We start from the raw sequence: 1,077,026 nt of genomic DNA on the forward strand, positions 1-1,077,026 counted from the left end.
CTGAAGACTATACATTCATTCATGTGATGCTTGATGTTATATATTGAACATATTGTAGAGGGAAAAAAACATTAACAAGGTATATGTTGAGTCAAAGCTTTATTTACATACAGCACAAATAATGTAAAAACACAATTGGCCTAGCCAGTGAAAAACTAATCAGGTGAAGCTTGAAATGTCTCTCTGGGTCATAAGTTCTTTGTGGGACTCTGTCCGAATCTGCTCCAGTGTGTAGACGTCTATGATGTGTAGCTGTGAGATTCAGTGTAGCTTCTAGTCTTATTTGAAGTGTGGCACACAGGTCGGTGAGCTCCTGGCTGTGGAAGGATGGATCCATGTCATCTGTCCCGCTTCAATCAGCTGTAAACACAATCAGTACAATTAGCACAGTTCAATGACAACATACACCTATACATGTAACTGAAAAATGATCTAATGAATCTAATCTTACCCTCTTTCTTCTCTGTCGACTCCTGAACTTCTCAATGCTGCTGCAAGCGCTGCAAGGTCCGGTTGGATGTACGGGAAGTTCCTTCATACTGGCTCTTAGTACGTCATAGTACAGGCAGCTGGAAAACCACATGAGTAACATGAGTATATTATTAATAAACGGAAATAGCCTCGCTACATCACCGTTGGAAGATCCACAGTAAAAAAACACATTTACTAAACAGTTACTTACAGACAATGGCGTCATTTTCCACACTGCAAATCCGGACTTGCAGCTAGAGTCTCGGCCAAATGTGCAGTGACTGCCTCGTTGTGTGTGTGTGTGTGTGGGGGGGGGGGGGGCTCAGGCTGTGAAAACACAACGATGAAATAGATCAGATAAAGTAAACCTGGAGAACGCACTCATCCTCTCCTCCAGGGAAACAGTGTCGTGTCGACTTCAGCAAGTTTTTTACACCGAAAACAGAGTCACTCGTCGGACCACGCAAAAAACACGAGCCGCTAGTTTCTTGTCTGCAGGAGACAGACGCTTCCTTCACGAGGCTGTGATTGGACCAGCCCTCTACCGCGTTGACGTTAACGAGTGACGTGGCATGAAGCTGAGTGTGACGTTTTCAGAGTAAAACTTCACAAATGACCTTTTCACTTTTGAAGCAGCGGTTATAACAGTTTTTAAATTGTACTTTACATTTATATGGGATGAGTATGTGACTGAGGACCAGTTTATTCTTTCTGGTGTTAAGTTAATGTACTTACATGATTCTTGCTGTTCTGTGTTTGTACCCTCATAGTTGAATGCACTTATTGTAAGTCACTTTGGATAAGTGTTGAGTGTTTTAATGGAATACTGAAATAGTTTAATAACAACAATAGGATAATTGAAGTTCAAATTATGAGGCAATTTCAGCAGTCAACAGCTTAGTATGCCATGGACATGTGGATATGGTGCTGAGTTTGCCAGTATTTTGGGAGGACAAATGGTTGGAACTCTGACACGCGATGACACAACTGATTTATGTGAAGCACAGTGTTTTGGTGTCAGCAGAAAAACTTCTCTTAGAAAACTGTACAGTGGTGCCACTCTCTCCATTCCAACATATTATCATTTTTATAGCATTGACCTTTGCTCATGGTATACAATGTAATTCATAAGGGAAATCTATATAAGCTACAATTTCCGATTTTATATTTATTTTAAGCCTGGTGTACTCTCTGCACCACTGAGTGAAACTATCCTGATTTGCATTTGTAAAGCTCACAGCATTGTCATTTACATGTGAAAGCCTCCCCTAGGCCTAGGAGCAGGGGGGTCACCTCCCAACATTCTCAGGCTTGTAAAACTGCCAGAAACTGGAACCCCGCGTCAATTCCCGGCAGTTACTGGCAGTTTTCTGTGCTGCCTGCAGATTCCTGTGAACAACCGTTAACCTGAAATTCCACCGAAATTTGCAGCGACAGTATCTGACACAAATACTTCTTTTCATGCAGTGCTACGAGTTCTTCATCATGGGGAGACGTTTTCACCTGTGGTTTGCTACAGGACATGGTCTGGTCAGCAGCACCAAGGCTGGCGCTGCTGAAAGTAAACGTCCTTTGATCGATTGATAGAGGCTAAATTTGTCATCTCAACAGAGCATGGACTGGATCGCATGTGCGCATCCAATCTATCGACACCTTAGTCGTCATATCTGTTATCATCAAGGGTAAAGAGGCTGATTTATGTTGCCAGGAAGTCTTTCACGGAGAAAAACTGTGTGCGTTTGTCTTTTATTACCCAATTGTCTTTGAGTGGGAGGGGGGGGATCTGAGAATTCCTGTGGACATTTTGTAAAAGTCTTGTTATCACACACTCGGTAAGAGGTTAATAAAGAAAGAATCTTGCACTCCTGTCGTTGTCCACAGTACCCCTATGCAGAGAGCTGCGTCCTAATCTGCAACAACCAATTAAAAAGCAGTCTCCGGACCCATGGTTGCCAAAAGTATCAGGACCCCCATTTACATCCCTTTTGGCCAACCAGGAAGTATATGTATTTAGACAGAAATTAACCGAAAACTATTTGTAAATTGCAACGTATATTGAATGGTCACAGGCGCTTACAGGCAACCAGGCGCATTGTATGAGTCATCTATTATTATATAATTAAATTATGTTTAACAATTTTAAATAGTTTTTTTTGTCTCAGGATGATCGAGGGGGCGGCCACTGGCCACTTTACCAGCCATCGCTGGTTTACAGTATGTAATAATACTGCAGGGTCAGCACTGGCAGAGCTTAAAGGAATAACGAGCTTACGCAGGAACTTCAGTCAAGCCCAGAGCCTTTCAAAGGAGACCACTGTCAGCCATTGGGGCGGCTGTGGGTGAGGGGTAGAGTAGTCGACCTCCAACCAGAAGGCCGGCAGCTTGAATCCCAGCCCATGCCGAAGTGTCCTTCTTTTCCCTTCCTTTGAAGGGTGGTGCCCCGAGATAACTTTAATTAGGGCCCGAGCACCGAACAGTGGGAGGCCCTATTGAAATTGTAATCAATTAAAATTATTTAATATTAATATTTTTAATATTCAATATTTTATTTTGATAACCAAATTTATTGAATGCCGAAAGGCACACCATTTTATGGTATCGCGTTTAATGCATTGTTGCACAACAATGGTTAGGGGCAGCCAATGGGCTAGAAATCCCCTACATTGGCTACTTGGAACTGGATTTTAAGGTGTTAAGCAAACAAAACCCCAAGCGTGGTTAACTAGTTACCAGAGAAGGATCCAAATCCCAGGAGGCACTATGAAATTGGTGTCCATCACCTGCAGAAAACAGTCTCCAGCTCATACTGGGTCGGCCCTATTTGAACCGTTGGATGCAAGTGTGCCAAATGATCTCCTTGCCTCTCAAGCTCTGTTCAAGGTGATAAATGGCACTGCATTCAGCCCTGTCACCAATGTAGGGACCACAGAGGTAACTCTAGCCCCCACACTCAAATTGGCAACTTCTTCCAAGCTGACATAATCAACCAGCCAGACTGCATCATTGGGACTATGGGAAAGGAGAAATCAAGGGAAACGGTAGCTACCATGGTTATTTCAAATGTAAAGGAGAGCCAGCTGCCAATAAAGCCCTTGATCTTCCACCCTCACAGCTCAGGAACAGGAGAGGGTAAGGTCCCTCTTGCATAACTATCAATCTATATTTTCTTCCCATGACTGGGATTTGGGGTGTACAAAACCTGATTGCTCATGAAATTCCCCTCCTAGATAAGACAACTGTCCGCCAGCGGTACAAGCATATCCCACCCTCTGAATGTGATGCTGTCAAGCCATACTATATGTTGAGCAACTCCTAGAGAGCAAAGTCATTTGTGAAAGTTGTAGTCAATTTGCCTCTCCAATTGTGGTAGTGAAGAAGAAAGATTCTACTATCAGGCTTTGTGTTGATTATCGGCTCCTGTACCCCAAAACTAGAAAGGATGCTTTACCCCTACCTCGAATTAAGGAGTCCCTTGATGCTGTCAAGGGCCTGCTGATTTTCCATCCTGGACTTACCCAGTGGATAAAATCAAGTTCTTGTTGCTGAACATGATAAGATGAAGATGGTGTAGCAACTGACCTCATAAAATCTCTATTGTAGCAAAGTGGGAAAAATAGAACAAATATTGCTGAGCTAAGATCATTTCTAGGCTTTGTGCCATTACAATCTGTTAATAAGACAAACAAATGTACATTATACAATTATTTTTAATTGTATTATATATAACCTTTACAAAAATATAAATTGAAACAATAATCTAAGAGAAACACTGTGGCAAAGGACGTTGGCTCCGGGGTCTCCCAACAACAGCCAGAGACGAACATTTCACGTTTCAGCACGTTAATTGAAGAACAGCAAACATTAACACAACAAAACATAAGTTGTCTAGCAGTTTCTGCCTGTCGTGACAGCTCAGCTCTGGCGTGTGTCTTCTCCTGCATCTCTGTGTCTCTCTACATGTGTCAAGGGAGACTTAATTGGCCAACTAACCTCAGCTGTGCCAATCAACTCTCCCTAGTTACCCTGGAGGTGCTCTAGCGAACTACCTCCACAAACCTTTTAAAGTTTTGACATTCTAAACAATCTCTTCTTTATAGACTCCAGGAGGTGGGACCTCTTCTCAAGCCAATAAAGTTTCTCCTTGTTCTGGTGTTCCTGCGCCGTCATCATCTCTTCCTTGAGGCAGCCGATTGCTTGGACCTGTTCACAGAGGAGATTTGACAGTTCCTCCTCCCACTGACATTTAGATTTTTCTTGGTCATGATTAGCCTGGGTCAGTGAAATTTTGGAGGTCTCCTCCACCTGTCTGCTGAGGCATGCCTCAGCCTTCTTCCTCCTGTCGGATTGAGCAATGAGCTCTTTCTCCAGTTTTTTTAATTTCTAGGCCAGTATTCCATTCCAGCTTGATATGATTGGACAGCTCACCAATACCGAAGGCTCTCTCATGGTTTGCCTGGATTACTTGACAACCCAAATGCTGTAGCTGATTCGTAAGCTCAATCTTCCGTTTCAGCAGTACAGATACGTTTGTCTCCTTCTCACCGATCAGTTTAATGAGTTCTGGCTTGGTGAGTTGAGGGTTGGCTGGGGTTGGCACTAATGTGTTTTGTCCCTGGTTGTCGGCTTGATCCAGGTGATAATAGACTGGTCCCAGGTTGTCAGCTTGATCCTGGTAATTATAGTCTGGTCCCAGGTTGTCGCCTTGATCCAGGGGATGATAGACTGGTCCCTGGTTGTCGCCTTGATCCGGGGGATAATAGACCGGTCCCTGGTTGTCGCCTTGATCCAGGGGATGATAGACTGGTCCCAGGTTGTCGCCTTGATCCAGGGGATGATAGACTGGTCCCTGGTTGTCGCCTTGATCCGGGGGATAATAGACCGGTCCCTGGTTGTCGCCTTGATCCGGGGGATAATAGACTGGTCCCTGGTTGTCGGCTTGATTCGGGTGATAATAGACCGGTCCTTGGTTGTCGCCTTCATCCGGGTGATAATAGACTGGTCCCTGGTTGTCGGCTTGATCCAGGGGATGATAGACTGGTCCCAGGTTGTCGCCTTGATCCAGGTGATAATAGACTGGTCCCAGGTTGTCTGCTTGATTCTGGTGATAATAGACTGGTCCCTGGTTGTCGCCTTGATCCAGGTGATAATAGACTGGTCCCAGGTTGTCTGCTTGATTCTGGTGATAATAGACTGGTCCCTGGTTGTCTGCTTGATTCTGGTGATAATAGACTGGTCCCTGGTTGACACATTGATCCAGGTGATAATAGACTGGTCCCAGGTTGTCTGCTTGATTCTGGTGATAATAGACTGGTCCCTGGTTGACACATTGATCCAGGTGATAATAGACTGGTCCCAGGTTGGCGCGTTGATCCATGTTATGATGGACTGGTCCCTGGTTGTCGCCTTGATACAGGTGATAATAGACTGAATAACTTATAAATTTATTATATCAGTTATTTTTATGCATTCATTTCTCAATACAGAGGTAAATTCTTTACCCTAAAAAATCATTTAAAAAAGCCTTCGGAACCCTAAGTTGCCGCAGTTGACAGATGGTAGGAATTATTAGTGTGTGACACATCGAAGACCTTGATTGTCAGCCAGTGTGAAGGAGAGCAACACCTCGAGCCAACCCGACAATGAATGATAACAAGGGTTTCGCATGAATAAGAATACAGGTGTGCCTTGGGATTTTGGCTTGCAAGAAGAAGAAGAAAGAACACATAGTGGATGGGAGTAATGCACCTTGACAAAGGGTGCCACCAGCCAATACACGGAACTAAGAAGAATGAGAAGAAGTAGGATAATTTACGGTGATGCACCTTGACATTGGTTGCCACCCGCCAATAAACCGAACAAAGAGGAAGAAGAGGCCACTTCTGAATTGTGACAATGGAGTTCTTACCGACTCAGGGGGAAAGAAGAAGAAGAAGAAGTAGATCCAGTAGATGGCTGTAATTCACCTTGAGGTTGGTTGCCACTTGCCAATAAATCGAACAAAGAAGAAGAACAATAACGCTACGTTCCATTACACCTTGGAGCTTGGAACACCCTCTTAAGTCAGAATTTCAACTCAGAAAGTCAGAGGAACGTCACCAACTCCAACTTCGAAATTCAAGATGGCTGCGCAGTGTATCAACAGTAGTGAAAGCTGTAGATTTTACTTTTAGTAGCACTAATGTCATTAAACGTACACACAGTACTGTCCAATTACTGTCTGTGGCGACAAGGAGCCGGCCATTTGTCTCAGAGGTGTGAAGAGACGGGCACTTTTCTATAAAATAAAACAGGACAAAAAGTCACGTTTACGAAAAAACTTAACGAGAACAAACTCTTGAGTTGAAGCAGTTCGTACACATTTAAACATGCACTCGATGCTCTCTTCTTCTTTTAGCAACTTTCTCGCTAATCCCACAGTTGTTAACACGCTATTCAGAGCTAAGAGTTAGCTTATCAGTTAGCAATGGCTTCTCTCTGTAGCTCTTACCGTAATTTTGGGATTGTGCGCACGTCTTCTCCGTCTCGACTCGTCCACACTGGGCCCGCGGCTTTGCTTTCCAACGCTCTCCTCCTGGGAAACAGTGTCGTGTCGACTTCAGCAAGTTTTTTACACCGAAAACAGAGTCACTCGTCGGACCACGTAAAAACACGAGCCGCTAGTTTCTTGTCTGCAGGAGACAGACGCTTCCTTCACGAGGCTGTGATTGGACCAGCCCTCTACCGCGTTGACATTAACGAGTGACGTGGCATGAAGCTGAGTGTGACGTTTTCAGAGTAAAACTTCACAAATGACCTTTTCACTTTTGAAGCAGCGGTTATAACAGTTATTAAATTGTACTTTACATTTATATGGGATGAGTATGTGACTGAGGACCAGTTTATTCTTTCTGGTGTTAAGTTAATATACTTATATGATTCTTGTTGTTCTGTGTTTGTACCCTCATAGTTGAATGCACTTATTGTAAGTCACCTTGGATAAAAGTGTTGAGTGTTTTAATGGAATACTGAGAAAGTTTAATAACAACAATAGGATAATTGAAGTTCAAATTATGAGGCAATTTCAGCAGAGTCAACAGCTTAGTATGCCATGGACATGTGGATATGGTGCTGAGTTTGCCAGTATTTTGGGAGGACAAATGGTTGGAACTCTGACACGCGATGACACAACTGATTTATGTGAAGCACAGTGTTTTGGTGTCAGCAGAAAGACTTCTCTTAGAAAACTGTACAGTGGTGCCACTCTCTCCATTCCAACATATTATCTTGGATGAGCTTGAAGCAAATGTTGAAATAAATTGCACTGTTTCTAATTTTTTTCATAGCATTGACCTTTGCTCATGGTATACAATGTAATTCATAAGGGAAATCTATATAAGCTACAATTTCCGATTTTATATTTATTTTAAGCCTGGTGTACTTACGCCAGATATTTTAGTTGATACCTTAGTTAGTACCTTTTAGAAAAAGGTGTTACCTCTGCACCACTGAGTGAAACTATCCTGATTTGCATTTGTAAAGCTCACAGCACTGTCATTTACATGTGAAAGCCTCCCCTAGGCTTAGGAGCAGGGGGGTCACCTCCCAACATCCTCAGGCTTGTAAAACTGCCAGAAACTGGAACCCTGCGTCAATTCCCGGCAGTTCCTGGCAGTTTTTTGTGCTGCCTGCAGATTCCTGTGAAAAGCCTACAAAACACTGCACTGGTTTACATAATTTTGGCTGGAATGAAACTCTCATTTAGCCTTCTACTGATGTCAACTTGAGGTAAACCCACATGTGCCACACTGCTAACTGTCCTTTTGTGTTTTTCAGTTGTCACTTAATTTTCACCCACATACACAATATGGTATAGCCACTACTTGCCATCCCAGAACAACTCAAAAGCAGCTGAAAAGCTCCAAAACCTTAACTTATGACCTTGCTACTTTCACAATAGTCATTTTCAAGGCAGTATGAAGTTGAATTCCTGAAGAAATTCTATGAAAAATCGCCCAAATGGTTACCTATGGTCAATAGGCCCTTCATGTGGCAGCGTGTGTGTATGTGTGCATGCGTGCATGCATATGTGTTTGTTTGCGATGGTCAGGATTCAGTGCTGTGAAATCGTGTATGGGTTACAATATCTGGCTATGACACACATGATCAAAGTACAGACAGATGTAATGAACGCCTCTCATTTTCGCCGAGGTGAAGCAAATACATCAAGTTTAAAGATGACATGTTAATGTGTCCCTAATGTCATTTCAAAAGAAACACTCCAGAGCTGTTACTGCTGACAGGGAGACATACAAGGAAGGAAAACTACTCGTTGGTACAATATTGTGAGTAAAAGTGTGACTGTCGCATGTGTTGTTGTTAAAATATGTCTGGAAACCCTGCAGCTTCTGCGCCATAATCAGCGAGCGAGACAATCCGTCACACAAGGTAATTCATGAATAGAAAAAAGCAACACAAAAACACACAAAAAATCTAATTAAAATCAAATAATCGCTGTAAAACAATAAAAACTAACCTGTGATAAAAGAAAATAAGATCAAATGGTAGACTGACATGTCCTTCAGATTGGTCCATGCTGCCTGTCAGGTGCGACTCAGTGAAGACACATGTAGCTGCCATTGCTGACAAGCATCATGGCAACTGTCAAGAAAAGAAAAGTAGATGCAGCAAATTGCTATTACCGAGAGAAATAGGCAAAAGCTAAATCTAGATGAGTTGTAAGAACAAATGTGTTTAATATGGGTAAAGGTGATGCAGAGTTTGGTGATGAAGCATACCTAAGACGCTGAAAATTTGGGAAGAGCTGTGAGACATTTCCATTCTGAACTGAACATGTTTGTTTGATATGGAAACAGCTATTGTCTGAAAACCTAACCCAGCTCGGCTGTTAACCAGAACCCAGAGGAGTGAACACATAAACCAGTCACACAGCTGACCTGCTCTAAAAACACATGTAATTCACAAGAGGAAAGGGAAACACTAAAAAAATAATATATTCCCTGTAAATAATCCATTGGTTGCCTTGACATTAGATCAACATACCTTCAACAAATGCTCTTCAGCAATAAAGCAGATAGCCCCTTAAATCAAAACTTAATTTGTATCATCCCCCATCATTAAAAACACATCAACTTCATCAATTACATGAATATCCACATTACTTAAATATCTACTAACTTAGTGGCTTACATAATCTTGAAAGGATGAATAGCCTGTACAATTCCAGCCTCCAGTTAAATTCAATTTTAAATTATAGAATATATAACTGTTCTACCTCTCACCACACCCATCATCATATCTGGTTGTTATAAGGTTTAGGCCCAATCCCATTTCACCCGTTCTCCCCACCCTTAACCCTACCCCTTGTTTTCCAGGGTTATCTTGCTCCTTGAAACAGAGTCAAAGGAGTGGTGGTTGAAAACTTTCCCTACAAATTGGGACAGCACTTCAAGAAGCCGTTACATCATCAGTAGTCGTCGCGAAAACCTGACAGGTCATCAGTAGCAAGCTACCACATGCTTGCACTATGGTCCATTATGTTTTGACCATCCACACAGAATCTCAGACAGTGGCGGATTTAGCAGATTGGGGGCACAAGGTGAATATAGGCATGGGGCCCTCTGCATCCGTTGTTCTCCACCTTTTTCAATCCTTATTTATCTAAGACAGTCTTACTTGTAACTACTTCCCAACCCAACAAAAAAATACTAATAGTTTAACATATGCACTCACAGTAAAATCTTATTTTCATAAGCAATATGATCTGTGTACAATAAGAATGTACCTTATTGTCCATTCGCATGGAAGATCTGTCATCTATTAGCTCAGTTTTCAGCAGGATATCTGATTGATCTTGGTGATGGGCCTGTTTCTTATATCTTGTTTTAATTAAGTGAGAAGACAACACACAAGACAATAGGAGGTTAATTGTGGAGTTATAGAAATAATATAAAAATATACTTAAAAAAATAATTACCATTTTACTTTGACCCAGTTTTCTCTTTCTCTCCCTTGAATGTTTTTATTTTCATCTCTTTCTCTTAAAAACACGCTCACGTTTTTTAAAATCATGTATAGGCCATTATGTGAAATACCAGGAGCGGGTGAAAATGTGTGTGTGCGCGCGCTCACACACACAGAGACCCCGGGGCCCCACCCCCACTCACAAACAGTGAGATCAGAGCTTGTTCATGTGAAGCAGCCTTTAAGTGACTTTGTTGAAGAACAGTGGAAACAGTGAAAATACAAGTTTCTCTGGTCACAGCTGCACAGTGATCAGAGCAGAAGCTGCAGTTGGTTTGTGCCGAGCTGGAGTTTCTGTGTCCTCCTCCACTCTGCTCTCACTTGAACTAATTGTGACCTGGCACAGTGTTTAGAATGACTGTTTTAGAATTTTCACAGCCTATGGGTCATGCTTGTGCATGGACACAATCAAATTTTAGGGGTTCAAGACGAGCAGAGATGTGCATTCAGTTCACAATTAAATCTTTATGTATTAATGGGAGGACTAGAATGGGGGACCTAAGAAAGGGGAAAAATGGACAATTATAAATAAAACAAATAGCTTTTTATTTCTGAATGTTTATAAAAGCTAAAACAACAAATACTGTGACCACAGAGATACAACACACTTTAACCTTAATAGCTTGGACCATTATGTAGGCATCATACTTACCTACTACGGGGAGATTCTACCACAAACCCCAGTAGACACCACCACGTGAGCACACTGATCACTACCACTGCAACTCACACTGCAAGGACAAAACCACAACACACTGTTCAAGTGACCACCACCCTTTCGGCCTACATGCAAAGTGCTGTGAATCCCACAAGGTTGTCCAGCTGCCTAAAACAAGGACAAGAGTTAGAGTCAGCTGGTTCAGGGTCACAATAAATTATTTAAAAACAACAACCAATATGATTAAAGGTTGAACAGTCCATCAGGAATGTGATGCATGAGATGTCGGACCGACAGCATAAAATCAACGCAGAAACCAGTGGTCAGACAACACTGGAATTAGGCAAAGCAGCAGTCTGGCACTTAATCTGCAAAGAGGGGGAGACAAGGTCATTTATCAAGTTGCAACCAAATACATTGAAGGGGATCACCCTTTACGTTGCTATTAAATATTACCTTGCTCAATATGGGGCCCTACTTTACAGCGACCATGGATGGCTGAGTCTGTACTGTGGCTCAAACAGGGGAGAGGCGAACCCTGAATCTTCACTCAACCATGGGGCCACAGAAATCTGGGTCGAGACACAGCCACCCAACTGAATATATAAGACACCTCATTAGATTTCAAGCGGGTAAATAAAACATCTTTCTCCCAGGCTCCCTTACATGCACAAACACAGCAGTCACCATCTACCAGGCATCAGACAAAGACGCAGTAGTTGCCCGTGTGATAGATTGTTAAAAGGATAAGGATTTCCACCTAGATGAGCTAATCTGTACTCGACTGGTATAGCCTGTTTGAGAGGTGACATTTGGTGATTGATTAGTCATACCTGCAGAGGCCGGATAGATAACTTTATTGATATCTCCCCTTTTCAGGTATAAAATTAATGTTTATGCTCTGTGAACATTGGAACATGTTTGCTAAGTTGTTTTGTTACCATGTTACTATTATTTTGATCGTTGGATCCATAATTGTATACTGTTATGTAGCTAGTTAAACCATACTGTTATGCGGCTAGCTAAACTCCGTTCTTCCAGTGGCCGGCATGGAGCGGCACGAGGTTAGCATAAGTGCAACAGATGTGAGCATTGTGACCGTGTTTAGTTTAGTAAGACACACAAACCGAGTATGAGGTTGTTAATGTGTATGTGTGTGGTTCATTTTCACTATGTTTATGGGTGTGAATAAGTACAAATGTATTTGTGGATTAATTTCTACAGTAACTGTTAATAATAAGAAAAGTGAATGGAAAGAAAAGGCATAACATTGTTTAAATATTGTAGAGTGAAAGAACTGTTGTAAATTACTACTTCTGAAAATTATAAAGATTCTCAATGAAGCTGCCAGAGAGGAAACACCGTGTCCGAGCAACTTTATTGATATCTCCCCTTTTCAGGGCGCAACATTTTGGAGGCACCGCTGGGATGAATGTGACGAGGGCCAGCTGTCCAGATAGACGTCCCCGATCATCATTCAACCCTTCACATCTACAGCCAAGGTGGACGATAGCGTAGAGAGACTTGCATGCAATCTGAGGTCAACCACTGGTGCCAGGAGAACTGCGTTGTCTATTCTGCAAAGAGAAAGTTCTGCATCACACTGATATTGTCCACGGATCAGAGGCTGAAATGGATTCTTCGGAGCGAGAGGACTTGAAAATAGAAGTTGGTAGTGCCCTGTACACATTGACAAGAGATGCGTTGATTGAAGTTTGTGATTTTCTGACTATTGCTGGTTCAGAATTTGAAGAGGTATCAGGCAAAAGTCGCTCCTCTTGTTAGGACCAGGGTTGCCACCTCCTTTTGTGCTCCTTGTTTTCCCTTCCTGCTGTTTTCCCTTCCCACACTGGAGCTGGGAGGGGCCTCCTGTGGGACACCGGCGCAGCTGACCTTCATCTCGTCATCAACTCCACCTCAGTCTATAAGACCTCAGCTCATCTCCCCTGTCATCGCCAGATCGTCCGTTCACCAGTGTGGTACTTATCCTGGCTCCTGTGACTACTTCTTTCTTGTCTAATGATACCTGTTAACCCTGTGCTCCCTTTTGCCTCAGATTCAGCTGCGCACCTTCCGTTTGTTCCACTCAATCCACTCTGGCTTCACCCTCCCTGGACTTCGGATCCCCACTGCCTGCCGCCACCACCCCAGCTCCAGCTTTAAACAATAAACCTTTTTACTACCATCTACCTGCTGTGTTCGTGCTCTGCACTTTTGGGTCCGCTTAAATCAGATCATAACAGAACGATCTGGCCAACATGGACCCAGCAGACACAACACCTACCTCCGGCCAACTACTCCAAGCTTTAACCAGCCAAGGAGTTCTTCTTGGACAGCATGAACAGCTTCTCCAGGCCCTCACGGACGGTAAATCAAGTTTCTGAATTAACTCGACAAGTCTCGTTACTGACCTCTCTGTGTGCCTCATCTGCAGCTGCTGCACCACCTAATCCTGCTCCCCCACCCCCATTACCACCTGCTCCCACGGCTAGTCAGGATTCCCTGGCCACCAACCCCGAGCCCTTTCATGGAGATCTGAAGACATGTCGGGGTTTCCTGCTCCAGTGTGGTATGGTTTTTCAACAACGTTCCTCATTGTTCCCAGCTGACCAATCTAAAGTTCATTACATTTTGGGATTGTTGAGAGGGAGAGCTTTGGCGTGGGCAGAAGCAATATATACACCTTTGTCTCTTACTACTGTGACCTATGAGGATTTTGTTTCCAATTTAAGAGGAGTTTTTGATCATCCTGATTGCCATGGCTCTGCATCAAGACGTCTGTTGAGTCTCCGTCAGGGGTTAAGGAGCGCAGCAGACTACGCAGTGGCATTCTGGACCGTGGCAGCTGATGCTCAATGGGATGAGCGTGCACTCGAGGGGTCTTTTACAGGGGGTTAAATGAACAGCTTAAGGATGAACTTGCCTCCAGGGATGAACCTGAGAGTCTCAACTCCCTCATCTCTCTAACTATCAGATTGGACAATCGCCTACGTGAACGCCGCCTGGAGAGATCTTCTCGTTCACAACCAGTCACCAGCACTCCCATCATGCCCACAACTCTCACCACAGTTGGTCCACAAAGAACCCACACTATTCTGCCCAGCTTGGCCACTGCTTCTCCTGAGGACGAACCCATGCAACTTGGCAGGGCCCGACTAACTCCTGCGGAGCGTCTACGTCGCTTCCGGGCCGGTGAGTGCCTATATTGTGGTCAAGTGGGTCATTCCCTTGCAACGTGTCCTATTCTGCCAAAAGACCGGGCTTGTCCGTAAGGGTGGGGGTACTGATGAGCCAAGCCAACCACTTCCCCCCACATAAATCCCAGTTACGAGTCTCAGCCACTATCTGCTCCAATCAGTTGTCTCTGCCCCTCCTAGCTCTTTTCGACTCGGGGGCCGAAGATAATTTCCTTGACTACAATGTTGCCATACAGTCGGCTTTAGTCCTCGAGCCCTTAAAGACTCCCTTGAATGCTAATGCTCTGGATGGTAGGTTTTTAGCTAGGATAACCCACCAAACTACTCCCCTTACCCTCGTCCTCTCTGGTAACCACCGTGAGACCATTTGCCTCAAGATAATTTCATCTCCAAATGCACCCCTTGTTCTTGGTCACCCATGGTTGCGAAAACACAACCCCCACATAGATTGGGCAGCCGGGAGAATTGTAGGTTGGAGCAGTTTTTGTCACTCAACGTGCCTGCAGTCAGCTTTGTCCCCAGCAGATGGAGCCAACTCCTCAGGTTGCCCTCAGCCTAAACCACCAGACTTATCAGCCCTTCCTCTGGAGTACCATGATTTAGGTGAGGTTTTTAGCAAAGACCGAGCACTTTCTCTACCCCCCCATAGACCTTATGATTGTGCTATTGACCTGCTCAGGGGCTCAACTATGCCCGCTAGCCGGTTATATAATCTCTCGCGCCCGGAACGAGAGGCCATGGAGAGTTATATTAAAGAATCCTTAGCTGCTGGGATAATCCGCCCATCCTCTTCTCCTCTCGGTGCTGGTTTTTTCTTTGTCATGAAGAAGGATAAGACTCTCCGCCCTTGTATTGACTTCCGCGGCCTGAATAACATCACTATCAAGAACAAATACCCCCTTCCACTAATCAGCTCTGCTTTTGAACCTCTTCAGGGAGCCTCTGTCTTCTCCAAACTGGACCTCCGCAATGCTTACCATCTGGTGCGGATTCGGGATGGGGATGAATGGAAGACGGCTTTTAACACACCCCTAGGGCATTTTGAATATCTCGTTATGCCTTTTGGATTGACCAACGCTCCAGCAGTTTTTCAGGGACTGGTGAATGATGTCCTTCGTGACTTCCTTAACCGTTTTGTTTATTTAGATGACATCCTGATTTTCTCCAAAGACCTCAGTGAACATGTGTCCCATGTCCGGCTAGTTCTCCAGAGACTACTGGAGAATAAGCTTTTTGTCAAGGCAGAGAAGTGCGAGTTTCACACCAGCTCTGTCAGTTTCCTGGGGTACATCATCGAGGGTGGGCAGGTGAGGACGGACCCTGAAAAGATTAAAGCAGTATCTGAATGGCCCACACCCACTAATCGCAAGAAATTGCAGAGTTTTCTTGGTTTTGCAAACTTTTATCGCCGCTTCATCAAAGGTTTCAGTCAAGTGGCAGCTCCCCTCTGTAAACTAACTTCTTCCTTTGTGCAGTTTTCCTGGACACCGGAGGCAGAGACAGCATTTTGCAAGCTCAAGAGTCTCTTCATCTCTGCTCCGGTGCTAGTTCAACCAGATCCCTCTCTGCAGTTTGTAGTAGAAGTGGATGCCTCGGATACTGGGGTAGGAGCTGTTCTATCTCAACGTTCTGGTCCAGATCACAAGCTTCACCCATGTGCCTATTATTCGCGTCTCCTGCTGAAAGGAATTACGATGTTGGGAACAGGGAGTTGTTAGCGGTCAAGTTAGCTTTAGAAGAGTGGAGACATTGGCTGGAGGGGGTGGCGCAACCATTCATAGTTTGGACGGATCACAAAAATTTAGAATACATTCAGTCAGCTAAAAGGCTAAATTCCAGACAGGCTCGGTGGGCTTTGTTTTTCTGTCGCTTTAACTTTACATTAACTTACCGCCCAGGTAAACGTAACATCAAGCCGGATGCTCTCTCCCGACAACATATGAGTGAGGTGTCCAATACAAGTTCAGAAACCATCTTACCTCCCTCCTGTGTTGTGGCAGCAGTCACATGGGAGATTGAAGCAGAGATCAGACGGGCACAACAGAATCATCCTGATCCAGGTACAGGCCCACCTAACCATCTTTTCGTCCCAGATTCTGTCCGTGCTCAGGTCCTACAGTGGGCTCACACCTCTAGGTTTGCCTGCCACCCTGGAATTAGCCGCACTCTCTCTCTCCTGAAGAGACACTTCTGGTGGCCCACGATGGATGCAGATACACATTCATATGTTGCTGCCTGTTCTGTGTGTGCGAGGAGCAAGGCGTCCCACCGTCCTCCAGCTGGCCTTCTGCGTCCACTTCCAGTTCCTAACCGTCCCTGGTCACACATCGCCTTGGATTTCGTCACTGGTCTGCCTCCCTCACAAGGTAACACAGTTGTTCTCACCGTTGTGGATAGATTTTCCAAGGCTGTCCATTTTCATGCCCTGCCCAAGTTACCATCTGCTCAGGAGACTGCTAACCTTTTAACTGACCATGTTTTCCGTCTACAAGGCATACCAGTTGACATCGTTTCTGACAGGGGTCCCCAGTTCACCTCTCATGTGTGGAAGGCTTTTTGCCAAAACCTTGGCGCCAAGGTCAGCCTATCTTCTGGATTCCACCCACAGACCAATGGACAATCAGAGAGGGCTAATCAGGACCTGGGGTCTGCCCTGCGTTGCATCTCAGCACTCAACCATTCAACCTGGAGCTCTCACCTGACCTGGATCGAATATGCCCATAATTCCTTAACCAACGCGGCCACTGGTATGTCCCCTTTTGAGGCTTCTCTGGGGTATCAACCACCTCTGTTTCCCTCCCAGGAGAGCGAGTTGGCTGTACCCTCCGTTCAGCATCACCTTCGTCGCTGTAGGAAGGTCTGGAGGGACACCCGCTCAGCGCTCCTTCGCTCTGTGGAAGCCAACAAACGCCTCGCTGACAGACGTAGGATTCCTGCTCCCGCCTATAAGCCAGGTCAGTCAGTGTGGCTTTCCGTTGAAGTCCATATCCAAGAAGTTAGCCCCTCGTTTCATAGGACCATTTGTCATTGAAAGAATAATCAGTCCCTCTGCTGTCAGGCTGAAGCTGCCCAATACCTTGAGAATACATCCCACCTTTCATGTTTCATAGTTAAAACCAGTTTCCTCTAGCCCTCTGTGCCCTCCAGCCAAACCCCCTCCACCCGCCCGGATTATTGACGACCACCCAGCTTTCTCCGTGCGCCGCCTTCTGGACGTCCGCCGGCGTGGCAGAGGCCTGCAATATCTGGTTGACTGGGAGGGTTATGGTCCCGAAGAGCGCTGCTGGGTGCCCCGGTCATTCATTCTGGACCCTCCGATGGTCAGGGCCTTCCATCAGGCCCATCCTGACAAACCGGGGGGGGTCACCTGGAGGCGTCCATTGGGGGGGGGGGTACTGTTAGGACCAGGGTTGCCACCTCCTTTTGTGCTCCTTGTTTTCCCTTCCTGCTGTTTTCCCTTCCCACACTGGAGCTGGGAGGGGCCTCCTGTGGGACACCGGCGCAGCTGACCTTCATCTCATCATCAACTCCACCTCAGTCTATAAGACCTCAGCTCATCTCCCCTGTCGTCGCCAGATCGTCCGTTCACCAGTGTGGTACTTATCCTGGCTCCTGTGACTACTTCTTTCTTGTCTAATGATACCTGTTAACCCCGTGCTCCCTTTTGCCTCAGATTCAGCTGCACACCTTCCGTTTGTTCCACTCAATCCACTCTGGCTTCACCCTCCCTGGACTTCGGATCCCCACTGCCTGCCGCCACCACCCCAGCTCCAGCTTTAAACAATAAACCTTTTTACTACCATCTACCTGCTGTGTTCGTGCTCTGCACTTTTGGGTCCGCTTAAATCAGATCATAACACCTCTCTCCTTACATGTCACAAGGCACTTAGAGAGAGAAGAGTTGGATGAACTTGAGGATGGGGGTATGGCAGAGCTACTGATTTTGAGAGATAAAATTGTCGAGTTGCAACAGGCTGCCCAAAATGGCGCACTAGAACAGGTAGCCTCAGATGCAAAACAGACAGATATGGCGCAAGAGCAAGTCGTTCAACCTTCAGAAGGAGAGCGGTTGCAAAAAGAGATACAGAGACTACAATTAGCATTAGCATTATCACAACAGGAGAGACCACATCAAACCGGTGGAGCCAAACCGGGGGAAGGTAATAGTGCTAAACAAGAACATGTCTCAGCTCAACAGACCCCACAACCCTGTCTCTCCTTATAGTGGAGCAGAGAATTCAAATATCAGGTCAGGTTGGTGAGCCAGCGCAAAAGGACAAACTTACCTTCTCCAGTTTAGCACACCAAATCGAACAAGGCATCAGCAAGGGATTTCCTGTAATATAAATAGTTGATGCAGTGATTAGGGCAATCGCACCAGGCTTGCAGCTACCTGGAGGGAAAAAACAACCTTACCTTACCTACCTTGAGGAGGATTCTCAGATCCCATTACCAAGAAAAGGGCGCAACAGACCTGTATAAACAGCTCACCTCAGAGGTCCAAAGTAGTAAGGAAACCCCACAAAACTTCCTGATCCGTGCCTTAGATTTGAGACAAAAAATCCTGTTTGCTTCACAGGAAACAGAATCTGGTCTAAGATATGATCCTGTCCTCGTACAGAGTATGTTTCTCCATACCGTTCAGACAGGCCTGCAAAATGATAGCATTAGAAGCGACCTCCAGCCGTACCTGCAACAAACGGCAACAAGTGATGAGCTGCTCCTCGAGAAACTCAACATTGCTTGCGCAAACGAAGCAGAGACAAAACAAAAAAACTACTTACCCAACAGCAGCCATCCACTGTGCACTCAGCTCAGTCTAATGACATACCTGTAGATAAAAAAGGAAAAAACCCAAATTCGGAACACACCAGCAAAACCCAGCCTGATGTACTAAATTAATTAAAAGAAATGCGTTCTGACATGGCATTATTGAAAAATCTAAGCGCTGAGGTTGCACAAATCAGAGAGTCAATTTGACAGCCTAACTCCGCACAGACATAGTATCTGGCCTCACCTGTGGCGCAGGAATGCATTCCCCCTCCCCAGTTCCAGAATGCACCACAAAGCTACTGGCCTCCCCCAGGACCAGGACGAAGGAGAGATACAGCTCAATATCAACAAAGCTTCTTACCACGGCACCAGTATCCTACTCCGAATCGTGCACGCCTGAGAAAATGGCTGTCAGCAAAGTGGAAGCGAATATTGCACTCATTGCTACAGATGCGGTAGTAGCGAACACTTTCTCGCAGGTTGCAGGGTGAGAGGAACCAGACAAGAAAATGATGTTCCGTTAAACGGAAGAGGGTTACCCCCACGGGACAGGGAGTAACCGGCAACAGTGGAATGTCCCAACAGCATTGCTCCCACTGTGGTGTCCAAAGGAAAGACCAAAGACTCAAAACATGTGCATCCTGTAAGAAAGACACTTACTGTTCTAAAATCTGTCAAGCTGAACATTGGCCAAAACATAGAAAACGATGCAACCAGCACCCTCACCCACAAGTAAACCAGCTCTCCCACCCAAGGGCAAATGCCACCCGCACCAAGAAGGCCTGTCATTCTCGCCTGGTTGCTCTGGTAGGGAAACAGTGTATGGTTGAGTGCTACATACAAGGCCGTAGGACTCAAGCATTATGGGATACAGGCTCTCAAGTCTGTATTGTTGATGAAAAGTGGAAAAGGAGACATTTGCCATGTGAGAAATTAAGAGATGTCTGAGTTACTTGACGCACCCGACGATTTGAAAATCACAGCTGCTAACGGACAGAGCATGCCTTGTAAGGGTTTCATTGAGGTCACTTTTGGATTAGCTGCAGAGGGAGCCGACCCCAAGGAACTTGTTGTCCCCATGCTAGTGAGGTGGAAGTCTCTCACAGGCTTTAATGTCATTGAGCAAATATTAAAAAACAGCGCTACAGAACAACTGGATGCTACGGGAAGAGAGCAGTTGCATGAGACATTAAGAGTGGCTTTCCCTAGCCTTGAGAAAGAAGATGTTACCGGCTTCGTTGATCTGGTGACTGTCGAGCAGTCCTGTGGTTATGTTGTGAAAACGATAAAAGAGAAGGTTATCGTACCTCTGTTCAGATTGACTGTAAGGCGCAGGCACGGCCACTGAAGAAAGACATTACCCTTCTTTTTGAGCCAGACATAAACCCACAGTGGGCTGAAGGCCTTGAGTTTTGTGAGACGTTGGTAAAGCTCAGCAGTGGTGTTTCACCTTACATTGTGCTGGATGTGCAAAATCCCACTGATCATGATATTGAGTTGTCAGGAAGAACTGTCGTGGGTACCTTACAACAAGTTCAGGCTGTGTACCCAGCTACCATTTTTGAGAAACCTAGTCATAGCCCTCCAGTGTCAGTGAGTCAAGTGAATACAGAGAGTGAGTTACTGACACTCCATGGAATCCACCAATTGACCTGAGCCATCTAAATGAACCTGAAAGAGTAGTAGTACAGAACATGCTTCGTGAAGAATGCTCCTCTTTTTCTAAATCAGATGAGGACATCGGATGTATCAAGAAGCTGAAGTTAAGCATATCGTTAAAGGATATGGATCCTGTAGCGCGCACTTACCTGTCGGTGCCGAAGCCGCTATATAAAGAGATGAAAGACTATCTGCACAATCTTGTTGCGCAAGGATGGGTGACGAAATCCAACTCACCTTATGCCTCACCGGTTGTCTGTGTTAGAAAAAAAGATGGCAGCCTACGCCTTTGCATAGATTACTGACAGCTAAACAAAAAGACTCACCCTGATAGACAACCGATTCCTCGAGTACAGGACATCCTTGACAGTCTTGGTGGCCACTCGTGGTTTTCGTTGCTAGACCAAGGAAAGGCCTACCATCAGGGCTTTATGGATGAAGACAGACGGCCTTTAACTGCATTTGTGACTCCATGGGGCCTGTATGAATGGATAAGGATTCCATTTGGGCTAATGAACGCACCCACAGCCTTTCAACGCTGTATGGAGGAGTGTTTGGAAGACGTGCGAGACAACATCTGCATCTCCTACTTGATGACACACTGGTGTATAGTCAATCATTTGAGAATCATGTAAACCATGTCAGAAAAGTGCTTCAGCTGTTGAGGAAATACGGGATCAAACTAAAACCCAGCAAGTGTTCATTATTTAAACATGAGGTCCACTATCTGGGAAGAGTTGTGTCAGCTGAAGGCAGCAAAATCGATCCAGCCGACACCATAGCTGTGAGAGCCTTGAAAGAGAAGAGACCTAGCAACGTAGGAGAACTAAGAGCTATCATGGGCTTGTTAAGTTATTACAGGCAATACATACAGGACTTCTCCCGTATCGCGGGGCCACTGTACAACCTGCTGCAAGGGACAACAGAAGACAACAATGTGCCACAAAACAGGATAAACACAAGACGAGTTACAGTGAAGAGTAAAGGAGTGCCATCAAACAAACCAATTGTGTGGACTGAAGAGCATCAACACATATTGGAACGGCTATTAGACTGTCTGGTCGAACCACCAGTTCTCGGGTTCCCAGACTTTTCACTGCCATTCATCCTCCATACCGATGCCTCAAACCAAGGGCTCGGGGCAGTTCTATATCAACGACAGGATGATATAGAACTGCCGTGTGATAGCCTACGGTTCCCGGACACTGACTGCCTCTGAACGGAATTACCATCTCCACTCAGGAAAACTGGAATTTCTCGCTTTAAAATGGGCAGTCACAGAAAAATTCGGAGATTACCTGTATTATGCACCTACTCTCACTGTGTTTAGCGATCATAATCCGCTCACTTATGTCCTGTCAAGCGCCAAGCTCAACGCAACCAGATGCAGATGGGTAGCGGAGCTTGCAGATTTCCATTTTACCATCCGATATCGGCCAAGAAAAGAAAATGTGGATGCTAACAGTCTGTCAAGAATGCCCATAAATATCGAGATGATAATGGGATAGTGTACCGAAGAGTTGGCATCAGATTGTGTGGCAGCGACAACTCAAGCTGTTGAGACTCAAGACTCCAGCTCACCATGGGTCTGTCCAGTACTTACCTCTCTCCAATGTACAGCAGTGAGTGAAGAGACGCACAAACCATTCTCAGGGGCTGAGATTCGACAAGCACAGCAAGATGACAAGAACATTGGTCCAGTAATGCAGTGCAAGTTGAGGGACCAAAAACCAACAGGACGTGGACTGAACAGCTTCAGTATGCAAAGCAAGTGTCTACTGCGTGGATGGGAAAGACTTCATATTGATGAAGATGGCATTCTCCGCAGGAAGACAACAAACAGAAGCTAAGTGTTGCATGCTGGTGATCGTGTCCTTGTTAGAAATATGACACCTAGAGGAGGCACTGGAAAGCTTCGTAATCATTGGGAAGAGAATATCCATGTTGTGATACGCCAGGTTGGAGAAGACATTCCAGTCTATGAAGTCAAGCCTGAGCAGGGAAGAGGAAGATCAAGAATCTTACATCGCAACCTGTTGCTACCGTGTGATCACTTACCCTTGGAATTGCAGCCAAAAGCAGCGTCTAAGCAAAAGAAAAGGATGCCGGAAACAGCTGCAGAAAATGCAAATCAAGAAGAGGAATTTGATGAAGACGAATGTGGGTACTATTACAAGCCAGTAGTACAGCCTCAAGTGCCCAGTGTGGACAGGGCCACTGAACATGCTGACACACAAGAGGACAGGGATCGAGAGACACCCGTGTTAAACTCTGATGAGCCAGTGGTTGAAGAAAGGTCTGCAACAAACACAAATGAGTCTGAGATACAGCAAGAGAATGTGCTACTGGAAGATGATAATCAGAGTGAAAATGCACGACCAGTTGGAGAAGCACAGGACGAGATCCAGGATCCTCCGTATTCAGATTCAGGCGAGGATGACAGAGAACAAGGACATTACTTACGGAGGAGAGAAAGACGAGCCCCTAAATTCTTCACCTATGACCAACTTGGGACTCCAGCATGCTATAGTGCAGCACGTGCAAATGAAACGCTCTACCAGTATCAGCCCATACTATATAGAGAAGTTCAACCAGTGACCATGTGGACGAACCCATTGCAAGTTTACCAACCTTTATTCATGCAGTGATACTAAGTATAAAACAGATCTAGGCTGTTCAGTACATAGAGGGACTGTTTGACTAAAAAGAAAGGATCACTAGATATAGTAGAGTCATGTATAGGCAGTACATTCATATTTATCCTTAGGCCAAAAACAGTCACTACATTGCTATCACCCTCAAGACACGGTGAAGATAACTAAAACATACCAGGTTGGGAACCCTTACTTCATAAACGCTGTGATGTCGGGACGACATCTAATTTTGCAGGGGAGTGTGTGATAGATTGTTAAAAGGATAAGGATTTCCACCTAGATGAGCTAATCTGTACTCGACTGGTATAGCCTGTTTGAGAGCTGACATTTGGTGATTGATTAGTCATACCTGCAGAGGCCATGAAGCTGCCAGAGAGGAAACACCGTGTCCGAGCAACTTTATTGATATCTCCCCTTTTCAGGTATAAAATGAATGTTTATGCTCTGTGAACATTGGAACATGTTTGCTAAGTTGTTTTGTTACCATGTTACTATTATTTTGATCGTTGGATCCATAATTGTATACTGTTATGTAGCTAGTTAAACCATACTGTTATGCGGCTGGCTAAACTCCGTTCTTCCAGTGGCCGGCATGGAGCGGCACGAGGTTAGCGTAAGTGCAACAGATGTTGTGAGCATTGTGACCGTGTTTAGTTTAGTAAGACACACAAACCGAGTATGAGGTTGTTAATGTGTATGTGTGTGGTTCATTTTCACTATGTTTATGGGTGTGAATCAGTACAAATGTATTTGTGGATTCATTTCTACAGTAACTGTAAATAATAAGAAAAGTGAATGGAAAGAAAAGGCATAACATTGTTTAAATATTGTATACTGAAAGAACTGTTGTAAATTACTACTTCTGAAAATTATGAAGATTCTCAATGAAGCTGCCAGAGAGGAAACACCGTGTCCGAGCAACTTTATTGATATCTCCCCTTTTCAGGGCGCAACACCCGCACCTGTCCTTATAAAGGCGGGGAGCTCTCCAATCCCACCTACCAGGGGGGTGCTCTAACTCCTAGCTGTCAACCCTCACATAATAAACACTCATCACTAGTTATCAGGACCTGATCAGTACATGAAGTAACTTAGTGTTTGTTTGATTCCAGAGTTTATGAGGTTGCATTTAAACATCATGAAAAATTACTCGTCAATATTTTGTGCTCAGTACAACACGAGACGTGAGGCTCCCAGTCAGGACTCAGAGTTAAAGTGAGCGGAGCGACACGCAGACATGATCCGACACCATCGATTAATAGCTAAATACATGATCGTAAGTTTGTCATCTAAATAATCACAATAAAAACGGAACAAATGAACGTGAACTAGGTCATTTTAAGTGTGAACTGGCATAACACTGCTCGTCAGTTTGTGTTTATGCCCCGAATCACATCCGTGGACGCGCTCATGGAATAGTCCATTGTAGTGGGGACTGAGCGGGGAGGGGGGTTGCTGAGACACTAGTTACTCATAAATTATAGACATTCGGATGCCATTTTAGGGTATGGATTTTTAGAATTAAATAATTAATAAACTAAAAGTTAGTCACAACCATCTGTAATGTAACGTTCTGCTATAGTACAATGCTACATTACTGTTGAACAAGGTGCAGAAAGAGCATAGTCATGTGGATAATGCATGGATGTAGCTACTCTTCTTACTTTTAAACCCTGTGTAGTATTGGACGACAAAGAACCGATTTGAATCACCGAACATAGCAGAAGAGGGCCGTGATGTTAGAGACGCCTTTAAGCAATAACAGCAATGTAGACCAAATGGGTGCCTTTAACTGTTGCTTGTTTCATCTTGCTGCTGCTTTAGTGCACAGTATGTTCCCCTTTTTCTTTTCTTTTAGTATTTTGAGCTTTGTGTAATCTTAAATCCCCAAAGGCAGAAGACGAAGTTTTCCTTTTCAGGATAAGTGGCGGGACACAAAGCGGCTTATTCTTTTTTATTCTTTTCCATTGATTTGCTCAACAGGATGTAAGTAAGACCTGAGAGTGAAAGCTCTCGTGTGATTTAGCCAGTGGAGAACCAGTCAATTACAACATTCAAGTCTGGCTGGATGCTATACAGTACATAGTCTGCAACAGAGACAGGAAGAATGTGTTAGGGCATGAGCCATCTCACTGTAATTGCTACAAACCGCATGGACAAAATCAACTTGAGGGTTTGTACTATTTACACTTTGAACCTTTGTCCATGGTAGAGCCTGTACTGAATACTGAAACATAATCATCTCCTCCCCAGAGGGATCTAAGTGTAATGTAGCGTCGCACATTATGTACTGCCAGGTCAAGTACTCTGAATGAATAACCACCCAACATATTATTTGCTAATGAACACAGCTGCCTGTTGTGGTTTCTGCTGTACAGAGTATGTGCTATTAGCATGCTTAAAATAATTAGCAAGCCTGTAAAGGAGCAAAGCAAAGACACTTTGCATTGCCTCACTTATATTGTGCTGCATAAACCTTAAAAATTACTATTTGTGCCGAAATGATTTACATCCAACAGTGTCCAACATTTCACGCAAGCCATCAAATACGGTGAAATTGTTATGCCTATAAAGGCTTTCGGCTGTAAATGAGGACTATCCGATTAACATACTTGTATATCACCCTTATGTTGTTTCCCAGATCCAAAGGCTTTACATTTAAATATTAAGTGAAAAAGAATGTGCAATAGCGATATAAGTAAGAAAATGTACAGTATTAATGCAACAAAACAGGATGCAACTACATTATTTCCATTATTCCAATTTCTGTATTTTTTTCTCTTTTAGCAGGATATGTTCTGATACTACTGACACATTCAAGATTCAAGAATCAAAATTCAAGAGTTTATTGTCATGTGCACACCAATTGAATTTAGCCGTCGCTGGCAATAAAATGCTTGGGTCACAGGTTCTCTTCTAGCAATGCTCAAAATATTACACAGGCAAAAAGAAATTTAAATAAATATAGAATAGAATATCAAGAGAACCACACGTCATCAATCTTGCATGAAGTGCAGGATTATAAGTTCTGGAAAGTATGCAGGGCAACAGAAACAATTGTAGAGATGACATTACATGTTTTTTACATGTGAAAATTTTTTCGGGAAAATTGTTTAGAGTCTCTGAAAAAAGAATAACATGTATTGACTGCTTCAATCATGTTGCAGCTTTCTCAGCTGTGATCAAACATCAGGAAAAATGTAATTAAAAAAATACAAATAAAAATTCGACTTCATTGATTCACTGAAGTGTATTCACTGAGGTTTATAAAAAACTTGTTCTGAATAGTTCTCTTACTATTGTAATCAAAAACCTGATCTGAAGCTCAATTCTAAGGCTCCTCTGTAAAGAGTTTTCTAATAAACAATAAATATAGCAACTACTGATCAACCCATGTCCATGTCAGGCTAAATAATTTACTATATTTGTACTGTGATGCACAACTCTCAGGTAATGCCGCTGCCGCTGGGCAAAACAAAGGCAGCAGTAGTGGAGTAACTATTAAATATTTTGCTTTCCACTCCACAAAAAATCTTATGGAGGCACAAAGCCCCTCAAGCAGTTTCTTGGGTACTCATATGGGCTGCCTGTGTCACAGGCAGTGAGTCTGTACAAGAACCTAGTTTACAGAATGGCACCATCTCTACAGTGAACGCATGCATCTATGGAAAAGCTTGACGGTTAAAACGTGTTTCAGTGAACTTTGTCACACAGTTCTGACAAAGTTTGTAATACTTATATCTGCCATGCTTCTATTAGGATTGGAGGCAGCTGGTAAGGTGCATAAGCTAAGTAGATGGAAGAACATAAGAGCCGTGGCTATTTCCAGAGCAGACTTTGTTTGCAAATTCAATACAACTTGACAATAGACACAAGTGTTAAAGTATATCCAGATGAAACGTGACGAATGAGTCTTTCCTGGAAATGCACTGAACTCTTACAAGAATCAAGAGGAAGAGCATATTAAATGACACATTTCAATCGAAAAACTGCCATGGGATTGATAAGAGACAAAAATGATTATGAAAGCACTTTTCTTTTTAAATTGAACAAATTGTCCTCCAATCATTATAAAAGTTACAGAAAATTCATGAAAAAGTGTGTAATGTTTTGTAGTTGCTTTAAAATTGGCAGAACTCTGTTAGATTCTAACCCTGCATCACCACCACAAGTGGATTACATTTCCCGACCATGGACGGAAATCAGAGTGGGCACTTCCAATAGAGCAAAGGCAGGCGATCTCACCAACAGGCACTGGCCTTTTTCATCATCCATTTAAAGATCAATATGAGGGATTTAAGCTCATCAGATCAACTTTACTGAAGATAAAAATGAATTTATCTGATCTGCTGCGTTAGAAAAAAACTGTTGCAAGAGTTAGATGACAGAAGGAACAAGTAGAGAATAGATCTTAGTGCCTCCAGTGAGCCGCAGAGATTTTATCATGTCTCTCAGGAGAACCAAAGGAGGAAACAAGCAGGGGAATTGAGGGAAGAAAAAGCTGGAAACTTACAGAAGTAAACTTGGCACTGGTTATGTTTAGTGTTGATGTGAAGAGATTTTTATCAATAGGCCAACATCAAGTCTTTACCAAATGCCTAATTTTTAACCATAACTTTATAGCAAAACATATACAATAGCCACAAACTTCCAGGCAAAATGTTTGTGATAATGATACATATGGTAAAATAGTGTGCAGAAGCCTTTTGAAAGAAAAGAACTGCAAAACAACAGTGCAAACATCTTTGGCTTTTTAATGCATGTTAACAGGTCCTGCTCTGTGCATCTTTCAGTCTTTTTAATAAGCAACTTTGAGGCCAAAGGTGCAAACTTCTCATTCTGGACACAGACATGTATCTACTGAAATTATCTGCATGTTTGCTTCTGTTTGGACTACATCAGGTGCTAAATGACTAGAGTCCACTTTTCACATAGAAACTCTTACATCAAGATTTCTGTTTGTGTTAGGATTATGCATACAACACATGTGTATTGTAGAGTGTGTTAATTAAAGAGAACCACAGAAGCTGCTTTGTGCATATTAACCCCTTGTAATATTAATATGGTGAATGCATTCACAGCCAGTCTCATGTTTACACATCCAGCAAAAACAGAGGAAGATTAGTATTCATTTGGAATCAGGTGTCTGGACACTTGATGTATGCAAGCGCAATTTTTGCTCTTCTGTATGCTAACTTTTGTCTCTCAAATTTTTTTTTTACTGCTGCTAATTAAAGGCTAATGAAAGTGGTGAGACAGACTGCAATGTTACTGTAAAATGCTAAAAGAAAATTGTGTATGGTTGCAGGTGATAACTGTGTGGGTTTGTCCCCACAAGCTACAATTTTAACATGACTTCCACGAGCATGGACCACACCACGACTGTGTATCATTTGAATGGAAATTCAGGCTGTATAGGATTTTGCGGATGGATGAATGGATGTGGAAGGAAAGGATGAAGATGGATGAAGAATGTCTCTATCAGGCTGGTCTGTGAGGATATGCCGTGGACTGGGCAGATATAGACTCCGTCTCAGTAACATTTCTGCCCAATCTGATGTCGGACCCCCAAAAAGTCAGATTTTATTTGAGCTGGGTTGACTTTGGGCTTGAAGAATATCGTTGAGGTTGTTGCGGATGTAGGAAAGCATTGTTGTGATGACCAGCAACCAAGGACCTGGATGGTTTGATGCCCCAGGCACAAAACTTATCTGGCCACAAAACCTGTTCAATGAAATGAAAATGCTTAAAAAACAAACAATGCACTATAACGGGTGATTAATGTCTTGGTCTCTCTTTTTACAGGTTTTTTTCCGAGTGTTATACAACAATCTTGATATGTGCAACTGTAACCTTATGTTAGATTTTATGTTGTGTATTTCATGTGTAAAACTGACTTCTTTACCTAAAATAACGTGGTAAAATGGGAGTCTTGTATAAGATTATTATTGTCAAGTCAGTGTCCAACATTGTTAATCTGAAATGTTATTTGTGCATATTCACATAAAAACATTCATTATTTGATATATAATACAGTGTATTGCATGATTTACAGGTTATCAAATCCCTGTTTCCAATTCATGTCTGGTTTTGGTTCTGGTTTTGTATTTTTCCTTCATTATGGCACAGAATCTACCTTGGATTTAAGCACAAACATATCAAAGCATATTTGTCTGATTTGACAAAAGCCGTTTTCAGACATGACCTCTGGAGGAACTCTGAGAATTGGGTCTGGACTTTCTCCAGAGGTTTCCTTTCACAAATGCACCGAGCAGCAGGAGGTTCAGAACAGCAACAAATCCTCTGGAGGATTCATGTGATGGGTGCAGCAGCTTGTAGAGGAAGGATGTAACGTATTAATGCTGCTGAGGAGATTGCATGTTTTTGTTCACATCCCATCGATACCTACATCGGCTCTCGTCAACAATAGCTCTCTTGAAACCAGGAGTTTTACTTCCTGAACTGCTGCAAATAACTAGCAAATGTGACTGGACATCTGCCTACAAAATGAGAAGATACACTTTATATGAAACAGCAGAAGAAATCCATTAAGGGTCTCTGGAATTCAAATTTCTTCTCTTGGTAGTGAGTAAACGTCTTTTTTCTTTTAATAGTTGCTGCCGTCCATTTCATTAAACGATACCTGGACTGAAAATAATTTATTTTCTTTCTATGTTTTATTGATGAAATGTTTTATGATTGATCATTAGACTTTTTGACATTTGTTTGTTGATTACATTTATTTTGATTGAGAGCCAGAGTGTGTGGATGCTTCTGATTTCAGAGCTTGTGCACGTTGCCTGTGATAATTCGTCGGGAGTAGAAGTGGAGGATGTGGTGTGTGTCAGTGTGAGAGTAAATGAACCTGTCTGTGAATCCCTGAGAGATGTTTGTATCTGACATGTGTCACGGTGCAGGATGTTCACCCTGCAGATGGAGGAATATTGGAAAACAATGGTAGATCGATAGGCAGGATGACCCTGGACATGCTCCATCTACGAGAGCAGCAGGCAAGGTTGAAGTGCTCCTGGAAATTGTAGTTACTCATTCTGAGTGAACCTGTGGACCCTGTCAGGTTTCTGATGTTTTTTTTTTCCTCAGGCACAGCTGATAACAATTTCTATACATTTTCTGTCTATATACTGCGGAATCAAACAGACCATGTATCCATTATTACATTTTTTATTTAGGTTGTCACTATTGAGAGAAATGATTTCCATACTACCGTAGTTTGCAGGGTGGTGCAGCACAGAATAGGCTTGTGTGGCAGGCATTGCATTCCCCAATGCTACAGTCCTTGACCAACACCCTATATAACAAAATATTCTATATTATTTGGATGCTTAGTTTCCTTGTCCAATATAGATCATTTTCTCCTCAGAATGTCTGTTTCCTAATATCAGGGAGAAAGATCTATCAGGATCAACAGCTCATTAATCTTTAAGTGATGGGCTAATGATTAGATATAAAAGCTTTTTCAGCGCATGATCCTCAGATACAGGACCACAGCAAAGGCTGTAATGTCAGCATCTGTTCTCCTCTCCTGTTTGGTCTGTCTGCTTTCTATAAACTGTTTTAATTGTTTAAATTGTTTAAAATGTTTAAAATATGTGAAATAAAAAATGACAAACATTCTAGTTTCTGTGTACCAATTAAATTTCAATTGTTCGAGTAAACATATGTGCATGTTTTTGAAGTATTTCCAATTCAAGGTGCACTATTTTATAATGTTGCATGAACAGTTGGTCAAATGTATTTTGCTTATAGTAAAGCTCCCACAGAGAATTATCTCCCATTGTCTAGCATCTTTCAGCTCTTTGTTTTTGCTCTTTCAGCAGGCAGCTTTAGTACTTTGATCACTGTCACTCCACTCATCACAGATTTTTATTGAAAAAGCTCTGATAAGGCCTCTGAATATTCAGCACCAAACAGCAGGTAGAGTAGCAGCCACTTGATAAATATGGCTGAGCATTTAGCAGCTAAAGGGCTATTGTCTGTCAGAAGATGGTGAAGACCACAACAGGGCTAAAACAGTCAGTGAATATTGGAGTTATGTTTGTCAAATCACCAGAAAAGTGACTTTAAATTAATGTAATTGTTGCACCATGTCTCCTTGTCATGTAAATAGGCAAAAGTTTGGCACATAAAAAAAAAAAATCAGTTTATACTTACTTTTATTTTCTGGCTTCTCATCATGAGATTCTTAAGCTGGCAGAAAATAAACGGAATAATAAGGTCTGAATATTTACTTAACAATTTTTGCAGACATTATCACCACATGACTGAAGAGACAGTTTTACACCATGTATACAAGAGAGAGGTGGAATTTCCTGCATATCTTGAAGTTGTCTGTTCGGTGAGCGAATTGGCAGCTGCTCTGTCCATTCAGCCGTGGTATCTGGCTATCTGTTAGCACCAGGTTTAACTCCCATCTCCGAGGCCTTATACATTTGTCGGCGGCGTACCTGCCGCCAGCTCTTCGCTCTTCAATCAATCAGAATTTGGCACCCAATAGAGCACAGCACTATGGTCTCTTTCTCTTCAGCTGTAGACCTGGGGCTACAGTCTGCAGATGAAGAAACAGGCTGGAAAGATTAAGAGAGAAAAAGAGGGGGTGGGGGGGGGGGGGGGGCATAGGGTAGAAGGATGGAGAAAATAAATAACAGAAAAATGAGAAAGGAAGGAAGTGGGGACAAGAATATTGCATGGTGGTACAGCAGCATTTTTCATTATTTCCTAGTCATGTGAACGAATATGAACACATTCTTTGCATATTGGCACAAAACATGCTCTGAAAAATATGAATCCAATTTTTGCAGCTGTTCTTTTGTTTGTTTCAGCTCTGGTACTGATCTGTCACCCAAAACATATCACACCACTTGTTCCCAGAGTCATAACTCAGTCAACACACACACACACACACATTGCACACACACACTAATATAATGAAGTCAAACTAATTCTGCACAGGGCCTTATCCTAGAAATCATACTGTAGAATAAAACATGTGCTGTAACTTCAGATCCTGATGCATAATGATCCAGTTCAGACTTTTATGTTAGTATCACAGTGAAAAAGTCATTTCTGTCAGTAGAGTGACTTTCTATGATGCAGATACATCAAACAACATTTAGAGGGATGGCTCCTGCAGGGTCTGTAAAAAAGGCTTAATCTCATCAGGGCCATGTATTGGATTATGTAAGAGCCCTTCAGGAAAGCATGACTTTTGTATATACAAGTTAGAACCATTAAATGCTGCTTCGCTCATAGAATAAAATAAAATATGTTTATTTTTAATTCTTCATGCTGGGGATTATTATTGCTTGAGTACAACAGAGATGTTCGTAAATATTATGTAGATTTGTCGGTGCGGTGGTGCTTAACAATATGTAGATTCCAGTCAATGCTTTTATTTAAAGCAACAACTGAGGGGGAATTGAATCGTCAGACCTTAACTTGTAATAAGACAAAGTGTATTTACTGATTCAATTGCATGAATTAATTTCATTTGTAATTGCTCATATCTACTACAGAGGCGACCAAGGCCCATTTTTGTTGTGAGATTCCACCTTAAGGGAATAATTCAGCAATTTATTCAAATATTGATTTCGTTCAGAAGATTGATGCTTTTCTCCAATCAGCTGCCTGATCAGTCGAGGGCCCATTATGACTGTTGAACAGATTGGGAAAATGATTTGAGTGTGAGGACTCATCAAGGTTGGGGCGTTTCTCTTCCAGTTTGTGTCGGTCAGTGTTGACGGTCAGTGGACAAATATTCCATTCTTAAGTCTTAATATCAATTGGCTGCCAGTTGCTCTCATAAAGACTTTATGAAACATGTTTGATATTTACTGTATAATTGATACTGGCAATGGATGAACGGACGTCACTTGTCTTCCGAGGCATAACTTTACATTGAGTTAGCCTTGTTTTCCAAATTTCCCTCACTTTACTTATTTCTGTCTGTTTGGCCTTTTCAATGCAAATGACACTGCATGTTATCAGTTCAAGTTGCTGATTGGCGTCCATGTTTGTTTTGGTGCAGCAGCACAAAGTAATTGGTGTCCTTGCAGTAAACGCAGGGTCATCTACAGCCAGAACAGCCCGTCAGTCATAACTGACCCCTGGTTCACTGTGTATTCACTTTTTATTTACTAATCACAAGATTTATGTTTCCTCCTGACTGACAAAGACAAAAAAATCTGTGCACCTTGGTGCAAGATTCACATGAGGAGGTGTATGTGTGTGAACACAAATGTCTGAGGGAGAGCCTCTGGAGTTTCTGCAGACTTTCTCCACCTGTCTCTCTTGCATAAAGTCTGCAGAAACTTCGGTGTAGCTGATGTGAGAACAAAGAAGGAAATCCACCTCCGGATTCACCTTGAGCGAGTGGGGGGGGAGTAATGACGCCTCTCACGCACACACGGTGACACACACAAAGAAGACACTGACGAAGATGTCAAGAGAGTTTGTGGCGATAAGAGCGTACACTGGTGTCAATGTGCTGTAAACAAAAAGAGGTTACATCCTGCCTCTGTCTGCTGCACCACCCCTCACCTGAATTCTGCGGAGGAGAAAACAGGCTTTTATTTTGAAAATATGGCTTAAATACAAAACAGTGAGATTAGATTTATTAAGATACATGGCTATATATAATTGGCTAATTAAAAATATATATTGTGTGAGCACCATGTGAATATAAGTGAGCGAGTTCAAACTTGACCTGTAGAAAAAGTGATCTGACATATGTAAATCAATTAATGAACGTAAAGTCACTGAGTGTACTGTTGGTCGTGGGATTAGAAAGTTTCTACTGATTTAGAATCACATAACTAACCTGATCGCTTAATGTTATCCAATGCTAGAACCAGTATAGCTCTAAAATGTTAACATATTAACATCAACAAGAAAATCACTCAAAGACTATCATAGGATTTGTAGATTTGACATGTTACAGTGCTTTTACATTACATTACATTTAGCTGACACTTTTATCCAAAGCAGCTTTACAATAAGTGCATTAAACCATGAGGGTACAAACCCAGAACAGCAAGAATCAAGTAAGTACAATTTGCTTAAAAAAAGCCAAACTACAAGTGCTACATCTAAGTGCCATAGACTGTAAGTTCAACTAAACTAAACAGTGCGGTGTCATGGCAACTGATGGTGTAAACCTGAAACCAAAAACATGAGACCGTTCAATATGGCTGCTCTAATCATAATTAGTGGAAGGACTAGAGACAGCTCCAAACCACAGAAGTCCACAGCTGCCCTCTACTGCCAACAAGCATAATACTGCTTGGCAGATGTTCACAATCAGCTGCCGACGCAAGAATCTGATGAGTATCAAACAAAGAGAATGTGATGAAACGATATGTTTACGTCACCAAGATATTTTTGTGAAACACATACACGGTAGGTTTACATCACTGCTCATTTCATTGAAGGGAAAAAAGCATTATGTCCATATTTCTGAGAATGTGTTTATCTGTGAGAGTCCAATCATGAATAATACTCTTCTCTACTGCCATGCAGGCCTTTTGTTTCACGCCGCAGGGCAAGATTAATTGAAACAGGTAGGGGGTCAGAGGGAGAAAGAAATGGCTTTACAGTCTGCATGGATTAAGATGTGAATATTTACCACAGTGTGCAACCGGGCTTCACAGCGGGTGGTGATTTGTCCTGGGTGGAGGCACGAAGCCGTTGATCTGGGCTGTGATCTCTGCAGATAGATATAAAGAGGGCTGATTCCCACGAAGGCAAGTAAATGTGTGGGTATTAAACATTAAGACAAATTTGTTATTTCCTATAGTGAGTTGAGTGTGGTTACTGTGAAGAGGGGAATGTTCTTACTGTTCACGTAAAGGGGAGTTGTGTCACTGGCGTAGGGCAGGCACTGGATGAAATTTGGGCACGCTGACTAAAAGAACGTCTCTCAGGTACGACTCGTTTCCCTTCGTTCATACCAAAGAGCCATTGAAAAGGATTGCATCGTTCGCTGATGTCACAACACTAATCAGACCCGCTGGAGTGCCTTTACTTTAAACAGGAACAGGAAGTTTTGCAAATATTTGTTTGTGACATATTCAACAGATATTAAAATTGTGGCAAATAGGCAAGACCCCGACTCTCAAGAAGAGCAAAGTGCTCTAGCCGGACAACATGGGTTCCAAAATGAAAAGCAAGACACAGATGTGCTGCTAACGCATCCATTGCATCCCCCCGTTTAGTAGTCTGATTTGCCTCCAAAACCCAGTCTCATGACCTGGGAATGGCTGTAAACCTCATGGGCTACATCCTTGCTTGTTTATAATCCTATTAGAACTTAAAAACTGACATAGTGTTAATGATTGATTTTAACTTGTTACATGCTGCACCATTAGAAAGAAGATTAACCCAAAATAGCTGCAGATGCAGAAGATAATTTTGACCTTATTCATAATTGCTTAACCCAAAATGCCCCTTCTCTAGACTTGGTGTGAACTGTGTACACCACAGGTAGCAGACTACTGGCGGTGTCATGTGGTTTGCTGTGTAGAATACTGTGTTCATTAGAAGAGAAAGGTGTTCGGATTTGAGATTTCACACAGACGTTACCCCTGTGTGGATCTTCCTGCAGACTCATGCACTGCAGACGCAGATGTCGTCATCTCTGTCAGTGCTTCAGTAAATATTCTCGGGAAATATTTTTCAAAGTGTGCAGGTACATCAGAGATATCTCCCCTCTGGCGGGCCTTGATTTGTTTCCGTCAGTACTTTCCTCACCATGTAATACAATATGAGAACTGCTGTATAGAAGACTAGGAGGTTTTCTCTGCTGAACCCAGACCAATTTGTCTTATTACAATATCATAATCCGCATCGTATTGCATGGATGAAGTGTATCTCTCTATGTGCCTATGAGACTAAATTAAGCTTTATATTGTAGTATGAGAGACAGAGAGCAGGCAGCATCAGAGATGCAGCAAAGTTTACACAGAGCAGCAGGAGGTGCTACATTCTTGCTTTTTTTTTTTCTTGCAGCCTGGAACAAGCTCAAAAACAGCCCTCAAGGGAAACACTATAGGTTTATGGAGTCACATAACATACACAGAAAATAAAGTTATAAAACCTTTCAACGAATTTGTACTTTATTTTTTTTCAATTCTAAACTTGTTGATTCAGTCAATCAAGTGTTATATATCATATGATTCAGTGGAACGTGCTCTTTCTCTCTAGTGCAGTTTGAAATGACCTTTATGCATTATGCTTTGTGTGAGAAAACCATATTTGAAAGAAAAAAATAATGCCCAGAGGAAAGAAGTTTGTTATGTAGAAACTCCACAGTCGACCAGGATTTATTTTTCAATGTGAAAAGTTGTATTTAGGTTTTCTACAGAGCTACATGTGGAAGTTTGGAGTCTTTTAACACTAGGAGGTGCAGTTCCAACATTCTAGGCAGAGGAATGCACCCATGGGCTGATAAATCCGGTGCTGCGTGCCAAAAGAATGTCCCCTCCAGTGAGCCAACAAGCTGCGGCTCCCATAAGACGTGTTTGCATGCACGATAAATTCCCCCTGGATGTTGCAGGCGCAGAATCTCACATTTCAGTCACAATTCAAAACTTATCATGAACGACTCATGAATAATTCACTGTTGAATATGTGCATGCATTGCATATATGCTCAGTTTCTGAGAGTTTGAAATTATGGTCACTTTTCAGCACTAAACTAAATGTACTAAATACATGTATTTGTCTTGTATTTAAAATAAGGGATCAAATCATTTACATGCATTTACAATTATCAAGCGATCAGTTGTACAGCATAGGAGCCCTCTTGGATGAAATTAATAGCTGTATCTACACAGTTTGTCAAAAAATGTGGAGAAGCCGTGATAAAAGTGGAATTGCATTTGCATAACAGAGACTTAGGAGTCAACTGATTCTCAGGTAAAACTTGCATTTAGCTCAGCTCAGTACAAACAAGACAGGGATCAAAGTTCTTACAACTCAACAAGAAGTCATCCAGAATGGGTTAGGGTCACTTAAACAACATCACGGTGGTGTTTGAAGAAAGTCAGTTACATCAACAAAGTCACTATGGCTTATTTATTTGTGTTGCCTTCCAGGCAGTCATGTATCTAACATCTCAAAAAATATATATAAATTAGAGCACAATACCTTAGTGATGAAGTTATACTCATTGGTCTTTATTTCTTATCAACTACATATCTAGTCGTTTCTCTTTTGAGTTGATGAATTTTTCCTTTGGTGGCAAATTTATGTATAAAGAATTTATTTATTTGTATTAATTTTTTGTCTGAAGTAGAGATGGTTAATGTGACCATTGGGTCATTGAGTGCAAACCTCAGTCACATCTCGGTTCTTGTATGATCTTCATTAACATATATTCATTTATTTGCTAAATCCTTCACCCTCTGTTTTGGAATGACCGTCTGGGGCAGGGTTACACACAGAGAGGAAGAGCACACACAAAGCCATGCAGGCTATAGTTCAGGCAGCTCAACTTGAGGCCGCTGTTTCACAGCAACACATCTCCAACATGGAGTACTTAAGCTGTCAGTGTACTCTGCTTATTCTGCTGTTGCCTGCCTGCCCCTCACTGCTCGCTACGCTGCTGCTGCTGCCACCGTTGCTGTGAGCATTTCAAAATCCTCACCTCCACCCCAGCATCCACCTGTGGCCTCTGAATCTAATTTACCTGCAGGGGGTGTTTGTATGGCTGCTCCTCTCTGTGCTGGGTTGAGCTGGAGGTTTCCTTGTGGGCAGCAACGAGGTCAGAACCTGGACACAAACATTAATTCTGTCCATAGTCTACATTTGCATAATAATCTTTTCCACATGACTGAACTGCCTTAAGCGATCTCTGAAGATCCCTTAAATAATTTGCGAACTGACAGCAAGTCTGAACATTTAAAAATTTTCCTGCTTGGCACCTAATTACATCATTATTACATTTGAATCCACTTTACACTGGTTTTAAACTGTGCATACTGGCCCAGGCACATTATTCAGAGGTACTTGGGAGTTCATAAATGGGACCAACCTTACAGTTCAAGCTGTTTAAAAATGATCTCGCTCAAGCACAAACCCCTTTATTTAAAATAAGATCCATTGTAGTAATGTACAGAATGTGAGGTGATTTTAAAAGAGGTTAAAAGCATATTTGACACGGTCACATCCTCGCTTCTACAGATGAGTCAGAACAGGAATGTGTATTTTAGAGAGCAGGTGTAACAACCTCACAGAAGAATTTTCAGAAACTTCAAAACACTGAAAAAGTAATTGTATAGTGAAAATACCCACGTGAAGTGATCAGCTCCTTCTCTGGTGATGAATTTAACAATTTCTTTTAGCAATTTAGTACAGAACACAAGTGAAAGGTTTCACCAGGTTAAAACTGCAGCTTCACACTGTGTTAGATATTAGATCTGAGGATATCTTTCCTTTCTCTGAAAAAAGACCACAAACTCCTCACACTCAAGGAGAAAGAGCAGTTTGGGTTTGCTCAGTATTTAGCATTTATCAGATTTGAAAATTAGCTACTTCAACAGTGTATTTTGGCTCCATCTTCACTCTGCAATCCAACAGTCTCCCTTTAATTCAATGGTCATGATTTTTCCAGACATTCAATGCCTCCAATACCAGAGGCGGAAAAGCAGCTCCGCACCATGATCGAACCTCCACCATGTTTTAATTTATGTTAGTGGTGTTCTTTTATTTATGGGCTTCGTTTCCCACCTATAAACAAACTAATGCACTGCATTCCTAAAGTTCTCTACTTTGATTGCACCTGTGCACGGAACATCATCCCAGAAAGACTGTTTCTTAACTATGAAAGCTTGTGCAAACATTGGTTTTGCACTCTTGTGTCTTTCTTTCAGTAGACGTCTCCTTGTCCGTTGCCCACAGAGCCCTTGTGTGGATGTTGCAGACTGAAACGCTCCAGATTGCTCCTGGTCAAACTGAAGCTCTTTGGATGTTTTGTGTGGTGTTTTTTTTCCCCCACAAACTTCTCTCATTGGGTTTGTGAATTGCACCACGTTCTGTTTTAAGAAACTTCTTGAAAACAGTATCAACTGTTGAAACAGGGACTTTTGATTCCCTTGTAGCTTTGTAGCGTTTCTGATGCTCTGCTCAGAAACAGGGCAAACAGGAAAGAACCAACCTCTTTCATGCCGCAAAACCATCATTCACTGGGTATTTCAGTTTTTTGGGCTTTGTGTTTTTCTTTTGATTGAGGGAGAAATTTATATTCATTAAAATAATTGTGTCGGATGTACATTTTGTATTTGTATAATTTCACCATGATGTAATTTTAATAAAAAATATTCTGGTAATATATAATTGGTCCATTTGCATTTATTTTTTTTTAGATATTCTGAAGTATGTTGTTGAAATCCGTCCAAGACTGTTTTACATGTGTTTAAATGTTGTTAAATGAGGATGTAGTGTATATTTACAACAACTGTAGAGCTTTAATAATTTACATGTGGCATTCAGAGAATTCCATCTGAAAAGGGGAAAGGATGAGTTTTATAGCTAAAAGTAGCAACTGACATTTCCAAATTACAGGATATTAGTCAAGGTTAACATGTCTACCCTTTGGAGTAGACAGAGCTGTTACCTCACCTTTCCTCCCCTCTTTGCAGGAATAAAAGGGAAGTCAAATTTGAAGAATCTTTTGTTGGATAATGCAGTTATGTAAAAAAGAAAAACACATTTAGTTTGGCACTTGTAACTCTGCCAAGGAAGTTATGATTGGTGCAAAACCCATGGAAGAATCCATTAAAGTTTGGTGTGGATCCCGATTTTCTTTAATATCATGAGATAGGGCGTCTTTAACCATTTCTGTTGATTTCCCAGAGAATAATTAATGGATCTTGATTTTAAAAAAAGAAGATAAGTTTAGGGACTGATATTTATGAGTGTGTGCAATTTGATGGAGATCCACATTAATTTGGACCTTGGTGGAGGCATGCACTCTGCTGAGAGTTGTTAATCTGTGTGTTTCTAGGATGCTGTGTATTGATGTAAACAAATCGGTTTGTGTCAAAAGGCTGAGATCTTTATTTTAGACGAGGCAGACGTGCATTTGGCCTACATGACATTTGGATTAGGGAATTGACTACGGGGAGAAAACTATGAAATTCATTGCAATACTAAAACTCAACAGGAGTTGGACGAGGGCTGTGAGCGAAATCATCCACTGACTCACTAACCCCTACTTCCCTTTATAGGGACTTCTATACAGAGGACTGTATAGTGAGCTCATCAGCAAAAGAAAAAACTGCTTTCTGACACTGCTCAGTGCAGTTTTTTCAGCGCTGGTAATTACATCATTGTCACATGTTAATGTTGTAGACAGAAACGTAAGCCGGTTAAAAATCCCATAATAAATTATAAATCTTTATTTTACACTTAGTATTTCTACTTGTAGGTAAAAACACCCCAAATGAGCATGTTTAAATGTAGAAATAAACTTGTTTGTCGCAGTTTGCACTGTGATGCTCTGCTCATATTTACATTTGCATGACAGGTCGGGCTGCTGCCCTCTCTCCTCGCTGCTGTTAGTGCAATGCATGATGGTACATATTGCTTGGTTAGTGACCATCAATTGTAAGCTACTTTTCACGTTGAATTGTGGGAAACAATGAGTCTACTATATAGGGTATAAAACATTTCACTAAACAATCGGTTAGCTCTACAAAAAGGTGAACTCACTATGCAGTGGACTACACAGTGATTAGTGAGGTTTTGGACACATTCGAAGTGTCCACTTCAGAGTGGAGCAGCCCGGCTGTTGTCAAAGATCAGTCAGTTGTGTGGACAGGCTGCAGTGATCAGGGAAGATCCAGACACAGGAGAAGCAGCAGGTTGCAAAGAGATGCTTGGGTTCTCACAGCTGGAAGCAGCTGAGATTCACTTTGCCTGGGCAGCTGCATCGGTAAGCATTGAATGTTCTGTTGTAGCTGTTTGTTACCATGTTTACAGGCAGAAGTCTATAAAAGCCAACACAACAAAACAGGAAACAAAATCGAAATGCTCACAGACACTGGATTTTGGATCATATCAAATCTCAAAAACTGTGGGTTGTGGTTGAATAAGAAACAGTGGAGGTAGAATTGTAAAAATCTTTGGCAGTAACCACAACAAAGTGTGCAAAGCAACATCTGGATAAGCCAGAGACGTTTAAGAAGAAGAAACAAGCAGCCAGATGAAGTTAAAATGAATTCTCTTGTCACAATCTCCTAACACACAAAAGGAGCATCGCTTCATGAAAAGAATACATTGTCAGCCGAGACTGGAAACACTTTTGGCAGCCAAAGACACAGAGGAGAAGAACGGATGGAAGTAAATATCTGGAAGCTCTGGATGCAAAATGTCCCGCAGTCTGTCCAGAGAGTCAAACTGAACATGAGGCTGGTTTCTGCAACATGACAATGAACCAAAGCAGCTCTTAAAGAGCATCGATTACCTCAAGAAAGAGAAGATGAAGCTTAGGCACTGACCCAAACCACATCCTTCCACCAAGTTTACATGTGGTAATCCAGTAGTTTTGTCTTTTAATCCTATTTATCACGGACAGACAAGCAAAATGAAACATCACCCACCTCCAGGAGGTAATACAACCCATATTACATGATGGGTTTTGAAATTATGGTTTGTATATTTTGAGGTTATTATAGTAAAATATCTTTATACGTGTTTATTTTAACATGAATTAATTAATTTAATAATAATGGGATTATATAGAAAAACATTTTGAGCATTCATTTAACGCCCCTAAAAAGAGTTTTTTTATGAAACTGTCTTATTTTAATGTTGCTGCCTCTTTAGAGCAAAGGAGACAATCAGGGAGAAATTTGGCTTTTTCTCTGAACTAATCATTCTCAATGGCTGTGGTCGGGTCGGATTACCAGCAAAGTCAGAGGGTTAGGTTAACCCTAACCTTTAAACGACTACTGTCGTTGGCAGCAGTCAAAAGCTGTCCTATTTAAGAAACTAGAAAAATATAGTTGCAAGTAAAAGTAAGGATTAAAAGGTATTTTAAAAACAAAGCACCCCCAGACTTACAAATCGCACGTTCAAAATGCTTTCGTATATGTTTTGAGCAATGTTTTAAAGACAGGAAGTGAGTGGGCGAGCGTTATCTCATCAGGCAGGGAGTTCCAGAGCCTCGGAGCCCTGACAGAGAAAGCCCGGTCACCCTGAGTAGCCAGTCTTGACCTAGGGACAGCCAACAGGGACAGGCTGGCCCATCTCAGGTTGCGACCGGGATTGTAGGGAGTCAAGAGCTGCGGAATGTAAGAAGGGGCCAGCCCATGATGCGCTGCAGAGGTTCCCCTCCTCCTCCAGCACCTTGGATTGGCTGAAGGCTTCAGTGACAAGCGTTACGTGTCTTATGTTCAGAATTTAGATGCGTTTTATGCTGAATATCCATAAATGTAAGGTATTAAAAAGCCAAACCCTCTTTTTGTACCTGAAAAATGTCCCATACAGGAATAATATCCACCTCTTCCCTCGTGATTTAAAAATATTTATATTACATGTAATTATATACTCATATTGGATTGTGTGAATATATAATATTCACTGAATACATAATCACTGGTAGTGCATATTTGTTGGTTTGTCTTGTTTCTGCAATGTTATTTCATGTGTGCCTTGTTTTGTATTTCTAATGTGTAAAACATCTAAAGAGAGAGTTCTCTTGGTGTGTGTGTGTGTCGCTACGTGTGTCTCTTTTTTCACTCCTTCCAAAACAAATGCACGGGCTGTCTGGACCTTGGTCTTTACTACAAGTGACAGTGGAAACTACAGCTTTGTCCACATAGGCGCCAAAATCACCGGAAATGAAAAGTTCCATGTAGAGACTTTAACATTCTTTACAAGATTTAAAATGAATTGAAAATGTCTCATGCTCGTGCTAGTGGTACACTGAGGGCTGATAACTGAACACCATGACTTTTTTTTTTTTAAATGAGCACAGCAGCTCATTGGCTGCCACAGGCTCAGTGTTGGCAGCAACTGACTGTTTCCTAATGAAGTAAAATGCCTTCACTTGTGGAAGCTGCTTCATCTTCACACACACCCAGCTACCTGATAAAGCAGATTCCTCACCGGCAAGATAAAGTACTTCTCATGTTTTTATTCATCACTTATTGAGGATTTAACTGGTCTGTTGCCCAGATTCAGCTTTTTGCTCCTAATACAAGGAGCTGATTGCGGCTTCACCCACTTAATACAGCCAGCAGCTCATGATACCAATATTTTTAGAATAATTTGATGCCACGTCGGGTCCTGACCCCCCACTACCGAAAAACCGCTGTACACATGCATAATAGTGTGCCTGGGGCTACGATCTGACCCATATACCCCCTACCAAGTCAGGCTGAGTGGGTAATTACAGTATGCTGCTCAGTGTCTGCCTGCTGGGACACGGATGTCGTTGAGGTATTATCAATTGTCTCATCTGGAATACATCCCTGGGTCAAAATAGGCCGAGTTTTAATGGAAACCTACCTGATGAAACAGGTGGCGTGGAGTCGACGGATGTGCTCCTGTGTTCGTGTTTACACCAGCGACTGGCGACTCAGTGTGTTTGACTTTTTAAGAGCTATCCATGTGGCTGAGACGTGTCAGCGCATTAATGGAAACTCGTGCAAAGGCAACAACACAACATCAAGAGACTCGATGAAACATATATATAAATTCATATTGATGCACTGAACCATCTTATGTCAAGCTATTAAGAAGCTAGCTATGCAGTGACATTAGCATAAGGGACATATTTAATCAAGATCAAGATATGAAGGTTTATTTATGTCAAATAATTAAATTACACAAATATCCTGCTGTGTTTCTAACAGTTTAACCACGTGTCCGTCAGCGTCAGATTCACCACCACAGGGTTTTAAAAAAAAAAAAAGATCGCTTCCATCATGGTTGTGTTTCCGTTGTGTGGCTTTTGTAGCTGAGTTGTGGCTTTTGCTGTTGTGTTGTCACTTTTGCGTTTGTGTTTTCCATTAATAGGCCTGTGTGAGACGTCTCGGCCACCATAGCTTTCAGAAGCTGAGATGGAAAAAAAGGCTAGAGGGGAATAAAATGAGTCTGAGGCCTGCTACGAAAAAAGCTCTGAAAATAATTCGTCCTCTGAGATTTTTACCAAATTTATTTAACCACATGAAAGACTGTGATTAAAAAAAGCTTTAATGGGATGTGACACTTTAATCATTTTCCATCAAATCATTTGAGAAGTTGGAGTTGTGTGAAGAACTCAAAAGAACTTAGGGCCCTTACTGATCACTTTAACATTCACAGCCACATCCCATGTTGTATAACAGATAAGCAGGTATATAGGAAATTTATACAATTCAAGGGACACTTTGAATTTTAAATATATTAAAAAATCATCTTCAATTTAGCAAGAGCAACTCTGCAGTGTGGGACATGCATTTAATGCTTCTTAAAACGTTGGCATACATATTTCCCAGTCTTCCCTGTAGGGAGCAGGCCACAGAAGGAGAACGCACTAACCCAAATGTATATACTCACACCGCCTAACAGCAGCAGAATATATTACACAAACACACGGTGGAGAAGGATCACCCCTGCTCAGTGTGTGTGTGAGCTGCATGCATCATGTACGCCTCCTGAGATATGTAAGTTTACCATTGTTATTCCGCACAAGCCGCGGTGTTCCCAACATGTTACAGCTCTCCCATGTGAGTGAGTATAGATCGGCTGGTTGTGTGTGTGTCTGCGGTGCCCCGGCGATCCATCTCCCATGGTGACTTTATAACGTGACCTCCAAATGACACACATTCTGTGCATTGCTGCTATTTCTCCATGGGAATTTCCGAAGATCACATCAAACAGGTTTGACTCGCAGCCATTGGACACACTTACAGTACATGTACACATATACACAGCTATATATGTTGTGTGAGGGTCTTTAGGAGCCTGGGAGAGAGGAAGTAGAGGACACAAGCTGCTCTAGTCTAGAACGGAGCAAGATACGAGTTGATCACAGGAATGTTTGGAGGCATGGATGGGCTGGATGGTTCTCTGGTTAAAATTGTCTCCACACATTATCACACTATTTGTTCTTGTCAAAACCTGGCACCTGATTTACCCACAAAGCATTTCAACTCGATTTTGCTGCACAGATTCAGGAGGCCAGTGACGCTCACTTTGCAGCTGGCACTACTTCAGGTGATGCCACTAACAGCCCAGATTTCACACATCCCCCTTTTTAAGCATTTATGTCTTAGTGCATGCTACTATGTTGCTTCACACAAATGTAATATGGTTGCAAGACTTTGCCTTTAACATGGTTGTTATATAACAGCATGTCAGCTGGACATAAAGTGGATTTTTACAATCGTTTTGGTTGAAATGAAGCAGCAGGAGATGTCTGATCTAAAGATTCCTAAAATGTCCAGAAATGCCCCAATTTGGTTATAATTATCACACACACACGCACTGAATCACTAATGCACGAAAAAGCCTATTTTTAATCATGTGGATTAGCTGTTTCATAGTTAAGTAAAGTAGTAGGAGGGCAGGATCACACAATAGCTGCTCCATTGATCTGATAGAAGAAGAGAGGAAACAAGGAGGCACAGAGAATCATTGCAGATCAAGAGAAAGTGACAACAGAAGGGGGAAAGAAGGAAAAAAATAAAAAAGTGTAAACGAGATTGCAAGCGAGTAAGGAATAATAAAGAGCGTGTGACAGGGAGGACATGAAGAGTGTGATGGAGAGAAAAAACAAGAATGTACAGGTAGACAATGCAGTCTCAAAAGAGAGGGATGGACTTTCAGAGCAAAATGGCTGAAAGAGCAAGCCGTACGGACAGTGTAAGGATGTAAAGTTAATAGAACATGCTGTAAAAAAGGAGCATGACACCGAAGGAGAGGAAGGGAAAAATATATTTTAGTAACAACAATGAGGGATAGTCAAAGAATTGTGGTGGGAACACAAAAGCAAAAAAGTAGAAAAGAGATAAGAGAGGGGAAGGCTGTGAGAGCAACCTCAAAAAGGCGAGACAGCAACACAGACGGAGGAACAGAGAAGAGTTTACACTAATGAGAAACTGTATTGTGCTTCAGGTGCATGTGAGGTCCCAGGGTTGCACCCTAACATCCCATAATCAACGGATCTTTGATCTCAGATGCAGCAGAATTAGACGCTTGTTTGCAGAGGATCTAAAAAGCTCTGGTTGGTATCATCCCTAAACAAAGAACAAAAGAAAGGAAAGAAAAAAGGACAATTGTTCCCCTTGGGTAGTCAGAAAAAACGTTTTTACTTTCGGGTGGTGTCACCTAATATTAGCAAAGGATAAGTGGTGATGGATGGAAGGATGGATTGATGGATGGATGGATTGACATTCAGATGGACTTGGCTTGGAGACACGCCGTCAGCATTATTCAAATAGTTTGCCGAAGTGTGTCTGTATGCAAAACTTTCAACAAATGTCAAGTGAGGTTATAGGAATCGTGACATTTCTCTTGTAAAATGTTTTGTTTTCATGACTTGAGCCAGTGGGTGTGAATGTATTTGTGAAACCCTCCCTGCAGCGCTGCGGCCGCTCAATCTCACTCACAGAAACACAGATATATGGAGCGAGGGACAGAGGAAGAGAGAGCGCTCTGAGAGGCAGATGAAGTTCTTTCTGTTCTCAGTGTGAACACCAGGTGGAACTTTCTACCTTGGTTGAAGGGGCGGGGGGGCGAGTTAATGCTATTTCTTCCCCGACTCTCGCCATCATGCTCGCACACTGGCTCACACTCACGCACGCCAGCGCTCCCTTCCCCATCTTTTTAGCTGCTATCGTTTCTCCCCATGGGGATCTTGTTGTCAATTCCTCCCTAGACTCATAATTGCTTTGCTGGCCTCTCCGGGTAATGGCCCCATACTGAGTAATCCTGAGCACAAGGGCCCATGCTCTGCCTATGACTAAAGATTACTTTATTGATCCCTCCCTCTCCCCCCTGCATTCTCTCACTCTCTCCGTCTGGTTTCTCCACCTTTCTTCATGCCCAGAAGTAATTTCCTCACTGATATCCTCGGCCGTTTCCGACCACTGGGTTCACATGACCCCATGCAGTGCAGAGCAGCGCCCCTGTGGGTGATTCTCCTTCTGCCTGGTGGTCGATTGTTTTTTTTTCCTTCTTCTTCTTCTTCAGCACTCAGTGCACTAAAGAGTTCTGCTCCTGTGAAGTGGTAGCGCTGCAGCATTAGTGCACGATCTAATTATGTTCCCACAATTCTCTTGGGGCTCCGGACATATCAAAAAGGTAGAGATAAAGCGATAACACATATTATTTATATATATATATAGAAAGCCATTAAAGCACTTAAGAATGAGAAAGAAAAAGGAAGAGAACAATAAGAGCGAGGAGCTACACTCTCGGCTTTAGCCGGCGGTGGATTGACAGCTAGATTGCGGCAGAGCTGAGGACCCATGGCTCCGGGGGTTGGTGTTAAGATCTTAGGTGGCTTTTAGATGTGCTGCCCACTCCTGCTTTTCTCACACAGAATCCGCCGGACAGAAATTTGCTCGGAATTTTCCATTTCACAGTCAGTTTAGCAGCCCACTCCTTCAGGAAATTGTCATAGTCTTATTCTTTCACACCACAATCTCTTGTGAGGAAATTGAAGCCCAGATCCTCTGGAAATGTCATATTTCTTTCTGTTTATCGTGGCGGAGAGAGACGGAGAGAAAAGTCATAAAAATGACAATATTGTGTTCTCAGAGTGAGCGAGGGTAGAACAGTGTCTGTTTTGTGTTCTGGGCCAGCAGTAATCCAACAGACTATTCTTTCATTTTCTGTTTTACTATGCAGCCATAAACAGCACAGTATATTACACGCATTGCTGAGCAGAGGGCCACAAATGACAAGTTATGAATCTGAAAACGCAGAACCAAAAAAGGTCCCTCACAGGGACAATAATGTGCAGAGACAGCTCATGTATTAGGAACTGGTGTCAACGGGGACAGTTAACTATAATAAAAGGGACATTTATAGAAATGAAGAGGGGTTATGGTGGCTGATAAATGCAAGTGTTTCATTCATTTGGACTGTGGTGCATTTGTAACTGACTCATACAGTTCGAGTTTCATGAAATATGCGCTGAAGATGTTTGTTTTGCAGTTATGCATTTTTCCCCCCTGAACCCCTACAATAAATCTGTATCTCAAATAAAAACCTCTCATCCTCATTTATGGTATTGTGTGAGCCAGGTTATTGTCTTTTCATTATTTTCTCAATTAAATCTAGACTTTATAGGATGGATGCTTTATGTTTCTATTGACAAGAAAAGGTTAGATTGCCTCCACATTTGGTTTTATTTTCAAGAAAGGGAGGGACACAGACAAATAATTTTCCATTTTTTGTTTTCGATGCTGCTGCATTACGATAGCACCCTGGATATGACCGCACTCTCACTTCCCCTTCTACTCCAGTGTTTACATTATCTGTGAAGTTCTTATATGTGCTGATCTTATACTTTTGGAAAATGGCAAAATAAGGCAATTTGAGACAGATTGCAAATTGCATACGATGCAGGGCAGCTACTTTCATCTCAGCTCGGCTGGTGCTCAGACACAGTAGATGCATGGACGTGGGCAACACGTGCAAGTGCACTTCTGATAAGCAGTTGTAAGCCCGAGTTGTGGTTTCGTCATATGTTTCCATTGTGCATCAGTAGGTGAGACGGAGAGGGTCAAAGAAAATACGTCTTCCTCCAGCAGCTGTTGTGTCCTCCCACAGTTCAGACATGCAGGCTATGCAAATGAAAACTCAAGATTGTCAGTAAATGTAAAATTTAAACCCGTCCTCTTGATGATACAGCTGAGTGCACTAAATATTTGATCTTCTGTTTTTCACTGGCAGCAACAGGCTTTGTCTGAACTCATTTTGCCCGTTGGCAAATATACATCTAAGGTCCATTTTCTTTTAATAAATGATTGGTATAAGTATCTGTGAGCTTTGTTGAACACACACACTGTGAGATCAGTCTCTCTGCTGACTTTGAACTGACATCAGACATTCACCAGCCCTGAGGATTGCGGGTCTTTTATCATAAATTTGTTTTTAAAAAGTTGTTTGTTCAGCAGGACCTCAGTAAGGTCTTTCAAGTTTCAAGTTTTCATCCATACTTTTTTAAAAAATAATATTGAATCAAGTTAAAGGTAGGGTTAGTATCTTGTTCCTGAAACACTTTGTATCATATCTGTTGAATTCCTCTTCACGTCCCGATAGCCATCTATAAATAGTCTGATGAAAAGAAAAGATATGAAAAAAGTTTTTCTGAAACTTAAGTGTAGCCTGCTGTCACTAGCTTTTCCAGGATTACCAACCCTAGCTTTAAGTTATTTGTTTGCTTATATTGAGCATGTTAGGACCAGGTTTTCCACCTCCTTTTTGTGCTCTGTGTTTTCCCTCCCCCCCCTGTTTCTCCTTCCCTGTGTGGCTCTACCTGGAGCTGGGAGGGGCCTCCTGTTGGATACCTGTGCAGCTGACATTCATCTCCTCGTCAACTCCACCTCTCAGTCTATAAGACCTCAACTCATCTCCCCTGTCGTCGCCAGATCGTCCGTTCACCAGTGTGGTAACTTATCTTGGCTCTGTGACGTCATCGCTCTTGTTTTGTGATGCTTGTTTACCCCGTGCTCCCTTTTGCCACAGAACCAGCTGAGCACCATTCGTTTGTTCAACTTAATCTGCTCCGGCCTCACCCTGCCAGGACTTTTGGATCCCCACTGCCAGCCACCACCACCCCAGCTCCAGCTATTGAACAATAAACCTTTTTTACTACCATCTTCCTGCTGTGTTTGTGTTCTGCACTTTGGGTCGGCAAGAAACGGATCATAACAGAACATTTGATATTGACATTTTAAACCCCTGGATCTCTAGATTAAAGATTCTATTTAGACTTGTAAAGAATATCATGAAAATGTGAATACACTGTTATATTCTAAATTGAATATATGCAATTAACTGACACTGAGTTATTTCTCTGACAGCAGTGAATAAAGCCTGATGCACTGTACGAGTTGTGCGTTACCTTTTCATGGTTACTATCAACATAGTAACCACCAGCAGCTGTTCTGGTGGTTACAGCTCCGAGCAAAATCATCTCAATTCATTGCTTTTCTTTCCATTCAGACAATGCTACTAAATGATTGGTTACCAGGTTCCCTTAGGGGGAAAAATGGTGCCATAACAGAACATAAAAGAGTCCATCCTCCTCCCAGCGGCAATGAATAAAATATTGTTTTCACCCTCCATATGCACATCCCCCGATACTGTTGTCTACATAACAGTAGCTGCTCTATATATGTTTCACCACAGAAAGGGAAGATCTCTCTGGGAAGGAGAACTGTCACATCTTTGTAATGGAGTATGCAGTCGACTAGATCATCAATCATGGTACTTACTCATTCCTAAATCATAGTGGACTCAAGCCGACAGCAAGATAATCCATTATTAGTCCCACCAAGGGGACATAGCAAGTAATAATACGTAACATGTAATACTTAAGTGTAAGGAAATATAAAAAATAAAGAAAACTATGAATGGAATAAAAATGTATATATACAATGTAAAAACAAGAAAAAATATGTTCATGTTACTAAAGGAGCTGCCCAGTGCTGTGATGGTGTCCTGCAGGGGGTGGGACTGGTTGTCCATCAGAGTAGACAGCATCAACATCATCCTCCTCTGTCCCAGCACCAAGCTGGCCCCTCCTAATTAACCTCCTCTCCTTGGTTGTTCCCTGGTAGCTGCAAACTTTCTCTTCTCCTTCCTCACCCCACTTCCCCACCTTTCCTCAGTCCAACCTGTTTCTCCTCTCGCCACAACAAGCCAAGGCAGAGTCCAGTTCTGCTCGAGGTTTAAATTCGTTTTTTCTCTCTCTACAGTCACCAAGTGTTTGCTCATTGTGCGAACTGTTAGGTTTCTCAATAATGTTGTAAGGTCTCGACCTTATAGCTGTGCTCAGACATGACCTCTGGAGAATGTCCGCGAAATTGGGTCTGGACTTTCTCTGGAGTTTGTCTTTCACGTATTAACAACACAGCAGCTTTTTATGGTCTGACGCATTCACAACAACAAAAAATGGTTTCAAGCAAGGGGGTGGCTCAGCATGCAGGAGACAGGATGTAAAGTCTAAATTCCACTGGGGACATCATGTGCTTTTGATGTCAGCACATCACACTGGAAAGAGAAGCTATATGTGTAGTTCAGTGCATGTCGGAAAGCAGGTTCTGTAAAGTGCCTTGAGATAATGTATGCTGTGATGTGGCGCTAATTTAATTAAATCGAAAAACAAAGCTTTTACAAAAAGTGAATAATAAAGAAATGTCTGCTTTTCATAGTGTTTCCTTCCAAAGCATTTTGGAAAGTAGCCCAATAATAATTTTATAATAAATGTCAAAAGCTAAGTATTTCAGGACCCAAAATGCAGACACTTTACAAAAGCAGATGGGTGCAATGAAGATAATTCCATGTAAATAAACTTAGAGATGACTTCATTTGGCAGGTAGGGAGGAAAACAGAAAGTCCAAACTGAAAAATATTCTAAGAAATTCAAAAGAACAGAACAGAAGCTCAAGACGAGACTCAGGGGATGAATAGAATAACTGAAGAAGAGGAGCACTGAGACAAAGTGCCTGAGGGAAGGAGGGACAATCGGATTCAGGCGAGACGCAGCAGGGCGGTGCGGACAATCACAAAAGCAGGAAAATAGACAAAGACAGGAAGTAAAAACAACCAACACACACAAGGTAAGCGATATCAAAATAAAACATGAAATAAAAAATTCAAAAGGTCAAAACACATCCTTTAAGAGAACCCAAGAAGGTGACACCATAATATAATGAAACAATAATTATTGTTACACTATAAGAAATAGAGCAATACTCAGAGAAGGTTTACAAAAAGGTCTCTAAAATATCTCTAAATGCCCTCTAAATGTTAACGGGTCTAAGTTTCTCTGTTGCCAAACCTGGTTGCCAGGAGTTGTTTTTTGTAATGGTTGCTTACCAAGAGCTTCAGCCATTGTTGGGTTTACAAGACAAGCTGTTGTAATGTGTCCTCTGAGCAGCAGCACTTCTTCAGGGCAGACTGGGCAACGCTCCACAGACTGTAGAAGCTTCAAAAGCTGCACAGAGGCCACTGGACTTGCTCTTGTTTAGTGATGGAATTAAAACAAGAAAAGGTTGACGCATACAAAAGTTAAACTACTGCTGGAGGCACATATCGGTGGGTAAAGGAATGAAGTTTGATGCTGAATAGCACTAAATAGCACCTTTAATATACATTTCCAACATAAAAAGAAGAATTTTGACATATTTAATAGGTTTTATCTTTACAACTTGAACCAACGAAGACATCAACCAGTGGAATCTTGCTTGTGTGTATATAAGCCATGTATGCCAAAGTGGCATGTAGTTCAGTCAAGTATTTCATGTCTTTTTTTGCCAAATCACCACCAAAGACGAAGAAAAACACTGATGCTTGATATTGGCAACCGAATGTGTCCCATAGCAACATGAAAGTGAATCCCTCTGAAGACAATCAAACAGCAACACTTAACTTTATATTGTTTTACAACTTTCTGCAATTGCTGCCCAGGAGCAAAAGCAACACGCTTGGAGACTAATTTCACACACGCTTCATGCAAATAGCCCCTAGTATTACCTACAGCAAAACACAGTCAGCAGGCAGCACCTCCAATACTGTGGAAAGACGGATCATCAGACAAAACCCTACTGAGGGCAGCTAGAGCTCCAGCTGATGGCACTCTAACATCAGGAGGCTGAGCTCTGAGCCCAACCACCCCCCCTTTAAGTTATTCCTGTCTGAAACTGAAACTTAGCTGTTTGTTTTAGTGTCTTGTCAGTGACATAATCCTGATGGACATTTATTAGACCACCTGGCAACTTTGACATAGTTAAAACAAATTACACACAGATATTTTTTCCTACAGCATTAATTCAATCTATCTAATGGGGGTGCACGTGCACTCATTCGAAGGTCACTCTCACGTGCAACAGATTCCGAGTAACAGGTACAAAGAGAAGTTGTCAGGTGAGACAAAGAACTGCATTGCATGCCGCAATTGCCGTTGCAACTATGAGGTCTGACTTCAGTGAGAGGCTAATTTCCTGGAAGCAGTGCGTATCACAGCAGACGACAGTCTCAGTACATACCAGAACCAGAGGGTGAACTGGTGCAAATGAGTTGGACAATTTCAATAGTGACTCACTGAAAGAATAATTTCTTTGAATATGACAGCTGGATCTTGGTTTCATGTTATTCATGATGTCTTTTGCATTTGCAGATAATTTCACCCTGATTAGAAAATTGTAGAAAAGACGCATGCATAATCTAAACTGATCTTACATTTGAAATGGAAATGTTTTTCAATTACTTTTTTGAAGTGGCTTTAGTCCAGCTTCCCTCTGTGCTCAGCTAATTTACTCTCAAATGTAGCTTTACTATCCCTTTAAACATTAACGAACTTTTGGGTGAATGAATAAATCCTTGTTTGCACAATGATCACATACAGAGCAATTTTCTTTTTGAGTCTTTTCTAATTGTGCTCCAGACACTTTGTCTAGCACATATTAAGAGAAGAATATACAGTTTCATTTGTCACAGTTAACTGAGGTTTCCTGTGGAAGCCCAGCAATCATGTTGAAAGATGTCAGATCACTCGGCCCCACAGTGGCTATCAGGCTAAATCTCCTGGGTGCCATAACAGGTGACACTTTTCACTTGCCCTGACCTAAGGTACCTGTAAACTGACCTAATCGTTCCAATAGGACATGAATATATTTTCTTATGTGCCGAGGCCAAGCTGAGATGGCCGCCCTCACTGGCCTGATCGGCAGTTTCCCTTGAAATCCTTAAAGCTTTAACCCATCCATCATCCCTTCTTATTTAGACTAATCAGTGTTCTTACTAGTTCCTAGTCAGAAAACTACTACTCTGTGAGCTGGTGCATCTTTAATGCATCTTGAATCCTATACTCCTCTGGTTAAAGAGCAGTTATTTGGCAGCATGACCTGGCCTTGTGTCTACATTGTAAGTTCTCTGGGCTACAGTGGCTGGCCCAACCAGCTTGTTGCACAGCTTCATCCAAGAGCCAGGCCCACTTAGCTGTCCAACCACCATGTATAATTGGTTCCACAAATAACACCAACAGCCACTTATCCATGATATAGTAATGCGTCTGTTTTCCTTCTGTCATCATTGCATTTCCTGCATATTATGTACACAATTTCTCACATCATGACCACAAACACTAGTTAAATTCAAGTGAGAATTAGGCTACATCTGAAATCACCCCCTTATTCACTAACTCCTGCTGTACTATAGGGTCTTCTATATAGAGCACTATAGGTCGAGCTTATGATTAAAAAAAATGCTTCCGGACAATACTCTGCAGTTTTTCTCTGCTCTTGTAACAACGTCATTGTCGCAGGACAAGAACCTTGACTGGTGGAAAATACTGCAATAAATACATTTAGTATTAATACCTTTAGGACAAAACTTTGTATGAATGGCTAGTCTTAGTCTTAACAAAATTAAAGTTGCACAAGCAGCAGCAGAGCACATCAAACTACACTAAATAAGCAATAATACCAAAGTCAAAATATATTTTTACAAATTCATTAAAGCTATGAAGCAGAAATCTCTCAACAACAAAACTATTCAGACCCATAATTTGGAATCTTGAAAAAACCCATTGGGCTGCATGTACAGCTTTTACTGCTCCTCCATTCTCATGACTCGTATTGTAAGACCTTGTATACATAGGTTGGCACCTCTCTAAATTTATATTAAATCAATTCAATCAATTCAATTTACGTGTGAATTCCCACCAAGTTCTAGAAACTTCTAGGGAAATAAAAGCTAAGAAGAAAAGCTATAGTTTATAAAAACATGTTTTCAATTTCTGATTATGAATACTTGTAATGTACCTTTTGTTTCACTGAATCTGTTGGATTTTAGATTTGTTGGATTATAAATTCTTACTTTTCTCCCTGAACACTGGATCCATACAGTTCCCTTGATCCTGGACAGTTTAATCAATTTCGCTGAGCACAAACAAGTCTCTCCCAAAGCCAACACCAAAATCCTCTTGGTAACAGCATCAGTAAACAAACCCTGGAGCTGCCTATGGCAATTAATGTGGGGCCGACTTTTTTTGATTCGTTGTTGTTGAAAAAAGTTGTGCAGAGAAATTGATTGAATTGAAGTTACACTTTATGCATAATGCATATGAGATCTACAATGTTATGGCAGTACTGTTTATAATGACATTGTGGGCAGATACGTTTCTTTACTTTTTTGAGGACTCTAAATTGTCCATCTAATGACCAGAGAAACAGAATAATTTGTGGGGATCCACTTTCCCCCTCTCGGATATGTCAAAGTTAAACTACATTAAAGGAATGAACCTTTGTCTCATGCTGAGCTCTCACCTTGAAATTAATTGCAGAGAAGAACTTTAGAATTCAAAATTGAAGCGAGCCCCAGGAGAACACATTAGAAGTCACACCTGCTGTGACTGTCCATTTTTAATATTGGACATTAAAATGTCACAGCACAGTAAGGGCCATTACTGAAGTATTTCACTTGTTCTTGCCAGTTTTCTGTCTGTGAGGCTACATACAGGTTGCACTACTTAATTGGTGAGGGTTGTTGGGGCTGTATGCATCATGAGATGAATACCTGCAGACATTACTCAGGGCTGAGCATCATTAAATGGATACAAACTGAACATTTATTTGGCCTCCAGCTTGTTTTTAAAAGTGCAGGATATTTTTTTCTGGTTTTATAGTAAGTGTTGGTTTAGCATCAACAAAATCCAGTCACTGGGGTTTGCAAACCAAATGGTGCATCTTTAAAAATAATTGTTAATCTATGTCAGACACCTAATTTAAATAGAAGTACACACTAGGTGGTTCAATCAGGATTTTCAGGTTTTATTTCGTATATTCAGACTCGCATTCAATATTCCAGTTCCCTCAGTTACTGATGACAGCAATTTCAGGGTTGTCAGTGTTCAGTGGTGGGAACCCAGTGAGGGATCATGCTGCTGTTACTGACTGCTGACAGTTTGAGACGCCTGCAAAGAGGTGGGGAAGAGATTATGTTCCCTCTTTTGGACATTTGGTTTCAAAAAAAGAAAACAAAAACAAACTCCACTTCCATCATAAGTAATAAATAAAGTTGTATTATTCATATTATGATTAATGTATTGAATGTATCGCCTTATTTATTTTCATATTTGTTTCATATATTGCTCATGTCAGTCCTCTGTTCTCCAATCTCTCCCTACTTACTAGTGTCCCTCTGTTCTGCTTCTCAAAGGGATTAGTGTCCCTCTCGTTTAATTGTCTTGTAATTTTGTTTTTTCTGTTCCATTTTTTTGAATGCAGGATTTTTTTAATGTAAATATTTTAAAACATCATTATGCAGCAAAGTTAAGTTTTCAGTTGTGATTCAAAGACACTCAAGTGTAGCACTGGCATTTTCAAGCTGTCCATATCTGCAGGAGACAATGGAAATGTTATTTCTCTGCGATATCATGTATAAAACAATGACAGTAACAATTCATGTTTGGATCGTCCGTTTCCAGTGAAATGGGCAAGGACAATAAATACAAAGTTTGTATTTGTTATACATAATACATGAGACTGTCTTTTTCCAAACTAAAACTTTGGTTGTTGCTTATTTTTGTCATGAATATTTCATGTTATAGAGGAACACAAAATATATTGAGTCAAGCTTACTGGGACTAACTGTAAGGTAGAGTGTATACTTGAATTCTGTATTTTGTTGTATAAGTAAATAAATATAACTGAACAATGTTGGGTGTACGTAGCAGAAAGTAGATATGTGCCACAGTTGTCTCCTGTGGCTTTTCCTGTCAATTCTCTCTCCCTCAGGAAAGGGCTAGACCATAGACCAGTCAACATGATGGAAGAGATTGATGGTGGGAGGGAGTGATAGGAGTCATAAGAAGGACAAATAGGAGGAGGAGGAGGGGATAACAAGAGGGCTTGAGGAAACATTAGATGAGTAAGTGTAAGAGTATATTCATTGACTAATTACTAGTACGACATAAGGAAAACTGCAAGATGATTGGTAATCAGCTGTGGCAATCATGCAGTAGAAAAAAAACTACTTAAGAGAGAATTCTGTGCATTGTTTTTTTTAATTTCTTTTTATTTATCAGTTAGATCCATCTCTTGAGAGAACTAAGACACAATTTAATCTCCAAGGGAAGAGAGACTAGTTTGAGGACAGTTTCATGGCGATGCAGTAGTAGTAGTTAGTGCACAATTATTTATTCACATTGTATATATTGTACTCAAAGATATTTGTGTGATGCAGCAACAGTAATGTGGCACCATTTAGACTTTAAATTTGGAATTCTACTTTTAAGCATATAAGGCTGTGATTTAACTTTGTAATTAAAGATAATTGTAAGATGAGTCAGGACCTGGGCTGGGCTGCAGCCTAAGACTTTTAAAATCACGTCATCTGCACTCAGGGGAAGGATGATGTTATTTATAAATAGCAGTGTAAGTCAGTAATGGACCAAGGATATATTCCCATGAATGTCTTGAATAGGAGATGCCTGCTTAAGGGAATAAATATACTAGAAATAGACAACAGTCACCTGAAAAAGCACTTTTGACCCTTGTTTTAGTGACGCCATCAGACAATTGAGACTGTGTGGCATTGTGAGCTAGAAGCAAACACTCTGTATCACACACACTGCAGAAAACCCTACCAGACTTATTACTGTACAGAGTTATGTCTGACACCCCCCTCACGTCTTCCTTTGGCCTTGTATTTCCTTGACAGAGGTATTTTTCCTTTTCCTGTCACTGTTCTTTATTTGGGAAATGCTGATATAGGAGTATGTGCTGTAGGTATTTGGGTAAACAAGCTTTGAATGCCTCCTGAGAGGCAATGAATTTTGAAGCAGGCTTCAAAGGATGAAGTCTCGTATTCTTTTAAGACAGCTGTCGGTTTCTGACTGCAGCTTTTTTATTGTAGTGTTTTTGACTCTGCAGAATTGTACCAGCAGTCTCTGCCAGTATTTGTTTTCAGTGCAATTGTAAATACATAGAACCAATGGATTTTGTCCAGACATACATGAAAGCCATTTTATTTAAGAAGCAGTGTGAAAAGGAATGACTCATTTTATAGCAGTCTTGAAAGTTGCTATCGACGGCTGAAACTGTTTACAATGGATACCAAAAAACACAGGCTATCAGTAAAATGATCAGTTATAGATAACATAATTTATGCAAGTTCTTCATGACATGACTTTATCGTGTGATATGATTAGGAATAATTTAAGCTTTAGATTTGGACAGTGGGCCGCTCTTGTGTTTGCAATTGAATCTTGTATTTGGAATCCTTGATCCCTAAACGGTAAAGACCTAAGACCTACCTAGCAGGACCTCTGCAGGAGAACCAGGAAGTTCATAAAGAAACTGTTTGGTTTGAAGGGGGCCAACTGTTGTCAAGAATAATTCTGGAGAATCCAACTTTGCAAATTGTTGCATGACATAAAAAACAATTGGGCATTTATTTCAGGGATATCTGTTTGCCCATTGGGGAGGAGCAAGACATACAGCAATGCAGAAACCCTGAGTGCATGTCGCTATGGTACACTGTCCCTGTACTGTCCCCCAGATTCTATTTACACTACGCCAGTCTTGACTGGCAGACAGATGTGATGTTGGCTACCGAGAAGACTCCCACTGGGCATTGCATTTCAACTGCTTTCCTCCAAATGTCCGATCGGGGTAACTATACAGTTCTGGTCCCACCATTTTGAAGCAAACTTCTCATCCTGAATGATTATATTTTCACCCTCATAGGGTCAAAGGGATGTAGAGTGAGCATGTGTTCTCTCTGTTCTGCTCACACAGCAGACAATAAGGCTACACATCCACATCACTACATTTTGTTTTAAAATGCATTACTGCTTGGTACATTTGCGAGCATCTAAAACTAAGAAAGACTGCTGGCCCTGTTTTATTTTGAAAACTCCTGACATCCTGACAGGGTTGCCTTCAGACCACTGCTAGCAGCCTGTGTGCTTTTGATTCATACGTGAAATAATGCAGAGCATCCAAGCTTTTCAGTTTCAAATGTCATTGATTCACCTGCATTAGCATAGATGTTAATTGGATATTATAGGTTTGTCATTTTAGTAACTGCAAACAATAGCATTGGTTTATGTAAGATGTCAACAATGTTATAACAATGACATCCCTGGCAAAACTGTCATCTGTTGACATGTCGGGTTTCCTCCATAACTAATGATGATGTAACAGCTTCTTGAAGGGCTGTACCAATTCGTAGGGGAAGATTTCAACCACTACCCCTTGTGACTCCATTTCAAGGGGCAAGATAACCCTTGAAAACAAGAGGTGGGGGTAGGGCCACCTATTTGTCAAAGAATAAAATCCCTTACTTTTCACCATAGCTGTTTGCCTTTAATAGCATTTTCTATAACTAAGCAACAAACTGCAGGGTAGACTGTTAACAGCAGCATGAACATGCCCAGTGTACATGAACGGTCATGTGATATGTGTTTTCACAACAAACCTGAACTCAAATAAGCATACACCTGCCACACAGTAGTTATTTGGTAGATGCAGTGGTCAAAGACCCTTTTCATGTGTTTCCCCCAATGGCTCTAATTCCTCCACCTCTGGCTAGAGTGAGGTCATCTAAATAGGTTGGGACTCTCTGCCAGTGTTCTTGACATTATTCAATGTGCCAGAGCCTCAACAGCAAGGGTGAACATGTGTTTGAAAGCTGGTGCCACAAACTATTCCATTTAAGTGTTCTGTTGCAGTAGATCTGTCATTTTTACAGGACCCTGTTGAGAAAGTTAAGGCTTTCTCAACTACTAATGTGTATCTGGCAGCTAGTTCAGCCTGCCGTGTTGACAGTGGGTCCGCCCCCTTTGTATTTTTATTCATTAAAGGTGCACTCCATAAATTCCAAAGCTTTAGGCTGCTGGTGTCACTGTGGGACCTTCCCACCGTACTGGTTGTCCTCTCCTGTTCTCCTTGAACCCTTGTGTTAGGTGGGGATGAAGATGTTATCCCTGAAAACTGTCTTATTTCTTGCTTTTACACTCAGCTAGGCACATGGACTAGTGGTCAGATGAAGAGAACAGTGGGAAACTGGACTAAGAAATTAAAGAGAAGGGGTCCCTGTGGTCTCAATAAATGTTAATTTACCCATCGCCTTTCCCAAGGTAGGACATCTGAGCATTGAGGTAGCCTAATCTGTTCATCTCTTATTGAAAGATAAAGTAATTGGTGATACATTTATTGTACAATTATTTATTAATCACTAATTCCAATATGTTTTTTAGTCTAACCTATTGAAATTGAAATATAAAAAAGGATAAACACAATACTTACACAGAGAACAACGGAGACATCCTGGGCCCTCCATGCGTATACTTGCTACCAACTTTTATACTCACACTTTAGCGATGTCAGGACAACAGGAAAGAATAACTATGATAAATCAAATCACAAATATACTCACCTCCACAGCTACCATAGTAACAATGGGGGCTATGACTCACTTAGTCAAACCCCCCATTTACTAAGAAAAGAACAAACTGCCCAACTCTGCCGTTGCATTCAGGCTGCTACTGGCAGAGGATCCTGAATTACGACGAAAGCTATGGAAATCACTTTCTATGCAGCCTGCATATAGCTATCGTCGCTTTCATTGCAACTTAAAAGACGAACCATGGGCTCCCAAAGCTGTGGAGAAAAGACTCTGAACAAGGGCTAACTTAATGCCAAATAATGATGTGACCACGCTACCAAGACAGGATTATCCAATTTACCAAAGAGCTGAAAGACAAGCCCTGTTCAATGAAAAGCTGGTACGTTCTCTGCATGGACGAGGCCTCAATTCTGTCATGAACAGGCTCAAGTGACAAAAAGAGGGGGAGAAGACTGGGATCACAATGAAAGACATGCATTTCATTATTTATGTGTGTGTGTGTGTCAGAGAAAAAGAGAGCTTCTGAGCTTCTTTTGAACCTTCCCCCAGCCCCACAGCTCAGGTGAACCTCATCCCTGATGACCTCCAGTCTGCTTGGCTGCTTCCTGAAAGGGGTGGAGACAAGAACAAGCAGGGCAGGCCAAGCAGAGCGATGCAACAGAAGGGGTCATCACACCTGTCACAGCAAGGAGCCCATATAATGTACTCAGGTTGTTTTCCTGGACTCTGAAGCTGTGGTGCTATACTTTATGTAGTGGATTCTGTCAGTAGGGACATCCATTCATCCATCAATTGTGTACACCTCTTATCCTTTGAGGGTCGCTGGAGCCAAAGCAGGGACAAAGTCTGATTAATGTGCAATTTATTGTCTCGATCAGTCACATGTTGATGTCTAATTTGTGAATTTATTCTTCAACTGAGTAGTTGGAGCATTGTCCATAATCCCCAAAGAAAGAACATAAAGAAAAAGGGTGAAGGATCCTCAACTTTCCAAGAGATACAAGTTATTTGCTGATGGCACCAGTCATGGTAACTTCAAAATCAAATAAAATCAGTTATCAGTCAGATGTAGAAGACTTCAGGTAGCTGGAGAGCTGGAATCATATTGAATGGGTTGAAGAGCAGCAGTTTGACAAGCAGCAGTACGATGGGAGACCTTGAAGTCTGCAAAAAAAGCAGTGAACTGTGTCAGGCACACTGAGGGAGATCAGAGGGTGAAACAGGCACAAAAATGTCTCACAAAAGATAATTTTCCCACATCAGATCTCAGAGAATATTAAGAAGACATTTTGTTCTTTTTTATCTTTCAGTTTTATTTTATTCTCTCTTTCCCCCTGAACCTTTGACGCTGTGACCCTAACTTTTGCTCGTAAAACTTAGAAGGAGAATCAACTAAAACCAAGAAACGGTTATTCTAACATAAACCAGATCTGGTCTGTGACTTTTTTTTGTCGATTTTGCTGAAGCTTCACCATAGGCTATAGGCATAGGTTTTCTGGTTATTACACAGACTATAGATATGTATACATGTACGTACAGTGTTTTTGAAGAAAGTGATAAAAAACATGCTTTCATATTAGGAAGGTTCATTCTCAACATGCTTCCGAGAAAGAGTTGAAACACACCAACAGATGTGCAGCATTCATAGCTTTCTGTATGTGACAGCTACTACGTGTGAGACGCAGCTCACGAGGCACTATAGACAAGTCTATCCATCTAAATCTATATAGAGCTTCAAGCAGCTAACCTAATGTATACATTTAATCTGAAATCATACTTTCCGGTAGTTGAAAGCAAAATCTGACTTAAAAGACAATTTTGTTTTAGTAATTTATGTCAAATTACATTTTTCACAAAACTAAGTCCCAATAAAATCATCATCTCACTTGGAAAAATCTCTTTCATCACTTTTATGTTTGCTGCCGACTCTGAACATATTTAACCTTAACGTAATCACTGACAACTGGGCACAATTTGACCAATTTCTAGTAAACTACTCACCAAATTATGTAACTGTTGCATATCCAAAAGCAGAATCAAAGATGCATCATATTGCCATATGCCATAGTGTCGCCAGGCAACAGTAAAACACCAAACTGTTTAAATGTCTCGCCTTCAAGTCATTCAAAAGTTGAGAGTGGGGACATTGGGCTTGTTTATGAACCCAACCTCCTAAAAATATACCATCACACTGATATGGAAGAGAAAAAAACTCAACCCACTAACTGGAAACTGGACACAAGGTAAATGGGAGCAAACAAGCAAAACCTTGTTATTATTATTATTATTACAACAATAAGGTCCCGCCTTTGATTAATTGTCTGTTTCGTCCATCAGAGAAAATAACATGAAATTACTCTAATTTATCCCTAAAGTGGGAACCTTTCACCACACCATCGATTCTCACACCCACATGTACATGGGGAAACTCACCTCGGCAGATGAATGATAATTGCCTGTCGAGGCGGATTACTTATCATCCTTGCTGAGTGTCGGGCACGGAAATCAGTTGTCTGCAGTCCGTGTGAGGGTCTCCTCCATCTGGTCTCACTGTGAAAACTACAGCCAATGACAGCCAAGTAGGATCAACCACACAAACATTTATATTTGTTGAGGCTGGGACGTCGCCAGTCAGAGTTCACCGAAATGTAACTCCAGGAGAAGCCACGCAGCTGATTTGCTTGACAAATGGAAGCAAATGTATTATTCACCCCCTCGCTCGTACGGATGGGAGGTGAATGGGAGGTGAATGATCGCCACAACTACATTCACATATATGCATTCCTCCACCCTTTCTCTTTTCCTCACCCCTTCAGAAGGGTTCAAATGACAGTTCACATACTTTTTCTACTATTTAAACAGATACAACTGAAGTAGGCAAACTATTCTATAACTTAGTTGATATTATTACGCAACTGTGGTGATTTGTTAGCATATATTTCTCACAATTTTAGTTCTTAGGAAAGTTGAGATATGTATATGGAGGTCATGAGACATGCAACTATTTTACCACCTAGGGACTGAGTAAGAATTCTTCACATAAGAATATAGATCTAACTTACTTGTGTGCTTTTGTTGTTGCTTATACTGTCACTGAAACCGATTTCCTTATATTAAATTTTCAATACGTTACAGACAGCAACTAGCTGTAAACGACTGTACACATATATAGCAACTGTACTGCATTACTAAAAATGTATTTTACTGTCATAAAAAAAATTAGATCGTAGAAGAGGTGCAATGCTTCTCCAAAACATAGCATAAGTACATACATGACACAACACTGTTAAAAACATACAAACGACAAACAATAGTGCATCATACAAAAGTGCAATGGACAGGTTACAGCAAGTAATACCAGAAAGCAGATTAACAGAACAGGGAATGTCCCTGATCCAGTTACTCTTTGTTCAGTGTCTGAATGGCAAAGGGAATAAAGGACTGCTTGTATTATATTATGTTTCATTTTATTATTATTATTATCCAACTAAACCAAAATCTAATGTAATCGTCTTTTTTCCCACATCCAGCCCTTTGACCTATTATGATCAATGACAATTATTTTATATTTCATTTATTATTTTATTTTGGTGATATTCATATTGTTAGTTGTAAAGCATGTTGTTACTTTTATGGGAAAATGCTCTACAAATAAAGTTATTATCATTATTATTGTTAGGTTGCTCATGGTGGTGTAGGTGTGATCAGTTGTTTGTCGTTGTATGTTGGCCCTGCAATACGCTGTCCTGGGTGTACCCCTCCTCTCTCCCAATGTCCGCTGGGATTGGCTTCAGCCCCCCATTGATCCTCAAAAAATAAGTAGACAATGGATGGATTGATGGATGGAAGGTCATAGTGGAAGACAGATATGTGACTTTTGTTTTCCCCCTCAGATGTGTGCTAACCTCCTGGAAACAGACAGATCTCTTGGATGCATAGCTCTTCCTTCTTCAGGCTACATCCCCTCCTGCCACTTTTATTGAATTCAACTCCCTTCATCTCAACCCTCAACCCTGTTTCATGCCGCTCTACCCAACTGTCATTCATCTCTCCACCTCTGACCCTCATCCAATCTATCCCGACGTAGCCCGTCACTCCAATACACACTTTGCATAGACATGGTTTATGTTGGGGAAAGAAATGTTTGGGAAATTAGCTTATTTGCATTCGAGGGTGGTTCACTAAGTAGCACATTATGTCATTGTAAGCAGTGAAAATCTAAAATGCTAAAATAATCTTGCATTTGAATTTTTTTTACTTTGAAATATAACTATTAAGTCTTCCTCAGCGGCCAGATGGTGTTATTTGAATTGACTGAGTGATCAGGCCTACAAGAAGCCAATTGTGGAAGGTGTTGGCGGCAAATGGCAACATCGCTGCAGTCAGCCATGTGGACTGCTGTCAATCACTGTGCACGTTCACTGTGTGCTGGTTGGTGATAGTGATAGTGATCAGCAGACAGGCTTTGTCTGTGCTATGTCCTATTAGTAATACAAAAAAAATAAGCTGCATTATTTACTCACATGAAATATATGGGTGAATATTGGGCCTATGTATTGTCCAACACGTTCAGGTCACTTATGCCATGATTCCTAGAGTCGACTAGTCTTTCAGTCCATTATGTCTTGGGAGTTTCCTGCAGTGGATTTGCAGTGACTTGTCAGCCAATGGAAAAGCTACAGTGCAGCCTCTCACTTCCTATGGCAGTAGATCTTTATCTTCTTGTACATCCCTATCTGGGTGCATTGCTTATTTTTCTGACCGTAAAAAAAAAAAGTCCTTTTCTGACACTGGTTTGGCATTTGCACTGGACTTTGGTGATGAACTGTATATTCAGAGATTATTTTCATTGGCAACTGTATATTCACATTTTGAATGCTTTCACATTTGAAGTTTGCAAAATGCATCTCTTTGTGCTTTGCCTTAGGAATGTGTCTTCGGTCTTCAGATGCCACCTCACTGCACAATAACACATGCACACACACACACACACACACACAGCACGCCCACGTTTGTCAGAAGGCAAGTGGCAGCACAAAGAGCCCCTATGAAACATCAAGCGGTGACTTCCACACTCGCTCAGGAGAAACATATCTGACCTTGGAGGAGCTCTCAAATGCTTTCCATACTTTCACAAAATCACTCACACGCTCGGCTCTTTTCCTCTCCCCGTCTGCTGTCTCCTCACAAAGCACAGCCCTGATTGTGGAATATGCTTTCACACATCACTGATTTATCTTCAGTCTGAGCTCTGTCACTTCTTAATGCCTCTCTCTTTTTTTTCTTTTTTTCTTACCTCTGCGCCTCCCTCACTCACCCGTCTGCCTCGCTGTGTATCTCTGACTGCTGGGGAGAACACGGATTGGCTGTAAAGACAGGCAGCTCAGATAAGGACCAGATGAGAAGTAAATATACCTCAAATGAAAGGCAACTCTTTCTGTCAGGTACATGTTTTCACTCAGAGCAGATAACCAGTGGTACAAATGTGTTTTCAAAATGTTCTTCAAAACAAGTGAGCTAATTTCTCCAAATTCTGATCGCCACTTGACTCAATGAGTTAATTCCAACTCATTTTCAAGCACGATCATTTTGATTAAAACTTTAAATGGTTCTCATAGATGAGGTCTTTTGTTCTGGGATTAACTTTAGGGGGGTGTCACCTGAGCTACTGTACTCAAAAGAACTGTGGAGTCCTGATTATATGCTACATCAGACAATGTTCTCATCTAGTTTGAATCTTACATGTAAAAGTTAGAAATAGATTTAACTTTTGTTTGCATATAATGTTACTGTACATAGTGTTATGAGTGTTTGCTGGTAAATCATGTTTGTCTGCCCCAACATCATGAATCTAAATCTTGTGTGGAACTACTCCGAAGGTGCATCCATCAATGTCCATTCATGCAACTCTGTTTCTCCATGGCTCTGGTTTGTGGTATTTCATCAGTAAACACACCACAGACTGATTATACACAATTGCTTGATTGATTTGACTTCAATCCTGTAGACAACCATAGATTTATATATTGTGCATTTAATTTGGCATTTAAAGCACAATACTGACACGCATTCTACATGTGATTTTTGTATGATTCTTTTCATCAAATATAACTTGTTCTGAACCTCGACTGACACATAAGGTAGAATTTTCAGGGACAGACTGATGAATTTGAACTTGCTGTGTATGCATGAGGATTCTTTATTCCTCCCCATCAACAGCAGGACTTTGGCCACACTGCTGATTGCTGACCACAAGCGTCTGTAGTCGACCAACCTGCCATATGCCAGCCAATTCCCTGCTGGTAACCTTCAGCTGCATGTGCTGTTCACCAAGGAGTCTTTTTTTAGAAGGTCTCCATGGTAAGTTTTGTTGCTGATGCGTCCTCGCACATCTCAAACTTGTTGTATTATATATATAATATTAGGTTGATGCATAGTCATTCTGCTGTGGTTCCAACTGAACTTTCAGATAATATAGATAATCTGTGCTGGGCTTGCAGATGGAATAATAAAGAGAGATGTTTGACTCTGCCAGGAATGTTCCAGCCATTAAAAACTAATCCAATCTGGTTTGTTGAGTACTTGTATCAACCAATACAACAATTAACCTTCAAGAGCATTTGTAACTACGAATGGACAAAGTAAAACCAACATATCTAATATAAAATGAAAATTAGGTATAATTACCTCTTTTAGGTGTTTTAAATTTCATAAGGATAAACAAGTTTAGACAATCCACCCCTTCCTTCGATTTAGATGTATGAGTTGTTTATGTTATTTAAATTTAGAACAGTCTTTAAGTGACTATTTTAGGTTGGAAGGTTTATTTTCTTTTTTTCCTTTCCTTCAAATGCAGAAAAATATTTTCACCAAAATCAAAGCGAAGTGAAACATCACAATTTTCTTTTTAACAGACTTTTCATATTTCCAGCCCTTGTGATAATGATCCTTACATGACTGCTGCGTTACATTACATAATAGTCTTTATGCAGAGTCCTGCAATAAATCTTTTCTTTGTCAGACCCTGAACCTTTCTGAGAGCCGGTCGGTATAAATATGTTCAGATGGATTGTATTATATGTAGATATTACCCACAGTTGGAGTGGGAAACACTCAACAAGGCTAAGAGCAGGACATGTTTTCAAATATAAAATGTTTTCAGTTATACTCATCACATCGCCTGTTTATGTCGGGGCTGCACATCTCCCACATATTGTTTGCAGCACAGATCTTAGGTTTAGTTTCCATTTTTCTACAATGCAATTTCATGCCATGGCAAAAACGGTGCACTTCAAATTATCATAGATTTGAATAAACTCTTTACTCAGATGTATTGCTTGCCTGAGGGTTTGGAGCGTATTGTATTACACTGTCACGCCTGGTGGGAGGTGCACAGGCAGTGAGGACCCACACACACGGGCATGGATTAAGTGATGAGGACCAGACTAACAGATGAATAGATGGATGGATGGATGGACGGACGAAAGGACGGACGGGCAGGCAGGCAGGTAATTACATAGAGGTAGCAGCTAAAAGGAAAACACGAAGAAACATTTGCAAATTTGGCAACTGAATGTGGAGAAGGGCTGATATAAATAATGGGGAACTGATGAACAGGTGCCTAGATAGGTGGAGAGGTTCCAAAGACTGGAAATGGAAACCAGGGGAGCAGGTGGATTTGGAGACAGACAGAAAGTCTGGGGAATTCTGGCGGGTGGGTGGAGCATGAAAATGGGCCAGTGGGCTTTTTGTTGTGACACGTTCCAGTAAGAAAAGCGCAGGTGCAGTTTCAGTGTCCTTGTACTGTTCAGACCACAGACTGTGTACAAAGATGGAGGAGATGGCAGCCCCACAAAAGTCAAGTTAAAGTCACAGACTCAGCTGACATCTTGGTCCCGCTGCAGTTTAATCGTTGGCTTGTTTGAAATTATACAATATCAACACTGATCACCACATAATGATACAATACTACTTTTCTCAGATGAGTAAAATCTTTCATTAATTCAGCTCATATCTCGCACTCACCCACACGATCGGACCCATGTGTTAACTCAGACTGGGTAAAATTAGGCAATAAATGGAGAGCCGGAGGAGATGGCATGGTGCACTCGGTTTGGCTCAGTTTGGTTGGCAGTGTGCAGTGCGAACGGTAGAGACACAGAGAGGGGTAGTCAATTATTGACAAAGCCGGTAAAACCTGTTTTCGGTCAAAACTTGTGTAAAAAGACCCCAAAATTAAAACTGTAGGTCAACTACCTGATCACTATAACCAAATTATTTAAACAGCATTTGTACAGTTGTGATTCTGTCCCAAGCTTTGCTTTCACTATATCTGTCATCATTCCACTGTATTGTAAAAAATATTTATAAAGATGTCATCTTATGGCTGCTGATTTTCAACTTTTGATCGATTTTATAAACGTGAGAGGCCACAGACATTATGACAGATTTAACCGGTTTTTCATCTCATAATCTTCACAATGCACACACTGGACCATTTGGCCAGAACGTCTGACCTAACATTTGCCGTAAGTCTAAAATCGGCCTGATTATCCTCTAGCAGCAGCCCTTAGGTAGTTCTTATTACACTGATGTAGGCTCTGATAAGTTTGATTTAGTTATTTGATGCCATGAAAACAGGTTGGCCTTGAAGGAGTCAAATGGGGGAGAGGCCAGGAACAGTGGAACATGCTTACAGAATGAGGACATATATATATAATAAATATATTACATGGTAAACCTGAAATGTCTATATATTAAATAGGGAAATGTGGAAGAATGACTAAGCAGTCTGCCATACCTTTACTAAGCTTAAACAACACTGGAGTTTGTATCAGTCCCAGAACCCCCACCTCCTCTTTTTCACTGTAAGAGGTTTATGCCGATGGGCAGTCTCTCTCCACCTCGTTTGACCCATGGGCAACAGTAACATGAACATTTGTGATGTTGTAACCTATATTAGGTGATGGTGGAGGCAAGGCTCCAGAGATCCTCTTAAGAAAAGCTCAAACTGTAGTTAATTAATGCAGAGATTTCACAATTTTTCTAGGCTTGTGCACGAGGTGGATGACAGTTGTAATAACCTGTGTAATTGCACGTGTCATCGCCTTACATCTTGTTGCCAGGCTTTGATTAAGACCTACCATCCCCCAACTGTGCGTCATCAAACATTAAGCAAGCATTCTGTCAAGAGTCCAATTGTTTTACATGTCCACATCCTTTAAATTCCTCAGAGACTCCTCAAAGACTTCCGGATCTTTACTTGTGAGCTTCCAAATAAGGCCACATACCCACTTGCTCAAGTCTCATTGCTGGTCCTCTGTGTGCAATAGCCTGAAGCAGAATGTGGAGATCAAGTCAGGTCAGCTCGTACTCTCACACTTTTTATTTCATTATTTTCAAGACAGCTCGTACAAGCTACTAGCTCCACTCCCTGTCCTCGGGTTATGATGATGCTGAGTCAATTCTCTTTGCACTCCCATTCTCTACTTGTTCCCTTGTTTCTGAAGGAGAAGCTTCTTGTTTTGCTGTTCTCAGTCTTTATCTACAGTCCCTGTCTATGTCTGAGTTAGTTCCCTCTACCACTCCATACACTCTCCCTCCCTTACAGCTGTGTGTTCTCTCTCCAGTCTCTCTTTTCTCTTCCGTCCTTTTCAGTCAAACCCATTGCTTGTCTCATTTCTTTATCTTTCTGTATCCTTTCAATTTTCTCTGACGTGTTTTCCCCTCACTATTCAGTGTGAAAAATTCTCATCACCTGGATCTCCTGTGATGGGCTCTTGTTTGAAGATTGGTATGAAGAGGTGTTATGAGTACTACCTTTAGAGAAACTGATAAACTGTACTTTTTATTAGACCAAGAAACATTTTATCAATATATTGCAACCAGCAATTCAATCCATCTGGGACAGTCTGTCCTCTAAAGGCCAATGGTAGGACTGTCTTTGTTCAGCTGTGACAATATGTGCTCCAGACTTTTTCTATCTGTATTCTTGTCTTTCAGTATGTGATGACTAGGTCTTGTTGTTGTTGCTTTTTTTTTTTCATTATGTTCAGGGGGGTAAAAAAATGGTTTTGTGTGGGTATTTCAAACATTCGTATCGACTGTGGCGAATGTAAGTGGAACCTCCACAAAGGGACAATAAAGCCAAAGAAAGTGAACTGAGAACACAATAAAAGTTTTGGCAGCTTTTTGATTTGGGTCAGGGACGTCCTAGTATGGATGATGAATGATATTTTAGGGAGAGCCAATTTAACTTTTTTTCACCCAGCTACTCACATGAGAAACTTTCATATCAGGGTTTTTTCAATTACTGACACTGTGGCCTCCCCAATTAAAAAAAAAAATAATAAAGAAATATCACACCCCTCGGATTTAACTGAGATAATGATATTCTCGTCTGCAAACCTGTGCACCATGTCCGTGTGTTCAGATTTGACTTATGACTCAGAGAGGGAGCAAATTAAGACTTTAAAGTAAGTTAATTGCCTCAATAAACGAAATCACAGCTCCTGCAGTAAAATACTGTATTTACAAGTTAGACTGAGTCATTTCCATCCTAGATATAAATAATGAATAATCCTGTCTCCTCTAAGTTATATTAATTCACAGCTGCCCTGCGTTTGGCAACACAGCGTGGGTTTATTTACGTGATATCTTTAGAGCACAGAGACAATACACAGTGCCCTAAATGGAAGCTTTTAGAACTCGATCAATCAAAGAAATATTCAGTAATTTAGGCTTAAATGGAAACAACGCAGGACAAACTGTTAATGTAAGAGAGCATGAGTATGAAGAAAGGATAAATGTTGGTCCGGATAGTGGATGTACATATACACGTTCATCATTCAACCTCAACACCAGCATTTCAGGTTTTTGCAACATGCTAAATTTCAAGATTCAAATATCTATAGAATAGAATCTATGCAGAAAATAAAGACAATCAATCTGTTTGGTATTTTTCCTTGCTAGACAGAGGTTCACACTGAATGCGTGTGCAGGACTTGACGTCCGGGTCCCTGATCTGCCGTGTCTTGCACACATCTGTTGTTCACACAGGGAGCATGTCTGCGTGTGCCCTCTGTGGAGCTGCTACATGAGGTTTCTCGTACGACTGCTGTATTTCCTCCGGTCCTGCAAATGTCTCGCAATTAAGAGCTTGTTAAACAAATGAATGGATTAAGTCAACAGAAAGAGAGTGCTTTTACTTTGAAACAGGTACAGGAAGTGTAGCAAATATAGACACTGAAGCTGTGGTGAAAGATCATTTTCACTGTCTATTTTGCTGGAGCACGCGGCTCACGCATCCAGTGTGGCGTGGCCCAGATACCACCATTACCCTAAAACATAGCTCCAACAACCAGCATGAATTCCTGTTGTCCTGGGGGCAGCTGAGGGGGGAGAGCGGTCGTCCTCTAATCAGAAAGTCAGCAGTTTGATCCCAGTCTTCTCCATTCCACATCCCCGAAGTATCCTTTGGCAAGATAGAATTGCTGAACATAGATGCACTGTATGAATGTGTGTGTGAATGAACACCATTTCTCTGAAGTGGAAACCAGGTTTAAGTGATGAAGAGGGGCGTTCAGAGGCCTAATCTACTGATCACTTTATTAGGAACATGCACATCTTATTTTGTATCAGTCAATCCCACGGCAGCAGTGCCATGTATGAAAAACTGCAGGTACCGTTAAGGACTGAGGACTGAGGAACAAGATGTGATGTCTGTGACTGTGGTTGACGTGATTGCAGGCGACAGACGGCTGGTTTGCTGGGTTGTATGTCAACGTGGAGCAGAATCTCCAACAATGTCACAAAAACTGAGGCTGTTTGAGAGCGATGGGAGGAAGAACCCAGGATAACTAATGTGTTCTCAGTAAAGAGCTAAGTAGGTGTGTGTTCCTATACCGTTTACATTAGCCATCTCAATTCAGTAACAACATTAGGGTGCTAATGGCATGGTGTGGCATAATGAGTGCAGTGCGAAGTGAAAGAGGTCAAAGTGGACGGCACACTACCATGCAATTATATGTATGAAAATCCAATTAAAATACATTTGTAGTTAAAATGTTATTCAGTACGAAGGCCTTTTTGACATGGGAAAGTAAAATTACCATTATGTTTCTCCAAACTTTATTTTGTATAAATAGTAAAACGTTTAAAAACAGGTTTTGATTGTGCTGAAATGAACTTTCAAACTCAACTCTTAAGGAGTAACTATCCCCTAAATTATTTATTTTGCATAATAACATTAATTACTATGTATTTGAACATTATGCCTGTGTGTGCGTGCATGTGTGTGTGCACTGACGGATGTTATGCTGATGTGGTAGAAAGCTGAAGAAGTGACTGGGGTGAATGTTCACCTCCACATACTGAGCATGTCTACTTGATGAACAATTATCATTCATTACTGCAGCCTGTCACCCTCTCTCACTCCGTCTTTCTCGCACACCTCTGCAAACACTATGCTTCCTTCGACCTCTCTCTCCCTTTCTCTCTCTCCCTTCCTCTCTCTCTCTCCGACGCTCCTGCTTTTCTCAGATGTCTCTCAGCGATCGGCATGGAGCTGTCGTTCTGTCAGCCCTCCATCAGCCGATCGATCCACTGATCTTTTGCCTGACCAAATGCTTGCACACCAGTTTCTCTCTGTTTCTTCCTGCACTCTCCGTCTCCCCACACCCTTCTCTCTCTCATGCTTGTTTGTTAGCTCTAAGTAGTTTTGGCAGGGAGGGTAAATAATCCATTCTAAACTTTATTTCCCTGTGACAAGAACTATAGCTCTTTTAGACTATGGATACAAAAAGTGGCGTACCTGTGGTGTTGAGAAAGTGATCATGGCTCAGGGAAAACATATTCTGAATGAAAGGCCATTTTGTTTCCACTCATTATTCTCTCTCCTTTTTCTTTCATGTCTGCAATTTCCTATGGGAAAATGATTTGGCCAAACCAATCACCAGGCTTAAACAACTCTGGCATTTGGACACAGAAGATAAGTGATTACACAGGAAGAGCTGTTCAAAAGTAAGAAAAATAGTACAGGAATAGCCCCTGAAGTTTAATTCTGTGATAACAAATAATGGTTTCCTTCCCTGCACCAATAAAGACCTCTGTTAGCAGGTATTTCAACTGAGTAACAAAGCTGTGTTATAAAGTACGAGTTTACAGCCAAACAAGCTACGTGAGAGTAAACATGGGCACAGTGTTTCCTTTCCAACGCTCTTCACTATGACATCTGTTAGCGTTTGTTAGCATGCTGACATTTGTTTTTTGCAAGTGCAGTCTAGAGTAAAGGGTAGTTTCATGAGCTTTGCATGTCAGTGTTTAAAAAACTAAGTATTGGACACTGACATTTTTAACTGATTAATATGACAAAACTCTGGGGTTTTCTATCAGAGGATGAAAGACTTTAGTGTCTTAATTACATTTGAAGATACTGCTGCACTATGTTATACTCAGATTATTGACACAGACAACTGACAATAGACAATGTTTTGTTAACAGCCGCAGCACACTCAACATCACATGACACATTGTGAGCCTGTGTTCTGGATCTGTACTATTGGGGCATCACTAACAAAAGTGGAATAAAGTGCAGTTGAAGTTACAAGCTGCTGATTCTGGGTTTTCTGCTGTATCTTTAGAATGTGTCGTTTTCTACCAGTGTATAAACATCAATATTCTATCATGTGCATTGTCCATTAGAAAATCGCTAAATGTCACTTCCCAAAGGCTGGATATTTCATCTCAATGACAGGCTCAGGATCTATCACCTATGTCCATTTAGTCAATGGCTAATTATTTTTGTTTGATTGGCATGTGCACCAATATTTGTTTATTTTCAATTTATCAAACTTGATCATTAACTATTTCTGAATAATGGTGAAGTCCTCTTTTACTATCCATGTCTGTCTTGTCTGAACAATATGGATTTATTTTATCACCAAATTCACTGGAGATGTCCAAAGCCCATTGTTAAGACAGCATTCAGCCTGATGTGACCACATTTTAAAGGACTGGTTTCCCTTAAAAGAGCCAATTGAAGTCTTATCCTTACTCTGCTTGTTTGTCCACCTCAGCGTGATGTTGAAGCTCTGTAGTGTTGCTCTAAAGTGCAGCATTTCAATTGCACACCAGATAAAATGGTGGAAGTGAATATCTTGCCTACCTGGTACGTGGATTGGTAAAATAAAAAGATTTGGGAGGCTCGGACTTTAATTCACTTTTAGCAAAACCAATGTTCAAAACACTCAGGTAGCAGCCTCCTGCTTTTATCGAGCAGGCCACAATGAAAAGTGTCAGTTGTATGGTCCGTCTGTTCTCTCGAGGCCGTGTCTGATCACTTGTGAGGGAAGACTCTCCACTCTGTACATCTGCAAAAGGACAGGGGGTTTTCTGTGGGTCTAAAAACTCCAACAGAAAGATTCAACTTCTTTCTTAATTATTGCATGACATATCAGATTCCGGAATCAGGTTATCTAAGTAAAACATACAAATATAAATACTAATTTAAGAAAAGGTATAAAAATAGGGTTCAGATCAGACTTGTAACTGGCAGATCCCAGATCAGGATCAAATACAGATGGACTTTGATGTGTTGAGGTAGTTTTGCTGCCCTGGATTTAATATTTCTGTCAGAGCCTCCACCTCTGTCTAGCTGCAGTGTGTCTCTCTCCACCCCCCCCCCCCCTCCCTGTGTGTGTGTGTGTGTGTGTGTGTGTGTGTTGATTACATGAGTGGAGTCAGGTGTTGGGGAGTCAGACCACCAGCTGCCAATCATCACCATCATCCTGCTCAGCTACAAATACCTGGTTCCTCCCTCAACACTGTGTGAGATCGTAGACTCTGTTTGCTCAGTCAGTTGTGTGTCCAGCCGTTCTTTAAAATATACTGTTCCTTGCTCTTGCCAGCCAGTCGTCCTGTTTTCTCTCTGTACTTTCAGTTCCTCAGCCTGACTCATCTCAGGAATTCAGCCTTCACACTAAACTTTCCAAATCACTGCACCGCTCTGGGTCAGACCTAAGCTCAGCCTTGTTTTCACCACATCAAGCCCTCCTGATCTTCTCTGCACTAACACCGTGTCAACAGTCTCCCAGTCCATCTGACGCTTGCTAGTTTGAATAAATACTGTTCATATCCTGACTCAGTTCAGCTCTATGGTTCTGTACACAGCCTCAACAGTTTCATTCAGCAGATTCATTAATTAATTCTCTTTGGGATGGGGGGCTGTTGCATTTGCATTGTATTTTTTCCATGTAGTTTGGTTACACCCTGCCTGAGTTTACCTGATGAAGTTGCAACATCAAAATATAACTTAATTTTGGGGGTTCACATTCAGTATTCCCCATGGTATTTTTTTGTGGCTGCCACCTTGACTGGCAGTGGGAGGTTTATAATGATGACACAATAGTTGGAACACCTTCAGAGTATAATGGGCTCCATCCAAATCGCTATCAGCTAATGCTGATTTAATAAACCTCGGCTTAATGTTTTTGTTAACACTGTCAGAGGTGTTCCTTCAACTGAATAGCAGGGCTTGACAGTTAATGCTTTGCCAAGACGCATGTCTGCTCTCAAGTTGAACAATTTAGGAGGGCATCAAGAGGTTTACGGGTGCATTGAAAATTAAACAAATTAGTTGTTTGTTTTTTTTTTTAGATGAAGGGATATGAGGAGTCATAATGAGGGGTGAACTGTGGCCCAGGTGCTATCCTAACCAGACCCGGACCTGCAACCAATAAATCATTGAGAATTGTAAATTTTGACAGAGGAATCGGTTTGTGCATTTGCCAAAATGATGTCGGACTCCATAGTGTTCTCTGGACCTCTACTTAATCTGACCAGTGATTACATGTTTAGCTGCATGTTGTCATTTAACCACTGGCTGTCGATGTGGTCTAGACAATTGGCAAAATTTTGGAGGAAACCTGGTCTAGTGAGGAGAGATGGCGTTCATCCCACTTTAGATGGAGCGGCTCTCTTATCTAGTAATATAACTCGTCTTGCAAATCCAAAATGACAACCCAGAGTTGGGACCAGGACGCAGACCTACACACTTCTCTGGGCTCACTTTTAGATCAGTCACACAACCACAACCCCATAGAGACTCTCTGCCCCATTACATTATTTAAATCAAAAAATTTACTGAGGGACAATTCTACAGAAAAACAAGAATTAAATGTTGACTTATAAACTCAAGATCATTGTCAGAAAGGTGGTTTTAGTTCATGACTCAATCTCGGATCATAATATTTATTTTCTGTCTCTCACTTAGACCTGGACGCATCCTGAAGAATATGTCAGCCTAAATGAATCTACTCCCCTGAATCACAAACACTCCCATTCCTCGTGACTCTGGCTAAGGAGGTGGAGTTGCAGCTATTTTTAACTACAGTTTATCAATCACTCCTAAACTAAACTACACTCATTTTGAAAGTTTTGTTCTTAGTCTGCCACACCCACCCAGGAAAACGCAACAGCCAATCCTATTTGCTGTAGTTTACCGTGCTCCTGTGCCTTATTTTGAATTTTAACGGAATTCCCTCAGTTGTTTTTATCAAGCATAGTCCTAAAAACAGAGTTATTATTGTCGGTGACTCTAATATTCATGTTGCATTTATTTCAATATTAGACTCAATTGGTTTAAGTCAGTGTGTACACCAACCCACTCTTTGTTGTAACCACAGACTTGACCTTGTACTATCATATGGTGTCAAAATTAAACATCAAATAGTACTTCCACATAATCCTATTCTATCAGACCATAGTTTAATAACCTCTGTCTCATTACCAGACTACATGCCATTAATGGAATAATTTTTTATAAGAAAACTATAAAGTTATAAGAAAACTATAAAGGAAGTAGCACTCCAACTGTGTTGAAGGCCCTCCACAAAGCAAGAGCTTATTATCCCACATTAATTGAAGAAAATAAAAACAACCCCAGGTTTCTCTTTAGCACTGTAGCCAGGCTGACAGAGTCACAACTCCATTGAATGCAGTATTCCTCCATCCCTGAATAGCCATGTCTTTATGCACTTCTTCAACAATAAAATTGCAACAATTGCAAATAAAGCTCCACCATCTACCGCCCTCAATTGATGCTAATACATCAAGCACAGATCTCAGCAACAGCTGAGAATCCGACCAATTATTTACACAGCTTTCTCTGATCGCCCTTGATCAGCTGACCTCAATTATCTAATCTTCTAAACCCACAACTTTTATCTTAGATCCCATTCCTACAAAGTTACTTCAAGAAATTCTGGCCCTAATAAATAGTACTTTACTGAATACAATCAGTGTATTGTTATCATCAGGATATGTACCACAATCTAAAGCTAGCTTTGTCAAAAAACCTACTCTGGACCCGGTGGTTTTACCCAACTACAGACTGATATCCAACCTCCCTTTCCTGTCTAAAAGGTTGTAGCCAATCAGCTGTGTGACATTCGGGGCAGCGTATAGCTCACCTGGTAGAGCTGCTGCCCCAACGTGGCATGGCCTCAACCCGCAGAGGCCCGGGTCCTCCCCCACTCTCTCTCTATCCCCCCTTTCACAGCTTACTCTGTCCTTAAAAAAAAAAAAAGCTGTGACTTTCTCCAGAAAAGTTATCTAAATAAAGACTTTCAGTTCGGGTTTAGAGCTCATCATAGCACAGAGACAGCCTTGACAAAAGTCACAAAGGACCTTCTCATAGCTTCAGATCAAGGGTTTGTGTCTGTCCTCACCCTGTTAGACCATCACATCTTACTACAGAGACTAGAAAAGTTAATTGGCATTAAAGGAACCGCCCTAAACTGGTTTGGATCTCGTTTATCAAATCTATTCCAATTTGTATATAATTACTTTAAAGACTGACACACTTTTCCATTACGTTACAAACTGCTTTTAATTTTGTTCAGTTACACGCGACATCAGTTGCACTTCTGTCCGTCCTGGGTGAGGGTGTCATGATTCTGCCCTGACCCCGAAGACTGAAAACTGTTTTGGTTGTGTTTTATGGACTCTATGGTTTATTGACTTTTACCTGGGTTTCCCTTGTTTAGGTTTGTGTTCAGTTGTTTTCCGTTTTTTGACGCTTCCTGTTTTATTTTGAAATTATGTTTCTTGTGTGTCTGTAGCTTTATTTCCTGCATTTCTCCTTTCCCCGCCCTTGTGATCATCTGCACCTGGTCCAAATGTGGTTTCACCTGTGTACAATCATCCCTGCCTCCCCTGGGTATATAAGCCTCCATGCTTCTCTTTATCAGTTTCTTGTCTTTCTGTGGTTCATTGTGTTTCCTTAGTTGATGTTGTCAACCGGTTACCTGGTTTATCTTGTATTCTCTGTTTTGATCAGTTATACTTTAAAACATTTTCCTGGTTCCTTGTGTTTTCTGTGCATGTTTATTATTGGACTTTGTTTTGTACCTTGCCTTTCTCAGCCTTCATTCAAGGAAAATTTTTGTTGTTTCACCTTAACGTGGCTCCTACATTTGGGTCCTCCTGCTTTCCACTTGTGACAGAGGGATCCCTCACATGTGGCTCTCTCTCTTTCCCCTGTTAAGAAGTTATTTTTGGTAGTTTTTTTCCTTACTCTTGTTAAGGGCAGAGGACATCACACCTTGTTAAGCCCTATGAGACAAATTGTGATTTTTGGGCCATTTATTTTTAAATTGACATGAGAAAGGTGAATCGTTTTACTTATTTATAATCCCTGCAGTTCAATGGGTAAACAATATAGTTAAAATATATTGCATTATACTTTCTTTGCCTGGTCAGATGTTGACTCCAACCATTGATGCATCTAATATTTATATATACATTTATAGTGCACTGAATCACAACACTAGATGATCTGGGCATTTTGTAAAGGAAGCTTTTTCCATCTGGACCTCCCTGATTTTCATTGAATCCTTCTGCTGTAGAGTGACTGTGTAATCTTTTGGACAGTACCAACACATACTGTAAATTGATCCTTGGGAACAACACAAGAAGTTAGGGAGTGAGGGTTTTCAGTGTCTTCAGCCTGAGCCTTGGACAATCAGTGCAAACCCCAGATTGACACACAGCTCACACATTTATTTTTACTTGACTGTGAGCAAAACACTCGCCCAGAATGGGTATTTTTGGGTACATGGTTTATTCAATGGTTGCCATAACTGATTGGTATAAGATGTTGAATACTCTTATCCCAAAATCACAGTAAAACTGTCTTCATTTTCTATTCCATCATTCAGACTCTTTTACTTGTAGTTATTTGAATCGTGGGCTGTTATGTACAAGTGAAACCAGTCACCAGATAGTACACGGTTAAATTCTAACTGTACTTGCCTGTGAGTTGAGGAGAAAGTAGAAGCAACAGTGAACTGATTTAACTTTTCAGGTTGTTTACATTGTTATCAGCCTTTTGACAGATTTACCTCTGAGTTCAATACCACTGAGTCAAGTGTTTGTCAGATTTCCGACTCCACTCCTACAGTTTATAGGTCAGGGGGTCTTAAACACTTCAGCCAAACACAGAATTTATCATCTTGCCCTTATCCAGACTCAAGCAGTCACAGCCATCATATCAGGATCCAGCAGAATCTGGACTGTCTCCAATGTCTGTTTTGATGATGTTGGTCTTCTGAAAGAGCTGTTAAACCTTTTTCAGGTTTCTCCCACAAATTAGGTTGTTGCAGCATAAAAACACAGCAGAAAGAAATGAAAAACTCAATGTGCCGTCTATTATGATTTGCATACTGGTTGCTTTTTAGATTACAAACATTGAAAGGTGAGAAAGTAAATTTGCAAACTGTCTTGATCTTGGCAGAGTTTGCGTAGTAGACATCAGGTAATTTTCATATATTGTATTTCACATTTTCACACATGAGGCCTTGGTGTTCCCCACGTGAGAGTTAAAAGAGAACGGTGATATCGTGACAGAATAAGATATCAGGACATTTATATTGCTGGGGGATTCTTCAATATGCCTCAGGTGTTACATTTAGCAAAGGCACTGATTTAGCTCCAGCATAATTTAACAAGTGTGGGGGAAAAAGTTATTTTAAATTTTTCACAAGTTCACAGCTCCATACTAATGTAAAAGCAATTAGCTTTTTTTTATTGATTTAAATAAAAAATATATTTAGTTAGCTATTTTCTAAAACTTGACCAAGCAAAGTGTTTCTGTTTAAAGCTAATGTCCTATTATTATTATTATCACTTGGCAGGTCAGAGTATGCATCATAGGTGCATAAAACTGTGTCACACCTAAATTATCTGTATGCATATATACGTTATAATGTATATCCCTGCGTACGTGGCTCTACACAAAGTGACAGCGATACAGACGTACCAAATATACGCAGCAGCAAAGGGATCTGACTCGAGGCGACCAAACAGAGCAGGCATCCTTGACAACAGGCAAGACATTGAACAAGTCAAATACACAATGAAGAGGGGGAGCTCGGGTGGAAGCAGGTTGCAAAGCAGTTTTCAGCAGAAAGGGTTCGTAGGTTGACTCAGCTTAAATTGGACACTGTGTAACTTCAACAGTTAAGATGCGAATGAGCGTTTGTGGGTTGGGGACAGAGCTCGATCTTGTGGCCTGCCTGAACTAATGCTTTTCTCAATTCGTTGTACGAGCTACGTGCCAGTGGCAATGACATTTAACACGTTTTCCCCTCATGATTTAGTTTCCTTCAAGAAGACTGTTAATGAGAATCGCTCATTTACAACCAATTAGCCATGAAACAAAGTGACACATTATATTACAGTAATTCTATTCAGTAGAGCAGCAAAGACCCAAGGGATGTACTGTTCACTATTAGCATTTTAATGCAGATAATATCGAATCATACCCCCCTTAGATTTACCTGTACTGAGAAATGATTATAAATGCTGTGGTAAAGCTCTTTGATGTACATAAGTCACTGTTATTGTCATTCCTGTAAATATTGCAGTAGAGTGAATTAAATAAAGTGGGGTAAGTGATTGTGGGGAATGACTGTTGATATTTGAACTTCAGACCAAAACAAACACACCCATTGACTGGTTCTTCACAAACCCCCCCCCCATATTCATGAACAAGCATCGTCAAGGCGACCCACTGATCTGAAGCTGAAATTGGCCACAAACATTAACAAATGGGACAACAAATAGTTCTGTGATCCAATAGTTAAGAAAAATGTTACGCACCTGTCAAGCGGAAACCTTTTCATCCCCTGTCCCAACTCTTTGTGGTCCCTCCACTGTTGAGACGTCTCACCTATGTTCAAGATGGTCTTCACCCTATTGTCTCCTAAGGGCAAGCTGTAGTCTGTGGTGCTTCAGCACTAAGCATTTGGAATGCTACTGTGGAAATGGTTCTGTGAGAGGGCAGTAGTGGCAGAAAGGCATCTCACCTGCTCTTTCATCTTGGCTACCAGTTAGGTACAGGATAGATTTCAAGGTTCTTCGAATTGTTTTTTAATCATTACATGGCCTTGTGCCCCAGTACATCTCAGAGCTCCTCCGTCCCCTTGCCAATCCCAGATCTCTTACATCCTCAGGCCAACTGCTTCTGGCTGTCGCTCGGTCGAGGCTTTGGGGTAACGGTGATCGCGCGTTCGCTGTAGCCGCCCTTTTGCTGTGGAACCATTTACATCTTTCAATTAAGCTTCCCACTTTTATGGCTAGACTGAAGAACCCACATGTTCTCTCAGGCTGAAACCACTTGTTCCGGTTGTTAACATTCTCCCTTTTTATAGTAGAGGGCAGAGGAGCGATTACATTATCTCATTTGAGATGCAACAGGTGATGTTTCCACATGTCTTATTCATCAATCACTCCACGATTGGAACACCTGCCGATTGCTTATAACGGTTCCTAATGAAATTGCAGTTTCCCGGTTTAGAGACCTCCGTCTCGCTTCCACCACCCCTTCAGCCTCTTCTGTCCTGTGCACGAGCGAGAATGGAATGAAGCTTCCAAGCTAGTACAGGCAGCCAACTCAAGCTGCAGTGCTCCAATCATGTGATCTACTGCTTCACTCTCCACAATCTTCAATAATACACAGCCTCCCTATTTGGCAGTCTGTTTAAGATTAATTTCCCGTCACTCCCTGTGCTTGGCCTCTGCTGCTGCTGCGTCAGTATTGCTGCCTGATGATTCAGCCCCTCCACCGCCCAACCATAACTCCCATCATATCTATGGAATCATATCAGGGGGAGTTGTGAAGTTGGAGCCCAGACGCCAAACACTATGTTCTGCTGCAATCAACATTTCAAATGTGAGTTGTCTGACTGAAGCACCCTTATTGCTGATTGGCTGAAATAGTGTTAAAGTGTTGTAAGAAGAAATGTTCTACATTTTAGCAGGGACAGTAAAACAACTGATGTCTTATCTCTGACTTCTCCAGTTTGATCAAAAGTTTCAGAAGTGAAACCAGAAATCTGTACTTGCTTCAACTGGCGGGACAATTCAGTCATTCAAAGACCTGATTACTCCATGCTTGCCAACATTCCAACTCCAGAATGGTCATTGTGCTCATTGGCAACGAGGAGTAAAATCCTTTTGGCTGCAGAATAAATTACGCGGAGATGGTTAAACCCAAATTGAATTGGATCGTCACTTATGTAGAGAAGCTATCAGAGGTGTTGAACAGCATGTAAATCATATTGATGGTTGGATTAACCCTCTTGAATGGCAGACACTTAAAGCCAATGCAACTTTGGTAAAGAGAAATAATTTTGTCACAACTCAATGAGGAATTTTACTTCAAACCTCAGTTGTATATTGGCCAAACAATGGCTTGTCTTGTTTATTGATTGGTCTGTAGTTTTAGATCTGATGTGGGAAGTGCTAGATTTTAATTAAAACACAAAATGAATTCAACAGGCAACTACAAATGAATTAACTTGCAAATTCTGTATAAAATGTCCATCAATGGCAGCCAAAACTCAGCGTATTATATTAAAAAAATATTGCACAACAACAAACCACTTCTCAGATATGAACATAAACAATTTTAACTGCTGGTGAAAACATAAACCTACCCAACTTCTTAACTGGGCAATATTAAGATACCAGAAAAGATGGGAATATGTTGGTAAAAACTGTATGAGAACCACTGTCTTCTAAGCATTTCTATTTCAATGATTAATCACTACACGTATGAAATATTAGTGAAACTCGGCCATCACTACCCCCCCCCCCCCCCCCCCCCCCCCCAAAAAAAAAGGTGACAATTAGTTTGCCTAATAAATGACTAAAACAAACAACCAATGATTAAACCTGTCTTTTAATTTCCTGTCAGCTGACTTATTTATTAACTGTCCCTAATCCCCTATTTAATGGAGGCATTAGCTGGTATGATAGAATCTGTATGAGCTAAGTGATGCTGACGTAGAGTTGCTGTGTCTGGGTCTGTCTGTCTCAGATTTGTGGCAGCAGTCCCCCTCCACTCTGCCCAAAAGGATAAACTGTCCTCTTCTGCTGTGTGCCATCCGCTCATGTTCAGGCTCTTGCTCAGATGACAGGATCGCTATCACAAGGGACAGCTACTTCCGCTGGGGAATATTTGCATGTCAGCCAGCCTGTCTGCCTCTTTCTCTCTCTCAATTTGTCATCCTTTTTATTGTCTTGTTCTCTCGCTCTTTAATTCTACCCAACACACTCTGTCTATCACTCGCTCCCTCACTGTATGGTGGATGAACATGATATATCAGCTGTGAGGAGCACGAGGGGCCAAAGACGTGGGGGAAAGAAAATACATTTTTGAATGAAACCATTGAGACAAAAGTTTTCATTGTAGGTTGAGAGTGTTTTATAGTGGTGTCTGTAAGCTTATTGAACTAAATGATGCCCAGTCCTTTGCACTGGCCCAGTGGCTATTCTGGAATAAGCTCCCAGCCTTCAATAATAAAGTTACTGCATGCTTTTGTATAGTTGTGTTTTTTCCTTAATAAAGTGAAGCTAAATAATCTGGAACACCCCCTGGTAGCTGGCTGCAGTATACAGTAGGTCATACACCTTGCCTTCTCCATGTTAGTGGAATGTACAACATTTCTCCAAACATGGTTTTTGTCATGTTGCGTAGCTCTAATCACACTGATGTATACTCAAGTGATTTTCAGATAAGTTTAGTTTGAATAACTTATGTGCTAAAAAACAGTCATGATTGGTGGCTGACACTTCATTACTGTGGCCCCATCACTACTGTGCAGGCTCTGGCTCCAAATGATGTCACCAGCTCAAGATGGCAGCTCCCACATCTGAGATATCTTGGCTTCATTTTAGTAAAATAGGAAGAAGTTGAGATGTGTCAAATCTTTGTTTACAGTTGATTAATTGTACATTGCCACTGGGCATCATTGAGGGTCTGCATTTTGAACTGGTTTCAGCTACCAGCTCCCCTGCATGGGCGGTTACCATCCATCTACTCCATCTAATCATGCAAGTAGAATAGGGTTGTCTTTAAAATAAAGAAAAAAGGTCAACAATGTGATACAATTACTAAAGCAAGTTTTGTTGGCTAGTATCCTAAACAGTGTTATTAATTGGATAAGCTGATCTTGCCTCAAGAATATTTCTCTCTGATCTGTTTGTTGGCTACTCGTGAATAGGTGTACAACTTAATTAACACAGATACTCAGCTTCTGTACAAGTTTCTCTGGCTGCGATGGTCACATGGTTGGAAAAGGCAAACATCATCAATGCCAACAACAAAAGCTGCAAAGAGCTGAGCATGTCTTCCAGAGTGACGGCCACCTTCTCTAGGGATGCTACTGAAACTTGGTATTAAACAGACGCAGTCGCTAAATTATTAAAGACCACAGTATCAATGAGCTGACATCATCGGTTGTGCTCTTGATAATAGACAAATTAAGAAAATAGATTTCCTATTTATTATTGCTACATTAAAACTTAGAATCCGTCATCTGATTGTTAATAATAATTATTCCATCCAAAATGATCAGAGCATCATTGGCGCTGCAGTACTTTAGTAATGAGGGGGCTGCTGACACTCTTTTAAAAGAGTCCTGCCTTCATCCTATGTACTGAGGCTTCGGTCCTCCACAATGATCTCAGGTTCAATTCCGACTTGTGGCCCTTTGCTGTGAGTCGCCCCCCTCTCTCTTTCCCCCTTACACACTTTATTGGCCTTATCAAGCAAAATGCCCCCAAAATATCTTCTATATTCTATATCTTATCTAAAAAAGAGAGTCCTGCAGTCAATTTTTTAACTTAAGGTACAGCATCTATCCTACTTGCTCTAGGGTGATATGAATGTCGCTCACTCAGCATAAGAGGAAGCCTCTGCTGGCCAAGCCAATTGAGGACATGCATGTCCAAGACTTTGTCGTGGAGCTGGTTGACCTTCAGCAGACACGTATACTGATATGGTACTGGTGTCCATCACTTGGATTATGCTCTAAATATTGTACTGTTTTTACACACTGTTAAGTAGTGTTCTATATGGTTGGTAAAGTTATTGTGGTGTTTTCCCTTTTTTTTTTTTCTCCAGTTTCTAAATTTCCCAGAGTTGCAGGAGAAAAAGATCCACATGTGTACAAGCTATTACAGAGACACAGTACTCAAGTTTGCCCAGCACTGGTCAGGTCACAGGTCAGTCTGCTAAAACAAGGAGCCTGGTCAGACACCAGCAGCTTAATGACTGTGGTGACCTCCTGCAAGAGAAGTGCAAACCAGCTGCCCAGAGATCAGATGAGGCCTGTCGGGAAGCAGCTGGGCAGCACAGTCCCTGTCAACATCCTCCTCACGACTGAGTGTAAAGTCAAATAAAAGCATTCCTCCTCATTTCTGCCAGGTCTGTGGCCTTTCACAATATTAGGGTGTCTGCTGCCAAAGCTGAAGAAAACAATGGCATCTACTGTATTTCTCTCAGTCTGCCCTTGTGCCTTGGCCAAACATTGTCTATAGTGTCCTAAAAGACACCATTAGTATCTGTGAACTGAAACTGCATTTAGTCTTTAATGTTCTCCAAAGTCTGCACATCCTTTCTGATTCTGCTGCTGGCTGAGCGGTTTACTGCTGACTACACAGACACACACACTGAAGCTTTTCCCACCATTAGTATAACAAGTTAAAATCCCTCTTTCTCCCCCTGATCCTCCAGAGCTCAGAGAAAACTTCAAAATCTACATTTTGTTATAGTTTGATATAACATAGGCTATAAAAGATAACTTATGATTCTACTGTTGGGAATAGACCTAAGTTGCTTGGAGCAAAGAGATAGTCTTCAAGACTAACATAAAATACAAACCTGTGTGTGTAGTGTACATGAACAACCTAAAAGTGCATTTGCTTTTTGGTGAACTGAGCGGATCAGTTTGCAAGTGGTGAATGTGATGCATGTTGAACGATGCTCATGTTTTAGGGCAGCGTCAAATGAAACATTTAATTTCCGCCTCACAGAATTTCAGATTTAGTATCCCCTCTGAAATAATGCAGTTGTAGCCCAAAACCTCTAACAATCCAAAGCACTACATCTGAACATTAGCTGTGCCACATTGGATTAGTGCCTTTGCCAGAGTCATGCAAGAACTTAATGTTGATGTGAACAATGTTTTGCTGTTGATCAGCTGCTGGTTGAGTGAGAGTTGGTCGTAGAAAGACAAGACAGATAGCGTTGGAATCTGTGGAGTCAGGGCTTGCGTTGTAAGCATGAGGTACCATGATCGTCAGTTCATTGTCTCTGTGGACATGTTTAAGTTGTTTGGTATAGGTGAAAGATGCAGCCTTGCAGTTGAGTTCCTAAACCTCCATGAATTGATTTCATTGCGCTAAATCCACAGTTAATTTAACGGACATTTTAATCAATCTATTGTACTCTTACAAACTTCTATAAAACTCAAATTTTTGCAGTAAAAGGTCCCTCAGTCTTTTTGACCTGTGAGCACTCCCAATCCTGGTTTGCCGTATAAATGGCTCACTGACAATCTTTGTCTCTGCTTGGACCCTTTGACTTTCTGTCCTGCTGACAAGTGATTTTTCTCAGAGGATGGAGATCTCTGCACTGCCTGTAGTCTCATGGCTGAGAGGAAGCAGCTTCTTGCACTATATCATTGTCCATGTATTCATCTAGATGTAGAAGTAGATGTTTTTGTTTAAATTCTTGCTTGAATTTCTTTTTTTAAGATTCCTTTATTGGTCCCACACACACTACATGCAATGGGAGGAATTTGTTCTCTGCTTTTGACCCACCCGTGTGAACACAGCAGGACACAACACACAGTGAGCGCACAGAGCAGTGGGCAGCCATGGACGGCGCCCAGGGAGCAGATGTTGGGGGAGTAAGGTGCCTTGCTCAGGGGCACTTAGACAGTGGGGTAGGGAGAGTCCACTTGGACTTGAACAGATCCAGGTCTGGTCCATATCCAGGTATGTTTTGTCAGTCCGTGGCCTCGAACCAATGACCTTCCAGTCTGATGTCCTTCTTTTCTACCACGAGTCCACCGACGCTCCTTTTGCCTGCAATTGATTTAACAAGTGCACACAAGTATGCTGGTAGTATTTCTGTGCCACTCATTAATGTTCATTTGTACACTGTGTCACATGTTTATATTTCTGTTTATAGCTTTATTGTCTAGTCTTGATTTACTTTGGACCCCAAAGCAGAGACTGAAATACAGGTGATGATAAACAAAGGTGTTTATTGCTCAAAAAAGGAAGCAATAAATTGCAGGCATTGGCGGCAGAGAGCAGGCTGGCTGGTGAAATCCACAAAGCAGCAGGAGTGCTGAGATCATGGAAAAAGATCACTGCACATAAGACTCAACGTAGGCGGGCAGCAAGGCACACAGGATATCTGGGTAAATAAACGGAGAAGAAAAACACTGGTGAGGAACATCCAAAAAACAAGGGCATAGAAGGTTCACAAGAAACATGCAGCGCAACTACCGAACTAGACGGAATTATCTGGCAGAGCAGTGGAGTCGAGACCAGGCTTTTATGGGGAGGTTGATGTGCCTTGTCTGCTGCAGAGAAGGAGAAGGCTGCCACACACATGACCTGCAGGAGAAGAACAGAAGGGGGAGGGGGACACAGAATCATCACATTTATACTACTTTTAGTTTCATATATTTACATTTATGTATTTGTATAAAGTGTTTTCTAATATTGCTACTGTTTTCTAAATCTCAGGGAGTGTTGCGATTTTGTAGAATTTTCTGAAACAGTGCAATGACATTCAAGAAGAATCTTGAATATTGGGCAAGCAAAACTTCATGGGTAAATTATGATGTCACCCTAATAGAATCATTGCTGGGCTCAGGACAAAGAATTTAACCGGAAGTGGTAAAAAATTGTTGCAGCAAAATCGGAGTCAAAGTTGTAGTTCCCAGACCCAAATGATGCTGACTCAGGTGACATATTTTGAGGATTGATAAGATTTCATGCAGTTCTGTTGAAGCCGCAGGTGGCTTTATACAACTTATTTCACATATGCAGTAGTACTGCCCAACATGTGAGTTGGATTTGTAAAGCTGTTGGTATTTCACTTAAATATTAGGAACCTTAAGGGTCAAAACAATCTGGGAGATGGTTCTGAAACTACAGAGAAATTAATCACATATGAGAGGTGAAAGAAGTTGAGTTTTTCTTGTGAGGTCATTAGCATTAGGGAAGTTCAATATGCAGATTATGACATAACTTCATCATAACACTGGAGCACTATAGGTGGGGGGGCCCTGATTGCCGCTGGGTATTTGGTACACTGGTCACTGTGTACAGTCCTCGTGGGTCTGTGTTGCTAGTAAATGGTGTTTATGTCCCACTTACACAGATTCTAAATGTTCCTCACTTCCTGCAGAAGTGTAGATCATGTGATACCCTTCCTGATTTCATGAGGGCTCATTCCAGTTACAGCTGACCAACAAAGGTGACCAGGCCTATTCTGTGAGGGTCGGGACACTTGGGAACTACTTCCATTAGAGGGGGAGGGGGTCTGTCTGTCTGGTGAGCTCCTTGTCCTCTTTAAAATAACTTAAAGAAACACATCCTTATAAAATATAAAACTATAAAATAAGCTTTCTTAGGACTTGGGGTCTAAATGGGACTGAAACTTTATTTTTTAAACTAAACTATTGTAGTATTTTTCTCCAAGCTCTAATCTTACAAAGTATTTTAACTATCACACGATTCATTTATGGGGATTAATGATCAAATAAATAATTTTTTAATGTTTTTTTTTCCCCATCTCTTTTTTTCAGTCTTAATAAAGTTTTCATGTCCTACTTGCTTCTCTCCAAGTGCACCTGGCATGAACGAACATGTTTCTATCTTCATTTCAAACCATATTTAAACACAGTGATTGGAAACTTTGTGTAAAACCACTTTATAAGTCAGTGAGGTCTGAGTCTGGCCCTGCTGCTCATTAGTTTATTGTCAACTAGCAAATGCAATTTCTTCAGAAACTGCGGTGAGATTGCCGGCTGCATTGCTTTATGGATGGCTGAACTGTATTGCTTCATATGTAGCTGGGAGCTAAACATCAATAATGGCTTAACTTTGGATGGAGCTGCGGTAGTTGTATGAAGCAGATGGAGGGGAAATAAGAGCAAAATGAATTAAGGGGGTAAAATAAAGGTGATGGATGAAGGGTGTTGAAATGGGAGTTAGAGGATGAGCTCCAGTGCACAAAGAAGCTGATGAGGTTTCATTGAAGTCCGTTTGTTGCAAAACGTTAAGATTCCAGAGATGTACAGGAAGACCTATAACTATGGATGTGTATTTTAAACAGTCTTTCGACATATATCTACTTGATACATCCTTACCTGCGAATAAAAGTTGCCATAGTGATGGAGTCCTACTCAGGTTCTTTGTCCTCCGCTGTTTGGTGGTTGAGTTGTTATGTTTTGGAAAATGTGAATTGTCCTTAAGGAGCAGAAGTTTTTATGTTCAGCAGCTAAGAGGTGGAAGATTACCTGACAACAACAAACCCAGTGTTCCCAGTGTATAGACGGACAAACGCGTCTTCACTCCACCCACTGTACAATACTGGAACCAAAATATCCTGGATACAGATGCTTCCATTTTGCAGGGGTGATGCAGATTCAACATCTCATTAATACACTTGTCCAACCAAGTGTGTGTGTGTGTGTGTGTGTGTGTGTGTGTGTGTGAGAGAGAGAGATCAAATAGCTAATTGAGTTCCAACACAACTAGTGTTATTTTTTGGTGGTGTTAGAACTCAAATGTTACATAAAATATAAACTGAGTACAACCTCTGAATACCTAGTGTTAGATAGAAAAAGGTGCCGATGTGATTTATTTAGCAGTCTTTCATTAAATAGAGGCATTATGGTAGGACATGCTGTAATACTGCCAGCGCTAACGAGCAGTTTCTCACTTTGCTACGTCTACATATTGCTGGCAAAGACGAAAAAACGTCTGCTGCAATACTCGTGAATTTGTAATGTGACCTTGTCTATCGCCGGTCAGAGGTAATGAATGGGTTTGCTTGGCGAGTCCTGGAAAGCAATACGGGGAACAAATTATTTTTTTCAGCCCTATAAATCCTGCCTTTCAGATTTGTCAGCCATGATGCCACTGTATCAAAAGTGGCATCATAATCAACCACCTTATGATAAGAACAACTCAATTTGCTCCTGCCTCGCTGTCAAGGTCAACCAATCTCTAACTCTGCATTTAAATGTCCTCTCCGTCCGCAAACATGAATGATTTCTCTGGATGCATTGGTGATGGTGTAATTTGAAAGTAATTTCAAACCCTGAAATCCACACTTGTTATTGATGACTATGTCAAATGACTTACAAGTACACGTGCGCAGCCCGCACAGGCCGGTGAACGCACACGCCAGTCGACTTCACCGATTCTACCTCATTAATTCAAAGTCTTGACTTTCCAAACATCATAAATCACCGCAGGACTCGCAGCCCAACCCCTCTCACCTTTTCCCTACCCTCCACTTTCTCTCGACCTTATCTTCCCTCCATCTCTCCCTCTATGTCATCTACTCCCTTTTCAATCACTCATTTTCTCTCTTCCACTTGCTTCCTTGGGGGGGGGGGGGGGTCTGAAAGTTTGTAGTATGCAGTTTAAATAGTACTCTGATGAATTGGCTGTCTCCTATAGGCTTGAAGATTAGCCCAAGGGCAAACCCACTCCTGTTTCCTGGGTGCCATGCTGAAGATGAATAACTGTTTATTAACCCGATGCAGAGTGACTCCTTCTCTACCTCATTATGGGGTAGGGGAAAAAAAGAAACATGCCGGCAGCTCCAGCTGGTCACCGCAGCTCTGTCTCTCCTTGCATCTCCCCGACTCTGCCACTCCTCCTGTCTCCTTCTCCATTGCTCTCTTGCTTTCTCCAGCAGATAAACCAGCAGCCTGATGTAATGTGACAGTTTGCATTTGGTTCTTTTTTTTTTTGCTCCCTGACAACCCAGGAAATTGGCTTTTCATCTTACAAAAAACACTGCACTCCGAATATTAGAGGGCATTCATCTTATTATGAGGGGCAGAGGGTAATTGGAAGTTTATGCTTTCATTTTATGGCAATGTACGTGGGGTTGGATTTATTAAGGCTTTTGCTGAGTGTTTTTCAGTTGTACATTCTGTTCCAGGCACATGCTGTAAGTGTGAAACTATAGTGCACTAGGAAGAGTCAGACTTTGAATGCAATTTAGCAGATGTTTGCAAAGTGCAACTCTCTCTGTATTACAAATGCTTTTAAGGGAGGACAGCAAATAATCACTGGACAAAAAGAAAGGTAGCACTGATTATGTATTTTGTTGAATTCATCTGTTTCGGCCACTCAGGGGCAGTGCAGAGAAGTTTGTGCACCCCCACGCGACTGGTTGTGTGTGGCAGATGTGGGATATAAGGCTCTCAGCACGGTGCTCTCTTCTGAGTTCTCTGCACCGGCACATTTTGTTTAGTTATCCTTACTCCACTGCACCTTACATCATTCACACGCCCACATCTACACTACTGAGGCCACTGACTAACACCTCCCAATCTTATTGTCATGTTCAGTTCATAGTTTTGCTCAAAATATATTTTTGGAATATTGCACCAGTTTTTGTCTTGACCCATGTGTCGCGTTATGACAGATAATAATTCATTCTCTTTTTTTCCCTGTCAACCCCTGAAGGAAGGTTCCCTAATGGCCCTGTATTGACCAGCTACTCTTAAAACTGTCACACTTGGTCAAAGACTTCAGATGGACGACGTGTCCGCTCCCAAAGGTGAAGCCAAGTCATCTGGATCACCCCCTGGTGGCTGGCTGCAGGATAGATCGTAAACACAGCTTCCTCCATGTTAGCAAAAGGGACATGGGTGAAATAAAAATGTCAAAATGCGTATCAAATATCAAAGTGTTTTAGGTCATTTTAGATAGTTCGAACTTATCCTACTGATGTATGTTCAAATGTTAATTTTTCCAATAAGTTTTGTTTAAATAAGCTGCTCAGATTAAAGGTGTGTGTGTGTGTGTGTGTGTGTGTGTGTGTGTGTGTGTGTGTGTGTGTGTGTGTGTGTGTGTGTGTGTGTGTGTGTGTGTGTGTGTGTGTGTGTGTGTGTGTGTGTGTGTGTGTGTGTGTGTGTGTGTGTGTGTGTGTGTGTGTGTGTGTGTGTGTGTGTGTTACACAGGGTGTTACACAGGGTGTAGCTGTCCCACTTCTCCACTGGACACCTGTGAAGCACTCCACTCCAGCAGTTTATACTCAGCACTGCCTTTCATTCTCTGCCACTTTGTCGGTTCACCACAGTGGTACTCAGGCTATGGCCGACTTTATTCACTATTTTTTAATTTTGGAAGCCCTGTTGAATTTTTCTGACTTCGTTCTTCCGTGTCAGTTTTTATTCACCAGCAAACCCCCCCCCCCCCCCGCCTACCTCAGAACTCACTGAACGAATCAGTTTACATATGATGAATGTGAACGTGAGCACCGTTGCTCACTTTTTTTGTATCATCATCGTTTAGGCCATCATGTCAAATACCAGGAGTCAGAAAGTGTGTGTGTGTGTGTGTGTGTGTGTGTGTGTGTGTGTGTGTGTGTGTGTGTGTGTGTGTGTGTGTGTGTGTGTGTGTGTGTGTGTGTGTGTGTGTGTGTGTGTGTGTGTGTGTGTGTGTGTGTGTGTTGTCTGGGAGCACACACAAACACCCCGGGACTCCACCCCCACTCACTTGCTCAGAGCGACACACAGGGTGAGATCAGAGGAGCGTCCACATGAAGCACCCAGTATGTGACTTTGTTGAAGAACAGTGGAAACAGTGAAACTACTGAGTTTCTCTCTGGTCACAGCTGCTCAATGATCAGAAGGTTGGTTTTCAGACGGCCAGAGCAGTGATTGGTCTGCTTGGTCCGACAGACTCACCGCCATTTCTGAATTGAGTTGAAGGAATGAACGAGGACGTCTTTCTTTTATGGTTGCAGTTCTTCAAGGAAAAGTAGTTGCTCTTCAACATCAGCTCCAACATGCTCCGCTTTGTAACACTCGCCAAGTGAACAGAGACGCTGGAGAATTTGTAAAAAAGCGGACCAGAAATCGGAACTCCAGAAACTCTACCGCCACTAGCATTTCGGTGGTGTAACGGCAGCGAGACTCACGCACAACTTTGAATTCTCGGCCCCAAGCGGAGGCTACATGTGCACCTATGCCGTAGCTTCCACGCAGAAGCATGGACAATTTTCTGATGGCACATCAGACAAGTAGAAGGTTTATGTGAAGAAAAAATATGAATTAGCCTTTACTCTGAATGCTGTTGCCATCTACTACTGGGTTGCAAATATTACAAGTTTGGGTGCTTTGAGATAATGACACAAATTCTCCAGTTGGATCAGAAGAAATCTATCTGCACCCGGCTCTTTGCTTTCACTTTCTTTCCCTGGTCGCTCCCGCTATCAAACACAATTTTTTTCCTTTTAAAAAAAGGCAAAGCCCAAAGTATTGTTAGAAATGGGAAAATATGACATTTGTATTTGTTTAATGTGTTAATTTTTTTCAAGCAGGATTTTGTCTTCGCATTGAGCAACTTTAGCGACTGAGGATTGACTTTGTATGTAAAATAAAATGCTTGTACAAGTTCAAACAACATCAGGTAACTGGCATTCTGCTGTTTGTGTCTGAGAGGCGGAGCCTGTCTGTCAGGCTGACATGCAGTTATTAGCCTGTTGTAGAGTTGTACCTGGTGATCATGCCCTCATACCCCTTAAGCATCATCTGAAGGATTTCTCCCAAAGTACAGTTTCCTATTTTATTTGGGAAATCAAACTTTAAAAAACATAGCTTTTAAAGGTGGGTAAAAATGAGAGGGAGGCATGTAGATAATACAGTGGGTCATGACCCTCCACATGTCTACCAATAGAGTACATAGGGAGAGTTAACTGGCCACACCAAACTAAAATTATATCTCACATTCCATGGTCTTACCTTCATGAAGTCTATATTTGTTGAAACTGTTAAATAAAGGTGTGGATTCAACTTTATATTCTGTATAACACAAAACAAGTCAGTAGCCTCAGAAGTATTAGCAAGATGAACCCAATAAACAAGATACTGAGTGTAACTAGAGTAAGTAATGTACTTTTGATAAAGACAACTTTAAGATACAACTACTTACAACATGAATCATGGTCATACATGGTGCCTAGAAATGTCCTTAGGGCCCTTTTCCCTTTTTTCACAGTTTTAAATTGTAAAAAAAATTGAGATATTCCGCAAAACATTAAAATGTTTCATCTTTTGAATTTCAGATCTTGTTTTTCATAGCTGTGACAAATTCTGACACAAAATAAATTAGTGCGAAAAGAGTGACACATTCTGGGCCTGGAGGTGTTTTTTGTGATTTTCTATCATTAAAACTGAATATGAACTTGATAATTTTACTTCTGATTAGAGCATTTTTTTTCTGTTTTTCCCTCAGTACATCAGCACCTCTCCCTCCTGTGTACATTTGCGCTGCACCATTTTGTCAGCAAATCAGTGTGGAGTGATGTGTCGCATGGCAAAGACGGTGGAGGGATTTGTCAACACGTCAAAGACAACCTGTGCTGTAATATATTTATCAACATGTTATTGCAATGTACATGTTACAAGGAGAACAGAAAGCTAGTATTGAAACAAGGAGAAGGATGCCAGTTAGGTAAACCACTGTGTATTTACTTAAGCAAGCTGAGCACAGAAGAACAGCTGAAAATGACAATGACAAGGTTTACTGACTTTCAGTGAGAAATTAGTGAAGTTAATGAAAAATCATATCAAGTTCTTGAGCTCTCAAGGGAACAGGCCTATCATCACTGCCCTGCAGAAATCATAGTAAGTCCAGTCGCCGTGACAACGGACCCACTTGTGAAAAGAAAACTGAAAAAAAAAAAAAATTCCTTGACCTGAGACTAAACCAAACAATTTAACTTTTTTATAAATTCTATCAGTCACTGAAATTTAGTCTAATTGGAGAAAGAAGGATTTTGCAGAACAATTACAATAATCGTAAGTACTGGTGTGCACTGTGTGATAGTGACTCAAGAAGTTTCACAACACCAAATCATAACAAGTATCTGCAGAAAGTGTGACTGGCATTTACATGGAAAAGTTACATTACCACATAGCCTGAAGAACGTCTGCTGTTCTTTCTTGGTAGGAATACTGAGATATAAAAAGCAATACAGCCTCCGCCGAGAACCAAACACAAAAACCAGATGTGCTTCTTATCGTAACATTGAATTTTCCATATAAGGCATGAATTTGTTTTTGTTATAAACATTTTTTTGGTCTTTGCACTCTTATCTAAAAAGCAATGTGCACTTGTCCACACTCAGGGTTAGATGGAGCGTTATTTACAGCGTTTTATCTGCCGACCTTTTTGTCACCACATCAGAAGATTTCGTGATGATTTTCTGCTCAAAAAAGAACTGATCGTTTAGGATACTTTGCCATCCAGTTTGCTGATGTGTTCACCTTCTTTTGGTACAGACACACCACCAAGGACAGAACATCACTAACTGGCTTCTCACTCAAATCACTCACAAGTTCTCAAATGCCAGATAAAACGGAAAGCAGGGATTAAAAAGAAATATTCAAAGACAGTAACAGGGTTCAGGATTATCAAATTTTTAACTGTTAAGCATAACATAACTCATTCAACACATATATAATATTATTCCATTTCCCCTTCCCCAAGATTGTTCTGTAGCCAAAGAAAATAGGCGTAGAAAAGGGGAAATCTTCTTCCACTGACCCCCTTTTGAGTTCCTCTTTGTATATGAAAATCAGCTTCATCTTTGAAAGGCAGAGGTCTAAGGTATATGTAATGACATCGGCTCTCTGAGGTTCCAATGGACATAACCTGCCAACGTTTGGGAGTCTCTTCAATCAGTCGCTCTGGTCACCAAAAGCAGGGCAGTCACGGCAAACGTAAACCTCCAGGCATCAGCTGTTCTCCCACAAAAATGAATAATAAAAATGTGACCAGAAAACCAGCCAGGAGTGGCCACAGGAAAAGCCAAGTCTGCCTTTAGAGTCGGGTGTTAATCCAGAGGACTTGGGTCCAAAAAGCCAACATGGTGGGACCTCCACTTCTCAGTTTGGGTTTGCCCCTGAAGCAGCAACTCAGTCTTGTTGTATTACTCCTGGACTTGAATTTTGTCATCAGTGAGATAGCTAGCTGCACAGCTGGGCCAGCTCGGGTTCAGGAGAAGCATTGGGCAGCTTGGAGTTGAAGATCTGCAGAGCGTCCTTGATGCGAGCCACCTCACCGGCCGACATCTTCAGCCGGTGGCGCAACAGGCAAGAAAACAGGTCCAGTGGCTGCGGTGCTGGGGGAGAAAGTCGGTTAACCCGATCTCTCATCTCCAACAACATCAGGAAGGCGGCATCCTGTGTACCCTGCGTGTAGGGGTAGTCCAGCTGGAGAATCAGATCCTTGATGCCCTCAGGGTCAAAGTGCAGGCTGTATCCAAACACCTTCAGCGTGTTGATCTTCATGTACCCCAGGTTGGACGTCTGGTCATCCAAGTCCAGCGGTTCGTAGAAGAGCGTTTCATTCACTGTTGGATCATCTGTGACAATGCGGCTTCGCAGGTAGATGTGAACGGTTTCAAAGAAGGACTTCCATGTGTTGCCCAGAGACAGTGTCCAGTTGTAACACTGTGCCGTGACAACGGCGTCCAGTCGAGTTCTCTCCCAGTCAGGGAAGTCAGGCTGGTTCACTGGCATGAACCAGCTCTCTGAGTGACTCCCACCAAAAGGATTCACGTAAATCGCAGGCACGGGCTCCAGGGTTGAATTCTTAGTCGAGCATATCTGGAAAGAAATGCCCATCAGCATGTGAATGAGATTGGACTTATTTTTGTTGCTCTTGAGTGTCAACAACATCCTCTTCCTCCAGGCAGGATTGAACCAACTTCCCAGACGGACATCGTTGCTGATGTAGATGGCATGGACCTCTATTCTGCTGTCCAGTCGCTGAAGCAGGTACTTCACCTGAAGAGAGATAAATACAGATCCACAGGTAAGATTAGAATATAATATTTATCATCTCCTGCACATTTTAATATTACACTTTTATTCTTAATCTTCGGAGCCAAGCTAAGATTGCTTTTCATATTTAATGAAAGCTACAGAAGTATTTTATGACTTTGTGAGAAGAACAGTGTAATAGCTGACTTATGTTAGATAGAAACAGTGTGAAAGTAATATGTAGAGATGCCCCAAACCGAGAGGCACCAACTTCAACTCTTTTGCATATTTCACCAGCTTCAAGATGTAAGGACAAAATGTGATTTTAGTTATGCGTACTTTAGACTTAGCTATCCAATAGGATGCGAACACCTATATGTAACATAGAGAGTGACAGCAATTCTAGTCATTCATGGATGTGCTGTTAGAATGGGTGACACAAGTAGAGGGAGATATACTGGGAAGCTGTGGGAGACATCTTCAGACTTGGGGGTGACAATTGCTGTTACTCTGTCAGCTTTGAATTGTTGGACCTTCTGGTCTCCTTGATGCATCAAGTCTACATTGAAATGAGTTCTCCTTTCACCAGCTTCCAGAAAACTTCCATAACAATATACACTTCTGCACTTTATAAAAAAGGAGAAGAGACCAACATAATGTATTAAATCCATATCTGTTTGCTTCAATCTTTTGTAAGAAGCTTCTTTCACACACGCTGCACACACACAGTAAAATTGATTCAGAGCGAGATCTGTATTTGTCTCTAATACTTCACGGTTTTGCCTGACTGAACTTGTTCTGTTGTGTACATTGTATGCATCTGGCTTTGATTATTAACTTGTGCACTTACTTTTGCATACTTAGTATGTTTTGAGTGTGAGATGGCAAAAAATAATGAAAGCGATAAATACTGTAAATACGTTTGATTTATAGGCTCAATTTACAAAGCCATGTTTCTTGTTTGTATTTGTCAGAGATTGCAAAACGTTTGCAGCATTCTAGCCTCCATGTATAAATAAACAGTTTGCGGTGCTCTCATATTTGTTGTTGTTAAACTTTTTCCCATTATCTTTAGGGTAATCAGGTAATGTATGATGCGGTCCACAGAGGTTTGAGGACCAATGGAATACAAGTATTAGAAACTCTGGGAACCTCAGCATCAGGCATGTCCAGGTCCAAGTTCAGATAGTGGTCCAGGGATGCCGCAATGCTCGGGTGGCAGGAACCAAGATGGAGGAAGTTGCCATGGTGACAGGCTCCACAGCGGGTCGCATTATCAGTGGCACAGGAGGAGCAGGAGGTGGGTGATGTGCCCACGATGCAGGGAATGACTTCCTGGCAGGTGGGCTGCTCCACCGGGCAGCTACAGCGCTTCACCTCCTCAGAGAAGGAGCCCAGCACGCCGTGCTCATTGCAGTACAACAGAGACTGGGCCCTGTTCAGCCAAAACCCAGGGGACCTGCAGAGGAGGCAGAGAAAAGAACAATACTGCAGCTTTGTATCAGGTCAAATATGAATAGTTGTAGGTAACAAGTAACATAACACCACTTAAACGACTCCTGACCACTATGTGCAGTTGAGTGTGGACACAAGTGTTTCCCTGTCTCACCCTGATGTGATGTCAGGACTTATGCATATAACTTCAGGTAGGTCATCTGTTGCTAGTAGCAACCACAACTGGCAAGGTCGGCAGGTGTAGTTTAACCGAAAATGTGACAACCCGATGAGTCAGACCTGTCACTAAATCAAAATTGACAGGCATCTTTTATCTTAATTCATGCTGTAGATCTTACCAAGGCCAAACAATATATAAAGTATATGGAGAACTCGTACTGTTGTGAAGTACATATATTATATATCTTTTACAATATAACGGCTTATATAAAAACAATACGAGTCATCTCTGAGTGCGGTGCATCAACTTACAGTGATTGGAAAGTTAAAGAGACCTTATTATTTGTCTGGCATCAAGCAGCTGATTTAGTGTAAATCAGGTTAGACAGTTGAGGTTGAGAAATTAATCAGAATGAATTGATTTAATTTTCTTCAATCTTGGAGGCTGACTTTTATGGAATATTTAAAATGATAAACAAATCAACCTAAGAAATAAAGTGAATTATGAAATGGTATAGAAGTTGCAATTTTTTAGCTTGAAACAATTATTTAGATGGGGATGTGATATCCCTGCTAAAATGAACAGCCAGCCATTCAGTCAGAGCCTGAGGTTGGGGCTGTGGGTGGAGCTTATCACGGCCTGACAGGAGTTGATGGCAGCCGTGTCAGGCAGCGTCTTGCATTCAAACAAAATTTTCTGGATGGCCGGTCAGATGCCATGGGTTGAACATTTAGTTTCCTCTATGATTGACTGGCTGCAGGTTTAAGTGGTGCACGGTGCCTCAGGAGGCTCCACAAACTGACAGAGGGACCTTATTGGCTGAATTCTCAGTAACTATTGACAGTGCATGATACCACCTCCTAGTTGTAAATGAACAGTTGATTGTTTTTCCATTGTGGCAGCAACCATGCGTCTCCATGTCAATTAACAATAAGCTTCCTTGAACTTCTTCATTGAAACCTCTAACTGCCTTTAAGTATTGGCGTGTGTGTGCTGCTGACGGCTGGACAACACTGAAAGGCAATTCACCTCTACATATTTTGTGTGTGTAGTGACTTTATTTTAACATGTCATGGAAAATTCACATCTTAATGTTTTTGAGAAGGTAAACAAATATGTGTTCTGTAGGTATCTCTGTATTTAAAACTGCAGGATCCAGATCTAACACTACTCAACTATTATTATTATAATTATTATTATTGACTGGTGCTGCTACCATTATTAATATAATTTCATTTAAAGTATGACTCTGTATTTTCATTTTAACAATCCGTTTGACAGATTTAAATAACATGAATGTTTCTGCCCTCTTCTTCTTCTCGAGGTTAGTCCAGTTTTTTTTCTATCCAAAGTATTTGCTCATTGTGGAAACTGTTGGGTTCCTCCATAATTCTGTAAGATCTTTAACTTGCTATGTAAAGTGCCTTGAGATCATGCATGTTGTGATTTGTTGCTATACAAATAAAATTGAACTGTGTTTCACTTTTTCCACTTTACTTTTGTACATTTTGCTTTTATCTATGCATTCTAAATTAGCCTGAGATTCGTCCCCACTCAAAAAGTGTTGCAGCTTAAGGTGACAGTGTTGGGTATTAGTTGTTTTTTTCAGTGAGGGGTGGCTACTCTTCGATTATCTTTGGGGAGATGTCTCCTTTTTAAAGTATTCACATAGTTAAAAGGTTACATTAGAGGTTGGGTGTTCAAGGACTTGAACACAAAGCAAGCCCAAAACTGCTGCATTATTTTGTATGCATGCTATTTTCATGGGTGAAAATCTAATTTACAGCCTTCCTCGTATATAAATGGGATTATTTACCGATGGAAATTTGCCCCCCCCTGTTTTTTTTTTTTTTTTAGAGGAGTGGCAGTTTAGTTTCACTGCATTAGAGATGAAACCGCAGAAATACATAAATTACCATCCACTTTGGTACAGCAACAAGTTCAGAGTAAAAATTTGCTCCGCAGAGATTCTATCCCAGGGCTACGTTCAAGAATCCTCACACAACATTGCCCAAATCCTCCAACAATCCCCTTCCCCTCCCCAGGCCTTTGTAAATGGACCAAAATGAATGATGATAAAACAAATAGGTTTGTGCCGAAGAAAGTAGCGAGCTTTCAGCCGAGCAGCCCCTGATAACTGGCTGTAACTGGTGTGCAGGGGGTTAACCTTCTGACTGACAGGGGTGAGACATAGAGAGAGAGCAAAGTGACACAAAGGTAGCTGAGGGCGAGAAATAGAGACGGAAAGCGCTTGAGTGCAAGAGAGGGGGGGAAATGGAGTGATGGGAAGAGGAAGAGGACTGTCAGGGAAATTAAAGTCCTCTGTAAACAAGTGCCGAGCTGTCAGTCCAGGGAAGGACTTGATTACAGCGTGCCACAATAGTACGTCCCTCTCCCCACAATGGTCTCCACAACCAGTAACAAGAGCCTTCATCTCCCTTTTCTCTCTCTCTCTGTCACCATCATGTCATCCCATTTATAGTCTGTTTACCACGTTCCTCGAGCGTTTCCCTCCCCATCGGTGAAGGTGAAAGCTGAACTTGGGGCTCAGTCTGTAAACTGTGATTGATATTTGCAGTGGACAGCACGGATGAAAAATGTCCTATCTCTTTGAAATAGGTCTGGTCAACCTGGGGGGGTTTGTCTGAGTGATCACAACAAAATAGACAGTGAAAATGATGTACATAAATATTTTCAACACTTCCTGTCCCTAATGTACCCTACCAAGTTATATGTCCTCAGATTTACATCTATTTGTTTTATACTTGATATTGTTAGTGTCTCTCATCTGCTTCATTCTCTGCATTGATGTGTTTTACAATCGATACTCTTTGGTTACACATATATTTAGAAGTGAGCACACAAAATAGAATCCTCTTTCAATGTGATAACTAAATGACTCAAACAACATAATAATGGTCTCTGATGTTTCAAAGAACAGCTGAAAGAAACTGACTGAAAACCTTCCTTGATCCATTAACATGCCCTTTGAGATGATCCCTAACTTCTGTTTGTCACCTTCATGATTTCAACGTGTCTGTGCACATCATAGAGACTCAGCTGCTCGTGTGTTGACCAGACATGGATCACACATTACATTGAGTTTCAAGTCTCCGCACTGGCTGCCTGTCTGCTTCACGATTGATTTTAAAATCCTTTTATTGCTTTATAAAGCTCTTAATGGTCCGGGTCCTTCCTTTTTATCAGATGCTTTTACCCTGTGAACCTTCCAGAAGCCCCAGGTCTTCTGCAAGTGGCCTTTTAATTACATCCAAAGTCAGAACAAAAACCCACAGTGAGGCATCTTCTTATTGCTCTGGTCCACGACTCTGACACAATCTCCCTGAAGACCTGAGGGCGACGGGGGACATTTTCTAAAGCAAACCAAAGACCTCCCTTTTTAGTCTGGCTGTAATTTAATTTAAAATGTGTTTTTTCTCATTTAATTACCTACTTTTATTTATGGTTATACTTATACTTCAAAACATCCTCAAACTTTTGTGTTCTATTATACAAATGTTGCACGATACAGCTGCGGCTCCTACTTTATGTCCAGCATTTTCACAAAATAAGATATTTGTTGCTGTATAATCTGTCGACAGCAGAGACAAGCTAAAGCCGAAACAGCTGAATTCACAATGCCAGTTTTGGGGCCTCATGTTTCCCACCATCGTGTATGTATAACTTTTGTTAAATTCGAAGCTGGGCTCGTTCCAGACAGTAGCTGTGGGCTTTTCCTAGCGTGCCCGACTTAAGGCAAACTGTAAGAGAGCCTGCAGCTGTGGTGAATCCACACAGAGCAGCAAGCTAAACTTCCAGTAATGAGTAATTACGCCTCCTTCATTGGTTTGTTTTCTGTCAGTGTGTCCCAGTGGGCTACCTCTCTCGGGGCAGGCTGATTCGAGGTTGCTTGGGGCAACGTTTGCTCAGGGTGAACAGCTTCCTGATGATCTTCTGGGCCTTTCCCAGGACCAGCGCTGTGCTGGACTCCAGCTGGGCGTAGCGCTTCTGCACCGACAAGTCAGTCGACCAGAGCTTGGCAATCATGGACACGTTCATGAACCGGTCGGTGGGCAGGCGCTTCAGGAAGGCTTTGAACTCATCTGCAGGGAGTTTAATGGGCATAGGGAGAGGGAAGGTGGAGAAAGAGGGGGGGGGGGGGGAAGAACAAAATTAGATGCTGTCAAGTAATTTAAATGTTAACTATGCCCTTTTGAGCATTGCAAACCTATTCACCACATGCTATTTTATCCCTGGTGGCATGCGTAGATAATGACTGAGGAACTGGGGGAGTTTCATGTGTAATTAGAATAGAGAGAAAAAGCTGTTATGTTCAAATGAATTGCCATCGCAAAGAAAACACCTGTGCCTCAATCTGCCGTTATACTCACCTCACCATTAGAAGCTCATCATATTCACATTGGCATCATTTGCAGCTTTGCTACTTAGCAACTCTCGCCATCTGACAATTGGCGGCGTGGTGTCACGTATACAGATGCTCATTTTCATTTATATTGTATTTCTTTCTTTACAAGCCCAAATAAGTTACGGGGAAAACCATAATCACAAGTTAAAGAGACCAATAAAAGCATGATGTAAAATGCTTCTCTCCTTTTTCCTCTCCTCAGTGCACGCACGCACTCACACACTCACACCTTTCACACCCTCCTCTCGCTTTCTCATTAAACTCTGAATACTTGCACTTCAGCCTCACTTCCTCACATCATTATCATCTTGATTCCTACACTGCTGCTCAGTAATGATTGCTATTCATTATATTAGAGTTAATGGTTTTATAAATGGTTTCTCTGGAACATACTGTTGTCCTGTCTGTTTCCGCTTCAATATGCACTGACACCTCCCATCGCTGTCGCTATATTGTTATTTCATCGGTGGTATAAAAGTAGTTGTAATGGAATTATAACTAAATTTCAACACCAACAACTTAACAGGATTTCCCAATTATTTTCGACAATTTAAATTATTAATTGTAATTCTAAAATTAACGGTTATTTATTTGTGACAATAACAATAAATTAGATGATATACCTAATTTATCATTTCAGCAGTTCCCTTTCATGCCAACATTAATTTCATTTCTAAAAGCGAGTCAAATCCATTAAAGCCTAGTATGGACATAAAATGTTCAATACGTTTTGTCAGAGAGAAAAAAAAAACCAGATAAATTTAAAGATCTATTAAAAACAAATAAGTCTTCTGGACTGTTGACTGTTAGACAATATTATCTCAGCATGTTTCATTCTTTGCCAGCTGAAGTCAAACTGCTGTTAAAACACAGGCTTGTAAGTAAGATTGATAACACTAAAAATAGTTACAAATAAAAATAAAAGGTGCACTCTAGCAAATTGTTATATTTCTATAAAGTAAGGAGAGTCGCATGAAACTTTAAGAATAAATTAAGATTAAAAGTCACATCAATCCTGAAGTCATATCTTATATTAAAAGGAAAAGTCGTATAGTCAGCCTCCGACTTGTCCGACAGTTCATTGAGCTTTAAAGATTTCTGTTGAATTTTGTGTCACTTGGGATTGAACCGCTACACAACCACAGAGGCGTAACTGTTTATTTGGAGAAGCGACCCTTCTTAGAATGATGTAAGAGCGCTCCTGACTTAAAATAATGGATGTTGGTTTTCTGTCCGTCCCATTCTGCTGACTGAACAGTGCCGGATGTTACATTTTCAATACTCATTTCCCCGAAAATGCAGCCTGTAGCATCTTGTCATTAGACGGTTCCTGCCTGGAAAATGTCCACATGTTCAGATTCCATTCAGGGTTTCTGCTACAAATGTGCACCACTTTGAGATAAAGCTGATAAGGGTATTTCAGGAAGCTCCTTAACTCCACAGCCAAATATATTATGTGCTTGTTTTCACGCACACCGCCCACTCCCAACTATAATATATACATACAATATTACCTTTATATCTTTATATGGCCCCAATTAGAATATATTTTACATTGTGAGGCACCTGGATTCTCTCTATATCCTGAGATCACGTGAGAATCCATCTCGCCGGGTATCAAGCTTTGCATTTGTGGTCGAACCACAGTGACCAATCAGTACAACTACTCTGCTACGAGCGAGTGTGATGACAGCCTGTGGTGAGGACAGTGACAGGCAATATGATTTGTTCAAGTTAGGCTGTTACAGACAGAGGTCTCATCCAATCACCTGCCACGATTTTTGACAGTGCCTGTCCTTTTCAAGGCAGTTTCCAAGGACAACTTCCCTGGTGGTTCTGTGTAACAAACCATCAGGTAATAAGATCCTCTCATGTCAGTAGCCTTAAGGACATACAGATATAAGTTGATAAGTCCTGACTGAGAGTAAGCACAGTATACAACAAATACACTGGGATTCAAGTGTCTCTCATTTCCCAGTTCACTTGAATGAGTGTTTCCTGCCCTGACAGCTATGTGAGGGTTATGTTGAACGCAGTGGGGAAGAGAGCCAGAGGAACTTTTCACCGTTAAAATTGAAGTGTGGCTGTAACAGAAACTTGGAACTGTTTAAGCATTGGCGTCAGTATGCTTGTTTTTTTACTTCAAAGAAGAGTTAAGGTACTGCACAATTAACCAATACATAACTGATTAAGTATTGATTTAAGTAATCATTTGGTTGATTAAGAAACACCTTGTGTCATATGTTAGCTAAGTGACAGCATAAATTACCTTCTGTAAGTCAAGCATCTTTTTGGTAATTTCACCCATATGCTAGAGAACAGGTGAAACGAAACATTCTGCTGCAGTCATTGCAGACGTCGTCCACCCTTAGTGCAAGTGGAGCAGCTCCCAAGTTTATCGAGGCTGAAGCATAGACGATATGAAAATGGACGACACGTCTCCACTTCCTCCTACCATCCAGAAATGAAGCCAAAATATTCAGAGTGCTGCATTTGGAGCCAAAGTCTGGGCCTTGATACTGATCCCCCCCCCCCCCTCACAGTCAAGTCACTGTCAGCTATCAATCATTGGATTTCAAATCATTTTGATAGCATCAAATAAATAAAAATGTAATACCTGAACATACATCAGTGTGATTAAAAACTAAAATGGCAGGAATCATCTCTGAGAATAAAAATTATTTGATGGACTTTGACTTTTGGTGTGGTCCATCTCTCTTCCACTAACATGGAGGTGGCAAAGTTAATGACCTATACTGCAGCCAGCCACTAGGGGGTGATTGTGATGCTAGAGGGCTTCACTTTTGGGGGGGACTACCATGTCATTCATTCTTATATAGTTTTAGTCCATGGGCTGAAGCCAAGGCTGTAGCAGTGTATTGAACTGAGCAAGAATGCTTTATATATGAATTAATTAAAGTTTTTGTAACTTGACCCTTGGTTAAAGGACGTTTGCGTAATGTCTGCTTTATCAAAAAACACATAGAACAACAGAGTTTAGCTTTTAAGTCATTACCCTTCCAGCATCTTGAGCACGCACCAGGCCTTCCTTTTGTTTCTGACTGAAACATGATGAACAACAATTAGAAAAGGACACTTAATGATAATTTAAACATATGGTTCTTGTTTTGCCACTGTGCATACTTTCAGCACTAGCTTTAAAGACAAGTGTTAACTCCCTGGAATTAACAAAAGAGCCACGAGCTATAATTCAAGGAGACATGCCTGGCTTTACTCGCCTCATGCGATCATGAATAAAATCTCAATAAAAGCTGAGTTTTCCCTGATGGGTACTTTAGTCAGAACAGCTCCTACTTTGCTGTGGCAGACACGTGGAGATGTACTACTACCCCAGCCAAAATGAGGAGAGAAAGTCAAATAGTGTGGTTATCATTTCACCAGTGTGTACGTGTAACAGTGGAATCTCCAACAAAAAAAAACAAAGACAAGAAACTACTGGAATACATTACACTGAGAATAGTGTTGGCACAGAAGACACAGCTTGAACACTGCGTCGGGTTCGCCAGGAGCCCTCCGTTGTGAAGATCATTTCAGTTCCATTATGAACCAGTGGGCAAATATTATGCCAGTGTGAGGCCTCTGGGAAACTAAACCTATTATTTCCTTTCCTCCCAAAGCCAGCTAAGGAGACCTTTTAGGATTGTTGGTCTGCTGGTGAATGGTATTCCCATGTGCTGTTGTTGGCAGAGAGACAGCAGGGAGGCCTGCAGCCAAGCCGACCTGAGCTGAGCCCAACTGACAAGACTCGAGCCTATTACGGCGCTCAGTGATCCCAGATGACACAATGGTCCGCCTCTCTCCATCCTTCTCTCCGTGTATGTCTGCTGCTTTCTCTCAGTGTGATCTTTCTCTTCTGGCCTAGCGAGTCGGGGGTTGTCTCGTTCGCTCTCTCTCGGGTTTTGTGTGTCTCCGTGTGTTCCTGTCTGTCTTTTTCTGCATCTCTTGTTACTTCCACCCTCCCTCATCTCTTCCTCTCGTCTCCTCTCTTTACTGACACGGGGCTGAATTAGAAGGGCCACATTAACTTTGTTATCACTCTGTTTACTGAGTACATTCCTCAGCTGGTCTGTTTTTAGAGCTTGTTTCATCTCACTACTACTACTGTTGTTCACAAAGCATTAAAAGCTGCAGAGAGCTGAATGTGCAAAGGACAAAAAAGACAGAGTACACGGGACACAAATGGAGACCAAAATGTCTCACGTTGATATGCATGAATTATTTATTTTTTAATTTCAGCTGTTTTTACAGACAAACTATGCTTTGAATGTAGTGCTGATACAACTAACCATCACCGAATCCAATCTCATCTGGGACAAGATAAAAGTGGGACTGGGGGAACCTATAAAATGTAACACTTGCTGAAAACTGGATGATAAACAAGGTGTTTTTAATGTCTCATTTTGGAAGAAATAACTGATTTACACCCTGTCCACACTAATGTCTGCAGTATTTAGCAAAACAAACATAATCTTTTTTGCATCGAAGCCTCTTGTCCACATGCAGATGGCATTTTAAGTCACTAAAACAAACGCTTTCCTAAGTGCAGATTTTCAAATATTATTTTCTGTGTCTCTGTACATTGTTGTTATACAAGTTGTAGCTTTTCAGGAAACTATGACGTTACTGTGTCTGTGACTTTTAGTGTCTGTAGTCGTTTTTGAGTTATGGTCTGGATAAAAACATTTTTAAAAACAAGCTGTTTTTTTTTTTTTTTAACGAAGGGCAAAAAATACACAAATAGACAAGCCACAGACAACCAGTCACAACTGTTACACATACAAACACAGGAATGGGATAATGAATTTAGCGTGAAGACGGGTTCACTTTAAGAGTGTGAAACAGTTTACTTTTAAATATATTTTTTTCTTTATTGATTGATTTTCAGCATGGTTGTCAACATCTATTCACTCTTTTATTGTGAAATCTGTGTTATTCAGCTTTAATTCAATTTTTATTTGTATTTTTTATTAACTACTGAATAACTATTGTATTCTGTTTGCCATGAACCCATTAATCTATAGACAACTATCACTGAATGACTGAAGGAAACATAAAAAAACTGAAAACTCCCTGAAGATCTGGAGCTATAAAGAATATCTTTGTGTTCAGATTTGGCTGTGTGAAAACTCGGAGAAGCAGAACAAATGTTGATGTAATCAGGTACTGAGGGGTTTAAAAATATCTTAATTGCCTCCATGAGTTCCGTGCCAGAGCCTGTACTGCTGCTCCAACTGCTGGCCGCATTAAATTCAACAGGACAAACTGCAATAACTCTCTTTCTGCTGTTTTTAGAACAGCTTTGTGCACCTGTCTCTTTCACCTCACACAGTATCTCTGCATAATATCTGTCCCTCTGCACCCCCCCCCCCAAGCCCCTCACTGTCTGTGAACCTCTGGTTTGGTTGGAAATGTTGAAGGAATCAAGTATTTATTATCAAGACCAGATGCATCAGTGACAGTGGGCAGATGAGCTACTAGTTAGCTGTTGTATCGCTATCCCCAGGTGTGGCATATTACATCCTTCTCTTTATGCATCTGGTGGTGATGTGCGGAGCTGCTCCTTTGGTAGAACATATGCAGAACCCTGTTTACCACCTGCAGAAATGGTCACAGACACATTTTGAACAGATTGTATTCCGGTGCGTGAGCTTGACAGAGTAATGCCAATGCCATATTAATACCAAGTGTAAGTGTAATCATCTTAAAATCATATCGATATACTACAAGAGAGTATTAGGGAAACTTTAAGGACAAAATGTTAATAATAATTTCCAAAATAAAGACATATCACAAGAATAAAGTCATAATATTGTGAGATAATAAAGTCTTAATTGTACAATGTTTAGAGAATAAAGTCAGAAAGTATTTACGCAAAAACGGTTGTATAGGTAGAAAGTTAACAATCCAAATTTGAATCATAAAAAATCTCCATATAAAGTTTACCATCCTGTGTTTGCTTATTCCAAAACTCTATTGAAGTCATATAGTGCTTAAATGAGGTGAAACATTTAATTCAAAAATATATTTAATGGTTTTGTATTTTAAGTCAAACGGAAACCGTACACATTTAAAGTTTTGAACATTGTTTTGGACAATTGAACAACTTAAATTTGGATGGTGGGGTCACCATTACTGTTCATTTCTATAAATACCACAGCTTCAGTTCGACAGACTCAAATATGGCTATTAACATCATCCCATAAAAGAGCCCTCTATTAATAGATTTAGCTCATTACGGTACAGGAAATGAACAGAAGACAAAGACTTCAAAATAAGACTGGGTCTATTCCCAGGTGTGTTGCATGGATATCCAATCTTAGGATGTTTGATGTATATTACACACTCATATAATACAGTGGCCCTTTCAAAGTTCTCAGACATTTTGGACAAAGCTGCAATTTGAGAAAGCTAAGAAGTGTTTATTTCCTGTTAAGCCCAGTTCACACGACACGACTTGTGTTGTGATCTTGCAGTCGTAGTGAGTTCATACTACACAACTGACTGGCGACGGGGATCACAAGAAGGAACCCAGACTGGTCTCCAAACTACATTTTTTAGCAAAACACACGCGAGAAGAGACACGGTGAGTCCGAGTGACCCTGACGACACATCAAGCTGGATGAGAGGTGAAAGGGCTTCAGGGGACATCAGTGGTAGAGACTATAGAGCAGCTTGGACCCGACTTTTACTGTCAAAATGCATCCAGGGCCAAAAGACAAAACCTAATGAGCCCAAGCTGAACCAGACTATCCGAACCAGACCTGAGAATGATGCCGTTAATATAAGCTGAACTGAGGTTGTGTTTGGGGTTATTGCTTGATTTCCCTCAAATTTCATGTGCAGAGTAAAATAGTCAGGGGTCACCTCATCACGTCCTGCACCCCAGTTGGGTGGAGTTGGCGCAGACTGACTAGATTTCCAACCTGTAGTGTGAACTAGGCTTTACTCGAAGGGCCTCAGTTGAGTAGGCGCTCCTTTTAATATGGCCCAGGTCCCATTCATGTACACTCTGTTAAAAGAATGTGCTCATATATGGACCAGACTACCTCTGATTGGAGTCGGAGTGATCGGTTCTCAATGAGTAATGGGTGAGTTCACCTAAGAGCCTTGTTATGTCCAGGTGCGAACCTGCACCTAAGTTGCACACAGTGGCACATTTATGTTTTCTCCTTTTTCCCTCATTCATCCAACTGCTCCACATTGGAGTTCTTTATTCTTTATTTTTTTCATTATCCTATAGTCCCACTCTCTGTCTTCAACAATCCTCAAGCATCACTTAAGCCCAGCCTCTGTCTCTCTCTCTCACTTTCTCTCTCTGGCTCTCCCTCTCTCTCTCGCTCCCTTCTCACACACTCTCGGTAGTAATCATTGGCACTGCCATCATGCTGGAGAAATTCGTCCGTCTGTTTTCCTCCCTTTTCCTGACATTTATGACTCCATGTTCCAAATTTATGGACAATTTGGCTCACTCAAAATCCCACAGATAAAGAGGCCGGAGGGGGGTTGTTTCCATGATGGCTGACCGCGTCGGGCCCGAAATCCCCATCTATGGGCTGAGTTAGTGATTCATGACATCATCAGGCAGAGATGACAGCTAAGTGACTGGCTGGCAAAGGCCTGTTCTCAACTCCCTACAAGGACATGGGATCATAAAAAAGCCAGAGCCAGGATTTGAAGAGCACAAACAGCCATACACAATACAGTGTAGTGGCTCTGTGTTGACAATGTCAGTCAGTTGACGTTTGTGTGAGACATGTTGACAATGATTTGATGGATTCACATTAAAAATGGTACTGGCGTGTCCAATATAGAGGGAAGTGTAGAACTTTAGTGATCAGCTCAATTTAATCTGAAGGCGTGGTCTGGTCACACAGACAAAACACAAATCCCCCATTAAATGTAGATTGTGAACATATGAACTACTGTAGATTAATCAAGGTCCTCTTTTTCACTGACTACTTTTTATTTTCACATTAGACAAATGGTGCTATGTTGAGTGGGTTAATGAATCATTAATACTGTATAGAAACACTATTTTCTCCTTCTGTTTCTCGTGCAACATGAACACTGGGAGTCAAAAGCTCAGGGTCGATGTGGACTCAGTAGAGTGAATCATGTCGGGTACAGCGTGGTGTAAATTCCAGTCCAAATAAAATAATCTTTACCTTCCTCTGTGGGGCTTCTTTGGCGTCCTGACTGATGTTTCTACTCGAGATTACCAGTTCAGTGCCGGTTCTTAACCTGCCTGTTTGGAATGGGTCGTTTCTTTGGCCTGTTGTGCTGGTGGCAGCTTTCTTTCTGAATCTGTCAAAGTGACCTGCAGACAATAAAGCCGCGGTGAACAGAGACCGACTACCTAACTCAGTCCGCAGAAGCCTGCTGCCACGCCGCCACCGCTGCTGCACAAAGAGCTGTTCTTCACCCGTTTTTTCAAAGTTCAGTGAAGCTCGACTTAGTTTGCCGAACCCAGAATTGGAGAATCAATTGTCCTGAACACACCCGTTGTCATTAATGCATTGTTGTTGTGATTAACAGTGTCACTTACAATGATGAGTCGCTGCTGCAGAGCGCCGGTCGCCTGTTTCTTCAAAGCTTATTAATATTAAATGCATCGCATGTCCAAAAACGCACCAAAATCAACACTGTACTTCCTTGAGCCCTGAACAATACACATGCAACAGCATAAGCATTGATAGAGTGAATCACATTATACGAATAGCCTTTTCATGCTATAGGATATACAACCACGGATCGCTGTCACCCTGACATTATCCTCCAGTCTATTGCATCTTTTGTTTGAAGTGTCATTTTGTTTTGCAGTTTCAGTTACATGCAGCCCATTCTGTGACGCTGTGTATAATTACAACACTGTCAAGCACATGTACATCAATCAGTTCTAACCTCTGCGTATACTCACTGTCACTGCATCTCTGTCACAGCTGGAATTAGAATTGATGGGTTTAGAGCTACCTGTCATATGTAGCATTGAACACTGGTGTCTGGAACATCTTCTTTTTCTTAAGATGTCTTCCTTTTCCCCGTGCAGTGCCCCTGCCTGTCAGTTACATCTAAGTAAAGATCCTCTCATTAAATCCCACATGATTTCTCGCAACAACAACTTCAATAATCATCCTTCTCCCTCTGTGCATTTAATTCAGTTGCAAACACGACAGAAAATTAGGTTGGAGTTGGGATGTCTTCCGGCGAATGCGGCAGCGCTCTCCCTCTTTTCTTCTGCACTGACGCTGGCTGGGAGAGACGGGGTGGAAAACAGTGGGTCCAGAGCTGTCGAGCAGAGCTGAGCTGCTATCTCCATTACTTCAAAGTGCCTGTAACACATTGAAGGCGCCAACCAGCACGCATCGCTGAGACTGCTCACACAATACTTATCAGGGAGGATTTCATGTCTGGAAATCTCCATGGATCGTCTGTAGTAAAAACTAGTCTGATGTACTTTTTCTTAAGGAAGATCCGACACTGCTCAGTGTATTGATTTAAAAAAACTGGCTCAATAAAAACACTTTATTTACCTCCAACTTAACTCAAAGTAAATTTTGTATCGCATATACAGGAAATGGTAATGCAAATAAAGCCCCAAAACACAGGGGTCATCACTGTTAATGGGAAGAAAGAGAAAAACCCTGCATTCCCAGGGTAGACAGCACTAAATTTAGATACTTACAGACCCGATGACGCATACAGTGTGTGCATAATCTAAATGTTCATGTGGCTGTCCACGATATGATAGGGCTCCGATACATAACCAGCTATAATAAGTGGCCCAAGTGTCTACTGTTGCACATTTGTTGCAAGAAATGCTGTCAGAAAAAGGATAAGGTAGAGAGGAGAACTCAGCGGTAAACTGGTCTCAGTGAGTGATTCATTACGATACGCTCTAATTACATTTGCTTCTTAGCAAAGTAAGCCTTTTGTTTTCTGATTAGCCCGTAATCCCATAAAGACTTGAAGTTTTTTTTTTTCCAGACACGTCTTCCATAAGTAGAAAATCCTTCAAAAAGACAAGAGCACATCTCTGTACTTAACTTCAGCTGAACTCACATGCTCAACCCTGAGAAGAGTAATTAAAGTTGCATTCATCTCTGCACGTAAACGCTATAGACTTTGGGAATCTGACAAAACATAATGCAGCTGTGTTTTAGCATGTACACTCAAAAATGAACATTTGTATTTGTGATCCTCATATAGTATTTTTTTTTTTTTTTTTAAGACAGGATATGGCATGACACATTCAGTGACTCATAATACAGAAAGTGACTTGTGTGGGTATTATGCAGCCACATGTTCGTGTTAATTCTTTAAATCTAATCTAATTTCAATTTAACGACGTTTAATGAAGTCATTAATTTCACTTTGGTTTATATTTGTTTCAGGTCCAATGCTTATTTACAGTGGATGTTAAATCCCAGTAGTTACAGTGTACTCTGTGGCATCTCCATCAATGTTGCCTAAGAAACTGGCCTGACTAAATGTTTTTTTCATCAGTCATAGATTAAGTGCTGACCTGAATTTGAGAATCATATTTTTAGAACACCACCACACTCCGAATGGAAAATACAGGCAGTTGCATTGACATGGAAAACCCATAATTGTGTAAAATACATGAGAGGACATGGAACTACGCATTGCAGCAGTTTTTTTTTTTACTTTAAACCACTGATATATCATCTTGGGTGTAAAATATGGGCCCTTTAAGTGACGTTGATAGGGCTGTTGGAGGAAAGCAGTGGCAAGTTTACTCTTCCTACAGAACAGTCATATGTAGTAAAGATACGTTTTTTACTTTTGCTCTACATTATTTAACAGCAGTGGGGGTGCGGGGGTGGGTGGTGGACACACAAAGGGCACAACTACTCCCCAGAGACTAGGCTTTGCATTTGTGTTTTTTTGTATAGTATAATCAATGGATCCAAATGTTGTGATGTGAATTCTCATCTCAAGTGTAAATCAATTAGATATTTTACTAAAAATTTCCATTTATCAAAGGTGTTGGGGAGTAGAAATGTGCATATAAAAAAGTATATTTATGTCTGCCGAAGGGCTGCTGTCCTCAAGTCATGTGACTTAAGTCACTGTCAGTTGGGGCTGGAGACGATGTTGATTCTCTATTTTAACTTTTCATAATGAGTCCAACAAGGTTGTTCGCGTGCAATACAGTGTTTCTCTATAGGCCTGTGTGCAGGATTTACAATTTCCGACTTTGACAAATCCTAAAGCAGCAGTACAAAAAGAAACCCAAGAAAACAGCAATGTTTCCTCAAGCAAAAACTCTTGCCACCGGGATGTGTAATTGAAATATGCTTAGCTGAGATAACCTTTTCCAACCCTGCCAGCTATTCTGCTGTGTCAGTCCCCCTGATGAGCAGACAGGACACCGCGTACTAACAGATCTCATTCAAATTCTTCACCTGAGTCTCTAAGACCCAGCTTTCAGTGGAATACAAATGGACCAAATGACAGACCAATTCCCCCCATGCCAGGCTTTGCTGCAGGGGACGCCTGGGTTTTTTAAGCTGTGGGAATTGTAACTTGGTGCTACTAAAACCTACAAAATTGCGCTGGCATTGGTGAAACTGAAGGGTATTTCTGTAAAGCCCGACATCGTAACTCATACATACAAATCCAAACATAGCCTGAGATTTGAAGTGAACATCTTACGCATACTTGCTGGCGTTCCTTCTCACAGCCATTGTGGAAGTGAGAAATGGGTGGCATTTCTGTTTGGGAGGCCAATATCCGCTAAGGCGTAACGTGTCAGGGAAGAAATACTATCAGGGAATGCACTTATTGGACTCTTGTGGGTGATTGTAACGTGAAAATAGAAAAGCCTCAGTATCGTACCTTCAGCCTTGAGGTTCAATCTTAATTAGAAGCACCATTTTGCTTCTCGTTCAAGGTTGGTGCGAGGCCTATATCTCCTCTGTGTTTTGACTTGTCGGGCCCATAGAGACTTAGAAATATCGCTTTCACACCTCCGCTATTCAGAGGAGGTGCGAAGCTAGAGAGACTATGACACCAGCCAGCATGACGTCTTTGTGTTTGTAGAATCCACTAACAGGCTGGATATGGCTGTTCTTTGTTGAGAGTGGACGGATTTGTACATATGGTGGTACAAATGTTACTTGTGTAATGCAAATTGGACATGAGCATGGGATTAACAGACTAATTCAGTCAATCAAACACAAGTGGTCCTTCTAAAATGTCAAAAGATTAATCCTGCTAACACATCGAACATGAAGCTTGACTGACATGTCCCAGGCAGTGCAGGATGTAATGCCAAGAGCCTGACAGCCTGTATATACAGAACATTTAAGATCCTCACTAACGGAGAGGCTTATTTCACAATCTCTAGATCTACCCAGTGCCTGTAGATCATTTTTCTCCGTATTAGTGCATATGTGAATCTGTGTTAGTTTACTGACTATGTAAGCTTCTGTATGGTAGGGTTTCTTCAAGCTGAAATCTGTTCTAAATAGGAATGTCCCAAAAACCGATACAGTGGTATCAAGTAGATGCCAAATTTCTAAAAACATCAGGTTACTCTTTTTCAGTTTTTACAGTACCCTCCCATGTCCGGTGTCCTTGTACCGTGACACTTTTACTGGTCAGAGGTTCTTGGGACCTGTGCGGTGCTTGGGGTTTGCTTTGTCTTTGTTTGGTTCGCTCTTAGTTTATGAGACACATATTTAAACAGAGCGACAGAGACAAGCGCACACACACACATGCGCTCCTGCGGACAAAAGAGAGGTTCATCTCGCAAATCGTGACGCAGTGTTTTAATGTCTTTGTTGCATAATAATCAATACTTATCACTAAAAAAGCTACATTATCTTATTCAGCAGCAAATCTAGTGTGAGAATCAACATCTTGAATTCAGTGTAAAATCAAAATCCGAGACACAACTGAGGCTTAAACTCAACATGATTAACTTAGGATTCAGGTTAGAATCTGGAGAGGTGGATGCTAGTGGCCTTGTGCAGAGCAAGAGAGATCCAGGTGAGCCATCAACACCAAGCAAAATCAAAATATTTCATTATAAAGGATAGATTAATATCTTTATTTAGGTACCTTTTCAAAATAAAAGGAAAGCAAGCTTAAAAAGCAAACTACTTAACTGGAAATTTAAGAACAGAAATTAAATTTTCATGTACATTACAACACATTTTGTCCCTTCAGTATTAGATGATATGCTATGTTGTTTGCTGCTGGATGTAAAGTAAAAGCCTGCTAAAAAAAAAAAGAGTCTCCACAAAAGTTTTAAAAATGTAAGTTAAAAAAACAATTTCAGACCAACAACAGTCCAACAAGCTTTTAATTGTTAATTAAGAAGCTCTCCTCGTCTTCATGAAAGCTGTTTCAGACACAGGATTCAACCAACTTTTAAATAGCGTGCAAGTGTTGACAGTGTTGGATGATACCAGGTGTTAGCATTTTCTCATTTTCTGTTTCATATCAAAATTCAGCAAGTGTAAAACATGTCAGCCTTACCAACTACAGGAATATATCAACCGTTAAACATTCCAAATGTTACATACATTGGCTGTCAACCATAACCTGATGTGACAGATGGTTTGTTACACAGAACCATCTGGAAAAGGTGACGTTGGAAACTGATTGAAAAAGGGCAGATGCTTTAAAAAAAAAAGAAATACCTGACAGGTGATGGGATGAACCAACATCTATCACATTAGACAAAGTCAAGTCAGGAGAAGAGTGAAAACATATCTTCCATTGAGAAAAGCCTTCAGAGCCGTTCTTTGCTCGACTTTCAAAGAGCAAACGCTCTCTGTTCTGACATAAATGATGATATATTTTCCCCCTTTCACTATTGTCATGCCTTCCGCAAGGTAGTTTCCCGAGTTTGGAAGTAATCGTTCAGACTTTGGTTTGATCATGTACTTTGAAGTTGGAATATGGGGAAAAAAACAAACATGGACGTGTTGTATTGATGTGTTTGTAGCGTTTAAACAACAGCTTAACAAATCTTTCCAATATTTGGATAGAAACGAAGAGCAAAGAAAAAGGATCAGGTGTGACAGGCATATCAATCATTTGAAACGCATAAAAACATCTGTAAATTTAGAAAGTGCTGTTAGGCGCTTGTGAGAGCTGCACAGGAAATTTTCAAGGAACATCTGAGCATAAAAAAAGACTTGAGTGCTGATTGTAAAATTGTGTTGATTGGTTTAAAGGTGCAACTCGACAATTTATTTAGTCTTTTTTCAACTTTCCGAGTTGTTGCTCCCGCCGTTTTTGTAATTTTTCCTCCACCACATGAACACACATTGAGACCCCTGCAGCTGACAGTGGTTCCTCCCTCATAGGATGCTGACGTTTGCCATAACCTTGTGAGGAAGCTGGAATTCTCACAAGTGAGAATCCATCTCACTTGTCGTCAGTGATGTAACTAATATAGAAGTAAAAAAATATCCTAATCATAATTATATGATATTATATCAGATCTGTGGCAAAAGTGATGACACTACTCGATAAAAATGGTTGTTTTTAGCCTCGGCCCTATTCAGTAACCTTACAGTGGAGCCAAAAAGCTACACGAATCCTATAGGCTACTTGATGTCTGCTGGATAAAATCACCATGCTTCCTTCTCACCGTGGTTCAGCATTATCCTGCAGGTCGAACGTGGCCTCCCCTGACTGAAACAAATACAGAGGATGCCAGCACACCTTTAGCAAAGCTGTTTGAAGCTGGACTACCGTCTTGACTCCTGTCGAGATATCAGAAATGGATAACAGATTCGGGTGAACACAAGAGGGGGTTGAGGCGGGGGTCAGTCATTATATCCAGCAAGTTCTTTTCAAGCTGCTTCCACCTGCGGGGGAAACCTCTCAAGAACACATGTGCTCTTTTAACCAATGTTCTGCTTCACACTCGCACGGTTACACACAATTGGGAGCTGTCCAGGATGCCGCAGCCTCCTCGGTCGGCTGCTGGGGGCCGTCCGGGAAAAACATGGTTTTCTGTCAGTGGGTGAAGGCAGCTCAAGGATGTTTTAACAGCAGCTGCTAAAGAACAAGAGAACATTATAGGTTCACTTCCCCTGCAACCCGCAATGATTGAGATATCGTCCGAAGATGTGAAACTGCAGGGTTTTACTGCCTGCAGATTGTAGGGTCCCACTGAGGGAAATAAATTGCTGGGTATTTGAATAAAGGGTGTGGGAAATCACTGTCGCAGAGGTGTGTGTGTGTGTGTTGCTCTTAATGGGCACACTGGATTGTCAGCAGGACCTATTATTCTCAATTCTCAGGCTTTCTTTTTGAGAGAGAAGGAGGACATTTTAAAGTGAAATTGTTATTATTATAAATATTTGAAGAAAGCAAATACTGATTGGATGAAACAAAGGGTACAGACATGCACTCCCTGTACGGTATATGGAGGACACCTCATTGATAGACATTGCTCAAGATCCCTTTGGCAATTACAGTTCCAGTAATATTATGAGAAAAAACCATGAAGGTAAATTCTATTCTTGTTTTTACAAAATTACCAGAAATAGAGAACCATTGTGTAGAATGAGAAATAGAAGTCCACTATTGTGTGTGTGTGTGTGTGTGTGTGTGTGTGATTATATTATATTCGTGCGTTTTCATTAATCTACTCTGCTACTTATTATCACTGCTTTACGATCGAAGACGCTGCTACATTTAATAAGAGATGTATTTGTGTAAAGCAAGATTTAACATCTTTTACATCTTTAAAGCAAACCAAAAAAAAATCATCTCCCCAGTGAAAAACCGAGGGCAATTTAAAAGCTATTCTTCTCACAATAAAACTACAACAATGATTCTCCCAGAGCTAAGAAAACCCATTTAGTGCCACTCTGTTTTTCGTGAAAGGTAAAATGTACCGTATGGATGTGTTGTCGCATGTACTGGGAGTACCTTAAAACACGTAATCTGATCAATACAGAATTATAAATCAAGATAATTAAGGTGCCAGTGTGCTACAAAAGAAATGCCTGTTTGTCTAATGGTTTAAAATCCTTTTACTTGTAAATGAAATCAAAGGATGTCACATCCAACAATGTTTTTGCACAGAAAAAAAGCAACAACACACACTGTAACATTAATAAACATACGCCAGATTTTTCACAAACTACTTGATCCAATAATTGAGATGCAGATTAACAACTATGTGGTTATTAATACAAATTGTTATACATTAAAAGCTTAAAATGGACCCTCCTGTATTTATCTAATGTGTTCAGTTGATCATTCGTCCAGAGGATTACAGACAGTTACTGGCAGCCATAGAGGGATGCTACATAGTGATGTCTTTTCTCCACACACATATATATTATGTTTTTATACATATACATTATATATAATGTTATTATATATAATATTAACCACCTACAACTATTGTAATATAATGTAAACAGAAAGCCCGATGCAGCTGTCATTGCTAATACAAAACAGTAGTGGACTGAATTTATATTGTGCTTTTCTAGTCAACCATTCAAAGCACACTACGCTTCAAGCCACATTCCCTCACACATTCCTGCAGCGCTTCTCTACGGTGTGCATACTGCCGGTACAAGAGGACTGGAGGGGCCAACCTTCTGGTTGTTGCTCTACCTACTGAGCCACAGCCGCTAACCCCAACCCACAAATAGTAAGGAGAGATGAGAGATGCAATAACACATTCACTAACGTCCTATTTTAACAATATATGACCCTCAACCTGATCTGGCTGGCTATTAGAACAAATCTATAATTATCAGGTTTTCCCTCCTTACACTGTGGCAGTTCAGAACCGCTATAAACACTGCATGTCTGATGTAGTACGCCACTTCACCACTAAGCCAGCGCTTCCTCAGCTTGTTACATGAAAACCTCAGCTTACCAAAAACAACTTGCATTAGGTAATTCATTAATGACCAACACTGGCTAAGTAGTAAAACATATAAAACACTGACATAAATATAGTTATGACAGCATTGATATGAGGAGAGGAATTCAATAAAAAACCCTGACTCTAAAAATATTAACTAATTCAATCTGCCATCCTTAGGCTAAAGCCGTATTCAATATCTAATAGGGCCTTAGTGGTCATTTTTTCACAGCATGCATTATACATGAGTGCATTGTAATTAAATTTGGAAAATCTGTCTTTACATATTTTTTGAATAATCTGTGAGCAGGTCAACACCACATTTTATTATCTCTTTGTTTTCACTCATCAGCATGTGAGGAAGCCCACAGCAGCTGCCCCCGTTATTAATAAAGGATAAATGGAGGACAGATGCATGATGGTGAACCACAGTGAACCTCCACTTAACCAGTGTAAGCCATTCCTTAACATGCAGACCTCATAGATTGAGAGGAAGCCATTCCGGGGTCTGATAGCTGTACCTAATAAATTATCCCTAAATGCTCCCAAGGTCTCAGATAGCAAAAGGAACCCAGATGGGCCAGGGCTGCGTTTGTCTGCGGACAGATGGGTTTTTAACGGCCCACCCACTCAAGCTGCAAACAATCCCCAAGTTATAGCAGCGATCTGTTTATGTTTTTACACCTTTTGGCATTATCGCCAAGTTTGTTCACGTGTGAAGGTTAAAAAGCCAAATGGGTACGTAGGTTAACTGTGAGGCAGAAAGGTCGGCAATTTAAAATTATTAACACTGGCGATACCTAACAAGTTAATATTTGAATTTTGAACTGCATTCGGGAATTATGGCCTGTCTGATATCCATGAAGGTCAATAGCATTGAAACCCCCCACCAGGTCCTCAGTTGATGCTGATTCAACATTTCCTCCATGTGACCACATTTCCCCAACAACTCCATCAAAGCTGCCTTTTTTCTGGCGCTGAGCTACAATGAATGAAACTCAACACTTCCTCCTTGGTGCTGATATTTTCAGACATAAGCAGTTTTACTGTAAGTTATGTGCTGCCACTTCAACCGTCTAATCAATGCATTCTTTTAGTCAGGGAAGGTTATGAGTTAGTCTTACGTTTCTTCTTCTTTCACGTGTATTTCAAGTGTTCTCATTGACTCATTGAAGAAAGGGCTGAAGGATCTGATTTTCTCCTCTCACAGCCTGAAGACAGACATTTTGTTTTCTATCCTTGAAGGGCGTTCACCTTGTGATTCCTACAAGCTGCGCTTTCAAATAACTACTTCTTTGAACACAAGAGGTGAGAGCACTCCCTGGCTATAACTTTGTGGTTTATGGGCTATTTGATGTGTATTCTTTCTTTATTAACCTCTTACCGAGTGTGTGATAACAAGACTTTTACAAAATGTCCACAGGAATTCTCAGATCCCCCCCCCCCTCCCACTCAAAGACAATTGGGTAATAAAAGACAAACGCACACAGTTTTTCTCCGTGAAAGACTTTCTGGCAACATAAATCAGCCTCTTTACCCTTGATGATAACAGATATGACGACTAAGGTGTCGATAGCTTGGATGCGCACATGCGATCCAGTCCATGCTCTGTTGAGATGACAAATTTAGCCTCTATCAATCGATCAAAGGACGTTTACTTTCAGCAGCGCCAGCCTTGGTGCTGCTGACCAGACCATGTCCTGTAGCAAACCACAGGTGAAAACGTCTCCCCATGATGAAGAACTCGTAGCACTGCATGAAAAGAAGTATTTGTGTCAGATACTGTCGCTGCAAATTTCGGTGGAATTTCAGGTTAACGGCTGTTCACAGGAATCTGCAGGCAGCACAGAAAACTGCCAGTAACTGCCGGGAATTGACGCGGGGTTCCAGTTTCTGGCAGTTTTACAAGCCTGAGAATGTTGGGAGGTGACCCCCCTGCTCCTAGGCCTAGGGGAGGCTTTCACATGTAAATGACAATGCTGTGAGCTTTACAAATGCAAATCAGGATAGTTTCACTCAGTGGTGCAGAGGTAACACCTTTTTCTAAAAGGTACTAACTAAGGTACCAACTAAAATATCTGGCGTAAGTACACCAGGCTTAAAATAAATATAAAATCGGAAATTGTAGCTTATATAGATTTCCCTTATGAATTACATTGTATACCATGAGCAAAGGTCAATGCTATAAATAAAATTGACTACAACTTTCACAAATGACTTTGCTCTCTAGGAGTTGCTCAACATACAGTATGGCTTGACAGCATCACATTCAGAGGGTGGGATATGCTTGTACCGCTGGCAGACAGTTGTCTTATCTAGGAGGGGAATTTCATGAGCAATCAGGTTTTGTACACCCCAAATCCCAGTCATGGGAAGAAAATATAGATTGATAGTTATGCAAGAGGGACCTTACCCTCTCCTGTTCCTGAGCTGTGAGGGTGGAAGATCAAGGGCTTTATTGGCAGCTGGCTCTCCTTTACATTTTAAATAACCATGGTAGCTACCGTTTCCCTTGATTTCTCCTTTCCCATAGTCCCAATGATGCAGTCTGGCTGGTTGATTATGTCAGCTTGGAAGAAGTTGACATAATTTGAGTGTGGGGGCTAGAGTTACCTCTGTGGTCCCTACATTGGTGACAGGGCTGAATGCAGTGCCATTTATCACCTTGAACAGAGCTTGAGAGGCAAGGAGATCATTTGGCACACTTGCATCCAACGGTTCAAATAGGACTGACCCAGTATGAGCTGGAGACTGTTTTCTGCAGGTGATGGACACCAATTTCATAGTGCCTCCTGGGATTTGGATCCTTCTCTGGTAACTAGTTAACCACGCTTGGGGTTTTGTTTGCTTAACACCTTAAAATCCAGTTCCAAGTAGCCAATGTGGGGGATTTCTAGCCCATTGGCTGCCCCTAAACAGTCTTGCTTAGCCTAGTACAATTATTAAGCCCAGTTGTTTTACCCATCCATGGAAAGGGAGAAAAGGTTGCTGTGCTGTTCAAAGTTCTGTGAAGTCGTCTTGCTGGTTTTGTGGCTCCTGCCTTTGTGGTTCTGTTGTGCGGTGCAGCTCAGTTGCTGTTTGAAGTTCTCCGGCAGGACATCGCGTCGCTGCTTGAAGGTTGGTAGAGCTTGGATTTGAGGAGGTTTCCTTGTTGAGGTGAGTGGAGGCTGCACCTCTTCTCCATGAAGTTGATTTGAGTTGAAAGAGTGAGCTGGACCGCCACCCTTCTCCTCTGAGAGGATTAGTGGAAAAGAGCAATCAGAAAGAGGCTGGACAGCCTTCTCCTCTCGAGGGTGGCGTAGAAAGAGACAGAAGAGAGGGAGACCTGGCCTTATGCTTACTATTAGTGTGCGTTTCGTGTGCTCGTTGATATCCTGGTTGGTGTGAAGCAAGTATAAAAACACGAGTAATGAGAGGCTTGTAAGAGCTTTTAGTCAGAAAAAAATACTATTGTCATGGTTTGCTGGTTTGGTGTAATGCCTTTCATTTAGTGTGTAGACGCAACACATATGCGCACTCATCTTCATTAAGTTCAAACTGCCATGGCACCATAGAGGTTATCTGGACATAAATGGGTAGTCTCTACAGTGACTTTTGTAGTGCCATGGCAGTTCATACTTGCTTCACACCAACCAGGATATCAACGAGCACACGAAACGTGCACTAATAGTAAGCAGGGTGCAGCGGTGTCCAAATGTGTGAAGTATGAAAGATAACTCAGAGTTTACGGGGAAATTGTGACTGTCACAAGTTAACGTGGGCGTACTCCCTGAAACAATAACACATGGTAAGATGTGCACAGGCTTCACAGTCATCGGAACATAGAGGTGACGCTATACATCAGTCCGATCAGTGGCGTGGTGGGCAGTGCCATTTGTCAATATGTTAGGCTCTTTTATGTGGACCACAGCGCATCGATTCCCGTGGTGGGATTTCTTTCACCTTTATATTTAGTCTGAAGATGATACTGACACAAAAAGGCACTTTATTTTTAATGATGATGTTTCCTGAAGCGTCCGTAATTGCCTGTATCACCACACCACATTGTTCGTGAAAATACAATAAAATATAAATAGTTTTATTACTATTATTTATCACTATTATAATTTGCCAGAGTTGTCATAGTTACACAGGGAACTTTATTTACTCCTTCAACTGGCACAGCTCCAACAAAGCACGAAGCCATCTGACAGAAGAGAAGAAATACACAACACGTTGTTCGACAATGAAGACGTTAAGTTAGTTTTCCAGATCTGCCTCGTCACACGTGTTATGTTGACAACACACTCGATACACTTCAGATAGATCATCTGTTGATTACACAGTTAAACAACACTTGCATTACAGAAACTACAAAAAACAAACACACCCGTTCTCTGATGAGTGTTTTGGTTGTTTTCATTCTCCGATGACTGAACCTGATCATCGAGAACATCGAGTACATCTTTTAAAATCACGTCTGCTGACTTTAACCAGCAGCGACAGGAGGACACATGAAGCTTTACACGTCCAATAGAAGCACGTTCACCAACTTTTCTCACAAAAACACCGCACAAGCTTCCGCCTTGTTGATGTGAGGGGATGTTTTCATATGACACTTGTTTGGTATGTGCGCATTGTAATGATCACTAGCGTCAAACGAAAGTACTTTGAGTGGAGCTGGTCACGCATGTGTATTCTTCATAACTCCCCGTGTCTCCTATGAAGAGGAGCATCAGTTTGTGAAGCCTGGTATTAAGTATGCAGCGTTTATTCTGTGTTCGGACTATCACCAGATAACATGGGCGTTACCTTAAAGCACATCTGGTGTTATACAGCTGACAAAGCAAAGAACGCAACATTTATGTGACACGCAATGAAGATCTCAGCGGCGTAATGAGATCGTCATCAGGCCACAAGCTAATAGTGCTTCGGCTCGTTGTTTCGAATCCCGTTCAAGATTTTTATACTATTTTCTTTTTTTTTAACCATTTGATTTATATTGTTGTCTCAACGTGATGCGGACACATTACATTAACTCGTGAAGGGTTTTTGTATGATTTTTATTTCAACGAGACCTTCAGTAGATCACCGCACTTCACACACAGGCGCTTTGTGAAAATGACGAATCTGCGACCGGCTCTGCAACCGACCATCAACATCTGGAAAAAAGTTAACATATCCCCAGTTGCCATGATCACCAGTTATACTGGAACACCGGCGCTACGAAGCAGAGCGAGGGTAAGATTAAAGAAGAGACGCGCTGTGCTGTATAAAATACATTTTCCAGGTTTACTTTATCTGATCTATTTCATCATTGTGTTTTCACAGCCTGAGCCCCCCCCCCACACACAACGAGGCAGTCACTGCACATTTGGCCGAGACTCTAGCTGCAAGTCCGGATTTGCAGTGTGGAAAATGACGCCATTGTCTGTAAGTAACTGTTTAGTAAATGTTTTTTTTACTGTGGATCTTCCAACGGTGATGTAGCGAGGCTATTTCCGTTTATTAATAATATACTCATGTTACTCATGTGGTTTTCCAGCTGCCTGTACTATGACGTACTAAGAGCCAGTATGAAGGAACTTCCCGTACATCCAACTGGACCTTGCAGCTCTTGCAGCAGCATTGAGAAGTTCAGGAGTCGACAGAGAAGAAAGAGGGTAAGATTAGATTCATTAGATCATTTTTCAGTTACATGTATAGGTGTATGTTGTCATTGAACTGTGCTAATTGTACTGATTATGTTTACAGCTGATTGAAGCGGGACAGATGACATGGATCCATCCTTCCACAGCCAGGAGCTCACCGACCTGTGTGCCACACTTCAAATAAGACTGGAAGCTACACTGAATCTCACAGCTACACATCATAGACGTCTACACACTGGAGCAGATTCGGACAGAGTCCCACAAAGAACTTATGACCCAGAGGCGGCAAAGAGACATTTCAAGCTTCACCTGATTAGTTTTTCACTGGCTAGGCCAATTGTGTTTTTACATTATTTGTGCTGTATGTAAATAAAGCTTTGACTCAACATATACCTTGTTAATGTTTTTTTCCCTCTACAATATGTTCAACATATAACATCAAGCATCACATGAATGAATGTATAGTCTTCAGTAACGGCTTACTAATAATTAATATATATATTAATTAATAATAAATATATAATATATTAATATATAAATTATTAGTAATAACTATATATTCATTATTATTGTTAATGTGTGGGAGGGGTTTACCCACGTGTGTATTATAATGACCCAGGGTGACCAATAGCAACAGATCTACCAGCCAGTGAAGAAGTGACTTTTCGTTTCAAAGGTCTGTGGTTTCATCCAATGGTGAAGTGAGATAAGTTCTAACAAGCGATTTCACTGCGATTCATATGCTAATTAGATAACACCTTCCCTCCGTGACTCCACGGCGGCACGCCCCCTTCCCCAGCCCCCACCACTGCGAAAGCGGGGGTATGTTTCTGCCCCTTTGTGTCAGTTTGTGTCACGGACGAACGTGGAATTCGCCTCCTGTAAACGGGCACTAACTGCCAGGAATTAGGCGAGTCTGCGGGCGTTTGCAGTGACGAAAATTCGGTTTTTCTTCTAGTGTAGTGAGCTATACGTCTTTGTTTTTCGGCATGCGAAGGAGTAGAGAAGCGCTTGAGTCTGTCCTGCAAAACGTCTCAGATATTCGGGGCCCAGGGCATGTGATGTTTACAAGAGGCTTAAACAGCACTGAGCTGTCCTCACTGAAGCAATGTGAATCACTTTGTTGCCTGCGGAGGGTCAGGTGGAGGAGGGTCAGATTAAAATAGATGAGAGAGTAAGAAACATAGAGATCACTGTAAGGGATTTGGCAAAGTGTCAGCTCTGGTCAGTCATAAGCTTAATGTGTGCTGAGAAATGTTTAACCTTTTACACAGAGGGAACTAATTAAAGCTCCCAATGAGGAGACCATTGTGATTTTATGGATTGCAAATTTGCTTCCAATTATCCCCGACCAATAAGATGTCACTGCTGACGTGAGTAATGAGGGGCTATAAATATCCAATGTCATCCTGTGTGAAATGAAAGGTGAACATGCCGTCATAATGACTGAATTGCTGACTCAGATACTAACAGATATAAACTGCTTTATGAATTAGTCGCTTCATCAATGAAATCACAGCTTACAGGGTGATTGAGATACTAACTGTTCAAGCTGTCTTCATAACAGTTAGGACGTAGTATACAGGGAATATAAATGACTTTTGGAAGATTTGATTCTTCTGTTTAGGTGCCAACATGGTTTCTGTGACCAGGACGTCTTCCCTTAAAACAGCACAGTGTAACATGCACTGCATATTACACATGCACACAGGCATCAACACAGCGGGTTAGGGTTCAACTAATGTGTCCAAAGAATGAACAGCGCAGTTGAAAGTGAGGGGAGAAAGAGGAGAAAGAGCTGAGCTGAGCTAGGGTGAATAAAAAGGACAAAAGCTCTGGAGGAACAGATTCAGAGACACTGATCAGCCACAACAATGAAACCAGTTACTGGAAACGGATAAGTTGGTAGTTTGGGCTTTTAGGGGAGAAGAAGGTCTTTTCCCACACATTGTCCCAGAGTCGCTCTTTCACGCTCTGTACTGTAGATAGTGTAGCTTCTTCTGTTGCCCAGGAGTATATTAATAACGCAAATCTCCTGGTGAGAGAGAGAGTTCATCCAGTCCATCAAAAGGTAAAAGTGACGCATATCCCTTACCTAATGTGATTTATGTGCTGACCTGACTTCTAAATAGAATAGCCATTTAATTACAGATTAAATGTATTATTTAATGTCACATGAAGTAATAATGGCATTGGTTCCATCCCAATTTTTTTTCTACAGCTCTGAAATGTGTGGCTAGAGTTTGTCCATAATGTAATATGCAGTGTTCCATGCACTTTCCTGGAGTAAATTAAATGTTCGATTCAAGATCTCCAAGTTCTCCAGATCTCATTCAACAGCATCCAATTCATTTTATACGCCAACTGAGGTGGTTTACAAGTACAGCTGAGAGAGAGGTAGAATAATTTTACAGTGTATGTAATATGATTGTCATGAACAAAGCTTGATACAGAACTTATCTTGGACCATGGAAATTAGGAAAGGATCAGAGTTAAGTCCCTTTTGTTCCAACCACAGCTGATGGGTTGGCATATAAAGCTTGTTTGTGTTTGACAAACTTGTCACAGAGCTGATATCCTCCTAATATTGCCCATTAATACTTCCAGTCAAACCAGTCAAACGTTTCTCAGCATCAAGAGACATGATTGCCCAATCAAATGCACTGGTCAGTGTGAATAGATGTATCCATAAAACTGTCTCACCCTAGCAGCAGTTGCTTTACACTTAGAGGGGAAAGTGGTCGCAGACTTTTGACCCTAACAGCTCTCACCAGGTTTCATATGACACAGATAAAGAGACGAAAAAAAAAAAGTAACATGTGTCAACTCAATTTACTGGGAGACAATAAACGCATGATGTGTGAGTGGCCTTCTGTTTTTTAGACATTTGGGGTTGTGTATGTGTGTACGTTTTATCAGAATTAATCTGAAAAGCCATACTAAGTAATTCATTTTTGCTGCTTCTCAACAATTCGTTGTTACTGGGAGGTTTCAACTGCAACACAGGACACGTTTCCATGACGTGATGCCACTGGAGCTTTTCACTGCGCAAATTAATAAGGCAAACTCCTCCACCTTGGAGATGTGGTCAAAGGCAGCGGTGCAAATCCTCCATGGGACACGATAAGAGGAACACCATACATCATAGCTTTCTCAATAAGATATGGCTAAGCAGTCTGTAGAAGACCCTGGAGAGCATGGTTGGGGGATTATTAAGAGGGATGACGGCTGAGGGCGGGGGAGATATATTTATACAAAGTATCTAAATTGTTTTGTGTTTGTCATTCTCTGCGTCATTTGCAAAACAAAAGTAATAATTGGTAAAAGCCCTAAAGTGCAGTCGCGCAACATATTTCAAGTCATTATGGAAACACAGACATCCTTCAGCTACAAAAAGAACACTTTTATATTATATATAATATTACATTTTCATGTTTATATTGATTATTTGGCTTTTATCTTTGAAGCTTTGTTCTACAAATGGGAGCAGAACCCATTACCATGGATAGGAAATGGTTTACTTCCTTGAGACCAGAAATATAAACGAGGTGAAAGCCATTTTCAAATCAAGTAGCCACATTTTGTGATGGGATGGGAGGACATGTATTTCTTTTCATGCTGAGTGCTCTCAAGCAGTGTTTCTTTTGACCAGCTCTGCTGGTTTTCAGCATCTAATGGGGAACAATTAAAAATATAGTTAAGAACATAGAAACCCAATAATAATGTATGAAATGGATTATGCAATGTGCTTCTCAGGCTGCGGGCGTCAGGGCACGCCCACACACAAGTGAATGTCATTATTACAAGTTCAAGTTCACTAACTCTGCACATTTCGTCTCGCCACAGGAAGCAGGTGTTTCATTTGATTGGAAGTGAAAAGGAAGCAAAGGATCACCACTGATATATCCATGTGTGTGTGACCGGGCCCTCACCTTGGACACTCCCTCCTCATGCTATTGGTTGGCGACACCTGAGCACCTGCTGCCAACCAAGCCACCAGGGACTGAGGAGCTGCACGGCTCGGATGCTTGCCTGTTTGTAAGAGCTACCCTGGTTGATGGTTCTGTGACTAACATGGGATCTGTTCATACTGACTAAAGTTGCATAAACATGGAGAGGTGACAATTATTGTGGTAATTTTACACCAAATATGCAGCAAATGTTTAGTGTGTCGAGATGACGTTTCCATTCTCAACGCTGATTGGCCTTTACAACATTGCATCATGCAAGTCCAACCTTTTAACTCGAAGAACAAGTGCAAATGTTGCACTGATCATGTTGCACCGTTCGCATTGCCCAGCACGAGAGATGTAAAATTAGCGTCTTATTCGCGTCTTTACATTGACTTTGTATGTAACTTCATCACACAAAATGATTTCATACTTTTTCATTGTTGCAGGTGCATTGTTAGTCATATGACACCTTGGAAGTATTTGCTTTGGGAGAAAACTACTTGCAAAAACAAAAACAAAATGTCCTCACTCACATCAGGGTAATATGAATTATATTATCAATACATAGATCAGAGCCTGAAGTATCTGTGTGGTTCTATTGCTGTGTGTCCTCTAGTCTGACTATCAAACTGTTCATATATGAAGTTCATTCCACAGAGGATGAACTTTACAAGGACCTGAGAAGAAACACAAATCTGTCTTTGGCTTTAGAAGCTTGTTAATGACTTCCTCATTAACTGGAAGGCCTGTCTGCATGGTCATATGCAGCTGTGACACACACACGCACACAGACACACACACACACACACACCAACAGTGATGACATTTGATAGGCTGTGTGTCTGTGTTCTAATTGAGTCTCTGGAGATTCGTGGTGGCACTTGGCACCAGGAGGGCCTTGGTCCAGCCAGCAGCTGTGAACACAACAACGAGAGAGGAGTGATACAAACGCTCTTTATACAATATAAACTTTTCAACAGAGCTTTAAGCTTTATATGATCTGATTATTATGTTTAGATTTTACCGTATCTTGTTAGAATTAGACATGAGACAATTGCTTATTGTTGATTTAGATTTTAATCCTTTTTTTTCTGCTCATAGTCAGTATGTTGGATTTACAACACTGGGCGTGTTAAACATGGACGATTTATGTATTTAATGTGGGTCATTTAAATGTATGTAAACATCCTAAACATGTATACCTCGAGATGTTGTTACTCACAAATTCAAACATGTAAGCACTAGAATCCATCCATTATCAATCCATCCTTTTATTTATAATCATTTGGAGTGATGCAACTACCTACTGACGGCAGCTGATCAAGGATTATTACTTAGATATAGAATAAATATACAAGTTGCCTACTCACACATATTACCATTACTGACAACACCTCTGTCATTACAACTGCTCCCTTCATCTCTGTCAGACATTTTCTTGACACTTCTGTCCTTCCCGGGAGAGTGATCCCTCACATGTGACTTTCTCTGAGGTATCGAATTAGTTGCTGACTTTATCATTATAGGTTTATCGTGGCATTTATATTTGCCGAAAACCAGATGGGATCAGAGGTTGACAACCTACGAGAAACCCCTGTGATATTGAGAACAATCATTTGACCCATTGTTAGTACAAAATGTTTGAGAATACTAGAGTGTTAAAGACAAAGGTGCATGTAAGTTCCCAAATAAAAACCTCCTGTTATCTGTGCCCTTTTTCCTTGTTGTAAATGCCCCTACAGGTGAATGTATGAAATTGATTATGCAATGTCATTATTACAAGTTCAAGTTCACTAACTCTGCACTTCGTCTCGCCACAGGAAGCAGGTGTTTCATTTGATTGGAAGTGAACAGGAAGCAAAGGATCACCACTGATATATCCATGTGTGTGTGACCGGGCCCTCACCTTGGACACTCCCTCCTCATGCTATTGGTTGGCGACACCTGAGCACCTGCTGCCAACCAAGCCACCAGGGACTGAGGAGCTGCACGGCTCGGATGCTTGCCTGTTGATCTGTAAGAGCTACCCTGGTTGATGGTTCTGTGACTAACATGTATCCGGCTGGATCTAACTATCCCTACTTTGTTAAATCTGAGTTTTTTGCTCTCTCTCAGTTGTTTGTGTGCCATTTATTTTTAATTCTACAGCGGAGGGGGGCTGCCATTAAGTTTTTTCTCCTGTTTTGGTTCTCGCAGGCAGGTTGTAAACTTTTAATTCCGTTTCATTATTTCCGTTGTTTAGTTTTATGTTATGTTTATGTCCCATTTCTCTTGTGGTCGTAACAATATGCTTATTTTGGGGATTTTATACACTGTGCCACTTGGCGACATGAAATCAACTCCCATGTCATGTTTCAATGGCAATCTCTCCAATTCACAACTCCATTAAGAACTCTCCTGGGTTTAAATCTCTGTCCGACTGACTGGTTCATGGCATCCGTGCTTCTGTGTGGAGATGACAGATTTCAACTCACATCGTCCAATCTTCAACTCCCCAGCTGCAGCGGTTACCTGGTAAGTGATGTATCCTCATAGCACCTCTATCCTAGCACCTTAGTTACGCTTCACGGAGGTCGGCTTCGTGTCCGAGGAAGCGAGGCGGGCGAAGCGATAAGAGCGTTCATTAAACGACTCCCCCAGAGGGAACCAGAGACACCTCCCCCTTCTCCGCTTATCTCCTATCTTCAGTGAACTAAGGGGGGGGGGGGGGGGGGGGGGTTCCTCAAGATATGGGGCAGAAATAGAAGGAAGGGATCAAGAGTGAAAAGGCAGAAGCTGAGTGTTTGTGTGTCTATCCTACGGCATAGAATCTCCTCTTAGCCTTTACTGGGAAGTACAAAGTCTAACGATATACTTTAAAGGAGAAGGTTAAAAACGTTGGTGTTTTAATGGAGTCTGACCTTACATTTATCATACAAATCTGCAATCTGCATTTTGTCACCTTAGAAACATCCAAAGTCAGGGACCTCATGACAGCACGAGAACGATTCATGCTTTTATCTCCAGTAAAGTTGAATACTGCAAGTAGGGGACCAACTGCCTGATGATGTTAGGAATGCTCCAGCCATGGCAATTTTTAAAACCAGATTTAAATCTTTTTTTTATTTTCACGTGCCTTTAACTGAACCCTTTCACAAGGTCGTACCATCATCATAATTTACTCTATTTTTATTTTAATATTTTACATATTTTTTTCTTTATTTGTATGATCATTCTCTATTTATTTTACCTATTTTAATCTCTTAACATCATTAATACTCTTTATTTTGCTTGAAATTTGAGCTCTGATTTGAAATTGATTAGTTTTATTCTGTGTATGAAATACACACATTAGTACTTTATAGATAAGCCTGTGTGTTTTAAAACAAATCCAAAAGTGCAGCTCCATCATAAAATCTAAAAGAGGGAACATTTGGAAAATATGGGGGATGAATAAATGTCCCTATTTCCTCTGTTTAATCAGTCCAATAATTTCCTCTCCTTACTTACGATACTTCTCTCTTTCCATTGGGTGAATAGAACCTTTAACTGGAAGCTGCTCATTTCTTCTCTCCTCCTCTGCTCGTTTTCAAATCTACCCTCCTCTCCTCCCCTTTCATATCAACTCCCGGTCGCTCCTCTCCGTTCTCTTTGTCTGTTTGTCTATAATCTCATCTCTTTCACTCGGCTTTCATGTCCTCCCCCTCTCCTCCTCTACACTTCCCTCTCCCTTGATTTACTCTCCTCCCCTCGTCCACCTCACCTTTTTTCCTCCTCTACACGTGTTGAAGGATTAATAGCTACTAGGTTGTGCCTTGTAGAGCCTCGGCGTCACCTCCTCTCACCCAGAGCAACATCCTGAGATAAACTGCTGCCGCCTGCCTTTCTGTCAGCTTGGGGCTCATGCCCTTGGGCTGTTTATGGGCTTGGATGTGGTATAAGTACGCGCGAGGAAGGCAAATGGCATATTGAGCATCACTGATGAGCGCCTCGATTTTAGAGATCTTCCTGCCTCTGTCCCCTCTCACTCCGCCTCAGGCTCATTTGTTTCTGTCAAGAATCAAACTGCACCTGTCCATTTGTGTTGATTTGTCGCTCCGGAGTATCTGTCTGTCTCTGGTTTTAGTTTTTTTTAATGGTCCGATGCACCGCCTTCTTCATTCCCTCCTGCCAAAACCTCCTCCAGAGACATCTTGCTGGTTTGCTGATGCCAGAGGTCAAGTCTTCTGGGAGATCATGTTTTTCCATCATGACACACAAACGAAAAAAAGTGCCTCTCCACACTCTTTCCTCCTCCTCACTCTTTCTCAGTCGTCGATGCATGCATGGTGTTGCAGTCTTATACGCTGTAATGAAGAGCTAATAAGAAGTGAGATAGCTGTTGTGGCAGGTTGGACAGGTGAGGCACGAGGCTGAATACCGATAGTGTAGACACAACCCCAGGCCCCTGGAGTCAGGGAAAGAGCAAAACATTCTGATGAATGAATATGTGAGTTATAGTGTGAGCTATGAGAAAATACTTTAGATTCTGATTAGATCAAATTTTAATGGAGCTAAATTGTTGGATTCAGATGGAGCAACTTTCAACCTTCGATGGAAATGTGCATCAAGTGCATTCAGAACCAAAAGCAATGTTGTTGCGGCACAAATTTGTTTGCTACTTTGCTGATGTTTATTCAGTCATGTCTATGGTGCAAGATAGAAAAATCTATGTTATGTGGTCAAACTGGTTTTCATTTTCATCTTCCAGACAGAGCAGCTGGAACAGTTTGTGAAACTCTTGAAGTTTCAACCCGACAAGGTGAGGATTTTTTTTTTTTTTCCCTTTCTACACAGAAATCGAGCAGTAAAACTCTTGAAGGAGAGTTACGGTGCTGGAAATCCATTTCTTTGTTTTCACAGTTTTCACTCTTGTGTTCGTTTAGTCATTGAGGCGTATTTCTAAAATACCAATATACTAACAAAAGGAAAAACGAGACATAACTGGTGTTTTACACACGTTTTTAGATACTTTCTGTATGTGTTGGCTATTTTAATTCGCCAGAAGGCCAGGACTATATGTTTCTACTATACTGTATTTGCACCGGGCTACAATGCCCCACATTGACACTATATTGACATTTAGAGCATCCACTGCAATGTGTTATACAATGTATGAGAAGTCACTGTAAGAACTGAGGACCTTTGTTGACTTTTGCTGATGTGCCATGGACATAAGACACAGCTGGACCTTGAGATGTTACTCAGCTCGAGTCAGAGTGCTGTGGATTCAGCTCTCCTGGTCCCCGCCTCTCACAACATGCTTTTTGTCATTGACATAGTTGGCAGCATGACTGTTTTCAGAGGGTTTATATATTTTTGGGATAATGTTCTGCAGTAATTTGTAGCGCTTGTTGATCAGATTCTGGCAACCTGTCTCAAAGCTAAATAACGAAAAATAAAGTTCAAATGCAGCTTTCCGACAACAGCAGCATTTAGAAAGTGTTTATGATGGTTTTGTCATGCATGACGTCTCCGTGCTGCCAGTACTTTACATTGATTTCTGCTTAACTAGTCCCTTTTATCTCCCTGGCATATAATCCAGTATACACTGTGTGATCTGTATGTTTGCCCATCTGTGGGTGGAGCCTTTTGACATGTTGTCAGGAGAGAGATATTACAACTTGTGGACACCAAATGATCTGCTCTTTCAACAGTGTCGTAGTGTTTCACTGACACAAGGTGTGAACATCTCTTACACAAAGACGTTAACGAATAAACTCCTTCAATCTTTTCATAAATTTACAGCAGCTGTTTAGTCAAAACACATCTCATGCTATTGTGGTGGTGGTTTCAGTCACTGCAGCTCCTTGTGTCTCTTTTACTCTGTGTTTGTCTGTGGGCGTGGCTCCTAGACTCTCCTCTGCACACCCGGCTTCAATCTGGCGATCACTCCTCCATTGTGAGCTCGCCTGTCGGCCAATCACCTGGCGCCCTGCAGTATTTAAACCCCGGATCCGGGAGCAGTAAGGATATTTGTTTGTGTTTGCTTAAAGTATTTCCTTGTGAAGTTTCTTTCCTCCTCGTTCACATTATTTTTCCCTGTGTTCAGTATCACCAACCACCGGCACATGCCACCAGGCCAAGCCCAGCCTTCAGCCACAAATCTGCCTCACCTGCTCTCACTGACTAACTCCAGCCCCCCCCGGACTGTTGATCTTTTAAAACAAATCCCCTTTAAACCATTTCCCTCTGTGTCTCACATTAGGGTTCATCCGTCCAGTACTTGTAACAATTGTATCATTTTGCATAATAATCACCTACATTAACATCCATTTTCTTATGGATAAATATTTTCAGAGCATGCACTATTATTTATTTGATCGAATAAAAACCCCAATAGATTTGTGCAATGCTGGTAAATGGTGCTTCTCTGTGTGTGTGTGCCTCTGCAAACAAGCAAGCACACAAACACACACACACACACCCTATACTCCTCCATTGCCCGGGTCCTGTAAATGCTTTTGTTCCCCTGCTGATTCCCATCAAGACACACCAGCAGTGACCAGTAGCAGCATACTTCTGTTTGCAAGATTTTACAGAAAAACAAAGCCAGTGACCCAGAGAGGAAAGGTAGAGAAGCCGCAAACAAGACGCTCCTGTCTAAGCCCATTGTTTTGGACTGAGAACACACTCATCTCAAAAATCCAGTCAGCATAACAAGAACCAACGGTATGTAACCAGTTAAGATCTCACGAGGTGTGTGTGTGTGTGTTGCACAAATTAATAAGCTAAACATAAAATAACACACAATGATTGTATGTTCTCCCCTGATGTAACCATTTTGTACTTGCAGGCCTAATTAATGAGCATCTGGCTTTTAGACACTTAAAGAGATGGTGAAGCAGCTGCACAGGTTATCTACAATGGGCTGTTGTTCGAATAGGCAGATGGAAATGGTCCATCCCCTGGGGAGTCAACGTGTTTAGTAAATGTAATTGTAAATATTAAAGGCCTCGAAATGTTGTTATTCATATTAAGAACAACTGCAAGTTTGGTCCTGATGGTGGCACTAGAGGAGAGGTAAGGGTGTACAAGTGTATACAATTTGTTCTCTTTCATCATATTCATTTATATAATATTACTATTCCAGGTTTTCTGTATTTTCAGCTTCAAATCACATCAGGAATCCCACAGTTAATTCTAATATATAAATATATATATTTTGTACTTGTATTATTTTTCTTCTGAATAAGCCAGTTACACTGCACTTTTTGGTCTTATTAGACTATACTTTTAGTGGTTTAACCTCAGTATTTAACCCAGCCAGTATAATACAGATGGGGATGATGGCCAAGAGCACTAAGACCTAACCCTTAAAGCAGCCATAATTTATACTTTTATGACATCAATGCATCAAATGATGTGAAAACAATGTGACAATGTGAAAAGGGTGACTCAGAGCAATAAACCCTTCTAAGAATTATCACCTGGATCTGCAGCTCGCCTCAGGTTTACAGAGATTTATACTCTTTATTTTTTATACTGTCTTATTTCCAGCCACAGCAAGCAGCTGCTTCACTTCCTGCTCAGCACCAGTCAGCAGACAGTTAGTTGGACAGTGTGTGCTCTCTTTGCACTTCGAATGTATGCGGCCCTGGCTCCGAGCTTTAGCTCTACTGTCAACATGTCTGGGGCCTAGACTGCTCATTAACTTCAGACCACTAGGACACTCATGTTCAAGAATCAGGGGTAGGGGGAAGCTTTGCAGGGCCGTCAGTCCCTGACCCCTCAAATATTGATCAATGAGTTCTAGTGAAAGCTCCAACTTGTCACATACAGACTCATTTGTGTCATTTGTCTTCCTTTGAATGAATACAGTGGTTGATTTATTAAAGTTAGCAGATTCTTAGCACTTAGTTAGGGTTGGGTGAACATTGTGTTCAGTTTACCACAGACAAAAGTTCACTGTGACTTCAAAACAACAATGCAGTTTGGTCAGATATGCATCAACAGACCTGGGGCTGCGGTCCGCTTCATTCATGCATCAACTTTAACCCAGAGAGAGCGCTGCTACCCTGTGAATTAAAAAGATGAGGCCCGATCCTGACCCAGTGTGTGTATGTGGTGACTTGGGAGTGAGACTGACCAGTCCCACAGGACAAGAGCTGATGGATTGTGGGAAAAGGAGAAAACTTTAACCTTCCAAACACTGACTGCTGTGTTGTTTTTCCTAAAGAAAATTGAATACCTCATTTTCATGATCATGGCTAAAATCCAGGACATTAAATAATACTCCCATTCTACAGGGTTTTCTCCTTTCAGGCAGTTGTGGCCAGTGTTCTTTTGTGATCTCTGATGTGAATCTCTAGTTGCTCAAGCCTGGCAGTGGAAGACACTCAATCCCTTCTCAGTAGCTGAATAACATCATGATGGGGTTAGGATGACCTTCACTGAGGGCTCCATGAAATCCATTAGAGATTAATTAGGGCCCGAGCACCGAACAGTAGGAGACAGTGGGAGGCCCTATTGAAATTGTAAGGATTATTATTATTATTATTATTAATTTTCTTTTTTCAGGCAAATTAATTGGCTTTTTGAGGGCTTTAACATGCTCAAATCGTTACCAAAGTTTGCAGAAAATTAGAAAGTGGTGAAAATGTAGGTATTCTGGAGTAATTTTAATTATTATTATTATTCTAATAATAATAATGTTTTATTATATGTTACGAATATGTTTCTGCTTATAAAATCCATGTAGAAAGTTTATGCATCATTAAAGTAATTCAATATATCGACCGTGATGTTCATTTTCTTTCTGTATATCCCTGCATTGCTTAAATCCTGTCATGGTTTTCAGGTCTGCCTGCTGATACCCTCCAAGGTCACCGTGAACGTTTCCACGACCAGTTCCACAGGTACGAGGCCTCGGGCTACGACTGATGAGTGGCGGTATAAAAGGGGAACATTTCTCTTGTACTAAAGGAAGTGTGCAACACAATCCTGCCTCGCCCAGTCACCACAGCACACTGAAACTATGGAAATGTGTCCACCGTGGTGGTGTCGCCATCACAGGCGCGTTTATATCAGAGAGGAGTCTCCAGGGGCGGAGGGAGATGTTGCCATTAGATTCACTTGTTAAAATATGAATCTCACATTATGTAGATTAACTGTATAACCCAATGCTTCATGTGTATTGTAGTAAAATTATTTGATATTCGGATAAAAAATTTCGAAATATAAGAAGAAAGAAATGGTAATGTCACAAAGCAGTATCAACTATCAAGACTGATGTCTTTTCCTTTGTCCCGCAGCCTGAAGACCTTCTTCAACAAAGCCTGATCCAGATCCCCAAGCTACCTGATGTAAGAGCACAGGGGGACGGGCAGAGGTGGTGTGACTTCAGTGCTGAGTCACAGCCTCCATCTTGATTGGCAAAGACTTCACCAACAGCTAAATACTCTCACAAACAGGAGTAACTGGCTTATTATGTACACAGGCATTTATGTTAATTCCAGTGAAACGTTTTGCAATAATACTGAAATGTTTTTTACAACACATTAACACAATGACAAACAGGCTAGTTCAGACCTGGTATCAACATCCGTCCTGAGAGATCCGCACCTGGCATCACTTCCCTGCTCCATATGCAAATAATCACATACGTCATTTGTGTCCGCGAAGACAAATGATGCTGTTTTAAACAGTCTGAGTTTACAGAGGCGTCCATTGACACTGTGTGTGTGTGTGTGTGTGTGTGTGTGTGTGTGTCAGCTCAAGCGAGAAACAGCGAGTAGAGTCGGGAGGGTTTGAATGAATCAATGAGCGGCAGATCTTTAAAAAATTGAAATGATTATGTGTTGATATTGTGATCACAAACAAATCAACGTATGGCCACGAGAAGCATAAAAATGCGGGTCAGAGGAAGCAGGGCTGTGTCCCAGACCACCCCCGATCTCAGGACGCACTCCTATTGACCACTGACCTCTTGTGATTGGATCTTTCAGGACAGACGGTGTGAGCGGCGTCTTGTTGGACTTGAATTCAACTGAATTATGTGGAAATATAGGAAAGACCAATAATCCAAACAGATGAGACGCCTCGCCCTTCTCTGCAGCTACTGTTCTGAATCGACTGCAATGTAATACGACACAAAATCAGTTGAAGTAATAAAGGTGAGGTAGCAAACTTCCGCCAATACACACGCGACCGATAACAAACTTTCTGGAATAATAAGCATGTGTACATACATCAGTCTGATAAGGACTACATAAAATGTCAGAAGCCATCTTTAAGAAAAGATCATTTGTCGAGCATGTTGAATTTTTAATTTGGTCAATGTCACTAACATATATACATCTAACATATGTGACATCTAAAGACACAAATATAACTCCCTCATAATCCTACCTCTTGATTCCCTTTTGCTACAGGGAGGTGATAACACTGAAAATGAAGAAGTGCCTCTTCCTCTCCTTCCCTTGTGTTTTACTGCTGTGTCTTTACAATGGCTGGCTGAGAAGACTCGGCAGTCTGACAGCCATAAATCCAACCGCCGTCTGTAACTGCGGCAGCAACAGCAGCAGAAATGTAACCATCTTGTTGTGGTACTGGCCCTTCGGCATGTCTAATAATCTGGAGGGTGACGTGTGCTGGGACCTCTATCGCATCCCTCGCTGCAGACTGGTGGACAAGCGCTCCTTGTTCTCTTCGGCTGATGTGGTGGTCTTCCACAACAGAGAGCTGATTCAGGGACGCCAGAAACTGCCGTTAGCTCTTCCACGGCCACAGTGCCAGAGGTGGGCCTGGATGTCCCTGGAGGCCCCCGTTCACAATGGAAACTTGCGACAGTTTGCAAATATTTTCAACATGACGATAACCTACAGGAGGGATTCTGACGTCGCTGCACCATATGGCGAGCTGCTACCAAAGGAGACCGGAGGACATCCGGTGGCAAACGACCTTCGGAATAAGAGCTCTCTGGTCTGCTGGGTGGTCAGCAACTACCAGAGGCACCAGAAGAGAAGCCAAGTGTACAGCGAGCTCAATGCCGCAGCTCCTGTGAAGGTTTATGGGCAATGGACAAAGAACAGCCTCTCCTCCACTGACCTCTTACCGACAATCTCTCGCTGCTACTTCTATTTGGCCTTTGAGAACTCATTGTCCAAAGATTATATCACGGAAAAGTTGTGGAAGAATGCTTATCAAAGTGGGTCAGTTCCTGTTGTCCTTGGACCGCCGCTGACCGATTACAAAGCTGTGGCCCCACCTAATTCCTTCATCCACGTTGATGAGTTTGCGTCGGTAAAAGAGTTAGGAAAGTATCTACAAGAGCTGGCAAAGGACAAGAAACGCTACGATGAATATTTCACCTGGAAACAAGAGTGGAACGTGAAACTGCACACAGACTGGAGAGAGAGACTCTGTAAGATCTGTTTACAGTACGACAGTTTACCTCGGCAGAAAGTGTACTCTGATTTAAGTGCCTGGGCCAATTCTTAAATAAGATCTGAGTTGGAGCAGTTGTGGCTCATTATTAATAAATGAATGATAAATGTTATCCCATTGGTTACACAGACATCATGCGTTTCCGCATTAGGATTAACATGGTTTCTTTTTAATGTTATTTGTGATGCAGTTGCCATTCTTTTGCTGTGCTACTTGAATAAATTAAATCACATCCCAGAGACTCAGACAACATTTTCCAAACATTTTGAGGCATTTCTTCATTCAGCAATAATCTCTTACAGAAGTATAAAGATAATTTGCTTTGGTGATTCAACTTGTGGTCAGAAGCATCCAGTTTGCATGAATTATCTTTAAGATGTCTTTATCTTGACTGTAACTCGAGTCCACCACTGGCAAGTTGACTTTACTGGTTACGATTTAGAAACGCACAGTCCTGTGTAAATGTTCACACAAGCCACCCTGCATATCAGGACAAAAACATGCCATAAAGTCCCTATAGTGGTGATGCACAAGTCCCTATGGTGAAGCATGGCAGTGGCAGCATCTCATTCTGCCTTGTTATCCTAGTTTTTTGTGTATTTGTCTATTTCTGTGTAAGTGCTTTGAGAGCAATGGAAAAAACAGTCATATTCCATGTATGCGTACGCATACATGGCCAATAAAGCTGATTCAATTCAATATTGACCCATGTTGTGTGCATTAGAAAGGGTTTGCATAGCTTGTCACAAAGGGTTAAAGTGTGGAAGAGCATTTCCTCTTCTACACTGAACATGGTATTGCCATCATAAGGAGACTTATCCTGTGAGTAACCCACTGTAGATGAATCATCATTAAGCATACGCATCTCGTTACATATATAATCTATTCTAGCATGAAAATTGGTTCAGGTCCTTATGTATAAAAATGAACAGCAGTTATTATAATCAGGGTTCAAATTACACAGCTTTCAGGGGAGCCCTATTTTCCGGTTCTTAACATGTCACATACATACGCATATATACGTAAGTGTGTTAAGTGCAGTCGGGGTTACTGTGAAAATCATCCTTCAGTTGTTACTACAGGCAGTCTATACATTTCAAACAGGTTAAATAACAACAACATAAGAATCAAGGAATACATTTTATTGCCTAATCAGAGCAAACAAAAAACTAAATCTTAAAAGCAGGGGAGCACAAGTAACACCTTTCTGCTTCTCATACACTCCACTTCAAGAACAACACATCACTTGAACAAAAAAGGCTGAGCATTAGTTCTCAAACTTGTTTTTAGCTACAACAAAATAAATCCACGTCTGGGGTTAAAGCTCCCTCTCTGTCCGTCTGTCCCTCTCTGTCATTGACTGTCACAGTGTCAAAAAGATGTCTATAACTGGTTCCAAAATTAGAACCATTTCCCCTTTTGAACATAACTATCAATACATCCTGATGCAGATGATACTACTTTATACAAAATACCACCTCTCCTGTTCTACACATCAACCAGCTCCGTTTTTTATAGAAACAGGTCCATTGAGATGTTGGGGGAAGATTGTATGATTATCATTTTCTACGCTATGGGGATGTCATTTATAGAGATGCCCCATTCCAAGTGAGTTTACGATTCCTCACTTCAGTTCATCAATAAAATGATGGTACCCATAAATCCTATATTTAATTTAAAATGTGACCCGTATTCTCCCCATTAGTTCACCCATAAAGTTTCTCCAAAATTCCTTAACATGCAAGTTTCCTGCATTGTCATCCAAATACTGATAGAAGCAGTTATTAACCTGTCCAATTTCATTATTCCCCCATTAATCTACAACATATCTGTTCTGATTGATAAAGACATGATTAAAATGGGGCGGTGCAGCTGATCATGTTAGCAGTTGATACAAAGTTTGTCTTGTAGTGTTTTTTTTTTCAATGTCGAATGTTTACCGCTTCCTCCTTAATCACACATTTGTACGGTGCCTATATGCATATCTTTGGCCTTTGATCAAGACTTGCTGAGCTGCCATGGGTTTAGGGGCTGAGTGCAGTACATTTCCTTTAGATTTACATTTAGAAACATCAATGCAAAGTAATCACTGGTCTCTCATCCTCTCAAATGAAAAAAAACAAACAGATTACAATTGTAATGCTTTCCAAGTTATTTTGTGCATATAACATGCTCTTTTCAAAAGTAAAAAAAAAAAAGATATAATAAATAATACCAGTGGTGACACACAGGTTTCATTGCCAATGGAAATCTAATGCCATGGTAGAAAGGCTCTTGTGCCTCAGAGTCTGGTGAGATGAGCACACCGGACTGTAATGAAGCCCTTAATCCACAGTGTAACACACGCTTATGTTTCCATTCACGCTCAAAGTACTGAGAGACCCAGCGATGACAACAGCTGTAACAAAAGCATGCTGGAAGAAAGATTTGGTTGGGGGATTCCTACTGTAAAAAAAAAAAAAAAAAATAGAAAAAAGAAGCATGGCAGACAGAGAGCCTGGAGAACAACTGAGAAAAAAGACAATGGGAAAAAAAGGAGGACATGTGGAAGTGAAGAGCGCTGCCTGTGCCAAACATGGTCCTCTTGTGAAATCAAAGAAGGAAATTAAATGAGAAGGCTGAGGTTGCCAAAAAGCCAAATCTTGATCTGAGGCAAAATGTGTCTGAGGGACTAAAATAATCCCTCCTCCTTTTGTTGTCTTGATATTTCCAGGAAGTGCACACATCTGCACACTGAGGCAGCATGCTTTATGACGGCAATAAAGGTGGAAATGGGCAGAGATTTAAAGCGGGCGATGTTCTGATAGCGTTGAGTGGAATCCGTGCCAGGACTATTTGTAGGCGGTACCAAGTATCAAACAGATTTGTGTTAGCTTTCAAGGAGGCTTTTTAATCAACATAATGGAGGAAGAGGGACAATTAGAAGACGTACTGCGTTGTAAAAATACAGGAGGAAGACGTAGCAGACAGATCGAAGATGAAGAAAACATTAGTGGACGTGTAATGAGATAGAGAGAGGAAGATGTAAACATTAATGATCTGGATTTATAGATTCATCCATGATATATGGCTGCGAGTTATAACAAGGAGATTATGGTTAAGCAGTGCTGCCGGTCAATGATGTGAAATGACCACTCGGCAAGGTAAATATTTATAGGCAAAAGATGGATTTTCTCTTCAACACAGAGGGTAGATTGTTAAGAAAGATTGTGGTCAAACAGTCGTCAGTGTGTGTTGCCCCGTCCATCAACCTTGGCTACATCCACACTACAACACTTTTGTTTGGAAACTCTGCTACCGATCCGCCTGGCGTCCACACTACTCCGGAGTTTTAGAGCCACTAAAAAGGAGAATTTTAGAAATGCTGCTGGCCCCATTTTAGTATGAGAACAACGGGCGTAGAAACTCACACCCGCTTGCTTTTTGGATCTTTTCGGTCACAATGTGGCCATCGCTGATTCATCAGGCTCCGATCACATGACCCCCGTTCTGGCAGAAAACAACTGGCATTAGCCTCACATACCTGGATAATCAAGTACAAGCGTCACTGATCCTGTTGTGCGGTGAAATTCTGCATTTTACAATGATGCAACAGTGTTAATGCATAGTGAGACATGCGAGTATTCAAGCAACTTGCAACAGTTCTGCTACTAACTACTAAATGCTTCCTGTGTATGCCATTACACACATGGTCAGTGTCCATGCGTTTTAGTATACTCCAGCCTGGTCCCAGGACGTTCCTCTCAGGTACATGTACTCACAGCCTGCTTTGTAAATGCTAACCACTGAACAACAGGAGAGAGAAATAACCCTCCTCCATAGTGTGCCACAGACAGAGCTCCTAATGAGATGATGGATTCCTGGTAGAAGCTGTTGAGTTTGTGCCATCAGAGGGCTTTTGTAAGTTAAACATGTCCTTCTATTCTTGTTGAAGGGCTCTGGATTTGAATGAATACTTATCCTGCTGATTTGTACTTAAGTGGAGAGAAGCTGGGCTTTGCCGCGTACGTGCGTACTGACTCAATGACAGCCAGAGTGAGTTTTACAACACAAAAACTTGTCTCGGCTGTTCTTGTTGCTGTTGTTATTGTGAGTCAATTTAATGTACTTTGCCTCACGGTCTGACTAGTCGGCCTAATGGTTACATTACCAACCTGCTCCTTCACACATGGACGTTACAAATTGGATCAGCAAGCCAAGCACATCCAATTAACAGTGTGACTGGTGTTGAGCATTGTGATGCAGCACGTATAATGGCTCCTCGCAAAGCTGAAGATCTTTAAATGGCTGCCTGCATCTCTTCAGGTCAGGGCATGTTTTTGATATGAAGTGAAAACAACAAGTGTGCCTCATTATTAGCCTTTTAATGAATAGGACTGAGGGACGTGCATCTGAAGCACACAGGCAGCTCGCTGAGGCTGTGTTGCTCATTGGAAAAAAGAAATGATGAGAAAGTCAAAAGTAATTTTTAAAGTTCTGTTCATGGGCCAGTCATAACACTAAATGCTGGTATGGCAACCGTCATGTAATGCTAATGTGATCAGTGGCAATGTTAGCATGCAAACAAAGAACAAACAAATACAACATTTAAACACATAAATGTCCAGCCACTATTTACCACCAACAATCTACCATGCTAAAGCTTTTGTCTGCAGTGGGAATGGATACAATCTGCATTCACTCCCGGGTCAAATGACTCTGCAGTAGACATGGGGTTTGATCTGATCAGCAGTGAACACGCTAATTTTTCAAGACAAATAGGTAAGCGAGCGCCTCGGTTTTTAGTGTGTTCGTGATATCAAAAGAAAAAGGCCACATCAGGGACAATGTACCTGAAAAATGAAGGTGTATATATACCAACATTTTTATGGCGTGAAAGAGGTATAAGCCTCACACTGATGAAAGTGTTGCAATATTTCTTGATCTTGGTGTCTGTGAGAAAGAAATGCTTGATTAAAAATGCTTCTAATCCAAAGCAAACATTTCCTACTGCTGCAATATCACATAACAAATATTGAACTGGGGAACATGAGTTGACTTTTGTTATGAAGTCGCCACAGGAAATGGAATTTGGGCCACAGGGAGCTGAAGAGCTGTAGGTAACAGGCCAAACCTCTCCAGCTTCTCAGCCAGGTAACCAGCTCTGTGTCCTGGCGTTGACAGGCATCTGCAGCATGAAATCAGATTACTGTTGCTCGCAGAATATTGGAAGGGACAATTATTGATCTTTATCAAAATGACAAGGGTTCGTTTTTCTGCCTCCACTACTCTGTTTCCTGTAGTATTATGTGCTGCTAAATCAACCAGGACTGAAACATCTAAGATTTCCCATTGCTCACTTGCTTCCACCACTGTAATCTAAAGAGCTGAATTACCAACTGATCAAACATTGTTCTGATGGTTCTAATGCTTTACAGTTAATGTATAAATCCCTCCTCTGACCAACGTCCACTGGATCCAGCAGAAGATGTAAGAAGAGAAGTCTTTCTCTTCATGAAAATAAATGAATCCTCTTCTCTCCATCTCTCTCTCTCTCTCTCAGGGGAGAAGATAACGCTGCCTCGTTGTCACCCTTGGAGCAGGGAATTGAATCCCAATTACAGAGAGGCTCCATCTTATGTTTCTTATATGAGTGGTGACCTCATTAGTGAGTTACACCCTGTCCTCACTCCCTGCAACATGCACGGTGGCTGAGACCTCACTGCTCACACCACCTGGCTTCATCTTCTCTTCATGTAACTCACTCGTTACTTACTTGAAATAAAAAGTCAGGCATTCACTATGATGATTACTCAGTAGTGGATATGTGTGCTGTTGTAAATACTCAGTAGTGTCAGAAATGTCTGTTAATCCACAGCTGAAAATAGTCCCCAACAAATCTATTGTTTTATCGATGAATCAATTATGCATTTTTGACCAATTTCCAATTAGTTTGGACAAATCATTTGATTAGTTCACAATATTAAAATTATGATAACCATATCTTTAAGACGGGGGGGTCTGTTGAATACTATTAAATACTGGAGTGTTATTGAGCAGGTGGCAAGTGCTGACATAAACTACATTCACCTACTGTACATACAAGCATCTGTCTGTTTGTATGTGGAATGCATATCTCGCGAGCCCTTCATCTTACCAGCACACTTTGCATGTGGATTGTACATTGCCTCGGGATGTGCAGTGCTGAATTTGGTGCGATTTGGACACATGATACATTCAATATTAATAACATGTAATTTGACAGGCGGCCACAGCTCTGTAGCAGTCAGTGGGGGCAGGGCCGTGTGCTTTCAGTCTGTGGACCGAACTGAACATGTCTTCTTCTACATCCTCAGGTAAACTACAGCACTGGTAGGCAACTGGTAGCCTGCGGCCAATAATAGTCTTTAAAGTAAAACAATGTGCATTTTGTTGCTGCAATGGTTTATATGAGCTGAATTACTGAGCTTTTATTTTGAAATTTGAGAACTTGGGTCTGAAGATTATGTCGATTGCTTAACAGACCTCTCAAACAGCCGACATGCAATGTATGTAAAAATAAAGTCAATCATTCAAACTTACATGAACTGCGATAAAGCAGTTTTATGAAAACTATTGACTATAAAATCTTCCCCGCAGACAAACCAGACAGGATGAACACTGCACTATAATTATAAAAATCTTTGCACACAATGTCGTTCACACAAACAATACAAAGCGACAGTATAATATACTGTTTGAGGAAGACTCACTAATGACAAAGAATAATTCTGAAGTAGCTCTTTAGCGTTAACACAGGCCAAGTTAACAGCCCATTCCAAACGGCCGGGTTTAGAACAAGCACTGCTCTAGTTCATATAAAACCACTTACTGAACCACTCACATAATGAGGAAAATGTTCGTATTAATCTTGTGACTTACAGGGTATAAATACAGATATCAAGCTAGCCTTGGGTCTTTAGTTGGGAAATAGTAGTGAGTCGCTTAGGTTTGAGGGTTTTTTTCTCCTCTTTTCTCCCGCACACAGACACACAACATGATTTAGTCTCTACCTTGTCTTCCTTCTGTCTTTCTGACACACACATGAATAATCTCCGACACACCCACACACACACAAAATCCTCCCAGTTATTTTCCTATCACCTCAATAAATTTATCAGCCCATTCCTGCAGACACCCAAGAGTACACCCAATAGCCCACGTCACTGTGTGTGTGTGTGTGTGCGTGTGTGCGTGTGCGCGCGCATATGTGTATAAGAGAAGAGTGGGGGTAGAGATACAAATACAGAGACAATGACTACTGATAAACAAAGTACTGAAAGTCAAACATTATTTGCCATGTAGATTACCCTCCTGCAACTCCCTGCAGTCATTTTTCACCCTAACTTGCCTCTGCATGAGGCGATTGCATGTGTGTGCATGTGTGAGTGGTTGTGTGTTCCCCTCAAATTAGATAAAACTTTGATGACCCCTGGATACATGCCTGTGGGTGCACAGTATATGCACGTCTGCGCCGTCTGTCATGTGCTCGCAACAAACCAGGAAGCCTTTTGTGATATCTTTAGCTCGTTACCTGAAAGTACGTAAAGGCCTCGTTTGCTGTGACAAACAGTGGAAAAGGCAAGAAGAAATCCCACAACATCAGCAGAACAAGAAAGCCTCACAAATGCTTGTCTTCCTCCTCTGTGATGGACTGTCAGTGCATCTTTACAAAGATTTAATATGCAGCAGAAAATAAAACAACAACAATTTGCAAATTCAGGGGCTGGAGGGTTGAGAGTTAAACAGTAATAGAATATGACGGATTTAGGTCCCCACAATATAGGTAACACCTCTCCAACATGTACACACACACACAGTCATGTCTCCTGTGCTGCTTTCAGACATGCACTGAACTCAGCATAATTTCCTCAAATTATCCAGAGGGGCTGTATGTGAGAACGCAAATGTCTGAGTCAGTTGCTTATTATCCAAGGAATTCACTACGGGCAAGTGGTCAGGTCGATGTTTCTAACACAGGTCGGGCGCAAAACTGAATATACTAATAAAAAAGAATCAGAATGAAAAATAGGTGTCATGCATGTAGACGAAGCACACAGCTCAAGAGGACATTACACTCACTTACATTCATTTCCTGAAGAGATACTCCGACTCCTTCTGCTAGGTGGGCGTGGCTATATCCAAATATTTCAAACTAATGTCAGAATTCCCAGTGGTGAAAAAAAACATTGGAAACCAGACGTTCACAAAAGAAAAGTCCTGCTCCCCGTAGCTAACAGGGATTACTCTTACATGCATTTAGCCAATTTTTGTAAACTCTAACCATGTTTCATGACTATTCAACATTGTAATATTATATTTACCTCTGAAAATAAGAAAGAGCATAATAGGTCCCCTTTAACCATAGCCAACACTCTGCTAACCCTAACATAACCATAACCTTACATTACCCTGACCTTAAACCATGTCTTGCCTTACAATTTAACAATTTACTTGTATTTTGTTGCCATGAGTGAGATGACAAGTCCCCATGATGTGTTTAAGAATTCAGGTCTCCAGTATGAGTAATACCTTTACACACACACACACTTTGCCTCAAATTAAATCCTGCCTTAACTTTCCAAGTCATTAAGAAGTGAGCTGGCGATAACTTGAGAGATATATAGTAAAACGAAAAACAACAACAAAGAGCTACTTAAAGAAATGATGCATGACTTGTTATTTATCATTGCGGCAGTGGATGACACTCGTGTCTCACTCTCTGTGATGAATAGTTTCCAGGAAGCAGCCCAGCAAACTGAAAATGGGTTTCAGGAGAATGAGATTATACACCTGATGGGGTCTCCATCACTGCTGCCCGGCGGGTGCCAAGACACTGCTTCCACACTACAGGTTTTAAAACATTGTCATGCATTACCATTTTGTGTTTAACAATGTAGCAGTTTCAAACAGTAAGCCAAACACAGATAACTGGGGCTGAGTTCCACTGAGTAACAATGATACGTCTTGTTTTTCTTAGAGAATCCAAAAATTTAACCTTTTTTAAATTATTGAGCATCTTAAGATAGTTTAGCTCAGTGTGAATGAGTCCCACTCTGCTGAAGCTGTCTTCTTAATTTCATATGATGGGGAACAGCTCTACACACTTTTTCTCATAACTTCAGATGCTTTATTTTTAACTTTTAAGTATTAACTAGTGTTCCCTCTTATCTCTCTTCTACAGGTGAATATTACAACTATTACTAACATTACTAATCCTTGACATCCTAATTGCTGTACTGCTGTCAGTCAACAAAGAGGTAAGTGTGAGCCCTTAAATAATGATTCTGGCTTATGACAACACTGCTTAGTTGATATTGTATTTAAAGGTGTTAAAGTTAACAAATGATAAAATAGTGTATGGGGTGTATGGGGCTCAACCGGCTGGAACTCATGGAGCACTGACAACAATGTGACAATGAAGTCCAGAAGGACCAGAGACATGATCAGTCCAAAAACTAAAGTCAATCATCTGAAAAGACGAAACTCTGGATGCACAGCAAAAAGTGAACCAGGCAGCATCTCTGTGGCAGTTTAACTACTCTGAGGATTTGTCAGTCACATGTCCGACTCAATGATTGTATATAAAGACTGACAATGTGACAGCTCCCAGTGGTGAAGCCAAACCATCTTGATCTCCCCCTGGTGGTTGGCTGCAGTATGGGTCATGAACTATGCTTCCATGTACAAAACTAAAAAGTCAAAGCACAGGAAAATATGTTTTTTCTCCAAAATGGCTTCTGTCCTACAGATGTATGTTCAAGCGCCATTTTGGTGATAAGTTTAGTTTTAGGTATTTAATGCTAAAACAGGGTGAAATGTCATGATTGACAGCTAAGACTGACTCGCTGTTGGTCACAAAGGTGTATGATGGGATCTCGATGCCACGGCTCCACAGCACTATCACTAACATCTGGCTCCAGATGACATCAGCAATTAAGTTAGTGAGATTTAGTTACCACTACAGTTACAGCTATAAGATTTAGACTCAAGTTAAATTAAAATTAAAATGTCCCTTTAAATTGTAATGATGTAGCTTTTAAAATAAGAAATAACATATTCATACCTTGTATAAATTAAAATTATTAGTAAGATGAGTAGGCCTACATTGCGCACAGGTTTTGCTATCACAGATCTCATGGTGGCTGATGGTCACTGTTGCTTGTACTGTTTTTTACTAAGTTGTCGCATTAACCATGTTTTGAGTCAGATTCTGGGTTCACTTTGGCATCGGGTTCATTCAGACCTTATTTGACCTGGTCTCCTTGTCCCAGAAAGACAACATCCTTTCACCCCATCAATTAAAAATGTAGATAAAACCAGGAGTATTGCGAGTATTATCCATATAACACTAACTCGCCCTCATACACAACAGGTAATATGCAGCGTACTAAAGTTATTAGAAGCTCACACATGAGGCTTTTTAATGTAACGTGTTGGTCTTTATGAAGAAAAAAGGAGCAGCGACTGAACTGTTATCCAATAGATTACCGCACATCCTCCATGACTAAGCTGTATTTGTCAATATCACAAGTGATTACAGCCACCGTTAGAACAACACTTCACAGGTACACACTGCATGAATTGAGTGTTGGTGGGAATAAAGTGCAATTCACCGTGGAGCAATAAATCATCACCATCCTACCTGCTGTATGTGGGACTGGAACATTCTTACGCAACACAATTTCAGTCCAGCTGTCAAAGCTTCACTGTAACACGTTCACCACCTCCTCAGCCTGACGCAGAATCAAAATGTCATAATGAGGGAGGACTTGCACTGAGTATTTTATGTATGTATAATTTCAGTCCTGGTCGATTTACTTGGTGGGTAACGTCATTTGCACTTTAATACTGCCGGTCACAACATTGTTAGGCTATTGACATTTTAATAAGAAAGTCAGTGAATAAATGACCTTCATCTTGTTTGTGTAGTTTCATGCTGCACACGACATGAGTCTGTGAACGGCAGGATACAGTGAAAGGAGTCGGTATCCACCCTGAGAAGTTGGAGTTGTTCAGACTGTCGCCCGGGGCTGTTCTCGACACTGTAACGATAATCTCACTGTAAACTCAACACGTTACTTCATGAAGTCAACTTGTGGTTTGCCAGTTAAAAGCTTTTGATGTGAATCTGCAGCAGAAGGAAACGTTGGTGGGCCATGGGCTCAGCCACCATTGTATTAACTTACTTGGCTGTGGATAATGACTTGCAGGCGTTTACTTGAACAATTTCTTTTCTGAATTTCCACTTTATGGGCTCAAACAAAGACTTCTCCACATCATGGTTTGAAGGAATTAAAGCAATTTAAAATCAAGCCAGACTTGTGGGTGAAAATATGTGATGATTTATTCATCCACATATTTTTATGTGCACATTAAAAAAGAATGGATATTCTAAAAAACTCATCATTTCCACAGTCACGCATGTGTTTTTAAAGTGATACTGCACACTGAGCTGGAAACTAAGTTATATGACTGTTCTGTGATAAAATACATTGATGCTGGTTTTAATATCACATTTATTGCCAAAGTTATACAAAAAATCTACGTTCATCAAACCGTCTTGGACCTTGCAGTGGCCAATGCTTAATTAGAGTCAACCATTTGGGATGTCCCGACATCATGACAATTAAAATATTTGAAAAAAGTGAAAACCCTCTAATCAAAGGTGGACAGGCCCCTGACACCAGCAACTGCTCCATAATGGGAAAATGGAAAACTATGCACATTTTCAAATCTATGCTCAAACCAAACCCTAAAAACCAGCACATCTTCTGCCGTTCAGAGACGTCCCCCAACCTGTCCTGCCCCTCGATGTCCACAGCTGCTCTAGCCTCGGCTTGTCGTATGAAGTATAGGGCTTCTCTCCTCTGGAGTTTCCAGGTGGCCAAGACCATGTCTGCCTGTGCCAGTGGTTCAAACAGCTTGGGACCACCGCGCTGGCTCAGTCATGGTTGCTTTAGCCCAGCCGTCTCAGTCAAGCTGCCTGTGCTGAACGGCTCAGGCCGACGAAGCCTCTACTTCATACAACATGTCTGTCACAAAGGTGTGTGCAGCTACTGGAGCCGTTGCTCATAGCTAAACAATCTAGATAACTGAGCTGCCATCACAAACTTAAACGTCCATCACCGGTATTAGAAATATATGAAAAAAATCACACTAATTCTATGCATACAGCTTCATTTCATCATATTTAAAAATCCAAAAGTGCCACAAAATGCCAACAATCGCCATGCCAACATGTACTCTCCATGAATTGATTAAATATGGGTTAAGTTCAACCTTAAAGCTGAAACCTCATTCATTCCTGACACATCCACTGGTACAGCTATGACAAGTAGTTCCAGAAAAGAAACCGCCAAACTAAAACCTCATTCAACCCAACCTCATCGTAAGCAGCTCAACAGGTTTCATGGAAACCATCGCAGCCCATACCTGATTCCATGAACTCTTGGTTGAAGCCGCTCCAGGCGTCCTTGCTCTTCTCCAGGTTCTCCTCCATGACCTTGATGTCCGCGAAGGGACAGTTGCATTCTGGGAAGCGGGGAGAGCACCGGCACCAGCAGTCGTTGTTGCGGCAGAGCAACTCACCCTCTGAGTTGCAGGCCACATAGCTGAGGGCTGCCTCCACAAAACGCCCACGCAGGAACTCTGGAAGGACATCTTGCAAGCCTGTAAAAATACAAAGACGATAAGTACATGGTGAGGCCTGCTTCATTTTCAGAGTTAAGTTTATTTTCTTTTGCAAGCTGGTTCAACATCATATTTTTGTGAGGCTCAAGGGGGAAGTGTTGAGAGTGTTGCACTGCAGAAAAAATAATTTCTCTATTAGAGCAAATAAAGGAAATTCTCAATGTAGCACCTGGCATGTAATTTGTTTCCGGATTATTCATTTTCAACACATCCTGGAGTTGAAATTTCCATTTCCTTGAAAGCAACAGTCTTTGTGGCCGTAGCAACCACGAGCTCCTGTTGCTGGAGGAGAGTCTGCTTTTCAAAGGCACCTTTTCTTGAAACTGCCACTGAATGTTCCTTCAATGGATGCACATTTGTAAACATGCGATAGGATATTCACTATCATGTAGTCAGTCTATGACACCAAAGTGACTGCTCTAATTCAAGCTCTACCATATACAGCTATTGAAATGCCCATCTGCGGTGCAGTGTCATTATTGCATATTGCAAAGAGATTCTGACACTAATAACACGTCTTATCACGTCTGAGGATGATAGAAAAGATATGTTTAAAGACAACGGCTCATCATCTGGCTCTGGTCTATTTGTGTGTGTCTGAGTGTTGAGGGGGGTCAACTGACGACGTTTCAAATGGTTCACTGTGTTGTATCTGATTGGTGGAGAAGCCTCAGCTGCAGTTGCCATGCTATTATCACAGGGACAAGACAATGGAATAGAATAGTGAATGGAAGGATGAGGAGGAAACGAGTGTTCAGCGATCACAAAGATTTCCTTTCCCATGATGTTGACTCATCAAATGATATAGATTGTGTAGATCTGTGATCTTAGATCGTTGTGCTGAACTGAGTCCAGGATTACACAGATTGACCAATGGAACCGAACCATCCCAGTACAAACACAAGTACTCACCACTCAGGTTTATTAGCCGACAGTGTGATATGATTAACACTGTATGATATTTACCTTTCTATGTAAAGCCTCATTTAATCAGTTAAAAAATATAATACTGTTACATGTTATGGATCACAGCTGTCTCTGAATGTAATAATCCTGCAGTTTGGGATGATTCAAATACGAACAGGCGATACCACAAGTTTTCTCACATTCTGAAAGTGTGAAGTGATTCTTTTTTCCCCCCTCCACCTTTAAATGAGAATTTTTTACTTTGTCTATTTCAGGCACCGTTTTTTCTATCGTACTCACTCTCACTCACTGTATTATTTGCAGTAGCAGCCGTGTATCAGTGTATTTTCTTTATTAATGACATCACTTCTGTGGCCTCCAAACAATCTGTCTTTCTTCACTTCCACCTCACAAACGAACCCTAGAAACCCATTGGTCAGCAGGATTATTCAATATTCATGAGGTGATTTGCAGTGACCATTTATGGTTGAATGTGGGCGTGTAGAGGGCGGACTTTGAGGCAGATTCACGTACACTGTTTTACAGGTGGAGTGAGACTCAGGTGAGCTGTTTTTAACTTTTGTGCGCACGTACACTTTAAATATAGTCTCCTATTTATTTCTGCTTCCCTCTGTTATAGAGATGCTCTAAGAATTATGACAGCATTATCTTTTATGATAGAGGTGCAATTAAATGTGATTCACTTTGTTTTTCTTTTTTTAAAGCATAGCCTACTTAATTTAATAGTTATGGGAAAGATGGATGTTGAACCACTTTTTCATCAACTAGACAGAAACTCAAGAGGAAAACTTTTCCCCTTAAATATTATGCCCTAACCACAATGTTTACATTGAATTTTACTTTCTCAAGTGCATGCGGAGGGGGATTTTCTTATGAGGGTAACATGAGGCCTGATAAAATAAGAGGAACCTGGAGAGAAACTGGAAAATAGGGACAGTATAAAGATGAGAGCAAACTAACAGCTGTAGCTAACTTCTCTTTGTCCCCAGACATAGACAAATTATAGCAATAGTGAGAGGAATAAAGAGCAAATTTGTTGTTGTTTTTTCTTCCAACAAACGTACTTTGTTGAGTCTTTGTTCCCAACTAAGTATAAGTTTAAGTATAAATACGTTAGTTTATTTTACCTTTTAGTTTAGTTCCCTTGTGTTACAACCCGGTTTTGGTCTAGGACTAAGGGGAGTAGCACAGCGCCGATGTAATCTGGCAACGCAGCCTTTTATTGTTATAGTGCTACAAATGATTTGCATTAACAACTGTGAATAGTGAACAAAATTGCTACACAAGGTTAAGGGGCGGACAGTACCACCAAATCATCAAATAAACAAAACACAAGCCCTCTTTTTAAACCCTGGCCCTACTTCCCTGACTGACGGTTTCACACACAAAAAAACTGTCAGCTAATTAAACTTAACTCCCCTTCATATACATAACAAAGAACATTCAGGACGCCACCCATAAGGCCTAGTGAACTAACAAAAGGAGTCTCAGTGAAGTCAACAATGAAATAAGCAAAACAACAAACTAAACTAGAGCCCACCAAACAAACCCTTAATCCCAGAACACGTGCCTCACAAGTTACCACTCATCAACAATCCTAGAGCAAACCAATACTCGTTTAGAAACCACTAGAAGCACTGAGACGAACTGATCAGGTGAAATCTGAGCCGCCCCTGGCAACATCACACAGGGTTTCTTATATCATCGGCCACAAGGACAAGGGAGCCGGATTGGTAGCATTTGAAGGAGGAGCCAGCTACCACCTGTGAACACTGGGTCCTGAAGCCAGTGGGCGGTGCAGGGCGGCGCTCCAGGAGGAATCCCCTAGAGGGTGCGTAGGGTGGAGGAGTGGTTCACCTGTGGGAGAATAAAACACACTGCCCCACATCTTAATGGGCAGCAAGGAAACCGCAGAGGGCCGTAACACCTTGACTCCCTTGTTAAATTACAATGGTGAACAGGAAACCTCTGTTCCTGTGTTACCTTAAGTCTGGAACAGAATATACTGCACTGGGCTGCATTTGGAAGTGTCCTGGTAAAACTATCAGTGCTATTTTTTTCCTTTTAAAACTTTGAAAACAGACTACACCTGGCTCAGACCCACAACAGCACAAACTTTATTATCAAATCAATAAAAAAGGCAGCTAGCTTTCAGAGTGCAGTGTGCCATCCCGGCATACATGACCGACTTGCAAGCCTGGAAAAACTGGAAAGATGCACTGAATTGAACCTTTTGACTGACCTTAACAATCTAATGAACCAGACATTTTTACAGAATATGTTTTGAGATGCCACAGTAAGCGAAGCAAAGATGTGCATCATTAAATTAAGGAGGGTTGAAGTCCATTTAGCTGCTTTAGTTTCAAGGTCCTGCGAGTATCCGTGCATGCTCACTGTCACATGGTCACTTGTCTTAAGTGTATCTGAGTCACTTGAGACAAGAGAAAAGTGTCAGACGGCTATAAGTGTAGTAAGAGCATGAGTGTGTGTGTAATGCAAGTAACTATGGGTATAAATGTAAAGTGAAAAATGATTATCTGTGTTTCTTTTGTACATTTATTCTGAACATGATGAGTATTGGGTAATGTGGTAACAGTTATATTTAATTTGATGAAGTGTCTATCTCACCTCCATGTGCCCACGACAGTCTTTTTAATACATTTGTATATTTTTGAGGAATTGTTTGAGCTACATGTTTGTAATAAGGTGTCCTGTATGTGAATGAGTAATGTGAGTATATGAAATACTGTGAGTGTTAAGTGACACTGTGGCTTGGCCAAGACAAACTCTGACCTGCTCTTCATCCACAGTTTATAATCAGCCTTTGTATCACATGCTATCAGTCCAGAATCTCCCAATGTCTGGTAACATAACTGTGTGCAGTCCTTTAAGTATGTTGCATAATTTCAAAAGTTATTCACTACAAACACTTCAAAATCGATTTACATTCTTACAAAGTTACAAAATAAAACTTTGGACCCAATCTACTGGTTCCAAAGCCAATAATAAATGCTCCCGCTGTGGGAATCAAGCTCCGTCTCCGGGTCTTCACAGCAGGGAAACATCACAGTTTCAATTTCACCACTTTCATGATTAGAATCATATTCAAAAAACAGTGATATGCTAATTATGGTGCCAAAGTTTCATGACTGCACAGTGTATTACACTAAATCGAGAGCTGCTTTGTGATTTCCAAAATGCATCATCTGTTAGAAACCAGCAGGCAGCTTTTGTAAGACTTGAATATGTCTGTCTGTCTGTCATATAATCATCAATTTCCCCTTTCCACTTCCCAGTCTCATTCTGGATCATTTTCAACATCCGAGGCAACCCCACTGTGCCCTGTTATGAATATGCATGTCTCTTCTTTGGTATTTACTCTTTTAATGGCTTGGAAAGAGATGTAATTAGTCATATTTTTCTTCTCCCATGCTTTGGCAGGTACTGTGTGTGTGTCTGTGTGTGTGTGTGTGTGTGTGTGTATTGTACGTTTTATTTGCGGAGAGCTAAAGACAGCTTAACATTCTCCCTATCAACAGTCAATGTCCCACTTTCTCTCGCTCTTCCAGCGCCCTGTTTGTTTCTTCTTTCCTTCATTTTTTTCATTTAACTCTGGGTTTAAAAGGACGTGTCTCTTTTTGGCTGCAGCAGTAATAGCAGTAGTCCTGACGTTTCTGAAGAACCTTGGTATTAAGTGTCACACCATTCTGTCTTTCACTCACTCATTTTGAAACTTTGGCACTTATTTGTTTCTTTCTTTCGATCCGTCACTGTCATTTCTGGACTAAATAATGTTGAAAATGAAACATGGTTTAGCTTCAAACTTGTGCAGCTGTGGGTGTAATCGATTTTGAATGTTTTATCAAGCAAAGGCAGAAGCAGTAAAATGTAGACACTGTGTTAAGCTCAATGAAAAACGTTGATTTCAGCATGGGGAAAAAGGACCTATCTTTTATTTTGATTGAAGTCAACTTGTATAATTAATCTTAATATTTTCAATTGACAATATCTGAGCACAAGGTCTGACATTTTTGGTGTTTTCACAATACCCTCTTACCGGAGGACAGATCTCCAGTACGTGGACATTGAGCTGAGAATCATATTGTTGATTTACTGTCAATAAGGAATACATTGCTTAACTACTATCAATATACCGTATATTATTATCAACATATTTTGTTTTTATGATACATTTTAGGACATATTAAAGCCCCTACAAGGAGTTAACTAGTTATGAAACTGTCTTATTTTAATGTTATTTGCTGCCTCTTACCTACAACAGTAAATGAGACAATCAGGGAGAAAATCCTCTTTTTCTATAAATTATTCTCAATGTCTGTGGTCGGGTCGGATTACCTGCGAGGCCAGAGCAACGATATATGACAATCTGGAAAAGCGTATGTTAAGGCGGAGGGAGAGGAAACCGAAGCGGGGGTGGCGAGCCGGCCTACACGCTAGGCTAAAAAGACTAACACGGACAGACGCACTCCCGAGTCTGTTCCTCGCTAAGTCCAGGTCTCTAAGAAACAAGATGGATTAGATCAGAATGAGAGTTAAGACACATTAGCTCATGGCTATGCAGCCTGTAAACAGCTGTGTGTAATGGTGTGGTTTGTTATTCCTTAAAGCACCTATTCTCTACTTGCACAATGTAACGTGACGTACTTCCACACTGGCCGTCGGTTTACTTCCTGTCGACAACAGACTGTTAGTCTTTTTTTCACTCTCACAGTTTATACAAAGTTTGTATAAAGAGTTTGTTGTTGGGATTTTTTATCGTTCGAAACAGTGGAAATCAAGTTGGACGCGAAAGTATCTGTCTTGTGTTATGTGGCAGTGTGGAAAGCGGATTGTAGTCCATGTATTGAGTGACTTGGTATTGTCTCAGGTCTAACGTTCCATTTACCCACAGGAGGTGGGGAAGTATCTGTATAAATGTATTTAATACTCAATGGTTATGTTAAATAATTTCTAATATTGTTGGAAGATTGTCTTTAATGACAAATTAGTTCGTATTTGATGTATCTCTGTTTTTATATGAATATGTTAAACTTTTTTTTCACTCCTGCGTCAGCTTGTTACGACCTCTAGCTACGTTATTCTGTTAAGAAGTGACCTCTGGTGGCCGGAGAAAGTATGATGCAGAACAATGACACAGAAGGCCCCTGATTATTTTCTGTCTGAAACTAATTGTCATCATTGACCATGATCGTTATTACTGTAACCAAGACTATAAGGTCCTTTAAAGTAATCATTTTAACCAAAATGTTAATCTCTCCTTCAACCCGAACCAAATAGTCACAATTGTTCTACAAGCGTAAAACAATAAGTTTATTTTTAATCGTAACCATGATGATGACGGTGTAGCTATTGCAGCAGTACATTAGTACTCCTGAGAATCGCTCGTCGAATTCCCCATGCAGCTCTCATCTGCTGTTCCAAAATGAATAAAAAAACTCACACCTCAGTGTGTCACACGTGTCTAGGGTGACTAATAACCCCTATTTGGCATTTTTATATAATTTGATGCCACACAAGCCCCAGCGATGCAATTAAGTCAGTACGCATGCTGCTGAGGTGGGAATGATATGGCAGGCGCATTTTGGTTGAAAGAGGCCTTCAACGTGACTCTTCCTAAACTGCCGGGATACACACACACTCTGAGAGGGGGATGAGCTGAAAAGGAGTCACATCCTTGAACATTTGAATGGAAGTTAAAATGAAATGTTGTTTCACCAGCAAAGCAAACAAGTGAGCACATCGCTGGTTGAAAAGTTTTCTCCTGCATTCAACTTTACAACTTTACCTGAAGGGCCTTGTTTTCACTTCCACCAGTATTTAAATGTATTCAATGTCCCCCATCCATCCTATAATGGCTTATGTGTAAGTTGTGTGTACTTTTTGTGGGAATGTAAATACAATTTTTACGAGAAAGTAACTACTGCTGTAGTGTAATGATGGCAGTGTGGATTCAGCCCTTCCTGTCTATAAAATGTGTCTTCAGCATTTTTTGTTTTGTAATCCATGTTGCCTTTTAAATATTGAGTTATCTTCAAATTATTTTACATGATCACAACTCCTTGTTTTACTTTTGTCTATCTACTCTAAATTTGAATAACTAATTTGCAAGCTGTGCCCACTTGTAATTTTTAGTTGATAAATGAGCCGAGAGGCTGTGGTCAGAGCGACAGAGCGTAGCGAATGGTTTAAAAGGTTTCAGACAGCAGAGACTACAACTAATCAGGTAGAATGACCCCAAACAATAACTTTGCAGAATACCATGAATATGAATGATTCTAAGTATTAATGACGCAATAAGCAGCAGTTTTGCAAACACTAACAAAGTAACTGTTGTTTAACTTTATCAAAAATTCTAATAGTTTCATTTTTTAATGGCTAGTGTTTTACAATAAACTGAAGCAGGTTCTGAGGGAAAAGAGATATTGCACTTAAAGATGCTAGCCTGATTCGTTACTTTTTCTTTATACATGCATAATCCCCATACCATCATATGGTTCACTGATCAACCAGAGGAGGCAGTACAAATCCAAGATATGTAACACTAACCAACATGTGACATGTGAAACATAACAGTCACCACAGAGACATTATGTTTTTGTCCCAGGCTATTTTTGTCTGTTCAGTGAACAAAAGCATAAATTCAGTTGTTATCAAATGATTTGGCCTCGTAATCAGTCCGAAACAGTCCGAACTTGAGGGTACGCTGAGGCTAAATTTAAGTCTGACTGGTTACTGGCTTGTATGGTAGTGCTATGAAAGCCATGTTGCCTGCACAGTAGATCAGACATCATTACCTCCAGGCCTTTTTAAACTAAACACTGTCCCATTTTAGAACAGGACAAGATGGAGAATATCCCTATATGTTCTACCGCACTACTTAATGCCTACCACCAGTTGATGTTAGTGACCAACAGCGGATGTTAGGGACATTCAGTTGTGCACCTTGTGTACATCAGATCATTGCCTTACTGATCCCGATATTTTGTCAAACATAATGTCATCGTCTTTGCCGCCATGTTGCCACCTTTTTTCAATTCATATATTTTTTATCTAATGGTGAAATATAAATAATATTATGTATTCTAGTTGAATACTGCTCTGAGGTCATCGATTTAATAATCAATCATATATCAATTATCAAACCTCCATGATGTGAACTGTACATTTTAATTAGAGATAACAGTTTTCAACTTTGGTCTGCCTTCTGATGATAAAAAAGATGAGAGAGATTATGGATTAAAGGCTCCAGCAGACTTGACTTGATTATACTTTATTTTTATTATTTCCTTGGCAACAGTTATTAAAAGAAAAATCTTTCTTGCTTTTTTTGTCTTTACTTTTGTCTCTTCTAGACGTCTATTTTCAACTCCCTACAATGAATTCCAGGAAAAAAGACAGTGGGTATCTCCTTTTGAGGGGGGCTTTTTCGGGTCATTACCCATAAAGCTCTGCTTCCATTCTGCCGCAGATTTATATCACTCCAAAAGACCAGAAATAGCAGACCCATGGTTCCGTTTCTGTCTATCTCTCAGTCTCCAGCAGGGACCACACTTTCCATTTTGTGCAATTTGAAGCTCTTAAGCTTCCCCCATGATCACCACCCCTCTGTTATCAGTGTGTGTCTAAGTGTATGTGCGTGTGTGTACGTGTGTGTGTGTGTGTTCTCTCAAATCCTTTGCTTCCGAAAGGCACTTGGTTCGCTGGAATGTACTCCTGGCTGTACAGCAGATGGTGGTGCTGGTACTTTTGGACTGTGCTCCAGCTCACAGTGTGTTAGGCTTTGGCAGTGACCGAGCATCATAAACATTACGTTTCATACAGGCTGTTACAGATGCTACTGTATCCCACTCTCTGTGGCTCCCTTTATGCCCATCTTCATGCCTGCATTTCTTTTTCTGTCTCACTCTTCCATGACATTTCAGTCACGTCAAGATGGACTGTCCGTTGCAAAGAATGAAATGCAGATTGTACTTTGCTGGTTGTTTTTACAATCAGCTGTGTTCTCAGCTAGTGGATTCAAAATGCAGGGCATTAGGGTTGGGAATAGATAAGGCCTGATTGGTGTTGAGTGGTTAAGAGCCTATTGGTCTTCCAGTTACAAGGACAAATTGTGTCTATCATGGCAAGTACAAAAGGAGGATGTTTCACCTGGCACTCTCCCTCAACATTTATGTAGGTGTCTCTATCTTCAAACAACTCTTACATTGAGACTACCACTCAGGGCTGTGATATCAGAGGAGGGACAAATAAGAAGTTTTGCAAAGAAAACATATGCCCCGTTTTACAGTGACAGGTGGCGTGTTGAGACTTTGTTTTAGTGACTGCCCAGGCTAAGGCCTCAGCAGAGGGAGGCACTTGATACATCTCTCACCTTGCAGGAACTCACAAGTGTCGCACAGCATCTGTCCCTGGGCCCTGCTCCTGCTATTGATGGAATTCCAGCAGAGTTCTAAAGGCGTGTTTGGGGCACTTTGGGGGATGATCTCTAAGAGGTTTTCCTGGAGTCTGCGAAGGCCAATACACTGAGAAACTACTTTGACTGCCTCTTTGACATTGGGCCAAGCCTATATTGTGTTTCAGAGAAAACCATTATAGACTCATATCTCTGTTGCTGGGTTCCCAAAGAGACTTTGATGGAATAGGATGATCTTTGCTTGTAGTGCAACGGAAAATAGCTGTAACTGCGCGTTCCACACGGATTGTATTTGTTTAATTCGTTGAGTTTTTAAGGATAAGCTAGTGTATCGAGACACAATGTTTCCATCAGAAGAGCTAGGTCCTGAATTAGGTTCCAGGGAGATCTTTTCAGGTGGTATGTACTTTTTGAAGGTAAAGGGACCTTTGGAATGGGGCTTACAGCTATGATTGCTTAAATACACTAGCTATGCTAATGTGCAAGTCTAAAGGATCTATCACTTATGAACCAATGAAACAAATGATGTGAAAGGAAACAGGTACATAAATCACAATGTGCAATGTGTTCTTTGGAACCTTGACTGGAAATGCAGTGTTAAGAATTGTATTGAGTTCAAGTAGACATGTAGAGTTAGACATTATAATAAAATTACTGTTGACAAATGTTTAACTTTGACAGTTTTGTGCAGCGATAACATTTTGATAATTTCCAGCTATTTCTGCTAGGTCCTGGACCATTGGACAAATAATTGGCATAAGACCATGGTGGTCTCCAAAAATATGTCTCCACTCGTGGCACAGGTGGATCAGTGCTTAGCACTATTACTTCAAAACAAGAGGCTCTAGAGTTTGAATCCACTTAGTCTGCATTTGCATGTTTGCTGTACAGCTGCTTGACAGACGGCAAATAGGTTCCTCCAATAAACACATTTATTGGAAGCATATCTCTTTACTGAAAACCTGCAATGAGAAAATCACCAGGGCAATTGTTGTGGACTCTTTTTTTGCATTCCGAACCCACATACAACCTTTTGTGACAAACAACATTTTTGATTGTTACTAGTAGTAGCAGTTAGTATTTTTAATAATATTACTAATTTACGGCAGGAAAACAACACCTAGCTCCTGAAGTTTCTAGTGCAACACAAAATTACATGAAAATCACAAAATACAAAAGCTGCAAACACTACACTACACTGCAGGGGGATGATATCATTCTCTTTCCAACCCAACCACAGTTTAGTGAGCGACTTACAGAAGAAGAAATCTGTGTTTGCAGTTTTGGTCAAGGGGAGACAGCAGTCAGCCTGATGATTGAGAAAACACTGACACAAAGAACATACACCACCCCACAGAAAAAGTCAGTGTGGGCTTATTCTCAGGGTCATTGCAACAAACAGGTGCACGGTACAGCAGGTACTGATCCAGCGATACGGGGTGACAAAGCCTTATTTCTTCCTGGTTTTAATGTTGACAATGAGCCTGGCTACATTATCCATCCAAGGCCAGCAGCATACAGGCAGTACAGTTCTCTGGGGAACATAATACCTCAGTCAAACCAGCCTAAGTTCAGTGTCAAACCAAGAGTGATAGCAGCAGTCTATGGAATGGGATCCAGTAGTCCTCAGTCGTTGTCCACTTACATGGTGCTGGTGCCTAATGGAGAACAGGCTCAATGCATTTCCACCGAAAGAAAAAAAAAAAGACATGCTAGTAGCTGGCACGGATGCTACATCTCCACAAAAGTTCTGGTCCAAAGATTGGAACAACTGATGTTAGTGACTAAAAATCGAAAAATTTGTTGAAGCAGCAGTAACAAGAAGCTTTCTGAAAACTTAAAATGTAAGATGTACTGACTTTGAAAGCCAACTAATGCAAAGCAATGAATGCAGTTGCTCTCCTGTTGTTGCGGGTAAAAAAAAAAAGGCGGGTCATAAAAGAAGCCGGTTCTGACAGGTTTGAGAAACACACATGGACCTTTCTAATGCACCAGTCTGCAGTCTGTTGCCAACCAGTTCTAAATTGGCAGTGCACCAGTGTAGAAAGTTATTGGTGCAGAACTCTCCAAGTCCTGTGACTTGTGTACATACTCACATTGTGGTGAGAGTGAAGGTTCTCTGAGTCGGGAGTATGTAGGCTAATAGCTGTTTAAGGCTGCCCAAGACAACTGATGCACTGGTTTCAATGTGTGTCTCTGTCTCTCCCCACACAGTTCTCCATGTTGTTTTTGTCAGGGTTGTTTTTCCTGGACTCTGGATGTGTTGTCGATGCACTCCTGCTCAAGAACACCGCCCACACACACAACGCGCATAAACACGTTCATATACTCAAAGGAGCCGCACAACTAAAAATGAAGAGGTTTAGTTTTGAAGGCAAAAAGCTTCGACCAAACACTCAATAAAGATAATAATAATTTCACAATTCCACTTCAAAGCAGCGCTCTGACTCAAGGCTAAAGCCACACTGTTTTTTGTCAACCGCTAATGATGAGAGATGGTAGCCTCTTTTGGCACTAAAGACAATGGTCTTGATTTAACAGAAGCATATATGCACACACACCCACACATACACATACACATGCACAGGCAAAGCCTAAAGATACACAGGGGCATGCAATTAGAGACGGATCAGAAAGAGTAAGAACAGCCGAGTGTTGAACCATGTGGGGAATAGAAAGTACAATGTACCACTTCTGTCCTACAACTCTTATACTGTTTCTTTTCAGTTAGCAGAGGTGCAGAGGTTCAGATACAAAAGGCAGTGTAGGTAGAATTGTTCATCCTGTTACAATGCTGAGGTCTACACAAATCAATGGGAGGAATTTAGGAATTACAGAGATTGATCCCTATGATTATAATGAAAAAAAACTACTTGCATGACCTAATTTGTGTTGATTGGGCTCCCAGGAAAAGCTCTGAAATTCCAGTTAAATGGAAACCCATCAAGCTAATTGGATGGAATTAGAAGAGTTTACCCTTGGACATTGCTGTGGTTGCACTTTCTCCATTTCCATTAAAAAAAGATCAGAGAATAAACACGTCATATATTACACCATTAGTAAATAAAAAGAAACAAATATTAACCCGGCAGCTCAGGGCTTTTTCCCTCCGTACACCTCTACATAATAATCAGCACTGTTTTGAAAGAGGCAAACTGCAAAGTATATTGGGTTCATTTTGCAGAGAAATTCTATTTTAGCAAAGACACATTAACCTACAGCTTAATGGACTCACAAACACAATCTCTCTGGACCTGACAAAAGAAATGTCTGAATTCATTTCTTTGTAATTTATTTTGACAATTTTTAAAATTACAGACAGATTCCTCCTTTTCTGTTTCGTGGATTTCAAGGCCAAAACACTCGATGACGCTAAGGCGCACAACTGAGGTTATGACCCTAACATACGCTGGTGCCGCTAACACCTGATAACATCCACTGTTAGTTGGTAACCTAACTTGTACAGAAGACCTTCAAATGTACAAGGGATATTTACCATCTAGTCCCATATTCTAAAATCTATCTTCCACACACACTTGTTATTCACCTCGAGAGATGTCAGTACTTGTGCCTTTTTTCTTTGCTCCTCTCCCCTGACTTGGGGCGTCGGTGTTGAAAAATCGGTCAAGTTAGGTATTTTTTCTGGAATCTGATCAGAATCATCAGTTATTCACGTATTGTATTTGTGTCTAAAATGTGTTTGGGCTGGTAACTCACAGTCCTCAGGAAGCTCATTAGCTGAGTTTTGATAATTTAACTCTTGGTAATTTAGAAGTAATTAGTTTTTTTCTGAACTTAAAAGCAACATTAATCAAATTTGTTTGCAGGGACAAGCAGTTGGGCCAGTTGAACAAGTTGAGAACACATTCATGTTAAGTAGATACAGCGAATGTATTAGCAAATAGTTAAATGCTCCACCGGGTTCACCACCTAATTGCTCACATTAGGAATCATGCAAACAGAAGGAACTTCCGAGGACAGATTTGGCCTCGCGTTGCCCAACTTTAGAGTTGCCAGTTATGCTGCTAAAGAAAACTGCACTGCACTGCATGAAAAGGTTGCATTCACCTCGAAAATTACTTGTTTTCACCTGGAAACGAGTGATTTGCGAGTTGTTATTGAGAATTGACAGAATCTGGTCAATCCAAGGTTGGAGCACCCCAACAAGCAGCACAGAAGAAATAAAAGAGAATCAGGACTTGACAAGTGAAAATGCTCTTGTATGCGTCTGTATGTCTTCGGTAGGGCAGAAAGCGTTAACTGGGTTTATTGGAGCTACACTCTACTGCTAAAAATGAGGTTGATGAGAGATCAGAACCAAACAATACAATTTCTGTTCATAAGAAAACTAAACAAGGAGCTGAAAGACAATACACTGCAGAGTTGGTTGTGTTTCTCTATGGGTTTGTCTCCACATGTGACAACTTACATTAAGTAACATTAAAAACATTTGTTGCCGGTCCTGTATTTTTGAATGTACAGTATTTATACATGGAACAACAATTCATTCATACATGTTGTAAAAATGCCTGTCAATACATAATTCACATCTGCAACCAGGCTATTTGTTTTCTCTCATGGAAGCTGAACTGCAGCCAGATGCTGATAATACTCATCACCTAAGGAGCACAGGGCACACAGACTGCATCCTAACAACACTATTGCCTTTGGCCTAACAATAGAAAAGCTAATTATACTTCAGCTTTGGAGAACTCTGAAGTGCCCACTGTGAAGTAGTGTCTCAATAGTGTCACTGCACTCTCTGTATTAGGTTCAGTCTCAAGGACGAACCTCTGTTGACAAGAAAGTTTGGTCACCCTTTGTCTCCTGTTTAGAAGACGCTACAGGTCAGAGCTGGCGACTATTCCTCGTATGATAATTCTACAAGGAAAGGACAGAGCCAGGTAGCCACAGAGAATAATGGTAATTTCATATTCTTTTCCTTTATTTATGCTCTTTAAATCGTTTCATTGTCATCAGACTGTCTGCCACCTTGCTGAAAGAGCAGAACCCAATGAAAAAGACAAAACCCTATAACTGATTAACTGGAGATTTCTGATGATGACAGGTTACCCACATTTTGTTATTATTTATTGCTGAATTTCTGCCATATATGTGTTTATATATATATATACACGTGTGTGTGTGTGTGTTTTGTGTCTTCATTGGCTCCTGAAATGCTACCTAGAGGTAATGGGGTGTGTTCAAATCCCTTTTTACCCGTTTTACACTGGATAAAAAGGTTGTTGGTTAAAAATATGCATTCACTTTCCATTGCCTAAAGACAGCCCTGTGCTAACAATGTGCCTGACCACACCTCTCACTTGGGCACAAGTGTAAATTAAACAATGTTGATGCTGAATAGAAAAACTGTATTATTCTGAAACTAGCAAAGACACTTGAGTTGAACCTCAGTTTTTACCGTCCTCAGCAGGCAGGATTCAGCATAAAGTCAGTAGATATCGCTTTGACTGTTCACAGGACAAGCATACAGCCTTTAGAAGGCAGACAGATCTCAGCTTTATACCCCTCCTGTACCCCTTCATTTTTTTTACCTGAGAAAGACCATCTACTCATCATCTACATACAAATAGCAGTCTTTAACTGTTGACTGATGTAATGTGTGTACATATAATTATAAACTGTTCAGCCTTCACTTAACAGACACACTGCTCATTGTCAGATGAGTGGCAGTCAAGCCATGTTCTGACAGTGGATGCTTTGTGTGAAATCTCCCATTGTAGTTGAACTCTTTAAGCCAGTGACCTACCAGGAACAGAGTCATTCTGGCTGTGACCACAGTGTGATTACAGTATGTGTATAAATGAGTAAATAATGGATAGCTCAACAAGTGTATCCTCTTGTAATGGAGCAGAAGAAATGTTTTCCTCTGCAAATTGACTCAAGTGTGAGTAAAAGAATGCTGCATTTAAATGACTCCATCTAATACAATTTGAGTAACTCTATTATGCCGCGTGTATGGAGAGTAGGTTGCCCCTGCAGGAGTACATCAGCTACTATTGACTTAAAACTCGTCACAGATCATTACTGAAGCCGTTTTCAGACGTGTCCTGCGGAGGATCTCCACAGAATTTGGGTCCGGACTTTCTCCTGAGATTTCGTTTCACACGTGCACAACGCGGCGGGGGGGGGAGGTTGCCTGCTTAGACACGTTCACAACAACAACACATTCTGCATGTCTGAAAGCAGCTTGAGATACTTCAGCCTTCACACAGACAAAACATGTTTACCTCTTCTTCCAAGGAGAAACACTGTCATCTTGAAAATGTTTCTCCTTCAGCGATTTGAGTCTCCTTAAGTGGCTCATTTAACCAGTTTCATTTCCGACTGCATACAAAATAAGAATTAGCCTCAAAACGATGTCACCCCACTCTGCCTCCACCCAAAGACTTAGACATTAGCATGGAGATAATTTTCTTATTTTGTAAAAGTGGCTTGTTTGTGACCAAGTAACAATAAACAAGAGTAATTCTGTAAATTCTTGTTCATAGTCCGTCCCTTCCCCTCTTATTCCACCGATATACTGCAAGTTGTATCAAGCAACAAGGCTTGTCCAAGTTTTACCATTTGAGCTTTTACTTGTGCACTGAGTGTTCCAGGTGTGGTAGGCGGGGTTGGGTTGGGGTCACTGTGGCGAGACACGGTCCATCTACAGCCTGGTAAGATAACAGATTCCCCAGGAGAGCGAGGGCCAGTCAGGCAGAACAGACATATAAACTACTGCAGCGTAAAATAAAGGGTCATCCTGCCCAGCTTCTACACCCAGGAGGTGAGCGGCTTGTGTGTGTGGTTGTGTGGTGGATGGAGATGGTGGTAGTGTGTGGGCGTGCGTGTGTGTGTGTGTGTGTGGGAGTGAAAAACCCTCTCAGTGGACCTTTTCTTCGAGGCTGTGACTTGTGTGTTTGTGAGTGTGGGTCTGCATTCATTTAAGATGAATATATACGTGACTGACTGTGTGTGTGTGTGTGTGTGTGTGTGTGTGTGTGTGTGTGTGTGTGTGTGTTATCCAGCCTTACCCTTTAGGTGGATCTTGTTTTCTGGGCTGTGTACCAACACAGAGCTAACTGAATCCAAGCTGTCGTAGTTACTGCAGCCGAGAGGGCCCGTCCTTGTCTCAGTTACCTGGGAAACAGAGGAAGGACATACTTATTCACTATGTATATTCAGGTACACAGTGTATACACTTTTTTTTTTAACAATGCCACATTAGTAGAGAATGCCCACTGATGCCCTCTGACTGCATTCCCTCACCCACAGCTGCCTGAAGTGAGCCGGCTGCCTCATGGACGATGGTGAAAAGAAGCGAGAGAGACGAGAAATGTGAGAGAAAAAGTGCAGGCGTCTGTAAAAGATGAAATAATCTGTAAAGCAGCCTCAGTACGGGCAGCGAGGGAAAGTTGCATTGAGTCAAATGCCTTTTAGCAGTTCTGTGCTGTAACAGAGGTCTGATGATGTGCACTTTTACATGTGCATGAGAAATAAACTCGAGTGGTGGATGCATCAGTTGTTTAGCCGGAATCATGACGTTAGATTTTTGATCGGCAAGATCACAACACAGACATCGCTTCTTCCTGAAGAATGCTACATGGATTTTGTACTGCATGATGGTTTGTTGAATTATTTCGTCTGGTCACAAATATAGAAGACAGCAAGTGTAACGCCATTTTTTATTTGGTTTGTATTGACCATGGAGGGAAATAACCTGTGAACACAATTTATGTATAGTCACCTTTTACAATGATATAGTGTAATTTAATTTAAGTCCAGCATTTACTCTCCTTTAGCTCCAAATCCTGAGGGAAATATATCTGGAATGTTTCACTGCTAAATGTGTCACTTTGTTCACCAGTTATTCTCACTCACTGCTGCTTCCTGTTTGAGTTAGTGTATAGTAGGTTTTAAGAGCTTCTTCTCTGACATCCAAAATCACCATTATGAAAGTGACACTGGGCAAAAGCTGTGAGATTGTGGGCTGCACAGCTGAAACGTGTGCTGAAGACTTTCTGTAAAGTTCTGTAGAGCTGAGGGAGGCTGCAGTTACAGGGGATTATATTCTGTCAATGTTCCCATAAAAAGATTACAATCACTTTGACAGCATCAGTTAAGTCTTAATGATAATCATCCATGTTGTAGAGCTGTCTGTTGCTTATGGCCAAATCCATTAAAACCAAATCAGATGGTTGAGGCTTCAAGGGTTCAACATCATGGTTTGATAACCAGATTGTAAAATTTATGGAATAATGTTGAAATCCAAATTTTTTGCTAAATCCCCCCTGACATCAATTTTTGTCATTTTTAGACACCGATAGAACCTGCTGATGCCATTGCTCCGCTTGGAAGGATTAGCCTCGTTCAACCACTTTTCAAAATCTGCACACAAACTAATCTGCTGTCAGCATGTGCAGTTCACACTACTCAGAGAGCGGACGTCAGACAAAATCGACAGGCTTAAAGTCTCTGTTGGCGGTCAGCAGACGAGGAGGCACAAATAAACTTGGGAAGAAGTAAAACTCAAACTCAACAAAACAAAACAGGCAAAAATAAAGGAACTTCAACAAATAAATAAATAAGCCGACACATGAGGAAGCAGCAGGGAACAAATTTATGAAGACGACTGTGGAGCACACAGACAAAATACACCCGGGAGGTAGAGATAATTGAACACAGGTGAAACGCAGGAGGGCGGGGCGGACAATCACTCAAACGGAAAACCTGACAAATACAAGAAGTGACACAAACACAAGACACACAAGGTAAGTCATTCAAAGGTAAAAAAAAAACTTAAACAAGAAGTTAGGTGTCCATACTACTGTTTCAAGTCCAAACTCAGACTTTCAGAAAGAAAAAAGAAACCTTCGTTAACCAGATGACATATTTTTGAAATTGTGTAAACCCCACAACCAACACCATCCCTGTTCTATCATCATGCTTTCAAATTACAATATAATTTATCTCCACTACTACTCAAAGAAATTCAGAATGGATCAAAATTAAGTCAAATTCCTTCCATGTCCCAAATCACACGACTAGATTTTCGTCCTTTAAAGAAAATGTTCTGGAGGCAAAACAGAAAACAGACACAGCAGCTACTTGATATCTTTAATGGAATTCTAATTATGGGCGCCTAGTGGTGGCACCACTAGGCACAATGAATATTGTTATTCGCTGGCGTATATTATTCTTAGTTCCGCTTCCGTAAATTTTCGGCGCGCTTCTCCTCCCACAAATTTTGTCGCACAATCACGAGACCTACAAATAAACATGCGGAATTACGTCGAATCGTGTGCTATGACTTTTATAAGAAATTCGTCCACCGGTTCGCACAAAAATCGCGATAACGTGGCCGAAAACGTACAATGGGAGTGATGCTCGCTCTACCAAAAGAGCGACAGTGCGAAAATGACTGTTTTCAGGCCCTTTTTTCTTCACTAAAACTGCTCTCAAATCCACAAACGGAGGCTCTCAGACATGATTTTTAGATCAAAGAGCAGTTCAAGAAGTTTCCTTCGCAGACATGTAACTCTCAAATCTCTCGGACCTGTGCTTATACCCGCTGCGAGAAATCGAGGAATTATTTCCGAAACAGATTCCCCTTGGGTCCCATGTTAATTTTGACGGAAATTTCCGGAAAGAGCAAAACCGAAAAATAAAACGTAAATCGCTCCCACGGCTCCATTTCGTAGCTCTCACCAATAAAAAATATATCTGGTTATTGGTTAAAGTCTTGTGATTCTCAAAATGTTTTCATTTTACCGATAGGACTTATAGTTTTTGAGTAACAAGCATTTGTTTGCGGAGAGCGCTAGAGTGTAGAAATATCTCCTCCCCATTGGGTCCCATGTTAATTTTCGGATGACATTTTTGGAATAACCACTACGTTTCTAAATTGCTCGCACGGCCTCATTTTTTAACTCTAACAAATAATATAGATATCTATTTGTTCATCAAAGTCTTGTGATTCTCACGGTGTTTTCATCTCACAGATAGGAGTTATAGATTTTTAATTAGAGCATTTTGTTCGTGATGTACTCCCAAGGTCAAAACTGTCACTCGCTCTCTGTCACAGGTGCAGTAATTAGTGAAGTTACACACACGCAGGGGGAGAGGGCAGGGGGCGGGGCCAAAGGGTGAATGTGGGTCAGTGGGAGAAAGGAATCTTTATATTTACTCTCTCTCTCTCTCTCTCTCCTGAAGCAGCCAGTCTGTGTCTCTCTCTCTCTTCCCAAAAAAAAGGGTTAGGGTCTGTGTGGATCCGGCAGCAAGCATGGCACCCATTCGAAATTTCTCGGCACGAGGAATTTTCTAGTTCATTTTATTAATGTCTTTTGTCACCAGCACCAACACGTCTTTCAAAGAGGACAGAACCTATATGTTTATCAATGGGAATTGAACAACTAACAGACTTTTTTAGACATGAACTTTCACATATGAACAACGCAGCACGATCTGACATGTCCACCACACAATAATGTCCGGTGTGCTCAGGTGAGGGGTTGCGCGGCATGCAGAGGCAGGAGGTAACATATATATATATATATATATATTCCCCTGCAGAGATCACGTTCGTGTTTCCAGCACATCGACACCAGCGTCGACCCTTATCAAACGCTCTCTTGACCTCTTTGTGGGGTATGGCACCACTTTTTCCTCCAGAGATATTTGTTAGGACCCGAGTATTCTTTTTGTTTTTTCATTTGTGCGTCAGTCGCGTGTTGGAAGCATCATCAGCACACCCACTCTCTGGCTGTGTATACTCTGAGAAATCTCCTGCTGAGTTCTCACATAGGCTTATTCAGAGTTCGGACCAGGGGCCTGGCCAGAGAAACTACGGAGAATGTGCTGAGGCTCTCACTTGGACATTTGCTTTCTCACAAATAGTCCCTCAGGAAAATGTTTCTCCTGAGTTCAGTAAGTTACAAAAACACTGTGTTTTACTATAAGCTGGAGAGAATACCCCTGAAATTTCTACTTTTAATTGTAGCACAACCATCTGACCTGGATAATGGCGCTGCTGAGATACCATGCATGTCATGGAAAGTATGATGTATTTTGAATACCCTACGTACTACGCTGTGGTTGAAGCTTTGCTTTATAGCTGCTTAAGAGCTGCAGATTGTGGGGGCAGATGAGAGAGAAAGGTCGAGTGAAAATGGAGACAAAGGACAGAGGGAGAGACAACATTTTCTAAGACAAAACAAGACTGAACAAAGTGTGTTCTCTGTTCAGTCTGGTTTTGTCTTAGAAAATGTTGTCTCTCCCTCTAGGACTAAAGACAAAAAAAAGGAAAAAAATTACTTTAAAAATTAGCAAGGTTACAACAAATAGTTAATTATTCGGAATGAGTCTTCAAGATAGGACCATTAGCACTAGAAGATGGATGTGGCCTCCGGCAAAGCCATTCTCCAGCGAAATCACTCTATTCCACAAATAAAGCAGCCTGTGTGAATTTGCCGTCATTAAAACAACCTCGTTCCTCCCCGCATCTTCACACTCGGCCTTGCATTGAGATCGCATCTATTATCAAAAGAACCGAAGTTACCTTCAAGGCGCTATGGAAGATACGCATCTCGAACATCTCTCGAATATCATCTCGCAAAGATGGACTTAAAGATTAGGGAGCGATGAAAGCGAGGATCGAAGGAGGATTAGTGATTTGGGTTGTTGTTTAAGACACAGATGTGGTCACAGATAATCTCGGCTTTAATAATGAAAGAGGAAACTGTTGCATCTCATTGATGTTTTTGTATTGACGATGGAAGAAAATCCCAAGGTTCACAGTTCTTAAAGACAAAACTAACTGATAGAACATGACTGTGTACTTATATACATACGCAAACTGTCATGTTCTTGCCATGTTCAGCCAAAAGGAACCAAATGTGTCGATGAATACAGTAGATCTACTTCATTGAAAAAAACACTGAGGCTCAGTGAACTGTCATGTCGACCACTCCACCATTTTGAAGAACCACAACAAAACATGGTCCTGTTGTTTTTTTGTTTGTTTAATTTGGAAACCATAGGCCTTTTATAGAGCATAGATTGTAAAGAGACCAAGGGAGGAACAAGTGTTGGAAGGTGTCAGCGTTATGCATACTGGATATTCCATATGGCTTTAAAAGCTGGACTTTCCATTTGAGGAAAGTGAGAGTAGATAAGATATTTTTCTGCAATTTTGGACCTTTTGAGTAAATGTGAGGATTCCCATTTGGAAATGATGGTGTTTTTGTCTGTAATGGGTCGTGATATGAGACACAGCCATCATCCATCTGGCTTGTATAGTCTGAAGCTCGCTGGGCAATTTGTTCGGCATCTTATACCACCAAAGTAGCTTGGCTACACCAAAGCGTGGCTTAGATTGGCTCAAGGATTTTTGGAAATACACTGTGCGCTTTCCCCTTTTTGTTTGCACAGTTTTGCAACGCAGAATTTATCTACTCTCTGCTATTTGTTCAGTGTCCATTCATTAATTTCTCTCCTTCCCTCCATTCATCCTTTCAGGCACAGAAATGTTACTTGTTTTACACTGAGATCAATTTCGCTCAAATCAAATTTAGTCTGTTAAAGTCGGCTCAGACTTAATGTTCAGGGCATTTCAGAGGGAGCACGTTGCAAATTAGCCCCGTGCAAAGATGTGCGATGTGTGTAATCTGCCACAGACAGTATTTCACTACCTGGTTGAAATCTCACAGAAAGACCAATGAAAGGGTTCAGCCTCTGACCACAACATGACCCTCTTATTAATATTTAGCTGCTGAGTAAATAATATCACACACTAAAATCAAAGAAAAAATAAAACATAGAATGTGTTAAAATAGAATGTACATCACTGTGGCAATTGACCTTGCCACGGGGCTCTCCCACACACAGCCAGAGACACACGCGTTCCTTTTACGCATCTTTATTAAACTACCAAACATAAACTGAAATCAAACATAAATCAGACTGGCTTTCCAGCTCAGTCAGGGCGTCTCTCCAGTCCAGTTTTTATTTCAGCTTTACAATTATTCTGTCATGCTATTTACATTCTTGTGACGATTTTACGTATTTATTTTTTGCACTTATCTGGGCTCTAAGTGGATCTGAAAACTGGATGTGAATGGGTCCCAAAGCACAACAAAAACAATGGGTAAAGCCAGATAACCATGCAGGCCCCAGACTTCCAAAGTCCCCAAAAGCACCACATTCATTGCACAGCAGTTCTTTTATGGTCATTTGAATATCTGCAAAAGAAATTATAGCGGAGCAAAGTGTCTCTGTGCGGTGTCCCTGCTGATTTTGGCTCTTGGCGACCACAGTGCTGCGGTAAAAATACTTTTCCTTCCTCTGCGTCACACTGAGCCAGTTCCTCTCTCGTTTCCAACCGAGCAGATTTCACACAGATGTTACAGAAGGTCTTTATTTGTCTCAAAGAAAACTGTCGACTAAAGTAGATGTGTGACTGAGGGCCCTCCACTCCATTGCTGGAGATGAAGATAATGTATTTTGCTCCCACCTCCTACTCGGTGCGACACAGAGCCCAGAGGCGTACATGGACACAGGTCAAGTACATCCCACTCAGTGTCTCTTCCTCTTGGGTGATGAGTTGATCTGGCAGAACACGGCGCGGCAGGTGGCATGCATACCTGATATCCTCATTTAGCAGAAACAGGCAAAGGATGCGCCTCGCCAAGTGGGAGTAGATTGTGTGTTTGTTGTGTGTGTGTGCTGGTAAATGTGTGTTTGTGTGGGCGGATGTGCAAAATCTCTAGGTGTTGGCTGTTTTTAAAGGGGGTCTGTTTACCTGACTGTCAGCCTGATAGCTGTACTCATCATGGACAAGTAAACAAGTTCATTTAAGGACCTACAGTCTTTTGATTTTTTTATTATTATTATTTGAATGTTATTAATGTATTACTGCATATGAGAGTGAATGCACTAGCTGTTTAATCCTAGAGCATTAATGAGGTGAGTAGTTTCTGGAAATATAGAAGGAACTGTTTAAGTATATGAGTATGCATCCATCCATTATCTATACCGCTTATCCTTTGAGGGTATAGGGGTTTCGAACCAATTCCAGCTGTCAGCTGCCGAGAGTCGGGGGGAAACCTTGACAGGTCACCAGCATATTGCAACATGTAGAGCCAACCACCATTCCTGCTCACATTCACACAGGGGTGAATGTAAAGATTAAACAATTCCAAGATCCTGAAATGTCCAAGTGATCAGCAAACACTTGTGGATTTACAGGACAGTGTCACATTGTTTACCCTGATAATGTAAATTATATGTGGCAGTATTATCCTTTAAACGATAGACGGAATGGGTCAGGGATGTTTGGATTACCAGATTTTAAGATAACGCGGTTTCATAAAGAGTTGTAAAAACTACGATATCTAACTATGGTGTCCTGCCTCTCGCGAGTCACGTAATTTGTGTGTATGTGCGATTAAATCTTCTCTAATGAGTCAAACCGTTTTGTGTGTGTGTGTGCAATGTGCTTGTTTGTGTGTTTTCAACAGGGAACTGATGTAACAGCCTTATTTCCACCAACGCTGCCCAAAAAACTCAGGAGGAGTTCACAGCGAGAGGAGAAACCCTTGTTTATATTCAGTTTCTGACCAGCCCCGAAGGAGCGGCTGACCTTCTGACACACACACAAACCCCCCCACCCCCCCCCCCCCCCCCCCCCTCTTCCTATTAACCATTATAAATGTAGCCAAGAGTTTAGTTTTTCACAACTAGTCATCACATCGCTCCCAAAACAGAACGTCTGTTTGTGACCCTTCACAATAAAAGTTCCAAATAGATACACTGCTTATGATGACAGGAAACACAAATTAACTGGCCAACCTACCACAATATGTCAACTAAATAGAATAGATTACATACATTATTTTTAAATAGCCAAACGTTACACCATAAAAACTAACTGGATATAATTGATGACAATGACAAAATTAAGTTCATTAGCTATATTATTAGCTATATTTTGCTTGTTGTGTGACTTTTTCCTTCTATAGTATCGATAATCGTGAAAACCGTGAAACTGTGATATTTCCTCTGACAATAATCGTGGCACCAAAAATTCTTATCATGACATCCCTAGGATGGGTCCGGAAGTCCTGAATGGGAGGTCCACTAACTACTTGTTTTGTAGGTTCTCTTGGCATTTCCCAAATAGTTAGACCCTGGGGTAAACCTGCGGACTGGGATTATGTTGTATATTTCATGGGGTTTAGAAATGCCCTGGGGTCCCTCGGGAGAAGCCAGAGGTTGTGGTTTGCTCATTTAGCCAGCTGTGACTCGGACTCACTCACGCAGCAGAAAATGGATGAATAGGAGAGACGAATAAAAGACAAGAGAATATTGAAATGTGTGTGGAGGTGAGGGGGCTGGGAGAGCCCCCTCACCTCCACCACAGAGGATCAATCAGCGCAGGTGAGAGCTGTTAGCTGATTGGTCCTCGTGCTTAAGAGGCAGCATCGGAGCTGCCTCAGGAGGAACTCAGAGACTCAGGAACTCAGAGACACTGGAGAGACTCCCGGACACTCTCCGACACGGAGCGAGCTAAGGAGCTGGAAAGCTCAGAAGTTTAAGTTTGAATTTATGTTTTGAATTTGAATAAAGGTGAGTAAAGGCAACACTTCCGTCTCTGGCTGTGTGTGGGAGAGCCCCGTGGCAAGGTCCACTGCCACAATGTGGTTTTCTATATTTCTGACTAAATGAGCAGGATTAAATTCAAGTATGGAATAAAACAAACCTTTAGTGTTGGTTGGATCATGTGGCAAGCCACTGAACTGACAGTTGCAATCAGGTAAATTGCCCATGAAAGGATATCTGCAGCCCTCTGTGCAAATTCAAAACCAATGAACAACCTTACAGACACATTATCGACTTGTGTGGAGCAATCTGAGAAAAGAGTTGTAACCCTGGAAACGTGTGTTCCAATGATGCAGCAGATGAACCTGAAAAACTTGCAAGCAAAGAGCAAGCAAAGAGACATTTCTTGAGAACGTAAATAAACCTTGAAAATAAGAGCAATAGGATTCTGGGGAATTGAATGTCTGAAGTATGGTAGCTATTGATCTATCTAAGTGTGAGTCCAATTTCCAGTATGAAGTGTTTGTCCAGAAGACACTAAGTCCCTGTGCCTATATTAATCTCAGCGCTCTGTACAGGCTCTGCCAACAATCAAGGCTTTATATGTCGAGTAGATTTTGTGCCACTATGGCATTTCAATCTATCTTTATTGCTGAGTAATGATTTTTGGGAACAACTCCAATTTGATTCGCATGAATTTATTGAGGTCAAAATTGCAATTTTCAAAGAAAAAAGAAAAAACTGCTTGCCAAATGAGGTATACAATTACAACATGTATGAACTAGAGACACTACTTTCCAATCTAGAACTGGTTCCATCCACCCGTCAATCCAAATATATATACCGCTTATTCTGTGAGGGTCACGGCGGGGGGGGGGGGGGGGCTGGAGCCAATCCCAGGTGACACACCCATGCAGACACTGAGACCCCTGGCCAAGCCAAGACTCAAACCAGGAACAATTCGGCTCAGTACTAACCACCACAGCACCTTGCTGGCCTTTCCAACTGTCCAACAAGCATTTATGTTTTCTGAAGGAAAATACATTTCAATTTCCTATGTAAAGGCAGATCTCATTAATGTTTTGTCACAAAGGTCTGAATATACAGCACTGAAAAAAAGATTTAATTTATTAACCTTTGTATTTTTCGATTTATTCATTTAATTTAGTCTTAAATTGGTTTTAATTGTTTTCAACTATTTGATTAATTATTTATGATTCTCTTTTATTTTCTCTTGTTTTTTTCTTTTCTTTTCTCTTGCTGATTCTTATGTCTGCCTGATCATATTGTCAAACATAGGTGAAGCACTTTGAGCTGCACTAACCTGCATGGAAGGTGTTATATAAATAAAGGTCGATTGATTGATTGATTGATTGATTAATACCATTATGTTAGCTATTGCAATCACTTTCTGGCAAATACATTTTCAGTTTAATAAATAAATAAGTACTTTTCTGATAGTATTATTTAAAAGTGGATCCTGAACACATCATTCTGGATGGCATTCTTACCGTCGTGAAATCACAGGATGTAATCTATAATAGACATCAATATTCAGCAGGAAACAGCCTATATGACAAATAGGGGTGCCCCAGAGAGTTGAATTTGAGGCAATGATTTTGTAGAAGGAGAATTTTATTTTGAGCATTACATTTCTCACCCAGACATGAAACACAAAGTGATGTAATTTAACATAAATTTCCTACAAGGTTATTATTATCTCCAATATTAAGCCTGAACAAATGTCCATTATTCCATTTCGAAATGACCAAAAGAAAAAAAGACACTTTGAACTTCTCTTGAACAAATTCCAATTTTTCTTCTGTACCAGTGAACATTTTTTTACATCCCAGTCAGACTACATACAGGATCTGCTAAAGGCTAATTCAACATACTTTTAGTGGCACCAAATCCTCAAAACGTAAACAAATAAAGGCTAATATAGAATGACACTACCTGGGGATTTAAACTAAAGGAGGACCAACACGTATATGAGGTGAGGTGAACAATTACATACGTGCTCAGGAGAAGATGAAAATCACTGACCAGGGCAGCGAGAAGTAAAACCGCCTCACCTTCCCTGGAGTAATACATTAAATCCCATCTGGATGGGGCTTTAGTCAATAAATGAGAGATTTAGGCAATATTACAAAGAGTTAAATACTTCAGAGAACAAGGTGCAACTAAATGAAATGAATGTTTTTCTGAATAAATTAAATTTGCCGTCCTCATATTGAGTAAAGGGATTTATCTTTGGGAGTCCCTTTGTCTCTATAGCAGAGCTTAGAGAATCATACAGAGGATGATGGAGGCAACGGCTCCGGGATTCAGTGGCAAACCGCCAAACGTTTCATTTACTTTTAGGACATCCACTTTTGGATATATTCAATGTAGCAGCTCAAAAAAGGATGCTTTGGAAGGAAGGTAAATACAGCTTTGATTACTTAAAACGGGTCAGGACCCTTCCATTTGTGCTGATTATTGTGCTTCATCACTGGTGAATGCAGATAGTAAAATGTTTTCTGAAACCAATTTACCTAAATTGGTTCATCGTGATCCGAGAGGGTTTTATTTTGATAATGTTTGTTCTCTGTCACATACGCTAATTTATAATTTTGCACAGTTTCTATTATTATTATTATGTTTTGGTTTAAATTGGTAAACTGGAAGGTTTGTGACAACCGCTTGTCTTCGAACCAGTGAGACAAGTATGTAGGAAAACAAAAAATATACATATAATTACCTTGTGCAATATTACTTCAACCTGCACCTTTTTGTGTGTTTATGACTCCAACTCTCGTAGTAAAATGCTGATATCGAAACTTTGTTCTCAAGGCCTAAAAAGGTTGAAATGCTCGACGGTAAACAGAAGAGTCAGGTCTGAATTCTATTTGAGGTATTTTCTTGTCTCAGGATGAGAGTATGTAAGAAATAATTAAGAGAAGTTCTAAATTGTCCTTTAACAGAGCAGAGCCCAATTGGAAACATTACATAAACCAAAAGTTATACATGTTGAATTCCATGCATGCCCACTTCTTCATGGTTCTCCTCATTTCAGATGTTTTTTCCACCTTTCTCCACTGGTGTGCGATACCTCTGTGGCAGCATCGTCTCTCCTCTTAATATTATGCTGCTGCATCTGGCTCTCTGTATTTTGATGTCACTTTTACTGAAGCTTTTCCCATCGCAAAAAAACGCTAGAAGTGTGTGAGGTGGGCGGACAGGAGGACTTTCTACTCTTTAGAAAAGTTTGGAAAAGTCATCGGTGTGTCCTTTAGCTGCTGAGTCTGAATAACACCAACTGACAGCAGCGAGTCGAGGAAAGGTAAAGTGACAAGTAAACTAAACTGAACCAAATTAAGAACTGACACTCAGGAGACAAGAAATGGGGGCAACAACTTCATGTCTGGTTGCATGTATTTATCCTGCATGGATGGTACATATACATTAAGTATTAATAAATGTCAGATGCTCAAGTGGAAAGAATATAGATGTTAACAAACACCTTTGCCTACTCGCATATTATTATCGATTGATTGGTTTTCAAATTTTATTCTATTAGTTAGAAACCCAGACATTGGCCAATCTTTTCTGGATCTGACAGTTAGTTTGAGGCAATTCATCTAAAAACAACTTAGCTTACAGCATTTTATGCACATGATGTTTATTCTTTTCAAAACCAAAGGGAAAAGAGTGTGGCTGGGGTATGGCGTTTATCTAGTCTCAGAATTTGAGCATGTAAAAACCACGTCCCTGTTTATGACATGAGGGCACAGAACAGTATCCAAGAGCAACTGTGCTCCCCATTGCACAACTGCAGACCCACGAGAACGGGGCTGCTGCTCAACACTGCCTTCCAGTTGAACTTTGAGACTCTGGGTGCAGGAACAGTGGTTGATGCTTTCCAACTTTTGATTGCTCACTTTGAAAACTCCACTCTGGCTCTCTCCGCTCTTCTAACCCTCTTCCCCTTCATTATCTGGAGCAAATGTACACTTCATGCAGACATACAGAGTGGAGGTGCTCCTCCTCACACTCAAATATTTTAGACTAAAGACACACGCAATGGTGGTCAGAATCTGTCATCAGGCTCATGTACTGACTTACATACACTTCTGCGACATTGTAGCAAGGTGAGCTGCTCTTTAACCAGATCCCATGACTAGATTTGACATGTGAGCTGTGTACGAAATAGGGCCACAGGGTTCAGTAATAATGCTGGACCCATGTTAAGTGATATGGTATTGATGTGGTGCAAATCCCCAAAAGAATGTGCAGTGAATTAATAGGACAACTAAGTGCACACAGTGAACCTTGGGGGCCCTTGAAGGTACGAACCCAATTTGGAATGTTATCTTGGTTTGTAATGGTTCCTCTGTAGACTCATTATCATGAAACTAAAATCACATCACACAATTAAAAACTTTAAAAGATTTATCAAATTTCCACTGTTCTGGAAATTACTTCCCATATCCAAAGAAGCAACTTTTGAATTCTACTAAAATACCTTTTCATATTATATGAAATTTGTCTTTATCTTACAAAGCTCCACTTAAAAGAAACAGCATGGTCTGTCAAACTATCAGAGACTTGATGTTAGTATTTCCCTGAAGACATGCTGTTTAACAGACGAGCCGTTGTATTTGTACAAAGTCCACTTAGCAGAATATCACTGGACTGACTGAAAACAGATTAACTAAAGTGGAAAAAAAGATCTTGGTTCTTGTCGATTACTTATTTATCTGCTATTGTTGTGATGCATGCAGAGGACAAATTGTTTCAGGGCACCAGTCGCTCATTAGCCTCCCCCCACAGACGCAATTATCAACTCATTCAGGCTCAGCAGATAATGTATCACGGCTGAGATGCCGCATTCATATACCCAGCATACTTCAATGGTCAAGACAATTCTTGTGCATTATTTTTGCCCACATATTAAGGTTGTGTATTGCTGAGATAAAGCTTGTCAATAAAAACATGCATCGCTCTACGTCTCTCTCTTCTTTCTTTTTAAGACTGCAGCAAAGTTTGACTTGATGCCCTTTTCGTTTACAGTCCCTGTAGCTACATGTTCTGCAGCAAACATTTCCTTTTTTTTTTTATTAGGCATTAAAATTCACTTTCATGTTCTCATAGTAATCAGACTTTTCTCTCACGGTAAAAGGAGGATGCACTGAGTGGAGGAGGCGTTTCTCGTGTAGAACTCTGCGTTCTGCGTTTTCAGCGACGCCACTTTGAAAATAAGCCACCTTCTTTCCAAGTTTACACCTTGCGAAGGCTCATTTAAACCAAATTTGCTATTTAGGTTGAAGCACGAAAGCAAGGCCCATCCACCCACACACCTGCTGTCCTCGCTCGAGAGCCAACAGATCTGTTCTGATGTGAATAATGTATCGCTTGGTTATGTTTTGCTTGCAGTCGTCAGGGGGAGTGTGTGTGTGTGTGTGTGTCTGTCTGTGTGTGTGTGTGTGGGTTGGGGGTTTTGCGGCCAGGCTGAAGAGATAATAGGATCTATTTTTTCTCTGTTTTCTGAGTGGATTTTTAACAAAAGTGCCATTTGCAATTAATGGTGAAAAGAGCCAGTTAACGCCTGTTGGTGAATTTTTGGGTAAATGGCGATGCACCACTTCAAGGGGAGTTGAGTGTTGGGTGTGCAGGTAAATAAAGGAAAGGACCTGTTTATGTGACATGAAATGGTGTTAAAGCATTTCTAGTGACTACGACAGAATATAAGGGCCATGTTGAAGAAAACAAATTACGAGATACCAGAATTAATTTGTAATATTATGAGAATAAAGTTGTGATTCAGAATAAAGTTGCAATCGAGAATAAAGTCGCAATAGCACAAGATTAAAGTCGTAATATTACGAGGATAAAATGTTAATGTTATGAGAATAAAGTCGTAATTGAGAATTTATTTGTTCTATTACAATAATAAAGTCATATTACAAGAAAAATGATTAAATGCTTACTGGAGTTTCCCTCATTTTCATTGTGAAACTATTAAACTCCTTTGAATATCACACTTAACCAGTGATGACCTCACAGTTGCCCGCCACCAAACCATTTCCTTCTAGTTTGTGTGGTTCTCTCTTTAGAATTGACACAGTTTTGTGACACAATCCTTGAGAAGTCCCGATACTTGTGATAATGTGGTGCTGATGAGCAAAAGTATTTTGTTATTTCTGGGACCTATAGGCTCCTAAAGTATAACTTAACAAGATGCTCAATATTCCTCATTTTGAAGCAGGCATCAAGATCATCTTCCCGATATCACCTCTGTGAAATGCAGGTTTATTATTAATTAATAAATTATGACTTTTTTTTCTGGTAATATTACGACATTATTCTCAAAGTCTCATCATTCTTTTCTTCAATGTGGCCCTAATACGCAATCGTATAAGACGGAGAAGCTTCTTTCTGTTATCCAACAGCTTCTTTTCTACGAAGGTGATGAGGATTTCCAGATGTTTTTCAGTCTAATGTGACGCACACACTCCTAGAGGGAAGCACACACCGCCTGTAACCCATCCCAGATGGAATCCAGTAGAGAAGGGTAAGAATGAAAGATTTGGTTCCCATTGAGACATTTGCCATGCTATGGAGCCTCTCACTGCTGTGGAGCTTTTAATCCAGCCTGCCGCTTTAAAAGGAATTGAAAAATGTCACGTCCTTGTGCGCTCTCTTCCGTCTCTCCCCCGGCTTTTGAGCAATGATGCACCTTGAAAATAATCTTTGAAAAGGATTGTTTGTGTGCATAAGTTGACAAAAAGCCGAGCTATTTGTCATAGTTGCAGCACAGAGGAAGATATCCCAGAGGGACAGTTTTAGAGGAGGGTTAATGTTTGCGCGTCGAGCTTGATGGGTGGTTGTTTGTGAATGTGCAGAACGGCAAACACAAGTCTTCAAACTGCAAACAAACAGAGTGTTTCCGTGCCGTGTATTCAAACAGACATTTTTCGGGGGGTGCTTGAAAGCAAAGAATACACATCTATACACTGCGAGTAATCCCCGCCACTGGCTGTGTGCGTGTGTACAGTACCTTGATGGCAGAGGTGGCGATCTGGAGGTGGTGCAGGCGCCTCAGGGTGCTCTCTCGATCTGTGAAGTAGGACGCCGCCAACTGATGCAGCAGCTCCAGGGACACCACTGAGCTGTTGCTGTTGCCTTCTGACTTCTTGTTCAGCTTCTGCTTGTCCAGGAAAATGGTCAAAGATTCCTCCCCTGTGGATCAATCAATAATTCTAGTCAGTCTTTCTTCCACTGAATCTCTCTATTTCTATTACAGTTTACATAACCGATTGTTTCTACAGAGAAAAATCACCAATCACAGTAATTCCTATGTGAATAATGTTGAATAAAGTGTTTTTGCTTTTTTATGTGGTGGCAAAGGCAATTCCTTTTCTTTTTTTGCATAGCCAGACATGTCTCCACAGCACCGTGTGGTGTGGTTGCACCCATTAGGTTTTTTGTATTTCTTTAAACCAGTCACAATCGTCTTGCTTGGCACAAAGCCCAGGATGCAGTGATGGTGCCCTTGCACAATAAAGCGTCGGAGGCGGGGGGTCTTGTTTGGTGGAACAGTGTCATTAAATTGGCTGATTTCCTGCTAAAGAAAAGGCCACAAAAACAGCAGAAGACGTATCGACTGTGTAATTGCAAGATCCATATCTCCATCCAAACTTCCCATCGTCGGTATGAGGGTAACTCGCTCTGAGGAGGTTGTTGTTGTTTCCTGTAGAAAAGTGCCAAAATAAAATGGGCACCCGTTGGCAGGCTTATATCCAGTGTGGATCAGTCTAGTCAAACTACTTTCATTATAATATTTCACCCTGACAGAAGAACAGGCTGATGTTATCCTCAGAAGAACTGAAAGTAGATTCTACTTTTTAATTTGACACTTCTTTGGTGGACTGTCACTTTCTCACTGGTTTGCTTGTCTGCCGTGCAGGAGATAATACACTTTCCTTTGCTTCACTCCCTTTCATCAGACAATAATAAAACCATTAACACTAAAGCCAATTAACCAAAAACAAACACACACAACACACCACATTTTCTTCTTTAGATAGCTCCCACAGATACTGCAACTGAGTCTAGAAAGTATTTTTCTTTTTAAATATCGAATGGAATCAAAACTTCTAACACATAGGCCTACACTGATTTTAAATGAACAGTGAGTAATACATTGTGGTCCCAGGAAGTGTTGCTGATCAGTGCCAGTCACTAGCTGTTAGCTAAAGGGTTGGTGATATTTCAAAACCTTCTGAAAGGTCGGAGCTCGGTGTATTTGGTGGACGTTCTCTGAACTCCCTCCTCTGCAGTAGCGAACATGCACTCTTCTCAAATACATGGGAAAAGTTCAATTTTTTTACATAGGTGTATGAAAAATATGCATTTTATTATTTAGCAACTAGCTTCCGCCGCAGGCTAAAAACACATCTCTTCCAACTACAACTTGGCTTAGAAGATGATGGGCTAATAATAATAATAAAAAAAAATAAGTTGCACTTATATATATATGGCACTTACATGTAACACTTTGTAGTTTGGCTTTTTTGAAGCTTACGTACTTATATGATTATTGCTGTTCTGGGTTTGTACCCTCGTGGTTGAATGCACTTATTGGAAGGTGCTTTGGATAAAAGTGTCAGCTCAATGATATGTAATGTAATATATTATAATGACAGTTAGGGCAAATAGACCAAGGCTTTAAAGCCATTCATGGAATCACAGAGAAATTCAAAGAGCCACATGAGCAGGGATTTAAACCAGGATGTTTCCAGCATGGCCGTCTTATTACTATACAGTATTTTGCACAATATTTACCTTTTGAGTGTCCGGAATCAGAATGTACCTGTTATAGCCTGTGTTATATAGACAGTGGTGACACAGTGATCAAGGGTGTAATGTGACAGCTCCTCAGAAAAGCAAGTAAAACAAGCTGAAAGCTGATCAACAGAACCACCAGATAATTCTTCACATTTTTTTGGTGAGTATATTTTACTTTTGAAAGTCACAGTTTGTCATTTTAACCCAGCTAACACTTGCAAAAATAGCAGTTTGATGTAACCCAAGAGGAGCAAAAGAAAAAGACGAAGATGAAAACTGTAGAACAAAAGACAAAATTGAGCTCTGGGATGTGGGCATTTTCTCAACTACAGTCTAATCAGTATGCAGACTGGCTTAGCCCATTTACTTGAGGCTGTTAATTACATATAGAGTCTAAATATAAGTCTGCCAATGCATTAATCTCTGCTTTATCTCCCGCGCTGATACGCCAGTGCAGCCACTCAGTGATAAGTGGCACAAACGCACGTGTCAGTGGATGTAAACACAAAATATCAGAGAGATTTAAGGGAGAGACTAGATTTGGGGTGAAACCAAATTGGTGGTGCTGTCAGTCACTGGTGGTCCAGTATCTGACAGCACTGCTAGGTGAAGGTCTCAAGGGAATTTCAGTATCTAAAGGTAGTCTTTTGTCCAATTTAAAGTCCATTATATCACTTGCAATAACCTATCCCCTTCTATTATATACATTCACAGTATATCAAAAGGTTTAACTGGCCTAGGTACCCTTGGCTTGTACATCTTCCTCCGACTCACTCCATTTTCTACACTTCTATAAATTTGTAAAGATAAGAACTCATGTACAGAGTCTGTGCTGCTGTGTGAGGACCCGGATCAGCAGTGGGTCAGGATCGTGACGCCGACGCTTTGAACGCAACACAAGCCGCACGCAATCGATACGGCTGGTAATTTCTGTTTTGTGAGTTACTTCTCTCCTCTGAGATCATGGGTAAAAAGAAATCCAATAAAGAGAGAGACGCATACTAAGAAATGGGTCAATTTGATCTCATCTCTGCTTTGTGAGTCTTTTGCCGCTGCACATAACGTTCATCAGAGGGAAAGATGATAGGAAAAAATTCTGAGGAAAACAACCTTGGTTGAATGCTTGAGGTGCAAGGTATGGTCTTTTTGCAATTGTTGCTATTTTTCCTCATTGTAACTTGAAAGAAAAGAGCAGCAATAGATCCTGTGCCTCCACCAGCACTTCTCTAACATACGCTATAACTCCTCAGAGGCTCTATTTTCGGTGTGTCCCGACACCTCCTAATGTGAGAACAAAGGTGACACCTGCAGTCCTTCCTTACCTCCCAGGGTAGCAGAAACGAGGAAGTGGGTCCCATACTTCTTGATGAGGTTTTCGTGGATTTGCTGCAGGGTTGGTCGTCGCCCCAGTAGCCGGAGGTTGCGCAGGAACTCAGGCGCTAAGGGCAACGGAGCTTTGAGGAAATCTCTCTTCTCCGTGGCCAGGCTGTTCACCTTCCAGTGGCTGAACTCCCTGAAATGATGAACACATTCAAAGGTTCAACACTCTCATAAGACGGAGAGGGTACACACACACACACACACACACACACACACACACACACACACACACACACACACACACACACAAACAGAGGCTGAGAAAGGTACATTTTTAGAATAAAAAGGAGGTTAAAGGTACTACTAGAACATCACAGTCAAACTGAACTGACTTTTCTAAAAAGAAGACATTTCTGACACGTGACAGAGGAGGAGCCATACAGGTAGAGGACATCGATGAAGATGTCAGCTTGGTAAAATTAGATTCTAGTGTTCTACTGTTGATGTGCTGTTAACGAAATCATGATCTTCGTTACGGAATCATTACACACAGATCTCTGTGTTGTTGTGTCTGAGCGGAGGATCTCCTGCTGTTGTTGATATGAGAAAAGCAAACTACGACGTTGTGCGGACATTTTTCTCCGTCTAAAACAACACCCTCTGTCTTTGGAATCTCCAATTTAGATACAAATAAAAATAGATTAACTTCAGGACGAGCAAAACAGAAAGGATCCCTTCACATGGACAACATTTTGTTCAAACCATCTGCTTAGGTGGCTGGTTGCATTTAAAGTTTCTTTTTTTTTCTCTTGGATAACTTGCAGCTATCCAATGCACAAGCAGGGTGTCTGTAAGTTTCAGCAAGTTCATTTTAAAACATTTTACCTCATCTAGACCAGAATGAATGAAATGTAAGACCTATGTCAAGCACGACTGATGTGAAGGAATATCGGTGCCCCAGCTTACAGTTGTCCATTATTGACTATAAGGTAAAGAAGCCTAGTAGAGAGTAATCCTCAATATGCCATTATCTCGTCATCTACAGACAGTAAGTGTCCAGAGTCTTTCCCACAGCAAAGCAGAGTGTACTTAGATCTTAAGTTCGGACCAACGTGTTTGTTGACTATCAGCTAGTGGATCCTGATCATGGATCAGGGTGGCAGCTGATCATGGATTATGAACATAACTGTACTTGTGTCCAACCTGGGAGAGGGATCCCCCACACGTGGCTCTCTCTGAGGTTATTACGTTTTTATTCCCCTGTTGATATGTTTTCATGGTATTCTTTCCTCACTCTTGTTGAGGGTTAAGGACAAAGGAGGCACACCTTTTGAAGCCTGATGAGAGAAACTGTGATTTGTTAATATGGGCTAAACAAATAAAACTGTATTGATTGATTGATTGATTGTTTTTTCTCTCAAATCTAACCAGGTGTCTCTCTACCAGCATTGAAAGCTGTTTGTTAGTTGCTTTTGCTTATTCCTATTTATCTTATTCACACCTCAGAAATTAATATAGTGCTAATTCATGTTTGCAAAATGTATCTCTGGTACAGTGGGACTAACCATTCAGCATTCAGCATGTTTGGGGATTGCCTTTGGATGCAGGTGAACGATTTAGTTTCAACACTTATGATCCTTACATGGTTCATCACTATTTCATACAATCATCACAATTCTAAATAAGACTCAGGTTAAGGGCTTACAAAAGCTACGTTGAACAGGCAAGACTCGCACTGGCAAGCCCACAGGGAACCATCACCTGACTCTGCAGTTCCCCTCAGATCTGCAGAGCATTTTAATGTCTTTAAGCTGATCGGTTTGGTTGACACCTCACAACTAAAATGCTTTGCGACAGAAGGCAGCTCTTTTCAGGAAAAGAAAGCAACCAGTTAAATGTAGAGTGAATACTGGATTTACATTTCTCCGGTGGCTAGAAACATGGCTCTGAATGACCGTGAGCATTGTTCTGTGCATGTGTTCATGAGATAATAATACTGTATGTTCTGTTTGTCAATTTCCGTGCTTACCCAAAGTAGCACGAAATCAAACACAATCATAATGATTACTCACAAAATGAAGGGAGTGATTTTGAAATTGAATCAGATTGACACAGATTTGTGAATAGTGTTTTAGGCCATTTTATAATAAACAATTGAAATTCAGAAAAATATGACTTTTGCGTGATTGTTATTTATAATGAACCTTTAGTCATTCAGTATATTTGTTCAGAAATTCTGCTCCCAACGAGGATTCGTATTGAAATATTATATTTCCTTAAAACTTACTAAAGAGGAGAAAGCCCATACATTTCTGCATCAAAGGCCTCCCCTACAACAGGTAAAAAATATATAAAAAGGTAATTATTAAGCTTTTACAGGCTTAATATAGTTATATGCAATGAGTGTTTGGAGTCATCCTGTTGTAGGCTTCCTTCAGTTTGCAGGGTCATTGTTGGTTCTAACCCTCCATGTTGGCAAGCTGTCCACACACTGATGCAGACCAGCAGCCCCCATGAAGCTAACTCCTCACTGCTTCACATTTGGGAGGATGCAGATAATGCAGTCATTTCAAAGGATTTGTTTTATTTTACGGCCCCGTTTTATCTAATGCATATACTGAACAAATAACAACCAAAACACATGAGAGTTAAATAACACAAGTGCTGTCTGTTCAATTTAACACTGACGAGTGAAAATGTCTACATAAACAGAATAAAAAAAAATGCATCTATGTTGCTGAGAGGAAGGAATATATAGACTAATGTCAGAGCCATCCTCTCAGGAACCCCTGTGACCTGGCCGGTCCGGGTCACAGTATCTAGGAGACTATGGGGCTGGGTGACATTTAGATTCTTACATTTCCAAAACACCCCTGTTCTTTAGCTGTCCAGACAAATGCCAGGCAGTAGCAAAAACACTGTTTCTGCTCCGCTGGTCAACAGAAGAAAGTGACACAGTGGGAAACTACCAGCGCCTGATAATTATTTCACCACCTCACTCCTTCACACAGCAGCACCCAGAGGTGTGTGAAGATTATGCAAATACCAGCAGAAAAGTACAGATCCGTCACATCTGCATAAATTAGGTGCAAAACAAGAGGCACTGACTATTAGCACATTATTTCCTCCAAACAAAATACCAGGAGTGTCCTTCTGTTTCCCCAAGAGTAATATCGCTCTCGCTCGCTCTCTCTCGCTCACACACACACATACACAGAGGGAGGTGCATGCACTGTATCACTGTCTCCGTTTCCTACTGGCTGCCTTTCTGAGGTCAATAGTTTACTATTACATACAACATCCTGGTGTAATTATGCCGTTGACAGCATTGTGCCTATACTGGAACACATACAATAGGCTACTTCCTTTAATAATACAAAATGAATATGCATAAGGTCACTCGGATGTCCATACGGCAGCCAGGGACTGTAATAGGACTTGAGTCGCTGTTATGCATATTAGTCCTCAATGGAGAGCTCAGATTTGTAACCATTTAGCACCATGACAAAGCTTCCCATAGAGGGATTGGACCCCCGAGCATATGGTCAAACCAGTGCATCATTAGATGCTTCCTTCTCACATAATGTACCAATTAATGTCTGCAGCCTGGCCACAGTCACAGTGCAATTAATACAAGATATCATTCACCCTGGCCACATTCTTCTTTCAGTAAAGTAGGGCAACTCAGGGGAGCGCAGAGTGAGGGTACAGTGCACAACTGCAGGCAAAAACTAAATAGAAGAGAGCCACTGTTGCTTTCTCACACCTATTTGTTTGCTCCTCCTCAGTGTGTAGCCTGGGTATGGCCAAGCTCAGGCTCCTGGGCTGCTTATGGCCCACAAGACGATGAGTAGAGTAACACGTAGACTTCGTCTCTTTGGATCCTGTTGTAGGCTTCCTTCAGTTGTCAGGGTCATTGTTGGTTCTAACCCTCCATGTTGGCAAGCTGTCCACACACTGATGCAGACCAGCAGCCCCCATGAAGCTAACTCCTCACTGCATGGCCCCCGTTTTATCGAATGCATATGCTGACAAAATAATAACCAAAACACGAGAGTTAAATAACACAAGTGCTGTCTGTTCCATTTGACAATGGCGAGTAAAAATGTCAACATAAACAGTATTATCTTGCTTTATTTATATTACAGTATATATTTATACAGACAGTCTTTTGTTCTCCATGTGCTTTGATTACTATGTTGTTCTGTGCTTTGTTCCTGCAGTAAAAACACAAACAAACAATTCTCTACTTTATGCCGCACACAGGGCCTGTTCCAAGATGATTGCTGCAGACATATGCTTACCTGAACTGCCCTTACTTATGTTACCAAGGCTGGACACAATAAGAGGAAAACAAAAAGTACGATGATCTAAGGCAATCTGTTACAATCCAACGCGAACGAGTCAAGAACGCCTGTCCCTGTGAAGCTCCTCCTGCTCAGACTGGGCTTATGAGGAAAGGTTTGGCATTGTTCAGTTGGACTGTGTTAAAATGAAAAGTAATTACAACAATCTAATGTGCAGTATTCTGAATACAGTGTTAGTTTTAAAAGCAGGCATTAAAACACTTTCCTATAAAAATAATGTTTTAAGCAATGACTTGAGAAAAGGTAAAGTGCTGACAAGTCTGATCTGCTCAGGCAAGGATATAAACACTTAGCGTATTTCAATACAAACGTAATAGTGTGAATTTTAACAACAGTTAAGCTGTAATTAATTGAAAAAACATTTTATGTAAAGCAATGTGATAGTTTTAACACAAATTCATGACCATGTTGATCCTCTGTAACTGGTAAAAAAAAAATCAAGTGCAAAGCAAACCCTCATTCCCCCGCCTACTCCATCTGTTGTTGAGAGACTAAAGTGATAAAAGCACCATGTTTCATTATTAACTGTCCTACTTCTCTTACAGAACATGTAATGGTCTATAATCCCTTAATGGCAGGTCTGTGGCACTGCCTGAATTCTGCGTGTGCAGTGTTTTTGGTCTGTGCCGAAAATAAGTGCTCGGGACAAATACAGCTGTTGTGATTCCAGCGGTGGCTACATGACAAATATCCCAACCCAAAGGTCAATCTCATTTGAAGGCAAAAGTATAACAATTAGTCTTCAGCTATCACACGCATCAGCAGGCATTAGTTTCAGCTTCGTATTTAGACCAGCGAGTCACAGGACGGCAGCCAGTGGTTGCACACATTAACTGGGGCTGATTTAGACTGATGCGGGTTTGTTTGAGCTGCTCCACGGTGACTGAGCACAGGGAAGCAGAGCTGACGGCAACACGGTCAAGGAGGCAAAAAAAGAAGAGAGCGGTGCATCATTTACTTTTCTCCTTGCTCCGCTCTCTAAAAACGTTGAGTCTGTTGGCTGACTGTTCGGCTAATGATGATAGATGGTGTTAATTAAAAGATTTTAGCACAGCGCTGATTGCGCCCCAGCTCTCGTGCTTGGTTTCTCTCCGTTTTTTATTTCTTTTTTTGGAAGGGGGGAAAAAAACTGAATCAAGCTCTGCCCATGCACAAGCTTCCCTTGGATATTCCTCCTGGCAGCATGTTGGAAAATAACATCTGAATGTTATGAGGGATGAGACAGAGAGACCCACATGGTCACTTCCATGAGAGGGAATCCTGTGAAACCAGCACCGTGTGTGTGTGTGCGTGTGCGTGTGCGTGTGCAATCATTGATATAGTTTTATTATATTATTATCATGTAATATTATAATATAATATTTATATTAATACCATTAATACGGCTTTTGCTAAGGTTCATGGTGAGTTGAGTCGGTAAAAAAAATTTGCTGCTGAATATTCCAACAGATTCATTAGTTTTTAGCCATTGTATTTCAACCGCTATAAGACAATGTCTGTAAATTACTTGCTGTCTGATGATATCTTTTCTTCTTTCTGCACCACAATGAGTTTGACATTTGTGGTTTTAAATGAAATGTCTCTAAAACAACTGTAGGAATTGCAAGGAAATTTGGCACATGATCCCCTTTTCGTCCAGCACCTTCATTGTGTCCAAATGTCCATGTGTCAAATACTCTGCTTTTTGACTGAAATACAAAAAAAATGAATGTATTTTCCCACTAGCCCCAGCTGTACATTCTCATCACACGCTAACATGCAGAAGATGAACATGGCATGCCGTAAGCATGTTGACAATCGGCATGAGCATGATAGTATAAAAATCAGTTTCACAAGGCGTGCATGACTGTATCCCATTGTCTAGTTTTCATTTTTGTGCTCTTGCAAAACATCCATATTTAAAATGTCTTACTATTTCAGATGATAGCGTGGGTAATAGCGTAAAGTGCAGTATTAATTCAGGCCTTCAGAAGCACTGAAAAATGTTGAAGCAGACCTTGATGTCTAATATCCGTATCGGGATGCTCCCAGTGCTGCAGCTGTCTGTTCATTCAAACACCCGGAAACATCTCCATCATCACTTCTCCTTGAGTTATCCAACACATGGATTCATTTACTCTTCCTGGTTGTAGTTACTGTACAACCAGGCCTCTCTGTGTCGTTGGCTGATTTCCACAGCCAACAGAGGTTTCCTTTTCTGTATCTTGTTTTTCAGCTTCTTCAGTTTCCACCTGTGTCGTAGGTGTGGATTCCCAACCCGTTATCACTCCCTGCTCTTTAAATGCCGACGCTTTATCAAACCTTGTTTTTTTTGTCTGAACAACATGGAACCCTTCGGCTTCTATACTGGTGTGTATATTGACACACAGGATTTTCAGCTGACCTTGATGTTACCTCAGCGATATAAGAGAGAGCACTCCGGCTGTGGGTTAACGCCAATGTAAACCCACCCGCTGTAATATTGAACGTTTTTACATCTGACATCCTGATTGGAGAGTTTAGGCATGGCACTGATTTTATGCCCACATAAGGCATTGAACGAGAGGAGCTGCCAAAGAGAAGTATTTTTTTCTCTATTGGAAATTCAATCAGTCGATCAATCAAACTTGATTTTTTTGCTTCACAGAATAAAAAGTATACAAGTAGAATAACAGAACAGATGCAATACAAACAACACCCCCCCCTCCACCCACATCCATGCACAGAGCCAAACAACAATAAATGTAACTATCATGAATCTCTAATTTGCATGTAGGGAAACACCGTAGGCGGGTAGATACAAAGATAAAGAAAAGAGCAAGATAAAATACTAAAAGTAGGATATTAAAAAATAATCCAGAACATAAAAATAGAATGAAATGATATACGAGCAAAGCAGTATAAGATGACAAAATAAACCAAACCAAATCAAATGAAAGTCGGATAAAAGAGGCCGATCTTGAGTTTGCTTTAAAAATATCAACATCCTCTGCCCCCCTCAGGTCTTCAGGGCGGCTGTTCCAGAGACATGGACCACAGTAATGAAAAGATGCCTCACTGTGGGTTTGTGCTCTGACTTTGGATGAAATTAAAAGGCCACTAGCAGAAGACCTGAGGCTTCTGGAGGGTTCACGGGGGGAAACCAAGCCTGATGAACAGAAAAGGACCCAGACCATTAAGAGCTTTATAAACCAATAAAAGGATTTTAAAATCAATTCTGAGGCAGACAGGCGGCCAGTGCAGGGACTTGGTGTAATTCCACATTTCTTAATGATATCCTTATCATTCCTTTACAGAAAAACAAAGGAGATACAACGAGTTTCCGCAATGGCCATCAGCTTAAACAGTTTCTACTTGGTCATGAAAAATGGAACTGTTTTTCTTGGAAAACACTACCTTGGCATCGGAAGTGATGAAGACCAGTTCATAAATAGCCAGACAGATTTAAATGATTTTTTCAGCTCTGTTACGATTAATCTTCTTTTAGTTCATCTGCTATCATACATGTGGATGGGAAGGCTGAAGCAGCCCGAAATAAAATCCTTGTGGAGGCCATATTGGGTTTGACAAAGCATCTGTATTTCGCAATCTGGGTGAGAATAGGTTTGGATTCAACAGTCAAGACTGGTGCCAACTGCAGTGACGATGATAACGATTATTCTTATTTTTATTTGTATTGTTTAATAGAACAATTGAGAAAACAATTGCGATCGAGTCCCGTCATCTTTATGTTTTCAGGTGGGCCGAAAAATAAGTTCCAAAGTAAAAGTCAGAGAGAAGGTGAGAGAAAGGCTAAGAAGAGAAAATTGCAAGTTCAGTTTGCTGTATGCACTTCTGCATTTTGCGCCACAGCACACCACAAACCCATTTGTTCCACATTTTGAGCGATGATGAGAGGTTTGTGGTGTGAAAGTGAGCAGAACTGTAACTTTATAATGAGCAGTTTCACCTGACTCAGGTGTAGTCTCACCCAAAGTGACCCACATACAACTGCTGGAGCCGGTGGCTGGTGGAGGGCAAAACTCTCACAGTTTCCTCCATGAAAGTTGAGCTTCACTGCTCACAACAAATTGTCCATGCAAATGAGCCTTGATCCATGAGAGAGAGGGGTGATATTTTCCAACAATTTTATTCAAAATGTGATTTATTATATTCAGGTAAACCTGCTTGTTGTTGGAAAGAAGAGGAAAGAAGGCAAAACAAGTTGACAAGGACACTTATAAAAAAAGCTTAACACTGACACAAATGTTTTTGTTTAAACCACAATAATCTGTAATGTATTTTACTACTATTTCACTGTAGACGTGTAGGTTTTTCCCAAATGATAACTTCCTTAAAACAACACTTACAAAGACTGAAGGACACTATAAAGACTATTTCATTCGGTTTACATATGTATGCCTCCCTGTATTGAGCACATACTGTAGTTGTGTACCAGTTTCTCATTTTGCATTTATAATTTTCAATTTGCATTTCACTGAGCCCTGGCTTTAGTGCTTTGACTGGTAAAATAAAATGTATCAACAAAATGTAAAAATGTAAATCACATTTGAAAATGTTCATAAAAAAACATCATTCAACCCTCTATAATTTACCTCCATGTGCCAGTGGGATGCCCCTAACTGACACAGCTTTTAATTTTAGCTTTTAATTCTGCATGTTGCCTTGTTTCCTGTTTTATTTTGAACTCTGATCTTGTCCTGTCTAAGGTCACTTCACAGTCTGCTCTCCTGAGGATCCATGACTGCTCTAATGTGTCTCACCTGTGTCTCATTGTCTCTTTTAGTCTCTGAGTTTCTCTGCAGTTCTGCGTTTGGACACGTTTGATTTCAGCGTTCCAGCACTTTATTAGGTCGAGTTCCAACATGTATGACCTCTGATCCTGGATTTTGATACCTCTCTGCTATCTCTTGGACTGATTTATGTCTTCTTTTGTGTAAACACCTTTGGATCCTGATCCTATCTTTGAGTCTGCAAACTGAATCCTTTGGCCTCCGACAAGTTTCATCCTGATGTGAAATGAGTATTGATATTGCAAGAGTGGCAGAGGAGGAGCAGAGAAAAACAAAACGATAAGTAAAAATCCTAATGTAGATGCTGAGTTAAATGCAAAGTGTGGAGTTCTTTCTGTTGCACTGGATGACCTGCTGTGCTTGTTGATGAGGAATCCCTCTGTCATTGCAAAAATACTGTACATTGAGTTGCGATTAAAAAAACAGCACTCATCACAGCCAGATCACCACCAATCAGCAGCTGGATTTTGGAATCTTAAAATGACAGGTTCTTTCACATCAGTAAGTTAGAAAGAAAACCCTGTCATGAATATGACCGCTAAAAGTTCTTGCCAAACTTTTTAAAATGGAGTTTTACATCCAAGGTTTAACTTTTTTTTTAGCCTGAGAGTCAAACCCAAGTCCACCGTCTTGTCATAGGATCCAAGTTCATTAAAATCCGTCCTGTCTTATGGGAGCCCACTAGAAATAGACCCTCCACCTGTGGAGGGTGGAAGCCAGTGCATGATTTTTTAATGATATCCCAGTTGGTCCCGTCAGAGTCATTATACATCCCCTGAAAGGAATTAAACTGGAAACTGCACTGCAAAAGGACCTGAAACAGCGTTCCCACCATGACACTGAGGTGGAGCTGTGACATGAGGACAAAACTATATAGTACTGCAAAAGATTTATGACTGACTCAGTGGGACTTTAAGTTGTGCACCATAAAGTTTGTTCAGTAAGTTTCAAGTATGGAGCAGACTGGGATGTGGAGTTTTTAATACGAAGGGGAAGTCAAACCTATTTAATGTGGGGTGATGTTAAACTGCGTGTGTCCTGAATCTGTAGAAGACATCACCTGCCTACTTGTGAGGCTGGCATATCTAGGTTGAGTGTCTCTGTCAGCTTTTTTAAAAATGCATCATGCTTCAGCGGAATGTTGCTGGTTTGAGACATGGAGACGTGTACGATATGTTACATCAATGACACTGCTGAGATTTGACATGATTGCAGCAAATTGCAGGAGCCATTTTTAGTTCTGCACTTCAAGAGGTGCAATATATGAAGGTGTAAGACGCAGCTCAGCGTCAACAAACAAGGCAAAACAGTTTTATAATGTCTACCAATCATGGGAAGAGGTAACTAACTACTTACATTCACTAGAGTACAGGCTACTTTTGACTACTTGTCCCTAATACTTCTACTCTTTACTTTAGTATATCCAAATTATACTAATCCTTTTTTAGATTCATTCCAGAGACAAATAAATGTTTCAGTTTATTTCCTCAACATTTGCACAGCTATTAGATACTTTACAGATTAAGATGGAAAAGACCTAAGGATACTAATATGATGCATTGATGTACAAAATCTTAAATCAGCCAGGAGTTAGACCGGCTCCATTTCAAACACCTATAACATAATCATGCCACATACATGTTTAGCATCATTAGTGATGATAGCAATCTTTAATATGATATATAAAAATAATAGAGAGCTGCCATTCTGCCTAAATGATGACTACTTAGAAAATGATGACAGGGGTTTATGCAGAAAAGGTCCAAGCATGGAACTGAACCAAGGCTGTGGCAGGTTTGTGGTACTATATTTGTATAATTTTTATACTTTAAGCACATTTAAATTATTATGATTACTTGCATTATCAATTAATCCACTCATTTCACTCTTGAATAATGGATTAGCTAAAATTTCAGTTTTGTAAAGACGCCCATCAGGGTTTCTTTGGAAACTCCTTGTTTTGTCCAACCAACAGTCCAGGATGGAAACATAAGCAACAAATCCCACATTGAAGATGCTGGAGCCTGATGATGTTTTGGCATTTTTGCGTAAAAAAATAACTGACTAAACTTTTTTAAATGGAGTTTTACATCCAAGGTTTTACTTTTTTAGCCTGAGAGTCAAACCCAAGTCCACCGTCTTGTCATAGGATCCAAGTTCATTAAAACTCTGTCCTGTCTTATGGGAGCCCACTAGAAATAGACCCTCCACCTGTGGAGGGTGGAAGCCAGTGCATGATTTTTTAATGATATCCCAGTTGGTCCCGTCAGAGTCATTATACATCCCCTGAAAGGAATTAAACTGGAAGCTGCACTGCAAAAGGACCTGAAACAGCGTTCCCACCATGACACTGAGGTGGAGCTGTGACATGAGGACAAAACTATATAGTACTGCAAAAGATTTATGACTGACTCAGTGGGACTTTAAGTTGTGCACCATAAAGTTTGTTCAGTAAGTTTCAAGTATGACCAAGTTATGCATACATTTTTTTGCCAAATAGTCTCCTCAGTGGACGAGTTACAGCTTGAAGCATGACTCCACATGATTGCTAACATTGCTCTTTGTCTGCTGCACGTGTTTATTGATAGGAAAGTGTCTCCTTGTAACTTTATGACTGATAAAAGATCAGCTGTGTTTTAAGCCTGTTACACTGTGGAAACAAAATCTAACAGATTCAGTCAATCCAACAGTAATGCAACCTGCCTGAACAGACCTTTGTTCTCATGGCTACAATGATAAACATGCTGTCGAGGTTGTGGAATTGTCCGACTTAGTAAACTTCAGGAAACAGTTGTGGTTTAGGTGAATATGAGTACTTCTTTAAGCAGGTTAGGTTAGAGGACAATACAGTCAAACACATGCAGCTGTCAAGTAGGCACCTTAGGGTTAAAGTTAGGGTTAGGGGGTTACATTTAGGCTTAGATCACCTTCGTCATCATTCTAAAACTAGTATATGATCATACCTTAATAGCTATATAATAATGCTTTAACACATGGTTAAGTTGTGTAAGAGTCAGGGATCAATGTTGATTAGCAGTTCCTGGAGGCCTCTTCTACAACCTCTTACACAGACGACATATGGGCTCATTGGTCGACCTGACTTTACCGGCAGATAGTCTAACCACTACAAGATTACAATGCTTTTTTACATCTTAAAGCATCAATATATATAATATAATCATGTATGTATGTAAATCACATTACATTTTAAAATATTCACAAGCAAGTGAATATTAATGTTAGTATTGTTACACAGTACGTCTCCGGGGAGTACACATACAGGTCGAACGTTCTCTTATACATCTCTACTATATGCAGAGGTCAAGGGCGAGCTAGATGAGTGTTACAGGCAGTGTATGCATGGAATCACTGCATGTCCAGAATATTTCCATGTGCATTCTCTGTCCTTGTAAAACGCACACAAGAATACAACAGTCCACTGAAATAAACCAGCACAACCATGATACATTCAGGCATCTGAATGCAAGAGCACCCACCCCTCTTACAACTGCTGAAAAGCCAATTTTGGTCCAAAGAGCTGAACAGAACGAGAGCAACAGCAGCAGCAGCAGCAGCACTAGCAGCACTGTGACAGCCCTCAACAATTGCCCTTCATTTGTAGACTCCTGCTGCAACACTACATACTCAACATGGTGTTGATTCAACAGCATCAGGCTAATGGCTTTAAGAGAGGCTTTCCTCCACAACACATTTTGTCAGGGAGGATTTAAAAAAAAAAAGAAAGAGCCAGAGGAAGCGGTACGTGCTCTGAATTTACTCACCAACCTACCTGCCTCTGTCTATTAGTGTCATAGTGGAGAAATCAAGTAGCTGAACGTCTCACTTCCCATGTTAAATTTCTCTTGAGCTATTTTAAGAGACGTGTTATACCCATTCCCTAACCTCAGCCCCCCCCCCCCTGCCACACACACACACCCCAACCCTCTGTGTGACTGTTTTTCAAACTCATATGTTCCATGTGTGTATATGACAGGGAGCTGATGTGTCCTATTTTTCATTGAAACGACAAAAAAATGGGTTTTGAGTTTATTATTAATATTTATATCCACGTCTTTCTTCTACAAGAGAGACGAGCAGGCGTCCGTTTGATTGTTTCTCAGGCTGAATAATTGCTCTGAAAGAAACTGAGATAAAAAAAAATAAAAAAAAGGCACAGCTATATGGGCAATTGCATTATTCATAACTCTTCCTGAAACAGAGGGGGGGATTACTCATTAATGTGTATAGGTGTCCTCACATCACACAGTGAGAAGGTTTCCAAAGGTCCTACAGGTCTGGTGATGTCACTTCAGTGCGGTAGCGGAGATTCTAAGCGCAGCGACAAGCACTTGTTTAATGAAAAGATTTAGAGAAACGACATGGGCAGTTGGCAGCAGTGTCCGTTTCCAATGTGTGTCTTTTGTGCAGCAGCAGAATTAACAATGAACTGGTTTAATACTCACTGGGATGTATTTGACGAGCGGCTCTCAGCTCTTTGCCTGTCTGCTCTTCATCACTGTCTCTCTCACTGTCTCAGGCTGCTTCATCTCCCAATCTCTGTAGATACTAGGATATTGAAAGCAGAGCGTCTACTGCCTATAAAGCAGCATGAATACTGCCTCGATACTGTTTTATTGTCTGTGTTCAATTAGTTTTAACTTACAATTATATTCCTCCAGATATTATACACGCATATACATAGAAGACAACCAAGCCAAAGTCTCCAGGTGTTCACAGTTTGTTCATCTGCTAAGCAGGGCTGTTAAACTTGTTTTTTTAACATATTTGAAATTAATTACACATGTATTGTTAAAAATATTATCAATATTATAATTGTCGCATCGTTCGTTCCCAGCTTCCTTACTGGAACTCTTCATCGGCATATGTGCTTCCGTGCAGGAGTAAAAAAGTTCGCTGGCGCTCGTCTGTGCGGAGGTAAATATCATTTATCACAGTCATTTCATTTGAATCGAACTGAGACCTTGTGAATCAGTGTCAAACTGATTTGGGAAATCAAAGGTGATACCCATCCCTAGTTGGACGGTATAAGTACGCTGTTCCCCGTTCTCATTCTGCTTGCAGAGCATTTGTATTCTATTGATATGTGACAGTGGAAGCCTATTAGTATTATTCGTCTTGTTTTTGTTAAAAGATATTGTATTGTTGCAATGTTGTATTAAATAGGTATCGTTGCTGGTAGCTGTTTTATTTTACTAGATAAATACCTAGCAAGCAGTTTGCCAACGCTGGCTGAGACAAAGTTAACGTACCTGGTTAGATCGTGCTACAGTTAAAGTTGTTGCAGTTAATTGACGTTTAATGTACTGCGATGTCAATAACCTTACATATTACCACTAAACATACAAGTGCACTCGAAATTATTCAAAACGATTTGCTCACGAGGAATAGGTTACGGTTTTAATAGAGAAGAAAACCAGAGGTGTGAACAGCACTAGCACTACACTACTCAACAATTTCACACATGGGCAACAGGTTCAACCGATGGCAGCAGTGGATGAAGGACTTTGAATAAGCATGAAACAGAGCTCCTGGTATTCCAAGGGAATATCAAAAAAAAGAATTGGCTCTATTTATTTCCACAGCTCTGGTGAGATGAGCAGATGGTATCCATCACGTCATGGTTCTCTGAATTGATCCCTGAGAAGATGTCGGTGTTGCCTTTTGTAATCTGTTTTTATCAGATTCTAGCAAATGGTGAATCTCCACATGTAGTTTTTATGTTGGTGACCATTGAAAATGCAGTTATGTCTCTCCATTCAAGAACCCATTCAAGTTTGGAGTGGATCTGGACAAAGAGGTGGATCCATCCTTTTTTTAACACTGGAATCATTTTCAAGGCAAACCCTGTGTAAAAACAAAGCTCTGGCTGCAGCAGCCCCGCTGGAGAAGCGCGGTGGCTCGAATCCCAGCCCATGCCGAAGAGTCCTTGGGCGGGATGCTGAACCCTGAACGGCCCCTCATGGATGTTGAATGCACAACAGGACTGGAAGTCGCTTTGGATAAAAGTGTCAGTTAAATGACATGTAATGTAATGTAATGAGAAAGGATTGGTTGAGGTAGATGATGACATCGTCAAATCCAAACTGAGTCGTACCTGCAGTGGGTCAGAGGTTTATGTGTCTTATCTTTTCTTTTGTTGGCCGGAAAATTGGATAATCATGAATCTACTAAAAGTGCATTTGTTCATTGCCAAATGTATAATAATGCATTTGTGTACACCACGCAGTTTTCTCTGTGTCCCCATTTCTTCGTTTCTCTCTTCTTCCACTGTGCCACTTAAACATACCCTGTCAGAAAACTTCAATTGCTTTATCAGAAAATTAAATAATTCTGCCCGTGGACAAAAGGAAAAAAAAAAATGTGGAAATATCTTTTTTTTCCTTATTTTGTAATATGCACAGCTTCAACCAAATGAGATCAGGTATTGTTAGACACAGCAGTGGATCGTGAACCAACTCACCAACTCCCACTCTCCACTTAGCAAATACAGACTGAGCCTTGGAGATATAATTCAAATATACTCTTTCTAAATTAAAGGAGAGAGCGCACACAAGTATCAAGCATACAAATGCAGGTTACTCCTATTGTATTGCCCCCGGAGCCATTTCCCCCCCACAGAAAATCTGCAGACTGAAAGAGAGTGAGTTTGTGGATTTCTTTCTTTTTTTCCAGCTGGAATGAATTAATTGAATCACTACGTGTTCACACACAGATCTGGTGACACTAATTATCACAGTGAGCTGTCTGTGCCCTGGTGTCATTTCACAGGGCACGGTCACGTACCGCATGCAGACATGTGCACACACGTGAGCACGAGGACCAATTACAATCCGATCCCGGCGCTCTCACACCAGGCGAAGATTGTCTGCTGCCCCTGGACTCAGCAATATGACACTTATTAGGAGCAAATGTTGGCAGCGCTGACAAACACCCCTCTAATAAGAGGCAACCTCTCTAATATCGCTTCTGATTTGAACCGGTGTGGACAGCAATTTATTTTAAAGCAACCTGCCAGGTTGAGTAGATATTTGGCAAACACAAAAGACAGGATATAAATGTATGGTCTGAATTAACCAGTGTTCAAGGATAAGATAAGATAATGCTTTAATTGTCCGACAACGAGGGAATGTGCAATGTTCCAGATGCAAGAGGGCAGTCAAAAATACACATCAGTCAAAAATAATAAAGAAGCATGCACTTCTAATAATTGTAATTGTAAGGAATGTAAAAAATATAAATGGAATAACCACATATAGAGTGTAAAAACCAGAATATGTATACAGTGTGAGAATATATACAGTGGAATGGATTGCACACAGTATGCAGGAGCCAGCTTTAGCTCTTGATAAATGGAGCTCAACAGTGACCGCCCACACTAGAGCAGCTCTGGTTGCAGAAGTAAATTCCCCATTTGTTTTCTTCATTTAGGTTTCAGAAAAGCCTTATGAATATGGTAAGTGGTCTGTGGTCTTTATACAGAGCTTTTCTAGTCCTGATGACCACTCAACTTTACAGTACAGTTTCTTTCCATTCACCCGTTCATGCAGTGCATCTATGGGCAGCACTTTTTTCTATGAGGGGCAATTTGGGGTTCCGTATCTTGCCCAAGGACACTTCGGCATGCAGGGGGGGGGGATGACTGGTTGGTATGAGAACGACCGCTTTACACCCTCAGCCACAGCTGAAGTGGCTGTAAAAAAGAGTTTTAAACCGGGAACCAGGTCGAGCAGCGATGCTATGAACTGTGAGCATAAAATATTTGGCTCTGGGCAAAAAATAAATAAAAAATTGGAAAACAGAAAAATGGGAAAAAAGTACTGACAGTCTACATTATTTAAGGGTGAAGGGACTGCACATTCCATAAACCATTGCAAATGAATAATAAAATTGTAAAAGTTGTTTTTGCTTTTCCTCATCTCTGAAAAATGCAACATGATGGAAACAGAAATCCTGGTTGCTCCGTGTTAAACGTAATACAAAGCTGAACAATCTGTTCGGAGCCGGCACAATTTTCCCGGTTGTGGTAAACATTTCCCTGGTAACAGCTGGAATAGTTGGAATAGCGACAGCTGTCACTATTACACCTGCGTATTGTGGGTACTTCTCCATAACATGCTTTTCTTAAAATGCAATTGATATCACACAGACTCTCTACAGCAGCATAATACATTGTTTCATAATCTCTTGTGATAAGACCAGTTTGGATGGTCAAAATGTGATGGTCGATAAACAAAAGCTCCCCTAAAGCTACAGCAGTAATGCCACGCAACGTGGCTGATCAGGCCCTGTGTGGGGGAGCCTATGTTTTTAATTATCATGACTCATGGGCTGCTTCCATATATTGCATTGTGGCCCTGTGTGTAATTACTGTGTGTGGATTTGGTGTCGCACCACTGATTCTCATCAACCGGCCACTGGAGTGCACCTCCGGGGGGCACATTGGCTTCAGCAGCCTCTCTCTCATCTCATCAACACGCTCCCTCAGCAGTTTATCATTTTTATTTTTTTTACAATGCAATGGCAGATGAATTACGACACAAATTTATTTTGAAACTAAAAAACGGGCCTAAATTTCTCAGTCTCTCTTAGTGAGGTGGCCTATGGCTCTGAAAGGTTTTGTGAATGTAAGACAGTAAATATTGGATTATACAGGTGACCTGATTAAACCTCCTTATCTCTTTGTGAATAGGCATTTGTGTTGTGTTGTGCACTGGACTGACACATGTTACTATCTTAGAGGAAGTGTTTTGGGCTGTTAGTGCATGATTTACTTGCAGGACTAGTTATGTAAAAGCTTTTTTCCTGTGGTAATACTGTCCCTTTAAAGTGTAGAGCTCCCACAAGACTTGAGGAACTTATAGGCGGTGGTACTGCAGACTTAATGACTGTTGAGGTGTGTATTGTTATTGTATGTGTATTGTGTAAATATGAATCAAATGTTAAAACATGTAATGTTAAAACACTAGATGAGAGTATAAAGTCAGTGAACACATTATGATGATATATCAGCAACACATGTCCTGATATGTGTGATTTTCCCCCGACACAGTGATCCCCTGTCCAAACGAATGATGATCCTTTTCCAGCACTGACGCAGCACTGTGGAGCGAGGTGTGGCTGTACGAGACTACAGTCGACTAAACTGTGCCAGAATGCACCTTGCACCATCCTAGAAGCCCTCAAAAATTCTGACAGTGTGGTAGTATGCTCGTTTCCCTCAGTTTGCCAGTTCCCAGTGTGCTAAACATTAGGCTTACTGCCAAACTGCACAATGTGGTAGAACTAACTGGTTCTTAGCACAACCTGGCTACCGTCTGCTCTTATCCATTTGGTCGATTTGTCTTCCGCTTTCACACTGTAGGGAAAACAAACGGGAACACACACAGATATACACACTTTCCGTTTCTCTACCCCTTTCCCAGAAACAGCACTGCCCTCATACTTCTTTCTTTAAACCATCCCATTTCATCTTACTCTCCCATGTTTCCCCCCCTCCCCTCCGTAGCTCCTCATCTCCCTCTCTCTGTTTGGCCCAGGTATTATTTGCTCTTACTCAGCTCTTCCGTGGCCTCCTTGTTGTTGCTTTTGCGGAACTCTCTGTGTGCTGTTCTGCAACCATTTGCCAAGTAAGCCGTTTGACTGTTGCTGCCTATTTCCTGCACCCGGAGATTTGTCAGTTGATCATGGGGCCAAAGGATAAGTCTGAACAAAACAAACATGCTGCATCGAATGCCTGATTTTAGCAACACGTTAAAGCCATTTTAGAAAGGGAAATGGTAAGAGAATTCAGTTTCTGGATAGTGAAGGCAAACTCTGCGCTTGTTTTCCGAGTAGCTGCATATAAAAGATAAGTATAGTGCATAGATGAGTTCCTGACCCAAAGTTGTGATACATGCTTTATTAATTATGGTATAGATAATTATCATTGTTTGTTTTTTTCTTGGCACATTTGCCAAAAACTGGTAACATGGTGTAAAAACTGATGGAATCACTGGAATCTTGCCTTGATATATTTTGCCATTTGCGGGCACATGAGTCACCCTCCCTCAAGACGCAGCAGGGAGCAAAGAGCTGTCAATATACAATTTGAAATAGTTTGTTAAAGGACTATGGCTGACTCATTCGACTCCCACATGCCCGGTAGGTTTTCCACAAAAAGGGAGTTCAGACAATGAGGAAAACGATGCTTGATTGCAGACAGAAGAAAATTTGGCTGACAGGCGGCCACATTGAAAGCGGCAACTTACTCAAAAAAGAAGAAGCAGCGGAAATAAGAGTCGATCTTGACTGTTCCTGGAACGAGATCAACTGCGGCTTACTCAGAAAACTGTAAAAGCTCAGACTCGGCTCGTAGAGCAGCGATGAGGAGGAACCTGAAGTCCCGCTCTAAGAGTAAATTAACTTTTACTGTCCTCAAATGTTAGTTGAAGCTGATCAGATTCCTTCAGCTACCTCAGATTTCACTAGCCTTTGATCAAACCGGGTCATACAATTGGAATGGCTATCATTAGGTTTTTATGGACTACAACCCCATTTACACAGGCAGGGATTTTGCACCTTCTTTCCACCTTGCTGTTCTGTATAAAAAGTACAAAGGTGGGGTGGAAGGGCATTGCTGTTGTCCGTTCATGTCGGTAGTAGGGGTCGTCACAAAGCCAGATTGTTGTCTATGGGACAGGGCAAAGATGCGGTTGAGTTACGTCATGCTTCCGATTCCAGAAAACCAGCATACAATTTCACCCATTAAGACCTAAGGGGCCAAAGAACACCACGCTCTCAAAGCAAAGCATTGTTTGAAACAGACCACCTAAAGCCCGAGGGTTTTCTGAAGAGCTCACAGAATTGCCAAGGTTTACAAAAGCTTCAATTTCTCAGCCTCTGAAGCAGATGCACACATGTAAGAAAAAAGAAAAACTTTACGAACTTCCCTAAACTTTATGACGATTTTTTAAAAAACAATACAGCTGACAAACTCACCAAGACCTCCCCTTCCTCCTCAAACATTTCTCCGACTGAGCCTAGTGAGCGGGTCAGCAGCAACATCACGTGGGTCTGAATGTTCAATATCTCTCCCCTGGCTTAGATTATCAGCCATTGCCTGAAGTGCTTCTTTGCAGGCTAAGAGCACTAACACAAAAAAACAAACTACATTTATCTTAATGCATTTTGCCTTTTCTGCAAGTATTTCAGGGAACCACAATTTATGCTTGATTTATCAGTCACATGTTTTCAAACAATGACGCACACTTCTCATCCGGCTGTAAAGGGAGAAGCACACACATGTTGTACCTGGTCTTAATGGATGAAAATCTAAATTCTTAATGGCAATATAACAGGAAAGGGGCTTTTGAATAGAGGTTGGCTTGTCACGTTTTTTTGTTCATCAGAGATGTGTCAGACATGTCAAACAAAGTGCTAATAAACATACTTATTGATTATTGGTAATAGGGTTCAGATTATTATCAGATATTGATAACAATTTAAGATCCGTATCTTGGCGCCCATCTCTATCATACTACATAACGTCTGACCCAATCTTAGGGTAGAAATGTTGTCCACTGTTACAAATGGCTCCAGTTAAAGCTGAGGTGAAAAGCCTGCTATCAAAGCTGAGCTCGCTTCTCTGATCCCCTCTGTCTTTTATGAGGCTTTATGGTCGAACATTGAACTGTGCAATGTACAAGCACTCTGGGGCCTGTACTCTTCATCTTGACTTTCCTCTGCAGTGGAACTTCTGTGACGGATCATCTCAGCACCTCAGGAAGCCCAGTTATTTGTATCAGCGGACAGGCCTGGTAATGGTATTTACCAAAGCCTCATTGCATGTCACTGGTGTTAATGCATAAATTACTGATGGATTGTAGCATTGCTGTCGGATTCCAAAATACTGTACTCCAACTGGAGAGAGTTTCATATTTATAAATACAGATAAATGAATCTTAGCAAAAAGGTAAATCAGCAACACTCATTAGGCCCGCCGCACTTCCGTCCACCATATATTTAGCTACTTCCCTCAATTTAAAAATCCTGGGGGAGCTTTCCTCTGGTTTAAGCAACCTTTCCAAACCCTTACACTCACAGCATGGTGCCAATCAGCAGGTTCTTTATTAACCTAATTAGATGCAACCAGGCTGTATTTTTACCACTGTCTGTTCTCCAGGTTTTTACATATTAGAACTTTTGTTCAGAACCTGATGCGGCCAAACAAAGTTGCTCTGGGGGTTCAAACCAGAAAAATTATAAATAATATTTGTTGACCAATTCTTCATGATGTATACTAAATTTAAAAAAAAAAAAATTGTTTCCACAACAACAAAAACACAAACAAAGTGAAAGAGGGACAAATTAATACATTTTGTTTTAATGCACAGGCATATCCTCCAGCCTGCAGACTCGCACACTGTAGCCCAGCTCCTGATCCACCAGCCTCCACTGTCCAAAACGTGTCTCGTTCAGATAACGAAGTCTGTTTGACTTACTATTAATTAGACGCACTTTGCATTCAGTAACACTCTCTCTGTGTCAGTAATAATGTTAGCTGATCTTACTGGTTCTCCTCTATGGACTGCATCAATCTACATTCTCACTGATAATTAGAGAAGAAGCAGTGGCTAATGTAACAATCAAGTTCCGTGTATCTTAAACGATCAAGGGACGTACAACTTGTTGGAAACTGACCCTCATGAGGCCATTGACATCCAGCCAGGGCAGGTACAGCCGTGCTCAAACAACTGATTGATAGATTCTTTATATTTCCTCTTAGGGAAATTGGTTTGCAGCAATAATCGCAGGGCATTTTCCACACACCAACAAAAAGCATCAACATAACCGATGATGTTAACAACAATCACATAACATCCACACTTATATGTTTTGGCTTCTCCATTTTCGAGCATTCCAAAATGGAGACTTTTGTAAACACTTTTTTAGAAAACAGTTTTTGTTTTTTATTCTAGAGAGGGAGAAATGGAGAGTTTTAAAAACAATATGGTGGAGACACCCACCTTCTGTTTCTGACCGGGTCTAATGTGATGACTCAACTCCCCGCAGTAGTTAAAGTGTGAATGTAGTGTAACGTTCATTGTGCAAGTGGTCATTATGATGTGTTTAATTGAGATCAAAGTCTGATTCCTGTCAGCTGAAGTTGTTGATTCTGTTAGATGCATTTCCCTAATTATAATAGAGTCCAACCTCGTGTGGACATCACTTTCAGCAGGGACAGCACGTGTCCTCCCGTGTACCCCACACAATCTTTTTAGAAAATCATCTTTTTGATAAACTTGTTGTCGTCGAGCGTTTCCAAAACATCTCTCCTCTCCTGACTCCACTCACAGAATATCTCTGGCTGAATGCCATCGCCTGGCAACTCCTGGCAAACAAGTTGGAAGACCTCTGTAGCTCAGAGACAGGTTATTACAAGTTAAGAAATATTATTAAATGCTTTTATTATAAAAGAATATGGATCAGAATTTCTTGGACCAGTTGGATTTCCAATTCTGAAGAGCTTGATAATACAGGTCCTGAGATAAATCTATGTCATGTGAGATCCTCAGTGTTGAACCTCTGGGAACAGCATCTTCTTCTTGCACAAACATAAATAGGAAAAGACGACGAGCATTAGCAGGAGTCCAATTTCCAGATGTTTTCATGGGTCCCCCCCGAGAGTAAATTAAATCACAACAGCAGAAATCCTGACTCAACATGAACCTCAGCTACTTGCTAATCAAATCCCAACTCACATCAGAACGCCTGATCCCCTGAACTCATCAGCTCTCACACTCCATGTGTTTGTTAGAAAAAGATGCAGAGAGCGAGTGGCACCAGCACACAAGCACTCTGCGCTGGATAAGTGTGTGTGTGTGTGGGGTGGGGGACGCAGGCGGGGGGAGCGAGAGTTGTGGAGTGTTTTATTCAGAAAACATAATCTTTTGATGATGAAAAAAGAGGGAAATGTTGCCCGGATTTCCATCCCATCAGTGTTGCATCTAACGTAATCTTCTTTGACGGAAAAGCTCTTTTTGATGTTTTATTGTCTCTGCGTAGCCGCAGGTTCTCCTACTCCTCATCTCTACCTCTCCCTCGCTCACTCAGGCACACAAACACTCACACACTCGCAGCAGGAGGCTAAGGGTGTAAATGTGCATTCAGAGAGAGAGAGTGTGTGTGTGTGTGCGTGTGCGTGTGCTTTTCTCAACGGGACTCGGTAAAGTAAGAATCCACATTTCACACTAGATCCTACAGGGAATCTAATGCATCAAAACTAGGAAAGGAAGGTAGTGTAAGTGAGCATACACAACTTGTACTTGTGTTATAATTTATCATTTGTTAGTTTCATTGCCAAGTAATCTTTTTTAATAAAATCATATATATATATATGATACTTGCAGCAAAGCAATTATTGAGACAGGAGTGATGTATTTAGCTTTGATGTGAATACAAGAATACAATTCTTGGAACAAACTGAAAAGAAACATGAGAAGTGGTTTGAGAAGTTTGGGATATTTTGATGCCTACAAAATTTGTATACTACAAAAAGCTATCATCAGTTGTCATTTTCTCCGTAGCTATGCTTCAGACGCGGTGAACAGCAGCTACCAGTTGGCCAGTAGGTGGCCCTCAGTGACACTGCCTTCTATTGAAAAATGAACGACCAAACGGCCATTACAACAACTGACTGTATAAAGATTACTGACATGGCAGCTCCCCAAAAGTGAAGCCAAAGCATCTTAATCGCCCCAAGTGGCTGCCTATAAGTCAGAAACTCCTCCCCCTCCATGTTAGAGGATGGGACATGGACCCAACTAAACAGTTAAAATACACTTCGATTTCTGAAAGATGGTTTCTGTCATTTTAGGTCTCATGTTTCCTGAGAGTTGGATTTGAATTACGTAAAAATGGGCTGAAACTTCATGAAGGACAGCTGAGATTGATTTGCGATTAGTTAAATGAGGGTATTGGTGGGACGTCACTACTGCAGCGACATCCCCTGATCACTTATCGCAGAGTCTGAGTCCATCTTAGGCCCAAATCGGGAATATTTTGACTTAATTTTTTGGTTATTGGGAGGAAGTAGGGAGCTGTCATCCATCTTCATTTACAGTCTAGGATTACAGCCCATGAAATATAGATAGGCGGCCTCTAGTGACCACAGTCAGTATGACAGCAGAAAAGTCAGGTGACAGTCATAGCGTCATATGTAAAACATACATAAAACACAAAACTAATACACAGGAGACCTCATTTGTTTCTCTGTTCATCGTTTTTGTTAATTTAGTTAGTAGCCATTTTAACCAAAAGCACCTTTTTATTACTGTAACCATGACGACATTGAGCACATTATAACAGCCTACTGAGTCATGGGAGTTGGAGTAATGGGCCCTACTTACCCACATCTACGCTCCCAGTGAGAACTGACAGTCAAAGCAGGCGCTCGTCTTTCACTTCGAGGCTCCAGGGGGTGAAATTTCAATGAAAAATAGATTTACGTCATGCACTCCTGTCAATTTGGAGTTCTATGTGAACTAGAGGTGGGAAAGCTCAAGGCAATTTAGTGAAGGCTTTTGCTGTTGGTTATTTTATGATTTTAAATTGAGTTGAGGCAAAATGGAAAGGAACACAGTCTCACACACACACACACACACACACACACACACACAAACTTTGTCCCTGTCATTTTTGTTTTGTTTTGGCAGATTTTGCTCTGCATTGCATTTTTAATAGCCAAACCTCTCTTTGATGGCAAATAGCTCATGTTGGAGGTTAAAGTGAAAGCTCGCTAGTATACTTTTTTTGCGTATTCACTTTCTGAGGACAAGGTCTCTGTATATTCACCTGCTGCTTTGCAGACACTTTATTTCACATGCAGGCTCCTCTTTAAACAGGAAATACGTCCATCAGTATGGCTTTCTCTGGGCGTGCAGTAGATTACTACCTCACATTCAAAAGCTGATTATCAGGGAGGTTGGTAGTTGGAGTTCTTGTCATCTTTAAAGTACTGCACAGAGGACTGTAAATTGTCAGCAATCAGACAGAGCGGAACTAGTAATAAAAAGTTTAAACTTATTGTTAATGCTCATTATTTTCTGACACAAAAATAATAAAATGTTCAATTTAGAAATACTGAAGATTTTAGTTCATTGTCTATTTAATTCATGTTCATCAGTGAAGTTAACCGGTAACATAGCACGAAGCAGAAGTAATATTATTGTAGTTTCACTTTATTATGCTGAAGCATGACTTGTCATTATATGTAATGGCAAATCATAAGGCTGATAAAGCTTATTTCTGTTTTGCTACAGACCTCAATAATAATTGTAATAAATGTAATAATAATAAAACAATAATTGTCCAAATTTTTGACATGTTCCTTCATAAATTGAATTCTGAGAAAGCATTACTAAAAAACTATAAAACTATGTATTTATGACATGTCTTTTTTAAACATCTTTAATGGAAATGATTGGAATCAGAAAATATTGGCAGACAGAGACAGGTTATTGGTTCTGGTCTGAAACCCTTCACCCCATAAGAAAAAACACAAACTAATCATCACTGTGCATGTGTTGTATAAGTGAGCTGTTTGTCGTCTGCTGTGCCCTGGCAGCCAGCATGTGAATGAAATGCAGTATTATACTTTCAAAGATACTGTCCACCCTGTTAGCTTTGTTCTTTCACTTGAATGTATGCATGTCTCTCTCTGTGTCACGCTGTTTGGGTTTTTCCTCTGTGCCCTCTTCATCTTTCCCTCTGCGTCCCTGCCTCTCTGTCTCTGTGTGAACCCACTTTGTGTTTAAGACCAGTGGTAATGTAGGCGGCGTTCGGTGCTTCTTTTGTTTCATCCCTTCATGAAACAGAGAGGTTAACACGTCAAACAGACTGCAAAGACCCTGTGTGTTTGTATGGCGAGGCGGTGTGACTCACATTTGTGTTACACAGGATTCATTTGGGCCAGTGGTGGGCCGTGCACACACACACACACACACACACACACACACACACACACACACACACACACACACACACACACACGCACCACACAGTGTGTACAACAGGCAAGTGTTGCCCCCTGACTGTTTCCATCACGGAGCCACAGGCTTGTTTCTGCCTCACTGCTCTGTCCACGCTAAGCACTCTGTGATGTTTTGGACCACAGAAGAAAAGTCAATGGCGTCACATGTGGTGCCCCACCAGCCCTAAAGCTTAATTCAGACTCTGCAAGACTACTAAATCATGATTGAACATAAGGAAATTAAGACATTTTTAAACATTGAATATTACTTAAATAAAAGGCCCAATCCCATTTCACCCCGCAGCCTACCCCTTGTTTTCGAGGGTTATCTTTCCCCTTGAAATGGAGTCACATGGGGTAGTGGTTGAAATCTTCCACTACGCGAAAATCTGACACGTCATCGGTAGTCGTCGATGTAAACAGACGAGACAACATTTTTTGCCGGGGATGTCATTGTATAAACATTGCTAAGATCTTAAATAAACCAATGCTATTGTTTGCAGTTACTAAAGTGACAAACCTATATTATCCCAGAATAAGAGCGCTAGCATGCTAACACAAGGACGCTCGCTATCTTTCTTTTTCAGGTTGTTGTGAAAACAATTACCATAATACATTGAAATTATATTAAACTAAGATATTACAATCATTATTCCTAAATCCTTAATAATGGAGTAATTGATACATTTGTGGGTTTCTGTCCGAGCTTTCCGGTGATTCGCAAGGCATTCAGAGAAATTTCCATTCCCCTAGGTTTGAAGTGAAGGGCGGCATTGGGACAGCACTCCTACACGTGAACGTGCAAAACGAAGGGGAAGGAGTAGGGCCAAGGGGTGAAATGGGATTGGGCCTCTATTTTTGTATTGTCTTTCCTCAAACAAAACAAATTTGGAGCCAATTGGTCTGACAGGGAAATTTGCCTCTAGGGGGCAACAGCCAACATTCACTAGTTTATTTTATCACACAAGTCGAAGGTTTCTCTACAAGAAACACGAACAGCGATTATCTTTGTAAGTGTTTCAGGTCCAGATGTCTAATCTCTATTAACTTCTATCTGCATATGAATACAGATAGATCAAAAAGCTGATAGCTGATGCACTCACACTTACACCTACAGTCAATTTATCAATCAATCAATCAAATTTTATTTGTATAGCCCATATTCACAAATCACAATTTGTCTCATAGGGAATTTAGAGTCTCCAATTGACCTAACCTCAACGTGCATGTCTTGGACTATGGGAGGAAGCTGGAGTACCCTGAGAAATATGACAGGCACCAGGTTGAACTGCACACCAAGAGACACAGAAGATTGATTGTCTCTGTATGTTGGCCCTGTGATGGGCTGGCGACCTGTCCAGGGTATACCTCGCCTCTTCCCTAATGTCAGCTGAGATTGGCTGCCCCCGTGACCCTTAAATGGATAAGCGGTAAAGATGATGGATGGATATCCAACGCATTTCTGTCAATGTGTTCCACCTCTTTTGCTCGCCACGCGGACTGTTAACCTGCGAGCAACCTAGGCCTGCTCAAACATGATTGGTCAAACTAGAAACAGAAACTAGAAGGCGTTAGGCCTCAAAATCGTGTCCCCTTCGCAAACAGATTCTGCATATTCACATGCAGAATCTGTTTCCTCTTGATCTGCATTCATCCAATACACCGTCTAATCGGTTGAGCTGCCAATTAAGGCATCACACAATGGAGGCTGGTCCTGTTTCCTGCGATCAATAACTGTAATCACATATCATTAGAGCTGGAGAGACCTTTAGCCAGTCTCTTCCACTATTATAAGAAATTAAATTAGGTCTAATATTTGTGGTGCCAATACGAAGGGGACACACTGAGATATTTTTAGTTTATTCAGCTTCTTCTTGTTACGGCTCACATGAGACTATTACAGCAATATGAGCCTGTGCCAGCTCGACTGGTCCAGTACGGCAGATGGCAACAAAGAAGCGGAGATCAATGAGAAGGTGGTGGTAGCCTAACTGTATATTACTGTACCGAACACAGAAGAAAATTAATATTCAGCTATATCATTACATTTAAGTGTTTAAACAGTCCAACGTTTGTTCTCCCTGCCAAAGTGTTTTCCTAATGGATCTTTGTACTCGAGAAGCAGATTAAGTAGCAAAGCTGGGCTGAGTTTGTTTGTTTTTCTGATCTAACTGTTGAGTAAGTGTAAGAGTTGTGTGTATCTGTATCTGGAGTCAGGGCTTAGCCATAGCGTACCATGCAAGTCAACACCATCTCTATGTGAGCTGGAGCGCTCCAAGCTGAGTTTCAGGTCTGTTTTTTTGTGTCCATTCTCGAGGATCTGATTCATGAGTTGAATCTGACAAGAGTCCACACCTCTGATGGTACATGTGGAAATCTGTAGTAAAATCTAACTATAACAACTAATGAATGTTGGCACCTAAACACTTATAGTTAATGGGAGAAGGCTCTGTTAGAGCATAAGTTTGGTTGAAGTGTCTTTCCATGGAAATTTAAATAAAATACCTTTAGAACGCAGTGCTCGGAGGCAGCGGTAAGGCCTAACCACACCCACCCACTACCACCCCACTCACCACAGACCTGCAACACACAAATTACCTTGCAAAAGCTAAGTTATTTAGACTGCCTAGCTTTGAGCTACTACTCCAGTTGCAGCACACACACTTTGGTTCAAACGTCCCGAGGCGTTTGAACCACCGGCACAGGCAACCGGTGCCGAGAAAACTAGACCCTGTCTGTAGAGGGCAGTGGCCGAGGGGCTGAAGATGATGGGGGACGTCCCTGAATATAAGACAATGCATTGGTTTAAGGTTTGTGGAGCTTTATTTTGAGCAGTCACTAGTCGCAGGGACCACCAACCTTAGAATATAGGATTTTTCAATTATATACAAATGTCATGACGTCCCAAGTGGCTGATTCCAAATAAGCATTGGCCCTGCAAAGTTTGAGAAAGTTTGAAGCACTAGGTGGCGTTATGAATCGTGTTCAACCTTAATCGTGTTCAACATTAATGTATTACATCAGGGTGAGGGTCATTTGAGTCATTGGATATTTTTTTTTACAGCTTTAAAAAACTCAACTAAGTGTGCAGCATCACTTTAACTACCATTACAGTATCCTTCATGGAGGAGATGAGGGCATTATCTAGAAACCCACATGAAAAAAAAAAACATGTTGTGTATAAAGTACATGATAGTTAATTTGAGTTAATTTGTATATGTGATTGCCAAAAATCGACTGACTCCAAACAGCCTCTCATGTGGAGGCACAGTGGGATTTCTCCTCAGACAACAGCCGCCACCAGAGAGAATACCCAACACTCAGGAAAGTGCAGCTATCGCGACCTCATCCATTGATAGTTTTCGAGCTTGTTTTAGGCTGTAGCAGCTGATGTAACTAGTGCGATGATGAGATTAAAGGATTTAACGGATTAGGGTTAGCCCAGGAAAATGTAGCCAACATGGATTCCCATCTCCATTACCCCTTATTAAAAGCTAATGAGAGCAGCCAATTTTGCTCTGGCTCTGTGGAGAGTTAATGCAGAGAGAAGCCCGCCGGCATCCTAAATGATAATCAGATAGAGTATTAGCATTAGTAAATGTCAATGGAGTACAGTAAGAAACACAGGAGGAGAGCTGTTTTCTCTTTAGTGTTTACTAACTGCCGGCTTCCTGTTCCATGACGCATGTAAAAATAACTAGGTGCCAGCGCATGTAATTATAATTATGATCTGATTACAGAACTACGAGTTTGATCAGGGCTGTCAGTCTCTTCATTCATCTACCCACTGTCCTGTCATGCACATTATCTCCACCATCACTGATCAGGCTTATGGAACGATGTTCCACATGACTCCACTCAGAATTACATTCATTAGCATTTTCATCACTGCACAGCAAAGGATCAATATTTCATATCGGCTGGTTTTTGTGTAAACAATTAACTTCACATAGACAATCACATAGAAAATGCTCAAGACCCTCAGCTAAGAGTAGTGTTATTTTGTCGTTTTTATCTGGTCGTGGAAAAAGGCAACATTTCACTCGGGTTTGGCGCTGTTGCCTTGGAGCTCATGTTGTCAGGCCCCCGCTGGCCTTGTTTCTCTGCCACTGTCATTGTTTTCATACAGACTGAGAGGAAGTGTGCCAGTGGTCTTGAGGAGCACGTAGTGGGATGCCTTGGCTGAAATACTAGAGTGCTTTGTTGTTGTGGGTAGCAGGGGATGCAGCAATCAAATCAACAAGGGAAAAAAAAAACAATCTCAGGAATTTAGGCACGCACTTTGGAGGCACACACTACCCAAACACGGAGGCAATGAATCTCTGATGGCGCGGAGGAGAGACGAGAGGCAGCACTCAATTCTGACATAACCGCAGTTACATATGAGTGAGTCATGGCTGGATTGGGTCTGAAATAAGGGCTCATCCTGATTTTTAGAGCTTCCTGAAGTGATGAGGGAATTGATTGAGGATGAGCTGGAGGGACAGGATGCTGTACTGGTTACTAAGTAACTGACAATTACTTTGCGTCAAACTGGAAACAGCTGCTGAAAGGAAAGAGAATCAACATCTATATGTCATTCAAGAGACGTCTGTCGGTAACAGTTGACACACATCTCATTTGCGACAGCAAATTGCTTTGCAGGATGTGTAATTAACAACATACGACAAATGTCATTTGCTTTTTGCTGGAATATCAGATTTTGCCATACAACATCTGCTTGTACTGACTACGGCACAAAACCATGAGTGTTTCAATAACCTTAAACCAGACACACATACTCTACCATTTCTAACAATAACTCCTCAATCCATCTACTTTCAATTGTGTTACAAACTGTTTCTTCTAATCAATGTTGTAAAAACAGTTATTTTGCTGGGAGAGGGATCCCTCCCATGTGGCTCTCTCTGAGGTTTCTACGCGTTTCCCCTGTTAATAGGTTTTTTTGGGGAGTTTTTCCTTACTCTTGTTGAAGGACAGAGGATATCACACCTTGTTAAACCCAATGAGACAAATGGTGATTTGTAAATATGGGCTATACAAATCAAATTTGATTGATTGAAACCAAACTGACTTTGTTGAAAACCGAACCACACAAAATAATTTAAAGCTTCAAGTCTTTTGGACATTCACCTTCCTGCCTCTTGGATACTGTACATGAATGGAATGCAGCATTCATTCATTAAAAACATCACATCCAAACATAATCGTGGCAGGGATTTCAGGGGTTTGCTAGCACCAATTGGGGAAACAATTAAGATGATTGTATGAGAACATAATTATTAAAGTAAAGAGTTGCTCCGATTAAACAGGGAGTTGCTCCAAATAGTTACTCAACCTAAACAAGCAAGAAAAGCTTGGCGATTGCCTTCCAGGAGACGAACGCCCAGGCCTCACTGGCTGCGTGGGCGTGTATGTCGCAGGACGTGCTTTTCATTTCAGTGTCTATGTTGACAGGTGGGAGCAGCCCCACTGCCTGCAAGAGACAAGCCTCTCAGGTGCCTGCGTTTGAGCTGCACTACTCTTTTGTTCAGAGCAAAATAGACAATGAAAATGACCTTTCACCACAGTTGCTACCGGTTGAACATGTCACAAACATAAATATTTGCAACACTTCCTGTACCTGTTTCAAAGTAAAAGCAATCCAGGGTTTCTGTTGTCTGAATCAATTAATTTGTTTTAACAAGGTTTTCATTTTCATTGCAGGACCAGAAAATGCACGGCTTCATACTGTGGGGTCCTGACATTTTGTTGAGTACATTGTCCTTCTTATATTTTTTGAAAAAATAGGGTATTCAAACATGTAGCAGCTCATGTTGCAGCTCAGCAGCAGACACGCTCCCTGGAACAACAACAGATGCGTTTGAGACGCAGCAGATCATTGAGGCAGCTGTCACATGCTGCAGACACTCCCAGAGCGTCAGGGCATTTTCACACCTGGTTTCACATTGAAATGCAGGGACCGGACTAAAGACTTTTGTAGATATATGTATGTCCTGTTGTTATCACCTACGTGGGCTGTTTCTATCTATTCTTGACATCGTTTGTTAGCGGACTTGTCTTTGAATGGAGAAAATAGGTTCACTTTGTTAATTTCATTGTCACTGTCACTGTCATTATCATATCACTATCAGCAAAATGAACGTCTTCGTCATTCAAACATTGCATTGTCCGATGTAAAGACTGCAAGCAATCCTGTGAGCTTCCTGCCCTTCTTGTTCTCCTTTTATTGTTTAACGCTGCTGCAATTAACTGTCCAATAAAAGGTTTTCACACTGCAACGAAACATTCAGTTGAGACTACCTATTTAGGCCGGATGTAATTTTGGTCATCGTTCACACCTTCCGTGTTTGGTCCTGACATTTGGACTTTTCAAATAACCTTTACAAAATAAAATCCTAGGAGGTTGACAACAGGAAGAGTGAGGAAGAAAATAAATAGCCAAAAATAAGAAGTCAGAAAAGTTCGTATTTCTGTCTCGGAGAAAGCGGCACACATCAGGAGGAGTTTGCCATGTTGCCTTATCACGGTTCAATGAAAGTGTCCTGCAGCTAAAAGCAGAGTCATATGACAATCTGCCCCACTTATGGAAACTTCACCTGTCATTTCACACTTCACTTCCCTTTCATCTGTAAGTGATGCTGTCATTTCCATTTCATTCAAGTGGAGGCAGAGGGAGAGTGAGAGGAAGGGAAGGCAGCAGTGAGGGAGGAAGACGGAGGGAGACAGGAAAAGACTTGTCATTCTGTATTTGTAAAAGTAAAAGCACCTGAGACTGTGCACACGGGGACGTAGTCAGCTGAATAAACTGATGGATGAGGAACTGATAAAAGTAGCTTTTGATGAAGATGTGTCTCACCTCCTGCTGTCCAAGTGACCAGAGGAACAGCAGAGAACTGAAACAGGCACCAGCGGAGAGTGGCTGTATAAATGCAAACCAGCCTGTCACACATCTCCAGCTGACTTTGCTATTGATGAAAAAAAACAGCCAGGAAGAGAGAGGGAGAAAAAAACAGCCAGGAAGAGAGAGGGAGTGAGCCATGATTCACTTCAAAAGGGGCCGTATGGAAATGTTTGAAAAGTCTTTTGAAACCAAGTCACAGTCCCCTCCTACAACATCCAAGACCAAGAAGCCACAGATAATTATAATATATAAGGGAAACTCTACGTTTATGACAGAACAAATGCACGTGACAACATTCAAGTTATGCTCTAAAAGAATATTTTGAGTTTTAAAGAGCTAATGAACTGAGGAAGGGAAGGATACACATCTCCAAGTTCAGAAAATGGAAATTCAAACTGCAGCCGTAGGTGGATAGAGTGTAAATCAATCACATTTGGTTTTCAATTAGCAATAATGATAATAGTGACAGGGGAAGACATGACCTGTGGAGCTGGTGAGGGACTCCACTGCATCATGTACATACCACACATCCAACAGCCTCTGGACACAGGCACAAACCACCTGTCTCTGCACTCACTGTCCAAAGAGGGACTTCTGTGTCCAACCCTAAGAATTGTGGGACTATCTAAGAATTGATCTAGTTGCATCTTTGGAGTTCTCGTCTTTATATTTCTCAAACGGAAACGAGAAATAAATGACAATGATGGCTGAGTTCACCTTTGCGTCAGTCCTAATCTCTACCTGTCAGGTTCTTCACACTAAGGACTGTTTTTGGCTTCCACCTGTACATCACCTACAACCTTCACTAGACCACAAAACATCTCACACTGTGAAAAGGGTGAACCAGAGCCTCTATTCCCTGAGGACGCTGACGAAAGATACACTCAGTCCAAAGTGTTGTTTAGACGTTCTGCAGGTGTGCAGTGGACAGCATCGGGGCGTGGTACAGCAGCTGCACCAAACAGGAGAGCTCTTAAAGGGGTGGTACATGTCTGCCCTGCTCCACTGGCAGCCATCTCCCCACCGTTGGAGACATTAATACAGAAAGGTGTTGACGTTGACTTTGACCTTTCTCTCATCATAAACGCTGATAAAGCAGTGTTGTCATGATGCTGTATCTTCATTTTGTCAGATCAATTTGCAAAGTCTTACAAGACCAACCTCTCGGACATTGATGTGTACCTATTAGCGGGTAACATTCAGGAGCTTGGTCACATTTACTGTTAGTTCTGAAAACAGATTCAGAGAAAAATATAGACACATTCATATACGTTAATGTCATCATGTTGTAAAGTCACTTCAGAGATCTATATAGAAACAACTTACAAACACACGCATGGACTGAACATTTAAACAGCATTTTTTTAGAATGAGCAGGAATTGTGTGGGTCCAACTATGACCACTGACCACAATAAGTAAAGATACGTAGCGCTAATGTTAACATTCTATAAATAACAATGATTAATTAATTATTTACAGTCATCACATGGATGCGGCTCCCTCTGTACCTTGCTGAAACTATTCACCTCATCCTACTCATCCTATTGCAGTAATTATCCTGCTTAGATGTATGTGTTCAACAGCGTTGTATGTGATCCAGAGTAGACAGGCCGAATTCTGTCGTCTCTTCATGAATAATATTCTTTTTGAAGCTTCACGATAAAACGAATTTCAGAGTCTTGTTTAATGCATTGATGTCTCAGGATTATAAAAGACATGGAAGGACTGTGTTGGATCCTGGACATGCTACAGCTCTGCAGAAGGTGACTTTTTTTAAATTTGAAAATATTTTTTTATGAGTTGAGAGTTAGGAGCTGTCATGAAGGACGTTATCCCGTCACATCTTTTAAATTGCACCGCCCCAGAAAGGTGAGAGCTGGCTGCACGGACAGTCGTGTTTCTATGACTATAATGAACCTTTGCTATATATTATTTATATTACAAGTTGTAATTACTGCTCCTTAAACTAGTTAAGGCCTGAATTCCATTTTCCCCTGGTCCTGCTGAGCTCATGATTCAGAAGAGAAAGAATCAGCAAAAAGGGACTGAAGCAAAATGCGTCGGAGTCACAATGTACAACTGTCACATCTCCCTGTTCTGTGACTCAAAAATTAACACCATTTTTTTCCATTTATCTTTTCACAGATTACATGAAGGCAGGTTTAAAAGTTCTGCTTTAATCTGCCAGAGACGATACATTCACCATTCCCTCTGTATCTGTTCAGCTGCTCTTTAAAGAATCCACCTCCAGAACAATGTTTTATTTAGTTGAATTAGCAGAGTCCGCATGAATGTCAGCAGCGGAGCGAGCTTACTGGAAAATGAATTCACAGCCGAGATAAAAAAGACAGAAAAAATATCTCCAAAACAGCTTGTTTCTAATTAATTAGTTAATAAAATGTCCAGACAGGCCAGTCAGAGAAGAGGGGACACACTAAAAGCTGTTGGGATTCACAAAATGCAATCTAAAGTCTCCTTTAGCTTCACACACACACACCACACAGTCCGTTATCAGCAGAAAGGAGACACTGCTGTCACACAGGTCCGGCGAGCAGTAGCGATGGAAATTAAATTTCACCCATCCAGCAAATTTTGATACAAAGAGCTATGTTTGACAATACGTTTTTAAGTAAAAGTAACAGAGAGCAGCATTTCATTACATGCTCTCATGCACATAGATTATTTGATGAATTTAGGAGGCAGTGCTGCATTATTCAAACTGTAGAGAGTTCAATGTAAGAATCATTTTGTTTCTTTTATTTGGTGATATGTACTTGAAGTTGATGTTTGCCTGGTCGGGGGTTTTGTTTTTCAAAATGAAAATCTGTGACTAGTGTTATTTAGAACTGGTACTGGGTGGGAGTTGTTGCCAAGAGGTCACGTGTTCAAATCCCTGGATGGCAGTGAGAATGACGGATGGGGGAGAAGTGAATAAACACTTGAGAAAGGTACTTAACCCCCCAAACTGCTCACCAGGCACTGCAGCATGGCTGCCCAGTGCTCTGGGTGTGGGCGTATGCTCACTACTCATGAAATGGTTACATTTCCTGGAAAAAGATGAAATGCCACATAAATGCTGGACTAAAATAACTCCTCTCTGAACATTATTCTGAAGCTGTGAAGAAAAGGACATTTATGCAACTTATCTTTTAACGCTCAAACCTACATTTACATTTTGTCCACACGGTTATAAAGGAACTGGAAGGAGCCGTTCAAATGATAGTAATGAAAGGTGACTTCACCAAGATATGCTTGATGTACTTTTACAGTACTATGAAGCTTTGTGTAAGTTCAGGCAGGACACAGGAGTCATATGGCCCAGCTGCAATCAGCTGACAGTCAGCTGATTGTGGTCCAATCAGCCACACTCAGTCCAAAGTGTTGTTCAGACGGATTTCCTTTTGATTTTTCTGGTACAAATGGTTTAATAATGACAAGGGTGTTCCTTACTGTAGTCAAAGCTATAATTGTAACTTGATGGAAACAAATGCTAAACACCTCATCTAAAGTTTAAAGACTCAGAAACATCAGATTCAATTAAATTTCAGATTCAGATTAAAATGTTATAACGCAGGGCTGATGAGTTGTATGAATATACATATATATGTGTGGACTCTGACCCTGGTACGAAGTGGCTCAGATTTTTTCTTGTGTCAACATGTTACAAAGAAGGCATATCTACCTTTTTCCACATTAGTCACCAGATTCATATCATAAACTTGAGGTTTTATATTTTCAAAACGTACCATGCAACTTTGAACTTGTGATGCAGACCAAGTTCACGAGTTTAAGGCAGCAGGGAAACTTCTGTGTCTAAGTCAAGCCAGTTTGAGACAACTAAAAGCTTATTAGCTGTGAATTATTACATAAGTGGTAATGAATAATATTTTTAAAGGTAGAAAAAAAGTAATTCACCTCATATCATGTTCTAGGTTAGTTCAACAGTAATTCAGTAGAAGCAGTTTACCTATTTTTTCCTATTTCTTTAGTTTTGGAGCCAAAATATTTGTTTTCACAGCGCTCATACATGAGGGTGCAGAACTTTCTTACCTGTAAATCTTGTATCTGGTAGAAAATCCCTGCTGGAACCGCTCTCTGAACTCTGTGTACTCCGGACATCTGTGGAAAGGTCCCTTCTCTGACAGCAGCCAGTCCAGCTGCCCCCCACTCTGCCTCGTGCTGAAGCCCCACGATGAGGTGCTGGAGGGGGACGAGGAGGAAGAGGAGGAGGACGAGGAGGATGACGAGGATGAGGCAGACGTTAGCGAACTATGGATTGGCTTCCCGCTGTGTCCCCCGCCGCCCACTTGTTCAGCTCGGGTGGGCCATGGCTGCCATAGCAACACCCAAGGCAACCATAGGAGCATCAAGGAGGACGCTGACCATCTAGCAAGGCAGGCAGAGCCATGGGAGCACCTCTCTCTTCTCATTGGCCAAGGAGTTGCCATGGTCCCGGTGGTGATGTACTAGGGCACCTGGGACCGGCATTTCTTCTGACAGTCACCTCCCACTGGCCTGAAAAACCAAACACAGAAACATTTGCCGTTAATTACAAGAACAATGATAACAGAGATTAAAACACTTAGTTTAGAATTTTAACCTCCACCGAGAAGGTCATTCTTTCATCCCTATACACACAAGATTACCCAAAAACCACAGAAAATCACGGATCTTGATCACAACTGTCTATATTTAGGGAACTCATATCTATGTGTCTCGTACAGCTTGTTTTACTTTTAGGGGCCTACTGGGCTATGTGCCATGCTTGAATAAATAATTATTTCTGTCTTAGTTACAGTTTGTTATGATTGTAAGACTCTGCAGTCTAAACATTGTGTTTTCAGTTCAGAATAATATTTATCTAGTTTAATTTAATCGTAGCAGTATGACTCCTTGTCGGTTCGGACTCATGGACGGTTTCCTCTGCACATCCTGGACACATGTTGTTATAAAACCATGAACAATAATTAAATGCAGTAATCAGAGAGAATTGCTTTTTTTCTCTTTTAATTCCATAAAATATTTATCCCACTGATCAGCTCAGTGCTTTTGGTTGATATCCCGGGAACAATTTGCACTTTTATGTGGCAGATGTCTCAGATCAGGAAACAATTCTGATGCAGTTCAACAGTATCTCCGTAAGCGTCTTTGTTAGTCAAGCCTACAAATCACAGTTGGCATTACTCCCCAGTTCCTCTGAGGGACACATGGAGGTAATTTATATTTATTGCAAAATAAATCTGTTTGGTAATGAGCACCACTAAAGCACAATAAACCAAAGAAATTGCTGTTCCCCGTGTCTGAATCAATTCTTAATATGATACGCTTACATGCTTTGGATTCTTAATAAAAGGTCCTTTAAGAAATTATCACAAATTTCCAGCAAACTACTGTTACGTGATGAGTTGTGTCGACATCTACGTTCTGCACTAAGTGCTCCACATATCTACTCCTTCTTTCACACAGCACCACCAACACCAGCATTTAGCTGTGAGTGGCTGTAAAACAATTAATAATAAAATAAAATAATATGATGATAAAGCCTTCTATTGGTAATAAATAAGTGTAAAATAATAAACAGGCATTAATAAACTTGTTCACAAATTATTTTTAATGTATAAATACAAAGATAAAATTAAGTAAAGTAATTAATTATTAGATTAGATCAAAAGATGAATCATGAAATCAAATTTACAAATTTAATTTCAGTCCATCAATAGATGGTTCAAATGATTTTAAAAGAGGGACGGAAACAATCAATAAGTACTTATTCATCTGTCAATGAAAGCTGTCATGCAGCCAGTGCAGCAGTTGAGTATCTGTTCCCACACATACTTCGTAGAAACGACTGGAAAACAGAAGGGAAAAAGAAACAAAAAGGACGGGACCATTGATTGAAAAAAGACCAAGGACATCACCAAATCACCAAAACCACGGCAACTGCAGCCAGTCACAGAAGCATTTCAGCCCCTCCTCTTCCTCCTGGAGAAAGACTGTTTGTGTGACAACACGCCACCAATCAGTCATGTAGTAAGAACTCAAAAGTATTGTAAGGTTACATCTACATTAATATGTTTTTGTTTAAAAAAAGCATTAACCCGGCTACAGATACGCCTGGCCTCCACATCCCTGGAGTTTTAGAGTTGCTAAAATGGAAAAAATGCGGAGCGCTGCTGGCCCTGGTTTAGGTATTTTTTTTGTCTGGACGGCAGAAATTGAGATGTTTGGAAACCACGACGCACACACTCACAACTGCTTGCTGATTGAGTCTTTTTTGTTATAACATAACCTTTCCTGATTCATCAGGCTCCTATCAAATGACAAAACATCCGCCTTGGCTACCAACCAGCCTTGGCTACCAGTATAGAATGCAAGCTGGACATCAGTGTTGCTGATCCTGTCGTCTTTGCTAAAAACTGCTGTGCAGTTAAATTCTGCATTTTACAATGATGCACCTGCTTACATGTGTAAGAGATGAGCTATTATAGAAACAATCTGCGACAATTCCCAAGTCCCAGGAGGACCTGACCATGACACACTTGCCTTCATGTTTACACCGACACACGCATGCCCAGTGTACATGAGTGGTCATTTGATATGTGTTTTCAGGCAAGTTAGTATGGATGAGGATTCAAACTGATATAGAGCCAAAACGCTCAGGTGAACAGAGATTATCTCAGGTTCAAAACGCCGTTTTCAAATGAAAACGCAGTAGCATATGGATGTAGCCTAAGACTCCAGATCAGGAGTCATGTCATGTCATGTGAACTTACATCTATATATAGTTTATACACAGCAAAATAAAATAAATTGAGCCAGACACGTACCATACACTGGCAAAGCTGTTTCTATAAAAGTGCTGCTGAAGTTTGCCTCACACACCGTGTGTTCATTTGATGGCTTTGTAAAGTGTGTGCATGAATTAATGGCTAACATCAAATCTCACATGAAATGAAAAGCTTTGTTTATCGGTCCATGAATCAAACAAAAGAGCATCTTCATACTACATAAAGTATGATCACTGACCCTGAGACAACACAGCTCAGCTTCACACTCTCAACGGACAAAAGTGAAATGAGCTCATTAAAAGTTTCTGAATGACTGAAAGTCACCTGCAGGCAGCTCTGAGTGGAGAATGTGCAAAATTCGTGCGTTTTGTTTTCTTGATACTGCGATTTGAGAAACATGCCATCGCCTGCCTCCACACAGAGCAGCGGTGTTAGCGAATCACACCGCAGCTCGAGTGTGAGGAGCCGCGTCTCCCAGCCAACTCCACAGAACATTGCCTTTATTTAGACGGAGCAGGCGAACACGCACACTGCAGTAAAAAAAAAATTCTAAGGTGACACTTTGAAACAGACTTTGCAGTGCCCTAAAAAACAAAAAAGTCAAGGCACACTCTTCACTTCCCTGTTAATGACTAGCAGGACTGCTGGGTGGAGCCTTCAGGGAAAAATCAGCATTTCAGAGTGGATATGTAGAGCAGTGGAGAAGGTGCTTTAAGTGGGCTGGGAAGCTAAGTATTCCCTGTTTATCTTCCACTCAAATTAGAGAATTAATTTCAGGTGGATAAATGCGGGCTCAGACATGAAAATACAATACTCAGAGCACTGCTTTCTTCATTTTCACTCGCTGCACCAGGAGAACGCTGCAGTTTAAGAAGGCAATTAGTAAAAGTCATCCGTCAAACGAATGTATTCATGCAACTCAGTGCAGGAAGGAACCGTAGATGAATGTGAGGGTATGCAGTGGCTGTTGCATGTACTGTATAGGGCTGATGAAAATTACAAAAAATTACTTTTTTCACTTTTTATTATGTCCTGGCAGGAGACCAAATGATATTCTAAGACAGCTACACATCCAAGGCCAAGAAAGTGCTAACAAGAATGAAACAACAAGAAAAACATTTCTTGTCTGAAATGCTGCGAAATTGCATATCATAGTGTACTGTTTGTAAAAATGTTCTTAGGTAACTGAAAAAGCCTGTTTAAAGCTATAATTTAATTGAAATACCAGGTTTGGACATAATACTTAAGGCCATGCAATCTTTAGGAAAATTGTATTATCAATTCACTTTTTACCTCCAAATGACCTACTTTCCAAAAACGTATTAATATAAAGATCTTCTAATCTGCTACAATTTCAGAGATAAAAGTTGTTTATGCTAAATTAAAATTTTACTTTCTGTTTGTCTTATACTACTAGGCTGCCAGACTGTCACCATTACTGACTATGTTTATCTTTATTTGATTATATATTTTTTATATCCCTGGTTTTGTTTTTTAAGTTGCACTGTTTTGTACTTTTTTAAAAAATACACTTTATTATGATGTACCATGATTTACAGGGTATGTTAGTCGAATGCACAACTTTGTATAGCTTGAGTAATTTATACTGTTTTGTGTGCTACTAGATGCCTAAATTTCCCTCTATCCATCTATCTATCTATCTATCTATCTACCCATCTACGTTTCTACGTATCAATTTATCTATCTATCTATCTATCTATCTATCTATCTACCCATCTACGTTTCTACAGATCTATCTATCTATCCATCCATCTATCCATCTTTCACAGGCGCGGTGGTGCAGTGTAGCACTGTCCTCTCACAGCAAGACGGCGTGAAACCTTCCCGGCTGGCATGGCTTTTCTTTGTGGAGCGTGCATGTTCTCCCCGTGCCTCGGTGTCTTTCTCGGTGTGGTGCACTGTGTGTACATCTCGCTCTGAAGACACGCTGGTCAAGTTAAATGGCAACCCTACATTTGCAGGATGGACTGGCGAGCTGCCCAGGATGTACCCTACCTCTCACCCTATGTGAGCTGGAATTGGCTCCTGCTCCCCCTTCGACCCTAAAAGGTTTGGATGGATGCCGAATCAAACACCCTGACCTGTTAGCCGAACACGGTTTGTGTTAATGTAACAACCTTCTACCTCTGCTTCGTCATTATTTAGCCACTTGGTTTGAAAGTGAAAGCAAAGACCTTGAGTGCATACCATATACATAAATAAATAGTTATATATGCATGTACACACCTAAACATGCCACATACATGTTCGGGCTGATAACGATCTAACCATGAATTCCTTTTCCGTTCCAAGGCAGAGTGAGATTTGCCTTTCAGATGAAGTTCTGTAACTTCTTGAAACGCACCTCTCGCAGAAATAAGGAATCCCTATAGCTGCCAGGCCTCCTCTCCTCTGAGACCCCCCGACTAATTATAAAATGCATAAAACATGCCAGCGAATGCCAGCGAGACAAAAGAGAGAAATTGTGAATTTTTAGCCTTGACATTTAATGTTCGCCTTGCATTATTCACACAGCCTTTGTGTATTTACCCTTCTCCCTCCCCAGCTCGGGGGAGATGGAGGTAAGGCAAAATGGCACGGACATTTCAAATCCATATTGGAGATGGGGAGAAGCTGAGGTCTTCCAGGTGGAATGGAAGAAATCGACCATGTGTCGCACTTAAATAACATCTTGGAGACGACAGTAGAGTCAAGGGGGGACCCGGGGCTTATGTTTATTGGATTTTTTTCTCCCAGCGCCTTCACTAGGCTTCGTGAGTAAGGCGCAAGTTGTTTAACTGTGTTTGCAGAAAAAAAAGGGGGAAGACAAGAGGGAAATGAGAAACATCAGGAAGGCTGAGAGCGGTGACGGAGGAAATGAGAGGGAGGGAAACAAGGAGGGACAGACGGGGAGCGAGCAGGGGAAATGGCTCTTGAAAATGTGCAGCTCATTCCCTGTAGAGCTGCCTCCCTTAAACTTCCCACCCAGCTGCAGAGTGGCCGGGCCAAAGGCGACCTCCTGACTTCCCAAAGTAATTTGTGCTCAAGTTGGAAAGGCAGAGAATTATGAGGGTAAGCTGCTGTCCTAGTTTTTTTTCTACTACAAGTAAGAAAATACAACTTTATTTTCATTTTCCGGCAGCGTACAGATCATAAACCTGCTCCAAAATTCATCAGCTCAATATCTGTGCACTGCAATTACTGCAGCTGGGAATCCTTATTGGGTGTGACTCTATGAACCTCATGTCGGCTTGTAGCTGCGGATCTACAAATCTGTGCATATGTACGTGTGTGTGTGTGTGTGTGTGTGTGTGTGTGTGTGTGTGTGTCTGTGTGTGCGCACCTGGCCGGGCCATTGGCAAACATTAGAGCAGGTGGAGGTCCATCAGCATTAGAGGCCAGCTGCACTCCTCAGCACCAGCAGCTCACCACTCAACTCTCAGCGCTTATGCGAGTCAGCAGCAATAGCGAGCCAGACGCACACCTGCTCTCAGCGCCCCCCCCCACCTCTCCCTCTTGCGATTCAGGTCCACCAGACATAGGTTAGGCTTGGATTGAGGGGGGATGGGGGGGGTGGCAAAGAGGAGAGAACTGAGAGGTGGACGAAAGTTTGAAGTGGAGGATTGATGCTAACGGTACGGGACGCCAGTCAAAGAGAGACAAACAGGGACGTTAAGAGGGAGCGACAGGAGGAGAGACAGGTGGATCCAGAGGGAGAGACCAAAGAGACAGGGGGGGAATGGCAGAGACTCAGATCCACATTTAGATGTGTTCTAGGGTTTGGGTGTGAATAGCAAAGGCTGCTGGCTGGCTGGGGGGGGGTAGAAAGTGGATGCCAGACCTTTGCTCAAAGGTTTGATGTGGTGGAAAGGACGAGAGAAAAGAGGGCTCTATATGAGCTGGTCCAACCAGTGGCTCATTAAAAACACACGAGAAAGTTCTTTTGTCTTTTCTACATAACTTTTTAGGTATTTCAATTTCTAAATGTATATGCTGTGTGCACACAGGGTTGGCATTAGAGACGAGATCTCTTCTGAGAATGGAACAGAAGTTTCATCCACAAAGGAGATAAACATAACATGGGTCTACGGAACATATGCTCACAAAAAACACTGGGCAATGTGGGAATCGTTTTCAATCTGAGCCACTGGAATCATTAAAATGTAAATATCAGCTGTGATTGGACAGAATAGGGCACCACCTTGGAACACTGTCTCATTGTTTCCACCAACATTGATTCATATCAGACAGCAGCCACAGTGTTAAAAGGTATCTTGTAGAGTTTTTCTACGTTTATTACATCTGTCAAGGAGGAGATGATGTCATTGTCATCTGTTTGTCTATCTGTCATTCAGCAAAATTACTCAAAATCTACTTTTGTGCAGAGGTGAGGGGTTGGGCCATGACCCAAGGAGCAGATCTCTTTACACAGGTGGATCCAGGGTTATGTTTTCACTTTCTTTACATGGCAAGACAGATGGTTAGTTGAGGTATGGGCTCTCCACGCACCCATCTTTTTAAGATATGTTTACATTCAGTTCTATTGTCCAACCCCCACTGTGTGCGTCATAATAAACCTGCCTAATAAACCTGCTCCATGATCTTCTTTCCTCATAAAACATTTAAACGCATGGTATTTTATATATGAAGTAACATCCTTGTTTACTTCCTAGCAATGTTCTTCACTGTTTTTATTTCATTTTACTGCATATAAATGTGCACATTATTGCCATCAACTGTCAGTGGAGATATTGGGAGCCTGACTGGGTCTCAAGTCACACACAGGACTTGTTGTCATGTGCCTGGGTACGGAGATACTAACAAAACACTGACCAACTCTTACAAGGATTAGTCTGTTATGCTCCTAGTGCTCTCTCAACTCTACAGGATACCGTAAATCCCAGGTTGGTCTCTCTTAAGAGATGCTAGTCTGTAGATCTACACCGTCAAATTATAGAACTTTTTTTTCTTTTCTATGATTATATAAATATATATATATAAAAATAGCGACAAGGTGTCTGAGGGGACCTATTAACAGACCAGTGGCTGGTCTTATACATGTTGACCTGTTCAGGCAGAACACAGATAAACATGATTCGCCTCTGTGTGTGTGTGCCTGTGTCTTTTAATGTAATATAACTTAATATAAGTATGGCAGTTTTCTTTTAACATCTTACTGCTCTGACACACCCTTGCTCTTGGCTGCAGTTGACAGTATTTCAAGCTTTCATGCACAGCTACATAGTTATATCTGCAGAGCGTAATATTTGCTCAACATTTGCTTATTCTATTGTGAAATGGCTCTAGGACTTTCAAGTCATCAGCAGAATGAATACAATAATCAACCAAGATTCATGATCTGGTTTAACTGGTCTCATAATTAAAAATGTTGAAACCGATAACTGTCAGTTTGGGGAGAGCATTGGACTGTGAATATTCTGAACTGGGACACAAAATGTGCCCACTCACTGAAGCACACTAGGCCCAATGTAACAACCCTGGATAAATCTTTATAGACCTCTGCAATCTGTGTGCATCAAATTAAGTGACTTCAACTGAGCCGGGATAAGGCAACTTGTTGTCAAACACAAAGAAATTAGTAAAACATTTTTGATCATTATGTAGCTATCAATATTTTATGAGGCAGAGATGATATGGAAGTGTCGGCTCCACCTACAGAGGTGGCTTTAGTTTCGCTTTACGAGCTGTGCAGGAAAAAAAAACCTTGTGAACAATCCACGGAAATCAGAATGATTAGGGATTAAAAAAGACGTCATGCAATTAAAAGAGTGTGACAAAAAGGGCCATGAAGGTGCATCTGACTAGAAAGAAAAGAGAGGGAGAGGCACGATTACACGTTGTTTTTTTCCCCTCAGACCTACAGGGCCTTAAGGCGGAGTCTTTGAACAAGCAGGTGGTAAGATCTCCAATCCCCCCCCCCCTCCCCTTAGAAACACATGTACAACACACACACGCACAAGCACAACTGGATTAAGAAGCAGCAGAGCCAGCAATAATGTCAGGGCGCAGCATAATGCCGATAATGTTGGAAGACACACACTGAAGGGCTGTGTTTGGAAACTAGAACCCCTGCAAATTATATGCTGAGCTGGCTCCCTGTGTGTGTGTGTGTGTGTGTGTGTGTGTGTGTGTGTGTACTTGTAGGTTTGTGAGGACCATATTTTGAGTATAAACATTACGGAGGGTTAGGTTAGAGGACCGGCCAAACCCACTTTTTGGCCGGTCCTCACTTTTTCAAATGCCTGTTCGAGGGCTAAGACTTGCTTTGACTGTTAGGGTTAGAATTAGGACTAGGGTAAGGGGCTGGCAATGGCATTATGCCTATGAGTGTCCTCACTAAGATTTACGTACAAGAATGTGTGTGTATATGTGTGCGCATGCAATACATGTTGCATCCATCTGTCTGTCTGTGTCTGTCTCTGTGTGTGTGTGTGTGTGTGTGTGTGTGTGTGTGTGTCTTATCAGTACATTCTCTGGCCAAACTCCAGCTAGACAAAACAAACAGCCATATGGTCAATTAAGGCCCATCAATACCTCTGTTAACATCTTTACCAGCTGATAATTAAGAAAACAACGGCCTATCAGCAGCGCTCTCTGCTGAAAGTCATATTAACCCAACACATCACGGCTGTTAGGACACAACATGGTTGGTACATCGCTTGAATTGTTAGTTTTAACACGTAATGACAAGTCACTGTTAAAAAAACATTAATGTTACATTATTTTAACCTATAATAATAATAATATCTACTATAAAGTGTATGTTGCATATTGTGTAAAAGAACAGTTTTGGAAGAATATATAAACTGACTGATACTGCAACAATAACAAGAGATGAGTGAGGAGAAGTACAGTCTAAAGGAATTAGTGTCTGTGTTATCCAAAGTTCACCGTTATGAATTGAGAAATGCAATGAGAGTATCAAAAGTACCCGAGCAGGAAAATGGCCTCTGTGACTGATACACTGTTAATTCCTATAATTCTGATGCTGCATTGTGCTTGTAGCATTGTATCATTGGAAATGATCGACTCCTCTTCAAACTGGTTAGAGCATTTCTCTCTCTCTTCCTTTTTTTCACATTTTCTGATGAATTTAGACTCACAGCTACATGGCCTAGGAAAATATTTTTTGATGAGTTTATTTTGCCTTTTCGAGTCATTGGCAGCCATGATGCTCCCACAGCATAAAACAATCATTAGTTGCAATCCACATTATCTAAATAGACGTAATAAACATAAGAAAAATCGATATTTTCCCTTTATTGGACTGACTAGCATTCAAGTAAATCATCCGCTAATATGTCTCCCATAGATTCCATCTGAAAACACCATAAGTCTGAGCAGTAAAGTAGGAGGTAGAAACACACAGACAAGAATTCCCCAGCAGCCTGCAGGTCTCGGAGGCTGCCATGTTACAGTCCCATTCTCAGTCTCATACAGCTTCAATAAATAATGAAATACTGGTCTGCAGGGAGCTTAACATTGCAATCATTTGCAAGTTTCTGATTACCTGCCCACAACTGGTGCTGCAGCATTACAGTCCCGCGGATATGTTCTTTTTTTTTGTTTTGAAGAAGAAGAAAATAATAAATCCCTTCATGTTTTTTTTGTTGAAAATATTCAAAAATGTTTAATTTGTGGCTGAAAGACAAGCAAAAAGGCATTGACTCACAATTTTAAGGAGTTTAACCACTGAGGCACGTTGTGTGTAATTTCTTATTTCTAAATAGAATCTTTTAGTGCAATTCATTGGACATAATTCTTCTTTATAAAGCTCCACATTAGACCAACCCACCCTTTCTCTTTCCAAGTCTGTCACCCATCCATTATTCCCTCCCCCCTTCTTTCACCGCAGCATTTTTCTCCCTCCCTCATTAGCTCCCATCCCTTCTCCTGATAATTACACAAGCTGCTCACTCCTGAGTCAAGCAGCCCCATAAAGTCCCTATATGCATACTGCAACATCTCCTTTATTAGTTGCTAGCTGGCTTAATCCTTTCCAAATAGGTCCACACAGAGTGAACCGGGCCTCGGCTGATATTCTGCCAGCAACAGCAGAAAGCAGATTCTGGTAATTGAAAGAGCCGTGTGGGATGGGGAGCTCCAATTACAGTGCACCACGCAGCAATATACAGAAGGCGTACCTGAGGCTGTATGTTTAGAATATACATCAGATTCATTTATGCCAATGTGCCCGTGTGCACAAACAATCTGCTTCCTAGAGTCATGGTAATTATGCTGAGTGGTCACTCAGGGGGATGTTGCCTAGAAGAAAAATAAGTAGGATAATGGAAAAACTGCAAATATTTGAACACAAGCAAAATATATTTTAATATTTAAATTGAATTATTTCTGAGAGTTTCAGTAATTACTTAAAAAAAAAAACATAGGTGTCAAGTGACTGTGTAATGTGAGAGGTGTTGCTTGTAATAACAGAGCCCAGGAGAATCACCGCTGAGTTTTCCAGTTGCATTAAGCGGTTGAGAGCCTTTACCATATTCCTGCTCTTGGCTTTGCAGTCGACAAACTTTGCTTTCCGACTTTCAAAGCACTTGTGAAATCGCTCAGAACAAACGCGGTTGTCAAAAGAGCATAATGTGCTGTAAACACAGCAGGCAGCTTGCCCAGCACTGGGTGGCACACAGACAAAGTTGGTGGCTCACTAATGAAGGGGCTGCACTATTCAGCTGAGCTCAAGAGACAGATATTCTTTTACCATGAGTTGGTGGAAACTGGAACTAACAGGAGAGTTAACATTTGTCGGCGACTCAGAAACACATATTGCATATAATTGCGATGCTGCTACAGTATGTGTCTGCTAAGTAGCCATTTTTGAGGTGTTTGTAACTTGTGTCACTCGCCTCACTATGGCTGGGGATAGATCTGTCAATGCAGCTGGAAACATTTAGTATTTGCACAAACCAATAAAAAAAAAAAGCTGGTCAGACCGTTTGCCCTTGTTTCCACGCCTCATTTAATCTCCCCATTGTGCCAAATGTAAGCAACATTCACCTTAAGGTTGGCTGCCTGGGTAGCTTCAGTCCAACTACACAAGCTCAGGGGAAGAAATAATAAAGCGAAATTCAAATGTCAAACATGGTGGTATCATAGTTGCTAATTACTGGATTACCCCAAGCTGATGCTAAATATAATCGGCGGTTGCCTGCATCCACACAACAGACAGTGAGCTCACCGACGATGGCCACAAGCTCCAAGGAGAAACCATCCACAGTCGAGTTAAGTCTTTACATATACAAACGGTCGGGGGATAATTGAGTGAGCATCGGGCCCCTTGTGAGCCATCATATGCTTACCAGTCTGTCCACGTAGGCTATTAGGGCAGCCATGCAATTAGTACGGGTCCAAATGTAGCTGTTATAATCATTCCCACTATTACACAGACAAAAGGGCTTTGACCAAAACCACTGACCAGCCACAATGTCATCATGATAATAACTGGACCACCCACATTATCCTGGGCGAGCTGATTCAGAATATATCCAGTGCCACACTGTCAACCAAACACATATCCATTTAGGAGCTTATTGTGGATGCACAGTGACTACATTCCAGTTGTGCAGAGGAGTCTCTTAGAGACATAGAAATGAACACATTCTAACTAAGCACCAGTGCAGTGTGAAATTAGGATGATATTGGAGTCAAGGGGTTAGCTTTTCATTCATAGATGAATTTGCTGATAGATTTTGTGCAATTATTTGCTTTTGTTATTGTGCTGGCGATAGATAATGACATATTTCATGTTAGTTTGAAGGTTGATTTGAGGTTGATTGATTTTGGAGGTGCTTCAAATTGCTATTAATGTAGATCCCTTTGTGTTGTTTCAGAAGCCGCAGTGACTTTGTCACTCTAATAACATTTGTAACGGCTCTGCTACTGTCGTGACAAGCGGCAGCAGCCACAGTGTTGACCCTGCAGCATCCATTAATCAGCTGTGTAGTCAGTTCTGCCATCTGTCAATACCACTAAGTTGACAATAACAACTATAAATGGGAGGTATTAGCCGTAGCCGAGGGCAAACCACTTTTAAAGCTAATCTATAGACAAACAAAAAGCAGGACATTTACCACTGGATAGGGTCGCTTACAGCATTTAAAAGCTGCCTAAGTGTGTGACACATTAAGGACAAGTTAAAGCCATGACCAGAGGAGAGACTACTGTGCTGAATAGCCTGCTACTCACACAGAGCATCTCATGCTCTGTTACACACATGCACTCATTCCAGACTATGAAAATAGAATAAAAGTCCTCCGGCAGTCGTTTACCCAATAAGTTACTCAAATGGAATTGCAGAGTAATTACTATTTTGGTTTCTTGTTTTTCAGGCCAGCCACAACTAAAAGCTGCCAAAGCACTGTCCATCAACAATATCCATTAAGCTCTTAATACAATGATCACTAATGTGACTATTAATAAGACTATTAGAATAGTTAGCGATACTAACTGGATATCTCGGGTCATGTAAAAGAACACTTTGCTCTTATTTGAGCTGGTACAAGCACGTGTGGCCTTTCAGAGCATTTCCAGACAAGCCATGTGTGAGCTAACAGGCCAACCATAGTGTTAGAATGATTTTGATATACAGTTCCTCTTGTAAAATCTCTCAAGTCTACATAGAATCACAGTAGCATGGACGTAGATGGAGTAATTCCAATGCCAAACACATACTTCATCAATACTCCAGAGAAGCTGGCAACATTCTAAAGGAAAGCACACATTTCAGGCTGCTGTGACCAGATGCAGATGTATATTCACCAATACCTGAAGTGAATAAGAATGAAGTGTGGGAGATTTACAAGGTTTTTTAGAGAAAAATAAATTTAAGATACTCATACCTCATTGCACATATTTCAAGGTGAAGAATTGTACTTTTTTGCTTTGATTTCCTAGTTACTTCACATTTTAGGGTTTAACGTGAATAATTCATGATCAGTTTATAAATTATGGTTTTAAATTGACCTATCAAATAGTGAAAGTACAGTTTTTTGCCAGCAGTCACAGCATTTAATCACAGGTGTAAAAAATGTGATAACATTACATGTACTTTGAATAAAATACCTTTGCAAGTACTGAAAAAAGGAAGGTGTATAGTTGTATGGGGGTCAGGTTAACCCTAACCCCAATGCCAGTCTATTGGCTAGTCATATTTTGGACTTGACCTAGATATCCTAATGTTGAATGAAGGGGTAACCCTGAAATGTTTTACAGATATTCCTGGTCCCCAGATGATGAATCCTAATGCCTTTCTTGATGTTCCTTGGCATTTCCTGTAGCACCACCTCCACCTTTTAAAAAAACCTAGACATCTCCATGTTTAACTGACAACATTTCTGCAGGTATTCATGGTTACAAGATGATGTCTTCTTATGGTTTTGCTGATCTCTTTCCTGCAGCACCAAAATGTTTTTTTAGTTAAACATTGAGAGAACTTTAGGATGCATTATCATTTTAATTTAACTAAGATGTTTTCCTCTAGAAGAATTCTAACAACATGGTTTGACTTCAAGTTTCCATGAGATACCGTCATCAGGTCAGCGTCTTGATTCGTCCTACAGCGTGGCTTACGACCAAATAAATCGAATGGCATTTCCATGACCCCGGCTGTAGATAATGAAGAGCATCTTACCATGATATCACACTAAACCCAAGGTCAGTAATAGGTGGACCATGGTCAACACAGCTGTTCTAGCTTCATGGTTTTAGTTGCCTGGGAAACCTATAGAGTAATTACACACATTGCAACTCATCTCATGGGATGCTACTGAGCCAACAGTTTATATGACCTCAAATTAATTAAAAGCATAATAGGTCACCTTTCAGTACATTTTATAAGTTGTATAAGGGAGTATTTATACGTTATAACTACAGGAAATGTTCTGTTCTAGTTCATTGGACAAATCATTTGTTAGAAGAGATTTATTTATTATTTATTGAAATTGCACGAAAACACATTCTTATTTTTCTATGTTGTTACTCTACATAATTGATTTGCATTCTGACCTTTAAAATGCTAAACTGTGTAACGTAAACCTGATTTTTAATTTGCCGCTAGATCAAAAGTTCATTTCGAGCTCATATTTCGTTACATATAATGGATTCCTTTTTAAGTGAGGACGACTTTATGGCGTTTGGTCACATTTATGTGTACAAGGGCGATGCCATTCCTTTTAAGGCCATTTCACATGGTAAGTAATGGCCACTTAGAAGTCATTCATCTTCAGTAAGTAGTGAGCAGGCAGGTTGAGAGCCATTGGCAGTAGACGCAAGCGTTGTTCTCAAGCTATGCTCATTCAGCGCTCACCCACACAGCTGCTCAGCCGGAGTTTAATCATACAGAAGTTTCTTTGCTTGACCTATGAAATGACGGCCAATCACAGAGAAGGTTAATAACACCCTAACGTTAAGCTGTGCTCTTGTCTTTTCATGAAGTTAAATAAGCTTAATTGTCTTTCATGGCACCGAGTTACAAAGCACTGCATAGCGATCTGATCATAACTGTATTCAAATAAACGTATGAACTGATGTAAGGTCCCTACTTCAGATAATTCCACTGCTTATGAATTTAAATCTTGACTTTATATCCAACATAATATTCTTTAACATGTCATAATTGCGAGGCCACACACTCACCCTGGCTTTACCCAAATATATCAGCCCCTTGGTATGATAGGATAGGGTAACATGAAGTGTCTCTTTAACAATAGGGAATGAGGGATTTCTCTAAATACAAATCTTGACTTAGGCAAATAGGTTGGGTGTATCAAGTTATAAGTCACAACTTTTAATTGTGAGTTTCAAGCACTTTTTGAGCACTTCCTGTGCTCTCTCTGACCTTCTCTTCAACACTTTTAGCACTTAGTACTTACTTCAAGGTCTCTTACCAATCTAAAGCTTTAATAATGTCCCTCTGTTTTAAGTCGTTTTGGATAAAGGTGTCTGCTAAATTAGTAAAATCTAAATAAATCGAAATGATTATTTCATTTGGTTATTGGTGATTATGCCTTAAAATAAAAATTACTTTTGAATAATGTTCATTGTGAGAACTGGTCTCCCACATGACAGTTCTCCTGTAGGATTGAGCAAGAAAAGACACAAATCATGAGAAAGAACAAGCAGAAAATAGAGCACAACAGACGGTGGAGACTAGAAGACACAAGGCAGAACGTCCACATTGACAGTATCTGACTGTTTCCTAACCAATATGGCTGGTGAACAAAATCCACCTCATAGAATGCTGATTAGGTTTTTTTAGAGGAGTGCAAAACCACAAGTGAATAAAAGTCTGAATAAACAAAAAAGAGGATTCCCAAGGCTGACATTGACAACAAAGTGCTGGAGAGCCCAAACGAATGCCAGCATGACTCAGTTACTAAACTGACCACCGTGTACTTTCCTAAAAGGAACTTAGATGGTTTATGTTCCTTCATCTCAACCAGCAGCACCAGCACTGCACCAGGATCACAATACTTGTGTAAAAAAAACAAAGTTTACAAGGTTTATAAAGCTCTGATGGGCTCTGAAGTGGCAGTGGGGGTGTCAGAGGACAGTTCTTATTCCTACCTAAGACATAGTTTGTAGATATAATAGTGTCAAGACATAAATAACAAAGGATTTTTTTCATACTCCATTCATTTCACTACGTATTGTGTGTTTTCATTTTGAAAAGGTGTCTCACTTTTGATGTTACAAAAAATGTTTTCAGGATGAGGATTCAGTATTCCTTTCAGCTAACGTAATACTTCTCTTGGATAAGACTTTGGGCTGGATTGCTAACTTCCCCCAAATGCAACATGGAGCTGGACAGGTCCGCTACTCAAGACACAAGACTTTCTTTCAAATGTAGTGTATTTGAACAAAATACATTTTTTAAGTTGTTGAGTGAGTCAAACATGCAAACACTGACTGGAAAAGTCCTAACTATGCAAATCGCTCTTTGCTTATCCAAAAAATGTGAAGCTTTATAGGCCTGTCTTCCTGGTTACAGTTGCTAAGCTATGACTGAACAGTCGATCTTTATGGAATGGTTTTGCAAACAGTCATTTGTTTTTACAAATTCGTACTTTGCTAGGTTTCCTCAGTGGTAAGGCTGCATGAGACCACAGATGGCATATTGCTTACTGTCTTCATCCCTCTTCGCATTGCAGTCATAACACAGGCACAAATCCGAGCTTTGATTTTAATCACTGTCTCTTATATTTCCTCGGCCCAGACAATGTCTGATGTACTAATTGTGTAGAACCAGAGCAGTCACCATGGGTAAACATTACATTCTGCTTTCATCACTCTGCTATTTTGTGAAGATATTTTTCGTATTTGCTCGATTCTAGTTTCCTATGGCCAGACAAATACCAGCTCTTTTCATTGCAACCTTATGGGCCAGATAGCATCCGTTCTCCTCCTCCTCGTTCTTTTATCATTAGGGGAAAAAAGTTTGATGTCAAATCTCAATACATCTTTGTTCTCAACACTTTGTCCTCTCAAATAACCTCTATATCTGAGAGCTTTTGATAAACAGTGTTGCATCCACTGCATAATTCAGGGGACCTAAAACTTATATCTGCTCTAAAACAAAATGAAAAATGTAATCCCATCCCCTGGGTCCCATGCAGCCTCATTATTCATTGCTGCTAGTACCATGTGGCAACTCCAGCAGAGGTGGGGCCATGAAATATTGTAGGTCCCGGCACATAGTTTAAGAAAGAATAGGGCACAATCGCCGGTGTGTGAGTGAGTGTGTGTGGGCTGCCTGTTCTATTTGTTTAAATTCTGTGTGGGCCGTGACAGTTATGGGGGGTCAAGCATCGTGCTATTGCCCCATTACCACAGGGCTGAGTATGATAGGTCGGGTGCATTTTGACCCTGTCATCACAGAAATATATTCCTCAATGTAACTGTCCTGCTTGTAGTTGTGATGCTTAATCAAGGCCGATTGCAAAGCCTCTGCCTCCCACTTTCCCAGCAGGCAGTGCAATTTCAACACGTGTCACTCGCACTTTGTCTTCAGCACCTCAGCTGTAATGCAATCAGCTGGTGTTTGCACGTTGAGCCTAGATTTCAAACGTAAAAAAATTACAACCTTGGACCGTTTTCAAAGGAAGATCTGCAGAAATGTTTCTCAGGGGGATGTATGTTGTTTTTCTTCCCCTGGATCAAATTCTTCAAGTTAAATTGAATCTAGTTAGCTTCAAGTAGTGGAATTTGAATTTCTGAGATTATTGAAGGAGGAATGATTGAAGGCTCATTTCCCCTCCCAACATCATCATCAGCAACCTGCCTCTATTATAGGAGCACATTAGCTGCTGATAGTCACTCCATTGAAATGGGTTTAAGAAGTCCCTTCATCTGTAACAGATGCACTACAGTCTCCTGGGTCACAGTGCGTCTGTATACCTCATACACGCACACACACACGCATCCACCCACGGGGAGTATATCTGCCGATGCATCACAGTTAGATTTAGAGTCATTTCTTAATGATCTTTTCCCTTGGGATTCCCATCGAACCATTTCATTAGCAGCGCTGCTACGAAATAAAGCCTGTAGAGGTCTTGTAATTGCCTCACCAGGCCGCAGTGGTAACGCTTCATTTTGCAGAGCAGAAACTGCAGCGGTCGCATCATAAAAAAAATGGCCCATCATGCTTCCTGTGCTGTATTTAACCTCCCTCCAAACTACTGTCACCATCACTTTAACCTTTCCGGTCACTAAATCGCATAAATCTAATTAGCCTTACTGAAACACAGAAAATGGCAGTCTAGTGTTTCCCCTGTGCTCAGCAACTACAGTAAAAAAAATGTGAACTACATGTGTTAGGTCATTATTGACAATGGCAGACATAAGTAATTTCACAGTCGTACGTCATTCTTCAGCCTAGCGATCCACTCCAGGCCTGATTTGACACAGTTTATTATCTTTCATTGCAGACAATCATTTGACTTGGCCCTTGTGAATATGGAGCACTATATCTTTCCCTCCATCTTTTCCTTGAGGAGAATCTACAGTAAGCAGTTTAGCAGCACTGGTCTGTTCCTCAAGCATGGTTAGATTAACGCTGAGCCCCGGTGACAGCAGAAACACAGAGGAGACCTGTGTTATCAGCAGAAGAGAGACACGCGACCCAGAGAAGAAGCAGCACAAAACTCAAGAGTATAAATGTTGTACAATTTGTGATTTTTGAAAGGAACTCCCATCAAACAGACCGTGGAAATGTGCTTTGTCAGAAGCATTACCCCTCAGATAGCAACCTCTTCAGTCAAGATCTGTGATCATGACTTAACATCTCCTGAAGTAAGTGCAGAGAATAAGACTTGAATATCGGCTCTTCCCTGCTGACACTTGGTGAATTATTATATCTTCGCAACAGGGACATTTTTTTCTGTTTAAATTGATGCATATTTTTTCAATAAAACATCTAAGCAAATAACCCTGAGTCCAGAACTTCTGTCAGGATCACAGTGAGTTTTTTTTTTTTTTCTCCTCTTCCCAGTAACATGTTACGAGTGTGTTACAAGATATATGAATTGATTTTCTGATGAGCTTCTCTTTTATATGGTTTTCTTTGAACAATACGTGAAATGGTAATCCTCAGGAGGATGGCCTGTTATTTACCTTTCACTGTGATCAGGGGAACAACACAGATCTGGCACCAAAGCACTCGTAATGACAAGTACAGAGCCTCCTCAAAGGGAATAGTGACATTTATGGAAGGGCCCCTAATGCTTAGGAGTTTAATGTCTTCTAGAGGAGCGTGTGCACACGTAAGACTGCTTCCTGTCACAGATGGACCAGATGAAGGAGGGTTGTGTTATGTAGGAGGATTATCGACATGTAAGGCTGCTTGAGTGACGCTGAATGTTGTGTTAAGTCAGTGTCTCTATCCTTAAAAAGAAAAGAGTTACCTGCAGTGTGTGACCCTGCCAAACTGTAATTAGTGTAACTAGTGCAGTGTCCTTTCTAAACCTGCCTGTTTGGGATGGGCTGTTTGGTTGCCTGTGTTAATGCTCTAGAGTTATGCCTTGTCATTCCTGACCCCCCATCAAACAGTTCTATAATATACCGACACTTTTTATTTTTTGGGTGCTGGACGTTGAGTGTAGATATTTTTATAAACAGTCTATGGTGAATCATCCTACCTAGTTAATCTGCAAACAAGATTTAAACTTGCTTTATTTTCTTACTATTCAATGCGTGTTGCTTTCAAGTTTCAATGATTTACTGTACTGGTGATATTTTTCCTGCATTGCATGTCGGCTATTTCAGAGGTCTTCACACTTTTAAAAATGAATACTCGATGTAAATCATTGCATTAAATACGACAAATATTGTGCTTTTACTTTGTTAAATATGTCTAAAGAGGAATTGATTCTATGACTATTGTTGCCATAACAGATCATAAAAAACATGGAATCATCTAAATTATCATCATTTGCCACCCAGTGCTGTAGGTTATCCAAACATTTACAAGAAGCCACGTTCAAGGCCCCGTCCCCACTGACTGCAAGGCGCTGTTTTCCTGTTTATTCAGATTTTACTAATATTGAAGGTATCGCATTTTTCAAAATCACAATAAATTCAACACTGCACATCCTTGGGCCCTTAGAAATACACATTCCAAGTGTGAAGCCGATATAACTGTTTTTGAGATTCCATTCCACATGCCAACAGACAAACAAACAGAGATTTGTGGAATTAGTGCATACATGACTTTAAACATTAATAACGAACTCTTGTACATCTCTGCTGGTGTCCCAGAGAAGGATGGGACACTCAGAGCAGTGTCGAGCCTAAAAGAAGGCTTGTTAATTAACAGCAGCAGAGCTAATTCCTGTATCTGTTCATCATTCAGGGCTGCGTCAACCACACACATTGTACATGATATACAGGGTTTTGCAAAGAGATGCCAGACAACTTGGTGTATATTGTCCAAAGCTGCCAGATTAAACTTACTTGCATCCCGTGACCAAAAGCAGACAGGGAAGTGTTGTAAACATAACCTGCCGGATCGTGAATGGCTCGCGGGCTAACAACAGCAGTGGATTGTGAATTTAATAGCTTTTCCAGTCAAATTCAGTCCATTTATTTCTTCTTCTTTTTTTTATCTGTATAGCACCAAGTCTTAACGTGCATTACCTCAAGGCACTTTGCAGAGTGAGGTCAAGACTTTCCAACGCTGTAGAGGGAAACTCGACAGTTACCACAATGCGTAACCACTAAGGGGCAGTGAAGAAACCAGCGACAGAAGCAGCGTCGGAAGAGAGACACCAGGAACAGACATATATTGTATTCAAATACACTGGTTGTTGGCTAGATTGTATCGTGAGCATTTATCAAGCAGAAATGTACAAATCAAATCTACTGAGGGGGGGGGTCGGACCCACTCACTGGGGATGGATCAAGACCCACTTGCAACTGACAGATTTCACAGCATCCTAAGTGAACCAAGCCAAATAGGTTATATGGAAACCACTTCCACTGAACCATTTGCTTAATAACCAAGCAACCGTGAAATACCGTCGAGCCTTACAACAAGTGTTGCGTGAAATTTAAATCATATACTCCATACCACCGAATGGCATAAAAGGGCATATTTCTAAACAACCTTTCCTGTCTATGTGATTTCTTTCCCATAATTTCACCAGTCATGTGCGCATTGCCTCGGATTGTCTGGCAGAACTTCTAATGCAACGGCACCCGAGAGACATGAAACCCGAGGTGTTCTTTACTGCGCTTCAAGCAGCGATGATGACAAAGGTTAGACTCAGGAATATTGCACCATAACAGCCAAGAGAGAAGGAACCGGGAAGAGAAACAGCTTTTTACTTGTGCCTGTCAGTCTTTTTCAGAGCTGCACATCAGACGATCAGGCTACAACTTGTGTATATGGAATTTGAAACTGCTTCGCAATGAAACTCAACAGCTTCAGACACTTGTTATAAAATATTACCAACACACGCAGCTATTATGTAGAGTGCACTCTTTCATGGCTCTCGTGTGTATGAGGTTTTGATGGTGCAAGGTGGGAGGATGGGAGGATGGGTGGGCGAGAGGTAAAGGTTAAGAGACGGGATCAATAGGAACACATCTGCTGACGCATCTTGAAGCGGCTCCAGCCAATGTTTTAAAAATCACTCACAACACGCTCAAAATACTGTACTTTGACTTTCCACTCGTACGTCGGAGAGTGTAAATGAAAGTGTGTGCGTTTGTAATTGGTGCGGCCCGTCCTCCGAGAGCTCCCCAACACAAACCTTCAGTTTAATGGAGCATTTAGTCTGGTATCTGGGTTAGCACAGTCAATACATTGACATCCCACAGACATAAAGTGTCAGCGCAGCCACTCATACTACACAAAGTGCACTTTAGTTAAGCAAAATCCACTGTTAGATGTGGTCTTTTACACAATGTCGATGTCACAACACATGCAAGTGATCCAAGGACTGGACCCAGTTGTTGCCTTGTCTTCAAAATAAGACACAAGGAACGTTTGTAAAAAAAGTTATACATTGAATCAAAATAATATTCTTATTGTATGGATTAAAAAAACTAATTGGTATTGTTTTTTCCTCCCTACTGAGGTTAAACCAGTGCAGCCGAGTATTTCGTCTTTTCAGTATGATGAAATATCTTACTTCAATTCACTCGGGCGTAACTCTAACATTAAATTGCAATGGTGTTATTAATATCCTTATCTTTTTCTGAGCAAAATCAACACTGCAGTGTACAACATGGCTTGTTTTATATTTGTACTCTCACATTTAACTCTTATTTGATGGAACAGCTTCCAATTGTTTTTTGCTGCAAAATGGATTCAAATTACACAGTAACAATAACAATCTCTTTGCAATTAACCTCTTGAACAATTTATCATCTGATACAGTTTATTTTTCCAGTTAGATTTTTTAATCCATTTGTTATATTTTTTTTAAGATACCCCAATTGCTTAATTTCCAAGCATACCCACTTTCTTTAATTTTATGCATGAATACCATTTAAAACACCAAAGTTCATTTATGAATTCATGTCTTTCTCTGGCCTTTTGTTGAGTCTGTCTAAGAACTCAGATGCAGAGACATTTAATTATTGGGTTTTAACTCAGTAAATAGCAGCTGGGTGTAGGGTCTGCGTTTCACAGACATGTTGGCAACCTGTAATTTAGAAGAGATGCTGTCTGTCAGAATCAGATGAGGCCAAACTACTCAACTAGAGGGATTCACCAGTGCACAGGCAACAGACAGGTTTATTGGAGGGATTCAGAAGAGCTCGAGATTATTTGAAAAATAAATGAATAACTTACATTCAAATCTTAAGAGGGGGGTGGGGGTCATGAGGGATGAAAGCTGAAGCTCCAGCTCACTCCAAAGGTAACAAAGAGAATATTTTACTCACAGAAAGAGAGCAATTTCAGTGATAAAAGCAGGGCATTATGGCATATCCTGGTCAAAAATAAATGTGATGTCTTCAACAAAGCAAATAACTGAGATGTTATATAATATTTTCCTTCATTTTCTACTTATTAAGCTACTGAAACATCGGAAACATCAAACAGATTTTTTTTAAAAGCACGGCAAATATTTCTCCAGCTGAATGCTCAGCACTTTTCAAGCTCAGAGAAATTAGCCCAAAGCAAGCCGAGATACCGTCAACACAAGACATCTGTTATAAAAAATAAAAAAAGTACCTTATCTAACCTTTTTTCCCTTTTGACAGTACAAAATGAGGCCTTGCAAGTCTGAACCACAGCATTCCTGTCACGTTGCACCAACAACACAGGCAGAGTTTGCAAAAGTACGCCCCTTCTTTGCTCCCGGTCTCAAAGCTAATGTTACAAAGAGAGTGGGAACGAGGGGGCATTGAGATTTCCTTTAATCTTGCTCAAATTTGAGCTCTTATTCCTACGAGCGCTTTAGAAACTGACATGCAAGCAAGTTCTCCTTTATCCATTCAGCGTGGCTGCCTCGCATCTAGTCCGTACGTGTCTGCGGCGCGAGTTCCAATGAGGTGGGTGTGTGTGTGTATACAAGCTATTGTTACGGTCTTATTCCTCTCGGCCCTCAGGTTACAATGTGCATCCACTCAATCCTGCTGCTTCGGCAGATGAGGATGTTTCTGAGGTCAGTTAAAGGTGTTTTTTTTTCCTTTTCACATCTGTCGTTCTAACATTCTCTTTCTCTCGCTCCCTCTCTCTCGCACACACACACTGAGGGGGCATCTTGGGTTATAAGCAAAGGAGATTCAATGGAGATTCTAACACCTACATACTGATTTCATTTTGAAATCTTAGTACAATGCAAGGAATCTCTGTCCATGTGTTTATGTAATTCACCCATCACAAATACAGTTCAACCCATCGACTTTGCACGACTACAAACTACTACTACTTTGGCAGGCGTGTTGCTGGAGGCCCAAGGAAGTGCAGAAAAAGAATTTGGTACATTTTGGACATGCTAAATATTACTAAATTTAGAATGCAAATCTGAGGCAGCGGTGGCTATGTGGCGTCATTGATCGTGACAACTGCACGTTCATGATAATGGCGACAACTGATTCTCCAGTTCGGGGTTCTGTGTCGTCGAGCGTCACGAAACCTACTAGTTATTTTATCATTGGGTTTTAAATCTTACAATGAATTGGCCTCAGTGAATGAATGGATGCATGGTCAAATATTTGAATATCTATCAGACTTTTGTCTCAGACACAAGTCCACTACATGAATGCATGTCCCTTCATTTGTCTGGTCGGATAAATGAATAGAGTGCAGCAGAGGCCAGAAAACTGTAAAGAGAGGATAACACAATAATGAAGTGCATTGAATGGCTTGTTTTTAGGATTATTACTTAAGGTAATAGGTTGGTGCATTCATAGTCTCTGACATATGTTGGCTGTTTACCAGCATTGCATTCACAGGCTGTCCTATTGAGAAATCAAACCAACTCGTGTGAATCATGTGATTTCCTTAGCTTTTTTAAAAACTGGTCGAAAACATTCACGAGCTCAGGTGTCAGTTTTTCTTGTTCAATACATGCCACCAACACCAGGGGTTCCAATCTCATGAGATCTCCTCTGCAATGTGATTCCAATCAGACCAACAATGAATGTGAGCTAGGCTCTCTTGCCTGCAGCCTTTGTAATACTCTACACACTACAGGACAGATCAGGACCCTGGAGATGGCTGTAAATATCAAAAGTGTTTGATATTCTCGGGGCGGTTCACAGATTATTGTGGCCAAGATTGGATTTGGACTGTAAATGTGTCGGAAATGCTAGGGCCGAGTTATTATCTGCTCGTTGCCATTATAACTGTCCCTCTCACTCTTGCTCAGACTTTTTCCTCTGTTGTCTTGTTGCCAAATGTTTGAAGTGAGCAGGGCACTTCAAACGTTTGGTTGAGTCGGTTGTCTATTTCACACTGATATTGTTTCTGACTTGTTTTTTAAAATTCATTTACAGCTGAATTGCCCAGGCAACCCAAAAGTGTTTCTTGGTTTATAAATGTCAAGCATGATGACCAATTGAATAAAGAGTTATTTCCTCATGGGGTTCTTGGACGAATAGCTAATTAGAGGAAGGATTTCAAAAATAACCTTGCTTTCTTGCCCAAACTTTTCAGAGATATGTACTTCTCTATGGTAAATAAAAACTAAAACAAATTACAGCTAACAGTGTATAAACTCTGTTTAATTTAGATTTGCTCTAAGATTAAGTGCAAGTGAAAACAGCTACTCCCTTTCTGTCCACAGTTCGAAACAATAGTTTACTAGTGCCTGTAAACACTCAGCAACAACAACAACAACAACAACAATGTGTATTTCTTAATTGCATCAAACTATTCTTTTAAGTCATAGACTGAAATTTTAAAACTCAAGATGATCTGAAAACAAATTATTCCCTGAGCGGCTCACACACCAGGATTTCCTTTGGGTTAAACTGTCTGAATCCACAGCGTCTCAATTAGTTGGGAAGTGATGTTTGCTCCGTTGTGAGTTTAATTTGTGATTTAGCTTAATAAACCCAATTACCCATGAAAAAAAAAACACATTAAAAAGTTGTTACAGAGCCCGTGGAATACTGATACATACTTTTCTGTCTCTACTTGCTACACACAAGACATATTTAGCGCTGCTACATTTCTGACAACCGTGACACTGATGACATTTGATGTTTCCCTCTCCTGTGTCAAAGGCAGTATTTTTATATGCCTCTCCAGTTTCTCTATCTCTGTAGCCAACTTCATATCGCTCCTTTTATTATTATCTTGTTTTTTAACCTCATCAATCTTCCAGAGTAAAAGAACATTACTGGTCAAAACCAATTTTATAGCTCGCACATTTATAACACAAACTTTTGTATGTCTTCATTACGAGTTCACCTTGATGATGAAGCCCATTTGTAAAACACATTACTTACACATTACCGCTTCCCTGCTGATTATAGTCCTGCCAGGAGAAAGAGGAAATGTGTGACACGGAAATGTTCGAATTACTTTAATGGTCCACATCACATGCAAACTGCTCTAATTTCTAATTTATTCTATTTATACCTACAGAGAAGATGAGAAAGTTTCTCTGCAGGGTGAGAGGAAACTTGTTTTTTGCAAAATAGAGGTAATATTGAATTTATTCAATACTTACGATTCAAGATCTGTATTTTCATTATACGCAGGTACAATGAAATTGTAAGACGCTTCTCTCTCCAACATATATCTAGTATAGGTGTACAAAATAATAATATAGTGTGAAAACAACAAAAGTAGCAGAATCAGCAAATAACTATATATATAAGATTTTCAAGTTCAAGTGTGCTGTATGTGAAGGTTTTTGTGGCATATGTGTGAACTCAATCTCCGAGCAATTTGTTTTTTTTCTAGACTTGACTGCTATAGCTACTATATTTTGCAGGAAAGAGAAAGGTCAATTATAATTTAGTCACAACTACATTCCCAACAAAATACTTATGCTGTTGCATTTTATTTAGACCTAATTTCTCATGGGTACAATATAAGTGCTTTTGGTTTGACTACTAATCCCTAAGGGCTGGTTCCAGAAACACAAAGGGGTGTCTAACCCCCATTGTTTTGTTCCTGTTTCTTTTCAACAATGACACACCAGTTCCTTTGGACGGACAGATTGTCCCCTGTGTCATGAGCTGTGTCTCAATTTAGGGGCTGCATCGTTCAGAGGCTGCATTTAAAGAGCGGCGTGACTAGGCCGTCCCATTTCAAAGGCTCCTCCAAATACAGCTGACTAATGTGTCCCTCCATCGCAGAGAAACAAAGGCGGATGGATGCTTCCCGGCCCAACCTATCCTAGGATGGACTTAATTTTTCCGAGGCGTCCAATGCTTGAGTATCACGCTTCAGCTCAATCTTACAACTAGTGGTGCACGTTAAAAAAACCAAGGGGCAATAAAACTTTCTCGTCATGTCCAACTTCAGGTCTGTTGCTATGCAACAGCAATAAGGGTGGGATGAGCTCGTGACAGTGATCACAGAAATCCTCAGTCCCCCTTTGGTTCAGCTTTGGCAGTCTCCCCCTCCTACCTGAATTGAAACACAGCTATGGTAATGTTAGATATTTAACCAAAGAAAAACTGAACAAAATTAATCCAAAAACCAAATAGTTTATGGAGACTCAGATGATATAAGACCATGTAGCTGGTAGAGAGAAACTTAACAACTCCACATGTGGAGTGTTCTTAAATGCTAATATGTCCATCACTCTGCACTGGGTGAATACAGAAAATTATGAAATGTCAAATGTAACAGACTTACTCCAAGGATTTATTAGGTTAATGCTAATTAGCCTTGTAAAGAAATTCTTTGTCTGTAAAATCTTAATTCTAATGAACTGCAGGCATGGTTAATATACAACAGGATCATAGAAAAATGACTTAAAGTGCAGGTGATTGTGAAAAAGACAACGGAAACCACCACAACCTCAGACTACGATCAGTGAATGCCATGACAGATGCAACCAATTGATACTGAATAAGATATCAATGTGAAAGAATGATAAATTATCAGTGAGGAAGTTCTAATCATCCACAAACCACCAGAGCCACCGACGGCCCATAACTAGGGTCCTGGTCTCCATGGGGGCTAAACAGTGCATTTCAAAATTACAGGGCCACTTTGGCTTCATTCAGTTGCAGTAAGGAGCACGGTGAGAGTCACTAATAGAGTAATCCTACACTGCCTGTCTCTTTAGCTTTAGCAGTATGGACCAGGCTTATCAGGTCCCACAGCAATTTTTTTCAATCAATAACACGTGTATTGGCTTTTCTACCGGGGTATAGCACTTTGCGGATCGATATAACAATAGTTGTGCTCGGTGAATTAATTACTCAGAGTCTCGCATGCATGACTCACCTGATTCCTGCAGTAAAGATCCAAGCCCTGAAACGCTTCCTTAGGGAAGTCATTTATTTCTGTGGCCGGTAAAAGTTGCTTGATACTGCCAGCCAGGACTGCGGGATCGTATGGACGGTTTATGTGTGTGTGGAGAGTCGAACACTCTCTGCTGTCTTTGTGCAGCGGAAAGTTTTGAAAAATTTGCTTTTCCTCTCAGCACATTTTAAAGGAAAAAAAACTATTGCGTGGCTGCTCATGGGGCCACTTTCAGAAATCGGTAAGAAGCTGTTTTTTTCTGCATCACAGACAAGAGGAAGTGAGAAATTGATCACCTAAACTATTCCCAGGCCTCAGATTTATGCAGCTTTAAGGGGTGGGTGGCGGGAGGGGCGGTCATAGTTGCTTATTTCCCACTATGCAAACATCGGAACCTCTCCCCAGGCTCTTTGCAAATACTAAGGCCATTTGACAAATCATTTTCTCCAAGTGATGTGGTTGTAAAGTGGCTGTGTGCAAGGGATTTCATCCCAGTCTAATAACACCGAGCTGAGCTGAACTTAGATGAGATGAGAAAATAGATTGGGCCACATTGAGCTCTGTGATGGCCACTTCTAAAATGGATGCAGGGTGTTGAAGAGAGGGGACATAAGTAAAATCACGTCAGTCAGACTGTAATGAACAAAAATAAAATGTTACAGTATCTGCTACATACATTCAATTTATGTATCATCTCCTTTTATGTGCATAGATTACTGATATTCATTCCTGTAGAATTGCCCAAACTTTCCAAAACTAGAAGAAGCAAAAACTTCATGGAAAAATATGTACATACATTTCCTGGTTTTTCAACCTGGGGGGTTTTATGGCTTCTACAAGAACTCCAAGTCAGAGTCAATAAACATTCTACTGTAAAGAATCGCAATGTATAATTTTTTTCGACTTGATGGATAAAAATGAGTGTCCATATCCATTTTTTTTATTTAATATGGCAACTGCATTTTAGGCTGTCGTTTAGGCTAAAATAGGTTTTAAAAGGATTAACCTGCAAAAAGTAAGCTTAATAACAAAATGCAGGTGCAGCACACTTATCCTGAATAATATTCTATAAATGAGAGAAATATGATCTACAAACAGTAAGTGGTCTAGCAGCTTTCTTTTCTTTTTGCTTTGGAATTTTTTTTTTGCTTTCCACACTTCTTAGGGTTTTAAAAAGGACTTGATAAATAACACTGTGGTTATGCATATAGATGTATTGCTGTGTTGCTATACAGTTGGTGATAATGTGGTGATAATTATTGTCAGATGTTCATTACGACTCTTGTTTTCTTTCACAAGTCAATAAAATATGAATCATAAAAAGAGCACTATTGGTTGTTTTCTGTTTTATGGGTTGTGTTATATTTTCTCTTTAAGCTCTCTCTCTCTTTCTTTATGCCACTTTCTTCACTAGATCTCTCTTGAGAAAACATTCACTCGTTACCTTAAGTAAAGAAAAGAAAGAAGAAAGTAGTTCACGGCGTTTATCAATGTTACATAAAGCATAGTACTTTCATGACTGGTTTCAGACTCGTACAAGCACAAATGCATTTTGGATGTTTCTGGGGCTTCGCTGTGCACAATTTCCAGCTTTGTCCAACTGCGGTGTTAAATAATCATGAGCAGGTGAGTGTGGCGCTGAACCTTGGAGCGAATCAGGTGCAGAGCAGCACTTTCACACCAGCTCCTGGCAGTCAGGGAAAGACGGGAGAGAAGAGGCAATAGAGGAGGGCACAGGCTAAGAGGAGCGGTCAGTCGCTTTAAAAATACTGAGTCACCAACATGCCTGATACTATATTTACAGGAAATAAAAAGACGCAAAGAAAACTCAATGCAGCAGGCAGACCTGAGAAGAGGTGATTATCTAAATTACGGCCAGAGGGAATCTGAGGTGGAAATGTTGAGCTTTTTTTTGGCCACCGTCACTTCCCTCAGTGAAGGCATGGGGCTGTGATGCTGGAGGCACAGTGCCCCTGGCAACACTGCCATGCCAACTCCAATCATGTGTCCTGCATTGCTACAAAACAGCCCGAGTCCCCCTGGGAGGATGCAGCCAAAAGCTAACGAGAAACAAACACCTCTCTGTTGTTGATGCTCAATGAGAGGGAGAGAGGGAGAGAGGGAGCGAGAGAGAGAGAGAGAGGGGGGGGAGGGGGTCACAGAAAGAGGGAGAAAGATGCACGGGTGGATGAAGTGAGAGCAAAGAGTAATGGGGAGTTAAACCTACGGGGCTGCTGCCTCCTAAAAGCAGTAGGCCCCAGAAACAGCTGGCCCACTGCAGCTGTAGTGTTGTTAGGTGGGATCGTTCTTTATTTTGTCAAAGACAAAAACGTCAGGTGGGCTGTGTGTGAGCGATGACTGTGTGCAACCAGAGTGCAAACAAGTTACCTCTCCACGGGGGCTCTCTAAAAGAAAGACCAGACGTTTAAAGCCACAGATAGACAGTTTGATGAAATACTTTGGTTTGGATTCTTAGAAGATGGTATCAAACTAAAACTAAAGAAATACATATCATATCATGCTTTTTTTTTGAAATCCCAAATGAATACTTAGTAATTGAGCAACAAACAAATCAGCAGCTGTGCTCTCATTGTAACAGCAGCTTATACTTTTCTCTGGAGAGGGTGGAGACCAAAGCGGAGCTACAATGTCTTTCAGATGGCCAGCAGCACAAATCAAACATGAATGCCAATTTGGCCTTTCGCCCTTCAGAAGTGTAAACGTGCCGATATCCAAGATGTATTAATTAAGTGTCATCTCTCTCCAGCCACTTGCTGTAAAAGAGTGTAAGTGTAAAACACCTCCAACTGCAAACAAGATCATTTCTCATTGAATTATTCATTTCTGTTCCTCGAAGGCTATATGTTCTGTAAAATGTTCCCTGAGCCTAGAAAAGTATTTTTGAATGTGTGCAATATCACCTAATATAAAGTCTATAGGCTACAGGCAGGCGAGAATGTGAGGGCAAAACCAGAAAACGTTTTTGGTTGCCAACGTAAAGGAAACTTCTCAAAAACTCTTTACTACTCGAATTCTACATGATCAAACCATGAGGATTTGATGTATGTTTTCTGGAGCATTTCTTGCTATATCAGTGATGTCATCTCAATGTAGGGGAGATGAGGCCTGGGCAAAAAGATGAGAATAATGCTCAGGGGCCGGTTACACAAAATGATCTTTACCAAAAACTGATCTTAACCACGTCTGGTCTTAGCGCTGCACGTTCATGTGTACGCTCATATTTGTGCCAATGATCCCTGTGTGTGACGATGGTCAGAGCGATCAGTGTGAAGGGGATTTGTCTTCTTTCACATATTTGCGTGGTTTTACCGTTTCTCACATATAGCCAACACTTGACACATAAGCACATGCCCACACACACACACTGAACAATGCCTCACTGATTGCGATGTTCAGTGTAGATGCCTGCTGATACAGAAATGGAGCAGAAGAGATCATAGACATACAGACGGAACATCCCTTACAAAAATATAATAGTAATAAAACTTTATGACTTATAAAACAAGGGGACAGTCAACGATAGAGAGAAAGCCTCAAGCTGTAAGCAACTTTTTTTACACAGCACAAAGTAGATTACTACTTCTCTACTTCAACTACTTTTACGGGCTTGGATTCTGACTTAACGACTGCTCCTCCTGACCAGCTGTAATATTTATTATGTGAGAACTAGAATGTCACTCAGTAGAGCACGACACTCCGCCAAGGCCCAACAGTCCCTTTAAATTCAATCAAGCTGCACCAAATATCACACACTCAGATGTTAGTCCCTATCTCTACATGTACCGGATTTTTGTTCTCACGATCTATGACTTGGATCCGGATCAGCTCTAAAATTGAACAGGTTCTTCCCTGACCCATACCACACCCCACCACCGAGTTTCGGGGGAAATCCATTAAGTTGTTTTTGAGTAATCTTGCTTTCGAACTAACAATCCAACCAACAAACTAACGGACAGAGGTGAAAACATAACCTCCTTGGAGGAGGTGAAATAGCTTAAGTCTAAATGGCCTAACTAAGGACTTCAAATGCCAAGTTATGATCGAGTCAGCTTTAGACCAGGCGTAAAATCAGTTGGTGCAACCTGCCTCAAGTGACGAATGGGCAAAGTGTTGGTCTCTGTGCTTCACACATAGCCGCCATTAGTACTGTGCAGAAAAAACATGTGGACTTTGAAGCTATTGTCATATCTACTTGATTATCAAACGAATCAAAACAAATCCATTCGTAAATAGACTTTTTTAAAGGTTTTAAAAAGCTTTATTTTAGCCTGACAATCCCATTAAACTTCTTAGTTTACTCCTGATTTCTATGATGTATAAATATATAGAAATACAGAAAGACTGGGCTCTTTAGAAGGTAAACGTTACCCCATGAGTAAAAAGGTTGGCTAACTGAGCTATAATGGCTGCAGTGATTACTGAAGTGTCCTTTAATGAAAGCTGTTGCTCTCCGGCTCCGGCAGTATAGATAACATGATTGCTTTCCACCACAGTTAGACGTGGATGTCACGGCAGACGAATCGCCTCGCTGCTTTTTCTGTATCTGAGGCACCGTTTAGTGCGGCCCCAGAGGGGAGAAGTTTGAAATTAGTTTAGAAATTTCCAGAAGTTTATAAAAAAAAAAAAAAAAAATGTATCAGGAGATAATGGAGGCGGCAGCCGCATCCCGTCTTCACTGTCAAATTGCCTGGCTCTCACTTACTCTCTTTGTATTCCTCTTATTTTCACGTTCATAACTTTATTCCGTCTGGTTCTGGCCTCTCATTCGCTCTTTTCCTCTCCCCCTGCAAATCTATATCCACGGGCATTTTCAGAATCCTTTTTCAGCTTCGCAGCAATGAGGAGCAGCATTATTTCCCTATTCAGCCTCTTAGCTTCATCTGCCTGCCTCTCTTATCGCTATTTATAAAAAAAAAAAATTTTAAAAAAGGAAAGAGGAAGGGAGAAGCTCTCCTCAGAACATTTAATATGCCGCCTACATGTTCAAATGGGCTGAACATGAATGTACAGCTCGAGCCTTTGTGCAGCTTAATGTAATGACTAGTTTGCTAAAAACAGTCTTAACCTTCCCACCTCACTCACGGGGATATGTGTGTTTGGCTTTGCCAGCATGAAGCAGCACTTCCACATCAGCAGTGAGCGATACTGTGTGTAACATGTTGAAGTGCAGCCTGGAGGTGCCGTGTGAACCAGTGAGGGATTAAAATGGTGATCCATTTGAGAAGCCCAAAGGCACCAGTAAATCACAGTAATGTGTTTTCTTTTTTTTTAGACGGATAGGAAGATGAGCCAAACCCATCATAACCAGTGTCGTAGTGGGAGCTGTGCCAGGGCTTCAAAGTTGTTCGGGTGTTTTAAAACCCTTTTGACAAGTGGCTGCTGGTCATGTAAGTTTGAAATCACTCTCTCATCAACAGTCGGTGGGAGTTTCAACCTGACCACCACTATTACTGAAGAACGTTCTCGGCCCTGTTCAGACCTCGTACTAACATCCGTCCTGAGAGATACGACCACAAGTGGACAGCTCGGCGTTCTCCTGGTCACACCTGACGTTAAAATGTGTCCTGTAACAGTCTCATGGGACCACTTGCGATCAGATTTTACGATACTTTACACGCAAATAAACATGTTACACATTCCTGGTGTTTTCAAGGACAAAATTATGTTATCACCTAATCTATATGGATGACACTGTGCACAGATCTGCTGTGAATGAATATTTCCAGGTCCAGTATGTTAATGTCAATAGCAGGTCTGAACGGGGTCGTAGATACTGTATCTATGAGGTGGACGGATCCGATACCGTTCATGAGTCGTTCTTCAGTTTCTAAGGCACTTTCTTGTTGGCTAGGAGTGTCGCACATCAGTGGACACAGTGTCATGATCACAGCAATTTGGGAATTGTTTGTTTGTTGTTGTAATGTGTCAAATGCTCACATGTGCAATTGAACTTATGTCAAAGCATTTAGTTTTTTTTTGAGGAAGGTTAGAAAGTCAGAACCTGTCATCATGAACCATTGTTATGTACTGTAACAGCAAGAGTCTGCAAATCTTCATTTAGACATAGATCACACGAAATGTGTCTGTGTGCGATGCGGGCAGCATGAGTCACTGTGTAGCACACAGTGCAGAGCAATGACAGAGTTTCGACTGGCTGCACCACTCCACCACTTTGGTCCATATAACGAATATTTTAGTTGGAATTTAATTCCTCTCGAGGATAAAGCAGTTAGAATAATTATTCAAATCAGTTTCTGGGAAACAAACTGTAATGCCAGATGTTTTTTTTTTTACTTTATTAGATTTGAATAATTTTTTTCTTTGTCTTTTTCCAAGGTCGTCTGACTCAATGAGTTAGATAGTCACTGTTACAGCATCTATTCATTGTAGCACCATTCAACTGTATACCAGCTGCAACATCCATCCATCTGACAACTACAAGAAACGGACTCTCTTCTGCAGGTTTCCTGCTGCACCCTCAGCTCATTCCACTAATCATGTCCAGCAGCATCAGGATCCTGATCACCCCTTCACTCGTTGCCAGATTATATTGTTTGGGGTCCAGTTTATTTTGTGATCACAACAGAAGTCCTCCATATCCAATATACTGCAACAGTCAGGACATAGGAAGAATTAAGTTAAAAAAGGCTTTTGTCTAAAAAGAACACGAACGGTAATACAGTTCATTTAGTTATGTGGGTCCATGACATTACTTAAATAGCATTATTTTGCAGGTCAATTTAGAAGCTACCAACAAATAGCAGCTGACAGATGCACTCTTCCTTTACTGTTTTTTTCCTGTTACTTATTTTAATAATTGAATTTGACCAATTAGTGTTTTACTATGTTCACTTTTCATCGCACGCGATGGTACAAATGGAGAGGAAAACAGACCATTAGATTCATTTAGACATAGTCATATAAAACAACAGTTTAAAACCGGAAATTAATTAGAAAGGAATAGTAAGATGAACCAAGGGATTTTTAGGGTTAATTATCAAAATCATATGAACTGATTATGGCTGTACCTTTCATGGAATAAAGAAATTAGCTTTGCATATTAATACTGCAGAAGTAAAAGGAAAAAATAAAAAAACGTGCTGTTATTCTGGGCCATCTGGCTGCAGGTGCTCACTTTAGATGAACTGGCTCTGGAGGGGAAACCAGTTTACAGGGAAACCAATTAACAATCCCAGCATCATAGTTCCTCCTTCTGTAACAGGTGAGGCCACAAATAAAATGAATCAACAGGAACGGCACAGAGCAGTGGATTAGCACCGTCTGATTCTCTCACTGTCACTGCTGTGTCTTGTTGTTACATGCAGCAGGTGAAAACATCATCTTCAGTTGTAAATACAGTCAGTCCACTTTAGCATTCTGGCATTTAAATAGTCAAATAATTGTGGTCAATACTTTGTAGCTTGACACGCAAAAGTCAAAATTCTGTTGAAAAATAAATTATTTTTGTATCAAATATTACAATGGTCCTCACACCTTTTCTAAGTCTGCAGATTATCCCTTTACTGCATTCCAGTTTTCTTCCAGTGCCAGTTCTAAACCTGCCTGTCTGAAATGGACCGTGTGCTCGTCCTGTGGTGATGCTGGTTGCAGTTTTCTTTCTGAAACTAAGTGGCCTGCAGTAGTTGAACCACGGCAAGTAAAGACGTGCTCCTGGACTCAATCTGCAAGACCAGGAAGCTGTTAGTGTGATCCACGCTGCCCCCTTACGTTGATGAGTCCAAGCCGCTGCTGCCTCAGAGCTCTGGTTGTCTGTTTATTCAAAGTTTATTCATATTTAACAATAAATAATTTAAATAAAATCACATGTCCAAATTGCACCAGATTCGACGCTAAACTTCTTTGGGCTTTCTTTAACAACACACATGCCAAGTGTGAAGCTGATAAAATGAACAGAGATTAGATAAATCAAAAGTAAGAATTTCAAAGTCCTTCATGGCTTCACAGTTTTTTTCCAAAGCTATTCACTGCAATGACCACTGAGGATAAAAAAGATAAAGATAAAATAAAAAATGATTAAACTTTCCCGACTGTAATGTTTACTGGTTTAAAATGAATAATACTTTACCAGGTACGGGCCCAATATCATTTATCACTCATCCATTCTCTCAATTTAACAATGCACGTTTAGGATAGGCTCTGATAAAAACCCTTGAATAAAAAAGTTAAATACAACTACTGAGGGAAAAGCACGATCATTTATTCTCCCTGCGATGTTGATGAACCTCAGAGTATAAATTTGACTCAGAAAAAACATCAGGGAAAAAAAAAAAAGGGTCTATTATATATTCCAAGATATCGATGCCTGGGTATTTATCTGTAATGCTGTTTATCGGGTCTACGGAGAAATCCCTGAATCAATATTCCAATAGTGCTGCGGAGCATTACACACATTGACAGATAATTATGAACATATTAATTCATGTGCAGATAGTCAGCCGTCTCAGCTCGAGAAAGACTAATGCACAGTCTGAACTTTTTGAACATATCTGCCATCTTTGCACACAGCATCCTGCTCCCATTATAATCCCGTGCCCGAGCCTGTCACAGACCTGCTGTCCATTTCAGACTGCTGTGTCTGCACGGCCCTGCAGCCACATTACATTTCCATGCTACTTAAAGCCGATAGGCTAATATGTTTCGAAAAGGATGTTGAATATTTTAGGAGGCCCTCAGCAAAGCGGCGTAATGATCACATTTGGATACTCATTTCCAGTGGAATTGGGCATCAGCAGCATAACCTGGCTCATCAGGGAGCGTTTTCAGTGCGGGGGCTGCTGACAAAGCTTCCGCCAGAAATAGCTTGTGACTTGCAATTTTGGCCGGACGACAGTGGAGATCGCTTTATAATTAACACAGTTTGACACTCTCATCCGACTTTTCTGAGAAATATGAGTCTGATGATGTTTCTTATCACGTGTGTGATATATTGGACTGTGCAAATACTGTAAACCCGCAAACCGGCAATGGACAAAAACTGTGTGTCAATCCAGGGACTGCATCCTTCTGAGGCTGCATTTATGGACCGATTGCCTCCCAGCGGGGCGACTAGGCTGCCCCATTTCAAATGCTCCTTCAGATACAGCCGAGAGATGTGTCCTTTCATTGCAAAGAAAGAAAAGTTTCAATGGGTGGACCTCTGATGGATGCAGCCCCTGAATTGAGACGCAGCTAAAGTCCACATTAGCACAGGACAATAGACATGGAGTAAAACACAGTAAATAACTGTGTTCTGTGGCCGGATTTGTTGATTCATCATAGTGTTTAGTGGTAAGCTGAGCTGCTGTATCTCATTAATGGTCTGTTACAGTGTTTGGAATATATTTTATTACCTTTCAATCCAGACACGTCTGTCCTCAACGGCACTAACTCACCCACTGACAGATTGCCTTTGTCCATTTTTACGACGTGGAGACGGAGCTGCTGTGGAAATTATTTTCCAATAAAAGATTAATAAAAGGGCAGTGAGTTTCATATTTTTAGGAGCAGCCACTGTGTTTGCTTTCCCTGCCCAAGGTCCGGCGGGGAGGTGTAGCCAGATTGGATGTCAAGGTGAAATAAATACAAGACAGAGATCCGGCAAGTGTTTATTCAGGCCGTCACATGGACTCAGGGTGGTGCTCAAAACTGGAGGGTTAGTAGGTCCCCTGTAACCCATTCGTCGTGCACTACAGCAGCAGCTGCCACTGTAGCCTATCCGTCCCAGGTGTCCTGTGTGACAGCTAAAGTATTTATTTTGCTTCAGGCGGCTCAGCTCTGACACAGAAAGGACTTGTTTGGAGTTATGAGGCATCAGGCTGGACAAAACGTATCGAAGGACTGGAAAGTCTCTTTTTTTATGTGTAGAAACACACACATTGTGAATTTATCACTCAGTAGACAATGAATATAGTTTTTTTTTTGTTATTCTATTAAAGCTACACCTGTGTGCAAAATTACATATAAATAGAAAAAGTAAACTTAATCGTACATTTCTACTGACAACTGCCAATTCTATCAACTAACTTTACCTTATTGCAAATGTTTTACAAAATCTCCTTGTAGTAAAAGACAGTTCACTAGTGTAAATAGCAACTTGCTTGTAGATGAGAGAAGAACCACAAATAACAAAGGACATGAGAAACATGAGGCCAGCAAATCTCTCAGGATGCCAATTTAACATATTGATTATCTCCATGGTGTTTTATTGCCATGCACTGACACGAGAGCACAGACATGGAGGAAGGTAGAGGGAAAGCAAAGAGGTTAAAGCTTTGTAACATTAGACATATTGATCATTGTAGAAGGGAAAAAAAAAGGTTTGTAGCTGCTTGGGGTTTATGGATCATCCCCGGTGAGCTTACTGTGCACTGCAGCACAGAATGCTAAGTGCTTCAAGATGAGGAAACAGAAGAAATGTTGTAAATGCATCAAGGTGTTTGGTGTTTTGCAGTAATGCCCTCCTCAGTTCTTAAATAACCTATTTTTTCTTTTACTTCCCTGTTGCAACATATCGACATGGATCAGTGCAATGATTTCTTTTAGCCATTAACTGACTACATTTGATTTCTCACGGGACTCGTTGGCACAGTTTGTTTTAGAACATCTACATGAAAATCCCATTCAAATTTGTTATAGCAAATAAAACATATGGTAACACATTGGATTACTATTCTCTGTTGCACATGGAATTCAGTGTAATTGCTGAGTTTAAATTTCAGATGCATGTGGATACTGAATGATTTCAGATTGGCTGTTTTGTGTTCTTATCTGTAATGAGCCATGTTGTTTCTGCTTTACAGTTTTCTATCTGATACAGTTGTCCCTGCTCTATAAAGTAAAATATTTAATGTTATGTTGTGTGATATGTTTGATCCCTTCCCAGATAGTGCCCCATTTTTACCGGGATACCACTGGAGTTCGTTTTATTTGAAGTATTTCAAATCTGCTTCTCCTTTTCAAAATTTGGAAAGTTAGCTTTATTTTACATTGTCTACATATAAAATACATAAACCTGGGGAGAAAAGACCCCACAGACAACCGGAAGACATGTTTGATTTATCCCTGTCTCATATACAAAATCTCTATGCTTCATTCTAAACAATATGTATATGTGATGTGTTACATGTCACATTTTCACACGTAAAGCGGTTGCATGGTAAATGTATTTTATATGGGTTCAATTCACGTGCGCTTGATTGTGTTGGAAACTAATGTTCATTTTAGAGGACCGAAATGCTGCAGGTGCGACAGCAAAGGCTTTCTATTCCATAAGCATACAGTGCAATACAATACAGTTATATCATATGTGCCTGCAGTGTTATATTTAACTTTAATGATGCTACCGCGTCTCTTAAGTGACTCAAATGGCAAAGAAAAGCTTCAGCTTCATACAGTGAATCATGCTTGCTCGCTTATTGTTAGAGCTCCTGTTATTATATATTGTGTGAGGTGGCCAGTGCGACACAACAAATTGGATTGTCATCTACCCACACATTTGTCAAAGTGCTATCTCAGTATTGCGTCGTACATTTTCTGCTCCGGCTTTTGCCAAGAGTGATGAATTAGCCGTAAATCCAGCCGGGGTTCGCCATTGTTTTAATAAAAGATAATAAAGCAGAAGTCTGTTTTGGCCTTCTCCAGACCATCAGGCAACTACAGAGTGCGTGAGTCAAACTAGTTCTTCTCTCATCTTGGCCCACATGGATTCAGGCAGTGTGTGTCTTCGCCGCAAGTAATGCAGCGGTATGCAGAATACACACAGCCAGAGTGTGTGACGGTGCATTATAGAACTGTCGCATCCTTTTCTTATCTTAAACACAGTTCTCAGAGGTGCTTCTCTCGATGTTATCGTACATATATCATTTTTAAAGGCAGATCTATAAAGACTTATTCACACGCACGCACGCACACTAACACATTTTCACTTTCATTAGCCGGCCCGTCACTTTGTGCTCAAACACATAGAGCCCCCCGTTGGCAAACAAGCAGACACACACACACACACAAACGCTCAAGCATGCACACGAAGACCCCAAAACACACAAACATGCACACACACACACAGGCTCAAACACATCGTACAAGTGATGCCAGCATATTCATATTCATGGACTCCCGGATTGTATTATGGTTAATATGATGGACGACAGCAGTCACCATTCATGATGAGAAACGTGACAGATGACTGCAGTGACACTGGCCACACCCTTTTTGGCTTTTTGCCCGAGGACGGCACAAACATTGAAGTGATGAATGATTTGACTTCATTGAACTTTTTGTGGCCCTGCAGTCAAATAGTTACCCAGAAAAAAATAAGACTAGCTCACAGTCATTCCAGATTTATTGATAGGAGGCAAATTTAGAAAACAGCACACTGCCTCCTCCCCGCTGACATTTCAGCACACAGGAAAGACAACTATAATATTCGTCTTTGTTATTATTAATAGCTGTTGTGGCAAAAATTTGATTTTCAAGAGTGGAGAGAAAACAAAATCTCACGTCCTCTTATCGTTCACCTTTTGAACAATCATCAATTTCACATAACCTTTCATGGCAGCCTGGATACAGACTTGTAGTTTTGACTGCAAGGATGATAAAGCGTAGAAAAATAACGTTTACTACTTTGTTTTATTTCTTATTTGTTGTGGTTGGTGTCATTTTTAAATGATTGGTCATTAGGCAGATTCTCTAGGTCCTGACCTGCAGATTTGTTTCGGCTCATGTTCAGTGGCCTCCTGTATCCTCGCCAATGTTTATTCTTTATGAAGCGTCCCTATCTGATTCATCACTCCAGTTCTAGGTAGTTCCATACCATGAGGGGCCAGTGCTGCATTTGACACAAGCCAGGCCAAAACTGAGGAGGCCGAGTGTTCACAGGTTCGGTTATAACATTGTTCATGCAGTTATCTTTAATTGGAAATCACAGGTGAATTCACAAGTGTTCTTCTTAACATATGCACGATTTGGGTATGTTGGGTACTTACAGGTGACATAATCATCACAGCACGTGTCTAGTTATCATTACACTGAGAACACTCTCCATATGGCTCTGGCAGCACCTCGGGCCTCAAACTCGAGTCAACACGGCAACAAAATGAAGAAGCTCAGCAGTAGGAAGTGGGGCTGTATTTCACAAGCAAGGTTTTCGACACCAAGACGTGCAGCACATGTACAACCGACAACCGATAGTTGGGGCCTGGCAGCTGTTTGTAGAGTAGTTGCTGTTATTTATCTTGTTGTTTTGTGATCTGCCCGTAAACTGAGCGAATAAGAAGAAGAAAGGCAGGGACGTGATACACTTAATGAAGGGCAACGCAGGGATACTTTTCAAAGCAGAAGGGATGCACCGGGTTGGAATGTTTGACCTCATGCCCGAGCACATCAGCCGGCAATTTGGTCGTACCTGGGCCCAGCGGTGGGGAGAGAATGATGACGATTTTGGCGTATTTTACTCTAGTAGGCACTGGAAGTCATTAAGTGTTAAATTATTGTAGGTTGGGTTGACTATTTCTTTGTGATTTTATTGTCTAAAGTTGCTGTGTTTGAAGTTAAGTATACTTTAAACAGGAAATATATAAAATGTCTTCTTCCAATTTGCCGTAACAATAAAAAGCAGCTCTTATTGTCGACCCTTTAGTGTTTTGTTCTTTCTTTTTTTAGAAAAAAGTGTTGGTTCAGGTAGCGGTTGGGGACCAGTACTGTTTTCAAAGTCTACATTTTGCACTGGTTTCATGCAAATAATAAAATGGTGTTCTACCTGCTAACATAACTGTAATGTATTTATACATATACAGGATATATTTTGGTATCTGTGTTTATGATTGCATGCGTCTGCATTGTTCCTCCCTGTCCTTCTCTTTTGTTGCATATCAAAGTTCTCTTGACTGCCACACAAAAGATCTTTAAAAATTCATGTTATTCACACAAAGCAAAGGCAGAAAATGGCAACAAGAGATGACAGCGACGCCGACAAGAGCACAGAGGAAAGTAGTTCTCTGCAAGGAAACCCACAAAAAGACAGTCTGGTGCATGTTGAGCACGGGGTGTTCGCTCATGGCTGCCTGTCTCTCTTCCCGAAGCAGATTCTCATCCTCTCTGGCTGGTCTTTGGTAAACAGACCGTCTTGTACAATGCATATGGCAGAGTTTGCTCCCAGCCAAAACTGACAGATTTTAAACAATAAAAAAAAAAAAACTGCAGGCAAACAATGAGCAAAACAATAAGTTCTTCCATGTTTGACACCTTCTGTTCACACTCCCTCGTCCTCCATCTGTTCGGCCTGAGCTGACATGCTCCCATGTCTGCGCTTCCTCCGACGTGCACCCTCATCCGGTACACAGCCCAGAAAACAAACCATGGGAGTAAATGTCAGCGTACACGCCGAAATGCGCAGTCACATACGTGCATACGCATCACCACTTCTGCCCCCTTCTCCTCCCACCATCTGATTTATTCATGGAAGCTGATTAGGCTGCAAGGCCAATCTGAGACAGTTGCATCATTGTGTGGATAAATTGCTGTTAGTTGGAGCTGCTTGCAAGATTTACAGCTCCTTAATGGGGCAAAATTGGAGGAGCGATGGTTGGTTTAATTAAGGAGGCTAAAAGTGCTGAAGAGAAGCTTCCAGGGCACTGATGTGTACATGCAGGGAGCACAGGGTGAGGCTGGTTGATGAAGAGTAGGTGTGTGTGTGTGTGTGTGTGTGTGTGTGTGTGTGTGTGTGTGTGTGTGTGTGTGTGTGTGTGTTTGCCATCATTTATTCAAGAAACCTGCACTGAGCAACTTGCTCCTTCCTCATGCTTTTATCACACATACTGGTGACCACCTGGGAGCTGTCAGGACCCCACAGTCGTCTGTGGGGCCTCTGTTAGAGTAATTGAACAATAAAGCTACAGTGTGTTCAAAGCGAGCCTTAAAGGTTTAGCTTATTATGGCGTTATTCATCTTTGGCCGTCATTCCCATCAGTTTACTCACAGGTTTAATGAGATGTCATGCTGTCATGACACAAAACATTTCACAAGCAGCAACCACATGTCCCCGTTTTCCAGGATAGTACCATTGTCAAGTTGTCATTGTCATTATTTGGTTTTCACAGATGTTAAAACCAAATAATCCCTGTTCTAACCACAATTCAAACAACAATTTTACTCTTTACACATGTTGTAAATCGATATTGAGCATCAGTCCTTCAATGTGTGGCTGTCAGGGCAGTTGCTAGCCTATGATGCCGGCAGCTCTTTCTTACAGAACCTGTGAGAATGTCAAAGTTTCTAAAGAGCTCCAGGACACATACATGTGCATACATATAGTGTGGTATATTTAAGGGTCCTGATTAGGGAGTTTGAATATATTTCAGGTCAACTTCCTTGTTCCACCTAAATATACCGCGCTAACTGTAGTTGAGTGTGTTCCTGTGCAAATTGGGAATATCATTGACATGCTTGGTTCATGCCCCTTTAGATTTTGTGTTAAGCTAGAAATGTTTCATCTTCCCAGATCCTGATTGTACTGCATGCTCTAATGCAGTCTAAGCTCAGAACAGGAATAAACTATCACCAGAACTATTAACACAACAAAGCTGTACAAAAAAAAAAAAATTTGCCGGAGACTCTTGACTATTTCATAAAATGGGTATTAACTTACTCTGTGTTTACTGGACACATATAGTTAATAAACTACTGAAGCTATTCAGCTTTGAAGTTATATTGTTATCGATTGCTACACTTTGCACACAGTAAGACACGCAACAACAAAAGGAGATAGAAAAATAAATATAAGTCAATAAAAATGATTTAAAATTACCTAAACTTTTTCAAAGCTTGGGGAGAGTATAAAGAAATGAATGCACACTTGATATGAACCATATCTAAACTAAAAATCAGCACAAACTATGCACATCAAAGGTGATTGTGTGGCAGCAATAACTACAGTTAAATCAGATTGGTATATCAGGGCTGTATTTTATTTGGCAATTTTCTTCCCCCCACTGTGTTCACAAGTATCTTAGTGCTTTCAAAAACTTTTATATAAGAATTTAGAGCTAAAACGGATCATATCATCAACACACTGATGGAAACTTGAATACATCCCTGATTACTCCCGATTGATTGTTCAACAATCAAAACACGAGTAATCAAGACATATTTGTGTTTGCATGTGTCACGATCAATGCACTTAAATCAAAGTTGACATGTGTGTTTGTGACTTCCTGTGTATGCTTGTGTGTCTCTATTTTAGCTCAGGCACTATGGAATTCCCTGCGGACTGACTACTTTTGACTGCTTTTATTTTCCATCCTGCTGTGAGCCTTCTGTGAGAAACAGAGGGCAAAGACACCCTGAGGAGCTGCTCAGCTGCTCACTGCTTCCTACTGAAGCAGGGCCGCTGGTGGCACAACGAGCTGAGACCTTTATTAAGTATGTAGGCTGAAATACTACTAATGATGTCACTGAATTTGGCTGAAAACATCTGCCCTTCGGAGGTGGCGTACCAACATAAACATTCTTTGTTTTGACAAAAACAAGTTGTACGTGGATGTGGGGTTTCCAGCTGTGAGTCAGACATTGTCCCACATCCCAGTATAATCACCGTGCTGGCTGTCAGTGTCTCCCAGGAGTTGTTGCATTATTCACAGTCTGTGGAGCTGGCTCCAGGATTTGTCTCTGGCTGACGTCATCACTACAGGCTGTGTCACAGCTGAGAAGATTAACAAGAAACTGGCAGAAATACTGAAATTACACCTGAGCTGTAAAATACAGCAATAAATAAACCGTACGCCTTTCTGAGCCTTTGACTGATTCACCATACAGACTTTATCTTGTTCATCTTACGTCTTTTATTGCTGTTGGTGCTTTAAAGGTCTCACGTGCAACAGTGGTGACAGCTACACAGATGAGAAGGTTAAAGATAAGTTCTCATGCGAGAGAAAGAAATGCGTTAATGCCAAAACTGCAGCTGAAATTATGAAGTAATGACGATGTCTGTGTGGATGGTAAAAACGTTATGGTCCCAGTATGGACCAAAGCCAGAGCATGCTGCAGCTTGCGGTAGCACGAACATGTGTTAGTACGAACATGCAGTAGCGTGAGCACACGGTGGGGCGACAGTTTAAGCATGCATGTGTCACATAGCACTGCACACACACCAAGTTTGAGATCTCAGATTTTATTATGAGATGTGTAAACAAATATAATAATTCATTATAAAACTTTGGTGGGACAAATTAGAATATGGCAGACTGCCACAGTCTAGATAATGAATGTAAAACACTGTCTTCATATTAGAGACATTAATGAGTAACTAGTAACATCTCTTACCGCTAAGAGGCTAAAAGGCTTTTTTTCAGGTATTAAAAGTTATTACCTGTAATATGGCTGTGCAATATATTGTTCCTTCCTTCCAAAAAGCATCTGAAAGCCGAGGTGTGAACCAGATACTGCTGTAAAAACTGCCATGGATCCATTTTACTGACAGCCTCGGCATCTTTCCTCTCTATTACAGGCTTAGAAAAGTAGGGTAGTACCGTAAAAGAGGTGATATAATGAGACCCTGTTGTTCACTACACGCGGACTACGCATGTGCACAGGACCCTATGTCAGTATTTTATATTGTAAAAGTTCTGAAGTTCATGTCAACATCGGCTCTGCAAAGATACTGTACAATGGCAAGATAACTGTAACATCAGATCATGTGCGTCACTGCTGTCTTGTGTGTGTCTGTGTCTGTGTGTGTGGGTGGACTGAAGGCTCTTATCGTTACTCTTGTCTCATACTGCAAAATTCCACTCAACACCGCGGTTCTTTGATTGTGTCAACAACACAACAACAGCCGAGCAGGCACCTGAATGTGCAGAAGCATAACTGAGCAAACAAGAATTTCACTAGCAGACTGCTGTCGATGTCTATCAAATCTATCAATTCTATTTTCTATTCTTATTTCATTTCTTACTATATTTGCTTTCATGCTACTATTTTGTAAAATGTTATTTCCCCGATTATATTTGTTTGACCAGATTGAATTTTCCAGCTAGCTGACAGTAATTGAATCCATCCATTGTCAGACTGGTAAACTTTCAAAACAAGTTAAAATACTTTTCTTTGCATGTTCAAATGAGATGCCTCCTGTATACTTTTATATTGAATTGATCCTCCTAGAGGAGAATATTTGCATATAAATACCAACTGAACCTACGTTTACTTGTTTCCCTGACACAGACGAAAATGAAAAGACGACATCAAGAAAACCTCAGCTTTGGGAAGGAAGAGATTCGAGGATAAAAGTGAGGAGTAAGAGAAAATGAAATAGAGAAGGCGAAGGAGATGAGGGGGGAAAAGTAGTTAAAATAGGATTTGCATTGTGTGTTTGAAAACAAACAGAACCCATTCACATTCGAACAATGCAAACCTATGAACCACAGAGACGTTCTTTAGTAATTACAGTGAGACCTATTGAGAAAATGTAACTGTAATGAAAACCTGATTATAAACTCTTTTAAACTTGTTTTTTATGGGCATCAAATTCTATACATGTGCAAAACAGCAAAACATTTCACAAACATTAATGTATTTACCACTCACCATGCTTGTGCAATGCAAAAGCATGGCGATATGGCCTAAAAGTAAAATATTGCGATATTTTTAGGCGATACACGATATATATCTCTATTTTAAAATCTCCTCTAAATCACTGTACAAATGTTAAATTCATAAAAGTCCACTGGAAGTGGCTAAGCTAGGTTGTTAGCATTTCCGACGGTCCCTTACTGCACCTCGTCAGAAGATATCAGAGGACATTTAGGCTTCAAACACTAAATTACCTCGTTTCGAGTGGAATATAAATGTCGGGGCCTTCTGATCATTGAGCAGCTGTGGATCATAGAGGAAACTCCGTGTTTTCACTGTTTGTTTCCACTGTTCCAGAGGTGGGAAGTGTTTAGTATTTGTACTTTGTTACTGTACTAAAGTAGATTTTTTGAGGTATCTGTACTTTACTTGGGTCGATTTTTCCCTGACGACTTTTACTTTGACTCCCTACATTTGAACACAAATATCCGTACTTTCTACTCCTTACATTCTCAAAACTGGCTCGTTACTTTGGCAGCGGAGGTTGGCTCACTGTGCGCTTTTACGCACGGCTAACCTCTCGCTCACTCGCTTGCCCCCTGCCTCGGGAGACACCAGACCCGGCGGCGTGTGTGCAGTTGGGGTGGGGGGCGCAGCGCGAGACCCTAAACATCCGGAGGTTGGTCGGGCTGCCGTGGTCGACCGAGGTCAAGCGGCTGTACCGGTAATGATCCTTCCGCAGGTTCACCCACAGAAACGTTTACTTCCTCTAGACCGTGACCGACTCCGGCGGGGCCGATCCGAGGACCTCACTAAACCATCCAATCGGTAGTAGCGACGGGCGGTGTGTACAAAGGGCAGGTGCTCATGCAGGACCTAGGTTCAGTTCAGTCTTTATTATTCTGTCTGAAATTTGGCAGCAAGACTAGACTGTGTCCAGTGATTTGTTTCTTCTTCTCTGTACCAGCACTGTGCAGGTTGTTAACAAAAGAGGAAAACTATCCTATTTTGTGTGCCTAAAACTTTTTTCGTTTCGCATCGTCTATCATTGAAATTAAAATTCATTTTAACTTTTTACTTTTGTACTTAAGTACATTTCAGAGCCTGTACTTTCTTACTTGTACTTGAGCAAAGGAGTTGAATCAGTACTTCTACTTTTACCAGAGTCTTTTTTTACACAAGTATCTGTACTTCTACTTATGTAAAGAATGTGAGTACTTTTGCCACCTCTGCACTGTTCTTCAACAAAGTCACTGACCGGCTGCTTCACGTGAAGAATTTCATGCTGCTTAAAACATTCACGTAACAATTTGTACTCAATGGTCGCAATAAAGTCATTTTATACATCTCACGTGGAACAAGCCGCGATATATCGAGTATATTCGATATATCGCCCATCCCTACATTCAACTATTTTTATTTTGCCTATTGAGGAAAAGTAAATTGTTACATTGTTATATAAATTATGTTGTTTTATTCTTCAACTGCTCATTAATCACCAGAAATAATTAATTTATGAAGCTATTAAAAAATAAACAGACTGAATGAAACTGATTAAAGTTTGAGTTGTGAGTTGTTTTATTAATTACACTTACATATAATCTGAGTTTGTTATGAAATGCTTAGTATTCAACAAATACATAAATATATTTACCCATTTTCACAAGATTATTTTGCAATAGTATATCTCTCAGTTTTTTTGGACACCACTTTTTCATTCAGCCTTGAAATAGCACAGATGAAGCTCAGGCACAATCAGCGAGAGAGCAGAATGTGTCAGAGAAAAAGTGCAGGGAGTTTTCAACCTTTTTCCCTTTTTAAAGCAGCTGCTGGAGTCGGCAAAACCACCTTCCCTAATTCTGCAAGTCGAAGCGACCCCACTAGAATTGTCCAATTATCGTTCTTTTTTCTGTCCAGATGTTAAGATGAATCTCTGTGTTTTTGTTTAAAAGAGTTGGTTGTGAGGTTACAAAAGACATGATTCATCAGCTTGCATGCACTTTGGCTGCTTCGGAACTTTGCACGGCTTCCTGAATGCACCTCCTCCATCTTTCCCTGCTTAAAGCCCGGAGAAAATGCGCCCCCACACTGTTAAAAGCACAGATACAAACCATTGTACAATAATTTATATTTCATTTCTTATTTAGTAACAGACTCAACTTCTACATCACCCTGGCTTTACGTGCCTCATGCCCGGCTGTATTTTTCTTTGTCTGCAGCACCGGCGCTCTCTGGGGTTCCTCTTGGTGCGTGCGTGTGCGTGTGTGCGTGTGTGTGTGTGCGTTGGAGTCCATAAGACACAAAAGGGCCAGCTCATGTGCATTATCCTCCCTTGATAAAAAAGGAGAAAACATGAACCCATTAAGGCCTCGGGGCTTATCTATTAGCCGGGAACAATCTCAATGACCTTTCTGTCTTTGCTAATTTCACACAATGGCCTGACCTTTAAGCGAGTCTGTCGCAGACATGCGGGTAGTTAAGGATCTTTGCCGCAACAATGCCGCTTTATCCTGGCTGCAGATAGAGAGGGCTGCAATCATCTTCTCCATTATCATTGAGCCTCTTGCTCTTTTTACTATTCTCTGGTCGTGGAAATCTACGATTGAAAATTATTCATTTTCCACTTATTTGAATACATAATTCATTCCTGTTTGTAAATAATCTATATTGATCTGCCTGCAGATAAATAATAATGCTTCAAACTCAATTTCAGCTGAATTGCAGCGTTGCATTTTATATCACTTTCAAAGGATTATTCTTAACGGCGCAGGGTTGTGGAGAGTTTGCTCTTTAACTATTAAATGTGTGTTTGTGTGTTCGCTCTTCAGTGCCAGAAAAAACTGCTAAAATGTTTTTAAATATCACACAGCATTTATTTTAATAGTCCAGAATCTGACTTGAGTAAATTGAGTAAAAGTAAAACTGATACATTATCAGCAAAACATACACTAAATATCAATAGTAAATGTACTGGTTCAATATTTAATCTTATTATTTGTTAGATTATTAAATTGTTGAAGGCCAAATGTTAGAGGCCAGTTAACATCGCACAAAAACACAGGGAAACAGCAAACCTGGCTCGAACTAAATCTGCCTTTCATCATTGATCTGTAATTTCACACCTCAAATTTGTGTCTGTCCCTGGAAATTCAATATATGCCATTTAAATGCAGTGTGCTGGTAGACGGGGCTGAGACAGACCCATCTACCACCCCCCCCACACACACACAAACACAAATATACGACATACCAATTTATGATTTAGATAAAGTTATCTAGGTTGTGTAGCTATGAGCGATGACTCCAGGAGCAGCGCACACACTTTACGACAGAAAAGTCAAATGAATAAGAGGCTTCTCGCCTCCAGAGTTTCCTTACGGTCAAGACCTTGGCCGTCCCAAACAGTACGAACTGCTGACACAGGTGGCAGGTCCTGAGACAGCCGGGGCTCAGCCAAGTAAGAGGAACACGGTGGGCCTGAGCAATTTGAACCACTGACACAGGCGACTTCGGGTTTAATGGTCATAGACAGAGGAGGCCGAGGAGGGTGAGGATGGGGGACATCTGACGTGTGACACAATGTTATGATTTAGGGGTTTAGTTTCAGCATAGATTTGAAAATGAGCACAGTTTTCAGATTCCAACTTATGTGCGGTCCCTCTATACAAGTAACATCTTTGGTAATAAATGTGATTTGAAATCAGCATTAATGTATTCCATCAAAGGGCAGTCATATAATTTAGTTTTACAGATCTACTATCTCTTTCACATTATAATTTATTTGTCTAAATGCTACAAAAACCAAATAGTTAACACACTGTTATTAATTAGAACCACGGAAGCTGCTCTTATTGATTTTGTTAATTTTGGGTAAAGTCCAACTAACTTATTTTCTGTACGTTATGTGCCAGTTTATTTGTTATTGTTTTGCTAAGCTAAGCTAGCTGGCAGCTGTCTGTGGCGTAATACTTCCTGTACAGACATGGCAGCATGATCTCAATGTCCTCATCAAACGCTGGGCAAGAAAGTGGAAAAGTGTATCTCCCAAAGTGACAAATAATTCATTTAGTACCGAAGCACCATAAATATAAGAAGGTAGAACAAAGTGTATAGCTTTCCGATATTGTTCCCACTTTAGTAAATGCACTCTATTGCTTCCCACCAGTGACATTCTTGCACTTTCTTTAATATACCATGTTTTTTTGCTGCTGTCTGCCAAAAGTTCTTATCTTTCAATTTGTGGCATTACAGAGTTTGTTGGAGCATGTCCGCACACTGCATTTGTTTTCTTCACTTTCCCCCCAACAATCTGGTCATTTGATTTCCCTCAGCGGCTTCTTTAGACGAACAGAATAGGGGCTTAAGGATGAGCATAAACTGAGCCCTTTTTCCTCCACGGCTTCATTTAATTGACTAATCTGCTCTGCCCTGCCCATGAGCGCATTAAGCCAGTTGTCGACTCAAAGAGGGCCCTCACTTCAGATAAATGAAAGAGGAAAAGAAAAAAAAAACCAAGACTGGAGCTGGATTTCACCCTAAACAGACTTTTGAATTCTATTAAGATGTATGAGAAGACAGTTGCCAAAGCCATTTAATCGCGCTTCCGTTTCTGCTTAATCCCAGCCTGGCAGATGTGTGCCCGTAGGTGAGGCAGGACAAGGAGATGGTGAGTCATGCAGGAAGAGGAGAACAGTGGCAAAACAACCGAAACAACACTCCTCCTCCTGCCGATGAAAATATAACTCAGGTGAGAAAAGGATGAGTCAATTTCCACATTTTTTTTTCCTGGTGTGAATTGTGTGCACGGACACAAACGTTGCCTGAGTGGGCGTTGGATTTGGTCGGCCCTAAATTCAGATACTGAACCCCTTCTGTCACTTCCCTCACACTCACTGTGTCTTTGCCGTTTTCATGATCTCCCTCCTTTTTTCTACAGTCTTAGCTCACCGCGTCTGCTAGCTATCGTCTGCAACATAAAACAGCAGGTATAAATCCTCCCTCCGACATCCAGGAGAGGCAATGCAGGTATAGCCATAAATAAGCACAGTGGACAAGGGAGGAAATGAGCACAGAAGAGGACACCAGGTTCCCGACATGTGCCTTTAACGTGATGACGTGCAGCAGATGGGGAAATCTTCAAACAACTATGGTTGAAATATATTTGTCATGTCCCCTTTGTGCTCCTCCTTAACGCCACTGAATTAATCCCTATTGATCCTGACCGCCACGCTTCATGCTTTCCCAAATGAAAAGACCATGGAGACCCATTCGAATGCATTAATTGCAATAATGTGAACGGTAAACACCTGCCAATACAACAATAATGGTCCGAGCTTAACAACCAGTGCAAAGCTGGGTGCACACACTGTGCAGGGAGCTCCAAGAGCGACTGCCATTTAGATTCTAAGATGCCTCGCGGACTGACACTTCTCAAGTCGGAGGCTGATGATTTATGACAAATATGTGCCCTGCTGCCTTCAGATGGCTGCAGGGACTGACTCTTAGTGAGGGAAGACTTTCATCCAGTCCACTGCAGCAAAATACTGTATATGCAAACAGATACTGTGAAAATGGTGCCTTCCCTCAGTGAGGACAGAGTGCGTTACTGCTGACATCCCTGCTTTTTATGACTAAACATGTCTACCGGTTGTGCGATTCTATTCATTTTTTATTTACGTTTTTTTAAGTATAATTCCACAGTTGCTGTGCATTTGCTACAGATGTTTAGTCCGCCCTTGTTGACTTTGTACCAGAATGTGACCTGGTTCTGAGGCAGTTATCTAGAACAATGTCAAAGACTCTCTCAGCCTTTTGTTATAAAGTCACTAGTTATACCCCAAATGTGACCCATGCGCATAATGCTTTGCATAACGCACCAAAATGCCAAGAAGTTGTCCAGTGCAAATTTCAAGGTCAGGAAAATGTCTTTGAAAGTCACACGATTAATGACATTTTGGTCCTCAGACCTATATCAGGTTAAATTCAGCAAACAAACTACAGACTTTATTTACATAAACGTATCTCAGACCAAACTGCCATGGAGAGGATACCAACAGACTTCATGAGTTCACCAGTGACAACATGCCAAAGTAATGGTGCAGTTGAAAATAAAGCCTCAGGCCCGATGGTTACTACTTAATTAAAACACCTAAAAGAAAAAAAACGAATCCAATCACAGGCTGCAGGGATGTCTTTAAATTGTTTGTTTTATCTGACAATATGTGCAGGTACTTAATAACCGATGATATTAGAGGGAAATCCAGCTACTTTTCACATTTACGAATCTTTGCCAGCCGTAACAGTGATGTTTTGTTGTTTTTAAGTATGTTAAAGTTGTGTGTGTGTGTGTGTGTGTGTGTGTGTGTGTGTGTGTGTGTGTGTGTGTGTGTGTGTGTGTGTGTGTGTGTGTGTGTGTGTGTGTGTGTGTGTGTGTGTGTGTCAGTCAATGCCATCCTGGCTAAATGTGATCCTCAAGAAACGGGAAATGGAAGTGTTTTTTTAGGAACTTTGGCAGGTGTTTGTATTGTTGTCTGTGTGTAGTTGTGTTAAAAGCCGTATAATGATAATCGCTTGAAACTCAGGAAGCTGAGAGGTATCACTGCAAGTCATTGCACAATAATCTCCAGTCGGTACCTTTTGCTTTGTCAAATATATGAAATAATGATGATGAATTGTTCCAAATTTAGGAAGCTATCAAATTAGTCCTGATTAATTTGCTGTAGACTGAACCAGTGCTCAATCTACAAATTGTATCAGGACTAAGCTTCTATCTATCCACCAAAACATTTCAATAATACACAGGAAAACTCGCCTGTCTCTTGCTGCTTGCCGTACAGGCCGGTGACTGCCTTCGGTATGAAAACAGCATTAAGTGACAGCTGTGTTCTATGAAGAAGCAGGCAGCACACTGTGTCCTGGCTTTCTTTCACATGGAAATACCTGACATCAGACTGCAGTAATCAGGTTTACTGAGACTTTGCTACGTGGAGTAAAAGTGATTGCTGCAGCTATGGCTCGGTGGAGCTCAGCCAGTCTGCTGTTAAATACTGTGAAGCAGAAAGAAACAGCATCGGTGTGTCATTGTCACTGCCAGTAACCTGCGGTTGTTAATACATAATCACCAGCTATTGGCTTTATATATTAGTGTGGGGGTGGGTTCAAAGTAAATCTGCAAGGAAAGACATAAATACAAAATAAACCAACTACTGTTGATGTGCCTTTTATTCATTGCGTTGTTGCACTTCTCTTTTCGAAACTGATACATGGTCATAACAACCATCATCAACCCTGTAGCTTTGTGAAAGTTATTCTATACTTTAGGTCAATTATAGTGTTGCTCCAAAGAGTCATTAAGAGCAAATGCATAATCAATACTGGATTTATTTCTAAATGCCACAAATTGATAAATAATAAGCTTCATAGTTGAGTGAAAAATGATAAACAAAAGTTCTCGGCACACAAAGACGACCCGCAGCTCTTGTTCTGTGTGTTGACACACAGCATCGAGTCCAGATAGCCCGTATCCTATCTACCACTGTCACCACATGGCAGCATTTCAAGATAAGCAGCAGTTCAACCACATTTGCTACCGTGACATTTCCCTCTTCTGTCACATATGACTTATTCTGTATGGTTCCTCTGCCGCCCGATACGAGTGAATGAAATCTAATTTTGTCTGATTACAAGAGATGGTCTTGGTCTAGGTTTGTTTGTAGTGTACAATAATTTCCATTCCTACTTTCCAGCAATATATTTTAACGACCATGCTTTTAGCCTAACTGTCCACTTAGATCGCGCGTAGACGCGGTTCATGGGGAGGATAACAGAGGACATTTAGATAGATTAGATGATACTGGCCACATTTTAAACGATAATGTGAAAAGATACTTGATCTCGATAAAAAACCTGACTTTTAGCACCAAGGCTTGCGGTGTGAACGTAGTGTTGCTGTCATTCACTAGAACTTGTTTACAGATTCTACAAGTTTAGCTACTGCTACATAGCCATCATTCGCATTAATAGCCATTTTCTCAGCCAGCTAGCAGAGATGTTGGGAGTCGAGCATCAGACTTAATTTCTTTATTCGCTAAGGCCTGTCTGCACAGGTGGAGAGCAATGCTGTTGTGACCTCTTATTTTGCTTCATACATTGCCTCGTTCCCTTTTCAAAAATAAGGAGGAAGAATAATGGAATTTATAATTACAAAATAATCAAACAATTTAAAAGTAACATTTCAATCAAATAAAATGAAAATGCATTTCTAAGTTTAAAATGAATCCAGTCATTGCCTGGTATTAAATAAATATAGTTGGGAGGCCTTTGGGAAAACTTCACTTTGCAAGACTTAATGACAAATACTGTAAAGTAAATTATTTAAAAATGTAATTTACATTTGTTATCACACCCAAAGTTACCTACAAGGCATAATTGTTGGATATTTCTTTTTGTATTCTGGATGCTGCAAATTTGTTGCTTGAATATGTATTTTCTTCCCTTTGCTTAATATCCTGTTTACTTGTTTCTTTGATTAAGGGACATAAAGAATGACTCATTTAAATGTATCTGCTAAAAGAAAAATAACTTTGTATCTATGACATTTTTATGCTTGACAGTTTTAAACCAACACTGATTTTGTTTATGGTTTTATTTTACTATGAAAACACATAATTTAAGCTTCTTTTTTTTTTTATGTTCAACGTGTGTCATTGATGCCCTTTTCAGGTAGAGGAGGAAAGAAAAACAAAATCCTGACTTTGCCTTCTCAGGACTTTGGATTTAGAGTTAAATGTCTGTGCACATCTCCCTCAGACTGAGTAAGGGCATCTGATCGGCGGGGGGATTTCCATACCTGCCTCCTGCCTCTGGTAATCTGAAGTGCATCACACGTCTGGCCGGGCTATATTTCAAGAGTCTAGAAAACAGATAAGCAAGTGACATAGATGGAGATAACACTAATCCCACAGTGGCATCAGGTTGAAAGGAGTGGCCACTGCACAGCGACAAAGTAATGAGGGGCCTCAGGGCCACAGCCAAGCCGTGAGACGGAGAGGGAGAAGGGGATAAAGAGAAAAGAGGGAGAAGGGAGATAAGTGGGCAAGAGGCTGAGACAGACAAAAAAGAGAGAGCGCAGGAAGATGACAGATCAGAGCACAGAATGAGAGAAAGAGAGGAAGGGTCAAGGAGAGGGAGGAAAAAGACAAGGGGAGAGAAATGTGCCAAGCGGATCTGTTAAGTCTGTGGGCAAGTCAAGGGTGTAAGCTGTATTATTACAGCTATACTCTATAATATACTGCACTGCCACTACAGTGTAGTACAGCTCAGAGTGGGCATCCTCAACTTTCGCCAGTGTCTTCATACAGGTTACCTGCAATGCAGCCACTGCAAGTATTCCAAATAGGGAGTTAGTCATTGCATTTCGATAACTGCTTCTGCAAATGTTCTTATCCTGCATCCTGACTGACAGGACAATGCTAGATATATTTGCTTATGCAACAATTGTGGTTTTGGCTTTTATTTAAAATACATAGTTTTTGGCCCAAAACAATCTAAAAACACAACATTAGGTCATCTTGATTTGTTTTGAGCTGTGGCTTGTTGGTGTGAGATGTTTTAGTGGCACAAATCCAAGCATGGAGGTCAGCGTGGGTCAGCAACTGGATCAACAAAGCATGAAATTCTGACACGGGAGACCATGCTCTCATCAAGTTTCCTAGCAACACACCATGAACACAATCTTTCCCTATAACCTTACAGCTGCACTCATCAGAGTTCTTTTTTTGAAACAATGGATGGAAGGAGTAAGAGCTGGTTGAATGAGTGTCAGCTCCATGTGGCAGTTCAGTGGTTTTCAGTTTGATCCCAGTCACTGTCGTTGTGTTTTATTGTTAGAGGCCTATATTGATTGTGGCAGTTATGACAGGAGCAAAGCAGGAAGTCAGTTGACATAGTTCACCAATCAGCCACATTGAAACTAGTTAGTGGGTCTTTTGTAAAAAACCTTTGCAGGCAGTTATAGGCATTTTAACATCTATTCTTGTCATTTCCCTATAGTGGGCAGACATGGTTTTGTTTACTTTACTTTACTTGGAATTTAGACAAGACAATCCGATGTTCCATTGTATTTTAATAGCTCTTTTCTATAGCTTGCCAACATCTTCACCTCAGCTGACATGCCCAAAGGCAGCAAGGACAACAAACCAACACGCTGAACACAACACATAAAATAATTATCTATCTTGCATGAGACAATAATACGCAGATTTATAAGAAAATAATGTCACAATAATTGCTTAAAGCACAATCATAGCAGCGAGCTGATTTTTCTATTACATTTTAATATCACTGCCAAGTGCGTCATGATAATAAAATGCACTTAGGCCCTAATACAATTTCATACTAGGTGAGACAATTCTAGTTTCCAATTACAAGAACATTGAAGATAACTGGGAATAATAATGGGATGGGGGGGGGGCTGCTGCTAAATGATGAGAAAATAAACAAAAAATGAATATAGAAATAAAATGATAAAACATATATCGCAGAGCTGATTGTATTGCAACAACAGAACAACGCTCTCCCCGACCTATCATGTTGTGTGTGCAGCCAGCAGCCGCAGCCTTGTGTCTGGCTGCGATGACAAGGACACGGAATGACAAATCTCTTCAGAGCAAACGTCTCTTTGACAGACCTGAATAAAATGTTTGACTGAAGTGTCAAATATTTGAGCTCCTTGAACCCCGCCGACGTGCTTCTTGATCTACCTCGGCAGACGGGCCTCAAAAGCGAACATGACACCCCTGGTTTGAAGATAATAGAAAATCAAGCCCCGTGTTCAAGCTGCGCCTCTGCTGTCTTGCTGCGATTTTTTGGAAATGACGATGAAAGGTTTGCATCAGAATGGGACAGCAATCAACGTTTGATTGTGAAACACACACACTTAAATGCCATTTTCAAAAAGCATTAAGGTGGATGGATCGTGCCTCTAAATTGAATTAACCATGTTGTATCTCAGATTATTTCTCCGTAAACCAGCTCTACTAGTAAGCACAGTCTACTGCATTTAGCTATTGGAACTTTTTTTTAAATGTTCCCAGAGTTTATTTTCAGTGTTTGTGGGTCACCTGAAGTTTACAATACTTCCGTCTTAGGGAGAGGGATTGATTGTTGTTGAAAATAAATCAAGTCCCTGCGGTTTTCAAAGAAACTCATCTTCCCGAAGGTGCGACTGAGAGACTGCCGTTGTTTTACACAAACCAGCTGTCACATCCACACTCCACGTCCGCAGCCCCGGAAACAGTCTCTGTTCTGTCTTCTTGTATCACTGATGGAAAACACATATCCATTTCTTCTCTGTTGGTTCAGTGCTGTAAAATGGCACCAAAGCCACTTGTACAAAGTCTTCTCCATCCTGTATTGCCTCACTGTCTCACTTGTGCTTTCTCAGTTCACAACCGGTTTCTTTCTGCTGCCGTGTTCTTCTCCGTGACTCTGCTGCAGAGGAGCAGAACACAAACTGAATTCTACAGCCTGCTAAAATGATATCAATAATAATTAGCTAGTTGAGGCTGATTATATGAACGCATCGATTTATCAGGCAACCTCCTAATTTCACTTGGCATCCAAATTTTAGTTAATGCTATGCTCTTAAATATGACAACAGAGAAAGGACGGAGAATGAAGAGAGAACAGTGCGGTTCATGGTCGGCATAAATTCATAAACCAACAGGTTGCCCCCATAAAAAAGACATTTTGGCAGCATTTACTCTGCCAACACAAATTTGTTTCTGGCATATCCAGGTTGTAACCAGATAGATTCTAGTCAGTATGCAGAACAATAAAATATGATGATTTGATATGTGATTCTGATCCGAGAGCCAGGGGTGGATCCAGGGGCGGACATACAATTGGCAATGGACATAAAGTTGGCCCCTATTTGGACACTCTGGCTGCTCAAATCAAATCACTAAGTATCTTTTGAGTCAGTTGCAGCGCTACATAGTAGACAAATCCAATCCACAAATACCAGTGCCAGCCATCTGTCCTCAGGATTTGAACTTTGACCTTTGCTTATAGTGCCCCCATCAGGCCAGTGACTGAATGTGCCATAATCCATCTTGGTTCCCAAGCAGACAGATACAGCCCACGATCATGTGACCAAAATACGATTCAATTGCATCTAAAAAACAAAAACTATTACCAACAATAATGTTTGTGCCTGTCTCTAGATTTATATATATGATGAATCCCAAAATTCCAAAACCAGTTGTTTATGATACTTACATTTTTAATTAAGTTGAAATTCCTATGTCACAATGATGGAGAAGAGGTTTGGGAGAGAATATTAATGTGTGGTGCCATCCATCTAGCTGTCACCCATCATGCATCACTTCAGCATCCATCAGTGGTGCAGCATCTCTGCCCGCTCCTCACTCTTAGAAAGAAAAAAAGTGAAACTGCATCAACTCACAGTGGCTCACTTAAACTAGTAAAAGTGAAACTAATGCAAATATCTGTTGGAGTATAACATGTAATTTCACACACAGCTGCCATGACACTGCTCACGCCTTGTAAAACCCTCGTATTTCCATTTTACACCCCCGCCCTCGCTCAGTTAGACAGGTGACATTGTCCCCCCAGGTGTCACTTTACGATCCTGGGATCAACCCAACTACTGAATATGTATTATAAAACTGTCAAGTACAGTCTATTTATGAACGGCTGAAAACTTTCTTTTTGCAGATACAAGGCAGTGGCAGGACACAGTGACAGCATGATAGAGGGGGAGATATACAGATCAGCTAAGCAGCCTGTTGCATAAGCCTGTGTGGATGAACATCAACGTGACAGCTCCCTTATCAAGCCAGGCTCACTTCCAGCTACTTCTCCATTCACATCAACAGAAGCAGAGGTGGCAAAAGTCAAACATTCTTGACTCAAGCAACAACGCAGATACCCAAGTAAAAGTATTAGTTGGTTAAAGTAAAGGCTCGGAAATGTACTTAAAGTTGAAATGTAAAAAGTTGCCTATTTTATCTCCTTTATATAAAATAAAATAAAACTATATCCTAAGAACAGAGGTTTAGAGAGAAAAGGTTTTGAGGAATGGATAATTGTCCTGGAGGAAATGTGCACAAGGTATTGAATTAAGTGTTCTTGATTTAAATAAGGCCAGCGGTGGAGAATGTCATCGATTGGTCAGCGATGTTGACTGATTCTTTTCTTTCGTCCATGTCGTTACACCTTGTCACAGGTAGCGCTGTCCGTTTTTACAAAATTCAAGTGCGAATGACTTCGACATGACACACAAATCGTCCTAACATATCCAAACACCCCACTGCACTCGCCACGCAGTCAGACCATGTTGAACACTGGACGTTGCTCTGCTCGTCTGTAGGGCCTCCTCAGCTGATGCTAACAACCCTAATCAAGGACATGCTCTCTTTTCAGTTTTGTCTTGGTGCGTTTTGTATGCCATGTTATGTATGTTGCACATGATATGCACTGATTTACAACAAGGAATTGTTATTTTTGTGTTATTGCACCTTCCATTTAGTTTGAAATCTGTCTTGATGGGAAGCCGGTGTTTGATGATGCAAAATAGAAGACAAATTGCCTGTTCAATTGCCTTCAAATGTGTCACGGCTCCAGCTTTAACCTCAGTGTCTCCTGTGTTCTCCCTTTGTAATCTCATCCCTTGTGTGTGTGTGTGTGTGTGTGTGTGCGCGCGCGCGACCATTTCATATGGTCTATCCGCACACCTCGATTCCATCTGCTCATCAACCAATCAGTACAGATCCCCTGGTTTCCCTGCCATTCTCCTCCACACTGTCTGCCAGTCTAGTTGGTACAAGCTCTCAGCTGATTAATGTGAAACAGCATGTTCTTTAGTATTTAGAGCTACATGTTAACTTTAAGTGCTCACTACCTTCTCTATTGTGCCCAGGACTCCTTTTCCAGTGACGCCAGATTCCACCGCCTGCCGTGCCAGCTCAAACCCTCCACTCATCTCTCCACTCCTGTCGGCTTCCAGCTATCTTCATGCCTACCCCCTCCTCTCGTCTGCCTGCCTGCCCACTGCTTCTTCAACCATCGCCATTCCCACCACTAAGAATCATTAAACCCATTTACCATGCTCACTCCTGTGTCTGCTTCAGGGTTAGCAGCCCACATTAACCCCCCCACCAAACTATCCCCGGGGTTAGTTAAAATGAGTCTGTTTTATACCCAAAGGTATATTCATGTCTAGTCCAGTTTAAACCTGTGGTATAAAACAGGCTAGCCCAGAATATACCTCTTCAGTCCAGATTCTACACCCTTGTGTTTCTCCAGAATAATTTTTCAATCATAATTTATATATATATACTATATCTCTGTTTATACCCAATGAGGTATGTTATACTGGATTAATATTAAGTAATAGATAATGGTTAGGTCATGTTGAGTAATCAGCATGAGAAATATCATCAAAATTTGATATCTGAGTTTTAATTAAATTAAGATAGTTTAGTCAGAACACTGAGTTCAAAGCAGAACTCTGTGCATAATCTGGCTAAGGGTGTATATTTTAGGCTGTTAAACTGTGTCCAGTTCAACAAAAACCACAACAAAATGCATTACAACCAAAGTAACAAACCTGTTTTGAAAATGTAGGGGATAGAAACTACGGATATTCTTGGTAAATTGTAAAATAAAAATGAAATACTCAAGCAAAGTATAGATACCTGAAAAATGTACTTGAGTATAGTTCAATTTGTACTTTGTTACTTCCCACCTCTGATAGTTGCACGGACATTTCAACAAATTAAAAGAGGCTTGAGTATAATGAAGTTCAGTTCTCCTCTGCCTGAAAATCGTGCCATCACTGCTGCAGCAGCTCACTTTCAACACAATTCAGTTTTTTTCCCCTGCTACTCGTTCAATCCGCCAATTTCCCCCCAAAAATCGGAATGCTAATCTCATTAGCTTGTCTGTGTGCACAAATTAGTTCGGGTTTGTGCTTGTCCTTGCTCTGGAGAGCAGCTTTTTGTGCGTGTGTGTGCATGCAAGTACAGAGAGATGCATTCTTCAATATGCTTGTGTTCGCGCCAAAGTCAGCGTGCTTTAATGCAATATTCAAACGCTCCCATGGTGCTTTCACATCAGGGAAATATTAAAAGCTGCTCCACAACCGCTTCTTCCAGCTTCACCAACTGCGAGGAGAGATTCCCCTCAGACCTGCCAACGGAGCTCAAACCCCAGCATGCTATCCTGCGACTCCTTCCACAAGGGCTTGATATTTAATGCATAGGTGCGGCAGCCGGGCGAGTGATGGACGGGAGGGAAAGTCGAAGTTGACGCCTCGCTGGCAGAATGCAAAGCCGTCAAAACAGACCCACCGTCTGTGAGACACATCCCATGAAGAGCGACAGAGGGAGATGGAGGGGGGGAGGTGAGAGGGCTGAGGGAGCGTGGTGAGAAGTGCGAGGGTGACTGATAGACGGGGAGACAGGGGTAGAGAACCAATCAAGAGGGAGGGATTGTGGAAACTACTTCTGAGTGTTGCCTGAGAAAGATGGAGGAGGATGAGGACATCGCCCCAAACTTTCCTTTGGAGAGAACAGGGTGGAATTCGATGGCCAAGGAATCACAAAATAAAAGTAAAACCAAGTCTGTGAATCAATATTATAAGATTAGGGTTATAAAATAACTCCTCATACACACAGGGGATCCTGGGATCGTCACCAAAACAGATCAGTGAAGGCCTGACCCCACCAGAAAGGGGAAAGTAACGTTTTTTTGGTCTCCCTGAACACAATTGATTTATGTGTTTAATTGCATATGGAGCGGGGACGTGAAGTCCAAACACCAGTGATCAGGTCAGGATGGATGTTGATATCAGGTCTCACAAGGGACAAATGTGTTTATGTAGATGCACACGTCTGGGTCCCCTGCAGTGTCTTTCTTCTGGATTCATTTTGTTGTGATTTTTAAATTTTTAATTTGTTATTGTATTAACTGCAATCTTGTCTCAGCTTTTAATTGCTGGCTTTCTGCTACTCTGCATCACTTGTCCTTGGTGGGGGGGAGAGTGCAGCAGCATATTCGAGATCCAATATTATTATTTTATATTATAATATTATCATATTAAATCCTGCAGCCCTAATCTCTGCAATATGACACTGCTGGATAGTTTTGCAGCCTGTGTCTTGGATCACCAGCAGTGTTCTGTCGGTGGAAAGCTGAAGCAAGTCATGAATAAGAACAGCATGCAAACTACTGCAGGATTGATGAGAAAGTTGCTAAAAGAATGAGAGAGCTACGAGAGAAGAAGTTTAACAGTCCACCTATAATTAGAGCAAAAGTAGCTGAAACGCAACAAGAAATGCTCCCAGTAACTCCAGCAACCTGAGATGAGACAATATGCTTACAGCAGCATGTTAGCACCACAATTAACACTGTTATTTTGACTGTGTGTGATTACAGGTAAAGTAACACCTTCCTAATTAAAAAGATTATCACGAAACACTTTCATTTTCTCAAATAAAAAAAACGTGGACAACCCTTTGCAGCAGTGAAGCGGTTCGGCTGTAAAAAAATCGGTATCATTTATAACACATTTATTTGTAACTTGTAAATTTGAAGCTGTGAAGTATAACACAATATTCACAACGGCACAAAGTGCAAATAATAAGACAATGATAACAACAATCTTCAGTTGTGTTTTTTTTATGTTGATAACAAAACAAACCATTTCTGCAAAGGTTATCCTGTTAAAATACTTTACAATGAATATTTGTCATTAAGCCTTGACTTGAGAGTCACTGTGTACAGGTCAAAACGATGGGAGGTGAGAACGAGTTCACTCATCAAGCCGATAACCTTCTCAGCTATTAGAATCTCTAAGCAAAGCCGGCGTACCTAACTTGCTTACATTTGAAGTCAGCTCCGCTCGGTGAGCCTTCAGCAGGAACAACAGTGGGGTGTATGAAATTGGCCCCGTGTGCTGCCCGATTCGAGCGATGCAAAAATCAATTAGACTGTGACCACGAGGCTGGATAGTGAACGGAGGCAGAATCCAGCAGCTGAGCAGCTCCACTATTACTCTGTTAACACACCAAAAATGATCCGGGGTTCACACTCGGATGAGGATTTTAGGTTCAATATAAATTAAGTGACTGGATGGTCGTTTAATTTTAGTAAAAGCTTCCTGTTCTGTGTCCAAAAATCTCTTCTTTTTTTTTTAAGGCATGAATATTCTATTATATAGAGGATCTATTTTACAAACCTGTGATATACAGTGGAAAACACTTACAGTGATCGCAGGCCAAATTGATCACTATAAGCGGTTAATTACTATAAAAGAATTGTATAGCCTCTGCATCATAGTCAAAGAATTTGAGGCAAAGGTAAAGGTGGTTAACTATAATTTTAACTTGACGATATCACACACACACACACACTGACTCCACCACTCACTTCTCTATCTCTCTCTGTATCTCTCTCTATCTCTTGCGCTGACTAGCGAACACACCCACAGACACCGACACAGACTCAGCTGACATCTCTGACCCACCACAATTGTTTGAAATGACGCCCCAATATCAACACTGATCACCACATAATGATCTCTACTTCTAAAGGAGTAAGATCTTTCTTCATAGCTGCGCATTCATTTATTAATTCAGGGTCTCTCGCTCTGACATGTATGCACTCACAAACACAAAAACAGTGTCATCAGACACATGTGTAAACTCAGACTGGTTAAAAAAGCTACGGAATTTGTAAACTTAGGCAATGAATGGAGGGAAGGAGGGAAGGAGGAAATGGCTGGGCGAGCTCGGTTTGGCTCGATTTGTTTGGCAGTGCGCAGCGCAGAGACGCTTGTGGTCCGAACATGTATGAAAAGACCCCAAATGAACACAATAAGCAGATAACTTGATCACTATAACCAAATTATTTAAACAGCAATTGTATAGGAAACAGTCGTTTTTACACTCGGGATTTACCGTTGCATTTGAGTGCAGGGAAGCAGACGTAGTGAATAAATCATTGCATACATGAAGCATGTGGCCGTGTGTTTTACTGGTGGGTCCGCTATAGTGAAGAGACTGAAAGTGGTGGCAGAATCAGATCTGTGTGATAATACATAATGAGACTATAACTAATCCCAAACGAATAACAAAAGGCAGAATAACAAACATGTTTAATAAATACCATATTTCCATAATGTTTTTTCACCGTTTGATGTTTGCTTCTTCTGCAGTGGTTTTGTTGGCACCCAACTGGAGACCGAGCCCCACCAGCTGTTTACCTTGACAAACCAACTCCTGATATTTACATATTATTTTATATATTATATATTTGCAACAATAGTGCATATAAACATGCATTAACACTCGTTTTCATTTGTAAAATTTCTTGGAATTAAGTTAGAAATTTGAGCCACATTTGGACTATTAGAGTCTGTCTCATTTTATATCAAAATAGCAAATGTCAGAATAGTACTGTACTTGTATAAATATATCTAGAGAAAACATGTTGACAAGAGAGAACATACAGGATGTTGCTATGGTGTTCTGCAATAGTCCACATGGACTTTTTTAACATCTAGCTGACATTGGCTATGAAAATATTTGGCAGAGAAAACCCACCTACTGTGTTTGTCCTGCTAACTAACCTCTTACATCATAAACCACACACTTTGTCTCAGACGGCCTGTGTAGTCTTCACGTTTACGCAGTGGTACCAAAAGGCAGCAGTGGGCCCCATCTGAGCAACAAAAAAACAAAAAAAATCCAAACTGCAGCATTTCTCTGAGGCGTCCATGCCTCTTGAGAATAGACAAAAAAAAGTTCCCCACGGGCTGCTGGGGTCTGCTGCCTCAAAATTTAAATGCATCACCTTCTGTGCAGAAGTGTGTTAGCAGAGTGTTTAAGATCTCTCACAAGCTGGATGGTTGAATCACGAGTGTGTTTTATTGATAAGCAATAGAAAGACACTGCAGCACAGGAAAGTGCTGTAGACAGCTGCTTCAACTGCAGAACGCGCGAGCCAGATCTCTGCATGACACAGATGACACCATATTGTGAACTGTTATGGCAAATATATGAGTCCATATTTCATCTCAAGGGTTGTGGAGGGAAGATTTGTGTATTGATGGGAGCAATTGTGGACGCCCCATCTCCTCTACACTTTCAGCACTGCTGCTTAGCTCCATGACAAACAGCGTAGCGAGCTCATCATTCATCATTCACCACGCCGAGTTCTCCAAACGATCCTGCTGGACCTGCGATTGACCCCCGCGGAGATACAACGGCGGCTCAATATGAGGAAAAGAGTAACGACCTGACGCAGGGCACGCACCAGAGATGGGACATAGGTTCAAAGTTGGGTCCTCATTAAAAACCTGTTTGTGTGTGTGTGTGAGGGAGCGAGAGATGGAGAGAGGACATGGGTGTGTGTATTTGTGTCCTCAAAGGCCCATTGTTCAGTCCATTGGTCATACTGCTCACTTTATATCACCTCATCAACTTTTATACCTTCTTTGAGTTGATACACCCATCACCAAGGTCAAGGAGAAGCACGCACATTCCCTTTTGATGGGCTCATATTTTTCCCGGTCAAGGAGATGCACACACCTTCACTGCATGCATGCACGACTCTGGCCTGATTACACAGCCCTATTGTGTTGGTGACAGTCCTCGTGTCTGTAGAAGACACACAAACTGTACGCACACATTTTCAAGCAGCACCCTGTGTCAGAGAGTTTGATCAATAGGTAATCCTTGATGGTAGTGACCCCTGGAAAAGGTCAGCGGACCCCAGCGAGTCGGCAGAGGGACGTGATAATGACAAACATCCATCTTGACGTGCAGGTGGAGGGGGTCGCACCTGTGTGGATAAGAAAACTACCGGGGTCCATGATATGTTGTGATGTGGTGCGTGTTACAAGCTGCCGCTCCAATTCCTACTACCTCCTCAGACAAGTGGCCCAGCTGTGCTCAGGTTCCGTCAGTATTGCCCTCTCTGTTTGCAGTGTTTCCCAGAAACCACCAGTGTAGGATTGCAACCGTAATGGTGTCATTAATTGTTTGGATGGATCAGTAAATCATCGTCGGGTGGATTGTAACAGTATCTCAGTGTCATTACCACAAGAGGATACTTGACAAATAAGTGGACCACAGCTGCAGTGACTGGCAGTGGCATTTTGTTTTTGTAATTGAAACAAGTTAAAGAAACACGTTGTTAACAAGTTTCCTGGCTGGAGGAATTTCATTGGTTGGGTACCCGATGTTATCGGTGGACATCGAAGCCATTTATTTCAGACTTTTTCTTGCATCAACAGTCCTTCACAATGTTTTTGGCTGTGGAGAGGTAGCGGTGGTCTGCGATAAGTTGTAATGAAGGGAGAGGGCAGCGGATAATATCTTGTGCTGTGTTGATGACCCTCTGTCGAGATTTTTTGCCGTATGACAGGATGCTCCGTATTGCAGAGCGGTAAAAGGTCATCAGCAATCTACAATAAATATATTGAGACGAGCTAATGTACAACATGGCTGAACAGAAAAAAAATATCACAAGCAAATAAAAATATGTAAGTGATGCTGATTTCTCCTGGGAGGGCCAAGTTATGGGCCGGCCTGGCTACAATCTTCAGCGTGGGGTCTCCGGTCTGTGTGTCAGTTTATAACATGTGGTGCCATAATCACTGGAGCAGAAAAGCTTGTTGGGAAAGAAAGTTTGAACTGTGTGGTGCAGCAAAAACCCTTTCTGACCACAGCTTGTTATCGATGGTCTACCATGAAGCTGCCCGTGTTGGTGTTATCTCATGACCTGTGTCAGTTTGGGGGGCCAGCTCTTTGGAAGGGGTCTACGACTTCTCAAGTTCAGGGTTTACCTTTTTTGGGGGGGAATCAGTGCAGGTTAATGTGTAAAAAAAATAAACTTAAACACTGAAGCTGTTGAGAGACTATGCATCGGCGGGTGAAAACTTTTGGACGGCTCCCACTTTCCAATTACATGTAGGAAACTCTATTATACACAGAGATCACGAGATGGTCACAGTCTGCTTAACTGTACTATGAAACCTCGCAGTAGTGGGGAATTTAATCTATAAGGAACATTTCAATTTTCCCACCATTAGCTTCCAGAGATTTTAATTAAGCATAAGCCATAAATCTCCATTTTTCTCGCATTTCTCTGCTGTCTTTCGCTCCCTCTCAGTCAGTGCACTGCATAAAAATCCGGCATGGAGAGAATATGCAAACAAAATCTTTCGGTGCATTAGTTTCAGTACACACAGTAGAGTTAATATTATGGGGTGGTGTGGTTTCGCTGCAGTAGATATCCTACACCACTTTGCGCTGCTAATGTCTGTCCGATATGGGTTTTCATTATTTTTCACTATAATGAGACAAAAAGCCACATTGATAATGATGCAAAACTAAATAGAAATTATAAATGATTTTCTTTCTGCTCAATTTTACGGTGAATTTGTATATAAGGAGACAAACCGCGTTCACATTCTTTTGAACTGACTCCATTGCACATATACATAGAGTATTTATTTATATATATCTGAACAGTATTAAGACAACTTTTCCTTTTTTACATTTAATTTTCTTGCATCTTTCACATACTTTTTTTTCGGAGTCTTTCAGTTTGAGAGCAGTGATGCCGATTGAAGTTGACCCCTGTTTGGGAACTTTGGCTGTTGGTTCCCACAAGACACAAGAGGAAAAGAAACAAGCATCCCTTTTTGTTTTTATAGTTGCTAGAATGTTCCCATAATATAAAAAACACTTGACGACCTTGACTTTCACTCTCTATGTCAACCAGCCATCTGCTCGACTTCTACTCCATAAGAGCAGAAGACAAAAAATCTGTGAGCAGCGGAAAAATCCAAGAGCAGTTGTTTGAAGTGCGCACAGACGCAACGTGGGTGCGAGGAGAAGAGCTGAAGCTGCAGGAAAACGTAGCAGGGTTTATTGAGCGCAAGCACAGTGAGAAAAAATCTGAATGGGAAAAAGCCCTGCTCTCAAACTGATCGACCTCGCTCTTAAATTGAGTGAAGTCTACAATCAATACCTCAAAATGAAAAGGCAAAAAACTTAATTAAAGAACTTTCTTTCAAATTTATCAAAAAAGGGAAAAATATCACGCTGACATAAGTATTCAGACTCCACTCCAGCGCCTCCTATTTGTATTGATCAACTTTGAGATATTCCTCCACTTTGCCGGTGGAGCATCTGGTAAATTCAATTGATTAGACGTGATTTGGGAAGGCACACATCTGTGTATACAAGGTCTCACAGCTGCCAATGCAAATCAGAGCATTCACTTGAATAGGGAAAGTGGTCTCTGGTGTTTGGACCCCACTTTGTATCCCCCCCCCCCATTAGTTCTTCTCCAAACTGTTAACAGCTGCATCCTCCTGATACGTAAATTGAAAACCATCAACATATTCAAGCGGGAGTTGATGGACTATGTTTCAGCTCTGTTTACCTTATTTCTGGGTTTTGCATGAGAGCTGGCCCTCGTCCAGATGGCCGGACATTAAAACCAGTCGACTTCTTTATTACTGTTCCAAGTCATCATCTCGTTTTATAACTTTACAAACTTATGACTCTAACCTTTAACTGGATGGAGGATTTTAGTCGTCGGGCCTCTGGATCTTAAGTGAAGCTGCAGTATTCAGTGTTCTCATCAGAGTTAATCTCAGGCTGTGTTTGTTTTCAAATGGAGGAGACCTCTGAACAATGAACACTAACAACACTAACAATGAAACCTAACCTAAAAATAAAATGATTTTTTATTTTACAATGATGGCAACTGCAGTGTATAATTATAATGCAGGAAATGTAGGAAAAATGTAAATGGGATGCAGTTTGTTACTTAACTTGTGTATATTGCTTATGATGATAGACCACAGCATGTGACGCAGGAGCCCTGCATCCCCGGCTGTATGCATCAGTAAAAATAACTGCTATTTGTACAGGAAAAGTGCAGATGCAAAGTTTTTTGCCTCTGAAATACCCTCATGCCATAAATCATGCCAACAGATGCATGTTCTATGTAGATTTCTTTAAGGATAAATGTGTAATGGACCCTCATCGATTTTACGTTTTGCATTATTATGACAACTTGCTCAAAATGGGAGCTTTTTTTTTTTTTTTACAGCCTCATTCCTCTTTGTACCAATAACTGGTCACCACTTCATGAATGATGCACATTCCTTCCAATATCCGGGCATTCGCATGCTGGTGTTTTTCCAATTGTCTCACGAGCTGTAATTCTCCAGCGCTGCACTTCAGGCTGGAAGTTATTAAAAATAAAAAAAAACAGGAGGGGGAGAGGGTTGATTCACTGGCTTTATTTTCTCTTTCTGGGCCGGCAACAGGGTTTAATGTGATATTGCTCTCAATCTTGGGAGCAAATCTTCTCTCTTGTAAAATATCAATACCCCACCATTTTTCAGGCATTTAATCCTCTTGCCCTTCCGCACCGCAACTTCTGCAGTTCCTCCACTCCAATCCCATCGCACTCTTTGTGAGTCAGGAGCCGGGGCCGCAAAGTAATCTCCGTTCACTTCGATGGGAACTCTCTCTCCGCAGTGTAATCAGCGACCCACCACCCAGACTGACCCTTCCCCATCTCTTCCCCATGAGTGACCCTCTCTTTCTGCAACCTGAGTAATGGGCTCCAGCCTGCAGCTCTCAGGTAACCTGTGCCTGCCCCTTCCCACATCATCACCCCTCTCTCTCTCTATATCTCTCTCCCAGTGGCCAATTAAAAGGAAGCAACAGTGGTGGTATAGTGGCACCGCTGGTGCAAGTGACTGGGCATGTCCCGGCCCACTCGGAGCCCGTGGTGTGAATCAGTGGTTCGTATGTCTCGTTTGATCTCCGCCGACTTCCCCCGTGTCCTATAAATCATTTTCTCAGCAAGCGGAGCCTCTTTGACCAAAGCAATCAAGAAATTCCACTTTATCTGCTGCTGATCTCACAGCCAGCTTCGCCGTTAAACATTAAATGGTGATTTTGAGATGACCCCGGGATAGAGCAGGACTTGGTGAGTGGAGTCAGACGTGATTTATTGTACATATGTGTGTGTGTGTGTGCGTGCGTGCTCGAAAGCGGGAGAGACCCACGGCGCAGTGCAATCACACAGATGAAAACAGATTTACACATCCCACCACTACCATGCCACCAAGATTAGTTGTCATTTTACAGCATTTTCAGGGAAGTGTAGATTGTTAAGTGCGTCCTTTAAAGTGTCAACTACGGCAGAGGGTCTTAAGATCCAACAGAGGGAGCAGCCGGCCCAGGCTCAGCCCTCTGCTCATGACATGTCCTCGGTCGCCTCACTTCTCCCCTGAGAGGGCTGAGACAGTCCCGCCTGGTTTTCTAATTAAAAACGTGAAGATAAGAATTACTCCACAGGAAATCATGACTGACGTGTTGGAAAAGAGTTTGAGGTGAAGGTCAGAAGGTGAACTACCGCTTGGATTCTCAACCTTTAACCAAAGCTATCCTAACCACCATTAATATATAATTCCTTAGGAGAATTACAACATGGCTCTGTCTCACTCAAAAGGGTCCTGTCTAAAATGTGCACAATAATTATCAGGTCCCAGTTGTTGTCTTCAGATCTTTTTCTTTATCGGCCCATAGGTGTAAAACTTATAGATGTTTAGTTTAATTTTTATTGTCAGTGGCAATGAGAGTCAGCGGAATCCGGCTCAGGGGGTGGATCGTAAAGTGTTTAATCATTGTGAGATAGTTTTGTTATTGTGATGTATTCACAGATTTTCCAGGAACTAAATCATGAATCTTGATGAAAAAGAAAACTGGCATATTTTGGGGACGGATATCTTTGTGTGCGCAATTTGCTGCAGCTTGATTGAAGAAAACAGGACTGTTGGGCTTCGGCAGAAGTATTTGCTCTTTGAATGACATTTTAGTTTATTATAAGACAGATTTATTAATGTCACTTACCATTTCCTTATTTGAAACCACTGTTGTGTTATGTTTTCAATTTATACAACTGAGAAAACCTGAATAAAAACAAAAAATCTATGCTGTGAGCTGGACTGATGGAATTCCATTCACCTCCAGGAATCACAGATCCAGACATTTCAAAACCTGAACATTAAACAAAACCACACTATTTGCACCACCAGCAAAGTGGAAGTAGATTTTCTTAATTTGGGCGAACTGACCCTTTTCAATCACTACAGTTTTGTATTTTCACAGGATCCTACTTTATTGTTTCCATTGATTTAAATGAGATTTTGATGTCAGACACGATGAGGATCACTTTAAATTACTGTCATATCGCGTTTTTATATTATGGACAGGCAGACAAAGAGAGGCTAATGGCATTTAAGAAATCCCCCCCCTAACTAGAACAGAATAGGACACATATATTGCAGGTGTCTCAAAACATTATAGACGTCCACACGTCAGTCACAGAGCTGCATATTATGCTTACTGTGCTTTATGCAGATCAGCACTTACCTCCACCACATTCCTATTTTCTTTAAAACAGATTTCTGTTGATTATCAGCAACAGTAGTTAACTGCATCGGGTGTCGCAGCTATAAATGAGAGAGAAAGAGAAGCTGGACTGAAACTGGGCCCACAGGTACAGGCAGATGGTGCGTAGTGTCTTAGTCAAACCTCTGGCAAAAAGTCCCTGGGGAGTTTTAAAGTGTCCTTCCATTCGACAGAGATATTTCCCAGTGAAATCAGACAATAGACACATGATGGGAAGCCTCTCGGTTTTCATGTCATTATTGTTTTGTGTTATTGTGAGTTTTTTTCCTGTTGAGGTGTGTCTATTTGAATAAAAGGTACACTGAGGGACGTGTGACGCAATTCATCTCGGTCTATAAATGATGTAGTACGTGGCATTGGTGAAAACTTTTTCCAAGAAATACCATCATGACAAACTTCATCTGTGGGGATGAAAACAAAAAACAACAAAAAATTGAAAATCTATCATGGCTCATAAACTGAATAGAAAAGCCCACATCAGGCCAGCAGTGAAAAATACCTTCCATTATAAAGACACAATAATAGGAAAGCACAGCGTGTCTCTCTGAAGAAAGCTGAGCCACTGGCTCCCACATATCTACTGTGCCGACTAATTCCATCTGTCTGTCTATGTGGAACCCATAGTTCATGAACTGCTCATCTTATCAGCTTCACACTTCACACATGTGTATTGGAAATTGCCTGAAAAAGTGTAGTGCTGAGTTTGGTGAAATTTAGATACAGGATGTGGTATCGGATATTAATAAAAATGAAATGAACAGGCGACCAGTGCTCTGCAGCCAAGTTGAACATGTCTTCCTCTTCGTACGAAAAACTACAGCAGTCGTCGGTCAGAGGGTCAAAAGCACCGGCAGAACAATTTAATTATTACGATTTTTTTTCACCATATTAGTCAGGGGAGCTGATCCCCACATTCAAATAATTACTTCCTCTTTAGCAATTAGTCTTCAAAGTAAAACCACAACACTGCTGCTGCAAGCCTTCATATCAATCCCAATTGAAGCACTTTTATTGTGAAAAGTTGTGAACTTGGGTCTGAAATAGTCGGCATGCAATGTAGGAAAAAATAACAGTAGTTCACTGAATCATTCTAACTTGTAAAAAAGCCACAAACATGACTATAGAATCCTCATAGCAGATAAACCAGTAAGAATAACAAAGTTTTCGAACCGTGGCTAGTGTGTGTGCCACATGCAGCCACACATATAGTGTTCATAAGCACTATGAGCTTAATGTCCTCAGACATGTTAACATGTGTACACCTACAAATGTATTTACATAAAAATCCAAACATCCACGCAGTTAAACACACACCGGAACATGTACGCTACATCTCCTGCACCAGCAGCAACTCCATCTCCCTCCACTGCTTGGATCCGTCCCAGTCAACAGCAGCAAATCCCCTCACAGCTTTTAATCAGATGGGCGACTATTGGAGCTTAGCTAATGGATGCGCCGGGATAATATAATCTCAATAATCTCTATGAAGCCTTTAATTGAACCATATGCTAAACGTGATGTATGACTTCATTAAGAACTGATGTCTTCTTTTATGCGATGCCGTTAGTGACCTTGACGGGCTTAGTGCGTCACCGTGGAGACAGAGGTCCAATCCTGTTAGAGCTGTTCAGAGGAGCTGGCACATCACGGATGACTGCAGGATCAGTGGGAGACACCGGGCTGAAAGTGACGCGTCAAACTTGGATTGACCTCACGTACAGAGCACAGGCGTTATGTTTAGCTACATTCAAACAGTAGTAACACTGTGTGATTAACCTGAATTTGTCTGATAAGACCATAATTAAATTAAATTAAATAATATAGTTAATTTATGATTATAAAAAATATACTTTGATCATCATCATTACGATGCCACTTAGTTTACACAACTAGCTCAAGCACATTATTAGTGTATGTACAGGCTGCCTTAATTTGTGCACTGCAGTCATTTTTTGTGTCACTGAGTTGTGTGTCTTATTGTTCCTAGGCAGTTCCATTTTAGTCTATTCTACTTTAATTATATATATATATATATATATATATATATATATATATATATATATATATATATATATATATATATAAATATATATATATATATATATCTGTATTTATTCTTGACTGCTGTAATACCCAATTTCCCTCATGCGGATCAATGAGGGATTATCTTAATCTTATCATTGACTAAATAAATGACTAAATAATGCTTTTGGTAAATGCTTCTCTACGAAGCAGTTTGTATTTTTCCGTGCACAAACGCTGGGAGCAGTTCAGTGTCTTGCTCAAGGACACTTTTAGGCATGGACCCAGGGTTTGGACCAGTACACATCCAGAGTCAAATCAAAGGAGCTTTTTCTGGTAGAAAACATAATTTCCTGTGTAAAAAAATATATATAAATCACTCACAGTAGTTTTGAGTAGAAAATATTGAATCTAGGGCTGCAAACAATGAATATATTGTATTTTCAATTTCAGTTTTCCATTTATTCTTTAGCCTGTAAATGTGTTCATGAGTTCTACTATCATTTGCCTATTTGCTCAGATAAATCCATTTTCGGTCGGTGCAGTGGTTATCACACAAAACGAAGGATCTTGATTTGAATCTTGGTTCGGCGAAGGCCTTCCATTGTGGAGTTTGCTTGTTCTCCCCTGCGTCTGTGTGCAGTTTTTCTCCGGGTACTCCGGCTTCCTCCCACAGTCCAAAGACGTGCAGCATAGTTTGATTGGCGACTCCAAATTATCCCTAAGTGTGGTTGTGAGTGTGAAGGGTTGTTTGTCTCTATGTGTCAGCCCTGCCATGTGCTGGCAGCCTGTGCTGGATAAGCGCTATAGATAATAGATGGAGGAATAACTTTGAGAGGGACTAGATTAATGCTGCATAGTCTCTCACTGGAGAAGCAGGAGCTGGGAAAACGTTTGAGCTTCTTTATTTGATCTGTTCAAGGGCGCAGGTTTGGTTTCAGTGGTTGTTAATCATCTGGCTCTCATCCTGGAACTTGCGGAGGAAAATGCACAGTTCTTTTATTTAAAAAACAATCTTTCAGAAGCTTATCACAACTGGAGAAAGTGGTGATAACTTACAGTGAGAGCATAAACAAATCTATCAACATCTGGACATCGGGAGAACAATGGTCGACCTGAAATATCCAAAGTAATGGAAACAAAAACACAGCCACAACCTGCGCCACCAATCACAGGGCACAGGGTGCACGTTGTCACCTTGTGCTCTTCACTGGTTCAGAAACTTAACTGAACATTTCAAGATTTTTATCAACATCCAACATCTGCATTTTGGCAGCTGGGCAGTAAACGTCAAAGCAGAGTCAGTGCAGTGGACATGAACACACATTCATTTAAAGTACTTCCAATTGTGACACAAAGCTTTCTACTGCTTATCTGCCATATTGCTTTGTATATTGCATTTATTCTATACTAGAGTTAGCATACACTTGAGGTGAGACATGTTGTGTTAATATTCAACATTCTGCCTTAAACCCTGCTCTGCTCTCTTGTTCTGAAGCTGATCTCGTTTTGAACTCATCGCGTCTCAAGTATCGGCCTGTATTTCTTCCCCCAACTGCTTTATTATTTATAAATATTGATTGCGATCAAAAGCCCTCTTACTTCCCTCACCCTTCAAAGATGCCACTCACACTCGCACACACACGCACACACGCACACGCACACACACACACACACACACACACACACACACACACACACAAAATGCCAGCCTCTCAAGCATTTCATTTCATAATATTCATCCCCCGGAATGAAAATACATGTGTTCGCCTTTGGTATTGTCAGATGTGAAGTCAGATTTGCATGAGCGCTTTCCCAAAACCACATGCATGAGTAGGTTCAAAGCCGTGCGTTGGGTTAGTCAGCCAAAACGCAGCATGGAGGGGGCGGGGGGGGGGTGGGTTGCCCACATTTTGGGATGTCTCCTCATGAATTAAATATGTAATCAGGCATGCAAACTGAGCCAGACAAATTTCGGGAGTTCTAACTTTGCTGAAACCGAGCCAAATAAAGAAAGAAAAATGCCCCTTCAACGAATAAATTAGCATTATTAGAGGCACACTTATTTGTAAATAATTTTCTTCCTTTCACTGGGAAGACATTCAGTTGGTATTCAAGTGTCACGACCAAAGAGCGGCTGATGAACCACTGCTGATTTCCCTTTTTTTCCAACAGCAATTATGATAAATACAAAACAAACTATTGCTTGTTTTTACTTATAATCACTGTGATCCACATGAATTCTGACTTTACAAATTGAATAGTTAGATTTTGTGCACTAATCAAATATTTTTGGTGAAAAGTTCAAACTTTACTAGAAGTGAAGTGTGGCCTCGTAATATGATTATATTCCTCAAGAAAGATTGATCTTGTTAATCTTTGACCACCATCTCCACAAGGCAATTAGAGGAGTTGCTGATGTCCCGTGGGTGACGAAGCCTTTGATATTCTTGTTGTCTTAAAAGATTATTTGGCAACTAGGGGCAGAAGATCTCTCTATCTCCCTCTGACACATTAACCCTGTCTCTGGGCCTGTGGACCTTTTAAACGTCTATATATTTTTGTACCCGCCTTTTAACACCAAATCCTCATCATCCTCGGCCAACTCTCCTCTCGCCATGTGATAAAACTCTGTACCTCAGGGTAATGTATGTGCCAGAACAACTTTTAAAACCCGTCTCCCATAGAGACTTTACGGTAAACCTCAGAAATCTGTTTCACATTTTCCACAGAGACAGATGAAAGGAAGCAACAATGGCTACAACTGGTTGAACATCAGCAAACCAAAACGTGACATCTATGAAGTTGTTTCAGCTAACATGTTCGCAAAAGAGCAGAGCCTAGACTGTAAGATCCCAGTGTGCCCCAGTGCAGGGGTCCCTGATCAGCTCTCCGTTATAAGGGTCAGAGTTTCAGGCTCTAAATGAATTTATCCTTTTAGAGTTTCACTGTGACTTATTTAAGCTGATGGCGAGGAGACACGCCTAGCTTCTGACTGCCTTCATCCGAACGTCTACCCTACTTCCACTGGAAAAGTATTATACTTAATAGCCCTATGAGGAAAATATAATTTCCATCCACTCATGTAATTAGCAAGGGCAAGCATACAGCAATGCTTAAAATCTCAAAAGTACATTTTAATAAAAAGAGTAAATAGACGCAGGGGCAGTTGCCAGAAAGAGAATAAAATATTTGCATCTCAAGCTGCAAAATGTTCATCTTCCCTTACCGCTAATGAGCAGCTAGCTGTTAGCTTACCCCATCCGCTGCTGGTGTTGCTCTGGGGCAGCCTCTGCCATAAAACAGGCTTAAAGAGATTAAAAAGCTCTACAGGTTTGCAAAGTTGAATCTTCACTGTGTCCTTGCTCATGAGAAGTTTGACTCTTTGTGTACGTCTTGTCTTTCTCCCCGCCACTTGTTGCCGCGTGTCTCCAACATAAAATCAATGAAAGCAGTCCCATGGTGTCAACTATACATTTCTCCTGAGGTGCCACATCTCTACTCTCACTCAACACCTCCTCACCCCCAGTGACACACACTTTCCGCAGGGGCAGCTGTGACATGTCTGAGCGGGCAGCAAGGCCATTATCACGTCCCCCCAGATGTTCTCGGTGAAGTGTGTTGGGCCGATGCAGCCGCCTGATAGGTTTTTAATAAGCGCACCCAGCCATTCCACTTCATTTGCTTCACTTTGAAGCAGCCCGCTCGATCTGAAGGGAGCGCGGCCGATGTTTGGCCGTGAAATGTGTTCCGGTGGCAAAGCGAGTATCTTGCTGATGCGGGAGACAAGGTGACGCCATGCTGTTTCACTTCATTTTTTATTTTTTTATCTGCTTGGTTGGGAAATTCTTCACTTTCCATGCCTGAGGTAAAACAGCATGAATATAAAGTAATGTGTATGTACTCTCTCTTACTTACCCCTCTCTGCTAAGAGTCTGTCCTGAATCAAAATCCCCGCACTGAAGCTCATACCCTGGTGTGTGTGTGTGTGTGTGTGTGTGTGTGTGTGTGTGTGTGTGTGTGTGTGTGTGCGTGTGTGTGTGTGCGTGCGTGTGTGCGTGTGTTAGTGAGAAGGAGAAGGAGAGGGGGGGTGGGGTTACACAGCTTTCAACAGCATGGTAAAAATCAATGGGAGGAGTTTGGATGTCAGAGTCATTGACTCCGGATGATATAGGTCAATACACAGATCAATGACGCAACTTATAATCGTTGTATTTCTGACCACTAAATGTCTTTCCTTATCATTGTCAGGGGGTGGAGGAGAGGGAAGAGGGGGGGGGGGGGGGTGAGAGGAAGAGATTCACACGCTGGATAAGGCATAACTAATGCACTGCCTTCGCACCAGGTTTAAGGTTCCTTTATGTTTCTTCTTCTGAGGACCTGGATGGCCCGTTTTATGGTTTCACATTTCATGTATACAGGAGTTTAAGTAGCAATGCGCTGCATTTTTTATGAAAATGTCAATTTTTCTCAATAATTTAAAGGAAAATACTGATGCAGTCCTTGTGGTTTTTGTTATTTTACAGGAATGACTGAATGCATCTATTCAGCAAAACCCCTCTTGCCCACAGAATGTTGATGCCTTTTTCTGCTTTAGCAGCAACAGGAGTTCAGTTGTTGGTACTAAAAAATAGCTGGAGGGGGTTAGAGCACCATTTATTGAAAATGTACACAACAGTAAAAAAGACAAAGCAGCTGATGAAGGGTAAAGGAAAACTCCATTAAATAGCTGATTTAATTTACTGCAGATTTTATGCAGATATGAGACACTTGAAATTAAATATAAGAAAAAAGAAAGATGGACAAGATGTGTTAATGTGTATTTTAATTAAATTTAGTATTTTGATCTATTGGCTGATGGATATCAAAAGTTTGATCTACAAATCAAGCATTCTGCTTAGCTTTTTGAAAAATTGAAAAGAGACATAGGCTGGAAAATACAAGCAAAGAAAGTTGAGATAACATCTCCTATCAATCGTGGCAAGATGTCGTCTGGCTTTTGATGGAATTTTCTGATGTATGGGGTGATCAAATAGAGAAATCCCTGTTGTAAAAATATTTACCTCCACTATGTCAGCACATTGAGAAATAAGCATTTTTGAATTCTTTTTAATCTGATTTATAACAAAGTATAACATTTCATTGTTGGAAATGTATCGAAATGCTCAGGCTACATATTCAATTTGATAATGTCCCATTTCTATATGCGTACATCAATTTTCTTAAAAACTTGCACTACAATATATATAATATATATATATAATATGTATAATGTAAGTAAACAGATGGAGAAGTTTAATGGTAGTATATAAGTTTTAAGACAGTACATTTTGTGCTTGACCTTTCTGAAAAGAGCGTTGGGAAAACAATTTCCTGTAAGCCTTATGGGAACGATGGGCTGATCCCTTTGTATTAATGAGACAAGACATTTTCCCACACAACTCAACTGCTTAGTCCATAAAAGTATTTGGAATCGGCTTTAAAAAATCCTCAGTGGATTAAGTCAAACAGAAAGCTGTGTTTTTCGCTATGTAGTGGTACAAACAGTATTAAACCCACCCCACCCACATGTACAATCAACACACACACACACATTTCCCGTCACTCTCATACATCCCCATGTGTAGGATGAGTCTTTGCCCCGCCACAGTCTATGTTGGAGCCCAGTTCTGGATTAATGTACATACAGGAAACAATGGGGCGTTCCCACTGCTCACTCAGGCCCACTCTCCTCATCTCCTCCTACTACAGCTGCCGTGGGATGCATGTGGCTTCTCCTTAGAAGAGAGGAGCACTTTGATGTGTGGAGAGAGGAGGAGAAGGGGCCAAAGAGGAGAGAAAGAGAGAGTTTAACTGCCTTTCATGTACCTCCCTCCTTCCCATTCACTCGGACGCTCCCACTGTTTTTGCCTTTAACCAAGCAACTGAAGCCAGGCACTTCTCCAGGGTTTGCCACCAGAGGCATGTCAGCGCTAGAGATTGGAGCAGCAGTGGTGAGGTTGGTGGTTAGGGCCATTGTTTCATCTTTTCTTTTCTTTTCCCCCCCAGAGATACCGTTTCTAATGACTGGCACAAGCACAAGGGAAGATAAAGGGGAATCTCAGTGTTGGATAAGGGATTCAGAAAGCTCGATATACCGGCTGCTGGCAGCCGTCATTTACAGGTCGACACAGCTAAATATAACAGCTACCTGCAGTATGATTGGAGATATTTCAGATTTTTTTATCGACAAATAGGGATGGCATGGTCTGCCAATTAGTAGGTGATCAGTATGAAGATAACTGATGATCACCTGTGATCATGGATTAAGTGTTTGGGTCATTTAACAGGCAAGAATGCCAATTGTATCCGTTTCCATTCTCGTAATGATTTTCTCTATTTGAGTATGAATCCAATTTGAATACACAAGAGTGTCTGTCATGTTTTAGACAAATCAAGCCATGTCGTCTCAAGATCAGGGAACATGATTCCCTTTCTTTTAAATGTTAACAAACGGAAGATAAAAATAGTTGGTCACTTGCACTGGTTATATCCAGACACATGTTCAGGGATAGAGCAACAGTTTCCAGCCTGAAAATGTCTGACAGCAGTGGAAAAATAGCCATGACAACATCCCAGAGACCAATATCTACACTAGAAACAATTAGATTTTGCATTATATGGTCAAAAACATTGCTAATATTGGCTTTCAAGTATTTTTATGGCTAGATGATTAGGTTTCAAACAAGAGAAGTCTTCCTGCTGCAGCAGAAAACAATACTTCCGATGTCTGTTTGGTAAGTTCCTGTCAATGACAATGCCCTCATGCCAAAGCCAGGTCCATAAATTATTATCCAAGGTTTATGTGAAAGAAATTGACAAACCCTCACCTCAAGCCCATCTAACACCTTTATGATTCGCTGAAACAATGACAGGTCCAATCATTCCACACCACGCAACAAAGGTAGACAAATGCTATTGTGGCTAAACAGAAGCCAGGTCCAGCAGCCAAGCTCCCAAAATGTGGTGGAAAGCCTGAAACCAGAAGAGTAAAGAAGCTGCTATAAAAAACGTTGTAATTGCAGTTTTGGAAACAGGCTCCTCAAATAATTTTTTGACTATGTAGTGTAACAAAGAGATTACGTGTAGAGGAATTCACTGTAAAGGATGTGAGCACCACATGATCAGACAGCATCTGTGTCTTTAGGTATCTATCCAGGTAGTTTGTTATTTTTAAAATGTTCTGCAAACATTAAGTGAAACTTATTCTACCACTATGTAGATCAGTCAATATTTATCTCCCATCATGCATTGTGCACAAGGGTCTTGGGGGGGGGGGGGGGTTGAGACCCCTTGATTGACACTTGAGACCCCCTGGAAGCCTCAACAGCGAAATTCTGGATGAGGCAGATGCACATTATAGGTCCGATATCTTTGTGCCCTGCAGCGTGTTCTCCTTCCTCACCCCCCCCCCCCGCTGACCTGCGCTCATTACACTTTAACAATAAACACCACTAGTCAGACGTTATTAGGACCTGAACAGTCCAGAAGTTTACTTTGTGTTGATTTGATTCGCTCTCGAGTTTACAAGAAGGGTATTTAAACACGTTGAGAAGAAAGTCCCACATTTTGCGCACACACAGTTCCGCTGAAACACACAACACGAGATGAGACATGACACGGCCAGGACATCAGGGTTAAAGCGACCGGAACGATCCGGACTCATGTTTTCCGACATCATCGATTAATAACTAAATACATGTGATGGTCAGTCTGTGTGAAGAGCGACAGAGACGGGCAGACACACACTCACACTGGAGCACTAGGAAGGGGGACCCCCGATTGCCACTGGGTATTTTGCACACTGATTAAAAGCTAAAGTTAGATGGTTCCCAGAGGAGAGGAATGACCTGTGTGGCATCCAAAATTGCTTTTTTTTTTGTCAATTTATTTTTTAGCAATGACCAGACGGTTTCATACAGATTATTTCTTCAGTAAAAGGCTGTTGCAGCAGAAAGTGGATGTATGTGGCTTATCCAGAAAAACTGGGACACTGACTGTGCAAGCAGATGTCGCTGGTTATTTTTTAATTAAGTTTCATTCACCTCCACTGTACTGATGTCCGGCAGAAATCTAAGAGATGAATATCTGAACACGTAAACCCAAACATCACCACCAATAAAAGCTTTTATTAATAGGTTTGTTTTGACAGATGTCTTTGAAATATGGTAAGACTCATTAGTTCAAATGAAAGCATTGTCTATAAAAGCAGTGGTGTAGTGGTGTCTGGAGATATTCTCTGAATTTGTCTTTTTTTTCAGCCATTCCAGCAAAGGATTAACATTGTGTGTTGTGACAGTGACATGTCAAACTACTCTTGCTTATTTAGTTCACCCAGAAAGGACAAATTGACACTGATGCAGATTTAGCTGAACGACCATCACAACCTGAGCCAGTGGCGAGCAGCACAGAGGTAAAACGTACTGAAACATCTGCTGACATTTTGTTTGGGTAGTTCGCCTCATGTTTGAATTTCCTTAGAGGCCGAATTTAGTTTGAGTTCTGTTAATCAGGAGATCAGGTAAAGGGAAGGAGATATTTTTTACCAGGAAGACAAACACATATATGGCCCGCCCTATTCTGCCTCTAATTGGCTTACTCTGATATTATTATCCTCACTAACCAATCAGAGGCAGATGAAATTGGGGGATGCTTTTGCTGTCCTAGGAAAAAATGGGCTTGCAGAACACGAATGAATGATGCGCACAAGAGGCGATTTAGAAGTGGGTATATGCTATGCTGTATTCCCACTGCTATGCTATGAAAAATAAGTGGGTATGCAACGTATACCTGCGTGCACCCTTCACTACACTACTGTATAAAAGGGAAAGTTATTTATTTGTGACAATGGAATGATTTGATTAATCTTCACGTTGACGGCTGAAACTGAAAACCTGACAGGCTTCAGCACTGCAGCGTTTCTCACTGCACGACAGTCAGGCCTCTCACTTGTGTGGCTGCACTGAGTCAAGACCTGCAGCAAGCTCGGTCACAACACCTCTGAGAAAAAGAAATACAGCCCACTGCTTCTGTTTATATCTCGCAGCATCACTTTGGTCATTGATATCTTCACCAATTTTTACGGCACAGAGATACGATGTAGCCGTGCCTCCGTCAATCAATAATCAATTACTGCGGGACCAAATCGCAGAGGAACTGTGCAGCTTCAGAACATTGCTTAAAGATTTTTCACCGCCACATACATTCTGTACACAAAACGTCACGTGTGCCAATCAATTAAATATACATACATTATAGGTATATCAAAAAAAACACTTTGAGATAAACGTCACACACAGTAATGCAGAGATAAACCATACAGATTGTCTGAAGCAGCTGCATCCCCCATGAGGGAGGAATGCATTTCAGGGCTGTTGGATTAGGTTCAGTGCACAACCAGTTTCAGAATGTATGAGTTTCCCCACACCTGGAAGAAAACATGGAGTCTTATTAAAGCAGCATTCATGTGATTTCCGCTAAAATGGATCGAAGACTTGTGCAAATCCCATATTCGCAGTATTTAAATTGTTTGTATTGTGTCTTGTATCTTACTTACGTACATTTAGAGTCATTTTCAAATGTCATTTCTTATGGAAGGAAACCGTGTCTGATAATGTGATGGGTTTCAATAACTCAACTAGAAGCAGCTAACCTGGCTCTGCCTTAAAGTAACAAAATGTATCTAACACCTCTTCATTGATAAACACTGTTTAAATAATTTTTTATCTATTTTAAAATACTGGTGTGGTGTGTCATCTCCTGTGACTCTTAGCTAGGAATAAAATGTGTGTTTTAATCAAATGTCAAACAATGTCTTTGGATAATCAAAATCGTCAATATATTCTCTGACAAATGGATTACCTGACCTATCATTTTTGAATTACTGAAAATAATCATCAGTCAGAATTGTGCGTAGTCCAAGGAACAGCGATGCAGCAGTTAGTGAGAGGCTGCCTGGACAAATAAAACCCTGCTCCACACTGCTGGCAGACAGATGTATGGAGAAGCCACCTACACAGCCCATAGAAAAAGCAACGTGTGTGCACAGTATGACATGAACCTTAAAAACCCAATGTGCCACTTATCTATGAAGGACACTGTGCAATTCTGAGGGATGAGACCGGTAGCAAATCTGAAAGCCGGCTATTATGTATCAATCGTTGAAATGCCTGCATTTTCAATATCTCCCCCATGTCCTTGCTGTTTGAAGGACACAGCTGCGTCGTATGCACAAGTCAATCGCTGAAGAGCAAACACACGCATTTACATTTATATACACGCGCATTTAGCTGATGTGCTGTTCTGCAGAGTGGCTCCCGGCGAGATAGCGACGGTAGATCCAGCTCTGATTTTTTTTTAGATCTCTTATGAGGCAGAGCAAAGGTCAGAGACGGGTGGAGAGCGTCCTATAAATATGCAACCTTGGGTGAGAGAAATGTGAGGGAGAATAAGTGAACGAAATAAGAGGTCAAATGAATCATTTTTTGTTGAGAGAAGGACAACAGGTGAGAGGAGATATTATCTTTTCCAGCACTGAATGTGCTTCCACTGGAACTTTGTACACAATCTGACTGTGTTTTCGAGGGGAAACGTTAATAACACCTGATGTCTTGATCTTGGGAAAGAAAAACACAAATTCCAGTTCGCTAAGAAAATATTTCCAAGGGGAAAATACAGAAATACACATAGAATTATACTAAAGAGTATAGAAATATCTGAGGGATTGGATGTGGAGTTGTTTGCTGTGGAATGCGCCTGGTGAGAACTGCTTATTACGACTGAGGGAGACGATAAACAAATTTCCATACAGAGTAATATACTTTTTAAAAAGTACAGAGCGGGGACCATCAGGGGCCGATGAACGGATCCCACCGGGTCCTCCTGAGCAAAATGAGAAGGGGTTTAATTTTGCTCTTATTTTATTGCTTTGCCGAAATGTTTGAACACTCGGGGAACGCATGAAGATAACCGATGAGTCATATGTTTCATTCCGCCGACTGTGGCCATCACCCTAGCAATTGCCTGCTTTATGATTCTAAACCCGAGACAACAATCATCAACAGAAACCACAGGTGAATGCCTCGCTTCTGTGTCATGTTGTGATGTAATTTCACTTGAAAAAAACAAACCAGATACAATGGGAGTGCATTGAGACATATTTCTACATCTGAGGTTGGTAGACACAAAGAAATGTGGATAGTGAAGAATGATTTTTTTCAGCGTCCAACATTCTGGATTTTTTTTCTTCAATACATTACATTACATTACATGTCATTTAGCTGACGCTTTTATCCAAAGCGACTTACAATTACACTTTCTATCGAGGGTGTAAAATAGGTATTTTGATAATTAACCGTTATTATAAAACATCTCTTCTTGTAAGTGTAGCACCTACAAATGATTGTTGTTTTGTGGATGTTTAAATAGTTGAAAAACGTTTCAGGTTTTATGATGAAGCTGCTTATCCTCCAACTTTGTCCATTCTGCGTGTTGAGCAAAAATGTCATCTTGAATCATGTAGAATGGTTTTTATATCATGCAACACCTCTAAGAAAAAGATTTTCTAAAAATAAAGACACCAGAAAGGACACCATAAATATTCTTTCACCTTTTTAATCCAATACCGTCTTGCTATTGTTTATGTGTGGACTATCTTGAGTTAGTGGAGTGTTTGACAAAGATGTCTGAGTAATGTCATTAATCTGAAGTGCCAGCGTTCATTACCATTCACTGCATCTGCTTAAACTGGAGAGTTATTTTACAATTCTCTAAAGTCCAAATCAAGGGTGTCAATAATAAATTATTAACAACTAATTAAAAATGTATATAAAACAAAACGAGTCGTTCCAACTTTCTTTTTTTTTAACATGCGCACAGTTGTTTTCTGTAATGTAAAGTTGGATTACTTCATAAGTGCATATTGTTACAGACTACTGAAAGATAAAAGATGTTTTTTTTTATTCTCAATTAAAAAGAAGGATTGTGTGTACATTTCCGACTTCTCCAAAATAATTCCATGTGTTTGCACAAGCCTTCTCGCCAAAGCAAGCGTTCAGGTTCAGTGTGCGGACACGGGTGAATAACTGAGCTGGCCTCATGGGTACACACCCAGGATCCCAATGGCCACAATGAGATGCCGCAGAGAAACACGACACAATTAGAAAGAGACACAACCCATTCACACGCCTGTGCCCTGGGAGCCGCTGCTTCACAATCCTTGCATTGTAAGCCTAATAGGTGGAGAAGCATCACGAGTGCGTCTGAATGGCCGGATCTCAATCCAGCTGCCCACCTACAGTCTGATTTAGCCCAAGGTAAAAGAAAACCAAGCAAGGATATGTAATCCTATAAAAGAATGTTGTTCTCTCCAGCAGAGTTCCAGAGATGAGTCGGTATTGACACTGTCCTGGAGGCTCGCGCTGGAAGACCACTTGTTATTTGTCCCTCCCACCTGAACAGATTCGCTCCTGGACACTCTGTCCCCGCTCCCCCTTCAGCACCAGATGTCACTGATCACAGTCATCAAGTGTTCAATACTCCTTTTTCAATCCGGACATCAGCGTGGATGTACACTCCCACCGCCTTCACACAACATGTCATTAGATCTCTGAGTGTCAAGCTCTCTCTCAGTGCCACAGTAGATCACAACAAGGTCCACTAAGCACATCCCACCTCCACCTAAATACACAGTCGTGACACCAGTACTGCGGATGAGCCCCTCAATCTCCTCCAAACTGCCTCAGTTCTTTGAAGTCATCGGATTCCACAAGGTGTTGAGCACTTTCCCCCGAGACCCTGATCCATGTTGACCGCATGACATCATTTCCGCACACCCACGCTGCCAATCTCCTGTTCTGCCACATCACGACTGTGTTCTTCACATCTGGGTGACATGGTCATGTTCACGAAATGGGTTGGATTTGACGTTCGGACTCCCCCACACCATTACACCACCCGTGTCCACAGCAGCCTCACATTCTCTGTTGTTGGCCGACGGAGTGGAGACTGAAGCCCGTCCACCTCAAGGTTTGGGTGTGTTGTTCACTCTGAGATGCTGATCTGCTCACCACAGTTGTAAAGGGGTTATCTGAGGTATGCCGTAGCCTTTCTCCTCTGACCCATCTCATCGTCGAGGTTTTTTCCGGTTTTGCAGAACTCGCTCTTTTGTTTTACTCACCAGTCTCTAGAGTAAAAACTCCAGAGAGTGTGAGAGATCGGGAGTTTCAGAAATACTCAAACGGGCCCGACAACAGCAATCATGCCACTGTCCACCTCACTAACATCACATGTTTCTCCATTCTGATGTGGGATGTGAACGCTAACTGAAGCTGCTGACGTGTACCTGCGGGATCTAACGCTGCCAGGTGTGTGTGGATTTACTGGACTGCCACAGTATTTAGAGATCAAATACGGCTGTTGTCCTTCTTCCCTCTGCTTTCCAGCTGCAGGAGTTGGGTTCTGACTTTGTCGCTTTCGTCTCTCTCCTCCATTATTTGTTTGACAGGATCTCTTCCCCTCCCCGGGTCTCTGGCAGCGGCAGTGGGCGTTCAGTGTGAAATCTGAGGCAGCAGCGCCTCTTCTTCTCCGAGGATTTCCGGCGGCCACAATATACAGCAGCCGAGTCCCGACAAAGTAGCTGACAGGTAAATGTTGTGCTTACACGGTTCAGAGAACGTGTGAGAAATTGCACGGTGCGTGGCAGGCATCCAGGGTGACTGATGGAGCAACTGTACCACGCACACATGCACGGTGCGCAGAGCGAAAGAGAGAGAGAGAGAGAGACAGGGGGGAGAGAGGCAGGGAGGTTTTCAGTGGGAGAGCAAGAGCGCACACGCAAACGCGCACGTTGGTGAGACGACGCAAAGCAGAGGTTGAAGGACAGGTCGGCTTCAGCTTTGGCTTTTATGTAAAACGATGGGACAGGGCTGGATTAGGGTTTCGCGCACAGGCACGCTCTTAACACGCACCTACGGAGGGGAAACTGCAAAGTTGTAGTGACGCAAAAAAAACAACACAATCCAGAACTCGCACACATTTCCACAGCATGGTCTGGATGTGGAGCTTCACTCCGTCTTCGCAGGCTTTCAAACGTTCAAAACACACGCAATCACACAAAAAGAGTGCGGAAAGACCCACGTGTGACCTCCGATGTGTGTTTGGTTTTGCGCAACTCTTTTGCACAACATCAATTTTTTGCACAACTCGAACTCTCCCCTCTCCCCCCCCCCCCTGTCCTCTCTCTCTGCTGATCCATCATGCGTCACGACTTGATCTCAACTCGAGCTGCAGCTGACCACCCGAACCCGTTCCGCCGTCTTGTGCGTTGCGCGTAAAAAAACGCGCCTGGCGACAAAAACGCACGGGGTCGCATTCCTCCCCCAGGAGAGGAAACACACACACACACACACACACACACACACACACTGAAAACTCACCCAGGGTGTGAACGCAGGTCCTTCCCGTGCGCCTCTAGATGTGCGTGTGTCCCTGTATCCAGTAAAAAGAGGAGGGAGAAACCCGTGCGGCAAAGGCGCAAAACGAACTAGAGGACGGCAGCCATACGCCACCGACTTCCCTCCTTCTTCTCCTCTTCCTCTCCTCTTCCTCTCCTCTTTCTCTCCTTCCCTCAGTCCCTGCCTCTTCCTCGGGGCAGGCTGAGCAGCGGCTGTAATAATCCAGACATTGTCCTCTTCTTCAAAACATTAACATCAAACTACGGACTCCGATTCGTGCCACAACTCACAAGTTCACAGTTCGGAATGGGTTTTCCTGCGCTCTGCTTGGAGATGGTGTGCCTCAGTAATCCGCGTTTGGAAACAGTCTGATCGAACAGTCCACGAATTTAAAAGAAGCTCCTTACGATATTGTTCTAGTCAGAGCAGTGGCTGCGGAGAAAGTTTGCTCCCAAAGTGGCTGAGAAACGGATGAGCTCGGGCGTGAAAGGAGGGAGATAATCCCAGGGAGATTAGTTCTTCCCTCTCTTCCCGCTCCGGACCAAAAGCAAACTCTCTCCTCACAGGGGCTGGGGGTGCACCTGCTGCCGGAGCAGACACGCACAGGTATCCACTGGCTGAGCGCCCTCCTCTTCCTCTTCCTCTTCCTCTCTGTACCGCAGTTTGCTTTTCTTTTTCAAATGTCTTATTATTCCGGATCGCCTGGGTCTCTGCGCGCCTCGGTCATCACTCACGGTGTCACAGCACTGGCGTTGCCTTTCCAAGTGACTCGGGGAAGCGCGTCTCTTTTCACCAGCGCTCTCCTCCTCTCTCCCGCTCTCTCTCCTCTCCTCTACGAGATCTGTCCATCCTGCTGGGGTGAAACCACACCTCGCTCGGCTGCGATTGGCTGAAAGCAGCGGAGGGGGAGGAGGAGGAGGAGGCGAGGGAAGGAGGTGAGGCTGCGATGATGATGAGCACCGGGGAGAGGGGATGGAGGGAGGAGGACGAGAGGATGGGAAGAATGGATAGAAGGATGAGAGATCTTGACGAGGAGAGGATGGAGAGAAAACGTGGGATGAAAGAGGAGAGACAGTTTGTGCCAGGAAAGGAGGATAACTGAGACTGTGTGTGTGTGTGTGTGTGTGTGTGTGTGTGTGTGTGTGTGTGTGTGTGTGTGAGGCACTGAGCTCTATGTGTTTGAGCCCAAAGGGGAGGGCTGGCTAATGAAAGTGAAAATGCTTCCCTCCTCTTTCCTCATTCATTCACAGCGCTTTAGCCAAATTTGTCTGCAAATCCGCTTTGACTCCCGGCAACACAAAATTCATTCTGACAGTGTCCCCCCCATTACGCAGCGGAGTCATACACTTCTGGCTGTCCGTCTTTCCGCCTCCTTCTCTTTATAAAATCTGGTGTCTGTCAGCCGAGCGGCTTTCTCGAGTCTGTAATGAATAAGTAAGTGGTTGAAGGGAGGCTGGAGAGTGAAGTGCATGCTGAATATACTGCCGAGGGGCGTCGGGAGGGAAATAAGTAACAGCATGAGCCGCCTCTGTAATGGGAGCAAATGAGGTGGGCCGGATATTGTTGTGGCACAACCGCACATAGGCAAGAGGGAGAGGGTCGACAAAAATCTCCTGACAGCTCCCGGGAAAGGCTGTGATTGATGGAAACGCTCTGGGGAGTGTTTCGATATGAACTTGGTTAACTCAGAGCCACATGAGGCATTCATCACTGGCTGCCACGCTGGAGTGAGACGCCTGCTGTGAGCTTGGCAGCATTTGATTTAGAGAGGCACCTGAGGAACATCTTCACAGGAGCAGCAACTGTCTGCTTGTGGATGTTTTAATGATCACATGAACAAATGTCCAAGACCACCACAGAATGGAAGGATTCACATGTGGGTTTCAGGGGTCCATGGATAGAGGCTATTAAGCTGTACCAATTGGAAAGACCACCACAGAATGGAAGGATTAACTAAGTGGGTTTCAGGGGTCCATGGATAGAGGATGTTAAGCTGTACTAATTGGAAAGCCCAACAAGATAAATCTGTAACTTTGAAACAGCCTATATGCAAATATCAAAAGTGATATTGACCTAAATTGTTTACTTTAAATTGGAGCATCTTGGACACTTTAGCCGTTTTCAGACATGCCGGAAATGCCCACACAATGGAGCTTACAATTTTCCTTCCATGTATGAAGAAGGAGGAGATTCTCCAGTGAGAAACGTTCACATCAACAGGAAAACGTTCACAGCCCTCGCGGTGGCGCAGCATGAAGGAGACACGACGCAACGTATCAATTCCGCCGAAGAGATCACATGTTCGTTTACGGCACATCGACACCAGTGACAGCCTTTATCGCCAGGAGCTCTTGAATCCCCTCGTCTTCCCACGTTTGACACCTTTATCAGTGTCCTCTAAGTGTAAGTCCTGTTTTTCATCCTGAGATATTCGTATACTTTTTGGAGTTGTTTGCGTCCATCGCGTGTTGGATACGACATCAATGCACCCACTAACTCATGGATAATCTCATGATATATTTTATTCAGACATTATCTGGAGTTTTTACACAGGGGCTGGCAGAAACAACTCCAGCATTTTTAGGAGATTATCTGGAGTTCTGTACATGCCTGAAAGCAACTTCAGTCCGTTATTTGGATGACTCCGTTAGCCTGTTTGTGTGTCTTCTCATCATGTTGCATTGTGTTGCTGCTGGCTGGGTGTGGTCTCCTTCTTTCTACTCGGGGTCACCCACTTGCTCCCAGTAATTCTTCCTCACTCAGCCAGCTCCTCAGACACTCTAATCCCTGAGCTCTCTGAAATCACTGTGAACTGGATCTTGTCAGACTCTGGACCCCCTGCTTCCCTCTCGCTGCTTTAATAGCTTTTTGTTATTGGTCAGCTTCCCGTACAATATCACTTTGTACCGCTTTCTTTGTTTTTTGTGCTTGCACATCTTTGCTTTTGTGTCCAACTAAAAATACAAACCCTAATTAAAGTGTTTAGTTATGTTTGCTTGGATTCATCACTAAGCTTTGACTCATGAATCGTGGTCATTATGGTGGATGACTTCATGTAACAGGGGATGAAATAGAGGAAAGTAGCAAAGTTCCCTCTGGGAGGAGAAATATCTTACTCGTAGCTAATCAATATTTGCATGTATGAGAATCTCCCTGGAGGAGCTGGGGAGAGAGGGATGTGTGGAACTCCCTGTGTAGCTGGCTGCTTCTCAACCTGATCTCGGATAAGCAGAAGAAAAGGAATGGATGTACAAGGATAACTTCTTGAACTCTGAAAACTGGCCATGGCCTAATTTATCTGAGCTATCAAGTTGGAATATTACATGTGTATGGTACAGGAGTGTTCTGATGACATGTCATTTCAAACCCAAATTAATATTTATTAAAAGTCTTTAATTTATGACAAGACTTGACCATTTTATTTGAGGATTTATGGCAACACTGATGCAACATTTTATCTCTAAAGTGTAAAGCATCTCATTTTTATTTAGCATGGAATTCTCTGTAGCTTTCATCCTGTTGAGTAAGACTTCCGTCCATTTGACCGGCAGAAGGGACGTTTGATGTAGAGACTGTCAGTTCACTCAAGTCATTTATTAAACACAAACTGTGAAACAGTAAATCAGAGTCTGTGAGGTACGCGTGCCTTTGCTCAACCACTCTGAGTGCCATGTTAAGAGAGAGACTGTGGCTCCGGGGGTAGAGTGGTCATTGTCTAGCCAGAAGGCCAACGGTTCGATCCCAGTCTTCTCCATTCCTGTATGCTGAAGTGTCTTTAAGTAAGATACTTAAGTCCAAATTGCCCTTTTATATCGAGAAAGTGCTGCACCTAGATGCACTGTATGTATGTGGGAGTAAATTGGAACATAATGGGTGAATGGCAAAAAATATACCGTAAAACGCTTTGAGTGGGCATCAAGACTAGAAATGCGCTACATAAATACAGCCCATATACTCTAGGGCCAATCCCCGCCGAATGACAAGCAGCTGATTGTGGCCCTCAGCATTTGCCGGTGACCCATGGGTCGCCGACAAATGCAATTTCAGTGGAAGGGTGTCGCAACTGACATCACAGGAGCAGTCAAGGCCAGTTTGGCAGAGACAGTAAACGGATACAGCGTGCACCCAATACGTTTGTAGCTTCAGAGGGATGCAGACATCTGTGGGATGCCGAGTGCTGTCTCTAGCGTGAACAGGAGCAGATGAGTGGAGAAAGTAATGTAAATTTCAATTTTGTCTCTGTCAAAATATTCACCGCTCAAAGAAGGACAAATAAAAAGGTGGGTGCACATATATACAAGCTTGAGATTGAATTCTGCAAAAATAAATATGTTTTGTTTGTTGTTTATGTTTTTGCATCTTATTGTCTTCTTTTAATTTAAAGAGATTTAAGTGCTGTATGTAACTGGAGGGGTATAACGCTCCACCCAGACGATATACAGGGATTGTGTCTTAAAACAAGCCGACAGGACTTCCCTGAGTAATAAATAATCACCGCCCACAGCCAAGCCCTCAGCACTGCTCACCTGAACCCAACAGCCAAGCGTTTAAAAAAGAATATTTTTTGCCTTTTGTAGAAATCTCATCAGAAACAACAAACATCTGAGGGACAACACTAAAGAGGAGACCTGGAAGTATATAGACCTGGAAGGTGCCATATATATTCAATAAGACAAAGTAGAGGAAATCAAGTGAAGAAATCCACTGAAAGTACAGTTGAAGTGTTAGTTAGACATGTTGGGGGTATTTGGAAGCTCAAACCAGCATCAGGGAACCACAAACGAGAATAACCTGGACTGTGAATAAGTAGTGTGTAGGTGTGGCAAAGCAAAATGACGTCTTTAGCAGCATTAGCCCGTATGACTGAGCTCAAACAGATGGCTGCAGACCCAGAAACTGCTCTGTGGGCAAGCATTAGTGATTTGATCCTGTTTGCCATTGACAGCCAGTGCAGGTCGATGAGCAGTGGGGAGACGTGTGAGCTGATTGAAGGCTGATTGAAGACCAGATGCGCTGTTGCATTTAGGACCATGCGTAAGGGTTGCACTGTGCGTGGAGCGAGTCCTGCCCGAAGAGCCTTGCAGTCGTTGAAGTGCCCTTCCCAAGAGCTGGGTCATATACTGAGTCAGTTAAGGCCTGATTTTTGTCATGTTGTAAAGTGCAAAGCGGCACGGCACGGCCGGGAGACAGACGCAACATAACCGAGAAGGATAGCATGGTCATGACACCCAAGTTTCTCATGACCTTGGCTGGCGAGAGAGATGAAAAAGGCGATTTTCATGTTGTACTGGAGAGAATGACAGGCTTGGGATAATGAGGAGTTCAGTCTTAGAAGGGGTTTAGTTGGCAGCGTTGCTTCATCCATGTGGATGTGTCTGAGAGACGAGCCAAGATTCATGTTGAGACCATGGGGGTCATCTGGCAGGAATGTGGTAGCAGGCCATCATTTACATTTCATTACAACTCAACACCAAGCGGTCATTCTGTCACAAAACTGTCGAATATCAGGAAACTAAAGCATCCTTGCAGCCTTTCCCTACAAAGTAATATTGGAGAAGACTGACGTAAGTTTACCTTTTTGGAAAAATCAGGGTTTGGGGATTCACAGATGGCTACTGGAGGGAGATAATTGGGGACTGTTAGTATATACGATGAGACATTCTGCAGGAAACTATGGAAAAAAAACTGTGACTGGTTTGTCAAGTCAAAGAAGTGCGCAGTGCTCCTTGAGGAAAGGAGCTGCGGCTGTTTGTGTTTATTCATCTTTGTCTTTTTCTGGCGGTTTTGCTGTATTTATCTCAGCGGAGGACACTGATTAAAGGGGAAGGTATCGTCAAATAGTCAGCCAATCAGAAAAGAGGTTCAAAGTGACCTGTTCCTGCTTGAATCTCCGAGAAAAAAACTGGAGGATGTAAAACTATATGGAAATGGGTTTTGGTACTAAAACCACAAATATATCTTTTTTTTTTTTTATGGATATCAAAACTTCTAATGAAACACAGTAAAAGTGTAAAGTATGGGACCTATGATTGTAAATTTGACGATACAAATAGAATTATTAAAGTACATCCCTCACCTCGTTTATGGACATGCGGAGCCAAGCCCTCATCACTGTCAGCTGTAGAGACACATTATATTGGCAGGATGAGCATTTATGTTGCTAAACCATTACATTTTTGTATCGTGAAAGCCAAGTGTGCTTTCTTTAATGTGTCCTCATCAGGATGTTCACTTACTCCTGCTCTTGTCACACCTCCATTCCTCCCCCCTGTTGAAACAAATGAGGGATTAGAGCGGAGACATCTTGCACAGAAGACTGTGATGGGAAAGGAGCAAGTGGATGACAGCAGCTCACTGAAATCCACAGGATATGTACTCCTTTTGTCTCGGGGCTTAGACACTACAACACCCACTCAGTAGCTCAGCTTCATCTCACTTTTTGATTCATTATTTCATTATTTGCCATATTTCTTCTGTGTCGTATTATGTTAAATACTGGATGCATCAAATAATAATCGCAGCCAACAGACAAATACGTCTCTTTTCCATACAGTGACATACATAGGAATCCCTGAATGGCTGTCATCACATGCGATGATGAGGACAGATGCCCTTTCTATATTGGACTGAATGCCAAATGTCATATAAGAGCCATTTTTACAGGTTAATGGGAGAATCTGAAAATGTCAAAAAAAGACTGACAGCTATTAGAAGATGTGTGGCTGTTAGGAAATGAAATCCAACCCTTATTTTGATCATATCGCCTCATATAAATACAATACATTATGGTACAAAATAGAATATGATGACCTGCGTTCAATATTATTCGATGTACTGCATGTCAAAAATGTTTTTTCCCCCTTATAAATGAAATCGAGGAATCAAAGGAACCAATGAAGCCAGTTCCACAATGAAATCGTTCTTTGACCATTTTGGATGATTATACTGTTTTGTCAAACAAAGATAAATACTGTATGGAAAAGTTATCAAAGCAGTGTGTTCTAATATAGCTGAATTTAATTGTGCCTGTTGTTATTTTTAACTTCCTCGAAATCATTTGAAAGTACTCTTCAGCTTTTACCAGGTTTTATAGTGTTGTAAAAGGCCCTGAAGCCAAGGCTGCTCACCAGTCAGAAACATAGAAATATATAAAAGAAACACAGTTGGACACTGGAGCAACTTGTAGTAGCCAGTCATGTGACACCATCCACACCATGTCAGAAGCTGTCAGACTGGGCTGCCACACTGGCTGGTTTTCTGGTCTATTTTTATTTATTTCGGCAGGTAAAGGTTGTTGACTGAGACTGACACTCGGCTCAGTAACCTTGGCTTGACATTCAATGAGGTCAAAATGGCAGTAAAAACCAAACTGTGTCCAGTTTTACGAAACTTTGTTAATGTTATTTTGTTCTCCTTCAAATTGGTCTTCCTTGACTTGTACACATTTTTGTAAGTTAAATCAAGTGGTATCCTTTCATATTTGATGTAATTACTTTCCATTATCCGTAAGACTTTGTAGAAAACAAAGGAGAGCTATTCATATATAATGATATTTAATATCACATGTTGATAAGCGTGTTCTTGGCTCTGAATGGATTTTCAGTCAAAAGGCCTTTATTGCTGATTGCATTACATTCATTTTTAAAAATAGCCCTAATTAACCAATCAGTCAAGCATCCCACTGTACGTGTGTATATGGGATGCACTGTGTGAGCATGTGAGAGCACGTGAGAGCATGTGTGTGCATGTCATAGACATCTCCACCACTATTCAAATTATGAAGTCAAAATATCGCTAGGATCGCTGCTATCGTGCACAGCTGACAGCATTTGGAGCCAGAGCCCTCACACTAGTGAATGGAGCTGCAGCACCAAGGTCCCACCAATACACGCACTTGGCAAAGTCTCAGCTGTGAAAACGAAGCTGACAGGAATAATGAGCACTCGAACATCCATCAGTGGGATAAGAACTGCGTACTAAATGACAGAAACCATCTTCGAGGAAAATTTGATTTGATGGGTATTTTCTCTTTTTAGTTCGGTTCGTGTCCCATCCACTGACATGGAGGAGGTGGGGTTGGTGACCAACACTGCAGCCAGTGATCATGTGTGTGTGTGTTGTGATGATGATTTTACTCGTGCTGTGGTAGATTTGGTTATCCATTCGGTAACAGGATGCTAGCTGCGATGAACTGATCACCCTAAAATTACAGTGACATAATGGTCAGTGTGTAGAGCACCTCCTCCCCTGACTCCTCTAACACCCCAACAGGCCTCACCAGTATTTACTGTGCCCTTTCGATGCATGTCTTTACTTGAACCTGTACACTTCATGCATATTCATGGTTATTTTAGCACCAAACTCCAGTCCAATTCCCGTGCGTCCAGATAATCGTGCAGGTCATTTGTTCATCATATATAGTTTGGTTACCAGCATTGTGAACTGGATATTATTTTTATGGACTTAACACTTAACCTTCGCAGGTGTTGTTAGTTGCAGGCCTGCAAAATAGAACAAATAAGAATGAAACTTTAATATTTGTGAGACGTGGATATGCAATATGCTTCATGATCTTCGTTTTCTGTCACAAAATAACATCAAACCAAAATATGCATGTGGAAATAACATATACAATACAACAAAGCATCAACAGCAACATAAATTAACAAAAGTCTCAGGACCAAACTTGGAGCCACAGTGAGAGATTCTTCTTTGAAGTGATCTAAAAAGTTGTGTGTGAATCTTTGAGCCGGAGGCGAAGCATCTTTCACCCTGGGGCTGTGATCGCAGAGCCGTTAAGTCACCTTTACATTCTGGGCCTGCAAGCTGTGAAAAATCACTCAATGTAAACTCTGACAACTTTGTCAAACAGACATGCAAAATGTATGATTCATTTGACAATTTCTCTGTTATAGTATGCAATACTAAACCAATGCTATTATCTCAAGCCACAGGAGCTGCGCAATCTAGCCCCACTTGTCACAATTGCAATTACAGATTCAGTCGTCCCTTGGTTCCCTTGGTTCACCTGGTTCAGTTGTTACGTCTGTGGCAAAGAACTGACAGAGCAGAAACATTCTTGTATTTGATCATACATGGACACTGTAATGCTCTCTGTACCGGCTTAAATTCCCACTCAGTCTTTCAAATGCAACCTATCCAGAACTCAGCAGCCACATTATTCACTAGATCCAGGAGGTCTTGTCACATCACCCCACTTTTAGCATCACTGCTTTGGCTGCCCATTAAATTTAGAACACATTTTAAAGTTTTATTGATTTCCTACAAGGCCATCCACGGCCTGGCCCCAGAATCTATTCAACTACTTACAGTCCGACCACAACCCTTCAGCTGATAGCAACCAAACTGAAAACCAGTTTTTCAGTTACTGCCCCTCCTTCCTGGAACAGCCTCCCACTCAGAGTGAGATCTGCAAACTGCAACTTTTAAATCCCTCCTTAACATTCACCTGTACAAGATAGCCTGTACTTCATGTCTCCTGTCTATTATTATAGAAATGACATTTTCCCATTTTATATTGTTTAATACATCTTCTTTGTTCCATTTGATGCATTGTTTTTGTAGATTTAAATAATACTTTCTATCATTTCTATATCTATGTGATCTTTCAGACACCATCTCTTCATTAAAGGTTAGACTTAAAAAGTTCCTTTTTGATGATGCTTATTGTCGGGGGCTGGCTCAGGTGAGCCCTGAACCATCCCTTAGTTATAGGTCTAGACTGCTGGGGAAACTCCCATCATGCACTGAGCACTCCGCTCTCACTTCTTCCCTCTGTCTGGGTATTTATAGTGCACAGCATGTTGCCATATTTGTCAGTGTGAATGCACTTATGCACTCAAAACTGCTTTCAAGTATTGTGCACAAACTGAGACCCGAGCACAATTTACAGAAACTAGCTGCTTGACTAGATTCGTTTCCTCTGTGTTTCAACCCTTAGACTGTAAATAAAGAAGGAGGACGCGTCTCCACCTCCTCCCACTGTACAAAAAACGAAGCAAAACTGTTCTCTGCATGCAGGTGCTGCTATCTTACGCTTTTCATGTCATTTAGAACCACAGTAATGTTTTTATCGGATTAAATAATTAATACCAAACTTAGCAGAAACATGAACACTTAAACGTATATCAGTGTGATAAGGACTACTTAAAAATAACGGAAACCATCTTTAGGGAAACTATATTTAAGGTGTACTTTGTTTTACGTTTTACTTTGGTCAATATCGTAAAGGAAGTGTGGTTTATGACCTATGTTGCCCATGATTTTACTTCCCTTTTAGGCATCTGTCATGTCGTCCATATTTATATAGAGTCTATAGTCTCAACCAACACAGTGTTTTATTGTCTCTGATTAATGGCGCCAACAACAGGACAGTTTTCCATTAGTTCACTGAGTTAAGGACCCTGCTACATTTCCTCCAATTGGTTTCGCTGGCTACAGGCTAATACTTTATTAATTGTAATTGGTAGGCAGTTTTCCATTAATTTAGATTGGTGGCGCTGACTACAGGCCCTTGCATTACATACTAATCTGACAGCGAGATGCTTTCGGCACACCGGGAGCACAGAACCCAGAAATAGAAGCAGATATCCGTTCCATCCTTCTGGATGAACTGCAGAACGTACATTTGTTTCCATTGTGTGTCAGGATTATCACTTTCCATCCAAAATTAGCAATTGTTCTGTGGAAAAAAAAACTGTAGAGTGTGCAGATAATCACCTGCGTGGTGCAATGAGTGTGTTAAACTGCTGCGCGGCTGTAATGGCTCGTCTTCACAGCCACCTCTCTGGGCTCTCGTCTGAGTGTCAACACATTACAAGCGTGACAACAGTGAATACCCTGTAAAGGCACTGGAGCCAGTTCTCCTCTAATTACACCAGAAATAGAACATGATGGAGCACCTGCTATTCTCTCTTTTCTAGAGGCAGCAGTCCATAAAGAACTTAAGAGCCCACAGAGCAAGAAATGACGAATGAGCTTTCAAAACTGATTATTGATATCAATGTTAATTTCCAAGAAACATAATTTCATGACAGAGATTACTTTTTAATGTCACATACAGTTTACCAGAGAGTTTATTTCAGGGAGTTGATTCCGGCTATTAATGACACCTCAGCTCCACAGGCTACACAATAGCATTCATGAAAAGACTTAAAATTTCAAGGTAGATTGAAGACTTATTCAGGCATTAACCTTACAGGGGGAGGTGGGGAATTAAATATTCACTGTGCTCCACTTTAATTCAAATCATTATTCCACGTGGCATTTTAAGCACAGCTAAATGGGAGAATATGGTCTGAAATAGACATGGCTATTCAGTGCAAGGCCAAAAGACAGAGCCCAAAGCCTCCCCTCCCGAGGGTTAAAAGGGAAGGTACAGATACAGTCTGAGGTGAATTTGATGCAAGAAATTCTACTCAGTCCTGCAGAGTCATACCTCAGTCAACAAGTGAACACACAGAAATAACACATTTCAGAGTCGGTGAAACGTACGCTTCCTGAGAACCTCATTATCTCTGATATCCGTCAGCCACAAATCTGCCTAGAAGTCGTAGAAAGGAAGACAGTTTAGAACTTGCCTTAGAGCTCTCGTGCTTTTCTTCAGTATCTACAACGATCTTGAGTAATGAAGTGAACAGGACCAACTAACGGAGGTATGCCTGGTGGTAGAGGCACAGGCACGGGTTTACGGCCTTTCTCTGGACTGTCAGCGATGAAAAGAATGCAAACAGGACAAAAAGACTCATAGCTGTGTCAGGAGACTGATCACCTGCACTCCGGAATCTGACTCGTTTGCTGTGTCACACTTTAATTTGCATGTTTAATTGTTTTGTTTGAGTTTGATCAGGTTCAGTGTGCAGTGCATGCATCAGAACGTTGCCACAGGGGACGGCAGAGCTCAAGACTCCTCCCCCGGCACAGGTGTCGGGCATTTCCTCATCTGCCATCAGAGCAAACTGATTGGTGGCTGATGATATAAAGGGGGCTGCACACCCCATCTTGTCTAGGTGGGTTCCGTTTCCCCCCGCTCTAAAACCAACCAGTGGAGGCAAATGCACTGGAAGTGAACTAATCATCTTGTTTCCTTGTGCCTGGAGTCTGCACCGGCTGGACCAGTTTGAACTGACCCCACCTCCATTGATTATTGTGCTTTAAAGAAATTGAAATGAGAGAAATAAATTAACCAAAAATAATATCTGGTTTGTTTTGGTGGTTTTATACCTGGTCACTCCATCGAGCTCGAATTACTTCATCGTAACAGCTGAATCTGCACATTTCAACAAATATGCGCTAAACCAACAGAGTCCTGAAAAGAGAATACAATGTGACACTAGAAGGGAGCTCTGGGAGGGCATACCTCCGCCACGGCTACTGCCCACTCCCACCATGTCACAGCAGTGTTTCCAATTAATTATCTAGATCGTGGCGGCCCATATTCTAATTTGTCCCACCATAGTTTCTACATAAACCAAAAAACAATGCTTTAAACTTACACTTTGCACAGACTATTTTAATTATCCGCACTACTTAAACAGTATCTTGTTCAGCTAACATACATTTTTCAAATTAGGCATTCTCTCCAGCTATATTTCTCTTCTCCCTGCACCAAGAAAGTAGTTGGTAAACAGGCTTTTATGTTTAATGCCCCAGCAGACTGGAGTCATTTACCTGCTGATAGTAAATCTATTACTTCACTGGGTATGTTTAAACATGCCCTGTCTTCTAGCCTTACGATGGTATGTTCCTGTTATAAATAATACTGTCATTGTCTATCCCTTATCTCTGAGATTGGTACTTAGCATTATTTGTAGATCCTTTTTATTTTGTTTTGTTCACACACCAATTGCAACTTTGATGTTGTTCTGTGTTGCTTTTGCAAGTTTATATATGTGCATGTATGTATATATGTATGTATGTATATTTGTGTGTGCAGGTGTAGATATTAATGTATTTTATATATTCATTTATGATTACTTTTCTCCTGTCGTGGTTTCGTTTTAGTTAATTTTTAGTTTTTAGTTTTTCCTATGGTTGTGATTGTCTGTCGGATTGTGAACTAAACTAAATACCAGGACTCTATGGTTGTCGATAACAATCAAAGCCCCTTTACAACAAATGAATGGATTCAGAAGGTGAAACGCTGGAGTGCGTTTAGAAACAGATTCAGGAAGTGTTGGAAATACGTATGTTTGTGACAGACAGATACACATTGTGGTTCACAGCAGAATAAATCTTTCACCTGAGTTTTAATTACATAAACATAAATGGTTGCAACACTTCCTGTATGCATTTCAAAATAGATCAGTTAATTTGTTTTTTAAAAAAGGGGGATTTTATTGTGAAATATTTGCAGGAGCAGATGATGCACGGCTTCATACTGTATAGTACTGGTATTTATTTGAGTACACAGGACTACTTTTATACAAGGATATAGTCATATTTATGGCCATATTCAAGTCAAAGCCTGTGTAAAAACATTTTGCTACAGCAGCAGCTCCTCTGTAGAACATACTGTTGAACTGAGAAGCTAAATATTGTGCATTGAACAGATGCTGTAAATATGAATTGATATTAATGTGAATATTGTGCATTGAACAGATAAAATTGCGTAACTGCCTTTCTGTGTAAATTTATGCTCGTACATTCAGCCTTGAACAGAAATTGCAAAAATAATAAATATGACCCTCCTGAGTGGGATTTTTGGAAGATATCAGGGTGGTAGACGTTTGGAATTAAAAAGTGATCTTGGGCTTGAAAAGGTTGGTAATCACTGATGTGTGTTTCTCAGAGGCCATAGATAAATCTGTCATGAAGACCTGTCAGCACAAGGAACTTAAACTATTTGTGTCTCTAAATCCAAATAATACAATGACAAATGTAAAGCTTGCCACTTTTTCACAGTCAGAATTTAGATCCATCTCCAGTTTCATGTTGATTTTGCGGGATATAGATCTTTAATACAAGACAGAAATGAGGAGAGGCTGCTGAAGTGAGAGCCCTGGGAAGAGGTTTGCAGTTGTAGAGTGCAGGCTGCTGTATCCACACATAATAATTCTGCAGAGGTGCACAAGCAGCTCGTGAACCATTGTACATTGAACACACCCTGCACATTTTCAGATCAGTCATGTTACACACAGCCTGGTACTCGGCTAATCCTCAGCCTGTTAAACCTCTGCTCTGTCCTCCTGGCCTCCCTGCCGCCGTATTTTAATGAAGTCAAACTGACGAGCTGCTCTCATTTACACACATGCTAATGAATGAGGAAGAAATAGCCGGGTGATTTAATTGTGGGTTCAAATGTCAATTGTAGTTCATAAGCTGCTGCAACACAGTGAGTTGCACACAGTAGATAGCCAACCAGACCCCCCCGACAGGTATACCCCATTTACTCAGGTTCGGACACTTAAAAACAGAGTTTTTAAGGTTCGGGTAGAGATTGGTTCATTTAATCTTGCAGAGAAAAAATTGTAGCCCGACCCGATCTCTAGTACACAGTCCCAAACCTCTGATCTGTTCCTCTATTTGGTCAACTGTGCCATGCTTTGGTGTCAGGTATCGGACTGAATATGAAATACATTATAAGAAAGGTGTCCCAACATAATATTGATCACCAGAAGTCATTGCAAGAAAAAAATGAAATGATCTCTGCAGCGACTTGTTCGTTTGACGCTTCAAACATGCGGCAGACGTAAAAAAAAAACTAAGACAACAAATATCTCAAGATGAAAAAGCAGATTCACACACGTAGAAGACACTGACAGAGATGTCCATCGGCGGTGTCAATGTGCTGTAAACATAATCACGTTACGTCCTCCGTCTGTCTGCTTCACCCCCCCTCACATGAATCCTGTGGAGAATTTGTTGCTGATGTAAACGTGTCTGGGCAGAGAACCTCCCGCAGCGCTGTGCATGTGTGAAAGGCAAACTGCGGAGAAAGTCTGGACAGAATTCTCCGGAGATCCTCCACAGGTCATGTCTGAAAACAGAGTGCACGACATCACACATGGTTGTTGTATTGTTTGAAAATGCCCATGCTTCAAAAAGCTACTGAGAAATGTGGTTAAACTAGCATCCTTGCTAACCAGTGTAGTTTAAACACTGGTGATCATATGTGCAAGCATACATCCATTTTTTCCATCATATAGCGCTTATCCTTTGAGGGTTGCTGGGGGAGCTGGAGCCAATCCCATCTGACATTGGTTGAGAGGTGGGTCACACCCAACATACATAGACAAACAACTATTCACATCTATGGTCAGTTTAGAGTCTCCAGTGGACCTAAACCCAGTCTGCATGTCTTTGGACTGTGGGAAGAAGCTGGAGTACCTGGAGAACATGCAAGCTCAACACACAAAGACCGGGGCCAAAGGAGGAGGAAACAACAGGCTGAATAGGATTTAAACCGGGAACCTTCTTGCTGTGATTCAACAGTGCTGAGCACCTCACGCCTCATACATGCCTCAGCCAAACCGTAGAAACTCGTTTGCAGCTTGTTCAAAACACTGCATGTGTTTTAACAATAACAATCCGTATGGCTCATATCACGCCAGTTCTTGTGTCCCTTCACTGTTACCAGTTAAATTCAGGATTGATTTTAAGATCCTCTTAAAGGGGACATAGCATGCAAATTCCACTTTGTTAGTGCTTCTACAGGTTAATGTGGGTATCTGGCATGTCTACCAACCCAAAAACTCTGGAAAAAAAAACACTCGCGCGTTTTGTTATAGTTCCTCTAAGTCAGAAACGTCATGCTTGAGCGACTCGATTGCGCTTCCTGGGTTTTGTGTCGTAACAAGGAACTGGAAGTCTCCCTACATGGTCTTGGGGAAGGGGAATACAAAGTATGGGATGCATATTTGATAATTTATATGATATAAAATATGTAATTTATATCGTTTAAAATCATGGGGGGAGAGGGGGGGAGGGGGGAGCTGGCTCATTAGCATTTAAAGGAACAGGCACTCAAAACAGGTCACTCTGTGGAGGGCTGTTTTATACAGGGTAAAAAGGGTGCTGTTTGAAATGATCCTTGTGGTATTTTGACCAAAGTATGTTACAGACATTTCATTAAGACCCCAAGGAACCAATCAACTTGTGGTAAAATGGGCATGCTATGTCCCCTTTAATAACTTTTAAAGCTCAACCTGGGCTGGCTCCCACATACATTTAGCAGCTCTTGACTCCCTATAATCCCGGTCGTAACCTCGGCCAGCCTGTCCCTGTTAGCTGTCCCTAGGTCAAGGCCTGCTACTCAAGGTGACCGGACTTTCTCTGTCGGGGCCCCGAGGCTCTGGAGAGATTAGGCTCGCCAACTCACTACAGATCTTTAAATCACTGCTCAAAACTTATTTTTACAGGAAAGCATTTCTAACATGCAACTTGTAATTATATTCATTACAAGACTCAGTCTTAATTTTGCCATGGACTTTTGTGGGAAGCTCTTTGTAACCTCATTAAGCTAAGTGCTATACAAATAAAGTTTTTATTATTATTATAGCATCTGTGTGTGTGAAAGTGTATAAACTTTACATTTTTTCCTTGTTCCTCGGTTGAGAGCGCAGGTCTGAGCAGGTCTGTATACTGTAGCACTAAAACCAGACCGGTTTTACCTTCAAACAAATTAATACAATCTTTCTAAATGCTGGTATCAAACCATGAACGTTCTGGCACATTGAGAAAAATCTTCTTTTCCTCTTCTTCTTATTTGACTTTTTTCATTCTTCTTGTCTCGTCTTCGCAATTTACTCATTCATCCACTCAACGGCAAAATGTGATGGGACTGCCTGTAACACTCTGTCTTCCATCCTGCCCTCCCCACTTTCTCTCTCTGCTTTTCCATCTCTCGCACTAAACTTTGCCTGCCTCAATGTCACGGCAGCAAGGCAAAGACAATTAAGGTGTATAAATATGTAAATATGGTCATGGCAGCTCAGCGGGACAAACAGCGTAATGACATTTCCTGCCCTCGTTTGGCTAATCCCCGAGACACCTTCGAATTAGAAACCTTAATGACAACCTATAACGCACAGATGGTCAAACTCTGGGGGCACGCGGGCTCTTCTGATGCTGCCCAGGCTCCTTGCGGAATTGCTCTTCATGCCAACAATACGCACACACACACACACACACACATACACACAGAGGGACACAGATGAACACATGCAAAACACGCAAACTAGCACGGACATGCAGGGAAGCTGGAACACATGATGCTAAACACACGCAGTGTACACAAACACGCACACGCACATTACCTAGCCAGATGCCACTCCTTCTCATGGGGGTGATCATGGTCGTAACTAGAAGGTCAGGTCTAGGCAGGCCGGGTAAGGGCCAGCCAGGACTCTGCTTCCGTGGGTTTTCCATGTGTGTGCGTAGAGGTTATTGTTTGGTGTCTCAGGTAATATGTCCGGAGAGGCTTTGTGGCAGATGTCGACCATCCGTCTTGCAAAGCTGACATATAGAAACACACCCTGCGGTCACATCTCAGGAGAGGGGGGGATGCAAAGAAAGAGTGTTTGTGTAGAGTGTTTGTGTGTGTGTGTGTGTCTGTACATGCGAAAACTCAGAGACAGAGAGCAAGGTAGAGCCTGAGAGCGAGATGCTTTGGCTGTTTTCCTGCAGTAATTAGTTCAACCTAGCTATTTGTTCTTCCGGCCTCTATTAGATGGGAAAATGTTTCTTCTGGGAGTGAGCAGGTTTTGATAGAGGGCAAAATAGTACAGGGGGAGGCAGAGAGATTGGTGGGAGTTGCCAGACTCAGTGGAAAGGTCGAAAACAAGAGCGCACACTCTGTCCGTCAGCTCAGAGATAATGTTTCCGGCACGACTTGCTTCGATAATGTGCCTGTATCACTCCGGCTTGATACGTGAATGATTTATCCACTTCAAGAGCAACTTCAGTTTTTTACCCAAAATATATCAGCGAAATGTGACACTTGAATACTTAATGGGTGTCTGTGTTGAAATGATTGAAAGCAGGGATCCCTCCTTTTTGATATTTACAAAGTATATGTTTTCACTAGGGTTATATTCTCTTCACCCTTTTGCATTATATGGGTACATTTTCTGTTTGTGCCTCTGCTCAACTGAGGCTCCCACATGAAGCGAAGCGTCTTCAGCCACTATGTTCACGTGCAGCAATGTTTCCAAATTAATTTTCTCAACGACATATCTGACATCAAATTTCAATGCTCCTTAATGATTAATATAGTGAAATATGCTTTGTGTTGTGCCCATGCTTACTGCTCTGTACACAACAGACCATCATATATAATTTGTGTTTTCTCTGTAGTTAGCAGGAGGAAAACATTATAAATTTCTGCTGTACTGATACAGATACTTTACACGTTAAATCACTTCAATTCATTTATCACCCAGATGGTCAACAGAGTTTCAGTCTCTGTTAAGCTGCTATTTAAATGGAAATAACTGTGTTTTTGGACGGATTACCTGTCTGACTATCAGTATTGGCTAATACTGTATCGACCACCTTCCTCACCCCATGGCTTGGTTCGTCTTTGCTCATTACGCCGCTTGCCTGAGCAACAAAGCGCAAGATGTGATTTCAGTAAAAAAGTGCTTCTCCTCAAAGGCGTCCTCGTCGAATGGGTGAGCGACAGCTGCCGAACCACAGGAGACTGCACTGTGCATCACAGATATCTGTAAAGACTAGAAAACACATTTAATTGGCCTGTCAGATCAAAGCTTCCTAACAAATGCTGCTTACCAGAGAAGAGGATTACCGATTGTATGTTTGCACAACAGTCCATGGTTTTAGGGTTGAAAATCAAATTAACAGTGTGTAGAGAGCAGGCGGGTGTACAAGTCCAACGAGCACACTTTTCATCCCTTCTTTCATTTATGCTGATGGGAGTTTTTTTTCTCCTTCAGTATCTAAATCCCCTTTAATAAGTGGAACAGTGGAAGTCGTAGGTTTTGTTTGGTGGGAAAAAAAACAGAAATGGAGCTTAAAAAGCTGGAAGGCTGGTTGGTGTTACGGTCAAACAGTCATTTGAGGACTCGTGTAATTGACGAAAAGGCAGTGGGCAGCAATAACTGTATGCGTATATACATAAATTGAAAAATATAGGGGCATCAAGATGTAGCTTTAAACATCCATCTGTCCATCTGTCCATTATCTATACCACTTACTCTTAGTGGGTCATGGGGGGGGGGGGGGCTGAAGCCCATCCCAGCAGACATTGTGCAAAAGATGGGGCACACCTTGTAAAGGTCGCCAATGTATCGCATGGCCAACATGCTACATCCATACTACTATGTTATGAATGTTTTACCTTTGCATCGATATTAATCCTCTTCCATAACAACACGCCTGACAATAAATGTGCCGGCGTAAACAGGAATTGCTTGAATAATAGCTTGTTTCATTACATTACATGTCATTTGGCAGACGCTTTTATCCAAAGCCACTTACAATTCGTGCCTTCAACATCTATGAGGGACCATTTTAGGGGTTCAGTATCTTGCCCAAGGACACTTCGGCATGTAGGTGGGGAAGACTGAGAATTGAACCGCCTACCTTCTGGTTGAAGAACAACCACTCTACCCCTCATGAGCATCAGCCACCCCCGGGTTTCCGACATGTAAGGAGTTGTAACATGGTAAAATGCAGAGTTTAGCTGCATAACGGCTTTTAGCAAAGACAACAGGGTCAGCAATTCTTAGAATGATTGATTAGCCATTATGCTTTTGAGAATAGTAGCTGAGGCTAATGCCGGTTATTTTCATCTGGAAGGGGGTCAAAGACCTAATCAACGAGCGGGTGTCAGTGTCTATGTCATAGTTTCCAAACACCTCCCTTCCAACATCTCCCTTTCTGCCTGTTCAGAATAAAACTAAATGGGGCCAGCAGCGTTTCCAAACTTCTCTGTTTTAGTGGCTGAGTAGTGGAGACGCCAGGTATATCCACAGCTGAATCGATGTGTTTTCCAAAGAGCAGTGTGGAAGTAGCCACAGAGACTAATACCGTAGTACCCCCCAAAAACCATGCAGACATGAGGAGAACATGCAAACTTCACACAGAAAGGCCCCGGCCTTCTCACGGTGGGACCTGGAACCACCGCCGCCCCTAGCTTCAAACAATCCATCCATATGTTCACAGGAGCTTATCTCTGTCCAAGTTTTGGTGTTAACAGGCAACTCGTCCTTAGGAAACACAAGACGTTTCCCTTAATCCATCTGGTGCGTTTTAGGCACGACTCAGCGTCTTCTCCCAGTTGGACCGAACAAGCTTACCTCCATTCCACAGGGGTGTCCAGCGGGTGGACCGCTCCAAGTGGTTCCTGTTAATGAAAAGGCTGTGTTCAACTGTGACAACTCTATTAGCAATGTCACTGTCATCAGATCCTGTGGAGTAATTTCTTCTCTTTGCATGACATCGTCAAACTGTTCCCTGCGTGTTCAGCTGCATCAATTCAAATCACCCACGGTCATAAATTTTCATATCATCAAAAGATCTCACCTCCTCCGCCATGTGTGGGAGTTTAGGAAGGAGTAGTTTCTTCCCCTGAGCTCGATTGTTAATTTGGGTGCAGAATAAAGTTAGATAAACTTTATTTTTTTTTTTTAATATTATCTTTTTCAGAAGGTACAAAATGTTATTTTAAAATTCTGCGTGTTCCTCTGAGATGAAGACCAGAATAACAACAGAGAGCGCCACAAGATATACATATGGATTCCTTAGTTAGGACGATGGCAGGTCCCTGGGGGAGGTTCACCTACTCGACAGAGAAGCTGAAGGAGTAATTCTAACAATGAAAAGAAATCTGAATACCTAACAACAAATCTGTCGACCCTGGCACGTCTTGAATTTTGTTTTCAGCCTTGTTGTCCTTTGTAAGATTTCTCTGGCTCTGCATGCAGAGTGTGGTCGTACGAACCAAGTTCTTTGTTCTCTGCTGTGAGGCCTCTGACACAGAGGAGCCTAACCCACCATCTTTAGAGCATTCGGCACTGTTTTGTCCCCTTAATTATAAAGTATTTTTATGAAAGGAATCCCCCCTTTCAAGTATGGTATTGGCTTTCTCCAAGTGACCTTGTCTTGTCGCAGCTATACGTTTCCTGCCAAGAGCAAATGGCATTTTCTGGGACTAGAGCTCCAGTGGATTGGTTTGTCTTGTTCTATTGTAATGCAAGTCAGGTTATTATCTGTAATACTGAACTGTATCACAATCATCGACATGCCGACATCTTCCTCGCAGGTTCGATTTAGGGGCCAGCAAATCTGGCTTCTGATTACCACGCTGCACAATAAACCCCTTGGTCAAAACAGCCAGACATTATTTAATCTAGAGAAACCCTGAAAATACCAAAACTAACCCCTGCCAGTGGATTAAACATGTCTTTGATTTCTTAAGCCTGTGATAAAAATCGAGCCACTACAAAACACTGCATGATCTTAAACCTCCAAAAGAAGACTTAAGAAAGTCAACACAAAAAAGCTTAACATTCGTGGCAAAGGGAAAGCTCATTTTTCAGTACTCTCCCACATACTGGCTTTTGATCATGTCAGAAGGAAAGTGAAAAACCTCTGTTTAAATTGATTTATTTTGCACTCATTGTTATTTTTACACAAACAGCTGCGGTAACTCACAAGGAGCAATCATATACAGCAAAACACAAAGATTTTGAGTGAGGTCTTTTTCAATTCAAATCCAGTCGTAGTCATTAAGTCCAACTACCACATACTTTTGGTGGAAAAGCAAGATAAGACAACCCACAGCCATTCAGTGTGTCGGCCTGATAGTTTGACTTCTACTTGCCTTCACTCGGCAGGAGACAGTTGGTAGCCAGGAAAAGGAGAAGAGAAGAAGAGTGTATTATGTCATCTGACCTCCGACCTTTTGTGCTCTCCCCCCCTCTCTCTCTGTGTGTGTTTTTCAGGTCTGCCACACACCCTTCTAAATGCCAGCACCACAAACTCCTGAATCCCATTTGGTCGACGGGGGAGCAGCATATAAACCTCCCACAGCGCTGCAGTGCACTTCCCTTTTTTCCCTCTTTACCTGTGAGAGAGTTGTTTGATGGACTGGTGAAGTGGTTAAGCTTGCTAATCTTTCTGGTTTTGTAAGCACTGTGATACTGGTTTTTGTGGGGTTTGGTGGTCAGACAGAAAAGTATGTTTTTTTTCTTTAAAAAAAAACAGTCAGTAGTCTGGGTATTATTTTTGTTAGTGTTGGGTTTTGTGTTTCTCATTTTGTAAATAAGAGACCTTCAGTTGCTTCCATTCTACTGTAGGTTTAGTTTTGTTAAATCTAATATCTGTATAATCTATTTCTTAAACATTTCTGTGCAAAAAATTCTTATGATTAACAAGTGGGTTTAGCCTTCTCTTGTCCTGTGTCCCCTACACATTAAAACTAGGTCATAGCGATACGTAACAACGATGCCTCAAACTGATTGATTGACATGAATGCCTTTATTTAAAAGAAGTTTTCTATTTTCTTTGGGGGGGGGGGGAATGTGCAGTAGAACTCACAAAGTCACACTTTTTTTCAATGAATTGAACAATAATTTTAACATGGGAATCATATTTTAAGTGTGGTTTGTCTTATAAGGTTTAATATTTGTAAGATTTTAAAGATAAACAAAACAATATATTGTACTTTTAAAAAATATATACAATTTTGATACGCAAGGGTAGTAACCATGCATCCTCTTTTTAAACTGGTTTCTGGTCAACCCAGGCTAAAAACAGGCTTAATAGCTTGGAAAAAACTCAAACAATTTTAATCATCTGATGCAAATGATGCATGAGTTGGGTTCAGTAGTTCCTTTGACAGTGGAAGTCAGAGAGCAGTCAGTTTACTGTCATCGCGTTGCTTAATCCTATAATACAGAAGCCCTGGCTTGGCATGGCTGGCTAACATATACTTGTGAGTGATAAAGCATCTGCTGCCGGGTACCACTGGTTCACCTTTCAGGCTCGGCTTCGCTACACACTCATTCAAAGCAAAGTGATGCTGTTACAAAAGAAGGACTATCGATGGGGAGGGAGGCTCGGCTGTGGCCCAGTAACAGGATCGACAGCCGCAGCGCTGCTGAGGCTGCAAGTGCTTTTTCTGCATGAATACTTGAAGTGTGTCATTGCGAGGAAAAGCTCTCCAAATATTTCCCTAGCCAGGGGTTTACACAGTATCTGTTTCTTATGGTAATTCCTCCAGTCAACCAATCCCAGTGGTTGCCATGGTAATCACTCACTCAGCAGACATTGGTTGATGGGGGAGCTTGAGCTAACAGTGATGATCTGACACTGCATATAAGTTCCACAACATTACATGTACGCTAAGAAATTAGTAATGGATCTAATGTGGTAAAGCAGCACAAAGAGGGGATCCCTCTTTTTTTATAAAATGGAAGATTACCCGTTGCAGCGAAGCGAAGTGAAAACAACTTGTCTCTCCTTGTTAGAGCCGTTGGTCAGACACATCCGTCCAGTGACTCATGTTAAAACCAGCTCCAATGATTCAGTGCTTTTGCAAAACTGCAGAGCACAGCAATAACTTATTTATCTACAGGGTCACATTCAAACCTAATTTTGAAAGATCTGCTGACTAAAGACTAATTCCTACATCACAAAGCTCCAGTTCAATGTCAATAAAAAGCAGGCAGTTTTATTTGGGTACTTTAATAGTGTACTCGGTGGACTGTTTTTTGAAGGATTGCTAAATGCTTTTACCTAAAAGTAATGGATATTGCTCTGATGAAGCGGTCACCCTGGTTTACTCTTCTTCCTCCTTCCCCTCCAAAGGCCAAGGGGCAGTAAGTATGGTATGATGGTCTTTTTATACCTTTGCACCATGTTGTGTTATTGTCATGAATTAGCTGTTGAATTGGTGAGTTCCTATTCACCATAACAGCAGGGAAAGCCCAGGTGCAACCAGCCCAGTAGGCCATGTCAGTGAGACTGTCCATACAACCAGATTACTGGACTTCACCTAAATGGAATGCAGCCGTGGTTGATGTTGTTAATGCTGCCAATGTGCTTCTCCTGCATTACAACAGTCAAAATATTTATTTTTGTGGTCCAACTTAAATTTCCAAGAGAGATCAACACAATTTCTCCACAGTCAGATGTTGTGCTCTGGTCCACCTCTACTAGGAAGATGATTATGGCTGACCATGGGTAGATGGAATGGAGGTTGCCTTCGAGAGGAGGAAGGAACAGTAATCCTGCTCACAGGCTGGATTACAGGCCGTACAACTGTCGACCAAACGATGGTTGAAGAGGCTGAGTTTGCATCCAGCTGTTCCTTGAAGTCTTGTGAAGACATGGTGGAGGAGGCAGAGAAAGGGAACCTCTGGCTCCAAAGAAAGAACAAGGTGAAAGCTATAGGAGGCTAGAGGGCTGACTGCACGGGGCGATAGCTGCTCTATCACCTCGAGATGGATTAAATGCTGGAAGCATCAGTGGAGGCACAATGCTATGATCAGAGCTGTGTCAGGCAGAAACACACAGCGGGTGGGCTGACCTGTTCTCACATCTGTAAAATGGGATTATCCATATATAAAGCATGTCAGCCATATGCTGCAACTGCACTGGTTCCAAATGCCAAACTTCATGTTGGCATATTTTGCCAGAAAGAGGGAATTCAATGGTGGTGCACTGTGGGAAAAGCCACTGGCGTACTCCTGGATTGTTATCAACATCCCTTATTTAGATGTGCATCTTGTGAAGTGTACAAGGTTCCTCTCACTGGTTTCCACACTTGTCAAAAACAACAATAGGACAACATCATCTTCATCTTACACACTGTTTTATTAGTTTTTTAAACCAGTTTTTAATTGGTTACGTTGGGTGTATTTGCTGTTCATGAGCATCTTAATAGGCAACTAGTATGTCAGTGTTTCTGAAGTTGCAGGGCCACCACACAGAAACCTCAGATGTTGTACCTGGAAACTGCTGGAGCCACTCTTACGGTTTTTTGAGGCCCCATCTGCTCCTATTAGCATGGGGACTACCTGGGACTTCCAAATCTGTTCCACTCGTTCTCTCGGCTCCTTCTTCTTGTGCTCCTTCTTCCTGCAGTTGCTGTCAGCTGGTATTACCACATCTATCACTAATGTGCCCTCTTCTGCTCCTTCTCAACCACCACTATGACGGGTTGGTTAGCCAGCAGCTGCTTTTCAGTCCAAAAGGATCTCAGACATTTTGGGTCCATCAGGACATGGGGACTTATAATCCACACTTGGCACAGATGTTGCTGTACATTATGTTTGGTTATGTTGCATCATCTATGTGCTGGACTCTAGCAGGGTATCTTATATAGGAGGATATATGTGCTTTGTCAATAAGCGCACAGATGATTGCAGAGGATTAGAAAAACTAGTGCGGTGTCCACTTTAAAAATATGGAATGTTTGCTTGGCCTGCGGTAAAGCTGGTTGCAGCTTTCTTTCTGAGACTGTAAAACTGGCTTATGATCAACCAAATTCAGATTTTATAAACAGTTTTTATATTGTTTTCCATAAAATGAAGCTGAATTTGCTTTCTTACTGTTTACATGTGGTTAATGTATTAATCTGAATGATGTACTGTGTAGTTTTTTCTTACGTAGCATTTTGGCTATTTCAGAGGTCTGTTAAGCAACCAACACAATCTTCAGACCCAAGTTCACCGCTTTTCAAAATAAAAGCTCCGTCATTCAGCTCAATCTAAAGCATTACAGCAAAAAATTAAGATGTGCTTTTAGTTCACAGACAAATTGATTGAGAGGAAGTGATGCTTTAAATGTCACTGCCATGATGGAGATATGTGCCTCTCTTATATGCTGAAATAAAAAATAAAAAACAAAATTATCAAAATGATCTGGCAGTGATTTTAACCCAGGGGCTGTGAGATTCCGACTGTAGGTTATTGAAGGCACACTGCCCCGCCCCCCCCCCCCCTGACAGAGTGCTAGTCGACCATTTATTTAAATTGTAATAATATTGAATGTATCCTGTGTCCAAATGGCACCGAACTTGGCACTGCAATTTCTCAGACTATCGTGGACACACATGCCAGGTGTAAAGTCGATAAGTTAAATGGTTTGTGAAATATGTCTTCCACTTACAGAAAGACATTTGTGGGATTAGTAAAAAGATATAGAAATAAACCTATATGGGGAATTGTGGAATAAGATTTAGTGTTTTTGGACCAATTCTTTGTATCAAAATAAGACATGCATCCATGTGTGCAATGTGGCATACACATATAGGAATACACATGAAGTGGTTGAAAGGTTCTGTATAATCCGGACCAATTTGTCTGAAGAGTTTCGTTTGTGTGGCACACCAAGCGTCTGAGGAGGCTGCGCCTGTAACTGCTGCAGGATGATTTGAACCAGTTGTTCTGACTGTGTGACGGGACAAAGGTCTTTTCTAGGTCTGTAATCAACTTTGCAGCCCACACAGAGGCTGAGGGGCGAGCGAGCTGAAAAGATGAATCCGTTTGCTCCTGATCACAGAACAAGCCATACAGCGGGCCAAAGCCTTGCTCGTTTGGCAATGGGAAGAGTCTCAAGATTAAACAGTGAGATCTTTCTCTTGATCAGACCCCCGGCCTGCCATCCCCGCCATCCCTGCACCTGCTAGTCACAGCCACTGATGTATGTGCTCTCTTCTTCCCCTCCCTCGCTCCCTCTCACTGTCTCCCTCTCTCAACTTTCACTGACTGTCTTTCTTCTGCTCCCCTCCTCCCAACCCTCCACCCTTTTTCGCTGCTTTTGATTATCGGCAGCGACCCAGAACTCATGCGAGCAAATCTATCGGAATTTCATCTTTGCTTCGCTTGCAATCACTTTCACATGTGCACAGTCTCAATCTCTTCACACATGCATTCATGCGCCGGTTTCTATCTCTCTCTGCACACACACGCGCGCACACACACACACGAACATAAACCTATTCTGTCATTCCCTCTTCAAGTCTTTCCCTCTACCATTTAATCATAAAATAATGGAACTCTGCATAATCCAGACTAGACTCAAGCTGCTCACTCATTTTATCTGTTTATCACTGGATAATACACGGAGGAGACATTTTTCCCATTTGCACAGCGGTGTTAAAGTCATTCGCACCGAGTCATAGAGGTTTCAGGTGAGTGCTAAATGCTTCTAAAGTAATTGGAGAAAAGGAAAATTGTACGTCAGGTGACATTCTCGGCAGCTTGCGCTTTCTCGAACCGAGATCAGAGGTGCCTGCAAGGTGCAGAGCAGAGCAGGTTCAAATTCAAGGACACTGCAGAAGGATGGACACTGTGCAACACCAGGGTTTTAACCCTCACCCTTAAATTGAAGGACAGTTTGCTCACAAGCAAAGCCACCTCACTGCCTGCATAAATAAATAATTTGAATGATAAGGTCGGCATTATTTTACATTTTTCAGTCTGTCAACCAATTCCAATCCAAAAGAACAGAACCGATGACGGGTAACCCCTCTCTGTGCCCTCTGGCTTTCCCAGCCACAATGGAAATCACTTCCACTGTGTGACCCCAAAATATTTGCCCCTTCCTCATTAGAAGTTGACCTATTATATTCAGTGACTATATTTGTGTATTGACACCACCTCATGAAGGTTAGAAATAGATGTTAATGTAGCAAAAAAAGTAAAAGAAAACAAACAAGCAAAAACTAAACTTCAGTGTTTGGCAACTAAAACAAAGTTCTTTCTGAAACGCGCTTTATTATTGTTGAAATCCTCTTTTTGTCCTTATAGCCATTCATAAATAAATGTGTCTGTGAAAAGCAGGGAGAACCAAGTCAGGGTCTGTGGGCGCTCGCAGGACTGTAATAAACACATCATATCATTTCATTGGGACTGAAGGACTGTGATGATTCACTGGTGTACCAGTCTGTCACTAACCCACCTGCCTGTCTGCGTGCGCCCTGCCCATGCTCTCGCTGGGCATCACCGGAGAAACATACACCGCTGAAGCAAAGACGATAGCCAGACGTCAGCAAGCAAGTCACAGAAAACTCGGCTTCTAGAAGATAGGAGGGGGGGTCCACGAGAGGACCGATGGGTGGGATGTATCATGTATCTTGCTAGTTTTTCCAGGGTTACCAAATCTAGCTTTAAGACCCATGTTTCCACCAAGCAGTGATACTTGTTGCAAATCAAAAAACAGGAAAACATTATATCATAGTTAATGGTTAATATGAAGTCATATAATGGATTCATTTAAAAACTATAGCAGTTTTCCATGCATTATACACAGGTTTGTTACATTCCTTCTCCTTGCTGATTTTTCCCAGGAAAGCATCCTCGGTATTGTTGAGTTCTTCCAGAAAACATTTCCTGCTGGCATGAAAGGATGTGAGTGGTTTGACACACAGCTCTCTGAGCCGTGTTTTAATTCACCAAGAATTTGCAGCACATTAGTAGAGATGACCTGAGCAGATCTTGGTATGTAATGAGGTGCTGGTATCACCTGAAATAAAGCCAGACATGGTCTGATCTTAATTCCTGTTCCATGAATCAATCAAGCTTCAGCTCTTACCCCTCTTTTTCTAATTTTTAAAGAGCACAAAAGGTACAGGCACCAGATCCTCAAAGGGTCACATGAGAGTGATTTTACTAAAAATAGTTAAACTTACAAACATAAATATTTACATTAAACTTGATCAAATCACTCTTAAGTTGTTTGATTTATTCACACTAACTCAACATGATAGAAAACACTTTATTAAATGTGACCCTTTACATTGAACTTATTTAATAAAGTTACACAGAACTTTAATATGTAATTGAAAACATAAAGTCAACATTTTTAGTGTACATACAATATTTCAATCAACATTAGGAAAAGATAACTAAAAATCTGCATAGATCTGATTTTAATACAGAATAGATTCCTGCAAATGAGTCCTTAGACAGCTTTGTGCAATGTGTGAATTTAGAATCTGAATTGTGAGTCCTAGTTAGATTTTGATCATAGAAAAGAAACCAGCCCAATCCTTGTGCATGGAAGACAGCCGTACCTTATGTCCGTCCATCTCACCGACCATCACAACCTCCCTGTCCAATTCGCCACATAAAGGCCACGGTGCTTTCTTTGTTCTTCACCTTCAGTCTTGACGACTTCATGATCTTCTCACCGGAGCCTGAGGGTGTATCTGCTGCCAGACCTCTGCAGGCGGATTGCAATGAGCAGTATTAGTCTGAACAGGTTTTCAGAGCCCTGTTTTTAATTGAACCTTTTTTAGTTGTTACAGTGGAATCAATCACTGTGTGATTTTGGGTTGTCCCGGACGAAAGATGACCTACATACAAGTATCGTAGAGATATTGCGGCTCCAAAAGCAGTGGTCCTGCTGTGAGAGAGGAGACGTCCTACTGTAAAGTTCAAACTAAATTCTGACACAAATTCAGGACTGTCATCTGTCACTGCTACGACCTACGACTACTGACCAATCAATTAGAATGCAGCATGAAATCTGACAAAACTGACACCAAACCCAGATGTAATAGATGCAGGTAAAACATGTGATTCTTGCCTGGCCCCATTGTTTATCCCTTAAGGTAGCCAGATAGATGTTGCATGCTGCCTTTTGTACATATATTGACTTACATCTGTGGTTCAGTAGGTATCATCATCGCTCAGTCGACATATATCCAACTTGATGTTTATTAGATCCATGTCGCACTGTTTGGTTTACATGAGCTTATAAGATTGCTGACATCTAAGTCTGCAGAGTCTGTTAAGGGACGCTCCAAACTTCACACGGCTGTGACAAAATATAACTATCGGATATATTTTCACACTTTTTACAGCACTTCTGTTGCAACAAAAGCAACAACAACAGAAAACCATATCCAAACCAGGTCAGCCCCCCCCCCATCTCTCGGATCCCAGTTGGTACAGTCCAATAAAGCTGAGTAAAAGCTGAAGAGAGAGCAGAGTAAATAAATATCCCAGCAAATGCTCTATGTGAACTGAATTACAATAAGGTAATCATAGTCTAAGAATTATAATCAACTAGGTAAGACATCTATAATAATCACTTAAGAATTATTTCAAAGAAAGACTAGAATGTAAAAATGGTGTGGCTCACCAGCTTCCTCACAGGGACTATTTTCACTCGTGGATTGATATATATCTGGATCTCTCAGTGAGTGTGTGCAGTGGCAGAACAGGAGGACAGAGTCAAAATAAGTTATGATGTGGGTGTACAGAGAAATAAGATAAATCAAGCTTTGAATTCAATTCAAATCCTCTGCAGGATTAAATCCTTGTTGCTTTTGGACTTTTCTGTGGGATTTGTAGACATGGAGGGAAAATATACAGAATCGCCAGTCCCCATCCTCTCAACTTTGACACTGACACAGTGTCTGAAGATCCTCCAAATGATCATTTAAAAGTTTCTCCGGGGGCCTTAAGGCAATGTAGCACAAAAGTTTCACTCGGCCCTTATCTTTGCTGTCACTTATTTCCTCTGGACTGCCCAACAGTAGAGAAGTCTGAAAGTAACCAAAAGGGCAAACACACCCAGAAGCGAAAAAAAAAAAAAATCCAATCTCATTTGAATACCAATGAATTTACTTTCACCCAATGTCTGGACGAGCCACCAGTCCACCATCAATAATGAATGTAAGATAATCTAGGCTCTGTTTATTCCACTCATTTTCTTCAATCACTGTTCACTTGTTAATATTTCACGAAGCCGAGGTCAGCCCCATCCGCCGCTCTTTTTTTAGCTTCCATCCCAAACGTTGCCCTATTTTGGACTTTAAAACAGTTTCAGACGGATCAGAGGGAGAGAGGGATGGCGGTCAATAAGAGACCACAGAGCTGCTTAAATATTAAATGGATGGACAGTGGTGACACAGAAAACACAATCTTCTTTTCTTTGGCTTTGCATCCAAATCTAAATGGCAATTGTCAACAAAAACAGTCAAGGGGTTTAGAGGCTGAAAGCCCTCTGCAAATGTTAGTCTCAGTGCTATTTCAATGGAGCCCTGATCTGTGTGTGTGTGTGTTTGTAGTCCATGTTATTGTTGTGGATGTCCTGAGACTGCAAAAAAAACTTTTGTTTGAAAGACGTTTTCAAAGTGACTATTTAATGTTGTTGTGGTGATGAACCCACTTCACTGTGCAGGCTCCATCAACTATATTTTAGCATCTTTCAGCTTTTTGTTTTGGACAAAGTTAGGAACCTACTGATGAACATAGAGGAGCATTTAGCCGACAAAGAGCAAAACAACATTTCATCAGCCAAACAAAAACCAAATGGAGAGTGGATATTGGACTGACGCTCACCAGATGGACAGAAATAATCAACCTAAACGACTTCTAAGGTTTTCTCTGTTTGCCGAATGAGTAAATGTTCAAATCTTCCCACACGTTTGCCATATCCTGTAGAGCAGTGGTTCTCAACCTTTTTTCAGTGATGTACCCTCTGTGAAATATTTTTTCAGCCAAGTACCCCCTAACCAGCGCAAAGCATTTTTGGTTGAAAAAAAGATGTAATACACAGCGCTGTGCCATCAGTTTCTCATTTATTAAACTTTGTAACTAGACACTTTCAAATTTCAATCATTTGAAAAAACATCAACAAAACATTTAAAACTCCATCAATGTGCATAACATTGCTCATTTGTAGTGGTCTCTCTTGAACTATTTGGAAATAAAAAGATATAAAAATAACAAAATAAATAATTATCTCAATTATAAATAAAGATTTGTGCACATAAAAATAATTATCAACTTAAAGTGCCCTCTTTTGGGATCATAATAAAGATCTGACAGGTGGCATGTGCCAGGTTGGGTCAAACCATCCTGGTATGGGGGAGACTCGGGTTTTTTAGGATAATGAAATTGAATAGCCTACTGAATATAAAATTCAATTCATGAACTTACACTTATATTTTATTGAAAATTTATTAAATAACTATTTTTAAAGGATTTTTGAATGGATGCTAATTTTAAATATATTTAAAAAAAATCTCTTGTACCCCCTGGAGTGCCTTCACGTACCCCCAGGGGTACACGTACCCCCATTTGAGAACCACTGCTGTAGAGCACTCGACCCTCTGCAGGATTTTACCATGAATGAGTGTGGAGGTTGATGACGCATCTAAAAAATAAAATGTGAAAATGAAAATGAAATAGAACAAAAAGAAAACAATATCTCCGGCAGAAAAAGTGGAGCCACGCACATGGAAGAGACAGATGAAGATGTCAAGAGGGTTTGTGGTGATAAGAGCCAACGCTGGTGTCGATGTGTTGTAAACAAAAATCACACAATCTCCGCAGCAGAATTAATACGTTACATCCCTCTTCTGTCTGCTGCACCAGCCCTCACCTGAATTCTCCGGGGATTTGTTGCTGTTGACAACAAGTTTGAGCAGAGGACTTCCCGCTGTGTTGTTGTACGTCAGAGGATCCTCCAGAGGACATGTCTGAAAACACCTTTAGAACTGAAGAAGCCTCTTTGGATGAGAGGTGAAACAACTTGTACAGATCCTGAAGATACAACGACCTGGATGACTCTGAGAGTCTCCACACAGATGCAAGGAACGAGAGGACAGACAGGAAGCACAGACAAAGGTTTTAAAATGTAGATGCCAAATTTAGTCAGAAACTAAGTGTGCAAATGTTTCCTGGGGAAAGACAAGCTTTCAATGTGTGATTAGTCCTCTATGATACAGGCAATGCTAAATATGACTTTTTACTCCACTAGACCTATCCATGCTTTGGGTATATGTACATTAAACAAGAATGTGCTTCTCACCTAAATTTTACAGTTGGATTTATTTCCATGTCTGCAAACTATTGGACACTCTTTTCTCATTGATGATATCACATAACAAATTGTTGGATAAATCAAAACTCCAAGGTCACGATTAACAATTGCAACATGAAGCTCACGCAGAAAAATAAAAATGGAAGATAACATTACCATTTCTTCTGTATGTTATATGAAGATTGCATGATTTGAGCTGTGGTGGTTACTCTGTGACATTTAAATGACCGCACCACTCAACATGAGTTATGACAGAGAAACAGAGAGCCACTAGATTGGGCCCATATCCATTTTAAAAAGCTCAACTTTATATCCAGCTATATATCTGTATGTGACTTGGCGTTATCCCCTCCAGCATGTCTTAATTCAGCATTGATTATCACATCACTACTCAGCTACCATCAGTCCTGACTGCTGATGAAATATCTGCTATTGTCCCTGGATAGTAGCTCACCACAGTTATTATGAACACAACATGGTGTCACCAGCTTTACCCATTTGTGGATCTGGTACTTTATGAGTGTAACAGGTAAAGCCTGTTTGAAGCATTGCTTAAAGCACAATATAATGTGGACGTCATAGAGTTTCTGTTTATTTGTACTGGAGCATTTTGAAATCAGATGGTGTCTTGAGATCTGTAAATATAAATTCCTCATGCATTAAAGTGGCAGGACAGTGATGTTCAAACAGAACCTTTACGCTAATAAGAGACAGGACAGACAGGACAGTTGCACTTTCTTACTCCTTAACATTTCCATAATTGTTTCTAAAAGCCCTGGACCACTGTGACCTTCAAATGGAACATGTGACCTCATGGCTACGACACGGCAAGTCGTGCACACACTGTGCTTGTGGTTCAAGTCGTTCGCTGCTGCTAAGCAACGTCCTAATGTGTCACACCTGAATTTAGTTATCCCTGCCTGCTTTTGTATATAAAGGCTGTGTCCGAAATCACTCACTAATCACTGTATGTATGGGCCCGTGGCGTAGAGACGAGAGGAGCGAGGGCAGCAGGAACAGCCTGTATATAGTGATTTCGGACACAACCATAGTCCCTGTGCTGCCCACTCTCCTGCCAGTTTGTTAACACCTGTTCTGTTACACACCTCAATAGCCCCCTTAAGATTATGACGCTGTAGCTGTGTCCTAAATCAGAGGGCGTCGAAGTGGCACAAAGAGGCTGTCCCATTTTGAATGCTCCTTCAAATGCATGCAGCCAAGAAACTGTTCCATTTGGATCAACAAAGGATGTAATGGGTGGATTACATCGACGCTTTTGATTCTTACGATTGTTCTTCTGACTGTGGTAACATAAAGACTTAGGCTATGTGTCTGGAACCCCCCCATGGGTCAGCTGGAGCTGGGGAGGCCTCTTGGATGGGAGGTGGGACGTCTTCGGGGGGGAAAGGGCAGGTCCACTTAACTTAAGGCATTTGTACAAGTCCTGAAGATCTGTGAGCCTTTTCCTCACTTCCTGTTTTTACTGAAGGATTTTAATATTTACTTTTGTATTAATTTTGTTCTTAGTGCTCTTTTAAGCCCTTGCTTTGTATTTGTGCTGATGTGTGTTTGTTTGTATGTGCATGTACTTGGGGAGGAAGGGTTGTTATCATATGAAGTACTTATTGTTACATTTTCATTGTTTATAAATGTGCTACATAAATAAAGTCTGATATATTTAAATGAGCACTCTAGTGTCTTAATTTACACTTATTGTGGAATAAAAACTACATAACGTCAGTGAATTGTGAAGCATGATTCCTTTTTGGTTATTCAGGCCATCTGCTCATAGGTGTAGGTAATAGTTGTGGTGGTGGTGGTGGTGTGCAGCATCATCACACGCTCGAGTGAGGCAGTGACTCAGTCATGTCAAACTGTGGAGAAGAGGGTGAAACTGTTCAGCTGTAAATGAAGTGTTTACTCGTGTGTGCATGTCTGCACATAGATAATTTGTGACTGTCTGCAGCAGAACCTCAGATTCGTGTTTTGTTTGTGATAGTGCTTGAAAGCTTAGTATTATCCAGCTCAACATAAGCTTATTTAGAAGGTAAATCCCGACTATTTCCCATGACCTCTTTCCAACTGTTCTGTCTTTATTGTCCACTTACAAGTCTTCCACTTTCAAAACCTTTTCCTCCCTTTATATCTGTGCTCCAAGCACAGCTCATTCGAGTGGTAATATATTGAATGTACTCCAGCATAGAAATATTATGATGCTGGTTTAATAAACAGTTCTTTGATGACAGCAGAATTAACATTTTCTTAGCAACGTTGGGTAACTTTCTGAAAGCAGACAACATTTTAGGACATTTATACATATAAAATATATATACAACTCTCAACAGGGGTAAACAGAATCAAATTATTATTTGTACTTATTTAATTGAAAGATTAAATCCCCCATTACATCACACAATAAGCAGGTAATAAACAAGATATTATATGAACAAGATATGTCCTGCTGTAACTTCTGCTGTTTTGGATGTTTGTGCTGTCCGCTCCCTATATTCCTGTTTTCCTGTTTTTAAACTACCACCACTAGTTACTTAGTTTTACACTTTGCCTATATCTCAGCAGATTTCCAGATATTAGGTCCATCAGAAGTAAGAAGGCCTGAGTAAAAAGCGCCTGTTTCAGTCAGAGGTTCAACTGAGGCACAGCTAAACAGACTTTTGAGATAAACAAGGACCTCTTTTTTCATTTTTATTATTGAAGCGTGAATTATGCAAAGCTGCCCTTGTGGAATCCCAGGATGAAAACATGGAGCTGAAAATGAGAATAACAGGCCCTCTATGAATTCAACTTGTGCGTTAGATAGATGTTTTTCACAGCAGCCATTTTGACATGGAATAGTCACTAAACACAGGTCTTACTAATCACATTGATTCGGTTGTGTTCTATTTAGGGTTTAATCAATGTGATTAGTCATACATGTGTTTACCTATTTGTGTCCGAAATCACTCAATAATCATTACATAGTACGTTACATAGTGAGTTTGCCATTTTGTATTGGTGTCCAAATGTATTGTGAGGTTTTTTATACCTTATACAGTGGACTCATTGTTTCCCACAATGCATCATGCAAAGTAGTCTACAACCGATGGTCACTTAACGAGCAATATATACCATCATGCATTGCGCTCGCCGTGGAGAGATGAGAGGAGCGAGGGCAGCAGGAACAGCCTGACCTGTCTTATACATGTAAATAGAAGCAGAGCAGCGCATCACAGCGCACACTGTGGGAAACAAATTCATTTTTTTACATTTAGAGATTAGCACTCAATGTTTTTTTAACCTTAAAGTATTAATACTAAGTGTAGAATATACATTTAAAATAGATTGTGGGATTTTCCGCCGACGCAATTACCTGCCCAGCGAAAATGTGCCCAGTAGTGTTTGTCTTTTTTTCTTTTGCCTTAGACTGTGTCCTAAATCACCCACTCACCCTGCTTTACTCTATAGGGAGTTCTATGTAAAGAATTACATAGTGAGGTCCTTGGGAAAAAAAGAAAAAAAAGCATTTCTTGCTGTGATACGCTTCTCTGTTCTGTTTGACCCAGGTTTAGTGTAGTTTATCCGAGGAAGTAGAGGAAGACGTGTTCAACTCGATCCACAGACTGTTAGCACACAGCCGCGCCCCTACGGAGCGCTACAGAGCGTTTATTCAATTTGTATTCAAATTGAATGTATCGCACTAAACTCTACACAGCACTTCCTCTGGGAATGTACAGTACATATGCCAAGTGTGAAGCCGGTAAGTTGAAAAGTTTGCGAGATATGTGTTCCACATAAAGACAGACCAACGTTTTTATTAGGTCGATAGAAACTGGTTAGTCATTAGTGAGTGATTATACTTCGGAGCTCGGGCCATGGAATGACGTCACACCCGAATAACCCGAGTTGATTGCATTCCAGTTGCACAGAAACAATGTTTACGTTAGCCAGCAAGCCATTGTTAGCTAAACCAGTTCATAATAACGCATTACATGGCATTTTGCGCATACGCAAACCAAAGTAAGACGTCCACAAACAGTAATTGGACAGTACCATGTGTGCGGAGTGGCCATCTTGGATTTCAAAGTCAGGGGTGGTGAGGTTCCTCTTAGTAATTCGATGATTGCGACCTCCGAGGTGTAATGGCACGCAGCATGGTTTCAGACACAGTCTGAAGGTGGGTGTCCAGCCAGTCACAGAGGTCAGGACATCTAGTTATGATGCTCAGTGGTGTTATAGGAGATATGCACATCTATATGATGGGGGCTACAATTGATTTACAAACAGTGGTGCTTTTGGTGATGGCCCCTCCACCCTCCAGGTTTCTGTGGGTGCATGTCCTGCTGGTAATCTATGCACAGCCATTTGGACGGTTCAGCAATCAATTACCGTGGAGGGGTCAACAGCATGAAAACACTCAGCAGCCATCCCAGTCACAGCTCATGTTGTATCCACAACACATCTCTGTGGTCGATGCTGTGTGAGGAAACACGAGGCGTTTGTTTCCCTCACTGGGAGAGCCCGCCGGTGTATCACACACACACTCACACACACACACACACACACACACACACACACACACGAACACACACAAACACACCCCTCACCCTCACTCACTGAGCTGCTCTCTCATCCGCCGGCCCGAGACGCTGCTCAGCGAATCAAGCAGCGCGGAGGGGAAGAGGAACGCGGAGCGACGGAGATGGCGAGCATCACCAACATGGGGCAGAGACCGCTGCTGCTGCTGCTGCTGCCGGGGCTGCTGTGGCTGCTCCTGGCCGTCCACACCGCCAGCGTCCGCTGCCTGAACGGCGACGAGGACCAGAACCAGGACAGCGAGTGCAAGATGAAGAGCGTCACCGTGTCGGCGCTGCCTTTCCTGCGGGAGAACGACCTGAGCATCATGCACAGTCCGTCGGCCTCCGAGCCCAAGCTGCTGTTCTCCGTGCGGAACGATTTTCCCGGGGACGTCGTGGTGGTGGACGACCTGGAGAACACCGAGCTGCCCTTCTTCGTCCTGGGTGAGTGTTCGAGTCCCGGCCGGGTTCCGCGCGGCTCGTTAGCCGCACGCCGGGCACATTACAGCCGCCTCACTTCTCCCGATCACACCGGAGCGTCTATTAGCTTAGGCCTGGCTACACACCATGTTTTCATTGTTTTTAAAAACACCACAGACCTCCGCAACAACCACAACACACAACCTGAACCACACAACGAGCTGGTTGTATGTGTCATCGCATATAAATACGCGTTTTATGTCGGGGAGCTGTTGATAATTAGCCTAGCTCCTCTCACTCCTGACACTGGGGCTAAATCAACACTTGCTATTTATTATTGCAAAAATAGGCCCGCATAGCATCATAATGCTAACAAACCCGCAGCTTATTGTTTTCTATTAAATTAAATAAAGTGATAAATGTATTTTCTTGCCTGGTATGTTGTATTTTACGACTATCACCCGTGTGTAAGTACATGTGTAGGAATGCACTTGCTGGTTCAGAGCAGCAACCGAACTCCTCTCACTTTTTCTCCAACTTTCAGCCTCATGTCCCGCTGTTGTTTTCCTGTTGTTTTCCTGCTGCTTTATCCTGTGTGTTTTTACATCTGATTTAAAACGGCCACGGGTTAACCCCCCCCTGTTAGTTCCTCGGCTTTATTAAATCAGCTTTACTCTAAAGTGTCAGGAGGAACGTGGACGCGCGGCTCATGTGAGTTTGGCTCGAAGTGACGCGCTTTGCATTGTGGAAGTTCGCCTGGCCGCTGTCCGTGGTGCTGAACCTCCTCTGCACCTCAGGGCGAGCTGGAGGTCCTGAGGAGCCGCCGACGTTATTGTGAGAGCCGCTGATGCGCATTGAGCAACTCTGTGTGTGTGTGGTCTCCAGTGCCACGTCAATGGTCAGCTTTGTGACTTTGTTGTTGTTGCGTGGGAGTGTTTGGGAGTCGCAGTTTGTAGCTCTGGGCCTGTATTCTGCAATTATTTTTTTTGTTTCTGTCGAGCCTGGGCAGCAATCAGCATGGGATCTGTTAAAAAAGTAGGTCTGGTGTTTGGATCTGTTCAGCTGTGTCGTCTGTCCGTAGAGTAGAATAGCCTCTTGCACATGATCCTTTTAGCTTTCTCCGTTGTAGTCAGTTTTCATTTACAGTTCGTTGAACAAACAAGCTTGTGTGTTTGAAAGTTGTCTCATATTTTATACTAAAAGATAAACAGTGTTCCAACTGTACATTCAGACTCTGGATCAGGAGGAAAGATCCCAACTGGGCCCCAAGATGCTAGGGACATGCACCCAGGTCTGATCAACCTGTGGGGGGCCTGCCTTAGAAGAGGGTGTCTTGTGATTAAAAGGCTGAAACACCTGATGGCGCTAAGGTACAGAACTGAACCCATGTCCCTAACATCCGCTGGTGGTCACTAACATCCAATAACATCAACTGGTGGTAGGCCTTAATTAGTGCGGCAGAACAAGGGGTATTCTCCATCTTTTCCTATGTACTAAAATGAGAAAGCGTTTAGTTTAAAAGGCATAGAGGTACTGATGTCTGATCTACTGAGTGAGACACATGGCTTTTATAGTACTGCCAGATTTACCTTTAGCCTCAGTGTACCCTCAAGTTCAGCCTGTTTCTTTGATTACAAGGCCAAAACTCTTGATGACGCTAAGGAACACAGCTGAGGTTATGTCCCTAACATCTGCTGATAGCTGCTGACGCCTGCTAACATCTTGTTAACTTAAATTGTGCAGAAGACCTTCAAACTTCCAAGGGATATTGATCATATTGTCCTATATTTAGAGAAACATCATTCAGATTATAAAAAACCCAAATCTAACACTCAACTGCTAATATTATTCAGGGGGAATCTGCTGCTTCTATACAATTGACTTTCTCTAAGTATGCCTGATTTATTTATTTGTTTTTATGTTCTGTTATAAAGCACACAAGCTGATAGGACAGTAGGAGTGGGTAAGAAAAAGATATGAAATACAAATTGGCATTAAACCGATTACATGTGCAACTCTTGAACTCCTAGATCACAGCACGTTCACAGAGATTTAGACAAAGTATTTATTTGTCTAATTTGCATATCTTCAAATCAGTAGCATTCAGGGCTTTATCCATCTTTACCAGCTACAACAACACATGACACCTTTTAACACGCCGACAGCATTATTATGTATATGTGAGTATACGTTTATATGTGAAGAGAAAATTGAAAATATTATCAAGCATCACTTAGAACTCAACTGATTCAAGTTATGACAAAGCCATATTGATTTTCACATGAACAGTTTTGTTGTTCCTGTGAAACATGGATAGGAAAGAGTGTTGTTTGAAAGTTGTCTTTGTTAGTTACAATTTAATACCCGTGTATGTATTAGTACAAATATAAAACTTTTGAGCCCTAGATTTGGGAAATCCTAAAAAAAATATCTAATAATATTGTATAAATATCCCTAACTTTGTTTAATTACATTATTTCAAGTTTATGCAGCACGGAGAATGACATGTTCCTGACTTACTGTCTGCTCAAGCATTTTGGACTGAGGAATAAAAATAGAGGAACAAACCCCACAAAGAATTTTTATTTTATCCTTTTTATTTATTTATTTCCCCCCCTCATAGTTTATTCAAGGAAGGTTATAAAATGACATACAGGATTTAAAGATCCAGTACTTTCATCTTTTACCCCATTTCTAGTAAATCACAATGGAAATGAAAAACACACATACAATAATAAAAAATAAAAAAACATCAGCACAACAACAACAAAAGAAAAGACAAGTACAAACAAACCTGTTCAGCCACCCCCCCACCCAGGTAGCCTAATCAACTAGGTAAAGTTCTGTGGTACAGTAGTTGTGCTGTGAAGCTACAGTGTGATATCAGTAAGACAGACAAGGGACAGACAGAGGACCAGCTAAATGACTAAACATAGCAGACAGGTCAGACTCACTCAGGAGGCAACGTAGACATATTGTTAAAATGTAAATAATAACATGTTCCTTAGATCCTCTGAGTGCATATTTTTTTTTTTAAGGCTCAATAAAACCTCACATCCTTTAGTTAGCCAGACTGAGAGGGTGAGACAGAAGATGTCCAGGCAAGCAGTATTCTGTGACGTGCCAAAAGAGTGGTGAAGGCAGAAATGTCCCTTGCTTGAGTTCCATGTCGGGTAGATTTGGCTGGCACGCCAAAGATGCTAGGAGGGGGCATGGTGGTGGTTTTATCTCCAGAACATTAACAACAAATAATTTAAACAAGCATTCCATTTACAGCTATTAACTCAGTAATGATTTCAGTGGATTCATCATAACTGCAGATTTTATATTTGTCTCTGAGATGTTGGAAAATAGTGAAAAACGACTATCACACTCTCTAAGCTCCTGCTATGAGCTTCATATTGTTTATTTTATGTCCGAATGTTCACTTGACAATAATGTTAAACACAGAAAAGCAGCAAATCCACCCACTTGAGATGCTGTAACCAGCAAAGGTTCGGCTTTTCAGTTTGATAATGTACAGATGCAACAATTATTTTCATTATAAATCAATCTGTCGATAGTTATTTCTTGATTTATTTCTTGATCAAAACCGATAACGATGAAATCGCTTATAATTAAGAAGAAAAGGACAAAGAGATGTCTGCCACATTTTCCTAAAATCCAAAGTGATTCTTTTAGAAATTTGCTGTTTTTATCTGACCAACAGTAAAAAATCTAAAGATATTGAATTTTCTATCACAATCTATCATTCAAAGTAGTATTTTCACAAATAAGAAGCTGGAAGCAAATAATATTTCATATTTTTGCTTGAAAAATGTAGATTTTTCCATCGATAATTACTGGACTCATCATTGCAGCTTTAGCTCAGTGACTTAAACAATTAATCAACCAATAAAATGGTTGCAAATCCATTTTCTTAATCATATCTAATTTACTACATATTCCACATTTCAATACCTGGAACCTTTTCCTACTTGATGCTGCTGAAACATTTAGTCTGAGTGGTCTAAAAGTAGAGATATTCTAAAACCAGCCCTGAAGAGAAATGTCAGATTTAAAAGCAGGCAGGGCAACACAGGATTTAATAGCAGTGTTCTGGGGGTTTTTTGACAGTAGAGAAGTAAAACTTACTCAGTGCCTTGAAATCGTGAATTACCTTTCTTTTACTTTGACCCAGCGGTGTTTGTGCAGTGCTCTGGAGACCCAGCATCACAATAGATTGAGTCAACTCTGCTTTTCAGTACCTCGGCTCCACAACACTGTGTATACAATTACAATATCATTTCTATGTCTATTTTAATTAACAGACATATGGATACTGGGAATAGTCCTGTAAAGGTCCCTAATGAAGTTTGCAGTATTACAGAGTGTTTACACCATGAGACCAGGGCGGCTCTTTGAATAGTTGGAATAGTTCATTTAAAGGCCTAATTTCGACAGCAGTTAATTTGTTACGGAGTGGAGGGAAATAAGCGAAGGCAGATGCACGGCACAATAGATATCTCAGGACCGGTGGTGCATATTAATGAGTCTGAACTTGTGTCTGACATTTTCTTGCGTATGCATTCCGCTGCAGAAAACTTTTAATGAAGACTCGCACTGGGGAGCCCGACACAAATTCACATCGGTGGTGCAACAAGTTTCCCTATAACCCAAATATAAACCCCAGAGCAGCTGCAGCTTCTTATTTAATTATTATTATTTTTTTCTTTTGTTTGTTACTTGATTTCCTTTGGTGTTTTAACAAAAGCTTCTTTGTGAAAGTAAAGGGGGCCAGCTTTGAATTACAAAAGCAGAACTTTTGTGTTTATGTCTTCTCCGGAATAAAAGATATTTACATTAAAATTGTTGGGCTGTTTTGATGAGATGCAGTAATTACATTTGTACCAGCATTCCAGCAGCACTGTGATAAGGTGCCTGCGGAATGTGGCTTGTGGAAGCTCATAACTCTTATGAGGTTTTGGTGTCAAGGATCCACTCGACCACTTCATGGCTGTTTGAATCTGACGTAGCATCTTTACGATTAGTGAGCCACATGGTTCCGATCACTACGACACATGGTGCTAGAATCTCTGCTTCTCTGTGTAAACTCACAGCAAAGGCCAACCAAGCATCAATACAAATATTAGAGGGCCAATACATACCATGCACGGACACTGTATACACCTCAGTAAGGCAATGCTAGCTATTTCTACCATAAAATGCCATTTTACAATGACACCATTTACACCGCGATGAATATCTAAATGACTTCTATGAGTTAGTTAGAGTTTTATGCTTTTCGATTGTCTCTCTAGTCCTATTATGCACAGATATCTGTTTGTTGACTTTCAGTGCCAAAAATCTATCATCAGAAGATAACCTCCAAAGTAATATTCCCATTTATCTCTCTCTCACACTCTCTCACACACACACACACACACACACACACACACACACACACACACACACACACACACACACACACACACACACACACACATTGTATCTGTTCACAGATTCATGAGGTAAACTGACATTTCTCAGGTCTAGGCGACTCAGTGAATATTTAGTAAGTCTGTGGCAGATTAAGACAATGTATGTTAAATTGAACTGATACTTCACAAACTGGCAATTTTAGTATGAAATACTCTGTTTCATATTGATACAATAGCAGATGTTGTCATCCTGAACTGTGTAACAGGTCATTACGCTCAGTCCATTGTCTTCCTTATTAGCAAAATACTTACAGGACAGTCCTGTGTTTCTAATCAGTCACATTTTAGTTTATATCTCTTGTCATATACCTATTATTAATACAACATTTGGTAATGGTAAATAAAAAGCCAAAGCTTAAAGGCACTCCCTTTTTCAAGTAAAGTAAATGGAAACTGTCTATTCTTCATCGAGAGACTGGACTGCATCTGTAACTTCTAACTTAGGGCCAATGCTAGCGAACAAGGTTAATGTGTCCCTACTGCAGCACACTGTATCTGACATGAGTTAAGCCACCTTTCAAACATACAGGTTTGATAGTGTCACCATTTCAATTAGTTGAATATTACAATGCTGCACTACGATGCTACACAGTCTCCCTCTGACCAGCAGCTGTGTCCTGCTGGTGGATGCAGTCCCACATCCTCATCAATGTCACATCAGATCCCCTTATCTGTAGCCAACCCCCTGTAATTATGGTCTCAAAGCTGTGTGCCTCATTTTTGGAAGAGAAAAAAATGATGCATCTTGTATTGAGGCCTGCATTTGAAATAAAAGTATCAGCTTTTAAATGCACACCTGTGTGTGATAGTTTGGGTGCAATTTATATCCACTTTTACGACGGCTCATATTTTTCCTGTCAAATTGCCTCGCTGTGTAAGCATCTATGGAACAATTTGAAAAGAGGGGATTCGGTGACTGACAGTAAATTTCGGCTGAAGGACTGCAGCCACTCGTTAGTTTCAGAGAAAACCGGATATGCTGTTAGAAATGTACCCTTTTGGTGTTGTGTCATAAATTGTGCGGGAGGTTAGGTAGTAAAGTTGCCCTCTGGGAGGGACTCAAACTGTATTTGCTCTGGCAGTGATTTGCACATCTGGGCCAGGGGCTTGGAGGGAAGTCAGCGCTTAACTGCCGCCCATTCAAGCTTCCTCAGCTTTCTGGAACAATAATTTGGCTGGTTCAATTCAGGTCCATGCCACGGAAAGTTTTATATTGCTGCCAGCGAAATGGGCACTAAACTCCCGCGGTGCTTGTGCTTTACATGAGTCCTGAGTGCAGTGTGTCCTTCTTAAATCTTCTTGTCAGATTTACAAAGCTGACAGGACATCCGCTGCTGCAAGTAGTTTCACCTTGTTGTTGTTATGGGTTTGCAGTGAACATCTAATCCACCCCGCCTGTAATGGGAATAAAAAGATATTACTTCCTCATGTGATGACATTGGACTATGATGATGTTGTCAAGTGAAATCTGAAGCCTGAACCTGAATTATGCTGTTGCTACAACTGCACTTTATCCTTATTGTTTGTTTATCAAATTTTTTTTAATATTAACTTTATATTTATTTGAAATGTTGAAAATGTGTGGAAAAATGTCATAGTTTTAGTTTCTCAGTGTCCAAAATAGGATACGGTAAAAAAGTTTACTGGGTGATTCCAACTACTTTCTCACTTGACAGTTGTCATTAGGAAAACTTCTGCTTGTTGGGAAATAGCATGATGCAACCGGAACCCGTTTTCAGACACCCTGGAGAGTTTCACACATGAACAACGCAGCAGGAGATTCTCTGCTCAGACACGATCACACCAACACAGAACTCTCTGGAGGATTCAGGTGAGAGGTGTTGCAGCAGACAGAGGCCGGGCATAAACTATTAATTCTGCTGCGGTGATCACATGCTTTTGTTTACAGCGCGTTAACACCGGCGTCGGTTCTCACCACTAAAAGCTCCCTTGGCGTCTTCGTCTGTGTTTTCTTTGTGTATGGCTCCTCTTCTTCATCTTAAGATATTTGTATCCTAAATGTTTTTTTTTTGATTTTTGCAACTGTCACATGTACGAAACGTCATCACACCCACTTGCTTGCTCTGGATGATCTCCTGTTTCCAACATTCTAACATTGGACATAATTTGGACATTCTCCTGAATCTCTTCAAGGGGACTTGTTGGAGAAACTCAGGAGAAAGTCCAGAGGCTCTCACTTGGACAATTGCAATTTCACATATAGCCCCTATATCAGCACATTATCTGGAGTTCAGTGCATGTGTGAAATAAACTATATTGACTTCATAACCTAGAAAATCACCCACACTTTTGTGTTTTTTTTTAACGTCATAAAGATAGTCTACCATCTATCTGTTTTTAAATATCTAAATTATACAAAACAAACTTTTGCTAATTATAAATCAGTTGTTAAGAGTTGTTTTAGTTGACTGAGAGTTCACTTGAGAAATTATAATTTCCTCAACTTTATAACGCTGCATTTAAAATCAATTAAAGATTCTGGCATTTACGTAATGTTGTCAGCAGGTTTTTTAGAGCCCAATGTGTCAGGTGCCAGCAAACCAGAGAAAAATACAACTTAAATATAAAAACAAACAAAGCAAAGATCCTTACATTTGTGAATATATGGATGTTTACTTTTCTGTCATTTAAATAACTGATCCATTGACTCTCATAATGTCTGCTCTATCATTTGTTCATAGCAGACTATGGACTTCAACCACACATAATGTTTCCCATCATTCAAGCATGTTGATGGATAGAGAAACCAGTCATTAATTTAAAAGCATTATGAGTTTCACTTTGAATGACAGTGTGCATCCCCACAGCATCAGCATGAAACCTCCTCCACACTGTGCCTTCACTGTCTAAATGAATACTAACCAGTTGCTCTCTGGCCTCTTGCTGAACCGAATACCTTCACAGAAAATAATGTTGAATCTCCATTTCAGTACTGCTTTTTAAGTTTTGTGCAGTTGTGTGCATTACTTACAATTTCCCAAAGTGAAAACAAGCTTTACTCACAAACAGTATAACACCAGTGCAGTAGCTGTAATCCGGCTTATTCATCACAATCCCCTTAACCCATATTCTGTTGAAGCTTCGCTCTGTGAAAACAAATTTAAGACAGCCTTTATGCTGCAGATCTGCTGTTCCAGGAGGGATTGGTTGGAAACTTATTGTCAATAATTGGTGGGAGGAATTCCACAACTCTCGAAAACAGTTTCTACTTTTGAGAAGACACTTCAGCATGGGGTGGGACCCTGGTGTGAAGTGAGAACCGAGGTTTGAGATGAATTCCCCTGAACAATGAAAACTGGCATCATATCTTCCTGTAATGAGACATATTCATTATGTCAGAGACTGGTTGGCAAGCACACAGCTCTTTTACTGAATGTTTCGCAGGTTAGGGCCAACATTAACAGTTAACTGGTCAGCGTGTCTTGCCTAGAGGAATAATTTTGTTCATATCCAGGGTTTTATTCATGGCCACCAGTAAAAACTCTTTATTTAAGACATGTCTTGGTGAGTTTAGTGAATGCAGCAACATCGCCAGAGACAAAGTCAGAGAACATCAGTGATGTTAATAATAATAATAATAATAATACATTTTATTCATAGGAGCCTTTCACAGCACTCAAGGTCACCTTACAAGGCATAGATAAAAACAGAACCAAAAAAGCAATGTTTTAAAAAGATCAATAAAATTAACAGTGAATAAAACATTTTGTAGGTTGGCCAAATGAAAAAAAAAAATAATCTGACTGAATATGCCAAAAAGATGGGTTTTGAGACAGGAATTGAAAATAGAGAGAGTCAATGTCTGGTGGGAGGGAGTTTCAGAGGAGGGGAGCAGAGTGGCTGAAGGCTCTAGATCCCATGGTGGATCGAGCGGGCAGGTGGTACAGTGAGGTGGATGGAAGAAGTAGATCTGAGGGTGCGAAAGGGTGTGTCGATGTGCAGGAGTTCAGAAATGTATAGAGTAGCGAGATAATGGATGGCCTTAAAGGTGAGGAGCAGAATTTGGGAAAAAAAAACGGTATTTTACCAGAAGCCAATGCAGCTGCTTTAATGGAGGGGGTTCTGGAAATGATGCGAGCGGCAGAGTTCTGCACTTGTTGAACTTTATGAAGGAATATGTGAGGGAAACCAAAAAGAAGGAAGATACAGTAATCGATGCGGGATGTAACTGGGCTGTGATCGTGAATGGCAGCGCTGTTGGGTGTGAGGGATGGGCAGAGGCGATTAATCTCACGTGATGGAAGTATGCGGGCCGAGTAACATTATTGATGTGAGCTTGGAAAGAAGGTGTGCTGTCAAGGATGACACCCAGACTCTTAACCTAAAGGGAGGGAGAAATGAAGGAATTGTCAATGGTAAAAGAAAAACTATCTGATTTTGTTGAGGTGGATTTGGTTCCAATAAGGAGAACCTTGGTTTTATCACTTTTGAGTTTGAGGAAGTTGCAGGAGAACCAGGACTTGATTTCCTGTAGGCAATCAGAGAGGGAGGATGGAGGTAGGATTGTTGGACATGTAGATGGTGTCATCTGCATAGCAATGGAAATGTATGTTCAATTTACGGAAGATAGCCAAAAGGAAGCATATAGATGATAAACAGAAGGGGCCCCAGGACAGAACCCTAGGGAACACCAGTAGTGACTGGATATGGCTGGGATTAAAATAATTGAGTTGGAGGAACTGAGTGCGGCCAGAAAGATATGATTTAAACCAGTCCAAGGTTTGTTGATGCCAATGGAGGATCGTCTATCAAGGAGAATATTATGAGAAATGGTGCAAAGGGCTGCAGTCAGATCAAAGAGGATGAGAATGGTCAACAGTCCGGAGTCAGCTGCCATGAGAAGGTCAATGATGATTTTTACCAAGGTCGTTTCTGTACTATGGAGGGGGTGGAAACCAGACTGGAATTGTCAAAAAGGTTATTGCCAGATAAGTGAGCATGGAGCATGTTATCATAATCAGCAATATCCCAAAACTACAAAAATAAGACTCAGCTTGTAAAATATATTGCTTTAATGTTGGGGACATGATCATTGGTGAGTTTATTAATATCACAATATTTTGACAAGAGTTGATCATTTCTCAAGTAAAAGAAAATAATGTTTCCAGTTTTTCAAACGGGAGGGTTTTTAGGTTTTTCAGTTTTATGGTCATTGAAAGCAGAATGTGTGTGCAATGGTTTTGTATTCTGAGTGTGTTTATTTTTCCGCCTCTTTATGAAGAGTGCTTTCTGTTTAATTATTACCTCGTGTTTCTTGTATATCCTTGTGTTTATGTTTGTATATGAGTTGTTTCAGTGTTGCATGTTTTCCCACTCCTTGTGTTCTGTTTCCTGTTTTATTTTGTAGGCTCTGTTCCTAGTGTGTTTTCTTCACTTCCTGTCTTTGTGATTGTCTGCACCAATCCTCATGTGTTCCACCTGTGTTCAATTGCCCCTGCCTTCCCTGTGTGTATATAAGTCTCTGTGCTTCCCCTTCCCCTTGTTGGTTCGTTGTCTTAATGCCCGTCTTAGTCCCTGTTGTTATGCTTCATCTCCTGTGCTCGCGTCCCCTGCTTCTTCTGGTCTCTTGTAAGCGTCTGGTGTTTTCCCCCGTGTGCTCTGTGTTTTTTCAGTTTTGACTTTTTGAGATTCCTGCGTTTGTTGTTATTTCTCTGTTGGACATTTTCCATTAAAAAGACTCTTTTTGTTTAAAACTCTGCATCCTGGGTCCACTTGCCTAACCGAACCCGACAGTGTGATTGATTTGGAATGATGGTCAGACAAAACAAGACCCACCTTGTAACAACATTTTAGACATGGCACCATTCCAAATAACATTTGTCTTTATTCTCTTATGAAATACTTAACCTATATATAAAAATTACCAAGATGGCACAGGAAAGAGGACATGAGTTCAATTCAGAAACGGGCCGCCAACCACCACTATTACCTTTCAAATCAGTAATACTGATGGCCTCTTGTTCTCATTAGCTTTGAGTAGGAGTATGTGTAGGGATTCTTGTCTGTGGTCTTGGGACTATGGTTAACATGGTCTGTAGCCATTATGCCAGTCCAGCCCAGAGAACAGTGTCAATCCAGAGTCAAGGAGGGGGCTTTGCTGTCGAGTTAGCTGTTGTTTTAGCTGATATTTGCTTCTATTTTGTTACAATGGCTCCACATCTATTAGCATTTCCTGTTTGTGTTTAAGCACGGGTGTACACACAACTATTACTGATTCACTTTGAAAACTTAAAACACAATGACTCTCAAATAAGTTCTGGAGTTATAAGGAGGTTTTTTTCCCCCCCTAAAGATGTCTAAGCGAATTTATGGAAATGTGTTCGCCATGGACATCTGTGATAATGATAGCCTCAGGAATGTATCAGTCACGCTAAATCTAAAAATGTGCATCATGTCTGAATGTTCAGATTTGACAGAGTTGTAACTCTGAGAAGTAATAATGTCAATGCAAATTGTGGCAATCAGTCACCGAGGGAGTTTTTATGTATCTTAATTGGCTCGTGAGCTTGAGCTGCAGCTCCAACTGCTGTGGTGATAAGTGGGCTGAAAACAGGCCAAACTCCAATAACTAATGTCGCATTGTTTTTTTTTTAATGCAGCATCTATCCCCTTCACCTCATGCAGTATATTTAGCTGTGTCTCAATTTGGGGGCCACATCCTTCGGAAGCCGCATTTAGAGACCAGTTACATCACAGCGGCGTAACTAGACCGCCGTAAACTTCAGAAGAATTCATTTTTAAATGTAAGTACCCAACTGAGCAGCTAACGTTTCACATGTTGAAAGAAAAACACCTTTTCCACGTTTTTAATCAACCAAAGAACATTTACGTCCGTAGCTTTGTTGCTAGGCGACGACTGTTAGGGCGGGACAAGCTGGTGACGCAATAGGAACACCAGACTGTCTCATTTTGGTTCGTCCGACTGCCATCTACGTGGCCTTTTTGAGGATACTGCTGACGTCAGCTGCGTAGACCGGGACTTCTGCACGATGCGGCAGCTGAATTGAGACACAGCTTTGGTCTCGCATGTCTCCCCCTGCGCCTCGACAACTCTGCTGTTGCTGTTTTCCAGTGACCTCTGACACACGTGATGGGCTTATAATTGAAAGTCAGTCATTGCCATGTTGTTGCATTACACTACATTAGGGTGTACTTTCACGTTTTCAAGTTTGAACAAATTCAAAGTGGCACATTATTCATTCAAAACTAATTTGAACAGAATCCATATAATGTATTTTATATCCATATGCACCCCCCTCTGACTGGTGATGAATTTTTAAAATATCCTCTGCTGGAGCACAAGGCAAACCACTTGAAACGGTCTGATGTGCGTGGAGACTGTATATTTGGAATTCAAACAGGTCATTACTGTATAAATATTTTCCTTTTTTTTTTTTCATGTTTGAAGCATTGCTCGAATTTTAAATAAAAAGTGACAGCCAGACAAGAAATACAGAATATTATTGACAGTGGATTTTAAAACTTTGATGTAAAACCCTGTTTTTTAAGACATGGGAGACGTGTGTGATGCTGGAAGAAAATCTGGTCTCAGAAAATCCTTATATATTCAAATCCATACTTTCATATTCTGAAATGCTCTCATGAAATATGTTGTTTTCAGCATTGAAACACCAAATGCAGCCTGATGTCATTAAGTATAGATAATATTGTCCACCCAAGGAGATGGAACCTCCATTACTAGCCGCTGAAATAAACTTGACCAGTCATCAGATGCTTATACTCATTGTGTTGTTTTCTTTGTAAATTTACCTTTTTAAATTTTTTCTAATGGATAGCTGGATAATTTGACATTTTTTGAGTCTGTAAAAACAAAGTAAAGCTTGTGTTGCTAGAAATGAGGCGAGGCTTTAGTGTACACAGCCAAAATCATTGGTAATCCCTCCTGTAGATTAGGTTCAAGCTGTCAGCGAATAAATTCCTTTTACATTAATGTCTCAAATTAATCTCTTTATGTCAGAATGCTAAATGTAGCACTGTTGGACAACGAGGACATTATAGGAAGTCAAAACTGCATTAAATGCAAAGGTTTGCATAAAGGTCCTATTAACTTTTGTTAAAATTCTGCTGACTGCAGCCCTTGTCGTTCACAATGAAGGGACACAAAGGGATTACGTTAGTGATTTTAATAATCATGTTAAAATGTGTCCACTTTTCTGAATAACTGCAAACACCTAATCCAATCCAAACCCCTATTATAATACCTAGAGTTTAACATGCACTTAAAAGCACATGTTCACCTAAAAGTTGATTACAGCGTCTCATTTACTGATCAGCACATTCTGTAATGTCGTGTCATTAAGCAGAACGTTGGTAGTTGAAAGGTTGGGGACGTTGAACCTGGACATTACAGGTGCTAATTAGCAGGCTCATGAAGAAACTGCTGTTTCAGGTGTTTACAGCCTTTATACCAGCCTTTGTATCTGATTAGCAGGACAATAGTGCACAGGCGTCGTCTATTTGAAGCTGAAAAACCAACAAGTGAACTGAAGTGACTGAAATCTAAGCAGCTCAGATACTTCAGGTGTTTATAAACCGTATAAAAAAGTCATATTCCCATTAAAAACATGACTTTTATGTGATTAAGACAACAATATTAGACTGTGCTCAGATTCTGAACATGCATGTTCTCAAGTTTCAAAACATTTCCAATTTTACTGTAAACACAAAGCATTTCCTGTAACAACACATTGGAAATTCTAGTTAGTATATAACATTTTAATGTTTGTTGCAGCTTTACTCAGCAGATGTCTGTGCCAAACTTTCCACCTTTCTCCAACTTTGATTCACTCCCACCTCTGCTATCATGACCTGCATTGAACAGTGTTTTTCAACACAATAAATCAAATATAAAGAATTATTCACTTATTTATCTTGACATTTCCATTGTTGGCAGATGTAGAGAGTTGTGCTGGACATTAGGTTCGGAGTTCTCTTAGAACATCCATGAAGTCCATCACGACTGCCCGATCCCATTATCCTGTCTGGATCCCCAACTAGAGATTCTGTTGGGATTATTAAACATGTCTTTGTTTCTTTTTTACTGGAAGCAGGACTGGACATGATAAATGGTATGAATTTGCCCATTGGTATGGATTGTGACACTCCACTGTTGATCGCTTGAGCCCTCGCAGATCTAAAGCGGCTGTGACCCTGCTCCAGCCTGTGCAGGTGAATCGCCTGTAAAACATGAGGGGCCCATGCGGCTCTGTTTGGAAATGAACCCAGCATGATGTGATTTTTAAATAGCGTGCCTTCAGAGGTATAACACAACACAACAATTTAATCCGAGGTGTAACACAAAAGCTTGGTCAGTGTGTCCAGGAATCTGGTGTTTTTGCCACTTCAGCAAGGGAGTGTTATGATTCTTCTGCCTTACCTTCGACACACAGCTTTCATTCCCTCAACATTTGCACCAGTCAGCAGTTACGTTCCTCTGTGCCAGTCTGTGGACACAGTAGCCTTCAGTGCTAGCTATTATTTCAGTAATTACTCGGCTGTTACTTCGGTAATTACTCTTGACGTGTAACCAATCAGATATTGCTCAAAGTATAATCCGTAATTAAACAAATTTAATGTATCAGCAACTGGATAACAGTGATCAATTATGATGATTATGAAAATTCTGAATATCTGATCTGGTGATTGACCTTCACATTAGGTACAAGAGAGATACAAGAACTAAATGTGCCTTATAGCTTTAAATCTGGATTTCTATGAGACCCATTTGTGTTTGTTAGTTTATCATAAAGTTAAAATCATTCTGTTTGTGGCTCCTTTAACTGTTGCAATTGTTTAATTCACACTTTCGTTTTAAGACAACTTATCTGAATACTTCCGTGCAGAGGATGATCTAATTTAATTGGTCTTGACTGACACCAGGGCGTCCATGACTGCTGATCCTGTTAAGTCCTGCGCAGCATTTTATCTTGTCCATTTTACCAAAATGTCCTCTCCTCAAGCTCCGTGTGCTCAGTGATTTGCGCGGGCGATGTGCTTGATTCACCACAACAGAATCCTCACTTCCTGCATTGCCCTCGTGTTGAGGGTAAATCAGTGATTAATATCAAGCCGAGATCAAGGGAAGCCAAGGACGGGGAACTGGAGGAGAGCACAACAGGAGCATTTAGACAGAAGGAGGGCCGAAAGATGTTGTGAGAGGGCGGCGGAGGCAGAGAGACTGTAAAGCATATAGCTGCTCGTGAATGGTTGCCATGGCAACACGATCGGGTGCTTAGACAGGAGTTCTACAGAAAGGTGGCATTTTTATCGCCGCAGCAGGAAGAGACAGGAAGGAGGCAGAGACATTTGAGGCAGCACCTTTACCACCACACACACTGGGAATCTGAATAGTGATTACCACCAAAGAACATCATGGTATCAGACAGCAAATCATCAAATGTTTTTTCTGCTCAGGGCCAACTTCATTTCACTTACAGCCTTTCACCTTCAGTCCTGCTGTGTTGTTTCTCTCCATAATGTCAGGATGGAGTCAGTGGGGCCTCGGATGTGAGGAGTGCCCCAGAATATCATGCTGTTACACAAGGGGCAGCTGCTTTTACACCTCTTGATTGCCAATACGATTTATTTTCAGCTTACAGTTATTGTTGCAATGCTTCTGCTCAAGTTTTTTTGACATTTGCAACAGCAGTATGCAAACATCCAGATGTTGACTAATATTCTTTTTGAAACACAGTCAGCCTTGGTTTCTTTTTTTTAAAATTGTTATTATTATGGGGCTGGTTTTTGGACCTAAATGCTTCTGTGGAAATGACCAAAATGCTTCTGTAACACAGTCAAGTCTGGTCATTTTGAGTTACTTTTGTATATATATATATTAGGGCTGGGTATCGCCTACAACCTCACGATACGATATGTATCACGATACGGAGGCCACGATACGTATCACGATACGGAGGCCACGATACGTATCACGATACACATTGCTTTTGAATAATGACCATGTCCTGCACAGAATTTACTACAACAGCTGTTTTTTATTATTCCATATAACAACAAAGGCAAAGCCTTAAGGATTGCACAACTTAAAACACTTAAAATTCTGGCCAACAAAGATCTTCAATGTTAAATAAAATAATTCTCCTTCAACTCAGAGTTATTAATAAATGCAAATAAAATATTCCTTAACTTTTAAACTTAAAATAGCCATAATACTCTGGTTTCACTTGACTTTAAGTGCACTTCCATTTGCTATAAGAATGTCCACAGCAAATCAGTTCTTTTATAAAGACAAAATTATAATAAAAAAATAAATAAAATCTTTTTTAACAAACTTAAAATTGGCCTTGTACTGGCAGCTAAGGCTTAACATGTTTTCAGATTTTTGTGCAGAAACACCAGTTGATCCACATGCTCAGGTTTCAGAGCACTCCTCTGAGCTGTAACTATGTCTCCAGCGGTGGAGAACACCCTCTCTGCGGCAACACTTGTACCTGGGATGCAGAGGGTATTCCTAGCTAAGTTAGATAGTAAGGGGAAAGCAACCTGGTGCTCCCTCCACCAACTGAGTGGATCCCCAGTAAGAGCCAATGGCTCTGCCTCTTTGTATTTCTTGATTTCATCAAGTGCCTGATCATGTAGTGACATAGGTGAGTCTTGTCTTTTGGGAAGAGAAAATGTCTCTCCAAATAAATCTGCTAGAGCACAGGTAGAGTCCTTTCTTCTCTTGCAGGGTGGGGAAGAACAAGTTTTTGCCTTTTCTTGTTCTGGTACATAGTTCTGGTTTTTCTGAAATCAGAACATAAAAATGTACTTATAACATAGACTGTATATAAAGCTTATAACCAAGACCACATAGCATTCATAAATACAAAAGATGAGTCACAGTTGTATAGTTATATCATTACATTATACTGCACAACCTGCTGTACCAAAGTCAAGTGAAAAGGTCGTTTTGTTTTTCGGGCAAAAAAACACTTAGTAAACTAAGGTTAATTAACCCCCACCTGAGAAATCCGCGCTGCCTCTGCTGCCACGGTGGTATACGTGTCCTGTCTTTGGTCTTCTTCCAAGAAGGGCAACGCTTTAAAGCGTGGATCTAGTGCTGAGGCGATGCACAGAAAGGATCTGTCGCTCACGTATCTCTTCCCAAGATCCCCGGATACGGTGTTTTTAATGTCCCTCGTAACGGCCGAGTCTGTTGCTTGGACATGAGCGCCGTTGCACAGCTGGGCATGCAGCGGTGCTATAACAGACAGCGTAGGGGTCTTTTCTTCTGACATAACGAGTGTTGCAACTTTTAGCGGCTTCAGGGCTTTAGCCACATCTTCAGCACAGGCCAGGTCCGCTTCAGTTAAGGTCCACAACTCCTTGGCATTCTTCCGCACCTCAGTGGAGAGTAATGCTGCGCAAATTGCGGGCTGCTGCTCTAAGAAGCGCTCCAACATATCACAGGCGCTGTTCCATCTCGTAGCTACATCTGTCATGAGCTTGTGTTTGGGGAGATTAAGTAGCTTCTGCTTTTCATTCAGGACATGGCTTGCAATTGTGCTTTTCCTAAAAAAAAGCCACGATGCTGCGAATTCTTCCCAGTAGACGGTAAACAGTGGGCGTCTTGAGTGCCCGTTGAGCGGCCAAATTCAGACTGTGCGCAAAGCATTTCACGTGCACTAACTTCGCCAATTGTGCCGCGATTGTCATATTAGAGGCATTATCTGTCACCAACACAGGATCCTTGTCAACAAGCCCCCATTCATTAACCACGTCCCGTAGCAAATCTGCAATATTTGACCCGGTGTGGCTTTCAAACATAGCTCTGGTCTGCAGGACGTGTGAGACCATTTCCCAGTCTGGAGAAATATGGTGGCATGTGAGAGTTACATATGACTGGGTTGCTCTCGACGTCCAGGCATCACATGTAATGGCAACTCTGTTTGCAGAAAAGATCGCTTCAGTGACTTGTTGCTTCACATCTGCGTACAACTGGGGAACTGCAGTCTCTGTAACGAACCGACGAGTGGGGATTGTGTAGCGTGGCTCACACTCATTAAGCAGTTGCCTGAAGCCTTCGTTATCAACAACACTGTACGGGCGCAAGTCTTTACATATAAAGCATAAAAGTGCATTTGTGATCTTCTTAGCCCGTTGGGATGTTGAGGGAAATTTTGAGTTGAAAGCCTCATTCAGGGTTGGTTGAGACGACACACGCTGTGTAGTACCTGTTGCTAGCGGCTGATCAGCGTGGTGTCTTGTCATGTGAAGACGGAGGTTGGTCGTGTTGCTGCAGTATTTTACTTTGTTTCTGCATAGCTTGCATATTGCATGACTCATGTCCAATTCCCGACTTCCTGGTGTCTGCAAAAATCCGAAATGCTCCCATATCTTGGCCTTGAGTTTTACCGGCGGTGGAAACAGTTTTTCACTGTTTCCTTCCATGTTTGTTCTGGGTTGAGACGTGTGCTCTTTTTGCCTAAGCTGCCACCTATTGGCTTCATTGTGCACTGCACCATAGGTGATGTTTCGTTTTCAAAACAGCCGTCACAGCATTTGATGCCGTATCGATACAGTAGCATCTGCATCGATGCGTGCATCAGCAAGGAGGACGTCACGATATATTGCCATATCGATTTTTTGAGCACAGCCCTAATATATATACATATACATACTAATAAAAAATATAAATAAATAATTTTTAACATAAATTTGCCAAGTTTATGTAGGCAGACCTTTTCTGTAGTCTGCTCAGACATATTTTTAAATGTGTGTTCAGTTGTTTTTTGCATAGACAATGTTTAAATTTTTTCAAAATGTATATATGTATAGAACTATGTTTTGATTACAATATTGTATTGAATCTGAATATAGCATTTAACCTAACAACTAAATCCGAATCCCTTTATTTTTAGTCTGAATGGTTTTTTTCTGTCAACATAGGCAGGTGTCTAAATTATTTATTATTAATAGCAAAAAGCTCAAAGATCCGTAAAGTCAACATTTGGTGGATGAGAAGGGAGAAGCGGTTTTGAGTGGCAGCCTAATTAGTTTCCACAACTTGTTGCTACAACCCGAAAATGATGCACACAGCATCAGACATGACATGTTAATTAAATGGTGTCAGACACATTGAAATAACAGGTGTAGCTTCCTTCATTTTACACCTCAGTTTTCACTTTTTTTTTACTTGCTTCAAATACAAATGTGAAATGCTTGAATGACATATGGGATTACTCTCCTGAAACTGATGAGAGTCATCAGGACTCATTCTACAACAGAAACACAGAGGGGGGGGGCTTCGTTCATCTCACAGGAACTGTCTCACAAAGATCATATTAATGAGTCAATAACTTGGCCGTTACTTTTAATTTAGCTGTTATGGAATCATATAAAACAGGTCTACCACTGTTAGCATTCATTATTTTGACTTGTAAAAGCAGTAGTTTGATTTGTCTGTGTTCATAAAAAACAAAACATAAAACGAGCAAGGGTGGTAAATGTTCAATAATAGATCTGTTAGTGATAAAAGAAATTGAGCAGGCCATATTAATAAGGTAAAAAAAAAAAGATCCAACAGTACCAGCCCTATGTCTTACTTTATTTGGATCAATTCAACTGGGCCATGATATATTTGAGATTGACTGGTGTGCAAGACCTGATTTCATCAGCAAAACAATACTTTAATCTCACTTTTATGGGACTACCAACTAACTTTGTGAAATGTGAAAGAAAAGCAGAAAAACAAGAACTTGAAAGTAGTCTAGAATTGTGTGAACAATTTAAATTTTTGATGTTTGACAGTTTTCAAGCACACATTTTATTCAACATCAGAAAAGTTATAATTCATTATGGAGTATTTTTGATTCTTCTACATCTTAGTAGCACTGCCACTGGATAAAACAGGGGAATATTTCAAACATTAGTCTTTTCTCCTAAAAAAGTCAGCTTTGTGAGGGACGCAAGCAAAATAAATCAGCGAATGATAACAACATAAAGGCACACCCCAAACACATAGCCTGTTTTTGCCAGCTCCCTTGCAGCTTGTTGATATAGTTTTCAAAAAATGGTCCTGCTGCCTACGTGTGTTTTATTAGGCTGTCAGGCCGGGGGGAGATCAAGGCAGAAAGAAACTGTAATCTGTATGCATGCTCACAGAGGCCAGTGGGAGAGGGTTAGGAGCTGGACAAACAGTCAGACACCGGCTACGAATATTTTTCATCCTTGTTTTAAGATTAGGGTGTTGTAATTTATGGCACCCCATGCACAAACCACCTCTGAGAGTTCTTAGAGCAAACAAAATGAAAGATTGGAGAATCTTGTCATTACGTGCCCACACAGGCATGTGGAAATTCACTCACATGGAAAGAAAATTGGAAATCAAATTCCCCAGAGAATCTCAGATGAGCTTCCGTTAAAGGAAGCACATGGAGAACTAGTTTCTGGGTTTCCCTCTCTGTAAAAGCAATACGTCTTAATTTGCCACTGTCATCGCAGGCTGGCCTCGATCTGTCACTTTCCCCACCTTGTAGAGAGGTGTTACAGACAAGAAGGACACCGGTTCAAAGGCAATACAACTTTTTGCCTGTCATTCCAGACGCCTGGTTAGTTTCAAGCTGATTGAACTCCGTACAGACTGTTTTGATTCTACTGAGTTTTTTTGGGGTCAAAACTCTCTGGTGTCTCAGCCAAACTGAGATTTAATATTAAAGACATGAAACATACAATTGATTTGCCTTTACGAGATGCATAATGTGTTTGTAAGTGATATCTGCCAAATATTCAATATCAGACCTGGCTTATTTGTAAGTGTTTTATTTGATCTACCGTGAAAAATCTCATTACACAAGAAAATGAATCAAAAATGGATGGATCATATTTTCTTTAGTCAGTGAAGCTCCAAATGCTTCATCTCCTTATTCCCCTTGTGTGCATGTACAGTGTGGAGCTGGAAGCTACAGCACCTATACCAGCATTTTCTAAGCATTTCATCATTTTATCTTTTTGTCAAACTACCTAGCTGAAGCTAACTTTTGTCATAAAACTTTTGTCATGTGTTTTACAACAGCCACATACTGTACGGCTGTAGCATCATGGGCAAAACTTTTTAAGCCAGCTAAATTCAAGAATGTTAAAAATGTTCATGTGTCTCGTCGTCAGGGATCACAAATGGATAAACATAGTTCTTTCATTTTACCCATACATTTATAGTCTGAACAGTGTAAGACTGTATATATTACAGGTGTACACATTTTTGAGAAGTAGTTTAATTGCTGGATATTTGCAGCTACCTACTGGCACATCTCAGTCTCCCCTTGGCATCTCCTGACCTTGTTATGTCAGTCTCTCAGTCTGAACCCGGGGAAATATGGTTGCTCGAGATCAATCACTCAGAATCTAAAATAGGGCAAACAGTTCTCCTGTCGGTTCTCAACGCAGTTTAAAAAAAGATAAGTTATGTCTGTCGGAAACCTGGGTCAAGGGTGAATGACAAACATTTGCATTTTTTCCACAGCGCTGTGGCCTTGATATGTCAGCCACGTTGTCTTTGACTGAAGTGGACGTTGAGCTGATTGGTCTGAATCGTGGTTTTATCAGGTCAGATTTATTTCAGCAGTTGTAGTATTTAATAATAGGAACAGCAATATTGTGTTGAAAAAGAATGAAATGGGCAATCCTCTCTAAATGGGAACTGACACATTATTGTTAGCCTCTCATTGGGTGAATTGTATTTCATATATAAACTAATGTCAGTCTTTTATGAAAGCTTGTTGGCAGGGCTGTCCTGCACTCAGCCACTGCCAGCAACTCATTTTACAAAATGGCCTGCATTCCTAAGTACTCGTCCTCTGTACATTATCATTCCCTTTATGTAGCATTGATTGGGACGCTTGCCTAATTGTCAACTAAATGACATAGACTACTTAGGGCATCGCATTATCATATGTATTCAGGGTTAACAAATTAACACATGATCAGTCATGCATGAGAGACGTTCTGATAAAGAGCCGTCTCCCTTCTGCTCCCACATAATCAGATCAACCAGAATTACGGCCCTCGTGGTTGTATGCCTCCAATCTCCCCTTCTGCTCCTGAGTCGTGGTGTTGAATAATGTCCAGGAAAGTGATTTTGCAGCACATAATGATGTCATAGTAAATCAGACCTTTGACCGTTTGACTATTTGAAATGGCATCACCTAATTTTGTTATAATTACTGTGCGAATTCTTGAATGATTGCCAAAAAATGTTTTTTTGCGAGGTCACGATGACCTTTGACCTTTAACCTAGACGGCGGAATGTATGGACAACAAGAAAACATGCCCTGGTCCACGGCTGTCGACGGCACAGAGGCATAGAAACTTGCTTAAAGGTTATAGCTTAATTATGCAATAGTAGTTTATATATGCTTCAGTTATTGACAGGTTGCCTCATGAAAGTCAGTGTATAACCTGATAAAAGTCGATGGAAACATAGGCAAAAGAAGCAGTTTTGGAATATTCTTGAAGGGCTCAACCTCAATGTGAGTGAGGCTGAACCAGATAGGTGGCTCCTCTTCTCCTTCCATCGTTCCTCCCAATTCGATAAGCTACGCCACAAGGTATCAGATAGACAGTGCTTTGCCCCTTTCACAGAAAGCCTCTTTCTTCTCAATTTCTCTCTGCTAGAGCCACTGCGAGTAGCAAACAAAAGAGATCAGCAAAAGGGGAATTTCACTCATCTCCACATTTTTTTTCATTTTGCCAAGCACAACATATTTCCAGTGAGATAATTCCTAAAGTCAACCCCTAGCTGACCGCGCCATTGGCAGATATATGATCAGGAAAATTTAAACCAAGTGGATTAATAGGGAACTATCCTTCACACAATGTCAAGATTGGCCTGAGGCTGGTACTAGGGCGGTGCCAGACAGCTGTAAATATGGAGAGCATGCCAGTCGTGCCATGTCAGTGAAATATTTACATGGTCGTGAATTCTCAATTTGTCAGCGATTGCTCCCTTGGGAAGCTCATCGCCCATAAACCATACAGGTGGTAAAAGTAGAGGCTGTTTATCATAAAATGAACAATGACACAGGTTTGGGGACGAACAGTTTAACAGGGTCTTAATTATACATCACTATGAGCTAAAGTTTCAACGAGTGAATTTTCTGTCAAGTTTTAATTTCTTCTTTGTTTTGTTTTGTTTTTTGTTTTTCATTACTTCCATACTCACATGCAGTAGATACAAATGTATTTGTTTAGAGTTCCGAAAGTATTTAGCAGGGTATTGCTACAGCTGATGCTGGTGCACACACACACATACAGTGCCTTGCATAAGTATTCACCCCCTTTGGACTTTTCTACATTTTGTCATGGTATAACCACAGATTAAAATTTATTTCATCGTGAGTTTATGTAATGGACCAACACAAAATAGTGCATCATTTGGAAGTGGGGGGAAATATTACATGGATTTCACAATTATTTACAAATAAAAATCTGAAAAGTGTTGAGTGCATATGTATTCACCCCCTTTACTGTGAAACCCCTAACAAAGATCTGGTGCGATCAATTGCATTCACAAGTCACATTTGCAAGTCACATAATTAGTAAATAGGGTCCACCTGTCTGCAATTTAATCTCAGTATAAATACACCTGTTCTGTGAAGGCCTCAGAGTTTGTTAGAGATCATTACTGAACAAACAGCATCATGAAGACCAAGGAGCTCACCAAACAGGTCAGGGATAAAGTTGTGGAGAAATATGAAGCAGGGTTAGGTTATAAAAAAATATCCAGAGCTTTGAACATCTCTCTGAGCACCATAAAATCCATCATCAGAAAATGGAAAGAATATGGCACAACCGCAAACCTACCAAGAGGAGGCCGTCCACCCAAACTGAAGAGTCGGACAAGGAGAAAATTAATCAGAGAAGCAACCAGGAGGCCCATGGTTACTCTGGAGGAGTTGCAGAGATCCACAGCTGAGGTGGGAGAATCTGTCCACAGGACAACTATTAGTCGTCTACTCCACAAATCTGGCCTTTATGGAAGAGTGGCAAGAAGAAAGCCATTGTTGAAAGGGATCCATAAAAAATCCCGTTTGGAGTTTGCCAGAAGCCATGTGGGAGACACAGCAAACATGTGGAAGAAGGTGCTCTGGTCAGATGAGACCAAAATTGAACTTTTTGGCCTCAATGCAAAACGCTATGTGTGGCGAAAACCCAACACTGCCCATCACCCTGAGCACACCATCCCAACAGTGAAATATGGTGGTGGTAGCATCATGCTGTGGGGATGCTTCTCTTCAGCAGGTACAGGGAAACTGGTCAGAATAGAGGGAAAGATGGATGGAGCCAAATACAGGGAAATCCTTGAAGAAAATCTGATGCAGTCTGCAAAAGACTTGAGATTGGGGCGGAGGTTCATCTTCCAGCAGGACAATGACCCTAAACATACAGCCAGAGCTACAAAGGAATGGTTTGGATTAAAGAATGTTAATGTCTTAAAATGGCCCAGTCAAAGCCCAGACCTCAATCCAATAGAGAATCTATGGCAAGACTTGAAGATTGCGGTTCACAGACGGTCTCCATCCAATCTGACTGAGCTTCATCTTTTTTGCCAAGAAGAATGGACAAACCTTTCCATCTCTAGATGTGCAAAGCTGGTAGAGACATACCCCAAAAGACTTGCAGCTGTAATTGCAGCGAAAGGGGGTTCTACCAAGTATTGACACAGGGGGGTGAATACTTATGCACCCAACAGATGTCAACTTTTTTGTTCTCATTATTGTTTGTGTCACAATAAAATTTATTTTGCACCTCCAAAGTACTATGCATGTTTTGTTGATCAAACGGGAAAAAGTTTATTTAAGTCTATTTGAATTCCAGTTAGTAACAGTACATAATGGGAAAAAGTCCAAGGGGGGTGAATACTTATGCAAGGCACTGTATATACATGGGAATCCTTGCGGAAAACAGGCAGTTATCATTATGCTAATTAAAGGGCCTTTTTTAATTAAACTAGTTTTTGTTTACCTTCAGCACATCCTGTGTATCCTCAGGATTTAATGGATTTGATAAATGTTTTCCTTTCCTCACTTAACAATTCTCAAAGCTGGAAAAAGGCTTATATTGCTTTATAACTGTGATCGCCCAGGGAAGAAGCGCTCAATAAGTTATCATGAGCACCCGCAGGACAGACACATAGAGAGGGCAGGTGTTATGCCGAGGTCTACCTGCCTGCTGAGAGCCACATGCCAAGGTGAAGAGGAGGCTACTGATGTTGAGCCGAGGTCTGAGGACGGTAAAAACATTACGGATTCTTTTGACAGACCACCGGCCCACTGACATGGCAGGCTTCTGCTGATCGGCAGCCTGACTATGACAGATGGTTCAATTTGTTTGTGTGAGAGAGAAACAAAGAGAGAAATCGATAGTGGGGCAAACAGCGCGGCACACACAACGATGCAAAACACTAAGTCAGAGATCTAGAGAGTTTATGCTATGATTATGGGCCATGTCTTTCCATCATTGTGATTCTTTGCCATATGTTTAGTCACGGGCAAAAAGCCTGGGGTTTGTCTGGATCTGAACTTTTGTGGGTCTCACCCGTGGACTGTACTGTCTGACATGATTCTCACATAATGGGAAGAGAAGTTAGTGGTGTTCTGAGTCTGTTGTGGGAACCAGACTGTGGTATATTATGCAAAGTAATCTTTTCTGGTTTTTCATACCCAAACCACATCCATGCAACACAAGTAGTCCCGGTATTAGGTAGTGTTGTGTGGAAGTAGGCAAAGTGTTGTCCAATTGAAGTGAAATAAAAAAGAAAACGTATGATGAAACATATAAAAAAAAAGCTCCTAGTGCCTCTCGTGATAAGGAAGATTCCAGGGGGGGGGGGCTTTAATATATAATCACAAGAAGCTCTGACTGCTTATGTTTCTACTCAACAGTCAGACAATACATATGTTTTCTCCAGCCTTTAAGTGTCTTACTTACAATTCTGTTAAACTTTGCTACTTTTGAAAGAATAAATGACATATTCATTGTCTTATAGGTTTCATTTTGAAAAATTTTGGTCAAGGTCAAGTATAACCAGGCGCTTGTCAGGTCAATTAAGGATGTTAGGATAGTTTTGTGAGATATTGTGTAAAAACACAGGATTGATTATTTTATGACACCTTTTCTACTTGTTTTATTGGTTATATTTATTTGAGGGATAAACATTTAAATTATTTTATCACTAAAGTCAAACAAAAAATAGTTGTTCTTCTTGTGGATACAGGTCACCTAATAAGGGCATTTTTAAACCAACTAATGACAGCAAATTTTTGGAAAAGATAATACTGTGCCATTTTCATTCAATAGCCAGTTGTAGCTATAGTGGAGGCTTTTCAGCGAAAGGAGATGTTTATTTTGTATTTTCTTCTACTTCAAGGGCGTCCTTGCCCCAAGTTTTCTTTGGTCACCAGTAACTACCAAGGCTGCAGGAGGAGGTCAGTTGAAATCACAGCAAAACATTTTCATTTAGAAACTTAAAGTAGCATCTTTCCTACTGGATGGGGTGTGGTTAGTGCAAAGATGCTGCCATGGTCTTGATTAAAATACTTTTTTACGTGTCCAAATAAATTATGCTCTAAGCTAATTTGTGCTTCGAAATCAATTTTATCTTTGGCTCCTACTTATAAGATTTACCAATTTGGAAGATTTTTATCTTCCTCCATGTCACCTCTACCTCATTACGGCTCCTCCTTTTGAGCTCCCCTGTTATCTCCATTCTCTGATGTCCCAAAATACAAGTTAAGCGTCAGCTCTGCATCTGCCTGTGACTTTTCCTCACCCGAGTGATCGTGGCAGCCCAAGCGTACATGTACTCAAAAATATGTTTGTCACATATCACAAATCAAGGGTATAAGCAACGGAAGCCAACATATGCTAACAGAGCTCAGCAGGCTTCGAGTGGGAGGGCTCCATGTTGTCAAGCATACCCTTCAACTCGCTCAACACTTAGCTGGAAGTGTAAGATCACGACCCAGCGGGGAGCTAGTGGCGGCTGTATGTGTGAGTTTTTTCAGGTATTCCTAAAATAGTGTGTGACATTAAGCTGATGATTAAAGCCCTCAAGGGGTTGGCAGGTGAGGGAAGCAAGAGACAACCAAGCGAGGTGGCAAACGTATGCTGATGTGAGAGGGAAGGGTGAAGGAGAAAGAGGAAAGTGAAAACTGGAAAAGATTGTGGATAGAAAAAGACAAGGTCAAACGTGACAGATGGCAATGAGTTAGGGAGGGAGGAAAGATTTGCGTTGAGGGGGGAATCGAAGACGAGCAGACCGAGCGAGAAGATGAGCCTGTCGATCCGTTTGATAAGTGGCTATAATTGTCAGGGAGTCGTGGGCCCAGGAGCTGCTGCTGATGAAGCTCGGCTTTGTTTGCTCTGCGGTAATGTAATTAACTATAAGATACAGTCGTTCTCTGTGTCTAAATGCCGAAACATTTCTTATTTACTGCCGCCATGTCCATGAGCAGAAATACCAAAGCAAAGCATTAAGCAGCTGTCAACCGGTGAAATGTGTGCGCGCAGGCTTCTTGCACTTTGAAAGAGACCATTTGACTGAAGCATTATACTCTCAGCTGCGTTGCACAAATTATTTTTGCCCTACAAGACTGTGCTGACCTTTCAAAAAGTTGAATGACTGCATCCGATAGATACACAATGGATGCACCGCTTTTAATCTCGCTGTATTAGCGAGGCCTACCAAGTCCAACTGTCAGAGGCTTGGATGACATCGGTGCTTTGTGGCGGCCCTGGGCTCATTTCTAATTCTCTCTTAGTGAAGCAGCCTCCTCCTCTTATAGTTTCTGTTCACCTCCAGAGTGATTCTGTGTTTTGATTTTTTTTACGGGCAGGCCTTCGCTGGCAGAAGGCATCTATCCCCTCGAGATGGGAAATTCACACCAGCCAGCAGCCAAGTGCTGGCACACTTTGGCAGTGGCTGGATTTTTATATTTTTTTACTAATTCTCTCTTAATTTCTTCCATCTCCTCTGACAGTAGCTAGAGAGAAAACATCATTAGCATGTTAATCATCTCCCATGTGGCTTCATTGAAAGATAAGGATGCAAAGATGTGATAAATAAAAACAGTGATAAATTGTTAAAATAAAACCGCTTCACAGTGACTGGTGTAAATTGTCCAGAGTACCAGGAGGAGTGTTTTTGGAAAGAAATGTTGGTGGGAATAAAAACATTATCTCCATTGCACCTGTTTGTTCAGCAGAGAGCATAACGGAGGGGTGTAACCATTCTCAGACCATGCTGGATACTTTGCACTATTGTGATCTAACTGTCAAGTTTAGCTAGTTTAAAAAACTCACTATTGATAATAACCATGAGATTGTACACATGTGAGTGAGGGAACACGTTGCCTCGTCAACAGGGTGTTTTTTCTACTGTTACATGTCCTGTGCTCTGTAATACATGGAACCCATGGTCTTCAGTTTGACTTCAGACCAACAAGGTGGAGTGCAAGCTCTAAACACTAATACAGGTGCTGGATGAAATAAACAAATGGAGGTACAAGTCACACAAAGACACAGCATGCTGCACTGATGACAAATGGAATCCAACAGAGCAATGTTGTGATTATGCTAAATGAAACCAACCGACTGCTGGTTGCAATTTCATATTAATGTATATACAGAAGTGTGTTCTTGTCTTATCTAACTTCAAAAGGTTTGGATGCATTATTTCCTGAAAATCTAATCTGATTCAATAATACAATTATTTAAAGGGGACATAGCATGCCCATTTTACCACAAGTTGATATGGTTCCTTGGGGTCTTAATGAAATGTCTGTAACATACTTTGGTCAAAATACCACAAGGATCATATAAAACAGCACCCTTTTTACCCTGTATAAAACAGCCCTCCACAGAGTGACCTGTTTTGAGTGCCTGTTCCTTTAAATGCTAATGAGCCAGCTCCCCCCCCCCCCGCCCTCCCCCCATGATTTTAAACGATATAAATTACATATTTTATATGATATAAATTATCAAATATGCATCCCATACTTTGTATTCCCCTTCTGTTGTCCTGGAGTTTTAATTTTCCCAATCACATAATTAAATGTCCCCCTCTGCCCATCCACTACAAGCACACAAGCAGACAGACAGAGAGAGAAAGAGAGGGGTGTGGGGGGGGGGGCTCTGAAGACCATCATTTACCCCCGAACCCCGACATTCAACGGGTACAACAACAAGCGGAGAAAGCAGAATCGTGGGCTGACCTTATATATACAGTCTATGGGGCTGACCAGCGGAGAAATGCACGTCCCGTGTGAACAGCCAGGCGGCTGTGCGCTTGAGAACAGCGCTGCGCTGCCTCGCAGCGGCGCTTCCGCGTCCGGTGTAAACCCGGCGTAACTACTGTACCCCGGCGTAACTACTGTAACCCGGCGTCACGAGTGTGGGGGCTCTGTGTGTTTGTGCCAGTGTTACAGTAGTGCTGAACACTGCGGAAGTCTTCCACACTGCTGGCTGTGTGGTGCTGACACAAATTCCAGCTCACACACGGGAGAGCGAGCGGTCGCGCCCGAGCAACTGCTGCAGCCTCCCAGTCCCAACGATCCAGACAAATGCCACATGTGAGTGAATCGCGGGCTGACCAGCGCGGAGAAATGCTCGTCCCGTGTGAACAGCCAGGCGGCTGCGTGCTTGGGAACGGCGCTGCGCTGCCTCGCAGCCTCGCTGCCTCCGGTGTAAACCCGGCGTAACGAGTGTGGGGGGACGGGGAGGGGGTTGAGGTGGGGGGTGGGCCAAGACCATGTAGGGAGACTTCCAGTGCCTTGTTACGACACAAAACCCAGGAAGCTCATTCGAGTCACTCAAGCATGACGTTTCTGACTTAGAGGAACTATAACAAAACGCGCAAGTGTTTTTTTCCCAGAGTTTTGGGGTTGGTAGACATGCCAGATACCCACATTAACCTGTAGAAGCACTAACAAAGTGGAATTTGCATGCTATGTCCCCTTTAAGGAAGCAATCAGCTGCTTTTTCAGTAATTGCCCAGTATTTGCTCTAAGTGTTTATGTTCAAGCTTTGGTAATTATATAGTTGATCATGATTGAGCTGTGGGTAAACATCAACATATTCATGCTTGACTCAGTGCTTTGCAAAGCTGCACTTGGTTAGTCTGTTTCATGACGAATCTCAAATGAGCAGAACTGAAGTTGCAGGCCCTAAGACTGATCTGAATATAGATATATATAATATCAATTGATAGAAGAATTTTTATATTCGCCTTATCTTATTGAATAGTTAATTAGAGTGAATATGACTTTTTGTTTTCTAGAGTAAATATTTATTTGTTCATGGTCACTTTTGGAATCTCTTGATGTTAGTAACAGGAAGTTGTCATCAATCAGGAAGTAAGTGAGCTTGACAGTGAACTGCTGGTTTGTTTTACCTGAGCTTATCCAGGGACACCTACACACATCCTTTGCCTTTGGCACCACCGGGGGTACATATTTTTTATTATAAATCTATGATCACAGCAATATTACACTTTATATTTGGGACATTGTGAAGTTTGTTTGTATATATTGCTAATGTCACTGTTCCTCCACTATTAGTTTATTTAAGAAAATAAATCAATGAATCAATAGCTGAAGGTTTAAATTAATTCATAAATTACATTTGTAATTCAATTTACAGAATAGAAAAAATATATTCTATCAATAGAACCTCAATTCTATAAAAAATTGAGGTGGTATATTTACAGTGTATATCTGTTAGATTAAACAGGTTCAAAGCAATATGCTGATTTAGCTTTTGATATTTTTCAGTTTCACCCTTCCTTGCAATGTCAATACAACAACGACAAAGAGGGTGAGGGTCTTCAGAGTTTGATGTCAGGAAAATTATTTTATTGACTGACGGGTAATATATAGAAGGCACAGTAGCAGCAGTACCTATTCTGAAGTGAAAATAAAAATCATTATCACAATCAGCAGTGTAAGAAGTCGAGGTATTAATGTTTTACATTCATGTAAAGACGCAGCAACAGCTGGAGGCTTTAAGTGTGTATAGTGTAACCATGTAATTTAAAGCAAAGTATGCAGAGCAGCTGTTCACCTCTTTGTGGAGTATAAGCCAATATGTACAGGATGTTCCTATGGGAAGGAAAAAAAAATAATGTCATTGATTTTGTAGGACGCATATGTGTAAGCTCCTGTTTCTAGTTGCTCAGGAGTCAATATATGGTAAGAAGGCTGTAAGTGATGGTTAGTTGTTGCAGGCAAACAGGGCAGCAGACCCACAACAAGGCTTCATGCACAGGCAGAAATTACATTTCCTGCCCTTAAACAAAACACATGCTGACACAACTAGAATAGAAATTAACAACGCATCAAGACGTTGTTGCCGGAGGAGCTACACCTCTCTTTTTAGCTTCCTCTCACTTTGACACATTCACACTCCCACAGCCTGTTTCACACAATCACTCTGTCTCCCCTGATTGTCAGCAGAAGGCATTTCAGAGTAAAGCAGGCAGATGTTCTTGTGGTCTGTCGTCGAATTCTAAACCCACAGATAAACCATGCGTCTGCACTTCCTGAGAAATCCCAGGAGTCATTGGCCCCCATTGTTTCTGAAGGTGCATCAAAATCCCCCTCACTATAGATTACTGCGTCACTCAATTCACATCCATTATTTAAATTAACCCATATTTTGTTGTGTGGCAGTATTGAGAGGGTAGAATTGGATGCATAAAGATGTGGTTCAAGAGATTGTTAAAAATCTTTTTTTTATCTTTTACTTTTTTAAGAAAGGAAATGGGCACGAACAATACCCCCCTAAGCTGACATTTTAAAATAAAAAAGTGAACAACTGCTTCCTCGTTGTGGGAACTGTTTCTCTACGATATTGTAAGGTCTCGAGTGCCTTGACATCATTTGTAGGGGGGTGCACAGCGGCTGCTAAAAGTAAAGTGCGCCTGCTTTACAATTGACAACAGGAGCCTCCCACTGTGCCTTTTGGGAATAAAACTAAATCATTCTATGAGAGACAAATGCACAAGAAGGCTTTTATAGTTCAGTGGTTTTGATTTAAATAACAGAGCAAATATTTAATCAGGTGTCTAAAACATTTCCTGTGTTGTACCAATGCCATTCCAGAAAGTATTTATTAATATTAAATGGGTTTAAGGTGTGTGGCTCTACATGAGGTGCTTGGCTGTGATAGGCAGTGACTGTGGCTCTTGGGTAGAAGGTCAGGTGAGGTCAAACATATGGATATTAGGCTGTGTGAATGGCCGGGCAGATGAGCATGGGCTTGTCTCTATTTATCTAGCAGAGCCTTATAATATACCCTGACCACCGAATGAATAAAAAAGGCCACAAGCAGCGGCGGCGATCGAATCAACTTTCAGACGGACGGGGCGTCTTTGTTTCCATATAGATTGGTTCGAGAGTCCCTGTGTATTTTACTCCAGATTCTAATCTCGCTTTAATTTACCGGCTCATGTGCAGGCAATCCCCAACTCGTGAGTAACATGAAACAGGAAGGAAAGAGATTTTTAATCCAATCGGACTCATTATCTGTTCTCCAACAGGCATCTTTTTAACGGAGACGCTACATGTTCAAGCAGCGGTGGGGGACGTGCGATGCAACTCACACACCGGTGCATCAACATATACGTCCACGTGTGCAAGTGACAGCACACAAGATGTATGGGCCTGGTTATAATCAGCATATGATTTTTGTCCTTCCGCTTACAATCCTTGTTGTCATTGTTGCTGTTAGATTTACAAACCTACTCTTTTCTGATGTGCCATATGTGCTAACAGATGTTATTGTCTTGGCCCAGAGGAGGAAGACAGACGACCTGTCTTTGCAACTGAGGCTGAGATATTGTTTGGTTTTTTTTTTTCTCTTTTCGCTGGTGGCACAGCGGCTCCCACATTTGCATTCTGCACCGCACTTTTCACTCCAGCTGCCTGCATCATAACAATGGCGTTCTCTCCCTTTTCTGCCAGGAGGCTTGTTTTTTAGGGAGAGAAGGGACATTTTAAGTGTTTGTTTTTTTAAGTAAGCCGACTGTCGGCCGAAGAGATACGCCTTCGCTTCCGAAGTAATCGAAATCAAAGCTCGCCACACATTGTCAAAGCGAATATTGCTCCTGGATGCTACGAAGGAATTGTCAATAAAGACAAAAACAGGAGAAAGACCTACTGTGCTCTATTAATATGCAATAATCTCCCAGCATTCTTTCCCGGACACTATGCCAGGATTGCAATAAACCACAGCTTGCTTTATTTACAAAACCATCACGTTTAATTAATGTGCCTACAATTCAGCAGCCCAAGCAGCCCTCAAGAAAAGAAGTGCCGCTTTCCTTAATTACTGCAGATGAAATTTTAATAAAGCCAACAGAAGAACTCGACACGCAATCAGGAAGCCATTAAGTAGATGAAGGTAATCCAGCAGGACTGGAGTAAAATTAGAAATCAGCAGTGAAACAAAAAGCGAGGGAGCAACAAGGCCAAGCGCTCTGAAATTGACATTTGATTAAAGCTTGGCAAGATGCACTGAAAAGAAACATTCTCTTTTATTTTTTTTTTGCTTCAACAATTAAGCAGATTTTTCAGGAAGAGGTTCAAACGGGAGCTATAAGTTCATCTACGTATTTATTTTTACATCTTACAACTGTGACTTCAGCCTTATTCTCTCCAGTAAGGCTGGCCAATTATACAATGACATTAAAAGTCACTTACACCCCTCTGACACTCCCCCCCTCTGTTGTTTGGAAACACATCTCGCCTCATCAGAGGAGCATTATGTGCTGTGATTCGTATCATGAGGCTTGTTACAAGTGGCTCTGGCACAGCATCCGTGGCACACGGGCCGGGCCTCAGACAAATGAGAATTCACATGTGCAGTATGACAAATAGTGGACATAATTAAGATTGATGTGGAGTCGGTCGGGCTCGGGCTGTCACACAGGAGAAAGCATTATGTGTAGCATGGTAATCATCATATCTCACTGAGCCGTGCTTTTGCCCCCAGGTTAGAGGAGAGGATGACTTATTTGAGTGAGTATAAGCAAACTAAATATGATTTTGTGTTTTGTTTATGGGCGCAGTCGTAACCTGTGCCACCACAATGTCAACAAAAAAATGGAAAAATGCATAAACAAATCTTCATTGGTGATAAGGTCTAGCTGGCGGTGCGTGTTGTTCCTTAGAAAATCGCAAACAACAATTGAAAAGGAGGCTGATTGCTGAAGGCACCGCGCCACTGTTGTCTCTCAGCTCTGCCAGACGCTCATTGTGAGTCACTACATGTGAATGTATGGCTCTGTAATGACTGCACTTTCAGAATTGCTGCAAATGTCGAAGCTTAGTCATTGTGACTCTCACAAAGTAAGTTATTCTGAATTGTTCCTCTTTCTACGGTGCTTAGCAGAGCTGTCAGGGGATGAAACATCTCAATTAAGGCAGTGCACGGCTTGTATCAGAGTTAGATGGATCTCATGTAGTTTGTGATATAAATGTTAGATCAACATTGTTGACTACAAGATATACTTGTATTTTCACATGCACGTGCATCTCAGTTGGATTATTTTTCCCAATGCAGGATGAGATCATTGACTGTGAATAAAATGAGGCGTCTCCACGTCCTCCCACTGTAAACAAAAAACGATGCCAAAATCCCAGATACTGGTGCTGCCATCTTGTGCTGGTGACATTAGTTTGAGCCAGAGGCTTGATGGTGGCGTGGAGCTGCAGTATCAAGGTCACACTCATACAAACTCTTGACTGTGAAACCCCATTTTTTTATAACCTCAAATAACTTTAAAACCAAACACACCAGAAACATGAACATACAACAGTGTGATAACAACAACCAAAAATGACAGAAACCCTCTTTAAAAAAACAATTTGACCAAATGCTAACATGGCGAAGGCAAGGTTTTTGACCTGTACTGCATCCAACCACCAGGGGGCCATCCAATTGGGCTTCACTTTTGTGAGCTGTCATGTCGTCTATATTCATATACACACTGGATAAGATCAGGAAAGATCAGCATGATTTGACAGTTATTTAAGTGTCCCCTTTATCTGAAAGTTGAACGTTTTACCATTGGAATTTCGCCTCTTTTGTGTATTTTTCACATGCATATGTCTACAAAACAGCCTTAAAGATGCCAGAAATTGACAAATGAGAGGTGATTTTGTTCTAATTTTTCTTTTGTTCTTTTTGAATAAAGTCGCTGATCATGATTGTCTGCCGTTCCCTCCTAATGAGCAAAGAGGACTCCAGCAGCCTCTCTAAATTCAAATTATTTACCAACCTATTAGTCATACTGATCCTGTCTGGAACAACTATAATTGCCTGAAATAATGGCATTCTTGCTCACAGGACCTCACAGTAGGAAGAGCAGCTTCCCCGATGATGTCAGTGAAATATTAAGGCCAGCGAGCTCTGCTGTAGGGAACAGAGTCTGAGTGGAAATCCATCCAAGTACAGAAAGTACCAGGAAGAAAAACAGGGAATTATTTCGGGACAAGCAACCAGACACAAGCCATTGGAAAACGATTGTCCTGCTGTAACGTGCACTGTTCAAAGGTCTTTCTCTTGAAGTAAAAAACAAAAACAAATGACAAAGTAGAAATTCCACAATTCAAAGGTTTTGTTAAAGCCATGTGAAGTAAAAGCACTTACCTGCTCATGCACTAATACATTTCTTATAAAACTAATGTGTGATAAGCAGCTCAGGACATGGATTCAAATCACCATGAAGATAAACCATCTCGTATTGATCTCACGTTGCACTTTGCAATAACTAAGCAGAGAGAGATTAGATTTTTTTTTTTTACTTCTGTGAACCAATTCATGAAAGAAATTACCATGTACAATATTAAATAATGATATGTATTTCTACATCTAATTTAAGGTTGTGATTGTCATTTGCACCGTATCCAATCAGTTAACCACTGGCCACTGAAAAGTAAGGTGACGGGCATATCAGCGTTTCCCACAGAATGAATTTGGTCGATGCAGATAAGGGGGGCACTAATGTCACTCTCACGTGAAACAGATTCAGAGTGACAGGTGCACACACACGTAAGAGTGAAAAATAAATTCTCACGCGACAGGAAGAGCCGAATGAATGCCACAACTGCAGCTGAGTCCATGAGGTCAGACTGTGTCCGTGGACAGTACAAATGATATGGATCATGGAATATGCACCTGAAGCAAACACTGCGCAGGTAGTGCTGCACACACCAAGGTAGAGACCACTTATTATTGTAGGAGGTGTAAAATACATTTTGTTTCATTATGAAACTGTTGCGGGACAAAGTAGAATATGGAGGGCCGTCACTGTCTAGATAATAAATTGGAAACACTGGGTATATGCTGTATTTGCATTGTGCTACATTGTATAGGTATTTGTTTCGCTCTTTATTATTGAGGTTATAGTTTTGCTGACTATCATCTGGTGATAATGAAGCAACTTTAGCTACATTGCATTTCTTGCAACACAGGATACACATGGCTGCACATGACTTTCATATTTAGAGTGAGGCATCTCTGACATAAATACTTTTAAGACGCACAAGCCTGCCCTGAGCCTGAAGTGTTACACAAAGCTGAGGCCTGAACACAACTTGAACAACCCAGAAGATTATTGTCCAATCTTGTGTTGCATAATGATATTTAAATTGAATCTTGGAACCTGATACTTATATTCTGTACTATAGGGTACTGCTGTGCTAGATGTCAAATCGGGCTGGATAAAAATAGCAGTTTCAGATGTAATTGTAATTTTCTATTTAAATAATGAAATAAAATGAACAAGATTTAGCTTTCTGTTTTCTCAGTAAATGTACATGTGTGCTAAATGCTATGTGTACGCTGTGGTTACTCGTTTGAAATGGTTCAGTTAGTGCTGCATTCCGTGTGGAATTTCTTCTTTCAGTTCACTTTCAACACGTAAATTAAAGAAATTGTGTGAAAGTGTGATTCCAGTCTATATGGACCCGCTGCTGTTTACAGGACTGTTGTGGATTAGGATGATTCCCTGACACTTGCTATCCTGTCAGAACAAGAGACCCGCAATCACAAGAGGGATAAACAAAGGAAAAAAACGCCTGAGTGACTGAGAAGACATTGGCTGGAGGCTGTGAGGCCTTTTGGGAGTTGACTGAAGAGTATGTGGGATTCTATTTTTTTTCAGTCCCTGCAAATAGCTAACAGTAGTTAGCGGGTGTCTGTAGATATCACACTGACATCCTGTCAACACAAACAGTGCAGAGTAATTTGGGATCAATTAACTTTCTGTCCTGTTTGTGCTCAAAGTGATAATGAAAGTGGATGAGTGCACGTGAAGGATCTGCTGGTCAGGCTCAATGTGCAGGGTTATATAGGATATCACTTTTTTTTTTTTATTTGCATAATGATGACGCACCTTTTGAAATTCTTGCTCAACTGTTTTTGTGTATGTAGGCCTAAAAACATACATATACAATTTTTTTTGCAAGACAAAAGACATCACACTCAAAAACAGTGCAGTGAAGACAAACAGATGCTGTGCATGGTGTAGGTGTATATGTGTGTGTGGTAGTGGGCAGGGGGCCCATGTTAATGTTAGTCTGGGTCAATGGGGGAGAGGAGTGTTGAGGGGTAGGCATTGGATGGAAAGATAGGGGGAGGTACAGCCCTGACAGAGAGTTATTCAATAATACTACTACTAATAACAATAATGATACTAAAATTATTTTTGCTAACTTGTTGAATGCAGAAGAAATTGAGATGAGCGAATCTCAGAGAATCGACTTCTGGGCATTGAATCAAAATCAGAGGAAACCTGATGTCAAGACAGGATGCCTGTAGTCTTGATCACTGCTCAATGAAACTGAATTTGAAGTGATCATGAAGTGAACGAGTTTGTACCATCAAGCTTTTGCTTCACTGCACTGAAGTGCTGCATCACGGTTAATGCTTAGGTGCTCAGCATTTAACATCTAATCAATCTTTTAACAATGCATATTATTGTCACGGAGCAACGCCTTTTTGTACATAACCAACACTGATCTGTTAAATGTCAGAATTCAATTTAAATATCAAGTAAAACCTTAATGAACCAAATTTGACTGGGAGGTCTGTGACAGTGTGTGTGTGTGTGTGTGTGTGTGTTCATTAGCCCGAGTCATTAGTGTCTTTTATAATTAAGCAGATTGAAATCTTCCAAATGCATAGATCATATTTGACTAACACTGAGAGGCTGTAGCTGTGTTGGCCTCAGATGATTCCCACTGGCTTCAGAGGCCTCAAACTGAAGCCCTGTGGTCAGGTGACGCATGCTTGTCAAAGCTGGGCCAGCTCTTCAGAAAGAGTTTTACAAAAGAACATTTGACGTCCAGTAAGTAATGCAAAAAAGCATTTTAACTGTAGTTTTCGTCAATGAAATATAAACATGTCACATTAATACAAATTTCTGTCATAAAGCAGCTTCAGCTTTGAGACTTGATGAATAACAGTAACCTTTGTGGCTCAAAAGGAGGTCGAGGAAATAAAGCCCTGGGCACACCGGACGGGGAACAGCCGCGGAATGGCTTGGTTTCCATTTCCGCGGGAAGCAGCGCTGCTCTTCTAGAGGAAAGAGGTCTCGCAAATTTTTTCCAACGTTTAAAAAAAAAGAGAATGCTGTTCTCAGCAGAATAAACAGTGAAAATGATCTTTCATAACAGTTTTAATGCTCTGTCGAATATTTCTGATGACACATCTGAAGAATATGTCACAAAACGTAAATGTTGGCAACACGTTTTCAAAATAAAAGTACTCCTGCGTTTTTGTTGACTGAATCAATTCATTTATTTTTTACAGTTTTTCTATTTTGATCTATTTGCAGGAGCGGAATCTGTACGGCTTCGTAATTTATAGTACCGATATTTATTTGAGTACATAGGACTACTTTTAAAATACAGTGACCCTAACAGACACCTCACAAGGGCTGTAGTTATATTAAAAGTTCAGTTAGGAAAGTTAAGAACTTTAGGTGATGGTAAACAAAATCTTGATGTATATTGACAACATAGTAAAACTTCTTTTATTTATGCACATTTTCAGGGCGAAACCCTGTGTAAAAACCTAGCTGAGCTGCCAATAGATGCTCAGATGCTGTTCCGTGTCCAGTGTGCCCTGGGCGTAAAAGTCAGTGTGCTCATGGACCTGAATTCTAATCCCAATGTTGGGTGATATAAAAAAGAACTCAGGCAAAAGTATGATATTATAAAGAAAGGCTGCAGAAATATCAGTGTTATGCATTAACGCCGTTAATTGAACACACTCATATTTTTGGTGAGCCTAATGAATCCGTCTGCAACTGCTGAATGTGAGCATCTTGTTGAACTTGAACTTGTCATGAAATCATACAGTTGTAGCCCAAAACCTCTAGTGATCCATAGCACAACATGTGAACATTATCTTTGCTACATTTTATTCTACTGAAATGAAGAAGATTTAAGTTGAAGAGCTTTTGGTTGGGGCGGCCATTTAAGTGAGAGAAGAACAACAGGAGGTGGGGATATGCACTTTGGAGTTGTGACACTGAGACATTGGATTTACCAGAGTTATGGACTAAAACAAAACTTATTGTGATAAAACTACTGTTTAAGTGAGTGTTGGTCGCAGAGTGATAAAAAAAAATACTGTTGGAATCTGTGCATTGTTAGCATGAAGTAGCTTGATCTCCGATACCAGCTTTGTGGACGTTTGTGGACATGCTGATTTAGCTGCTTGGTGTTTGAATGTTGTTTTTGGTGTTTGGTTTCGGTGAAAACAGCTGGTATGGGTGTTAAGCCAAGCTTACCCAGTCTTACTAGGTATTGCAAGTTCATATTTACAAAACTTTATTTTGTATCTGATACCTCGTGGGTGTTGGGAATGTCTCTTTTAACACATTAATAAACGTGCTATATGAATGGGAACTAATTCATTTTTGGGACGGTGAACCATAATCCAAAATTCAGAATGTTGAACTATGAACGTGAACTAGTTAATCTTTACGAACAATTTTTCTAAATCGTGAGCCTGTCAGTAATCAACAGGCACTGGCCAGGGCTTTTTACTATTTGAACTCTGTGTGCTGCAGTTTATTTGCAGTGTGCTGCTGTTTCCATGCAGCTTATTAAATGGAGATTTTGACTGATCAGTATCTGAATTCCCTCAAGCGTGTAATAAGTCACTTGATAGCTTCAGAGGTTTAATTGTCACAGGTGACAGTTAATGGCTGCTGTTGTTGTTTGTATCCAGCCCTGTTATCTGCACTAATAAAGTTTTACGTTGGGAAACTTTGTCACATATAACATCAGACCTAATGCAATTAACTGGAAGCACGGGGGGCTACTTAAAACCCCCTTTTCCTTTTCCTTTTGTTTTCTAAAGCTTCCAGCGTCCCATCAGGGAGCTAAATGTTTCAGTGATGTTTTTTAATTATCCATCATTTGATATATCCGCCACACATGACACACATCTCTTCATTTCATGGTGTTTATAAAATTTGACTTACTGTTTGTCATCCCTTTTCATTAGTATCACCCCATAACTCCTCAAATAAAACTGTGCACAGATAAAGGTAGAATGCAGTCTGTTACCCATATTTAAATATATTCAGCTTGGCTCTTTTTTTAAAATAGATTTTAAACCATGTTGTTGATGAAACATTAGACTTCTGCAAAATGTTTCAATTTGCACTCGCTGTTACCTTGCTGTTTGTTTTCAATCATTGTCAAACTATTGTCGCCTCGTGCAGATGTTTCACATTAGACACCGACTAAGAAAGTGAGACTGGCTTCTAAAACAGCTGTGCAGGAAGAGTTAGCGTTAACATATACAGTAGCACATCACTGATTTAAAAAGAAGCATCAAAATTCATTGTAACTTTTGTATAATGTACCTTTTCCCTGCAGGAATTACATCAGATGCTGTTTAAACTATTCTTATAGTTTAACTCTTGAACAGAAATTCAATGTTTTCATTTGTTTGTTAATTTCAGCTGATTTCACTTGGCTTTAGTTTTTTAACCACTGTTAATCGCATCACTTCTGTGCATTTCAAATTAAAAGCATGACAGCAGAGAAGGCGATTATGCAGTCTGAGCCACTGCATGTTTTTCAAACTGAAACACATTCAGAAAATGTAATGTTTCATCAGCAGAAGTTTAACATAGATTGAAAATAAACTAACTGCAATGTAAATGAGTCTTGTGATCTGAGCAGCAGAGCAGCCAGTATGAGGGTTTGAAAGGAACGAGTGATGTGGAAATGAACATTATAGTGACAACAGATACATCTGAAGAAGTGGGAATTAACAGCATCAAGAACAAATTAAAATGCAAACATGAAATAACACAGAGAGAAAAGTCTGGCCAATGCTAATAATTCTCTGGTAATGAAGGTACAACATTTTCAAATAGGATTTTTTCCCCACTCTTCTCCTGTTGCTTTGGATCTCATACAGAAAAAATCTGTCTGCTGCCAGACCTGTTGTAATTCTGACATGTTCTGCTTATTGAGATGTGTTGTATATTTCTCTACACCATAGACTGTACATACAGGCGCCTCCACTCCCTCCCACTATCCAGATATTAAACCCAAAGACCCAATATTTGAACACTGCCATCTTGCATATAAAGCCAGAGTATACACAATAGCAATCCCCAAGTGTGAGAAAACCAACTATGAGAAAAACAATGATTTGACGTAAAGTTTGGCTTTTGATTTTGGTCCATGTTCCATCCACTATTATACCTTAGGCAAGGTTTATGACCTATACTACAGCCAGCCACCATGGGGCGATCAAGAGACTTTGACTCCACTTTTGGCTAACTGTCATGTCGTCCAACTTTATATTCAATCCATGCTCTCTTTGTAAAGATGTGTTATACAGCATCAATTCATCACTATGATATAGTTATGTTTATTTGTAATGTAAGTTGTAATAGTTCAACTTATATATTGAACATCGTTCTTTGACTCTTTGACTGTTTCATATTGTTTGATTTTATCTGTCAGGGAGATAAATCTGTTTGGTTTTTTTCTGTTACTATGTTGTTCCATATTGCTATTTTCTATTTTTCATTACAGAGTTGGGGTGAAGGGTTGTTGAACCCATGTCGGCAATGTTTGCTCCCACATCTGTCTTACCACGGATGTTCATAACTTTTTAAAGTTTGCTGCGTTCGCTCTTGCTCGTGTGAACCATTCATTTTTTTAACCCCAGCACGGCTGCTATTGACACGTCTGACATTGTTTCTCACCATCTTAGAGCCACAGAGTCAAGATGGCATGAATTCCTGCTGTAAAAAATGGGAGCTTAACTAAAATGAACATTGTGTCCTCATTGATCAGAAGAGGCTCCTCACTCGAGTGAAGAGCTGTGGTGCATTTGAAAGTTAAGTGTGATAGCAGCCACATGAGATAATAGATGTAAAGTTATGTATCAGGGAAGTACTTAAAGGGGACATAGCATGCCCATTTTACCACAAGTTGATATGGTTCCTTGGGGTCTTAATGAAATGTCTGTAACATACTTTGGTCAAAATACCACAAGGATCATTTCAAACAGCACCCTTTTTACCCTGTATAAAACAGCCCTCCACAGAGTGACCTGTTTTGAGTGCCTGTTCCTTTAAATGCTAATGAGCCAGCCCCCCCCTCCCCCCTCTCCCCCCATGATTTTAAACAATATAAATTACATATTTTATATGATATAAATTATCAAATATGCATCCCATACTTTGTATTCCCCTTCTGTTGTCCTGGAGTTTTAATTTTCCCAATCACATAATTAAATGTCCCCCTCTGCCCATCCACTACAAGCACACAAGCAGACAGACAGAGAGAGAAAGAGAGGTGGGGGGGGGGCTATGAAGACCATCATTTACCCCCGAACCCCGACATTCAACGGGTACAACAACAAGCGGAGAAAGCAGAATCGCGGGCTGACCTTATATATACAGTCTATGGGGCTGACCAGCGGAGAAATGCTCGTCCCGTGTGAACAGCCAGGCGGCTGCGCGCTTGAGAACGGCGCTGCGCTGCCTCGCAGCGGCGCTTCCGCGTCCGGTGTACCCCGGCATAACTACTGTAACCCGGCATACAGTAGAGCTGAACACTGCGGAAGTCTTCCACACAGCTGGCAGTGTGGAAGCGCCACTGCGAGGCAGCGCAGCGCCGTTCTCAAGCGCGCAGCCGCCTGGCTGTTCACACGGGACGAGCATTTCTCCGCGCTGGTCAGCCCCATAGACTGTATATATAAGGTCAGCCCGCGATTCTGCTTTCTCCGCTTGTTGTTGTACCCGTTGAATGTCGGGGTTCGGGGGTTACAGTAGCGCTGAACACTGCGGAAGTCCTCCACACTGCTGTGCGCTGTGTGGCGCTGACACAAATTCCAGCTCACGCACGGGAGAGCGAGCGGTCGCGCCCGAGCAGCTGCTGCAGCCTCCCAGTCCCAACGATCCAGACAAATGCCACATGTGAGTGAATCGCGGGCTGACCAGCGGAGAAATGCTCGTCCCGTGTGAACAGCCAGGCGGCTGCGTGCTTGGGAACGGCGCTGCGCTGCCTCGCAGCCTCGCTGCCTCCGGTGTAAACCCGGCGTAGCGAGTGTGGGGGGACGGGGGGGTGGGCCAAGACCATGTAGGGAGACTTCCAGTTCCTTGTTACGACACAATACACAGGAAGCGCAATCGAGTCGCTCAAGCATGACGTTTCTGACTTAGAGGAACTATAACAAAACGCGCGAGTGTTTTTTCCCCAGAGTTTTTGGGTTGGTAGACATGCCAGATACCCACATTAACCTGTAGAAGCACTAACAAAGTGGAATTTGCATGCTATGTCCCCTTTAATGAAAGGACTTCACCCTCAGGAGACGCCGATCCTCAAATCACATGGCTGGCTCAAGATGTCCCAGCGTATAAACAGACCCACGTGGGGCGCTGCTTTCAACCTCAGTCCAAAGTTCTGAGTTGAAGGTAGCGCTAGTTTTGTTTGATGTTGATAGACAAAGTATAAAAGGAGAAGTGATGATATAAATTAGATATAAAAATCATATACAAGTGAGGTAACATATGCAAGATAGGATGACGCCGCAGCTGTATTGAACCTGATATTTCCGTCATTTGTTGTCTTATTGAGAAACGGGAAAGAAAACGTGAATCTGCTGATTCTACTCTAGGCTGAATATTCGAGAGAGGGGTGAGGTAGGGGACACTGAGTGGAGAGCTAGAGGTTGTGATGGTTTGTGTTTCCAACAAGTGGACACAAAAAATGAACCCCAAACTATTGATGCAGTGTTTGATTTAGTTGTTTTTGTCTTTCTTGGGAACTCGCCTCACTCTGCATACGAAGACAGTGATGTATGCATTCATATTAATTGATTATATAAACTGTTTTGAAGAGTTGCACAGCTATAAAGAAACAAATATCTGTGACAACACCCACTTTTATTTCAAATAGATACATATTAATCAGTTTTACAATCAAATCTTTGCATGTACAACCTGCATTTACATTTTCAACTTAGAAAATACTTAGTTGAACAAGTTTATGGCTTTTATAGTAGAAACACATGTTTTTTTTATATCTGATTTTATGTGTTTTGTGTATTTTTGGGTCCAATATATTGAAAAACGTTGCCAAAGTGAAAAAAAAAGTCTGGTCAAATACCGGCAATACTTTGCAAAAAAAAAAGATACCAAACAATTTTAACATGGTATATAAACGGAAAAGCATTAAAAAGTAGACCACCATGCAAGTTAAGTTCATAATGAACACCTTTAAAACTTGTCAAAGCAACTCGATATAGTTGGAAAATCCACTGTCAGCATAATTTTTGACATAGTAGACTTAATGAGTCTCATTTTCAATTATTTTGTTCTTCCCAACATTACCCTCTTCTCTGATTCACTCTCGTCACCCTGATCCTAATTATTCTGCGATCGTCTACTTTTTTCTTTCCATGACTGAGAGCAGCAGGACATCATGTCAGAGCAGAGGCAGTGAGGAGACAGATGCAACCTAGCACCTCCCGGGAGTCGCAGCCAGTAAATATTAGGTTAATTGCTCAAGCACATTGGCACTTGTTCCTCATAGTCTTCATTGACTTCTATTAACACTAATTAAGATTAGCTTTCCTTTAATTCAACAAGACGGGACGACTGGGTTGTGCAGAGGAATCCAGTTCAGCTTCCTGTCACTCAGCCGAGGGGAAGGGAGATGTGGAGTGGTGAGGCGACAGAGGAACACAAGTTCAGGACGTACAAGTCATGAAGCTCCCAAGACAGTTGAGTAATATGACTTCATTGCTTATGACATGCTATGTTTCAATATAATACCTCCATGTGGATCCACATCCAAGGGGCATATTGGGATGTTATAACACGGAAATCGTTGTCTGTCCCTTTATTACTTTGGTGTTCAGTGTAGTGCACAGGGCGTGAAAGTATAGAGATTGTAATACAAAGTAAAGTCTGTGCAGATTTGGCAGTGCAGGGTGAGCTGTTGGTTCTGTACTTTAGTAAAACTGCTTTGGCATATCTGCTGAAATGAGAGGTTGGAGACCCAGGTCTGTTCCCAGACTAGCGTTACAATGGTGGATAATTTGGATCATCAGTTACCTCTACACAAAGATTCAGTGTAAATGTGTTACAGCTTCAGTTTACATTTAGTTTTCATGTCTGGAAAGATAATGGTTTTGGTTAGAATAAGTATTGAGCCAATATAAGCAGACCTTTGTTGTCAAGGTTACAATAATAAAGACAAAGTTAACGTTATGGAGCAAGTGTAGTCATGCTTTAAAAAAATAAAAACAAGGACGTTGACAGCAGCATCCCTACAAAGGTTTTGTGACTCTATAATAATACCACATGACTTCCTCTTTTCCTAACGTCATAATTATTTCTCCTATTACAGGGCTTCATCACTTCAAAGTTAAAGTTTCTTGATATTGTTGATATACTGATGACTCCTTCGTCCTGAGACAAACAGTATCTGAATCTAATCCAAACACTTTTCCCAGATTTTCACGTTACATATCTAGCGGCGCTCCCTTCATTGGAATCCTGTTAATGTGAGCACTCAGTATTGAGTTTCACTAAAGGTAGTTAGTGGAAGGACTGGGATTACCATAACTGCTGGATGGAGTTGTTAGCAGACAGCCTCTGCTCATCATATTATTTGAGATCTATAACCGGCCCTGCTGACGCGTCTGGTTACAAAACACCCTTTTTGTACAGACAATCCGTTCCTGGGAATTACACTCAACAGAGAGACAGCATCACCAGCCACCTGGTTCATCCTCAGGCTTCAGGTCCCTAATTCTCTACCCTGTTGGAAAGAGAGGTTGAGGTTCATGTCCCAGACGCGAGCCATGCACAGTCCTAACCTGAAGCCCTAGTCCCAGATGTGCTCTCACACACGTGATGAGGTTTGTGGGACCAATTTCTGATGAATAAAGAGCAAAGTCAGTGCTGTGGATTTATGTGAGATGCGAAAAATGAGGAAAGTGAAGAAGGAACATCAGGGATTTACATCGTTAGATGGGTCACACGGTATGTGACATTGAGCCATGCACCTTGTCAACACTTTGAGTACAAAACCAATATTTTGGTGGTGGCAGGCACTTCAGGTCATCTTATCTTGTCCTGTCCTTGGGCTTGCAGTGCATTGCTGGAATGTCATGTAAAGATTGAAAAGAATACTGTGCCCCGCCATCTCCTCCGGCTCTCCATTCATTGCCAATTTTCCCAAATTCTGTTATTTTTACCCGGTCTGAGTTTACACATGTGTCCGATGACACTGCCTGTGTATGTGTGTGTGTGAGTGCTTGTGCCTGGCTGTCTGCGTGTCAGCGAGAGAGCGAGTGGAGCGCACGCAGCTCTGAAGAGAGATTTTACTCATTTAAGATAAGTGCAGATCATTATTTGATGGTCAGTGTTGATATTGTATTTGGAACAAATATATTTAATTTACAGGTAGGACAATCTTGTAAATAAACCTCTTAATTGCAATATTATGTTGCTTTAGCACCACGGTGAGAAAAAATCCATATTGTCACAGCCATAACTGTATGTTCAGATTATTATGTGCATAGGGTCAGTGTTTAAAATTTTAGGCAAAAAAAAAAATAATTAAATGGAGGGATTTTAGTATCTTCTCATGAGAATAAAATTATTATTTTTGCAGAGCCTTTAAAAAGTAAGTGGTATAGTTTAACATCTGGACTTGTTTTGGTGGCTAGTCTGTGTTTTAGGTTGGGGTGCATATAGGGAATTTGACTTTCATTAAATCCTAGCTATGGTTCTGTTTTATTAAGGACTAATTTAGTTTAGATGAAAAGTAAAAGTTGTTCACAGACCATATGGATCTTCATCCTGTGCTCATTATTGTGCCTGTATTGTATTGAGACTTCAGAACAGTTGCCGATGTGCAGCCAGGCTCTCAGTGGGCAGATTGTCAGAGTGACATGTAGAGAACAGTGATAACATGCCTCCTGACAGACATGACTTGATTTGTTAAATTGCCAGTAAATGTATGAAGTTGGTCTCTGACAGGTTCTTAATTATCCACTTTCGGCTCAAGTCAATTTTAAATCAGCCACTTGCCATCCACTCGGCACATCGTCTCCATCCTGCTTGAAGTGGTCATTCAGCAAATTAGGGAACAAACCTCCTGATAACTGGGAGGGACGGAGGTCTGTTGACATTCCAGGTTACACGCAAGTTCTTCGTTATTTCCCTGGATAGGAGGAACTCCATCGACTTATTGTGTTGTGCTCTTACAAATTAAGCTATCAATGGAGATCAGATAATTACATCCTATCTGTGTAGAAAATCATGTAAAATAATAAAATAAAAAGTGTTCGTGCACGCATTGCTTGAAGGTCTGAAAGATGTTTAATTTCATTAGAGCAGATGACTCATGGATCCTTTGTCATACGCATAATTGGTTATGACATTTCATTACCCTGAGGGCCGCTACTCTGTCTTTCCCCTGCAATTGAAAACTGAAAAGTAAATTAGGGCTCCGGGCTTTGATGTCAATGGGTCTTCTACAAGTGCGACTCTTTCACTGTGAGAACTTTCACAACATCAGGAAAGGTGTTCTGATCTCGAATCAGCGTCCAGGACTTCTATTGTGATCACGACCTGGATATGTCTGTCCCATTGTCTCTCCCTCTCTATTGTCTGCATTGTTTCTATTTAGCTCTCATCTAGAGACCCTTTGACTGTAATATCTCCACTTTCCTGCCAATCACCTGACAATGCAGTGAAATTTAACTTTTAGTATCTGCGTTGGTTTTCTTTGGGTACTTTGGCTTCCTTCCACAGTCCAAAGACACGTAGACTGGGTCTAGGTAAATTGGAGACTCTACTTGCCTGTAGGTGTGAGTGTGAATGGTTGCTTTTCTTGTGTGTCAGCCTTCGATACACTGGCGACATGTCCAGGGTGTGCTTTGCCTCTTGCCTACTGGGTTCTACTGGGATAAACTCCAACCCACCACTGACCCTTAAAGGGTTGGCTGTATTGATTAACGATACATGGATCTATGGATGTTCTATGGCTCAAGGTGATGACGGAAACACAAGATAACACATTCAATATTTTTTTTTCTCTATAACAAATAAGAGAGCTTTATGGCAACTCTTATTTGTTATAGAGATATGGCAAAAATGTAATTTTCTTTGGAACCTCCCTCCTTTGTCTTTCAAGGAGACAATCACAGCTGATGAGACCAACCTTTTTCAGTCAGCCCATAAATCCAATGTTAAATCTGCCACCACATTGATACGCTGTGGTATCTTACAATAACGGTAAAACTGGCTCTTTAACTTTACTATCCTGTTTGGATCCTCAGCTCTCGCTGGAACAGTTTGTCTATCAGTTTTATTGTGTGTGTTAATTCTGTTGTAAAATGTAGAGACACGTTATTGGAGATTATCATGACTTCCTAACTCAGGCTTTCTGTGTCAGGGGGGAAAACACACTCCATCTACCACTTCATGTCCCAGATTTTAGGCTGCATGTCGGATAAAAGTCAAATATTCAGGTACACTTATACACAACCATTGCTTACTACATTTCATAGAGATGTTCACATGTGGGTTTATACATAACCTGTGGCTCAGGACCACCTGAGGGGCTCACGAGATAAATGTGAAGGGGCATAATATAATTAATAAGATGAAGAATGAAAAGAAGTGAAAAACACATTTGTATATTTCACATTTTTTTCTGCCTCACCTTTTTATGAATAATACTGAATCATGTCATACAAGAGAAATCGGTAATGGATAAAGGGAGAAAAATTCCACTCACAGAAATACAACCAAAGGATGGTTCTCTCTTGGTGTTTCTGCAATTTCATGATGGGCTGCAAATAGTTTTGAATAAATCACGAACCGAAAAAGGTTGGAAAATGCTGCTTCAGGCCATTTTTCGTCAAATATAGATTTGTTGCATTGTAATGAAGTTAAGAGCTTGTGAGAGGGGAGAAAAACATGATTCATCAATGGGAAATAATACGTACAGCAGGCTCAGGGCTCCCTCAACCTCACTTCACCTTAATTCAGTAATTGTGACTCATCACATTAAACAACAGAATCAGATTCAAAGTGGAAACTATGACAAACTCTGTTGCATGGCGTTGGATAACAATGAATTTTCAGGTTATACTGAACAATTTCCTACGGATAAAACCTGATGCCATGTGAGTTAAAATAAGTAAAAACCTTAAATAAACCAGATTTTTTATTTCTTTTTTTTACCTTGTCTCTTTATACTATTAGTCTGAAAGTTCCTCTTATTATCTCCCTCATCTTCTGTTTTGTTCATCATAATGACTTTGCTGATTAGCACTGTTAACCAATCTGTAATTAGCATTTGCATATGTATCATAATTGAACGTGGGCTTACACAGCACAGTGCTAACAGTACAGGCGTGAAATTACCTTTGAGAAGCCTTTAGCTTTCACACACAACACAACGGTGTGAAAAATGACAGAATTGAATCATGGTTTTTAACAGTGGGTATGTTCTATATAATCTACACACAGCACCCACTCACAATACAGTACAAACACATGAAGAACTTAACACATCCTAAATTATAGCTGACCTATAGCTCCTTTACTGCAAAAGTGTGAAACACAGGAAAAAAAAAAAAATAAATCAATTTAAAGATCTGTCACTAAAGGTGTTTTTGAGAGACTGACAACCCACAGACCAGGTTTTTTTACACAATTCAAAATCTAAAGCCCTGTCCCAGTTCCTCTCCCTTGGCCGTACACCTAGCTATGAAGAGCCCTTCGCTGGGAGTGTCCCTCTCCAGACGGAGCCACATGGGAGAGGGTTAGAACATCTTCCCTTTCGGAATAAGGAAACCACAGTGACAAACAATGTCAACATTAACAACTGTTATCAACCAACATTAGAATACTGACATATCTGACGACTGCAGGACAGATTCATCTATTTATCAATACACAGTCAGTCAGTGTGTTTACACTTACCCGCAGTTGTCGCTATGTTGATTTGCTTTGTCCGTTCGTAATTCAGTCTACCTCTTAGTCTATAGGGGGGTCCTGAATACACTAGGATTGAAGGGGGGCTAAAGGGCTGGATGGCCACTACCCTTACATCACATAGAGAAATGGGACAACACTACCCCTTCACGACCAGGTGTAAAACAAAGGGATAGGACCAATCGGCTAAGTTGGCTAAGGGGTGAATTGGGACAGAACCTAAATGCTGTGTATGAAAGAGAACTAAAGGAAGTGAAAACTTTCCTATCATACTGAGCTGCTGTGGTTTAAGGCTAAACATTTTTTGCGTTTTTTTCTACAAAGGGTCTAAGGTCATAATCACAAAACAATCCAAGGCTAAAAGTCCCTCCTTGATGGCTGAGTTATGTAAAAAAAAAAGCCCTTTTCTTGGAGGTTTTTGTGAGTTATTGACAAAGCATTTTTTGCTCAGTTCCAAAGTCTGACAGAGGATAGAGACAGTCGAAGGCCATTTTCTATAGTTTATTTGATCCGGTCGGAATCAGTGGATGAATTGCTGCACTTCTCACCTTGGTTCGGTTTTTATTCCTGACACTAAAACAACCCTCAAATGCATCATTGAAAGTCAAGTCCCAACATTCCCTCTGCTCAGTGGTTGAATGTACTTTTAGGGCAGGAGGGAGAACGTAACCACATGAATAATATTATAATATCAGTAAATCATGTGAACTGTCCCATAATCAAAATGTTCTGTCTTTACTTTTTTATATCTATTTTTTAATTGATAACGATTCGGTAAAAATAACAAGATTGAGGAACTAAACAATCACATTTATTTTTGCCCAATTTAAAAAAAAAAAAACATTTAATCAAAACAGATCGTTATAATATTCTATTTAGAGGGACCACTGTTTTGAGTTTGCTCCAGAATATTTAAGGTCTTGCACTGGGTGAAAGTAACTGCAATAACAAAGATGCGCCCTGTTCAATTACATTACATTTTAATTGTTTAGGGTCAAATCACAACACACATTATTTCAAGGCACTTTACATAGTAAGGTAAAAAGCTCACAATATTAAAAGAGAAATTCAAGAGTTCACAAACAAGCAAACATTTGACAACTGTGGAGAGAAAAAAGGTAAAGTAAGGTAAAGGAAACCTCTAGAACCAGAGTTAATGTGGGCGGCCATCTGCCTGGACTGGTTGGGAGGATACAAATGGGGGAGAGGAGAGGAGCTGCTGATTTTGCTCACCAGCGTCCAGGTACACCTTAGAGTTAGATCAGATCACAGTCAGATCCTGTTCCCAACACAAGCTCCAGAATTTGTAACTGAGCTGAGACCATGTTCTCTAAAGGGTCTGGTGACATCTATTTCAGCCGGACTAAACAACTGCTGCTGGTAATGTACTACTGTAAAGGACTGATACAGATTGAATCATCTCAGCAACAACTCAAAATAATCCATTCACACTAAAGATTAAAGTTTGCATCACTGTCCACTCCTTCGACAACACTCGTGATCAGATCAATGTCTTATATATACTTCCCCCTATTTGCTGGACGGCTCTGAAACACGTCACAGAACATTCATCCTCCCTGAGGAGAACTTCAACTGCATGAAATGGTCTGTGAACATGTACCAAGGTTTACATGTGGAGTAGAAGAATGGAATTTGAAGCATCAGTTCTGAATAGTTACATAACACCGCACTGACTTCCATGTTGCAATCAGTGGGCGTCACATTTAGTTGGACAGCTCTAGTGTTGTAATTGCATACATTTTAGTTGGGTTGGCCCTGGTGGGAATTCAACCTCAAACTTGCAGCAAGGTGCTTCAGTGTTTTTGTTTTCTTGCTCACTCCTCTTTGATGACTTTTACAGCAGAGTGCCAACATGCTGGCAGGAGACAGATTTAGGAGCTGGGAGGATTTACTGTCTGATGCAGAGGACAGGTTGCACGGATCTATTACCTCAATTGCTTGTTCACTACAGCAACATCTTCAAACCAGGCTTACCATTTCAGCCTCCAAGCCTGGGCCCCCATAATATCTTAGAGCAGGGATATACTGCAGCTCATTTTGCTTATTTTTGCACACGGTTAAAAATAGGCACAGAAAGAGTATATTTTGAGAAAAACTATCCCGTGGAAAAATGTGCTCTTCTTGATATGATGTAATGAGTATAAGTTTTACAAAGCTGCAATAGAGAATAGATACATGAAATGTGGTCAAATTTGTCTAAAGAACACAAGTTGGAGCGTATGAATTAAATTAGATAGAATTATATTTAAAAACTGAATCAATGTTTGGTGGATTTTTGTTTTCACTCTTAAGAAAGAGCCATGCTTGCTGCTTATTTTTTCCAGTTGTTGAGCTAAGCAAATTTGATTGGCGATTGGCATGAATGTCAAACTGCATTTCCCAAAATGTTGAACTTTTGTTTTGAATAGATACATACATAATATCTTTCCGACAGACTAAGTGGAGCAACAGGCAGAGCATAAAAGAATTCAGCAACCAAAAAATAACAAACTTAATACAAGATTAAATGTTTACAGCCATGTTTGCACCTCTGTTAGACTGTGCTTAGGCACAGCAGCGCTTTCAACTACATGCCCAAATTGTCTATACTACATTACATTACATTACATGTCATTTGGCTGACGCTTTTATCCAAAGCAACTTCCAATTAGTGCATTCAGCATCTATGAGGGGCCATTCGGGTTCTGCATCTTGCCCAAGGAAACTTTGGCATGGGATCCGAGCCGCCAACCTTCTGACTCTACCCCTCAGCCACAGCTGCCATACTAGCATACTGATGTTTAGAAGGTATTATGTCAACCATGTTCTCGGGCATATCAGTTTAGTATGTTAGCATGCAAACATTTACTAGTTAGCACCAAACACAAAAGGTGAGGTTGCTGGGCTATAAAGCAGAGTACTGGACAAACTCACATCATGGCGGTCTAATTAAAGTATCTCCATACCCAACCCAATGTACCAGTGTTGGGGGGGGAGGTAATTAATTGAGTTTGGAGCTTAGGTATTTTGTATTAAGCACTGAAACATTCATTTAGTGATAACTTACTGCAGTTGGGCTAGGTTTTATTTATCATGTGATTTGTTCGAAGTTTACACTAATAAAATAAAAATAAAACGTATATATGTATATTTCATTTAATATAGTTCAATGTTAAATTTCAACTACTAATTTGCCTTAGCAACGAAAATGCTATATTTATTGTGGACCGCTGTTTTGTGTTGTTTTTTTAGTTTTTTAAGGAAAAAAAAACATTTGTTCTAGCATTGTTTAGACACTGATATCGGATAAATTCCAAATGATACCCAACCCTACCTAGCAGCAGACACAGACTGCTTTTATTATTATTCATGTATTTATCTACATGGACAAATGAAAAGGTTCACCAATAATTTAAGTGACATGGCAGGACTCATCTTTGATACCTTTTTATTTCGAACTCACTAAAGACTATTGCATTAACATAAACAGTGATGTATAATGTTTATGTATTATCTTTATCTCTGCCTGCACTTTTGTCCCAGTGGTGTTATGGTTCACGTTTAATGGTCTTGTGGGGATGTGCTAGGACTCACAGGGGGGATCTGTGGCACAGTTTATGCTTAACATCATCTGCCTTTTTTTGATTAAAACAACCTTTGCACTTGAAAGTCAATTTGCTCCTGTTATAATTAACATTCACCTTGGCCCCTCAGCGAGGGTCATGCCCTGCATGGATTAACCTGACATTTAGTTCAAAGGAATATTAATGTCAGGCATGTATGAAGCACAGAGTCAGTCCTGAAAGTCGGTGTCAGCATGCATGTAGCTGATCGGAAAACCAAACGGATGAAAAGGTGACAAATTAGATTACCCTGAGTGATCCCGGATGAAACCTCATTTTCTGTTCACCGCTCTTTAGAAAAGTTCTCTGAAGGGGTAGAAGTGGAGGAGAAATAAAAACAAGTTCACTCAAATAACTTTTGGGGGAAGAGAAGCAGTAAAGCAAGTTGCTAAAGAAACTTGCAGCATGACTGCTCAGTGTCTCCCCGAGGATGGAGTTGTAGCAGTGCAGCCGAAAATGTTGTTTTGTTCCATTTGTGCACATGCGGAAATCTGCTTTTGTGCCATGCTGGGATTGTTTTTTTGTATTTTTATATGTGCCAGAAAGACTCTTCAGGCCTTTTATGTGGACAGTAACAAGCAGGGGAAATATCTGTTAACTTTGAGCAGGACTCTCCACAGGGATATGCTGTCAGGGAAAAGGTGAGGGTTATGGGGGCATGACCCCCCCCCAGTCCAAATTTGGTGTCCTCTGACACATAGTAATGCCAGTATTCCAACATATGAACTGATCTTAACTATTCGATATATCAATTGTTATTTTCTACCTGGTTATTAACATGTACACGGTGGATTATTGTAAAGAAAAATCTATTTTAAAATTAAAAATGAGCATTCACTTAGTTTCACATAGAGCAGGAGACTCACAGAAAAGATCAACCAAAATTGTAAACCAAGGATGAAAAAAAAAAAGAGATTGATCATGTGTTTGTTACTGCAGGAAACTTTATTTTAAAACATGACTCTGTAGCAAAGAACAGCAAAGTCACTACTCAATAATGTGATCAAATCTAACATGTCAGTGAATTCAAAATTATTCCTGGGTGAAGTTTAGAGAGTGAGGAGCACAGACATAAATCAGTATCAGTCCATCCTACTGTCCTCTGTCCTCCTTTACCCAGTCCTGTCCTCCCCACTTTTATGCTTTTCACTGCAGGTACCACTGGTAGAGAGGGGGCTCAGTCAGGATCAATCTAGTTTGCTAGGAGGTCTGAACTCTTATCTTCTGCAGCTGAACTAAATAAAAGTCCAGCAGATTGTTCTTTCTTCATTACGGTCATGAAACAGACACTGAAGCTATTTTCAAATACCTTGAGATACAGTATTACCTTATGATCATCAACCTTAACTCCGACCGACAGATTGCACCTGTCACGGTGGCCCCTGCGCACAGTAAGGTCCACCTCTAGAAAGAAGAAAAGATTTAGGACATGTGGAATAACTGTTATCTTACTGTCTTTGTAACAAGGTGGATCTTCCAGATGTTTTTCATTTCCCAGATACGTTTCTCATTGTGCGCTCCTTAAAGGAGAACATTTGCTGTAACTTTACTGTGCAATTTTGAAGTGAAGCTTCAGACTGTTTCCCCTTGAGTTAATGATAATCATGCATTGCCGGCTTTTGTTGTTGACACCTACGTGGTGCTTGTTGTGATCATTATGTTGTCATTATCAGGCGAGTGCAAAAAGGTTCTGGTTTACAGGATTTGCTTTTCTCAACTGCGTCCATAATGCGAAATAATCCTCCTCTCCCCTCTCCTGCGTGCTGGGAGTTTGAGACTGTGAGTGTGTGAGTGACTGCAGACAGTGTGGTGCTGCTGAGTGAGATTGGGACGTCTGGGTTTGTTCTCAACTTTTCAACCTGTTTCACGATGCATTTCATGGAAAGGTAAGGTGACTTTAGTTCACTGATTTGTGAATTCACTCAGTAGGAAGTAGATTTTGTTTCCCGCCGAGTCCCTGGTAAAGGGTTCGCCCCCCCTGGTCTATCAGACTTGTGGTTAGAGTCCTGGCTGTTCCGCACTACACCATGGGCTAGGTGACCAGGTAGGCCATGAAAACATGACCTATGGCAAATGCTTTATCTGTTACTTGAAAGAGGCCTGCAGACGATCTGTTTGTCAATTCATCATCCTCTGTTGTTGTTGCCATAGATCACTGTGTCAGGTGTCCCCCCCCCCCCATTCATCCCAAATTAACTATTGGAGAGAGAACTGTCCCGGAAAGTTTGCGAATACTGATGTACCTGAATAATCCGAGCCAAACTTTTGAGGTATCTTTAAAAGTGAAACATGATAATGGCTGCTGTAATGTGTAGGCGCGCCAAGGTAGTATGAAGTGCTTTGAGTGTGGCGATGTCGGCCATAAACCTTCAACCTTGATCACGGGCTACTAGCGCCGGTGAGAGTCATGGGCTGATGGCACTGGTCAGGGTGCGTCGCAGGCTGCTGGCACAAGTGAGAGCGTGTCGCATGGGGCTGTTTTTTTTCATGGTATAAACATTAAAAATAGAGAAGAGGACATGTTGGAGGATGATTCCGTGTCACAATGCTCAGATACAGTGTCACAGGATGGTTAACAGTCATACTCATTACAGGAAATCAACAATTTCCTCGATGAAACATATGGAAGACAAGATTTTTGTCTGATATAAACAGATTTATAAAGTCTGTCCAAAAGTTCAGGAGAGTAGTCGGGTATGTACAGCTGAGTCAACAGAAAAGGTTTCCTCCGAAGAAGTTATTGACAAAACTTCAAAAAGTGAGAAAACTGTCCATCTTTACTCTTTATGGAGAGTTTTAGAATAGGCCCTCATTTAGTCACATCAGACATTTCTCTGCTGGTGCACTCTCAACGTTCTCCTTATTGACACATCTAATATACGGCTAATCTATAACAAAACCTTCCCTCTGTCTTTTTCTGACTTCTGGAAGAGTTGGGAGAACAAGAGAAAAGCTTTAGGTATATTTCTACATGAAATTAAATATTAAAGATAGAGATGCTCCTATATGTTTTTTTCCTTTAAGTTGGAGAGGAAAGTCAGGGAGAACAACCCGATGATGAACCTTCAGCTTCCAAATGGGTAAATAACAGCCGACCAATCTGAAATGAGGGAGCTAGCAATAAACTTCAACAGTGACCTGTTCAGTGGTGGCAGCTGGAACACTGACTGTGTGGCTGAGAGACAGGAGGGGCTGCCTCCACTGGTTAATGCAGAGGATGCCTCACTGGAGTCCACCATCACATTTGACTACTGCGGTCCAGCAGCTCCGCTCTTGTCAGGCCTCTGGAATTGAGGGAATTCCTGCTGAGTTTTATAAAAGATTCTGGACCCCAGGAGACATCTATGAAGTTTTTCAAAACTGTTTGGACTCTGGTATATTACCATTGAGTTGCAGAAAATATGACAAAAACTCTGTCAAACAGACTCAAGGAGTACAGGGACATGATTGAACATATCAGCCAAACATACTGTGTTCCTGAACGCACCATAATTGACAATTTGTTGCTGATTTGTGATGTTACTGATTCATCCAAACTACAGGAGGTGGATGTTGGACTCTTTTCTATTGACCAAGAAAAAGCTTTTGCTAGAGTTGATCATTCTTATTTGTTTAAAAAGCTTGAAGTCTTGTAGTTCATGGGTCAAATTATTATATTCAGGAGCTACTGTTCTGCTGAAGGTGGGGGGGGAGGGCTCAGCCGACCAGTCCCTGTTCAGAGAGGCAACAGACTGGGATGTCCCCGTTGTATGCTTTGGCTATCGATCCCCTCCTAAATCAACAAGGCCTCACAGGGTTTGCCTTTGCAGAAGAGAAAACAAACACAATTAGCGTGTCAGCTTATGCTGATGACATTACAGTTTTCATAACTTAACAGAGTGAAGTTTAGATTCTTGAACAAAAATTAGCATTATATGAACAGGCTTCTTCTGCAAAGGTCAACTGCTCAAAATGTGACGGTCTTATTCTTGGAGTATGGCAAAACAAAGACCAACCGATATTACCAGCAGGGCTGCAGTGGAGCCGAGAAGGGATAAGATGTTTAGGTGTCTATCTGGGGAACAATGACCTTCAGAGTAAGAGCTGGGAGGGTTTAGCTGAAAAAAAACATTGCCTGATTGTCTTGAAGGTCATTGGTCCAGCCCCAGTTATCCTACAGGGCAAGGGCCTTGGTAATCAACAACCTGATTGCCTCCATGCTCTGGCACCAGTTCACTGTTGCAGAACTTCCTGATGCCCACATAAAAGAAATACAAAAAAGTCTGGTTAACCTTTTCTGGGGAGGATATGACTGGACGAGAGCTGCTGTGGAGTTCTTACCTGTGTCAGAGGTACTGATCGACCTTCGCAGTTGGATAGCAGCTTTCCACCTTCAGACTGCGAGACAGTGTCTATATCATAAGCAACATCTCTGGGCTGATACTGCATCTGTATTGCTTCATTGAGCAAATAATTGGTTGTATGACAAGCACTTGTTTCTCCTGAATCTAAATGGGATGGACATTTCACAAACCTCCTGCTTTTACCAATCTGTCCTTCAAGCCTGGAGTACTGTTCTAAAGACTAAGACAGACTGCAATCATATATATGGCCACGTTGGGGAGGAACCTTTCTTCAATAATCCATTGATAAAAAGCTGAATGCTCCACTCTGTTAGCGTGCAGAGAATTCTTACAACAGCAGGGCTGACGAAACTGGCAGGTCTGAGGTCAGCGGGTCGATGGCAGACTGCAGCCAGGCTGATCCAGGAAACTGGTTGTAAATCTCTACGTCTTCTGGAGAGGCTGTTGGAAGAGGTGATCCATCGTCTTCCTTGACATTGATTTTCAAATGATGAAACTAGATCACAAAAAAGGTCAATAGAATATATAGAGAAGACTCAAGCAGTGAGGATTAATCTGATGCCAACGCTGTGCAGCTGGGAGAAGTGTTGTTTCCTCAAATTGATTCTGGGAATTTGGGGGTTTTGATGACTTTGGGAAGAGTTTGAATCTCCAATGGAGCCAACCCTTTGTTCATTTACTGCCAAACAGGAAATGTAATTTCTGCTTGATTATGTTCGCTGGCAACAATTTGTCTCGTCAACAGAGTGCTGCAGTCTTCTACATAGAGATCATGTGAAGGGGATCGAGGACAGAGGGCATACAGAGGGCAGACAGTTCACCAGTCATGTATTCTGAGTCCACATCCTGAGTTGTGCTTGGGGTTTGGTTTTCGAAAGCTTGTTCTGAAAGTTGGGAAAAGATCACAGTTTTGGTTAAAAATTAAAAAGGTAAACATATCTTGCCTTGCGCTTCAACCAGTTTTGACCCTTTTATACTTACATATATATGAAGGTCCATCTATCTAAACAGTAAGAGTAAATTACTATACTGCTATGAGATGCACTGCAGATATAGATATAATGGAGGGCTGATTTGTTAGAAAAAGTCAGTAATACAATAAAATCACACAGTGTTGTAGTATGTGTCACTATTGTTTGTGTGACTTTAAACTATTCACAATTATTTACATAATCTGCCCGGCACTGCTAGGAATCTGCTCCCACTCCTTTGACCCTCTGCAGGATATGACACTGAGAAACATGCAATCTGGGAATATGCACAGGGACACTTTACTTCTAGATTTGTCTTTTTTTTTCCTTCTTGGCAAAACGGATTACACAGAACTGGAAAATGTTATGATCGTCAGAACAAGACAACTTTTGTCGTCTTGTTCTGACGATCATATCTCTTTCCTTTTCCTCCCTTTTTTTTTTTTTTAGTTACATCATGTTCACTCACACTGAAGCACTGTGACCATCAAAAGAAATCCCACTGGCAAATGCCGGTAATATGAAATGAAATGTGTCCTAAATCCAAGCATTTCCATCTTTTAAATTATGGATGACATTGCCATTAAGTAACAGAAAATAATACAAAATGACAAAATGAAAACACGATTTTAAGAATTTGACGGTAATTAAAAAGAAATTAACAAAATGTTTATTTCCAAAAATATTCACACTCTGTTAATCACTCCAAACTTTGGTAGTTTGATGTTGGGTCGTCTTTCCTAAAATTATGCTTGAAATGTATCAAATTTAATTCAATTAAATAAAAGGAACATGTTTTAACATTGCCATTCATTTTTGTCATTATGGGTTAATGAGTGTAGCTGGGGCAAATCTAAATCCCATTTTATTAATTCACCTTGTGTGACGGACCACCAGTTTTGTTTTACATCCTGAGGTTCTGCTGTGGTGCAGAGGGGCCCAACTTATGGTTTATGGCCCTCAACCATGGCAGCTCCTACATGAGTGGGTTTCATCAGCACTCGTCCGTCACTGACATCTGTGTGTGGTTCTTACATTCCAGTGACAAAGCCATTCTCCACAGAGATTCGTTTGTGCAGAAACAGATGTAGTATTTGCATAATTCATCAGCAGCTTGTATTGTGGATGGATTAAGGTAATCATTGGGTACGAGTAAATCTGTCCACCTGTACACAGTGAACGGATGGCATTTGCATTATAAAACCAACTTTATCAAACAACCTCTAAGAGTGAAATGCCGCTCTGCATACAGAATGCAGATCTGGATCTCGAGCATAACAGCTACATGTATATGTTCCACTACATAAAGCATCAATTTCCCTCTTGATCTACAGAGTAGTGTCACCGCAATGAAGACGTTGTTCCCAAGTGACTAAGCTTCACTAAGGTGAGAGACTTTCAGGAGACAGATAAAGAAAAACTTCTCACCTTTTACGTGAATATGTTATCATGGGAAGAGAAAAACATGTTAATACAGGTGTCAATACATATCAGTTTGAATTCTATAAGACCATAAGAATAGCATTGGAGCTGCAACTTACAATGCACAGACAACTGAAGCACTGCTTTTCTTTTTTGTAGCGAAACACTAATTTGCAACACAGGTGCACAACAACAATAAAACGAGTAGAACAGTTGTTAAAATGAATAGAGAGGACAGAAAAAAGAGAGAAAGCACAAAACACACACACACACACACACACACAGTGTAGAGATACAGATACAATACTGGTAGAAAGATACAGTACCATAAAATATAGGTGTACGTTTACAGGAATATTAGATGTGAGAACAGTGTTGTTTGTCTTTCAGCCATGATTTAACACCTCTATTAAAATGATAAGCTTTACTATATGTGTATGAATAAGATATTGGCTAACAGTGTAGTAAATGTGCAGATGTTCCTCTTATCTGGCGTTCTGGGTTAGTTACCAAACAGCTTCATGTGCATTTCCCCCTTAGTTCTGAGCTGTAGGACAGTCGATGCTGATTGGGATGTAGCCTGGACAATTAAACACAGATTACCACCAGATTTGGGATCTGACCAACTGAGACACATGCAGTATAAGGTGTGTGTCATTTCCCATAATGCAACTGACGAGAACAATTCAATGTTATGAACCCCCGTGATGTCATCAAGATGATCTCAGGAAAAAAAGCTTAATCTTTAGCTACAGAGGAATAAAAATAGAAATAAAACAATACAATTATATATGATTATAATTGTACTACTGCTAAATTAATAATTAACTAATTTCCCTGACAACTAAGACAATTTTTAGATCAATGTAGCTCTTTAGATGCATGAACAATCCCTGTAATTTAGCATTTGTAGGAACTACAATAAAACATGGAATAAAGCTGAACTACTTTCATAAAATACAATTAATGAAAACTGATTGGATTCATTTAATCCCTTCTCTTAGTTAAGTGCATGTGGTGTTTGCAGGTCTTATAATATAACAATGACAAAAAGCTTTTTTCTTAGTATTCTAGTCACTGTTAGGTGTTTTGTGTGCCTAAGTGTGTGACTTTGACACAGTGGGTGGTATCTGTGTGCAAGATATTCTTGTATCAGTATCCTGCCATGCAGCCTTTGTTAGCACCGAACCTCTGGCCAACACCAATTAAGCGAAACAGAAGGCAAACACCAAATGCAAGCTTTTTGGCAATTTGTCATGGAGTGGAGCTCTGCGCGTGATTTAGATGTTTGCATAATATGTTTTGACATGGTGGCTCCATAGTGAATGTCAGGCACAGTACAGATTATTATGAGGCCGGGGGATTAGTTCTGACACAATTAGTCGCGTGCTTCGTTTAGATTAGGCCCTGGAATAGTTTTAGAGGTATCAGAACCTGGGGTTGGGAGAGTTTGATGAAGATTATGACGATGTCGGATCCACACGGTTCCCCCAATCTCCATTTCTGATCATCCCTGGTGCTATTTTGTGAATTTTATGGTTATTTCTCGACAGCCTCTGCCATAACACATATTTCTCCCTGTGAGGTAGTCTACAGGGGAACATCAAACAATATTTACCGGAGAAAACTACAATTGTGAGAACCCCAAAGGTGTCATTAACCCTGGTGGCTGATGCAATTATTGTATCTTTGTTTGTCATGTGAAAAAAACTGAAATAGAATAAATACTATATTTATGAAGCCCCATGTTCCAGAGGGTTTTTGCAATCTGTAACACCTTAAGACATCCTGAAGTAATCATGAGAGAGAAATGGCATAGAGAAAGGTCAGCTTGCAGATGGAAAAACACATTAACCACAAAGCATAATGAGATGTGATTCACACGGGTGGCATTGTGTGTTCAGGACTGCAAGTAATCAATGTATTCGATTATAATTGATTCTAAAAATAGTTGGCAACTAATTATTGAAACTGTAAGGATTATTTCATAATTGAGTTGTGATGTTGTAATGCACGGCAACATCAACACGAGAGGTGGAGGCAGGAAACCCACCAATGGCGTGCCTCGTGCAGCTCAACTGACAACGCCCTCTCCTCTCCTGGAGAAAACAATTGAAAGATGGGGGATGGAAACACCACCAACGACACCGAGGAAATCTACAATTCAGTTGAATTATAACCAACAAATGCTTTGCCAGTGTCCAAAGCCACGTCATTGTACAGGGTGCCACGTTCCATCATACACAGGGCTTTGAAACTGAGGAGCACCGCATGGGTGTTGGTCTGCGTTTCTACCTCCCCACTAACGTTTGCTGAAAACCTCAGTGTCCAGCTGTTTGAGGGATTTGCTGAGCCTTGTTTCGCACAAATTTCACATCTTCAGGGATCATTAATGGTCGGCATGACTAATAGCCTTCAATCATAATCATGCAGATGCAGAGGGGGAGCCATTACTACCTGACAGGTCTCGCTTTCATTCCGCTTGCACTTAATTGCAAAGCGGTTTGTGGCTGCAGCTCTCCCCACCACCCCCAGCCTCCCCCTGTTGTGGCTTCGTTGTTGTTCGATTTAACAGATACATAATCTGCACATATGTGTTTGTTAAGGAGGATTAGTTCTTCCGGCAGAGTCCTTGCCGCTCGTCTTCTTTGAGAACGCCATTACAGCGCAGCACCCAATCTAATTATTTTCATTCTTGACTGCAGCCATTTAGGAGCCAAACAAGCAGGAGATGTTTGAAGTCAAAATAAATATGATAATTATTTTTAATTGCTTCATACTTTGGATTGTTTGGTGGAAAAGGGAAGGATTTCTACTCTTATCCTGACTCGAGTCCAAATTCTCCCAGGGCTCACATTCAGTCTGAATTTAAATGCAAACAAGACGCCTCTCAGGACACATTTCACTCACGCACCATCACGTCCAGGCCTGTAAAAATGCTCTTCAAGCAGAAGGCGTAAACCGAGCTATGATCCACTTTTAACACAGAGAGCGTCAGATCGTCTCTCTCTTTTAAGCGCCTGACAGATGGAGAGAATGACTCTGATCTGCCTATTTCCACTCGTGAGCAGAGTTATTGAAAATCACCTTCAATTTGCTGCAGATATCAAGATTGTGAGGGGCAAGCCGCCGTGTTCCATTTGGTGTGATGATCACTCCGATCCTAGACAGGACAGAGGGAGTCGGGTATGATGGGGGGGAGGGAAAGAAAAGTCAGTCAGCGGGAAAGTACATAAGGAAAATATAATAGGGCTATCTTTGAAAATGGAACATGACCGGGTGTGTATGTATGCAAGTATACATGCCCTGATTCAAACTAGGACTGCTACCATAGCTTATTTGATTTTAGAGACACAGGCAGAGAGGGGGGGTATTGTGCCCAAAAATCACATCATGTTTAAAAGGCTATGGTGTTACCTTAGATACAACCCAAATGATTTTCTCTACTGTCTGCTGTGGCCGTGAAATATCTAATATCAGTAATCGTAACCGTGTCAGAGCGTAATGTGTCTTTTGGGGTATTAAGGTAACCCACCTGGTTTGTTTTTCTGTACCTAAAATCGCATTGCATGCTTTAGAAATTGCCTGTATGGGATGGCGCCTCTTCATTTTCACTCTGACACCTCATTTTTGTTGCCGCTTTCAAAGCGTCACAGCCAGCAAATAGACTGAGAACCAGCTTTGTTTGTATAAGACTTTTCCCAGAAAGAGAATTTTTTTTTTTTCCTGACCCTCAATGGAATCCTCCTACTAAAACTTTTATGTATTCTTGTGGCACTGTGACCGATTCAGCAACAAAGAAAAAAGGAAGGAATAGAAAAGCCCTGCTGCGGGCTTCTGCAGAGCTTCAATCAAAATCCTGGAAGCTAGTTGACATGCAGTGTGTTGAGGTCCCTGCAAAGTTATTGAACTTCTCAAGGTTTTTCTTTCTACAGCGGCATTTTATATTACCTTCTATACTAACTTCTCTTTTTCCCTGCCCCTTTCTCTGTCCATTGCTGTAGCCTGCGGTTTGAAAGGCTCACCGTCCCTAGATTAGGTTCTGCTGGTGTGTATGATCAATGAACCGGAGCCGGCTTGTGGTCAGAGCCACGCAGCGGGGTTGCAGCTACATCCCGCCAAGTAGCTGGATGGTGATAAGTTCATTGTTGTGCCTCCTGTGCGCCCCTGATAAGCCCCAGCGTGTCAGGAGTTCGCCACAGCAGCCGCAACACCGGCAGTGTCGGCCCCAGTCGTAAGGCAGTTACAGCTGGTCACACCACTGTTCTGACAGATTGTCGTTCCCACCTCTCGGTGCGTTTAGTGCTAATTTACCAACCTGATTACACAGGCAAACAAGTTTTCTACATTTAACACGCCGCTTGAATTCTCAAAAGAGGCTGACTGCGCGCTATATTAACACAGCGTTATAAAAGTCACACAAGTTGTGTTTATCCACCCTGAAAACAACTATATACAACCAGAGCAGTGGCAGTTGGAATCCTCCTGTGGACGGGAAGCTCAGGGGAGGGACAGTCAATGAGAAATGCTGCTTTCTAAACAACTGTTGCTCAAGTATTTGTAAGTACTCCAAAGCAAACTGCCCTTTACTGCTTTTACAATCACAGTTACTGGGCTTTGTCGTGGCTAGTGTTTCTCAGCCTATTACAAAAGCTGCATCGTGTATTCTTTGGCTTTAGAGAAGCCTTCGAAAATAAGCTCAGCCTGATGTAACATAGCCTGCATTACACATTGTCGGCCTGTAGTTCAAAAGACTTGGGCATTTGCAAAGTATGGAGGGTCTCAGGAAGGATACTGTTCAATGAGAAATGTGGTATTTTGGGGTATTTTTAGAGACCGATTCAGATCAAGAAATAAAGCTCCATTTGCACATAGTAATAAATGTAGACAAGAAAGGTGACGCAATTCCTTTACGGCTGCAACAGAAACTTATTTTCATTGTCGACCCATCAATGATTTGATGTAATAAAATGTCAAAATTAGTCAAATATATCAATTTTGACATCTTAAGGTATTCAAATAGTTTGCTTTGTCTGTCTCTCAAAGCCTGAAGGTCGATTAGCATTTCATTAAACAGAAATTCACGAACGCTCACACTTTTATTGCCTGAAAAAGGTCATATTTGGCATTTTTACTTAAAAAGATTATTGGGGAATTGATTATCAAAAATTTCCTGATTCCTTTTTGGATGAATCCATTCATTTTACTCATATTTTCAGCTATTCCACTGATCCACAGGTGGTGGTAAAGTCCTAAAAAAAAGGCGGCAGCAGTGTAGAAGAAGACTGCTAGCGAGTAAACATTGATAAAAGACGCAGGTTTCAGACTGCAAATGTGCAAAGCGTGGAGAAGAGAATTTGAGAGTGGTCACGTGGAACAATTTGCATTTACACCTGTACAACCCAGATACTGCTCTGTGTGTTTTACAGCTGCATTAGCATACTACCATACATAGATACTACCCACACAGAGACCACCTATCAATATGAGGTGTAAATGCATTGTAAAAGTCAGGATGCTTTGGCCTTAGCTGCAATGATTTTATCTCCTGCAAGTCTTCCAACTTGGTTGAAGTGAAATACTATCAATCCGTATACCAGCTTTTCTCAGAAGAGATTCTACTTAATGTTTAGGAAAGGGGCCCAGCGCACATTCAACTTCACCTGAATGAACGATCGGGAAAATATTGTTTTTCACCTGCTGTGAAAATGCAATAAGCTTCCACTGTGAATGTAGTACATACTGCCACTTTCTTTTATGTAACAAAGTCAATATGTGTTAAAGGCTGCAGAGCATTTTTCTATTGGTATTTGGAATGTTGGGCCTTTTAGTTTTGAATGTGTAGCCTCGTCACACTCAGCAGCTTACATTGTTATTCGATCCACACGACATTGATGTTTTGTCTGAAGCAAACCTTCCAGTGAATGGTCTTGCCAAACTGCAGGGAGGAGGCTCAACCGACTCCAGAGTCATGGATTATACAAATAGCGATGCTTTCCTCATATCTTAGCTTTTTTACTGAAATGGGATAACACAGAGTGGAGAGACCGTGGAGCTCAGTGGTTAGAAAAATGCACCAGAACAAGGTTCACAGATTCTGTTTGACTTCCATTTAGATTTGAGGTTTATCGCTGTTAAGTGGAATTGCTCAGTTCTGTTGTCGGTTTATTGATAGTCAACAATCTGCAATAACAATGTGACTGGGAATTGGGATCCAGTTTGACTAGAATTATGTACAATATTTTTTAGTCTGCTGTATCTGTTGTCATTAGCTTCAATGCTGTGGTTTAATGGTCACTCTCCAGTCTCTCAGCCTCATTTACCTGGTTTGGATTCGTTCAGTTAGTGTAACCGCTGTCTAACCACTGATATCATTTGTCCACAGATTTCAGATTTACATGATCTAGGGGTGTCATGGTGTGGACGTTTTCCCACTGGGTAATAAACTTGTAATAAACACTGGTGTTACCGATTAATCTGGATATTTCGCAAGAAGAGATGTGTGCTGGCTCAATGACAGTAGAGCGCTTACATTGTTCTTTAGTGTTTTAATGTGTCAGACTTCGCAGTGGTGCACTTAAAAGGTGTGTGCTGTCTTTTACATCAATTACCTTGACTGTGGTGGCTCACCATACTGTGGAACACTGCTTATTACCATAGCAACCCTAACGTAGTCTCATCAAGTCATTTCTACGCATGCACAAACGTGTATCTTACATGCAAACATTGAAATTGTCAATTTACAAGCTTTTTGTTTGGTAAAGATTTTTAATTAACTCACTCTTAAAATGCAAGAGGCAAGTACCACTATTTGATTTTGAAAAAAGGGGATTACAAATTTTACAAACCATTTGTCGATAATTATAAACAAACAATTTAAGACAGCAATTTATTAGAGGCACCATTGAATCATGGGCTTTTTGCTTACATTGAATAGGCAACATGATGAGAAAACAACTGGCCATTCAAGCAGTGCGGAGGTACTTGTGTTACTTGGCAGGCGTGCTGAATTGCTCTTTGGGAGTGTAAAGCAATCCCAATGGAACGCCATGCTAAAAGAGTCAAGGTGACTTGAATAGCAAGGTCCCTTTAACTGTTCTGTCCCAGCCATTACACTTTTTTCCTCCCCAAGTAGACATACAGGGCACTGGTGATTGGGCCTGATGCAAAATGGACAGGTAAATTGGCAGAGTAAGCTGCTCTGAAATATTTCTTTAAAAAAGTAGATGTTTTGAAATGTAGCAAAGTAGAGCCATAAAAGGAGCTCTGTACTTGTGCACACTTACTGCAATATTACGCAGAAAAACTAATTTTTTAAGTTTTCTTGAAGCAATTGAGTGGAAAAAGAAACGAGCTTCCAGGAATGCTACATCTGGTAGATAGTGCAAACGAATGCATGTGGTATGGGCAATGTATGAAAGCTGATTGTGCGAGGATGTGGGTGAAATGGGGATACATCAGCATACATTTCTCCATCTCTTATACATGCAGATTAAGCTGTTCCCTAGCTGTGGCTCTGCAGAAGAACAAATGGTTTAACCAATGAGACATAGCAGAAATCGTAATTGCTATTCGTCTCAGGATGGCAAATGGCTTTGGTGTTCGTTTGGTCTGCTGCACGGCAAGTGCATGTTGAATTAAGGCAACATGTAGATGAGACGACTGTATAACAGGAGAGCGGCGGTCGTGTCATAACGCCTGCTTCGTTAATCTCATGCTACATGGAGGCAACACTTGCCACAGGTTGATGCAGTGGTTCTTTGTTCATCGGAGAAGGGTATGTACTGAATTCTTGATTCATGGCAACTTGTCCTACATTTTTGGGCAAAACAATGATGCATGATTGTCTTTCATGTCATCGTGACTAAAATGGTTGCTTCATCTGAATTGTACACAGTGTACCTCTCAGGGATTTGTGCCTCCACCCCAGTTGACTGGAGGCACGTGGAGGTTTGTTTGTTTCATTCACAGAATTGAAAAAAAAGAAAACGCTGCCAACACTTGTGGTGTCTATCGTAACCTTGGCAACTAAATCAATCTGCCTGACTAGATACCGTGACAAATATGAGTGCTATGTCACAGCAATATGACTTATCAGTAACAAGTATTGCAAGTGATTACAAATTAAACTTATTATTCAATTATTTATACAACTTATTATGTTGTGTATGCCGACAGCATTCTTAAGGCTATCGATATCTGAGAAGAAAAGAAAGTAACGATACTAAATAAAAAGATAATCAATGTCAACAGTCCACTTTCAGTGAGCCCACTGAGGATTTCAAGTATTTTAAATATTTAATTCCAACCTAAGGCCAGAGTCTGTGGTGAATGTGGCGTTGTGAGGCCAAAGCAAAGAAGAGAAAAAGAACAGAGCAGAGTGGTAGGTGGTGATGGTGAGAGAGACAGACAGAATGAGAAGTTTATATAACTTCGGGCCCAGCGTCCCCAGGTGCAAGACAGGAGAAAAGACAACCCCTCCCATCTATGCAGCACGGTGTCAGTGCGGGGGAAAGGTCTGACTGCACACGTTACCATTCTGTTATAGGGATAATACAAACATGTTCTGACTTGTTTGTACTTCACACAATCGTCTTGGGTGGCACTACACCAAGATGCAATGACGGTGCCACTCCAAAATGGTGACAGGGGGAACTTGTGGACAAACATTTGCACATGGGGAGGAAATCACTGTTGTTAAAATGGCAAATTCTTTTGCAAAAAACACAAAAACCCATAATAGACATTTGTTGACCTTGTGTTTGCATCCAAACTTTTATTTTCAGTGTTTGTAGCTCTGAAGTCGTTGTCATTGTTTCCAGTTGAGAAGGGTATTTTGAAAACACTAAAGCTGGGCTCAGACTAGGGCTGGGCGCTATGACTTCAAATCGATATCACGATTGAAATTATTGAACGATTATTTTATGCCACCCCCCCCTACCACCACCCTGGGTCGTGATCTGAAACCCTAAAAGAGGTTGGTTATAACTCCAAAAGCTCTTATCTGTGCTGGCCTGCTAATGCTCACTTTCTGTTAAGTCAATATTCATACATCCCCTGGGTGGTGAAGGAGGAGGGTGGAGGAACCCTGCAGCGCCACAGAGGACGAGACTGCAGAGGCTGCTGGGTGCACTCAGCAGGCTCAATGATATTTGCTAAGTCACTTGCCAAAAAAAGAGTTAAGTGAAGCTTACACACTTGTGATGAACTGATTAGACCTCCTCTTAGAATAGTACACATTTTAACATGTCACAGTAGGAAAGGCGCAGTTGTAAATGATGGATGAATTCCATTAAGCTGCTTCATTTTCAGGGTCCTAGTATTTTGCGTGCTGGCTCACTGTCGCAGTCATTCAACTCTCCTCGAAAGCAACTATCATTCATGTTAAAGGGATAGTTCACTGAAAAATGAAAATGCACTCATCATCTACTCACCACTATGCCGATGGAGGGGTGGGTGAAGTGTTTGAGTCCACAAATCACTTCTGGAGTCTCAGAAGCAAACTTTGTAGCAGCCAAATCCGATACAATGGAAGTCAATGGTGACTCCTTCTTTAGACGTAATAAAACAGTAAAAAAACAATTCGACATTTGATTCGAAACAAGGTCATTTGATATCTTCCTACGAGATGCATTCAAGGACCCTCGGACACACTACGCCTGCTAATTAAGCCACTTCCAGTGGAAATTTAAGCTTAAACATGGGGTAAATGACGTGGTTCTGAGTCAAATTTGTATTTTGGGGCTTGAGGACACTTGGGCGACACCTAACCCACCCCTCCATCGGCATAGTGGTGAGTAGATGAGTGAATTTTCATTTTTCAGTGAACTATCCCTTTAATATTACAAGTGACAGCTGTGCTGCAAGCACAAGTCAAAATGTCTACTGTGAAAAAGGCCTCTTGTAGCCTGCAACAGGACAAGGGAGAAATATTATTCTGATTAGTGCAACATATATCATAGAAAATGTCGTTTGACATATAGGGCAGAGAACAGATAAGATATTTACTCTAGTCATCTCAAAAAAGCAAGAATAACTCTACCTGCACACATCAGTGGACTCTTTGCAATGGTCAGTAACTACTTATTCCACTCTGTAGCTTTTGCTTAAAAGTGTCAAACAAAGCTATAGCTGCAGAGTTAGCAGCGCTAGCTTTATTTTGTGTGCCTCTCGATGAAGTGATGCATTACCCCTCGATGCCTTTCATTTAAACTGCTCAGCAACCTGTCGAAACCATTTTTAAAACTTCCAATCTTGGCAACAACACGATCCATCTGATCTGCCTTGCTTTTAATTGGCCTAATCTGTGATCACATTCACAGAAACTGCAGGGTGTGTGACTTTCCGCAAGTGCAATTTCTAATCACAGCCAAGTGGAGTCCGTCTTGTTGAATCTCATCAGACCAAGCTCTCATTGTATTTAACAATGAGCGGCTGGCAGAACCTCCTGTGATCTCGGCTCACCTTGAAGTGGACCGTTCCCCCTGTCCTCTGCGGTTTTGAGTTCCATACATAATCATCTGACATGACATTTTTAAAGTTCTCAAAGCACCTCAGATTACCATTTGCCGGCTGTCTTGATTAATATGTGGAGACCCATGTTGGGGAGCTTGTTAGGAAAGGGAGCGACTTTGATTGATTGCAGTGTTTCCTGTTCTCATTCATGTAGAAAATTGGTATGGCCGGATGACGAACACCTTCAAAACAGGCCCAGGAGTGTTCCCTGGGGACACAGGAGGGTTTATTTCTGTGATTGCAGACTTCAGGATTTATTCAACTCGTACCTTTTGGTTTTTAACTTTTCCAATCCATGCGTACAGTGGTGGATAAGTTGTAACAAAAATATACAGCAATCCAGTCATGTTGGTACTAAACAAACACCAGGAAGAGTATGCTAAGTGGTTTCATGTTTACTCTTTAAATCGTTGTTACACTGTTTGTTGGTGTCACACACTATTGTTTTATTCATGGAACCCAGGATCCTTTTAGCATGCAGGCATCAAAGTTACTCTCCAGTCATGGTGTTCACTTTCCGGTTTCTGGGAAATATCCAGTCTTCATACTGGTAAAATAGCTGCAAAGTTTTTTCCCACCTGCGATTTTGTATCGGCGCATCAGTGTTTGTTGACTGTATTTTGGGTGGGGGACATGGTGGTAGGGAGGTGTTTGATAAGGATTGGAGACATCTTTGGGCTGCTGCTTATACACGCTCGTGTAGTTCACAGTTTGGAAACTTGTGTACGTGTGGGGTGGGTTGCAGCAGGAGTGGCGGGTTATGTACCCTGACATTTGAATTAAGATTAGACCTCAGATCAAAATCCCACCTCTGTATCTTTCTCATGCTATTCTTTCTCTCTGCCTCTTCATCCCAGCCAACCTCTTCTTCACCACTCTCCCCATCCACTCATCCCTTTACACCTTCGATTTTAATGCCCTCCACCACCGTCGCCCCTCTTTACTATCTCCCCTCCTCACTCTAACAAGAATCTATGACTGTGAGAGTAGAGGTAAGAGAGGGCAGCTTCCCCTGACACTGCATGAGGATGTGAGCAGAATAGGTTCAGCTATCACCCCGTTACCACTCCACACACACACACACACACACACACACACCTCTGCTGCTGTAAATCCCAGTACAAGCACACCCCTCCCCTTAAACAGAACTGTTCGCCTGTCTCATTATTTCTGAATGCCCCCATTCATATTTTCACAGTCAACTTTCAGCCATTCAGGCATGCAAACAGATGTGTACCCTATAGCCATTGCCTCTTGTATTTGCTGTCTACATATGTTGTATACTGTTTTAATAAGACACAATGCCTGCGTGCCTTAAACAGAAAAAATGATGTTATGTAAAATATACCTGGCTTATTGAACCAAGCCACAAAGTGGAGCTTGTCCAGAGAGGAACATCCCATTAGTTTGGAACTGGAAGTGAACCCATATGCCTGAGTCAAATTATGTTCGGGTAATAGCCAGTGGCGGCTGGAGGATCAAATTTATTGGGGTGCGCAGTTTTGTCTTTAGAGCGGGAGAAACCTCGGTGTAAGCTTGTCCTCATCACTCGCAGCTGAATCTGTAAATAGGGTCGGTCCGGACCAAGCTCCTTTATCCTCTTTTAGTCTTGTTAGGGTGTTTTTGTAAAAATATTACAGTTCCCCTGAAGCCGGTCAGCTCGCAGCAAAAGTTACTACCAGACATGCTGTCAAGGATCGACCAATCACATTAGATTAAAAAAACGTAAATAAATACCTATTGGCTGTGAATAAAAGCGCGAGTGTCCGGGGGACAGACAGCTGCGTCCCCCGGACAATCTGCAACAACCATTTAAAGAGTAGCCTCAGGTCCCATGGTCGCCAAAAGAATAAGGACCCACATTCACATCCATTTGGCCAGCGCCCCACACCAGGAAGTATGTTTTTAGAAAACAAATGCTCACAGGCGCTTACGGTCTACCAGGAGCATTTTACAAGTAGACTTATTATAGAATTAAATTATGTTCAACATTTTTATACAGGCTTTTTTTGTCTCAGGATGTTGGATGGGGCAAAGAGAATAAACTAATTAGAGAAAGCTGGACTAATCAGAACTAATCTTTTTTGCTTCTGTTATTGTTGTGGACCAGAATACACATTAGATATTTTACTGATGTCAGGTTTGTAGTTTCCACTGCTCTAACTGGTAGGAATCTAATATATATTAGTCTTTTGTGCAATAAACTTCACTGTTGTCTAAAATCCATTAAAAGTACACCAGTGAGCTACATAGACACATGGTGACATCATTCTTTTACACCATTAACATGGACAGTGTTATTACACAGCTTTGTCTGGTTTGTAAATAACAATATAGAATTCAATAAGTTAGGCTGAGTGCTACTGATGAAAAAGTATTAATAGATGGAAAACTGTATAGCTCCCAGTCTGGAAAGGAAAATAAAGAATGTTGCCAGCCTGATCTTTTCATTTTGCACTGAATATTTCATCCACTGGCATTGAAAAACAGTGGCAAAGTAAAGAAGAGTCATAAAGCCACTAAAGCGACGCAATAAATTCCACGACACATCGATAGAAACTGTAATCTATTACTTCAACTTTTCATGTGCAAGTAAAAGAATGTGTCCTCTTTCAAATGCTTCAGTCTTGCTTTCATGAATTGAGTAAAAAAATATGCAAGCGAAGACTCAAGCATCTAATTGCATAGATTCAGAGTGAAGATGAATGCACTGGCACGCACACAAAGTGGGTTTAGAGTATTTGCCCTTGGCCGCCATCCATGAAACAGATTTGTTTAGAATACATTCCAGCAAGGGTGGGTGATTGGCACTAACTATAAGTGGGTGATAAACTTTTGATTCCGAGTATTGCATGTTTACATGAATCTATGGGAGGCATTTTCAAAGCAGCACATTCACAAAATATCACACACATATATATGGTTTGGTGATTAGATAACATTTCCTGGTCTTATGTCATCGAGCATGATGTTCTTTTGAAAGAAACTTTAGCACTGGTGTCTACATAATGTGCTGGCATCCGTTAATAGGAAAAAAAAGCCAAAGAAGAAAGATTTCACTGCTGTTCATTCATATGTAATTTAAAAAGCAAGGCTGTTAGGTTTTATGAAATGACATTGGAAATAATTTCCTATGCTGTACAGTTCATATGGTACCCATATAGACATTTTCAGCAATATATGAGTGTCTGAAAAGAAAAAGAACTTAGAGGCAGATTGAACTAAATTAGAATTCACACCACAGTCCATTGTGACCCAGAGCAGCATGTACAGACTGAGGGAAACTGGTTTCTACTCAAGGTAGAGTAATGATTCATCATAAGGTAAAAAACGTATATATATAAAGTCGCTTAAGGGAAATATTCAGACACAACTGTTGTGATTGTGACTTTCAAAGAAGCTGGACTTTTGTATTTTAAAAACCTCATTTGGGCAGCTTGGTTATTGTAATGACCACGTGCAAAGATGAACAAGTCAAAGATGATATGACTATACATTATAATAAGAGCAGGTGCCTTCAATTGTGTTAAGGAAAGTTTTTCAATCGACACTGCCAAATTGAAACAGCAATTCAACGGAGTTTGCAGTGAACGTGAAACTGTATTTGTTTCAGCACACCACATAACACAGCATTGGCTTAACATGTGGTCCTAACAGTCCTCAAAAGCACACAATATGGCAATATGTATGTTTTTTTTATCCATCTGATTAGAAAACTGTTTTTCATAGGGTCTTTAATAAATTGAATCATCAAAATAAATGACAGAAAATACCCGGCAGAATGCATTAAAGTGGTCATCAAAATAAATTGTGTCATCTTTGCAAGTCAAAATTAAAGCTTGATCTTCATTTAAAATGATAATGTTGATCTTTCCAAAAACAGGAATTTCTGTATCGGTTCCAATCAAAACAAACATTCTGATTTGATACTCAGTTCCATAGTTCTTCACCCAGTTAGTAGTTGACATGTTACGGTATGCATTCACATTGACGTCTCTCCACCCTCCAAGCTGTCAATCATTTCCTTCTGCAGTGGACCAAACTCAAACCTCTGAAAATTAAAATTCTCCCAGTGAAAAGCTAGCTGTCTTTGCTGTTGTTTTACCAAGGTTTTTGTAATAATGTTGAAAATCTTCACTGATCTCTTATGTTTGGCCTAAACATCTCGGGGTTGATCATTAATAAAATGCTTCAAATAATATGTAATACCCAGTGGTGGATTTACACATGTGGGGGCCCAAGACGAACACAGGCATGGGGCCCTCCGGATCCGTTGTTCTCCACCTTTTACAATCCTTATTTATCAAAGAAAGTCCTACTTTTAACTAACCCAACCCAACAAAACATCTGAACAGTTTCAGAATATACACTCTCAGTAAAATTAGCCAGATTACGTTCTGCCAGATGGTTCACAATTGCAAGTAATCTTCTTAAAATCTCCTTCCAGCGGTTTACTTCAAGAGCAATTAGATCTTGGTTCACCTGATCTATAGATGTGCTTGTTTGTAGTTTCTGTAATCGAGTGCGCCAGGTATCCGTGTTTGTGATTTGTTCAGCAGACGTCTCATGCTGTTTCAAGTGGGCTGCATGATTCTTCCAGGTATTGAACCCATCCCCACTTAGCGTGGAGTGTAACGAGTGTTTTTTTTCTCTGCCTCCAAACAGACGGCAACAAAAGCACATAACACAGTCTTTTTTTCCACTGTACACAAGCCAGGACCTGGTTATCTTTTCTCCATTCATCATTTGCATGTGATAGTAATTGCTTGTAAAAACGCTGTCCTTTACCTGAACGGGTCCTCTCGGCGCCCTTTGCCTGTCAGCTCTTTGGGCCAGAGTTTTGGGTCATCTTCAAGCAAACCTATTACACATTGGTTAGTAGGGGGACTGCTACTCACCAGCTGTTGATCACTGTCTTCATCACTTTGTTGATTAGGCCTATCTGTATCAGCATAGCTTGAGCAACCAGCAGCAGGTAGCTCCTCCACTTCGCTATTAGCAATGCTAGTGCAAACAGCGGCTTCTTGCTGGTCTTTATCAACGTTGTCAGTCCCTGCTGACGCCCTGAAAAAGGTTGTTACCTTTGGCAGTGTTGCTAAAAATGTTTTATCCTCCTCCCGCTTCTTCTGTTTAACACAACCGCTTGGGTAGCTTCACTTCATTCTATATCTATGTCTCACATCACCTCTCTCACTCATCAGTCTCTGTTTACACCCTGTATCACATCCATAGATGCGCTCATGGAATAGTCCATTGTAGTGGGGACTAAGGGGGGAGGTGGTGATGAGACACTAGTTACTCATGAATTATAGGCATTCAGATGCCATCTTAGTGTATGGATTTTTTGGTGTTTTATGGGGCCCCTGGTAGTTCTGCGCCCAACCCAATTGCTGACCTTTGCCTAATGGTTTAGTCCGCCTCTGGTCATTTTTAATAATCGTTTAAAAGACTTTATTCACAATCTGAATCCAGAGGAGAAGCAGATTCCAATAACTGTTTATTCTTTCAAGTACATCACCAAAAATAAGGGGAGCATTTCGCAAAAGACACCATTACTGAATTGCAGTCAATCCAAGATCTTTGCTACTTCCACTTGGCTTGTTTCATCTCTCAATACAACCATAGTTTAAACGTTGGCTCCTCTGTGACAGTGTTTCCAGAGATACATGTAGATACTTCATATTGACAAGGTACCGAAAGACAAGTTGTAGTTCGTACTGCACTACACCTTCAAGCAAATTGTGCATGTCAACCGCGTAGCTATCAGAGGTGTGTAAAAAACGTAACGTATTGAGCAAGCATGTCTTCTTGACACCAATTGTTAACACCAACATAGGATTTTCCTGCAGAGCTGCACAAGGTTCTGTATGGATTTTCTTTCAATGAAAAATCATGCGGGGATCATCTTCAGTGTAGACAGACTTTAAATGTTCCTGAGTAGTTAAACAAAATCTACAACAATATGTTGCACTGAAGGACTCAACAAAACCAAACAGCCCTTGTCAACCTGGATTATCACCTGTTACTTAAATAACAGATCCGAGAAATAGTGAGTCACAGAATCTCTGCGTACATCAAATCTGAGCCCAAGAACGTACAACAGGCTCAACAATTTCCCACTTTTCCTCAAATAACCTCTATCGTTTGGCTCCTGTATTAAAGAATATTAAAGGATTTTCTAGTTGATCAAAACTATTTTCCATATTTTTCCCCAAATCTGTGCCTTGAATCTCTGAAGTGCATCTTCATCTCTTGCCTGTCTATGATCGTCCATGGACCCTACCCTTGCTTGGACAGTTCTCTCAGCAACAGCGATGCTTGTAACTGCGCTACAACAGAACCACACAATGTTTAACACATGCTGCTTGTCAACAGTAACCTGGGTGGTCACTGGAGTATCAGTTCAGACTGCCTGAGAACGTGATTGCTCATATCTTTCTCTTTGAGTGTCCACATTGTCCATAGTATTTGTTGAACCAGTGTCCCCATATAGACGGATGAGGTGTCCCGGCACACCACATTTCAAAATTCTTTCCCGGATAAAGACCATGGTGTAAAAATGCTGACAAATCCAGAAAAGTTGGATGTTGTTCTTCTGTTCACCAACACACTGCAGGGATGGCTGTCGTGGTTCCAAACTCGCAAGCAAGGTCTCAACACTGGCTCCAATCTGCAAAAACATTGAGATATAGAGAACCATGAGAAAGCATTCAAATAAAAGAGGTGTCAGTGTTATAACAACTGCATTAAAAAAACTAGAATAATGCCTACCCTCAGATATCTCACAACATGATTGACAGGTTGATATCAGCTAATTTTAGTCCTCTCTTTGTGGCCTTTTGAAGTTGGGGGAAGTAGGTGAACCAACAGTAGAATGCTTGACAGGTCACTGTCCCAACCTTGGGGCAAAGTAAATGGAAATATAACATTGTCAGAATCGTTTCCAGCTGAAAATACACTTAAATCATGATTATGCCATAGATAAGATTCAAAGGTCTCTGAAACCTTTTAAGTAAAATCTTTTAAGGAGAAAACCTTTTTTTCTGTTTTGAGTTTTGTTGTGCAGACAAAAGGTCTTCAACATGCTCATTATAATTCTGGTTCTTTCAGTCTGCCAAGATCATTGGTTGGAAGAAAGTAGGACATTTTGCCAAAAATTTACCAGAAACTTCCTCTCCAAACATCATGGTGAAGTCTTGGTCAATCTACAGAATAAACACCTTGAGTCTTTGCAACCCCTCCCAGACATAAGACCTTGCACGAGACAACATTTAAAAGCTTGTTCAACTGAACCTGTAGATCTAGAGTAATCGTTGACAAATGAGTTAATCAAAATGTCATCCAGGACTGGTGAGGATTCTTGCTGGTCTAGAACCAGTGCTTGCAGATACTGAAATGTTTCCCTCATCTTCTCTTTGACAACTGATCCATCAGCTGAATGCTTCATTACGGATAATACCTCACAGCATTCCTCACCAATCAGTTGCTTGCAAGTCAAGAGAAAATCCCCCTTGCTCTTTGGACCATCTTGATAGCTGGTGTTTGCGGAGCATCACTGGGACTGAACTTCAGTGCTGCACTGGACTGTCTTTATCCTCCAGGCCAAGTAGCCAGACCCACTCTCTGCGTCATAGTAGTCTCAAACCTAAACTGAGAACACAGAGGTCACAGCACTGCAGGGCAATTGTACAGTTAAGAAGAACACTTCCATAAATTCTAATATAGGCCACACATTTATAAACTTAACTTACGCATGTATTTTTGGAGTATGAATCTCTGAAAGAGGGAAATAGAGCAATGATGCCAAGAGCATATTATAATAGTAATAGTATCCTTGTGCTGAATGACACTGTTGCATGTCCTCCTTCCTCGCTTCCCCGCTGACCTGCGCTCACACCGTCACTGGTCAGAGGTTCTTGGGACCCGAGCAGTGCTTTGTCTTTGTTTGGTTCACTCTGGAGTATATAAGACACGTATTTAAACACGTTGAAAATAACGAGACGCACACAGCCAGGACATCAGGATTAAAACGACCGGAACGATCCGGATTCATGATCCGACACCATCGATTAATAACTTAAGCAAAGACACACACACACACACACACACACACACACACACACACACACACACACACACACACACAAGAGCGCTCCTCTTCCCACAGATTGTAAAATAAAAAATCATGAACCTGTCCAGAAGAATTTGACAAACTACAAAACATACCAGTGAGCAAGGTAATGGTCCAAGGCTAGGTTTTCAGTAATTTGCATGACTTCAAATGTGAGCGTGATTTTCAATATTTTCTCTCTCATTGAAAATAACCTTGGTGTCCTGATTTCACAGTGGCTCTGTATTTATTTTACTGTGCCCACGGCATTGAAAATGTATTTTAAAGATAATAAAATGAACTGAATTTAAATAAATTAAATCTGTCTGCAATAAACACTCTAGTGGTTAGGGATGATCCACAGACCTTCCTGTGAACAGGACCAATGTCTAGCAATAACAAACTAATACATCAACACACACATAAATACATGTTTGAATACATAATTCACAGACCACAAAAACACCTACAGTCTTAAAGAACTCTAAATCCCAAATATCACAGGAAAATGGTGCTTTAGTTTTAGTTGACTCTCCCAGAAGTTGTAATGCCACAAGTGTATCCTCTCTCAATTCTTTTCCACCGAGATGACGATAACAATCAGCACATCGCGTGGTCACCAGAGGGCATGGCGATAAGCAGAAAGGACTTTGGAGCTGTTGATTCTGAATTCCCCAACCTGAGTCATAATAAACTACTATTAAAGAGAACACAACATTCTCCAGCTGAGAGACCAGCCATTCACAGGGGAAGTGCATGAAGGAGAGACGGGGTACCAGTTTCCAGAATATTATTCCTTTGCAAACACACACAGGTTGTCCTTCAACGCTGTCCTCTGACTACACTATAGTATGGCTGATTTCTGATTTTCTGATTTCTGAGTGGGCTGTGAAGTGTCTACTTAACATAGCGTTTTGGCCATGACGAAGGTTAGAAAATGACTTTAACACAGTAAAACATTTAAGTTTGATACATTTAGCAGACATATGATTATCTAAATATGGTTTGTGAACTTTGGACAAAGTCTTTTACATCATCTGTAAGTCATACCCATATTTCCCTCAGGCTGTGATGGCATGGAGCTTCAAAGAAGCTGAGATGTGGCCAACGCCTTATTTGCAAAAAGCTTTCTCTATGAATCGTATATATCCCTATCGTGCATGTTTGTTTTCATATGTGGTATGAATAGAATAATATGAATATCATCATGGGGAACCAGGCCTAAATAGATGCAGAAAACCGTCACTCAAAAAAGGGAGCCACAATATAGCATATATTGTTAAATCAGCACATCTCATCTTTTGTATTTGAGATTCTCTTGAACAGGATATGAGATTATTCAGAATGTGATACCGTACCAACTCATAAGGTGAATTCTTAAAAATATATGACTATTAAAGAGCAGTTTTTGAGCAGGTAAACTGAAGCTGTGTCCTATTTCAATTTCACATTATACATTAAAGGCAAATTTACAGGTACTATAGAAGACATTTTCATACTTTACATTTTTTTCTTAACATAAAATGATGCATCTATATTCTGTTTGACATCAGTGAAACCACAACTTTGAAATGACAGTGTCAGTGGAGCCTTACAATTGACAAGGACATATTTTAAAGCCATTTTTAAGTTGTCTTCCTCCATCTGTTGTTGTTGTGCAACCAGACAGTTTTTTCATCCATCTCAATTTCTCTTTATCTAAACTTCTACTTTCTATTCAATGCCAAAGTCAGTTGTGTCTCTTGTAATCATTGACTTTATATACGCATGGATGACCAGTCTCCCTTTCCTCCCTTTGTAAAAAAATTGAAGCTGAAACATCCTGGATATTGATGCTGCCAACTTGTGCTTTTGACGTCATTTGGAGCATAAGTTTGCGCTGTAGTTGATCGTGGTGGGGTGCCGTGGTATTTCAGTTCCGCGTCGCCATGCTCGACAAACTGTGATGCAGCCCCACCGGTTAGTCGTGACATTTCACCCTGTTCTTGTTACCTGTCCTATCCATTAACCTGGAGGAGGCAGGGATTATTTGGTTTAATGTTAAGGGAGCTGTCATGCACCCATCATTCCCAGCATCACATCATACTAGAGTTGTGTACTGTTTTGGGTGTTTGTATTGCAATTTCGGTCTTGGTTTCACAATCGTTACGTCACTAGTTTTTTAGTACTCATAATTCATTTTAAAAGTACATCCACAAATCTTTTTCAATATAAGCCTATTATCAGTATGTTAAGAACAAAGCTAAAGTCAAGACATGGTCACAACTTGAGACTTTATAGCCAATATTTTAAGCTGGTTGTATTTTCCACTTGTTTCCCTGCCTCATACTGTGTGAATACAAATATTTCTTGGATGTTGGATGTCACAACTGGGTCATAATCTATCTTCAAGTATTATTAACCCCTCAATGAAAGACTTCACTCAGTTGGAGCTGCAGCTAAATCAAAGGCACAGGCAGGACTATGGCCATCTGTTCATTCACTGTTATTTCTTTAGGATGTGGGATCAGAAATAGGAATTTCTTCAACAGGACAGATACAATTCAAAATATCTACATGGTTACAAACTGCTACTTCAATGATCCAATGGATTTTTGGTATCTTGGTGAACTAACCATTTAATGTATTACTACAGTGACAGTAGGCATAAAGCCTCGTGACATTGTCAGCAGTTAGCCGTCGCGTAAAGTCCTAGAGGGAGCGTTTGTATCTGTTGCAGCTCCAGTGTAGCACAGAGTCCCTCATCTTATCCAGAAATGCTCTCCAATAAGATCAATTATTTTAATCCACTGTTGACACTTCACTGTGATGTTATTGCCGGAGACAAAACAAAACCTCCCCGCTGGGTACTAAAATCCGACAGCGTTGTGCTGCCAAAATTCTCCCAAAAAGTGCCCTGCTAGCCCCTTCAATTGTAACAGACAGGCCACTTTACTGTAACTTGTTTATTTCCATCCTGATGCATTTATCTTCCAACAGATTCATTTCTTTTTTTTTTTTTTGTTTAATTCTAAAATCCCCTCTGAGGATTTTCTAATTCTATCAGTTTTGCTTGGATAAGCAGAGGTCTTTGAGATCCGTGACTTGGAGAGGGAGAACAAGATTTTACTGAATTTGTCCTCATTTTAATGCAAAGTACATTTTACCATTTATATAAAGGCACAGCACACTCTCTGAATTCTGGGTAATCAATTACATTGTGGCAGTGTCTGTCAATCAATTAGGGAATGGAAAAGTGTTTGTGGAGCTACTGGCCATTTGTTTATGCTTGGATTAAAGACTTTAAAATGCTTAAGGCAAATGCTATATCAATTTAATTCTAAAGGAACTGAGACTCCTTTAAACTAAATGGTTCAGTGAATCTGCTTTCAGAGGAGCAACACTAATAACGTGGCGTAATCTGATTACTTTGATCCACTTTAATGCTGTTGGGTGGCCACTTTCTCTTTTCTTTCTCTCCCCTCTGCACCACATCTTCCCCCTTTCATTCTTTTTTCTTTCTTTCTTTATTTCTTGTTTTCTTTCTTTCCTTCTCTCTGGGTCCTCTCTGCTCCCTCTGTGCTGGGTGGTTCTGGACCTGGTCCCATGCAGTAAGAAAGGCAGTCTCATTAATCCCACTCTCATGGCAAAGTAGTCCCTGGGGGGAGAGAAAGCACACTTTTTAAAAAGTGCCCTGTCACACTTAGGCACATCATTTGCATTTAGGTTAAAACCAGTCAGGACTCTTAAATCTTATTTACGGGCCGAGGGAACTCTGTCTTTACTGCAGCATGAGAGCTACAGTTATATGACAATTACAAACACATGCAGATGCACAAATGTGTACCCACGCACACACACATACACACTGTTGTGTCACAGAAAGTGTTCGGGTTTGTAAACTGGTTATAATGTATATAAGGGTTATGGCCATTATCCAGCATGCAAGTGTTTCCTTTGCAGTAATCAGTGTAATGTGTTGTGTGACAAAGACGGTGCTGTACCCCCGCACAGCGTGAAGCGGCAGCAGGTACTGCTCGGTAATTGCTTGCATGTACAATGTGTGCACGAAATATTAATGTTGCCTACTCCTATCATGAATACTTAAGGCCAGGTAAGTGCAAACATAGAAGGTGCATAGAAAGTGAATGGGAAATTCACATATGAAACATTAGATAGCATGCTACTTTCAGAAAGCCCATGAAGGAGATGAAAGAAAACGCTCTTTATCACGATAACATGTCTAAACAGCTCCGTCTACACGAGTGGCTCTGTGAGGCTGCCCTTAGTCACGACCGCTTTGAACCAGATACTAACATTAGCATGCTAACATGATCAGAATAGCAATGTTAAAGACTTTAAGAGTGAAGACTTTAGAAGGTATATGTATATCATGGTCATCAGTTTTATGTGTTAGCATGCTAACATACGTCACTAATGTAGCCGATGCCCAAAACTTATTTTTTTACATTCAATACAATACTCATATTTTTTGTTAAAAATTTAACACTACTAATAATTTCTTAAATGGTTATTGGACTTTTATAAAATTACACAAGGTAAATCATATATATAATACACATACTAACCATTGTTGACCCCTCTAATACTATTAAAGGAAATTAAATACTATTGCATATGCTTAAACATGTTAAAAACTATTGTATTTTACATATATTACTCAATGAAATGATCAAATGAATATATTGATAACTATTGAAGAATTACAAATAATTAGAGCATGAATTCATAACATACAAGTATTCAGACAAAAAAAAAATCTAAATTTTGTCAATTGCATTAATTCTGGTATTTTGTTTTCTTAATTAACTCACCTAACTTGATTTGTTGATGAAGACATCAATATCATAATATTTCAAAATTCCTAGTTTACAACAAAAACAACAAGAAAACAAATATCTCCCGTTGAAAAAGCGGAGCCCCAGACGTAAAAAAGACACAGAAGACAGATGTCAAGAGAGTTTGTGGTGATAAGAGCTGGTGCTCGTGATCTCCATAGCAGAATAAAGCCCAATCCCATTTCACACCTACCCCTTGTTTTCGAGGGTTATCTTGCCCCCTGAAACAGAGTCACAAGGGCTAGTGATTGAAAGCCCTTCAAGAAGCCGTTACATCATCAGTACTCGTCGTGAAAACCCGACACGTCACAGGTAGTCGTCGATGTAAACAAACAAGACAAATATTTTGGTGGGGATGTCTTAGTAATAACATTGTTGAGATCTTAAATAAACCAATGCTATTGACTGCAGTTACTAAAGTGACAAACCTATAATATCCAAATTACATCTATGCTAATGTAGGTTAATCAATGACATTTGAAACCAAAAAGCTTAGATGCTCTGCATCATTTCACGTATGAATCAAGAGCACACAGCTAGCAGTGGTCTGTAGACAACCCTGCCAGGATGCTTTGTTATTAGAGGAGCAGTTTAGTTCAGTAACATCGCTGCTATACACGGGTTCAATCAAGTGCATCGTGTGTCTTCAAAGACGGGGGGGGGGGGGATTTTTAAATCCTTATTAATAAAAAAAATGCTGCATTTGTGGGTCTCTCTCCCAGCTTGCCGGTGATTTGCAAGGCATTCTGGGTACCCCTAGGCTTGAAGTGAGGGTCAGTTTCAAGAGCTACAAGTCCCCACGCTTTGGCCCTACCCCTCCGTCCCAACAGGTATTGGGACGGCCCCTACACGTGAACGTGCAAAACTAAGGGGAAGGGCCGAGGGGTGAAATAGGATTGGGCCCAAATGCGTCACTTCCTGCCTCTGTCTGCTGCACGCGGCTGCTCCACCTCTGACCTAATGCGGAGGATTTGTTGCTCTTGTAAGCGCATCTGTGCAGAGAACCCCCCCCCGCTGCGTTGTGCACGTGTGAAAGGCAAAGTCCGGGTAGAGTCCAGACCCAATTTATTTGACTTAACCCACGGGTCATGTCTGAAAACGGCTGTAGTTAACTTTCGCCTGTGACTCCGCCTCACAACAGTGTGCCCCATGTTTTTTCCCACAAAAGCAACAGCTCTCCACTCTTTGGTAAATTGTTTTCATCCACGTATCTTCATATTTTAATACATGCTTTGTTTTTCCCTGAAAAAACATTTTCCCTTCATTACTCAAATGAATGAGCCATACTCCTCACTTGAATGCTGAATGGTCTGCACCATTCCTTTCAGAGTGTGCAGCTCCTCCCACAGAGGTGGTTGATGCCGTAACAGAGGGTGAACTGGTTGTTGCCTGTCCATCACATCTGCCCATGGCTTACATCTCACTAATGAGCAGCAATTTAATGAGTTCCACATTTCCAGTACCACAGTAGACATTGTTTTTCAGCAAAAAAAGTGTGCTGGCTGCAAGAGTATAATTGTGTTCAAGGTTACGACAATATATTCATTGTATTTATTTGCTACTTCTTAGTTTTTAGATTCTAGTGTAATTTCATTGCTGCTTACCAGGACGTCAGTACTTAGTTCTGTCCCCCTCATGTACCTCATGTTTTGGAGTGACAATAAATCTTCTTGAACCTTGAATCTTCTGTACTATTTGGATTAGTCTCTTGTGCTCTGGCAATCGCAACTGACTTCGTACCTCTCTCGGTTTGTTAGATGCTTTGTTGCTACAGAATCTGACATTTGCACCACATTTATCCAGAGCCAGTTTGAGACATGATTGGCCTGGATTCGGGGTCTGGACTTTCTTTGGAGTTTCTCTATTACATATGACAAACCCAGCATGAGATTCTTCAGTCGAAATCTCCAACACGTTCAGATGAGGGACGGCTCAGCATGCAGGAGGCAGGACATACATTCTACTGCAGAAATCACATGTTTTTTTATTTACAGCACGTCACCAACGCCGTTGGCGCAAATCACCAAACACTTTAGAATCTCATCTTTCAAAATCAACTTCTTCATCTGTGTCTTTTATATGTATGGCTCGTCTTTTTCCTCCTGAGATAGTTGTATTCCTTTTGTTTCTATACGTGTTAGAAATGTCATCAACATTCCCTCTCGCTCGCAGTCAAACCTCCCAATGACCTGCTGCTGTGTTCTCAGACATTTGTATTCTTGTATACGGCCCCTTTGGATAATTTCAGGAGATCGTCTGGAGTTCAGTGCATGTCTGAGAGCAGCTCGGGACAGAATTCTGTTTCAGTTTAGACCTCTGGGTTATTAAGTGTTTCAAAGTTAACCTTAATGACTTCATCATGCTTTCTCATGCCATATAACATGCTTTTCTCTACTGATCAGCTCTTTTACTATTTAATATGCATGAGTGGCAGTGATATGTCAAATAGCCTTAATGTGTAAAATGAACTCCTCCCCATTAACTAGCTAAATACAATAGTATACTAACTGCAAGGGTTTGATTTTTGATCCTTCATCGTTTGTGTCGTTATCATAAGGTGGGAATCACAGGCACAGATGATGCCGACAAAGCAGGAGACTCACAGCCCTGAATCACTTGAGACCCACATTAAACTGGTGCCAATGTGCTGCTGCAACGTGATACATGCTCCTGAAAGTTTAAACACTTGTGCGAAAGCTTGCAATCAGCAGGAATAACTTGCTAGAAGCTACATCACAGGGAGCAATCAGTGTAATGGTCCAATGTAGCATGGGATTGACGCATGTTTTCAAGGCTTACAGCGATAAGTAGGTCTTGTTTTGCGTGACAGCAAAAAAGTGAAGAGCGTCAGAGCTTCACCTCCGCGCTGCTCTCTGGCCTTTCCCAGGCTGTTGTCTCCGTCCTAATTCTCATCTCCCCAAAGCCTCGGCGAAGTGCTCGCGTCACTCAGTCCTCGTCTTTTCCTTTGATCAAGTCCAAACCTCATTATTATTTACTCCCTGCAACCATCGCTGTGCCGCGCCGCGTTGCGCTGCTACACGAATAAACCAGTACATACAGCGGAGTCGTATGGACTTTGATCAATTATGTACTATTCGCTAATGGACTGTGTCCCTTTAGTGCACCCCCGCCGTCCCTTTCTGCTCTGCATCGTGCTTATCTTCCTCCGTTTTGGTTCATCGTGACATCTGTGTGTAAAATGAGCTTTATGTTATTTAATGGCTTGTAGATCTAGCGTAATATATTTGGGCAACAGATTTGTGTACTGCACAGGGTCATGCTAGCAATTAGTGTAATGGTATTTCACAGGGGCAGTGTTCAAAGTAATCCATAAACAGTATAAGATGGTGCACTGTGCACCATACTTTAAATGGCAGCATTAAACAGGATGCGATGTGCAAATGCCTAATTAGAATTTTGGAAGGGATTAATGGCCCCTGCTAACAACAATGGAACTATAAAAAAAGTGTTTACAGAATGCAAATAGGCTGATTAGTGATTACTAAAAATATTCTAGTGAGAATATACTTGTTTTATTAGACAATAATGTAAGAGAAAGTAGCACTTAAATGCTTTATAGGTTTGAATTGTGTATTGATCACTTTAGTTTTATATTTATGCTTTCCCTTTTTCATTTGTCTCAAAGTATTCTCTGGTGAATAGCTTTTGCATGCATGTACATAACTTTAAAACATACAGACTATAGACTTTGGAATCTTCTGTCACTGAATATGATGCTGAACTTTATGTTCTGCTTTAACCTCTCGAATATGATGCTCCTGAGTGAACCTTGAATGATACATACGAGGTGTCCCCTCTCCACACTGTACAATTATGTCTCACTCTATGTCTCTGCAGAATAAGTAGAACACAAATATTCTGATAAATGTTGTACTTCTGGGTTATATAGAGCAAAGGTGAAAAATGAAGGTGTGTGTGACAGAGTTACCATATTCTCAGTGTTCCGAGTTTGGATTCATATGGGACAGCTTCACACAGACGGGTGTGTGTAGTGTTGTGTGCTTAGACATGCAAATACACTGTGTTATTCCTGGTGAGGAGTAAGATGTGTTTCTTTGATGAAAAAGTTGATCAGTATGTGTAAATGCAGTATATTTCAAAATACAAATATTAAAGCTATGAATAACTTTATTTGTTGCACAACATTGTACAGGTTAGGATAGGAGGATTTCATTGAAGTAATTAATTAAAAATATATCTCTTGAATTTAAGTCAAAAATTTTAGCAAACGTCATCGTGTCGTTTTGTTTATTTCAAAGTGAAGGTGGTCTTTATCAAGGTTCATTCTCCTGTCTGCTGTCCAGTCATCCAACCCTGCTCACCGCCCAGGTCCAACCAAACTATCATTCTCTCTTAACCCTCAGCTTTCATCTATCTGAAGCTTTATTTCCCCGGTGAAACACCACTTTATCACTTTTAGCTGTGTTCTGCATTGACTGAAGTTTTATCCATACACACAACAGAGTCTTGGCTAAAAGGAAGTATTCCCTCGTTGCTAAATCTGATTGCAAAATGTAGCCTACTCATTTTGTTATATTGTCCACTGACAAAAACAACCACAAAAGTGTATCTTTAATTAGTTTGTAACTTTTATCTTGCAAATTAAAAAAACTTTAGTGTTGGAAAGTAAAAAGTTTTTCACACATTACTCCATCTGCCAGCTCTATAATATTTATTGTCTACAGCATCCCTTATACACCTTCATAATTAAAATTGCTCATAATGCATTTCATTTCTAAAAGAAACATAGATGAGAAATTAGATGTTTGCAGAGAGTGAGTAAAGAAGTTAGAAACTTTATGCATTCATGAAATGTTTGGTATCTAAAACGGACTAAACAATACAAATGTAATTAGAAAGCCTTTAACTGCAGTGATACCCATTAAGCAAAGATTGGGTAATCTGTAAGCCAAAACACAAATGTATGTCTCGTATGAAAATTGACTGAATTCAGTTGAAAAGACATTTCTGCTTTACATGGACATGTTGATACAGTAACATTCTAATTGCTGTGTTTCTTTGCATGTTTTCAATGTTGACCTACTTTACACTGACATATTTTCATTGAAAATCATTTGTACACTCGAATACTACACAGCTTTGTCCTTTTAACCAAAGAAGTCATTTTTTTGTTACAGACCTGCAAATCACTGTATCACTGCTGTAGTATCACTGCATATCATCTGTAAAAATGACATGATGTGAAAATCCATGAACCTGCTCAAGAACATTCAGTATTTTTATGTCCAGCAGCAGTTTGATGGTGGAGTTGGGTGAAGGATTCAGTGCCGAGTCCTGGCTGGACTTACCGTGATCTATTTTCATTTGTCTTCCACTCGGCGCTCCCGCTTCTCATGACTTATGAGCCTGATGCATCTTTGCGCCTCTTCACACTTACATAATGCAAAATCACCCATAAAGCTCCGTCATGCATTTATAATCTGTTCCATTTCTGCGCTGAGTGTGTGTGTGTTTTGGCATCCCTAATACTTCAAACAGCTCGGAGTGGAATGTATTGTCTGAGGAACTGAGGTGTGACACAAAGCGCAGTATTTCTTCTGTTCCGCTGCTTCCATAAAATCCCAGTTTACTCATCTTTTATCATTCGAGTTTAATCATTTCTTCACTTTTTTTTGTTCTCCCAAACCTTGTTAGCATGCTAATTTTTGCTAATTACCAGTACACGGAAAGCACACCCGAGGCTGGTGGGAAAACTAATACTTGTGCAGGTATTTGTGTTGAACCTACTGTTATTTTACCTTTTGAGGAAGCTGTGCATAAAAAGCCAGAGTTTTAGGAATAATCATCCTGGAAATCATGCAAATCTGTTCTGATGGTCATTGAAATTCCTCCAATAGTTTCATCTAGTGAACATTCACCTGTCTCGTCAAAACAGCTCGAAACTAATTAACGTTGACACGTCACATTCATTATCTGGTGCATCTTTCAAGCAATTCGTTATTAAATCCACACCATGACATGTCTCTGTTTCAATAGATTGCTCTGTCCCAGTGGGTATCCGTCAAGGGGTTGGCAACGGTTGCTAGGAAATGTGCATTGAAACTGCAACGCTTCTCATTTGGTCCCCTCTTTGTTTACCGTTGTATCTGGCAGAGATCTCCGGGAACTCAGAAGACATCCCTCTGGTACGCTGGAGGCAGCAGTGGCTGGAGAATGGCACTCTGCTCTTCCACATCCACCACCAGGACGGCAGCCTGAACCTCCCAGAACCGACAGTAGACCCCGCCAGCGACTCTGCCAAGGAGGAGCTCCGCATCCTGCACATCTCCGTCATGGTAAAGATTCCTGCCCCTGTTGACAAAGCAGAAACTATTTTGAAGTAAAATTACATTTTCCTTTCTTTTGACAGAACCCACAAAAAAAAAAAAACGGTCAAATACTGAAAATCTTATAAACCAAAAAACAAAGGTTGACTGCATTACTATTCCATTAACATTTATATTAATTCAATTATATGAATTTATGAAATTATAAACAACCTCAGGCATATCATCATTGATAGAACACATCCCACCATCTTGTTTAGTTTCCCTGTATATTACATGTCCTGCACCCTGTATGACAGGGAAGGGACATGTGCAAAATGATGAATGGGTGTAGGTTGCAAAGTACTCACATAAAAATAGATGGAGATTCTTCCTGTTTTTATGCCATCCAGACACTGCAGCCTATAGGCACTGCAGAAATGTTGTATGTCTGTGTGCAACATACATTTACAAAGTTTGATATTTCCGTTTCAGTTTGTATATTTTTTGCATGCCTGCACTGTATCAAACCTTATCTGCTATGTCGGCAGAGTGGGAAATGAATCCTTAGATCTCACAGCTTCCTCCTCTTGCCTGAGGAAATGTATATTTATTAGATCTTAGATATGCCACACCTACTCCCTGTGCCCTTTTCCAGCCCAAAGACATTACAATCGTGCTTTGATGGATGATATGTATTTTCAGACATTGAAAGCATATTATAGCTGCATACACAAATGATTAGTCAGCTCCAGACTTTTGCCAGAAGCTACATCTGCCGAACGGAGGCAGGGAGGCGCACATCGGTGCCCGCTGAATGGCAACGACCTTTACACCTTGTAATAATAACAAATAACTGACCTTGACTACCCCCTGCATGTTTTGCATGAATTAGCAAACTTCAAGGCGATCTACCGGACGCGCAGGTTCAATCGGTGAACATCTTTTTATGTGGAAACGAGGTAGCCAGTGTGGAGGTTCTGCTTCTTACCTCTTTGATTTTCCTCTAATCTCCCATTTTCCCTTCCTGCTCTATCTGCATTTCACATCCCATCAACTTCAGGTTCGGGGTCTTTGTGCTCGCTGCTCTGCTAATTCCTCATCCTGAAAGAGCTGTGGCAGCAGCCCTGCCACCAGGCTATTTTCATTAAGGTGTTGGTACAGAGGGATTAGCATGCAGATATAAGCAGACCGTGACAACAGATGGAAGCAGTGTTGCCACTGTGATCTCCGGGCCCTGCTGCAGCTTGCCACCCTGCTGGAGGCCTGACCTATAAATCCAAAGCCATGTCACTTATTCAGCTCCTTGTGGATACAAAAAGGGGGTCCTGTGAAGGCTGCGTTACAGGTTTTTTTTTTAGACCGAGCCAACACCTGTCACTGGACCTCTTTCCATTGTATATCACGGGAGGCTGCAGGGCAGTAGCAGTCAGCACAGGTTGTAACTGGGATAAAGAAGCAGTGGTATACACTTTTAGATGTCTTAATTGTTTTAGATCTCTCAGGTGTTTGTAAGAGTGCACTTCAGTGTGCGTAGATTCTTTTCTTACATAAGAACAAATACCAGATTAAAATAAACATCGGTGAATGTCAGAATCTTCTAAAAACTGGGCTAAAAGTGGGATTTAAGAAGACATTTTTTTCTTAAGAACGGTTGGGGAATGAAGCCCATTGTGCTTTTCTTGTTCTTGTTACCTTTTGTGAAGTGCAATAGGGTGCAATCTCCAATCGGGATGCAGACCTTGATTCTTTAGGACAAGACCAACAGAACCAGAGCAGTATTGGTCGATTTGAGACCTTAACCTGATCGGGAACCCAGAGCTATATTTGTGTTGATTTCATCCATTACTGGCTAGTTCCTTCGCCAGGCTAACAAATGCATTGCATACGCACTCCTCAACTCAGCCCACTGTCTGTTGTGTATCTTCTTATGTAACACATGAGTCATATGTGCTCAGACGTTTGGCACAGAGATAGAAATTTAAAAAATAGAAAACCTGGCCTGTGAACCAAAGCTTTACACAAGAAAATCGTCTGAACAATGGAAACCAAGACAAATGATTCATTTATTTTATTGTAGTAGCCAGAAGTAGAAGTAGGATATTGAATCACACAGCTGATTGCAGTATGCCCCTGACGTTAGTTGCCACCCACCAATAAACCAAACAAAGAATAAGAAGAAGAAAGTTGCCATTTAATTGTCTGTCGACTATTTACTAATTTACTGCTAACCTGATTATTATCTGACATGTAAATCCACTATATTTACTTTCTATTCACAGAATGTTAAAAGCCACTAAGTGTTAGCAGGACACCCCTTGCTTTCCTTTAACATTTGTGTCAAGGGTTGTGTTGTTCAGTTCTGCAGCCATCTTTTTGTTAAACACACAAATTGAACTGTTCCCAGGTCTGCACATCTTGACCATAGGCCAGGAAGCAGAAAGTCTAATCTGCCGCAGTCCGTTGCCTGGCCTCAGTGCTCACCACAAGACAGTTTATGCCTAATGGATGAGTTGGGACTGCAGTATTTTTAGGCTTGGAAGACAAGCCAGACTTATCATGGGCCTGATCCTACAGGGAAATCAGGTTCAGTGAACTGCACCAGAACTGGGGTCTGAAGCCAGAAAAAGGGATTTCTGTCTGTTGGAAAAGCCAACATGTAATCTTACCCAAGAACTTAGATATTCTGCTCAGTTTTTTGTTGGAAGACGATATCCAACTTTGTACACAAGTCATTTTAAACTGTTATGGTCCATGTTTTGACGTGCACTGTTCTAGGTGATGGTTTTCTCCCCACGCTTTCACATCCAACAAGGTGACCGTAGTGTCCTCTATTGGCCGTGGCTGGACATCCATAATAGATGACTAACCTTGTGTATGTCTGTCCTGACACCAGGTGAGACACTGACAGTTCAAACTTCAGCCCCAAAGGGCGGAGTCAAATTAAAAGTAAATCCCAACACAGCCATGTGAAGACAAATAAAATCACTTTGTATTTAAAAGAGTATCCAATATTAAAAGTGTCCTGATTGGTTCGTCTTTTCGGAGTCTAAAGCTCCAGCGTGTCATTGTTAGACACATTTCCGCCTTGTTAATTAGCAAATTTTCATCAGTTGCAGTTTTGCTGCAGGGCTTCAATGGATCAGTCCAATCATCACACACAGACAGTACAGGGACTTTAACACCAACCCCAGTCAATTACGTGATATTAAAGACTGATATGGTTTCCAGGCTTTGGATTTGATGTTCTCCTCTTCCAGCTGTATTGCTTTTTTCCTCAGAGATCATTAAGTGTGTTGTTTTTTTTTATTTGAGCCAACATCACAGTAAAACTTAAATGTATCAAAGACAATAGTTATAATAAACAATACAATACATATAAATGGATGATGCAAAAAAATCCACGAATTCCAAAATAGTTACAGGCTTGGACCACATCACGTTTGTCACCCTGTAGTTGGCTCAATGGTGCAGATATTGGCCAAGATGGCCAGATTTGGTTTGTTGTGGATCAGTAGTGTGAAAATCGCCCCTCCCTGTGCCCACTCAATCGGAAAGGTGAGGAGCAGTCGAGTCTGTGAGAGCCGTATGGTGCTGGATGTTAACGGAAGCAGATACCGCCAGGCAGCTCCTTTGTTTCAGTCTGCTTTGTTGCTGGCAGACATTCAGAACTGTGGGTCTGAATAGGAACAATACACAGTAAATCCACCTTTTTGGGGTTCGTAAATTAGATGAACAGTGAAGTTTCTCACACCATTGTTCCTGATCCCATTTTATAGTTTGTTGAAATGTTATTGAGTCAAAATTATATTTGTCTTTTCTCCAGAGATGATCCAGTTATTCTTTACATTTGATGTTAGAAATGTGAAAAGGGCATTTGGACGAGTAGAGAGAGGAAAACGAGGAACAATGTGACAGAGCTGTGAAGGGGAGTGGTCTCCAGGAGGAGGGTCGTGGTGTTGGGGTTATTACTTAATATGCTTATAGATACGCTTATTATAATTTACAACAGAAAACACATTTTGAAAGAGATGTAATAATAATTAGGTTACATTTTATGTCCACACAGAAACATTTAAATGTATCCCAAACTAAAAGCTATTTATTTAACTTCAGTCTTACACTTTTGACTAGTTTTAGCTTTAAAGGTCTTGAAAGAGCCACATTGTCCTTGCAGTGTAAAAAAGGTTTCGGAACAGCATTTATACCTTTTTTAATTAAATGAATTTGTCGAAAATATCTATAAGTAGGGGAATAACTAATACATTTGTTTTAATCTAAGATTTATGTTGGTTTATACCCATTTCATTACTAAATTGGGACTTTTTTTAGGGAAATATATGGAAAATGATTTCAAATACAAACATTCTTACAGCCTTATAGGACTAGAGAGGATAAGGAAGGTGTGGCTCCTTTTGCACAAATGCAGACAGATAAGGTTTAATGTTCTCCTTGCTCTCTTTGGGCCTTACACATATTTGAAAATGTGCAGGTTTTAAAAAAAGAAAAGCCAATACGCCAATGGTCTTAATTTAATTAAGCGACAGCTCCCAGATTAATTTGTCTCAGAGCGCTACTTCTGTGATTGTGGTAAACACTTTACATCCCTTAAAACAACTTTAAAGTAACGTTTGTCTTGATAAAACAGTATAATTAGATTTCAGCAGGATCCTTTGATCACTTGAGAGTGTACACAACTATGGTTAGATGCAGGGCCGGAAAGTCCCAGTGGTGCAAATCCCCGAAGAAATTTTGACCGGAACATTTTTCTTCAGTTAATCCTTTACTCATATTGTCTGTCAATTGTATCTCCCTTGTGATGCTATTTAAAACCCCTGTGCTACAAAAACCCACGTAGAGAAAATGAAATTCCTTTTTTTTTTATTTAGAGAGAAAGATTTTCTTCCTTACTTTCTTTCATATTTATTGATATTGCAATTAACATCCAAACTATATGCAGTCAAATCAGCTTTAAAAAAACCTTTCAAATACAGCTGGAAATGCTATATAAAAAGATTTAATACAAAATCTCATCAGGATATTTTGACTAAAAAAAGATTGATAATTCTTTTTTTTTTTTAAATCATGAAAATGTATTTCATTACGGTAGGCTAACCTATAACAATTATAGGCAGCACTCCATGTTGTACCATAATTAATATTGTACATTGCACAGTTAATAATGTCATGTTTCCAGTAATCTCTCGAAGACATATTGAACCTGTAATGGAATAATTATTAACAAGAGACAGGGATTTTGTCTGCCTTTCTCTCTCTCTCTCTCTCTTTCGCACAAACAAACACACACACACACACTCACACAATAGCCTCTTGTCTATTGGAGGAAACGGTCAACTCAACACAGCGCTGCTTGGCGGTATATTGACATTCACACGGTGACCCGTCTAAAACCTGCATTGATAGCATTGGTTGAATAAATCTTAAATCGATGCGGCCCTGACCACTTGTGAAGCTGCAGCCTCGGCTCGGTCCCAGCCTCCGGAGCTGCTCTCTGAGCATCACAGCTTGGCGTGTTTTTGAAAAGCCTGCCGAGCGAGACACACCAATCCATAGCTCCCCTATGGGCTGCGAGGAAGGCACACAGCCCAAACTGCCTTGCCTGTTTGTTGTGCTGCTGAATCTCTGATGCAGACAACACAGCACCGCGGGGTTGGTTTATTCCACAAAAACAAAACAACTAAATGAAAATCCCTGTTTCAATAGGAAAAGGTTTCTTTCTTTAAAACTGCCCTCGCGACAGCAATGGATCACATTACAAACGGAATGTGTCATCTTCAATTGACACTGAAGCTGTGTGAGCTTTTAGGGGCAGTTTTTCCTGGTGAAAGAGGAGAAAGAGTTAACATCCACAAACTGTCTTACAACTTGCACTCGCTATTTCAGCCCGATCTCGTCACCATTTCCGATGCCATTTCTTGTGTTTATTTCTCAAATTTACAAGTATAGATTTAATAAAATATGCAAGCGAGCAAGATTAATGTATGACACGAAAAGAAACAATTATCACAAAAAGCATTTATCAAGCCAACATTTTCAAGGGAAAAACATCAACAGTACAATATAATTATATACAAATCAATAGAGAGCAGAGGAGATTAAATATTATTTAAACCTTATATTACTTACTCACTGTCAGTAGCAGTTCCTGCTCTGCGTCAGTCCAAGACAGGAAATCCGTCATCTTAGTTTAAACCATTGTGGCTTCTTGTGTGTAGCATTTTCTGTATAGACAACCTGGGTTTTCAGGTGCATTAGCATGGATGTGCATTATTACCGATATGGAGCTAAAACACTCAAGGGGACTTAAAACACCATTTTAAAGCAAAATGTATTATTACGGTTGTAGCCTTGGAGAATTAGCATTTGGGGATAACAAGTTTTGCTATCACCATGTGAAATGTACTAAATACATTATTCATTCTGCAACGAATTGTGCTTGTGTTGACACGAATCATCTAAAAGGATATTTACAAAGAGGTGCAACATATCCAAAAGAGTCAGGTAAATAGCAGCAATAACGAGGAGTTAAATGATATTTGGCACCTCAAAAACAACAGGGGTCACAAATGAAACGTTTGAAAACAGGAGGCAATCATGACAGGAAGTGCTTACCATAATATCCCATCCACATCACAGGCAACGGCGTAAAGTAAGATTATGTATTAATAAAAAGAGGTAGCAGGCTTTAGGTAGCTCTGTGGGGCAGTATTTTTAAATGCACATGCAAAGCTCTGATTGGTCAACTCTTTTCTCCTTCTGGCCAAATAGCTTCCAATGGGCTCAATTATTGAAACGTGGCTTGCTCGTCGTGGACCCGAGACCCGACCACAAAAGCTTTCAGTGGCCATAACAGCTGCTCGTGAGGTGGTTAACATTAGAGCGTAAAGAAGGGTGAATATAAAACATAGTTTAATGTCAGTTGGCTGGAAACATAACTCTGAGTGACTGGACTGCTTACAGCTGTTTTTACTCCCGTTTCCTTTTCTGTCACAGGATGATGTAGGGAAGCTTCCCTGTTAATTGAGCAAACTAAAGGTCGCCACTGCTCTGACTGCATCTTTCTTTCACCTGTCACAACATGGAACACATATTAGACAAGTCTACTTTAAAATAACAGCAGTTATGTTGTCATCCTATTGGCTAAATGTGGTGACAAGAGCAGTGTTGGATAACCAGGAAGTCACAGGACTAAACTGCAAAACTATGAAGCCAGTGTATTTTTATTTAATTTTTGATATATTTATTTTTTTTATTCTTTTTCTTTCCGCTCTTGTGTCTGTTTTGTGCCTCAAGCTGAGTCTCAGTGAGCGCAAGGACAAGTCAGTCAGACTTGATGTGGCATCGGCATCAAATAATTGGGATTGTGTTGGGATTTTAGCGAGAAGGCCAGTGTCTTATGAAGGCGGTGGCGGCATGCTTTTAATAAATCAGACTTGCACAGGGGCTGCAATGTAACATGCCGCTTGGCTGATTTATTGTCCCTTTGCAAATGTAGAGGGCACCACACTGCCGTCACACAGACTAAAAAAGAACCATGGACTTTTAGCCTCAATTTAATTTCCTTTACAGACAAGCCTGACTGAAAGGACCGGAAAAAGAAAAACACAAAATGCAGAGGCACCTCCGGTTGTGTCCGTGCCAATTTTTGCTTGTACAAGCTGCTGCCATACCTGCTTGGTAATACTTTTCTTCATGGCCGTGCCCACCACTGAGAAATAAAGGGACATGTTTTTGCTGCCACTTTTATTTAATTCGTAAAAGTTAAGATTGAAAGCTTCAGCCTTGCTCATATTTTATAATTCAATTACATTTTAGATAGTGTAAGAAACTAGTCCTAGCACCTGCAGGGTCGTTGTCCTATAAAAGAAAAAAAACATTTCTCGTTTTCTTTTATTTCCAAATTGAGATTTGAAGATTGGAAAAAGATGGGAAGGTAGTGTTATGTGTTTTCCATTCAGTCAGAATGTATTTAAAGTCTGATTACATTGCATGACATTCTGCTCCTCAGGACAAGGCATCTGAACCAGAGGAGTCAATAATCATCCCAATTCCCCGACTAATCATAATTGAATATCCTAAGGTTTTTGTGCAGAACACCTAAGCCATTATTTTCCTTGCATTCTACCGTATATTTCGAATTTTCACAGTATTTGTTGATACGCAGTGATTTGCCACCTCTCATTCACCGCCACCAAATGAATTAGTCACGTCTGAACAAGCGACAAAATGAGTTTTGGATTTGTGCAGTGAAACTTTGGGAATGAAAGTCACTTGAGCAGTAAAACATTTGTGCCGATAGAGATTCACAATATGAAAATACATCCATATGCAGGAACCAGCTGAATCTAGGGTATTATGCATGTCGACAGACAGTGCAACATTAAAGTGAAGTTAGATTTGAAAGGACGTACAATTCAATATGAAAGAGACAACTTTTAAATATAACTGGTATTAATGAGGAGTAATTGGGAAATATTTTCAATCACATGTGGGGGCCATTAGAGTACAGCATAGTGTATAGTATTGCAGAATATTGAATGATATTGCATGATAGCAAATGATGTTCCTTAAAATTGCATAATGCATTACACAAGTATTACATTTTTCTTGTTGTTGCTGCCCTAAAAGATGTGGAGCTGAATTTATAACCCAATTATGAAAATGTGCTTCAATAAATACATATGATAAGAACATGACACGCTACATATAGTCCTGTCAGAAAAAGAAAAAGTAATTATGAAAACCTTTTCTCTCATTGATGCATCTTTCCAGTGGTGAAAACCCACTGGGCTGTTTGTGAAACGGGGTTGTGACTTCACGTTAGCTCAATGTCAAAGTCAGCACCGGATCGTGCAGCCTACTTCAAAAAATCCCCTCCTCTCAAGTTTCATTTTATTCCATTTCTTCTCATTCAATATTTAACTTTGAAAACGCAAACCCAGGATTCAGGAATTAGCATGATAACCTGTGCATGAGAGGATTCAGTGCATGAGTACTGTCATTTTCCATCATTAATATTGTGTCTCGATATTGAATCCAATCAGCCTCTCGGCTATGATAAGGTTTTATTATATTCAAAGAAAGGAACTTCCTCTTGCTATCTTGTTGCTGTCAGATAGTCGAGATCTTTTTCCGCCTTCCTGCGTCCTAATGCCTCTTGAGTGACAGATTGATAGCTCAGTTCGAAGACCATGCCTGTTGTGTCAAACTGAGGAAGGCCGCTTCATCTCTCCTCCATTCAGAACTTGCAAGACAGGAGTGTAAGTCATGAGGAGCACTGGAGCCATTATAACATCATCCTCATCCGTTAGTAAGTGGATTATGGGTCTGGAGAGCTGGCATGCTTTGATATGTGGTTTGGTTTTATTGGCTCGATAAGAGGACACAGTCCACTTAGTCCTCACTTTGACTCCAAGTAATGCCGAGCATTAAACTGTGCTTTTTCCATATCTTCTATATTAGCCCCTCTATAGATGGCCGCTAATGCAGGTTGATGGGTTTGAATTATATATGTCACTGAGGTAGATTTGATTGAGAACCATTTGAAGTACTTGACGTTTGACATCTCATTCCAGTTTACTCAGTGTTGAATAGACAACGGTGGCACTAAGCATTACATCTGCACTTTAATAGTTATATATATTCATATGCTCAGTTATCAAATGAGAAGGTTCCCATAACGCTGCTCTTTATTTGACCACATTAAACCTCTTCTCTAACGATAAAGACATTTTGAAACATGACAAACTATTTTTTTATCAAAATTAAATGTGGGAATATTTTGAGAAAATGAAATAGCAACTTGACATGTTTACACGACTCTAAATGGCACAAGAATCCTGCCTCCGGTGACAGGTCATTTCTCCCTCATCCATCTGTTTCCCCCCATTTGTCTACACCCGATGTGTTTCCCACACATTTTTTTTTGTCCTTGTCATTTTGAATCAATACTGATGTCTACACAGGTGGTGCTGTGTTTCTACCACACCACTGCAGCTCACCTACCGCCGGTGGAGTGCTTTGAATCTCTCGTCAGATTGCAACTTAAAACACAGAGCTCTGGTTCTGTGGGCTGTGGATGGCCACCAGAGAGAGTCACACCTGGATTTCCATCATTTGGGATGATCAGAAACATCAGACAGCCGGGATCTGTTTCTTCTGAACAACAGGGGCCTTGCCGAGCGTGAATGTGAGGATTGATAAGAGGAGGGGAGGGGGGGGGGGGGTTACATAGAAACCTCAGGGAGAAATTGAGTGATCCCTCTCCCAGGACAGACAGGAGTACAGAGTCGCGTGTAACAGAGCACTCCAACAAAACGACAATATGTACGACATTAAAAGAAAATGCAGTGTCTAACTTAAATGTAGAGATGTATATCAATGTATTGTATTTATACATAAGCAAAGAGAATCACTTCTCTCTGCCTCTTGAGACTAATCAGATAAAATACAGTTTTACAGAGTTACTTTTTGCTGGAAATAGCTTCTTGATACTGCTGCAATGCTTTTGATGAAAGTAGGGGAGCTGTACAATAAAGGCAGCAAAATCCTACTTCAAAAGCTAAAAGAGGCTAAAACGCTTTGTAGAGTTGTGGACTACAGCGTTTTAATGAACATTCTTTGTCTATTGCAAACCACTTTCACATCACACTCAATCGTTTGTCAAGTGTCAAGTTTCAAGGCTCTTCGTTTGTCACGGAGACGTGGAGTAAAACATGCAGGGAAACATTCACTTTATTCAATTTGTTGCCTATTATAAGACGAGCGAGGAGCATTCACTGTGGACTTCATCAATGACTTTCAAGGTGCAGCAAATGTAATCATTGCAGGGCAAATTACTGTGGTCTCGCGCATAAAGAGTTCCTGCACGAGTGGCCTGTATCATGGTGTCATTTGTTAATGTCCTTGATTATGCAGATTAGGCAAACAAACTATGCAAATAGAGGGCTACTAGAGTCCTAACATATTTGAAAAGGGATTTAAAAAAAAAAAAAAACACATTACAGATTTGAATACACATTTCATTTAATCATATTTACTTGGCATCTTTTCACAACCCTGCTTGTGTGACTGATTCAAATTCTTCACTGCAGGTTTTTCTTAACCGTTGGTATTATGATTTTTGTGAGGTTTGGTCATTTTGTTGTAAGAATAGGTTTTAAGGAAAACAGAAATGATGTTTTTGATCACTTTGGGTCAGGGTACGTGTCGCACAGTCAGTAAAGACACAAACATCTGTATCCATTAGGCTACAAGGAGACATTATCCAGTTCTTTTTGTTCAGATTTTAAATGGACTTGTAATCGTCTGACTGAGATGGATTCACCCTTTTCTTTCAATTCATCTCTGGTGGCAAATTGCTGCAGACTTCCTCTCTTTGAGCTGTCACCTTGACATTTTCATAACACTTTTTGACATATTTTCAATTGCACCGAGTATCTGAGTTTGATTTCAGTTCTCAGCTGGGTAGCATCAGATTAGGCAGGAGCATGCATGCTGTACATGCAACATTAAATCCACCTTTCACTCATGTCTGCATGTTATCTCATCTCCCCTGTCACTTTATGTAAATTATCACATTCTGTGATGATGCAAATAATGGAATTAGACAAAGAATGACTTAAATCAAACCGTCCAGAAATCTGTTCTCGTTGCTTTTATACATGGAAGAGATAAGGTCAGATATCAAACTGACAATCGCTGTCTCTTTCCTGTGTCTCTTCAGACTGTGCTTTGACTTTGATCCATTTGCTCCTTCTTGGCCAGATTCTCTTGAGTTTGCTCTCGCCTTTTCCACTGCGTCTTTGACTCGCTCCATCTCGCTGTCTTTCTCTTTCCCTCCACTTCCTGTCTGATTCTGTCTCTGTCCCCCTGCTAACCCTGTCCTCAGGGCAGGCTCAGTGCCCTTCATCTGTCCATCTTATGCCTGTGCCCAGTCCTCTACGCCCACGGGTGGTGGTGGTGGTGGTGTGGATGCTACTGCATCCTTCAACTCCCATAATCTGCCTCACATGTCATAAAAATGTGAAAGGGAATGATTAAAACAAAAGTGGTCATGGGAAATGACCGGGTCATATGGTATTATGCTTCCTGGAGCGCATCAAGCATTTGGTTGTTTGTTGCAGAATTGTAGCAGAATGCTCAGATAGTAGCTCGTTTTCTAAACATGGAAGCAGCTGTATTGTTGTAAAATGCAGAAATAAGTGGATCAGCAATGCTTGTAATTGATTATCCATGTTGCGTTCTACACTGGCAGCCGAGGCTAATGTCTGTTGTTTTCTTCTGGAAAGGGGTCATGTGATAGGAGCCTGACTAATCAGCAATGCCTACATTATGAAAAAAAACAATCCGAAAGGGGTTGTAAGTGTTTTCATCACTGTTTACTAACATCTCAGTTTCAAACTAAAAAAGTCCAAACTTCTTTTTTAGCCTCTCTAAAACCCGCAGTGTGGCTGGCAGGTGCATGCCAGGCGTAACAGTAGTAGAATTGATGTAGCAGTGTGGATGTAGCCTAAAAACTCTGAGGAGGAACACCAAGGGGGCAACTTTCTAACTGATAAGTCCAGTTCATAGCAACTTTTGTCTTAGTTTTGCCAATTATTACTACTCACCAAGTTGATTTGTTATCTGGAAATGTGGTGTTGCAGCTAGTCCTGGTTAGAGTTTAGAATTTTGGTCAAATATTGGAGAGTTGCGCCTCTTTGGGCCTAATTATTTTTCCGATGTTTAAAAAGGAAACGTCTCTCACTTATGAGGAGTATGCAGGACTAACCCATGGCTTTGTGGGCTGGTGTCAGTGAAACTGCCTCCAAGTAAACACTGGAACAAACCAATGAGCTGTTGATAGATTCCTGCAGGACACCAAACACCAGCCACCCACACCAGTACACATTCAGGGTTGAGATTGTAAACTGGACAGACAGTTATGATACACAATACTAGAAAGGCCAGAGCAGACTTTATCTGCTGAGGAAACGCCGGTCTTTGGGGTTGTGGGGGCGGGGGGGGGGGAGACACACTACTTAAGACCTTTTATGACTCTGTGGTGACATCAGCCATTTGTTATGGAGTGGTCTGTTGGGGCTGCGGTATCTCAACAGCAGACAGGAAAAAGACTGATTGAAATGGTCAAGAGGGCAGGCTCTGTCCTGCCATGCCCCCTGGATACAGTGGAGGGAGAGGGAGGGATTGGCCCAGTCCTCTTCTACTCTGACAGCACTGGGCAGCTCCACCTGCAGGGTTCAAAGGGTCGCTCCTGCTGCTGTCAGACTGTACAACAAGCACTGTCCCCAGTAGAGCCCAGCAGACACTCCACCAACACCAGTAGACAATATGAAGGTGGTGTGGTTTCATACCCTCATTTCCCATTAGAAAAAGATCCGTATAAATGATACATGCTATAAAATGTACTCTGGTTGTGCATGTTTTCTTGCATTAGTATGGTAATAAGTTGTATACTTTGATTAAAAAAAAAATACATTTGGCTCATAATTGTGTTAGTATATATAGGCTACACAATGATAACAATGGCTCGGCAGTGGCTCAGGAAGCTATATTTACAAAAAAAAGATGATAAAACAGCAACCACTGATATTTTTATTTACTCACTAAGTAGGCGTTGATCAGATAAGCAAGCATACACAAAGAACACAAGCATAAGACCGCAGCAGCTAAGCACTGGCTGCTGTGAAATCCAGATTATCAAACATACTGCATCTTGATAAGAGCACCGACCACTGACATAGTATTCACAGGCAAAGCGATGGCATTGAATAAAAATCTAGTTTTCAACATTGTTAATATGTCCATGTGCTGTTTATATGTAGGTTACAAGATCTTTATAAGGTATCACATTGTCTTGTCCTTCTTTACTGTCAACCATAGAAAGCAAACAGTGAGTCAGAATACAGGATACTTATTTGGAGGAGAAGATGAATGTGATTGGTTCTAGTTCCAACACCATTTGATGCTTTAATCTGGCTAAAATGGTAGTTCCTCTACAATCTTCTGTTTACTTCCAAATTTCAGCAAATACCTCCACAATGTTATGACCTATCACCAACATTTAAACTTAACAACGGGGCCCTAGAATATGTGGAAAATAAAACAAAACAACCCGTGGAGTCGAATAAGTTCCTGTGCTATAAGAAAGAAAAAACACAACTTTGTTTTTATGTAGTTTCATCCTTCTACACCAAACTGCACAAATTGTCCCAAAGTTGAGAGGTTCCTCTTCAACGATTTGACATTGATGTCATTACTGTTAGTGTGGATACATTTTGTTCAAACATAGCTAATCACAGGGCATGTGTAGCCTGCTTTGGCTGTTGACCCTTGCACACACTCCCCGTTGCCTTAAATTACTAGCAATCAATCAACAGCTATATTATGCACTTCCCCGTGCTTTGTTTCAAGGTTAAACGGCTGCACAGTGGCATGGCAGCCGCTGTCATTCAGAAACACTGTAGGTGTTATTCATTAAATTGCATCTGAAATGTTTTTGAAATTATACTGCTGGCATCATGACTGTGACTTTGATTCACATTCTACTTGGCATGAATCTCTGACTCTGTTCTCGCCTTTGAAGCTCTCTCCTTTTTTTTCTCTCTCTCTCTCTCTCTCTCTCTCCGCTCCAAATGCCACCCTCCTTCCCTCAGGGCGGGATGATCGCCCTTCTGCTGTCCATCCTGTGTCTGGTCCTGATCCTCTACACCCGCAGGCGCTGGTGTAAACGCCGCCGCATCCCTCAGCCCCAGAAGAGTGCCAGTGCTGAGGCGGCTAATGAGATCCACTACATCCCCTCGGTGCTGATGGGAGGCCAGGCCCGGGAAAGCTTGAGGAACTCCCGGGGTCAGGGGCCAAACTCCAGCGGCACTCTCAGCATCCGGGAGACTCCGATTCTCGACGGGTACAAGTAGGGTTCGAGTGGATGAACGAATGTGAACACAAAGTACCTGGACATAACCAGATTTTTAGTTGAATAACCGGTGGATGTTGTTTTTCATTTCAAATTTTTCAAGAGGATAGAAATGTGTAAAATTCAACATCCAGACAGTAGAAGTATTTTACTATTATTAAAATGTATCAGTCTGAAATTAATTGAGGCTTAAAAAGACTATAAGTCATTTTTTGCTATATGCTACAGAACCATTGTTAGCATTTACAGCACTTTGCATGTTCAGCATCAGAAAGCGACAATGATAGCTTTTCTTCTGCTCAGTACATTCTGCCCCAAATTCAAATTTGAAATGCCCCATCAAGCACATTAGCCACTTGTGAGCTTTCCTTTTCTAATTTAGATGAGTCAATATCATGTGACATTGATTGATATCTACCTCATCCAAAAGGTATGAGTACGACATCACCGACCTGCGTCACCATCTGCAGCGGGAATGTATGAACGGCGGTGAGGAATTTGCCAGCCAAGTAACCCGCACCCTGGACTCCCTCCAGGGCTGTAATGACAAGAACAATATGGACCTTACGCCTGGTGAGTTGTACGGTAAGGTCAGAAAAGGTACACGTGGAAAAAATCAAAAACAACCTTGAAGCCCCAATTGTATAGTATATTTTAGATCAACAAAATGGCCTCACCTTCCATTTCCTCTCTGTCTCCGTTTTTTCTTCTGAGAATATAGAGCGTATGTGAGTCAACATCTTAGCAAACACGGAGATGGACTTTCATCTTGTTTTCCTTCGTTCTTCGTTCACCATCCGAACTGTCCTGTTCAATCCGGTGTTCATTTTCCTCTTGCAGCCACGACCAATGAGGGAGGATCTTACTAATATTAGCAGCTGTGGTCAGAGGAACATCAAGCTGCTCACAGATGCTCTTCTAATCTTCACCTGCACCATGCTTAACATGTTCCTTCCTTATATCCTCAGTCGGCTTTCCTTTCTTTCTCCCATCACTGTTCAGTGTGGCAAGCACAATAACAAACTCCACAATGAGACCAAGTATAATATTGTAGAAAGCTGTGATACTAACTGAAGAGGTGCTGACCACGCAGCATCTAATGGGTCTTTGTCCAGGCTACTTTTAAAGATTATGTTAGTGTTAGAAAGAATACATCTCGTTTCAAAGCTTCTTTTTATTCTACTCTTTACAAACCAAAGGGATGTAGGTCTGCATGACATGTTCTCCTGCAGTCGAGTTTTCAAAAAGACAAAATCCCCCCAAAAATGATAGAATAATAACCTGTGGATGGAAACCCAGAGTGTCGTGATACAGACAAATCAGTAATATAATTGAAGCCATTTGTATGATGTCAATCTGAGAGAAGCTTTATTTTATACAGAACAATGATTTATTTTATTATCGCCCCTCTTACTTACAATAGGCCGCTTGTAGTTTCGGATACAGAAACAGTCAGTGCTTCTTTTATTGTGCTCATGAAACTTTTTTGATCATTTTGAATTAGAAACCAACTCGACTGTGCGGCAGAAGCTTCAACTTATCTAACTCATATGCGTTATGTATTTTTCCCTCCTCCGCAATTTCTTCATAAAAACAAAGTAAAACGACGGTTTGTCAAAAAGGTTACAGTTGCCTGTACAGGGGAGGGTATTAGAATATAAGAAAAATATATTTTCCAAGCAGGAAACTATATAATTACACTGACACAATTGCAATGATTTAAATAATCAGCATGAAGCTGTAAAAACTAATTGGATTTTTAATGAAATACCTTAACATGTTTTTTTCTTCTCATATAGGTGGGAAGTAAATGGATGTAGACCCAGTAACAGGACTCAAATGTGACTTTCACAATCATGAAGCCTGAAAATGCTCTCCCTCTGTAAAAATCTCTTTAAGGGACAAAACATACTAATTATGGACTTTTCATATGTTTTCACAGTGTGGCAACGAATCAGATGCAACTATCCAAACTGTAGTTATTCTTTCATGGAGTTTATTCATAACACTTGATGTAATCAAAAGGTTACACATGCTGGCCAAGAATAATGTTTTAGAGAAGATATTTTTCCAAAATGAGTCGAATTCAAAGTTAAGCACGACACCCATGCGGATTTTCCCCGTGAAGAAGAATATTTTTGACTCAGGTATACTGCCTGAAATCCATTAGCAGCACATTCTATGCTCCGGTTTACCAAGAGATAGGTTATGGTGACAGCGCTGTCACACAGCGTTCTTGGAAAACCCAAACAGTCCCACCCCAGATGGGATGGAAGCAGATATACCCTGTGCATTATGCATTTAAGATGGTTAATGAGATGGAACAGACACTGCTGGTATAGGAGCACCATGCAGGGAATATGGAACACTGGGTGAGGTCACTTAGAAAATGGAATTGGCACTAAATAACAAAAATATCAGGAAATTTGTTGTGGGTGCTTTCACCCTTCTTTTTTCAGTTAACCTAAAGTATAATGGTATTTCACGATGAACTCATGCCTGTTTTCACTCGCTTCAGTGAACAGAAATCAGGAAGTATAACTGGTAGAATGTGATACAGTCCATTCTGTTAGACTTTTTTTTTAAGGATTTGGGTCTTAGCACATTTAGTGTGAAATAAAATGGCTGTTATCTTAGAGTTGCTGCACACTAGAGGATAATTGGGCCGATTTTTGACCCGATTTGCCCCTTCTGACAATTGTGGGGGTGTTCCCGACGAGAGGCCAGTCAGTGCAGATTATCTGTCTAAATGAATTAAATATCAAACATCTGACAGAAATAGCCAATGAGAGTGAGGTAACCAAGAAGCGTCACCAACCGGATGTTGCCTACTTGTTTTGCTGCAACTAAAAACAACAAGAAATTCCCACCTCACCTCCAGCTCGTGCTGCAAAATGTATAAACCCACTCTGCCTGCTCAGCCATGACTACATCCATCCCACGACTTTGGTCCTCCTCCAAGTTTTTTTTTTTTCTGAAGTCATGTTTACCGATTGAAGTTTTCCACACTCCAGTTTAGAAGATGGCTGTAATGCACCTAAAACAAAAAAACAGAGGAAGAAAAAGAAGAATCATAGAGTTTCTATGAGGTCTCTGGAATCACCACTGTGAAATTGTTTACTACAAAGGGCAAGTGAGTGTGGTCTCACTGGCCAAATCATCTAGTGTGTGCATTCTGATCATTATAACATTAAAAATTGGTTAAATCTGTAATTCAAATCTGTAAATCTGCCTGTGGTTATGAGTTGGAAAACCTCTTGTGTGCACCAGGCCTTACAGTGCCAAGTCTCAGCTTCAATTTGAATATTTTTTACATTAATCTAAATAGAAATATGTGAGAGATACACATGTATTTAACTCACAGTGCCCGAGGTTTAGGGATTCATAAGTAATTGGACCCTATGCTGCAAAATGTATCTCAGCCCGGCTGTGTTGTTTCAGTGCAAGTTCATGTACGGCAGAGCTCACACTTGGCTCTGAGTTGATTGAGAGCTGAGAGTTCACTCTAGCACTGAGCTGGAGTTGTCTGTCAATGTGAGGAGTAAAGAGGTCACCATGCAAGTAAGGAAAATACTCATGAGGCCAAAAACGCTAAAATATTGTCTGACAGTATCGAAGATTGTTAGTTTTTCATCTTTAACAACAGATTTAGTCTTAAAGATAAGTTTACTTTGTCAGCATACTTACATTTGTTAATAAGCTCTAAAAGAGCTTGAACTGATAACATATCTGCAGTAATCACAGGAAAAACGACAAAGGTTTGTGCAAACTTTCACGGCAATCTAACCAATCTGACATTCAAATGGACTTGATGGTGGCCCCACGAGAGAAGTGAGGGTTCATCCTCTGGGGACCTGAGATATCTGCCAAAAATGTCAAGCTAATTTAAGAGAATGTCAAGAGTGTCAGTCTAGTGGTGGTGCTGGATGAAAAAGTCAGCACATCAACAAAGTCAACTTTCATTCTTCAGGAACCATGAATGATATTTCATCAGAATTCATGTATTACTTATCATACTTTATCATAACATGCTTGTGATATTTAATCACCCAGTCGACGTAATGTGCCCTCATGAGAAATTCTCTAGACTTCAAGGAGAGCGATTTGATGGGATGTCTACATTCAAACTAATGTTATCAGTGACCTTTCTAGGTTGCTGGTCAATCAATAAACCGATTATCAGGCATCATCAAATGCATCAGAAGCGGACAGACACTAACAGCACGTCCAGCACTGTTTCACATTGTGAATCATAAATAAATTAACAGTTAGTGGTTGATTTCAGCTTTTCAGACAAACATGAATTAATATGTAAAAAAGGTAAACGTTACACACACACGGACATTCTCTCTCTTTCTCACTCACACGCACACACACACACACACACACACACACACACACACACACACACACACACACACACACACACATTGACCTGTTAGGAAGCTAATGAAAAATGAAATGACTGTGAAGTTAATATGTGATCTGAGGCATGAGGGGAAAATAAAAGCCTTGAGACGCATTTACTTTCGACAGTAATATGCACGAGTGATGTCAATAAGAGGCAAAGGTTCCAAAAATGATCCTGGAAAAATGATGGTGAAGATTTATGTGAGTTGCTTGCTGATCGTTGTAAATGCTAACAGGCTTTAGTAATGTGTGGTTCAGGTTTTGTAATACTTGCACCACGCAACCGCACATAAGAGTCAAGCTGCAACATCCAATGCACCAAGAATACATGTTATTCAACAACCAGCGCTGGACCACACCCACAAACTGCCATCTGTCTCTCACCCCCCATCTCTCTTACTCTCTCTCTCTCTCTCTCGCTCTCTCTCTCTCTCTCTCTCTCTCTCTCTCTCTCTCTCTCTCCCACACATACACTCATCCATCACTCAATGCATCCATCACAGCAGTGACCGTGTAGGTTTAGGTCTATACTGTCCCTTTTCATCCTGGCCTAATGCATCATCAATAACGGTCTGGATGCAGAGAGATGGGTGACAGACGCTGGTTACCATGTTCAGTAATGCATTGTTGGCAGCCAGGACATGAGTGGACTTCCACCCTTTGGTGCGTGAGAGGAGACGGGGGGAAGGTGGACCAGTTAATCATGTTTTGTTAAGTTATTTATAATTTACAGCCTATCAATCGAAACAATTAAAATGTGGTTAAAGCAGTAAAGTAGTCTGCATTTATTTATGAAATAATAGTAATTATTCTGACGATATCTGTTGTCCACAGCTGCTTATGCTGTGTGACAGGCTTCACCCTCAGGCCATTACATCCATGACGGCGGCAGGACTCATGTTAATTAACCTGCAACCTCCACTTTCGCTGATGGGGAAGCTTTTAAATTTGTTTGCAGTTTTTGCTGTGATGTTTTAGTCCTATAATATCTTACAATGTCCCGAACTTTGCTGAATTTTCAAGGCAAGGAACCCCCCCGCCTTACAAAACCCAATTCAACCCCTGCCTGGAAGACCGCAGCATGAAAAAAAACGAGTGGGGGTGTAAGGATTTTATTACAAGAATCCTGTTCATCTTTTTTTAAACTGTCCCCGTGTAACGTCATCTCTTAATATTAAAAAAAACGATGATTTCATCCAGTGAGACTTAAAGGCTTTCTGAATATTCCCTTAATGACTTTTAATTTCATGCCAGCTTTTCTCACTCTTTAATTCTGGCTGTTTGACTCCCCCTGTAAACAACATGCTGGATGGCTTTTCGTAGCATTACTGTACTCCGGGCTCGCTACATTGAAGTTGTAAAACCTCTTACATCAAGCCAAGGAAATCTTTTTCTCTAAGTGGCTGCTTTGTCGAATTTTGAGCGAAAGCTTTCAGTCAGCACAGTTTGTGTCTTTGCTATTTTTTTATTTCCCAGCGTTTGTAATTAAATACCACTTCGTCTTCCACAGTGAGTGATAACACCAAGCTGGCTCTGATGAACAAATACAAGGACAACATCATCGCCACGAGTCCCATCGACAGCAACCACCAGCAGAACACCTTGCTGCCACACAACACCTCCACCAGCCAGCGCAAGCGTCTCTCCAGCAACACCCGCGGTGAGTCACTCCCTCCCACAGATTTACCCTCTGACAGACGAAAGAAGAAAATAGATCACATTTAACACCGCCGCTCCGTGAGTCTAACCGCTACCAGCAGCAAACAAGCAGGGCCTTGCGTAGTTACATTTAGCCAGTTTCACCTGGAGACTCCTCACAAACATGGATGACACATCGCCACTTCCTCTCACTGTACAAAACTTAGCCAGAATCTTGTTGATGACGCCATTCGGAGCCAATGATGTTTCATCGCGTTTTCTAAACCAAAGTTTTGAGAAAAAAGGACACTTGAACGTACATCAGTGTGATAAGAACTACCTCAATTGAAGAAATAATCTTTGCAGTTTCAATTTTTTGTTTGTCGCATGTCCCATCTGCCAACATGGAGCATTTTGACACCAAACACTATTTGCAGACTTCTATAACTCAGACAATGTTAAAGGTTAATCCAGTCCTGAAATCACAGACGGGGGTTAGCAGCCGCTGATAACATCAGACCCTCAGCTAGTTTAAACCTGGTGGTAGCTTGTTCAAAGTTGCCTGTTAGGCCAGAATCGAAATGTATTATTTTTGATCATTAGAATTACAATTTGAAACCCACTTTGACTTTTAAATTTATATGGCCATTGCCTCACAGACTTGGCCCCAATTCAGTCCATGGTACACTCAAACACATATAACTCATGCTCACTATATATAGCCCGATATACTTTTTTCATTTAATAAAAATGAATCATCAGGTTATTAGGTTCATCTTGCAGCGACATTGATCAATGCCCGGCGGTGCATGTTTTTTTATCTCCAAATATTTATCTCACATCGCTCTATAACGAAGACACGGCGAGTCACTGAATCCTACCGCACAGGTTTAATCATTTACAATATTATGAATGCCCTTTGGGAAACTCCCAAGGAGCCTGGGTCTTTTTTTTTCTTTACTTATTGGACAAAAGTTATCAATAATAAAGTGAAGAACACAAAGTTGAGTTAGAAAGTTATTTCAGGATTCACAAGCTCTTTGCAGCATTTAGATGATAAACCCAGTGTTATGATCCACAGTAAACCAAATGTGGGATTCCTCACATCGTGTGAATGTGGAGTGAATAAACAAACATGTACTCCTTTTTCTCTATTGTTTTATTTTCTATCTGCATAATTTTCCATATGGCCATTCATCAGTTACTCACTCATTCTGAACAGGTCGGTGAGTGAACTATGATTTTGGTGCAGCTCTCTGATGCTGTTATTAAAAAGGTGGATGAACTTCAGTCACCCATATATGAGACTATGTATAGACTAAGAGACTAGAAAAACTGAAATCGAATCATATATCCCAAGAAATAAGCATTTTATTATTATTACTTCTAATGTTTCTTAGTGTGGGGTAAACAATGATGGGATGTAACTAAGTACATTTACCCAATAACTGTACACAAATGTGAGGGACTACATTACTTGAGTGTTGCAATTTCATCTAGTTACTTTACAAATTAAGATGTTTGCACACAAAACACAAAATCCTGCTTTTACATGAATGCATGTATAATCATAACACATAATAACATACACAGAGTGCATTCATTGTGAAAATGGCCTTATAAATGTCCAGCCAGCATCACTGAAAATTAAGTTTAAAAAGTAATTGTGAGCATATTCAGATAGATTAATGCGGCTGATAACGACGTCTTACAAATTAAGCCTGATTGAGCTGATATGTTAATCTTACTAACTGATAAACAAGCAGCCACCCTTTACCATTTGTAAGCTATAATGTTAAAAAGTGACGGATCTTCATCCCTGTCGCTGTGCGTTCAAATGCTTCCGCACTAAATCTTTAATGACATTACTGGCACTAAAGGTTACAGTGTCTCACATCGGAGTGACATCTGATCTGTGTATGTCTGTGTCCCGTTTTGATGAGCTGCTGCATCACGTGGGACCGTTCATACGGCATTGAAAGAACCACACACTGGATTTTTAGAGTGTGGAAGCAGCGAGCGCATGCTGTACGCTAAGGAGACAGGAGAGCAGGGGGGGAATATGACTCAAAGCTCCCAAAAAAAATTGTAAACAGTGAGTTAACCACCATAAAAAGGTGCTTAAACTCTAACTTGTATTTAAAAAGGTATGTAAACAGCGTACCTTTTTAAATACAAGTTTGTTCTTGTGTTCATTTGTACTCCCTGCCGCTGACCTCACAAACTCCCATCTCCCTGCCCTGTGATCGTGCGGGAGTTGTAACGTGCGAGAGGAGACTGGGGAACAAAGGACAGTAAAAGAAAGAGGTTACTGTTCATGGAATTGGAGGAAACTATCCCATCATGATAAACAGAAAAAGAAGCTGGCGACATTTTCAAAATGTCACTTTAGACATTTTTGTTGACCTCGGACCCTAATTCACTTTCCTCCACACTTGGTTGCATGGGTGCTTTATTTTCAGCCCAATTAAAAACATTTCTGTGGCTGTGGAAAAACTTCAGAAGTTTAGTTTTCGAGCAGATGGGGAGAGAGAGGGGGGAGAGAGAGAGAGAGAGAGAGAGAGCGCATTGTGCACATTCGATGTGTCTCAGGTCTACACTGTCAACAAAGAATGTAATAGGATTGTGATAACACTGCCAACAGGAACAGAAGCAGTGTATTCAGTGTACTCATTATATTCTATCGTTCATTTATTTTAATTCGATCTCATTAATGAGTGGTAGAATGGCGACACGATTCCCAGAACATTGTGCTTTCTGTCCGTCATGCTCTCTGACCTTGACTGGTTCATTGCATACCTGCAACCACCGTGGCACTGATGAGTTCTTGGAACAGAGGAAAACAACATTCACCAAACCCTTTTATCAATAATAGAGGCCGAGTACAAAGAGTGAATGCCCCCAACACCTCACAGAAAGCAACACTTGACACCGTCGGCAGCTCCAAATGGCGGTCTTGGAATATTAAAAACTGAAGCGTCCCAATACTCTGTAACATCAGTGAACTGCAAACAACACAGTGATATTTACCTCTCCTGCTAGCGGGGGAGGCTTTATACTATGGCTCTATTACTTTGAAACGTGGGTGTACTGTCTTAGAAAAACAAAATTCTGCCCTGACAACTTTGTATAATGTGAATTCCTAAATCTTGAACTTCTCTTAAAAAGTGACAGCATGCATGATATATTTGAACATTTACAACAAGCCGTGTCTATTTACCTCTTGATAACAACCTCTTGTTGACATGCGCACAGTGACTAATGTCGTCGAGATGTAAATCCAAAGTCAGTGTGAAGTTGGTAGAGCACTGCAAAAGATCCTACAGGAGCCTGTCTTCTACCAACAGCCAATACGGACTTATTTTAACAAGGACGCTTGTATTAGCTTCTTGAAGCCAAACCAAAGTCAGAGAACATGTGACTGTCATATGAATCATTGTCATAACAATATATATGTCACCCACTCCCTCAACATATCCACCCACTGTCTGCACTGAGAGAGCACTGGACACAGGGGTTCTGGATTGTGGTGACTGTTGATTGGCCCAAGATAACTATATTCTCTGCTGCACATCATAGTAGTTGCCGGCACCTTACGGGTTCTAAAAGTAATCTTTCATTTAGAAAAGTCTAATCCACTCTAAATGAATAATATGGAATATAAAACAACAACAATGTATATGTAATATATATACATGCTTGAGTGAAACACTCCTAACATTTGGTAACTGCATCAAAATCATTGACATATTAAAATATAAAAGCTAATGCTTCACCCCGTACTGCTTCCACTGTACAGACAATCAACCACTGCACAGTTAATTAGCTAACATTAGCAACTGTATCTCAGTATAAAAGACAAGTGGTGACCCCTTAAAACCTCACCAAATTGTGAGTTTTAGTAAAAGTGTACGGGTAGTTTTATTTATGCTATTTTTTTAATACTGTTGGCAACATTTACTATGCTTACATTACAGGGTAGTAAGAGTAAACTGAGGAAACCATGGTTGCCTCCGCGCAACAGATTTTAGAAGTACAGTGGAAGTACACCTATAGTTATATAGGGAACAAACTAGAACTATACAACTATAGGGGACAAACAGAGAGAATTGCATTTGCTAGATTACCGCAAATGCGTATGAATGAATTTAAAGACAAAGGCACAAAATTGGGTGTGGTCTGGTCCCTATTAGGTACATACATTTCTGTCACTGCCTGATGATTTCAGATTGTCATCTGCAGCAATAAAGTACTAATATTTCCTTCCACAAAAAGTGAATTGCGACATCCAGGAAAACCCAGTTTCAGTGTCAACAATTGATATTTCAAGAAGACAAGCTGCACTTCCACCATATAATGCTGGAGAGCCAGTCTCTTGCAGTCCTGCAGCAACTCTTCGGTCAGATGCTTTGCTCCTGAGTATTCCTTCTGTCTTTACTGCCCTCTCATTCTCTGGCTGCATCAATGAGCGTTTGCCAAAGTCCTTGGTGTCCTCAAGCCATCCGGAAGTATGAAACCCAAGCTCCATGCTCAGAAAAAGGAAAGAAAGATCTCATCGTAATTAACTTAGTTATATTTTGAGAGCAAGATAAATAGCGTGAAGAAAGAAGGAAAATCCCTGTGCATTGATTATGAGTATATCTGTTGTGTAAGCTTGGCGTATGAACATGCCTTCGAATGCACTCAAACAACAGACACACACACACACACACACACACACACACACACACACACACACACACACACACACACACACACACACACACACACATTCACAACTTTAAAATTTCAGTTCTTCCAGGTACAGGATGGTATCCTCCAAACTTTGCTGCGTAGGAGTCAGGCTGTCTAAGCGGGTAATTAGATCAGCATCATGCATTTTTGGAATCGCTGTTGTTGGAAATTCCAGTCAATGATTTTCATCTTTGTCATAAAATATGCACAAACAGAACTTTTGTTGTCCTCAGTGGACAACTTTTGTGCATGTGCAAGGCGGCCATTACTGGCAGGTGAGGTAATGACTCTTCCCCTTTTTTTGCTGAAGATGCCCAAGTGCCTCTCTTCCCTCCATGTGTCAGCACTTTTAATGGTCTCCAGAGTTTCTTCTAAAGCAACTAAACTTACCAAAGATGCCAAGTGGGAGTAGGGGATGTCAGAGAGATGGACTGGTGTGGCCCCAGACCTCCAGGCCCCATCACTATTTCATGATTATAATTGCTGAGCAGGTGTATTATTGATTCAGAATTGTGCACCAAACAACACTGAAGTTAATGATGTCTAAAAAGGTGGACAAGTTAACTCATGTTCCATTGTTCCATTACTTCTGCATACATCCCAGAGGTTGCTTTGATCACTTGTCGCGATTAGTCACAACATCACAAATGTAAGTGTAATTAACATTAATTAAACATAACCAGTTTAATTATTTGTCCACCAAGATGGCTTTATAGTGACAGGTGTAATAACAATAATAGAAAAATATCCTCTTGGTGTGGATCCAAGATGGATTTCGTTGGCAGAAATGATTATCCTTTTGGAAACACATGTATCTGCACAAAGTAGCAAAATCTTTTATAGAAAATTGTCTTAGTGATACTAGTACAAAGAAAACTCAAGAAATCAAAGACAGAACGAAAAAAGATGATTTCTCCGATGTTGGTCGAAAGATGAAAGTCCGTGTGTGTGTGTGTGTGTGTGTGTGTGTGTGTGTGTGTGTGTGTGTGTGTGTGTGTGTGTGTGTGTGTGTGTGTGTGTGTGTGTGTGTGTGTGTGTGTGTGTGTGTGTGTGTGTGTGTGTGTGCACCACATCAATTCAGCTCATGATTGCAGGCCCATTACTGGATATGTTCTGCCACTGTGAGCAAATTTCTATTATTTCAGTATTTAATGGTAACCCGTTGTGCCTTTTAGAGTTTGGGCTGCAGAGAGGGATGGCTCTTGGCGTCAGGCGCTGGTCAGCCATGGCTCGCACAACACCCTCGCCCATGTCTGCCTCCTCACAGCCTGTGATCCTGGGCTCTTTTGGACATCTATTCTGTCCCATTACTTCACAGTGGGGCCATTTGGTCTCACCTTCCTGCCTCCAAATGGTTTCAGGGTCATGCCCTGTAAAACACAGCCGGAATAAGAGACGCCCTGCGATGTGTGGTATGAATTAGGATCTCGGGAAGAGCATGTGTGTGGCATGTGGTGTCTTTCAGTTGGCACAGAAAAAAGGGAAAACTACAATTCATTGAGAACAAGTACTTTAGGGCTGTCATGAACTAATTTAAACCCAGTTTAAACTGGTGTTAGGGGTGTGTCTACTGTGGAGCTGGGGGGATTTTTACATTATCTGTGTTGGTCAGTGATTTCAATCCTGTCTGGAGTGGCATCCCTTTATTTTAAAGTAGACCCGCAGGAATAACTGCTTTCTTATTTTGTCAACGCTAACATATAGACTTTTCTAAGAACAGATATGACAACAGAAATAATTAAAGCAACCAGAGAAGCGAGGCCCTGTAATAGCTCATCGAATGAGCCATTGTCATCAGGTTCAGGTCGGCGTTTGCTTTTAAGACCCATTGTTTCCTTTGTATGTACATTTTGATAAATTGGCACCATTGTAGCGTTTCATGCCTCCGGTTGCAGAGCATTGTTGTTTCTGTCTGGATCCACTCTGGTTAAAGCAGGAGCCCACAGTTGTTTGGTCCCTAATTTAAAGAAATGCCTTGTCAAACGTTGCACTGTAGAATCTTTCCACACTCCCAAAAGTTAATTAGAACAAAGGGTGGTGGAAGCTGCCATTTCATTGTTTGAGAAACTTTTGGTGACTCGCACACTTAAAGTTTTAGGCTGATTCTCTTGCTGCTCAGATTTTCAACTGTGTCTTTAAACTTAAAATGTGCTGTGTTCAAACTTCAGCTTTACCCTTAATAGTTCTTTGTTTAACCAGAGCAAAGAGGAAAGCTGCTGTGACTCTCCGGTTGTTAAAGCAGTGGGTAGTCATTTTTATTTGTTATATTGCCCAACACATTGCAGTTACAGCCATAATTTCTACTAATTATCAAACATTTTATACAGTTACTACATTACACTTCAGGCAGGTTATTGATGCATGAACAATACTGGCATCTGTATTTGTTGAGCAATCACAATTTTTTTACTTTTACACTGGTGTCACTGAGAAGAAACAAAACAAAGTTAGGTGTACTAATTAATATACATATGACTTTTTCATGCTGAATATGTCATGGATTAGACATTTAGTTGAACTATGTAATTGTCACATAAAAAATATGTGTTATGGAAGAATATCAATAAGTTTAAATGCATGTGAGTACAATATACTTCATCTTTTCCCTGTTCAATTATCAAACCCTGTTATAAAAAAAAGTACTTATATTTACCTTTGTTCAACATATGTTAAACAATGTACACCATTGTTTTATTTAAATTTATTCATGGAAATTAAATAATATGCTGGGTAGTAATGCAGTAATTTTTGCATGTATTTGATTGATTGATTAATTAATTTAATTTAAGTACATTTTAATACAGGAGTAGGAGTTCAAAGTAACTTTTCTTTTCATTAAGACAACTTTGACAGACCAAAGCATCCTGTTTTGTATAAATGTATTGTCATATACTTATTGTAGAACAGTTATTCCATTGTCTTTACATAATTCATAGATGTTTTCAGAAAAAGATGAAATTATAAAATTGTCTATTTAATTCATCTTTTTTTGGGGAAAGAGATGGGGGAAGTGGATCAAAACTCTGTTGAATTGTGTTTTCTGTAAACTGAACACAATCAATGAGGGTAAAAAATCCATGTCAAAGATGATTTGGCTCTATTTTTTAAAGAGAAAAACTGAAGCATTTAGTTTTTTGTGAAATCCATGTAGCTGCATCAATTATAAATACCACTAATCACTTATATCAGTGCCCTGATTGCCGTGTCAACCTTATGCTCTTGATTTTGATTCATGTATCCACTTTCTCTGTGAAGGTAAATTGTCATTGGCCTGTTTCACAGCAGTAGGCATAATACAATTTTGTTGGTTTAAAAAAGTTGTTTATACTTGCTGTTGCATACTGAATTGCAGGTGAACGTCTTGCAGTGAATATTTAGAGAGGTCTGTCATGTTGTCATAGCGACGATAAGCCCAGCATCGTTAAGATATTGTTCAGTAATGAAGGCTGCAAATAACAACTGTGTAAGATTAAGTCTTCATTTCTCAGGAGAAACATATTCTCATCTGTAAAGTAGGTGGGGAAACAGATATGCATATTGGTAACAAATGTTGAAAATATTAAAGCATCTTTAACTCAGTGAACCTGTGAGCCCACAAGGGCATTTGGAAAAAACATCCAATGAACACTTGACTGATTTGAAATTTCTCAAAACTTTTCAAAACTTTAAAAGCTTCAGTGAGTAAGATTTAGTTGAAAGGGATCTATTGGCAGAATTCAAATATAAAATAACCCTAGTGATGTTTTCACTAGTGTGTTATCGTCTAAATTGTTGTTTTCTTTACCCTAGAATGGGTCCTTTATATTTAAATACTTTATATTCACATCTCTATGGAGGCCGCCATGTTGTTTTACATTAGTCCAAACTGGACAAACTAAACACCTTTTGAGTTTGTATGACAACTAAAGGCTCCCACAGGTTCTCTTTCATGTTTGGGAGGGGAGGGTGAGGTGAGGGGAACTCAGCTGCAACATGAAACTTCACCACTAGATGTCACTAAATTCTACACACTGAACCTTTAAGTTAGTAAACCTTCATACCTCAAGTTTCTTTCATTTTAATTGAACTATTCTGTCTGTTATTCAATTGTTTCTACATGGTGTGTATTGCTGAGGAAGTTAAATTGTGATTTGTTTTTTTGTATTATTATTTTGGATATCAAGAAATATAAAAAGGAAAAATATTGAACTGCAGTCCAGGCTAAGGTGACGCATCCATGTGTCCAGCGTCACTGAGTCTGACAACAGAGTGTTGTAAAGATGCCTGTGCCCAGTCAAAGCACAGACTGGCTACTCAGATACCTAAGCTCTGTAAACTGGAAATGTCTTATCCCAACCATAGTAATTTGCAAGCAAAAGTATTTTATTTTTAATTTTTTATCCCTCAAAATCCAGAGGTATTTTATTTATTTTTTTCAGATTTATTTTGGATATTTTGACCTAATGACAGCAACAATGGAGATAACAGGGAAGTTAAGAGGTGACATGCAGCAAATGATTCAAACCCAAGCTGGCGGCAAAGGGACTTAAACTAGATATATATGACTATATATGTGGAGATTGGGTAATGATTAAGTATGTTATGAACAGACACTACACTTGTTTCAGTAAATTTCAGCTGCAAGTGTCTGATAGGTCAGTGTGCGCTTACCTCAGAAGATGTAAGCTACATTTTCTCTCAACTCTATTTGAAAATGCCTTTCTTCTTGTGCGCCACCGAGGCATGCTGTTGCAATTTGAACCACTTTCACTTCCTCCAGTGTAGAACTATTATGTTGTGGACAGCATTTCTTTTATGTTCCCCCCTCACTGGAAAATGTGCAGCCTCAGAGCTGTTAAGGGCAGCTGTGTTCTATTCAGGTGTTTAGAGAGCTACTTACAGCGAAAGCTCCATTTCCTGTACTTGTGAACTTGAAAATCCTCAGAATAATAAACTTTAAAATAACATTTCAAAATCTATGCTCCTGGAAGGCATTCAGAGTGCTGCAGTTGGTTGTTTACATGTGCCACCAATAGTTGTGTAACACTAGCTTCAGGGTCATGCATGGCCTGTGGTGGCCTGGGGAATGTTGCATAATCAGTTTGGAAGTTACAGAAATGATCGGACACAGACCCCCCCTCAACTGACAGTGGAATGGTTTTGGGGGAGGCCACCGGATATGCATTTCTGATGAAGCACATTGGCAGTTTCTTTAGGCACAGAGGTGCTTTGAGTTAAAAAAATATCATGGCTCAAGGCTGAACCCAAATAAAGACACTGGACAAGTTGGCAAAGGGAAAAAAAATATATATTTTATTGTCACTCGGGCAGTGAGGAAGAGATGGTGGCAGGCTGAGGCTTGGGGCAGAGATGAGGGGGAGGTATCCGGGAAGAGGCTTGGCAGAGAGGACCCAGAGGCAACTGGCTTTGTGAGCTTGGCAGACTGGCAAGGTGGACAGACAGGCAGATGATCCTGAAGACACGGGGAGCAGGTGTAAGACGGGCAGGAAGGCCGGCAGGCGAGCTCTCTGACAGGGGTACTAGTGTCTGTTATTCTGGAGGAAGAGCTTGAAGCGTGGCACACAAACAAACCAATGGATTGCACAACAATATGGCTGGGACTAGCTGCAGGGTTCTTGCAGTGAGGTGGGGATGGCTTGATAACGGGCATGGGTGTTGATTTGCGAGAAAGGGCAAGTGTGCAGAGAGAGCGACAGAGAGAGAGAGAGAGAGAGGAGAGAGAGGGCTAAGGGGGATGGGAAACTAACAGACACAAAACCAACACTCACCAAGCATATTTCAAAAAGGCCAAAAATAAATACACCACCACAGGAAAGCAAGTAGAGGAGGGAGTGTTGTGTTTTCTATACTAATACGCTTCTAACACCAGCTGAGGGTGATGGCAATGCCATCGGTTTGATCATAAACCATCAATCAATTTATCCATATAGCCCCATATTTACAAATTAACTTTTTTCCCACATAGGATTTAACAGGGAGTGACATTCTCTGCCCTTAATCCTCGAATATATTGTGGAAAAAAATAAAACTTTGTGTCAATCCCTCAGTTAGATGTGGAGATATTGATGTTTTTAATGAGTTAACCTTCTGATGGGGCCAGAGGAATAGTCAAAGGTTCCTAAGATTTATCTTCAGCTGTGAAGGAATTTCTCTAAAAACAGGGACGGTAACCTCGTATCAGAGAATGGTCAAAGTCAGTATAGTCCATCTCTGGGGACCATGAATATCGATTCAAGATTTCGAAGCCAGTCCTCCAACAATTGATCCGGACAAACCAAACATGCTACTTATAGTTCCAGTGTATATCCCCAAATTAAAAAAAACTTTGTTTGTTGGACAAACTCCACGCTCTGAAGATGTCACTTTCAGTATGTTTTGACATTTTCTTGATTAAACAATTGAATGAATAATCAAGAACAAATGTTAATAGATTAATCAATAATGGGAATTTAAAATGTATTTCAGCCCACTTTGACTAGAGAGAATACAGATCACACTTGCACAAATGGCAATTATGGGTCCCAAAAGCCATTAAGCATTGTCTTCCTTTAATTAAATATTCTGTCATTGTTCAGAAGGATTCCATGCTCTAACCTAATTGGAGTGAAAACTTGTTGTCAGTGTTTTGTTTGCCTCCGTTCTCCACAAAGCTGTCCCAGTTTTATAAATAGTGTGTCTGAGCTCCTGTCATTGATCCTGCCCGGATGGGACTGTTTCTCAATACTGGGTGATTTAATATCCATGTTTGTTGCTCTGACATTTTTCTTCTTAGATTTCCTCAGCTTCAAGTTCGCCCGTGCTCCCACTGCACCTACTAAGTTTTACACACTCTTACATCACCTGTTTCCCCACATCATCGCCACCTATTTTTAAGTCTGCATTCGATCAATGGAGATATCCAAACACTGTCCCATTCCAAAGTATCAGTTACGCTGTAGCTTTCTGGATCCGGCTCCTCTATTTACCATTTTATTGACTATTTGAGGCTGACTCACTGCTCGTAAACTCTGAACCTTTCAGCCATCGAGCTTGAAAAGGACACAGCATTATTCTTGTTCTCCGTTAGGCAGGTGGAGCCCATTCGATTCTGTCCTCTGAAGGCTACATATTGATCGGCTGCATTCACCAAAGTGCTTGACAACCTTGAACATGTCTTTTTTGTTATTATATTTCAATATATGACAACAAATGTTTGTGTTTCCATTAATGTGTCAGAAGGACTAAAATGCACATGTAAAGAGTTGAGCATCTCTGTAAGCTCTCAGGTCTTATTTTACAACTTGGTACTATCAGAATTAAATCAGGCACAAAAAAAACAGACGAGGAAATATCTCCTGTTCATCTCCCTTTACTTTTCCAACTTTCAGGAAAAGCCATTGAACCACAGACACGAGAGATGTGTTCCGTCGCTCTGTGCTACAGCAGCAAGAGGAAAGTTCAATTCTGATTGATGTACGACAAAGATTGTAGAACACCCAGACTTACGCTTTTGTCTTTATCCTTCAACCCAATATGTTACAGATGGAATCCCTTCAGTATATACAGTATAAACCGTGACTTTGAGACAAGACTGCAGCTTGAAATCTAAGTGACTTGTCTGTTGCTTGCACTGCAATTATTCAAAAGGAATATAGTGTACATTGCATATCCACAAATTGGTGGAGTTTGTAAAAAGACAGCTTGAAACCCCAGCGGGTCATTTTCTGCTAAAGATTACATCGTTTTTTAGTAAGTCATGCTACCAGCATCCCTGAGGGGATAGAGCAAGGTTGGTTGTTCAGCCAGCCAATTTGGTCCGGACAACTACAGAGTTGATGATAAATTACTTTTGTACAGACTTTCATTGTCCCCAGAGGATGAACCCTAATGACTTTGTTAACCCACTTACTTTTCTTCAAGCACCACCACGAAGTCAGTATTTTTCTGGTTTCCGGGCATTTTCTTCAACAGTTGTTTGAAACACTGGCAGAAAATGTGGTACGGACACTCAACAACCAGAAATCTCCGATCACAAAAATGTAAAAGCTAAAATGAAATGGGAAATGCAGTGTATATAAGTCTAGTTATCATTTCTATTTACTGGAGAATATGTTTTACTAAAAAAAGGACCTCCTTGATCCAAAGCTTGCTGCAAAGAGGTTTTATTTGTCTTCATTTCACTGTTTCCCTGCAGAGTTTTGATAAGTGCACTGAATTAGGTTGTGGAGGACTCTGTTCCCTGCCTGTATTTCTAGCGGGTGTATGCTGAATATTGCTTTATTATTAAATCAGACGTGCAAAATGCTGCTGTAACACTGGTGTCATCAAAAAAGTCTGTCCCACTTGTGAAGTAAAGCAACACCAACATCTGTGCCGTCAGATAGTCATGGCTGCCAATAATATTTACACGACACATTCGTATATCTTCAGTGCATATTGTTCTAAAACCAACAGTACGAGAAACTGACGGAGCTGCTGTCATGGAAAAGTCCTTCTCAGTTTGTCACGTTGACATTGCTGCCAACAGTGTTTTCGTTCCTCCATTGTTTCCGAGGGATCTTCTCCAGTTTAATCAAGGGCTTTGTCTTGGTTGGGGATTCTTAAAGCTCTTGTCACTGAACAATGTTAGCATGAATTTTATTTCCGATTCCCATATATCCCGCTGAGGCTGCAAATCTTTGCTGCTTTGATGGATTTTCCCCCCATCACTTTGTGGTTTCGCGTCCCACTAACACTTGTAATGCAAGCTTCAATACACGCCCTCTAAACATAGCTAATGCTTTTGCTAAAACACACTCCGCTGAAATGCATTGTATCGTAAGAGCAGTTTGTTTACCCCTCTTTGTATCAGTGCCGGTCCTTAAGAGCATAATGTAGCTCTAAATGACCGATCAGTGGGGCTCGCTGTTGAGGAGAGGGACGTTTACTATCTCACCGAAATACAAAATGAAAAATCGTTGGAGAGTATAAGTGGGATTATTTTGCTAAAGCTGGGGAGCCATTTGTTTGGCATTTATCCTGCCTCATCCTTGCATGTGGAAAAGCACTTTATACTTTACACCAAAAAGTTAAAAACCAATAAATGCAGTAAAAAACCGGAGCCATGTTGGTATTGTCCTGTGGGACATCCTATCCAAATATGTGTTGCCATTTAGTCTTCATCTTTTCCCTCCCCCTTATTGTTTTTGTATCATTGATTGGTTTCCATTCATAGTTTTTTGATTCGTAAATTATTCTGTCACGATATCACCTACCCGATTTTACCAACAAAGAATAAGATCAGTCACTGCATCTTGTTATCTACACAAAACTCTGTCATGTTGTCACAGCATTGTTTGGTACATTGCGTTTTTACACTCTGACACTTTATTCACTCTACGGCAAATGTTTTGAATGATAAAAGCCTTTTCAAATCTCGGTTTAATACCTTTGTGAGTGAGATCCTCTCAGGTTTCACACTGTTGATCAAGCAGATAAACGCTTGAGAATCATGAATAATGGATGAATCATCTCCGTGAACTCAGTCTTCCCTATTCGCTGACATTTTCTAAATGATAGAGGAATTGAAAAGTAATCAATAGCTGAATGTCTACTGAATGCAAAATTAAAATATAATATACGCTATATTATGTATATGTATATATATATATATATATGTCATATCATGAATAGAAAAATAGGTGTCCACAGATATAAAGGCGAGTTTAAACAAAACACATACATAACATATGGTCATCATAGTATGTTTTACGTATGCTACTTTCAGGCCAACCAAAACAGTGCTGTATAAGGAACTATAGGAAAAAATGCATTAATTCAATATCATTAATTTGACATTGTATGGAATTTTGAACTTTTTGATTGAGACAGAGAGGATGCCATATACAGTACAGATTGGTAGACACTAACAAATGCTATGTGCAGCACTCCTATTTCAGTTGATGCTTCACCTTTCTTCATGATTGCAGTGATTGAATATTTAAAGGACTTCACAGACCTGTATTTGCATGGGAACTCCAGGAACAAGCACCGACAACTGTGCCACTGCTTCACAGTGCATTGTTATGGATCCTTCTCAAACAAATTTCATCTAACAGATTGTGTTATTGTTATCGACTCAGGTGCTGTGTTCAACCCAATAGGTACAAGTCATGGATTAATTTAACTTTGAAGTTTTGATTGGAGCAGCATTTTGAAATCAGTGCGACCATTTTGTCAGTAGTCCTCCACAGATAAACCGAACACGGGGAAATTCATTATGAAATTGGAAACCCTTTTCATCTCCTGTTGTGTATTTTCTATTTCTGAAGCATTTCCTCTCACGCAGAGCTGTTTGAAAATGTGTTAAAGGAAACATCAAATAATAGCCCGTAAATTAATAAACTGAGGATTTACACACATTTCCAATTATGCCAGGAAGTGCTAATTGGACACTCAGATGGAACAATTAAATTGAGTTGGTCAAAGGCAAAGCAAATAAACCATGAACTCTTTACTCAAGACTGATCCCCATCAATAGTGTTCTCCTTTGTGGAGAAGTGTATAATGTGGCTGTATCTAGAAGCAGTAGTACAATAATACAACAGTGCAGTAGTACTATGGTAGGTTTATAATCTTATAATCCAGTTCATTGTAAAAACTAACTGAATAAATATTCCTTGATTCAAATATTGCTTAAAATATTGTAAATACTTCATTTATGATTTTGAAGCTTGCTTTGATTTGACAGTCAGTGGTTGACACTAGATGTTGATACATATAATATTGCAATATACATCCCACTGAATGGTAACGCTAGTTAGACTTTATGATGTTTCGGACCCTCACTGGAGGATATTTTTAGTTTCCGTCGTGAAAGGTTCACTCTGCATGGCGAACCCTGCAGGGTTTTACTTAACGACTCAAGGTGAACTGTGATTTGCTCTAATGCATTCCCCCCAAGGACATTTGCAGAAAACACATTTGACTAAAAATGTATCCGATCAAACTGAAGAAGCTGCATCCTGTTCACTTCTGCACCCACATCTTGTCGTGGCCTCAATTTCTGAGAGGGAGCTCATGGCAAGTCTTTGTTTAAGGCCGATCAATTGATTATAGTAACTAATTGTGTGTTATCTTGATGGATTGTTAAATCTAATGGTTAAAACAAAAGTTGTCAGCAATGTTAGACGAGTATATTATTGGGGAAAAGAAAAAGTGGTTGCCACACTATTCTTCACAGCAAGACACTGTTAACTTTCTAGGCCACATTTCAAGTATTGATTAGAGAAAACGTCTCATGCACTGAATCTGTTTCCACAATGAATCCAGCCGTGGGTTCACCCTCCGTTCTCGCTGCCTCCTCCCTGCCTTGTCTATGAGGCCGACTTGAGGCCACGTTCCCCACCGCGGGTCCACAGCTTCTTTTCATTGGAGGTGTATTTGTTTTGTGTGAATCCAACAGCGGGTTCAACTTTCTTGAACCCAGACGGGGACTCTGGGACGGAGGCCGACAGCGAGCCTCAGCTGGCCTTTTACACCGACCCAAACCGCAGTCGCCGCCGGACTCGAGGTATGAGAAATGGTAACGCCAACAGCGCGTGGGGCTCAGGGGGTAAGGAGGACTCGTACACCTACAGACAGTTTATCCCGCCGTCCGATGGTATTACCATCCCCATGTCGCATGACAAGTAACCTTTACAGTGCATCGTAGCAGATGGATAGCTCCAGTGTTTGTGTGTGTGTGTGCTCGTGAATTTGACTCCTGAAGGAAACGCGTACAATCTGTTGTTATGCTGCGTGTGTACGTCCGCGTGTCCAGTGGTTGTGAGCATGTGAAACTGATCTCAGTGCATCATCGTACATTCTTGTTGCCTGAAATCAAACAAGATGATGAGATCAGAGGTTCTTCCGTGAAAACATGTTGAATTCAATTGCATCTTACGACTTGAAGATCACCACAATTTGAAATGATATTATACAGAGATATTATTTCTAAGGGGGATCCTGTGCAAAAGGCTGCCAAAGAAAGTGAAGTGTCAAAGCACCTTTTTTTTTTTTTACCTGTCAGCATGTCATGTCCTTGCAGCTTTAATGTGCACTTCTGGAGTACGGAGCAGAGGAAGCAAAAATAAATAAAGGAATAGGGAAAAAAAATAAAGACACAAAGCCCTTAAAATGATAGCTGCTGTCAGAAGGCGTTACGAGCTTTTACAAAGCCTCCGGGCCAATTATTCCGCTGTCATGTGCACAGGTGTCACAAGCACGGCAAAGCCTCCAGAAGTGTGGCCAACACCTTTAATGAGAGGGTTAAGAAAAGAGTGGCTGCAACACTGCCCCAACTGTGTTGTTTAGATCCAGAGGAAAGGGTGATTCATTAGGGAGGACAAAAGTGTTTCTTCAAATCAGAGGAATTATAAGAGACGCATCGCAATATTTAAATATCAAACCATTTTCATGTATTAGCCCCATTTCTACTGGGGATGATTATTTTAGTGTTGTAAAAACTAAATACAACGTTTTGAAAGTGTGAATCAAAGAGTGGGGGGGAGTCTGCCCCGCACTCTCTTTCTGGGTAAAACACTTGATTAAATAAACCAGATTTAAATATAATTTGATATTTCAGTTTCTACTGGGGCGTTTGTTTAAAGAACTGCCTTGGGCAGCTTTTGAATGTGAAAGTTCTGCCAGTGCAATTTGAGAGTGACAATGTAATCTGGAGTTATTCAGCTAGTGAGAGAAATAACCACTTGAGACTAAGTGCGAGTGGCGTGGATTCAAGGTCATTGTGTGATTTTGTGTATGTGTGTGATAATGTGAATGTATGCATGCCCCTGTGGGTATGAGGTCACGTTTAACACTGTTTTGCACCCTGCACTAAAAGAGATAAGGGGAGTGTTCTCGATCTATAGCGGGGAGGACGAGTAGAGAAACGAGGGAAGGTTGCACAACAACCTCTGAACTGTTTGTTTTATTATTTCTGCCCAACTCTCTTTTTTTTTTTCATCACATCCCAGCGTGGATTTTAATACCTTTCAGAAGTAAACCTTATTTCTGTGCCGCTGAGCCATGTCCGGGCTAAACCTCCCTAAGGCCTGCTGTTTTTGATCCAAAGGTCCTTTCATGGGCCCTAAGCCTATTTTGTGGCTTGTTTGTAAAAGCCTGTGTAGGCTGTGTATGTATATGTTTGTGGGACTGTGTGCATGTTTGTGGGACCGGGGGGTCATGGGGAACAGAGTTGCTTCATGTATCTCCTCTCCGTCTGTTGTCCCCACCTCCCCCACTCCCTCCCTGTGCTTACTTTTTTGTTTCCCAGCAGCAGGTTCCCCACGAAGCCCCATCAATAAGACCACCCTGACTCTGATCAGTGTCATCAGCTGTGTGATTGGCTTGGTTTACTCCTCTCACCTCTCCTGCAGCATTTCAGTCCGAGTGGTCCTCCATGTGCCGGAGCACCTCATCGCCGATGGTAAGACTTTCCAACCACACACCTCTTAGGGGCGTTCAAAGCCCCTTTGCGTCGCAACTGCTCTTTTTTTTTTTTTTGCCACTGACCAGGGAATTCAGTGTGCTACATTTCTCAAAAACCCAGTGCCTCTGTGTGGTCAGGCTATATTTGCTCTGCTCTCTGAAAGACAAAGGTAAATGTCAGGTTGATCACCCCCTCCCCAGGTTTCCCCCCCGAGTGAGACCACACGACAGATGTGCCCTCGAAGCTTCACAGCACAACGGGGCCAGGTAGCTGTGACCACCCGCAGCAACCCCTCCATCAATCTTCCCCTTGTGCTTTCTGAGATGTTCAACCACCTCACTAATGAATTTCAATGTAGCACCTGCAGAAAAAAAAAAAACACCACCGCAGGGGCCGAGCGCTGGCTCATTGGCATTTTTCAGCTGTCACAGGAGTGAGCTGGCAGTCCAGATATATTATGGACTGTGACTAGGCCCGCTCATCTATCATCTGTAGGTCTGATTTGATTCGGAGCGCTGCTGCTTTCCGGTGGTATATACGCCGGCCTGCCAAGGAGATATTAAAATTCCAGGGAGGCGTCCGTGGTGGGAACTTTAAAGAGGGGAGATGAAAGATGGCAAATTCGTCTGTTGAATTACAAAACTGGGATCGATTTAGAATGTTTCCATAAATGTCTCCACAATCTCATCAGACTTGATTTCACGTCACGGTGAATCAGATGAAAAATCCGGATTCTCCCACAGGGGAAAGAAGCTATTAATGCCACCAGCTGCGCATGTGTCTACCTTCAAATACTGTGGAGAAAAGCACAGAGATGTGGAGCAACACCTTTCTTCCTGCCTTTCACATCAGGGAAAGTTATCATTCAGAGATTTTTGTGTGCTTACACAGGATAACAATATCTGCTGCTATTCAAGATACATAACAAAAGACCAGAGAAACTTTCTTCTGTCAAACTTACAGATAGTCTGAAATAGAAATGTTGCAAAGGGATATTATCTAAGATTGAATTCTGTGGGATGGTTTTTTTTACTACCATCTCTCTCTGAGACAAATCAAAATTGAACAAACTATTTTTTGGGATGCCCCTTTGGCCTAGTGGTCTACGCAGCATAACATGATTGCCCCAATAGCAGCTAGAGAGAGAACTTTGCCACCTATCACCCCTGCCCTGGTCATAGTTCCATCCTGAATGGCCATCTGCTGGAGACTGGACATTGCAGTCACCCAGTGGCATATAAGATTTGGAGATTGTTGAAGAAGGTGTCCTGTCCATACAGCTATATAATATCTTCTGGCCACCAGTGGCAGCACTGAGCACACTGCTTCTGTGGTGACGCTACAGTCACAGCTGAGTAAGAAATCCTGCTCCATCTGTAATTATACATGGTTTGTGTCAGGTTAAATGAAGAGACCTACTTGCTCAGACTAAATCCTGTTTTTGTGTTACTTTGCTCCTGTTGTTTATTTTTCTTACCTGAAAATTCCCCCAGGAGATTGTCAGCTATTCAGTTAATTTTGTATTCTCAACATTCTTCCCGTAGCAAATTTCATGAGCCTCAGAGTGAATAAATAAATAAATTATTATAGCCACAAAATATATATTATAAATATATAATATATGTATATTTATGAAGCTTTAGTTGGGGATTTACTGCTTGAAAGTTCTTTGTCTTATTTTCTGAAACATCTGCTTCCATTCATTACTTTCCAGGCCTACATGGTCTCCCATGAGATCCACACTTCAGGTGATGATGATGATGATCTGTATCAAATCAACTATTGTTTGATAATTTGCTAAATAGGTTTAATTCTTCAGAGGTCGGTTAATGGATTCATTTTCGCACACAACCATAAAGCATTTATGTTTATAATTAGAATCCACGTCATGATGCAGAAACCAAAATAGTGCATGTTCATGATTGCCAAAGACATCAGACTGGGCATAAAATGTGTCATAAAAACATAGAGGCGTCTTATAGGTGTTTTACATCTGGGAGTTTTTCCAAGTCATTTTAGAACTCTCCACAAGTAAGCAAACAAGATGCGTCCAGCCATTTGCAGGGTGTGCTCTGGTTTTAAAGGGATCATCAAAGGGGATAGCACTAACTGGGGCACACAGAGCTGGCCAAGAATTCATTAAAGTTGTCTGGGTTAGCAAGTGCCCTGTGCATTCCATGTTTGCAAATGGACGGGGCTTTGGTCAATGAGTCTAGCTGCTAATTTACAGAGATCACACAGCCGATAACTCGGTATCTTTCTCCAGGCTGCGGCAAACAAGCAAAGAAACGTCAAGCACATCAACCTGGTTCTGACTGTTTGGCTTTGGTAAAGTAAAGAATTGCTGACAGCTGTTAACTGACACAACAGCATTCCAGCTGTCAACCCTTCAGACAACTCAGTCAATTCAGTGGAACTAATTATCATTTCATTGTTGCTTTAAACAAAAAGGCCATAAAAGCAAATACAAAAATAAAACAAAAACATTATCACACAATGGCCGTGATTCACAAAGAGAATGTAACTTAACATTATTTCTTCGCTGGTCGTATGGGAAAACATTTACAAAATTCACATAGAAAAAACAACAGCATTACAATGGTTGATGTCAGGTGGCTCATCTATTGCTCTATTTCTTTATTGTTTCTAAAACAAGTTTAAGCTGAAGAAGAATCATTTGTATGGGCATCAAAAATTTGACAAAATTATTTTGAGCTTGTGAAGGGATTTTCACAAACGACATTAAAATTTGTAAATCAGCCTTTGAAAAAGATAGGCATTCGTAAAAGTGAAGAAATTAAGGACTTAAACATCAATGCACAGAAACAAAGCGAAACCTCCCGCCCTCTGATTGGACAACTTGACGTTTTGTCATTTGACTGTCAAAGAAGTGAAAATGTGTCGTTGCTTCAGTTTCCCTTTTATAATTGCATTTGTGTGACCTCATACAGTCAATTTTCACACTATCACTCTCTCCATAAAAAAAAAGACACCAATATTTTCCCCCTGTGTATAAACTTGAATTTCCCTTGCACATTTATTTTACAGGTTTACAAAGGTTGATTCACAAACTTTAGATTACGTGCGAACATCACCTCACAAGCGCAAAATCTTCCCGACGTTAATGAACCTGCATATCTGTCGCTAATTTACATTTATTAGCAAAATCATAAATAGGCCCCATGAAACACCCTTAAAGACTGTTAACTCGGAGAAGGTGTTTATATGATGCCAAACTGACGATGGATCCCATTGTTTCACTCTGTTTATGTCGCAAGTGCCACTTATTATACACACGTAAAAATAACGTCAGCCAATTGTCACTGCGGGTACCTGGGGGGTGCAAAAGAAAAAAAAAAACTGAGGCAGTGTTGATTGATAGCTGGTAATTTCACATAATAATTTGCCTAAAAAGTTAATTCCCAGAGACTTTAAAGGGATAGTTCACTCATTATCCACTCACCACTATGCTGATGGAGGGGCAGTGGTAAACGGTGTTGCAACCAAATCCAATAAAATTGAAGTAAATGGAACCCCTTATTCAGACATAAAAAACACAACATGCCTCCATGCTGTTCGTGTGGTGTCATACAAGTGTCCGCAAACCCCGACATTTATATTCGGCTCAAATAAAAATTGTTCGGTGAACTATCCCTTTAAGCTTCAAAGCTTGGGTTGGTCATCCTTGAAAAGCTAGCAAGAGCAGGCCACACTTTACAACGATACGTCCCACCCCCTCCCATCAGCCCGCTCTTTTATGCTACGCCCCCAAAACTCATGAACGTGCCGTGACTCGCTCACCAACTTCTATCATCTCTGCTTGTGCAATGTATGAGTCTCTGGCTAATGACTGTGGCCATGTGCAGTGAGAGCATGGGTAGGCAGGCAGGGCAGTTAGTGACAGACAGGTACACCGACCAATCCTTTCATTCACTCTGGACGATGATTGATTGTGTTTCTTTCGGTCCTGCGAGAGCCACAGACATACTTTTTTTTCTTTCTAGACGACTTTATTGATGGCGAGAGGATTTCAACAAAAGATAAAAAGTGTTTAAAAAAAAAATGACCAACCTTACCTTTAGCCAAGTTTCTATCCAGATACAGTCAAATGGGCATCACATCTTATATTATCTGTACGAGCCATAAGAATGATTTAATGTTCTTTCTATAGAGAGTCATTGACTTGCCAAGAAATACTTAAAACTGTGTTTCCACAACTTTCTAATGTCACAGTATGGGACTTACAAAAAACTGTTTTTTAAACCAAATCCTCCGGTGCGTTGATATAAAAGTCCAAACTAATATATATATAGTCTAGTGGTCCTGTCTGAAACTTCAACATTTTATCTGATCAAGATCTTTTTTCAAATAGCATGAAATACGGTTATACTACAGGCTTCACATTGATCCTCTCGTCACTGTTACCCTCCACCTCCTGGTGCACGTGTTTCGCTGCAGGGCAGAGAGAAATAAAACAAGATTCCTCAGCTGGCTGCCTGTGGATTCTGATGATAACAATAAGAAACATGTTATCCTTGTTATTATTGCCACTGCTTCATTAAAATGTTTCTGACAATTGGGATATTATTATAAATGACTTTGCAGCTTTCAAGGTTTGCTGTCGTGGTTGGACGCCATCTCAGACTTTAATAAGACATAAGACTTTGGCATCATGATTTTGATAATGTGTTTTTCAGGGTCAGTATAATATTGACGCCAAACACATTCTTAGTTGACTTGATTTTAATAAAATGCTATTTTCTTGTTGTGAAGATTATCTTAACACTAGGGGTTGCATTTGTCTCACCTGTAATTTTCCATTTCCGTGTGGAATCAATTTGGCTCCGATATTTTAGTTGGAAGGTTCAATGCCAGCGTCTTTTCTGGTTTTTAATTACTGTAAAAAAAAAAAACTGATTACTATGAAACTTGGTGGAAGGATGCAGTATGATCCAGATCAGGGGCTGGGTCCAGGTACATTTTTTTCACTTTCATTAACATTGGGAGATAGGTCAATTTGCAGCATTGTCATTGATTTCTCAGAGAATAATTCATGGATTTTGATGACAAAAGTCTGGCGTGTTAAGGGAAGTGATACCGATGAGTGTGGGCAATTTGGTGCAGATCCTAATAAATACAAATCTGGATCAAGTGAATTTATATGTGGTGTCATATCGGGACTGCTTTGGCTGAGGTATGCATCCCAAATCATTCTCTCATGCTTTTCCACCCTGTCTCCACCTGCCATCCATTCACCCCCTCCACATCCCTTTACTCCTTTTCCATTCCTCCTTCTCTTCTACCCTCCATCTGACCCTCCATTTCCTGCCTCTGCATCCCCCTTTCCTCGCACTCTGTCTTTACGTCCCTCCCCTTTCTCTCCTCCTCAGGATCGAGGTTCATTTTGCTGCAGGGGAGCCAGTTGGACGCCTCCGACTGGCTGAACCCTGCCCAAATCTTGTTGTACTACCAGCAGAACGCCAGCGGGCCCTGGGTCAACGAGCTGTGTGGACGACGCCTCCTGGACCCCTGTGAGCACCAGTGTGACCAAGACACAGGTAAGCCAAGAGCGTGACAGAGACACGCATCACTTCTGCACGCTAACAGGATCTGTTACCAAAGAAACCCGATGTTTAGTGGTCCCAATCCAGAGATACAGCATGGAGGTACCCATTAACATGACATGTCAATCAATCACTGTAACCACAGAGCAATTCCTCCTCTGACTTGACTTGACTGAATTTAAGGCAGTGACTTCTTCAAAGCAACCGCTAAAGCTGCACTAAATCTGGTCAGATGGATTTGTCTTAACAACAAGGGAATAAAAGCCCTTTCCCCCTATTGTTTCATAACCTGCAAGATTCATAACTCACACAACTGCTAATATGAAACAAACACACCAGACTGACTGACTATGGCAAGAACAAGTCATGCTTTTAAAATGTCAGCAAATGCACTTTAAGTGTCAAAGGCAAAATAAAGGGTTCCCTAATTCAGAAGAGTGGCCCTGTGAGTGTTACACCATTACACACTATATTGTATGATTGGATTAAACTGGCTAATTGAAGAAAAATGGAGAGGAACTCACAATTGCAAGGCCCCTGTGTTAGAGGGCACTTTGGAGCTGGAGGACTTTTCCCCTCCAGGATCCTTTAAAGCAGACGTTGGTGCTGTGGAGGACCTCGGTGATCAGGTGGAGTTCTCTGGTACCAGAAGCTGGAGCTCTCGGAACTGAGAATGATGATTATGAAAAATACAGGGGCCTGTGTGACCAAGTGAAGAGCTCTATGAAGGTCTGAAGGGAATGAGTGCGGTCTGGTGGTGTTTCAACAGCAGTCAAAACGATTGTACCCGAAGGTGCTCGAGTTTCAGCCAGAAACAATGTAAACTCCTAATGAATAATGAATCTCCATCAGCATATATTTTGAAATGAACACTGTTTGAATGGCTTCCACTAAAGGACAGGTGCTGGGGGACGTGGGGCTCTCACCTCTGATTGGAGAGAGTCATATCGTTTAGTGTACAGCTCAAAAGTCGTGTAAGTGTGAAGTACCTCTTCTTTAAAATGCTTACATAATGATATGCTTTAGTTTATATGTATCTATTCTCTTTAGCATGGCAATGGTTGAGATGAAATAGAAGAAAATTTAAAAATAGAAAACGGTAAAAGATGGTGGCAACTGAATAACGTCACATCTATTGATTGGCAGGTCCCAGGGGAATGTTTTTGATGTGAGAATATCCAGTGATTATAAAGAGCAGAGCCAGCCGGGGGGAGGTGAACAGGTGACCACCACACTGCAGCAGGTTAATCATGTTTTTAACCAATTTGAAAGACGTAAATATATAATTGCCGAGGACATGGTTGCTTTTATCACTGACACTTGGGCCCGCTGCACACGTGTGTGGCGGCTGCATCGCTGATCTGTTGTGTCTCGCTCGTGTCTGCTGTTCACACTCGGGGTGTCTCTGCTGCGGAGCTGCTACGTGAGGTTTCTGGAATGACAACTGTATTTCCTTAAATAAAAGTAGGCTATGTTCTTCACTAAATTTCATTACTATCTGGTATGAAGCTTTGCATCTTCCGGTCCCGCAATAAAAATATAACCCTTGTTAAAACAGATGAATGAGTTCAGAGTGCTTTTACTCTGAAACAGGAACTCTTGCAAATATTTACGTTTGTGTCATATTCAACAGGGATAAGAAAAGATAACATAGTTTTGCTGTGAAACACTAGGTAAATAGTCAAGACCTCGACTCTTTAGAAGGGCAGCGTGGCTCACACGCAGGAGACGTGCCTCAGATTCCCAGCTCACCCAGGCCAGTCAGTGTGGCTGTTCTAACCGGTTCTAACGTGATAACATGTTTGCCTGAAATGAAAAGCAAGAAGTTCCTCGATGCTCATGCGCCGCTCACACATCCAGTGCCACATCATTTTCTGATGAATTTCTGTAACCAAACTCACATGTGGGCAAAAATTGCTTGCGTCAAGCAATTTAACATCAAGCATCGAGCGATTACACCCCCCACCACTGCAGGCACGTCCTTCCTGTGCCGTGTTTAACACATGAATGGTCACAAGTGTTCTGTAAAAGCCACAGCACTGATGCCCAGGGATCATTCATTCCTAGTTATTGGATGTTTCTTTAAAACTCAAATGACACAGAAACAGGTTTTATTACAAATCAGTAAATTTGCAGTGAACTGCTCAAACAAAGAAACAAATGCTGGATGTGTTTCAGTTTAAATGCTAGTGGCAAAAAAAGATTTGTTCTTTCTGTCACAGTGTATGAGGATCAATGAAGAGAGCTGATGTTTGTGTCAAACATGGCTTCATCGCAGTATTATGGAGCACCGACTTGTAAACTTGTCTTTGCAGGAGGTCACTCCAGGTGTCTGCCACTGCAGTGTCTGCATGCATCCCTCAGTATTGGCTCCTCACCAGTGACTATTGTCTGAGAGCCCAGAACTCTGTGGCTGTTACTCGGTCTGTGGCAGGAAGGAGCCTTTTTTCCCCCCCTGTGTTTACAGGTGTGACTGTGACTCTGCTCAATCGAGCTGCAGGGCCAGAAATGGAAAATAGATTGCCTGCAGCACTTGACCTGGTTTTCTCCAGGGGAGCCGTGTGGAGCTGATCAATTAGCTTGCATGTCTCCACTGTCAACTTCACTTGGACTCCAGGTAAAAGCAGAGAGACGGTGTCCAGCATCAATTTAAAAAATGGATAATTTTTCTAAGCAAAAAAGTAAATAGATAAATAAATGTACTGTTAAAAGCCACTATTAAGAAAATATAAAGGAATGGAATAAAAAAATCAGTAAATGATACTGGCAGCTTTAGTTTGCAGCTAATTCATTACAACCTGTGAGACGTGCCCTGTTTGGGATTTGAAATAAATGTTCTCAGCTCGAAGGATTTCCATATCTACGGCAGATAATGCTTATAAACAATTTAGTATTAGGTCCATATTGAGGAAATTGTAAAAATAATCTTAGATTTTGAGATTAAAGTTGTAATATTATATTATTAAGAAATTCAGTCGTAATGTCATGTGAATAAAGTTGTGATTTAATGAGAAAAAGTCATAATATTACCAGAATAAACCTTGGAAATACCACCGATGCTTTCCTGTGGTTCACTTCCTCTGGATCCTAAATCCTCAACCACAACGTTGCATCTACACAGAAGAGGCAACTTCCTTCAAGTCTGTATAGTTCTTTCTTCGATTCAGTATCTTTACAAAGTCCTGATACTTATGATAATGGGGTGCTGATGAGTATTTAGTTATTTGCGAAACTTTTACTATAGTAAAACTTAACAAGATGCTCCATACTCCTTTTTTACACAGGCGACAGGCTGATCTTTCAATATTCTCTCTGTAAAATAACCACCAGTCTAAACTTTTGACGACAGTCTCATAAAATTGACTTTCTTCTTGTAAGATTAGATAATATTTCAACTTTATTAAAAAATCTCTGAACTTCTTCTTCAATATGGCCTCTGTTGTAGTTATATAGTAATATCCCCTTTGAGTGAATATCTAGACGCTTGTACAAAGTTAAATGAAAGAAGCTAGAGAACAAAAACACCTCAGAGCCACAAGGTAGAGCAGCGTTGTGTTGTGTTATCTCACTGGGCCTGTCCTGCGCTGCAACCTCTGCCAGTTACACCTCCTCCTTCTCACACTGTGAGGGAGATATCTTGGCTATTGATTCACGACTGAAATAGAAATATAGACGATTTTCTCTTCTTTTCATAAATCTATTTATCTCTCCTCTTCTGCTGCATTGCATACAGTTTGTTTTGTTTAGCATGGGGGATGGTTGCTAGCACCACAGTGTTGACAGATGGATGAGAAAATGGGTGGAAGTGATAGATGTAAGCTCGATGGTTTGCCTGCACTGTTGTGTTGAGGAAAAAGCATCATGTCGATAGCTGACTGATAGTTCTGTTTTGTGGCCCAACAACAGAACACTGGAGGAGTACAGAGTAAAAAGTAAACGCCAACGTAGCAGAATATTGTTCTTTAATTTAATCTCCACTGGTCTCCGCGATCACACAACTCTCACTTTCTCACAATTTATATCTTTGCAGTTGTTTTTAAAGATTGCTTGCAGAGGCTGTCGGCTGAATACCAAAACAAGACGTTGATGTAAAAAGGCAGCTGGGATGTTGAAAGCAACTCCCTGGCTGTAATAGCCCGACTCACAACTGTAGGTTGATGGATGTAACACACGATGCGTGCAAAGACTCTGATCTGATTTAAAGTACACGGGGGGGGATACATTTTGCTCCGTTTTTAGGATGAGCATATTCCTGACATCTGGAGAAAAAGAACAATTATGAAATGTGAAGAGGAAACATTTCATATGAAACAATGTGACAATTAATGTACAGAGATTTGTTTTAGCCACACTCGAGGCCCAGTGTGTGTCTCTACCATGTGCATCGACTGTACCTAATGTTTTATTCAAGCCACAGACCACGTTCAGATTCCAAATGATGAGAACAGTTTGCTGATAAAACAGAATTGTAGAACATTTTGTTGTTTAACAAGCTCTTCATCACTCGCTCTGCCAGTGAATAAATTTCCATCCTGCCTGCCTCTGAAATTCACCATGGAGGAAACATGAGACTGTAAAACAGAATATTTTAATACCTCTTGTTGTTTTAATACATTAGACAAATTTTAGACAAAACAAACACTTGTGATCTAGTTGCACAGGGACAGCACAGTGTTACTAACTAAGTTGTGGTGGGTGGAGGTTGGTTGTGAGGAGTTAGGTGGCTGCTCTGGTCGCCTTGGCAACATTCTTCATCCTTTGTGTGGTGGATATCGCTGCACACTTTGATGCAGGAAAGCTGGATGCGAATCCCATATAACACATAAGTAAGTGTGTGTGGTCATCATTCTAATTGTTGTCACTGATTAGCATTTGTAATTTGTTTGTAAGTTTGCAGCCAAGGTGAGGAGATGACAGATGGCAGGGACATAGGAGTCAGTGCAGCGCAGGTGGGAGTGGATGACAGGGGGGTGGGCGTGTGGCAGGAGAAAAGGAGAACAAGGTAAATGTGACATCAAGGGTTGACAGGCGTGCCACCATTACTCTGGGTCCCTGATTTGATCTGTGCCGATTTAGGCCTGTGACATAACCCTTGAAGTATATTGCTACCTGACTGTTGCCCCCTCAATATGAAGTTGATTAATGTTTTCTAGTGTTAACATTTAGGCATTTAAAGTTAGGTTTGGTTTTTCTCGTCTTCTGAAAAAAGAAAAAAGAAAAAAAGTGTCTGGTCATCACAGATCTGTTATAAACTTGACTAATCATTTCATTTGGTCCGTCTAGCATACCTCTCTGTCACTAACTGAGTCATGTCATTTAGCTGACGCTTTTATCCAAAGCAACTTCTAATAAGTGCATTCAACATCTGTGAGGGGCCATTCGCATCTTGCCCATGGACACTTCGGCTTGGGTTGGGATTCGAGCCACCGACCTTCTGGTTGAGGGAGGACCGCTCTACCCCACAGCCCCTACACACACCCTACCTGTGCACTCACTGTGCACTGAGTCTTAAAGTGGTAGTTCACCCAAATATCTAAAATTCGAGATATAAAAAGTAAACTTTGTTAGAGCAGAATCCAATACAATTGAAGTAAATGGCGTTTCCTTCTTCAAATGTAAAAAAAACAACAGAAACAAATCATAAAATGCCTCCGTACTGCTCCTGTGGTGTCATCCAAGTGTCCGTGAGTCCCGACATTCAAATTTGACTCAAAACAGCATCATTCACACCATGTTCTCAGCCTGAATGTCCACTGTTCTCCTCCTCCTAGTTACTGCTGCAGGAACTGCAGCTGTCGCGAGTTCTCGAGTGTTTTTTTTTACGTTTGAAGAAATGGTCCCCATTTACTTCAATTGTATTGGATTTGGCTGGAACGCTGCTTAAATATCACAGGGCAAAAGTGATGCTGTGTTAAAGGTACAAATGAAACTGGAACAAAGGGCCCCTGAGGATATCCCTTTAAGTGTCCATCACAAAGTAATAGTTCATAGCCAAGAAACTTGATGTACTGTCAGTAACGATGACGTTTTGGCATGAATGATGTGAAACATATGGCCTCCCGAACGTGCTTTGAGGTGAAGGATATGTCATATACAGTAACTGATTGTTGGTGTTGTGGTGAGGTTTACCCTAACCCTCACCAACCTTAGCCCTGACACCTTTTGGCTAAAAGTGTCAAAATATTATTGGTACAACAGATCTCCCTAAACATGTGGTCAACCTGTGGAAGCGTGTTACCAATCTCTCCTTCATGTGCTTTGGATATTTTAGCCCTAATACTTGAAAAAGATGGTTTCTGTTGATTTAGTATAGTTCTTAACACGCTGGTTTCATTTTTGATTTAGTTTTAGTTTTTGGATTTGAGTGATGACTCTACAAAGTGACATGACATTTGTAGCAAATCGGTGTCAGGTCATCTAATTAAGGCCTTTCAGTCTATATCTGTTCAGAGAGCAGTATCCCTTCATATCTGAATAATGTGCTGTGTACACCCCTAATGGAGGTGGAACAAGATGGACAGAATGAATATTTTTAGTCGTACCCAATTTCTTGGAAAGTCTGTGGCAGTGCGTCACTACAGTTATGAGTGCAGGACGGATTCTCACATTTAAAGCAGAGAAACTGTCTTCCTTGTTTTACATCTATTATTCAGCAGCCCGACTCTCCCCAGGGCAATACAGAGTGAGTTCTGAGACCTTTCAATGAATCAAAAAGCTGGATCAGTGTGTGTGACTCATGCCTGCCTTTGTTGGAGTCATTTTCTGAGACTCGCCCGTACACCCAGACACACACTCTGTCCACTATGTAAAATCATATATGGACCAGCAGCACTGACAGCGAGGCTTCAGTAATTGTATTGTATTTCTCATAGGATGCATTCGTAATGAATCCCTCATGCATATGTGTGTGTCAGTATGTCAGTGTGTGTGTGCGTGCGTGTGTGTGTGTGTGTGTGTGTGTGTGTGTGTGTGTCAGTGTGTGTGTGTGTGTGTGTGTGTGTGTGTGTGTGTGTGTGTGTGTGTGTGTGTGTGTGTGTGTGTGTGTGTTGCAAGGAGATTGCAGAGAGCTTAAATCCAATGGTGGAGGAGATACTGATGAAAACTGAGATGGGCTGCGACAATATCTGCGCTACTCCTGCGAAACATAAAAAAAAGATTGAGGCTGCTGTAACGAGCGGCGCTCCCCCTTCCTGCAGGAGCCCTAAACCTGGACGATTTGGGTTCTGATGTTTGTGGGCTGTTTTCCTCACCTTCGTTCCTCCGCTCTGTCTGCTCTGCTCTGTGTGTGTGTGTGTGTGTGTGTGTGTGTGTGTGTGTGTGTGTGTGTGTGTGTGTGTGTGTGTGTGTGTGTGTGTGTGTGTGTGGGGGACACAAAGAGACATGTTGTGCCTCTGGAGACACACGTTCCCATATCATAACATACTGGCTTGATTAATGTGACTGCCTAATGGATCGGTGTGCAGATATCCGCTTGATGAAGCAAATAGTTTTCAGCACAAGTGATTTAGTTGTACATGCCCAATAACACACCGTGCTGCTTTCGTTGATGCCCAAGAGATCATGCGGCTATTTAAGACTCTATACGTTTTCTAAATCCGGTTGCCCTAAATATAGTATTGTCACGTGTTTTAAAAGGTGACGAACAGCAGAGTGGGAGATGTGGGAAATAAAGTGTGAAACTGTCTCGTTGCCTGTTTATTGAGCTCTTGGAATGTAACACCTTGTAAGTGTAAAACAAGTTTGAGTTCAGTGCTGTGGCCTCCGAAACACTAATGAAAAGAAGATGAATGATTGTTCAGCGGCTTTGTAACAAATCCAAATGAAAACACTGCAGCTCCTGTCGTCTCATTGCTGCACTAACATTAGTTGTTTTTTTTTTCTTTTCTTTTCTGGACACAATCCAGGCTCGTTCAAAATGTAAAAGCCGCTTTCAAATGGCAAATATTTCTGATCTTTCGCTGCACGTTAAACAAAGCAGCAAAGTAGCAATTATGTTCAGAGGTCCACTATCTGCACGTTGGGAGTGCTGCCAAGGAGAGTGTTGGCGCGGCAGCCAGGTGATAGTCAAGAGTGTATGAGGAGGCGGTTTTCACTTCCTGAGGATAAATGGACTAAATAAACCTGAGTAAAAATGCATTAATAAAAGCTGTCATTCATCAGTTTCCTACAACAATTCGTATATAATATATATTTTTTATTTTCTTTGTCAGCCTGTTATTTAGCAGGATTGCACAAAAACTATTGGATGGCTTACTACGTAATTTGGTTGGAAAGAAGCAGCTTGGTTAAGGAAAGAACCCATAAAAATAAATCAATTTTCTTTCTCATCACCGTTTCCCACGAAATGAATTCAGTCGGTGGTAAATTCCGAGTGACGGGTAAACAGACTCAAGAGTGAAAGACAAGTTCAAGAGAGGGAGAACTGCATTGCATTGCACTTCAAGGGTACGAGCACAACCGCAGCTTAGTATGAGGTCTAACTGCATGGGCCGTAAAAACTTTAAGGGTGGTGGCTTGACCGTGATCACATCAAATAGTGCAGCCAATAGCACAGCCCACTGCTATGCAATGCAGCAACAGAGTAAAGCACCAAGTTAGAGTTCTTTTATTTTATTATCATTCATATGCAATTTATTTGGTCGCTTCTGAGACTGTGGCAGGACAAATTACATAATGGCGGGTTAATGGGAAACTGTGCTTTGACATGGCGATGGATTAGCCTTGGCAGAAGTACACTCTCAGAGTGCCTTCTAGTTATAGATAATATTAAGAGGATATGTATTTGTTAACATGCACCATGTGTGCTGTAGACCTAAATATGTTATGTGATTTTTTTTCTTTGACGTTTCTTTCAGAAAAATACAGAACATTCACTGAGAAACTAGTGAAAAAACAAAGAATTGTCTGCACTCCGACAAGCTGGGAGCCTCCTAGACAACATTTGCAACATGACCTTTAAGAAGTTCTTTGACAGGTTCAGTGAGCCAGACCAAAAAAACACAACACAGAATTGGCTAATAGATTACACTTATTTGCCACAAGTGCTTTTGATGAGCTCCTTCTGTTTTGTCTCACTATGAGCCTCACAATACCTGGGAAATACGCACAGGTATATGTATAGTGAAAGGTCAAACTATTCAGGTTGTAGCATTGACATTGGTCCATTCATTTCTCTCTCTCTTTTTCTTCTTGCTCAATTACTTGACTGAGGGTGGTTGCCATTTGTGGTCTTTTTTTTAACAGTGTGAAGCACCAGTGCATTCACATTGCATCCAAATCCACTTTTGCCAACTAAACTAGACAAATAGATACAAATACAATAGTGCGCCTGACCACTCTTAAAGACCAACAGATTTGCTACTTTAATAAGATGGGGAATGGACAGGAAAATGACAACATGTCAGTCTGACACTAGTAAATCAATTTGCATTGTTGTAAGATGGGGCTTTTCCAGTTAAACCAATCACATTTAGCCGTGGCCATCATGTTGTTGCATCATCAGCTGTCATCTCACTGCAGTACATCTTGATACATCTCTCCACCACCAAATTCACCCCCGGGTTTTCACCACAGCCGAGCAGCATCCATGGGGCCTTCTACAGACCAACATCTGTGTCCAGCCATCACAATGGGATCCAGTCCCCAAAGACTTCACACTGTTTTCTCATCTTTTCTATTCTGCCCATCCATTGAAAATTATTTGTTTTAATAATCTGGCTATATTATTGGGTTGATTAATACCCGATAATTTTAACGATTGGGGTTTTTTTGTTCTTGTCCAACTAACTTTCCAGATTTCAGGAATTATCTTGATAAGTACAATGTCATGAACATGAATAGAGATGAGTTGACTCTACACGAGTTCCGACTATCTCTCTTTCCTGAACTAATCTGAGTTTTGTATCTTTTATTTTATTCTGGCCTAAATGTCAGCAGCAGTGTAAACACAATGCACTTACTCTTTCTGATTCTCCTTCACTTCATGTTGGCAAAGCACTTCAAAAAAATGAAGCTCCTAAATTTCTTTCTGCATTGTTCAGTCAAAAAAGCAAAGCAAATGGATGTTGAATATTTATAGACCTGCACAGATGGATATGCAGTGTTTCAGAGGGATTACGTATTGGCACAATGTGTTCACATTTCCTTCTGTCTTCGTCTTGAGTAGGATTCATTTTTTTCCCTTGTCTCTCACTCAAAGACTCTTTGAGTTTGAGCTTAACTGGACCCGGTCTTAGAACTGATGTAGGATTAACTCAAGAGCACACAGTGATGCTCTTGAATTTATTATACGTACGCTTTCGAATATAAATAGACTCAAAAGCACAAAAAGCTTGAGTCATTTCCTTCTGTGAATATGTGAGTATGATATACTGTAGCCTGGCAGGTATTGACAGTTGACCTTTTCCATTACCACTGGTGAATATAGCCTTGGGGCCGTGCCCTTCACTTCCCTCCCGTTGAGCATGAGCAGAGCATGTTGTACATGTTACTCCTGAGTAACCCTCTAAACCAAAGGTGAGACCCCATCAATCATGCTGAACAAACTCAAGGCCGACATTTCTCCGGGGAGCCGACAGCCGAACAAAAAGCTGATGCTTCACTGTTCTTTGCTAAAAGGCTTCACTTATCAAGAGCATGCCAGCAGAGCGTATGGAACAAATCCAAATCCCTCCACCACTCACACTGGTGAGATTTTAGAGTTTTTTTTCAATTTGTCAAACAGATAGCAGTAGATAAGCAGACATCTTCAGTAATCAAGCATCTGTTTAACACATAGGATCCTGAACCCGGGGTCTAGAAACAGTTTTAAATGACCAAAGTCCTCCAGTTGCTATGCAGTACACATGAGCACTGTAGCCTGTGTGATCCTGTTAACACTCGCCCCAAAATGTCGGATTTTCGGACATTGCTGTGCCAGCCAGGCTTTACTATACTAAATAATGACATTGTTAAGTGTCCATTTATTAGACTAATCAATGATGTAATCACTTCACATCACTACTTAGGTCGGGGGTTATTCAGTCACTGCAACCAGTCAAATAACTGGAAAGAAATAAACTGAGTCAATTAAATCTGCACATTTAAAGTAATGATTAAAAGTTAAGTCCAGTATTGACTTTCAGGATGTCTGGCAGCCTTTTCCCACTGTGCACAAAGTTGGAAACTACTTACAAACACAAAGTTCTTTTTGTTTCCACTGTGTTTTAGTGACAGTAAAGATTAGACTAATTTAAAAGTGACCATTTGATTTGAGAAGCCATTTTTGTGTGTGATGCAACAACACATTATTTTTTTACTGATACTCTTGCTGCTGAAACAATATGCTCCAACACCATAACATGATGATAGCTTCAAAGATACAATACAATCACATGCTCCAATACAAAATACATATAAATACTCAAATAAAAACATGTATATATGCCATTCAGCTTACTAGTTAGGAATGGAGATTTGTCCATTGCTCTGCATCTGTGCATTTAATGCAAAATTCCCTTCTCTTCAAGTGAAAAGTATAATAACATAACCGTCAGTAAGCTTTGAGAACATTTTAATATAATATTAATCATAACATACTGCACATTCATACTTAACTCTCATGCTATTACACTGTTATATTAAAAACCATATTCAATTTCAAAATTTACAGACTTAAAAAAAAAAAATTCTCTTTTAAGATTACAGTTACTTTGCTATTTTGCCATATTTAGCATTAAATAATCCTGAGTAAAAGCACATTTAAAAAAGCTGCCGTTAACATGTACCAAAATTTGTATAGATATTTTTTTAATGACAAATACATTCACTTAGAAACTAAAGTAAAAAATAAATAATTACCTGAATTACCTTCTGAAAGGTTTTGAAGCCTCCTGGAGATATTGATTCGTGATGAGACCTTTAAGAAGTTCTTTCACCGGAACAGTAAGCTTTATATAGTGAGGCAAACAAAACCACACACACAATCAGTTAATAGAATGCTCAGCTAATTCTCTTTCTCTCACTATACACGCCCCACGATTCCTGTGAAATACAAACAAGACCTTATCTGAAGTGGCAACGTCACAAATAATTGATACCTCATGGGGGCCTCAAAACTATTTAGTGTGCAGAAAATTATTTGCTTTTATGTTAATCACTTTTGTCCAGGATCTGACCCACTGGTATTCAAAGTTGACAAACTCAGAAACCTTCTCACACTCTGGTGCTGGGTGTTGAGGCTCCTCAGTTATTTTCAGGTAAAAAGTGAAAAAAACTACGCAGACGTAGAATCTGCATAATTATTTTTTCAACATTTCTGTGTTAGGAAATCTTTATTATGTGGGAGTATTTTCACTTTCCACAAAAACTTGACTTCTGTATCTCTGCAAAAGAGTTGCACATTGATGCTTGATGTTTTATATGTATTGTATGATTTGCTGATCCTTTCAGCACACACAGTACTTTGGATATGAATATAAATATAATTATTAAATAAATATTAATATAATTTGCTCACAAAGCATTCTTTTAAATCAAATGACATGAAAAACAAAAATGAGGACTATAAGAATAGACTGTAAGTATGTATTCACCTTCACTCATCAACGGCCTTCCACTGTAAGTGGTAATGGCTCTGTCCACGACGGTGTAGCAGTGTCCATGTGGTGGTAGGAGGAAAATGGAATAGAGGGTGGGGTTGTAATGATGAAGAAGAGCAGTGTTGTGGCTTCAAATGCAGGACAAACAATCCTAACAAAATGGCACTTAAAGGCCAAATTCAAAATAATAGCAGGTCACCTTTGGTTGAAAGAAACAAAACAACATGAAGGCTGATGTAGCTGGTGCAGGTCGTCCTAACGTTGTCCAGCCTGATGCTGCTCTCACATGTCACTGCTTCCACAGTGGGTGAGCAGGACATCGGGCAATTCTCTGGATGTGGTAGAAAGAAGCCAGGCTTTGTCCAGTCCTCCAAACCAACACACACAGACATACAGCACGCTGTAGTTAATTTTTGTCTCTGGATCCTCTAGGCAGTATGCCGAACATAGCTGTCACCAACGATCCACACTGTGACGATGGGAGCAAAATAAACGAGTGTAATAAACGCTTTAGGTAATGAAAAATATAAAGTTCACTGAAAAGGCCACTTTCTATCAGACAGTCTGTCATGTAACATCTACTGTATGAAAAAGAACGAGGAAGCAACGCATAGCTGAGTTTTTACATAATACTGAATACTGTATGTAATGGCATCTGTGTAAAGTAGCTCAGACTGGTACTAAGAGTTTATGTTATATGCAGCAAGTGGAAGCATCACAGGTAGCCATGACTTCAACAAGTGGATGTACTGAAAGAAATGAACATCTTGTGAGAAATAGAAGTACCTGTCTATCTGAGCAGTCATATTCAAGGTAATCTCTTGCACAGCACAACAGCAGTACACGTAATCACTTGTGGAGATATCTATCAGTATCATAAATATGCGTAGAATTTACACCAGCAGTGTAAATGACTAGAAAAGGCTTAGTACTAACTATGGCTATGCTAGCCAGCATCTAACCATTGATGGTGGAAACACTAAATAGCTACTATCACACACTAGTTAGCGTATGAATATAAGTGGCTGTGGTTAGCACTTTGTCCAGGGCCTTTCCGTGTTGAGTTTCTGCCGACATAGCAAGATTGTTTTGGCCCAGATTAGGCAAACATCCCATATCCCGACCACATACCACATGGAATGATGGCACTTGGGTGGCCCACTCCCGTTCTCCAGATCTGGGTCACAAGTAAGCCATAGCAACACCGCGTGGCAACAAAAGGGGTACCAAATTTGTTTTGTGCTATTTGAGCAATGTAGAGAAGGGTAGCTCAGCTTCTTACCTCAGTATCTTTGCCATAGCTACGGTGGGCGTGTCTGCAACCAGGCTTCATTTTACCCACTTCAGCTCCCTCGCTCCACATTCTTGCCCAATTTCGAACTAGGAGTTAGGAAGAGTAAGGCAGTGCCAAGGTGCCGATGGCCAAACAGCCCGCAGTGATCGTCACAACCAACCTATGGGTGACATCTATATCTTTATATACAGTCTTTGTGCCTGGCTCCCCTCCCCACACAGCTGATGTCACAGCATGAGGTGAATGTGAATCTAGGAAGTTACACAATTGGTTGGTCTACAAATCTCGCTTACGAATTATAGTCGCAATTTTTGTGCCTACCTTTGTTTATTTTTCTCAATATATAGTGTGCATTAAGTATCATGAATGCATTCAGGCCTATGGACCCTGTAGTGGGAGTTGAACTGAACTGTCAGCTGCTGGTATTGTAGCAATTCAAAGACACTGTCATGCATTGTGCTCGTATCAGGCTCATGTGTATACGCATTCATTATTGGAGTTCTTTGCTTTGCATGTTTCCAGAATAAACAAGTTATTTCCATGCTAATTGTGCCTCAGCTAAAAAAAACTCATGTATGCAACACAAGGGCTGTCATTCCCATGACCCATTAAAAGTGCTCCTGCTGGAAAACTTTCTGAGCTTTTGCAGTAAAATTTAGACAAAACCATGGGTTGGGTGGCTGAAGGAAAACTGACTACATCATTAAAACATAAGAGATGATAAAAAAGTGCTTTATCTGCCTGAAGAGGATTGTCTTTTCGATAGCTCTCATGGAGAAAAATAAAAAAAAGAGCAGCAAAGGGAGTTCTCCAGTGTGAGAGAAGGGGCTCAACTGTAATGAACACATGATTGAATCCCTGTTTCTGTGTTTGCAGGAGACTGCCTCTGCCTGGACGGCTACATGAAGGACCCAGTCCACAAGCACCTCTGCATCCGCAGTGAGTGGGGGCCCAACCAGGGGTAAGCTACTCTAATCACCTGATGAGGACAGTTAATGGCTGTTCATTATCAAGCCGAGAAGAAAGGGGGATAAATAATTCACGACAAGGAAATCCTCCTATGTATCAAGGCCATTCATTTCCTTGGACAGATAAATGAAAAAGGGGCTGTGATGTTGTCAAAGCCAATTATCATGTTTAAGTCATGTTTAGGTGCTCCTGAGTTAGGAGCACCTAAACCATAGATTCACAAGCAACTAATTATCTGGATACAGAGAACACAGTTACTTACTGTTGTCAGGGCTAATCCAATTTTTACCTGATATATTACAAAACATATCAGGATTGTAAACAGTATTAAATTGAATTAAATTAAATTAAATCAGAAAGAAATCATCGAGCAGTTTCATTAATCCAACCAATAGTATCTTCATTTATTTGTTTTAAAGAAACTCCACCCCCTGTCTTAATTTGGGCTTTTTGTTAGAGATTCGCAGCTTCAGAGTTCTATGATCCCATCACTGTGACATATCCAGGTGTAGTTTCTTGGTGATGTGACACAGCTCCTCTGCAGCCACAGCTTGTTTCCAATGGCTGCAAAGCTACTCCCCATGGGGCGTATTGATCTTTATGTAAAAACTGTTGGAGTGCCTCAAAAACAAAAATGCAACACGGCCTAACAAGACAGTTGTGTGAATGTTAGCACGATCAATAGAGTACTTTTCAGCCAATTATTGTCAGACAGGTTATTGGTGTTTTATCATGTTATTTTGTTTTGCCCCTCTCTTTGGGTTTAAAATCACCTCGATAACGATTCTTTATAATGATTCCAAGTGATGACTTAATATATTTTGGCTTTGAAAATAGCTGTTTCAGACTGTGCCACAGGAAGTCATATAACTGTCTAATTGGGTTCACGGTTTCTTGTGAAAAAGTCCTTGACATTTGGCCAACACCACTTCCCCAGTGCCAAACACTGGACTTCCTGTATGTGCAGTTACTCTCCTGGACAGAACACGTCACCTCTGAAAAGACAGTGTTGACCAACAGGACACAGAAATACAAAAACATCTATCAGTAAAATGTAAAAGCCTTAGAATATATGTTGTGATTCCCTTGTTTAAAATTAAATTACTAATTCATCATTCAAATGACAATTTAAACAATATACATTCTGAAATGAATCAACTTTTTGAAAAGAAAATATTGCTTATAAGAAACACAGTACAGGTCTTATCTTTCCTGTGACACTCTCAAGGCTCCATATGTGTGTTGTGCTATTTTAAAGCAACACTATGCAGCTTTTACAGAATAACAGCGCCCCCTGCAGCCACACAAGGTGATTCAATCTTGCAGGCTCCGTTTTCTGAAATACAACTGAGCAGTGGATATCACCCGTGATCCCTGGCTTCCTAAACAAGAAGAGCTGCTACTGTCACGGACACACCAACCTTTGTTTAGAATCCTTCATGTTTTAGGTTTCCTCACTGAATATTGACGATAAGCACTGACTATTAATGACTTCACTTGAAGCTTCAACTATCAGTCAGTTTCACAAGAGATTGTACCCGCTCACTAAAGTTACATCGAGCGAGAACAGGCCCTATGGCTGAGGAGTGGGAATGAAAGGGGAAACATTCTCTCTATTCTAAGTCAGTGAACCATCAAAATTACTTAGCATCTGTTGTTTTAAGGTTAAAAAAAGATAGTGTTGTGCTTTAACATTAGTAATTATCCCCCCTCAGAAAAAGGTTTGCCAATAGAAAAGGAAATGTGTCATCATTATGGTTTTTCATTTGCAAATAACTATGTGCTAGATCTTTTTAGAGATAGATTTGTGATCATGCTTCATCACCTAAACTTACATATACAGGAAGATGCATTGTTTGCATGTTCAAGTAATTGGATTAAATGAGCACTTTACATGTATGTGTTTTCTTATAAACAAAAAGTTACTGTTGCATGTGTTTATAACCAAAACATACTGTGCATGTCCTTTCCTATACAACATTTGCAAGTGCGCTTTTCACATACAACATTTTGCATTGTTTATGTAACATTTTCCTTGTTTGCAGTCTTTTGTTGGCACATGCACTGTATTTATATGGCCATGTACACCTCTAAACTCTAAATCTGGGCATTAGGATTACAACAAGCCCTGGGTCACCTGCACAATGACACTCCAGCATGCACGGCCTTGTGCACAACATGAAAACAAAGCAGGGATCCATTCATAAAAACATCCTCCACAGCATTACTTATGGTCAAAATTCCACAGGGCGCCTTTTAAGAAATGCCAAGCATAAATACATTCCCTGCTTTGATTTTTTTTTTGTATGTTTTGTGGACTGGCGCTGGGTTTTCCTACCAAAAGATTATTTCATCACACACTGAGACTGAATTTATTATGAATGGCGAGAAAAGCTCAGCCTATAAAACCACTAGTGTCTGGCTTGCAGCAGACAGATCGAGCCGTATTCTCTTTATTTTCACTCTATTCCACGTAATGTTTAAAATGTGGATTTTTTTTTTCAGACATCCCAATTTCCCCCTCAGCCCTGTGCACCTCTGTATCTCATTTCCCTGGTGCTCTCCCTGTGTCTCTGTCACAAGCGCTCCCTGGGGTGACTTAAATGTTTAATGACCGCAGCCTGTGGCATGGAAGCCGCCCCCCCCCCCCCCCCCCCCTCCCTCTTCCTTGATGTTCTTTTTGCTTACAGTGGTGTAGGAGTTTGCTCAGAATGACATTGGGCCCTTGTCACTTCTCCTCCTTACACTCTCACTTTGCAGACTGTTTAGTCCCCGAGCTGCCACTCCCCATTAATCTCCATCATTCTCCCTCTCTCACTTCTGCCTCCTGGCATCTGTCTCATCCCCTCGGCGTTCCTCTCTCTCTCTCGCCCGCTCTCCGTGTCTCTCTTTTTTCCATCGTCTGCTCGCTCCGTCACCCTCCGTCTCTTTCTCCCACTCTGTCTCACCCTGTCATCCTCCCTTATCCCCTCCCCCTGGTAAATGGATATGAGCCGAAGTCCCGCTGCATGTCATCTGCCGGAGAACACATTTTTCAATCAGCATGTTTACACAGAGAGCACACATCGTAATGCCGCTTGTGATTTGTGGGGGCTTTGGAAGGCGGGGATGACGCAAAGTTCGACACTGAAATATGGCTTGTGATTTCAGGAGGTTTAGATTAGGGGGATGGATACACTGAAACATGTAACACTTCTCTTGCTTTGATTTTAAAAACAATTTTATTCTCTCTCCTCTTTTTTGTCTCTTTCTCTGATCTTTTCTTTTTTTCCATGCCAGTCCCTGGCCTTACACTATCTTCCAACGCGGTTTTGATCTTGTGATGGGAGAACAACCCTCTGATCGCATTTTCAGGTGAGGGGGAACTTCACAAAACTTTGTTTTATATGACTGCAATTTCCGAGGTGCTGCAAAACTCTTCACAGACGATTGTGTCATCAGATAAATTGTTATAATCCCAGTACACCAGCTTTGATTATCTCTGTTCCTCATGATTATTAGGATGCTGAGCTCTGGCTGAGCTCCAGCCTCCTGTAGCGGACTTTCACTTAAAGGTGCTTATTATCTCTCTGGTTATATCTGTGCTCCGGTGCTCAGACTCAAGTTTTAATTGAGCTACTGCAGGTGCATGTTTAGTTGGGAGCAGCAGTTCATATTTATCAATTCCTTGTGAAAGTGTGATCACATGAAAAGAAGTCCTTTTGCAGTATTGCAATGTCTCACTCGGGCTGCTTTCAGACATGCACTGAACTCCAGATATTCTCCTGATATTCTCCTGAGGGGGTGTATGTGAGACAGCAAATGTCTGATTGAGAGAGCGAGACTTTCTCTCGAGTCTCTCTTGTTGAATGAGTCCATGTGAGAACACAGCAGGAGATCCTCCGCAGGATTCACCGCCAAGGAGTGGGCATGTTGATTATGTTTCTAATATGTGACCGAAACTGAAAGAAACAAAAATAATACAAATACCTCAGGGTGAAAAAGACACAGACAAAGACGCCAAGAGAGCTTTGCATGATAAAATCGCCTGGGCTGATGTGCTGTAAACAAAAACATGTGATAACCTGCTGCATGCCTGATATTCCTGTGTTGTTGCGAACACGTCTGAGCGAAGAATCTCCTGCAGCGTTGTTCACGTGTTAAACAAACTCTGGAGAAAGTCTGGACCAAATTCTACAAACAATCCTCCGGAGTTCATGCCTGAAAACGGCTTGGCAGTGGTGTAAGAGTTAATAATGAGATTACATGTGACAACTCTATATTTATCTTTGTAATTTCGTTAAGGAATAAAGTTGTCTCCATAAATAAATTCTTCTTCATTCAGTTTGTGCTGACACTCAGTCCCAAGCCTATTCACTGAAGGAATCTTTGAAGTGACATTAATTAATAGATTAATACTATCAAAAACCAGTGTGTGTAAAAAAAATGGTGACAGTATGAAAGGGATCGCTCTCTGTGATGAACCTACAGAGAGTTATCACCCGAAGCTGAACCTTTCCTCAGCTTCACACAGCGTTCATACGTGAGTTTCAGCTCATTGTTTAGTTGTCCAGCCGACAGCGTCACTCTCACAGCTCTCATAACATCGTTTTCAGCTGCTGTTTTCAGTAAATAAGCTCTAAAAATCCTCTGTACACTACATGCACAGCATCAAACAGCCAACCAATATAGTGCGTAGCAGGTGAACCTAGGGGAGCGCTTAGCAACTGCAGACTGAGATATTTCACTCAGTCAGATCTCTGTTTTGCCAGAATATCTGTAGATCTATTTTGTAAAAGCAAAGCAGTTATATTGTCACCTCATTGAGTTGTGTTTGCTTATATCGAGCAGACAAGAGGCAGCATTAACCTTCATTTGGAGGTGGTGGTCACCCAAGAAATTAAAATCCACTCTGTATTCCCTGAATTTGGTCTCCACCAACTCAATAGAGAAATGTTTGAATTTTTTCTCCACTGTGGTCACCAGCAATTTGCTAATCTTACCTGCTGATTGGTGCCTGGGTTTGGTAGCATCAATACGGAACCTTTAACAGCCCATAATAGTAATCCCAAAATATTCATGATACATCAATACGGATTATTATTAGCTTGTTTAACTAGCTAGTCGTAGTGTTGTGCCTCACTGGGGGCGTCACAGCTCTCATCTGTTATTATGATCAACAGGCACGTGACATCATGACAAGCTTGCAAGTTCACACCCCCTATTTAATGTTCCATTACCCAAACTAACACTTTTAAATACTCATTCCATTGTGCCATCTTTTCACTTAACTTCCCCTTCTACCTTTAACTGTAATTAAAATTTAAAATACCTTCCATTGGTGTTTGTATTGCATCCATATGCCTTGGGTTGTATCTTTTCTTTCCCAGCTGCACAATTAATTGTCCTATGGCGACAAGTAAAGTAGTTGATTGATTGTAGAAAGTGCTTTGACACATAGTCCTCCCTGCCAGCATGTTTTCTGGTTTCCTGCAAGAGGCCTTTTCCTTCTCATTCTGTCCAGCTGTGCAGTTTAAAATTGCTTTCTCCTCAGACTGCTCCCACCCAGCCATCCATCCTAATTTAAACGTTTCGGTCTCTGGCTTTGAACTTCACCAAACAACCCCGTAGGCTCCACACGTTGGGAAAAAAAAAAAAAAGGGCCTTGAATGTCACCCGGCGCTCCGAGAGCCGTGCAGCCATCATCGTGTTTGCTTAAGCAGATATTACCATTAAACAACGCAGCAAATGAGGCAATTAGAAACACAGTGGTAGAGAGAGTGGGATGAAACAAAGCAAAGTCAAGGATGCATGCAAAATTCTCCTAAGGGTTGGCATTCAAACACACGGCGTTTGTCATTTGCACAGTATTAACTGCCAGGCGCTCCTGCGAGAACTGCAAACATGTTTTCCACTCAACAACTGTTCCCTCGTGGGATCTCCTAGTGTTTTCCACCTCCAGTGTTGCACCGAATAAGTCATATAGCAGCTCTGTCCCAGTTGTCCGTTAAGCAGTGCTCGTTAAGTGGGTGCTAATTTGTCCCATGGCCTCCCCATATACGTCACACTGCATCACAGGGAATTTCTGTCCTCCTGTTGTGCACGCTCCCATAAGAAATGGTGAGTGTCTGATGAGAGGGATGGAAGCAGCTTCCCGGAAAAAACGAAAAATATGCGGAAATATTAACATTTAGATAGATTCTAATAACTTACGAGAAAGCCAACTTTTTACAGTAAGTGGGAGACCAGCAGCACTTTGATCCAGCGCAACTCGACTTTGAAACAAAGGGAGTAATTGGGTGGATGTAATTAAGTGTTCTGCTTACACAGTGGTTTAATCATTCTGTTCTTAAAGTGACTGGTAATGCGTGCAGCCTCCATGATTCACTGCCCTTTCCTTATGCTAAGTTAGCATTTTTCTTACATGCAAATTGAACAATTGTGAATGGGTAAATGTGTTTAGTCTGCATAAAAATGGATGTTAACAATTTAATCAACAAGTTCCTTTCCTCTGTGCTACAAGTATGCATGCATAATGAATCGGCGCTAATAATGCATTTGATGTAAATCAGTGTGGACTGTTTAACTTAAAACTGTAAGTATTACGTTTCATGTGCAGACTGTTTAAAGATTGATGATATTCATTGACTCACAAATAAAGAATTGCTTTAAAGCCCTCGTCCCAGACATTGTTTACAGATTTATAGGCCTGTTTTGCCTCAGGGGAAACTCTTATTGGCTCTTTTTTTGTCAGGGTATCTCATTTGGTATGCATTGTGTCCATTAGCGCACAGCGTCCTTCTGCTCAAGAAAGAGTTATGCAAAAAGGATAAGTTTGCTGAAAGCTAAAATAAATAACCCCCAACCAGCTTGATGCCATTATTCAGAGTCACTGATGCAGCGGAAACATTCATCTTTGAAAAGTAGCCAGTGTGACGGGACTTGGTGGATGCTTTTTCACGCTAGGAAGACCAGACACTGATGTGGTGTTGACTTCACATATTTAACACATGAAGTTTGTGTAGAACTTGTCTCTGGGTCCTGTGGCTTTCTTAAGTTTGAGGAAAGAAACCCTGATGATGTCATAAAGTTTATCCTGATATTGGTTTGGAGACATTTTGAGCAGAAACGCTGCATCATTAACACATGATGCATTCAAAAGAGGAGACAAAGACCCTGCAGTTCCTTGGCTCTGCTGAGTTATTCAGCGTCTGTCAGCTCCTTGTCTTTGTTATAAAAGTCAGCGCCTGTTGGTGCCGCTGTTTTGAGCAAAAATGCTCTTACAATCCCACCTACCAGGCATTTAACATTGGACAAAATTAGTGACAAGCTGGTGAATATCGTGAAGAATTTAGTAGCTAAAGACACAGAGAAGTAGTTGGAGAAGAATATTAGCCTTGTTAGCCGTAGACGGGAATGCTAACATATGCTGGTTGTACATTTTGCATTGTTTGTTAACAAACATGATTCATCCGATTCATTGTAGAACTATTGTATGGTACTTCATTAGTTTTGCATTCCTAATAGCTTGACAACAGAGTTTGGTTTCCACTGTGTGCATTCCACTGACTTGACCATGTTTTTTGAAAAGCATAAACCTGTAAACCGTATTGTCTCATGCACCCTTGTTGTCCTGGGCAGGTTCACATACACCTTAGGAGAGGGAATGTGGCTGCCATTGAGTAAAAGCTTTGTCATCCCCCCTGCCGAGCTTGCCATCAACCCCTCAGCCAAGTGCAAGACGGACATGACGGTCATGGAGGACGCGGTGGACGTACGGTGAGTGATGACTTTTCCAGGGACCCTTTTCATTCAGTGTTCAGGGTCTGGCATAATCGATGGCCAAGTGGCTTGGGACCAGTAAAAGTTTATCTAGGGCAAGTTGATTGAACTGAAATTGGACCCTTTAGGCCAGTAACTTCTTTTTCTTTCTTTTCTTTTGCAAAGGTAAATTTGCTTCAGAACTATGGCAAATCTACTAAATCAGTTGAATAATTTGATATTGTTTAGACTGTTATTAAGCATGTCATCTCATGTAGCAGTCTAACATTAGCCCTTAGATACTTGTGGCTAGCTAGCCTCATGGCGGCTGGGTTTAGCTGAACAGCTGTAATATCTGTTTTAAGTTAAGTAGCCATTACTAACGTGAAAATGTCGTACGTTTAGGTCGACACAAAAGACAGGCTGTGCATAAGTTGCTTATCGCAGGTTCCAATTTCTTTGTGTCCAGCTCAGACTTTTTCTGTTTCAGTCACTGCTTAGTGACGATACTGATGCTGGCTAACTTCAACTGTTACTGTTGCTGACTGTTGTTAGATTGATGTGTGGATTGCCACACTAGCATGTTGTTTGCATCAGTATGGATTATTACAACAAACATTTAATTAATATATTAGAAAATAAATCAAATATCAAATGTTGATAATGATGATTATCATAACATTTAAAATGCATTAATTATCACATCATTGAAAAAATATGTTATATCAATATTGGGAAATATCAGTTGGAAATATAAAAGAGACCTGTCAAACTCTATGAAAAAAGTGTTATACAATAAAGTATTTCAAAAGGTAGGATACTACTACTACTAATACTACTACCCACCCCCAAAACCACCACTACCACTTGCAGAATACAGCTGCTGTTGACTCTCTGAACACGTCTCACTGTTTGTCTTCACACTTAATGAGCATTTGTTTTTTTATTTATTATTGTTGCAGGCAGTCTTAAGTATCCCTGTGAGGTAGATGCAGAGGTCTTGGCAGTCATTATTCAAAGGGTAATAAAACATCTAACACATAATCAATTATGAAGAGGAAGAAAAACCAGAGTTTCAAAAAAAGAATAAGGAGAAGTAATCGCTTTGCGATACAAAGCCATAAAGAGCATTTCGATTGTTAAATGGTTCATAACTCCTTCAAAGACAATCTGCTCTGTGTGCAGCGGCTGTGGTTGTGCATGAGCTGCAGAGATCCATAAATGATCGAACAACAATGCTGCAGTATTAAACTGGACTCAGGTCACGGCAGTAACAGAAAATACACCGAATTTGTTTTGGGGGGTCGTGATGTTTCTCAGTCCAGAAAGTAGACTGTATATAAACATGGACGACATAATGGCTCCAGAAAAGTGAAGCCATGGTGTCTTGATTGCCCCCTAGTGGCTGGCTTAACCCAGCCTCCAAGTTAATGGATGGGACATGTGCAAAATCAAAAAAATCTGATACGGGTCAAATATATTACGTCAGAGATGGTTTCTGTTCGTAGTTCTAATCGTAGAGCTGTGTGTCCAAGTGCTTGTTGTCAATTACCTGTTTGATACCATAAAAACAGGGTGAAACATCCTGCTGACACTGATTGAGCAGACTTTGGCTCCATGACGTCTTCGACAAAGATGGCAGCATTTGTATCTGGGATATTATGGCTTCACTTCTGGATGGTTGGGTTAGCACTGTCTGTCTTTATATACAATATACAGTGTTTCAAGTTTCACTGCTACATTCTTCATATTTAAGCAACTGATATGCATTTAGTTTATGGTGGATGCACATTTGGCAGAAACTCCATATGATCCGAAAGCTTTTTATTCGTTTTCATAACAATACCATGATGCTCACATTACAGTAGTTAAGTTGATTTAAAAAAACCTTTGAGTTATTCTAGACTCTGCATATTAGAGCTACCTAAAATATTCTGACAGTTATCTGATTCTGGCATAGACAGCAGAGATAGTAAATTATTAATTTAAATATCATTCGTACATTGATTTCAGATTTGACCTTTGACTAAAGTTTGATTAAGATTTTGCACTGATTAGAAAATCAATCTCAATCAACCCCGTTACTGTGGAAGCTCAAACCAGCGGAGCAGAGGCCAATATTGCTTTAATAAGATTTACTGCACATGTAAGTGTAAGTGCAAAAAGTGTAATTCCTGCCTTCCTGCCTTGTTTTGCTAGGTGTGCTATCGTACTAGTATCTGCCCATGTTCTTGTGAAGGACAGACCCCATAGATATTTATTGTTAGACCCTCTTTTGTCATTGGGCAGCAGCATCATGACTCGCCCAGAGAGTTAAGGTGACTGCAGTTGTGTCTGACAGCATTATAAAGTCAGTGTGAACAGCATCACTTTTCAGAGAGGAGGTATGTTAATGTAATTAGTGGTGGGAATTGTCTTGTACCTGGAGCATGCCCTGTCAACACGTTAATGTGCACAACCGTGTCAGATCCTGCCCTGTAGTTACCAATGGTTATTTGCCCTGTGAAAATGATGTCAGGTACAATTAGTCTCGCTCAAATGCATATCCCCATCATTTCCTCTCATTAGCATGTTGGAGCTCAAGTTATGTCGGTCAGTTCATTTAAGTCCTGCAGCAGGGATACCATAAAACAAAACTGACCCTAACTAATGCCTCCAGTAGACTAAGTACATTTTTTTTTATTGTGCAGCTTATTATCAAATGGAGAGTTCAAGGTCTCTGACACAAAGACGCTTTTTTAAAGAAACACAGTGAGCTGAGTTTGCAGGTATGGGTACTGCGGCTCCCTCCCACACTTTAGGTGGGTTGGAGAGTCTAAAACCTAAATGTGTGACTATGAATGGTTGTTTGTCTCTGTATGTCAGCACTGATACGTTGGTGACCTGTCCATGGTCGGTCGGGATTCGCTCCAGCTTCCCCACAAAGGACAAATGGTGCAGATAATGAATAGATGAACCTTCACTTCTCACTGAATTCATCGCCCTCATTCCTTATTTTATAATGTATCGTCTTACAATAATGCAAACAAATGACCCAGTGACGGGATGCCTTTTATTAATTTATCTATATCTAGTTTTGGTACTGTTTCCACAAAGGTGCATAAACATAAACAGATACTGTGAATGTAAATCTTATGGTTCCAATAGGCCTTTTCATGGTGTGACACTGTGAGTCCCCCATCAGACAAAATCACTTTAAGTTTAGGATTTATATTCCCCATACTCTGGGGCTTTGAAGAATGTAAACAGGAAGTACAGTGTCACCATGTATTGATTTAGTTAGCTGCGGGCTGTTTTTGACTATATTTGTTTATTTTGGTAAATAGGCATCTTTACAAGTATACTGAATTAAATCGTAGCTGATATATTCGAAGCACCCATGGGTCTACATGTAACTATACTTTTATCTGAACAAAACTTGAAAATATTTTTTTTTCTCTCAAACAAGTTCTGGACTTGTCTAATGAGCATATTTCTATTTATTTATTTAGACTTATGGATTTATTAGTGTGGATAATCTCCAAAGGAATTGTAAGTCACTGAATTATTAAAAAAACATGTATATTATGTATGTTTGTTTACATTTGACCAAATTGTGACTCTTGGGTGTGCTTTTGGATGCAAATCGTGGCAACTGGAGACTAAGGGTTTTAAAGGTCTGCCACTGCCACAGGTGTGAACTGTTAAGTGGAACAAATCTAGTGGCCAGAATGCAACTAACTCCCGGTGCCTTACAATTAAGCCTCTATAAAGTTGTATGCCAATCCATCAGATAATTGCTCAGATTTTTCTGTGATAGACCTAGAGACAGAAATTTACATTCCAAGAGCCACGCAAATAGCATAGCACAATGTATTCAAGTAGCTTACAGTATGTCACATTGCTTTTTATCGGGTATGCTTTTTGTTGTTTCTGTGGTACATGTGTCAATGAATAGAGCAAATTCCATAAAATACCTTGTCCTCAGCACATAATGTAAGTGATGTTGACTCATCCTGGGAATCATTGCTAAGTAGGTTGAATCCAGCAAAGGGAGTATAAACATACATAACTGTCTTTGACCATCAGGATGAACATTTTATCACTTAGACATCATCCACTAATTCATTGATGCAACATGGCAATGTCCCAGCTTTCTTTAAACATGCTGTCAGTATGATCCTTATAATTAACAAAAGCCTAAAAGATCACATTTTTATTCTTGAAAAGCATAACGGACATACAGTATTTCAATCATGTTTAAGGATGCACCATACCACACTGAATGAGACGAGAGGCCACTCTCCTGAGGGTGACACATTTGTTTTTGTCTTTATATTCAATACAATTGCCCGTTTTTTCTTATTTTACATCTCTCAACAGGCTTTGACACTCCATGTTCTTGGTGGCAATAGCAAACAGGCCCTTCAGTGGACTCTCCGACCTCCAAGACCAAATCAAATTATTCTAGAATAGATTGTTTCCAACCCATCTCATGTGGAGTACCACACAGCTCCATATTAGGCTTCCTTGGGTATCTATTTTTTTTTCTATGCTGATGACAGCCAGCTGTACCTTCCACTCAATCTTGATCAGTGCTTTTACATCCTGGATATCAAAAAGCTGAGGTTCTAAACGTAGGCTTTGCAAACAACTGTAGTTACGAGCTGCTGAGTCCCTCCTTATTATCCGTGCTTATTAATCAGTGCACTCAATTCCACACACACACAAACACACACACACACACACACACAGTTAGAAGCCAATAAATGCACTAAACATGTCTGCTTCGGAAAATTATGTATAGGCTCTTTCCGTTATTTCAGCATCCTTTTGTCCCTTTAGACTAACTTGTTGACTTTGCTGATTAATCAAGTCCATTGATCTTTCTGACATTTATCTTGTATCGGTTGTTTATGTGACATGTATGCTGATTACTATAATTCTATTAACAAGAGCAGAACAGTAAGATGATCAGTGCCAAGGCCAGTACACGTGCATGCAGTTGCTTAGACTCAAAGTGGATTACTTTGATAAAATTAATTATATATTTAATTTATTTGTATTTCTGCTTTCTGAATAAATCTTAAAGGATGGGTGTGTAGGACTTAGGGGATCTATGGGCAGAATTTGAAAATAGTATTCTAACCCTGACCCATTACTGAACAATCACCTGATATTAAGCACTGGTGGGTTTTTGCTAGCTTAGAATTGGCCCTTTATAACTATAAATTTCACCACAAGGTTTCTACTCTAGCCACGAATGGACAAAGCAAACATTAGCTCCACAGAGGCCCTTTGGCTTTTATTATTTATTTATTTTTCCATTACCTGAAGATGCTCCTACATGTTTAGAAAGGGGAGGATGAGGGCAGGGGTATCAATTTGGTTGCAATCTGCAACCTCACAGCTAGATGTCACTAAATCCCACACACTGAACCTGTAACATAAATTATAGACTGTATATAAAGATGGACGACATGGCAGCTCCCCGAAAGTGAAGCCAAAGCGTCTACATCATTACCTGGTGGCTGGCTTCTGGAAAGGTCATAATGTTCAAATGTTAATGTTTCTGATAAATTAGTTATAGATTTATAAATTTGTTAAATTTTAGCTATTCAATCCTATAAAAACGGGGTGAAACATCATGATTGACAGCTAAGACTGACTCACAATTGCCCGTATCAGATGGACCTTGCTACCACAGCTCCATACACCAGTCGCTACTGCACAGGCTCTTGCTCCAAATGGGCAAGATGGTGTTCGAATACTCAATGTTTCAGCTTCATTTCTGGATGGTCAGAGAAAGTGGAGACACATTGTCCATCTTTACAATCTATGACATGAAGTCAAGTGGTAGGACAGGATTTGCTGATATATTTAGCAGAATATCAATTTATCAACTAACCATGGTATTGCTATGAGTGTAGATTAGGTGTAAACAGCAAGAAGTTGTTATACTTGCATTAGAAGCCGACTTGAGATCAAGGCCCCCCCCACCAGCTGGGATTGATAGTTTGTGAAATGTGCAGTCACAGTTCATGGAAAATTGACAATATGTTTTCTGTATTTTGCATGAGTCTAGAAACTGGAGGTGATTTGAAAGTATGCCCATGAAATAAAAAATGAAAAACATCAGGCTAAACTGAAGGATGAAGTCATTACCAACCAAAGTGAACCATTAGAGACATTTTTAGATTGAGATTTCTCCCGAAGAGGTTGATTGACTTTCATGAATCAAATCAGTGATTCCTTTTAAATACTGTAATAGCCATTTGACTTATCTCACTCAGCTCAACTGAGTTCAAAAAAGGGTCTGAAATAAACAGTCTTTCTCAGTGAATGTGGCATCAACATGTCAAATAGAAGAGGCTGCTTTCTCAGAAGGAAATATGTGGGCTTGTTGCTGGGCATAAATCACAAACTTGTTGATAATTATTTGAGTGAAAGAGATGTAGAGATACCCATGTGTAAATATGGCTCCAGGTGTGAATGTTACTGATGTGTGTACCACAGCTGCTTAAAAATACTTCTAGAACAGGGATGAAAATTAATGCTGACGCACAAAATGCCTAGTGTTTGTTAAAAAAAGGCTTTTATTTCCGGTTACCGTGAATAGAGCCTGAGTTGCTTCCTTTGCATCAGCCGTCGTAACTCGACCATCTTGTTGCATAGATTGCTAAGTATTGACATAGACTGTAGCTGAACATCTTAAATTATATACCTGAAATCAATTTAGAATGATTTATCGTACTTGTTTCAAGGACCACAGCAACGTACAGTGTCCTCTGTGTTTACAGACCAGTAACTCAGCCATAACAGTGGTGTATCTGCCACTGTCACAATCTTTCCTGAACCTCAGAGGGGAACTCTGCAGATTCTACACATCAAAGTGTGTTTACAGGATATGGGGAGTACTACTGCATATGTGAGAAGAAGTTGTACAAAGCCTTTTGTGGCTCCGGAGGGAGCTGTGTCAAAGTCTCATGTCACTTAGGTTGGTTAGGGCTGGAGACTGCAAGACTGGAAGAAATACAGATACAAACTGGGGCTGAAGGGTTAGAGAGAAGGGAGCATTACCTGCTGGTAGCGAGATCGCCAAATCTCCAATTGAATTGTCTGTGGTCAAGTTGCAATGTGGGTAATGTAGGTGCAACCTGCCTTTTGGTCAATAGGTTTTGATAAGAATTAATGTAAAAGATGATGAAACATAATGAAAAGCTATAAATAAAAACAAGTATTCAATATCTCGTTCTGCTCAATTGATTTTCATCGCACAGTGTGAAGTGGTTTGCATGGTTTGAATCCCAGTTCAGGTGCTTTCTTTCTGTGTGGAGTTTGCATATTCTCCCCGTGTCTGTGTGGGTTTTCTTCAGGTTCTCCAGCTTCCTCCCAAAGACATGCAGATGGAGGTTATGTTAATTGGTGACTCTGAGAATGTGAGCGTTAATGGTTATTTGTCTCTATATGTCAAACCTGCCCAGGGTGTACCCAGGCTTTGGCCCAATATCAGTGAGGATTGGCTATAGCTCCCCCTGTAACCCTCAAAGGATAAGAGGTGAACGTAGATAATGTCTGATAATAGAACAGGAGCGTAAGGCTAAATTGGTGAATTTAATTTTCAACCATTGCATGTTTGCCACAGGTAATGATTGTAGAAACCAAAGTTAGAAATGTTGACATATTCCAGGGATTTTATTTTATTATATATCACCATTTCTGTCTGGGTCGGTACTTGGGGTTAATTCTGGATGTGATCGATGACTCTGAAGTTTCTCATGTGGACACTTTAACTTTTCATTTTGCATTTCTCTACTAGCTGATGTATGACATAGCTAAATGGAATGGAACCACTATAGTGTCTATAGTTATCAGCTCTGCTATAATGAAAAAATATATATTTAAGAAATGTAACTTTTCTGACATTAGTGTTGTGAGTGATAAAAAAAAACGAAAAAGGGAAAACGAAAAACATATTTATTACCTTGGGGGGGGGGTTTCATCATATTTATAAGACCAAATAAAAGTCAGTGGGGTGCAGGGAATTGGTTAGCAGATGTTTACCTGTCACGCCTGCTCCTCCAATTGCTTAATTGGAGGGATTTTTAGAGATGTTAAGAGATAAAACTATGATATTTCACTGGAAAATAGCAGCAACAAGAGACAACTCAGAAAATGTAAACATCATTATTATTCCTCTGATGTTCTTGTGACCCATCTGATTTGACTTTAGGGCCGTTGGAGTTTGATACTGATGTCTAGGTAACATCTTAGCTAATATCTCATTTGTGTATTGATCTGAAAAGGATGCACTTCTATAACGTGACCAGTAGCAATAAAAGAGCAATTCCAGTCAGCACCCCCCTCACCACAACTACAGCTCACTTTGTTTCACTTACGGTGTTTCATATACTGTAAATATATTCAGTTCTTCAACCCCCTGGACTCCACGCTCACGCATTTCAAATCCTCCTTCTTTTTTTTCATTTGGCATCCTTTTTTCAAGACACTGTAAATAACTCATTTCCCTCTGATCTGACATCTGATGAACCCTATCTTCCCCCGCTCCCTGGGGGCCACAGGGAAACACAGCTCACACCTACTTGAAGCTGCTGATTCCCTCCGCTCTTGAGCTGCGTTTCCGCCGCGTTTCATAAATATTTGTCACTCCGCCTTGATCCGGAGCAGATGGTTAAATAGCGACGTTCCCTGATCTTGCTCCGCACGATGAGTCGCCTCTGTGGCACTTACGATTTCACGAGGGCTCAGCCTTGGTTTTTCTTTTGCAGCATTGCCTTGAACCTGTATTGAAGATGTGATGTTGGTATCCGACCTGCATATTATTTGTGCGTTTTCTTGTATAACGAATGTTTTCTCGGTGTAGCATTTCTCCAACTCTGGCTTTTACATCATTTTCTTCATGTTTTTTACATAATCTGAACCACAAACACATTCAATCTGTTATTTTCAGAAATACCTATACATTCAAATTATACTTCTTTTTACATTGTTGGTGGTAATTTTCATTCTTCTGTCTGAACTGAATAACGAACTAATGCACGTAAATTGCAGGGCATAAGTTGGCATTTAAACCTGTAGTGGCACTTTTCAGTGGTAAGTGGGCTGAATGAATGGTCCTTTGAATGGCCTGTTTTGACGTGCAACCGTCCCATTATTCAGCTATCCATGTTAATGGTGCCCGTAATTGAGGCTTATATTTATTGCAGACAGCTGTCATAGACAACATGTTAAATGTATTGCAGGTAGTGCTCATTGGCTGTTCATTGTACGGGTGTCCTGTAAATGCAGTAGGTTGTCAAAATTATGTGTGCTCCTTGTTTTTTTGGGGGGATTTAAATCAAATGTGTTTGTAATGTAACAGAGAACCTTTCTATTCTTATATGTAGCTCAGCTATAATATCTTAAATGTTGATATAATAAGCTACATTTTAAGCATATTTACTTAGCTTATCCATTTGGGCAATTTGAATAAGATTGCTCATTCTGGTGGGTTAATGAAGCAATTGTGTACTATTGTGTACTGATTGTAGCCTCGGTTGGGTCAGACAAACATTTTAATTGCCATTTTAATTTGCTGAGTAAATTTGGATCCAGTGCTGCAGTCAATTGATTGTGAGAATTTGTGAATTTTAAAACTTGAAAACCTGGCCTTAAATCTTAACTGTTTTTTCTCGAACATTAAACTTTTCTGAACAAGTAAGCGACATAAAGTTTAATACTCAAAACGCTGCTTCATCAGGACTGTGTGTCTGTGTTGTGTGATCAGATTAGATTGACTGTCACTGGACTAAATTATGTTGAAATGTAGCTACATCCTGATTGATGCACAGAAGTATGTGTCATCACCTTTTCTCAACTGAACCCATCAGCAAAAACTAGAGTTCCTCTGGGATAATGTCAAATGGAAGTTTTCTTTGCTTATATGAAACTTTTTATTTCAGTTCCTGTAGAGAGGGTCAACAATGTCAACATAGGCCCACTGTCCAGGTATTCCATCCAAATACGAAACTACACATTAAACTGTAGGTGGAACAGCTTTCTACACAGGTTGTGTAGAAGAAGCTGCACAACGGCAGTCAAGGACCTTCAGTCAGTGACACTGGTTCCGAGCAGTTGAAGCACGAGTGCATATAGCACCATTGCTCAGGTGCAGTTTGGTACTAGTACACAATTAGTATAACATTATGAGGTGCAACAGACAAGAGGTTATAGGCAGAGCATGAAGTGCAAAATCCTCAAGCCAGCAACCTTTGTTGTATGTCGTTATCTATTTGGTCAGGTGAGGAAAAAAAGTAGCGTCCGGTATCGACAGGCAGAAATGAATGCTCATACACCTCAGCAGGAGTAAATAGATTCAACTCCCCTAACTCTGCCCCATCCATGCTATCTGAACTTGGCCCAACAAAATATCTGCTTCCTCTTCACAGTAAAACAAAGTAGGCCCAACATGTGCTATGTGTGTTTGTTAACAAAGGCTGCCGGCCCCTCCCATCTAATTTGCATGGTACAGTTATAGTATTATGCAGATGAAAGGAAGGCTTTTGATCAGAGATCTGACCTGGATAAGGTATCCACATGCACAGTTTAGTAAGAAATGGAGATGAAATATTCATTAAATGGCACCGTGAGGCCATGTTCTTCCCCTTGAGTAATATTATTTCCGAAGCCAAGATATTTAGACGAGTTGCAGCATTTCTATGAAACTTGCTCTAGATAATCATAGTTGCTGCTGACTAACCATTTCATCAGGACAGCATTTAGTTGTACACATGAATAACATGCTCCAGGGAGAATTTACCCTTTGAATAGAAATATCAAAAATACTGGCAGATTTCCATGGCATTTTCCGTGCACAGTAATGCTGCTAAATGAATACATGTTTTTGATTTTCCTGACACTATGATGGAGTTTATTTTTGTACCACTCTTTGGTAATGGATATAGTCTGAACGATTCATCAGCATGACTTTAAACATGTTTTTTTGTCTCGTGTGACATTTAATGGAAACTTGTGTTTCCTGATTATAATTGGAGCCTCCAAATAATTTCGCTTTCACACTTGCTGTGAGTTTCATCATCTGTCGAGGCTCAGTTCCATAGGTCCCCTATGAATAAATGACAACAAAGCAATGGGCAATTACAATTGAAAAATTGTTTTGTAAGATAACATGGAGATGACTGTGTGAGGGAAGGAAGCTCAGTGTCTTTTCTCTCCGGGAACGGAGGAGAGGACGAGGCGTTGGTTAAAAAAATATCGTGTTAGTGCCTCAGAGGTCATAATTTTCTTCACCAAGGCAACTTCATGGCCGCACTATACACAAATTGTTGTTTATCATCACCAGTACTCAGAAATAGCTCTGTAATTTAGATTATGTGAGACCCAAGTCCTCTCTGCTTTGTTCTTCATCTCCATCAATCTCAAATCCTTATACTGTTGCTGCTCAGCGGGAGGATCTGCACATTGACCTTGCATCGAGCCACACAAACACAACAACACAAAGTGACTCCTCAGAGCAAGGTTCCAAACGATGAATCAAAGGTGCGGTTCATCTCCCGAGCCTACAGCTTTGGAAAGCGGCTATGCAGTGGAAAGCTTTTCCCATGACGATTAGACAGAATGAATTAAACATGCCAGTGTTTGTAATTTTATGATTTTACATATCTCTTCAGTAAGTTTAATAGAGTGGAAGGTGAAACAGAACCTCTTACAAAGCAGAATCCTGATGCACCACTTTGACCGAACCCCCTTTTTCTCACCAGTAATGTTAAAATGTGATCTAAATTCATTATTAAAACATTATTGATTGCTGACTTCACTGACACGGAGGAACAATTGTTGAACGTATTCCACCATTGACTTCACCAGACTAGTGTCACACATTATCAGTATTACGATCTAGATCCCATTAGTGGCAATTGAGGCTTTTTATGTCACAGCCAAGACAAACACAGCAAAGTAGTTTGGGACGACAGAGTGTAACAGTGACCGCCCACATTTAGAATCTCTGGAAGTAAATGTCCGAAGAACATAAACATTTGATTCGGAGTTACAAAAAATCTTTTTCATATCAGTTGATATCAATATATATCGTGCTATAAATCAAATACCCATGTGTTCATGTACAGTGTTCTTCTTATGTACGAACGTTTTTTTATGCACAAAATTGATTGTACTTGCTTGTACAATCATCCTGTGCCACTGCACTTTACTTATAACACTTCATAGAAACCACTACAGTGAAAAGGTGGATATAATGTACAAACTTTAATTACATTTTAATTTTTATTGTATTGCTTTTTTATGTTTCTTTATTCTCTTGTCTACCTCACTCTGACGTGCCTGCTGCTGTAACAACTGAAATTCCCCAGTGTGTGGATTAATAAAGTTTGATTTGATCTTATCTTAACTTACATCAGTGCCACTGCACCATCAAAATCCTTTTATCGCCCAGCCCTAACCTAACGATTCGTATGTAGACACTGACATACTTGCTGGGTGTGGTTACAGGGTCACAGAGCACACATGTGACCTCGCCCACCACACCTACCAGTGACACTGGGTGCGGTCAGATGTGCAACACACGACCCTCAAAGCGGAGAGTTTAGTGAACACACTAATTTATTGACAGCAAGATCAAACAGTTTGCTGCTGTATGCTTAAATCTTTAATTAGTCCTCAACACGATGCACACTGCTAAACAACTGCTTTCTATGCTCTTTCTTTTATTTTCAGGGAGGAGTTGATGATCAGTTCATCCTTTGATTCATTGGAGGTTCTCCTGGACTCGTTTGGACCCGTCAGAGACTGCACCAAAGACAACGGAGGCTGCAGCCGCAACTTCCGCTGCATATCTGACAGAAAGCTGGACTCCACTGGATGTGTGGTGAGTCACCGTTCGGTTATAAAACTCGGGCTGTGAGCTGCCATACATTAACTTCACAATGTGACCTTTCCCTCTGGTTCCTGTATGAATCAGATTCAAAGTACTTAACAGTGTTATATATATATATATATATATATATTCTGTACTAGTCCTTTTATGATTGATACAATATGAGAGCATGGGCCTGAATGCTTTTCCCTCCCAGCGCTCCACAGATCTGAGCCTGAGGGACTTTTAACCCGATGCCCACTTTTATAGCCTCTTTACTACTGGTTCATATTCTAATATTGTATGAATATCCGGCTGTGGTCGTCTGTGTTTAAGTCTGTCTGCCTGTATAAATATTCATGAGCCTATCTGCTGACCAAAATGACCCATATCAAGGACAATCAGTGGACCTGCTCCACGTAATGTGTCGGAGTCGACAGTTTGACTTTGCCTCTTGTCTCTTATGCCTCCGAGGCTGACAACACATTCATTACCTCCAGGTGGTGCTTAGCAACCAAGCGATGTAGCCGGCCGGTCTGTTTGTCTGCATCTGTTGGGAACTCCAGCAATGCTGTTTTGTTATTTGCAGAATCTTAGCGCCGTCTGCTAGTGTTTTGCTTCGCCCCGAAATCCCCCCACTTCTATTGATAAGCTGTCAGGCAGCAACTCCCCCGAACAATTTCATTTCAAGTACTTTGACGCACTTGAGCTCAGACTTTCAGGTATCGTGGGAAGTGCTATTTATGCAACTCTGCATGCTCCATCTTATCTCTCATAATTGTATCTCAAGAAGAGGGAGATAGCTCGGGAGGTGTTTGGGAACACCTCACGAGCTTTCCCATTGCTCACCTCACAATGGGAACACGTTTATAGATTAGAGCATATGTAAAAACAGTATCAATCAGTGTTTTCATTGAAGGTACTTCTCGGGGCTGTTGAGCACAGAGAGGCATTTGCCCTGTTAACAGGCATGTAAAGCACATGCTGCAGTGTGAGTATTGATCAACCTCTTGCTCTTTCTCCATCTGACTTTAATTACTAAGTCTCGGAGTACGAACACGCGGTCTGCAAATGTGCTCTGGGAGAAAGAAAGTGGATTTCAGGTTCATACATTTTGGATTCAAAATGTATGAATTGGAAATCTGTGGCATGCCCAGTATCCTCTGTATCCTCTGCTGCAACAAGATGTAACACAAATCAATCTCACCTCAATTCCTGCAGTGCCATTTTCTCCGGTTCCTTTTGTTGTTTTTTTTATAAATAAGACTGCCTCTATGAGATAACAGAATGATGCATGTTTCATTTGATTAAAGGTGAAATGTTTTATTACAATAATTAAGTAGAAATCACGATTAAACTATTCCCAGTGGGAGAAAACATTTTTTTTCTTGTGTCTAATTAAAACAGACTATTGTTTCACTCTTAGTTTTTACTAATGATCTGATGTAATTGCAGGCTCAATCACCTCCCGCTAGAATAAGTTGTGAGTGCAACGTGAGAGTCTGAAGCCTCGCCAGCTTTTCTGTGAGGCTGCAGTTAGCAATGCTTTGTCCTCTCAGCTGGCAGTGTCATGCTCACCACCATTTACCATGCTCAACCTATCGGCCTCAGCAAGCATTGAAAGAAAAGCTCACAGGTCCACGCACTTTAGATAAGATTGTATGGTTTGTCAACTGTTGGGACCATCCTCCACCAGTGTTTCCCATCGTTAGAGAAAAAAAGATAAATTCTGACATTTTGGGATTTACTTGGTTTTTCAGTAGAAAATATTGAAGCAATTAGCACACATTCGATTATAGCCTTAACAATTAGATTCCCTCATGAATGTATTACTACTCCCGGTGAGTGTCCCACCCATCCACTGCTTCTGGTCACATGCCCGTTCATTCCTGTTCAGACCTGGTGTTAACATCACAAGTTCAGGTTTGAACCCATGTGCACTGAGATCCGATCACATGAGCCTCATTCGTCGGTCTGCCGCATGTGGCCACGTTCTTTTTGATGTGTGAATGCAAATGTGTCCAGGGCCACATGTGAAGGACCCCTACTCATCTGACGTCCTCTAACATGGTACAGTTTAAGTGTATTTCTTCGCTTCTCAGTGTCTATCCACTAATTTGTGAGTGGCCACCGCTACAATATCAACATTGACCATCACATAATGATTGATACTTTCTTAAATCTTTCTTCATAACAGAGCTGCACAATATTCATTCAGCCCCTCTTGACTCCCCACTCTCTATTGCTTGGTCTGACACACACACACACACACACACACACACACACACACACACACACACACACACACACACACACATCAGACACATCTGTAATCTCAGACTGGGCAAAAGCAACATCATTTGGTCTTTGCGAAAACACAAATTACGTACATGTTTATTTGCATATTAAGCGTGGAAGTGAGATTTAATCAGAAATGTTCACAGGAGACACATTCAGGACACATTATTACGTGAGCACACAAACTGACCACTTATGATGAGTGGCCTAAGGGCAGATGTTAATACCAGCTCTTTAACGGGGCCATTAATGTGTTTTTCTGTCCTCTATTCGACAACTTATCATAAAAAAACTCAGTTGTTAGTAGAACTTGTGAATGTCCACTACCTACATTTTTACGATACGCCGTGAGAGGAGTCATCTGAGTTGCAACAACATTGCACCGGAATGTCAGAAACCAAAATATCCATCCAATTTTCATCTTGTACCAAGAGATGACAGAGCGGAGATTCCAGCAGGGCTTTGAAGTCTCATGGGCATTTGATCATGTTTTACTCATTAAAAAAAAAGTATCCGTTTCCTGCTCTTTGGATGTGAGAAAGCACAACAAGAGAAAAATCCAGATATTTTGTCCTGATGTTATTCCTTTAAATACAATGACTGGATTCTTTTAAACAGCTGCTTGTATGCACCAGCATCGAGCTGCTTCTGCCTCTGTATGTTGCACCGTGTTGCAAATTCTCGTTGAGGAAAGAAAATTCCTGGAATTATACTTTCATGGATCCAAAGGAGAAACGGCAACAAATATTTCATGCCAGCACTTAGAGGTGTCATGAGACTCTACTTTTGTTTTTATATTAATGATTTATTGGCCTCTTATATTTCCATCCCTACGAGCATGTTGAAGAATACTGTGATATTCTTATTTAATTTTTAAGAACCTTTGGAGAGAAAGGGAACAAAGGGAAATTCCGCACTTACACACTGACAGTATTTAGCCTTATTTTCTTCCGTATTCTCATCAAGTGAATGCTCACTAAGCTCCACTCTAACAGGCGTAAGTGAAACAGAAATGAATACCCTTGAATTTTACACTTAAATAAGAGCCCCCATGGAGAAGGAGCTGTATGAGTATTTTAGACAAAATATATATAACGTGAAGGGTTTTCAGGGGGCGGGACATTTACCTTTTTACATTTCACTGTCAATTCGTCCGTCAAGCTTTATCACTTGCAAATATCCAAACACATACAAAAAAGAATCATCCTCGGTATACCGGCTTACGTTCAAATGACTGCTCAAATGTGGGGAGGAAATAAATATTCAATTTGGAATAAGTTTATCTTCAGTCACAGGGCATAAAAGCACAAGGCAAGAACAAGCACCCTCAGAACAAAAAAGATATGAAACACATTTAGTTTTGACGTCTGCACGGAGAAGCTTTGAAACGTTGATGGAACATCTTAGATCAAGGTACGTCTGTTTGCTGATGTAAAAACACGCAACTGCAGAGCAACAATACCATAAAAAAACAGCTCGGCCCAAATCACCTGTTAGCCCTTCAGTGGGTTCCGCACACTAATGTGAGAAAGAGGTTACGGCTCGCATTCAGATTATTAGGCACTTGAATTCTTTCAGACAATAGCAGCAGGTTTAATTCTGATTTGTGTGTCTGGTTCATGTTGTGTTCCCCATTTGCATTCATGCATGTTACTACAAAGTGGCACACACCGATCTACCAATTTGTTTGTGACCCTGAGTGCACCATCAAAGTTACACGTTTGGATTCAAAGGAATGTGGGCACTGTCGGGGGGGGGGGGGTTCTCAGCCTTTTTTAGTTCCACTTTGAGATGCATTGCTCTGCACTTTAGTCTGTCATGTCCCAATCTGTAACCTTATGATTAAATCGTGCTTAACTTTGACGGTTCAGAGTGTTTGTATTGTATTATAATCTAACAGCAAATGAGATGTAAGGAACATGGGGACCTTAGAGACAATTTCACTAAATAAATGAAATATTTTTTTTTTTTGTCTTTCAGTTTTTCTAATGTGCACTCAGACTTTGAGTCTCACAAACAAACTCAATAACATCAATTCCGATGGCATGTTCACACCAATCGCGACAAACGTTTGGTGCTGTGAGATTCCATTCGAAGTCAATGCAAAAAATGTCATTCGCGTCTATTGCTCAAGTTTAAATATTTGAACTCGAGCAAAAATTTAGTGTGACATGATGTTGCAAAAGCCAATCAGTGGCTGGAAAGGACAGTCATGCAGTCACAGCTTCCTGGAGGAAATTCCCGGAGCCGTGTGCTCTTCCGGACCCACACACACACAACACTGGTAGCTTCTGCAGCATTCCCACAACATATACCCGACATACACTACGCAGCCTCTGTAGTCACTTCAACCAGTCGTCCTCCTCTCCTTTTCTGGAGGGAAACAGGTGAATATTCCCGGGTTGTGTTTATTCGCATTACTTGCATGATTCACGCAAGTAACAGGAATGTGTTAATGCTATAAGCAGATCTGACTGGTACAGATAATTAAATGTAAAAAAATATGTAATTTAACGTTGGCCATATTATAGTATTTTTCTTTCCTCACAACCATCTGGGGACCCCCAGAAAATATTTTGGTTGAGAATCACTACTATAAACGACAAATCACTGCATGTTTTGATGATGAACTTGGCTACAGTGCTTTCTATGCTAATGGCAGTAAATAAATGCAAACCTCTGCTGTGACGCTAATGCACTAAACCTACTTAATCATATTTAGTTTCCTTGATAGAGACTGATATGGTGGCATATTGTTGTATTTGCATCTTTACTACAGATATACTACCTGTGCTTCACCGCCTTAACTTTGATTCACTTTCAAGTATGTTTTATGAGAATATTATGAAGTACTTTTGTCAGCTCCGGGTAGTATCTTCAGGTCATTAATCTCAACTAATATGTACAGCAGTGCGGGCTGTGTGTAGCCCGTGAGGGCAAACCCAGGACAAACGCGTTGCTCCTCTTGCTGCAGGGTGATAACCGAAGGTGATTTACCAGGATTATTTTTAGCGTTTTTCTTCTTGTCTCTGTTTTTCCAGCCGCGGACAGAGCACAGTAATCAAAAGGATTCTGGTAACAAAATTGACCGGAGCATTATCAGTCAGAGGGAACAAAATAGGATTCAGAAAAATAGAAATCTGTTCCTTTTGGCTGCATTTACTTCTGTATTCTATATGAAAACATCAGTCAAACCATCTTATCTCCTTCACCTGCTCCACCCTGAGGTTCTGCTGCTCCTTCCGCTCTGTCCCACTCTTACTTTCTCACTGTTTGTTTTTGTCCTACCACTGCTATATCATTTTTATTGCCCGTGCTCGATTCCCGTGTTTTACTCCCTCCTTTCTGGAATGGGCTGTGTGCTTGATCTGTGGTAATGCTGGTCGCAGCTTTCTTCTGAAACCGTAAAGGTGACTTGCAGTTATTGGGCCGCGGGCAAGTAAAGACCCGCTGCTGGACTCGGCTCGCAGAAGCCTTAAATCACCGCTGCTGTCAGAAGAGCCGTTCACTTGATCATTCAAAGTTATGTGAAGATCGACTCCGTACGCGGAACCTTGACCTGGGAAATCTGTTGTCGTGAACACGCCTGCTGTTAACAAGAGTTATGATGAGTTATCGACGAGTCCAAATCGCACTAAATTCGACACTGCACTTCTTCGGGCCCTTAACAAGCCAATAGGATGAATGGTTCTCAAGATCTGTCGCTCATACAGACAGAGATTTCTGGAATCGGTAGATAGATCCCGCAGATTATTGAGTGATGCATAACGTTGAGCTGAAGTGCGCCTGTCCAGTAAACATCTTCTCATTCACTCAAAGCTCGGCGATCGCATCCTGCTCTTGAACTGCTTTCTTTTTCTGAGCTCTCCTTCATTTACTGAATGTAGCTCGTGGTCAGTCCCGGGCACTGCTGCTGCTGCTGCTGTCTCAGTAAATCAGCCACTCATTACACACAGATTGCTGAGCACAAATTGAATGAGAGAGGCAGCGTAAATCTGCCCTGCGCTTTTATTTATGTAAATCCGGCCCTGAACGTACACAATCATCAATTACAGAGGAGACGTAGGAGGAAGCTGCTAAGTTGAGGGGAGGATTTTCCCTTTAAGCTTTTGAGACAACTTAGATTGTGATGCAGTGCAGAGTAACTAGTAGAGATGTCCACGGTAGTTCAATATTTGCTGATTTAACTAATTACCTAAACTTTTAAAAAAAGTAGCTTATTGCAGTTTGCTCAATGTTTTGGTATTTTATTTAAGGGAGGCGTGTCATTAATCTTTTAAAAAACATCTTCGAACACCAAGCAAACATTTGCATGGCGTAACTTGCGTGTTTGGCCGCAGAATTATTGTGTGCTTACGAATGCAAGCAAACACCTCTCGTGAAATGGGAAATGAAGAGAGGAAGTGGCTGAAGTGGCTTCATCTGCTGTGTTGTACCTTTTGTGGAAATGTCAGAGAAGTCAGTGCCGTTGTGGGTCCCTAAGCTCACCTGGAGGTACAGGCCGCGCTGGGAATTTGTTTGAATAGTGTGATGACGTGCTGGCTCGGATCCGTGTTAGGATCTGTCACCTGTGAGTTTTCGTTATTAATTCTGATTTGCAAATATTTCAACTTGAAGGAGTGAAGCGAATGGCAAAAATGTTGTGTCTTTGTGTCTATTCTCATTGCACAAAAAAATCTGCTTCGCATTCGGTGTGAGCGCACCGTTAATGCAATTTGCAAGTGAGCGAAGCCATTGCTCTTCACCCACACACACACACACACTGTCCATCACCACTGCTCCTGGCTGCTGTTGCATACATTAGTGTGTGTGTGTGTTTGTAATTATCTTGTGACTGTTGAGCTTATAAACGAGCCTCTCATCCATCTAATAAAGATGGTAAACTGGCAGGGCCCCAGCACTCGGATTCCTCCCTAATCAGTTAACACCTTGTCTGAATCCGCACCGCCGGTAGCTTTCCTGTCTGCGTTTAATATCTTTCCTTGCGTGAGAGTCGACTGATGCCGGCGGTCTGCGCTGACCGGCCCCGCTCCTACCCGCTGATATATAGCACTCCTGGGGAGAGGCGGCGTGTGGCGCCTGTGGAAGCGAAACTGTAATAATCACAGGATGAGTGCGAGATTAATTAGCCCCGTCTCGTCACTTATCTTACACTGCAAAATGGTGGAAAACAAGGATGTTGTTGACAGAGCAGATTGCCCGACAGGACGGAAAGCAGAGATTAGCCGGGCGCTGTCTGCGGCTGATCATTAGTGCTGTTTTGCTGCGTTTTACAGCTGTATGTGCTGTTTGTCTGCTTAGTAGCACTATAGTGTGTGTGTGTGTGTGTGTGTGTGTGTGTGTGTGTGTGTGCTGTGACGGTGCAGTGTGCCCTCGCGGTAGTCAGATACACAGTCTTGGATTTAACCATTCAGATGCAGTATGTTCCAAGTAATGATAAATTACAGCTGGTTTTCCCCCTGATGGGTTGGAAAGGACAGGTCGCTCCACGTAGAGGAGCTTCCATTGTTCTATATCCATGTGTTTTGTTTTTTGCCCTATTCATTACAAAGGGCAGAAAAGTGCTGCTCTGTTGTTTTTTCTACGAGCTGACACTTTTAGGGTCTTCTGGGTGTTTTGATTTTGACAGCTGATAAAAAAACACGTCGACTAAAGGGAGCTTTGACTTGAGAACACTTTCAAGTTTCACACATTCAGATTCGGTGTGATTGTTGGGAGGTTTTACTTAAAAAGGAATACATTAAAGAGCATGGTAGGTTAAAGGCAGAATGGCATTTCTTTACATGTTTGCTCTGAAGAGGGTCCCGTGTGTTGCTCACGTTTCTCATGCATCGTAGCTTAAAGGGCCCATTCATTCAGAAACCATCCTTACTTTGATGTTTGACCTTCATTGTGCAGGATGGTGATGCACTGTAAGTTACAGGGGTTTGACACAAGACAAACACTGTCGCTGGTTTCCGCACCTGCTGAAGAAGAAAGGTTTCCTGCGCTCACCTTCAGAACTCGTTCAGAGACGGATCAAGGTCCAACATGCGTCGTATAGAAGTACAGAGTGGAAACCTGAAGACTCCAGTGCACATACACACATAAGTGCTTTATTGTTATTTATATTTCCAAATTGTCTGATTCTTGATTGGGAGTAAGACGTCCCAGATCAGGAGGTAAGATAATCGATGACATATGAATAATCATTATTCGAAATATGAGCAGTGATAATGGCTGTGCATGATACGAGTGGTTATCTATAACTCTAGTTTAGCTCCTGTAGATGAGCAGAGATAATGGCGGGACCACTGGGTCATTACATGCACATGACTGGTGCGTATCACACCAGTGGGGCCAACCCATGTAGCTTAGATACAACGTAGATACAAGGCCGGGTCAAGCTGCCTGGTGTCTGCTCTTTGCTCGGGTGAGAGTTCGATACAAAGGCAGTTAATGCCACGTTAGGTCAGGGTTAGAGAGTGCTGTAGCCTTTCTGAGTGCTCAGCACATTCATGGTGGTACAGCCTGATGCTCACCACAGGGCCTGATAGGTCAAAACATCACTTAACATCAACACTGGCTTTCCACAGTAATTGTCTGTTAACTTTTGGCCCAGTACACTTTACTGTATATTGAAAAGTACAATCCTTATCTCTGTGTTTATTTCCTTGGAAACTGTAATAACTAACATGTTAAAGCGTATTAATGCTGAAATCTCAATGTCACTGTTGTGGTTAGTCTGACTGTGATCATGCTAAGAATTCAAACAGGGGCAAGTAGCCAAAACCTCTGATCACTGTTGGAGCAGTTATCCTTCACGCACTTGTGACGATAACACACCAACCATAACAGACATAAAACTTACGCATATCCCAAAGGGTCCTCTTGTGAGGGTAAGGATAAACAAATGAGTTTGATTCTAATTAGGTATTTATTACTATACAAAACGAGATGAGAATTCATTATTGACAGCTGAGATTGAATTGCGATTAGTGGGACAAATGTATCTGCAGGACGTTGACGCTGCAGCTCTGCTCCACGTTCACATACTGCGCAGATTTTAGCTCCAAATGACGTCCCTGGTCCAAGATGGCAGCACCTGTACCCATGATATTTTGCACATTGTGAGGAAGTGGAGCCCATTTTTATATACAGTCATTGATCCAGATCTTTTTCGACTAGACAAATACTGACTTGACATGATTGGACAGTGTGATTGCTGTTGTTTAGATTTTTATTTAATGTTTACCCTTAGGGGTGCATTAAAAAAACGTCCTTTCTGCAACTTCATGTGAATGTCCACATCTTAAAACTGCATTAACACAATATATTATTTATTATTTTTCACCTCCAATTACTTAATTTTTTTAACCAACTTCAGCCCTGATCATAAATACTGAATATTCATAAATGTTCAGTATTTTAACCCTTTAAAATACCAGTTTCATTGCATGATGCCACCATTTGTCAGTAAAAAAGAACCAAAGCATTTATCATTTTCCACATACTACATGATAATGATGTTTCTTTTGGAGGGTTAACACAGCTTGGCATTTGTCACTGATTAGCAGCAACTTTGACTTTGGTGCATTATTATTTTGGTGTAGTGTCACATTTAAAAAACACTACCCTCTAAAACGCAACAAAAACAAACACTTACACACACACACTGACAGCTTAGCATGCTGTTACTCACATACAGAAAGTCACAGCAAAATTGGTGTTTCACTTGTTATATTGTATTGATTCTACATGTAGACGTGTGCGTCATGTTTGTGTGTGTGAGTGGCAATGACAGGGAGTGAGGAATTATAACATTGCACAATATCATTTCTCAGATTTGTCTACCTATGGATACTGTCATAACTACACACACACACACACACACACAAACAGATACAAAAATATTATTATCATAATGCATGTGAAGGCTCTCATGTGTCATGTTTGTGTGTGCAAGTGGTTGAATTGGTGATAGTGTGTGCAAGTGTGTGAGAGAGACAGAGAGGGAGAAAGACACGGAGCAAGGAGGTGTGATAATTGCACAATGTTATTTCTCAGATTTTTCAACCCCTGGATTTAGTCTTGGTTTATCACACACACATACACATACACACACACGTTCTTTTTTACTCATCCCACTCTCTGAAGTCCATATTAACACACACACACATCATTTCAGTTGCAAACATTAGCTTTATGGGTTCCATTATACAGAAATAGTGCCACAACAGCAGACCAGGAAGTATGTATTTTACCTATGTGTCAAATATGGGAAAATGGGTCAATATGATGTTAAATAGTAAAAAAAAATATATATAAATTTGAAGCCAGGACCACAGAATGAAAGTTTAAAAAAGTGGAATGCATGCTTTTATGTTCTCGTGGCAGAGGGATCCATAAAAAGCAGTTCTAATGGGTTTCAATGGGGCCATTTTAGCTGCGAAGGTGCCGAAAGGTAGTATTTTTTTTTACACCGTGAAAAAAAAGGCATATCATAGGAAAAGAGGTTGAAGTTTTAACATTCCACAAAAAAATACACACTTTTGGAAAATGTCATGCAATATACATCAACACAGCCAAAATTATACAAAAATAAAAAACTGAAAAAGCCCAAAATGTCCCAGAGGTGCCCTTAAGGGTTAAGCGATTGATGGGCTTTGTTTCTGTACAGGAGCTTTTAGCTTCAAAGGGCACGCTGCTTTCAGTTCCCTTAAATCGAGGCTTGGTAATCCTGGAAAAACCTCGAAAGAACAGGCTACACTTTGAAAAAATACAACTGATACATCCCACCAAACGTGCTCTGCCTGACAGCTGCCAGAAGTCGACTTTTTCCACGGGTCGCTCCCTGATTTCTGGCTCTCATCTCTGCTTCAGAAGTGTACGTCTCTCTGATCATGAGCGGTGAGAGGACGAGCAGGGTGTGCGCAGGCAGGCAGGTCAATAGGTGGCCGACCGGTTCGCTGACCAATCGTCTGGACCAAATGAAATGACTGGTCGTGTTTATCACAGTCCTCTGAGGGCCACGGACACCGGCTTTGTATCTTTTTTCGACTTTATTCATTGATCAGGATTTCGACGAATTTGATAACAACATGTTTCAAAAACAACCCTACCATTAACTGCATGGATTTGGAGTGCAACAGATTTCCATGCACCAGCGTCCTTTAGTTAGCACATGTGGCAGCAGAGGCCCCTGTGCTCTATCCCTTTCTTAGCAGCCAGGAGTTTTTTTTGTTGATAATTCTGGACAGAAACATACTGTATGCTGCTGGCTGAAGCACTTCTTCTCTCCACTTTGTATTGGTGCAGTTCCCCCGAGGCAGCAAAAAACAATCTTGGGACACTAAGCAGTGTTGAGTGGAGTCAATACCTGGCAGAGATATAGCTGGACCTCAGCCCCGAGGAGGAATAGGAGCACATTAGATTGTCACCACTGATGTTTTTTCTCCAAGGGTCATGAGATTTATGTGGGGTGTGTTTTTAGGCTCAGAAGGTTGATGTCAGCATCTGCTGCAGATAATGTAGGTCTACTGTACAGGAACGGTACAATTATTGTGTTAATTGTTGAACAAAACACGTTGTATAGGATTTATGTTAATATTCACGAGGACGTTTTCTACTAAAAGAGAAGAGGTTACACAAGTTGCCTTTTCATGTCATCAAGATGTGAAGACTGACGAGTAACTGTGACAGGAACATGGTTCAGGCACTGACACAAATCATATTCAATGGCAGGAACGTGTCCTCCTCACTATTCAAAATCACATTTTCTGTGTAGCTCACATTTACAGTTTCAGTTGGATGTACTTCATAAAATCCCCATAAACAGTTTTTCCAACCGGTAATATCCCGACAGTAGAAGAGTAATAAAAATGTCCACACGCTCATCTGAGTCACTCTCAATTATTACCATTTGTTCTCAGCTATTAGGCTGTGGGAGCAGCAGGGAGTGATTTATGGTCCTTTTTTGCCCAAGGTTTTGTTTGTCAGACAGGAGGGAGGTTTCTCTGCCTTACAGGATTTTATACTGAGTGGTGCACCTCACCAAAGGGGAGATGAATGGGGATGCAGAGGGAGGGATGTGAGGCAAAGATGCTGGGGGGGAGTTGAAAGGGTCAACAAGACCATGAGAAGTTAGTTGCAGCGGTTTGACGAGCTGGGTTGACGTGTTGAACAGTAGCAGTGTGACACTCAGCTGATGGGGAAGTCGTGGGCATTTTAACCAGCAACATGAAGCAATTGTTGATTCCAGAAATCACTGCAGCCTGAAACAACAAAAAGCTAAATCAACCACCCATGAAACCAGCAGGTGCTTTTCTCTCTATCTGTTTTAATGCATATTATCTATTTGCACTTAATAACACTTCAATGCAGAAAATGAACCCACTTAGACCTGATTTGACATATGCATATTTACACCTTTCAGGACTGTGTACAACATTTTGCCTGCTTCTCCCTTTAGAGCTGGATAAGATGTGTGCATGTTTCATATGATGTCATTGTTTTAAAAGCATGTAACTGATGAAAAACAACCTGATTCACTAAAGTGCCTGCAGGAAAGGCAAAAGGCGTTATGAGAAATGTAATTTGTTTGTTTTCTGCACAATTTAAGATTTTAAAGTAGCGTCTCCGACAGTGGCTGCTGGTCTGAGCAAGGGGACCGACATTAAAGCAGATTACAGCAGAGTTTCATTGACCAAAACAGCATTGAAAATAATGAAGAAGATTTAGACCGAGACAATGTTCCTGCTGACCTGCTGACCAATGATTTGTCGGCAAAGGGAGGTCTCTGCTAGGATCTCTGGGCTTTTTTTGGAAGGGAAAATTAAATGATTTACGAAAGCCAAATATTTAAAGCAATTTTTTTTTCTTCATGTCTATCTGCATATCTTTGTTGGCAATTCTGTCAAACTCAGGTTTTAGGTGCTTAGGAGTCTTTTTTTTAATTAATTATTTATTTTTAGGTTTTTATTCCGGACCTTAGGTCTTAATTGGTTAAAGAATTAAAAGGTTAATTTCAAGGAAATAGGGGTAAATACATCAATATTACAGCAGTTTAAAAAAGCCATAACTTCACAAATATTTTGTTACACATCCATCATTTTTAAATCTCGTCATATCCATAAAGGCTGGAAATACAATAGAACCGATTCAATTGAATAATCCCTGCCATCCCAGTGTACTACAATCAACCTGTGGACTTTCAGGGGAACCTGACAATACAGCTGTGGTAATGTTACAAGAGTAAAATGTATTTTCAAAAACATTAATGTAGTGGAACAAACAGAAGGAAAAAATCTTCAGCAGCAGAGAATGTGCTCAATTCAACAAGTTATGAAATTTAACAAGGTCAAAGCTCCTTCTTCTAAACTGAGCAGAAAATTGTCTTTGCATTAATCATTTAGTGAAGTGTAAAATGGCGGAACAGACAGGGTAAACAACTTTTTGTCATTCAAACCAATAAAATAATCCAAATACAGCATAGTTACCTGAATTATGCATCAAGTAGGTGTGAGGTTCTTTTGTCAGGGTCCACCTGTGTGCTTGTGTGTCTGATGTAGCTTTTCCTGACTTGTGTGCGACCTCAACTTTATAACCTCAAATAATCCTGGTAAAAAGTCTGGGTTCCTTGTAGACCAAAAAGTGTCTGCAAGCAACAGCAAAAAAAAAGCCTCACCATCTCATTAGGAAACTTCAAACTCCAGCTCAGACGTGAGCAGGCACTTGCCACATGGTATAAATAATGCTTGTCTTTTAAAAGTTATATGTAACTTCCTTTTGTTAGGTTTCTCAGCTCTCAGTAACAAGGTTGAAGTTTTTACCTCTTCGTTACCAAGTGAGAAGCTAAAGTCCACAAAGTTTCCTGAATAATTTCCATCGCTTGAAATGCATCGTGGGTAGTAGCGGAAGACTTGAAAACAGACTGATATAAGTTTTTTAGATGAAAAGTGTCCGATTTATGGATACTGACACAACGCTATGGCAACAGTAAATGAAAAGACCCGGGGTCAGACGATAAGATCTTCCTCTTTGCACGGTGTCCATTTGACCTGGAGCGCCCTCCCTGTTGTGCTTTCTCCACTTTGCTGTGGATGCGAGGAGGGTTACGCCAACTTACTCCGCACTGAACTTCCTACCTAGAACATCCACAGGAGTCCAGGCTGAAAAGCCGGGCGCTCGGGGATGAGTTGGCCTTTGGCACTCGCTGCTTATCTCATCACTCCGGTCCGTGGAACAACTCTCTCAAGACAACTTTCTCGATTGAGAAAACATGAAAGGAAAGTTAAACTGTTGGAATATGTTGAAATCGCAGAGAGTGATTTCTTAAACGCAGCTCCTCAGTACAGATGCGTTTCTCTGTGAAGTTGACACAGATGCTCCTGGGGGCTTCTCTCTCTCTCTGCAGTGCGAAACAAAAAACTGATTTCAGGTTTGCAGCACATATATTGTCTCAGTTCTCTTCGTGAAAGATCAGTCAATATTGATGCCATGCATAGAGAGATGAAAGAAAAAAGACCTCAACGTGTAATAAGTGGATAAACATATACATCAAAATAAAGCTTTTTAAGTTCAAGCAATATCCTGTTTTTGGTCTAGTTTTGATATCACATAACTTTGCACAAACACATTTCTCCTAAAGGGCAACATTGAGAGTATTTTGTTATTCTGAATTTGCACATTGTAATGACCAGTTTTGCTAAATAATAGAGCAGCCTTCAAACTAAAGGACACTATAATTTGTCATCGCTCTCCTCAGTGACCGATATATCCCGTTTTTGAAATGACATTTTCATCAGCACAATGGTATTGTTTGTCAGTGTCTTCCAAAGTCATTACAAACGACAGTTATACTGAATGGTCAAAGGAAACGATTAATGACCGTTGGCAAGAAATGGGATGCACGCTGCAGTCTCTCATGTCACGTCATATTCAAGTGACACACTTTGATGGCCCAACCATCCACTCTAAAGGCCTAATGGTCCAACCACAGTGTCTGCTGGTCAAACTGTGCCTGTAACAACCTTTTAGATCAGTGGGCATCAACCTTATCAGGCCCCAGATCACTTTTTATTCCAAACGTAAGCTGAGATCTACCACCCTGAGATCTACCACCCTGATATCTTCCACCCTGATATCTTCCAAAAAAACTGTAAAAAACCCACAACCGCTACTGCAGAACAATGTTTTTACATAGGTTTTGACTTGAATATGGCCATAAATATGACTATTTCCTTGTATGAAAGTAGTCCCTTGTACTCAAATAAATACAAGTACTATACAGTATGAAGCAGTGCATCATATGCTCCTGCAAATGTTTCACAATAAAAAAAACTTTTTAAACAAAAGAATTGATTCGGTCAACAGAATTGCGTTTTTCTTTTTTAAACGCATGTAGGAAGTGTTGTAACCTTTTTGTGTTTGTGACATAAATTCATCAGATAAACATTCAAACTCAGGTGTAAGATCATTGTCTCTGTTTATTCTGCTGTGAACCACAATGTTTATCTGTCTATGTCACCAACGTACATATTTCCAACACTTCCCGAACCCATTTCAAAGTAAAAGCACCCCAGAGTTTCACTTTCTGAATCCATTAATTTGCTCTAACAGGGTTTTGATTGTTATCGACAGACAGACGATGCACATTTTCATTCCAGAGAGTCCTGGTATTTAGTTTAGTACACAATCTGACAGACAGGCTGCCAGTGTGAAAAACAGACAACTGATACCCAACAATTTAGTTCCTTTCTAAAACAGGAGACTATGTCCAACTGTGTACAAGTGATTGCAACAATTTGATGCCTTCAGAAACAGACGGGCTGGAAGTGTGCACCTCTTCCCCCATTTGTATTATTCAGCATGAAGCTGGAAAAAAAGAAAAACTGAAATCTGACCAGGGAAGCAGAAGGTGGAGACTCTGATCACTGGGTTGTAACCTTCCCTCCATGTGTGATATTTCAGAACAGATATTAGATCTTTTGCCTATTGACGTGGTCAGCAGATACGAGGTGTGACTGAGTTCACTTGAAGCATACTTAGGCCTTAGCAGCATCGTGCTGCTTCCCCCGAGAGAAAACAGTGATTATACCCACTGCCCAACGATGTCCTTGTTAGGTCACCATAAACATAAGTTACTTTAGGCATTTGAACAAATAACCAATGCTGTCATTTCTATGGTGAGAACAGTCACCAACTGAAATAAAAACAACAACATGAATTGTCAAAGCCTCGAAGGCACAGACATGGAAATATAATAAGGCACTACGGTACGTCGGAAAAAAACCCCCACAGCTACTTTTGATATGACCTTTTCACGGCAGTAATATAATGCACAGCCAGAGATGACAAAACAAATTAATTGTACTGTTGCACTTCCTGTTGAGAAAATAAGTAGAGCACTGTGCCTGTGTTTTGTGCACATCATCTTACACCTGTGTAATAAATAGAGGTGTGAAGTGGGAGAAGCAATTTTGGGTGTTTCTGCTTCCAGAAGTAAAAGTCAAAGGTCATGCGACCCCACGGCTGGAGCACTTCTACTAACTCGCTCAGTTAAATCCAATCGACTGTACAAAATACATCGGAATATCTTTCTAAAACGATTGAGGGCACATACTTGTTCATAACATTTACCATAATCTTCATCAAGAACCATCCAATCATTGAATTTGAATTCCTGCCACATGAGCCGTTAAAGCTAGGCTAAGTAATCCTGGATACAGGCCAGACCAATACATTCTATTAGCCTTCTCGACAAAGCTAAGCCCACAAAACACATAGACGCACACTGCCTAACAACTGCTAGAAACCTTTTCAGTAGGTCTCCACTTCTCCAAAACAAACCAGGACATGGTTTTTAAAACTGGTCAATTATTTTACAATGTAAAATGTTGAATCATAAAGCATTAGATATAAAAAATATAACCTTAGAAAAATCTTTGGAACCAGCAGCTTCTCCAACCAATACAAATGAAAGATACAGAAACTTTTTGAACTGGTTTGTGGATGATTTAAATGTCTGCATTTTATCGTTTTACAGTCAGGGACCCCGAGGTAAATATATGAATATGAGTAGACTAAACCATGAAGACTTAATGTAGATCCTTTGGAACTTTTAAGACTGATATGACCCTTTTAAGAATGATCAATACTCTCCTATTTATGCATTACCTTGCTGCCCAAGTCCTCAATCACTGCACATATCCATTGATCTACCTAACAGACAAATTTGAAAAGTGCATCGCTGATCCAACTCCTCTTGCAGGGATTTGTTGTTGTTTGGCAGTGGCACAGCACTGATTCCTTTAAGCCTCAAAAGCACTGCAGGAATTTATCTCCATTAGAAACAGGATTAAAAGGCATGGTGGTTCAAGGGCTTCCCAGAGCAGCCTTGGTACGGCTAGTTCCATTTACATGGCAACGCAAACCACACTCTCACTCACTGTCCACTTATTAAATGCTCTGAGATAACTGGTGATTACTTTCTGTTTTATCAGTGAAGGGACATTATAAAAGCCTGTGCTTCGTTTGGAGATGGAATATGCCCTGTTAGTCGCAGGTATATAAATGCCACACGGGATTGATTCAGCTCCAGTTCTTTTCACTGTAGATTGTAAGGTTTAAATAGGACATACCGATATATAGAGTCATCCCTTTTTGTTAAAACTTTTGTAACTGTATTTGCAATCTAATAAGGGATGCTGCATGTGTGAAGCTGCTGAGCCGCTTTGACCCTTTACCCCTTAACTCTTACCTTTGGGTTTACCAAAACACCTGGTTCACCTGTCGAAAGTGGCTCCTCTTTCACCATCTTACCTTCGAGAACTCTATATGTTGCCCTAAAGCTTTATAATATTTTTAACCTGAGATTTAGAGGCTGAAGGTCCACAGTTGAGCTCAATGGTGTTACCTGCTGGCGTCATAGACCTTTGCACATTTCTGCATTCAAACCTCTTCACAGCAACCATTCAGAACTGTGCTCAATTACACTTTGACCTGCAGCAATAAAGAAGCCTGTCAGTTTTAAAAGGGGCTGATTTGAAGGTTAGGGTTAGATGGAACCCTCAGTGCTTCGTACTTTATCTACCTTTGTTTACAGGATCCCAAAGTCCAACCCCTCTCCCCACTGTATGGGTTTTATTTCAAGTTGATCATGTTTTTGAGCCCGCAGAGCTTTTGAACTTTTTTGAAAAGTATGTAATGATGGTTGAATAATCATATTTTTCTTAACCTGCACGGATTAAATCATATTGAAGTCCATAGTAAGGTTTTCAACCTTTTCAAATGTGGCAAAACACTGTTAGACACCAAATTCCACATGAGAGCTAATTATCTTTTGCTCAGAAATGTCATATGGGTTTCATACCAAATAAGTAATTGATGTATTATGTGAAGTGTTGGTTGAATTTAAAAGTTCAGATTTTTCCTAACCTGAATGGATTGAATCGAAGTAGTGACGTCCATAGCGACTTATCCAACCTTTTCAAATGTCGTAAAACGCTGTTAGACATCAAATTCCAAGTGAGAGCTAATTATCTTTTTCACTCTGAAATGTCACATGGGTCTCAAATCATGTTAGAGAAGGGCCCTATGATATTAAATACCTGAATAAATACAAACATGTTATTATTTTGTAAGAATAGGTAACTGAGGATATATTTAGAGTATTTGTATTTGCTTTCTTCACCTAAGACTTGTGCTGAGAGCTGTTAATCAGGATTATTTTCTTATCATGCCACTCATGCTGACTCATTAAAGTATTGCACCTTTCTTGGCCACAGATTTCGAACAGAACAACAATGATAAGTTTTTAATCAGATAAAATGTCGGAGGATCCGGGGACCGTTCACTCGGGGAGTGGTTTTCTACAGAGGATTATCGATTATTTACCCAGGATTATAGACCAGATTTGCTGAAATCTCAAGTGATAACAATCCACTGACAAACACTCTGGCAGGCACGTATTCTTAATGATTATTATCCTACGGACAGCCGGAAAATGGCTCAGAGTTATCACCATTCCAGTTTGTCGGAAGCCTATTATGGCAGTCAATAACCAGAGCTATCTGCGGTTGGCAAGCTACAGTGCAGCGACCCATCAATACCAATTCCTCTCAGCCTGCACCACATATCCACACATCCATTGATCGCGCTGAGTTGCTGTGATTTAAAAGACTCGGTGCCACAGATTTGTGAGGAGATTCAATGTTTCATGTGCTCTTTGCATTACAAGTAATAAATCATTCGTCACAATGGCCCCTCGCAGGTTGACAAAATCAATATCAGTTTACCAAGGGAGCAAGGCCAGGGACCACTCATTCAACATGTGACCCCATTCTGTGCAGCTACTACTACACATACAGTACTAGAACATACTATACATGACTGTTAAGGAGGTCTTTATGAGGTTGGCTTGATACACTGAAGCAGTTATACATTAGATCAATGATCCTCCAGTACTTATCCCATTATGTTTTAAAGAATTGTTTTAAGTGGCTTATAACATTTGCAACAGTTTATTAATGGATGCAGCTAGTGATATAACAAGTTAAATGTGTGTTTGTGACATTTCTGGTGAGAGCAACAGGGGAGAGGGGCAACACGGTGGTGGGGTGGTTAGTACTGTTGCCCCCTAGCAAGAAGGTCCCGGTGTGAATCCCGGTGTGTCCGGGGTCTTTCTTTGTGGAATTTGCATGTTCTCCCCATGTTTGTCATCTTCTTCCCACAGTCCAAAGACATGTAGATGGGAATTAGATAAATTGGGTTTCATTCATCAATATCTTCTTCAGAATCTTCTTTAATTTGTAAAAACTGTAAGAAAACTGTACGTCACATTCATGACACGTTCTTAAACTGCAATGTAAATGTAAATTATATTTATATAGAACATTTAAAACAACTTGGTTGACCAAAGTGTTTCACAAAGTAAAAGGTACAACAAGAAAACAGCAAAAATACCAATGATAAAAAAAATCAAATTAAATAAAATCTAGATGTCATGTAGTTAATTTGATACTTGTACATAGTCAGAGCATTTTTGACTTCAGAATTGTTCACATCTTAGTTTTTATATTGATGAATGCCATGTCTTTGTAAGTTGAAAGCGCGTGTCAGTTTTACCTATTTAGCGAAGGGGTAAACGCTGTGTCAATGCCCATATAAGGGCATGAGACTACGGTGTCGTGTGCACACAGAGAAATCACAGAAACTGAATGAAGCCAGGATTGATTGAACGAAAATCTAAAGACGGCGCTGCACCGGACGCAAACCGTAAAATAAGTTGTTATACGTAGCAGTTAAACATTCAGTGAAAGCTGTATCGGGAGAAAGTCGCATTAATTGAAGTAAAAAAATAGTTTGATCTCAGATTTGAAGTCATAATACATATTTTCAAACACAGTAGAGAGGGAGAAGGAAAAAGAAAAGGAAGGTGCACAGAGTTACCTGAGCTGGAACATCACTGGAAACACAGCACTGCAGGTGAACCCTTAGCTAAGCATCTGTGGTTGAAGGGAGCCAGGTTCACACTAAATGTTTTGAATCATATTTGGTCAGGTTCTGCTCGATGAGCGGTGAGCTCACCGTGAGCACTGGTGTGCACCGTGTGGTGAGGATGTATCTCCTGAGCATTCTCTCGTCTCAGAACAGAAAAAAACTCGGTTTTCAGAATTAACAGGCTACACTTGGACGAAACATTTTAACTAAAAGTTGCAGCTGTAAAGCTATGGAACATGTCACACATTTAATATGGAAAACCTAAAGATGGGTGACTATTTTTGTGACTTAATATTCTCCTCTTCAACATGTTGATGAGTTTAACAAGTGTTATCATTTGCAGTATAGAACAAATTATAAAACAATTATAATATGCACTGGAACTTCTTTTTTTAAGATTAAAATTATAAAATATTATGGTTATTTAAATCTTATTATACAACTGTAGAATTTAAAGTAAACAAAACACTGACTGATTATTTTACACAAGCTTTTCAGTTGACAAGTGTGGGTAAGAGTGCACTTAATTGAGACAGATTCCGTTCTTACATAAGAACAAATCCCAGGAAGAACTGCATTCATGAGTTTTAAGAAGAATTTCTTCTTCAGTTGGTGAATGAGGCCCATTAACTGTAGGTGTGATTAAATGTAAGTGTGAATGGTCATACGTCTTTGTATGTTGGCCCTGTTATACACTGGCGACCCATCCAGGGCGTACCCAGCCCCAATGTCAGCTGGGATTGGCTCCAGCGCCCCCCACCACCCTCAAAGGATAAGCAGTGTTGATGATGTATTTACAATTAAACAAGAGTATACTGTGATTCACACATGGTTGTGATAGTTAAATGTACAAATATGAACAACATCACAAACCAACTCCAAAGAGTGTCGTTCTTTTACAACAGTTCACACAATTCAGTTCTATAAACTTCTATAAAATAAGAATCCAAACCTCCAACTCTGAAAAGTAGCAAATCAGAGTTTGTCCCAATCAGGTTGGCTGGAAACTGCCAAGACTCAACAATCAGTGTGAAGAGTGGTATTTTGTTTTCTCATTTCCTCAAACCCTGTATAAAGCCCAAACTAACAATCACTAACAATAGCATGCGGACACCTGCCCCATCTCCTTACTTTTCCCTTTTAGCTTCACTCGTTGAACCCCCTTCGCCGTCTTACCACTGGGTGTCCTCAGTGTGTCCCCACCTTTTTCTGTCACCTGATCCCTGCAACCCCCTGCACACCTGCTCCTCATTTCCTCCTCTTGTATGCACACCTGCTCTCTTGCCCATATAGCCAAATCATCTATGTCGCTTACTTGCCATACCTGTCGAGCTGTTACTTCCCATTCCTGTGAGTATCCTTCTCCCGTCCATGTTATGAACTTATATGCTGCCCATGCCTGTCTTTACCTGACTCTGCTGCTTGGTTTTGTTGCCTTGGTAATGGTCACAGTCTGAAAAGTTTCATTTGTTATCCCACTAGTTATAGTAGTTTAGTGACGAGGCATCTGGTACTCCTCCCTTTCTTCCTAAACTTGGCCATCAATGTACTGTAGAGCTTGAAACATCTAAAATAGATAGTTGCTCCCCCCAGAGTCCCTTCTCATCCTCAATAAGTAAAGCTGAAAATATTCATAATGTAAAGGCCTCATTTTTCTCTTGTGCTTTGATGGGCTTTTGTTCATATGTCCTCTGAGACATACAGTAGAAGCTCAGAGAAGTTTCTTATGCAGTGATTCAACTATGAACAATATAGATGTGAGTTTGTGCGAGTGGTAAAAAGGTGTGGGATAACTTCTTTTAGTTATTGAAAAAGACAGTCACTCCCAATTAATGTAAAAAATAAATAAATATATATGTGTGTATTTTTGCCACACTCACAAGAGCCTTTCATTTTCTGGATCATAGGATGGTTTCATTATGTTATAGTGCATTCAGGGGGTGTCGAAATAATCAGAAATATGAGTTACCGACTAGGAAAATTCACGTGAACTCGGAAAAGTAACAAAAAATATGGGTACACAAGGTGCTGAGTTGCCGACATCAACACCCATAAACCAATCGGTACAATTTTACACTTGGCTCTAAATCGTAGCCTTTAACGTGAACAATCTGTATCTCTCACAAACATATAACTAGACTAGACTGGACTTTTTAGCCAATACAGACATTTTTATGATGAACACATGTATGTTATTTATAGGCCTGTCACACCTCATGCTTTTTCTTTGCTCTTCATTATAATATATAATATTGGAAAGAGTTCTAAACACATTTATACAACCCCTTTGCTTTCCAGTGTTCATGTTTTGGTTTTTTTTGTGCTCATTCCAACTTCAAAACACACCAAAGTTGAAACAAAGCCTTCACAACTCAGGAACCGTCTGAGGTGAACCATTTGCACAGTTATTTCATGTCTTTTTTCCCTCCAGGCTTTAGTAGGCTTCATAAAAGTGTACAGCTCTACGATAAGTAACGTTTTTAGAGCTTTTTTTTTTTTAAAGCTGCCGCTGTAACTCTTTTATGTATAATGATTTTAATATAGCACACTAAACCCTAACAGAAAAAAAAATGCATAAAAAAATGGACATTGTACCTCCACACAAGGCATCAAGAAGACTGGAATCCACAACGAGCGCGAGACGTTTATTAGCCAAATGAGCCACTTGGACCTGCTGATGAAGGGAGTCGGACTAAATAATAAAAGCAGTCGCTGATGTGTCGGTGCTCAGAGACGAGCAACTGACTAGTCGCTGTTCTGAAGGTAGTAGCGCCTTGTTAAAATGCACTCCATCAAAGTTCCCTTTGAAGTAATGGCTGACAGAAAACATAATGTGAATTTGAGTTGACAGGTCCCTGGGGAAAAAAAAAGTCTTGGGAAATATTGAACACGGCTGTGGGAGAGGGAGACGAGTTGAAGTCAGGTCTCACACCTCTCTTTTACATTCACCGAGCATTATCTGCATTTAAATTAAGTCAACAGCTCTGTAAAAAAAAAAAATATCTTGATTTAAATTTTTTATTTTATTAATTTCTGTGAAACCCATTGTTTGGCAAATTTCAAAACTGAAGGATTTCATTTCACTCTTCCAACATGCATCTAGTGCTCTCTGGATCGTCTGGGAATCTAAATGTTAAACCGCAGTATTGCCTCATCTCCCTCGACAGGACAAGAATCCTTTTTTAAAAAAAGGTGTCTGGTGTTCTGCCATTTCATCACCGCTCCTGTCATTCTCTGCGCCACAGTAAATAATCAAGTGGGCGTGCTTCGCGATGGCTCTTTAGCTTTGTAATATATACAAGAGGAAAGTTTAAAGCCCTCTTTGTGAAAACCAAGAACCGATTATGCAGTGAAAAATTGACATTCCGTGGCTGAATGTTGAACGAGTCAACCAGAGGAAATGCACTTTTCTTCCATTGAGGCGAAGCAAAACCACAATACTTGGACGAGTGATACTAAACAGCCAGTTTGTATTCCAGTCTTTATTTTCCTTCTATTGCTCAACAGATGGGAATGTCGAAATCCACTGAAAGTCGGACCAACACTTACAACACACGTCCATACTGATTAACGTCAATAAATACTGCATGTATTGCCATGACCCTTTTGTACTAACCTTTATGGTCCTCAGGCGGTGAGTCTTATTTCACATTATCTGGTTAGATATCTAAATAACTGTTGGACAAACTGAAATTTTGTCAAAATATTCATGCTGCTTCGGTTAACTTTGTTGATGCTCCAGACTTTCGTAATGGTGCGTTCACGGAAAAAAAATCTTGTTGCGTTACTTGCACGAGTTTTGTCGCAGGATTGCAAGTGACCCGACTGACGGGAACTTTGCGACTATTTGCATCTTCGCAGTGGCTTTGTTTGTAATCTCAACGCATGGCAAGATTAGCTCCATCTTTTACCAGCTTGCTGACATTTATGGTTTTAAGTGAACAATCCTTGGTATAGATTGACGTTTGGAACAGAATCAATTGCACTAAAATTGGCAGGCTAAGTTAGCTTTGCTTAGTTACCATATGGCTTGAAACGCTGTTGAGCACATCCTTACAGAGCCACAAGCACAATCGAGGACAGTCTTGTTGTAAATGCTGCAGCTCGTAAGAAGAAATTCAGTGACAGAGCATAATGCAACCTGAGAGCTTCTCCCTGTGGGTTGAAAATGTGTCTAATGGCTGTTTCTCAGGGAGAAGACTTGACCCGACCTTTACCACACAACACAGCTATATGTCATCTATACAATGAGTCTTTTGATGCATTTTATTTTGATGTAGGCAGCTTGGATTTGATTTTAGAGGTGAAGTAGTAGATGGAACGGTTTGCTGTCCCAGTTCAAAGCAGTTTATCAATTAATCCTCGAGGTCGTGACATAGGGATTCTTTATTGCTCCACTATAGGACTTGTACCTCCTCCAATTGTATTGCAGTGTTAGCAAATACCTGGCCCCTGTATGTGCCGGCCTCTGATTTTCTAAATGTAAAGTGTCTCTAAGTGTTAAAAGCCTTCCGATGTTGCCTCATGCTATTATTTAGGCAGATAATGTGAGAATTTAATGTGAAACGGCTTGTCTCGTGCAGCCTTTACACACTGAGCTCGGTGCTTATACAAGCCCCACTAATGGGAACAGAAATCTGGCAGTTAGCATCCTGTGGCACAGATGTTATCGGGTCTGTTTACCTGCCCCATCTGGAATTTGTGTTAATGTGGCAGCTCTAAGAAAGCATCCCTGAATGAAGCAAAAAAATCTGCTCTTACTAACATTAGTCATCTAAAAATGTTCTCTCCACAGTGCCCTCCGGGGTTGAGTCCTATGAAGGATGGGTCCGGGTGCTACGACCACCACATCGGCATCGACTGCTCCGACGGTTTCAATGGCGGCTGCGAGCAGCTGTGTCTCCAGCAGCTGGCCCCTCTGGAGGATGACCCGACCCTTTACAACATCCAGATGTTCTGTGGGTAAGGAAGGACAGATTTGACATAATAATTCATAATTACACACATTACAGTGGTGGTGACCTGCTGTCAGTGACCAGAGTTTGATTTGATGTGGCTGTGATACAGGTTTTTGCAATCGCCAAAACTGTGCGGACATGAGTTACCTCTTCGTGTCTGTGGCTGAGTTAATTTACTTAAACGGTGACATCACCCATATATCTTCTCTGTTAACTGTCAGTAGGACATGCTCAGCCTTTTTATTATACATTGACACAGAGCATGGTTTGATGGTTAGGTTTTTCACTCTTTAATATGCTACTCACTTGTAGTTGGATATCGCACTCAGTTATGTTGAAGATACTTAAGTTTTAGAACATTGCATCATAAATGTCTTTGCGTCACTCGCTCGCCTCCACCTTTTCATAGATATTGAAATATACAGGTAATGCAGGAATAACTGTATTGTCTATAGTTTGTTGTTAAGTATTTTAAGGTATACCTTATTTAAATATCAGATTGTCCATTTTTAGTGACATTGCATATAAACTTTTATTTATTCTTAAATTCGGAAGATCCAAGTCTTGAATGAATCATGTGTTTTAACATTGTTGAATAGCTTTAAGCCATAGGGCTTTGAAATGGTGCTTTCTGCCCTTATGTGAAATAATCCTTGAAGACCTCACCATTGATTTCATGAGTTGAATTACATACAGGCTGTTGTAACTTCTCATAGACTGAGATCTACAAAAAACCCAATTATTCAGCACACTAATCGCTCATTACAGTCGCTCGCATATCGAAATTGCAACAGACCGCTCAACTGGTGGTTGAGTGAGGATGAATTGATTTGGTCTCCAGCGTTTATGTATAAAGTTTTTAAAGTGAAACTGAGGACGTTTAAAAAGTCCATCACATTGTAAATGCTTAATTTTTTTCCATGAGAGTGCACATTTGTGAGAACGTCGGCCTCCTCGGTTTGAAATGAGTTTAGAATTACTTATTTGCTTCTTTAACGCAGCAGGATGGAGACAGTTGAGTTAACTATGTTGTGCTCCCTCAGCATCCCTAACTTCTCTTTGTACCACTAATTGGGGTTTTCTTTACCAGTCTGCCACATAGTGTGCTTATCATCTGATGTTTGCTGTGGATGGCTTTGTCTCTCACGTCACACTGACTCTTCATCTGCAGACGTCCTGTCATGTTCATTTTCAAAGAAAATGTTGCCCTGCGCTAAACCTGTCAAGTCTCAAATGAGCAAGTTTGACCATGAAACTAATTCAATCAGGAGAGACTTGATTCACAATTTAACGACGTTTATTTGACAAATGCACAGAAGCAAAGTGAATGTTTATAGTCTTTGGCATTTTAGACCCCTGTGTGAAGTCATCAGGATTAGAAGGGGGTGGAGCAGAGCGTCGAACAGGAATACCCCCCCGGGGTCTAGACACTGGTGGTGGTTCATCAGTCAATCGATTGTCTGGATGGCCCGTATTCGTGAGAATTGTCCTATTGGACTTCGCCAATTGTGACATCCTCTGCCCTTAACCCTCAACAAGAGTAAGGAAAAACTACAAAAACCTTCTTGACAGGAAAGACGTAGAAACCTCAGGAAGAGCCGCATGCGAGGGATCCCTCTTCCAGGACGGACAGAAGTGCAATGGATGCCACGAGTAATAGGTATATTGTCAGGCAGTCTTGTTGATTTTTTTTTTTAGTCCGCGATCAGGTCCCACCGTGATCGGGTGCCGCCGTAATCCACGATCCCTTGTCATGATCCACTGATACTATTGGGATCCATCATCAAGGTCCATGATCGCTGCCAACACAATGTGGGATTATGCATACGATCAGTTGAGGTCGGGATCCGGAAGAGGTGATGAATATTCTGCTGGAGACTGGAGGAGATTGGGGTGGAGGAGGGGTTATGCGCGTCACTGAAAGACGGCTGACTGCGGAAGAAAGGAGAAGGGATTGTTAAAGTTTGACAGGTGCTGAATGATTGGCTGAAAGAGACCGCGGCAGACCTGATTGGATATTTAGGAACGCCCACAATCAGCTGATCAGTATGCAGGTTAAGCCTTCCTGACTGAATTTACGCTTAAGCTTCATTTCTCAGTCAGAGAGCATACACTGTCACTCATTACCCACTGATCTGAAGAGCTTTTTATAAGTTTGAATGATTTTACACTTGTCCGTCTTTCATTAACATACCTTCGATTTATTGGCTGTACTAATGATATGTAACACGGATATGCAAGTCATTATCCATATAAATATTTTTCTTTGAATACGGCAATTAACTTCTGGAAAAAAATTCTAAAATCATTAAATCTAATAAAATGTGATGATTCCAGTGTGTAAACACCCTGCATTCGTGGTATCCAGTAGGACATCTGGCCACATGGATTATTTTCACAAATCCACCTCGATTCGTGAAAGATCGTCTTCAGGGTTCACGGTAACTGTCATCCTGGGATGTGCAGCAAACCAGTGTGTTAATGCAGCAAAGCACCGGAATGCGAAACTCTCCCAAAGTCTCTCGCCCGTCGACGTCTCTCCTCTGCTGACACAAGTCGACGAAGCAGGTCGTCCAGAAAAGAAACTACCCTCTTTGTTTTTTTTAGGTGACTATGAGTTGTTTGTGTATAATAAATCATCATTGGGCAGTTCTGCACACATTGTGATGGTAGCTCCGCTTTGCCCTTAGACAACCAGTCACATATGGCAACCAGTTCAATTCAGATTAATCCACAAGGATTCATGTATGTGCAGTGGTGTATAAATTACTTGAAAGCCATTCTTGAGTAAAAGTACAGATATCTTACCTGAAAGTGACTCTGGTTAAAGTCACCCGTAAGAAAATGACTTGAGTCAAAGTCTTAAAGTAGCTCATATTAAATGTACTTAAGTATCAAAAGTATCTGGTGTTGAAATGTACTTAAGTATCAAAAGTAAAAGTACAAGTACCAAAATGTTGTGCTTTTTATAGTACACCCACACACAAACAAAACAACCAAAAATTGTTCTCTCCAGGCTTTATATCAGGTGACTGAAAAAATATAACAAAAAATATACATATACTGTATAATTTTACAAACTTTGAATCCCAGATGCTGAGGTTCAAATAGTATTGGACTTATATTCAGATTTGAATTTGTAATGAGTAACGAGGTGTCCAATGTCAATGTAACGGAGTAGAAGTATAGATTTTTTTTTCAAATGTAGTGGAGTAAAAGTGGAAGTCCTGATGAATATAAATACTCAAGGAAAGTATAGATCCTCCCAAAAACTGCTTAAGTACTGCAATGGAGTACTTTTACTGCGTTACTTTACACCACTGTGTATGTGTAGTTTGCCATGCTTCTATCTCCGTAACTCTCTAAAATACAGTACATCCACAGTTTGACAGTACTTTACATCCTGCCTTCTGTCACCCGCTCACAGTATCTCTCAAGGGGAACAGTGTACAACTGCATCTTCCTCATTTAAGTTCCTCCAGGACTCTGGTCAATGTCATTGTTCTGACTGTATTCACATTCCCAAAAGTGATTATGGTCTGCCAGCACTCTGCCCCGAATTCCCCATAGTTGTATTGCATTGTCAAAGACCAACAATAACATTTTGTTGCACTGTTGAAAAATCTTCTGCCCCCGCATCCTTAGATCACACTGTGAAACACAAAGCTAAATACTTCAAAAAGTACAAATGTAAACATACTGATTAATAGAGTAATGTGTAGTTTGACTAGAATTGAACATGTGCACATCTCGCCTGTTGTGAAACTCATCAGAGACCCCCAGCCTTGGCCTTTATCTCCTTTGTCCATGTTACCAAATAAAATCATTCTGAAGCTTGTGTCTCTTTGGTAAACACATACTTACTGAAAATTAAAAACAGGGCTTCGGCTGAAATTGCAATTAGCTCTATTCGGGATATTTCATTGAAACTATTCTGCTGGGACTTTCTGCATATGTTTCAAAATGGTTACTTGAGAAATGCACCAAATTTACCATCATTCTGTTCTGAAGATGTTGCTCATATGCGGCTGTGTTTTGCAGGTAGTGGGGTGTAAATGAGAGAAGTTCATAGAGTTTGGAGTGTCATCATTTGGTCTAACTGGACTGAACTAGAATATTGTTTAAAAACAAATGCCTTGTAGAACACTATGGAGCAGAAGATATAAAATATGAATTTAACGTGGTTTAATTGTTCTGAAATCGGGTTTTACCAGCATCTGGTGCTACATCAGTGGTGAAATCAATCCCTTCTCTTGTCCTCCATGGCTCAATACAGATGTCCATATAATGTGGAAATAGAGTTTGTTTTTTAGACAGTAAATTCTTGAATGCAGTTGATTTGCTTGTTTGGGGCAAAGTCCAGCCAAAACTGTCCAATTTAAAGCCAGATAAACAGTGAGTTGCTCAGTGGTTAGGGTAAAGCAAACAGACTATTAGTGAGATATCACTGTTGGGAGAGTTGGAGTTGGGCGGATTCAGCAGTGGTCGGTGTTCTTGGCTGTAGCTGACGTGTCTGATATCTTTTAGACAAGGGTTGTTTTTTTTGGAGGAAGTGAGCGTTTGTGGGCGACTCGCTGTATTTCTTTACATCTGGTGTCTCCTTCGTGGAGGGTAATTGACAGTGAGTCACTCCCTCTGCAGCGTGGGCAGCAAACCTAAAGATGTCCCTCGACTGAGCTGATGATGAGGAGAATGAGATCATGATGTAGTCAGACCGGAGTTGTTTTGTTTTTTTTGTGGTTGTTTTTAATGCATTGACCATTTAGGACTATGTCTGATTGTTTGGAGCAGTTAGTTCATGCACAGTAGCAGCTGCTGACTTTCTGAGAACTATTTCCTAATTAAAGTCATCAATGTGCGAATAAAATGACCTTTTCACCATGAGGACAGATGAATGAAAAGTCTTTGTACCTGCACACCTGAATACTTCTCTCCACTCTTTGCAGAGTAGGCCTTGACAAGTTTGAAATCCGGAGGGCAGCACTGAATACTTGTGATGTTTTGGACAAACGTTAAAATGCAGAGTACGGTTTTAACTGCCTGGGCAAAGATTTCAGTAAAAGCTTTGTTTGCCCCCTGCACAATTGAAGGTTATCTTTCACTGTTAGTTTTGGCTAAGTGCAGGGCTACTCACAGCAACAGTTCACACTGTTGCTGTGAGCAGTCTAAATATTTTTTTTTATATTCTTTTTATTTTCTACTTCAGGTTTGGGCATACTGAAGACAATCTGAAATCTCACACTCTGAAAGATAATAATGCTCTCTAGGCCGACATTGGCCGCATGAACCAAGTTTCCCTGCCCTCAAAAGGCTGCATGTGAAATGACTGTGTATTATATTGGCCCTGGCTACACTTATTTTCCAAGAAAATCCTTTTATAAACCAACGCTGTATTTTTCATTACAAGCAGATGAAATAAACCAAGGGAAGCTTATGAAAGTTATTCCATGTGGGATAAATTAAAATGTATTTTATCCTTATTTCATGAGAATGAGAAAATCTATTTATGCAGGTAGAATCAAATGGAGAAGCATTTTACATTTGTTTACATTTTGATCAGTATATACCAATAACATCCAGATCTCTTCCGTACATATTTTTATAGATACAATATTTAAAAAAAGCTCACTAGAAATACTGCAGCACTAATGGTTTGTTTACTTCTACCTACATTTCTGGATTAGGCTGTATAAACCTATAATCTTGGAAGCATCCAGAAATCCTGAGAACATATCGCGAACAATAATACTGTATATTCACGATTTTTTCTAACATACATTTTTTTATGGGTCACAATATATTCTGTTGATTTCTAATCCCTTTACATTTCAGTTATTGAACATATGATAATCTCATATTTTGCATGTGAATCTGTCGAACCTGGAAGCGAGGGAACAGATTTTATGGTTTCTATTTTTAGTCTGACCAATCAGGATAGAGCAGGCTCTGGTTGCCTGCAGGTGAACAGAGGTACAAAGACTACAGCACATCATTTATCTGTGTTCATATACAGATAGTATAAACAGTATCTTTGCTTGTGTTGCTTGGAGGGAGACCAGGAACAGTTGGGTAACCATCATGGTTCAGCTCTGTCTGACTGGTTGATATGGGATTAATAAGAGTGATAATTAAAGATGTAAAGATGTTAATAATGATAGCAGCACCCGTTATTATAATAATAACAATAATGATGATGAATAATGATAATATACATTATATTAATAATAATAATAATGATAATAATACTACTAATAATAATAATAATTGTTGGAGTCAGAGAGTCATACAGTGCATCTATGTGCAGCACTTTCTCTCTTACCAATTACAGCTGTCAGGGGCAATTTGGGTTTTTTGCCCAATGACACTTTGGCATGTGAAATGGAGGAGACGGAGATCAAACCGCCAACCTTCTGGTGAGTGGACGATCCGCTCTGCATCCTGAGCCACAGCCACTTTCATAATATACACTTATTATAGATGGGAGTAACTTACCATTCTCCTCAGACCAGTCAGGCCAGTATAGGCCTCTGTAGATTGATGGAGACTGATTGACATTGGTTGTGTTGCACCTGTTCCCACAGGAATCTCAGACCCATACTGTAATAATACTGGGTGTAAATACTGTATAATCAGGTTAAAACCATATTAGGATACAAGGTGTAAATGGAGTCATGGTGTCACCCAAAGTCAATCACAGCAGAGGTTCTAAATCAGTCTGAAGAACAGAAAATACCTGCAGAGCCTTTTCTTCTGTGAAAACTGCTCGAAGGTGCAGGATTCATTGATGTGCCCAAAATGACGAGAGATCTCCACTTTTACATATATGCAACGTTTTCATTTTCACCCACGTTGAAATCCACCAAAAAGACCACACACTGTTTTCTTATGCAACAAACCATTGTTTTTCTCCCGTCCCCTTTCCATTGAACGTCATGTCGTGGACACTATATATTTACGTCAGATTTGCATAAACGGGTAACACAAACTGCTGTTGAATCTAATTCTCGACAGCAGCGTTTTGTTGTCACTTTCCATTGTGCAGATGTGGCTCATCCGCCTCGCTCCCCACTGGAGACTCACATTAGCTCTGCGACATTTGGCATCCAGGAGAGAGCTTCTATGCGTGTAAATCCCTGACAGATTATCTTTCGCTCTTTAACCCCCCCGTCTCCCATTTTACCCTCTCTTGCTTTATCTGCCTTTGATTCATTCCAGTGACTCCATTATACAGCAAGATGTCAAAACATCATCAATATGAAAGAGTCTTGAGAGAACTCTGTGTTTAGATTCTAACCCCTTTTTTTTCTCAGATGGGGGATTTTGTGCCACTTGAGCTGAATTAAATTTAGCTGATTCTTCAGTACTGAGCTGTGATGCCTGAGCTGTGCATATTTTGGATCCAGCAAAAATGTTGTCCACAATGTCTTAAAATAACTAACCCTCATGGTTAAATCAATATTTCCACCAGTCTGCTCGCAAACATATTTTATATTACCCATGTGTATCACAAAGGAATGGTAGTCAATGCTTAGAGTTGGGACTGAATGATACGAGGAAAAGCATTACAGAGACCAGTACTCCCATTCTGTAAATTCAACTGCTATTACTTACTCCAATACCTGTATCTGTGGTCTACTGTTACAACCCAGCTTGTGGGGGGGGGGGGGAAGCAACATAAAACTAGATGTAGATGGTTCAAATTAATCTTATAAAAAGTTAATCATCATGAAGGTGTAAATAATCAAGTACAAATGATATATCTAAAGGGGAACAGGGCGGGTGAATGTTGTTGAAAACAAAAAGACTCCCAAAAAAACAGAGTTACAAATCTACCCTCTTCTAAAACAAAGCGTTACTGAAAACAGAACCTAACTATTCCATCAATGGAACAGAAACGCATCCAAACGGTACACCTGTTACTCGAGTGTCGATACAGAAAGGCATCCAAAAGCTTTCAGTGCGGAACTGGCTGCTAAAAACTAAACCTGCCCCAGTTCCCACTTAGAATCTCAAAGTGACTTTTTTACAATTTCAAAGTCCACTCAACCGAGTTATGGCAGAGTGATTGACACAAGAAGGATGCCAGCGAGTTGCCCTGAGTGCTGATCCACTCTTAACCGGTTGCCGTCTTGATCAATGATCCTGATTGGACAGCTGGACTGGGTGCCGCTCCACAGGCAATAGAAGAATAGGAACAACACCTCCAGTCTGTGTCCAATCAGACATTGGGTCCCACTCATCCTGCTTTAACATAACAACTACCAGCATACATGATGGACAAGAGGCGGCACCTACAGTTGTAACACCTACCTAGCTACATCCATGTTGTTATGTTTTTCGTTTAAAAGCGTTTGTACAAAAAGGATCTCTGTCCACACCAGTGTTTTGGCTACGTATCAGTTTTAATCAACTTCCATACAAACACGTCTGAGAATATGAATGACATGCATGCGGGGTCATGGAAGGGTGTCATGTGAGAGGAGCTTGAAGAATCGGTGAAGGCTATGTTGTGACCAAAAAGACCCAATCAGCAAACGGCTGTGTGTCTACATCCAGACCAAAACACACCTGGAGATTTCAAACTAAAACGGGGCCAACAGCGTTTCCAAACTTCTATGCTTTAGCGGCTCTAGAGCTCCCGAGTGGTGAGGATGCCATTGACGTTTTCAATTGATATCTCGTATGACCGAGCCAAAGTATTAAACAAGATTAGTTTGGTCATCACGAATTGATTTATGTCGACATAAATAGAATCAAATGGAATAATGCAGCTATATGTATTGTGGCAAGCGTGTATGAGAATAACGATGCTTGCACAGAGTACTTTCTTTCAACACTTAACTTGCGTACCATACACCACACGACAGCAAGCTGGCTTATTTATTTAACACTACAGGAACACTTCTCATATGAACAGTGACTGGACCCCATTACAGAGAATACATCCCACAGTCACGGTGGCTACACAAGTGAACTTAAATCAACGCAACATTACCACCCATGAACACAAATACACAAAACCCATATGAACAAAGTCTGAACATCAACCAAATATCAGTCTAAACGGCTAAATATTGCCAAAACACATAACAGTCCCATGAGCCTTTGCAACATGCTGTCCAATATATATATATATTTAAATTAGCCCCAGTTTAGCAGGATGTTATGTTGGTGGTATATCTGACATCAATCATATTAAGATCTAATCAATTAAAAGTGGTGTGACACGTCGAACAATGTTTTATATCAAACTGACGACATCTAACGACGCTGCTGACGGCTCTGCACTGTCTGAGCTAACGTCCTGTTACTTTTACAGACTGCTTCATAGACGAGCTGCATCACAGCTTTCTGTCTCCTACTACCTTCCTCAGGACTGTGAGGCGAGCATTAAACTTTATGATGCGATTAAAAGTTTCACAGATTCAGAAAACTCAGTTGTCTGTTATTTACCTTAAACAACTGCCGAGCTATCAGCCAAATGAAGGAAACTGATGAGAGTTACCGCCTACATTATTTTCCACAGAACATCATTCATGTCAATTTATAATTTTTTTAATATTTAAGAATTATAATTTATAATAACAGAGCAGTGTTTCTGTTTTGATGTAACTTTAGTACAGGGAGCGATCAGAGTGAGTTTTCTTTATTTATCTCAATATCTCACTGATGTTGATGAAACGTAATAAACTACAATTGAGTTAATTTGCTGGAGCTGATGAAATCCTCGCCTGTCGCTTTGAATTATCACTTGTCACAGCCTGTTAAGACACAGTTGTAATTTGCACTTAAAATTGCAGCACTTACCATTTGAATATTGCACTCTTTTGGGTATTTAATTTGGACATAAAGACAATTAAAGGAGACTTAATATGCTCATTTCCAGCACAGCTGAAATAAAAAATCCTTGTTTAACTCAAACTGCCTGTTATGCAGAGCCTCAGACAGAAAACAGGCAAAAAGTGAGCTCCCGACTCTCCGGCCCCAGCTCCCTGAAAGCTCACTATTCTGATTGGTGAAGATCCGGAAGCCTGTCAAGAGGCAGCACATCCAGTTTTTTCTGAGCACTGCCCCATCAATTAGTTCAGTTCATTTTCAATATTTTGTATATTATAATAATCCGCAATATCAGTAGAAAAAAAAAGCTATAAAATATATTTTAGATTAACATTTCATTTTCAGTCTGAAAAGGAAGAAGCAGCGTGCCTCTTGACTTTTTTTTATTCAACACAAAATCAAACCAAACAGAAATGAATAATGCAACTCACTCTCCCTCTAGTGTCCACCAGTCCACTTCATCGCTGTCTTGAGATTTTTGCTTTGTTTCATTTCTTATGTCAGTGTATTCCACAAAATCACCCCACAGATTGAATTGGACATTGTATCCTTACCGCCTTTTTTTGTAGGATGAAATTGTTTGTGCGGTGGCTTTATAGGTTTTCGTCTTACTTGTGTGATGGTTTGGAAATCAAACTAATTAAGACTAATTAGTAGCCACAACTAGAGAGCAGAACGTGGACTTGAAAAACTGTCTGAATCTGATCCGGAATGTGAAAGTGGACAGTAAATCATTTAATGCCCTACTATTCAGAGCAGTATGAGCTTTTATCTCACAGGGATTCCACATACAGTTACCTCATTATTTGAAACTTTGACCACATTTAACATGGACATTCAACATTCTTATAACGAGGAAGAACATATAGGCTCCCTTAAATTATTCAGGCCTACTCAGTGTTAACATCTCTGCAAAGGCATTCTCCCAGCACACGGACATACAGTAGGTGATGCAATGCACAGCTCAGCCAGTTGTTTCACACTGTTCCACTGATCGATCGATGGCGGTAACATAACAAGATATGATGCAATACACCACCAATGGCAGGGGAAAGGCTGGAAACATGCAAACAATGCAGGCTTTGCACTTGTTTTATGATAAACATACAAATTCATTCAACACTTTCGTTACAGCTTAAAATTGTAAATGTTTGATCATAGGAAACGGGGCACCCTTTTAAAAATGAGAATTTGAAGAAAATGGATCAACAGATATTCTAAGTGGGTTTTACCTTGAAATAACTATTGATCCGAAATCTTCATGAAGTATTACAACAAAAGAACATGCTTAACTCGCGATTTCTATCACTAATTTGAATTACTCACTAACCCTGTCATGCAGTGCCCAAGTGTATTCATTGCAGTTTGTGAAAAAGGAGTGTACAGATCAGGGACAGCGTCCTATTGTTCATTTAATCTGCTATGTAATCCTCCATAATCATTTTATACTTACCAAGAGAGAACAGCTCCCTGTCATACAGTTGATTATTTAAATTACAGTGTAACAATTTTTCTCTTAGTTTGAAGTGCGACAAGTCCATTCTCATAAAAAAACTAGGTGAACACTTAACTTCAAGGTGAAAATGTTCGGCTGTATTTTCTGTTTTCCAACAATTTTCATGCTCTTAAAAACTTCATTTAAAAAATATTAAAACAAGCAAATCAACACTTAAGTAACAGTAGGTAAACCTACTGTATATCACAGTTCTCAGGAAGATATGTTGGAAGTGAGGAAATACTGTATATGAATCATTTAAGTGACTGAGACTTGTATCACTCCAGGTGCATCGAGGACTACAAGCGTGGTCCAGATGGAAGGTCGTGCCTGCCGCTGTCTGAGGCCTGCACTGAGGGGATCGACTGTGGGGAAGCGCTGGACATTCCCGCTAACCAGACGGTGTTTGGAGACCTTTTCTATGGATACAACAACCACAGCAAGGAGAGCACATCCGGACAGATCCTCAAGGCCACGTTCAGGTGAACACAAGCTGTTTGTGAAGTGGAGCATGTGGAACATGTTTGTGCCATTTGTATCTCAGCAGGAAAAGCTTTTGGCAGCGTTTGGGGCTTTGGCGTGGAAAGTGTTTATATCCAAAATAAAACAATCACCTTTCTTGTGACCAAAAGTTAAATCTGGACATGTTTTATGCGTTTCAGTTGTAGGCACAGATAGACTCGATTTAAACCTGGTATAAACATGCAACCTATTTCTGAGTCTCTGACCTTGATTCGGAAAAACACGTACATTTAATACATACAGAAAATGTCGCAATCAAATTGTTAATAAATTGATTGTGTAGTACTTCTAAGATTTAGAATCAGCCAAGTGTGAACACATTATGGAAGGTTTGGCCCCGTTTGTTCAAGGACAGTCCACCAAACATGTGGAAATGTCAGCTTTGCTTCTAAGCACTACCTCAGTGAAGCTACATTTTTACCCTGATGTTACGCAGAAAGCAAGAGCTGTGATTGGCCCGCTCGGTAGCCTCGCACTTCCAGCAGACTCACCGCCATTTATGAATTAACTTGAAGGAACGAACACAGACGACATCTTTGTTTTCTTCATTGCATTTCTTTAAGCAAAGTAATTGCTCTTCCACATCTATCAGCTCCAACCTCCAACATGATCCGCTTAGTAACACTCGCCTTTGGTCTGAAGTAAACAGAGAGGCCAGAGAACTTGTATACAAGCGGACAAGAACCCGGAAATCATTCGACAAAAGCATAGAAACTCTACCGCCGCTAGCGTTTCGGCGATTGCAGCGTGACTCTCTCGCTCGGCCCAGTGCGTAGGCTACGTGCGTACCTACGGCGTAGCTTAGACGCAGAAGCATGAATTGGACTTAAAGGTCAGTGAGCAGATCCTATATAACACCACTGCTTTCTTTCAACTAAGATCTCTGAAGATTCTCAGTCAACCAGGTCATGGTTATTATGATTTATTACATGAACTATTTCAAACGAGGTCACCTGGACTTGGATATCGACATTTGAAGTTGGTTCACCTCTCATCATGAGATATTTCTTCACCTATGACTGACCCATGTATGTGATATCTGTGGGGTTCTTGCCAAGGCCGTTGATTTGACTAAGTTCATTAGTGCTCCTGGCTGTTGTAGCGATAGTCGATGGAGTCATTGGAGTCACATGAGGTGGGAATGGTTGCTATGTCTCCTGGGAAGAGAGGAATTGACTGACAGCTCTATAGGTGGAGGATAAGTTGAGTGATGGTTTCTCTTCCTTGACGTAGATGGCCTCCTTCACTCCTTTCAAACCACTTCTCCTCCATCCATCCATCCATCCTTTGTCTATACCGCTAATCCTTTGGAGGCTCGCCGGGGGAGCTGATGCCAATACCAATTTTCCTTCTCCTTTAAAATATTTACATTGTTGTTGAGGGATTGTCACTTAACCTTCAGCCATAGGTAAACTGCTGAGTCATGACCTGAGGAGTTGACCCTCCTGAGTAGACCCATGCATTATTTTTGAATGGCAGTGTAATCCCAGTTATATTTAGGTCTGTGCTTGAACTGCACTCTATTTAAACTGCATACACTATATTGCTTTACTGGGTGTGCAGTGTTTTGGTTTCGTCTTAGTTTGTTGCTGCTTTTGAAAAAACACAGTAATGTAATGCTTGTTGAAGATTGTCTTTTTATATATGTTATGGTAATTTTCTTGCATTTATTCTGCATTTCTCCACAACTCAGAGTGTGGCGGTTTTCACAAGGGTTTAGTTCGGGTTTCCACGAACTTTAAGAGCTACATTCAGGTGCTTTGTGCTCCTTCTCTGGGGTCTCTGCACTTTTAAGTCCTAACTTGCGTTCCAGTGGGGGGGGGGGGGGTGAGTCAATGAGCATGTTCTTGTCTGTGTGTGGGTTTCCTGTATCATCCAATGCAGACCTATCCTGTCTTCTTCAGTGTGTATGGCACAGCCCAAAAAGTATTTTGTCTGACATCCTCTTGTGTGAACATGATGTTTCTGTTATGTTGGGTTTCCATTTTGACCCATGTGTCAGCCCCATATTCAACTTTCATATTCCGTTTCTCAAATGGAATTGTACTTGGTTCAGTGTTTCCCCTAGGTTTACAGCTTTTGGGGGGGCGGCGGCGGACACGGACACAAAAACTTGTGTGTGCGCGCACGTGTCAGTGTGTGTGTGTGTGTGTGTGTGTGTGTGTGTGTGTGCGCGCACGTGTCTGTGTGCGCGCACGTGTCTGTGTGTGCGCACGTGTCTGTGTGTGCGTGTGTGCGCATCGGGATGGAACTCTGCCGTGCGCGATACAGAGAGCAGAGGAGAAATCTAAACGCGCATGTAGAGACAGAAATTACATGCCGTCGTGTAAATAAGATAAATAACACAAGGCCATTTAGTTTGTTTAATAAAAGAGCAAGCTATAGACCTGTTTTATAGGAAAGGTAACCTTAAATGACTTATGTTGAGATCTGGGGCGCCCCCCTAATATAATGGTAGGGGAAACACTGTGGTTGTATTTTGTTCTCTTCTGAAGGTGTAAAGCACTTGTTACCTTACGTTTTCCACCACCACCATAGTTGGGATGTATAGAAACAATGGTGTCCCATCACCATCACTGATCCCACTGTCCTAAACTCATCCCTGTTTTCACAGCATTATGGTCCATCTCTCCTGTTGCTGAAAATAATGGATTAATCCTGGAGGCTCATTGTTGTAGCACTTTTTGCCCTATTAACCATTTGAATGGGAGACTTCAGCCATAATTTGGAGGATACAAAGAACTGCTCCCTTTAGTTGATGATACTGAATTAATTGTGTGGATGAGAATTATCAGAGAAGCGAACTGTATGGGGGATGAATAATTTATCCAGGACTAATTATATTCATAATTTAGAGCGCTATCCAACATCGACTCTCTTCATGGACAGCAGAAGTGAGGTTTAGCCTACTTCATGGCGTCGGGTTGGAGCTGGCCTCTTTTCAGTTGTATCCAAAGTGGTTCGATGCTGAGTCCACTCACAGCTCCCCAGTGATCTGGCACTCCTTGGGAGGCAGCGGTTGTCAAGCAACAAGTCTCTGAAAGCAGGGCTGCTGGATGACAACCTCGTTCCAGCTGATGGAACAGATGTTTGGGCTGACGAGGGCCGTGCACGCAGGCAGACTTTCTGAGATGCAGCTCCTCTCTGCAGGCTTCTGGGTCTGTCGGTGTTGGATAAACTCTGGATGAGACTTGAGAGTATTTTAACTGGCTGGGCAGCAAAACTGAAGTACTAAAGTATAAAAGGTTATAAAGTTAGATGCTAATTTAGTTTAGTGAGAAAGATGAAACTTTGTGTGTTTATTAAGTGATGACTTTCATTTGCAAGATATATTCCCTTTGAAAAGTCTTTCTCCAGTTTGATGAATTAAGAATCGGTCTCTGTTCAATGGTTGATTCTTGTCCAGACAGCAGAATAACAACAAGGATGTTTGAAAATCAAATTGAGGTTTGATCTATTGTTAATTGTATTATTAAATTAAGATATTACCCTCTCCGGGTTGAAGATGATAGTGCCAGGACTGGCGTAAGTTACTTTTGACACCTTTTATTATAGGTTGAGAAGTTCATATGGAAACGCCCAAGCATGTCTGAAGACTTTATTGTAGAAAGGTGATAATGTCACTTTAAGGACCCGGAGAGTCTGCAGAACTTTAATCAAAACCCACCGTTTGTCACCCAGCGCTATTCACGATGAAAATGAGGGGTGTCCTCACTTCATGATTGAAGTCACACAGTGGAAACAGTTGGAGAGCAAACCTAATCAGGAGGTAGATGGGTCCTCACAGGTTGTAAAAGCATATCGGATTGAATCAATATATTTAAAGGTTATTTCATGATGGGGCAGGATTTTATGGTACATTTTTTATGTCAATTCCCTCCCAATAAAAAAATGATGGTGATAGTAAAGCGTGGCACTGTCAGGAATTGTCCCCAATAAAACTCGAGACATTTCTCCTGCAAATACCCTGAGGAGCAGAAATACTTAAAAAGCTACCAAAGTAGAAAGAGTAACTGATATTAAGCCACACAGGTTCAAATATGGGCTGTGTCCCCTTGTAATTTGTACAGGGTTGGATGTGGACAGTAGGGCACTTTGAATTTGGTTAATTATCGCGTTCCACATGCTGCAATCATTTCCATTGAACTCAGGAAGCCAGAGGGTCAGCGAAGTCATCTGCGGCCCAGGAATTTAATTTGGGCCGTGCATCTATTCCGCTGCCCGGAGGCAACTCAGCCATTTGGGGATTCCCCGGTGGAGTTGCAGAAGGGGAGGAACGGGTGAAGCAGGGAAGTTAACATCATCAAGAATCCAAATCTCAAATGCTCTGATCTCATTTGAAAGTTCTTGTGAACAGAGAGCGCTGTTCTGAGGCAGACCAAACGCTTCCTGCACAGATGTGGTGGTAGAAGAGGAAGGCAGACTCTTTTGGGAGGCGTGCTTATTGCAAGGCCTAATTAAAAGAGATGGCAGCAAATGAATTCAAACTGACCACAAGCCCATGTGCGGAAATTAAACCTGTTTGGACGAGATGAACATCTGAATGTAAAATGAACAAAAGTTACGGGGAGGGAGCTTTGCATCGGAACACTGAAGATCAATTGGGGGTTTGAAGTCAGTGGAGCAGTCGGCTTAGATGGCGGAAGTTACAGCTTGTTAGGTCCATTTTGAAAGTTGGCCTCTGGCAATACATGTCGGACCTGAGGTGGTAAGAAAACTAAATGTCAAATGTATCGTTACAAAGCAGGAGTGACTGTGCTTGTGGTCAGTATCGAATGGATGTTCAGGTGAAAAATGAAGTCATTCTTGTATTGTTTATACTGTATTTTAAACATGAAGCAGAATCCATCCTTCATTATATTGCAGTATGTGGAATATGTCGCTTGTTAAGTGGAATTATTTTCAAAGGGACACTCTATTCATTGGAGATGTCAGTTTACTAATCGTAGGTACGATCAACTCAACTGACCGATCTTTAAAAGCAGCTGTGTGTGTGTGTGTTTCCCAGTCCAGCCCTGGTAGAGCACACACCTCCGCCAAGGCCCACCAGTTCAATCGGGCTGCACAAAATGTTCAGCACTATTTTACACATTTAGAAATTTATGTTCCCTAAATATACCTTACTTTTTTCCATCAAGATCCATGAATTATTCCCTGGGAAAATGGTGACAATTTTCCAAAATAATGTTCTGCACCAAAATGTTATGGATTCTTCCTTGACCTACATCACCTCCTTCCACCAATTTTGTAGTCATTTATTCAGTAGGTTTTGTGTCATGTTGCTTACTAACAAAATGACAGGGGTGAAAACATAACCTCCTCTGCGAAGGTATTAACCAAAGGTTAATCGACAGTTTAACAAAAGAACACCTCTGTAATCACCTCTTGTTGGCAGAAATACAGTTTTAGTGTAAGCCAAAATCACACCCTGAATCAAAAGCACAAGATATTAACAGTTATTTACATAGTTCTGAGCCCTTTTCTACCAAAACACTATTGACTTTTACACCTAAAATGTCACTTGTCTCAATCGTCTTTCCCATTGTCGGAAGAACTAGATCTAAATTATAAAATAGACAAGTTAGATCCATACTATTTCAACCATGAGATCTGATACGTGTAATTGATAAGATCAGCTCATGGATGGAATATAACACAATAGGCTCTTGGGCACAGACATGTAAAAGGTCCCCACCCCTACAGTAGGAGCAGGAGCCACAGATTGGAGGACATGTCTCTTGATCATCTTTGTGGTCTTTTTTTGTCTCTTGATTTTTGATTTGACCTCCCAACAAGAAACACTAAGTCACTTCAAGCAGAGACTCTTCCACAGGGGCATCAGCTGCACTGTAAAACATCAGGGACTGAGTCCAGAGGGGACGGGGGTTCATCTCTCATATTAAGATATTTTGATGCTAAATCCCTCTCGTCATACAGGCAACATTGTCACTTATATAGAATTGTGGAGTTTTCAATATGTTGTTAAAGCCCTTTGATAATAGATAATGATAGGCTGCTAAAACACATCAAGATTAAACCAGTGGTTTTGAAAATTTTCGCCTCTGAAAAAGCAATTTAGTTATTTCAGATGTCTGAGTTGTTAAAAGCTTTTTCCCTCTGAAGTTCTCAAATGCTTTAATGGTCCGTTATCTCACCACAAATCAAAGAAAGAAACAAGGCCCTAAAATATATAAACAGTTTAGATAAAGTAGTTTGATCGAGCTCCACCTGCTCTATAAATAACTGCTTCAGTATTAATGATCAAACTTTTACTTTAAAGCTTTAACTACATTTAACTAGTCTACATCTGACAGTGTCAGGTGTATTTAGGCTAAGGGGGCATGTGCTCACACTGGGTCGGGTAAACAAGAGGTAGATAATCTCCGCTGCAGTTGGTTGCTTAGTAACAAAAGATACTATGAATGAGAAACAGCGATGGTGAAAAGTTAGAGCCGTTTTCAGACCCAATGGGGGTCCGGACTTTCCTCAGAGTTTGTCTTTCAGATATGAACAACGCAGCAGAGTCTTTTCTCGACAACTTAGAAATCTCCAGAGTTTTCAGGTGAGGGGTGGCAGAGAAGGCAGAGACAAGATGCAACGCGTCAATTCCGCTGCAGAGATCACATGTTTTTGCTCACAGCAAATTGAGAGTGACGAGGTGGAACAGAAAGTTTTGGCAACGCTTTGCATTCACCACTGGTTGATGTTCAGCTGACGAGCCGATGAAAGTGCTGACTGAAGAAAACCGGTTCAAGGCTACAAGCCTGGCAACGGCCATTAAGTAATCCATGCATGCACCAGCTAAATTGGTCGTTAGCTTCAGCTCATACGATCAGACTTCAGGAATGTTTGCCTCTTTAACCGTTCCCTTCTTAAAATGTACTTCTACTGGAAACCATTTCCTGAATTCATCTGGGCACTTTGTTTATTTAAATTACTTGAACTGTTTTATTGGTCTGTTGTCTTGCTTATTGTGAAGCAGTTTGTAATCTTTTGAAAGGTTTTGTTTGAAGTTTTTATTTATTATTTAAGGCAAGAAGTCTGCCTATTTCCTGAATAGTTGCTCAATATATTGCTAAGAAAGAGTTTGATAAGAGAATGATAATTACATCCTGAATGGAAATAACTGTCGGCATTTAGCCCTAACTGATGGAAGATCTAAAAGCCAGCATCTTCTGGAGGGTCCTTGACCCATACTAACACGTTCTGGTCCTTTTGCCTCACCACGACCGTTTCTTTTAATTTCTCTTTAAGTCTCTTGCAAAACCCATCAGCTAAAAACGCTGGAGTTCCCTGTGTTCAGATCGAAGCAGCAGGTGGGAAATGTTCTTTCCTTTCTTCTCTCACCGTGTCCTACAGTAGCTTCACTGGCACAAATGTAATTCTTTTGAGGAAATAACTGCAGCTTTGAAATGCTCTCCTAACAACTGGACCGGCCGAGTCTCTTCATCACTCCCAGAACTCCCGCTAGACGGAAACACTGACGACCAACCAGTGTGCATTTAACTGAGACTGTGTTAAATTAACTCGAGCCAGAGAAACCATTCAAACTTAGGAAAATCCAGTCATTTCTCACAGCCACTCGAGTCTGCCATTGACTTTAGTCACTGGTCAGGAAAACATGGAAGTGAAACAGGAAAGCGTTCTCCCGTAACCACGTCAGGCTGATTCTTTACCCTTGAGAAAAAGCGAGCAGAGTCAGAGACAGAGAGAGGGATGGTGCGAGGAAATCGTTATGTGGTTCTCACTGGCACTTCTTCAAAAGCTTCTCCCCCACTGTGTTGGAGTGGCACAAAGCATCTGTGTCATGAAAAGAAGTAGTCGGATTTTAATATTGTTTAATCATCAGTGGTTTGTATTTTTTTCCCCTCGTTCCAAACACATTGCGTAATCTTTGCTTTCTTTCTTGCAGAAGTCGATTTTTCCTATCAAGTTAACTTATACTTGTTTCTTTTTCCGCTTCATGCTACCTCATACAAAATCTCCCAAATGCATACAGAAAATCAAAAAATGTAATCCCCCCCAGGGAAAACTTTTTGACGGCCTTATGTTTTATTTATATGCGGAAAAAGGCTCATACGGGGGAGAAGTGGACCTGCTCCGTGGCCCCTGCAAGGTTTTTCTATTTACACTGTCGGAGGCAACAGCAGGAAGGAAGGGGAATAAAAGGGAACGCAGCAAGTGGTGTGAGCAAGTGTCCACTGTAGCATAACATGCATAGGAAAACATCCAGGGCGCTCAGCACACAAAATGCGCGTCCTCTCACGCTTTCACACGTACACACATGGCCACAGTGGGTGTGCAGGCGCCCTGTCTATACTGGACAGCCATCCCTTTCAGCTACATCTCCAGAGAGCGTCATCACACACACAGGGCTGGTTTGATTCTCCCCGCTCCCAGCATGCCTCCCTCCTGGTTTGTCTTTCAAGCTCACACGGCCTGAAATGCTTCTCATGTTTTTCAGAAAGGAAATGCACCCCTCTGTCCCCACGCAGGAAGCCCGGCCTTCCGCGCTCCCCCCCCCCACCAGCCTCGCAGGCACACTTGTTATTATCATTTCAAAACCATATAGACTTTATTTATTGGATTTCCTCCGAGGTAAAACAATTTTTAATCAATTGATTCGTCGTTTTTGGCAGCAGGCCGACGGGGCGTAATGTAATTTCGGTCACAAAGCGACATGAGGTATGAGGTCCGTGCCCAGGAAGGAGGTCACAGTGACATCCTGGGAACATCGGGCTTGATATGATCTGGGTTAATATTACAGAGCGCGGTGACGGGGGTCTCCAACTCGCACTCTCTCTGTGGGAGCCGGTGGAGTCCAGTAATGAGATGTTAAATAGCTAACCTCCTCTCATTACTCCTAACACCGTCCTCCCTCCCCTCTCGATTCCTCTTTCACACGACAAGCTCCGAGCAGGTTTTAATGAATATTTTAGTGGCCTTTGTTCTCATTCTGGTGGCTGCTTGGGATCAATAATTAAGGCCACGTTCCCACCTGAACCCCCTCCCCATCGCACACACGCACACGCACACACACACACACACACACACACACACACACACACACACACACACACACAACTCAGTGTGGGTATCTTTTTTTTTTTCCTCCCTCTTCATATTTTTTGGCTCACCTCCATCTACTGTACCCCACCCTCAGAACCCTCCCCCCCCTCAGGAGCCAAACCTTCATTGACTCTTTTAATTAAACTGATGGAGTGGACGGGGTGTGAAAAAGGTGGACGGTGGCCCCCACTGATTCTCAATGAAAGCTGTGAGTTTATACTCAGGCTCCATGCACGTTTGCTGATCGGGTCTTTTTGGCACACTCGCTGTACGTGAGTGGTCACAGGATATGTATTTTTGTTACGCCCCTGAAAGACCAAAAATAAATAATCACACAAGATTTAGTTAGTGATTCCACAACAGTAGCTTTATTTGATTTAGTTAGTTTAGACAAGTACACAAATACAGTAGTATAGACATCACAGCATCTGACAACACAATATATTTACGACAGAAACTAACACCATATTATATACATGACAGAGTATTCCAACCACCCTGAAAGATGGGCAGAAATAACCACACAAGGTTTAACACAAGTTAAACAAGTGTTTCCACTCGAGTTCTCCAGGACCTGTGGGCGGAAATAGCAGCATGTTGTGTATATAACACGTGTTAGCTCACAATGTTAACTATACACAAACAATGCAAACATCTTCACATCTTCTTTTACAAGCATATGTTTAGCAAAGTGCTTCAAACAGTTCCACATGACTTTTTCATCACACTCCAGGAATGTGTCAATGAATTAACTTAACTATCAAACTTTACAGATTTTAATAACTGTGCAGCTTCCTCTCACCGACTTTAACCTCAGATTTTAGCATCATTACTGATCATCAATTTACTGTTATTAAAACGGTGAGTAATTTATAATAATAATATGGATGTAGCCTCAGTCAATGAGCCAGGGGGACGAGCGTCACAGGGTTGCTGTTGTTAATCAAAAGCATCCTTTTGTTGTTTTGTCTCATTTCAATAATTCACCTCTTCTCTTACTAGAGGAAAAAGTTTGAGCTCAGCTTTAGTGAGTTTTGGCAGCTCCCTCACACTTGAAGAGAATTCCTTCTAAGAAAATGATGACATCCTCACTCTGCCAGATGGCTGTTCAATTTTACATGTCATCATCTAACACAATTAACAATGAAGATTGTCAGACATGAATGCAGCGATGGAAAACTCCCCCCCACATCCCAGTTAACATGCATCTAAAAAGAAAAAAAAACCAGCAGACAACAGAGATCCACTCAGTCTGTGTGCTTTGTTAAGCTGACAGCTGAAGACAAGTATAATTGATTCCAGCAGAAACTGAAAGATGTTCGACTTCGGCGTCAGTACCAACCTTGTACGGAGCTGCAAATGTAAAATAAAGTACGTTTCGGTAGGAGTTGATGACGTGTGTAACCCAATGAGCAGCGTTACCATAAATTCCACTTTGTTCTTGCATTATTCTTCATCATTATTCCACTCCAGAGCCTCAGGATGCATGGAGAAGTGTTACAGCGATTAAGTGCCCGACCAGCCAGCCACTTCACAGCACCGCGGCTGTTTTTTCTCATCTGCGGCAGCTAACCTTGCGTTGTTTTTTATGAGCCTGATTTTCTTTCTAATTGCTTATTCCTCCCCTGGCCACGCCACGGCCATGCAAATAAATTGTCATTTGAATTCTGCCGTTTGACGCAGCCACTCCGGCGCCGTTTCTGCTCTAGCCAGTGGCTTTTGTCATTCTCAAGCTGTGACCTTCCCAATGGCAACAATTTGGCAATTTGTAAATATTTGAGTACGCTTATTTTTTTCCTCCACAGCTCAGATCCAGAGCACCATAAAGATCAGGTTTTTAAACTACCCGTTGTGTATGTTAAGAGGAAATCTTATATGAAACATTAAAGATGCCATGTTTGTAATGGACACTTGTATGCACATCTTAAAAGTGCAAGGCTGTTTGTCTCCAATGGGAATGTAACTGTAAAGAACATCCATACAGTCTAAGTGAGATGCTGTAGATCTTTTATGCTTAATTTAATAACTGGTGTCAGTTACCATTACTGGAGGGAAATATTCCCAGCATACAGGAAGTGGTAACTTGACATTTGAGAGCAAAATAAACGGCAGCACATGAGTCATCCACAGATGTCTAGACTGTGGGGGAACTGTAAAAATCTATGGATGAGAAAATGATGTGCTTTACCTCAGAAAAGAGTCAATGGCGTTAAAATGAATGTCTACCAAAGCTCGGTATTGTACACATGCTGTCAGTCAAACAGGCAAACAAATCAATCAGAGCAGTAGTAAAAGGTGAGGTCAGAATAAACGATCAAAATTGTAAATCAGAAACGTCAAAGAGTGAGATATATGAAGGTAAACCTGGCGTTAGGGGCGAGCTGACAAAGAAGAAAGACCAGCAGAGTAGTTGGTAGAAAAAACATCCTTTGTGAAGCAAACTTTTTTAAAGGAAAAAAAATACTTACAACTTGCTTGGATTCAAGATTGTAGATATTTGTTTTGTGTTTTCAGAACAGTCCCAGCCCTACATAGAATATATACATTTTACTTAAATAATCTGTCTTAACTTGGTTTGTTTTCAGCTGATCAGCCATGTCAGGGTTGTGATGCTGAATTTCTAGACAATTTACTTTGCTGAGTGAAAAATTGCCATAATCAGTGAACGGTGGCCAAAACGACTAGGGCTATTAACCTAAGCAATTAACCCAAAATGTATAGAAACCAGCGTTTATAACCTCGACCCGACATAACCTTGCTCATATTGGTTAATTTGGTTAATACTTTCCTGTCGGGTTTCCGCTGCGATCAATGCTGCATGTCCTCCCTCCTCGCGCTCACTTTACGTTTTAACAATAAACACCATCACTAATCAGAAATAATTAGGACTCGAACCGTACTGAAGTTTACTGTGTTTGTTGATTCGCTCGAGAGTTTATAAGACACGTATTTAAACATATTGAAAAAAAGTCCAACATTTGGGATGTGACGGAATGATCCACATTCATGATCCAAGACCATTGATTAATAACTAAATACATGTATGAGGAGCAGACACACACACACACACACACACACACACACACACACACACACACACACACACAGACCTACAGACAGGAGAAATGTTCTTCCCGCAGATTATGATACTTTAGCCTCTTTACACTGGCTTCCAGTACGTTTATCTACCTTGTAAATATCTTGGAATTGTCATTCAAAGTGGCACTGTACAAAGTACAAATATCTGGATCAAATACTATGCGTAACGTGATAAATATAATGTATATGTACGATTATCCAGTACATTTATAAATCATGAGTCTGGAGTCTAAATAATTAGAGGATGGAAAGATGTATTCTCCTGAATGACTTGAGGTACTGATTCATGGAGGTCATTGGGTTGTGGACCGTTGTGAACCTAACCACTGTCGAGACAAAGGGCGTTGGAGTGGACGAAATGAGTTCAACCAGGAGTCACCGGCAACAACAGACAAATGAGGGATGTCAGCTCTCAGACTGAAGATGAGTCACAACGCAGCAGAACAATCAACATTATGAAAAATGATGTGGTTAATGTGAAACTTTGTCTGTTCACAGTCCTGCGTAATTGGCACGCTGTATTGATCTTCCATTAATGATCTGCCATAAAGTATATTTCTGCAATCTGCCTTTTTAGAGAAGCAGTTACATTTCCAGCTTTGATCTACTTCAGCCTTCACCCTGGCTTCATTTCCCTCGGACTCCTTCGCCGGACTCCTTTTAATGAAGGTTGTCATGTGAAAAAGATTTATGTTTTCTGACACATAAATCTACAGGCGGCTATAATGGCATTTACAAACAATGTGCCGTCAGTCCAACCTGAACATGTCATCTCATACATCAGGGCTAACCAACAGGACACTGTCAATCCCCTTAACGCCTGGGACACACTGGCTGCAGTTGTGCTGTGCATGCATGTAACAGCTGCGCCGTGCATAAGGGTTATGTACTCAACTAAATGCCAGGACAATACGGTATGAAGACGTGAATCTTCCCATCTTGCGAAAACGATCAAAGCCTTGTTTGAATAAATTCCCAGAAACACTGAAGTGCTTTTACTTTGAAACGGGTACAGGTGGTGTTGCAAATATGTATGTTTGTATGTTTGTATGTCACAAACATAAAGGTTTGCAACACTTCCTGTACCCGTATCCCAAGTAAAAGCTCTCCAGCATTTCTGTTGACTTATTACCATTAAGAATGGTTAATTACCATTCATTTGTTAAAAAAAGGTTGATGGCAGAAGATGTACGGCTTCATACGGCTTCATACTGGTATTTATTTGAGTACTTTTATACAAATAAATACAGTAGTCACATTTCTGGCCATTTTCAAGGCAACCCCTAAGGAAATACATAGCACTGGCCGTAGCAGCTCTGCTGAAGAGCCTGTTGTTGGACTGAGAAGCTAAATATTGTGCATTGAACAGATGTTGTAATTATGAATAATTTAAATTGAACAGATATTACTGGGAATAATTTCCATTAAATAGATAAAGTTGTATAAGTGACTTTCTTTGTGTGTTTGTATGCTCGTATACATTGAGCCTTTTGCAACTGAAATTGCTAAAATAATATGATCCTCCTACGTGGGAAGATATCTGGTTTGTAGATCTCCTACATCCATATATAAACTACAGTAGTGGTCGGCAACTAGTGGCAATAATATCTGTCCCACCATCTTCACCATTTCAGACTGTCACATCTATTTATGGGTGTTGGAGGTGCTGATGTCTGTCATGGCAGCAACATTCATAGAATCACTTCCCCTATAGCAACACAAAGTAAAAGAACAATGTTTTATTGGTGCAATACTTAAAACGAGCAGAATAACAGAGCTTTTATTTTGAAAAGTTGTGAACTTGGGTCTGAAGATTGTGTCGATTGCTTAACAGACCTATACACATATTTAGAGGAGACATTGCACTATAAGGAATGCACAACAATTTACAAAACTGCATACCTTTTCTATGTTTCGGTCTGTAAACCAGGTCAAAATTCACCCCCCTTAATTATTTGCTAAGGTGCTGTGAAGATGCCAAAGAGAGAAATGTTAATTTGTACTATTTCTGTTAAATGTCTTTAAATGTTTTTAAACTCTCCAACATTCACAAGCCTCATTTCCTCTCCCAGAGCTGGACGTCCATGGATGAAACCCAACCTCGATCAGCTCTTTGTGCCTATCTGTGAAATAAAAGTCCAAAGAAACGAAGCAATATTCCCCAGCAAGGCCACACAAACTATCATCAGTGTCAGTTATTCATCACAATCGCATACAAATCATCAGTGGTGATGATATCCTACACGTCGTCATCTTTACACTTCAGAAAGATAATCACAGATTTAGCATTTAAAGTGCTCGACTGTATGAGAACAATAACAAACACGAGGAAATTAAATTACCTCAGAGTAAATAGAAAATTAGAAGTGCAGACAGAAGTGCTCGGAATTCATTTTATAACTGCGCCCTTGACCTGCATATTAAAGATTAAAAAACATTGTATAGTAGAATTGAAATGACAACTTAAACAAATATTACTCCATTATTGTCTCATTTTATTTTGATAAAAGCTTAAGCTACGCATATTCAGTGCAGTTGCTTGAATGATTAATTGAAGTTCTTTACATCTGGCCTGGGGTCTGAACAGAACTAATGACATTTTAAATCATGGAGTTTCCCTGAATTAATTCTAAAATGTTTTTAAATTGGAGCTAAAGCCTTTACAGTGGTGGTTTAAATTGATCTAATTGTCCCTTAAAACATAATTTTGGGCATAACGTCTGTGTTTGTGTTATATGTGAACAATTCACTTTGATGGACTAACTGCTTTATTTACATTAAAACCAGCAAAAGGGAGATATGGAATAAACTTGAGTGACTGTATCATGTGTGCTGCTGTTTTAGCTCCACACCTTTGCTTCATCAACCTATTTTCCCTTCGTTACATTACGCTCTATTTCCTTCTCTTCTTAAATCCCTCCACGCTGCCCTCCTCTCTCCCCTCCCGCGTTAGGCGACTGAGTGCTCGTGTCTCTAAACAGCACCTCCTGTTGTGTCTCTCCTCACATCAGGCAGAAGAACTTCGCCCGAGGCATCGAGCAGCAGCTCCCAGACGGCATGGTGGTGGCATCGGTGCCAACTGAGGTTCAGTGCCACGAGGAGCTGTCAGACCCCGTGCCCGACCCAGAATACCTCACAGGTATGAGACAATATTTCATAGTTCAGTGCGCAAGTTCACAGCTGTGCACTCGCACTTCATCACTGACCTGCTTAAAAAGCCCTCATCTCTCTAAACCAACATTAAAGCAAACTATGTTGAGTATAACAAGGTTCTGGTGGTGGGTTAGATTGATCACATGGTGCGTTACAATCATCAAAATGTGTTCTGCGATGGTTATTAGTTTCTATACTAATAACCACAAAATATGTTTTAAAGGGGAGGGCCATTACAGTAATTACATCAGGGCTTGAATGTTCCTTTTATTTGGAGAAGTTTGGATTTATAAAGAAAGAAAGTTGACAGGAGAAGCTGTACAGAATCTATGACCCAGTGAGATGCAGGGGGATCAGCTACACAAGCTGTGAAGTAGTGAGCAAATGCCAGATTTAATTATGAACCTTCTCATCCACACTTTTTATAAGACGTTTTGTGCTTGAAGTAAGACACAAATCATTTCCGTTTTAAAGGTCCCTTTCTGATCATTCATTTGAAGACGTGACATCCTTAAGAAGATGTATAGTTGTGGTTTTAAGTAACAAAAACCACAGCACAGTGTTTTTAAACCTCCTCTTTTTAGTCTGGGGCTCCAGTGAGAACAGGGCATTTTGTGTGTGTCTGTCTCTTGTGATTGGCTGACACTGCTCTGAGTGACACATGGCCAATCCAACCACAGGTAATGGATTGTAAGCTGCTGCTGTTGCTTGGTAAAACTCATTAGAAAATGCAAATGGTCAGTGAGCACTGAATGAGCCGAAGAGACGGTCAATCGTATCACTAAGTGATTCATATTATCTATCCACGGGAAAGCTGTGAAATGATGCAATGTGTTGGGGCGGCTGTGGGAGAGTGGTTCGACCTCTAATTAAAAGGTTGGCGGTTCGATCCCAGTCTTCTGCATGCCAAAGTGTCCTTGGGCAAGATACTGAACCCTGAATTGCCTGTATGATTTTCTTGTAAAAAAAAGTGCTGCACTGTATGAATGTATGTGTGAATGGCAAAGTGTAAAGCACTGTGAGTGGTCATCAAGACTAGAAAACCTCTATATAAATACAGACCATTTACCATTTAGTAAGTTTCTCACGTACCATTTTTTGTCTAGTTTGCCAGCAAAGTGATGAAATGATCACTTTTAATTGTAAATAACATTAAAACCACAAGAAACTAAAGTTGGAGAGTGGGTCCGATGATATCACAACCTTACAGAAATCCTAATGGCTTGTTTTAAAGCACAGGTGCTGGGCATTTCTCCATAGGATTCATCTTGTTAAGGTTTGAGCAAGAGCTGGACCCATAAGACGACTCAGACTATGACTTGGAGTATGATAAAGGTTTTGATGAAAGGCTTTAAGTGGTTTGGCTGAACACGGTGGCTCTACCGTTGGTGAAGGCCTGTGGGCTCTCAATGAGGGATCAGCCCGTGGGGGGGGGGGGGGGGGGGGGGGGGGGGGGGGGGGGGGGGGGGGGGGGGTGGGGGTACGCTGATGAACAGAGTGGCAGGGCAAACAGTGATCCGGACTGTGACAGCCAGACAGGATTCAGGCAGGGCGCACAGGCCGGCTTACTAACCGGCAGGCAGGTAGTAACGCAAAATATTTAATTTATTTTCATCCCTATGATATTTACTGTTGAATAATCATTAAATTGCATCAAATGTCTTTATAAAATTGTAGAACGAAGCTTCTTAGATTTATACCAAAATCTTGTGTTGTAATTATTTCTGGGTTTAATTAGTTCTCATTCATTTATTCATTTCATTTGGATTGTTTTGTACAAAGACTGCCTCAGTGCAAACACGACTGTGTTGTCAGTGGCACTGAGCAGCCACACAGAGACACTGTGCCTCCTCCTGCATCTCACCAGTCACCTCCCCAAACACCTGCCCTCCCCCGCTGTGGAGATGACACCTGTATGATCGAGTTAAATGTGGTTTTAATCAGTGTTGTTTTACTCATTATGTGGTGTCTTTATTTATGTGCGCGTCTGTGAACATAACAAACGACAAGAGGTGAGCCCTCCTGTGCCTCAGTTCATACCAATGAAGGTGTTCAGGAAAGTGAAATGAATCCTCCTCCCTGTCTGACGTCTTAGATTGATTTCGGAAATTGTCATGTTTATTTTCTATCAACTGCTGCTGCTATTATACAACAATGTATGCATCAGTATTCATGAGGGATTTGCATTGACCATTTATGGTTAATTGGGTGAGTGTTGGAATATGAGGCTCTCCAAAGTGGGCACATTTTAACCTTGATTGAACTGTGTGTGTGTGTGTGCACGGATATTTCTCACTATGATTATTTATTAACATACACCATCTCTTGCTTGTTGCCATGCTAACCAGTGGCGTGCAGAATTTGACAGCAGTTGTTGATGGGGACCAGAATATGTAGCGGTATCTCTGCTAGTCAGGGCACATGGCAGCAGTGAGGGGAGGGCTCTTGTCTTGTATAATAATGCGTGCAAGATACCTGATCTCAGAGCAGTGGAGTGAGTCCAGGGCAGCTTGACTCAGCTACTCGCAGGTTTGATCCTCAATGTGCAAAAGTCCAAAACAAGCTGCTCTCACCAGCCTGTCGAGCCCCATGGTCGCACCCATAAAAAGGACAAAAAAACGATAAGTAACTCTGGCAGCTATACAGTCTAGCTTCCAGTGACAACAGCCTGCTGCCACCACAAGGGGGCAGTTCATTTTGAAACATATACAAACAGGAAACATCCGGTGGTCTTTTTTAGGGATAAACGCTGCTCTGAGATCAGACGCAAGAAGGAGATGTTGCTTCTACTTTCCTATTGTCTGACTCTATTTTTAGCTTGAGCTGACAGCACCTAACTGATGTAAAAGTGTGGTATGGCCCAGACACAGATTTTCATAAGTGAGGCTGTGGGGGGACATCACGTTTCTGACTTTAAACTTTCACTGAGCAACTGCGTGTCATTACAGGGACAAACGTACGACATTGCACTGTTACCATCTTAACCGTGCTAGCAAAGTTTTACTATACCTTCTTCACTGTAACTCCAAACTAAACATGCCTGCCACCTTGTGGTCTGTATCTATCAGTGCACACAATATTTGAAACTAATATTGCATATCATTGATTTCACATTTGTAATATTTTACTCTGTTTACCTGTGCATGTTTGACTATAAATGAATAACTATCAATGAGGTAAGGACATAAGAGAGGCCCTTTACAGCTACATGTCTATACTAATCACATTTATTAATCATTAACTGACTGCAATGGTAATTTTTTCCTCCAGTATCTGTTTTTCCAATGTGAATTCTGCGTGTAGCATATGAAGCATGAATCAAATGTTTGATGGTTCTGTTTACACGCTCATGGCCCATGGTCGGAGTCCGTGGGCTAGTTCGGAAAACAGCGACTTGAAGGCCAAGATGAGACTTTAATCAATCAATAAAACCAGCCTAGTGCTTTCTGTTGCATAAAGGGCTGGACCGTTCCACAGCTGTGTGATTTTGTTAGCCTGTGCCTTCAGAAGCCACCTCGTTGCTCCCTTCATTACCAGTGCGGCCCTGTGTTTGAGCTCAGCGATTTTTGAACAGCAAAAAGCCTTTAAGTGTGAAACAGCTGCCATTAACACTGACACAGGCAGAGAAAAGAGGAGGGAAAATCCTTGGCTTGCTGTAAATCAAGCGACTCCTGAATGCCAAAGATTTGTACCGTCCATCTGGATGCACCATTATCGACTGAGTTTGACCTAACTTTCCTCTTTGCTTTTTTGAGTTCCACCCTAAATGTTTGAAATTATTTCGACTAGTCTCGGGTCCGGCTGTTTGATTGACTCACTTAATAGGACAGAAATCAGTTTGACGGAAAAGTTTTGTGGAAAGAACCAGCCCATTTTGACAGAAGCTGAAATTTTTCTCATTATTTCCTCACTGCTGGTATTTAAATTGTAGAACATGCCGGAATTTAATAAAGAGCCTTTAAAGGGGAGGATACCCTCCAGCTTGGCCAGCGAGGGAAATAACCTTTTTCTTTATGTCTTTATGTCTAGAGCACAGTGCTATATTAGAGGGTATAGAATTAATAATTATATTTCAGCATAATTCCAGGAAATGTTTCATTCATGTTACCTGGAGGCGATGCTTATTCCACACACTTGTGGAACTGTCTGTGAATTGCCTTACAGTAGACAGGAGCGGATTGGCCTTGTATCTCTGCTGTTATGTCAACAACGACCGTCACGCAGTCACGGCAGCAGTTCAAACCGTCAGAGGTGACGGACAATCAAACGGCAGCAGACCCGCGGTGGTTCCAACTGTCGTTTATTGGAAAGTTCAGAGGATATTACAACTGCCTAATCTAAATGGGAGCTCTGTGTCACGTCACAGAGCGCCTGCTGCCCCCCCATTGTCCCTCCTCTGTCCTCCCCTCTGCATGCACAGCTCAAACCTTTTTATCCCTACATCGCCCCTGGGCTCTCAGTTCACACGGAATAGAACAGAGCCCGGCGCGGCAGCACTTCTCCTCTAGTGGCTCCGGGTTGGGCCTCTGCTGCTGCGGCCGTGGGCTTTAGCGAAGAGTAATATCATGAAATGAGATATCATTTCAAAGCATCCAGCTGGGCGCCAGAAAGGCACACAGTGTGCTCTGGGGCACAGTGGTGCAGTTGTCTTCTTACACTGTTTCCAACCGATGCTGGGAGAGAACTGAAGCGTGATGCAGGAAGTTGCGCGGAAAGTACAATGTAGTCGTCTAGAGATGGGGATTTGGAACAAAGATGAAAATCCACCAGACAGAGAAGTAAAGTCCTGACATCACATGGGTTAGTCTCTGCTCCTCTAGATTCCGTCTGTTCCTAAAACATGTCTGTGGAGTGTATTGTCCATATTCTAAGATGAATTAGTGCTGCAGCACTTAGTATTCAAAGTTTAAATCTCTTTTGATTCCATAAAAACTAGAACGCAGGAAGTGACCTGATAGAGAAATGGTCGGGGTGTGTACCACATGTCTTGAGCAGCAGGTCCCTGGTTTGACTACTGGCCAGTTGACCCTTTACTGAGCCCTCAGCCACTTTCTGACATGAACTCAGAAGAACATCCGCACAATTGGGTCTGGACCTTTTCCGGAGTTTGCCTTTCACATACTGTACGAACAGCATGAGATTTTCCGGCCAAACAGGTTCACAACAACATTTCCAGAGCTTTCAGGTGACAGGGGGTGCAGCAGGCAGGCCGTAATGAATTTAGTAAGTGGCTTCTATGTGTATGGTTCCTCTTTTTCATCCAGAGAAACTCCAGAGAATGTCCAGAACCTCTCACTGGCACATTTGCGTTTTCTCACATGCATCCGGGTCATGTCAGGAGAATATCCTGAGTTCAGAGCATGTCTGAAAGCAGCTTTCCCATCTCCCCTTCACTCTCCCATTCAAATGAAAGGAAAAAAAACTGCAAAAGTATTGAACGTTACTGTAATAATTCATCCAATATTTACAGTAGCCAGTCACATTTCCCTCTTCTGGCTGTAGATTTCGCCATCTTCAACAACTACTGTAAAGGTCTTGGTCATGTGGAAATGTTTTCATGAAAGAAATAGTTTGTTGAATATTATTAGCCCTCATGTCTTCATGCTTAGTACAAAGTTAGAACAACAGGCACTTAACTCAGCCTCCTGACATGATCAATGTTTGGCATCCTTACAACAACAGTATCATGATCCTGTTTATTCATTTAATTGTGTTTATTGTAATGGACGACCACATATGTAAGATTTAGTGACATGCACTTGTATTAACACAGACTGATATAAATGATATGAAAAGACATGTTTTCCCTCTTACGGCTGCAAAACAAGGAAATCAAAACTATATCAAATAAATGGCCTAAAGGAGACATTATGCAAAATAAACATTCAAACATCTTGTCAACATCAATAGTTTCCCTGGTTTGTCTACAGACCCTCAAACTTTGAGAAAAGACTATACTCTCTCATTCATTGAGGTTTGTGTAAACAGTCCAATCGGATGTTGCCTCCCTCTTGATGTGTAGAAGATATCTAATCAGCTGCACCTCCCACCCCCCCACCTCCCTAGCTGTCTGCCATTGATGTGTTGTGCTAATGTCAGTTCTGGTAACATTAACATGTTTAAAATCTGACAATTTAATTAAAAATTGTATTTATATCAAAAACTACTTTAAGAAGCATTTAACATTTTTAAAAGGATGCAATGGAATCAAAAAAATGATCTCCATTTGCAGTGGATGCATAAATAAGGACATGTTTGTTGCCATTAAGAATTAAGAGATGATAATATGTCAGTCTTGTGCTAGCAGTTATTTTGTGCTGCCACCAAGTGGCCAAAAAATTATCAAATGCAGATTTAAGTGCTTAGTCTTTCCTATTGTCATTACAGAATTAGGATGTGGATGTGTTTAAATAGTAAGGAGCTGGGTGACACCTACTTTTAGTTAACTATGGGGGGAAATGAATGCTGGAAACTATAGGAAGGAGTTGCAACAATGAAAGTTTGGTAAGATATGCAAAATAAATAAAGTCATCTGGTTGAAATGACTGAAATGATTAAGTATAAACAAAGGAAGTGTTCAGATGTTCCTTCTGTGCCTCTGCATATCTCCATTCAGAAAAAATATATAAATATATTGGTAATAGTCTCTTACTTTTCAAACTAGTCAGTTTTGGCACCTGAAATGGGAAAGCACAAGTTTTTGTACCAATGTTTTTTGAATGCCAACAATTCACCAGCTGGTAGCATCATCATTCAGTTTCTGGTACTTGCCAACAATCGTGTCACCCCCTACCTGGATGTATCATGGTTATTAGGTTCTGCAGGGCAGTAACAATCTTACTTATTGGCCCTTTAAAACAGATGGCCCATCACTCGCTCATTGAATTCGTTCTTAAGAACATTTGCTACCTTTCCGCTGCGTGACAGCGAGTTGTGTGAAGGCGAAGGAAAAACTTGTTTCAGCTTAGAAATCTTGGCCGAGAACGTGGTGGCACCATCCCCACAAAGTCGCCTGGGGCATCTTCTCACCTTACTGCACCTGTTCTCTTGGCCTCAACATTTCCAGAGTGCACAAACACAAGCGTCCCGACACAGCGGTCTTCAGCACCAGCTAGCTGGCATACTGCCTCTTCCCCCTCATCTCCTGGCAGGCGTTCAGCAATATTGCTGTGCCTGCAGTTAATTGCAAGGCTCAGGTAATTGTCCGTAGGGAAGACAGACGTGCAGAGGCGGCGGTGGCCAGCGGAACGTCTGTTGAGCTGCGATGAAGGCACGCTACCCCTCTGTCCCTTGCTAATGTAGCTGGGTACGGCTGCCATGGTCAGTGTATTTGTCACAATGTCAGCATTCCTTGTTCCAGCCTATTCTGGCCCTCGCAGGGGTGAAATCATTCATCTTCCTATTCATCTACTGGCTTGAAAGCCATTCATCATAAGGCCGGAGACCTCCATCAATTATTCCGATGGGGGAAAAGGGGAGGTTTTTTGAAAGGCAAATACATCTTGATTTAATTGGAAATCAAGTATGCTCAAGGCTGCTAAGCAGATTTCCCCCAAGATGAAAGTTGGGAGATAACGGTGCAAAAGAAAGATAATAGAGAAAACGAAATAAGTAGAAATAAAAGACAATAGAGTGAGAAAGATAAGAGATGGATAAAAGAAGAGAAAAGTCAAAGATAACGGGAAGAGAGGCGAAGGAAATTTAGAGAAAAGATAGAAAGAAAAGAGCAAAAATAGGACCCAGTGAGTGAATGAACAAAAGACATTTCTTCTCCATGCAGAGAAAGAGCAGCGCTGGTATGATGGCACTCATTTGTGAAGGTCAAAAGGCCAGCGAGGGATGGGAGGAGAGGGTGACCTGTTCTTATTCTCCACTTGCAGCAATATAATGACACTACCTCTGCTTTCTGCTACACACACACATCATACCTACAGCAGGGTCCGAAAGTCTAAGAGCCATTCAACTGAATGGGTAAGTAGTGACATTTGGACCCCACAGTATGTCATTGCTGTGCATTCAGATGGATGTAGCACAACACGGAATGCCAAAGGTGAAATAGCCACCCCTGGCTCTGCAGCCGTTCCCCTGTCGTTTGTCTTCAAAGCCGCAGATTTATGCTCAGAGGTTTGGAGGAAAAGCTGACACAAGAGTTTAGGTGTTCAGAAGAGAAGTTTCAAAAGAGAACGGCAGAAGTAGAGAGTGCTGCCGAGGATTTTTTCTTTTTGTGAGAGTTTTCCTTTAAGAAGTGTAAGGTGTCTTCATGACTTTGTAAAAGTGACACAGGATCCTACCGCGAGTCACCTTCAAGGAGGCTGACTGTCTTCACAGTAAAAGCTGAAACGGTTGTTTCTGCATTTTTGTTTGTGTCGTGAGTTTCAACGAGATCCATCGATCCATCTGCAAAACTGTTTATCTTTTTCAGTCAGTCCATTATAGGGCTGACTAACGTAGGCGCAGGTAGGACGTTACGTATTAACTCTGCTGCGGAGGCCACTTGTTTTTGTTTTGCACATTGACACCAGCGTTGCCTGTTATTGGCAGGAACTCTTTTGAACCCTCACCTAAACCCCTCACTTGCTCACGGTGAATCCTGCAGAGGATCTTCTGCTGTCTTGTCATACCCGGCTCCTCTGGACTCTCTGCCAACTTTATACTAGGGGGAGCAGAAAATCCAGAGGCTTTCACTCGGACATTTGTTCACACATCCACCTCCTGCGGAGTTCTGTGCATGTCCCGAAGCAGCTATGGGGAGAGCTCCAGAAAGGCTCTGCAGTGAGGCAGCCACCCTAGTACCTTTTTTTTATTTGTCAGCTGATATTACGCTCACACTTTGTTCACTCTTCAAAATAATTTGTGCTCCAATTGCTGCACGACATTTTGACTTATCACAGTAGGAAAGCGCAGGTATGAAACAGAGCCATTGTTAATGTTATAAAGAAAACCTGGGACCTGCTGCGACTGTGGGCCCATAAGGGAAACTGGGGCTGTGAGTGGGTGGGTGTGTCACAAGGCCTGCAGTCAGAGCTCTCTATTAACTGTAATAACAAAACTACATTTTATAATATATTTACAATACCCATAGACACTTCACATTAGTCATAAAAACTGAAAAAGGCTAATAAATAGTCATAGTAAACATACATATCAATATATAAATATAATATATACAAATCATTAACCATGCATAATCATATCATAATCATAATTGCTATACTACATATATGATGTAACATTTGTGATACAATAAGAAAAAGTATGTTTTAATGCTATCACTATTCATTTTGTAAGGATAGAGTGATGAGAGACCTTTTTTACCCCTGATATGCCCCAAATAGCATGTGTGACCTACATGTTGATAACAGAACCTCATATGGGATTCAGGTAAAATTAATTTCCATGAAGTAACGCTCTTTTTTTTTTGACACAATGTGTCTACTTGTATTGCCACACTTTACATGACAGGAGCTTCGTGCCACAGGAACTTTCTCACAGTCCACAGTGTTTGTTATTCAGCCGTGTGTCTGAGACAAAGTGAAGGCGAGACGTGCAAGGCTTTCATACTTTTTCTATCATCACTGATCCTCTTTCACGCCACGTTTTCTGCCTTTTAAATATACAGTGAGTCTGAGACCACCTTCGGAGAGCGGGCTGTACGAGGGCCCAGAAATTCATATGAGCCGAAATGTATGAAATCACTTGTTGGGCGAGCTTGAAACTTTTTTTCTTTTACAATTTGACTTGACATTTATGCTGAAACTGGCATTTAACTTTGTGTTAAATGCCAGTTAGTTTTTTTCCGAACTCGGCTCCCATTCATTAATGATACATGGTTATTGGTCCAGCTTGCAGTTTAGAGTAATGAGTAATCAGTGTGTTTTAATATTTAGAGCCTTGATTAGATTTGAATTGATCACAGACTCCTGTGGAAATAAGCCCCTTCATTTATTTCATTCTCTCTTCTCAGCCGGAGCAGGTCGCCTTTTCCCTCATCAAGGTCATCCTTTGTGTTACCGTATTCCCCTCATCTAGTCATACTCAACCTGGCTTCTCCTTGAGTTCTGCCCATGCCCCCTCCGCGCACTCCCCATGCTATGAGCCTTTCGATATGTCAGCACTGAGATGGCACATAATCTATATTTTATAAGGCCTTGATATAATTGGTGGCAGTGAGGGAAGGTCATGCCTTCAAGGGCCCCTCAACCCCCCCTCTTGGTTTTTAAGGCAAAATCCTCAAAGAGCAGCCCTCTAGTCAAGATGTGAATTGGACACGATGAGGCAGATGAGGCTGTGAGTGTGGTGTCGCTGGTTTAAGGGGGCTGGAGATGCAGCGTGTGCTGGAGCGCAGCAATTATTCAGCATGTATGTACTTTGAAAACGTGCGGGGGCCATAATGTATTCAGCACCGAGACACATTTTGGAATGAATTCTTCAACGCAACAACAGTCGTGTCTCTTAGGGCTGATTCGGTGTCAGAATTGGGAAAATTGTTTATAAATTTTGTGAGGTCAAACGTGAAAAGTTCTACAGGAGGCATCCAATTTATTATTTTTCAAAATATCTGTTCACAGTTTGACTTTCCTGGTAAGAGAAATGGAGAAACTTTATTTGTTGTGTTTAAGGTGGCAGACATGCTCTCTGCAACAGATCTGTCATCTCTCAAAACCTTTTCTCTTTAGAGGCCCCATAGATATTTCTGTGGCTCTCATTTCTTCATTCTCGATGCCAGTTTACCAGTTTCACTCATTATTATCACATTATAGTCGCAAATCGTACATTCTCTGCATAATCATATCAAATCATTTGGCTAATCAGCCATTTGAATGCAGTGATGTTTAATTTGAAGATGTAACTCATTAGCTGCTTATTGTTGCATATAGATTAAACTAGAGCAATGCCAGATCCGGATGTTACATTAACAAAGTGAAGATTGGAAAAAAGACTAAATAAAATGAAGTCACAGTCTGACACCCTGGCATTTTCAATTTCAGCTCACTTCAACTTCCAATCAACTTTATTTTCCAAATATGGTAACCACTGATTCCTAATACACAACATTAAGCTAGCATTAAACCTGAGAAATGTACACTATGAAAGACCTCTCCCGATGAAGAGTATACGCATACTGTGAGTCCAAAACGTCTTCTGTGGGGCAACCACATAGGACACAGTCTCCTGCTCCTTATTGTTGGTCGCTTTGGATAAAAGCGTCAGCTAAATGTAATCATATCAGGCCGGGGTCTTTCAGTTCGGAGTTTGCATGTTCTCCCTGTGTCTGGGTGGGATTTATGCGGGTTCCTGCTTCAGTACAAACACATGCAGACTGTTTAACTTTAGGTCAATCGGAGACTCTAAATTGACCGTAGGTGTGAATGTGACAGTGAATGATTGTTTGTCTCTATGTTGTCCCTCTGATGCGCTGGTGACTTGTCCAGATGTCCCCCTCCCCTGGCCTGCTGTCAGTTGGGATTGGCTCAACCCAACTGACAGCCCCCCATGACCTTCAAAAGGATAAGTGGTATAGATGATGGATGGATGGAGTTATTGCATTTTTATCATCATGCAGTGATTAGGATTTTGTGTCTGTTCACTCAAGGGTGAGAATATTCAAATGGCAGCTATTCAGCTATTTGCACCCGAGGGGAACGCCCAGTAGTTCCCTGAGCCCAGGGGTTATTGGGGTCTGCCACCATCGCACACTTATTAAAAGGCACTTTCTCACAGCAAATGATTGGGAAGAAGTTGTGGTGGATGAATGGGTCAAGCCCTTGACTTTTATTAGAGACTGGGTTCAACGCCATCTTGAAATCACTCACACAGTTTACCTCCTGTGGCACATAGAGCAATTTTCCTGGCTGTTAATTTAAGTGATCAGGATGTGTGTGTGTGTCCTGTGTGTGTCCTGTGTGCAAAGAGACATGGATTTTGTGTAAGATTGTGTTTGTATAGACAAAAAAGTGACACCTACAGTTCTAATTCAGGGCAGATGGAGGACAAACGATGAAATACCTTTCTGATCCTCGGCAGAACATGTCTCTTCATCATCAGCTCCCGGTCAGAGCTGTTCATCTTCAGAGGTCGCTGGGGGGCATCTGCACGCAATCATTTCTCCAGCGTCGCCATCACCTCCTTCCACTCCCCTTCCCGCCCTCCCCCGGGGAAAAACAAAAGTAGTAGCAGAAGTTAATGCTGACACAGTAGCTCTACCTTCATCTTCTGTGTGATCAGTCAGCGTTACATGCAAACAGCGTAGTCGGACACGAGCGCAAACATGCACACTTTATTTCACACAAGAGCACAAATGTGAAATCACAACAAACAACTGTGCTTATCGCACCTTGACTCTGACCCGTTGATGTTAGTGCACTTCAGCCACACTTGCCTGCCAAGGGGGACGCAGCGAAGGAACACTTCCTGTCACCTCGCTTTGTACACTGGACTAGTTTTATACAGTCTCCATGGGACTCTCCTCCTAAGTGCTTCTCAGTCTTTCACTCCCGCTTTTTCTCTGTCAGTCTGGGTTAGGGTTTCTCCACTGCGACATTGTTGCTCAGCATTCAGCCAATATCATCATGACAAAATATTCATAAATGCTGTAATTATGCTGTAATTAGCCTACAAAAGTAGTAATTTGCCTACAAAAGTAGGCTAATTACCCCTGAACATTTGTTCCCAGAATGAAATCTCAAGAAAAAACTAGGACCATAAAGTCCCTTTGGCCACGGAGTGCATTTATACAGCACTGTTCCAGTCTTATCGCCCACTCAAAGTACTTTACAGCACAAGTCACATTCACCTATTCATGCACACATTCATACAGTGCTTCCACGCAGCGCTTGTTCCATCACCATCCATTCAGTCGGCACAGCCATCGGGGGCAATTTGATGTTCAGTATCTTGCCCCAAGGACACTTTGGAATGCAGAGTGGAGGAGCCGGGGATTGAATCACCGACCTTCTGGTTGGTGCACGGCCCTCTCAACCTCCTGAGCCACAAGCACCTGCCTGCTTTGTTTAGGACAACATGTAGTGCTGCCTGCATTGGTTTTGCATTCAATATTTTTTCAGTCAAGGTATTTTAGTTTTTGTACTAGTACACATCAGTTAAGGTAAAGGAAAGATCAGGGTCTTGATCACATTTAAAAAGTAAATGGCTTATATATAAATATATATTTAATCTTATATATAAAGTATTTTGACTTTCAATATTTTCACACATTCAAAACTGCTTTTGGAATTTTGTGAATCTCACAATCATGTCAGGTAAGGTTTACTTCTCTGTTTTCAAATGACTGTCCATGCCATCTATCTCCCTATAAGAGTGATATGAAAAGCACCCTCAGTTTAGTTTACATGGTTATAAACTTTAGCTCCAACTGAAAAAATGTCCCAGATATATTTGTTCCATATTTATCTGAGGGAAAAAGCAGTTTTGAAAAAGTTTCATTGATATAATTTAATTTAATATATATCATCCTGGTCACAGCTGCACTAACATAGATTTAATGCTTGGAGGATTTGCTAACTGTATGACTAATGGGAATATTATACATAAATCTCTTGGAGCTGTGTGTTATACATGAGTGGAAAATGGAATTTAAATGCAGTGTTCTTTCCTTCAATGAGTGTATTTTCACCGAATTAAGAGTAGTAAAAGCCACTTGGATGTGAAAAGAAAAGAAAAGTGCCAGTGAGTTTAAGGAAAGCTGTTAAACAGGGCTGGAGTTTCATGCCAAGGATCTCTGAACAGAAATAGAACCAATTAGGACAGCAAAAATGGCTGATGTAGAAAACAGTGACAAGACCCATACACCACTTGCCAGGGCTTGATCAGGACTTCAAGGTGGACTAGAATAGACTAAAATCAGAAATCAGGGCCTAACTTATTTCCTCAGCTATGCGCTATCAGAAGTAAGTCTTCGAGAGTACTTACAAGGCCTGAGCAGCTCTTATTAGTTAGCGGCAGGTAGGTGCATGTGAAAAGCACTCGCTGTGTCCCCTGCTGTTCCTGTGCAGCTGGGGAAAAAAGGCTCCAAGACAGGGAAGAAAATCACATTCAGCCTAATGTAGGGTGAAAATCTGTACAGTTTTAAATGAGTTATTAGGTTGTATTGTAACTACTCAGCAGTTAGATTGTTATTGTGGGGTAAATGAAAGCAAATGATTCATTTAATTGATCTGATCTAAATTTATTAGCGTTCTCAGAGATCAGGTGAGCAAAGCACACAAGTGATCACAATAAGTGAGCAGGAAGCTTCTCTAATAAATAAGGTCTCTCCCTTCAAGTTTGATATTTGAAGCTCTTATAGGTGGCACACACGCCTGGAGTGTGTAGCAGTTACATAAATCAAAGTAAAATCAAATCAATATTCCAGCTCTGTGAGGGACTGTGTGAAGTAGCCCAGTGGGAAGTAAACTCTACAGTCCTGCTATGAAGCCCCCGATGAGGACCAGAGTTCAATTCCCAACTGCTGTTGGTTTTTTTTTGCTTTGTGATCCATCTTCGTTAGCCTGTCTGCTTTTTCATTGTCCATACAGAATGATAAAACAGCCATGTTAAGCTGCACAAAGGTCCATTGTTCTTTCAACGTACTGATTGTCACGTGGAATGACTTTGATCTGCAAGTATAGACGAGGACCCTTAGCATAAATCCCTCCTCAAAATCTCAAACTGTAAGACGTTTAACGTAATGGATTTATCAAAAATAAATGTACAGTCAATTCCAACCCCTTTACATGGTCTGGTTTTAAAGTGGTGCAATATGACAGTACGTGATAGTAATGGAGTGTTGTTGTATGTGTGGTATTTTTTTAACCTAAAGAACCCAAGCTAAAACCTGACTTTGCCAGGCCAATTTTGCATTTTTTTTTTTTTTAACCTCTCAGTTCTCTTTCAAGGAGCCTCAATGGTCAAAGGACAAACCTACAACTAATAAGAGTAACAAAATGTGTAGTAATGACATGATGTAGTGTGACAGAAATAATAAATAATAAACAAAATGTAGAGAAAATATGTAGTCCATTTGGGGAATTGTTTCTTGAAAGTGTATTGTACAGATGTCTGGACATCTGCGACAGCCATCTTGGTTTTAATGAATGTGTTAATTCATGGATAAACTGTTGCGATTGGCCTGACCAGTGTCAGGGCTGATGAAAATCGTTCTGGATGGGCGGGAGGCCAGACCCATTTGTGAGATTGAAAAGACATTATCTCACTGGTTGGTTTGGTTCCCAGTTTACTAAATTAAAGCCGACAGGACATGACAAGATGTTGTTATCTCGGTGGAAATCTGATCTTTTATGCTGTGTTGAAAACAGAGGTCTGAAGATCAGGTCTTATAAAAGGGATAGTTCACCCAGAAATGAAAATTCACTCATTATCTACTCACCACTATGCTGATGGAGGGGTGGGTGAAGTGTTTGAGTCCACAAAACACTTTAGAGTCTCAGGGGTAAACAGTGTTAGAGCAGAATCCAATACAACTGAAGTAACTGGTGACCGAATGTCCGCTGATATCATCTGACGAGGTGCGTTTAAGGGCCGTCAGACATGCTAACGTCCACTAGCCTTGCAACTTCTGGTTAATTAGGCTTTAAAAGTTGGTTTAAATGACGCCGTTTTGAGTCAAATATGAATGTCGGGGCTTGCGGACACTTCGATGACACCACACGAGCAGTATGGAGGCATGTTATGTTTTTTCTGTTTTATTACATCTGAAGAAGGAGTCAACAGTTACTTCAATTGTATTGGATTCTGCTCTAACACTGTTTACCCCTGAGACTCCTTAAGGGATTTTTTGCACTCAAACACTTCACCCACCGCTCCATCGGCATAGTGGTGAGTAGACAATGAGTGAATTTTCATTTCTGGGTGAACTATCCCTTTAACACTTCACTCCTTTTGTTATATGGTGCAATTAGCTTGTGGGGTCATAACAGCATTTTGTTTTGTTTTTTTTAATAAAGGACAAGATGTTGAATATCCCTTGTATTTTTGAAGGTGTTCTGCACAATTTAGGTTACCAACTAACAGTAGATGTCAGCAGGTGTTAGTCGCCACCAGCAGATGTTAGGGACATAACTTCAGTTGTGCACCTTCGCGTCATCCAGTGTTTTGGCCTTTTAATCACAAGAGTTGGGATCATGTCTGCATACCACAGCCTTTTCTTCTCATTCGCTTGATCAACATTATCCTCATTACAACGTTATTATATCATGGTGCAGAATAATGAGGCAGGAAACAATTTTTTCTAAATAATTTCAAGCAGAAAGTGTTGCCCAAAGGTATTTTGCCAAATTTTGTATGTACCCCTGGTCAAAATAAACATAGTAAAGTCTGAAAACACAGGGTCTGCTTTTTTATATATAGCCAATACATACGCTCAAATGAAAGATAGTTATTACTTAAGCATTAGTCTTTTAAAGTGAAATCCATGGCTGAGAAGGCAGTGAACAATCCCCAAATTTACAGACTTAAACTCTACTCGACCAAACCTTGACCGGGTGCTAGGTTGTTGGACTTATGTTTTGAAAAAATGGCACTAAGTGAAATAAAAATAGAGTTCAGGTGTCAGCCCAAGCATCAGCGGCCAGGCCCGTCTCATGTGGCTTTTCAGCTTACAGCATGGTCGTAGAGAAATAGGCAGAGGGCAGTCTGTCACATTACATGAGCAGCACAGGTAATGAGACTTACTATTCCCCAAACCCAGAGCACATTATAAATAGCCCAGTTTCTAGATAGAGAAAATATCACTCAACACCACGCGTGATTTCCATTGAGGAAAAAGGGAAAAGAAACTTCTGTCTTTGTTCCAGCTGTAATTTAATTGCTTGGGGAATGTAGATTGAGTTCTCTTGTTAACATTTGTGACTGCTTCGCATTGGTAAACAGGGCAGGGAATACCTAACCTGACAAGTGCAGGGCTCGCTAACGCTCAACAGCAAGAGCGCAGGGCTGATGGAAACCACAGCCCATCCAAACACCCAACAATTCGCCGCCAACTAATGAACTATACTTGGGAAGTTACAAAATTGTGCGTGTTAAATTCTGCCATTTTGTCACAACCCTTGGCATCTTCTATAGACACACAGGTTTAAAAGAGACACACCAGGTTTTCAATTAGCACATTCAATTTAATTTCGATGCTCAGAGCATCTGCTCTGCTCGTCCATTCACTCCCTTATTCTTTAAATAAAGTACTGATTTACGATCGGAAACCAACCTGGATTTCTCTTGTCTTACTCTTTTTGATTAATGGATTCATTTATAGTTGTAATCCAAACAGTAGGTCTATAAAGGAATGAAAAAAGAGGGTATCCCCAATGTGTATCATTTGGAATGCCCAAGTGACGTCATGGTCATTAGGGACCCCTTATCTCCTTTAAATCAAAGACAAAATAATTTTAACTTTGCTGGTTTCCTTCTGTATTATGTTTTAGTAATTTGCTGGCAATGATGATGCCAGCTGTGACAATTGACTTAATTGTTAGAATTGCATGCTAGCGTTTCCTGTTCAACAAATCCATTGGACCAATTATGCTGGTTAATGATCACAATAGTTTTTTTCGTCATTTGATATGATAGGTAAATATTTTAATCAATGGTCAAGCCCTTTTTTTTGTAGGCTTGGAGGCATTGTACACTATCTAAAACCATTCTGTTATTTCTAGCTATATGGCTGGTTATTTATTATTATTTAAGAACGTCACTTCTTTGTTGCTGTTTTACCAGACTCCAAGTGCGGGATTAGCAAATCCCACATGTGACTACATCGAAATGACATGTAGCTGGACTCGTTCGACCACTGTTTGGGCTTGTCTGCCATCGATGGGCTTGATTCGGTTTAAGCATGTCAACTGTCAGCCAACCAAACAATAAAAAAGTGATTTTGCCAAGTACAGCCACGTAATATTTGCAAATATACAAACACATCTGAATGCAGGGTAAGTTTTGTTTTGCAGCATAATTTTCCATGTAGTCAGTGGATATTGTTTTGTAGAGTCTATTTACAACCCTATTTTGTGAACAGGATGAATAATGTAGTGGGTTTCTGATTTGTGTCAAGCTACATGGGGCAGCTCAAAAAAATTGCTGAAGCAAAGCAACATCTTTTCTTTCTCTTAAAATAAATGAACTAAAAGCACTGTCATTACTGGTTAGGTGTTACTAGATATTAAATATATTCTGTAAGAGACAACAAGGGGCATGACAAAGTGGGGGAATTTGGTGCTCCCAGAAAGAGAGTGGGTTGGCATGAAAGAGGGATGTATTTAGAATACAAACAATTACTAGCTACAGTTCAACTAGGTGGTAATCAGAATACATATATACATTCATTGAATCAATAACTGAAATAAAAGGGACTGCATGAAGTCTGTATTGTTACTCAGAAATTTTGAAAGTAGTTGGGCATGTAGTGTAGTTGGATACCTGCTGGTCAAGTTGCCTAACTGGATACTGGCCAAGTTGGTAGCTAACTAGATCAACCTGCATTATCAGCATAGTAGTTCCCTTCTCAACAGTTCTTCCAGACAGCTCACTAACTTGTTGCTCTCTGCAGCACTGCAGATTTACACTATTGTTAATTATATGGTTTTCACCCATTGGATTTTGTGGGTAAACAGAAGGTATAAAAAGCTTTTTTTAGTGTTACTTTAGGGGGAGTAGTTTCAACGTGACATAGTGAAAACAAAATTTTCAAAATAGGTTAGACACTGTGGGAAATAAATGGTCAAGGCATGAAACTCCTGGGTTTAGGTCACAATATTGTGTCAATGCCCCATTCATTCCCAGTATAACACATTGTTAGACAATGTTGAAATAGTCCAAATGATTTTTTTTGAAAATCCAACAGAATACTCTACAAGTTAAATTTAAGAGCATGGAATAGATTTTTCAAGTAACTCTCCCAACACTGCTTATGACCGAAAAAGGTTTGTTATTGTAGTCGCTTCTCTAAGGAAGATTCATAGGAACGAGCTCAGGTAGGAAAGTAATCTTATGGCTCATAGAACCCCATTAACTAGCCTGGCCTGTGCTCCATTTCACTCTTGGATACGTCTGGCAATGAATGATTTAGTGGGGACGAGCGGGGGTAGAGTGAATGAGGAGTAAGAAGTAAAGAAGTTGGGTTGGGTGTGGGGGGCTGGTTGGCAGTGGGAGTTATCCAGCAAGCCCATTCTCTAATCTAATGGGAAACTAAATGTAATACAGCAGAGTAATGATTTTTTTCCCCAGATGAATGTGATAATGAAAAAAAAATTGCAGGAACAAAATGTTGGCCCTCAGAAACGATGAGCGGACTCAATGGGGATGGCTAGGTTAGAGCCCAGGCCAAATGCTTTCCATAATTCCAAGCAAAGGCAGATTACTGCGAAGAATTATCATAATACATACCTACATACCACTTTGGCTCATCTCCTTTCATGCAGGTATTCTTCAACAAATGCTTATGTTAATCCCATAATATGACGGTTCCTGGGGATCATGTTCAACCGGAAAATGTCCTCGGTGATCTCTAAAGAAACATTTAGACCGTGACCGAAGTCAAACTTAGTGTTGCTGTGAACTATGTCCTTTGAAGCCTCTTATTTCTTTTGGCAGTGTGGTCCCTGTAGACACTTGCGACCTTCTTCCCTGTGGCCATTTCTATGCCATTCTTAGACCCATCAGATACCAATCATGTGATACTGGACCTAAACTGATACTGTTAAATGGTACCAGCGATATTATCCAATCTGTCCTGAGGAGGTATCATGAGTCACTTCACCTTCTTGTCATTTCTTTTGCCACCACAAAATCAAATTTTAAACCAGTGAAAATATTACAGTGTCTATTTAACAGATTGACCTCAAATCTGGTACTGACAGTCAGTTCCCAACAGTCTTTAATCCAGATCCACCAGCATGTTGGTTCTTCATTCAAAGTGAAATGCCTTGGTCACTATTATTGATAGAATTTGGTTCAGAGATTAATGTTTCCTAAGGATCAATCTTCTGATTCTTTATCCTTTTAATCTACCAATATTTTGCTACTTTGGTAAAACGGTAAAATCCCAGTTCTCTCATTTATAAACTGCAGTGACTCTCATAATATCTGTTAAATTAAATCTTTCGATACTGTGGTCCAATGTAAGTCTGCCAAACTCAACGGCCGATTAAAGTGACTACCATTGAATTTATATTCAAAAATTACATACAGTAGTATCTTCAAATTCTATTGAATACACAATTACGTTGTATGTTTCCTAGCTCCAACACTCAATTCTACCAAATTTCAGGTTTATATGTAAAAGTGTTGGGTAGAAGATGTAGGGGGCATTTAAGCAGTGTATACTTTGATATTATCTCCAAGGTCCCATTTATAATACAACAACACTTGAGAAGTCCACACTATAGTCCATTGATTATTTAGAGGAATTAACTTAATAGATGATGGATGCGGAATCCCACTGTTTGTTCCATCAAACATTTAAATGTATTTATTCAGCTGTAACCTGTTGGGGACAAAGTGATGATGATGACAATGTTGATCAAAAAGAAACATGTTTATTTATAAAACTATGATTAAACTTTTTGGTGATGTGCATTTGAAAAAGTATCCAAGTCTCATATATTTTACATTTCATAAAAATCTAGTTTGAGAGCATATTTTATGGAGTAAATTTCTAAAAGCAACTTTTTAAACAATTAAGACTGCATGCAGCCTCGATTCAAAAATATACATGTAAAGTCAATCTGGTTTTGAACTCTTTTCTGTCTCATCTTTCCATGTTGCGCAGAAATATTCAGATAGATATGTGAATAGATATTCACAATGTGACAGCTATAATAGGAATGTCTCATCAGTGCAACCAATCAAACCATCAGGGATAATTATTCATTTGTGTAAAGCTTCACGCAAATTATCTATATTAATTGATTATTTATACCCACAGTCATTAGTAACGTAATGTATGCCAAGTGGGAACTGATTGAAATCCAGACAGGTGAATCGCGGTGTTATGAAGATGGACAGTGAATAGATTTTACTCTCAGCCGAGGATGAAGCCATGATTTGTAATGACTGCACGTAAAAGATCACAGGGATCATGGATTATGATCAGGAAACGTTCGGATTGATTGATCATAAAAGAGGTAATGTTAGTAAAGACTGGTCTCGAGTGTGCTCAAGTGGGATTTTGATCTTCTCCTGACATAAGTCTTGGCAGATGGATGTGCTCTGATATGGACAGTATGGCATGAGAAAAGGAAGCTTGGCAGGGAGAGATGGGGAGAGAGGGACCATGAGAGGTATTTCGTCTTTTTGGTGAAGAAAACCTGCCGGCGAGCAAATAAGTTCACCTGTAATTGACCTGGAGTTAAAGGGATCTGTGTAACTGGACCGTGAGTTTCCCACAAACCAGGGTTAACAAACTAACAGTATGAAATAAAATCTGCTTACTGGACTATACCCCAGAGTAGAGCAAAAACCAACATACCAGGTATGATGTATATTATTTAAATGGTTTATATCTAAAAAAACGATCATGATAGGAAAAAGAACAATTTTCTGGATACCTTTGGCTTTCAAATGAGGCAATAATTGCACTTTTACTGTTTATGTTAGGTAGGGTTTGGTCAGTGTAGCAGAATATTTCCTCCAGTCATTTCCTTATAATAGATGCTCATGTTAAAGATTTTATCGGCAGATATTCTGCCTCCTCTTAGCCTGATGAAGACATGTTTTATGTTTGTTGATGCACCTCATTAAAAGATTTTACTATAACCCTGTGCTCTAGATCTCATTCTCCCAGATCCTAATGACATTTCCATCAGCCTCGGCTCTGCTTTGTGTTTGGTGCTCATTATAGTAACAGATTTGCCAAACACTGCTGTACCTGCTAGTCATCAGCATCTAAGCATTTTCATTGCTACGCTGGCATTTGCACTTTAGTCACAACACTGCTGAGCTAGCTGACCATTAAATTATACCTCATGGCGCCTTTTGACCAACCTCATCATATCCTTTCCGATAGTTTTGAGTTTGTCCATCACTAATGCATAATTCTTTATTTTAAAATGATCCACTGAGCCTCCCAGACAGTGTCCAGCTTTGGACGTTTGATAAGCAAATTCAGCATTAAATCAAAACTAAAGAAAACACCCTGTGGGTCTGACAAAAAGGGCACGGCCGAATCACAAATTTGGAGACTGATCCCTGAAAGTAATAGTTACTGTGACAATGGAGTACAGCTGTACGGCCTTGTCCATTACCTTTCTGATAAATACCTTACAAATACACTACAAACTTTGCTGCCAAACACTTTACCAATGAGTCTCAACCAGTTGGTAATTAGCGCGGCACATGTGGCGCGTGACAACTCAAGGCGACAGGCCTGTTATTTCCGCTGCGCTGAGGGAAGACTGAAGGGGCCGTTGTCGGCTGCATCGGTGAAAATAAGATGTCAGAATACCTCTGTGCTTGCACGGACACAGGGCCATATGCTTCAGCTTTAATTATGAGGGACTTGGGGAGAGAGGGACTCTGGGTTGAACTATGAATCATTGCCACTCTGCCTGCCTCGTAAGCCTCGTTCCACTGGATTTCAACACTGCCCACACAGGTCTTCCCTTTCTATAAATAAACCCCTCCTGTCCTGATGCATGTGTTAAACAGACGGCTGACACCACAGTTTGCTTCATTGACACCCTTTTCCAGGCCCTAATTAAAATGTGGAAGTATAGAACATTGACTCGTGTGAGTAAATGGAAAGAAATTAATGATGCCACTGAACCCAGCCAGCCCTGTTCTAGGCAGAACCACTGAAGCGCTTCATGGACCCAAGTCCATTTTAAACTCAACCAGGGTTTAAAAACGACTCCCGCACAGTGGAGACACGTATGGTGATCACAGTTACCGGGACCAGCTATGTACTTGGATCCAAAAGCTTGGGACCGAATCATTTCTATACAAATACTGTTTAAAACAAGGAGGCTGCTTACGGTGTTCATTTTGGGTCTTTTCATACACACATGACGTAAACATACATATACATGAGATCACATGGATCATACATTTTGCCTAAGTTAACCCTTCTTAGGTTTGTATAAGGTGGGCTGACAGTTTTGATGACTCCTATCCCCCAAAATACTGTATGTCAATGGTGTGTGTGTATATTTAAAAAAAAAATCTAAAAGTGTTATTCAATCCCTTAATCCAGTGGAATTATAATAATTATTACCCAAAGTCTTCTTGGGTAATGCCTGGACTGTCCTCAATGTGTGAGCAGGGCCTGTGCATTGCGGAATGTCTTCTTTTTTTTTAATTGCCACATGTGGTTCACAGCTAAATAGACAGTGAAAATAATCTTTCAGCATAGTATTGATATCTATATATGTCACAAACAAATATTTAAAACACATCCTGTACCTATTTCAAAGTAAAAGGACTATCGCATTGACTGAATCCATTCATTTGTTTTTGCAAGGTTTTTATTTTGAAACATTTGCAGGGCCGCAAGATGCATGACTTCATACTGTTATGTCTTGGCATTTAGTTAAGTACATAGGATACTTTCTTTAGGCAAATACTTTAGTCAGAAACCTCACATCGCAGCTCCGCACCAGGCACACACAGGGAGCGTGCCTGCTGAACAACAGGTGTGCGCGGGACGCAGCAGATCAGTGACGCAGCCGCCATGTGCCTCACACGGACCCAGTTTGGTGGGTGTAAATCTCAGTAAGCTTTGAAAACTGGATTTGAACAGTTCTGCCCGATAAAACATGTCATGCATCATCAGATTGGCTGTGCAACCTAAGTGCAGTCCGAGGCTTGTCTCAAAATCACTCTGGTGTAGTCTTGGCTCTATGCTTTGGGTCATTGTTAGTCTGAATGGTGACTCTTCAGTCCACTCTTGTTTGCATGTACTCCAGAGTTATCTTTTTAAGGAGCTCTATTTGGCTGCACTTACTCTCCCTTCACTTGTTACCAGTCTTCCTGTCCTTGCTGCTCCATAGTACGATGCTGCACCAGCATGCTTCATCACAGGGATGGTATTAGCCAGTTGATGAACAGTTGATGAACAGTGCCTGGTGTTTACCAGAGTATTTGGAGTTCTGCCCAAAGAGTTAAAGGGGACATAGCATGCAAATTCCACTTTGTTAGTGCTTCTACAGGTTAATGTGGGTATCTGGCATGTCTACCAACCCAAAAACTCTGGGAAAAAAACACTTGCGCGTTTTGTTATAGTTCCTCTAAGTCAGAAACGTCATGCTTGAGCGACTCGATTGAGCTTCCTGGGTTTTGTGTCATAACAAGGCACTGGAAGTCTCCCTACATGGCCTTGGCCCACCCCCCACCTCCCCCCCCCCCCCCCCCCCCCCCCCCCGTCCCCCCACACTCGTTACGCCGGGTTTACACCGGACGCGGAAGCACCGCTGCGAGGCAGCGCAGCGCCGTTCTCAAGCGCGCAGCCGCCTGGCTGTTCACACGGGACGAGCATTTCTCCGCTGGTCAGCCCCATAGACTGTATATAAAAGGTCAGCCCACGATTCTGCTTTCTCCGCTGGTTGTTGTACCCGTTGTATGTCGGGGTTCGGGGGTAAATGATGGTCTTCAAATGATCCTTGTGGTATTTTGACCAAAGTATGTTACAGACATTTCATTAAGACCCCAAGGAACCATATCAACTTGTGGTAAAATGGGCATGCTATGTCCCCTTTAAATGTTTGCCTCATCACAACAGAGAATATTTTCCTTCATGCTCTCAGAGTCCTTTAAATGCCATTTGGCAAACTCCAAACAGGCTGTCATACGCCTTTTACTCAAAGTAGCTTCTTGTCTAGTTACTCTAATATAAAGGCCTGATTGAAAAGCCAGGTGTACTTGCAATTTGGCAGATTGCTAGTTTAACGGTGGATTCGCCAGATTGTGAGCAAGAGCGCTGCTCTGCAGAGGAAGCAGATCTGCTTGTGTGTGAAGTAAAAGCGCACCGGCAGACCATCTGTGTGTGTGTGTGTGTGTGTGTGTGTAACAAGCAGAGTGTATGTGCTTTGTGCACTGGTGCAGGTGCATATTAATATCTTGCTAATTTGCCCTCAAAATAACAGTGAACTACTGCACATTGACTTCAGATCAGGTTTTCGTTGGTCAATCATTTTCTGCTGCCTCAACGTAGAAGTGCAGCAACAATGTGCCTGACCACTCATCGTTTTAAGATCAACATGCTCATAGGCTATCAGATGGTCGGATGTGCATTTGCTTTGTAAACAATTGGGTGATGGAAAGTAAAATAGAATAACCACACTGTGGTTGTAAGCTTCCATCAACCAGTGCAGTTTCTGTGTTCATATTTCTACATACTTTTTTTTTCTTCCAGATTCACATAAGGTCACTGTGACTTTGACCTTTGACCATTGAAACATTATCACTTTATCTGATAATCTTAGTCCAGGTGACAAATGATCAGAAGTTGAAAGAAAATCCCCTCAAGCGCTCTTAAGACATCACATTCAACATGTACTGGATGCCTAAATTTCCCTCAGGATCAATAAAGTATGTATCTATCAATCTATGTTTTTTTGAGGTCACCATGACCTTGACCTTTGTCCACCACAATCGAACCAGTTAATCAGTGAGTCCAGGTGAATTGTACCAGATGTAATGAACTTCCATACAGGAAGTTGTAAAATATCAAATTCACAGGGACGTGAGGTCACTGTGACTTTGACTTTAAATCTCCAAGCACCAAAATCGAATCACTTCATCCATGAGTCCAAATGAATATTTGTAACAAATTTGAAGCAATCCCCCTGAGGTATTCTTGAGATATTGTGTTCACGGGAATGGGACAGAAGGACAACCTTAAAACATTAAGCCTCCGGCCACTGGCTGTCGCCGGCACAGAGGAAAAATGACAACAATGGTCTGAAACCGAAAAGACACTTGCGTTGCCCTTGGCGCCATTTTGAGGCGTGTGAGAGATAGAACCCATAGTGGTCAATGAAGAGACACTATTCCTGTGTTGATCTTGATTTCTGACAGTGCAGCATCTACACCACCATTACTAATACAATCTGACACTATAGATATAAGTAAAAATGTCAAAAAAGTAGTAATTTGTGTAACTTAAAATTTGTTGAAGTCTTCTGTCTTGAAGCTTCTAATTTTGTCATCCTCTCATAAATGTATGAATGCATCATTCATATCATATCAGTTACTGTGAAGTAACATATAACAAAGCATGTGACAACACACTGCTACAGTTTTAGAAATGATGCACAAATGGTGTGTGTGTGTGGTGATGGTCTCTATATGCTGGTCTCTATAAAAGGTGGAACTCTGTAGCCTCTGATAGTCGCCTGTTCCCCTGGTGATCACAGGTGTCATTAATCATTTTTTTCCCTGTATCGTCCTAAAGCACAAGATTCTAGACGTAAAAAATATTTTTTCAAATGTTAAAAACCTGGAGCCTTTTCTTGAGACATTTTCTGACTCGAACCTCAAACTGTAGCCGTGTCAGCAGGATCAGCAGCCCCCACTGCACCCCCCCCCCCCACTCCAGCTTCCCACAGCTCCGGGCTCTGACCCGCAGCTGTATTTATTATTGTTGTCAGCCACTGTAATTAACTGACGTTTAACCCAGGAAACGGCGGGAGCAATTCCACTCAATTAATCAGCGTCGAGGAATAATTTAAAACCCTTCCTCCACCTGATTACCACTGAGGGTCTGCATTCGCAATTGAATTTTAATTGGGCATTAAATGTTGTATTGGAGTTACGGTAGAAAACTGAAATGGCTGCAGGAGCTGCTCATGTATTTACACTGCAAGCTTTTTTCTAATGGAATTATATCAACATTTTATGCGAGCATCATGTGCATGTCCAGACAACATGAACATATAAACAAAATAAACTTATAATCGGAAAAGGTTGAAGCATTAATGGACCAATAAGTCAGTGTGACATGATTTAATTTGCTCTATCTGAAGGTCAGCTCATTAACACAGCAGGAACTTTTCCCACAGGCTCTAGGAAACAGGGTCTAGATAGTTCCTCAGCTGTGGGTCCTGGTCTTTGGGTTGGTTCCTTCCAAAGGCCCAGAGATATCACTCTGCTGATTGACAACATCTTCAAGCACAAAACAATTCTCAGTATAAGAAAGAGTGACAGAGGTTTTTCGTAAAGGTCTGTATTTAGCAGAAGACCTGTGTTAATGAGCTGATAGGAACAAGCAAGAGGGACGGGGACCAGTAACTGAGGGAGAACTAAAACGTAATTTCATTTTAATGTTAGTTTAAAGCTAAAATACATGCGCTAGGTTTGGATCTTCCAGTCTTTCTAGTTGTTTGGTTTTGTTTATTTTCTAGATTTTGCAACACTGCATTTCATATCTGCTGTAATATGTCTAATTATTGTAGCTTTTCTGAACAATGCAAGAGGATTTGCAAGCAGGATTCAAACATACTAATTTGTGTATCAACATAATAAAGGAAAGCTTTTCATTAAAAAAAATGTGTTAACGCAAAATTTAAACGCACAGTGTGATCCATTGGAAATCAAAATGTTGGTATCTGCATTCAAAGCACAGGATTGGCTGTAAACCTGTAACTTCATCTCTTAAGAATGAATCGTGAGTGTTATGTACGTACAGTAGTTTTTCACATGCACCAGAAATGCAGCTGCAATGTTTTTTGATGCCATGATGGTCTGTTTAAATCAGTATTGTTTGCAGATGCTGGGCTTTTCGACTGTTTCCATTTCATTTCAATGAGTCAAACAGTGACTCGAAAGGATTTAAAATCGATTCATATTCACCCTTTATCGTGTTTCATTTCAACAGTATGTACATATAGTTGACTAATTATTTAACAAATTACAGTTTGAGTGTAATTCAGTCCACTCCATGAAATACAGCAGCTGAACAATTCAACATACAACACAACTCAAGTCACTCAAGGTCACTTTAGAAATTTGTTAATTAGTTTATTTATTTATTTTTAGAGAGAAAAAAAGAAAAAATCAATGGTGCTCCAAGGCATCATCATTGTTATCCCCCCACTGCACCAACCATACACCCCCCCACACCTCCCTCAAAGAGATAAAGGGAATCAAAAGTCATCAGTGTGGACAGTATAGTTTATTTGTATGGAGAGATTGGAGCCACTAGTCGTAGAAGTAGTAAAAGTATGTCTGATAGGAACGAGCTAATACATGGGGCCTATGGTGATTAATGTTATAGTGTTTGAATGCATTTTCAGAATCCATAAAGGGAGCACGTCAAAACTAAAACCCGTTGTAAAATCTCAAGTCTTTCAAGTCAAACAGTGCATTAAATTTATGAGCGTATTTTATGTTGCAGTTTGTCACTGTTATTTCCATCTGGAATAAGTGGGATATAGAGAATGCAAAAGGTGTAGCTAGGTGTTTGCCATCACACGTCATCATTTGTGATGTCTCGTGAAATGGAAGCTCTCAAATACAGCTCAAGTATGTGAAAAGTACACTTATGGGCCGTACTTGAGTAAATGTATTCGGTTCATTTCCACCTCTGATCCAAACCGTGAGCCCGCAGCCAAAGCTGTACACAAATTCAGCCAGGGCAACGGCAGTGTTGTATAGAACAGCCTTATTTCCAAAACACCATGCACTTTAAAGCGAGTAATATTTATTCATTTGGTGGCTTTTCAAAGCACGTCTTCTCCAGAGTGGTTTTTGTTATGAGAGACGCTTTTTACACCTTGCATTTGTACAAAGGGAATCAGCGGCGGTACGCGGCACAGCCCTGACCGAGCTGCTGCTCTGAAGGCTCCTGGCAGAGCCCGCGCGCGGAGAGGGACCGGTGAACTTGGGATGTTTGCAAAGTGAAGTTCACTCAAATTAATCATTCTGTCAGACAATGAGAGCAGAGCACCCCAGGGCTAAAAGGGAGACAAGGCCTTTCAGCAAGAAGAAGAATACGCTGCACTACTATATATGTTTTTGAGCTTGTTATTCATTTCCACCGAGGGAGGCGGGGGGCGGCCGGGGACGGGGGGGGAGGTTATGTAGCGGTGCGCTCTCGCTCTCTCTTGGTGCCGGGGAATATATCTATCGTTCCGGGGAGCCATTTCCCATAAGAGGGGATAAATGGATGCAGCTGAAGGTGAGGACAATGCAGGAACATCACATTTAGTGGCTTATTCGTCAAGTTCATAGTGGGTGTCAGGCCGCTGCCAAATGTTGCATTTCTGCAGGAGGCTCGTAAAGAAATAGGCCTTGCACACGTCTCGACACTCGTCATACTTCATACCTAATTTTTGTCTCCATTGTAGTGCCCCAAATAGACGATGCAGGGCCGCGTTTTTTCCTTGGCTTTAATATTATTCTTTATATAATTTTTCAAAGCTGCATTTATTTGGATCAGGACCAACTCTATCCAAACCTCGTCTTAGTTAAAACCAAATGGCTTTGCAGACTGTAATAGCCTCTCTGTACCTGAAGCTTCATGTTTTGATGTTTTGATGTTGTGTGCCTTGTCTGAAGCAGCTTTCAGACACGCACCTTGGTGCATAAATAATATCCGGATTTAACATGTCTGTTTCATGTCTAAATGAGCTTCTAAATGAGTCACTTTTAGAAGTCACCGCAGCAGAGTCACTGGGTACAACCAATTTCCATAACACTATCAACAAAGCGCAAGTCGGAAATTAGTCATTTTCAGAAAAGAGTCTTGTTGAATTTCCAACTTTTATTCAAGTCAGCTTCCTAAAGTGTGAATGTCTCACAAAACACAGACTGAACTCTGCTTGCACTGTAAGCTGAGAAATATAGTATTTTCTTTAATCCTATTGAATAAATAATGAGATAGATGTGAAATGTTTGAAGGTTTTTCAGTTGGTCAGACAAGAGAGAGGCACCTTTTTGTTATTCATTAAGCAACAGGTGTAAAAGTTCAAAAACATTTTAAGAACAATAATAAATACTGAACATAGTTATTGTCTAAATCGCAGCTGTTCTCCAGCAGTGTGCCGCTGCAGTGACGAGGACAGGGGTCCGTCTCTGGTCATGTGTGCAAGGTCCCAAACAATGCACTTTAGTGTTAAGGCCCCAAATTTACATGTGAAGGAGAACGAAAGTCAGGAATATATTCCATATTCCATATTCCATATTTCGAAGGGGCCTACACAGCATTTTGTAGAGACAAACTAACCAAAGGGAATAAATATATGTTTCAACTTACTTGATGAATAACATACAATAACTGACAGAGGTTTTGCTAATTTGCAGCACTTTTGATTTTTATGGGGAGTTTAGAGAGTATTTATACAAACGTTTCTGTGCTTGTTTATAGCATTAATTTTACCATCATGAGACAAAAGCCACAATATATAATATTTACAACAATACAGTGTTTTCAAGTAGTGTTTGCTGACAACTGCAGTGAACAATGCGCTCACAGAGTAACATATTCATTCTAACATTCCCTCAGCTTTTGTAATAATTATTAAACTATTGCGCTGCAGCGGTGAATTACATTTCTTTTGTTAAAGGCTACAATGCTGAACGTCTTTTTGAATAATCAGCACAAACAAAACAAAACCTCAATACACAGCCTCACATCCAAATGTATACCCACACCCCCCCAACCCTATCCACACCCAGAAAACTATTTAACTGTAATAAAGTTTTTGAATTACAAGTTAATCTATATCTGTTTCATTGTTTGATTTGATTTTCCAAATCTTTACAAACCATCATCTTGTCCATAACATGTTGTGACAAAGCACCCTGCATGAAATAATTCAATATTAGTCTTCAGCCCTGAATGGATACGTATAATAGGTTGATGTGCTCATAGAGAAAAAAAAACACATTTAACCAGATGTAAAAGATTATCTGTTCAAATAACCCAGACGTTGATTCCTTGACATCTAAAAACATGAATGAACTTTACCCTCTGGCAAAATTGTCTCCTACAAAAATCACACTGATCCACAACAATAAAGATTAAATACAGTAATTGTGAAGAAAACGCAACTTGACGTTACCAGATGACATTATATGAATATATTTGTCCAGTCACAAGTATGTTCATAGACATAATACATTTTTCTGGCTGAAAATCAAATGTAACATAATGTATGGTCGTGTTAAGTCGTGAGTTAATGTTGGGGAAAGGCTGTGACTGTGTTTAATTCAGAAAAATAGCACATTAACTTGAGACCTAACAACTTCATGAACATTCAACCAAAACCAACCATCTTTCCCTCACCGTAATCAAAGCACTGGTGTTGATGGCAAACCACAGCATCTGGTGTGACAGTCGTGCACTTCACACTGGTGCAGTTTATAAATGTTGCACTTCATTAAAAAAAAAAAAACATCTGAACATAATCCAACCATCACAACACAACCGAGAAAACAATATATAGAAATATGTTAATGTTATTTCTGTGAGGCTGGTGGGTGATAGTCAGTGTCCGAGGCAGTCTTCAATTCTGAATATGAATCACAAAGTCTCATGTTTATTTCCTCATAGCTGCACAATACAACCGAACCACCGCCCTCCACTGGAGATGACAGTGATGCTTTCCTTAATCCATATTCTATTGCTGCCCCCCACCCCCCCCCCCTCATTCACACAGTTGATACACCTCTGCTGCCCTCGCCTTTCATACTGTCTTCCTCTCATGCCTCAATTTATCTCTCACTCGCTAAAACCCAATCTCCGCCGCTCGCGTTCCCCCACACGTTTCCTCTCATTTCCCTCGCTCTCGTCTCCCTTTCTCTTTCCTCTCCTCCGCGTCTGCGGCGGCAGGAAACGCGCCTCAGTCACCAAGCCTTATCCAGATACCTTCTGGATGTGCTTGTGAACACAGTGGGAGCAGTCACATTGATGTATGGCTGTAATCCCACCGGTGCAGCATGACACGGCTCTGAGTTGCCATGGGAGATGAGATGATTTATATTCTGCACCTCTGCTATGGACAAAATAAGTGACGTTAATGTTAAAGCCTGATCCTGCTTGAGGAGAGAGAGGTCATGCCACTGATTGGAATATTACAGACAGATGTAATTATAATGAATACATCTTATTTATAATCATACTTAAATAAAAAGAGGTTGTTTTAATAGAATACTTTGTTATTTAATGTAAAGAGGACAGGATTGAGAGGGATGCATTCACTTTCTGTGAACACAAAGAATCTGCTATCCCTGCATGCTCTTAAAATAGAAGCTGATTGGTCCTTTAACACTTGACTCGGAACAGCAGAGGGCCTCTCCCCCTGCGGTGAATGATAAATGTATTTCCTCTTCCCTCATGTGTCTCATTGCTGTTTCATTTACATGTCTGTCAAGCTTCATGTGCCACTGACTGTTTGCTGCCGTGGATAAGATGACAGGTCATTGGTCAGTGCAGCGAACGCGCGTGCATGACATCTGATAGGCCGTGCACTGAGTCAACATGAGAAACAGTATGGATTTCAGCAGCGGAAGGATTGGTAAATGAGACCAAATCAATATAGATAATATACTGAGCTGTAAAGGAAGTCTGTTTTAAAGCCACATGAAAAGATATGGTGGCAGTATATTGGACAGCTGCACTGAAGTGTTAAAGTGGTGTGATGGCAGAATACAGATTTACAGTGACTGAGAAACGGAATCTCGGTCAATCTCCAGATTGGACATTGACTCGTAATATTGAAACTATTGTAACATCGAATCAATTTATGTTAAAGTCCCGAATTTACAACTTCTTACAATACTTCTTTGAGATTCTTTGGAGAGTCCAGACATCAACATGTACCAAGACTGACAGATAACGACTCACTTTTCAGAAATTATCAAGAAAATTAGCAAACATTCCTGGTTCCAGCTTTCTCTGTAAGCTTTCATTTAGATTTTCTCTAGAATAGCTTTCCGTCTCTTAACAGAAATCATGATAATACTTGAATTGTGTTGAACTTTGACATTTCATAAGTGAAGCATATTTCCTGTGAGAGGTTGTAGTAGTTGTTGTGTAGGTGGTGATTTGTGAATGTTCTCTCTCCCCAGGCCGATATTGTGATAATTAACTTTGTAAAGTAAATAAAAACAATTACTGGAGTCTTACTGAAAATTGTGATGATACACTAAGGGTCATGCATAACACTGAGTTGTTAAAAGCATTTTTGTCTCATTTGTACATCGTCTAAATTCTCAGCGTTATTCAGAAACGTTGTGCTATAAAGAGAGGACGTTTAAGAAATGTATGACATTTTGTTTTGGAGGTTTTGAGGGGAAAAGTTAGAAGAATCTGTGTGCAACTGATATGAAAATATTCTCCTTTAATATGAGGAGAATTAAGTGAGATACTGGCTTTCACTTTCAACACCCTGCCGTCTACTAAATCACTATCTCTGAACACATTTTGCATTAATGTTACCATTCCCTGTGTATTTATGTTTCTGGTGGGGTTGAGCTGCAGTTCAGGCTCCACTTTGATCTTATATGGGAGACTTCCCTTGCGTCTCTCTACTGAAATCTAATATAATGTTAATATTTATTGAATATTCTTTCCTGATTCTTCAGGTAGAGTAAACAAGAATGAGATACAGGGCCACACTTTGATCCCACTGAGGACTATAATCTTCTCCTCACTATGGAGGAGTAAATATTGCATTAATATTTCTCTGTATGTTTTTTCAGAGGTGAGGTGTTGGAGTACCCTGAGCCAGGATTTATTCTGGCACCAAGGACTGCATTCATGTTAATAACTGTGTGTGTGTGTGTGTCTATGCAGGTATGGTGAACTACAGTGAGGTGTCTGGCTACCCCCTTGTCCAGCACTGGAGTCTCCGCTCGGTGCTCTACCACGTCAAACTCAATCAGTGGGTCCTCTCTCAAGGTAAATCAGCCTGAGCCTCTGGAAATCAATTATAGATATCATTTGTCATCGCTGATTGCTTATTTAAGCTGGAGGAGACAATGCCCTGGTCTCGGTGGCCTAGAATCTCGCATGTTTACTTAGGAGAAAAAAACATCTCTGGCTATCAGTTATTTATAACATTATAATTAATATGACACGTCAAAGTTTGCAGCTCATAGTGACAGCTTGAGTACTTAGTGTTTAATTTAGTATTTATGTGATTAACATCTTATTTTTAAATATAACATTCACCTATTTGATGCACCAGAATGACAGAACCTATAACAGGAGAGCTGTAAGGCTAAAATGTGTCATCGAAGATCTTCTGCAAATGTGCTTGTTGAAAATGGGACAAAAACACAACCAAGGCAACATCAGGTGACACAAAGTAATATTTTTTTTCAGAATCTTTTCTAACACTATCCGAAACACACTTTTTGCAACAACTATAAAAACTACCAAATTCCTTCTACGTCTTGTCAAAAGCACTTCAAATGTTGTTCCTCCAACTAAGAGCATTTTGCTTTGTGGTGTCACTGGTGTCACAAGATCAATGCCAGTCAAAAGGCTGCCCTAAACCCATTAAGACCCAAGGTGCTGAGTTGCCAACGTTTACAAAAGCTTTAATATCTCAGCCTCTGAAGCAGATCGACACATGACATAAATAATAACTTTTGAATATCGTCTGGGATCTTCTTCATTGTTATTTGCATTGTTGTTTTTGTCAGTGAATCACTGCTGCAATCTGCTTGAATCTCTCTCCCATCGCTTAGCCTTTGTCTAAACGCTATTTTAATAACTTTTTAGAGCACCAACAAACAAATAAACTACATTTCCCATAATGCATTTTGACTTTCTCTGGTTTTTCGTTGGTCACATTTTTTGTAAATGATGACATCTAAAGGGAGGAGCATGCAAACATCGCACCTGGTTTTAAAGGTATAGACAAGCAGATGCTGCATGTGGTCTTAATGGATTAAGATAGAATCACTGACAAAGTCAATAGCCAATAATACCCCTCTTTGTGTATTTGCTGTCTTAACTCTGGCTTCCTGGCACAGAGGTTTGCAATCATTTAATATCTGATTGAGTTGTGCTCATGGTTTAGTATAAAATGAACTGAATCGTTGAATCGAAGAGATGTAATTGATCTAAAGGTGTGTAGCATTAAATACTGTGTGCGTACAGAAGAAGAAAATGAAGTCTAATGTATCTACTGCCTGCAGAAAAAAATGCACATTTGTGAATCTTTTCTCAGTAGCACCGGAAGTAGTTTTATGATAATACAACTCTTGAACATGTAAAGACCATCACCACAGGGTGCATTGCTGCCAGCTTTGTAAAGTAGTGCTAAATGGTATGAGTTGGGTCCATTGTATCCAATTAAACTTGTGTTGAAGCCGTCGACTATCGACTGATCTTGGTGGTGCTTCAGCTGTGGTGCTTGGAGGGAACCCTGCAGGGCAATAAATGGGTGAGAGTCAACTTCCCTTTTATCGCAAATGAGCAAAATGCCACTTCTAAAGGGCACAAGCTAAAAAGCTACTCAAACAAGCACAGCTTAACAAGAGGGACAAAGAGCTGAAGCATTCACTGGCTATTTTAAATGCAACCTCAACTCCTACATTGATAGTTAAATATCTTTAAATATCTAGTGGATACTAGTATCCAGAGGCACCATTAGTCAGGGTGCTCATGAAGACAGATGTATCCAAACAAGATAAAAAACTGTGTTTTGCTCTCATTCTACAACAAGAACGCTGCTCTGTATAGCAAAGGTTTCATTAGAAGGTGAAAGAGAAAGAAGGCCTTTCTTGGGAGAAACTAAACTCAGGGCCTCAAAATGGCAAAGTTAAGTTAAGTGTGGAACATCACACTTGAACTGTATAAGACTGAGTGTTGTAATGAAAATAATTACAAGTCGCATGTTAGAAATGCTTTTCCTGTAAAAATAAGTTTTGAGCAGTGATTTAAAGATCGGTAGTGAGTTGGCGAGCCTAATCTCATCAGGCAGGGAGTTCCAGAGCCTCGGGGCCCCGATCGAGAAAGCCCGGTCACCTTGAGTAGCCAGCCTTGACCTAGGGACAGCCAACAGGGACAGGCTGGCCCATCTCAGGATACGATCAGGATTATAGGGAGTCAAGAGCTGCTAAATGTACGTGGGTACCAGCCCATGTTGAGCTTTAACAGTTATTCAGAGAATCTTAAAATCAATCCTGAATTTAACTGGTAACCAGTGAAGGAATTGGCGTGACAAGCCCTACGGTTTGTCTTTGTTAAAATACGAGCAGCAGTGTTTTACTACGGTTTGGCTGAGACATGTATACAGGGCGTGGGAATAATCCAGGCGGGAGAAAACAAAGGCATGTATTAGTTTTTCTAAGTCCGGGAGAGATAGAACCGATTTGAATTCAGGAATGTTTCGTAGATGGAAGTAACAGGATTTAATGATTTGATTAACGTGTTTTGAAGTTCAGATGAGAATCGAATGTGCCACCTAGATTTTTAGCTGTAGTTTTAATATTGGCTGGCAGGGGATCGAGAAATGATAGGGCTCTGCCTGCTAGCTGGTCGGGACCAAAGATTATTATTTCAGTTTAACTTGAATTTTACTGAAGGAAGTTAAGTTATTCCTTAATGGCGGATAGGCACTCTGTTAGGACACTCACGCGGCTGACGTTCTCTGGCTTGAAGGACAGGTATATTTGGGTGTTATCGGCCTATGCCGATAACACCCAATGATATGATATCCCATTAAAATGGCTGATGACATTTCCTAATGGGAGCATGTAGAGCGAAAATAGTATGGGACCAAGAATGGAACCTTGTGGCACTCTGCACATCAGTGGGGCCAAGGATGGTTGCATGATTGCATGTCCTAGAATTTTCTTTATTCATTGATAGAAACCATGTGGCTCCTGTAGCTTGTGAAAGGCATGCACAAGGACTAATACGACTTTCAAGGTCTGACTTTCTATAAAGTGTCCACTATTCATACAAACGATACACACGGTGTGTCCTCTTAAGCACCAAAGTTTATACATATACACATACACATACAAATAATAGCAAATATATTATTCACCAGAAGCATGTGTGCAAAACAATTAATTTGTGTATTGTGTATGGCATTGTGCCATTGACCTTGTTTCTGAGAAATACAGGTTAGGAAAATATATTTATTCTGAATGGTAGAATGTGACACCAGTGGATTTGGCAGCAGGCATACAGAGCAGCCTTGATATTCCTGATATTCACATCAGTTCTTTCTTTCTTTTTTTTCCTCTCATTCATTTAAAAAAAAGCAAGAGGTTATTGAATTCACAGGAGGGTTTTTCCTAAATAGGAGCATTTTCAGAGATGAAAAGTGGATGTCACATGCAAATAGAATGACAGATATGTATGGATAGGTTGATGGATGGATAGAAAAGAGGTCAGCAGACAGAAATGTGTATCTCGTTTTATTTCCCTTGGCTTCGTCTTTGTCTCTGTGATAGCCTGTCACATATCACAAGCTTTGTATCCATAGCAGGACCAAGGCAATCTGACAGCGCCTGCCATGGAAACTTCACAGAATAAGATAACTGTGGATAGGTATTAGTCAAGCAGCACTTCTTCTGAAGGCCGCTCCTGGCTGCTGACACATCAGGGATTATACTGAATATTTTCTGATGGCTTTCTCCCTACTAAATGTATTGTTATATCAAAAAATATGTCTGACTTCTTTCTTTTCAATTTGCCTCACTGCATAACTTCTTCTGTCGGGAGTGTTTCAGGATAATGTAAAAACGTGTTGAAATATTGCACTCGATCATTCTCCTTGGCCGGAGGCAGTGTGTTGTTAATGAATTTAGATTATTTCTTTTTTTGGTCCTGTTTTATGCACATGCATTATTCAGAAACGCATCATAAATAGTTTTCATTCTGATGAGTGCAGCCACCCCTACTGTAAATACAGCCATGACACCTCTAATGCATTTCCAGTGGCGCTGCTGCGGTTTGAAAGTGGCTGCCATGTCTGCTGAGGATACAGTTTCTATTTTCTCTTCACTCAGAAGAGACACGGCAGCCTCCGACTTTTTTTTTTCTTCCTCCTATTTCCCACTTTAGCTCATCATTTTTCAACAGCCACCGGAGGGGGGGAGGCCACTGATTTTTACATCTGATAGCAAAGCCCATCGCTCATCCTCACTGCGCTCTCTGTCTCTCACTTCAGTGGCCTCCTAATTTAATTTTAGAGGAGAAGTAAGAGCGAGCGGAGCGTGAGTGCTGGGATATTAATACTGCTTCTCCTGGAAATGATAATGATAAACTGCTATTGCACTTTTGCTTTCCGGTGTTTGCCAAGAGAGAATCCCAGTGAGCACACAGTCATTTTGTTACAGTGTGGTCAGCGTATCATGTCAAACATGCTTTCTTGTGCACTTTATTTTCCTGCTCTGCAGCCCAGTCAGTGAATTCACTAGAATTAAATAAATATTATAATTTTCTTGTATTCAATATGTCATTACAAATAAAAAAACTCGGACAGAATTAGTCTCATTAGTTTCAAAGTCCTTTGATTCCACTGTCATTCCAGCTCTGGTTCCTCATGGGACACACAATTCAGATCAAGGCAAACTTAAAAAAAACAATCTCTAAACCACATGATATCTTTCTGATTTTAGAAGTGGTTAAAGTACGAGGCTTGTTGAATTTTAAGATAATAATAACGGTTATAAAACTGATTCTACATTTCGGCTTGACAGCTGATTCTTGACAATGGTCAAATCAGTTGGCAGAAACATTATCAAGTCAAAGTCCTCTTACCTGCTTGTTCAGGAGCTTTCAACCACGTCACACCATCCTCTTCAGCAGGTTGAGTTGCTCGGTTGCCATGGAAATGTCAATGATGAAACTGTCATGGACTCTAAACGCATTTCGTAATATAGAGTAATTCAGACGTTGATCACGACAGTCCATTCTTAACCTTGGAAACAGCACTCAACACAACAATTCAAGGTCCACTTACTAGCTTGCCTAAGAGCTTTTGGACTTTCAACTGAATTCATGTGGTCATTTTTAGATTTGTTCAGTGAGGAGCAGTGAGCAACAAACCACATTGCCAAGTGAAATGTAAAGGCGCTGATTTAAAAACTACTGACCATTTAATCTTAATATTCATACACCTTGAATCCATCCTTACTCAGTACTTATTGTGGCTCTGGTCACCAAAGTGTTGTCTGACATGTATGACCTTACTGAGTCAGTTTACTGAATTCATAACTCTCCTGTTTGCTGTGATACCAGTGATATCCCATTGTAGCATTTAGCGTCACCATTACCACAATCAGACGCTCACAGCTCATTTTTGTCTCTGGTTTGCCTGTGGTCAACTGGTCCAGTCCAAAAACATAGCATCCACTAATCCTGTATAATTAAGTATTCTGTTTGAAACTACATAACAAAACTCCTCTCTGTCTCGGCTGCATTTTCTATGTATTCATACCAAACTTTGTCAGCATCAGGTTTCTGATTCTGATGCTTCATGCAGATAGGGTACTATCAAAAAGCCCCAGAAAGGTATTGGGACTATGGTGGGTTTCTTTTTACTGCAAGCATGTCATATTCATGGCATTTGATTTAATCTCTAAATATTTGACAAAGTCAATTTGAATTTTCTAATTTAAGATGCCTCTGACTACTGAAAGTCAGATGGCTCTAGAGATGGTTGTCAGTTAGTCAGACTTCTGCTTTGATCCAGACTGAAATATTCCAGTAACTATTAGATTTATAACCACTTGATTTAGTAAAGACATTTGTGGTGCTCAAAAATATTTCCCCTGGAGACTTTAGCAACCCCTGACTTGATCCACCAGCAGTTATTAAGTTTTCACCTGTCCCGTGAAATAGCTCAACAGCTATCAGATGTATAGGCACATGGGGAAATTCATGACCCCACGAAAATGTATGTTGATCTCAGTGATCTACTCATATTTCCTCCAGCACTCCTATGAGGTTGACATTCATTGAGTACAATTTCTTGACAATATTTGGATGGATTGTTGTGTAATGTGGTGCAACTAATCTTTTTCCAAGTGATTATTTGTAATTCTAATTTCATTGACGACCAAATACCTGTCCGACTAATGGTGCTAGCTTGCTTAACCATTGCTAACTTATGAAAATAAGAAATTGGCTGTGTCCAAAATCACTATACAATTCATTATATAGTCACTTCACCATGTTGTACTGCTGTCCGAATGTTTAGGGAATTTTTAATAGAATAGTAAAGTCTTGACATTCCCATCCCCCATCAGCGGTTGTGTTCAACACCATTTAACCAATGTTACCATATTAATACACTAAACAGATATGGTTAATCTGGTTAACATGACACGTGCTAAATATCGACATGCTAGCATACTCATTGTGAGCATGTTAGCATGCTGATGGGAGCCTAGTTAAAGTTGGCGTGCTGTCACAAACCACTATCACTCTTGGTCTGTGATCCATGCACATTCTGTGAGCTGCTGCAGCTTCGTGGGGTGGAAGACAAATCAAACATTTTTTAGGCTGTTCAGGAAAATGAGGAGTGACTAAAAAAAACAGAGAAAACTGATTTATATTTTCCCTGTAACACCAAACTCTGATTCATTTACTCTTCATGAATCTCATCCAGGTTTTTTGTCTGATTCTTTTTTCTTCCATCTCCCCAGCCTTCAGCTCAGCCATCCATTCTCTGGACGGGGCGACGCAGCGGAGTGACTTTGTCTCCATCCTCAGGGAGTTTGGGAACCACTACGTACAGGAGGCAGTGTACGGCTTCCAGGAGTCCTGCACCATCTGGTACCCCAACAAGCAGGTCCAGAGGCAGCTGTGGCTGGAGTACCAGGATATTAGCAAAGGTAGGACGCACACACTCGCACGCTGTGTGGATATGATGAAGAATTGTATTTAGAAAGGGAAACAAAATGGCCTGAGCATCAAAGATAAAGTGAACAGTTTAATTCAGGCAGTTTGTTCTGCACCCACTGATTTCACCGATTCATACACTTTCACCACCATAAAATACTTGGCTTGTGATGCTTAATGTGTGTGCTGGGGAAACTGGATGATTATATTAAAAAGAGTTAATGCTCGTCAAGAGAAATAGTTATACCTCACATGGGGCCTCTTTCCACAAAGCTCTTCTCTTTTTCTTTTCTTAGTTGTACCCTGTTTTAGAGACAAGTAATGGGCTCCCGGGGTGGAAGCCTTTCAGAAATCCTCTGGAGGCCCATGTTTCAACCTTCACTTTTTATACTTTCTTCATCTTTTACGGAAGTTTGCCTTTTTAATTGTTTTGGTTGGGGTGTGGGTTGTTGTGTGGGCACCATAAACCATGCAAATAACACAAACACAAGCATTGCTCATCTCACAATGTCTCATTTGGAAGAGACCAAAATGTAATACCCAAATATCAAACATTGTCTCGTAACCAAAAGCTGGTATCAAATGTCTGGACCGAGTTAGAACTGTGCTTGGTTGGTGTTTTGTTTATTTCATTCCGAAGATGTAATTTCCACCCATGGTAACTTTACATGGCAACCTTCCATACCAACCTCAACTGTATGTGTAACATTTTGAGGTAAAAATGTGACTAAAAGTCTTACATTTTATGATAAGGACATTTACAATAAATAAGGAAATTAAGGCAATACTGTTCATTTACATTTAAAGGTAACCTAGTATTATTAGAGTTTGTTTCAAATGTACTGAAAATAAGAGAAAAAATGGAGGAAATTATGCAAAACCCTTGGCCCCTTCACAGGGCACCCCACGGTGCAGCGGCACCCCCCACCCCCAGTGCCACTGATTTAAGTTAAAGTTTACAGACAGCTGCTTCTGTTTAGATAAAAGATATAAATATAAAAATATTGTTTTTATCTTGGTAGTAAAAACAATACTTAACTATGTTTATACAGTTTTGAGGTATGCATAGTGTACTTGAGTACTATCATCTTATATAACATATTAACTCCCTTCACTTCATATTGTACTTTTTACTCTACTACATTTATTCCTAAGTACATCTGATGGTTGGACTGCGATTTGTTTGCAGTTTTTCTGTACTTTACTTAGATTTTTACTTGCAACAGTATTTTAACACTTTAGTATATCCACTTTTATTAAAATAGAACATTCGAATACTTCTACTGCCACCACCTGTACACACCGATTAGACACAACAAAAGTACAAATACAGTATATTTAAATCTATTTATATTTTAAATACAGTTCAGGCTGTTGATGATACTCTTAGTAGCTGAGCAGGTGATGCCTTTTAATTACACGTGTCCAAGTAAAAGCTTTAGTAAACGTACACGAGTAGCAGCAGTTCTGTCATCTGTTCACCCTTCAAATGATGTCGGCATGTCGCATTACCAAACTATTGTGTAGCTCACATGACAAACAATGTAACATCTGTTTGAGTCCCACATTGAAGGAGGGGACGCGTGCTGAAGATCAGAGCGTGGCTTTGCAGCATCTCGAGCAATTACACTACAGCACAAGCACCTTTCAGCAGCACTTCTATTTAAATGAACAATCAAAGAACCAACGTCTTTTGTCTTTTGTTTTCCGTTCCCCAAAATGCCAGCGTGTGTCAGCCATCCATCTTTCTGTTACCTGTGCTTGTTTTCTCAGTAAGTCACACCAGAGATAAGTAATGGCCTGTCTCTCGCCACCATTTCACCTCAGTGCCTCCAAACTGTCCACAGTCATTTTGTTATTTTCCCTTTGCCTCAGCCACTTTTCTTCTCTTCCCCTGCTTTGTCCGATGCCCCCCCCTGCTGCGCTGCACTGTCTACCCCCAGTTACCTCTTCACTGACAGATGGCATTAGTCGACTGAGTTTTCACGCTGTTATGAAAAGTGCATTTCTCTTCATTTTCAGCTTCTGACACACCGGTTGCACGCACCGTTAAATGATTCAATACAATCCCCACAAAAATGCCACGGTTCCTCTTTTCAGCTGCGTCTTTGTAAACCATGACGTTTTTCCCCAATGATCAAGGCAAGGTACCTTTTCTTTCTTTTGATTGGTGTCAGTTCACCTGCACTTCCTAACAACTTCCAGCAGTTCTCGGGCATTTTTTGAAGTTCACTTATACATGAGTATGCACATGTTTTTAGATTTTTGTAGGATTTGCACAGTGATATGGTGGAAAATGGTTTAATCCAGTAACATTCATACATTGTGAAAACATAATAAGAACAATAATGACAGTTGATCAGTTTTGAATTATTTTCCTAGTTTAATGCAGATATTTTAAATTGCCTTCTTGTTATTATATTTTCTAATTTATCTGTATGTGCATTATAAGCATCCCACCATATTATTTGGACAAATTAATAAAAACATGAACAATTTCCAATTGAACATAATTTTGCAGGCCCCATAGTTTTTTGCGATCTTCTAGAAAAAAAATTGTTGTAGCTGTAATTTAGAGCAAGACAGCTCTACATTAGACATAAATGGCAAGGATACAAACTGTGTGAGAATCAAGTAGCTCATATTGCATATCTCTGTCAGGAGCCTACTTACGGTGGCTTGCGTTACTGAAGTGTTGTTGTGTAACTGACCTTACTGAGTCAGTTGACTGAATCCGCGACTCCTCTGTATTTTGTGATACCAGTTATATTACATTTTAGCCTTGACCATTATCATTACCACAGTCAGATGCTCGCAGCCACTTAACTGTGAGGACAGGAAAACTCAGACTAGAGAAAAGGGAAAGACCCCGAGAAGAAGTTTCAGTCCAAAGTCTTTTTTTATTTATCTTTGAAGGTAGAAAACTAAGAGGTTATTTGTAATGATGAGTATCAGACACCAAGGCTGTCACCCATTTTACTTCATTGTCATGATAAAAATACTTAATACTTTACTCATAACTACCACTTCCTTTTCACTTGCCTCTTGATGGAAACAGCAACAGAAGAGCATTTTGTCTGCAGCCTATACATTCCTGTCGTTATCAGCAGTGGTGGGTATGTTTTTTTTTTCACCATAAATGTAACTTAGTAGGATTACTCAGTAGTAAACTGCAAAACAACTACTCACAGAAGTACAATTTATTGAAAAAACTACTTAAGTACATGTAACGGAGTAAATGTAACGCGTTACCACCCACCTCTGGTTATCAGTGCCCCCGTTGACGCAACAATAAAACCATCCCATTTGATCAACGTGGGGCTGAAAAATCCGACGCTCCAAACTGGTGCGAAATCTAACAGAGATTTATTTCTCCTCATCAAACGGAGAGCGTGGTGATTACGTTGGTGCAGTGAAAATGTGAAATGATCCAATCTAAGTGGGCAACCGTTTCAACGTGGCCCGGCACCATCGGTTTCTCCGAAAATAAATAGATTCCACCGGCCAAAAAAAAACGTGAAAATCAGAGTCATCCTTCTTAATCTCTTCCTGGCTTCTTGGAAACGTCCTGGCCTTTTGGAGGGAGTAATGAGCTCACAGGAGAGTTTAATGATCCATGTCCTCAGCCTTTGCTCCAAATACAAGATGTGCCCCACTGCAGCCTCCCTCCATATTCAGTAAGGAGCTGAGCTGATCATTTTCTGCATCTTAGTTGCCTGGGGCGAAGCTGCCGTAAGCTCTTTGAAAGCTTATTTATGTATATGATTAATCAAACGTAAACATAATTAAAAAAAAAAAGAAGAAAAGAGCAGATCCTGAACGTTTTTCCAGTACTTCACACAATATTTGTTATGTGTATGAATTACAGTTATCGGGATTATATGATTTCAGATTCATTCACCCATTCAACTACTGTGTGGGCTGAAAAGCAAACAGCGATTGTATCTTCTCCTGTATAGAAATTGGACCGCTACCTAAAACAACCAATTCTCTGGGTTATATTTTCACCTTTATACAAAATCAATAAAAGGCGTTGCAGGAACTGTGATATTTTGTGGCAAATTGTGCATCGAATACTCAGAAGACTGCAGCTCGGGTGAAAGAAGCCCATAGTACGCTGCAGTCTGTAAAGTAATTGAGTGAGGCCAATTGTTTCCGAATGACCCAGCAGCTCGGAAACAGCACATACACACACACACACACACACACGCGCGCGCACACACACACACACACACACACACACACACACACACACACTTTCAGATATATTTACACATTTACCAACCATCGGCTATATTTTTGTAGAGATGTGACCATAGCCTATTAACTGCTTTCTGTGTTTGTGTGTGTGTGTGTGTGTGTGCGTGTTCGTGTGTGTGCGCGCGTGTGTGCGCGTATCAGTGTTTGGGCATGATCCCTTGTCCAGGTGATTAATAGCACTTTCTTCGCAGCACTAGCTTGTGATATAAGTTTCCTATTGTCAGACACATGACCTCAATTACCACGCCACAGATCAGACAAGAGCAGCGAGAAGGCGGCTGCTGCTCTGCTCATGTTGCAGCGCTTTATTGCATTGGGAAAATGCATTTGATTGGAAAGTTAAAGCCCTTAAAAGACTGTTGGAAGTGGCTTTAGTTATCTTCTGCTTTGCAAAGTGATAGTGTGCGTGCTGCCGTCTGTGTGTGTAACAAGCGTACGTGTGTTGTGCACCTGCCTATGTAGGCACATATCTTGATAATGCACTGTTAAGATAACAACTGGCCGAGTTTCAAGGTTACTTTTTAATGTCGTTCATACTCTTCCTAAGTATATTACTGCTGAACTTCCATGTCTTTTCACGCAAATTGAAAAAAAATGTGCAACAGAACATGCAACATATGAACATAAGATATGACATAAAAAACTATGGAGCCAACTGGATTACTGAAATGCACATTTTACAGGCCGCCCAAAGAAAACAACAGAGAGACTCCAGCTTATTCAGAACTCTGCAGCTCGGCTGTTAACCAGAACCAAGAGGAGAGAACATTCACATTAGTCCAGTTCTAGCTGTCTGTTACACACAGGACTGACTTTAAAGTTCTGCTCCTTACATACAAGGCTGTGAATGGGCGAGGACTGAGTTATGTAGCTGACTCTCTAGTTAACTATGTTCCCTCTAGAACACTGAGATCACCTGCAGCAAGTCTATCAGAGGGTCCCAACAACAAGCGAAAGATAAAAATCAGAGACACAGCTTTTGTAAAAGATGCTCCAAAGTTGTGGAACAGACTGCTGCTAGATATCAGAGAAGCTACTTCAGGGAATGACTTTAAAAATTGTTTAAACATTTCTCTTTGATCAGCCTTTAACTTAATCTTGCATTTTCCCGCACTCCTACACTCTTATATGTGTATCACTTCCTTTCTTTTTCTTTTGTATGCATTTTTCTGATTTAATTTAATTTATTAAAAAAATTTAATTTCCTTTTTTTAATCATTTAAACATGTTCTCTAATGATGTCACTTGAGGGAATTTACCAGACTTTGTGCAGCTGCCTCTGGAGCCACACGTACAGTCATACTGCTAAAGAGATTAAATAAAAGGTACAACAACATAAACAGAATCAAATTGGTGGGGTTTCCGTATGATTGACTGAAACTGAATTATTTGAAGCTGCACTAATATTTTTTCCTTAGTGATATACATCTTTAGACTATTTGTTATGTTCAAAGACTCTTTCGTAAAGAACTGATGATCCCGCAAAGAATGATTAAACCAGATTTGCAGGTTAGTCATTAAATTAGAAAATGTTTAAATGTTGCATTCGTTTGGTTTTCTATATGACAAAGTTACTGTTTTCAGTTCACTCTCACCCATTTGGTTTATATTCGTTGTAGCCACAGGCAGCAGCTTCGACAAAAAGCCTTGATAAATTCACCGTTCCCAACCTGTTTAGCAATGAGCAGACACAGAGTTTGCAACCAGCTAGTGAGCATAGTGGAGTTTAGCTGCTGAAGAGGCAGGTAGGTTGGTGGAAACTAAAGCAGGGCTATATAGAGAGTAAATAATGGTCTTTAAATACATTCTAATGTTGATACAGACACTGATGAATTCAAGGGAAGCACTGATTTATTGGGAGGAAAAGCATAAAAGTTATAGACATTTTCATTTATAGCACAGGAGTGGTGACTGATGATTTTTAGCAAACAGTTCTCATTCTATGGCCTCGGCAGTCACCAGGTCTAAAAGAACGGTGCCCCGTCGACTTCCCAAGGAGCAAATCCACAGCTGTACATTAATATTCTCTTTGACGTTTCGTCCATTCTTCAGTAGTTTCAGCTATTTGTTTGTTATAAAGTGTTGGTTTGCCAACAAATGCTTCCAGAGGCTGTACCATACTAGCATCTCAAGTATAGGAAATCCTTTCACGCAGCATTTGACGACTAATATCAAATATGTTTAAAGAGCTGCCTCCGAACTATGCATTTTGAAATTCATAAAATAGGGGCGAGTACCACGGCCGTTTGAAAATGCCTTCAGAAAATACACAGGCTGGATGTGAATAAAATTTGCCTTATTCAGCTGCGTTCTTCTCTCCTTCACTTAGTGACCTGGCACGGGAAAAAATGTGTGAAGTCCAGTTTGCTTGGAAACGGCTTCAAAATAATTAGATGCTTTGGAGTTTCTGTCAAAACATTCCAACAGCAATGAAAATTCAAATTTGCTTCAAACGCCCCTAAAGGTGACATTACGGAGCTTGTTAAACTGTGAAATGTCAGATGAAATTGAAAACAGCTTTTACAGAAGGGTAATTTCAGACTCGAGGAAAGGCGTGTCTGCAGCAAACTGACCACAAGCAGTGTCGCTGTGAATTTAATATCGTGCTATTGTTTCCTCCGTCGGTCTTCCTCTCTTACTCCGCTCCTCATCCTCCTCTCTTTATTTCGCCTCACTGTCACGGACTCCCCCGGCCGTCCTCGTTACATTCTCTCTCAATTCCATGACCTCCTTCCTCGACCCCAGCCCCCTCCGCGGCTGTGTCAGGTGTCAGCTCTTTACCGAGCTCCGCAGCAGCGCGCTGGTAAGTGTGTACGTGTGATCGACCTGCCAGCAGCCAGGTAAAAATAGGTGCCTTATTTATTCTATTAGGGCCTGTCATTTTAACAAAGAAGCAGCAGAGGAAGTCTCACTCCGGGGGCCAGACAATGGAGCTGAGGAGGAGGGGGAAGGAGCGCAGCAAGAAAGACGTGGCAGAATTTATCCACAACTGACCCTGACCTGCGTGACCCCTTCACACCCACACACACCTCCTGCCCTGCTGGTAATGTCACAATGCTCACTGCTTACACCAGCATTGTTGTGGTATCTCTACATCAAACCTTCCACAGCGATATCGTCTCAAATCTGTATCCGTTATTAGATATATCTCCATCCAAATGTAACATTACATGTAAGAGCACATCGTATTTCCTTTGTTTTACTGCAATACTTACATGTGATTGTCCAAAGTAGTTTTTTGGACCAGTAACATATTATTTACTGTCATCAAACTGGATTTTGTTGTGGAATTATTCTTTGCAAAAAAATGCTCAATATATATGACACATGAATATATACATAACATATTACCAATCTATATTCATATGTAGTACAGCTAAATACAAATGCATATTGAAATATATTAGAATTAAAGTGAAAGTAGAAAGACAATCTGAATAAGCGAGGTGCAAATACAAATAAGGGCATAGTTCCAAATTAAAAGCAATGATTCAGAGTTAAACTAATGTACACAAAACTCCACGGACACTTGTATGGTAGATGTACCGGTTATATTACAGAGTACGCATATCATAAATACTTAGATAACTATCATTGACCGTAGAAACTAAGAACAAATTTATTATACCTTCATAAGGGGTTTAAATTTACATTTGCATTGATTAGCTGTCTGAAGAATTACGGCTTAAACATCCCACATTTATCTTTTTTTAATAGAGAGGGTAACAGTGGTCTTTGGGGAGAGTTGGCTTGAGAGTTGTTTTTTACTTAAGACATGAACCAGGGAGAGAATCTGTCAAACAAGAACTACTAAAGTCACGGGCGTGAACGATACGCTCCAAAAAAAGTCTCAAAGATCTATGTGCTGACCTTATACGTGCATCTTTATATACAGTCTATGTTCTCGCCATTTCAATGGAAGCATTTTTGTTGCCATTTTTCTGATTTTGCAGAGGACGTTGACATTGTTGATCCCACATGAAAAGCTCAGGGTGTCTGGGTAATGTTTCCTGCAGGGGAAACAACGATCACTGTGCTAAACATCAGAGCTGTTGGAATTACCATGTTTGATGCAGGGAGCAATTTAGAGGTTTGGAACCAAATAATATATTTTGATCTGCCTGCACTTGAGCTGCATTAGGTTGTTTAAATGTTAATGATTGTTGCAGCTATTCTCGTTTTAATGATATGGCATTGGGGCTATAATGTGCAAACTGCAATGACACTGAATTTAGGTCATCAAGAGATTGACAATGTTGATTATCAAATTGATAAAATGTCATATCAGTTACCGGTTACTACTTCAAATACATCCCAGGCTACTTATTATGGCTGTGTTCAGTGTGTACTCGGTTTCCAGAGTAATCCGGACGCACGTTTCACAATTCATGAGTTTGATGTCCAGCTGAACCGATGCCTCTGAACCTCGTGTTGAAGTAGTCTCCGGACTACCAAATGAATGCACCTCCAAAACACTGTCCATTCATTGACATTCTTCCAGTGTGTGGCTCCATTTTGTTCCCTCCATGTGCTCACTGTTCCTTTATCAAGACAGATACTCACAAAGTATGAAATGTCATCCAGCAGCCCTTTAGCCTAAGGCTATACAGGATTCTATAAATATTCTGCAGGTACAATAGGTCTCCGTCTTGCTGGTTCTACTAAGGCCATCACCTGACACCTTATAGAGAGAGGGTTTTTTTTGTTTGTTGAATATTCTATCCCACAATATGGCTGCCTGTAGCCATTGGTTAGAAAAGCAAAAGTCACGTCTTGTACCCTTGCTGGGTTTTCTTTTCTTTTCTGTCATATCTTACATAGTATGTGCATTGGTATGAGCTTCACAGGATTGGTTTGGTGGTTTTGCATGTTAACTGGTTATGCTGGTATTGGTTCATATGTTATGCTGTGTTCAGTTGTGCAGAGATCAATTATTTTTCTTTGGCCATTCTCAGTTGCACTATGTGTTTCGAACTTGCTGTTATACTTCATTAATCACTGCCAATATAGTAGTAGCTCTTAATCTCCCTGAACTGTTAAGTGGGATGTAGCTCTAAGTGAAGTAATTCCACAACTTTTCAATTTTGTCCAAAGCAAATAACAAGTTTGGACTAGATGCTGTGAGTTGTTTAGAAGTGTCACTGTAAATGAGATAAGGCCTGAGTAAATGTACTTAACTCTCTAGTACGGAGCAAATTGATATAGCAGCATTCAGTTTTTCGTCCCCTACAGTGAACTGCTCCATGGGCCAGTCAGAGATGATTAACTTAGCTCACTTACTCAACCGAGGTACTTTACTCGAATATACACACTATATAATATAATATTTTAGCCTATACTGCTGTGGCGTGTTAAGATTTTAAATACACAATATATTGATGGGCATAATATGAGGAAAAACTGTACATTAAACTGCCCAAGAGGAGGCCTACATTAGGATGTCAAAAGTATAATGTTGTAAAACATTTAATTTATAGCTTACGTTAATGGGGCTTTAAAAATTAAAGTCGTTGATTTTGAAATTTCACACTTAAATTGAAGTTTCTCGTTTAAATTTCACATTTACAGAATGAATAGCAATGACTATTTTATTGATGTTTCTCTGTCTTCGCTGATATATAGCGATTTATGTAATAAAATACTCTTTTATAGGGCATTGTGAGGCAAAATCCTCCTAAAGTTTTGGCACCGTTCACCACTTTTATTTGACAAGTTTATCTGGGAACACCCAATCTCTGCTCAATATCTATCTTTTCTGACCTATTTCTTCTCTCTTGACAAACCGTAGGCGCCAGAGACAAGTTAGGTCAAGGAGTGACAGAAAGCAGGAGTCCATTCCACCCTTCAGGAGAAGAAATGATGTGAGGGTGTGGAGGGCAGAGAATAAGGCGGAAGAGGGGAGAGAAATGTTGACGTGATTAGACAAAAGATGAACTGAAGAGCTGGAGGAAGAAAGAGGAGATTTCTCAAAATAGGGATTTGTAGGAGGTTGGTGAGACATTCAGAAGTGAATTGGAGTTTTTATAAAAAGGAAAAATAGCAGCATGGTAGGGGAGAGGAGCAGATTAAAAAGAGCGAGGACTGATTATGACGAGGAGGAGGAGGAACAAAGGGGATTTTGTGGGGAGGAGGTGCACAGTGGAGCAGCAAAGATACAGAGAAGACACTGAGGAGGTGTGGAGGAGACGTCATCTGCCTCTCTGCGGAGGAGGAGGCGGAGGAGGAGGAGGCAAGGTGATAAATGTTCAGCTTGTTCAGACACCCGACAATTACAGACAGACATGTAGCAGATGTCTGCTTTACTGCAGGTGTGTGTGTGTACTCCCATGCATTTGTTTTCAGTTTATATGCAACAGGAATAGACTAAATCATAATAGCACAGAATTACTTAAAAGGATTTTATACTGTTGCTATTTTACATACAGTAAACATGCAAGTATCAAATCAAAATGTAGTGTCCATGTCATTGATAATGAAAGTAATGCAACATTTGGTTGTATTAGGGTAAAATAGTATTTTCTAGATATTTGAAATACAGTAACAGCGCCTGTTTCATTGGTGTCATTATACAAATGTAACATGAGGGGAAACATCACAGTTTAAGCTCATGGAGTCACCTTGTGGAGGGAAACGTTAGGCTACAGTAAGACCCTACCACCCTCCAAGGAAAGGCCTCCCCAGACCATCACTGACCCACCACCAAACAATCATGCTGGATGATGTTACAGGCAGCACAATGTTCACCACAGCTTCTCCAGACTCTTGCACGCCTGTCACATGTGCTCAGTGTGAACTTGCTCACATCTGTGAAGAGAACGGGGCGCCAGTTTGCAGACCTGCCAGTTCTGGGGCTCTCTGGCGGATGCCAATCGAGCGGCACAGTGCTGGGCTGTGAGCACAGAACCCACTAGAGGTCGTCGGGCCCTCATGCCGAGTCTGTTTCTGACAGTTTTGGTAAGAAACCAGTATTCTGCTGGAGGTCATTTTGTAGGGCTCTGGCAGGGCTCCTCCTGTTCCTCCTCGCACAAAGGAGCAGATAGTGGTCCTGCTGCTGGGTTGAAGCCCTTCTACGGCCCTGTCCAGCTCTCCTCGTGTAACAGCTGCTCTCCTGGTATCTCCTCCACACTCTGGAGACACAGCAAACCTTCTTGCGACCACACGTATGAATATGCCATCCTGGAGGAGCTGGACTACCTGTGCAACCTGATTGGGCTGCAGGTACCGCCTCATGCTACCAGCAGTGACAAGGACACTAGCAGAACACAAAACTAGAGACGAATCAGTCAGGAAGGATGAGGGGAGAGCAACTGTCTGTGGCCACCACATGTAAAACCACTCCCTGTTTGGGGGTTGTCTTGCTTTTGCCTCCATTGCACCTGTTGTCACTTTCATTTGCACCAAATCAGGTGAAATGGATTCAGAATCACTTGCACTTCCTAAGTGGACAGATAGATGTCCCTGAAGTTTAACTGACTTGGTGTTCAACTGTGACGATTATGTGTTCCCTTCATTTTTTTGAGCAGTTGTATATAGAACCTGAATTAAGAAAATAAACATATTTTTATTGGTTGTCATATCGTTGAACATCAGCTTATATTTCCACTGATATGTCTGTAAAAGGCTCACATCAGCCAATATTATTGGCGAGCTGATAAATCTATCTGGCTCTAGTTTCAATGTTTTAATGAAGGATGAATCAAGGTGATGATTGCAGACCATGTGGTGCCTTTTTCATAACTGTAAGATTTGTATCTCACAACTATAAGATGCAGATGTATATAAAATCCTAAATCGTAATTATAAGCTACAGCAACATAATTACAAGATAAAAAGACAGTAGCAGCTTAATTATCTAATTTAATGAGTCATCCGCAACCAATTGGCTTATTATTATTTACTGTTGTATACATTCAGTTTGTACTTTTGTAAAACCAAGCATAAATGCAAGATAAGTATGAATAAATCCCACAGCATACATGGATTTCCTTGTTTAACTTTATTATATGCACTGTGACAGCGATGTCATTTACACGACTGACAAACAGAATTTGATTTTCTCATGTACACATGGAATATTCCTCAAAGTAAACTCACGAACACGAAGAAGCCGATCATTAGCAGCATAAATATACATAATGCCACTGTGGGGCACTCAGAGAACAGGGCAAAACAAATGAGGGAAAATGAAAGTAATTAATTGTGTTTGCTCTTCAGTAATTGAGTCTCCCGCCTCAGGTCTGAGTGTTCACTACAGCTGCTGCAGACAAACACGTCTATTTCAATTGTTTCTCAAAGCAGAATCCTAATGAACAAATCACACAATACATTTTATACTTGAGTGTAGTATCTACCTTTTCATTGTGTAACCAAATTAATATCCCGGGTCAAAGTCACAGCAAAAGCTTGAATCAAATAGTCACAAAATGTTTCATCCAGATTGTGAAATCCACATTAGATATTCTCAGTCACGTCAGACGAGCACAGATATTTACCCCACTTGCTCGTGTGAACACGCAGACGTGTGCATGTACAGCGAGAAGCTTGAAAAAAAAAAGACAGGCAGGCAGCTTTAAATCTGCTATCTACCAGACAGCTGTGAGTCATCCTGCTTGCTCAGCAAAAACAGCCAGTTTAGACAGTTTTATTCCATCTAAAGTGAGAGCTGAAACGATATCATAGGGAATGAATCGTCTGTCTGAGTCAGCTCAGTGTGTGATAACTTGGGGCCTTTTAAGTTTTAAAGGAAAGGGTAGGGCGAGTAGAAAGCTGAATACTGAACGATGAGATGTATTACATTGTTTCCTATATTATGTCATATGAGACAGTAACACATCACAGCTTTGTTTTAATTGAAGCATTTTCATAACAACAAAATGACTGTGGACATCATTTGCATTAGTGCCAGTCACTGTGTCCTTTTTTGAATCTCGAGCACTAAAGCATTCAAATGAGAAAATCCTCACTGGAAGAAAATAAGAGCACTGGTTGTTTGTTCAAATGGTTACCAGGACGCCGCGTTGCCATGCTAACTGCCTCTCTGAAGCTCAGTTTCCAGACGTATCACAACACTGCTATAGCACCAGAAACCATTGAGATCAGGGTGTGTGGTCGGAACATTAAAGCCTGGGACTTGACTTCCCAGGAGATCGCTGTTTGTATCATATTCCCTCAAGAGTCACCATGAAACATCATCTACCTCCTAATTTCACAACGGCCTGTCTGTCTGTCTGTATGTGGAATAAATATCTAAGAACCGTTCATCTTTTCGGCTTCACACTTGACATGTGTCTTATTAGTGACTGAAGGTAGAGCAGTGTCAGATCTTGAGCATTTTGGATACACAATATGTTACACATTAATAAACAGCGTGTTCACAACACCGGGTGCATTCATGACAACGACAACTGATTCTCCAGTTCTCGGTTCTGCATACTGAGTCAAGCCTCACTGAACTTTGAATAAACAGGTGAACACCTCTTTGTGCAGCTTCAGGGTTCTGTGGACTAAGTCCCGCAGCAGGTCTTTACTGCAGGTCAGTTTTACAGTTTTCAGAAATAAAATTGGAACCAGCTTTACCACAGGACAAGCAGTACTAGTTTGAACCCAGTGATTGTTTCCTTCAATACATATTTGCTGCAGCAGTATAGTTGTGAAGTCCTAAATCCATCGTTAATATAGAAATAAAAAGGAGCACCTTCATCCAGGGAGTCTTAGTCTTTGTACCTAAGCCTGACCAAACCTGAACCACTCATATGAATCATTTATATCCCGGTGACAGATCAGTTATTGCTTCAATATCATAATCTTTAATAGTGTTTTTTTAATATACACGCAATTTGTTGTTCAGGTTTGTAGAGTTTTTAAACACTGTGTTGTTTATGATGTGATAATTTGAGAACGGGATTCTTCATCCTCTAGTTCAAAGCCAAAGGTGTACGAGGACACGTTAATGAGCAGTGTGTGCTTTGGACTGACTCACAAAACACGACAGTAAAATAAATGCTGACGTTTTACACAGAACTTTGGTCCCATTAGAAAGACTGAAGTCACTGCACCAGTGGAGACAGAGAGACTATTTCAGAAATAGACTGATGCAATGTTGCGTGTTGTTGTTTTCGTGCTGACCTTATACTGAACTCCAGTTAATGGTTAAATCATCTTAAATTCAACTGTAATGTGAGCCTAATGTGTTTCTTATTGTTGTTTTACTTACAATATAATCATCTATAAATTGAGCTTTACATGCTTACTTCAAATTGAGCAAATTACCCACTGAGACAAAGTGCGACTACCCTTCACCTTCACCTCTTATCTTAAATACACTGCTCACTGAAGTACAGGCTGCAAGCCAGTTGTGATTCACTATGTATTGGAGACCCCCTTGTGTCATTATTTTCTAATCATGTCCTACACGACGTGTTGTGGTCCAGCCACTTGAACGTCCTCCCTTCTCCACAGAAATGTAATTCCACTCCGAGGCAGTCAAGGTCGCCCCACAAGCGAAATTTAAACATTTTATTCTCCTTGACGGGAAGATGTGGAGGAGTAGATGCAGGAGTTGAGGGGCAACCGGCCCGGCATCGCAATCGTTTTACCTCCTTCCAACAATGTCTTTCTTGTTATTCTCGGTTTTTGCTCTTGCAAGAAAAGAGCAAGCGTTTTGACCTGTTTGCTTCTTTTTTTCTTTTTTTTTTCAAGTACTGAGCTTTTTGCCATTTCTTTTCCTGTCTTTTCATTTTCTCATCTTTCCTCCTTCCCTCTTTAAGGCCTGCCTGCAGGGAATTCACTGTTAAATGTTCTCAATCTTGCTCTTTTTTTTTTCACCCTCCAGCATTTTCCGAGCATCTTTTGTCTGCCTGTTTCAATCATTTTCTCCTTCTATCCGTTGGTTATGACAGATTAGACAGTAATGTCTACTGTCTGTCTGCAGCCAAAGTGTTTTGTATTCCGACCTGGGCTGTGCTGGCCTTTGTCTTTTCTTGCAGATGAAGCAGCAAACTTTGAGGCATTTCTGGCAACAATTGCTCATTTGAAAGTGTGATTTTGATTATTCAGATTTGATTTCATACTTTATTGCAATATGTCTGATATTTGATATATTTAGTGTTGTAGGATCATATCAGCCTTTTATGAGAGACACAATAGCACTAGACACAAAAACTAGAATGGAGCTTTGAGAGGTTAATAACCTATCTCGCCACGTTAAAGAAAGTGGAAAAGAAAATCATGGATCCACCACATCCCTCCATGAATTTTCATGGAAATGGGTCCAGTCGTTTTTCAGTAATCCTGCTGACAGAGAGACAGACAAACAAACGGCAATAGCCTCCTTGGCAGGGGTGATGAGACAGTGGGGACACAGTTGACATTTCATAATAGTTAAGAACTTGTACAAAAAGTGGACATTTCTAGACTTATTGGCATCAAACTGAACCCAAACTTCTCAATGGCATTTTCAAACCCCAAACGTGTGACAGTAACCTTGACAAAAGGTTCTTTGGTGTTGCTACTGTGTCACAAATGAAGAGTAAAGGTTCAAAGTGAAGCCCTTTCACTGACTGAGATAATGGAGTTGAAATAACAGTGCAGAGAACTGTGCGCACATACACACAGAGTTTAGATTAACTCCAAATGTGAGTAAACATATACTTTGGCGAGTAAAATAAATGGTGCCACTCACCATTGGTGCAGATTTGTTGAAATAGGCCTACACCGCTGCCTACTTTCATCTTTACCACACACGGGTTATATCGAAAGACTAAGTTTCGCAATATTTTGGTTGAGCCTCAATGTCTAACGTCGCTATCTCAAGAGACAAGAAACAATTTAAAGAATAAACAATCCAACCAAACAATCAATCATCTATCCAGCAGCTTGGCGACTCACCCAGGCCAGTTGGGTTTGGTCTAATCTCTATAAACAGACTGAGCATGTCAATATGCGAGATTTTGGTGCTGGAAGACTCCTGGTTTCCATTTCAAGTTGACCAATCCCGTCTGTGCGGGCTTTGGTCAACTGATGTCCACAGTCTGTGTACAGAGCAAAAGAGGCACAGCACATTGACCGAAATGCATTGGCTTTTATCTTTTTCTATTTATCTGCATTCATTTGCAGAAAGCTATAGAGATGTCGTCTAGACCTAAAACACAAAAATCAATCACTGTTTGTGCTTTGTGCGGAGAAGTATTTGACTGGTATGATAAAAGATACTAGAGGGACTGTAAGTAGTGTACATTAAACCGAAGACAGAGTCTTGGCCCGGATTTCTGCTGTCTACACCAAAGGCCCAAAATATTGGCCGTTGCCCCAAATTCATCATCAGGCGATAGCGTCGATGCCTCTCTTCTCCCTCTCTATTAGGTCCAAGTAGGGTTAGCTTAGCTCTTGTCCCAGCCTTCTTTCATTAACAGCCACTAGTTTGTCTTAACATATAATGACTAAAGAGACTTTTCTCACACACTGGGAGAGAGTTTTTTTTAACAAACCCACTATGTTACTTTGGGCCACACTTCCACGGGTGCAGTTCGGCTTATGGGGCCTTTTTGAGTGAAGCACTGGAGACGGGTGAATCGTCGCTTAAGATTAAAACGGCTTTATATATTCATAACCTTATCAAATCTGTGTTTACCTCCATTGACGGAGAAGGAAATTTCATTAAGAAGTTAGGGAGGGATAGATGAGAAGAGAGAGGAGGCGAGAAGAACAGGAAACATAAACAAACTCCAACTCCAAACATAGTAAGTCAACTGGTGAGTTTCACACACAAAGTTACAGTCTAAAAAAATAAATCCAAATATATATACAGTAGATTCAAATATTCTTCAGGAATCTATGCATCATACATCAGCCCACTCCTGAGCACTCCTGCGTATTTAAATTAAATTTGAAACTGCTACTGTGTGGACTTACCTTGCTACTGAATTAAACTTTGTCAGTCGCGCTGTTCCCACCTCCATCACCACAAACCCCACAGTGCCACACCCCGTCCTATCTGTCAGCCCAATTTTCTCGACCAGATGACCACCACCTTTCTCCAGGACAGTCCAATGTGTTGACACTAATGAGCGGCCGGGCCGATTGTCCTCTGCAGCTTGTCCTTCTGCTGTTCTCAGCTCCAAACTGCAGTATTTATCACTGCTTTTGCTATTTATAAACCAGTCTCTCTTCGTGTGTGTGTGTGTGTGTGTGCGTGTGCGTGTGCGCGTGTGTGTGTGTGTCTTAGCACTTTGTCATGTATATTTACAGGGAAACTAATGAGCAAAGGGGAAAAACAAATCCATGGGGTTTTCTATGTTTTATTGCCCCAGTCACAGATGGAAACAGGCCGTTCAGACCTGAATGACACTTCATTGAGTTCACTTGAAAAACACCATCCACACTAGTTGTGCTCTTGCAATATTTTCTCACAGTATTTAAAAGTAAATGTGTGATCTAACGCATTTCTTTTTTACAGTTAGTATTATTTTCACAGTGGATTTCTAGATGCTGGCGAACTGCAAGAGTTCGTCGGACGCAGCCTTCTCCTCCTTTCATTAACTAGGGATTAGGTGACAGCCTTGTCTGTGTGCTGTGCTGGGTAGAATGTTCGTTAATTTACGATAGTGTGTGTGTGTGTGTGTGTGTGTGCTTTGAAGGCATTTTCCCAACTTACAGTTTAGCTGGTCTATGATTTAATGAGGACGTGTGACAGAAATATCTTTCCTGTAGAGAGACAAATAGCGAGAGAGAGAGAGAGAGAGAGAGAGAGAGAGATATATCAAGGACATCGGGAGAAAATATCTTAAAAAGCAGCTGGGATGTCCAACACCTGGGCCACAGGCGGCAGTTGCGCCTCAGACCGGCGGTCCACAGCAAAATAGACTGTCAGAATGATCTTTCAGCACAGTGTCAATCTCTCTGTGGAATATAACAAGAACATAAATAATTGCAACACTTCCCGTAGCCTACCCTTTATAAAATAAAAGCACTCAAGCGTTTCTGTTGACTGAATTCATTCATTTGTTGTTTTTTTATTCTTAATTGTGAAATATTTGCACGAGCAGAAGATTCACAGCTTCATACTGTATAGTATTGGTATTTGAGTACCTAGGACTACTTTTATACAAGGAAATACAGTAGTTATACAAGGAACCTCACAAAGGCTGTATTCAAAGTTAAAACGTAAATAACTTGGTGATGGGTAGTAGTCTTTCTCTCTCCCTCTCTCTCTTTCTCCCTTTCACACACACACACACACACACACACACACACACACACACACACACACACACACACACACACATTTATGGCCATTTTCAAGTCAAACCCTACGTAAAAACATAGCACTGACAGTAGCAGCTCCACTGCAGAACCCTAGTGCAGCCGTCCCGCGGTGCAACCACAGCCGGTGTGGCCCGGGCGTTAGTGGGTAATCTATCAGCATCCCTGCAGTGTCTTCACAAATGTCTAAATGCAGCAGCTTAGGCAGCTTTGTAATCTGCTGCCTGATTTGAGTCCATTTTAATTTGTAATCAAGGCACGTTACCGAGCTGTGTGTGTGTGTGTGTTTTCATGTTCCAAAATCTGCCTTTCTGATCGGATTTGTGTGGATCAGTGCACAAGTGAATCCTGTTAATATCATTGCTTCTCATTGTGAGAACCCCCACCACGAACACACCGCCACATGCTGGTCTCTGTTCATAGAACTACTTGAGGATTATGAACGTAACCAACATTTAAAAGAAAAATATTTTTTCTTTCATAAACAAAAACAACCCCTTGTATATGTTCAGGGGTTTGGCTGCTTTAGCTCTACATGTTCTGGTATCACCAGTAACCAGTTTATCTTAGCAACATTCAGATAGATGCTGTTTCTGTTAGCTGACGTCATGACTCTTCTCTGGTAGCTACTGGTACTGCATGTTTGAACATTTGTATCTATCCTAAAGCTGTCACTTGTGGTCACAATGACCACTGTTATATAGTTGACCAAAATCCAACTCAAATTGATATTCTATCTTGATGTGTTTTTCTATAAATCGATGAATAACATATTCTCTATTCTCATTTGTAAAATAATTAGTAACCAGCAGGAAAAAAGTACCTCATTATATATATATATATTGTCTTCATGATGGAGCTCTTTGTCTTTCCATAAATCATTTGGTATGCCATGGATTTGTGTCGAGCCAATGACTTTATTCAGTTTAAATCTTCATTTTCCATGATTCAGTGAGGTCACTGTTCAGTCCACAGACTTTATATGAAGATTGATGAAGCTACTCTACTTCCTCCTATTATCCAGAAATGATTCCAAAATATCCTGGACACAAACGCTGCCATCTTGCACCATTGACACCAGTTGGAGCCAGTCAGCACAGTAGGGATCATGAAGTGGAGCCGCAGTATGCGAGGCCCCGCCGATATACACATTCGACCAATTGGTGTACAGTCTCAGCTGTCAATCATGATGTTTCACCCCCCTATTTTGATTACATCATAAATAACATACATCATTGTCATAAGAACTACCTAAAATGACAGAAGCCATATTTGAGAAAAATGTACTTGACGCACATATTTTGACTTCTTAGTTTGGCCAATGTCCCATCCACTAAAATGGAGGAGGTGTGTTTATGACCTATACTGCAGCCAGCCACCAGGTGATGATCGAGAGGCTTTGGCTTTACTTTTGGGAGCTGCTCTTTCCTTGATCTTTCTATCTATATCTATTTCCGTCTATGGTCCAGTCACCATCTAGCAGTGACACTACAGACCAACACAATTAAGACTATCTTACAGTGGCAATAGAACTCAGTCGTCATTACTTCATTGATATATGAGTACTCAGTTCTCATTGGTTGGACTGCACCCATCATTGTGATCTCAGCTACACACCTGTATGGTTTTGTGTCTGTATCTTGTACCATTGTGTCCTGATCGCAAAGATAAAGTCTGTCCACAGACAGACACCTTCGCCTCCCAGAGATTTAAGTTTCCACTCCAGGATGCATACAGCTTCATAGCTCATTAACTGTTTAGCCAATTTGGTAGCCAGGTTAACATTAGCTTTATAGCTATAATATTGACTTGATCACGTGTCTTGTGCTTCAACTTAATTTGCTGAAAGAGCTATCTGGCAAAGATTTGAATACAAGGAAACACAAGTTGCTTATGACTATCAGATAGCTAGTTTCCAGCCAAAGTTTTATGTTCTAATATTTATATCAATATTTTCGAAAGCTTTGTACAAACCGTCCTCTACTTTATGTATTTCAAAAGCATGTAATTGAATCTATGCAGGGCCAAACAGTAATGATGTTTACATGTACAGTACACTCTGAAAATCTCAAGAACATTTAGTTTCTGCTTGGTTAGAGATGAGATAAAAGAAATATATATATATATATATATATATATATATAATAGGAACAAACAGAATAGGAATGACATGGATTGAGAAGCTAAGTTTAAAGTGTTTTACTATCGACTCTCAAGTGAAAAAAAGTGACCTTATCTTGAATAACAATATAACAAACACAAGTCTATAGTGCTAAAGAGTGAAATCCCATGTTCCAATTCCTTTGCATTATAATATACTACTAAATGTCACCAAATGGAAGAACATCCTAGAATAAGAGGCCTCTGCAGAATATTTGATGTTAAAATGCCACAGATACATAAACATAATAAAACATAAAAGTGTTTGCCAGAACAGTAAGTCCTACACAATGTCAAATTGCCATGTCATGCAAAAAAACATATTTCCCTATGGCGCTGTTTCAGTGGTTCAGTCAAATTTACGCTTCCCATCCCCTTTGTAAAAAATCAGCAGATTGTCCGAATGAGCCCACGTAAGAACACATCAGGAGATCCTCTGGAAGATTCACCTCAAACGAGTGTGCGAGCTGTGAACCACAACATGAGATCTCTGAGATTCCTGTGTTGTTGTGAACGCCTCTCAGTGGAGAATCTCCTGCTGAGTTCTTAACGTGTGATAGGGCAAACTCTGGAGAAAGTCCAGACACCCTCCAGAGGTCATGTCTGAACTTTACAATGAATCAATTCAAATGTAAAAAGTTTCTCCGGTGAGACACTTCAAATAATTAGCATTAAGTTTTAAGTTTTAAGTTTTAGCATTCATCCCCCTCTCAGTACACAGCATGCATGAGGACCTCGACCCGTTGTTCAGCACATTCCTCCCTTAATGCTTTAAACCCGGCAGTGATTAGACAGAAGACCTCACATACACAGACAAAATGCAGACAAATTGTTAACAGAAATGAATTAGACTGTGTTCCACATTCTGCATGTTGATTTGGAGGCATTGCTTATCAGAGCGGTTTCCAGGGTACACTTGCTTCTGCTTGATTTGAATCCTGAGTTAGTTTGAGCATGGCTGTCAGAATGTGATGGTTAACAAGTGGAGCTGGTAAGTGACAAACAAGGACACTGGTACTGAGAGACCTATTGTTCGGCTGTGACTCAGAGTCCAAACCTTGATAAATAATCTGCACATTATACCAGCGGAGAAACATTTCTTTGTTAACTACCGTATCTAGAGGAGCATTCTTTTGGCTGATTCATCAAATCAGCTGTCACACTTTAAATGTATAACAGCATCATTCCTCAGCCTTTTCACTCCATTTTGCATAATATAATTAGATTTTTGCAGCTCTTTTCATAATCAGCACTTGGTGTGTTTCATAGTTGAAAATGATGCCAAGTCAGGGTTCTGCCCACACCCAGCACGTCTAGTCTGGCCCCGTGCTTAAACTACAATCTGTCATTTAATTTCACTCTATCAAACAGGGATGGAAAATGAAGTTAGTTTGTTCTATCCTTTAAGTGTCGGAGTTGCAGCCCACAGTTGATCATTTTCGATTTAACATTGGAACAAATATATAAATAATGTAAAGATATTGAGTCTGATGACATTTGGAGCACAATTAATCTCTCCAGGCAATTTCTGTGCCCATGCACATGCCTGCAATTTATGCATACAGTAGTATATCCTGCATTTATGGGAGGATTGCATAAATAAGGAGAAGATAATATAAAGACAATGTTTTATTGCAATGTTGCTGGATTTGCAGAAGGTCAGTGGGTTCCCTGAGGGTCAGTTTTGTTTGGAAAATTCTCCACTTCTAAGAGTAGGTAGATATGTGAATGTTTTACTGAAATAAATCAGCGCTGGAGATGAGAAATTGGCTGCTTCCCTATAGAAACATAATTGGCTCTGAAGAGATGTGCCAAATGAGTCCTACACAAATGATGGACAGGGACTGTGAGGTCATTAACCCTGAAAGTGAAGCTCATTGCTCCTAATGAGCAAGCGTTTTAAAGAAATGTAGTATTTTTTTTCAAGTATGTTTTTTAATCACTTTGACATTTTAGGAAAAAATACAGTTGAATCACTAAACCATATGTTGGAATGTTTTTTCACCATTTTGGTCTTGTGTGAAACTACTGGATGGATTGCCATTAAACTTGTTACAGGATGTACCAAGGATAGGCTGTAATGGCTAAACTGTCATGTAGCACAATCCAGTTACTCGACAGTAAGATTACATAGTCTTTGTTCCTAATTTGCATGTCAGCAAATGATGTTCCATCCGTCCACTATCTCTAGCACTTCTTGTTTGAGGGTCGTGGGTGCACTTGAGCTGCTCCCAGGTCACAGTGCTGATATGCAAAGGCAAACAACCAATCACACGTACACACATTTTAGAGTCTCCAATTAATTGAACCTCAATCTGTATGTCCTCGGAATGTGGGAGGCAGCCGAAGTCTAGTTGTTGCCCAAACCTAACCCTAGGACTCCAGTCTATTGTGTGACAACTGTGCATTTTGTACTCAGGCTATCCTCCCCCTCCACCCCAACTACTGCCCTCGCAAAACCACTGCTATTAATAAATGTAGTGCTTCAGTCACTCAATCCAAAAAGTTGCATTTCAACATAATCCCGCTTGTAATTATGTTGCCACCTCAGTAGGTTTTTGGGAAAGTAGTTCAAAAGGTAACTTCTAGGAGACGAGGATAGATAATGTTTACCTGTTATGCAACAGTGTCTTAATATTGTCAGTTAGAATCATTAGCGTTTTGAAATTGACTTCACCATGACTAACAGGGATCTAACTTCATGGCCTTCCACTTGAAAATGTGCATAAAAACATATGGATGGAAATGTACTCCTGCAGCCGCGAGCTTGGCTGTTCAGAGTCTGTGTCTTGTGTTAATGTATGTACCTGTCAGAAGGTCCCAGTCACAGACTGTGCATGCTGCCACAGTAAATCAGATGTTAATTACTGGTGCACAGATTGAATGAAAGGCTTGTACATGTAAAACTGCCTGTGTTACTTGGCGATTCTGTTCCATAGTCTTTGTAAATCTTCTCAATGGTTATTATCATGTATATAAAATAAATATGCACTACATATAACATGTCACCTCTTGTTAAATTTTAGTGTGGAAAAAGTTCTGAACTTCTGATTCTCATTTCCTGCAACTCCTGCAACAGTTTTTTTGTGGAGAACCCATTGTCCTTCCCACATTAAAGCGCATGTTTCTCATATGGAAATGTATAAGGATGTATTTACACAAGCTTCTGTCTTCTCAAGTCTAAATGCAAGTTGTTACCATTTTTCCCATTAGGAACAAACTTATGTGTGATTTTAACGTCCAAAATTATGAGTCCTAACTCTAGTTCTGCTCCCGGTCAACTAATTCAAATATTAACACAAGATCAGGTGAAAAGATTGTAAACTCAAACCCGAACTGTCAAAACTTTATCTTTGTTTGAGAAGGCCCTGCTAATTAAAGAGAGAATGAAACCTTTTTGCCCGCATTTTAACAAAGTTTGGGGCGGCAGATTGGTTCTTTAAGTATTTTAATTACCGCTCATATGGGGAAGACTTCACGCTCCAGCAGCATTTTTGTTGCTGAAGATTGAGATGGTCACGGATGAAAAATTGCTGAAGCAAGAGAACGTAGTGTAATGGATGAGTCAGATGGAAATATGATGAGATAGTAGGTTACAATGATGTCTGTGTGTGTGTGTTGGCAGCTGTGTGTGTGTGTGTGTGTTTGCCTCAGTGTGCATGTGTGTGTGCAGTGGGACATGGTAATCCATAGAACAAATGAAGAGTGATGACAATGCTACTCAGGAGGTTTCATCATTGTTTGTGCGCATGTCTTTCTATAGTTATGAGAGCCAATTTGGTGCAATACCATTATGAGGACATTCTGGCTGGTCCTCACAAATTAATTTGGTTGTTTGAGGGTTAAGACTTTAGGTTTTAGGGTTAGAATAAGATTTAGGTTAGGGTTAGGCATTTAGTTGTGATTATTGAGTCAACGGAGTGAGGACATTTTGGGAAAGTGAGGACATTTTGGCCAGTCCTCACTTTGTGACCCCCCCTTTAATGGACTGTTTGGGGGTTAAGACTTGGTTTTAGGGTAAGGGTTAGAATTAGGTTTAGGTTAGGTTAAGGGTTAGGGTTTCGGTTAGGCATTTAGTTTGGATGGTTAGGGTTAGGGGGCTAGGGAATGCATTATGCCAAAGAGTGTCCTCACTAAAATAGCTGTCCAAACGTGTGTGTGTGTGAGTAGTTGCTTAATAGGCAAGTCCCATCATTATTCTAACACTCCATCATCCATAGCTTTTCACTTATTGGTCTCTCTTCTTTCTGTGTTCAAACTACAAGAGAGATGTTCCAGCATGACTTTAAAAAAAAAAGAAAAGAAAACTAAGTTTATCAAAATTAGGCCTGAGTCTAGTTGTTGTGTCTCTTTTCAGCAGTGCTGGAAGTCAATAGTTTCCTGTTTCCACAAAATCAGAGACAAAATCTGTCTCCTCCTCCCCTTCCTGCATTATTGAATAAAATGGAAGAATTAGCTTTCTCCCTCAGGGAGGGAGGGAGGGAGGGAGGGAGGGAGGGAGGGAGGGAGAGTGTGTGTGTGTGTGTGTGTGTGTGTGTGTGTGTGTGTGTGTGTGTGTGTGTGTGTGTGTGTGCGTGCGTGCGTGCGTGCGTGCGTGTGTGCGTGTGTGTGTGTACAGGTCTTTTTGACGGTGATGCAACCATACTGCTTGATTTTTCTCAGTTCTGTACACCCCAACAGAAAGGGTAGATCCCACAATGCATGGTCTTGTCTTGTGACCTCACAATATCACAAAGACAAGGATGTGTGTGTGTGTGTGTGTGTGTGTGTGTGTGTGTGGCACAGTAAAACTTCACAGCCTCAAAGTGACAAGCTCACCATAACTGCAGCATGCCTAACCTACACACACACAGACAAACACACATGTTCACATACATCCAGATTTCTCCCACCCCGTGCTGCTTTGTAAGATAAGCTGCGGATGAGGGTGTCAGGTGTGTGCTTATGAACCAGATGGAACTGAAGAGGAAACTCTTCATGTTCAGCACACACACTCTACAAATATATTCAAATATATTCATAATGTAAACCCACGCTCCAGTGCCGAATTTTTATTTTTGGGGAAGGAGACGCTGTATCCAAGAGTAAAGTATTTACTGAGCATATGGCTGCTATGTATCATCAGCACAGTTGATCTGCCTTGGCATTTTCCCCCATCATGCCTGTTGGGGGACGACTGTCTGACCGTGAGTCAGAATGCACAACACCAGCACCCTGAAACAACCCTGCATTTCCTGTGGCTGTAGCAAAAAAAGTTTGCATTGTCTGACTTTACCTCTAAATAAAGTTACATATTTTGCATGTTTTAAAAGCGGCTCTTCAACGATGTCCACCATGACAATGGCAAGCTAGTTGTCTCTTATAGCTAGCTGCTGGCTCTGGTTGTTGGCATGTGATGAATGCTGTAAAGCAGGTCGTGATACACAAGGCACTGTGGAAATGACAGACATGTTATAAGTTTGTGTACAATTGATTATATTTAGAAGCTGTTATTTGAAGGCATAAAAATGACCTTGTGTTCCCCTAATGCATGTTTGTAGAGGCACCTTAGTTTACTTAGCATTGTTTCTCTTTGGTCCTTACCAGGGTAGTTTGCTGGATTGAGCCAACCATGAGTGACATCCTGCTCTAATGTCCTCATGCTGGTGCTTATGCAATGTGTTTCACCCATAATGGATATTGGTCGGTAGAAGACACAGAGCAGGTGCATGTGAGAGGAAAGGACACTTTATTTTTCAATTGCTCTAATATAATTCATTCCAAATAATCACAGGCACTGGATGTCATTGTAAAGATTTATTTTTTCAATCTATGATATGTGGTTCATTATAGATTTATAAGTGAGGGGGTGTGATGTCATCGAAAGCATCAACGTAGGGAGTCACAGTGTTCATTAGTTGAGCTTCATCCGTTTGAACAAATAACCATACTGCTGCTAACGCACCGTCTTTACAGATATCAGCATCACAGCTGTCATAACGTGCTCGTGTGGTGACAGCTGATCAAGTTACATAATGTAGAGGTGCGCTGCTATATGTAAATGTTTGAAATGTCTTGAAGGGATTTATAAAACCTGGCTTTTGTTCCAGTTTCCACTCTGTGTTTGTCGTCGTTAAGTCATGACAAATCACTCAACGTTTGCTTCTCTTCAAGTGAGATAAGCTGTGAGATCTGTGAAATAATTGAAGTGGGAAATTACCTCAGTTTGTTTGGCGCTCCACATAACTGTGAGGTACAATACTACTAAATAATGACGCAGCGAAAAAGATAATGATGAGGCGAGCAGGAAACTGTGCCCCCACCAGTACAAAATCAGTTCCCTCAGCTCGCACTCATCACGTCCCAGGTAGCTAGTTCAGCTATCCTGTGGAAGCAAAACATCTTGATTAACATATCTCAGCAAACTTAAGGTCCTGAGCTTCAGGCTTGTTTTCTAGGTAAAGTGTATACATAATTCTGTTAGTTCCTCTTTACCACACATGAGCATGCAAGCCAGAGAAGCCCAAAGCTCCCCGGTGGGATACAGCTAGAGTGATGATAAAATCTGTTTGACTCCAGTTACATTTCATCATCGCTTCTTTGTTCCTGCAGCTGCTCCAGTATTGCCACTGAGATGCTGCACTCCCTCTCATATAGTAAATCCCACATTTATTTTCTGCGCACACAAACACACATGCAAACGGGGGTAAATTGACTTTCACTTCCAAATGTAAATTGAGGCAATTAATGTGTAAATGAAAAACCATTCATCTTTAATTATTTCTTGTTAAGGTGGATGTGTCAACCTTTCCCTGTCAAACCCTGCTCAGTATCTGGATTCTGCAGGAAATCAAGTTAAACTGAATTGATTTTAAATTGAAGCACAGGTCCCACTATCCCACACAGCCTCGATACCATGGAACAAACACGCCCTCGAAAAGTGTGCACCTTCACTACAAATGCTGTCACGCTACTAAATTGCCCCCTACAGGCCAAAGCAGCAACAGCACCTTTAGTAAAAAGAAGAGGTGTGAGTGAGTCCCTGCAGTTTGACTGAATGCACTGTAACAGAGCCTGGAGGGGGGAGCTCAGTCAAATCCTTTTCAATGGAATTATGAATATTAAATACTGTAGGAGCCTGAGACCTCCCCATACCCTTCCCCTCTCCCTCCCTCCCTCCTTTTATTTGCTAACTGAGCTGTATCAGTCCCCCAAGTTTATTCTCACGTCTAATTATCCTTGCAGAAGGCAGTGAGAGCCGGAGACACTCATTCTATTATTTTGTTTAATCACGTCTGAAGATGTGGAAGAAGAGGGGAGGGTAAACACTCGTCTAAAGTAGAGGCTATTTTGACTTCCCAGGGCTTTCCATTTAGCATGCAGCCCACTCCCTCAGTCTGAAACAAGCATGAGCTGGTTCTCCTGTTGCTGTATCAATCGTATTGGACAACGTGATTTGTCATTGTACTGCAGACTCACTTCCCTCAATTATACCTGTGTCCAGGGTCCAAAATTTACATTTTTGTCAATCTGCCCATTGCTGCAAATGTTCCCTCTGAAGTAAATTCCAAGGGGCCAGTAGGCAATGTGATGTGGTGTTAGCAGTGGTGTGTAGTAGGGGGGAAAGTGGGACTGACTTCCCAGGGCCCCAAGGGGGAGGGGGGCCCTTAAAAAGCCTGAATGATTAATTTATTTTTATCAAAAAATTTAAATGAATTTTATTTTATTTTATTTCTAAGTACTAAGTACTAAATGAAAATGGCTGAAACTGGCTGAAATTTGTATCCAAATAGGCTTCCTGAGGACACCTCTCTCACCCCTACAAACAAATGGTTTAGTCTTTGCCACACGTGATCTACAGTATATATAGTCTATGCACACGATCGAAGTGAGTGAGTGACTGCTGGAGAGCTCAGATTTCTTTTCACAGAAAGGTGAGCCCAACTAGTAATGACACAGTTTATTACGACCTGGTCACACTGGCTGCGCCGCGTTTGTGTGTCGCAGCTTCTCAGTTGTCTGATGTTGTAGCCGAGGGTTTGGTTCTGAACCTGACCAAGCCATGACCATCCCATAAGATTAACTGCATGTTCAAAGTTCCTGCATGTCTATTATTGACAGCCAAAGTATTGTGGGTTTTATCAAAGGGTATGGGACCCATCACTGATTTATTTTTTTGCAGTCACCAACATACAAGACATACACTAGTCAACGTTTACACACCTCAAGTTCACACCATACACAATCCTGTGTGGTGATAAGGCCCATAGGTCTTCAGTCTCACAAAGATTTATCTGAACTTCTGCAACAATAGGAGTACCCTGAGATATTAAGTTTATAATTGTGGTTCAACAAGGCAGAAGCACAAAATTCAGCAAACTATAAAACAAAGGGGACGAGGACATCAACATAAGAGACACCATCAATTTAGAGAAAACCTGTGCATTCATACTGCTTTATGTCACGCCGAAAAAGGGATTTAAATCGATTAAAGGGATTAGTTTGTCTAGTCTTACAAGCTTCTGCAGATTTTCCCACTTGTGTGGAGCAGTTTCCCACTCTCAGTATTAACATGATGATACAAGCACTATTGCAGTGTGAAGACTGATTTATAGTTAAAAATACATGTAGATAAATATATAAAATGCAGTGCCTTCTCTTCTCACTGCCCCCCCAACTTTCCCATAGCAAACACTGATGAGCATTCTAAAGCTATCCCAGTTATGGATGTAGGAGCAGAATGATAGACTGGATGAGGAAGTGTAAGAGTTGAGTCAATAAAGTTGTTTAAGTAAATAAGGCAGCTTTTCCTTTTCTCCCCATTGAATCAAAAATTTGAATCATCACTGCCCTGTCTGCTTTTTCTTGTGACTATTTAATGCTCAACCTCTCATCTTATTATCTCCTGCTGCATGTTACTACTTTAGAAGGGAGTAATTCCTGCATAAGTAAAATTATTTGCAAGTGAATATAAAGTGTGAAATAAATAGCTGCATAAAAATGCAATCTGTAGGATAAGTGTTTGGTCAGCTCAACCAGGGTGCCATCCAACCCTCCTGATAATGGCTCCCCAACCCAAAGAAGTTGCTTATCCACAAACACTGTCTTGATTCCTCATTGGTTCCCCAACCAGGGTGATGGGTCTTCCTCTGCACCAAGGTAGCAATTACACGTAGCTATTACACATAGATGCAGAATAGGACTTGTTTAAAGTTTGAATGTCTAGCAGAAGCGTGTTTGGGCCATTCAGCGGCCAACTCTGAGTCTATACCCAGATATAACATATGTCTATGACATGCAGTCTTTTCAATAGCCTGAGTTCATCAGTTTAAAACACATCTCTGACACAGCACTTTGCCCCCCGGTTATGTTTGATGGCTACCAGCTATCTCACGGAATATGGTAATAAGTAATCTAGACATTCTCAGAAGTTGGTTGCTATTCACAGCCTTATAAATGTGCAGCTGACTGATTCAGAGTGGACCCCTGCCACATGCTGCGCACAGCCAAACGTGGCTGTTTGAAAACAGGATCTGATGCAATGGTTTGCTCACTGAGGGAAAACAAACAGATGTATGAAACACACACTCAGCCATAGCTGTTATTTCACTGACATCCCCTTTGAACATCACAGACACGGAATCCTTATGCCATAGTCCACCGATGATTGACTATGTAGTATTTGTCTCTCAGAATATGGTTTGAAAAAAAAAAGCACAAAGCCGAATTTGTGTCTCGAACAAGTTTAATTCATTCCTGGTTTATACATAACAAATAATCTATGCTATAAAAATGAATCTGAGCAGTTGTAAATGTAACATAATTAAACCAGTGATATTAACAATAAGAAATTAGATATGTGATAAAATAGTTGGGGCACAGTGGTGCATTGATTAGCACTGTTGCCTCACAGCAAGAAGGTTCTCGGTTTGAATCCCAGTTCATATACAAAAAAGGGGGTGTAGCAGATATTTCTACGGTTTCCTTCCACAGTCCAAACACTTGCAGATTGGGTTCATGTTAATGGGAGACTCTTAATTGTCCATATAGATATAAATGTGAGATTTAATGGTTGTTTTGTCTCTGCTATACGTTGGCGACTTGTCCAGGATGTACGCCACCTTTCGCCCATTGTCAGCTGGGATTGGGATTGGGCCAAGACCCTCAAATGATCAGCGGTATAGATAGTTGATGGATGGATGGACTTAATGTGAATAAATATTTTCTTTTTAGGTAAATCTGCTTTATTCATAAAAAGATATTGAGCATTTTTTCTTAAATATCCTACTATATACGTAATTTCAGGTAATCCTCTTACATACAGCCACACAACAAACAATTATCTTGTCTTGTCTTACAATGTAACCGCAAAGTGGGAGGAGCCACACCGTTTTTGCAGTTATGTTTTCTCCAATGAGAAGCATCCTAACCCTCCAACCCATCATGAAGTGCATCTTTAAAAAAGTGGATCTGTGAAGCGTGTCTTTAGCGTGTGAAATTAAAAAAAATGTCACTGGTCTAGCCCAGTTGGCAACGGGGGTAATTTAATGACTATTCTTCGAGCATATAATTGAGATCTGCAACCCTTTCTCACAAATGGTCAAATAATTACTTTCTTTACTAGATTTTTACATTCTGCAACAGAACTGCTCCACGATAAGTTATTTGGCGACATAATCCAGTTATGTGATATATTTTGAATGAAAATATTGTGTGTGTATTCTAAAAATGTGCGGTCTCTCATTTCTCACTTGATGGAAACTTTGAAATATTTTGGTTTGGTCTTATTGTATCTCATGTAGACAGTATTTACTATGAATAAGAAAAAAATTTAAAAAAGAGCTAGTTTTCATGTTATATGACATTTTCTGTGTATTTTGGCTCATACGTTACGACTAAATCTAAAATGTTGTCTACCTGTTTATCAATCTCTCTCTTTTTGTATGTAAGACTCCCCCTGAATCCCAACAAGCTGTCTGGCCTTGGACACAATATTCTAACTTTGAGCAGACATGCCAGTGCCAGCTGAGTTGTATGTGTGTGTGTGGGCGGGTAGGTGTGAGTTGTGTTTTGATTTAGTTTGTCATTGACTCACACTCGTGGGGAGGTACTTCCTCTCTCTCTCCTTGGCAGTGATCAGCATAATCAAAAGAAAAGAGCCTGAAAGCTTCTCGCCTGCGGCTGTTTGAACACAGAGATGGATTAGGTCAAAATCAAACTCTTGTACAAAGGAACCTTGTTTTCCCATAGGAGCTGCAGAAGGCAATTTGATGTAAAAATAGGCAGCAAATAGAGAAGTCTTTTTTTTTCTTCTCTCTTAATCAAGCTGTGGTGCATTGTGGGTTTTTTTCACCAACCTTCAGTGTGAGAAACTGCTGTCAACTATGACAAATAGGTCTGTGGGTTTTAGTGAGATTAAAGAAGAACCTGCAGTGATGAAATCAAACTCCTCTTGTCAACTTGACTGTGTCTGTCCTTGTATAAAAATGCACATTCATCAAAGCCGTGATTTTTGCATGTCACAAATCCCTTTATCTACACTGCAAAAAGGTTTTTCTAGATGAAGCAAATAGTGTCGCTCTTTTTTTGTGTGACAAATCTGTACGATGGCTGTGGGGTAACGTTTGATGTGACTTCAAATTCACAAGATGAAATCCTCACAGATATTTTAGATGTTTCTCCACATTGTACTGTATATGTACACAGTACGTGATGTGCTGCTCAAGGTTTCTGAAGTTACAGAACAGTGAACACCAGCTTAAAAAAGTACTCTGACGTTCTCTGAATTGCGGACATGAGGGTTTTATATAGATGCAAGGAGAATCTGGTGAAGGTGGTTTGGTTGGTTTCTCTATTCCCATATTTTGCACAATAACAAAAAGGAGTTCCACTGCTTTTTAATGTATATTTAAGACGGATGTGCATCTTTGCCACATTCAAACTATGCTCTAAAGATGGTTTCCGTTTTCTCTTTGACCAATCATGTTTGAGCAGGCTTTGGTTGCCTGCAGTTGAACAGTCTGTGTGAAGAACAAAAGAGGCGGAACACATTGACTGAAATGCCTTGGCTATCTGCTTTTTAATTTATTATTCAGCAATAAAAACATGGATGATCAATAACTTCCTTAAGCTTAATGAGAAGAAAATGGAAATCCTCTGGATCCACTAACTTCTTGGATAAAATAAGGGGTGACGGGTCTAGGTGTTATCTTAGACCCAGATCTGAGTTTCAAGGCCAACATTAACAAGGTGACCAAACCCTTAGAAACATAGCAGAGGTTCGTCCATTTATAAATCAGACAGATGCTGAAAAGATGATCCATGTCTTTCTAGCCAACAGGATTGCTGTTCCAGTTCTAGCTGCTCTGCACTGGTCACCGGTAAAACATAGGATTGACTTTACGGTCTCCATACATACAAGGCTCTAAATGGTCCAGGACTGAGTGAACTGGCGCTCGAGTTAACTGTGTTCCCTCTAGAACACTGAGATCGTCTGCAGCAAGTCTATCAGAGGTTCCCAAGAACAAGCGAAAGAAAATCGGAGACGTAGCTTTTGTAAATCCTGCTCCAAAGTCGTGGAATATACTGCTGCTAAATATCAGAGGAGCTAGTTCAGTAAATGTCTTTAAAAGAAAACTTACAACATTTCTCTTTGTGTCTGCCTTTACCTAGATCTTGCACTTTCCTGCACTCCTGTGCTCTTATATCTTTTCACTACTTTGTGTCTTTCCTGCAATTCATTTTTTTTGTATTTAATTGTATTACTTCTTTTTATTTCCTTTTCTTTTAAAGGTCATTTTAACATGTTCTTATGTTTCTTAAAATCTGTTCTCTTATTTGGAATTACATTGAACACGTTTTTATTTTTTTATCTATATTGTATATGAAGCACGTTGAGCTGCCTTTCTTGTATGACAGGTGCTATACAAATAAAGTGTATTATTATTGTTGTTATTAGATTAGCCAAAATGTCGTCTGGACCTAAAACACCCTGCAAAAAGTATTGCTTTGTTTATTGAGAGAAGAAACTTTTGACTTGTGTGATGAAAGAACAGAGTCTTGGCCCTGATATCTGTTGTCTACACCGGAAAACCCAAATTATTGACAGACAGGGCAGATGGGCCCTGACATTACATTGAACTGCACGAGAAAGTGAAGGAAAAGCTTCTTTGTACTAAACACTGCATCAAGAGGCTGCAGTTTGGGGACTAGAACTTGATTATATGTCACAATCACCAAACTGATTCAACAACTTTGTTTGGACTTAAAAGAGAATGAGAGGGAAGAGTTGTGATTTTAAAAAGAAAGATGCTTACCCTTGCACATGCAGACAAAGTTAGTGGAGCAACTATATAATCCAAAGACAAACTTCATGAATTATTTTAAAATGTATCACCTCTGTATGATAAATGCCAGTATTCTGAAAGCCCCTCTGTCATAAAGGCTCTCTGAAAACATCGAGCATTCGCAGGAAATAGAAATTCTGAAAAAATGCAATAGGAAACAACACAGGAGAAAGTACTACGGATAGAATGTAATAATTTAAACCTGTCATGTAACTAATGTATGTAATAAATAATAATAAGGTAAACCAGGGGGTAATAAGTGAAGAGTTGAGGTTTGAGCAGTGAATAAGTCGCAGTGTAAAATGTGCATTGTGTACAGAAGTGTCCTTGCATTCAGATCGGTTTCAGCAGGCATCCATACACACACAGCAGAACTTAACACCCTCATAAATACGGCAGTGGAGCAGAGTGGAGTGAAGTACACAAGCCTCCAGAGGCATCGGTCCATACCACTACACTCATTTGTTTGATAGCGCGACTCTGGCTGAGATTTCTGAGGGTTCCTGAGCCACATCAACAACACAGGCATACATATTTCATGCTTTTATTCTCCACCATCAGAATTGTGCTGAGCAGTGGAGGTCCTCGGGCCTCGGTTACACCATGAAGATCAAACCTCCTCATGTCTATGCAGCAGTTCGTGGACATGTGGATCTCTCGCTGGAGTGAAGGGATCATGCAAAGTGGCATGTCCCAACATTCTCAGAGACACCTTATGTGCATTTGTGTGGGTCTTTGCTCAAGTGTCAATGTGATGGGAACATGGTCCGATGATGTGACAACAATGGAGTGCATGTTAACAAGCTTTTATTCATGGGAATTGGTTGTTTGATACTTGATTTGTTCCTTTTAACTCCTCTTGGCATCACAAATTTGGACAAAACAAAGGCATTGTTCAAGGGATCATCATGTTCTAAAGTTTGGCCAAAAAAGTTCCCTTAATGCTTTGGGGGATGTAAACATGAGAAAGTGCAATGTTGCCTTGGTATCAGCGAGCCAAGCTGTGAGCTACAGCCTCATCTCTGCATGTTGACCCTATAACGGTTTGAATTAAGAAATTGAAAATAAACAGAACTAGATAGTAGCAGTTCTCGCTTGTGAAGGCAACTATTATTGGATTATTCTGATGCTGAAAACCTGATTATTTACAGACATGAGAGTCATTAATTCTAAGCAGATCTATGAGTGTTAATCCCAACGGACATCAGAAATAATGATATGCTCAGAAAATATGGGTCATACGGAAAATACTAAATATGTTTTATATCAGTTTTCTCTGTTGAGCTTTCACTAAAGTCAAACATCAAGTAGGAGTGTGATTTTGATACAAGTAGCATCAATCAGGCAAAAAAGGTTTTATTGCCTTTCTGAGTTGTGGGTCCCAGGCGCTGCTGCTGCTCCAGCTGCTGACTGTGTTGTTACACGGGGCCAAATCAGTTTGCCAAACCGCAATAACCGACTTCCTGTTGTTCTTTAGAATACCGCCATGCATCTGTCCCCATCACCTCACACAGGATCTTTGCCTCTCATCTCTCCCACAACACTGAACAGGGGTTTTTGTATTTTTTCTGGTGGGTCAGCACATTCACCAAATGCTCCCCAAGGGCAGAATTGCATTGCAGAGTAGCATCCAGACGGCGTCCATGTGGGAGTTTGAATACTCAAAAAGAGCAGAAGGACTATAAATGTCAGTCACAATCTTGCGCAGCAAGTGGACTGTGGCAGCAGTGGGTCACACAACAGAAAACATGACAGCTGCCAATAACAGTTCGTCATGCCTTGATCTGGATCCAGTCTACCCAGTGTGGTTGACCAAGCATGTGGCAAATATGAATACAGAAGCATTGAAATCAGAAAGCAGGACTCACATAGCAAAACCCCTGTGAACACACATTGCTGTTTTTTGGGTTGTTATATGTTTATTGATGGGATGGGGTTAAGTGTAAAAGAGAGAGTGGGGAAAACCTGCAGCAGAGGGCCGGGTCGGAACCGAACCTGTGACTACTGAGGTGGGATTTGGAGCTTTGCAGGTGTTTTTAAGAATTTCGATGTTAACGTGACACATTATTTAGCATCTTGCTGACCAATGGTCTTTCACACTGATGCTTGATGCTACTTCTTGTACGCCATATTATTGGCTGTATTGAAATGACACATTATTCTCAGTTTGTTTTGCCTTTCCTCCTGAATCATTTCTGATTTATCCATTCACTCAAAACCCTATATCAAAACCCTACATTGCAATTCTCCTGTACTCTAGACGATCCAGTGTTGTAGTTCTGCCTGACTTAAGCCTGTGTGCATCTTCCTACTGTTCCGTGATCAGTGACCCTTGAGTGCGAGGTATCGATGAATTGTGCTGTACAGACGATGACAGGTGGTCTGACACAATATAGCCCTGCTCTTTATGTTTTATTCATGAACTTATTTATTTACACCATCAAGTTCCATAGTGCATATCTGGCTCTGTGCCCTCTACACTTCGTGCAAGATCTCATTGTGAAAGCTTAAGAATAGTTGGCATGTTGGTGGGTGGGCTGCTTGCACTATGTCTACTGGATGTTGACATGATATACAATATAATATTGGACACAACGTAACACATATATACATCCACATCTCCATAGGTCATCTTATCTATTATTTATTTTACTTGTAGAGTGTAAATGTGGAAGGAACAGGTTATAAGGTCCAACTTTTCTTTGTGTTGCCGTGACAGTACTCAAGGCAATGATCAATGAGAAAACACCAGTTCGAAGTTCTCTTTCATAAATTCTTGTGGATCAAATGCATATAAAAAGCACAGTATGTATAATGCTCACAAAATTAGGTCAAATCCTAGAATCTGCTTGGAACGCCCATTGTCTGAATGCTTCTCTCCCCTCTGTCTGTGCTCATACAGCATTTCTATACAGCCGAATACACAATAAATCTGTTCTCATGCACATGATCTGCTGTTTCTGTTGACAGACAATGAACCACATTTGAAGTCCAGTGACATGGGCATGACCGAGTTACTATGTTCACAACATATTAACCTGAAGTCCTTTTCTCAACTGCCGACCTGCTCTGACACAATACTGATTTTGAAGCTCATTTGCAAATGTGTCAGCTGTGCAGACAATTAAATAAGACACAGAGAAGAGTGCCCGCGAGAGAAACTCCAACCTTGTGCTCCTGGGGCAATACTGACAATTACTTTCTGTGGAAAGCAGGAGAGTTCAGTCCAAAAATCTGTATTACTAAATGTCTCTTTCAAAAACTAAATTATTGAAAGAGAAATGGCCAAAGGAAACGCCAACACTTGGCCAGTTGCCCAATGGTGTACCACTCAGTCCGTCACTCATGGACATCCATGTTTCTAGAGCTGGCCTTGGTGCTGCAGTTCAGCCAACAACGAGGTGAATGACTGACAAGTAGAGAAAGTGATGTGATATAAATGAGTCTATTTGCCCCCTTATGATGTCATCATGGTTGAAAGTGGTAAGTGTTGAGGATCTGAATGAGATATGATTAGTGGACTCAGCTTGGCTTCACCAGGGCACTGGGTATGGAGCCTGGAGGTGACTGGGGAGGAAGAGGATGAAGAAGGAGAGCAGATTTAGTTTTGAAGTGTAATAGTAATGACTTGATGTTCAGTTCCCTATGTGCTCCCCAACTCAAGATACCATCACGGCTGAGAATCTTCACATACATTCTGACATTCCTGTACTAATACCTTGCAGCACTCAATTTCTTTAAGATATTGTGTTCACATGAAACTCGTGTGTGGTGGACTACCAAGCTCTCAGCCTCTCCCCCCAGAGTCAGTCCCTGAGAAGCACCATGCTCCTTCTATACAGGTTAGCTGTGGAAAGACTTTGCATCACGCTCGTTTGAGCTCTGTCGTCACTCTGTAGTGCTGCAAAGTAAACGTTCTAGACGACACCTGTTCCCAGGCAAACAGAGCAGAGTATATTTTTCCGTCTTTGGTTTGATGAAAGCATTTATGAATATATTCCCCCACTCTTTCTCGGCAATCCGCAAGTTAAGGCCAACACATCAACCTTAAGAAAAAGTGATTTACAAGTAAAGCAACATGTCTCCAGTCAGGGATGAACGTTCTCTCAGCGACAGGCCTTCACAGATGCAAATCTCGCCCCCAGCACAGGATAGTACATCTAACACTTGAATCGTCTAGCAGTCTGTGGGCGTAACATGAAGACCTACACATTGTGTTCATCTAACACATCTCGCCTGTTAACTGGTCTGATTAATTGCCGTCTCGCACCACTGGGCCAGCCTCCGAATCAGCTCACAACTACAGTGCCGGGGATTGGACAAACGCTGCTAGAGGACAGATGAGAATGTCAGGGGGACTGACAGTGGGATGGAACACATAGGAAAAAAAACCACACCTGAGCAGCAACATACAATTTAAATTGTGTTTTTTGTAAATGAGTGTGAACCGCTTGCTAGTTAGGTTGCATGGAGATGACATCATAGTTAAGTCAGCGCATGAGCAGATATTCTTGGAGATAGTTTTTTTTTTCTTTCTTGAGTAAGAAAGACTCCTCCTGCTTTCTTCTCACTTTCCCGTAGTTCAAACTGCATCTATGACATCTTCTTTTCACTCTGAATATTTATGTTGATTTCTCCTTGTGACCGTTTGTTTCTCCCTTTTTGTTAAAACCCACAAGGCTACGATCTGCGTCTTACGTTTCCTGCCCAAACTCCCATATTAACCTTCACTTCTGCCTCGTTTCTTGGTTAGCACAGTGTTGTTCATCTCTGTGCATTGTGATACAGTATAATTTGCATGAGTAAACAGTGCAGAGCTGGTGCGTAATGACCTACGAAAACGCTGTAGGCAACACAGTCTGCAGTGAGATACGCAGGAAGTCAGAGGGCATTGGGTGTTGAATAATTAAGATGAATTATCAGGTATGGAAATGAGCAGGGATTAATATTGTATGTATCTCCATAAGATACATGAAACAACGCTAATGCATATAACTATGCACTTATAAGGAGCTTTGCAAGGTCAGAAGCTTACAAATAGACTTTTGATCCTCTTGAATATTGCATACAAAGGAGCAACAGACCCCAGTGTTTGTACATGAAGGTAAAAGCTTCATTAGCTTCTTTGTAAGACTGCCCTGATTATAAGAGATCCCCACTAATGCACTTTTCTCTTGTTGGATTAGGATTTAGCAAAACTGAAAAACACCTTTAATGGACCAAAACAGGCTGGATACTGTATTACAATGTATTGTTACTCATAAATAAGAACAGTGGTTAATATAGATCAATGAAAGCAGAATAACCAACAAATGTGCAAACCCCCAGTGGTTATTAAACATGATTCTACCATCTCAGAGAGGATCCGCATTGACTAGGTGGATCCGTAGTATGGAGATTTCCACAGCTTTCACCTTAAAGAGCCTGAAAACTTGGATTTTATTAGAATGTAGATCCGTCTATATTAAACATTCATGACGAAATAAACAAAGTTTAGAAGAAAAAAATCTGCATGCATTATTTAAGAGTTTAACACCAAAAAAAAACTTTGCTTGTTTGCTTCACCCGCTGTGTGGGTGTGGACTCGCTCAGTTTGATTGACAGTCGTCTGGCAACATCAGCAAACGGTCTCATTATCAGATTTCACATGTTGTTACCTCTTTATTGGTGCGCAAGTGTAAGTGGCATCACGTTTTCTCAAGAATAACTAGAGACAGGCAGACAAAGCTAAATTCAGAAATCTATTTAGTGCAAGTTGTTGCTGGAAATTAACGCAGGGCCGTGATGCTCGTAGTAAGATGCTGATTGAGGAAAGACATTTTAAGGGCTTTTTATATTAGCTATTTAATGTGGCTGTTTATCTGTACTTCTATGTTCGTCAGTTTCATGCCCCCTTGAATTTTATGGTATTTCAAAGAGTCTTTTGGGACACATCATCTTCTGCAAAATTCTGTGACAGTGTTCTTTTTTTTATGTATTTGTCCCCTGCTCATGTCTGTACAAAGGATGAGCACATTCTTCACTGTTTCCTTTGTGGTACAAATGACACAAAACCATCTCTAGGTCAAGCTGCTCCCACAGAACTAAAATGTCAAACAGTCTTGTTCTAATACAGTACCAGTATTAAAACAAGACTGTGTCACAAGAATGTATTATTACACCTAAGAATGAAAAGTGGAATTCATAGTTATGAAAGCTAGAATAGCCGCTCCACTATGGCGGATAATGTTTGACAACTTTAGAATTTTACTTTGCACTAGTACGAATGAGGAGGTAGAGAGGGTCATCCACTTATCAGTTGGTCAGTGTTCGATCCCCTGCACCTTCAGTCTGCACTCCCAAGTGTCCTTGGGCAAGATACACAACCCCACATTGCCCCTGATGCATATCCAGTCCATTACATGTGATACTTTTAATCTTCATGCAAGTCACAGATGAACACATCTACGGTTTTATCCCTAAAGTAAAACACTTAAGTTAACAAACCTTATCTCACAAGCAAACATATTTGTCACTTCCTGCTTGTGGTCCTGTTCCCTTTGCTCTTACTATTTATTTGTGAAATAATTATGTTTTTAAATCCACTCACTCAAGAGAATCTTGGGAAATTAGGGAAAAGTCAATGCACCATTATCCTGTTACTGCCAGTCACTGCTGTTCAGCAAAACGTTTGTCTTTCAAGGCTGCATGCAAACAAACAATTTCAGTTATGCAAATGTATTAAATCTTGAGATTTGTGAGGGATATATAGAAGGTCAAGATTGTTTCCTCGAGGCATGGCTTTGAATTCTCTGGTCTGGATGGTGTCCTTGTTTTGCGTATTTGCATGTGCTGAGCTTTCCCCACGTAGACCAAAGATGTGCATGGTTGTATTGCCTAAAGTGAAGCATTTTCTGTCTGTACTGTAAAAATGGGTCTGTGACAGCACTTGGACAGTGTTTCCTTCCAAAAAATTTTACTAAACCTTTTTTAGTCTCAGACCTTCCACAATCCTGGAGAGATAGATGAATTTTCATAAAATGACTCTTACCAGTCCAGTATTCTGTCCAAAGTGGTATGAAGTCGTTACTTTTTTGTTTCTTAAATTCAAAGATAACTACTTTGACAAACTGCTTGTATGTACCGAGTGGTGACAGAAATGATAACGATAGGATGACTGCCAACCACTTCCTGTAGCTGCAATCCCTGCTTTCCATGTGTCCATGCGCCTCTGTCCTTATTATACATGTATTTATATGATTACTTGTAGTCGCAATTTAGCACACATCTCACAGTAGAGCTTTAAATAAATGAGCAGGTTAGAATTTATGTCTCGCCAAAGGGTCTCTCCTGTCCAACAGATGCCATCTCAATGCACCCAAAAGCCTTTTTCCTTATCACATTCTCGGTAAAAGTAGCATTCCAACCTTATCACTGCACAGCCACCTGAAAAGTGGCCGGTAGCTATCGTTTACTGAAAGCGGTTGGCACTGCTTCACTGCAGGCTTATTAGAGCACTTCCCTCCATAGGTTAGGCCATTAAATTCCCTCCTCGATCCCATGCTGCTCGTTTCCTCAAATTCCCTCCCTTCTTTTTTTCCCCCTCACACCATCAATCCTTCCCTCTAACCCTCTTTACCCATCTTCAAACATTTGCATATCCTACTTACATTGACCCCGAACGGACCCTCAAGAATCAGTTTGGGCTGTGGAGATCCCACAGAGATCTTTTCTTTCTACACACAACCCGGCACTGTTAATTCCCTCCAAGGCTTTAATCTCCTATTCCCCCCTTCTCCTCCATCCTGCATGCTTCCATCTTCCATCCATCCCCTGCTCCCTCCTTCCTTCTTTCTTCTGTCCATATTTGCATATCCCAGGTGTGTTAGTTTTTTTCATATGTCCACGTCTTACTGTTAATATTTCAATAAAGTAGCCATCCCTCCACCGACTTCCCCTTCCATCCCTCTGTCACCTCTTGTCCTACCTCTTTTCTGTCTCTTTTCTGAATTCAATCCATCTCTATTCGATCCCTGCTTCTTCTCCTCATGGACACATCCTATATACTGTATTCTGCCATATCCCAAGTGAACATACTGTATCTCAGGGCCTCGGGAGCCCGGAATAAATGATGAGACACTCAGCAGTTTCTGAACGAAAACTATTCCATACCATTGATTCTCACCAAAGGCTTTAACTCCTCGATCCTCTCACCTTCCTTCCATTCTTCATTCTGCTTAAGCTCCCATGGAAGGTTTTTGAAGGTGCTCCAACATCAACACACACACACACACACACACACACACACACACACACACTGGCCCTTCTCCCACCTGCTCCTGTCCACTGAGTGATTACATCTGTATGCCATGGGCATGAGAGAGTGTGAGAAAGGTAGAGGATTAGGTCTACCTGCACCCGTGTGTACAGCCAAGTTCACACTGGTTCACCAAAGAATGTGGGAGAGGAGAGGAGAGGAGAGGAGAGGAGAGGAGGCCATGTTTGCTGTGGAGCAGGGAGAAGAAAGCAGAGGAGGAGGGGAGCCGAAAATATGCCCAACAAGAAAAAAACATGGATAGCACAGAGAAAAAGAGACAGTGAGGAGAAAATGTAAGACAATACTGAGGCTGAGGAGAAGAACAGGATGGGATTAGGCGCGAGAGGAGGAGGATGGTGAAAGGAGAGAATAGGTCAGAAAAGATAAATATGAAAGAGAAGGGCATACAGGGAAACAGGAGAGTGGTAGAGATAAGGAATGGAAACGAGAGAGGAGGAGGCAAGCAAAGTAAAAGTGAGGAAAGGGGAAGGAAGACAAGGTGATATGAGTTAAATAGTAAAGATTAGGGGATGGTTAGGAAATGAGAGAAGAAGGAAAGGGAAAAAACGGAGAGGAAGGTAAAGGACTAGACGAGTTAAGAGGAGATCGCAGTGGCTCTCAACCCATAAGTAGGCCAATGGAAATTTCAGAGAAATTGATTAGCATTCAAACAGACACAGTAGGCTTGGGGGATGGGGGCTGGCGTGGTGGGGGCAGGGGGCGGTGAATGAATATTAATCAGAAAATCTCTTCCAATGACTGGCACATAGACCCACCCAAAGGCTGTGGGAAGGGAGGAGGAGAGGGAGAGAGGGAGAGGGAGAGATGGAAAAGAGACACAGGCAGTAACAGCAGGACAGAGGTGCAGAAGATTCCGAGAGGAAGAAGACAAGGGAAGGAGACAGACAGAGAGGATGAGCGAGGGAGCGGCTGACAGAGTGAAGGGTAGAGATGAGGGTTGAGCTCTGTTAACACATCCACAGGCTGTACCCTGCTACTATCACACCACTGGATGAATAGATACAGGCTCTAACTGACGGCACTGAATGTCTCATAGCGTAGCCCATGCATTTGTGTGTGTGTGTGTATGTGTGTGTGTGGTTATGTGTTTATTACTTTAACCTTGCCCAGGGATGTTTTGTTGTATTTTTCCTCCGCACTATCCCAGGGGTGTGTCCTTGCATTAATTAGAAAGATCGAGCTGCACATGGCGAGATGAACAGAACCAGAGCTAAAAAAAAAAAACTTCCCAAACTCTGCCCGGGCTGTGAAACTCAATATTCTATATTTCTATATACTGTACAATTGAACTACAATAACTTTTTTTATATTGTACTTGCAATAAATGTATTTCCTAGGCCAGATAAACTAAAGAAATGCTGCAGCTGCAGTTCAAAACGAGCCATTTATCTCAACAGAGCCTGATATTTAGGTTGAATGTGAGTCAGTAGCCAGTGATATTCGATTTTTTTCACAGTAAAATTCAGCAATATCTCCTTTTTGTCTCCCCCCCCCCCACCCCCACCACCACCCCGACCACTGCAGTAGCTGAGGACACATAAGACATGTTCAACCCAGTTCACAGACTGAAGCCCCACTGCCCCGCCCCCACTGACTGCTACAGAGCGCTATTCATCTGTTTATTCCCCTTTTATTAATATTGAACCTATCCCATGACCAAATTACATCGGCCCGTTCTCGGACAATTTACAATACACATGCAAAGTGTTAAGCAGATGAGATGAAGAGTTTGCGACATATGCGTTCACCTTACAGACAGAAAAACAGAGACGTTTGTGGAATTAGTAGGTAGATGCATACCCTGACTAACAAGATCTGTTATTGATCGGACCTTTTTCATCCAGTCATCCAGGCAATAGGTTTCATTCCACAGACAGCAGCAGCGTACTGAGTAGATTTATAAAAACCTTTTCAAAACCCCTTTTTGATAGACGTTGGCTGAATGTATCCAGGGAGAACTGACGGAGCATAAAAGCACCTTTCTTACATACTATTCAAAATCATCACTGAGGTGGGAAAGCTGTCAATGACCCTGTGACTTCAGTGTAGTCTGCAGTCATACACGTTTATCTCCACAGGTTTCGAGGTTCACTCAATCAGTGAAATTCCCAGTGCTTTAATCCCTGGACTGCTTGGCTTACTTTAGCCTGTCAATCCTAAAAAGCTACTCAAAAGCTGAAATACATGCCCACGTCCAGGTGTTATTGCTCGGGGGTCTCTACCGTAGCAGTCGATCCTTACCTGAACTCACAGTATTAAATATCCTACAAGATGAATGGGATGATTTTGTCACGTTCTGCATATTCAGTCCAGATGGTTGTCTTTTCAAATCATTATCACCCCGAGGAGGAAACAGTGGTTCCCTCATCATATGGATCTGTCTGTCTGATTAAATGAGCTTCCATCATCTTCTTCACACCTCCCTCCTGCTTGCCTTTGTTAGTGTGTGTGTGTGTGTGTGTGTGTGTGTGTGTCTGCAGTCAGATCGTCTTTCTTATGAAGTCATCCGGTAATGAGGCGAATCACATTAGATGAATGGATAGGCTTACTAATCGCATAAAGCCTGTTAATTGCATGCATATTGTCATGGATAACTGTTATAGCATCATAAAGAGGTGGAGCTGACGAGGGTGACGCAGCAACGACATGGGAGCAAATAGGCATGACAAATAAGTGAGCGAGAAACCTACAGGCTGTCACCTCTCTCTCTCTCTCTCTCTCTCTCTCTCTCTCTCTCTCTCTCTCTCTCTCTCTCTCTCTCTGCCTTCTCATTCACCCCAATAATCATTCTTAATTCCTGACTCCAGAGCACTTCCTGCCTGCCACTTCTTCCTCCCTGCCCACCTGGGGGAATTTCACGAGCCTTTTCTGCTTAATTACCTCAAATACGCTGTCAATCTCTCTCTAATTATCACTCACTTCTCAACCTTGTGTCTCCGAAGGGCGGGCTCTGAATTGAACTGTTAAAACACATTTCAGTCCCATGAACTCTGATGCATAATAAGAACAGATGTTACTGTATGTTGCCCTCAAAGGGAAACCGTACCCTTGAAGTTTCCCCGAACATCATCTTATTTACTGTCTATTGACAGGGATAAATAGGCAAAGCTTAAGGAACCCTACAAATTGCCATCGCTTCCTCTATTTGGCACTCAGTAGTGGCAGTCATTACGCATAAGCGATTACACATTCAGTGTTATATAGCACCATTTAAAAGCCATACCAGTGTCATGGATCTAGTGGTGACAATGGTCGGTCGTATACCACATCAGTCCAGACTGACTTGAGGGATTACCACTACATTATGAGCACACATTCATCATTCAATCCCAGTAACTTTCCTCTGACTTGTCATTTAGTGCCAGCATCAAATCCAAATTTGAAGGTGTCTAATACTTAGTGAGCATGGAAGACGCTTTATACTTGTTAAAAATGGTCAAAAATTTGAATGCTAATCAATAATTGTCATTGGAGGCCTGTGAACATGCTGATGTTACTGTTTGAATCTAATCACAGACTCACAGTGCTGTTGTATTCATGTCACGTTGCTCACGTAAGTTTGGCTGCCAGAATAATTTGTTTACCCGCAGTAATCGTGCAAGCGATGGGAGTAAACACAATCTGGAATATTTGCTCATTTTCTTCTGGAAATGAGGAGGACTGCTGGCTACAGTAACTAATTGCTGCCATGTACCTGTTGTGGAAATGGCTGGAGAACCCAGCACTGTCACGTGTGTGGGTCCACAAGATCATCTGGAGGAACACCCAGCTCGGGGGGGATTCCACCGTGTTCTCCAGGAGTTGCATCTGGATCTGACCAGTGGCCAGTTTGTTGACCAGCTAGCTTGGCTCGGAGCCAGGTTCTGTCGCCAGCGAGTTTCATTCTCAACGCTGATTTGGATTTTTTTTGCGATGTCACTTCTATCTCGTCGTGGCATTCGCATCGCCCGGAGCAAGTGACACAATTGTTTTTAATAAACATCCTCCTCTTATTGTTAGAGAGTAAAAACATTCTCATGTAGACTAAATAGTAAAGTCGGCCAAATCACAAGCACTCAATTAATGATTCCGCCACATGCTATTAATTCACTGTAAATTGGAACCTGTACACACAATTAAGATAAAAAAGAAAAATGTATAAAGATGAATCGTATTTTTTCTACTGTCAACAAATAACATGAAAAGACAGAACCAAAAATGTCCCTCTATACTTGTTCTTGCCTTTTCAGTGACCTCGTGTTTTTATTAGTGTTTGGACATTAATGGAACTCTGTGTCACGCAGGTTTAACATCAGGTTTTGAATACTCACACATGACTTGTATATTGTTTGTTCTCTCTCATTCCTAGGATGCAGCAAAGAGAAACAAACTAAATATTTCCAGCATTTTCTTTAATTTCTTACGCAAATCCTTCATCCCACATCAGACAAATGTTGTGGACTGAGTTAATCAGGAAATCTATAATTGCTCATCAGACAAAGTTTTGATAAGCAATCTGAACTAAGAAATTGTGTAAATAGAAACCATTTATCCGGTGAAAGCGAGCAGGAGCCGGAGTGTCAGCTGGCCTGCAGCATAGAGGTTACCGCCACAGGCTGCACAGACTTTTACAGTCAAATCTGCAACAGCACTTATCATTCTCACACAGAAACCACCGAAACCTCTGTGACCTCGTTTTGTTTTGTTCTGCTCAGGGTAACAAAATAGTCCTGGTAACCGATGCTTCAACCGGATCTCATGTTAAATTCACAGTTTATTTTATGTAAAGCAATACAGCCAAATTTCATGTTTTAACGAACTCAAGTGGAACATGACTCTGACCTTTTGTGTCACAAACATGCAGTAATTTGGATGTTGGATGCGTGGAGGTCAGTGTAAAGATGCAGCGAACACATTCGATATCTGCTGTCGGTGAAACGGTCTATTTTTTTAATGAGTCTTCTTTTAAACTAAACCTGTTGTACAGAACGCTAAAGCATATTGTTATAACTGCCACACTGAATCAATGGTTTACCTTCATTTTAATATCAAACTTTAAATTTGATCTTATGGTGACTCACATTATTCCTGACAGTGAGACAGTAATTCATCTCCTGGACGCAAAAACTGAACATTATTTAAGAGTCTTTCAAAAATATATTCTCTTGTTTGACTTATTCCTCTCCTGATCAAGCATCTTTCAGCATCACTTATTTAATGTTTAACACATAAACTTTAAAAATAAATCAGAATGAAAATTCTCTATCAACCCATACCATCACTGATGAGGAGAGTAACGACGTTGGCTCTCATCTTGACATTTGTACCTGAGGTTCAGCAGCATTAATGAAAGAGTGTTTGCACAGTGAACATGGTATTTGTGTGGTTGTACAGAAGAAGGAAATGTTTACCATGGCCATGTCACAATATCTACATCTTTTATACACATTGAAATTGTTCGCCCTGTTTGCAAGTATCTGAAACGGTTTGACAGTATACTGAGGTAAAGGTCCTGATGGTGAGTTGCACCGTTTCAATCTTGAATTACTGTGATTACCGTGGTGATTTGGTTGGTGCTGTAACAGCAGGAACATGTAGTGCTCTGACAGGTACTGCAAGCATCCACTGTTGCCAAATTGCATGAGATATTCTGTCCCTACTCTCAGACATGTGGGGTTCACGTTCGCTCTTAACGTAAAAGAAGTTGCCAACCTTCTCTTCTCTGCTCCGGCTTCGCTCCACATCTGACACAGTATTTGTTTACATATGGTTGCATTGTTCTTACATGCACATATATATTTTTTGTAATGGTTGTGTTGTTTTTATATTCACATTTTAACTTAAACCTGCATTGGGGAAGTTTATATTGTGAAACAAAAAGCTTATATAGTGAGCTCAAGCCTTGGTTGGTTCTATGTTATTAGTATTATTTTTATTATATATTAGTTTATATATAATTTAATATCAAACTTTGTCAAGTTACTTCAGTCTACCAGTTATTTTTCAGCACATTTCAACAATACTGTTAAAACCCGTGATCGTTTTGGTCACAATAATCATGATACAATATTTTCACTGCGTTTCATCTCTTATCTGCAGAAGGTTTGTCTGCAAACTATGTCCCCCACCTCTGAAACACTCACTAAGACTCACATTAAATGCATGCGCACATAGTTCATGCAGAACATGCACTCATTGCATTACGAGTGTGGACCGTAAATCTCCCCAAACCCTTTCCAAATGCTGCCATCATGCATCTGCGAGTACGGTATAAACTGAGCAGAATCCTTGACACAGCCACCTGAGCATCATGGATTGTATCTGCAGGAAAGCAGAACTGAACCGACATGTTCTCGCAGACAACCCCGTCTCTCAAACTGCTGCATGTAGGCACCAGCACCCTTGGGTTCCACAAATGGTTTGCAAAAGCCTGATATTTAGTACAAACTGTTGAATATATAATTTGTCTTCCTATCAGTCATGATGAATTAAAGCAATTTTGTGATGAGCATCATACCCAGACTTGTTTTGATTGGTTTAGATATGGGCTCATAGGGACTTTGTTTTTCCTTCCGACAGCTGTGCTTATGTTCACAGCAGTTAATCCGTTTGGAAGTGGGTTGAAGCTGAATTCATCACAATTTTTACTGTAAAGAAACATAACTTACCATGGTACTTCAGCTATTAGGCAGAATAAAAGCATTTTTGGACGTTAAGTTACTACGTGTAAGCCTCAAGCCTCAGGGCAGACATTTGTCTCATGACATCAGCTGAGTGGCAGCGGAGAGACCTGCCAGAAAATGCTGCTGAGCAGAATACATATGTTGATATAAGTCATTTTGTGGGATTTTTGATGAGTTTATATAGCATCAGCTGCTGAAGCACTTTCAGCCATCTGTCTATTTACAACATTTGAGTGGACCCAAGTTTGTGAGTTTCTAATCTAGTTGCAAAGTAGAAGCTATTTAGCCTAACTTGCTGAAGTGGGCACAGGTTCCCACTCCACATTAATCCTTGTTCTTGTTATTTCAACGTCAGCAGCTCCTGCGGGCTCACTGCTGTTTTCTTCCATTAGCTACACACTCTTGCCCCTCCTCGTGACGTAACAAGCGAGACTTTGAGGTCTATTTTGTACACTGACCCTCCTGCCTGCGATAACCACAACAGAGGCTATCTGTAGCCTCACTTTGTGCCTCTCACACAGAGCTGCTGACGTTAGCGTTAGCAGGCCCAATAAAAGCTGTATATGAGCAAGATTTATTCCTCTGCAGTGGCAGTAAACACGGCACATTCGCTGACCGTTGACTCTGCTGTATTCACGGCTTAATAAGATATACAGGAACGTTATTTGCGATCAACAGCAGGGATATGTCGGCGTTTACGGACATTTCCCCCATTGACACACATCAGAAAACCTCTTGTAGGGAGGGCTGCTGGCTCAGCTACAACACAGGTATCCACACAGTGCCTCTCTCTAAGTGCTATAATAAGGTGACTGGTAATGCTCTGCAGCCTCTTATGGCTGGGTGGCATGACAGCTCCGCATCCTTATATCCAGAACTACACTGAGCGGTGGTCAGTGTGCCGTGCCTCACCGATTCCATTACACTGTGAAGCCACGCCTCATAATCCGTTTTCAGACCTCAACTGCCTTTCTCCGGATCCTGCGTTTGCACAAATGAAGAACGCAGCGGGAGATTCTCCGGTCAGGCTGGTTCACAACAACACAGAAATCCCCAGTGAGAGGTAGCGCAGCATGGAGGAGGCAGGACGTAACGTTTTATTTCGCTGCGGAGAGCAGATGTTTTGTTTCAGCACCAGAAACTCTGTTTGTGTGTCTTCTAGGTCTGTGGTACCTCTGTTTCTTCCTGAGAATTTCTGTGTTCTTTTAGTGTTTTTAGCGTGTTAGAAAAGTATTCGACACGCCCACTGGCTTACAGTTGCTTCTCACATTGGCTCATCCAGACATTCTCTGGAGTTCTTGCTCTGGGGCTGGCCAGAGAAAGTCTGGAGCCGCTCACTCTGTTAGGAGATTATCCGAGTTCAGTGCAGGTCTGAAAAAATCTTTACACTTCTCCTCTGCTGTTGCATTTGAAATTATATTAGAAGACTGACTTCTAGCACAATTTTAAGGCTCAGTGTGAAGAATTAAGTGACATCTAGTGGTGAAGTTGCATCTTGCAGCTGAATACCCCTCACCCTCCCCTTCCAAATGTGAAAATAACCTGTAGTAGCCTTCAGTTGTCATATTTTGTCCAGTCAGGACTACTGTAAAAATCCTCCATAGAGAGGATCTGCTACAGATGAAAATATTAAGTATTTAAACTAAGGCTGTTAACGTTAACGCGTTAACGCATGCGATTAATCTGGGAACCTTAACGCGTTATTTTTTTTTTAGCGCAAATTAATCATATCACCAAGTCTGACCACAATTTCCTGCCGTAGTCCTCCAGCGCGGATGTTTACCTGCCTGTGGGTGAAGAAGTAGTGAAGTGATGAGTGAGGAGACGGACCCCGGTGTGCTTAACGGCTAATTTAGATTTAAAAAGCTTCGGAATGGGAGTTTAGATAAAACCAAAGTTGTGTGTACATACTGCAGCGATGAACTGTCTTTCCACCGTAGTACGAGTCTGAAGTACCATCTTCGTGGAAAGCACATCTTTGCTAACACAGACGCTAACACCGAGACGAGATCAAGCCGTGCTCGTCAAGCTACACTGGCGGAGTGCAGCAGAGCCGGCTCTGTCAACAAAACGACAACAACTAAGCTAACTAATGCTATCGCTAAATGGGTCGCACTAGACTGCAGACCCATCAACATAGTTGAAGACAAGGGGCTTCGAGACATTATCCAGATCGCCTCAGGGGACTCATCCTACAAAACGCCTTCGAGGGGAACTATTGTCACAAGAATCCATGAACTCTATGGAAGTGAAAAGGCAACGAAAGTGGAGCAGCTGGCACGAGCTTCATTTATTGCACTGACAGGAGACCACTGGACATCAGTAAGCAACCATAACTACCTCGGCATAACAGCTCATCTAATAGATGATAATTGGCAGCTGCACTCGTTTGCATTAGGTGTAGTGAAAACAGAGGAAAGGCATTTCGCCGAAGCATGCGCTCGCCAGTTTCTTGACGTGGGGGATAACGGACAGGGTCATCACTATTGGAACAGATAGTGCTCGGAATATGGAAGCGGCAGCAAGGAGTCTACCATTCGAGCATATGCCTTGTGTAGCGCCCATTATACAGCGGACGATCACAGGGTCTCTCCGTGACAGCGGGTTTGATGGTGCATTAGCCAAAAGAAAAGGAAGACTTCATGACTGGAGCCATTTGACACAAGTTCACAAGTATCAAGTAATGTTATTCATTGTAGAGTTTGAAAAGGGACTGTTTACTTTGTCTCTTCAAAGACACCATGGCATTCATTTTCTTTTTAAACCTTAAGCCTACTCAATGTAAAATTCATGTGGGCAAAATGTCATTTTACAAATTATTTACAGGCAAGCAGTTATTTTTGTACTCGATGTGGTTGTCTACTAATTAAGTTTGCATGTTATGGGTGTTGTTGCTCAGTGAATTAAAATATTATAATTGGCTGAGATGTAAAATAAAGTTTAAAAAAGCCCTAACCAGTTTGTTATACATTTCTTTATTCAAACACCGTATTTGTAAATAGTAGTATTTTAATTGTATGATTAATCATGATTAATCACAGCCTATTGACGTGATTAACTTGATTCATTTTTTTAATCGATTAACAGCACTAATTTAAACCTAAAGGGCCCATTCTGGGGTAAAGAAAACATCAATTTGTACAATTTAGATGAAGCACACCAGAGAAAACATCACTAGGATCCATCTAAATGTTACACACTGAACCTTTAAGGGTGTAATTATCCTTGAACACCTTGTTTAGGTGGTTGAAGTAAATGATAAAAACTACTTTTAAAGTGCAAGATGCAAAAAGCATCTATGAAAAAAATTAATTAAAAGAACCTGTGACATGGAAAGCGTAGGTAATAAATCTGATGCAATGTATAAGTGTGTGGATGTTTTGCGTGTCTGTTACTGCCCACCTACACAAAAAAATGTTTTTCTTCTCACCAATGTAGAGTCAGTAGAGAAAACAAAATACAATTCTGACATGAATTCTGAAGCCTTCATTGTCATTGTAAGTGCTGCAAGATCAATATATTGTATTTGCTAATTACAATCAGAAACAAATGAGTCCATAAATCAGTACAGCCCACAGGCATGCAGAGGAGGGGGAGTTTGTTGTGTTACATGCTCACACACGTGACGGTATTCTTTGTATGTTGTGTATTTGTGCATGGGTAATTTGGCTTTACACAACCGGTGATATGTATAAGTAAAGTGTTCGTGTTCACGGGTAGGCTGATCGAGAAAAGCTGGATGTTAGAAAAAAGAAAAAAGGTGGATTAATTTACAACATTTACAACTGCGCTTCATGTTTCATGTCATGTTTCCTGACACAGGCACAGGTTTGTTTCGCTCTGGAAACTTTATCAGACACACAGGGTGATGACGTTTGAAAAAAAAAAACGTTCATTACCAAAATGCTGGCATGTTGTCAAATTTCAAGAGGTTGCAGAAATCACACAGAGCAACACCTCGCAAAACATGGACCATTTGGTTTATTTACACACACACACACAAACACACACCCCATTGGGGGCATTAATTTGTTAGAAACAGCATGATTCTCCGAGGGAGACGCGAGCAAACACAAACAGACCTGATTAGCACATCGTGATTAATGGTTTTGACAGCTGATTTTGACAATCGCATGGGAACCGTCGGCCTGCGAGTGCGCGCGTGTCGATCTATGTGCTCATGCATACATTGATCAAAAAGTTCTCGGCGACTTTCGGCTGTGAGACTGCGCTCGTGTTTACGTTTGTGTGAGTGATCATTTTGAGCAAAACCTGTCGGGGGAGAAGCAGAAGCCTTAAGATTTGATTAATTGAGCGTGTGTGTGTGTGTGTGTGTGTACACTGTGCATACGTACAGATAAAGCAGTCACTATAGGAAGCAGCAGATTTCTCCTATATACATGCCATCAAGGATAACTGTAGCAGTAAAGATAACAGCGGCATCAGTGGCAGTAATCATCGCTGTAAACTCAGGCAGCGCGTAACTGAACCTCTGCCTTGTTCCAATCTTTTCCCTTTGTCCAAATTGCCATTTTCTTCTCTAAAATAAATGGAGAGCTGCCACGGGGAGCACAAAAGCAGATCGCTTTCCAAAAAAAACCCCAGCTGCGTCTGGTCATTTTGTGGAACAGCAGTGCACTTTCAAGAGTTCAGAAAATGGTTTTACTTTTCTGAAAAGTTCAGAGTGACACGAACAATGTGGGGTTTTTTTTCCCCCCCTTCTCGCCACTGACAAATCATAATGAACGAGATGCTTTGTTTCATGCTCTCTAATTGGGTGTCCACAGCGACAACCAAGACAGGAAACGCCAGAGAAGAGATCTGTGTGTTGTTATACAGTAAATAAGTATCCGCTCCGATCTTTGCTCGCCATGGTGTGTAATTGTTAAATAATGTATCTGTTGCAAGCTGTGTTGTTAGTAAAGGGATCAAACACAGCCGAGCAAAGGGAGGCTGAATGGACAGTTTTCATGGATCACACAGTCTCTTTGTTCCTCGCAAATTGATGTGTATATTCAACCGTATGCAACACGGAGGAGATAACACCTGTCCCCTTATTATCATGGATGATCCATCTTATCTCCTGCTTCATCCATTAAAACCATTAGAGTTGTTATCTTGCTCCTAATCATTGTCAACAAGCCGAAAAAACATTCGCTGTTCCTTCACATGTGACTGATTTTTTACATTTGAGGTATGATATCGTTCCTGCAGAACTCCTGCTGTGTGTGTCATTCTGCATCATGAAAGTTGGATCCTGACACATTTTGAAATTCGCAGTGAAAGATACTTTTCCTGTTTGCGATCAGTCTCCAGAATTGTAAATAACAGGCTACAACTTAATTGCTGAGTTACTACTGCTACACTGCTTTCCCGAATTATGTTCTGTCAATGCAATCGTTGGCTGACGTTCAGAGGCAATGTTTCTATTTAATGAATCAATGAATGAATCAATTAAATGCAATTATTGACAGCAGCAGAGTTGCCATGCAGGTAGGAAGGTGGGCAGGTGGTTGTGGTGGCTGGCGGGCGTACAAAGCACACAACCGTCACACCAGAGACGAGTAGGGCTCAGATCCACAGCCATGTGGGTTTACTTTATAAAAGCACTTTGGTTCGGAAAAAAGGGTGAAGCAGCAGAAAGCCTTAGGTTTTGATGAGGTTACGTGTGTGTGTGTGTGTGTGTGTGTGTGTGTGTGTGTGTGTGTGTGTGTGTGTGTGTGTGTGTGTGTGTGTGTGTGTGTGTGAGAGTGGTGCCTGTATGTGTTTCCCATTGGCCGTGGCTCCTTGAAAATGATATGTGTCACAAACAGCTTCTATGACGTCTTTAAGGAGTGCAACTCTTGGGAGCATCACCATCATAGCAGAACTTTAACTTTGGTATATTTTAAAGTTTTAAGGTATGAGGTAAAGCTTTACATTAAGGCACACTTACTCCCCATTAACTAGTTGCTTATTAGCAGCATTTTGCCTGTTTATTACTCATTGTTAAGCAGCCATTAATGGTATATGCTGCATGACCAAATTCTACAACCACTATGCCATTAAGTCAAAGATTGTCCATAGTAACCTCATCTTTGTTGGTCATTAATAGACTGTAGGAAATGTCAGAATTATATGTGTTAATACTATTATTAATTCTTAATATTCCTTCCAAAGCCAGTGGTTGTACAATATGACGCATTGGTTGAGATATATAATGTACATATATGTATTATACTTACAACAAGCTCATAATGAGGCAAATTTCAGCAGCTTTTTCATTAAATATGTATAATAGAGTAGATGAATAAGCAATAAGGCACAAACAGTCATATTGCAGGAGCTGTTATATAAAGGAATAATACTATGTAACCCTCTGTAGTGTTGGAGACTGGAAATGATATGTGGAGCTTCTCAGTGGCTCAGGAGAATAGGCCCCATTGGGATGTGCTGATACCCATGGATATGTCTCCCAGTTTATACAACATGCAGCACTATGTTTCATTTTTGTGTCACTTACTGTCTAGTTTATGAAAATAACAAATAGTTCCAGTCCTTTTGAAATCAAGAAATGAGTGCACTGAGTAGATACTCATACTGTCTCAAACCCTGTGGAGCCACATTACAGTCTTCCTCCGCAGCTGTGCAGTGGTCTCTGTAGGTATCAAATATTGATAGTGGCGATATGTGCATGAATCTAATGTGCTCATCACCACAGGGGATGCTCGGAGATTTTGGAAGCAGGGGGATATGAATATGGGCTAATAAACAATGAGATTGCATTGAATTATTCACTGAAAACAAGCGCACTACATCACAACATCTCTGCTGCTTCAGCCGTATACTTTTACTTGATAATCAATCTAAGTTAATGATCAACTCTCACTTTATTCTCTCTGTGCTTTCACTCGCTCTTTAAATCCACTGAGTCCCTTTACTCTCTTCAATTGAAATCTGTGATTCCCTCCATTACTTGAGTCTTGAAGGGGAGATGTAGATGAGCACGAGTTGAAAGGTATATATTATATTATATCATAATATATTATATTAAATTATGTTATATTATGTACAGGCTATTGTTGCTGCACTGTGTACAAATCACCGGCTCATTGTGTTGCACCTGTAGCGGTGGGAGAGGTGTGCGATATGACCCAAAAGTAATATCCCGAGAGAAGCAATTTCAAACATGATACATACATGGCTGTGGCCCAGGAGGTAGAGCGGGTTGTCCAATAACAATAATAATCCCAGCTCTGGCTTTCCGCGTGCCCAAGTGTCCTTGGGAAAAATACTAAACCGCAAATTGCTCCTGACGCCCGTGTGTGACTGGTGTGTGATAAAGTGCTGCACATAGATGCACTGTATGAATGTGTGTGTGATTGGGCGAAGGGCAAAACTGTAATGTTCTGTGCATTTGCGGGGTTTCAGTTTGCAACAGCAGCCTTTCATGTCCTTCCATCATTTGTTTGTGTTTGAGTGCTGAGCTGTACTTTTGTGGTGAGGTTAGGTGACGTGTTTCATATCTGTTTTGAATACCATTCTGTGGCATATATTTTCAAGTAGTATTCAGTTCTCTGGCCACGTCAGACCTTTCTTACCCAAACCACAGAAGTCGTCCATATTTAATGTACAAGCTCCTCATGTTGTCTTGGCGGTTCCTAATTACCTTCTCGTCACGTTCGCTCTCCTCCACGTTTGTTTGTGTTGCCTTCTTGCAACAATATTGCCAAGAGTGGCAAGATTAAATACCGTGAGACAATAGATGTTTTTCTATCTTCACACAGTATATATTGTGATATCACACTGCTCTAGGTGTCACGCCTCTGACATGAAAACATGGATTGTTTGTGTCACAGTTTTGTTTTCAGAGCCATTTCACTCTTACTAACAACTGTTCAAACTAGACTTTCTGTCCTCTCTACTTTCCCTCTACTTGCTTTTTTTTTGTTGCAGTGTTTCTATTGTCAATATAAAAGTGTATTACTGCTGTGTCCGTGCTTATACAGAAGCTCACAGCATCACCTGTCCTTTCACTCCCTTTGATATTACAGTCAGTGACCATTTTGTAGTGGCCATTTTAAATCGGTCCTTTGTAAGTACTTCAAACAGGCAGAAGTGCGGACCACGCAGTACTGTCATGTCTTTTGATTTTTGGGGTATTGTATGCTAAGTAAGTATTCTGAGGTGCTCAGGTTTAGTCAGGAACTGTATGATGGGATTCAGCAACTCAGTAGGACAGCGTGTGTGTGTGTGTGTGTGTGTGTGTGTGTGTGTGTGTGTGTGTGTGTGTGTGTGTGTGTGTTTCATTTCTTTTATGTTTCTTTGAAGTTTGAATAAAACTGGGTCCCAGCCTTGAGCATCCTGGTCCCAGTGCTGCGTTCATGTGCAGTTCCCCACTACGATGACATTTACTCTCGGAACCTTTTCTCTCCCCCCTCTTTTTGAAGGAAGCAGGTTTACTTCCTTTGAACTTGTTCTTTGCTTGTGCGATAGCAAAAAGGTTAGTGACACATTGGCCACTTGGCGAATGCCGATGGTATAATTGCAGATGTGTCTTTGAGGAACGCCCTCCTCTTCTAACGCTGCAGCTCCGAAATCTTTTTTTAAAAACAGTATTTATTATCCTAATGAAGAAGAGCAGCAATATAACTTTAAATTAATTAATCTATCACTCATGTAAAGTAATCAACAACCTCATTGTAACCAACACAACAAGAATAATTTTGTGTCAAAAGCGTTTCCTTGATAGCAAGGCTGATCATTTGAGCCGTACAGCTCTTTAAATAGCATGGTGGAAAATGTCACCAACACCTTGTCAGATGCTTTAATTACTGCTGCCACACTAAAGGTTAAAAAAGGTCGACTGGCAGAATCCCCTCACTTTTCATCATAAACAGTGTTAATGAGATTAAGAGGATTTGTCAGGCAGCCGAGAGAAAATGGAGGAAAAACCAGGTTCGCACGCCACTATGAGATACACAAAGAAGTCATGATTGCTTATAACAAAGCCAACTCCTGCCAGGAGGGGGTCACTTTTCCAAGTGTATCACAAAGAACACGAGCATAATATTTTCTAATATTTATGGACAAGCTACTTCACACTGCCAATAAAATCATCGTCTGCCATGAACCAAAATATTATTAATTACCTGTCGATTGTTTTTTCTTCAACCACTGTTCTGCTCTTTTGTGGCTCACATCCGAAGTTCGGAGTTCATCCTCTGTTTGGAACAACCCTGTTCTGTGTCACGTTAAGATAGATAGAGAATTTATCATATATTATAGCTGTACTATCCAATATTGATATAAATCCAAGAAGTCTGGGCTTTATCATGGTTCCATGGCTCCATGGTTCCATAACTCAATAATAGTTGCTATGGGAAAAGGCTGATTTTGCCTGTATCCTGAGTAGTTAATTGATGATTTTATATTTTCACCATATCTCATAACATGATACAATAATACACTGTTTCTTCCAAACAATACCAAGAAGGACACCAGATTTCCTGTATCTGACAGCATCTGTCAGGTAACCTGAGGCATCATCATCATCATCATCATCATCATCATCATCATCCCACACACACACACACACACACACACACACTCAAACATGTACAATTAACATTTACAGGATTTCATTACATCTATCCCAACATACAAACACACACACACATTACATCACAAAAAGACACTCATACACATACATGCTGAGCGGTGGCCCACACCAGTATAGCAACCTGCTGAGAACACACATCATTTATTAGCAGGAATCTAATCACAGCCTCAAATGAGCTCCAATGGAACTCATTAGGACGGCTGATGAAGATCTGCCCAGACAATAAAACAGCTGGAAGGCAGGCAGCTCGAGTGGAAGAGCCGCACACACACGGAGACACACAGACAGATAGATAAACACATAGGCAGACAGATAACAGACAGTCAGCATATTTGATGATAAACTGAACAACAGCTTGGTTATTGAGCTTTCTCTCCTCCGCCCCGGCGCGTTGTTATTTGTGTGGAACATCACACGGAGCCGCGTGCGACTGAGAGATGTGAAATGCTCTCATTTTAATATCTTTTCTTCCCACTCCCGTTTTTCATGTTTTCACAGAATGGGTGTCAGGCGGTGCACGGAATGGGTTGCATTGTGTTTCGCGTTGTTGAAGTTCTGGCATTGTGTCGGCTCTGTAATCCAACATGAGAAGTGTCGGGAAATGGCTGCCCTTTGTCTCTGAACCTCCCCAGCCTCCCACCTATTAATGTGCAATCAGAGGGAAACGTGTTGACTGATATTCTCTGCAAAATTTGGTTTGATTTTCTTTAAACGGAAGCTTGACAGCGTGCAGGTCGTGGGACCGTGTGTGCGTGTGTGTGTGTGTGTGTGTGTGTGAGAGTGAGAGAGAGAGAGCGAACGAACGAACCCGGGGACAGCAGCAATTCTTCTTTCCAGGAATCACTATTTTTTAGTATTTCATGTCATTAAACAAATATCTTTTTTTAATGACTGAGTGTGTGAGCATGAATGTACATGTGTGTTTGTAATTATCAGCCAGCAGGAAACTGACCATGATGTTTTCTGAAACACAAATTTCAGCTCACAGTGTCAGCGGGTTTCCGGCAGAGCAGCCGACTGTGAAGCCCTCCTGGCAGGGTTATTTTCCAAGTCATCCAAGGATAAAATGATTGGAAAAAAAATATTTAAGCGTCAACTGTGAGTAATAAACTTATTTTCCCTCCAACTAACTACACCTGGAGGCAGCAGAGCCTTATTAGACCCACACCAGCCCAGCAGGGAGTCCGACTCATCTAGCAGTTCACCACCCCCTTTCCCTCCTTCCTCTCCTCCTCCACTTCCTCCAGCAGCGCTGTAAATTGAGGGACGCTGTAATCAGTGGTGTGACTCCGTTGGTAAGTGACGGCATCGATCGTCGGGGATTGAAGAGTCAGTCTTAATACCGGCTGGTTTCAGGAGTGGAGTAGTGTTGAGGCGCTGGACGCCAGGGGAGGCAAGAGGGGTTTTTTTGTAACGAGGATGGATGGACAAGGCGGATGGAGGCAAAAATGGTCTCAGCTCTCATTTGGAAACGACCGCTTCAATGAAACACGTCGTGGTGCAGAGACTTGTGGTTTAACTGGTCAATCCCGAGCTGAGGCTAGAATTAAGGTTTGAAAGGTTTTGTACATTTACAATGAAATTGCGCTTGCAAAGTGTTGTGCCCTTGAGGCGACAGAGCACTTTCTCAATCCTGAGGTTAAAATACGAGGAGAAAATCCGATGTAGTGACTTGTTCAACATGAAGCTTCAGAGAAACTAAGAATTTCTGAAATGTGATTAAACTAATGACAATTAACAGCTTACGTCTCTGCTGTTCATTAGTTTAGTAATTGACTGATTAGTTTAGTAATGAACAGCAGGTCTAAGCAGTTGCTCTTTAATAACCCTTGATGTACATGGTTCAGTCTATGTAGGCTTATTTCAGGTTTATTGGATTACACTGGATTAATTAAGAAGCAATGGAAACCAGCATCACATTAGCACCAAATCATATTCGTTAATGGTGGTATTTAACCATCAGGACCACGCAAGTGTCCTATGTGGGATGGCCAAAAGGGATTTGCACCAACATGCAATTACAGGAAATCTTTTGAAACTCTCAGTTGTCCGGGTTTGCTTCGGAGCCTCCCTGCAGCAGGGCGAGTGCCCGGGCAACACCTCTGGCTCTGTTAACACCTGGAAGTTCAGGTGATCCAACCACAAATGGACATCTCTAAGTGCAGTAGAAGTAGGCGACTCATCAAATGAGTAAAGTCGTACGTCAGAGCTGTGCACGGCGCATTGATTTGCTCAGCAATGAATCACTGTGTCATACACATGCTCAATGAAGATCAAATGTGTGCTCTGTGACGGGTGACTGACTATTGCAAGCAGATACCAGTGTCCTTGTCAAGCTGTCCTCGACTCAGCTTCCACTCTTCTGAGATCAGGTATTTAGCTGGATTATTATTAGGGTGATCGCTGTCAGCTTGATCTATAAGTAAAGTAAATCTGTAGTTACATTACGGTTACATTGTTTTGTTATGAAAATGGACAATGCCAGCAAGCGACGCCGGCCTGAGCGGACAATCACGACACCGTGACACTTGCCCTTGAGTTGTGTGTCATGTCAGAATTGTTCGAACTTAATTTTTGGAAAGACAGACAACCTTAATTATTATACATGCACAGGATGGAAAGTCTCCTCGCAAATTAGAATACGTCTTTTAAGTGTTAAGAGGCAACAGCAGCAGATAAACAAGCAAATTACACTGATCCATCTTCCCTCTGTCAGATCTGAAGATTGTTTGAGACAGTTTAGGCTGTTAATAAATGCTACATCTCTTCAATAGCAGAATTGCTCTCAAATATAGCTTTTGAATAAATTAAATTAAGATACTAATTTCTCTCTGCTGTCACACTCCGGTCTGCCTCAATTCTTTGTGATCTGTGAGGGCGTGCACGTGTCCCATCGCTGCTGCTGCTGCTGCTGTGTTTTCTCAGAAGTAAAATTAAAGGTCAAGATTATCCCATGAACCCATGCAATCTACCCAGAGTACAATGAGCTCATCAGTTAGGCATATGTTCTGGCCATATAAATGTTTAAAGATATTTTTTGATCGTGTTGGAGAATGTCTAATTGTGTCAATGTACACACAAGCTTGTCTTCATGTCTGTCTCAGCAGTGGTGTCCGCCAAGCTTGATTCAGCCATTTCACACTCCACGAGCCTCCCGGGGGGGGGGAGAACAAACAAAAAGAAAACCTCCCACACGCCTGCAGTTCATGAACACAAAGGAAAACCTGAGATTTGATCAAGCTGCCATGATAATCTGGGAGTTTGTTGTGTGAAGCATGTTTCAGTAACACCTTGAGATCAGATGTTCTTCCTGTGTCCTTTTTTTGTGGCCGAAAAAAGAAAAGCCTCCCACTCATCAATGCTCAAGAAAAGCACTTGTGACAAATAGCTTGAATCCTGTATGTGTCTCTTTCTCTTATTCCACTGCTCAGTAGCCGGCTCCTTTTGAAACCAGCATCCTTGACTGAGAAGGACTTTGCAACATGTTGATACAAATTTATAAGTTCTGACAACCCAAATCTACATTTTGAAGTCAGAAACTTATTTCCTACTTTGGCATCAAACTTTCTTCAGAGGAATTATACGAGTAATCCAAAGACTTCCACACTCAAATAAAATGCCTGCTTTCTTTGAAAGATGCCAAACCCTCGGCTTCAGATCTGAGACAAAGATTCAACCTGAAAATAGCTACCTGTCGTGCACAGCAGGCGCGCTTTAATATAACTTTGCTAATTTGTTTGTTTCTTCGAGCAAGGTGGGAGAGAGTTCAGGCTGCGGCGCGGAGCCTTTCATGCCTCAGTGCCTAAATTAGAAGAGATCCGTTTTATTAATAGCGCCGCGTTTAGAGATAATGTTAGATGTGCGTGTTTTGATTGGGCTTAATTAGAATGCAGACATGTGTTTTAGAGCAGTGTATGAGTAAAAGTGTTGGTGAGATGAGAAATGCCTCAGGTTGGACAGAGGTAGATATAATCTGGAGCGGCAGCTGTCAAGTATAAATGTTCTGGACCACTGTGTTTCCTCTTCCCAGTTCCGTGACTTTAACTTGGTGGGGGTTGGGTATTGTTTGTCAGATCTGTTTTTTAAGGGGAATAACAAAAAGGAAAGTAAGTTGTGCCATTTTCAGACATGAACTCTGGAGAATGTTTGCACAACAGAGCAGGAATCTCAGTCGATCGACACCTGTGTTCACCCGTAACACCAAAAGGCGTTTCAATCTTGTCTTTCCAAGACGACATCTTCGTCTGCGCCTCTTTTTCATCCTTAGATATTTGTTATATTTTTGTTTTTTCTGTTTTGCATGTGTCGAGTGCTAGAAACGTCAAACTGTCTGATGTTTTCAACTCGTAGCCATATAAAATGGTGATTTGGTGTCATTTAACAAACCAAGCTTGAAACCAGTAATCCCATCGCAAAAGCATTTTATGTCAATCAATTTGACCAAGAGTCTAGTTTGGCTAAAGTTGATGGAATTGATCTCGATATTTCAGAAGTCTCAAAAGCCTCAGAGCGATATTTTTTTAAGTGCATGAATAAAATGGTCGAAAAAGGATCTGAGGGTGACAGCCACAACTGAACCTCCAGCTGGGTGGCGAATCACTTCCATTCAGGTATTCTAGGACCACTTAGCACAGAGTAATAGTTTCTATAAAATTATACTGAGTAAAAACACATCATTCAACTCACACGTTTTGCTTGAGATGACAGATTAACACTAAAATAAATGTTAAATAGGTAATGAAATGTCAAAGAAATATCATAGGAATATTGTATAAGTGTTCTAGTAAAGTTTGAACTTACACAAGCATGTAAAGTATATTGAGTTCACTGCAGAGTCCTGTTCTGCATTCACTAAGAAGGTTCTATGACAATGATATTGTAAAAAAAGAAGTCAGTGTTTGTTGCCGTTCTTTACGCTACCATTCATTTCTCCTCCAGCCCTGTTCAATAATGCAACATATCTCCGACTGTTTTCACGACACAGAAATATAACAATCAATAACACATTTAACATTTAGGGTCATTTGTATTATATATATAAATGGAGTATTCCCCACATTTAGCACTGTGATCTTATACCTACAATACATTGTCAGACATGAGCATTTTTAAATAGCCGCTGCAGAACACTCTTTATTCCATGCATTCTTCATCCTTGTCAAAACTTATCGCTTGCTATTTTGGCTAATGTGGCATTTTGCACTACCCTTAAGCAGAGATGAGGCTACAGCAGTCTGCAGAGCTCACGTCTGTCTCGTTCCTCACCCCCAGGCATTTTGTTTCATTTTAAAACAAGTCTTTAGCCCCGACTGATGTTGACTCAAGTGACATCACTTGAGGACATTTGTCAGATAAAGGCAAAAAAGGCTTTAGAAAAAAAAGGACCTTCAAACATCCTTAGATTTCTAAAAATTGATTTCCCATTTGAACAATCCATATGAAAGACCCATAAGTGTGTGTGAGGCCTGATGAATCTCAGGACTAAAGTTCTGTTCAACTGAGGTGAGGTCTCTGGCTGCGGAACAGGACAGGGATGCAACACATGTTTACATTGTCAATTTTCGAAGCTAGGAGCAGTGCCAACAAAATTAGGGATTAGCATGCAACATGCACGCCTTCTCATGCAACATGCTAAAAGGATTTGGTGTGATGCAGCTAGTTAGCCAGCAAAAAATGTGAAATGCAGGAACCAGCCTTGTAGTGATGCCCTAAGTCCGTATCTATTCCACCTTAAGAAGATGAGACTGTGCAGTGTATCTTATCCTCCACAGGGAGGGGCGGGGCCTCACTTGCCTGCAGCAGTCTCATTGGCGTTGACGTGCGTGTTGACAAATATATTGTGTGTCGTGCCTCGTTTCCCTCTCTCAGCGAATATCAAGCAACCTCCAGTTTTATGATATCACGTGCTGACAATCTGATGGATGACCCATACTGATCATTATTTCTATACCGTGGTGTCTGGCTTATACTGTCTTCAGGATCAGTCTGATCGGAATGAGCACCACACTGAACTATGTACAGTAGCGTGCTGTCCACATGAGATACGACATGTTAGCACCAAAGATGAGTTTCTAACGGCTGCACGAGCTAAATAACCTAAACCAAATGAATGTGCTGCACAGCATCTGATCATCTATTAAGCCGAGGCCACATTAAATTCAGTGCTACTTCATTAGGGCTTTGTGCCGTCACTATAAATGCACCACAGGTCTTTTTCCATCACAATCTTTATCTCTGTCACACACTCCCTCTTACTTCCCACCTCTCTCTCTCGCTCCTCTCTCTCTATCGCTCTCTCTCTCTCTACTGTAATGGAAATAGTGATTAGTTCACCTAAACGCTACGAGAGACACCCGGAGCCTTTGGGTGAATTGTTCCGCCATAATTTCTTTGTTAATTGCTTCTCTGGGGAGGCAGGAGAGTGGAGGAAGCCCCGGGGTAACTCAGTCTGCCACACTTACACACTGGCCTGCTTTTGGGAGACACTGCTTTCCCCTCCCTCCCCTCGTCCCTCCTCCCTCCCCTCGTCCCTCCTCCCTCCTCCTCTCCATATTCCTCTTCCTCCTTCTCTCTCTCTCTGCCTGTTGACTTGTGGGTTCCTCCTCGCATATTTTTTTTGTTCCAGTTTTTGGAAACCTGTTTTTGATTCCCTTGTCCTCTCACCCATGCATCACCTCTGTTCCACACTTCTCCCCCCTCACCTCCCCTCCTGTCAAATGCTCCCCTTTCTCATTTCTGCACTCTGTGACATTTCACCTCCTCCCCTGTCCTGCTCCCTCTCTTTTCACGCTTTTTTTTCCCACCCCCTTTCCTATTTTGTTATTCCACCGGTCCTTCCCACTGTAGTTCTTCATCCCAACCTGACAGCAAAATGTACATTAAAGCACAGCCACAGCCTCGCATTGCTGATTCATGCCACTTGACAGATAAGGTATCTTAAGGCACATGAGACAGGAGTTGTGAAGGGAGGGAAACGCCGCGAGGTGGCATGCTTCATTTCTTTCTTTGCCCTGCGGTGAATTATGCACAGACCGAGGGAATGTGGAAGTTTGATACATACAAAAGCACTGGTTTACCTGATCTAACTTTGATATGTCTACTGAAAAAAAATATATTTTCAAGGTGGAATGCTCAGGCATATACATCGGTTACTGCCAGCCCCACGCTGGATGATTATTGGACAGATTTTGGTTCTGATTAGCTCTCCCGACAGTTGCTGTGGGGGTTCCTTATTCATAGGCCTGCTTGAATTGATAATAAGCCAAAATGATGTTGTGGCATGCAGGGTTTGCAGACGCTATCTTAAGGTTACTGCCTGAATCGGAGTCTGCCCCTCTTTAAAATCGTGTGTGAAAGAAACATCACCAACCAGAGGACAGGGAACAGTGACATTAATATGGAACAGCATCTCTGTGGCTCTGGGAGGTCAGAGAATGTGTAAAAATGACTTCATATCTAATGACCTGAGGTGTCAATGTCGACTCCACCTGTGTACAAATAACAATAACATTAGCTCGCTGCCGCAGCTTGCGCTTGCCACGTTTGAGAATAGCAATTAAACTTTATTGTCAACTCCGGCAACCTCCAGCTCATGCTGTAAAATGTGTAAGCCGCTGATTCCGTCTTCTCAACCGATACTTCATCCAGAGTTATTTTTAGTTTTCTTGTATTTCAGTTTTGTGTGCAAAACATGGCACACACAAGTGCACGGCAGGAGATACCCGCAGTCTGCCTCCATGTTTGTTTTTCTCTGAAGTCACGTTTGATCAGTTTGTGAGACACTCAAAGTGGCAGTGAAGTGTGTTTTCATTGACAATTACATTAGTCACTTTGTTTGAGTCCTGCATCATGTCGGGTACCTGTGGGTAAAGTTGGGAAACAGTTCACATTCACACAGGCGGGCAGCGGGTGAGAACTGCATGTATGTTTATGGACAAGCTTCATCAGCCACCATGTCTCTTGTTTTGTATCCAACAGTTTAATATATGTATGAATTTTAAGTTGACATCTGATTCATTCTTTTTTTAAGTGGTAGCCAGAAAGAAGTAAGTAAAAAAAAAGTTTTTCATTCCTTCCAGCTTAACCCTTAAATGACGACAAGAAACAAGAGCAATGAAGGAGTGCCATCTCCATGAAAAAACGAGAAGAACTTGTGAACTACTACAGTTCAGTTTAGCTTGCTTGCCAGCAATAATCTATACACCGCATGCTTGAACTATGAGTTGAAGTTGAATTATATTCGCAGACCATTATTGTCACCTCTCACCCATACTTGCTCTCTTAACCACAGAGATCCTTTAGTAGTTGAAATGATCAGCGAGAACTTCTCGAGAACCACTTTCCAGCTACTGAAATCAAGGAAGATCACAGTCTGCATCCCATTGCTCACTGATGTTTTTTTTGTGGGGGGGGGGATCTAAAAGAATCCCCTTCAAACCCACTAATCGTTACACAGTAAGAGGCTGGAGGATAAATTGGAAACTGCTAAAAATGACCTTCCCTTTAGAAATAGTGCTGCACCTTCAAGTGAAGCAATTACCTTCCAATTGCTTTGTCCAGAGGTAGAAGATGGAGGGGGTAATGGTGAGCTCCCACCTGTGAATAGGTGTGAATAGAGGGGCTGATCAAACACAGCACGGCTGCTCAGTCACACTTCTCTGGGCGGATGACAGGTTACGACGGAATTAAATGTAAAAAATCTGGTGTATCCTGTCCTCTGAAAATCTGTTGAGCATTTAGTACATAAGTGGGTGGCACTGGGATTCTTTTTGACACCGTGAGGCGTTAGTCAATTTTCACACTTCAAAAGGTCTGGAACGAAAAGCGTGAACCGCAGGGGTTGTGGGAGACGGGTTAACTCCCACTGATGGAAATGCCCTGGAATAAGTTGTCAGAGCTGTTAGCTCTGGCATTTACAAAGGAGCCATGAATGCTACATGACAGGGTTGCTGTGGTGATAACCTTCCGTGTTCTCATCTATCCCAAAGTAAATTCAAATACGTTCAAATCAGGGACCTTTTAATTATGCAGTTATGTACACAGCAAATCTGTGACCTTTGCCGAGTGTAACTGTTGTTTAGTTAGATGGCTGTGACCTTTACTGGTTATGGAGCGAGAGGGTGTGCATTTATGAGAACTGAGATTAATACAAAAAGATTTTCACAAAAAATCCAAACTTTAAATATTCAGCTTTGCCTCTGAGCACACGGAGAACAGCGATTAATAAAACACCCACAGAAGAATTACGTATATTAACTAAAACTGTGGGTGTGGCCTTAACAGTAACATTAAAAGTTCACCAAGCACAAATGACAACTAATGTAATTACCAAGCAATTCAATATTCTTTTTCTTTTACTCACAATATAAAACATAAAATATAAAAGGATTGCAACCTTTAGTTTTGACCATCGTTTCCTTCTGTAAATATATTATCATACCCAACAAGTCCATTTCTGTGACATGTGATTTGAAAGAGAAAACAAAGGTGAACAGCAGAATAAAAATGGCTGCTAACAACTCTAACATTTAGATAAGTGGTTGATTATTCCACCAATTTTCTTGCGTTAGAAATTTTATATTTCTGATCTTTAATATGAATCCTTATCCACATCACTAATCATCAGAAACACTTCACTTCAAAGTGTTGCAGATATGCACGACTCAATAATATGTAAGTAAGATAACATATGAGTCATAAAATAGCTGCAGATGGATTATGGCTACAAATGTCAGTTTTGGATTCACCTTCAACTAAAGTAATTTGGATAATCTTGCTAAAATGTTGGTTTTCTTGATTCACTGGAGGCAGTTTTACTCTGTTGTAGAGTTATAGATTATCTTTAGGATATTATCATACTGTAACTAATGAAAGTGATGACAAAAAACTACTAAAATAAAAGATGCAAGTTGACTTACCTGGAATCATTCACCAGGTGGATTGTTCTATCATTATATATATTATCAGCACTGGATTTAAAGGCTGAACTCTCCAAACAAAGGTTTCTCCTCCATCTACTTAAACTCCTTTCAGTGATGATGGAAGGATAAAATACGGTGAGAGAAACCTGTGGAGTGAATCATAGCCAAGTCCTGCTTAGTACAGTGGGGCCTCGTGAGCAATCGTGCCACAACTAATGGAATAATACTTCAATAATTGTACAGAGGGAGACACTTCAAATACTCTCAACATGAATTTATCACTCTCTATCAGCCATTCACGAAAAACCGCTGGTATCCCTCTCCTGTCTGGACTCACCCGGTAAGAGCTCTGCGGCTGACCGCTCTGTGGTGGCGGCCGCCCCTCCCTGCATGACCCACATAACAAAGCTTTCATAACCCTCCTGGTTAACCTTTGAGGCTGATGATCTCTCATACACCCAGGGGCTTATCTCTGAGCCCCAGAGGTACTGTCAGTTCCACACTGCCGCCGAGATATCATTACTGTGGGCGCAAGCTATAACCATCTATAAATGGTGTACTTAGCTCAGTCACTCAGGGATTCCGGTTTATAGCAGAGTTGAATCAACACCTTGCTGCGGGTTTATTTAAAATCCTGTTTGCCACTTTAAAATATGACACCCACTGCAAACATCAAAACAGCCTGCAAAAATCTGTATATTCAGTCTCATATACGTCAATGATGTGACCTTCTCTGAAAGAGACTTATTATTAAATGCCTACGCTAAATTCAGTGTGTGCAATCTCATTATAATTATCTCTTTGTAGGATACGATTGAGAACAATATAAGCTACAGTAAAGTCCTTTTCAGACATGACCTGAGTTGAAACTCCAGAAACTTGGATCCGGCCTTTCTCCGCAGTTTGTCCTTCACACACGCACAAAGCAACAGGAGATTCGCTGCTCAGCCATAGATCACTTGTTTTTGTTTGTGGAGCATCGACACTGGCGTCACCTCTATTGACATCTTGATCATTGTTTTCTACATGTCTATTGCTCTGGTTTTTCTTTTTTCCCCTCAGAAGTGTCACAAACCCTCACTCGCTTGTCATGAATCCTTCAGGGTCTCATGCTGTGTTCTTACATCGGCTTCTCGGGACTTTCTGCAGACTCTCTACTCGGGGGGGGGGGCCAGGCTGAGAAAGTCCACAGAAACTTTGCAGGCTCTCACGCTGACAATTCCGTTCACACATATACAGTCGTTGTCGAAACTCTGGAGGATCTTCAGTGCATGTCTGAAAGCACCCTTAGGGAAAATAGCAGAATTTTTCAATAATTGTATTTAAAGAATCTCTCAAATTAACCTTTAACTAATCTTAACTTATCCCTAGTTACTAAAACTCCAACAGCTACTTGCGTTGAGGATTTGGCAGATCGCATAATTACATGAGTTCCAGATCACACAGCGCCGGTTCTTAATTTTGTCTGTAGCAGTATGAATATACTATAATGGCTGTTAGGGTAGTTTTCTGTGGTGTACTTCACTTGCCTCAAGTGAGCAAGCCGAATTAAAAACGCCCTGTGGAGTTCTCTACAAAAGTGTTTTTACATTCAGTGTTTTTCGCTTAAACTCATTGTGTGTGTCCTTGAGCTCTGACAAATAGAATAATAAACTTTATTTGTGTAGCAGTTTTTAAAAACAGAGTTTACAAAGTGCTTTGACAACAAAGCAAGGAAATTAAATTAGAACGTGAACACGTAAAAGCAGTAAAAAGACAATAAAAAATAAGTGAACAAGTAAAATAAAAGGTGAAAAGAAAACGATAAAATCACAGTATCACATAAAAGCAAGGCTATAAAAGTGGGTTTCAAGAAGTGATTTAAAAGAAGTCACTGACCCCGCGAGCCTTATCTCCTCAGGTAGTCCGTTCTAAAGCCGAGGGGCCCTGATGGCAAAAGCACGGTCAGCTTTTTTGTGTTCAACCTCGACTCTGGAACAGCAAGCAGGGCTCTACCTGAGGATCTAACGGATCGGTTTTCTGTGATGTAGCTTGGGGCCAGACCCGGGCGTGCTTTAAAAGTGATCAGTAAAATCTTTAAAACAATTCTAAAACGGACAGGGAGCCAATAAAGAGAAGTAAGGATCGGTGTGATGTGATGTTGCCTTTTAAGACCATGTGAGAAGCCGAGCTGCTGCGTTCTGAACTAGTTGGAGGCAGGAGAGTGACTTTTTGGCCTATGCCAGAGAGGAGGGCGTTACAGTAGTCCGGTCTAGAGAAGACTAGTGCATGAGTTACTTTTTGCAAGTCCAGATGTGAGAGTACAGGTTTGATTTTGGAGATGGTTCTGATTTGTAGGAAGCAGGACTGGACTACTTTTTTAATTTGTGGTTCGAAAGTGGGTGATTGGTCAAACAGAACTCCTGTAGGTTTCTGGCGACAGGCTTGATATTGATTGACCAGGTACCAAGGCTGCGTTCAATCTGATTGATAGGGGTTAGGTGGATTGAATATTATTTCTGACTTTGAGTTGTTGAGTTGCAAATAGTTTTGTGCCACCCAACTGTTGATATCATCGAGACAGTCTAACACAGCAGCTAGGCTTTCAGGGTCATCAGGTCTCAGCGGAAGGTATATCTCTCTAAGTATTTGCAAAGCTGTCGTATTTACATTTTGAATCCAGCATTGTTTACGTTCCTGTATCTGTCGGCTCAGTGCAACGTATCTTGGCGCGTAACTTCCACTTGTTGGTCAGCAGAATAGTGTGAAGCCATATTGTAGTGAGTTGCATCACCTGCATTCATGAACGTGCATGAGATATACAGACCCCCGCCGCAGTGCGACTTGAGGTCAACCGCTCCGTACAGAACCTTCAACCGGAACCGACTTTGAAATGTTGCTGCCTTCAAACGACAAGACTGAATGCATCACATTATCCAAATCGTTGTACCTCATGGTGGATTTTGATTGGGTCTTCACCGACGAGAGCGAAGAGGTGGGATGAAAAACGATGCAGGATCAAACATTTTCAAAAAGAGGCAAATGTTTAATGAGAAAAGGAAATATAACATTTCAACATGTATTTTAGAACCTCAGTGACACACAGTAACAGTGAATAAAAAAAATGATGTTGTTTATAGGGCCCCTTTTAATTTAGTTAATTTAGTTAATTTAATTAACTACAAATACTGTACTTACTTTAAAGATACTAATAGGAAAATTACCCTGGCTTCTATGTTTGACCTTTGTGTTTGTTATCTTGTGGGAGGCTGTGGCTCAGGACATAGAGCGGGTCGTCTACTAACCCGAATGTCGGTGGTTCGATCTCCAGCCCCAGTGTCCTGACGGCTGTGCTTGCTAGCGTGTGAGTGATGTATGCCGAGCATAGATGCACTGTATGAATGTGTGTGTAAGTGGGTGAGAGGCAAAACCATTGTAAAGAGCTTTGAGTGGTCATCAAGACCAGAAAAGCAGCATAGAAATACAGACCATTTATAGTCAATCTGCACATTTGATGGTCTCTTCATGAAGCTGTTTCTGAGTTAGGACACAAGTAGGTTGAGGCTCGACATGTAAGTAGACTGCGTGAAGTCGAGGCTTCAACTGTCCCGTAGAAAAACACATTTATACGTTTGCAGCGTACGTGTCTGCAGTGCGGATCACCAGCGACACAATGCCGTGACTCAGACCGGTCAGAAAGCAACTGTTAAACAACCCAGAATTCATTTCATCAAACCGCTCCCAACCTGTCTGACAGCAAGACAAATGACACCATATCAGCACCTTGTCATGTGCAGTCGCTGTGGCATCTGAAGTTCACCTTTCATCTGAAGTCCTTCAAAGATACACACACACGCACACTCGTAAAAAGATGTGTAATGAAAAATTCATCAGCCTATACAGGTGCATACTTGCATGCATAAGGATCTTGGCACCCAAGATACACCCACAGCTCATTTGCACGTAGAGGATTGTCTTGCTCTTTCTTTGTCTCACACACACACACACACACACACACTCCCCCGCACATGCCCACACAAATCCATTTCTCATCCTCAAATATACTCGTAGGCACACAGGCATATATGTTCAGTCCCGTGGGGACTGTGGAGTAAAACTGTGAGTGGAGTTTCAGTGAGTGATGGTGACAGGATGGACAGGACAGATAGATGAAGGGAAGGAGGAGAAGATGAAATCCGAAAATGGATTTCAAAAAGTTCAAGCATATACAATACGCGCGGGTTTCAGCCCGATCTGTTTGTGTGTTTGTGTGTGTGTGTGTGTACGCGTGCATGCTGTGTTTTGACTCAGATCTCTACTGTCTATCTACCCTGACAATGGGAGGAGAAGTCCTGGGATGATAAGAAAGTGTAGTGAAGGGAGGCGTAGTATTTGTCAGTTAATACACACACATACACTCACACACCGTATAGTGTTTAGGTGCAAAAACAATTTTACACATATGCACTTCTCTGTCTCAGTTTCACTAACACACACACACACACACACACACACACACACACACACACACACACACACACACACACACACACACACACACACAGAGGCATATAGGCCTACTGTTTAGTGTATATATGCACATACTGCATGGAAAGGAATGCTTTGTTTGTTTCTCCGACTCTGTTCCCTTCCTATCTTTTTTTTTTCCTTTATCTCAAACTCTCTAACACACACACACACACACACACACACACACACACACACACACACACGCACATGCAGGCTGCAGGTGTCAGCCCAGCTATCTCCAGCAAGGCTGTGAAGAGTGTCTGTCAACTAGCATCCCCTCCTTCCACACTGAACCAAAATGACAGCCCCCTCATTACTAGTATGGGAAATGTGTACGTGTGTGGTGCCGAAGCTGGGGGGACACGCTCTACCCACACGTGTATGTAGGTGCGTGAACCATATTGTCAGCATGTGTGTGAGCAGGTGTGTGTAGTCGTTACCATGCCAGCATCCATCTACTCTGCCTTGACAAAGTGGGAAGTTTCCGAGCAACTCCTCCAACTGTATTATAGATCTCTTTCTTTGTGGCTTTCTCGTGTGTGTGTGTGTGTGTGTGTGTGTGTGTGTGAGTGTGAGTGTGAGAGAGAGAGAGGTAAAATTTATGGTAGAGAAAAGTAAATAAGAGAAGGAAGTGAGAATACAATGATCGTGAATATATGTAGAAGAGATGTAAAGGAAAGATCAGAAAACAAGCAAGTGAAAAGAAGGCATGTTTCTCTCAAAGACAAATGAATGAAAGTGAGTTAAACTAATGACAGAGAGACATCCGCAAAAAGATAATAGCTTGACAAAATGTAAGAAGAGAGAAGAAAGAGTGGATAAATTAGTATACTTGTGGACATTGAAACGGTTGGCCAAAAAGTTGTATTGCAGAGAGTGGACTGATGGACCATTTCATGGACCTTTGGAAGGACACTTTGCAAGGGCTCTTGGCTCTTTTGGAAAATGGAAGAAAAATGGACAGACAGGTCTACAGATACTGGAGAGATCAGGCCCCTCAGAAATTTAGATTCATGTATACTAGCTGAACATCGTCGGTTCCAGCCCGCGCCAGAGAGGATGACTTTCTACTACATCAAGTCAAGTCAGATATATTTATGCATGTCCTGTATACGTCCCCTGATCCAGATCTGCACCAAAAGTTAACAGGCTCTTCCCTGACCCATTCCAAGTTTTGCAGAAATCTGTTCTGTTGTTTTTATGCACTCTTGCTCACAAACAAACATACAAACAGGGGTTAAAACATAACTTCCTTGGCATAGGTACAAATTTGGGGGGAAAATCCAATTTAGATAATAGCCCCAAAAAATGATAATGTAGGTTGGAGCTGACTCTTGTCCAAGTGTCTTTCTGTAAAACCAGATCAGTGTCCAGCCTTTGCTTTCTCACCGTGTCCTCTCCCATCTCACACCGTGTCAACACCAACTATGTAAGCTAGAAGTTCATCTATTTGTAATGAACCACATGTGTCCCCCCCATCTGCACTGACAGCTGCAGCGCACGTCAGAAATATCCATAAGATTTATGCAAAACGCAAATCGAATTCTCTCAGCTGCTTGCTGTAGTGCCAGTGTTTAGATCCCCTCTAATATTTGCCTGGGCTCACTATTAGATCTTACGCTTCCTTCTTGTAGCTAGCAGTGCATCAGTATGTGGAATATGACAGCTGCTCGTAGCAAGATGGATGGAATCTAGATATTTCACTGCTGCAGCCACCTGCTACCTGACCATGTCTTAGAAAGTACCATATATATACATCAACTGTGCTGTAATGCTGCACAGACCGAGACAGAAATGACAAGCTTTTCATGCAGCTTTCTTATTACCAGGAAATTGTCACCAAGGAGGTTTCGTTTTTGTCAGTGTGCATTTATTTGTTAGTTGGTTTGCTAGTAGGTTTATACAAAAACGACTGAATAGATTTCCATGAAACCTATAGAGAGGATTAGGCCCTGAACGATTCAATTAAATCAATTAAATGTTGGCCTTTGTCTGCACAAAGGGGCGTATCCAGGAATTTTATTTGATCACTTTCTTTAACATTGATTTTGATTGAACAGTTTCACCCCTTTCCCAGGTTAAAATGCTTGGATCTTGATAAAAGAAAAATAAAGCATATTCATAGGATTGATTTCTATAAGTGCAATTTGGTGCAGCCTGATTGGATTTTAAGGGGCCTTGGCGGAGGGATACGCTTTACTGAATGCCATTTGGAATTGATATTAGATGTGTTGATGCAACACAGTGTTAGCATGTGGGACATACGTGAGATTTGCACAGCGCCTGTGGTATACTGTATTTAAAAAGTGTGGAATAAAACGTCAGTGTCATTTAATTCTGTGATTTGAAATCTTTCTGTGGAGCATGGCTCTTTTGAATCAGCATTTTGTGGTTAATGCATTTTATTTTATAAACTGGAAAAGAGTCTTTTGAGTCTTTTCTGAAAAAAAGAGAAAAGAAATTGCCTGTACAGCCAGAATACTTTAACCTGCAGCCGATGCAGATCACTTTCAAATAATTCCTCAGAGCAGTTTATTTGATTGACCTGATCACATTCAAACAACAAAGGTCTAATCCCTACTGAGATGCGTGTTCTCTGGTAATTACTGTGGAAACTATAGGCTCGACTTAATTGCAACATTTACCCTGATTTTCACTCATTACTGCTTGACAGACAATTCAAACAAACCTTTTTAAATAAGCTGCTAATCTATATGCACATAGGTAAATCAGGAAAAAAACAAACTCACTGTTTTGGACCTCAGGGCTTCTATAACCTAACAAATGCAGGAGGGGTCTCCGTGGCTGACACCTCTTTGAATAAAATCTTTTATTTCTAAAGTGCAACAGAAAAAAATGCCTGTGGAACCTTTAATTTAGAAATGTGCTCATCTAGTGTAATTTTTTTCACTGTTGTTGCATCGAGCGAATCAGCGTTCCAGGACTCGGCACCGGTGTAAATGACTTGTTAGGTCGGATGTTGTGACAGACAGTTTCTTGGGGTTGTCAGCGAGCAGTGGGTCAGTGGCCAATTCCCTGACACAGAGCAGCTTAATAGGGACGAGGCATCATCTCTCTGCTGCTCCCTGCTTGCTCTTTATCCGCTCCTCCATCACCCACATCAGTCTATTTCCTTTCATTTGTCCTGGCTTTCCTCCTCTCTCCATCATGGCACACCCAAATGGCTCGCGTCTCCCTCTCCCTCGCTCCCCCGTCACCCCTCTCCTTTACAATTTCTCGCCCTCCGCCTTCGTCCAATCCATCTCTCTTTGGTAATGCATCGAAACTGACCCTCCCTCTCTCATTTGCCCCAACCACTCTCTCTCTCTGTATCCCTCTCTCCTATCCATCTGTCCGGACTGCTGTGTCTAAAATGCGCAGGGTGGTGTGCTGTGCCAAGCCGAGAGCACAGATTTGGATAACCGCTGTCTGGAGATATGTCTGAGATAACAGCTATAGTCACTCACTCCTGGCCTGGTTGCCAACCATGCGTGTGTAAATGTGTGTGTGTGTGTGTGTGTGTGTGTGTGTGTGTGTGTGCTCAAGATAACCCCGGAGCCTCTTGCTCCTGTGCCAGCCAACAGTTGTTTACAGCTGATAGTGACAGCGAGGAAATTTCACGCATCACAAAAGTGGACACCTTGAAAAATAGATATAGTGCAGAGGGGAAAACATCTGAAATTTGATAAAAGTTTGACAGCTCCACCTGGGAAATATATAGAATAAATACAGATGTCGGTGTATGATGAAATATGACGACATGTAGACTCAACAGAAACCAACTATTATTGAGTTTCATCCTGTTTTTGCCAGCGGAGCAGCTTTTGTGAGTTGGTGCGCAGACGTCCGCTGGTTTCAGCAGCTCCTCACCGGGATGTTAGCCCCATGTATACTCAGGTGCTCTCCACTACTCCAGCCAGCCCGGGCTTTTAGTGCGTCTCTCCTCGGAGTACCTCTTTTCCCATCTCATCTCGCACAGAAACTCAGTCGGATTTGTGAGGGGGGCCACAGAAATAAGCTGATTTGACTGTCATGTTCATGGAACCCACTCATGGGCTCGCCCAGCCATGTGGAAGGAAGCGCCAAAGGCTTTTAAGAGGAAATTCAACTGAGTCACCTCAGGTTTTCTCAAGTGGCCACTTCGACAGCTCCGTGGTGTTTATCAGTGGTGTTGGTGGATTCAGGTTTTCTTCAAGTACACAGGTGGATCTCAAGACAGGGGTTGCAGAGCGTGCATGCTCAGTTAACCTCTCCAAGATGCCAAATTGTCCTCATGAAATTCACACGTGGCTGATACCCATCTCCTGCTCTGAGGACATTTTGCTCAGGTAGCCCCAAGAAGCTTCAGGCGCGCTTGTTGTATTTTTATTTTGGAATATGCCACATATGCATATCCATATGAACAAAGCTCGTGGGACCTTTTTTTCAAACCCTGAGCCTTCTGTCTGGAAGGTGATTGCTATGACACCGTGCAGTAATCTGGGGCCAGGTAATATTCCAGCAGTGGAAAACACAGACTTCTACCTCCACCCAGGAGCTTATGTTTTCAACCCTGTTGTTGGTTGGATTGTTAGTTGGTCTGTAAGCAAGATAAGAACTACACAACTTTGTGAATGGATGAAGGAAGAACCCATTGAATTTTAGTCCAGGATTTATTTTTGCACTTTCTATACCATTGCAAGATAGGTTTTTCTTTTAATTGCTGTTGATTTCTCAGAGAATAATTAATGGATCTTAATGAAAAAATGCAGTCATATTTAGAAGACTGATGTTAATGAGTGTTTACAATGTGGTGCAGATCTTAATAGAAATCTAGATCTAGTGAATTAAAATATGATTTAATAAAGGGGACTTTTGGGCCTTGACGGAGGTTTTTACTCTGAATGCCATTGTATTTATTTCAGCTTTAGCCTTGGGGTTGCTCTGAGAAGTTAATCTGTACTTTGCTTTGCCTTGCGAGGTATTTGCTCACATTCATGATTTTAGGGGCATAAGCGTCAGTTATTAAAACATGATTATAGTGCACTTTATGGCTTCTGCAAGGAAACGCGTGTAAGGCCACATCTTTAAATAAGACCAGATCATATTAGAACTTACAGTCAGCAGTTAGGTTTGTGAAATGCAGTTTAGCTGGTTCTACTTTCACCACATGTTATTCAATCTATTTCCACAGAGAGCTCATGACGAATAACAGAATCATGACTCATTTTTCATGAAGGGCCAAAAAGAGGAGATACCATTGGCACCATCATCCTCAGTGTAGTTGTTTGGACTCCATATATTTATATCCCTCATGAAACCGAATATATTGAACAGAGTTTGTTTCTTTGCCGCTGTTATTTCTGCTTGGTCTGCTTGTGTCACCCATGTGGATGTTGAGTTTCTAAAACTGTGACCAGTCTGTCCAGTCCGTCCAATTTGTGCCCTACTCTTGTCAAAACCGGCTGGCCTGCAGCTCGGTGTCATGCCGCTGGAGGAAGGTTGCAAAACTCATCTCGCTCTCAAGGCTATTTGGAAAAAAACTTTACTGTACTGGGAACTGCAGGTTTCCGAGGAAATCAAAACAGACGAAAGCTGAGCTTTGCATAATTCAAATGATTTTGCTGCGGCGAGTCAATTACGTTGTTTGAATGGAGAAGTAAGTGAAATTGAATCAGTGAGCCGAGTTAATCTCTTGGCACTACACACTGAAGTACTGTATTGATAATGAGAGAGAGGGCTGAGAGCGCTCAGTGACAGAACTGATTACAGCATTTGAATAAGGCCTTTGACCCCATGACCATTTAGAATGACCAATGATTTGTCATCTACATCAAAGAACCGTCGTCATCAACCCACATGTCTGTGTCACTGATCACGATATAGTCCACTATAAAGTGAGTTTGCCCTTTTGTAGTGGTGTCTGAATGTTTAGTGAAGTTGTGTATACCCTACATAGTGCACTCATTGTTTCCAATAAAGCATCATGAAAAAGAGTGCACAACCGAGGTCACTAACCGAGCAATATATACCATCATGCATTGCGCTAGCAGCGGAGAGACGAGAGGAGAGAGGGCCGCAGGAACAGCCCGACCTGTCGTACAAACGTCAATCTGAGCAAAATAAGATTATTTATACATCTACAGATTTCCATTCAACATGAGATTTACCTAAAAATAATGAAACTAAGTGTAAATTAAACATTTCAAATTTATTGTGGGATTTTCTGAAATGTGTGGCTCTTGTTTTCGATAATGCTTCTGCTCGTGGGAAGTTGTGTTACTGTAGCTCCACCGTTCGAACAGTGAGCATAGGTTTTGGTTTGAGGCTGTGCTTTAATATCACCATGCACATTTCTTGCCCTGGATTATTACTTCAGATTGAAGCGATGCAGCCCGAAGCTTTGAGAAAAGTGGGCCTGAATAGGCACACAGCTTTCTTCAGCCTCACTTCTCCCTCCACACGTACGAGCGGCTCCCTTTTCACACTTAAATCACAGCGAGCCTGATATTTTAATTTCCTGTCACACATATTCAGCAATACACTGGAACGGAGCGTCAACTCAGAATCACCCCGACAGCTTTACACCCATCGCTGAAAACATCCTTAACAGCTCTCCCACTCCTGTCACCTGAATCACAACACAACACAATAAAGTTGCAACAAAGGTCAAATTATATCTGACCCATCCTACATCTCACCATCTGTTTCAGCCACTGCACTCAGGATCACTGAGTGCAGTGGCATCACGTCATTTCTGAACTTAAACAGCTTATTTCCTTACAAGTGAGTCTTCCAACTCTGCAATTGCCATGACAATATATAAGGGAAGAAGTGAAGTCCCTGCAGCAACTTAAGAAGAGTAAAACATTGATTACACAAGAGACAATTTTACTTATTTTTATCATTTCTTTACTGGACGATGTATGAAGTACTGGAGAGTGGCTGTCCTCACCGAGATTGTTCCTACAGTTCCAATGACGTTATGGAATGATAGAACATGACCTTAATAAGAAATCAGATATGGGAACATTGTGTGTAGGTGGATAAACATTGATATAATCATCCCCTTGGCTTCAGTGAGCTGTCTGGAAACTGAAAGAAAAGACAAAAAATGATTTTATTTGCCAAAAATCTGGACAAGATGAATCACTTTAGCTACTGGGTAAATATCATTAAATAACACATTTTCACATTTGCATTTAATTATACTGAAAGTGAGAGGAGAGTTTCAGTGTTTATTTATTCGAGTGTCAGGCTGACTGCAAATAAATCTCTGTTGAGATTGTGTGATGAGGGATGTTTTTTTTATTATAGTTTTTATGTTTTTATATTTAAAAGCAGTGATTTGACACCCTAATAGTTAACACCATCCCTGTGTGATAGCTGCTAACGACGCTGATGCAGAAATGACGGCTGAATATATTCACAAATGAAATGGACTCTGCCAAAAGGAAAAATTAAAGCCTGCCCGAGGTGCAAGCTCTAAAGTGCTTTCATATTCAGACATAAATGAGCTTCTTTTGGTGATATTGAGGTGAAACTTTTTACCAAAGTGCTGCATGAAATCGCCCTACATACCGACCAGAAACAGATACTTATCAGTGGCATCAATAGTTTCCCAAAATAATATTGTTTTGTTGACAAGCAGTTGAAAAATGTATTCCTCTTTGATATCTCAGATGGGATCTAACTTTTTTATCGTAGCATTTAGCACTACTCTACAGATAGTTTCACTAAAGGCCACTATATGAAGCAACAATATCTCTCACGCTTCGCCCGATGTAAGATTCCCACATTTGTAAAGACTTTGCTTGATTTGACAGATACTGAGAATTCTTATTTATTCATTCATTATTGTATGCCCCTATGTTAAACTGCTATTGAAACTTGTTGAATGAAGAGAAAAGCTTTTCTACCGTCATTAAGAAGCCTTTAAAACACCATTTACACCTCAATGTTTGGAAATAAAACAAAAAAAGTAAAATAATCAAATCATCAAAATGATCTTGCAGAGATTTTGACCTGCAGTTTGACCCAGTTACCAACCGCTGCTGGAGTTAATCTGAGGACGTAGAAGAAGACATGTTCAACCCTGTCCGTGGACTGAAGGCACAGTGCCCCTCCCCCCCACTGACTGCTACAGAGTGCTGGTTGACTGTTCAGTTTTCATTAATATTGAACATATCGTGGGTCCAAATAGCCCCAACTTAGCACTGCCCCCCCGCCCCCCGAGCCATTAACAATAGACATGCAAAGTGTGAAGCCGATAGCAAGATATTTGTTTCACATCCAGACCAACAGATGTTTGTGGAATCAAGTGGAAAGATACACTTGATTAGCTCAGACCTGTGTTTACTGTGACTAGAGTGTCACTGATGCACAGATGTGCTCGTGTGTGCATAGTGGTGTAATCTGACTGTTCTAACATGGCTGCCAGGCCCCTCTGCATATTAACTACTGCATCTGTACATTATCGCCGACAAATTAGTCATAGAACAGAGAGCAAGCAGGGAGGCGGGGACTCATTGTGTATGTCTGTGTGTGTGCGTGTGTTTTGTTTTGCATTTGTATGCCGAGCCCTCCAGCAGTGTTTGCTCGCAAAATATTTGCGAGGCGCCCGTCGGAGCCTCGGCAACGTGTTTGCTCCTTGTTGCAGTCGCTGTACACGATGTTTGACAAAGAGCTGGAACACAGAGGAATCAGTCGACTGTTCACAGTTTGCAGTGGGATCCTCACCCCTGGACATAAAAATCAATCACCGTGGAGGAGAACCGGAGAAAAGGTCTCATCCAACAAGAGCCAACACTTATCCAGGCACAGTCTTTATGGCAGAGAATGATTTTTAAAGGGCACTTCCAGAGTCTTTAAGCCCAGATACGTTTTTAGAACATGGTGGTTGGTCTTTAGTTGTAAATCACAGTGGATGAGGTAGGTACTTCAGTTAATGCCTTGAATAAGTCACCAGGTGCTTGAGTAGGCCTCTGGATTTAATGGAAGACTGACTCTTTGTCACAGTCTCACAGTTCCGACATGTGACGCCGTGGGCTCGTAAACAAGTGGAGGTCTTGGCACAGTTTGGAACAGTGTGTGCTAATCTTATTGCAATCAGTGAGAAAGCAGCCGTGAGTTTCTTCGAAAACGGGGGATACACTCCTTATAGTCCTTACTTGAGCTGTAGCTTTCTTTTTCTTTTTTCCAAAACCATGTCGAGATTCATTCAGCGTCTAATTTGCCGGAAAAAAATCACAGCTTATTATGGGATCAGACCTAAAGCTACTGCATATTACAGAAGAATGGTGTGTTCACTTTTCAGCTGATATCTGCGTTATGTTGGATTGAACAGTGGTTGTACGTCTGCAGGATTGGAACCCTTTTGAAATGTGTGGTCCAGGGAGGCATACAACTACCAGACTCATTCTTACTGCATTGGTCGCACACTATTAGTGCAGTCGGAGGAAATACACCCTTCTTGTTTTAAACCTTTATCTCCACTGATATTCTCCACTATCTTGAGTCCTTTGATTTTAGGTATTTTTATGTTACACTAGTTTTAGAAGAAACCTTAAAAAATCTAAAACAGAGCAAAATCAAAGCAGTGGGTCCAGTCACCACCTTATTTTTTTGTGAACTTTCATTCCACTCGCCTCCAGCTGATGATCAGGTGTTTGCCATGTAATTGCATTTGTTTGAAAGACTTTCAAAGACCTAATCAGTGCAGGCAAATGGCGGCCGTTTAAAAGGCACTGCGTCTGGACTGAGGCTCTGTTTTCATGCTGATTTTTCTTCCCTGGGATAAACACTGTCCTCCGCTCATGGTTTGACTCACAGTGGCAATCACAGTGACTGTTGCACAACCGGCTGGACACTGGAGTAAAAACACTTTATTTTTCAGTTTTTTTATTTATCTTTTTTAGTTTTATTCATCATTTATCGAATTAAATGTTCTGTATATTTACTTCATTCATTTATTTTCTTTTTATATGTCACTATCACAGTATTTCTGCTTTGATCAGCATTCACCACAAAGTCGTATTGCAAAAAAGAGACTAACTGATTTACTGAATTCATTACGTTAAATAGAGCCTGTTAACTAGATTTTCAGTTGACACAAGCAATTAAATACTTAAATACATTTTTCTTCTTGCTATTTGTATCTTGTATCTGATATTCAAATAGTCAGACCATCATGTGTACCATCCCGTTCAGCCATGTTTTAGTTCTAACCGACCTGGGTAAAAACTGAATGATCTTCTTGGATTATAGGTGAGACATCCTAAAGAAACACAAGCAGGTCCACATGCCTATATGTATAACCCTATACCATCATAAGTGACAATCTTAAAGGAAACACTAACAGAAAGTTACATTGTGTCGCTTTAATGTTTGGTTCGGTTTTGGCACACAGCACAACTCGGTTAGGATTAAGAAATCATAGTGATGTGACTTGGTTAAGATTACAGGATTGTTGTCATCAAGGTTTAGACTTGATGTATCTTTATAACAATGTAACACTATTTCCTCCTTTACCCCCAAATGGAGAATAATTTATGTGTTTGCTGAGGCTCGCCTGATCTTCAACATTAGTCATTGTTGGGCATTTACTGAAATTATACTTTAAATTTTTTTTGGAACAAATAACTAAACCAAACATATTAACAAAAAACATCTCAATTATCTAATAATATGGCGGTAATGGTAAACAATATAATTAATTAATTGCAGATATTTCCATTTGTTAGCTATATCACTTGAACTCTCAGATTTTGTAAACTTCTAAAGTGTCCGATCTTCATATGAGGCATACTCTTCTACTGTGAAGCGTCTATTTAAAATCCATGGTCACAAAGCCTAAGCAAGTTTTTATTTTCCTCATTTTATGAAAAGTTGATTTTTAGAGATATACAGTTGTCACTGAACAATGGCAAAAACATCATTCACAGAACAGACATCATATCGTTAAGCTCGACTTCTCCTTTCACTCACTGCGTTCTCCCACCAAAGACACAACATGTATTCTTTTCCTGAAAATGGTGTTTATTTCAGTGTCCATGTAAAAATGTAATTTGAAGGCAGAACAGATGGAAACAAGAGAATGAGATGATGGAGGCTGATGTGTGGCAAAGGTCACCAGCATTGTGGATATAAATCAACGTCATTGCTATTGCTACCACCCACTCCTCTCCTAATGAAGCTGTGGCAGTCCCCACTAACAAGCTTAACAAGTGTCTCCGATATCAGGCGGTAATTGCAGGGAGACTCTTCTCTCTGCCTAATTACTGATATTTCCTACTGCACTGATTGGACCTGCAGCACGCAGGGAGGGTGGGGGGGTGTTATCATATCCCATTTGCTGGGACGGCTCCTGCAGGAATCTTTGAAATCTCTTCCATAGGTTATTTATAATCACCAGGAAGCGGTGGAGGGAGAGGGTGACACAGAGCGTGATGGAAAGAAAGAGAATTTGTTGACCAGCGAGAGGAGAGAAACCAACGTAGGAGAGGCACTGAGAATAGATCCACTGTGTGTGTGTGTGTGTGGGGGGGGGGGGGGGGGGATGTGACAGAGACAGAGGTGTGGAAATCTGTGTTGCCCTTTAAATCTTTCAAATTCCTCAATCTCTTCTAAATTTCAATTAAACAGTGTGCAATCCTTCCTTCCTGTTCACCAAAATGCAGATATTTTGCAAAACTAACTTCGATTTGAGCCTCCCGTCCACACGTAATAACGTTTGAAGATTTTTACAAACGCCTTTGCAAAGTTTCAAATTTCCATAAGCTTGGGTTTCTGTGTACCCGTGTGTACATGTCAAACGGAGCATCGGAGAAACGATGACATCACAGATTATCTCATTCACTCATTCACAGGCCCACTGTCAGAAACAACAACAACAATGTACCGGTTTCTCGTTTGTTTAGCACTGCTAGGTGTATTTACAAGTTTAAGAAATATTTAGCATCACTGTAACATTACCGACATCCACAGGCATCTGCCTCGTCCATCATCACTTGGACAACAGCTTTCTTCTCTGGTATTGGTCACATCCGGCCACCTACTGGCTATGCATGCTTGTTTGACTGTTTGTAGTCAGTTTGGTGTTCTTGTCTGGACGGAGAAGATAATTTATAAAACAGAGGTCGTGTGGATGGGGGATTATTTTTTTTAAACGGAGGGGAAAATATCTGCAGGAGTGAAGACACAGGCTGGATTTATTGCTATCATGTCCGTGTTGGGAGGAAAAACGTATTTTTGTTGGATTTGTTTTTCTAACCAGTGTAATTTTCTGATAATAGTAAAGCTCTGATATTACTATGAGCAGTTTTTCAGTTATTTATTGAGCTCATCATTTTTTCTTTTTCTTTTCTTTTACTTTAAGTTTTCTGTCATTATTTTCTAGCTCTGTGACAATAATAATCCTCATTCCTGATCCTCCCTGCAAAGCTCTGATTAATAAACAGTTTCAACCATGGCCACAACATGGATCACTTTAATACACCGGATATTGGTAACTGTTCTGTTGGGGAAATGCTGTCTTCTCCGTTCTCATTATACCTCTTCTCTGCTTCCCCCCCTCACTTCTTCTTTACTTTTCTTTCTCCTTACTTTTTCATGTAAGTCAACCACTGCCATTTGGTACTAAGAAATACAGGTTTTACGATTTGTGTTTTCTTTTTTGTAATTTCTAAGAATAAGAGGTTTTTTTTATCAAATAATTATGATTTAGTATTCAGTATTTCTGATAACTATCGGTGAAAAACATACCTATTGGACATTAACTCATATTTTGGGACGAAAACACTATGCAGTGTTTGGGCTTTTACCATATTTTTCTGATGGTATAAGTGCTGAAAATATTACCATACTGAAAGTAAAAAGGGAAAAAGAGCTGCACAGTTCACAGATTGCGTGTATGCTCGCTATGGAACTCTACTACAGGAATGAAAATATCCTTCTATTCAGAGATATTTCCTCAGTCAGTGTTTGGATTATGGTGGGCGACGGTGCTGATGCTGATTTTTGGATTTGCTCTGAAGTGATATTTCATATGATTCACTTTTGTGAATGACTTTTGCATTTGTAAAGTTTCACGTGTCATTTATTCAGGTTTTTCCTTTAATTTGACGTCAGTCTGTGTGTGTTCTGGCTACGATTAGCAGGTTAGTTTTCTATTTGATATTGAGACATATCAAACCTGTGATTTGAAATGAATTCTAAAACATGTTGTGACGCTAAAGCCACATCGAGGCAGAAATACAAAATGTTTTCTCCTATAAAACATGTGATGAGCTTTATTCTGAGAACTAAGCAGCCAAAGCACCAGATATATCACACTGTACAACTTTAAATGTGTCTGATCAATAGAACTGCTGTGAAAAACCATGATGAATTGACTTTTTGAGTGTGTACTCGCACACTTGGCCACAGCATCCTCATACAGAGTCTTGCACAAGGATGGTAGATTAAAGAAAAATAACTGGATGAACAAAGACATTCAAACTTGTGACAGAAAATGATCAAATACATGCTCTAAAAGTGAACAAACTGAGATCCAGGTGCATATATTAGTCGCACATCTGTGTGAAACTATGAATTACATTTGGCATTAAACTATAAAAATCGATTTGATTCTCTGTGCAGCAGCTTTGCACAAATTAACAGTGACAGACGGAGAATCTATTATTCTAAATTGGAACGATATTCGAGGTGACAGGGGCTGTTGGAGGATAATTGCTGGAGAAGCAGGCTCCCCGGGGACGTGTGTTTACTCACTGCTTTGCTTCTACCTACACAGCGAGAGACTTTATGTTAAACCCTATAGCTTGTCAACAGCCTTCAGCGCGCCTCTGCTTCTGAGCCTCTGTAATGAGAAGTGATTGAAACACACCCTGGATAAGAGTGACTTGCCTCTTTTGCTGCTGTGAACTTTGCACAGCTTCTCTCTGTGTACGCCAGCAGATGACGCAGCCCGATAATTCAATGTTTCAAACCCCTGCCAACTCGTCTGATGCCTCCCATTTTCACTTCAAAAATGCCCTATGGAATTTAAGTGAAAACATTTGATATATATGAGCATCTATTTTGCTTGGAATAAGGAAACTTGGCACACAGTGCAGAAGGTAACTTCTGGTTGATTTCTTTACATAAAAAAAACATAGTCTTCTTGTTGGATGACAGAACCTTAATTCTACGTGCAGCATTTGGACCACAGATCCTCAAGGACAGTAGGTAGAAAGGTCATCTACTGGTTCTTTCTCCTACTGGTTTGTTCCCCTCTTGTATTATGTGTTGAAGTGGTCTTGAGGTAACCCCTTACAGCTCCATATATTCCATCATCAGTGGGTGAATATGTTTGTACCATGTGCATGAATGTGTGTGAATGGATGATTGAGACATACATTGTAAAGTTCCATATAAATGCAACTGACTCTAGGTGGCTTTGGCCATGGCAATGTATCTCGGTGCACCACTTTGGTCCAGGTTGAAATAGAAGCACATTACATCATCTATTTGATGGATAAGCATGAGAGGCTCCACAGGCATTCACCGTCACTAAAGGATGAATCTCCATGTTGTTAGTGGTTTTAAACTAGCGCCATCAACAGGCCAAACTTTCCGTTAATCCAACTGCGAAATGAAGCCATCACTCAGCTCTCAATTTGTGTTTAGTGCTGATGAGCATCGTGAACACGATAACAAATATTTCGGCCTGTTAGCATGTCACTGTGAGCGTTATTAGCATGCTGATGTTAGCATTTAGCTCTGTGCACTGCTAAACCCCCAGTCTCAGATCTGCTGGCATGGCTGTACATGTTCATCCTCTTTTCTTTTTTACTTGTGGAAATGTCACTTTTAATGAAAGCACAAAATTATGGAGTTACTTCAAAGTTCATCATTTTTCATGAAGTGTCTGCATCGTAAACTTGAAATATGGATGGACTCCACTTCGTCCCACTGGACAGACACTAAGTCCAACTATCCCAGATTTTGCACTGGTGACGTCCTTTTGAACCAGCTGGCTGTGCACTTGTAAAAAGGTCCAATCTAAAACAAGTGTCAACAAGCAAATACAGTCAGGGGTCAGTCTCATCTGTCTGTCATGATATTTCATTTTTTAGTTTTTGTAGCTTCAAATAACTAATTATATCTGTTGGAAAACTGAACATGCATCAGTGTGAAAACAGCTAATATCACAGAAACCATCTTTGGAATTTATTTATTTAGCATGTGACTTTTTAGTTTCGCCCATGTCCCTTCTGCTAACATAGAGGAGGAAGGGTTTATGATCTATACTGCAGACAGCCACCAGGGGGCAATCAAGATGTTTTTTCTTCACTTTTTGGTCACTGTGATGTCGTCCGTCTTTAAATACAATCTCTGATCGATATCACGTTGTCCCTGGCACATCGGTAAATATTGCTGTCGATGAACATTATGTGGTTAGTATTATTTTCGTCATTAGTGACAGTTGTTGGATCTAAAGATAATTCTGAGTAGTTTTTTTCTGTAAAGTATATGAAGCAGTGCTGTAATCAAGTACAATGCAAAACAGCGGACTGATATTAAAGACTTTACCATCAAAGGCCAAGAGACTAAAACCTGAAATTAGATTTCTTTGTCTTGATATTGAAGAGCTTTAAATAGAAGTTGCAGCATGTACCTGTTCTACTAGCTAACAAAGAACTTAAAGTAAAATAACATTGCAAATAAAGTCAAGGCAAGTCAAATTAAATAAAAAAACAGCTAGATTTTCAGTATCAAATAATCCAATCCATACTCAGAATATGTCTGACTAGATTATTTTGTTTATATCTTTATAGTTGAGTGTACAAATTGTTTGATAATCATGTTGGATTTGTCAGAGATTAACAGGGGTTTATATGCAGATGATTTTTTTTTTAAGGTTGGCGCCACGTTGCATAACCTTCAGATGCCTTTCACGTGGCTTTCATTCACCTTTTCAATTTCTCCCTCATCTTGTCTGGATGAGGCGAGAGTTTAGTGTTGGACCCCATCGTGAAGGTCAGCGCCGCGTCCGATAAAAGTAGTGGAAAGAAAACTTTCCCTCCCCTCGTCCTCTCTGTAATCTCTGTGTGAAGAAAATGCCAGCTGCCAGTTTCATTTGGAGAGATAAGGCCGGGCCCCGAATGCACCTGCCTGGCCGCACGCAGCAGGAAGGACTGAGAGAATAAATATGTAAAAATTGAGGAAACATTAAAAAAAGTTGGAAATAAAAATACCCATTCCATGTGGCGCTCACTCTCTCTTTCTCTGTGTGTGGGTGTGTGCGTGTGTGTGCGAGCGTGCTGCTGTCGAGTCTTCGCTATAACTCCCTGTTGGCAGGGTAAAATGAATGGCCTCTGCTATAGATTTTTGGCAGACAAGTCCCCCTACAACCATCTTATATCTTATTACCAACAGCCTCAGACGCTCAAATTGATCTTTATCGGTGTGAAGAAAAGAAATTCCCCACGGCATCGTCGACCTTTATGGTCCTCACCTTTCATTGTCGAATTCTTTTTTTGTGTGTGTGTGTGTGCTCATATGTGTGTGTTTGTGTGTCCCCTGCAAGTGGATACTCCAGCAGACACACCCACCACCCTGATGGAGAGTAATTGCTGGAGCAGCCACTGTAGTAGGCATGTCCAAGGTGATAGACCTGGAGTTGTACTCCGATAGGAAGGGAATGAGATTTCTTTTTTTAATCAAAACTCCATCTCATACGATGAGTTGCATCAGACTTATGTGCCTCCTAAAATCCTCCATTAGCATAAATAAGTTTTCACTGCCGTGAGCTTCTTGTTGCTTGAAAGAAGAAGTTACACTTCTGTTGACAAAGAGTGGGAGCAGCATTTCTTTCCACAGCTGATTCACTGCCGACACTTCAACTCTCCATGCACTTACAACATTGTCTGTCATGTTTATGTAAAGCACAGAGAAGTTGCAGTGGTAAACGCAGCACAAAAACTACTGAGCATTAAATCCTGATGATACCTTTTCTGCTATTTGGTTTTCAGTCAGTAATACATTTGTAATGAAGTCATTCATTTCTGCAAAAATAGAGCAAATAGTAGTCGGATAGAAAGTGTATGCTGTCTCCCTCTACCTGAGATATTTAGCATATTCACTTGATGGGTGAGGTCACTGAACAGAAAACACAGAGGACATGACAGGCACATAGTTCTAGCAGAGATAAACAGGACTCACAGATCACAGTGCCTCCTGCTGTTCACTTCAACTCTCGACACATTTAAAATTAAAACACGTTAGCAAACATTTGCACATTTTCACATTCTGCAGACACAAGGGCAACATCTGTCCAATCATCACTCTCCACTTTGCTCCGTTTTTCTCAGGCAACTCCTCAAGGAAATATCTGACGTTAAAGCTGCAAAAAATATCTTTATCTAAAATATTAGTTTTGAAATGAGGTTGAAGCATAGACTTTAACTAAAGATGGACGACATGACTGCTCCCAAAAAGGGAAGCCAAAGCGTTTCAATTCCCTCTTGGTGGCTGGCTGCAGTATAGGTCATAAACCCTGCCAACTTCATGTTAGTGGATGGGACATGGACAAAACAAAAAGTCATGGTATATTATCTTCTCAAAGGTGGTTTCTGTCATTTAAGTGAAGTTGGGTGAAACATCATGATTGACAGCTGAGACTGACTCACAATTGGTCTGTATCAGCGGGACCTCGCTACCGCGGCTCCATCCCCCAAATGCCTTTCATTGCTGAAAGCTTTTGCAAGAAAGTAGTGTTTCATCATCTGTCTTTTTAAAAATGGATTGACGGTAGTCGTTAGCGGGCCATGAAACAATAAGAAAAATGGGTCTAAAAGTTGAATGTGGTTTAATTATTAAGGGTGTCACATTTAGATCCCTTGTTGATACAAAACATTTTCGATGTATGCAGCTTTAAAGGTCCAAGGACTACATATCTGACTGTGAGTGATAAAGTCCTCAGACGTCCTCATCCAGCTTTAAACCCGGTATTCGCCGAGTGTTGAGGACCTTAACAGTTCATCCTCTCCTCATCAGCACAGAAAGACAACTTCCAACTGACATGCACGTATAGAGCAGTAAAACTCGACTCCTCTTCTTCCTTAAGTTTTAATCCTTTTTTTTTATGCCATCATATCTTTTCTTCCCCATAGAGCCGCTTTGGCTCTCGACTTTATTGTATTCCTCTCGTCTCTCGCTTGTCACTTGATGGGTTTTCAGACTATAGTGCCCTACAAATGTAAAAGGGAAATGATCCCTTTAAGAGAGGCTGACAGGATCAGAACCTGTACAAAGTGACCATCATGGATGTAGTCATTATGGAAATTACACTTTGTAAATGTCTGCACAGTTATGCTCCGTTCTCCACCAGCCCCACCACAACCACATCATTTTCATGTTTCATTTTGTCCTATTTGTTCTGTCTCCCCCTACTTTCATACAACAGTCTGGCAAACAGAGCCTTGTTAGAGCAGCGTGTTTGTGCAAAGTGAGAATGCAGCGTTCTGGTGCCGTGTGATAGGAGAGTGTTGACAGTTTTAATGAAGACAGACTGGAAAGCTCCTGAGGTGATAGTGCCAACATACCAGCAGCAGGGCTTGGAACAGGCTCTCCATTGGTTCAGAGGACTTTTTTATAGTCACATCCTGACTATGAGGACATAGAAATTTCAAAATGGTCATTGAGAAAACGCTTTGTTCGTGAGAGGTATCATTTACCTGTTAGGCCCGGGCCACACTGGGTGCCATGTGCAGTGTGTGACGGCTGCGTCTCACACAGGGAACGTGTGTCTGCAGAGCTGCCTCATGAAGTATTACTACTGTGTTTCCATGAATTGAAGTAGGTCAATGTACTCAACTTCATGTAGTGTTCCAGCATGTGGAACCCTACATGAATGAATGTAGTGCAAATAAATACATTTAAAATAAATGAATAGATTCAGTCAAAAGAAATGCTTTTGAGGTGATATATCATTTTACCGGGACCCCAATACTCTAGAAGAGCAGCACGGCTCACATGCAGAAGGAGCCAAAATGAAAAGCAAGACCTTCTGCATCACACCCGTGCTGCTATCACATCCAGTGTGGTGCGGGCGTTAGTTTGGCAAATCCATGCTTGTACGACAAGCACAGATCCAATATTAATGTTGTATTAAATCCTTTTTTATTACTTTTGTTGCCCTGATGCATTAAGTCAGAGGATCGTATATTTATTTTCCTTTAGCAGTAGCTGTTTTTCATTCATCTGAATATGCCACTTTTTGAGTTTTCTGGCATATTATTGTGGAGTTCACACCACCTAAATATTTATTTCAGAAGCAATTTCCAAAGCAATAGCTCTGACCTTTCATCTATTCTCAGGTTTTTGATGAAGTCAGGGCAAATTAAAATCTATACTAATGACTTGTTCATGATAATTGATTTTAATATTACACCGCTTTCCTGCTTTACTTTATAATTATGCATATTTAGGTCACAATAATCACATTCTCTGTGTATTCTACTGACCTATGCAGCTCCGGGTGGAATTAGAAAATACATTCAGGATGAAACTAATAAACGTGTATTTTTCATATCCTGGATATTCAATGTTAGACAAACCAACAAATGTCTAGAGAGCACATATTATCTTAAATTACCTTAATAAATATTTTACTTCTGACCTCCTTGTTGGGGAGATACATTTAAAAATTTTAATTTACAAAAGCTTGGTGGTAAAGTTTGTGTTCCCCCACAGAAGACACAGCTCCTGAAGCTGCTGAAACTCCCTCTCCCGTGCCCCATTGTGATGACATTACGGTGGCCAACATTTGCATAATACACGTCTAGAGGCCAGCTTGATAACAAAGCTAGGTAGGTTGAGGCCGGCATTGTCTACACGTGCTGACCAATCACCACAGAGTGCTTCTGCTGACCAATCAAAGCAGACATTATCTGGAGGGGGGCCTTAAAGAGACAGGAGCTAAAACCAAATTTAAGACAAAGGCTGAAAAGAGGAGCTGCAGCAATGGACGGAGGAGAGTGATGCATTTGCTGAACATTAGAGCGAGTAAACCTTATCAAGTACTATACTAAATTAAAAAACAATGAACCTAAATATAAGTCTGATATGAGTTTTCTTTAAAATCCTGGAATGAAAGGCAAAGATGGCCATTAGCATAAAAAAGTTTTCACTGCCGTGAGCTTCTTGTTGCTTGAAAGAAGAAGTTACACTTCTGTTGACAAAGAGTGGGAGCAGCATTTCTTTTTCCACAGCTGATTCACTGCCGACACTTCAACTCTCCATGCACTTACAACATTGTCTGTCATGTTTATGTAAAGCACAGAGAAGTTGCAGTGGTAAACACAGGACAAAACTTCCTGGGCATTAAATACTGATGATACCTTTTCTGCTATTTGGTTTCCAGTCAGTAATAATTTTGTAATGAAGTCATTCGTTTCTGCAGAAATAGAGCAAATAGTAGTGGGATATCTATATAGAAACAACATTTTCCAAACGTCTACAAACACCACAAAAACATAATACAAGATTCAAATCCCAGACATACAGTCTCGATTTTGTATCATGTATGAAAGTAAAATGATAGAAAAGGTAATCAGACAAAGATGACTGTCGTCTCAGTGTGACAGATACGCTGCTTCATTGATGCAAACCAGGGATTTTCCACTCATTCTTCTTGTTTTTTCTCGACCACCAGCAGTTTTGAACATCATTACATCTTATTCATTCGTCTCTGTTCTGGATCCAAAGCTCATTTAAGTCTCCTAGAGCTGCTATCGTACAGCGATATCAACAGACACGGACATAAGACCAGCATCAGCTGAGGAACATTTTGCTACACTACATTACTCTGGTCTTTAGTACCAGGCAAGTTCACACCGCTCAACATTATAGGCGGCAACAATCCACAGATCGAAGAGAGAAAAGACACAGTGGTGTATTTTGTGCTACTGTGAGGCATGCAGGAGGAGGAAGTGATAAATCGCTCTTGGCTAAGATCTCTCAACAAAACTCACTGTGCTGTAGGTTGAACAACAGATGGGATGGATAGAAAAAAAAGGTACAAGAGACAAAGACAGAAGAAGAAGAAGGGGGGGGGGGGGGGTTGAGAAGAAAATCAGGAAAGAAATTAAACAAAGTGGTTAGTTTTGCATTCTCAGAATATGAAGGATACTGGCTCAGATTCTATTAAAGCCTTTACAAGACTCAGTAATATTTATGATATGTGCGCCCTCACTTTCAAATAGTCGTATATCCATGCAGCTCAGCATCTTTTGAAAGAAGGTTTGTTTTGGACGACTCTGAAGGACATGACTTGCATCCACTGCCAACATTTTGTACGAATGCAAGAGCAGGTTTTCCCTCTATGCAGCAATGCAGAAAGTACGGCTGTGGCACGTGTAGGGTTGTGTTAATCAACAGCTACTGCACACGTTGAACATGCTATACAGACATTATATCTATCAGCATTTATGTGAGGATCCTGGTCGTTATTGTGGTGAAATAAAAGCTTTTCTATAGAGATAATGTAAGTAGACATCAGGAAATACGACTTTAAGTACCTGGGGAGTGAGTAATGATGCTGGTGTGTTGGGTTGCATAGAAAAACATTTAGTGTTTTGACATGCCTCACACAGCACTTGTGTTGCCATAGCTGACCCCAAACCCCGAAGCATAATGATCCTTACTCAACCTTAATCAAGTTTTTTTAGTTGCATAACTTTAACAATAACTTTAAAAAACCCTCCAGTGCTCATACAAATTCACAAAAACTCATCAAGTCAGTCACCTTAGCTGCTTTCAGAACTCATATCTCTGGATGAAAAAGAGGTGCCGACGCAGAAGAAGATAGATCCGGAGCTTTCGGTGATATGGGCCAGTGCTGGTGTTAATGTGCCGTAAACAAAAAACAGTTTGAACACTTTTCTTCCTGCCTCTTCCCGCTGCACCAGCCCTCACCTGAGCACTTCAGAGATGTCTGTGTTGTTGTGCACGCGTCTGAGCGGAGAATTTCCTGCTGCCTTCTTCATAAGTGAAAGGAAAAACTCTGGACAAACTCTGGACCCAATTGTCTGGACATTTTCCCGGAGTTTATTTCCGAAAATGTCTCTAAACATTCTCAAAAGTTCATCTGCTCCTCCGTAACTGAAAAACTCTTTTAAAATGTCAATAACAATCCTTAGAATCCTCACAAAACTGTTTCAGCTGCATATTGGACCTTGGTTGGCCTCCAGAGCCACAGAAACATGCACATATGTTCGAGTGTTAACCTCAGATTTAAGAGGAGCACAGGCAAAATTTCCCCTGAACCAACCAATTAGCACAATTCCTAATTAACAGGACATTTATCACGATTGGTTATACGACATGGTACCCTTTAAATTCTCACTTCTGCTCTGAAAGATGTTCAGACTTGTAACTGTAACTGTGGTTTCTTGACCTTTTTTTTTAGCGCCGACAGTTACAAGATTCTAGGAATATCATTAATAGCCCAAGTTGCCTGATGCTTTTTTCCAACTTTCTTATTTTTCAGAAGGTTAATATTTTAAATTCAGTTTGAAAATCAAGATAATATGTTAAGTTGATAATGGAACATTCCAGGTACCATTATTTCTGAATCTCATATTTGGTGATTGAAGGTAATTGTTCGTTGAAGTTGTGTTTCCCTGCATAAAGAGAACACTTGACGATATAGCCGTGCTTCTGTCACTTGCTTCTCCGTCTCTAAGAGGTTTTATGATTGGCAAACAACTCATTTTGTTCTCCAGTTCGTGACCACTACTTTAAGGGAGATGGTCCATATTAATGTAGCCTATCCCACCACCCTCTGACGGCGTTACGCAGGCCAAGTTTATTCAAGCTAGGTGATGGAAACTTGTCTAATTTGCCATTTATGTGCCATTTCAGAAGTTTGCATCAAATTTGCTGGGCTCTTGTATGGAAACATGGCTTGTGACCTTCTAGGGGATGTTCGTGTACAGCAGACCTCGCCAGGAAAACTGTGAAAAGCCAAGAGAGAGTCGTGAAGGAGAAACGAGTCCCTGTAAGTGAGAGTGACGCTGATGAACATGTACAGAGAACATGTAGAGGAACGCGCTGACAGACAGACAGCATTACTGAGCCCTTCAGCGTCCATGAAGGAGACGTAACTAATGGGCCTGTCAGGCTGCGGTCAGCCGTCCTAATCAGCACTCAGACAAACAGCGTCTGCTCACAGTCTGCCGTGCACCACACACTGCTTTAAACATCCAGCTTCCATAGGCTTACAGAGCTTTGTCCGATACTGCTGCAGATAACGCGCGTGTGTGTTTGCATGTCTGGTTACGTTGGTGGGTTGGATGCAGCAGGATAAAGCCGAATGAAGGGCCTCACCCAGCAGGCTTAAATCTCAAAGCCTGCAAGGGTAAAAAGGATAGAGGGGCAGGGAAATGCTGCAGATGTATCGTCCCATGAAAGCAATGTTGAACTTTAGGTTGTGCAGTTTCCTGGACATTTTCCATCTTCCTTATCCTCTGATCCATGGCTGAGTAAGGGGAATAATATTTTTCATTTTGAGACCCATTCAGCCATGCATGGCAAAATGGGTCTCAAAATCTCACTCACAACACATTTATTTGAAAAATCCACTGTATCAGCCTTTATCACATCGTTTTTTGTGGATACGCCAGACGGCTGGTGGAAAATTGTGATATATCTGATCATTTTTCTTTAACTTGTGGCAATTTTGTTCAGTTGTTTTGTAGACATTAAAGAAGTCATGAAAGCAGGTGGACGGACAACATAGTTATAACAAAGGTACAGCAATCTAATATATATTCAACACCAGTTAGAAAATAGGACACCACCGCCGCTACAGTTAAACTTCAATCTGAGAAGGACACTTGTGTTGTTCCAAAAATAGAATTTTCCTCTAGGAAACTGTAATGAGAGCAACCACATTCGTACAGCAACAAGGATGAAATACAATATGTGGAGCTCGCAGCGGAAATAACTCAGCGACGGTAGATGTGAATTGAAGCAGAGTGTACCTGTGACAGTGTTGAGGGTCGACTGATAACATTATATAAAAAAAAACACGTAAATCAATACCAATTAACCAAATACAATTTGGAAACAATTTCTATTGAATACTCACAGGCGCTTACAGTCTAACAGGTGCATTGTATATGAGTTAACTTTTATGATCTAATTAAATTATGTTTATCATCTTTATAAAGGCTTTTTTTTCTCAGGATGTTGGTGGGGGCGGCCTAACAAGCCGCCACTGTGCAGAAGATAGTAACTTGTTCGCACAAAAAAGAAAAATCTCATCTTTTGGGACTTCTGTGGCTCCGTAAAAAACTCATGTATAATCTATGTTTTTTATCCCAAGTAGATCTAAATGTAGATTTTAGCCTCTTACAAATTTGTATTGACACATTTTGTTATTATGCTTCCAGGATAATCCTGGTTGTATAAGTGGGGGACATGTTTGATCAGTCCAAAGAAGCAAATAAATTGTCATAACACTAGTAATTTGTTTCTATAACAATAGAAAATATAATATAATGGTGGACTAACACGTCTTTCGTGGTGCTTTGGTGGTAAACACGTCAAGTCACAGTCACATGTAGACACATATAGCAACTACATGTCATCTCTGACAAATATAATTGCGACTGTCAAAGAGAGTAGATGCAGAATGTTGTGAGAGTTCAGGACAAACAATTATTTTTTGAAGCCAGATATAATAACAATAACAATATATATAATAAAACATAACATTACAGTACATGTTTGGAAGTTGGAGTCAAGTTTCATATGATAAAGTAATTGCTGCCTTTACAAACCCATGTATTGCACTACCAAAGGTGAGGACTGTGAGCGTATTGTTTCGGCTAAAACAAGTCGTCAGTTGCAAGATCATTATCATCACTACCATCTGCCATCAGATGCCTCAAAGAGAAGCTGTTCTCGTCATCACATTATAGGTTAGTGTCATATATGTGCTCAATTATTCAGTATACACCTTTCTGAAGTGATGAATACTCCAGGACTCCATGACATCTCTGCAGCCACAGGCACAACTGAACATAAACAAGACCCCACCACACCCAACAACATCACTATAAGTATCTCTTTACATATTATGTAGGACTTCAACACTAAAGACTCAGGACTGTGTGAAGACGTTTTGATCTATTGACTGACAGTGGCCATAAGCGGAAAATTAAGGGAAATGAGAGCTGCTTTACAAGTACAGGTGGCCCAGCGCTCAGCTCAGGGATCATTAAGCATATGTGGCCTGCAGAAAACTCACTGGATCTCCTGATGGTGTGAGACGCATTATTCTGCAGAGACTAAACACGGAATTTTACACTGCATGACTGTGTCTACATAGTTACTTAACTTGTCTGACCGTTGTAGTAAGTCTTATTATATTTTATTCATTCTCATACAGAGGGCATCGATAACACATCCATTTACAGCCCATTGATTTCAAGCTATCTGACTTTTCTCACTACAGTTTTGAATAATACAGCTGTAAAGGTTTTAAGACAGATGCACTATTGTAACTGCTATTCAATGCAAAGTATACAGTCTTCTCTCGTAAACAGATGAGTAATTAAGAGTAAACGATTGAGCAAATTACTATAATCTCTTTATTCTGCTTCATTCCTTCCCCATTACTAAGTCCTTAATTGGAGGTTTGTGATAAATTTCAGGTTAATGAGCGGTTGCAACAGTAAATTAGCAATTAGTCAATTGATATGGCAGGGAAATGCGTTTTGCCCTGTGGGTTGAGGAGCAGGTCAGCCAGTCAGCACAGGGGGATTGAGCGACGGCCTTGTTGTGAATGACGACCTGTCTGAACACCAGTTATTTTTATCTCAGTATCTGTAAGAGGTGAATGTAAAGGGTCAATTCCGGGCAGTTGCATACATTTTGTTCATGAATGCATTAAGTTTACTGGGAGTTGATGCTGATTGTCACGTTGAAGTGGTTGATGGTGCTACTGACACGGATTCACGGGGGAGTTTAAGTGTTGTTACACTTTAGAGCGTACACACGGTAATGCATATCCTCCCCCACTACACACACACACACACACACACACACACACACACACACACTAACACACTTCTCTCTCTGTCAGTCTTTTCAACTTACCACTTTCTCACTGCCTTTCACACACAAACACAGTGACAAAAAAGGAAAAACCCTCTTCCCTTGCGTTTCTGCACATATGCTCCATGCAGAAGCAGTCACACCAGATTGCAGTGTGGCTTTGCAGCCAAGGGAAAGATGCACACTTCTTTTCTTTTTACAATTTGCTTGAGCTGGATAGGGACCCGAGCGGCGCCCTGCTGCCACAAATTATCAGGTACAAACTGTGAGGATGCTGAGGAAGGTGTCATTTCAGACAGGCACGCATGTAGGCACGTGTGCAGAGAAACGCCGCACGGCACATCTGAGGAGATTTGCCCGTCACACAGATTTGTTTAAGCGCCCCGATGTGTTCCATTTTGCAGGTTTAGAGTTTAGACTGTATCACAGAGACAGACACACAGCACACCCAGCGTTTTGTTTATGTATGTCTCATTCCGTTTCCTCTTTGCTGCCTCTAATTCTGTTTATCATTTGTCTCGTCTACACACAGCAGGCGCAATCCCTCTTGAACCCCCCCCCCCCCCCTTTTTTTTAATGCAGTTTTCCATCACAATGCTCTCCTATTTTCTAAGCAACTGTCTGCTTTGATTTCTGACACCTCAGATCAGCAGGAGCTAATGATTGCAGTCCATAAGCATGTAATGTTCATCTCGGCCAAGGTTAGGTTTGGTTTTCCCTGCTTTTGTATGCTGAACAGCGGAGCGTGTACATTGATAACGCTTGCAGCAGCCATGTCATTGATCCACTATCACCATCTAGTGGCTAAATAGGGTACTTGTAAATTGCTGAAGGAAGTGGAGTCAGAGATGGATATAACCTTTTATCGCACGCAGGATGGAAGCGAGGGGGATTCATGCTGGGAAACACAGGAGCCAAAGAGGTGTCAAGTCTGACATTCAGTTTAAAAGGATCTTTTTTTTAAAATGGTGCTGATTGTGTCAAGGGCTAAAATCATGCACTTAGAAGATGAAATGATTTAATGAGTCACCAGTTCGCGAAGAAGTCTGATGAAAGTGTTATAATGGCCAGGATCTGCCGGTCTATAAGAGGCAGGAAATGAAGGCTTTCACACCAAACCACTGTGATATTTTAACACCAACAATATCTGAAGATTTCATGCTTAAGCCCCCGTGTCTTTCTTTTCTTCTCGTCTCTTATCGTCCATGATCATTTATAGACTTGAAAATAAAGTTTGGTAAAGAGGAGAAGTGACTTGAGACAGTCAGTGGCAGAGTTATCTCTCACTGGAGAGAGTGGGAGGAATGGGTGGATGTAGATGTATCGTATGATCCTGAACAGCTCAGAGTTCCATCTGTTGTGTATTAAAGAGATGATGAGTCATTCCGCTTGGTAAAGCTTGGGTCAAAGCAGCCCCAAATCCCCCAGCCTCAGACACACAAACACACAGACACGCACACACACACACACACACACACACACACACACACACACACACACACACACACACACACACACACACACGGATAAACTCTCATACTTAAACATGCTCATACTGAAAGTTTTCCATCATGCATTTGTCCTATGTCTACAATTTAGTCAAGCCTATTAGGGCTCAGGCTGTAGCAGAGATTGGTTTCTATAGATCATGCCTGAGCCCTATGTTGGGAGAAATATCTTAAAACATTAACCCTCATCACACTGGAAAGTGTGCTATTGTCGGACTCACGATAACATCCAGAGATTTATGTTGTCTTTTTTTTTTCATTCATTCATTGCATTCTTCTGTTTTGACCTGGTGCCTCCATTACCCAGCATGCAACTCGACTACTGAAAGCTCTGGCCAAACGTTGGGTGTGTTATACCAGTAGCTGCTTTTTGGGTCTTGAGCAAGTAAACTCGAGAAATAATGAAGAGTATAATCACCTATTTCTACATTCACACCCGGTTTTATTCATTTTCAAACTTGTAGATTTCTAGTGTCATCACTATAGAGTCAAGACCTTCACAACTCGGCCTGGAGCCACAAAAGATTTCAACATGTATTCTTTATTTTTAAATAATGGCTAATTCCAATAGTTATTATTATTATTATTATTATTATTATTATTATTATATAATTCCAGGAGTTAATAACAAACCATGCTATTCTACAATTATGTTGCTTGGACAAAGACAATAAGAAATGTTATCATTCATTCACAGTTGAATTACTGATGAACTGTTGATTACTTGATGAATCTATATCCAATATTCTGACTTCTTTTTAAAGGCTTGGACAAGGTAGATGCTGACTTCACCTTCCTGCTCTGTGCTTGGCAGTTCGCTTACTTTAAGTTCTTCAAAACAAATGTTTTCTGGAAAGAAAACCTGCTGCTGAAAAGAGTGAAACAATTAGCATTAGAAAACAAGATTAATAAGCTCCATAAGGCTGAAGGCAAGTGCAAAGGTGATGATACTCGAATGACACATTATACGTAATCGTACAAAATGTGAAAAACACATAAATATTGATAAGTGGAGTATTAATCTTTACTTAAACCATAAGCTAGCTTCAAGGCTAAAGCTATGATGTAACCATAAATCAACCCTTTGAAGAAATAAGGACTTACCCAAATGCTTTCCAGCACTTCAACGGAAATGTTTACATAAGCATAAAATGATCACACCCTCACAAGCACATAGGCTCACGACGGTAATCTTTTAAGGTCTAACCCTCGTGGTCAGGAATGAATCAAATTAGGAAGCAAATATTAGATCAAAAACGTTATTTTTGGAAGGAGGAAGCAGAGCGGACGATATGGCGCTTCTTTTTCTCTATTTTGTACCGTCATCACTTTCCTTTGTGAAGTGTCTGACTGTCAAACTCAGATTACATTTAATGAGCTTTGGGAGTGCGTGTGCGTGCCCCATTTCCTTAAAATGTATTATCTTCAAAGCAATATACCGCTAGTAATTTGGCTTCCCTAAACACAGATGGGTTGAAGTGGACAGCAGTTTAAATGCTTTAAATGATCAGTGTGGGAATGCACCTCTCAGACTTTGGGTTCCTGAGCGACACACGACAGCAGCTTGGTTAAACTTACAGGTAAAGGCAAATGCTGATGATCAGGCAGCGCTGAAGTGAAGAGTCTTAAACGATCTGGCCATTCAGGAATAAAAAAGCCACTTGTCTCCAATATCATTATCTTTGGGAAAGTTGTGCACCGATACTTTTGGCTTCCTGACCTGACACAATGTTTCCCGGACATTTTTTTCTGCCCTGCAGCTTTCTAGCTCAGAGATGGGATGATTAAAACAGCAAATAAAAAAAGCTGGGATCCTGGAGGGCCGGGCTGGGCTCATGGCTGAGGGCAGTGACGGGCCCACTTTCTGAATAGTGTCTGTGGAATAAGAATTTTCGCTGTATATACTTAGCATCTACCACAGACCTGTTTTATAATAAAAGGAGTCACAGGAATCTTACTTTCTACAATATTGGAAGATCATAGCTGAAGAAAGACAGAAGAAAAGACGGGGAAATGAAAATTTGAGGAGTAGGAGTTAGAGTGGTATTGGGAATACAAAGGCAGTGTCAGAAAATGTGGGAGAATAGAGATTGGTTGCAGGGCTTGTTTTATTAGGGAGATGCAGAGCAAGCATATTACAGCTTTCCTCCCTAACACCTTCCACAAGTGTATCAGCATGGCAAAAAAAAAGTGTGATTGTGCCTCTTCGTATGAGAGAGAGAGGGATCAGAAGGAGGAGGTGCAGCACAAAGAGACACAGGCTGAGAATGACAAAAGGAGAAAAATGTTAGATGAGGTTAAAAGACGAGCGTGTTGCTCTCTTGTTTTTTCGTGACATGCAGCTTGAATATCAGAATCCATAGTTCACCTTGGGAAGATAAGTGATTTGGAGACGTCCTTTGTCCTTCAGCGCATCACATTACACTTCTCACCTTCATGTATAAGATTTGTGCTTCTGCACACTTGTGAAGATCATTGAGTCAGTTAAGCACCCACAGGCCACTTATCATGTGATGGTATTGTAAATCAGGAAACGAGTAAACACTCATTCGGCAGAGACTGACCCCAGGAGCTCCTCAGAACGGATCTAAAGTGAGTCTTGATGTCAGTGGCTCCCTAATTGGCACAAAGGCTTTTCACTGAATGTTCTCAGGGCCATTTCCACTCCATGTTGAAGGGTACAACAGTCGCGTTGTGTGCAAATAAACAGTAGCTGTGTCAATTTATGAGAAATTTACTAACGAAAAGAAATAACTTGTGTGGTATTAGTGGATGTTGTTAACGAGTAACAATGCCAGAGTGGTGTCATGTTTTTCTGTCTTTCTAAAGTACAGAAAAGTGGTACTTTTCTTTTGAACCTGGTTTGAAATGGTGACTATGTTAGGGGTTGATTAGAAGCCAGCACGTGTTCCAGGAAAGCAGTTTTCAGACATGATCTGGGGAGGAACTCCTGGGGAATTGGGTCTGGACTTTCTCTGCAGTTTGCCTCTCCCACGTGAACAACGCAACAGGAGGTTCTCTGCTCAGACGCGTTCACAACAGCAACAATTCTCCACAGGATTCAGGTGAGGGGTGGCGCAGCAGACAGAGGCAGCACGTAACGTATTAATTCTGCTGCTGTGATCATGTGTTTTTATGAACATCACATCGATCACCTTCTACGTGTCTGGCACCGCTTTTTCATCCGGAGATGTTTCTTTTTTTTCTTTTTTTTTCTTTTTTGCACCTAAGATGGGTCATCAACCTCCTGCTCACAGTGAATCCTGCAGAGGATCTCCTGCTGTGTTCTCTCATATACTTTATACTAGTGGGCCAGACGGAGAAAGTCCACAGGAACTCTGGAGGACCTCTGGAGCTCGGTGCCTGTCTGAAAGCAGCTTAAGGCTCTCCTTTAGAAAACTGTAAAACATAAACAGGACAAACACCAATTATATGAGTGTTAAAAGCAAGAAACTATGGCCACAAGTTTCAACCACCGGAAAAGCTGACGCTAAAAGGCCGAGTAACAGTAACAAAACGTGCTAATGTTCATTATAATACCAAAGAAGTTGTATGTTTATTTTCAAATATTAAAGCTGCAGACTGTATGTTTTTTGAAAAAAAGAGTGGAGAGAGAGAGAGTGTGTGAGAATTTGGATGAGTTCTTTCCTGCACTTCAAAACTGTCTCTAAAGCCACTTCCCCTGTACCATAGAGCAGGCTGCAGTGCAGTAATCATTATAACCAAAACACGCTTATATTGGCTTATGCTGTTTATTTTGCATGAGCAGTGATTGACACTTGGTTAGACACTCCTCCTGGTTTTTATTGCTGGTTTAAAAACAGGGTTTTCTAAGGTTACCTGCCTCCTGTACTAAAGTCAGATTTGAGCAAATATGATAAAAAGTTATTTTTTGTAAAGATTCCCTGCTGCACCTTTGCACAAAGGGTTATTTTTTTTGCTTAATTGTTTTGGCATTAGCACTGGATCAAATCCTTTAAGTCTTCTTGTCTTTACTTAAAGGGGGAAAAAGTAAGCAAATTAATGTGGCTTTTTTTTTGAGAAATTTGTATAATAGTGTAAATCTAAGCTATATTCTGCACGTAGCCCCTAGAGTTACAGTTATAATTTGAAGTTAATTGGAGAGGACGTAGTGCTACAATATGCTGTGTATGTTTGGCCATCAGGCGTCTTCAGTGCCATCAGGTGTCTTTAGGGCTGTTTGCTCAGTTTAATGTCCCCTGTGGTCCCAGCTGACACTGAACGCTGCCGAACTAAAACAAAACTTAACTGAACTAATCACTGCCAATCTCCTTTGCCCTAAAAGGCACCCAGCTGTCTTAATATGACTGCCACACATAATAACCATCTGCCAGGAGGTGGCAAGTGAAGATGGAATGATGAGAGGTGATTAGTGGGAAGTGAGTCAGTCTGACAAGGATAGATTAAACTCTGGCTGGGTGGGGGGGGGGCAATGACATGCTTGGCAACATTCAGATGAATAAGTCCAGGAATGCAAAAGTTTTGTGAACATGCATGGAATCACTCACGTCATCAACCAACTAGCAGCAAGATATTTTCCTTAAAGGTTCAACGTGTAGAATCTAGTGGTGAAGTTGCATGTTGCAGCTGAACACCCCTCACCTCACCATCCGCTGCCAGACATGAAAGAGAACCTGTAGCCTTCAGTTGTCATAAAAACTCACAAGGTGTTTAGTTTGTCCAGTCTGGGCTACTGTAGAAAACATGGCTGCCTCCATAGAGAGGACCCGCTCCCGATGTAAAGTATTTCAAAATAAAGGGCCCATTCTAGGGTAAAGAAATTAGTACAATTTGGATGAAAAACATCACCAGTGTTATTTTATGTTTGTGCCAATAGATCCCTTTCACCTAAATCTCACACACTGAACCTTTAAACTTGTTTTTGTTCTTTATCGCTCTGCATCTCATTGATTGACTTCTCCCCACCCACACACTACAAACAAAAGCTTGAGCCTTTGAGCACATGACGCTGTGGCCTGCAGAGTGGGCCCTGCACAGACATTTTGTTAATCTCACACACATCAAGCGCACACGCCTCTCAAGGGTCAAAATGTACGAATGTATAGAGCTTAGTTTCACTCTGCCTTGATGTGACTCTGCCCTCAATTAGACCTCATTTACCTCCACGCACCTCTCACTGGTACGGCACCATCTGTCCAGTGGTCTCAGTGACACCGACAGTGATCACAGGGCCTTGAGGCTTAATGCTAACATTGTCAAGGGCATGTTCAGACAAGATGCCCTCACACATGAGAAGAGAGCCACATCTAACATGGGGGGGGTGCGTATGAACAATATTGTTGAACCAGGAATCTTCAGATTTTATTTATGTATTTGGTTTACAGTCCAGTACTTTTTCTGGAGGGAGTTTTGACATCAAAGAGGAATTTTATTCAGTACATTCATCTGACCGTTGTGTTTCCCAGATTGGGTTTCTGCTTTTCTACTGTTTTTGTTCACTGTTTTTGTTCCTCTTCACTCTGTTTGAATTATGTTATTGACTCTGTGATTTGGGTTGTGCAGTGAGAAGGTCCCTGAAGGTTGAGTCTCGGTCTGTCTGTGTTTGCATGTTCTGCCCTTGTCTGCGTGGGTTTTCTCCAGGCGATACACTGGCGACATTTTTGAGGGTGCGCCACTTCACTTGCCCAATCTCTGCTGGGATTGGCTCCAGTTCCCCCTGCGACCCTTGAAAAGTTTAAGCAGTATAGATGATGAATGGATTGATTGACTTTGTGATTTTTTCAAGGTCTTGGCAGGATTTTTTCCCCATTAATTCATCCCCAAACGACCCAATTCACCTCATCTTGAGAGAAACAAAACAACTGGATGACTTCATAATCATCCAATCTCCTTTCTGCTTTGACAAAAACCTGATCACCCTTTGTTCAGCCAAATTAAAATCACTGTATACTTGTCAATCATGACTATACTGTGAAAAGCTGTGATACGTAATGAGTCAAGAGGAGTTAGACAAACTGAAGTGTGTGTGAATATTTTAGGGATGTGTGGGAGATGAGGTATAATCAACAAGGTGATAATTACTGACACACCCCCACAAACGCTAACGCCAATATTGTGACTACGCCACTTGCGTTCTTAATCTCTTTTTAATGAGAAGTCAGTAACACTTACACTCACACACACACACACACACACACACACACAAATATGTATGCATGTACATATTCAAACAGAGACACTGCGGCAGTCCACTCCGCTGCTGTCTGACTGGCTTCTGTATTTGCTGCAGGTAGTTGTATTGTTATGTTATTTTCATAACAATACAGACAGATATGAGTTTTTCTGTTTGTCTTCTTAATGCTAAAGTGAATAACAGGGGCTGGTTTGGCTGTGGGAGGGTGTTTGATGTATGAATGTTTGTGTCCATCCAAAATTTCATAAATAGAATATCCTTTGTTTAGATTCATCTGCTTTTGATGGGATGTGAATCAAATAACATATTAAACATGCAGACATACATCGGTTACACTGAGCAACAAGAGAATACATTCGGGGTGGAGAACGATTACAATTTCACACACCACAAGTTACATTAAAAGGAAACAGTAATGCAGCAGAGGCAGAGGCATTAGACATATTAGGAAAAAAATGACTTTGCCGTCGTTACTGTGCACGTGTGGCAGTCCCTGAGCACACGTGCAATCTTTTTCCCATCATCCCAAGGCTCACAAACCTGAATTGTATTCCATCACAGGCAGCTTGCACAACAAGACTATTCCCTAATTGGTGCTTGAGCTTTTAAATTGCCTGTGTTTGCTCACAGCCAAGAAGTCTCCCAAAATGGTAATCTGAACACCCCCCACCCCCACCTCCTTTAAAAAAAAAAAAAGAAGAAGAAAAATGAATCCAAAGTTGTGCATTAAGCATTAACTCTCCCTGGCTTCACTTGGAAATAAAAAAGTTACTCTGTCGGAGACGACATAACATTTTATGGGGAATAATTGATTCACATATTTACATAATACATAAGTTAAATACAACAAACTTGAAAAAAAGTTAACTTTTAATGGGTCTGCTGCACACAAAACTCTGTATAATCACCCATCAAGCTCTACGCCCCACCACTTGTCACTCATCTTGATGAGCTGTCTGGCATCTAATGATACAAATCTGGAGGTACCAAGCATTCAAATGGAAAACAGACAATCTGCTCCAGAACAAAGCAACTCAGGATTTCAACACCTTCCTGTGTCTTCACTTTTAGCTTGGCTAGTATCACTTGTATGTATTTTCAGAATATCACAGGTCATCACAAATGTATGTCCCACAAGGTTCAATCCTAGATCTTATTCTCTTTTTCATAGTTTTCTGAGTTTTAAGTCTTGTAATTTGCATTAAAGGACCAAAATATGGTATATTTCTTTTAGCAAATCTCTAACATCCTTTTACAACCTGTAGATCTCCCTCTGCATCAGGTCAAAGGGAGCCCATCTGTTTCACACGAGTATAGAGTGGTTTAATATTCTAGATCCCCAACGTAAGATAGAGCTGCCACTGTAAGTGTTCTTGACTCAGCTATATGAGCAATAAAATAGACAAAGATTCTTTAAATAAATACTGCCATTCAAAGAAGTGATGTGTGAACATTTAAGCAGTGTTTTATTGTTTAACTGGTCAAGATGATACTATTTAATCTGAATTTTACGGACCGTTATGTTCAACATTCCATATTTTTTGCTGACCTGCCACTGCTGCTCAATGGGGAAACACAAAGGGGGAATTAATAGAGCATCTATCTTTTGCTTAAAAAGGTTCCATGTGACCAAAAGGTTGAATTCCTGCTCACCGTCAGCACTGAGCTACAGTTTGGTCAGGCATCAGAGGCCTGACAAAATTCCATGTGGAGGAAATCAACCTTTTCTTTTGCATTACTTAATTTTCCTATGCATGACATAACCTTTAGTTGGAGTGAAAATACAAAAATAAAATACCGGAAAAAAGTACTACGAACTATAGCGTCTGGACTTTGCAGCACTTACAGGTTCACTGTAAGATTTAGGTGAAAGGGATCTATTGGCAGAAATTGAATATAAAATAGTTGTAGTGATGTTTTCACTAATGTGTTTCATCTAAATTGTACGAATTGTTGTTTTCTTTACCATAGAATGGACCCTATATATGTAAATTATTTATATCTAAATCAGGAGCGGGTCCTCTCTACGGAGGCTTCCATGTTTTTTACAGTAGCCCAGACTGGACAAACTAAACTCCTTTTGAGTTTGTATGACAACTGAAGGCTACCACAGGTTCTCTTATGCTTAGACTGGGAGGGTGAGGTGAGGGGTACTCAGCTGCAACACGCGACTTTACCACCAGATGTCACTAAATTCTACACCCTGAACCTTTAAATTCAGTACTTTTTTTACTGTGAGAAAGAGGCTACCCTGGTATTGTCTTCCTTTGTTATCTTTTAATTGTCTTTTATCAATATTATTCAAGTTTCATAACCTGCAGGCAAGACAACTCATTGAGGTCAGCGACCGCAACTGGATTAACAGCAATAATGACGAAAGGCACATTATTACAATGTTTCATTGTTGAGCAGCGAACCCTCCAGTTCCCTGTGTTTGCTGGAGAGCAAAACGAGCTCTTTGTAGCCGTGGCCCAGATATTTACACGCTCGCTCGTGTATTCTGCCTGGGATGTCGAAAAGTTAAAAAGACTCCAGAAGAGGGATGTGGGAACGCGGTAATGCTTTGTAGTTTTGCCGTGTGGCTAAAGGGGAAAGAAGTATTCTGTTGGTTCAGCTGTTTTCATTCCTACGCTCCCTTATCTCATTAGTGGCAGCATGTGACCTCAGTGTTTAGTGTACATACAGTATGTGCAGTGGGGTTCAACAGTCTCACACCACTTCCCTGTGTTTTTGTGGACTTCACAAAAACGTCTTTAGTTTTTAAAAGTTTATTTAATGATTTCTACATGGCTCAATTAACCAGTCCCTCACCATCTGTCCTTTCAGGGAACTCGCCTTCAGAGGAGTCAGAAGAGCGTGACAAGGAGCCCAGGACGCTGACCTATCCTGCATATGTCGCCAGCCTGCTGGACACAGGTGCAAAGCGGATGGCAGCCGGTGTCCGGATGGACTGTACCAGCCAGGGCCAATGCCCCCGCTCGTGCCACCTCTGCCACATGAGCCCGAGGGCGGCACAGGGGCGGCAGCAGTCTGAGCCCGTTCTGCTGCAGATTACGAAGTCTGCACCCATCTACGAATTAGTGTCCAACAATGAGACATACCAGGTGCGTACTGTGGTTTTTGTCATTATCATTAAGGTACATATGAGCTCTGACTGTCTAATGTCTGGAAAAACAGTCCTCACTGCACACATTATATAATCTTTCTCACACCCACAAAAAATGTGCTTCATCTTCTCTCATCCTCTTGAAGGGATAATCTCACTAAAGCTTTCATGTGTTTGATTAAAGGAAGCTCTTATTATCCTATGTCCTTGTCCCCCTTTGTTCAGTAAAATGAATGTTCCACTTTGATTTGAACAAAGTCAACTTTTTCCCCATTTTCTCATCCAAGATGCCTTAATGTGCGAGGACAGCGGCTAATAATGGCAAAAAATGAATCCAGGCGTGTTTATGGGGATGTGATCATGGAACCACAGTGGATCAATAGGCCTCCTGCCACGAAACACCATGTGGCTTGTGGCTGTACGGAAAGTGAAGGATCCATCGGGCCTGAAAAGCTCATGGGCGCATTTTAAAACTGGTTACAGAAACCTGGGATTTACACGGGGAGGTTTTTGTCTTTTCCAATATCAAACCCTCCTCTGCCGGCAGCATGCTGTGCCTTAATCTGCTGTACTATGCTGAGGCTTATTTGATTTTATCGATACTGTCTGTCGAAGCTGCTTCTGGTCCTCCAGAAGAGAGGTCGATACGATGCCGTCCACACCCCCCACCCCCCACCCCAGGGTGCCAGGCTTTCATCGTGAAGCACAGGCAGACAAATACAGCCGCGGTTATTGACAGGAGCTGTTTGGAGGTTGCTGATGCTTAACTGTGCAGCTACTTGTGTCGACACGATGCACAGGCAACGTTTTGAATTCATTTGTGTACGCTTACCAGGACCACTATTACAAGGGGTGTGCATCTACAGTGTATATCTCTGGCAGATCAAAATGCACGCCACATGCAAATTAAAAAAAATATGCAAAAACAATATGCAGCTCAGCACAACAGATGATCTCGCTTCCAAAATACTCTAAAACAACTTAAACACTTGATGCACATTACCTCTGGTGCCAGAACACTGAATATGTAGAACACCAATATTTCGCTATTGAACTTATTCTGAACAAGACATTTATTTGATTATGGCGTTTACATGATTTGCTAATATTCATATTCCCGTTTACATGTTACAGAGCACAGTCTGATTATGACTCACTTCATTACGTCCACTAATCCTTTATGTTCCACGTTATTCCGCCAGTTTTAAAAGCCCAACCTGAAATGGGTTAATATGTCATCCTAACATATACTATTTTGAGTTTTTTTGTTTCTAATTTTGCCACAGCTGCAACTCCTTTTTTTTTCATCTTGTTTACACTCAGGGAATGTGTCTTCAAAATGCTGTGAAAACCCCAACAGGACATTATCATGTAAAACATATTGCCCCTGAGGTCGAAATACTCCATGTCTCAATTCGATTATGCCAGTTCTGATTATGACCGCATTCGGGTTAAGAGAATAAGGAAATGCCGTTCACAAGGCAGCGTCTTATTCAGACTATTGTTCTCCAACAGTATCACTTTGTCGCCAAGAGCACAATGACCTTAAAACAGTAGATGTACAGTAACAGCATGTAGCAAATGTATTTATAGCAATTCATTGTTATGTTATAGGTTTACAATGTTCATTAAACACGTTTACTGTTGTATGTAAACTTGTGCAAGACACACACACACACACACACACACACACACACACACACACACACACACACACACACACACACACACAGGAGGCACAGAAACAGCTGTATCTATTTTCAACGTTATTTTAGGACACTGGTGGTTGTGAATCAATTTACCCGTGTCTGTGATTTGTGTAACGTCTCATATTTACATCCCCAAGAGCACAACTGGCCTGTATGTCCTGTATGTTCTACTGAAAAAAAATACATACATAAACCCTTCATCTCCTTACATCCTTTTGTAGTGTAGCTCTAAAGATGTTTTGAATGCAAATCACCATACTCAATAGGAAATAGAAACACATTTCATGTTGCATGTTGTTCCCCTTTATCTCTTTCTATCCCTTCATCCTCACATGTACCTATATAATATACACGATATAAAGTTCCCAAAATAATATGAAATAAAACACATGGAATGAGGGAATTAATTGAGAAGTTACTCTTCACGTATGAATAATATAGGTTTTCCTCATCTCTCTCTCTCTCTCTCTCTCTCTCTCTCTCTCTCTCTCTCTCTCTCTCTCTCTCTCTTTCTGCACAGTCTCTTCAGGAGGCAATGATGAGCATGCTGTGGTGTTCAGGGAAGGGCAACGTTATCGATGACTGGTGTCGCTGTGATTCCAGCGCTTTTGGCACAGACGGACTGCCCACCTGTGCCCCACTTCCCCACCCAATGTAAGTAACTTAGAATAGCATTACCTTCCTCCTAACACATTACTCTCAAATGGGTTGTGGTAAAGACCATCCATCACTTCACTGGCAGAACTCTATCTGGTCTTGAGTAATGTGCCACCAGGATGCGTGTGTACACTGAGTTGTGTTGCCACCAAGTAGAACAGCTGTGGATGGATTACTGAGCGGACCTGTACCGGGCACGGGCCCAGAGGCCGGAGGATCAGGGGGCCCACCGGATGAAAGCCTCGGTTTGAAGGGACTGCTATCGTTTCTGTCTGGATGGTCACAAAGCTCCTGTAAAAGATGCCATAATAACCACAGAGACATGCAAATCCACTTCAAATACATGTAAAACAGCAACAAAGAGATATACAACCACCATAAAGAGATGAAAAAACAGCAACAGAGAAACTAAGCGATCACAGGGGTTGGCTCATGTGTCAACATCATTACAGCAGTCACTGATATATTCCTCCTGTCCAGCTGTGCTGTGCTAATCAAGGAAATTAGCCAGTGTATTGATTGTTTGGAATGAAAGCCCCTGTACAGATGGGCTCAGAAGCCGTGTAGCAGCGGATGATCGCTCCGCTGTGAGTCAAATCGGACATAACAGATCGGAGGAAGTGGCTATATATTTTCTGTTGACAGAGTTGTTTGTGACCTGAGAACCCATTTCCACTGGACTACAGTAGCAGTTACTGTAATGAGACCAGTGTGCTGACAACGTCTTTCACTCAGCTGGCGTGGCTTTACATCTCCGTCGCTCTGTTGCCAGGCTGAAGCTGTCGTACACCTACGAGCCCAGCAGCTCATTGGTCATCCTGGAGTGGAACCACACGGAGCCGCCAATCGGTGTCCGCATCGTCGATTACCTCATCAGCCAGGAGAAGGTGACCGAGAGGACCGACCACTCCAAAGTTGAGACAGGTGAGTGCGCCCAGATTCCCCCCCCCCCCCCCCCCCCCCCCCGTATCATGAGTTTGGCAATTTATGACATACAAGATCCAATTAGTGGAAAAACTGTGAATGGGTTAATGTTGCCCCTTACCCAAACACGTTGTAATCCAGCACGAGGCCCTGTTGATGGTTTTGTGTAGCACTTCGACAGGGGTAATGGGTAAATCAGTTGGCTGTGTTTGTACGGGCAGCTGTTGGCCAGTGTTCATTATTTATGCTGGCTCAATTTGCCAATTTGTCTGCACCATGTGGCCACAAAAGCCTAATTTGTTTTATCTTGTCGACCACCTGGAAGGAATCCTGGCCCAGGGGTGAGAGCGAGGGGATTTCATCAATCTGTAGCTGCACAGTTTACACGAAAGTTTACCACCTGGCATCAACCCAACTATAATCCTGTGAAATTGACATTTTACTCTTTAGTTTTGGAGTTTCACAGAAAACGAAGTAACAAGCTGTAACGGCCACAACCTCAAAAGTTGACTTGTGGTTAAAGCGAAATATTTTATTAACAGAAACAAATTATTATATTACACAATGGGGTGGTGGAGGCCTGGGACGATCTGGACCAACCACACAGACTACCAAGACCCCCAACTTAAAAGGAAAGAAACAATAAGACCTGTGCCACGATGACAGAGGCAGCTGCAACTCAAATGGTGGAGACAGAGAGAGAGAGAGAGAGCTCCTCCTCTCCAGCCTCCCTTAAATCACCCTCCACCTTATCTCATCCCAGGCACCTGAGAAAATGAGAGAGGAAGAGGAGGAGAGGAAAAACACAAGCACTGATAGCAGAGATGTACTGCATCTTTCTGAACATTCCAAAAAACATCACTGGGATTAGTGCAGGCCTATTTCACTTGTAGTTTTCAAGACCTCCACAAGATGGTGTACACCAGTAATAATAATAATGGGATAATAAATTGTAGGATTTGGTTTGTTGCTATATACTGAATACCCACATAATAAGGTGATGTTTTTATTTTATCATAAATACAGATTTTATCCACTGCAGGTATTGAAGCTTTCAGTGTTGTGGAAAATAGGTTTTAGAGATTTGTAGCCCTGGTCATGACAAATGAGTGATATGACATTATGATATTCAGTCAATTTGTTCTCTTGGTAGCAGCACATCTCATCAGAATCAACAGAAACCTTTCAGACGTTTTTTGATAGATTTTTTTTTTTAATAAAAGGATTTGATTTTACCATTAAATTAAATCCATATCAGAATCAGGTGTTATTGCCAAGTAGGTTTACACATTCAGGGGATTTTGCTGTGTTTGTGCTGAGCATAAATGAACAGTAGATATGAGCGTTTGTACCTTTTGACCATTATTGGCCACAGACAGTTACAATTTCACACTCACAGGTGGGTTTTGTTAGGGCGGGTTAGAGAACACAGAGACTGAGTCAGGATAGCAGTAGGTTATCAGTATTTATTAAAACTTGCGAAGGTCAGATGGATTGGGAGACTGTTGAGACGTGTCAGAGCTGGGAGCAGGAGGGGGGGCCGATCTGAGGGAGGATCCCAGAGCAGAGGAGATCAGGAGGGCTTGATGTGGTGAGGGCGAGGGCGAGGCCGAGCTTAGATCTGATCCAGAGCACTGTGGTTATTTGGAGAGTTTAGTGGGAAGGCTGGATTCCTGAGATGAGGCAGGAGTCAGGCTGAGGAACTGAAGGTACAGATAGAAAACAGGACGACTGGCTGGCAAGAGCAAGGAACAGTATATTTTAAAGAATGGCTGGACACAACTGACTGAGCAAACAGAGTCTACAATCTCACACAGTGTTGAGGGAGGAACCAGGTATTTGTAGCTGAGCAGGATGATGGTGATGATTGGCAGCTGGTGGTCTGACTCCCCAACACCTGATTCCACTCAACACACACACACACACACACACAAACACACACACACACACACACACACACACACACACACACACTTTTAACAGTGGAGTCCCAGGCCTTAATGATGAGTGGATGGAGGGATGGACTTCCCCCACATACCTTCAGTAGAATGAAGGACACAGAGGAGAAGCCACAGGAGCCGCAGGGGCGTGTGCAGCTCTGTCATCCATAACAGAGTATCTAGCTTATTTGGCCCGACCTGTATGAGCCAGAACTGGCAAAACAAGGGCGGTTTGTTTTAGCAGTAATGATCCAATCCATAATGGGGACTGTTGCAGCTCCCTGTGAGTACCGAAGTTTGTTGTAGCTTAATGAGAGGATAAACTGTGTTAGTCAGAATAGTGGCAACCAATAATCAATGCAGCACGTTCAGAAGAGAGAAGCAGGAGAGGGTTTCCTGTATTACTGTTATTGTGCTATAATAAGTTGTTATAGCTGTGAGGGGAAAACCATTAGTTGCACCATTTATTTACATATTTAAGTCAGTAATCCAAAGCTTCAGCTGCCGACTCAACACACCTCTAGCTTTTCTCTGTAAGGAAAGGTGTAAAATAGTAGTTTACTGTGTAAACATATACAGTTTGTCTGTCACTCTCCTCCCCTTTCCTATTACAAGTACATTTTTTTATGAAGCATATGACTTTGATGATCCATGATCACAGGGTATTTTCTGTTTCCGGCCTCACTGTGTCTGAATTTCGATTGGCTGACATGCAGCTGTATTATGCTCATTAAACATCAGCACCAACATTTGGTTAGGTGCTAATTAAACAAGATAAGTTAGCTAGACTTGCTCTAATAATCATGACATATAGCCATTTCCTCTTGTTATGGTATTGCATTTTGAAGCACAGCTGTAGGAGTGTAAATCTATGCTTTAGTTATTGTTCTGATAAGAAGAGTAAAGTGATCAAACACATGTTCACATTTATTTAGAACAATCATAAAAGGACTATTTATAGGTTGAAATAATGACTGTTGTTCATCCCTTCAGTAAGAAATTAGATCAAATTTGTGTGTGAAACGTGTGTGTGGATAGATAATGAAAGGTGGAATTTATATTTATATCACATTTGCATTTTTGGGAGTATGTTCCTATGATTGTGGTTTCGTGGTAACTATGGAACTGATTTGTGGCTCGTGGTTGTGGATGCCTGTCAGGCAGTTACAGAGTGGAGCCACAGGTTCTTTGACCTCTCTAGCTAACACTTTCCTCTTCTCATTTCGGTGCCTTCAGACATGAATTGTTGATTATGTACCAATCATTTTTGTGTGAGGAAAAAGTTCAACTTTACCAAATGGTCCTGTTGATCAAGTCCAGAAGAGTCGTGAGAGCCTCGAGCTCAGACCACATTGATTGGAAACCTACAACAGAAAAACATAATGTGGACACCATCTGCTATTCAGATTCTCAATGAAATGTTTTCATTCGCCGAAACACAAAATATAACAGTTAATATTGGTAAATAGTCAGTTGATTCAGTACTTCATATGTTCTTTAGAGGCTTTTAGAATTTAGGACTCTGGAGTTTTGTGCTGCTTTATTGTAGTGGAGTACATTAGTAATGATCATTATTAATTATGAAACAACATGGCTGGATTAACCTTCTCGTTCTTTTTGGACCATGATCCTACTTCTCTTTGCTCATAGTTTTTATATTCTATTTTATATCACATATAGTTACTGCAGTGAAATCTGTGTGGTGATTTGATTTAACACAAATTAATTTGTGAACATTCTGTTATCACAGTAACAATATCATCTTGAGACTTGATGTTGACCTTCAAGATGAGAAATCATAGAAAGAACAACCCACATGAATTCATCATATTCAAACAAGATTCCCACATGAAACCTGGGGCTTTGGGTTTAGTTTTCCATTTTTCCAGGGTGGGAATATGTACTGTCTGCAGCAGCACAAATTAATCTTTAATGCTGGGGAGGCGTTTTGACGCAGAACAATGAAATATCGCTTTCATGGCAAAAGTGACCTTTCAGGTTCTGTTTTGGAGTTTTTGAACATTATTTTCTCCCCGTGCCCTTTGAACACATCGCCCGTGTCAGCCCACAATTACCACTGTGTTCCAGAGCCTCACAAAACAAATGTTTGTCCCAATCCTCTAATCTGTGCTGTCGGAGGGATAAACAGAGAAGATGAAGACGGTGGCCGCGCCACTATCCGGTATGACTCTCTGTGGTTGACAGAAACATTTTGGAGCTCTGGTGCCTCGATATAATGTTAACGTAGTTTAAACAAACTTCTTATCGTGCCTCAAAGTCAATCTCTCAGGCATCAGAATAGTACCAGTACTTCATGATGAAAGTTTTAAGTTTTTTGGAAAGAACTAATCAGGATGAGAAAAATATTTAGTTTTTTGATGCAACAGGAACTGCTGCAATCGGAAACACAGATTAGGACATTACTGCTAAAGGAACCCGGCTGATGCTATCAGTCGGTGGTTGATACATGCATGCAGTGTTAGAGGAGATATTGACGAAGATTCCAATCAGATAAACAGACTAACAACCTACGGTCTTGTATCTGAGATAAGATACTGCGGCTATCATTGAATTTGTGGCAATGTTTTTATGGAAATTAGCAAGGGTACTTGGCGAGACCCACAGAAACTGCATCACAGGAATATTCCACTCTTAACTGTTACTGTCACGCTGAGCCTTTCCAGTTCACAGATTCTGCTGCCCTGTCTAAATAAGGCCTTGCTTGTTTCCATGGTGTCATGCACTTCAGCCATCCTCATTAAACTAATGGAGATTACTTTCTCGCGCAAGGGGACGTTTTTTACTATCTCCTCAGCTCTTCTTGCTCCACAAGGATAGTTTCTTGAAATGTTCCAGCCAGTTTCATCCCTAATCACCAAGCTCGTCCCTAGGCCCTTACTGTATATGCAGATATTATGTTATGCTTTCATCGCAAAAACAGACCCCAGTCTCTCCGTTAATTGCCTCAAAACAAACTCTCAGACGCAACACTTGCCTGGGAGGTACAATCCATCACTGCAGAATGCAAGTAATGGATGATTTTATCAAGCTGTTGCCTAAGCCCCATTATGTCCCTACTTTGTCACAAGAAATGCATGACAGTGCACAGACAATATACAGTATGTGGGTGTGTTTGCTCCCCTTTGCCCAGCAAGTGTGATGCTGCGATCAGCAAGTCTCTGAAATCCTCTCATCCTCAGGTATTCCAAAGCTTACAGTGATAATAAATACAGTATCTTCATCTTTATGATTTAGAGCAGAGGTTTCCTAGGCGGGCCTCCACAGGGGGACTCCAGGCAGTTTCAGGGGAGGCCCAGTAAATGAATGTGAAAGAAATACTCACCAAGGTATTACAGTAGTTATCTAAAGGAGGTCACATAGAGTAGGTTTTAATGTGCGTGATCTGTTTAAAGAGAGAGTTCGGATATTTCCCACTTTCCCTGAGTCTGAGTCTAATAAAGGCCTCCGGACCGGCTTTATGTATTTAGTCTCACATCATGTCAAACAGCAATATTAGGCTTTCTTTGTGCGACTGTGGAAGGCTATTGGGATCATATAACATCATCATTATAGACGTCAAGAAAGTGATAACTAAGGAATTAACCTCAGGTGGGGTGAGGGAGCACTTTTCTTCTTTGTCTGAGAGGAGGTCCACAGTCTCAGACTTTGAAAGCCCCTGAAGTATGGCAACATTTTGTAATGGGCTTAAAATCTTAAGCTTTAGGGTTATTGTTTTTTTTATTTGAGAACTGATCAAAAGTTGATCTAGTTGAAGATTGTTTTACTAAATACTTTAGAGCTGTTTCTCTCGCAACAAAGGAAGAGATTGGCATCTGGTCCAGTCATGACAAAGAGCCTGTGCCTGTTCCTGCAGCACACTGATGCTGGCAAGTGAGAGCTTCAGTTCGAGTCTGTTTTGACTTTGTGGCCGTACAGAGATGTTTGATATCTTGCTGTTACTTTGAGAGAAAGTACGTAGTAAAGTGTCTTCAATCGTAAACAATATTTTATGTGAGGAATAAAGTCATAGGTCTGTCACTTTTATACAAAATTCAGACATTCAATCTGTAATGACCCATTTGAATTGAAAGAGCATCAGACAGGCCCTCACTGTGAGCTTGACCCCGACCTCGACCTAATCCCCCTGTAGATGACAAAATAACAATCAAAGGTGAGGCTGTTTGTCGTCTTTGTACAATGCAACTGCCCGATAACAGATCTGGGAGCGGCAGCTGAGGAGGAACCAGATGAGCGGAGCAACGCCAAGTGTTCAACCTTGCATGCAAATATATTTGAACGGATCTGTCCTGACAAATTTGTTTTGGGAAAAATTGACAGCCCTACTTTGAAAAAATGCATGAAAATTGCATTTAATACAAATTCTTTTGACTATCTCAACAACAGAATTATTAAAAGTGGCCTTCACTTTCTAACTACATCAAAACTAAATTGCAAAACTACAAGTTTAAAGCTCTTAAACAAGATTTGTGTTAATGTAGTTTGAAACTCAACTGCTTTGACACACCAAGTAGCCTAAAGATATAAGATATATTTAGTGCATATAAAAGAAAAGCAAGGATTTGCATATTAACCAATTAGGATTTTTTTATTTTCATACATACTGCTTCTATCGGAAACTGTTTAAAGCTACTTCAGAGTTTGAAATAATAAAGTATAGCTGCAAGGGAAGAGAATACATCCACCCTGATACAGACACATGGACTTTGGCCCAAAAAAACTGTTTCCTATCCAAACATTTCCACCCACTGTATAAGTCACATTAACCCTCAAGAGCAAAGGAGAGCTTTCTCCTATAGCGCAAGAAGCGAGTGCTGTACATCCAGAGGAAGCTAGACTCTCAGACTACATTTGAACCCCTCACCTTTCTTTTTATACCCACCAGACACCAAGAAGATAACATATAGGTCACACAGCTTACCTAGATCACATTCCATAACTTACGACTGTTGAAATTGTCAAAACTTTTAACAGCTCCCATTTGCTGCCATTTAGACGCTCCGATGTGTGAAATTGCCCGCCACAGCTCTAATTACACTGAGAGAGAGTCAGTGTGGCTATGCTGCCTTAAAAGAACACACACACACACACACACACACACACATAATGCAGGAGAGTTTAACAACCTACAGTATTCACGATGCCGTGAGAGCTGACCTTGTCTTAAGCGAGATGATTGATTACTTTGGAAAAACACACCCCGATCATGTGCACACACACGGCAAAGGTGGCTAGGCATGGATGTTCTGTTGAGTTACGAGAGAGGAGGCGGGAGAAGAAAAGGGGGAGGAAAAGGACCACCAAGGAAAGAGGAGGAGGAGGGAAGGGAGAAAGACAGAGACAGGGGGAAACGGAAAGACAGAAACAGGGCAGCAAAAGAAGGAAAGATCTGGAAAGCTGGCCATGTTGTGTGGTTTTGATTTAAGCTGTCAAGTCCTCTGTCACTTCGGAGAGCCAGGCTCACATGAGCTGATGCACAGTTCTCCACAGACCTCCCCTTGGCCTCCTCTTCCTCTTCATGCTTTTCCTTCACCACTCCCTCATCTTCTCTCCTCAAACCTTTTCTGACCATCTCCTATATTCTTATCCTTGCCTCTCCTCCTACTCTCTCCCGTGTTTTTTTCTTTAGATTTGCCCCCACTATGGCCTCCTCTCTCTTTTCTTTTTGGTACCACATGTTCCCTCACTCTCTCATTCTTCCTGTTTGAACCTTCTCCTGTTTCAAATGTTCTCTTGTTTTCACCAAGAGGCATCACAATAGGGTAAAACATAGTTCAAACAATGCTGTATTGTGGAGAGACTATCCAGTCAGGGAAAATATCTAATTATGTTCAGGCAACTGTATCTGCATAAATTATACCATGTAGTGCTTATGCAGGAGCTCTGAGGCCATTTAAGTGGTTTTTCATTGCAACTTCTTACAACAAAGGGAAGGTGCCGCCCCATCACTCTCAATGTGTGCAGGATGTATGCATGACATAATATTTTGCCGGATAATAAATCAGGAGTCATGAATGATGGATGTATCGCAGGACCCTCACACCATTATTAATGATACTTTAATGAGCATTGATGTAACTGTGTAATGTAGTTCAAATGGGATCCCCATTCTGGACAAGTGACAAGAGATTGATCAATGAGAGCAACCAAAGCTGCTTTCAGACGGGCACTGGACTGCTGGATTTTTTTGTTCTGGATTATCTACTGACTTTCTCCGCCTGGCCTTCTAGAATAAAGTCCACAGAAATCCAGGAGAAATCTGTACACACGTAGAAGACATAGATGAAGATATCTAGAACATTTGTGGTGACGCCGGTTTCTGTGATCTTACATATATCTATTCTATATCTATTCGAGTTAATACGTCACTTCCTGCCTCTGTCTGCTGCACCCGGCTGCTCCACCTCTCTCCTTAATAATGCAGAGGATTTGCTGCTGTTGTGCATGTGTGACTGGCAAACTCTGGCTAAACTCTGGACCAAATTCTCTGGACTTTACCAGCAGGTGATCTCTGAAAACGGCTATAGACTTGTTTTCTTCAATATCCAATGTGTGTATCATTGGGATAAACAAATAGAGATCTTGCTAGTTTTCTACAGTTCTTACGTTGCCTTAACGCGTTGCAGTTCCATGCTTAGTACACACATGGCCAGCTTTCAAGCTAACGTGCCACGCTAGCTATCAATAAAATGCTTAAGAGAAGTGTGGCACATGTCGATGCCACCGGGGTCTCCCAAACACAGCTGGAGACAAACGGATCACTTTTCGGCATCTTTATTATCTCAAACATAAATTCACAAAACTTCTAATTTAAATTACCAGCAATTTCTGCTGGTATCTAGCTTTGCAGCTCGGCTCTGTCCAGTCTCTCTCCGTGTTCCTCTCGTCTCCCTGTGGCAGGTCTGCTGCTGTCACTTGAACCAGAGGATCAATCAGCTAACAGCCCTCAGCTGCCCTGGTACAGGTGGAGGTGCTCTCTGAGCCTCCTCCATGCTTCCAAGAAGTACACAGGAAATAAAATCAGGATAAACACACCAGGTTCGCCAGCTGCTTCTGCCTCTGCTATCACATTGTGATTTGATTGGCTAGTGTCTGTTCTTGAGTGTTTGTTTGAACATAATTTGGCGACGCAACGGAACCACAATGCAGCTCTGCAATGCATGACATTCATGACATCGCCCCATTCCAAGTGAATGAGCAGAGTTTCGGTTGACACGTTTATCGCATACATGTGAGTCCAACGTTAGTGATTGTAGGGAGGCTTGAGACTTTAATACTATATAATGTAATATATTATTCTTCCTGAGACAAATGAATCTGTGAAAATGCAATGGATGAGGAGCTCATGTTTGTAGCACATTCAGATCTATTTTTGTTTGTTGATCTCTTTTCCCTGCTCCTCTCCCACCCACATGGCTGCTGTGGGTGGGAGAGGGGAAAGAAGAAAATGCTCTAAGACTGCTAAATGAAGGTAGAATCTTCTCATTCAATTTCAACCGATTGTTCTCGCTAGGATTTGCATGGTAACCCAGTTTAAATTTGTTGTTTTTACACCGGTACCGCTGCTATCGGAAACTGTTTGATGCTACTTCAATATCTAAATTAATATTTCTTCCCAGTATTTAATCCCCAAATGGCTCGCATGATAAATTCCAGGAGGACAGTGAAAACAGATCATCCATTTACGGGAAAAGATCAGAACAGACATGACTGATCATCTGTGAAGAAACAAAAAAAAGAACAAATATCTGCCCTTTACTTTCTCTGAAGTCTCATCAGAAACAGATGTTAGAATATTCCAATTTCTACAAAACAACCTTTTTTGTGTACAGAGCATATATTCATTAACGGCTGCATTTCCTGTATTTTTTGTGTTTGTGGTTATGTAATGGTAGATAAATCAACAGTACATGGAGCTGATGATTATGGCATCCAAGTAAGATCTGGAGCTGACAACAGTTTGTTTGTGTAGTAATCTCTTCCTTAACAAGCTTCAGGCACACAAGGTGAGATCATACTGTAAGAGCACACATACACACACGCATGTGCTCAGTCCCCGGCAGATGTGGGGAAGCTTCACAAATAGGAAGTCTGCTTTAAGTCAGGCCACCACTCGGCTGGACAAGACTCGCTGTGAAAACAAACATCCCTCGAGCTGTGAGCAATACAATGAGGTAACAGCTTTGATCACCTGGCGAGGTCGAGGTTTGCTCAAGGGTCAGTGGAACAAGGGATCCAATCAATAAACACATTACTCACCTATCTACATTACACACACCGACGCAAAGGGTGACTGAAATGTGTGTGTGTGTGTGTGTGTCACCCCAAACCTAAACCAGGCTGAGCTTCTTCTCAGGACCAGTCACTTCCTCTGAGCTGCCACTGCATGCATGACCCTCCCCACCTGCTTCCTCTTTACTGCAGTGAACACAACACTACAGTATGTCATCTTGAGCAATCAGAAGTCGAAAATTTCCTGCAAGCAATGTCTGAAATACAATTTTCAACAGGGGGCGGCATATAGCTCACCTGAGAGAGCTGCTGCTCCATGCAGCTATGCGCCTCTGCAGCGGCCCGGGTGCAATTCCAACTGCGGCCCTTTGCTGCATGTCGTCCCCCATTCTCTCTGCCCCCCCTTTCACCATTAAATCTCGTTTGGTCCAATAAAGGCCCTAAAAAAGCCCACAAAAATATACTTGGGGGGGGGGAAAATTGACATCAGCATTTCCAATTTTCTTAACTGTAATGTTGATGTTTCGACCACATCACCCACCACACCACTTCCCCCTAATTTCCTGGGTCCAGGTTGCACAGAAGGCAACAATGCAGAGGCTCCTGGAACTAGACTCATCCACTCCACCTGTCAAATCCTGACCCCCCCCGGCATGTATTTAAGTCTCCAGGAAGGTCTACATGAGGCATTCTTTTCATAAACCTGTCAGTGCAACTATCTGAAATGATGATGGATGCGTGGTGGCCACCATCTCTTAGTCAATCATTCCCACAGGGTAGCAGCTTACTTTCAACACAGTGGTGTCAGTCCCCAATTGTGCACTAACAGATATGGCCTCGGACTTGGAGGTGCTGACCCTCCCGACTACTGCATATCCTAAACTTGTCCCTCAATGCAAGTACTGTATAGAGTCCTCTGAACAGCGGCCCAGTTAATGTAGACTGCATATTAGAGATGTGTATGATTGGTCTACTCAATGATTAATCATCGCTACCATTGCTAGTTAAACCCAGAAATACTTATTAGTTAAACTTATTATTGACATTCTATAAATGGACAATGCTGATCAACTGTTGTATGTGAGAAGTTAGTAATCCAGCCCTCCTCTTCCCGCACTAATTCCCAGATGTTGTAAGCAAACAAGGTGAAAAGTGGGACAGATTGCATCTCTTGAAAACCACCACAGCTATTTTGTTCTATAAAATGAGAATAGGCTTGTATGCCAATTGTACTTAAACTGGCATACAACCACCATTCAGCACAGGCATGTGGACCATAACCTGCAATATTTACTTTTAACCATATCAATTAAACTTTGCTCAATTTTCACTGATTTCTGAAATTGAATTTTATTCAAATCAATGGGGTAAGTAATCATTAGAACCATCTCTACTGCTGATCCAACTTACAGAAGGTGGTCATCAGTTGACAGCTCTGCATTTCTCCAGTGTCCAAGAGACAGATACTCCAGATGTTTTATTATGACTGCAAACGTGGTCATCATCATCATCATCAATGTTTGGCCTGGTGTTCTACTCCTACACTCACGGAACACGTTGGTTAGCACATCATAGTGCAGTTCAATAAGAAAATACCACTAGATTTTAAGCTGCCAGACAATCCAGGTTTCTCGATCTCTACAAACAGGAGCATTGATGTCTCCCTGTGAAGTCTCAAATTGGAGCTCTCTCCAGAACCCCACCAAGGGTTTCCCAGAAGGCTGGCTTCTTGGAAACTTGTTCAGTACATAAACAGCTGAGAGTCCAAACTTTCCTGTCTGCAACAGGTATTGGTAAGGGGTGATCTCTCCTCTTCTACTTGACTGTAAAAATCGGTATATCATGTAGCCTACTGAGCATTCTCTCACCACATGGTGTCCCTGGACAAATCCATAAATAAAGAGACCACTATGCCTATCATGGAGTTCAGGCCCGGTCCAGAACCAGTGCTGTGCTTGCAGGTGTCCTGACAGTATGAGGTCAGAAATGCACATGCTCCTTTCCCAGGAAAAACATTCCATGTTTCACACAGCCAGGATTTAGTCCAATAACAAAAATGTGTCTGCCAACATTCACCTGCAAGCAACCTCTCCACGTTCGTCTTCATCACCAGGCACTAATCTACTGTGACAGACTTCACCACAGGTTGTTTCTCTCAGCACAGGGCTGCAGGAAACTGTTCATGATATCACATGACGGGACATTTTGATACAGAGTTCTTGTTTCTTTTGTTTGTAGACTTTATCAACTCATGGATGCCTACACTGTATTGTATAGTATGATTTACGTATGTCATGCTCTTTTTCAAGCCATCTTTTGTTCAATGTTTTTGGTCATTAACGTCTCAGTTACTTCTTGGAAAGTTAGTCACATTTATTATTAACTAAATAATGTAAATTATACTAACTTACCATGTCATTTATATGTATATTCATTGATAAAATACTTACTATATTATGACACTATATATAAAAAGATTGTTTAAAAGCCCGAGATCTGTATTCCTTTCACTTCTCTCCCTTCTCTCCATTTTTAAGGAATGACCTAATATATACAAGAACACTTATTTTTTGTTGCTATATTTTTGATGGTCATTGATAATGTAATATTAAAAAAAAATACTGACTCACCCTTCAATTCAAGATTAAACTACAAGCACAAGCAGCGGATGGGAGATGTAATTCAAAATCTTCTAAAAAGGGAGGGCAGCACTGAAAAACGTTAGATACAAGGAGACTCAAACTGTGGTGGCAACTGGAACTTAACTCAGTGTCTGTAGCACAAGTTAGCATCTACGGTCATATCCGATAGCAGCTTTGAACTGCCAATTACAGAGGGGCCATTTGGCTGAGACCAACATTGAAAAGTTGATGGGCCTCTTCCAGCATCTTCATGAAGAAGATAAATGTTCTATATGTCAGAGGCTAAAATGCACTGGTAAGTCAGTCTTTCTGGCATGCTGTCATGGAATTAATGGGAAACACTTCAGCACTAACATTTCTGATTCATACCCAGCCCTGCTCCCTGTCCATTCTCTATGTGGAATGGTTATTCTTCTTGTAAATACCACATGCAGCACTCTCTGGTGCCCTGTGCAAAACACCTCTTACAGTACATGCACATGAACAGCAGAGAGCACTGTGATTGTTCTGATAAATGAGGCTTTTTGTTGCATTCACTCTCAGTGTTAGTTGCCAGAGTATATGAAGGGAGTCTAGTTACTGAGCTATAACTGTTGCAGGGTTAAGTCCTCACAACCTCATAACCAATTATAACCAATTTCAAACCTTACCAGTAATCCAGTCTGTCAGCTGCTTGAGTATAAGGGCTGAAGCACTTTCATTGTTGTCAGTGCTGCAATGTAAACCAGGTTATTCAGTAGTGTGTGTAAATGGTGAGCTACTGTGCTAACTTGTAACTGCTGCTGACTTAACACTGTATTTTTACTGAATGCATGAATGCAGAAATGTTGAATTGAACAAAATACTGTACATATTCAAATATAAGCTAAGATTAGATTTTGTAGAATATTTGAGCAAACATTTGATAAAACATTAAAAACAATGACCCAAGACATGAAAGGTTTGTCCTTTCCAGCTGTGTAGTAGCATGTGGCTCTAAGGATGCCACTCAGTCACTTCACGGCTTTGGTCCAGGGTAACGTCATTTGACATTCTGCACAGATTCAAGGATACATGATGAATGGTGATAAGTTTGGTGATCACTTGACTTTTCATCTAGAACTAAAATCAGGTTTGCGCTTCCATCTGTCCAATCCAATACTTTGGGGTTTTGAGCAGTTAACGACAGCTGAACTGTGTTTGGTGCTAGTTAATGAGAAATACCATGGGATATGTTAAACAGAGACTTTGTCATTGAGAGAATGATGTCATGCTGACATTGTATGAGATGAGCTGACATAATGTTGAGCTCAAAACATTATTGTGCAGTACAACCTCAAAAGCTGCTGGTGTTGCTGTAGACTTAAATGATCAGAGTCTAAACTAGAAACAAAAAAATGGAATACCATTTTAACAGAGAAAACACAGCAATGCATGTTCTCCCACTGGTGTTGATTGAAAAGCATTCCCTGACAATAGAACGAGACACTGGATTTAACATGAGAGCTGAACAAATGATGGACAGTTAGAAAAGTTTCAAAATGTATACACCTACAATGCAATAGACCAGTGGCGAATATATGCGCTAGCCTCAGGGAGAGATACGGAGCGGGTCACAGAGGTCTAGTAAGACTGTTTCTTTTGTATTGGAAAAATTAACTAAGTGTGGTTGAAACCTATTTTATAGTTGAAGAGTAACTTTTTGCATACCTGTCTAAGACTCCATGACCTGAAATGTTTATGACCTGAAACCTGTATGACCTTTCTATATACCTGTTTGACCTTTCCATTACTTATTGACTGTCCAAAGAACCCAATGGAAATGTTTGCAAATCAGTTTCCTGTGCATTAATTCCTGTCTCAAACTGCGCCTACAGAACCAGTCTGAACTGGTTCTGAGAGACAGCCTTAGTCCTCCTATATAAGATCCTTGCATTTGACTGTTCTCCATCCTCACTCTGAGATCCCTGTGACTCTCTGTGTTGATCCTTTCTGCAGAAAGCCCCTATTAAAATACACGTAGATAACTTTGGTGTTTCCAGCCTCTTGTATTTCCAGATTTCCATCACAATTTGGTGTCAGAAGTGGGATCGCACGTCTGGATGCTTCTGGACTCGGTGTCTACGGTTGAGTGGCTTTCTTGGGAAAATAGTTTCCAACCTTAACCTCCCCAGTAGGACGGGTGAGATGCAGGGACCGAGACCCGAGCCCGGATCGTCTCAGCGCTGCGATCTATCTGGTGAGAATCTGAGATTTCAAGTGTAATTTATACCAGCAAACATAGTGTTACGGAGAAGTTGGTCTAAGGGGATTAGATCTCCAGACGGTTGAAAGCCAAGGTTTAGAAGAAACCTGGAAGGTAGACTGACGAGGTACCTTAAAGAGTTTTGTTGAGAGCACAACCACAGAAAAGGACATAATACTGAGTTGTATTTGCATTGTTGAAACAAAACTCCAAAAGCGCGCTATGTAGAGAACTTCTTTAAGGCACTATGTTGGTTAGGCAGGATATTTGAAGGTGTATTAAAAAAAAAAAAAAAAAGAGACAAATTGAGAAATTACCAGTGACCAAGTAAGTAAAAGGAAATTACTATTGATTATATTATATAGGGGATATGACAATATTTTGAGGATATTAATATTACTGAGTTTCCTATTTGCTCCTTACGAAAGCGTTTTGGAGATTGATTAAAGACTTAAGGTAACTAAAACTTAACATACATTTTTTAAATATGAGTAAAAGTAACAGTAAAGAAAAATTTGAAGATTTGAATAATGGAACTGATCTGAGTAGTCAGAATATGAACTTCATGTGGAGGAACTATGGTGACACAGCACTAAGTCTGATACAAGTGCGGACGCAAAAGAAGAGGATTTCAAGGAAGAAGGGGAGACGGCATGTGGAATGACGATCGGGACATTTGTTTTCACTGTGGAGAGAAGGGACATTGGGCAAAAAAATTGTCCAAGGAAACAGCAACCAGGCTGATTGAACCGAGGCGGGGATGGAGGAGAGGGAGGAACCAGCAACTTTGAACAGAGAACGAGGCCGTGAGGAACACTTCACACATCAAGAGGGTGAATGCACCACACCAACACAAACAATTATAGAAGTAAAAGATTTTTCAGAGAAGAAAGACAAACTACTGATAGGAACATATGTTAAATATCAATGAGATGTATATGCTAATATGCCAACGCACACACTTACAGTGCCAGGGAAAGAGATTATATTCCTTTAAAATTGAGGAGCAACACATTCTGTCATCAAGAATGATATGTTTGACACACCTTTTACGATGAATGGATGATTTGTTAGATCTGTGTAGATTCAGGAAGCACCGTGGTTAAAAAATTCACGACTCCCTTAATATGAGGTGATATTATAATATAATATAATATGAGGCATTACTGTAAAATTCAAGTGTTCATTTTTGCTATCCTCATGTTGTCCAATTAATTTGATGGGAAGAGATGTAATGTGTCTTTTGGATATTTTTATCGTTTCCACCCCATCAGGAGTCGTAGTGGTCCGAACGGCTGATCTGGATCCACCACAGATTTACACATGCATTAAGTATAATGCTGATTCACTGTTATATGCGTATGAATGGAAGCTCTGTTCATCTGTTGTCACATCAATCAACACTGATCTAGTGGATAAGGCACATTCAGTCACACTAGGAACAGACACCACGTGTATGCATCCAGAAGATTTACACTGCACTGCACACAAACACGAAGGGAGAGATGCATGTTTTGAAAAAGGATGGTTTAGAGAAAGTTGTGAAGAAAGTTGTGTGAAAGAAAATTTAACACTAAGTTGCATGTTCTGGAATGAACATAGATGTGCTGTTTCTGTAATTTTACTCAAACCAGAAAATAAGTCACCCTCTCAGTTCCTTCACAGATGTTCAGAGGATGCTTTCCTTTTTTGATGTTCCTGGTTCACACTCACATGTCTTGCTGTCAAAGCACAAAAATGATGAATGGCAAGACTTGGGACCGTGGATAAATAAAAAAATGTTTAATGCTGACATTTGGGAATAGACATCAGATCCTGTGGTTCAGTATAATCTAATTTTGAAAGTGTTTAGAAAATGATTTACATCTGTTGTTCACACATTCAGGAAAGTTTAACTGGTACCAGACACACATACAGACGCCCAATATGTATATTTACATTATACAAACAACATTTCAAGGGCTCAAGGTAATCATGATGTGGGTTTAATTTAAAAACAATGAAACCTGTGGTTATCACACCATAATCTGACAATATCCACTGAAACAGAAAGCCATCGATGGTATTACACCAGTTTTCAACTCTCTATTGAGGGCAGGTGTAATTGTTCCTTGCAAGGATTCACTAGTTCCGGTGAAGAATATTTTTGATAAATCACCACCTGATGATTGGCAATTCATCCAAGATTTTCAAGTTGTCAATGCCACAGTACAACAACGCGCTCCGTCTGTTTCAAATCCTGAAACAATCCTTTAGCAAGTTCAGCAGGATAGTAAATGGTTCTCATTTTTCAGCATTTAAATTGATAAAGACAGACAATACTGGTTTGCGTTTGAGTCTAACAGAGAAAGTTATACATTCACATGCCTTCGTCAAGGCTATTGTGAATCACCGACCATTTACAACCAGGCACTAAAAGAAAGCTTAAGATCATTAGAGATAACACCAGGAAGAGCACTTTTACAATATGTTGATAATGTAATGATTTGTGCTCCAACTAAAGAACAATGTGAAAAGGATTCTGTGGCTCAAATTAAAACATCTAGCTGCAGAAGGACATAAGGCAAGCCTGAAAAACTGCAGTTTGTAAAAGAACAAGTTTAATTTTTAGGGCATGTGATCACAGCAGAGGGCAAAACCTTCTCCCCCCAAGAGAGTAACGGCAATTTTAAATATTCCTAAACCTGTCACAAAGAAACAAGTGATGTCATTCCTGGGAATGTGCTTATATTGCAGATCATTTATTCCTAACTATGCTGTCCTCGAGGCGCCCCTCAGCGCAATCGCACACGGGCAAGGCCTACAAGCATATAGTAAAGTCATATGGGCTGATGACACAGAGAAAGCTTTCACTGACTTGAAACTGACCTTACAATTGACCCTGACTTTAGGACTACTGAACCCTGACCGACCTTTCCCACAGGCAGTTGACGAGAAGGGGGGCTACATGACATCAATGCTACTCCCAGACCATGGGGGCAAACAGAGACCTGTGGCATTTTTCTCAACGAAACTTGATCCTGTTGCTGCAGGACCTCCTTACTTGTCTTAGAGCTGTAGCAGCTTCAGATAACACTGTCATGGCATCCAAGGATTTAGTAGGATACTCCCCACTCACCCTGCTGATCCCAAATGCTGTGTCTATGATGCTATCGATAACATGCTGTTCTGTTGGAAATGCCTAACATCAGTGTGAAAAGATGTAATGTTCTAAACCCGGCTACTCTTCTTCCAACAGAAGGGGATGGTGAACAACACAACTGTGTAGTAACAATAACCGAAGTTTGTTTCCCCAGACCAGACTTACAGGAAACACCTTTGCAGAATCCAGACTTTGAACTGTTTGTGGATGGATCAGTATCTCGCAATTCAGACACAGGAGAAAATCAAGTTGGTTTCTCTGTGGTAACAGCACATGATACATTGATTGCACGACCACTCCCTGCTTCTCTGTCTGCACAAGCAGCAGAGCTCACTGATCTCATTGAAGCATGCAAATTGGCTAAGGGGAAAAGGGTGAAAATCTACATTGACAGTAGATATGCATTTGGTGTAGTACATCATTTTGCACGATTTGGAAACAGAGACAAACCAATTGTATATCATGCTCTAGAGTCTGAGATGCTTGATGCTATCCTCCTCCCCAAACAGGTTGCAGTATGTAAATGTGATGCTCACACTTCTAATATGACCCGGAGCGGATGCAACAGCAAGAGCAACTGCTCGCCAGCCACTACCTGCTTCACACATTCTCTTTCAGGTCGACTCAACCACCCCCACGGCTCACTTACAGGAACTCCAACTTACCGGACCGTACCAGAACCTGCTAACAACACGCATAGCAGTAGAGGTCGCTGAAATGACAACGTGGATTCCAGTCACTGCAAGAGAGTTCCAGGACCAGACCATCCACACACTGAATAAAGCCAGGCCTGTTTGGCCTTAGGGGAACTGTACTTTTCCTTCTATCAATAACTGTATTAGTTGTTTTCCCAATCATCTGAATATTGGGCCAGCTCCTCAGTCAGGTCTTTATGACTCCTTGCTTCCTTCTACAACCTTGTATCACCCCATTCAACGCGAGGGTGACACAGGATTGTAAATCTACCTGTCAGGATGCCTGTGTCCACAGCAACAGCAGTTTGCTTTCTTCAAGAATATTGTTGATGATGCATTTAGAATCCTTGTGAATTGATATATTGGATGTTTTACTGTAGTAGTGCATTCTCTTATGTTGTCATAAATGACAAAAAGGAGGGAAATGTATTGGAAAAATTAACTAAGTGTGGTTCAAACCTATTTTATAGTTGAAGAGTAACTTTTTGCATACCTGTCTAAGACTCCATGACCTGAAATGTTTATGACCTGAAACCTGTATGACCTTTCTATATACCTGTTTGACCTTTCCATTACTTATTGACTGTCCAAAGAACCCAATGGAAATGTATGCAAATCAGTTTCCTGTGCATTAATTCCTGTCTCAAACTGCGCCTACAGAACCAGTCTGAACTGGTTCTGAGAGACAGCCTTAGTCCTCCTATATACGATCCTTGCATTTGACTGTTCTCCATCCTCACTCTGAGATCCCTGTGACTCTCTGTGTTGATCCTTTCTGCAGAAAGCCCCTATTAAAATACACGTACATAACTTTGGTGTTTCCAGCCTCTTGTATTTCCAGATTTCCATCACACTTTTTAGCTCAATGAACCAGATTTTTTAGATTTTTATTATTTGTTTTCCTTAGTGCCAACCGACGTTGTCAGATATTACATTAGCAGATATTGCACAACTCCAATGTATAAAGCTCCAAAAGGCTGAACACAATGTTTTCATACTGTATATGTAGAACTTCCTAAACCCTGTAAACAGACTTTGATGTATATTGGCACACTAAACCCTTTGACATGCCAATAGTCATTGTAAGACGTGCACTGTGTCTGTGCTCTATTACATGACAAGTAATAGTACGAAAATGCAAAAGAGAGAGCTATATTTCATCGTACAGTGATTACTGGTCAGTGAAAACAAGGAGAGAGATCCATAAGAGTTTCCAGTTGTCCCTAACAGAAGGAAAGAATGGGTTGTAAACAGTAAGAAACAAAGGGGTATAATCAGGAAAGCACACCTTTACGTAACCGCCATCCTCTGTTAAATGAATCAATATCCATAAAAATTAGCCATCTTTCTATCATTATATGTCATTTGATGCTGAAAGAAGTGACTGGCCAAGCGGTCTTCACCATCATCTTCCGACCGTCAGCTAGGTGTAATATCATTGTTTTTCTAGTTTTGGTATTCCTGCTGTATTTCCCTATATTTTGTACTTGAGAACTAAATCCACAACAATTCATCAAGGCCCACAGTGTCAGTTCACAAGTTCATAAACTGGAAAATCTGCCTAATTTGAATGGCACACTGGGGATTGTGCTTCAGTAAGTACACTCAGAAAAAACAAACATTTGGAGCCAGTTGGTGTGAAAAGACACAGTTGCAGACATGCGTGAGACAAACGGCTGATAGACAGCCTAAAGCCTCCAGAAGCACTTAAAAATGTTGTCATTGTGAATTGTGCATTGCTCAATTTAGAGGGGGAATGACAGATTAAGAGAAAGTGAGAGGGAAAAGAAAGTAAGAAAGTGGAAATGTTGAGAGAAGCCAAAATCTTGACTTTCCCCATACAATCCACAAATAAAGGACTGGTATGTTGACATGCAGCTTTTTTTTAATGATATTATTTTCAAACTACACACTTGGTTACAAAGTATGAAGCCTTCAGACTTCAGTGTGTGTTATTGACTGTTGTATCTCCTTTTTGTCCAAGGTGTTTCATTCTTTCACTGACGTATTTGGCCAAATTTACGGTTGGCGTGCAAAGCTCTCTCATGGCAATTGCTATCCGTTTGGTCAGATGCATTTCTTTCAAATTATAAAACAATTTCTCGCCCCCGTGAAGATGTAATGTTCTATGAATTATGCTGCCGTGACGCAAATGGCAGCTGAGCTGCATGCATATCAAACTCAAATTGGGTGAAAACACGCACAGATTAGAGGGTTGTTCCTCCATCTCATTCACACGAGGCCGTTTTTTTAAATGATACCTTTAGGCAATCCCATCCTCTTCTGTCCAACTCATCATCCTTATCTTTCACCTCCTGTTCCTGCTGTTCAACAATTACTTCCTCACATCCAATGGGGTGCTGCTCCTAAGAGATTAGAGTCAACTCTCTCCATGTGGCCAGTCGTCATGATCTGGTAGTGGTTGTGACCAGCGTTTAAGTGCCAAGAAACAACAGTGAAGGGTTTGTGGGTGATCTGTTGCTGTTGCTGTGTTGCTGGTCTCTTTATTCAATGGGAAGGTAGACAACCAATCCCAGATGTTGTTTGTGAAAGGTTTCGCTGCCAATTTTGTGTGTATGTGTTTATGTGTGTGTGTGTGTGTGTGTTTGCGTGACTGCCAATTACAGCTAGTTACAAGGAAGCTGTCTACTTTAGCCGAAGTGGATGAAATCCCAGGCAACCCGTAGTGAAACCTGCTGCATTTAAGCTCAAGGGTTTACCTTTGTATGCAGCATCAGTGTTTGTGCATGATTGTGTGTGTGTGTGTGTGTGTGTGTGTGTGTGTGTGTGTGTGTGTGTGGCGTTGCTCTGTAAACGTCCCGTTTGCTCCCTCTCTCTGTCTCTCTCTCTCGCACCTCTCTCGGTTCATCAAGTTCATGATAGTTTCCTCTCTAAACCTGACTCCTGTTTTAGTGGAAGAGTGCTTTCATTGTGAGATATGGTGGAATCATAGTGTAAGAAAATAATTAGTTTGCCACTTGTATTCAAGTTTTGGACGAGCTAGCTACAACCTAGTTGCCATTTTGGTCTAATGAAGGTAGGACTTCATTCTACAATAGTTTTAGCTACTGAGTGTATTTCTATAACATTTTCATTGTAGTTTTGAGTGATACAAATTGCTTCCATGCCTCCAGGACTCGTATTGCATTTAAATTCCATGTTTTCCATAGCTCAAGCAAGAGTCACACAACTATATAAACTTTATTTAAAATACCGGTCATATTAGCTTTTTGCTAATGCTATTAAAATATAATGTGAAATATGCTTATTTGCTTACATTCTAAGGGTTGGATAAGAAGACTGATATCACCCTGTAGAGAGCTGGAGTAAGGATGTGATTAGCCTGGCTAAGCTTAGAGACTGGAGCAGCTACTCCAGCTGGTTTTGTCCAAAGACAAAGATCTTTATGTAATTATAATTATGTTGTCATCTATAGAATTGTCTGCAGAAAAGTAAACGTAAATGTACTTCTGCAGTATATGAGAGTATCTAATGTCTGATAGGCATTAAGAAGCCAGAGTAAAAGCATTGTCATCATTAAAACACCTGTCCTTTCGATTAAGAAGCTGAGAAAAACAGACACACACACACTCACACACACTCACAGGCACACTAAGGCTCCCAGCTTGCACAACTGAACTGACAACAGCAGGCAGAGCTTCAAAAGGTGAGACATCCCATAACTCACATCAGTCTCCTGGCAATCCTTGATTTTTCCAACCAATCATACGTTAAGAATGTTGAGGGTAAACAACTCCAGCTGAATGACAAGTTCCTCAGCGTTGTGGCTCTCCCACTCTAAAATTGGATCTCCACAATCTGTGTGGTGTGTGTCGTCTTATTTCTCTGCATATGGGACTTGGATTTACTCGGCGCAATATCAATCCATTTTTGGAAAAGACAAATAATTTGATCATGCCTTTGGTCCTAGTTGGTGTTGGGTCAGTGTAGGTAACACTCACTAATTGCATTTCCATCCTCGTGTTTTTCTGCTCAGTTTCAATTTGCACATGGAAAAAATAAAAAACATTGAAATTTCAGAAAACACAGCCCAACACAACACTGGGACAAAACAATACCACCTCCATGGTCAACTGTGGCTCAAAAAATACAGTCTACTGAAAATACAGACAGTGGGGACAGGCCAGCGGTCTCAGCAGGGAGGGAGGCCAGGAACTTAAGAGGCCACACAACAAATACACAGCCTGTCAACAAGCATTCGAGACAGATGTGCACCTCTCCAGGCAATGTGAGGATGTCACAAAACACAGCAGCACAATCTCATTCAGCTGACCAGAGACCAGGAGGACATGTTTCAGCCAGAAGCCCAATAGAAGTCAAATGAAGTTGGGAAAATACACTGAAATGAAAGTAGAACTTGTTAAGCAGAGGCTCAAACTGGGACATTAAAACACATACGCAAATGCATTCAGAACACAAGCCAGAAAGCTGGGGAAAGGAGACAGATATAACACCAACAAAGTACTCTATAAACCAGCAGAGCAGGAAAGTATTTTACATAGAAGTAAACAGAAGCTGGATTCTGATTTCTAGCTGGCAAAAAGGGGTTTTCAGCTGAGATGAGAAATGTCCACAACCTTGTTAAGGTTTTTTTAAATAAGCACTTGATAGCTACATACATGATATATTGCGAGTGCAGTGTTATAATAGCATGTCCAAAGAGTTTGTGGTGACCCATGTAGGAGACAAGAGCAGCATAGTTCATGCATTGCAGGGAATTGGCAGTAAGTGACAACTGGAAAGGATCTGAGGATCAGGGAAAACCAATTAGTTTGGCAAACAAAGCAATGTCTAATGCATTTTTGGCTTGGCTATCCCAATTTTGAAGAGGTATTGTCGATGCCACATGTGATTATTGATGACGTGGCTCCACTTTCTTACAATATCATTAAGTTTAGCCAAAATATTAGGGATACTAATGCTGCCATCTTGTGCTGAAAAAGTGATTTAGTGCTAGACTGCACAGTAGACGTTGGAGGATATAGGTCCCACCAAAACTTTCCCTCGACCAATTGCGAGCCAATCTCAGCCGTCAATCGTGACGTTTCACCTAGTTTTTGTAACATCAAATAAGCGAATAAAACCAAACTTACTGGAAAAATTTGAACTTGAATTTAAACACATCAGTGTGATAAGAACTACTTTGACAAAAAATATTTGAGAAAAATGTATTTGTGTGAATTGACTTTTTAGTCCGGCCCATGTCCCATCCACAAACTTGAGAGAGGCAGGGTTTCTTACCTATACTGATCAAAACCCTTTGGCCTCACTTTTGTGGAGCTGTCTTGTTGTCCATCTTTACATTCAGTCTATGATGTATAATGTACTTAGAGAATGAATTCCCCATTGCCTTTGTAAAAACAACACTTGGTTATCATTGTAGGTGGTAAGCTAGTTAGCTAATATGCTAATAGCTAATATTAATCCATTTTCTCTTGTGTTTTTGGTCTCGTAAATTCATAAAAAAAAAGACACAACTCCCAACTTTTCATATAAAAAGTATTGTTCTTGTTAAAGCGTCATTCACAATGCTTTGACGTGCAGAGCTTTGGTTGCTAAGCTATGATTGGGCAATCATGCTGTTTGGTTATTGGCTTTAATAAACAAATTACTAGTGCTGTTATTATTCATCATTTTTTCAAGATGTCACCCACAGCCAATTGGAGCCGGTCCAGAGCACTCAACTGCTGATCCACATCAAAGGCGTGAATTGGAAGTTCTTAGTCTAACTGTGGCATGCAAGAAAGTGAAATTTTATGGATGTTGTTCTGATTTTCAATTGATTTGACAGCCTGCGCTCACAAACAGATCTTTGCCTTTAACCGTAAATTTCAAAATAAGCAACATTTTATTTCAATTTCATGCTTTAAGTTCCACGTTCACAGTATCTCCCATGGTGGCTGCCGGAGATCTTTGATGCCCATCCACTATCAGGATAGAATTTCCTGCCGCGGCCAAATTTACTGATTTTTCTAAATCGAGAGATTTGCAGCATTTCCCAGTGGAACCTTTCAAAGTCTACCAATGTCATCTCAGGATAAGCCGGCTGGCCAGGGCTGTAGAAATGAAATGCAAGATTGTGTTCCTCAGATGGTGGGGAGTACAGCCTGTTCAAATATATTTTAGTACTTTTTGATAAATAAAAAGTGTGCTCATTTTTATTGCCAACAGTTGTCACTTCCAGGATGGCATAAATCATCAAACCTTCATTTTCTTTCTGATTCAAAATGTCATTTGGCTACTGCTTTGCCACAATTTGTAATCCCTTCACTATATTAAAGTCATATTTCTCTTTTATCACAAATTGTATCTGAATAAATGTTAAGCAGTGTAGATTATGTGGATTTTTACTGATAATTGCATTGTAAACCATGTTATGAGGAAAAATGACTTGTGGCTCACATTAATTCAAAGGTATTCTTGCTCGGTCAAAGTTGTTTCTCAGAAGTTTTATGAAACTATCAAGTGGATGTGGATTCATAATAAATTGGCGGGGGAGCTATTTTCAACCTGGGCTGAGATTCATAATGACAAAATGTCTCAGGAATCAAGCTGCAGATGAAATAATCAGGTGAGAAAGATACATGCAAATCCAAAAGGTCAGAATTCTTCACATACTGTTTTCTTAAGAATTTTCAAGTTCACTGTAACCCTCACAAACTGGCCAAGTCAGCAGCCATCAAGGGTGCACTTCTCATTCACTTCCAGAAGTCTTATTTATTAGCTGTATGTCAGCAATCAGCACACTAGAAAAACATTTTGTCTATGCGCTTTTTTCTCTACTTCTGTGGTGTTGAGTCATGTCCATAAATGCCATGGCAGCACACAGCGTTCAGTGTTAAACGTCCCCTTTGACTGAGATATTTGTTATAGTGGAATTAGGTGTGCTCCCTGCGCTGCTGGCCAGCAGGCCACCCACATCAAGCATTCCTCTCGGCATGACAGTGTATAGCGGGGTTCCTCAAACTATTTTTAACAGGCTGTGTGCTGCAGTTCTGCTGCTTTAGGCGGTTTATTGAGAAGGCTAGTAGGAAAGATTGGACGGATAAAAAAGTGGATGTGAGCACCTGAACCCACAAAGAAAAAATGTTATGTGTCTTAGTCCACCTCAGACTTTGGAGATCCAAAGGTTCAAAGTTATATTCCTGTTTTCAGACACTTGTATCTACACCAGTTCGGTGTTTTGATGGGCTTATTTTGTTGTGTTAGAGCTTAGTCTTATTAAAGCCTTCAAGGACATTTCATGCCAGCCTCCCCCTCCTCCTCCTCCTCCTCCTCCTGCACAACTTTACACCATGTGCGAAGGCAGTTTGAGAGTGGGAGCTGAAAGGGATGTGAATGTGTGAGAATGGATCATCCATCTGTACTTGGCTAACAATTTTCTAATCACAGTCCATTTGACACTGCCAAAGGCGAAGCATGTTCCTTGACATCAGTGTTTGAGGTGAAGTCAAATGTGCAATATGGTTCAGGAGAGCAATATAATGGTTTTTCTGGACAGATTTTCGAAAGGAAAGTTCCTGTTTATCCCAAGTTGGGGTCTCATGCTTTGGGCTTTTGGAAATCATTTTAGTAGACTTCGCTCAAAAAATTGATGCGATCTGGGAGCGCATCAACTTCGCTAAAATGAAGTCTGAAAGGGCGAGAAATATGAGCAGTTAGATGATCAGCCAGATTGTAACTAGCCAGGGGTTTATCCAGAATGTGTAAACCACTTCATTTGGAGACAACAAGTGCACATTATTTGTCTGCAATAATCCATCACTGCATGGAAAAATGTTTGTGCATATCTAGTTCAAGTAGTCGATCAAAGCTGAAGCAGAGGATTCAGGCTCTGACTGTGATTGATGTTTACAATAACTGTTTGGGTTATAAGTTGACCTTTTGCCTTTGTTATTCTTCTCCAAAATAGAGTCTAACACCAGGATTTATTCACAACCTTTCTGATAGTCTGACGGCCTGTAAGTTGTCTCTAGCACCATTGCCTTAGACAGAGTTTGGAGCTGACTTCGTACTGTCGTCTCTGCCTCAGCGGTGTAAGACTGGGGAACGCGCAGTGAATGCATTCTTATTTGTTCATTCCAGTCCTGCCAAGTCAACAGACACAGTTTCAGTTTTCTTTTCTTTTTTTTAGAGGACATTATTTATTTTTGGCTATCAGGATATAAGGTTTAAAAAAACTAAATGAAAGTGTTTCAGAAACAACTTACCAACCCTACCTTTAAGAATTGTAATTAAGGCTAAAGTATGATAAGACCTCAGTTTTGTTAAACCACAAAAATCTGAAATCTTACTCTGTAAAACTGTCCTCACAAACACACAAAGGCATTGGTCCTCAAGTTGTATGACTGGTTGGACAAGGACAGGTACTTTTTGTGCCATTGTTAATAGATGTTTTGCATTTTGATCAAAATACTTCTTTCCCCTTCATGTGATTTTTTTTTTGTATTTCTGCCACTGTCATGAGAATCATGGACATTTTATACTTGTTGAAATCAATGATAATCTTTTATTATTTTTGGTCATCAGATATTTGAAAAATGTTGTGAGCATTTTGTTTCAGTCAACACCAAGAATAATTGTTTATGGTGAACTGGTTTGTCGCTTTCTACTGCAGCTGGAAATTAAATGAAAAGGAAAACAAATTGCTCCCATGCTGCTTTCTCCAATTTGCTTCTAGTCCCAGACTGGACTGAAAATGAGCGAACATCAATCCCCATCACATCCGCACTGTTTAAAGCATTTAAATATGTTTGACTTAGCCTCACGAGGGCCTGCATTACGAGACATTTGTGGTAAACACGTTTGTTGCATTATAAAGTAGTTCATATATTCACTAATATTAACTCCATTTCTAATGTAGGGATGCTTGGACAGACCTTAAGGGCATTGGAAGATTGATGTTGGGTGCATTTTCCTATGTAGAACTCGACCCGCTCAGATATTCAGAGAATTACTCGACATACTGTGCTTTTAACCTGTCTGCTCCGCTGAGATTTCAAACACTGTTTCCTTTTTATATGCCTCCTTACACACGAGACAGATATTCCAACCGGCTTCGCAATTAATATGCTAAGTGCAAAGCCTCACAATGTCACTTTTCATTTGCGTCTCCAGCCCTGTTTATACCTTTCACTCGTGTGTCGGCCTCTGCGCTGGGTAAACACCTCGCTCTGACAGCTTCTACACACCTTTTTTTTTCATCCTCAGGCTTCCTCCGGGGCACTTGGCCTGCAGTTTAGCAGCTGGTGACACAAGCTGGGGTTGACAGGGAAGACGCAGATGACCACCTTAGAGCGCCCGTCACTCACACATGTGCATATTTACACACACACACACACACAGAGGCAGAGCTCTTGTAGAAGAAAGGCACAGGTGATCTCCGCTAGAGCATCCATCACTTCACACACACATACAGTGCAAATACACACAGACAGGCACTACTTGTGCAGAGGAGGGTCACAGATGACCACCTCAGAGCGCCCATCACTTCGCACACCTTTGCATACACACACAGTCTTGACTTTTCCGAGCGGAGGGTTTTTCCTCTTCACAGTGAAACACACACCCCGGTGGCCAAATGCCCTTTTGACGTACGCAGTGCCAGCTGGGAAAACATAACTGACTGCACGTGTCACCACCAGCCTGAGCTGCAGGAAGGGAGCCCAGAGCAGGGGGAGGTCACAGGGTTCCTTCCCTTTCATGTGCGAGGCTCAGGTGAATCCAGTGGCAAATCCAGAATGTGGCTAAAGACTATAAAAAGCTGGACTTCGTTTTTCATGCTTAGATAGATGGCAAAAAAACTTTATGGGGTGTAAAAAATGCCAGATTTTCAGCATGATAACACAAAAACTACTGGATGGATTATCACGAAACTTGTTGGACCGATGTGGAATGGGTCAGGGAAGCGCTCATAAAATGTTGGTGCAGACCTGGGTGAGGGGGCGGATCCAGGTCCGCCTAATCCAGGGTTTTCTTTGATTTCTCAGAGAATAATGGGAATAAGGATCTTGTTTAAGGGACTGATATTCATGATATATTATGTGTGTAATTTGGTGCAGATCTGAATAGAAATTCTGATCTAGTGAATTTATATGAGGTTTCATAAAGGGGGCTGGTTGGTGGAGGTATGTGCTCTACTGAGTGCCCTTCTAGTTTTATTGGTTTGTTTTGTTTTTTCGGTATGATTCTGATTTTCATTCGATACTATGTGTGTTAACACCGAAATAAAGAAAGTTGACAAGACTGAAAATAGTGCTTTACAAATAGTCCTTTTACCATTTATAATTGCATAAATGATTTATTTTGCATTTTTTTGCAATGCTGGAAGAAAAATAACCCCAACAATTCTCCTTCCAAGATTTCTTTTATAATCATGTTCCAATTGGAAACTTAAAAAAGAACACTGTGATTATATTTTGCACAGGACTATCTACTTTATTTTATTGGGCTTTTAAGGTTTTGATGCCTGCCTAATGTGAGGAATTGTTATATGTACAACCCAGGAGATGGCATCAGGATTGTTTTGGTCAGTACAGACAAGGATCTTGCAAAAAGTGGGAGAGATAAAACCAAGAGGTGGGAGAAAACTTTTAGCTGAAACGTTGGTGCTGTAAATCTCCTGTAGGAGGTGAAGAGAAGAGAGAATTATTTTCCGTCAACATCTTCTGCCAAGGTGCCCTTCAACATCCACAGTAAATTGGAAGACTGTGAATGGACAGCGTGTGTAGAGCTGCATCAGTGGGTCACAGAAACCCGCTGTTCTTTTTACATCGCTCAGAATGAAGTTCAACTGTGGTATTTCTTTCTCTGGGCAGGTCTGATCCAGAACCTGATGCCTTAACACCGGCATCTGATCAGTTTATCAATTAAATCTCATTGTTGCACATCGGGGAGACATTTTTACTAATGGTTGACACACTGACTGAATCTCTGCCTCAAGAAAGGGACAAAAAAAAAAAATCAACCCAGGTTTTGTCCTCACCACCAGCAGAACTCAGCGAAACAGCAATTGAAGTAGATGTAATGTACTTAGTGTGTCTTGTGGTAGAGCAAAGCAATGCTCATCTGTTTTGCATTTTGGTGAGATGTCTGTTTACAGAGCAGAGAGCCATGTCTAATGTTATTTTTATCAGCCCTTTCAAATAACAGACATGCGCCTGTGCTTCACATACTGTACGTCAGTTGCCCCGGGTGAAGTGTAGAGCGACTGTCCTCACCTTACTTCAGAGTAGTTTAAAAACTTGAATTTGCTAAATTGTCTGTTTGTTTTTTTAAAACAGTTGCCCAACCGTCTGATTTGGTAAACAGCAGAAACCTGATTCAAATGGCTAAATCACTATTTATTTTATGACAGATTCTTTTGCAACCCTGAGCTATTGATTCAATTAACCTCCAGTTGCATTTTCTTAAAATATGCATGAACCATTTTATGAAATTCTTCTCAATGGGAGCGTACCCCTGTCTTTTTCTCTGCTGCAGAAACCTTACTGAGCTTTGTGGACGACATCTTGTCTGGGGCCAGGTCTCCATGTGTGATGCTGGGGGACATCCCCAACCTGCTGTCCTCTTCAGTCAGTATGATCATTCGCTGCCTGGAACCTGACACCACGTACATGTAAGTTTCTCTTTTGTTTCTCCATCAACATGAGAACTAAACAACCTGATAATTGAACAAGCCACTGGACATCAGTCCAAATCTCTACTAATAGAAGTTTCTGTACTGTTGCTATATTTGTGTTGGTGCAGTCAGAAATGTCCCATTTTCACAATATACATAATATCCGTTCACTGTGGAAAAGTCACAAAAGGAATATTCATAGAACTTTTGAATGTACTTTCAATGGACACTATCATTAAACAATGCATTGCACAAATAAAATGAAGGAGCTCTTCAGAGCTTGAAAATGATCTTTTTTTTTTTTAAACTTGTTTTTCTCCTTGCGAAGTTTAAATGTCATTTCAAAGTCACAGGTTGATTGATGTCTCACACTGCACACATTTCATTTCCTGTCAGAAACCTGCCCGCTGTAAGTTCATCTCTTCCATCAGTACAAAAATAGTAGGTGTTACAGTGAAGGTCAGTTTTTGGTCTAGTATAAAGTGTTGTATAGATCACAGAAATAATAATTTGACTCTAGAATAATGTTTGTTCCCACAATGACATAAAAGTAAGACAAGAAAAAGGCCGATTTCATTCCATGCTAAATGGTTTGGTATATGAGTCTGCAGAGAAAAGAAGTTTAACAATGTGATTCAGTGAACAAGACGCTGTTCAAGCCCACACACACACACACACACACACACACACACACACACACACACACACACACACACACGCACACACGGACACACCGGATGCTCTCATACACATGCTGACACTTATCTCAACTACAGCTTGCCAGGAGTGAAGCCCGAGCAAGAGAGGAGGAAGAGAAAGGTAGCGTGGAGAAAGAAAAGCAGAAGACAGCGAAAGAAAGTTTTGAGGAGAGACAAAGAAAGAAAAGGAGGGAAGAGAAAGATCAAGAGCAAAACACAGATGGAAAGAGAGTATAAAGCAAATATAAAAAAAGGGGGGCAAGTGGCCCGAGGATAGAGCCTCTCCAAACAGTTTAGATGTATGTGGGCTGACTGAGTGGCTACACATGCCCTTTTCATACCAGCATCACTGGTGCTTCTGCTCTCTCTGTCCTGCCTGGCAGCCCATTCATCTCTGCGAGCTGAGGCCTCATCTCTCCCTGCAGAGCAGTGCACAGGCCTTTGGAGAGATAGTTTCGTATGTGTTAACAAAACATGAAACCCATAGTCTGCAACCGCATCTGAAGTCTTTTAAGATGTGTAACAATACTACACAATGCAGTACAGTACAGTACAGTACAATGCAATGCAATGCAATATATGCAATACTGTGCAATACTATACAAGACAATGCAATACAATACAATATATGCAATACAATACAAAACAATGTAATACAAGTAGTTACAAGACAATGCAATACAATACAATATATGCAATACAATACAAAACAATGTAATACAAGATAATACAATTTATGCAATACAATACAATACTGTACAATACTATATAAATACAAAACAGTATAATTCAATACAATACAATAAAATGCAATACTGTGCAATACAATACAATACAAGACAAGACAATACAATACAACTTTATTAATCCCGAAGCAATTTGGTTTAGGGCAATTACGAGAAAAATACTGACAAACACTCAAAGTGCAATTTCTTTAAAAGCTGTAATAAATAAATATATAGATAAATATATAGATCAATAGATATATAGATTCGATTGAAAATCAATATATTTCAAAACAGCTCAGTTTGAAAAGGTTGAAGTCTGAAGTCTGTAGCATGAACGTCTCTTTTGTCACAGACGCGTTCTCTTACCACCGTATGAGTGGCTGCCTCGTTCCTTGATGCTGCAGGACAATGCAAGATCCTGTGTGGCCACTAGGTGGGGATATCCCTTCAGTGACAGCTGATGATCTCTGTGGAGATGTGCCTGTCAGTGAAAGCTCTGTATTGATAACGCAGGCTCTCATCTCCGCCGAGGGGACTCTTCAAATTGAATTCACAGCAGCAGGAACCACAGGCAGCTGTCAGATGTTTGCTGCTGCTGATGTAATGTTGCTTCAGCAGATTCATCAAACTCCATCACCGCACATACAAGTGACTGGGTTTTTGTTTTGAAGAGAAATCCTTACTGAAAAACACTTTATCACTCACGATCATTGGATTTTTATTTATATTTGATATAACTCAGCCGTTTGTGTGTGTGTGTGTGTGTGTGTGTGTGTGTGTGTGTGTGTGTGTGTGTGTGTGTGTGTGTGTGTGTGTGTGTGTGTTTATATGTGTGAAGGTTCCGGCTGTGGGCAGTAGACAACACAGGGCGCCGTTCCAGTCCCAGTGAGGTCACCATCAAAACTCCGTGTCCAACTGTGGATGACGTCAAAGCTCAAGGTGAGGAAAGGGACGCAGACTAAAGTCGGAGGGGTGACTCATCTTTCAGTCCTGGTCGCAGGTGGCTCACAGAGATTCAATTTTGAGCATGGAACATACGCTTGAGGTGATAGTGATACAGGAAAGAAGAAAATGTCAACATATGCCACAGTTACTAACATGTTTTGCATGACAGATATGTTTCCATGATTCTTAAGGGAAATTGAATTGGTTACATGAATTTTCCTCATGTTTTAAATGACCAAATACAATATTGTTATATCTCATTTGAAGGCACAGTTTGTTGTTTGTCTGTTGCAGACATCATAAAATAACACAGTCATTAATGCATGTGCACTTCAACCTCCCAAAGTTGATTTTCAAGTAACAGGACAAACAGTGTTTACAGTAAGTGTATGCAAGTACCTCTCGCAATATAGTTATAAAAAAAACAATGGAAAGATTGACAATAGTTCTATTATTATCCCTTTATTTTTTATTGCAAAAAAAATGGGCCAGGAGAACCAGATGCCCATCAGGGAACTATGTTTCCTCTGGCTACAGGGCTGATTTACACTATTTATGGACATAAATTATGATGCAGAGTATTAGTGGACGGAAACATTCTCCACCCAGGGGAAGAAGCACATCAAGCCCAAACAGCGTCTCCAAAATAGCAGCAAGTATTGTCCTGTCCAAAGAAAGCTGAGTCAGTAACATTAGATCTTCTTCCTTCCTCTTCTCTGGAGGATTGTTCGGTATCCAGTAGCACCAACAGAGCAGTTCAGTTCAACACGAGTAAGCTGTTTACTGACATCCACCATTACTTCATACTCATCTGCAGCTTCCGTGATACCGCATGGAGTGAGCGTCGCTTAAAGTCGCTGACCTCTGATTATCTTTATCCTTCCAGAAATAGCCGACAAGATCTATAACCTGTTCAACGGCTACACCAGTGGGAAGGAGCAGCAGACGGCCTACAACACTCTGATGGACCTGGGCGCCCCCACGCTGCACCGCGTGCTCTACCACTACAACCAGCGCTACGAGAGCTTCGGTGAATTCACCTGGAGGTGCGAGGACGAGCTGGGACCCAGGTACAGTTATCGCTTTACGCTATTTGCTGCTCAGATTTGAACACTTAGATATTTTGCCCTCTTTTCTGTTCGGACGTGAACACAAAAATGACAACAAACGCTCAAACAAGCATTGCCAGGCCCAGATGTCAACTTGCTTATTGAGCTTATTCTCCGCTCAACTGGTACAACTGATTGTGAAATGGGATGTCTCTTGTGATGTAATGTCCAAATCCGACCCAAACCTTCACGTCGCAAGCAAACAACAATGTGATTTTATTCACTATCACAACTTTTAGTGAGGCATCTATAAGGGTAAAAAAGAAAAGTACAGGAAAAGTTGTTTTTAGGGTTAGGGGTTAGGTCCACACCTCGTTAGACTTACTGCTTTATGCCGTCCAAAAGACAAACTTTGTTTCACATCGTAGTAAATCTATTCCACCATCTGAGATCCACAATTACAGCAAGGGACACAGCGTTGGACCTGGACCTGGACCTGGACCTGGACCTGGACCCGGATGAGACACAGACAAACCGGAAACATCACACGTCACATTTTAGCAAACACGTCTCCGCCATTGTTGTTGTTCTCACTACACAAAGCAACAGTGGGTATGTGCTAAGAAGGCTATGATGAATTTTTGGTAAGTGGTTTGGTTGTGCACCTTCGCAGCAGGCCTCTTTGTTTGATGCTGCTGTAGATAAGAAAGGAAAATGACAAATACAGTGAGTCCGTTAGTGTTTCAGAAATACCCACATTCCTGATGTGTAAGCTCAGATCACAAATGTGCATTCCTTCAAGCAAATTGCTCATCAACTTTAGCTTTATGGCCAATTTGTCAGATGGTCGCAACATTATATCAAACCTTGTGGGTCTGTCCTGAATCAGACTTTGACATAATATACAATACATGATACATAAAACCAAAAGACTGCAGGGACGGGTTTGCCGCCCTCCTACTAACAAAATGTAATCTGTCGTACTGAACTTGTGCGATTGACATTGACGTTCACAGCCCGGCTGCAGGATTTAAGTGGCAACAAGAGTCTGGGTTGGATCACAGTTTAGTGTGAACACCACTTTCGAGTTTCGGCAGACGGTCCTTTCAAAATAAAATAAAACATACGAAATAGTCCCCAGCAATTTCAAATATGTTGGAAAGCCAGTACACTGATTTAGCTGTTTGCACTTCATAAAAATTAAACATATGGCAGATTTGGACGGGACTGAGGTTACAGATACGCTCCATTAGTGACTGCTTACCCCCTACCGCCTGTGACCAACTCCTCCAATACTAACAGTGATTTATAGAGCTCACTCAGAGTCCAGCTGTTTGTCGCAGACATATAATCAACTGTGCCAATCAATTCATAACTCAATAAATCATTAAAACTGCCTGTTGAGGCTTAAGTATAAAGAATTTTCAAAATTTCTCCTGTTCAATAAATCCGTTGAAAACAGCCAAAGCAACATTGGTTCGTCTTACATGTGTTTCCAAAAGGAAATTATTAAAAAAAAATGAAAGTATCTATTTGTGACCGATTTAAAAAGATTTATGTCTTCAGTAAGAATGAATGGGCTCAGGGCTGAGTGCTACAGACAGGTCAGAAGGTACTGAGAGATGGCCTAGCACATTGCTGGGGTTTATTTTCAATAGCAAAAAGATAGAATATCCCCAGTGGTATCGTATCACCGACTGACTGTTACTGTTCCTCTTACTAAAATGTTGCTGTTGAACTGACACACAATAACGTTACTATTGCTTGGTTTGACCGAGCATCAGCAGCGAACCACTGGAAGACAATTAAAGGTCTTTCCTATTACTTTTATAATTTGAAGAAGTAAGTGGGGAAGTACTCAAACATTTTACTGAAGTAAGATGAATGATAAGATAGACAAAAACCACCACTGACTAGAAATGAAAACAAATGGGGAAGTCATGTCATGTTACAGACACACAAATGTGACACATGTAACTGCACCTGCTTGCTAACCGATAATTGGATGTTAGCTATCACAAAGCATAAGCAGAAGGTTTTTTTGGGGGGGCTTTGATTATGATAAGGAAAGTGGAGCGAGGCAGGAAAGTTAGGGAAGAGAAATGTGAGGATATGCAGCAAAGGGATGATGGATTCAAACCTAAGGAGTCGAAGCTGAGCGAGCTTCACCTCACTGACATCAGCCGGGCTGTTTAGCAACGCACAGCCAGGGAGGCCCCCAAACTCAGGATAAGAGCCCATAATGTAATATTTGGCCTAGTAGTTCCCAAATAGAGCCATATGACTGATATGAACTTATGTTGTGAATGCTAAAGCAACCCGTAGCTCTGGTCTCGTCAACGAACTTCTTTTTCCATTTTATTCTTCTCTTCGCTGGCTCTTCCTCGGCTCTCTTTGACGCACTATATGCGCCCTCAAGCTTCCAAAGGTCGACTTTCTCTCTCTGCACATCGCTGCAGGTCCCTCCCAGTCAAACCCCATTCTGAACTCCACACATCTTTAAACCGGTACTATCTGTTTGCATGTGCCAGACTCACCATCTCTGTTGATTGGCTTGAACAGTGTCGGGTGGCTCAGTCCAAGCCACTTTTTTCTGTTTCCCGTTTACAAAGCCAGGGCTGTGCGTAAACACCAGGTTTTTCTTTTTCAACACACAAAGAACAGACAGCTACTGAACTGGGGAAAAAAAGTGTATTGGATTAGAATCAGCTGTTAACTCCACCGTTTACGCTCTAAAAAGCTACCAGACTTATTTACTTCTCTTTTCAGAACGTCACATCTCAACAATCGTACCCTGACCCTGCATTAGATCCAGTGTGTGAAAGGTGCTGCAATGGGGCCAATGCTGTCAAACGCTGCTTTCTCAACACAACACTAATGCATCCTCAACATGACCTGTGCACAAATACTCTCTTATTTACACAAACACCAGTTAAGGAGCCACCAACCTCTGAGGCCCTTAGCTGCTAAACGCTCCACTGTGTTCCCCCTGCCAGTCTTGAACTGTGTCTGGCTGTTTGTGTGCTGCTCAGAATGATACACATGACAGAGGGCCGCATTTGTATTCTTCTCTCCAAACAAAACCAAAACAAAAGGTAATCCTATCTCCCCAGAGAATTTCCTTCACACATTTCTTTTTACAAAGCGAGCTGTGATTTGTTTTCCGTATCGCCTTTATGTTTTTTTTCTTCCTCCAGCACCATTACAAACACATCCTACAACAGCTCACGCAGCCAAGTCTCCATGGTGCCAGCCCATTCAAAGCCCCGGCGGTGTCCAGCTCTTGTTTAGACTCTCAGAGGTGGGCAGATGTGCGGCTCGCGGCTTCTAAAGTGCTGCCTTTGATTGTGGTCTGTTGTTTCTGTGAGTCGTTGTGAGGGGAATTCATTCAAACAGACTGAGAAGCCGAGCGAGCTTAACCTTCCACGACTTCAACGAGGTCACTTAGCAACGCACAGCCAGGGAGGCCCCTGAATTCCCCCCCCAAACTCGGGATAAGCACCCGTAATGTTAAATTGTGGCTTAATGTTTTATAAATAGAGCCATGTGTCCGATATAAAATAAACTTTAAAACGGCAGTCTGTGGTGTGCGCTTTCACTTTGGCAGGTGAAACTGATTAGCTGAGGCTCCCTTAATTCTCTCTGTTTCTCGCTCTGTCTGTCTCCCCCCCCCCCAAATGAAAGGTTGTTTTTAATAAGGACCACGCTGGAAAGAGTTGATGTAATTGAGGGAGTTGCTTCTGAAGTGTTCCATTAAAATACACTTAGATTAACAGCCCCCCAATTTGGTTAAAGGGAGGGGTGATTAATGTTAATAAAGGCACCTCAGAGCTGGAAAAGCAGCGGAGAAGTGCATTCAAGGTGAGGCCTAGCAACAGGGGAAGGAAGTATAAACACGGTGTGTTTAGCCAAGTCATCAAATGAACATTAGACTTTCCTACGTATCTGGTTTGGTGTGACGAACCGGAGTTGTGTGCTGTCTACTGTTACCAAGGGAGCGGGCAGACGGAGGGGTTAATGGCCTCACGGCTCCATGGCTGCGAATCAGCGCTGACAACTTTCCTGCAGCGTCAGACACTTTGTTTCTCTGACGTTATGCGACCACTGGGAAAAACAAATGCAGCAGATACAGTAAATGGTTGCACTCAAGCCAAGACGGAACACTACTGATATCATTTTTACCAAAACAATGGGAATGCAAAGTTTTCGGACTCCTCAAGTATCAAGTATTGATGTTGGCCAGGTTTTGTGACTGCACCTCAGCCAATAGTTTGTTGGTATAAAGTCTCACGGCATAGTCGGCCTGATAAACCGCGAGCATCTGCAGACTTGCTACTATTTCATTGACCCACATAATTCCTCAGGGTTATGGAATTTATTGATGAAACTCAATTGCTTTCGTTGTTTTTTGCTGCCGTGATTAGTCAGTGTTTGTTGTTGTTTCTGCATTTCTTCATTCTCTTCTGACCTAATCGTCTCACAAACCAGACAACCCAGACATATCTGAATCTTTAACAGTGCCAGGCTAGAAGTTTGTGCTGGGGTAGCTATGGCAATGTATTTTGTATTTAGGCAAGGCAGTTTTATTTATAAAGTACATTTCATACACACTTTTCAAGCAAAATAAAATATTAAAAAGAGATGGAAGATTAAAAGAGGCCTTTTATCAGTTTCCAGTTGTCCTCGTTCAGTTTTAGTATAAACCAGTTTACCTAAATTCTCTGCTATATAAGGTTCCCTAAAATGTTATTGGTCAGAGGAAAACATACATAGGCAATCATGAACTTATTTCAGGGCAGAAAAATCCTCTGCACATCCATTAAGTGACATGGACTGACAAGCACTGTCTTGCTTGCTGTGATTTATTTGCAACTTTTCGGTGCTTGTTTTTTCATGATGGTCTCACAGCAAAAATTCTAAAATAAATCATTGAAAGTGAGACAGTGAGCAGGAGGTTTTTCTGCAGGCTTAGTCTTGAACTTATGAGCATGTTTCAGATTTAAGTTGTGTAAACTTTCTACAATTTCTATTTGGGATTTTTGGACATTTGCCCATTACAATGGGTCAAATTTTGTTTTTTCCTTATATTTACATGTTGGTAGTTTCAGCTGATCCGATCAGTTTTAGGGCGAGGTTCAAATCTGACAAAATACGCCCTAAATCCTTAATGCAGAGTCAAATAATCAGAAACCCTAACATGGCTCAGATCAGATAGTGGATCTAAATGGGCAGAAACAGTCAGAGATGATTGTGTGTGATGTATTTCCAGTGGATGTCAGAATGTAAAATCAGATTAACAGAAGAGGAAATGCCAGAAAGTTATTTCTAACTCAGCAAAGCAAATTTCATTACATATTAAAATGTGATTGTTTGAAGTTGAGTGCTGCTTTGATTGCATGACAGTATTCAGTGTCCTAAGACATGTCCTAAAACAATATCCACCATTATACTGCATCTATCAGATCCAGAGCAACATTTAAAGGGATAGTTCACCCAGAAATGAAAATTCACTCATTATCTACTCACCACTTTACCGATGGAGGGGTGGGTGAAGTGTTTGAGTCCACAAAACACTTCTGGAGTCTCAGGGGTAATAAAACACAACATGCCTCCATAAACTGCTCGTGTGGTGTCTGAAAGCCCAGACATTCATGTTCGAATCAAAATGAAGCCTAAATGTTTTACCGGAAGTGGCTAAGCTAGCGGACGTAGCAACACGATGGTGTGTCCGACGGTCCATGATTGCACCTTGTAGGAAGATATCAGAGGACATTAAGGCTTAGAACAGAGTAAATGACTTTGTTTCGAGTTGAATATAAATGCCGACACTTGCCGACACTTGGATGACACCACACAAGCAGTATGGAGGCATGTTTTTTCTGTTTTATTACGTCTGAACTGTAGGTCACCATTGACTTGCTGCAATGTTACTATGCGTCATTATTTTGTTATTACGTCTTTGTCATCACCGACCTTTGACCACTGTCTCTCCCTGAAAATTCAAAAAATTATTACTTTATTACACCAAAGAACAGTCACCATTTATTTTACAGCTCAAAAAACACATTCAGGTATGCAAGATCGCTTTAATGATCAATCAGCTAATCAATTAGCTGATTGATCAATCAATTTCTTGTCACCTCCACCACCTGATGATGATTTTAACTTAAAACCCACAAACATGTTATTTCTCCTTTTTTTAACTGCACTGATGCACTTTAATCACATCACAAAGCTTTGTGCTATGACAGCATTTAAAAATCATCCAGGACAGCAAAGTCTGTCCCGAGTCTAGCCAGCCTTTGTTCTTCATGACAGCTCACACACAAACTTACAGACCACAAACACAAACACACACACACACACACACACACACACACACACACACACACACAGTTTCATCCTTCTGGATCAGCTCAACTTGTTATGAGGAGAATTCCCCAGTTTTTCTGCCACAAACACTGAGGGCTGAACAAAGCAGATTTTCATTAGCCAGTCAAAATACAGATAACAAGAACTCTGCACCGGCTCTGACTCAATGTAAACTCATATCGGCCAAGTAAACAACATCGGGAAACAGATGAACGAACAAATGTGGCTTTATCTTTCTCGCGGCAGCAGTTATTCAGATCTGATGTTTTTAGAAACGTATCGAATCTCCCCGACGAGACCGATTGGCATCCAGCCGCAGGACTTTTTTTACATGCAGCCATCGCGTGATGTTTTGATTCAAACTCTGAACCTACAGCGATGGTGTCCCACCCAGGCCTCACACTTTTTCAGCCGAGGGGCAGGACATTGAGCGCTCATCATGTAAGGCGTGTCGCGTGGCTGTTGACTCCGAAACGCGAGATGTTTCGGCTGAAAGAAAATCCTCGAACATGGCCGTCGCAATCCCGACCGTGTCCTCGCTTGGAATCTGTGCCCTTTGATGAACTGAAAGTAATTAGATTTTTTTTTTAATTTTCTTTTTGTTTTTACATGACAGTCTTTCTAATCAGAGGAGATCTTGCAATAATAAGTATTGTTATGGTTGGAGTTTCTCTCAGGAAATCGTAGTCATAATCGCAGCAGACTGTTTACCTTGCTCTCTGACTTTTTATAGTTAAAAGTACGACAAAAATACACACGGTTTAAAAAAAAAAGAAAGACATGCCCTTCAGCCACTCGTCCAGCAGTGATTTATTGGTTAGTGTGATCCTGAATAGTATAACATATTTGTGTTTTAATTTCCAGGAAACATCTCCCATTATCAGTATCAGTAATACATTGTTATGGTATTACTTAACCATTAAAATTACCTCATCTGCCCTCACTAGGAGAGACTGCGGCTTTGACTGAATGACTTTTCTTTTTTCATTGCAGAACTGAGCTAGGAAACAGATAAACAATCGAGTCTAAAAGTGGATTATTACAGTGTTACTGGAAATGATCAGGTTTAAAATACACACATCACTACTGGCACATTTTACCGTCTGCTGTTAACAACAATAGAATAGAGGAATAACAACAGTCTTTCAATTATATATATATATATATATATATATACACATATTCCAACTATGACATTTAGATTTTAGCAGCAGCAAATTCAACACACATTAACTAATTCATTTAGTTAATATTGTTGTTTTCCGTGGAAAGTTGTATTTAGTGTTATCTGTAATTCAACCTTAAGCGTCTCCATACGTATAATTCAATTACAGATTATATATAAATGCCTACCCACACCAAGGATGAAGTATATACGAGGCCTTGAACAAATCAGCTGTATTGATTTTATAACAATAACGAAGAGTCAGTCTTGCGTCGCTGTGCTGCCGCCCAGTTGTAGCCTTTCTTTGGGTTTCAAAATAAATGGTCAATTCTACTAAAGATTAAACAGTCAACGTGGACACATTACTTTAAAGAGACTGAAGAAATAGACAATCACAGGTCAGTCATATTGTAATCCTGTTTGTGTGTCAATACATCAAATCCTGAAGATGTGCTGGATGATAGAAAGACCCACTTTGAAACCCCAAGGGATGGTGATGCCTGAAGCTTGGGGAAGGTTGGGGATAGGAACTGAATTTATTATCAGCAAAATGCACCGAGGTGTATACGGTCCATTCATTTGGGGGAAAGCTGAGCCTGTGCTGTTTATGTTCACATTTGCTGGCCTGAGCTCTTACTCCCTCTCGTTTGCTGGCACACTGCTGCAGGTGGATAGTCCATTGTGCTTGTGTGCATGAGCATGGGTACTGGTTGTATGCCCAGCAGACCGGCCTTGACCCAACCTCAGTGTGTGTGTCTGTGTGTGTGTACAATTGACATACTGTATATTGCCTGTGTATGCAACTGAGTGAGTGTCAATCCAGAACCTGTATCCTTTTGTTTGTGACATTTTTTAAAGATGATTGTACCCAAAGACCATCATTGTGTATATAAAAAAATGTTTTATTTGTTTTCCTTACAATATCAGCTTGGGAGAACTTAAGTGATAAAAAATTTTTATAGTCACACTCAGAGCACTTGGTGAAAATAATGGAAAGATGGTGGTCGCGGTTGAATATTTGAAACGTCACCTGACAGGACTGATTTGTTTCTACGTTCAACCAAAACCACTAACTGTCAATAGAGTGAACCTCAAGTGATTTAGTTGCTTAAATTTCACCACAATTGAGAAACAGGATCTCCATTTTCCAGTGTCGTATAAAAACATTGACAAACATAATATTTTGAGTGTGTGTGTGTTTGTGTGTGTGGGCTCAATTGTCATGCAAATGTAAATGTAAGTGTGACCATATCTGTCCGTATGTATGAACATGTACATATTTCTTACACGTGATTATGCCACTGTATATACATGCCTGCCTTTATGTGCACAGTCAACACCACACGCTCACATCTTCTGCGTGAGGCTATTTTCCGCTCCGATGGATTCATGGTGACAACCGTTGCTTCTTGGACCCGGCGGAATGTTGAAAGAATAACAAACCACATTTTTTATTCTATTTTAACCAAATAAATATCATGATTTCCTCAAACCACTGAAAAATGTGTGGCAAAATAGTGGATACACGAAGAGGTTTCAGAAGAATGATCTGAATGACAGCGTGGCAGAGAACTACCAGTATCAACCGACAGACCCACAATGAGGCTGACGTCATTTAAACTATTCTAGTTTCCAGAGCAGAAAACAACCCTGAGGCTGTTGAAATTGTTATGGTTGTGTCGACATGTATTTGCCAAAGGGGATGTTGTCCTGCTGAGTGTCCATATGTACGTATGACATTCAAAACACGCTCCGATTCCAAAAACAATCCACTAACATGTGCAAAGCGCTTATTAGCCAGGAAACCTCAAGAAGGATGTTGCTCCTCACGTATCTCTATAAGTGAAATAGTTTGCAAATTACGCCAACAACAATAACGCAGGAATACGTTTGACCCAAAGTGTTTGGCCGATTTGAAAGGAACCGTGGTCTGTTGCAGAGCACAGGCTACATTCTTTCTCCAGAATAACACGCACACGTACAACACAGAGCAGGAAATGCAGTGCAGCATACAGAGTATTTACAGAGCAGCAGTTGATTTGGAGTCCGTATAAGACAGGAGGTGAAAATACAGAAGAGGAATCCACAGGCTGCAGCGTCTGTATTATTACAGTGTGTCAGTCAGGGCCAAGTTTAAAAATGAAAACAACAAAAGACTTTGACAAAATCACAAATCAAGAGTCCTTGTGGGTTATCTTTTGAATGAGAGTTTGACAAGAGGATATTACCTTGCCACAGAGACTGGAACACACAAGTTACAAATACAGAACAGATTTTCTTGCCTGTTTCTATTGGCTGGTTCTATTTCAGATGGAGGTCCAGATCCAGAGCAAACTGCGAGTCAAAAATAAATATAATCATATACATACATAAAAACAAGAGTCTTCAGGAGATGACATATACTCACAGCATGCCCAAAACCTGAGGAAGTTGTAAGATTTCCCTCATTGATAAAAAAACAGCCAATTAGTGTTTTCCAAAGAGAACTGTTGACAGAAAATCATCCAAAGTAACAGTGACTTAATTTTTTGAGAGAAAGTTGATGTTATGTTTGTGAAATTTAATCTTATGAGTGCTGTCAACATCAAACCAAAACCCCATCCACATACACAGGCAGAGGCCAGAACATCATGTTTGTTAAAACCAGGACAAAGGCTCAAAGTACAAGCTGCACCTGTGTCCTCTGCCAATAGACTCACATGTGAAAAAGTCATCATAGACTGTGTCAAGATAGACAACATGACAGCTCCCCCAAAGTGAAGCCAAAGCATATTGATTGCCCCCTGGTGGCTGGCTGCAGTAGTTAATAAGTCTGGCCTCCTCCATGTTAGTAGATGGCACATTAACTAAACTAAAAAAAGTCAAAGTAGACTTCAAAATTTATGAGAAACAGATGTTTTTTGTCATTTTAGGTATAGTTCTTATCACATTGAGTTTATGTCCAAGTGCACATTTTTCAGATTTCTGATGTTTCGATTGAAATTAGTTTCTGATGTTTCGATTGAAATTAATTATGAATCAGTTACTAGTGAAATGTCTTGTTTCGCAGCTGAGTAGTAAGGAGTGGAGACACTTCATCCATCTATGTATAAGCTGTGTCTCAATTCAGGGGGTTTCAACACCGCCACCCTCATGGGCTGAGTAGACCCTGAAGGCCCAACCAATATGACGACTCATGATCCGTGCCACCAGCTCGTCCTGTCCTTATTTCTGCTGCCTAGCAACAGAGCTGAAGTTGAAAATAACAAGAAAGCTTTAACACCCCTCTGTTTATTTATGTGTACCGTTAGTTGTTCGGTTGAATTAAAGAGTGATACTCAAGCATTGGACGTATCGTTGCCTGCTGGCGCCATTACCACCATTTGAAAATATAGGCTGGGCCGGGAGGGACCCACCGAGGGACCCACCCGTTGAAGCCTTTGTTTCTTTGCGATGGAAGGACGAATTTGTCAGCCACATTTGAAGGAGCCTTGGAAACGGCAGAGTCTTGTCACGCTGCTGTGACACAATCGGTCTTCAAATACAGCCTCTAAATTGAGACACAGCTATACAGTCTGTGGTCGATATACACAGATGTGCATTGTAGACTCTTTTCACCCCACTGCTGGCATGTGGGGGGTTAGGGTTAGGGGTAAGGGTTAGATAACCCTTAGATAACCCTTAAGGGTTAGATAACCCTTACCCAACTCAAACAGCAGTATGATATAGCTTAAAATTTAATGTTCAACAGCCCAAGCAGTATAGAGTAAAACATGTCACCATAAGGTCAGTTTTGTAGCTTTTTTCAAGCTTTTAAACATCATATTATCTATTAAGTCTATATCAAGTCTTCTATTAAGTCTTGGCATCCGTACTTGCACCTGGCATTGTCCCTACCTGCTGCATTTATCCTCACCATCATCATCATCATCATTTTCACCAGCTACTTCACCAGCTTCATTACCTCCCCTGCCTGCATCTCCCTTTTCACGGCCATCTTTGTTTTTCCACGTTTCCACCTGCCTGTCATTGTTTCCTCGACTGTCATCGTCGCCATCAGACCGACATCAGGTCTAACCTCCTGACAACCAGGTGAGAGACTAAGATGATTCATTGAACATGGTTTGCTTTCACCTGCACATTTGGCATCTTAAACTGAGTGTGCTGGGAAATGAAACTGAAGGAAATGGTAAAACATTTATGAATAGACAAATGTCCTTTTTTTTTCAGCCAGTGAGTGTGTTGATTCATTTCCTTTCACCGGCGCACATTGACCGTGTAGCTGCTTTGATGTGTCGTCAGCTCATCAGTGTGATGGTGAGCTGTGGACGTGGTGGCTCCGGTGCGTCCAGCAGACCTGTGGTTTTGTCAGAATGGGGACGCGGTGCAGTAAAAAGTGCAGGTTTGGCTGAGGAATGAGGACAAAGTGTGTGTGGAATGAAGGAAATCTCCCCCCTGCTGCCACTGTCTGACTTCACACAAACTTTTGACAAGGTTTCACCACGAGGGCCAAACAGGCTGCATCGGCCTCAGTGGTTATTTATTGCGCTCCGTGTCCCTATGAGATGTATTTATGTGAACTCGGTGCATCAGGTTACTAATGGAGATGATTTCTCAGCTGGCCTGGTTTGGCCAAACGACAGGTTCACCGCAGTATTCCAGTCGACCATTGGCTTGTTTTCCTCCACAGGGCAAACCCATTCATTTTTTTTTTTTTCATTCATTCATATTTTCCACTGTTTTTGCTTTCATCATTCCTGCCTGGACCTCCAGCGGCCTCTGTGTGCTTTGGGTTAAAGCTGGAATGTGTCAGTTACGGTCCAGATTACCCCGTGAGCGCCCTCGGACAGGAGGCAGCGGTGGACGGGCCCGGTTCTAGGTTCTGTCGAGCAGCGATGTCATTCTGAATCGACAGTGTGATTTATGGACTGCCGACAGTCGAGTGTATCTGACGGCTGATGTGCATCAACGCTGAGAGTCCAGTCCACCTTCCTCCAGGCGCTTTGGCAGTGGCCGTTTCCCACACTGCGCTGCATTGCCTGGTTGCTGACGAGCCGCTCGACTTGTGTGAGGGATGTGTGGACTGGGAGAGGGCGGCTTTGTACAAAGCATTCTGATGCAAAGAAAAAAAAAAACACGCGAGGAGCTGCAGGAGAAATGCAGGTGTTCACTGTTGTTTTGTTGCAGAGAAGAACAGTCTACACACAGCAGCCACCTTGTCAGACCAGGTCACAGGTGGTTGTACTTTTTAAATCAGAGGGATCTTGATTCCATTATGTAAAGTAACAAATATTCATTTCAACCATATTGGAATGTATATTTTGCCTGTGAGCAATTTGCAGAAACACTCCTGTGTACATGATGTATTCATCTGATCTCAATACATGTACATGCAATATGGTGAAAAGGCGTTTTTCTTTTGTTTTTTTGTTGAAGGGTTTTGAATGATGATATTGCGTGCAAGTGATAAAAGCTAACCCACATTAATCCTGTGTACTTTTTGTTCCAACAGGAAGGCCAACCTCATCCTCTCCCAGCTAGAGGAGCTCTCCCACTGGTGTAAGGGTCTTCTCCAGGAGCCGAAGATCGGCCTTCGCAGGATGTCCCTCAAATTCCTGTCCTGCCGCTACACCGACACCAAGGCCTTCGGGCTGAACTGGGCGGACATGGGCCAGGACGTGCACAAGGCCTGCGACGAGCAGACGCTCACTGTCATGTATAATGACTACGGTGAGCCCAAGGAGCTGTAAAGGTGTTGGGAGGGTGTGCACAGGAATCCAGGAGATCTGTTGAACCCAACAAAGAAACAAATAAAATGCAGGTTTTCCTCATATTTCTATTAGGTTTATGCAAAGATATGTGTTTTTATTGTGTCATAAGCAAATACTAAACATTATTTGAAATGTTCTTTATTCTGTTAGACTTTACCACATTATTGATGGATGTATTCAAAAGTATAATCAGAGCTTCAAAGTAGCAGGTGGGCAAATAATGATTTTACAAAATCAATTTATCTTTTTGAAAGGATAAGAAAACGCAACGACTTCCTGCTGATGCTTCACATTAAAAAACCTTTGTTTCAATTTCCTCTTCATCTCTGATTGGTCCTTCCTGCTGTTTAACACTGTCTGCATTAAAATGACACATATGCTCTTTGTTATGCATCGAAATTGTGTGGACTTGAGAACCACTGGGAGTCTGAGAAAAGAAGTGAAGCAATCAAAGCTTTAACTGTGAAGCCTAGTAAAAGACTCTGTATAGATATGAATATGGATATTATTCAATCAATAGATAAATAATCTTAAAATACATATATGGGTTAAGAAAGTACACAAAAATGTGTCAATGGAGGCTGTGCAAAAAAAATACAATTAAGAAATATAAAAGGAATTTTACATTCTGTTTTGTTTGCCTTTGAATGCACATATCTGAGTGGAACCTGACATGCATTCTACTTCACTTTGTTTCTTTGCTGGATGAAACATTCTCCATCTTGAACCTTTGATACTGAGGGAGAACATGTTTTGCTTTTTTACTCTTTGTTGAAATAACGTGACATTTACATTTTGTAGATTAGATTGAATAGTCCTTTTTTTTGGCTTCTTCATTGACAGATAAAAAAAAGTTGGATGTGAGACAAAGTCTTAAAAGGCAAGTTTTGATATCAAACTGATCGATAGTGATGGTGACGTCCTAAGGGCCCCACATCCACCTATACAGCCTGGATAGAGTTAGCTGCTTCTCGGACCTGTCTCACGATCTAAATCAGCACTTTGGTTTCTTTGATCATTTTACATGAGTGATGGACCCAGGGTAGAAGGGATGCTGTAAAAGATTTTACAGTTATAACTCATCGTAGCTGCGTCTTCACCTGTACATTCCAACCATCGTTAAATATCTTAGTGGTTCACAGCTTCTGGTGCTCGTCGTGTGCGTGTCTTGTGAATAACTGCAACACGCGGGGCCGCCGAACACGTGGGCTGAAAATCCATTTCACATTGCTGTTTTTTTCTTTTTCGGCATGTGCTGCTTTGTTGTGTGGGGTCCCTAGGACGTGAAGACGTGCGGTTTTCCACCATCACTTCCATTACAAACCGGGTTTTGTGTTTTTTGTCACAAACGCTAACAGGGAAAGAAACTGTATATAAGCAATTGTAATGTTGAGACAGCGGGAACAAAACCAGTATTTTACAATGTTACCATGTTTCTAAGACACCTTAGCAGTTTAGGCTGAAGAGATGTAAGTAGAAAGGTGAAATAAAGATAAAGCTATGTAGATAACAGACGAGGGAGTTACTCTACTAGTACAGACATTCAAAATAAACAATGCGCTTTATTATTATTATACACTTTTATTGATATACCCCGCTGAATGTAGTGTTGATTTGCATTTGTAAAGGAAGCTGTTATGAAGTTAGGAGTTCTACTAAACAACAGCTCAGTTCATTACCTCTACACTTTTTAATTTGTGAATAACAATTGAATTAATTTGCCGGTATTTCCCTTTTGAATTTTGCAGTTTTCACATCATAACTAATCCAACCAATGAACTCTACTATTAAAAGTGATGATTCTGTATTGAACCTGCAAATTAAGTGTCTTAATGTTTTCATCTGCTTCTCTATGTTTAAACTTCATGCATTTACATTAGTTCGAAAGATCTTTTTGACATTTCCACTAATACTGTGTGTTTATTGTGAGTATATTAGTATTATTTATTTAATTTCACTCCATCTGTTATGTTTCTCTCTGTTGTTTTATTACTGTGCTGTGGCCATGTTGGAGATTAATGTCAAAGAAATGCAAACACATATTAGCTGTTGATTTCTTTTAACAAACCTCATATGTGAATACTAAAATAAAGGCTTGTAGATTTTTGTATAGGCAGTATAGTATTTCATAAAAGCGTTGCATTCTAGCACAGTACTGTGTTTGGAAGCAGGTGTTTTATATACGCCTGTTGTATAAACATGTACAACAGGTGGTGTTTTACAACAGTTACTTTACGTGTGCTTTAGTAGATACAATATTGTACTGTAATATCTGCTGTGTAGCTTAGTCTTTGTAATCAGATCAATCCACTGATTCCAGTTTGAAAGTGAAGAGCAGGTTTTTTCCTTTCTCTCGTCTGATTGTGATCTAAAGATGCTCTTCACTGGATTTGTTCGTTCTGAACTGTTATTGGTTGTTGGAAAGACGTGACGAAAAGACAAACATGATCTAATTTGATCGAACAAACTAGTAAAATGAACCAATAGAGTGGAACTGAACATGAAGTGATTAGATGGAGACCTCCTGACATTTGAGAGAAATTGAAAGCAACCCTCTACTATCTGCATGATATTATTCTGTCTATACTGAATGTGGCATCATGACCTTAACTTTTTCACTTTGATCTTTGGTACTTCAAAGAACAATAAAGAATATATTATGGAATTTGGCTGTGTGTGTGACTCTTTTAAATCTTACGGAAACTGTTTTCTCTTGTCAGGTTTCCGGAGGAATCATTTTAATTCACGTCAACATAAAATATGAACATTCTAGTAGCACTGTTACTGAACTGTCCTCGCCCTCAACACGTGCCCTGCTGGGAACTCGCCCTTTAAAACTCAGCTGGACAAAGATCCTGAAGTGACGTGTGTGCAGCTGTGATTTATGCCAGTTGGTGGTTCAATCCCCGGGATCCACCAGTCTGCATTCTGAGTGTCCTTGGGAAAGATACTGCACCCCAAACTGCCCCTGACCACTGTGCAGATAATGTATGAATGGTGTGTAATAGAAAAAGAGCTGAGTATGGAAGAATGCTGTATGAAAGTCTGGAAAAGTAGCTATATAAATACCCTTCATATCCAAAAATTGGTTTAGCATAATCCTGCTAACAGACAGATCACAAGTTGTGACCTTAGCACATGCACCTAATGTACTATTTGCTCTTTCAACTTTATTTTTAACGATTTTTCAACTTGATCCATGTTTGGATAGTACACAGTATATAACCACACAGAAACCAGTTGAGTCAGTGCTTTGGAAAGGAGGACCAAGTAGAAAGAAGTCTGATCAAATCGAATGTGTTGTTACATGTGATGAAGCATTGTGGTCACAGTGACGAGATGTCAGGATTCACAAGACGTCCGATCAGCGACAGCTCAGAGAAGTGTGGCACTTACTGACTTCACAAGGTAAAGTTGAAGAAGTGTCGTACCTCCGCACTTTCCACACTTTGGTATTTCAGTTTAAAAGCCAGTGTACACACACACACACACACACACACACACACACACACACACACACAAAGGTCATTTCCTGTGTCAATGAACATAAACCACCAAGAAACACATTGTATGGATCGGTATAAAGTTGCTATTTATTTCATATCGAGTATAAAGAACAGTAAAATATCACAAATAACATGATTACACAGATACAATATTTGGACGGGGTACTTCAACATTATTTCTGAGAAAAGTGATGTCTGTAGCTTGAACTTCACAACTGCAACTGAAGACAAAAAAATCTGACTGGGTTTCCCAAAAGTATGATCTCAGTGATTTGTGGAGCGTTGTGCGTTCCGTCTTGACACAACAGTGTTCACACTCTGTGGCTTGTGTTTGACCCAGCTCATTATATCTTTTTTATATTTCCAAATCCAACATCGACTTCAGGGATTGTGAAAGTATTATATAAAATGTGCAAGCCCTGTGCACATGTTGTGTGGTACAAATACATGTTTGTGTTACTGGATTTGTGATATAAATAGAGTGTTGATTTTGTCACTAAAGTGTGATCTAGTAGATATGTTAGGTGATCCAAATATATTAGTCTGTACAGATATGTATCCTCTAACAGCTACATGTCAGGGGGAGCTGGTTTGGAGAGCACGATGATGAAGATTATAAGTAATGCCAGTTTCAGGGACGGGGTTTTCGTTGTCGGTCATGAGAAGGGATCTAGTTTTAACCAAATTTTTCGGTGTAGTGATACAGAAATTTCACGTTGTTCAACGTTGTACGTTGTAATTTGGATTCAACGTGGTACTGAAATAATTCTATGAGATGCTCATTAGTCTTCTGTGATGCAATATTAGGGTCACATGGTGATGGTGTTGTAATATTATGAGCATTAGTTGTAATACTGAATAAAGATGTCATTTAATGAGAAAAAAATAATATTACGACAATAAAGAAAAAATACATTCTTTGGCAAATTAGCAGCATTTCCGCTCCTTCCAGATTCAAAATGTTCATTACTAATCCAATTTTTTCTTGAGAAACTATGAAACCCCTTTGAATAACGTGCACATCACAGTCGACCACCACCAAACATTTCCTCCTCCACAAAGGAGGCAACTTCCTCCAAGTCTGTGTGGTTTTCAAAGTCCTGATGCTTATGATACTGTGGTGCTGATGAGCTAATAGATTAAGTATTTTGTTATATGTACAACTTATACTGAAGTATAACATTCTCAACATTCCTTGTTTTAACGCAGGCGACAGGTTGATCTTCTGATATTCCTGGTCTCAAATGACGCACAGGCTAAAATGACTTCTCATAATTTTTAAGACTTTTTTTCTCATATTACAACTTTTTTAAAAAACAGATCTCAGATCAATCTTTTCCCTGTAAGTGGCCCTAACACTTGGTCGTACTCTTCCAACTGGATGCTACAGTAAACACATTTAGTAGCAGTAGCTCCTTGTTGCAATGGCTGTGCATGTACTGAACACTTATCAGGCCCAGGGCTAATCAAGTCCAGAAAAAGAGTTGAATCCATTTACAACAGTGATTTGATCCAATTATCGTGACTTGATTTGTACAGGAGTGGATAAACTGCCTCTTAACCCTATTTGAACCGGACCTCAGTGTTTTGTTAGTTGGGCTCCCGTTTTTCAAAACATTTTTTCTGTTCTCGCACAAATCCAGCTGTGAGGATAACCCTTAACTTCTTAACGGGGAAAGGAAAACATTCAATCCACATGTAGATGTTTAAACCGACGTGACTCATACGTGATGCTTTTTATCACGTCAAATGAAAATAGCCTTTTACTGCACAAAGTCTAACTTCAATCACATTCTTCACATTGTAAAATGATAAAAAATGAATAATTTGACTGTTTGTTGTGGTGCACAGTCTGTGGTTTGACTGTGTTTCACACAAGTTCAGCTTCTTTTATCCCTCCATCTCACTGCATTCCTCCTCCAGCTCCACCTCCTCCCGACTTCTTGGCTTTGCTCTTATTCTCCTCGGCGTCCGGATCACGGCAAGTGCACTCATCCTGATTGCAGTCCGCCCCAAACTGAATGACCTATGAGTAAACAAGCACAACATTTAGTCCTCGGCTTCCCAGAGTCGCAACAGATCTTTCAATCTGCTGCTGGAACAAGCAGCTCAAACGCGATGGGACTTTTCAGGCCCGTCTAGTGCAGATTTAATGTTTGACCAAACTGACAAAACCAACATTGCATTTGGTTGGTTTCCCTGTTTGAGATGATCTGAGATCAATCTGATAAAATCCTGCTTCTATTTCCAGTGGAATTAAAGAGGGACAGAAAAGAAAAGGAGTATGAAAAGCAGCAGGGCAAAAGGAAATATTACATCAGGGCTTTCAACACAAGTAGAGTCACTAAAAAATGCAGGAGTTGAGGAGGCTTCCCAAGCGTGTTGTTACATTTCAACTGTACCAAAGAGTACAACCTTGAATGGCAAAAACAGACAATAAAAACTAAATTTGCTTGAACTGGCCGAGCAGCGAGAGAACAGTTTTGTGCTGAAAGCTAAGTACCGCTTAGTAACCCGAGAGTGGTCTTAGATTTGTTGTGTTTCCTCACAGTTTCAAAGAGAACTCCTACAGCCCCCTGGAGGCTGATAAAGTGCACAATGTCAAATGGTTCAACGTGGCCTCTGAATGGCGAGAAACCTTGAGGGTCTGCGGGAGAAGGAGGGAGGAACGCACCGCCGTGGAGGTGAACGGATGAACACATGTTAAGAATCAACAACAAGAGGCTTCCAGCTCTTGTCTAGGAAGCGAGCCATCACCACAGGTTGCAAAATAAACTCTGGTGCCCCGCGAAGCAGTCTGTTGCAAGAAATGTAAACATTAGCTCCTGGAGAGAAGGAGTGAGAGGACGATTGAGAGAAAGGAAGGGAGAGGGAGAGAGCCGGGTGGGAGGCAGAGAAAGAAAAAAAAAGGATGACGGCAAGGGAGGTGAGAGTGAGAGTGGGAGGCAGCAGCTTGTCGATTGCGTGCGCTTTTCTTTAAGGGCCGGGTGATGGTTCCACCGGCGGCTCTGGACGGGCCGCACAAGGCCGAGCTTCGCCTAAACTGCCCCATCTAAGATAAACTGATGCTTCCGTTAAATGTTTCCTCAGCAGCTCCATCTGGATTCAGTGACGCCTCCGATACCTGCTAACAACCTTTGGAAGAGCAACGCTTGTTGTTGCTTCAGCCCTGGAAACAAAAGTCTTTTGGCTGTCGCGGTGTTTGGATTAGTTGCCTCAATGCTGTTTACTACAACTTCTTCACGGACAGAATTCATGTGGAAGAAACAGTTCAAAGTAATGAATTCAACATTGCAACAATCAAAACATAAGAAAACATGGTCTTATAGTCTTTGCTGCTTTTACTACTTTGGCCCTTTGTCAGAAGGAAACCGACTCAAGTTCACAAATCAGACGGAGGTTGTGTGTCTGTTCATCTTTTCCTCTGGAACTTTGCCCTGATGACCAATGACTGGATTCACACCTGAATCCTCTCTCGTGTATCCTTCCCTCCTGTCACTGCTGCTAGTATCGCTGTGAATAAAACAAATGCTGTGTGGTCCTGTTGGACTCATCCAGACCCAAACAGATATGAACTTTCATATAATCTGATGTAGTTCAGATTCATGTGGCTTATATTGCCAGGAAAAATCTCTGTAGTGGCCTTGATTCTTGCGGAATAATGTCTTACTGGAATCAGCGTGTGTGTGTTTATAATGGTGACTATTGAAACTGTAGCAAATTGACATGAAACGTCCCAACTCTCGACCCTTTTTCTCGCGTAGCGTCAGAGAAATTATGTAAAGTAGCTTATGGTGTGGTCAAGACCTGTAATTTCCTAACCCTGCATATGTCAAACCACATAGAAACAGAGGGTACTGCAAATAACCCCACCATCCACCCCCGCCTTACCGCCAGCCGCTCCATCACTCTGCTGGAGCCCGCGGTGGCACTCAGGATTCAGACCCTCGCCGCCGTTTAGTTCACTTCCTAAGAACGACCCCTGCACGCCCAGCTGCTGTTTGACAGTGGCCGAGTCAACCGCAGACCGTCAGACACCTCGCCGCTCCCACCCTTGTACCCCCTACCTACCCATTCCCCTGTAAAAGAGCAGTTAGTGACGATCTGGCAGCTCATTTATTATGACGGCAGCCACACACTCACTGAACTCCTCCGTTTAGGAAGGAGCTGCCAGTGACTCATGGCGTGCCACGGACATGAAGGAGACAGCCGAGGCTCGGCCAACTGTAGGCCATAGGAGTTAATAGGCAGGGCCCCCTGAAGAAGTGTCATGAATAAGTGGCTGTACAGTAGCCAAATAGGGTATAGTAAGAAGGAGGTGGGGTGAGTTAATTCCTAACTGTCCACATGGGAGAGACGTTTTAGTGCAGGCAAAGAAAAATAGGAAAAAATACGTGTTAATGCAAAAGCAGTCGAGGGAATGAGCTGCCTGGTTTCCACCACTGGACCAACCCTCAGTAATATTCATACCATTCCTCGCTGCATAGGGTTATTTAAATACAAAATTATTAGATTAGATTAGATTATAGGCATCACACTTAAATATATGTATCTCTATCTCTTCTGAAGAAGCTTTTATATGAGTGGGTTCTTTTGGGACCACCGCCAAAATAATAGAGTGGGGATTTTTACTCTCATCTGGTGAAACTGTTATAAGCTGCTTTCAGACATGCACTGAACTTGACATTGTCTGGAGTGGCTGTATGTGGGAACACAAATGTCCGAGTGAGAGCCTCCGGGCATTCTCTAAAGTTTCTCCAGCCAGCCCCCTGGTAAAAACTCTGTATAATGTCTGAGTGTGCCCTATGGAGAAGACAGCAGGAGATGATCTGAAGGATTCCCTTCGTGGGTGCGTTGACGATGATTCTAACCCGCAAAAAAACTAAAGACAAAAAAGAATACAAACATCTCTGGATGAAAAAGAGAAGCCAAACACACAGACGACCTCTGCGAAGATGTCAAGAGAGTTATTGGTGATAAGAGCCGACACTAAAACACGTAATTCCCACAGCGGACATTAAGATGTTATGTCCTGCCTCGGCCTGCTGTGCCCCCCCCCCCCACCTGAAAGCTCCGGAGATTTGTGTGCATCTCCTGCTCCGTTGTTCGCGTGAAAGGCAAAATGTCTGAAAACGGCTATAGTGTAATAGGGGAACATCACACGTGTATATTACCACCATATCCAAGTGTGTTCTCTGTCCTGAATCCTGACTAGTTCCTTCTGCAGTGGAGCTACCGCTAAATATGAGAGGTGAGAAAGTGTTTAGCAGCATGGGGTAGTGAAAACCTGCTTATTTACCCATTTGAGTGGAAAAGCCGGAGGGTACAAGTCTGCTCTGTTGTAAGTACAGATGAGGGAGACTAAATAGGTGCAGTTGTTAACAGGAGAGAGTGGAAAGCGGCAGGGATCTGTGTTTGTTTGTTTAGCAGAAATCTTTTGCGTAGCGGCACAGCGCTCGGGCCAAAACAGACGGATTTCTACTACTGTAAACAGGAAGAATCTGGCTTTGGAAACCAGCTCCAGCTTCTAAGCTTGGGCTTGATTGCAAGATATGGGGCTGAAGCAAGCCAAACAACACTTGACCACCATTCAAAACAATGTGGATCGAAATCACAAGTTGTATTATGGGATATTTGTGTTTTTATTATAAGAATCAAATAAAAACATAGCAGGCAGGAAAAGGAGCGCGGGAGATGTTTGTGTACCTTTCTCGTTGAGAGAGTGGACGGGCAGCAGTCTCCTCCGTCGTACTGGCAGTAGGCCCGGTTGTTGGTGGTGTCGCACCAGCCGTCCCCTCCAAAAGGCTGCACACAAGTTACAAACAAGAAACTGTCAGTGGTGTCAGGAACTGAGAAAATACTCACTCACACAGCATGAAAGGCCAAAAGAAGGAAAAAAAACACTCTCCCAGAAAACAGATTTTCAGTAAGTGGCATACATTTTTATTCAGTTATATTGTTTCAAAGCAAATGCCCCATGAAAAAAGAGTTGGCTATATGCTTGCAAGCAGCCTCAGGGATTTATTCAGCACATGGTTCACATGAATTCTCATTTCATGTGGTTCACACCAAAACTTCCCCAAACAGGAGTTAGCGCATTGAGCAGCTTGACACTACTTGCCGCATTAAGCTGCTATGATAGCAACCGGACCACAACGATTGTCTGTTGCAAAACATAAAGAAAATCCCCCCACATAATCTTTACTGATGCATAAAAATCTGCTGACACGAATATTGTTTTTTAAATTGTTATTAACAGATTCAGGATTTCTTTGCATGCAATGTTGTTGCCGTGGAACATGTGACCCACCACGACGCTCAGCCTCTGCTGTGGAGGTCAAGCCTGGGAAAGAAGTGCTCATTACTTCTGGTTGTGTGTTCACCCCTGTCCATTTGTCTGTTGGTTCGTTTGTTTGTCTGCAGGATTATGCAAAAACACAGATTTCCACAGAACTTGGGATAAGGAATCCATTCCATTTTGGTAAGGGTCTGGACGACAGACCTTGGTAGATATATGTTCTCTCCTGAGCACCACTCTGATGAGATGCATTGCGTCTGACCTTATAACCCTGTGATTGGTTGTAGACAAGGTAGAGGTAAAACTATCCAAGTTATCCAATGATCTACCAAATATCTCATTAGCTTAAGCTTGCATTAAACGGGTAATTTGTTGAAGACATAGTATTATGTGTATGGTTATTTTATTGATAGTATAATCTAGGGCTAGGCGATATGACTTGAAATCAATATCAAGGATTATTTCAAACTTTTACCTCGATTACAATTAATTAACGATATATTACGCCTGTGTCTTGTTTCTCACTCTTCACACATTTATTTAGGTATTTATCAGTGGTGTCGGATCATGAATCAGGATCATTCTGGTCACTTTAACCCTGAGGTCCTGGCTGTGCATGTCACGTTACGTCTCATGGTGTGTGTGCTGGTGAACTGTGTGCACATAAACTGTTGAGCCAAATAAAACAAGCACACAACAAGTAAACTTCAGTACTGTTCAGCTCCCAATTTCTGATTAGTGATGGTGTTTATTGTTAACGTGTAAAGTCAGCGCAGGTCAGCGGGGGGAGTGAGGAGGGAGGACATGCGACGGTGTAATATGGCACACTACAAGGTACCTGGGCCCTCGCTGCAAAATCAATGTAGCGGAAAACCAGACAGTTTGCGCATGCGTTGGTTAAAGTGATGGGATCACTTTACTGAACCTTGTCCAGGTGTTGGCCTAACTCACCAGAGCATCACAGGAAGGATGAGCCCATCTGATAGACCCAATGATGTGTCCACAGTCTTTCACCTCGAACCCCAGAGTAGGTAAGAACATGGTGAACATGGTGAACATTATCGTGCTTAGCCCTGAGTGGTTTATGGCAGAGGTGAATGCTACAATCATTAAAAGTGAACTGATAAGCAACTGTACACATGAGACCTGCTGCACCTGTGGAAATGGCCTTTGTGAGAATTAGAGTAAAACACATATTTTGGAATTCCAGGATAAACAATGAAACTAAACTAAGATTCAACCTCATTTAATTACTTATATACTACTGTTCAAACTGTTTGTGTTATTGCTCTGGCCGGCGTGGGAGTCCTCATGGTGAAGACTGGAGTGGCACGCAAATTTGTGGAATTTAAGTTAAATAGAATCTCAAACAAGTCCCAATGAAAGACTTTTTTTAAAAAAGTTTTCCACTAAACCTTGAGGGCTTTTCTGAAGTGCCAGCAATATGAAAATAAGTGCTGATTGCCAAAGATACTTTTGGCTTTCTATGGTGAGCTGATGGAGTCATTTCAAAGACGTAGGCCTCCACCTAACCTGCGCAGGGGGAGAGAACAGCTGCTGAGAAGATTTCTGCAGTTTTCTCTTCACTTCAAAGAACTCCCTACTTGACGAATCCTTTTGCCTTTCCCAACTAAACTGCCGTGGCATAAATAAATCTATTTAATCGTTCTGTTTCTGAGTAAATACTTTAGCAGCAATTGTACCAGATGCCTCACCCAAGTGACTATAGTATTTGGATCTTTGAAATACCTATAGTCTAAGACGGCCAATGCGTAATACGGACTTGCTTAACCTGATGTCAAGTTTTATCGGAATTCTAAAGTAATAGCTGAGCTTTATCGATGGTTTGATCTGGACTCTACGTGCAAATCTTTCCTGGCTGAGAAACGCAGACCCCACACTTTGCTAACATGAGGTTAATTTCCCAATCAGAGCTCATAGTGAGGTTAATTAGTATTTACATTTTCCTTCCAAGCAGCATAAACCTTACCCTCAACAGCAACACACATACCAATGACAGGTATTGAATTAGAAAGAGTTGGCTGTGCACCTTTGTCCCCTGTGGGTAATTCAAAGCTCAGCTGGTTTGTGTATTACCTTTATTCTGAAACATACAACACAGCAGAGTGAACCCCCCACACCTTGCTGGCATAAATATTCTGCCTCTTAGCATTTGCCTTTTTAGGACAGCATGTGCTGTCATCAGCGACTGCCAAGCTCTTCATCGGAACATTATTAAATAAAGGTATGAATTCAAGTGAGCGCTCTTCTGTCAAGCAGCGATATATTTATTTTTTACTTCCTACCAAGTATCTGTATCATTCTTTTAATAGCACACATTTTATCATCTCCCCCTTCCTTACCCAGTTCATCCCTCAGAAAACAGCTAGGGGAGTGTGAGGTTAGTCTCTTAACTCCTTGTGACTTAATGTGTTTTTCCTCTTGACAGGAGAGATGGTTCAGCGAGTTCAAGGGAGGTCTGTACATATCCTACGTGTGTGTGTGTGTGTGTGTGTGTGTGTGTGTGTGTGTGTGTGTGTGTGTGGAATATTAGAAGTGTTATAAGAAGTAAAAACTGTGTCTTTAAGAGTATATATATATATTTATTGCATGAGCCTGAAGACAGTAAGAGGACAAGCTCTGGGAGCAAGGTTTTTGCTGTATTTGACTTTACTACTTTCTGTGGAAACCAGCTTAATGAATGGTTGTGGTTTCCAGTGTAAGCCAGTGAACTTCATCTTCCATGGAAGAAGGGAAGGCAGATGTATCCAGATGAAGTTCAGAGTAGAACTGCGAAAAAGTCCCAGTGGGAACCTCTTGACCAACTCCCTCTGGAAGTATTCCAGGAAATTCCAACATTTTCCAGATTCAAGCAAGACTTGAGGGAAGACCTAGAGCATGCCGGTCCACATGCCGGTGAGATAATATCTCCAGAGTATCATACAAACAGGGTGGGATTCTCCTGGAACACCTGGAAGATGTGGTTAGGGCAACGTAAGTTTGGCCTACTCTGTTTAGTCTGTTGCTACCACAAAGTGGACCTGGATAAATTATTAGAATGGATGGTTGGATGGGTGGAGATAAATTCATCCAAATCATTCAACGAAATTTACCATCTTGAGGTTGTATGTCTCTGCAACAAGTCAAGTTGCAGTTCTTTCATATCCATCCAGACTCATAAAGCATAAGAGGTGAACACCGAATGAATTTATTAAAGGATTGAAATGTTATTTGGATTTCCTGAGTTATGTGATCTGTGAGGTCACAGTGACCTTGACCTGTGCCCACCAAAGTCTAATCAGCTCATCCTTGAGCCGAAGACAACATTTGTGCCAGATGTCATAAAATTCTCTCCAGATGTTAGTGATATATCTCATGGACAGGAATGGGACAGCATGAAGTCACAGTGACCTTGACCTTTGACCACCAGAATCTGGTCTGTGCCAATGTTGAGGAAATTGTCTCAAGGTGTTCCCTAGATAGAGAGTTCAGGAGAATGGGACAGACAGAGAACTCCAAAACATTGTGCCTTTGGCCATGGGTGTCGCCTGCACTGTCAGGAGAAATGAGTGTAAGTATTGTGTTATGTCAGGAAACAACAGGGAACTACTCACATGCTCACAATGCAGGGAGAAGGAAAGTAAGTCAGGCTACAAAGGACGACTTAAGTAAAGAAAATGGTCATAAAAAGTCCTCCAACCTGTCCCTACCCCATGATTGTACTTATAGAGTAAGAGTGTATCATGATGGTTATAGTAAGGTAGTGGAACAGTCATGGTTTGGTGCAACAAACAGTTAGGATGGGTTAAAACAAGTAGTTCCTTAAGGTTAAAAGACCTCCATTGTTATGGTTACAATAATAAACACATGAATAAGGTTGTAAAAAGGCAAGGATGTAAGGAACAATAACGACTCTTGGTTTTAAACAATTAACAAACATCAGCCTCCAATGTATTTTTAACCCATCCGTCCACCCCACCATCGACATTCTTCATAACCACCATGTTTTCTTGTGTAGGTGTTAAAAGATAATGCAGCAGAAAGTCTATACATCTTCCGCCGCAAACTAAAAACACACCTCTTCCGACTATACCTTGAATAAAAGTTTATACTAACAATTTAGTAGCAATTAAATGGCACTTACTTATAGCACTTTGTAGTTTGGCTTTCTTGAAGAAATTGTACTTTCTTGATTCTTGTTGTTCTGGGTTTGAACCCTCATGGTTGAATGCACTTATTGTAAGTCGCTTTGGATAAAGGATGTCAGCTAAATGAAATGTAATGTAATGTAATAATGAGGTTATTGGTGTTTGAGTGTATTGTGTGGATTGTTCGTCAGTTTGTGAAGTACCATTTTCTGGTCATTGTCACATTTTAATTCCTAAACGACATCTATGCAAAAGAAGAACCCCATCTTTTCAGTGCAGGATGGAGTGTTTTGCTATTGTCTTGGTTATCCAGAGGGCTCCATACCGTCGTGCAAATGTCTTGTCTCCATCTGAGCTAGCACAAAGAACACAGAATGCCGAATGACTAAATTCTAATTTCATAAAAAACAATATTTAATTATGTTGTCAAATGTCATCTGAGCAAAGTATCTCTCATCTTCTGTCTGCCTTTTGTCTGCAGATAAACATTTGATTAAATTGCCATCATACTATTTGTCTTCAATTAAACAAGTACAGCATGTGTTTCAGAGTAAACTAGAAGAACTTGCTGCGTATCCCAAACAACGTTTTTTGGCAAAAGTCTTGTTTTTCCAATTTAATAACAGCAGGTGATGACAGACATTCAGCCAGTTTGAGTGCGTCAGATGTGACAGGTTAGAATCAGATCTGCTCCCCTGCACCATTCAAATAGTTCAAATAGATCTTCTTCGTCCAAATGCCTCATATGAAGTGATGCATGAGTCAATGAGTTTAATTGGCTCGCTGTCACACTCTTATCACATTTTTGTTCTTACTGCTCCAGCAAACATTTTAATAATGCTGCGAAAACAAGATATCACTGTTAGAAAGACACAGCAGGGGTGATGCTATTTTTTTACAACTCTAAAGTTTGATTAAAAAAAGATACAGAATAGTTTCAGCCTGACAATTGTACCATGGATGATTTGTTGCTAAGATGTCTGACCAGTACTGTACACTTTTTGTCAAATTGGTTTTAAAGAAAGGGGGAAAAGAGAGGTAGAGAAAGTGAGAGAAAAGAAGGAAAGAGAAAGAGAGGTAGCAATGGCATCTGGATGAGATCTGGCAAAGCGCACATGCAGCACATGTGGTCCAGTATAATTTACAGTGTTGTCATGGAGGAGCGAGTTATAAGCAACTGTTTTGCCTAGCAACATTCACGGGAAGGTGGAAGGGGAAAATGTAGTGCTGGCAGGTAGGAAGAATATTTTAATACCATGAGACATCAACAGTTTATGTGTTCCATCAGTAGTTCCAGCCTTTGCTGAACCCAACAAATGAATGCCAACTAAAAACGGTCTAGGTTTATGATGTTAGAGGATTGACTGTCACTGCTAAAATACTACTGAGCCAAGATGGACGTTATATTGCTGATTAAACTAACCTTCATTTCTGACACAGACTGCCGAGCACACAAAATTCGATGAAATCGAACACACACTACAGCGGCCCCTAAAGCCTGCAATATTTATTATAATTCTCAATACAAAGGTCTTGACCATTTTTAATACTCCTATTATTACTTGTTTCACTTGTTTCAGAAGTGGTGATCAGAGCAATGGAGAGTATATCTTGAGAGTTGTGCAAAGAATCTCACTGATCACGGTGTCACCTGAACACACATCACAATGGTTTTCTTTTTTCTTTTATCTTGGTGATAGTTGTTTAACAGACTAATCATAACTTTTCTGGTCGCCCTTAACATCAACATCGTATAGCCTCCATCAGTGGAGTGTTGTTGTTGCAGAGATGCAGAGATGTGTCCAAAGAGTATGTTTGAGGGGGTGATGATCTGCCCATAATACACGACCATCTCATGTCAACTGCTCAAGTTAAAGCAAGTGATCAAACGATAAGATAAGATTATTTGTTAAGATTTAATTCATTAACATCAGACTACTTCATGGAATTTTCAGAAAGTTTCAATCTTTTGTTATAAACTTATTATTTGTATTATTATTATATTACTAGTAAGAAGGAAATTATGACCTGGGAGGGGTGTTTCATGAATATTCTTCACAAACTGCAAGAAGTCTAACAGGTAATAATTTGGATATTTTGCACTTTACCCAAGTGTTGGATGAGCAGAAATAAAGTTGTCATAAAAGGGGAGTTTTGAACAGATTGTGGTGTTTGTAGAGTTGTGATTAAGAGGAATCATCACAAAGCCAATGCGGGCGACTTTGTCATTGTTTCAAATGCCTCAGGCTGGAGTTTTCAAACAAGAACTGAACCAGCAGCGATTTCCAAACTTCTTAATTTTAGGTGCTTGAAAACCAAGAAAAGTGTGGACATAGTGATGTAGTGACATAACGTGTGGATGCAACCCAAGTTATACATCAATCTGGCTTGTAAATGTGTTGACTGTTTTGTTGTGGACCTGTGGGTAGGACGACATCATACTTTGACCATCCTGTGGTCAGACTAAAAGCAGTAGAAATGCATGATCTCTCTGTTGTCTTCGTTCCAACATTACATTTTGATTTGATGCTCTCACGGTGTTATTCACTTGTTGGATATAACTGATTGGGCAAACAAACTTTTCCAAGAACACAACTTTTTACATATAGTGAGGGAATTAGAGACACAGTTATGAAACAATAGAAGTGTGATTGACAAAGATCTAGGCTTGTCATCTTTCATGATTAAGACCAGAGCAGAGAGCGAGAGTTTTTTGGGGGCTTTTCTTCTGTACTTCTATATATGAATCACTTCTCTATCATTCATTCATAACATTTACACATTCCACATCTGTCATCGTCTTGCCCAAGGGCTGAAGGGCACACGCAGTCTGGAGGATCAAATAACTGAACTTTCTAATTAAGGGACATCTGAGCCACAGATGCCCCACTTAAAAATATACACTTTATACACTGATGATACAAAACTAAACAGCTAACCTTTACTCCTGAAAGTATCGTGCTGTTTTTTCCAATAAAAATAAAATCTACATGCATTTTCATTGCAAATGCTTGTCAATAAACAGAAAAGGGTATCCTGCTCTCTCAGGAGCTCTCGCTCGGTAGACTGTTTTCAAACTAGGCAGAATGATTTAAAAGCCTTGTGTCAGCCTGAATGATTAATCTAAATCTAACATAATCCAGTGATTAATTTATTTCCCTTTATCAGATAATCCATTAGTGTTGGCAGGCATAACAACGTTTGGCAACGCTAGGATCCCTGAAAAAAAGCTCCTTTGGACCTATTTGAAAAGGATTCTTTGGAAGTTTGAAATGTGGGGATATCAATTTCTGCTCGAGATTTGTCATCATGATATGTGAAGCACATTGCACACCGGCTCTGGTATCTCGAGTAGTGATGACAACAGGGATACAACATGAATTGCTTCACGTTTAATATTGTTGGAGAAGTCTGGCAAGGGCAGTGAATTTAATGTGGTTATGCCCAGAAATGGTGTAATTGTTTTAAGGATTAAGTATTCACTATCTCAGACTTAATAAAATAGCTTTGATAATACGGGACAACAGCCAAACTGAGATCCTCTTGACATCAAGCGCATACTAGACATGTTACGTGAGAAGAGATTATACTTACACCTAATGTTTGTGAAAAAGAAGACACCGGATGGTTAGGCAAGCTGTGTTTTCAAAAAGTGCATTGTTGCTCAGTTGAATGGATACCAAAGGACAACATTTGCAATGTTCCATTATACCTGAGTCGAAAGTTGCCACTGGAATCAGTCAGAATTCCGAGTGTGAAAGCTCGAAGGAACCTCACAACCCCCAACAGGATGGCTGCTTTGAGTAACAACAGTAGGTGAAATATCTAGCATAGAAGAAGCATCAAACACTTTACTCATGCTGTTCACTGTGAATGATACAAAACACTGCTGATTTATTCATCTCCAGGATTCAGCAGGCAATACCCTCCCCGAACCTGCAACCCCTACAGACCAAATGACCTCCTGACCCCCACAATGCAGTCCAACACTGATAACACTGGATGTGGATGGAAGAGTATGCTTTGTTGGCCTTCACAATATCCTTCATGGATAAGTGACAAGAAAGCACATTGGAGAAAAATGTACTCCTGTGTCTGATGCGGGGCTGCTTGGCTCGTTTGACTCCTACCTCACATGACTGGATGCAATGGATGTGTTGAGGGTCAGGGTACCACTTCATCAACCCTGTACAGACAATGCTCTGGAAAACAAAGCACATTACAACAGTTGATTCATGCAGTCGTAGAAAATGGATGACCACTGTGTTTGCCATGGAAAACAATATTAAAATGGGACCACTTGAGGCAGACCATAGATTAGGATTTTGAATGGATGGACAATTATGCTCTTGAAGTAACTAAATCATCGCATTCTGGTTCAAGATTTGTGAAGAAATGCCTATTTTGTAAACCTTGTGAACCTTATGCGTGATGAGACTGTTGTTTTCGTGGTCTAAGAAGAACTTTCGATCTCACCTTTATGCTAACATATCCTCCAGAGCAGCTACTATTGGATCTAGTGGTGAGATTGTCTTACCACTTCTTCTCAATGTTTATTGTTTAGTTCAGTGAAAAAGAGTCAGTGTGGCTCGAATCAAAAGAAGCGATTCTTGCGAGCATGAACAACAGAAGAAAACTAGGGCAAAGCTTATGGGAATCTGATTAACCAGAATGAAGAGAAGACATTTCATTGTTGCAGAAGTGGGGATAGCCTTGGTTAAACCCAGTAAAGTTAGCTAGCTCAGCTAGTTAACCCTTTAAATATGCTATGCATGCTGAAACATGCAGGTTTTGTAGTTGGGTTGATTGTGAATGTATCCATGCAGCTAAATGGCAGCATCTAAAGGTTGATAAAAAATACCCACTAGGCAGTAGTAAGCCACCTAGTACTTATATTTTGAGAGGTTCCGAATATTTTCTTTAAATGGTTATTTACAACCTACCACTACCACCTAGCCCTACAATATTTCAGAATATAATCAACCTTCCTTTTTGACACGGTCCAACAGAGTTAAGCCTTACAAGGGTGGATGTTTTGCTGGGATTTGAGGCTGTTTAACACTGTTCTTCTTGATTATGTCGGGTTCTCTTTCTAGATACTTGGTATGTGTTAATAAACATAAGTCAAGATCATAACAATGGCTGACTCATATAGCAAAACTTAGATTGTATCTGATTTGCTGTTTCTTTCCACACTGCATTGTTTAATCATTTTACATGCCCAAATGTATTGATTAAATTAATAACATCAGACCAGATGTTCTCTCTGCAGTCTTTATCATACAACCTGTCATTCGTGGCCCGTTTTCTTTAAACCTCTAATCAGTTGGAGAAAATCTTATTTGAAAGCAGTTTGCAGAATTCTTTGTCTTGACAACAACTAGATGACTACATCTCAACGGAAATTACATAATTAGGTTTTAAAGTTTTCTTTTTTTACTAAGATGGCGCTTAAATGTTGATATATTAGTCGACTGAAGATGGAATAAAATAAAAGACTAAAGTTGACTTTGGCTAACATGGAAATTTGATTTCAGGTTTCAATAGCTACAAACAACATTAACAGTATTGTAAGCAGCATGTTTACAACTTATATAAACTGTGCCCCTCGTATGCTTACCATTTAGTATCTTGATGACAAAACAATATATTAAGTTCCTAATTCTGTAGAGTGTCTATAGTGGCAGGCACATTTTTTCCCAATAATGCGCTAGCATCTAGCCTGCCTTACTATAAATTGTTTAAAAAAAAGAATTTGTTCTGTGCAGATATCCTGTTGCCTCCGAAGACCTATCCAGTGCAATTTCAAGCCTGAGCCGCCTTTCTGTTGTTTATTGTGGAAGAAAAAGAATAGTTTTATACAACTGAAATTGATTAAAAAAAAAAAAAAAAGGCGGTGAGCAGATAGCTGATTGACTAATTAATATGGACAGAGAAAGTGGATCCTCCCTTGTGATTTCCTGTGCAGCCTGACCCAGCGAGGGAGACCTGATTCTGAAGTATTTGAGATAAGACAATGCCTCAATATGGCGCAAGTAACCAGACCTGCATCCAACTATTTGAACTTGGCAGGGGCGGCTTAACTGGCTGGCTGGCCAACTGACCACCCAAAAGAAAGACGAAACTGGAGCAGCGTGGGCGACAGCGCTAATGTAGAAGCGATTCCTGAGATATGATATTGGGTAACTTGAACGACCTTTAAAGCAGCATTCTTACATAGCCCTCAAATCTGGCATCCCTACAAGTTTGTCCACGGTGACCTGTGAGAGATTTCTGTGTGTATTTCCTAAAAGGCTTTGACGTCAACTGGGACCTTTACGCTTGATATCTGCTCGAGATTTCCAGTAATACGAAAACACTTCAGTGATAACAAATGCACTCACATGCACACGAGGTGGATTTTGTTGTATGATAGTGTGTGATTATCTGGGGCAGCAGAGAATTGAAGATGTTTTCCTAGTAAACTCTAAAAGACTGTCTTGCAAGTAATTAAGTCAAATATCTGTTATGAAGAGTTTATCATTTTTATTCTTTAATTTAAGTATTTTGGATTGCTCAGTTTTTTTTATGTTGAATGTCTTCTTTATGTTTCTTGGGAGCATGTTGGAAAGTGATTTTCACATTAAGATGTTAAGGATTTTTTTGTGTCTGAAAAAATCCTGGGATTTATTTTGGCGTTAATGAGGTAAGAGATATTGTATTGAGGAGATTTGAGTTCTATTGCTAATATGTACGGTAACAAATCTGCTATGTTTTTTTGTATGTTAAATGAGTTGTTGATGTCTTAAACTGTGAGTGAACTTCACATTGTGTTTGTATCACATTGTGTGAGTCAGGCTGGAGCAGTAGCTCAGTTTACTCCATGTTGTTGTTGTTGAGACCTCCAGATGTTTGGATGCATTGTTCAATCCAATGGGTGTTTTTGTGTAAAATCTCACCACTGTTTGTGAACGGATCAACTTTCATTGCGCTCTGGACTGGTCGCATGGCAGCGAGCAAGCAAAACAATAACTGTTTCATAAAACCTGCCAAGAATTTGCAAATGGTAGCAGGACCACAATCGCTGTCTCAGTTGTGGTTATTTAAACCAATCGAACCATCTCATTTTTCACCACACCGTGCTTCATCATGCAGCATGAAACAGTTTAGAAACAGGTGGAAACAGATCTGCAAGCTGATAAGTAACAACCCTTCTCTGAGCTCTGGATGTTACTGAACTGGGTCATATGGACATTCCTTTGTAGCATATAACTGTAACTTTATATATTTAATAAACGTTTTTGAACCATTTTTTTCAAGACTAACACTGCATTTAGAATTGCACTTTCGCTGCCAATGGTGGATATTGTTAATTTTAAGATATATCAGCAGAGAGTACGAGAGAAGCCAAAGTGACATGACACCCCTTGACGTGAAGTGACACCCTGTGACACCCCGCCCCACCTCACCTGGACTTTGCTGGGCAGCATCCAGTGCTTTAGTGAGTCAGCTGTTGTGCCATTGGGCAAAACCACTGGGTCACGCAGATCCATGTCCAGAGCCATAATGCATGTTGGGTAGCACACAGCACCTGCAAGGAAACGGAAGAAAATATTTAAATCACATAACACTTACCTCTTACCCTGATTAGCATCTGTTAAATGTGTTCATGTGCAAACATTGAGGAAAAAACTGACGACATAACTTCAGGCTATACGGTCATCTGTCATCTGTGGTCTGCACTCTTGACAACCAAGAGGGGAGTGTGTGTGCGTGTTTGTGTGTAGCATAAACACGCACACACACTAGCATAAACCTTACAGAGTGAGGACTTTTCTTGATAAAGTAGGGACATTTTGCTTGTCCTCACTTTTTCAAAGGCTTGTTTCAGGGTTAAGACTTGCTTTTAAGGTTAGGGTTAGAACTAGGTTAGGGTTAGGGTTAGGCATTTAGGTAACAGGCTAGGGAATGCATTATGCCAGTTAGTGTCCTCACTAAGAAGCGGTACAAGAATATGTGTGTGTGCTCTTGTACAGCTTCTTTGTGAGGACCAGTTTGAGCCTACAACCTACGGAGTGAGGACATTTTGGGAAAGTGAGGACCTTTTGGCCGGTCCTCACTTTGTAACCCCCTTTAATGGACTGTTTGGGGGTTAAGACTTGGTTTTAGGGTTAGGGCTAGAATTAGGTTTAGGTTAGGTTAAGGCTGAGGATGGATGGGCGGTTAGGGAATGCACTATGCCCATTCGTGTCCTCACTAAGATAGCTGTACAAACGTGTACGTGTGTGTGGGGGGGGTCAAGTTTCATGATTCTCCTCCTGGTATTCTATTGAATAACATGTATTATTTTTTACCATATTCTACAATTACCTGAAAAACTCACTCTTTCTGTTAAAAATATAACTTTGTCTTTTAGCCAGTGTGTGATGTCAGTTTTTATTCCATTTTAAGTTGCCAAACCACTATACCATTTAATGCTAAACAAGTAGTATTCATAAATGAGAAGGGATTCATGATCAAACCTGGAGTTCAAATACAGACAATGGCTCTAGACCTCCTGCAGCATTATAAGTGAGCGGAGGTTGTTTTTTCTGTATATTTGCTTTGGGTCAGTACAGTAAGAGGCATAAAAATGTCTCACTTTATGTATACAGTCCAGCACACTAAGAGTGGGAGATGGATTTATTTGCATCTGGTTTTGGATCTGCATCAAAATACACAAGATAGACAGTCATGGGATATCCATCTGACGCTCTATGGAGTCCAGACAGAGTGTGTATTTGTTTGTGTGTCTGTGTTTATGTATGTGTGAAAGTGTCTGATTTAGGTCACACCTCCACCATGTGGTTTATAAGGACACAGCGGTGTGCTGTGATTGGGCAGTTACACTTGATTATCACCATCAGTTTTATGAGTCTATACACATATTTAGACTGTCACACCTAATGTACTGTGAATTTACATGGTGTGAGCTGGTCAGTGACTGGAATCTAGATCAAAGAATGCTGTCAAATATGTGTATTGGGTGTGAGAAAAGGAGAATAATATGTAAATGTTGACAAAATATGCTCTACTGTTTTGAGCCTTGAGTAACGAGACAAGCCAGAGATCAGCAGGCTACTGTGTATGGATTTACTTTGTTTGACAGAGGGAAGCAAATATAATCAGGGCTGTTTATTTGATGGATTAAAACTCTTATCCCAGAAAGAAGTTTATACTCACCAACATCCATCCCCCGGTCACAGCTGTACTCCACAGAGTTGAGATGGGGAGGAGGGGCGCAGGATCCCTGGAGCTTGGAGCACATGGTGAACTTAGCTGTCCACTCACCATCCTTTGTGCAGCGAATCTCACTCTGGAAGCAAATACAAATTCTACAATTTTGGTTTTGGTCATCAAGGGACTATGTGCAGTTTACACTCACTTTTGCAACACTGTCTCTACACAACTCCACAAAAATCATTAGATTAATTTAGATCAAGCCATCCTGGTCACAATGGGATAACATAGTTGAGCAGTTACATGGAGAAATACAAAGCTCCCCACACAGGTAGGCATTGACAGAAATTGTCATTGTAAATTGATGACGTGGAATGAATGATTTACTTTTTTGTACCTATGTTTATATGACATTCGTCACATGAAGGACAGTAAATAATTGTGCCTACGTTTTTAACACACAGGACCCATATTTTACACCTTTCTGGGATTTAATTTGAGGTATTGGTACCCCTAAGATCATATATCATTGGTTCAAAGTCGAAAAAACTGCTGCACTGTGTATTTCCATGTCCTCTCTTCTGCCTCTCTCTGGAGCTGCACACAGAACAGGCTGTTTTCGCCTGCCTCTTCTACGTCTACATTACTCCGTACTGAGCACACGGACAAGGCACATCAGAAGAAATAAAGCGTAACCGCTGGTCTCGAACAGTAACGTTCTTAGGAGGAATGTGTACGGACACATTCTCTTCCTTGCATCCTTCCACGCTGCGGTGTTTCTTCAGTGTTGCTTGTTGTGGTTAGCCTGTGGTAGCTAACAAGCTAGCTAGCTCAGCAACAAGCTAGCTCAGCAACAAGTCTGCTTGGTGTGGCGTTCGGTGTGGTGGTGGGGAGTGGGGGTGGTGGGTTCGGATGCTGGACTGGTACCGGCTGGGTGGGGCTGAGAGACGAGTGCGATCCCGAATGACATCATACGGGGGAGGAAGTACGAAACGAGACGTTTCGATAACATATTTCTTATAATGGACTGAGTGAAAAAGTCAGCAGAGTGACTGTTTTCATACTTTGAGGGTCCCTACTGACCCCCTTCAAGTAATCACGGATAGTAAAAGCCCAGAAAATGTATTTTACACAATATGGGCCCTTTAGGCGGCTTCTATAGGCACCATGAAATTCAAATCGTAGTTTTCCAGGGACTTCATAAAAAACATTTTTCAATTTCAATTTACAATTTCAGTCAATGTAGACGTTTCCTCACAAGGACATTGCTTGTTTATACAAAAGAAAATGTGTCCTCTTGAATTTGGGACTGTGTCAGTGAAGCTTGACTGCAGCTAAAGCCGCGGTTGCTATAAAGATTAATAATTAGATACACATAGACTTTTGCTTCTTTTTTAGTACATCATGACCAAGATTATTGGCACCGGGTACGGGGAATCTGAGTGTCTCAGGCCGATTTCACACCTAACAGTCAGGACCATGATCCGTCCATGGTTCATTAGTTTTGGTTTCACCTTGCCATTCAAGGATCACGCTAAAGACTTTTGTATGACATACGTTCTTCCTGTCGTCATCACCTACGAGGGCTGCATCCACCTATATTTGACATTGAGTGGTGCCTCTGATGTCGGCGTAATGTAAATTCCGTTATTGACAACTTTTGGAATAAAGTGCATAAACAAAAGAAGTCTTTCCATTTGAATGGAGCAAATGAACAAACCCGTTTCCTTTGTTAGTTTCGTTGCTTGTGTGATATCATATTACTACCAGTAAAATGAACCTTCAAACATTATATCATCTAAGGAAAAGACTACAAGCAAACCTGTGAGCAGCTTGCGCTTCTTTCTCGTCTTCAATTGTTTAATGCTGCCTCAACTTCCTACAACTGGTCCAAAAGTCCAAACTACCCAAAAGTGTATTTACACTGCCAATGAACCAAACCATGCAACCTCTTTTTGTTGCATGAAATTTTTGTCTTTTGGTCTGAGGCACCATTCACACATGATATTATGGCTCTAAACTGGAAAGTCTGAATGTCTGGACCAAACAAGGTAGGTGTGAAAGTCTCAGACTGTAAAACTTCTATTTGACCTGAGAATAGACAACAGCTGTAAATCTTACATTTTCTGTTGAGTCTGGGCACTGCAGGGTGCAGAGGGTGTCATAGATCAGGCTATTGGTGCAGCTGTACATGCCCTGGAATACGTCAGGTAGGGCTGGGCAGGATATTGGCTCACAACTGGTTTCCTCCCACTGACCCCCCTTATGGCACTCCAACTTGAAGTACTTCCTAAAGATAACATGAACAAATACATACATCTCTCAATTATTTTTATTCATGGCAATACAAAGTGCATTTTCCTGATTTTTTTCCTTTTTCTCTCGAACCACATGCACTTTTTCTCCTTAGCTACTCTGCTGTCCCATTTTACTTTTACAGTTTCAATAGAAAAATTCTACAGTAACAATGATCTCCACTGTGATGCAAATGGTGTGTAAATGCAGCCGTATGTGTTCATATATAAATTTACATGGGTACCCGTGTCAAAGGTAAAAAGCAAAAAGCTAATTTAAAGCTCTCAAAAAGCTGCTTTCGTCCACTTTGACATGTTTAAGCTAATAAAGCCACAGGGGTTATTACCATGTTTACACACATTAGCGACAGCATTAGTCGTAAAGTTTCCCAGCTGCAAGTGGATTTTACATAAAAATATTTTATGCCATTTTACATGGAAATATAATGTAATACAAAACTATAAAATGTATATTCTTCCTGGCCTTATATGATAGTAAAACTAAGCCTGTTAAGACATTTCATACACTGGCAAGTGAAGAAGCAGGGAAAAAATATACATACATGGAGCATAACTCAACAATTCATTACTAGTAATACAGACTGAAAAGTTGACTGTCCTCCTATGATTAATCATAGGATTAATCATCTCATTAACAACAGCTACGTTCAGTAATGAGCTGTTACCCAATGAATAAAACTGGCAAAGTAATGACGAGGCCCAGTTAGCAGCGGTGTATGTTTTATTGGACCCTAATGTCAGCTTGTTCCGAGGCAGAATGTTGTTTTGCAGACGATGAACTTTCGACTACAGCCATTGATATTTAAAACCTTGCACCTGGGATCTGGGTGTCCATGTGATTCACAGTTATACTGTTGCATAAAATATCTGAATCGAAGGTCCTAATTTTATTAGCAGTGCGTACTGAGAATCTAGTAAAATAAAGGAAAAGTTGGAATTTCCTGCATTACGCAGGGAGGCATGTGTGATAATACACTGCATTTTCTTTGCTCTGCTGTCTACGCAGACTTAGTATTACTAGTTTGTTTATGTACAATCTATGGTGTTAGGGTAAGTTTAAAAACTTTGGGTTCATCCTATATGATTTAACCAGCACACTATTCAGACCCAAGTTCACACCTTTTTCAAAATAAAAGCTCTGTAATTCAGCTTGATATTAAGCAGAGCAGCAACAAAACAAACATGCTTTTACTTTGAAGAGAAATTGCCAAACAAGAAGTGATTCTGTGATTGTTGTTGCCATGATGGAGATCAGCACCCATCTTGGGTCACTCCATCTGTGTCTTAGTCTGACATGGTGAAATTAAAATGGTCAAATTATCAAATTGATCAGTTGACCTGCAGTTTGATCTAGTTCCCGATCGCTTCTGTGGTTTATCCGAGAATGTAGAAGAAGACATGTTCAACTCGGTCCACAGACTGGTGGACACTGCCCCGACCCCACTGACTGCTGGTCACCTTTTTTTTATTTTTTGTGTCCTGCACTGCACTTTCTCAGCCACTCTACAATACACATGCCAAGTGTGAAGACGATAACTCGAGACAAGAATGCGTCTCAAGATATGCATTCCACATACAGACTGACAGAATGACAAGCAGACATTTGTGGAATTAGTAGGTAGATATAAAGGCAGTCCTCAAACCTAAATACATGGTTACAGTGTATTTTTCTTGCAGTCATTATATGTCCTTTTATGTGAGAATAATAAGCCTGGAATCATTCATATCATCGATAATCAAAGGTGTCAGTCAGAACACAGAGCCCACTGAAAACAAACTGTGTAAATATGAGTGATGCTAGTGTGGCTGCCTCAGCAAACCCTGGCAGCAGCAGTTGGCAGCTCACCTCTGTGTCTTCTTTTGGAGGCTCCCTGTTACATAGAAGCCTGGATTACATTTGTAACGGCAGACGGAGCCAACGTCATGACCTGAGGTCTGACAGTCTGCTGTTAGCAGCTTGGAATTGGGTATGTTCGGGACCTCTGGACACTCTATCTTGCAATAGGCCTCTGGGAAAGACCACAGTCCGTCCTCCAAACACACCAACCTGTCACTGTCACCTGAGGAGGGAGGCAGATGGGGAAGTACAGTCGGACAGAGACAGGGAAGTGTTATGACTACAGTTCTGCAATTCAGAAAGACATAAGACAAACCTGCATTAACATTTGAACCACACTCATCAGTGAATGATGAGGTTGATGATTATTGGAAAATAGAAAAAGTAACTTGATTGGTTACTTTGACTAGCTATATTCTATGATTTTTCACAATTCGTACCTCTGGAGCATTTTGACAGTCAATGTAACTCCATATTGAACTGGACACTGTAGACTATGTCACTTTTGCAAAACAGTGTCCTACTATAACCCCATGTGGTAGTTTCTTGATGATGGTACATTTATTTATCCTTTCTTGACATGTTTTTTAATGATTTAATTCCTAAGACACTTAACTGAAAGTGACTGGACTAGCAGGAAACATCGCAGATTTGTTAACTTCCTGATTTCTTCTACATTAAAACCCTTGACATGTTTACCTGTGAGAGTGTAGCCACAGCAGAGGTAGAGAGAAGTCATAAACTCAGCAAATAGATGCAGTAATGTCAGACACAAAGTAATATGTTAAGTGAACATCACCCTCTGAGCTCATGATCATACCAAATGAAGTGAGGCTGGAGCAGCAAAACCTCTAAATTGCTTGAATTCACCATTTTGTTTCTTAAGAACTAAGTTTTTCATTTGAAACTATGGCACTCAGTAGAGCTCATACCTTTGCCTAATAGTCCCTTGACAATGCCTGATATTTTAAAAAATCCATGAATTATTACCAAAGAAATTTCTTTGCCTGTGTCCCATCCTTTCACCTAGTTTTTGGAAATCCTCATATTAGTTTTTGCATCATCCTGCAGACAGGAGTGAGAACTTAACATCCATGGCTGAGCGAAAAAAAGGAAGATTGTGTTTCTTCATACATGCAGTGTGCTTTAAAACATACATAAGCACAAGTAAAACAGTCTGCACGTCACGAATACAAGACAGAGTACGTGCGAGAAGTACAAGTAGGTCGACATCATGAATCCATTTCTGTCGAACTGAACATTCTGGTTTTGTTGCATGGCTCTGTCTGGTTGAGTTATGAAGAAGGAGACTATGGCTTCTACGTTGCCCAAAGCTAATATTTTCTATGTTTGTACGGCCCCACATGAAGCAGGAGTGTTGGCATTTGGTGGAGAATCATAACACCCAAACCCTTCCACAACTTTTTAGAAGCTTTTTAAACATTGTGCTGGTGTTGTGTTTATCCATGACAGCTGGACTGGTGTCCACTCAATATATTCCTGCTGAGTGATACACAATGGCCCTCAAACATATTTCACAGAACCAAAAGTGACAAATAGAATTATTTCTGCACAATCTCTATTTCGATCATGGATACGTGAGTCATACTTGCTGTGGTTTTCTGACCACAATCACAAGTTGTGTGGACATCACGCTTGTCCCATCTAATCACTTCAAGAAGCATCGACTGCATTGCCTAACTTGCAGACCAAAAGAAGGGCTCTTTTATTTGTGTGTGTGTGTGTGTGTGTGTGTGTGTGTGTGTGTGTGTGTGTGTGTGTGTGTGTGTGAGTGTCTGTGTGTGTGTGTGTGTGTGTGTGCGCACGTGTGTGTGTGTGTGTACACATTAACATCTTCAGGGCATGCATAGAGAAGCACAATGAAGAGGAGACATGTTTTTTTTTTTATGTAAACGGCCTTTCCACTGTGATTTTACTAGAATCCTGTCTATTAGTTCCCCTTGTCTTTTCAAACTAAAACCCTGTAAAAAGCAGGCATCTGTTTATCAGCAATAAATGTAATGTCCAATTCATTTTATGGGCTGTAGCTTGTAGAAGCATCTTGCTGTGGTTTGTCTGTTCAATAAAAGGGGCTGTTCAGAAAGACGGTCTAACACACTTACAATGCTGACTCCTATCATTCACAAATGTGAAGCATAAAGAATCTTTATCAAGTGATATTCGGTGAATTAAAAATGACTTTTGTAAGTTTTATCAAGATTTGCCCCTTAACTTACCAGATTTTCTTCATGAGACAATTGTGTCTTTCTGTCCATCTTCTTCTTCGATTAATTTACAGCCAAATGGGCCAATTTATAAATATTTATTTGTCAGTGCAACCAGACTCGGCCAGTTCTGCCACCACAGAGCAGACAAACCCAGCTCTAACCTTGTAGTATGGATGGTGATCCGCAGGTGAAGGAGCATTGTTTGCCAAAGGTGGTTCCCCAGGGGCAGCTGAATATGGCGTGGTATACGTGAGACTGATCAGGCAGCCCACAGTCTACAGGCTGACAGCTCACTATACGATCCCATGAACCATGGAAACACTCCAGCTCTGTCTTTCGCTGATGACGAGCAAGAGAGGGGAAGAAGACAAAAGAGTTCATAACTTTACCAATAACATTCCTGAGATTCTATCTTTGAATTCTGCAGACACTTTCTTGGACTTTGACGTGCAGTGTATCAAGTGAAACACACAAGACATACAATCTGCTTGGGTTCCTCATCATTCTCAGGAGATGTCAGATTTTGGAGGTAAAAGAGGAGGCAACCACAGATGTTGAACGAGGAATAGAAAAAAAGATGTTACATAGTCTAAAAAATGACTGTGGTACCACTCTAGAAGGAGGAAATACTGAAATCCCCATCAGTGTCAATGTCTCTCTTGATACATTTTGAATATGCATGTGTAGAAAATATAACTTCTAAACTTATTTTAGTGCTGTAACACATACTACAACATGCAGTTTACCTGATGGGGTGGGGTTCCCCTGCCGTTGAGGACGGTGATACTGAAACCACGGTGACACTGAACAGAGCAGTGCGAGGCCTCTCCTCCTCCTGTACACCTACACAGACACACTGATATATATACAAAGTTCTTTTGTCTGTTGTTTCATCGCTCTGATTGTTCAGTGTTTCGTTGTAAAGTGCCTACCTGACAGAGGCGTGCTCTAACTGAGGCGGGCTGCAGCTGTCCATCTGACATGGCTTCCGCAAACAGCTATTGCAGGGATAGAGGTGGAGGGAGAAGGAGAAGGAGAGGAATAAGAGGAGTGTGCAATTGGTGGAGTAATCTTACATTTGTTGCACAAGTACTCTTTCAAATACCCTAAACGTACACAGCAAATATTTATTCTAATGTCTGAATTCACTATAATGAGACGTATGCGCGCTGTCTGTGCAGTTTAACAGTTGCCTATCACCCCCTTTTTTAAGGCTCAGTGTGTAACTGGCATGCTACGTGTGAAGGCATGCGTGTGTTAAGTAGGTAGCTGTGGGAGAGCCCACCCTCTGATGCGCACCCGGTCAGGGCGAAGGTGCTGAAGTGACAGGAGGTCCTCAAAGCCACGCCTCCCACTGCCACCAAGGGGGAGGAGAAGAGGAGGATAACGGACGCCGTGAGGAAGAAAGGTCGCGAGAGGTCATGGGTCACATTCACCACTAACGGGTTCCGATGGCATGAGAGGTTATGTGTCCCTGGGCAGATTGAAGGGTTAAAATTGTCATTTAGCTCCTTTTTTATGGTATTGTCTTTATTACTATTAGTATTTAAATGATGTTATTTTGCTTTACACATTATCAAAAACATACAAATCAATAAAAAAAGTACCTAGTGAGTGGTTTTTGCCAGTAGTATCAGAGAGTAAGATGGTTGCTGTCCTCCGGCACTGGTCCACAGACAAGGACCCGTCTGATGCTACGTACACCATGACAGAGGCTGCCACTCCAGGATGGTCAAATCCCACCTGGATCAATGGTGAAAGTGATGACAGTTTTTAAAAAATAAGGTAAAAAATATATCAAAAGACAGATATAGCAAAGTTTAAAACATTTAAATTGTTGCTAGCAAGAAACGAAGAGTTGATAAATACATGCAGTACCATTTTGGGGTTATTGCTGTAAGTTCAAATATATTAATTGTTACATCACACATTTGTACACACTTTGTTTTCATCAGCATTCAGGCTTTAAATATTGGATTGCTGCTCCAGCTTATCATTCCAGTGAACAAAGAGGTACAACACTTTGGGGCGGCTCTGACTCAAAAGGTGGAGCGGGTCGTCCACTGACCAGAGAGTCAGCGGCTCAATCCAAGTCTCCCCCATTCCGCTTGCCATAGTGTGCTTGGGCAAATAGTGAACCTCAAATGGCCCCTGACAGTTGTGTTTGCAGTGTATGAGTGACATATGACAGAGTGCTGCACATAGATGCACTGTATGGATGTGTGAGTGAATGGGTAAATGGCAAAACTGTACTTGTAAAGTGCTTTGAGTGGTCATCCAGACTATATGAAGACCAGTCACACTTGGGTGTCACCTATTGTTGCTTGTCTTTTACAATTTGTTAGCAATGAAACCTTCGTGGCCGCCTACACAGTGAAGGGGAAACTGCAAAGACATACTGTACAGTATGAGGCTCTCGAAGCTGCAGGTGAAAAGCAGCTTGTGCCCAGCATGTGTGATTGTAGGTACATGTCCATTGCCCTCGCCGACTTATCACAAATAAATAGAAGAAAAACACAAAGACGCCTCTGATCATTAGAACAGGAGAATATGTCCTCACCAAAGCACATGCTTGGGTATTAAACTGCAGCAGTACTGTAACTATGTTGTGACTGGAACCCCATGTAACTGCAATGATTCGCTCAGTTGACGCTCACTGATCTCTGTTACAGAACTTGCCACAGCCACCTGCCAAACCTAAAGACTCTGAGTGTTTCATAATCAAAAGATACATTTTTGGGGTAAAATACATTTTAAGAGACCCTATTAAAGTATGAAAAGGTGTTGAATGAGACACTTTTTGAGAGCTGGCAGGGATGGGTATGATAAAAAGGTTTGAGAAATGCTTTTCAGATCGAGCAGGACAAGCTATTTAAGCGAGGGAGGCACTTTCAGAGACAGAAAAAACACGTCAAGGAAAAATTTGGTGTTTCGGGGAGAGCTGACAGATATGGGTGTTATAATGAAGGCTTTGAAAGAGTCAGTGAAAGAGTCTTTAGGGCGAAGGCGGCCTTCCAGAGAGGCTGCAGAGAAGTGTCTGATAAAAAGGGCATTCAGAAAAGAAGCAGGGGATGGAAAGATGAGTCATTCAACAAAGAAGTGGAAATGATGAGAGGAGAAGAGGCAAAATGAACGAGTATGTGCACGGAAGGAAAGAGGCAAGCTCCTGACTGCAAAGGGCTCCATAATCCGGAGAATGACAGACAAGACTACGAAGCTATCAGTCAAATCAACAGCTAGCCTATGCTCAGTCTGGCCCCGCAGAGTCGACTGTGGGAACTGGGGCTGTGGAAAGATTAAATAATACAAAACTACTAAATATGAGAACCAGACACAGGTCTGGAATGGAAAGCCAGGTCCAAATACAGTGGAGTACACAAACCAGGACATCTACGTGAAGCATGGTTGACTAGAGTATGTTGGAGCTGCAAAGATAAGCGGGGAAACTATTCAAATAAATCACTTTAACTGCAGCAGCGGCTATTGTAATTCTCTGTCAACGTAGGATTCAACAACAAATACAAATGTCATCAATCCTAAAATAAACAATTAGTTGATGATTTGAAATGTTCAAGAATAATTATTAAATGATCAAGATGTTTTTGCCTTATCTTTTTTGGAGCCACAGTCAATTGTAATAATAAATCATGTGTCCATGACAACTAAAAGATCTATTTATGATTAGAAAATTATTATTTTTTCTTCAGATGCCAGTATTTTAATAACTTGTTGAAATATGAATCGTGACATAATCATGCAACACACCACTATTAATAAACTCGTAAAGATAATTACTGAAGTCAAAAATAAAACTGCAGATACAGAATAAGCACAGTGTTAGTCATGATTGTAATTATCTTCACATCATTAGAACTCATAGATGACCTAAAAAAATGAATAATTATACACACATACAACCAATGCATCAAATGAATAATGTAATTGTTAAAAAGTTGTGTGAGTGTGTGTGTGTGTGTGTGTGGGGGGGGGGGGCAGCCATCTGTGAGCAGCCCTTCAACCCCATTTAAAAAAGGTTTTGGAAAGTACTGGAAGATGTTGAAGGGTAGCCACCCACACTCTTTCAGTGAAGGGGAGAACAGATACAGAACACACACACACACACACACACACACACACACACACACACACAGACAAACACACGTACCTTCAGCCAAAATGAATGTTCCAGGTCATTATTTGTGTCAGACTGGGCTGTGCAAGGGAACCAGGCGTCTGTGGACAGTGTCTCACTCATCTCGAGGTGCTGATACCTGCAGAGCTTCACACAGAAACAAATGGATTCTTAATTGATAATTAATCTAAAGTCATTTATTCATGAGACACGTCCAGCCAGCATAAGGTAGACTCTGGTTTGTCTCTAAAAAAGTGAACAACATGAACATTTCCATTCAGCTCAGATGATCAACGTTTTATTTTCCTACCAACTGTTTTTCCGTGTGTGTTTACCAAATCCTGACCAGAACATTTCCCCAATGCCCAACGGCATAGTGTGTGTGTGTGTGTGAGTGTGTGTGTGTGTGTGTGTGTGTGTGTGTGTGTGTGTGTTTGGACAAAACAACTATGCAGGGATGGTTTCTCCAATCTTGGTGGGAATATTGCTTAAGGTTAAGGTGATCTCAAGATGATTCACTTTTGGTCATTTTCCAAAATATCTGGCAAACAATAGCGAGAGAATCTAAAGCTGTGTGATGTGAGGGTATACACAGCATTTGTGCAGGGTATGCATCACCCCTTCATTTTAATATCAATCACAATCCAGACATTACACTTCAAAACTTTCCCTGACCTTTTAATGTGACAAAAATATTTACAATCTAATCTGCTGTGTCATCAAGATGTTTAGTTTATTGTGGAGCAATAAAAGTTTTTCAGAATCTTGCTCTAATTTAATAAATTCTATTTAGTGCCTTGGGAAGAGCCCACATTCTCTGCGAGTGACGCATTTAATTGGCCATCCCAAATTTATTCATGACACTTTGATTTGTTTTGTTTACTGCACTTTTCCTCATGCAGACACTGTAGCATGAAAAATCCCAGGAGACGTGCCAGTTCTGAGTGTGTTTGACACCAGCAGTCCTCCCATGGAAGTGAATCATGTTCTTTACCCGGCTGAGCAGAACTTACTTCACGCTGCATCATTTGCATGTGACCTATCGTCTAGAGGAGCGAGGTTGACCTGAGGCCGTTTCTAGAACTGTGACACAATTTGGAACCTCTGCAACGACGGGCCTGAGAGGCCTCATGTGATTGCAGAAATTTTATGAGAGATGTCAAAGCTGTAAAATTATAGGTGTGTTTTGTGCTAAAGTTGTAGAAAGAGAGATGGGAGCGATGCCATATTCAAAGTTGCTGCTCTGTCATGGTAAGTTCTGCCAAAATCGCCTCCAAAGTTATGTGCAAAGCCCTTCTTCTTCTTCTTGTCTTTACCAGTCACTGCTCAACTCTGTTTCTTGAAGAACAGAAATGCTTTTATAATTAAAAAGGATCCAGCTCATAACAATCCTCTGCTTCAGGTCTTTCATATATGTTAATATGATCTGAAGGACTGGAAAGTTCTGTTACCCTGTTTTAAATTGTTTTTGCCTTGAGTAGGCTCCTCTCTAATAAAAAGGTTTTGCATCATGTAAAGGATTAGTCAAACAAGTTCAATACAAACTTGCCACTAAAAGGAGCAGAGATCTTAAAAGTTACTGTTGTGAAAAGATCTGGTTTGAGTCCAGTCCATCTAATATTTGCCTTATGAAATCTCAGACTTACCACAGTGAACGACCAATCGATGAAGACATACTCGTATATGTGTCATAGAACTGTTTATATAATTACAGGCTGAAAAGAATTGATCTGACTGGTATGATACTGCTTCAAGCCACAAGTGGCGGCACAGAAAATAATAGTGAATAGTGATGAGGAAATGATGCATATTTTTGCATAATTGATGCATATTATTAAGGACAATTCACATGAATAGCCAGTCAGAATCCTAGCATTTACAATCAGGAACTACAAACAGAAGCTTTCGCTCTCCTCCTCTGCAGGTGAGGATTTAGCTAGTTGGTCAAGAGTTGGAGAATTTACAGGGATTAAGTCAAAGTTTTGTAGGAACGCATCCAGCTGCGAACATTGAGCTGATGATTTGCACCATTGCCTCCACAAGGAGTTCATCATCATCATCTCGGTCTTTAATGTTCCCTGTGGGTTATACTAGACCTTTGTAATACCTTGTTAAGTGATGGCTCCCCGGTGGCAGCGTGGGCAGGACAGCGGTTGGGGTCCTGGTGAGAGGCAGAAGCAGTGGAGGCCCATTGGTCCGTGTAGCCCAGGGGCGTGAAGTAACCACAGTCCTGAACACTGGAGCCCCGCTCAAAGTCCTCACATACCCCGTCACCGTCAAACACATAACACTGACTGGGTTCACCTTGGCAGATGGAGAGGAGAGCGAGAGAGGAGGATTTATGAAAGAATATAAAGCCTGGTTTCTTAATCTGGCAGGGAAACACACTCATCCCCCACTGTTAACTCCCCTCCAAATATATTTGTCAGTGAACCAAACCAGAGCAAGTCTATTCTGTATTTTCATTGGCCACTTTTAATGTCAGCCACATCAACTCAACCGTATCTGTCTCTCTGGCCTGTCAACACGCTGTAAATAATAGAAAGCAATGAACTCTGACTTGATTAATTATTTAAGATCACAGCAATTTTGTAATCTCAATAGGCAGAGAGAACCAAAGAGGACCTCAAATGTGTCTTGGCAGCTAGTTTGATCCCAAAAGCTCCTCGATGGGCCATGTGTGTCTACACTGTATGTCACCAGGTGACAACAGCAGCTCTATGTATTAATAAGAACTGTCAAAGCAGTGCTCAAAACTTATTTCATGTCTGATCGAAAACCTGAGTACAGACAGAAGAACATTGGTTTAACTATTATTGTGTCTGCTAATAAATCTCGAATTTATCAACTCTCAAGATGAAGCAAGGGGTGAAACAAAACAAAGCCATCACCTAGGAGACCTGAGATCAGGACCAGAATAACAACAAAATAGCAGCGCCATACACTTTATGACTTTTTCTAATAGTTGAAGAGTTAACAATAGAGAATGAGAAAGTATGAGTATATGCAGTGTGTTTCATACCGATACGTAAACGCTTGCCCCACAGCTGAGGAGGCTGTTCGTGGAGATACTGTATGTTAAGAGCCCCTCATGTGGTTTGACAAACAAGGTCAACTTACTATCTTTTTGCAAAGCATTCAACCACATCTCAGCATTCTTCATTAATGGACATAGAGAAAGCTAAAGTATGAACATGTTATAGATTTTTTCTTTTGTCCGAATAGAGATATTTCAAAGGTCAACATGGAACTTTCATGATTTAATGTACTTGTGTGGTTACACGTTGTTAATATTATTGTTTTAAGTTATCTTAAAGCATAGCTCTATCTGTTGTGGTGATGCTTTAAAAGAATGGTAAAGAAATAGAAGTAACACACAATAAATAAAGGACCCCAACGAATAACGTAAAATTTGACAAAATCAAAATAACAAAGATGTGCTCATTTATATTTCAAAGTAAAAAATATGTTGAATTTTACAGGATATATTCAGGTTGTATTTGATGTAAGTCAGATTATACTTCCTGTAACACAGTCGTACCTGAGCTATGAGCAATTAATATCTATGTGCAGTAGATCAAATCGATGTTGACATAATGTGCAACAGCAGAGTGGGAATCATAAGCTGATCAATATCTTGTAAAGCAGCAGCTCTTCGTGAAAAGGCTGGAAAACACTTCCGTTTGGCCTCATGGAAAATGTGGACATCTGCAGAAGTTAGACAGAAACAGAGCTGTGTCACAAAGGGCTGCACAATTGTCTTCAATTTGTTGACGGCAACATGTTTCTGATAAAATGTAAATGAGGCAGAGACGCCATATTGTCATACTAAGTTCATTTGGCAATACTAAAGGAAGCGAACTCTCCAAATACCCCACCCCTGCTTTGACGACACCTGTGAAAATAATTAAGTCTTTTTAATTCCAGTTCAGTTTTTCTTTAAACTTTACAAAATTGGACCGATTGATAAACTTTGACTTATGTATTAGGGACATCTGTGTTTTATTAAAGGTCTGCATGCGTTAATCATGTTGTGCAATTTAACCTTCATTTAATCAGGCAGTAAAACATTTTACTTGGAAATCTGTATAATCTTTAAAAAAACAAGGTGAAAGCAGGATTTCTTAACAACCAAAGCAGCTTGTCCATGGCAAGCTGACTGTAAGAATATCTTTGTGTTATAACTGCAGAACAACAGTAAACTATTTTAAACTACTATAAACCCAACAAAATCCAGAGCAAGGCAGTTCAGCAAGTAGTTGGAGCTAAATGGGTCAAGCAAACATGGCAAGAAGAGCTACACAAATGTTTTGTCTACGGCTTCAACAACAACTGAATAATTGGTTCCCAATTAGTAAAAAAATATTTGGGGCCAAATTGTTTATCTGATGTTTTTCATCGTTTCAAGAGATGTAATAGCATCAGTCACACAATGGCTAGCCCTGACAAATAAATTGACTAAATGATGGACATTTTAGTGCCACAAACTCACGTAACACAAACCCTTACACCAAACATATACCACACAGCTGCCGTTGGCCTAAAAGTCAAAACAAGGGAAGCAAATCAAAGTAATGTACCACTTTATATCAACGGACTTGTCCTATCTTTTAGTAATATCATGGATTTTTTAATAAAATCACTAAAAAGTTGGATATTATCAAAGCCAAACTTATTCAACTTAGCTTCTGGCAACTGAGGAGCTTTTTGGGCAAACATTCCTTTATATGGGGGATGAATTTTAAGTCTGTGGAGGAACACCACATACCACAACAGCAGAGCTGATTCCTTGTGTCAATGTGGCTAATGCCTGCTCTCCGCTGGTCCAAGTCTCTCAATGAGAAACAGAGACATTTGGGGACTTGGATGGACGCGTTGGACGTGCCAGTGTCAGCCTATTAGGGCAACCATCACAATACAACGCAATCTTCAGTGTGTGTCAGTGAAAATAAGAACGTGAGCAAGTATTCACGAGTAAACAGCTAATTATGACTGTGGCATTATGAAATAATGCATGAGCTTTATGCTCTCAATGCTCTCTTTCTGGCTTTGCTGCAAGACAATGCATATTTAAACGTGTTTACCTCATATTAAGGTCCAAAAACACATGTTGACAGAGGCAGAGTCTTCCCCCTTCTGCTAATGATGCTGTACTTTGGGTAAACTCCCTTCCATGTTGTGCTGTCAGTCTTCTGTTGTGGCTTGGTTGCATGCTTCAGACTGAGAAAAGGGTGCAGACACAATTTATTGTCGTCCTGTGGTGGATTTACAACGATGGGTGAACTCTCTGTGGCGTCTTTTTTTGTCGTCTGCCATGTTACGCTGCATGATTTTGGTCGAGGGTTAGCAGGACAACGTTCAACCCTTGTCTTGCGGTTGAGAAGGATATATCTGAATAATATCAAAAGGAACATGAACATTTGGATGTTTTTAAACCTTTACTGCCTCTTACTAAACAGCAGTTACTGGTTTTGTATACTCACAGGAAAGTGAGCACAGAAAGTGGAAAGTTACTAAGTTAGAAAAAAAAAAAAAACTGTATCTATCAGTTTGATCCAGGGACACGTCTACTGCAAATGCCTCTTGTTTATCTAGAAGCAAAAACCTCACGTAAAAAATAAATCCTGAAACTCACTGTACAACCAATGAAATGATTCTTCATCTTCCTTATCTTTACATAAATCTCTGGTTGTTAATTATAACAACAAATCATACATTCTTGACTAAACCTCACCACGGTTAACCTGGGCCAGCTCTTAACCCCCCTCACTTCCCTTGAAGGATCTGACTCTGGCCATCAGAAATACAAGACAACCTCCAATCACATTAAGGTACTTCAAGTAACAAGAGAAAACCCTTGTTATTACTGTAATGAAAATGAAAGTAGATGCGAGCGAACATCCTCACCATCAACCAAAACAGAGACTTTGTTTGATTGACCGGCATCAAGGTGATAGATGATTGATCATTAAAATTACATTGTTATTTTACTTCGACTATAAACTGTATCTGAGACTTAAGAAGTATTGGATGCTCGAGTGATAAAGCACTAAAACAAAGTGTCCAGATAGGTCTGGAAATGCGTGACTAAACTTTTTATATTTTTTAAATTTTTACAGTTGGATATAATCTTTCTCGCTGGGGAGACCTGGCCAGTTGTTGCAGATTTGATTTGATAATAAAAAAAACGACTATTTACTTTAGATATCAACAAGATGAAAAATGGCAACAATGTCTAAAACACAACTGTTATTGTGAGCTCACAGCATCTAATCTCAAACCACAACATGATCTTCGATAAGAAATCAATCAACTTCACTTATCAATATTCCCAAGATCACAATCGATTCCCTGAAATCTTATAAAAGCCGAAGCTTATTCAATTAAAGAAACATGTCTGGCATATGTTTTGAGACTCAACTGTGTACTTTGCTGTTGAAAATTGTTTTTTCTCTGGTGTTTCTTTGCCAGCCTAATGTTAAAATACTTCACATTTCTGAACAAGACTTGTGACTTAGCAAACCAAAAACTCACTTCTTACCATTCAGCTCATCTGTTTTCTCTTATGCTGCTGTGATGTTACATTACTGGTTTGTGGACTCAGTTCAAGCCAGAAGCTTTTATGTCTTGTAAATTAAATTTGATTTGTTAGATTTTTTTTTTCTAATGCTGCTGCATGCGCATTGCCATTTAGTAACTTTGCTTTTACACTATAAGTTTAAACGGTATTCATGTTTTACATTTAAGAGTGATTTGGTGGGTTTAATGTATGACAAAACAAATAAATTGTCACCATTGTTTTGAAAGAAACCAAACAGCTCAACAAGCTTTCAGACTTTTCACCCTGCAGTAAATGAAATTCACTCACCATTACATTTGAAGCCCATCTCCTTGTTACATTTCTTAGAGCAGCCATCCCCATCCAGGAGATTACTGTCATCACACTCTTCTGTCCTAGAAGAAGAACATCGTCAACACCAATATCAGATAGTCTCTGTTTTGAAAGAATAATTGTTCATCATTAATCATGTTAATGTGTCCACAGACCCCTGTATGAGGCCGTCTCCACAGTAGGACTGCCCATGAGTGTAGAGGAGAGGTGGGGAGGTATCGCTGAGAAGACCTTCTGCTTCCACCTGGATTGTGTACTGGTACTTGACTCCTTGCTGTACAGTACTGGAGAGGAGAGGAGTCCAAAGAGTAGTAAAGACTATTTTTCTGCTCTGTAGTACAAACATATCATAAAATCTTTGAAAGCATATAGATCAATACAAGTCACTCATTCAAAACATGACAAACTTAGAATTATTGTGGCTATTTTTGCCAGTGTGGTTAAGTGTGTGTTAAAGGTTCAGTGTGTAAAATTTAGTGACCTCTAATGGTAAAGTTGCATGTTGCAGCTGAATACCCCCCATCTCACCCTCCCAGTCCAAGCATGAAAGAGAAGCTGTGGTAACCTTCAGTTGTTATAAAAACTCAAAAGATGTTTAGTTTGTCCGGTCTGGGCTACTGTAAAAAAACATGGTGGCCTCTGTAGATAGGACCGGCTCCTGATGTGAATATAAAGTACTTAAATATAAAGGGCTCATTCTAGGGTTAAGAAAACAACAATTCGTACAATTTAGAAGAAACACGTGAAAACATCACTAGGATTATTTTGTGTTCAATTTATGCCAATGAATCCCTTTAACCTAAATCTTACAGGGTTAGGGTTAGCAACATTACTTTCTTCGTCCAATGTACTGTTGAAGCATTGCATTTACTGTAGGGCCCTCGACGAGTCAATGCAACGGCAATCCTACTGGATTCTACAAACAATGGCTCTTGGGATCGAGTAACTAAAGTGGAGCTTTAAGTCCCAGTGGCTTCTATCTGTAACCTTGCAGTATCCGGTGACCTTAAAGCCCCACGGCAGGAAGTGAGTGTAACGATACCATTGCTCCGGTGTCAGGAACTATTGATCTGTTCCGGTGGGTTGTGTCTAAAATAAAGAATATCCTCCCTGTTTTCTCAGAACAGAGCTACTGCTTCTTGTATAAACTTTAACCGTGAGAAGAAGAAATCATTCAGTATCCACAGATTTCCTTTATTAATTATGGATCAGAGAAGGAAATGAATAGTTTGAAAAACACCATCTCTTTCCCTATTTATCTGTACTGTAGCTATATTTGGCTATTTTCTTTAGCCATGTGACACAGTTCCTTTTCTCTCTCGCTCTCGACTCTCACAGACTGTACCTTGCACTTGCACTTCTTAATTCCATGTTTAATTTCCTCTTCAACTATAAACTAAATTTGAATTGTTTCCAGAAGAGCTGCATGAATGCAATTTACTTTTCATTTTATCTTCATTATCAGTAAAGCATAAATAGTTAGTTAAATACCAGTTTATGTGGCGTGTATCCAAAGAAAAAAATATGCTTTGGCAACAAGGCAACACAAATAATATCTCAAGGCCAGGTAACAAGCAAGTTCGTACAAAATCTTGTGCAACCACATCTGAAGGGTGTTTATAGCTGCTCCAAAATGCCAGAGCTTAAGGGGGGCTGTCAAAGAAATGAACAAGATGGACATCTACAAATCTAAAAATGGGGATAATGGCACAAGCTTTGAGACATGCCTTTCTTCAAACACATTCATGGTGTTGAACTCAGACACACACACACACACACACACACACACCAAAGAGTGTGTGATAGAGTAAATTATTATTATTATAAGATTGTATAAAAAAAAGAGCTTCAGTTAGAAGTTCAACACAAGTATACTTTATCTCCTCCGTGTTTGTGTATGTGGTTGTATAAATGAATGGTACTTAGAAAACCTTTTGAAGTCGGTCCAGTAGATCATCTCCCCAGTTATCTGCAACATGGCAGCAGTGGCTACAATGTAATCTTGTGGGGCAACTGCGACAGTCCACGAAATGTCTACTTAAAGCTTTTTTTTCTGGGTCAATGGAAACATGAGTGAGAGTTGGAGAGAATTGGATTTCACTAAGAGAAACTATTATGGCAGAATTTCTTTCTGATGTGGAATATGTCAATTATAGGTTCAGTGTGTAAGCTTTAGGTGAAAGGGATATAATGGCAAAAATGTTATCTAAAATAATCCTAGTGATGTTTTCACGTGTGTAATCATCTAAATTGTATGAATTGTTGTTTTCTTAACCCTAGAATGAGCCCTCTATATTTAAATACTTTATATTAACATTAGGAGTGGGTCCTCTCTACAGAGGCCACCATGTTTTTTACAGTAGTCCAGAATGGACAAACTAAACACCTTTTGAGTTTTTATAACAATGGAAGGTTTCCACAGGTTCTCTTTCATGTTTGGAAGGGGAGGGTGAGGTGAGGGGTATTTAGCTGCAATATGGAGCTTCACCACTAGATGTCACTAAATTCTACACACTGAACCTTTAAGTATTTGACTTTGATGTTCGTCCCTATTTACTTGGCCCTTTTAGTGGATATTTCATGGACTGTCATAATAGCCCCATAAGATTACATTGTAGCAACTGCTGCAATTAGACGATGTCCAGGACTGATTCCAAAAGTTTTTGTTAGTACTACTTCTCAACACAACAACATTTAAAAACATTGGTCCCAGGTTGAAAAATACGGAAATTCCCCTTTAATGCTGAATTAAGTACAAATGCTAGTCAGTGCCAGAAAAGTGGCTGAGATGGTTTGATGTGCAGTGTGGCCGTCTGACCCCCACTTGATTCGAACCAACCCCTTTAGATTACAGAGCCCAGTATATGCACCATTTGAAGTGTTTGTCAGAAGTTCAGATGACTTCAAGCTTACGTAACTTTCTAAACTAAAGAGCCTCAATCTGACATTCACACCCTCTTCACGCAGTAATTGGCCAGCTGTGCAGAGGTTTGAACTCTGTTCTCTTGATCCCTTTTTTACCTATTTGTGCAACACCATGAGCGTCTTCCAGGAGAGATTGAGTGAAAATGGGCGCTGTTTTCTCAATACTCAAATAATTTAAGAAGGCTGCTGTTTGGGTCAGGTCAAACACTGCAGAACACAACTGGATTGGGTTATTGGTAAAGTTAGTTTTGAGTTGTGGTAAGGGGAGACATATCAATGAGAAAACAGACTCTGTCAATGCTGTTTCACTCCACCTTCATGGGGAGAACAATAAGCATCAGATTTCTCATATAATAAGACAAACTAGTTGTCATCTCGCATAACGTGCCCCTAATTAGAATGATTGAAGCCAAAATGATGATTTGTTTTTTCAGCTTATGTGTTGTTTCATTTATAGAGAAAACTCTATTTATTGGTTGATAATTTGTTTGACAATTTTAAGGATTTCCTTTAATCCTTTAGATTAAAAAAGAGATTACCTGATTAACAAAAATATATGAAATGTTTCTGAATAACTGTAGTTTCAAACATTCTATTTTATTGTAAAGACTCCTGATTAATTGATCGTTCTTCCTTGTCGTCTTCACTCATCTTTCCCTGTCTGTATTCCTCTCAGCCAGCCTGCGCTGACCATGGTGCAGGTTCAGCAGGAGGAAATGGTTGAGAACCTGATCCAAGCAGTTACTGGTGTTTATGGCCTCTGCTGCTCACATTTGGTTCATATTCAAAACATAGGGGAAAAAAACTCTGCTTCTGCTTATTTCGCTTCACCTCTGCTGTGTTGCCGTCTCCTTCTGTCCCCTGCACCTTTCCTCAGCCCCCATTTCTCCTTCCCTCACCTATTCATCCTCCACTTTAAGTTTCGTTTTCTTTCTTTAAACCTCTTTTCCTCCCACACCTCTGTTTTGTGCTTCTCTTCCCTCCATTATCTCACCCTCCCTTGCGCCCTCTCCCACCTCCTCTAAACTCATTGCTCTCCAACACTCGTTTCTCCTTACATCAACCCCTCTCTGCCCTCCTCAGTCCCACATAACTTAATTCCCTTCTCTTAGACACTTTGAGCTTGTGTAACATAGGAGACGTGTTCCCTGAAAAATAAACTGTTTTTTGAAGCTGTGTCCACCTAACATCTGCCCGCTCCGTAAAACAGCGGCAGCTTCTCAGAAATTCGGAGTGCCACAACACTTGAAATCAGCCTTGAATGATCTGCAATCATGTGACGAAGCTGACATATCCTGGCAGGTTGTTATCAGCTTCTGTGCAGTAGTTGTATAACAGGGGATAGAGTAGAGGGATTGAGGGGATTTTGGTGAGGGCTGGTATTTGGTGAGATAAACTGGCTTGTGGCTTTACGTTTGGGAACTGGTAATCATTTGGACACCCCACAACATGGGACAGGATACAGACTGGTTCAACTTAGCCCGAAAACATGTGCATATTTTTTTACTGAGTGTAATATGCTTTTTGAAAGAGATTTGGATCAGTAGCCACAGCTCAGTGTCATCACGCTGGAAATATTTTCTGTTCCATCCCCTAACACTTGAGACAGATATCTGTTAATTAGTAGATCTGAGGCCACACATGCACACACATACACACGCACACACATACACACAGTAGCACACGCACACGCACACACACCCACACACAGACCCTGGATTTTATTTTCCTCTGACCTGCTGATGTCTGACAAGTCGGTGTGTGTGTGTGTGTGTGTGTGTGTGTGTGTGTGTGTGTGCGTGTGTGTGTGTGTGTCTTGGTAGCCAGCATTAGTATTTGGCACCACATCCATGATGTAAATATTCATCTACACCTGAGAGTAAAACCAGACTCTGGAACTTGCCGGTCATGGAGTCGTGAGTATGTTTGAGTGGTTTGGGCAGAAAAAAAAACACCTGTCAATTCCCGTTATGCATTGTGGTCGCCTCCTGCAGAGCAAATCCTTGCCTGATTTATGGACGATGAATATTTCTATAACCACATTTTGGGTTGATATAACATTGGTAAGTGAATGAAATGTGCCTCCACTGCAAAGTAGCACTGAAAGCATGACTCCAAAGTAATCTTAACTTAATGAAAGTAAATCTGTTTGTTTTTTCTGTCCTTACCAACACTTGACCATTTACCTGTCAGTGAATGTCTGCTGAGTCTGAGGTGGTGTGGATTTGCCGTTGAAGGGCGGCTGCCGCTGAATCCAGTACAGCAGAGGCAGGCAGCCAGAGCACAGAGGGCTGCCGGGGCCTGACGACAACATGGCGGCATCGATCTCCATCTTCTCGTCAAAGGTGCAGAGTTTTATGGCGCTGATGGCAGCATTGTGGGTGTTAAGGCGCAAGGTGAGGGGCATATCACAGAAGACATGCTGCGGTCCAAGGTTAATGCTGTTCCCCATATCTGTTATCAGCTCGATGTTGGCTATGGCTGGGTTGTCTAGGAAATGCAATTAGAGAAGGATTACTATTATTTGAACTTCATATTTTTGCTCAATTCCTCAAATATTTATACAAACGATGTGCAGCTTTTCCTGAAAACATTCTGATTGGCTAAATAATAACATAATAAAAGACATGAAAGATTTAAGACTTATACTTAACTACTTCAGGTTGTCTGATTTTGGCTCTACCCTTTCCAGATGGTTATGATTCCATGAAATCATGTCTTAAAATATCTACACCCCAGCTTCAGGTCAAGCAAGGGGTGACCTAGATCTGCCAGACGTATGAAAATACCAAGTGCTATGTGTATCATGGCTTACTGGATAAAGTTTATTACAGCTCGGTATCATAATATATCACTCTAATAGCGATACAGAAAACAATAACTGAATACAAAAACTATCGAAAGTGAGATTACCCTTTAAAAAAGGGTTTCATTAATGAGCCGTCAGTGGACTGGACTGTCTACGTGATCTGTTCGAAAGACCCTATTTTATGCCATTTAGTCAAATATCCAGCAGGACATAAAAGGCTAAAACACACACAACATTGTTGATTATAGTTTGTCTCTTACAGAAAAGAAAGTGTCTGCAACAGAGCCAGGGCCGTGCAACTCAAGATTCTCCACGGGCCACATGCTATATAACCTCACCCCTAGACAGTGCGGTAAGTTCGAGGCAGACTCCTCTACATCACCTCAGTCTCACTCATTGTTTGTGGCCATGTCACTAAATTACTGGGTGTTGTTACTGGGTTGAATCCATTGTCCTTGTTTCTTGGTGTATCAGACCAAATCTTTGTGAGTAAATTTGATTAAACTGGATGACAGACAAGGAACTAACTGGCATGGGATATTATAATATCAAATATTATGTACTATTATATAATAAATAGTAATTTAAAAAGTGTATTGGAGCATATTTGCCATTAGAAACATCTAGTCACAAAGCTTGAGATTTAAATCCATCAATATGAATCTGTCAATCTTTGGCTGAAAGAGTTGAGAAGCAGATTTTATGGATCTGACAGGAGGCATCTCTATCATGCAGTGGGATCCACAGGCAACTGCTGTGGGCTCAATAGTTGCCAACTCCGGTCTGTCCAAATTTATGGACTATGGGGCACATTGATTTCTGCAGCTGTTTTGAAAGGGAGGCTATTGGGTGCAGAGAATTTCATCACTTGCAGTCTGTGCATTGCTTCGTTGCTTTTACCGCAATCTTTTATTATAGGGTTTTGTTTGTGCACATTGAGTATTTTTATTAAAAAAACACTTCTTGAAATGGTTTGGTAATAGTCCATTTTATGATAATTACTGGAAAAACTTACTTATAGTGCTTTTATATCTGCTAGAAAATATGGATGGGAATCTTGTAACTTTCTTCAAATTACAATTTATATTTACACAGGCTCCTTTTGATGCACTTTGGAAATAATGTCCGGTAATTGTGAGTTAGACTTACCGGAGGAGACGTAGGTGACCCAGAGGGTGAGTGTGTGTGGAACAGCGGGGTGGAGGAATCGCAGCGTAAGGGTGCAACCCTCCGTGTCGGGGCAAGGGGACGTCACGTTGGTGTCATAGAGGCTGAGCTCAGGACTCCACGCCTGGAGACTTAGATCACAGGGCTGCTCCACATCGGGTGGACCTGGGGTTAGGTGACATCACATAAACAGACAAAGGGTTGCATTAATGGTGGTGAGGGCTCTCGATGGCCACATTCATCCCTTTGACATAAAGCAACAGGGAACACAGAGATTCACTACCATCAATGATGAGCACTCACAGTCCTGATTCAGCTGTAATGATGAGATGAGTTCAGTTAGAATTCTCTCCCTATTTATCAACTACTGTTGTTCTATTGAGCAAGGCCTTTAATCCCTATTGGTCCGATAGATCTGATACTTGCTCAGCCGTCAAGGACGACCGCTGTCTTATTCAATTGTCTCCTTTTGCAGTGTTAACTAATGTATTTGGGGAAAATGTCCAAGCACAAAAATGAATGAGCATGACCAGTAAATTTGGCACAGAAAGGTGTAGCTGGGTGCAACATGGAGGAGAGGCTCATACATTATTAGGTGGAGGGAAACCGAATCACCTTCAGCCAACTTCAATAAGGACAAACCCCATAAGCTTGTCTTATCCCTTTAAAAGAAGCATCGGAGGTAGTGAGGTTTCTGAGAGAGAGGTCATCACACTGTGGTTCTTTATCTCCTAACACTTCTTTAAAGTACAATAAACATGTTTGATGAACTCTTATAAAGTCTATTTAAACAAACAAATATCAAATGTGGTTTTCGAAATTTGCTACAAGGTCATCAAGAGACTGAAATGGCAAATTAAAGCATCAAAGCTGCAGCAGCTGTTTCTAAAGAAGAATTTTAAAAGGATGTGAAGTGTGAAATCACAATCCACTAAAATGAAGGATGGTGTTTCTGCCTCTACATGCACTATTTGTGTATTATCATTTACTTCTATAATGTATTACCTCTTGCCATTGTGCGCCCTGAAAGTAGACTGGGTCCCGACATTTTTCCTAAAACTCGAAGCCTATATTTAGTTATGGCTCAGGTCAGGTCTTTTATGAAAGGGTTGAGTCAGATCTGGGATTGATATTGCAGGTTATTTCACATTATGTCATGTTTGCATGGTCTGGACACGTAAGGTTTGTAAACTTGACCTGTACCAGATTCTGCTGTGTTCTGTTGGGATTAATAAAGTTGACACAATGTATTTCAAATGTAAGTATTTGTGTGCAGCAAACAGGATTGGATCATTGATTGGTGTAACTTATTACATGGATATGCTTCTATATGAGCATAAGCCACAACTGTGCCGCCAAATAACTATAAACACAGGCCCAACTGAACCTCTGTCCCACACAAAGGCAAACACATTAGATTAGAACAGGAGCACACACTGACTTCCACCAGAGAAAAACTGTATGAAAAAACTGCATTTATTTAGTGCTGGCATTGCTCCTGTAGGAAAATAGAGCCCTGTGAATGTTTCAAAGCACTGTTAATAGTTTTGTATTATTAACCAGAGGAAAAAGGGTCCTGGGGGAAATATCAGAAATGCTCCTTTTTTTTCCTAACATGGGGTGCCTGGTTGAAAGGAGCTGGTTGTGCCAGTGTTATGGGCCTTTGCAACCTGCGTGTATGTTTACAACTGCAGCTGAGAATATGACTGCCTGCATGGACGGTAACAACTTGATGGACGATAGCAGGAGCGCTCGAGGGAGCATGCGGCAAATAGACCTGCAATAAATTATAGCGCATAAAATGCAGGAACAGGGCAAAGTTTGAGATCTCAAACTTAGTTATGTTATTACGAGAAGGGTCAAATGTTTCAAAATATTAGAATAAGGCCAGCCACCATAGTCTAGATAATAAATGGTAAACACTGAGTTATGGCTGGCGTTAACGCTATATGCCAATGGAAGATTGCACACGTGTTGTCTGTGGTATTGAAGGGTAAGGACCCAACAGTATTTACTGAAGTGATATTTGCAGGTATGTTTATATGTATTTTAAGGTGCTGCAGCTGCGAAGCTAATTGGCTATGTAGCCTGCGAACTGAGGTTAGTGGTGCATTTTTCCCCCGGTGAATAAATTGCCCTTTCCAAAAGCTAAGGTGCAGGACAAGATGTGCTCACTTTTGGAAGTTAGATAAGAGGGAGACTTTGGCAGGTGGGCTAATGTTGGCTGTTATTCACAGTCTGTGGCTCTTGTTGTGTGGCAGCCTGCTGTCTGGCTCACTGTGGCCGCTCAGCGTATCATTGAATGCTGGCGTTCCTGCTTTATGCAAGATGTCATTGGCTGTAACCAAACGCAGGTCTCTGTCTCCATCAAAAAACTATGGGGGGGTCATCATGAAATATATTTCTCCCCTTTGGTTCATGAAATTTTGTGTCTCTAAAGAGAAAACAAGACAAGTGATTTACGGAGCAGATATCTATGCTATAGCAGCCAAAAAAAGGAAATTTAATTTCAGTTGGACACACACCTACAGTGCATGGGCTATTGGCTTGGTTTGAAGCACAGTCTGTCATTTGCACATTGTGTGTTTTTGCGTGTTTTTTTTTCCGCTTGTGGGAATTGGTGCAAGGTAAACAGAGGCCAAGCCAGGCTGTTAAACTGAGCAGATGAAAGATGGAAGCTGTGTGACTGTGTGAGGCAGCCTGTCATTAATCTTGATGTAAGATGTCGACAATAACTAAAGGAGAAGTCAGACTTGCTAACTAATGTATGTGTGTCATTAAACTAGGTATATTTGTTAACATATCCATCATGTACCATACGGCTGGTATTACTCTGACCTCAGATCAGCTTCTTACCATAACTGATGGGATTGTCTGGATTGTCCATGAAGACACAATGTTCACAAAGTTCCGCCAATGTTAAGACAGTTCTGCTCATTTCAATCTCTTTTTAGTTTTGTTCTGTTACCTTCTCGCTGGTTTGAATTAGGCTCAGCTCGAACTACGCAACTATTTCTGTGCACCTGCAACAATTGGTCAAAAGTTGAATATGACTGCTGCAGGACATGATACAGGTTAGCTGGGTTTTTGACGAAATCAATTAGGCCTTTTGCCTGCAATGAAATAGGTTTCCACATTCTCTGCCATGCCTATTCAGTAGTGACCGAATTAACACATTTCCCAGTATTACTTATAACTTAAACAAAGAGCAGAATGTTCCAGTTGAAAATGTTATGAGTCATTGCCCCTGACTTAAAGCATGGCCCACACCCAAAAACGCAGTTGTAACACCATTATGCCAGGCGAGATTAGTTGTTGATTGTGAGAGTGGTAGTGATTAGCGCAATGGCATCACATTAAGGCAGTGTTTTCATCACTGGGTTTGTATGTGTCCCAGGTGAAAGTTCAATAAAATCAGCATATTGATGAAGTGTTACATATTTTACACCCACTATGTTAGGCCATTTGTGGAGGAATCGCCAAACTATAAAGCTGCTCTCACGTATGCAACTGCAACCCTGACCCTTTTTTTCGACATCACCCTGAGGGGCTGTGTGTGTGAACGCTAATGTATCGGTTGTGCGGGACATTAAACAGACTTTACTGCCCAGCGCCCTCGCACTAAGTCCGTGTAATGTCCGATTGAGCCGATGTGTGAATAGTGCTGTTGGCCGTGTTGATGACGTCCTTGGCATTTCTCCTGCAGCTCAGGCGCCACCCCTTGCACAAACCAAACATGCATTTTCCAGTGGGTGAGAAAGCATGTCACATAGACAATCAGACAATTGTGTGGTGCATGTGTGAAAGCCTTTAAAACTGAAAAGAAAGCCATGCAAATGATGCCGTGATTATCCTCCAAATGCTAGGTGATTCAAAGAACCATAACTATATGCTTCAAATGATGTGGGATTTTAACTGCTTACATTTTCACCATTATTAAAATATTGTGGTTATAAATTATTAACATCCAATATTGAAAGAGAACGGAAAGCACGGCCTTCGCGGAGCAGATTCAATCTGCTTGTAACAGCTTATGGACATACAGTAAAATCAGAGGTGGGATTTGGCACCACTGGAGTGAAACTGTAAAGGAGGGCTGGTAAAACATGTTCATAAAAGTACTGGCACAGATTGGCAGTTCCTGCTACGTCTTATGGGTGCACTGTAACATGGGCTGGTGTAGTCGGGTACAAAGCCCATCCTCATCAATTTACCTCTCACTGAGCGAATGTGCTCGTTAATTTCATGAAATTCAGGAAACCTTTTTTTGGTGCAGTTAACATATAAAATTGTCCATTAAAGTCACACGTTTTCTAAATACAGCTTCACTAATTGGTATTTTCAATTCACAGAGCACTTTAATCTGTTTTGGATTCTTATTGTTATTATTTTGTTTTCCTGCCCACAGCCTGCTCTCATCAGTCTAATTTCGAGGTACAAACCTGTTTTTATGATGTTGCTCTCTGTCTAACAGCACGTGTAAAAATGTAATTGTTTGCCATAACCAGTTTAGAAGGTAACAGTGTGTTTTTTTTCTTAAGCCACTGCCCCTCACATGGCTATATTCTGAATAGATCTTCAAAAACAGACTGATCCACCCAAGGTGTCGGTATAGTAGAGGTATCGCAGGTCGTTCCTTCCTGCAGCAGTAAGACTGCACCAACCAGCTCTGCTCCCAATAAACCACATGCACCTATTATGGACTGCACTTTAACTCTGGTTAACTCATCAACTGTGCAATATTAATGCCTGTCTGTGCAATTCGAAAGCTTATCTGCAAACAATTTCCATGTATATATCCTCACACTATATCTATATTATTACACTATATTCATTTTTGTTCCATTATATTTATTCATATTTTTTAATATAAGTATTGCATGTTCACTTATAATGACTTCATTGATGATCAATATTAATAAATATTTAATAAACAGATGACCAGCACTCTGTAGCAGTCAGTGGGGGCAAGCCTTCAGTTTGTAGACCAAGTTGAACACGCCCTCTTCTCCGTCCTCTGATAAACTACAGCATCTAAATCGATCATTTTGATTATTTGACTTTTCTTATTTCATCATATCAGACTGACACAGACATTCATGGGTGTCAAGGGCTGCTGATCTTCATCATGACAACATTCATAGAATCCATTCCTCTTTAGGCATTTGTCTTCATAGTAAAGTATATTTTGTTTTTGCTCAATGCTTTGTATCAAGCCGTATTACAGAACTTTTATTGAGAAAAGTTGTAACCTTGGGTCTGATGATTTTGTCGATAGCTTAACAGAATAGTTATTATAATAATAATAATATTTATGAACCCAGCTCTGTATGCTTTTAATGCAACATAATAATAAATAAATAATGTCTCAGTAGATGTGGTTTTCTACAAACTCTCTCAGCTTTAATTCTCATATTTCTCTTGGTTGTACTTTCTTCCTCCTATACTACTTACTTTACATAGATAGTTATTTTTGCTGCAGCCTCGACTCTTTTCCACCACTTCCTTTCCACAGGTATTATTTCCATCTTCATCCAATCAGCTTATAAATATGATATAAGATTTTCATGCATACAGGTATGGACTTGACTGCCTTTCATCCTCTCCCTCTCTGAACTCTGCAAACTGCAGTACAATGAACAGCACGATGCACAATTAAACGCCTTCCTTCAATGTTCTCATTTGAAATTATAACCTGCATTTAGGCTCCGTGTAGCACATAAACCAATTTAATTCCTCTCAACAGGAGCTCTGACTCCTGAAACAGTTTGGTGTTTTCCCTCAGCCTGGAAACTGACTCAAACCAGTCAAGGTTGGCACAAGCAACATTTTAAGGAGACGTAAACAGGCATTTTTGCCAACAGTTTTAGCCAACAGTGTTTTGTCATTAACCCCTTGTCTTTTGTTGCCAGCTACGATATCCACATTGAATTTGTGCTAATTCCCCTTTCCCTGCTGAAGGCGATGTTGCCCATCTCTGTTGGCTGATAAAATGACCCCCGTGCATCCTCGCCTTTAGAAGTGGGAACGAGTGAAAAAGGAGCCAGGGAAGCCAGCAGACTGGCTGTCTCCTCAGCTATGTGCATACCACTGTTTAGAGTAAGACTGTAATTGACTCTTTATCATCATTATGATCCCGCAGCGAAAGAGAGGGAGCCGTAATCCCCCTGTTCCTCCTCGCTGCTTGTTTTCAAAGCATAAATTCCAGCAGAGGATTTCCACATATTTGGGTAGAGTTTCCATTGATGAAAAAGAAAGTGTTGTTGTGTTTCTACATTCATTTCTCCATTCTTCCTGTATTTTCTTTATGTTTGTCTTCCTCGTTTCCCTCATGTTCTTTCCCCCTCACCCTAGATGTCATGTCAGAGGAAACTCTGATTGGAATAACAAGGACCATGTGCGTAATGATGGAGTGCAATGTTTCAAAGTACAGTACTGCAGGATACACTTTTTTCTGGCATTTTTGTTTATGACGGAGGTTCAGTGTTTGAACAGCAACCAAACATTACCCAGAGTAGACACTTTGCCTAATAATCCTTGTTCTCGCCTTGGCTAAAACAAGACAGAGACAGAAAGAGGTCTGTAGCTGAGGGCAATTATCGTTTAATGATTTTCTGCCTTTTTCCTCTTCCAGGAGCCATTAGCCTTGCACGCACCTGAAATTTACAGGGAAGAGTGTGTGTGTGTTTCTGTGTGTGTGTGCGTGTGTGTGTGAGAGAGCGGGTGGGTGGGTGGGGGTTTTGATCTGCTCTGTAGAAACAAGAGAAATCAAGGACACACACTCAAACCTGAAACTGCCACATTCCTCCCTGTCAATAATTATTGACTGTATCAGGGGAAGAAATCAACTGAGTCAAATGTAGATTTTAGGAGGAAAGATGAATGAAAACAACAATTTCCCTCCTCACCAGTAGAGTATCAATTTTAGGTTCAACTTGGCCATTGTTTGTTTGAATGAATTCCAGTAATGAAAATCTAACTCAAAGTGTTGATAATTTAGCTGCGGATTTGCGTGCAGCTCCGACAATCTCTCCGATTCAGTTTGGTTTATGTTCACACGGATTTGGAGCAGGGCTGCATTCAGTATCAGTAAAGTAAACAAAAATCTGTAAGAGTGGTGCAGCAAGTTAACACACGTATAGTAAAAGAAGACACACAAACAAACATACACACGCAAAGAGTAATTTGTGACTGACCAACTGCCTCCTCGGGTGTCCAGTAGCCTGATGTGTCACAGATACGAGGTGAGGAGGCCTCGGAGGCGTACTGGTGGAAGCCGCCATCTTTCTCACAGTCTCCGCAGTTGATAACAGACGTGTGGAATGAGGAGCTAGGAAAAACAAAAAGAGTCACTGATTTTGAAATATCAGATGTTTTGTCTGCCACTTGTCAATAAGGTAAATATGTCCCTTAATATGAGAACTACATTTATGTTAGACCTACTTGCTTTGTAATATGGACAAAGCAAGAGGAAACCCAGAAAAGGCTGCAGCCACAACTTCATCTGATGATGTTACTGGGCCAACAAGGCCTTTTTCATCACTATCAATGGATTATCCTAACTTCTGAGCCACAGCTTCGTGCACAGGGGAGCTATTTACAGGTCGGTGAAGCTTTGCCCACTTGTACTATCTGGAAATATGGTCATACTTCATTAGCTCAAGCAATCGTACCTTTGATAAAGTGGTCCCCTTATAGGTGGCAGCCAATAGAGCGAGACAGAATCTGGGCTCTGGTCGGCCACTATGGGGGCCAGAGGGATGGGGGCAGGTTGACGATCCATCAGCCACTTCTGGTAAACCAGGTCGAGATAACAGTGCATCCTTGCCACTTGGTTGGGAGTGAAATGGTTCGTGCAGTTGTCATCTGATGTGATGCAATGACAGAAACAAAAATCCCTTTTAATCCTCATTGATCAGGTTCAAGCAGTAAATGCAGAGCTAATCCCATTGGTTAGAAATAACAAGGAATGGAGATAGCAGCAATGATAAATAAACCAGGAGATAGTCAGGTCCAACAGTTCAAGAGTTATTTTGAAGAGAAAATACCAAAACAATCTCAATCTAATGTCAGTGCAGGTCCATTCAGATAAATATGCATTCATTGAAAAGGTTGAAAGCAGAAACATAACGTGAAAACACTGATAAATAATATAATTAGTTGTAATGCTATTTGGGGAACAAAGTTGATTACTATTTTAATGTTACGGTTATTATTATGGTAAGTACGTTAGAGTGCAAGTTATTTTTAGGTTTCAATGGATGTTGTTGTGTTTTCAATCCATTGATCCTAATTTATGTGTCCATTTGTAAGCTAGACAGGATAAATCTTGTAAATGCTCAGGATTTGTGTGGCAGTTTATTGGAAATGTCAAGAGGTAGCTGTTACTTTTTATGTAAGTGCACATCTGTCCCATTTTAAAAGACCAATGGCAGAGATTAAAGACAAACTGCTACTGTAATCAAAAACCATGTGTTTTGAATTTCCTCTTACACAAAAAACTGTTTCTTATTAGATAGAAGACACAATAAAGTCAAGTCTCTTACATGTTGCATGACTTTTCTAACATTCTACAGTGCCATGTGATTGGCATCCTCTTCTGTGGCTCGGTAATTAATCTCAACATGTTGGCATTACGCTTCGAGTATGCAAGTAGGCAAAGTTGGGAATGTTCATCCTCTGTACCTGTGTAGCTCATGTAGTTGCTGTAAGGTGTGTCCTGGTACGTTGTGACTCCGCAGGTATCGTTAACGGCTCCAGGATCGTGGCAGGCTTTGGATTTGGGCGTTGGGGCAGTGTCCGCACATAGATCTCCAGTCTCCATGGACGGGGTGGTCTCCTGAAAGTACATGTGATTCAGCTACTAGCAAATGAACAGAAGAGTGAAAAGCTCTGTCCAGGTTGGTTTGTCCACATTTTACACACAGCTGATGAAGAAGCCCACTGACAATTCCCACTTATTTTTTGTCATCACACTTGTCATCGTAAGGACTTAAAAAACAGTTATTGTAAAGCATATCCCACGCTTGTATACTGGCAATTAACAGTTAAACAATTAATAGAAGATATAAGTTATGTTTCATAAATAATTCCTTCCCGTTTATTAAAAAACACAATAAATATCATCAAGAAAAGCTAACTTTAACAATATTACCTGACATGGGTCATCACAGGAGTCCCGCTCGCTCACCCCTTTGAAGACGTGATACAGGCCAAAGATGTGTCCCATCTCATGGATCATGGTGTTGTGGTGGCCCGCAGTGCCGAAGTAAGACGGGTTCAGCACCATCCCACCTGGCAACAACAAGTAACCCAGGTCATTCTACTGTTACTATCCAGATTTTCTATTTGTTTTGGTGAATCAATCAGTTAATACAGGAGAAAAATATCTGTGAGTCTTTGTAACGTAACAGGCAACAGTCAACTTGTATTACTCTCATTATCAAGATATTTCTGTATTTATTGCAGTGTCTTCTTATTTGATTTCACCATTTGTGGAGACTTGCAGGTGAACAGGTTCAGTTTACTTTGGTTAGACAATGAATAACAGTAAATTCACACCAGGTTCAGCCACTGTTCTGTCTCTAAAAACGAGACATGTTGTTCAGATCTATCACCCATGTTGTTTTTGATTAGATTTGTTCTTGGACAAAACAAATTGCCACAAAAAATGTGGCATTGTTGTTAAAGTCCAGATTCTTACACTGACTTGGAGTTGGGGGGCACTACTCCGCCACATCATCTACTACAGCTGGGATTTTCAAAACAGAAACAGACCACCAAATAAAAAAAAGACTAAACACTGCAATATTGAATTTAATAAGCAATGAAGTAAACTTGAGAACTTTAAAGCAAAAAAGAAAAAGGATCCAGTCGGGTTGTTATGGTTGGATATGGAACATTTGTGCTCTGCAGAACTCTTGTATGTACTATTTCATCTCATATACCTAATAACTGATAACCTAGCCACGTCCATGTACAAAAGGAACTGCATTGTCTTATATACTACAAGAAATACCACTTTCACTTCATCATATTGTAAGAGCTGAGTAATGAACTCTGGGTGATCCACAGTTGGCGCGGTGTGGATGACAGACTGGATTCATACGAACAGATTATAATGAGTGATCAGAGGGAGAATCAGACTTCCTTCCTGATCATGACTGGTGGACACAACATGGAAAACATTGCTTTAACAGGCAGACTGGCAGATTGAATGGAAGAATACTTTGGAAAAATCCAGTTTTATATGTTTCCGTAAGCATTGCTGTTGTAATAATGATGAGAATGATTCTGAAGTGCATTTTTAAATCTGTGCACTAATATGCTCTTAAAAGATTATAGTTTCTTAACAATGCATGTTTATATATTTTTGGACATATTTCTAAATTTGAAGTGTATTTTGAAAAAGATTTTGAAAAAAAATTGTACTTTAAAAGCAATTACAAAGTTGATTAGAAAATTAAAGACTATATCAAAGTACATCTAACAGAGTAGTTTTAAAATTAGTTAAGGTTTGTGGGTTATGGTGAATGCTTGCAATAAGGCCTTTGAGTGGTGATATACTGTAAGTAACAACATGTTGATAATCACAGGATGGAGAAAAGACATGACAGTCATTGGTTTCCTAATATGAAACAGTTTTGTCAGTGGTGAGGACATTGAAAGATGAAGACATTGAATATGTAGACACTAAACAGGGCTTCCAGAGACGACCTGTCATCCACTACCCTGTTTTAAAACAGGCACAGATGCTAGGAAACTCAAATGTCATGTGGGAGACATTCAGTCGAGAAATGAATTCATCAGTGTCATTTCAAACCTCTACTCAGACAAATAACTGGTAGCAACAAAGTGAAACACTGTTTGAATGAATTAGTAGCTACCTCTCATCCATAAATTTACAGAATAAAATAAATAAGTAAGTTATTAGGTTTTTTTCATTCTGAGGGAACAACAACAACAGATGTTTGTATTGTAGAGTAAAAAGCTCTGGTGGCCTCAGGGTACCTCCCTCTGCTGGACACAATAAACAAAGACCCTTTTCTGAGACGTCCACTTCCTCCAGTGGTGGCTTGAGCAAATATATAAACACTGAAAAAATGGGTTTTGAAAAAAAAACTGTTTCTCCAATTTACATCAAATAAATCAGAAAGTGCTTAAGATTTGAGGAGACATCTGCATAGAAATGAAACCGAACAGCAATTGTAGTAATACATTTTTTTTTTTTTTTTTTCTTATTTTATGAAATTATAAAAAGGATGTAATTGGAAGACACCTGAAATTAATCCGTGCAAGCTAATTTGGTGGGTGTATTGTGAACATATAGCTTCACCTGGGTTTTGCTTGTTATGGCTACAGCTAACATTTATTTTCATTGAATCAAACAGCTTAAATAGCTGTATTACATTCCACATATAGAAAAAAACTAAAAGAAGCAGAAAAATCCAATTGAAATTTAATTATCATATTTTTCTTTTGAGGGTTGTGAGGGGGTTGTATGTACCTCACATACCATTCCATACACCACTAATGTGTGTATTTGACCTTGTGTAAAAAGGCTCTGTTTAGTTTTAAATTGTTTCATTATCATCATGTTCCTCTACATCAACTCGTTTTGTTTCTTGCAAGGTCAGTGGATTCTTTCACCAGAGCATTTTCTTCAAAAGATACTTCCTCTGGAGGTCCATTCACTTCTCTGTACTGGCACAAGAAGAAACAAGTGGACGGCCTACATAAATAAAGAACAGCTGGTAAGTGGGCATGGGTGGCAACAGTGGTCCAGAGCCCACACTGCCATTTGTTTGTTTGGTTGTTGTTGTGCTGATTAGACTTCTCCAGTGAAAAGGGGCCTAATGATTGGAAATGGAAAGAGGCAACGTGCCGGGAAAATCTCTCCCAGCGTAATTTCCTCTCCCCATCTTATTTGGATACCAACAACAAAAGGGTGGAGGGCAAAGGCGGAGAAGAAGGGATGGATAAAAGAAATAAAGAGAAAAAGGCACATGGTAAATAAGGACATGGAGAAATTGGAAGGGTAGAATGGTATAACTTGAAAATGGAGGTAATAAGAAAGGGGAAGCAGGGGACAATTAGAAAACCTTACACAAGCAGAAGAGAGAGAAGCAAGAAACATATTCTGACATGTATGTTAATATAATTTGATGTTAATCTACTCACCTTGATGGGTTAGAGCCTCCTTTGCCCACGGCCAGGTTGCAGCTCCTGCCAGTTCTTCACGCACTGAGTTGCTGGCAAAGAAAACATTGAGTGTGTCGGTTCCGCTCAGGAGAAGCTCCTCCTTCAGTTCTTTCACACTCATATAGGCCCTGCAGAAAGAAAAGGAGAGAGAAAACAATACATTCATCATTTTAATTCAAGCCAAGTTTAATCTCTAAACACAGACTTAACGGCTGATACTGAATAAGAATGTAATACTAATACTTATAATAAATGATGCATAACATGTGCATCCATGAAAGTGATCTGGGATGAAAAGGTGAAGCCATAATTATTTATGTCCATGGTAAATAAGGATTATGTTGCACACCTGAGTAAACTTAATGTTACCTGGGAAACTAGAAAACATTGAAGTTAAGTTACAAATGTATAACTTTTTACCACCTCTTAACTTTCAGTAATGTGCCAAGTATATAAATATGATCTACTTTTTTAAGCTAAAAGTGAGTATTTTACTATTTTTCTTTCTTCCATCTCAAAAGAAGATGGTGGGCTCAAAGTGTTGAAGTGCTGAAAATAATCCTGGATTTATAAACCACTGAGAGGGAATATTAGTTTAATGCATGAGTTTATGAATTTGCCGACATTAAAACGTAAAAAAGAGAGAGAAATGTAGTTTCAATTACTCTGTCTTACTCTTAAGCTGCTTCCAGACATGCGCTGAACTCTGCAGTTCCTCTGTATTTACACCAATATTTTCACAAGTCAATATTCATTCCAATACGAGGAAAGTGTGCAAAGCTTTTAACTCCAGAACAAGACTAGCCTAGCTGCTATCATTCAGTAGCACCTGTTTTATGGTCCATCCACAAAGGTGTTTTCACTTGGATTCCAGCTCTTCTCTGGTCCTGTTACGCCGATCGATATCTTCAGTTTGTTTGAATGCACCTGTTACGAGCGCTGTTTACGTTGTTGAGTTTAAACCACTGGTTTCACTTAGAATACATTTCTAACTTAACTGTACAAGATAACTGTAAAAGAACAATAGAGGCAATGTGTAACTATACAGCTTTGGAGGTAGACTTTCATTAGCCTGGCTAACTCCATTTCCTGTAACCCAAGTTCAGCTCTTCTCCTCGTGCTCACGCTGCTTCGGTGCGCGCTTGGAGCGAAAAGCGTATATTGCAAAATATTTGCACATGACTCTTTCTAGCATAGGAACATAATTTCTGTTCAAGGTGATGGTATGAATGCACTCAGGGGAGTCTCCCCTTGGGGAATCACAGTTTGTTTCAATCTGTCGTGTCTTCTCTGTAACTTCAAATCATACCTGTCTGAATCAGTCAGGGTTCAAACCACTGCCCCCTGCAGCTCATCACTCCATTCTCTCGCTCTCTCTGATTGTGATAACTTACCGTTTACCCTGCCTGTTCATGCATAGAGACCATTTTGTTTTGCCTAAGCTGCAGTGATTGCCTTAATCGACAGAACATGGTAATAAAAATCAACTGGCAAGTCTTCAAGTCCTCCAGTGCACCATCATACCTTAAGTTCAAATCAGTTAAAAAGCCTTTTTTTAAATGTATGAATCATTTTGTTTGTGAAGTTTTGCTCTTTCCTCCCACACAGGAAAAACGTTTGGTTTACGATTATAACGTAATGGACTATTGTTTCATGTTGTATTTCTCAAGCATGGAGTTAAGGTTTTATGTGACTGAACAATTTCAGATGTAGAGCTAACTGTATAAAATTACTAAGCCATACTTAAATATTTACCTCAGTTAGTTGATGTATTCGGACAATTTGTTTTCTGTTGGTTTCTTCAAAAAGACATAAAAGTGTATGCTTTTGATCATGCACGGCTGTAGGTCCAAATTTATGAATATAACTGCATGCTTAAATCTTAATAAGGATTAAAAGTGCTGGTTTCTCATAAGAAATATAAATTATATGATAACTCATTAAATTGCTCATTGGCTCTGTGCTGCTTAGATTGTTCCAATAGCTTGAAGAATAGACAAGCGGGCATGTGACTGTAAGACCTTAGCTTCAGCTGGGAGAAATCTGTGGATGATAAAATGAAGTAATCCCCGTCCACCCATACACTTCTGTCATTGTAGCAATAAGTGAGGCACTTCACCTCTAAATTTGTCCAAATGTGTTGCTCATCAGCCAAGAGCTTTGCATGTAACTCTCAACCCTGATGCAATCCCTTCCTGTAGTGTATGTGTATGTGTAGTACTGTAAATAAGGGTGTGTTTTATCAGGCATGTTGCCTGACTAAATAAGGCTGAAGATTTAAGATGCTTCAGGGAAACCCTGCTCTCCCTACATGACTGAAGCTGAGTTCAGCTGAGGCTACGTGCAGCATCCATCAGCCCAGGCTGTGCAATTACAATTGACAGAATGTTGACCACTAAAGGGTTGACTCTAAAACTTCTGAGACTCAGAGGATGCCTCGGTGGAAGTCCACAGCCAACCTGGCAGAGGCATAAATGGCTCTACATGATTGAAGAGAAAAAAACCCTGGTTATGAGTTGACAAAATTACAACTTGTGGGCAAGTCAAACGCTGTGTGTATCAACAGCAGAGTCAGCACTAGCACTGTCACCATGTCAAACTGAAGATGTGTTTCCATTTTAAACACATTCGTTGACAGTTTACTCTCCACGCTTTCCACGCGCAGACTAAATATATCACACCAGTAGCAGTCAAATACTTTGACATATCGGGTCTTGCCTTATTTGTTTACATAAATTAAATGTAATCCAAACAGTTGCTTCTCGGGTCTCGATGAATACAGTGCTAGCAGAGGATGCCATCACTCACAGATAATGTTAAATGTCTATTGTTCTATTTATTACTGCAAGAGCAAAACTGTATTGATAAAACAGTGTGTTTTTCTGCTCTGATATACAACGCAATCATCAATGTGTCCTGCTAATCCATTACCTCCAAGGCTGAGGAGCATATCATACAAGAAGTGACAGATTACGTTACAACAACAACAAAAAACTGTTCACAATAGAACATCTGCATCCTCAATATGTGGAAGATGGCCCAATATGATATGTCCTGCTCTTTATTGGATTTGGGGAAGTTTATACGCCAGTAAAACCAGCCAACATCTGAGATAGCCTTACCATCAACTCACAACCCACAAGTTTCTCTTGTGACAGAAAAAGTGAAAACAAACTTTTATGTATGAATGAATGAGGGTTAAGCAGAAATATCAGGTTGTGCTAGAAACAATTTTCCTTATCTTGTGTCCTCCAACCTAAATAACCATGGGTTATTTGTCCACACATGTGAACAGTATTAAAGTAAATTCAGTTTGAGTGTATGAGAAACATTGACTATGAAATCTTCATTGCAGATAAACCAGGAAGGATGAACCCAAAGTTGTGTAGTCTGCACCATAAACTGTAAAGTTTAAAAAAAGCTCTGCACACAACGTCCTGCACGCAAACAATAAAAAGTGACAGTATATTGTAGAATGGTTTGAGGAGGACTCACTAATAACAAGGAACAATCCTGAAGTCGCTCCAGAGCATTAACACAGGACAAGTAAATAGGCAAGTTTAGAACGGGTACTACACGGGTGGTTACAAAGATAAACATAAACATCTTTTGGAACGGTCATGCTTTGGTTCTCTGACTTCCTCCTTTGCTCCTTTCATAATTCCTATCTCGACTAAAGTTCATCTTGACTTTGCATTGGTTTGTAATAAAATGCTGCAGCGATCTTTGGGGTTGTTAAACTGCAGGAGATAGACTTTTAATATACTAAGAATAACTACGTTCCAACACAAGAATAAAACTTTTCTTTATCTCTGTGCCGTCTACATAGATCACATGAACCAGTGAGGATGCTAACTTCATCTCAATCTTTAGGCCAATATAATGACATTTTTATATTAAAATGAAGGCCCTTTTAAGCTTTTGGGTTTTATTCTATTTAAAAACCATTAAAAAGGTCAGTTGGAGACAATATTTCCAAGCTAGCATAATTAGTTGGCTAGCTAGAGAAAATATACTTGAAAAACTGCTTCTGAGTGGTATATCTGCCACCCTTTTCACTGCAAGGGGAAAAGAAATCTGAGAAATGAAATGAATGTCAATCCAAATCAATCAAAATATTATGTCCCTATGAACTAGCAAGCTGTGCTGCACACTCACTGTCATATAAAGCATAAGCCTGGCAACACCAAAGAATCGGTAATGAGGAAGGACTGAATCGCAGACAGATGTGGACCTGCATTCCCCATTCAGGGAAACAATGCAGCAACCTCACCAGAATAAACCTGGATCTTAAAAAACAATATCATGCATGAGATTCACTTGCATGTAAAGCATCAAACAAGGTTGGAACAGGATTAATCTCTCACAGGAGTTGCCTGGAGCTCTTTCCACGGAAGTGCACCTTCCAGGATTTGCTAACCAAAAAATGTTAGCAGATCCTGGACATGTGTCTCAGCATAAGTGGACATGGTGTCCCACTCCACACCATCACTCCCTCTCCACCCTTGCCCCTCTCTCTCTCTTTCTCTATCTTTCACCTCCCCTCTCTCTTCATTTTGCGTCCAGAATGTACAGCGTACCTGCCCATCGCTCTTGAACTGGCTCTCAACAACAAATCTGTGTCGTGACAGCAGCTGGCTTCAAAAACCTCTGGCCCTGCACTGGCCAGCAGCAGCTGCACACATATGTGGTCCCACAATCAGAATACTTGGCCAAGAACTTAGACAGAAGGGGGAGGGAGGTATCAAAAACCCAGATCCCAAACATAAAAATGGTTCAGTGCTCCAGAAATGCCAGCAAAATGTCACATCCCCTGCTTCAGCAAGTTGCACATCGGGATGCAGGGAAATGTACATGCATGTAGGCATGTTGCAGCACTCACACAGATAACCATTGTAAACAAGCTTGGGTCAGGACCTTTCCAGAGGACCTGTGCTACTGTCAGTTTTTATGACACCCTGGTCTCCTGTGTGTTGGCCATTCATCCGTGTTTTAAAGGAGGGTCTGCAGGGTTTACATTACATATGAGCACACACATAGAGAGGCTGGAGTTTAGCTTTGAAATCCTGAACAGCCGAAGCCTTATTTGTGAAAGTCTCGCATGCAAATACAATACTAAATTAAAGTTCAGGGATATTAAAATCAACACAACACATCTATGTCTCCAAATCTTTGACACATATTATTAAAACCAATTTGAATTATTGCCCAAAAGTAAGTAAGGTCTATGTATTTTCTTTGGAATATTGTTTTGCAGCAACAATCTAATTAAATGTACAATAAATCACTGAGCATTTTATAAGATTGACCCTTTAATAACTGTTATTCAGTTTGTGTAAGCGATGGAGTAGATTGCTGCTGTCCATCTGCTCACTGCAGGGTCTATAGCTCAGGCTGAGACGGGAAACATCTGACTGTAACTAAACCAAAATTTCTTTTCCCTGTCTGTCTACCTGTGTATTTCCCACCAAGCCCGTGACAGGACAACATAAATTAACATTTACTCATGACACAGTTTGAAGAGGCCCTCGCATGCGGCCAAGCAATGAGACCACACACATGCAGGCCAACTTTTTTTTCAACTTTTACCTAACTTTAACCTGTGTCTTCCAGGGAAAATCAGCAAAACCCTGTGTTCTTTTCCAGCAGCAGCGTGTGTCACATTCAAACAGCTGCACAAATTCAAACCTGGGAGCTGGACAGTACAACAGCAGAGTCTTTCTGTTGGCCATTGGGACCTGTCAAGTTAAGCTTGTCTTTTAGACGCCGAAAATGTTTCAAGGTTGAGTGTATTGCTCTTGTTTTTCAGGTAAAGAATATGAAGCAATGAAGCAATACTCCAGGTTACTTGTTTTTATAGATTATAGGCTGATTACAGACTAGTATTTATCAACAAAGGTCAATTCCTAGCAGTGTAGAATGCTTATAGATTTGGAATCAGTATTATTAAGATCACTGGTAATTAAGACAGAGATGCATTTCATCAGTCTTTTATTGTAACACAAGGAGTTGTAGTAACAAATCCTCTATATTGGTAAAGATAGATTTATTTGACAAAAGTATAAATGGGAAACAAATGTCTATGTGTCTATCCTACACTTAAAAAAGCAATAACTTTCCTTGTGTTAAGCTGTCACAGTCTGTCAACTCCGAAGCATTGAGTGCTAAAATATGTCATTTAAAACAAATAGCTCCAAATCGCATGTTCTGTTGAGTGGCCCAGTTTAAAGCCTGGGGTTACAATTTGGATTAAGAATAGAGTCTTTGAAAACCTGGGCCGACGACCTCATGGCCAGACTTCATGCAAGCTATTTGGAGCTCTGCATGAGCCTGTCTGTCAGACTAAATGGAAAGCAGTGGGCTGCCGCTTGAGTTGTTTAGTAAAAATAAGTGTGTTCTTTGGCCTCTTAACCCACCATCCCCGCTTCACAGAGCGCCCTCTAAAGCCACTGGGGAACGTGAGAGTGCCAATTTGTACATGTAACATGTTGTGCTGTTCATTTGTACAGCCCTGGGCTTAAGTAGTCATAATTATAACCATGATGTCCTTACTGGGTTACCGTTAACGCAATCCCTCTGGTACTTTCTCCATTATGTCTATCCAATGAAGCCAATTATATCTCCCTGCTTTGTTTATACAAATGGATATGTCGCCATATTTGATATAGGGGATAATCTCTTCCATTTCCGGATAGGCGTTTAAAGTGAATAAACGTACAGAAAGTTTAATTGACTGTAGCCTAAGAGTAATCCGTAAAGAAAACTACAATTTGGTAGCAATTGGAAATAATTAGTGACTGAACTCAGTGTTTACAAAAAAAAGACAAACTCAGAACAGCAGAGAGATGAGAGTGATTTAACAGTTCACTTCACCTGTCAGGGGACTCGGGATCGAAGCAGGTCTTGAGGACGTCTGTGACCTCTGGGTCACAGCAGTCTCCATCATCGTAGTCATAGTGTATACTGTTGCACTCCATGTTGCAAACCCCATCCTGTTTCTTCCAGTTGTAGCACGGCCCCAGTCGGAGGCAGTCCCCTCCATCATGGCCTGTTCTTGGATGGTCGCACTCAGGGTCACATTGGCGATTACCGATCTTTCCGATGCGACAGTTGCTGAGGATGAACTTCTGCTTGAGGCTGGAGTTTCGGACGGTGTGTACACTCAGATCTAGAGTGATGTTGTAGGGGCGAAAGGCCTCAGTCAGAGCCCGGTGTTGCAGCTGGATCTGGGCTTCCGTCACAGTGGGGTTTCCACCGTCGTCATTGGACAGGTTGACGATCCGGTAGCGAACTCGCTTGGGGGCACGGAGCTGCCAGTGGTTATTGTAGCCAAAGATGATGTCGGTGTTGTCGCAGGGTGTCAGGCCGCAGGGGGGGGGCAGGAACGAGGACACAAGTTCTTGTTCGGGGACGGGAGTGGTGATAACGATCGGATGGAGGCCAGCTTTATATGGACTCCATAACTGTTCTGCCTGAAACAGTAATAAAATCATTTAAGAGCAGTATCCAGTATCCATCACTATTTCAGTTAACTTCAAAACGGATTCCAATCAATTACAGCACATAACAGTTAAAAAAGTAAAGCTAATGAAAACCCAAATAAAGAAAATGTCAGAATTTATAATATGATGACATCTGGAGAGAGCTAACAGGGTAGAAAATGAATAAAGGCAGTTACATTAGTGAAGTCAGCCCACATTGCCAGGACCGGCTCGCTCTTGTCAGACTGAAGTGGCCGCTTCAGTAGGTCCTGCTGAGAGCGGGCAGAGCCCCACAAAGCCACTCCCCCAATATGGCCCCTGAAGCTGTGGCCCTGATCTGATTGGTTGCTGCCAAGGAAAAGGGTTCTGCAGGTCCTCATAAAGGGGCTGTATAGATTCCCAGACTGGAGGTTGCTTTCGCCCACCTACAGAGGAAAAGCAGAGGAGGAACAGCCAAGATGAGATGAAGAGCAGAAACTAATCTCTCTTCGTTTTTATCAAAATAATTGATGATTTATGCTCTTAAACGGTCGTAAAAGTTTTACAGCTGTCAGTGTGGTTTCACAGGTTTTAAAGCTGTCAACTCTACTACACCTTATCAGGCCCTCTGTACACAGTCCTTGAGTTGAAACACACAATCTTTTAGCCCAAACTTAAATCCTTGATAAAGCCAGGAGTAGAGCAATGAGAAACTACCATACGCTCGCACAGTTCTACAACCATTGTCTCCAAACTGGCATTAATAAATTTAAAGGTGAAGCAACAAGCTATTAAAGGTTATTTTGACCTTGGAAGTCGTAGTTTTACTCAATCCCAATGCAAGATTCACTGGCAAATTATCAGTTGTCATGGTAATGGATCTGATGACCAGCAATCTCTGTAGGTGTAATTTTATCCACAAAAAATGTCTAACATTTTGTCTATGTTGGTTAACAAGGTTATGTCCAGTGATATGTCATGCATACTATCACAGTAGTACGCTGAGGTGGTGCAGAAGCTAAAAGGGATGCAGAGGTAGATAACCCAACCCAACCCAATGAAAGTTTGACCAATGCACGTAAAACCACACACCTTAGCTCCATCAACATACAGGGTCATGTTGTGGCCATTGTAAGAGGCCATTAGGTGAGTCCAGGCACTGGCACGGTATCGCTGGTGACTAAAGATGGTGGTCGATTTCACAGCTCGGTCTGTCCGCAGTGTGAAGTAGAACCTTGCGTCTTTGGTGCCGGCAGGTTCCACGGTGCGTATACCTACTGACCAGCCCTTCTCACTCAGCGAATGGGAACAGTTGTCAAACACACCTATAGCACAGGGAAGATGGGGAAAAGTAAATTCAATTATTTTTGAAAGAATACTGGTGGAAAACAAGCAAATATCTCCTTGTTGCATGCGTTAAATAACAGGAAATTTACAGGTTGTTGCCCTCAGGAAAATGAACAAATAAACACAGAAACAATCAATCTTTCCAAGTGATAGTTGTCCTGAGCTCAAAGGGAGACTGGGAGAGAGGCACAGAGAGGCTGAGACACAAATAGAGTTTAAGGGACAGAGAGAACCGACAGAGCCAGAAACAGCAGGAGAGAACAGAGAGGGGAAGGAGGACGGAGGGATTTCACTCAGCCAAGGCAAGGCCGTGATGTTTCCATCTTCTGTTGCAACAGACACACACAGATCCACATCTGCACCCCAGATGTCCACCACTGGGACAGCGAGGGGTCAGGGAACCCCTTCACCCTCCTCAGTGCTGTATGTGTGTACATGTATATGTATATGTAAAGTCGGCACCTGTAGCAAAATAGACCCCAAGGATATTTTTATCTTATGAGCCAGTTTTTGGGTTAAGCATGTCATTCAGTGAAAGATAATAAAGATTAAGAGGTTATGGCTTCAGTTACTAATGCTAAAAATAAAGTGAATTACATTGTTATTATTTAACAGTATAATAAAGTGAATTAGATTATGTTGTCAATGGTGCCTACTGTATTACATATGACTGCACATGCATGGTATCACTCTCTGTATTGGTAACAAACTAGTGCAGTGCCTGTTCCAAACCTGCCTGTTTCCAACACTGCTGTAGTTTATCCAAGGACATAGAAGAAGATTGAGCTGGGTCTGTGGAATGACCGTTAATGCACGCTGCCCAGAGCTGCTACAGAGCAGTGGTCGCATGTTTATGCATTTTTATCAATATTGAACAGATCACACCAAAATCTGCTCTATACTTGTTGTCCAGTGTGCAGTATGCTGTAGTTATTTAAATTTAACTTAAATGACGTTAGAGGTTTCAGTGCCTAAGCGGTTGATGTGATGTGATGTGAACGAGAAATGCCCAAAAATTATGTTACAATATCTTTGCTTGCATCAGGAAACATCAAGATCAGTTCAACATCAGTCATTGCCACTTTGGCCTCATTTGTTTACCAATATGTTAATAATTGGTTTAATTACATGTATTAAAGCTGTATCTGCCGCTTGGGGGCAGCAAAGCTAGCCTAAAACATAACACTGACATAATGTATCCTAAAGTTGTTACATTTCTTTCTCCGGTTCATTAGTATTTGACAGCTAAATGTTCCACTGTTTTAACTAACTATTAGCTCATTGTGTCTGTCTGGTGTTTTATACAGGGAGGATAGAGTACAGCGGGTTTATCAGAGCTTCTTAGCTGAAAATAATACCTGCTGCTGCTGCTGGACACAAGGTTGGTTAGAGTGGTGAGCGTGAGACCAACTGTGCAGCTGCAATATCTAAATGTAAGAGACATTGTACAAGACCTTAGAGATGAGGGTAACTGCAGAATCAGGTTATAATTCTCTTCAACGAAGGACCCCTTTCTCATTATATATTATCATTTGATACACAGTTAATACGAAAATACTGATTAGTGCAGCTTTATATGTTGTCTCCGTTAGCACTGTTGCTAATTTGTATCAACCGTGGATTGTTGTAACTTGTTACTTGAATTTCAGTCTTCATCATAGCGCCACCTACTGGCAACAGGAAACGTCAATTTCTTGCTTTGACAAATTCTTCTAGCAGGTTCTTTGATGGGGTTGTTTGGCATTTGGTTGTGGCAAAATCATTACGAAAGTAGAATCCATGTCCACCACCGACATGTTCTCCCAACGTGCACAAAGGTGCAATGGCCCTTTAATGCTGCTTGCAGCCTTAATGCTGACTATTATCAGCATATACTATCATATTTTATCACTACAACTGTAAGCCAAATATAATAAAATAGTTACAATATTGAAAACATATCATATTAATGCAGCACTGCAGGAAATGTAGAAATGGTGTCATCATTACATTGTCCAGTAGCCTACTCTTGCGTAATGTTAAAAACTCTCTCAAACGGTCCCATTAGAATTACAAGTCAAACGAATGTCAATGTCATGTTTGGGTGAAAAATGGGAGTTTGTTTTTCACTTTATTGTCCGATTCTTTCAGGACACTACGAAGAGGAATGCCTAATGCCACAAAATGCAGCCCTCACATAAGGAAGCAATGAGTGGAAGAAAGTAATGTAAGTAAGTGATGGAGTCGGATCTTTGATCAGAGTAAATGTGAGCAGACATAACAGTTTGTGGTCTCGCTCACTATCTGGGCAGCCCTGGTGCTCCACCAAAGAACGTTTATCCTCTTCAATTTGTCTGATGTATCTGTTGTTCTGTCAAATGTGCAGCTTTTCAAGCATAACATTCTTGTTGCGGGCTCATTGGAAAAACAGCGATGTTCATCCTGATGTGAAGAGTTCGGTTAAGTGACGGGTTCATAAGACGGGTTCGCTGCTCAAAGTCAGTGGAAACCCACAGGCGAGATAACTGCCTGAATGAAACACATCCTGGGGATTTTCTCCATTATGTAACCACATATTTATGAAAAGTGTGTGTCTTGAATAAAAATACCTTTTCATTTGTTGTGGGGGAAAAAGTAAACAATATTATAAATCGTTAAATAACTCACTAAATACCATTGTAGAAGTTATAGGCTTAGTCACCCTAATGTAACAGCTGCGTCTGGTTTAATTGACATTTGAAACACTTCTCAATGAATTGGGTCTTAAACAGAGTAGTGCTTTGTATACGATTACATAAAGAACAGATATCAACCATTACCATCACCATGTTTTAATAGTCATTATAATTATTTCTGTTGTCCGCAAAAGTATAGCCTCACTTAAGAAAAATGCCAAGATCAACAGGTTTAGCTGGGGTGGGGCTGTGCATTTATTTTTGTGTCTTTTATTTGGTAATGCAATTGAACATTCATTTTTTGGGGGATTGTAAATCATGTATGATTGACCCTAGATTGGGCTCTGCTCATTTCCCTTCATGTGTGGAAAATGGAAAACAGAAAATGGAAATTTTAATGGGTGGAAATGGAAATGTAACTCCCTCTCCCATTAGCTTTGCCCCACCTCGTAATCACTCCGATTGAGAACATGTGACACTTCCGACTTCCTGGCTTAGCACCTCTTTTAAATGGAGCCATGTGCAGGTCTGTGTTACTGCTTTTGTGGGAGATGAAAAGCATTTTTAGTTGCAGTTTGGAGTGAAACTGGAGCTAGCTGGTGGTAGAGACTCGGGTGTGTGTGTGTACACGTTTTTATTTCCTCTTTAGGACCTTTTCAAGCATAAACACTGATGTTGTCAGGCCCAGTATACCTCATTATGGTTTTAGGTATAAAGCCATAATGAGACGAAATATAATGTCTGAGATCCTGGTTAGGCATGAATTGTTCGTGGTTTAGGTTCAGGATAAGGTTTTGGTTTGGCTGTCCGCAAGGAGTGGAAGTCAATACAAAGTCCTAATAAGGATATATGTTTGTGTGTTTCCAAGAAATGTTTTGAGTCACCAGTAACGAGTGACAATATGTGTTGTCATTTGGATATTGATATACAGTAAGTCAAAGGTAGCTGATGATTGCCTGTCAATTGTCATCATCAATAATCAGTTAGTGGAGAAGGAGGAACTCAACATTTTGGGCCACGTGCCTGTGGCTGGTAAGCTGGAAAATGTTTTTCAACTTTTGTCAAAAACAATGTAGTAACCAATCACCTATCAACTGACATTTTGAAAGGTTGTTTCAACTATAATATTTAGAATTCCAGATGCTGTTGTACGGAGACAGCTTTATTTTGAAACATAAATCAATCACGTAAAAAGGACACATAAAAAGGAAGGTAGCAAATCCTATCAGTTAATTCATTTTCTGTCCACCGATTAAATGATTAAACATGTAAATGTTTCAGCATGAATGCATACCAAGTATACAAACTAAGTAAACTCTGCATGAACCCCGTTTCACCTTTGTCATGGAGCAAGGCCAGATGCTGCTAGGGTTATTATATACAGTAGCTGATGGAAACAACAGACAACCACCAACAGAATGAATTGAACTTTAACAGGCTAAAGTGAGAGAGGGAATAGTGGATAAGCAGTAAAGAGTTTGGCCATGGGACAAGGAACTTTTTGGGACATCTTCATACACATACGCGCAAACATGATCATGCATTTGATCACCCACCTGCTATGACCGCGGGGTTGCTCTGCCCTCCCTCCGGCTTCACCCACAGCTCGAGGGTGAACTTGTCCCTCGGCAGCTCCACCCTCGCTGCCGACTTCACCTGCAGCTGCTCCCGCCGCCCGCTGAAGTACAGGGCGGTCATCCACGAGGGGGGCACCCTGGGCACCGGGCTCCCCCACGGAGAGGAGCTGCTGACGGGCAGGCTCGCCGGCGGGTCCGCCTCTTCCACCTCTCCGGAGTAGTCCTCGGTGCTGTCCTCCACGGCGCCCGTCGCGGAGTGCGGCTCTCCGTCTGCCCGCGGCTGCAGTCTGTGGAGCGCCTGGAGTCCCGTGGAGTCTGTCGGGAGCACTTTCTCCCAGCTGGAGTTGCCCTCCTCATCGTGAGGAAACGTCCCGCCGAGGCTGCGAGTGACTCTGGAGATGGAGCCGCCTGGAGACTGCGTGTTGCCCGCGGAGGAGGCGCGCTGCCCGCCGTCGTTACGCGCAGATTTCCCGGCTCGCTGCGCGGCGTCTTCGCTGACATGGCGCGGCTCTCTGCTGTCACTTGTGGAGCGCGACGCAACATGTCCGTCCCTCGCTCCCACCGTCACACCCTCCGCGTCGCCCCGGCCTGCCTTCTCCTCGGCCCGGTGGAGCACCCCGGTGTCACCCCTACATCCTCCTGCACAAACCGCAGGCGCGCTCCTGACACCGTACAGCTCTCGCGTGCCGGTGTGCGTCGTCGGACGGGCCGCTGGAGGGCGGTGTTGGGACGGGAGGGGGGAGCGGGGCTGCCGCCGGGACCTCCACGCGCCCGCGGCGGTGCAGGGTTCACCTGCTAGCGAGGAGAGCTCGCGGTCCGCCCGCAGGGCCATGGAGCGTTTGTACCGGCTGAGTGCGTCGGAGCGAACCGGGCTGAGCAGCCACGTGTTCGTGATGAGGGTGAGGAAGACAGCCAGTAGTCTGATCAACAACATTGTCCTATAGATTAGGGAAGGGAGCCTACTTTGCAGGTTTTTATTTGAATAATGAAGAGAAACAAACCAACCGCTGTTGAGGCTGCCTGTTTGGGAATCAACCTACCGAAGTAAACAATATAAGCAATATAAACTATCAGTGCATTGCAAAGGGATCAAACTAAAAAAAAAGAGGGCGTCACATTCAATGTCTGGATCTCACATGGATTTATTGCGCACTGAGGTTGTCCGTATATATTTGGTATATTCGTGTTAGAAAGGATGTGGAGGAAGAACAATCAGATCTTCAGCTGTGTAAGTGAGCAGAAATCTTTTGTTGGTGCAGCTGCAGCTCTCCACACTTTGCGCGGACCTTTAGGAGCGAAGCTTTGCCTCTTTCCCATTCATGTTTACTGTCTGCACAATGTCTGCAGCCTCCTGCACCCCCGACTCTGCTGCAGTTAGAAATAATAACAAGAATGCTGGAAATAAAAGCTTATAGAAGTAAGCCCACGAGGGAAAGGAGGAGATGTTAAACGTCAGCACTGATTTATTGGATTTTACTCACAGCAAACAGACTTATTTTATTTTATCACTGAGGAAGATGTGGATGGCGTTTCCCTTGTTTGCAAATCAATAAATCGTGGAAATTAGATTCCACTGACTCTTACTCAAAGCCTCTTAAGTCTTATTTTTACCTGACCATTGCGGCATCATTTACGCGTCCTGTCCCAAAATATGGCTGCAAGGTGAATCAGAGTAACAATATAAAAAATAAAAATAAAAAAGTCAACTCCAGATGCAAAATGAAGTGCAGTTCAAAGTGCCAGCTCTAAAATAGTTACCCTACTTGTTGAGAAGAAAGCTTTCCTATGTTTTGTCTTCAGAAAGAATGATAATTGTAATTATATATATAAAAAATAGATATATCAGTCCATTAATATCCTGAACCCGCGTGTCGGCTCCTCCTGGAATAGTTGTGCGTCTGTGAGCGCTTCAGAGAGTGACTTGCTGCTTCTCTGTGCACCGGTCCATGCACTGGTTGTAATATCCTCCTCCATTCACTCCTCCATCTCTCTCTCTCTCTCTCTCTCTCTCTCTCTCTCTCTCTCTCTCTCTCTCTCTCTCTCTCTCTCTCTCCCCCTCTCTCTCTCTCTCTTTATTCTCCTGAGTCCAAAGGTTTTTTTTTTTTCATCAGAGAGCCCCTGCCCGCCCTGACATCACCGGTAGGGGAAGTGTGGTGGTGATGGTGGAGGAGATCCGGTGTGTGTGTGTGTCAATGTGTTTGTCTCTGTGTGTGTTTGTCTGTGTTTGTGTGTGTGTGTGGGTTGGTGGGTGGATGTGTGTTCGTTTGTGTGTGTGTAAAACTTAATCATGAAGCCCATTTATTAATTCTCTCTTCATCCATCCACTCATTATGATAAGAAGATACAGTTAGGTCAAATGAACTGCACACGTGTTGCAGTGCAACATTCAAACTGTTATCATCAGTGGATAAGTAGACAAGTTACGTGTTTTTCCATTTCAAGCTACATAAAAAACATGCCACTAATGTTTGGAAGGGAATTTTTACATCTACTGAGTGGTAACCAGTTTCTTTGAGTTTTAAGTTAATATTGTAAAACATGTGGTGCCTGTAGAATGTGTTGCACTGTTGAAGACCAAATCATGATCCAAAATGACCAGTGTACAGTATTAAATATATACAATTTGCTCCTCAACATAATGCATCAGTAATGACACCTAAGTAAATGGTGTAAGATTTGCAGGGAACAGAATATTGCAATATTATTTTCATTTACGCATTTCTGTGTAACCAGCATCTTAATGTGGTATGAGCTACTTTAAAGTATTTTGTATATACTTCAATCTGGCTTGTATTAGAACTCCATTGGTTATGTGTGTAAAATCTTAATTTGCACAGCAGCATGTCTTCCAATGGGGTAAAATAGATTTGATATCCCTCTTATGTTTGCTTCTCAAATAGTAGCAGTGGTATAGAATAAAAATGCTGAAATCCAGATTATAATTGTAGCCTACTCAAGTAAACATAGTAAGTTACTTTCCACAAGCTGTTGTGTCGTCACACACTCACACACACACAATCCAGAGTGAAGGTGGTGAGGTTTGAGAAACCCTCTCCCTCCCTCACTCCTTCCCTCCCACTCTTGCTTTCCCCCCTTTCTCTTCCTTTTACCCACCCCCACCCCCCTTTCCCCCTCCTCTTGATCTATCTATCTCACTCACTCATGCTCTGGCTCTCCTCAGCGGTGCAGCACGGACAGCCACAACATCTGTCTCGCACATGAAAAGAGTTCTTCATCCAAATATGCTACCTGCTTTTTTGCAGCTCACTCTTGTGTCCGTGTGGGCCGAGTCAGGGCTGAGAGAACAGGGAGAGGAAGTATCAGGTGAGAGGGAGGAATGGAAGCAGGAGAGACATCGGGAGAAAAATATGGGGGGATGTTATGTCATGTTTGTAAACCTGGAGATTTTATTGGTCTATTTTATTGATGTAACCATATAAACAAGCACAAAAATGGTCTAATAGGCAATCAATACAAAAACAACGCACGGTACACATCTGCATGTAAAACATATGTACCCGCATACACACATGCACATCTGCAGAAACACCAAACACCATCAATAAGATTTTAAAATACCACATTACCGATCTCTTTAGGATAGTAAGCAAAAGTTATGTTTAACAAAAAAGAAGCTGCACTCAAGGTCCTCTTACACGGAGATTTTGCTCCTTCTAAACTGCATAATTGCGGTTTTAAGTTCCTAAACATAAAATACATGGACTTCAAGGTTCTCTCACACTAACATTGCCAAGGTCTGACTAACATTGTTCTTTTGTCAGATATGGAATTGTGAGCACGTTTTCATACATTTGAGGAAAATATTCACACCTCACAATTAGACAACAGCCTGTGTAGTCACCCTCTGTCACCCTGCACCGATTTCTATTGAACAGTGGAGACGTAGGCTACTACAAGAGTTTGCATGTAATTTGACTGGGTATTGCACTCAATGCAGAATTTTCAGTAATAATAAAACATGCAAACCATGTGGTTTTGCAGCTTATCATGAACTGGTGTTATTTGACTCTTGAAATATATAAAAGAATGAATAAATGTTGTGCACACTGTCCTAACTCAAATCACAGGTGCACTCATTGACATGTTTCCAGACACTTTTAATTTTACCATTTGTGGATTTAAAAGCTTATGTTCTATATTTTACAAAGAAATCCCGTCATTAATCTCGCATTATTCACCTGATAATTAAAGAAACTATGGCTACCATAGGCAGTTGTTGCTGTTCCACACCTTCTTTAATGTTGCTCCCTTACTGTTTTCGTCAAGCTCAATTTGCAAACAGGGCCCTGGCTCGAGGCTGGAGATGGAGATGGAGGAGGAGGCCGCTGGCAGTTATGGCAGGGGCCCCCGAAGGGGCAAAAAACTGTTCCTAAAGAGTGGGAGGCTGGAATTCCACAATCCCAGCCTGCCTGACTGAGGGATCTGCCTGCTAAACATTCAGTTTTTTCTGCTGGCAAAGTGCCCTTTGAAATCCAGCTGCAACTGTGTTGGAAAAAAAGAAACAAGAAATAGGAGGGGTGGGTTTTAAGAGAAAGCAACAAAAACGGGAGGGAGCGGGAGGATGAAGGAGAAGAGAAAGAAGAGAAAGAGAAGAAGAGAGCAATTTTGGTGTGTGCAGTGTGTGTGTATGTGTGTGTGTGTGTGAGGGACAGAGAGAGAGAGAGAGAGGGAGTCTGAATGGGTGTGCTCCATCGGGGCCTCACCCCCCACTGTAAGGGACCTCCACAGATTATCCTTCATCTGAGCTTGTCCGTCTTGACCTCATCGACCCTGAGGCCCGCTCTCTGTCTTCTCTTCTCTGCTCTCCCTCTCTTTCACACACACATTTTCCTCACTCACTCACTCATTTGGTTCTCCACACACCCTCATTATTTTCACTGTGTCACTCACTCTTTCTCTTTTTACCTCTTGGCCGCTCGCTAACCTCCAGTGCAATAACACCGCTGACCCCTGCGGCTCCACAAGCGCGCACACACACAACCTGGTTCATCATAAAAAGAAGTGGGGGTCCCCAAAAAGGAGAAAATCCAGGCTGGTGTGCAGGACAAATGAGGAGGGGAAGAAAGAAGAAAAGGGGAAAAAGAAAGAAAGAAAGAAAGAAGGCAAGCTTTTCTGTGCCAATGGTATAAAATAGAGGAAGGGGGGGACACATGCAACACGGTGTATATACAGTACAGCAGGTGTTTAGCTCAAAGGGTCTTATTCAGAGTCAACTGTCACTACAGAGTATTTTTACGGTGTTCTACAAAAAATGTAACTGATATTTGTTTTTGAAAAGTCACACACCTACCTACCATTTTTATTTTCAATTTTCTTTATTTTATATGTTATCTTCATACAACAAATGCAATTGCTAGCTTTTAAATGTATCTTTAGATCCATAATTATATATATTTCAATGTATTTAACACAGATTGAAATTTTGTATCTTAATCAAGTATTTTTGACACTTTTAATTTATTTCAAGTCAATTTCAATTAAACACAACATGACCGACGCATGCTGCACATAGAGAGAGAGAGAGAGAGACATTTTTAACATGGTGGTCCTCTTCAGGGAAATGAATCTGGTCCCTACGTATCCAGTAGTTTTCCTCTTGCTGAAAACCTTACTTCATATCCTAACGGAGCTCCATAATGATACATATAAACTTCTTCCACAAACAAAAACATGGGAAAATCCATGTTGTGCGTGCTGACATGGAGGAACCCCTTATTTGCCCACGTGGAGGTAAAAATGGAAAAGCAAGTAGCAGTCTGCATAAACTGTGAGCATGAATATGTTAGTGCTCCGTATGTTTTATTTGCAGAGCTGCAGGTGGATGGTTGAATGACACGACGCTGTTTCTCTTGGCACGGCCACTGGCTGCACTTTGTGGATGTGACCTGGCTGCTTGTTTTCTTGACGTGAAGGCAATATCATCAGGGAAATGAAAAGGACAAACATGAGGCAGCACTCTATGACAGACTGAAATCCCGAAAAGGACCCATGTGTCTCTCAGTGAACTTTACGGGGATCTGAGATAGAACTATAGTGTTCATAAACATTTTTTGAAAAGAACTTGTCATTTAAATGCAACAGTTGAACATGATCCCTTTAGTCTTCTCATGATCTTATCAGTTTCATGATACATTTGTCTATTGATATTTACTGGATATTTATTAGACACGACATCGCTGATATGTGGCATCTTTGGATGTTCATGATTATCAGGATGATGTTTAAAAAGCACATGGTAAACCTGGAACTCGAGATCTGCCAGTCTGTCCACTCAGTGACCAAGACAGTAAAAATATAAAGGAAATTCAAAACAAGATCTCTATATGAAATGATCCTTTACAATCACCTGTCGCTACATTCAATGTTTTAGTTGAGTAATACTGTGCTCAGTTGGTTGTGGAGTGGGAATTTATGGCTGTAGTTTGTTGTTTGGGAGGGTGAAATTGATTATTTTCCTGTGACAAAATAATCTGTGATATAATATAACAATGTCTTTTCTGAGCTTTTAATAACATCTGGTTGTGGTTGAAGGCTGAGGGGGAAAACAAGTAAGTGTACCTTTGAGGATGTTTTGTCACATTTTCCTATAGTAAAGGTTTAAATAAAATAAACCTATATGCTCATGATTGTATTCTCCAGTTGAGTTGTACAAATGAAGGTAGACAACAGTTTGCTGCGTAGTTCCCACCAGCACAGTTAAACTCCTCCTCGCTAGGGGGCAGTGATTGAAAGCCGGGAGCACACTGGGTAATCGAGGAGAGTCCAAGCGATTCCTGCCCATGGCTAACCGAAGCTAACCGGCTAATCTCCCGAGCAACGCAGTTGTGGTTGCACTTGTCCGTGTGCGTGTTCCTGTCTGTTTGCTTTTAGTGCCACAGACACTTTCTAATACTCCGCCAGTGACAGACGCGACGGAAAACGGACAAGTTAAACACGCTGGATGTGCGGGCACTGTTGCTTCCTCCCAGGATGCTAGCACACAGGCGAGCCAGCTAGCTAGCTAGCCGAGACCTTCTAAAGCGGCCAAATAGCAGCACGTCCGGATGCTTTGAGCAGCGACGCAGCGGATTTCGGGGAGTTTCTCGTCGGGCCTTTGCGTGATGTCAAGCGGCCGGCCACAGCAAAGCCCTGGCGGTGCGAGCTCCGTGCCCAGCACCAGCAGCAGTAGCACCGGGGGCAGCGGGAACACAAACGGTGGCGGCGGCAGCAACGCCGTCACAAGTAATGGCAACAACTCTGGGAATGTTGTGCCCACCCGGACCCTGGCAGCAGCCGGCGAGGGCGTCTTGGCGGTGCCAACTTTGGCCGCCGTGCCTTCGTCCCGGGGCGGGTTTGCGTCTCTGAGCAGACCCTCTGCGTCCTCGGGCAGCAGAAAGAAAACCCTCCACCAAGCACCTTTATACAACGGCCTCCTGAATTCATACGAAGATAAAAGCAACGATTTTGTCTGGTTAGTTTCTGTCCCTTTTGCAGGGCATTGACATCACAACTGCTACTGCTGGGAAAGTTTCAGAACCAAATTTGAACTTGCACTCAACACAACTTCTCTTTATGTTTTGCTTTTCCAGTCCCATTTGCTTCGAAATGATAGAAGAGGCACACATGACAAAGTGTGGCCACAGTTTCTGGTGAGTGTTGGGGGGGATCTGTGTTTGTGCATTAAATTATATGACGTTTGTGTGAGAACAAGGAGGAGCTGTTTAATTATGTGTATCAGTGATGCCCGCAGGCAGAGATGGAGGAAGGTACAACTTTCTTCTCCTCCACCTGTCAACAAACTCCTGAAGTAGTCACTGTTGCTAAAAGAAGGACTCATAGTTTTGCCTCTTCAACAAGCCAAAACTGGTCTTTGTATCCTAGTTACGGTTGTTTTGCCCTCGCAAAGTGAGGTTTTTCAGATGATTTAGAGGGAAAATGTGGGGTTAATTTGAGACTGCGTGTGTAAATAGGTGGAGTGACTGACTGGTCTCTGTTGGTGTTCATTTAAAAATAAGTTAATTGAAAGGATAAAACTGTTTAGTGTGAGAATAGAGAAATCCAACACGTCTATGCTCTATGTGGTTTTACACTGGCATGTCAGCATTTTCAAAAACAGTTTTATGCAACTTAACATGATTGCTGGTTGCTCAGATTGTTTCCACCGGCCCGAGCGCCGACTGGTGCGAGGACCCCCATTTGAAATTGCTTTGATTATTTTAATTCTTTCTCCTCCCTGCAGTTTCAAGTGTATCCGCCAGAGCCTCGAGGATAGCAACAGATGTCCCAAGTGTAACTATATTGTGGATAATGTAGATCAGCTTTACCCAAACTTTCTTGGTAGGTATTCCAAAATCAAATGATACAAAAGTGACCAAAGCTGCTTTCAGACGTGCACTGAACTCCAGATAATCTCTGGACATTCTCTGGAGGGGCTGTATGTGAGAATGCAAATGTCCGAGTGACAGGCTCCGGCCTTTCTCTGGAGTTTCTCCTGCCAACCCCGTAGTAAGATCTCTGGAGAATGTCCATATGAGCCCATGTGAGAACACAGCAGGAGATCCCTCGGAGGGTTCACTACGACAAGTGGGTGTGTTGACAATGTTTCTAACATAATGCAAAAATGAAAAATGAACACACAAATATCTTCGGATTAAAAATAGGAGCCTTGCATGTAGAAGATGCAGGCAAAGATGTAAATGGGCCATCACTGATGTTGATGCTATAAACAAAACCCAGTGATCTCCTCAGCGGAATTAATACATTGCATCCTGCCTCTGCCTGCAGCACCGCCCCTCACCTGATCCCTCCGGAGATTTCTGTGTTTTAGTGAAGATGTCTGAGCGGAGAATCTCCTGCAGTGTTGTTCATAGTTATAAGTCTGGGCCCAATTCTGCGGACACTCTCCGTAGTGCATGTCTGAAAACGGCTCAACTTTGCTCTTTCCTGCTTTCAGTTCACCATAAAAAACATCTGCAATGGAAACATATTTATGTTTCTGCTCCAATTAACATCTGTATTTGCATGTGAACACATAATTGTTTTGTCTCATGGTTCACATCCATTATATTGTGCTATTTAAGAAACTTATAATGTGATTAATTTGACATTTAGGCTTAATACTACAATTAAATTGTTAACTTAAATTAAGTTAGGATGTAGATAAGGGTCTGCAAGAATATGAAAACTTCATCGCTTGTGTCATGAGGACGTCTGTGAAGAATGTTTAACCAAATACACGTTACGCTGCTAAGATCTCCTATTAAAGTTGCCCCTGCAGGTTTTGCCATTCACAAATATAGCTTTTCTATTTTTCATCCACCCAAAGCTTAACAAAAGGACGTACTAGAATCTAAGTGGTTTTCACCATTAATAAATGATTAAAAATCTATAAGATCATGGGGTGAAATGTGAATTTCTCAAATAAATGGCTAAATTTATGTTCTAACATCATGAAGAGAACATACTTCAGTGAAAGTGCATAAACAAATCAAGTGAAACAACTTGACTCTCTCACACAGAGTATCATCGCTCCACTGTTTCACCCTGACGGTGTGTCTGGCAATTACTTGCGTAGTTTTCTTCACCTCTCTCATTTACCCCCTTCCCCTGTAGTAAACGAACTGATCCTCAAACAGAAGCAAAGGTCAGAGGAAAAGAGACTAAAATTGGATCATCCTGTAAGTACAATGCATACATCCCTCAAACTCACACACTCAGGATTTTGACTCTAATCTGTTACTGATCCGTGTCTCTGTCTTCCAGAACGGGTCTAGGTGGCAGGTCTTCCAGGATGTGTTGAGTCCTGACCAAGAGAACTTGGACTTGGCAAATGTCAACCTGATGCTGGAACTGCTGGTTCAGAAGAAGAAGCAGCTGGAGGCAGTAAGTAAACAGCTGAGGATGATCACATATGTATTTAATGTAGTTTGGTCCTAACCATTACTTAGAATTGTATATCTACATCTTGACTGTTCAGCTTCACTTAGGGCTGTGCAATATTCCATGCTAAAAATATATAATGATTCATTATTTGAGCAACAGATATTTCATAACCTGTTTCTCCATGACGAAGGAAGAACATAGAGACACGACCAACAAATGCAAGATTCAAACAAGTTAATTTGGGTTAAACATGAAATTTACCGTAACGTTAGTAATTACATATTTGGTGACAGAAAATGTCCATAAGGATAAAATGGTAAATTGTCCGTATTAACATACGCTTTTCTAGTCTTGATGACCACTCAAAGTGCTTTACAGTCCAGTTTTTCACCCATTCACACACACATTCATACAGTACATCCATGGGCAGCACTTTTTTCAATGAGAATTTGCTCTTTCAGGGGCAATTAGGGGTTTAGTATCTTGCCCAAAGACACTTCAGCATTTGGAAATTGGAAGACTGGGTTCAAACCGCTGACCTTCTGGTCAGGAATTGACCCAATGTACCCCCTGAGCCACAGCTGCACCAAAATGACAACACGTTTATTGTAGTGAAAACGGGCAACATCGTCAGTGGTTAGAACCGTCTTCACCACTAGACGTCACTAAATTCTACACACCGAACCTTAAAAACATTGTCCTTATTTTTTATGCATGACAGGCACTTAACTAGCTTTTTTACAGTCTGAGAAGGTGATATAGTTTTTGCATTTAGTGTAGTGTTACAGTTTCCATTGTTGTCCTATTTGACACAGGAACACATGTAAGAATCACATTTCCAGCAGATGACAATAGTATATCAGTGTTCCTGCAAGGACCAGCTTCAGGCAGCCTTAAAAGAGTTGTTGAGTCATATGAATTGTATTATTCAGTAATGCTCGACTTGGTCATTTGGACAAAGTGTAAGTGTTTTTAATGGTTTACATTGACACACCTACTGAGTAAATGCAGTAAAACCTGGTACACGTCTTGCTCTCACTCAGCCCGGCACATCCTGTTTTTATCTTGTCTTGGACAGTTCATACAAGTCTCAGGAAAAGAGAAGTAGGAGTCACACCTTTTCCAGTTTGGAAATTTAGTTGCATCACATATAGCGAAATATCAAACAGAAGTTTGAGGTCATTTAGAAAGTGTCACCATTATATCGATTGTAAGTCCGAAGTCACCAACATGTTTATTTCTCTGATCAGTTTCTTAGTCTAAACTAAAATTTGTAATCCGATCACGATCCGCTAGGGAGTCCTAAAATAATCGTTGATTAATCATAATCGAGGTAAAAGTTTGAAATAATCATGATATTGATTTGGAGTCATTGACTATGTTGTACACTAAATTGCCAGTACCACTAATTCTTACTGGTACTACCTTCTACCTCCCTGGTTTCATCATATTTACACCCATGCTATGTAGTAGCAGGCAGGTATATTGTAATCGGCAGCATCTGTCTCTCTGTCTCTTTCTGTCACAGCAAAAACTTGGCACAGCATGTGAACAAACCTTAAGCCTAATGCTAATGCAAGGGAAATGCATTCAAAGCATGTGTTACACATGAAATGGAAATTTATTTACAGATTGTAAATTATATTTGCACACGTGCTTCAGTGATAATAAGCAAATTAACATGTGAGTTATAATATGGGAAACTATGCATTTCTAGTTTCGTTTGAAATGATTCTGATTTAGATGTGGAAAATCAGAAATGCAATGTACAAAGACACTGTTTCTATCAAATCAGACTTACATTTATTTTTTCAGCCAGACATTCAAGTAAATGTATCAATGGCGAATCGCCCATTTTAGAGCTCATATAGATATGTCAGTTAATGGCTGCATCAAATTAACACTTGCTAAAATAATGCTGTATTTTTAGAAAGTGTATATAAATTGAAATAGCAGGTATAACCTGTCAAAGGTCTCATGATGATGCTGCTTGGTTTCGATGGAACAGCCTCATCTCTACCAATGTATCACATTTCATTAAATTACTTGTAGTAAAACATGCAACTGCCCATTTCTACATATCAGTTTACTTTGCAGTGAAAGTACAAAGCAGAGTAACTGTTTGTTTGTGTGTGTTTATGAGTGTATTTGAAAGGAGAAATCATCGTCTTTAGAGGAACACAGAGGTTTTCCTCTAAGAACCAAACATTTTCTCCTATCTTATTATCCCATTGGTGGTTAAGCAAATGTATTCAGTGGCTTTGCTTGTGCTCGCATGTGATTATGTACTTTGTCTGTCCTTCCACTAGGAATCTCAAGCAGCACAGAGACAGATCCTTAGGGAGTTCCTCAAAGAAGCCAGAAGAAACAAGAGAGAGGTGCCATTGTTTTTTCAAAAGATAATATTAAACTTAGCCATATTGAGATTTTATACTACTATACAATGTATGGCCTGTTGGGATCATGGTGTAGTTTTCAAGAATGTGTGAAAATATAAGTATTTAAGTATGTATTGCAGAAAAGTCCACCTCTTCAAGGATTTAATCACTTGTAGAATAACAATGTCATTATTTAAAAAAAAACAGGCAGGTGTACTTATCTGTGTTTCTGGCTCTGTCAACAGCAACTGGAGCAGCTACAGAAAGAGCTCAACTTTCTTGAAGAAGACATAAAGCGTGTTGAGGTAAAGAAACAGAACTCATCCCCATGTGCATGTTATAAACCTGAGGCCTTGAAACTGTGAGGTGGAACTAGAACAGTGAGTCAAAGATACAGGAAGCATTTTTCCAAGAACGTTCTCATGGGAAGGTTATAGGGACAATCGGCAGCTATTGATGGAACATGTAATGTTCTGAAATGACAACAACTGTAACCGCTCATCATACCAGCTGGAGAAAGACGAACATGTTATGTCTGTGTCCTTTTCCAGGAAATGAGCGGCCTGTACTCTCCAATGATGGAGGCAGAGTGCACGGTGCCTAATGTGGAGGCTCCCTCACCAGCACCCAGGTACAGCAGACCTGTGTTCTCACAAATTATATCTGTAAAAGAAGTAAATCCATCATCATCACAGTAGTAATAACCACATTCACCTCTGTTGTTAACTTAAAATGTGATCTTACCGATCTCAATGTTTTGCCTTTTGTTCTATAATAGCTACTCTTTTTATAACTTAATATAATCCCATAAATGCTGTATAGTTGTTTGGCATTGTTTTATTGTGTACCTTTTTATAAATGTGTATTTATTTCTTTTTTTGTTGGGTAGCTGCAGTAGTATTATTGAGCCACCAGATTACAGCCAGCCTCCAGGATTTGGTGGAACAACCCAGGTAAGTCAGTAACACACAGTTTGGCTTATTGCTGTTTTTTTTGTGTATTCTCTACCACAATTTAAAAGTTTTGTCTGTTATTGTCAGAATCTTGTTAAATGTATTTTTTATGTGTGTATCACTTATTGTGAAGGTGTCTTTTTTTTAATTGGATGCAGTCCATTAGTTTGGCCTGAAATGAGAAAAAGTTCCTCTGTGATTTTAACAAATCTTTGTACACACATTTTGGATACTAAACAAAGGGCCTGTAAAGTTCAGATAACATTTTTATTGTTGTGTGAAAATAAACATCACAAATATTCTCCATAAATCTAATAAATGGGTTATAATTGAATACAGCATGATTTGACTGTATTTATAACCCCCTTGATTTTGTTTTCCCCAGGGAAAACGACAGACCTGGTATAACAGCACCCTGGCGTCCAGAAGAAAGAGGCTGACGGCTCACTTTGAGGATCTAGAACAGTGCTACTTCTCCAACAAAATGTCTCGCATCACAGGTATGAATCCTGCAGAGGATGATGTCATATTTGGAGCAGTTGGTCACAGTACGACTGCAGTTTGGTCAGATGATGAGATGACCTGTACAGATCATTGTAGAAAACAGTACAGTTACATGAGTGAGACTTTTGTTCTTAGAACTGTATATTTCACTTCAGAGTATTGGCGGGGTGAATGGTTGTCGGTCTCACCAAAGTGTTTCTGTTAAAGTTAACCATATTTCTTTAAATAAAGGCCACTTTACCAAAAGTTCTTGCTGTTACAGATACATGTAATTATCTGGTGAGATGTCTCAGCTCTTAGATTTGGAAGAACTCAGACATTGTGGCTCATGCTACAAAATCTAACCTCTTTGTTTTATGAATATGTTACAATTTTTACTCGCGTTAAAACAGGGCATGAAGTTCAGTTAAAGTTTAGTATGATTATATTTAATTTTGCTTCACAGCATATACAGTGGGATGCAAACATTTGAGAGCACTTGAATGGCAAAGGGATCTCAGATGTTTGGACCCCACTGCAGTTACAGTAGTTCATGTGTCAAACAAAAGAACTGTGCTGATCCAAAAGGCTCAGAAATAGCAAAAAAGTCGTCCGCAAACACAGATAAATATGTAGCAGCTACTGCTGACAGTGTCGTATATTTATTAAGGGTGTCTCTGGTGTTTTCAGATGAGGGCAGGAACCTGAACCAGCTGGATGATTTCATGGAGTGTTTGTCCAAGTTCACCCGTTACAACTCTGTGCGGCCGCTGGCCACCCTCTCCTATGCCAGTGACCTTTATAATGGCTCCAGTATAGTCTCCAGGTATGAAAAGAAAACGACCAAAGACAATTCATATTGTCCTTTATTTATTTATTTTTATATATATATATATATATATATATAATTACTGTGTCACAGAATGCATCTTAAAAAAGGAACACAACTCTGTGTATGTCAGTTTTGTCATTGTAGTTGCCCCTCAGATATTTGTTATATCATGTTATGAGGTTGGATCTCAGTTTCTCCCACGTGTACTAAAAATGCCCAAAAGTATTGGCCATTTAGAAGCAAATTTTATTAGAATCTTGCAGCTCAGTACCTGATCCACTATAAACAGAGGAAAGGGCATATATATGTTATTTTATTGTGAACGTACCATCTCTGACTGTGTTCTCATTGTGTTTCAGTATTGAGTTTGACCGTGACTGTGACTACTTTGCCATTGCTGGTGTGACCAAGAAGATCAAGGTGTTTGAGTACGGCACTGTGATCCAGGACGCAGTGGACATCCACTACCCTGTCAACGAAATGACCTGCAATTCCAAAATCAGGTAAGAGAAATAATCTCTTCTCATAAGAGGAAGCATGTAAAGGCCTCTTTCAGATCCTACACTGCAGTGTTTGTAGCGTGCTGATTACCTCGTAACCTGTGGGAAGTTTCCCAGAAAGCAGGTTTTACAAACTCTGGGCCTAACCCTAAGGTGATTATATAACTCAGAGCTTTCAGTCCCAGAACAGCAGATCACGCTGATTTAAGTGTGCAAGTGGTGAATGAAAAAAAAAACACCATCAATGGAGCTCTGATAATATGACTCACCATTCGTAGTCACATTCTGCCTTCATTCTGTATTTTTCAGTGAGGAAGGAGATTGTGGAAAATCGATTATGTCTTTAAACATTAAAACATGTCTTGCGGGATTGTTTTATAATAGACTCCGAACAATCCATCATCATGTTCCATCAGTGTGACCAGTCACAACACAACTAACAGTTATTTAGTTGTATCTGTCTAAAGCTTTGCACAGTTTGTTGTAGGTTTCATTTACACAGACAAAGTTACCGTGCTAACTTGGTTTAAGTTAAAGCTTACTGGTTAAAATAATCTTATTTACTGGACAGGAAATCTAGAGTTTCCCTCATGCCAGGATTAACAAACTCTTAGTTTTCACTAAAACTTCTCTCTAAAGTTCCCCCACTGCTTTCCACATTTCCACTAATAAAATTATTTTGATTAATTCATGGTGTGATAAAAGCTTTAAGACACGTGAATGATTTTACAGCCCATAGCAGCACTGCGAAGTAAAAGGAATGTGTCCATATTACTGTTTTACTTGGGCTTGAGCTGCAGTGCTGTGCAGGTCTGTATAGTTCCAATGCACATTTTATAAAACGCTCTTCCTGTGGCAAAGATCTGTAAAAACATTCTTCTTTAAAATCCAGAAACTGAGGCCTGAGTCAGATGAAGCGTGTGACTCACTGTGTAGTGAAATTGATCGCAGCCTTTGTTTGTTTTTTGCAGCTGTATCAGCTGGAGCAGTTATCACAAGAACCTTCTGGCCAGCAGTGACTATGAGGGAACTGTCATCCTGTGGGATGGATTCACCGGCCAGAGGTCCAAAGTTTATCAGGTATTATACTGAGCTCTAAGAGCATCACTTTTTGGTGATTTAGGGTTGTCTTTATTGAATTGATTGTTAAATAGTTGAGGATTCAAAGACTTCATTGTCTTTATATTGGCCTCATATGCAAAGGGCAACAGTGACACTCTGTCTGTCTTTATAAAAGATTGAGAATTATACTTAAAAGTGAGACACAAAACTAACTTTCTGAAGATCACAAACTATAAAGTTCAAACACATTTATTACAAAAAATAAAAGGGTTTAAAATGCTTTTGTGTGGAAAGATGACGTGTACGGATAACGGAGTGCAGCCTCATGGGACGACACCCTCTCATAGTTTCCCCTGGTTTCCTTTCAGGAACATGAAAAGAGGTGTTGGAGTGTTGACTTCAATCTGATGGACCCCAAGCTCTTAGCCTCTGGTTCTGATGATGCTAAAGGTGACTGAGGAATATGATTATATAAGGTCATCTTCCAGCTTTCCAGCCTCTTTATTGTATCTGATTGTTGATCTTCTCATTTCTGTCTCTTTTTTTTATTAGTGAAGTTATGGTCAACCAATCTTGATAACTCAGTGGCTAGCATCGAGGCCAAGGCCAACGTCTGCTGCGTTAAATTCAGTCCAACCTCCAGATATCATCTGGCCTTTGGCTGTGCAGGTAAGATTAGTATTTTATGGTTGAGTGTCTGGTTTTCTTTTGTCTTTGTCCTCATCTGGCCAATGTTGATGCAAATAATGATTGTGATTTATGTAAAAAAAACAAACGGCATTTATTTTTTTCTGTACAAAATTCTTTTCTACAAATCAGCAAGAGATTATAGAGGAATTCACTTAAAAATTGTTGACATGGTGTAAAGGCAAGTTTGCAGGTTCTGGCACAAGGACAGACTCAGGCCTAACAATAGCACGGTGTAATTAAGATGTTAAAAGATGCTGAATTGGAAAAGAGAGACATTTCTCAAGCAAATAATCAAATTTTTCTCTATCATTGTTGTTGCATTCTGACCCTAGTTCACACACATCACACCACTGTAATATTTCCTTCTAGACCATAACATTTTTTTGTGGTCACACAGACTGGCGGTCCAGACAAACTTCTAAAAACTATTTATTACTGTCCCACAGGAGAAATAAGAATTAGAAATATGCTTTTGTGCCTAGAATCAATTCTTAAAGAAACTTAATATTGGATGAACCCAGCAGATGTGAACTGCCCCGGGTTATTTACCAGATTCTCTGCATCGCCGTGGTCCAAGTCCACAAAGTCTGAAAAAGGATGGCCCTACTTGAACTTTGAATAACTGGTTTACTGTCTTGAATAAAAGCCACCAGGCAACAAAACAGATGGAGAACACAGCTTGTTAGATACGCACAGACGTGAACAAAGCGTTGGCACTGTAATTTTGCTAAAGCTGCCTGCCTCCATGGTTAAATAGTCAAGTGTTTTTGTTGTGTTCCCCCCCCTTCAAAGATCACTGTGTCCACTACTATGATCTACGCAACACTAAGCAACCAATCATGGTGTTCAAAGGTCATAGGAAGGCTGTGTCCTACGCCAAGTTTGTCAACGGAGAGGAAATTGTTTCTGCGTAAGTCATTTAAGCCTCATTTGTTATTTTGAGCAGTGGGGTTTAATTTTCTTTATAAACATAATGTATTATATCTTATATATGATGTATTTGAATATTTAGATGTTCCCTGCTTATTTACTTCCTGTTTAGATTTGTCTTTATTTTCTTAAAGCTCATTGTTTTCTTTGCAGATCTTTAATTTGAAATAACCACATTTCATGAAAAATACTTGTATCGATGGGAAAACAATGGAGATAGTTATACTTGATAGTCCTCACATGCAGTTTCAACATGTCCCATCACAAATTGCCCTCCAGCTCTGAGTTTTATTTGTGCCCTTTTAATGTGTAGTTCGACAGACAGTCAGCTGAAGCTGTGGAACGTCAACAAAACCCACTGTCTGCGCTCCTTCAAGGGTCACATCAATGAGAAGAACTTTGTAGGCCTCGCTTCCAATGGAGACTATGTTGCCTGCGGTAAGCGTTTTACTTTGAATAAGACGACACAGCGATTTTGTGAAATGACGCCTAATGCAGCATTTCTTTGGTGTTTTTTTATCAGTGCAGAGGCACCACTGCACCAAATGTTCAAGTCTAGAGGACAAACTTTGGCTACAGCCACACTTTTAGGTTTTAGTTTCAAAATGCATCAACTCTGCTACGAACATACCTGGCATCCGTGCACACTACTCCAGAGGTTTAGAACCACTAAAACAGACAAGTTTGGAAATGCTGCTGGCCCCGTTTTAGTTTATAAACTCCGGGATAACTCCGTCTTAATCAGGACCAGCAGAAACTGGGATATTTTGAAACGATGGCATAGACACAAATAAAAAAACTTGCTGATCGGGTCTTTTCGGTCGTGACAGGCCAGTGTAGAACGCAACATGGCTAATCAATTACAAGCGTTGCCGATCCTTTTGTCTTTGCTAACAGCTGATTTGCAGTTAAATTCTGCATTTCACACTGCTACATTTGCTTACACGTGTACGAGACGAGCTATTATTCGAGCAAGTCCTATGTACACCGGCTTGCGCATGCCCAGTGTACGTGAGGGGTCAGGTGATATACATTTTCAGGTGTGTTAGTATGGTAAGTGATTAAAACCGATGCAGTGCCAAAATGCTGACTGAGATCATTTGAGTTTAGAAATGCTGGTTTCAAACAAAAACCTAGTCAAATGAATTTAGCCTAAAGCTGCTCACTTTTGCCACCACCAGATTTTATACTCATTCCCTATTAGTCTCAACAGCAGTGGTCACCAACCTTTTCAAGCCCAAGATCACTTTTTAATTCCAAACGTAAGCCGAGATCTACCACCCTGATATCTTCCAAAAATCACACTCAGGAGGGTCATATTTATTATTTTTGGAATTTCTGTTAAAGGCTCAATGTACGAGCATAAATTTTCACAAAGAAAAGCAGTTGTGCAACTTTATCTATTCAATGCACAATATTAATATCAATACATATTTACAGCATCTGTTCAATGCAAAATATTTAGCTTCTTAGTTCAACAATATGTTTTGCAGAGAAGCTGCTGCTGCAGCACAATGTTTTTACACAGGCTTTGACTTGGATAAGGCCATAAATATGACTATTTCCTTGTATAAAAGTAGTCCTGTGTACTCAAATAAATACCAGTACTATACAGTATGAAGCCGTGCATCTTCTTCTCCTGCAAATATTTCACAATAAAAATACCTTTTTTAAACAAAAGAATGCATTCAGTCGACAGAAACGCTGGGGTGCTTTTATTTTGAAACGCATACAGAAAGTTTTGCGAACCATTTATGTTTGTGACATAAATTTAACAGATAAGCATTAAAATTCAGCTGAAAGATAAATTTCTCTATACTGCTGTGAGCCACAATGTTTCTGTCTATGTCGCAAAATTATTTCCAACACTTCCCAAACCCATTTCAAAGTAAAAGCACTCCAGAGTTTCACTTTCTGAATCCATTCATTTGTTTTAACGGGGCTTTAATTGTTATCGACAGACCGGAAGATGCACATCTTCATACCGTAGAGTCCTGGTGTTTAGTTTGGTACATAATCAGACTTGTATTGAAGAAAATGCAGTACATAAACCAGCAGCTCTGCCGCCAGTAGCGAACACGCTGCCCGTGTGAATAACAGACAACCGACACACAGCTGGTCTGCAGTGCAAGAGAGTCCAGAGAGTTATGGGGACCATTGCTCTACAGGCACAAATACCAGTATGTAAATAATTGCAAATAAAAGATAACATTTCATGTTTGTTTGTGTGTGTGTGTGTGTGTGTGTATACAGGAAGTGAGAACAACTCCCTTTACCTTTACTACAAAGGACTATCCAAGACTTTGTTAACATTCAAGTTTGACACGGTAAAGAGTGTCCTGGACAAGGATAAGAAGGAAGACGACACAAACGAGTTTGTCAGTGCCGTCTGTTGGAGGGCCCTGCCTGACGGAGTGAGTTCTCCTCATTATGACACTGTTATTGCCTTTGATATATTAATGGAATATTGAACCGACAAATCTGTACTGCTGCTAAGTCAGAAAACATTTTCATCTTGATGCTTTTGTTAAGGTGTGTGCGTGCGTGTGTGTAAGAACCATGAAAAAGACAAATAAGGTGTCATGAAGCAATTTTACAGTTACATTTAAGCATAAATTATACTGATAGTTTTACAAGTAATTAACTATTCATAAAGTAACTTAAACTATGTTGTGTTTTCCTAATATTTTGTTTTTCAGGAGTCAAATGTGCTGATTGCTGCAAACAGTCAAGGAACAATCAAGGTTTGCATTTTGTACAAACGTGTAGATAAATCATACCAACAACCACAGGCCTCCTGCATGAGATGTCAGACCATGTCATAGATTACAGTCAAAGTATCAGGCCTTTTTAAGATTGAATCAGTTTGTCATTTGGCATAAACCAGCAGCAGTTTTTTTCAAAGACTTAATCTTTTTTATTTTTTTTATCTAATATAATAAGAACTTGTTTCCAAATTAACTTGTTGAAACTGACCTTCTGAACGGTCTTGATACCTTTATCAACGTAGATGCAGCCTTACCTGTCACACATTGACTGCACTCATCCTAAACCACAGATAACACAACACGTCTGTCTTTTCTCTCCACACAGGTACTCGAGCTTGTCTGAACATCCACCGTGTCTTCAGTGGACGATAGAAATACCATCAGCCTTTCTCTGATCGGCAGAGGATCAGTCTAATGCAGGGAGACCTCAAGCTGCCTGCTGACTTAGGATGCCCCGCCACAACCTGGCTGAAATAAACTGTACCCTTCTTATTTTAGCGAGCTACACTTTGTTTGGACAGCAGTAAAAGACTTTGGACGAGTGCATCAGTATAGCAGGAGATGATGTGCAGTCATTTTACAGCGACAAAACAAGGATGGAGCTTGGGCACAAAATGGAACAAGAACACTTCAGAAAGCATTTTTCCGGCTACAATAAAACACCTCTTAATGGTTTTAGGTCAAATGAAAACATGTACCTTTTTTAATTAAGCTGTTTTTGAAGGTACATCCAGCCAAACCCTACTAGTGCGATGCATTCTCCCTTTTTAAAGGCCAAAGCACAAGACAAAATGACATGCAAAAATTATGTTTTCATGTGGAGCTTTTAAACCCCCATTGTTTGTCGATATCCAGTTTTCCCTCTTTATGTGTACTGTTGTTTTTCAGATCGGGAGAAACCCGTTTTAATAAATATGACTTGAATTTCATTCTGTCAAGCGTATCGTCAGTTCATCATCTTGCTGAAGAGTGTAGAATGTGAAGTAGCCTATGGAAGACTAATGAACATGTTGAGAGACGGTTAATATTTCTGTTTCTATCGGAACAAAAAGAACTTTGACCTCTGTAATCACAATGATTCTCATGTAAACTGCAGGCATTGTTTTGCAATGCAACATCAACATCAAAATTGTTTTTTGTTTTTTTGTTCCTCATATGTGAGCTGTTTGTTGCTTGTTAAAAAATGAAAACCTCACAGAATCATATTTTGTTAAGTAGCAATGGAATTTCTCTTCACATACTGTTGGTTAAAAAACATCTGAGCTGAGCTGCATTGTATCTTCAGGCAAACTGCCGTCAGTTTCTGTGGAGTGGTGATCCGTGTCGACACAAGGAGGGGATTTAGTAAACACCGCCAACACCTACCTATTTTATGATAAATGAGTGAGAGGTGTTTTGTATTTGTATAACTGAATAAATTATTTCGAAACAATTTCAGTCATTGTTTGGTCGTGTCTTTTCTCCATACTAGTGGCATTTTAAAGTTTCTCCTGAGTGTGCTTGTATGACTGAGTTATGTGTTTACTGCTGCTAATGGGTCTCGTATGGGGAGTTTAAACCTTGTAAATCTTTTCAATCTGCAGTCTCCCAGAACACATCTGTATAAGCTAGAACGCCAGAGAGCCACTAAATGTTGTCTTTACACCAGGGCTGTTGTACGTCCAGTGAAACCTATTACTGCAGGACACGTCCACCGTGTTCCCTGTAAACTCAAGAAATTACATGTTGCCTTCTGTAATGACATGAAAAACAGGCAAAACAAAGGAGCAGCAGATTGCTCATTAAATCTGGGACCCGACTTTCTGCAAAGTAAATTATTAAAAGAGAAAAACGAAAAACAAAACGAAAAAAAGGCATCGTATTTAAAATGCTCTTCGCTAATTGTCCTTAGGTATCACACAATCACAGCTCTGCAGTGACAGGGAGGTGTGTGTGTGTGTGCAGACCTGAATTTTCTTGTGCATGTGTTTACAATAATCTCACCCTGTATAAATTAATTGATTATTCAATTTGCTCATTAATAAAGCCCTCAAAATCATTAATTAGCAGAATTTATATCACGTCTATTAACATTTTAAAATGTTATCTCAAGCAATAAATTCATGATATGTGCAATATATATATATAAACCATAAAATGTTATTAACTACTTTATCACCTTGTTTAGGTTTGAAATGTGTGGACCTATGATCGTCATTACGTTAGATCAGCAAACTCTTCATTATAAAGGTAGGAGTAGGCCTTATTCACAGCAGATATTTGACCTGTAATACAGTAGTAGGGAAACCTGAGTGACATTGAGCCTAACAAACATCAGGAATCAAACAGCTAAATGGAACTCAGCCATTATTAGATGATGATTATTTCTTGCTGTGACATCTCCATGAGTGTAATGTAAACAAGGCCCATTGTCTGACCCAGCATTACAAATAAGAGAATGAGGGAAATGACAGGCGATCAGTGTTTACACACATGCACAGGTCTGGGAAGTTAACTTTTCAGGTAACACAGGAGGAAGTAACAGTGTGAATGAATCATGACTCTGACCTCTGCTCAGGTTGGAGCGCGGACGTATTGTAAGATGTGTTATAAGGTCTTATAATGCATCCAATAGTTGGAGTTGGGCAGAACTAAGCTGGAAATAATGTTAATATCACCAAAGTTTGTATAAGAACAATATTATAGAATAAGAGAGGTTAAATGTAGCTATTTTGGGCTCATGGTAGGAAAAACACAACTGTTATTAATAACATTAATATTGACTGTTTCTCAGTAAAATATGACAGCACATCAGTATGTAAATCACTGTCAGCAGCGACATTACACACTCAAGATGGGGATGGGTGATAATATAGCTAACAACCCAATCTTTGAATCTAGACATTATATTTTCATAATTAAAAAAACTGGAAAAAAGGTGGATTCTGTCCAAAATGACGGGATAAGAAAGCCACCTCATACGTGTTAGTTTTAACTTAGTCTAATATTGCCAAAATTATTTCTGATGCAGGAAATCAAAATAGGAATGAGGTTGTGTCAAGATTTATCGAATCAAAATGATGGTGCTATAAATGTACTCAAAAGTGAAAGTTAAATCATCGTAACGAATTATGTAACGTATTTGGCTTAATATCTTGTGAATTTCCATTTAAAGTGTTAAAATTCTAGCACGTTTGTTTTTACGATTCTTATCATTCTTATTATTTTTTATGTATTCTTGTTTTTTTAAGGGGAACTGATTGTGATGGTCAGAAAAAAAATGGAACGTCTGTTTCACAACTGACGGCGGAATGTTTTAGTAGACGGACCACGGACAACTAGCTAGTTAGCAGCCGTTGGAAACAAAACCTGACTCCACAGTGAGAACAAGTAGCAAACCACGGCTGTATTTTACCCACATAGCTGAACGTCTGTACGCCAGGTTCGAAGAGGTCAAGATGGGGGTCCCGAAATTTTACCGATGGATTTCCGAGCGCTATCCGTGTCTCAGTGAAGTTGTAAAGGAACATCAGGTAGGAACGCAGCTTTTGAATATCGTTAGCTTGTCAACTAGCCGCAGCGCTAGCCCGAGCTAGCTGCTGGCTACCACCGAGCTAAGTGCAGAGGGCCGGGGAAGTTTTATTTCACGTAGTTTACCGATGTTGTTGCCCCGTCACAGCTCAGATCTACTGTGGCCAAATACCTTCGACTCCATTATTCATTCACAATAATCACAAAAGAAAACCGCGTTGTTTACCAGGCGCTTGCCAGGTTTACTGTTTGGTCTCCTACGTGTAAACATATTGACCGTAAACAGGTCAGACCGAATATAACTTGAAGGTCTTTGTTGGGCGAGAACATTCTGACCAACAATACACTCCACACAGTCAGCTAGCTTCACCTTAACCCGGTTAAAGGTGAATACAGGCTAATTGTTGCCAGCTAGTTCACAGCCACCGCGTTCTGCGATGTCTCCGAATTTCAAAAATGTTTGTGTTTTCATAGTTGTTGGTATTTAGCCTGTAGTAAACACCGAGGGGGGGGGGGGCATTTCTAGTTCACCACACATTACTCAGTTTTTATTTTATTCTTCAGCTTCACCGGAGGGAACTTCAGGGACCTGTTTCCCTGTGTAGGGAGGGAGATAGTGTTTCAGTGCTGGAGCAGCAGTTTCATCAGCTGGACGTGGCTCAGTGTCGCACTCATTGCATTAGTCAGCAAGTGATCAGTGTCTGTAAGGCTGTGTGAGAGACGTTTACCAGCAACACCTTTACGTGAAACACAACTGGGTAAATGTGTTGTCCGACATTTTCAAGCTCACACGCTGAAAATAAACCCCACTGCTGCTCAACCTCATCGTCAACACTGTTGTCAGTGTTACTGGAGCAAGTTTTGGGGTTTGTCTGTGTCAGGCAGGAGGATTCAGCCAGAATACAATGGTCAATGGCCTGTATTTATAGAGCACCATAATATATTTCTTTGGCCAGTTTCACACATGCATTGCATCTATGTGCAGAATTCTCTATCATACACCACCCATACAATGCTGGCACAGCTGTCAGGGAATATGGGGTTCAGTATCTTGCCAAAGGACACTTGGGCAGGTGGAATACTGGTGAACTGCTGACCTGGTTAGAAGGCGACCCACTCTACCTCCTGAGCCACAGCAGCCTGGGACCTTTCACTTATGGCGCCCAATGTTTGTGATATGAAGTAAATCCAGTCTTGCGATGCTGACACAAAAAACATCTCACAATAAAATATTTATTGAGGGATGCATTTCAGACCGTCAACGAATATCAATACATTTTTCAAGTTGGTCAATATTGCTAAATGTATTCTACAATTTATTAATCACAGTCATTATATATCATTTTTTGGTTCTTACTCTCCTCAGATCCCGGAGTTTGACAATCTCTATCTGGACATGAATGGGATCATCCACCAGTGTTCCCACCCCAACGACGAAGATGTCCACTTTCGCATCTCGGAGGAGAAGATTTTTGCAGACATCTTCCATTACCTGGAGGTGCTCTTCAGGATCATTAAGCCCCGCAAGGTCTTCTTCATGGCTGTGGATGGTGTGGCGCCGAGAGCAAAGATGAACCAGCAGAGGGGAAGGAGATTCAGGTAGACATGGATGTAGATTGAAAGAAACATATTGGAGAGACTGGAATTTACTCAGATGTTTCAGATGCTTTATTCCAAAACAGAGGGGTTCCTGTTTTTAGAATTAGCTAAATAATAGTATATTATTGTTATGGAATAGTTTTTTAGCTCTTCTGCTTTAAATTGTGCTCCTCTCCGTTTCAAAGAAACTTGATAATGATTGTTTGTTAAATGTAAGGTTGTTGGAGTAGCTGAGTGATCAAATAAAGAAGTGGGTTTAATGTTTCTCTGTGATGTTGAACCCCCACTGAAGATAATGCTGCATTCTCATTTAGTTATCCTATCAGGATTAAATACGATGGCAGCTCTGATTACAGGATCATTTTTTGCTTTATAAATAATGATCTGTTGGACTACAGTAAAACAGACAAACTGTCTGGTGCTCAGTCGGAGGAAACTGGACTGAAGGCAGGAACACAACCAAAGACTGTGAGTTTGACTTTTGGGTGTTTGTGTGTTTGCTTAGGTCCGCCAAAGAAGCAGAGGACAAGATAAAAAAAGCCCTGGATAAAGGAGAGGTCCTTCCTACAGAAGCTCGCTTCGATTCCAACTGTATCACTCCAGGTGGGGATGCACTCAAGCTTTACACAACAATGACATCACACAATATGAACATATATTTGTTAATTTCAGTTCATTTGTTAATTATAACATTATCTGTAAATCAAATTATTATTATTAATTTCCAATTCTAAAACAAATATAATTGGGACCATCCAAATAAATCAAGTCAAAATCACTAAGAATTAGAAAGTGTTTATTCTCCAACTTTTCCCTCGGACACTTTAGCCAGCCATTACCAGGTTGCCACAAACATACGCTGCTCAAAAAGATTAAGGGAACACTTAAATCACAAATCAGATCTTGATGAATGAATTATTCAAGTTGAAAATCTTTACTGGTTCACATTGTATAATTTTTTGAGAACAAAATGAGATAACAACGGTCAATGGAAACCAAAAGCATCTACCCATTGAGGGCTGGATTCAAAACCACACTGAAAATCAAAGTACAAAATTCATCTCACAGGCTGATCTTGTGGGAATTTCCTCCCGGCAACTCATAATGTGACTCATTAGTGTGTTTGGCCTCCGCCTGCCTGTACGCACTCCAAACAACATCTGGACATGCTCCTGATGAGTCTGCAGATGGTGTCCTGGGGGATCCCCTCCCAGACCTGGATCAGGGCATCAGTGAGGTCCAGCACAGTCTGTGGCCCACTGCACCAGTGTATGGTCTGACAATCGCTCTGAGGATTTCATCCCGGTACTTCAGCAGTCAGGGTACCATTTGCCTCCCCAGACCATCACTGACCCACCGCCAAACCGGTCATGCTGGATGATGCTACAGGCAACATAACGTTCACCACGGTGTCTCCAGGCTCTTTCACGCCTGTCAATCGGGCTGACAGTGCTGGGCTCTGAGCACAGGTCCCACTAGAGGACGTCAGGCCCTCATGCCACACTCATGGAGTCTGTTTCTGACAGTTTGGTCAGAAACATGCACACCAGTATTCTGCTGGAGGTCATTTTGTAGGGCTCTGGCAGGGCTCCTCCTGTTCCTCCTCGCACGAAGGAGCAGATACCGGTCCTGCTGCTGGCTTGAAGCCTTTCTCCGGCCCTGTCCAGCTCTCCTCGTGTAACAGCTGGTCTCCTGGTATCTCCTCCATGCTCCTGAGTCTAAGCAGGGAGACACGGCAAACCTTCTTGCGACCGCACGTATGAATATGCCATCCTGGAGGAGCTGGACTACCTGTGCAACCTGATTGGGCTGCAGGTACCGTCTCATGCTACCAGCAGTGACAAGGACACTAGCAGAACACAAAACTAGAGAAGAATCAGTCAGTTGTTGTCACTTTCTTTTGCACCAAAGCAGGTGAAATTGATTCACAATCACTTGTGCTTCCTAAAGGGACAGATTGATATCCCTGCAGTTTAACTGACTTGGTGTTCTACTGTGACGATTAAGTGTTCCCTTAATTTTTGTGAGCAGTGCATTAACTTGGCACTGCAATGCGTGACTTTTGTCACCCATTTAGGGTGTAAAAGAACACATTAGTCAATCCTAGCCGTGCTTCTGTCGGGTTCCTTGTATTTTTGTAGTTCCTCATTTTAACATGGTAGTAATCCACCCCACTTTGTTACTCCACACAGAATCAATGTTACATTTGACAAAAAGAGAACTTAACTATTTGACTATTGCTCAATACCTGCACCAATGCTGACTGAAGTCGTTGCTCATTCTGGTCTGTTTAGTCAACACCGATTGCTTAAATGAACTAAACCAAACACATCAGAGTTTAATGAACTGAAACACACAGTTAAGATGTGCAGGCAACCAAATGCAGTGTCAGTGTGTGTGTGGTAATGGTAAACTGCTTGTGGAGGTCCTTTCCACTGTCGGTGCTGTGGCATGGGCCTCTGTTTATTCTGCATTAGAACCAAATGAAGTTCACATAAATGTTTTGTTTATGTAGCCACAGATACTTAAATACATTATGAGGTGTGTGTGCAACCATTAATGTCACATTTTATAGAATGAGAACGAAGAAGATATGTACATTTGTTCTGTTCTGAGAAAAATAACAATGACTCCTTTTCAACACATCCTTCCTCCAGGCACTGACTTCATGGCAAGACTTCAGGAGCAGCTCAAATATTTTGTACACAACAAAATCTCCACTGACAAGATGTGGCAGAACGTCAGAGTGTTCCTGTCTGGCCATCAGGTGAGTGAACATGGCACCTTGCTCTTCTTGCCACCTCTTAGTTTCTGGGATTTTGTTACTGCTGCAGTCAGTAGTGCTTGTACTAAGTATGTTTCTCTAACAGACCCCAGGGGAAGGAGAACACAAGATCATGGAGTTCATTCGCTCTGAGAACACAAGGCCGGGTCACGACCCCAACACCCGGCACTGCCTATACGGCCTGGATGCTGACCTGGTAGGGTTTGTGTGCCTGTGGTTTAGATTCACATTTATACGTTTGTAACTGCTCAAATCTTGCTCACACTGTCCCTACACTCTGTGTTGTAGATAATATTGGGTTTAACCAGCCACGAGCCAAACTTCTCCCTGCTGAGAGAAGAGGTCCGCTTCGGAGGAAAGAAATCCCAGAAAAGGTGCCATATGCTTTTCTCTCTTTCTCTTGTTTTTTCCCCCTATTATTAGCACGTTTGTTTCTGTCACACACTGCTCTACCATTTCTTTACCCTGCTTTTTTCTTTTCGTCTTAATTAGGATAACGGCTCCAGAGGAGACAACTTTTCACTTACTTCATTTGTCGCTGATGAGGGAGTACATCGACTATGAGTTCTCTGGGCTCAGGGTAAGACGCACACACACACACGCAAACAGGCACATATTTTATTGTTTTAATTAGCTTTACTTTATTATGTGTATGTAGGCTGTATTCTGATTTATATGTTGGTTTTTTTCAGAATCAGCTTGGTTCTGATTATGACTTGGAGCGAATAATAGATGACTGGATTCTAATGGGCTTCCTTGTGGGAAATGATTTCATCCCTCACCTCCCTCATCTCCACATTAACCATGATGCTTTGCCTTTGTTGTACAAGACCTACATCAGTGTACTTCCCAGCTTGGGAGGTGAGACACGCACACCCACAGTTGTTATGATACAATACTTTTTTAAAATTAAAGTTAAGACGTTGCATGAAAATATGAAACATGTGCAAGAGTTTCTCGAGGTCTTGTTATGTTAGTTCAAAAGTGTGTTTGGAGTTTGAGGAAGTCTTTGTAGTGGAGGAGCTACTCAAATAGCTTTTACATGTCAACCATTATAACAGAAAATGTTTTCGCTATAAAAAAGTATATCGTATCCATAAAAATATTTTTTTTTCTGACCCAGGTTATTTGAATGACAATGGTCATCTAAACCTCCGAACCTTTGAGAAATACCTGGAAAAGTTGGCTGAGGTAAGACTACGCTGTAACGCTGAGTGGAAAGTCTTCATTAATGTCAGTGATACTGACAGGAGTGGAAGTTTGGAACATGTTTTCTCTGAAGTCATCAGTGCTGTCATTTTTTAATGATGTTGTGCATGTGTAATAACCATTAACTTTGTACAACATAAGCTTTTTGTACAGATTCTTGTACATATTTCAGGATTGCTTCTGTTCTACAAAACCCCATTACAAATAGTAAAAGTTTGGAACTGTATCTTTCTTCTTCCTCTCCTGCTTCCCCCTCAGTTTGACCGGGAACATTTTAGCGACGTGTTTGTGGACCTGAAGTGGTTTGAGAGTAAAGTCGGTAACAAGTATCTGAACGAGGCAGCTGGACTTGCAGCAGAGAAGGAAGCTGCATACAAAAACACAAAAAAGACAGAGGTAGAGACATGCAGTGATTTAAAAATAAAGCCAACATTCATTCACTGTTTCATGTCCTGTTTCTGTGTTCCCTTTTGATTAATAAGTCCTATCGTGTGTGTGTGTGTGTGAGTAGGATTCTTCTGTCAGTCTGACCTCATCAGAAGGAGCGGCTAGAGAACGAAAGGGAAAGACGGCAGAAGATGACGATGAGGAGGACGACATGTTTGAAACCGAATTCAGACAATACAAACGCACCTACTACATGACAAAGATGGGCGTGGATGTGGTTTCTGAGTGAGTTGTTATTATAAGCAAACACACAATCCACCAACACTATCTCACTATCATACAAGTTGATTGTAGCTGGGTCTTGTGGACAAGTAAGGAGGCACAAGAAATTCAAGTGAATGTCTGCAAATGTTTCCAAACATTAAAATAAAACTAAAATGTTGCAAAACAAGCCTCGAATTCATTTAGGGTCACCTTGCACACCGCTTTGAGACGACTTGTAGTTCAACCAGACAACTCGCGTCTCAAATGTGTATTGCAACAGCAGAACATGTTTGTGTTTGGCGTCTAGGCTCCGACTTCATCACTCCTCTGGATATGATTGATTACATAGATTTAATGGGAGTGATGAGCAAATATTTGATTACCCTCCATCGGAGCTTACAGGTGGGTGCTGGGGTGGTGGAGGGGCTGAAGCAACTGGCAGCAATACTTATGCAGCAGGAGTGACAAGTAAAAGGAGTGATGGACATTTTTTGCAGATTAAATAGGCTGCCAAATTGTTTGGGTGTGTATTATAGAGGGGTGTGGGGTGTGTCACATGATTGGTGCAGCGCAGCTCGAGTTGGCTGCCTGAACTATCTCGCAAGCATCACTCCATTTGAGGTTGTCTCCTGTTAAGACAGGGTTTCTTCAAAAATTTAACTAAAGTAATTTAATATTAAAAACAATAGTGTATCTATGTGTCAGTGTAATATCTGACTTTAAGTTGCAAATTAGTTAAAATTTACACGTGAAAATGATCTGTGAATATGTTGAACAGATTTTCAGAAGTTGATGATGATATATTAATTTGTAATTTGCTTGTTTTCCTTAAGTATCTCCTCATTCTCCATTTGCAGTGAGTTTCTTGCCAATCAGGCCAAGTGTTATGTTGAAGGCATCCAGTGGATTCTCCACTACTATTTCCACGGGGTTCAGTCCTGGAGCTGGTAAGTACTTCTCTATTATATGTCACTTACTCTCTGCACTTTTCTTTTAGTTCCAGTGGCCTGAAAAAGTCAGATCGTTTTATAAAGTCTCTTTAGAAATAAGAGTACAGAATGCTTTCTCATATGTAGCTTCACATGAAGATTTAACATATCACTACACACTAATCCCCAGTTATAGTGAAAGTCTATTTTTTTCCATTTAAAAATCAGTGTTACAATGTGTATGTGTCTCTCTAGGTACTACCCCCACCACTACGCCCCCTTCCTGTCTGACATCAGGAATATATCTGGGTTAAAACTGACCTTTGATATAGCGAAACCCTTCATGCCCTTCCAGCAGCTTCTGGCCGTCCTGCCCGCTGCCAGTATGGAGCTGCTCCCTGCGTCTTACAGGGTAACACACACACACACACACACACACACACACACACACACACACACACACACACACACACACACACACACACACACACACACACACACACACACACACACACACACACACAGTTATTTGCATGTTCTCATACATTAGTGTGTGGATGCACATGTCACCAACATATTTCTTTAACACAATACCTGTTTTGTCTACATGTGGGAAACCAGTTTGAATATTACCCAACATAACAGATTGTAAAATGTTATTTTGAAGAATATGAAAGTGAAATATGTTAATTTCATTATTTCAGCACCTGATGACCAGTGAAAATTCGCCCATTATCGAGTACTACCCACTTGACTTTAAAACGGACCTCAATGGCAAGCAGCAGGAGTGGGAGGCTGTGGTGCTCATCCCTTTCATAGATGAGGTAAACGCATGCAGGCAAACACTGGAGGAAAAATAATGCCACAGTTATCAAAAAGAAAAAACTTTGTTAACAGTATTAACCACATGTTTATGTGTATTTATTCAACAGAGGTGTTTACTAGCAGCTATGGATCCCTGCAATCACAACCTGACTAAAGAGGAGAAAGGCAGGAACTGCCACACGGAGTGCGCAGTCTACTCGTATGACAAAGAGATGGACGTCCCATACACGTCCTGCCTTCCTCAGCTGTTCCCTGATATCCTCCACTGCCACTCCAGGTAGAAAAACACTCACTGACCCACACTCACCCTAAACAATCCTGATTTGTGAGTGTGACATGTAGTAATTTCCTGCCTCTTCACTGTATTAGGAATTGTAAGATTAGAATGTCACAAAATACCTTGATATGTCTATGCTGTCAGATAACTAAACATTACTGAACAAAACCAATTCAGTCGTTACACTCAGTTCACCCACAGGCTGGTGTTCACTGCAGTTTTATTGTGTTGTATTTGTCTGATACAGAGTCGAGCACATCCCCATGGATGCCTGGCATGTGCGTTTGGACCATGTCCACAGGCGACTGGATCGCTCGTCTCTGTACTTCTGTGGCTTCCCCACTCTGCAACACATCAAACACAAGGTAAGGTGTGTGCAAGCGTGTGTGCGTGTGCAATATACTTCGATTGAATGACCCACTGGCCCGACACTTTTTGTATGCAAACTACACCCTAATAATCGATACTAAAAATACATATTAGTGTCTCAGAACTTCTTTTATGCCTGTCACTATTGTGTAGATTGGAAGTATGACAAATGAACACTCCCTCTTTCTTTCTCTCTCTCTTCTGTCTTGTTTACCCCTCTCACTCATTCGTCGGTTCTCTCGCTGTCTTCAGTTCTTTAAGAAGAAGAGCGGTGTGGTCGTGTTCCAGCAGAGCAGCAGAGGGGAGAACATGATGCTCCAGATTATTCCCAGCGATGAAGGAGAGACGGTGAAGTTTTTTTTATTTATTCATCTTGCTCTTAAAAACAAGAGCTCTTATCCTGCTAAAAATAGCAGGATATTTTATAAACAGGATATACTAAATCAATTATTCAAAAATATTCGGTATTACAAATTTTTTGATCTCTAAATAACTTCATATTTTCCAAGTATTTTATTATGTAAGAAAACAGAGTTAAAGTTCAGACTCCTTATCAGAACAAAGACTTGGTTCACAAGCTCCAAATAATTCTTCCTTTTGCTGTTTATTGAGATATGTTAAAACTAAATTAACAAAGAACTTTAAAGCCGCTTTGAGTTTGAACACAACTACAGACTTTAACAAAAACAGCTGGTTTGCACAGGTCTTACTCTCTGTATATTTGTCTCTATATTTTCTGCTGTTTTATTTTGAACTCATTTGGTTTCTATCTCTGCCTTTTACTCACACTTACTGTTTCCCTCTTCTGCTCTCTTTGTTTTTTCCTCTGCGACTCGACTAGATATGTGACGATGCTGCTGTGCAAGTACTGGGGAAGTCTGTGTTCGTGAACTGGCCCCATCTAGAAGAAGCTCGCATCATTGCAGTGTCAGATGGAGACACTAAGTAAGACTTAGTACAGCAAACTGTGTCTTCACCAACAGTGAAGTTAAATGTGTCTGAAAAAAATCATTTCTGACATTAGTTGTAGCTGTAGTGTCTCTCTGTCATCCTGTCTGTTTTGTTTGTTTAGGAATGAATCTACAAACACATAGAAAATCATTTTGTTGTTTCACCTTTTATTTGAATTGAATGTGCTGCTTTTTGTGATTGAAGTGATTTATCAAACAGAAACGACTGAAAACCAACCGTTATGTTGCTGAGAGAAAACACTTGAATTGGGACCATGTTAATGCTGCAATACAATGTAATGTTGGCTGCTAGGGTGTCTTTTGTGAACCACTGGGTGGCCCCAAAGTTACAAAATCTGCACAATTTCAGACGACATAACAACCTCACCAACGTGCACCAAATGTATACAAGTATCTCAGTTGGACTATTTGTTTGGAAGCTCGGAGTTTGTCTCTGTATTTGTGTGAATCCCAATATTTGAGGCCAATCTTTTACCTGTTTTGCAGGTTTTGCCTGGAGGAACACCCAAGTGTACAGAGACTGTATGACGGCTCCTCCACTCCCCCTCCCACCAGAGTCATCCGTATGTCAGACAAGGACCAGAAGGATTGGGTGAAAGATGTTCAGGGAATCACTGAATAGTAAGACAAACAGCAAAACATTTTTGTCAATTAGTAGAGAGAGTTTCTGTTTCCATAACAGTGGATAGGTTTGAAAACGCATTGTTGCCCTTCTCATTTGTGGATGAGACCCTTTAAGCCACTGTAACAAGGTTCTACTGCCCTGTTCTTACTTCAAATCACAGTGAAGCATCAGGTTGTTGCCTATTGCTTTTATTCAAAATTCCTTTTTAATACGATATTTTTTATCCTCAGTTTCTTGAGAAGGAAAGGCATCATGGTGACTGAGACATCGGTGGTTTTGTACGGCCAGTTGCTGACAGGAAGGAAGTATGTCCCCAAAGCCGATGGAGTTGTGGAACTGGAGAAGCAGTGGGCGAAACAAATTCTCCCCTTCGCCTACCAGACTGTGGTTAAGGTATACATCTACATATACAGCACATGAAGGAATGCGCAAACAAAACCGATGGAAACAAATAGTCAAACCCGCTAAGCTCCATTTAGGGAGTGAGTTTGAAGCTAAAAACGTTTTCAACATTCATGCATGCTCATAATCCATCTGACAGAAACACACAATTGCAGTTTTTTTAAGCCAGAGAATAGATTTTGTGCGAAGCTAAGCTGAATCTGGCCCACCTAGACACATTGTGGAATTAAGGATTTTATCCAACGTGTTGTAACATCACTGATACAGACACACATTTACACAAACCTTATATTACTAACTGAGCCTCTTGACTCACGTTTGCACTCTTTCATCACCGATGTAACTTTGTCACTAACTCACTCGTCCATATTCTGCTTCTCCCTCCGTCTCCTCAGGACATCGAGGCCTTTTACTCGTCTATGACGTGTTTTAAGAGCTTGGATGAGCTCTTTCCACAAGCAACGACGGTCTTCATGGTGGGGAACCCGTACTACGGTAACGCTGGGGAGGTTAGTAATCTGCTATACTTCTACAGCAACCACATCATTGTAGAAATGATGGATGATTGACATTTTAATGAAAATTATTTGCAGTTTTTTTTTTTTTTAGAATGACATTGACCTACTCTTCTCTTACTATGTATATATAGTATACGTGTTTGTTATATATACTGAACTTAAACTGTTAGTATTTTAAATGTAATGACTATGATAAACAATATTTTATATCGTTTACCATCTGAAAATGTAGGTCCTATTTAAAAACGTGATATGTTTTAATCAAATGTGTCCTCCTGAATCACCATCTCTTTTTGTTTGGGGCTGAACAGGTGCAAGATTCCAGTGACGTCATTAAAGACGGTCGAGTCCGTGTGGTCTTCAACGTGCCGCATGAGCCACAGCTGGAGCCTTTGATCCAGAATCAGCATGTAAGAGATGCCGTGCACATTCGTGAGGGCATTTAACTGAGAAATTGTTATTCATGTTAGAGTATGTTTGTGCCTCATCTATGTATGTTGACCTGATCTGAGTCTGTCTGTATGTTTTTTTTAGAAATACTGTGTGAAATACAGTCCTGGATATGTTCTGGCATCTCATCTCGGCATCACCAGCTACCTCGTGTCCCGCTTCTCAGGAAGCATCTTTATTGGGAGAGGCTCTAAGAAGAAGTGAGTTTAGATATAGAGATATCATGAAAACATCAGTTGTTAATTTGGCTGTATATTTAACGTTTTCGATCTATAGGTTTTGTATGTTCTGCTGGTTTATACAAATACTGAAGATTTTCGCCTTTCTCTTCTGTGCACCAATCTTGTCGTCTTCTTCTCTTGGTCCAGTCCTTGTGGGGAGCAAAAAGCCAACGTTGGCTTGAACCTGAAGTTCAACAAGAAGAACGAGGAGGTTCCTGGATACACCAAGAAAACTGAAAAGGAGTGGCTCTACTCGGCTGCTGTGGAGGACCTGCTAGGTGAATACCTGGACAGGTAAAAAACAGAAAAAGTCTGGTGGCACTGGAATGTGTGTTTTTTGTGTGTGTCAAGTATTTGTCAAATACATACATTTAAATGTTGCCCTATTTTAACATTTTCAAATTATGTTTTTTTTTATATTTGTATAGATTTTCTGAGGTATTCAACCTGGTGTCCAGGAACAGTCATGATGATGTTTTCTATGAAGATGACGTCTGGCCTGCAGCAGAACAGAATGGGTAAGACACACACAGAGACCTTCCATATACTTCTGATCTAGAGCACACGTGACAGTTGATTGTAGCGTGGATTAGAATTAGAGCTTTCACAATATCAGGTTTTACAAAATTTCACTAAAGTCAAATGACATCGCAATCATATTATCACAATATCTGTAGAAAGTCTAAAAAAATAAACACTTTGTCTTGTTGGTACTTTATTAAAAAAAAATTCTGTGCACATACCGAAGGGATTCTATCTTGTGACTTCATTGAACTTGTGGTGCATTTATCAATGATCCCTGATATTGATGGACTTTCCACAGTGCCCAGAAAGTTTCTGAAATCACATCATGGTTGAAAAGTCACCCAGTCAGCTCCATCAGCAGGGCGTCATGTGATCTGCAGGTGCTGGACTCTGCCATTGTGGAAAGGATCGAGGATGCAGTTGAGAAAACTAAGGTGACTCCAACTCACACATGACATCTGACTTTTTCCCTAAGTCTCTTTCAGTTTTATAGTGTTAGTACTCTTATTTGTTCTCTTTATAGTGTATAATCCCCATTCACAAACCTCTCTCCTCTTGTTCTCTCAGGTGAAGAAGAGCACTAGGAAAGTCCGCGTGACTGTTAAACCTCATCTGCTCTTCAGGGTGAGTTTAAAATTCCACAATAAGCATGAGGACTGTGGCTTTAGGAGCATTAGTACAAATTGAAATTGACACACAATTTAAATGCGAGCTGCATCACATTTTATTACATACTGTGTATTTACATGTTATTTAACACTGATGAATGCCGGTATTTGCGTGTAGCCGTTGGAGCAGCAGCAGGGTGTAGTTCCAGACCCAGACGCAGAGTATCGCCTGTTTGACAGAGTCGTCAACATCAGGGAGAGCTTCAGTGTCCCACTGGGGCTCAGAGGAACTGTCGTCGGTATTCAAGGAGGTGAGGACACACACATTCATCATTTCTTTTATCCACTGATGTTTTTAAACCGCTTTTTAGCAATTTTCATAGAAAAGGGCCAAATAAACATATAACATATCATTCTCACAGTTTTGTGTCTGTTTATATTTTCAGCGGAGCGTGAGGCAGAGGTTCTCTATGAAGTGCTGTTTGATGAAGAGTTTGCTGGTGGTCTTAACATCAGGTGGTTACACTTTTTACACGTCTGCATGATTAAGCAAACCCACACGCCGCCACTACCAGGCTGGTTTCTGACCAGATTTGTTTGTGTTTGTCTTTCTACTCAGGTGTACATCACTCCGTGGTTACCGCCTCCCTCCCTGCGCTCTCATCAATCTTTCCCACGGTGGCCGAGTGGATCACACCTCCCACAAACTCACCGCCATCGTCAAACCTCAGCCCGCAAGTGGCGCTAACTTCCACTCACACAGGCAGATGACTGGCCTCAACCATTCACCAAGGTCACCCTTTATACCCACACAGGTAAGTGGGGACAATGCAGCCACACAGTTTCTTTTCCTGTTTGAAATGATGAAGCAATTGGAAATTATTTGTCTTGAGTAACTGATCCATCCTTATGAATTATTCCATTTCTCCTCTCTCTGTTCCACCTCTCAACTGTTCATCTGTAGCATAACAACAAACACAGTGGGGGGAAGGCAGCCTCCCAGGGCAACAGAAACTCCCCCTCTAAAGGTCCCATCCAGAAACAACAGGGCAGGGTAAGTGCAAGATCGTCTCACTTGTATAAGCTGTTTTCAACTCTGCAGCCTCTCACCAATTGACCACCATGTTAATGTAATGTTCGTTGTTGAAATATGCTCACATATTGTGAATTTTCTCCTCTTATCTCCATATCTCCAATCAGAATAAAGAGGAGTACGGAAATGTGTGGCAGTCAATGCAGAGCATGGGCCCTCCGAATAAACCTCCTGCCCACTGGCAGAATAATGTAAGTGTGTGTGGGTGTTTTAACTGAATATAAGGCTAATATAGCAGCTTTCATGGAGCACAGGTGTTGCCAGTGGAGCTGAACTACCCGTTTAGACTAATCATTATTGACCTCAAGATTAAAACATTATTTTTATTTGTTTATTTTTTAACAACAGCATAAAACACGTTTAGGGGCATTGCCTGGAATACAGATAACAAACAAGACCACAAAGAGAGTTGCCATCAATACAGAACCCTAACCTTCTCAGGAATGGAGCCAGCTCAGCTCTGTGTCAGAACGTGTAGGAGGCCTTAGCAAAAGACAGCCGTCTGTAGCTTTGACATTAAGCAGAGTGATCAGGACTGAGGAGCATCTGGCTTTCACTTTTGGACCTTTTAAAACATAAATGTTTTATGTGTGTTTCAGTAAAAAAGTAATTGTCTTTGTCAACTCTAGGAAGGACACACCCAACAGGGGAAGAACCTGCACACAACCTCTAACAATGCTGTGAGTGTACACACGCACACACAGACTCATTTCAACTCTTATAATTATATTTTCATATGAGTTACAAAATACTGTTGTCAGCCTCTTCATTCTGTAAAAATGTTGCCTTGACATTAAAGGGATAGTTCACCGAAAAATGAAAATTCACTCATTATCTACTCACCACAGTGTTTCTCAGAGTCCACAAACATTTTAGGAGTTTCAGGGGTAAACAGTGTTTTAGACCAGGTGTCCTCTTCTTAAGACGTAATAAAACAACAGAAACAACTTGCCTCCATACTGCTCGTGTGGTGTCATCCAAGTGTCCCAAGCCCCAACTTTCCTATTCGACTAGAAACAAGGTTTTAAACCTAAATGTCCACTACCGGAAGTAGCGAAGCTAGCGGATGTAGCCACACGACGGTGTGCCCCAGGGTCCGTGAACGCACCTCGGAGGACGTTATCAGAGGACATTTAGGAGTAAAACGTGGTGTAAATGACCTGGTGATGAATGTCTGGGCTTGCGCACACTTGAACATCACACGAGCAGTTATCACCACAAAGTGTATGTGGACAGTGAGGTGTATTGGTCTGATTTTGGATAATTACTTTTGCTTTAAAGGTCCAGTGTGTAAGATTTAGGTGAAAGGGATCTATTGACAGAAATTTGAATATAAAATAATAATTATAATAATAATAATAATAAGAGTGTGTTTCATCTAAATTATACAAATTGTTGTTTTATTTACCCTAGAATGGGCCCTTTTATATTGAAATACTTTATATTTACACCAGGGGGGGTCCTCTCTATGGAGGCCTAAAACTAAACACCTTTTGAGTTTTTATGAAAACTGAAGGTTACCACAGGTTCTCTTTCATGTCTGGAAGGGGAGGGTGAGGTCAGGGGTGTTCAGCTACTTTAATGTTCGTCTGTGTCTGTTCTCTACAGGCCCCAGTTGGTGGCATCAGACTGTTGAAGAAAAATGAAGAACCTGACTTCCTTCTCCCTTCACAGAACACAGGCAATAAGGTACACACACACACACACACACACACACACACACACACACACACACACACACACACACACACACACACACACACACACACACACACACACACACACACACACTTTGATTAAACTGTGTTGTCTTTTGTCTCTCTTAGGCTTCGACTGAGTTTGAGGATCTCATTGCCAGTCTAAAGATCTCTACGGGTAATCAGCAGACCCCACCTCCTCCAGCTCCTCCACAGGCATCCACCACCCAGTCAGATGGCCCACTGTCTCCACAGTCCTTCGCCATGGTGAGTGATGGAGGCACTGGTGTTTTGAGATGACAGTGGTTTACTAGAGTTATAGAGAATAATTTGCCAAGCCGTGCCCTCGTCAAAGATATTTTGGTTGGTGGCAGCCATGTTTGTTTTTCAACCGATCCTGACTATTTATAATTGAGTGTAATTTGTGTTGTGCTGCTGTAGAAGGGAACCCTGGTACTGAAGGAGATGCTGAAGATTGATTCCGGCACAGGAAGCCCCCCTTTCCTGGACACTGATCACACACCCCCCTCTGGAGGCCAGCAGCAGAATAGAAGACGATCATCTAAGAAACTAGGTATCTCCTACACCAGGCCAGTTTACATGTTTACAAACCAAGGCTTGTATTCCTTGTTTTTTTTAATCCATTTCATCCCTGTTTCTCTTCCTCAAGCTGCAAAGATGAATTCCCCCCATGGTGACATAGCTTCTCCTGTATCAGCCGCCTCCCCCAACCTCTCCAACGCTGTGTTTACCAGTAAGGTGTCAGAGCTGGCATGTGTCTGTGTGGGGTTAGGCATGGTACCACCCGATTTCAGCTTTATGCGCAACAGACAGGTAATACAGCATATTTAATTTTTGTCTTTCACGATATACACAATGGCTTCAGTCAGGTTTCCAACCCCTTCAACCACCACAGTTGTGTATCATTGATTGACTGATAGATTGTTTGGAGTCCTTCTGTAGCAAACTGATTTGGCATAGTTTGAAAGGCACTCAGCTCTGTCTATAAGGTTCCACCACTTCATGTCAGGACAAAAACCAAATCATGGAATCCGAGGACCTCTCTTCATCGCTGAACCTCAATTTGTAAAGCTTTGTGTGTTCCCAGCAGCGCTGTGCATTGAGCACTGTGGCCTGAATATTTGTGAAAGAGAAGATTGGAAACATCAGAATTCTTGATTTGCCCAAACTTGAGTATCCGCTTAATGGTGGAGAAGCTTGACATAATCCACTTTGAGTATATGGCAGCCTAGCATGAAGAAAATAATGTATCTGGTCTTGTAAGACAAAAACTGAACCCTCTGGACTCCACCACCATGGCCAAGATGTCACTGGAGTTGCTTTGTGACGAGTCCAGAAGTTTTCAGAGACCTGTAGATGGCAGTTCAGAGGTCTTTCTCGCCCAATCTCAAAAAATGTCCCAAATCCAGGTGTGCAAAGCTTTTAGACAATTAATTCAGTACTTTGTATTGACCCCTTTAGCTTCAGTCTTCTAGTGTAATTAAGAGTCTGAATACTTTTGTTCATAAATTTGCTATGAAAAACACGTTTTCATCTTGTTATGGATAATTGATTGTAGAATGATTGGAAGTTTAAAATGAAATGTATAACACGAAGTGTGCAAAGACTGAAGGAGTCTGAATATTTTCTGGGCATTTTTACTAAAACTGTCCTCTGTCTTCACAGGGTCACGTCGTGTGTCAGGTGAAACTATCCAATGGACTGATGGTTCACGGCCCACAGTGCCAGTCTGAAAATGATGCCAAGGAGAAAGCTGCCTTCTTTGCCCTCCAAAGACTGGTACCACACACACACACACACACACACACACACACACACACACACACACACACACACAGTAGTGTTTATGTGAATGAGAGATCGTGAGAAATGTGTGCTTGCAATGGTCAGTGGATAAATAATTAAATCAGAAATCTTATGATCGTCAAATGAACCTTAAATATATTTTTATCTAAAAGGGGAGAGAGACCAAATTGAGGAAGATGTTTTTTAATTTTAATAATCAGTTCATATCAGCTCATTGTGGTCTTATCCCTGAAAGAAGAATCACTGTGGACATTAACTTGCAGCATTTGGGGCTTAGACAAGATTCATAAAGCAACTCATAAACTGATGATTTGACAAGGCAGACTGTAAAAATGCATCATAACACAGGTATTGCTATTCTTTAGATTTAGACGTTCAAAGCTTCACTGTCTGTCTTGTGTGTCTGTAGAACTCAGTGGGATCGGGCTTCCCACTCCCACCTGCTCTATATCCAGGAGTGGGCCAGATACGACCTCCGCCCATGGGATCCATGACCCGGGTCTTTAACCAGCAAGGTTAGTCTACATCACCTCTCTACGGACAGTAGTAACCGTTACGTGATCTCACGTGAGTATGGAGTGGTAAACTGATATCATGGTGACCATCCATCTGTGCCCCAAAAATCATAATCGGATTAAAGCCTTTGGAACTTTGTTATTTCCACATTTTTTAGTTTTCCTGTCTCAGAAGTCGTGTGAGACTTTCTAGATCTATCCATGTAGATGAATTTGAATCTTTTACATGTTGTTCTCTAATGTTAATTATTTTTCTTCAGGTGGTATACTGTTGCCCCCGCAGGGTTTTGGCCCTGGCCCTGGCCCTATGTGGGGAATGGCACTGCCTCCGCACCACCAGAATCAACAGTTTTATGGAGCCGCAGGAACCTTCCCTGGTGCCGCCCGGCCCCAGCCTGCACCAGCAACGGTGCCCATCGGCTCCCACAACCAGTTCATCCCGTTACAGGTACACACATACACACGTTGGGACGTAGAATAATTGTGGAAGTGTTTTTCTGCTTCTGCAAGTAAAGTCGTGCTCTCGTCATGGTAACCCGTGGTTCTTATTGTCCTCTGACCCTGACAGGTGACCAAGAAGCGGGTCTCGGCCAACAAGAAGAACCAGGAAACTCGAGAGTTTTACAGCGCCGCACATACCGTGGCCAGGAGCCACTCACACAAATCCCCGAACCAGCCCTCTGGCCAATTTCAATTTCACAGTGAACCACAGAGCGGTCAGGTCAACCAGACCCACCAACATGCCACCAACAGCAACCCCACTATGTCCGCTACCAGTCTAGGTGATGGTCTTTCCACAACGGCCGCATCCCCGCACACCCCCCCGAGGCAAAACAACCCACCAACAGGTCACACCCCTGGCTCCGCCTCCAAGAGGAAGCACAGGAAGCTGGCGGTCAACTTCGAGGCGGCTAAAGTCTCAGAGTGATGAGCTGGGGTGTTTGTAGTTTTTTTAAGTTGCTGTTTCAAAGCCTGACTCAGCATCTCAATAAGAAAGTTTCTTTTCAGTCAACATTTTAACGTAAAAGCAGCTTCAGTTTCCTTACTTTAGTCTTTAATGAAAATAATTGTGTGGATCTGAATCAGAACACGGGGGCTCTTTAAGTATATTTAAAGGAAAATTGATTTATTACAGCTTCTATTTTTGTAGCTCCTATTCAGGCAACTGCTAGGATCAGGACAACATGGCGGCATCAATGAAACAGCAAATACAAGCCCTGGTTGTAAACAAAACAGGCGAACAGTACCATTACATAAACAATGTAAACATCCAAAGCTGCTGATGTGAGAATTACTAGCATCACCATAAATTTCCTCCCCCAAATCCATCAATGTTTCAGAAAACAGATTCTCTGACTGCCGCCATGTTTGAAAATGTCAGCAGGTTTGATGAGTACCGTGTTACCATCATGGATTCTTCAGACTCCTCATGTTCACTCGCTTATTGAGCTCAGCCTAGTGAACACTGCCTTAAAGGTGCCTCATTTTTATTAAATATGCATTTTAGGGAAAAAAACTGTTGAAACTGAATACAAGACTCAACATCAGAATTTAGCAATTAGAAGATGTATAATCTTAGACCTATATACAATATTTCCACAAAAAGTTTTGCTCCTGTTTTGACACAACTGCAGTTTGATTGAATGTGGCCTTTCCTGTACAGCCTCCCCACATTTCACTCTCCGTCCTAACTCCTTCAAATCGTTGCAGTGCGCAGTTGATTTAAGGACAGGAGAGTTTTCACACTGCTGTCTTCCTGAGTCCAGGACCTCATGACCCCGTTCAGACCTGGTATTGACATCCATCCTGAGGGATCCCATCACAAGTGGTCAGCTCTGAGATCAGGTCTCAACGCACCCAAATGTGACTTGAGATGCGATTACAAAAAAAACAGATTAGGTGGTCGTCTGATGCGGCCACATTCTTTTGTGTGAACGCAAATGCGTCCTGGGCCACATATTAAAGGACCGCCCACTCAGCTAACGTCCTCTGACCCGCTACAGTTGAAATGTATTTTTTGATTTGCTTGTAGCCAGCGCCACAATATCAACACTGACCACCACATAATGACTGATACTTTTGTTGAATTGATCAAATCTTTCCTCATAGCTGTGCAAATTCAATTATTAATTCCTTCAGCCCCTCGTGACTCCTCTCTGGTTTATTTTATTGAGCAGGAAGTGAAAGCAGATCGCAAGTGGTCACATGTTAATACCAGGTGTGAACAGACAGACTTAACACTGTCCACATCAGATCTCAGGAACGGACGTTTATACCAGGTCTGAACAGGGCATGTGGCAACACACACTGGGAACCATCATCTGAATGCTGATTTGTCGAGATCCATCATGCTCCTGGTCACACCGTGTCCGCGGTGTTTTGTAAACGCTCTTGGATCAAATTTGGATGTTGGTTCTCAGGGACATGTGGCCGTGACAGACGCTCTCTTCTTACTCGAGCCTCAGATTTGCACTGCAGCGATCTCTCTCTGAGTAATGTTGGATATTTGCATGTTTGTATGTTTAGAGACCTGTGTTTGGGCCTTGTTTTGTTTAGGGAGTGTCAAGTAGAGAGATCACCCGTCTGTCACGGCTACACTTGTACATAGTGCTCACACATTAATGAATCATTACAGCCATTTGTATAAAAAGACACCAGGTTTGGATCAGCTGTGTGAATCAGGCCGACATAGATGAAAGTTTTTCGATGTTACCCATTTAATTCTGACACAGACAGACGGAGCTGTTTTACACTAGCAGAGTCTGACTCACCGTCCTCAGTGAGACATAGAACCTCCAGAGGAATTTTTTAATTTCCAGTTTGTTTTTATGAGCTGGACCCTGTGAAGTCCTATACTTTTATTGTTGCAGTCTACAGAATAATTTTAATCTAAAAAAAAAAAAATGCAACTTGATACAAAACCAATCTTGTCTGGAGATTGTGGCTGATTTTACACAGGTGGAATTTTGTTGGTCTATTTTCTTGCTTCCACTCAGATACGTTCACAAAAATGTTTTACCATACTTTTGACGTTTTAAATGAAAATACCAAAATTCGAGCCAAAAAATAGGATTCTATTGATTGTATGACGACTCCTGACGTGTGACAGATGTTGCATTATGAAATATCGTTTGTCCGTCAAACATTTTTGTTTCAATCTGATGCTTTTTTTATTGAATCTTCAGAGGGGTGTGGCAGAAAAAGTCTATTGACATTAAGAGAAAGCATTAAGTAAGTTTGAAAATAGGTTATTTTATATTTTGTATTTGTGTAAATGAAGCCAAACAGCATTGTAACTCCTGTCCATAACCAGTACTGATATATTCCTGTTATATATCAATACCTGTGTATCAATATATAAACATTGTTCCCATTAAATTCTAAAATCTCCGAGATGCTTATCTGAATTTTATTTTCGTTTTACGTAACACACGTGAATATAAAACTTGTCTTTTAATTATCTTTTTTTTTCTTTTTCAAGCTATTGATTTTATGGATACACTTTTTTATAGACATCGTCGGGTCTTTTCTAAGCCATCTGAAAAATTCTTGTTTCGATGTTTGGTGAAGCCACAGTGATGGAGGCAGCTGAAACCATCACTTATTTTTACTTTGTCCTCGTTTTGAGGGTTGCAGATGTATAGTACATTTTGTGTATAATTTTTTTTTGTCAGGGCTGACGTCTACCTTAACACCGACCCTGGGACTCAAGTCTAAAAGGCTGTGGTGCAATAAGAGGACATTTTTTAATGTTTTTCAGATTGAAGCACACCTGTTATATATCTGTAATTTTTCTTTTTTCCTCTGGAAACTATACGAAGAATTCTCAATATTAAAAGAAAGTGAGTTGATGTTTTGATCCTGGAATGTGCTGTACATATCCATTTAATAAAGTGAATCTTGTTAAAATGTGCTTTATTCTTTTTGGCATTGGTACTGTGAAGTTATTTTGTATTAATTAATTTACAGTTGAAATATATTGAGTGTGAGAGGTAGGGTTGCAAAGGGGCGGACAATTTCCGGTAAATTTCCGGAAACCTTCCATGGGAAGTTAAGCTCGGGAATTTTGGGAATTTTTTGGGGAAAAAATCGCCATATCCCAGTCTGCAGCCATGGAAAGTGCCATCAAGAGAATCCTGCTGGATGATGTGTTTTGGGAAAGAGTGACTAGCAGCCTGAGAATCCTCAAACCAATAGCAGCAGCTATTGCCCAGATAGAAGGTGATGATGCCATCTTGTCAGATGTTCAATGTCTGTTTGCTGAGATCAAAGAAGACATCCAAACTGCCTTGCCCACTTCCCTGCTGCTCCAAGCAGAGGAAACCGCAGTGGTCAAATCGATGGAGAAGCGCCAAGAGTTCTGCATGAAGCCAATACACGCAGCAGCATACGTGCTGGACCCAAAGAAGTATGAGAAAAGCATACTCTCTGGTGAAGAGATCAACAGAGCTTACACTGTTATTACTACCATGTCTCACCACCTGGGTCTTGATGAAGGCAAAGTTCTCGGCAGTCTGGCAAAGTTCCGTACCAAGCAAGGCCTTTGGGAAGGGGATGGGATATGGCAGTCATGCCAGCACATATCTGCATCCACCTGGTGGAAGGGACTTTGTGGATCTGAGGCCCTTGCACCTGTAGCCTCCATCATCCTCCAAATCCCACCAACATCAGCCGCCTCTGAGCGCAACTGGTCACTGTTTGGGCACACGCACACAAAGGTTCGCAACAGGCTCACCAATGCAAGAGTAGAAAAACTGGTGGCCATCCGGGCAAACCTAAGGCTCTTTGAGCCTGACACAGAGCCATCCTCTACAAGGTTGGACAGTGACACCGAAGATGACGACGAGTCAGATGTCGAGGAAGTGGACGTTGATGAGGTCCAGGAAGAAAGCATTGAGACCTGAAAGGATTCAGAGGAAAAACGCTAAAACCAGAGGCTTGAGAAGCTTGACTAAATACAGTACATATACATATTTGTGTCTATATTCAGAGGCTGCATCCCTCAAACGTTGCGTTCTCAAGGTCCACAAAGATCGCCCTCTTTGTGGACCATGAAGAACTTGAAGGATGAACCAAAATGAGGCGCTCTTTTCTACAGAAGCTGAGGGACGCACCCTCCAGCTAATGTCCTGGACACGTGTGTGCATAAAAAAAAGCAAATGGAGGCGCCACTTAAAAAACACAAAATAAGACATTTTATTTTCTGTGAGCACCAGTCAGTCAGTACAAATGTTCTCTCAAGTTTAGTTTGAACAGAAACTTCATAGTCACAGATCATAAAAACAAACACTTCCATGAAAACCAGGCCTACGTCATCTTTACAGGCACGAGACTGGAACTACGTCTCAGTCGACGCACAGTGAGAGAAAAACCTTCTATGTCTACCTCTACAGAGTAAGAAACTAAAACATTTGTCAACAACACAAATATATATATATATATATTTATATATACATGTTACAACATCTTCAAGATCTGAACTTTACTAGATTTTTCACACTATGTCCCGCTACAGTATAAATTAATGAAATTCACACATTGATTTCAACTCTAATGCTAACGCTAAAGCACAGATGTTAATGTTGAGACTAGTTCAGGTCACAAGCAGCAGAAAACTGGAGAAAAACATTTTAAATATCCTGAAACCGACAACAATCATAGATAAATGAGTGTAAACAAAGCTGGTGGTGAGTCTGCAGGGGGCGCCACACTGCGATTATGGGTCAAGCCTTCAATGTTATCTGTGTACTGTGTCTATTTGTATAGCGAGCAAAGCGTCGTGGTAAATGTGCCTTATTTCATTTTAATTATTTTTTTAATCTCTTCAATATGAACGTGATTCAACAATTAGAGAAAAGAACTTTGTGGTAAAAACGTTTTGGGAAAAAATATATCGTGTTTTCCGTCCGTACTCGAGAGTCATGCCTATAACATCATCATGTGTGTATGTGCCTGCGTGTGTTTCCCATTCATGTGCACAGTGTTCACATTTTCTACTTTCAGCATGCCTGCATGTGTGTTTCTTCATGTGTTAACGTGTGTGTGTGTGTGTGTGTGTGTGTGTGTGTGTGTGTGTGTCCTCTGTCTCCTCAGGTCCTCCTCAGATGTGTGTTGCCCACATATGTGTTCTCTATGCACAGCACGACGTAGGGGTTGGAGCAGGAGCGGGTGTGCTGCCCCAGCAGTCGTCCCGTCTGCAGCAGCGCGGCCTGGCCCGTCACTGCCATGTCGCCTGTCCTCCACGCCTCGCAGTAGTTGTGGGTCAGACGGATGCCCACGGTGCTGGAGCCGTGCCACACCAGCTTCTCTGGCCTGATGGAGGAGGAGGAGAAGGGTGAGAGAGTGGAGGATATATGAGCAGTCAATGTGCAGCATCAGAAACAAAGAAAGATAAATAGAGACAGTGCTGTGTTTCAGGTCAACGGTTACTTCGGACTCATGGTGGAAGGCTAAGAGCACGGCCACACATACACGACTGCAGTTCACCAAACTCTGATGTGCTTAGCCAGAAGGAGCAAATGTTTTGTTCTGCTCCTCGCCCGAGCTGATTGGAAGTGAACCAGGAGGCAAAGGTCGGCCATATATGTGTGACTGGCCATGGCCTCAGAAAGGTTTAGGCTCACAGGAAGCCGAGTTTCACGCTCTCCCTGTGTCTGCATGTGCTTTCACTGAGTGCTCCACTTTCCTCCCAGCTGCACGTCAGGTGAATGGAAAATGATTCTCTCATATATAAATTTAAAGTTTTCAAAGGCCTAAAACTGAGACCGTGAAGCCAAATCCAGCTGACACTGGGCGAGAGGCGGAGCACCTGGAGTAAACCAACGCAGGCAGAGCGAGAACATGCAAACTAAAGTTAGAACCCAAGAGTCCAAAAGCTTTATTTTTTGCTTTATGATCATCTATTGCTGACTGTTAGCTTTTCAGGCTAATGCAACACCTCAAGGCCACACCACAGACTGTAATCAAAGATGGACAACATGGACAGGAGGTCAGACCGGATGGCTCCTGGCCTGAATTCGGCGATGGGGGTATGTGGGCACTGAGGTGGCTAGGAGAGCACCTCCATCTGAACCAGAGGACCAATCAGTGCAGGTGAGAGCTGTTAGCTGATTGGTCCTCAGGTTTAAAAGGGAGAGACAGAGAGAGAGACACGTAGGAGAGACACATAGGAAGGGAGGCTGCTGAGCTGCAGAAGTCCAGCAGAAAGTGCTGGTGTATTTAAGTTTGAGTTTTTATGAATTTATGTTTAAGTTATAAATTATGCTGCAAAGCAACAGTTTTGTCTCTGGCTGTGTGTGGGAGACCCCGGTGGTATCCTCCATTGCCACAATGTCGCTCTAAGCCAGAATTTGCACTGTAGCGAGTCGAGGTAGCCAAAGTTTTATATATCAAACTCAAATGTTATCTATACTTACTTAATATTTATTCTATCAAATAAGAAGGGAGAAACTTGACACTTGAACAAATATCAGTGTGATGAGAACTATACCTAAAATGACAGAAATTATCTTTGATTCAAATTTATTCAATGTGTATTTTTTTTGACTATATTTTGGTACATGTACCATCCATCAACATGGAGGAGGTGGGGTTTATGAACTACACTGCAGCCAGTCACCCGGGGCAATGGAGACACTTTTCAGAGCTGTCATGATGTCAACTTTGCTGATTGCAGAAATGTTCTTTTCAGTGAGAGCTGCTGCCCATGTGAACATGAGATTTATGACCTGTCTGATAGAAAAGACGATTGGTTTGGATGATCCCTGCACACAAATACTTTCCCTTACTAGCTCACATGTACGCACGCGCGCACACACACACACACACACACACACACTCACCATGCTGAATCAGTCATAACGTTGCGTCCGTCAAAGGAGTAAATGGGAGTGGATGGATTAAATGTTCCTCCATTCCCAGAGAAGATGGACATCCAACTACTGAACAACACTTCACCCTGAGGAGAAAAGAGGAGGAGAATAAAGGGAAAATACTCAAAAGATGATGTCAACAGTAAATACATCATTTATCAGGATTATAACTTTAAATATGTAGGAAAGCACAGAAACACATGTATTCACCTTAATGAAAAATCTCTTGAAGTTAAAAAATATGATGTAATAACCATTTCTGAAAAAACAGTGATACACCACAGTGAAATATTGTGTGTTATATTTATGATATGAAGATGAATCTGTGATATCTGGTGCAGGGGTTTTCAAAGTCTGAGACTGTGAGTCTCTCCTCAGATAAAGCCTGGACAAAGATTGTGAGATAACATTGTGCATTGTGGAGTTGGACATTTAAAAAAAGTAGGACTAAACAAGGACATCAATTCATGCACGTATATGCACTCACAATTGATTTCATGTGATTATAATGAATCTGTACAGACCAACAATGTGTTGCAGGCCAGAAAGATGAAGCTTACATTTAAAAACTAATTATGGCTTTTATATATTTCAATGACAATTCTATGTAACTTTCCTACATAAGTTCAATGTAAAGGGTCACATTTAATGAATTGTTTTCCATCAGGTTGAGTTGGTGTGAATAAATCAAATAACTTGAGGGTGATTTAATGAAATAAAGTTAAACTTATGTGCATAAATATATAAACATATATTAAACACACTATTTATTGAATCAAATCACACATGGGACCCATGACACCTGCTCCTATTCTGTTTGGCTTGGTTGTGCTCTTTCCCTTTCAGGAAGTGGCAGCAGAGTGGAGGTCGTCAGGAAGATGAGGATCACCCAGGTGGCTGCTCTCCAGCCTATTTAACTGTCTCTCTCTCTCTCTCTCAGCTCCCACATGTGCTGCTGGGATTTGTTTGTTATTTTTCGTACAGTTTCCAACAGGTTGTATCTTTCACTCACCCAGGCACTACATTACATTACTGACTTAGTAGCATCTTGTTTTCTTCTTTTTGTAAATTGTTTGATTTAATGAACACTCTGAATGTGTTTCAAACTGGGAACAATGCAGTGGTTATATTATATTGCATGAGGGAGTGGCGGTGCTTTTACAAATACAGAGACAGTGTGAAGGATTTGTTTTCATAATAAACAGTAGGAATGGGAAATTTATTGTGGCAGTTGAAAGTTGACAAACTCAAACTTGTAACGCAACACATCACCACTGAAATTCAGCTTTGGATGTCATTAAGTCACTTGATGTTTAAAAGAACGAATCCGGCCTCAATACAAAGCTTCAGTGACAATTATTCTGGGGTTACGCATTTAAGGTACGTTTTAATTTGTCCTTACCCTGAGATTAACCACTGGCATGTCATTGCGGTCCGCCTTCCTCACGATGGTCGACAGGTCCTGGAGGTGTGAGGACAGGAAGGCCCTGTACGTGGCCGTCAGTCCCACGGCGCGTGCCTGCTGGTAGCACTGGAAGTCGGCCCCCCGGATACCACGCATATCCCCTTTCAGAGGCGAGTTCAGTGCTACCAGATGGAGCTGGTGGGGCGGAGAAGAAATGCACTTGGTTCCAAATCTGACACGTTATCCTTCACGAATCTGACATCAGTGGGGCTGGTGTTTGGCCAAGTTATTTTTAAGTGTGCGTGCATGGTAGGTGTGTGTAAGGGAGAACATGTGTTTACTCACCCCAGGAACAGCATTAAAGGTCTGGGGTAGTACGTTAAAGCTCGGCTGATATCCTCTACCGCCCTCCTGCAGCTCCTGTTGGAACATATTTATTCATCTATTATTTTAAAGACGCGTTCATCAACAGGAATTATAAACATGATGAACATGTGTGTTTATTTCAGTCTTTCAGCCGAGAGTCCATTCCCAACCTGTGGGGACTGTTTTCTTGTCCTGTGTTGATGCTCTGGAGCTACTTCCGAATTATTCCTTGTCATTAGTGAGTCGTCCTCAAACAGTTCTATGATATACTGTCACTTTTCATTGTTTGTGTGCAGAGCTTTTCATAAACAGTCTATGGTGCAGAGTGAAGTTAGAAAACTTTGTGTTCATCCTACCTGGTTTATCTGCAGCGACGAATTTATAACTGAATTTGCTTTTTTACTGTTCACGTGTGTGGCTTTTATTTATAATTTACATAAATTTACTGACCATGTGTGTATGTCACATACATTGCCCCGCCCCCCACTGACTGCTACAAAGCACTGGTCGCCAGTTTATTCACAGTTTATCAGTATTGAATGTACAACATGTTTAAATCGCAACAAACTCAGCAGAGCACTTCTCTGGGCCACTAACAATACAATTGTCAAGTGTGAAGCCGATAATAATATAATAATAATAATACCTTTATTTGTATAGCACTTATCTAAATGAGGTTACAAAGTGCTTCGCACAAAACTCCATGGCAAAATGAAGAATCGATTGTAATAAAAGACATTCTGTTCAGTCCGATTGCGTGTGTGTGCGAGTGCACGTGCGTGTATGCATGTGCATGGACCTGGCTGTGGCTCCTGTGTGGTCTGCTAGATTCTCCAGGTACGCCGAGCGACTGAGACTCTGCTGAGGAGGAAGGTCCGTGATGGAGCAACTCTCCGAGCTGTAAGACGGACGCACACATACACAGACTCTGGGTCAAATACACTTTAAATAAGTTGAATGGTACTTAACATACATTTTTGCTGATTTTATTTTCAAAAAAAAATACCTATATGTGTGTACATGGATGATAAATTATTGATAAACAGAATGGGGAAAGTCCAACATCCAACCAAGCAGAAACATGTCCGCCCACCATATTCCCACCTGGATCTTGCGCCAGCTGTTCCGTCGTTTGATGTACAGCTCTCCTCCTCTCTCAGAAACATAAGCCAGGGTTCCCTCTGGAGCCCGTTGACTCTCTCTGACCAGAGCGTGGGTGGATTTATAGACGGTCACCTGTACACACACAACACCACAGCATCAGAGCTGTAACTTCATGACAATTACGAAGTTATCAATCACTGAAAATAGTAGTTTTATCATTTTTTTTACAGCAGGGTGGAACTTGAGGTGTGTTTTTGTACCAGGTTGCTGGATCCTGAAGATCCTGAAGATCCTGAAGAGCCTGGTGGACCGGGAGGACCAGGAGGGCCAGGTACACTGTCAGCTGATGACAACACATAAGAGTTACATTTAACAACTAACAAGTTCGTCAGCTTTCACTCATACACAGTATATGTACTGAATTTGATCTAGAACTTTTCTGAGTAGAGATTGAATATTTCTCCATCTTTCTCTTTATACATACCAGATACATATGGAGGTGCAGGTCCTGGAGGGCCAGCGGGGCCAGCGGGGCCTCGGGGGCCAGGTCGTCCGAACCCAGGGGATCCAGGCGCGCCAGGAGAACCTACGGGACCCTGAGGACCCACGATGGACTCACCTTTTGGACCCTACAGGTTCACAAAATAAAATACTAACTTCAGAAAAACTCTAACTCAGGACTGAGACTCTTATAGTATCGGCATTAATATCAGAACTCACCACAAGTCCTGACCTGCCAGGCATTCCCGGAGGACCAGGCCCAGCGGTGTCACCCCTTTCTCCCTTTTCACCTTTGTTCCCCTGATTTCCTCTCGCACCCTGACAGACGAGACATCAGAGATCAACCACAGCACCACTGAGCAGAGGTATGGAAGTGTCAGGAGCTTATTTCAGTATCAGTGATGACTTTTTATTCTCTCTAACTGTATAGATCACCCATATTAGCAAGTAAAATAATAGTCATATACCTTTTTTAGCATTTATAAATTTTTGGCCACCCGGGGGAAATAGAACACGCTGTACCATATAAAGTTGCTGTGTTTATTTTGTTAACAAACAGTTGCCTATTTTTACATCTAGCAGACATTGCGCAACACTGTGTCTCGTCATCCAATAAATTTGAATATATACGTATGTATGTCCAATATACATTTTCTTTTTGCTCTATTTTGGCCTCCACCACCTCCATGGGTTAAATGCCATGCTGAAAAGCTTGTTGTTGCTGTTTTTTACTGTTTGGTGCTGAATAATGGGTTTAATGAGGCACTTTAGCTGAAAACTGCTGAAGTGGATCAGAGCAGTGAGTCTAAGGTATTAAAGGTAGAGGTAATAAAACCAGAACAATGAGCTGAAACATAATGAGAGAGTCTATAGAGCTGGAGTGGAACTGCAGTCATGTGACATTTCTCTGTGCAGGTTCATCTTTCGTATTTGGAGCCAGAGTCTGTGCAGACGTGATCAAGGAAATGGAGCCGCTAAAAAATAAGGTCCTGCAAATACGCAATGCACTTGACCAATCATGAGTCAGTCTCAAGTGTCAATCATGCCATTATATGTGTAATGCATCAAATGATGAAAAATGATCACTTGAACTTACATCAGTGTTATATAACTACCTAAAATTACAGAAACCATCTTTGGAAACGTTTATGTGACATGTACTTCGAATATTTAGTTTGGTCCATGGCCCATCCTCTAACATGGAGCAAGCAGGGTTTATGACCTATACTGCAGCAAGACACCAGTTGGCGATCAAGGCACTGTTTTTTTTGGGGGGGGGGAAGCAGTCACATCGTCCATTTTTATGAACCGCCTATGATTCATTGCTACAAATGACCCCTTTGACATTACATTAAATATACAAGTGTTTAGCATAATTATCTTTTTTATATAAACTAATTTATGAGTGTCGCTATAATGTTACAAAAAAAACCTCACTCTTAGATAAATTGTTGACGCGAAGAACAAGTTTAAACTCTTCAGGAAGTTAGTACTCAGTAAATTAGTACTCACCACAATTCCATCCAGAAATCCAGGTTCTGAGATGAAACATGACATAAATAATACATGTATATCATTATTTAGGATTGCAAAAAATAGTTTATTACATATGAGGTTGCAATTAAACAAATATTTTGAATTCCCATATGCTTTACTGTTTCGTGTAAAGTTACTGGTACTGTTTGATTGAGCATCATAGTGTTAATCACACACAAAAGTTGTGAGTGAGCAATCCGGAACATTAATGATCTAGAGCTCTTACCAGATGTGCCTGGCTCTCCAGGCATCCCCTCATCTCCTTTGTCACCTTTTGCTCCAACTGGATCTCCCCTTGTCACTGACTCCTACACACACATACATGCTCACTAACATCAGATGGATACTATACACATATGCACATGTACACAAATCTGCAGACTGCTGAAAACATAGATTGAATTAATTGTGTAAGTAAAACATCTGTCAAGAATGTGTGACAAAATAGTATAACTTATATTATATAGGGTTATAATAAAAAGCAAAAGATTCCAAAGATTAAAACATTGCTGTCAGCACTGCACAACAACACCTGTTACATACAAGGGATGCATGCTATAGACAGCTGCACGTATACAACCTCCACCCGTCTGTACAAAGTTAGGGATTAAGGTGAAAGCAGGGCTGGGTTGTTAGCAACATGGTGAATGTAAAAGGTTTCCTTGTTTCATCACAGGGGTTTTACACAGTCACCATCCTGGACCTTCCTGTTAAACCACACACTGAAGACTCCAAGTAGCAGCCGACACTTAGCCCATAGAAACTGATACTATGTCCTGTTGCCACTCATCAATAAACCCCCACTGGATTCAATCTGCTCTCTAAAAAACCCACTGCTCTGTAATCACATTACACTGTGGGCAAGTACACAGAAGTAAAGCGAACCACTGCCTGTAACATATAACTCTGTTTGAGGCCTAGAAAATCCGTAGAAATTTTAAGGAGGACCAAGAGAGGACCAGAGATTAAACAATCACTGTGGTAGATTGTTATAAGTGAAATCCAATCTCCATCAATCCATCCATCTATTCATTATCTATAATGTTTATCCACTTAACTGGAGCCAATCCCAGCTGACATTGAGTGGGAGGCGGGGTTCACCCTGGCCAGGTCCCCAGCGGATCACAAGGACCACATAAAGAGACAAACACCCATTCGCTCCCACAGTCACACCTACGGCCAATTTATTGTCTCCAATTAAACTTAACTACATGTCTTTGGACTGCGGTAGGAAGCCGGAGTACCCAGAGAGCAACATGCAAATTCCACACAGAAAGACGCCACCCAAGTCGGGATTCAAACCGGGCACCCTCTTGCAGTGAGGCGACAGTGCGAACCACTCTTATGTGCCTAAACTTCTCTAAGTCTATTGTTTATATGATAAGGCGTATAGTTTGCAGATCTAAAAAAATGTCTCCACCAGAGACACATGAATGATTTTGGTGTAAATCACCACATCCAAAGTTTAGGAAAAATGAGTCAAGTTCCAAGCACAATCCATCTCCAACAAACCAAGCACTGCTTCTATAGTAACAATATGTCTATGTTCCCATCTGATCACTAGTTCAGCTGCTTTGAATTCGGCCAGAGAAGCAACAGCATCACCAGAGCCACTGGAGACACTGAGCCCCATTCTCTAAACAAAACTGTTAACTGGCTAAACAACTTTATTGAATCAATCACATAGTTGGCAAAACTTAAAAAGCTGATCTTCCTTTTAAACACACTTGTCCAGTCATTTTACTTTAGGACCATACAACACGAAACGTCATCAACGTTTCTGACGGTCCACGGGATGATTTGCTCAGACATGAGCAGAAGTCATGAACAGGCTGAGCATCATGTTTATGTTGATATTTGGAACAACATGAGCTGTGGTCAAAGAGTATGAGCATTTTGATCAATAGCTATGTTTGCCTTCCATCATACTCTTCCGTCCTGAACCTTATAGAATATATACTGTCAGCATGGTGTTTGACCAAAACCCCCATACCCAAGAAAATATCATCCATCAGTGGATGATATAGGATCTATTGAATCTATTCTATCTGGTTCTATTCAAGGCTGGATTCGCCAAAGATTCTTTCCCCATTGTTTAGCAAAGGAGAGGATTGCCTGTGATGTAGATGAAGTCCTGTGGCCTGACCCAGCCCAGAGGCAGAATGAATGATTGACATTGCTTACTACTTTAAAACCATACAGTTTTTAAAATTTTTGCTGCCGGTTTTCATGTTTACATTTAAAAGTTTAAATCAGCGCAGGAACCGCAAATATCCTCCAGTAAATAATTTCATTAATTTCTCTATAAAGATGTTTTTTTCCCTGCTATGCTCAGAGTGCATTGTTTTGCATTTATTAATGTGTTATGATTGTCAGTGTTATTTGATGGCAGTGTTTGGTTGTGGGTAAAGATAATTGATTGTTTGATTGTTTGAACACAAGTCAAAGGTTTTGTGAGTGTCCCTTGAAGTTTGGGGTTTGTGTTTACTGTTTTGAGAAAAGGAGAGGAAGTTTCAGGAAATGTGTTTTAGCAATTCGGAAAAAAAGACTGTCAGATACAAGGTTGTACAGCTGAACCCAGAAAACCCAACACCACGAGCACAGGGAGTTTGACTTCTCACACTTTCAGTACAACTGATTAAGAAGGCAGCTTTTCTTTAGAACAAATACTAATTTAAAACTTATCGTAGCCAACATTTATTTATGAATACATTCTCTAGTTTCCTGTTTAAACCAGTTGAACTGAAAGTGATTTCGCACCAACAGGGATTAGATTCAACAATTTATTTTTCTCCTCCCTGTCAGAGTTTCATTCAGCTTCCTCCTCCTGGAGATGATGAGGAGAGTAAGGACGGACGAGGCAATAGCATTTGTCCTGAGTGATCTTATTGGATGCGCTAAATTAATGGCCAAATTACAATAGCAGGTAGCTAATGCATCTTTTATCTCATATCTGGCAACTACTTACAATCCACTTTACATGTAGATCTGTGTAAAAATGATGAAGAATAAGCTGCTAACAGGACAAATGTTAATGCCTGGTGAAATGAGACCAGACCCACAAACATGGAGCCTTTACCAACGATCATTAGGACGCAGGGAGAGCAAAGAGGGAGGGGAGGAGAAAACGAACAGAGGTAAAAGAGGAGGGGAGGAATGGGCTGCTGTTTGTAGCCCAGACCAGAGAGCTGCCATGCTGCCACACCCGCACACCAGCAGAACCACTGATGGTCAATGTCAGACAGAAACCGACCAATCAGGTGGTCCCACTCACACTTACTAGTCCCTTTTTGCAGTGCGGTCTGGGGCGCACGGGGAACACTGTCTTTAAGGATTCAAAGAAGAGCAGCAGAGTCAGACTAAATAAAAGTTTTAAAATTTCAATTATAGTGAATCAACCTGTCAAGTGTTAGGATCTTTATCCGTTATAAAAAACAAAAACATCTAAAGATAGTTGTGCTCCACAGACTGACACTTAATGACTAACATTTTTACGAGTTATGAGATTACAGCATCTTTAAAATGATTCCATTGACTAAAGTTACTTTGGAGAATGAACCCTAGTGAAAATGAAAAGCTGCTAAAGTCTATCAAACTGTTATAGTGTGTATAAAGTTCATACTTACTCCCTTGAGACCAAGAATTCTCCCTGGAATTCCAGGTGGGCCGGGAGGACCTGGTGGTCCCTGAGACACAGAAACAAAACCCTGATATATTATCGATCTATAAAGTTGAAGTGTTAGATTTTTTTTTTTTTTTTAAGAATTCATAACACAGAAGCATTTACCAACGGGAAAACAAAGACAGTTAGACGTAAACAAAAGTGGAACGAAGAAAACCAAACAAACCAAAGGACAAGAGAAAAAGAAGAAGGAGGAGGGGCTTTGGGACAACAGTCAAAGTCAATGGTCAAGTTCAACACAAACATCGTCCAAAACCCCTTTTTTAAGATATCTCTGCTAGTAATTGAGCTAAGGAGACAATCTTACTATACCTGATCAGACTATTGTTCCACATCATATCATATTAAAATCATGAATCATGAAGAAGTCACAATAAAGTTAGCAAATTACGTCATGCAAATTTAAAAAACAACTTTTTCGAGGTATCTCTGCATCCTTTAGAACAAGAGACACGACCTGAAGCTTAGATCAGAAAATCATTTATGATCATATGGTAGGAATGATGTCACCATGACGGTAGTAGTAATGCATTAACTTTTGCAACAAATAGGATTGAAGACATGGTCTACAGCTTATCGAGGTTAACCAATGTGATGGAAATCTGGATCAACACAGAGAGTCACAGGGATTTCAGAGTGAAGATGCAGAACAGTCAAATGCAAGGATCCTATATAGGAGAACTGAGGCTGTCTCTCTGAGCCAATCCAGACTGGTTCTGTAGGCACAGGTTGAGAGAGGAATCTAAACACAGGAAACTGATTTACATATGTTTCCTTTGGAGATAAGCAGACATACATTCAGTTCTTTGGAGAGTAAATAAGTGATAAAAAGGTCATAAAGGTTTCAGGCCATAAAAGTATTTAAACATGTTATATAGGTTTCAGGTCACAAACAGTTCAGGTCATAAAAGTCTTTAGACAGGTCTGCAAAAACTTACTTTTCAACTACAAAATAGTTTTCAACCACACTTAGTTAATTTTTTCACTACACCAATCATTCTTCATAATATTGTATAATGTATGTCATGATGATGTCATTAGGAAATGGCAATATTACAATATCAAAAGTTGCAGCATTTCCTGTTTGAGGTATATACAATGCGTGTCCCCTATGATGTCTTTCATTTGAAATTTGTGTTCATCTGATGAATCTAAGTCCAATATTCACTGTTAGCTCTGTTTTCAACTCCTCCTGCTCCTGAGACAAATCTCTGGCTGCTCTCTGACTGACTCTGGTGCTTTGTCTTACCTGCAGGCCATCAGCTTCTCCTCTGTCCCCTTTCCTTCCAGGCAAACCAGATCGTCCCTACAGGAAGAAAAAGAATGAAATCAGTTTTAGTTCTCTGTATGACTGCAGTGCATCATTTGAAAAGCCAAGCCGACAAACCACTCATATCATTAATGAGAAAAGTTTCCCCAGTTAAAAGTCACTTTTAAACACACAAGTGAATTAGTAGAGAGATCGATTGAAATATATCATTTTTTTACAGAATGTTTTTTCCCACACTGGGTCTATTTTTTTTTTTTCATTGGCTTTTGACCAGCTCCTCAGCAGACTCTCTCACTGCAGATGGGTTTTTTATTCTATGACGAATACACATGCAGATAAACAGAAGCCACTCACCGGGCGACCAGGGAAGCCATATTCTCCTTTTAGTCCTGTCGGTCCTATTGGGCCCTGAAATAAACACAATAACACATCATTGTACTGTACACATCAATACTATCTCTCATCTACTTGATGAAGTATTTAAAACAAATGAATCAATAAATTACAGAGTTCATAAAATGATTTCAGTTATATTATTATTATATGATATTATTATATTATTTAGTTAAGTGATGAAACGTGTAGATATTAATGTCTCACCATAACTCCAGATGGTCCTTGGTACCCACGGTCACCCTACAAAATACAACACAGTACAGATGTGAGATGAGAATACAATGATCATGTGGTATGAAGTCTTTTACAATGATAAACTTTATTTGCTCTCTATTCCAGTATATGAACATCACTGAGCTTTAATGTATTTATTGAAACTTAAAACCTACATTGATATGTGGTGTTTTGATCGTTGTGGTTCTGTTATCAATATATTTCAATAGTCGGACTTACAGTGACTTGAAGAACAGTAAAACAGATCATTTTGACTTTGACTTCTGTAGCATTGCAACTGTGATTCATAATATTCCAATTACACTGTTGAGTTTTATGGAATCGTGATAGTGCAGGCAGACCTCGAGTCTTTCTTATTGTCCAAAATGTGTCTGGTGTTCAGATTAAGAAAGAGGGACCACGGATGGAGGGACCACGGATATATGAAATGACTCAGTGACTGTGCAGCCATCTGACCATTGTAGTGAGGGTAAAATCATCAGTAAGGGGGTAAAGTAGTGGAGTCATTTACAGGTGAAGGTTCACTTTACCTTAATGCCTTTGGGCCCTTGGGGGCCTCTCGGTGCAGATAAGAGAGATCCATCAGCAGCAATGGTGACTCCTGCCTCTCCTTTTTCTCCCTGTTGCAGGAGCAAAGACATTTAATGTCCAATATTTTTTCTGCATTTACAGACACTCGGTAAACTAAATGCTATTAGACAGCGTGATGGCATGCTATCTATCCTAGTGCACATTTTGATTTGCAGCTCAATGATCACTCACCTTGAGTCCTGAAGGCCCCTGGATACCCTGAGGACCTAGGTCTCCCTTTGGTCCTCTGGGGCCCTGAAAAGGAATGACAGCGAGGCACAGTTGAGACCTTTAACCAACATGATAATATTTCAAAGAATTTCCAATTAAGTAAATTAAAATGATTCCATAATTCCTATCCATGGCAAAAAAAAACATTACAGTAGTTCTGCTACCTACCCAGTTTAGCCCAATGATAGCAAAGGTAAAATAAAATAAAAAACAGTGTTACATTGCAAATAATATTGTACAAAAGTGTCCAACTGGTGATACACATGCTCAGCGTAGGTCGTTATGTAGCAAGCTGCTCTTACAGGAAATCCAGCTCTGCCTGCCAAGCCTTCAGTGCCCTGCAACACACGGACACATGCAACACACAGACACACACATTCATATGCATTAAGACACGCAGTCACAACAGACAAGCAAAAGCAGCACAGCTGGATTAATGTCTGGAACAGCCAAAATACATTCTCACACTAAATGAACAACATCATACAAAACTGCAGCTCCAGCATCAAAAAGGATAATGTTACAGTGAAGTATGTTAATGAAGGAGAAGATTCAGCAGCTCATTAAGCTCTGCTGTAGTGGAAATGTCTGTAAAAGTCTTATTTTATAATTCATTTAGTGTATATATATATATATATGTAGCTACAGTATCACAAATGTGAGTTGACATAATCTTTTCGTCACGCTCCTCCTGTCTTTATTGCCTGTAGTCTGTAAGCTTCTGAAATTGTAGCAGCGGGAAACATCTGAAAATATTTTGTCACTTTGCGTTAACAGTTTATTTCTACGCACCATGGGCCCCGGTGGTCCTCTGATCTCTGTGAAGTTGAAAATTCCATCCGTAACGTTGAGGAGCAGCTGTAGACAAAACATACGCTGAGTAAGTTGGAGCGCTGTGAGCTTGTTTCACATGGTTAGATATTTGTAAAATTCACTAAATAGGACTTGAAAATGTATTTGGCGCCGCATGACAGCTGTGAAATCAAATCTGTGGCTTTTACTGTAATCTATCACATTACAATCCATTATCAACTGCAGACTGTAACTCCAAATACACTATGTGCTGTGGTGCTTGAGTCCAGACAGCACTCTTCACCAATCACAGACTGGGGCAGTTCTCCCCTCTGATACATTTGAATCTATCCCATAATACTCACAACCTGTGGGGTTTTTTGAGCAACACACTTTGCGGTTCATCTTGTAAACTAAAATGAACATGGTTTGTTCAACCTTATTGTGATTGGAAAAAATTAAGGTCCTGATCCTTTTGCATTGTAAAAATGTTTCCATGAGATTACATTAAAATAGATGTTGGTCAATACTACCAACATTTAAAACTGTTATCTTTGATGCTAAGTAGCAATTCAAACCCCAGTGCCAAAAAAAACATATTTTTGTTAAGTAAACCGTGTGTGTGTGCATGTGTGTGCACATACATCCTGCAAATTAAAACTAGGTCCAGGCAGTCCAGGAGGCCCAGGTGATCCTGGGATACTGAGTCCATCAGCGCCTCGATCGCCCTTCAGGAGGGAAAACAGAGACTCATCAGTCTTACTCTATCAAAATAAAAGGTAAATAAAGGGGAGAGCATCTGAAGGCTGAACAAAGTGTGACATGTTCAACAAACCTTTGGTCCCAGATTTCCCTTTTCTCCTTTCACCCCCTGTTTGTGAAGTAAAGGGAAATAAAAAGTAAATGTGTTAGCAACCATACTATGCAATAGAGAATCCATTTAATATTTTTATACGCAGCAGCTGGTTCAGAGCAGTAAATGCACCATAGTGGCTTATTAATAAATGAACAAACACATGTCCACAGTTTGACATGGTACATGAGCTACTACCAAAACCAGCTAATAGTTTCCTACTAGTTAACTGCCTTGCTACATTCAAGCTGTTTTGGTCATTAACATGGGTCGTTCCTGTTCCTTTGTGATGAATATACCTAATGAAATGCACACAATTTCGTGCCAAACATTTAACTATCATATTGGGGCTGTTGACCATAGACTGTATATAAAGATGGACATGAAGCCAAATGATCTGAATTGGCCCCCTGGTAATTTCCCTTACCCGAACCCCTGGTAGTCCAGCAGGACCATGAAGACCCTCTGCTCCTGGGTCTCCTGGTTCACCCTGAAATCACACACAGCATGAGGAGTGGCAACCTCAGTCAATGCTTCTTGTGCATCAGCAAACATTCGGTTCTCAAAGGTCATGTTCAGTTTCTCTTTATTTATTTCTAAACGTTAAATTGCAGCGTACTGTGTGCAGTGGATGGAATATTTTTTTCAGTCAGACTGAAGTGTCTGAGGATTCAGAGACTAGAGTCAGAGCAGCGCTAAGTGTTTTCAAATGACCTTCTGGGCTTTTATTGAAGGATTATCTCAGAGAAACTAGTGATTTCCTCTGTGACTCAAATGAATGTTAATACCAGAAAAGCACAAATTCAGACTGAAGTAACTCAAAGTTTGCACTGAAAAGATATAAATGAAATGCAGCTATATTATATATATATATATATATAATTGCATCTCTCACAAATAACTAGAAATGCTTCTTAATCCCTCGCCCTTTGTATCAGTGCACCCTCAAAATCATAAAGAATGACAAAACTATAATAACTAACAATAAAAACCACTTGACTGACAGAAAGGAGAGGAAATCATACGCTGTATGACAAAAAAAAAATTGAGAATGAACTGACCTTGACAGAGATCCCTGGAGATCCAGGGGCTCCGTCCTCACCCTGCAGAAGACATGAGGGAGTATCTTAAACCAGTGAACAAGAAGGAGCAATACATCATGTATATGAAAATTAAGCATTTAGCGAATAAAGTTGAAATGTTGAGAATAAAGTCAAACCAAATAAGAGGAGAACCATATATACAGTATTTATTTTTCATTTTCGTTATCAAGAATAAGGTTTAAATGCTGAGAACTAACTAACATTAGTGCACATGACTGCCTGATCGGTTTTAGTAACAAGTACATTCTGTCGCTTTTAGCGTAAAAACACTGTGGTAATATCAGTATAGCACAACGTCTGTTTAGAAGATTAAACCACACAAGCTTGGAAGAGGAGGCCACATTCGTGCAAACTGAATTAGCTGCTCATGGACAAATACAAGGTTATTGGTGGCTACTACACCCACATGTATCCCTCTGGTAGCTCACACAGCTGTCAATCACACCTCTAACTGGGTTTGATGGACGAGAGGAGTTGAATTTATTCTTGACATTTTAACTTTATTCACAAAATGAAAGATAGACATAGAGCATTATCACCTGTTTCAAATATACTACAATACGAGCTACTGTCTCAAAGCTTAATGAGTACTTCTAATTAAGCTTCATTAATAGATTACCTCAGGTCCTTGTGGGCCAGGTAGGCCAGGAGGACCCTGGGAGAAAAACACAAAACATTTACTATAATGATACAATACAGATAGCATAATAACACACACACACACACACACACACACACACACACACACACACACACACACACACACACACACACACACACACACACTGACCTGTGGGCCTTTCACTCCAGCTCCAAGGAGCATGTCACTCTTCCCTGATCCCTCCATATCCTGACAACAAAATGAATATCAGTATGACATTTTAATGTTATTTGTTGTTCTTCTCTTATTGTTTCCTTCTTAGCTTGGTGAAAGTCTGTGTAGCAGCAGGGATGTGTATGTGTAGGTGGTAGACATAAAAATAGTGTCACCTCTACAAAGAATTTGGTTGCTGGAGGTCCAGGGGGTCCAGGCAGTCCTGGGGGACCTATTAGGCCTCTCTCCCCCTGGGGGCCACTGGGCCCTTGGGCCCCCGGGAGCCCTGCTGTTCCCAGAGAGCCACATTCACCCTGCAGAGAGAAAGAGAAAAAGGCAGACTATTATTAGCAAAATCTGCCCAGTTAACATTGTCCTTTGATTTGTTCTAAACTGAAAAAAACAATCGGGGGTAATATACACATGGTGTTTTCATTTACTTTGAGTTAGTACATTACCTTTGGCCCAGGTAGCCCAGTTAACCCTTGGTCACCCTGATGATGTGAAGAAGGAAGAACAAATTAGATTAGATCCAGATTATTTCTGGAGAATTTCATGACTTTTAGCAAAGATGTAAACCAAGACGATGGGCTGGAGCTCAGCAAGCTCCCGGGCCAGAACCCCATCTATCTGGATGAACATACCTTCTCTCCCCCAGCTCCTTGTAGACCTGGAACCCCATCCTTTCCTGCTGGACCCTGGACACACAAAGTAAATAAATCAGTGACACTTCACAGACAATAGGATAGTACAGAAATAGCACGATTTAATAGTGAGCTGTTCATTGGCCATCACTGAGCTCAAAGATGACAGCATGTCAATGTAAAAGAATACAGTGAGCTTCCTTAAGTGATGAGATCATCCATTCCAACACTATTCTGCATCTCCTCAACACACCACAATACAACATGCTCACACTCCAACAATGTTAAGACTTAAGTGTTGTATCATATATAAAATTTCAATTTTACCAACTGACAGAAATCAAACTGGCATTGGCTGCATTTAAATTATCTCATTACTTTTTTTCTGCCATTTAATTAACATTTATTTTGTAATGAACACCATACTGAGCTTATTTTGATTCAGCTGAAATGCAGCGTGAAGCAATGTCGTCAGGAATGGAAGAGGGAAGGATGATATTGTCTCATCACTTAAAATGAAAGGTGAAAAGATCAGTGTATTCCTTTAACCAAGCAGTAGCAGACCAAAGTACAGCAATGTTTCTGTTTCTTCCGTGTACCAGGGGCCTCAGATTTCTATGGTATCACTCTCAGTTCTAAGGGACACTGATGAATTTTATGCACAGATCATTTAAATAAGTCTGTGTGTGTGTGAGAATCTTTAGGATGCATCTCAATCATCTTGGTGACTCCAAATCTCTACTGCCCCTTCAACATTTGCTGGGCACATTTATGCAGAAGCCCTGAGTTTTTATTTTTATTTTTATGTTTGGATAATTTTTTTAATGCGTGAAAAGAACAATTTAAAACACAATTCTAGCCAGAACAAAGATATGAAATGAATTTGCAGAATTTTCTATCACATAATTTTCTAAAGGAAATTACAAATCCCCTTTGAGAAAACATGACTGCTTCAAGACCTGTTCAGACTTAGTGAGTGGTGAATGGCAGCCTCATGTGGCCAAAATGAGTATTACAACAAAAAGGTAATGTAAATGTTTTCATTTTCTTTTATATATTTTTACATAATTTTATTTTATTAGTAATTTAACATTTTTTTTAACTGTCATGCCCCATTTATTTTATTGTCTGCAAATGTCATCTTGTAATGTGTCTAATGTGTAGGCTCTACATTGACAATGTGCGATTATATGGTTTTTACATCATTAAAAAAATTATTTAAAAGAAGATGAAATAAATAAAGTTAAAATGTATTGTCTCTCAGGGCATCTGCATATTCATGCTCTGCTGTGAATAATCGGGTTTATGGGTTTCCCTCTGAGGCCACTCTTTGGTTTTGTCCAACATTTTCTTGTAAATAATAAAAGTATTCTCACCACTTCATAAAACTAAAACACACAATAAGGAGCTGTTGTAGGATTGTTATGACCGTGGTTGAAAATAATATCTCAGCACATCAGTGCACCTTGGTAGAGAGCAGCCAACATACAACAATATGCAAAAAGAGAAAACAAGACAGACCAGAACAAAAGGCAGAATTGTTTCTTCACCATGTTGGAGAAAAAGAGCATAAGGCAGCTGATGCTGAGGTTATGAATTCAGAAAGTCTCAGGTCACTTCCTCACTGTTCAGTCACTTTGTCATGTAAAGTGAAACTTCATGCTGAAATGTTTCATTTGGTGATGACAACATGTGAACTGGAAGTGAATGAACCCAAAACTAACACACACACACACACACACACACACACACACACACACACACACACACACACACACACTTCAGTCACCTGGGTAAATACAATTTCAGCTGCCATTCAGTGGTTAGGACAACATGGTGGAAGATAATCTACAGTCGTTGGGCAGAGCATTGGGGCATGTGGTCTCAATCAAATGATATAAAGCATTGTGATTGTTTATTTTTTCCCTTTGCCTCAATGCACTGTCTCTTGACTGTATTTCTGCCTTTTAGTGTTCGCTGGTTTACAAGCAAACCCACGACCGTATACCTCGCCTGAACCCCAAGCAGACCCGAAGACAAGCCCAGACCCAGAGGCCAAACCGGATTCAGAGCTGAACCCAGAACTGAAACCGGAGCCGAGGTCTGAGCCGAGGTCCGAGGACCACTCTGAGCTCAAACCTGACTCATCGGGCCCAGAACCACTAAACCAATCCTCTATCATCTGAAACGAGAGCGGAGAGGAGGACGAGGTGGTGGGAGGGGAGTCGGAGATGAAGAACAGGGACGAGATGTGGGCAGGATAAAGATTGGTGAGGATATTAAGGAGTGACATGTGGGAACAGAGGTGGAGAGAGATTAAAAGACCATGAAACACACAAACACTTATCAAGTGTGTTGTAAGAAAAGACAAACTAACAGGAACACTGGAAGTCAGTCAGGTTGTGATACTGAGAGAAAGTCAAACAAACTAATTTGACTGGCCAATTTTTGTATATATTATTATTCATATGTTATACCAGTTTTAGAACATTTTAGTACAACACACAGCAAACCTGACTTGTCACATTTCACATTTGTGATTGGATTACACAGAAAATAAAATCTATAATGAAATTAAATATTATTCAAAAAATATTTAATTTCAAAATATAAGGCCCGCTGTTATGTTACTCTATAAAAGTTATGTGCAAAATGAAATGAAAGTTTTAATTTAATTGGTCTGTTTAGTTTTTTTGTATTGCAGACGGTGCTGCGGCCCCCTCAGCATTACTACTTCCAGCATCCATCCAACTTAAAGGGATAGTTCACAGAAAAATAAAAATTAACTTATTATCTACTCACCACTATGCCGATGGAGGGTTGGGTGAAGTGTTTGAGTCCACAAAACACTTCTGGAGTCTCAGGGGTAAACAGCGTTGCAGCCAAATCCGATTCAATTGAAGTTACTGGAGATACATTTTTCAAACGTAATAAAAATAACAGAAAAAACACAACATGCCTCCATACTGCTCGTGTGGTGTCATCCAAGTGTCGGCCCCGACATCAAGCTCTCGCCCAAGGGCATGCGCGGGGTGTGTGTTAGCATCACTACTTCCGGTAGTGGAGTTTTGGGCTTAAACACCACGAGCAGTATGGAGGCATGTTATGTTCTTTTTTTTTCTTTTTTTTCTTGAGTATGAAGAAGGAGTCACCAGTAACTTCAGTTGTATTGGATTCAGCTGCTACTCTGTTTACCCCTGAGACTCTAAAAGTGTTTTGTGGACTCACACACTTCACCCACCCCTCCATCGGCCCAGTGGGGAGTAGATAATGAGTGAACTATCCCTTTAAGGTGAATTTTAACTGGAAAACAAAAAAAGATTTATAAAAAGCATATACAACTATATGCTTGAATAAAAACACACAATATATAACAATTACAAAGACAAAAGATAGACAGACACAAGTATAACATGAAGGGGAAGAAAAGGTTTTCACACATAATGTAATTGTAAGACAGAAAGCACAACTTTCTACGGAGGTGAAACCTTTACAGGCAAACTGGAACTCAAAAAGCTTTTATTTGTTCCTCATTGGTATTTCTATGTCTTCAGTCTGTGTCAGTAAATCCTCCTCTGCTTGATAAGACATCAGTGTTTGTGATGTTATTACATTTGAGAAGTGAGTGTTTTCCAGTGAGATCAGTTTGTGGTCACAATGTTCAGTAAAGGATAAAAGCTCAGTCAGTAAAACCTTTTGTCTTATCATTTAATGCACGTTTCAGAGATTTTGAAAGCAAATGCAGAATGAAGACATGTGACACGTGTCTGTTCATCCTCATCATCGGGGTGGACTGTCTTTTGAAGCATTATTTGAAACATCATCAGATTTTAAAGCTGTAAACTCAATGAAATGTGTTTGTAGCTCCAAGAGCAGCCTCTGTGTGCCTCTATATAAAAAACTAAATCATAAAGCAACACTCCAGGACTGTTACACGCCTCATATTTACAATGAAAATACACGTTCTGATCTGCAGGTTTTACTTCGTCCCCTGTATTTGAAACAGAATACACTGTAAGTTTAACACTGTATGTCCTCTGGTATCGGTGACTTACTGGTATTCCAGGTTTGCCTGCGGCCCCGTCTCTTCCGGGGACACCAGAGGGGCCATCGTGACCAGAGGGGAGGCCCTCAGCTGTGTCAGGTAACATGCTAGATCCAGAGGGACCAGGAGGCCCTGGAGGCCCTGGTGGACCAGGAGCACCCTGGGAGAGGGAGAATGATTATTTTTTTCAACTGTGTAAATTCAAGTATCAGACTATGTCATCCACCTCACTGGTTATTATCTGTTCTTATCTTACCCTGATGAGTTCAGTGTCACTGTCCAAGTCTTCAAAGCCAGAACCCAGAGCATCTGCTCCATACTAAAACACACAAACACACACACACACACACACACACACACACACACACACACACACACACACACACACACACACACACACACACACACACACATGGAGAGCTCAGTTACGCTTCAACCATCTTGTCCTTCACTCTGACTCCATCAATAAATATTCTGGATTATATCAACACACAAGTGGTAGAACGACGAACGGTGTTCCTTACTGGTACACTGCGTGATCTTGGGGGTCCAGGTGGCCCAGGGAGGCCTGGAGGGCCTGGTAAACCGATTCCTGAGTCTCCCTGTAGGACGGGAGGCCAAGTGCATTTGGTGTTGAACATAAAAGTAAACTGCACTTTACACAAAGATACATTCATGATTAGGTTTTTAGTTGCAACATGGGGGCTTCAGTCGCACCTTGTCTCCGCTTGGTCCAGCTTCTCCATCCAAACCTGGAAATCCCTGAGGTCCTCTCTGACCCTGGAGGTGAAAATACAATCTTGTTATTGTAGTCTATTTATCAACAGTTACACAAAAACATACTGATGAAGACTGAAGAAGAACTAAAGAGTTAAATAACTTACTGGGTCTCCTGTATCACCCTTGTTTCCCTGTGAAGCAATGAAGGGTAAAAGTGGGTGACACAAAAAGAACAGTGTAGGATTCAGGAGGGATAGAGCTTATGATCTCAATAGTTCAATAAAGGTTTGGAAACACACACACACCTGCTGTCCATCTCTCCCTGGCAGTCCAGTGGATCCGGGGGTCCCTGCTGGCCCCTGGGTCCCCCTTGATCCAGGTTGAGCTTGCCCAGGTCGAGGGGTCGGTCCTGGGGGACCAGGTGGTCCAGGTGGTCCGGGATCTCCACGCTCTCCTTTTACCTCAGGCCTGACATGACCCTGGAAATTCAAATAATTCTCTCATATTATTTCTAAAAGTGTAATAACACATATTGATGTCTGTTGTAATGTTTTGACTGACAGTGACACTTACGTCTCCTGATCTCTCCCCTGCCTCCTCTGTCTGGTGTGGCTCTGTTAACAAAGACATCCTCATGTTTTACTGACCAGTTCCTGTGATGTAACTTCAGCCAAACTGTCGTCTGACATTTAACAAACATCTCCAGATTCTCACAAAGAAACATGAGTGTCACAGTTCGTAAATGCTGCTCAGTGAAGTTACTGAGATTTGGTTCTTAAATCAGAGCATGAGCAAGTGTTGGTTTCATTACAACTGTAACATCTATATCTGCTATTGATCCAAATGCATTTTGGTTTATACTCTTGTTGCTCTTATTGCAAACAAATGTGTTCAGTTGTCTCAATTGATTATGGATATACTTATAACAGTAACTGCTCCTTAATCTTTATTTAACCAGACTAAAGTAGCTGGGAGCTTACATGCCTTGCTTAAGGGTACCCCAGCAGCGGAAACAAAGGAATGCTAAGATGCACCAGTTCACAGGTGGGCTTCTCTTATATTTAGATTTCTGTTTAACAGACTTCACATATTAACTTCAGATCTTTGCTGTGATGCCGACCCTGAAGCACAGATGTATAGTTTCTAGCTACTTCTGGAGAGGTCACATTTACAAAGAGAAAGGAACATGTTGAAGAAGAAGTCTCAGTAAACTAACAAGCAAATAAACAAGGCATGTGATTCTGACCTCTTATCATTTCTTCATTGCTCTCTGTTGGTGTCATGTGACCAGAAAACTCTTCAAGCTCCACCTCCGGAGCCTCAGTGGGAGGAGCTCTGACTGGAAAGCTGTCCTCCCCCTACGAGAGATGGAGAAGATCAGTTGGTCAGTAGGTCACAGAAAATCTATATTCAAAATTCAATCTCAAAAGTTATAATGAAATATTGAAATGGCATGACAGTCTGTCGGGATGCATCCTGCACCAATCCTGTTTGTGGCAACAGGAAAAGTCAGAGGTTGAACAGACTTATTGTGATTGGTCTTTGGTTTTGGTTCTAATTATTAATACTTAAGTACTAAGTCATAGATATGTTGAAAGATTCATTCATGTGTGATGAACCAGCAAATGGACTGACAGAGATTTGGACCAGTATCTAAATATCCAGAGCCACACCACTAAAATAATGTAAGTAAAAACAGGAAAGTGATAATACAAGCAAGAAAAATAATCAACATATGGTTACTCAGTCCATACAAATGAACTGTAAGAACAAAAATAAATAAAGCATAGTTAGAAATGTATAAAACCCAGTAGTTAAGGGTCATTTAAAGAAAAATGAAAAGCCTTAATTTACCGAACTTTATCCTGCAGGATATTATCAAATAACAATAAGATTGTCATCACTGTTTTCTGGTGGAAAAACTAAAGCTTTCACTGTGACTTTAATGGCTTGCAACAGTTATTCAGCTTTTGAAGGACAGTTTAGTTTGAAGCTTCAAGGTCAGTGTTGATTATGGGATGTTTGGGGCCAGACCGGCTTCCTCCTTGTGGGAGGATGAAACATGGCACCGGAACAGGGAAGAAATACAAACTCATATGCACGTACAGAAGGAAAGCTGTTTTAGGGTTCTGATGATAAGATGCGGGGCGCAACACATAACAGCAGATGCAACAGGCTAACACACACACACACACACACACACACACACACACACACACACACACACTGAGAGCATCACAAGATAACGCCATTTTAATAAACGTGGTGTGCAGCTGTGACCTCAACAAACTTACCAGGGACACATACAATATTTCAGACTGAATATATTCACTGCACAAAGATATGTGTATGAAGTGATGCCATCAATCCAGCTTACCTGTGCCGTGCCGTGTTCTCTCTCCTGTTTGTTCTTGGTCATTTCCTCCTCTGTCTCTCTGTCATCCAGAGCATCATCTCCGCTGGCGAATCCCGAGGCCTTTGTCAAACATCACATCAAAGTGCTTGATTCAGAAAACAGGCTCACGACAAGATGTCACAGATGACATAGTGCTCCAGTTTAACCAAACAGAGAATAACCTGATTTAATTGTTAATTACTTTGAATACATCATGTATAAAGTTCTATAATAATGACTTTATTCACTGGTAAAATACAGTCCACCTGTCAAGTGTAAATGCTGGATCTACAGAGGATCTCACGCTGGAGACATCTAGCCCTGTAGTTTTGAAGTAGTGGTATGTGGATGTGGACATTTTCTATTTTGTCCATTACTATGAAAAACAATTCATGATTGCTTCTTAGTTTTTCCTTCAAGCCACAGGAGAACCACTGTGACCTCTTTGCTCTTAGCACTTAGTGGAAAAACCTATAAACATTTATTTTTCCATCAAGTAGTCTGACCACTAGGGGCTGCTTTTGATGCATTTACCCAATTTTATGAACAACTCCTTTAACTGTTACTGGCAGATGATCCCCTCTCAGTATGGGTGTGTGTGTGTGTGTGTGTGTGTGTGTGTGTGTGTGTGTGTGTGTGTGTGTGTGTGTGTGTGTGTGTGTGTGTGTGTGTGTGTGTGTGTGTACACACATAATGACCTCCTTGATCCTTCCTTTCTTCCAGGATGTTTTGTTTTTTTAGGGGTGTAACTTTTTCTTTTTCTCTTCTGATCTTTTGATACAGCAATTAGCTCTAAAAGTGTTATTTAAGAGTGTGTTCCCTCCATATATTGTGTATGTGTGTACGTGTGTGTTTGTGTGCAACTGGTGTGTGCCTGTGTGCGTGTGTCTCACATAAGGATCATCATCTTCACACTGCTCCTCAGCCGCCCTCGGATCATCTTTTATCACCAGCTGCTGAATGGAGCCCTGGAGAGACACAGTGACAGTGTTAAAACTAACAACCAATTTAAACTGACTCAGGAAACTGACTTTAAGGTTTCAAATGACTCCTAGGATGTGAATCTTGCTGTTGACAGTAAATAAGTTATCACTGTGCCTGCAGAGAGAGAGGATGAATGACATTATAACTGAGCTCATCAGCACAGTCAATGGAAACACCATGACATACAGTATGAGTCAATATGCTTAGATTAATTGACTGGGACCATGAAGCTGATCACAAATTACCACCATAAACTCCACAGACACAACATTTGTATATATCTTCTAACTCTGACAATCAGGACATCCTGGGGTTATTTAGGGATTCACTTTTTGATAAACACATTTTGCCACAGTCAGTCGCCCAAATGTCTTCTTGTTGTGAGGAAGATGTTGCTGCTCGCAATTGTCCTTTCTTTGTCTTGAAATAAATAAATCGTGTTCTTATTTGAAGGGGACTAAATTCTGATCTGTTTCTCCTAAACCCTCCTCATAGGAGAAATAAGGAGAAAGAGACCAGATACATCCAAGACAAATGTTCCTTCTGCTGTGCTCACTGGCTTCTCTTGGTTTTCTTTAGACTTGAATTTCATCCCTGAGACAAATTTCTGATATTGTGTATGTGTGCGCCAACCAAGTTTTTTTGATGTTATCTCAAGAATCTCATTGTTTGAGACAAATAAACAGTGAAGGGAGAGCATTTTAAATAAGGATCAGGCTGAGACAAGAAGAAGGCGATTTCTCAGGAGCTGAATGTAAGAAGTGGAGAAATAGTCTAAATCTCATATTGATCTTAAATTGAGTTAAAGTCCAGACAATGAAGAGAATTTGATTTTGATTTTTCCTTTCATCTGAGTAAAGTGGTGATTTTTATGTGCATATGTTTGGGGTTAATGGGACATTAATGATAACAGACCAAAATCAAAATGTAGGTGGATTTATAATAATATTGTGATTCATTCACACACTGACTTACGTTATTAGCTTTCAGTCTAATTTCTTACAAATTACAAATGCAATATGAGTTTAGTAATTACCTGAGATAGTTTAGGTAAAACAAAAAAGGAATATGATCTTCAAAACTTTGCTTTCTCTCCCTGAGGAGCCCCACACACAATGCAGTACCGTCACCATGGAGACCAGATTTCTAGAGATACATGTTAAACATTTACAATACTCAAACTCACTTCACGGTAGTAATGTTACTGGTTTAAATGGCTTCTATGAGAACACAGAGAAAGAGGTTCACTCCTGTGGTCAACATTCACATACAAACACACGCTGATGAAAAAGGGCCCCATACCATGACTGCTCTCCTTTGAGGCCCAAGACAACACACACACACGCACACACACGCACACACACACACACACACACACACACACACACACACACACACACACACACACACACACACACACACACACGCACACACAGAGTGACCCAGATATTTCAGGCTGGACATGACTGCTGCTAAGCATGCACATATTGAGTGGCTACGCTTCAGATAACCCGCTCAGAAAGTCAAGCGACACCAAACAAAGAAGAATGAAGTGGGAGTGACCACATCCAGTCACCATGGCAACAAGATCAGCAGCTTGTTTTGTGAGGACTGTTTGCGTTGGGCTGGCAGTGAGTGTGAGTGTGCAGGGTGTTTTTAGTTGTTCACTTTTTTCATATGCTCTAATGTCATTTCACACATATCTATTTCAATGACATGCATACAAATATGTTTTTCCCTTCATCAGAATATTGCAGAAAACCTGCTACGTTATCACATTTGACAGACTTGGCTGCAAAGGCCTTGATCTGACCACAACTGAGCCTTGACCACATGTCAGTCCTGTTGACATCTCCGACTTCCGCATCTGCTACTGCTTTACTCCTCCATCCTCTCCTCCCTTCCACATATCATCCTTCTCTCTTCCTACTTCATCCTCTCCTCCCTTCATGTCACAGCCAGCACAGGATGTGGAATAGAGGGGGGGGGGGGGGTCAGAGAGGTCCAGATTGTGTTATAGAGATGGTACACATTAGTGTGTTAGTGTCCAGCCATCATGTGGTCTGGCAAAGATCAGAAGACATGAAATGCCCCAATCCTCCAGACTCTCTCATCAACAAGTCACATCGGTCAACAGAACTGCTGCTCACTGGATGTTTGAGTAAAACCCAGAGACAGCAGTATATGAAAATACCAGAAGACTTCAGAAATTCTGAAACCAGCCTGTCTGACAACTACAATGATGCCACTGTCAACGTCGTTGTGAGATCACTTCTTTTCCCCCATTTTGAGGGCCCGGTTACACATAAACAAATGTTTCAAGGGCGAACCTTCACCTCCTGTTTACTTCCAATCTGTGTGAGGAGGCCGATAAAACTTTGTCTTCCTGTGGCGAGGCAAATCACAACATGCCTTTGCTTGGAATTCAGGTTTTGTAAACCTTGACCCACGATATATATCCTGTCGGAACTACTCACTACTACTACTACTTTACAATCAGCTCTTAATATTAGATTTGCATCTGAACTTTTTAATTGTTATATTTCCAAAGTGCATGATCGTCTCTCTGCAGACTGAATAACTCTCCAGAGGAGACAGACTGGGGGTGGATGATTTCAACTCTTTTACATGATAATCAGAGGCTAGATGACACATGCACACACCTACTCACACACGTTAACAAATGTAATCCTGAGGCCAGCAGCACAGACCAGACACCGGCAGCCAGACATATTCTTTCAGAACAGAAAAACTCCTTGTCTTCTTCCTCTGGATTCAGACATGCGTTCACAGGCCCAGTTTATTTACTCACCACAAACTTGTCAAGCCCCGTGTTTCCTGCGTTAGCGACAAAGATGCCTGAGTTGTGAGAAAACGTGAGTCTCTCCGGCCTGCGATGGAAAGTCGCCCTCTCTGCCTCTCCACAGTCCATGTAGAGACGCACCTCATCGTGCTCCACCACCACCTGACGGACAAATACACACTTTAAAAATATCCTTTTTTTCCCTGTATCACTTAGAAATTTACTTACAACTCCAGGGTTTTCAGTTGACAGGAGGCCTTTGTTTGTGTTAATTGAACAACTAGGAAGATATTATCTTTTCTAGAGTGAAATTGTCTTTTTATCCATTCCCTCACAGGAAGGTTGGGGTCAGCTGACATTTTATTTAAAAAAGCTGCCAATTAATACAACACATTTTACATGCTTTATAGACAATGTTTAAAAAGATAAGAGTGTGATGACCAAGCTTTATCCCTACATTTACACTATTTAAAAAAAAAAAAATCATCTTATCTCATAAGTCTTGTGGAATGAACAATTATTTTAGATTTTTAACACATCAGTTAATGTTCCCAAAGTGTTTAAATAAACAAGGTGAATAAAGTGAGGGTTAGAAGAACAAGTTACAGCTTAACATTTTTTTTTGCAAACATACAATCAAAGATTTTGGCAATCGCAGAAACAAACTATGCAAATTAATCACAATGAAAGACAAGAAATACAATAATTTTACATTGCCTGGCTCCTCAGTACATCTCAGAGCTCCGCTGCTCCCTCTCCATCCCCAGATCTCTTAGATCCTCAGACCAACTGCTCCTGGCTGTCCCTCGCTCAGGGCTAAGGGTTAAGGGGGATTGTGCTTTCACTGTAGCCGCCCCAAAGATCTCAAACAGTTTAACTCTGCTAAGTCTTTTAAGGCTGGACTGAAGACCCACATGTTCTCTCTTTTGACTGCCCTTGACTATGTCTTTTACTTATTTGTTTTAGACTTGTTAGCCGATTATGCCAAAGAGTTTGATTTGTGGACTCATTTTAAGATTATTAGGTGGCTCTTACTATTCTTTGATATTGTTTTTATCTTCTCTTATTCTAGTGTGATGGTATTGTACAGCACTTTGGTCAACCCTGGTTGTTTTTAAATGATTAGGTTGTTTTTGATTTGATTTGAACGGTAATGGTAACATAAAAGATAAAAGAAACGTATCACCCAGTTTATCAAAACAATGATGTAAAAGCCATTCTGTAAAAGTGGGTTATGGGAAATACTTTAAAGACAAAAATTCTAGTCTGAGTATTACAGGTAAATTATATCCTGTCACCCTGAGTCTTCAGCCTTGACTGAAGGCCAGCTAACAGGGATGTATTGATAGATCTCTATCTATGGACTGCTGAACCAGCTTAGTATATAATAATAGCTCAGTGCAAAACCCTCCTGAAAGTCAAGAGATATGAGAGATATGATTTTGCTTTTGTCATTTGGTTAAAGGTCTTGCAGCCTCATTTTGTAATTAATTATTGTTCAGTATCAGTTCAATAAACTGTGACACTATAATTCGTCATATTACGTTAACTGTTCCAGATGATGCTCACCGTGAACCGTGTCCACTGGTCAGTCATGTCGGGGACACTGAAGGCCGCAGCTTTATGGCTGTGGGACACCTGCTCTCTCTCAGTGTAGTACAATAAGATGCTCTGGAGGCCCCCACGCACCGGAGTGAGGGCCAAACCCAGCTCCACCACCTGCTGACCGGCGTCTGTGATGGCAAAGAGCATGCCTCCTCTCTGACTGGTCGGTCGCACCTGCAGCAAGCACGAGGTAGAAGACAGCAGAGATCAGGAAAAACGTAATGCTTCAGAGCAGTGCTTGCATCATATGAAAATTGCAGTTCTACAAATTATTAAAACCAAACACTCATTCTGTATTCATTGTAACCAATAATACTGTTTTCATGAATTTCAAGGAGAAAAATTAGGACCTGAATTTTTGTGCTATATCATCAGAATTCCACCAGGTGGAAGCACAGAGAGGGTCTAGCTAACCATTAGGTGTTTTACATCACAATAAATTCCTGCGACCTGATAATAGCTAAGCACCATTGTTGTGTTTCCAGACCACTGTATTCAAAGCCATGGTGAAGCCTTAGTCACAGCATGAGGTTTAAAAGGTTAGAGAGTTCAAATCTCAATAGCGTTACCGTGACGATGATGGCAAAGTCCTTGTAGAATGACCCCGGCACGAAGGTCTTGGTGAGCCGGCCGATGTTGGCTTCGGGCCCAAAGATGTAAGCGGGAAACCCTTCATATCCAGGAGTGAAAGAGACCGAGGGAGGGAGCGGCACGCCAATTAACTCAGTCAGGTCCAGATGACTCCCCGAGCCTCGCTCTGAGAGAGACAGAGAGAGAAGACAACGTGAACGTGTGCAAATGGAAATAAAGAGTGAGCGACAGGTGGGGAGAAGCTGAAGAAGATGTCCCTTTCCGTGTGCTTTGTATCATAGTACTGATGATCTGTGTTCGGTCTCTTTTTAATTTGATCCAGAACTCTGAAGTCTCCTCATTAAAATCACACAATCAAAGTATCAGGTTAAATGAGCAAGGGATCGCCCTCAAGATCTGTTCTTTCATTTCACTTCCTGTTAGACTACATTACGACTGATAATTCTGTTTTCTTGACAGAGGGATTACTTGACTGACTTTATCTCTGACTCCAGAGCTGCAGGATAAAGATCTCACACTACTCAACTATTATCATGAATACAACTACTTTTAAATGCTGCTGCTACCATTAATTACATCATTATATCCATACAAACTACTATATTTATTTTCATTGTGACAACCAGTCAGGCAGAGCTTAAATATGTTGGTTACACAACTGTTCCTGGTCTCTCTCTTCTCCCCCCCCCCCCTCTCTTGAAACCCCTTTCCCTCGTCTTTTACTTGTAAGTTGCTCCGTCATTCACAGCATTACAGAAAGGAAGAAAGGTACATCTGAATAATCCTGACATGACTGGGATTTGGCTCAATTTGATCCCGACTCTGTCTGCACCTCGTTGTCCTGCCTCGCATGGACTTAATCCTCCGAAAGAGAACTGCACGCAAGCACACAAGTGTGGCCAATTAGAGTGTTTAGCCTGTACGTGATGAGATGGTTTCACATTCCCTTGATTCCTTCCACTATGGAGCCCGTCTCCTGTAGCGACAAACTCTCATCTCCGCATTCCAACCAGGCTCACCCCTGATACCTACGTATATGTCTGCTATACACACACACACACACACACACACACACACCGAAATGCATTTTCTTACACGTCAAACACACATCTCACCCACATGAACACACAAGAACTCCAGACCAGACAGCCCAACATTTGGGGGTTTCTAATTCATCAGCCTGACCAACTGGAAACAGTTGATTAGAGGGTTTAGTGTGTGTGTGTGTGTGTGTGTGTGTGTGTGTGTGTGTGTGTAACACACGTAATGACCTCCTTCGATCCTTCCTTTCTTCCAGGATGTTTTTTTTTTTAGGGGTCTAAGTTGGTGTGTGGCTGACATCTGGAGAGTGGTCCTCTTTACATTTATGCATTTAATGTTGCAAACACAGGTGTTGTGCTTGTGGCAGGCACTCAAGAAACACAGACACACACACAAACTCCTTTTACACAGCCTGCTCATGCTGGGAGTATCGCACCTTTGTTCCACCTTTACCCAGCAGCAGAGGTACTCATGATTCTGTTATGATTCTGTCAGGCTCTAAACTCTTTGATAAAGAGTTTTTGATATTCGTTGGACTGTTCTAATTGTGGACTCTTTTGGTTATTTAACTTTTACCTGTATTTCCTTGTTTCAGATTTGTTTTCATTCATGTTTCATTCTGTGTTTAGATTTGTGTTTCATTCTGTGTTTCCTGTTTTATTTTAAATTCGGATCTCCCTCATTTCTGTTCCATTTACTTCCTGCCTTTGTGTGTTTCCCTCCAGATTTGCTGCCTTGATGTGTTTCACCTGTTTGTCCTGTGCCACCTGCCTCTAGTTTGTCATCAGTTCAGTTTGTATTCAAGTCCTCAGTTCTGTCATGAGCTTAGTCGCTGTCAGTTTTGTCTCCAGTGTCTCCTGCCTTGTTTTCTTGTCATGCACAGTTTGAGTTTTGCCTGCTTCTTTCTGGGCCTGCTCCTTGTTTTGTGCTATTTGGAATAAATTCAGTTTTTTTTAATTGGATCTTCCTCCTGCCTCGCTCCTACGATGTGGGTCCACCTCCTGTCTTCACAAACCCTGACAAAACCAGACTGTTGACTGTGTAAAAGGGAGAGTCAGCATTATGGGACAGTGAAACACTGTGTGTGATGTGAAACAGGTTCTGAAACACTGATGACATCTAAAATAAAACACACTGCGGAGGCTTTATGCCGGCTTGTTTACTTTAATGAAAGGCTACATAATGTGGGGTCTTCTTGGTGGTAATATGGCGGGATCTCTATATAAAAGGGGCTAGACACACACACATCAGAACTGTGTTAGCAATGCCTTGCCTGCAGACAAATCCCTCTCCACTGAACATCATGTGATAGGGATTAAATCGCTGATTCTTCAGAATAATTCATGCTGACATCAGATGAGATTTTAAACACATATCTCACACAATGCATGTTCAAGGCCTTCTCCCCTGATAAAACACGGCCATGACCGGATCTAAATCCTCTCCGTATAACTCGTCCATTCATACATTCATGGTCAGACAGATAAGTTACTCCGGTGTCGTCAGGTCAGTCAAACAGTAAATCACATCATTCTTTCAGTTTCATTCATAGTTTTCAAACCAGTCGTTTTCATTTTGTGTCATTTTTTTCCCATTCTGACTCCCTGAACCTAATCCTCGTCATGCTCATGGCCACGTGGATGCCTGATCAACTTGTGGAGACTTATGAACCCAAGTTGAACAACCCCCTCGACGGTGCCATATATAACCTTTTAAATCCACTCGATCCTGACGTGCCACACAAAAGCTTCCTGTTCCTTTGTTGTCTAGAGATCTCAGCTTCTAACGCAGGCAGATACTTCTGAGTCACAAACCAACGCACCACAGAAACAAAAAGCACAGCTTCAGTTCTGCGTCACACACAGGGACATTATTTTGTATTAAGGTTAGATAGTTAGAGCCTAAGTTCTCTCACACAGTTTTACTGTAATCACATGTTAACACAAATTATACCAGCTTGATTCTATTTTCTTTACTGATATTCACTAGCAGCAATTGCTCTGTGTTTTCAGTTTACATACCGAGTTAATTGTCAAAGCTGCACTTATTAATATTTTCATGTTAACAATAGTTAAACCTTGTGTTCTTTATAAAGCGTTACTCAATATAGTGACTTACCCACAGGGAATGACGGTATCACTTCCTCATTCAGCTCCACAACTTTAGCATCTTTCAGCTGGTTTTACATTGTGTAGTTTCTTCTGGATGAGCAACTGTTTGCTAACAGGTTCCCCATATTAAAAAAACATGTCAATGTTATGTTTACAACTTGTTTCTGCCGCCCCCAGGTGGCCAAACAGAACAACAACGCAATGGAGGCTTAAGGGTATATTCTTTCCAATATTAGAGAATGGTCTAATAAATGAACAACATAGAAAAGGGAAGAAAAAACATTTCTAATACAAAAATTTAATAAATTTAACATTAATCACATTAATCTCTGCTATTTATTAGGGAATACTGGATAGAAAAGATAGTTATATTATTATAATATATATAGATAGATCTTTCGTTGGCAGCCTGTGATAAGGGAATGACACTGACAATGCTTCTCTTTCAAGGTTTGAATTTGCGGGTCAATTTGCTGTTATGCAACCTATAAACCTTTGTATAAACCTTTCTAGTTTTTAATACTAAATATGAAGCACACCAACCCAGAGTAATTGTGTTTTTATGCTCGTGGACAGATTTTAGGATATACATTTGAAAAGCACCCCAGTAACACTCACCACTCTTCCAGTGTTTCAGTGGTTTGTTTTGGGGCCTGGTTTTGCTGCCTGCACCTGCATTCTCCTCTGGAGAGAGCCTCCCAGGTTCTGCAGTGCTAAGGCCAGAGAGGAACTCTCCAGGCCCGGCTGTAGGAGCCAGAACAGACCCCTCTGTCTGAGTGCCACCCTCCACACTTTCCTTCGTCACCCCGTCCTTCACTCCCACTTGCCCTGTTGTCCACGGGGTGTCAGAAAGGCCCGGGGAGGTGATGGATGGAGAGGTGGTAGAGGGAGGAATGGAGGGAGGAGAGGATTCTGAGCTGGTTTTGGGGTTTGCCCAGATGAAACTCCACCATTGGGCTCGTGCAGGAGAGCAGGGGAGGAAGAGGAGAGCAAGAGAGAGACAAAGGGCTCCCATCCTCTTTCTGTGTCACACACACACACACACACACACACACACACACACACACAAACACACACACACACACACACACACACACACACACACACACACACACACACTGATGCACGCTGATCCTGTCCACTGTGGTCACAGAACACTACACATGTGCAGGACAGGTGCTGTGAGAGGAGTCACATGCAGAGTCCTACAGAATGTGTAAAAGCAAATCTCAGCACTTCAGGAGATCCAGCGTCACAAGACATATACTCAAGTAGTGTCTTTCTGTCCTCTCTGCAGCTTCTTCACATTTCTCTTCTCTTCTTCTCCCCTCTCGTTAGAAGTCCTCGCTCTCTCCGTCCGTCTCTGTCTCTTGCTCTGTTTCTAACTCCCTGACATCTCTCTCTTTTTTGCGCCCCCTCTCCCCCCTGTGTAATTACTCACTCCCCTTCCTCTGGCACTCCACCACACAGCCGACTTGGTTTTCTCTGCTCTCTTCCCCTCAGACAGGCAGATTAGAGAGTTAGTTAGTTCACTACTCCTCCCCTCCTCCTCCTCCTCCTCCTCCTCCTCAGCCTCTTTCTCTCTCTCTCTCTCTCTCTCTCTCTCTCTCTCTTTTCTGTGTGGGATCCCTGGATCAAGCTTGTGGTTTCTCGCCGCACCATATGAGCAGCCTGTCAAACTCTCCGATGCATCCGGACGCACTGATTTAGAGCAAGGAGCATCATTCACTATGCTGCATCCTCTGTGTCCCTTTCTCCTGATGCTCCACAGTGTTAATACACCACTTAGTACAACAGAGAAGAGACATGGGGGCAAAGCAGTCCCCCTGGTCTCTTACAGAACATGAAATATTTTTCCACATGTACATAAAAATGTTTTCAGCTGCTTTACAAATTCAAAATAGTCTGACGAAGAAAGAACATATATAGAAGTGTATATATATATTTTATTGTCACCGGTGTTGTTTGGTCCAGTTATATTTTGGTTTGGGAAATACTTGAGTCTTAATAGATGAGAGCTTCTTGTTATTCAGAGAACAGAGCAGATATTTTTACCTCATGAAATCTCTTGTTCGGAGCAGAATTTATTTTCCTGTGTGAAAACAATACACTTCTGTCGTAATTGAACCAAAGGGAGAAATTATAATTGGTTAAAATAAATTTGCTGCCCTTCATCCAAATTAATATCTCAATTATCTCAGATTTATTTATAAGTAGGATCAGAAGAAGACTATAGTAGCATTCTAGTTTTCGGATTTGAATTTGGTTATCAGTTTCATCTCGGTACCTAAATATAAGATTTGTCCTTAATTTGTTTCCCTAGTTTAAATTTTACTGTTCATTAATTTGTAATGCCACTCTTAACGCCCGATAAGGCATCATGTTGGTGTTAGAACTTCGAATTAGAGATGATTTAAAAATGACCAAGGCTTAAATGGAAACATGTCTCTGTGTTGCAGCTCAGTGATCAGGGGCAGAGGGAGCGAGGCCCCATGTCGATGATGACAAAGGGAAGTCTGTCCTTTTTGTATTGTGCTTCTCTAAATGTTTGGAGAGGTCCATGATGAGCTGGAGCTGCTGTGTTGCTGGGGATGGTGCAGTGGGTGGAGGGTGGAGTTGTTTGTTCAGGCTGATACTTTAATGTTAGCGGTGCGGTCACACTGATGTATGTTTTGGGGAACTTTGTTTTTGCAGTTTCATCAATCTTAAAGTTTCAAACCAAAAAAAAGCAGCCATTTTGACTTGTAATAGCAGGAAAAGCACAGGTTTTAACTGATCGGATGAAGGATGTTCTGGTGTCCTAGTGAGACATGTCAGTGTGCCAGTGAGTCAGCGAGCACAATACAAGTAGCTGAATGGAACTCTCCATTATTCATTTGAATATTTATATCTGTGTTCCACCAGCTGTGACATGTTAAAATCTTATAAATCCGCAATGGGAGTAAAACAAGATACATGTAAATATGAAAATATGTTAAAAAAATTATATTTTACGAACCTCTCCCCCTTTCCAAGTACGCGCCAAATAAATGTATTTTCGAAAGGCTGACTCCAGATAGGTCGAGTGTGTATGCTGGCCAGACCTCATTCAATAACCTGGATTTATTGATTTTATAAATATAATCTTAGAATCTGAATACATGACCACTGCTAATTCATCTGAAATCAAAACATCTATTTCAGACACGCTCATAACCATGATTAATTCAGTTTTCATTCATACGGTGCACTCACACTTCTTATCCATATTTCTACTCTGCATTTCTTTCCCCTGAATGGCTCGACTGGAGAAGGGTTGTTGGTTGTAGTTGCTGTTTGTTACTATTTTTTTCATCATATTCTGGTCCCATGCTGCTCAGAACGCATGGACATACACTTGTGGGAAAATAAGGGTGGTGGGGCTCTCTAATGGAGCAGATGATGGGCTTAAGATTTAAAGAGGGGGTGAGAGAGAGAACCCCCCCAGGGGAAGGAGCTTGATTAGTCATGGATTAGCCAAGGATGGGGGTGTGGTGAGGAGGGGATAGAGAAGGTCAGGAAGATACACATGGGGGGGACAGCCCTGATGCTTCACCACAGGGAGACCTGGCATGTCATACCAACACGCACGCACACACACACACACACACACATACACACAGCTGTCAGCCCCCTCTGAGGTGGTCAGAGGGGGCTGTTTCTGACTTTAACGGTTAGCAATTATACAAGACATCATTACAGCAGGATATGCATTGAAAGTAGTGTCAACTAACATTATACAAAAATGCTGCCTCCTGGTCTAAATGTGTTGAGTTGATCATGACAGTGACAGTGAACCTAAACAGTAAGTTGAGGGCCATAAAACCAAGACAATGAGCTGAAAGACCATAAAGAGCACCGGAAAACTATAGTAGACTTAGTGATTTATTCTTTGTGGGTCCGACACTACAAGAGACCCCTTTGACATTATACACAGGGCCTGTGCAAACCAGGTATTAACACAATTTCTGTTTGCAAAGACCCATTTATGTTATTTTTAGTGTGTGTGTGTGTGTGTGTGTGTGTGTGTGTGTGTGTGTGTGTGTGTGTGTGTGTGTGTGTGTGTGTGTGTGTGTGTGTGTGTGTGTGACAAAGAGAGAGAATTTAATGTGCTGCACACAACTCGACAATTGAACAGGATTTTCCATGTAGAATAGTAAAGTCAATTGTTTTCTTTATTGAAAATCAATCTATGGCAGTCAATGTGGATATTATGGCGGGCACGTTTAACCCTGTCATGAGTGTGCGGTTTTTGTGTGTTAAGGTGACGGGGTGTGTGTGGCGGTGGCCGAGTATCCCGGAAACACTCAGGGGACCCCTTCCTGTCTGGCTCAGAACCTTTAACCTTTTGTGTCGAGCGTCCACGGTAAGTTGGCACTAACATCTTCTTTTGATTTTTTTAGACCTGTTTATGCTTTTAATATGTTACCCAATATAAAGTGCTCCAAGCCTACTCGGCCCCCTAAAGTCAGAATCTCTATATATCCATTACAAGTATTTTTGGAGAACTTTATCTAGATAAATCTTCCTGACCTGCAGGTGGCGTTGTCCAACCTCAAGGTTCACTACTCCTCATCATTTTGCCTCAGTCACATATGTTACCTATGAGTGCACTCTATTAGCCTCCTAAAACAAATAACGTAACGTTTTGCTTTAAAGATCCTTGTTAAGTTTGAAAAGATACACAATCCTCAGTCAGTACAGCATTAGTAAGGTAGATATGAACCTTTTTAAACATTAACCATAAGACTTGTAACAAATGTAAACAAGATTTTTCTGAGATTACTTTTTTTAATCATGCAAAACACATTTAGGAGAAAGATTTTCATCTCATAGTTTTGCAACATAATCCATGTTGGAGCAACTTCAGGAACCTTACGGATATTAAGCAGTCCTGGCAACACCAGCCAGTCAGAGACAGAACAATAACAGGAGGTCATGAAGCTGTCACCTATAAACTAGGACAAGTGGTCATCATATTTGAGGATAAATTAAATGAAAGGATGTAAGGGATCATTGCCACGGCCCTTTCACCAGGCATTTGTTGTCACATAAAAACAAAGCAGCCACTCTCATGTGCAGTGATTGGTGAAAAGCTGCGACATTCTTATGAGTATTTTCAGACCCCCTTTTTTTCTGTTGGGGGTGACCCCGTTCAGGGCCTCTGGATTCCAGGAAGAATAACCCTTTCACCCTTCACCTCTCTCTCTCACTTCCCGCTCTACCTAGCAACCGCCCCCCAACAATAAACTCTAATTGGTTTACTGTCACAGCCGATCTCATGGGGATGCCATGGATTTACTGCAGAAATGAGCGGTTAAGTGGCTGCAGGAGACTGAGGAGAAATCATGAGATCGTGAGACTTTGAACACTTTTGGCACATAATTTCATAAGGACACAGCTACTAGAAATACTTGTATAACTCTGAACAAGAGCCAATCATCTGCTTGATGTTTTAGGGACTAATATATGTTGCATATAAAAACTGAAAAAGGTCCTATTTAGCTCAGATGGTAAATAAGTATTTTCATTGAATGATATATATTTATGCACAGTAAACTTAAAAAGCCCTACAAGCAGAAATAGTGTTTATTGTATAATTGCCTATTACCAATAACAATATCTACATAAAAGTACCTGTTGGTGCAATGGTGGCCCCCACCTAGTGGTCATAAACAGTAATACGTGTGAGAGTTGATCAAACCACACCATTGTATTTCCTACTCGTGTTGGCTGTTTTATTTTATTCCCTGATCTTATTTAACTTAGTCTTCAAATGTTGAATCCTGTTTCAAGTATCTAAAGTACTTTGAAACTGAGTTTTTGAGAAGTGCTGTATAAATGAAGTTCATTATGATTATCATCATTAGTATTATAATTATTTACATGACAGAAATTGTCCAATCAAAATAAGACACATATACATTATAAAGTCAGTATGTAGGTCCATGAAGTGAATATGCCAGTTTACATACCATCAGTTACGCTTAGTTATTATTTCTGTGATTAGTGGGAAATACCTAACTAGTTTGAGGCTAATCCTATTTACTCTACAATTAATACTGGCTAAGAAAGTTTTCCATGAAAATAGTTACACAAAACCCATGTTTTGTTAATACAGTTACATTATATCCACACAATACATGATGGATATGAAGAGATGCTAATAGTACTGTAGTGATACGTGGCCCCAAAAAGAGGCTTGGGAGCAACTGTCCATGACCTCAGGAAACACCACACCTAAATAAAAACATTTCACTGGTTTAAAATAGTCCTGCAGGGAAAAACAAATATAACGATGAATAAAATAACACAGAAAATATTTCTTCACCGTCCAATTCTAAGATGATGGTCAGAGTCCCTGTTTCTGTGTGTTCGTAAGTCCAACGTGGGTGTAGTTAGTTTTGTGTGTGAGTGTACAGGATGGTCCGCTCTGCCAATTAGAGCGAAAGAGGGTTTGGCTCACTGGTCAGTGTTTTTGTGCCAGAACAACAAAGTGCTCATTTACAGGGCACAACAAGTTGTTAACAATCTATTTTTAAATAAAATAATCCTTCACAAACTAATGCTCTAAATGACAAACTGACCCATTCAGCTCAAAAGATGAACTGCAGCGTTCAAGTTTAATTTAAACTGGTTATGTCAAACAAGCCCAAAGTCATCTGTGGAATTCAAAGTGGCTTTTTGTGTTGTGTTTCATTTGTGTGTGACATATAGTTTACTCTAGTGCCAGTATATGTTTGATTGACACATGCTCTGAACCAACCATAAGCCAGAGGTCCAGGTGGGCAGGCTGCTAAGGTCAACAGTGAGGACCTGTTCTCAGGTAACAGCAAACCACACAAACACATTTTCAGATGCTCTCACACACATGCACGTTGTAGCCAGTAGCCGAGCAGTCAATGAAGCCTGTGTTGCTTAGCTGTTTCTCTCATGCACCTCCCCCCTGCTAACCTTCCCTTCCTCCCTCTTCCTCTCCTCCTACAATATGTTTTCATTTCATGTTTCAAGGCCATGTTCAGGAAACGTTTGGACTGCATTTATATGGTCTTGTTGGAAAGGCCGGTGAAAGAAAGAAAGGAAGAAAGAAAGAAAGAAAGAAAGAAAGAAAGAAAGAAAGGCTGTTAAGCTACTAGGAATCAAGTGGAGGAGTGAGTCATCATCATTCAGCCAATAGAGTCACTGATATGCATCAATAACATGATAAATTAAGCACGTACACTGGTCAAATACAGAACAGAACTTTAGGGAAGAACTGTGACCTATAACTGATGCTAAACTGTGTAAATCATAGACTAAAGTAAAAAAAAAAAAATGAATGAAAAGTGTGTGTGCAGCTTGTTTTTCCTGAATCATAAATACTTAATGTAAAGTTCATGAGAAGTGAGAAAATATCATCGATTGCTGCATGAAAGTATGTCTTAATATACTTTACATCATTTTTATCTGTGACACAAATTGTGAATCCAACTTGTAATTTACTTTCACGTCACTGAGGGGCAGCAACACTTTCCGGCTGAGGCCCTGAACACGGTTGAGGTTCAGTGGTGATTGTGTGAGCGGGACAGGATCCCTGTGTCTGATCGAATCTCTTTTGTCTCCAGAGACGGCAGGTGGGACACAAAGAATGCCCGGAATGTTAGAGATGATGTCCCACGTGCACGCGCCGAGACATAAGGTGCACAATGACATGCACTTGCACTCTTTGAACCTCTGGCTCCAACCTCCAACCTCAGTGATGACAAATGGACTAGCTGCAGGCAAGAGGATGTGAGTGTGAGTGAGTGTGAGTGTGAGTGTGAGAGTGAGTGTGAGTGTGTGTGTGTGTGTGAGTGTGAGTGTGTGTGTGTGTTGCCATCACTTCTCTACATTCTAAGTAAAATAAAGTTTTAAAGTTCTTTGCAGACTCAACTGGTTCAATAGAATTCCATTAAATGGTCGTTTAGGCATTTGATTCAAATTAATATGGAAATGTTTGGAAAAACTAAAACATTGAAATAAAAAGGTTCACGTGACTTTGAGAACCATTTAAGAACCATTATATTAGTAATAGTTGTAGTAGTAGTAATTCTAGGCAGCAATTTATATAGGACACCTATGCCCATACTTTGCATGGGGAAATAGGGGTCAAATGGGAACGTTAAGGGAGGGATAGAAGAAGGGGTCTCTTGAGAACAGCCAAGAAAAAAATAGAGAAAAGAAAACAGGATAAAGATAGGGAGTCAGATATGTTATCAGAGGGAGAGTTTGGCCCGAGGCTAGGATTAACCCAAACAACTGACCCGCCTACACATCTAAACACACGGGAGAAACTTAAAGTACCTGACTTCTCTCCAGACAGGGTGTTCTCTTGTTTCGGTGACGTTCATCATCTGAGAATGTGTGTGTGTCCTTATGAGTCAGAGATCCCTCTCGGAGCCAATAGAGCGTGTAAAAGTATATAATCTAGATTGCATCGCGCTGAATGACAAATCATGTTGGGTAACATGGCAACACACAACTGATTCAAAGCAACAAGTCATGGGTTTACTGATGGCAGATTACAATAAACCCCTGTATGTGTGGATATGAGACGGAGGGAGCACATGGATAGATAGACTTTCATTGTCCAAGAATGGAGGTATAACTTCATCTGCTTGTAGCACACGTCATAGCAGCGGCTGAGCACCGGAGCAGGCTGTCTTATTCAAATGAATCTGACAGGTGGGAGAGAGGAAAGTCACACTGACAACTCCCCCGTTCATCTAAACTCTTAAATCCATTTAAAACCTGTGTGCTTTTGACGAAAGCCAACATCAAGATAGTTCTGGATAATGACCGAGGTGGGCATCCAGCCAATTGCCTTTGAGGAGTCATGGGGCCAGCCTAACACAGCCTAAGACAGAAACACACTTGACTCACCAGAAACAGGCATGTGGTCGAAGGTAAATTTAGTTTATCTAACTTTGACTATCTTAAAAAAGATTAGCTCCATTTTAAGTGGTCTAAATTTGACTGCATGGACAAACTGTGGTTTGACTTAACAACCGAGAGTTTAAAAGGCCTCGTGTTGTCAACTGTCGAATCCACTAATGTGTCATTTAGTGTCCCAGCAAGCACAAGGTTTTGTCCTGTATGTGACCTCTGACCTCTCTCCAGAGGGGGATTTTCCACAGGCTTCATGCAGTGCATATAGATTTTTGAATTAAATTCATAAATTATTGTGCAAGATGCAATAATAAAAAAAATTCATTCAATAAACACTAAGTGACGAGATATTAAAGACGACTTTCACGATTAATTTACGAATTTGAAGATTATAGCTTCAGCTGAATAGGATTCCGCCGCCTCCGCATCACTGATCCAGAACCAAGACGCTGAGTCAGAGCTCGGGCTGAAGCTAACTTATAAAGTTAATCAGTAGCTAGTGAGTTTAGCATTTAGCAGCTAAAGAGCCAGATACATATAATACTGGATAAAAAACTGAACTTAAATTTGCTCGGTAACTTAAAGCCAAGTTTAAAATTCAAAAAGGTTATGCTGTTCTATTAATGCTGGACCTGCAAACAGGCACATACATTTATTTGATAATAACATAGCATATAGCAAGTTAGTTAGGGTGTAACATTTATGCCCTCAAGTGGCCAATAAAAGTGGAACCATTGCTTTGAACTGTGACAAAATACTCACTTGAATGTGGCCAAAAATGACAATTAAAGGACAATTTCAAGCTCTTCGAACAGACGAACAAAGGAAGAGGCCTAATTAGGTCAAACCCAGTTATGTTGGTTAAACAGCAATATCTGTCTTAAGTTCTCTTACATTGGCCAACAAAAAAAACCTCAGTTTTGACTTGAGTGTTTTGAATTGAGCAACAGTGTTTTGGATTCCGACAGTGCACAGTCAATCTAAAGCTTTTCTGCAGCCTCCTGCTGCCGCTGGAAACATGTGGGGGCCCTCACATAAAAGCAAAACAAACATAAAACACTTGGTTTTCTGGTGGTTTTTCAGTATTTGAGACACTTAACTAAGTCATTTTCACCTGTTATTAGCATTATAAAACTATTATACTACATTAGTGCCGCTCTAGGGTAAAGGCATATCCCATCAAAGTCAGCTAGATTGTGTTAATATATTAAATATATTGATTGGTTTAATGGTTTCCAGGCTGCCTGTCAATACACAGGTTATTAAGACAATAACCAGTTGACTGAGCTATGAACTTCTGACTTGGAACACACACACACACACACACACACACACACACACACATATTACACAAACAGAGAACACACAAGTTCACTCAATGCCACACAGTCAGATCTGCAGTGTGTTTCAGAAGAAAGAATGCATTGTTAGGACTCGTAGGGAGTCAGAGGTGGACATCTGTGGAAGGACAGTTTCCATTACATCAAGTGTCCCTCCAACCCCTGCCATCCTCTCACCCTTACCTCACCCTCTGAAATTCCTATGACAAAGTCAGAGGAAGGAAGCAGCAGAGAGGGACCACTACGTCATCAAATGAGCAGTGCAGTGATATTTATATTATTATTACTTTCCATGTGCTAGTGTCTATTAAGTGGGACAGCTGGATTCAGAAACACAATCAGATCAGACAGATAGACAAGCAGGCAGACTGATGTGATGCTCAGTGCCCTTAAACCCATTTCCTTTTTATAATCATCTCACTTCTAAAACTGTCTGCAAATCATTGTTTGAGGAAAATTTTTTTTGCAAATAATGATATTTGCCACAAAGACCAACCATTCTTTGCTAATGTGCACATTAATTGTATAGTACCACATTGCACTTATCAAGATAATTAGGACGCTTGTTTTATGTTATCTTAGAACATAAAAGTATTATATACATGTGGTGAATGCACTCTCACAATTTAAGGCATCTTCTCTAGAAATTAAGAAGAAATTTAGATATTTGTTATTGAGTTCATCTAAGCTTAATTCTTGACTTGAGATAACGTCACCTATACTGCACCAACCAAGACAGTCAATAAAAACATCTGGTATCATAGATACGAGTTGTTACGCTATTTACATCTGCTTACATCCTGCTTATGCATGTATAAGCCCCAGAGCTTTGAATGTGAGACGCTGTGTGTGTGTGTGTGTGTGTGTGTGTGTGTGTGTGTGTGCGTGCGCGTGTTTGCTCAGCTGCGAGTGTTGTTCCCAGAGCAAACAACCCCACGGAGCTTCTCGCAACGACTCATCTCCTCCTCTAATACGAATGGTAATGAAAGACAAGGGAGGCACAGTGATGGGGGAATTCTTTTGCTCATGCAAAGTGTCAGCATCACAATCATGGTGTGAGGCGTGAAACCCACTGGGCACCGCTGATGTGACAAACGGACGCATTCATGGTACTGTAGGAAGTTTTGGACAATAAGCATCAGTGAAGTCCTGCAGGTCTGTGATGTATTTTGGAAGTGCTCCACACTGGGCAACTGTGACAGACATTTCAAGTGAACCTCGTGGAATGAAAGACAACCTTCAGTGAAATGTCGACAGGAAAATATTATCTCATGTTCCCTCCACAGTCCCTCTGGCAGAGGACCATCCATTGACGTCCACCCACTGAACCCTCACTACAAAATTCACTATTGTTCGGAACTGCAGCAGTAAAAAGTTGGTGGTATTTCTCCTCTACACCCATCTTCAGCTTGTCTGTCCGATGAGACACAGTGCACCTGATGTGTGCAGGTGCAGCCATCAATACAGTATAGTCGTAAATGGCACTTTCTGCACACAAAGTTAGACCATTCCCACGTCTTGATGTGTGGACACTGAGTATTTCTACGAAGGCATGGGGATCAACATAAGTTTAACTTTTCAAATTGTTTATTTTACACAACAATTAGATTTTCCTTATAACCCCTCAAATGATCCAAGACATGTGTAAAACAACTTGAGGTGATAAAATAGTCAAGTGCAATGAGTGTCTCTTCTCCTTTAGCTAGAAGAGTAAATAGATTTTCTAAACCAAGAAAAGTCATCTTATCTGCACTGGGATCCACCACACACATTCACAGTAGGTAGTTTTTACATATTATATAATATTTTCATATAAACTAGCAATTCATTTCTTAAAAGAGAGCAAATGGAGATTGGTTGTGACCACAGAAATAAATGGTATGAATTATACAGAGCTTGTGGTTATTGGATCCAGTGGCAAGCAATTGCAATTATTCACATTTAATAGTTATTGCCTTTGAACAAAGGTTTAGACAAAACTGTAACTGTTCATTTATGTCATTGTCATTGTGCTGTCAAAGTGCTAAAAAAAAGCAGGTAAAAGATAGTTTTCTTTCACAGTCGTGTTAATATTCTCTGAGTTATGCGGCTTGGTGATTGTGATGTACTGTTACTCATTGGGAGCACTCACAACCAAAACAGAGAATTAGGAGCAGGAACTCAGCAGCACATTCATGTCGCCTCGGGGAGCAACAGGGGAGAAGTGGAGGGGAAGAGTTTGAGCTGCTAATGCAAAGGTAAATAATGATAAGGCAGCTGTGGCACAGGACGTTCAAACAGGAACACATGTGTTGGGTTCATATTTTAAATTAAATTATTTTCACAATTACAAGCTTCAAATATTCATTTTAGTGTTAAAGAATGTTAAAACATGGATAGTGCTGCCAGATTGTTGGGCGACATCCCACAGGAGGACCAATAGAGGCCAAAGGTTATCACATGAGGGTTTGTGTTGTTTGTTGTTAGCAATTTAGGCAGATTTGTCCTTAAAGGGAACGAGGGCGTGCTGTTAATGTGAAGGAGCTCTCCGTCTGCAAACAGCACAAGCTTCATCGTTTCAGAAGCCACAGACCCAAATATGCAAAAGCATAAACACATTCACACAGAAAGACAGTGTGCTCAACCTTCCCCTTTAAACTCACACAGTTATTAAAGGTTACTTTAAAGTGAGAAAGTGAGCTGCATGTTGGAGCAGTAACATAAAATAAAACAGACAGGACAAGGGAGCAGAGGAGGATTTGGGCACCTTGGGGTCTTGAAGGGTCTCTGTATGTGATGGTCACGGAAGTAGTGTGTGAAGCAGGATTATGAAGTACATTTTTGACATTGGTCTTTTTATTTTAGGGGAAATGTTTCATGAAACAATGGTCAAACAGAGACCTATTTTTCTCAAGGTCAAATCATGACAAATGTGGTAATGGTCTCATATATTTGAGCTTTTTTAAACATGTAATATGAATATTATGTAACATTTAAATCTACTAACGTCATACATTTTAGTGCAGACACTGCATGTACCTGATTTAGAGATGTATAGAAACACAATACATTTTAATGATAGAGTTCTGATAACACAAACATAACACTCTATCACAGCAGTGCACCAGCAGTGAACAGAGGTCCATAGCAATATTAACACAGCCTAACACAAGCATGTTTAATTTGAGATGAATGCCTGATCAAGGCAGAAAAAGTCAAATCAAAGTGTGAAAAGCCGTGCAGGTGAAATATCAGTCTTCCGTGTCCTGAGACACGCTGCGGGAGTATTCCTGTTCCTCACAGGTTATGACTCGGGTTTCATGACGTCACCTCATTAGCTCTTTAAACACAGTCAGTGGCCAATTAACTGCTTTCGCTGAATTATCAGCAGAAGGTCTAGATGCTGTGGAGGAATGTGGACTGAAAAACCACTGCTGTGTTTTCACATGGGGAGACACGGAGGCAGGTCGCCATCCACCGCTCTGTTTTTGTGTGTGTAAGCTAACACTTATAGTCCTTATTTTGTCTATAAATAGCCAAATGTTCATGTTTTGTTACAATAAATGATTTACTCTACAAGTCTCATTCACTCATTTTATCACCCATGTTATCACACAGTTGGGCATGCACACTGATGTAGGCAGGGATCGAACCACAAAACCTCTGGCCTTAAAATTATGCAGAAGAGAACACCACAGAGTTGACCCAGCAGTTGGGTAGATACATTAAATTAGTAGAAAACACGGACCTCTATTTGATGTGTCATTCTTAACTAGGACTGAACCAACTGCTAACCTAGCAGCTGGTTTAAAAAAAAAAAAAACTACCTAACTCCTAATGAATAACCCTTAAAATGGCTCAACAAGTTCACCCCCACGTTTCAGTCCAGCATCATCACGCGATACTAAAGTCAGAACCAGACTATTACACGAGTGTTCGGTATAAGTTTGACTTTGTATCAATATTCGGTATGTCCACATGTAGAGCCGGTCATAAAAACCTCAAGTAACAAGTGTAACGTTTGCACATAAACAACACTGAATGCTCCCCAAAGACCTTCTTTGTATGTTTCCTTCCCCAAAGCTTGGACAGAATGGAACAGAAACACAATGATAATGATTCATGGTCCACTTTTTAAACAGTCACCATGGAAACGGTGTACCCAAATAACAACACAAGCCACCCACTAACAGTTTAATATTTCCTTTCTAAAAAACCATGAACGTAAGAGCTGTAAATTGAGTTTTTATCGTAGAAAAGCATAATGTCCGACTATAAATGCTTCTGATATCGGTCTAATATCCTCTGCAACAACACAACAGCTTTTGCTCTCCTCATTTTGAGCCCAACTGCACACCGGGAAAACCACTTCATCTTACTTCATGGAAAACATGACACCATTCACAACAGAAAAGTGGGAAAACCCCTAAAAGCAACGGCCATTCTTAATTTCAAATTTCCACTCAGAGATCTTTTCCCATTAAAATCCTACAGAGCCGACCGTTAAACACATACGGCAATGACACCTTTTACAGTTAGACCATTGTGTCCAGCAGTTTTCGAATGGAAGCCACTCCGTCTCAATGAGCACATTTCAGACAGGATGCCGCTGCAGTGAGGGCGGCCAGTTCTCCAATATACTGAGGAGATTTAGGTAAAGACCTTTCATACACTTCTATGACGTGCCAGGTTTCTAGTCTCGTAAAACACGAAATGGAACATGTTGGGATTTTCTTTCCAGGAACCGAAACCAAATAAGGTCAAGAGGGGAGACGATTCAAAGGCTCAGAGGTAAAGATACACTTAGTTAAACATCACAGGCGACTGCATGTGAATAAAATGGAGAAATGTAAAATGTGTTTTTGACAGCAGAGAAAACTCTTTCTTTAACTGATCTGAGTTCATAAAGCAAACATTCAGACACTGACAGAATAAATGTATGGCTGTTATTAAGGATATTAAACCTCACTGCAGAATAATGTGACTAGGTTTCACTGTAGAGACGAGCGTCTCGACCAAAGCAGACTCCTACTGGGCTCACCTCACAATCATTTATATTGGATAAACATAGAACCCATTCAGAGCTACTCAACCAGCAGTAAATGAAAAGTGAAGGTTCCCGGAGGCAGGAGTGTTTTTGGGGGAACAGGACGAAGTTTGAAGTGTAGAAAACAGTAAGACGGAACTCAGTGTTCAGTATTAAGGATGAAGCATTAATAATGACATTTGCTCTTAGAGAAAGGTCTAAATTTGTGCTCAATATGAATCACAGATTCTGCTACACTGCAGGTAGGAAATTAAGAGGACCCTTGACTATGTCTGCTTAGCTTGTTTACGGTGAACCAATTGCAGCCAGCATTTTGCCTTGTCCATGTGTGACTTCAGATAGCATGCTAGCATTCAAGAATCACAAGCATTACAGGGTTTGCTCGTTGTGGGAACTGCTGGGTTTCTCTATAATTTTGAAGGTCTCGACCTTACCATGTAAAGAGCCTTGAGATAATGTATGTTCAGATTTGGTGCTATACAAAGCTGTCCATTTGCACAGATGTCAATTCGCCCCTGTGAGAACTTCAACTGCTGGCTTAAGTAATTCCCTACCAGTATGTATCCATATCTTTTATACAAAATGGCAAAGAAGAATAAAAGCACAATATTCCCAATGTAAACAGGCTGTACGAAAGCAAGTATGGACAATCCTGAAGAAGAGACAGGCAACCACTTCAAAATAAACGTAGCAGAAACCCTGCCTACCTAATACTGGACATAGTCAGCTTAAAAGTGACATTAAAAATATAGACCCCCCAGAATTTTGCTGTTGAGGATTTCAGAGGGTTTCAGACATTTCAGACACTCCGAATTTTGCACCTAGCTTCATAACAATGACATAACATAACAATTGCAAAAGGACTTAAGATAAGGCTGATGCTTTCAGATTTCTTAACTCTGGAGAGTGTTCAGCAGCACTGTTACAGGGTCACACATTCATCATCATATTAACAGTAATAAATGTAGCAGTAATAAAATTACAGGCCCATAAACTACATGGTTAGATTTAGATGAAGATCATGTTTTGGGTTAAAAGGTTAGAAGACCATCATCGTAGTGGCTACAATAATAAACACACGGTTGAGGTAAAGGTTGTAGAAAGTTCATGGGTAAAGGAAACCACAGTGACTTATGTTTTCACATGGGAAATTAAAGGCGATCAACTGTGTCAAAGTCCCGTGTTTGGTCAACCCACCCAGTCCAGCTCTGCTGCCTCCAGACACAGACTTTGTCACTCTATATACTATGTCACAAAGAAAAAATGTTAATGCAGCTTCGCTTTAGCACTTTGAAGCTCTCATGTTTTGCTCCAGAGTTAACAGACAATAAGCCACAAGACTCTGGTCGTCAATCGCCTCTCAAACACACCTATATATTAGGCTACATATTAGCACATATGAACAACGCAGCAGGAGATTCACGTTCACCACAACGCAGAGATCTCCGCAGTATTCAGGTGAGAGGTGGCACAGCAAGCAGCATTTGTAGATATTTCCCTTAATTTTTTTCCAGTTCTGCATCTGCCTTGTTAGAAACTTCATCAACACGTCCATCAGCAACTGACTCAGACATTTCTGATCTTAGATACAGCCCCTCCAGATGATTTCAGGTGATTACCCAGAGTTCAGTGCAGGTTAGAGAGCATCTCAACTGACATGAAACTGGTACAGAATCAACTGTGTTCTACAGATCCCTCTTCAAAGCTCAGTGCGACCCCCTCATACAAACTTAACGCTTAATTTCTCACCCTAGTGCAGCCTTTGACTTGTGTGCCACTTCCAGCTACTTGATTGTGCGCGCATGCACCCACCCACCCACACACACAGAGGATAAAGAGGGCAGAGGAAGCACAGTCTACTGTCAAACAAACAAACAATCTCTCTCCTACAGAGCTGTATAAGAAGAGAAGAGACTCACAGCAGGGAGTAACTGACTGAACCCCACAACAGCAGACAGAGGTGTGAAAATGGAGATTGAAAGGGGGGATTGTCCCATATTATGTGGCCTGTAATGGGCGTGTGGGAGAGCAGAGAAAGACTGATCAAATTCTATAATTCCTATATAAATCCTATCATTTTGTTGTCATTGAAGACTAATCATTGATGAACAAGATTAGGAAGACTTGGAAATCACAATAACCCCTGCTTAGTGTGGGGTATGAACAAAGTGGGTATTTAGGTTACAGGAGGTGTCCTATAAAATACACTATGGCGTTGTCTTACATCGTTGTGCAGCATTAAATGACTGGAGACCTCTGTTGGGATTGGTCCACCTCATACATATCTGTGTAGGTATCCAATATGTCAGCAGACCTTTATTGGTGTGGGGAACGGTCTTCCGCCATATTTCAATCTTTTGCAGTAGTTGAATGGCACCCATACGGGCAATCAGAAATAGAAATGAACTATACATTATCTCCACAAGTTGGTTGACTGAAGAACCTTCTACAGATGGAGGAAAAATGAAATGAATTGCTGTAGCCTTTATTTAAAGCTGCAAAAAAGTTCCCTTCTCTCTTGTACAGTTGTTTTTTCACATCCAAACTCAAAAATCACAGTTTCCTTCCTATTAAGGATACGTACACACCAACACCTTGCTAACTTGTGTGTCGGGATATTGGTTGCAACGCTAGCCACTGTTCAGGGGAAGGTTTCGCCAAAGTTACTCACAAAGCAAAACATTTTGTGTTGACAGCCTCAAGGCCTTTGCCCATCAACGGCGACGTGAATAAACAGCACGAAATTGCGATTCATTCTTAGGAAAATGTTGGCTGACTATTCACATTAAGCGTGAGGCGATAAAGCTATTAGATTAAGGATTGGAAAAGAAGATTGCGCCTCAGTAAAAGATTGGGGGGATCAACATCCAGCGATGATGATTTGGTCATTTTGCTGAATTAAAAGAAAAAGAGACGAAATACCTGGGTACACCGAATATTAATAAGAGAGAAGAGCTTGGTGAGTCTCACTACTGGGTTCAGGAGCTTTAACTGCACCACAGCCACTTCAGGACGTATTTCAGGATGTCCATGGGACAGTTTGAAGAACCACTGCGGCAGCTGGCACCAAGTTTAAAGAAACAGGAGTAATTTCAGAGAGCCATTTGATCCACAGCAGTGGCTAGCCGTATGCCTGAGGTAAGATCACATTTTCTCTTGAGTAATTCATTTGAGGAAGGTCCCAAAGAGTCCTAGCTGTGCTAATTTGAATGCAACATCTTCAACAGCATGCATTCTGATTGGTTGGATGTGTATATATTTATTTTTATATGTTGGAAGTGACAAAATTTACTGCAAAGATAAAAACCACAATATTGCTCAGCAAAGTTCCGAAGCTGATGTGAAGGCTTGCATTTACTGGGTACAAATATTAATAACATGCAAATTAATTGCATGGAAAAAAACATGCCTTCTGTGCAAAGGCCTTTAAAGAAATTTACATCTGCAAGCCACCAAATTCCCCTAAAATATATGAATGTCTGGATGATCTCATCAATGTAATGGTCGATAATTTAATCTTTAACTATACACAGGACACAAATATTCTGTTTTACTAGGTCACATAAGAACTTCACTGGCCACAATGGTGAGTGCTGATACATGGGGAATAATCATCATTGGAGATAATGATACAAAAAAAAACTTTTAAACATTTATGTGATGATTCAAAACAAAAATTCACTTTTGCAAACCTTAAAGCTCCATGTGGCCATACCATCAAAATGAGAAAGGACTACATTTTGCCTTCTCTCCCAACAGTGTAGACTCCCTTTCTCCTCTTAAAATATCCATCGCCACTGTATATTTCTTTACAGTGTCAAGAAAGAAATGGAAAAGCATGAATGTTACCTTCTATAACCTGCAGGGCAGCGGTCAACCAGCACAGCAGGATGAGATGCAGGACAAGAGACCACCTGAGGAGACATGTCCGTCACTGAAGCTGCACTTAAAATGTTTGACTTTTGACAAAAACCTTTGTAAAAGTGTATTGGTGCATGTAGACAACATTCCTTTAAATTAACTATTGTTTCAACAGTTTATTGGAGAATTTGGGCTTAAAAAGCTTCACACAGTGGAAAATGCTATCACAGGTCGACTCTGAGGTGCAACTGAAAGGATTTATGATGCTCTGAATGTTTAGTTAAATCACTCAAATTAAAGTCTGTTTTCTTTCAAAGCACAAATAAATACAGAGGCAGTATCTGAATGGTCTTACCTTTGAAACATTTTAGCAGGTGAGTGAATAAAGATCCAGGTCTGGAAGTGAACTCCAAGTGCTGTGTGATGAAATTCAGCAAACTCTGTGGTCCCTCTGCCCGACTGTACAGACCTGAAATCACACTGCTGTCTCCCTCTCTCTCTCTCTCCCTCACTCTCTCTCTCTCTCGCCCTCACTCACTCTCTCTCTCTCTCTCTCTCGGTACAAAGACTTTCTCAGTTCGGAGCGAAGTGACTCTAGGCCCATGAAGTTGGGAAATTTGACTCCCTTGAAGGAAAAAAAAAGACCCCCCCCCCCCACCCCACCCTCACTCACTCAGTGGACCCTCTCTCCTGACCTGCAGCTGCTTGAGTCACTGTCCTTTCATTAATAAAATCATGATGTCTGTTATGATGTAGTTTTACATTTATAACTATCATTTAAATTAAATCCATGTCTGAATATATATAAAATGTAGTAATATTTCCAAGTCTTATCAGGCCATTAGAGTATTTTAGACGAGTGATAAATTCCCTGAAAGTTTAAAGAATTCCAAAAGCACTTGTTCAATAATGAATTAAATAATGAATGACAGAACTAATGCATTGGGATGTATAGCAAATAGCATGTAGTTGGATAAACCAGCTAGGTGGTCCTGGGGCATAGACTGGTGGGGCCCCCCCTCCCACCCTTTGTGTATTATGCATGTATTGTGCATTCTATATATATATAGAGAGAGAGAGAGAAAGAGAGATGTGGTGGGATATATATATATGGGAGCATTTTATTCTTCTCAGTAACTAATTACCATGTATACATGGTGGTGAGCATAGTGTAACAGTGCCACATAAAAAAATGTATTCAGTAAATTTGATCATTCTAAAGTTTGGTAACATTAGTTAATATGAGCCACCATTGAGTTATTTGTCATAAAAGGCCAACTGCTGTGGTTGCAGCAAAACCTTTAGTTTTTTTTAAACTGAGCCACTTGGGCAACATGCGTTTTATTCAACTTTTGTGTGATTTCTTCTTTAAAATGTGTTGCTTTAAATACATTTTGATTCAGCACTCCTCCACAAGACAGGTGACAATCATTGTTGTTAATGCTGTAATTTAGAGGCTCAAATTCCCTTATTAATGTGCAACTAGTTTCTGGTTAATAATTATCATTCACTAGGCCACACCCACTTCTCCTTGAGCCAATAAAACCTAGAGGATTTGATTTAAATAACTCCACCGACACAACATTTTATTCACAATTAATGTACATCACACAATAGAAGACCACTGCTCTAACTGCATTCTCAAAAGCACATGAATCCTTAGTGAGTGTTGGAGAAGAACAACACTCCAACACCCCAATATGAGCAAACAGTCTTTTCTTAAATTGCAATAGTCTAACTCTGCAACCATCTCCAACCATCCATCCAGTAGTAGGGGGCTTCATTATATTCACTCTATTTATTTTACATGTTGAGCCTTCCTCACCCTCTTTTAACTAAAAACTACACAGGATAACAACTATTGTCAAACCCTGAGAAACTGTAGGGACACAGATCCAATTTACTTCAAGTATAGTGTGTTTCACACCTAAATAACAAAAAGTATTTTAAATCCGTAGCGATCTTATTTTTTACCTTTAAGAAGTCATCAAATTAATATCCCGTCCACTTAGTGCTGGACTTTCATTCCCAAGCCAACAGAGACAAAGCTGCTGGGCTTAACAAGGTCTCATGGAGTCTCAGTGAAATTACCCATGTTGTGATGTTAACACCCTGCTATTAGCAGATGCTGGAATGATAATGGGATGAAGAGAAAGAAAGGTACCCTCCCTTTTCTCCTCTTCCCCCCCTCAGCCTCTGTCTTTCTCCATCTACATTCTACATTCTCTCCCTAATCCACTTGTGTTTTCCCTCGTCAGATCTCCTCCCGTATTCAGCCCTCAGATTGTTTTTCTATAAATGCCAATTAGTCAAAGCTTCAGATGTAACAGGAGGGTCAGGGGAAGCTGTGGGAAGATGATGGCTGTGGTCAGCCACAGTGACAAACAACGCTGCTTGTTATGGGAATCTGTGATTGCTGATAAAGAAAAGAGAACCAACAATATATGGACTAAATATATTATACAGAGAATTATGCAATCAATAAAAATCTATGTAACTAGTTGATCTGGTGTTTTCTTGGATTTTGAAACTGGACATTTGGAAGAGAGAAATCTGGATTTGGTCAACACATTGTGGTGATATGCAATTTAAGCTTCATTTTTTTTCTGTCTTTTTAATGGGAATGATGTCATATTTCATTTATTAAAATAAAAACTGAAATTGTTTTCAATGTTGTCATAACAACAACAACCATCACAGTTTCCTGATCAGAGGACATAAGGGAAATTAACTCCACAACCAGATGAACACACACCAGGTTCACATACAGCCTTGGCATCATGTCTCCAGGCTCATTGAGAACCTGTTTTTGCATTAATGTGAATTGATTAGCACTGTGCTTGATTAGGCTATTTATATAAAATCAGCTTGATTGGCTGGTGCCTGTGCTGCTGCTTGAAAGTTTAGCTTTTCTCAACTTCTATTGCACACAGCACAAGCAAAGTGAATCAAGGACTACATTTACATGTGCACTAGTATCCCAGTTATTGTCAGGTTTTATAAGTATAATGTTTTTGTGTATAAGCATGTAAAATGTCATATCCCAATATCACTATCCTGGATAAGCCCGTATCCCGATTTTGAGAGACCAGATTTTAATAGATGGTAGTCCGTAAGTAACCAGGATACTGGTGGATGCCACCGTGCCTTGGTTCTGTGCAGTGGCAGTGACAGCACCACACTGTCCAAAGTGGAGGACATGTTTAATATTTACTGTCCCTCTCTCCCCTTGCTGTCAATAAGGTGGATAAGCCCAATCCAACCCGATGTTGGCACTTATAATAGAGCTAAGCCCACTATAAGTCAAATCAACATTATTTTCAACAGCCACCATATAGTGCTGCTGCAACCACCACATTAAACATCACAGGCGCCTGCGCAAAGAACACAGGTATAAATACCGGGGATACTTCAACATGCATAGAGGGAAATTAATAAACAGATTTCTGTATTCCTGAATATGATCAAAGCCCTGGATATTATTGCACATATAAACAGTCAATGAAACCACAATACGGCTCGGAACACATTCACAGTGAATTAGCAGCGCTCTCCTTTGAAACCTCCAACGATTATGTGTGTGGGATATCACCAAATTATCAAACAAATGCTGGCTTGACTGTCATACTAACAAAAGCAAAGGATGAACAAGGTCAGTAGGATTTGGGACCATAGATATAAACATAGTGTCTTGGCTGTTTGTTCAGGAGATGATTTTACTTACACAGGATTAGTACAAACTTGGTTGATGGTGCCGGGTAAAATGTGATTCTTACTCCGGTCACCATGGACATAAGCAGTTGTAGAAAAAACAGGGTATCATTAACGTCAGTATAATTCATTTTCTCTGCACTCTAAAAATCTGAATAGATTTCATGGCAATCCTTTCAACAGTTGCTGACTTAGTTCAGTCTGGACCAAAGATTTGTTTCTAGACAAGGATGCACTGTTTTTATTCACTGAAGCTGTTGAGTTATTGCCTGTGGGCGCCCCCCAGTAGGAAACCCTTTTTTTTTGTCACTTAACCTGTGACAAAACAAGCATTGTGCACTACGGACAAGAGTCAATATGATCTAGTAAATCACACATATTCAGTAGGTCTTTTGTGCAGTGGTAACATGTTAGGAAATACTTAGGCTGCACTTGGCAAAGAGCCTCTGTTCAGAGCTTGGTCGTGAGGTTTGTCTCGTGTTGATGATGTCATATCTAGACGACCCCAAGGACAGATCATGGCAGGTCTTATGTTTACTCTCTCTTCAAGAAACACGACCTGTACCATAATGCACATATACCATATAATGTATAATGCCCCCCCCCCCCCCATGCAGAACATCAGAGCATGTCTCTGCAACCTCAGTTAAACTTAAACAAAAATTGTGCAAAATGTTATTAATAGAAAGTCCAACATTTAGAAAAATGAAGACCCATCATAACCCCCTCTTTCACGAGCTCTGAGGGATTTTTTTAATACGGTGACACTCATTTAGAAAACAATGCATTGTCAAATTAGGGTCTGAACCTCAGCCTGTGCTTCACAGTGGACAAAGAGTGAGGCTTGCAGACAGACAGTGTAGCAGATAGTTGTAGCTCAGACAGTGATCAGACATCAGACAGGGTAGGTTGTTGTTGTTGTTGCTGTCCTGTGCGTGATGACCCAGCTAGCCGCTCTGCAGGACAAACAGGAGGCCATTTATCCTGGGCCAAGTTTCCAGACAGCTTCTTACTGCAGATTGTCTTTGTTCTTTTGTGAGCCAGGAGACAAGAAAAGAGAATTTCAGAAACTGAGCCTCGGACCGTTATGTAAGAGGTGACAACAAACCAGCTCAGATTTCATCTGTGTCAGAAGGGCATTACACACAATTGTATATACTCTCCTCGTTATATATATTACTTTGAAAAATCTTACTCTGCTACATAAAAATAATTTTAAATGTTATTAATGGTTGTGATATCAAATAGAGGATTTTTTTGGACTAATAAAGTTTAAAGATCTTGAATAACAGTGGAGTGAATTATGTAAAACAGGTGAGTGATGATTGAAGTTTGTAATTGCACTTGTGTTCGTTGACCTCCCAGCATTCACTGGGGCAATAGATTGTTGGAGATACATCTTATTTTATGCCTGTTCCTAAATCGGTTATTTCGTTCCCCACTGTTTCCAGATTTGGATCTGTATTAAAACAATTAAATATTTTCAGTGAATGTGGTCAGACCAGTGGTCAGTTCTGATCACTTTTAAACTGCTTTAAAGAATCAACAAATCAAAAAAAAAGTTTAATCTGGATGAATACAGTTATCCTCACATAAAGAACAGGGACCCGAACCCTGTTGGTGGTAAAGTGATCCAACAGCAAGGAATTCATTAACTTGATGTAAATGCCATTGTTAGGGATGTCAAAAGTTTGGTTGGTATCGTCTACTCTACATTTTATATATTTGGGCCGTCATTAGATCAGGCACATCCAGAAGTTCTGTGGAAGCCATTCAATCGTTAAAACTTCCAGTCCGTGTTTTTCCAAAGTATTCCTTAAAGAAAGAATCGACAAGTGTTTTGATGTAACTTTGTGGTAGAGCGGTTGTCCCCCAACCAGAACGTCGTCAGTTCAACTCCCAGTCTTCCCCATCTGCATGCCGAGGTGTCCTTGGGCCAGATGCTGAACCCCAATATTTCCCCTCATAGAACAAAAAAGTGCTGCTAATAAATGCACTGTATGAATGTGTGTGTGAATGGGTGAATGGCAAACTGTAATGTAAAGTGCTTTGAGTGCAGACCAAGACTAGAACAGCTCCCAATGAATACAAACCATTTACCATATTTTATATATACTTATCATTATTAAGTAATCGTTGATTGCACAATGCAATGGTTGCAGAATGACACCATCATTTTGGATTAACCTGACTTTCAGTACAAAGTGCACTCCATACTGTTCTACACTTTATCTTATTGAACTGATTTAGCTTTTAGTACTAACTTCAATATTTCCCACTGTAGTGAGGCTTTAGAGTTTCATTGAAAGGTGTAAGTGAATTTAGATAAAAGCACCTGACTAATAAGTACATGTAAATGTAATGTAGTAAATGTACCGCAGTTTCCCATTGTGCATTTTGTTTAGTTTTTCTTTTTCCCAAAGTAGAAGGAGTGAACATCAGACGTGGGTATTCACACGATGGAGAGAGCAGCAATATTTCTACTAAATCAGTAAAGCTGCTTTCAGACATGCACTGATTCTGGCCCTCTGGCATTAAGACCGCAGAATCCAATGGGAGAACACAGCAGGACATCCCTCACTGGATTCACCAGGAGAGGGGATTGACCTTGGTCGAAAAAAAAACCCCAAAAAGAAAACAAATATCTCAGGATGAAAAAGCGGAGCCATACACCTATACTGACTAAGATAGAACGTTTGTGGTGATAAGAGCTGATGCTGGTGTTGATGTGCTGTAAATAAAAGCATGTGATCTCTGCATGTGAATCAATACGTTACAACTTGCCTCCTGAATCCTCCGGAGGATTTGTTGCTGTTGTGAACGCGTCTGAGCAGAGAACCCTCTGCTGTGTTGTGCATGTGTGAGAGGCAACCCAATGCTCCAGAGGTTAACGGAAAAGGTAACGGAATGCCTACCTATTGATACATCAACATGTTTAACTCTGACTGATAGGGACACTAAGATCAGGGTTTCTTGCTTTGACAGTAGCCAGGCTGACAGAAGGAGCCAATATCCAGTCTTTATGACAGCGGCCACTACAAAGCAGTAACACTAGGGGCGAAAGTTGAGTGTGCCAAGATCGCTAAACTGGCTCATTTACAGAAATATTTATTAATGTCCATTGTCACTGGAATTTAAACCAAATTAAATATGATTCAAATAAAGTCCCAAGAAAATAACAGTATACTACTACTAATACTATAGCTATGTGTTTAACGTTAGCGCACATCCAAACTGGTGGCTGTAAAAATGACTGTATTAGCAAAGCAGGTAGTAGCATCTTGTTGTTATTCCGCTGTTAATGAAAGTTGTGGTGGATGAATGTGTGAACTGAAGTCTCTTGACTTTGACACCACTGGTATTTACAGTAAGATTAATACGAATGTCATCCTACTGTTGTGTACCTTTGTTCATTGGAAACCAACTGAACTTAAACGTTATTGTTGAGATCAGTAAACACAGAAACACAGCTTGAACAAACTGTAATTATTTTTTTTAAACAAGAAGACAATCAACGTCAAGCAGTATACCTCCTTTCCTAAACTTCAAAAAATTGTGTTTGAGTGAATTTGCCGTCACAGTCTCTGGAAGAATTTGACTTGGGATTCACCGTCACAAATCACTGTGTCAGCACCTCCCACATGATTACTGTTAAAACATTAAACATGTAGGTGCCTGCAAATCTTTGTTCTGTTCTGGCATCTGATCCCTTTACATTTAATGATAAGCCCATTTACAGGGACATAAAAATGTATGAAGCAACACAATATACATTAAAGTTATCACTCACATTAAAACAAGTGAGCAGCGTTTTAAACAATCTTCACTATTGATTCCTATTGATCAATACTGCCACATTTACCCTGAAACTGTCCTCACAGTTGATGGTTTTGTTCCAATGTCCTTTGCAGTGACATGAGGCAAACATGATATTCTATCAAATATTATGACTAAAAAACGTGTTCAACTCATCTTTTCATTCCAATGTCGGACATCTGTGAACATTTTCCTCAATGGCACTGAAATGAAGACATTCTCAACAATGTCAGCATTCCTCATTGAAACCAATGGGATAATCTGATAGCCACAGAACGCTACCCAATGCAAAAAAATAACAACAAGTTGTAGTCAGGAGTTCTTTCTTCCAGAGAGGTGTCTGGTGAAGGAAAGAACATCTCCGCAGGACGACCTCACAGTCGTCATCTCACAGTGTGGACATGTGGAGGCGTTACGGAGCCCCAGGAGGACAGGTTGTGGAGCGCCAGGCTGTGTCGTAGGAAGACTCCCCAGTCCTTCACACAGTCCTCCAGAATGTCAAGCTTCTTCTCTCCTGACAGTGTGAGGGGGTTTGCACTGTTTGTCCTCTGCCACACATCTTTGTCCATGTCCCGGCTTGAAGCCAGGCCCTCCTTTGTTAAACGCCTCCTGCCATCTGCGTTCCCACTGTCCAACCATGTTTTCTCCAGTATCCTTTTAAACAGGTCGGAATTGTTGGTGCTACGAGTAGATGGTAATGACCTCACTACCTCCTCCACGAACCAACAGGACGCGATCTAAGCCTTCCATCAGAACCTCCAGAAACTCCATATCTGAGAGACACATCATGGTTAAGGACATCCCGTACAATATTGTACTTTTTACTCCACTACAATACTTCTCAATTTTAGCTTTTACACAAAAACAGTTAAAAGTAGCTTTACTTTGGTCAACTAATACTGGAAAATTGAACTCACATATTAATGCAGTAGTAGAAATATTACAATAATACAAGGTAAAAAGGTTTTAATGCTATTGCCATCATTTTAGAAATACTGAGGTCATGGGTCCAAGCAAATACAGTCTAATGAATTGGATTTTCTTATTTATTAAGTAAGTTAACAGTGGAGCCACATTGTATTACACTAACATTAGGATATTTAATGCTATTTCTACACATACATTTTTTTTTCATTCATTGGTCTGAAAGTAATGAGAATTTAAACATCCTGAGTCTAAAATGTAGAATGAAGCTCAAGCCACAAGCTTGGACTAATACTGGGTTAACTCAATCCAAACTTAATAAATATATAAATAAATATACCTCTAAAAATCACTAATTCAATTCTTTGTTAAATTCTTTACCAACTGAATTGTAAAAATGTTGATCATTTATTTACAAAGCTAGGTCAATTGTTAACCTGTTACCAGTCTTTAATCTAATTTGAGCTAATGTTGGCTCAAGCTTAATATTTATTGTAGACTTGAGTGCCAATCCTCCCATCTCTCTGTTGTTGAGAAAGCAAATACACATATTTCACAAAATGTTCTTGAACATTCAAATATTACTGTAATATGCCATGATTGGCTGTCAGAATGAGTGACTAAATGAACAGCTGATTGGCTGACAAAGGATACAGTTTTCGTCCCCTTTCATGTTCTTCGGTGGGCCTGGCATGTTGAGCAAGACCAGCTGTGAATTTTGGGATTTCTTGACAACCGCCTCATTGAGCTTCACCGCAGTGTGCATCCTCCGCACGTTGGACTGGTTGCTGCATTAAACCAGAGACATTAGTAACAGCCCTGACTGAAGTGAAAAACAGCCCACTACGTCAAGCAAAGTCAGTTTTTGGTTAAATGTTTTAAATCTAAAATCTGCAAGGTGCACAGAATCAGCAATCATAGATCATGTGGTTCAATATAAATGAGTAAACACATGCAGCACTGACACTGAACCGTTGAGCAATTTTCACATATCGATTATTATAAAAAAAGATGGATGACATGACAGCTCCCAAAAGTGAAGCCAACAACATCTGGATTGTTGTCGCTTTGGATAAAAGCGTCAGCTAAATGAAATGTAAGGCAAATGTTATGTAATGGATTGCACCCTGGTGGCTGGTTGCAGTATAGGTGATACACGCCACCTTCCCCATGTTAGCAGATGGGACTCGACACATTTGAAAGTCAGAGGACACGTCAAATAAATGTTTGACCAAAACCTGGCTCCTAATGAAAAACAGTGCAAGATGGCAGCACCTGTATCTGGAATATTGTTGCTTCATTTTTGTACAGTGAGAGATGCATAATCCATCTTTCTTTAAAATAACACAAGCACACCAGCAGAAATGATTCTCACAAACCTAAATATGCACATGCACACAGTGAGTTCATGCACAGGCAATCAAAAGGTGAAAAACAAAGTGACTTACAGGTGCTCCCACTCACTAGAAGAAAACAAGAACAACAAAAACATTAATGATGAGATAAAGGCTGCAGTACTCAAAATTCTAAAAATAGCAAAAAATTCAGTAGACTTATAGCTGCTAAGAGCTTTTCGATTATCGTTGTAAAAACAGTTGTACATATAATAGATACAAATATCCACTTAAACAAATAAATTATATTGTGTGAGTTGTGTGACAAGTCAGGTCAGGGAAGCGTGTCTTTAGCTGAGCTGGATTTACTTACGGTTTCATATTAAACAGGTCTTTGACCGCCATGTTTTCTCTCTGTCTGTTCCTCTCGTTGACCAGTTTGTCTTTGGTCCAGGTCATGTGAACACGATCTGGTGTGGCGCCTGCAGCTTTGTCGGTGATTGCAGAGTGAGAGGCCGTGTTGCGGTCGTGGATCAGCTGGGCCTAATAAAGGACAGGTCAGATGATGTTTTCAGCATTAGTGTCATCATCCTGAGCACCTTTAATTAAAGTAACACAGAACTTCTTCAGCTAAAGCAACAGGTTTTTACAACATTGAAGCAGGAGATAGTGTAAATCATTACTTTACCTAAAAACATGAAGGGAAAACAAAAGAATTGTGGATGTTAACAGAGCAGTCAGGTGAGAGGCAGTTTAATGGTGATGAATGTAAATGAAGGTGTGAAATGAATGGACACACGTCTGTTGTTATGACATCTGCCCCAAGTGTCACAACAACACTCGGACCGAAACAACACAATGATTACTAGTGTGTTCAAGTACATACAATCACTTATGGTCAGACTTCAGCTTCCCCGCTCTGATGCACATGATTGTATATATGACAATTTACTGAGGGGTCAGAACAATTCATTATTAAAATTCACTGTATAGTTCAATCCAACACAATTGCAATTGCGTTTTATGTAATCTCTCTTGCACCGTTTTAATATGAAAAGCATATACTTCATTTGCATACACTTGTACACTAGTTAATCAGAGTTTATCCGTCATCAATTAATGGAAAATGCAGCCTCTAAGGAGATCTTTATTTAACGTGTCTCAACTTATCTAATATTAGACCTGGCACTGAATTCAGAGAGAGCGTCCTGTAAAATACCAGAAACAGTTCAAATAAGGGAGCTGTAGTTTCCCTCTGCTTGGTGTGGGGGCAGTGGTGAGGAGCTTTTGCTACCTGAGCAAGAAACGACCAATGACAGCAAAAGCAAATGACACCAAAAACTTCTTTTACCTACTAGTTAAAGTTTGCTAATCCAGTTCTCTGGTGCAAAAAACACAGGCAACACTGCAGTCAAAGATTTTGACATGAGGCAAAGTCCAAACAGTACAGACACTGCTGGCTAGTGGGGATTCTGCAGAATCCTGAAAAATAAGTCTGCTGCTATAAACTATAAACATGCTCCATCAGGTCATGATCAGTTTCACTATATGATGGTGCAGACAGATTTTATTTGTAAAAAACTGTTGTGGACAGCAGTGATTAGACTAACTCTGAGGAGGTGAACATGATGGTTAGTTGTCCTGCAGCAGCAGGTTGATTAGAAAGAACTGGTTTGAGTCTTGTGTTGAGCTCTATTACTGGGATTCTGCTGCACATGAGAAGTCACTCAGTGAAGAATCTGTCTTCCTCTAATCGCAGCTTTATGTCCCGGTGGCTCTGCACAGGCAGCATGTACAGTACAGTGGATGGGGGAGAATTGCAGGTGTCTTGAAAGGATGGTGATGGAGAGATGGGATGTCGTGATTAATGGATGGACCAATGGCACCATGGTTGGCTGTTTGGTTGCCGTGGCTACCTCATCCTCTGGTATACACAGGGTGTTGAGGGGTGGGTCGCCAACACGAGACGATGTCTTCCTTTTTATGGAGCCGCGTGACACATCTGTGATGCTCTGAATCTGAGCCCGCCGCCCAATCACAAGGCCAGGTTTGGGGAAGAGTTCAAGTTCAACAAGAGCAGAACAGGTCACGGGGATTTATGCTTCACCTTCCTCTCTATCTCCATTACTATTGTGCTGTTTGCAGTGTGATGTGCACAGTAAAATATAACACATTTGATTTACTAAAGATAAGAAACTCACTGCCTCAGAAATATTAGACTGACTTTGACTTAATTATTTTTGACTCGCCATCTTATGTAAACTTTTTCTCATATTAGTTTCCATCCTTTTTTTTGTAAAAGCAACTCATTTTATTTTACAGTGTATAATTTCTACATTGTGTTCAACAAGTGTTTTTAAAGTATTTAGCATATAGTGACAATATGTTTAAGTTGTTTTTTGTAACACTTTATTTAGAATGTCTGTTTGAACATTACTCATCATGTGTGTCACATAATTTTATTTAAAATTTAAAGATTTTTTAAAAATTATATAGCATATCATTTGGTGCATTATAATGTTATACCTTATTGTATAATGAGTCAAAAGCAGTATAATGAAGCCTGTAGGTTTTTCTTTCTTGTGGGCTGTGTGTCTTTTCTACAGTGTGAAATGTGCATCGCTGTACCTCTCTCTCCCTCTCAGTGCGAGACAGCTGCATCTGCTTGAGCATCTGAGATCTCTGCTCCATCACCAGCGTCTTCTCGTAGGTGAAGGCTGAGATATCGCTCTCATGCTGCAGGGACACAGAGAAGGTTGGCAAATTCATTATCCAGAGTTAAATAAAAAAAATATTTTATATGATTGATTTGCTGTGATTGTCAATCTTATCTAGAGCACTTAAAAGTCATCAATTAGCACTTGCTTTAGTAGCCTGCATGAGAGTGTAACTGCAGACTCACTGACCATTTCCACCACCTCCACCACTGCGTCCAGTCGCAGATGATACAGAAACATCTGGAGATCTTTCTTCATCTGGATGGAGTTGTCGTCCATCTGTGCTACTGTGAAGATCCTCATTTTGCACTTCCTCCATACCTGCAGATTATTATCAATACTAAATCAATACAGTCCATCTACACCTATTGAATCATCTATATAATCTATGTTTCTGCTGTAAATACTTTTTTTGCACACACAAAAAACACAATAAATTAAAAGTACACAGGACATTTAGACAACACACAGACAAACGTACCTTGTGTTGACTCAGTAAAAATGGCAGCAGCATGAGCAGTCCACCATCATGTACGATCCACCACACGTCAATGGTTCCCTGCTTCAGACGCTCCTGGTTACTAGGGAAGTGGTCGATGTTCTTAGCGACCAGCAGAGCTTGATGTGCTGCTGTCGTCTCTCTTACGGTTTCTGGAGGAAGAGAGATGGGTGGGGGTTATGTTTTTGTAACTTTTAATGAAGGCATTAATCAGAGTACATTTTTTGAAATATGGGACGAATTGTCTTGCAAAGTTAAGAGAAATGTGGGGAAAATATTTGGAATTAATATGATATTAGAACTGTTATGCCGACTTATTTAAATGCCTTTTATTGGTACTAGAAAGTTATGTGATTTATTTGGCCTTGTTCCACAGAAGTGAAGCTGCAGAGATGAGACAATATGAACGGAATGAACATGAAATGATCTCATCTTGTCATTTGTGTCCTTTGACACACTCCTCTGTCTTTTACCTATAAAATTCCTCCTCGCAGAGGAGTCCCGGGCCTGTTTCCAGCCCACTGGCCAGGCCATCAGGACGGCATTGTGTTTCATTCCTCCCAGTCCTGCTGACTGGATGAGGAGGGAGAAACCATCTCGCAGGTTGGACGAAACCACCACATGGGAGAAACCCTTTGTTCGCTCTGCAACCATGGCGGCTTTTAAGTTCTGCAGGAAGTAAATGAAACGAGCAAGGCAGGAGAGTGAGAAAGGGGAAGAGAAGTGAGAGTTTAGTTGATGAAAAAATTTGAACGAAATGAAAACTTGTTATATAAAACACACATTGTAGTGTTTTCCCAGTCAATGCTTGCGATGTCTGGGTTATACAGGACATTATCCAGTGGGGCTAAATTAGGTCACAACTGACAATCTCCTGTGTCAAAAAATGTGCAAATAACATAAGTATTTTTGTCCAAGTTCACACTGATATTAACTGATATTAATATAAAATAGAACATAAAAAAATACAATAAGCAATAACCATATATTTTTCTCAAACAATCCTGTTCAGACCTGTTACTGTATTAACATCTGTCCTTGGCATCAGAACAAATCTGAATGCACCCAAATGTGTCCTGAGATCCGATCACAAAAAACACATTCCGAGGCCATATTTCTTTTCACTGTTTCAATGTAAATGTGTCCTGGGTCACATATGAAGGACAGCCCACTCAGCTGATGTCCTCTGACCGGCTTCAGTTTCACAATGAATCAAATTTATTTTGACTCTTCTCTGTGCACATACTTTGATTTTTTTGTGGCCACTCCTACAATATCAACACATCACCATATCCTAATGTTTTTGTTTTTTTGTTTGTTTTTTCAAATCGGTAAAATCTTTCTTCATATAGATCTGCACACAGCACATTCAGTACCCCCTGGCCCACACACACTAAAACATTATTGTAGGACACATCTGTAACCTCTGACATAATTCTTGTAAAAAGCATAATTCTTGTCTTACGAACAAAAATGACGTGTGTGTGTGTGTGCAATTGCACATAGAGCGGGAAAGTTAGATCTGATCCCAAGTCGTCACAGGAGATACATTCAGGACACATTTTAATACCAGGTTTGAAAACTCATACTTCACACTGTCCACTTGTGATCGGATCTGTCAGAATTGATGTTACTATCAGGTCTGAACAGGGACAAAGACAACTGAGTTCACAAGCACACAGAACATGAGCGATGACTTGGTATCGGTTTTAAAATACAACATACTGATGTTGTCCACTGTCACTCATAACATTTTGTGTGAACTGCATTAATCTGCACACTAAAATCACATTAGAAAAGCATCATGTTATTTGTGTGTTTTATTTAATCATTTATGTGTCATGGCTGTTGTCTATTTTCATGCTCAACATGATGAGGAATGCAACTTCTCAGACAGTCCAACATCAGACACAAACGAGAGTCTCGTCATGCACACCAATATTTTATCAATGCATATGTCGCCTACATTAACATTACCCCTAATTTTCCGAATCATTAAAAATCTAATGATAAGGGTGGTAAATAGTTGATTAAGCACCTTGTGTTATGTTTGTCGGAAAGAGTCAAACGGTGTCTCTGAGCTTAAGAACTGAAATCTTATCTGTTGCATGAAAAACAGCTTTTAACAAAGTCTGCCTCGAAATGAATCTTAACATTCAGTTTCATCCAGTATTTCCATCCACTTCACACCAGAGAGGACAAAGGCAGCGCAGATGACTGACAAAAAATGAACACACCTGTTCTCCCAACTTGGCCTGGTTGCCCTGCGTCATATAAGTTCCCTCCAGGACTGAGCAGACAATGGTCAGTCCCTTCCCAGCTTTGAGCTGCGTGGTGAAGGACAGGAGACGGGGGTGTTTGACCGCCATGTCTGAGTCCATCTTACACAACACCAACAGCTGAGGCCTGAAGACAAGAACATAGTGAAACCGATTGTATGAATTCAAACCACTTACACGTGAAGTAGATTGTACAGCTGAACATTTTGGAAAATAAAATGTGAATTTGATCCATAATTTAAAATCTATTTGAATGACAATTTGAATTTGATTGAACTGTTTGGGGATTTACTGATATTTTATACTTAAAACTGTTGAGTTTATTGATCAACTAAGTAAACAATGAAGAGATTAACTGATGAGGAAAATAGGGCTGCTACTATTTGTGTATAAAAAATCAGAAATCCAAAACCAAAGGTTATGACTGGAGCCTTGAATGTTGTCAATTATGCGTACAATAGACAACTTCATAATTACAGAAAGTCACAACACACACACACACACACACACACACACACACACACTTATCAGTACCAGTGGTATTTTAACAAGTAAAATGAAGAATCTGTCAAATAAACGTGTTTTATACAAACATACACAAACACACACATACACATAGACATGCTCACCTCCAGTTTTTGGTGTGTGGTGGTGCTTCCTCCAGTCGGATGAGAGCGTAGCGTGCTGCGTTTAAGGACAGGCCTCGGATACCATCTCCCCACTCCTTCACTGCCCTACAAGGAAAAGGTCCAAATAAAGAAACTTTGATCATTTTTCCAAATGTTTAGTAACAGAATAGTTAATGTTTAACAAGCTCCCATCCTGACCAAGATTTTTGACATTAAATCCATCTGCATCAGGAATCGGGGGTGTGAGGTACAAGCTCACTTGATGATTGTTAAATTAACTTTCAAAGCATTTATTTTGAATGGTTCAGAAATAATGTAACAACAAAAAGTGGCTGCACCTCTGACATAAAAAAAGACTGGAAACACTTGTGTTGTGTTAGTTGTGTAAATCTTATGTACAATACATATAAATCAAGGCTGTGGTAATTTTGTGCTTGAATCCGACCACTGATGGAGAGTTAAGAGCACTTTTGAATTGGTCCCTTAACCTGAAATGTTCAGACTCACCCTCTGTACTCAATGTACTTGTAGATACATCCCGCTATCACCATGGCAACCAGGGCATAGTACCAGGAGGAGATGAACATAAGGGAGAGACACAGGCTCATCCCTAAGAAGGACAGGGTCCTACAAGATACACACACACACACACACACACACATGCACATGTGTACAGAAACCAGACACTTTTGCTAGTTGAGTGACCAGAACATGTGAGTATGGACACAGTCAAAGTTCGAAGCTGTTCTCACCAGTGATAGAACTTGAATCGAGGTCTCCAGTTGGGTGTGCGGAGCAACGTCTGTACAGCACAGGCCAGGTTGACAAACAGATAACACATGAGGAAGAACCTGAGAAGATGAGTGAACACATCAATAAGAAAGATTAAAAAAAAATTACCACATGCATAACATTTATAGGTGAAAAACTGGCCAGAGAAAATAGCATAAAGTACATAAAAAATGTATATTTGCATATGATGTAGAAAGTGTAGCATATTTTTAGTAAGTGTTGAGTAATATACATGGAGAGGATGGGGGCCACAGCATCCAGAGAAGCGATGAGGATTCCTATCTCACAGATCCCCACTGTCAGCAACAGAGCCCAGGTCGGCTCGCCGTTGGCCTTCCCATGACCAAAGACCTGAGGAGGACAGAGATACAGAGGAAGACGGTCTGTACAGAGCTAAATGAAATGGCAGAAACATAATAATAAAAAAATAAACATTTATCATCATTGGTACACATCAGCTTCTGTAATTGCCAGATAAAGTTCTGTATTTTTTATGGGAGGAATCTCACTGTAACGCAGCATATTCAGTACAAACCTTTTGTAGATGGTAACTGATTCATTATATTAGTAAATTAATTAATCTGAAAAAGTTATCTTAAAACAATGCAAGGACATTCTTTCAAGAAATTCTTATTCTAAATCTGACGTTTTTTTGTTGTTGTTTTCTTACCAAGATTCGTAAGACTCTAAATTGCATAAACTTTTCATGAATAAATTCAAATCGTGAATTTGAGCCTGATGAAGGCATCTGTTTGTGAGGAAGTGAGGTGAGATTTCTTTATAAAAATTAAATCAATGTCCATAAAATGGAATCATTGGGCTTTAAGTCCTGCTGTCTGAAAATCAGCAAAGAAATGTGCAGAGTCACTGTCAGTGTCCACGGATTGTAAAAGCACACAGGTCTGTGGCATATGAAGAATCTCTGCAGCACTGACCTGTAAGAATGGGATGATGCCGTCCCGAGCGATGGCCTGCAACAGCCGGGGGGCGCCAGTGAGGCTCTGAAGTCCTGCTCCACAGCAGGAGAAAAAGGAGCCAATCACAATCACCCAGGGTGAAGGCCAGGCCAGAATACCAATCACTGGGTTCTTCTTTACAGAGTAACCAAACCTGAAACACCCACACACATGCACACTGTTATGTCTTTTAGTTAATTATAGTTAACACTCATAAAACTTTATACATTGAATAAGGAAATGTATACCTGGTTCCATTGATTATCTCAGTACAACCAACTACAATAATCTGTACCACTTGTTTTTCTGCTGGGTCACAATGAGTGGGTCAAAGTCAATTCAAAACTCACTTACTTGTCTCTCAGTACCACTCCTTCAATACAGGCTCCAAACAAGACCACACAGGAGATGTCTGAGCATGGCATTAAGATGGAAATACTTGTATTTGCTTTTCAATAACAGCCTGAGGCCTGTTTCACAAATTCAGAACCTTGGTGTGGATGTGGGTTCCAAAACAGCTGACCTGGGTTTGTTCATCTTAGACATTATTATTCTGAATTAAGCGTGGGCCCCGTGAATGAGTACGAAAAAAGCCATCATCAATGGAGCTCTGATTCTGCAATTCACCATGGTAACGGGAAATGAAAGCACAGAGCTTCCGTTTTAACCAGTGGAGCTAGAACAATTTGGAAAAAAGTTGATCAATTAACACAAATACATCTATCTACTAATACCACAAATATCTGCCTATCTCACAAACTGTACTTTCAACTACACTTAGTTTTTAGTTTTTCTTAGTTTTAGTTTTTTCAGTCCCGCTCACTCATTAATATATGACAACTATGGTGAGACCGTCCCATCAAAGTGACTAATCACACCGTGAGAAATGATTATTCATAGATCAGTCTTAACTATCTTAAAATTCACACGTTTAAAAAATATATATTTACAGTTATTACTGTTTACAGTACTATTACAGTTGAATCTCAGTGAGATCGCCATCTCTGACCTTACACCGATGACTGATTGATCATATAAGAGGAAACATAAGCAAAGGAAGGTCTTGGGTAACAAATTCATGTCCAATCAGGATTCATGTGCTTTTATATAAATGAGGAAATCAAGCGACGTGTTAGAAAGTTGGTTAGAAAGTTGGTTCAGGCTCAGGAGGAGCAGAGAGATGACTCAGGGTTAGTTCCGCTGACGTGCAGGTTATGCCAAGTTCAGACTACACGAATTGCAAAGATTGCTGTGCAGTTCACAACTTGCTGTCTTGTGAGCAGGAATTCATACTACATGACTGACAACAGGGTCACACACTTCACAATGTTTCACCTGAAGAAACAACTCCATCTCCAAACTACATTTGCTTACGCCCTTATTCTCAACTTTGTAATTACAAAACTTTTTTATTACTTTATATATGATAATCACTTAAATAGTATTCACTTATATTTAACTTTGTGTGCAGACTCATACTCAAACTTAGCCTAAATTAGTTTCTATTGTACATTGCATGAGTAAGGGGGGGCTCATCACTGCGAGTACCTTCACCCTGTCTTGTGGGGGCTGACAAACACTAAACCCACTTTCTGAAACAGGGCCCAGATCTGTGACACTACAGGACAAATGAATAAAATCCAGAATCATCCAAGCAGAATCATGTTTGCCAACTCATTTACAAACTGAACTCAATAGATCTCTAAAACACACACACACACACATACTTCTATCTTCAATGTTAGTGAGGACACTCATTGGCATAATACACTCATTAACCCCTTATCCTAACCTTAACCCTCCAATCTAAATGCCTAACCCTAACCTAAACCTAATTCTAATCCTAACCCTACAACCAAGTTTTGAGGAAAATGGGTCAAACCTTCGTCACTTTCCAAATATGTCTTCACTCGGTAGGCTCTATGCTTAAGATGGTCCTCACATAGATATCAGGACAGGAACACACGCACACACACACACCACGGAAGATACTAGACAAGAGGATACAGATGAAAGAGGTGGTGAGAATCGCCATTATTGTTCCTATTGGGATCGACCTCTGGGCATCTCTGAGATCACCAGACCTATTAGAACCAGCCATTATACCTAAAGTAAAACACACACACACACACACAGTTAAAATTACAACCATGACAGGTCAATTCAGATCATATGTTTTGGTCTTTGACAGGGAGGAGTGCTGTTTAGAAGGATCTACCTGTGACGGAGGGGAAGTATATCCCCACCAGCAGAGTGAAGTAAGTGGAGATGTCATTGAAGACATAATACTTGGTGATGTCGTTAGATGTTTCCAGGGCCGGTACTGAAGGCTGGGTTTTCTTCTCTATCAACATACCAGCTGGACCATAGTTCCCCCACAGGTTGTCTGACAGGGAGATAAGAGCAGAAAGAGATGGAGGAACATTAAGGATTCGAAGCTAAGGAGAATCTGGCAACTACTTTTCAGTTTCTTATCGTTTTCTTATACAATAGGAACTACCACTGGATTCGGGCTCAGACTCCGTCCACGTCTTCCTCCTCACCTTTGATGACTCCGCTCAGAAGCCCGGGTATGGCCTGTATTTCTGTCAGGTTGTTCAACATGAAGTATTCGTCACAGGTGGCATTGGGGTATTCGCTGTCACAGAAGAGCGGCCAGAGCTTGCTGGTCACAGTCTTGTTTTTCACAAGCTCTGTCTTTGCACACGTTTCAAACTTTTCGTTCTTCAATGAGCGGTTCCCCAGCAAACACACACTGTAGAGACAGAGACAGAGAGAGACAGAGATGTGTAGTGTATTTAAATGGGAGCGTTTGTCTATGCTGTGGCTTCCTTTGAAGGTTTTTTTTATTGACCAGACAACTTTAAGATTAATGAGCTGCTTTTAACTCCTCATGTGCAGCGTTTTACATAAACCAAGTCAGGACTGTTAAAATTTTATTAGATTAAATTTATTAAAAGCTACTGTGCAAGCTTTTATGCCTGGGCCACACTGTGTGCATGGGAGTGTGTGGCATGTCTGCTGCAGAGCTGCTAGGTTTCTGGTATTACTACTGTATTTCCTCAAATTAAAGTACCCTATGTACTTCACTAAATGGCAGGTATGAAGCTGTGCATCCTGTCCTACAACAAGAATAAAAACCTTGTTAAAAAGAAAGAATGGATTCAGTCAACAGAAAACACTGGAGGGCTTTTACTTTAAAACAGGTACAGGAAGCGTCGCAAACGTTTATATTTAGCTGTTTTCAGACATGCCATGCAAAGGATCTTCAAATAATTGGGTGCAGACTTTCTCCGTAATTTTCTTTCACACATGCACAACGCAACGGGAGGTTCTCTGCACAGACGCATCAAATACTCTGCAGGATTCAGGTGAGGGGTGGTGCAGCAGACAGAGGCAAGACGCAACATATCAATTCTGCTGCGGAGATGGCTCTAGAAGAGCAGCATGGCTCGCACGCAGGAGACGTGCCTGAGACGTGTGTCACACATCCAGTGTGGCCCCAGTGTTAAGATAGGAGGAGCTGTTACCTAGTTAAATTGGTATTAGGGGTGCAGCAGTTGAACAGGTGGGATTCCCTGACAAGCATGGAAACTAGTTAAAATGTCTTGACTTGTCCCTACATATTACCTATAATCTAAATCAACTGTATAGAGTGAATGTGTTAAACTTAGCTGTTTAAATCATAATTATCAAACTTGTTCTGAATAAATATGTTGGTGATATACTGATAATCAAAAGTTATTGCTGTATTTTTGCAGGATTAGACAAAAACTACTGAAGTGATTTTCTTGAAACGTGGTGGAAGGGCTTGGGTCAAAGAAGAACCTATTAATTATGGAGCAGATTCAATTATAGTTTTTTTTGTCACTTTCTTTAATATTCATATTCATATGAATATTAAAGAAACTTAGAGAGCTGATAAACTGTGCATTTTGATAGTTTTGGATGTAAAGTGCTAGTTATTGAAATTACAAACTATTTAAGTGTGAGGTAACGTCACAATAAATGGCAGCAGCAATGATTTCTTTTCATCTGTCCTTTTGGACATTTTTGCCATCAAGAAGACTCCTCATTATGCCAGTTTTGTATGTTTAGAATGCAGCAAACAAGGCCAGCATAGTGGCGCCGAAGTGTGGGACTTTAATAGCACGCCACGTGTAGAAATCAGAAGTGCAACAAGTAACACAACAGCATCTGTCCCGCCATGTCTGGCTCTCACTTTAAAAACAGACACTGATTCTGCTGGATAAAGGCCGAACAACACTGCCCTAGTGTTTGTATCTTTGATCTCTGAGCAGCAAGTAGGAATAAATGTGCCCTAACATTGGGCAATGGATGAGTTTGATTTGGCATTTTGTTGATAAGAATATGTAAAAAAAAATGTGATCATGAAAAATTATTATTTTTGCTTTAAGTAACTCACCTAAAGTCAGGTGGTTCGATGAGCGTCTTGATGACTCCTGCATAAGTGGCCATGATGGAGAGAATCACACACGCCAAAAACACCAGAGCCAGTTTGTTCACATACCTGCAGAGAGGAGGGGAACAGATATGAGTTTGTGTGTGTGTGTGTGTGTGTGTGTGTGTGTGTGTGTGTGTGTGTGTGTGTGTGTGTGTGTGTGTGTGTGTGTGTGTGTGTGTGTGTGTGTGTGTGTGTGTGTGTATGTGTGTGTGTGTGCGTAAACTTACTTCACTCCTACAAACACAACCAGTGCCATTAGGACCAAGCAGCCTGTGCCGTACACACGCATGTTATTGAGCATTGCTGCGTCTTCCCCTTCTTTAAATACTGCTGTTGGAACGATGTACGTCTGGCAGTGGGGAGAAAGCAGTGAGAGGGTAAATAATATAAATCTGTGCAGCAGAGGTAACGCCTAATATCCTCTTGTATCTCAGGCGGTGGAAACATACCAGCAGAATCTCTATGGTGCCCAGTATGTACATGGATCCAGCGAAGGTGGTGCCCAGATAGAAACAGAGTCCCACTGCTCCTCCAAACTCAGGACCCAAAGATCTGGAGATCATGTAGTACGAGCCACCAGCTTTAGAGAAAATGATCACCAATTAGATTGTTACCAAAGAAATTTCTTCAATTTTAAACTTAATCATATTTCTTTAATTCTTTAACCTTCTTTAAATAGTTTTCTGAAAATATCTACAAATAAAAGGAACTCAGTTTTCAGGGTCCATGCACAAGCTCAGTTTGTCTTTTCCCCCTAAGATTTATCTATGAATTCAAGTGGAGAGACACTTTAATTTTGTTCACCACAGAAGGGTTGATTGTGAACAAAAATAATAGTACAGGGTAACTATAATTATTAATACAATTTTGCTGGCTTTGATTTGTGTAGTGTCTTTGTTTTGTCATAATGAAACCACCATAATCCACCAATGCAAATGCTGTTGAGGTTGTTAATCAGTCTGAATAACTTTGCCAGATCTTTAAAATTCTAGCATTTCAAATTGAGACGTGATTGTGTCTGTCCAAGCTGCAGATGTAATTCCAAATCAAAGCATTTATATATTTAAAGTGGAAATTAAAAGTCGATTAATAAATGCAACATTTCATTTCATGTACCTGGGACAACTCCATTGGTTGCTATGGCACTCATTGATATGGCTGTGAGCAATGTCTGCAAGGAGAGACGGAGGATAGATGTTATGTACAGGAACCAAACAAGATGAAAAGAGGTGGCTGTGTTGGATTATTGCAAGTGCAAAATTAATACTGTATCAAATACATGTGTTTCAGATGATAAACTGTAGGTTCAAGCTGTAATTGCTGTATTCAAGCTTGCTTAAAACATCACACACATGGATTTTGCTAATCAAGGGTAATGTTATCACCCATCACTGTATAGGGCTGGGTATATTCAGTTTTTATCAAATAATTAAATCATTGAATCAATCATTAAACTTGTTAATACGAGATACCAGAGTTTTAGTTCCTTTTATCATTGAACAAAAGAGCCCCAACTTTTTGTATTGTTAAACGGGAAACAACATAAAACAAATGCATTAACATGTAGAAAAGACAAATGCTAGAAGAGAGCCTGTGACCCAAGCATTTCATTGCCATTGCTAAATGTAATTGTTGTGCACATGACAATAAAGTCTTGAATCTTGAATCTTGAATCTTGAAATGCTGGGCACGCTATGGTGAAAGAAATACAAGTACAGTCACAAATCATCAACCCATGGCAATCCGCTCACTCATGCCTATTCCAAAGTGCACAAAGTCCTCTTTTTAAACCAGGGGTGGAAACAATTTGGTCCAGCCCGCGAGGCAATCTTAAGTACAAAAAAGCAACTGAAATATAAACAAATTAATCTCGGATTCTTTTTTTCCGCGACAAAAGAAAACAACATAAAATAGACCACCGTCCTTCAGAGTGGTCCCTTCTGGCTGTATATCGGCTGGGTCAGAGTCAGGGTAAACGGAACACATGTAGCTGTTATGTGTCGTCACTGCCGAGCATCGTAGCAGGAAAAATAGGTGCGGAATGTTCTCCATGTTTGTGCAAGGGATTTCTGCTTAGTTTGATACGAGGGAGGAATAACTGTCTTTGTAAGCCATGAATGGCAAAACAAAAGGTGACGATTAGTTGGTTTGGCAAAAACCCACTGTGAGTAGCATGATCATCACTACCATCTGACATCAGACAAATCGCCAAAGAGAAGCATTTGTTGTCATTGCATTAAAAAGGGGTTAAAATATTTTGTGGATATTATAACATCGTTTTGAATGTTATATTATAACAATTTTAATGACCCAAAGTTTCACCACCCCTGTTTTAGAGTCTGGACCTCGATGCCTAACAAACACAAAAGAGAAGGCTTCCATATTTTTCAGAATTGATAAAGCAGATGATTCTACACTGAGGCAGTACATGCTCTATGACACGTATATATATATGCTGAACAGGGCTTGTTGATTTAGATTTTGTGTCAAGAGGGCAAGAGGAAAACATCTAATTGACTATGAAAGAGGGTTCATTGTTGGGGGACAGATGGCAGGAGCATCAGTTCCAAAGGCTGCTCAACTGGTCGGTGTTTCAACAGCAACAATGACAAAGATTCATGGCAAACAACATTCTGATTCTTGACCTTATTCTGAATAAGACATTATTTCAAATGTGATGTTTACATGTGTTGTTAATGGAACAGTCCATTCACATTCCTGTTACAGAGCCTCATCTGATTATGACTACAAGCAGTTGGTAGCTGCCATAAATGTTGATGTCGAAATGACTCCACGTCTTACTAAGATTATTTGTTTATTCCTTGTCTGACCTCATTCTGACTATTTTCTTAATCTGTTAATCTGGGTAATATCTGATTATTGCTGTCCATGTAAACATAATTTGTGTAAACTCTGCATTCAGATCTGAGGCTCCACAGGGTAGGAAATCGTGGTTGACGTGGTCGTCGACGCTCATGCATAAGTGTGATGTGTAAGGAAAAACAGAACAGAAACTCATGTGACGTGATCAATCTGACGACAGAGCATGAATCTCTCAATACCAAGATGAATGCACATCAGACCATTCAGAACAGAGGCACTGGTCTGCAGAGACATAGAAAAAAGGGGCATGGCCATTGCTCATCATATTCTCAACAGGAGGGAGAGAACGGTACAGGCTTGAATGATTGACCCCTAAAGTTCGGTGTCTGTTATACTGTGGGGGGGGGGGGGGGGGGGGATTTGCTGCCATGTTTTGTGTCCTGCTCTACCATTCGCTGCAAATCAACACCAATTCATTCTGGGTGATTGCCTTAATCCTGTGGTGAAACACATCTATCCTGATGGGAGTGGTCTCCACCCGGATGCAAGGCACAACACCACAGGGGGGGGTCACTGAATAATTTGATTATATGCTGTGACCTTCAAAGTCCCCAGATCTCAACTGTACACCTGAGGGGGATTTCCCACTGATGTAATAGATGTGATAGTGATGCGCTCTCTACCGCCATCGTCACCAAATGAAGAAAATATCTTTCGAATGAGCTGCGATCATCCCTCCTGAGTTCAGAGTCTTATAGAATCAATGTCAAGGTGCAGTTTAGCTGGTCTGATAATGGCTCCACACCTTACTGAGACACTTTATGTTGGTTTTCCCTTGAATTTGTCACCCATCTGTATATTGTGAGAGGGTGTTGTGTGCAGATTGTTCACATCACATCACATGAGTGCTGAGCATTTAAGTTCAAACTTTTCAAACAGTCAGCTCTCTGTTTAGCCATCTGGAGCTACTGACGTATGAATCGGGGTTGTAAATAAGTCACTAATTTTGTGCTTGTTTTGGGGACTCTCCCCTGAGCTCAGGCATGGAGATTAATGATGTTAATCAACACACCACAGCTTCAGAGGAGGGAGCACTGACTGGCCTCCAGTTTTCTTTTCTTTTTTATGTCGTAAATCGCAGACTCGACCTCAGACATGTCATTGTTCGGTTCAAGCAGTTATAGGATGATACAGAATAGCCAAGAGGGACTCGTTTTTTTTTTCATCATTCAACAAACATTTTTCTTTCGCATTATCATTCATTTCTACAGCTCTTTTTAGACAACATTTATTTCTAATCATCAGGAAGTCCGGATCTTTAGTTGTTGGATTTTTTTAAATGACTCACACAGATGCAGCACATGGAGACGATGGCGAAGGAGCCCAGGATTCCCGCTGTCCCAACGATCCAGGTTAGACGCAGAAAGAGAATGACACCCAGGATGTTCTGCATGCAGGGCAGGTAAACTCCGATGAAGGTTCCCATTTGGGGGACCTGAGGGTGAATAAACACACACACACATGCACATAAATGGGAGTGAAAAGGGGGGGAAATGACAGGGGGTGAGAGGAAGAGAGGTCTTCAATGACAGCACAAAATATCATCAATTACACTATCCTCTGTGTCCTTACTTATCCCATCACAAACCATTATGAGGATTTTGATGCGTGTCGACCTGAACTATGACATTTTACCTATGAGCCCATACTGAATAGGTAAGAGCAAAGCATGAATAAATGAATTTGGGCTGAGGGAAGATGACATGCCTTAATGTTCCCTGTTAGATCCCAAACCAGCATGGTATGGCTACAGTGTGCACTGAACCACTAGATAGATGGTAAGGACAACAAAAACACAATCATCACAATAAAGAATATGTTCATATTATTTCAACTCTTCAAAGAGTACACACCTTTGTAAATACTGGCCTTTAGGGGATTGCCAACTTGTTTAGCGCAAATTTGCAACCCAAAGTTAACATGGGGCTTTGGCAGGTGCAGCTGATCAAATAAAAAAAGATCCTTGTCGAGGGCAGAGGATGTCGCACCTTGTTACGCCCTTAGTGTCAAATTGGGGTTTGTGAATATGGGCTATACAAATACATTTTTAATTGATTGATTGATTGATCCTTTCAGTAAATTCTTTCTTTTTGTTGCGGTGCCTCTGCTGAAACTCAGCGAGGAAAACATACCCACTTGATTTAACTCGGACAGTTCTAGCCTCATTGACTTAATGAGAATGGATGTTTTTAATAACTAAACGAGGGCTGTACATTTTGTTCCCCGTCACTTAAACTGAATTTACAAGGAGCAAACATTTCCGCAGCAAGTGGAAACAATTTATGATAATATATTTTCCTAATCATGTATCCATGGTATTTATTACATATAGGCCTATTTTATGTTTATATATTTATTATTATCTAAAACATAGGGAACGACACAGACACTCGCAGAATTTTTTTAATTGTACTAATAGCACCACAAATAAGCTTTTCCAATCAATACATTTTTAGAAGCTCTTGTATTTATTGTGGAGGGCTCTTATTTTGCAAGTTGGCTTGACTTATGTAATTTAATGTCACGTTTTCATAACCTGCTCAGTCAGAACTTCCAATTGTTGGTTTGTCATTCATTGTGTTACCGTACAGACTGAAATACATGTCAGTGGATTTGCTTTTTGTATTTGATTGGCAGGCATTAGGATCAAAACGTTATTTAAAGGTTCAGTGTGTAGAAATTAGTGATGTTTGAAGTTGAAGTTTCATGTTGCAGCGGAACACCCCTCACCTCACCCTCCCGTTCCAAACATGGAAAAGTATCTGTGGAAGCCTCCAGTTGTCATAAAAACTCAAAAAGTTTAGTTTGTCCAGTTTAGACTTCTGTAAAGGGCCTTCGTAGAGAGGACCCTCTCCCGATGTAAATATAAAGTAATTAAATATAAAGGGCCCATTCTAGGGTAAAGAAAACAACAATTCATACAATTTAGATGATCACACATCCGTGAAAACATCCCTAGGATTATTTGATACTAAGTTTCTGCCAATAGATCCCTAACACCTAAATCGTACACACTGAACCTTTGACTAATCAAGACTGGTAACAATTATTTTGTATTTTCAATTTGATTTATTTTAGTGTTTTTATAATTAAAATTGAAATTAATAAAAAATAGTAAAAATGCTTACATGACACTTAAAATTAAATGTTAGAGACAAACTGTATATCAGGAGTTTCCCACTGTCCTGTCTGCAACTTTTAATTTCACTCCTGGTGTAAATAATAATATACAGTAAATAATTTGACCATCAGTGATTTGAGACAAGGGATTTTCTCACAATTTTAACAGACGATGTCATGTACTTACATTTAATGAGAACATGTTACTTTCCCCTGAATATCTTAACAGTGTCTTTTTGAAAAAAAGACACCACAGATACACCAACAATGTCATCTTCACATCCCTCAGGTAAAATATTCACTAAAAGTAAGCAAAGTAACAGTATTATCGCATCACACCACATAAAGCGTTCCTATAGTAAAACCAGAGTGTACGTACCATTTTTCTATACACAAAAGCCTCCGCTGCACTCCACTGATGTGGATCTCCAAATCTCCCACATCCTCTCCCTTTTTGCTACTCTCTTCTCTCTCCACTTGCCTCAGCGTTGCTCCCCCTCACTCTCACTGCACTGTCTGTCTGTGCTCTTTTCAGTCTCAAGATATGCCTCTGTGCACTCTTAAAGAAAGAAAAAAAAAGCAGAGCTATCGTTCCGGGGGGGCGGTGTTAGTGAAACATCATCAATGCTTCTACACAGAGCCCGAGTCCAAGCTCCTACTGTCTTTTACCCAAAGACTCTGGTTGTTCACTGCCAAACAAACGACAGTGAAGGGAAGTGTTTGTTGTACCAGAAGCATGTTCTCAATGACATTTAAAGCCTGACTCTCTGTTGCACATGTTCAGTTTCCACCACCAGGACAGTCTGTGGCTAACATAAGAGTAGTTAAAATGTTCTGTGGGTGGTTGGATTTCAGTGTCCGCCAGTCCGAGAGGATGAAAAGGCCACCAGATGGATTCCATTATGCTCTGCATTATATAATAGGGCTACACAATGAACCGCACCAAGTGCTTTATTTGAAAAGGAAGCAACAAACAGCTTGACACTCATATTTGCCATATAGCTGCTGGAAGTATGTAAGTTACCAAGCTACTGCCCTGCTAGCTCAGCGTTATGTCATCATTCACTTGTCACTATATAGACCAGAATATTAAGAATTTGACAATCATGCATTTGTGGGCATTGCGCTTGTGGAGTTGACAGTGAGTAAAATGGCAAAGAGACAAGAGGAGAGAGGGCAGCATGTCTCAGAATTCTCTCTCTGGTGATTCTACTCCTTAATGTTTTAAAAAATATTTAAAGACATGTTTATATTGACAGGCATTTTCACAGGCCGGTTTTATTATTTTTTACGAACGGCATGAGACAAACCTGCGAGTTGTGGCAGTAAAATATGCAATAAGAGCAGAGCAGCACAAACAAGTTTATTTCTACATTTGAACATGGTCATTCAACATATTTTTTCCCTAATCATATTGATACTAAAGTGTAAAAACAAAAGTTAAATTTATTATGGAATTTTGCACTGGCCAACATTGTTGTTGTTGAACCTTATAATCTTGCAACAATGATGTAACTACTGGTGCAAAGATGTAGTGTCCGTTAGTGTTTTTTTCATTTTGCAGATGAGCTCATTATGTAGTCCTCTATATAGAAGTCTCAAAATAGTGAGTAGGGGGTAGTGAAGGAGTGGGCAACACAGTCTATGTCTGGTTAATACTGCATAAGCTACAAATAGCAAGTTAGCTTAGCTTAACATAAAGAGTTGATAAGGCGAAATTGACACTAATGATATATAAAAGCTTTCCAGTAATTACGTTAACATTATATACTCTGCAAATGTAGCGTACTGAAAGTTAACTTCCTATTTCCTGCTGATTTTATAAAATCAGTGTGTTCAGTTAAAATAATTTACTTTAAATACTTGTTTATAAAAATGTAACTTTTTTATTATTTTACAAAGTTAAAAATATTACTAATCTGCATGCCTGCTCATTGTAAAGGGGGGAGTTTCTGTACTTACCCTTTAGAAACAGAGACACACTGTATAGACTGTATGTATATACTGAAACAAAACTTACTTGTATTGAACAGTGGGATGTTGTTATTAAAATGTTGTTAAGATTAAGATGGACGTGTTTTTAGCTATTCATTTTTGGGTGTGTAACACATATGATTCCAGACTGTTACAAAGAAACTGAAGTCAACCGAAGAACCAAAGTCTTTCATACACATTAACACAAACACACTCTTTCTCACTGTGCGTCAGTGTCACACTTTCTGACCCTGTCAACCTGCCTGAGATCCCCTGCGCCAGGAACCACCTCCACTCTCCGCCTCCAGCTGGCGCTCAAACACTCTCCTCCTCCAGGATCTCACACACGTCTCAGTGTCTGGATCACCGAGTCTGAGGGGACGTTCGCTGGCCAAACTAAATCCTTGTTTTTCAATCTATCCAACCACTGAGCATGTGAAGGCAAACTGGTAAAGGACACGGCCTCTGCTACATACATCTCTCAGGTTCACAGCTGCACTTTGAATTTGAGCAAATGAACTGTGAGCTTAAAAGAATATAACAAGTCAAATATTTGAGATTTCAGGTCTTTTTTTCCCATGCCAGGCCATCTATTTACACCACGAACAACAGATGATCTTGTGACTTTGTTCAAAGGTTGTTAAAAACTACAGTTATCAAGGTACTTTCAACGAAATAATATTTATAAATGTCATGTGTGAGCAATGCTGCTGTTATATGGACAACGTATCATTAATTCGTTTTTACAAGTTTGGTTTAGCTGCTAATGTGTTCTGCATTTGTTCGGTGAGTCGGTTTTATTTTAATCGGCTGCCCACGCTGCTTTCTGAAAGATCCTCAGTTGTGTCACATGAAGCTGAAGTGATGTAATATGGATGGATTTTAAAAGGTCATAATGTCTTGTCTCTCACTTTGTGTCTCAAAGTATTTCTGTCCTCTCGCTTTTTCTTTACTCTTTGAGCCACCTCCGCTTTAATCAGCTTGGTCACAGTTTACAAGTTTAGAGCTTAGCAGCAAAACAACAGTAAAATATTCATTGGAACATTGCACTGTGAAAATTATGAAATTAGTTTGTAGTATGTAGTTCAATACGAGGAATTTTATACGGTCAATCTAGTGGAGGTTTGATTAAATCTTTATGGCTGGTTTGAAATTTGTGAGTATGTGGATGGTAACTTGTCCAATTCCATTTTAACTGTAATTAAAGCTTGCAAAATTTCAAAAAAATCTAAAACTTCTGCTACGACACATTCCTAAAATAAATAATAAATAATATTTTCCAATGTGGTTTAACGATTTAATTTGTAAAGAATCAGTTGGACAAAAGCGGATTAATGGATGGGGTTCAGAATTTTTTTCCTATCAATTGCCATCAAAATGTTCATAATGTCCTTCGAGGGTAAAACTAAATTACTGAACACATACAAACTAACCTTTCTCATGGTTGGCTAGCTGGAACTGCTTATCTGTGGTGAGTTGTCAGATGTCAGATGGTAGTGGTGATGATGCTACTCGCAGCTGGCTCTCCAGGTTTAGGTCGTTCAGAATTGAGCGGAACAACGTCTTTGCAAAAATCCGAATTGGAAAGAACGGCTCACAGCAGTAAGGTGGCACAAACAGAGATGAAAACTTCAGTGCATGTCTCCTCCTGATGGAAAAATCCTCACGACGTGCCCACAGTTTATAAAACTTGAGCAGAGGGTGGTTGTTGTACCTAAGGTTTGAGCTAGTCGCTATTTTGCAGCTAAATGGTGTGTTTTAGGTTGTCGGGCACATCAGCTGGTTCCACATTAAACGGCTTAACACAGTTCCTTTTGTTTACTTTTCATGTCCTGAAACCTCTCGCCAAATGTCTGAAGGAGTTTTGCAAGCTCACCAGCGTATTCATTTGTCATAGCAGGCTTTTGTTCTTGGAGAGGGAAATGCACAGTGTTTGCACAAAATGCACAATTTCACTTTGGCTGGTTCTAGCTGCTCCACAGCAACAACAAGGCTCCTTCACAGATTCTGCCTCTGAATGACGTCTCAGCTTCTGAGTTATCAGCTCCCTCGCTACAAAACCTGCCTGTGTAGCGTTGTCTCGGTCAGAATGTGGTCTTGTTCGGGCTGCTTGATGCTTGAAATTAGCCTCTTTCATCCCTGCAATTGCGTCTACACAAACTAGGCCCACTGACTTGTCTTTTACTTCCACAAAAAACATAATCATTTGTCCATTTCTCTTAAATGTGTGACATTCACTTGTCTTGACATCCGCCAACTGGAAGGGACCATCCTAAGGAATATGTGCCTCAACAATTTTGAGTTTTTTTTTTCTTTTACTGCGGAAAAAATGCTGTAATGAGAATTTCTTTGTATTTCTGAGTTGTTTTTTGTATTTATGAATTGACTCGCGTGTTAGCTCCAACTGGCCGGAGGTTCCCCACCCCTGGCTATTGGTATGTACATAGGAAACAAGACCTAATATATAAAAATATTTTTTGGGTGAGTGTGAGGGGCCTAGCTATAGTCTATCTAAAAGCTACAGGAATTGTTTTTAAATCACACCAAGCTCTTAAAAGTCAAAGCTAACAAACCCTACAAAAGATAATTTAGGCTTAACCCTGTATTTGTATACATCGTCAAACTTTCAACTGATTCACAAAATAATATTTTTTTACCACGACAGTGACCCTCCTGACCCCATCCTCGTTCTCTGCCTCCTCATGCTCTCGAACACCCTGGGTCAGGTTGGTGTAGATGGCCAGCTTGCTGAGCAGAGACGACACCATCGGGTTACTGTCCATTTCCTCCTGCAGAGAAGCAAAGAAAAATGGATAAACAACTTTTAAATTTCTTTCTTCTTAAGTTACCAGAATTGGTTTTATGTTTTCTACTAAAAAGGTGTTTGGTGATTTACATATCCTCCCTAGAGCAAAACACTTTGTAACTGGGGTATTGAAGAATGCCCTATAAAGATTATTATTATTATACTTGTGCTTGTACTTGTACAAATTGTATCTGTATATATTGATAATTATCTCTGTCTCTCAAGAGTAAGCCACTTAACATAGTTCAAGTAAAAAAACACAATAATAAATACATTATATGCAACTTGAATTTACTTTTAATATATATCAGTCTAGTGGACAATTTTGCATTCATGCATCAAATGTTAAATATTTATTTACAATTTACATTTGGTGAAAAATGATTATTTTCTTACCTCAAACAGGGCCATGTTCTTGCCTTCATAATAGGTTTCTCCATCGGTGTCTGAACTGATGAATGGACTGGATTCTCTCTGGTTGTCCTCTCCTAGTGAAATACACAAAAGAAATGTCCACACTGTAAGACACATATATTACTGATAAGAGTAACATGAAGAGAACATGCAGCAGGATCACTAGATTATGTTCTTGTGTCGTATGTGTAACAGCTGTAGCAGCACTAGTTGTACTGTGTTGGTGCTCTAGTACTAGCCCTAGAGACTATAGACTTTCTAACTGCTATGACACTATACTGTACTTTTATCAAACTGGTGGTTGGCAAAATAGTTTGGACGAAATAAAAACACCATGTGGGTTGAGTCAGTGACACACTCTAGTATTAGTTGATCATACTGACTGCACATAAAGACGGACGAAATGACAGCTTCCCCAAAGTGTCTCGATTGCCCCCTGGTGGCTGGCTGCAGTGTAGGTCGTAAACCCTGTCTCCTCAATGTTAGCAGATAGGAAATGGATCAAACTATAAAAAAGTCATATACATTCTTTGCAAAGGTGTTTTTTTTGCCATTTTGGGTTTGTATCACACTGACGGTTCAGGTGTACAATGATGCTAAATAACCTGTGTGAAACGTCTCACTCGCAATTGGTCAAGCAAGCATATTGGCAGGACCTTGACACCTCGACTCAATCCCAAAATCAGTGGAGCTGCATCGTCCGTCTTTAAATACAGTCAATGGTTGATCATATCGGATCATTTTCAGAATGGCACTTATATAACAGTTTGAATGCAAACGACCAGTAGCAGACACTGAACATTTAGAAGTTAGTAGGTTAATCTGGCGCTAACTTGTTAGCTTCGATCAGACATGAATTGAAATTTGAGCATCATTTAGAAAGAAATGATGCCGTAAATACAATTACACTTTTGAGTTTATGATTGATAATTGTTTTGTAAATTAAAATGTAAACAGTAGTTCATAATGATTAAGAAAAAAGTGTAACAGCATAGTTCAATACCTAACCAATATTGGATTTCAAGAAGGTGTTTAAATTTATCGGAATAATATTGGCAGCAATATCAGAACAGTAGGTTTGGACTTTCGTTTGCTTTGTAACAGGTATTGTCAGAGGCCGGACACTTGAAAATTCCTATGGGTTCTGTCAAACGAGATGCGACTACCTTCATCCAACACAACTGACAGTTAGGGGATTTGCACTACGTAATCTAAATGACATTTTGTTGAGCTACTTCTTCTAATACTTTTACATTAGAGGGCCCAACACTGTCTCTACAGAATAGGGGACAAGGGTTTCAGTTTTTGGCAGACAAAGTAAGGTTCTGCCCAAAGTTCAGACTTTCACTAAGACCAGCTCTTGTGCGCTTTTACAAAGAAAAGCATCATAGAGTAACATGAAGACATGCCTTTCAAACGGCTGCTCGGCTTGGTTTGTCTTGCCCCCGGTTGTCATGCAGTGGTCTCAGCCTATTAGATATGGTATATTATCACACTAGATCACACTGTTGTCGGCTCATCATTTATTGCCTTGAAGAACGCAAGGCCTCACAGTGGTTCAGCGATCAGTGAAGAGCATTTATTAAGAAAAACAGTGTACTGTGGATGCACATGACATGGGGAAGATAGTAACAAAATGTGGCATGCAGTGATGAGCAGGGAAGATTATTCCAGGCAGATTGCCTGTGCTTTGAAACAAACGCAAAGGATCTTTGTGGAAACCCTGACACCCGGTGTGCAGAGGTTAAGGTCAGTGTTAGATCTGTAATCAGTGTGTAATTGCCGACATACTGCAGTCACTATGCATCCATCCTAAGCTGCTGATTCAATTGTTCTGGGAGCATGAATGACGTAAGAGGCAGAACACTGGAAATACCCTAACCCTCCGTTTCATAGATGACTATTTACTCATATTGTCTCAACACATTATCTAACAGATAGCTTGTGACACAGTGTGATTCAAGTACATTTAGTCCAAAAGAACAAGTTCAGTTTGATCAGTATCGGGGAAGTGGTAGCATAAGTTGTGATCCCTGATCTGTACAAAATCCTGTTTCCTTTTTCCTTTTTTTTTGACCTATCATGCTGCAGTTCGTTACAATTTATTGTTTGCCTCTGAAATAATTTTTCCCAGTTTCAAACCAATACATCTGACTGTTTCCTGAACTATACCTAAAGAGCACACTGGTGAAACAGTAGAAGTAAACATGGGTACCATCAACACAGCAATACTAAACAGTAGCTCAGTTCTTATTCAAATGTAGCATCAATTTCAAACAAATTTCAAGAGGATCTGAAAGAAGAAAATGTATATCAGGATAGGCAAATTTTCCAGTCAGGTTCCCATAACACATTGCAGTGTTGCTGTGCAATAAGGATAGTAACCAAGCGGCCAGAAGAGGCCAACAAAAGTTGTGATGTTGGTTCTTGTTTGGAAAAAGTGTGAAATATAGAAAAAGCTTTTCAAAATAGACAAATGAACACACAGCTCAAATATGACACAGGAACACTCAGTGTCTGTCCTGCAACAGTCGCAGTTGACAGTTTTACCATTTGCTTGCACAGAATCCAAAATTCCAAAAAGCTTCCTGTGCAGTAATCACAATAACCAGCAGATGTCCATATATCATCATGTATAACAGCACAGGGTCTTGAAGGTTCACTTCATCAAGTACAACACTGTAAGAAATGTTAAGCGTGCAGCTAAATGAGTTACGTATGTGACTGAACACTATGAGGAATTTCGTTTATTGTATATAACCAGTCACGGTCCCCTCCTGTATTAAACAATCCAGAGTGATGCTTTTCTGTAAAATCCTTGCTGACTGGTGAACAGCACTGTAGGTGTGTTCGGTCTCGAGAAAGATGAGTCATTAATGTATCTTTTGTTTCTTCTGTGGCTTTTGGATTCCTTTAAACACGGAGGACCAGTTGAGTTGGTAAACATGATCACTGTATTGATAAAGGACTCCTCACCCTTTTTGTGGGTATTGAAGTAAAATAAAAATGACTGCCGCCATTTTGAGGTAATAGTAGGATGTGGAATGTCAAGACTACTTGACTACTCAGTAGATTTAAAGAGACCTGCGTCATGTAGTGGGTTTAATAGATATAATAAAAGTAAGGCAAAGGCCACAGAGTCAATGCACTCTGTAGCTATTCCTTTACCCTAAACATGCAAACTACAATGAAACAAATGAGCGCGTCAAAATGGACTGCTGTGTCATTGCATGAGTGACTAACTGGCTAAACAGAACTTTATTTAACTAAAAGTAAACTTCCTTTCGAACACAGGAGAGGTGCTGGCAGGCTATATATAATGATTAACATCCTTTTCCTCTTTACAGTAGTGAGTTGCCTGGAAGTGCTCAGAGTTGAATGCCAAGGGCAAAGGACGCGGTGATCTAGAAACTAAACCGAAGAACAAACACAGTCAAGACATTTGCAGTTTGTCTCATTGATCACATTATGATAAGAAGGCTTTGCTAGACTTTAAAGGTGTGTATGCTAACATAGGCAAACCAGAATACTAAAGCATGTCACGTCGTTTAAGGATTAGCTACTTATTTTTCCACAGTGACGTCTTTATACTGGGGGGGGGGGACTAACTGCAGAGACGCTCAGGGTTTTGTCATGGGGGACAAACTATCTAGGGATGAAACGATTAACGGTTTCACTGTATACCGTGGGGAATTTCCCGACAATTATCTTGTGCCATTAAATCTTTAATTACTGTAATTACAATGATGATTTGGTTGATACAGTCTAGCATCAACCAAAGTCAGCAGGTTTTTGCGATGCAGGTGCAGCAAGCACAGCATTTCTTGAGTGTTGTAAAAAGAAATGTCAGAAGGAGCAGCAGGCAGGTGGTGGCTGTAACAGCAGGAGAACTGTTAGTTATCTCTGGCCAAAGCTAACAAATGCTAATGTCTATTAAATGCTGATGCTATTTTGTCCCGACTCTGACATTTGGGGGCGATGTCTGCACTTAGCGTAACAAGTTGTTCGATGAATAATGAAAATACCATAATCATTTTTACTGACAATTAATATTATGTCAATATAAAACTTGGTAAAATGAGTAAGGGTATCAGTATTTTTTTTATATATACAGCACATTTTAACAATACTGCGAAAAATACAGATAATAATGAAAATTTTGGTCATTGTAATCGTGATACAAAATGTTCACACTGATTCTTCTCTAAAACTATATATGTGGTGGTTTAGGTTGGTGGTATTGTTGTGGTTATGTTGCTGCTGTCACAGTCCCACATCTTGATGTTGATTTAAGAAAATACATTTCTTTAAATATTTAATTAGAAAACAGACCTTTTTTCAAGACTTGCTCGACCTAAAAACCTACCCTGATAAGTAATTTTACAGTACAAGCGGAAAGTGGGACAGCATGAAACATGATAGACTTTACAGGTCACTGCTTTGGAAAATGATGGTACTGAGATGTGACTGTTTATACTGATGCCATCTTGTCTACTCGGCACTATCAGTATGTGCAGTCCTCAATGTGTCCTCTTTGAGCACGGTATGTTCTGTGAGATCTGTCTATACAGAAAAAAGACAGAGAGTGGATGGTACCACTGGGATGGAAATAATTAGGCTTTCGTTAGGGATATTCTGGTTTAACAATAAATGAAACAAATTTGATAAATACTACTCAGCCTGTCAGTTGTATAATTCTTCTGTGACTCTGGAGGAGCTTTCTCAATTGTTCGTTTACAAAATCTCGTATTTCAGCCAGTTGGAGTGGTGATGTAAAAAAAGGTGTTTAGGCTACTGGACAATAGGAGGTAATGTTCTAATGGTCTGTATTTATATAACATATCTTGATGACCACTCAAAGCACTTAACAACATTCACCCACACATCAATGTAGAGCATCTGTGTGCAGTACTTTCTACTATCATACATCACTAAAACAGTCGACACATCCGTCAGAGGCAATTTGGGGTTTAGTATCTTGCCCAAGGACACTTTGGCATGCAGAATGGGGGAGACAGGGATTAAACTTGCGACCTTCTGGTTAGTGGACGACCTGCTCTGCCTCATGAGCCAAAGCCACCCACCAGGGTTGAACAAAAGCACCCCATTGACTTGCATTATGGGAATTATATGGTCTACATTATACCCTTTTTACATCTCACCACAATTCTAAATGCTGCTTTATTTAACAGGAATAGCTTTTAGAATTACTTCTGCTGAAACAGCTCTATGAAAGTGTAGAAAAAAATATTTACATTCACAAAATCTTGCTCTTCTGGGAGTATTTTACGTGCTTTTCTGTTTTACCTTTAATTTCCTGGAGTCAGCACTGAAGATCAATCCCAGATACCAACACACTGAGATAACAGCATTCCAGTTAAAACAAAATGAACATTGCCCAAGGGCGGTAGCATCAAATTCCAATCCTCGATGCTGACGGCATGTTTACAAGGGTCACGTGGGGTTTTGAGGAACTTTGGCTTTACTGAAAAACCCAATAACTCACTTGTGTTCAGACAGGTGTACAGATGAGGGCCACAAATTGGACCATAGTTTCCTGTTGCTTACCAACACCTGTCACACCACAGATGAAGCTGCTGATGATTTTTGCCACCTGATGCTCAGTCTTTAGACAGAACCATGCGGTACTTGCAAGGTGGATTTATCTAGGTGCATTAATGTCAGATTATATTAGATGCTAATATATGTCATTCTGTCTAAAGGTAACAGTACACGCAAACCTCTGGACTATTGAATCCTCACACATCCAGCACATAGACACAGAGAGTAGATAAAAGAGAATAAGACCAGACAATACATCGTCAGATTAATAATTATCAAGTGTATGCACATTTAGAATAAATCTTACAACACATCATCATCATTGTCTTCTAAAGGAAAATGCATATATATCTAGCCCGTGAGAGGAGATGTCTCATCACTGGAGATGAGCATCTGATCTGAACTGCAACAGGGTGTAAACTGCCTGAACACAAAGCATTACTGATTTACTGCTTGTTAATAACTTGAATGACGAGATTTGTCCTATTTTACATATTTTCTATAGTAGACTAGAGTGGTAGGATTAATCTATTCTCTGGAAATGGTGACTTTAAACCTTAAAGTTGGACTAATTCATATCGAAGTAGCCCAATTATCTTTCAACTACATATACGTATTTCGTGTAAAAAAGATAAATTCTTATGTGATAGTGCTTGTGCTTTCACACACGCACTGTAAACGTGAACTCATCTAGACATTAAACAGAAGAGCCGTATGTGTGAACGCAAATGTCTGAATCAGGTGAACCGCACACTATAGGGACTTTTATCTTCCAACGCCTGACAACAAAGTCTGTGTAACGTTTGTTTGAGCCAAAGTGTAAAAAAGACTTGAGGCAGAGAAGGTCATGGGCGGCTTGAAAACAGGATTGGAGGCACCGATGACCGGCAACCTCAAGATGGTGGAGAAGGTCAGTCAGGCCCTCGAGAGAGAAATTGCCCATAAGGGAACAAGCAGAAGTTTAACAGGCTACCTAACTTCTCACAGAGAAAATGAGATTGCAGAGAAAAACAGAGGAAACTCAAGCCAAACTAATTCTCCTTCCTCATTTGTCGTCCCTTCATTTCCACTTTGCAGTTCTGTTCTTAAAACTCTGTACACAGAACAGAAGAGCATTGTTGATTCACCTTTATGCCGACAGTACAAGTAATCACAACGCGGACTCATTATGTAAAAAAGGGGCCATCAATGACTAAAATCGCACATATGTTCAGTGTAAATAAGCAAAGGTGACATAATGATTTCTTGACTTCTTAACAATGCAGTGGAATCTAAGTATATAAAGTGCTTCTGTCGTAATCTGGTATCCCCATTTTACAGCGTCTGAGCTGCCCTCTGCCTCTTTCAGCTAAAAATAAACATACTTTTTGATCTGTAAATAAAAAGTACCCATTTGTTATGAACACGTATCTTGGCGATTCAGTTCATTATTCTACATAATTAAATGAGGCACTGGCTTAATCCATTCATAAAGCAGACACCATGCAAGATAAACTCTTGCTCCAAGAGGAACTAGCTCAGCAAAGTCTGTCTCAACCAAGTGGCAACCTTTGGTCTCAAACTTTGACTGGTGCTAAACAATAATTACCAACTTTAACCCATTGAATGTATTCATTGTCTTGATTTCATTATGAATATTACAGTTAGACAGACAAACAAACAAAACAGAGATATGCATAGATAAAGATAAAGATGGCCTGTAAATGATTGACATGGGTTTCTAAGGCAAGTAAATGAAGCGGAGAGCAGAAATTCAGATGACAGATTATGTTAAGTATGTTAATTTTCTAAAGGCAATGTGCAGAATCGACACTTACTTCAGGTGTTTGTATTTAGTTCAAATTACAGGGTCAAATAATCAGCTTTTAAAGGTATATAATCGGAACATTACAAAAGGCCTTTCAATCTCTTGACAGTTTAGCAGCTGGCTTCACAACATATCCTGAGTTTCACATTGTAGGTTTTATATTTTTATAATAGACAGCCTACACTGATGATGCAGTGAACTCAGCTATCAATCAGAGTTACACTGACTTAACTTCAACAGCTCACAGTTCCTCCTCTCTGACACCACTGCTGCCCTGCAAGTTTCAGCTGGTTAAACCGTGTCACGCTTCCAAACTCATTGAGTGTTTGTTCGTGTGTTGTGCGAAGTATGTGCCTGCCATAACATGCATCTGACTACTTGTGTTTGTGAAATTACACAATGACACATCATACCTCCACATTTTAACCCTTGACTTTGTCCCATTGCATGCTGGGATAGGATCAAGCTCAGGTATGACTCCAAACAGGAAGAAGAAGTTATTTTAAAACAACCTACCTGAGGATATAGACTTTTATACAAGCTGAAGAATTTTGTCCTACCTTGTAAGTTGTCCTCATTGTCTTCCTCCCGAAAGATCTTGTCCAGACTGACAGCAGCTCCTGCGTTGTTGCTGCCGGCCACTGCATCCTCCACTGGCACCACAGTGAAATTAATGGGCATCTTGGCTGTTTAATCTCCCGTCAGATATTAAGACAAGGTCTCAAGAGGCAACTGCCCAGGGAGGCTGTTGAAGGCTGTTGAACATTTACTCCAACAGAGAGGAGGAAAAAAGTATCTGAATTGAGTCAAATGGAAGAAGGAGAGTATAGAGCCATATCAGGGTCCTGGTGGAATAGTTTAAGATTCAGCTTGACCACAACATGGCACTCACTTCCAGTCTGTTGTTTCCTTTTCTTTCTGTAATGTGATCCGGTACCCTCAGGGTGAAAGTGCCGCCTCCTGCACATGGGGCAGGCCAAAGTCCTCCTGGGTATCTGTCTCTCTCTCTCCTTGTTCCTTTCCCTCTCTTTTCCCCCCACTGCCTCAAGACTATTGCCCCATGTGACTGTCTATTTACCATATGAACAGAGCTGTAGTCCACATGAAGAGCCCTGCAGCTCCTCCCTCTGCCCTGGCCGTCCCACTTCTCTCACTCACACCTTTGCAGTGCCAAAAGGTAGAAAAACCAACTCCAAAGTATGTGGAAAAGAATCCGCATGATCAATGAAATCCACTTTGACTAAAAAATCAGCTGCCTCATATTTATCCAGGTTCAAGTCCTTTCTCGTCAGTTTTTTGGCTGGGGTTATATTCTCTGATCTCCCTTCAGGACTAGTTTCCGTCTCTGGTTTGCTCCAGGTCAACAACATGGGTGTTACCTTTCCCACAATGCATTGTGGGTAGCAGTGAAGTGCTACTGTTCAGCACAGAATGGCACTTCACGCCCTAATGCGTACACGCATTGTGCCAGCAAAGGAAACACCTTGAAAACCTAGGAGGCTACTTTCCTCTGTGTTCTGAGCACCAGTAAAGATTACAATAGACAGTCACTGGGGGGAAAGACTGAGCTTTAAATAACAATGAACACAAGTAAACAAGAAGTGTTTTCAGCCTGTGGGAAGGATCAGTCTATTGTCACCTCGGTGCAAGGTAGCTATTTATCCTTCTGTCTTTAAAATCCTATTCAGTAGCCTAGTAATAGTGTGCATACTATGCAGTATGAATGTGTAATACAGCTGGTATAAGTTGAGTAATACCACAAATGCACTACTACATTAAATATGACTGGAATCCATTTGAGCATGCATTTTTTGTTGTTGCATACCTGATCTGTGTGAGTTTATTCATTGCATTTTTACACAGTAATGTTTTCCACTTCACACAATGTGTAATGTCACTTAAATAATAAAATAGTAAAATTGTTTTAGGGTTCCTGAATGTATCAAAAACATTGCTTATCTGTGGCAACCTTTCTTCTAAGTGGTGAACCTTAGCATAACGCCAAGTAAACACATTAGTTAGATTTGATTATCTTTGTTTAAGTTAACTTGTTCTGCATTACCTTATCTTATCTTATCTTAACTTTTGGCTTTAATATTGGTATAGTGAGACTTTGAGGCTAGCTAAGCCGTTAGTTTAGCTTATTTCATTAGCTGAGATTCTTTTAGAATAGTTTAACTAAACTATTCCTGAAATGCTACAGAATAACCTAGTTATTAACGCAGTGACTTTTTTTGGATCAGTAACTGGTAATATGATTATCACCAGTGGTGGGATGTAAAAAAAACATTTACTTTGTAACTGTACTTTAGTGATTTTTTAAAATATATTTGTACATTACCTAAGTAGATTTATTTTTAGGTTTTCACTTTCACTCAAATTGCTACATTTAGCCTATCAGCAATTATACTTTTACTTTCTACTTGACAAAATTTTTCCAATGCAATGTGTTACATGTTCTTATTGTTTTTAATTTTTCTTTAAGTAATCACTAATCAGGCAGGTAACATTAGACCCTGCCTCCTAAGTCTATTCTATCAAACAAAAGCCCAGTAAACAAAGTTATTTTAATGTTTGTGCTTTAAGTATATTTAAAAGCAAGTACTTACTTACGTTTACCCAAGTAGAAAAGTTATGTGGTACTTTTTCTTTTACTTTTACTGCACCCTCAGAAATCGTTGAGTTCTTCCTCCACGACTGATAATCACAAATATCTATGAATGATGAAAACTGTGCAAGACCTTACCACGATTTGTTTGTCAGTAGGAATAACGAGATCATGGATTGTCCACATGAGCCCATTTTTGCAAACAGTTTGTTAGTTTCATCTAATTTCATTTCTAAACTAGTGTCACCACATTACATTGCAACATATTTACTGTGATCAATGTGTATGTGCTTGCTCAGTGGGTTGTTTTGTGTTCCTATGTTATTTCTTTATTTCTGTGACTCAAGATTTGAGAAAGAGTTAATAGTCACATAGTTTTAGTATCGTAAACTAAACCAAACTCACTTACATATGGAAATCTTACAAACACAAAAACGGCTGGCTGCCCAGATGTTGTCGGCCAGATGTTGTCGGCCAGATGTTGTCTCTGAGGACTAAGAATGTTATTCATATTTCAAAACTGCTGAGTCTTGTAATAGTTTCATATGGAATATAATATGCCATTAAAACTACAAATTGATAAACAGGACTGCCAACTGGAACAGTGGTGTAAGAACATATCACTTGTGTTTTACTTGCAGACACCCGTTCTACAGCTGGCCTGATATCAGATAATCTCTGAGCCACAAAAACCGCACTGGATAGCACACAAAGAAAACTGCTGTTTGCTCAGCTTTGTTTAGGAAGTGGTGTATAATGAACGTGTAGGTACATATTATTTCTGCTTCTCTTTTTCTCACCGGTCTTACCCTACAGACAGGAAAAGGGTTGAGGTTTTCACTCTTGTTGACCTCTTGTGCTTTACTTTACTCCTTTTTTTATACTTTTTTGTGAAAGTGTCTCATACCGTTATGGACCTTTGTGTAACCCAGATCTTTAGGCTTTAAAAATATATATGTTTTATTGCATTCCATAGCAACAAGTGCGATTTGGCCATGTGTTGCCAGCAGAGGGAGCTGTAGACTAAACATTTATGTTAGAACCTGAAGGGATGTTAGGTCAATGTTTAACTCACAGGGAAAGATATTTATAATTTCTATGGAACCAATGGTGGATGAGTGCAAATGGCTTTTAGCAATGAGAGAAGGGTTAGTGATGTGCAGAAATACTAATTTTAGAGGTTTAAAAACGTGTGATTACATGTTCTGTATAATTACAAGTGTGCATGCTTACTTATATAGGTCCTAGACGCAAAACGTCCAACCGTGTTGGATACAAATGTCAAACATTTCCTTGCTGCAATCAATTTATCATTGGTGTGATATCACTTGGCCTGAGACTGAACCACCATAGCTTCTCCTTCCTGGACAAAACTGCCATTTTATCCTCCTCAGATGGCTTAAGTGTGAGTGTTGAAAAAAATTTAAAGCGAGCGAGGTGGAGGTGAAACCCAATCCCTTTAGCAAACAGCAAAAAGGTCAGTGCTGACGCAGGCCCGGGAACAGGCTGCCCTCCCTCAAGACTATATTCTTAAGTGGCTAGAATCTATTTGTAGCATTTTTACCTATTTACTGACCCCCCCCTCTCAAAACCAGGTAGCTGCACAAACATACTGGAGGGTTTGGCCGACCTCTCGTGTCATCGCATGAGGGATACATTTTAACTGCCTTCACTGTGCTGTAAGACCCAAAAACGCAATATCAGGGCAGAGGGACTCATGTTTGTCTGGGCTGGAGCTCACTTTTTATTCAGTCAGTGAATTGGCTTGCATTTCTTCATTTCTAATTCATTCTGTTAAGTGTTTTGTTAGGTTGCCTAACATAAAAACAAGTGGATTCACTTTGAATCTGTATGTTTTACAAGAGCCGTACAGGGTTCTTTTATAAATTCTTAAAGTTTTAAAAATAATTTAGATAAAACTATTATGTCAATATGACTAATTAATTTCCTACAAATTATTATTATTAAGTTAATTATTTTAAGTATTCCTGTGGTGATCAAGCTTGAAAGACACTTTTTAAAGTCAGGCAATAACCAAGCCACATTATGTCAGCCATTGATAGTCATAGCCCTTGTTCTGTGTTCATGCGACATTTACCGGTTATTTCATGTTAGTTGTATTTATTTTTTGCTGAATTCACCTTGTTTTAATAACTTTATGAAATATTATATATACTTTTCTAGAATGACAACAAAAAAAAAAACACATAGCAACTTCACGACTTACCAGTGTGGATAATATTAGTTAGTGGGGGCACATATTGTGATCCTTTAAGAAGTACCCTGTTGAAGAGCATTTACAGGGCCTGCATTGTCCCTATCCTTAGTCTTTTTCTTTTTCAGGATCATGCCCACTTTACATGCAGCAATGCCCACAACCCCAAGCCATGTTTTTGTTAATCTTTATCAAACTACCTCTCATGAGAACTGGGGGATTTTTGAAATTTATAATTATTACGATGAAAACAGTCTCATCGTCACTGTGTGTACTCAGTCTGCCATAGGCGACTGGAGGGCACCAGGCGAGCGTGGGCAGCAGTCAGACAACTATTTTCGGTGCAAGCGGAAAATTTTGACGGGGTTTCTATGACGGGGGACCAACAGTGGAGGATCAGGGGTTAGAAGAAAGTCTGTGAATCGTGTGGGACTGTGGCGAAACGCGACCCTCTGCCACACTCTGCTGGCACGGGAGCTCTGCATGTGGGTTACCAATAAAACAGGAGGAGAGGGAAAGATGCCAAGGCCATAATTTGAGTCTGGGACCAGTACTATTTGTGTGTGCTGTGTTTGGTGGGTGGGAGGTGTAGTCTGATGAAGCCAAAATGCACCATCCTCAAAATACTTTCAAGCTGGAAAAAAATAAGGCTTCAAATTTTGTTTTCAAAAGAACTAGTAGTATATTCTGCAAAGGGTTGAAAACATATCAATTTGAAGTCAGCTTCTTGGGGAAAAAAGACAATCCAAACCAATCCAGCATTATCATAAGCTGCTTTCAGACATCCCGGTCTGGAATTTCTCCAGAGATTCTTCGATTAGCCCCCTAGTAAGAACTACAGAGAATGTCCAAATGATGTCATGTGAGAACACAGCAGGAGATCCTCTGGGTGGGCGAGTTGATGACGTTTCTAACACACAACAGACACAAAAATGAAAAAAACGAAAAGAATACAAATATCACTGGATGAAAAAGTGTTGCCCCACTTGATGAAGGCGTAGACGAAGATGTCAAGAGCGCTTTTGATCATGACGGCGACTCTACTTACAGCACATCAACACTGGCATCAGACCGTATCACCAAAAGTTCTCTTGACATCTTTATCTCTTTTGCATTCTACATCAGTTGTTTCTAAGGGGCTAGCCAGATAAATTACGGATGAAGTCCAGAGTCTGTCACTCAGGCCGTTGCGTTCTCACATACAGCCCCTCAGGAGATAGAGAGAGAGCAGCTTACATTACGTCCTGCCTCTGCCTGTGGCGCCACTCCTTGTTCTTTGTTGTTGTGAACATGTCTGACTGCAGAATCTCCTGCTGTGTTCCTCATGTGTGAAAGGTAAACTCAGAGAAAGTGCACACCCAAAGCTGCAGACCTTGTCCAAAGTTCATGTCTGAATACAATTATAAGATCCTTAAAAAGTGCAGAAGAGATACAGGAAAAAAGACAGAGGTCACTGGCAAAGTATATGAAAGATGAAGGCAGAGGAGGTTTGTAGTCGTTTGAGTCTGGAATCACAACCTAGTGAGTGAATGTAGGGTCTGTAGTGCAGTACGGTAGGATAGAGGCCAAACACCAGGATCCAGGTAGTTGTGGTTTCAAACAGGACATACAGGAAGTTGGCATGGTGCAAGATTTACGGATATCCTGTTTTGAACTGTCAACCCTCATGGTCACAGTCCAACAGAAGTGTTTGTTGAAACAGTGCGGCTGAGTGAGATATCTGTCTCAGATACTGTATTTCTCTGTCACCTGTCATCACCCACTCTCTGGCAGAGTGGGCAGAGCATTGGCAGTAACCTTGTTTCCTACCGGTACCACCCGTAGGTGCAAAAATGAAAACACTTCTGGTGTTTTGGATACTAATTTAACTAAAGCAAGTAAGTTTTTCTTAGTGCATAATCGGTGCCTCAGAATTCTTGGACATTTCTGAAGCAAATGTAAAAGATAACATACAGCAGATGGCTTGGTAAATAACCCATTCACTTCCAGCTGTCCTTCAGCCACATCAACCCCTTCCTTCATGTTTTCAGCCAGGTGCTGTCTATACTGTACAGTCTGTGGATGCTGTGAAGCCCCTTGACACTCAATCAGAGGTAAAGTTACCCTGCGAAGTTTCCTGAAACACTGTTGAACCTATAGTTACCCATAGTTGTTCCGGGTCTTCCCGGGCGATCTTGGCCTGTGTCCAAGTTCACTGCTACACCATCACACTTCCTCATCCACAACCAACTCAACGCCTTTTCTGCATCTTCAGTGTTGTACTTGGTGGCTCTTCTATCCTGCAACCCTCTAATGCCTGTAGGAGACTGAAAGCGTAAAGTACAGACTACCGTGCAAAGCCCCTGCAGCCCACCTCAATAGTCAGTAGGGCAAGGGTATACTTTCTTGAAACAAAATAACTTTTGTGAAAAGTGAGATGGCATACCCTTGGAACCATTTCTGCATAACTTAACTACCTTTCTGCTTGGTGACACATCTACATTAGGAAAGCTCGACCTTTTTTCTGGTTGTAAATGTTAGTGAGCTTAAAGTTTAGCCAATTGGCAGCTAAGGTCTTTTCACACCAAGTCTGTATTTTTCATCCGAACACATTGTGTTAATCCCATTTACACACTGACTCTTTTGTCCATCATGAAAAGTATTCGGAACAGGTTTGTTTTGCTGCGTTTTTTAGCCTCTGTCAAAGGCATTCCAGAGAGTTTTTGTCCTTGTGTGTGTGTATGTGTGTGTGTGTCTGATGGTTTCTCAGGATTGGATGGAGCCAATGTTCTCTTTTCCTTTTTTAAAAGTGAGAGGACCAAAAAATCCTACTCACTGCTCCATTTTATACCCTACTCTGAATTTTCAGAACGAGTAGAATAATAAAACGCATTTGACTTAGTGTCCAAGGTTTCTCTGCATGGCCATTTTTATTGGAAAATTTAAAAGTACAAAATTTTACATCTAACTCTTGTCAAGAAAGTAAATATATGACATCAGACTGGTCCTTTAAATATGCACGTACTGCTACCATTTAAAGGACCTTTAATTTGGTTTGTGAATAACAAATAATGGCTCTTTTTATTTTACTTTTCAATGAAGCATCGCGTTAGTTCATGCAGGACACGGGGTCATGTGCTCAGCTGTCAGCTACTGGTTTATCGGTGCACTCACCAGTCACATCCCATTCTCTCAACAAAGCGGCCCCTTTAAATACAACCTCCTCCTCACTGATGCCTGCTCAGCTACACTGCCACCCACACCCTGCTGCCGGCAACTCGCCTCCACCACCCCAGCCCCCACCTTTTAGTACTGAGTCCAAACATGATTGTGGTAAATGGTATTCATCTTGAACAAATGTATCTTGCCTGCTACGCCCACTACGGGTTTTGCCTGTTTAATCTTAGCACGCTGCTTGGCTAATCCAGGTAACATCCAAAGAATTGGATCCATCCGCACCAAGCATAACTGTATTCCCATTGTGCAATAAATGGGTAAATCCTAAGACAAAGTGTTCCTGACTGAATTGTCTTTATTTGTTAAGAATAAACTGGTGACCTTTTAAAACATATATGTGCTTGAACAAACAGAATGACTCATTCCACATAATTCTATTAGGGCAGGTGAAACTTGGACTAACCTGATTCTGTGACTTTGAGAGGCAGCTGCGTTGTGTCATGAGAAAGTAAAGTGAAACAGTCCTCGGTTATAAATACTTCTTAACCAGCAGAAAACCCAGCAATGGGGAGATGATTACAATGTTTGGCCACCAAAACACAGCTGCTAACTATGTGAAAATAATAATAACGTCTAAATCTATGAGTTGCGGAGGGCTGAGAGGAGGAAGTCCAACCACACACTGAAACACCGGCACACATACATACACACATGTCTTCTTGTCCTGTCTGCAGTGATTGTTGGCCCACATGCACGGTGTGTGTCCGCCCAGGAGTTAACCGCCTGAGGAGCCGACTATAAAGCATGAGAGTGATTGCACGAGTTATATTTAGAGGGTTCCTCACTTCTATACATGCACAGTGACACATCCAGCTGTGGAGGTGTATTCATACACAAACACACACACACAGTGCATATGCACGCACACCTGTGTGTTTCAGGCAAGGCCAGCTGTGCCAAATTTCAAACATATCTCAAAAACCCTCATAATTGCTACGTGTCTTTAACGCTTCTGTATTTTACTGACCAACACACACAATCAAAAAGGTTTTATCGCTAAAACTGGCAACACAGCAGTGTGTTGTTAGACTTACACAAATACCAGCCTTGACTATTTATTCATTGGCTATGAAAAGACTCATACTTTCCCTTACGGTTAAATGTTAAGGATTAAGTGTTCCAGGCCTGTAACTAGTATTATTTAAAGAATCGTGAGATGACAGTTATGACTGTAAGTGCAAAATATAGACTCAAAGTAGGGTGACTCGGTTTAGTTTGGTTTGAGAGTGAACGTTTTGAAGGCTTTGGCCCTGATGTAAATTTACTGAGGCATCCAATGTATGCAGTGGCTTGCTGAGAAGTGCGGATCACAGAGGGGAGAGGAGGGCCTTGAACTCAGCGGGGGCCCCTCTCGAAGATGCCAGGTTATACTGTGCTAAGTTCAACACATCGAGGTCAAGGGGCCAAGTTTCCCGTCTGGTCAGGGGGCCCGGAATTCCTGGCAGCGCACCTGGGTCACTTTACATACTGCTTACTCTGCCATGTTTAACTGAGCACAGTGAAACACATCAGAAGAGTTATGCATTGTGTAGAGCACTGGGCTGCTCTCTGAGCCTATAGACACGTAAAGGAGTCGCGTTTGGCTGCTTCTTTTAGCACCATGCGTTTGCAGAGTTAGCTGTGTCCGTCTTATTCTTAAATTTGGATAGGATTCTCATCATCCACCTCCAAGTGCCGCTGGCCTGAATTCCCCTCTTTTCTTCTTCTCTGATTCTATGCATATTTCCTGTGTCCAATTTTATTAAATTGAGGCCTGACTGTTGTGACACTGTTCTGTCCACTTCTTCTGCAACATTTAATGACACTGGACTGACAATATGTATCTGTTATGTGCACACCTCAGTGGTGAATGGAAATACGTCCTTTTTTTTTTCTTTATTGGTTTTCAAAATTGTGTTTTTATGCCACAATTTGGATGGAAACCTGACTCCTGAAAAAAAAAAATGTATGAGGCTTCACTCCCTGACAATGAAAGTTAAGAACTTTGTTTGTCATGTTCAAAACATGAAATATTTATATGAATACAATTCTCCATCAACATTATCTTATATTAAGTCTGGATAATTCCAAGACCTCAATATAAAGAGATTTTATAGGGACCTTTTCTAAAGTATTCTAAGTTTGACATTGTATCAAGAAATATCCATCCATCCATTCATCCATCCATCATCTGCTTACCAGTTGCAGGAGCCAATCCCAGCGGACATTGGGTGAGAGGTGGGTTACACCCTGGACACGTCACCGGTCCATCAGAAGAATAACGCTGTTGCATTTTTCGTAAGTTGTCTTTTTTTGCCTCTTTGATTGTTTTACGTTTTTAACAAATGTGATACAACCTGGAAATCAGTGAGCTTTAATTTTGGTTTTTATTTTCTTGGACAGAGGGGTACACGCTATGCGCAGGTATTGGACTGCTATAGGTCCCTATAAATAAATATAAGTTAAGTTGCACTAATATGTTGCACTTGTAGCAGTTTGTAATTTGGCTTTTTTGAAGCTACTGTAATATTTATACAGTAATATTTCCAAGCTGCCCCATGACAAATAATGAAAATGTTTATAATGGTGGCACACTCTGGTCTACTCTGTCTGTTGCAAATCAACACTTTACAAAGAAACTACTGGCCTATAGACTACATAGTCAAGTCAAATTGCATCATCAGGTCGTTGCATCACCCTGAAGTCTGGGGGCCAGTATTGATGCAAAATCTGAATCTGCATCAGAAAACAAGTGACAATTTGACCTAAATATGCAACAGTAGTCTTACATGTCACTGTTTATTACACACAACATTTATACTTTGCAGGACGGCTGGCTGCTTAAAAGAAATTTAAATTAAAGGTCCAGTGTAAGATTTATGTGAAAGGGATCTATTGGGAGAAATTTTATATAAAATAATCCTAGTGATGTTTTGACTCGTGTGCAATCAACTAAATTGTATGAATTGTTGTTTTCTTTAACCTTTCTATTCACATACTTTATATTTACATTGGGAGTGAGTCCTTTCTACGACGGCTGCCATGTTTTTTTTACAGTAGCCCAGACTGGACAAACATGTCCCTTTGAGTTTTTATGACAACTGAAGGCTACCACAGGTTCTCTTTCATGTTTGGAAGGGGAGGGTGAGGTGAGGGGTATTCAGCTGCAACACGCAACTTTACCACCAGATGACACTAAATTCTACAAACTGAACCTTTAAGAGTATACCCACTTCTCCACACACCACAACACCACTGCTCCAACTTATTTAATAGACATATATGAGAGTGGTATCGGTTTCTCATCTAACTCTCAGCAAGACAGTGAATAAACATGTATCTTAAAACGCTGACCTGTTCCTTTGGGTGAGAAACTGAAAAACTGAGAAATTCCTGAGAGCCGAGCCCTTGTTTGATTGACAGCTCAGTGGAGGGACTGCGAAACCTGCTTTCCTGCAGCAGTGACCTGCTCAGCTTAGTGGGTGGCTATCTGTCTGACCAGTTAGTTGCCTGTCGGACTGATGGGTTTATGACTCGCAAGCTGACTTTTATGCTGATGGAGTTTGTGCGTGCCTGCTTTTTAAGTTTGGATACACTGCTGTTTGACTGGCATGGTGGCTGACAGACTCTTTTCTGACTGACAGGCCGGCTCAGTGACTGGAGGAGCTCAATGGTCGCCTCTGCAACAGGGTCCTGTGAATTTTGACAGTGCTGCGATGCTTGACTCTTTCTCTCAAGGAGATCTGGCCCAAATCCAGTTAACATATACAATGTAATATGGCTGCTTTATTTGATTTAGAATCAATCAGGAAAAGAGGGTAATGTCCACTTTTCTGTTACCATTGGACGAAACAGTTTTTTTAATACATTAACCAATTGTGGCATTTTTCCATTAATTTCGTCTCTGATATTATCTTGTTAAACGCTACTTCTTGAAATATCAAAACTCAAGGACCTTAAAACATGTATATAATTTTGTATGATTCTGTCTAGAAATTTGTGAAAGGTTCTTTGATTATCTGACCCCAAAACAATATTTTTTGGTTGAGAAAAGTTCTGTGAAGCAAAAGTGAACAGTGAGTGTGTCTCTGCTTGATATTAATGTGTCTCCATGTATGTGTGTGTGTGTGTGTGTGTGTGTGTGTGTGTGTGTGTGTGTGTGTGTGTGTGTGTGTGTGTGTGTGTGTGTGTGTGTGTGTGTGTGTGTGTGCATGCATGTTGGCTCTCTGTGTGTGTTCAGAGATGACTGACGAGGACTTTTCAGCTGGCGCCTCAACACATCTGTGCGCCGTCCAGAGGAAGGAGAGGAAATGCATCCTGGGAAGCTGAGAGATGAGATCAACAAAACACAAAGTTGGTCTTTGTTTGTGCAGCCACTGGCACAGCGAGCGGCTCTGAGCACTTTAAAATCATTTTACTCGCATATCTAAGATTACACTTTGTTTTTTCTAAATAAATGAGAAGTCATATATAAAGCTACAGGAGTATATGCAGTGCAAATGTTATAATACCTTGAAGAATCATGTTGATTCGTACAGTATGAGGTCAAACTTGCTGTTGCTGAGACGTCTTGTTTCCTAGAAAGCAAAATGTTGGGTTTCTCAATACCAAATTCAACACTTCTGAACTGAGAGGAGGTATTTTGGGCATTTGGGTCTGGCCTTAGCGAAATTTAATTTCAAGTTGGATCGAAAGGACGTGAATAGTGTATGTGTTGAGTTCAGTTGGTAAACTGTGATGACTTCTGCTGCTCTGACTGCCAAATGTTTGGGCCCTTTGCTTCAAACCAACTGGTGGATAAGAGTTCCTGCCTGGATCTGAAACGAGCAGATTTCTCTTCCTCTTTGTTCCCCACAGTTCCTGGAAACACCCACAACCTTCTAGTAAGACATTTCACTTGAACGTTTGATCTGCAGCTGAACCATATGTCCGCAACCATATGTCTGCAAAAAATGAAAACAAGTGTAATGTAAGACAATGTAAACCAAGGAGCAGAGTCAAGCCTAAAAGCTGAGGTTTGCAGAATTTAAGGTTAGTATATTCTGAGGCACAAATACTGTACAGGATGGTTTACTGATTTTTTTGCAATATACAAGAATAAAAAAAAGAATAATTGCACAAAACATTTGGTTTTATCCCAAAGTATTTTAATTATGATTCTTCCATGAACAATCCTGGCCAGCCAGGGTCCATTTTTACGAATCTATTAACAAAAGCTGGGAAATGTTACATACACAATATTTACAAGGACGTGAATAAAATGGAATTACAGTGGAAATTGCCTTTTATAAAATACAAAGCTTGAGTGATGAATACATCATGCAGATCATGCAGAAGCTATATTTTTGCGTGTTTGATTTGTACGGCTGGTAATGTGTTAGAAACTTATATGAAAAAGGCAACAGTAGCAAAGCATTTCATATAGTGTCCAGCAATATTTACAACATTATTATGTACAGAAATATACAATCTGTATTTCACTGCCTACTGTTGCTATACTGTATCTTACCACCAAAAGGAAAAGTGCTGCAGTGATGATATATTTGTTATAGTCCAAAGTAAGTTTCCCTCCACAAAAAGCCACTGGGATATTTCTTTTCTTTTGGATCAATGCAGAAAATTAACAAATGTTTTGTTCAGCAAGATAATCGTCACAAGTGAACTCAATTGGTGAGTAGCTTTTCTACAAAAGCCTTTCGTTCTAGAATATTACTGATAGTTTGATGCAAACACTACATTGCTAAAAATGGGGAGAAGAAGCCACTGTTAATGACTATTAAGACGCGTAAAAGCTTGAAAAATATGTAAAGTGTGAAAATATAAAATTGTCTTGAGCTTATGTTACCCATAGAACTTATTTTAGGGATCCAAACAAAAAACAACAAAATGTTGCTGTTGAGGAAACTGTTGCAACCCTGCAAAAAAGACAAATTTATTTCCAGGCTTCAGGACTCATTCCTGCAGAACTTGATAGGGAGCCCGAATGCAGGAATAGTGGGAATTGAAAACTTAAAATCAAATAGTAAATAATTACACGAAAGCATGGCATAAATAATTCTATGCACAATCTAAATAAAAAACACCCCAACAGAGGATGTGAATTGATTTGTAAATAGATAATACATACATGGAGGTTGATACCTACGTTTGTGTACTCAATGAAAAATGTATTATTTTCCATACAGGAGATAGAGAAAGAAAACAATCCTATTAAAGTAAAGTGATCAACACCATGGATGGGAGAAAAAATATCATGCTTGCATAGGGGGTAAAAATAATTGCTGAGTTGGTAGTAAAACATACAGTAATTATCTAAAATTATTATTACTATTATTATTATTATTCATCTATTTATTTCTGACCTTTATTTGTTCATCAGATTTGATCAATTTATCTGTAATTTTGCTCAACATCTGGTTCGGCCCTGCTCAGAAACTTCCACTATATAAAATGATTTCTAGGCAGCTGGAGTGATGCTAAATCTGGTGGCGTGCAGTAAGTGTTATAAAACATGATGTTATGATATCATGTCAGCAATGATGAACGGGAACCCGATGTGATCATTATGGCCGGCTCTAAGAAGGCGTAAGATGAAAGTCATCTGAGATCATCACCCACCAAGAATTCTTTGCTAAGCTATGTTTGGAATCATGACCAAACTTATGAGGGAAGCCTTGATAAACGTCATGTTACACTTTTAGTGTCCGAGGATGAAACGCTGACTTATTGACTGTAGCACTGAATATAATTACTGCTTGTACGACAGTAATGTGTGGGTTCGCTGCGTGTGAAGTGGCCATGTTGGACGGGGCTCTGCCCTGTGAGAGCGGTTTCTCAGATGACTGCAAACACTCTGAAGGCTTTTCCTCCTGTTGGGTTCACGAGGCTGGAAGAAGAGAAGAGAGAGAGCGGCATGATGTATATAGGGGTTATTTCTCACAGGATTCATATATCTTGATATATGTATTTGAATATTGAATAAAATACTTTACAATGTAAAGCCACATTTCAAACAAAACTACCTGAAACTTTTAGACCCAGGAACCAATTCAAGGAACTAAAAGGTTCCCGCAGACTTTTTCTATCAAGGTCTGTAAACCAAGTGAAAATGGGCTCGAACAATCCACGACTACAATAAGCTGTTCCACTCGAGTCCACCAGGAGACAGTAATACAGACGTCTCGACAACAATGATGATGCTATATAAATTAAGCAACATTACAACAACAGTACACACGAAAGACATTTAAATGGTGCCATTAATCATGATTAACTGCTTTTAAAATGAGTCACCACTGGAAAAGAGACGGACGCAGGTAACGAAGCATATTCCAAGCACTTGAAATGCAGGACTTGTAGTAAGGAAACACATTTTACAAGTTTTTGTGGAGATCGACCAGCTGAATTAAATGCTCGAGTACTCGAGCAATAGGCCATGTCCATTTCTGCAAGCCCCACCCCAAAAGTTTGTGTTATGTTCCCGCAGAGGTTCCTATAGTTCCTGTGGAAAGTTCCTGACCCCCAATACTCCATTGACCAATATATACATACAAGACAGGAATTTTAATTGTAATCAAGGTCAAAATCGTTAAAGATATACTATAATATACTGTACACATAATCATTCTCTTTATAGTAAACGTATAGTATAAATGTATGTCATAGTTTTATTCATACGTCTCTGAAGTGATGCCATTCGTGTAGCTGCCACTGTACTGCTTCCTTTTGTCCACTGGCATCACGTCAAGATAACCTCCAGACTCGTTCTGGATCACTCCAGCATGAATGGCTGCTCTGCAGATACTTGATTTCTGGGTGGAAACACGACAATACATGGTCATGCATCAAGAGTCAATCAAATAAATAGCTTTTCCCTACAGAGATTTTGAAACACAGTGGCTGCAAACCGGTGTAAATGATTTTAATAAAAGCTTCAATCCATGTTTCAGGACTCCATAGTTAATTTTATTAGTGACGAGTCAAAATGTCTGCAATGGAAAAGGAGACATACTGTAGCTGATCATTTTTTCACAATAGGAAAGATTACATTAACATAAACTAATAACATTAATTCAAGATGGATTTAATTCAGGTTTTTAAGTTCAAAATCTCTGATATTGAAAACTGATTTGACATGTATGATGATGATGATGATGATGATGGTATACAAGCACTTCATCATTTATGTTGTTAGTGATGCCTGTGCTTTACATATAATGGTGAGTGAGTATGACTCACATCTGAGTAATAATTTGTCCCAACGACTCGGCCTCTGTTGTCACCCAAACAGTTCCTGGGACAATACAACCTGAAGGAAACAAAACAGAGGTCAGGTTAGGTCATAAGATATTTTCAGTGTATAATGTTGGATCTGAAGGTCATTGATAAAATCTGAATTTCAGAGCAATTGTCTTGGATGTGCTTGCTTTGCTTAAAAGCAGAGCCACCTGAGGCTAGATCCTGTACACTGTTAGAATTACTTGACTTAATGTTAAAGTTGAGTTGAGGTTAAAGAACCACAGGTTGTTGGGTTGAAAATAAAAACAAGAAATAATGAGAAAAAAATATGAAAATGACGAAAGCAAATATTCACACACACAAATAATTTCAAATATTCAAATGTGAATATCGGAAACTGTTCCTTTATCAGTGATTTTCAGAGCAGGGTAGCTGACCTAAGTAGTGAGATATTTTCAGTCAACAAATTTGTATATTTTAAATATAATATAAGCTCCAGCTGTTCCACATGTTAGTTGAGTGTTAGTTACCTGGGACAGTGTCGTACAGGTTTCTTGAAAGGACAGAACAGAGCCACAGTGGTGTCACAGGTTACTGCCTTGACTGGGAGGAAAAAAAGACACAGCATAATGATTCTACTATATTTCTGTGTATGGCTATACACATCACATCTGTGCCTGTACAGTGAGAAGTGACTGTATGCACCTTACCAGGCACTGTCTCCACTTTGAAGGAATTTGCACTTCTGTTTTTCCTGTGAAATGAAAGAAAACAGCATGAAGTGGTGCCCTGTGCTGAAAAGCCAGGGAGTGTACACGTATATCTACACTGTATTAACTCAACACCTTTTTAAGAAAAATAACTGAATACAGAGACTGGTTCCTACCCAATTGATTGAATGCCATTCTTGTATGATTTGGTGAATTGTTGTTTTCTGCCCAGTCTGGTCACATCCAGCCATCCTCCATCATCATCAATGACACCGGAGTGCAACGCAGCTCCGCACACGCTGGACTGCTGCAGTGAAGGAAAGGACAGGAGTGTGAATGTGCAGCGCAAAGGAAACATCGAACACATCACCATCACCACCTCACCAATGACAGGGAATCATTCTGAAGTAGCTCAGGAGCATCAACACAGGCCAAGTAAACAGCCCATTCTAAACAGGCAGGTTTACCACGGACACTGTACTAGTATATCAAATACATAATGCTGCTGGTGATCATTTACCATGTCGTAATATCCAGTCCCAACTACTTTTCCAGGCCCGTGGAAGCAGCCAGGTGGACACTCGTATCTACAAACAGGGACAATAGGAAAGTCAACAACATTTGGAGAAAGGAGCTTTACTTATAATAAAAGCACATACTATTGAGATGACTTTATCCATGCATTGTTCAGGAATGCAAAATATAACACGAGCATATCCTGGATAATGATCAATAAACAATGATCAGTTGTAGTGTCAGTCTGTTCATAAGCATTTACCTGTTACAGGTTGTTCCCTTGCACTGATCTCTCAGCTTGGTCTCACACTCAACCTGTTGGGCTAAAATCACAAACAGGAGCCTTTCAAAATCTCATAGTAATGTCTCTAATAATTGTGCACCTTCCTGACTATATTCAGAGATGCAGTATGATGGGAGCACTGCTTACACATCTGCTCTGTGCTGACAACCTGGTTTCTCTCTGGGTTATCAGCGGGTGTGGGGTCAGGCGACTGGGCCCTGGGCTGCGGCTCTCTGTCCCTCACTGGTTCGGGTTCAGGTTCAATGTAGTTGGTCTCCTCGATCTCAGGAGGCGGTCGCCTGTCCACACCTCCTTCTGAAAACATGGTTACAATGTTAGCGAGAGATTTTGTCTTTATGTAGAGCAACTTTTGGAAAACAAAACAACACAAGGCAGCCCATTCTCTTTCCTTTAACCTACCAGTGTCTCTGCATTTTTGCTAAAGTGCAAATTATGTTATGGAGTTGAGGTCAGGGCAGAAAACCAACAATCTGACCTAAACTTACCTTTGTAGCAGAGGTTGTCCCTGCAGCCTCCACCATAGCTGGCAGGACAGGCAGAGCAGGGAGTTCCATATTTATATGGAGCGTGACCCCACCAGTTACCCCTGAAAAACCAATCACAACATGAAATTGACACTATTCATCCTTGTACATTTAGCAGAAGTCCTGATGTATGTATGAGTGATATATCCTGATATATCCTGTATGCATTCAAGGTAAGAAATTGTAAGAACTCCATCAGTGAAACCGACATATCCTTCACAGCCTGTGTTACTTTTGCTGTTGATGAACATTGATTCTTTGGTTTCAACTGGTCTCTTCAGAAATCTCACAGAAGAACTGATATGTTGAAAATAATTTGTGGTAAACAATTAAATTGCTAATTTGAATGAGTTCATCATTCATGTAAAAAGTATCAAGCATTCAAAGAGAGCTATGTCCAATGTTTTCCTGAAGAGATGTGTTGTCGGTGGAAGTGGTAAATACATCTTAATGGAACAAGTGGAAACTTACGGGGGAGAGTAGTTGCAGACCAGATACACAGCTTTAGCCCAGATCATTCCCCACACGTTCATGTTGTAACACACATTGATGGCACAGCCAATGCGATTACTAGTTGCCCACACCAACTGAAAGTGAGACACACAGACAGATTGAAGCATTCCAGTGGTTCTGTCATGTTTGGTGGAACTTGTTTGGCATAGGTCAGAAAATGTTTGTGTTAATCATCTGCATACAATATGACTTTACATGATTTTGGTACATGGCTCTCACAGTGACATAAGGAAAGGCCATTTTATTAACAAGGCACCTTTCATACACAGAGGTCGATTCAAGGAACAGGGACATTTAAGAAAAACAACAAAGAGACAAATTTAAAGAAAACTATTTAAAACGCAAAAGCAAACGATTAAAAAAGTGGAATAAAAGAGGCACTTGTGAATAAGAAAGTTTTCAACCAGTTTAAAAAAAAATTGCAATGGATGGAGCTTTCCTAAGATCATCAGGCAGTTGGCTCCAGTGTTGTGCTGTATAGTGTAAAGATGCTTCACCACTAGCAGACCACTCCCCAGTGATCTAAATGGTCTGGCTTTGTTATATTGGACTAACATGTCTGCTATGTATTTGGAAGCAGCTCTATTCAGAAATTTAAAAATGAGCAGTAAATTACATAATACATTAAATATGATAGAATTTCCTCTCCAAATCATGAAATTGCGAGTAATATATAAAGTTATCAGCAGTATATTTTGTTGTATTTTCTTTCAAGATTAAACAAATGTATATATAAATATTGTTTTTTTATGCAAGGGAAAATTAGAGACAAATTGTGATTTGTGAATATGAGGCTATACAAATCAAATTTGATTGATTGATTAATTGATTAATTGCTTGGTTGATTGATTGAGGGAGTGTGCCAGTAAATGGGTACACTTAAATAGCATAATATGTCTCTTTTAAAAACCTATATAAATATAAAAGTCCTTTTACCTGAGTGTAGTGAGTGCAGACAGGTCCTGAACATCTGAATGGGCAGTGTGGGTTACACTCCTGAGAATAGGGATAGCTGTAGTGTCTCACCTCATCATACCAGGCCTGGACATGGAAGGTAGGGGGGCGGTCCCTAAAGTCAAAGAAAAGGTGTTTTACCTCTGTCTCTATCTACATTTTTTTTAATTATGTCCAAAAGACACAATAAATATATTGACTACATGTCGTGACATATAAATGCTGTCCCTAGAATATATGCATTGATTTCTTGGTAAGAGGGTTAAACTTTCATGTTGAGGTTTACATCAGCAGGTTTACTGTGTTTAAATAGCTCCCACTGAACTTAAACACAGTTCAATTGGCAGCTACTGAAGGTGAACTCACCAAACATCATTTGATAATGTCATAAAGCATTCAATTTAATTTAGCGTCGTCAGTACAGCACATTTTAAGAAATCTCTCTCCTTCCAGTAGAAGTGGTCAATAAATCAGTTTGTTGAGTGTCTGCTGTATCCCACAGCTCCCCGTTAAATTCATTAAATCCCTGCAGCCATACACACGTTGATAAATCTGCAGCCATCACACATAGCTGCCCATTAACTTTAAATGAATCCCATGCAAATAAAACCAGACTGCTAACCACATACCATACTGCATTACACCAATACTACAACCAAAACAACGAGCATAGCTAAAGCACTGATGAATACAGATTAAATTCAGTTTGATGTGTTGCTGATGAGGTTTAGAAAAATGGTTCAACAGATGAAAACACATTTTCAAGAAAACTGACACAATAATGGGGCCAGTATTGTAGCAATATTATTTGTGTGTGGAAAGTTGTAAATCAACCCTTGTGTGCAAAATATGATTTGTATATATGAATCTGCAAATGCATGCTGAGATTGCAAATGCATGCAGGAATCTCCAAATGTGTATTCAGATTCTGTTTCTGCACAGTTATTTTGGAAACAAAAAGATCGGAGAATGTGTGCTGAGATTTGCAAATCTGTTGACATATCTCCAAATGCCTGTATACTGTAGATCTATGAATATTAGTGGCTGGCATTCACTGATTTGTACACATTTACAGATTTTGGACACATTTACACATCTGATTATGCAAACACAGATTGTATATACACATTTGCAGATTTATTTACGCATTCACAAAACTTAGCACGCATTTGTGGATTCCTACAGATTTACAAGTCTGATTATGCACAAACAGATTGATATACAGTTACACAACCCTCAACACACACACACACACACACACACACACACACACACACACACACACACACACACACACACGCACACACACGCACAGCAAAAATAATATTGCTATAATATTGGCCTCATACGCACTCCCCTCCATCTCTATAACATTTGTACATACACACCTGCCCCAGTGTGCTCCAAGGTTTTGGCCTATTTGAGTCAACATGTGGCTCGGTCCATGCTCCCAGCGGCAGCTATGTGCCCAGTGCTCTGCGCTCCTCTCTAACTCATAATCCCATACCTGGGAAGAAAACATACACATACACACACAGAGAGAGAGAGAGAGAGAGAGAGAGAGAGAGAGAGAGAGAGAGAGAGAGAGAGAGAGAGAGAGAGAGAGAGAGAGAGAGAGAGAGCTTCTTGGTTAAAACATTGTGTGACTCTGGAGGGTCAACCATGAGGGTCAGAGAGGGTAAATGGCTTTTCTTTCACCTGGTATCTGAAGCAGAAGTTTGGTTTTCTCTAGAGCTCTATAGGTTACTGAGTCAGAGCGGTTTTGCCTGTGACAGATGTTTGCAGACCTCTACCCGCTGCATCACACTTCTAAATTTAAGTGGGCAAAGTGGTCCCTTACCATGGTCGTGGCTTTTTTTGCTACTCATTACGTTTTCTTTCTGATATCTCATCACTCTCTTTGAATGAACAAAACTACCATAAACTCCATTGACTCTAATCTGAAAGTAGCCATAAATACAAAGTGAACCTGAAAGATGAACCTGCTCCTCACTTGAAAGTGCTGTGTGGTTGTATGCACATCTTCTGCAAATTTAACACACTGTAGTCAAAACTAGGCCTCTCCCATTAAACACACATCACTCTCTAACACATAGACACGTATATGAGAGAGAAGGGAAACAGAGAGGTATCACCACCACCACATCAACTTACAGCTTTGTGCTACCATTCTATGTGGTTGTTTGATAACTTGTTTCCAGTAAATTTTGGTTTCGTGAAACAAGTGAGGAGAAAAAATCATTACATAAAAAAGCTACTGAAACAGAGAGCCTCTGTTTTGGGAGCTTGATGCCATCTTTACTGTAGAAACTCAAGCAAACTGAACCCAATTAAAGTCCAAATACCTGAAAACTACTCACACACCTCTTGTTTTGAACAAAGAAGGAAAGGCAGACCCTAGGTGTAGGAATGAGCAATTCAAATACGACAGCAAAGTTGATTTACTGTTGGGGAGGTAGAAGAATAGGTGCAGTGTGCTCTGCTGTTGGCATGCTGTTAAGTTGCATTACGGCTATCACACATCAAAACAAATAGGATAATGCTAAAGTGTGGAGTTGTAACTGCCCTGACTGACCACCATAATGCGTCCCATATGCTTGGTAAGGCTAAGACACTGTCTCCCATTCACTGTGGTGGTGCTTACTGTTTAGGCTTGGGTGGAGAAGGGATATTTTGACACGCCACAGTCCAGCTGTGACTGAGGCCTTGCTGTACTGCATTTAGCCACGGTCATAACATTATGTAGTAGTTGCTCCTTATAATTCCTGATTTGACTAGTCTTTGTTTTTCCTCAATAGAGGATGGCAGGATTCTCTAAAGCTACATCCACATCAATATGTTTTCGTTTGAAAACGTGTCAACTCAGCTACAGATCCATCTGGCGTTCACACTACTTGTGAGTTTGGAAACGCTGCCGGCCCCATTATAGCTTAAAAACTCTTTGGGGCTATTGGTTATGCCGTAGCCATCGCTGATTCCTACCGCGTGACCGCTTTCAGAAAGAGAACAACCTGCATTAGCCTTGGCTACCAGTGAACGCTGGTTCAGAACGCAACATTAACAATCAATTACAAGTGTTGACTGTTCTCTTTGCTAAGAGCTGTTGTGCAGTTAAATTCTCCATTTTATTCTGTGACAATGCCCATGTTTAGCAGTGTTTTCCGCCCTACATGGTGCGTGCATGCCTTTCTGTTTATACTGGCATACGCATGTCCAACGTACACGAGTGGTCACGTATTATACATTTATGGACTAGGATTAAAACTGATATGGAGCCAACTTCTTGTGTGGTCAGAGATCATTTTAGTTTAAAAATGCTGCTGTCAAACAAAAACGCTGTGGTATGGATGTAGCCTAAGGGTTGAGAACAAATCATTGGCTATTGGAAAAAAGGAAACTCTACTCTCCAGATAAATGACAGTGTTGGTCATTGAAAATCTCTAAAAAACATGTTTGTATTTTTGTGTCACGTGGGTTTCAGTTGAATGCCGGACACAAATGTGATGTGACCTTTTTGAGGTGCTAGACCCAACAGCACTTTTTTTTTTTAACTATGTGGATGATCTCACCAGTGATAATCAAACCAATTGTTCCTATTTTTGTCAGAAATCACTAAAATGTTCACTCTTGAAATTATCAAGCAAACAAAACTTTGATCAACTTTGATCAAACTTTGCTTGTCAAACTGCTGACATTTCCCAACTTTTGGTGTCTGACCATTCCTGTAACTTTCCAGAACTGACAATTCCACGTGCACCTCTACTAAGTCCACAGTGGATACTAATGATGAATGTCAGCTCATTATTGCGTGATGCGTGTTCTTGTTATTCTTCACCCTCAATTACCCAGCAGAGGGGAAGATGGACTGCCCACCAGCTGCCCTACCATAGTAACAACCTCCAATCTCCTTCTGCATTCCAAAGAGCATTAAGTTCCCGAAGTACAGACCTGCTTCCATCCATCTGCCAGGACCACCTCTGCTACAGTGTGTAGTACAAGATGTGCATTCTTACAGCAGTAGATGGTGCTTTACAAAGAAAAATATCGAGAAAGCTGGTAGCCACTGATTTTGTATGAAATTTGTATGAAAACTGTAGTGAAGTGCAGCCCTTTTGGCCTCCAGATCCTGCAATCTGAAAACCAAATACTTTGCCCTCATCAGTCCCCTGCCTTACCACATCATTATCATCAGTAATAGCATCCCTTACTAAAGAAACACTGGATTAGTGTACATAACATACATTTACACTACCATGCCCTGAACTTCAAACAACAGGGCTCGACATGTCTGAAATAGATTCCCCACTATGGCACCCAAAATGAGATGCATGGAGGATCAAATAAAAGATAACATTGGCCTCAGTCAGGGTTGGAGTGAGCAGGGATGGATGGGGAGAGAGGAGGTGAGGGCAGAGAGTGAAAACGGAGGCGGGCAAAGAAAAGCCTGAGGGAAAGCTCGTGGGGCTGAAGATGAGGAAGGCAAAAAGAACTGGGCAGGGAAAAAAAGAGAGTCAGTGGGGAGAGAAATTGCAAAGGGCAGGAAGGGAGGGAGGGCAGGATGGTTGAGGTAGAGGGCAGGACAACACTGTGGGGGTGAAATCTGGATCTGGGCCAGAGTCAGCGAGGCTGGGCAAGCAGGAGGCAGGAGCTTGCCAGATGATGGCTTTTGTTTGCAGATCTTGTTCTCTCTGACCTTCCTTCCCTACGCTGCTGTCTTAAGTTGACTTTAGACACTGACAGAGTTACATAAATGCTTTCTTCTCAAAAAGACTGGAGACTTTACAGTCAAACCAAATTGTGGCCAGGGTCGCTTTCCTGTGTTCAATCTATTCTGAGGGTTGAACATACTTTCCATGTTCTTTGTCTGCTGAGAGTTGCATACTTGTTGCGGTCACAGGTACATAACCATTGTTCTATACATATACGAAAATGAGGGTCAGTCTGGCATTTCACGCATGCGTACCTGATCCCACATTCCACTCCAGTAGGTGGAATGGTTGAACCTGAAGCCTGCACAGTCAAAGCGTAGAGTCCCTGCGGTCACAGATTTTTGGCTGCATGCAGAAATTGATTTTTAGCTGGTAACCATAAAAAAAGATGCCTGCTACTGGCAGATTTTATCCAATGACTCGCTGATTAAGCTAATGTTAGCTCAAACCATCATCTCCACTTGATTATTTGAGTGGCTACATACATGATATTATACTAAGGCTAAAGTTGCATGTCCCAGGCAAAAGTCAGCATCCTGACCAGTAGATTATCTATGAAGAAAACATTGCTTGAGCATGTTTAGCATTCCAAAGCTTATCAAGCCTGCCATGCATAGTTATATTCGCTAATTGGGCAGAAGGTTGTTTTGCAGTAAAGATTTACCTTGAGTATACTGTACAACAGTCAGCTGTGTTTGCAGCACTCACCATGTACTCCATGTTGGAGGCAGGAGGGTGGACCTGACCGCGCAGCTTGTTGTGCAGGTCCAGAATGAGGTGCATGTCTCCCTCGCTGATGGCCCTCTTCCCTCTCGGCCTTACCCTCCACCACTCCTCATCCTTGTCCCTGTACTTCTCCAGGATCGACTCGAGACGTGTGGAGTTAGTGAGAACCTTCGCTAGAACGGTCTGCGTCAAGCACAAGAACAAGCTCGCCGCTCGAACCCAGCACAGGAATGGAAGGGGACTCTTCATGATGGCGAAAATATGCTGCAGAATAAAGAATATGTCTTGCTGTCTCCACAACAAGAGAGGAAGCATGTTGAGGTGGAATAGCTTGAATAACTTCAGATTGCTCACTTGGAGCATGTGAGAGCAAAGCTTGCGTTCATTTCATTCTGGGAATTAGCAGTTACATCATTTTGCATATTGATCTCCCCTCTTAGCTTAGCTACATTAGAGCAATCCTTAAAGAGGAGAGCCCAAAGGCACATTGAATCTGTCCTGTCTCTGATTAATAATGCCATAATTATAGTGGACTTCACTTCAAACAGAAAGTCTAATACAGCTTTTAGCAGCCTGAGTGCATCTGCAGGTCACTGCATCACCACACACAGTAGGACTAGTGTCAACTAACTTTTCACACGTTAGGTTGCAGAGTAGATCTAGTGCACATGTGTGAGTTGCTGTACTGTATGTGCATATAAAGTCAAAATTGAGAATTTGTTTCGATTCCCCATGAAATTAAATAGTCAAGTGATATTTCTGTAGTGTTAAAAAGGACAAAAAAATCTTTACAAAAATTTGATAGAATAATAAAGAATAAGGCTGCTAAAGTGAAAACTAATATTTTGGTTTCAATATTCCCTTCAAGAAATTAAATAGATGTGATATACTTTATACTAGCCATAAAAAAGTCACAAAACAAACAATATTGTAGTGGTATCAAATGAAATATCAAGGAAAAAAGAATATTAAAGTATAAGGCTGCTATAAAGTCAAAATTGATGAATAAATATGTCCTACAACAAATACACTTGTGATGTTTTTTACACAAAGAAAAAAGTTTTATTTCTACATTTCCTTCAAGACATAAAAAGATCTTGACATTTCTTTTAAAGTAAAACTATATGTAAATGTCACAAAACAAGAATAAGAATAAGAAATTTAAGGAATGAGAAATGTAAATGAAATAATAATAATAAAGAGTCGCTTAAACTAAACACACACAAACACACTCCTAAACAGTATAGTGATCTTTATTGGATAGACATAGTAGTTCAGGTTTACCTCTAAATTCCGCCAAACTGATCAGAATATCTCCCAGGTGCAATTCTCCAGACGCCAAACCCAGAGGAGTTTATTGCAGAGCGACAGTTCTCCGGCGCAGTGACTTCCATCTATCACACATGAGGACTGTGTACATCCAGGCTGAAGGACAGGGGGGGCTCACGGGAGTCTGAAGGTACCTGCTGAATTCCTCAGGTCCCACGGTGCGCTGCCGCTGGCTGCGTGGGACTGCTGCTGCTCATTTTTGCGCTTATATGCCAAATTTGCGCTTAGCAACGCGCAACGGACCATCGGACCACGCCTCCCCGCGCCCCCTCACACTGCACCCCCCCCCCCTCACACAGACTCAGGCCAGGGTTAGGGATTTGTTGCAACTCCTGGGGTCGATCCATTCCGAGGAAGCTCCAGATCCCACCAAGAGGTGACGTGAGGGTAAACTTGTTGATGTCAGGATTCTACTGTTTTACACCTCAGACTAAAAACTTACAGTATGATGTCCAATGACCATGATGCTATATGTGGCTCCCAAAGGAAAAACTGTTAAAATAGACTACAAATATTTGGCCGTCATAATGACATTTCCTTTGTTTCATTTTATCTCCAGTTCAGGATGGTAACTCTCTATATGGGGTCATATTTGTTCAATATCCTTGGTTATTTAGTTATTTTACTTTATATCACATTGTATACATTCGCCATTGGCAATAATACATCAAACATCCCATTCATTAGCAACTGTGAGTGGTGTATCCCCTTCCTCCTGAGGGCTGAACTCCCCTGAGCTCATATCAGTCTTTTTTCATCACAGTGTGTGTGAGAATGGCAGCAGCCATCAGGGTGGTCAGTATTCCCCCGAGACACGACCACAAAGCACTGATTCATCTGCCTTTGCATACACTAGAAGAGTTGTGAGAGTTTGTGGGTTGGCTGCTGTATGTGTGTGCATGCTCTCCCCACCTCTCTCTCTCTCTCTCTCTCTCTCTCTCTCTCTCTCTCTCTCTCTCTCTCTCTCTCTCTCTCTCTTTCTCTCTCACACACACATGCTTCCTCTACTCCATGGTGCTTTTTTTCTTACTGTCCATCAGAATAAAGAAGATAGTTTCTTTAAAATGTTCATTGTGGAAGGTAAATAAGCAAAATGAGGCGAAATATATAAAAACAATACTTATGAAAGCTAAAATGACAAAATGACTGAAACGAGCCAGTATAATACTCAATTACCAAAAATGACCAGTCACTCTGTGGACTTCTACATGTACAGTATTGAAACTGCTCTCATGGAAACTCAGCCAAAGTTAATGGAGGTCTGACGACATTTAAGATGCTGTCAAGCATCACACCGAACAGAGCAAAAGTAATATTTAGGATATGGTGAGACTGCACTTAAGCTAAGCATTGCCACCTGACCGCTGCTGTGTGTATTCATTGTTAACATAAATGACAGTTTACAATGAGTCTCTAAACTCTTTTCCCAATTTATCATTGACTTCTCGTTGTGTTTGACAGTCGACTAGCTTAAGATAACGTAGAAATATGTCGCAAATCGAGAGCACCGTAGGGAATGTTTTGCATTGTTGGTTGAAAAAACAAATGACACGAAGGGAACAGATCAGTGAATTATGAGGATAGTAATTTTTTCTGTTGATCAGCTAATTAATTCTCCAAACTACTTGTTTCAGGTTTTATTCTCTACATATATACAAATTTATAGTATCATTTAGTTGACACACACACACACACACACAAATTAACATAATTTTATGTCAACAATGTTGTAATAAATGTAGAAACCATGGGGGCATAAAAGGTAATTTACAGTGTTCCCGCATTAGGCAAGCTGCAGGGTGGGGGGTGGTCCATTGGACCATTATCTTAATTTATACAGTGTAGTTGTTATTTATACAATTTCCAATAATGGTAATACAGTAAATATAATTTTTTGTTAGGATACATTTATTCTATAGTTTAAATGTCAGACATTTTAAATGATTATTGGTGATTGCCTCTGTGATTTTAACAGTTATCAACTTCAATGATGACGGCAAACAGTATTTTGTCTCTTCCTAAGCATGTGCTGCCCCCTCTTGGACAGAGCCAAACACATCTTCAGCCTGTTACAATCCACCCATGTATCAGTTGTGTGCAAGTTGTGAAAGTTTGTTTGTTTGACTTTTGTGAGTTGTTTATCTTTTTACTGAGAATAGTTTAGAACACCAGAACAACCAGAGAAAAACACACACACCCACATGAGAGAGTTACTACAGTGCCATGCCATTAGCAGTGGGATTACACAGAAAACTGTATTCTTGTATATCGTCACCACCACATAAAGTAAAATGGAAATGTATACTACCCACTGCTCAAACAAAGGGAAGACTTAACTCACACATCAGAAAATCTCTTTTTATGTACATATTATGATTTGATGAGAACAAAAGGACGTAAAACACGGTCAATGGAAACCAAAATCATCAACCCATTGAGGGCTGGATTAAAAACAAAAATTGGATTAAAAATTTTAATCACAGGCTGATCCAACTTGTGTGAATTTCATCATGGAAACTCATAATGTGACTCATTGGTGCGTCTGGCCTCCGCCTGCCTGTACGCACTCCAAACAACATCTGGACATGCTCCTGTTGAGTCTGCAGATGGTGTCCTGGGCGATCCCCTCCCAGACCTGCATCAATCAGCGCCTGGACAGTCTGTGGCGGGACTTGGCGGCGTCGGATAGGTGCTCAATTGGATTTGGGTCAGGGGAACGTGAGGGCCTGCATTGTCCTGCACCGGGAAGAACCCAGGAACCACTGCACCAGCGTAAGGTCTGACAATCTCTCTGAAGAATTCATCCTGGTACTTCAGTCAGGGTACAGTTGGCTATGACATTGAGGTCTATGTGGCCCTCCAAGGATATGCCACCCCAGACCATCACTGACCCACCGCCAAACCGGTCATGCTGGACGATGTTACAGGCAGCGTAACGTTTACCACGGTGTCTCCAGGCTCTTTCATGCCTGTCACATGTGCCCAGTGTGAACCTGCTCTCATCCGCGAAGAGAACGGGGCGCCAATGTCGGAGCTGCCAATGCTGGCACTAGCACTAGCAGAACACAAAAGAAGAGAAGAATCAGTCAGGAAGGATAAGGAGAGAGCAACTGTCTGTGGCCACCACATGTAAAACCATTCCGCTTTGGGGGGTTGTCTTGCTTTTGCCTCTATTGCCCCTGTTGTCACTTTCATTTGCACCAAATCAGGTGAAATTGATTCAGAATCAGTTCAGCCTCCTAAATGGACAGATTGATATCCCTGAAGTTTAACTGACTTGGTGTTATACTGTAAGTGTTCCCTCAATGTTTTCGAGTAGTGTATTACCATACAAGTGGATGGGGTTGGTAGCCCCCTTTTTTCCGGTGTGAGCAAGCGCCCCCTGGAAACGTCTGTGCCCATCCCTGCAGTGATTGCAGAAAAAAGTAAAAAACACAGGCTGCACTTCTTATTGGTAAAACTTGAGAGATCCACTTCAAAATTAAAAGACATCCCATAGGAAGGGATTAAAATCACAGGAGCACCATGCTGGGAGATTACTGAACAACAGGTAATTATTGCTGGAGTGTGGGAGAAAGATGACCCTCATACACTTTGCAGATGAGATTAAAAACACTGACCGCTGCAAGGGTTGTTAAAATCCTCCCACGTCCTCCAGAGAAATAAACCCAGTCTGAATGAGGCTGAAATTCTGCTTTCAAAAGAATATAGATTACCTGTTTAAAAATAGAGGTTAATCAATGTACCCATGGCCCACAATAGTTCTGCAAGAAGTTATTTTCTGTTATTCATTTTCTTTTGTTTTCCTCAAATGTAGGATCATAATCATTTCTGTACTGGTAACAGAGACCTACCACACAGCAAATGGCCAATTCCTCTAAATGTGTATTTTAGTCTTATTCTAATATTATTATTTTTCTGTTATGTATGAACTAGCTCTCTTTGTTGAGTATGTAGTTATTATCTATTGTGATTCAGTTCACATCTGTGGCTTTATATTGTATCTCAGTGTTGCATTGTTTGCATTTGCCTGTTTTCATCGAGAGCAGTGTTTTATTCAAGGGTCTCTTGTACAGTTACTATGATATGTATATTGCACATGTATTATCCATAGAAAGATATTTTTAACTACATGAGATAGGTCATTTTATCCTATTCCAGGTTGCCTTGTCATAACTGGCTATAGGGAAACAGATGGAAATTAGCTTATACAGGGAACTTTGGTTCATTTACAATATTGTATGTGTTGATTAATGAGCACTGTCCCTATCAAATAAATACAAGAATGAATGAAATATTTGCAGATATTACTTTTTTTTTTTACTTTGATGTTCAAATCTCTTATTGTAAAATATGAAAGAGTAGTTTCATCACTGGTCTATATTCTTAAATGTGTTTTGATGTTGTGTCCTTTTCCACTTTGATGTGCTATATTTTTCATGTCTTTTACTTGCTAAGTTTGGAGCTCTGAATAAGACAGAATTCTCAATTTAATATACTATTTATTTTATTGTTATTATCATATTATTAACTGTAAACTTAAAAATAATTTAAATTTAATTAAAAAAAAAAAAATCGAAAAGAAGCTGCAGCTGGGACAATGGTACTATGGGATGTACACACGCACACACGCACACACACACACACACACACACACACACACACACACACACACACACACACACACACACACACACACACACACGCACCCAGAGCAGCTTTATGAATGAGGTCTGGTCTGTATCTTGAGAGAGGATTAATGTGCAGCCTGAAGGTGGAGCAGGGACTGTGGAGGTCTGAGGACCGGACTGTAATCCCCCGACCTCCCGGGGAGACAGACACACACAGTGGGATGGACAGGTCCAACTCGTCGCTGTCAGATTTGACGTATTCGACTGGATGAGGGACTGGTGGACCGAACAACACATGTCTGCCCCATAAACGTGGGACGCGCGAACTGACTGAACATTTTTAAGTCAAAAAGACGGTTTAATGGAAATATGTGAGACGGAGCTGCTCATCCTCAGGAAACAGAAATGGTGCAAAAACTTCTGCTGCACATCGGTAAGTTCAGTGGAAACATGTTTCTTAACTTACTTATAGCATTTGTGTTCAAATAATCTTAAACGGATTTATATTTTATTGTTTCTAAATCGCGGGGTTGGGGGGGGGGGGTTTAAAGTACGGTGCACATTTGAGTGTTTCCTTGTTTACTGTTAGCTGTATCGCTTTCCCTGTTGAAGCACGCTGTGCACTTCAGAAAAGCTTAAACAATTAAAAAAGAAATTTGTTAGTAAATAATTGTGAGTATAGCTGCTTTCAAACATGCACTGAACTCCGGATGATCTCCTGACATTTTCCAGATGTGAGATAGAGTACGAGTAGTACTATTTAATTAATCATTGTTATTTAATGTTTTAAATGTACAGGCACATCTGACAAAAATCCCCTTCTCCTCTCAGCTTTAGCAGCAAGCCTCCTCTCAACGCAGCTGTCTGGTGCCACGGCTACCAAAACAAAAGCTCAAGGTATCACATCACAAGTTCTACTGTCCATCCCTCACCTTTAGTCATTTAAGGTTAAAGCCAACTTGAGCAGCTAATGATTAGACACTTATCATTAGTTGTAGGGCCGGGGATCAAATTAATATCAATAATTATTACAATAAATGTTTTACCAATCGCAATATAACAATAGTTCAATATTGATATTTTATCATCTCTGTTCATAAAGAAAAGATTAAAACAACAACATTCACTCAGGAGCAAATATCTATAAACTTAAGAGGAATCATATTGTGACATGCATTGTGATAATTATTGATATCAACTGATATGATTTTTTTTAAATCTTGAGATAACCCAGTATTTTCCAGTCATAATTGGCTGCAGTCCTAGTTCTAGCTATGACTTATACCTCTGTAATTTGACAGTATATATATATGTACTGTCTATCTGTATACGTATATATGTTTATACATGTGTAATTAAAATCCTCCTGATGTCATCTTAACATCTACCTACTAATTCAATAATCATTCTCGCGAATCTTTTTAGCTTCACATTTGCCATGTGTATTGTAATGGCCCCAGGAGGTGTTGAAAAGTTTTTGAATTTCGTGCAATGTGGACATATGATACGTTCTATATTAATACATTTGAATTACCTCTGTAGCAGCAGAGAGTGAACTCATAAAGTGACGTTGTTGATCGACACACCCGTTGTAACTGCACTGTTCACATTCACAACGGGTGCGGGTCACTTCATGAGATGCTTTTACGACAACAGCTATGACAACCTATTTCCCAGTCTGGGGTTCTGTGTATTGAGTCGAGCTTCACCGGCCTCAGGGTTCTGTGGACCGAGTCCAGCAGCAGGTACCTGCCGCAGCCCAATTACTGCAGGTCACTTTTACAGTTTTAGAAAGAAAACTGCAGCCAGCATCACTACAACCAGCCCAAATGTTTACAACAGGCACTGCACCAGTAGGTCAAATGTCACATATCCACAAAATGAGACTTGGTGGACTGATACTGATACAGTGTGTTACAAACCTTCTTACTACCTTTCATTTGAGACTTTTCATCTGTTGAAGTGAAGAACAACTCAGGTGTGACCCCAGCTGGGAAGTGTGGCACCTGGTTAAAGGAGCCTGATGGAGGGTATTTCACCTCACCCAACTACCCTGAGAAATACCCAGCTGAGAGGGAATGTGTCTACATAATAGAAGGTGAGATTTTCTTTTGTTTTTTTTAGCCCTTACTCACTTTCCAATCCTCTCTTCAACTGTTTTCAATCTCTCCTCCTCCCTCAGCCGCTCCTCGACAGTGCATTGACTTATTCTTCGATGAGAAGTACTCCATCGAACCTTCCTGGGAGTGTAAGTTCGACCACATCGAGGTACGCGATGGGCCCTTTGGTTTCTCGCCCATCATTGGTCGCTACTGTGGGCAGGAAAGTCCTGCGTACGTCCGGTCCAGTGGGAGGTACCTGTACATCAAGTTTGTGGCTGATGGTGAACTGGAGGCCACTGGTTTCTCGGCCCGGTATAACTTCACACAAGGTGAGTGATGGGAGATTAAAGTCAAAGAATCAAATTGACTTTCTGAACATATCAATTTTGTATCAGTTATAAAGAAAAGGCAAAAAGGAGGCTCAGGCGGTTAAGAGAATGAAGATGGTTTTTCAATGCTGCATTAATCAACATATTTATTTTTAAAATAAACCAAACGGCCGCTGTATATAAAACATCGTGATGAACCTTTTGTTGCTGTAGTTTAGAATATTGATATGTGAAAGCATTAACATATTTGTAGAGATGTGGCTGTAGTGGAAATTCATTTCATCGGCTTGGCTCATCACAGCTTGGCCTGGCTCGGCACAGCGCAGATAAAGTGGTCCTGCCCTGGCTGATGGAAAAACCCTAGTAGTATAGGAAAAATACATACATATATTTGCATAAACTGCAAACAGAGTGAATGTAATATGTGTGGGTGGATAGAAAGATGGATGGATAGAAGGATGGATGCATAACATGCAAACAGAGTGGATAAAATACACATATATAGACAAAGTCTTTTTAACAGCACCATAAGCTACATCAGCCAAAAGGACCATGTAGATGATTCAACATTTGTCTAAAACATTTTCATGAAAACCCTGAATATAATGATCATAAAGCAAAAAAAACTGCATTGTTTTAGTAGAACCTATTGACCAAGGGCATACTGTAAAACTGTCCTTACATAGAATTAACTGTAATTGTGGTTTATTTCAGTTGGGTTATGAGGATGATAGATTAAGAGTTGTAGATAAAAAGTGCTCTGTGGAGATAAACGTTGCCCCTGCACAGACTTTGTTGCTCTACAACAACATGTCGGGAGGAGACTCTCTCTAGTCGGTTTTGGTGAAAGGAAACCGCAGTTTTTCTGCAGTTTTTCCCACATATTTTTGCATCCCAGCTACGTATATTCTTGTACCAGCTGCTGCTCTGTCTGGCTGGGGCTGCGGATGTTTAGAGTATTACTACGTCTCTAAGCCTTGTACTCCTCTCCTTGGCACTCTCTCCTAATCCACTATCCTGTTGTGAGTTTGACATTGTTGGCTCCCACATTGGGAAACCGGCTACATTTTTTACACAGTCTGTCCCTTCCTGTCTTTGGCCCCATTTACCCATAACACACACTAACACAGCTTTGCACCCCACACTGGACACTTGTGTTTCCAGTGACACACTGTAGTAAAGTATCAGCGCCACAGAGGAACCGATCGGACAGTTTACAACATGTGATGTAGTTCATCTAGTTTGCACATGTGATGTCAAAAAGTTGCATATCGAAACTTTAATAATGATCTGGTTGCACACTGCTGGGAATGTTCTCTCATTTCCATTTGTAGTGCAGGCGCACCAGATGCAACTGACAAGGGAAGAGGAGGGGAGCATTTCTTCCAACGCATGCACACATGCACACGCACACGCACACACACACACACACACACACACACACACACACACACACACACACACACACACACACACACACACACACTCGTTTCCTCAGTCACAAGAGTTAATGAAAGCTTGTTTTCAGGGGAATTCAGCTTGTCAGCGCTGAGCCGCAGTAGCAGCTTAAGGGAGTCCGAGGCAGAGGCTTTATTAACAGCAGATTTTATAGGCCACCTACACTGACGAGAGGCAAAGATTAAAGTACATCCCTCTGTCTAGCCATCCATCCGTCCATCATTCAGGCATCTTTACATTTTTATTTATTTCTATCTTTCTTTCCTTCTTTATTTATGATTGAGCCTCTCTAGATTATACCTTTATTCTTTGAGGGATTCTTTAGACTGCACACTCTTGTGAGTCCTTACCAAGTGTTTAAGTTGCTGGAGGGCTCAAGTTTGTCGGTGCATGTCAGTTTTCTTTTTTTTTGGAAAGTATCACACACAACTTGTCACTCAGTTTACGGGATTGTATGGGAATGCATTATTGCAACACACACACACACACACACACACACACACACACACACACACACACACACACACACACACACACACACACACACACACACACACACACACACGCACACACAGTTTGCTCAGCTATCCGTTTTTGAACTTTGTATTGATTTCAATTCATTTTTGACAACCACAACCTTATCCCTAACCACTTCATGCCAAACCCCTTACCTAAACCTACCCACAATTCACATTTTATCCTTAACCATCATCAGAACCTCAGAAATGTTACTCCATGAGTTGTTCTGTTCCTGACAAGGTCAGTGTTAATGCTGGAAAAGGTCCTAAATAGGCAACAAAAACAAGCACACACACACACACACACACACACACACACACACACACACACACACACACACACACACACACACACACACACACACACACACACAGAATGTTGATAATCTGTCCGAGCCTGAAGGAGAAACGGTTAAGAAACGAGAGGATTAATAAGAATCCTTGTTGATTTAAGCCTCAGTTGAGTCCTGCACCTGTTCATCTTACATCATACCTGACCACATGTGCCGCGTTATACCCTTCATAAAAATGTTCTCAAGATGTCAGATACCATAGTTTTTAGATACATTTTATTCAAAAAGCCCTTGTGCTCCATTTCCCATTGCCTCCGTGAGAACTACATTTTCCCTTTTTGTATACTGTGTTTTGTATTTTTGGTATGTGCAGAATTTCACTTTACAAAATGTCAGTCTGGGCTCTTGCAGGAGAATTTTCAAAACAAAAAATATATATTTTTACCACTAGATTGTCATCTCTGCTGGAGCCTAATCTGTCCTGAACTAAGCTGATATATCAGGATTTATAATCCACCTAGCAAGTAGATTCATCAGCACAAAGGTTTAGTACAAAATATTTTTTCCCTTTCTGAGGCTGTGCGTGTACGTGTGCGCATGCGTGCGTTTGTGTGTGTTTGTGTGTGCGCGTGTGTGTGTGTGTGCGTGTGTGTGCATATGCGTGGTTTTCCTTTTTGATGAAGAGCAGCCGGGTTTCAGGAGAGTTTGAATGAGGGCAGAAGGAATGTAGATTATGTAAATAGTGACCAGCTGTGTTTTTATTTTGCTTTGCAATATGTCTTTAAATATTGTTATTTTTTGTGTGTGGTTTTATTTTTTTATGTGTACTTAACCCAATAATCCAAGGTCAGAGATTCTGTTTTTATCTCTCCCCCTTTCTGCAATAAAATTAGTTACGGTGAATTTGGCATCAACCTGTGAACAAAATGGTCAAGAACAGATTTAGACACATACAATGATAATAATAATACAAAATAATGTAAATAATAATGATTATTTTAATAATAATAATTTGGTATGATAAGATAAGATATGCTGTTAGCATGATAAGTATAATTACATTATCTCTTCGTACTACATGCACGTATGTGTAAACCACACACAGGTATCTTAGAAATAGTGATGGATAGATTATATAATTTACAGTTACACATTTTAACACATCTCTTTTATCATTGATAAATCGTGATATGCATTTTGTCTCAACAGTATATATGGAGACTTAATTTAAAATAGTTTTATTGTGGGACCAAATATTTTTGAAATATATTATAAATGTTTCCTCCGAATTGTGGAAAGACTTGAGTAAATGTTACTTATATTGATTTGTCTCGTTACTGTTTTGTACTTTTAGATCCCGAGTTCAAAGGGCTTGGAGCACTGCCAGCTCTGCCATGTGAGTATTCAATGTTTAATATGATGTCATTGTCATGTACGTGACAAATTTCATAGTTTTCATAAATGGTCTACCTGATTACCTATATTGCATGTGTTTTTATTTTTTCCTGTCTTTGCTGAAGGGACAATATTACCCTAACTCTTTGTACTGTTTCCTACAAGCAGTGAAATGTTATAGTTTCCAAACTGATAACTTTAACACATTATCCTCCACAGTCTGTGATTTTGAGCTGAGCGGTCCAGAGGGCTTCATAGAGTCGGTACAGATAGCGAGGGACGCCCAGGTGCAGCAGACGGAGGCTGTGGACTGCAGGTGGTACATCAAGGCTCCACCCAGAGCTAAGGTCTGGATCTGTCCAACAGCTTTTTCTTTGCAATTGTCAGTTGTGATTTGTTCCTTTTTGACCATGAGATGAATTCAAGTTTCAGATGGTTTACGGAGGCACATACTTATCTTTGTCCAAACACAATTATGTCCTCGCAGAATACTACAACAACCTTTGACACAAAAGAGTATAAAAACAGATATATTTGTTTATATTTATTTGTAACAGATGGTTTTGTTTCACAAATGAATCTTTTTACATTCACGCTTTTATGAAAAAAGAATCATGTTTTTTCAATAAAATGTAATAAAGAAAATGGGTCAAGGGACTTATCTGCCTTTTGAGAATTGTAGGTTGATGCTACATTTGTATCGCATGTTGTGAATCAAAATTTATTTTCGTCTTTTATAATAATATATAGATATTTATTTATTTTATAACTAAATTAATGTTTTACTTTTATTTATAAGTGGCTATGTGTTTTATTTTATTTTATACTAAGCGTTAACATGCTCATGTTTTAACTGGGATAGTTGTGGTGTCTGTTAACACCACTGGATGAGAATGCAGCAGTTAGTTGTTTGCATAAATAGGTGACACATTCATATAATGAACATTAGAAGAAAAAATAAATCTTAGCATGATGGATGAGCCGATGTGAAAAGTGCAAATGCTTTCAAAACCTGCCTCATTCACAGCAGCTTAACCTGATTATTCTTCTCCCCAACAGATCTACATGCGCTTTCTGGAGTACGAGATGCACAACTCGAATGAATGCAAGCGTAACTTTGTTGCCATCTACGACGGCAGCAGTTCGGTCGAGCACTTGAAGAATAAGTTCTGCTCCACGGTGGCCAACGATGTCATGCTGGTGTCCTCTGTGGGCGTGGTTAGGCTGTGGGCAGACGAGGGGAGCAGAAAAAGCAAATTCAGGATCCTCTTCACAACTTTCCACGAGCGTGAGTGCATCCAATTCACAGTTTGTTTTTATCTGAGTCGCAGCGCGCTCTCTGTAGCAAATGTGTTTCATCTATCGAGGACCGGTGGAAGTCACAACAACAACCAGATAGCACCTCCAGAGGGAGGGAGGACATTTTGTTTGCTTCTCTTGTTTATATATATTTACCCTCGGAGCTGACCAAAGAAACCTAAAAGGACAGTGAACATTGGAGTTCCATTTCTCAGGTGGCCAGAAAAACAACTTCAAATTGGTAAAGTTGCTTTATATCTATGCAAATGTCCCCATAACAACTTTATAAGGTAATAATGGATGATTAAAAATACTTTGCTGTGCCATGGAATTGTTATTATAACAATGAACAGCAATGACCATGGGAGTCAAATTACTAGAACGAAGCAGTCAATTGCCCAAGTCACCAAATTATGTATTTAGTGTATACAACATCTAATCTAAATTACCTTCCTAATGTTTTACAGCTCCGTGTGAAAGAGACACTTTCTTTTGCCATAGCAACATGTGCATCAACCAAACACTGGTCTGCAATGGCATCCAGAACTGTGTTTACCCCTGGGATGAAAATCACTGTAAAGGTACGTTGGCCACACAGGCTGAGAAACACGCCTCTACTCATATCATGTATTTGCAACACATTCTGTTCCTGTGGATGAGCTTAAAACCTTTTTTTTCTTCTATGTATCTCTCTAACCAGAGAAGAGGAAAGCCAGCATCCTGGACACGCTGGATAACACGAACATCGCCATTATTACAGTGACCTGTGGTCTGGTTGTCATCTTGCTCGTCATCTCTGTCATCATCCAGATCAAACAGCCTCGCAAGAAATACATTATCCGCAGGTGAGATCTTTAAACAGCACTTTGAAATGTCATGCTTACAGCATTTCTTACAAATAAAATATCCATGGATGCTAAAATACCCAACATGTTAATCACCTGCTGGTATAAACAATTCATTTTGACAGTTGAGATTGTGAGGAAAGAATGCACAACAAGATGGCATATGCAGGGAAACTTACTGTTGCCAGTCAGTCGTGTAGTATGATCTCACAACGACTGCAAGACTCCCAATCACAAGACAGCAAATTATGTAGAGTGAAGTTCGGAGCAAATCCAACAACTTTGAAAGTCATAAAGTCTGAATTTGGGGTTGGTGGAGATCCACAAAGAGTGAGAAAGAGAACCTATAATGCACTTAGATTTGTCAAGGGGCCTGAAAATAAAAAGCTAATGTTGCTCCATGTCTGCTGGAATTGAAAATAGGCAGCTAACACGTTTAGCAACTTTATAAGGCGATAATGTGTCGGTGGTGTTTTTATTGTAACCTTTGCTACTTCCCCCAAGTGGCAGAAAATCAGTAAAGCAGCTCCAGATATTTCCAGTGCAAAAGTCTTATTTGATAGGGGCACGACCTCAACCTTGTGTTGCCAGTGTAACTAGTTCATTGTGTGGGTAAATGCAACATGAATAAGAGGGCAGTTAATTTAAATATTGAAATACACTTCTCCCTGACAGTGAGAGACAAAATTAGTAGGCAAATTTTATCGATTTTATCATAGTGAAATGATTTCTAAGGGATTAGAAAGGATTCTGATTCAATGAACAGTTTGCTGGATTCAATAAATCCTCTGTATGTGTCATTGTGTGGTTAAATACCGTACATCCACAGTCCATTTGGGGTTTAAAAGCCTTTGGAGAAACATTTATATTGTCAACTTTTTGTTGCGCTTGACTGAGAATTTACTGAATCCGTATTGTTTGTGTTGGCATATGTGCATACGCTTCATTCCTCTACTTATCCTCAGAGATGACTTTGACCCTGCCCTCCTCCATCCCGGTTTCGAGCCTCCACACTACGAGCTCTGTACTCTGCGCCGTGCCCCATCCGGCGACCTGACCGACGCTGCCCTGGCTGAGGACTTTGAGAAGTTCCACAAGCTCCGCCGCTCATCAAGCAAATGTATTCGCGACCACCATTGTGGCTCCCAGCATGGGAGCATGCACGGCAGTGTACATGGAAGCCGCAGCAGCCTAAGCATGAGGGATGCCAACATTGCCGGTGACGGGGGGGCTCATGTGCCGCCATTGCCGCCAGTGATGCCGAGCCAACAGTCGCCGCGCCTCTCCCACCACACCACCCCTGCAGGTCAACGCAGCATCCTAGTGATGAAGCATAGCTACTCTCAGGACGGGGGAGACAGGTACCGACCGGAGGAGGAGGATGAGTTGATGATGGATGATGGTCCCACCACCAGCCAGCACCACATGCACCATCATCACATCCACCATGGCATGTCAGGGCTGGATCACACTGTCCACCGTACACTGTCTAACGACTTTTGAATGGCAGGCAACATGGAAATGAAGAAAATGGAAAAGAATAATCACGACACAAACGGAACTGCACTTAGATTGATGAAAGGGTTAAATAAGAGGGATGAACTGATAAATAAGTAAGAGATGATCACCTTAATTTGTTTGTGGTTAAAAACCCTGACTTTTAATCTCCCTTTAAATTTGGGGTTTCAGTATATTTGTTCAAACGAATATTGACCTTTACAGATAACATGTTTACAGATGTTAAGTTTATGTATTTATTAAATTGTATGAAACAGGAATTCAGTAGACTGTGAAAATACCCTTCAGCCAAAGAATGTAGGAGCAACCGTTGCACATGTTGAAAATTACTCTGCTGTGACGATAAGACTCTGTGCATAATAGTGGCCCTGAAGTAGACTGATGTATTTCACAAGCAAGAATCAAAGCGTTTTATAAATGCGCATGCACTGAGACATTTTCCACCCATTCTATTGCATCACATTGTTTCCTTTTTCTGTTCCTTGTTTAGTTTGAAGTTTCATCTCTGGGTAGAAAATGTTTATGTCTGCATCATATTCAAAACTATTTTGTGAATCAATGATGCATTGCAGTTTCCTATCAGTTTGGACATAATTCTTCTGTAATTCACAAATGTTAGATATAATCTGCTCTTTACATTTATAAATAATTTCATCAAAATGCATCTAGATCTATTTTAAGGACAGCTTATAATAGACAAAGATCAGTCAGCACACACAGATATTTGTTCATGTTTACCCAGAGGGCTTGAAAGGAATCAGGCTTAATTTTATTAAATGACAGGGGAACTTTTCTGTTGCTGTGTGAATGGTTTCATTATTTAATTATACATTTTGTGTATTTTCTGATTTGTATTGATGTGTGTCAGTTTTTCACTCACTGTCCCCGTCCCACGTTTTATTTATGTGGATTCTCTATTTATTTGTGTCATTAAATATTGCTTTTATTTCCCCTTAACTTTGCATGTTATTTAATGCATGGATGCGTGTGCGTGCGTGTGTGTGATCCAGGTGTTACTCAAGTTGTGGGGACCTTAATATGTTTAAAATGCTATGGGTTCAAAAAGCAAGTCCCCATAATGTCAATAAGGAGACAATGTTTTAAGATTAGGTGAAAGTTTAAGGTTAAATTTAGGTGAGTGTTAGGCATGCATGATTAAGGTTATAGTAACTTTCCGTTTTACTTCCCTTACCGACTTGGACAAGAGTGAAGAGCGGAACTGTTGTTGGCTAATCGCTCTCATCCACTCGGTCTTCTTATAGCGTTGCACAGGTCCTCTCGCAGTAAACATGGAAGGACATCGGGACATTCGGTGCTGTTTGTTATGATGTGTGAACTGTCACTCAGCGAACTGTATCTGAGCACGATGAGCGGCTGCAGTGTATTTGTATAGTGTGTCGTTTTGATCATGAAAAACAGCGCCATGTCACAACAGGAGCTCTTAGTGGACTCACCGCCGGCGGGTCCCGGTGCGAGTGAAGCCGGGGGAGTGAGCAGGGGCAGAAGCCGCCTGGGTCTCATCGTCACTGGGATGCTGGGAGGGTCGCTGGTCGCCCTGTACGCGGTGGCAACTCCGTTTGTGGCCCCGGCCCTGAGGAAGATCTGCCTCCCGTTCGTCCCAGCGACCACAGCCCAGGTGGAGAATGTCCTGCAGGCGCTGCGGGTCAGGTCAGGCTCTCTGGTGGACATAGGGAGCGGAGATGGACGGATAGTAAGTGCTGTGTTGTCTTATCCACGTGGGTGTAGAGACATCAAAATATAGACAAGGAGAAGCAGAGTTAAAGACGTTTGTCTGCCATATGTATTTCAAATATACTGATGATAATGTCACATGTTAGCATAGAGGACAGGACAAGTTCTCAGAGGGTCTTAAAAAATAAATATTAATTGTATATAGCACCTAATCCCAACAAACATGATCTCAAGGCATTTTACATAATAAAGTTGAGACATTACAATACTATAGAGAAACCCAACACATCCCACAACGAGAAACCACTTCAGGGCCAGCGGAGAGAAAACCTGGAGCAGAACCAGACTCGGTGTGGGCGAGCATCTGCCTCGACCGGTTGGGGTGAGCGTAGAGAAATGGGGGAGGGAGGAGAGAGAGCCCAGTAACAGTTGTGTAACCATATTTAAGCTCCGTCAGACTGGTTGTTATAAGGTAAATAATAAGACTGATATTTACACATGTAATGATGTTAATAATAAAAGCAAAACCAGTAAACAGTAATAACAATAGTTGAGTAGTGTCAGATCTGAATCCTGCAGCTCTGGAGTACCTGTACCTGCAGAATGGCGATACAAAGAGTACAAATTAATTAGAGTTGGTTTAGATTTAGCTGATAAATTACATTTCCCTTTGTCCTTGCAGGTGATAGCAGCAGCCAAGCATGGCTTTCGGGCGTCAGGCTTTGAGCTGAACCCCTGGCTGGTGTGGTATTCCCGCTACAAGGCCTGGAGGGAGGGAGTCCACTCCTCCACCTCCTTCCATATCTCTGACTTGTGGAAGGTCAGTAGTAGTATAGTACAGTATATTATGTAGTATAGTATTCTGGAGATCACATGCCTCTCAGTTTTTGGAAATAAAAATATTCATACCCTGGGAGTTGGTGTAACATTTAACATCTATATCATTCCCATTATTTCTGATTTCTTTGCCAGGTCAGTTTTGCTCAGTACTCCAATGTTGTCATTTTTGGAGTCCCTCAAATGGTGAGTTCTTCTAATTGTATTTTGTTAGAATATAATTTATGCCATGTGTGCCAATCTATTTCACTAAAAAAATTCTTATAGCTCATATAAAATGTTTTACTATGAAGTGCTCCTAGTTACCTTGTAGTTCCTGTGAGATGTTTGTTGTGGTTTATGTTTATGTATGTTTAATCTCGCCATGTAAGTTTTAAAGAATGTCAGTATCGTACTTATATGATATCCCTTTTGTTTCTGTCTGTATTTGCAGATGGACCAGCTGGAGCTGAAGCTGGCAAGGGAGTTGCCGAGTTCAGCCAGGGTGGTGGCCTGCCGCTTCCCCTTCCCTACCTGGGTCCCTGAACATACTGCAGGGGAGGGCATAGACACTGTTTGGGTGTACAATGCCAAGACGTTTAAATCACAACTGCAACAAGGAATGACAAGACAGACAATGACAACAGCCCAAGAGGACACATGAGACACAGACAAGTGCAAACCATTAGATTTCGCTGCGAGGTGTCACTGGGAATTGTAATAATTTGAACTGTTTCCTGTTTTTACCTCTGCAAAGGAGGTTTTATTTTTTTCCGCTCTTGGATACAGCTGAAATGGCTGGATAAGTTTGAAGCACTTAAAAATCCCCCTTAAATAAATGGATGTGTCTGCCTGTTAGCATGATTACACAAAAACTGCTGAAACAATTTCCATGAAATTGTGTGTGTGTGTGTGTGTGTGTGGGGGGGGGGTGATGCAAAGAACCCATTAAATGTTTGACCTTGTAATGTGTCATGTTAGTTTCTTATAAAGACTACTGGATGGATTACCCTGAAACTTGGTGGAAGGTCGCATTATGAGTCAGTAAAGAAACCAATACATTTTGGTGTGGATCCGGATTAGCAGTAGTATTTTCTTTTCACACTGACAGATAGGGTGTTGTTAGTTCTCAGACAATAATTATTGGATATATGAGTTTGAACAATTTGTAATATGAATCTAGTGAATTTTAATTCTAGAGAATCAAAGTACAAAATTAATGATGCATTTTCTAACTCAGAAACCAGGCTCACCAGAGAGGCCTCTGAGTCTATTTAAACTCTGTTACCCAGGCTCCTGATTGTAGAACCTGTGTTCCACGTTATGGGTTTTGTTCCAGGAGGTTTGTAATGGGCTCCGAATGTGACACACTTCTCAGTCATGGTGTCAACTCAGCTCAGGCTGTCCTACACACTGCATTAACTCTGTGGCCTCATATTAAAGGGATAGTTCACCAAAAAATGGAAATTCACTCATTATCTTCTCACCACTATACCGATGGAAGGGTGGGTGAAGTGTTTGAGTCCACAAAACAGATTTTCAGGAGTGAACAACGTTGCAGCCAAATCCGATACAATTGAAGTAAATGGTGACCAGTTCTTCAAACATATTTGCGCATTTTTGGCTACTTTTTTATTAAGGCACTCACAACCTACTCATATTAAATATGTTTTAGAAATCCTTGAGAGGTGACAGATATTTCACCTCCCTCTTGTTCACGGGGACCCCCACTGTCTGTGTGTCAAGTGTTGCCAGATAAGTGGACTTAAAACGTCTGTCACCTCATTCCTACTTGCTATATACTTGCTTGTAGCAGAAGGTAAAGCAAGAATTTCATTGTACAGGACTGTATATATAAAACACTTTGAACTTTGATATTATTGCTGGTCAACCGAATGACACGTCATCAGAAAATATGTTTTATGATTCACTTTATTATCTCTTTTATTTATTCCACAGACAAACAATAAAGAAAATAAATGAATAAAGTAAATCCTATTTAAGTGAAAGAAATCCCGGATTAAGTTGCGATGATGATATTTATATTAGGAGCTCTGATCCATTAGTTCCTCTGATGACGTCACGTCTTCCAGTTGGGTAAACGGTCCAACGGGCTGGATGCTATCTGTCGCCATCATGTGGTGAAACTACTGCACGATCACATGTTGCATTTAAGAAGTCCAGACTGCTCGCTGACGATGTGTGCGAGTGTTGTTGTTAAAACACATTGTACACTGACGGTCACAGACACCTGGACACTGGCATCCGCGGCATAAACACTAGTTCCACATGTAGTTGTCGCGTTCACAGTGGCTGACTAGCCCGAGCAGTGGAGCAGGGCTGCTTTTAGCATCCAGTCAAGATGGACCCCGCAGAGGAAGGTAGCTAATGTTGAAACCTGATCGCCCTAATTGTTAGTGTTAGCCGGTAAATCAGCTCCTGCTAACGCGGTACTGTGTAAACTAATAACTAACTGTGGTCACGTGCAGTGACCGATTCAATATTTGATTAAACTGACGAATGTTAACCGGAATTAGAGAATCTGTTGGCTAATTAGCGATAGCCTGTTTGCTAACTAGCATTAGCTTTCTTGCTAAGTAGCATTAGCTCGTGTCTGTTAGCTATCAGCTTTTTTAAATAACATTAGCAATGTGAGGTTCCTGTTTTGCCTTTATTAACACTGATAGGTAGTTACATATAGGTATAAATCAAAATAGATCAGTCAGATTGAAGCCATTAAAAATCATGATAAATAATACAGTTAAAAGTTAGCGTTAAAGCAACCCGTTATCATAACGTTACGTACACACTGCTAACCAGCTAGCGACCAGCTGTGTCTGTTGACAAAGTTAAGAGTTTAACAAAGACATAACGTTGTTAATGAATCCAGCTTGTTCAGCATATGCTCAACTATGATTAAACGATCATAACTCTCGGGTTGTGACGTTAGATGACAGCAGCACGATACACACTGCTGTTTAAACTATGGGAAAAGGAATCTCCATTGTCACGTCGTGTTCAGCTATCTCAAAGTGGGATATTGTTGTTATCCATTTCTGTGTCAGTCAGCACTGAGTACTGTGTGTATCCGAACGGGCATCGTGTCGTTGCATCCTGGGCTAATTATAGTTATTTTATTTTGGTCCTCCAGTGACATAGGTAATCCAAGGATTACTGTTTGTCCTACAGTCAGTGCCCTGTCCTCTTCTACTCCATGAAGACACGTGTTTTCACTAAAACACCACAGTTAGCATAATGTTTCAGGTGTGGACAATTTAATAGACCTCCTCAATTATTTCAAGATAATTTTGCAAATTTATCAGAAGTCAAAAACTGAAATCTCTAATCAATAGAAGTATTCAGACCCTTTGTTGCTGCACTGACAATTGTGGTGAAGTCCATCCTCTTTGCTTAAATTATTAATCATTGAGATGTTTCTCAGATTTGATCAAGGTCTGAATTGACCGGTCATAGTTCAGAAAGGCACACACCCGCTCACATACGGTTCCACGATTCACACTGCATGTCAAGATGTAAACCAAACCGTGAAGTCCAAGGAGATCTCTGAGAAGTTCCGTGATAAAATTGGTGTAGGGCAGGGAAAAGGTGCAAAACCACTCCTGCAGCTGTTTAGTCTTCCTAGAGGCACAGTGTGAAATGTAAGGAACTGTTTGGAACCACCAGCTGGGTTTCTCCTAGAGTTGCCGGTCTCTTAGTCAGGATGGTGACCACAAACCTGCCGGTCACTGCTAACAGAGCTTTAGAGTCTTTCGGAGATGGTAGAACCTGCCTGAAGGATGACTCAGCATGGTGTTGGCAGCCTCATGCTATAGAGACAATCCCATGAAGACATGCAGCTCTAACTTGCTTCCAAAGAGGGTTCTATAAAGTACTTATTTAAGGTTCTGAATACTGTCATAACTGGGAAATGACTGTTTTTGATATGTTTTTATACTTTTCTTTTTTAGTCAAAATGTTCATTCAAAATGCAGTTAACTACACAGTCAATTGTGGAAAAATTAAAGGTTCTGAATATTTTCTGAAGCCACTGTGTATCATATAAATTTGTTTTTTTAAGCTATTGTACTTTGTCGCCTACTGTACAGCAGACATCTGCCGGGTCTGTCGGTCAGAGGGGAGCCATGAAAAGCCGCTCTACCACCCCTGTGTCTGCACTGGCAGCATCAAGTTCATCCATCAGGAATGGTAGGTTCACTGTCTTAGAACATGCATGTTTTCATGAACTTCTCTTGCCTCTCCATGTATCATATGGGTTAAAGTTAGGATGGTACCCATCTACTCTTTCAATTTGTTTGCTCTTACAAATGAATTGGTTGGAATCAATTGTTGAAATGTATGCTAACATTTGTAAAAACAAATTCTCTGGGGAAGAAAACAGCAGGGATTAAAGTAAAGAGATAATCCTTATTATAGTTTAGGGAATTAACACACAGTATTAACAGTGAGACATAAATTGAAACGTAACATATTTTTGGGCAAGGGAAAACTCACGTTTTGGTCATGAACGATCATGGGAACGCTGCATGATTTTGCTACAGGGCCACAGAGGGAGATTCTCAGACAAAGAGTGCAGGTGATTTAAAGTTTCCACCAGGTAAAAAGGGAAAACTCACTTGCTGTCTTTTTGTTTTCACAGCCTATTGCAGTGGTTAAAACACAGCAGAAAAGAATATTGTGAATTATGTAAACACAGGTTTGCATTTACACCAAGTAAGTTGTTTGTTTTTCAATACATCAATGACACATTTATTCGTCACAAGCTCCTTTTTAAAGTTACTAATTCTGTCTTTTCTTCAGTCTACTCTCCAGACATGCCATCTCGCTTGCCTGTCCAGGATATCTTTTCAGGTCTGGTCACCAGTATCGGAACAGCCATCAGATACTGGTTCCACTACACACTAGTGGCCTTTGCCTGGCTAGGCGTTGTGCCTCTCACAGCATGTAAGTCCCATCATCCCATTGTAAAAACAAAAGGAGATTTCATCAGCAGTTTTCCTATTGTTACCACGTATTGTATGCACTCCCTAACTTCAGTTAGACAGTTTCAGGAAAAAAAAGTGAAGAAAATGAAGTTTCAGCAGTCCAATTTTAAAAGAACTGAAAGGTTGAGCTTGTCAGAACAAACCATTCAACCCCAGCCTACAGCAGCAAATTTATTCAAATGTTTTAAGCCACAAATTATCGCTTTTACTCAAGTGGAACTAAGCTTTCATTGTTCTTATTGGCAAAGAATATTGCTCGTTAAGCTTTTTGACAGTTAAGGCATGCAGTGATGAGAAACATTCGAGAAGCGAGGACAGTCAGTAGCTCAACTGGAAAACAGTCTGAATGTGACTTAAACTAACCTGTTAACTTGACTTCCAGTCATAAGTCTCCTGTGATCCCTTGTGATCATATCTCACTTACCAGCTCTATATCCAAATAAATACATACGTAATGTCTGTCCTTGAGGACCAAATGTTTCACCTAGTCTGAATTTAGAGATGTGTCCGATGTCCCGGTGTTTGTGTGTGTCTCAACGAACGAGCAAGAAAGAGACAGAGGTGTCAGAAGGGGGGGGGAATGAATCTCGTGCAGCTGTGCTGTAAAGAAATATTTTACAAATTTAAGAAACTGGTAATTAGTGTTGATTTTGGTGGTGGCCACTGTATGAGAGTAACATATGAGCGGTTTGTTAAGTATAAAAAATATTTAGGTTCATTGTGAAACTGTAGTGTGTCAGAGGATATCAGCTAAGTAGGACATCCTTTATATGTGTCCCAGTAGACCTCTGAATATGTTCTGAGTGATCATATCTCAGGACGCATTTTGGTGTGTTCAGACCTGTACCGTGCTGACAACCTGTGATCAGATCACTCAGGGCAGATGTTAATACCAGGTCTGAACAGGGTCACAATTTAATGTCAATGCAGCTTGACGTTGAGTAACATTCAGAAGAAAGTCCTGAATTCAGAGTGTGGTTTTTAGATCCTCAAAATGTTGTTATTGTAATAACCCTCTCATATGTTTGCTTTCCTTACAGGTCGCATTTACAAGTGTCTATTTACTGGCTCTGTGAGCTCACTCCTCACCCTCCCATTAGATATGCTTTCAACGTAAGTTTGAATCACTCTCTTTTGGGGGGTTTTGCTGCTCCTGTCTTACACTGTCTTGCTCCTATATGTTCCCCATATCTTGTACACTGGAGTCATATAAATAATTCCTTGAAGAATCCACCCATATGTCTTTTCTTTCCCTTCGTTCTGCTCACCGTATCAAAGTTATGTCTGAAAATTTAGTACAGTTTAATTAATCTATGATGCACCATTTCCTCTCTCAGACAAAACCTGCTTGCAGACTGTCTCCAGGGTTGTTTTGTGGTCACTTGCACGCTGTGCGCCTTCATCAGCCTGGTGTGGCTCAGAGAGCAGATTGTCCATGGTGGCCCCCCTCAGTGGTTGGAGCAGAATCCACTGCCTTTGGTTCCCAACCCGCCCAACGGCCCTGCACCTGCTAATGAGGTGAGCTCAGTTTATGCTGAAGACTGCACAAGGTTCCTTTTTTCCAGCTGACCAAGGATCAATTATATTTCACAGTTCTTTTTAACACTGGTGCACTAAGATGGACACAAGGTTGTATCTAAAAACGAATTGAGTTAATGTGTACTAATGGCATTCATTTTTATTTGATTGATGTTTCTGTATTTCATTCCTAAATCAGACTATTTTATTGACACACGCATGCAGTTTGATTGAAGCCTTAGGACAGGAATATATTGTTAACAATAGCAACAAATGAAAAGCCGGTTGCTGATGTTTTTTTTTGGCTCATGCCCTAACTGTCAATTTATCATTGCTAATTGCCACATCCAAAACCAAGTATGGTTTATAAGCAAATAAGGGCTCAAATATATAACCTCATGCCACTGGTGCAGCCTCCGTTGTAGGAGTACAGGAAACTGTAACGTCTCTTTATGATTCTGCAGGTGCCAGGTGGTAACGCTGCAGTCAATGCCCAGGCTGCAGCTGACGCCGCAGCAGCCCAGCACCCTGCAGACCCTGCCGAAGACGGTCTGCCTCCTGGCAACCCACATGAAGTCGGCAACCAGGCAAATGATGCTGAACCGGACGAAGACGATGATGGGGAGGAGGACGAAGAGGAGGAGGAGGATGAGGAAGGAAGAGAAGAAGATGCTGCTGATGCCAATAATGGAGGACAAGGTCAGTGTGAGAATAAAAGCACAGAACTGGGATATATTTTGAACTAGTGATTGATTTTTCAATTGTTTTTTATCTCCGTCTTCAGTAGTGTATATATGTTGTCAACCTAATGAAACTATGTCTGCGGGCTTGCCCTTAGAACTGTTGTACCCCTGTTTAAATAACATCAACATAAAAGCGGTAAAAACTAAAGATTAAACACGTGTCAAGTCTTTTGTGAGCTGTTTTCATTCCTCTATAATGGAATGTGTTAACCTAAACCTTAGCAAGGAAACACAACCTAACCATGGTAATGGAGCTACAGGGGAATATTTGATTCATGCTATATACTGTTCATAACTGTTTCTGTTGCTTCTTATTCTCCTTTGCAGAAGATTTAAACTGGAACGCTCTGGAGTGGGACCGTGCAGCAGAGGAGCTGACCTGGGAGAGGGTGGGAATCAGTTTTTTATGAATTCCCTGTTCAAATAAGGGCTTTGATGTTGTGATGGCTGTCAGGTTGTTTGCAGATGAAGTTGAGCTAAAGGGCTCGACAGGAAGCATCCATCCTACTGTAGTTTGGTTAAGCAACACTTATTTCTTGGATATTTCAGTGATGTTTGTAGTTGACGACTTGGAGTAGGATCAGTAAAGTACATCTCTTCTATATTAAAAGCAGAAGCTGTTTTACTAAGACCAGTAGTATTAAATGGTAACTAGTCTGTATTATACGGTGCTTTTCTAGTCTTGATGACCACTCAAAGCACTTTACAGTACAGTTTATTGCCATTCACACAAACATTCATACAGTGCATCTATGAGCAGCACTTTTTCTATGAGGGGCAATTCGGGGCTCAGTATCTTGCCCATGGACAATGGCATACAGAGGGGGAAGACTGGGATTGAACTGCCGAGGAGGAAGTTTCGCTCTGATGGGCGGCTGTGGCTGAGGGGTAGAGCGGTCGTCCTCCAACCAGAAGGTCGGCATTTCGATCCCAGTCGTCCCCACCGATGGGGAAGATACTGAACATGCCCCTCATAGAAATAAAAGTGCTGCGTGCGTGCGTGCGTGCGTGCGTGCGTGCGTGCGTGCGTGCGTGTGTGTGCGAATGGCAAACTAATGTAAAGTGCTTTGAGTGCTCATTAAGACTAGAAAAGCTCTACATGAATACAAACCAGTTTACAGCTGCCCATTACCATGTTCAATTATTTGTAATGATAAGTGATAATTGACACTGATTTCTTCATGTCCCAGATGCTGGGACTGGATGGCTCCTTGGTTTTCCTGGTAAGTGCACACAGCTTTTAATTTGTATTCTGTAATATTTCAACATTAATCTGGCCATGGTGACTGTTATGGGTCATGCTGACTTTGGGCTTCTGTAAACAACTTTCATCAGGGCAGTGTAAGCATCCTACAGGTTTCCAAGTAAACATGTTTTATTACATAAATACTCTCAAACACTTGGCTCTGACAAAGTAAAGACAGAAAGTAGCTGCTGAGAATAGTCATTTTGGTTAACTATAGGGATCTATGCTGTACACCTGCTTATTCATGAAATTTGAGGCAGCCAATCATTTGACAGCAGTACAATGCATAAATGGAGAAAAATGTCTTGGACTGTGGCACGATAAGGTACGTTTACATGGAGCCTGAAATTCTTCTTATAATCGGTTTCAAAGCTCAAACAAAATAAAAACACTCCACAAACCCGACAATCAGAATAAACAGGCTCGTCCTGAAAGAAGGTACAAGTCAGGAAACTGCTGGTCCTTCTGTGCTCACTGCAATTCCATCTGTCTGAGGAGGATATCTTTTTGCTGCTGAGATTTAGACACATTAATATCAAACCTGGACTTATCTATTGGCGAGAGTGATCCCACCTGTGTAAATAAGTTGCAACCCATTAAGTTGTCTCTTAGAATATTGTTGGCAACTGCCAATGTGGTCAAAATATCTGCTCTCTGACCCTAAAAAAGTGATTTCAGCTTGTAAAAAGTGTGTTTTTGTGCACAAATCCTTGTTTTCCTGACTTTTCACTACAGGGGCATCAAGTTCAAAGAATGGACCACCTAATAATCACAACTGCAACATATATTGAAAATATGCCAGTCTGAAATATACTGGAGTTTTGTCTTAAACAACTTCAATATTGATATAATACAAATATAATCTTCATTGTAGCTGTAGCTAGAAATGCTGTAACATTGACAGAGCAATGTGTTTTTGTGTGTTTTCTCTAGGAGCACGTCTTCTGGGTGGTGTCTCTCAATACACTCTTCATCCTAGTCTTTGGTAAGTTAAACCTGTAGTGTAGTGTAGTGATGAACACAGTGGAGTTGTGTTCATTTTTTGATGTGTGATCTTTGTATCACCCTTATTCAAGCATTTTATTTTCACTGTAGCTCTGTGATGGAAAGACAATCAGTATAATCTACAGTTCTACCTTAACCTCTGTGTTTCCCCCCCTTTTAGCTTTTTGTCCATATCACATCGGCCATTTCTCTGTGGTTGGACTGGGCTTTGAGGACTATGTAAGTGCACAGCGATGTCTGAGAGGAAACTTGAACAGTTTGAATTACTTACTTATATTTGGGTCTGCCATTCACTGATCCAATTTCTTTGATATCATATCTGGTTTCAGATTAAAGCTTCACACTTTGACGGCCTCGTCACCACCATACTGGGTTACATCCTCCTCGCAGGAGCTCTCATGGTTTGTCATGTATCCTCTTCACTGATCAAATTACCTCATGGGTATGAGGTATTGCAGTTGTGTTTCTACTGCCTGACATTGTATCAGTCATTTATGTTTGTGTTTTTGTTTTCAATTCCACATAGTTATTTATGATTTCTCTAATTTATTTCCCAGAAAAAGGCCACCACTTAAAGTCTTAATAGAAATGTTGTCTAGTCATGCAGTAACATAACAGGTTAAGCCAGTGGTCAACTTTGGCTTGAGGAACCTTTTGTGAAACTTTTAGACTAGATATTATGTTTAATTTTATCTCCAGGTTGTGTATCAGTCCTTAACTGTTTCCCGTTTAGGTACTAGCTTCGTTGGTAAGATTCCAGCGGTCCAGACGACTCCTGGGTGTCTGCTACATTGTTGTTAAGGTAAATTAGGATGCAAGATTAGAATGTCTCCAAACCACAAGAAGCAAAACTAGGAATACAGAAAGTAAGTTTGAAAACAGACACTAAATAGGATTTGTATTGTCACAGGTGTCCCTGCTGGTTGTCATGGAAATAGGCTTGTTCCCACTGATTTGTGGATGGTGGCTCGACATTTGCTCACTGGTAAGACAATTCTACAGAGTGATCTCCACTGATTCTGTTACAGTCACATACTGACCCCTTAATGACTAACAAAGCAGACTGAATGCAGTTGATGAAGAAAATTGGTCGATGTTCTATTTGGAAAACCAAATTCCCAAATTATATTCATTTGACCAAATTATAAAAAGAGATTCTCATCAGTTCTTGTCATTACTATGAAAAACACAGACCATGCACCCTGTCCCTTTGTTGATTGCAGGAAATGTTTGATGCCACATTGAAAGACAGGGAGCAGAGTTTTGACTCGGCTCCTGGTACGACAATGTTCCTCCACTGGCTGGTCGGCATGGTCTACGTCTTCTACTTTGCCTCTTTCATCCTTTTGCTTCGAGAGGTAACATGGAGAAATCCAGCAAGTCACAATAACACACTGTGAATTCACAAAGAATTTATAATATTCTAAATGTCTAACCTGAAAACGTGTTTGTGAACAGGTTCTTCGGCCAGGTGTGCTGTGGTTCCTGAGGAACCTGAACGATCCAGACTTTAACCCAGTCCAAGAGATGATCCACCTGCCCATCTACAGACATCTGCGGAGGTTTATTCTCTCTGTGGTCAGTCGCACATCCCCCTCATCTCTTTTCTGCCAAAACTAACCTTCAGTGGCATAACAACAACATGAGATTTCTCAAACAATCAATCAATTATATCAAATTTTATTTGTGTAGCCCGTATTCACAAATCACAGTCTAATGGGGCTTAACAAGGTGCAAAATTCTGCCCTTGACCTTCATTAAGAGGAAGGAAAAAAACCATTAATAGCGGGAAAAACATAGTAACCTCAGAGAGAGGTACATGTGACGGATCCCCCTTTCAGGACAGAAAGGAAGGTATGAGATGCCACGAGTAGCAGAGCACATCAATAAAATAACAGTATTTACCACATTGATGAGAAACGACAGTGTCTAACATAAATCAAGTCAAAAATCTAAAATACCATTTTCATATTAAGTCAAGAAAACATTAGAGAAAGAGAATATTTAAGTTTATTGACTATTTAAGAAGATGAGTCATGAAAATATTCTCAATAAGAACAAGCACATATAAACTCCAGAAGCACATTTTTGTCCTTTAAACAGTCTCTTGAACCAAGTTATAAAGAAGTGGATTGTTCTGTTTTCACTTTCCCAGATGAAAAATACAACAGAAAAACTGCAAAACATCTGATGGTGTGGATGTGGATTATGCAGTAATGGAAAAATATCAGTGGAAAGACATGGTTCTTATCAAAAGTGGCTGTTAGAGTTGAAATTTGCTTGAATGGTCTTTTTTTTTCCATAAAATTTGTGGATCTTTGAATAAAATATGGGGAATAATTATCTTGGTTTTTGATGACTATAACTAAAGTAAAATCTACTACACATGGTTTTCAGAACCAAAATGCTTATAGGGATACTCTGTGTCTAACCAAAACATCTGTTTGTTTCCAGGTGGTGTTTGGTTCCATAGTTTTGCTGATGCTTTGGCTCCCCATTAGAATCATTAAACTGTTCTTCCCAAACTTCCTTCCTTACAACGTCATGCTTTACAGGTACACATGACAACACACAAAATTAACATTCTAGCAGTTAAAGGTTATATCTGTTTTAGCAAAAAAAAAACTGAGCCATTTCTACCACATATTTGACAGTGTATTATAAACTGAATGTGACTTGTGTCAAGCTGTGGTTTATTTTGTCCCTGCAGTGATGCCCCAGTGAGCGAGCTATCGTTGGAGCTGCTTTTGCTTCAGGTTGTTCTGCCGGCTCTGTTGGAGCAGGGTCACACTCGCCAGTGGCTCAAGCGGCTTGTTCACGCCTGGACGTTCACAGCTGGATACATGCTGTAAGCGCGACACGCAAACAAACTCACACACTGCAAGTTTACATGTTAAATGGTAGAATAGTGTAAAAGCTGAAATATAACTTGTTGCTTTTCTAGATGATCTTTATCATATTTGGTCAAATAAAGTATCAGTGTTTGTGACTGCCAATAGGCCTCAAGTCATAGTTTTCTCTTCATGTGCTATGACTTATAGTAAACGTGAAGTGACTTTACAACAAAGTAATTCCTCAAGTTTGTCCCCACAGTGACCTTCACTCCTACCTGCTCGGAGATCATGAAGATGAGGACAACCAACCACTCAACAATCCTCCTGGTCGCCATAACAACAACCGATTCCCAGGCCTAGGGGAGGGGCTTCACGCTGCCCATCAGGCTATTCTGCAGCAGGGCGGTCCTGTGGGTTTCCAGCCGTACCACCGGCCTGTCCAATTTCCCCTCAAGGTGACTGATGCCCTGACAGTTCTTCATGTCATATTGCCACTGATGAAACTTGTGCTGCTCTTAACATTTTTATTGGTTTCTGTTTGTTTGCCTGTTCAGATCATCCTATTGGTCGTCTTCATGTGTGTGACACTGTTACTGGCTAGTCTGATCTGCCTAACACTGCCAGGTAAGTTGTAACCACATGCAGTCATTTTCTGCATTTTACTGTTACTCCTCTCTGCTCTGCGCTGTCATTCTTCTCACCTCTAATTCTTACCTGTCCTCCTCCTCCTCTCCCTCTTCTCCCAGTGTGTGTGGGTCGCTGGCTGATGTCTTTCTGGATGGGCAGTGCCATGGTTCATGAGCTGTACACAGCAGCCAGTGGGCTCTACGTCTGCTGGCTGGCCATACGAGCCGCCACAGTGCTGCTGTCCTGGATGCCACAGGGGCGAAGCATCATCATGCTCAAAGTCCACGAGTGGACGCTCATGGTAATGTGACTGTAGTCATCCCAGGAAATGGCATAAATGAAACTCTTACTGAGGCAAACTTTTGTGTTTCAATGTGCTATCTTGTTAATTACAGATTCTAAAGACCATCGTGGTGGCTGTGCTGTTAGCTGGAGTGATACCTCTGCTGTTGGGTCTGCTGTTTGAGCTGGTCGTTGTGGCTCCGCTCAGAGTCCCACTGGACCAGACACCACTCTTCTATCCCTGGCAGGTAGGACCATGGAGTTTGTATGTAGGACTAATAACATCATCCACAGCACTTCATTGTTTCCCTCTAACGCCACACTGGGTCACACTGGTTGCTGACCTGCTGTGTCTCGCACAAGTATGTTGTTCACAAAGGGAGCAAGTCTGCAGTGGAGCTACTATGGGAGGTTTCTGGTATAACTGCTGTATTTCTTCAAATTAAAGTAGCCTGTACACTCAACTAAATGCCAGGACTTCTTCTAGTCCCACAATAACAATGAAAACCTTGTAAAAACAAAAGAATGGACTCAGTCAACAGAAACGCACGAGTGCTCTTACTTTGAAAGAAGTACAGTAATTGTTGCAAATATTTATGTTTGTGGCATATAGATATTGAGATTTGGTCAAAGATTATGTTCACTGTCTATTTTGGTGTGAATTGCAGGCGGTACGCAGACACAATAGGCCTGACCCCGACTCTCTAGAAGAGCAGCGCGGCTCACACACAGAAGACGCGCAGGCACTGTGGCCACTCTAACCTGATAGCATAGAAATGAATAACAAGATGTTCCGCTATGCAGACATGGCACTCATGCATCCAGTGTGGCCTGGGTGTGAGGCCTCAGTTATGCTCCCTTGCTGACACAGACAGCTGCAGGCTCCAAAGATGTGTAGTAGTTCATATCAAACTACTTTCTAGTCCACTTGTGTTCTACTCGGAGAAGTACATGAGCAGTCAGTGTCCTTGTAGACTTGTGCATTTGCAGATGTGAAAAGTAAAACACTAGTTTAACAAATGACAAATGATCTTCTGTATGTGTTTTGTCAGTAGTGCTGGGTATCAGACCCCAGTACTAGACATCCAATATCATGCATGTATTAGACCATTTTATTTTTCTTGTTGATGCTGCTTGTGGTAAGACATTTAACACATACAAATTTAATTCTGTCCTTCAAAATACAAAATATATTCTAGCAAAATCAGTTTAAGGTATTTTTGGACCACTTGTCGCTCATTTCACAAATTCAGCCAACATTTAGTCTCATTGTCAAGGTCACACAAACAGGTTTTCATGCTGCTAATACAGAGCAGATGCAGAAATGTTGAGACCAAGCTCATTGTGTTGTGGTTGTTAATTGGTTGACCTCTGTGTGGCAGGACTGGGCGCTTGGCGTGCTTCATGCTAAAATCATCGCTGCCATCACACTGATGGGCCCTCAGTGGTGGCTGAAAACTGTCATCGAGCAGGTCAGTCTCATCTGTCCAGCTTCATATGATATTAAAAACATAATCAAGATGAAAAACATGTCTGGAAATATGGCTTTATGTAAGTACAGTGGAACATATTGTCCATTTTGTAATAAAGTTCACCTGTTAAAAATGTTCACAGTGAAATGTATTGTTAGAACTGATTAAAAAAGTTTTAAGAAAAATAATTGAGCTAGTGTTGAAATAGTGAAGTAAAAGTATTGGTATCTTCCCTCTTGCTGCTGTAGGTGTATGCAAACGGTATCCGAAACATCGACCTCTATTTCATCCTGCGACGACTGGCTGCTCCGGTCATCTGTGTCCTGCTGCTGTCTCTCTGTGTGCCCTACATCATCTCTAAAGGCATTACACCACTGCTTGGTAAGTCTTTATGGATTGTTATTTGTCTGACCTTCACAAGTAGCAAGTTTGAAGGTAGTGGATGAACAGAGCAGATTCATCTCCTCCTTTTTCCCTCACTTCTCCAGTTTTTCTTATCCGCTTGACCTCCTAGTATGAAGTCTGTAGAAACTGCCGAGCCATTTACAGACATTTACCTTCATACATGTTCCTCCTCCGGAGAAAAAACAGAGGATCTGCTGAGTCCAGTGCATGTCTGAAAGCAGCTTAAGACACCCTATTTTACTTTTTTACATGTGCTTTTGATGCTGAACTGGAAGAACACTTGCATTTAAACAGCCAGTCAATTGAGTGTCCCAAGCCCTTTATGGAAATGAGGATTTTAGTCGTTGTGCGAACCAACATCAACATCTTATTAATGAAAAGTGATCATCTTTCTGTTGTCCACCTGCTCCCTCCTTTCCACCCCAGTTCGTCAGTTCCCACAGACATGGAATCACAGACATGCACTGTTTTCTCTTTCCCCCCTCGCTGCTGCAGGTGTACAGCCAGTGATGCAGACGCTGGTGGATAGGAGGATCTATCCGTTCCTGCTGATGGTGGTCATACTCTTGGCCATTCTCTCCTTCCAGATACGCCAGTTCAAACGCTTATACGAACACATCAAGAATGACAAGTCAGTACACCACTAAAGGTCTTTCAGCATGAACTTAGACTTGGGGGCAAACAAGCTATGTTTTTATTTTACTTCTGTTCATCTTGAGAAATTTCTGTCAGTGGTCAGATTCTTTGATTACAAAAAACTGGAAGGAAATAAGATCTTTGGGGTATTCCACTACTGAAGAAAAACTGAAGTCCTCTATTGACAGTCAACATTCCAATAAGTTAGGGGGATGCTACTGACACATTGTACAGAAAGCAGCTAGTAGTTTGCAACATAGATACAATGCCCTATGTTTTTTTTCATATTGCAATTTCAAATATATATGGTCATGTACCCGATCAGCCACAACATTGAAACAAGTCACAAGTTTTATGTCGTGGCTGATTGGTATAGAAAACAGAATATTTTACAGATTATCATCTGTAGTAAACACGGATAAATACTCTTCAGAATTTACCTGAGAATTACTGATGGTTTATATTTTTTCTGTCAAATTCATTTACAAATAGTTGTTTGGATGTCGCATCTGTGATATATGTGATTTACTTTTTAATAAAACAAAATAATATACACAACCCAAAAAGGCCATGTTGTTGTTAGAATGACACATGAACATAGAGCAAAAATATCCTCAAACAATCTGTTTTGTGACTGAGAATGAAACTCAAAAAGTAAAGCTGACCCAACTGAAAAGTAAAATTGAGTGCTGTGAATGTGAATCCTTAAATTATTTCTAAACCGCCATCTTTCCCGTCTCTTACAGATACCTAGTCGGACAGAGACTTGTAAACTATGAACGTAAGACAGGCAGGAGCACAACCAGCGCTGCCCTCAGCAGCTCCTCGTAGAGCTGACTCTGCTGTGGGACCAATGGAGCTGACTCGCTGTGTCCAGCACTGGGAGCTCTGTGGTGAAACTTGGCTGTGTGCTTCAAACACGACCTCTTAACGTATGACTGAGCTCTAGTTCTAACTATCAGTACTGCAACAGCAGGTTTGGAGACAAAGACCTTCAACAGTTTCAACGTAATTTTGTGAACAAGGTTGTTAACCAACCTGTGAAGACTGTCGGCATGAGAGAAACTCAGCAGAACCACGACCGTGTTAATCCTGTCTAATGTTTCTGTTTTCATGTTCAACGCAGCTGTCATTTTAAGTGGTAAAGGTTTGAGAAGTGGGGTCAGTTGAGCTAAGCTTTTACCTCAGATTGTGGTTCCCTTTTGTTTTTTTTAATGAAATATTGTTTAGGTCACACTGTGTCTCTGAACAGGACATTTTCAGGGTTGTGAAGGAGGCAATGGAGACGCCCTTGTGGGTCTCTTCCTGTTGTTTGTCTCAGATGGCACCCATCACCAGATTGAGGTAGTCAGTGATAAGGAGGGAAAAACATCATGTAGCAATGTGATTGTATTTTTTTTTTTTTTTTAATTTTATTTGATGTGTTTTCATTGATTTTTAGTGTTTAGTTGCTGGAGTTAACTGTTAGATAAGCCTTAGAGGATTAATTTCAACTGAAGGTGTAGAAAAAGACTGAGACACACTCTGGACACAGCCCAGGACATTTTTTTGTTCCCTGATATACTCTCCTGTAAATTGTTAAACAGTCCTGGTTGTGTACAACCTTCCTGAGCTTTTGTTGGGTTACAAAACAAGTGAAATCCAGTGACAGAAGAGGAGTTTATGAACCTGAAAACAGTCCCATGTTGGAGTGCAGCACATACAAGGCATCAAAGAACATTTAAACAGTAAAAGTGGCCTTTCAGAATTGCATTATGTTCTTGAGTAACACCTTTAGGTTTACCCTGATTGCTTTATATACATATTTATTCTCAAAGATTTAAAAAGTAATTGTGAGCTGACTGGTCGTCAGTGGCCTGTAATTCTGTCAATCGGCTGTTCAGACTCTGACTTGCCAGACAATGACTTGAGTCAAGTGATTCAAATGCAGGTTTCCCCATCAGGAGATCAGTCGGTGGATGTGGCCACTGTTTACCTTTGACATGTCATACCTTTAAACATCTCAGGTTTTCTTTTTTCTTCTTTTTTAAATTGAATTTCCCTCGCTGTCCAGTGTTGAGCTTAATCAGTCAGGTTGTGAGAGCAGTTGTCTAAATGTTTGGCCTTTGTAGTGTGATTGTTTCTGGGGGAAGCTTCATCTGCTCTCTTAAAGTTCACACTTGACCCACTTGATCATCATTAAATAGAAATGGGAATCTTCTCTCCCCACATCTTAGAACCAGGAGATAGTTAGCTCACCATAGCATAGCTTGGCATAAAAACTGGAAACACAAAAAGACAAACTGTACACAACGACACTTTGCAGTATGACAAGGGAGTCTGCTGTGCATCTGGCCTCAAGACACAAGTGTTCTCATTTAGAAAGAGAATAAACGTACACTGTATATAATTAAGTATTTGGTTCAATGTATGTAGAATCTATGACAAATCCATGACAATTGAATTGAAGAATTTTCAAAACAGATGTTTGAAAGATCAGTCATAGTATCTGAAACAAGCTCCTGCCATTCTTTATGGGGAGTTTTTATCTTTTAATTTTTTTTATTTTGTTTTTATTTTGTTTTTATTTTTCACAATAAGTGTCAAGCAGAGATTAAGATGTTTTTGTTTTCATGCAAATGTGTTAATGGGCTGCACTTTATTACACTGTTTAAAAATAATCTCAGTCTGTGTGTAACTGGGTCAACACAGCAGGGGTTGTGTGTGTTCTTCACTGAGGTGTCACTATTTCACTGTGGTGACTCTGCACAACAGGTGTCACATCAAAGGCGAATTTGAGTTTAGCATCTGTTGTTGACACTGTATCTGTCTTAGTGTTTTCACTTGGAGTTTGGTAAATATAAACTGCTTTTCTATTGATAGGGATTGTGAATGACTTTAACTTTAGTGCTGACAGCTATAGTATAGCTGTGTGGAATGCTCACATTATATATGATGCTATAAAGTGACCTTTTAGTATCTTGTTGAACTGAGCTGGACACTTAACATTTTGGTCTTGAATTTCAATTTTTAGAATCAAATGATTTCTATTTTTATATGTGCAACAAAGCAGTGGCATGTACTGTAACACAAAGGTATAAACTTAAAGGTCATTGTTGGTTCACTAACATGAAACAATAATAAATCACTGTACTGAGTTTTTGAGTGCAGTTTCATATTTACAGTGTGGACTTTATGCTCTTCAAACATGTTGCTCGGGTTTTTTTTCTTAAACTGTGGTTCCCCACCGTAGTTAGAGGACATGTCTCCACTTTGAGATATGAATGCTGCCCCATTTGGAGCCAGAGTGTGTGCTGAGGTCCTGCCAATACATGAGAAAAAATGATTTGACAGAGACTTTGACTTTTTACTTTTGTCCATGTCCCATTTACGACCGACACTGCAGCCAGGCACCAGGGTGCAATTGACTTGCTTTGGCTTCACTTAAGGGGAGCGGTCATGTCTTCCATCCTTATAAAAAGTCTCACAGTTCCCTAAATTGCTGTTGTGACGCCCCCTAGGTGCTTAAAGTGTAATAGCGAGACAGTGAATAGTCTAGAAACAAATCTTTCTACAGACTTCTTTGATATATTTCCTTATAAATGACTTCAACACATTTAAATAATGACAGTTACTTTGAGCTGTTCAGACATCCTGTTCTGTGGTGACTGTCATTTAAGCAGAGGTATTTTACTTGCTCATGATGTTGCCTTTTGTTGGGGAACCCACGAGTCTGTGAGTTGGTATCAGTTTCTCTGTAAAGTAAAATGACGGCCGATCAGTTATTTTTTTTCTACATGAGACAATACAGGTTTATTGTCAGTCGTCTGTCTTACATTCATCTAATTAAACAGGCACAGATGAATCACTGAAAAAACACCATCTGCTCTGAGTAATTGGCATCAACTATTCTCTATTCCATATTTAATCCAACAATGGTGATACTTTCAAGAAAAAAATAATATATAATACTAGTAATGAAGTAATAAGTAATCAAACTTGAATGGGAACAAATATTGGGACCTTTTAGCACAACATTTTTGAGGCAATCACACCAAGTATCAACAAGCTTATTCTTCTGGAGCAAACTGCTCCACTTCTTCCAGACGTACGTTTTGGTTAATTATCCTGTTTGGAGCAGACAAAACTGTCTGATGCCTCGATAATCTTCTGAGTTCACTGTGCCCTGCACTGATTCACATGACTGAGCCTCCTCCACGTTTCACGGAGGGGACGGTGATCTTCTCTTCCAGACCTTGTTTTTCCTCTGGGAACACAGATTTTATTTTATTTCATCTGTCTTAAGGAAATTTCCCAGCAGCATTGTAAATGTCTCCAAATGCATACCAGAAAACACCTGCCAGACATTTTATGTTTTTCTGTAAAAAGGGAATCTTCTTCCATGAAGCCACTTTCAGTCAGATATTGACACATGATGCACTGTTGTACTTGGTGTTTTCCTGTGTTCTTCATCCACCACCTGAACTGTCCCTCTGTTCACTCTGGTGATCATGTTCCTCTTGCAGCCAGGGAGGTTCTTGATAATACAATTTTGATCTTCTATTCTTTACCTTCACCATGCTTGGGAAATATTTTCTTCCTTAACTCCTCATAAAAATGTCTTTTCATTCTCGTCACTGTTCGGTGTGGTAAACACAATAATGCCCAACAACACGATGAGAACTTTTGAAGGGCTGAATGACTGAATAAAATATTAAAGTAAGGACAATCTGCAATTTAAATATCGCAACAATTAATTGCAACCTCACCACCTCAAATGGGTTCCGCTAATGTAGTAGATCTTTATAGCAAGAATTCAGCTCTTTTTACAGTTTCAAATGAGTAAAGACCAAAGAGATTTAAATCAAAAAGGTCTAAAGATGCACGGTGTTATTTCAGTCAGGTGTCACCACGTATTTACACTTTATAGACAACATATTGTAACAGCAGTTGCATCTTGTGTCTTGTAAATCGTGGTTGTAAATGTGTCTGGTCTTTTAAGGCCTCAGTTCTGTTTTTTTCTAACAGTACCACAATGTCACAGGAAATCAAAATTAAAATTGCATAATTTTGAAAAAAAAAAGTGTTTTAAACCAACCTGGCTCTGATTTGAAATCACGTCTCTTACTGAATGAAAACGTTCCTTTGGGAAACAGGAAGCGGGGGTTATTTCTGCTGAATCCAATTACGCGTCAGCTAATGCACAGTCTTAACAGTTTTGGAAGCCAAAGACAGATTAGCAGCATATGCAGCCGAGACAAGATTTCTGCTGTCAAGATAAATCTGATTTTTCCAGCCTGCACTTTATGTTTCACATTCCGATCAACCTTTTCATAGCAATTAAATCAGAGAGTAAGTGTCCCTCCTTAAGGAGCTCTGAGGGGATTAGTGCTGCGTCAGAAAGGCCTTCCTTTCTTCTGCTACTCTATCGTCAAACCAGATTTCAGGCTAAAACAAAACAGAAAAACCTTCCAACTGTTCTCGGTCACATCTACAAACACTGATAATAAATTATTCTTACAATTTTTACTGTTACAAATGTGGATGCCTGCAGAATTCGTACAACAATACCTTTATTTTGAAAGGTTCAAAAATTGAGATTGTATCATGGTAGGATAAGAGTTATCTTTACTTTAGATAAGAAATTGCAACTGTGGGATTATCAGTTTTAATGTATAGTAGCTGTAGCTGCCATATAAAATAAAAGAGGAGAATATCTTAAGTGGAAAAGACCGATTGTGTTTGTGTTGTTCTTTGTTTGTGGCGTGAACCATGTTTTAAGACCTTTGAGGATTTTCAAATCCTTCTGTTTTATTCATTCAGAGACTTCCTGCAAAACTGTATTCTGCCTTTTCTGTTATCTATTAGCTTTAAGCCTCAATCAGAGTGAATCAGCTGTTAAAGGCATATTCACCATAGGGACCAGTTCAGGATTCAATAACACAACTGGAGGAGCTGAAACAGAGGAGACGATGGGGCCTGTGCTGAGACCAAACCCATGTGTGTCAACACGTACAATTGTCTCTTTACGATAAGTTTACGACTGGGTGCTAATTTTATTCTTTTATTCTTTCACATCATTTTTATTTTTATTTTCTGCTATTTTCTGACTTTGATTAATTCTAATTATGAGTTGAGCTGAGATGAGGAGTAGTGCCTGTGTGAGCTCCTCAAGATTATCGGCAAGAACAAGGGATCTTCACAGCAAAGCAGGTCTTTACTTTGATGGCATTAGAGGGTGAGGGAAGACGTCAGGGTTCCCCTCATGCTGAAGGACATGGATTGAGACAGAGGAAACTGGCTGCCTGAGATCAACCTGACCTGTGTGAATGGTGGGAGGGTTAGAGCAATGTTCCTCGGACCAAGGACAAGAGAGAGGAAAGTGACAGCCGACGAAATAAGACTTGACCCATTCACTCTCGTCTTGTTAAAGCCGCACTCACAGAGGGGATGGAGACCTGCTCTGGAAGTATAACTAACAAATATCCTAGGGGTGAAGTGGGTGGCAAAATAAACCTTTTCCTCCAAGTGTGTGTCAGGTCTGCTGTGAACTCGACGATGCGATGGGCCAGTCGTTGCTCAAAAAGCACAAGTCGGGAGTTCTGCCAGCAGAACAGATCTCTGATAGATCAGTAGGCGATTGTGCAAGAAATCTTGGAAGCTGTTGACTACATCACTGCAGCTGTGCCTCACATCTGGCTCTGTCTCGGTGAGCTGATCAAACCCATGGTGCATGAGGGAGGAATCCCTATGGGGGAGCCCTTTGGAAAGAATCAGGACTCTGGTGTTCTGCTGGCACACATCTTGTGTTTCAGACTCTGACTCAAGCATCACTCTGACTCAGCAGTTAGAAACAAGGACTCTGAGGTTTTGTTAATGTAGATAAAAGCCTATAATAATCTGTTTTAAAGACAGAGTTGGTAATCCTGGAAAACCTAGCAAGAGCGGGCTGCACTTAAAAAAAATGTAACTGATACATCCCACCCCTCCCATTGGTCCTCTTGTCAAAGCTACACCCCCAAAACACATCAACATGCACCGTCTGACAACTGCTAGAAGCCGACTCCCCTGTAACTCGCTGGCAGGTACGCCAAATTAAATGATTGGCTGTTGGGATGCGAGGAGAACTTCAATAGAGATAAAAGGTGAATAAACTATCAACCGTGCTAAAGATATACATATCTTGCATACAATTATAAACAGTTACTAAAAGGACAAAAAAAGACACCTTGAATTGTGCACTATGCCTTTATGGATTTTACATTGAATGAAACCTTAATGACTCAGACTCAGGCGATGGGGACGTCCCTCAGACTTGAACTCGTCTCAGACTCGACTCTGACTCTTCCTAGGTGATCCTGGTCCTTCCACTGTGCTCCATGTACAAATTAGGTCACATGGGTGAGAAATCCAATTTAAGCTGGCTGTGGTAAGAGCAACAGAGGATAAAAACAGAGGGGGGCAGGGTCGGCTTGACCAGTTGAACTAATGACATTAATTAGGAATATCTATTTTTCTATTTGTAGATTTCTTTATTTTACACATTATTCTCTCTGTTAAGTTATTTTTGTGTGGACATATAGTTTTAACTTGCTTGTTTTCTTCTGTTGTCGCTGTGTAAATATATTTTCAGAGAGGTTCAGTTTAAGACAAGTCTATTTCTGCTTGTACCATTTTTACAGTTTGTTGTATTCCAACAGCAAACATGTAAACTCTCGTGTCACTGGCTAGAGGAATGCAACAGGAGAGAGAGAGAGAGAGAGAGAGAGAGAGAGAGACTAAAGGGATTAACATGCGTCAGTTGAAGCAAATGTCTCTCATCCCATTGCTGGCGATCGTCACAGAAGCCCAGTGTTCCTCGACAGGGAAACACAGGATTAGTTACTGTTTCCAACCAAGACCACGACCCGTTCCTCTGCTTTCCACAGGACACCTTCAACTTTAACTTCCACTCAACTCTTCAAGAAGTCGATTCAAGCTGCCTGTCTGGGTGCTGACGTCATGATTATTCAATGGGACCATCAAAGCCTGTGGTGCCTGTGTGATGTCTCGTAGGTTTGGCTGCACTTTGTAAACCATGGATGCTCTTGGGCCTGTCAAACTCGACTTAATGGAAAATGTGACACTGAAGAACCGATCAAGGAGGAATATGTGTGACATTTTATTTCTATTGACTGTGTTTGGTCACTTCATTAGTATAGACTGATGACTTCAGATCATGCACATGATCAAATATTTGTTGGTGACATTGTGGCATAGAGGATTTCTAACGTCTGTTGAGAGCTGAAGATTCATTTGATGATGAGGGAGGACTGGCAAAAGGTGCAATGATCGTATGCCTCCGCTGTGACCTTTCAGAGATGAAAAGGAGTTAAGGTCTAGAACCTGGCAAGATTAATTGTCGCCTGGGATGAGACGCTGTATTGCGGCGGGCCAGTGGACATAAGCTCTAGGTCCTCCTAGAGTTGTCCTGGCACCCCACAATAATTGAAAAAAGTGTGTGGGGTAGGTTTTAAATGTTGATAACGGAGGAGCAAATTGAAGGTTCAAAGGTTCGAGAGAATGGAGCAGCTGGAGGACCTGGATTTGGTGATATTGAATTCGCGACCAATAAAGGGGCCATGGATACACCTGTCATGTCCATCACTATGGTTGATGAAGATGGGGATGTCAGCGAGATATCAGGAGAGGAATATCCTGAGGAGAGTGAAGTTGATTACACACGCAACTACTGGGAGGATGAGGACGATATCTACCAGGAGTTTGAGGAGCTTGACTTTGAGGCTCTGCCGGATCGCTCTGACACGCGGAGCATCGCCTCGGACGACTCCTTCTATCCCCCAGACAATTCAGTCATGTCTGACATGTACCGCTCACCAAGCCCTGAGTCCATCTCCTTCTTCAAGGCGTGCTACAACAACAACGCCATCATCGTCAAGATCATGATCAGACAAGGAGTGACCGAGGAGGAAGTGAGAGAGACAGATAGGAACAGAAGAGTAGGTGGTTTAATGCATTTAAATGAAATGTTGAGGGTTTGTTTTTCTCTACTCACTTGAAACCACACCGTCATGGTGGAAACCAAAGAAACTTCAATGTTCTCCACTGGAAACCACAGTGAGATCACACAGGTCATATCAGGTCATAACACATGGTGCTCCATAGGGTCCTTAAAGAATTATACCAGTTTTTGTACATTTATTTTCTCTTTTGACCATTTACCAATGATTTCTGAAGGGCTTCAGGTTCCATATATATTTTACTATTCAACAAGCATTCATTTTATTCATTCCTTGATGTAATGGGGATCGAGTATTAATCTAGTTCAAGCAAGTCTTGAGTCAATTTATTACCAATGTTTAATGGTCTTAGGTAAAGAATTCATCCAGCAACGATCAGGTCAACCAATGTAGATTTGTTAATTCACATTCAAAGTACGTTACAAAGTCAGAAACAACATAGTTTGCGAAACATAGTTCAAACATATTTCGCAACATAGGTTGCGAAATAGTCAGCAGAAATGTAAAGTGAAGTACTGCTGAAACACATTCACTGGTCAAATCCTTTAAACGTTGGATTAGACCTATATATAATCTGATCTATTCACTGATTGGGGACTTCCATCATTCATGGAGTTCATGTACAGCTGAGGAACTGAATTGTACTAGGAGCAATAGTTCTTCATCACAGTGATGGCCATGCTATGCCTGAACACAGATGCATTGTAGATTGATATCCAATATTGAAATGTGAATTACCACTGTACATCTTAAGTTTCCAACAATTAGGGGTTTAACCTTTTCAGCATATTACTATCACTATACCCCCCCCCCCCCACACACACACACACATGCATCAACCACTGCTCCTCAAAATAATGGGATAATGACACCCAATTTTAGACTAATGTTGATTGGCCATTTTATATCATTTTAAGCATTTTTGCTTGTCCCCAATGTCAACAGTTAAGTTTACAGGTTAAGTATCCATCACGAAAAGTGTCAGTTAAATACATACATACATACATAGCTGGTCAACAAGTCCAACATCTAAGATGTGTCCTGATTTGTATCGTGACTGTACAATGAAGCATAAGACGCCCATTGACCCTGGGTGAACAGTTTCCTCACTGGCAGTCACATCAGGTTTTGCGGTCGGGCCAGCAGATCCTGGAGCAGCTCCAGGAGCCACTGAAGGTCACGTCTTGAAGGGGAGTTCAGAGCAGTTGGTTAAGCCTCCAGTGACAGATGGGGAGTGTAAAGTGCACAGTAGCAGTGTCAAGAAGAAGCTTGCCATCAGGGCTCAGCTTTTAACAGGCTCCCAGAGACATTGACCTGAGCCCTGGGTAAGAGATGCTGTGTGTGCGTATGGAGCTGGAACACACAGAGGGATTGACCAGGACACTCATATTTATACTGGCCTATATGAGTGCATTATTGTGTGTTGTGCTCCAATTGTTCACCTGAAGTGTAATATTTGCAACTTCTATGTGGAACCAGTGTGTTTCAATTATAACTGTGTTAATTTACAATACAGATTCAATTCAATTCAATTGTATTTGTATAGCGCCAAATCATAACATACATTATCTCAAGGCACTTTACATTGAAGGTCAAGACCTTAACATTTTTATACAGAAACCCAATAGTTTCCAAAACGAACAGCACCTTGGCGACTGTAGAGAGAAAAACTCCCTCATTAACTGGAAGAAACCTCTACAGCCAGACACAATGTGGGCGGCCATCTGCCCCGACCGGTTGGGGTGAGCAGGGAAAAATGGGGAGGGGAGAAGAGATGGGTGGAAAAGAGGGGAGAGAAGAGAGAGATAGATAGCCGGGAGGGGGAGAAGATGGGAAGAGAGAGGTGAGAGACACCAGGAACACTTGTGCCCCATCAGGTATCAGCTCTGAAAACAATAACAGTGTAAAGATGCAATTGATTATTAATGATAGCAGCAACAGTTCATATAGTAATGAAGTAATAATAGTAATAATAATAATAATAGTTGTTATGCTGCAGCTCTGGAGTCGGAGATACCTGCACAGAGAGAAAGAAAGAGAGCGAGAGACTATGGGAGCAAAAAGACACATAGTTGATGACATGTAAATAAATGAATGTGGGGGCAGAGAGACAGAGAGAAGGGGAGAAGTGCTCAGTGCCTGATGGGAGTTCCCCCAGCAGTCTGGACCTATAGCAGCATAACTAAGGGCTGGTTCAGGACTCACCTGATCCACAACTAACTATAGGCTTTATCAAAAAGGAACATTTTAAGTTTAACCTTAAATGTAGAGATGGTGTCTGCCTCCTGAACCCCGAGTGGGAGCTGGTTCCACAGGAGAGGAGCCTGGTAGCTGAAGGTTCTACCTCCTGTTCTACTCTTACAGACTCTAGAACCCAGAGTGGGAGCTGGTTCCACAGGAGAGGAGCCTGGTAGCTGAAGGTTCTACCTCCTGTTCTACTCTTACAGACTCTAGAACCCCGAGTGGGAGCTGGTTCCACAGGAGAGGAGCCTGGTAGCTGAAGGTTCTACCTCCTGTTCTACTCTTACAGACTCTAGAACCCAGAGTGGGAGCTGGTTCCACAGGAGAGGAGCCTGGTAGCTGAAGGTTCTACCTCCTGTTCTACTCTTACAGACTCTAGAACCCAGAGTGGGAGCTGGTTCCACAGGAGAGGAGCCTGGTAGCTGAAGGTTCTACCTCCTGTTCTACTCTTACAGACTCTAGAACCCCGAGTGGGAGCTGGTTCCACAGGAGAGGAGCCTGGTAGCTGAAGGTTCTACCTCCTGTTCTACTCTTACAGACTCTAGAACCCAGAGTGGGAGCTGGTTCCACAGGAGAGGAGCCTGGTAGCTGAAGGTTCTACCTCCTGTTCTACTCTTACAGATTCTTGGAACCACAAGGGAGCCTGTGTTCTGTTTGGACATTACGGTGTTAATACAGATAATATTATATTTGTCAGTGTACAGGGAATGTTTGGAAATCTTTCACTTAGTTTATGCATTTAAATCATGTTCAAGTTGTATGTATCAACTTACTCTGTAACTGTACTCGTTGAGGTCCTTCGTCTCTATCCAAAGGTGGAACAGCATATTTACATTGGGTAAAGCCATCATTTATAATTCCTCATTCAGGGGATACTAGATTGTTACTAAAACCCATCTAAACTGGTGGGATGAAACAGACATGTACTGTACATGACCACTGCAGATAGGAAGCCTACTACACCGAGAGACATTTGATATGTTGTGGTTTGTCAGTGTTTCTCTTATGGAACAGGGTCTGAGTGGGGCATCCTGTATATGTAGAATGCCGAAGTGTCCTTGGGCAAGACACTGAACCCCAAATTGCCCCTTCTCATAGAGAAAAGTCCTGCACATAGATGCACTGTATAAATGTGTGTGTGAATGTAAAACTTTGAGTGCTATATAAATACAGACCATTTCCCATATGTAGCTTAACAAGGCGACCCCAGTCACAGTAAGGGTGGGGGGCAGAGAGGTTTATTTAGAGAAGTCAATCCCTTTTGTTGGGAAAAAAATATTAAAATATCATGAATTACCCCAAATCCCAACATCAACAATGATATAACAGTTATTTCAAGAGTAAATCAAGCAGTAGTCATTTGGACAGTTTGGTGTTTGGTCAATGACATCTCCAGCTGGAGACCAATGGTGTGCCTGGACAGTCGATTACAGTGTCACTATCTGTTTGGCCCACACTGTAACTTGCAGCATTTTGCTCTACTTGCAGGCAGGATGACCAACAAGCGTTATTTCTTTTTATGAGAGTCCCTGCAATGATTTTCACCTGAGGGGAAATAAGGTGGTGTAACCGTAAGAAAAAGTTTCACTGTGGCCGGGAGGAACAATATTGGGTGTTTTTAAAAGCCAAACTCAATCACAGTCAAAGAGAAGAGGAAGAAGTAGAAACTCAGGCACTCTGGTTTTTGTGTTTCAGTCTGGCCTGATCGCGGCGTGTTACCATGGCTACTTGGATGTGGTCATCGCCCTCTCTCAGTGTCCGTATCTGGATGTCAACTGGCAGGATAATGAGGGCAACACTGCTCTGATCACGGCAGCGCAAGCAGGTAAACCCGCTTTGGGCCTTTGAATTGACCACCTATATGTAGATTGTCTCATTTTTTAAACTTCTATCGATATTTGCTGTAAACAAATCAAAGAAACCATCAAAGCAAATCTCTTAATAACAGCAGCGTTGTTAGTGTTAGTATTCTTAATGATGCCCTTAAGTGTCATCAGGGTCGACCAGCCACAGATCATATTACTTATTAGCCTCATTAGCTCTCATTCAGACCATGTACACACTGTGCCTGGTTGAGACTCACCTCCCTCTCTTGATCTCGGCCTGTATATTAAAATGCATGACTTGTTTTCACTTCCTCCCATTGTACAATCAATCAAATCAAATACATTTTATTTGTATAGCCCATATTCACAAATCACAATTTGTCTCATAGGGCATAACAAGATGTGGCATCCTCTGCCCTTAACCCTCAACAAGAGTAAGGAAAAACTACCCCAACATTTTTTTTAACAGGGGAAGAAAACGTACAATCCTCTGAGAGAGCCACATGTGAGGGATCCCTCTCCCAGGACGGACAGAAGTGCAATAGATTCCGGGTGTGCCTCAACAAAATAACATTTACAAGTACAAGAATGATGCTAAAATATTCTGATACTGGAGCCACAGTCTGCACAGTAGCGATCATGGTTAAGGACAGATGACGTCGCACCTTGTTAAGCCCCATGAGAGAAACTGTGATTTGTCATTTATTTGTGGCTTCTGTTCGAACAAAACTATAATGAGACTTTAGCTGGTTCCTTCTTTTCTGACCGCAATGGAAAGATGTAATGGACTTGTACGAGAACAGCTTAAACTTACATAACGAAAGAAAAAAATTTCATGCACACAAGTGAAGTTTCTACATCTCTTCATCTCTTGCCGGCAGTGAAAGTAGCGACTCGTTTAAAACTAATGGAGTCATCTTGAGTAAGTGTATTTGAGGGAGACAGTCATGCTGACATGTTCACTCCGACAGGGATCCATAAAAAGATTCTTCAGAGAAGATAGAGAGCTCACTGAGTTTCTTTCTCCTCCATTTACCACAGTGTGGAGCATTTTCATTGTTACACTTCATCCTTTGTACATTATTGTCCACACACAACTGTGATCACTGAGGATGCACTCATATGTTTGAAATGAAAATATCACATCTGTCATATGTGTGCATTTATAAACCCATTATTGGTGTAGCCTTTCTTCACATCAGGTAATCATCCTTGTAAACGATCTAACATCTGATATATCTAATATCCCTCCTAACGAGACATTTGACCTTTTTTACGTTTCTCTCCCCCACTACTTTTACTTTAATGCATAATTTACCATGGTAGAAACTTCAGTGCAGAGAATTGAGTTTGAAAATTGGTCCAAATTAAAGCTCCGATCGTATTATGAGGTCTGGTGCCTGCAAGAATCCCTGTTATTTGCTAACATTAGACAGTATCATCGCGAAGGTAATTTCATAGCGATGCAGCCACATGTATCAGACACAGCGACGCAGCCTCTCATCTGCTAACGATGATGAATGGCTGCAGACTAGTCTTCATTTTCTGCTCCATTAAAAAAGTATTGATCCCCCTTTCATGACAGAGTACTCTGCAACACCTCGGGGGAACAGTGACCAAGTCTGTGATTCCTGCAGCAAAGTGGTCATCAGACAGAGGAGAAAAACTTTTACTCGCTCTTTACTAAGGGAAGAAAATAGCTCGACAGCTGGAGTTAACATTCAAGATTTAAAAGAAATATTACTGTGTAACACAATGCAATGGAAATTACAGCTGTAGTCCCTTTATGATACTTTCAACAAAGTGGCATAAATGAATGAAAAAATAATCCAGTCTTAGTTTTTTTGTGGTGGAGGATCAGGGATCTTACAGCGTGAGGAAAGAGTCTGGTGATCAGGCAGTGGACACTTATGGTACATGGCAAACAGCAGCAGGGTGAACAGGCTGTGTAGCTGATGGGTGAAATCCCTCACGCCTGGTACAATGAAACAGGTCAGATGGTTTTAATACCCTGGTTTTACTCAGTCAGGTCAATGTTGTGAATGTTTAACAAAGTGTTGTGCATGGTAAAAACCTGCAGTTTGACTTCAAGTTCCATTAGTCACAGTGAAGATAGTGATAAAACAATGCAAAGTGGAAAGTTTGATGGTGACTTGACATTATGAAATAAATCAATGAACTTTGATTGCATCCATATGCAGAATATGTCTTTAAAACTAGGTGTTGTTGGGGAAATAAAAAACAAATTATTGCCGTTAAATCACTAGTTTGTGCTCTTGAGTTACTGCATTTATGTATTTAAGTTCTTCATTGTGTGTATTAATTGTGCTCAAGTGTGAGATATTTCAGTTTAGACCAAAATGGCGACCGACCACATCCAATATTCACTGTTGGCCTCGTGTGAACAGGACCCACATAGCATCATTGTTTTGGCACAGATTTGGCCCACATCCCACAACAGGCCCACATACTGCAGGGGATGATGGTACTTGGACGGTCCGCTTCTGTTTGCCAGATCTAGGCCACAATCAAGCAATACCGCATGTCAACCAAAGGTGACCCTAGTTTGTTTCGTGCTATTTGGGCCAAATTCATCATTAACCTCGTGGGTCACTTCAGGTTCACATCCAGATTACACCTTGCTTGCTTTGCCAAAACATTTATTTGGGGATATTTGGGCACATTTGCTTTTTTACAAGTGGGTCACTTTGGGTTCACATCCATTTAGTTCAGCCACAAGAAGGCCAGAAGTGTTGCATCAATGCCTGAAGTGGCCCACATCCATAACCTGTCTGGGGAGGGACTTAAACTGTGCCACAAAGTTACATATTAAGAACACAAACTTTTCGTTTGTTTGTAATATTGATTTAAAAAAAGGAGTGTTGTGTGAATGAAGAGAAGCAAATCCAATGTCAGAAGAAGCTACGTAGAGACCTGTCCACGTCTAAATGACCTTTCCATGTCTCTCTCTGTCCTGCAGGTCATGTGTTCATCTGCAACTATCTGCTGAACTACTTCCCTGGGTTGGACATTGAGAGGAGGAACTGTCACGGCTTCACAGCTCTGATGAAGGCGGCCATGCAGGGTCGAGCTGAGTGTTCGCGGGCTCTCATGCTGGCTGGTGAGTGTAACTTCATTTCTTCTTATACAGAAGAACACAGGCAGAGTAAATGAGCATCAAATTCTCGAAAACTACATATTCTGATTGTTTTGACCCATGAGGAGAAATAGTGCTAGTCTGTGATATTGGGCTATATAAAATCTTATGTATAAGGGTAAATGTATGTATAAAGTTAATCACATTTAATCTATTAAACCAATGGTAAATGGATTGGTTTATACAGTCATATCATATATAGTTTTATTGTATTTATAGTATTTCTAATTAACCACTCACAGCGTTTTACAGCACAAGTTGCATGCACCCATTCACTCTATATACATCACTTTTTCTATTACATACTTTCATACACTGCGGGTACAGTGTTCAGGGGCAATATAGGGTTCAGTATCTTGCCCAAGGACACTTCTGAAAGCAGACTGGAGTAAACAGGAATCTAACCATCGACCTTCTGGTTAGTGGATGTCCCGCTCAATCTCCTGAGCCACAGCTGGATCAGTGCACATGCTCATCAGATTACTGAACAGCTGCAGTCACAGACTTTCCCTTGATCGTCTCCATAAATCTTCATGTTTCCAGGAAGTGATATTCAGGCCCGGGACAACGGCCGCAGTCTGACTCCCAGGGAGTGGGCCCTGTTCACGGGTCGCTATGAGACAGCCAACCTGATGCACCGTCTGATGCTGAAGCCCTGTGCTGAGCAGTTCTGTGACTCCTTCCCTCTGGAGTGGCCCATACTGGAGGTTAATACATTCCTCATGACATGGAATTTATATTGTGTTCTTTTTTTAAGTCATTTCTTTTGAACCACAATGTTTGATGCTCTTGTGCAGGAGCTGGTGGACCAGGCCCGAGTACCAAATTCCTGCTGGAGGCGTTTGATCAACTTTCTCTCCTGCTGCCCTTATAGGTTTTATATCAACAACAAGGTAAACCCTATGGATGAGGGTGTTCTCGACCACATGGTCCAGATCACCACCAGTATCTCCAGCCCGCTCATTGCCATAGCCTGCAGAACAGTGTGCCCGGGAAGCCCCCCCTGCGTCGGGAAGCGTCGTCACGCCGTGCAGGAGATTCTGAGGAGGCATCGCGTGGCTCAGCTGAAGCACTTGGGCCCGGACAGACTGAACAACTATAAGAGATTATTCCAGAACTCACGGGTCCTCCTCATTCCCAAGGAGAGGGATCGGAGGGCCAGCCTGCAGCACCAGCTGCTCAGTGACGTGGCCATGGTGTCCTCTGTGGCCTTTAGGCGAGCCAGTCTCCTGCCACTCAATATGCTGCGAAGGAGCAGTGTGCGGCCGGGCATCATGGTGCCCAAAGTGAGGCTCTGCAAGGCCCCGGCTCCGAGCTTTATACCAGAGAAACGCCGACGGAGCAATAACCACAACGAGCTGCAGATTCCCAAGTGGGATTACAAGATGAAGAGAATAGAGAGGAGGCAGGAACAGGAGAGACAGACACTGTTCACTCTGACCAAGAGGAGGTGAGGAGACGGGACGAGGACAGAGCACGACATGAGGGACTGCAGCAAACAGTCCAATGGATCACATGATGCAGTGTTCTTCAAAGTGAATGAATATAACTGATCCTTTTCACGTCTGTTTCCTGAGATTGCCGACACTGTTGGATTCGTTGCCTTGTTTCTACTTGAGTTCATGCATATTTTTAAAAGCACAATTTGCGATGCAGTATGGGAGCGACACAGGGGCTCAGGACAGAAATCCACAGTGTACTGTATGTAGTACGAGTTCCTCAGTGCTGACAGCAGGCAGCTCAAATATATGGTAAATCCATTGGCATGTGGCAAAAGGTACTGAAGAAAAAGAAGTGCGAGGGTTTCAGAAATGAAGAGCTCAGCAGATGGTCTCGATCTGTTATAGTCTGGTGACGCCTCAGAACATTTGCTACCAAGCTGCAAACATATTCATTATAGAACGTTACAGGCTGGTTAAAGGAAGTTTTGTACTAATGACCTTGAAACTGGCAAAGTACATACTGCATTTTCCCTCATATAAAAAACCTTTGGGAACCTGTGGTCAAAAAAACGGCCTGATGTAGCATTTCTGCTGAAATATATGCCGCTCAAGTATTTGGAAATGTATTTATATTATAATTCTTAACCTAAAAAAAACTGAACCCTCACAAAGTGTCATGCTCTTTCAGAAAAATAGGAGTCACTGAGAAAAAGATGAAAAGAATAAAAAGATGTTTAATCGAGAAAAAGATCAGGAAATACCAGAACAGAGGAGAGGCAGAGAATACTGCGGCTCTGTGGCCTATAGTTACATTTCTTCACAACTAACACAAACACATCTAGTGCTGGAGGAATTATGTTCGGAGGAAATGTGTGTTTTGAATGAAGAAGCGCTTGATTTATCAACAGCAGCAGAGTGGAGGTTTAAGTTTGGCCAGTAAAACTATAATAAAAGTGCTTTGGTGAAGAAAATGGTTTTTATTTAATGTAAATAAATGTGTGATAAATAGCCGGAGTTTGTCAGGGGACACGTGACACATGGGACCTTCTCTCTCCTCCTCTTCCTCATCCTCACATCTCTCATCAATACATGTTACTTACTTAAAGGTTCAGTGTGTAAGATTTAGGTGAAAGGGATCTATTGGCAATTATTAAATAATCCTACTGATGTTTTCACTAGTTTGTAATCGTGCAAATTGTACTAACTGTTGTTTTCTTTACCTTAGAATGGGCCCTTTATATTTAAATACTTTATATTTACATCAGGATTGGGTCCTCTACTGAGGCAGCAATGTTTTTTACAGTAGCCCAGACCAGACAAAATAAACACCTTTTGAGTTTTTATGACAACTGAAGGCTATCACATAGGTATTCAGCTGCAACATGCAACTTCACCACTAGATGGCACTAAATTCTGCAAACTGAACCTTTAAATCCTTCCCCTGCAGCCACATAGCAGATTGTGATGATGGTGGCCGCTGATCGTGGATGATGATTACAACTAGGTTACGTAGATTTAAAATATGCCTGCCCACATAACATACCTCCATCATTACAACTTTCATGGCTGCTCCCTTCATCTCTGACATTTTCCTATGTACAAATTCACTGTCAGTCTATGTCAGAAACTGTCTTTTCTCAGGAATGTTGTAAATATTGTTGATGTGTTCTGATACACGTGGCATCTGTTGCACTGCTGTCTGTCCTGGGAGAGGGATCCCTCACATGTGACTGACAGAGGTTTCTACATTTTGTTACCTGGGTATTGTTTCAGTTTTTTCTCACTCTTGTTGAGGGTTAAGGTCAGGGGATGTCACACCTTATTAAGTCCTATGAGACAAATTGTGATTTTTGAATATGTGCTATACAAAAAAAATGATTGATTGATTGATTCACAGAGCCATAAAACAAGTTTTAAATAAGTTTAATAAGGCTGTAGTCTGCATCCAAAATGGATGTTGTACTGCAAGATCACAGATTTCTGGTAGAAAACCAATATGTTTCTTCAAATATTTCTTCAGATATTTTTGGCATCTGCATCTTTGTGACTAGCTGTACACGTAAATCAGCAACATCGATGAAAAATGTTATCTGTCATTGTTTTTATAGTTTTTATCTTTATATAATGTGTATAGAAATCCTTATTTTCAAGATTCAGAGTTAAATACTGAGGGAAAACCAAAAACTGCAACAAGACAAGAGGCCAAACTAAGTTAAAAAGCTCTAGTGAAGGACCTGCACTGAATAAGATATAAAAGGTTGAACAAAGTGGACTTAGACAGCAAATGAATATTAAAGGGACAGAATTGGGGCTCAGACAGGCAGCAGGGTGTCAGCCAGTCTGAGGGATTTCAGCGGGACGGAGAGAGGAGCTGCGACAGCGTGACCAAATGAAGATTTGTGAGAGGCTGCTGCAGCAGAGTGCCACAGGAAAGGATCGCTGAGCATGCAGCACAAAGCCAGGAAGCCGTTTAACACTGATACATAGCACAACAGGTATGTGCACGGAGGGAAGGGCTTCTTCCCCAGCTGAGCTGAGCTGAGGAGTCAGATCACACAGGCTTTGTAAAGGCTTTGTGGAGAATTTGAAAAGCAGAGCCAAAAATAAACAGCTTAGGGGTGACTTGCTGACTTCCTAAATAATCACACAGATAGTTCACTTTCGGTGCTGCTGTCGTGTACTGCATCCACGTCCTGCTCTGTGAACACAGGACCAGCATGTGTCTGTGTTCTGCATCATAATGTCATTAATGTCAGTCGTGAAAAAACCCCTGAGGAGGGCTGTTATAAGATTCAGATGCTTTTCTCAAAATATAATTACAGCACAAAATAAATGAGAAAAATATGAAAGGTTTTACATTTATTATGAAAATCTCCATAAAAATTATACGTTTTTTTGCCCTCAATAGTGGCAACGTACAGGGAAATGTTTGCAAACTTGTCCGCTCCTCTCTCCCTCCCTTCAGGTCGTCTTTAAGCTTCGACTTTATGAAGCTGCAGACTCCGGGAAAAGACATCAAATAAATGACTGAGGATATGAGCCCTTCATTGAGCTGATTCATTTGGTGCTGTGAGGCAGCAAACCCCCAAATACTTAATACCCCGTCAATATTCTATATCTCTGGCTTTCATAAGACCCAAATTAGAGGCAGAAAACCACCACAGGGATGTATGAGCTCTGACCTGTTTGTGTCAGACTGAGCTGGTCTGGACCAGACAGAGCTGCTGGTGCATAGGGAGTCGTTTCCACTGAGGAGAGTGGATACATCCCCCTCTCTTTTCTGTTCCCCTCACTGATACAGCTGCAGGTTGGTTTTCTCACTGACGTCTCTGTAAACAGCCTCGTCTCACTGTCCAGCTGAGACCCTCTGTTAGAATTAACTGGATTTCAGGAGCCAAGATGCAGAACTCGGACTCAGACACGGAGCAAAAAGTGACACGGTACAGTTTATTGTAAAAAATGTGCAACAAAACTGGTGATGGAGGGGACAGGTAAACAAAACTTCAGGTGACCAAATACAGGATTTCCAGCTGAGTCGTACAAATGCAAAAGATTCTGATTTCCAGGGTGCGGCAGACGAACAGAGGGACTGGATCGGTAACCTGAGCACAGCAAAAATTCAAAAAAGCCACAGGAATCCGGTGTGGTGATGAACCAGATTGACCTCACATGTGCTTGATAATGAGGAGGGGTGTGGCCGATAGCCACGCCCTGGAAAACAAACTCAGAAGAGACACAGGAAAAGAACTAAACAGCTGCCAGGAGAGAGGAGGGAGACGTTCTGCCACATCCTGACACAATGAACCAGGACAGGAGAGGAGATGATGAAGACGCTGATACCTGTCTTACCGTCCAGTAGGAGACTTACTGCAGACACTGTTCGAGGCTGAACACATGATCCCACCACTGCTGCACGTGTTTCACATTCTAAAATAATGTCAACTGTATTTTTTTGGCTGTACATATGATTACCCTAAAAGATGCTCAAAATAACGAGTCAGACAAAAAGGATACGTTGGTAAGGAGGAGCTGGGGGTCGAACTACCAACCTTGGTGGACAACCCTCTACCTCTTGAGCCACAGCCACCTCTAGATCTGCCTTATGATTCTTTGCAGGGAGAAGATGTCTAGAAGAGGTTCAGTGGAGTTCAGTCAGACAACTCATGTTCAAACGTTTATTGCAGCAGTATAACAGGTTTAGTGTTTGGCGTCTAGGCTCCAACTTAATCACTCCCTCATATGATTACACAGGAATGATGGGAGTGATGAGCAAATACTTGTAACCCCCCCCCCCCCCCCCCCCCCGTCGGAGCCTACAGGTGGATGCTGGGGTGGTGGAGGGGCTGAAGCAACTGGTAGTAATACTGCAGCAGCAGTGCGAGCAAAGGGGATGATGGGAAATTTCTCTCTGCTTAAATAGACCACCTGATAAAAGTGGGTGTGTATTATAGATGGTTGTGGAGAGTGAGGTCTGTCACATGATGTAGGTCACATGATTGGAGCAGCGCAGCTCCAGTTGGCTGCCTGGAACTAGCTCGCAGGCGTCGCTCCATTTGTGTTCACACTGTCAAACCTCAGAGTCACTGCAGGATTCTCTGGGCACAGAAAGAAACATAACGAAAAACCTGTCAACCATAAGAAATCTGTGAAAATCATCCACGAATCATAAACTAAAGGAACTTGTTTTATAAAGTGTGGCTGGTCAGATAAGATATGATGAGGTGGAAGATTTCCCAAACTTTATTTATTATTTATCAGCAGAGCTTGTGTGAAGGCAGCTCCAGGTGGAATTTATCCGCCCGGCCTCTGGACTCTGCAGCAGTGTGTGTTTTTAACTGTATGAACATCTGAGGTGTTTGTGGCCGAGATAAGGAAGAAAGATGCACTTTAACCCGCCTCTCATCACCGGAGCTGTGACTGACACCTCGGCCGTGCTTTGTTCCGCGCTCCGACTGTGCACGAGTAATGAAAATCACTGTGACCCGACCCCGGCTCTCACTGATAGAAATCTGTGCCCATGGTGTGGTGATGAATCTGCAGCGAGCAGCTCAACAGAACAGGCCTCAGAGACTAAAATGGCTGCCACCCTGACCTGTGCTGCAGCTGCTCGAATGACCACCAGAGGGCACTCATGTCCCTTACATGTAGTTGAAACACACACACATGCTCATAAGCTTGTGCAGGAACACGTTCAGACATAGTTACATTTAGAAAGGACCGATCCTCTTTTCTTCCTCCTCTCGTCTCTTCTCTTGTGAAGCTGCTGCAGATATTTCTTCTTCATGAGAATCAAACTCATCTTCACATCTCATGATTTAAAAAATGGGCCACGGCCTCTCCTCCACTATCGGATGTTTCACACTGATGCATTATACAAAGCAACAGAACATCTGTGATCAAACCCGGCTTTAAACATCTGAAGACATGGTTTTATTTGTGTCCTGCTGTCTGTGGTGTAAAACCAGCTGGAGATTGTTTTAACCATAAGAACAAATCATTTCTCACAAGTTATCACTGTAACAAAACCCTAACAACCAGGTATTAAAGCTGAATGCCAGTGTATTTAAGGGAGTGTATTATTAAGAGAATAAACAGGACTGGTCCAACTGGGTCCCATCTATAGACTTAATAAGTCTCAGAGTTTTTGCCGTTGTTTTCTTATTTTGGACTCAGACTTGTGTCAGTCTCCTTCACTGGTCTTGTCTATCAGTGTTTGGTCTTGACAGTGAGTCCAGTTTTTTGCCCTCTGTACACAGCATCACTGGCTGATCTCATCAGGCTGGAGGGTCTGGGGTGAACGCGTTCACATGGGGTCTCCAGGAGACGCCATTTAGGCCTGTGATGCCTTCAAGCTCGAGGTGGGTGCATGGTACACTGCAGATGTCCGCTTCATTATACTCCACACACAGAGCAAATCCACCAGTGTTTCTAAACTGGAACACAACCAGGACCCATTTACTTTGTGGCTATTTGTTGTTTACTTAAAAAGGTACCTGCTGAGCCAGACATAAACTGAAACAATGAAGGTACTAGAACTTGATTTTGACACAAGGTGACTGTATGGGACAAAGCTTCATGATCATATAATAATGGAGGAACCAGTTGATACTGTACTGGTTTAAATTCCAACACAAATTTGTCAGAAAACAAACGCCCTAAAGGCAGAGAACACACAGGTCTCCAGGGCCCCCAGAGACCCGGGCCCCTGCAGCAGTTCCCGATGGCGTGTTTCTAAAATCCTTTACAAATGTATTCACAGGTGCAGGTGATGCTTGTTTTCCATCATGTGTCTGTTGTAACGTGTCTCCTCTTGTTAGACGTGTTGCTTTATTCTCAATGTGAAGTATATAAAGACATGTTGCCTAATTACCTTTTTAGCACATTGTTACATTAAGGTTATGTTTTCCTTCCTGTCTGTTGTCAGTCAGCAGGATTACTCCAAAACTACTGAACTGATTTTCTTCAAACGTAAGGGTGGGGTATGAGTAAAAGAAGAACCCATGAAATCTCGGAGCAGAGCTGGATAAACAAGTGGAGGTTTTTGATTCACTTTCTGTAACGTGGGCTCAAGTCTTGGAGGAGGTTTGTGCTCTCTGAACATCCTTTTAGTTTATATTGCTTCCCTAAAAAAAAAA

General features: G+C 40.9%; 12 protein-coding genes and 4 long non-coding RNA genes across 39 annotated transcripts; 10 read left to right on the plus strand and 6 right to left on the minus strand.

Moving 5' to 3' along the window:
• Nucleotides 1-6,488: 6,488 nt before the first annotated feature.
• Nucleotides 6,489-352,827, minus strand: LOC117778781. Its single transcript, XR_004616842.1, has 3 exons — nucleotides 352,729-352,827; nucleotides 266,694-266,700; nucleotides 6,489-6,525 (listed from the first exon to the last, which is right to left on the minus strand). It is a non-coding gene; the product is annotated as an uncharacterized LOC117778781 (long non-coding RNA).
• On the plus strand, nucleotides 12,451-32,862 carry LOC117778780. Its single transcript, XR_004616841.1, has 3 exons — nucleotides 12,451-12,663; nucleotides 20,205-20,214; nucleotides 32,852-32,862. It is a non-coding gene; the product is annotated as an uncharacterized LOC117778780 (long non-coding RNA).
• Nucleotides 96,005-316,922, minus strand: brinp2 (bone morphogenetic protein/retinoic acid inducible neural-specific 2). Its single transcript, XM_034614569.1, has 9 exons — nucleotides 316,058-316,922; nucleotides 227,287-227,751; nucleotides 190,166-190,356; nucleotides 187,054-187,235; nucleotides 171,449-171,554; nucleotides 154,793-155,029; nucleotides 103,911-104,133; nucleotides 99,568-99,874; nucleotides 96,005-98,439 (listed from the first exon to the last, which is right to left on the minus strand). The coding sequence occupies exons 2-9, from the start codon at nucleotides 227,682-227,684 to the stop codon at nucleotides 97,618-97,620; spliced, it is 2,466 nt and encodes an 821-aa protein (XP_034470460.1). The 5' UTR covers nucleotides 227,685-227,751; nucleotides 316,058-316,922; the 3' UTR covers nucleotides 96,005-97,617.
• Nucleotides 352,828-353,398: 571 nt separating the features above from the next.
• Nucleotides 353,399-781,898, plus strand: astn1 (astrotactin 1). 12 transcript variants are annotated; one of them, XM_034614559.1, is made up of 24 exons: nucleotides 353,399-353,859; nucleotides 444,826-445,007; nucleotides 459,656-459,906; nucleotides 460,346-460,500; nucleotides 465,836-465,985; nucleotides 482,120-482,269; nucleotides 483,971-484,123; nucleotides 489,517-489,684; nucleotides 504,439-504,523; nucleotides 507,811-507,885; nucleotides 512,152-512,289; nucleotides 525,004-525,154; nucleotides 550,716-550,882; nucleotides 562,498-562,692; nucleotides 577,912-578,039; nucleotides 611,793-611,897; nucleotides 618,617-618,805; nucleotides 728,423-728,700; nucleotides 730,932-731,065; nucleotides 731,841-731,992; nucleotides 762,388-762,523; nucleotides 764,791-764,891; nucleotides 765,784-765,967; nucleotides 778,975-781,652. In XM_034614559.1, exons 1-24 carry the CDS (start codon nucleotides 353,541-353,543, stop codon nucleotides 779,210-779,212), a joined length of 3,984 nt encoding a protein of 1,327 aa, XP_034470450.1. In that variant the 5' UTR covers nucleotides 353,399-353,540; the 3' UTR covers nucleotides 779,213-781,652. The 12 variants fall into 12 exon arrangements, with proteins under 12 accessions (XP_034470450.1, XP_034470448.1, XP_034470459.1 ...); XM_034614557.1 differs by having other exon boundaries at nucleotides 353,400-353,859; nucleotides 459,656-459,912; nucleotides 778,975-781,898; XM_034614568.1 differs by having other exon boundaries at nucleotides 353,400-353,859; nucleotides 482,120-482,227; nucleotides 483,974-484,123; nucleotides 778,975-781,898.
• A 2,155-nt stretch (nucleotides 781,899-784,053) lies between these two features.
• On the minus strand, nucleotides 784,054-853,845 carry pappa2 (pappalysin 2). The gene is made up of 27 exons (XM_034614556.1): nucleotides 851,907-853,845; nucleotides 847,442-847,674; nucleotides 846,568-846,795; nucleotides 845,763-846,361; nucleotides 838,869-839,017; nucleotides 835,843-835,982; nucleotides 835,374-835,527; nucleotides 834,362-834,554; nucleotides 833,885-834,018; nucleotides 826,671-826,853; nucleotides 824,899-825,202; nucleotides 819,943-820,071; nucleotides 819,764-819,849; nucleotides 815,003-815,199; nucleotides 812,929-813,042; nucleotides 810,371-810,506; nucleotides 810,063-810,237; nucleotides 809,696-809,761; nucleotides 809,510-809,606; nucleotides 808,925-809,102; nucleotides 806,545-806,758; nucleotides 804,505-804,673; nucleotides 802,387-802,519; nucleotides 800,634-800,755; nucleotides 797,316-797,387; nucleotides 788,446-788,544; nucleotides 784,054-784,765 (listed from the first exon to the last, which is right to left on the minus strand). Exons 1-27 carry the CDS (start codon nucleotides 852,859-852,861, stop codon nucleotides 784,643-784,645), a joined length of 5,382 nt encoding a protein of 1,793 aa, XP_034470447.1. The 5' UTR covers nucleotides 852,862-853,845; the 3' UTR covers nucleotides 784,054-784,642.
• On the plus strand, nucleotides 835,436-836,762 carry LOC117778779. Its single transcript, XR_004616840.1, has 3 exons — nucleotides 835,436-835,588; nucleotides 835,862-836,004; nucleotides 836,225-836,762. It is a non-coding gene; the product is annotated as an uncharacterized LOC117778779 (long non-coding RNA).
• Nucleotides 853,846-858,671: 4,826 nt separating the features above from the next.
• On the plus strand, nucleotides 858,672-873,334 carry cop1 (COP1 E3 ubiquitin ligase). The gene is made up of 20 exons (XM_034613327.1): nucleotides 858,672-859,398; nucleotides 859,517-859,576; nucleotides 860,167-860,264; nucleotides 861,540-861,604; nucleotides 861,690-861,809; nucleotides 864,119-864,187; nucleotides 864,433-864,492; nucleotides 864,739-864,818; nucleotides 865,077-865,140; nucleotides 865,526-865,640; nucleotides 866,314-866,449; nucleotides 866,815-866,958; nucleotides 867,927-868,035; nucleotides 868,386-868,467; nucleotides 868,570-868,686; nucleotides 869,500-869,617; nucleotides 869,951-870,075; nucleotides 871,891-872,051; nucleotides 872,337-872,381; nucleotides 872,731-873,334. Exons 1-20 carry the CDS (start codon nucleotides 859,049-859,051, stop codon nucleotides 872,746-872,748), a joined length of 2,136 nt encoding a protein of 711 aa, XP_034469218.1. The 5' UTR covers nucleotides 858,672-859,048; the 3' UTR covers nucleotides 872,749-873,334.
• Nucleotides 873,335-875,686: 2,352 nt separating this feature from the next.
• xrn1 (5'-3' exoribonuclease 1) lies at nucleotides 875,687-895,000 on the plus strand. The gene is made up of 41 exons (XM_034613326.1): nucleotides 875,687-875,917; nucleotides 877,282-877,514; nucleotides 878,020-878,117; nucleotides 880,172-880,281; nucleotides 880,385-880,495; nucleotides 880,588-880,673; nucleotides 880,792-880,879; nucleotides 880,992-881,160; nucleotides 881,423-881,490; nucleotides 881,767-881,904; nucleotides 882,020-882,180; nucleotides 883,017-883,106; nucleotides 883,344-883,500; nucleotides 883,793-883,912; nucleotides 884,021-884,190; nucleotides 884,438-884,555; nucleotides 884,812-884,907; nucleotides 885,401-885,504; nucleotides 886,017-886,151; nucleotides 886,386-886,548; nucleotides 886,953-887,066; nucleotides 887,387-887,485; nucleotides 887,610-887,725; nucleotides 887,894-888,040; nucleotides 888,175-888,264; nucleotides 888,570-888,705; nucleotides 888,839-888,895; nucleotides 889,058-889,190; nucleotides 889,326-889,395; nucleotides 889,499-889,694; nucleotides 889,844-889,933; nucleotides 890,080-890,163; nucleotides 890,602-890,652; nucleotides 891,581-891,661; nucleotides 891,799-891,936; nucleotides 892,111-892,243; nucleotides 892,340-892,503; nucleotides 893,356-893,469; nucleotides 893,906-894,011; nucleotides 894,272-894,459; nucleotides 894,580-895,000. The coding sequence occupies exons 1-41, from the start codon at nucleotides 875,843-875,845 to the stop codon at nucleotides 894,937-894,939; spliced, it is 5,157 nt and encodes a 1,718-aa protein (XP_034469217.1). The 5' UTR covers nucleotides 875,687-875,842; the 3' UTR covers nucleotides 894,940-895,000.
• A 4,183-nt stretch (nucleotides 895,001-899,183) lies between these two features.
• On the minus strand, nucleotides 899,184-953,353 carry col15a1b (collagen, type XV, alpha 1b). 7 transcript variants are annotated; one of them, XM_034613621.1, is made up of 45 exons: nucleotides 953,186-953,353; nucleotides 952,819-952,883; nucleotides 930,505-930,692; nucleotides 929,900-930,109; nucleotides 928,340-928,492; nucleotides 925,437-925,511; nucleotides 924,526-924,624; nucleotides 923,395-923,506; nucleotides 922,722-922,762; nucleotides 922,454-922,627; nucleotides 922,313-922,339; nucleotides 922,146-922,208; nucleotides 921,953-922,030; nucleotides 921,685-921,747; nucleotides 921,439-921,588; nucleotides 919,392-919,565; nucleotides 917,384-917,437; nucleotides 917,198-917,233; nucleotides 916,916-917,053; nucleotides 916,716-916,775; nucleotides 916,545-916,580; nucleotides 915,884-915,925; nucleotides 915,250-915,312; nucleotides 914,805-914,840; nucleotides 914,614-914,697; nucleotides 913,970-914,035; nucleotides 913,480-913,515; nucleotides 913,139-913,201; nucleotides 912,907-912,996; nucleotides 912,347-912,382; nucleotides 912,101-912,154; nucleotides 911,726-911,782; nucleotides 910,421-910,480; nucleotides 910,075-910,119; nucleotides 907,021-907,102; nucleotides 906,771-906,796; nucleotides 905,478-905,576; nucleotides 905,242-905,386; nucleotides 905,018-905,100; nucleotides 904,758-904,889; nucleotides 904,447-904,551; nucleotides 903,633-903,707; nucleotides 903,285-903,482; nucleotides 901,853-901,968; nucleotides 899,184-900,323 (listed from the first exon to the last, which is right to left on the minus strand). In XM_034613621.1, exons 1-45 carry the CDS (start codon nucleotides 953,194-953,196, stop codon nucleotides 900,101-900,103), a joined length of 4,023 nt encoding a protein of 1,340 aa, XP_034469512.1. In that variant the 5' UTR covers nucleotides 953,197-953,353; the 3' UTR covers nucleotides 899,184-900,100. The 7 variants fall into 7 exon arrangements, with proteins under 7 accessions (XP_034469512.1, XP_034469507.1, XP_034469506.1 ...); XM_034613616.1 differs by lacking the exons at nucleotides 952,819-952,883; nucleotides 953,186-953,353 and adding an exon at nucleotides 934,297-934,713 and having other exon boundaries at nucleotides 904,453-904,551; XM_034613615.1 differs by lacking the exons at nucleotides 952,819-952,883; nucleotides 953,186-953,353 and adding an exon at nucleotides 934,297-934,713.
• A 6,664-nt stretch (nucleotides 953,354-960,017) lies between these two features.
• LOC117778223 (solute carrier family 12 member 7-like) lies at nucleotides 960,018-995,147 on the minus strand. Of its 5 annotated transcripts, XR_004616757.1 has the most exons (29): nucleotides 994,408-995,141; nucleotides 994,079-994,280; nucleotides 986,132-986,223; nucleotides 985,587-985,718; nucleotides 979,124-979,270; nucleotides 976,069-976,123; nucleotides 975,402-975,532; nucleotides 975,180-975,301; nucleotides 974,914-975,018; nucleotides 973,031-973,242; nucleotides 972,706-972,873; nucleotides 972,495-972,593; nucleotides 970,842-970,899; nucleotides 970,467-970,641; nucleotides 969,764-969,882; nucleotides 969,492-969,590; nucleotides 969,247-969,366; nucleotides 968,740-968,844; nucleotides 968,069-968,237; nucleotides 966,305-966,500; nucleotides 965,814-965,983; nucleotides 965,522-965,653; nucleotides 965,244-965,351; nucleotides 964,532-964,633; nucleotides 962,989-963,158; nucleotides 962,730-962,744; nucleotides 961,936-962,069; nucleotides 960,963-961,130; nucleotides 960,018-960,927 (listed from the first exon to the last, which is right to left on the minus strand). XR_004616757.1 is itself a non-coding variant. In XM_034613623.1 (27 exons), the coding sequence occupies exons 1-27, from the start codon at nucleotides 994,197-994,199 to the stop codon at nucleotides 961,039-961,041; spliced, it is 3,348 nt and encodes a 1,115-aa protein (XP_034469514.1). In that variant the 5' UTR covers nucleotides 994,200-995,142; the 3' UTR covers nucleotides 960,018-961,038. The 5 variants fall into 5 exon arrangements, 2 of the variants coding, with proteins under 2 accessions (XP_034469514.1, XP_034469515.1); XR_004616758.1 differs by lacking the exon at nucleotides 964,532-964,633 and having other exon boundaries at nucleotides 994,079-995,136; XM_034613623.1 differs by having other exon boundaries at nucleotides 960,018-961,130; nucleotides 994,079-995,142.
• On the plus strand, nucleotides 974,084-974,335 carry LOC117778224. The gene is made up of 2 exons (XR_004616760.1): nucleotides 974,084-974,187; nucleotides 974,271-974,335. It is a non-coding gene; the product is annotated as an uncharacterized LOC117778224 (long non-coding RNA).
• An 11,525-nt stretch (nucleotides 995,148-1,006,672) lies between the features above and the next one.
• On the minus strand, nucleotides 1,006,673-1,020,276 carry LOC117778709 (cysteine-rich secretory protein LCCL domain-containing 1-like). 2 transcript variants are annotated; one of them, XM_034614464.1, is made up of 15 exons: nucleotides 1,020,015-1,020,276; nucleotides 1,018,713-1,018,994; nucleotides 1,014,684-1,014,802; nucleotides 1,013,278-1,013,410; nucleotides 1,012,300-1,012,415; nucleotides 1,011,790-1,011,890; nucleotides 1,011,431-1,011,598; nucleotides 1,011,263-1,011,323; nucleotides 1,011,005-1,011,071; nucleotides 1,010,661-1,010,791; nucleotides 1,010,485-1,010,528; nucleotides 1,010,305-1,010,377; nucleotides 1,009,775-1,009,844; nucleotides 1,009,214-1,009,347; nucleotides 1,006,673-1,008,422 (listed from the first exon to the last, which is right to left on the minus strand). In XM_034614464.1, exons 2-15 carry the CDS (start codon nucleotides 1,018,977-1,018,979, stop codon nucleotides 1,008,371-1,008,373), a joined length of 1,536 nt encoding a protein of 511 aa, XP_034470355.1. In that variant the 5' UTR covers nucleotides 1,018,980-1,018,994; nucleotides 1,020,015-1,020,276; the 3' UTR covers nucleotides 1,006,673-1,008,370. The 2 variants fall into 2 exon arrangements, with proteins under 2 accessions (XP_034470355.1, XP_034470354.1); XM_034614463.1 differs by having other exon boundaries at nucleotides 1,018,713-1,019,018; nucleotides 1,020,015-1,020,274.
• Nucleotides 1,020,277-1,024,809: 4,533 nt separating this feature from the next.
• On the plus strand, nucleotides 1,024,810-1,034,729 carry LOC117778180 (neuropilin and tolloid-like protein 1). Its single transcript, XM_034613534.1, has 10 exons — nucleotides 1,024,810-1,025,123; nucleotides 1,025,522-1,025,587; nucleotides 1,026,654-1,026,788; nucleotides 1,026,873-1,027,121; nucleotides 1,030,745-1,030,786; nucleotides 1,031,005-1,031,132; nucleotides 1,031,845-1,032,073; nucleotides 1,032,552-1,032,665; nucleotides 1,032,785-1,032,929; nucleotides 1,033,895-1,034,729. Exons 1-10 carry the CDS (start codon nucleotides 1,025,096-1,025,098, stop codon nucleotides 1,034,430-1,034,432), a joined length of 1,674 nt encoding a protein of 557 aa, XP_034469425.1. The 5' UTR covers nucleotides 1,024,810-1,025,095; the 3' UTR covers nucleotides 1,034,433-1,034,729.
• A 965-nt stretch (nucleotides 1,034,730-1,035,694) lies between these two features.
• On the plus strand, nucleotides 1,035,695-1,037,745 carry atpsckmt (fATP synthase c subunit lysine N-methyltransferase). The gene is made up of 4 exons (XM_034613536.1): nucleotides 1,035,695-1,036,158; nucleotides 1,036,822-1,036,959; nucleotides 1,037,112-1,037,162; nucleotides 1,037,410-1,037,745. The coding sequence occupies exons 1-4, from the start codon at nucleotides 1,035,856-1,035,858 to the stop codon at nucleotides 1,037,617-1,037,619; spliced, it is 702 nt and encodes a 233-aa protein (XP_034469427.1). The 5' UTR covers nucleotides 1,035,695-1,035,855; the 3' UTR covers nucleotides 1,037,620-1,037,745.
• Nucleotides 1,037,746-1,039,099: 1,354 nt separating this feature from the next.
• LOC117778179 (E3 ubiquitin-protein ligase MARCH6-like) lies at nucleotides 1,039,100-1,056,486 on the plus strand. 2 transcript variants are annotated; one of them, XM_034613532.1, is made up of 26 exons: nucleotides 1,039,108-1,039,336; nucleotides 1,041,062-1,041,161; nucleotides 1,041,613-1,041,686; nucleotides 1,041,774-1,041,917; nucleotides 1,042,999-1,043,071; nucleotides 1,043,296-1,043,476; nucleotides 1,043,941-1,044,175; nucleotides 1,044,547-1,044,608; nucleotides 1,045,410-1,045,442; nucleotides 1,046,399-1,046,450; nucleotides 1,046,631-1,046,689; nucleotides 1,046,800-1,046,880; nucleotides 1,047,204-1,047,272; nucleotides 1,047,381-1,047,455; nucleotides 1,047,694-1,047,828; nucleotides 1,047,929-1,048,048; nucleotides 1,048,925-1,049,025; nucleotides 1,049,181-1,049,318; nucleotides 1,049,564-1,049,759; nucleotides 1,049,859-1,049,928; nucleotides 1,050,051-1,050,232; nucleotides 1,050,327-1,050,461; nucleotides 1,051,596-1,051,685; nucleotides 1,051,934-1,052,066; nucleotides 1,052,586-1,052,721; nucleotides 1,053,473-1,056,486. In XM_034613532.1, the coding sequence occupies exons 1-26, from the start codon at nucleotides 1,039,318-1,039,320 to the stop codon at nucleotides 1,053,555-1,053,557; spliced, it is 2,778 nt and encodes a 925-aa protein (XP_034469423.1). In that variant the 5' UTR covers nucleotides 1,039,108-1,039,317; the 3' UTR covers nucleotides 1,053,558-1,056,486. The 2 variants fall into 2 exon arrangements, with proteins under 2 accessions (XP_034469424.1, XP_034469423.1); XM_034613533.1 differs by lacking the exons at nucleotides 1,051,596-1,051,685; nucleotides 1,051,934-1,052,066; nucleotides 1,052,586-1,052,721; nucleotides 1,053,473-1,056,486 and adding an exon at nucleotides 1,050,826-1,051,388 and having other exon boundaries at nucleotides 1,039,100-1,039,336; nucleotides 1,050,327-1,050,478.
• Nucleotides 1,056,487-1,061,221: 4,735 nt separating this feature from the next.
• Nucleotides 1,061,222-1,070,964, plus strand: ankrd33bb (ankyrin repeat domain 33Bb). Its single transcript, XM_034613638.1, has 5 exons — nucleotides 1,061,222-1,061,704; nucleotides 1,065,662-1,065,791; nucleotides 1,068,773-1,068,913; nucleotides 1,069,493-1,069,656; nucleotides 1,069,747-1,070,964. Exons 1-5 carry the CDS (start codon nucleotides 1,061,222-1,061,224, stop codon nucleotides 1,070,401-1,070,403), a joined length of 1,575 nt encoding a protein of 524 aa, XP_034469529.1. The 3' UTR covers nucleotides 1,070,404-1,070,964.
• The last annotated feature ends 6,062 nt before the right edge of the window (nucleotides 1,070,965-1,077,026 follow it).

Source organism: Hippoglossus hippoglossus, chromosome 17 (genome assembly GCF_009819705.1).
Source record: "Hippoglossus hippoglossus isolate fHipHip1 chromosome 17, fHipHip1.pri, whole genome shotgun sequence".
NCBI lineage: Eukaryota > Metazoa > Chordata > Actinopteri > Pleuronectiformes > Pleuronectidae > Hippoglossus > Hippoglossus hippoglossus.

Excerpts from the sequence above, each read along its gene's own strand:
- brinp2 (XM_034614569.1), bottom strand. The coding sequence starts at position 227,684 with ATGGCAACTCCTTGGCCAATGAGAAGAGAGAGGTGCTCCCATGGCTCT. Across the intron at positions 171,555-187,053 it reads TCGCCACCTCTGCCATCAAG|GTAACTGAGACAAGGACGGG; the intron begins GTACTGTACACA and ends TCTGTTTCCCAG. Across the intron at positions 104,134-154,792 it reads CCAAGAGTTCATGGAATCAG|ATGAGTTCAAAGCCTTCCTG; the intron begins GTATGGGCTGCG and ends AACTCCCTGCAG.
- astn1 (XM_034614557.1), top strand. The coding sequence starts at position 353,541 with ATGGCGAGCATCACCAACATGGGGCAGAGACCGCTGCTGCTGCTGCTG. Across the intron at positions 445,008-459,655 it reads TCCTGCACATCTCCGTCATG|GGCGGGATGATCGCCCTTCT; the intron begins GTAAAGATTCCT and ends TCCTTCCCTCAG. Across the intron at positions 731,993-762,387 it reads CCACTCCAAAGTTGAGACAG|AAACCTTACTGAGCTTTGTG; the intron begins GTGAGTGCGCCC and ends TCTCTGCTGCAG.
- pappa2 (XM_034614556.1), bottom strand. The coding sequence starts at position 852,861 with ATGTTGTTGATCAGACTACTGGCTGTCTTCCTCACCCTCATCACGAAC. Across the intron at positions 834,555-835,373 it reads CAACTACATGAGCTACACAG|ATGACAACTGCACGAACCAT; the intron begins GTACAGAGGATG and ends GCATCACATCAG. Across the intron at positions 810,507-812,928 it reads AACATTCATTTTGGCTGAAG|GTGGGATTTGACCATCCTGG; the intron begins GTACGTGTGTTT and ends CCATTGATCCAG.
- cop1 (XM_034613327.1), top strand. The coding sequence starts at position 859,049 with ATGTCAAGCGGCCGGCCACAGCAAAGCCCTGGCGGTGCGAGCTCCGTG. Across the intron at positions 859,399-859,516 it reads AAAAGCAACGATTTTGTCTG|TCCCATTTGCTTCGAAATGA; the intron begins GTTAGTTTCTGT and ends TTGCTTTTCCAG. Across the intron at positions 861,810-864,118 it reads AGAAGAAGCAGCTGGAGGCA|GAATCTCAAGCAGCACAGAG; the intron begins GTAAGTAAACAG and ends TCCTTCCACTAG.
- xrn1 (XM_034613326.1), top strand. The coding sequence starts at position 875,843 with ATGGGGGTCCCGAAATTTTACCGATGGATTTCCGAGCGCTATCCGTGT. Across the intron at positions 880,282-880,384 it reads TGTTCCTGTCTGGCCATCAG|ACCCCAGGGGAAGGAGAACA; the intron begins GTGAGTGAACAT and ends TTTCTCTAACAG. Across the intron at positions 888,041-888,174 it reads CTAGGTGAATACCTGGACAG|ATTTTCTGAGGTATTCAACC; the intron begins GTAAAAAACAGA and ends ATATTTGTATAG.
- col15a1b (XM_034613615.1), bottom strand. The coding sequence starts at position 934,693 with ATGGGAGCCCTTTGTCTCTCTCTTGCTCTCCTCTTCCTCCCCTGCTCT. Across the intron at positions 917,438-919,391 it reads CTGCTTGGGGTTCAGGCGAG|GGTCCAGCAGGAAAGGATGG; the intron begins GTATACGGTCGT and ends TTGTGTGTCCAG. Across the intron at positions 915,926-916,544 it reads CTGGCCCACAAGGACCTGAG|GGTGAGGACGGAGCCCCTGG; the intron begins GTAATCTATTAA and ends TGTCTTCTGCAG.
- LOC117778223 (XM_034613623.1), bottom strand. The coding sequence starts at position 994,199 with ATGCCCATTAATTTCACTGTGGTGCCAGTGGAGGATGCAGTGGCCGGC. Across the intron at positions 975,302-975,401 it reads GCACCATAGAGATTCTGCTG|ACGTACATCGTTCCAACAGC; the intron begins GTATGTTTCCAC and ends CCCCACTGCCAG. Across the intron at positions 969,883-970,466 it reads GCATCATCCCATTCTTACAG|GTCTTTGGTCATGGGAAGGC; the intron begins GTCAGTGCTGCA and ends TGTCCTCCTCAG.
- LOC117778709 (XM_034614464.1), bottom strand. The coding sequence starts at position 1,018,979 with ATGAAGAGTCCCCTTCCATTCCTGTGCTGGGTTCGAGCGGCGAGCTTG. Across the intron at positions 1,010,792-1,011,004 it reads GGACTGGATATTACGACATG|CAGTCCAGCGTGTGCGGAGC; the intron begins GTAAATGATCAC and ends CCTTCACTGCAG. Across the intron at positions 1,010,378-1,010,484 it reads CAAAGTGGAGACAGTGCCTG|TCAAGGCAGTAACCTGTGAC; the intron begins GTAAGGTGCATA and ends TTTTCCTCCCAG.
- LOC117778180 (XM_034613534.1), top strand. The coding sequence starts at position 1,025,096 with ATGGTGCAAAAACTTCTGCTGCACATCG. Across the intron at positions 1,025,124-1,025,521 it reads AAAACTTCTGCTGCACATCG|CTTTAGCAGCAAGCCTCCTC; the intron begins GTAAGTTCAGTG and ends TTCTCCTCTCAG. Across the intron at positions 1,032,666-1,032,784 it reads GGATGAAAATCACTGTAAAG|AGAAGAGGAAAGCCAGCATC; the intron begins GTACGTTGGCCA and ends CTCTCTAACCAG.
- atpsckmt (XM_034613536.1), top strand. The coding sequence starts at position 1,035,856 with ATGAAAAACAGCGCCATGTCACAACAGGAGCTCTTAGTGGACTCACCG. Across the intron at positions 1,036,159-1,036,821 it reads GGAGCGGAGATGGACGGATA|GTGATAGCAGCAGCCAAGCA; the intron begins GTAAGTGCTGTG and ends TTGTCCTTGCAG. Across the intron at positions 1,036,960-1,037,111 it reads ATATCTCTGACTTGTGGAAG|GTCAGTTTTGCTCAGTACTC; the intron begins GTCAGTAGTAGT and ends TTTCTTTGCCAG.
- LOC117778179 (XM_034613532.1), top strand. Across the intron at positions 1,041,162-1,041,612 it reads AAGTTCATCCATCAGGAATG|CCTATTGCAGTGGTTAAAAC; the intron begins GTAGGTTCACTG and ends TTGTTTTCACAG. Across the intron at positions 1,044,176-1,044,546 it reads TGCCAATAATGGAGGACAAG|AAGATTTAAACTGGAACGCT; the intron begins GTCAGTGTGAGA and ends TCTCCTTTGCAG.
- ankrd33bb (XM_034613638.1), top strand. The coding sequence starts at position 1,061,222 with ATGTTGATAACGGAGGAGCAAATTGAAGGTTCAAAGGTTCGAGAGAAT. Across the intron at positions 1,065,792-1,068,772 it reads GATCACGGCAGCGCAAGCAG|GTCATGTGTTCATCTGCAAC; the intron begins GTAAACCCGCTT and ends TCTGTCCTGCAG. Across the intron at positions 1,068,914-1,069,492 it reads GCGGGCTCTCATGCTGGCTG|GAAGTGATATTCAGGCCCGG; the intron begins GTGAGTGTAACT and ends TCATGTTTCCAG.